Source organism: Balaenoptera borealis (genome assembly GCF_965194805.1).
Source record: "Balaenoptera borealis genome assembly, chromosome: 16".
Taxonomy (NCBI): domain Eukaryota; kingdom Metazoa; phylum Chordata; class Mammalia; order Artiodactyla; family Balaenopteridae; genus Balaenoptera; species Balaenoptera borealis.
Window position 1 is genome coordinate 35476066 of NC_138872.1, and position 1153433 is coordinate 36629498.

Below are 1153433 nucleotides of genomic sequence, written 5' to 3' on the forward strand. Positions count from 1 at the left end.
TTTTAGTTCGATGTGTTCCCATCTGTTTATTTTTCTTTTGTTTTTCTTGCCTGAGGAGACATAACCAAAAAAATTGCTAAGACTGATGTCAGAGAGCTATGTCCCATGTTTCCTTCTAGGAGTTTAATGATTTTAAGCTTACATTTAAGTCTTTAATCCATTTTGAGTTCATTGTTTTATTTTATTATTATTACTTTTTTGGCTGCCTTGGGTCTTAGTTGTGGAACGCAGTATCTTCATTGAGGCATGTGGAATCTTTCATTGCAGCGCGTGGTCTTCTCTCTAGTTGTGGCGTGCAGGTTTTCTCTTTCTACTTGTGGCACACAGGCTCCAGGGAATGGGAGCTCTGTAGTTGTGGTATGTGGGATCCAGAGTGTGTGGGCTCTGAAGTTTTGTGGCACACAGGCTCTCTCATTGAGGTGTGTGAGCTCAGTACTTGTGGCATGTGGGCTTAGTTGCCCTGTGGGGTGTAGGATCTTGGTTCCCCAGCCAGGAATCAAATCCATGTCTCCTGCATTGGAAGGCAGATTCTTTACCACTGTACCACCAGGGAAGTCCCTGGGTTCATTTTTTTATATATGGTATAAGACAGAGACTCAAACTTATTTTTTTGTTGTCGTTGTTCATGGCTATATTTTCTTTTTTGAAAAACATCTTTATTGGAGTATAATTGCTTTACACTGTTGTGCTAGTTTCTGCTGTATAACAAAGTGAATCAGTTATTTGTGTACATATATCTCCATATCCACTCCCTCTTGCACCTGCCTCCCACCCTCCCTATCCTGTCCCTCTAGGTGGTCACAGAGCACCAAGCTGATCTCCCTGTGCTATGCGGCTGCTTTCCACTAGCTATCTATTTTACATATGGTAATGTATATATGTAAATGTTACACTTTCACTTCATCCCAGCTTATCCTTTCACATCCCTGTGTCCTCAAGTCCATTCTCTACCTCTGCATCTTTATTCCTATCCTGACCCTAGGTTCATCAGAACCATTTTTCTTTTTTAGATTCCATATATATGTGTTAGCATATGGTATTTATTTTTCTCTTTCTGACTTACTTCATTCTCTATGACAGACTCTAGGTCTACTCACCTCAAAACAAATAGGCCAATTTCATTTCTTTTTATGGCCGAGTAATATTCTATAGTATATATGTGCCACTTCTTCTTTCCCATTCATCTGTTGATGGACACTTTAGACACTTCCAAGTCCTGGCTATTGTAAATAGTGCTGCAATAAATATTGTGGCACATGTCTCTTTTTGAATTATGGTTTCCTCAGGGTATATGCCCAGTAGTGGGATTGCTGGGTTGTATGGTAGTTCTATTTTTAGTTCTTAAGGAACCTCCATATTGTTCTCCATGGTGGCTTTATCAATTTACATTCCCACCAACAGTACAAGAGGGTTCCCTTTTCTCCACACCCTCTCCAGCATTTCTTGTTTGCAGATATTTTGATGATGGCCATTCTGACCAGTGTGAGGTGATACCTCATTGTAGTTTTGATTTGCATTTCTCTAATGATTAGTGATGTTGAGCATCCTTTCATGTGTTTGTTGGCAACGTGTATATCTTCTTTGGAGAAATGTTTATTTAGGTCTTCTGCCCATTTTTGGATTGGGTTGTTTGTTTTTTTAATATTGAGCGGCATGAGCTGCTTGTAAATTTTGGAGAATAATCCTTTGTCAGTTGCTTCCTTTGCAAATATTTTCTCCCATTGTGAGGGTTGTCTTTTTGTCTTGTTTATGGTTTCCTTTGCTGTGCAAAAGCTTTTATGTTTCATTAGGTACCATTTGTTTATATTTCTATTTCTCTAGGAGGTGGGCCAAAAAGGATCTTGCTGTGATTTATGTCATAGAGTGTTCTGCCTATGTTTTTCTCTAAAAGTTTTATAGGGTCTGGCCTTACATTTAGGTCTTTAATCCATTTTGTGTTTATTTCTGTGTATGGTGTTAAGTGTTCTAACTTCACTCTTTAACATTTAGCTGCCCAGTTTTCCCAGCACCACTTATTGAAGAGGCTGTCTTTTCTCCATTGTATATTCTTGCCTACTTTGTCAAAGATAAGGTGACCATATATGAGTGGGTTTATCTCTGGGCTTTCTATCTTGTTCGATTGATCTAAATTTCTGTTTTTGTACCAATACCATACTGCCTTGATTACTGTAGCTTTGTAGTATAGTCTGAAGTCAGGGAGCCTTATTCCTCCATCCCCGTTTTTCTTTCTCAAGTTTACTTTGGCTACTCGGAGTCATTTGTGTTTCCATAAAATTTGTAAAATTTTTTGTTCTAGTTCTGTGAAAAATGCCATTGGGAGCTTGATAGGGATTGCATTGAATCTGCAGATTGCTTTGGGTAGTATAGTCATTTTCAAAATGTTGATTTGTCCAATCCAAGAACATGGTATATCTCTCCATCTGTTTGTATCATCTTTAATTTCATTCTTCAGTGTCTTACAGTTTTCTGCATACAGGTCTTTTGTCGCCTTAGGTAGGTTTATTCCTAGGTATTTTATTCTTTTTGTTGCAATGGTGAATGGGATTATTTCCTTAATTTCTCTTTCAGATTTTTAGTCATTAGTGTATAGGAATGCAAGACATTTCTGTGCATTACTTTTGTATTCTGCTAATTTACAAAATTCTTTGATTAGCTCTAGTAGTTTTCTGGTGGCATCTTTAGGATTATCTATGTATAGAATCATGTCATGTGCAAACAGTGACAGTTTTACTTCTTCTTTTCCTATTTGGATTCCTTTTATTTCTTTTTCTTCTCTGATTGCTGGGTAAAACTTCCAAAACTAGGTTGAATAATAGCAGTAAAAGTGGGCTGCCTTGACTTGTTCTTGATCTTAGAGGAAATGGTTTCAGTTTTCACCATTGAGAATGATGTTGGCTGTCAGTTTGTCATCTATGGCCTTTATTATGTTGAGGTAGGTCCCCTCTATGCCCACTTTCTGGAGAGTTTTTATCATAAATGGGTGTTGAATTTTGTCAAAAGTTTTTTCTGCATCTATTGAGATTATTATATGGTTTTTATCCTTCAATTGTTAATATGGGGTATCACATTGATTGATTTGCATATATTGAAGAATCCTTGCATTCCTGGGATAAAATTCACTTGATCATGGTGTATGATCCTTTTAATGTGCTGTTAGATTCTGTTTGCTAGTATTTTGTTGAGGATTTTTGCATGTATGTTCATCAGTGATCTTTGCCTGGTTTTGGAATCAGGGTGATCGTGACCTCATAGAATGAGTTTAGAAGTGTTCCTCCCTCTGTTAGATTTTGGAAGAGTTTGAGAAGGACAGGTGTTAGCTCTTCTCTAAATATTTGGTAGAATTCACTTGTGAAGCCATCTGGTCCTAGGTTTTTGTTTGTTGGAAGATTTTTAGTTACAGTTTCAATTTCAGTGCTTGTGATTGGTCTGTTCATTTTTTCTTTTTCTTCCTGGTTCAGTCTTGGAAGTTTGTACTTTTCTAAGAATTTGTCTATTTCTTCCAGGTTGTCCATTTTACTGGCATATAGTTGCTTGTAATAGTCTCTCATGATCCTTTGAATTTCTGCAGTGTCAGTTGTTACTTCCCCTTTTTCATCTAATTCTGTTGATTTGAGTCTTCTCCCTCTTTTTCTTGATGAGTCTGGCTAATGGTTTATCAATTTTGTTTATCTCCTCAAAGAACCAGCTTTTAGTTTTATTGATCTTTGCTATTTTTTCCTTTATTTCTTTTTCATTTATTTCTGATCTGATCTTTATGATTTCTTTCCTTCTGCTAACTTTGGGGTTTTTTTTTTGTTCTTCTTTCTGTAATTGCTTTAGGTGTAAGGTTAGGTTGTTTATTTGAGATATTTCTTGTTTCTGGAGGTAGGATTGTATTGCTATAAACTTCCCTCTTAGAACTGCTTTTGTTGCATCTCATTGGTTTTGGGTTGTCGTGTTTTCATTGTCATTTGCCTCTAGGTATTTTTTGATTTCCTCTTTGATTTCTTCAGTGATCTCTTGGTTATTTAGTAACGTATTGTTTAGCCTCCATGTGTTTGTATTTCTTACAGTTTTTTCCTGTAATTGATATCTAGTCTAATAGCGTTGTGGTTGGAAAAGATACTTAATATGATTTCAATTTTCTTAAATTTATTGAGGCTTGACTTGTGATGTAAGATATGATCTATCCTGGAGAATGTTCTATGAGCACTTGAGAAGAAAGTATTCTGTTGTTTTTGGATGGAATGTCCTATAAATATCAATTAAGTCTATCTGGTCTAGTGAGTCTTTTAAAGCTTGTGTTTCCTTATTTATTTTCATTTTGGATTATCTGTCCATTGGTGAAAGTGGGATGTTAAAGTCCCATACTATGATTTTGTTACTGTCAATTTCCGCTTTTATGGCTATTAGCATTTGCCTTATGTATTGAGATGCTCCTATGTTGGGTGCATAAATATTTACAGTTGTTCTGTCTTCTTCTTGGATTGATCCCTTGATCATTATGTAGTGTCCTTCTTTGTCTCTTGTAATAGTCTTTATTTGAAAGTCTACTTTATCTGATATGAGTATTGCTACTCCAGCTTTGTTTTGATTTCCATTTGGATGGAACATCTTTTTCCATCCCCTCACTTTCAGTCTGTATGTGTCCCTAGGTCTGAAGTGGGTCTCTTGTAGACAGCATATATATGGGTCTTGTTTTCATGTCCATTCAGCCAATCTATGTCTTTTGGTTGGAGCATTTATTCCATTTACCTTTAAGGTAATTATTGATATGTATGTTCCTATTACCATTTTCTTAATTGTTTTGGGTTTGTTATTGTAGGTCTTTTCCTTCTCTTGTGTTTCCTACCTAGAGAATTTCCTTTAGCATTTGTTGTAAAGATGGTTTGGTGGTGCTGAATTCTCTTAACCTTTGCTTGTCTGTAAAGATTTTAATTTCTCCATCGACTCTGAATGAGATCCTTGCTGAGTAGAGTAATCTTGGTTGTGGTTTTTCCCTTTCATAACTTTAACTATGTCTTGCCACTCCCCTCTGGCTTGCAGAGTTTCTGCTGAAAGATCAGCTGTTAACCTTATGGCGTTTCCCTTGTATGTTATTTTTTGCTTTTCCCTTGCTGCTTTTAATATTTTTTCTTTGTATTTAATTTTTGATAGTTTGATTAATATGTGTCTTGGCCTGTTTCTCCTTGGATTTATCCTGTATGGGACTCTCTGTTCTTCCTAGAGTTGACTCTTTCCTTTCCCATGTTAGTGAAGTTTTCAACTATAATCACTTCAAATATTTTCTCAGACCCTTTCTTTTTCTCTTCTTCTTCTGGGTCCCCTGTAATTCGAATGTTGGTGCGTTTAATGTTTTCTCAGTGGTGTCTGAGACTGTCCTCAACTCTGTTCATTCTTTTTTCTTTATTCTGATGTTTGGCAGATATTTCCACTATTTTGTTTTCCAGGTCACTTATCCGTTCTTCTGCCTCAGTTATTCTGCTATTGATTCCTTCTAGAGTATTTTTAATTTCATTTACTGTGTTGTTCATCATTGTTTGTTTGCTCTTTAATTCTTCTAGGACTTTGTTAAACGTTTCTCGTGTTTCCTCCATTCTATTTCTGAGATTTTGGATCATCTTTATTATCATTACTCTCAATTCTTTTTCAGGTATACTGCCTATTTCCTCTTCATTTTTTTTTTTTTGGTCTGGTGGGTTTTTACCTTGCTCCTTCATCTGCTGCATATTCCTCTGTTTTCTCATTTTGTTTAACTTACTGTGTTTGGGGTCTCCTTTTCACAGGCTGCAGGTTCATAGTTCCTGTTTTTTTGTGTGTGTCTGCCCCCAGTAGGTGAGGTTGGTTCAGTGGCTTGTGTAGTTTTCCTTGTGGAGAGGACAGGTGCCTGTGGTCTGGTGGGTGGGGCTGTATCTTGTCCTTCTGCTGGGCAGAGCCATATCCAGTGGTGTGTTTTGGAGTATCTGTGAGCTTAGTATGACTTTAGGCAGCGTCTCTGATAATGGGTGGGGTTGTGTTCCTGTCTTGCTAGTTGTTTCTCATGGGGCATCTTGCACTGGAGCTTGCTGGCCATTGGGTGGAGCTGGGTCTTAGTGTTGAGATGAAGATCTCTGGGAGAGCTCTCGCTGATTGATATTACGTGGGACTGGGAGGTTTCTGGTGGTCCAATGTCCTGGACTCAGCCCTCCTATCTCGGAGGCTCAGGCCCAACAGCCAGCCGGAGTACCAAGACCCTGCCAGCCATTCAGCTCAGAAGAAAAGGAAGAGAAATTTATGTCATAGAGTGTTCTACCTATGTTTTCCTCTAAGAATTTTATAGTGTCTGGCCTTACATTTAGGTCTTTAATCCATTTTGAGTTTACTTTTAAATATGGTGTTAAGTGTTCTAATTTCATTCTTTTACATGTAGCTGTCCAGTTTTCCCAGCACCACTTATTGAAGAGGCTGTGTTTTCTCCACTGTATATTCTTGTATCTTTTGTTGTAGATTAATTGACCATATAAGTATGGAATCGTTTCAGGCTCTCTATTTTATTCCATTGCTTTATGGGTCTGTTTTTGTGCCAGGACCATACTGTTTTGATGACTGTAGCTTTGTAGTATGGTTTGATTTCAGGGAGCATGATGCCTTCAGATATGTTCTTCTTTCTCAAGATTGTTTTGGCTATAAGGAGTCTTTTGTGTTTCCATACACATTTTAGAATTATTTGTTCTAATTCTGAAAAAAATGCCAGTGGTATTTTGATAGGAATTTCATTGAATCTGTTAATTGCCTTGGGTAGTATGGTCATTTTAGCAATATTAATTCTTCCAATCCATGAAAACAGGATATTGTTCCATCTGTTTGTGCCATCTTCAATTTCTTTCATCAGTGTTTTATAGTTTTCTGAGTACAGGCTTTTTACCCCCTTAGTTAGATTTATTCCTAGGTATTTTATTCTTTTTTTTGATGTGATTGTAAATGGGATTGTTTTCTTAATTTCTCTTACTGACAGTTCGTTTTTAGTGTAGAGCAATAGATTTATCTATATTAATTTTTATTGTGCAACTTTTCCAAATTCACTAATGAGCTCTAGTATTTTGCTGATGGCATCTTTAGGATTTTCTATGTATAGTGTCATGTCATCTGCAAACATGACTTCCTTTCCAATGTGGATTTCTTCTATTTCTTTTTCTTGTCTGATTGTGGCTAGGACTTCTAATACCATGCTGAATTAAAAAGTGGTGAGAGTAGACATGCTTGTTTTTTTCCTGATCTTAGAGGAAAGGCTACAGCTGAGTATGATGTTAGATATGAGCTTTTCATATACAACTTTTATTATGTTAAGTTATATTCCTTCTATACCCAGTTTGCTGAGAGTTTTTATCATAAATGGAGGTTGGATTTTGTCAAAAGCTTTTTCCACATTTATTGAGATGATCATATGATTTTTTTTCTTCAATTTGTTAATGTGGTGTATCACGTTGATTGATTTTTAGATATTGAATCATCCACCTTGCACCCTGGGATAAGTCCATGGTGTATGATCCTTTTAATGTGTTGTTGAATTCGGTTTACTTGTATTTTCAGGTTTTATGTATCTATGTTTATCAGTGATATTGCCCTATAATTTTCGTTTTTGTGTGTGATATCTTTGTCTGATTTTGGTATCAGGGTGATACTGGCCTCATAGAATGAATTTGGAAGAGTTTCTTCCTCTTCAATTTTTTTGGAAATATTTGAAAAGGAAAGGTGTTAACTCTCCTGTAAATGTTTGGTAGAATTTACTTGTGAAGCCATCTGGTCCTAGACTTTTGTTTGTTGAGAGTTGTTTATTACTGATTCAATATCATTACTGGTAATTGGTCTTTTCATATTTTCTATTTCTTCCTAATTCAGTTTTGGGAAACTGAATGTTTCTAGGACTTTATCCATTTCCTCTGCATTGTCCATTTTATTGGCATATAATTTTTGTAGTAAATTTTTAAGGTTTTTTTTTTTATTTCTGTGTTGTTCGTGAGTTTTCCTTTTTCATTTCTGATTTTATTTATTTGGATCATCTGTCTTTTTTTTTTTTCCTTGATGATTCTAGCTAAAGGTTTATAAATTTTGTTTTTTTTTTCAAAGAACCAGCTCTTAGTTTCATTGGTGTTTTCTAATATTTTAGCCTATTTCATAATTTCTGCTTTGATCTTTATTGTTTCTTTCCTCCTACTAACTTTGGGTTTGTTTGTCTTTTTTTAGTTACTTTAGGCATAGGTTTAGGTTATTTATTTGAGATTTTTCTTGTTTCCTGAGGTAGGCTTGTATCACTATAAACTTTCCTCTTAGAACTGCTTTTGCCATGTCCCATAGATTTTTGAATTATTGTGGTTTCCATTTTCATTTGCCAATAGATACACTTTTCATTTCCTTTTTTATTTCTTCAGTGACCCATTGGTTGTTTAGTAGCATACTGTTTAGCTTCCACATGTTTTTGTTTTTTGCAGACTTTTTCTTATAGTTGATTTCTAGTCTCACAGCACTGTGGTCAGAAATGAGGCTTGATATGATTTCCATCTTCCTAAATTTATTGAGATTTGTTTTGTGGCCTAGCATGTGATCTATTCTGGAGAATGTTTCTTGTGTGCTTGAAACAAATGTGTATTCTGCTGCTTTAGAGTGAAATTTTATAAATACATTCCATCTGATCTAATGTTTCATTTAAGGCCAGGGTTCCCTTATTGATTTTTCTGTCTGGATTATTGGTCCATTGATGTCAGTGGGATGTTCAAATCCCCTACTATGATTGTGTTACTATCAATTTCTCCCTTTATGTTTGTCAATATTTGCTGTCGGTATTTATGTGCTTCTATGTTTGGGACATATATATTTAAAATGGTTATATCTTCTTATTGGATTGATCCCTTTATCATTATGTAATGTCCTTCTTTGTCTCTTGTTACAGTCTTTGTTTTAAAGTCTATTTTGTCTGATATAAGTATTGCTACTCCACTTTTCTTTACATTTTCATTTGCATGTAATACATTTTTCCATCTCCTTACTTTCAGTCTGTGTATGTCTTTAGACTGAATTGACTCTCTTGTAGGCAGTTTTATTTTTTAATCCATTCAGCCACTCTATGTCTTTTGATGGGAGTATTTAGGCCATTAACATTTAAAGTAATTATTGATAGATATGTACTTTTTGCCATTTTGTCAATTGTTTTCAGGTTGTTTTGCAGTTCTTTATTGTTCCTTTCTTCATCATTTGCTCTTTCCCCTTGTCATTTGATGACTATCTTTAGTGTTATATTTGGATTCCTCTCTTTTTTATGTTTGTACCTATTATAGAATTTTGGTTTGTGGTTTCCATGAGGTTTATATATAGCAATATATATATGTATATATATTTAGGTTGATGATCTCTTAGGCTCAAACACATTCTAACAACCATGCATTTTTTACTCCCCCACCAACATTTAATATTTTTGACATCATATTTCACATCTTTTTGTTCTGTGTATTCCTTAACTACTTATGGTTGATATAGAAGATTTTAATTATTTTGTCTTTTAACCTTTTTACTAGCTTTATAAATGGTTGATCTACTACCATTACTACCAGTGAGAGGTTTTCATTCATAATTTTCACACATCTAGTTGTGGTCTTTTCTTCTCCACTTAGAGAAGTTCCTTTTATATTCCTTTTAAAGTTGGTTCAGTGATGCTGAACTCTTTTAACTTTTGCTTGTCTGTAAAACTCTTTATCTCTCATTCAAATCTGGGTTATAGTCTTGCTAAATAGAGTATTCTTGGTTGTAGAATTTCTCCTTCTATCAGTTAAAAAATATGACATTCCCTTCTGGTCTGCAAAATTTCTGCTGAAAAATCAGCTCATGTTCTTATGGGAGTTCTCTTTTGCATAACTACTTGTTTTTCCCTTGCTGCTTTTAATATTCTCTCTTTAGCTTTAATTTTTGCCATTTTAATTGTAATGTGTCTTGGTGTGAACCTCTTGAGTTCATCTTGTTTGGGATTCTCTGTGCTTCCTGGACCTGGATATCTGTTTCATTTCCCAGGTTGGGGAAGTTTTTAACTATTATTGCTTCAAATAATTATCTGCCCCTTTCTTTCTCTTTTCTCCTTCTGGAACCTCTATAATGCAAATGTTAGTAGGCTTGATATTGTCCCAGAGGTCTCTTAAACTGTCCTCATTTTTAAAAATTCTTTTTCCTGTTTAGCTTGGGTGATTTCACTATTCTGTATTCCAGTTCACTGATTTGTTCCTTTGTATCATCTAATCTACTGTTGATTCCTTCTAGTGATTTTTTTATTTTAGCTATTGTATTCTTCAGCTCTGTTTGATTCTTATTTATATATTCTATCTCTGTGTTAAACTTCTCACTGTATTTATCCATTCTTCCCCTGAGTTCTTTCAGCATCTTTATGACCTTTACCTTGAACTCTTTTTGGGTGCTTTGCTTAGTTCTGTGGTTTTATCTTCCTCTCTTTGGAACATATTCTTTTGTTACTTCATTTTGCCTAAGTCTCTGGCAGGGGGAGCATTGTACATATCAGGTAGATTGATTACATTTTTCAATCTTGAAGAAGTAGCTTTGTACAGGAGACATCATATGGAGCCCAGCAGCACACTCCCCTCTGGTCACCAGAGATATGCTATCTAGGGGTGTCCCCTGTGTTGGCTGAGTGGGCCCTTATCTTTAATGGGGCCAAATACTGTGGGTGCACTGGTTGGTGGTGCTGGCCCCTGGCCTGGTTGACTGCCAGGCCCTGCCTTGTACAGAAACAGCTGACCACTGCTGGGCAAGGCTGGGTCCCGATGTGGCTGGCTGCATGGCCCAGGGGAACCTGGGGCTGGTGTCAGCCCACTAATAGGCAGGGCCTTGGCCTTGAAAGTCCTGGGCTGGTCCTGGCCTGCTGGTGGACAGTGCCAGTGCCAGTGGAGTTGGTTGTAGGGCCCAGGGGTGCTGGCCCACTTGTGGGGGCCAGGTCCTGGTGTGGCTGGCTGCAGATGCTAGGGGAGCCCAGGACTGGTGCCAGCTGCTGGTGGGTGAAGCTATGAACCCACACAACTGGCTGCTTGGCCTAGGGTGTCCCAGAGCTGATGCTGGTTCGCTGGTGGTTGGTGCCAGGTCCTGGCACTGCTGAGGTCCCCTTTCTTGAATGTGTAGTGCAAAACCAGAACTACCAACCACCTTGGTCTGTACATAGAGTGCTTCAGCAACATCTTCCACTGGTAATTTCAATACTAGTGTATTACCAAGTAGTATTTTCTGAATTGATATTAAATACAGGTACCACAGGAATCTTTCAAGAATTTGTCTCTTTCTTACCAAATTTTACATTGTCAGGTCATAGGAAAAAGAAACAATGGTTAAATTTCATGTTGGTACCCTACGCTGCCAAAATGGTATGTTTTATGTGTTAAAAGAAAAACTTTACCCTTCACCTCTCACCTTCCCCATGGTCCTCCCCTCTAAATACCCTCCTATGGAGGATGACTCAGCCGACAGGTCCATTCTTTGCCTTTCCCAACCTTTTCCCTCTTTCTTCCTGACATGCAGAAAGCTCCAGCAATTATAAGACAAGGATGAGAGTCAGAGCTAAACATGGTGAGACAAAGAGACAAGGAGCCTGGGTCCTGAGGCTCACAAAACCACCTTACCAACTCCAAACCACCTGCCTCCCAACTTCTTTCATATAATGGAGCATAACACTTTATCTTATTTAAATTCTTTATATTTGGGTCATCTTTCACTAGCATCCAAACACAGTTCCTAATTGACCCAGACCTCAATTCATTGGAATGCCCAGGAAAGAATTTAATAAGGTAATAAGATATATAACATATTATATATACACATATACATACCTATGTTACATATGTACATACAATTTTTTATGTTTATACAGATAGATGAAATTGCAGTTATAATTAACTGAGAATTAAATGTAGCTTAATAAAAAATCTATAGAATAGAGATAATTAGAATTCATTGAGATTAGTCTCAGTATAATCCCAGAAGCGTTCATTAAAATATTACTTCCAGTTGTTTTGTTTTCTTCCTACAAATTTATTGGGATGACTATGGGGGTGTGTATGGGTGTGTGTGTTCTGTGATTTTGACACTGAACATTAAAAAAAATTTCCGTTTGGAAATTCTGTTTTGGTTCTTATCAACTGAAATTTCCCAGTCTATTCAAACACTATCAATGAGGGCAGGACAGAAACTACAAGAATATTCATAGTGCTTAACTGTAGTTTCTGATGCCACAAGAGTAGAATGATTAATTCCTCTCCAGTTTCTTTATAAACTATCAGTACTGTTTTTAAGCTATATGCCCCCAAACTGGAGGACCTCATAGTTTCTTAGATTGCAATCAGATAAAATATGTAATCAATGACTAAGCCAGTCACTCTGCTTATTGAAATCTCAACAGAAGAAAAGTTCTGCTCTGTATAAGAAAATATATAAAATACATATATTCTGGTCGTGAACACCAGCACCCCAGATAGACATTACCCCTCACTGCTGAGGCAGGGTAGCACTAATGGGATTTTGGCCTGAGTGATGGCTCTTGCCTCTTAATGAACCCATCCAGCAGCTGTCAGGCTCAAAGAAAGGCTCTCAATCTATTAAATGAGACCTTTACTATCCCAGCTCTCTCCTCAATAATAAACAACAACAGAATGTTCCCAAGCTTCTGTAGGTTATTATAAATTTACCTCCTGCCAATAACCTCATTATAATCGGGAAAACAAAGGCTGCTTTCAACTTCTGTGCAGCACCTGAGTGAAGTCTACCAGTCGGCTCATTACAGAAAATAAAAGCAGATGATTTTTCAGGTGTTCAATTCTTTGCATCTCTGTTAAGCCCCAGCACCTTGAGTGAAAAGACAAATCAGAGTATTTTTTTCATGGCTGTCCTTCTTTCTAAGCTAGAATGAGATAATGTTTTAATGAAACATTGTAGCCCTTTTCTTTTCTAAGCCATGCTTTACCCACTGTGAATCAACTCCTAAAAATTAAATACACATGTGTTTAAAAAGCCTATTGTATGTAGGCCTTGTCTAACAAGGAGAAAATTACAAAAAAATGATATGAATTGTTGAAAAAAACATGGTGAATTTGCAGCAGAATGACAATTGGAAAAATCTATCTTAACCTTCCCCACATCAAGTAGCTTTCAAAACTTGTCCCCTTTGAGATCTTAGATCACTTCTGAAAACAATAATAAATTAGCCTCTGATGCTTTTCCACAAGTCCTCAGCACATCCTCATCTACCATTTTCTTCTCTTAGTATCCACATTCATCTCTTCAGTACAGTTAGAGAATATTGGGAACCAGGCCAGCTCTATAATTCTCAGCCCTTTTATCTTAATAGGATTTTCCAGAAATCATGTGGATATGGAGCATACAAATTAGTCTGCCCCTTCAGCTTTCAGTACCAGGAAAGTGTCTGGTAATAAGATTTCAGTATTGATAGACATCTACATTTTCCAGAAAGGAGATGGCATCATTTTCAATGTGCAGGAAACAATTTTTCAAAGGATAGCCAAGTTCAAAAAACACAGGAAACATAAAATGATACACTTAAAATTATGGTCATGTGGGCAGGTTATTTATTTTGGGCCAATATTTCTCAGCAGAAATAAAATGTGTTTTTTTTTTTTTTCCCAGTCTGAGTCATTACGTATTGCTCCAAAAATCAATATTTGATAACGTTAAATAATTCCTGCCCACAGAGGATATGTAAGCTCTCAAAATGTTTGGATAAATATAAAACAGCAGTACCTGGAATTCAAGTTCAACTAATGAGACACATAATCTATTTTGTATCTGCCTTTTCTCATTTCCCGTGATTGGCACATGCACAGAAAGGCAGCAGATTCTAAAGTCATTTCCCAAAGTGGGTTCCATGGATCACTAGTATATATTCCTTGATAGAAATATATATGGAAAAAATATTGCTTCAATGAAAAATTATGATTGTTTAGATGACAACCTTCCAGGTTATCTGATTATAGTATCTCACCATCATTGAACAATTTTACAACCATGTAGGTTGTGAACAACTGAAGGAAATGCAATATAATTCTTGACTATAGACAAGCAAATTCAGTCCTGTCCATAGGAAATCAATAGACTTCCCTCACCATCTTGTAGAAACACCAGTATTACTTCTGTTTGCACATTCATCTCATGCTCCTGATCTAGAAGTATGTCTGTCAACGTTTTCTGTCTGGTTCTCTCACTGATTATGAGTTAAATGAAATCGTTAATGTATATTCATTTTTATATCTGTGTGAGAGACATTTTACCCCTGTATAAAAATGATCTTTTAACATGTATATATATTTTTTAATAATACAAGTTTGGGGAAAGTTTGGGTACAGAGGACAGGCACTGAGCTGGGACTTGGTGGCCTGAGTCTTTTCTAGACTTCTATTAATAATAAGATGACTATTGCTCAACTCTGTATTATGGAAAATTTCAAGCAGATTCCAAAGCAGAAAGAACAGTAAAATGAGCTTCCCTCCATTTAACCATGAACCAGCTTTTGCATTTGCCAACTCATGGTCAAGCTTATTTCTTCTATCCTCTCGTGGGGTTATGTTGAAGTAAATTCTAGATATCATATCATTTTGCATATCTCTAAAAGATAAAGTCTCTTTTAAAAATAATATAGCCACAATACCATTATCACACCTGAAATTGAACAAAAATTCCTTTAAAACATGAAATAATTCAGTTACTTTTCAAACTGTAATCTATTGACAAGTCATCTGCTGGCTCTGAACGGTACTTCTTTGGCAAAGAGAGGCCAAATACCTAAGACCCCATCCATCTCTGTTGCACTGTTTGAAAATATGTCTTTGGGGATATCTTGCTTTTATGCAGTGGCTACACTTCTGAAACACTGAGCTTGCTCTGAAATTTTAGAAACCAAACTCTTGTTCAAATGTGCCACAGTGGGGCTTCCCTGGTGGCGCGGTGGTTGAGAATCTGCCTGCCAATGCAGGGGACACGGGTTCAAGCCCTGGTCTGGGAAGATCCCACATGCCGCGGGGCAACTAGGCCCGTGAGCCACAATTACTGAGCCTGTGCGTCTGGAGCCTGTGCTCCGCAACAAGAGAGGCCGCGATAGTGAGAGGCCCGCGCACCGCGATGAAGAGTGGCCCCCGCTTGCCACAACTGGAGAAAGCCCTCGCACAGAAACGAAGACCCAACACAGTAAAAAAAAACAAACAAAAAAACAAACAAACAAACAAACAAAAAAAAATGTGCCACAGTGAACTACTACTTTAAGAAAATGAGCAGTAAATAATTTTGACTGAGCGCCTCCCATTAATGTGTTCGTGTTTCTAGATTTTTAGGTGTCAGCTTTCCTAAGATGAGCTACTGCTTCACTATTGATCTACTTCAAGAAGTCCTATAAAATGACTATACCGCAAATGCACAAGCAATTACTGAAATAGAGTCTGAATGTTTCTACAATGTCATAAACATAAGAGACATTCATTTCAAATCTTTAGAGTTGCCTCTAACATACAAGCCATTAGGAAGCACTCTGGAATCAAGAGCTGGAATTTCTTCACTGTTAATGGTTGGAAGCTCTCTTAGTTCAGGCTGCTATAACAAAATACCAGAGATGGGTGGATTAAACAACAGAGTTTAATTTTTTCCCAGTTCTAGAGGTTGAAGATTCCAAGATCAAGGTGCCAGCCGCTTTGGTCCCTGGAGAGAGTTCACTTCCTGGCTTTGAAATGACCACCTCTTTACTGTGTCCTCACACGAAAGAGAGAGAGAGGGAGAGAGAGGAACACGTTCTGATATCTCTTCATCTTATAAAGGCAACCAGACCTATCAGGTTGGTGCCCCACCCTTATGACTTCATTTAACTTTATCACATTACAGGCCTTATCTCCAAACACTTTGGGGGTTATGGCTTCAACATATGAGTTTTAGGGGGACACAATCGGTCCAGAACAATAGCTTAATCCAATAATTTTATCTTTCGTGTATCATTCACCCAGGTGCTCAGGCCCAAACCTAGGAAACATTACTAATTCTTCTCTTTCCCTTTGACCTCCACATCCAATCCAGTAGCAATTCCTACTGGCTTAATACTAAATTATATACCAATTCACCTCACTAATCAACACCTTTATTTCAACCACTGTGGTCTAAGCCACCATCCTCATTCACTTGAACTGATGATCACAAGATGAACTTTAAAACAAGTCAGATCATGTTAGTCCTCTGCTTTCAACCCTCCAGTGACTTGCCATCACACTTTCAATAGAATCTGTACTTCTTACCAGGTGGCTTTCAAGGTGTTACTAATCTGCTCATCCTACCACACACACTCTGTGCTTCATCTCCAGCAATTCTCCTCTTATTTTTGCTTGAAGATATCAGACTTATTCTAGCCCCAGAGACTTTATAATTGCTCTTTCTTCTCCAAGAAACTCTTATCTTCTAGATTTTTCTATAGCTGGATCCTTACTCAAAAAACTGTTCAAATGGCATCTTTTCAGAGAGGGTTCCCTTGACAGCCCTACTGCATCCTCCTTCCCTAACCCTGCCCCTTATCCTGCTTTATTTTCTTCACATCACTTATGAAAATCTGAAACTAAACTTTTTACCATTTTTTTTTAGAGTATTGGTGCCCCCCTACTAGAATGTAAACTATCTGAAATCACAGTTTCATCTCACTTTTTCACGGTTGAATCTCCAGCGTCCAGAACTGGACACTGGAGTGTGTCCTATAGGATGCTATGGTAGGCTCAATAACTTCCCCCCTCATCCCTCAAGATGTCCACATTCTATTCTCTGGAACCTGTGAATATATTATCTTGAACAGCAAAGGGACTTTATAGATGTGGTTAAATTAAGGATCTTAAAATGGAGGAGACTATCCCAGATCCCGGTGGGCCCTAAATGTAATCACAAAGGTTTTTATGAGAGGTCAATAGGGGAGAAGGTGGTGAGGTGAGGACAAAAGTAGAGATTGGAGTGATATGGCCAGAAGCCAAAGAATGCTGGCAACTTCTTGAAGCTGGAAGAGGCAGGGAAACTGATTCTCCCCTGGAGCCTCCAGATGGAAACAGCCTTGCAGCTTGATTTTAGCCCCCTGAGACCCATCTTGAGCTTCTGATCTCTGGAACTGTAAGAGTACACATTGCATTGTTTTAAGCCCCTACATTTGTAGTAATTTGTTACAGTGGCAATAGGAAACTAATATAGATGGATGTAACAGATATTTTCTTAATGAATAAATTCCTTAGAGAGGCAATATAATCAATGATTGAGAGCACAGCTATAAACTAAGACTTTCTTGAATTCAAATCTAATCTGTTAGATTAACGAGATAGTATGTGCAAAGCACTCAATACAATCACTCAGTAAATGTCAGTTGTGTTATTATTACTGTGGTTTTAGTCCAAAGATAAGTCCTAGTCTTATGTTCCTTAACCCATGGTTGTATACTAAAATCGCTTGAAGAGGTTTAAAATGCTCATGTTTATCTCCCAAAGACAGGGTCAGCTACATAATATATGGAGCCCCTTATTCATAAATTATTAAGAATTTCAAAATAGCAACAGCATAGCATTTAAACTGAGCTTTCAGCCCTTCTAAGTATGGGGCCCTGTACCACTGCATAAGTTGCATCCCCACGCAACCTACCTTGTGCAAAGGTTCTGAAAATTTATCTAGGGTGGTTCTGGTATCTGTAATATTTAAGTCAAGTTATTCTAGTATAAAGCCATAGTTGAGAACCTCTGATATAGTCCAAAATTATCATTTAATAAGTCAAAAATGCTGAGACCTATGTCCTGTGCTGGCTCTCCAGAGCATCACTAAAACAGCCTGTTGTTAAGACAAAGCTGAGTTTATTGCTCACTCTGGTAAGGCAGAGAGATGAGCACTACCTCAACACTCCAGAAACATCTCAGAGAGGGAGAGACAAAATTGTGATATAGATTGAAATTTGCAAGTCTCCTTTAAGGTTTATGGTTTTTTAATTTTTGTTTGTTTTGTTTTTCTCACAAGTAAGGACAGGCTTGGTTAGGACTGGGTAAGAATCAGGAAACAATAGTTTAGAATCAGTGAATACAGTAAGCGGAAAAGACTTGTAAACTACCATTTGATGCTTTCTGTTGAAGAGTATGCTGGGCCTTTTAGAAAGCTTCTGGAAATATCTTATTTAAAAGTTATCTGTAACTTTTAAAGTCCTGTGTAAGTGTTTCCAGGAATAGTAAAGTTAAATTGATGAAGACAATGGAATAATACAATAATGTTCATATAGATAATAAGTTGTGCAGACAGTCTGGATTCTCCCCCAGAAATGTTAAATGATTGGCACAGTATCACTCAAGTAGTGAGTGAGTCAGGCTAGACACTAAGTTTCTGATTCTGAAGATAGTGCTTATACCACCTCACAGCCTGCTTCTATAGAACCATGGGTTGTATAGCCATCTAATTAAAATCTCTCAGGTTACACTCAGAATTCTCACAAATCATATTTCAAAGACAGTATTCACAATAGGTATTAAACTTCCAGAAAATTGTAAGAGAGTAAAATATAATTGGATTTTATAACAGAAAAGTTCAAAGGATTACTTTTTCATCATTAAAAAGATAATAGTTTCAAATCCAAAAGTAAATTATGAGAACATTTTTGAGGATTTTAAAATTGTTATGCCACATATGTAATATATCTGTGCATCTTAAGTTTGATTCTGAAAATACTTGAGTTGGTTCAGGAATCAGATTTGAGAAGGCTTCACAAATTACTATTTCATGGCTGTTACTGTAAATTGAAACACATCTCAATCTTTCAGTCTAAGTGTTTTCCTTTTTTCAAATAATGCAGCAATGTATGTTTTAGAAACTTTTACAAGAAATCCCCATCTTTCTGAGTTCACTGAGTTACACCAAGAAAAGAAGTCTTTATTGAATTTTTCCTAAACTAGGTAAGTTGTTTTTCTGAAAAATAAGCCCATATTTTTGCAGACTTTTACAATAAATTCTATCTAATTTCCTATTGGCATTAGCTATTTTTCTAAAGAGAACTAATTAATGATGCTTTCTTTGATGAAGAGACTGTTTCCTTGGGTTGCCAATGGTGTAATGCTGAGAGGACCTGTATAACCCTCTGGAGACAGTTTTACATATAAAATTAAATTCCATACAGAAAAGCAAACAAACAAGCATCATCAGCCATTGCACACTCTTTTTTCTTTTTTTTTATTTAAATTATTTTATTTTATTTTATTTTTTTAATTTTTTAACATCTTTATTAGAGTATAATTGCTTTACAATGGTGTGCCAGTTTCTGCTTTATAACAAAGTGACTCAGTTATACATATACCTATGTCCCCATATCTCTTCCCTCTTACATCTCCCTCCCTCCCACCCTCCCTATCCCACCCCTCTAAGTGGTCACAAAGCACAAAGCTGATCTCCCTGTGCTATGCGGCTGCTTCCCACTAGCTATCTATGTTACGTTTGGTAGTGTATATATGTCCATGCCACTCTCTCACTTTGTCCCAGCTTACACTTCCCCCTCCCCATATCCTCAAGTCCATTCTCTAGTAAGTCTGCATCTTTATTCCCATCTTGCCCCTAGGTTCTCTGACTATTTTCTTTTTTTTTTTTTTTTTAGATTCCATATATATGTGTTAGCATACGGTATTTGTTTTTCTCTTTCTGACTTACTACACTCTGTATGACAGACTCTAGGTCCATCCACCTCACTACAAATAACTCAATTTCATTCCTTTTTATGGCTGAGTAATATTCCATTGTATATATGTGCCACATCTTCTTTATCCATTCATCTGTTGATGGACACTTAGGTTGCTTCCATGTCCTGGTTATTGTAAATAGAGCTGCAATGAACATTTGGTACATGACTCTTTTTGAATTATGGTTTTCTCAGGGTATATGCCCAGTAGTGGCATTGCTGGGTCATATGGTAGTTCTACTTTTAGTTTTTTAAGGAACCTCCATACTGTTCTCCTTAGTGGCTGTATCAATTTACATTCCCACCAACAGTGCAAGAGGGTTTCCTTTTCTCCACACCCTCTCCATCATTTATTGTTTGTAGATTTTTTGATGATGGCCATTCTGAATGGTTTGAGATGATATCTCATTGTAGTTTTGATTTACATTTCTCTAATGATTAATGATGTTGAGCATTCTTTCATGTGTTTGTTAGCAATCTGTATATCTTCTTTGGAGGAATGTCTATTTAGGTCTTCTGCCCATTTTTGGATTGGGTTGTTTGTTTTTTTGATATTGAGTGGCATGAGTTGCTTGTATGTTTTGGAGATTAATCCTTTGTCAGTTGCTTCATTTGCAAATATTTTCTCCCACTCTGAGGGTTGTCTTTTCGTCTTGTTTATGGTTTCCTTTGCTGTGCAAAAGCTTTTAAGTTTCATTAGGTCCCATTTTTTTACTTTTGTTTTTATTTCCATTTCTCTAGGAGGTGGGTCAAAAAGGATCTTGCTGTGATCATTGCACACTCTTTGTTGGGAATTTATGGTGGAGCCATGGAAGGAAGGAAAGGCAGAGGGAAAATTCTTCTTATGCCGGAGCAGCAGGTGTGAGATTTTCTTTTTCTACACCCTCAAGGCTAATTTACTTCCAGGTAAACAGAAAACACTGACTGGAATTAATATCACTAACTTGGGAACTCACTGTAACATTTTTCACTCGGATGTGAAATTTGCTATAAGTAAATGTTGGGGAAGGAAGAACTATTGTTTTATTTCTAGTTTTAGGCTGAATGCTCAAGGTGTCAAAGAGAGAGAAAAAAGATGGGAGCAGGGAGGAAGGTGATGGGCAAAAATATGGTCCAGAGAGGCAACAAATTGTATCAGCTGTAATTTATTGTTATTTCCTTGTAATGTGACAGGGATAGTATATTAACCTATGAGTATTTGATGATTTCCCCCAGAAGGCAATAGCATAGCTGTCTCTCATTTCTTCCTTTGTCCTTCTCCTACCCCCTGGACTTTATTACACAAATTTAGAGCAGTCAGTGGAAAGGGGGGGAACAAAAGAAAATAAAAGATAGAAGATTTTTAGAAGAAAAGAGTGAAGTTTATTTATGAAATCAGGAAAAAATGAGACATGGAAGGAGGAGGGAAAATCAAGAGCTTATGCAAAAAGAGTCCAGGGGAACTTTTGTGGGGAAAAGAATGGAATATTAGAAAGAGGTTGAGGTTGAAGGGTAGCCCATGCACCCTCATATGAGATGGTAGAATAATAAAAGAAATGAGTTGGAGCTTTTGAGAACTGTTAGTCTGGATAATGAATTGGACGCTCCTTAGTACTTTTCCAGAGATAAAATTAATTATTCATGTTCCTGGGTTGAGCTGTGTTGGCTGGAAATACTGAACCATGTAGACTCACTAAATTTAGATGGGTTACACTTTGGGAGTGAATCTCCAAGTCTTTGGATTTGTGATTTGACATCCAACTGTACTTTGAATTAAATTATCACCTGAGTCAACAGTGCATTTTGGTATGAAGGCCAGACTCTTGGAACAATGAAATAAAGTGGGAACTGAGGAGTGGGTTCTTGAAATAATTCTAGAAAGCCAGAGCAATGTGGTTGAGGCTTTGCTGAAATGGAAACTGTAATTGGGAGAGGAAGAAGGAAAAGTACTTCCAATTTGGAAATCAGATTTATGAAGCAAATATAATGAATGAAATTGAGATTGTCTTTAAAAGGAAAACTTCTCTTGTGAAACTGCAAACTGGACATTTGTTTTAAGACAGCTTCAATGGCCACTTAACTTCTTAAGGAATTGTATTCCCTTCTCAACAGAGAAAGAAGGCCTATGTCAATCCTGTTTGGAACACACAAAATATGCTGCCTTGCTCCACTGGTGGTGAACATATTTATTCCAGGGGGATCTGGCTGCTGTCATGGAAGTCGACTTCAAGCAGACTTTGGAACCACCAAAACAAAATAATAGCTCCCAGAAACTTGAGAAATCTGTGGGAAATACCATGCCAAGGAAGGGCCAAATAAAAAAACGAGTTGTGATTTGACCATTCCACCAAAATGATACAAAGATGCACAGACACAGAAATAACGAGATGCTAGCATCTAACATCCTCCACCAGGGGTGACTTATGAAGTCAAAGCTAGAAAAGCTGCCATTAATGTTATGGATGGCTTTGAGAGGACGTGCCCATGAGAAGTAAGTGGCGGAAAGAATTCCCAAGGTGGACCATCTGTCAGGGGTGATGGAATGAGGCTTGGCAAACCTACTTGTTGGTGCAATTAGGTGAGGGAGACACGATTTGCTGGATGTTAATCCTGAAGCAAGAGCCTCATGAATTCTCACTACTGGTGAAGTAGACCTAGGCTGAGGAGGATAAAGAATGGATATTAATGGCCTTCAAGATCATCACCTAATGGGGTTCATGTCAGAGGCCTTGAGCACATCTAGGGAACTGGAAATTACAGCAGGGATATTCCCTCTTATTGAAGTCTTCTCAGGGGGTCATTAATAGGACCCAAATCCCAATCAGGGACCCCAAAAGACAGCTTTTCTTGCAGGTTGGGCACTAATTTGCTTCCAGTGCAGGAGGTTTTCCTATGATGAGTGGAGATTTGAAAAAAACCTGCAGGGGTGAGTCCATGCAGGGCTCACCCTCGGCCTGTGTGGTTGGACCTAGAAGGCTGGGCGTGGCCACTGTCCCCATCTGCCTTGGAGAAGAGGGGAGTCTAGTGGTGGCCTCCACCTCGAGGGGCCTTTTCAGATGAATCATCTTTCCTTATTTGAGGAACAGGGACTGGAGCAGAGGGTTTGAGATTCTCTGGGGAGGCAGGGGTATTATTTACTAAATCTGATATATTTCTAGAAACTCCATTAGTGCATTTTCCCATTCTCTGCTTCCAAAGTTTCTGGAAAGGACAATAGTGAATTTTGGCAGAAGCTGCTGAGCCTGATAGTTTCTCCTGACAGAGACCCCTGACAGGGATTTCGATCTGCCTGGAATAAACTAGAGAATTTGGGGGGTAGCAGATGGAAAGTGTAATAGGCGCAGTTACTTTTGACATATGGGCATTCATGGCCTCTCCCCCATCTCCCCTCCCAATCAAAGAGAATTCTGGCAATGTCATTTTTGTATTTACTACTTTCCTGGAGCTCTGTGGCTTAATTGTACAGTGAAAGAAACTTAGGAGGTGAGATAGGGTATCTATATCAGAAAGGATCTGTGGAGAAAGGGTCTGTCTCCAGAAAGGGTAAAAATGGAGAGGTAGTAGGTGAGAGGAAAATGGAGGTGGAGAGAGACCGGTGAATGTTCACACTGGGGACACCAGAGAGAATTTTTCAGGAATAGATTACAGAATAAAAGGAGTGAATAGTGCTGGCTCAGGGAAGGGGGTTGATCGCTTTGGGGACTAAAGGAGGCAGAAAAGGAAAGGAATATTAGAAAATCAATATTTACTTTTGATTGCTAGATTATGGTCCTTTGAATTCAATAATCCACAAAGACAGGGCTATGTTAGTCCCAGGATTTATTTAAACCATGAAATCCTACCTCATAGCAAAGTGAAAAATGTAAGAGAATCCACCACCCAACTTAAGAACCCAGTTATTACCAACTTCTTCCTCCCAGCATCTGCATTTACTTCCAGGATCACCTCATCTTGCTTTCAGGAACTGGATAGACCAAGGTTGTGCCTACTTCTGGTTCATCCTCATCCCTAGCATGAGCCCTTTCAGAGATCTAATCCAAACCAGGGGGTTTCACAGGCCATCCCATCCTTAGCCAATCCTTGTCTCCTCAATGAGACAAAGTTCTCAAAAACATCACTCAGCCTTTCACTACACTCACCACCTCCACTTCGAGAAATAGCAAGTGCCCTCAGTAGAAAAGCTGACCCTAACACCAGGATCACATTCCTGACCTTTCCATCTCCCCTGACTTGGTAATCCTTCATTATCTTATAAACTCTGATGCCCTTAAGCAAGATGTGTGTGTGTATGTAAAATTTGTAATATATTACCATTTTAACATTTATATACATAAATATCAATATATATACATATATATACATGTATATATAAAAAGCAGCTTTTCTAGTTGTCCTCATTAGGAGGGTTGGTTAGAATTGTCTAGAATGTCATTAATGGATGTGGAAGTCCCTTACTATGCCCACTGGAAAAATGAGGCACAGAGAAGTTAGATAACTTGCTCAAGTTCACACCACTGGCAAATGGTTCACCCCCAGGAAGACTTGCTCCAGTATCTGTTTTCTCAAGCATCTGCTCCCTGCGAGGGTGAAATACATTGCTTTTTGGTGACATAAGAACAAATCTTGGAAAATCCTTAGGAATATATTTCTAACATTCATTCCAATATTTCTACCACAGATTATTAGTAAAGTAGTTCAGGAATGTGTCATACTCAGAAGATAACATGGACCAGCCAAGAGCTAGAAATACTCTGCATGTCTATTAACAGAAAAATAAACAATGTGTTGTATATTCATACAATGAAGTCTACACACCAATAAAAAGGATTGAACTGCTGATACATGCAGCATGGATGAATCTAAAACATTATTCTAAGGGGAAAAAAATGCCCTCCTTTTGTGTTTTATATTCCTTCTATCTTTTTAATAGTTTTTAAAAGTTTGAAGTTTTTATCTGATATTATTATCACAAGGATTAGGGCAAATCGAATCCTGCTGTCTGATGAATAGTTTTCTTGTGTATTTTGTAATTTTGAATTGTGAGTTCATCTTAAGTGGGCTTTATCTATGGGACTCTTTATGCCAGGTTGATGGTGTTTTCAATAGTACTTAGTTTTGTGCTCACTTTTGCTACTATACCCTCCTGACCCACTTTTTATGAGAATTTCTTGATTTGGGGCCTTTTGAGACTATGAAGCTTGTGTAAATTCAAATTTCAGTTTGTAAAGGTCAGGCCTGTGGTTATGATTTCCCAGGGAAGACTACTGTTTTCAACACACAGACCAGGCCAAGACAGATAAGCTTTCCCCACGTGCTAGTGAACAGATTTTTCATTTCACTGAGGATGTGGCTGGGAATTTTATGCAGTTTTGATTCCAACTTCCCACCTTGCTATAGTCAAGACATTGTACCCTGTAACTATGTGGTCAAAAAAACACACACCCTCTGGTTACCTAGGACAGCAGCTTCCACCACCACCATCACCCCCACCACCATCACTCCCACTGGGGCAGTCCCAGTACCAGGTCATGTTTATTTACTTCATGATTTTTGGCCCCTGTGAATTTTTCTTTCTTTTGTAGTTAGCTTTGCCTTTAAAAGATGTCAGTTGTATTTTAGCCAACATTTCTAGTTTCTGTGGTGGGAGAGTTTTCAAATTTTCTGTTCCCTCAATATCAGTTGTCAAATAAGTTTCAGAAACGCTAAACTCAACTCTTCTTGGAGAGTCACATCATTAGCCTGCTAAAGGACAACAATTTAAATTTAACCGTTTTAGGAACAATGTACACTAAAATCTCTCTTAACTTGGGCTTGCCCCTAAATCACTATTTTGTTTGCATATTTTGAATGAGGCAGTTTCCCTCATGGGAGAACTCAGGAATAATCATGGGCTTAACTGTTTCTTGAGGCCACTACTTTAACCTGTCACTAGGATTGTGTTGTACTCACAGGATGGAGGGGGTGAGGGGGTTGTCTTTCTGCTATAGCACGAGAGCAGGCATGCACTTTTAAAACAAATGCCAATACTATTTACATGTGTTTAAAGGCATAGAAGAAAAAAATCGCCCTATTTTATGCCAATTAATAGGGCAGTTTGCTCTGTTAGGAGGTAACACTTTTCCGGAGTCAGTAGAATAAAGGCTCTGAAGGAGGGTCAAAGGACTTGATGCCACAGTATAACCATATGGCTTTGCCCACAGCTGGCTCCCATCTATGGAGGAGTCAAGGGTATCAAAAGTCTTAGAATACTCTGTACAATATTGTTATTAGTTGGAATAGTTAAAAGTCAATGGTTAACCCATAACAAGCTGGTTTCTAATGCTATTTATTAGATCGAGACTCATGCTCAGAATTTATTGCACAGAGAACTAACGATTGAGGGACAATCCTATAGAGTGACAGCTCTGTAATTTTGTAAACCTGGCAGGTTGTCCCTTTGAGTCTGGGTCTATCCTATGGACTCTACAGAGTAACTAAGTACAATTTTAGGAATTATATGCCCCACCAGGGACAACAGAACACAAAGAATTCTGATGGCATAAACCTTTCCAAAGTATAATTTTTAAGGTTAACATGATTAATCAGATGTCTATTAACTAGAAACCATTTAGGGAGATTTATGGAGTTTATAAATTACTGATTAGATAGCAAAGACATTGAAATGGTAGAAAAAGCTCAAAGATTAATAACTGTTCCTCTCTCATTCCCTAAAACAAAAGGAAAATGAGGTCTAGAACCCACTATGAATGCTCAGCAAAGAACCTCCCACTGAAATAAATATTAGTCCTATTTTTCCGTATGTGCATCTTAAAGGTTGCTTGCGTGCATCAGAGGGGTTCCAAATCCATCTCTGCCTCAGAAACCCCTAATCCTGCCCTCCTGGTCACATGTACCATCCAAACCCTCAGCCTAGATCAGCTTCCTCTCTTATAACCTCACATAGCAGCTCTTAACTCTTCTATTTGTCTTTTTTTTTTTTTTTAAGATTACTCTTTCCTTTTTTAAAATTTTTATTGGAGTATAGTTGCTTTACAACGTTATTTTCAACTGTACAGCAAAGTGAATCAGCTATATGTATACGTATATCCCCCGTCATTCTTATCGCACATATTAATGTCCATCTTTCCAAACAAAACATGAACTCCTTGAGAACACACGACTCACAGTTTGAAAACTCTGGTATCTTGAAGACCAATTATAGGAAAGTGCAGAAGGAAGACAACCAGCACTGGGCCCGTATGTATTCTTCCCTCTCCTGCGACATGTGCATTCATACAACTAATCTTCGTGAGGCACTCAGGTTACAAAGGCAGGTAAGATAAAGTCACTGTGGCAGAGATGCTAGCTCTCAATCCCCCTTTTTCTTAAGGACACGGCAAGATTACACAGCCCAGTCCCCCTTTAGGTTAGGCGTGACCTCTCTCCCAGTGAACGTAAGTGACGCGGCCCAGCTATAACACCTCCCAGGAACACTCCTCGTGCTCTCTCCACTTCCCAGTGACCGGGGTGAAATGAACACAGTCACCTCAGAAGCCACAAGTTAGACAGCAGAGCCTCTTTTGACCTGGGTCCCAGAAAAACTTGCATGAAGCAGGGCCTCTGCTCTCTGGGATGCCTGAACTCAGTGAAACAATAATAAATTTCTCGTTCTCAAAGTCCCTGAGATTTGGGAGTCTGTTAACACCGCCTAGACTAGCCTAATCCAGTTCTCAGTCTCAAGAGGATCACATGTCCTAAGAAAGACGTGTCCTATTATTGTGGAACAGGTTCCAAAGAGCCTCCGAGATTGAAGCAAAGCAGGGATTGCATTTTGCACCTCAGTGTTGTTGGCTTCAAAAGATGCAGGTTTTGCTCCCAAGATGTATGACCAAGTTCAAGTAGGCTGAGATACCACATAATGGATATTTTTCCATTAGCCTTCTGAGCCAGTTTCTCAGAGGGGAAGGATTTGGTGGTATGGAAGTTAACCATTTTTTTCTTACTACACCCCCCACCATCTTTCAAAAGTGAAAAATCCAATATCCATTATTTCAGTCCCTGAGGGTGTTTAATAAAAGAATCGCCTCATGTCCTTTGTGCTTTTCCACTGCTATACTGATAGGAAGGGTCAGGTGTAGGTCAGAGTCTTCTGAACGCCCTAGGAGACCAGGTCGACTCACAGTGTCTTGAAGGGTTAGCAACATCCCTTGCCATCCACTCCAGCCCTGGTCACCTCCAGACCTCAGGACAGAGGAGACCTGAGGGCAGTGAGCTTCTATAGGCAACACAACGACTGTGACAAGGAGGAAGCCTGGTTTCTCTGCACTCATTCTTGGTTTTGTGAACCTTCCAGAGCTGCTAAAGGCAAGGGTTCAGGTTTCATGAAGTCAAGGAAAAGAGGGAGAAAGAAAGAGGGAAAATGCACAGACAGGATGGAGGATGGACACACGAAAATTATTTTTTAAGGAAGTAATATTTTTCACTGCCTAGGCAAATGACTTTTGTGAAATTCTTATATGAAAAGCAATACACTGTTTTGTTTTTACTTAGTTATCACTATCATTAGGTTTCGATGCAAGTGGAAATTTACAATAAAATGAAAACAAATAGCATCAAGGATGATATACAATTCTGTGATAAGGTGATTTGTAATTCAGGCAATGCCCTGCTTGAGACTCATATCCTGATTTCCCACTCCAGTTGCTGCAGAAGCAAAAAATACAGAGATGAAGAAAAAAATAATGAAGTATCACTAGGCTAAAAGATTAAGACCATTACAAGAATATAAATAACGAATTTATAATGTATTACAATACAAATAAACAGTATTTTTAGTATAAAAGCTGCATTTGCACGAAGAAGCTATTTAGTAACAAATATGATTAAAATACATCAGAAACATGTTAAAGTTGTATGAGTCACATATGTCACAGTTCACACGAAACTTCACTGAAAATAAGCCATCTGAAGGCCACAAGTCCTGGTCTGAAGCTATCAAAGGCCTTTCAACCAAACCTCCTGGTTCAGGAAACATGCTCAAAAAACTGCCCCATCTGGATTCATCAGATTTGATGACTCCATGTTAGGTTTTCAAAACAAGCTATGAGGGATCAGAACGTAGGACTGAGGTAAACAGATACTAAACAAGAAGGAACTTTTCTATTAGTGCAAAAGATTTACATGAATACTTCCCAAAATATTATATTGAAAGAATGGGTCAACCACACATTTAGAATACTGGCAGAAATAACACTTTAACACTGAGATGAAGGACATATCGAAACTACTGAGACATTAGCAAAAGCACCAATCTTCCCCTTCTTTCTCTCACTTCATGCCAATTTAAGGTTTTATGCTAAAAGCTCAGGTACATTCTATCATTTCTACCCTTTTTTGGACTCTTTAATGTTTCCCATTCTGTAAAACAGGCTCCACTCTTAAAGGACTTGGTAATAAAAAGTCACATGCCAAGTACTTGCCTTAAAAGACACTTTTATCATCAACTCAAATTACACATAACCAAATCCTGGAGAACACCATAGCTATCAACAAGGATTTGGGCCATAAGAGAGTCAAAATTTGGCTTTCTCCACCATCAATATCAACCTGACCAAAGCTTGTCTGCTTTTTGTCACATTAGTAATTTTGGATTTCTTTTTGTAGTCAGAGAGGCCCGTGGCTAACAGGGATTGTGCTCCCGAGATCAGGCTGGGGGTGCGTGCCCATGTGGTGCCAGGCCCTGTGAGCTGAATGAGCAGGGTCTTGCCCCATTCATGCTTACATTTCAAAGGGAAAGGAAGTGGGATTGCCTATATGTTGCTTCAGCATGAGATCTCTAAGCAAGTTGGGGTGGTTTGGCAAGAGATGAATAATAAAAGAAAGAAACTAAGGAAAATGTAGCTAGAAGTTTCAGATTTTCCCTCTAATCAGTGAACAGGCACCCCATTCCCACTACTCATACATAAAGCACTGCACCCCCAATTCCCAAATGAACAGTTTAATTTACCTAATTTTGATATATATAAAATACTATTCTGTAACTAAATGATCCTGTAATATAGGGAGGCATGATTATTTTTTATTTTTTCAATCAAAATCATGTTTCCATGCACTTGACTTCTGGATTAAATATATTATCTACAGGAAAAATCTATCAATCCTATTGAAATGTTAATCTAATTTTAAATTATTTTGGGTTGACTTTTTTCCTTTAATTTTATATTCAGTAAGTATTGAAAATGAACCTAAAGGCTAGAAGTGGAAAGAAATTAAATTAGATATATACATCTTTCATCAGAATATTAAAAAAAAACAAAAACAAAACAGGAAAAACAGTCCCTGTAGCCAGATACTTCAACTTTTAATGGATCCGGTTCTCCAAACTGTTTTATTCCTCTTCCTCCATTTTTTTTTTTAAGTATTGCTGAGAAAGAAAATACATTTATCTCATTACATTATATAATCAGATACTATTTGGAGTCCAACTGGGAATTGGCCTTACATTTATAAAAAGCCAAAGTAGACTTTACTTCTTCATTCCTTCCCCTTTAGTGAAATACTTCACTTAAAAAAAAAAATTATTTCAATATTGCGGGGGAGGAGGTATTGTACAGAAAAGCCAAACTATGAAACCCTTCTTTTTCCATACCCTTGAACTTGAACTCAGTGATCTTTGAAAACTTTGTTTCAGCTGATTAGAAAAGAAAGAAAATCCAGTGACAGGAGGGCAGATCCAGCTCAGCTCTGATCCAGAAAGGCATGGAGCTGCCTCCCTCAGTACCATGGTGCTTTGTGTGAGGAGGTATCAGAGCCCCAGATGGTGGGAGGGGCAAGAAATGAGCACAAGTCAAGGTTTTCCCAGTCTGTCAGTTCTGTGATAGCCTCAAACTTGAGGTCGTGCTGCTGTCTGAAGAAAAAAAATATTGGCAACTCTTAATGAATGTTATTGCACTGGGCGAGGAGACTGTCAGGTCACTGAGTTGGGAAGATGAAAAACAACCAACTCTGAAAACTGGATTCCATCAGAATAAAAACTCCCTTTGTATGAGGCTTGAAACAGATTCCTTCAGCCACACCAGGGTAGAGTTTCAGAACCTCCCCCTCCTCCAGTGAACCCGAGTTCAAAGTCAGTACAACGTAAGGGTTATTGAAACAGCCAGATAGGCATATACTGCGTTTTTCTTTTTAAAGATGACAGAAGCTTTTTGAATTTCATAAACGTGCACTACTTATTATTCTGTCTGGACCCAAAGGGGTGTAGGATCAACTTTAGACATCTTTCATAAGCTTGGAATCTAATATTATGAATTTATTCTAAGACGCAAATCAGGTAGATGGATGGATTTTTAAAAAGACATTGGGCCCCCTGGGTACTTTTAGCAGGTTGAGTATTGAGAGATTTACAGGGATAAAATTCTTTACAAGATTAAGGAAGAAGGAAACGAAACCAAATCTTTCATTTCCAGATATACACTTTCATTAATTCTTTCACCAAAAGCACATCACTGAAGGAAAACCAGAAATGGTTTTTCAGTTATTATTAAAGTGGTTCAAGAGCCAGGGAACCCCTTGAGATGGAAACAAAACAACACAGTATTCAAGTTTTCTTCATAAGACTACCTTGTACTGGCAAGACTTAGGAGACTTCTGGCTTCAAAAAGAATATTGCTAAAGGAACTTTTTGGGGAAAAAAAATGACTACATTTTGGCTAAAAACAACAAGAAAAATCTCTCTTGTAAAACCCCTACTTCCTTTTGAATCTCCAAAGGTTACAACATTTCATTTGAGATGCTTGGCAGTCATGGCTTCATGGGCTGTGCTTCTTGATTATCTAAACCCTTAAGGTGGAATAAACGCAGCTGATGTCAAGCAGACTGCTGTCTGAGTCCTCTCACTAAGGACGTATTGTGAAGAGTGTGAGGAGCCTGCAGGCCCATGGTGGGAAAGTTGGAAATGTTAAAGGTAAGAAATAAAACATAAGAAGGGAGATTTAGAGAGTTGAAGATTTCCAAGCTCTTTTCTACAATAATATCCAAGGCCCTCTCAATTTCTATCTCTAAAAAGTACCCTTGTACTATGGTACCTGATATTTCTTACAGTTTGACAATAATAAATATTCAATACAAGAAGAGGAAGCAAGATATCAGCTACACCCTGAGGACGTTCATTCGCCCTGCTTTCATGTTAGAGGCCTGCAGCCTTGTCTACTGCCCATGAACAGTGCTCATGATGGCTGAGGACTGCTTCCTCTGGTCAAAACTCTGGAGCCCCAAGGAAATGAATTTGTTCTCATCACAGGTCCCAAAGAGACCCTAACAGCATGTTTGTTTTTCTGTATCCTGACTGTCATGCCTGAAAGATTCTCCTTAACATATATGAGGCTTAATGCCATAAGACTACATGGCTAGAGGTCATTTTTTAAGAGAAGCTTGCTCATTCAAGAAAAAAATAAGGATTTGGTTTAAACTGCAGACCAGAAGGAAGCTGACATATTCTTTTGGTCTGTATCCTTGGAAACACTGTCATCAGGCCGACAGTCCCTTGTCGGCATGCTGACTTCTGCGCTGTCTCACTGTGTCTTCCGCTGCCTCTGTGCCAGCTGGACCGGGCTGCTCTGGGGCATTGTCTTCAGTCCCACCAGGTCCTTCATCCTCCTGGACCTCCCTCAGGGGCCCCTGGTCCCGGGCATCACTCCTCTTCTCGTCCATGCCAGGAGCCGGGCTGTCCTCCTCGTCCTCCTCTGCTTCTTCCTCATAACCAAGGTCTTCTTTCTCTTCTTCGTCATCTACAAGGCTGTCCTTGTTTTCTTCTTCATTTGAATCATCCTTTTCTTCCTCTGCATCCTGCAACTGTTCAGTTGTATGAGCCTCCTCTGACCTAAGATTCTGCTCTGTGGAGGGAAGAGAGGGGAACATCCTCTGAATAAACAATGGGCATTCACAAATACTGTATGTTTTCACTAGTATGTGAAATCTAAAAAAATAAAACAAATGAATATAACAAAACAGAAACAGACTCATACAGAGAACAAACTAGTGGTTACCAACAGGGAGGGGCAAGATAGGGGAAGGGGATAAGAGGTACAAGCTACTAGGTACAAAATCAAGAAGACACAAGGATGTAATGTATAGCATAGGGATATAAGCAATATTTTATAATAACTTAAAATGGAGTATAATCTATAAAAATATCAAATCTCTCTGTTGTACACCTGAAACTAATATAACATTGCACATCAACTATACTTCAATTAAAGAAAGGTCATTCAGCAATTGAGTACAAGTAGCTGTGAAATGAAACAATGGGGCATATGACAGTCTTCTCCATCTTGGAACTATGTTATCACACAGGACAGATCTCTGGATGGCATCCTAGCCCCACCCATGGCCTCTCCACCTCTCTCCGGAGACTTCACTAACCATGTTGACTTTGGCAGAGCCCAGGGGCATGGAGGGCAAAGGTTCCTTTGTGCTCTGTATTTTATACCTTGTAGAATGTGCAGTGACCCACTCACTGGTCATGGTGATTGGTTCAGAACTGTGACTTAAGCCAAGCCAATCAGAGTACTTTCCAGGAGTTTTTGGCCAGAGTCAGGAGCAAAAGCTTTCTCTCTTTCTACAGGGACTGCTAAGCTGATAAAATGTGAGTTGGGGCTGTTGAAAGCTACTGAATCAGCTTCATGGAAATAGAAACCTATCATCCCTTGGGCTGTGCATGAAGCCAGAACATCCCTGGATTTTTCAGTTTTGTGAGCTAATAAAATTTTCTTTTTTCCCCTAAGTTGTTTTAAAATGGGATTCTGTTACTTTTAAGAATTCAAAGGAACATATTTTATAATTATATATGGAAGTCTCAAAGCCTTAAAAACGTCAAGAACTAAAAAGAAATATAAGCTTGTTTAGTTGAACTCCCACATAAAATTCAACAATTATGAAATCTCGTAAGAGTCTTCATGGGGACTTCCCTGGTAGTCCAGTGGTTAAGACTCTGCACTTCCACTCCAGGGGACACGGGTTCAATCTCTGGTCAGGGAACTAAGAACCCACATGCCTCATCACACAGCCAGAAAAAAAAAAAAGAGTCTTCATGCAAACAGTAGGAATAAAAGCATGGAAATCCAGGGGTATTTGGTCCCAGGAACAGTGTGAAATAGTGAAAGGATTTGGGGAGATGGCTTTTAAAGGACTCAGGACAGTTACTGGTGGCACACAGTAGACAGTAAGTGACAGTTCCCCTCCCTCCCTGCTCATTCCAGTTTCAATGAAGGAAAAGATGTCAACTGATTAATGAAGGGCAAACAATTCAAGGGAAAAAGCAACTGCCAAAATGAAATGTTCCTTAATTTAAGAGAGGAGAAAAAAAAATTTTTTGCTCAAATCTATCTAGAGAACATATTTCAAAGGAATTTGGTAATGGTGATGGTTTGGTCACCTAGCAAATCAAGGGAAAAATCCACTATCTATATGAGCATGAAAGGGCACACCACAGAATTCCAAAAATACTCTATCTCATGAATCTGTCACACTTACCAGAACCTTCAGATAAATGCCTTGGAAGTGGCAGATAGAAACATTCTGATATGACCACCAAGACCTGGAGGGAAAAAAGTGATTTCACAGTGAGTGGATAGGACATTTGTTACCAAACAACCTCAAAGTTAGGTCCTGCTTCTATAACCAGACATTCATAGACAAATATCAATACATAGCAATTGGTCAAAAGTCCTCAAAAAAAGACAAGGGTATAATTAAGAATTTTCTATTTTTCAAATGTGATATAATGTAGGAAAACACTATTAACTTTAGAACAGGGGTCACAAAGTCAAATGTATACACACAGCCCACTAAAAATAGATGAGTCAAGCAAGTGTAAGCAAACAGACACTATCAGCCAAGTCTAAACTGATCTTTAAAGAAGAAAACATATTCTGACAAATAAAACTAGTCTGTACATGGGTTGTCCCTCACCAGTGGGTAACCCCGACTGCGTGGAAGAATACTTCAGGGTGGAGAATTCTTAAGAGTCCTATAAGAAATTACTACAGGGACAAACTGTGAGAAAACACTTCAGTGATGTGAACTAAATCCCATTTTAAACAGTGATTGACTGGCTTCACACCTCTGACCTTGAATGCAGCATTGAGTCACTTGCTACTTACTATAAACATGCTGTTTCCCTTGATAAAACACAAGCTCCTAAGAGGCAGGTTCATTCTAGTCCATGTTCCAGGCCTGGATGGTGTGGGCCGTGGTGATGAAACTGACAGGACGACGTGTGAATCGGGGCCAAGTCAGCGGAAGCCCCTCGCTCTCTACGCCCTCCCCATGTTCTCCCCTACACAGTGCACAACACAGAGAAGCCAGCACAGGAGGAAGCTGCCCACTGAGAAGGGCTCCACAGTTCCTCTTGTACCTAGCTAGCTCCTGGAGTTCACCTACACTTTGAACAACTGCCCAGTCTTTAAAATAGGAATAGTACTTCATAAATGTGTTTTTAAGGGGCTCTAAAATTTTAAAAACCCAAAGTCATCATCCTTTTGATTCAATTTTATAAACATCAAATGAGAACCTCACTTTGATTATTACCATCTGTATATTCACTTATTACTTTACTTAATATTTGGCTCATTAGGTTCAAGATACCATGTTAACTTCTGAGGGGAAGGGTTCAAAAAGAGAAAAAAAATGGCAGTTTAATTATAAAGCAATATGGAACAGCAGTCTCATAAAAAATGAAGAAAGCTCTTTGATAGATACTTAAGAGATACAGAGATTACAGCCAGTTATGGGGGTGGGGAAGCCTCTAGAATGACCACTTGAAAGGTGGCATTTAGGGTCCTGGGCATGGTCAGGAGCGGATGGGCAGCAGCAGCTATCTGGCTCTTGTAAGCAACACCAAACTGGACCACAGGGGCTCTTGGATCCAGAGAAAGGCCTAAATGCCAGGCTGAGGAGACCCATGTGCTGGGCAGTGTTCCTCCCTGGGAAGGAACAAGCTCCAAGCCATCAAATTGATTTGAACAGCAAAGAGGAAAACATTTCCATCTGAAAAGACTGAGGTTGAAAACCTATTTGTAATATGACAGTCACTTGCTTATAGTAGCTATTCACTGGACATAATGTTCTTTGTGACTTTTTTTTTTCCTTTTGGCTTTCTTAATACCAACTGGAGGGGAAATTTTTGGTCCTTACACATTGCAAGGGAAAGAAGAAACACCTGCCAGTGACAAATAATTGGCATTTACAACAAAGCCTGGGAGGGAGTAAGTCCCACCTGCGAGATACCTGGGCCATCTAGAGTGCTAGGTAAGGGGGCCTAGCAAAGACTTATGGGACACCAGCCTCAACCTTGTCAGCTGTGTGACCCTGGGCAAGTCACTTAACTGTTCTCTCACTTGCACTTTCTCTTGAAAGGACAGGCTTGGGACTAATCTATCACTAAGGGCTGTTTTATGTCTCTAAGAGTACATAATTCCATTATACTGTCTTCCTTCCCAGAAATTGGGAGGAAAACCCTCTCATTCTATCAGTTCAGGATCTATTTTCCAGTCTCAAGGACCACTCTCTTGGGATGAGTCACTTTCTGAGCCACTAAGAATGGCACTGTTTAAAAACAGGGTCTATATAGGATTGGTGTCCTCATCTTCATCTTCCCTTCCATGGTTAGATTTTCAGGTTTCAGCTTAGCAGACAGCCAGGCATCTAAAAGAGGAGAGTAGACGGATTTGCCATCTTTCAGAGGAAAGATGAAACCTCCTTCCACTAGGAACTGGTCAGCAGCATGTAGAAAAATAGTCCACCCAAGCTGCAAAATCCAGACAGTGTCTATACATACCAGCCGAAATGGAGACCAGATAATAGAGGCAGAAGATTGCTACCTGTGTTTTCCATTGCTTTTCTGCCTGTCTACAGCTTTGCTCTCTTCCATCCTTCAAAGGAGAGTTGCTGATGTCAGAAAATGATGTGGCCTGAGTGATCTGATACACAGACTATGCACTTAAGGATCTTTCCCATATTGGTTTAAAATGCAAAATATATACTTGATTTCTAAAACTGAGCCCTTTGTTTACATGAGAAAAATAACATTTAGTAAAATATTTCAACCATTACTAGGCTCAATCAAAACAGCAAACAAAAATCAAACTAGCAGCCTTGTTTTGACTTCCCATCTTTTAAAATTAAGGAAAAATAGGAAATGTAATAGTCAGGCTTATGGGAAACAATGACTTGATCAGGAAATCACTTCACTATGGAAAATATCCTGCCCCTCCTGGCCACTGCATAAGTTAAACTCCATAAAGACTCAGAGAGGGAAGGAGACCCTCCAAGGTCACCAAGACCAAGTTTCACATAACTGCACACTGGGCCTTGCTTTCAGCCCCCAGTTAATGGCAAAGGTGACACAGAGCAATGAACTGCTCACCTGGAGACCTCATTGAAGGCAAAAATTCTAGCTGTTGTGTTTCTTTTAACATGTTACAGTTGTAGAAAAGGCATTTTGAGCAGAGACATGTGTTTGCTATTTTATGGAAATGTATTAACAGAAAACGTATGAGTCTATTACTGCTTTGAAATTATTATTTCCTTAAATAACGTTCTCTTCCCAACTTCTTATGAAGGAACAGTAATCTCTGTCACTTAGTCACTTGAATAGTCTAGAATCAACTCTCTTCTTTCTTCAGGTCAAGCCTCTAATAACCTTCCTACACTGATTATTTGACTCTAAGTTTCCAAATAACTTAGGGCTTAGGCAGGCCTGACTTCTTGGACTTAAGGTCAACCTCAAAAGTAAAATTCTAAAACTCTTTATGTGAGAAGAGTTTTCAATGATCTTCCAATAGGCCCACACTCAAACTACATTCTCCATAACTCCATCTCAGAATCGCCCAGGATCTCATACTGTTCCCCTTACAGAAGCCTCACACTCATGCAGCTCCAGAGTAGACGGTAGATGGGAGAAGCACATTTATATCCAAAGTCAAAGTTATATCCAAAGTCCAAGTTATATCCAAAGTCAAATCATTTTAGGCCAGAGCATTAGGGAAATGTTAATTAGCAGTAAGATTAATGCGGCAGAATGGAACATACCTAGGACCTAATGAATGACATATCTAAGTTCTATCCTCACCCATGAAGTTAACATCAGCAATCAAATGACAAATATAAACTATAATATGAAGTAAGCATGTTCATAGCAAAATAAAATCGAGCTTCCTTGGCTCCTTGGAATATGACTTTGTAGTACCAAGTTGTGACTTGCTATAAAATGCTAACATTTTAAGCTTATTTTTTAAAAGACCTTGCAAAAGAGCTGAAATACATTACAAAATGTAAGGATAGACTTTAAGACAATCTTACCTAAAGGGCTGTCCTTTTTATACAAATTTTTAGTGATCATCAATTATTCCTATCATACAGTGTTTAAGGGTTATGTGACTAGTATATAGTATAGTAACTTTTACGAACTTCTTAGACTTTAAAGCTCAAACTGATCAAGTGTAGGTAAAGAGAAAGATTTCAAAAATATATACAACCAAGAGTAAAACATGCCCAAACATTTATAGTTGCCTATATAGTTAAGTAAATAAATGTATTATTCCAACACTTACCTAAACCTCTAGGGAGAAAATACACACATACCTAATGGACAGTAATTTTCATATCCAAAGAAGACATAGTGATGTGGTTTGCATCTTATTTTTTCACATAATAATGACTGTGTTTTTTATCCACATTATCTTACACACTTCACCATGGGAAAACTGCAGTGTATGTATAAGCAGCTGGTGAGTTTAGAGGTTCAATTTGAGTATACGAACAGGAAAAATCATCTTGTTCACCCAAGGAACAAATTCACAGCTTTTGCCTTATCACCACAGTGTTCTAATCAAGTAGGCAATTTGTGAATTCACAGCTGACTCAGTTGTCTTGGAAACTGACTATGAATTCAAGTAAGTCTCTATTTCTTTCTTCATCACTGCCTATATTTTGGGTAGCACATGACTTCAGAATATTTAAGGAAGAGGATTAGGCAATAATAATTTAATGAATTTTCCAGTATTTCTCAAATTTCCATTGAAAGCAGTATCAAACAAGCAAATGTTATTTAACTGCTTAGATTACACACAAAATGATGTTTGTTTATGAGCTTTTTCTTTCTTGGCTGCTTTCCAGTTTTGCATGAAACCAACTGGCTTTAAAGACAAGAAAAAGATTGGCAGTATCTCTTACCAGACCCATGAAAAGGCCAAAAATCAAGGTGGCTATGATGAAAAAGACATAAGAACACCAAGCAGGAACTCCAAGGGTCACTGTGAAATAGTTGTGAAGATGCTGTAATCAGAAGAAAAAAGTAAAAAGAAATATATTTATAATGAGGACTAAGAATGTTTGAATCTCCCTCTTTACCTATAACTCAAGTCTGCAAATTGTTTCTACTTATATGAGCTCCCACAAAGGTCGTCCAGCGGTTTATGCATCTATATGATTCTTCAAGAACAAGTCAAATTTTACAACATTGAGAATCTGAGAGTAATAATCAAGGTCATATCTAGTAAGAGTTATACTTCCTTGAAGTTCGTGATCAAATAGAACTCTGGTAGAATTGGTTATCTAGTCCCTTCTTCCATCCTGAGATTTTTTTGGTCGCTCTGCCCTAATAATTTATAACCTTAATTTTTACTCATAATATGGCATCCATAAAAAATTAAACTTCTTGGGCCTTTACCAATTTTTAAGTAGAGCTAAATTACTACTTACGGAACATCAACCATTTAAAATGTCTCCGTGCTTCCTTTTTCTAATCAGACTCTTATTGCTCTACCCTCACCCATCCTTAACAACTTTCTTAATCACCATAAAACCTGAATGTAATAATAGAAGAAATTTTCCAGTTAATTCATTATGAACAAATAAGATTTCATCAGTCTTCGAATAGAGTGCACATCCCTTCTTGTTTACTGTCCCCTGGGACTCTATTTGATGCCAAACACTAAAAACTAAGTGAGGAGATACAATCTTAGCTAGAAATTATTTACATGCTAAATCATACAGGAATTACAGATATCATCCTGCTAGTCTGGAGTCAAAGCACATTTATATGTGGACTTGCAAGAGCCATGCTGCCTCATGATGGCTTTGTGATCATCTATTTTAGGCTCTTACAGCTTCAAAAACATTCACTAAAAAACCAATAGTTTCATGATTTTGTTATGTCTATAGATAGTTTTACCTATAAAATTACTGAGCACAGGATGAAATGGCTTCAAGCTAAATGCACCAGCAAGCAGATATAATGACTGAATGACTTGACTAGAACTGATAAGGTTGATGAAAATGAGGCCAAGATTCTATTTTAATTTAATATTTCTCAAAACCTAAGTTACTCGACTATCTCCCATTGGCTTCTCAGTTTATAACTGTCAATACAATTAAATAATATATTTTATTCTGGCTTAATTCAGAATAATAAACAAAAAAGCTTGTTAACTGATCTAGAATAATCTGAGATCTCTTCTCTCCAATTTTTTACCCAGCAGTAGAGATATATCTAAAGACTCATCAAGTTTTTAAATACACATAATCAGTGTTCAATAAATATTTATTGAATAAGGAAAAGATACTAGCAAATCCTTAAACTATTCATAAGAAACGCAAACAACTCTTGATTTGAAAAACTGTCATCTGTCCTCTGTTGATGGCACTGGTCGTCACTCTGTCTTCAGCCAGGGCAATTATTTATTAAGAATAATCTAGTATTCTGCAGCCCAACTAGGCAAAAGAGGTATTTGGGATACAAAAGGTTGTTTCATTTAAACTCTGTTCAATGGAAGTTTTAAGATGCATTGCACAGTTCTCTACTTTAGGAAATTTTGTATATTGAACATAGTTTATTTATGCTTTTCTTGATTATTCAATGTCATCATCAAGATTAAACTGTGGGGGCTTCCCTGGTGGCGCAGTGGTTAAGAATCTGCCTGCCAGTGCAGGGGATGCGGGTTCGAGCCCTGGTCTGGGAAGATCCCACATGCCGCGGAGCAACTGGGCCCATGAGCCACAACTACTGAGCCTGCACGTCTGGAGCCTGTGTTCCGCAACAAGAGAGGCCGCGATAGTGAGAGGCCCGCGCACCGCGATGAAGAGTGGCCCCCCACTTGCCACAACTAGAGAAAGCCCTCACACAGAAACGAAGATCCAACACAGCCAAAAATAAATAAATTAATTAATTATTTTAAAAAAAACAAAAAAGATTAAACTGTGTAATGTGCCAAAGAATTAGAAGACATGGAAAGCCAGTATTCCTTTGTGCTGATCCATGGATGTATGAATTCTGGCACTTGCTTCACAAGTAATATCTGTCCATATAGTTGGAATGAATAACAGCATCCAGTTATAAGTCCTTCTGGACACTGTCTTGTGCCCTTTTGCAAATTAAATGATTTAAGAAACCCTCAAGAAATTTTCTAAGTTATTTTCTAGGATTCAGTAAATTGTGAGCCTTTGAATCACTGTGTTCTGAGCCACAGTCTTAGTGCTTTCAAAAACATCCTCTTATAATAGGTTCCACTTCAATTTTCTAGTATCAACTTACTCTTTAAAGGGTTTATTTGAGCTTCTTAGAGAAACTCTGCCATCTTGTGGTCTTTTAAGGTGATTATTACTAAAGCCTCATTAATCAAGTGGTGTTCTCACAACTGCAGCCACAAATCTTTACCTGTTTACTTTGTCTGAGTCCACGATGGTTTCAGAGTACCTTTAAGAGTATTAGGGTTCCTGGTACCAGGCACTTGAAGTTTTGCTGTATATATGTTTCCAAGTAATAACTGATTAAAACTGATCTAGTTCAATTTTAGATTTCTGTGTTTCCTTTCGTTGCCAGGCAAAGTAACAGTTTTCACTTGTGGAAAATACTGACCTAGTTCAATATTATATGTGCTCATTACAAGGAAGCATCCTGTTGTTTACTTATGCACGAAGATGTCACCTGCTGGGCCCAATACCTTATACTTTTGCAATAGGTAACTGAATTAGAGCTAATTTTTGGCTACATACATTTTGGCTACATACATTTGAATGCGAGAACTAAATGAAGAATAAACAAGAAGAACATTCCAACCAGTGGTCAGATGGATTTAAGGAATGGAGCCAGGCCAAGGCGTCCAGGGGTCAGAGGTGGAGCCTCCTCTCCCCAGGGAGACCAGCACGCCCTCTGGGATCTGAACTACTGCAGGTCAGGTTAAATCCCGCCCAAGGGCACCAACCATCCAGCCCAGCATTGCACAGTCTCATTCAGAGCTGGGCTGGCCCCAAAGGACAGAGAGCCTTTTGAATTTAAATCCCATCTGCATCACAGGATATACCCTGAGGAGTTTGGGGACGATCCTTAAACCCCTTTCAGACACAGATTAGAATCCTCAAAATATCCTCCCTGTGTGGGAGTAGCTCAGAAAGCCTTCTCCCAGTGATCGCCAATGGCTCACTTCCCCTTCTATGTTCTACCCTCTCAATACCTCCAACAAGACACAAATCTGCAGCCTCTTGTAGGCTCGAGGGGAGATGACTTGTGGATGGGCACCATCTCACTGTAATATGGTTCCAGATATTTTTACAAAGAACAAAAAATCCAAAAACAGTAAGAGAAGAGACACCACCATCTAAAACAAAGGGGGATGTTTTAGAGTTTTATAATTCACTCTGGTTCTTCTCCAGTCTAAACATTCATGGCCTTTAATTCTCATCATGAGACATTTATAAAGCATTAAATCTTCTCCATCACACAGAGTGTCCTCCCAAGACTGTAGCACACCTTACTGGAACTAAAATTTGCCATATGCCTGCATCTTTTCAGAACAACAGTAACACTGAGGAGAGGTATTAACTTACATCCTATATTAGCTCAGTAAGCAGCACAAATTCAACAAATAAAGTCATGCTTAAATACATTCAAATGCTAAACCTAGTTAACAAAAGTGCACATTGTACAACTGTCATAAAACCCTATTTCAATCCTATCAACCGTGGTTAAAAAATAAGTGAAAAAAGATAAAGTATTTCTTGTTGTCTAATCAGCGGAAAAAGTAAAATAATGATGACAACAATGATTAATGAATATAAGTAACAAAAAACAGTTCTCAAGTACATGATAGGTACCAGGTTCTATGCTAAGCACAGAACAACTGTCTATGGCAGGGAAAACAAATGGGTTGGGAAACATACAGCGGGTGGAGAACAGTGACTTATTTCCTGGAAGAAAGACACTACCTCTCGAGTCTCTGCAGCCAACTGTAAAAAGAGATGAGAAGACACGAAGGCTGGGCAGCCTGTGCACACATGTGCTCTAGACACAGGATTCCGAACCATGACTGTGGCACCAGCCTTAACAGCGGTGCTTCCCACGTTCAGTCTCTGCACATCATTTTCATGGCATTAGCCCTGCCTGTACTATCTTTGAGACTATTAACATTTTTCATTAAGTTGAGTCACTTTTAAGTTGATTAAAATTTTAATGACATTTTATATTGCTACTACAGACAGAATATCAGTATCAATTCTGTACCTAGAAGATGTCTACTCTTTGAGAAACTTCTCTTGTACATCTTGCAGGCTTCAGTGAATCCTGTGAGGTGGGCAGAATGTCAAGACTATACATGAGGATAGGAATTAGAGCTAAAGTGGCAATGACTTCTATGAGTTTATTTAAAAATTAAAATATATAAGTGGATACCATCATGACTGGATTTGAAAGACAACTGGAATTTTGGTGACAGAAAAAACCCTCCAGATTATCTACTCTTGCCCTACACTGTGGTATAAATTACCTATCAAGGATCCCTAGGATTCTAGGTGACAGCAGGGAACTCACAGGACCTGGTTTATAAGGCTGTTCAAGGAACTTCCTCACCTCAAGGGTTTATTCAAGCAAGAACATATGAGAGATCAATACAGAGTTAAGAAAGCCAAATTCAGACCCAACAAAATCCCTGAGTTCATCAGAACTCAGCTGTGTGGGTGTCATCACCAGGTGACCTGGCATCCTGAGGACCAGCTTTTATCTCCAGGATGCCAGACCCAGCAAGCTGGCTTCAGTCCTAAGGAAGAAACTCAAAGACTTTAAGGAATCACTAGTTCAGTAGGCTCTGATCTTCTAGATATTGCTCTTTTTTTTGTTTTCTCTTTTTCATTAGAGAAAACTTAGAAATACAGAAAAAGAGATTTAAAAAAATCAGCCACTATTTCAATATCAGAGGTAACCATTGTTGATATCTGATTAATTTCTCCCTAAGGCATTTTCCTATATACACACAAACTCCATATAAACAAAACACTACACAAACTGCTTTGTCATCTCTTCCCCCACTTAATAATATGCAATTTTCCCTATGGAAGTATCTACATCTAACTAGCAACCCATCCACGGGACACTGTTGCTGAGAAAAGACTGACTCCTATCTGTCTATGCATCCACAAAAACCTCAGTATGGTAAAAGAGACTGTGGATTGGCATCAACAATCTTGCCTCACTGGCATTAGCCCCTCTGCGTCTTTCTTTCTTCCCTGTTTTTACCTTCTTCCTCAGAGTCTTTACACTCTTTTAGTTCCAGTGCTGTGTTTCTTCTGTTCACTGTTAATACACTTGCACTACAGTTTTATATTATCTAGACTTGAGTTAAAAACAGATTATGTTGCCCACAATTACATACTCAACATTGATGTGAGGATCTTGGGCACGGGAGAAGAACCAGCTAAATAAGCTAACTGAGCAGCCAGATGGTCAGCTAGGAGAACGGGCTCAGTAAGTATCAGTAGTTCTGTAAGGACAAGGCAAACTATACCTAGAGGTTGCAGTGGGAATCAGAGACTGATGCATAGCCGAGAACTGGGTCACACCAGACCAGAGATCATACCCTCTGAATAAGAGGACAAGGGCTGAATTCTGAAAACACAGGTGGTGAGAGCCCTTCCCAGAGATTTGATGAAAGGCTGGGGACTGGTTTCTAAGAACAAAAGAAATTACAAAAGTTTGTCAAGAGGCTTGGGGAAACCAGATGCTGATACAGAGGGTAATACCAGATTTCTATTATAGATATTTAAGGTAATGTGTACACATATGAGGAGACTAAAATAACCTACAAACCTACCATCTACATTCTTTTAGTCATGTACATCCCCACCCCGTCCCCCACCACACATACACACACAATCTACAATCAGGGCAAATGTATTAGTGACCCCAATAAATATAAATGGACTAAGTTTATCAGTGAAAAGAATTACTTCTTGCTATATGCTTTTTAAAAGATTCACTTAAAACATAACAACAAAAAGGTTGAAAGTAGAAAAAAATATCCCAGGTATTCATTAACCAGAAAGAAAAAATAAGGTATTAATATTAGACAAAATGACCTAATAGAAGGTAAAATGCAATTGCTGTGTGTCAAATTCTATAGTTTATCTTATAAAATTGTATTTTTTGTTCTTTTTAAAAATATCTGGAAAGTCTAAATACACATATATATAAAATATATAAATATCATATATACTTTACTTCTCAATCCTAATAAGAACATCTTAATTGGTTATTCAGAGATGGATCATATTCTATTCTCCAAATGGCCTTTTCTCTGCAGTCCAGTACATCCACACAGAATCCATCCATGCTGCCCAAGGCTGTGCACTGTGCCTACAAAGATAAAACATCAACTCCTGGCCTCGATGTGCTCCAAATGCCACACATTGTAATCATTTGCATGACATGATGAAAAATTGCAACTCCTTGTTTATCAGCCAAGCTATAAGAGGTCTGAGCAATCAATTATTTTCCCTGGTACTATCTTTGAAAATAAAACTACTCTTTAACAATGTGTGAAGGTCACAATCAGCTTCCATCTAAGCTCTTCTTAACCCTCAGAACAAATTCATCTCTTGACCTGCAGTTATAATAGGTTCTGTGCTAAGATCTTGATGATGATTCCTCACACTTATTAAATTATCCTCTTGGATTAGACGTTATATGGTTATAAGGTTTTCAGATAGCTATCAGAATATATGACTCCATTGACCTTTAGTGTCAAAATACTGCAATAGGCTGAATCCCTTACTCTCAGTTCCTGGTTTGCAATTCATAATTCTCAACCTTTGAATAAACTTCTTGACAATATTACGAAAATATCAGAAGAAAACCATATGAAACTCAAACTATTTGAAAAGAGGAAAAACGTTAGTTATTGTTTAATATGATATACAAATGTCAAAACAAACAGTTAACAAATTTTAACCAAAAAAGACTGAATCTAAGTCACCAATTTTCTATTTTAAAAAACAAACAAAAAAAACCCTAAAGTAGGTATCTCACAAGGCAGGAAATGTAATACAACTGAGAAACTGGGACACAAAAAATTGTTCTTAAATTTCCCTAAACATACAGTAATATGCATGAAAAACAGAGAGTCTTCATGAGCTCCCTGAATATTAAGTTCCAAATATGATGCATGACTTATAATCATAGCTTAGAAAAGACAAATATAGGCAGGGACTCACTTCTAAAGATCTTTTGAAATACTTTAAGGATATATATTTAATTCCACAGCAATTTTGTCAAATATGGTAGGATTTATTAGTTCACCCTACATGTAAAGAGGAGCAAAAGCTTATGTGATACATTCAAGATTATGTAACAGTTCAACATTTTAACCTAAATAAGTTCTAAGTCACTGAAAGGACTCAGTGAAATGATACAATCACACATATCAGGGGCTCTCTTCCTTAAAGGGCCACATCATAAATATTTTAGGCTTGTGGGCCATATGATCTCCATCACAACTACTCATCTTTACCACTGTGGTGTGAAAGCAGTCACAGAATACAAGTAATAAGTGCATGTGACTGTGTTCCAACAAAACTTTATTTACCAAAAAGGGCGGCCTGGCCCTCCCACAAGTTGGCTGATCCCTGACAAATCTTTGATCTGTAGGGAGATTACAACAATGGGAAAATAAGATGAAGTGAAACCACATAAGCCCTTTCAGCTTTGTTAAAAGGATTCATTACCAATCTAAGAAAATATGACTTTGACACAGTAGTTACAGGTCCCTGTCCAATTTATGTCCTTAGAAGGATACAAAGACACATTTCCACTGTGACCCCATGTAAGAGTAGTTGTGTGGCTTAAAAAGAAAACGGAAATTATAAAACCATTTATAAGTGTTATATTCCAATTATTTAGAACCTACCTTCTCACTCTTAAAAAACGCCTCTGCCCATATAATAATAAAGGGCATATTTACTCACCCATATCTTGCCAGAGATGCTAAAAAGACCAGCCATTCCAGACATCCTAAAAAAATAAAGAGGAGAACCACTGGTGATGTATGGTATTAAAAAAAACAAACACAAGATTCAAGTCACAAGGACTACTCCTCCACTTCTTGCAATACATTGCCCTCTCTCCTGGATTCACTTCCATCCTTACAGAGCTTAGACCCCATGGTCACCATCTGAATTACTCTGCTGCAAATACGGTCAAGTCCCTGATCCTTTCTCCCTGCATGGTGCATGCCTGGCGAAATCCCTAACCCTGAGCAGCTGAATGTCTCTGGGGAAAAATCACGATCTCCCCTCACAGCCACAAACCTCAGCGAGCCCTCAATACGGCCCAGTCCCACTGTAATCTTTTAGGCTCTTACCTGAGATGATAGCTCATATCCTTTTCTCTCCCTTCAAACTTTACACACCCTCCCCTCCCCATGCACTCTCAGCTAACAAACACTCCTTGTCTGTCACTGCAAAATCAGAAGCCATTATGTGATCTCTCTTATCTTCCCAGCAGCAAATCTGAGCCTGGTGTACAACTGCATCCACCTTCTCCTATTGCAACAGAGAAAGTCTACCTGCCTGACCACAGTCCAAACCCTCCACTCGTGCCTTGGACCCCATCCCTTCTGTCTTGCTAATGACTTGGTTTTTCCTGTCATCCCATTTCCTGCATCAGCAATTTCTCCCTCTCTGCTGGATCATTTTCATCTGCATGAAAACATGTTCTACCCTCTCTCATCTTTTGAAAAGAGCATCACTGGACCTCAGATGGCCCTCCAGCTTAGCTTCACAAACTTCTCCAAAGAGAAGCCTACGCTTGCTGCTGCTTCTTCCTCACCGTATCTTTAACCCATTCAAATCTGGCTTCCATCCCCACTACTGCACTATCACTCCTTGTCAAGGCCACAATGACATCGCATTGCTTCACTCAATGTCTTTGTCTCAGACTTGATCTCCCTTAACCCCTTGGTAACATGGGACACAAGTGACTATTCCCTCCTTCTTGAGCACCTTTTACTTGGCTTCTAGGAAACTGTGTACCCTCGCCTGTCCTCCTGCCTCACTGGTACTCATTTTCAATTTCCTTTTGCTGACTCCTTCTCTACCCAACTTCTTAACTTTGGAGTGTCTTGTGGCTCAGGCCCAAGCCCTTTTCTTTTTCTCTCTCTCTAGGTGATCCCCTTCCTTCTAAAACTTTAAATACCATCTATATGCCTTGTATTTGTGTTCCTGAATTCTCCATGGAGACCCAGCTCCATGCATCCAACTTGACAGCTCTACAAGGAAGTCTGCATCTCAAACTTTACATGTCCAACACTGAACCCTTGATTTTCTCTTGCTCAAATCAGTAACTGGTACCAAGACCATCAAGTTCTCAAACCAGAAACCAAGGAGTTTTGTGTGTGTGTGTGTGTATGTGTGTGTGTGTGTATGTGTGTGTGTGTATGAATCTTCCCTCTCCTTCACCTGAGCAAAGTCTACCTTTAAAACATATTTTATTTTTAATAGTAAAACAATTATTAAAACATTTTACAACTACATTTATATCATATACAAATCTAAATTTCATTTAAAAGTATCAATTGATAGTGGTGTTGGATTCACATTAGCAATCACTACATGATCAAAGAGAGTGCTTTCCTTTGCTTTATTACACAGTTATTTTTATTGAGTTAACTACTCAAGTTTCAGACTGCTTTATTTTTTTTCTCCAGGTATACTCCTTTCTTTAGGGCTCCTAAAGCTTCAAACAATTGTTCCTTCCTATCTTTAAACTCAGTCCTGTCTCAGTTTAATTCAACATCTATTAGCAGACATTGATTTCAATCTTATTCTTCTTAGCTATTATTATGACATACTGGGAAACAAAAGAGGCATCAAAGAAGCTTAACATTTACCAAGTGTTTTTTTATTTATTAGGGGCCAAGATTAGCACTGAATCTCAGTCTTCAGGGAAGAGCTGCGAAAGTGAAAACTATGATCTCATCTTCCATTTAGAGACTAAAAAGCCTGCTGTAAGTGGGCTCTGAGTGATGCTAAGTTTAATCACCTGGTTAACCAGTGATTGAGACAGACCTCTCCAGTGGAAATGCAGTTTTCCCTTGGTAATGGGTAGGTCATTTGTGGGGTGATATGTTGGCACCATACGAATAGCCATTACCCCACAATCTTCTGCCCAAGAGTTTTACATCTATTGATGACAATGGCCCTGGTCGGCCATCATGCTACTTTCATGCATCCACTCCACACGATTCCTATAACATTTAATAAACTGTAATATTATACTTATGTTCGGTATTCGGAAGGCATCTGAAGTTGTACGGCACTTAATTTAAAAGGCTTTAAAGGCCTGTTCAGCAGTCACTTGTTAACAGCAGAACTATAATTTCATTAGCGCCAGCTTCCAAGTCTGTAGTGGTTCCCAACTTTGGCTGCTCCTCAGGAACACGAGGCTGCCCCACCAGTACCAGTGTAATCAGAGTCTCTAGGATGGCAGCCAGGTGGCAGTCATTTTCAAAAGTCCACAGGTGATTCCCCTGGACAAGCAAGGATGCGAACCACTGCTCTCAATCATAGTAATGGCATTTCTTACCACTTCAAATTCAGAAAGGTAGAGTTTTGGCGAGTCAATAAGCTGGCTTTACAGTTCTCTGAAAATGTGAAGAAACTGCAACACTGTCAGTTTTCACTAGAAAACTATTGCTCTTGAAACTCGTAATTCCTTAAGAAGAATCCAACATCACAGACGTTAAGCCACACTGCATGATTTTTGGGAAATCGAGTCCAGAATAAGGCATGTTTTCTGCCCAATTCTCAAAGAGATCACATTAATATTGTATAAGTGATTAAGAAGGGCCCAGACCTGGAATCTACGACAAAGAAATGAAGCAGATAATCTGGTGGAGGGAGCAGAGACGGCAGCAGCCTAATTTTGCCTACGGGGTCCAAAAGTGGCCTCAAGTAAGTTTCCCTCAGAGAAGAAACTGACATCAGCATGAAATACTAATGATACTCAGATATTTCAAATCTACCCCTAAGCCATTTTTTTTCAACCAGAAATTTACTGCATTTCCCAAACTACACAAAAGTAAAAGTTTCAAATAAGAGCCCAACCATCAGTCATGTCCATCTTTCTGGCAAAAGTCACACAAAAGGATGATGGAGAGAACATCTTTACAACAGTTACACACTTCAAAACCACAAGCACCCAACCCAAGGGCATGTTAGCTAGAATTATGTAAGATTCACCTTTTAATCATGTCCTGTGTCCTGCCAGGTCCAGTAAGGAGGGGTCTCACCCAGCTGGTAGGCCAGGTGTGACAGTCAAGCTCCTCCTTCCCCCACCCCCACCCCCGGCCCCGTGCCTATTGATGAATGTCCCTGAGGCTGAGTGTTGAGAGGCGGGAGCAGACAAGTGGCCCAGGTGGGCGGGGGGGGGGGGGGGGGGGTCTTGTTTGTATAACAATGACAGTGACACTCATGACAATGGGACTGCTCAAGCTCAAACCGTGTCAACAATGAGGATACAGAGCCTTAGCAAGACTGAAGACATGAGAATCTATTTGTTGGCCCTGAGCGGGCAGCAGCCGGAAAGTGAAAGTGCCACTGGATCCCTCTCCCTCTCCTCTGCATTACAGCTCCCATCTTACCTGGTCCATCATAAGGAGGGAGGCTGGGTCAAAGGGTGGCCCAGAGTGGCAGGGATGCCAGGAGGGGACAGAAGGAGCTCTGGGGTGAGGAGTGAAAAGAGAGAAAAAACTCACAGGCACTCCGGCCACCAGCTGTCAGAGGTTCTCCAGGCCAAGCCAAACTACAGGTAGGGAAGCCCCGAGCAAGGGGAGCTGAAACCCGAATACGGTCAAAGTGATGACTGAAAACGCTTAATCCCTCTGTCAGTCAAAGAAAAGCTGCTGTGTCTTCAGCCCCCATTACTAAGGAGGCCCAGCACATTATTGGATTCTGGGTACTGGAGAAAAATGCGTGCCTCATTAGCGAGGCCTTGCCAATCACAAGGAAACAGAGCACCCGTGGGTGCAGTTGCCTGGTCCTGGTATCTCAGTTTTGCATGAAGCGGTGGCAGCTGCTCTTTGGGAGGAAATCTCTCTCACTTCACCACCTGAGGCAAAGCTGCTGGCAACAGGGTCTCCATTTAGAGGCTCCCCTGAGTGCCTGAGGGGGCTCTCCTAAATGCCACCAGTGATGTGCACCACAGCACCGCCACTGTTCAACCTCAGCACCCACTCTGCACGGCCACCAGTGGTGGCCCCGCTCAGCAGGCAAAACTCAAGGCCATTCTCACTGCAACAGGATGAGGCCAACCTGCAATGCTGACCTCAACCATGTCCCACAGGAGGAAGTCAGAATCTTATTTCAGTCTATTATCTATTATAACCCGCCCAAAGCAGCTTAGAGCAACCTGCTAATTTTTGTCATCACCAATAATCACAGGGAGAGAAAGGCCACCCCCATCCCACTAGAGAGGCCACTCCCACTACCTGCAGCCCAAAGGGGCACAAGGCACTTCAGTTAGGTTTTGCAGCCCCCATTCCATTGGTCTGGGTGGGGTCAGATGGGTATAATAATAGGGCATTGTATTTATGATTTTTAAAAAGAGTTCTTACCTTTAACAGACACATACAAAAATATAATAAAATGACACATTTGGTATCTGTTTCAAAACAATTGATTAAAAAAAGCTATAATTTGATGATCATTATAGGTGGGTAAAGGGTACATGGGGCTTATTGTACTATTTTCTGTACTTTTATGTATGTTTGAAAGTTTCCATAATAAAAAGTGAAAAAAAAATTGAGTTCTTGTACAAAAATATAGAACAAAGTGGCTCATACCATTATGATTTGTGTATGATTTATACATGTTACAAGCAAAATAACATGTTGCCTTAAAATACTACCAGAATATAATAAGGAGAAAAATGCAGATGGATGAATTCCTAAAAATGCCACACATCCACTGGTAGCTACAATTTCCAAATTCAATACATCATTCCCAAGATAAGTTAAAAGGCAAACATTTTAAAAGGAAGGTCTGAAAAACATACATTTTTCAAAGGATCACCTGCAAGTTTAAGAATTAATTCCAAGTTTTCTACATTCTCAGAACTCATAAAGTCTCAAAAATCCTGTGGATCAGTCCCTTTTCCAGCCCACTTTCCAACCTTCTGGAATATGAAACCCGTACACCATCCAGTGACACCTCCAATTAACACCTGGATTGCCACGCTATACTTCTCGGCTGAAGGCCCAGATTCCTATCCAAACACCTTGCGCCACCATGGCTTCTTTTTAGCAAGGTCTGAAAGGTCCAGTGACTCAAAATTTCCCTCAAAGTCTCCTTAACTGGCTGCGGCCATTTTGGCAAGCTTGTCTCATGATGAGCCCCGCAGGAGTCCGGCGCGGTGGGACGTGGAGTGGCGGGCGTGCTGCCACCGGCGCGAGCTGGCTTCCAGCACGTGGGGCAGATGTTTAAAACATATTTTGGATCCACCCATTCTCTCCATCCCCACTGCCACCACGCTGATCTGCACTGCCACCATCCCTGGGCTAGACTCTGAGACAGCCTTCTACCTGTCTCACCTCTCCACGCGGCCTTCCCCACTCTCTGCTCACCACGTGCGCTGCTGACATCCCAGCTCCTCACTGGCCACAGGCCTGCATGACCTGCTTCCTGCCCTCCTCGCTTTCTCAGTTAACACTACTCTCCCTCCCTTTCACTGGCCACCTTTCTGCTCCTCAACACACCAAGCTCTTTCCGATCTGGGGCCTGTGTGGATGCTATACCCGTTCCTGGGAACGTTCCTCCCCTGCTCATCACCTGGCTGGGCCATGCTGTCTTTAGATCTCACTCGCAGTCCTCCCCTCAGAGCGACCTCTCCTAGCCCCCATCTAATGCAGGGCCACGCTCCCACAGTTAGTCCCTGGCTTAGTAAAGGTTTGTTTTTTTCTGAACAGTCCTTGTCTAGACTATGATTCTTTACATCCTTAGTTTTCTTCTTAATCTGTCTTACTTTAAGTCACCCCAGGAGAGCAGAGGGGTTACATCTGTCTTGGTCACTGCTGAACATCTAGCACCTGGAACAGTATCTGCATAAAATCAGTGCTCACATATTTGCAGAATGAAATGCCACAGGTGAGCTGCTTTTAGAATAAGCCATGTATTTCCTATAAATGCTACCAGATTACTTACTCCTGAAATATGGCATGATTTGACCCTATTTCAGCAGGGATAGTCCTTACACTTATATATACTAATATATAAAATAATTATACTAATAATTATATTATTATAATATACTAATATAAAATTAATTACAAATATGACAATTCATTCAAAATTAAAACTGTGAAAAAGTTATTACGGCTTGGCCTTATCTGTCTCACCAAGCATTATACGGTTTGCCATTATGGCCAAAAGTTACCCCAGCAGTATTCTGCTAGGCAGCCAAAGACACCATCAGTCTTATTTTCCACACAGATACATGAGCAATTCCTTCATGAACTATAATTCAAGAAACAGTTGCTCCTCTATCTTATGAATAATTTATAAGGAAGGAAGGATGGTAAATGGTGTTCAATACCATATTTTGTAAAGAGAAAACAGGTGACATGGTGCAAAAGTTAGAGGAGAGGATTTGTGTAACCCACCTGAATCTGGGTACTTAATTGCCAGTATCCTAACAACCAGATGAAATGTATGTGGGTCACAAAACCAGAAACACAACATGGGCCAAGCATGGATATGTGTAGTCTGGGTAACCAGAAGTGAATATGAAGAAAAATGTAGACTGTCAAGGTCTATGGGTTGTTAATTGTTGTCGAGACCTTCTGTTCTATTAATAACACCTTGTCATTAAAAAACAAGTTACGTTAGAGAAGCCGGGGATTTCCAGCCAGTCAGAGGCTCAACTGATCGCCACTTCTTCTCTAAGATATAGTTCTGCAGGTCTTCGTAGACTCCTGGGCCACGGTAACGGCGGAATATCCCATCTTTTGCACTATAAATTATAAAAACAAATAGAAAATAAATCCATTAAAATATCAAGTATTACAGACAATGAAAATCAAAATAACTATTGGTTTTACATGTGAACTCCACTCTGAATTTTAACTTGGCTCAAATGAAGAAAAAGAAACATTATAGTTAGGCACAAGTCAGAAAGCATGCATAAATACTTATCTAGTACAAATAAGGAATTCGAAAACAGAGAGTATTAAATATTCTATTTTATTACTGCACAATTTGTGCAGTAATAAACTGCAAAGACTATAAGCAAAGTCCTTGGCACCGTCTAATCTGCCAAGTTACTTTTTATTATTTTTGCTACCAATTATTCCGATTTTTCTCTAATAGCAGCAAAACAGCAATTGTTATCAAGTTTTAAAAATATTGTATCCACATTTCCAAATCTATGTCATCCAAGTCCCTCCTCTGAAAATTAACAAAACGTCTCTTAGTCTCACATACGCCTTTGGTCTTCCCTCCCTCTCCCTTTCTTGCCAGTCAAGCTTCCTAGAGGAGGAGTCTACACTTGCCATCTTCTCCTCTTACATTACTCATTCAATACTCCTGCACTCGGGGGTCCTGCTTTCATGACTCCATGGAAACTGCTCATATTGGAGGTCTCCAATGACTCTTAAGCACCATATCCACGGAGCACTTTTCTGCCATTTTTCCAGGGTGTGTCATTGGCACTGTCCACTACTGAGCCCCCCTTCCTTCCTCCCTTCCCTTGGCTTTTATGACATGAGCTCTCTGGACTTCTTCTTACTACTCTGTCCATCCCTTCTCAGTTCCACACTCCCTGTTTTCCTTTGCAGATGTCCTAATGGTGGTCAACTCAGGTTCTATCCTTGACCTGCTTCTCTTCCCATTGTATCTATTTCTCATTGTCTATATTTCTACTGTTATCTAAACCCCAGTATGTATCTCTAGCCTAGATCTTTCTTAAGAGCTTTAGATCCTGACATCAAACTATCACCTAAACTTCCCCATTTGGAATTAGCATAAACCCTTCACATTATCTTCTCTATTCTGGCCTCTATCTTCCAAACTTCACCTTATTCTAACGGCTCCTCAAAAGCTTTCACTAGTTAAGAATGGCCCGTTGGTAAGTCATCACAGGCTCCTTCTTCCTTATGGCTAATCAATCACCAGTTCCAATGATCCCATCTCCTAAGTATCTCCGGAATCCATCCCTGTCTTTCTCCTTCCCCCCCGCCCCCACTACCTAAGCCTCTCTAGCCCCATCACCCAGGATGATCCAGCTGTATCCCACGGGCCAGCCACAGAGAACTAGTTACAGTTCTCTGAAGGTATCTCCTTTTCTACTGGGCTTTTCCATGATACATCCTCTATCTGGAAAGGCCTTCTCTACCTTGCCTGCTTAACCTATTCCTTCCTATCTATTAAAAATCATCCCATCTTTTACATCATCAGAAAAATCTTCTTTGACCTCCTCACCTATCTGCTGCCTGAAATTAGGTTCCTTTCTCTGCAGCACCCCGAGCATCCCTCTCTTCTAATCACTATCATTCAGTGCAGACCAGTCTTTCTCCCTTCAAATGCTAAGCTGAATGAGTGACAGTTATGGAAAACAACTTAGAATACTGGTACACATCTACTTATTTCTAATCTTTGCAAAACCAGAAAATTATTTGAACTTACTGAAAAAATGCTGGGAGGGTAGTGACAAAGAAGCGGCCACTCAAACCTACAAGAAGCATAGACAAAAAAGTTACAAGTCAAACTCAGACTAAACCAAGCATCTAACTTAAGGTGCAAGAACAAGCAGCCTTGAGCTTGTTTTTACAACCACATTAGTAAAATCTTTCCCATTACTGAATCACATTTAATATTTTTTTAAAATAAATTTTTACCCATTTTTATTTACCTAATACTTTCTAGTAACTGACATACAACTTGCTTATCTTCGATGTTTTAAACTGGAGTTTTCTGGCTTGTGTAATACTTAGAATTATATGGTGGCTGAAAGGATAGGTTTTAGAGACATGCAATCTGGGTTAAACAACTAAATTCTCCACTTACTAGCTTTGTGTCCTTAGATACATTACTTAACCTTTCTGAGTCTTGGTTACCTCATCTGTAAAATGGGGATATAAAAGCCTAACTGAATTGTTCTGAAGTTATATTAGATCATTATATCAAGTGTGTAGCACATAGTAAAGGACTCAATAAATAATAATAGGTATTATTACATCAGTCATACATTTAAAAAATAATAAGGAATACGAAATAATAAGTTATGTATAATCTTTGCACATTTATAAAATTGCAAGTACTGTCAAGGGATTCTATGTACATTAAATAGATTTTTTTCAATTTGTCTTGGCAAACCTTTACTGAACACTAACTACATATCAATTGTTATGCCAGGTACACGTGAAGACAAAGATAAAGAAAACCCTTAGTCACTCAGCAAATATTTACTAAGCGCCTTCTTTGTTCCAGGGACTGTGATAACTATTCAAGATATAAATAAACAAAAACACGTACAGTCTAGTGGCAGAGGGAAAAACTTAATCAAAATAATCACAACCATGACTACAAACAGAGATTGATGATATTAAGAAAAGGGGCATGCAACAAAAACCTGAATGATATAGGAGTAATGAGCATAATGCTCTATAAATGTTTACAAATAAATAACATTTATGTGGGCACCAAAAGTGAGTAAGCCTGGTTCTGGCAAAGAGAAGCAAAGCTGAAGGCCCTCTCTGGCCAGCGTGGAAAAATGAGACATTATTTTCACCTTTCTCAGCACTTCTGCTTTTCCCATTGAAGAACAATCTGGACAAAATCAAATAGCTATTCAAATAAAGTGGCTCAAATTTTACATCTCTCCTGTCTCGCTTGCAATTTGAAACACTGACGCTTTACTTTTAATAACACGGGAAATTTGCTTATACCCATTCTATAAGTTAAATCTATATTCAGTATAATAATTTATTAATTAATGATGAGTCTTCCCAAAAAACAATTACTATTTTTTTCTGATATCAAACAAAGTAGACTCTAAAACATCCCTATGGCACTTAAAAGAAAAGATAGTATTCTGAAGGTAATAAAAATCAATTTACAAAAAGAAACATTTACTACATACACTTATCATTGTACATCCGGGGGGAAAACAAAAAAAGGTTGTACTGGCAGTTACAAAAACACATGTGACTTGAGAAGTCCACTGAGGGTTTAACAAGCATGTTCACCTCTAACGTTGTTTGGAAATACAGCCCAGCAGGGGAACAAGGGTATTTTTTTTTATTATTTATTTATTTATTTATTTAATTTATTTATGGCTGTGTTGGGTCTTCGTTTCTGCGCGAGGGCTTTCTCCAGTTGCGGCAAGTGGGGGCCACTCTTCATCACAGCGCGCGGGCCTCTCACTATGGCAGCCTCTCTTGTTGCGGAGCACAGGCTCCAGACGCGCAGGCTCAGCAATTGTGGCTCACGGGCCCAGTTGCTCCGCGGCATGTGGGATCTTCCCGGACCGGGGCTTGAACCCGTGTGCTCTGCATTGGCAGGCAGACTCTCAACCACTGCGCCACCAGGGAAGCCCCCCAAGGGTATTTTTTAATAAATTTCCAATGCTAAATTACTAGGGGAAAAAGCATTGGTAATCCTAAACTATTATATGCTTTAAGCTTAAAATAATTATTGCAAACAGTTTCATCTCATTTCTCTCCTAGCTAGAGATTCTTATGACCATTCAAAAATTTTATCTAAGGAGTTACAGTATTAAGGAATTATGCTTTGTTTATATGGCCTTTTAAAGTAGAATGAACAGACAAATAGCATCCCATCACTACCTCAAGTTTCTATTTAGATTTTATTTTTATCAGAATAAATAGGATTCCTAATAAATGTTAGGTATCACTGAAAGCAGTATTTTTAACTTGTTCTTCAAAATCCTTCATGTGATCTTGGTCATCATTGGCCATGGCAATAAATAAAAAATAAATAAATCTTAAAAGTCGTTCATAAAACATTAAATTATACAAAATCTTAAAAGTAGTTCATAAAACGAAAAGACAACCCTCAGAATGGGAGAAAATATTTGCAAATGAATCAACGAACAAAGGATTAATCTCCAAAATATACAAGCAGCTCATGCAGCTCAATATTAAAAAAACAAACAACCCAATCCAAAAATGGGCAGGAGACCTAAATAGACATTTCTCCGAAGAAGACATACAGATGACCAAGAGGCACATGAAAAGCTGCTCAACATCACTAATTATTAGAGAAATGCAAACCAAAACTACAATGAGGTATCACCTCACACCAGTTAGAATGGGAATCATCAGAAAATCTACAAACAACAAATGCTGGAGAGAGTGTGGAGAGAAGGGAACCCTCTTGCACTGTTGGTAAGAATGTAAATTGATACAGCCACTATGGAGAACAGTATGGAGGTTCCTTAAAAAACTAAAAATAGAATTACCATATGACCCAGCAATCCCACTACTGGGCATATACCCAGAGAAAACCATAATTCAAAAAGACACATGTACCCCAGTGTTCACTGCAGCACTATTTACAATAGCCAGCTCATGGAAGCAACCTAAATGCCCATCGACACACGAAGGGACAAAGAAGATGTGGTATATATATACAATGGAATATTACTCAGCCATAAAAAGGAACGAAATTGGGTCATTTGTAGAGACATGGATGGACCTAGAGACTGTCATACAGAGAGAAGTAAGTCAGAAAGAGAATAATATCGTATATTAATGCATATATGTGGAATCTAGAAAAATGGTACAGATGAACCATTTGCAAGGCAGAAATAGAGACACAGATGTAGAGAACAAATGTATGGACACCAAGGAGGGAAACTGGGGGGCGGGGGTGGTGGTGGGATGAATTGGGAGATCAGGATTGACATATATACACTAATACGTATAAAATAGATAACTAATAAAAACCTGCTGTATAAAAAAAAAAAAGTAGTTCATAAAACACATTAAATTATACAACATGAATTTCCAGATTCATGAGCCAGCTTACCTGGGGTTAAACTCCACTTCTGTCTCTTATTAGTTTTTAATATGAGACAGTTAATTTAAACTCTCTGGGCTTTAGTTTTCTTATTATAAACGGGCATCACAATTTCTATCTTGCAGTATTGTAGTATTAAGTGATTTTATATTTATGTAGCACATAGAAAACAGGGTCTGATATATAAGCACTAAATAAATGCTATTAATTTATTTAAATCTCTGATTCAAAGTTAGAATAAAATAAGAAGATGTAACAAACACTAATTTAGTCTTAAGTGCTTTGGAAATTGTGCCTTATTTTGGATAACATAACTTAAAATTTTATAAATAAATGTACCCATGAAAATCAATGCGAAAATAAAAAAGAAACACAGTGATGGATGGTCTCTGAGATTTCTGCATCTTTCTCATTCAGGCTAGACGGTACAACAGCACACTTGTTCCCCAAATGGCTACATTAAAGGGTATAAGAAATTTCTAGTTTTTGATATGAATGTCTTCTAACTTTTAATACTGATACTATGAAATGTTAAGGGAGACTTTCATCATCTGAAAAGTTAAACCATGACCACCCTGGAACAGAGAAGCACCATGTGAGGTTGTGGCTTTACGATTTAAAGACAAGTATGGATCTTAAAGAATTATAACAGGGCAGCAGCTCATTTCAAGGTTTGCATAATGGTTCACTGACACAAACTTCAGAAAGTATGGAAGAAACAAGCACACCTCAAATACTTAAAGAGACAAAGTTTGACTGCAAGGTCTCCCAAAATTTCTATGGTACCTTTTATACTTTAAGGGTAACATCCACTTTAAAATGAAGACTGCACTGCAGCATAAAATGGCATTAATCCAAAATGCAGAAAAACTTTTAATTTCTTATTAGCAAGCTTATCTTAAACACATATAGCAAAAGAAAAAGAAGAATTGAAGATTAGAGAAATAAAATTTATGGCAGGGAACTAATTTCATATGCAAAAGCACAACAGAAATTATTTAAATTTAATATTAAGAAAATGGGGACAGCTACCAGCTTTTGTTCTATCACTTATTAGCTGTGCTATTTTAGGAATGTTACTTAACCTCTCTGAGCCTCAGTTTTATGAGTAATAATATATAAATAGTTTGCTCTTCCTAGGATTGTAATGAAGCTAAAATGTATGTAAGTGCTTAACACAATTACAGGCTGAAGTAAATGCTTACTAAAGGTTAGTTATTATTTTTTAAATTAATTTTTATTAGAGTATGGTTGCTTTAAAATGTTGTGTTAGCCTACACTGCAGAAAAAATGAATCAGCCATACACATACCGATACCCCCTCCCTTTCATACTTCCCTCCCATTTAGGTTACCACCGTGCATTAGGCAGAGTTCCCTGTGCTTTACAGTATGTTCCCAGCAGTTGTCTGTTTTATACATAGTATCAATAACGTATATGTGTCAATCCCAGTCTCCCAATTCCTCTCTCCCCACCCCTTTCCCCCTTGGTATCCATACATTTGTTCTCTACGTCTGTGTCTCTATTTCTGCCTTGCAAATAAGATCATCTATACCATTTTTCTGGATTCCACATATATGAGTTACTATACGATACTTGCTTTTCTCTTTCTGACTTACTTAACTCTGTATAACACTCTCTAGGTCCATCCACGTCTCTACAAATGACCCAATTTCATTCTTTTTTATGGCTGAGTAATATTCTGCAATGTTAGTTATTATCACCAAAGAGAGAAGTAGAAGAAAAACAATCAAAAAAAAAAAGTAGAACTAATCTTACCTTTGAAATTGAAATAAAGTTGTCAGTATAATAGAATACAAAGACTAAGTTTTACACTTATAAAATTAAAATATCAACACTAACTAAAGTACAGTAAACTAAATTGTCTTCTATAATAAATTAGTGGCTTTAAAGACAACAGTTATTCTTGGCCATGGTAGGGGTCTGGTTTACCTCTCATCTAGTGCAACAGCCATGGGTGTTCTCTGAGCAGCTGCTCTTTTCCTGTCTTGGACAACTAAGCTCATCCGCATGGAACAGAAGGTTCAAGTATACACTCATTAAATTTAATTTTCCAAAGTCAACTCAACTGAAACATCATCTGGCCTATGCAGTATTAAACAGGCAATATAATGCAATCTAATCTAAGGTCTGTGCTCTCCTTGACTTCTACATCTCAGCTGTAAAAATGCAGTGTCTTTATAATCCTGAAATCTTATTTTCTATTTCAAATACCTAAAAAAATCTCTTATTAGATATACCAATGGAAGAGTTACAGGCATAACTAAAGAGTATGCATGAACACCTCAAAAATTCTTGCTTTCCCTTCTTCTTAAAAAAGGAATGAAATTATCCCTTACTAGCATTCCTGTGCACAGCAGCCCTGATGAAAGATACAGTAATGCAGATCTGTATCCAAATATCAATCTGTATACAGAAATATCTAGTAAAGAGCTCAGCCATGGGGAAAATAATATCATTTCGATGGTTTCCCACTCATTCAGTAGGTAAGATTTTGCAAAAATGAAGTAAATACTTAAATAGCTTCCAAGAATAGGGACAAGCTGCCCCAGAGGTTTGCCACATAAGACATGTTCTCTTCATTCAGCTTTCAGGACCCCCTACTTCTCCATCTCCTTCCTGCTTCACTGGCTTCTCCTTTTCTGCTGCTGGAACTTCTTTTCTTCTAAATGTTGGAATGCCCCAGTTCTCAATCCTCAGAACACGTCTCTGCACACACTCCCTAGGTAATCTCAATTTGTCCCTTTGCTTCAAATACCATCTACACTGATGATCCTTAAATGCCTATCTCTAGCTCACCTCTATTTGGATTTCTATCAAACATCTCGAACTTAAACCCTGTCCCAAACCTGATCCTCCTTCAGTCTCCTCCATCTTCTTTCTTTTCACCAAGTGCTACAACCAATCTACTGGGAAATCCTTTAGGATATTCCACCCAAATGCCGTATCTCCAATCCAGCCACTTACCACTGCTGCAACTAGTCCAAGCCACCATCCTCTCCACTCTGGGCTACTGCATTAACCTCTGAACTTCTCTTCTTGCTTACACTTCCAACCTCCTACAGACAATTTTTCACACAGCCAAATGAATACTTTTAAAACATGAATCAAATCATGTCACTCCCGTGCTCAAAACCTTCCAGTAGCTTCCTTTCTATCATACTTGGTATAAAACCTAAACTCCTTGCCATGGCCAACAACAGCCTAAATGGTCTGGTCCCTAGCTCGTTCTCCAGCCCCATTTGTCTCAAGGACCCCACTGGCTATCATATTGTTTCTCAAATAAGCCAAGTACTCCTACCTGCACATGCTGTTTGCTCTGCCTGGAATGCTCCTCCCCTACACCTTGTTGAAATTCATTTCCTTAATTTGTCAAGACCTACAGTCAAACAGCCCTTCCCTGGACATCCTATTAAAATAGTGGCTCCCACCATTTTCTACATTTTTACCCTGCTTTCTTTTTCATCATAGCCCTTACTACCACCAGACATTATTTCCCATTTTTCTTTTGTGATTGTTTATCCCCTTCACTAGAATGTAAGCTCAATGAGGAGCCAGGTCTTTTCTTCCTTATTCACCTGCACCATTATTTACCTGCATCATTCGTCTGTATCACTGCTATCCAGAACAGGGTCTGGTGCATGGTATCAACTCAAAAATTGGCTGCATAAACATATTATTTCTAAATGCTATTAAAATATTATTTGAAAGCATTACGTTTGTAATTTAAAGTAAAATTATAAACATAAAATAGTATAATCTAAAGTGAAATATTCTCTAGGCCTCTCAGTCATGTGTATAGAATTTTGGCTCCTAATTTTTACTTATCAGTTACAGGTTTTCAGTTGTTATCATTTAAAAGAATTCTAGAGCCTCTACTTTAAAAAAACTGAGACACAAAACAACCACATTTTGTTTTTTGGACTTTGTTTCTTCACTATTTTCATAGGACATCAGACCAAAGACTTTTTTTCTTCTTCTTAGGTTTTATACTTATATAAATACTACGAGTCAATGATAAATTTGCTTTTAAAATATTTTGTCATAATCAATTTCTCCTACTTCATTATCGAAAAAGCATTTCATCCATTCACAATGGAAAAATAGTTTATAAGTCTACATTTTAGGAGGAAAGACAGTATTCAGTTAGACTTTAGATCTGTGAATCCATCACAAAGCTAACTGTTTAATTCGTTTAATTCAAATCATGCTGTGAATTCACGGCAGGTATGCCAAAAAGCTGAAATGGGAATAGGCCAGCTGCATTTCTAAGAAACTCATCATAAAATGTGTCTGGTGCCTGATTTCATTGGACTCAAACTATTAAAAACACAAAAACAAGTTTACCACAGATATGTCATTGCAATGATTTGACCTCCAAGCAGGAAAACTAATTATAATAGCCCAAATCATGAACTAATAACTATAATTGTCCATCTCTAAATAGCAGATAGGCAGAAGTGGTTTTGTTTTAAATGCTTAAAAAGGTGGAGGCTTGAGTACTCATGGCTTGTAATAGAAATCTCTCTCCATGGGTTTGTCAACACATAGATCTTAACGGACACCATTCATTTTGTTGTCCCAGTAACTGGTAATTCGTTATTTTGTGTTTATTGAACTCACAGTTATTACAGAGAAGGAATAGCTACATTTCCACACCTACCATCTTTTACCCCCTTGTGAAAGGATGCAATAGGTAGAAATTAAATGTAGATAGGAAAACAATTACTTATAAAGTTTCAAAATAGTAAAATTTGAGATTTAAATCATAAAAGCCCAACTTTTCTCAATTTATATATAATACACAAAGTTACACAAAGTTATTTTTAAACTATAAATACAAATTTATTGTGTGTATCTTTTCAGAATTAAAGTCTCCTTTATCTCCCTCTTTTGAAAAATTGTATCATTAACAACTAATAAATGTAGATGGTGACAGAATTAGAAATTTACCATTCTGGAGCTCTTAATAAAATATTTGATTCAGGTAAGATCATCACAGATCTTAAAAGCCCAAAGTATCACCCCACAGATTACTTTCTAGCTACAAAGTGGGGTCTTTTCTTTATAATTGAGATGTTTAGTGTCATCACCTTAACCAAATGATCAAATTCAACATCACTAATAGTGACAGTACATGTCTTATGATGGGATACAATATAAAGTCACAGCATCACCTTTCCATGAATGTCTAATCCAAATCATGCCTTTACACTGAAGTTCAAGTTTACAGAAAATGTAAGAACAAGTTAAATGTCACCATAAGGAAACATCTAGGCAAATCCTTGGCCTGTTCTCTTCAGAATAACAATGGCATAGAAAAAATGGAGGACTATTCTAGATTGACAGAGATGAAAAACACATAACAACCAAATGTAATTGGTGAACCATGATTGGATCCTGGTTTAAAAAACTATAAAAAGTCATGTGGGAAATAATTAGGGAGATTTTCATATGCTGAAGTATTGAAGAGTGAAGTCTCATGATGTCTGCAACTTATTTTCAAATGACTTAGCAAAAAAAAAAATATATACACATATGTATGTGTAAATACAAACACAGACAGATGCAGATATGCTAAAATATTATCTTGATTTTAGGTGGTTAGTTCATGGGTAATCAATATTCTAGTCTTCCAACTTTTCTGCATGCTTGAAAAAATTAAAATTAAAAGCAACTAACTTTTGCATTTAATGTTCTACATTTACAGTACCTGGTTCTTGAATGACATCCACCTTCCCCACACTGATCTGAAGTATTTCACCATTCTTTGCAAAAGTCTCCCATTCTGAATCAGTCTGCTGACAGGATGGACACCAAGGGGCATAACTATAAAAGAATAATAGCTAATCAATATACATACATGAAAAATATCTGTAAAACAAAATAGAGAAATAGAGTATTTAAATTGACAAAATAAATTCTTAACTAAAGGGAGACACAAATGCAAGTTTTCCCAAAGTCATTAGACAAAGAAAAACAGAAGCACATTTCCCTCCTAGAATTTAATATAAATATTATGAATATCAATTCCCTGGGAAAAAATTAGCCAAAGTTTAAGATTTTTCACAAATTACTGTAATACTTAAAAGTATTTTATTTCAATGTTATTGCTACAATCAACCCAAATTTTATCACCTTCCAGATAGTTTTTGATATTTGAGGGTGAACACTGTTTTGAAAGTGCTACTAAAGGAGAACACTTTTCACAAGGGTGCCCCTAAACTAGCCAAACCAGTTTCAAATCCATCAAAGCTACAAATCTGATGAGCAAAGACCACAAGATCTGCTAGTGGGTCCCCAAGAATGAGTCATTTCCAAAGATCTGTGGCAGTTCTGAAACATTTCGAGAAAGAAAGCAGAAGCTATAGGCTAAACCAACTCTACTTGACACTTAAGAATTAGAAGAACCTGTGTCTTCAATCAGAACTCTGCTTTTTACATTAATTTTTTTCATTCAATAAACATGAACTGAGCACCAACCAAGAAGCTGAGGCTACAGCTGTGAACAAGACAAATGTGCCTCCTCTCCTTAGGGAGTATAGAGTCCAAAGAGGTAATTACAAACCAGGTGGCAAATGTGAGTATAGAAAAGATGCTATAGAGACACAGACGCTGGGTGATCTCAGAAGGGCCCAAAGAGAAAGGAGCAACTGTACTAAGATCTAAAGGAGAAGAAACAGTCAGAGAGGGATCAAGGAATGTTCTAATCTAAGCAGAGAGAACTATATGTGTGAAGGTGCAGAGTACTGAGCATTTAAATAAAGTTGTATAAAGAGTTAGCACTCTATTTGAAGCTCCAGGGTTAGCCCTAAAGAGGTAAGAGAATTATGATCAGATTCACATTTTGTAAAACTCACCCAGCAGTTCTGTGGATAATGGATCAGGGAAGAATACGATGGAAGCAAAGAGAAGAGGTGGAAGGCTGGCCCTCTCTAGCTCTATCTTTAAAAAAGACTAGTATAGCCAATTCCAAGATCATTCTAAAAGGTCATTAATCTTCCCATTATAGCTCACTGTCCAATCCCTGAGGTCCAGGAGACATGGACCAGAGAACATGGTCCGAGAACAATCTGCTGACATGACATCTTTGAATGTGGATTTTTCTATAAACACTCATATCCCTACATTTCCAAGGCAAAGTACATCCTGGTATACAATAAGTGCCCAATAAATGTTTGCAGAATACATAATGAACAAACTTGAAAGAAAATTATATTCTTCATCTGAGAAAATAGTTATTTTCTACATATTTTCTGAATATCCAAATGGCAGATGAGACTGGGGCAAGCAGTTGGTAAACTCTAGGGAAAAAAGGAACATTTTATTATTAAGTACATTTCAATAGGCATTTCAATATATTGGATAAGAGTTCTGCTGGAGGCATCAGAGAGACCAATTACAAATTAACCATGTGTCTTTGAGCAAGTTAATAATCCTTCCATGCCTCAGCTTTCTCAACTGTAAAATGCGATAATAACAGCAGTTACCTTAGAAGGTTATTGAGAGATTAGATGACACATGTAAAGCAGGCACATATTAAGAAAATCATTAATGTAAATGACATTTGTAATATACGCCTGGTTTCAGAGACATTTTTATGATGCATTAGCTCATCTGAACCTTATGGCCTCACTGTTGTAAGGCAACAAGGCAGATTCAGAGAGACTTGCTGACCGTCACTTCAGACCACACAGAGCAGGAACACAGATGGAGGTATTTGTGTGATAAAAATGTCCAAGGAAAATAAGATCCAACAGAGAAAGACAGACAGAAAGACAGACAGTAGGAATAAGAAATACATTACCAAAAACAAGGAAGAAATTTTGAGGTACAGTTTAATGAACTTCAGATCCTCTTTGCTTTGTTTCCCTAGAACTGTTTCTGCATACAACACATTTGCTATATCAGTAATGATTAAATCATGCAAATTTCATCATTTTAAAAAATCCTAGTCCCTAATCTCTAGACAGACTATTATATAAATTGGGAATTTGGTGAAATTGACCCTTAAAATATACAAATGCCACTGAGATAATTTTAGATACTCCATTTTCTTTGTAGCTGTTACCCACTGGTCTGTGGCACTGTTAATGCCATTATTTCTAAGATTTAATCAGAGTTTATTGTGTTGGAATGTACCAAGGTCATCCATTAACCTAGTGTGTTCTTTTGGTGATGGAGATAAAACAGCCCTGAGTCTCAGAAGTGGGAATTGGTCCATTGTTGTTGCAACTTTTTAAACTATTAGTATTCTTTTGTATCTAAAAGATAGTCATTTAGAATCTACTATGACACCTGCTAGAGAAATTTCACTAGAATGAACACTCCATGAAGGCAGTGACTGGTGCATTGCTTGTACCTAGAAGAGAGCCTGGAACGTTCTAGGTCACAGTAAATATTTATTACATCAATGAACAAAGGGGAGGTGATAGTGATTATCCTTAGTACCTAAGAAAATATATACAGCTGTTTCCTTCAGTGATATACTAGCTCTTGATTAAAGAACAATTAAAGTCTATTATTCATTCATTCACTGAGTCAAAAAGCATTTATTGAACACCTAGAACTTGACAGTTATTAAGGTTCTGTAGCTAAACAGGAGGAGGAAAAACTTTGTTCCTCTACTTAAAAGCTTATCATCTAGAGGAGGAGTAAGACAAAAACCAAGTACAAAAACATATAAATTAATTTATAATTATAAGTTGTGATAAGGCCATGCTAGATACAAACAAGAAAGAATTTTCCTGGGTGGTTGGGGTACAGAGAAGGCAGGGCACCTGTATGAATGGTAAGGAGTGTCAGGAATGAACTCAAAGCGATGTTCTTCGTTTGCAGAAATTACAGAGATGCTAAGTCATGGGTGGACCTCTGAATCCCACAGGGAAAAGGCTTCCCCTTATATGGGTCAGTGTGCAGGCCAGCTGAGAGCGTAAGCATGAGTCAGCCAGGCTCTGTGCCTTCCTCCAGGCTCCCCCACTATACAACTACTCTCCTCAGCTTGCACTGGGGATTGCAAAGCTCAGGCCAGCATTCTAGTTCTGGTCTTGCCCACCACTTACTAAGGATATGGTTTAAAGCTTTAACCTTCCAAGTTTTCGTCTCCTTTAGTTAATGAGAATGAGAATAATAATTCTGCACCAGATTTCTGGGATGCTCAAATTCTGAAAGAGGGCATTCTGAATTGCTTACACTGACATAAGCAATGTAACGATTTACTGTGATTGAAGTGATGATGACGACGATGGAGAAGATGTGGATGATTACCCTTTGTGGAAACAATCTGAAATCAAATACTTCTATGTTAGCCCATAAGCTCCTCTTTTGCATGCTTTTAAATACCCATAACAGTACCTAAGGCAGTGGTTTCCAATCAGAGGCATTTGGAAGTGTGTATAGGGGATGGAGGTTTAAATATTTTTGATGTCACATGACTACTAGAATGTTATGGGCAGGGGCCAGGGATGCCAAAGGTTCTGCAATGTGTGAGCCATCCCCACATATCAAAGAACTGTCCAACTCAAAATGCTAATAGTACCCTGGTGAGAACCACTGAGGAATGCTCAAGAGAGAGGAAGCATTCAACAAACATTTGCTAAATAAACAAATGCTACCTATGCTACTTATTTCCTTCACAGCACAGCAGACTGCCAGTCCCTTGAAATCAAGAAATGTAATTTATTCACCTTCATCTTCCCAAGTCCCCAACCCTGAACCTGACACATAACAAGCATTTAATGACTATCTCTTATACATTCAATCAACAAATCACCACTATCGATGAAACTGCAAGAAATTATAACTATTTGATATGGGCAAGTTAAGGCAATGATGTTCTCTGCAAGTATAAGAAGGATACTAGAAACACAACGCTAAAACCAAGAGATCCTAGGGAAATAAATGAGGCCTTTCTCCATCACCAGATGACTAGTTTCAATTTTGAAACATGATCATCCCAAGAACAAAGTCAGAAAAAGTATTGCTTTATAAAGATTTCTATGCCTTAGAGATAAACTATTTTAACCCAAAGACATATTTTTCCTCTAGGTAACAGTTTAAAGTATGTGGGTCAAAATTAAGCTTTGTAGATATCTACTTATGTCTTTGGGGTAAAAAAGCCACCAGAACAGCATTATATTGTATATTTTTGTGTTTCAAAAGAACAAAAGTAGTATTCTCAAGCACTGATATGATGGGAACCAAGCAAATGTTTAAAACAGCAAAAGTTTACAAAGCAACTGAAGGAAGAATAGCATGAAACAATGGAAAGAGAGAAAAGAAAACATCAGAAGGCCTTTTAAAGATTAGATAATCTTTCCTAACCCAAGAAAGGACAAACTTTTCAACAGAGGTTAAGAGGAAGAAAGCACAGCAAACCAATTATAGAGACATGGCAGAAACAGGGGTAAAAAGTATAAAAGAATGTATGAAAGCAAATAAGAAGAGAAAAACTGAGTGTACAAAAAAATCCACTGAATTAAAGAAAATGTTAATAGTAATGGGAGAATTTTTCAGGTTTTAAAAGGTTTCAGAATAAAAATGGTGAATTACTGCAAATATAGTTTTAGCTGATATTTCTCCTTAACAGAGAAGTGTTTTTTTAAAAATTGAAAATTCAATTGCAAGAATACAAAAAATTGTTTGAAAAACAAAGAAAACATAACAAATTAAATTTTACATTAAGGACTTTTCATGTCTCAGAGCAGAGAAACACTGCTATGTCCTTCAAAATAAATTATTGATACCAATCTAACCAGGAATTGTATTATAGGAACTTTGTACGAAGTGGGATCAAAAAGAAAAAGTCCCCAGAGGAGAGGTAGCATATAAACAAATGAACAAGAAAAGAACTGTCATTCAAAGTAATGTTAAAATTTTAATATTATCAGAAAGCCTCCTAACTTGCTTCTTTTGAGAAGTTAAATATATCATCACCTGTGGATCCCTAACAATCTCCATTTATTATGACCAGTTCATCTGAACAAAGTACTAACATGGGAGAAAGTATTAAGACATTTTGTTTTCCTGTTATAGACACCAGAAAAAAAAAAAATCTGATAACTTATTGGATGTTTGAAAGAATTCCTAGAAATTTATAGGCTTATAGTAGTACTGAAGATATAAATTTTATTTTTTTAAAGTGTTGGATTTTGTCAAAGGGAGGAGGAATATCACAAATAAAGAGCCACAATTTTCTTCAGGACAAGCACTTAGCTTCTGGAATTTGGAGGTAATGGTTCTTTCCTTTCTAGCCGCACTTCATATCAACCTATTCTGAAGTGTACTCAATGAAAAGAACTTCTAAGATCTCAAGTATCTACACAGCTTACTTTTGGTTACAAGTATCATCTTGAACAAGAGCCCAAACATAACTCCATACAATGGACACATAGCAAGCTTACAACAATTGATTACTACACCTCAGCTTGTACATTTATGAAGTAAAATTTGAACCATCAACATAGCCATGAGTTGTTGGCTGTTGCTTGTTTATAATCCTAACTTGGCTTACACTTACTGGAGCTTTAGTGTTCTTAGTTTTTACTTAAAAAAAGTAAAAAAAAGAACATAGCTACTCCAAAAGGAATATAAAGGAGTTGAGGCCATTAAACATAACAAGTCTTTTCTGCTTTGACCTTCGTCATGCACATACAGAAACTCAGTTTTAATCAGAAAACTGACATCTAGAAAACCTCCATTGTACAAGCACCTACTAAAAAAACAACTTTCTGTAGTACTAGCTGATAAAACAGTCTCTCTAAAACTCTTGCAATTACAAACATGACAGTCCTGTCATGCTTACTTTAAAATTTTCTCTCTTAAATAGAAAATGACCTCATCTCTATTCAAAGTAGTTAATTTTAATCAGTGCTTCATGTCTACAGATCTCTTTAATAATTTCATTGATTTATTATGATACCAAAGGCATTGTACTTTGAGGTCTAAAATATCCCCTGCTTTGTGACCAAAAGGTAAATACTTGTTTGAAGCAGTACTGTGCATTATGTTCTTTGAACAATGTAATCTACTAGGTGACTTACAACTTTTGGGCCTGAGTCAAACTGAGGTTTTCAGTCTATAGAATAATCTGTTTACAATCTAAATTCAAAGAATCAAAATTTAGTCTTAAGACAAATGAAGGAAAATTTCAATTCTGTGAGAGTCTGTGTCCTCAACGCAAAATTAGTTAACAGATATTAGCAATCAAGTATGTGTATCATCTGAAAACCACAGGCTAAGGAGATGTGGTCTCGGTGATTATTTCTTCAGCCATTCTCCATTTTCCTTACAAGCCCCCCACGATGGTCTCTCTAGCCTATTGAGACATCTGCCCACTGCCTATTTCAAGCCATCTTTCAAATGGTTACTTCCTTCCTAAATTTTAAACTATAATGAATAAATCTTCCCTGCTCCTAACTCAAAACAGCATTTTCCCACCTCTCCTCAAGCCAAGGCACTATCCAATATTTACCTTCTATTGTTCAAAAGGGGCAATTTATTAATATCCTTTTCTTTATGACACTAGCACAATTAAGTTATGATACCTACCCAGAAATCTCTACCTCTAAAAATTATAACAAATATCAACATTTATTTGAAATCTTTTTTCTCCGGGTCTTCAAAATGAAGACTGAGATACTTTGTACGGACTGGTCTGCCCTTCACCATGCTGCAATTATTCATTCAACAAGTATCTTGCCTAGTCAGTGCTACGTTATTTGTTCTGTACAGAAGCGTCTCTGGATGACAGCCCTTTCCCCTCTACATACACTTTTATCAAAAGCTCGAGATTTTCTTGCAGATTTCTCTGTTCCCCTTCCTCCCCTTGGTAAACCGCCCATCCACCACATCCCTAAAACACTTCCTCCCAAAATAGGGAACTAGCCAGGGAGGGGAGGATGCGCTACACCCGCAACCCTCACCGCGGAGGGCTGGGCGCGCATGCGCAGCGTCGGGGGCCCGGCCCGGCTCTGCAGGTAGCTGGCTGGGCGGGTCCCGGCCCGAGGTCTAGCCCAGTAGGCACTGCGGTAGCGGGAGAGGGAGGCGCGGCTCCTGGAGGGCTGCAGCCGCGAGGATAGTGTGGCGAGCGGGGCGGGCGGGCACACTCACAATTTCAGCATCCACTCGCCCTCCAACACCAGCGTCCAGTTGGAGGCGGTCATGGGCCGCACCAGGCTCCGCTCCTGCGGCAGCGCGGCCTGCTCCGGGCCGGCCTCCGCCTCCGCAGCTGCCGCCGCCGCGACCCAGGCGACCAGGAGCGCCGTGAGCAGCGGGCCGCGGCGCCCGCCCGCCATGTCGCTACGCGGAACGAGGCTCCTCGGCAGGGGCTGGGGCAGAGGGTACGGCCGGCCTGCGGACCGGGCCTTCCCACGTAGTGCTAGGAAAGACCGGGTCGCCCCGCCGCCGCCCTGCCGCCGCCCTGCCGCGCCGACTAGCCCAGCTCGAGACTGGGGTGGCAGTCGCCGCCTCTTATCGGCCCGAGCCGCGGAGGCCACGCCCCCTCCCGCCTCGACTCGCTGTTGCCCGGGGCGTCGGTTGCCTTGGCAACGGCCGCCCTCCCCCTCCTGACCGCTGTGTTGAAAATAAACAGATGAGCCGTTGTTGCTTAACTTAGAACCTGTACGGTGTGTGCCTGGGCTCCAGTAAGGTGGGGGGCAGGTTGGTGCGTGTGGCTTTTTCTAAAGAGAAACGTCGCCAGTAATAAAAAAATGCATCACCTATTCAATGGTAGCAAAAATAACAGCAATGGACTACAAGTAAACTGTTGAATGGAAAAACAAAAGGACGTGTTGGGCATCTCACTGAATGGGAGAGGAAATTTTAAGCACTCTTTGCCTGTGTATAATGAAGTAGCACTGCCTAATTGGAGATAATGAAACTAGATCATGCAATTGTATTTTTTACAAAAATGTTAATTTCACAAAAAAACGTTTACAACATGGGTACTAACAGATAAAATGAGTCAGTTAATAAGAATAGTGCCAGTTGCGATTAAATGGACTTCTCGCTTCTCTTGGCTACACTTTTGTCAGATCTAAAATGAGAATGGCCTTAAATGATTTCCAGATCTCTTTCCAGATACCCATTCGATGCATCTGTACCTTGAGATCACTACACCCTTAGTATGTAAGACTGAATTAAAATCAGAGGTCGGGTGTGCTTTTTCAAAGTGTTGCTTTACAAGAATTCATTAGATGTGCAAAGCATAAAACTGGGTAGTGTGGTCAATATATCATGAAAAAGTGTGATTTCTGTCCTGGGCAGAAATCAAATCAACAAAGACAGCTATGCAACTAAGAGTATTGCAGGGCACATGAGATCAATCTCCAGTCAGTACTTACAGGTGAGAAAGATGAATTTTGACTGCACAGATGACACTGTAAACTTGGAAAGTGGCCTTGCAATAAATGTTACCAAAAGTCAGTTATTTTATACAGATCAGTCCTATAAACTCAGTGGGAAATATTTTATTTTGCTTTTAGAAAGAAATGACATACACAGAAATTCTATCATTCTTTTCAGTATATGATATATGATTGGTAAAAAAAATTCTTAAAATAGGATCTGATATTAAGGAATTACTGTTAATTTTGTTGGGTGTGATAATGGTGTTATGATTATATTTTAGAAGGCTTTATTGGTTACAGATAGTGAAATATTTATGGGTGAAATAATATGATGTCTAGAATTCTCTTTACTCCAAAAATAAAATTTGGGGGGTGGAAGGAAAATGGATGAAACAAAAGTAGCACAACATCAATCAACGCTGAAGCTAAGTTCATTTTTGCTATTCTCTCTACTTTTGTGTAGGCTGGAAAATCTGCAAAATGAAAAGTTAGGAGAGTATCATTGCTGAAGCTCTTCCTTACTTCTAACACAAAATGAGTGTTCAAGGATTGCATTTCTTGGCCTTCAGACTAGGGTCACTAGGAAGGAGTATAGCAAGAATGTGTGGGCAAGTGTGTGGTGGGGTGGCACAGACTAGGCTATGGCATTGGCCTGACACTTTCTACCTATGTGACTTGGGGCTAAAACCAGTTAACACCAAATTTTCTTTTTAAATGCAGGTAATAATAGAACCTACTGCATAAGGTGACTACAAAGATTAAATGAGATAAATATAATGCCTAGATAATTACGTCAGGGCTCCATCCTTTTCATGTTTAAAGCATGGAATCACAGTTTATAGAAGATTGGTACTTGGCACTGGGAGAAAGAACTTTTGTCCCTAGAGCAGTTTCCAATGGTGGCACTGTGGGCAGCTATGGTTACACAAAAACACATGGTTCCTAGTAGGAAAAGGAAGCAAGATAACAACGAATATTCCAATGGTAGAAACTTTAAAAACATAGTAACAAGCAAAGACCTTGATAAAATTGGCAATGTGGGACTTAATATTACTAAGATAATCAATGAGGGATAAGGAGACTGTATTCAGATTAAAAACTCCATAGTAATAGGGTATAGAAGTAATATGCACTGATTTTCCTATTGAGGATGGAGAAACTGGTATGGAAACATTAAATAAGCTACACAATGCTGTAAAATTAGTCCATAAAGTAATAATAGTACAGGAATTTAATTACACAAACAGATTTGCTAAATGCCTTACAGGAACAAGAGGTGGAGGGAGAATTATTAAATAGGACACTTCCTAGAACAGATGGTAGAAGAAACCATAAATGATTGAAATAAACTGAATTGTTCCAGGCTAGTGACTAGAAATGAATCCAAAAGGAGCCGTGATAAGCCTCTAAGAAACAGCAACCCCAGGACCACCTCCTGGGGAAAGAGAATCAACTAATTTTTTTTTCAAAACTAATAAGTGAGCTCAGGAAAAGCTGCATACAAGAGATATAGACACAGATCAATCCTCTTCCTATATACCAGTAAGAATTAATTTTAAAATATAGACAAACATCACATTCAAGAGCAACAAAAACTACCCAAAGAAAGAAAGAAACATGCAAGACATATGAAAAAAGCTAGAGGACTTTGTGGAGATGTCAATTTCCCCAAATTAATCTGTAAATCTAATGCAATAGGATTCAAAATCCAACCAAGTTCTTTCATTTAGAATTCTAAAAATCTATCTTAAAAAGTTAATGCTTAAGTATAGCCAATAGCATTTTGAAAAAGACCAATGATGTAGGTCTTGCTCTCTCAGGTATTAAATCTGCTATAAAGTTAAAATAAAACAGGGAGGTATTGGTATAAGAAGAAGCAAATAGAAAAATGGATCAGAGTAAAGACTCAAGAAACAAAACTATATGTATATGGATATTTATATATGTTAAAGGTGGTGTAGTTGACAGGATAAAGTAGACTTAGATTACAGTAACAAATAACCCCCCAAATTTCAGAGGCTTGACTCATAAAGTTCCTTTCTCTGTCATGCAAAATCCTCTTCGGCCTAAGAGACTCTGGGGAAGCTGAACACTAGGCAGGGTCTATGTAATACATGCTGCTTCAGTCTTATGGCTCTGCCACCTCAACACGAGACCTTCCCCATGATCATAGCAGGGAAAGGGAAAAGTAAAAGGCCGCAAGGAGCTTTTGGCTTCCTTAGGCCAGAAGTAGCACATCCCAATTCAGCTCATGGTCCACTGGCCAGAACTAATCATAAGACTGCATCACTTATAGGAAGGGTGGTCATCCATGGGAAATGAATATTGATGCATACTAATAATGTCCAAAAATGGCATTTCAAATAGGTGGGAGCAATTGGACTGATGCATAGTAGTGTTAGGGCAATTTCCTCCTCATTGAGAAAAAAATCTCTCTACCTCAATCTATATATCAAAATAATTTTCAGATCCACTAGTGAAAAAGTATACTATAACAAATGTTCTTGGAAAGTTTTTGGGGGAATACTTTTATAATCATCTGATGGGCAAAGCCTTCCTGAGTAACACAAGGAACAGTGAAGCCATAAAAGGATTCTGGTAAATTTGCCACGCAATAAAAACAATTTTTAAGTAAAGCCAAACTGAGCAGAATGACCTGAAATACACACAACACATAAAGGTTTAAATTCAAGAAGTTCTACAAATAATTAAGAAAAAGATATACCGCCCAATAAGGAAAATAGAAAAGAAAATAAATACCCACAGAAGAAGAAATCCAAATGCCAGATGAATATGAAAAGCTGTGCCTGCGTACTGCAGATCAGAAACAGGACATTTTACTGTTGCAAATACAGTTTATTTGATAATTCCCTGTGATTCCCCTTGGACTCCCCTTGGAGTCCAGTCAACTGCGATTAGGACCAGCCACCCCAATATTATAAAGTCTTCATTGGACTCTAATTACAATAGCTCCCTTTCTGTAACTACTTGCCCCCTCACTTTCTGATTATATTGTCTGATTACATGATATTTGGGAACCTGGCAAGTAAGTGTCAATTTTAAAGTAGGATTAAATGGGAACTGGAAAAGAGAGAGGCACAAATTTTATTCAAAGCAATTGTGTACTACAAGTCTGGCAAATTGTACATGAAGGGGAAAAACAAAACCGTCAAGGAATCCAAGTATAAATATTATGTGTAATGTTTGGTAATCTCTAATAATCACCAGGCCCTGGATATTGGAGTATACCAGGCGGTTTCTTCATTTCATTCAGCAAATTTTATGGAGTATATATTATGTGCAGGCCTTATGCTAGATTCTGTGAGATCAAGAGAGGCATGAGTCTCCATTCTTAATGAGGAGGCATAATAAAAGTTAAATGATGTTCAGAAAACACTAAGCATTCAATGGTCTAGAGCATTTCAGAATAGGAAGGTTGAGAATATGCCACAGAAGATATTGAGCTTTAGAGCTACTCTGATAGGAATAGAACAAAGAAAAGAAGCAGAGAAAACTCCAGATGGAGAAGATGCCCTGATAACAAGAAAGCATAAGAACCCCCAAATTTAACTCTCAACCTTAAAAAAAAATCTAAACCATGTTTATTATGAACAAATATCTGTTGTCTTGGCATTTGAAGGTTGGGAAATCAGGCTAACTGTATTCATGTACTTAACACAGTTAGTCAAGATTTACTTTTATCGTAGAGAAGAAACTGGGAAGGAACAAAGATGTCCATTGAGTTTATTGCTCTGCTCCAAGGCAATACAACATGTTAACTAAATCATCAGTTCTTGTTATCTATACAAGAATTCATTTTACAAATCTCATTTTAGTAAATATTTCTTGATATTTGAACCAAATATTTCCCAAGGTACTTAAATCATGCATTAAAAATTTTTTCCTTTTGTCTTATTTACATTTCAGTGAAGGTAAAGAACAACAGCTTGCCATTTAATAAATTTAAGTTTATATTCCTAACTATAATTTTTGTCCATATTTCAAGTTCCTCTCACTTTGTCATCATATTTGAAATCCAAAATTAGACACAGATAGGCATTAAAATATTAGATAGTACAGGCCAAGAATTGAACATTTCTCATTTTACCTAATAAAATACTTTGTGATAATCACTAGGCAGTAACTTATACGTTCCTGATAGAAGCTGAGAAAACAATTTTGCTTGTCTTACAAGAGAAAATATGACTAAAATGTAACTAAAACAAAAGTCCATATTTCACATAAATCAGTAGTACAATTTACTATTAAAGCATAAACATAACACTTAAAGATTATAAACATAGTAGGATAGATTCTGTGTAACACCATTTTGCCCAACTGCCAGTGACTTGCTGGTAAATGATCAACAACCCACATCCCTGAGGCTGAGAAGCCCAGATTTGTTGAGTTTGCCAATTTTTGTGTGCTAAGTACTCCCACGTGACTGATTTCAAACTACCAACTTGATGTTCACCAGCTAGAAGCATTTCTGAAAATTTGCCAGTTGGCTCTTACAAGCTGGTGCAAGATGACTCCAGCGTCCCACTGCAAACACTGATAATACTCTACTACCACTCAATACAATTGCTTACCCTTTATTGTTCTAAATACTAAAGATAAGGGTTTAAAAACTTTAAAATACTTTAAAAATATATGGATATAACTGTGTGTATGTGTTTTGCAAATTTATGAACTTAAAATACTACCCTTGGTTCAATTCCATGCTTTTGGGCACTTACTAAATTTCTTTAAAAAAAATTTTTTTAAACATAACCAAAGAACACGTATGTTTTCAAGTGAGTCCTCACATAAAGATGTACCTGGTGTTGAGTTACTGTTTGCATCTGTTGCTGCGAATGCACCCCCCCACACACACACACACATCATTGAATGTTTTCTTTGAAGTATAGTTGATTTACAATGTTTCAGGTGTACAGCAAAGTGATTCAGTTATACATACATAGATATATGTATTCTTTTTCAGATTTTTTTACATTATTGGTTATTACAAGATATTGAATATAGTTACCTGTGCTATACAGTAGGTCCTTGTTTATCTATTTTGTATATAATAGTGTGTATCTGTTAAACCCAAATTCCCAATTTATCCCTCCCCCACCCTTTCCCATTTGGTAACTGTAAGTTTGTTTTATATGCCTGTGAATCTATTTCTGTTTTGTAAATGAGTTCATCTGTATCATCTTTTTAAGATTCCATATATACGTGCTATCATATGATATTTGTCTTTCTCTGTCTGACTTCACTTAGTATGATAATCTCTAGGTCCATCCATGTTGCTGCATTAATCCCATACTGTTTTGATTAGTGTATCTTATAACACACCTTGATATCTGGTAGAGAAAATTGTATGCCTTTCATAATTTCCTTGGATAGTCTTATTTCTCTATTTTTCCATATATATTTTAGAATCATTTGATTTGGGCCAATCCTAAAAACAAACGAACTAAAACTGCTGAGATTTTTTAAATTGTGATTTTACTGGATATATAAATCAATTTACAAGAACTAACATTTTAACAATATGGAATTTTCTAATCTATCAGTAAGGTATAGCATTAAATACATCTTATTTAATGTTTTTGGCTAAAGTTTTATGATTTTCTCCATAGAGATAACACAGTTTTTTGTCATGTATACTACTAATTACTTTTTTTTTTTTTTTTTTGGCGGCACTGCGTGGCAGGCGGGATCTTATTTCCCCCAGCAAGGATTGAACCTGTGCCCCCTGCAGTGGAAGCCAGGAATCCTAACCACTGGGCCACCAGGAAAGTCCCTAATTACTCTATTTTAAAGTGCTGTTTTAATTGGTCTCTCTTATTTTTCCCTCTCTAAGACTTGTTTCTGGGACATATGGCTGCAAACGATTTTAAATATAGATTTAGTATACACTTAATTGTTAAACTCAGTTCTGGAAAAAAATTGTCTGAAGTTTTGTGGCAGAAAAAATTTTAAGGTGGCCTCTGGTGTACATACCCTGTATAAGCCTCTCCTCTTGCGTGTGGGCAGATCCTGTAAATATAATGAGATATCACCCCACGATTAGGTCAAGCTATATGGCATAGGTGAAGGGATTCTGCAGATGTCATTAAATTCTCCAATCATTCGAAAGCTCTTAAAGCCCTTACTAAGGGCTTTAAGCTACTAAGGGCTAAGGGCTTAAAAGTCTTAGCCCTTCCTAAGGAAGGACACTCTCCCTCTGGCCTTGGAGAAGGAGGCCCCCATATGGTGAGCTGGCTGCGGAGAGGCCTGGCCTCGAGAAGCTGAGAGCCTCAGTTCCACAACTATAAGAAACTGAATTCTATCAATTACCTGAATGAGCTTGGAAAAGGGCCCTGCTCTCCTGATGAGAACACTGGGGTCAACATGTTGATTTCAGACATGGGAGACTGTGACCAGAGAGCTCTAGTATGTCTACCTGGGCTCGTGGCCCACAGAAACAATGAGATAATAAATATGTGTTTTTTAAGCCATTATGTTTTGGTAATTTGTCACACAAACTTGTAGACACTATCAGCTTAAATAACTCCTGTTGATCCCTAGTTTGCTAAGACATTTTTTAAAGAATAGAGGTTGAATTTTATCAAATACATTTTGTGCAATTTTCAAAAATATCATAGAGTTTTCTTCCTTCAGAAGATTCATGTGTTGTATTATATTAACTGACATTCTTATATTAAAGCAGCCTTTCATTCTGAGGGAGAGCTTTCTTATATCTTGGCCTCCTGTTCCTCTCTTCCTTCAACAGGGGCCCCTAAATTTACAGATTCACTCAAGGATGAGAGATAGTGAGACTGGAGGAGACAAGGCCAACTTCACAACAGCAAAAAAGGAGAAAACTGGAAAGTCACTGATAAACTGTGGGGAGTGGGGGCTTCCTGATACACATTGAGAGACCCCGCCATTTGTAAAAGCCACGTACTAATAAGAGCAATTATATGTACATATGTGGTAATTTTCACTTATATTTGTAAGATTTTCTAAGAAAAAATTTTCCTATGTTTTGTTTCTTTTCTTCCAATGGTACATCTATCAGTTTTCTATGGAATACTAGGTGTGCAAGAAACACAATTTTCACAAAATTTACTGGTTTTTTAAAGCATCATTTAGTATTTAAATGTCTTTCTTAATCATTTTTTTTCAAATCACCATCTTTAAGGTGACTTACATAAGTCCTTGTCGAAAGTGTACTAGATACTAAAATTGGTAGGTGTGGCATGTAGCCTAGTGTCAACCACAGAAAAGAGACTCCGAAATGATTTGTGGTCTTAATTCATTAGAAACCTTCATCGTGTTTAGCCAAGTGAGTTTATATGAATAGTTTCACGTCACCCGTATCATCACATTATAGACCCTTCACAAGCTCAGATTCGTAAATGAGCAGTTGCTGTTTTAGTAAGAAGGACACTGTGAAATAAGTTTCAGTTAACTTGTTATCAGAAAGTGAAGTTATCATTGGCCCTATATTGCAGATGAAAACTATTTTGCAATATTTAAAATACAAAATTTGTAATATATATAAACACTTCCATTTGTTAAAATGGGATTTTATTCCATAAAGGACTGATTATGAATTCATAAACAAGTCAGGAGAGAGGATGTAGAGATTGCCATGGTGTTGTGAAGTGGGTTTATTCATTTTATGATAATTCATTGAACTATACATTTGTGTTTTGTGTGCTTTTCTACATGTATGTGTTACTTTACCTAAAGTATTGGAAAATTTCATATTCTTGCAGTTTGTTTAACATAAGATAATGTTGATCATATTGGAAAAATCAATAAATTAGGTAGGTTATAAAATAGCACAAGTAGTATAATATCATATTGGAAAAATTCACAAGTATGTTCATGCACACAAAAATCTTGAAATATATACACCAACAATTTCCCAGGGGCGAATGAAAAAGTGTTGTAGTGTGTAGCTATAACTAGTCTAGTTATAGATAATGCTATGTAGGTATATAAAGAGCTTCCTCATTTTTTTACAGCTTCAGTATTTATGTATAATTTAATCCATTTTCTGTTGATGACATTTAGTTTATTTCTAAGCTTTACCCTCCTAAACAGTGTTGCAACGAATAATCTTTTACACACAATGAATTGCCTAAGTGCAAGTCTATATATAGAAGAGTTTCCTAGAAGTAGAATTGCTGACTTAAGGAAACATGCATTTGTACCTTTGACAGCCATGGCCCAATGGTCCTTCAAAGAGATTATCTCAGTTTTATGCTCCTATAAGCAATGTATGAAAGTACCTGTTTCCACATCCCACAATGTATGAAAGTACTTCTGTGTCAATGCAATTTGTATCTACTCCATTTCCACCCCCCGCAAACTTGCTTAATGCAGAAAATGTAAAAACTATACAACAAACAAATATTTTGGATGGTATTAAAAGTGATCCCCTCTCCCCCGCTCCTTTTTCTGGCTTTGATTTTTTTTTTAGATTTTCAAATTAACAGAAAAAAATCACGCTACAGAACAGTATGTATAATATACTACTAGGGGTGTAAAAAGTGTTAGAAAAAGAATAGAAGTATGTATTTATGTATGTGCAGAGAAGTTCTTTACAAGTTGAAATAACACATAGATTCCCATGAATCAGAGAGATATTTCCCAGTCCTGAGCTTTATTAAATGTGGCAAGGGCCTACACAACCAAAATGCTCAGATGAAGCACAGAGAGGTCTGTGAAGTTATGGAGCTCCTCCCCTTCCACCCCACATCAGCTAGAGCTGCACTCTCTATGTGAGGTCTACAGGATAACCTGCCACAGTGGGAGCATTTAATTAGGAAGCATCTTCATTTTATACCCAGGTATAGCCTACCTGACCATTCTCCCAGGATGCCCACCTCAGTGATACTGGGTTCTATTTACTATAGGTTACCCTTAGCCAGGACCGCCCCCCAGGGACCTTTTAGAAACAGTGTCTCTGCCTCCTAACAGACATCAGTAAGTCTATTTACCTAGAGGTCCAGATGCCTTTCCCTTGGGGGCATATTCTCTGTAAAGGAACAAGTAGGTCTCAGCCAGCTGATTTAACTCCTTCCTCCCAGAAGGATACACTACAGTGTCTTAGGGAAGTTGGATAGCTGGGAATGGGGTAAGATAGAGATTTTAAACTGCATATCTTTTTTGTCCGTGTGAATGTATTACCTATTAAAATGATTATATAAATACAAATAGCAAAATTAGTAAATTAGAAACATGCAGTTTATAACCAGTAGAACATGATATTTCTGAATCCTTATTTTGTGCACATTCATGGAAAAATGCTATATGCTTCTATGCTATAGTTAAATATTGCCAATTTAATTTTGATAATGGAATATTTGGCACAGAGAAAACTGAGAGTGAGGAAGAGAGTGTAACAAGATTAAAGTCCTTTGGCTAAGAACAGTACAGATCCTTGTGTTTGGTTTTGGAGCTTTGCCTAATAACAGCCTATTTTTTTCTTCCTGAAATATATTAGTGGATTTTATGGGATTTCTGAATGAATTAATAGCATTTCCATTTTTAGGTTTGACCATTGTATTTTATTATGCTTTCTGAAGTAATGGCTAGGCTTCAGGACATTATACTAGCCCTTTCCTTGTCAGTTTATTGCCTTAGCAAGACAACTTTTTTGTCTTAGGAGCAGAGGTAATATGTTACAGACCTAGAATTTGGGCTCGATTTGGCCTGCCACTTGTTATTTATGTGACTTCAAAATCACTCAACTTCTCTGAGTTTCAGTAATATTCTTCCTATCTGTAAAATGGGGATGTCAGTGCCAACTGTTTCAGCCCAGATTCTCTGGAAAACAGAGCCTGAGGCCAGGTTGACAGCAATGATGCTTAATGTGTGGGGTGTGTAAAAGTCTGGAGCAGTAATAGTGAGGGAAAGAAGGAAAGTGAGACACCAGGAGGTACAGAGCCATGGTCATCAGCAGATATATCCACCTGGCACAGGATATCCTGGATAACAGAAAAGAGAATCCATGCGCCAGACCAGTCCATCAGAGGGAGGAAAAAGAGGGAATCTATTGGCTAGGCTTCATGCATCCCCTCTTTCCCACTGGCCAAAGTTCTCATAAAATGGGATTCAATGCCCTGCACTGCCAAGTGGCATCATTTGGCCCTTTCAGCTGCCTCTTGGGATGCTGTAACCCAAGCCCTGAGGTGTAATGTTTTATTGAAATCCTCAAGTGTCTGGAGGAGTCAGAACTCTGGATGGCCTGCCTGGCTGCTTTGGGGTGGCCATGAGGAAGGTTCCAGCATTCACGCAACAAGTGACTGTCAGCCCCAGGAGGTAGGCATGAGCCAGAGTAGAGCTGGTAAGACGTGGAAGGTGACTGAGGTTCCTGGAGATGAGCCTCACTCATGATCACCCCAATACTGTGCTGACAGTAGGACTGTTTTTGTTCCTCCACAAAAAGAGCAATGACTTATACAATTTAGGGATGTTAAACAAGGTGTTTTAACCTATTGTAATGCCTAAAATTCTAGCATTAGGTACTCTTTTCTTTGGTCTTAAAGAGGTTTTGGTTTTGAGGTTCTCAAATTAAAATTAAAATACTCCTATATGGTAAATACCTTAAGGCATCATCAAAGAACAATTTAGAAGTTAAAAACTAGACTCAACCAAGCCCTGGAGGAATGCATCAGAATATTTGGTCAATGAGAATGAATATAGAATTAAAGTAGAAGGATTCCTGGACCAACTCTGTCTAAATTTTTCATGGTCCATCCCAGAAATCACTAGCAAAGGAGTTTCCTTAACATGCACTCTTGTTGGGAGTGCACTATCTATCTTTCCTCAGTGAGCACTATAGTGAAATGATCTTTATGAGTGTACGGGTCAAGATTATGCACTTTGTGGCCAGACTTCCAGCTTCAAACCCCAACCAACACTGCCTCTTATGAACTAGGAGACCCTGGTACAATTGTCCGGCTTCACGGTAGAGCAGTTCCCTGATCTGTAAGATGACCTAACAAACACTAAACTAGTTAATGTATGTAAAGTTCCTGTAATAGTGCCTGGTACTTTGGTAGACACCCAACAAATCTTGGTAAACAATCCATCAGATTTCAGCTACTTTATAAATATATTGTGACTCTGAGCTTGACTTTCCACTACTTCCTTGTAACGGGGCCATCAAGATCTTTGAATGAATAGAGTCACAATCATATGAGCTACATATTTTTTTATCACAGATTATTTTTATTGGAGATATCTAGTCTCAATTCCGTCACATCAAATCAGGTAAGACATGGAATTCTATGTTTTGTGTGAGAAATATTATGTGATTGTATTAAAAAACCCTACAGTTTTACCATCATAATTATGCTCAATATCTATACATTTTCCCATCATAGCTGTGTTCTATAAAAGTAAGTGATCAAATTAATAATGAAAATGAAAATCTCTTTCAAATTTTTCTATAAGCCTTTGATGTAATTCTTTCAAATTTTTGTCTATCCATTAACTTAATTATCTCTGAGGGGAGGGCCGGGGGGAATTTCTTGGGCTAGCACAAGATAGCTGATGCTTCTCCCCAGACATCCTGCTATGTTCTGTCCAGGGATCAGCACTGGCCAAGGATCTAGAATGTTGAAAAATTCAATCCCTCTCTCTCTCTCTCTCTCTCTCTCTCTCTCTCTCTCTCTCTATATATATATATATATATATATATATATATATATATATATATATATAACATAGAATACACATAGCATTTCTTTCTAAACATATGAGATAGTCCAAACAAGCTAGCTATATTTCAAGACTAAATCAGCACAAGAACAGTGAGAAAAGATGAAAAGGAAATGATTTTTGAAAAAAAGTTTGAATGCAATACTAAGGCCAAGCCCATTCAATAGGGAAAAGACAATCTTTTCAACAAATGATACTGGGAAAATTGGATATCTATATGCAGAAGAATGAAGTTGGACCCTTACCTTACACCATTTACAAAAATTAATTCAAAGTGAATCAAAAACCTAAACGTAGAGCTAAAACTATTAAAGTCTTAAAAGAACACAGGAAAAATGGTTTCTTGAACGTGACACCAAAAGCATAGTCAACAAAAGAAAAAATAGATAAATTGGGCTACATCAAAATTTAAAACTGTGCACAAAGGGTGCAATCAACAGAATGAAAAGATAACCCATGGGATGGGAGAAAAATATTTACCAACCATATATCTGGTAAGGGGTTAATATAAAAATATATATAAATAATCCCTATAGCTTAACAACAAAAACAACCCAATTGCAAAATGGACTTTAATAGACATTTGTGCATTGAAGATATACAAATAACCAATAAGCACAGAAAAGATGCTTAACATCATTTATCATCAGGGAAATACAAATCAAAACCACAAGGAGATACCACCTCGTACCCATAGGATGAGCTACTATCAAAAAAACAGAAAATAACAAGTGTTGGCAAAGAGGTGGAAAAATGGGAACCCTTATGCATTATTTGTGGGAATGTAAATGGAGCCACTGTGGAAAAAAGTATGACAGTCCCTCAAAAGATTAAAAATAGAATTACCATATGATCCAGCAATTCCACTTCTGGTTCTATATCCAAAATAATTGAAAGCAGGGTCTTGAAAAATATTTTCACACCCATGTTCATAGCAGCATTATTCACAATAGCCAAGAGGTGGCAACAGCCCAAGTGTCCATCAACTGGATAAATAGATAAGTGTAATATGGTGTATAATGCAATATTATTCAACCTTAAATAGGAAGGAAATTCTGACACACGCTGCAACATGGATAAAGCTTGAGGACATTATGCTAAGTGAAATAAACTCGTCACAAAAAGGCAAATACAGTATGATTCCACTTATACGAGGTACCTAGAGCTGAAAAATTCATAGAGACAGAAAGTAGAATGATGATTGCCCGTACTAGGGGGAGAAGGAAAAGGAAGTTTATAGTTTAAGGGTACATAGCTTCAGTTTTGCAAGATGAAAAGAGTTCTGTACTTAATGCCACTGAACTGCACACAAAAATGATTACGATGATAAAGTTTATGTCATATATATTTTATCACAATTTAAATAAAAATAAGAAATAAAGATGAATGCAATTTCTAAGAAATTGGAATGCTTGTACATTGCTGGTGGGAATGTAAAATCATGCAGCTGCTGTTGGAAACAGTTTGGAGGTTCCTCATTAAGTTAAATATAAAATTATAAGATGACTCACAGGGACTAAAATAGATATTTATGCAAATGCTCACAAAACATTATTCAAATAGTCAAAAGATGGAAACAACCCAACTGTCCATCAACAGATGAATGGATAAGCAAAAAGTGATATATACATACAATGGAATATTATTCAGCTGTAAAAGGAATGAAGTTCTGATACATAGTACAAAATAGATGAAACTTAAGAGCAATAACCTAAGTGAAATAAGCCAGACACAAAAGGACAAATATTATAGGATTTCACTTTTATGAAATACCTGCAATAGGCAAATTCGTAAGGACAGAAACTAGATGAGAAGTTACCAGGAGCTGAGGAGGGAGGAATGGGAGTTACTGTTTAATGGATAAAGCTTCTGTTTGGGATGATGAAAAAGTTTTGGAAATAGATAATGGTAATGGTTATACAACATCGTGGGTGTAATAAAAGGCATAGAATTGTACACTTTAAAATGATTAAAATGGGAAATTTTGTTATATATATTTTATCATAATTTAAAAAATAAATATAAAAAAGTGCTAATACTACTGAGTTTTTAAAATTGGTTTTTAGGAAGTGAACAAAGGGAAGGAATTGGTGGGCACCCTAAGATTTCATGGGCTGTGAGGCTATTCATGCTATCAAAACTGAGCATGTAGGAAGAAGGGGGATGGGATTATGAGAATGAGAGGAAATTGTTTCTTGGGTTTTGATTATGTTAAATTTGAGATGGTTACAGGGTACTGGTAATTTGATTCCAGACAGTGGCGAAATCAATATTTGAAAATCATTAGCATTTAGTGGTAGCTGAAAAAAATAGCATAATGATAATTAAAACTTGAGACAATTTTAGGAAAATTTAAGCTCCTCTTCCAGTCTAATAAATATGATTACATTATACTGGAAAAAAACCTAACAGAAAATAGCTTCCTTCTTAATGGTGGAGATAATTCTTTTCTTGACTGTTCTCAAAATGGAAAAAGTCAAAGAGTTAACGTTGTTGTGCTACTTCATAGCAACAACCTAATTTGATTTTCTTTTAGTTACTGCCAAAAATTTAATTAGATACATAATCCATGATCATTAATAATTTGTCTATTTATTCTAGGGAACCATGGGCTTTGGAAAGCTAGTTCTGAGAATTAACTTACTTAGATGCCCCTGTGCCTTCTCTGGGAACATGGATTGTTGCTAAGACCCCTAGACGCATGAATTTGGATATTACCAGCAAAGATTAAGGAACTCTACCCTGGAATGACCTCATATGATAACATCCCTAAGCCAAGGTTCGTATGGTGTAACATGTGAGAAAATCTTGAGATAGTTTAAAGTTCTGTATAAATATTATTTATTGTTATTATTATTGTTATGATACAATCAGGCTGAGTAGTGCATCAGCTTGCATCATTAGTACAAACATGTTAAGAAGGAAGTTAGCAGTGTGTTTTTTTTTTTTTTTTTTATATGTATGATTCTAGCTGGTTTTAGGACTAGAGAACTCTGATTCGATACCTAAAGTAGTTCCTAGAAAAATGGTGTTATTAGTATATACAACAGTATAGACATTTTGGACCAGATAGTCCTTTTTGTGGGGGGTTGTCTGGTGCATTGTAGGACGTTTATCAGCACCCCTGGCCTCTACCCACTAGATGCTGGTACCACCTCCCCAGTTCTGACAATCATCAATATTTCCAAATTTGCCAAATGTTCCCTGGGGGTGAAAATTGCCCCTGGTTGAGAACCCCTGCTGTATATACAGGTGTTTACATCTTAACTCATTTATAATAAAGATAAATAGGATTCAAAATAGTGGTCTAATTGTCACCTAATTGGACTATTGCCTTTGAGAGATGCTAAGGAGAGATGCTTCACTACTGGGGAGCAAGGGAGTTATTCTAAGTGCAGCAGTAGATACCAGGATGCCTGATAGCACAGGGGCCTTTGGAGCAACCAAATGGAGCCACCGAATAGGGTGATTAGGGGAAGACTTTCCCACCTCCCTGGAGGGTTCTGTCCTCTCTGCAGCTCTAGTTTCACTTTCTTAGTCACACCCTCTCCCAACATAGCCACCAACACAAAAGTTCCACCATCACAGAATAAATCACCCTGGGAAAAGGATGCAGTTTGCCCCGCTTAGGGAGAGACGGGTGATGTTTATCATTTCTTTCCTTATCAGTTTCTGAGAAATAAAACATCAAGGCAGCCATAAAAATTCTAAACTCTAACCTCCCTCTTCTCTTAGTTCTCTGGTGTGGGCAAGAAAACATGCTGCACATTTATGGATAATATATAAGATATTTAGAAAGTCTCAGTGTTTTACTGCTGTTGTTCTTTTTAAGGTACAAATGTGGAGTTCAGCGTAAGGTACATGGAAAACCAAGGAGCCTTTTCTTCTTTGTTAAGTAAAAATAATATGAGCTGACACAAGCACAGAATGTGACTCCAAGAAAGAGAAAACTAATGTTTAATACAGACACATACATATGTATAGTACATCAAAATATATCTTTTAATTTTGAAATGATTTTTAGATTTACAGAAAAATTATAAAAAGAATACAGTTCCCATTCACCCCTCACCCAGATTTCCCTGATGTTAACATCTTACAGTTATCAAAACCAGGATATGAACATTGGTACAATATTATTAGCTAAGCTTCCTTATTTGAAGTTCACCACTTTTCCCACTAATGTTCATTTTTCTGTTCCAAGATCTAATTCAAAATCCTACATCATATTTAGCTGCCAAGTTTGCTTGTTCTCCTCCAGTCTGTAATCATTCCACAGTCTTTCCCTGTTTGTTTGTTTTTGCTTTGCTGAAGTTGGAATTTTTTGTCTTTCCTTGTTTTTCATGACCTTGGCTGGCAGAATACTCCTTGATTTGGGTTGATATGATATTTTCTCAGGATTAACTTGAGGTTCTGCATCTGTAGCAAGAACACCACACAAGTGATGCTGTACCCTTCTCAGGGCATCCTATCAGGGAGTTGAGATGAAAATGTGTCTTACTATCAATGACTTACCCCTGTTCTCTTGGTTAAGGTGGTGTCTGCCAGATTTCTGCTCCATAAAGTTACCATTTTTCCTTTTTATACTTAATTAATACCTCAAAGTGAAAACACTTTCAGACTATGCACAAATCTTGCTTCTCAAACTCTGCCCACTTCCTTCAGCATTTATCAGTGGATCTTGCCTGCAACAATTGTTTCTCTGGTGTTTGCCTTGTCACGATCTTCTATTTCCTCATTCTTTCTACATTTATTAAGTAGACTCCTTCTCTAGGTAGAGCTTTCCATTTTCTCCCACTAATTTATTTGTTCAGCTATTTGTCCTATCACCATGAATGCATGCATATTTCTTTTATTCTATGGGTTAGAAGCCAATACATATTCTCATTATTTATTTCATTGCTCAAATTGATGTAGCTTTTGGACTCTTCCAGCTGAAGCTTGGGTTCCCTTGACATTCCTACATCCTTTTCTGATCATTTCCTTATTTTCAGCACCAAAAGAGGTTCTCTGCTCATTTTGTATTTTTAAAATTAGATCTTCTCTTTCTTTTCATTTAAAATGAAAAGCATTTTTCATGCGGTTAATAAAAAGGACTGGGATTTGCAAAAGCCAAATAATTATCTTGAAATAAAAAAGATTTAATCTCCAAAGAGAAGGAAGATGGTGGATTTTGAGAGAAAAGTAAGGAGGAAAAATACAGAGGAGCAATGCAAATGATACATAAAGAAAACAGATGAGCATGAGAAGAGCAACAAAATGAGTGGGAAAAAAAGAAAGACATTTTTTGAAATTTAAATGGCTCTAAAGCACAGTAAATGGGGAGAAAAGTAAATGAAAAAGAGAGGTGCAATGAAGATTTTAAAAAGTAATACACATTTGACTTTATATAACATTTGGGCACTTTATAATATTAAAATTAAATACTTTATTTGCATAAAATACTTACAAAAATTTGGGAAAATATCTAAATTTCCAATCTTTTATTGCTCAGGTTCTTTTGGTTATAAGATTTGTTAAATTTGTGGATGGCTCCCTTCTCTGCGATAGAACATACTTTGATTCCTTTTTATTTATTTATTTTTTCAAAGAAATGTGATGGAGGGGACAAAATGATCACAAGATGTCATGAGCCCTTTCTTCTTTAACAGTTGCAAGGCTAAGCATTGGTTAGCTGTCCCCATCCCCCATCCTCATTTCTCTTTCAGTCCTCTCCTTGAAGTTCTAGTTCTAAGCTCTAGATCTAGATCTAGAACTAGATCAACTGGTGTTGATCCCCCATCACAGGGAGATGGTGGCACAAGTGTTGGCACTCTTTTCCCAGCCTTGTGTCTGCTGCCTCTCTGCTCTTGACTAGACTGCTCCTTAGGGTAGGCCCTCTGGGCTCTAGGTGAAATCAGATTTCATCTTCCTTCTGCATCACATAAAAGGATGGGTTCTTCTCTACTCAGAGAGAAAACATATAAAAAAGAACAAACTAGCAAGATCTGCTGGCCCCACTCCCCAGACCAACCCTGAACAACCACAGAGCAAGACCAATAAATCTGAAAAACTAAATTCAACCCTCAGAAATCCCTGAAATAATCAAAGTGTGTTAGTTGTCTTTCATTGTGTAACAAACAACTGTTTGTTATTGTTCATGAGGATGAGGGTCAACAGGGAGTTTCCACAGTTGTGTCCTGGTCAGCTGGGGTTGGGCTGCCATGGCTTCATCACAAATCTTACCACTGGGTTGGCTGACAGTGGAGACAATGAGGTGACCCTGCCAAATGCTTCTAAATGGATAAATTTCAGCAGACTTCGAAATGGATATATGTCTGGAAAAAACCACAAAATACCAACATTAGGACAAATAAATAGAAAACTTGATTAGAAAAATAACCATTAAGAAGCACTAAAAATGCCCCATGCTGTCAGGTGAGTTCTATATATTGAGTGAAGGGATAATCTCTGTCTTAAAAAAAGAATCTCTGTTAATATATTTTTAATGTTCATTCTCCCAAACTTACTCTAAAATCTCAAAGAAGTTCCAGTCAAAATCCCATTATTTCAAGAAACTGAAAAACTTATTCTTAAATTTACATGGCAGAATTGACACATATAAATGATTATGTTGATTTTGAAAAAGAAGAGATACGAGGAAGAATTTGCCAAACTAGCCATAAACTGCTGCTTCAAAAGGGTCTTGTTCTAGACAAGAATTCTCCCAAGGGCTAGGACTCTGGGCTCTGGGAAAAATGCTATTTCACCAGAAATGAAAAAATGCTACAAAGCCATTATAATAAAGACAAAGTTCTGGAACCATATCGGAAACTCAGAAAATAAACACACACATATATAAAAAAACTTGGTATAATATAGAAGTGGTACCTCAAATCAGTAGGGAAATGATGACTTGAAGATGTAGTTTTGGAAAAACTGGATAAACAAATAGAAATAAAGTTGGATCCCTTCCTCACACTATACCTTCAAAAAGTTTTGGAGTGGGTAAAACTTCTTAAGAAATACTCTAAAAAATTATAAATCATAAGGTAAAAATATGGATGAATTAGACTTACAACATAATTAAGAGTTCCTGTTCAATGTAAGACATCATAGGCAAAGTCTGGGAGAAGTTAAATGCACTGCCAAAAATCCATAAGGTATTAATACCAGTAATATGTAAGGACATAAGAAAAGAATGGGCACCCAATAGAAAAATAGGCAAAAAATATGACTAAGCCATTCCTAGTAGAACCAAAAATGGCTAGCAAGGCTATGGAGAGATACTTTATCACCCTAGAGATCAGAAAAAATGGAATGTGACAATAATGACCCTATCTTTTTGGCAAAAAAGAAAACAAAACAAAAGAAAAGAAAACCCCAGTGGTATTATTATACCAAGTGATAGCAAGGCTACAGGGAAACGGGAGCCTTATTGCACTTCAGGTACAAGTTTGGACAGTGTAACATTGAGAAGAGAAATAATTCATTATTTTATGAAATTATACCTGTGAAGTACCTCTGAGAAGATAAATCAGAGACATTCCTGCATGAAGGACATATGTAAGGATTTTTATCTAAGGTCTCAAGCATAGAGGCAATCCTATTGACTACCATTAGAAACACATGCAGACAAAAAAGTGATGGATACTGTGTAGTGATTAGATGCAAAGAACTAGAGCAGAAACAGCAAAGGGAGGATTCTAAAAAGAATTTGGAGTGAAAATAGTAAGAAACTGAATAAGATCTAGAGCAAAATACTGGTGGTGAGAGGGAGAGGGATAAAGTAAAATAAAATGAGAGGTTTTGTATGAAATAATCATAGCATCCTAAGAATTGGGTGCATGATTATTTTAACTGTGCAACCAGCTAAACTAAAGCAAACATTTCTGCACTTTTCTCCACTGCAGATATGCAACATGTCTTATTTTGTCCGGCGTCTACATGATAGATAAACATTAAAGCCACACACTACTATGTATAAAATAGATAACCAACAAGGACCTACTGTATAGCACAGGGAACTCTACTCAATATTTGTAATAACCTATATGGGAAAAGAATCTGAAAAAGAATGAATATTTGTATATGTGTAACTGAATCACTATGCTGTACACCTGAAACTAACACAACATTGTAAATCAACTATATTCCAATAAATTTTTTTTAAAAAGCTAAGGCCAAAACAAGTTTATACCTTATACATCGTCTGTTTTTATACTCAGAAAACTTTTTAAAATCATTTTTACTATAATCATTGACACACATGATTGTAATCTTTTTTAAATGTATTTTTTATTGAAGTATAGTTGAATTACAATGCTGTTGAATTACAAGTATAGTTGAATTACAAGTATAGTTGAATTACAATGCTATAGTTGAATTACAATACATATATATATATATATATATATATATATATATATATATATATCCTTTTTCATATTCCCTTCCATTATGTTTTATCACAGGATACTGAATATAGTTCCCTGCGCTGTACAGTAGGACTTTGTTGTTTATCCATTCTATATATACTAGTTTGCATCTGCTAATCCCAAGCTCCCAATCCAACCCTCTCCATGCCTCTCCCCCTTGGCAACCACCAATCTATTCACTATGTCCCTGTTTCTGTTTCTGTATCATAGGTAGGTTCATTTGTGTCATATTTTAGATTTCACAGATAAGTGATATCATATGGTATTTGTCTTTCTTTCTGACTTATTTCACTTAGTATGATAATCTCTAGTTGCATCCATGTTGCTGCACATGGCATTATTTCGTTCTCTTTTATGGCTGAGTAATATATGTACTACATCTTCTTTATCCATTCATCTGTCATGGAAATTTAGGTTTTTTTCCATGTCTTGGCTATTGTCAATAGTGTTGCTATGAACATAGGGTCACATGCTTGTAATCTTAACATAAATTAGGAAACCCATGGAGACTCATGCACATGGCCATTCCCACAAAGTCAAGTTATGGGTCTTCCAAAGCTTATGGGTGTCTTCTTAATATGATACCACAATACCTTAAAAAAGCTTACCTTTCCTTTAGTTTTTCAGGTTGATGATTTTCACTGAATCTGATGGTCATCTGTTATCAAAATCAGGAAAACAAAGCTTAGGAAAAAATGTCATACCTTCAAATAGTTTAAATAAAAATCATTGATAATTCTTCTATTTTTATTTAAAAGAAAATACTGTTAAGTCCTATTTTGATACAGCAAGTACCTTTCATGTGATAAGAGGAAAATAAAAAATTTCCTAAAATGATAACTTAGTTTTTTCGCTAAGTGAAATGGTGCACAAACATGTTTTGTATTCCATTGATAACATTTCCTTCCACACCCTTCCTTTAGAGTCGAAATAAGGAACCTATAAACCTATAGCTCATATGTTAATTCTCCATATCACTCACTTTACTGCATACTGGCTGAGAACAAAGAGAGAAAGTCTCATTCTAGGGCATTTGGTTCTCTACTGAGTGCTCCCAGGCAGGTGGGGTTCTAACTGTTCTGCGGATTGGTTCTAGCTGGCTTTTAAGATTTGTGCCACTAGATGGCGATAGAGTTCATAACTACGCAGTCCTTTCTTGGATGCTGCGGGATCTTTTCAGTGCTCCATTATTCGTGCATTGATTTATTTATTTTAGATTATTCTTTATTATTCAAATATAATTGTTACTCAGATAACTGCAAGATACTATGAATTTCTAGAGGACGGAAGTCTTGTCTCTATATCTTTGTGTAATCTTTAATACTTCATTTCAGTAGTGTATATATTTTTAAATAATATATATTGAATATATAAATTATATATACTATATATTATATATGAATATGAACTATAACATACAGGTAGGTGTTAAACAACAATATATTCTCCTTTGTTACAGTCATATAAATAAGGACTTGCTGGCCTTCACGCTTGAAGAAGCAATTTTTGTTTACCCCATTTAGTAAGTCTGACAAATGGCAAGAACTTAATAAATATCTGTCACATGAATGAATGTCGTCACTCGGCTCTCATTCTCCCCCATTCTACTTAAACTAATAATCATCACTTCAAAAATACGCTATTTCTTTAAAATCACAACTAAATGACTATTAAATTTGACAGTTGACAATTACTACACTGAATCAATACTTTGTTGCATCTCCTAAAAGAATTGTGTTTCCTACACTTATTTTAAAAGTTCCCCTGTCACAGTAATCAAACACACAGGGAGAAAGAAAAAACTATCCTTCTTCAAGTGTCTAAAATCAGATGAAGCTGAAATGGACCGTGTGATTATAAACGAGAGGCAGAGTGAATCCCACATCTGCTTGGCTCTTGTGACTTCCTGTGTAACTTGGAAAAGTCACTCAGCATCACACAATAACCACGTAACAGAAGAGGCTCACTTAACGAGATGAGAGACCTACAGACTATGTTCAGTCAGTGGCTACATTTTCCCTACATTGTCCTTGCCTCTCCAGAGAGAGGCCATTTCTGACCCAGTTCTGAATTTTGGAGTGAACTTTAATATGCGCCCAAGTTTTTCTCACTCCCTGAGGCCCCTTCTCTGAGCCCAGAGATCCCAGCAGCAGCTGCCCTACTCCTCCTCAGGGGTCTGGGTGCCAGGCTCACAGGCCCCCTCCTCCCAGTTCAACTCGCCAGTATCCCCTATGCAGAGACCCGAGGTGCACATCCACAGAATACCTTCTCTAAATTTCCAGTTTTGATTAGTCCAACACTTTCCATTTTTCCCCTTAGCCCTTGGGGTGCTAGTTGTTCCCTGTAATTGTTAATTGAGTGATTTTTTTTTTTTTTTGCTATTATTTCTTCAGTGCTGGGTTAATAATACTTTATGTTGAATTCTCACCGTGAACAAAACTGGCATGGCTTCTGTCCTCTGAGTAGACACTGACTGATAAACCCTTGTGTTGGCCTGTAGTGCTCTTTGAATCTTCTCTGTTGAAAACTTGGTAAATTTCTCATCCAGGGCAATGAGAGGTGAATTAATACTTAGCAAACTTTCATCTGTATTCTAAAATGAAAATAAGAGAGATTTCTTATAACAATATAGAAAAAACACAAAGGGACATCTAGCAAACATACTAGCTATTTTTGCAAAGTATATACCTTGATTCTACATCAAAAACATCTTTGCAAATACTATTACTTAAACTGACTGGAAAAATACAGTTCAATGACTTCAAGAATGGGAAAGACACTTTGACCCTGAAACGGAAGCATCAGTATCCCATAAAACAGTAAAAAAAAAAAAAACCAAAAAACTGGATATATTTGAGGAATTCTGGCTATTACAGTGTCCACAAAGTTAGCTCAACACATTGTGTTTTATACAACTTGCTTCTCAGAGATGAAAGAAACCATTCGGATATTTCATTCTCATTCAACAGCATGCCTTCATGCCTTTCTCAAAGAGCCGCTCCAGTTTAATTGGGAAAGAGTCCTGTCAGAGGAAAGTTAAATGAGCTAGGATTAAGATACAAGGATCATTATTTCTTATCTGTTTTGATAGCTTTTGTTTATCAGTAACATTTCCCAGATAGATGGCTCAGTTTTAGTTTGTTTATTTGTTTGTTTAATGAGATGTCCTGGCTTGCTTTTCTTATTAAAGCATGTGTTACCATGGCTACTGTATTTTTTAAGATTCAACTTTTTTCTCATCATGAAGGTACCTTTACTGAGCTTTTTTTCCCAGATTACGTAAATAATATTTGTCTTAAAAAAATTCAGAAGATACATCAAATTACATGGAGGAAAGTAAAACTCATCTGAAATCTCACCATCCTACCTCACTATTAATTTACATACTTTTATGTAAAACCTATGATAGAAACTTTTTTAACAACACCTTGGCATTATCTTGTAAAGCTAACCATAGGCATAGACTGGAATCCAGCAATTCAAGCCCTCAGTATATACGATGGGGAAATTCAGGAGACATAGACAGGGATGTACATAATAGTCCCCCAGAGAGAGAGAGAGCAACACACTTGTTCATGAACAGAGGTGGGGACAATGAATTGTGGTATAATCATAACTAGAAGATTATACAGCAGTGAAAATGAATAGACTACTCTGCTCATGAGCATGGATGAATCTTAAAACATAATTTTTTTTTTGTTAAATGTCATACTTATATAATATTCATTTTTATATTCATTGAAGAAATTAAATACAGACTCTTGCAGGTTGAAAACCAGTAAAAATGATATTTGACCTAATACCTGATAATCCAGAAGAAATTAACAAGTGTCATGTTAGAACATAATTTTTAAAGGAAAAAAAGCAAGTTGCAAAAGAATACATGTAATGTAATTCCATTTTTATGAAGATAGTAAACAAGTGAAACTCAATTTTGTTTAGGGATATATAGTTAATCTATAAACAAAAGCAAGGGAATGATAAAGCACCATAATCTTCTCCCGTTTTGTCACCTCTACCTTGCCCCCACCCTTCAGTCTTATATTTTCACCCCTACCAAAATCCCAGCATATGTGCAGCCTTGGAAATGCACTTCTTGTATCTCCTTTCAAGAAGGAACTAGACATTCAGCTGCAAGGAATGCAGTCAGCTGAAAGCTATGGACCTCAAGCCCCCCCTCAGCTTTTGGTTTGATGCTACACATCACTTGGGGCAGACCCGAGCCAATAACTGGTCACTTGTGCCCAATGTGAGATTCCTTCAGTGGGCGATCTTTGTTTCAGGGCTTCCCATTGGACAGACCAAGACTTTGACAGAGCTGAATTATAATCTATGGCTTACTCTATCCTATCCTGCATCTTCCCCCTTTTATCTTTCACAGATACTAGCTATCCAAAAACTACTTGCACTCTTAAGCCCATCTCAACATCTGCTTCCCAGTGGACACAATGAAAATACCTATTTTCTCCAGTTGGCCTAATTTTGTACAAATACACACGTTTGAAGGTTTAGTACTCTTTACTTTAAAAACTGTGTGACGATATCACAAGTCTATTCATTTGTTTTTGTCACTTAAGATAGTGTGGCTCTGGCTCCAAGTCCACCTTAGAGATCTAACCCATTGTTTCAATGGCTGCACAGCATCTGATGGCATTGATGTCCCTCAGTTCATCAGTTGCCCCACTTATGGGAATTTTTGTTTTCAATCTTTTTGCATTTCAAACAGTTCTGCAATAAACTCACTTGTATATACATTCTTATGTACCAGACGTTTTATTTCAGTGGGATATATTTTCAAAGTAGGATTTCAGGAGGTATGAATATGTGTATTTTGAATTTAAATAAATATTGCAGATTGCATTCCAAATGTTCCTTAAACAGTACACATCCACATCAGCCAAGGGAGGGGATACCTTCTCCCACAACCATGCCAGTGGCAGTTGTCACACTGCTTTCTTTTCCAGTCTGAAAGATATAAAGTTTTATTTGCTGTTACTGATAATTCTACTCTCTAAGGACCGGAGGAATTGAACATTATTTCCATATGTTTATTGTTTATTTGTATTTGCTTCTCTATAGATTGCCTTTTCATATCACCTATGAATTTTTTCATAATAAAAAATTCTTATGATTTTTTTATTAATTTGTAACAGCTCTTTGAATATTGTGTAGTGTAACTACATACATTTAATTTTTTTATTAAAGTATAGTTGATTGACAATATTATATTAGTTTCACGTTTACAACTTAAGTGATTCAATATTTTTATAGATTATATTCCATTTAAAGTTATTATAAAATATTGGCTATATTCCTCATGCTATAAAATATATCTTTGTATCTTATTTATTTATTTATTTATTTTTTTCAAGTTCAAGACTACCTTTATTTTGAAAATTCATACAACATTATTTATTCATACAACACACAACAATGTATCAGGCATTACAACAAACTGAGAATCAAAAGATTTAAGGGAATCCTCTTAGTGGATGAACCAGGATGGACATTGGGTCTCTGAGCTCTTTTTTTTAAATTTTATTTATTTTTTATTTTTATTTATTTATTTATTTTTTAACATCTTTAATAGAGTATAATTGCTTTACAATGGTGTGTCAGTTTCTGCTTTATAACAAAGTGAATCAGTTATACACATACATATGGCCTCATATCTCTTCCCTCTTGCATATCCCTCCCTCCCACCCTCCCTATCCCACCCCTCTAGGTGGTCACGAAGCACTGAGCTGATCTCCCTGTGCTATGTGGCTGTTTCCCACTAGCTATCTACTTTACGTTTGGTAGTGTATATATGTCCATGCCACTCTCTCACTTTGTCCCAGCTTACCCTTCTCCCTCCCCGTATCCTCAAGTCCATTCTCTAGTAGGTCTGCATCTTTATTCCCGTCTTGCCCCTAGGTTCTTCTGACCATTTTCTTTTTCTTTTTCTTTTTCTTTTTTACATTCCATATATATGTGTTAGCATACGGTATTTCTTTTTCTCTTTCTGACTTACTTCACTCTGTATGACAGTCTCTAGGTCCATCCACCTCACTACAAATAACTCAGTTTCGTTCCTTTTTATGGCTGAGTAATATTCCGTTGTATATATGTGCCACATCTTCTTTATCCATTCATCTGTTGATGGACACTTAGGTTGCTTCCATGTCCTGGCTATTGTAAATAGAGCAGCAATAAACATTTTGGTACATGACTCTTTTTGAATTATGGTTTTCTCAGGGTATATGCCCAGTAGTGGGATTGCTGGGTTGTATGGTAGTTCTATTTTTAGTTTTTTAAGGAACCTCCGTACTGTTCTCCAGAGTGGCTGTATCAATTTACATTCCCACCAAGAGTGCAAGAGGGTTCCCTTTTCTCCACACCCTCTCCAGCATTTATTGTTTCTAGATTTTTGGTGATGGCCATTCTGACTGGTGTGAGAAGATATCTCATTGTAGATTTGACTTGCATTTCTCTAATGATTAATGATGTTGAGCATTCTTTCATGTGTTTGTTGGCAATCTGTATATCTTCTTTGGAGAAATGTCTATTTAGGTCTTCTGCCCATTTTTGGATTGGGTTGTTTGTTTTTTTGATATTGAGCAGCATGAGTTGCTTGTAAATTTTGGAGATTAATCCTTTGTCAGTTGTTTCATTTGCAAATATTTTCTCCCATTCTGAGGGTTGTCTTTTCCTCTTGTTTATGGTTTCCTTTGCTGTGCAAAAACTTTTAAGTTTCATTAGGTCCCATTTTTTAATTTTTGTTTTTATTTCCATTTCTGTAGCAGCTGGGTCAAAAAGGAACTTGCTGTGATTTATGTCATAGAGTGTTCTGCCTATGTTTTCCTCTAAGAGTGTTATACTGTCTGGCCTTACATTTAGGTCTTTAATCCATTTTGAGTTTATATTTGTGTATGGTGTTAGGGAGTGTTCTAATTTCATTCTTTTACATGTTGCTGTCCAGTTTTCCCAGCACCACTGATTGAAGAGGCTGTCTTTTCTCCACTGTATATTCTTGCCTCCTTTATCAAAGATAAGGTGACCATATGTGTATGGGTTTATCTCTGAGCTTTCTATCCTGTTCCATTGATCTGTATTTCTGTTTTTGTGCCAGTACCATACTGTCTTGATTACTGTAGCTTTGTAGTATAGTCTGAAGTCCAGGAGCCTGATTCCTCCAGCTCCGTTTTTCTTTCTCAAGATTTCTTTGGCTCTTCGGGGTCTGTTGTGTTTCCATACAAATTGTGAAATTTTTTGTTCTAGTTCTGTGAAAAATGCCAGTGGTAGTTTGATAGGGATTGCATTGAATCAGTAGATTGCTTTGGGTAGTGGAGTCATTTTCACAATGTTGATTCTTCCAATCCAGGAACATGGTATATCTCTCCATCAATTTGTATCATCTTTAATTTCTTTCATCAGTGTCTTATAATTTTCTGCATAAAGTTCTTTTGTCTCCTTAGGTAGGTTTATTCCTAGATATTTTATTCTTTTTCTTGCAATGGTAAATAGGAGGGTTTTCTTAATTTCACTTTCAAATTTTTCATCATTAGTATATAGGAATGCAAGATATTTCTGTGCATTAATTTTGTATCCTGCTACTTTACCAAATTCATTGATTAGCTCTAGTAGTTTTCTGGTAGCATCTTTAGGATTCTCTCTATATAGTATCATGTCATCTGCAAACAGTGACAGCTTTACTTTTTCTTTTCCAATTTGGATTTCTTTTATTTCTTTTTCTTCTCTGATTGCTGTGGCTAAAACTTCCAAAACTATGTTGAATAATAATGGTGAGAGTGGGCAACCTTGTCTTGTTCCTGATCTTAGTGGAAATGGTTTCAGTTTTTCACCATTGAGGACGATGTTGGCTGTGGGTTTGTCATATATGGCCTTTATTATATTGAGGAAAGTTCCCTCTATGCCTACTTTCTGGAGGGTTTTTATCATAAATGGGTGTTGAATTTTGTCGAAAGCTTTCTCTGCATCTATTGAGACGATCATATGGTTTTTCTCCTTCAATTTGTTAGTATGGTGTATCATGTTGATTGATTTGCGTATATTGAAGAATCCTTGAGTTCCTGGGATAAAACCCCCTTGATGATAGTGTATGATCCTTTTAATGTGCTGTTGGATTCTGTTTGCCAGTATTTTGTTGAGGATTTTTGCATCTATGCTCATCAGTGATATTGGCCTGTAGTTTTCTTTCTTTGTGATATCTTTGTCTGGTTTTGGTATCAGAGTGATGGTGGCCTCATAGAATGAGTTTGGGAGTGTTCCTCCCTCTATTATATTTTGGAAGAGTTTGAGAAGGATAGGTGTTAGCTCTTCTCTAAATGTTTGATAGAATTCACCTGTGAAGCCATCTGGTCCTGGGCTTCTGTTTGTTGGAAGGTTTTTAATCACAGTTTCAATTTCAGTGCTTGTGATTGGTCTGTTCATATTTTCTATTTCTTCCTGGTTCATTCTCGGAAGGTTGTGCATTTCTAAGAATCTGTCCATTTCTTCCAGGTTGTCCATTTTATTGGCATATAGTTTCTTGTAATAATCTCTCATGGTCCTTTGTATTTCTGCAGTGTTTGTTGTTACTTCTCCTTTTTCATTTCTAATTCTATTGATCTGAGTCTTCTCCCTTTTTTTCTTGATAAGTCTGGCTAAAGGTTTATCAATTTTGTTTATCTTCTCAAAGAACCAGCTTTTAGTTTTATTGATCTTTGCTATTTTTTCCTTCATTTCTTTTTCATTTATTTCTGATCTGATCCTTATGATTTCTTTCCTTCTGCTAACTCTGGGGGTTTTTTGTTCTTCTTTCTCTAATTGCTTTAGGTGTAACATTAGGTTGTTTATTTGAGGTGTTTCTTTTTTCTTGAGGTAGGATTGTATAGCTATAGACTTCCCTCTTAGAACTGCTTTTGCTGCATCCCATAGGTTTTGAGTCACTGTGTTTTCATTGTCATTTGTTTCTAGGTATTTTTTGATTTCCTCTTTGATTTCTTCAGTGATCTCTTGGTTATTAAGTAGTGTGTTGTTTAGCCTCCAACTGTATTTCTTACAGTTTTTTCCTGCAATTGATATCTAGTCTCGTAGCGTTGTGGTTGGAAAAGATACTTGATACAGTTTCAATTTTCTTAAATTTACCAAGGCTTGATTTGTGACCCAAGATATGATCTATCCTGGAGAATGTTCCATGAGTGCTTGATAAGAAAGTGTATTCTGTTATTTTGGATGGAATGCCCTATAAATATCAATTAAGTCCATCTTGTTTAATGTATCATTTAAAGCTTGTGTTTCCTTATTTATTTTCATTTTGGATGATCTGTCCATTGATGAGAGTGGGGTGTTAAAGTCCCCTAGTATGATTGTGTTACTGTCGATTTCCCCTTTTATGGCTGTTAGTATTGCCTTATGTATTGAGGTGCTCCTATGTTGGGTGCATAAATATTTACAATTGTTATATCTTTTTCTTGGATTGATCCTTTGATCATTATGTAGTGTCCCTCTTTGTCTCTTGTAATAGTCTTTGATTTAAAGTCTATTTTGTCTGATATGAGAATTGCTTCTCCAGCTTTCTTTTGATTTCCATTTGCATGGAATATCTTTTTCCATCCCCTCACTTTGTCTGTATGTGTCCCTAGGTCTGAAGTGGGTCTATTGCAGACAGCATATATATGGGTCTTGTTTTTGTATCCATTCAGCCAGTCTATGTCTTTTGTTTGGAGCATTTAATCCATTTACATTTAAGGTAATTATCGATATATATGTTCCTATTACCATTTTCTTAATTATTTTGGGTTTATTACTGTAGGTCTTTTCCTTTTCTTGTGTTTCCTGCCTAGAGAATTTTCTTTAGCATTTGTTGTAAAGCTGGTTTGGTGGTGCTGAATTCTCTTAGCTTTTGCTGGTCTGTAATGCTTTTAATTTCTCCATCCAATCTGAATGAGATCCTTGCTGGGTAGAGTCATCTTGGTTATAGGTTTTTCTCTTTCATCACTTTAAATATGTCCTGCCACTCCCTTCTGGCTTGCAGAGTTTCTGCTGAAAGATCAGCTGTTAACCTTATGAGGATTCCCTTATGTGTTACTTGTTGTTTTTCCCTTGCTGCTTTTAATATTTGTTCTTTGTTCTTAATTTTTGATAGTTCAATTAATATGTGTCTTGGCATGTTTCTCTTTGGATTTATCCTGTATCTGACTCTCTGTGCTTCCTGGACTTGATTAACTATTTCCTTTCCCATATTAGGGAAGTTTTGAACTATAATCTCTTCAAATATTTTCTAAGTCCCTTTCTTTTTCTCTTCTTCTTCTGGGACCCCTATATTTCAAATGTTGGTGTGTTTAATGTTGTCCCAGAGGTCTCTGAGACTGTCCTCAATTCTTTTCATTCTTTTTTCTTTATTCTGCTCTGCAATAGTTATTTCCACTATTTTATCTTCCAGGTCACTTATCCGTTTTTCTGCCTCAGTTATTCTGCTATTGATCCCTTCTAGAGAATTTTTAATTTCATTTATTGTGTTGTTCATCTCTGTTGGTTTGCTCTTTAGTTCTTCTATGTCCTTGTTAAACGTTTCTTGTATTTTCTCCATTCTATTTCCCAGATTTTGGATCATCTTTGCTATTATTACGCTGAATTCTTTTTCAGGTAGAATGCCTGTTTCCTCTTCATTTGTTTGGTCTGGTGTTTTTCTCAGTTTTCTCCTTCATCTGCTGTGTGTTTCTCTGTCTTCTCATTTTGCTTAACTTACTGTGTTTGGGGTCTCCTTCTCACAGGCTGCTGGTTCGTAGTTTCTGTCATTTTTGGTGTCTTCTGTCCCCAGTGGCTAAGGTTGGTTCAGTGGGTTGTGTCGGCTTCCTGGTGGAAGGGACTAGTGTCTGTGTTCTGGTGGATGAGGCTGGATCTTGTCTTTCTGGTGGGCAGGTCCACGTCTGGTGGTGTGCTTTGGGGTGTCTGTGGCCTTATTATGATTTTAGGCAGCCTCTGTGCTAATGGATGGGGTTGTGTTCCTGTCTTGCTAGTTGTTTGGCATAGGGTGTCCTGCACTTTAGCTTGCTGGTTGTTGAGTGGAGCTGGGTCTTGGCATTGAGATGGAGATCTCTGGGAGATTTTCGTTGATTTGATATTACGTGGAGCTGGGAGGTCTCTTGTGGACCAGTGTCCTGAACTTGGCTCTCCTACCTCAGTGGCACAGCCCTGACGCCTGTCTGGAACACCAAGGGCCTGTCCTCCACACGGCTCAGAATAAAAGTGAGAAAATTAAGAAAGAAAGAAAGAAAGAAAGAAAGAAAGAAAGAAAGAAAGAAAGAAAGAAAGAAAGAAGAAGATAAAATAAAATAAAATAGTTATTAAAATAAAAAATAATTATTAAAAAAAATTTTTAAGTATTTAAAGAAAAAAAAAACAAAAACGGACAGACAGAACCCTAGGACAAATGGTAAAAGCAAAGCTATACAGACAAAAATCACACACAGAAGCATACACATACACACTCACAAAAAGAGAAAAAGGGAAAAACATATATATATCGTTGCTCCCAAAGTCCACCTCCTCAGTTTGGTATGATTCGTTGTCTATTCAGGTATTCCACAGATGCAGGGTACATCAAGTTGATTGTGGAGATTTAATCCACTGCTTCTAAGGCTGCTGGGAGAAATTTCCTTTTCTCTTCTTTTTCCGTACAGCTCCCGGCATTCAGCTTTGGATTTGAACCCGCCTCTGCGTGTAGGTCGCCTGAGGGTGTCTGTTCTTCGCACAGACATGACAGGTTTAAAGGAGTAGCTGATTTGGGGCCTCTGGCTCACTCAGGCCGGGGGGAGGGAGGGGTATGGATGTGGGGTGAGCCTGCGGTGGCATAATCCATTGTGACGTTGCACCAGCCTGAGGCGCACCGTGCGTTCTCTCGGGGAAGTTGTCCCTGGATCACGGGACCCTGGCAGTGGCGGACTGCACAGGCTCCCAGGAGGGGCGGTGTGGAGAGTGACCTGTGCTTGCTCACAGGTTTCTTGGTGGCTGCAGCAGCAGCCTTAGCGTCTCATGCCCGTCTCTGGGGTCCGCGCTGATAGCGGCAGCTCGCACCGATCTCTGGAGCTCCTTTAAGCTGCGCTTTTAATCCCCTCTCCTCGCGCACCAGGAAACAAAGAGGCAAGAAAAAGTCTCTTGCCTGTTCGTCAGCTCCAGACCTTTTCCCGGACACCCTCCCGGCTAGCTCTGGCACACTAGCCCCCTTCAGGCTGTGTTCACGCAGCCAACCCCAGGCCTCTCCCTGCGATCCAACCGAAGCCCGAGCCTCAGCTCCCAGCGCCCGCCCGCCCCGGCGGGTGAGCAGACAAGCCTCTCGGGCTGGTGAGTGCTGGTCAGCACCGATCCTCTGTGCGGGAATCTCTCCGCTTTGCCCTCCGCACCCCTGTTGCTGCGCTCTCCTCTGTGGCTCTGAAGTTTCCCCCCTCCGCCACCTGCAGTCTTCACCCGCGAAGGGGCTTCCCAGTGTGTGGAAACCTTTCCTCCTTCACAGCTCCCTCCCACTGGTGCAGGTCCCGTCCCTATTCTTTTGTCTCTGTTTTTTCTTTTTTCTTTTGCCCTACCCAGGTACGTGGGGAGTTTCTTGCCTTTTGGGAGGTCTGAGGTCTTCTGCCAGCGTTCAGCATGTGTTCTGTAGTTGTTCCACATGTAGATGTATTTCTGATGTATTTGTGGGGAGGAAGTTGATCTCGGTGTCTTACTCTTCTACCATCTTGAAGCTCCTCCCCCTTATTTATTTTATATATAGTAGTTTGTACCTCTCAATCCCCTACCCCTCTTTTGCCCATTCCCCCTTCCTTCTCCCCACTGGTAACCACTAGCTAGGTTGTTCTCTATATCTGTGATTCTGTTTCTTTTTTGTTATATTCATTAGTTTGTTCTAAGTTTTAGATTCCACATATAAGTGACATCATACAGTATTTGTCTTTCTCTGTCTGATTTATTTCACTTGGCATAATACCCTCCAGGTCCATCTATGTTGTCACAAATGGCAAGTTTTCATTTTTTATGGCTTAGTAATATTCCATTGTGTATATGTGTGTATGTGTGTGTGTGTGTGTGTGTGTGTGTATCTCACATCTTCTTTATCCATTCATCTGCTGATGGATACATAGGTTGCTTCCATATCTTGATTATCATAAATAATGCATTGGGGTGTATATGTCTTTTCAAATTAGTGTTTACATTTTGTTTGGATATATACCTAGGAGTGGAATTCCTGGGTCATATGGTAGTTCTGTTTTCAGTTTCTTGAGGAAAATCCATACAGTTTTCCACAATGGCTACGCTAGTTTACAATTCCACTAACAGTGTACAAAGGGCCCCTTTTCTCCACATCCTTGCCAACATTTGCTATTTGTGGTCCTCTTGATGACAGCCATGCTAACAGGTGTGAGGTGATATCTCATTGTGGTCTTAATTTGTATTTCCCTAATGATTAGTGATGTCAAGCAGCTTTTCACATGCCCCTTGGCCATCTGTATGTTTTCTTTGGAAAAATGTCCATTCAGGTCTTCTTCATGTTTTAATTGAGTTGGTTTTTTCATTTGTTTGATATTGAGTTGTATGAGATGTTTATGTATTTTGGATATTAACCCCTCATAGGACATATCATTTGTAAATATCTTTTCCCCTTCAGTAGGTTGTATTATAAAGTAGTGGTGATTAATGACAGTGGCAGACATCTCTGTCTTATTTTTTATTTTAATGGGGATGGATTTAGTGCTTTATCAGAATGGCAGCCATTATTTTTTGAAGTTTGAGAATATTAGTTTATTTTTCCTTATTTAGATTTCTATGGTCAATTGCTGCTGAACTTTCTCAAATTCCTTTTTAATGTCTATATGTAGTGTTTTTGCTTTTTCTTTAATTTGTTGACAATACAAAAAATGGGAAGATTTTTCTGATATTGTACTATTGAAGTATTCCTGAAACCCACCTTATTTTTTCAGTGTATTATTTTTGAATCTCTGACTTAATATAATGAAGAGGGGAGAGCTTTCCAAGTTTTTTCCTCTACTAAGGAGTTAACATTAAACTTATCTATTCTGAAGAACATAGCAATCATTCAGTTGGTTTTAGTGCCATTTTCATATTTTTTAAAGAATGATTGTTTTCCTTCTCTCCTTAGGCAATTGGTTTCTTCATGATTTTTACAAATTTGGATGTCCATTTTGATAATATTCATTTTTCTAAGAAAGTATATATTTTCTCTAAACTTTCTAATTGTATGTCATAGAATTCCATATAATCATTTCATTTGTTTCATCTCTTCACCTATGTATCCTCTTTTTCATTCTTATTAGTGAATATTTTTTTACTTTCCCTTTTATCCACTAGTTATATTTATCTATTTTATGTCTAGGATTTGTTTATCCATTGTTATTTTTTATTTTCTATTTTAAAAATTTCACTATATATCTTTATCCACTCCCTCTTTCCATTTTCATTTATATCTCTGTTTTTCCAGCTTCTTAAGATGAGTTTTAACATGGTGGTTCAGAGTGTACACTGGAACCAGACTTCTCTGGCTTTGAAAACTCGTGCTACCACTTGCTATGTTACACTTGTCAAGCTGTTTAACTGTTCTTTGCCTCAGTTTCCTCATCTAAATAATAGGGATAATAATCTCCCTCCTAAAATTTTGTGAGAATTAAATAATATAATATAGATAAAGAACACAGAAGATTATCTACCATATACTAAGTATTATGAAGTACCGTTTTTTTCCTTTATTCTCTTTCTCTTTGGAAAGTAAAAGCATTTCAGACTATATGTTTTCCTGTGATTATGCTTTAGCTATGTCTCGACTGGTGCAAAGTCTTACTCTTTATAGTCATTTATTGGTAGATTTTCATGTTAACTTTGCTTTCCTAATTAACTCAAAGGTGATTTGGTGTTATGTTTAATAATTTTAATTCTTCAGTTTTTGGACATATTTTTATTATGTTTGGATATTATGATCAGAAGATGTGGCTTATAAAATTGATTGTTTTTGTTTTGGGTGGTCAATTATATAATCAATTTTTATAAATGTCCCATAGATATGGGAGAATTGCATATTCTCTACATATAAATATTTGCTGTATCACAAAATCAATTTTTGATTGTGTTCCTCTTTTCCTGTTCAAGAGCTTACTGATTCTTAAAGTGATATTTATAATATCTCACAATAGTTCTGTTTTTTAATTAAGGTCTCCCTGCACTTCTGATTGTTTTTGTTTTGCAGATTTAGCTGTCATATTCATTGGTTTATAATCTTTGTATCTTCATCAATAATTGTGCCTTTTATTTTACATAATGTTCCTTTATGTTGTTAGTACTTTCAACCTTAAATTCTCCTTCTTTACATTATATTGTAAAAGTTATGTTCTTTTTAGTTTTGTTTACCTTGGAGCTACCATGCCAATATGAATATTTCTCCTTTTCTTTTTTTTTTTTTTTTAAACATCTTTATTGAAGTATAATTGCCTTACAATGGTGTGTTAGCTTCTGCTTTATAACAAAGTGAATCAGTTATACATATACAATATGTTCCCATTTCTCTTCCCTCTTGCATCTCCCTCCCTCCCACCCTCCCCATCCCACCCTTCTAGGTGGTCACAAAGCACCGAGTTGATCTCCCTGTGCTATGCGGCTGCTTCCCACTAGTTATCTATTTTACATTTGGTAGTGTATATATGTCCATGACACTCTCTTACCCTGTCACATCTCACCCCACCCCCTCCCCATATCCTCAAGTCCATTCTCTAGTAGGTCTCTGTCTTTATTCCCGTCTTGCCACTAGGTTCTTCATGGCCTTTTTTTTTTTTTTTTTTCCCTTAGATTCCGTATATATGTGTTAGCATACTGTATTTGTTTTTCTCTTTCTGACTTACTTCACTCTGTATGACAGACTCTAACTCCATCCACCTCATTACAAATACCTCCATTTCATTTCTTTTTATGGCTGAGTAATATTCCATTGTATCTATGTGCCACATCTTCTTTATCCATTCATCTGTCGATGGACATTTAGGTGGCTTCCATGTCCTGGCTATTGTAAATAGAGCTGCAATGAACATTTTGGTACATGACTCTTTTTGACCTATGGTTTTCTCAGGGCATATGCCCAATATTGGGATTGCTGGGTCGTATGGTAGTTCTATTTGTAGTTTTTTAAGGAACCTCCATACTGTTCTCCATAGTGGCTGTATCAATTTACATTCACACCAACAGTGCAAGAGTGTTCCCTTTCCTCCACACCCTCTCCAGCATTTATTGTTTCTAGATTTTTTGATGATGACCATTCTGACCGGTGTGAGATGATATCTCATTGTAGTTTTGATTTGCATTTCTCTAATGATTAATGATGTTGAGCATTCTTTCATGTGTCTGTAGGCCATCTGTATATCTTCTTTGGAGAAATGTCTGTTTAGGTCTTCTGCCCATTTTTGGATTGGGTTGTTCGTTTTTTTGTTATTGAGCTGCATGAGCTGCTTGTAAATCTTGGAGATTAATCCTTTGTCAGTTGCTTCATTTGCAAATATTTTCTCCCATTCTGATGGTTGTCTTTTGGTCTTATTTATGGTTTCCTTTGCTGTGCAAAAGCTTTTAAGTTTCATTAGGTCCCATTTGTTTATTTGTGTTCTTATTTCCATTTCTCTGGGAGCTGGGTCAAAGAGAATCTTGCTGTGATGTATGTCATAGAGTGTTCTGCCTATGTTTTCCTCTAAGAGTTTGACAGTGTCTGCCCTTACACTTAGGTCTTTAATCCATTTTGAGTTTATTTTTGTGCATGATGTCAGGGAGTGTTCTAATTTCATACTTTTACATGTACCTGTCCAATTTTCCCAGCACCACTTATTGAAGAGGCTGTCTTTTCTCCACTGTATATGCTTGCCTCCTTTATCAAAGATAAGGTGACCATATGTGTGTGGGTTTATCTCTGGGCTTTCTATCCTGTTCCATTGATCTATATTTCTGTTTTTGTGCCAGTACCAAACTGTCTTGCTTACTGAAGCTTTGTAATATAGTCTGAAGTCAGGGAGCCTGATTCCCCCAGCTCCATTTTTCGTTCTCAAGATTGCTTTGGCTATTCGGGGTCTTTTGTGTTTCCATACAAATTGTGAAATTTTTTGTTCTAGTTCTGTGAAAAATGCCAGTGGTAGTTTGATAGGGATTGCATTGAATCTGTAGATTGCTTTGGGTAGTAGAGTCATTTTCACAATGTTGATTCTTCCAATCCAGGAACATGGTATATCTCTCCATCAATTTGTATCATCTTTAATTTCTTTCATCAGTGTCTTATAATTTTCTGCATACAGGTCTTTTGTCTCCTTAGGTAGGTTTATTCCTAGATACTTTATTCTTTTTGTTGCAATGGTAAATGGGAGTGTTTTCTTAATTTCACATTCAGATTTTTCGTCATTAGTGTATAGAAATGCAAGAGATTTCTGTGCATTAATTTTGTATCCTGCTACTTTACCAAATTCATTGATTAGCTCTAGGAGTTTTCTGGTAGCATCTTTAGGATTCTCTCTATATAGTATCATGTCATCTGCAAACAGTGACAGCTTTACTTCTTCTTTTCCGATTTGGATTCCTTTTATTTCTTTTTCTTCTCTGATTGCTGTGGCTAACACTTCCAAAACCATGTTGAATAATAGTGGTGAGAGTGGGCAACCTTGTCTTGTTCCTAATCTTAGTGGAAATGGTTTCAGTTTTTCACCATTGAGGACAATGTTGACTGTGGGTTTGTCATATATGGCCTTTATTATGTTGAGGAAAGTTCCCTCTATGCCTACTTTCTGCAGGGCTTTTATCATAAATGGGTGTTGAATTTTGTCGAAAGCTTTCTCTGCATCTATTGAGATGATCATATGGTTTTTCTCCTTCAATTTGTTAATATGGTGTATCACATTGATTGATTTGCGTATATTGAAGAATCCTTGCATTCCTGGGATAAACCCCACTTGATCATGGTGTATGATCCTTTTAATGTGCTGTTGCATTCTGTTTGCTAGTATTTTGTTGAGGATTTTTGCATCCATGTTCATCAGTGATATTGGCCTGTAGTTTTCTTTCTTTGTGACATCTTTGTCTGGTTTTGGTATCAGGGTGATGGTGGCCTCGTAGAATGAGTTTGGGAGTGTTCCTCCCTCTGCAATATTTTGGAAGAGTTTGAGAAGGATAGGTGTTAGCTCTTCTCTAAATGTTTGATAGAATTCACCTGTGAAGGCCTCTGGTCCTGGGCTTTTGTTTGTTGGAAGGTTTTTAATCACAGTTTCAATTTCAGTGCTTGTGATTGGTCTGTTCATATTTTCTATTTCGTCCTGGTTCAGTCTCGGCAGTTTGTGCATTTCTAAGAATCTGTCCATTTCTTCCAGGTTGTCCATTTTATTGGCATGGAGTTGCTTGTAGTAATCTCTCATGATCTTTTGTATTTCTGCAGTGTCAGTGGTTACTTCTCCTTTTTCATTTCTAATTCTATTGATCTGAGTCTTCTCCCTTTTTCTCTTGATGAGTCTGGCTAATGGTTTATCAATTTTGTTTATCTTCTCAAAGAACCAGCTTTTAGCTTCATTGATTTTTGCTATTGTTTCCTTCATTTCTTTTTCATTTATTTCTGACCTGATCTTTATAATTTCTTTCCTTCTGCTGGCTTTGGGGTTTTTTGTTCTTCTTTCTCTACTTGCTTTAGGTGCAAGGTTAGGTTGTTTATTCGAGATGTTTCCTGTTTCTTGAGGTAGGCTTATATTGCTATAAACTTCCCTCTTAGCACTGCTTTTGCTGCGTCCCATAGGTTTTGGGTCGTCGTATCTCCATTGTCATTTGTTTCTAGGTATTTTTTGATTTCCCCTTTGATTTCTTCAGTAATCACTTCGTTATTAAGTAATGTATTGTGTAGCCTCCATGTGTTTGTATTTTTTACAGATCTTTTCCTGTAATTGATATCTAGTCTCATAGCGTTGTGGTCGGAAAAGATACTTGATACGATTTCAATTTTCTTAAATTTACCAAGGCTTGATTTGTGACCCAAGATATGGTCTATCCTGGAGAATGTTCCATGAGCACTTGAGAAAAATGTGTATTCTGCTGTTTTTGGGTGGAATGTCCTATAAATATCAATTAAGTCCATCTTGTTTAATGTATCATTTAAAGCTTGTGTTTCCTTATTTATTTTCATTTTGGATGATCTGTCCATTGGTGAAAGTGGGGTGTTAAAGTCCCCTACTATGATTGTGTTACTGTCGATTTCCCCTTTTATGGCTGTTAGTATTTGCCTTATGTATTGAGGTCCTCCTATGTTGGGTGCATAAATATTTACAATTGTTTTACCTTCCTCTTGGATCGATCCCTTGATCACTATATAGTGTCTTTTTTTGTCTCTTGTAATAGTCTTTATTTTAAAGTCTATTTTGTCTGATATGAGAATTGCTACTCCAGCTTTCTTTTGATTTCCATTTGCGTGGAATATCTTTTTCCATCCCCTCACTTTCAGTCTGTATGTGTCTCTAGGTCTGAAGTAGGTCTCTTGTAGACAGCATATATATGGGTCTTGTTTTTGTATCCATTCAGCCAGCCTGTGTCTTTTGGTGGGAGCATTTAATCCATTTACATTCAAGGTAATTATCGATATGTATGTTCCTATTCCCATTTTCTTAAATGTTTTGGGTTTGTTATTGTAGGTGTTTTCCTTCTCTTGTGTTTCTTGGCTAGAGAAGTTCCTTTAGCATTTGTTGTAAAGCTGGTTTGGTGGTGCTGAACTCTCTCAGCTTTTGCTTGTCTGTAAAGGTTTTAATTTCTCCATCACATCTGAATGAGATCCTTGCTGGGTAGAGTAATCTTGGTTGTAGGTTTTTCTCCTTCATCTCCTTTTCTTAAAGGAATATTTTCTTTCCTTCTTAAGTCTGGTATAAATTTCTATTTTTCTTGAGGTTCAGGAATTTTCCCAGGATATGCCAAGTCTCATTTTATCAGTCCTGTGAGGAACTTATTTAGCCCTTTAACTATGAAGAATTTATCTTTCCTCCACTCAGAGCAAATTTCTTCCATTATTTAATTGTTACTCTCCTCCATCTTTTCCTTTATCTCTATTTGGTGTTCTTAGTAATTGCATATTAGAATGTCTGGAGTTGTACTCAAATGGCTTTGGGTTTCCTCATGATTTCCAAATCTTTGTAATTAATTTTTGTGTTTAGAGATATTTATTACCCAGGATCTTCCTGCCAGTTGTTACCTGATCTCAGCTATGCCTGCACTCCCTTTCAATATCTCTCCTGAATCATAAAATAGAAAATCATTTGCTTATGTTCCCAAAAGAACTTTATGTTTTATAATTGAATCCTTTTACATCCATTTAGTTTGTTAGTGAATTAGTTATCTAAGGTTGCCATCAGTTCCCTGCAGGAGTTCTTTTCTGATAGAAGCCACCTGTTCAGGGTGATCAGACCCATCACTCTCTCTCTGACTTCTGGGTTCAGCCCACTTTATGGTTATTTTGCTGCTTACTCATGGATGACTTACTCTTAGGACTCAGCCTTAAGTAGGTATTTGGTATCTATTAGAAGCTTCCAGCAAAAATCATATTTATTGGTGAAATGTAAGAGGAATTCCTTTCAAAGTCTTAAACAAGGCAAGTATAGCTTTCATGGTCACTGTGTTGGTGATCATAGCCAATGTAATAAAACAAGAAAGGAATTATGTACATTGATTAGAAAGAAAATGACAAAACAGGCATTATTAACAGATGATATCATCTGCCCCAAAAATCTGAGTAGAAACCAAAATATCATTAAAACCGAGAAAAGAATTTGTCAAGGTTGTCAGACATAAGATTAACATACAAATCTCAGATACTATTCATAAACAGTAATAAATGTTCTTAAATGTCTAGAAATAAGTCTACCAGGATATAAATGTAAGGTATATAAGAAGAAACTTTACAAAAGGGAAAAGTGCATTAACATTCAGAGGAACATGCACAAATTTTAGATGAGAAAATTCAATATTGTAAATATTTCACTCCACATATTATTCCTTAAATTCAATGCAATAATAAATAAAATCCACATTGGAGTTTTTATATGAATTTTTATGTAAACTTAAGAAAATATATCTAAATTTCATCTGGGAGAAGAAAAACTAATACACAAACAAAAGTATAGCCAATATATACTTTTCGTTAAATAGACAAACAAACAAAATAATGAGTAACTTGCCTGGCCTGATAACGAGTTTATTCTAGATCTACAGAATAAAAACAGTGTGGCAATAATTTTAGAAACTATAAATAGAGGAATCAGATAGAATGAATAGTTCAAATACAGACCTATTTTCAATGGAAATGTTAGTATACAGTAAAGATGACATTTAAATCAAAAGGATTAATTGTTTAGTAAAAGGTACTAAGGTTGTGAATTCTGCATTTGGAAGAAAAATAAATTCAGTTAACTATTTCAAATTTGCTGCAGATCAGTTTCCCCAGGAAGCAATTTTTGAGACAGATTTGTTGGCAGGACGTTTATTGAGGATTTGCTCTCTGGAGCAAATACCTGAGGGATATGTGAAGGAAGCAGCAGTGCACAGAGGGAGAAGTTGGGCTGCAATTTAGTCTCAGGGGCTTCTGCCAACCCTAAGTGGAGCCTCTGAAGCCGGGTGTCCATCGGGATGGTGTGCAATAGTCCACAGGGAACAGTCATTGGATGTGGGCTGCCCCTGGGAAGGGTGCATGACCCTGAGCAAGGCAGCTTTCCCCAGCTGAGGGCAATTTTTCCACAGAAGGTTGACACTACAACAATATACACAAAATGAATTCCAGATGTATCTAAAAACCACTTATAGGAAACTAAAATATAGGATGTGAATTTTTTTTAAGTATAAAATATTTATAATCCTAGGGTAAGAAGGCCCTTCTAATGATAGGTGGACTATATGACTTAGAGTTGAGAATGCCTAGAAACATATTATAACACAAAGAAAGTCAAAGGACAGACTGGGAAAAAATATCTGCAGTGTGTTTTAACCAAGGCATGATGTATGGGATGTAACAAAAAGTAACATTACTTCTGTCTCCCAATGGATATCCTAAAGATGATTTAAGTAGGAGAAGCTCTGATGGGCACCATGACTTTTCTGTACTAAGTTCATGTTAAATTAAAAACACATTCTCATTTCAGTCCAAGGTATTAATCCACATTTCTCCTCCTCCTCCTCTCCAGCTCTGTGTGGCATTCGTGGGGCCCCAGATTTTAGGGAAGGGGATGTGGCTGCCTTCTGTTGGTTCTTTATCTCTCCTCACCTTATGCTCTCTAGCTGGCTGTGGTTTTAGACCCTGCCTGGTGGTAAAGGGTAGAAAGAAGGAAAGAGAGGTAAAAGGATAGAGCAGGAAAGTTTCTGCTTAGCTGGGGATGGCTTCTGTCACAGCTGATGTCTGGGCCTGGCTGTGTTCAAAGGAGACTCATGGGAAATTTGGTGTGGTCTTTGGAAACCAGGATGATTCCCCACCACCACCAACCATAGCATTCATGCCTCTCTGGTCCATGCCTCCAGTAACTTGTGGACCCCTCCCCACGGATCTCCCAGGTGGTTTTGGCACAGTTGGAAAAGACTTCCACATTCCTGGACCCCCTGTGAGTGGGAAGAAATTACTCCCCCAATGCAGCCCTTTACACTCTTTTTCTCTCTTCCATCTGTCACCTTCTAGACACCTTGATCAGGAGACAAACAGCAGTCAGATTTTCCCCAACTGCAACCTCATGGACAACACTAGGTGTGAGGAGAGAGAACCATGTACATGGGGCCAGCGATGGGCAGGGATGGAACTCACATGGGAAGAGGCCCTCCTAAGAAATCCCTTACAAACCTCTGCCCATCTTCTCAGCCCCTTGTGAATGAGGTTGTTTGTTTGTTTGCTTTAGGTTCAAATGTACTCTGAAAACATCCCTTCACAATACATAACAGAAAAGTGATTAATATCTAGAACATATAAAGAGTTTCTACAAATCAATATGGGCAATTTATTGACACAGAAGACAAATACAAAAGATCAGTTAAAGGAAGAAAAGATTTCCAAACTCATTGATAATCACCAGAATAGAATTTAACTCAACTGGCACTTGGATTATCAAAAACAGAGACATTCAAAGCATCTAGCTTGACAAAGATGTAGGGGAATAAATATTCTCATTCACACCAGTGGTGAATTGGCAATTGGACAAGGACTATGTATTACAACGATGGAGGGTAATTTAGCTATATAATTAAAATTTCAAACCCTCACAGTCTTCAATGTAGCAATTCCACCAGAAGTGATTATATTAAGTTTTGCAATAATGAGTGCAAATGGATTATCAGAGATCAGGAAAATATGTACAGTTGTATAATAGAGTTTTTTTTTTTTAGTACACATCTGATTTGTGACTATCAAAGTTCTATCTGTAGCATATGCTTTACTGGAGTGTTTACAAGAATATATTCTATATAATACTACGCACTTAAAATATTTTAAGAGATTATAAAACAGTTTATTATTGTTTTGCATAACTTAAGTACAACAGATACAACATTTGTTTCACAACATAAAATGATGTCACCGATACACTCTCTTTTGCTTTTTTCCAGGCTACTGGTTTCAGAGAAGATAAAAAACACTTTTTTCACAATCATTTTATTGCAGTGTAATGATTTTAAAAATGGCAGAATTAGAAGGTCAAGACGTTCCTCTAAGCCCTGGTTTCCCCATCTCAGTTGGCCATCTCCTACATTCTCTTAAGATTATAAACACCAGATACAACTCTAATTTTCACAGTTAAAATGGTATCCATGGACCTAAAATGAAAATAATTTTATTTCCATGGCCAATTTATGTTAAAATTATCTTCTAATTAAGAGAAGTCTGCCGAGCCCATTTTTCCTTTCTTAGAGCTGTTTTCTAAGAGATCTTGGGCCTCACAACCATGTTTCTACTACAGGATCCTGTTTAACCTGTTTCTAAATCTGAATGGATCTGAATGACCCAAGATCTATAATCGGACTATCTCTTCCTGATATTTGGGAGTGAGCTTGAAGGACACTGAAGAGTCTGGACTGGTTGCTTGAACAGAGGACACAGAAGCTCAAGAGAGACAGGGCAGCAAAGTAAGACATGCATTCAGAAGGAGGGCAAACCATTCTGCAAAGACAGGGGGAAGATTAAAGTAGACACACAGAGAGGAGCTGAGAGGGAGACAGGGAGCAATTGCCTGGGTTCATAATGGTTTTCCTTGTGTAGAAAATAGTTCCTATTAGTAATGATACTTTTTGAGAATTTATTCTATGCTGGCAACTGTTCCAACCATCTTACACAAGATATACAGTCTCTTTCAATCCATATACCAGTAAGATGACTAAATACTCTTAGCAATCCTATAAGTGGAAGGAGAGTTTATCTATCTATGGTCTCAGAGCTTGCAATTAGAAGAGCAACCATCTGAACCCAGGCTGAGTGACTCCAGAGCCTAAGTTTGCTCTCTCTTTCTCTCTCTCTTTTAACTTTTATTTTAAATCTGCTTCTTTTTTCCCAACAAGTTTTTATTTTGAAAAGTCCTTCTTTGTCCCTAATATTTTCTTTAGGTTGTTTTTGCTACTGAAGATGTAATGAAAATCATGTATTACATTTAGTTGTCAGGTTCCTTTAGTCGCCTTAAATCTAAAATAGTCTCTGACTTTTAAGGTGTTTTGTTGTGTTTGGATTTTTGTCCCATGCCTCTTCACAGTTATCTACTGTTGCACAACAAACTACCCTACTACCCTACAACTTAGTGATTTAATGCCATTAAACAACCACCCTTTGATTATGGTCACAGATACTGTTGGTCAGAATAATGGACAGAGCGCAGTGAGGATAGCTTGTCTTTGCTCCATGATGCTTCATGCCTCAGCACTTAAGTGGCTGGAGGCTGGGATCATCTGAAGCCTTCTTCACTCACATATCTTCTGCCTGAGCTGGGATGATTCAAAGGCTGGACTCAGCTGTGGTTGTCAACTGGAACACGTACACATGGCCCTGCCATGTAACTTAGGCTTCCTCACAACATGGCAGCCTCTGGAGAGTTAGGCTCAGGGCTCCACCACCAAGTGTTCTAACTCCATAGTGTAGAAACTGAAAGGCTTTCAGTGATCTTGCTCAAAGTCACACAATGTCACTGCTGCTCTAGTGTACTGATCAAAGCAGTCACAGAGGAAGGGAAACAGACCTACCTTTTAATGGAAATAGTGTCAAAGACTTTACACCATGTTCTAAAACTACCAAAATATCATTGATCTCTTTGAAGAATCCAAGCCAGTTAAATACATTTCTAACATCATGACATATTATTTCTTTCACAAGTTACCCTACTAGCTTTCAATTTTTCTTTTATAACTCCAGCTTGAAGCAGATTTCTTTTTTTCTTTCTTTTTTTCCACTGCAGTGATTTATTTGTTTTGCTCAAGGAATATTCCCATTGCTTAAGGCTAACATTTGAAGTGAACTATGAATAGTGTTGTATATAATGAGTACTATTAAGGATATACATTCTTTTTTTTTTTAAATACATCTTTATTGGAGTATAATTGCTTCACAATGCTGTATTAGTTTCTGTTGTACAACAAAGTGAATCAGCGATATGCATACATGTATCCCCATATCCCCTCCCTCTTGAGCGTTCCTCCCACCCTCTCTATCCCACCCCATTAGGTCGTCACAAAGCACTGAGCTGATCTCCCTTGAAGCAGATTTCTGTTAGTTAAGTTAAAAGAGCTCTAAAGAATAAGAAATATATTTCAAAAATCTTAATTACATTGAATATGTTGTATTGGTAACAAGCAGGCAGGTCTTCAACAAAACTGCCTTTTATTGCTGCAGAAAAAGTCTATTTATGACCTTCTCTTCCTCTTGCATCACCCAATCAAAGCAACATGTAACACCTGCAAATGCAGAAGGACTATTCAGCCATAGCACCTCATAACATGCACCAGGGCATATTACAGGAAGAAAACAAGAGTGGCATGCAGTTCTTCTAAAAAAATTAAAAGGAAATGTAGTTTTCAACCAAGAACACTTTTTAAAATTAATTTATTTTATTTTATTTATTTATTATGGCTGCGTTGGGTCTTCGTTGCTGCGCACGGGCTTTCTCCAGTTGCAGTGAGCAGGGGCTACTCTTCGTTGCGGTGTGTGGGCTTCTTATTGCGGTGGCTTCTCTTGTTGCAGAGCACGGGCTCTAGGCGCGCAGGCTTCAGTAGTTGTGGCTCACGGGCTCTAGAGTGCAAGCTCAGTAGTTGTGCCACACGGGCATAGTTGCTTCACGGCATATGGGATCTTCCCGGACCAGGTCTCGAACCTGTGTCCCCTGCATTGGCAGGCAGATTCTTAACCACTGCGCCACAAGGGAAGCCCCCAAGAACACTTTTTAAATAAGATTTATTGATGTATAATTTACATACAGTAAAATTCACCCTTTCTTGGCATGCCATTCTGAGTTTTGACAAAATAAAGCATATAGTCATAGTCAGGTAACCACCATGACAATTAAGTTATAGAACAATTCTATTACTTCAAATGATAGTCTACTGCACCTTATAGTCAATTCTTTTCATCCATTCCCAGCTTTTGGCAAGCACTGATCTCATTTTCCCCCTATAGTTTAGAATCTTTCAGAAGAGGTCATGTACGTGGAATCACTTACCATAATGCATTTGAGAGTCATCCATGTTGCTGCGTTTATCCGTAGTTCATTTCCTTTTCTTGTGGAGTATTCTTCCATTGTAAGAATACACCACAATTTTTTTTTTAATCTATTTATACAATGAGGGAAATTTGGGTTGATTTCAACACACAACATTTTAAAAGCAGCAGAAAAGGGTAAAAATTAATCTTGTCAGAGAGTCTTTCGTTTCTTAACTGTCTTCATATTTCCAGGTCATTTTGAGTTTCTTATAGCAAAAGTTAGAAATCATCAATCTGATGGGAATCATGCAAGTTTTGGGGGGAGCAATGGTCTCTTTCTAATCAACCTTTTTCCCCCTGAATTCCTTCTGGTTTGATGCAATTGCTCCTGTTTCCCAATCAGTATGTTTATGGAGAGCGTTGAAAGATGATTATGTTTCAGTGGGGAACAGCTGGCCTCATAGCAACTGGATGACAAAGGGATTATCCAAGTGTATAACTTATAAAAATTGGGCCAGAAGCTGGGTTTGGGGATGGAACGCCCTCTCTGGCTGACTTTTAAGGCTCAGTCCTCAACGATGATGTTGATTAGGCAATCGTGAGCTTTCTACAGGATGGAGAGTGATGGCAAGGACGATGGCAGGGCCCCTGGAGAAAGAACGTGGATATTTCTGCTTTTTCCATTATCCAACTCCCTCTCAGCAGTAACTCAGAGTGAGTCATTGCACATGCTATGCAAGATTTCAATAGGTTAGAAATGAATTTTAAATCCATTAAAAACAAGCCCGTATCAGCATTGTCTCCATGACCCCTTGCCTTTAAAACAACTGAGAACAAAGCTGCTTCGCTTTTTTCCTGCTATTGTATCGTTTGCATAAAACAGGGTTACCACAAACGTTTCCCTGCCAACTCAACACAATGCGCCCGCACAATTCTCTAATTTCACTGTCAATGCAGTAATCTTTTCTCCTTTGTTAAAAGGCTCTCAAAATCACTGTAAGTAATGCCAATGCATACTGAATTTAAGTCAAATCATACCTTTGCCTTTCCTGCTAACTTTGAAGCTGGAAAAAGCAAGACCTGAAAAATTAGAGATGGGTCCTGGAGTGAGTCACTCAAAACTCAAGATCCCTGGTTTTGTGACAGCCAATATTACTAAAAAGAAGAAAAATAATAGGAAAAGAAAAAAAGTTAACCATCAAGTTCGATTTTTTTAAAAATTTATTTTCAGTCCCTTTCATTTATAATACTTCTTTCCTTTAAGGAGTTTCCATCAAGAAATGAAATGAGTATCAACTTACATTTACCTGTCAACCATCTGTTTTCCTTTTTCTTCTCCCAACTGGCTCCTCACCGATAGAGCTTTCTCAGTAACTCTCACCAGCAGTGTCCTGGTTAAATGTGACTAGACATTTACAGAGTTATTCACAGAGACTTCAACCAGGGCTCACAAAATATACACTCACTCATCTACACTGCTCATTTCTGCACAATGACTGGGAATGAAAACAGATTCCATTATTTTCATCACCCGTTAGACTGGTGTTTATAAATAAGTACATAATTTGTACCTATATTTATGAAATGTATATCTAATGAATACCCAGATATACAGGCATGCATATGTGTACATATAATGCCTATATACCTTTTACATGAATGTAGGCTCATGGAATTCCCATGATTGAACCCCCAGTGGTACCCAGCACCTGCCCCAGTCCCCACATGCCTCTGACTACATCCCTTCCCTCCTTTTCCTTGCTTACTTCACTCTGACCCCACAGGCCTCTTAATTTCTTAAACACACCAAACTAATTCCTTCATCCTGGTTGTGTTGGATGTTCTCTTGGCCTCAGGAAGCTCTTCCTCTGATGCAAGCAGGACCAAGTCCCTCTCATCTTGAATATTTCAGCTGAGCATCACACACTCAGAACGACTTTTCTTAGCCAATTGAACAGAGCTACCCAGTCATTCTAGTTCTCTTATCTTTTTCTTGGCTTTTCCTTTGTTCCTAATTGGCGTACTACCAGTCCTCTGCAGCAGAGGGTGAGTGCCTCTCTAATGGCCCCTCATTCCCATGGCTCCCACTCGGTGGGCTCCCACTTGAAGCACCCGATCTTCTCTCTCTGGGGCTTCTATTAGCCACAAAGCACGCTCAGCCTGCACAAGGGGGCTGGCCAAAGCACCAGCGGGTTCATGTCCCAGGAGCAGCCCTCATCCAGTGACGGCTGAAAGCTGATGGACCCTTGGGTGGGACAACTCTGAGGTGTACTTTGTGACATAGCTTAGAAAGCCAGAGCAGCATTGAGCCCCAATTGCCCAGAGCACTAATAGCTCTTCAACACACTTTTCCCTGCTTTCCTTCCCCGCTCCCCTCTCCCCACCATCTCCCAAGTAAACCATTAGTGTCCATGTACTTGTTTCAGGTCTGCTTCTGAAACATCCAACCTAAGACACTCCCTAAATTAGAATGTAAGCTCCACTAAAAGCAGAAAACATCTGAAACTATTTGCCATTATATCCACACCCCACACTCCCCACCCCAGCCCCCACTTCGCACACGGGATAGATATTTGTTGAATGAGTCAGTGATTACATTTGTACGCACGTATATGCGGTAGGATATGATTTGGATATCTTAAGAAACTTTGCCGCTGACCCTAGGCCCTGCCTATCTCCCAATATAAGAAAGCTCTTTATTGCCTGGGAGCCTGAGTATTGAAGAGAAAACACAAAAGCATACAGAAGAAGTGAAAAGACAATGGGAGACTTTTGGGATTCTCAGTTGACGTTTAAAAATGTTTCTGAAAAGTTGAGGATATGATTTTTGAGAGGAGGACCAGCTAAACTGCAGGGAGTGAGGACCATGGCTCAGGGGACCTAGGAACTTCCCACCTTGCCATCGTCCTGCAGTATTTCTCCACCAAACTTTCTCTGCTTCAACTTAGAGAAAAAGAGACATTAGGATTTCCTGGAGATTGTCGGTGGCTTTAATAAAGTCATATTTAATATCATTCAATCAAAAATAGTTATCATACACCTATTATATATTTCCAGGAATTGTTTTAGGCATTGAGGTTATCACCATGAACAAACAGTACAAAACCCTTGTCCTGATAGAGCTTAAGTTTGAGAGGACAGAGGCAGTTCAATGAGCGAGCAACGTTTTTAAGTGGCATAGATAATAATATCAGTGGTGAAAATAAACGTAAGAGAGTAGGGAGAAATGCTGCTATTTTATATGTGGAGGTAAAGGCAGGTCTTCTGATGAGAAGGCATTTGAGAAATGAGGAGGCCAACTCTGCAGATACCTCTGGAGGGAGAGCACTTGAAGCTGATGAAATAGCTCATGGCAGAAACCATGAGGCAGGAGCCTGCTTGGCAAGTTGAAGCAGCTGCAGGGAGACTCTGAGTCTGGGGGCGGGAGAGTGAGATGGTGGGGGATGGGACCAGAGATGGAGCAAAGACCCTCTGATGTGGAATTGAAACTCTCCATTATTTCCAAATCATCTTTACTTGGCCTAAAGTCAATTAATTTGACAATCGTGCATTAATTGAAGAAAGAATCTACGATGAAGTTGCTGTCACAAGATGGCTGCTGTTCTCCAGCCTCAGGCCACAATCTTAGGAAAAACAGCCAATGTTTACTTTTATACATAAAATGTTAATTGAAAAATGACAACATTTTGAAAAGTGCAAAAATCATAAGTACGCAAATCGACGAATTTTCACGAACTGAACACATCCATGTAATCAACAACCAGACCAAGAAATAGAACATGAATCAACCTTCCAAGGGTAACCACTATTCTAAATGCTAGCACCATCTTTTATCTCTTTTGAACTCTATATAAATGGAATAAAATCATATGTATTCTTTAGTATCTGAAATCTTTTGTTCAACATTAAGTTATAAGATACATCTGTGCTGTTGTATGTAGATGTATTTTGTTTGTTCTCCTTGCTGTGGGTGAATTATTTGAGTTGAATGCACGATACAATTCATTTATCCATTCTGCTATTGGTGGGCATTAGTATTTTTTAGTTTAGGATTCTATCAATACAAATAGTGCTGCTGTGAATACCTTTGTATATTTTGGTGCACATTTTTTTTGGGTATTTAACTAGGAGTTGAATTGCTGGGTTAAAGAAAATGCTTTTTTTTTTTTTTTTTTTTTTTAGCTTTAGTAGATTCTGCCACACAGTTCTCCAGAGCAACTGACCAATTTTTTTCTCCCTTAAGCAGTGTATTAGAATTTCTGTTGGTCTATATCAGACAGATGGTATGTCTGTCTTTTTAATTTTAGCCATTCTATGTAGCAGTATTGGATTGTAGTTTTAATTTATATTCCCTTGATGATTAATGAAGTTTAGCACTTTATATTTCTTCTGGTAATTAAATGTTTCTATTTTAAAGGCAGCTTATAAGTCATTTTAAAAGTAGTTATGGGAATTATAAATGAAGATGATAAGTGTCTACATCACAGGGTGGGAGATAATTGCATGAAAGGATCCATGTACAAACTCTCAATATGATGCCTGGTAGAGAGTAAGAGCACAATTAATATTATGTATTAATGACATTATTTTATGTTCTAAATAAAGAATAGCCTAAAACCTGTGATGATCTTTGCTACTAAATATTCCATTTGAAGATGAAATCTAGAGGCACTGCTGAGTGAAAAGAAAGAAAAGATGAATCACTTTCACAGAGCCAATAAAAATGAAAGGACACTGGAACAGAAATAAACTAATCAAAGTCACTTCAGAGGCTGCACTATTTTTGTTTCAATGATAAATACAGTCTTAAACGTCAAAGTGTGAGGGTCAAAATACTGACATTAAAAGGCTTCGTCTTTAACAACTTGTATGTACTGTAAGTTTGATTATTGACATATTTCATTGAGTTAGATATTTTCATCTTTAGTCTGTGAATTAACATTCTTTTAAGATCTATAAAATACATTGGTAATATTCAGCACAATTCATCTGAGGCTTATTTCCATAATTGTCACTTTTTGCTGTCAGTTGGGTCATTAAATGGAGTATGGACTGGATTCACGCTAACCTACTGTACAGGTAGAAGAAACAGAAATCATCATGGATGAATGTTAATACTGAACTAGCACCTGATGTAAACCTTAAAGGATAAGTAGGATATATAGAAGTTGAAGGCAAAAAGGACACATCAAGTCATTAAAGCAATAACAGCAAAATAATTGACAAAATATTGTACATGTAATGTTCAGAGGATCATGAGGTCTGGAAACACAGATACACAAAAGGTAAGTAGAGGGATGCAGACTGCAAAGATTATGATGGATCCTGACTGTCATGCTGGATTTCATTTTGTAGCCTTTACGGGCTTGGGATATGATTTTGAACTGAGAACGTTATGCCTATAATCTGGGAAGGTAACTTTAGAAACCTTGAAAAGAATGGATGACATTAGGTTTGGGAGCAAGAAAACCATAAAGACTTTTGCAAGAGAAGAGTTGGTATATGATGAGAGCCTGACCATAGGTGATAAGAGACAAAAGGTGAAAGAGGTGATTAATTTGAAATATATTTTTGAAAATAACTTGATTAAACTTGATGATCTGTTGGATGAAGAGAATGAAGGAGTGGTCTAAGATTACACTGAAGATTTTAGGTTAGTACTAGTACTTTCTAATTTTACAAAGTCTTAACAGGACTGGATAGGACCAAATTTGGGAAGAAGATAATGAGTTTACTTTGGGACTTTTTAATTTGATAATTTTATTCCTTTGCATTTGTTAATGTAATAGGAATAGTAATGAAAACTAATGTAAAACCAAAGGTGGGAGCATTTGTGGGGGAAAAGATAAATTAGAGGAAGGAGTAGAAAGATAAACAGTAACAACTATGGGGTAAATTCATGAGCCAAACAAATTTGGACAATGAAATGATAGAGATACTCTATTGATGACATGATTTATGATAGACATCTAAAACATACCATAGATTTTTCTGTGAATACAAAGATTCTCCCTCTTGGTATTTTCATTCCAACCTAATGAATGGGGAGTTATCAGCACCATAATAAGTGAGTAAAAGGAATAATATTTCTACATATTTTTGAATACTCTTAAAATTGGAAAAGAGATCTTCCAAATAGGTTGTCTTTTTAAGTTATTCTTTTATCAATGCTTCGTATTACTATAATTCATTCATTTGAAAGTTTTTTTTAAATTTCTTTTAACTGTTTCAGGCACTGTTCTAAGCACTGGGATACAGCAGTGCACACAATCAACCCCAAATCTCAGTCTTCCTCAAGAACATTTGAACGGTTATCCAAAAAGTAACACCCCCCAAAAAAAATTTACAGCAACTTTTTCCCTATTTATTTACATTCTTCCTCCCATCATCAAAGGCAAGCACAGCCAAACATACCCACGATTATAATGTAGAACCTGCATTAGACTTGGCAATCGCAATGGGCCAAGTGACATCTGTCTAATAGAGATAAGTGGGTATTGTGATTTCAGCACAACTATGCTAACTGTAAAATACTAAATAAACATTTAATGTGCCTCTTGTAATTCAGTAAGTGAAGCCAGTATTTTGTGAATAGGTATTAATCCATGTTCATGACTGCTCCAATTTTTCACTTCATGAGAGCTTTTGACATTACACAGTTCATTTTCCCAGAAAGGACAGTGAGTCCTTAAAGTAATTATTTAACTAACCTCTGAGTGAACTGGCTCTGCTGTCACTGTAAAAATTTGGATGTACTCATTGTATTAATAGGCTTTGGCTCACTTCTGCTTCTTTACTTCCATCTTTTAAGCATGGATCTTGTTCTAAGTGGTCTCCACTGCGAAAAGATAAAAGGCATATTTTAAATAAACTCTACTGCTGCTTTTTACTTTTATTTTCCCCTTTGAATTTGATTCTGGAATCCTACATAGTTAAATCATAAAAGAGAAGGCATTGAGGACACTTCATCATTGTGAGAAACCCCCTTATATAACATTGACTCACATTGTTAAAACTGGCTGATGTTTTATCTTAGTCCCAGAAAAGTTCCCAGGATTTGAAAGTAAATATATACTTTCCTCAGTTGTCACTAAAAATCAAAATAGTTACTACCGGCATGTTAGTAAATACTTATTTTAAAATCATATTCAGACATATTTTGTCCTATTTGAACTACGGCCTTTCTGTGTTATAAATCTTGCTTTGAAGATTCATTGTCATCGCTACTTATTTTTTGCTGCTTTGATTAACAATTCAAGACTCACAGATGTACAAGTTGCCTGAAATACTAAAATTTTACTGAAATAAAGCAAAACCTTTCAAAATAACCATCTGAAAGAAATCCAAAATTTAGGGAGATATTCTCACCTTGAATAAGCATCATTTCTGGGCAATAAGGTTCTGTTCATTGTATTTATAGGTTTTACAGATGCCTTGAAATATGTGTTTTCTTCTGAGAGAATATAAAGAAAGTTAAATATCTACAGGAATTCTTGAAAAAGTATGTTTAAAAAAAACTGTGTGAAGAGAAAAAAAAAAAAGAAAAGGAATAAATAGATTTTTATTTTTCTTAGCACTGACTAGTTTCTCTTGAAAAGGTTCCAGTAGAGGAAATCATAAAATAAAATTATAAATAAGGTAGCTTGCTAAATTTATTATGCATGAAAAACTTCCTCTATGATGTGTTCCAAGATAAAAGGAATTTACATCCATATTTCAATGTTAGTTATACATTCACTAAATAATCTATTGCTCATCATTATGTATTCCACAGACTTCAGATTAGATCTTGAATCTTTTTATACATTATACTTCCAAGATTTTATTTGGAGTATTGGCTTAATTTTTCAAAACACATGATTAAGATGGCTCATATGCACTTTTATTTTTAACACCACACTATATATATATCTTTATAGGCTTACTGTGTCTACATGTGATGGTAGCATAAAAAACACTTCATGGTCTTGATTAAAGGAATGGCATGCAGAGTTTCTCTCTCACTTTACTGGAGTTCAAAGTTTATTTCTCACTTTGTTGAAGTTCTGAATTTATTTCTCACTCTACTGAAGTCTGCAAGATATAAACAAATCTTTTAAAAAATAAACCACCAAGAGTGCAGTAGAGATGAGCAACACTGTGGTATTTCTTTGAGTGAAAGTCGATCGCGTGAGTGGAGTTTCCACAGTCTTCAAAAACAAGTGGCTTTCATATTTGAAATAGCTGAAAAATATTGAGGTACATAACTTTTGGCCATGGCTTTGGATTTTAAGAGTGGGCTAAAACCATCCTAGTCCTGTAAACAATCACATTGGTTGACCGAAGCTGCCAAGAAGGTGTTCCATAGTTTTGGGTTCCTGCCAGGCCACCATATTTTGAGGCTGCAAGACCTAGATCAGTAGCAATCCAGCTACTCGTTTCCATAGCTTACATCACTGGAGAAGGTAACAGGCTTTCAGCTGGGCATGGGAGGTGGGAGCTATAGCATCTCAGAAGAAAACTGAGATGTATCACAATAGAAACTCTCAGACTTCATTTTTACCAAAGCAAGAGCCATAAAATGATATTGTAACTGGAGAGAATGACTTTGGAGTGAAAGATATTCTTCACTGGGGTGTAAACTTTTTGAGGAAATAATCAGATTTAAGTATAAAGACAATATTTTCAGTTTTTAAATGGCAACATAGGTAAACTTCAGAGAGTAGTTGCAGATGCATTATTTTAGAAGATTTAAATAAATATTGCAAAGCACAAAAATATATTTGTGCATTCTTAATTTTTGAAAACTTATTTTTCATAGAAATGTTTATAATGCTACTACTCACTGTTCATTGTATATTGGCTTCCTTCTTATTGTCTAAGAACTCTAACTCTTTTTATTAAAATTAAGGGCAAGTAAATTTATAATTCTTATATGTTAAACTTTGGGAACCAACCAGTTCCTTTATTTACAGTAGGATAAGCAAAGTATTTTTGAATGTCCACTAAGTGCTAGGTACTGGGCTGTAGAAGTATATATCAAAATGTGAGAAAATGGGTGCATAAATGTATAAATAATATTACAAAGTAGGACATGGCTATTGCAAATAACTGATACAGACAATAAATACTATGTGGATTTAAAGGAGACAGATTTCTTGGTGCCAGGCAGTCAGAGAAGGTTTTATGGAGAAGGTAGAGAAAGCAGGAACTGAAGATAAAACAAATAATTAAAATATGTTGTGATAATTTTATGTGATAGAGGTACATATAAGAGTTTCGGCATCACTAATAAGAGAGGTCTTGCGGATTAAATTCTTAGTGAATCACATTAGTTCTCATTTGTACTTATTCTAGGACATCCTAAGACACGACTGTTTGGATTGTGGAGTAGATGCCACCAGTACCCTATTACCTCCTGGACCACCTTCCAAATAAACTTCTTCCACTCAAATCTTTGTCATAGAGTCTGCTAAGGCAGGAACCCAGATGAAAACAGATGGGATGGGGTACATTTAATTGATTTCGTGTTAGCCAACGGAGTCATGTTTGAGCAGAACTGAAAACTATGCATGTGTGTATATATAAGTGACAGGAATTACTAAAGAATATCTTACGGAAATGCAAAAGCCCTACAATTTCACACTTTTATTAATTTTCTCTCTTAAGATGCTTAGGGCTCTGCTTTATCTTCACTGATAAATTTAGAATAATATTACATTTTCTGGGTCAATGATATTTCATTTTAGCTCGTTATCATAAAATCGAAGTGATTTTAAAATGTAGAAAGAAGCAGTCTGAAAAAACCACAATTCACTTTGTGTTGCTTTTTTGGTCCAGGCATTACCAAGCTTAAGGTGGAATATGATGACTGAAGGAGATATATTCAATAACCAGTGATGAGAGAGAGCCATTAGCATGAGGAAAAGGCCGTTTTCCATGTATTTGACTTGTTTTATAGTGTTTCTCTTTTAGCCAGTGGATTTCCAGAGTGTCACAAATTTCATTTTATATGAATGATCTCAGATTGCACTTAGTAACAATATTATGTTTATACATTTTGTGTGAAATTATAATAATTCTCTCATCTCATGTTAAAATTAGGAAAAAGGAAGTAGAATTAAAGACAGAAGCTATTACAGAGGCAGATATGAGAAGGCATATTTAGTGGTCTTAGTTAATTATAACCTGTGGATTCCAGATTACATAACAGGTAGGAAATGGACTTTTAGTTAAAAAATTAACCCCATCAAATTATATTCCCAAATCATATTTACTTACCTAATAAAACTCATATTCATTTCAACTTGCTTTATTACCAGCACTCTGCAGCTCCCTTAACACAAGCACACACAAGAGTAGTGTATGATGAACAGACTTACTAAGTGCTAGAAAACAGAACACTCGTTAAAATGACCAAGATGATAAAAAAAAAGCATGACTTGTGTCCTCAAAAAAAAAGGAGGAGAAGGATGATCCATAAAAAGTGTGATGACTTCCTTCTTATCCCTGGAATATCAAGAGTACTGAAACAGCAGCATTGCACAGGGAGGTCGGCTCGGTGCTTTGTGATGACCTAGAGGGGTGGGATAGGGAGGATGGTAGGGAGGCTCAAGAGGGAGGGGATATGGGGACATGTGTATGCATATGGCTGATTATCTTTGTTGTGCAACAGAAACTAACACAGTATTGTGAAGCAATTATACTCCAATAAAGATCTATTAAAAATAAAAAGAGTACTCCTGTCAAAAACTGGATTGATTTCCTCCTTAGCTGTAAAATGTACTGCCTACCTCAAATCAAATTGTGAAGAAACAATTTGCAAATATTAGTAACTGTTATATAGTGTAACCTAATTAAACAAATTATCTTTAGAAGTGAGCCATGTCTGTCAGAGGCCCAATTTATAAAGTTGCTATAACTAGTTTCATTTTATAAAAAATGAAATTAGGAAACTCTCCCAAAGTCTCAAAGCTGGTAAGTATGGATCTAGAAACTGCCCTTTACCACTACATGATGACTAAGGAGAAACAGGACCCAGGACAAATGTGACATAAGATCTGTTCATTTGAAAAAGTGGAGATTGAGAACATGAGGTACTGCCCTCATAGGCTGTTGCAGCTCTTTTGAACCGAGAAGAAACCAGTCTTAATTTCATTAGATTACTCATAATTTATACACTATCTCCATTTTATGAAAAGAATAAAAATTCAAAACAGACATTGTTATTAGTCTTTGAGAATATAAGTATTTTTACTTCCTTTGCTCTGCCTTTGTTCTGGGGCCAATCATATATATTTCCTGGGAAACACAAACAAGTGAGGGGAATCTCATTCCAGAAACTCTCTGCTCAGTTATTTTTCAACATTTCATTACTTAGGTCAAACTTGAAAGCAAAACCTCATCTGATTATATGGGAGTTTCTCCGTTAATGAATTGACCGTTATAACATCTAACTAGTCATCAAAAGGGACAGTAGCTCATATTTTTATTTAGTTCCATTCTTCTTCTCCCATTTGTTTACTTGGCTATATCTTTGAAAGATAAATAACTGGGAAGGAACAAGCCATGAATGCATTGTGATTTAGTGATATTACTTAGTTCTTGTAAAGAGCAACAGATGGTAATGAAGTTGTGCCAAATCTATGGATTAAATCATATCAAAATTTTCATAAATTCAGGTAACTTTATCTAGCAGGAGCTACACATGAGTCAGAGAAAGAAGCATATTAAAATTATTTAAAGTAGGAACAATTTTGTAGGTCTTCTCTCCTGGTACCATTTCCCCCCCTAGTGACAGGAGGACTAGTCACAAAGATCCATGTACATCTGATCTGGAGTACATGTCAGATTAGCCATGGCATCAACAAGTGACACAGGGCCAAAAACTAGGAGCTGGGACTGAAGCCTATTAGGTAATGACACTTGACACCGTGTCTTGACATGTCTTAGATTGTCTTCTCCATAGGCAAGCCTAAGACCAGGATACATAGGCAAATGAGTTATTAAGTGAGCATTCTGAAGGGAAACTAGTACGACAGTGGTAGAAATGGAATAGAGAGGGGAGAAACCTAAGCAAACGTATGATTTCAGGTAAAGTCCAACTCTTGGCCTGATCACAGTGGGAACTCTGGAGCTTAAGTCACACACTAGAGTTGACCCCTGCTCAAGATAACTGTACACACACATTGTACATTTAATCCAGCAATTTCTCTCTCTCTCTGGAGATCACTGTGGTCTCAAGGACCACAGCTTAAGTAAGGTGTTCTCCTTGAATCTTAGTCAAATCTTAGGGTAGGTTGTATCATAGCTGGTGGTCTCTCTGTCTCTGCAGAATAAATGTTCTAAAGGAAGTGGCTTTTATACTCCTGTGCCAGGCAGTCATTGGTTACAGATTGTCTCTAGGGAAACAGGAAAACCCAATGACTTCTGACTCCCCAAGGACCTGATAAAATTGCTTAATGGTGGTCCTTTCAGGAAAGTTGAGCTGTCAGGAACAAAACACACAGAACCAGTACAGGAGATCTGTGGGGGTGGAGATGGGGAGAACAACAATGCCTACTGCACTTACTAATGTGTAGTTTTACTGTGTTGGACATGATAGTACTTGCCACTGTGTCCATTTATACTTGGGGTAAGTTGTGTTACATTAGCCAGCTGTCTTGGTTAAATAAGAAACCCAGTTTGGCTCTCTTATTTCAGGAAGGGCTGGATTTGGCCCGTGTTCTGGGCCATACTTTACAGATCCCTGATCAAAATTAATGGTATGAAATAAACTTTCTGTGCAATTGTATCAGTGTTAATACTGAACTGGATTAGAATTTTACTATCTAAGTTAAAACAAGACAAATCTACTATTTTACCCCCATTGCTGGGGTATTGCCCATAGCACCAAAAATAGAAATTCAGTCCATAAAGTTCAAAGGAATCCTTTTATTTCTTTTTAAAGTTTACTGTTCCCATTAACTTTGCATTTCCCTGTACTCTCAACAGGGCACTTTGCAGGAGAAAGAGTTTTGGAGTCAAACTGGATAGGAAAACAGAATTAAATACACATGTTTCTACCATGAGACTTTTTAGCACTATTAATATATGTTGTAAATCCCCAAGAAGGGTGATACTAAATACAAAATTGTCATATTGAGATGACAGTGTAACCTTTATTGTATGGGGCATATTTTAAGACTAATGTCCCTGGGCACACTTTGGTGGATTCTATTATGAATGAGTAATGTAGAAAATTTACAAATCTATTGACTTGTGATTATAGTTGCAAATACCCTAAACAAAATGTTTGCAAATTGAATCAGTGTATAAAAATAATAATATGCCATGACCAATATGAATTTAAGCTATAAGAATATATAAATATATTTTATCACGTTAAGAGAAAAAATACATAATCATTTTAATAGTTGTAGAATAAGCACTTGCAAAATATATAACCATTCATGATTTAAAAAAAAAAAACAACTATTCATTAAAATTGGAGTAGAAGACAATTTTTAAGTTCTGCCAAAAATTGAAAAAAACAACTAAAACTAGACAAACTATCATTCTAAATGGAGGAACATTTAAAATATCCTCTTTAAAATTAATTATAAGGATCTCTACTATCATTATTTTTACTAATTATATTGGAGGTCTTGAGTAGTAAGAGAAGAAAAAGAAATGAGACACAAGGATTTGAAAGTTAAGAATTACATTTTTCACTAGTTGCATGGGATGTTTCTTTCACTATTTGCATGGGTCATAGAAACCACAAAAGAGTTCACAAACACATTATTAGATGTAATAGAGTTGATTAAGGTCATCAGTTATAAGATTAATAATCAAAAGTCATTTGCATATTTATACAACAGTTGCAAATACCTAGAAAACATAATTTTAAAAAAAGATACCATATACAATTACATCAGAGAATACCAAGGACCTAGGAATAAATTGAACAGAAGATATGCATGACCTCCACAGAGAAAATTGTAAAGTTGTACTAAGATATACCAAAGAAATTATAAATAAATGGAGAGAATTTATTTTTATGATTAAAAAGAGTTGTTATAAATATTCTAATTTCCCCCAGTTACCTACAGATTCAATGCAAATACAATTAGATCCTGACAGAGCTTTCCCTGGAAACAGATAATACTAAAATATACATGGAAGTTTAATAGGCCAGGAATACTAAGGACTTGTTTGAAGATCCTTTTGAAGCAGAGAGCAGACTTGCTGTATCAGGAATCCAGATATATATTAGAGCTATGGAATTTAAAACAGGGAGGTAATGACATAAGAAGAGAAATATTAAATGGTGAAATTTAACAAAAACACAGAAAGAGACCTCAGTAAACAATGAACTTTGCTCTATAACAGAAGAGAAATGAATGGACTGTTCAGTAACAGAACTGGGAAGAGTGGTTGGTTATTTGGAAAATAATGAAGTTGGATTTCTATCTCATACCCTATTCAAAAATAAACTTCTGCTGGATTAAAGTCTTAAATGTTTAAAAAAAGGTTGAAAGTTTGAAAACCATCAGTAAATATCTTTTAAATATTGGGTCAGGGAGAGGAAACCAAAGGAAATTATGAACATAGGATTCAGGATGATGGTTATTGGCTGTGATGAGAAGTAATGGTGGGATGGGTAGGGATCATATTTGGATAGGTTATTATCAGAAGTTTAGCTTTTGTTTTGGTAGTTGGCTGATTTATTATTAAGTAAATAATATAACCATAAAAGTAAGCTATGCATGACACTGTCACAAACCAAGGGTTGTGATTAATCCAATTCTAAACAACCAAGGTCCCAATACAAAAATAATAAATATACTATCATTTTTAATATTTTTATGCTTTACAATCCAGAGTATGTGAGCAAAGGAAACATTATAACACAATGAGTTTGAACATGGACTTCAAAGTCAAGAGGACTGCCTAATTTCACCACTTCAACCTAGGATGCTAGTTTGTTAACAGTTCTAAAGCCTCAACTTCCTCATCTGAAAAAAGGGTAACATCACCTTTGCCTTGAGTTAGTTTGAAATTTAAAACAAGAGCATGAGATCACTAATGCCAGTGATTCCCAAATACTTCACAAAAGTTTCCCAAATAGAAGAGGAGCGTGAATGTGTATCTCTGGGTAGAAGCAAAAGCAATCTTCGCAATCTTCCACAAACACACGCTTTCTTTGGACTGTAGTCTGTTGTCTCTAAAATTTCATGCTAATTTTGACTATTTTAGGTCCTCTTTAAATGTTTCAAATCACTTATCATCAGCAAGAATGTGGAAAAATAAAACTGTGACAGAAGCCCCAGCAAGAACTCAAATTGTGAACGTGTGAGTGTGTGTGTGTATGCGTGTCTGTTCTGTAGCAGGAAGATCCCACACTTGGCTCTGTGTGTGAGGGGCCAAGAGTTGAGATAGGGAAATGTGAATTATCAAGAATGAGCCCACCTTCTGGAAAGGTGGACAAGTCTTTAGCATAACCAAAATCAGGCTTGCCCACTTAAGCCATCAAATCATGCTTTGAAATTTGATGGAATCTAATAAACTCTCAGAGGGCCAAGAAAGGAGAGTGGTGTCAGTTTTCAATGTCTCACTAGAACAGAGAGGAGGAAATGTTTTGGAATTTCTAAGAGGTGGGTGCATGCAGCTAATTACTTCTGCAGTGACAGGGCTTTGGGGAGAAGGACTGGCTGCTATGGGTTGAATCCTTAGAAGCCTAACCTAAGAGACCCTATAGTCAATCTGAGCATGGAAAGAGTATAGTATAGGCCTTTGCAGGGCCAAGAGAATCCCAACACAGCATGGCTCAACGGATTGGTGCCTTTTGCATTAAGGACAAACAGCAGCAAGAACTAAATCAAAGTTTAAAACCCCATGATTCCTATTCACACAGGAGGGGAAATCTGAGATCCATATCTCTGGAATGTTCATGAAGCCGCAAGAATTTGATACTAGATCTCCACTAGAGAGGGCCTAACACACATTCTAATTTAATTTTAGCAATAAATTAAAATGATACTCTTTGTACTCACATTTTCATGGAACAATTCTTATCTGTTCCTGTCCAGTTAATAAGAGAAATTACACTGAATCAGTCTTCCCATACCAGAAAACTGGGCCAAACTGAAGAGAGCTGATACCTTATACAGACAATGTCTCTTTTCTATTTTTGTAAACCAATGTTGTGACAACCCAGACTTTACTCAAACAGAGGATTGGGATATATGTATGTATGTAAAATCTATCTACTTAAAAGATAATTCAAAATGGTAACAAAAGTTACTAGGTATCTAAATAAATTTGAATAAATAATCTGAAAAAAAAAAAAGCTGTATAAGCCCTTTTTGGAGAAAATTATTTTAAAAAAATTAAAGGACCAAAAGAAAGACCTTATTAAATAGTGAGATATATCATATCCTGGATGAAATAATCCAGTATAAAAAGATGTCCGTTCTTTTTGTGCTAGCCATAACAGGTAATACAATCAATTCCAATAAAATGATAAATGCAATTCATCAAGGAATTTGGCAAACTCATTTTAAAACTTGTATAGAAGAAGAAAAGTACAGGAATAACTAAGATCATTTTGAACAAGTAAGAGAAAGATGACTTGACTGTCAATTATTAAGATTCATGAGAAAGATATAATAATTAAGATAATTTCTTTTAAAACTGTGTAGTAGTGGTGACTAAATAAATAAATAGAATAAAACAGAAGGAAACAAAATCATGCATGGGACTTTGATATGAGAAAAAATAAGGATTTGAAAATTTGGGGGGCAGGATGTATTAGGATATTTGGTTTTCTATATGGAAAAAATTAATCTAAAATTCATATCATAAAATGCAACAAAACACTAGCTTGGAAAAAAGTAAACCTATAAGAGTATAGCTTATTATCTTTATTATCTCAGAATATAGAGTAATGTTTGAATAAGGAGATAAAAGAAAATGTAAAATCTTAAACAAGTTATTATCATAAGTAATAGATTGACAGGTTGAATTGCATCATAATTAAAAGCTTCTCTACAAGTAAGACACGGCAGTATGTAAGTTCTGAAATGGTCCCCTAATATCCATTTTTCTTGGTGTTCATCACTTTGGGTAATCCCCTGGAGTAGCTGGCTTCTTTTTTTTTAATTTTATTTATTTTTTTATATAGCAAGTTCTTATTAGTTATCCATTTTATACATATTAGTGTATATATGTCAATCCCAATCTCCCAATTCATCACACCCCCCCCCCACCCAACCACTTTCCCCCCTTGGTGTCCATACGTTTATTCTCTACATCTGTGTCTCTATTTCTGCCCTGCAAACTGGTTCATCTGTACCGTTTTTCTAGGTTTCACATATATGCGTTAATATATGATCTTTGTTTTTCTCTTTTTGACTTACTTAACTCTGTATGACAGTCTCTAGATCCATCCACGTCTCTACAATGACCCAATTTCGTTCCTTTTTATGGCTGAGTAATATTGTATTGTAAATATGTACCACATCTTCTTTATCCATTCATCTGTCAATGGGCATTTAGGTTGCTTCTATGACCTGGTTATTGTAAATAGAGCTGCAATGAACATAGTGGTGCATGACTCATTTTGAATTATGGTTTTCTCTGGGTATATGCCTAGTAGTGGGATTGCTGGGTCATGTGGTAATTCTATTTTTAGTTTTTTAAGGAACCTCCGTACTGTTCTGGAGCAGCTTGCTTCTAACAAATCGTAATGCCCAACATCCGGGGCAAGTCATTTCTGTGATTAGATTACAAATGTTCTGACTACTATCTTGCCAGTACTTTCTCTCCCTTGCTTGCTTTGATGAAGCAAGTTGCCATGTTGCTTTTTCAACAGCCGGCAAAGAAGTGAGTCCCTTATTCCAGCCCAGAGGGAACTGAATACTGCCAAAAACCATGTCAACGTGCTGATCCTTCTTCAGCCGGCCCTTCAGATGAGACCCAGGCCCTGCGTGACACCTCGATTGTAGCTTTGTAAGAAGCTCTGCAGCCGAGAGCTCAGTTAAGCCACGTCTAGATTCCTGACCCACAGAAACTGTAAGATAATACACGTGTTGTTTTAATCCACTAAGTTTGTGGTAATTTGTTTCACAGTGATAGATAGCTAATACAGATACCATGAACAAATAGACATGGCCAGAGTGAGACAAGACATTACAACACATATAATAGTCAAAGACTTAGTATTTAGAAAGGGTAGTACATAAGAAAGTCATACCAGTTAACATAAAAAGGATCACTCAAAAGGGGCAAAAGAAATGATCAGGTAATTCATGGAACAGAAACCTGCACTGACAATACACAGATGAAATAATGGTTATTTTCACTAACTTTCAGGGAAATGAAACTTAAAGAACAAGTAATATCTTATACCTATTTGACTGACACAAACTTTAAAAGTTTGATAAAGTCTAGTATGGCCTATGGAAATGAGAATTCATACGCACTGCTGGTAAAAGTGTAAGTTATCACAACTGCTCTGAAAATCACCATTTGGTAAAAATTAAAAGATGCATAACTAAGACCCAGAATTTTCATTTCTAAGTAAATTCTCAAGAAGATATGAACAAAGGTACATATTTTGGTATGTTTTGCAGTCATGAAAAATAAGAAACAGCCCAAATGTCCATCAGTAGTCAAATGTTATAGTCATGCTTTGAAATTATATACAGCAGTTAAATGAATGAATGAGATCTACAATATTTAGATAAATTTCAAAAAAGAACATTGAGGAAAATACCAAGTTGAAAGGCATAATACACAATATGATATTATTTATGTAATTTATTAATGATATTTTAAAACACCATTCAAAAATAAAATGCATTAAATCATATTATAATATATAATACTACTAATTATTATTATTCTTTTAAAAACTGACCAAATATACACTAAATTCATGATAGCTATCATCTTGGGAAAGGAGAGAGAAAAGTGATTCCAGAAGAAACCAAATTTTATTATTTTATTTTTATGCATATTTTTGATATTTTATTTATTTAAACAAATTATTATTTATACAAAATGTAAGCATGTTTAAATGTGGGGTGATGGGTGCAAAGATGTTTGTTGTCCTTGTATTTTTTGGTATAATTTTCCAAAATAAAAAAGTATTAAAAATAAAAATGATCATGTGTGGCAATTGTTTCCTCAATGTATGAGGGTTGCAGAAGAGAGAAACTGAGAGATTTTCAGAAAACTGCCTAAATTAATATATGACAACATTTCTGACTGTTGTCAGTAAAAATGTCTGTGAGGAAATCTCCTTGCTTAGAAGTCTTATCACATGTCACATGTCAGGCTGGAAAGGTGGTATTATGAGTATTGGCTATTTTAACACTAATTAATGAATTAATGTTAATTATTTTAACATTAAAGTTATTTTAACATTAATTTAGCAGTCGTTTTGTTCACATGTAAATATAGACTCAAAGACAAATAATCCTTACTATCAGCTTTCTTTATTTAACTCATAACTTCATAGTTCATTGTTGTAATCTGATCGCATGCTATATCACTTACTCCTGGTTAACAAACCACTCCAACTCTTAGTGGTTTAAAACAATAACCACTTGTTATTTCGTATGGGTGTAGAGCTTAGCTTAATGGTTCTGCTGATCTTGGCCAGGGTCACGCTTGTGTCTGATGTCAACTTCTGGGTTGGCTGAGTACTGGATGATGTAACATGACTTCAGTGGGACAGATCAGGTACAGCCACATGTCTCATCCTCCCCAGTTTAATCCACACATGTTCTTGTGGTGGCAGGGGTCCAAGGAAGTGAAAATACCCAAGTGCAGAGCTTGGGTCAATAACTACCTGTCCAAAGCCAAAATCAGTGCAAGCATGCACTACCACAGTATGTAGATGCCAGGAAGTGTGAAAAATTCAGGACGTTAGCAGAACTCATCTACCATACATACTTATAAAAACTCATGGTTTTTCTTGTAGCCTTTTAATAAAATTTACTAAATTGGGCAACTTTAAAAACCATCTTATTATTATTAAATTGGTGACTACAAATAACATGCTTTATTCAGTCACCGGACTGTTATGTTTTATTCCCCACTGTCAATAATAGAAGTTCTGAAGTGAGTTTACTTTGCTCCACAATTCCAGTCCACTCCATTGAGACCAGGTGCTCATAAATATAAAAAGAGAGAGAGCAGTCCTGTCCATTTTGGCCTTACAGTGTTGGAGGAGTGCTGGCTGCCAGTAGAAGTTCCATCCTCTAATTTTGAAGCAACCATCGGTGGTAGGGTGACACTTTGGTGCTAGATTTTCCTCAAGATTGAATTCACACCATGATGGGAGGGTTGGTGTTCTTTTAGCTCCTTACCCAAAAGTTTTCTCCAGGTGCCATTAGATTCAGAGTGTTGGAGAGAGACTTGCTGTTGGATGTTCTTTGATGAAGACTCTAGGAGTGACTAAGTCTTTAGTGATACTCTTGTGCAGATGGATGTCACATAGGCAGGTGAGATGATATCCACACTAGTAAAAGGATCCTTGATGGTTGGGGAGGAACCCTGTTCTGCTGCGACCATCAAAGTCCATAGCTGGATCCATTGAGAAGAGACATAAGTTCTGGCTATGAGGATTCTTGGTGACCACCCCTTTCAGTTCCTGCACAGTGACCTCTCTGGCTTAAGGAAGGGCTAGTGTTGCTGTTTAAAGAACTCTTAGCCTAGACTCTTCCTACACTGATCACTTGTTAAACTCAAACATTGGAGCTGACCCGTGAATCCATTTCTCTTCAGACTTGTAATTTTATTTCAACTTATCTGTAGCCCTCCCCTGCTACTGGGTCTTAGTGGCTGTCACCTTGATTCAGCCTTCTGATTCTCTCTGATTGGAACCTCACTTAGCAGAAAACGTCTGGATTCCTTCCTCCAGGAGACCTGTACCTTATACAAATTGGTTTGCCTCTTCCGTCTTCAATTTGCTCTGATAATCAAGCAATTCCCTTCTTGAAGCACCTTCCTTTGACTGAGCATTGCAAATTTGCCTCAGTGATGAGTATTTAAAACACACTTTTCAAAAACCACTTTTATCAGTCCAGGCATTGGATTGGCAGAGAAAACCAAGTTGCAGGCTCTCTGAAGCTTAGGTGGATAGACTTTAGAGGGCTGAAAGGGCTTGGTTCAGTCTACAAAGTTAGCCCCCTTGTAGGTGTAGGCCCGCATTCCCACATATAAATCTCAGTTTATACCATATTCACTAAAAATCATGGCACATAATAATACACACATGTACATAATAATACATATATGTGCATACATGTGAACAATGCATATTCAGCATTAATGCATCATGAATATCCGTTTGCTCAGTACCCACCTCGTGCCAGACACAGTGCCAAGTACCAGGACAGAAAGACAAAAATGATATTACTGTTGTTATGGAACTCATGTACAATTTTTAGGCTGGAAAAGCTGTAGAAAAAGATATGAGATTTTTGCCATGAGTATATTGTTTCTAATTTTACACAAATATAAACACCCATTGTTCATTATCAGAGGAGCTTAGAGTAAGAACATGGATAATTTGTGTGCAACTCACAAAACAAACTCAGTTTTTAGGCCTGCAAGGATTCTTTAAATGAGTTTCAGGACAGAATTTATCAGAAGCAAGCCTCTTGCACACTTGGAAGAGATAACCAAGGTTAGTCAGCTCCTGGCTTTTTCATTTGATATAACTCAGATATCTGTGATTTTGCCAAAGTTATAAATAGCCAACAGGCCTTTGAAACACATTTTCTTTATCATGAAGTGTAAGTTTTATATCTCCTACTTTGGTAAATTTTATAAATGCCAACTAGAAGCAGCCATTTTGGAGAAAAGTCATGGACCCAAGTAACTTTCTTCCCACTCACTTGAGTAACCCTCGATATATGGGAAAAAAATCCATTATCATTATTTTAAAAGACTGAAGCAGCATTATATTTAAAAGCATATACAAACACTTTTAGAAAGCATGAGACACTACAAAAGAATGCAAACCATAAAGCAGAATCAGTTCTCAATGTTTAAGGAATTGATTTCAACCTGTAAGGAATTGGGAACTGGTACAAACTGGTCCCCAGTAATTGATAATGCACTTGGCAAAAGTTACTTTAAAAAAATAAAAAGAAACAAAGGCAGAGATCAGCCATTCATGGACAACTTTATATTGTCAAAAAGAGCACCTTTAGGATGCTTACTAGTAGACCTGGCCTACATTTTTAGAGGGGTTTTGAACACATGGTTTGATATTTCACATTAAAAGTCTTTAAAAATGAATATGGTAATTTTCCGAAATGAAAATTTTGTTTTGTCTTTATATGTTTATTCCAGCAAGCAATAGGAAAATTGGGAATTAAGTCATTATTCAGAATGAATTTTTGTCATTGAAAAGACATTCCTTTATTACACAAAGATTCTAAAAATAGAATTTCAATCGAAAGGATGGCATTCTAAGTCCATTTATGAAAAATGGTTAATTTTTCAGAAATGACTTAGTTAGTTATGACTAGTTAGTTCCTGGGCAATTTGTGCTCTGCTGGAGGACTTTGGTCATGAACACCTTTGACTCTCAGAGAGGTCCAGCAGCTGCGTTCTCACGTCTCTCCAGCCCTAGGAAATCACTGACTACAGTCAGAGCATGAGCAGACAGTTATCAAGGACCTGAGACACTGAGGGAGAAAAAATTCTGATGTGATAAGCATCTCCATCTTTCCCGCTTTCTGGAAACGCCTGTCTGATCTCCCATAGGCAGGCCTGGAGGGAACTGAGTAATAGGGATTTAAAATCTTGTTTAGTAGAATGCTTTCAAGTAATAATTCATTTATATCCCCCCAAGGCTTTTAAATTAATTTCTTTTTATTATATGGATTAATACATGGATTCTCTTGCCAAATTTTGTGTTTAAAATAGCAAATAAAATGGAAGCGCTTTGAATAGTCACCAATACCAACCCTTCCACCATGTATGTATTCTTTCATCGTTTTTTTGATGTGTATATGCAGGTTTGTGAGGGTGTGTGGATGTGTGTGGATGCATTCAGATGTTTATAAAAATATAGAATGCAAGTGCAGTTGAACATATTTTACATATATTGGACATTTACATTTCTTCCTCTATGAATTTCCTACTGGAAATTCAAAGGAAGACCTTGTAGAAATGTAAATATATAGGGATTTTTGATATATGAATAGTTTCACATGCTTATTTCACTGTACGGGTCACTTAGAAATGTTTCAGAGATCTTTCCTTGTAGAACATAAGGAATTATTAATCACTTTTTAACTGCTGTGTATAGTTATTCCAGAGGAGAGATTGGAAAGGTTTTATTTAACTGTTTCCTTGTATGTGCCTCTCTCCACACGTGTCAGGTTTTTCCAGCATAACCAGAAGGAGAATTTTTAAGTCCAAGGGATACATAGTTTAATTTTTAAGAAATTGTGCCAAATTATCCTCCAAAAAGACCATGCCAAATTATTCTCACTAATCACGCATGAAAGTTAATGTATCTCCTACCCTTGTCAACAGGGTATTAACAAACATTTTTATTTTTGCCAAGCCGACACAAATCATTGCATTAAATTTGTTTGAATTTTTAGTTCCCTGGGTAACAAGTGCAGTTGAACATATTTTCCGTATGGTTACTGGCCAGCTGTATTCCCTCCCTCTCAATTTTCTATTTTTGACATTCAAAGAGGAAATGCAATAAATTTGTTGAAGTTTATTATGGTATTATGTTTATCTATCTTTTAGCTATATTTTGTGAAAGTACTTTCTTGTTGAATTGAAAAAGTCATTTATATATCCTGGATTTTTTTAATATAAATTTATTTATTTGTTTTTATTTTTCGCTGTGTTGAGTCTTTGTTGCTGCGCCTGCGCTAGTTGAGGCGAGCGGGAGCTACTCTTCATTGCGGTGCAAGGTCTTCTCATTGTCGTGGCTTCTCTTGTTGCGGAGCACGGGGTCTAGGCACGTGGGCTTCCGTAGTTGTGGCACTCGGGCTCAGTAGTTGTGGCTCGCGGGCTCTAGAGTGCAGGCTCAGTAGTTGTGGCGCATGGGCTTAGTTGCTCTGCAGCATGTGGGATCTTCCCAGGCCAGGGATTGAACCCATGTCCCCTGAAATGGCAGGCAGATTCTTAACCACTGCGCCACCAGGGAAGCTCTGGATATCTATTTAATTTGTGTGATAATCGTCTCCCCTATTTTCTGACTTGTATTTTAAATTTAATAATGATATATTTTATAATTATTTTAATAATTAACTTTGAAATTTTATAATTAAAGTTTATCAAACTTTCTCTTTATAGCATTTTCAGGACTTTCCCAAAGTCATAAATATATTCTCTCATTTTTGCTAAGGTTTTGTTTATATATTTAGATTTTAACCCATCTGGAAATAATTTTTGTGAGTAGTGGGTGGGAGGTAGGGTTCAAATTTTATTTTTTCCAGAGGGAAAATCTATTGTCCCAATCATTTAGTGAATACTTCATTTCCTCACTGATGGGAGATGCCACCTAATTAATACATGAAATTCTCACAGATATAAATGTATTCTTGACTCACTCGTTTGTCACATCTCAATTTTTAAAATTATAACACAAATGTCAGGAATTTAACTATTATTGGCAACAATTAATCATGATCTTCATTCATTTAACAGAGTTTATTGAGTGCCTATTATTTGCCAGTCACACTATTCTAAGCCCTGGGAGAAAGCAGTGAATGAAACAGGCCAAATTCTTGCACTCATGGCTGTTGTGTTCTGTATGGGCCAGGTGTGCCAGAGGGCACCACACAACCAACGCATGATGATACAGCAGATCTGCAAGATGTCAAGCTTAAAAATTGTTGACCTCCTCTTAGGTAGTGTTAAAGAATATAGATCCATTATAGCTACACCAAAGTCTACGTAAGATACTTTTTGTTTTGTTTTGTTTTGTTTGCTTGTTTTAACGAGCCCACATCTAAACTTCACTTCAGGAACAATCTACATGCAAAACTCTAAAACTACAGAAAAAGCATATGGCAAGTTCTTTTCCCCGAAACAATTTAAACTATATCTGGAGAAATGAGACATAAACAAGAAAAATGATATAACATGAATAGGTAAAAGCAATAATAAATGAAGGGCTTCAAGATAGCACAGCATTACTTTTCAAATTAATAGGATAAACCGTAAAAATCACACCAGTTTGAGGAACCAGATTAATGTGCTCTGGAAAGATTGAGCTAGACGCTGAACTCTGACGTAACTATGAAAATGCAAGTACGTGGACACAAGTGGCATGGCATTCTTGACCGGGGGAGTTCCTCAATTCCTTGTGTCAGTTTTATTGAAATGGAAAAAATGTGTCATTAGAGAACAGGCTGAAAAAAGCAGTAAAGAGAGAGAACTTTAAATAGCTAAGAAGTGTTGGTTATATGTTATATGTATCAAGGGAAACCAAAAGAAAACTTTTAAGCAGAAGGAGGACTTGATCACCTTGGGTTTCATAGAACTGACATGCCTGGAAATCTTGAAGGCAGGACAGTCTGACACAAAAGCCTGTCTTAACTTCTACTTTCCTTTGAGAGTCCCTTCTTCTTCCCAATGTGCTCTGTGTCATTGGGCCGACCTTCTCTCCTGCCATAGTGTCCTTTCATATTTTGGACCCTCGAGAAATACTAACTATTCTTCTCTACTTTTCAACCCTAAAGAAAAACTAAATGGCCTCTGCCACAGGTATAATGAATCTGAAGACGATCTATATCCTGGATTCTCACATCTGCTTCTGAAAGTAACGCTCCATGAAATACATGTGCATTTCACATAATTTGGGGATCAGGAGATGGGAAACCCTTTCCTAGAAAGCATGTGACAATTTCAGCTTCTGGGGCAGCCTGGGAAGAGAGATACTTTCGTCTCAGGGGAGTTTCAGGTCCTGTAGGAGCCTCTAAAATGGCTCCCAATGACTTCTCGCTCTGGGACTTCATGCCCAATGTAATCCCTTTTTTGAATGTAGGCTGGACTCATGACTTGCCTCCAGCAAACCGGATATGGCAAAAGTGATGGGATATCACTTCTGAGGTTAAGTTACAAAAGATTATTTCAACTTGCTTGTCCACTCTGGCTTTCTCTCTCTTGCTCACTTTAATGAAGAACTCAAGGAGGACTCAGCCCAACAACCTGTGGGGAACAGAATCCTATCAGCAAAAATACGAGCAAATTTTCCCTCAGGGGAGCCCTGACTAATAACATGATTGCAGCCTCGTGAGAAACCTTGAGACAGAAGACCCAGTTAAGCCACACACAGATTCTTGATCCACAGAATCTGTAAGATAATAAATGTTTATTGCCTTAAGCCTTATTGCCTAAATTTTGGGTAATTTGTTATGCAGCATAGATAACCAACACAGACCACCTAATGACAGAAAATTCCATGGGTATTGTAAGCAATCCAGACTCTTGGGATAGGAAGAGACTTTAAAATCAACTAGCTCCATGCCCAGTTAGATGTTTGAGACTCATAAAATTCCTGCTAATGATGCTCAAGGCATACTTGAATACCTCCCCTCTTCTGAACATTTTAATATAATTTTCAGTTGGGTTTGGAAATTCCCCTGTAATAGTCACTTGATAATGATAAAATTTCTTATCTCTGTGATCAACTGTCATTAATGTTGATTTCTCATTTGGGATAGGAAAATTATATTATTGATTAAGAGAGATAGAAAAGAAAAAGCATGTTATTTAGGAGAAGGTCTAATGCATGTCTGGTCTAATGAGTCTTTCTGTAGTCACATTTCCTGTGTAAAACATGTCATCTCCAGAAAATGGAAATGGAAAATGGCAACATAATAGTGCTCTAAAAACATGATAAAGAGTGAAAAATGAATTATCACCAGAGTTGTAATAATACCCATAACTATTTTTTCAAAAGATAAAACACATGTGACAAATGTGCCTAGATGTAATGATTTGGCTTCTTTAGGAAGAAAACCTGTACGGTAATAATCCAGATCATACAATTACCCTATGTACTAGTCTTCAGTAATAACAAGCATAGGACAGCTGCAGTGCATCTTGAAATCCCACAGCATTTCCCAACTGCATTACTAACAAATTGAAGTCATACATCCAAATGTGGTGAAGCAATTCATTCAATAGCAGCTGGGAAAGATTGGTCAGCTTAAATAGACTCTAAAGATAATTTAACTGGCGAGGACACTTGAAAGAAGGCCACGTTTTTGGGTGATTTATGTAGCTGAGGCTATTGAGAGCCTGCTCTTACTCCCTTGTGACTCAGCCCTACACTAGGAAGGCTACTTAGTGCAAACACCTGCTGCTCTCTGCCTGTGAGCTTTCATTTTGGCTCATGCTCTTGGCAAACCAGAAATGCCAGAGGGAGGATAATGTTCTGGATGCAAGGTCCAACCAATGTTGGAGCAGAGGTTAGAAGACAGATACACAATCTCCCTTGCTGCTCTGTTGGCATAACTCTAATGCATGATCTACACTGTCTCCCAGAATTCCCCAGCTGCACTGAAGCAGCAATCACCCATGGTGGTAACTTGCTTGATGATGTAAACTTCATTGCCTGATTTCCCTTCTGTGGTGTCAGTTCTCTACTCCACTACCAGTGTTTCCTGAGATAACATGTAATAACAATCAGCGTTCATGGGGCTACCCAAATAAATTATTTGGACTCAAATCCATGTCTCAGGTTCAGTTGCTGGTTGGGTTCAGATCACGTCTCAGGAACCCAACCTAAGACATCTTACTTAGCAGCTGTACATTTAAATCAGGTATTATATTCTGAAAGAATTGGGGGAAGTTTTATACACACGGAAATGCTTAACAATAGAGCACATAAAGAGCAGTAAATTTCCTTGATTTAGGAGCCAAAACCAGACTTGGGATGTCACCTTAATGTATTTGTGAATTTTTGTTACATTTTCTCTTTCCTATCTTTAATTTTGAAGTGATGCCAGAGGCAATGTGCTTTTTTTAAAAAACACTTTTATTAGAGTATAATTACTTTACAATGTTGTGTTAGTTTCTGCTTTATAACAAAGTGAATCAGCTATACATATACATATATCCCCATATCTCCTCCCTCTTGCGTCTCCCTCCCACCCTCCCTATCCCACGCCTCTAGGTGGTCACAAAGCACCGAGCTGATCTCCCTGTGCTATGTGGCTGCTTCCCCCTAGCTATCTATATTACATTTGGTAGTATATATGAGTACATGCCCCTCTCTCACTTTGTCCCAGCTTACCCTTCCCCCTCCCCATGTTCTCAAGTCCATTTTCTATGTCTGCATCTTTATTCATGTCCTGCCTCTAGGTTCTTCAGAACCTTCTTTTTTTTTGTTCCATATATATGTGTTACATATGGTATTTAGTTTTCTCTTTCTGACTTACTTCACTCTGTATGACAGTCTCTAGGTCCATCCACCTCACTACAAATAACTCAATTTCATTTCTTTTTATGGCTGAGTAATATTCCAATGTATATATGTGCCACATCTTCTTTATCCATTCATCTGTCGATGGACACTTAGGTTGCTTCCATGTCCTGGCTATTCTAAATAGAGCTGCAATGAACATTGTGGTACATGACTCTTTTTGAATTATGGTTTTCTCAGGGTATATGCCCAGTAGTGGGATTGCTGGGTCGTATGGTGGTTCTATTTTTAGTTTTTTAAGGAACCTCCATACTGTTCTCCATAGTGACTGTATAAATTTACATTCCCACCAACAGTGCAAGAGTGTTCCCTTTCCTCCACACCCTCTCCAGCATTTATTGTTTCTAGATTTTTTGATGATGGCCATTCTGACTGGTGTGAGGTGATACCTTACTGTAGATTTGATTTGCATTTCTCTAATGATTAGGGATGTTGAGCATTCTTTCATGTGTTTATTGGCAATCTGTATATCTTCTTTGGAGAAATGTCCATTTAGGTCTTCTGCCCATTTTTGGATTGGGTTGTTGGTTTTTTTGATATTGAGCTGCATGAGCTGCTTATAAATTTTGGAGATTAATCCTTTGTCAGTTGCTTAATTTGCAAATATTTTCTCCTATTCTAAGGGTTATCTTTTCATCTTGTTTATGGTTTCCTTTGCTGTGCAAAATCTTTTAAGTTTCATTAGGTCCCATTTGTTTATTTTTGTTTTTATTTCCGTATCTCTAGGAGGTGGGTCAAAAAGTATCTTGCTGTGATTTATGTCATAGAGTGTTCTGCCTATGTTTTCCTCTAAGAGTTTTATAATGTCTGGCCTTACATTTATGTCTTTAATCCATTCTGAGTTTATTTTTGTGTATGGTGTTAAGTGTTCTAACTTCACTCTTTTACATTTAGCTGTCCAGTTTCCCCAGCACCACGTGTTGAAGAGGCTGTCGTATCTCCATTGTATATACTTGCCTCCTTTATCAAAAGTAAGGTGACCATATGTGCGTGGGTTTATCTCTGGGCTTTCTATCCTGTTCCATTGATCTATATTTCTGTTTTTGTGCCAGTACCATACTGTCTTGATGGCCATAACTTTGTAGTATAGTCCAATGTCTGGAAGCCTGATTCCTCCAGCTCCATTTTTCCTTCTCAAGACTGCTTTGGCTATTCGGGGTCTTTAGTGTTTCCATACAAATTGTCACTTTTTTCTAGATATTCTTTGGTTTCCTCTTTGATTTCTTCAATGATCTCTTGGTTATTTAGTAGTGTATTGTTTAGCTTCCATGTATTTGTATTTTTTACAGATTTTTTCCTGTAATTGATATCTAGTCTCATTGTATTGTGGTCAGAAAAGATACTTGATATGATTTTAATTTTCTTAAATTTACCAAGGTTTGATTTGTGACCCAAGATATAATCTATCCTGGAGAATGTTCCATGAGCACTTGAGAAGAAAGTGTATTCTGTTGTTTTTCGATGGAATGTCCTATAAATATCAATTAAGTCCATCTTGTTTAATGTATCATTTAAAGCTTGTGTTTTCTTATTTATTTTCATTTTGGATGATCTGTCCATTTGTAAAAGTGGGGTGTTAAAGTCCCCTACTATGATTGTATTACTGTCGATTTCCCCTTTTATGGCTGTTAACATTTGCCTTATGTATTGAGGTGCTCCTATGTTGGGTACATAAATATCTACAATTGTTATATCTTCTTCTTGGATTGATCCCTTGATCATTATGTAGTGTCCTTCTTTGCCTCTTGTAATAGTCTTTATTTTAAAGTCAATTTTGTCTAATATGAGAATTGCTACTCCAGCTTTCTTTTGATTTCCATTTGCATGGAATATCTTTTTCCATCCCCTCACTTTCAGTCTGTATGTGTCCCTAGGTCTGAAGTGGGTCAGACCTATATATGCTTGTAGACAGCATATATGTGGGTCTTGTTTTTGTATGCATTCAGCGAGCCTGTGTCTTTTGGTGGGAGCATTTAATCCATTTACATTTAAGGTAATTATCAATATGTATGTTCCTATTACCATTTTCTTAATTGTTTTGGGCTTGTTATTGTAGGTCTTTTCCTTTTCTTTTGTTTCCTGCCTAGAGAAGTTCCTTCAGCATTTGTTGTAAAGCTGGTTTAGTGTTGCTGAATTCTCTTCGCTTTTGCTTGTCTGTTAAGGTTTTAATTTCTCTGTCAAATCTGAATGAGATCCTTGCTGGGTAGAGTCATCTTGGTTGTCGGTTTTTCCCTTTCATCACTTTAAATATGTCTTGCCACTCCCTTCTGGCTTGCAGAGTTTCTGCTGAAAGATCAGCTGTTAACCTTATGGGGATTCCCTTCTATGTTATTTGTTGTTCTTCCCTTGCAGCTTTTAATATTTTTTCTTTGTATTTAATTTTTGAGAGTTTGCTTAATATGTGTCTTGGTGTGTTTCTCCTTGGATTTATCCTGTAAGGGACTCTCTGCACTTCCTGGACTTGATTGACTATTTCCTTTCCCATATTAGGGAAGTTTTCAACTATAATCTCTTCAAATATTTTTTCAGTTCCTTTCTTTTTCTGTTCTTCTTCTGGGACCCCTATAATTCGAATGTTGGTGCACTTAATGTTGTCCCAGAGGTCTCTGAGACTGTCCGCAATTCTTTTCATTCTTTTTTTCTTTACTCTGCTCTGCAGTAGTTATTTCCACTATTTTATCTTCCAGGTCACTTATCCGTTCTTCTGCCTCAGTTATTCTGCTATTGATTCCTTCTAGAGAACTTTTTATTTCATTTAATGTGCTGTTCATCATTGTTTTTTTGCTCTTTAGTTCTTCTGGTCCTTGTTAAACAGGTCTTGTATTTTCTCCATTCTATTTCCAAGATTTTGCATCATCTTTACTATCATTACTCTGAATTCTTTTTCAGGTAGACTGCCTATTTATTCTTCATTTGTTTAGTCTGATGGGTTTTTACCTTGCTCCTTCATCTGCTGTGTATTTCTCTGTCTTCTCATTTTGCTTAACTTACCATGTTTGGAGTCTCCTTTTCTTAGGCTGAAGGTTCGTAGTTCCCGTTGTTTTTGGTGTCTGCCCCCAGTGGGTTAGCGTGGTTCATTGGGTTGTGTAGGTTTCCTGGTGGAGGGACTAGTGCCTGTGTTCTGGTGGATGAGGCTGGATGTTGTCTTTCTTGTGGGCAGGACCACATCCGGTGTGTGTTTGGGGTTTCTGTGACCTTATTATGATATTAGGCAGCTTCTCTGCTAATGGGTGGGGTTGTGTTCCTGTGTTGCTAGTTGTTTGGCATAGGGTGTCCAGCATTGTAGCTTGCTGGTCATTGAGTGGAGTGGAGCTGGGTCTTAGCGTTGAGATGGAGATCTCTGGGAGAGCTTTCACAGTTTGATATTATATGGAGCCAGGAGGTCTTGGTGGGCCAATATCTTGAACTCTGCTCTCCCACTTCAGAGGCACAGGCCTGACACCTGGGTGGAGCGTCAAGACCCTGTCAGCCACACGGCTGTTTCTAGTGGCAGTTGAAAATGACAGTGTGTAGGGGAGGTATATCCATAAGTCTCCACAGGAAAGGAGTATCCGAGGCTTGTCCTGGATGCTGCTAGGCGAGGAGACCTCCATACCTGTCTGCCAGAATTTTAAAAGTTTGTATAGAAGCCTTAATGGGTTTCAGTCACTTATTTCGTCCACACGGGGATAACACTTCGCTTGCCAGCACGGTTTCTAAACTTTCATGAAATTGAGGTTGAAATATAGCATTCCTCAATCCAAGAAGACTGTGGATTCACAAAGAAAGATTCACAACACAATAATAACCATAACTTACTGAATACTTACTAAGGGTCAGGAAATGTGCTAAGTGCTTTATATATATTTATCCATTCTACGTCTAATTAACCTTAAACTCTAGGTACTATTCTTATTGTGCTTTTTTTGTTTTTTTGTAACAAATTTACTGTTTACATGAAAACTGCACATATTTACAGTTTACCATATTGTAAGTCTAAATGTTTACACCCATGAAACCATTACCACGATCAAGATATCCAAAACCCTGGACGTTTCTTCATGATTTTTTACAATCCTTCTCCATTCCTTACCTCTCCTTTTCCTTAGGCAACTGTCACTATACATTAGTTTACATTTCCTTGTATCTTACATAAATGAAATAATACAAAATATAGTCTTTTATTTCTTCCTTCTTTCACTCATGATTATTGGGGGATGCATTCATATCATTGTATATATCTATAATTCATTCATTTTCACTGCTGAACTTATTCCATTATATGAATATCCTACAATATGTTTATACATTCACCTATTGAAAGACACTAGGGCTCTTTCCAGCTTTTGACTATTACAAATGTGAACATTTATATACAATATCTTATATGCACTTATACTTTCATTTCTCTTGGGTAAATGCTCAGAATTGGAATAACTGGATTGTATGGCAAGCGTATGTGTCACAATTTTAAAAATGGTAATTGTATCATTTTATATTCTGCCAGCAATGTATGAGAATTCCAGTTTTTTCACATCCTCATCAACATTTGGTATGGTTAGACTTTTTATTTTTAGCAATTCTTACAGGTGTGTGGTGCTATCCTAATATAGTTTTAATTTGCATTTCTCTAATGACTAATGATGTTGAGCATCCTTTCATGTACTTATTTCGTGTGTCTCCTGTATATCTTCTTTGGTGAAGTGTCTATTCAAATAATTTGCTCATTTTTATTTGGTTGGGTATTGTCTTATTTGGGTTTCAGAGTTATTTACTTACTCTACGTACAAATCCTTTATCATATATATAATTGGCAAATGTTTTCTCACAGTCTGTGGTTTATCATCTTTTATTCTCTTAACACTGTGTTTTGAATAGAAAAATTTTTAGTTTTGATAAAGTTCAATTTATAAATGTTTTCATTTAGGGATTATGCTTTAGGCATCTTATCTAAGGACTCATTGCCTGACCTAAGATCATAAAGATTTTCTCCTATGGTTTCTCCTAAAAGTTTTAAATTTATCATTGAGGTCTATTCATTTTGTGTTTATTTTTATATATGGATCAAGGTTTATTTTTTTGTTTGAATATCCAATTGAGGCAGTGCCATTTGTTAAAACACTATGTTTTCTTCACTGTTTTGTTTTCTCAGTTTTTCTTAAAATCTGTTGTCAATATATGTATGGGTCTATTTATGGACTTTCCATTCCAATCCATTGATCTATTTGCCTGTCTTAACCCAAACAGTAGAGACTCTCTTGATTATTATAGCTTTATGAGTGTTAAAGTAAAGTAGTGTTAGTCCTTCAAGTGTGCTCTTGTTTTTCAAAGTTATTTTGGCTGTTCTAGACCCTTTACATTTCCACATGAATTTTCAAATCACTTTTTCAATCTTTACAAAAAAGCCTGCTGAGTTTTTTTTTATTTTTATTTTTTATTTTTTGGCTACATAATGCAGCATGCGGGATGTTCTCCAACCAGGGATCGAACCCGCACCCCTGCAGTGGAAGTGCAGAGTCAACCACTGGACCACCAAGGAAGTCCCACCTGCTGAGATTGTGATTGGGACTGTATTGAATCTATTCATCAAATTAGAAAAAAAAATGTTAACAATATTGAGTCTCCTGACCCATGAACATGGGATATCTGTCTTTCCATTTATTTGAGTCTTCTTTAATTTCTCTCAGGAATATATTGTCATTAAAACTATAGTTTCCAGTGATTAGGCCTTCCACGTATTTTATCAGTCTTATCCCTAAGTATTTCATATTTTTGATGCTATTGTAAATGGTGTTATTTAATTTCAATTTATGATTATTCATTTCTAGTATATAAAAATAAAATTAGTTTTTGTACATTGATCTTATATCCTGTATACTTGTTAAACTCATTTAGTTTGAGAAGCTTTCTTGCACATTCCTTTGGATTTTCAATATAGATTATCTAGTGTTCTTTGAATGAAGACAATTTTACTTCTTTCTGTCTAATTTGGATGATTTAAATTTATTTATTTTGCTTTATTCAGTGGATGGAATCTCCAGTACAGTGTTGAAAATAAGTGATGAGAGTGTACATCCTTGTCTTGCTCTTTCACCATTAACTATGATGTTAGCTATAGTTTTGTCATGAATGTACTTTACCAGATTAAGGAACTTCCCTTTCATTCCTAGTTTGCTAAGAATTTATACTGGATTTTATTTAATATAAATTTATGGATGTTATCAGTGCTTTTTCTGCCTCTGTAGGGAAGACCATGGGGCTCTTCTTTTTTAGTCTATTAATGTGATAAATTATATTGATAGTTTTTTAAATGTTAAACTTGCATTCATGGAATAAACTCTAATTGGTCATGAGGTATTATCTTTTTTATTTATCAAATGATTTGATTTGCTAAAATTTTGTGTAAAATATTTGCATGTGTTTCTGAGACATATTGGTTTTTAGTTTCTTATAATGTCTTTTCTGAATTTTGTACTAGGGTAATTCCACCTCATAGAAAGAATTGGGACATATTCTCTGTATCAATTTTTGAATGTGTTTATATAAAACTGGTATTATTTCTTCCTTAACTGTTTGGTAGACTTCACCAGTGAAGCCATTTAGGCCTAGAGTTTTCTTTGTGGGAAAGTTTTTAGCTACAAATTAAATTTCTCTAGGAAATATAGGACTAATCAGCTTATCTGTTTCTTCTTAAAGGAGCTTTAGTAATTTCCTTCTTTCAAATTATTTGTGCATTTAATCTAAGTTGTTGACTTTACTGGCATATAGTTGTTCGTAAAATTTTCTTGTTCTCCTTTTAATATCTGTGGAATCTAGAGTAATATCACCTCTCTCATTACTGATACTTGTAATTTGTGTCTTCTCTCTTGCTTCGTGGGTTGTCTGTCAAGAGATATGTCAATTATAATAACCTTCTCAAAAAACCAACTTTTGGTGTCATTGATTTTTTTCTATTTTTTCTATCTTCTATTCTATGGATTTCTATCATGAGTCATATCATTTCCTTTTTTCTGCATACTTTGGGTTTAATCTGTAATATCTTTTCTAGTTTATTAAGGTGGAAGCTAAGGTCATGATTCAAGACATTTCTTCTTTTGTAAAATAGTATTTGAGTGCTATAAAACTACCACTAAATAATGCTTTAGAGGCATCTCACAAATATTGAAATGTTTTGTTTTCATTTTTATTCAGTTTAAAATACTTTCTAATATCTATTTTGATTTCTTCTTTAACTTATGGGTTATTAGTATGTTATAATTAAATATGTTATAATTAAATATATGTATGTTATAATTAAATATCTGTGGATTTTTCAGAGATATTTTATTTCATTGATTTCTATTTTTATTCCATTGTTGACAGATAGTATAATTTGTGTAATATGAATACATTTTAATTTTCAAGACTTGTATTATGGTCCAGAATATTATCTATCTTGGTAAGTGTTCTATGTGTTATTAAGTCCAAACTCATACTGCTCACCATGCGACAGGCCAATAAATTGAAAGATGAGGTGTTAGGGCAAGGAATAGTAGACTATTGCTCCAAAGAACCATCTTACCCGAGTTAGAATTCAGACTTCTTTTATACTAAAGGGGGAGATAGTGATGGATCCAAAAAAATATTGCTATAGGACAAAGGAAATAAAAGCAAAAATAAACAAGTGGGACATAAGTAAACTTAAAAGCTTTTGCACAACAAAGGAAACCATCAACAAAACAAAAAGACAGGAGGGACCTTCAAGATGGTGGAGGAGTAAGACGTGGAGATCACCTTCCTTCCCACAAATACATCAAAAATACATCTACGTGTGGAACAACTCCTACAGAACACCTACTGAACGCTGGCAGGAGACCTCAGACTTCCCAAAAGGCAAGAAAATCCCCACATACTTGGGTAGGGCAAAAGAAAAAAGGAAAAACAGAGACAAAAGAATAGGGATGGGACCTGCTCCTCTGGGAGGGAGCTGTGAAGGAGGAAAAGTGTCCACACAGTAGGAAGCCCCTTCACTGGCAGAGATAGTGGGTGATGGGGGAGAAGCTTAGGAGCCACGGAGGAGAGTGAAACAACAGGGGTGCAGAGGGCAAAGTGGAGAGATTCCCACACAGAAGATTGGTGTTGACCAGCTCTCACTAGCCAGAGAGGCTTGTTTGCTCACCCATCGGCCAGGAAAGGAGGGAGCTGAGACCGGAGGCTTTGGCTTCGGAGGTCAGATTTCAGGGAGAGGACCGGGTCTGGCTGCGTGAACACAGCCTGAAGGGGGCTAGTGCACCACAGCTAGCTGGGAGGGAGTCTGGGAAAATGTCTGGAACTGCCTAAGAGGCAAGAGATCATTGTTTTGGGGTGCGCAAGGAGAGGGAATTCAGAGCACCACCTAAACGAGTTCCAGAGACCGGCGTGACCTGCGGCTATCAGTGTGGACACAAGAGACGGCCATGAAACGCTAAGACTGCTGCTGCAGCCACCAAGAAGCCTGTGTGCAAGAACAGGTCACTATCCACACCTCCGCTCCCAGGAGGTTGTGCAGCCCACCACAGGCAGGGTTCTGTGATCCAGGGACAACTTCCCTGGGAGAACACATGGTGCACCTCAGGCTGTTGCAACACCACGCTGGCCTCTGCATCTGCAGGCTCACCCCGCATTCTGTACCCCTCCGTCCCCCAGGCCTGAGTGATCCAGAGCCTCCAATCAGCTGCTACTTTAACCCCGTCCTGTCTGAGCAGGTAAGAGACTCCCTCAGGCGACCTACATGCAGAGGCAGGGCCAAATCCAAAGCTGAAACCAGTAACTGTGCGAACAAAGAAGAGAAAGGGAAATTTCCCACAGCAGCCTCAGGAGCAGCAGATTAAATCTCCACAATCAACTTGATGTACCCTGCATTTCTGGAATACCTGAATAGACAATGAATCATCCCAAAATTGAGGTGGTGGACACTGAGAGCAACTGATTTGGGGTTTGCTTTCTACATCTAATTTGTTTCTGGCTTTATGTTTATCTTACTTTAGTATTTAGAGTTTATTATCATTGGTAGATCTTATTGATGTGGTTGCTCTCTCCTTTTTTTTAATATATAGATATATATATATATTTTTTCCATTTTCTTTTTGTGAGTATATATGTGTTTGCTTCTTTGTGTGATTTTTTCTGTATAGCTTTGATTTTACCATTTGTCCTAAGGTTCTGTCTGTCTAATTTTTGTTGTTTTATTTTTTACTTTTTTTAATTTTTAATAATTTTTACTGTAATAACTTTATTTTACTTTATTCTTTCTTTCTTTTTTTCTCCCTTTTCTTCTGACCCATGTGGCTAAAGGGTCATGGTGCTCCGGCCAGGTGTCAAGCCTGTGCCTCTGAAGTGAGAGAGCCAAGATCAGGACATTTGTCCACCAGAGACTTCACGGCTCCATGTAATATCAAATGACGAAAGCTCTCTCAGAGATCTCCATCTCAATGCTAAGATGCAGCTCCACTCAACGACCAGCAAGCTACAGTGCTGGACACCCTATGCCAAACAACTAGCAAGACAGGAACACAAACCCACCCTTTAGCAGAGAGGCTGCCTAATATCATAAGTCACAGACACCCCAAACACAACCGGATGTGGTCCTGCCCACCAGAAAGACAAGATCCAGCCTCATCCACCAGAACACAGGCACCAGTCCCCTCCACCAGGAAGCCTACACAACCCACTGAGCCACACTTATCCACTGGGGGCAGACACCAAAAACAACTGGAACTACGAACCTGCAGCCTGTGAAATGGAGACCTCAAACACAGTAAGTTAAGCAAAATGAGAAGACAGAGAAATACACAGCAGATGAAGGAGCAAGGTAAAAACCCATCAGACCAAACAAATGAAGAGGAAATAGGCAGTCTACCTGAAAAAGAATTCAGAGTAATGATAGTAAAGATGATGCAAAATCTTGGAAATAGAATGGAGAAAATACAAGAAACGTTTCACAAGGACCTAGCAGAACTAAAGAGGAAACAAACAATGATGAACAACACAATAAATGAAATTAAAAATTCTCTAGAAGGAATCAATAGCAGAATAACTGAGACAGAAGAACGGATAAGTGACCTGGAGGTAAAAATATTGGAAATAACTACTGCAGAGCAAAATAAAGAAAAAAGAGTGAAAAGAATTGTGGACAGTCTCAGAGACCTCTGGGAAAACATTAAACACAACAACATTTGAATTATAGGGGTCCCAGAAGAAGAAGAGAAAAAGAAGGGGACTGAGAAAATATTTGAAGAGACTATACTTGAAAATTTCCCTAATATGGGAAAAGAAATAGTCAATCAAGTCCAGGAAGCACAGAGAGTCTCATACAGATAAATCCAAGGAGAAACACGCCAAGATACATATTAATCAAACTATCAAAAATTAAATACAAAGGAAAAATATTAAAAGCAGCAAGGAAAGAATAACAAATAACATAGAAGGGAATCCCCATAAGGTTAACAGCTGATCTTTCAGCAGAAACTCTGCAAGCCAGAAGAGAGTGGCAAGAAATATTTAAAGTGATGAAAGGGAAAAACCGACAACCAAGATGACTCTACCCAGCAAGGGTCTCATTCAGATTGGACGGAGATATTAAAACCTTTACAGACAAGCAAAAGATACGAGAATTCAGCACCACCAAACCAGCTCCACAACAAATGCTAAAGGAACTTCACTAAGTGGGAAACACAAGATAAGAAAAGACCTACAAAAACAAACTGAGAACAATTAGGAAACTGGTAATAGGAACATATGCATCGATATTTACCTTAAACATGAATGGATTAAATGCTCCAACCAAAAGACACAGGCTCACTGAATGGATACAAAAACAAGACCCATATATATGTTGTCTAAAAGAGACTCACTTCAGACCTAGGGATACATACAGACTGAAAGTGAGGGGAAGGAAAAAGATATTCCATGCCAATGGAAATCAAAAGAAAGCTGGAGTAGCAATACTAATATCAGATAAAGTAGACTTTCAAATAAAGAATATTACAAGAGTCAAGAAAGGACACTACATAATGATCAAGGGATCAATCCCAGAAGATATAACAACTATAAATATATATACACCCAACATAGGAGCACCACAATACATAAGGCAACTGCTAACAGCTATAAAAGAGGAAATTGACAGTAATGCAATAATAGTGGGGGACTTTAACACCTCACTTACACCAATGGACAGATCATCCAAAATGAAAATAAATAAGGACACAGAAGCTTTAAATGACACAATAGACCAGATAGATTTAATTGATATATATAGGACATTCCATCCAAAAACAGCAGATTACACCTTCTTCTCAATTGTGCACGGAACATTCTCCAGGATACATCACATCTTGTGTAACAAATCAAGCCTCAGTAAATTTAAGAAAACTGAAATCATATCAAACATCTTTTCTAACCACAAGGCTATGAGATTAGAAATCAACTACAGGGGAAAAAATGTAAAAAACACATACACATGGAGGACAAACAATACGTTACTAAATAACCAAGAAATCACTGAAGGAACCAAAGAGGAAATCAGAAAATACCTAGAGACAAATGACAATGAAAACATGATGATCCAGAACCTATGGGATGCAGCAAAAGCAGTTCTAAGAGGGAAGTCTATAGCAATACAAGCCTACCTCAAGAAACGGCAAACTTCTCAAATAAAAAATCTAATCTTACAACTAAAGGAACTAGAGAAAGAAGAACAAACAAAACCTAAAGTTAGTAGAAGGAAAGAAGTCATAAAGGTCAGAGCAGAAAAACATGAAATAGAAACAAAGAAAGCAATAGCAAAAATCAATAAAACTAAAAGCTAGTTCTTTGAGAAGATAAACATAATTGATAAACCATTAGCCAGACTCATCAAGAAAAATAGGGAGAGGACGCAAATCAATAAAATTAGAAATGAAAAGGAGAAGTTACAGCAGACACCACAGAAATACAAAGCATCCTAAGAGACTACTACAAGCAACTCTATGCCAATAAAATGGACAACCTGGAAGAAATGGACAAATTCTTAGAAAGGTATAACTTTCCAAGGAAAGTTCCAAGGAACTTTCCAGGAAGAAATAGAAAATATGAACAGACCAATCAGAAGTAATGAAATTGAAACTGTGATTAAAAATCTTCCAACAAACAAAAGTCCAGGACCAGAAGGCTTCACAGGTGAATTCTATCAAACATTTAGAGAAGAGCTAAAACCCATCCTTTTCAAACTCTTCCAAAAAATTGCAGTGGAAGGAACACTCCCAAACTCATTCTATGAGGCCATATCATGCTGATAACAAAAGCAGACAAAGATACTACAAAAAAAGAAAATCACAGACCAATATCACTGATGAATATAGATGCAAAAATCCTCCACAAAATACTAGCAAACAGAATCCAACAACACAGTAAAAGGATCATACACCATGATCAAGTGCGATTTATCCCCGAGATGCAAGGATTCTTCAATATACTCAAATCAATCAATGTGATATACCACATTAATAAACTGAAGAATAAAAACCATATGATCATCTCAATAGATGCAGAAAAAGCTTTTGACAAAATTCAACACCCATTTATGATAAAAACTCTCCAGAAAGTGGGCTAGAGGGAACCTACCTCAACATAATAAAGTCCTTATGCAACAAACCCACAGCAAACATCATTTTTAATGGTGAAAAGCTGAAAGCATTTCCTCTAAGATCAGGAACAAGACAAGGATGTCCACTCTCATGACTATTATTCAACATAGTTTTGGAAGTCCTGGCCACGGCAGTCAGAGAAGAAAAAGAAATAAGAGGAATACAAATTGGAAGAGAAGAAATAAAACTGTCACTGTTTGCAGATGACATGATACTATACATAGAGAATCCTAAAGATGCCACCAGAAAACTGCTAGAGCTAATCAATTAATTTGGTAAAGTAGCAGGATACAAAATTGATGCACAGAAATCTCTTGCATTCCTATACACTAATGATGAAAAATCTGAAAGAGAAATTAAGGAAACACTCCCATTTACCATTGCAACAAAAAGAATAAAATACCTAGGAATGAACCTACCCAGGGAGACAAAAGACCTGCATGCAGAAAACTATGACACTGATGAAAGAAATTAAAGATGATGCAAACAGATGGAGAGATATACCATGTTCTTGGATTGGAAGAGTCAATATTGTGAAAATGACTCTACTACCCAAAGCAATCTACAGATTCAATGCAATCCCTATCAAATTACCAATGGCATTTTTTACAAAACTAGAACAAAAAATATTAAAATTTGTATGGAGACACAAAAGACCTCGAATAGCCAAAGTGGTCATGAGGGGAAAAAAAAGGAACTGGAGGAATCAGACTCCCTTGCTTCAGACTATACTACAAAGATACAGTAATCAAGACAATATGGTACTGGGAAAAAAACTGAAATATAGATCAACGGAACAAGATAGAAAGTCCAGAGATAAACTCACGCACATATGGTCAACTAACCTATGACAAAGGAGACAAGTATATACAAGGGAGAAAAGACAGTCAGGTCAATAAGTGGTGCTGAGAAAACTGGACAGCTACATGTAAAAGAATGAAATTAGATCACTCCCTAACACCATACACAAAAATAAACTCAAAATGGATTAGAGACCTAAATGTAAGACCGGACACTATAAAACTCTTAGAGGAAAACATAGGAAGAACACTCTTTGACATAAATCCACAGCAAGATTTTTTTGATCCACCTCCTAGAGTAATGGAAATAAAAACAAAAATAAACAAATGGGACCTAATGAAACTTAAAAGCTTTTGCACAGCAAAGGAAATTACAAACAAGTCAAAATGACAACCCTCAGAATGGGAGAAAATATTTACAAACGAATCAATGGACAAAGGATTAATCTCCAAAATATATAAAGAGCTCATGCAGCTCAATATTAAAAAAACAAAGAACCCAATCCAAAAATGGGCAGAAGACCTAAATAGACATTTCTCCAAAAGACACATATAGATGGCCAAGAAGCACATGAAAAGCTTCTCAACATCACTAATTATTAAAGAAATGCAAATCAAAACTACAATGAGGTATCACCTCACACCAGTTAGAATGGGAATCATCAGAAAATCTACAAACAACAAATGTTGTAGAGGGTGTGGAGAAAAGGGAACCCTCTTGCACTGTTGGTGGGAATGTAAATTGATACAGCCACTATGGAGAACACTATGGAGGTTCCTTAAAAAACTAAAAATAGAATTACCATATGACCCAGCAATACCACTACCGGCCTTAAACCCAGAGGAAACCATAATCCAAAAAGACACAGAACCTCAATGTTCATTGCAGCACTATTTATGATAGACAGGACATGGAAGCAACCTAACTCCCATCGACAGATGCATGGATAAAGATGTGGTACATATATACAATGGAATATTACTCAGCCATAAAAAGGAATGATATTGGGTCATTTGTAGAGAGGTGGATGGATCTAGAACCTGTCTTACAGAGTGAAGTAAGTCAGAAAGAGAAGAACAAATATCACATATTAACACATATGTGTGGAACGTAAAAAAATGGTACAGATGAACCCGTTTGCAGGGCAGAAATAGAGACACAGATGTAGTGAACAAACGTATGGACACCAAGGGGGAAAGTGGCCGGAGGGGGGGTTGGTGGTGTGATGAATTGGGAGATTGGGATTGACATATATACACTAACATGTTTAAAATGGATAACTAATAAGAACTTGCTATATAAAAAAATAAATAAAACAAAATTCAAAAATTCAAAAGAAAGATAATATAAACAGACCAATCACAAGCACTGAAATTGAGAATGCGATTAAAAATCTTCCAACAAACAAAAGCCCAGGACCAGATGTCTTCACAGGCGAATTCTATCAAACATTTAGAGAAGAGCTAACACCCATCCTTCTCAAACTCTTCCAAAATGTAGCAGAGGGAGGAACACACCCAAACTCATTCTGCAAGACAACAATCACCCTGATACCAAAACCAAACAAAGATGTCACAAAGAAAGAAAACTACAGGCCAATATCACTGATGAACATAGATGCAAAGATCCTCAACAAAATACTAGCAAACAGAATCCAACAGCACATTAAAGGGATCATACACGATGATCAAGGGGAGTTTATCCCAAGAACACAAGAATTCTTCAATATATGCAAATCAATGAATGTGATACACCATATATATATATATATAATGGAATACTACTGAGCCATAAAAATGAATGAAAAATTTTCCATTTATTGCAACATGGATGGACCTGGAGGGTATTATGCTAAGTGAACTAAGTCAGACAGAGAAAGACAAATATTGTATGCTATCACTTATATGTGGAATCTAAAAAAGACAACTAACAAATGAATATAACAAAAAGGAAGCAGACTCACAAATACAGAGAACAAACTAGTGGTTACCAGTGAGGAAAAGGAAGGACGGAGGGGCACAATAGGGGTAGGAGATTAAGAGGTACAAGCTATTAGGTATAAAATAAGCTACAAGGATATATTGTACAACACAGGGAATATAGCAAATATTTTATAATAATTATAAATGGACTATAACCTTTAAAAATAGAGAACCACTACATTGTACACCTGTAACTTAGCTAATATTATACATCAACTATACTTCAATAAAAAAATTAAAATAAAATTTAAAAAAAGAAACCACAATAAAAGTGCTTGCTTACAAAAAAGAAAGAAAAGTGCTATAAATTAATTAATTAATTAATTAATTTTAAAGAAGGGGGGAGGGTTGTTGCAAACTTGGTGTGGAGGGGATGTGATAATCCTTTGTTCTTGCAGTTTTCATGTAGATCTGGTTATGAGGTTCCTGTAAACCTCCAACAAGAGAAATGCTATTCTCTGTTCTGAAACTTTTTATCTCTACATGATTGGAAAAATGTTAATACCTTTAGAAGTCAAGCCTTGGAGGCAGAGCCTTAAGAAAGGGCTATTATATATATATATAAATATTTCAGGTTATATGCAACATTCTTTTACAAAGACGTAGAGTCAGCATGACTAAGCACAGGCAACAGAGCACACAGGTTAGAATTAAAGGAATAGATTCAATATGGAGTCAGGTTTGTTCTTCTCTGTTACAAATGTGCACTTGTCAAAAATGTGTATTCCTCTGGTGGATGAGGTGTTCTATAAATGTCAGTTAGGTCAATCAAGTTGGGTGATCATATTGTTCAAATCTTCTATATTCTTACTGACTTTCTGTCTTCTTGTTCTATCATTTTTCTGAGAGAGATATATTGAGAACTTTTACTATAATTATTGATTTGTTATTTTTCCTACAGTTCTATCAGTTTTCACTCATGTGTTTTCAAACTCTGTTGTTAGGTGCATAAACAATTCGGATTATTATGCCCTCTTGATGGATCAACCCTTTTATTATTATGAAATGATTTTCTTTATGCCTGTAATATCAACTCTAAAATCTCCTTTGTCTTATACTAATATATAGCCTATCCACTTTTCTTTTGCTTAGGACTAGTGTGGCATTTTTTTTCATCCTTTTACTTTGAACTTATTTGTTATTTCATATTAAATTATATTTTGTTTCTTGTATACAACATACAGTTGAGTCTTGTGTTTTTTTCAGTCTAATACCCCAATTAAAAGGCAGAGGCCTTTTAATTGGGGTGTTTGAATCATTTGCATTAATGTGATTACTGGTGTGCTTAGGTTTAAGACTATCCTGTCCCTATGTGTTTTCCATTCATCTAATCTGCTTTCTGGTCTCTTTTCCTTTTTCCTTGGTTGAGGTCACTTGAGTATTTTCATGACTTTATTTAATCTGCTTTGTTGGCTTATTAGTTATAACTTTTTGTTTTTTTTGCTTAATAGTCTCTTTGGGGTTTAAAACTTGAATCTTTTAACTTATCACATTCAACTGTCAATTGTTATTATACCACTTAGCATAGAGTTTACGACTCTTACAAAAGTATGCTTCCATTTTTCCTCTCCCAGAGTTTATGATTATTGCCATACATGTTTACTTAAACATATGTTATAAACCCTACATTACATTGTACTTATTTTTGTTTAAACAGTAAATTATCTTTTAAAGAAATTAAATAATAAGAAAAATGATCACCATATATTTACACATGTAGTTACCATTTCCAGGGATCTTCGCTCTTTTGTGTTAATTTATATTTCTGTCTATGTCATTTTTCATTTGCCCAATGGAATTTCATTAAGATTTCTTATAATGTGGGTTTGTTGGTGGTGAATATTTTCAGCTTTTGTATATTTGAAAAAATGTCACTATTTCACCTTCATCTTTGCAAGATATTTTCTCTGTGTATGGAACTCCAGGTTGATAGGGTTTTTCTTTGTTGGGGGGTCATGAGGGGTGGGAGTTGGATAGGGAGGTTTCAGTATTTTCAAGACGTTGCTCTGTTGTCTTCCCTCGTGTTTTTTCTGACAAGAAATCTGCTGTCATGTTTATTTTAGTTCTACCTAAAACATGTCTTTTTTCTCTTGCTGCTTTTAAGATTTTCTCTTTATTACTGATTTTGAGCAATTTGATTATGCTGTACCTAGGTATACTTTTTTCATGTTTCTTGGACTTGTTCACTGAGCTTCTTGGATTTGGTTTTTCAATATTCATCAAGTTGGGAAAAATTTCAACTTTTGTTTCTTTAAATAGCCCCTCCCCCTTTGGAGTCTATTTACACATATAAGCAGGGCAGTTGACTTTGTTCCATAGCTCATTGATGCTATTTTCAGGTTTGCTTTTTTATCCTCTCTCGGTATTTCATCGTGGATAATTTCCATTGCTATGTCTTCTAAATCTCTAATATTTTATTCTGCAGTGTTCAATCGCTATTAATGCCATCCAGTGTATTTTTCATCTCAAACATTATAGTTTTCATTCCTGGACATTTAATTTAGTCTTTTAAAAATCTTTCATTTTTCTACTTACCTTTTCGAATGTATGGGAACTATGTCAATGTCCTTGTCTGCTAATTATAACATCTGTGTCAGTTCTAGATCCATGTCAGTTGATTGATTTTTCTTCTTGTCATGAATATTACTTCCCTGATTCTTTTCCTACCTAGTAATTGTAATGGATGCTTGGTGTTGATTGCAAATTTTACCTTTTTGGAGTGCTAAATATTTTTATATTACTATAAATATCTTTCAGCTTTATTCTGGAAGAGATAAATTACTTGGAAACGGTTGGATTTTTTTTTAGGGTCTTGCTTTTACAATTTTTTGGGTGGATCCATGGGGATATTTAGTCTAGGGTTAAATATTCCCCACTACTGAGACCCACTACTGAGTACCTTCTGGGTACTAAATCCAATGTCTTGTCCTGTGAAGTTGGAGGTAGTTGGTACAGCCACAATTACCAGCGCTGAATGGGTGCCAAACAATGTTACAGTGATTCTAATCCTTACATATGATTTTTTCCTGCCCTTGGGTAGTTTCTTTTTATGCACATGCTGATGGATGCTCTGCTGAATATTCCAGAGAGGCCCTCTACATACTTCCAGAGTTCTCCCTCTATTTAGCTCTCCCCTTTCCAGTGCTCTATCAAGAGATCTGTTGCCAACTTGTTCTCCTTAGACTCAGCTGTCTCTCACCAACTCATGGAATCTGTTGGGCCCTCCTGGGTTTCTCCTTCTCTGTGCCAGGACATGGAAATTCTCTCAAGGCTAAAAACTGGGCCCATTATAAGGCTCATCTGTTTTTTTGTTTCATGTCTCTTGAGGATTACCATTGTTGGGTGTCTGATGCCCACTGTCTTGAAAACCATTGCTTGTATATTTTGTCTAGTTGTTTTATTACTTCAGATGTAAAGATAAATCTAGTCCCTATAATTTCATCTTTTTTGGAAGCAGAATAAAGAATAAGTAATTTCTTATTGTAATTTAATAAATGAGTAAACTGAAATAAAGGGAGTAACTTCCTCAAGTGGTGAAGTCAGAATTCAAACGTAGATTTTCAAACTCCAGAGCATTAATTCTTGACCACTACTCCCTACAAATTATGTAAATACTATTCCAATACTTGCCACCTAATTAGCACTCAATAAATATTACTTATTTTGATATATTAACAAAGCTATTAAACTGAAGTAAAAAATTTTAATGGAACCAGAAATTTTTTTTATGGATCAGATTAGTTACACACAAGCAAGGAACTCTAGATCTTATAAACTAATTATGTGAAATTTGTGACAAAAGTAATTCAAGTATAGACATTAAAAGGTTGTTTGGAATAGCTAAGGTTGACCGAGAAGAAATAGATCTAAATCCTAACGCAATGGATTCAGATTAAACTTTAAGAAGTTTTATTTTTGAACATTTAAGAACTCTTTACTTATGTTACCAAAAGTTGTGAATCAGATATGCATACATGGATCTGAAACGGATTTCTCCAATGAGTTTTCCCTTGAAAGCCACTGACTTAAATCTTAACAGAACTGATTCATGAAAAATGGGCCAAAATTTCTAATTAGTTCATTTTTTGGAGATATGTGAATGAGAGGCCCAGGTCGTTATGTCTGAGTTAAGAGGAAAAAAAGAAGGTAGACTTCACCAATAACTTATTGTCACATTTTTTTATATTTAAAAAGGGGGCATCTTTATCATTTTGTTTCTGAAGAATATATCTAAAAGTTTGTACTGAATTAATACATATATTTCCCAAACCACAAAAGGCTGATAAACCTAGAAGTGGAATCTTAAAATCTCTTCTAACCTGATGATTCTACCTGATTAATTCTAACCATTTCTCATTACTTGCTGAAGCTGGCAGGTAATACTCTGTATTTGGCCGCTGATAAAGTGATGTCTATTGCAAACCCTGAAGTGGGAAAATATATGAAATAGTTCCCCTTCTTCATCCCTCTCTGCCTCAATACAGCTAGAGAAGCTGGCCTAGTGCCTGGTACAGAGTAGGTGCCTAATAACTGGCTTCCTATGTTTCTATAAATGAACATTTGGGGGGATAAAAATATTATTGGGGGGAGAATAATGTGGAATTTGAGAGAAAGGAAAAGAATAAGAGAGGATAGTGTAGCATGGTGCTCAGAATAATTTTACATTCACTCAGAAATAGAAAAATATGTAGAAGGGGTAGATAAAACAATGGAGAACATAAGGAATCTATTTTTCTTTTGGATCAAGGTCAAGTTAACAACTTATCCAAAGGCCCTAAAAGGGATGAAGCATGTGATAAGCATAGCTAACTACCATATCAACTGACTCGTGGGACAAACTTTCAAGAAAGTTTTGAGGCTACTGAATCAAGAAAAGAAAAGCAAAGCTGAAGATTTCAACAGGATTGCGGAGGATGAAGGAGAGAAAATTATATTTTAAAAGTAGATATTCCAGGATAAGTGATGTCAGGCTTGAACAACAAATGCCTTCCCCATCTTTGGTAATTCTATGCTGACTCTAGTGACTTTTTTCTAATTTAATTACTAATGCTTCAAATTTTTAAAAATGTTATGCATATTTAACATCATTGAAACAGGATTTGAGTATATAAAATACTGCAAATATTTAATGGACTATCCACATATTTTATCAGACAATTTTATACAGTGAGTATAAACCTCGTATTTTTCCTTTTTTTAAAAAAAGAACTACCTCGGGACTTCTCTGGTGGTGCAGTGGTTAGGACTCCATGCTCCCAATGCAGGGGGCCTGGGTTCAATCCCTGGTCAGGGAACTAGATCCCACATGTATGCCGCAACTAAACAGCCCACAAGCCACAACTAAGGAGCCCACCTGCCGCAACTAAGACCCAGCACAACCAAATAAATAAAATAAATATTTTTAAAAAACCAAAAAAATGCTTAAAAAAAAAACACCTTCCAATATCTCATAACAACACCTCTCACGAAATTCTTCAGATGAGATTTGCTCTTTTCTTTTGTGATTTATTAGTAGTTTTGTTTCTAAGCCCACTGTACTGAGTCAATTTTTACTCACATCTGTAGTCCCCATGTGTTTTTTTCCTCACCTTTTCAGACAATAGAAATATGATTATTACGGACAATGGTTTTGTTATCTGCAACTCCCAGAAGACACAGTTCCTTAGATATTCTAAGTATTTCATCATAGGCCCCACCAATGTACATTTAGGAACGAACTGATAAGAACTGAGTGTCCACATGAGCAAGATATTTTTGTGGTTGCAAAAATTATTTTGGAGAAATTACATTTTTCCTCCTCCTTCTTATCATTTAATAGCATACTTTGAAGTGCATACACTTTAAGGGGGGATATGGTCTCTGTCCAGTGGGGTTATTGCTGAGAGGGCCCCCACTGACCTTTTTTCATCAAACCCACATCAACTCTTTTTCTAGACCCATTTTTTTTTTTTTTTGGTCATAGATGTATTTAGCTCTGAATTGGAAAATAAATGGTATCCAGGGCTGAGTGACTTAGCAAACAAATGATGCATGGATATTGCAAAGCCATCTACTCTCTTGAATTGTCTCACAAAATTGTTTAATGGGAAGGAGATGGCAATTAACTTTTTCCAGTTATCATTTCTCTAATTCAACATTCGGTTGCTGAGTGTCAAAGGGAGCTCCACAAATCATTCAGGGGTCAACAATTAAACTCCGTGACCAGAGTTTTAATGATTTCACTTTCTCTTTTTAAAATGAATTTTGATAATCTTTAAATGTGTCTCCTTCCTTTTCAAAATATTAAGGCTGTGGGCTGTGCCTCTCCTTTGCTCCAAAAACAGGGGGAAAATATCTTTTTGAAATCCTAAGGCTTCAAAGAACTTCTTTATCTTTATCTAGATGGGAGGAAACACAGTCTAAGACCAGGACATTTGGGATCAAGAAAAACTGGATCTGAAGTTCAGCTCTTCCCTTCCTCGCTGTGAGATAATAGACATATTACATAGTCTCTGGGTCCTTCCCTGTAATATGGGAGTAATATTAGCTATTTTTTTACAGAGCTGCAATGAGGGTTAGATGAATTAACATATGTAAAGTGCCTCACCAAAAAAAAAAGCAATTCCTTCTGTCTTCACGGTAAAACACCTACTGTGTGTTTGAATCTTGTTAACTGCTAACAGTGGAAGAGTCAGGGAAGTATCAATAAGTACCTTCCAGGATTTATGGCTTGCAGTGATATATGAGCCAATTTAATATTATAAGGGATTTTGTCCTCTCTTAGCAGATTTTTTCCCAAGGAACTTGTGTAATTCATCTTAGCATTTCTCACCCATCACAGTCCCGAAGGCAACTAACTGCTGTGATACATATAAAAAAACTGGAGGAAAACCTATTAGTTTATCTAGAGCTTAGCAGATTCTTTGATTCTTGCTAGTCTACCCTTGAGGCATGCTCTGATTCAACTCTAGGTTGCCCTAAAACCACATCTTATCTTCTAAATTTGCAATATCCAACATTTTGATCCCCAAATGCTCATCAGTAAAAGCAATTTGTGCATACCATCTTTAAAATACATGTATTTATAAATTATATATATGTTCTTCTATACTAAGGCAGTTCACACATTTTAAAAACATAGATAAAAAACAAGTAGAAATGGAAGTTCCAATCTTTTCTTGCCATGTTCCAATAGATCATCTTGTACTTTCCTTGGTGTGCCTCCCCTTTGAGACAGGATGTTTTTGCTATTGAATCTCACACGATGGTGGCGCATGCATGAGGCAGAGCAGTGGATGCTGGAGGCTAGTGTTGCTTTCTGTCGGCCATATTTATGGCATGGCAGGTTCTCCTGATCTTATTTTACATGGAGCTGAGTCAGGTTCCTTTACTTTGTCAACAAGGACTGGAGGAAACTGGACTCTTGGCCCATTGCCAGCCAACCCTTTTTTTTTTTTTTGGCTTTATGCTTTTATAATCAAATATTACATCGTGTCCTTTGAGATTTACAAAATTGGCTTGAATTCCCACTCTGAGTCCTGTGTAAATGTTCTCGCCCTCTCTAAGATTTCCCCAAGCTCCAGGGTGGTTTTATATCCCCACGGTTAGCTCTCCCTCCACTTTCTTATTCTTTGAAATTTTCTATCTTGTTTACTTTTGCCACCCAGCAAGGGTTCTCTTCTCTCAGCTTGTGCCACTCAGGGGAAGGACAGGGGGCACCAGCATGGGACACAATTGTAACAGCTAAAGAGGGTGTTACATGATGGCACAGAAGAGCAGATATTTACAATTATATATTACTATCATATTACTATCCTGTGATCTTTACTTTTAGATTCCCTTAGTCCTTATCTGTCTCTGTGCTGAATTTCTTCTTAGATGTCCCTGGCCTTTCACTATGATGATATGTCAATCTCTCTAAAGATTAGCCATCCATCACCCACTATCTTGGGCAAATCTTTTTCAGAGGTGAATTCCAGAACAAGGGGAGGGGGGCAAGACCATACCTATATGACAGTACTTCATACAACAACTGTTGATCCTTGTGTCACTACACTGATGTGTCACAATCTATTGTGAAGTGAGATGTAAGTAATTTCTTACTATCACACTGTGAATAATCTTTATCACCAAATGAGGATGGATTCAAAGTTACTCCTGCAAAAATGTCATTCTTATTTCTTTGCATTGTAATATAAATTCTAGAGTGGAAGAGAGAGGGGTAGAGTTGCAACAAGTGTGTTGGGAAATGCGTGTAAAAGTGGTTCATCCATGAGAGTGTGGCCCATATGTGAACATCAGCCATCATTAAGGCTTTAGCAGACAAGTGTTGCTTCTCACTTATTCAGACCAATGTATCTCCAGTGTGGGGTCTGTACCCAAAGGAATGAGCAAGGTGATTCAATGGGGCAAAAAGAAAATACTACAACTTATATTGATGTTTATTTTTATCTCATGGTTTTAAATTTATCTTTTTAGTGTATGTAATGTCACATGCAGAAGGGTTAATGCATAGCCATAATTCTTTGACATTTCTCCTATGAAGAGATAGGTCCTTGTCTCCTCCTCCTGAATTTGAATATACTTGCATTAATAGAGTGTGGCAGAGGGAAGACTGTGCAACTTCCCAGCCTAGGTCATGTAGCCTTCATCTTGTTTGCTGAAACACTTGCCCTGGCAACCCTGAGCCACCATGTAAGAAATCCAAATACCTTGAAACCACTATGCTGTGTGGGAATCCAAGCTATAAAACACCCTGATACTTCAAACGTATAGCCGAGCCCAGTCTAGGCACCAGGCGTGTGAGTAAAATAGCCTTTAGATGATTCCAGCAACTGAACTTCCTAATTGAAGCTCCAGGCATTATGGAGCAAAGTTAGACCATAATTCCCTGTCCGAGTTCCTGATCCACAGGGTACATGAGCATAAGAAAATGCTGTTTTATATTATTAGGTTTTGTGATGCTTTTTAATGCAATAACAGTGATCTGAACAAAAATGTATAAATATACTAGTACATGGATAGATATATGTTGTGATGGTATATGAAAAAATAATTTTTACTGATGGAGTGCAAGGTCAAGAAATTTAAAGACTACTGAAGCTAGACCTTAGATAGTGATCATAGGCATACAGAAACTAAAGATAAGAAGTTTGCATAACCAGATAGCCTAGTTTGATCCAAGTATAGAGCTGAACAGCAGAGAGAAAATACAGCGTATTGGTCAAACAAGTGGTCAGAAATCAAACTGGACAAATGCAAGAATCAAAGACTCCACGGAGATTATATAAAACAAATGCAATTGCATAGGCGAAGTAGGCAAAATATTTCAGATACTTTGAAGTGACCTAGAGACCTAGAGGAAAATTTCAGCCCCATCAAGAGCTCTCATGAAACATCTATTAGGGCAGAAATAAACTTCAGATCAGTGAGGCAGCAGAAGTAGGTAGGTAATGCTCCAAACTGGAAACGAGGGCTGAGAAGCAGCGCTGAGGACAGTCCTGGCAAGTTAGGATTTTCTTGACTGTAGGAGACCTGTTACTTTCTCCTACAGCTCTGCACATTTCCTTCAAAGTATTAAGATATAATTCACACACCATAAAATTTACCCATTAAAAGTGTACAATTCAGTGGTTTCCAGTATATTCACAAAGTGGTACAACTATCACCACTCTCTGATTCCAGAATATCTTCATCATACCAAAAAGAAACCTTTGAAAATATTAAAGCGGGAGGAATTGGCCTGTTTGTTTTTTAAAATTTTATACAGATACAATAGTCAAGACTGTGGTATTGACAGAGGAATAAGTGCATAGAACAATGGAACAGAATAGAGACCCAAGAGAACCAACACAAATATGCCCATCTGATTTTTTTTTTTTTTTAATGAGACTTGTATTTATTTATTTATTTATTTATTTTTGGCTGTGTTGGATCTTCGTTTCTGTGCGAGGGCTTTCTCTAGTTGTGGCAAGCGGGGGCCACTCTTCATCGCAGTGTGCGGGCCTCTCACTATCGCGGCCTCTCTTGTTGCGGAGCACAGGCTCCAGTCGCGCAGGCTCAGCAGTTGTGGCTCACGGGCCTAGTTGCTCCACAGCATGTGGGATCTTCCCAGACCAGGGCTCGAACCCGTGTCCCCTGCATTAGCAGGCAGATACTCAATGACTGCACCACCAGGGAAGCCCCTGCCCATCTGATTTTTGACAAATTTGCAAAAGCAATTCAGCAGAGGAAAGTAAGCCTTTTCAACAAATGGCGATGAAGCCATAGGCAAAACATCCCTAGGCAAAAAAAGAAAATGATATGAGAACCTCAATTTAAATGTCACACTTTATCCTAAAATTAAATCAAAATTGATCACAGACAAATATAAAATGTAAATCTATAAAATTTTAGAAAAAAAAAATCACAGGAGAGAAACTTTGTGATCTAGGTCTAGGAAAGAGTCCTTAGACTTGACACCAAAAGCATGATTTAAAAAAAAAAAAATCATAAATTTGACTTCATCAAATTAAAAAAATTTGATTCTGTGAAAAATCATGTTAAGAGGATGAAATGACAAGCTATAGGATGGCAGAAAATATTTGCAAACCACATGTCTTTGTCTGTTCACGCTGCTATAACAAAAACAAAACAAAAACAAAAAACAAAACAAAAAAAACACAGGCTGGGTGCCTTATAAAAAACAGAACTGTATTGCTTACAGTCTTGGAGGCTGAAAGTCTGATATCAGGGTGCCAGTATGGTCAGGTCACATATGAAACAAAAGACTAGTTAGTATCTAGTATATATAAAGAACACTCAAAACTCAATAATAAAAGACCAAGCAATCCAATTAGAACATGGTCTAAAGACATGAAGAAACATTGTAGCTTTGCAACCTTGGGAGTTCCCCCAGTGAAATTTGAAACTGTCTCCTGTTCTAGGAGGGCAAGGAGAAGAGATAGACGACTCCAGATTGGTATGTGTCAGGGTTTTTTTTTTTAATAATTTTTTTAGTTGAAGTATAGTTCATTTACAATGTTGTGTTAGTTTCAGGTGTACAGCAAAGTGATTCAGTTATACATATACATACATATAGTCTTTTTCAGATTCTTTTCCATTATAAGTTATTGCAAGATATTGAATATAATTTCCTGTGCTATACAGTAGGTCCTTGTTGTTTATTTTATATATAGTATTGTGTATATGTTAAGCCCAAACTCCTAATTTATCTCTCCCCCCTTCCCCCTGCTATCCCCTTTGGTAACTATAAGTTTGTTTTCTGTCTTCGAGTCTATTTGTGTTTTGTAAATAAGTTCCTTGGTAACATTTTTTAAGGTTCCACATATAAGTGCTATCATATGATATTTGTCTTTCTCTGTCTGTCTTACTTCACTTGGTATGATAATCTCTAGGTCCATCCATGTTGCTGCAAATGGCATTATTTCATTCTTTTTTATGGCTAAGTAATATTCCATTGTGTGTGTGTGTGTGTGTGTGTGTGTGCGTGTGTGTGTGTGTATATGTATGTGTGTGTATATATATATATATATATATACACACATATATATACCACATTCATCTGTCAATGGACATTTAAGTTGCTTCCATGTCTGGGCTATTGTAAATAGTGCTGCCGTGAACAGCACTATTGGGGTGGGGTACACGTATCTTTTTGAATTAGAGTTTTCACCTTTTCTGGATATATGTTCAGGAGTGGGATTGCAGGATCATATGGTAACTCTATTTTTAGTTTTTTAAGGAGCCTCCATACTGTTCTCCATAGTGGCTGTACCAATTTACATTCCCACCAACAGTGCAGGAAGGTTCGTTTTTCTCCACACCCTCTCCAGGTAGTTGTTAGTTTTTAATAAGCAAGGGAACTTACACAGGAAGCTTTTCTTGGGCAGTCAAAAGATAAGTAGATTTCTGCACCCACCCACCAGAATCGTAAGAGTTTATATAGAGGCCTTAACTGGATTCAGTCATGTATCCAGCCCAGATGGACTCAATAACACATTGCTCTCTCAAGGTTGTGTCCTTGAAGTGGCTCCTAGTGCAGAAATAGTGGGTGGATCTACATTGCAAGGATAAAGGAGGGAGTAAGGAACCTTAGATTGCCCAGGTCCAGCATGAGGTCGACCCAGCAGCCATGTCTTCTCAATGACCTCCTCCAACAGAAATTGTATCAAAAAAGATATACAGATGGCAAATAAGCACATAAAAAAGGTGTTCAACATCATTAGCCATTAGGGAAATACAAATTAAAACCTCAATGAAATATCACTACATGCCTAGCATAATGGCTAAAATAAAAAATATTGATAACACCAAATGCTGGCAATGATGGAAAGACGCTAGATCACTCAGCCATTGTTAAATGGAATGTAAAATACTAGAGCCACTCCAGGAAAGTGTTTGGCAGTTTCTTAAAAAACTAAAACATGCAACAACTATACAACCCTGCAATTTTACTGCTGGGTATTTATCCCAGAAAAATAAGACATAAAAACCTGTACACAAATGTATATAGCAGCTTTATTCATAAAAGCTTAAAATTAGTCAGATGTTCAACAGGTAAATTGTTAGACACTTTGTTATATATCCACACTATGAAATACTACTAGCAATTAAACTATTGCTACATGCAACAACCTGGGTAGATCTCCATGGAATTATGCTGAGGGGAAAAAGCCAACCCCCAAACGTTTTATATTATATGATTCTACTTATATAACATTATTGAAATGACAAAATTATAGAAATGGAGAACAGATTAGTGGTTGTCAGGGTTAAAGAGGGGTTGGGGTTAGGAGGTAAGTGGGCGTGGCTATAGCAAGACAACTTGAGGGATTCTTGTGGTGATTCTGTATCTTAACTGTATCAATATCAGTATTCTGGTTGTGATATTGTATTATGGTTTTCCCTTTGGGGGAAATTGGGTAAAATGTACAAAGGATCTCTTTATATTATTTCTTAAAACTGAATATGAACCTACAATTATATCAAAATAAAAAGTTAAAGTTAAAAAATATAAAGATGGAACTGACACCCTGAGTAGAAGAATTGCAGGACCGTTTAGCCTGGATTAGATTATGATCGCATCAGGATGACATGATGCTGTTGATTTGTTACTACAGAACAATCCGTTAAGCAAAAGAGGAAAAAGAACTAAGCTTTCCAGAAGGCAGGTGTCTAGTTGGTAAACAGTAGCCTCCCAGGTGCAAGGCTTGTGTGTGAACAAAACAGACTTTTCCTCTGAAGATGCCACCCATTGGGACATTTAGCTTGGAAAGGGGAGAATGGAGTAGATTTTAGTTCCCAGTAGCTGAGGACAACAAAAGCCCCTCTGATATTGCATGACAGGGATTGTACACAGAACAGAAAGAGGGGTCATTTTCAGTCAAAGAGAATGGTCAGTCAGAAAAGTGCTGCAAAGGAAACAGGAAATTTCAGGGGGACTCTTTAGGATGCTGTTGGTAGAAGATGATTTGCAAGGACAACGAAACTAGCCCACCATGTTAAAAGCTCCTTCACTAAGCAGTGCACACCAGCTGTCAGGAATTTCCTTACATTTCAGGACTCTTTGACTTTAAGGTGGAATTCAGTGGGAAAAATTAGGAAGTGTTTTTAACCACATTCACACTGCAAATACTCATATGGTGTTCATATCTTGTTTTTGCTGTTTTAGTGAACTTATTTCCAAGATCAGTTTTCCTCATCTGTAAAATACCTATAAAGTTATTGGAAAAGTGGAAAACATGCACAAATTCCCTATGACAGTGACTGATACATGAAAATTAGAACTTTTGAGAGATCATCTCTATTCCTGATCTTATATGTACTTGATAATATTTCGAGTTATTCTCTGTGAAATTATCTTCTACAATTAGATGTGACAAGTATAATATGCATTGGGGTAGTATGTTTATCTTTTAAACCTGTATTGTTTTAGTTGCAACCTCATAGACTAATTACAGAATTAAAAATTTGCTATTAGTTCAAATGACTAGTTATATCTGCCCTGATTGTCTATTATATTCTAGACTGCAGCTTGACTTGGGGGAAAGTTTAAAAGTTGCTTTTTTAATAGACAGACTTTTCTATTTGCATTCCATTATAACAGATGACATTTCTGGTGTTCATCAGTGCCTATCATATTCGCACATCACCCATGAATGTTTTTTTTTGGATTTCTTTTTAAGGCATTCTACTTTATTCTTTAAGTTTCAGTGAAAATGAGAAACAGAAAACCAAAATTTTAAATTTTGTTTATTTCTTATCAAAATAAAATGTACATATAGAAACAAAAGTTTAAACAAAATGGAACAGTACAAATGAAAAGTAATTGTCTCCTTCCTTCTGACTCTCTAGCCCCAATTTTCAGAGAGAATCATTTAAAAAATTTTATTAGTTACTTCCTAATTCTAAATAATTGTGTTAATTCTTCTATTTCCCTTTGCAAACTTTAAACTGTATATTGGCATTGATTTTAAAAAGTAACTTTCCTCATTTCTATCCCAGACCTATTTACTTCCTTCTCTTTTCAACTTTTGTTAGTCTTGTTTTAATTTTCAGTTGTTTCATTGCTTATCTTTATAATTTCAAATAATATATTTATTCCCAATTCTTATTATTTTCTTACTTCTAATGTCCTCAAAGTTCTTGAATTTCCTTTGTATTTGGTTAAGGTTTACTCTCAAGTAGAGTTTCCACAAAATCAATTTGAATCTTTTCATGTGAGGAGACATCTTTATTTTTCTCTTATACTTGCTTGGCTGATAGTTGGACTGATTTGGAATTCTTCGTTTAAAATAATTTTCTCTCCAAACTTGGAAGGCATTATTACACCATTTTCTGGCATCTATCTGATGTCATACTTACTCTAGTTTCTTGGGAAATTACCTTATTGGTTTTTTTCCTCTTTGAAAGTTTCTGGGTTCTATTTTTTTTCAGTTAAAAAAATTGATTTCAGAAATTGATCTTTTTAATTTACCCAAATCCCAGTGAGCCTTTTAGGCAGAAGACATGTGTTTTAATTTGGCAATGAGAAATTTGTTGCTATGATTTCTGTGATTATTTCCCCCAGTCCTCAACCCCTCACCCAACTTTCCGTTTTCTTTTTTTGGAACTTCTCTTATGTATCAATAGGTGTTAAATTTCCTAAACTGACCTTTGATGATTTTAACTGTGCTTTAAAATACTTTTTCTGAGTAGTGGAGACCTTCAAGATGGCGGAGGAGTAAGACGTGGAGATCACCATCCTCTCCACAAACACATCAAAAATACATCTACATGTGGAACAACTCCTACAGAGCACCTACTGAACGCTGGCAGAAGACCTCAGACTTCCCAAAAGGCAAGAAACTCCCCACGTACCTGGGTAGGGCAAAAGAAAAAACAGAGACAAAAGAATAGGGACAGGACCTGCGAAGGAGGAAAAGTTTCCACACACTAGGAAGCCCCTTCACTGGCAGAGACCCGGGGCGGGGTGGGGGGGCGGTGGCCAGGGGGAAGGTTCAGAGCCACGGAGGAAAGCGCAGCAACAGGGGTGCAGAGGGCTAAGCGGAGAGATTCCCGCACAAAGGATCGGTGCCAACCAGCTCTCACCAGCCCGAGAGGCTTGTCTGCTCACCAGCCAGGGCGGCTGTGGCTGGGAGCTGAGGCTCGGTCTTAGGAGGTCAGATCCCAGGGAGAGGACTGGGGTTGGCTGCGTGAACACAGCCTGAAGGGGGATAGTGCACCACAGCTAGCAGGGAGGGAGTCCGGGAAAATGTCTGGACCTGCCTAAGAGACAAGAGACCATTGTTTCAGGGTGTGTGAGTAGAGGGGATTCAGAGCACTGCCTTAACAAGCTCCAGAGACGGGCATGAGCTGCGGCTATCAGCACGGACACCAGAGACGGGCTTGAAATGCAAAGGCTGCTGCTGCAGCCACCAAGAAGCCTGTGTGCAAGCACAGGTCACTATCTACACCTCCCCTCCCGAGAACCTGTGCAGCCTGCTACTGCCAGGGTCCTGTGATCCAGGGACAACTTCCCCGGGAGAATACACGGTGTGCCTCAGGCTGGTGCAACGCCATGCTGGCCTCTGCCGCTGCAGGCTCACCCCACATTCCGTACTCCTCCCTCCCCGCCAGCCTGAGTGAGCCAGAGCCCCCTAATCAGCTGCTCCTTTAACCTCATCCTGTCTGGGCGGGGAACAGATGCTCTCAAGCGACCTACAAGCAGAGGCGGGGCCAAATCCAAAGCTGAACCCCAGGAGCTGTGCAAACAAAGAAGAGAAAGGGAAATCTCTCCCAGCAGCCTCAGGAGCAGTGGATTAAATCTCCACAATCAACTTGATGTATCCTGCATCTGTGGAATACCTGAATAGACAACGAATCATCCCAAAATTGAGGCGGTGGACTTTGGGAGCAACTGTAGACTTGGGGTTTGCTTTCTGTATCTAATTTGTTTCTGGTTTTATGTTTATCTTAGTTTAGTATTTATAGTTTATTATCATTGGTAGATTTGTTTATTGATTTGGTTGCTCCCTCCCTTTTTTTTTAATATATAGATATATATAGTTTTACTTTTTCTGTTTTTGGTAGTGTGTATGTGTATGCTACTTTGTGTGATGTTGTCTATATACCTTTGCTTTTATCATTTGTCCTAGGGTTCTGTCTGTCCATTTGTTTCTTTTTTTTTTTTACTTTTTACTTTTTTTTATTTTGAAAAATTTTTTAAATTTTAATTATTTTCTTTTCTTTCTTTCTTTCTTTTTTTCTCCCTTTTCTTCTGACCCATGTGGCTGACAGGGTCTTCGTGCTCCGGGAGGGTGTCAGGCCTGTGCCTCTGACGTGGGAGAGCTGAGTTCAGAACATTGGTCCACCAGAGACCTCCCAGCTCCACGTAATATCAAAGGGTGAAAGTTCTCCCAGAGATCTCCGTTTCAATGCAAAGACCCAGCTCCAATCAAAGACCAGCAAGCTACAGTTCAGGACACCCTATGCCAAACAACTAGCAAGACAGGAACACAACGCCACCCATTAGCAGAGAGGCTGCCTAAAATCATAATAAGTTCACAGACACCCCAAAACACACACTGGACGTGGTCCTGCCCACCAGAAAGACAGGATCCAGCCTCATCCACCAGAACACAGGCACCAGTCCCCTCCACCAGGAAGCCTACACAACCCACTGAGCCACACTTATCCACTGGGGGCAGACACCAAAAACAACAGGAACTACGAATCTGCAGCCTGTGAAATGGAGACCCCAAACACAGTAAGATAAGCAAAATGAGAAGACAGAGAAATACACAGCAGATGAAGGAGCAAGGTAAAAACCCACCAGACCAAACAAATGAAGAGGAAATAGGCAGTCTACCTGAAAAAGAATTCAGAGTAATGATAGTAAAGATGATTCAATATCTTGGAAAGAGAATGGAGAAAATACAAAAAACGTTTCACAAGGACCTAGCAGAACTAAAGAGGAAACAAACAATGATGAACAACACAATAAATGAAATTAAAAATTCTCTAGAAGGAATCAATAGCAGAATAACTGAGGCAGAAGAACGGATAAGTGACCTGGAGGTTGAAATAATGGAAATAACTACTGCAGAGCAAAATAAAGAAAAGAGAGTGAAAAGAATTGAGGACAGTCTCAGAGATATCTGGGACAACATTAAATGCACCAACATTCGAATTATAGGGGTCCCAGAAGAAGAAGAGAAAAAGAAAGGGACTGAGAAAATATTTGAAGAGATTATAGTTGAAAACTTCCCTAATATGGGAAAGGAAATAGTCAATCAAGTCTAGGAAGTGTAGAGAGTCCCTTACAGGATAAATCCAAGGAGAAACACTCCAAGACGTATATTAATCAAACTTTCAAAAATTAAATACAAAGAAAAAATATTAAAAGCAGCAAGGGAAAAACAACAAGTAACATACAAGGGAATCCCCATAAGGTTAACAACTGATGTTTCAGCAGAAACTCTATGAGCCAGAAGGGAGTGGCAAGACATATTTAAAGTGAGGAAAGGGAAAAACTGACAACCAAGATGACTCTACCCAGCAAGGATCTCATTCAGATTTGACAGAGAAATTAAAACCTTAACAGACAAGCAAAAGTGAAGAGAATTCAGCAACACTAAACCAGCTTTACAACAAATTCTAAAGGAACTTCTCTGGGCAGGTGAAACAAGAGAAGGAAAAGACCTACAATAACAAACCCAAAACAATTAAGAAAATGGTAATAGGAACATACATATCGATAATTACTTCAAATGTAAATGGTTTAAATGCTCCAACCAAAAGACATAGACTGCCTGAATGGATACAAAAATGAGACCCATATATATGCTGTCTGCAAGAGACCCACTTCAGACCTAGGGAAACGTACAGACTGAAAGTGAGGGGATGGAAAAAGATATTCCATGCAAATGGAAATCAAAAGAAAGCTGGAGTAGCAATTCCCATATCAGACAAAATAGACTTTATAATAAAGAGTATTACAAGAGACAAAGAAGGACACTACATAATGCTCAAGGGATCAATCCAAGAAGAAGATATGAAAATTGTAAATATTTATGCACCCAAAATAGGAGCACCTCCATACATAAGGCAAACATCCATAAAAGGGGAAATTGACAGTAACACAATCATAGTAGGGGACTTTAACACCCCACTTACACCAATGGACAGAGCATCCAAAATGAAAATAAATAAGGAAACACAAGCTTTAAATGATACATTAAATAAGATGGACTTAATTGATATTTACAGGACATTCCATCCAAAAACAACAGAATACACTTTCTTATCAAGTGCTCATGGAACATTCTCCAGGATAGATCATATCTTGGGTCACAAATCAAACCTTGGTAAATTTAAGAAAATTGAAATTGTATCAAATATCTTTTCCAACCACAACGCTATGAGGCTAGATATCAATTACAGGAAAAGATCTGTAAAAAATACAAACACATGGAGGCTTAACAATACACTACTAAATAACCAAGAGATTACTGAAGAAATCAAAGAGGAAATCAAAAAATACCTAGAAATAAATGACAACGAAAACACGATGCCCCAAACCCTATAGGACGCAGCAAAAGCAGTTCTAAGAGGGAAGTTTATAGCTATAAAATCCTACCTCAAGAAACAAGAAACATCTTAAATAAACAACCTAACATTACACCTAAAGCAGTTAGAGAAAGAAGAACAAAAAAAACCCAAAGCTAGAAACAATAGCCAAGATCAATGAAACTAAAAACTGGTCCTCTGAGAAGATAAACAAAATTGATAAACCATTAGCCAGACTCATCAAGAAAAAAAGAGAGAAGCCTCAAATCAATAGAATTAGAAATGAAAAAGGAGAAGTAACAACTGACACTGCAGAAATACAAAGGATTATGAGAGATTATTACAAGCAACTATATGCCAATAAAATGGACAACCTGGAAGAAATGGACAAATTCTTAGAAAACCCCAAGCTTCTGAGACTGAACTAGGAAGAAATAGAAAATGTAAACAGACCAATCATAAGCACTGAAATTGAGAATGTGATTAAAAATCTTCCAACAAACAAAAGCCCAGGACCAGATGTCTTCACAGGCGAATTCTATCAAACATTTAGAGAAGAGCTAACACCTATCCCTCTCAAACTCTTCCAAAATATAGCAGAGGGAAGAACACTTCCAAACTCATTCTATGAGGCCACCATCTCTCTGATACCAAAACCAGACCAAGATGTCACAAAGAAAGAAAACTACAGGCCAATATCACTGAGAACATAGATGCAAAAATCCTCAACAAAATACTACCAAACAGAACCCAACAGCACATTAAAAGGATCATGCACCATTATCAAGGGGGGTTTATCCCAGGAATGCAAGGATTCTTCAATATACACAAATCAATCCATGTGATACACCATATTAACAAATTGAAGGATAAAAACCATATGATCATCTTAATAGATGCAGAAAAAGCCTCTGACAAAATTCAACACCCATTTATGATAAAAACCCTCTGGAAAGTAGGCATAGAGGGAACTTACCTCAACATCATAAAGGCCATATATGACAAACCCACAGCCAACATAGTTCTCAATGGTGAAAAACTGAAACCATTTCCTCTAAGATCAGGAACAAGACTAGGTTGTCCACTCTCACCACTATTATTCAACATAGTTTTACAAGTTTTAACCACAGCAATCAGAGAAGAAAAATAAATAAAAGGAATCCAAATCGGAAAAGTAGAAGTAAAGCTGTCACTGTTTACAGATGACATGATACTATACATAGAGAATCCTAAAGATGCCACCAGAAAACTACTAGAGCTAATCAATGAATTTGGTAAAGTAGCAGGATACAAAATTACTGCCCAGAAATCTCTTGCATTCCTATACAATAATGATAAAAAATCTGAAAGAAAACCCTCCCATTTACCATTGCAACAAAAAGAATAAAATACCTAGGAATAAATCTATCTAAGGAGACAAAAGACCTGTATGCAGAAGACTATAAGACACAGATGAAAGAAATTAAAGATGATACAAACAGATGGAGAGATATACCATGTTCTTGGATTGGAAGAATCAATCTAGTGAAAATGACTATACTACCCAAAGCAACCTACAGATTCAATGCAATCACTATCAAACTACCAATGGTATTTTTCACAGAACTAGAACAAAAAATTTTACAATTTGTATGGAAACACAACAGACCCCATATAGCCAAAGCAATCTTGAGAAAGAAAAATGGAGCTAGAGGAATCAGGCTCCCGGACTTCAGACTCTACTCCAAAGCTACAGTCATCAAAACAGTATCCATCTTATTTAATGTATCAATGGAACAGGATAGAAAGCCCAGAGATAAACCCATGCACATACGGTCACCTTATTTTTGATAAAGGAGGCAAGTATATACAATGGAGATAGACAGCCTCTTTAATAAATGGTGCTGGGAAAACTGGACAGCTACATGTAAAAGAATGAAATTAGAACACTCCCTAACACCATACACAAAAATAAACTCAAAATGGATTAATGACCTAAATGTAAGACTAGACACTATAAAACTCTTAGAGGAAAACATATGCAGAACGCTCTATGACATAAATCACAGCAAGATCCTTTTTGACCCATCTCCTAGAGAAATGGAAGTAAAAACAAATATAAACAAATGGGATCTAATTAAACTTAAAATCTTTTTCACAGGAAAGGAAACCATAAACAAGATGAAAAGACAACCCTCAGAATGGGAGAAAATATTTGCAAATGAAGCAACTGACAAAGGATCAATCTCCAAAATTTACAAGCAGTTCATGCAGCTCAATATGAAGAAAACAAACAACCCATTCCAAAAATGGGCAGAGGGCCTAAATAGACATTTCTCCAAAGAAGATATACAGATTGCCAACAAACACATGAAAGGATGCGCAACATCACTAATCACTAGAGAAATGCAAATCAAAACTACAATGAGGTATCACCTCACACCAGTCAGAATGGCTATCATCAAAAAATCTATAAAGAAGAAATGCTGGAGAGGGTGTGGAGAAAAGGGAACCCTCTTGCCCTGTTGGTGGGAATGTAAATTGATACAGCCACTATGGAGAACAGTATGGAGGTTCCTTAAAGAACTAAAAATAGAACTACCATATGACCCAGCAATCCCACTACTGGGCATACACCCTGAGAAAACCATAATTCAAAAAGAGTCATGTACCACAATGTTCATCCTAGCTCTATCTACAATAGCCAGTACATGGAAGCAACCTAAGTATCCATTGACAGATGAATGGATAAAGAAGATGTGGCACATATATACAATGGAATATTACTCAGCTATAAAAAGAAAAGAAATTGAGTTATTTGTAGTGAGGGGGATGGACCTAGAGTCTGTCATACAGAGTGAAGTACGTCAGAAAGAGAAAAACAAATAACGTATGTTAACACATATGTATGGAATCTAAAAAAAAAAAAGTTTCTGAAGAACCTAGGGGCAGGACAGGATTAAAGATGCAGATATAGAGTATGGACTTGTGGACACGGGGAGGGGGAAGTTTAAGCTGGGATGAAGTGAGACAGTAGCAAAGACATATATACACTACAGTATATAAAATAGATAGCTGGTGGGAAGCAGCCGCATAACACAGGAAGATCAGCCCAGTGCTTTGTGCCACGTAGAGGGGTGGGATAGGGAGGATGAGAGGGAGACGCAAGAGGGAGGAGATATGGGGATATATGTATATGTATAGCTGATTCACTTTGTTATAAAGCAGAAACTAACACACCTTTTTAAAGTAATTATACTCCAATAAATGTGTTAAAAAATAAAATATAATACTTTTTCTTTTCTTCCCCTTATATCTGTGGTTTTAGTCTTGGCATTTTACCCAACACAGTAGCCAGAGTGAACTGGCCTTAACATAAGTCAGATCACGACATTCTTTATTCAAACCCTGCAGTGGCTCCCCCTTTCTCTGAGAGCAAAGTCCCTGCGATAGCCAATAAAACCCTACATGATCTTCCTTTTGCACCCCTCTGTCTTCATCTTCTGCTATCTTCACCCTGCTCATTCCAATCCAGCAATATTGCCTCTTTGCTCTATCTTTACCTCCCCAGGCTCACGCCTGCCTTAGAGACTTTGTGCAAACTATTCCCTCTTGCTGGAACTCCCATTTCTTCTAGGTTCTCTCTTGACCCACTCCCTCCTCTTTCTCAAGTCGTTGCTTATATCTTAATTGCACAGTAAGCCTGGCCCCAGTGGTCCCATTTAAGTTCCAAAACCTGCCCGTCCCAGAGGATTCCCAAATTTGTTCCCATGTTCTTATTTCTTGCCTAATACACTGACATTTATCTATTTATTATGTTTATATTTATTGTTCTCCAGCAGCTAGAAGGTCAGCTCTGAAGGACAGGATTCTGTGTCTGCTTCCACTAGTATAACTGAAGAATCTAGTATATACTATCAGAACCAGGCACATAGTAGGTATTTAATTAATATTCATTGACTGAATAAATAACGTTGTGTCCTAGAATATTAAATGATTTTTATCTTCCAGCTCCTCAATGAAACATTTTATTCAGTAATTCTATTTTGAATTTACATGAATCCTTTCTTTTTCTCAAATTATTCCTTGATCATAGCTTCTTATTTTTCTTTTACAATCACAGCATCATCTCATATTGCTTTGAAAATAGTAATATTTATAAGTTCTTTTTTCCTCGAATTTTCTTAAGCAAAACGGTGAATCCTAATTTCCAATTAATTCAGTCATTTTCATTTTAAGTTATATGGCAGTATACAATAATCGACTTGATTGTCAAAAAAAAAAGAACTTGGGAGTGAATATAAGTAGCTCATTGTTTAAAATAGGAAAAAAAAAAGACTTGATTGTCACAGCTGGATATGTAAATCAAATTAGCTTAAGCAAAGAAAGGATTTTTTTTCCCTCTTTTTGCTGATATAATTGAAAAATCCATGGATTTATCTGTCTTAATTTATTGCTGAATCATCTATCTCACTCTCCATCATTTGAATACCCTCTATTCATGAGGGCAAGATGCCCAGGGATACATGGGAGCCTTTCTAAGTAGTCACAGCAGAATAGTTTCAGTGAAGTTTCTTATTGGTTTGCCTTGGGTCACATGACTAATCTTAAGCCAAATTTGTGGTCAGGTATTTGAGATTCTCTGATTTTTTTAGACCTGGATCTTGTGTTCCCAAGGTGAAAAGAGGTAAAAGATGAGCAGCTTAACCTAAACTACATGAATAAAGTTCTCCCAAACAAAGAGATATTAATATTGCTGTAAGAAGGGGGAGACAAATATTGTGCATCAGTCATAATCTCCGTGCATTTTGAGGAAAACCATTGATGCTTAGCTTCACCTAGAAGTTTAGCTAAAGATATAGAAGAGCATTTATCTTCAGGGAAAGCCACCTGAGTACAACCAGCAAACTATTTTATTAATTGCTTTTTAAATTAGTTGAAGTAGTATCTTCAACTCTTATCTGGACAGATTTATTTTTGGCTCAATGGAATCAACAGGATTCCATTGACCTTGTGAGTTAATTTTTATAGTCTATCATAAATACTGCTTGCTGAATCTGAGACTAAATTCATAAGATTAGATATGCAAAATGTTTATTCTTATTTCTTCAAAATCATGCCAGGCAAAATTTTTCCTGGAGAGAAGTAATACCTAAGTTTCTGATAAAGCTGAGGAGGAACAAACACTATAATTAATTCGTTTTAAAAGGATAAGGAGGGACTTCCCTGGTGGTGCAGTGGTTACGAATCCGCCTGCCAATGCAGGGGACATGGGTTCGATCCCTGGCCCGGGAAGATCTCACATGCCGCAGAGCAACAAAGCCCATTTGCCGTAACTATGGAGCCTGCGCTCTAGAGCCTGTGAGCCACAACTACTGAGCCCGGGTGCTGTAACTATTGAAGTCCCATGCCTAGAGCCCATGCTCTGCAACAAGAGAAACCACCACGATGAGAAGCCCGCACACCACAATGAAGAGTAGCCCTGGCTCGACGCAATTAGAGAAAGCCCATGCACAGCAGCAAAGACCCATCACAGCCAAAAATAACTAACTAAATAAATAAATGAATAAAAAGGAAATAGGTTAAAAAAAAGGATAAGGAGTAAAGCAAGTAACATAATAATAAGTAACACTAGTAATACTTCTACTAATAACTTTACTGTTGAATATTTTTAAGTCTTTCAAAATATTTTCACCTATACTATCGAATCACTTGTTTTCTCATCTCATGAAATCAGCAGGACAGATATCATTGTGTTCATTTACCAAACAAGAAAATTGAAGGTCAAGTAGGTAAATATAACATTTATACAAGCCATCACACAGTTTGCGCATGCTGTATTCGAGATCTTTATTTATGTCTCTACATCACCTGTTCGGATTATGAGCATTATGGGGGTGGATATCTTGTATTATTTACTTGTGTAGTCCCAGATCTTAGCCAGAGCCTGGCATATATCAGATAACAAGAAAAAAGTTTTCAAAATAGAATTTAATTGCCTGTGGTCACAAAGCTAAGTCACGTATGGCTGGGATGAAAACCAAGTTCTTGTGCTTTTCAGTACAGCATGTAGACTGCTCATTAAATTGCAATCAATGTGTCACATATGTTTTAAAATAAAGGAACATAATAACCTTGAGTGAGTCTAGTGAGATGCCATCCAGCAAAGTGTGAGCCAGGGGTCCCAGCAGGAAGAAGATGACACACTCAAGCTGAGTAAATGAGAAAGGTTAATAAAAGGACTATTATAAAGGTCAAGGAAGAAAACAAGGAAGAGTGCAGGACACTGGGACTTGTGATAACAGCAGGGAGCTTCTACCACTCCTAGACCTGGAGAGGTAAGGAGAAGTAGTTCCAGGAACCCACGGAGAGAGCATTACATAAGGGCAACTTGATGGGAGCTGGGGTCCGCAGGAGATGGGACCAGCTAACTTACAGGGATCCAGAAGGCAGTGAGCCAGGAGAATAAATACTCTAACTTTACCTTCCTCCCATCTCATCCTGGTATATACCATGGCTGAAGCCAACCAGAAAACAAAGAGCAGATACTCCTACTGATAAATCCATCCAGATTAGCATCTCAAGGGCCAGGGCAGAGAGCAGGATGGAAAAGGATGGAGAGTGGAGGGGTCAACAGAAGACATCTAACATGGAGGATTTGCTACCCCAAGCCTTCAGTGACAGAAGTGAAAACTCCCTTGAGTACTTAGCCTACGCTTGACTAGAGACTGAGGAAGCTAATGTACTTGGAAGGACCTGGTGTACTAACAGGGCTGCTGCCAATCTTTGGAAGAGTAACTCATTCTTGCCAAGAAGCATAACAGATGGGGTCTGTGGTTTAGCTCACCACTTCCATTGTGTGCAGCTGTCAGTTGTGGCTACAGTCCTGGGTTCTAGAGGGTTGCAGGCTGTAATTTGTACCCCAGATCTTCAAGAGAACTACTGGCATACTCTGCCCAGTAAGTACAGGCACAATCTATCCACACTGCTAGAATCAAAGGATATTTTTCATTAATTGAATGTGACAGTGCATTTACCCCTCTTTTTTTTAGAGAACAAAATACTGATTCAAAGATTGTTCTGACTATGAGCTCCAAACAACACACACCACAGAAGCCAATGACTCAGTTTGGTCTATTTCTTTATGAATAGATTCTTCTGTGTGGTGTGTCCAAGTGAGTCCTAGCTTGCAAATTCTCAACACTACTCACCCAGCAGTAGTCTCCCTTTAACTTACTTGGCATGGCTTTTCCTCTCGGGCCATGATGATCTCAGCTGTGTTGGTGTGCAACTTGTACATGCAGAATATTAAGGAAATGACCTGAATAAATCTCCTTCAAGCAAAGGGTCAGAATCAGGCTTCTGGTAAGAGTGTCTAAAAACTGGAATGAACCACATCTGGTTCCACCATTGTATGACCCTGTGAACTTGTTAACCTCTGTAAACTTTGGTATTTCCATCTATGGAAAGGAGTCATTTATCTCCCCTTCCTACATCCTCAGATTTTGGAAATCTCTGAAGTGCTGCCTAATTATAAGATATTATAACCCCATAATATATAGTTATTAAAGATAAACATTAATTTTAAATATTTTAAAGGGTTTACATATGTCTCTTGTTTTCTCCAGAATAGTTGCTGGGGCTTATGAAGTAGCATGTCTTAATTAAAATGAGGAAATGTGCTTTTATTTCAACCTATCATGAAAAGTTGCATGAAAAAGGAAAAGTCACTTATTAATTTTAAGATTCAGACTTTCTATGTGAGAAATGGGGATAATAGGAATTTACTTTCTGAGTTTTCTCTGGAACTAAAAGAATAAGTGCTTTAAAAAAAATGAAATGTTATAAAATTGAAAGTTACTTTTTAGTTTAGTTTAGATGAGTCATAATATTTGATAGGTCAATTTGTTTTCCTGTTACGTAAATAGTGTTTTGCTACTCTTGACTAATATTAGAGTCAGAATTCTACTCTATGAAAATGGAATATTTCAATATTTCTAAAAAGAAAATATGAAAGTCATGACCTAAGTGACTCTGGTCAAGTGGAAGAAACCCTGGATTTGCAAAGAGAAATAACACTAAAGAACTGATTTTTTATTTAAAAAGTCTTTTATAGGTTTAGCAAGATTTTGGTTTAATAACTAGGGGTATCCATACTCATAATTTATCTATTGCTGCTACAATGTTGTGTTATAAACCACCTCAAAGCCCAGTGGTTTAAAAAAGCAGACATTATGATTGCTGTTGAGTATGGGGTGAGTTGGACAGGTCTTCTGCTATTGGCTGGACACATTCACATGTCTGCAGTCAGTTGTGGGTTGGGAGGCAAGTCTGTTGACATTGGCTGGGTTCTATCGCATATTTGGAGGTGGGTTGTCTCTAAGCTGGTTTTGATGGGTTCAGCTGGAATGACTAAGCTTTTCTTCATTGGTTTCTTACTCACCTCTAGCAGGCTAACCGAGGCTTATTTTCATGATGGCTAGACGTGGTAGAGGCTTAGGCTCAAAAGCAGTCTATTGCTACTTCTGCATCATTTTTTTCTGGGCAAACCAAGTTATAACACCAGGCTAGATTTGAGGAGTAGACAAAGACTCCACCGCTGGATGGGAGAAGCTACAAAATCATGTTGCAAAGTGTATGGATACAGGGGGAAGTAGAGGATTGGGGCCATTTTTGCATTCAGCCTATCACACTTCTCTACTTAAATTGTCTAGTGGGCAGTAGGTAAGGGCTTATAAACATCTGGGAGGTTTCAAAACTTTGGACATTGCTATATCAGTGTGTCACTACAACAAGCCATCTGCATAGAGCAAATCAAGTTTGTACTTAAAGGGATCTATAAGACATGCCGACTATTCTTATGAATGTACAACTTTGTCTGACATACATTTTTTAATATCTGGAATATCCCATTTGTGCAACTTGAGCAATCAAATCAGATGCAGTAACTGGTGGTGTGGCACCTTTCTCAGCCACCCTTATAACAGGATAATTCTTAGGCTGCTATTTATTTTACATATTGGATTTAATTTACAGAATAAACATATGTCATTTTCTGAAAACTTCCATCTCATTTGCTTATATTTTTAGAGGGAGGAAAATTATCTTTACTTAATAATATTTGGAAATGTGGGCCTTTGTACAAAGGGCTGTTATATAGCACAGCGGTCCCCAATCTTTTCGGCACCAGGGACCGGTTTCATGGAAGACAATCTTTTCATGGGGATGGGGAGGGACGGATATGGTTCAGATGGTAATGCGAGCGATGGGGAGTGGCTGTAAATACAGATGAAGCTTCGCTCACTCGTCCACCGCTCACCTCCTGCTGTGAGGCCCAGTTCCTAACAGGCCATGGACAGGTCCCGGTCTGTGGCCTGGGGGTTGGGGGACTCCTGATACAGCATATTTATTTGTAACTCAACACAAAAAAGGGTGTATGTAGAGGGGGGAAGCTGGAGAGTATTTACAATTCTTCGCTTCTGCAGTGTAGATTATTTCTTCACTTAAACATGGAGCTTCAAAGAGGAATTTAGATCAATGAAAATAACATATTTGCTTGGCCTTTGTTAATAACAAAGTTTTTTGCCTGTATCTTCATGAATATGGAAAAAATAGAATTAAAAATATTTGGGAAAGTAAAACCAGATAACTATAATAAAACCAGTTAAATCAGATGCAAACTATTATATATAGGATGGATAAACAGCAAAGTCCTACTGTATAGCACAGGGAACTATATTTAATATCCTGTGATAAACCATAATGGAAAGGAATATGAAAAAGAATATATATATGCATAACTGAGCCACTTTGCTGCACAGCAGAAATTAAACACAACATCGTAAATCAACTATACTTCAATAAAATTTTAAAAATAAATCAAAACAGAAAATTTTAAATTATATAATTGAGAAAACGGTGACTATAACCCCATGGACGGTTTTGGATATTTCAGAATACAGCCTGGCCATGGTCATTCCTAAGAGACAGTTTGAAGTTATAATAAAATGTAGCCGTAATGCATTTAGAGGTGTCAACCGCTTTCTAACTAGTCATAAAGTAGGAAAATAATCTTTCACGTTATTATGCAACCTGCAACGTTTTTACTACTTCTAGTCAGGATTAAAAATGTCAGTTAATGTATATAATATATACGTAGTGAGATTATATGGGAAATTTACTGTTACTCCAATATTTCATTGTCCAAAGTTCTAACTAGAATTCTTGTTTCTTTCAAGTATTCATTCTCCTTAGCCTGTTGAACTGCCTCTGAACCCAAAGGCCTGTGATAATCTACAGGCTATGTGTGGAGACTAAAATCCTGTGCTAGTCTTCTGTTTCAGAGTTCTGTTTTAGCTTTATTTACTGAACATTAACTGATTGTCTATTGTAACCTCTTGTTCACTGAATTCATGTATTAAGTGGGGTATTTATAACATTTTAAAATAATAATCATTTTTAAAGCTATGGTGGAGAAAGGTGAGTTTAAGATTCAAATCCTGGCTCCTACATTACTAATGAGATGACTTTGATAAGGGGGTGGTTCGCCTCCTAAGCCTCATCTTCTCATCTTTAAATTGGAGATAGTAATGTTACTGATCTCATATGATTATTATAATAATAATGAGGTAATATGCATAAAGTAAAAATGTAGTGAGCTTTCAATAAATAATGATAGCTAGAAGTCACGCTTTGTTTAAAATACACCTGTATCCTAACCCCTGGAAGAATCTTTGCTGGGAAATCTGACCAACATAAGAGAAAAGACTATAAATGCTGTTATTGAAGTTACCCAAGGAAATATTCCAGTCTGATTGTCTTACAAACACATTTAATAAGCTCTGCCCATGTCTTTAGAGCTTTTAATCAGTTTTTTTCTTTGCTCTACTCTTTTAAATAAACTAGCAGCCAAAAATCACCAGATATTTGTGGGAAGTGTCTGATATGAAAGATAGAGACAAAGCAAGCAGGAGAAAGCAAACAGGTGGGAACAAAGACTAGCCATTGGAAGAAGACTTTAAAAATAAACAGAGTCAATTAACATCATGGAGGGAATTGGAAATGAGACCAGGATGCTATAAAAATGATCAGAGAACAAAAAAAGAGCTCCTTAAAATTCAAAACATGATAGCAGAGAGGAAAACTGAAACAGAAGAGATGGAAGGTAAAGTTAGAAAATGCCACAGAATGTAGAACAAAAAGATAAAGCAGGCAGACAGGAAAAAAAAGATAAGAAAATTAGAGGAACAATCCAGAAAGTTCAATACCCAAGACAGGAGGTGTTCCAGAAGAAGAGAAAATTAAGAAGAGGAAGTAATAAATAAAATATTTCTGGAGAATAATTTCTAGAACATTTCCCAGAATTACGACATGATTTTCTAAATTGAAAGAACCCAATGGATGCCCAGCGTAGTGAATAAAAATAACTCCAACCAAAGTCCAAAATTCATGTAAATTCAGGACATTGAGGGCAGAGAGAAAGTCCAACAAATTTTCAGAGAAAAAAAATATTTTTTCATATGGAGGATCAAGAAAGAGAACTAGGTTTACAACACTGGAAGCTAAAAGACAATGGAAGAAAGCCTTCCAAATTCTAAGAGAAAATCATTTCTAAACTAGAATTTTCTGTTCAGCCAAAATATCAATTAATTTTGAAGGGCAGAATAAAAGTATTTTCATACATATCAGGTCCCAAATAGTATACCTCCCTTGCATACTTTCTCAGGAGGCCACATAAAGATAAAATCCTTGAAATCAAAGGGTTAAGCAAAAATGAGGAAGAATTGGGAGTTCCAACACAGTAACAAGGCAAAGGTAATCCATTCTCAACCTTATGAAGAAAAATCCCCAGAAGACAGTGGTACAAAATCTGGACAGAGAATCCAGGTTGGAGAGGGTCAGAAGTGCCCGGGAAGACATCTTCAAGAAAAAGATGAGAGAATATCAACATGTCCTCAAGACAAGGAAATTTCAACAACTGTAGCTATGTGGAATTAACAGTAAGTACAAAACAATCTGATCAACTGAGAAAACAAGGTATAGATAACAAAATATTGTGCAGGAAATGAAAACTAATTATGACAGTTGCATGACTCAACTATGAATATACTATATATATACACGTATGTTTAGTAATGACATGTAAATATGAAATATAGAGCTAACCAAAATTAAGATAAATCTACATCTATGGTGGGATAATGAGGACAGGGGAAAGATGAGGAAAGGATGATGCTAAAAACAAATTCCTCATCTTCCTCATCTTCTCAATTCTTGATTGAGAAATCAACAGATAGTGAACAGAGTGAATCAGTCAGTTGTGATCTAAATGTATTATTTAACGATATGGAGTTAAACGGCAAAAGAATCAGGTAACGTGATTAAAAGTACTTAAACTGAAGAGAGGGAAATTGGGTGGGGTTGGGACAGGAAGCTTCATCTATTTATGAGAAGCTTTATACATTTATTTGGCACTTAAAAACTAAGAGTTTGTATATTTGATAAACATGAAATCTAAAAAGCAATGTATCTATGACATTGTTTTTACTGATTCAATTTTTTGAAAAATGAGGACAAATATTTCCCCAAAGAAACAGGTTTTTGAGAACTTTTAAACATGAACACACACACACACACACACACACACACACACAGACATCCATCACTGTCACCAAGCAACTATTTTCTATCAATAAATGTGAGATGATTTTTTCCCCCAAGTGTGAGTACTGCAGTTCTTTGCCTAACTTTTATCTGTAGATTTAACCTCAAGTTCTTGAGACTCAAACCTGCCAAGCAACTTTACAGCTAAGGCTAGTCCACAAGAAAGCAGTGACCAACTTTCTCCTTCTGTCCCTTCCTCTGGAATAAAAAGCAATTATACAAATATAGAACATATTTTATTATTAAAAAATGCTTCTAAAAATAGAACTAGATAATTGGTCTCATCAAAATTTTTATGTCTTTGCCTAAATGAGGGATCAGAAATTAAACACATATCAATACAAAGGAGACAAATCATTATATAAATAGAAAATCTCAATATTTAAAAATTCAAATATCAACTATTAGCAACTTAGTGCATTTTTTTGTAGTAGCCCTGGTTATTGTACTATGAGGAAAAAAATCTATTCTCTCAACATTCAGGGATGAAAAAGAGAGAGGGCATTAAAACAAACAAATTTTCTGAGTATAGATATTAAGCAGCATGTTAGCTTTCTCCTGTGGTGCAATCTTAGTTTTCCACCACAGCACATAAAAACATATTTTAATGTCAGTAACTAGCCAGTTGGTATGTTACCCATGGAGTGTGGAGTCAACATGGATTTTTTTGCCCAACTTCAACAGTCCATGAAAGCTTAGCGTGTGACTCCATTATATGGAGTTGACTTCAGCTATTTTGTAAAGAGCGTACATCTCAGGAGATGAGGCTTAAGATGTACGCCTAGAAGGCACTATGATTATTTTATAAGTAATAAAATAGATTCTCCTCAATGCCAAGATATTCCTTGAGAAGAAATTAGTTCCTTAGGAAATTGGAATCAGGACTCCAGGACACTGGAGAATCACTTGCTTGCCTGTGGCACTAATACAATGCACAGGTACTTCTCAGCTCCTGTGTGCACACCAAGCCCTCGGGCTTTTGGCTAAAAGCGCACTGTGACACAGTCGGTCTGAGGTGGGGCCCAAGATTCTGTATCTCTGAAAAACTCCCAAGGGATGCTGATGCTGCTGGTTTGTGGACCACAGATTGAGTGGTTAGGTGCTAAATGATACCATAAGCTTCTCATTGACTAGATTGCTAGGTTTCCTATGTTGGCATAAAAGAGAGAAAACTAATTATAGAGTTTAATAGATTGCCTATCACACAGCAGGAATTCTATTTACATCTTTTGAGAGACTATGCTATCCTCAGATAAGTATGGAGTTGAAGAGAACCCCCAGAGAACATATCTTAGGCATATTTAATGAGAACTAAATTTTATATCTCTATATGCTTGGTGCAATTTTATATTTCATTTATACAAATAATATAATGAGAAATGCTATTTTAATAACTGAATTTCTCACATATTTGCAGAAAAGATTAATTTGAATAATTATAAATTATACACCAAACATTATTTTATGGGGAACGTGATTTTGCAAGATGATATCCTTAGATTTTTCTTTATTGTAGGTTTTGCTGTTGTCAGGCTGTTTTTGTTGCTAGGGGTTGTTATGGGCCAAAATTTATATTCACTTATATTCACCTAGTTCAGACAGTTGCCTGTCTTCATGTATAAAACATATTTTGCTTCCAATCTGCTATATTATGTGGGCTTCTTTATAGTTTACTAGTAGAATTAATTGGACCTACACATTCTATGCCATAGAGAAATAAAGAAATAGGACACTTATGAGGCAATAAATTCTCAGTTACTTTAAGGGAAAGGTTCGAGAAGTCTTGAACTTTTTTCTTCCTATAGAACAGGGGTTTGCAGACTATAGTCTATGGACCAAATCCAGCCTGCCACCTCTGTTTGTAAATAAAGTTTTATCAGAACATGGACACACTCAGTGTGTGTGTGTCTATACTGTCTATAGCTATTTTCAGTCTACAGTGGTGGAGTTGAGTAGTGATAGAGATCATGTGACCTGCAGAGCCTAAAATATTTACTCTCTGACCTTAAAAGTTTGCCTATTCATTCTGCCATACAGTTAAAGAGTATATTCTTTATAATAAATTAAATTGAATAGGTAACAGGAGACAACATTATTATCTTCACTCAGACTAGAATTAGAATGTAGGGTGATGCAAATCTTACATTGTTTCCTCCTTTGGAAGGTGCAGTGGCAACAACATAGCTCAAATAACAGTATATATATTCTGTTTTGGGGGGAGGTTCTCTCCATTGTCTATTTGCAACTTAATTTTTCTTTTTTAACCACTCCCCTAAACAAAAGTGACTACTTGTTATTAGGGTATTTTCATTATTTTCTCTGTAGTCAAGAAAAGAGGGTGTTTTGCATCTTCATATTTATGACCTGAAATTTTTTACTACAGTTTTAAGTAAACCATTTTCCAAGTTATTTTTGTTTTTAGATTTGTAACATAATCACTGCCATCTGTTGCTTGGCTTGGCTGTTCTCTGCTCCTTGTACATATTTGTACATGGGAATCTGATATTTAATATGTGCCAGTGGAGGTAACCTATATTGGGGAAATGCATACATGTTTATAAAATATCTGTATTTACCCAATAAATATATGTACAAATTGATTCAATTTTTAAAATGTCTTAAATTGCTAACCTGGTACTATTTTTGTGAATGCAAAATCCCAGCTCAATATTATTCTTTATCTATATGATTCAGTTTGGCATTACAAAGCTGGGTCAACAAAGATGTGAGATTATTTATTTATTTCCATCTTTAAAATCAGAAGGAAACTGGAATATATGTCTTCCCTTTTAGTCATGCTATTTAGTTAGATAAAGAATGAAATCGTCCAAACCCTTATTCTGTCAATTATCTAGCATATTATAATGTCAGCATTAAAGTAAAAGATGGTATTCAAGTGAGAAAAAACACAAGTTCACAGTCTCTGTAAGTCATCATAGATTGACATACATGGCAACATCTATCTCTAATTATGTAGCTGCTACTGTAGCATTGGGGCCTATATTTAATAAAATACAACACTATGCCAGCTCCCTCATTACTTAACCTCACAAATACTTTGAGTACAATTCTTTTCCATGAAAACCAGTGTTTCTACCCTGATCCTGAATTGGTGGAATGACTGAAAACCAGCAATTTCTTCAGGAACAGAAACCCCGGGGAAATACATGAAAAAACAAAAGGCATTTTTCATAACCTGCTGGCACAGAGCACTGAAAGGCATTTAGAGAATTGAAGTGGAACAAAACAATAGCATCAGAAGCCACAAGAGTGTTCGGTGTTTGCTTTAGTATCAGTTAGGGCTGTTTGTGGCTGCATGGGTTGAAACCCCCCCCCCCCCCCAAATTGTAGGGGTTTAAACAATATAGAAACCTTTTTCTGATTTAAAATCTAGGTGATCCAGGATGATGTGATTGTTGGGAGACCCAAGATCTTCTGTCTTCCTGCTCTACCCACCTCACTTCTGACTTCCATTCTCAAGGTCACCTCAGGGCTGAAAGTTCAGCCCTCAAGTGGGCATTCCATGGAGCAAGAAGGGGGAATGAGGGCAGGTGAACAAAGCATGCTGTCGTCCCAAATTAGATTGGAGTCTGTTGGAGGAGGTCATCGAGAGGGTGTGACATGCTGTCCCACGAGCTTGATCTGGGCAATTGGAGGCTCCTCACCTATCCCCTGTCCCTGAAATGTACCTTCTGCCCAATATTTCACAGTGGGAGCCATTGTCAAGGATGCATCCTTGAGAGAGCATGAGTTGTTGAGACCACCTGGATGGGATACGTGACTGAACCACGTTAAGTATAAACTTTAAGATTCTGGTGGGCCGGTGCCCGATAAAAACCTGGTATGTAAATTCCCTTGATTTTAACCTGTCATCTACCAGTCTAGAGTGTCTGCTTCTTTCTTTGGTCTCTTCCTGCCCTCTGTGTACCTGGAGCAGTTTCGAATTACCCCCAGGGAACTTTTGAGGTTTCAAACCAACAGAATCCTACTGCCACTGGCCTCTAGGAGAATGGATACTGGGTAGGCAACCAGACTCTCTCTAACAGGGACTCCCTGATGAGCATCTTTCCCCACTGCTTTTGTATGTTTTACATAATAATATGATTGGTTATAACAAAAGTGTTTGCTCTTAGATCACTAAGGTGGGGCAACTATAGAGAAATGAGAGAATGCCAGAAAAGAGAAGTCCTGATCGGAAACAAAGTCATGTTCTTATTTGTTAAAGCCCAAGAAAATGTGAAAAGTGGTTATCCATATTTTATAGATGTTAGAGTACCAGTAAATGGTGACTGAAGTCTTTGCATAAGAAGAGGTTCAAAATTGGGGAATTTAACTTCAGTTTAATTAGGAGGAGAATTATTATCTGAAACTAGTCAATAGGCCAAAAGATTTTTTAAAAGTGTGAATTCATTCATATGTTCAAAAGCTCAAAAATAATAATACATTTCCTTTAAATTCTGGTGAGATATCACTAGAGACCCAAAGGTTGGTGGTTATATTTGAAGTGAGAGAGGATTGGGGGGTGCTGATATTTATTTTTATAGAATAGAGAAGACAGAATGATTCATGAAGATTATATTGTGACACTTGCGTGTTGCATCACTCTGTCAGAGGGTCTGGCGATGGCAGGAGGGAAGCAGGGTGAGGTGGAGAGGTCTTTCCTAGATGCTTCTTGTCCTGAGGCATTGTTTCCATGGGCCACACTCCCTAACACCTGCATTTTCTGTGAAATTGGATTCTTAGAGCATCTCTCTTTAGACATTTTTGGATCTGCGCTTCCAAATTCTTTTTTTTCAAAATGGTGTTTAAGGTGATCAGACAGATTTCAATAAAAGCTTTTACTTTAAATGAAGGATAAAACAGAGCTTAAATGAATATCAGGTCATTTTTCTTCTTTTTTAAGAAGAAAAAAAACCCCACCGTTTTTGTAACGTAACTAAAGCAATCTGAAAGCTTTTTACTTTTGTATGATAGAATTCAGAGAAAATGCATTGTGCTATTAAGGAAGGGTTCAAAGGAGAGCCTCTGGGGAGGGAAAGCATAGCTTTTTTCCATGCACCAGTGATGATTTTAAGTTGTCTTCTTTTGAGTCCCCGCCTGTCCCAGGGTTTTACTTGATAATAGAACTCACTGAGTCAGAACTTGGCAATTTCATCACTATGCCCGTTCTTATTTACCATCTAAGATGTATAAATCTATCTCTTATATTGATGTGAAATGTAATAATGGTAATAATGTTGCTAATGACATTTACTTCTTAGCTTGAATACTCTCAAAGTATAGTTCTTGTTCACAGAATTATACTGTGCAGGTGATCACGTGACCCTCACCCTGCGGTCCCTTCAGGGACCGAGGCTAACAGAGGCTCTGCTTTCTTCAGTGTGCGGTCCTCAAGGTCACCGTAGGGATCATCTTCATTCCAGACAGTCAGGCAGGGAAAGGTTATGGAGCAGCACAGATGGAGGGTTTTATGTACCAAAGACTATTTAATGTAACCCAGATGTGGTTATTATAAAGCTGGTTCTGGGCAGTTTTTTCTCCCTATCTCTCTGTTATTTCCAAAAAGATAGAGTTAGAGGAACCCTGATGCTTAGATGCAATTAGAACACATTTATTGGTAATGGAAAAGAATTTTGAATTCTAGAAGGTTAAAGATGAAAATGGATATGATTAAAGTTTATAGAATCAATGCAGGCAGAAAGAAGTTGACTAAATCACAGACCCCAGAATTAGGATGCTGCCTTTGAATACTGCTTATAAAAAGTTATTCTAGGGCACATAAAGGCAATATAGTACAATTTTAGAATAATTATAAGTGCATTAACTACTATTGATTAGCACTATGTGACAGAGACTTGCATACATGATTTCATTTGATCTTCACAATAACTCTTCAAGAAAGCGTAGTGTGGTGATTAAACGTGTCTGCTCTAGGGCCAAGCTGCCTGGGATTTAATTCTGGTTCTTCCACTTACTAGCTGGAAAATCCTGTACAAGTATTTAACCCTTCCCTGACTCAGTTTTCTCTACTATAAAATGGAGATGATAATGATAACCCAGTTTATGGGGTTAATGTGAGGATTAATGAATTAAAATTGTAAAACCCTTATAGCTTTCATCATCATTATTATTTACCCATTAATATATTAGGCTTCTGTATTTCAGAAGGAGGAAGATACTTTCCCAATGTCACAAAGCTAGTCATTGGTAGAGATGGCTCTTAGAAAGTATGTCTGTTCAAATCAAAACACCCTTCCTTCCCACTGTGGCAGGCCTCGAGTGAGTGATGAACTGCTAAGAGACAGGGCTACACACCACAGTTTTCTAGAGGAATTGGGAATATTTACATTATATTGCAGTTAAAAGTAGGGAAAGACTAATCAGATCTGAGTTGTAAGTTCTAGAGGTGCCTAGCATGGTGGTTGAGAGTTAAGTTATCAAATCAGAGATCCTAGGTGTCAAACCTGGTTCCAAGTTGGGTAACCTTAAGCAGGTTAATTCACCTCTCCAAGTCTTAATTTTATAATCAATAAAACTGGGGATAATAATATGGTCCACCAGATCAGCTGAGACTAATAGTAAGGCTTAAGCAATAAACACACTTATTGCCTCACTTATCAGGAAGTCTACAGACTTGCAAAGGGCTAACAATCTCATGAAGGACTGGTTAAGTCTCTTTGCATGTTTCTAGTTGGCTGTCCTCTTTAGGGGGTAACACAGAGAGAGAGAGACAGAGAGGGAGAGACAGACAAAGTCAGAGAGAGACAGAGAGAGGAGCAGGCCCTACCTCCCTTAATCCATTGGGCAGATTTGGGTCTCCTAATAACCTCTTAAACCAATCAGAGAGAAGGAGAATGTGATTCTATAATTGCTTTAGACCAATAGACCAATCGCAGTTCACTTCCTGGGAAGAGGGAGGAGCCACCTTTCCTAAGCACATTGCTAGCTGAACCAAATCAGGGTTTGCTTAACAAGGAAAAGGGGATGGGAGGGTGCTATTGAACAGTAAGTGCTATGTTATCGAGTATCTGGGAAGTGCTTAGCCTAGTGCTCTAGCCTATAGTTAATTCTCGGTAATGGTTAGCTTTGCCAACTCCCTGAGGCTGACATTCCCGAGGGCAATTCTGTGCTCTCACATAAAACAGACCTTTTTATTGTTTTAAAAACAGAACAGAGCACTGAACTTGATGGATCACAGGCCTGGCTCACACAATTTTGGATGTTTTTACCAGTCCCTTTGCATGGCAAAAATCCCCACACATTAAAACTACTTCTGTCTTGTATCTTAACCGGAGGTGTGGAAAATGAGGGAGTTGAACCAAGCTGCCTCAAGCCTCATCTTACATGTTGAAGGGGGTTATCCCACAGCTCTCCTGGCTCAAACTGCATCCTTCTGCTGGCAGAAGGAGTTCCCACAGTCCATGTTTGTCTTGAAGACAAACACTGTTCAGAATTCTACAGCTTTATTCTCCTTACAGTCACAGCAACAAACAACAGCTGGGAAGGATCAAGAATACTAGATGAGTGACTCAACCAGCTGCTTCCCACAATAATGGTGCATAATAAATGATCCCCCAGTCCCTGGCCAGATCGGTGGATTCAACAATGAGCATATATTGTCATGCTCATAAGTCTGCAGGTTGTCTGGGTTCTGGCAGATCTCAGATGGGTTCTGTTGGATTTGCCTCTAGGCTGCAGATCGGGCCTACATCTGCCCCTTATGGCTCTCTGAGACATGTTTGTCTCACGGTAATAACCAGAAACCCCAGAGGGCAAGTATATTTCCCACCCATCCTCACAAGGATATTTCAAGCCTTTTCTTAGGTCACATCTTCTAACATCTCATTGGCCAATATCAATGGGGTGAATAAACCCACAGGTCACCATAAGGTCACATGGCAAAGTGTGTGGATACAGAGAAGGACAAGGAACAGAGAGAGATGATGCAATCAGCCACCACAAGAGGCTCAATCTACCTTCTCATTTAGCCTAGAGCCCATTTCTAATCCTCCAAACTCATCTCCTAGAGGGCACATCTCTGGTCTATCTTGCCTTCCTACGTCATTCTGGTGTTAAGCCTATTTGGCCAATAATCTTTTCAGTACAAAACTGAGGGCAATGGAGAAATAAAAGAGAGAACAAAGAAGAGAAAAGAACAAGTCTGGTAGGATGAATTATAAGCACAATTGAGAAGGGCAGGAACGCTGGAAGTAGTCGTGTTGCTGTTTTCAAGAGAAGCAGTTTGAAAATGTGATGGTGCTTTCTGCACTTAGCAAGCCAAGGCCACTGGATAGAGGGTCTTTGGACAATATACTCAGGTTTTAGTTTAAGAACATGTGATCAAAATGAAACAAGTCAGTCTTTAAAGAGATTCTTTGTGGCAAGTGGCTTCCAAGGGCCAGGTAAGGCTCCCAGAAAAGAGCAGGAGTCAGGGGTCATGTTCACCAGGTTATCCTTGGTGATTATCATAGTGCCTAGCATACAGCTGCTAATCAACACATATGTTTTGAGTGTGTTGAAATATTTAAAGGCAAATTTCTCCATCAGATTTTGGGTAATATTTTGACCGAGTTTATAAACATTGGGCCTTGGAAGCCTCTGGGGCAGAGGAAAAAAGACAAACACTTAAGAGAAAAGAATGTTTCTCTCCTTCTTTGTTCATATTCTGTTTCTTCTTTTTTAAAATCAACTTTATTGAGGTACAATTTACTTACAATAAAACATACTTGTTTTAGGTATACAGTTCTATAATTTTGACAACTGTGCACAAATATGTGTTCTATAGTTTTGACAACTGTGTTCAAATATGGAACATCTCCGTCACTCTCAAAAGTTCCCTGGTTCACCTTCTCTGTCAACCCTGCCACTCCTGGCCACAGGCAACCACTGATCTGCTTTCTGTCAATATAGTTTACCTGTTGTAGAATTCCTCAAATGGAATTGTACAGTATGTAGTCTATTGTGTCCAGCTTCTTTCACTAGGCTTAGAGTCTGTGTGATTTATCTGTGTGGTTATATGCCCATTCCTTTTTTATTGCTGAATAGTATTCCATTGTTTGGCATACCACATTTTGTTTATCCATTTACCTGTTGATTGACATTTGTGGTTTCCAGTTTTGGGATATGATGAAGAAAGCTATGAGCATTACTGAACAAGTCTGTGAGAACATATGTTTTCATTTCTATTGGGTAAATACCTAGAAGTGGAAGTTCTGGGTTTTATGATAAGTAAATGTTTAACTTCATTAAAAAACTGTTTTTCCAAGTGGCTTTACCATTTTATACTCTCTCCAGCAGTGGATGAAATTTCCAGTTGCTCCTCATCCTCTCAACACTGGTATTATCGGTCTTTTAAACTTGATCTATTCTGGTGGGGCTCTTTCTTTGTTTTAAAAGAAATGAGAAATGTTTGTTGAATGAGTACAAACATCCTTACACCTATGTTCCTAAATGAGCAAGTTTCTATCAGTTAGACACCTCTCTCTCTCTTTCTCTCCTCCTCTGTCTCTGATACACGCGTGCGCGCGCGCGCGCGCGCGCGCGCGCACACACACACACACACACACACACAGGCGCCTTCTGTCATCGTGGGAAATAAAAGCATTGTTTCTCTTAGAATGGGCTTGCTTTCTCAGAAACACAACTTAACCGAAGAATGCCCGGGCTTCAAGACCAGCGCGCTGCGAATTCTCGGGGCTGGCAAGGTTTCCCCAAAGAGCTCTCACTCCATTCCTCTCAAATGCTCTCTCCTCTACTAATAAATAATAATTGTCTTTTCAAAAAGCTGGTTTGTGGTCAGCGCTGGAGAGCTCCAGCTAGAGGGGAAAGCAGTGGGTCGCTTCTCCGCTCCCTCCGACGGCTCCCTTTTCTCACCCCGTTTGGACACAAGGACATTTCCAGGCTCGAGCTCACGTTCCCCAGCAAACCCCCAGGAACGCCTGGTCCCCGGACACCCCAGCACCCCCAGCACCCCGCCACCGGGGCACGAGGCATGCTCAGAGGCGCGGCGGCGCAGGCGTTGGCTGCAGTGGAGCCCGGGAGCCGGGAGGTGTCGCTGCGTCCCCGCTTCCAGGCGCCTGACCCAGTGCGCAAAGTTGGGCTGGAAGCCGCCGAAGGAAGGAGGGACTGAGCGAGCGCTGGTGGCGGGGAAGGGGGGCGGGAGGAGGAGGGAGGAGGGGAAGGAGCAGGGCGGGGGGGCGCCGAGCGTGTGTCATTCGCGCTCTCCCTCCATGTCTAGAGGATGTGCTGAATGGTACGCCAGGAGGCGGCGGCGGCCGAGGAGCAGTATCCGGCGGCGGCTGGCAGCCCTGCTTGGCGGCTCTTTGCCCTCCGAGGCTCCGCATCCACCGCGGGCGCCCGACCCCGCGTGCCGCCCGAGCATGGCCGGGCGCCTCGCCCCCGCGCGCCCCGCCTGCTGAGCCGCGCCGGAGGAGGTGCGGAGGCCGGCGCGGGAGCAGAGGCGAGCGCCTCTGTAGCCGGGAAAGGAGCCCGCGCCCTGCGCCCCGTCCCTGCCGCGCTCGCCCGGGCCGCCCGGAGCCCCGATGAGCCCTGATGGCCGGGGCTCAGCCCGGAGTACACGCTCTGCAACTCAAGCCCGTGTGCGTGTCCGACAGCCTCAAGAAGGGCACCAAATTCGTCAAGTGGGATGATGTAAGTCGGGGCGGCTGGCGGGGGCGCCGGCGGGGCGCGGGGCAGGCGCGGGCCTCTCGTGGGGGTGGGGCGAGGGGTGCGTTATGCAATGGGCGCACCCGGGCGGGCGCGGGGGCTTCGGAGCGCCTCAAGTCGCCGCCGCCCGGGCGGGTGGCCGACAGCGGCGGCTGGGCGACAGCGGCGGCTGGGCGCCCGCTCCTGGATCCTTGGGTTCAGTAGTTGACGTCCTGGCTGGGTCTGGTCAGCGCCCCCTGAGGTCTGAAATCTTTTGGGCCAGTGGAGCCGAAGGGGCCGGCGTTGCCGGTGACGGGTCCTGAGAGTTTGGAAAGTGGGGAGGGTGAAGTTGGGACCCGCAGGAAAGCGCTGCGGTGTGAACAAGTCGCGCCCCTCTCCGCGCGCAGACGCACCCCCTGTTACCTCCTTTGGTCCCTTTCGAGAAGGAACTGCCCGGGAGTCCGAAACTGTTGAATGATTGCTCGGCGTCTTAGCGCTTTTCTGGGCGCCCACGCGGCAGAGGCAGAGGACACAGCGGTCCAGCCGACAGGTGGTCGGTGATGCCAAACTTTAGCGCCCGGCTCCGCAGAGAAGGGCCCTGAGAAAGGCTGGGAAGGACACACCAGGGGAGGGCTGGAGAGCAGAAGGGGGTCACTGAGGGGTCGATGAGGGCTCAGTGGGCCTGCAGGCTAAGCGGGAGGGCAAGTTTCTGAGAACTGAGCTGGCTGGAGTCTTCAGTTCGAAATAGACATAGAATACAAGACATTACCTCAATTTACCTTCATCTTATGCCAGGAGGGGCTGGGCTAAGTCCAGTACTTTACAGGAGCCCTGGACCCTAGGACTTCAAGTGAATAACCCCCGCCCCCCCCCCACCCCCGCATTGCCTTCAGACACTTTAATAATCTTGCTGCATACATGGGGATCTTCGGATGGAGGACATTAGTTTATCAATTTTATGGCCTAGATGTCATTCAACAGGTTTGATAAGAAAAACCTACTGGAAAAAACCTGAGCTGCTGGATCTAAGGAAATTTGGGTCCAAATGACTAAGACATCTCTTAAACAGGAGGAATTATAGGAGAATGAGGCATTCTTCTTGCTGAAAAGATTTTCCACCTTGTAAATTATAGCCTGTTATTCTCCAGGGTATTTTTCTTTAATCTTCTTAAGCCATTTTCCAGTGTCTGAAAACAATTTAAATATTCCAGGTAGCGAATCCAATTACGTAGCTGAGCGGGTCTGTGTCTATATTTTGTCCATTTGGAAGTGCAAACAGGACGTGGAGGCTGAGCCACAGCTTCCTTGAAAGCTCATACCAGTTATTAAATGCTGTAGGCATCCTTTTACTATGGACTTTACACTTTTCTCCTTCTGTCCTAGTCTAATGACCGGATGCTTTGTAAATGGATTATTCCAGAATCTAAACAATAAGTTCAGACACAGGTGAAATGCTCTGTCTGTGTCAAGGAAAAACAAAGAAAATGCAGTTCAACAACAAATAAAACAGTCTTGCCCATCTTGAGGTCCTCAGATAGAAAGCTAATGTGATGATGGGTTTACTGAGAAAGAGAATGAAGATCAGAAGGAAGAGAGAGCGAGAGAGAGAGAGAGGAAGAGACTATGCAGAATAAAGAAGGGTATTCCAGGATAAACTCTGGATTTATTCACAGAGATGATTTTAAACTGCATTTTAAATAATTCTCCAGATGAGCCGGTTTGCAAGGCAGAAACAGAGACACAGATTTAGAGAGCAAACGTATGGACACCACAGGGGGAAAGTGGCGGGGGGGTGGTGGTGGTGGGATGAATTGGGAGATTGGGATTGACATATATACACTAATATGTATAAAATAGATTACTAATATAAATAATAAATGAATAAAATAAAATTTAAAAAATGTTTGAAGAAAAAATAATTCTCTAGAATGTCTTGTTTGGAAGAAACTATGAGTGTCACTTTGAAAATGAAATTCTTCTGTGGAAACACTTTTTGGTACATCCAGGTAGATGACTTTTATTATGTGCATTTATGTCACATATATTTATTCCTCACCTACTAATGCCAGGCCCTGGATTAGAGCCTGGTGTGATGAAGAAAGCAGCAACCCCCCTGCTGTTACCGACCTTACATACTAGGTGGAGGAGACAGAAAATTATCAAGAACACCAGTGATACAGAGATTATGAGGGCTGCAGGGAGAGTGATGGAGAGGCTGCTAGTCAAATGCCACCTGCAGAAGGTGAGAAGGGCTCCCTCTGAGCATTGAACAGTGAGTTTCTAGGGCAGTCCGGTCGGAAGGTTATGGGCACTAAGGAGAGGGCCAGGGGAATCTCAGATCTTTCATAGGGAAGAAACCAGACTGCACCCAGGAGTCAGGTGATGTGGAATGCAATGGACTATCCTGCAAGTTCCTTGGTTGGCCTTCTTGGTCTCCATGGTGATCTGTGGAGTAAGAGGGACCCAGACTTTCTTAGGATGGTTTTTTCCTCCCCAGGTGTCACCCTTCTACTCTTCCCCGTTCATATTTGTCCTTCTAGTATCAAGCCAGTTTAGGTTATCTGGCTAATTATATTGCATATTAGTGAGACTGTGGGTTGAAGACACAGAGAGCTAGATCTTGAGTCCAAAGGCCTGGGTGTACCTGCTGATTCTTTTACCAGTCAGCTGTGTGACTTTAGCTTAATCACTTAACCTCTGTAAATCTTTGCTGCCTCTTGCTCAGACTGTGAGAATGCTACATTTCCTACCTATTTCATCTAAAAGTTGGCAGTAGCTGATAGGTAAAGCAGCCCTTCTCACACTTAAGCATGCATCAGAAACATCTGGGGGGATTGGTAAGATTCAGACTGCTGGGGCCCACCCCCAGTTTCTGATTCAGAAGTTCTGAGATGGAGCCTGGGAATTTGCCTTTCTCATAGGGTCTTGGGGAGTGCTAAAGCTGCTGGTTGGGGAACCAGCACTTTGAAACCACTGAGATAAGGTTTGTGAAAAAAACTTGGAAAGTGTGGTAGAGAGCACAGTCTTGCTGGCCTGTGTACATTTTCACTGGTTTGTAAGTTTAATTTTATCTCTGTGTTTGTATTTTGAGAAATTCTTCCAATTGTTACCTTTCTACCTACCGAGGAGGTAGAAAAAACTCAGTAACATGATCGTGGACAATCTTTTTAGGTCTTCTGGGATATTTAGGAAGTGTCTGATGCCCAGGCTGACTTAACTCACATTCATGCATTTCTTTCGAATTTCTTATAGGCAATGAAACATTTTCAGCATTTTCATCTGCTTCTAGTGGGAGTGTTAGAAAAGGAAAGGAAGGAGAGAAGCTTCTTGAGAGGCTGTCTAGTCTGACTTCCTGCCTCTGAGCAGGGGAGGCTGCTGTGTTTTTCCTTTTGGCTCTGACTTTGGGAAATACCTGCTGCCCACACCCTTGCCCCAAGTGTGTGCCCCATCTGCTAGTGAGGAAAAGTAAATGCTGGAAATAATTTAAAATATCTCAAATATCTGATCTCACTTAAAAATTGTATACCCTCTTCTCTGATCTTTAAGACGAAGGATGGGCAAACTCAAAACAGATTTTCAATAGCCCATTAGAAAGCATAGCGGTACATTTGAAAATGATGAGTTTGGGGCTATTTAGAATTGTGTAGAGATTGTATCCTGTTTTTTGAGTGGCTAAAGCACCATAATCACCAGTCCTGTTGTCCTGACCACCATATAGAATGGGGGGTGTCACCCAGAGGGCGCAGTGCCCTGCATAGTCTGTTGGCTACCTACCAATGTCATGGTGAAGCTGTGGATGCTCTAAGGGTGGTAGCCAAAAGCTTTGACATTGGCGTTAACCAATCACAACAGACAGCAGGGGGGCAGTGGAGCTGGAGTGGAGTCCTAGAGACATCCTGTTCCACGAGGGCCAGGCATGAACCGTGCTTTTGCCTGATCCTGGGAAGGTCTGCGGGTCCCCAGTGTCTGTGGGGGCATGTGGAAATATTTCCATTTTTGAACAACTAGTAATGGTGTATAGGTATATACAGTCTGAACATCAAGGCCAAGCCTTGTCCTCCAGAACTTGGCCAACAGATAAAGGACTGACCTATGGTGGCTATGTGTTTCACCAGTGATATGAAAGGATGCACCTTGCTTTTACTGTGTGTTTGTATCTTAGCTTTCATTTAGCATTTGTATACGATCAGTCTCTGGTAGTAGGAGGTGGGTGTACAGGACTGGGGTGTTTGAGAGTGAGCTAACTTTCTCCATCTCAGCTAGGGAGCTTGGGAGATTGTGAGCCTGGCCCCTCTCGTTTCTCTGTGTTGGACAGGATGTGGAGGGAAAGACGAAGGTTTCCCAACCCCTGATTTGCCTCAAACTCATCATTTTCAAATGTACCATTATGCTTTCTAATGGGCTGTTGAGAATCTGTTTTCTGAGTTTGCCCATCCTTCCTCTTAAAGATCTGTGTCTTTGTTCTACAGCCTCTGGGGCATGGAGGGCTTCTCATTTGATTGTTTTCTTTTTCTCCACTCTCACCCTCCAAATTCAGAGCTCACTGTGGGTGAATTGCTTAATGCATCTCAACCTGTTTCCTCATGTGTAATGTCAGGATTGTAGTATCTCCTACTGCACAGAACCGCTGTTACCAGTAAAGGAGTGAAGGCACATGCATTGCTCTGTGTGGCGCCTGACATACAACACTCAATAAAATAAGTTTTTAAAAGCGATGGTTCCCCCAATAATTAGAGGGCCATGAACTTTATCAAGGTGGTCAGTTTGTGTTGGATGACTCTTTTATTCTATAGGTGGGAAGATCCAGACCTTCCTTCCATTCCCTTTAAAGTGTGTTTTGATTTTCATATTTTATGATTTGAAAGGGAAAAAAAAGTTTTTTTACCCTTTTAAAAAATATAGGTAGGGCTTCCCTGGTGGCACAGTGGTTGAGAATCTGCCTGCCAATGCAGGGGACACAGATTCGAGCCCTGGTCTGGGAAGATCCCACATGCCGTGGAGCGTCTAGGCCCGTGAGCCACAGCTACTGAGCCTGCGCGTCTGGAGCCTGTGCTCCGCAACAAGAGAGGCCGCGATAGCGAGAGGCCCGCGCACCACAATGAAGAGTGGCCCCCACTTGCCGCAACTGGAGAAAGCCCTCGCACAGAAACGAAGACCCAACACAGCCAAAAATAAAAATAAATAAATAAATAAATAAAGTACGTTTCTTAAAAAAAAAAAAAAAAAAAAAATATATATATATATATATAGGTATTTCAGAGAAAATGAATCTATGTAAAAAATGCAGGACTCTTTCTCTTTAAAGGAAGTCAGTTTCCAAAGCATCCAAAAGTTTTACTTCTACTTAAAAACCTTAAAGTACACACACACACACACACACACACACACACACACACACACAGAGTAAGTGCACAAGTATGATGACCAGAAGGAAAAGGAAACAGTTAAAAAAACTTTTGTAATTTAGCAAGAAAAAAATTATATATAGATAGATATATGTAAGTCTCACATCATACATCATGTCTCAGAAATGTAATCTTGCATTCAAAGGTCATAATTGCTAGACTGGCTAAGTTGTTTGAGAAGAAGCCTGAGGAAACTTGGAGGTTTGGATGTGCCGAGTGCCCTGAGGATTTGAACAAGTAACTCCCTCACCCCTCTCCACCACTCTGCCCTCCCCACCAAAAAACCCACAGCTAAAACAGGTATTAATAATAAAAAATCATGTTAGTATATTGCACATTTCCCAGCATCCTACACAAAAGCTCAGTTAGAACTTTTGCATTATGTAGAATCTGTAGTTGCGGTTTCCAAAATGATGACAAGGTGACACTGACAAGATTAACGAGGGAGCAGAGGAGAAGGGTTTACAAGGTGGGCAGTCAGCAGCATTCACTTTGGACAGGTTATAGGGGAAAGAGGGAAGAAACAGCCCTGGTTGGTAGGTGGTGGATCCAAACGCAGCCCCCAGAGGGCTGGCAGGTGCCCTCTAAAATACTACTTAAATATGTCCAGATTTGTCCCTTTTTCATGTCCAAAGAGGTTTTGTGAATTTCTCATCGACAGTGATTACTGTAATCTAAGTGTAAGAATATCACTTTTCCAAAGTAAGTCAATAAAGCTATTTTAAGCTTTTGATCAGAGTGTAACGTTCATGAAGTAAAAACACGCAAATCTTGTGTCCAGCTGGGTCAGTTTTCGCAAAATGAACACTCACGTGATCAGCACCAGATGCAGAAACAGCATCGCCAGCCCACCAAGCCCCTGAGCACTCCCTTCTGGCCCCTACACCTGCTCTCCTGACTTACAGCTCCGTAGGTTGGTTTTGCCTGTCTTGGATCTAAGAAAGCTATTTTCTTCTTATTTTCAATGAAAACAGAAGCCTAAAGCATTTTTATTATTGCTTTAGAACCCTCTTCAACAGTAACAAAAATGACTTATCCTGGGTTTAGATGGGCCTTGATTAGGTCCTTATCTAGCCTAAGGTAAGGCCTGGGAAGGGAAGCAGGTGTAGTACATGCCCCAAAGGAGAAAGCAGTTGAACAAAATGGTAGTAATTGAGCAAGGAAATGTAGTGCCTACAGGCTGTTATTGGCATAGCAGAGCAAACTAGTACAGTGCTGTTTCTGGAATATATTTTTCTCTAGTAGTTTTTCTCTCTCATCTTGCCTGACTTTGATATTCCCACCTATGGTGCAGTAGGATAATTTACTCTGGCTATTAGCATATCTCTAATCCTTCCTAGGAAAGTTTAGCCTATCAGTAAATAGCTTCAAATGATATTTACCTGCAATGACTGTTTAAATGGGACAGGAACATTTTGCTTTTTTACGTTGAGCTTGTTAATCTGTAGTTAAATGTTTCTTTATCAGGATTGTTTCACATTATCCTGAACAAGGAGTGCTGGCAGAAAATGGAATGAGATTGATTGTGAATTGTCGACTAATGCTGTGGGTCTTCACCTAAATAACAAATATTTCATAACTGAAGACCTTAGTTTTCCTGTTACTGGAGCTAATATGAGGTTCAAGCAGCCTTTTCAGACTGTATCATAAATTCCACATGCCCAGAAAGATTTCATAATGCTCCCCTTCCCCCATCTATTCCATGTCCGATCCCACAGTCAGAGCCAGTGCCCCTGTATATCAGTAAGGAAAGGAACTAGGACATATTTCTGAAATTTACATGAGATCTTAAAGAAGCTATCGATTTCTGTTAAAAACTAAATGAAATAGCGTATAAAGAAGGCTAGACTCTTGAAGAGTTGTTTGGCTTCCCCTTTGATCTCTTTGTGCTCTGATATTTGATTTTATTATTTTCTTCATATGTTAATTTCAATTTGGGGAAATTTTTATTTTAATTTTGTTCTGAAAAAATGCTTAGGTATATGCTTAGATATAATTGATGTTGACTAAATCTATATACATTTGTCAAGAAACTAAATTATTGTCAGTGGAGAAACATTATTCTATAAAATAAGCAAAAATATTTAGTGTTAAAGAGAATTAAAAGCATCCTACATATGGTTTTCATTTCAAGGACTTTTTTTAGTTCACAATACTTGCTCAGTGTTTTGTTTCTTTTCATCACAATGAAGTTTTATGAACAAGTTTAAGGAAAATGAATTAGTTAACAAAGCACTTTTACCTGAACTAGTCGTTGTGGATATTAATATATATCATTGATACATAGGAGATTAAGAAGTTATTTTGCTGTTAAAAAATCAAAATTTCATTGGAACTTGTTTATGAAGTAGATAAGGGAAAGTTAATTTGATTCATTTTATAGAAGAGGCTATATGAGCTGAAAAAGGAAGACCCCAGAGCAAGTCAGCAAGTGGTCCCGTAGATTAAAAAAAAATGAAGGATACTGACCGGGATGCTTTCTCAGGTTTGCTGTTTGATTGAATCTCACTTAGTCTCCATCCCCACACCCTCTTAGTATGACTTCTTATAATACAGAATCAGGGAATCTCAAGGTACATTTACTAGACTTCCTTGAAGCGTCTAATATTCTGGCTGTAAATTCATTCCACCAGTATGAGATGCACTTATATGATATGTGAAGGAGGCCACTTCTCTGCATTCTTTGGTTTGTCTCTACAGACGTGTGGGATGTTGAAGGACGAAGTATGATCTTCTGTGTTTGGTTATAAAGAGGCAGTGGGGACAGTGGCTGCTCCCTGTCTCAGATTACTCTTCCTTTGTCTTCAGCTAAGCTGGCGTGTGTTTGACCCTAGCAGTTCCTCCTTGATTTCTCTCTCACCTTTCTGAATGTGGTGGAGGCAACAGCTCTCCTCAAGGGTCAGTGTGTCATGTTCTGGGGTCATTCACAGAGGCTCCTGAAGCCTACATCTCCAATCCTTCTAGTGATACTGTCAAGTACCTGTAATTAAACTCCTTTATGTTCAAAGTTTCCAGAGAGGTTTTTGTTTTCTTCATTAACCCCTACCCAATATGACCTTTTACCCAATACGGTTCTAGGATTCCATGAATTTCAGTCTTAATGTGCAATGACCACCCACACATCCTATGTAATTTTCTCCTTCAATATTACAGTTGAGTAAAATGGAGTTTTGCTATAATGCTGCCTCTCAAGTTCAATACTGAGAGTGAGTCCTAATAACAGGCCCTGATATTTATAAACCACTCTTATTTATTTACAGTCATGCCCCTTCAGTCTTCAAGACCACCTCGAGTGGTAGGAAAAGGCCAGATGTTATTATTCCCATCTTACATAGAAGCACACTGGGGCTAGTGAGTGGTGAGTTGCCCAAGGCACACAACTAGTTAGAGCCAAAGTCAGGTTTAAAACTAGGTCTTCTGGTTAAATTCAGGACCGTTTCCAGTCTACCATGATATCCCCAAACAGGATCCTTGTGGTAACAAAAGGCTTTTAATCGAATCTAAACGAATACCAGTTGAAAGAGATTCATTGACTTTTCCAAAGAATCCCCCTGATTTTATGATTCGTACAAATGACGCTTAGAACCCTACAAATGCCTTCCTCTTTGCTGGTGTCTTCAAAAACAGCTATTTTTATGATGTGTATATGAAGCCCATGTTTGTTCCACAATGTAGGATGTGGGAACATAGGAAAACTTCATTGCTGCTTTGAGGCACAAAGACCAGGGTACAGTCTAGTCTACAAATGTTCTACATCAGTCAGTCAGTGTAAAACATGCTCACGGAAAGATATTCAGGAATGGTGTTAAAACAAAGGTCTTTTTTTTCATTACCTAATAAGTGACACTTTTGTATCTAGCAAGACTCATTACATGTGCTTTTCCATCTTTTTCTCTTCCAAACATACTTGCACATGTTGTCTTTTGTTGGATGCCCATTAAGACTGGTCCCATGGCTTCCTATGGGAAAGCTTTGATGTTGGAAGATGAAAGATAAAGTGGGCATGAAGGAAGTGTAGAGGATGCCACTTGCACCCAAAAGTGAGGCAGAATGGCTTGGAGTTCAAGGTACTGTCAATTGAGAACCCAGATGTAGATTGCCAGTGCAGGAGGGTGCATGCAGGGAGGTGGTTATGCCTCGTCTATAGGACAACTGGACCAGGGCTCCTCAAACACTATAGCTCTGTGTTATTTATCACCTTCCCTAGGGCAAAGCATAGGCCTGGCACTGAGTTGGTGCTCAGGGAATCTTTGTGGAATGAAGGAATGATCTGGTGTGTTTCTGGGTCACAGTGGGTTCATGGGAAGGGGGGAGTGTGCAGTCATGAGGGAGGGTGGTCATGCTCCCAAGACACCTGCATGACACACTGTTTGTAGCACTGGTTAGAAAGCCCTGCCCTCCATCCTTCCATTCCATCTGACATCTCCCAGAGTCCGAGGGACCCTGTGGCATTTTTAACTTTGGTTTCTCCATGTGAGTTCAAGAAGCAAAATATTTATTGTCAACACAGAGCTGATTGCTGTCATAGCACGGATTTCCCGTAAGGGCTAAATATGGCTTAAGGTTGAGTGTGTAATCAATTGTGATTCGATATTGGTTGAAAATTGTGATGCTTAATGTATTTACATCTCTTATTCTGAATGTTACAAGTGGCTTCTGTTTTCTGAAAAAGATACACATATACCGAGATTTTGCAAGGAAAATTGCCTTTAAAGAAATTCAGAAGTGTTGGGAGTGACAGAGCAAAAGACTGATGGTTGTGAAAACATCCTCTCTATCAGGATAATGATTCACAAGGAGAAAAATGGATATATGAGATTTATTGCCAAAATGAGAAAAATATTAAAGACATATAGTTTAAAAATATTTTTTATAATAAAGATTCTACCTACACTATTTCTTCTGTATAGAGGGAATGGAAGTTACTGGGACAATATTATTGACATCCTCCCTTCCCCACTCCTAGTTCAATATACTTGGGCCACGTCTATGGTCCCACCTTCCCTCCTGTCCCCGGGAAATCTCCATGTCCTGGAGCCCATGCCTCCTGGTTTCTTTGGATTCAGGATTCATAATTATCCTCCCCTTTGACAGTATCTGTGAAAGATTCCCTTCTGTTGAAGTTCTTCTGAGAAAATAGAAATATGCTTTTTAGCCATACATATGCCAACATAGAATGCAGCACAATGTCCCCCCCCACCTTCCTCCTATGGTTACTGCCCTCTTCCTCATCCTTCCCTCCACAAGGAACATGCAGCTTCTACCCACCTTCTCCTCTCCTCACATCCCACTCACTCCTTCTCTGCCCTCCAAAGCCTTAATCTGCCTTTGCCATTGCTTTGAAACTTCTCTTGCCACAGCTTCTGGCAATCTGTTGGGTGCCAGCCCAATTGATATTTTTCAGAATCTACCTTGATTCTTTTTCTGCAGTTTTCTTCCATCTACCCGTTCAGTGTTCATACTTTAAATTTGTACTGATGCCTCTTATAAGCTGGACATTTTGCTAGTGTTGTGGATTTACAATGGTAAATGATTTGGTTCCTGCCCTCACGGAGTTGGTATTCTGCTGGGGGAGATAGATGCATAACAAATAAAGGTAAATGAAGTTACTGTAATTGTGATAAGTACTACAGAAAAAAGTACAAAAGTACAAGTGAGTATAAGAAGTTTGGAAGGTTTCCATGGAGAAATTCTGTTTAAGGAAAGACCTGAGTTATAAGTAGGACTTAAGCCAACATGAGGATGGGGAGTGTGTTAGGTCAAATGTACAGGACATGTGGGCATCCCAAGGAGGGAAGGCACATGGGACTTTGAAGGACAGGGAAGAATAAGCAAATGGGGCACTTGGTGGCTCAGATAATGAGGCGGGATGGCAAAGGGTGCATATATGCTGCTTAGGCCACTGCAAAATTTTTTCATGAAGTCAGTAGGAAGCCATTAAAACTGTGTTTCTGAACCTCGGTACTATGGACATTTGGGGCCAGACAATTCTTTGTTATGGGGTTTGGCCTGTGCATTGTAGAATGTTTAGCAGCATCCCTGGCTATCTACTAGATTCCAGTAACAAAACCCCCAGTGTAACAGACAAAATTGTTTCTGGACATTGCCAACATTTCCCTGGGGTGCAAAACTTCCCCTGGTCCAGAACCACTGATTAAAATGTAAACCACTGATTTAAATCTTAACTGATTTTAAAAAGTACTGGGCCACTTCGTGCGCGTGCGTGCACACACACACATGGCCAGTAGGGACATGAAAAGATGTTCAACAACATTAGTCATTAGTCATCAGGGAAATGTATATTAAAACCACAGCCCACCAGACCTATAGCTTCCTGAAATGATTGGTTTACTCATCCGATGCCCCCACTAAACAGTGAGCACCTTGTATGATGGGGGATCTGGACTTTCATTTGAATCCCTAGTATAGGCCTGCAGTATCTTGCATGGTATTTGAAGGAGCATGCTTCCAACTTTTTGCTGTATTTTGTTAAAAGAGATTTTTATACCTGTCAGTAAAAGGCAACTTTTTAATGGTACTTCTCTCCACTGTTTTGCATCCTCCACCCTGGACCTTCTTCCCTCCTCTGTTTTCCTTTCCTCGGGGAAATTTCAGACTGGACAGGCCCTGGGAAGAAAATCCTCTTCCATGCTGATGCACACAGAAGATTTATTTCACTGATCCTAATCTCACAATCTGTCATACAAGGCTGCCTTTAGTGTGTGTGTGTGTGTGTGTGTGTGTGTGTGTGTGTGTATGTATGTGTGTGTGTTTCATAGTCAGGGCTGCATTGCTGACGTTTGTTGGGCATCACATCTGATTTTCTGTGACACTTGGAATTTTTTTTCCTTACGTAGCTGTTTGTGTATGTGTTTGCCGTCTTTGGCTCTGCTGCTTTCTGAGGCAAGTCTTGGGCAATCCCTGTGGAGCATGGCTGTTTTTTTTCCCTTGTTGACGCTGTAACATTGATTAGTTGAGAAGTGCACATCTCTAGCCATGTGTGTTTTCTGTTTAACAACATGAGGACACAAAATCACTGTGGAGTCAGGATCATGGTCAATCTTGGCCAGTAGACTTTCTGACAGTGGCACCAACGTGTGGGCTGTGGGTCTGTGGGTCTGTGAGCTGGTCCTCGACATTAGCCTTAATGGGTTATAGCTTGTATCAGTTTTATAGGGTGTCCATAACAAAGTAGCACAGACTGAGAGTCTTAAACAACAAAAATGTGTTTTCTCACAGTTTTGGAGGCTGCAAATTTGAGATCAAGGTGTTGGTGGAGTTGGTTCCTTCTGAAGACCCTGAGGGAAGGATCTGTTCCAGGCCTCTCTCCATAGCTTGTAGGTGGCTGGCCTCCCTGTGTTGTCACATCATCTTCCTTCTGTATGTGTCTGTGTCCAGATTTCTTCTTTTTATAAGGACACCAATCCTATTGAATTAGGGCCCACCCTTAATGCCCTCCTTTTAATTTAATCGCCTATGTAAAGATTGTTAAGCATATAGGGTTGCACTTTGAAGCACTGGGTAGGACTTGAACATACGGATTTTGGGGTGGGGCACAATTTAGCTCATTACTAACCTGAACCTGGTAAAGTAGAACTCAGAGGGCAGCAACGTATTGGCTCTATTCAGATACTTGAAGAGTTGATACTTAGAGAAGCAACTAGATTTATTTTGTATAATTGGGTTAGCTAAAAAGTTCGTTCGGAAAAACCCAAATGAACTTTTTGGCCAACCCAATAATTAGGTGTTAAAACTAAATGATAGCTGCATATATGGAAAAAAATCCCAAAACTTTCTAGCTGGCATTATCTGACCAAGTTTGCTTTGTGAATAAGATTTCCCTGTTAAGGAGAAAACTTATTTTCTCATGAAGGTTTAGAGCTCCACTGCCCAGTAGAAATATAAAATGAGCCACACTGGAAATTTTAAAGTTTTTAGTAGCCACATTAAAAAAGTAAGAAAAAACCCAAAAAACAGGTGGAATTAATTTTAACAATATAGTTTGTTTAACCTGATATATTTATTTACATATATAATTAATATCAAAAATTATTCATGAACTACTTTACATTCTTGTTTTCATTGTCAGTCTTTCAAGTCTTATAGCACATCTTAGCCAACTCGCCCCATTTCAAGGGCTCCGTGGTTTCAGGTGAGCCCATATTCAACAGTGCAGGTGGACAGCGTTGCCTTCTCCGTTGGGGCCAGATCATCTCCAAAGAAGTGAAAAATGGTTCTTGAGGGACAAAACGTCTTCTTATTCTTTACTTTTTATTTTGTATAAAGCACAGTATACATACAGCATATAAATAGATATACAGAATATCTGTGATATTAACATTTCATGGAAGATGATTAGGAAAAAAAATGTCAAAAAAAGCCCTAATTTAGCAGATCAGTAATGAAACGGTGTTGAGTGACCTTGGTGTAGAGTCTGTCCTTGAGGTTTAATTCCAGTGCTTCCCTTACTAGCTTAGCCAGGTTTCCTTGGACCTAGTTATTTAAGCTAAGCCTTAGTCTATTTATATGTAAAATCGGGATAAGTGTCTACCGCTTAAAATATTATAAATATCAAAGGAGAAATTCCATTTCGAGTTCATATTGCAGTGATTGGCTCAGACCAAACATTTAGGATGTGTCTATTATTATTTGGTCAGGGAGTTTTGTAAAGAATATTCTGGTATTGGGAGGGAGTTTGGACTGTTTTGTCATTTCCTCCCAGTTTCTTTAGGACATTTTATTTATTTATTTATTATTAAAGTATAGTTGCCTTATTATATTAGTTTTGGGTGTACAGCATATTGATTCAATATTTTTATAGATTATACTCCAGGGTATATAATTTGTTTTATAGTGATTCATTTATTTTCACATTTCATCTTTTTTTTTGAGATGTAATTATCATATAACATTGCATTAGTATATGTTATTGATTTATATCAGCACATTGATGCACAAATCATAATAAAGAAGTTATAGGACTTTGTAATTTTAATATTGATTGCAGTGACTCTTTTTCTTACTGAAATATCTCTCATTCTTTTGGATGTTTAGGTTTTAAGAAGTTCCTTTACTTTGTTCCTTGACTGTCCTTTATTTAACCTAAAATCTTTTTGGAGATTCATGTAAATTGTAAAACAGCAGCTTCTTATATCATTATATTAGTCTTCATTTTTGATAAAATAGGATGAGAGTAGAATGGTTTCTGTCAACGAAAGAGGAGTAAATAGAGATTTACTGTACAGTATCTACAATTACTAACTTAAGACAGGTATGTTTATTAGTGTTCTTCTTTTCAAGGTAGATGTTTATTGGAAAAAATACCTTATAACTTTAAGTAAGCAAATTAAAGTTGAATTCCTAGTTAGAAGCCATGTACTTATAAGACACAGGGATGTCTACATTTCAAGCTCACTGGTGCTCCTGGGCATTTACATCATTGTATTCCCGATTCAAAGCCTCACCCATTGTAGGCCTGTGTCAGTGGATCTAAGTCTGGTTCCTGAACCAGTAGCAGTGGCATCACTGAAAATTAAGTAGAAATGCAGATTCTCAGACTCTATTCCAGATCTCCTAAGTGAGAAACTCCAGAGAAAGGGCTTAGTAGACTGCATGTTAACCAGTCCTCCTTGTAAATCTGATGCACCCAAAAGTTTGAAAACCACCTTCTTATGGAATACACATCTTACGGATATTGATGGAGGGAGAAAGAATAAAACATAGACCATCTGAGAGTTATCTCCATTATTCTGCAGTAAAACGCTGCAGTTGCCTTGGAAATGAAGGATGGCCATATATTTCAAACTTCAAACTACAGCATATATTCTGACAATTAAGAATACTTGAGATCTGGGTTGAGTAGGGGGAGAATATAGGCACTTGCAGCTATGTGAGAGGTGTGAAAAAATGAGGTGGAGTTGAAAATGGATATTCATGTATTTCTGGGTCAAACCCTGCCTTGCATGGCAAGAATGCCAAATTCCAGCTGATCTTGGAATGTCAGAGGTGATTATGGAGGAAGCAGGCAGGGAGCCGAGATAAATGATCATTTAGTAGAGGAACTGTGGCCGAAAGAGTAGGGTCAAGAAAATACTGAACAAAGGAGCTTTAATTTTGAAGGAGAAAAAGGAATAAGCTAGAAAAAGCAGTATCCAAAACAACGAGGTAGCCTAACACAATGTTCCAACATATAAATTTGAGCTGTTTTGCTCTGCTAACTTTAAATATTTTATTGTCTGGGATCCTTGAAGTGAATTGTCACTAAGATTTTGATTAGAATCTTATCAGATGCTCTTGTCAGACACTCCGATTAGAAAAGGAACTGTCGTGAAAATGATAAGTTACACCTCCAGGTTAATTCCAAATTTACCTGGAAATTGGGATGTGTGTTCTGTGAAGCGTATTGGAAACTTATTTCGCCCAACTCTGGAAGAGTAGGTGATGAAACAGAACTGAAAATATTGCTATGATTTACTGGAAATATTGCTCTGAACAAAAGCATGTAATCTCATAGGAGAAGCTTCAAATATTTTAAAAATTATTCTTCCATTATAGTATCAAATTTTTTTCCAAATGTCTTTTTTTTAACATTTAGAAGTAATTTTGGAATTTAAAAATTCCAGCTGAAGCTCTATGTAACAGCACAAGCCTTGTAAAAGATATTTTCAGACTGCATGTTAAGAATGAATCTTAAGACTATCAGGATAAAACAGCAAGGCAGTTGCTCAAAAAATTAAATATAGAACTATCATATGATCCAGTTATTCCACTTCTGGGTATATATGGAAAAGAATTGAAAGCAGGGACGCAAACAGATATTTGTAGGCCCATGTTCATAGCAGCGTTGTTTGCAATAACCAGAAGGTGGAAACAACCCAAATGTCCATCAGTGGATGAATGGATAAACAAAATGATACAGACATATAATTGAATATTATTCAGTCTTAAAAAGAAAGGAAATTTTGACACCTACTATAACATGGATGAACCTTGAACACATTATGCTGAGTGAAATCAACCAGATACAAAAGGAAAAATACTGTATGATTCTGCTTATATAAGGTACCAAAGAGTAGTCAGATCATAGATACAGAAAATAGAATGGTGATTGTCAGGGCCTAAGGGGAGGAGGGAGTAGTGAGTTAGTGTTTAATGAGTGTGAAGTTTCAGTTTGGGAAGATGAGGATGGATGGTGGTCATGGTTGCACAGCAATGTGAAAGTACTTAATGCCCCTGAACTTTACACTTAAAAATGGTAAGTTTTATGTTATATATACTTACCACAATAAAAAAAGAATGCCATGATAAACTTTCATTTAATATTTTAATAAATCAGGTTTTAAACATAATCCACTATAATAATAATGAACATTTTTATGTGCCAAGAATTGATCCAGGTGCTTTACCCAAATTATCCTATTTAATTCTCACAGAAAACTCTGTGGGAGGTATGATTATTATGTCTTTTTTTTCCAGTTGTGGTTGTGCAAAATGAGGCACCGGGAGGGGACAGGCAGAGATTTGAGCCCGAGGGGTTAGCCTCCAGAACCTGGCTCTTATAATAAAACTTACCATGTGTACAAAAGCCTTAGATCTGCTCTACCCATCAGGAAGACAATCCCAAATTCCAAAATTGTCTCTGAAAGTTCTAAATTTATTACAAATCTTTTTGATCAGATAGAGGATATGACATACCAGAGTTACAATGTGTATGAAAAAGTTGAAATAAACTGGTTATTTATGTCCCTTTAAAAAATGCAATTCCTGCAAAGGTCCCAGTATTTCAGTATAAAAATCCATATCCAGTGACACGTGTTTCTTTGTGCAGATGGTATGCCTTTCTGAAAATTGCCAAAAGAAAAGAACACATATTTTAGAAATGTTTAATATTGTAATTACAATACAGGCAGTTTTTGCTTTATAATATGCATGCTTTAAACTCAGAAGACTGTCTATGATGTTTTATTTTATTGTGTGAAATTTAAATTTACAACAATTTTGTGTATAGCCTTCCGAATATGTAGAAGATGGCCTTATTTACTGTTACCTTGGAAACAGCAATACCTAAATGCTGTGCTTACTCTCTTCAGTACAATTAAAAATCATTTTATAGAGCAAATGTAATTTAAAATAATATCCTGAAGCATGGATTTTAATTAACTTTAATCATATAAAATATGTAATGATGTTTAGTGTTAAAATTATTTGGAAAACCAAATATAGCTTTTTGTTAGAAAACATGCCAGTGCCTTTAAAAACTTGCCTTAATCAATAAATACGTGCATCACTGGCCTTTTCCTTTTTAAGTAATGTCCCAATATTCTAATTATTAGTAAAGTACCTCAGTTATGTAATTAATAATCCTATGATGTTAAAGATATCATGTTTAATTTTTTATTAGTTTTACTAATAATTGATGATCTTGGAGAAACTTAATTATTACTTGTTAAGTAATTCGCAGGTAAGGCTTTCTATAGTGGCATATGTTGATATACGTGTATTTTCTTACATTTCTAGGACTCCACTATTGTCACTCCAATTATTTTGAGGACCGACCCTCAGGGATTTTTCTTTTACTGGACAGATCAAAACAAGGTAAGAAGTGAGATATGTCTTTCTTACATTTTCCAGTTAGTTGCTGATTTGCAAAGTATTTAGCTTTCTATGCATTTCATGGATGACTCTGTAATTTTTTTAAAGATTCTATGTAAAAAGAATATCTAAGAAATGTCTTGGGATTTTCCAAGGTCTGAAATATTAGATGTGCTAAATCCTAGAACAATTGGCATTTCTCAGGATAAGAACATGGAATTGTGAATTACATTTGTTGTAGAGGGAAGTTAGCCAGTATTACTGCTGTTAAGTCTCCTACCAACTCTACCCATAAAAAATGAAGAAACATGATGAGAAAGTCATTTTTGACCCTGATGACTGTAACTGTGGCTTTCCCTTTCTCTTCCTTCTCCCCTTTGCTGCTTATTAAGGGTTCTCTCAGCCTCAGCAGGAATTTGGCCTTGATAATTTGTTTTATGTTAGAAAATCAGGAATAAGATCCCTTTAGACTATACCTTCACTTTTTCAGGAATTTCTTCCCATTTTAGCTTTCTGTCCACCATACCATGAATTTAGAATCTCATTTATTATGAAACCAATTGAGATGATTCCATATTGAATTATTAAAAAGTAGACTGTCTGCAGATCATAGGATTTATTTGGAGTTTAACGGGTAGTTAGATCAGAATATTCATAAAAAGTAGGTTATTATTTCGATAGACGATGCTATGGTTCTGCACTTGAACATACAAGGCCACAGACCACGGAATATTCTGGTCCTATAAGTTCTGATATTTGGAAAGATGGGACAGGCTTTATTGAGAGTGCTAAATCCATACTGAAACCAATAAAATACCTGGCATCAAACTGTGAGGTGCCTTTTCACGTTCTGGTGTTAGTTCTCTATATCCAAGGTTACTGGTGTTTGTCAGCTTAGCTTTCGGCCATTGGGGGCAACCTGGACTTCACCAGTGAGTAGTGGTATGGAAACTGCTCTGTGCAGTGGCATATTTGGGGTCAGAGTAGAGCCTGGGGAAACTCTTAGGGTGCTAGACAGTAATATCTGGCCCCCCGGGCCAGTTCTGAATGGGTCTGTTAACACGTTATCCAAAAGGCAGATTTTAGCTTTGTGGTCCTGGAGTTACTTTCTGAATACGGGTGCCCTGCAATCATGTCTGGCCACAGACATGGGGCTAAAGCATAGACCCCGAGCTAATGTCGAAAACCGTATTTGAGTAAGATTTCATACTGACTGTTCATGTTTATTACTGGGTGTGTTAATCACTTTGGCTTTGACATTCTGTTTGGTTTCCTGCTGTTATGTATAAAACAATGGCTTGAAAGAGGTTTTTATTTTTTTCCTCCTAAAGGCTATTTTTAGAACTGTTGAAGCTATATTCATGAAAGATATATTTATAATGCCTAGAGCGTTTTTAAAGGTTGGGTATTTGTACAAGAGACTAGACTGTCAGTTTGATTTTTCAACTTGTAAATCAAGCTTCTATAAAAGCAACAGAAGGTATTTTGGGGTTTTTTAAACAATCCATAGCAACTCAGTTAAGCTCCCCTTTAAGACCAATCATAAATATTTCTTTGCTTAAGAAAGAGAAAGTGTTTAGGACCAGAGGCTCTTTGATGTACCTCTATTGTTCTGTGAACCCAGTATTTTAACTCATGATTATTTTCAAATGTAGAAAAATCTCAATTTTTTAATACTAACCACTTTCTCTTGGTTGTAATGCTGTTTATGACCAACTTAAACAAATACTGTGGTAGCAATACTTCTGTCTCTTTATTACTTTTCTTTTCATGGATATTAATCTTCCAGTTCTAGCCAAGAGATGGGAATTTCATTTTTCACTTTTTAAGTCAACGGTCAGTCATGTGTCAGAATTTTGAGGTTTATTTTTTAGTTAATGATCATATATCAGTATCTAAAAGATGAGACAATTTAAGAAAAAATTAAAGTTTCCATGATTCTAAGTTTGTCATTTTCTTCTGGCTTTAAGCCCAGTCCTGGAGTCAGAACGAGTGATGAATCCACTTCTAGGAGGTGGACTCCTGTAAGTGATATATTAGGAGCATAAATGTATGCAAGCAGAGATGGTACCCGCAAGTGAGTGGGGAGGGCACACAAGCTTTAAGTCCAGTTTTTGCATAAAATCATTTGAAGGGTTGGACCTAATGTTGCAGTCAGATGGTGCTTAGAGGCCCAGTTTCTTTAAGATATTTTTTCTGACAATCAGTCTTGTTGATATGAATCTATCACATGTACTACAGAGGTTACGTCTCAAAGAAAAAATGTGATACTTTTAAGTTTATCCCGATTCCCTCCCTGCCGCTGTTTGGAAGCTTGCGTTGGTATCTGGGTGATGTGCCTCTCTTCTCCCTGGAGCTTTTTCCTTTGTCTTTGTCCATGTTTCTCCTTGGTCCATGAAGCCTGTGCCGAAGCCCTTTTATTAGTGATCCCTTGAAGCCTACTCTGCTCAGAGGCGAGCTGAGTGGCTTAAGAAGCTCTTGGTAAAGAATATTGTTACAAGATCTTTCTCTTTATAGCCCTGGAGGAGAATCCTCACATTTGACAGTTTCTCATCCATGTCTTCTCTCCTGTCATGGCCACATTGTACCATGCACCACTGATTTCAAGCCACTGGTTCCACTCTCTGTGAACATTGACATGCTTCCTTCTGTAACCCCTCCTTTGATTTGTCACCACAGAAATGATAGGTGGCAAAGAAGACAGACAGCCCAGATGATTTAAGAACTTAAAAACCAGATCTGGCAGGTCATTTTTAGGTAGCAGAAATGTGCTCTGATGAAACATTGAAAGAATGTTTGGGGTTGGTTGGGAGCAGATAAATATGAACATCATCTTAAGGGTAAATGTTCATAGTTTGTACCAGCTCTGGGCTTATTTTAATCATTCTTTCCCTTTTATTGTTGGCTCTGTAAATCTTATTGACTGTAATTAGCAAGAATGAGTTTCTGAATATGACTATTTTAAGCATGGTTGTTTTTCTTATGTCAGTGTGTGTTATGTAAAGAGGATCAGTTTATTTGTAATCATGAGTGAGAAGGGGCTCCTGTACAGCCTGAGCATGGAAGAGGTTGCCTGCATTATGCTATGACTTTCCTTTGGAGCTCTGCCATATCAGGACCAGAAACCAACACAGGAAGTGTTAGCCGTGAAAACCATGCGAACTACAAGAAGAATCTGTATGGGAGCTAAAGAAGAAAAGAGGGTCAGTGTAAAAGGCTACTAACAAAAACCTATCCTGCCAGAACATGAAACGTAGTAAGCTGATGCCCTGCTTCTGTACCAAGGTTGGTGTAAAAATAAAACTACTCACTATAGTCTGAAGTCAGGGAGCCTGATTCCCCCAGCTCCATTTTTCAAAGCTTCAGTAATCAAGACAGTGTGGTACTGGCACAAAAACAGAAATATAGATCAATGGAACAGGATAGAAAGCCCAGAGATAAACCCACACACATATGGTCACCTTATCTTTGATAAAGGAGGCAAGCATATACAGTGGAGAAAAGACAGCCTCTTCAATAAGTGGTGCTGGGAAAATTGGACAGGTACATGTAAAAGCATGAAATTAGAACACTCCCTGACACCATGCACAAAAATAAACTCAAAATGGATTAAAGACCTAAGTGTAAGGGCAGACACTATCAAACTCTTAGAGGAAAACATAGGCAGAACACTCTATGACATACATCACAGCAAGATTCTTTTTGACCCAGCTCCCAGAGAAATGGAAATAAGAACACAAATAAACAAATGGGACCTAATGAAACTTAAAAGCTTTTGCACAGCAAAGGAAACCATAAACAAGACCAAAAGACAACCATCAGAATGGGAGAAAATATTTGCAAATGAAGCAACTGACAAAGGATTAATCTCCAAGATTTACAAGCAGCTCATGCAGCTCAATAACAAAAAAACGAACAACCCAATCCAAAAATGGGCAGAAGACCTAAATAGACATTTCTCCAAAGAAGATATACAGATGGCCTACAGACACATGAAAGAATGCTCAACATCATTAATCATTAGAGAAATGCAAATCAAAACTACAATGAGATATCATCTCACACCGGTCAGAATGGCCATCATCAAAAAATCTAGAAACAATAAATGCTGGAGAGGGTGTGGAGGAAAGGGAACACTCTTGCACTGTTGGTGGGAATGTAAATTGATACAGCCACTATGGAGAACAGTATGGAGGTTCCTTAAAAAACTACAAATAGAACTACCATACGACCCAGCAATCCCACTACTGGGCATATACCCTGAGAAAACCATAGTTCAAAAAGAGTCATGTACCAAAATGTTCATTGCAGCTCTATTTACAATAGCCAGGACATGGAAGCAACCTAAATGTCCATCGACAGATGAATGGATAAAGAAGATGTGGCACATATATACAATGGAATATTACTCAGCCATAAAAAGAAATGAAATGGAGGTATTTGTAATGAGGTGGATGGAGTTAGAGTCTGTCATACAGAGTGAAGTAAGTCAGAAAGAGAAAAACAAATACAGTATGCTAACACATATATACGGAATCGAAGGAAAAAAAAAAAAAAGGCCATGAAGAACCTAGTGGCAAGACGGGAATAAAGACACAGACCTACTAGAGAATGGACTTGAGGATATGGGGAGGGGGTGGGGTGAGATGTGACAGGGTAAGAGAGTGTCATGGACATATATACACTACCAAATGTAAAATAGATAGCTAGTGGGAAGCAGCCGCATAGCACAGGGAGATCAGCTCGGTGCTTTGTGACCACCTAGAGGGGTGGGATGGGGAGGGTGGGAGGGAGGGAGATGCAAGAGGGAAGAGAAATGGGAACATATTGTATATGTATAACTGATTCACTTTGTTATAAAGCAGAAGCTAACACACCATTGTAAGGCAATTATACTTCAATAAAGATGTTTAAAAAAAAAACAAAAAAAAACTACTCACTACTAGATCCAAGAAATTCAATATAGTTGAGTAAGCTCTTCCTTGTATCCCTAAAACAGGAGCTTGGAGGAGGGGAAAGAGGAACATATAATTAAATTAAAAAGGAAGAGGAGGAAAAACACATTTTAAAGGAAGGATTCCTACTACTTTATCTTTTTTGTTACAGATATTATTTATTTTTTATTTTGTGGATAATCCTCTAATAGGTTCTTTTTTTAAGAGAGTAAAGCAGTATTGATGCCCTTGACTCCTCCCCACCATTGACCCAATCCTAGTCTCTTCCAAAGTCAATTGCTGATAACAGCTTCATGGTATCTTTCCAGGTCTCTTTTTAATGAATTTGTGCATACATTAACTATGGAAATATTTCATTTTGTTTCATTTATATCCATTTGTACCCTAAATAACATCATATTATTTTTACTGTTCCACAAACTGGCTTTTCACTTTACAGTATGTCTTACAGAACTTTTTGTGTAAGTACATGTGAATCCACTTTATTCTTTTAAATTGCTCTACATATCCCATAGAATGGATGACCAAATTTCATTTAACAATAAAAAATTCTCATTGATGGACTCTTGGTAGTTGTCTGTTTCTAGTCCACAGAAAACAATCCTGAACAATAGAGTAATAGTCAGCCTTGTGTATCCCTCTCTGAGTATATGGGTCAGGCGTCCCTGAGGTAAATTTTGAGAAGTACAATTGCTGATTGAAGGCTATATATATCCTAAATTTTAGTTAATGGTTGTGTCATTTTATAACTTTGCCAGTCTTGTGTGAGAGGAACTGTTTCCTCAATCCCCACCAACACTATTAAGAAACATTTTAATTTTTGCCAATCTGATGCAACCATTGTATCTCTGCTCTAATTTGCTATTGCCTGATTTGCTAGTGAGCTGTGTACATTTTCTTACACGTGTGGACAATTTCTGTTTTCTCTTACCGGAGTTACCTGCTGAATTTCCTTGCCTTGTGTTGAGAGGTGTCCAGGTATTCTGGATGTTAATCCTTTAGCTGTTAGGGATGTTGCAAATATTTTCTTCCTGTCTGTGGCTTGTCTTTGAATTTCTTAACTTTTAACTTATGCATGACAAAAGATGACTTGACATTCTCAAATTTGATGTATTCACATTTCAACCTTTTTTCTTTTTTTTGCTTTTTGCTTTATTTAAAGCCTTTCTTATTCATCATCCTCATAGCCATCATTATTATTAGTTTAGATTTTTAATTCATGTATAGTTGTCTTAGTCCATTTGGGCTACTCTAACAAAATACCATAGAATGGGTAGTTTATAAATGACAGATATTTATTTCTCACAGTTCAGGAGGACGGAAGTTCAAGACCAGGGTATCAGCATGGTCCAGTGAGAACCCTCTTCTGGGTTGCAGACTTCTGGTGTCCTCATGTGGTGGAAGGGGCTAAGGATCTCTCTGGAGCCTCTTTTATAAGGGTGCTAATTCCATTCAGGAGGACTCTGCCCTCAGGACCTAATCACCTCCCAAAGGCCCAATCTCCTAATACCATCCTTGGGCATTAGGTGTTCAACATACGAATTTGGCCTGGGGGGTAGGGACACAAACATTCAGACCATAGCAATCATATAATGTATTTTGAACATTGATGTGAAGTTTGGTTCTAAATTTAATTTCTTCAAATGATTAGTCTTGTCTGTGGGTGGCTCCTCATTCTTTCTGGTTGGAGCCAGCTCTGATAACACCGTCTCTTCTGTAGCTTTCTTCTGGCTGAGAGTGGAGGGTGTGGGAGGTGGGAGCTGCGATGGTGGGTTGACCTGAGTTGATGCTCTCATTTCATTCCTAGTGCTGATAACTTCACCACCTATTTGGGTGGCCCAGATCTACTCCTATGTTTTAATGTCTGGGGGTTTCTGGGATGTCATTTCCTACTTCATTTTTATTCCATTTATCTTTTGTCTTCCATTCTTTCTGATTGAACAAGTACAATCCTTTCTGTGTACCCATGATCCTAGATGATAGACATATATTTACACCTGCATATCCAGTCATTTCCAGGGACCCAGGACCAGAGGAGGGATCCACCATCTGCACCATATGCCATCTTTTTCTGGCCTATGATTTTGCACGAGACAACCGTTTGGGATCCTTGTAGAGCAATGATTAAGTTTCTATTAATGACAACTATAGACTGCATTCTCTTATGGTAGCTTTAAATTTCTATAGAGTTCAAAAGCAAAGTTTAAAAATTAAATATTTACATAAGACAGTGATGTTTTCAGCATAAAAGTCCAGAATTCAAAAATATTTAAAATGATGCCTCACAAACCTCTAAGAAAATCTAGAAATATCATGTTAAAAAAATAGTCTTGCACTGTTGGTGGGAATGTAAATTGATACAGCCACTATGGAGAACAGTATGGAGGTTCCTTAAAAAACTACAAATAGAACTACCATACGATCCAGCAATCCCACTACTGGGCATATACCCTGAGAAAACCATAGTTCAAAAAGAGTCATGTACCAAAATGTTCATTGCAGCTCTATTTACAATAGCCAGGACATGGAAGCAACCTAAATGTCCATCGACAGATGAATGGATAAAGAAGATGTGGCACATATATACAATGGAATATTACTCAGCCATAAAAAGAAATGAAATGGAGGTATTTGTAATGAGGTGGATGGAGTTAGAGTCTGTCATACAGAGTGAAGTAAGTCAGAAAGAGAAAAACAAATACAGTATGCTAACACATATATACGGAATCGAAGGAAAAAAAAAAAAGGCCATGAAGAACCTAGTGGCAAGACGGGAATAAAGACACAGACCTACTAGAGAATGGACTTGAGGATATGGGGAGGGGGTGGGGTGAGATGTGACAGGGTGAGAGAGTGTCATGGACATATATACACTACCAAATGTAAAATAGATAGCTAGTGGGAAGCAGCCGCATAGCACAGGGAGATCAGCTCGGTGCTTTGTGACCACCTAGAGGGGTGGGATGGGGAGGGTGGGAGGGAGGGAGATGCAAGAGGGAAGAGATATGGGAACATATTGTATATGTATAACTGATTCACTTTGTTATAAAGCAGAAGCTAACACACCATTGTAAGGCAATTATACTTCAATAAAGATGTTTAAAAAAAAAAAAAATAGTCTGGCCTCCAAAAGAACCACCAGGCACCACAGATTTCATTAATCATCATTTAGCAATGGCACTTCCTCTTTCACACACACTTCCCTAGTATATCCCAGAAACATCAATTTTGGACTTTCTTGTCTATGGTGAATGGGGTAAGACACTCAACAGTCAATTGAGTTCAGTGATGTGATTATAAATTAAGAAGGTCAACTCTATTCACTTTTATTTGGCAGTTTCCCCCAAACCCTGAAACAACAACTGCTTTACCTTAGAAAACAGCAAAGTGCATGTGAGTATCACTCTTGGAGGGCTGGGATCATTGCTTGGCCTGCAGCAGTGCACCAATCATTGCCAACAAACCAGCAGCATCTATGGACTAAGTCTTTTCTTTCACCCTCCACGAATTTCCTTCACATAAAGAAATTAATAGAGCAGACATGGCCCAAAATCTAAACCCACGTCCTTACTACTCCTGAGGCCGAGAGTTGGACCCCAGTGGCCAGCATTTGCATTCCTTTGCTTTTTCTGGCCTCTGGAGCTCATGTCACTGCCTGAATTAACACCCACCCAACCAAAGAAGTTTGATGGGCAAATACCACAGCTCCCTCACTTCTTGGATGGGATAACTCAAAGGTGCTAGCTTTCTGTTTTCTTCTAGTGCCCTCCAGGGTTAATAGCCCATTTACCCTCAGTGGTAACTGGCTTGAAAACACACCCTTCATGGGCTTCCTTCCCTTCCTGTCTCGATTCCCCATGTATCCTGGAACCACCTCTAAAATAAACTCATTTTACTAGAATCCTTGTTTAGCAACTGCTTAACATGGATGCTTTGTACCTAACAACTTAATATAGATGCCCCATAGTTAAGGGCATTAAAAAGATTCCTTAGTAAGAGGCACTGGAAACTGTTAGGTAAATACTTTAAGCCAGGGAGGTTTTCTTTTCTTTCTCTTAAAAGAGTCCTGATTTGGGAGGCCAGAACTTGAAGTCGGACAGATGTGGGTTGGAGTTCTAGCTCTGCCTTGTACTCCATGAGTCATGTCTGGTGAATCTCTTCAACCATTTAAGCATCCGTTTCCTCATCTGCAAGATGGGGTATAACTTTCTCAGAGTTGCTCGTAAACATGATGCATGTGTGTAGCACAATGCCTGGCACTTTGTAAACTCACTCTTTGTGGTGGCTTTTTAGAAAACATTTAATTTTAAAATTAATTTAATTTTTAAATTAAATTTAAAAATTTCAGCTTTCCTGAGGTATGATTGACAAAATTTAAGATAGTTAAAGTGTACATCTTGGTGATTTGATGTACATATCCATTGTGAAAGGATCCCCCCATCTAGTTAATTAGCACATCCATCACCTACCTCACTTATTTTTCTTATTTTTGTGTATGTGTGAGAATATGTAGGTTCTACTCTCTTAGCAAATTTCATTTATATAATACAGTGTTGTCAGCTGTAGTCACCATACTATACATTAGATTCTCTGCCCTTATTCATTTTATAGTTGAAAGTTTATAGCCTTTGACCAACCTCTCCCTAGTTCCCTGGCACCCCAGCCCCTGGCAACCACTTTTCTGCTCTCTGTTGCTATGAGTCTGACACCTCACCCCTTTCTGAAGATTTCACATGTAAGTGATACCGTGTCATATTTGCCCCTCTCTCTCTGGCTTTATTTCACTTAGCATAATGCCCTCAAGGTTCACTGTGGTGGCTTCTATTATTGGTATATAATGGACAGTTAGTCTCTGACTAAACAATTAGTCCCTAACTATTTGTTAGGGACCACAAATGTGCTGTTCTGAAAGACAAGTGACCATCTATTTACAAATATTTTAAAAGAGTTTTTCTTCTTCTTCAAGGTAATAGTGACTTGTTTTCTGTTTACACTCTGCTGTGGTCTTTTGATCTAAAGCATTGAAACTTAGGTCTGTTTGGGCAAACAAGATGTTTATTTATGTATTTTGTAATGCTTTGGGAACAGAACTATACAAGGCAAAAGAAGGGATTTATTGTTGAGAAGACTTTCCCACTGAGGATAATTTGCTAATAAATACTGCATCATAGGTGAAAGGTTTTTGACCCTCAGGAATCGGAAGCATCTTATGAAATAAGCTTTAAGATGATTAAAAAGTCTTGGGTAGGAGAAAATGCTAATATTCACAAGAAGAATTGGGCTCCGCCATGGTTTTCTGTGTCTTTTTTCCTAAGATAATCACTTTGGGATTGGATTTTCACTGCTATATCGGCACCAGGAGCTCCTCCTCCTCCATACTGATCAGATCCTTAGAGATTAAACTTTCAGTGTTTGTGAGAATAATTTAGTCAGTGGTCTGTTGGATTGCTGAGGAACAAACTTCTTCTCATCAATTTTACTTCCAGATAAAGCTTTATTTATTATCAACACTTCCTTCTTTTCACTGCCTTGAGTCCCAAAACTTTTGCCTCAATGAACTCTAGCTACTGTAGGACAGCTAATATGATTGCTTAGCCTATGCAGATGCAATAGAAGAAAGCATGTTATTAGAATGGAAATTTTTACAAGGTTGTGAATCATGGTTTTTAGTAAATGCATTTTAAAATCAAGCTGATTATTATGAAATGGCATCGTTGTTCTTTCTTTGGAATCATTTCTAGGGTGTAAGTGCATTAACCTGATTTTCATGTCTCCATCATAGCACTTCATCAGGCAAATAACAACAGCAATGCTTGTTTGAATACACTGTAACCAGAGTTTATTACTCCTAATATAATTTAATTACAAAATTATGCCTCAGTTTTATGAGTTGCTTATATTTAGCTCTTCCTAGTCTTGTAGTAGAAATTAAATTGGATGCTTTCCATGCTATGAAGTTATTATAATGGGATATTTGTACCTTTTGATACAAAATTAGTTTGAGACGCTGGATTAAAGGAATGTGTAGAGGAAATACATTTTGTATGCTGTTCATGATTTTATTTCTTATTATGTGGAAAACCCATTTGCACTTGTTGTGAGTAGAATTCCCAAATACATTGGTATTGACCCAATGTCTTGCTCCTTTGCTTGAATTATAGATGTTAATAGATAGAGTGAGCATATTTGTTTGACCTCTAGTTCCTTTTCTTGCCAATTCAAAATTGTGTGATCCTACTGATGGGGTCCTTGTCAAACTCTTTCTATAGTTAATAGCAAGACAAGCCTCTTTTTTCCTTCTGGTAACATAAATGGAGACTTACAGTTGAGTCATTTAAGCATTTACCAAAATAAAAATAGACTTAAAATAAAAATTATTTTCCATTTTTCAATTTTATCTTCGTTTGTTTCATTTAAATAGTTTTAAGAGGCAAAAACATAAACTTTAAACTATATGACAAACCCACAGCCAATATTGTTCTCAATGGTGAAAAACTGAAACCATTTCCTCTAAGATCAGGAACAAGACAAGGGTGTACACTCTCACCACTATTATTCAACATAGTTTTGGAAGTTTTAGCCACAGCAATCAGAGAAGAAAAATAAATAAAAGGAATCCAAATCGGAAAAGAAGAAGTAAAGCTGTCACTGTTCGCAGATGACATGATACTATACATAGAGAATCCTAAAGATGCTACCAGAAAACTCCTAGAGCTAATCAATGAATTTGGTAAAGTAGCAGGATACAAAATTAATGCACAAAAATCTCTTGCATTCCTATACACTAATGATGACAAATCTGAAACAAAAATTAAGGAAACACTCCCTTTTACCACTGCAACAAAAAGAATAAAATACCTAGGAATAAACCTATCTAAGGAGACAAAAGACCTGTATGCAGAAGACTATAAGACACTGATGAAAGAAATTAAAGATGACATAAACAGATGGAGAGATATACCATGTTCTTGGATTGGAAGAATCAATCCAGTGAAAATGACTATACTACCCAAAGCAATCTACAGGTTCAATGCAATCCCTATCAAACTACCAATGGCATTTTCCACAGAACTAGAACAAAAAATTTCACAATTTGTATGGAAACACAAAAGACCCTGAATAGCCAAAACAATCTTGAGAAAGAAAAACGGAGCTGGAGGAATCAGGCTCCCAGACCTCAGACTCTACTACAAAGCTATAGTAATCAAGACAGTATGGTCCTGGCACAAAAACAGAAATATAGATCAATGGAACAGGATAGAAAGCCCAGAGATAAACCCATGCACATATGGTCACCTTATTTTTGATAAAGGAGGCAAGAATATACAATGGAGAAAAGACAGCCTTTTCAATAAGTGGTGCTGGGAAGACTGGACAGCTACATGTAAAAGAATGAAATTAGAACACTCCCTAACACCATACACAAAAATAAACTCAAAATGGATTAGAGACCTAAATGTAAGGCCAGACAGTATAAAACTCTTAGAGGAAAACATAAGCAGAACACTCTATGACATACATCACAGCAAGATCCTTTTTGACCCACTTCCTAGAGAAATGGAAATAAAAACAAAAATAAACAAATGCAACTTAAAAGCTTTTGCACAGCAAAGGAGAACATAAACAAGACAAAAAGACAACCCTCCAAATGGGAGAAAATATTTGCAAATGAAGCAACTGACAAAGGATTAATCTCCAAAATTTACAAGCAGCCCATGCAGCTCAATATCAAAAAAAAACCCAATCCAAAAATGGGCAGAAGACCTAAATAGACATTTCTCCAAAGAAGATATACAGATTGCCAACAAACACATGAAAGGATGCTCAACATCACTAATCATTAGAGAAATGCAAATCAAAACTACAATGAGGTATCACCTCACACCAGTCTGAATGGCCATCATCAAAAAATCTACAAACAATAAGTGCTGGAGAGGGTGTGGAGAAAAGGGAACCCTCTCGCCCTGTTGGTGGGAATGTAAATTGATACAGCCACTATGGAGAACAGTATGGAGGTTCCTTAAAAAACTAAAAATAGAACTACCATATGACCCAGCAATCCCACTACTGGGCATATACCCAGAGAAAACCATAATTCAAAAAAAGTCATTAGCACAATGTTCATTGCAGCTCTGTTTACAATAACCAGGACATGGAAGCAACCTAAGTGTCCATCGACAGATGAATGGATAAAGAAGATGTGGCACATATATACAATGGAATATTACTCAGCCATAAACAAATGAAACTGAGTTATTTGTAGTGAGGAGGATGGACCTAGAGTATGTCATACAGAGTGAAGTAAGTCAGAAAGAAAAAAACAAATGCCGTATGCTAACACATATATATGGAATCTTAAAAAAAAAAAAAAGGTTCTGACGAACCTAGGGGCAGGACAGGAATAAAGATGCAGACGTAGAGAATGGACTTGAGGACACGGGGAGGGGGAAGGGTAAGCTGGGGCCAAGTGAGAGAGTAGCATGGATATATATACACTACCAAATATAAAATAGATAGCTAGTGGGCAGCAGCTGCATAGCACAGGGAGATCAGCTTGGTGCTTTGTGACCACCTAGAGGGGTGGGATAGGGAGGATGGGAGGGAGACGCAAGAGGGAGGAGATATGGGGATATATGTATATGTATAGCTGATTAACTTTGTTATAAAGCAGAAACTAACACACCATTGTAAAGCAATTATACTCCAATAAAGATGTTAAAAAAAAAAGCAATCGATTTATTAAGTAGTTGGTGTCACATATTTTAAGGTGTTTTTTTCATATGCACTAATTCAATTTGCACTAATTCAATATTTTATTTTTAAAAATTTTTATTGGAGTATAGTTGATTTACAATGTTGTGTTATTTTCAGGTGTACCACAAAGTGAATCAGTTATACATATACATATATCCACTCTTTTTTTTTTTTTAAGATTCTTTTCCCAAATAGGCCATTACAGAGTATTGAGTAGAGTTCCCTGCACTATACAGCAGGTTCTTATTAGTTATCTCTTTTATTTATAGTAGTGTTAATGCACATTCTTTTTAATGATTTTTTTATTATCATTGTTATCATAATCACCAATAATAGCAATCACATATATGGTGTTTTCTGCATGCCAGACACTGCTCTGATACATATGTACATGGGCATGCCCCCCCCCCCCCACACACACACTCACTTAATCATTTCCATGAACCTGTGAGGCTAGGGCTGTTATCACCCCCATTTCCAGATGAGGACATTGACGTGCACACAGAGGTTGAGTAATGACCTTGGTCATACGGTTGGTGAATTGAGGCAGGAATAGAACCCAGGCAATCTGGCTCTGTGTCCTGGCTCTTAACTTCTTGCTTTTTAAAGACTCTGTTTAATTTGGAAAGTTAAGTGTCTCTCTGAGATTTTTTTCTCATAGATTTGTCTGAAAATAAACCTCAGTAGGCATACTGCATGTGCATGGAAAAGGCAAAAAATATGAAGTGATTCTCAACTTGGGCTGCACATGGAAACACTGAAATCACTGGGGGAGCTTCAAAAAGTGCTGATGCCTGGGCCCCAGCCCCAGAGAGTTTGATTTAATTTCTCTAGGGTGCAGTCAGGACATTGGATTTTCTTTTTTTGTTTTGGAAAGCTCCTCATTTGATTCTAATGTGCAGCCAAGGTGAACACTGAGAGGAAGCAAGCTGACATCACAAATCAATTCAGTGAACATCCTGAGGGGTTGTGCTCACTCTACCTTTTCTGTCCGTGGCCTCATTTCTATCAGAAGTCAGACTCAGCTTGAGCACCCAGAGGCCCTACAAGACTCTGAATTATTTAGCTATGATTGAATAATATCCCCTATACTGTACTTAGGAAGGCAGGAAATTACTAGCATTTTTTAGAAAGATTCTCAGTATCCAAGATTGAATCAAAATAGATATTTTTGTTATATGCAGTTGATTAAGATTAATTTAATTTTCCATTCCCCAAATGTTCCAGGTACTAGCTATTTGTTTTATTTTTACTGAACATGTCCTCAGCACTCAAGCCCTGTTTATTAACCTTTATGTTTATGTTTTAGAGATCCCCTAGTAGACCAAGTTACTGTTTGAATTCCATATTTCATTAAATTAGTTGCACTTTTGAATAAACAAATGTGGTTTTAAAAATGATTTTATATAATTATTTCATATCTTAAATTTGTATTATAGATACAAAAGCAGATATCATCTTGGTAAATTATGACATCATGTCATTTCTTACTAATTTGTAGGAATCCTTCCTTTATTGATACATAAGCCCAGCAGGGAAACCAGAGAGAGCCAGGTCATATACAGGTGTGACAGGAAGCTTGTGATACAATCACTTCTGTGTGATACATTTGAGTGGTAAAATTCGTGTTTCTCCCTTAAGAATTCTTGGTTTTCAGTTCTGTCTTCTATGTGGATTGTGATGGGAATGATGTTGCATGAGATTTCTCTTTAGCGTTTTACACGGTGAACAATGCACCTGTTTGAAGTGAATGCCTCAATGAAAAGTTTTATGGGGCAGAACTAGTTGCTATGCTAAGAAACTAAGGGCTGTGATGATATACATAATGGATTCTATTTTTAGATGAGCATGTGTTCCCTATAGCCTGGCTTCATTATGCAAGAGGCCAGCAGTTTCAGCACTACATTGTGAATACTGAGACATTAGATGATCAGAAGAGGTGGGACTTTAGGTTGTGAAATTTTCATTTATTTTAGCCCTGACAGAGTTCATGACTAGAGGGAAAAATTAAAAATGAAACAAACAGATTAACATATACACACTACTATATATAAAATAGATAACCAACAAAGACCTACTGTATGGCACAGGAAACTATACTCAATATGTTGTAATAACCTATAAGGAAAAAGAATATGAAAAAAAGATATATATGTATAAATTTATCACTTTGCTGTATACCTGAAACTAACACAACATTGTAAATCACTATACTTCAATAAACAAAACAAAACAAAAAGCCCATGTCCTGGCTATTGTAAATAGAGCTGCAATGAACACTGTTATAAAGCAGAAACTAACACACCATTGTAAAGCAATTATACTCCAATAAAGATGTTAAAAACAAACAAACAAAATTGTAAAACGATTTCAGCTTGATGGTGTTTGTAGGGTGAGTTCTTCCAGAAGCTGACCCCAAGACAAAGATTCAAGCTCAAGTACTTTATTTGGAAGGTGACCTCATGAAGCATGGACAGAGCAGTGGGGAAGTGAGACAGGCAAGGGAAGACAGCCCATAATGGTTGAATTATCAAATAGGTTACACTCTGGGCAACTGAAGCTCCAACCCACTGGGGAGCCCTGGGGGACATTGTGGCACACACCACAGCGAGAGAGCTGTGGTATTTACCTATCAGTTCCCGCCTGTCAGTGTTTGAGGACAGCTCTTCCCTGGGCTGTTATGTCCTCAGCACTCTGCCAGCCCCTCTCCGTGGCCAAGGGGCCTCCAGATCCATGGGCCCCAGTTTTCAAGAAAGCGCTTAGACACAGTTGTGGTTAGAAGTTGTCAGTGGGCATGCATAGGAACACATGGGCACCAGCAGCAGCGACTACTCTGAAGGCCTTAATTTTCAGGTCAGACTTTATAAATCTCTACCACAGGTGCAAACAGGTGGCTGAACCCATTCACAGGCAGACAGATCTTGCTTGGCCTGCATAACATATTAAAATGTAAAGGCCAGCATTTAAAGAATCTGGGGAGTTAATATGCAAATCTGGATTTCTCAGAAAATCTAAAGGCCTGGCAACACTGGTCACCAATACCCCCATGGTCACATTTGGCCACCTGCAATCAGACAGGGCATGTGGGATCCAGTCGGCCACTGTCCCCACCAGGCCAGCCTGCCTGCCTCATTGACACGATCACTTAGGCTCATTTAGACTTTTGAGCGTAGAGTATCAGGCGTCTATGGCAACATCCTTTACTGGAAGTTTCAATAAGCTAATGATTACGAAGCTTCCTGTGGAATGAAGTCAGTTCTGTCACAATAGGCCTGTTGGATTGCTGTGGCGTAAAGACCGATTTTACAGTGGAAAATGGCTGAAGGTCAGCAAATCCAGGCCCTGCTCATAACTGCCAGAAGCAAAGCAATTGATACTCCAAGCTCATTTCTTCTCTGTGAGATATGGATTTGTAGTGTGTGAGCCTTGAGGTCACTCTCAGCTTTAAAAGGCTATTATTCCAGAGTGATTTTCACACGGCATTGTGCTAGGTTAGATTTATCAATATGACTCCTTGGCAAAGGATTTCATGTTGAGTTGGGCCATTAATCTATGGGAAATAAAAATGGTGGGCTCTGGGACACCAGGCAGAACAACTTCTTTTTGTGGAATGAATGGCATTAACTGCATCCCCAGTCCAAGGCAGTGGGCACTGACTAGTTTAGCCAACTACTGTAACCTGCCCTTTCCCCATTATAGAGCTTCACTGTCCCATATGGTGGCCACTAGATGCATGTTGCGTTTTACATTTAAATTGTAATTAATTAAAATAAAATAAGAAGTGCATTTCCTCAGCCACACTAGCCACATTTCAAGTGCTATGTAGTCATCTGTGGACAGGTACAGTTAAAGAACATTTCCATCACTAACAGAAAGTTCTATTGGACGTCACTGCATAGAGATTGGGTCAGGAATGGTCTAGTCAGAGCCAGTGCAAAGCAAAAGTTTCCTTGAATTTATAGAGAAAGAACCTTTCTCTCTTTTGATGGATCATGTCCTGCAAGGATGTTGTATGGACCTGACTTTGTTATTTTGTTCCCATGGATGAAGATGTTCGGGTGCTCTGGGTACCACTTTGGGAGCCTAACAGGTAAGCTAACCCTGCAGAAGACAAACCAGTGAAGGACCAGATCCTCAGTGATGTCATTTGAGATATAGATCAGACCATTTCAAATCCATGAGCTAATCAGTCTCCTTCATTGTCTAAGCCAGTTTCAGATGGGACGTTGTCCCTTTGCAGTCAAGATTGCTAACTGGTAGATAGGGCATTCATTTATTTGAAGGAAAGCAGGGACTCAGATATCTAGGATCCAGCTGCATCTGGCCCATAAACATGAAAGAGAAATAAAAGAGGGGATAACATAAGTGTAATCTTATCTACGTATGGCTACAATTCCCTATGCAAGACATCATATGTTGTTTTGTATGTTTTCCATGTTGGACTTTAGCTCTCGGTGATAGTTTTGATGGCTTCCAGCCAGCATTTGAGAAGAATATGTCTTGAGAAACAGGGGGAAAGTGAAAATTTGTGCACCAAATGGAAGTTTGTGACAACTTTGTATGTTAGTCTAATATACGAACTGGGTTTAGTAATTAGTCTCAATTGCACCAGAAGGATTTCTAGGGAAGGAAAGTAGAACTTATTGATAAACCACTGTGTTGTAGACATCATGCCCAGGTGCTTTGTGTAACCCATCTTGTTAATTACTCAATGGATTGATTTTTCCCCATTTTGCATTGGGGAAACTGAGGCTATGGCTAAGGTGGCTATTTCCTCAGAAGGCCATCTATAGTCCTGCCAGTCTAGAATGGAACCCCTTCCTCTGATCTGCTAGGATACCTCATGCTTTCCTTCACCTTAGCACTTGTCATGCTGTGCTAATTTTGCCTGACGCATTTTACTTGCCTATCCATGAGGAAGTCTTTGAATTCAAGGACTTTATCCAATATGGTTGGCATTTCTATTCCACTGTTAGTATACAGTGATTGCTCAATCATTGCTGGTCAGATGAATGAGGTTTAGCAAGGCTGTGCTGCTAATCTAAGGTTACAGGCTACCAAGGGGTGGGAAGCCAAGTCTGTCAGGATCCAAAGCCAGTGAATTTTCTGACTATTTCTCATTTATTAACACCTTCTCCTTGTATAAATCTCTAGCTGCCTTACTCCCAATAGTTTCTGTGACCTACTTCCTGGAAGAGAGAGAAAGCACTGGAGGGTCTCTCTACCTCCTTCCTGCCATGAGTCCCAGAAACCCACCTTTATCTTCAACTGCTCTCTCCTCCTGTTTCTCTCCTCCTTTCCCAGGCTGTTCCTACCTCTTTGACCCTGGACCCTGACTTCCCAAAGATTTTACACTAATATTTATCCCTTCTATTTCCTGTGTTATCAATATTTCCCCTTTAACCAGATCCATACAATCAGTATTAAGCATGAAAAGCCTTTCCCATCTTAAAAGAAAGCTCTATACGCTCTCTGGACCCCAACTGGCTGCTTTCCTTTCTTTCTCCTTTTCATTCACATAATCATCTTCAAAGACCTGCCTGTACTCTGCTCACCTTTCACCACCTCCTTTGTCCATATCAGCCTGGATTCTGTACCCATTGCTCCAAAGTGTTCTTTCTAAAGCCACCAATGTCCTTCATATTTCAACACATATTGGCCATTTTTAGCTCTCTTTGTGCTTGATTTTTTATCAGAATAGTATTAGAATTGTTGATGGCCATATTTTCCTTGAAACATTTGATTTTCTTGACTTCTTTGCTCTCATACATTTTCCTTTCCCCCCAGCCACCCAGTTTACTTTGTTGGCTCTAAGTTGCCATCCTTTTCCACTCCCAGAATCACATCTGTGCTTATAGCTTTATTTACCAACTGGACACAGTGGCTCCCAGTTTTATGTCACCATTCAGTACCCTGTCCCCTTGATACCTGAAGCCCAGCATTTCTAAGGTTGGTATTGTTCTCTTCCTTGCTTCACCCCTGACCTGGTCCTCCTGCCATATTAAAGGCACCACCCTTCAGAGTTGCACCATGTGGACCCTGGAGGTCTTCCTTTACATCTCCTTCTCCACCTTTCCTTCAAGCTCATGGCCTCTTGCCTTTTGTGCTCCAGCCACACTCACCATACTAGCCTCCTTCCCATTTCCTTCCACTTGAAGTCTTCTCAGTACTTTCCCTCTGCTTGGAAGATGTGTTGTTGCTGTATGCATTACCCCCTCCCTTGCTTTACCACACTTCTCACAGCTGTAATAAAATATTTTGCATATAGTTATTCAATGTCTAGCTCCCCTATTAGAAAGCTGACTCAATGAGAGAAGAGTCCAGTGTTGTCCTGGTAAATGTTTAACAACTGGCTCTCCTGCTGGGAAAAATGATTTGTTGACATTTGCTGATTTCCATGGTGTAAATACTTCCACTGTGTCTGATTTCAAGATACCAGCACATCGCCATTGAACCCAGATTTGGGAAGAGAAGGACACAAGTGGCTCTCATAAGCTAGGAAGAAAACTCTAGCATAAGCACTAGGGTATGGCTGTACTCTTCACAGCTGTATATGTGCTGTGTGTATATGTGTGTATATATGTGTATATGACATAGGGCAGTGCTGGGCATCCTGAAGATAATGACTCTTAGTTGGAGGGTTAAATGCAGTGTTTTTATTCCATCACAGAAATGTAGCGGTAAAAAATGCTAATGTTTCAGACAAAAATGGCATAAAATCTTTCATTTTAGAATTGGACCAGGCCTTAATTAAGTTATCACATCTAATCCCTTCATTTTTCTCTCTTGTTGTCGAGGGACAGGGAATGGGGTCTGGCACAATTACATAGCTAGCTGGTAAAAGAACCCTAGTTAAAATGCACAACTCTTAATTACCAACGCATATTCCTTCCACTATATCACACCATCATTTCCCAAAAAAGTAAAAATTTCTAATACTAATGATTAATTCAGGTTGTGTTATTATATAGTGGTGTGGTTGAACATATGGTAAATAAACCCACTTTACAAAAGAAAAAGCAATGTTTGATCATTCCTTATTAAATTTTGTCTGTTGAGAGAGATTTTCCCTTTATCATTCTCCTCCTCCCTTAATTATCTCTTGTAGTTATTTACAGAATAACTACAGTTACCCCAATATATCAGTCACCTTCTGTTGTGCAGCAAACCACCCCAAAACTTAGTGCCTTAGAACAACAACCATTTATTTCAGTCACTCCTGTGTGGGCTGACAGTCTGGTGTGGGCTCAGGCAGACTCTTTTTCTTGTTCAGCCGGGCTCCTCTGGCATCTGTAGGTAGTTGGGGGAAGGATGCGAGGCTCTGCTGATCATGGCTGGCCTCTCATGTCTGAGGCTGCATCTGGGATGGCTGGGCTGGCTCGGATCTGGTCCAGGTGGTCCCTCATCCTCCAGCTTGTTCCTGTGGTGGGTTCTGAGACAGAATGGAAGTTGCAAGGCCCTAGAGTCAAAATTGCCATATTGGCACTTCTGCCCCATTTTATGTGCAAAACCAAATCATTCATAGGGTGAGGAAATAGATGCCAGCTCTTTATATCAAGTTCTGCAAAGAGGCCTGGATACACATAATGGAATGATTTGTGGCCATTTTTGCAATCAAATACAGAAAAGGAATTGTTTCCTCAAATCATAGGAGACTCTCTCCGTTATAGTGAAGTGTCTCAATGGGGCAGAACTGACCAATGGCTTCCGAAGCTTCCTGAAATATCAAGGCAGTGCTAAATACCCTAGCCAGACAATTGTGTTAACTGCATACCTGCAGCATTTGAGCCTTATACTGCTGTGAGGTAGGGTTCTCTCTTCATACCCTAGACTTTGGGTCCTCCATTGATGTTCAGAGAAGAAAGGATCCCTGTGAGGTGATGGGGAAGTGGAGCCATATTCCAACCCAGGATGCACTTGGGCAGCACCCTGCTAGCAATGGCTCTTAAAACCAGAGTGTTTTTAAGTGTATTGAGGAATGAGGCTGGGGGCGGGCAATTGCAACAAGAGAGGGAACTTTTAATTAGTCTTCAAGGGTATGAGTTTGCTGTTATAAATCTCTCAGTTTTTATTCCTGTCCTGCCCCTAGGTTCTTCAGAACCATTTTTTTTTTTTTTAGATTCCATATATATGTGTTAGCATACAGTATTTGTTTTTCTCTTTCTGACTTACTTCACTCTGTATGACAGACTCTAGGTCTATCCACTTCACTACAAATAACTCAATTTTGTTTCTCTTTATGGCTGAGTAATATTCCATTTTATATATGCGCCACATCTTCTTTATGCAGATGTAGAGAATAGACTTGAGCACACGAGGAGGGGGAAGAGTAAGCTGGGATGAAGTGAGAGAGTGGCATTGACATATATACACTACCAAATGTAAAATAGATAGCTAGTGAGAAGCAGCTGCATAGCACAGGGAGATCAGCTCCGTGCTTTGTGACCACCTAGAGGGGTGGGAGGGAGATACAAGAGGGAGGGGATATGGGGATATATGTATACATATAGCTGATTCACTTTGTTATACAGCAGAGACTAACACAACATTGCAAAGCAATTATACTCCAATAAAGATGTTAAAAAAATAATATGAAGAATAAATGAATGGAAAGTAGAAAATATATAAGAAGAATAAATTAAAAGAAAAAATCTCGCAGCTTTCTGTGCTATTTTTTCCTCTTCCTAAATGATTTTGAAGTGATTTTTCTGAGCCTAATATAGCCTTTTTTTTAAAAGTATTCCTGTGTTGGGAACATGGAAATAATTCAAAATCTGTAAGAACACTGGGGAAGTGGAAATTAAACCTCAGGATTCTTTACTGCTGGAAAATGATCAAGGGGGATTTTCCATAGTAGAGAGGGAGAAATCTTTCTAGATCTCTTCTTCTAGCCTGGGCCACAACATGCATTTTTCTGGGATGAAAAACACATGAGTTTGACCAAGGGAGAGTTTGATAGGTTTTGTCAATGAAGCATGGGAAGGGATCAGTCCTTACTCTGAGCTCATCTTTTTTTAAGCTGAGTGTGCTCTGGGAAGATGCAGGCATCAGCGCATTTATATCCGACCAAACCAACAGAGCTGCAGTGAAAGGGAAGAAAGGCCATTATCTAGCGAATATATATTGAGCTGGGAGACACTGAGGTTAAAACATTCAGTTTATTGCCATCTCTTTATTTGTATTTTATAGAATTAGTCCGTGACCTCCATAATTGTTCTTTTGTAAGATACCCTGTGTAAGATCATGGACTCTGAAATCCAACTCCCTGGGTTTGAAACCCAGCTCAGCACTCTGTGTGTCTCTGAGGAAGCCATTTAACCACTCTGAGCTTCCGTTTCCTCTTCTCTGAAATGGGAATAATACATCTCCTTCATAGGAATCTTGTGAGGATTAAATGAGATCACACATCTGAAACACTTGGTACAGCACACAGAGTAAATGCTCCACACTTGCTAGCTACCTTTAGTAGAGATTTTAGTACATTTAGAATATATATATATAAATATATATATATATATATTCAGTGTGTGTGTGTGTGTGTGTATGTGTGTGTGTGAGAGAGAGAGAGAATTTGAACTATGGCAGGTGTTCAGGTACTTTTGGTTCATATTTTAAATCTTTTTTTTTTTACTCAGTTTGATTAAAAAGTTGGGATCCCCAAGGAATGCCAGTGTCCCAGGTTGCAGATGTTCTCCTAAATGAGTGTACATTGGGAGACTGTCAAAGAATTAGTATGTCAACTAGATGCCTGCAGTCAGAGAGGACATGGGGCATGTGACCTGCATCAGTGGACGTGAGGAATGGAAGGCTGAGCGGGAAAAGACAGTTTGTCACCTAAACCAAGGATCTGGACAAGCTTGATGGGCCCACTTGCCAGGTTGGCCCTGGAAAATGAGATCCAGTTCTCTATGTTTTTGAAAACAGGAGCCATGTTTGATTTCTCTTTGTGTCTCTGGCAGCTTTTAGCAAGGCTTCTTATATTAAAAGAATGGCGTTAAGGTCTCAATCAAGACAGCCTGAGGCAGTTATAAGGAAACTGATTTAGTCCCTCTACTGGTCAATGTCAACCAGTGTTGCACCCAGATTCCCTGGGATCCCTGTGTGCCCATTACTTTTGAGTGCCTATGATGTGCTCTTCTTGTTGTATCTGAACTCTAGCTAGGGAGGCCTGCTCAGATCAATACATTATTTTATCCACCTTGGATAAATAGAAAATCATACTCATTCTGAGGAAAAATTGGCACATCTCAAAGTCTAAAGTAGCTCCGGTTGGATATTTAAAGAACACATGTAATAAACTCTTTTAAAAACCAGAGGTAAGAAAGGGGAAGCATTTGAAAGTATAACTTTGCAGTAAATCACAGTTTCATTCAAATGTAAGTGGGAAAATTGGAACAGGAAATAATGCCACTTACAAATTTATTTTAAATCATATTTAAATTTTTAGTCTTGCAAGGTCTGGGCGGGATAAAAGAATGTAATTGCTTAGAACTTCTTAGGAAAACAAATCAGTACATCAGTAAGAAGTAGCCTATGCAGTAGGCATTATTCTGCTTTCTGACCTGGAAAAACATACTATATTAAAAGGGTAAGCTAGGTACATAGAATCAAGACAGCCTTTAATCTCTGACTTTATATAGACATAAAAAACATGAATAGAAATGACTGATTCTAAGCAGAAAAACAAAGGAGCCCTGAATCTCTTAAGCTGAGCCATATGAAATTGCCATAATTGTAGGTCAAAAATGGTCAAACACGGGCAGTTTCACATAGTCAACAAGCCAGTCATTAGGAAGAGCAAGTGTTACTTTTGCTAAACTGGCCATCTAATGATGACAGTGTAGAGCCAACATTGATGCAGCAAATATGAGTTCACTTCTTCTATTGTTAATGGATCTGATTTTATTCTAATAGATTAGTACACAGTGCAACGTTTCACAAATTACAGGAGATAATACGCTACTTTTACGATTCTGTATAGGCTTCTTATATTTCATTATATGCATGTAATTAAGTGCAAGCGTAACTTTTGCTTAAGAGGTCAGCTTCCGATTCAAGTTTGGGGAAAATAAACTTGGAGTTAGCTTCCCACATATTTATCATTTTATTTGCTCATGAGTTATGTTCTCTTTTTGTTGTGTAGGAGAAAAACTGATTTAGTTTGCTTCCTTTGCAGTATAGGTTGGCAGTTAATAGTACAGACTCTGAAACCCCTCTGCTTGGGCTTGAATCTCAGCTCATTAACTTGTGAGCTGTGTGACTTAATCCATTTGTACCTCAGTTTTCACAGATATAAAAAGAGGATACTGATAACACTTCCTCAAGAGGTTGCTGTGAGGAGTACATGAATTAACAGAAGATGTGTAGATCAGTGCTTTCCATATTGGAAGCGCATATTGGAAGCGTGAGTGTTTATTGTTTTTCATTGCAGTCTTCTTTATGAAACTTCTGTACCTGGGCTTTCTGGAGACTGACTAGTTGTTCTTCGGCATCAGAAGCCATCCTAATTCTCCTGTAGTACCAGAAATTCATCTGTGAGGAGTGTCACTTTGTCAATAGAAAGTCCACACAAGTTGGTGAGCCTAGAGGGTGGGGTTTCCTTAATCAGTTGACATTTAGTGAGGATTGGTTGGTGGGAGTAAACTGCTCTTGAGTATTCACATGGCTGGGAACTACCCCACCTGCGGTTGCCTTACGAATGTTCTAGTACAATTTCTTTGCAGGTGTCTTCTTACCCACAGAGCAGTAAGTGATGGTTGGGTCTATGTACTATATGCATGTGCATCCTGTTATTCATTCATTTATCCAGCACAGTTTTACTGAACACCTACTAAGTGTCAGGCATTCTTCTAGGTAATACACAACGGCCTTATTTGCATTGTAAGTCAGATGGCGTGCTAGCAACAGTGCTGAGAGCACTGGGAAGAGCTGGGAGCAGGAGTGGTGGTGACTGTGTAGGTGCTCAGGGAAGGCATCTCTGCAAAGCTAAGCTTTTTTTAATCAGTATATTTTTAATTGAAGTATGGTTGATTTACAATGTTGTGTGAATTTCTGCTGTACAGCAAAGTGGTTCAGTTATATATATATATATATATACTTTTTAAAATATTCTTTTCCATTATGATTTATCATAGCATTTTGTGTAGTTCCCTGTGCTATACAGTAGGACCTTGTTGTGTATCCATTCTATATATAAAAGCTTACATCTGCTAACCCAACCTCCCCCTTCGTCCCTCCCCCAACCCCCTTCCCCTTGGCAACCATCAGTCTGTTCTGTTTCTGTGAAAAGTTGAGTTTTTGAGCAGAGACTTAAAGGAGCTGGGGGACAAGCCAGGTGGAGATCTGAAGGAAGAATACTCTAGGAAAAATAATTAGTAAGTGTGAAGGTGTGTAACCTGGGATAGTTTGATGAACAGAAAGGTGGCTGTTTGGCTGCAGCAGAGTAAATGGGGGCTGGGGCAGTAGTAGGAGACAATGTCAGAGAGGTCACTGTAAGGCAAGGTCAAGTTATGTTGGGTTTTATAGACTATTTTAAGGACTTTGGCTTTTCTCTGAGTGAAATCTGAAGCCATTATAAGCTTTTGATCAAAGGTATGAGTGTGTTTCAAAAAAGGATCCCTATGACTTATGATTTGGACAAAATGGCGTAGATTCGTGTCTCTCCACTTTTCTCCACTAAGTACAACATAAATCCTGGAAGTAATGCAAGAGACAACCAGCAGAGAACTCTGACAGGTGCTGACAGGAAGGAAACTGGTTTGTGACATCAGGACTAGAGGACCAGCACGGTGGCAGCAGGGCATCTCCTGTTCTTCCCAACCAGCAGAAGAAGGTGACCCGGGTCCCACATTGCCTTGCATGAGCTCTGATGTAGAAACACAGGGTGGCCCAGGAAGCTCCTTCGTTCCATGAATCTAGTGGGAGTCCTTCCACTGTCACCAGGAGAGCCTGGCACCACTGGCAAGGGGGACCAACTGGGATCTCAGCTAGTGACCGAGGCTGGAAGAAGTGCTCTCCTTCCTCCCTACTCCTGAAACTCTTCTCCGTCATGAGACTCAACCAGGGGCTGGCTGAGGCACTGGCAAAATGGAACCCACTGCAACAAGCAGCCCTGGCCTGGGAAACCTCTTGTTCCCATGGGCCTGAGGCTGCCCTCCTCTGCCCGGGGACACTGGGACTGCTGGGCAGCTCCAGGAACAGAGATTCCACTGCAGGGAGCACTTAGTCTGGAAAGTCTACTTGTCCCCACAGGCCTGAGGCTCCCCTCCCTGAGGAGGACTGAGGAAGCAAACCCCTTCTGCCCCCTCAGGCACAAGGAGCCCCTGCAGTATCAGATAAACCCTGCAGATCAAAGTAACACAGCAAAGGCTCTGAAAATTAACCTGTTCTTGGAACCATAGCCCATGAAAGTACACCAGGAACCTCATGATAAACTAAACAGGGTGATTGCCTGCTAGAATAAAAGATGTGAAGAGGGTTCAGAGTCTTCTACCATAATAGACAAAATGTGCAGGATGCAACTGACGACTGCCCATCATACTAAGAGCCAGGAAAATGAAAACGTGGATGAGAAAAGACAATCAACTGATGCTAACACCAAGATGAATCAGAGGTTGGAATGATCTGATATGGATTTTAAAGTCGCAGGATAAAAATACTTCAACAATCAATTAAGACTTCTTTTGGAATAAATGCAAAAATAGAGAACCTCAGCAAAGAAATTGAAGTTTTAGAAAAAGAACCAAATGGAAATGATAAAACTGAAAAAATGTAATAAAACAAACATATAATAGACACATACATATATTTTAATAGCTAGAGCAATCACTACAGAAACTATACAAAGATGTCCACTTAAAAAAAATATATATATATAAACATGGAATCCTAAAAAGTGTTCAAGTAACTCCCAAGAAGGCAAGAAAAGGAGGATAGAGGAGCAAGAACCCGAGTAAACAAATAGAAAACAAATAATAAAATGGCAGAGTTAAACTCCAGCATATCAATAATTAACTCAAAGATAGTAGCATAGAAAACCCAGAAACAAACCTACAAAAATGTGCACAACAATTTTTGACAAGGTGCAAAATCAATTTAATGGGAGAAAATCTTTTAACAAATGATGCTGGAGAAATTGGACATCCATAGGCAATAAGTAAATAAATAAATAAATAAATACTCAATGTAGCTTCACACTTTACACAAAAATGAACATAAATAAATTATGGACATAAGTGTATAACATAAAACTATAAAACTTAGGGAAAAGACATAGGGATCTATTTGGACCAAGGACTAGGCCAAGAATTCTTAGAATTGAAACCAAAATCATGATACATTGAAAGAAAAGTTAGCTCTTATTAGAATTAAAATCTTTTGCTCTGTGAAAGACTCTGAAAAGAGAATTAAAAGACAAGCTACAGACTGGGAGGAAGTATTTGCAAATAATACAAATAATACAAGGTCTTATATGACAGAGAACTTATATCTAGAATACATAAATAACCTTAAACTCAACAGTTAAAAACCGAAACTGAACGAGCCAATTAGAAAGTGGACAAAAGATGCTCCAATAATCCACCAAAGGGGATATATAGATGACACATAAACATATGACAGGGTGTCCACCATTACTGACCATCAGGGAAGTGCAAATTAAAATTCCAATAAGATATCACTGCATACCTCTCAGGTTGGTTAAAATGAAAATAGTGACATTACCAAATGCTGGCACGGATGTGGAGCCTGGTCACTCACACGTTGCCGGTGGGAATGTAATGTGGTACAGAACTTTCGAAAAGAGTTTGGCAGTTTCTTATAAAACTTACCACGTAACTACTATATGACACAGCGACGTCTTGAGCACTTATTTCAGAAAAGTGAAAATGTATGTTCACACAAAAAACCTTTACACAAATGTTCATAGAAGCTTTATTCACAATAGCCTCAAACTGAAAACAGCCCAGATGTCCTTCAGTAGGTGAATGTTGGTACTTCCAGATCATGGAATAATACTCAGCAATAAAAAGGAACGAATTATTGGTACACACAGCAACCTGGATAAGTCTCCAGGATGCTGAATGGAAAAAGCCATTCCAAAAAGATTATATACTCTATGATCCCATTTACATAAGTGTTCCGAAATGACAACATTTTAGAAACGGAGAACATATTTGTGGCTGCTAGGTGTTAGTCACAGGCATATGGAGTGAGGGAGGTTGGTATGGTTGCAAAAGGGTAACATGAGGGATCCTTGTGATGATAGTACTGTTCTATATCTTGACTGTGGTGGTGGATGCATGAACCTGCACATGATAAAATTGTACAGAATTAAATACACACACATGCATAATACACACACACATACACAAATGAGTACAAGTAAACCTGGGGAAATCTGAATTAGATCCGTGGATGGCATCAATGTCAATACCCTGGTCATGATATTTCACTATATTTTGCAAGATAGTACCATTAGGGGAAACTGTGTAAAGGGTACTTGGGATCTCTATGTATTATTTCTTACAACTGCCTGTGAATCTATAATTATCTCAATAAGAATTTCAATGAAATAAAAAGAACCACCCAAAGTAGCACCTGAAGATTTTCAGTAATATCCCTGATCTCAGGACATCCTTAAACAAAAATAATAGAGTGAGTCTCCCTTTTTGAGCCATTTTTCATAATGTGATAATGTTACTACTCCCTTCTCAATAATAAGTATGATGTTCATAGGAAAATAGCTCATGGTGTATCAGTAAATGTTAGTTGTTATTGCATACTAATATGCAAATGAGGGACAGGCTTAATTATCTGGGTGTTGTCTACATTTTAGGAAAAGAATATTTAAATATATATGACTGCTATGAGAGAGATGATTCTAGACAATATGGATTTATGCTGTGTGATCCTACTCCAGGCTGCTACTCCCTTCTATAAAACACGAGGGCAGAAATTAGCAACTCCAAACTCTGCTCATGAAAAGTGCCATGCAATGCCCAAGTCGTCGTCTTCTTCTTCTTCTTTTTCTTTTTCTTCTTCTTCTTCTTCTTCATATCCTTATCAGGAATTATATTTTATCTCTAACAGGAAGATGAGTTCAGGATAAAAATTTTGGCAAGTACAAAATGCTATGTAAATATACATTTCTGGTTGAATTTGGAAATAGGTTTGTAGTAGGCCCAAAATAAGAAATACAAAATGTGTGTGATATACTTTCTGAAATCCAAAGTCCAGCTTATTAAAAAAAAGTTTATTTGTTAATTCTCTTCTTTATTACAAGTGAGAATTTGAGGTAGCTTACAGAATATATACTACCCAGGATAACAATAAATGAGGCTAAAAGTCTCTAAGTGTCTGGTGATATGGGGTTGCTTGAATCATGGTACTTATAAACAATGCAGCCCTAAAACTCATGCTATAGGTGTATCATTAGTACAATGGAAAACTATGATACATTAAATTTTAAAAAATGGACTTTCACTTTTACATGTTGTATACATATCAATAAATGTGTATATATGTGTATATATAAAAAGAAGGAAAAAAAACTAGAAAAAACTAGTCAGTTTGGGCTGCTATAACAAGAATACCACAGACTTGGGGGCTTAAACACAATATTTATTTCTCACCATTCTGGAGGTTGGAAATCCAAGATCAGGGTGCTAGCATGATTGGGATATTGGTGAAGGCTCTCTTCCTGGTTTATGGCCATCTTCCTGTATCCTCACATGGCATAGAAAGAAAGAGGAAGCGAGTTCTCTCCTGTCTCTTCTTATAAGCCTCCACCCTCATTACCTAATTACCTCCCAAAGGCCCCATCTCCAAACACCATCCTGTTGGGGCTTTAGGTATCAACACATAAATTTTGCAGGGAAACAAACATTCAGTCCATAGCAATATGCTAGAATGTTAGCAGTTACCAGTAGTGGTGCTGATAGGAGTATGTGTGGAATTAATTTTCTTTCTTATGCCATTCATATTCAGACTTTCTTATGATGACTTTGTATTATTTTTGAAACCAGAAGCTAATACAATAAATGGGGTTTTCTTTTTAAGGAAAATGTCAGAGCAAAGAGAAAACTAGGATATGAGAAAAGAAAAAAAAAAAAAAATGAAACCAGAGGTATAGCTGGTACACTAAAAAGTGCCCGCATAATAACTCAAAGCGATTTAAGCAGTTTGACTCTGAGTTTCCTAGCAGCACATACAAAGATTCTCAGTGCTGATTAGAGCAAACAGACTTAGCTATTCAGAAGTTTTATGGTGACCATAGCTAATAATATAACTACCATTGATACGGACACCTAAGAGTTTTCTCCAGTGTGTCCCTATAAAGAAGATCACGCCATCTCTTCTTTTAGTGAATGATGCCTCCAGTGACATCTCTGTAAGACACAGAGGCAATAGCATTCACAGAGTTTGTCTCATATCTTTCTGAAACATAAGTCAAAAACTACTCAACACTAGCAGTTCTAGGAGAAATAAACCATGTGAACCTTGTGTGCAGCAGCTATACTTTTTGTGGCCTCAAATTTTCCCTTCCCTGTCTCCACCCCTCTTTGTAATTTCACTTTGTAGGTCCTCCCATAAAAAGGTGGAGATTATTCCCTCACTCTTTGGTTTGGGCTGGCATTGTGACTTTCTTTGTCCAATAGAATGTGATAGAAGTGATGGGGTGTCATATCTGAGCCTAGACCTCAAGAGTTCTTTTGTGCTTCTGCTTCTTCTTCTGTCAAGAGAACAAGCTCAGGTGAGCCTGATAGAAGTCAGCAGATCACGTGGGACAGAGCTGAGTCATGCTAGACTATCCGACTTCCACGTGACTTGCTAGTTGATTGCATGTGCGTGAGCAAGACAAGCTGAGTTCAGCTGAGCTGGCCCAGATCGGCAGACCCATTGATCTGGCCCATACTCTCATAAGCAAAGATAAATATTTATTCTATGCCTTTGAAGTTTTATAGTTGTTTGTCATGCAGCATTATGGTAGTAATAGATAACAAACACATCTGGCTTCATCCATTACAGAGAAAGAGATGGACTATATAGCCTTTAGGGTTCCCGTTCTGGTTCTGCATTTAACTAGATAGGTGACTTTCAGCAAATATTTTAACCTCTGTTGAGTGGCATATGTAAAATGGGAAAGAAAAAAGATTATCTGTCTAACTCACAAAATTGCTAGTGTGAAATGAAGTATTTGTGAAAGAATTTAGTAGCTGTGAAGTACAATTCAAATTTAGGTTAATTTGAAACTCTCTGCTCTACAGTAATACACGAAGTTTAAATTTTCTCCAATGCAGTTGATCTTTCACCTGCTAAATAAAACAAACAAACATAAAGAGTATTTTAATGCCTTGCCAATCAGTGTTAGATTAATCCAGGCATGTTTTGATATCTCACTATCAAATATGAAATTAGCTAGAGGAGAAAAAATTTTTAGTTTTTATAAATATGGCTTACAGAAGGTGATCTTTAAATAAAATAAAGCAAAACAAGCTTTGGCTTACTCAAGGCAACTTTTTAGTTCAGAACATCGAATATGACTGTCAGGATCCAGGCACGTCGGGGTGTGAACCTGCCGCACCCTTGAGGTATAATTTGCATGCTCTAGTCAGGTAACGGCATGTGCAAAGAGAGAATTAATTAAAAATTGGCTTTATTTAAATGCATTTTCACCTTTTTGTTTCACGGTCTACAGATCCCTGTAGGATTTTGAAATATAGGAAAGAATTTCTCAAATTAAATCTCAACAATATTCAGTTGTTTTATTTGCAGCTACAGAGATAAAGTGACTCTTGATATCTGATTTATTTAATTTATTTTTAAACAAAAATTAAATAAAATTTAAATAAATTTCTAAAATAATTTTTCATTTTAATTAAATTTAATTTATTATTAGAATAACCAAAAAATATTACTAAGGAAAATGGTTTTCTTGGTTTGGCTGTAAAATACATTTCTTGCATATGCTATCATCTTGAAAATTCTGGATCTTTCTAGTTTTTAAATAATGGCTTTTTTCTAATAATGATATATAATCATTATAAAATTTAAAATAATAATAAAATATACAATAAAATAAAATTTTCTTCAGATACCTTCACCCAGAAACACATTAACTTTTAGAGAATATAATTTCAGATACTGGCCTGTACATCTATACATATAGAAAGGTAACGCATAAATAGGAATACTTTTAAAACAACTGGAACATGTGATACATTCTAATTCAATTAACATTTTAGATTTCATTTTAGTTCAAGTTAAGCATGAAAAATAAGCTGAATATAATCTAAAGGGCTGAACTCCAGATAACAGTTTCACTGCAGGATAAGTTGTTTCTAAAGGATCCCTCTAAAATTAAGGAAAAAAATGATTATAAAGAAATTGAAGTTCAAGTCAGTACTTATGTAACCAAACTTTTGCCCTTTAACCATATGCAGTTCTTGCTGTGAATGATTAATACATTAGATAACGTATGCTTCTTTTTCACTTTATTCTCACAGCCCCTAAATGTATTAGTTATAATATTATTTTTACATTTTTAAGGCTTCTACCATGTCATGATACTCTGTGGTCATTATTCCTGAAATTATTTAAAATTAATTTAAAAACCAGCAATCAAATTAAAATGGGAAATGCAAAAAGTACTTAGATATGAAAAAGGAGACCCAAACTTATTCATAAGAGTAGAAATGCAAATTATAAACACAGTGAATTTCCATTTTTTTACCTGTCAGATTGTCAACAATCTAGGAGTCTGACAACATCTTCTAATGGTGAGGCTGTGGGGAAACAGACCTTATCATGCATTGCTGGGAAAAGTGCAATTAAGAACTACTCTTATGGAGGGTAATTCAGTAATATCTACCAGAACTATAAATGCATTTATCTTTCGACCCAGTAATTTCTCTTCTGGGTATTTACCTTTTTATGTATATCTGCACATGTACAAAATGACATATGTACAAGGTTATTCATCTCAGAGTTGCTTAGAAAAGCATATCTTAGAAACACCCTAAGTGTCCATCAGTAGGGGACTTGTTGACATAATTTATTCATTTATATTTTGCAGCTAAGAAGGAGGGAGGGGATAGGAGAAATGAGAGCTCTTTGTATTAATGTAGAAAGATCTCTAAGATACGCTGATCAGTAAACTGTTCATGTTCAGAAGGTGTATAATAAGGGGAAATGATAAGAATATTCTTGTCTATATTTGCATATAGACAGTTATGTATGACATTAATGAAAGTATTTGCCTGGTGTGGGAGGGGCTGGGGCAGAAGGGGTACTGGTGGACACTAGCTCTCTGAATTATTCTGCTTTATTAATCAGTGACCATTACTTACTACAAAAAGAAAATTAAAGCATTAACTGAATGGATTCAGTTCTCAGCAGCACTGCTTTTTTCTCAGACTCTTCATTTCTGACTTCTTTCATTTGATTTGGTTTTTGGTTAGCTGGATTTTTGTCACGCAGCTAATTTAAAAGGAAGATTCATGAGTATTCTATGTCCTAAATTGCTGCATGAGTGAGAATATCTGTCTATCACAGTTTTGTTTGTGAATCCTGACTTGAAAACACTTACAATCCTTTGGTCTCACTTGTTTCTGCCTCAAAATGTTGTTAGCATCATTTCACTTTCTTCTGGAATGGGACTGTGGCATTTTCACCAAGGTGGATCTTTTTTTTTTTTTTTTTTTTTAACCTCTACTTTAGTTGTTGTTGTAGTTTTGGAGATTTTTTTTTAAGGTGGAGGAATTCACTAAAAATGGCTCATACTCTTTAATTTTACCCAGAAGTTTGGATTTCTTTTTAGGATATCTATTAGTGTTGCATTATTTTGTGAATCTTAGCTTTATCTCTAACTCTTGAGTATAAAATACATTCAAGGAGGAATTTTAGCTCTTAAGAGGTTTAATTCAAAATTTTCTTTGTGAAATTATTCCTATATTCTCCATGAGTATGTGAATGAAATACAAGAATAATCTGAAGTTTTGTACTTGTTTGAATTGCCTGTATCATGAAACTGATGCTAATGTTTTTAACTCTTTACTATATTGCTTAGGTTTTGAATTGTATGAGTGCTCTTTTATAGAGAGGTAGGTTACTTAATAGCTTTATTCTTTATTGACTGTGATATATGCATTGTAGATAAAAATTTTTCTATGTGCAGATGGTACAAAATGTCTTGCAAACCTCTATGAGTTTGCCTGTGCGATGCTAAAACAATCTGATTGAAACAATAAGGGGAGGAAAGTCACCTGGGTACCTCTATGTGCCTGTAGTAGTCCAGATGATCTGAGAAGCAAGTGCCAAGATGGGATTAAATGTGAAAAGGTTTAATTAGGGGAAACGTGTGTGAGTGAAACAAGGCAGAGAGCTGGGAGAGGTTGGGAGAGCCTTCTGACTGCGATGTAAGTTTGGCCCAGAGTGAAGGAGAGAGGGAGAAGAGGTTGGTTGGAAGTATCCTAGACTGGCATGCCTTTTAAGGAGGGTACAACAAACTTGAAGGTGAATCCTTGAGGCAAAGTCAATTGTCAGAGGAGTCCCATGTCTCTTAGGAATGGGCCTGCCTTCACCTCTTCGTAAGGATTACTCATTGCCTGGGAGCACCAGTAGGGGCTGTGGCCTCAGCATAAGTGTGGTGATGGCTTTCAGAGGAGCTGAGCAGGCTGATTCCATCTTTCCCAGGCTTACACTGGGCCTCTTCCTTTGTATTTGTTTTTGGATGACCTCATCCACTCCTAGCATGTGGTCTGTCACTTAGTCCAAGTCTGTAGTTTTGATCACTATCCTATCTGACATGCCAGAACTATTTTCCAATTGCCTTCTGTATATTTCCACCTTGCTGCCCTGAAGACCTTCCCAACTCAACACCCTACAATGAACTCATGTTCCTTCATCCCTCCCCCATTTCCTCTGTCTCTCTATCCCTGTCTTAATTCACCACTTCATCTTCCTTCCCCTTCCCAAGTTAAAAACCTTGGAGGTATCTGTATCTCTTCCTCCTCTTCACCTCAAATATCCAACCAGCTGCCATGACCTTTCGTGTATCTAAAATTCTAGACTTTGGTCTCTCCTTCCATTTCTATTGTAACAGTCCTAATTCAGACTAAAAGTTTCTCTTCATGGTTAAATAGATTTAATTTAATTTGATTTAAGTAATTTGATGCACTTTTTGTTTAGCTAGATTTTGTTGTCTAGCTAATTTTAAAGGAGGATTCATGAGTGCTCCATTTCCCAAATTACTGCTTAAGTGAATAGAATAGAATGGATAGGGCCTGCCACTCCATTTCCTAATGGTAGTGACTGAGGCATCTCTCCTCTTCCTAGAATTCTCATAGTTGATCACCTCTTTTTTGACAGTTCTTCATCACTTATGTTTGTATGAAAAGCCAAAATCTGCAATGAGGAATGCTGGCAGAGTCGTGGCGATTTTTCTACCTCTGCTTGTCACATTGGTATCATGAATGATAATTTTCTTGTGTCTTGTGTCAACTGGGAAAGTTCCAGATGCTACAGCCCACACTGCATAATCCAGTATAGAAGTACAGAAAGTATCAAAAGTTGGTAACTAAATCAGTAAATGTATAAGACTGTTACACATTTTATGGTGGTGGTGATGGTGTGTGTGTATAAATATATAGACAAGATAAAGCATTACATAATTAATTACTGTATCAGTAAGTTATTCGTGTAACAAACAACCACAGATTCTTTGTAGCAGACAACTATGATCAATATTTCTAGGTCTCTTGTCTGTGGGTTGCTGGAGTTTAGCTGATCTAGGCTTGGCTCAGCAAGGCTTGACTTCGAGTCTATTCCCAGCTCTGGCTGTGGGTTAAGCTCTGGTCTTTCCTACATGTTTTCGTTGTGGAGCCCAGGCTCAAGAGCCAAGCCCATAGCCATCTGGAGAAGGCTCTTCTCAGGGTGATAGCAGAAGTGCTAGAAAGCAAGACCCATTGAACAAGTACATTTGAAGTCTCTGCTTTATCATGTCCACTAACATTCCTTTGGCCAAAGCAAGTTACATGAACAAACCCAACCTCAGAGGGTCCAGTGAGAGGAACTGCAAAGAAAATAGGCATAGGGAGGGGTGAAGTACAGGGAACAATAATGCAGTCTAACCCAATTATAATTATTGCTTTCCATAAAAAGAACACAGATATAAAAAACCTGGGCTCTGTTGTGTGTACATGCCTTTCATGCTGTATGTTTAATCTCATTGGGAGGAGAGATCCATTTTCCTGTGAAAATTAAATCGGAAACTAAAAAGAAGGTAATTTGCATTTTTAGACAGTAGATTTATGGCATTATTACATGCTAATTCTCTGATAAGAGTAGCCACCAACTGACAAACAACTTTCACAGTTCCTTTGGAGACTTCCTGGGAATTGTTTATTTTCATTCACATTTGTATTCCCTGACCAATTCAAAGAGCTAAGTATAGTGTGATGGTTTTCACTTTTCAAAACTAGTCTCAACCAACTATGTTAGTGTCTCATAAAATGAGCTAAATAGTCAAACATTAACACATAAGCATTTAATATGGATTCCCAGGAAGTGGATTCCCGGAAGGTGAATTTATAATTCTTAAAGCATTGTGTAGTTGACTGTTACAATTAGTATATAATTAGTACTATTGTGATTTGATTGGTAATTAAAATATTTTGATAAGTGTTTCAGAGGAGAAGGACTCTATAAATCAAATGATTTAGAAATTAAAACGAGACCTGTCCCAAGAGGTGAGTAGTTGTAATATTTAAACATAATGTTGCCTAAATGAGCATGATTGAAGTTTTCTATTACTAATATTAGGAAGAATTTTAATTTTCTATGTAAGCAAAAGACTCTTTCATTTGAATTTTATATAGAAGCAAAGATATTACACACAGAAAATGAGTCTCTTCCTTCTATACAGGAAATGTTGGCAGGTATACTTTTATCCAGTCATAGGAAACACAATGAACTTGTGATTGAATGTGCTAGAATTTTCTATCAAGTTGTGAAATTTGTCAAAATTGCAATGCATTATCATCTATGTCTTCTTAAGAAACATGGATATGATAATGTCTTTAATTTCAGTCACTCAGATTTTCTACAGTCATGTTATTCATGGTGAAATTCATTCAATAAATTTATCTTTTTCAAATTGAAAGGATTCAAGAAGTGACAACTTCCCACCTCTTTCATATTTGTCATTCTTAAATTCCCTTAGAAACCACAATACTTAACCATTTACCATGAGTTAAGGGAATGTTTTACTAGAAAAAGAATTGCACAAGTGTGGAAGAGAAAAAAATACAAATTTTATCGAATAGTCAAGAAAAGGTCATGATGTGAAAACCAGATATCATATTCTTAGCATGTCCTGAATTAATAATGAACATGTGGCTTCACTGATCTTTTTTTCCCCATGTATGGATATATAAATATATGAAAAATACAGATTCCATACCAAGCAATAAAATCAGAGTTCTTATTTATTTTTTTAAGTATTTTATTTTATTTTAGTTTATTTGGCCACGCCATGTGGCATACGGGGTCTTAGCTCCCTGACCAGGGATGGAACCTGTGCCTCCTGCAGTGGAGGTGTGGATTCTTAACCACTGGACCACCAGGGAAGTCCCTGTAAGTTATTTTTCTGAAAAATTAAATTCTAAATGGCAGGTGACACCAGTACCATTGTGTTCTTGAAGTATGGTCTGCATTTCCCATTTTGTTCATAGCACACGTTCCTAATCCCCTTTTTGTGAAACCCAGTTAATTATTAAATAGGTCAGAGTGTACACACTACCTGAAATTATCAGATAAGTTGTTTCTTAATATCTCCTTTGTATTTACTGTTTAAAAAAAGTTAGCATTGTTTTTGCTTGATTCTGTGAAATTGTTCACTTCTACACTTTCTTTTCGAGCCAGTTGTTCCTAACTAATAATTTTGAAGTTTGAAACGCCCTGGCCTTTCCTGTCATGCACAAATTCTGTACTTAATGGGCTTGATACCCGCATACAGCTCCGTGTTTATGATGGCACAGCAAAGTGAAGGTTTCAGACAATCATCTTGACAGTCAGGCCTCCGGGTTGGCTGGCTGCTGTGTTTATAGGCAAAGCAAGCTGGACGCTGGGCTGTCTGCAGATAACCTGTTAAGTACATAATGCTCCGATGGCTTTTTGTTCTCAGTGCCCAAGTCACTGGCTGGTGTAAGTTGGATATTTAAGGGTGAGCATTAACTCTCCAGGGTTACCAGGGAACCATTTAATAAGTAACCAGAAGCCTGGAGATGTTCATGTAATTCTCTAAATACCCAGGTTTTGTTAAGGTGCGGTTCACTGAAGGTCACTCCACAGTTTCAAATATTTAATGTCCTTTCCCAAGTGAGTGACCCAGGTCTGGTAGACAAGCTGCTTGATTCCTTATTTGTAGCCGGCCAGTACATAGTCAGCAAATCAAGTACATAATTATTATATTCTGGCAAGGAAAAGCTGATCATCAGATGAAATAGGAGTTCAGAGAGGCTAAAATAAATCTGAGGTATAACAATTTTCATTAGATAAGAGTGTATATATTCATAAGGATTTTTGAGCTGAATACCTTTTGGGAGATTCTTTTGGGTACCTTTTAATTTTGATATATTTCAAACTTACAGAAAATTTGTAAGACTAAAACAAGGAACAGCTATATATCCTTCACACATATTCACTGATGGTGTCTAATTTTTCCCACTTGTTTCATCATTCTCTCTATCTACCAAGCTATCAATCCACATGAATTTTTTTTTTTTTTCTGAACCATTTGGAGGTAAGTTGCAGACACTATGTCCCTTGACCTCTAGGTAATTCTGTGTATATATTCTAGAACAAAGACATTTTTAACATTACCAGAGTGTATAATTTTCAAAATCAGGAAATTTAACAATGATGCATGCTTAATTGTGGGTGTTTTTCTTTTGATAAATTATATGCTATATAGAGAAACGAGAATATGCAAGTGAATGACTACAATTCCCACATTAGTTGCACTGGAGCAGATTGTTATGCTACATCACTGTGAAATAAAGAGGACTTAATTATTTAATGGTCACATACTAGGCTAAATTTCAGTTATAAACTTGCTAGATGATCCAAAAGCTGATTAGATGAGGGTCACTTTTTCAATAACTCCTTTGCGTCTTTTAGTCACTTCGAAGCTTTCTCTTTTTTCCCAGTGACTTACCAAGGAAATGATTATTGGCACTTAAGCACCAGTTTACACTGTATTTGTATAGCAGGTTTGAATTAAAAATCAAGGAAGGTTGACTTTGACCTTAATATTCAGCCATAACTGCACCTCTTTGGAGCTGAATTTTTAGGTGAACTTCATTGCTGGCATCCTTGAACTTGATCACCATATTGGATTTCTAGTTTTAAGTATGGAATTTAGTACAAATATAATGAAGATAGAAAAAAAGGTTGGCAAAATCCATCTAAAATAAAGAGAACTGCTAATTTAACAACGTACCCTACGGGATAGTCAGTGTAACAATATAAGTAACACAAACAAAGCATACTTTTAGGAAATCAGATTTTTTAAAATGTCATAAATGTATTCAGACTTTCTAGTGTAGCACTATCGTAGTAATAATTAAGAAGTTTAAATCCTTCTTCCTGATGACTTTAGGCAGATGCCTGCCCGTTAGAATTATCTGTTCCTACCTGACTCTCTCATGTTAATTTTTCAAGTCTGTGTTTCAAGAAATGGTATTATGCCAAGTGGAGTTCTTTTGCCTTAGAAACTAATTCAAAAAATGTATGGCTGAAGTGTAGACTGCTAAGTGGTGGGGTTAAGATGAACACTGAAGAACCACATAAAGACAGGTGTAGCCAGGAGGATTACCCGCCTGTGAGGATGAGTTAGAGGTGCAGAAGGAGGGCTCATCTTCAGCTATACCTCCAGAGTATCTTAACATGCAAGCCTCTTAGTTGGCATTGGGAGTTTTTGAAAAACGAATGTAGCATCACCTGGATGATCACGTGAGTTATGGAGGTATGATGTACATCAGTCCCAAGCCAAGTATGGAGGCAGGATGGCACTCAAATCATGGACAGGAGTAAATGCCATCTGAGTGGCACCAGTGTAAGTACCTAAGGATTCAGGGGGTGAAGAGAGTGTTTTAGAGACAAATAGAGAAGACTTGGGAGGAATTGGACATGGACAAAGGTGGGAAGAAAACTTTCTAAGAAGTGGTGTAAATAAAATTATATCGCTGCAGAGAAGCAGGTAGCTGCTGAGTGTAGCCAAATATGATGGGAGCTAGGGGTGAATGTGTATGTCAGAGATCTCCAGTTTGATGGCAGTTCTCATGAAAATAGGGTGCAAAGGAAATGGTCTCTAACATCCAGTTAGTAGAATAGACTGTCCCTAATGGGTGAATGACTTTCAAATATCCATTTTTAATACTATATATATATATATATATATATATATATATATATATATATACACATATATATATATATACATATATATATATGTATATATATATTTTTTTATTACATCTATAACTCTGCTATGATATTTGTTCATGCACGTTACCAACTTGAGCTCCAGCCTGGGAATTTCTGCCTTTGCATACAGAATTTATGACAAAAATCACAGGAAGAATAAGATGCTGACAAAGACTATCCAGTATAAAGAGGACTGTTAACTTGACACATTTTGTAGAAGAGGCTGTGGGAAAACAGACACATTCACATGTTGCTAGTAGGAGTGTAAATCATTACAATACACATATAGAGCAACTTGGTGATATCTATCAACAATACAAATTTGCTCTTTGTCCTGGAAGTCCAGCTTCTATAATTTTTCTTACAGATTCACTTATGCAGAAGAACTTTTGTGCATTGTTTGTAACAGAAAAAGACAGAAGCCCAAACTAAATGTTTGAAAATGGGGACTGGACAAATTAACCCTGGTAGATCCAGCCATGGAATACTATGCAGCTGTAAAAGAAAAATAAAAAAGAAGAAGAATGAAGACATGCTCTATGTGCAGATTTGGAAATAGCTCCTAGAGGGAAGGCAGGAATAATCTCATTTGCATGTATTTACATAAAGAAACTGGAAGAATATATAAAAAATGAATACAAGTGTTGTGTGGTGGGTGGAAATTGGCAGATGGAGACAGGGGTGGGTGTGAAAGTCTTCACTGTGTAAACCTTTTTATACTTTAAAAATTTTGAACTGTGTTTACATACTAGTTAATGAAAAAAATTAAAAAGAGGACTATTGCATTCTTATAGGAATGGCAGAGACTGCTAGTTTTCTACCCAAACATCTATCCTAATTGTTTTGATTTTAAACCAGAACATTGTCCTCTAGGCTTAAAATAATATTTTCCCAGCTTCCCTTGCAGCTAGGTGTGGCTCTGTGACCAGTAAGATATCATGAGAAGTGTTGTATACATTTTCATACTTTTTACATGGATCTATTCATCCAGGAGGGCCTTTCTTCCTTGGCTTTTTCTTCCTAAATATAGATTTGATGTCTGGAGGCTCAGCAGATATCTTGGACAATGAAATGACCTTGAAATTGGAAACCATGTATTAAGGCAGCAGAGCAGAAAGATAGAATCATGAGTCCCTGTGGGCACTGTGGAGCCAACGTATTGGCTCCTTCCTGTTTTCTCTTATATGAAAAAAAACAAAAAAACAAAAAACCAAACATCGAAACAAAACAAAAAACTAGCTCCTATCTTGTGTGCATCACTCTTATTTTGACCATTACGTTGTGGATTATACATTACAATCGAATCCAGTATTTACCCTCAATGTAGGAGAATCCTGTTTTCCTTAAGATCTTTTCTTTTGTGAACTTCATTAGGGCACTCTCTGCCTCTGCCTTTATTGCTTCTTCAAAGTTAGTCACTCTTTGGGTTGAAATAATATGGTTTGTGATAAATCTTTCCAGAGAATCATGAGATGTGACTCTTACCTGTCACTGTGTTTTACAGTCCAAAGTACTGGTCTTGGAAAAATTCCCATAAGTGTATCATGTCACTTTTCTTTTTAATATAGATGTACAGCTGAATTTTTAATATTTAATAGGCAGTTAAAATAACCATACTTGTCATGTCAGAATAAATGTTCAAATTCTCAATCGTGGACTTAAGGATGTGGAAATACATTGATTTTTGGAAAGGGACATGTCTGTGTTATTGCCATACCTATAATTCAGGCAAAAAGTATAATGAGTAATAAAGAAAAAGACATGGAGACATGGGAGAAAGTTATTTCTTAGATTCATGGGATATTAGTTTAGTGGTGGGAAGGGCTGATGTATTTTCAGCAAGACATCCGTTAATGTGACTAAATAAACAGTATCTATTAAGTAAACATTAACTTTTTTTCAAAAAGATATATTGTTATCTCATTGCTAGAAGACTCACAGTTTGTTCATATTAGAAGCAGGCAATTCCATCACAGTTGCACAGTACCATCTGTTTAAATCAAGATTTGCTCACTGAAAAGTGATGTAATAACTTCACTAAAGAGAAATCTTAATAGATTGAAGAAGTAAACAAATTCAACTGGTGTTTCATAATATCTAATTTCCCTTAGACCTCGAATGACTTCTTCTGGGGCCCTTATACTGATTCTAATTTGCACACACAATTTAGCAGCCTCTTTCTCTGCTTTAAGTAGAAAAAAATATTCTACAACACATTTTTACATAATTATTCTACATTATGGAGATAGGCTTTCCCACATGCTATTTAGTAAAAAATCTTTTACAAAAGTAAAGAAGAAACTATGCAAAAAGAAAATACTTTTTTGGAAAGAAATTTAGAAGATACAGCAATCATTTGTCTTTATGTCATGCAATATAAGGCTTCTTCTCCTCATCATAATACAATAATTTACACAGATAAAGGTCATATGGCCTTTATACCAAGTATATTCTTTATTCATTCATTTCTGTGTTCATTATTCTGAAGGTATTTATTGATCATCTACTTTGTGCCAGAACCTTGGAGCTGGAGATAATAGAGTTGGTCCCTGATGTCATTAGAGCTGTGTAAAGTAGTCTTACAAGAATGAATTCCTCAATAAATGCTGGTGATTACAAACTGAGATAGGTGCTAGGGAGGGAGAGTAGGCCATCCTGCAAGAGTGCATGACAAAGGAACCTGACTCAGTGTATGGGCTCAGAAAGCCCTGAGCAAGTGGGAGCTGAAGCTAGGTAAAGTGTGGGTAAAAGTGGGGTGCACCTCATGTTCTAGGTGGGTGAATCCTGTGGAGCTTTGCAGTGTGGGGAAGCTTTACTTCTGCCACCTGTAGAGCTTTACAATGTGAGGCCAATGTGGCTAGAGCTTAGAGAGCAAGAGGAAAAAACAAGTGAGACTGAGTTTTAAGGACTACCTTCTTTATCCTACAACCCCATATATTTTGTAACCTTTGATTTTGACATGATTTTAGATCTATGTAAAAGTTGCAAAAATAGTACAACTTCCTCTAATGTTACATCTTACATCATCACAGTATAATTTTAAAAGCCAGCAAATTAACATTGGTTCAATACTATTAACTAATGTATAGACCTGATTTGAACATCACCAATTTTTCAACTGATGTTTTTTTGTTCGAGAATCCAGTCCAGCATCCCGTGTTGCGTTTGGTTTTCATGTTTCCTCAGCCTCCTGAAATCTGTGACAGTTCCTCAGTCTTTCCTGGTCTTTCACGTCCTTGATACTTTTGGAAAGTATCGGCCAGTTATTTTGTAGACTGTATCTCCATTTGAGTTTGGAGATTTGGGATGTTTTCTCATGATCAGATGGAGGTTATGTGTTTTGGGCAAGAACATCACAAAATTGATCCTGTGCGCTCCTCAGTGCATCATAACCAGGGAGAAAATGATCTTTTGAAGTATCATTTGACAATGGGCTGTTTGACCAATTTGCCTCTAATTTGAGCTCTGCATCATTATTGAGCAAGCTCTCGATGGCTTGCAATTTTAGCTGCCTACTCTCCATTTTACTCACAAATGCATAGAATAAGGAGGGAAAGATGGAATTACTTTACAGTTTAGCATTTTAGTCTGATATTTTTTCCTACATATGTTGAAATGGGAAACTAAAATTGCACACCCAAATATTGCGAAGTGTTCTTATAAGCTGGGGTAGGAGGAGGGGTAAAGACAGTTGCACTGAAGTGGGCTTGGGGAGGGGGTTGCTGCTCAAGTGCACCTACCCCTGCAAACAGCCTCAAAGGCATTCCTTTCAGTCTTGCTGTCGGTCAGAACCTTTGCTCCTTTTCCAAGGAATCCCTTCCCCATCCCAGTTTGCAGAGGCTGTGACACCATGGAAGAAACAGTGGTAATGGACAAACGGACAGGCACAGACAGGCAGAAGCACCAGAACCCACTATCTGGACAGAAACATGTTAACTTTTGAGTATATTTTGAGTTTTTTTTCCTATGTGCTTATACATAATTGTTTACAAATATACAATTATATTTACCAAAAGTAGGATAATTATACACACACACACAATTTAGTTGCTTTTAATAATAGACATATTTTCCTTGACTATGAATACAGAGCAATATTATCATTTTTCAAGGCTCAACAGTATTCCCTTCTGTATTCTATATTCCATACTGGCTTGAATTGGTCTCGTATTGTTGGAAATTTCACCATTCTCAACATTGTTGCAATGGATATCTTTGTATGTTGATTTTGCATTCTGCCCAGATATTTCCCTTTGGATAAAAGTCTAGAATTGGAATTATGAAATCAGCCTTATAAACATTTGAGTCTGGTTGCATATAAATTGACTTCCAGAATAAGATTGTTCCAATTTTAACTCCCACCAGTATGAAACTGTCCATTTCTGTGAACATTTGCCAAAATAAGAAAATTTCAACATATGAAGATATCTCACTGTTGCCTCAGTTTTATTTCTTTGATTGCTTTGAAGTTGAACCTCCTTGTATATATTTTACCTTCTTTTATTTTATCATTTATTTGTAATTTGTTAGTTATAGTTTACTTATTTTTCAACTAGGTTGTATGTCTTATTGATTTTATAGATTTACGTATTAGTGATGTATCAGTTATACTGCAAATAAATCTTCTATTTTGTAACTTATTTTTTAACTTCATAATTACTTAAATATTACTTATGAAATAATTAAAAACACAAATAACATGATGGGCATCTTTGTACCTATGGCTCATATTTAATATATAATAATGAAGCAATACTTGTGATTACTGTGACAGGTACTTCTCCACGAATTTATGAATTTTAGCTTATTTGATGCTCTTAAAAATTATTTAAGAGAGGTCCTGATTTTATATCCATTTTACAAATGAGCATACTCAGGTACAGAGAGGTTAAATAAGTTGTCTAAGCTCACATAGCTACTGAATGGAGACACTGGGATTCAAAGTCAGACAATTGGTTTTAGAGTTCATGCTCTTACCACTACATTTTATTATTAATTTAAAAAAATATTTATGGTGGATACTAATTCTTTGTTGAATCATTTGCACTGCAAATATCTTCTTCCACTTGGAAGTCTCCCTTTTAATTTTGCTTATGCTATCTTTTGACATGAAGAAGTATGTCATAACTGTTGTATGACCATAATAATGAGGTCAGTTTTATCAATCTTTTCCTTTGTGGGTTATGCTTTTTTGTGACATTCTTAATAAAACCCATCCCAACTCTTGTATCATAAAGGTAGGCTCTAATACTTTCTTCAAAAAGTCTCCAATATTTATTTCATTCAGAGCCTTAATCAACATGGAATTGATTTTTCCGTTTGGTATGGGGTAGGAACTTCATCATTTCCATTTTGTCATAGAAAACTTATAGTCTCAGTAATATTTGTTAATCTAATTTCTTTATAAAGGACTTGGACCTCATATTTTATTTACTTCTAGGTGCTTTTAAAGTTTTCTTGTTACAGAGAATGAACTCATTTTGTTTACTACCTTGGTTATTCTAGTGTGTAGGAAATGCTGTTGTCTTGGAATGTTGATTTATTAACCATTAACCTCGATCAACTGTCTTTTGCATTCTAATCATCTTTTCTGAAGATTTTCTTGGATTTTCCATGTAGAAAAGTAATAAGTATATAATCTATACATAACCACATTTTTTCTTTCCAAACCTCTTTACCATTTGACTTTTTTCTTGTTTTCTTGAATCATCTAGGGTCTCTGGCACAATACTGAATAAAGGCAGAGCTGTCTGGATCTGTGTGTTTTCCCTGATCTTAGAGGGAGTGCTTCTCATGTTTACTGTTACGCATGATGTCTGCTTTAGAGTTTTAGAAGATACTCCTTAAAAAGTTAAGGAAATTCCCTTTTATATCTGATTTGCTGAGGGCTTTAGAACAATCATAAATATGTGTTAATTTTTGTCAGATGACTTCTCTGCATGTATTGAAATGAACTTTTCTCTTCTCATGTTAGGATAAACCCTACTTGCTCATTGCTAAAATCTGCTTGCTAATATTTTACTTTGCTTCTTTATTCACAAGACAGACATAGAATTATTCTTTCCTGTACTGTCCTTGTTCAATATCAAGATAATATAGCTTCATAAAATGTTTGAGAAATGTTCTTATTTGTTTGTTTCTGTATCAGTTATTTAATGTTTTCTATGTTTCCAAATCTTCTCAGTTATTTCCTTTTAGTCCTTGGTTAATGTGTTACTAAGAAGGGGCTCCCTTGCCAATGTTATAAAGAGTCAACTCCCTTTATCTTATATTTTAGATATAGTATTTTGTATGTTAACCTTTAAATCTTAAATGAGGTTTGCTCCTTATCTATTATAGGATTTCCTTCTCTATATACATGACCAAGATGGGGTTATGCAATTCTTATTTTAAAACCAGAGAAAAAAGTCCAAAGCCATTTTTAGCAGAAGCCTCAAATATATTCTTCATGGTACCAGCTGGGGTGCTCAAGAGAATTGCTATAGTTTTCAGGCTTAAAATAAATCTAAGTCTCTACCTAATTCAACAATATGATTCCCTACTTAATGCAGAAATAAGCCTTCATCTCGAAATATAACAGAGAATAAAATATGCTTGGGAAATCTTCTTAACTCATATAGACTATTACTCAGCCAGAGCTAAGGATTTACTTTGCAAGCAGTTAGAATTCCCAAGCATACAGAAGCAAGGTGAATAGCGCCAAAAAATAATGTGATGTTTTGCACATCTGGAGCTAAATTTTCTCTTAAGGATTTGCAATCAATGATGATACCATTGACATGATTTTAGATTAACATTGAAGGAAAATTATAACTTTTTAAAAAATGAGCAGATGCATGAATAACACAGTTTACTTTTCACATGAATGAAGACTCACAGAGTTTTTACCTGTGTTGGGTTTTATAGGTCCTTCTTGATTCTTCCCCGTATTTAATACGTATGTTAGAATGAAAATTTCCAACATGGTTAGTCTTAATATTAATTTTATTCCTCAGCCAGTATATTCAGGAAGGCAGTATTTGGGGATGTTGTTCTTTATTTCTTGGTATTTGCTTACTTATTTTTTGACTCTCGTTAATGTTAATATTATACTATTTGTTACTTCAGCTGCTGTGTGCCTGCATACTGCTCACGCTTATTACAAAGTCTGTTTCTACAGTGATATCTATCTGTCTCTGGATATTTAAGACATACATGCAGACATTAAAATGCAGAAGATATTCAACTATTTGTTGGACTAAATAATTCTGATATCATACACGGGAGGTTGCTTGTGTGTCTATTTAATTCAGTAACATATATTGAGAGTACGTTGTGTGCCAGGCAATACATTGTGTTCTGGCATTTCACACACAGATAAAAATTTCATAATAGAGAGGGGGAGATTGTCTGCAACAACAGTCACATCAGATAATGTGATGATTGACAATCCAGTATCATGAATAATGTGTTGAGGGAGCACAGGGGAGAAATCAATCAGTTTTTCAGAGGTTTGGGGGTGGATGTGAGAGCAGAGATGAGGAAGGACATAAAGAGAAAGTAGAATTTGGTCTAGGCCTTGAAGGGAAGTGTAATTCAGGTAGAAGGGGACCAAAGCATTGAATCATGGATGCTCTTTGCTTCCTTGGGGAACGGCAGATTATATAGGGTATATGTGGTGAGCAGTGAATGGTGATTATGGACCAGAAGAGTTTAGGCTGAATGGGTTTATCCATTGTGTTTTTTATATAGATTAACCTGGCAGTTATATGGAGGGTCATGTACAATGTGGAGAAAGTAAAAATCACTACACAGTTGAGAATGCAGTTCAAAGTCTGAACAATGGTAATAGTAATAGGAACGTGGGCGAGAGGTGGAATTGATGGCAGTTTAATGTGGAGAATAAGGAAGAGAAGAAAGCAAAGATGATGTAGAGGTGTCTAGTTTGAGAAACCAGAGGGAAGGTGATGTCATAAATGGAATGGAGAATTAGAAAGAAGAAATTGTTTATTTTGTTTTATTTTATTTTTAAGTGATTTCCAGTGTGGTGATGAAGAGTAAAAAGATAGTGAATTTGGTTTTGAACAGGAGCTTACCTAACTATTTAGATGGAGATGTCAGTATACGATGGGGACGATGAATTTGGAGCTCAGAAGAGTGAGATGTACATATCACCAGGACATGGGTGATGGTTGTAGAAAAGGGAGAGCATGAACTTGTCCAGAGAGTGATGCACAGAGAAACCAGGTTTCTGATCAGTAGAAACTTTTAAGGTTTATTATGGGAAGGAGCCAGCCTCTTGCTGAAGAACAGTCAGTGAGATGAGGGAGAAAAGTTGGAGAATATTTTCTTGAAAATTGAAGGACAAGTGGTTCCCAAAGGGAATAGCCAAGAAGAGTGTAGATGGGAGTTGTTTAATAAGTCCCTCAGCTCTTTGCCCTTTCATTGGTACAACCCTGAAGCAAGTTCCACATAGTCTTTGAGAATTCTCCTGCAGGATTCAGCCCAGTTGCTCACAGTGAGTCACTTTTTCATTAGAATACACCTTTCATTGCATTCCTCCCTTCCTGTCTCATTTCTCAACTCCCCTCCCTGGGGTCACCTCAGTATAACCAACCTGCCATCAAATCCTTGAATCGGGGTCTTTTTTCTGGGGGAAAACAAACCTAAAGCAAAATGGAAGTTTGGTTTTTTCCTTCCTAAAAATGAAAGGCTGAAACAGTGCAACTACTCACTCTTTGGACATTTTAAGAGGAGAGGCATGTGACTAGTCCATGGGGGATACAAAGGCACAAATACATACTACAGGAAATAGATAAGCTGAGGAGAGAGGGAACTTGGATGTGATGGGATAGAGAAGCCATTGATTAAGAGTCAGACTAGAGGAGGATCAAGGGCTCTTCATCCCTTGAGCCACAAACAAAGAGAATGGAATGAATCAAGTTTGAGGTGTGGTCATTCTTGATCATTCATTCTATCATTTCCTACAGAAGGAGACAGACTTGTTTTCAAGCATACCCTGGGATAGTCCCTTCGTTTCAATGTCTATGGTCATTATTCATTCAACAAATACTGTTTATCGGTATAAAGCACATACTGTGTGAGACACTTGTGATTTTCTGTCTTAAAGACAGGTTCCCCTTCTATCTTTTTTTTTTTCTTCCTTGCCATTTATTTGATAACACTGGTTGCTTCTACTTTTCTGACATCGAACTCAGTTAAACTTATGCTACTTATGCCACCTATGATAATAAATTATTATCCTAGAAATGTGTTTTGCATTTAAATGGAATATCCATCTTGAAGTTGCTGTAAATTCTTTGTGGTAAAATCCACTGATCATAATAATCAGGAAAGACAAAACTAAAAATTTAAATTATTTAAAATAGTGATTTAAGAGTGTTGCTGTGAAATATAGTGGGACTATAGAAGGTAGTTAATATTCCAAAACTTGCTGAAATAAAGAAAAATGAATTTTTCTTATCTCATTCTGTTATCTGGTTCTTCTCTGGCATCTAACTGTATTAGTGTGCACATATTGCATTTATATAATTAAAAGTCTTGTTGATACACCACCTATGAAGTAGTCTTGCCAAAAAAAAAAAAATCAAACCTGACATTTATGAAACCTCTAGGTCCAACTACTGACTCTTTGGAAATACTAAGAGGAGAAGCATATGACTAGTCCATGGGGGATACATAGGCACAGTACATATTACAGGAAATAGGAAACTGTTTAGGACAATCAACCTGGTTTACTGAATAAATAAATTGCACGAAAAAAAAATAAAACAGAAGGAGAAACTATAGTTTAAAATACTTAAACTATAGGGACTTCCCTGGCGGTCCAGTGGTTAAGGCTGCGTGATTCCAATGCAGGGGGCATGGGTTCAATCCCTGGTTGGGGGACTAAGATCCCACATGCTACCTGGCGCAGCTAAAAAAAAAAAAAAAATGAATAATAATAAACAGAAGTGTTAAAAAAATACTTAAACTGTACAGTTATTTTAACCAATTGCAATGTATAGCCTTTATTAAGATTGTGGTTTAAAAAAGAATTATGACCTTTATGAGATAACTTGAACATTGAGTATTTGATGATATTTAGGAATTGTTGCTAATTTAAAGGTGTTTTTGTTATGTTAAAAGATAGAATCCACATCTTTAGAGATGCATTCTAAGTTGCTTATAGATAAAATTACACGATACCTGGGATATAATTTAAAATAGAACAGAGCAGTGGGAGGAGAGGATGGTCTGTGGATGGGACAGATGGGCCATGGGTGAATAATTTGAGGGTGGTTTACAGCTCTGAGTGTTAATTATACTCTTCTGTGTACTTTTGTGTATGTTGAAAATTATAGATGATAAAAACATGAAAATTAAATTAATAATATAAAAATAGATCACCTCCAGTGTGTGAACAGAACATGATTTATGTTTCTATGAAAAATGTTTTATTATATAATACCATGGTTTCCTAAATTCATCTGTTTGATAGAAATAAGGTTAACCAGTTCAAGAATCAATTAAAATCATCCTATGATAAGTTTCATTGCAAATCCAGCTCTGACCTTTGTTCACAGAAGAAAAGAATATGAAAATCACACATTTGTGCATGTTCTTTCCCTTACTCATGGCTTGTATAGATGTTAGCACAGTGTTTTTATTTCTGAAGATATTTCACCCTTCTCCCATCTTTCTATTACCCTTCTTTAAATTTTAATCATTACCATACATTGCCAGTAATTTGAATAAGATATCTAAATCTTATATGCTGTTCCTGCATTAAATTTGCTTAGTTTCAGAACTGCATAATTCAATAAAATGTGGTAGAAATGATAGGTAATTTAATAATGGAGTATAAAAGTATTGCTATATTTGTTACATTTTTAAAGGAAATGTCCTTAATCTGAGTTGGAAATTGTTACAGTTGCTTATGTAATACAGTAATTTGGTAAAATTAATAAAATTTATTTTTGGAGCTGCATCTAGATTTTGCTTCTGCCTAAAATATGAAATACAAAATAAATAATGCATTATACTGTGTCTTCGCTAGCACAGTTTTTAATTATTTTTATTCCTAAGAATGGTATGTATGAAAAATTATCAGAATTGCTATGCTGAATCATATAAATGTATCCCAAGAAAATATTTCAAAAATGAAAATATACACGAAGATAGTCACTATAGTATTTTCTAGACTAAAATAATTAGACATGAGTTGAATGATAAAAAGTTGCAAAAAGTAAAAGTAAATCATGGTATTTCAGCAAATTGAATTATTGAACTACTATGAGAAATGGATTTTTAAAATGAAGCAATATGGAAATGTTTAGATATGAAATTAGGGAAAAAGACAAGCAGAATAAAAATTATGCTTTCACTCTGATAATAAATATGTAAAATATGTTCATTTATAAAGACTGGAAGAGTATATTTAAAAATGAAGCCAGCTGTTGCATTATAGTGGTGCCATTAAGGGTGATTTGTTTTTTTCTTTAAAATTCCCTTCTGTTGTTATAATGAAAAAAAAAAAAGTTGTAATGAAACAAATATACAGAAAACAAAAAATTCTGCTATGAAAAGCTCTAATTATTTCAAATACAGTTCTAAAGGGAAGAAAATGGAAGATTAATTTTAAGTCAACCCTAAGAAATACAATAAATAAATTGCAATGAACTGGCACATATTTTAAGTCTAGTTTATATTATAAGAGACAATGCAGGACATCTCATGGCTCTGTCCTTCTTAAACAGAAAGGGGAAGTGCTTTGTACATTCTATACTCTTAATGAATCATTGCATCAACAAGAAGATGAACTTGATCCATTTTCAGCAATGACCAGTGTCCAGTACAGTGCCTGGCCCCAGATCGTCACTTACAAAACACTAGTGGAGTGGTTGAAGGGATGCTCTTGAGTCCCTGCCTCCCAGAAGCAATATTTTCTTCAACAATGTCACATTTTATTTCTCTTCAAGTTCCTTTTTCAATAACTGCCTCCCTTTTCCACCTACATTACAGCTCTAGAATTATAGATAAAAGTTTAACAGTTCTGGCATTTGAGTCCTACTCTCCCTATATTCTTGAGGGGTTATGGAGGGAAGAGGTTGGGGAAGGAGTTGACTTTTTGCTGGGGGTTATTGAAGTGCCAGGCATTTTCAAAACATCTGGTTGTTTGTTTCCCATTGTCAAGATCCCAAAGAGTAGACAGGCATTTGAACCAAACTGTAGGAAACTGTTTTCGTTTTTCTCTTTCTTCCCCCCAGACACTGTGGGTCCTCTTCTAAGGTTTTGTCCCATGGAGTTAAAGAAACTCTTGGAACGTGGGGTCAGAAGGCAAGATCATGCTTTGGAATGTTTCTAGAGCTAATTCCTTTTTACTGTACAATTAACTTAAAATTAGAAACTCTGAAAAGCTGGCTTCTTTTTGAAAGGAGATTATGGACACAAATTTTGATAAGGGCTGGCAATGGAAGAGGAAGGGAGGAGGTGTCATTTTTCTGTATATTAGTAAACACAGACATGCTTGTTTCATTCCACCACTCACATATTGCTACTGGGAAGCAAATATTTCCCTCTCTCTTGTTTATGCAGTACATTTAAAAAAGTTAATTAAAGGGTTTAACAGGCATTATTTCACTAAACACAACAGAAGTCTTAATAAAATGTAGACCTATGCTTAGTATCATTACATCTCTTTTAAGATGTAGTTTTCTTAGAGTGTGAAAATATGGTCTCTGTGCCAAGGAGTTTATATGTGCTTTTTGACATACATGTTGTATAGATATCAAATATGAGAAATTTGCAAATCAAATTAGCAATGAGGACTAAAGTAATGTTTTTCATTAATTTCATGAGATTGTTGAAAATAACTTAATAAAAAATGAAAATATTGTTTCAGATAAGTTAGTGTGCAAAATAAGCATTTTATTGATGAACTTAATTTGTTTAACCAAAGCCACAGATCAGTGAAGTAAAATGGAGCACAGAAGAGATTTTGGTCCTGCATGATACTAACATTTTCCTCAGCTTTTGTCTTGGCTTTTTTAGTGAAGATTATGGTCAGGTAGTCAAGATTGAATTAATATGTTTGTTTCTAAAAGTGCTTTGCTCACCGTTATCTTTGGAGAGTATGATTGATACTGGCAGAGATAACAGTAAAGAAAAATTGGTTCTATGGACTGTACAGATGGTCTTTGAGGGGCAGCTGCCCTGACCATAGGAACTCTGATTGCCATTTAATTAAACTTGAGGGCAGAAGAAAAGAGCCTTTAAAAAAAAAAAAAAATGAGTATTGAGGTTACACAATGTGTTTAACCTTAAGGTATGTCAACAGTTGTAGAATAAAATGAACAGTTCACAGGAACAAACCAGTATGCAGTTTTACAGGTCAGCCACCAAAATGACTTTTCCATTGTAACTGAAAGTAGGAAATAACTTTCCTTGGCAAATGTAGCATTTGTTCTCAGAGGAGTTATTGTCTTAAAACAATGGGTATATGTAAAATGTAATTTAGGAAAAGAAAAGGAATGTGTCATTTTATTGTAATTTTGCTGTGGTGTGTTATATTGTTTCACTTCTCTAAACTTAAAAATGTGTTTTTGTCATTTTTTAAATTACAAAAGTAGTACTTGCTTAATGAAAGTAGTTGATGATTGTCAAACTCCAAAGTCAAAATCCCAGTTGGAAAAGAAAAACCAAATGTATCTGTATGTGAAATAAAAGTATAATTTCTCTTCATTTCCTGGCCTTTCCAGAAGTCATGATTGGCGTCAGTTTGGTGTGTTGCTATACAGAGTATTTTATTTTAAGTAACAATAGCATTTTAATATGTTATTATAAGTAAGAGGAAAACTTACACATACATATAATCATCATATTTAGCATTCATGAGTGTTTATCCCAGCCCTGCCTCTATTTAAGTGCTTTTCTACACCTTTGCCATTTAAATTTTATAGCCCTCTATGATACAGATATCATCCTCCATGTTATAAAGGAGAAAATGAGACAGGGAGAAGTTAAAAGTAATTTGTGCAAACTCACACAGTAAAAGGCTGAATGGGGATTCGAACCTGGGAGTATGTACTCCAATGCTTAATTACCACATATAACCCTAAATAAATAAACTGAATATCTGTGTATGTCCAGATGTATAATATTTGTTTTTGTAATAAAAAATAGGGTTACTCTATGCATATTCTGCATTTTCCTTTTTTTAATTAACAATAAATCAAGCCCATCTTTCCATGTTTGTGTACATAGCTCTGTTTTATTGTTTCTAAAAGTTTTATGACTTTTAATAATTCCATAATTTGTATACACCATCATTTGTTTTAGAGATCTTCTCTTTATTGAAGGCATTTAGGTTGCTTCTCTTTGAGTCCTGTGAAAACATTGATGGACATTCTTTTATATACATCCTTGTGCTCATGTGGAGGTATTGTTGTAGTACTGATTCTTAGAAGTAGAGTTGTTGAGTCAAAAACTGTGTTGACGTACTGCTAAATACTCTACCACCTTACACTCCCACCAAAGGGCAGTTTGTAATAAAGCAGGAAGGATCACCCAAGAGAAATGTAATCATTTATTCAATAAATTAATTGAGTTATATGCCATGCATTCAGGAGTACTATCAAAGAAGAACAAAACATGATTTTTTCCCTCTGGAAGCTTCTGATTCATTTACATAGGCCAGAAATACAGTCAAACTGACACAGGCAATTTCTGCAGGCAAGCAATTCCATAGATAATGTTGTTTCACGGTCTCTTAACTTTGACCTCCTTCTAGGGACACACATCATGGGTAGCAGAGACTTGAACTCCACTTAGCCTGATCTTTTAGGTCCAAGGTGATCAAAGTTTTAGCTAATGTACCCTCGAAAATAATTTTGATAATCTATACGTCTCTTCACAAATGTTTAATTTAACATCTACATTTTTTAAATCTGAAGTTTAGATAGCCACAAAAGATGTAAATTCTGCCTTTATTATAAATATAAACATTAAAAACATTGATCACCCAGAATGTCTCCCATGGAATCCAAAAGCCATAGTTTTATTATGCCAACATTATCCAATTAGAAAACACCTAAGTTCTCTTTTAACAAGAGATTTATGTTTGGGTTTTGCTTTAACTTGAACCTCTATACTACTTCTCCCATAGAATTTTAACCTAACATATTTATGCTTGAAATTCTTGTACTGATTATTTTATCATTTTTCTGCAGCAAAAGCATATATGTATGTGTGTATTTATATGTGAATTAAAAAAATTCTGTGACCATAGTCTCTGAGTGTTGAAAACATTATTCTGGATGGAATATTTTAATTATTTTTAGTTACAGTTGACAAACACAACTCTTTCTTGGTAAATAATTATTTAATATTCTATAATTTATATATTATAATTCTAAAATAAAAAGTAAAACTTTATTGGAATTATATCTCTTAGACAAACAAGGTTATCTTTTAAAAATTCATGCATCTGGGGTGAAAATTATGATTGCTAAAATGAAATAAGCTTCAGCATCAAGTGTATTCTTTTTATTAATACACATGCTGAGAAGTATGCTTGTATAAATAAATGGATGGTAATGGAAATACTTTTCTTATAGCAATGCCCCTCAAGTCTTTGGATTCCTAAGCTATGTATCAAAAAATATCATCATTGATATATCACTAAAAGTCATTTTATTAATCTATTGGCTGACAACTTAGACTCTCTTTAAATTTTGTTAAATTTAAATAATTGGAAACAATTTGACTTGTAAAAGGATTTGTTTGCCAATTTTGAGGTCTTTTACTTTCTGAATTTCCAGGAAAGACATCAAGAGATCATTCTCTATACCAGTTAGTCTTTCACGTAGAGGAGGCATGTGAAACCTTTGTAGGTTTCAGAAGAATCGGAATATTGGTAATCTCAATACACTCTGACTATATAATATTTTCTGAGAAAAGCTTTCATCCTAATTTTATTTCTATCCAAACCTTGGAGCTACAGTCTTAACTCATTCAATTTATGGGAAATGTTCATCCTATAGTCTAATTAGGAAACCTAGCCATCATTGTCAGAAAAAGTCTGATTTCATTTATAATTCAAATAAACATGTTCATACAAACAGCCATCGTGCTGCAATGATCTGCCTCTCATTTCTGAATTCTGAATGGGAGACAGAAGAGGCCCAAAGCTTTGCCATGCGTTGTTGTAGCACTCTGCTGCTGTCAAGATGTTTTCCAACTTTGTTTCCATTTGTTCTCATGAGACTCCCCCTCAGGATGGGTGCATTCATCCTCCAGAGTAGGGGATGGGAGAGGCAAGTGTGTTAAATGAGAATTGTTAGCCCTCCCATTGCCTTACTTGACAATATATCTGAACTCAGAGTGTACTCATGATGGATGGTCCAAAGCACCATTACAAGCTTATGTATGATGTTTGGATAAAGGAGCCTGTTATCATCCCTTCATTTGGGTGCCCCTGGGATAATGCCCTTTAGTAAGATTCTGATTGGATGACGGACAGGCTTTGCTTGGTAAGGAGTGTGAAGGGTGCCAGGGAAAGGGTGGGTGGGAGAGACAGAGCGGCCAATGTTACTAAACTGTCTTCTCAGGTTGCTCAGACTTAAGAAAGATCAAGACTTGCTGGAATCTCATTCCCTGAAAACTCTCCATGCCTGTGTTTCTCTTGGAAAATGTTGGTGTACCCTTACATCTTCATTTGAGTAATAGCATTCTAGATGGTGTGTCAGAAGAGTTAGTTGGTTACTAAGAGAAAAATGCCAGCGATGAGCATTAACTAATTTTCCTGAATTCGAACTTTTGGATTCTCTACACATAATTATATTCAAAAGAAATTGGCAGGGCTGTGGATTGGTCTATAAAGGTCTTCAAAAAAGGAAAAGATGCAGAACTGTGGGTGTTAATGATGAAATAAATGAGGAAAATATTTACCGTGTTGTCTTTGGTTGCTGAAATTCTTTAAGTTTTTCTTAATTTTGTATTTTATAGTGGTAGATGTGTTTATTCCAATTGCTGTTGAAATCTATGGCAGTTCTTCCATGAATTATGATTGGGAAAGATTGCAAAATCTCTTTGTATCAATTTTCCTAAAATAAATTATTCAAAGCAGTTCATTATCTATAATTCTATCCTGAGTTAAAATAAAAATCTGCTTTCTAGGTCAATCTTCATTAAGCTATTAATATCCTTTTCATATTATAAGACTTCTTAATTTCCTTTATTAGCAACTGCAAGCCACTGAAATACAAATGTCATTGCTTTGAGTATTTATTGATATTTGAATTCTCTTTAGCAGTTTTGCTCTGATGTCAGCAACCTTCAGCCTAGTACACACAGGTACAAGGTCTTTATTTACTGACATATATACAGTAAATATATATATACTATACATATTTATGCATATGTATTATGTATGTATATGTATACATTCATATTTATGTTTTTATTTTACTTCTGATGATAGACATGCCTCTTTTCTATAATTTGTATGGCAGCAAAATGCAGAATTGTCACACAAACACTTAGTTATTGGTGCATTTGGAAAAGCTGAAACTTTATTATCCTACTTTATGTTCAAGAACATAAAAACCTTGAGCATAAATAAATGAGAAGTCGACTTAAAAAGTTCAGAACAGCATCTGAATTTTTGGTTCATTATATTAATTGATATGCAGTTTTTTCAAAAAGAATATCTATACATTTTAAATATATTTTATTCTAAACAAAATTCATATCAAGGAAATGTGATAGGTGGAAAAAGCACTGGCGTAAGATTCCAGCTTTTCCTTCAGTTCTGTGACCTTTGCCCAGTGAACCCATCTCTGGGTCTCTTGGTGAGTCTCTTTGTCCCAATTTATAAAATGAAATGATTAAATCATGGTGATTATTCTTATTCCAAGTCCTGTATTTTAGGACCTCACAGAGTCATAAGTTTAATTGCTATTGTGTCTTAGGATTATAAAGGTAATATCATATAGAAAACACAAACCATATAGATATACATAACACAAAAGGCAAAATATCTCCACAGTTTCCAACCTTGGATAAAAGCACTGTTCACTGTTTGCTGACAACTGACTGATGTGCCCTTGCATGAATACACCATTGTTTATTTACCTATTAAAGGACATTTAGAGCACTTTTAAGTTTCAGTTACACCCCACACGCAGAGACTCCTGAAGAACATTCTTGTACAGTTTAGAATTCTTACATGAAAATGCTTCATCAAAGTATGTGAGAATTTAATTTTTTACCTGTGCTACCACAAAAGCTATGCCAAAAATCAACATTATGAATTTTTTATTGTTTGCACATTTGAAAACTGGAAGCCAAGTTCTCTCCCTTCTTGAGTCCCTTCCTCCACCCACTAAAGGCTCTCCAGCTGCCCTTTAGATTGTACACCATGTTTCCTTCTGGTACTCGAAGACTCTATATTGTCTCAAAACTTGATGGTGATCAAAAGTATATTCACTAATTCACCCAAGAATTTATTGCGTCCAGTATTTCATTGGAGGCTGAGGCCACAGTAGTGAACAAAAGCAGTATCTCCCATAGCTACTTTTTTTTTTTTTTTTAATATTTCAGCTTTTTTTTTTTTTTAAACTTTGGGTTTATTTTATTTATTTATTTATTTTATTTATGGCTGTGTTGGGTCTTCGTTTCTGTGCGAGGGCTTTCTCTAGTTGTGGCAAGTGGGGGCCACTCTTCATCGCGGTGCGCGGGCCTCTCATTATCACGGCCTCTCTCATTGCAGAGCACAGGCTCCAGATGCGCAGGCTCAGTAGTTGTGGCTCACGGGCCTAGTTGCTCTGCGGCATGTGGGATCTTCCCAGACCAGGGCTCGAACCCGTGTCCCCTGCATTGGCAGGCAGATTCTCAACCACTGCGCCACCAGGGAAGGCCTCCCATAGCTACTTTTATGAAACTTACAGTCCAGGTGGTCAGGACACAGATGTCACTGAGATAGTTGCAGGAATGCATGTGGATTTTGCAACTGTGGGAAGAGACCTGTGAGTACAGAAGGACCTGTTTCAGTCTGATGGTGGTGGCTGGCAAGGAAGAGTTCACTGGGAAGAGATCTTAGCTCTGAAGATGCATAAAAGCGAATTGCTCATCATGGTAGGGGTAGTAAATGGGCTGGGAAGAAGAGCTTTGTAATTAGAGGAGACTGACCATGCAAAGCCCCTGTGGCAGGAAGCAACAAAGTGAGTTTGAGGAGCTGAAAGAAAGGTGTGTGGCTGAGCTCAGAACACAAGTTGAAGTTTGGTGAAAGGTAATGCCAGAACAGGGGCAAGAATTAAGCCTGCCTGCCCTGCTGGTCAGATTTATTTCTTAAATGCAGTAGGAAGCCAGTGAAGAATTTAAGCAAAGGTGGAAGTCAAAGCAGGGATGGGTGTTGTGTGTGTGTGTGTGTGTGTGTGTGTGTGTGCGTGTGTGTGTTTACAGGCAAGTAACATGATTAGATATGCATTAACATAAATTGTAATAAAATATGAAAAGAACGCTTAGATTTTAAAAAGTTATGATCTTGCTTACCTTGTACCAGTTACCCATGTAAGCAGATAGTTCATAATTCTTTTGGAAGTAGTTCTTTTCAACAATGCAGTGATTTTCCAGAGTTAGCAAAGAAATACTAATAAAGTCATTTTCCTACTGGGCAGAGAGTCCCAGTCCTATTTAATGTCCGCAACTAACAGTTTCAATATAATTTATCCTTAACTACTCGACCGAAGCTGGGACAATGGTAAACATGTTTTTAAAATCTTCGTCATTAAGGCTGCTAAAAAGCAAAAGTTAAACAAAGGTGGTGGAAGTAAAGAACAGCTTTAGATGGAATGTTTCAGCTTTGGGAACGATGTACAAATAATGACTTGGTAGAAATGGGTCCAATATATGCTGATGAAAGTAGCTGTGTCTTCATTCATTAAAAGGCTCCTGAAATGTACCTCATACTACATTTTGCAGCCTTGCTTTTCCCTTATTTAAGACTAATGTCTTTTGTTTTATGGACGAATGTAGCCTCATTCCTTTTTTATGTGATAATATTCTCTGATGTGGCCTTTGTGTTGACCATTAAGAAATTGTGGGGTTTGGAATGGTGGTTTGGGGGTAATGTGCTATTTAATTTGTCTTTTATTCTCTCAGATACAAAGGGCCCAGGCACCACTCCTGAATTATTTGGGAGACTGTTTGCCCTTTCTCGCTTGAGGATTGTGTCTGTGGGGTTGCTAAGACTATAGAAAAAGCCAAGCTAACTTGAAAATGGTGCAGTTATGGCTGAAATATGTCTCCCACCAACTAATTCCTTTGTGTCCTACTGGCTAAGAAAGGCTTTCCTTACCAGCTCCATACCAGCTTCTTCGGGACTATTTACATCTCATCTACTAGGCCTAATGCAGAAGCTATGTGTTTGCCATGTGAGTTTAAGGCCACTTGTTTTTCTGATCTCTTGACTCCCAGAAAGCTCCCATCATCCCTTTCTCTCCCACCTACTGCCACCACACTATGGGTAGAAGCCAGCCCATAGGCGTTTTACATTTCTAAGTCAGTTTGTGAATCTCAAAAGGTCATAAAAATATTAAACTTAAATAGCTAACAGAGAAGAAAATGTTAAACAAATTCCTGGATGACTTTGAAGCTAGGATGTTTGGGGAGCATCTTTGTTGTTTGCTGAGGGCTTAGAAATGACAGAGTCCTGTCACAGAGCAGGACATACAATCCCTTTGACTTATAGCCAGTCAGAGGCCATACTTTGTTTTGTAAGGTGGTGAAGGCCAGTTTTTTCCCCTTTAGATAGCTGACAGTTCACTGCCCCTGCCCCCTTTGGAGCACTACAGCCCTAGATTATGCAATCCGTTTGGAATTCTCCCTCAGCAGTCCTAGTTTGAGGCTCAAGCTGGGTTGTGAACATTGAGAGCTTCGGTCTGTCTTGACAAACTTGAATTCGTTGGATGTTCTGTTTTGGTTATATAGACCAAGTGCTCTGGGCTCGGATCCAAAACTTGAACAAAATGATCAACCCTGGAAAGAAGCCTGAAAATCTTTGAGGAATACTTAAATGGGGCAGAATATTAGATAATCTACCATATTTTAAATTTTATATGTAGTATATACTTACATATATATATTTACATTTATTGAAGGGGGCAGTACACACACCATGAATATAAGAGAAATATCTAGTTTATGCAGAGTTAATTTGCTGATACCCTAACCACTCAATAATTCAGTGTTGGGCTTTCTTTCTTTTATTCTTATCATTTAAAAAGCTATTTACGTGATTTTGAGGGGTTTGTTCAAATTAGCTGATATTTTAAGATCCTTTTGACATTTTACATGATTATAGGACATGGGGACATAAGTTCAGAGAAACTGGAAGGCTCTCACAGTCACAGAACTGCCATATTTGGGAGTTCTTGGCAAAGTTTTATGTAAACTGTATGTTTTTGACCCAGGGAGTCTTTATAATGGAACTAAGTCCATACTTTGTACATAGACTTCTAGCCACAGAATGAATATAGGAAATCTATTGAGGAAGATAGAATTGGAATCAGAGAAAGGAGAATTTGCAGTTAGAGAAAGGAGAGAGTACTGTACAGACCTAAGGGCATGGTGGTCTTAGGTTCAGCACCAGGCTGTAGGATTTTTTCCTGACACTTGAAACAGACAGGAACCTGGGACTACACTGGAATTGTGAAGTTGTCTTCCAAAGAGCCAGAGCAGAGTTTGTTGTGTTCTGTTTTGGTCTTCACAGTTTTAAAGGGATTTCTAAAACCAAGACAGACTTCAGAGATGCATCTGAGTTTCAAAAGAAAATTTGGAGAAAAGACAGGAAGTGGGTATATTTAAGTAGAAGTAAAAATCTGATCAAGGTATATGGTGTCCACTCAGCTCAGGGTAGATTTCTGGGAAGTAGAAGATCTTTGCCCTCAGAGAAGTCAACGTCCTTTACAGAACCACACACAAAAAAGGATATAGCATGAAAGAGAGAAATTCAGATGATTTCCCTCACTATACATGAACACAAAAATATCTGTTATCTACTATATAGAAACCCAAGTACTTAGAGCTCTAAGTCTACTAGTGGAACATTCAGAAGCCAGAATAAACTGAAATGGTAAGTCAGCCAGTTCCTCTGACCTGACACAATTAGGAGCAGAGACTCCCTGTCCTCCTGCGTCCCCAGAGACATTCTTCCTAATGTGTCATGTGTATACAACTTACCTCTGAGGTGGGTTGACTCACTCCCTTTCTCTACATAATTTCAGTCTACACGATGGTCAGTGGCTGCCGTGAAGCCTTGGTCTACCCCTCCTAAACCTTGTTTCAGATTCACCCTACTTTACTAAAGGTGACATTATTCCCAGTCATTCCAAGACCACATTCCTCATCCACATCTTTTTAAAAGCAATCGGAACCTTGACACTGAAACCAAAGTGTGTTATATAATTCTGAGTAAAGACCCCTTGGGATGCAAGGGGTCCAGCTTGGTGTTAGGAGAGGGTCTCCACAGCAAGTTGGGGTGAAGAGACAGGGTCAGGGTGTTAGGAGATGGGAAGAGTTGAAAATAAGCTGATCGATTAGCTGACAGGGAAGAAAGCTCAGAGGAGATTGAAGGGATTGAGTCAAGCAGAAAAAAAAAGTGACAGGAGATGGAGCACCCCATCTCTCCCTGAGGGTGGAAGGAGGGTAGGTAGGGGGAGAACAGTACAGAGGAACTTGCAGGTGGGGGGATGGGTGGAGATATGCAGTAACCTGGAGGAGGTAGAAAGGAATTTGTGGGCATTTGATATAAATGACTATAAACTTCTTGCCAAAGTAAGATGAAGTCATCTGACAATAGCATGAGGCATAAAACTGAAGGTCCTGAGGAGAGTTGGAAAGGGTTGGGTTAACTGCTGAAGGAGGTGAATGTTTAATTCACACTTACTCATCCATCCATTCAACAGTATTTAGATTTCTCATAGTTACATACCCAAGGCTCAGAGGGACACGTGCAGTGAACAAGGCAGGTGTAGTCCTTGTTTACGTCAGTGGGGAATGTGGTGTGGTACCTTGCTATTCCAGGTCTAATGAACAGATGAGCAGCATCTGCTTCCCTGGGAGGATGTAAGAGATGGGCAACTCGATGTACATTAAAGTGGGTAGCGTTGGTATAGGGTATTGATTCTAGAACCATACTGCCTGGGTACAGATCTCAGCTTCCACCTCTTACTAGCTCTGTGGTCTTGGGTAGGTTTAAAAATCTTTATTTTCCCTTACCTAAACTGGTAAGGAGAATAATACTACTTACTTCATAGAGTTGCTTTGAAGATTAACTGAATTAATATTTATAAAATGTCTTGGCACATGATAAACACAATGTAAGTATTGATAAATAACAATAGGTAGTTAGCTAGACAAAATTCAGAATATAATAGAGAACATAGAGCATGAACTAGTGGGTGCGAGATAGTACCATGCTCTAGATCTAGACTATGTTTTAGAATTTTGTGGGGAGTTGGTTGTCCAATTGACTGGGGAATATAATGGGAAAGGGCTAGCACATCCTGCACAAGTTTCAAATTTCCTAGCAGACATTCAAGTAGGTGAAAAAAAAGTTTATAAAGTTCTGAAGTTCCATTAACTCCATCTTACATGTAATTGCAAGAGTAAGGTGTTACAGAGTTTCATTATGCACTGAACTTTCCAGGGCTGCAACTGCCTTGTAAATTGAGGGATGATCATACTTTACTTGGTTCAGAACATTACCAAGAATTATTCACCATTTCAGAATGTCACTAATTCAACATCAATCCCAGCATATGAGTCCCGATGCAAGGCAACTCTGTCAGCCCGAAGCACTCACTGTGGTTCTCCTTATTTGTACAAAAATCCAGAGACTTCCCATGTCTTCTAGTGAAGCTGTGGCCAAGCATTGATATATTGAAATACATGTGCTTTTGGAGTAATTTACTTTCTTCTTATTTCTTGGTACTACAATAAGAGCATTATGTTGGTCTTTAAGTCATCATATCAGTGGATGGCTAGATAATGGTTACGTTCTCAATGAATTTTATTTGATTACCAATATTTGTTAGACGGTGGCAGAACTGGGACTGATATGGGTGGGATCCACTGGTACAAGAAAGTGCTCTGGGGAAGTGTCCGTGAGAGGTGTGGAGCCTGGGCAGTTGTTGCAGGCTGGACCATGGCTTCTGTCCATGAGGAAGGTATTTGTTAAATGGGCACAAATTGTCCCATGAGGGATTTAGTGTAGTCTTAGCTTGCCAAGCTCTGTTTACTTGAAGAGGATATTGACACTTCTCCCTGAACCTTTATAAACAAGGTAGAGGTTAATATCTTTCTGGTGGAAAACAGGCACTACACCTAAACTAGCCTTGAATTTATGTCTAAACCCATTCACATACTCACTCACTTCTGGACTTAAGCTTGGTTGCTAACAGGAGATTGTTTTCCTAGACCCCTTCCTTCTGCCAACGAGTGTGACATTATTACACAGATAGATAAGAATTTGAATTGTTATATATTAAAAACTTACTCTTTCACAAGTGTAATACATTGTTATTTCTAACAAGTATATATGGTCAGTTTAAAGAATCTGGATTTCACAAGTGATTTTTTTTCTTCGAGGTTGCAAACTATTTGCAGACAGGGAGTCAATTTTGAATATCTTTGTGAACCTTGTAACTAAAACAGTGCCTGGCATAGAATAAGAATGCAGTACATCTTTGAGGAGTGGATGAACCCTTATGTGGGGCACTGGTGAGTTTGGGAAGGTAAACTGAGCTGGAGTCATACATTCTAGGTTTTACTTCCAGATTTGTCACTCAAGTGAGTTTTGAACTTGGGTTCAAATTTTAGAATTTTGGTTTCATCATCCAAAAGCTGAGGTAATATATTTCTTGCCCAGATTATGTATAGCGTTTTTAAAATCAAAAGAGAGAAATCAGATAAAACCACTTGAAAACCATAAAGTCCGAACCAAATGCAAACTTTAATAATTCTCACAAAAAGTGTGGAATCGAATTTGGGTGTATTCACAGAGGAATGGTGCATTCATGAGGGGTGTGGTAGGCTGAAGAGTGTACAAAATTCACATCTGCTTGGAACCTCAGAATATAACCTTGTTTAGAAATATTATTGTTTTTTGCAGATTAATTAGTTAAGGTGATGTCATCCTGGATTAAGGTGGGCCCTAAATCCAATGACTGGTGTTCTTGTAAAGAGGAGAGAGGGGAAGAGGCCCACGTAAAGACGGAGGCAGAGATTGGCGTGATACAGCTACAAACCAGGGAATGCCAAGGACTGTCAGGGGCCACCAGAAGCTAGGAAGAGGCAAGGAAGTCTTCTTCCCTGGAGCTTTCAGAGGAGCATGGCCCTACTGACACTTTGACTTTGGGCCACTAGCTTCCAGAACTGTTTAACGTCACCCAGTGTGTAGTACTTTGTTATGGCAGCCCTAGGAAACTGATACAAAGGGTAATCGTTTTTTCCTCTTGTGAAGAATTGGATAGGATCAGAGGTGAAATCATGCTTCTGGAAATTTGCCTGGTGTCCTTGGCATCATTATCATTAACCAGCTAGCACAGGGTTTAAAAGCAGGGCATTTGTTGGGCTTCCCTGGTGGCGCAGTGGTTGAGAATCTGCCTGCCAATGCAGGGGACATGGGTTCGAGCCCTGGTCTGGGAAGATCCCACATGCCGCGGAGCAGCTGGGCCCGTGAGCCACAATTACTGAGCCTGCGCGTCTGGAGCCGTGCTCTGTTACAAGAGAGGCGGCGATAGTGAGAGGCCCGCGCACCGCGATGAGGAGTGGCCCCCGCTTGCCACAACTAGAGAAAGCCCTCGCACAGAAACGAAGACCCAACACAGCCATTAAATAAATAAATAAATAAATAAATAAATAAATAAATAAGCAAATCATTTAAAAAAAAAAAAAGGGCATTTGAGACAGACTCAGTTGGGATCTGGTTCTGCCATTGGCAGCACTCTGGGAGGCTGGGCACACTCCACCTTCCAGGTGTAAAATCCAGGTGGTAGTAGGTGATCTGAATATTAAATGTGGCTTGGAATATATTGTGTATATGTAACTTGGAGTAATACCTTTTAAAGTTTACTGGTTATTGCTATAAACTAGGTAACTTGAGGCAACCATAGTCCAATTCCATATAGTTCTACTCTACCAAGGTATCAACAAAGAACTTGATTCAGTATTCTTGATCACCGTGTCCTCAAAGCCTCAGAATTCGCCTTTGTCATGATGACGATAACCAGAACTGATAAATTAACCTCATTCGGCTGACGTCCATTCCAATTGTAGATGTCTTTTTATTATATTTTTTAAGTAACTGCAACAACTTTTTGCCACTATTTAATAGGAACCCAGGAATAGAAAGCAGGAATTTGAAAAAGTCCTTGACCTTGCAATTGCTTTAAAGTCTTGGCTTATGTTTCAAAATAAAAACAAGATTTTATGTTATTTATTTTTTTTTAAATTTTATTTATTTATTATTTTTGGCTGCATTGGGTCTTCATTGCTGCGTGTGGGCTTTCCCTAGTTGCAGCGAGTGGGGGCTACTCTCTGTTGCGGTGCCCAGGCTTCTCATTACATTAGCTTCCCTTGTTGTGGAGCACGGGCTCTAGGCACATGGGCTTCAGTAGCTGTGGCACGCGGGCTCATTGGTTGTGGTACACAGGCTTAGTTGCTCTGGGGCACGTGGGATCTTCCCGGACCAGGACTTGAACCCGTGTCCCCTGCATTGGCAGGCGGATTCTTTTTTTTTTTTTTTTTTTAAACATCTTTATTGAAGTATAATTGCCTTACAATGGTGTGTTAGCTTCTGCTTTATAACAAAGTGAATCAGTTATACATATACAATATGTTCCCATTTCTCTTCCCTCTTGCATCTCCCTCCCTCCCACCCTCCCCATCCCACCCCTCTAGGTGGTCACAAAGCACCGAGCTGATCTCCCTGTGCTATGCGGCTGCTTCCCACTAGTTATCTATTTTACATTGGTAGTGTATATATGTCCATGACACTCTCTTACCCTGTCACATCTCACCCCACCCCCTCCCCATATTCTCAAGTCCATTCTCTAGTAGGTCTGTGTCTTTATTCCCGTCTTGCCACTAGGTTCTTCATGGCCTTTTTTTTTTTTTTTCCCTTAGATTCCGTATATATGTGTTAGCATACTGTATTTGTTTTTCTCTTTCTGACTTACTTCACTCTGTATGACAGACTCTAACTCCATCCACCTCATTACAAATACCTCCATTTCATTTCTTTTTATGGCTGAGTAATATTCCATTGTATATATGTGCCACATCTTCTTTATCCATTCATCTGTCGATGGACATTTAGGTGGCTTCCATGTCCTGGCTATTGTAAATAGAGCTGCAATGAACATTTTGGTACATGACTCTTTTTGACCTATGGTTTTCTCAGGGTATATGCCCAGTAATGGGATTGCTGGGTCGTATGGTAGTTCTATTTGTAGTTTTTTAAGGAACCTCCATACTGTTCTCCATAGTGGCTGTATCAATTTACATTCCCACCAACAGTGCAAGAGTGTTCCCTTTCCTCCACACCCTCTCCAGCATTTATTGTTTCTAGATTTTTTGATGATGGCCATTCTGACCAGTGTGAGATGATATCTCATTGTAGTTTTGATTTGCATTTCTCTAATGATTAATGATGTTGAGCATTCTTTCATGTGTCTGTAGGCCATCTGTATATCTTCTTTGGAGAAATGTCTATTTAGGTCTTCTGCCCATTTTTGGATTGGGTTGTTCGTTTTTTTGTTATTGAGCTGCATGAGCTGCTTGTAAATCTTGGAGATTAATCCTTTGTCAGTTGCTTCATTTGCAAATATTTTCTCCCATTCTGATGGTTGTCTTTTGGTCTTGTTTATGGTTTCCTTTGCTGTGCAAAAGCTTTTAAGTTTCATTAGGTCCCATTTGTTTATTTGTGTTCTTATTTCCATTTCTCTGGGAGCTGGGTCAAAGAGAATCTTGCTGTGATGTATGTCATAGAGTGTTCTGCCTATGTTTTCCTCTAAGAGTTTGATAGTGTCTGCCCTTACACTTAGGTCTTTAATCCATTTTGAGTTTATTTTTGTGCATGGTGTCAGGGAGTGTTCTAATTTCATACTTTTACATGTACCTGTCCAATTTTCCCAGCACCACTTATTGAAGAGGCTGTCTTTTCTCCACTGTATATGCTTGCCTCCTTTATCAAAGATAAGGTGACCATATGTGTGTGGGTTTATCTCTGGGCTTTCTATCCTGTTCCATTGATCTATATTTCTGTTTTTGTGCCAGTACCAAACTGTCTTGCTTACTGAAGCTTTGTAATATAGTCTGAAGTCAGGGAGCCTGATTCCCCCAGCTCCATTTTTCGTTCTCAAGATTGCTTTGGCTATTCGGGGTCTTTTGTGTTTCCATACAAATTGTGAAATTTTTTGTTCTAGTTCTGTGAAAAATGCCAGTGGTAGTTTGATAGGGATTGCATTGAATCTGTAGATTGCTTTGGGTAGTAGAGTCATTTTCACAATGTTGATTCTTCCAATCCAGGAACATGGTATATCTCTCCATCTATTTGTATCATCTTTAATTTCTTTCATCAGTGTCTTATAATTTTCTGCATACAGGTCTTTTGTCTCCTTAGGTAGGTTTAATCCTAGATATTTTATTCTTTTTGTTGCAATGGTAAATGGGAGTGTTTTCTTAATTTCACTTTCAGATTTTTCGTCATTAGTGTATAGAAATGCAAGAGATTTCTGTGCATTAATTTTGTATCCTGCTACTTTACCAAATTCATTGATTAGCTCTAGGAGTTTTCTGGTAGCATCTTTAGGATTCTCTATGTATAGTATCATGTCATCTGCAAATAGTGACAGCTTTACTTCTTCTTTTCCGATTTGGATTCCTTTTATTTCTTTTTCTTCTCTGATTGCTCTGGCTAACACTTCCAAAACTATGTTGAATAATAGTGGTGAGAGTGGGCAACCTTGTCTTGTTCCTGATCTTAGTGGAAATGGTTTCAGTTTTTCACCATTGAGGACAATGTTGGCTGTGGGTTTGTCATATATGGCCTTTATTATGTTGAGGAAAGTTCCCTCTATGCCTACTTTCTGCAGGGCTTTTATCATAAATGGGTGTTGAATTTTGTCGAAAGCTTTCTCTGCATCTATTGAGATGATCATATGGTTTTTCTCCTTCAATTTGTTAATATGGTGTATCACATTGATTGATTTGCGTATATTGAAGAATCCTTGCATTCCTGGGATAAACCCTACTTGATCATGGTGTATGATCCTTTTAATGTGCTGTTGGATTCTGTTTGCTAGTATTTTGTTGAGGATTTTTGCATCTATGTTCATCAGTGATATTGGCCTGTAATTTTCTTTCTTTGTGACATCTTTGTCTGGTTTTGGTATCAGGGTGATGGTAGCCTCGTAGAATGAGTTTGGGAGTGTTCCTCCCTCTGCAATATTTTGGAAGAGTTTGAGAAGGATAGGTGTTAGCTCTTCTCTAAATGTTTGATAGAATTCACCTGTGAAGGCCTCTGGTCCTGGGCTTTTGTTTGTTGGAAGGTTTTTAATCACAGTTTCAATTTCAGTGCTTGTGATTGGTCTGTTCATATTTTCTATTTCTTCCTGGTTCAGTCTCGGCAGTTTGTGCATTTCTAAGAATCTGTCCATTTCTTCCAGGTTGTCCATTTTATTGGCATAGAGTTGCTTGTAGTAATCTCTCATTATCTTTTGTATTTCTGCAGTGTCAGTTGTTACTTCTCCTTTTTCATTTCTAATTCTATTGATTTGAGTCTTCTCCCTTTTTCTCTTGATGAGTCTGGCTAATGGTTTATCAATTTTGTTTATCTTCTCAAAGAACCAGCTTTTAGTTTCATTGATTTTTGCTATTGTTTCCTTCATTTCTTTTTCATTTATTTCTGACCTGATCTTTATAATTTCTTTCCTTCTGCTGGCTTTGGGGTTTTTTGTTCTTCTTTCTCTAATTGCTTTAGGTGCAAGGTTAGGTTGTTTATTCGAGATGTTTCCTGTTTCTTGAGGTAGGCTTGTATTGCTATAAACTTCCCTCTTAGCACTGCTTTTGCTGCGTCCCATAGGCTTTGGGTCGTCGTATCTCCATTGTCATTTGTTTCTAGGTATTTTTTGATTTCCCCTTTGACTTCTTCAGTGATCACTTCGTTATTAAGTGGTGTATTGTGTAGCCTCCATGTGTTTGTATTTTTTACAGATCTTTTCCTGTAATTGATATCTAGTCTCATAGCGTTGTGGTCGGAAAAGATACTTGATACGATTTCAATTTTCTTAAATTTACCAAGGCTTGATTTGTGACCCAAGATATGGTCTATCCTGGAGAATGTTCCATGAGCACTTGAGAAAAATGTGTATTCTGTTGTTTTTGGGTGGAATGTCCTGTAAATATCAATTAAGTCCATCTTGTTTAATGTATCATTTAAAGCTTGTGTTTCTTTATTTATTTTCATTTTGGATGATCTGTCCATTGGTGAAAGTGGGGTGTTAAAGTCCCCTACTATGATTGTGTTGCTGTCGATTTCCCCTTTTATGGCTGTTAGTATTTGCCTTATGTATTGAGGTGCTCCTATGTTGGGTGCATAAATATTTACAATTGTTATACCTTCCTCTTGGATCGATCCCTTGATCATTATATAGTGTCCTTCTTTGTCTCTTGTAATAGTCGTTATTTTAAAGTCTATTTTGTCTGATATGAGAATTGCTACTCCAGCTTTCTTTTGATTTCCATTTGCATGGAATATCTTTTTCCATCCCCTCACTTTCAGTCTGTATGTGTCTCTAGGTCTGAAGTGGGTCTCTTGTAGACAGCATATATATGGGTCTTCTTTTTGTATCCATTCAGCCAGCCTGTGTTTTTGGTGGGAGCATTTAATCCATTTACATTCAAGGTAATTATCGATATGTATGTTCCTATTCCCATTTTCTTAAATGTTTTGGGTTTGTTATTGTAGATGTTTTCCTTCTCTTGTGTTTCTTGCCTAGAGAAGTTCCTTTAGCATTTGTTGTAAAGCTGGTTTGGTGGTGCTGAACTCTCTCAGCTTTTGCTTGTCTGTAAAGGTTTTAATTTCTACATCACATCTGAATGAGATCCTTGCTGGGTAGAGTAATCTTGGTTGTAGGTTTTTCTCCTTCATCACTTTAAGTATATCCTGCCACTCCCTTCTGGCTTGCAGAGTTTCTGCTGAAAGATCAGATGTTAACCTTATGGGGATTCCCTTGTGTGTTATTTGTTGTTTTTCCCTTGCTGCCTTTAATATGTTTTCCTTATATTTAATTTTGGACAGTTTGATTAATATGTGTCTTGGCCTGTTTCTCCTTGGATTTATCCTGTATGGGACTCTCTGTGCTTCCAGGACTTGATTAACTATTTCCTTTCCCATATTAGGGAAGTTTTCAACTATAATCTCTTCAAATATTTTCTCAGTCCCTTTCTTTTTCTCTTCTTCTTCTGGGACCCCTAGAATTCGAATGTTGGTGCGTTTAATGTTGTCCCAGAGGTCTCTGAGACTGTCCTCAGTTCTTTTCATTCTTTTTTCTTTATTCTGCTCTGCAGTAGTTATTTCCACCATTTTATCTTCCAGGTCACTTATCCTTTCTTCTGCCTCAGTTATTCTGCTATTGATCCCATCTAGAGTATTTTTAATTTCATTTATTTTGTTTTTCATCATTGCTTGGTTCCTCTTTAGTTCTTCTACGTCCTTGTTAAATGTTTCTTGCATTTTGTCTATTCTATTTCCAAGATTTTGGATCATCCTTACTATCATTATTCTGAATTCTTTTTCAGGTAGACTACCTATTTCCTCTTCATTTGTTATGTCCGGTGTGTTTTGACCCTGCACCTTCATCTGCTGTGTGTTCTTCTGTCGTCTCATTTTGCTTATCTTACTGTGTTTGGGGTCTCCTTTTCACAGGTTGCAGGTTCGTAGTTCCCGTTGTTTTTGGTATCTGTCCCCAGTGGCTAAGGTTGGTTCAGTGGGTTGTGTAGGCTTCCTGGTGGAGGGAACTAGTGACTGAGTTCTGGTGGATGAGCCTGGATCTTGTCTTTCTGGTGGGCACGTCCACGTCTGGTGGTGTATTTTGGGGTGTCTGTGGCCTTATTATGATTTTAGGCAGCCTCTCTGCTAATGGATGGGGCTGTGTTCCTGTCTTGCTAGTTGTTTGGCATAGGGTGTTCAGCACTGTAGCTTGCTGGTCATTGAGTGATGCTGGGTCTTGATGTTGAGATGGAGATCTCTGAGAGATTTTTGCCGTTTGGTATTACGTGGAGCTGGGAGGTCTCTTGTGGACCAGTGTCCTGAAGTTGGCTCTCCCACCTCAGAGGTACAGCCCTGATGCCTGGCTGGAGCACCAAGAGCCTTTCATCCACACGGCTCAGAGTAAAAGGGAGAAAAAATAGAAAGAAAGAAAGAAAGAGGCTATAATATAGTGAAGTAAAATAAAGCTATTATAAAGCAAAGCTATACAGACAAAATCTCACCCAGAAGCATATACATATACACTCACAAAAAAAAGGAAAAGGGGAAAAATTAATATATCCTGCTCCCAAAGTCCACCCCCTGAATTTGGGATGACTCGTTGTCTATTCAGGTATTCAGCAGATGCAGGCACATCAAGTTGTTTGTGGAGTTTTAATCCGCTGCTTCTGAGGCTGCTGGGAGAGATTTCCCCTCTCTTCTCTGTTCGCACAGCTCCTGGGGATCAGCTTTGGATTTGGACCCGCCTCTGCGTGTAGGTCGCCTGAGGGCTTCTGTTCCCCACCCAGACAGAACGGGGTTAAAGGAGCAGCTGCTTCGGGGGCTCTGGCTCACCCAGGCCGCGGGGAGGGAGGGGTACAGAGGAGGCGGGGCGAGCCTGCGGCGTCAGAGGCCGGCCTGACGTTGCACCAGCCTGAGGCGCGCAGTGCGTTCTCCCGGGGAAGTTGTCCCTGGATCACGGGACCCTGGCAGTGGCGGGCTGCACAGGCTCCCAGGAGGGGCGGTGTGGAGAGTGACCTGTGCTCGCACACAGGCTTTTTGGAGGCGGCAGCAGCAGCCCCAGCGTCTCACGCCCGTCTCTGGGGTCCGCGCTGATAGCCGCGGCTCGCGGGCAGGCGGATTCTTAACCACTGCGCCACCTGGGAAGTCCCTAAGAGCAAGATTTTAAATGTTAGCTTCCAAACTGGCTTTTTGCCAGTGTTTTTTTTTTTTTTTAATTTTTAAAAAATTAAAAAAAATTTTTTTAACATTTTTATTAGAGTATAATTGCTTTACAATGGTGTGTCAGTTTCTGCTTTATAACAAAGTGGATCAGTTATACATATACATATGTCCCCATATCTCTTCCCTCTTGCATCTCCCTCCCTCCCACCCTCCCTATCCCACCCTTCTAGGTGGTCACAAAGCACTGAGCTGATCTCCCTGTGCTATTTTGCCAGTGTTTTTGATTGAGAGACAAGCAGGCCAGATCCTCCTCACACACTATCACTACCTTCTGTGAAGTCAGGCTGGGCTTTCCTGTCCTCTGTCAATGAACGGTTCTTCATTAGCTTTAAAATCTCAGATAGCAACCCAAATGCATTAACAAAACAGGTATTATGAGAAACTTGCAGAGAAGTTCAAAATTCAAATTCACAAAAATTTTCAGTATTTGAGACCTGAAAATTCCGTATTCCATAGGTTTGTATATTTAGCTGTACTTCCTCAACATCTGCTTGTATGTTTTGTTAGACTGAATTGAAGTGAAAAGATCAAATGTCTGGAAATTTAGGCTTAACATTATTTTTCAGTTTATTTTGAAAGTTTTCAAAACATCATTAACATTGTACCATGTCTTATGGAAATCATGCAACCCTATAGGCCCATTTATGTGGTTCTTGGTTCCTTAGTAGTTGTATGTTAGTTACATCTACATTCATTCTGATCCCAACAAGACAATGTTATAATTTTGCTTTAAGCAGTATTATATATTTTAAATAAATTCAGAGGAAAACTATCTTTAAAAAAATTTACCCACATATTTACTGCTTCCAGTGCTCATTATTCATTTCTGATGATTCAAGTTTACATTTTGTATCATTTCCTTTCAACCTGAAGAGCTTCCTTTGGAATTTGCTTTAGTTCAGGTCTGCTGAAGAAAAATTCTCTTAGTTTTATGCTTTGAAAATGTCTCTATTTTCTCTTTATTCCTGAATGATACTTTTTCTGGATATAGAATTCTAGGGTGACATTTTTTCCCTTTCAGCACTGTAAAGGTGTTCGTCTAACTCTTGTACCCATAGCAGTCATTCAAATCATTGTTCATCTGTAGGAAATATCTTGTTTTACTCTAGCAGCTTTCAAGATTTTTTCTATAGCGCTGGTTTTCAGCATTTACAAAATGATGAGTCTAGGAGTGTTTTTCTTTGTGTTAATTCTATTTGGGTTTTGTTGAGTGTCTTTAACTGCAAATTCATATCTTTCACCAAATTTGGCAAAATTTCAGCTATGATTCTTTAAATATCTTCTGTTCCACTCTCTCCATTCCTTCTGGGGCTCCAATTGCATGTATGTTAGACTTTTTTATATTGCCCCACCTTACATTATTTTAAATAATTTTATTCAACATATATCTTCAATATTACAATCAGATACAAATAAATTGGCTTTCTCAACCTTGGTTACTGTGGCATTCTCGGTGAAATAAATCCAATGCTTTCACTATATCCTTTTCATATGGGTTATTATTTGTTTGTTAAAAAAAATACTGTTCAACTGTGCAGCAAGTATGTGTGACCAGGCCTTTATGTAAATCTGCTAGATCACCATTTTACTCATGAGCCATATTTATAGGTCAATATTTATTGACTATTTCAAATCAAACAGCTTCGTTCAGTTACAGTGATCAAGCTTCCACTGATAGGTAAATGTTCCAACCTTACTGTAGCACTGAGCAGTGCTTCTTTTAAGTGGAATTCTCTTCTGCTCCAGCCTCATTAAGCTTTCTTGTTTATGACCCATATAAGGACTTGGTTGCATTTCTACTATAGAAACCATAGGGCTAAGGGAAAAAAAAAAAAAAAAAGGTCATGAAGAACCTAGGGGTAAGACGGGAATAAAGACACAGACCTACTAGAGAATGGACTTGAGGATATGGGGAGGGGGAAGGGTAAGCTGTGACAAAGTGAGAGAGTGGCATGGACATATATACACTACCAAACGTAAAATAGATAGCTAGTGGGAAGCAATCGCATAACACAGGGAGATCAGCTCGGTGCTTTGTGACCACCTAGAGGGGTGGGATAGGGAGGGTGGGAGGGAGGGAGATGCAAGAGGGAAGATATATGGGAACATATGTATATGTATAACTGATTTACTTTGTTATAAAGCAGAAACTAACAAACACACCATTGTAGCAATTATACGCCAATAAAGATGTTAAAAAAAAAGTGATAACATAATTCACAGTTTAACATTAATGTTACTTAACAGTATGGAATTTCAGACGAAAGTAGGCTTTTATTTAAGTGTATATTTTTATGACTAAGGACTAAATGAATGCTTTACAACTTAAAGATTTATTTACTTCAAATGATTCATCCCTGAGGAAAATAAACTAAAAATTATAGAAAACATGAATAAATGTTTAAATATTCAAAATTTAAAAAAACAAAAAAAAGAAACCATAGGGCAGTTCTGAGGAGTCTTACCCTTTTAGCGAACTTGTTATTCAAATAACTTGCCTTCTTTGAACATTTGTATTGTCTCACAACTCTATTTAGAACAAGGCTGTGAGACCTCTCTGTCCTGAGTAAGACTTAAAGACTCATTCTTACATCACATTGGCAAATACCCTGGAAGCCAGCCATTTGGAGGAACCCTAATTGAACATTCAAGCCTGAAGGCTTGGTAGAGTCCCAACACTGACCTTTTAGTCTTTCTTTCTTTTCTTTTTCTTAAGAAAATAGAAGAATGACTGCTTACTATTGATTACAACGTGTATCAACTTTTAAAATTCAGCAGTTGAGCAGTAAACTTGTTTAACTGTGCACATTTGCTTTTGTTGAATTAAGTCCAGGTCTCTTCATTTCCCAGGGCATAAAATCTTGGTTAAATTCCATGGGAAAGGCTTAAGTTCTGAATATATAAACATCTAACCAAATTCTTGTAAAATTCAGAAAGAGCATACATTCTTAACAGTGACTCAATTCAAACACATGCATGTAGATTAAACCTCTTTTTCAAGGAGGCATATTGTGTTAATAGTTTTGAAAATGACTTTTCCAAGCCCGATTCAAAGAACTCCTATTCTTCAGAATAAAATACACCTTCCGTTCAGGTGGGAGAATTAGCATCATCCCTAAAGTACTTGCTTGGAGGGAGGCAATTAAATTTTAGAAAGCACAAGAGGCATAGAATCGGTATGTGAATTATAGTGAGATTTGGCACGTGTGAGGTTAATGGGATTTTTAAAAGTAAACCATTGCTTACAGTTTCAAATTGTTTTCATTTTGAGTTATTTTGGTTAAAAACAGAAACCCAAATTTAAACAAACATCCTGCTTAATGTAAAATAAACATGTAACTTAATTTGCACATTTGTTGGATGCTTGTTTTGGAAATCATTGTGGTGAAATGGAAATAGTCACATAGTTTTCTGAGCCAGGTAAGTGTGGGTTTGAATCCTGGATGACTAGCTCTGTGGCTTTGATCAAGTCATTTAACTCCTTGAGCCACCGATTCCTTTTTTATATGTTAGAAATTATGTCTACCTTTTAGGGTGGATTAAGGGGTAAGAGATTCAACCAGCACCCAGTGGGTCTTCAACAAATGCTATTATTATTGGGAATAGACAAGACCAGAAAATGAGAGCATTTTATTTATGACTAATAATTTCTAGGTTGTTTTTATAGTGATGTTGCTGGGTTGAAACAATTGAGACTTTATATTAAAATCTCTTTAATTCTTAAATATGTACCACACATACAATGCATAAACCATAGATGTATGTTAATAGGTTTAATGGTAACCATTACTCAGTATTTCAGCTTTTTGAGGAAACTTTAAAAAAACTTTTTAATGGAGTTATACATATAGAAGAGTACACAAGTAATAAGTGTACAAGTCACAATAATTTTCACAAAATGAACAAATCCTGTAGCCATTGTCCAGATCAAGAAATAGGACATTCCCAGCACCAACCGGAATCCCCATATGCTCCCCCCATTCTATCCTCTCCTCACCAAGGGTAATGTGACTTCTCATACATGAGATTAGTTTTGCCTGTTTTTTAACTTTTTATACATGGAATCATATCATGTGTACTCTCTGATGTCTGGCTTCTTCAGCTCAGTATCATGTTTCTGATATTTATTTACTTATTTTTAAAATTTATTTTATTGAAGTATAGTTGATTTACAATGTTGTGTTAATTTCTGCTATACTGTGATTCAGTTATACATACATATATGTTCTTTTTCATAATCTTTTCCATTATGGTTTATCACAGGATATTGAATATAGTTCCATGTGCTAGACCATAGGACCTTGTTATTTATCCATTCTCTGACATTTATTTTTAAAGATTTACTCATTATGGAAAATTTCAAATGTACACAAATAAAGAGAAAGCACAATGAATCCAAACATGTTCACTGTTTAAAACCAAACTTTGTTTGTTTAATCAGAACAGCCACCTAATTTCTTACTGCCCCAAAGCACTGGATGACTTTCCTCAACCATTCGATCATAAATATTTCAGTATGAGTCTCAACAAGAAAAGGATTCTTTTTGTCAGACCTAAAAATTTAACAGTAATTACATTCTATCAGTATCCTATTAGGAACCAAATATTTCCCCATTGTCTCAGAAGCGATTTTTTTTTCCAGTTAGATTTTTCACAACAGGGTCTGAATAAAGTATGCGTAAACCTTCTTTTAAATGCCCAGTGTAAGGTTGGGGATTGTGTTCTATTTATATACACTGAATATTTGAGTGGGGATATGGTTCTTTATGACACATAAGAAGAGAGAGAAATTCTGAATATATTCAAATTACATTGGTTGCTGGGGAGTTTTAAAAATTGAGATAGTCTTTTAATTTCCTGACATGTCTTGGCATCCTTCAGATCCCTCTTTGGCTTTGGAGGTGAACTTTTTGGCTGATCTATCTTTTTGCCTTTGGTATTATAGAGTCCTTTTTCTTTTTTTTTTTGCTGTTTTGTTCCTTTGATTTACCTGCAAAATGACAAGCACAATGGGCTATTTTAGCTCAGCTCATCTGAAGAAATGCATCACTGAGCCCTGAGAATGTTCCTTGAAAGGAGCTCTATAGAGAAAGCCAAAGTGTTCTCACCCTCAAATTCTCATTTCTCCAAGTGGGGCTGGAATTTAACAGTAAAGCTGACACAATCAGATGTTGGTTCAAATGATTTTTCACAGAAAACATTTGAAGTTTCCAATTAAATATCTCTCAGTTTTTTCCCATTTAAGCCTCAGGTCACTCATTGGCCTTAAGTTTCTGCTTCCTTACCTGTCACCTGTGCAAGAGTTTGGCTTTTTTGTCCCTTCCATCACAAGATGGCACCTGGGTGCAGGGGGAGGGACATCTTGCCCTTAACAACTGTCACAGGTCGGTTGAGGGCTCTCTTCTTGTCTTTTTTTAAAATTTTTATTTTATTTTGGAGTATAGTTGATTAACAATGTTGTGTTAGTTTCAGGTATACAGCAAAGTGATTCAGTTATACATATACAAGTATCTATTCTTTGATCATATTGTTTGATGTCAAGCCAAGTTTTCTGTGGTCACTGAGAATTCAGTATCTTTTGGAGGTCATCCTGGCACGCCTTGTTGGTGACCTTCACCTTCGCCTCTAGTCACAAGCTCACCTCCCATTATGAACTCCTTGCCCCAACCCCAGGCCTTCATCTGTCCACTGATCCTTGGAACTTGTACCCTCCTGGCTGCTTTCTCTTCACCTGCTGTGGTGTGCTGACTCTGTGAGGCCAACCTGAAGCCCAGTCACCTCCCTCACCTTTGCCATTTGATTGTGCTGGAGTCATACTGAGCACGCTGTCAGGGTGATGGCTGAGCTTAGATTATACACATATGGAGAAGCAGGGAACCAATAGCATTGGTTTTGAAATCTTTGAACCTTGGATGAGTGCTTCTCCCTCATCTTCTAGGTGTCTTTGGAGAAGTAACCAGGACTCTTTGAGCTCTTTCCTTCTTATCCTTTATGTCATAACCTCCCACGTCTTTCTCCAGCACTTGTAGTAAAGCTCTGTGCTTTTCAGTCTTCCAAGGTTGATTTGGTGCCTTCCTTTAAGTTATATAGGTAATGTTAAATATTCTAGTTTCCACATTAAGGGAAAATAAAAAGAAACAAATGAAACCAATGTAAAACTATTTTTATTTGACACAATATATCTAAAATATTATAATTTCAACATGTAAATAATATAAAAATAATTGAGATATTTTACATTCTTTTTTTGTACAGAGTCTTTGAACTCCAGTGTATATGTTTTATACTTTACACGTCAGTTTAGACCAGCAGCATTCAGGACTAGTGTGGCCACCATATTGGACAGCCCAGGTCTAGGCAATCCAAGGTCCTATACAGGAAATCCGCTAGATAATTTTAAAAGAAAAACAAACAATAAATAAACTAAGCAGTTAGAATGGTGCCGTTTTGCCTGCCTATCTTGGCTTCTGAGTGAGCACATTTTAGTTATCTAACCCCAGATCCCCAGTTCTGTACACCCTCCCTTTTTAGTTTAAGGTTCATACAGCCACACTTGAAGAAGATTTCATTTTGCAGCATTTGGGAGTTAATAAAGAGAACTGGAAGCTGTGCAATAAAAGTGGAAGCTGTAGGACTCGAATAAAGCATGCCTCAAAGATTTAAGAATGAGAGTCAGAAATGGTCACTTTGACTTTCACACTCACAAAAATACAAGTAAAGTATATGGGATTAGGAAACTTTCTGGAACAACCCACCCAAAAGAATGATTTATCAATAGAAGGATGAGGCTAGATTAACTCCAAATCTTATCTAAAAATATGTCTAAAGATAATATATGAAAGTGATAATTCTAATTAAATGTATTTCAATAAATTGAAAAATTAAGTCAGCTACATCCCCTAGGAGTGTGGCATTACTCTAATGACCAAAAAAAAAAAAAAAAAAGGAAAAAAATTCTGCCCCTGGAGGAGGATGTTGGCTTTAGCGACTTGCATTTATTCTTTTTTTTTTTTTTATAAATTTATTTATTTTATTTATTTAATTTTGGCTGCTTTGGGTCTTTGTTGCTGCACGTGGACTTTCTCTAGTTGTGGCGAGTGGGGGCTACTCTTCGTTGCGGTGCGTGGGCTTCTCATTATTACGGTGGCTTCTCTTGTTGCGGAGCACGGGCTCTAGGCACGCAGGGTTCAGTAGTTGTGGCACGTGGGCTCTAGATCCCAGGCTCAGTAGTTTTGGTGCACAGGCTTAGCTGCTCCATGACATGTGGGATCTTCCCCTACCAGGGCTTGAACCCCTGTCCCCTGCATGGGCAGGTGGATTCTTAACCACTGCACCACCAGGGAAGCCCCAGCATTGATTCTTGATGTAAGCACACACCCTCCACCCACATGCATCCACTCAGTCACCAAATCTTGTGGATTATGCCCCTTCAGTTCTTCTTGGAGCTGCACTTGCTTCTCTGTGTCACTGTCCACCTGATTTCTGGAATGGCTTCCTAGCAAGTCTCTTTGCCTTATGTTTACATCCCTACCTCCACATTTGTCCTCTAGGCTAGTGCTTCGCTAATGCTCAGTGGAGAAGACCACTCAGTGGAGGAAAGCTTGATGGGACAATGCTGATCTAGTCTCTAGTACAGCATCCACAGGTCAGCATCATCTGCCCCTGCCTACCTCTTGAGCTTCAAATCCTGTGGTGTCCCAGGTTGATCCTTCTCTCTGAGATGAATGATCATGTAGTTTAGTTCTCATGTGTCTTCACACCTGCTGGTCCTTTGTCTTGAACACAGTTGTTCCCCTTCCTTCTCTCTACCCACCTCCCCATGTTCTTCAATTAATCTGTATGTTCATCTCATGGGTAATCTGCTCCAAAAAGATTTTCTAGAAACCATCCACACCCCACCCCCCCTACACACATACACACAATTTAGATTGTCCCCTTTCATTTCTTAGGTAGAAGCCTATGTATGCATATATCACATTCTTTGTTATGGTTGATTTATTCTCTCCCTTTAGATCAGCATTTCTCAACCTCAGTACTTTTAACATTTGGGGCCAAATAATTCTTTGCTAGGAAAGTAGGGAGCTGTCCTGTGCATTGTGGGATGTTTAGCAGCATCTCTGACCTCTACCCACCGGGTGCTGATAACACCCCCAGCGTGTCTCCAGACATTGTTGTATGTTTCCTGGGTGACAAAATCGCCAAAGGTTGAGAACCACTACTTAGACCTGTAAACTCTATAAAGGGAGTCTCTCAAGGTGTATGAGATACTCTGAATCCATAACACTTCAGTTTCTGCACACAACTGGCATTATGTTGGTACAAATGTTAAATGAATGATTGTCGGGAAAATCTGTCATCATCAGGTCTTTCCTTGCTTTGTTCCTTTCTTTTTTTTTTTTTTTTTTTATTCCATTTCTTTGCACAGTAAGCAATGTGTTCTCATGTCTAATTTGATTTCCTGAGTGAACTCACCAACCAGGAGGGAGGGTTCAACAGAAAGGACCGTCTCTGGTCGAGTGTGTCTCCCACGGTCAGTTGGTTTGGTTGACTGATCCACAGTAGAAGGATGGACAAAAATCGTCAACCTCCTAAACTGAAGACTTGGGCTGGGAGTGAATCGGAGGTGACAGCCCGCCCGTGATGCTCAATATTACTGTTTTAACTGTGAGTCAGAGTTGGCAGATCTGTTAGCTTTTCAAGCAGCTATTAACTAAAGATTTTAGACTATGGAGGAACCTAAAAGATCATGCATTCCAGTAGCCTCATTTTATCTACATGTGGATGTTTTTTTGGGTCCTACTCCAGTCATCACTATCATCCTGGATGAACATAGAGTTTTGTGGCTCCATCATTTACAGCCAATTAATGCAAAGTTGCAGGACAGTGTAGTTCATGACCTGAAATCCCTAAGCTTTGTAGTCTGCTGCATGCTGTTCTCCAGGAAGTCCCCTGGCGCTGGAACAGTGTTATGGGATGGTGACACAGCTTAGCTCTATGGTACTGCTCCAGCCAAGCAGAAAGGACCCAGAAGTTATATCCCAGGTCTCCAGCATTGTTGAGGTCTGCTTTTCTGCTTTGCTCTTCTTTCTAGGATCCTCTGAGAAGACTGAACCCCCACCTCCACATTCTGAAAACCTGGACTTCATAACGTCTGTCCTTCACGCTGGGTACCATTTCTGCCCAGGGGTTTCCTGTGTGTCTTTATGCCAGGCTCTGATTGTCAAGGCATTGCCATTCTTTTGTTTTGGACTGGCGGGAAGATGGTGAAGTCCTCTCCCCTGTCTTGGTTCATCACTTTTGCCACTGCCTTTCTAGAGCTTGATCACATTTGATCCCCACAGACGTCTGATACCCTTGTAGCAGCTTATGTTAGCATCTCACTCTGACATTGCCTTGAGTCTGGGCTTGAAATGGAAATGTGTCAACATTTCTCTTTCATGTGCAGTGGGTAAAATATGTATAACATGAAATACTGTCTTTATCCTAAGTTCAGTGGTATTAAGTACACTCATATTGTTGTGCAACCATTACCACCATGCATCTCCAGAACTCCTTTCATTCTGTAAAACTGAAACTCTGTATGCAATAAACAATAACTAACAAGTTCCCCTCCACCCAACCCCTGGCAACCACCACTATACTTCCTTTTTTAAAAAATCTCCCCTTTTCTCCTACCACTTACCCCAGCCCCTGGTAATCACCATTCTACTCTCTGTTTCTATGAATTTGACATTTTTTTTTTTTTTTTAAAGATTTCACATGTAAGTGAGATCAGGCAGTATTTGTCTTTCTACGTCTGGCTTATTTCACTTAGTAGAATATCCTCCAGGTTCATCCACATTGTTGAAAATGGCAGGATTTCCTTCTTTTTTAAGAATGAATAATATTCCATTGTGTGTGTGTGTGTGTGTTCTTTATCCATTCATCTGTCAATGGACATTTAGTTTGTTTTCATATCTGGGTTATTGTGAAGGTTGCAGTGAATGTGGGAGTGCAGATACTGCTTTGAGATCCAAGGAAATAAAATCACTGTCTTGAAGAAATGTGTATACAGTTCTTCACAGCAAAAGTGAGTTCTCTCTCTAGCCCAGGAGATGCCTTTCCCAGCCCTAGCACACTCTCAACTCTGGGTAGCTGTTTTTAGCTCCCTTGGTAACTCAACCACATGGTCAGTTAGATGGACTGAGAAAAAGACCCACAAGTCACCTGGGACCTACTCATCAGTCCTGGAGCTTTATTACAGACTTTCATTCAATCCCATCAAATATTTATCAAATACCCACTCTGTTCTAGCCCCTGTGGATACAATTAAGATGTTTTCTTGTGCTTCAAGCTGCTGGTCATCCAGTAGGACCGGAAATGAAGCAAAAACATGATTACAGTACAGTGTGGAATAATTATACAAAGTGATATGGTAACACAGATAAGGGGTGAGTCAGAGAATGATGATACGAATAAATACTCTTTGGAGGGGCAGACTTTATGCCAGACACTATTCTAGTCATTTTATAGAAAAATTTACACTTCTGTTTAAAGTCTCACAACCATTTGGTTAGGTGGACAGGTATCCAAGATAAGGGAAAGCCCCTTTAGAAATTGATACCTGTCTGAGCTTTCTTCTTTCTCCTTCCTTCCTTCCTTCCTTCCTTCCTTCCTTCCTTCCTTCCTTCCTTCCTTCCTTTCTTTCTTATATATTTTTTATTGAAATATAAAATATATTTAGAAAAGTACACAGTTCCTGAACTTTTACAACCTGAGCATATCCATGTAACCAGCACCCTGACACCCAGATTAAGAAACAGGACATTCCCAGCATCCCAGAAGTCCTCACATGCCCCCAACCTAACTCTCTCTCCCCCTGCCCCGCTCATCCTGCTTCCTTCCAGATGCTACTGCCCCTCCCCCCAAGGATAATCTCCTGACTTTAACAGCATAGATTAGCTGTGTCTGTTTTGTACTTTATATCAGTGGAAACATAAGGCAGGTCTTCTTTTGTGCTGAGTTCTTTCACTCAACAAAGTGTTTGGAAGACTCATCCATATTGTCATATGCAATTGCAGTTCTCATTGCTGAAAAGTATTCCGTTGTGTGAGTGTTCCAACATTCGTTTCATTTATCCGTTGTAAAATTATGGGCCTTTGGCTAGTTTCTAGTTTGGAGCTGTTATTAATGGTACTGCAATGGATTTTCTAGTGCACATCTATGTTGTGTGTGTGAAAGCTTGTCCTCTGGGCATGTACCTCAGAGTGAAATTACTGAGTTATAAGCAGTCGTGTACTCGACTGCAGAGTGGAGAGGACCTGTGTACAGTGGGCTCAGTGGGCTTATGAGCTGGTGGGTGCCAGCTTGGCACACCACTGCTTACAGACAGCGCATATGTCCAGCTTTAGGAGATACTAACAAACAGTTTTCCAAAGTGCTTTTACCCAGTGCTCAGTTTCGAGGAGCAAGTAAGAGCCAGAGGGTTAAAAAAAGCAGGAAATAGTTTTCCAGCAATGCACAGTGTGCGATTGTCAAAATTGGTTGTTACTGGTTTAGCCATGTGCATGAATTTGAAATCCTGCCACGGGCTCGCCTTGCTTATTCTTGCCTGAAATTTCCAGCCACTAATGGAATGTAACACTTTACCCTTTTTGAACTTCTTCCTTCTCAACGCAGTACCACATTAAAGGTCAACTGTAAAATTTCCACATCCTATTAAATCCTGTTCCTGGAGCCGGATATGATACTTCAAAATGCTACTCCTGTTCAAAGACATACACATACTCGTTGTCATGGGAGGATCTAGTGAACGTGAAATTTTTTGTTTGAAAATCCAGAGTTTTTTTGGCCTCAGTTGTCTTTGCTTTGACTTTGTGGATCTGACAAAAATTGATACTTTTTTTTTTGGAGTAGAGGATTATTAGGTTAAACAGTATTTTACTAAAAATAGACCTCTTGGCTGACTATTAGTGTCTCAAGAGACAATGTGAGTGAGTGTCTGTTTCTGTTTACCACGATGTTAAGTATCACGGGGAACGTAATGCTGACAGCTTAACCCCTTTTTGTCTACAATATTATGGTTAGAATTCCTTTTCTCTCTTTGTTAGAATCTACCTTTGGGGGGTTCAGAATTACATAGTGAATGTGCCAGATGAATAATGCTTTCTGAGGTAGTCATTTAAAAAAAAAGTCATTTCCCCTAAAAGGTAGCAAAGAAGTGCCTTTTTGCCAAGTGCAATTCGTGTAACTTCTTTTCGGGTTAAGAAGCTGTTTATTGGACGTTTCTGAACATATGCTCTATATGTGATTTTCTTGGAAAGCATTACCTAAGATAATTTTATAGCCTTTCTTCCAACCATGTAGAAATATGGGTGGAGCTTTGAGAAAATGAAAATATTACATGCATTATTTCCTATTAATTCATATAATGTATTCCATTTATAAACCACCCTGAAGAATTATTCTACTGGGTGAATAAGATTGAAGGTGTCTACACATAAAATCTAGCATTATAAGAAACATACAACATAATAAAGTAGAGATTGATCCTCAAATGTAAGAATATTCTAATATTGGAAAATGTATCTATATTGGCACTACTTTAACAGACAAAAGAAGGAGAACCACGAGATCATACTGATAAAGTGACAAAAAGACATGTGTTCAACATCTATTCCTAATAATTTTTAAGAGATCTTACAAATTAAGAATAGTAAGATACTAATGTCAAACTGGCAACCAACATCATACATAATAGTAACATTTTGGGGGCATAGTTCCATTAAATTAAGAAGAAGCCAAGTTTTTCACTGTCATTCGTATTAGTGAACACAGGCCCAAAAAATGAAATAAGGACTATAAATATTAGAAAAAAAGCCATTTTATAATTTGCATATGACGTGATTGTCTACCCTAAGAACACAAGATCATCTGAAAAGATTAATGCTAATAAAGAATTCAATAAGGAGGATATTTCCAAAATAAATTTATGAAATGAGAAGTTTCCTATGTTTGGTAATAAAAAGTTTGTGAAAATGATATTCAAAACAACAACCCAACCCAAAATATAAAATACCTACATTTAAAAAAATCTGATGGAGTATATGGAATCTATACATTAAAAACAATCTAAAACATTCTCAAAATAATAAAAAACAGTTTTAAATAAATAGAGATGCCCTATTTCTAGATAGGATAATATTTTAAAGACACACATCATTCCCAAATTAAATTAATGCAAATTCAAAGATGGAAAGTTATTTTATAAATTTGGAAAACAACTCAAGTTAATCTGAAATTTTTTGGAGAAACTACTTGAAAAACACTAAGAGGGAATACTGGCAATCAAAATTTCAAACACAGTGTAAGACAGCTAATGCAGCATTTTATTGACAATGGAAACCAACACATCAGTAAAACAGAACAGAAAGTTCATAAACATACCTAATGACTATAAAGCAAACAGACAAACAAAACTAACACATAATAGAGGTACTAAATCAGTTAGGTAAGAGTGGATTATTCAAAAAGAGGCAGAATCTACAAAAGGAAAGTTAAATTTGACAGCATTATTAAAAATACTTCCACATAAAGCAATTCACAAATTAAAAAAACAAAATGCAAAGGCACAACAAAACAAAGCAGACGGAATATTTTTTTGCAAAATAAATGACATTTAGAAGATTTAGATCCTTATTCAGTACCTAGAATATAAGAAAAACAGAAAAATGTGCAAAGAATACAAATGGGCAATTAATGAAAAAAAAAAGCAAGAGAAAGAAAGGAAGAAAGAAAGAAATACAAGCATAAATAAGTTTAAGAAAATTATTAACTTTACTAGTAACCAAAGAAATACAAATTAAAACAGCAGTTATTTTCACCCATAAAGTTTCCTTTTTTCTAAAACTAAGAGAGCTGGTGGTTGGCAATGATGAGACTAAATACCACTGTAAGCTATTTGCAGAGAATTTAAATTGATTCAGCTTTTCTGGGTAGCTTTTGACATATTTATCAAAAGCATAAAAACCCTCAAGTCCTTTGATCCAACAGTTTCACTTTTAATGCATTATTCTAAGGAAATTTTCATGAAAGTGGGTAGAAATTATAAAGAAGTTCATCGTGGTACTGATCAATAGCATAATAAATTGGAAAATAAACTATAAATATTCAACAATAGGAAATCAGTTAAATAATTAGGATATATGTCTATAATGGAACCTTATGCAGGCATTAAAAATGATGTTGCCAAATTAACTAATACATAAAAATGTTCATGTTCTAATGTCAAGAGAAATATGCAGACTACAAAGGAAAATGAACAAAAATATCTTATTTTTTAAAAAAGAGAAAATGCTTAAAAACTGTATGGATAAGCACCAAAATAACAGTGGTTTTCTGTAGCTGGTGGGCTTATGAATGATTTTAATTTACTTACTTGTAGTTGCCTCACATTTGCAATTTTCTCTACAGTGACTATACATAACTTTCATAATTTATCGTAATAAAATCATATTTTACTTTACAAGAGATGCGTTTTGGTTTTTAAAAATAGAAATCAGAAATTGAATGATTAGAACTATTGATTAAATTCAGAGTCTGAAAGAGGAATCTTTATTCACTGGTTTCTCCATTACTATTTTTTTTTGGATAAACTGGCTTTTTCATTAACTTCAATGCAGACACAAATAACATTAACAGTATAATCTAGGCACCAACCATAGAATTAATTAGTTAACTGTTTACTTGAACTGGATCCCAATTTCAGCAATCATACTTATGCAAAGAATGTCCTTTTCTTTGCAAAACTAGTGAAGTACCAACCTGTAAAATGAATTCTGTTAACTTGTTATAAAAAGCTTGTGTAATGTCCTGAGAAAAGATTTAGAATGCTCAAGTTGAAGATGACCTTTGAAAAATGGGTAGATTTGAATTCAATATTTACCTCTTCTCTAAGGACTTAAAAGTTTTTTCAAAAAGAAAATGAATGCTCTGAAGACTTGACAAAATATTTTCTAAATGAGTTATGCCCTCAGGGTGCCCCCTGTAGGAATTAGAGTTGAATGAGTTGAATAAGTGATAATTTGTACTCTTGAGACACTTACTGGAAAGAGAGGTGGCTTGGAGGGTGGCGGTGAGAATAAGCAAGGTAAGACTGTGATTTCAGGTAAGATGACTTGAGGAGCTGGCAGGTTACCCAGTGGAAATATCCAACAGGCATGTGGGAATATGGAATTGGCCCTTGAATCAGACATGTCAGGGGCGATGATCCTGATGTGAGGAGGCAATTGCCAAAAGTGAAAGCTGAAGCACAGTGAAAGTATGGGTTCCAGGTGGGTTCAGAGGCACCTGATCGCACAATTCCCAGTCCGGGAATAGTTCTTCTTATTCTGTTCTCTGAAGTTATGCTCCAGGGCAAGACACTCACATAAACTGTATTAAGAACAATGCCCCTTTTATGCCTTCATCATGCAAGGTGGCACATACTAGATGAGTTCTCTCAGCAGAGCCAGACAAGATATACAAGGACTCACATTTACATGTAAAATGAGAGAGGGGAAAACAGGAGTCAGTGGAGTGGTAAAAAATGGGAAGAATGAAAAGGGGCAAATTTCAGGGAGTGTTAGGCCCATGGTGTTATATGTTCTAGATACACCATAGATAGTAAGAACTGAGGCAGACCACTGGGCCTCAAAGTATAAAGAAATGGAAAATCCTGGACACAGTGGAGTCCACTGAGCAACGGAGAAGACATCAAGTCACCGGGAAGCAGAGGCCGGTCCCTGGGGAGAAAGGAAGACTCTGGGTTCCGAGTGTAGTATCCCTGATTGAAGGACTTTTATTCTATTTAGAGAAGCCTGAGCATTTCTATGTAGAACAAAAGGAATCAGGGGAAAGGAGGAAATTGGAGGTGCAAGAGAAAGAGGGGAAGATTAATCAAACAGAGTCACGAGGAAAGAGGGATGGAATTGGATCAATATACCAAGGCCAGGATTGGCCCTAGAAAAGAAAAGGAATGCCCATTTCTCAGGATGAGACTGAGGTAGATGAGCAATTAACTCTTTCCAGAAGAGAAATGGGTTAAGTCATGGAATCCAACTTAAAATCTAGTTGGAATGTGAAATAAAGGGAGAGACCTGAAGTCATGAACAAGGTCTCTTGCGAGCTCGCAGTCACTAAGTTTCTTGTGGTAGATGCGGAAATACTTTTAAGTCATTATATGCAGTACTAATAATACTCTTTCACTGTGTCACCATCATCGGATGTAAGACATGGGCGACCAATTTACAGTTTTGCAAATGGGCCAGTGATGGGCATGGGTACATTGTGCCAAATGCAGTTTGCAAAAGTGTTACGTTTTGCCTCCAGTAAATTGTGTTTAGTTTTACCAAACAGTGCTTCGGTGTTTTCTATACCTGTGTTTCCTCTCTCTAATACTTGAAAAAAAAAAAAAAAAAAGATAAAGCCAGGTCAGGTATACTCTGAGATAACTCTTGAGAAAAGAATATTGAATGGGATATTGAGTTGATTGGTTAATACTTTAGAAAGGTATGATGCTTTATAGCAGATCCTTTTTATTAAACACAGAGAATAGCATTTCATTCTGTGCCTTAGAATTTTGTGGTAGAATTGGCAACACCAGAGTACTTTGAATTCTTTTAGTCCAGAAGAGCCCAGCACTGTAGCCACTAACACACTGTAAATTGGGTCCTTTGTTGATGCTGACTTGGAAACCATGTTAAATATCCTGCCCAAGGCTCTGAGGATTTGGCTACAAATCTATAAAGCTATTTCACCTTTGTGTCACTTCCTTTTGAAATGATAGGTAATTCCCAACTGTTTGCTTGTAAATCAGATATGGGTTTACAAAATACTAGACTAACAGATAATAAAGACTAGTTAAGTGTAGGTATGTTACGATATGAGATATAAATTAAGATTTCCAAATAAGAAATCATCCATACTTTCTCAACAAACAGAGAACTCGGAAGGGACTTTGAGATTATCTAGACTAGGACTCTAATTTTTTTTTAAAATTCATTGTAATTACACATACAATCTATGAATATCTTCTTCGTGTGAAAACCAAAAACAACACAAATGAGGTCAGCGTCCTCTTTGGCACTTCTGTTTCCTAAACAAGCACCAGTGGTCAGTCTGCTGTGCAACCTTCCAAACTTGTCACGAACATTGACATACAAATACATGTATCTGCAGGAAATATGTAATATCATTTAGTGTATGTGCAATAAATAGCACCATGTTTTATGTATCTTGCTTTTTATATTTAATGATATGTCTTAGAGACCTTTGCGTATTAATAGACATAGAACTACTTCACACTTTTTATCAGATGCAGAGTAGTTCATCATATGGATGCCCCATAGTTTGTTTCATGTCATTCTCTTCAGATGGATATTTGGCTTGTTTCAGAATTTTCCCTATTACAAATAATGCTGGAATGCACGCGCTTCCTTGCACTGGCTTTCTTTAGGATGCATAGAGAAGGGAAATGCTGGGCCAGAAATTATAAGCATTTCACATTTTAGTAGGCATTGCCAAATTACCCTTTAAAAGGATTGTACTAATTTTCTCTCCCATCAGCTATCTTTTAATTTTATGAATGAGGAAAATGAGGAACAGAAATTATATAATTTGCCAAATATCATACAAATCTAAGGAATAGGAATCAGATATCTCATCTCCCTGATAGATTTCTAATACCTGCACCAAATCTTCTCCAAATTTATAAAAGAAGAAAAGAATATATATTAAGCTAGCTTCCTTGAAACTTTGCTTTATATTTTTCCTATCCTTTACTAACTTTGAAAAACCATTTCTGATTGGTCATTTAACTCAATGAGTTGAAGAATAATAGGAATATAATTTCCAATTTAGGGGTTATGGGAAACTATTAAAAACACAAGATTCTTTACTTGTTGGCTTTAAGTTATGTTTTCCGGGTTGTGTGATCCTGTAATATTATATCTGCTAAAATTTTCATGGTTGAGGTATTTCCTAATATAATTGAAATTCTTCTGGTTTAGAAATTTCATTTTCATATACTTATCAACGAGTCATCTTTATTTCTTCACTTGATGTGTTTCCAAAAGTAATAAAATATGCAGAGTGAGTTGATGGGAAAAATACATACAAGCAATATACTTGAAATATCAAACCTTTACTTTCTAGGAAAAAATCATTTTAATGGAGTTTGGGTTCACTCTCCAGAAGTCCTTTCATATCCTAGGGTCAGGATGGGTCATAAACATCTAGTGATCCAGGCTAGGCATTCAGTTAACCTCACTTGGGTTCTCTTCACCTCTTGATCTGGAAGAACATATCACTTGAACTTTCTGATATTTGAAGATAATTGGACCCACATCATACGTACTTCTGAATAACTGACACGTCTTTGTTGCTACCTGGTGGCAGCTTGATGTTGAAGCAAAGTTCTATAGGAATCAAAAAATAGAAGAAATGCAATGGACTATTCAGTGGGCACGGAATAGAGCAAGGAACTGGCTAGGCATTTTCATGTATGTTCTCTAATGTAGGCTCACAAGAAACTCATATAGTAAATTTTATTTTACTCGATTTCCATATCAGGAAATGGAGCCTGAGAGGGGAAAGTAAATATAAAGTTTCCCAAGCCTTCCCTGACTCCCATCTTGGTAGAAATCAGTGAAAGCTGGAGCAAAGAGAGCCTCCTGGAAGAAGTGGAGTGGAGTTTAAGTCCAAAAAGGTGGCCTAGAGTCAGATGTGGGGGCGAGGGGAGTGCGGGTAGCATTTAAGGACGGGGAGGAGTCTATGTGAAGACAAACAGCTGAAGGCAGGCATGGTACTCAAATAAGGCTTAGGCAGATTTATCCACAAGGAACAGAGCCCTGTCCAACTGGCTTTGGGCAGTATAATTTTGGAGGATAAAGGGCTTTGGCAAGAAACTCAGTAGGCTCTCATGAAAAATAGCAGCCAGAAATTAGGAGTCAGGAGCTCAGATGACTACCTGTGTCTCTCTAGGAAATTTAGTGTCTCTTCCCTATTTCTTTGACCTCCTACTACATACTTCTTTGTCTCTTTAGAAGGGCTTGTTTTCTTTGCCTCGTGTGTGGCCGCCTCACTACAGCAGAGATGCACTAGCATCACTGAGCCTCGATGCCAGATTTCAAGGGCCAGATGTCCATCTCTGGTCCAGTCAGCTGTGATGAGAAGAATGGCTTTCAGTGGTCACTTCCCTTGGCCTGGGAGCAGGGTCTTTGATAGTGTGGCTCAGGCTGCTTCTCTAAGAAGGAATGACTGGCATTTGAATCACAGGAGCAAGAGAAATGGGAGATCAATAGGGTCCAACTTATAGAGTATCTCGAAGGCCAGTGGAAACACATGCACTTGGTTCTCTAATTGAGAGGGGAAGGTTTGCAAGGTGGAGAGGTTTGGTGCGGGGCAAGTTGCAAGGGTGGAGAGACTGCGGCACAGATAATGGCATAGGACATAGTAACTAGACTTAGAGGGATGGGAAAGGAACGGTGATGGCAGAGGAGACAGGACCTACTTTGAAAGGCCAAGCAGGATTTATTGACTGGGTATAAAGAAAAGGCAGCTTTCACCGCCAGGGACAGGGACAAGGTGTGTGACTTTGGGAGATAAAGAAGGAGGAGATGGAATGTAATTTCAAGGAGAGGGAGAGTGCATCTATTTGGGGGAATGTTGTCTCAGATTCATCTGAGGTGTGTAAACACCAGCCATAGGCTACGGGTGCTGTGGGCAAAGGGAATTGGATAGGATGTGAAGTCATGTTAATCTGAAGTTAAAGAGTTGAGATGGGGGATGGACTTTGGAGGAAAAGGGAAATCGAATCCGTGGCCAATAGCCTTCCATCCAAATTTGCATCATTGTAGGACAAGCTGTCTCTGGGTTTGTGATTGAACTTCCAGGTGGACAGGTCAGGTCATGAGGTGGTTTTCTAAGACTGAAACACCTGAAAAATATCATGACCTAATACTGTGCTGAAACAGTGATGATAGATGAGGTCCCTGCAGTGAGGAAAACTCTAGAAGCAAGTCCAGTTTTACTGTGGATAAGACCGATGCCGGAACCTGCTTTAAAGACTGTGCTAGGCTGATGGTCAGTGATTCCCAAAGTGTGCCTTAGACCACCAATGCAAACAGGAAATGGTTAAATTTTCAAATATGGGGATAAACATTTCTTCCTCTTATATCAATACTAATGGGACTTAGCCCAGTGCAGTCAACATGGGTCTGAAAGAATGGTTGTGTTTTGGCCAAGCCACGAACTCCTTTTTGAGATTCTGACAGTTCCTGGTGGAAGCCAGGAAATATATTTTTAGGTCTCTATAACTTGAGCTAAGGGAACTATGTACTGCCTAATGGTTGTCATCCAATGGATATAAATAGAACCTTTAAGGAGACAAACCATATGCTTTGTAGTGGTTACTTTCTTTAACTCCAGATCTGATTTACAATCACTTTAATTCCCTAAACCACTCAATTTTATTCATTAAGAATATGCATTGCACATAGGAATGCTTTGTAATTTGGCTGTGGAATCAGAAACCAAGAATACTTTCCTCCCCCAAACTTGTAATAAGGTCAAACACTAAAGGCTTATAATAATTGTTTTTAGCTGTTCTCTTAGAATTGAAAACAAATGTTATCTAGTTCCCCAAAAGTAGTATACTGTTAATAATGTATTCATATAGTATACTTTCAATTTCTTCATCATTTTTATGCATTATCTCAAAATTAAATGTGGCAAATGCTTTAGTCCTCTATTTTTTTTTTTTTTTTTTAGTAGGGAGCATTTTCCTTTCCTTTTTTTTTTTAAATTTTATTTATTTATTTTATTTATGGCTGTGTTGGGTCTTCGTTTCTGTGCGAGGGCTTTCTCTAGTTGTGGCAAGCGGGGGCCACTCTTCATCATGGTGAGCGGGCCTCTCACTATCACGGCCTCTCTTGTTGCGGAGCACAGGCTCCAGATGCGCAGGCTCAGTAATTGTGGCTCACGGGCCCAGTTGCTCCGTGGCATGTGGGATCTTCCCAGACCAGGGCTCGAACCCGTGTCCCCTGCATTGGCAAGCAGATAGATTCTCAACCACAGTCCTCTAATTTTTGAAGAATTAAAAGAGCTGGTTTTTACTAATTAAGATCAGATTTATGCTCCTCTGTATCAGAGATTTTTATGGTAAAAATTAATATAGCAAACTTATAATGACACATACTTTTACCCAGTGTAAAGATATGCTGCATGCCCACCAGAAGGACAAAAATTGAACAGACCAACAGTACTAAGTTTTGCAAAGATGTGGATAACTGGAACTCTCATGCAGTGGGAGAGCAAATTGGTTGGGAGTGTAAATTGGTTACACAACCACTTTGGAAAACTGTTTATTAGTATTTATTAAAGGAATGTTTGTGTTTACCATATAAACCTAAGAGAAATGAGCCTATATGTTCTTCAGGAGACAGTTATTAGAATGTTCATAATGTTTTCTATTTGTAATAATCCCAGACTGCAGACAACCCAATTGTCTATCAACAAGAGAATGCATAAACACATTGTTAGAATGAACTATTAATACATGCTACAATAGGGGTGAAATCTCATAAATGTCATGTTGAATGAAAGAAGCCAGATATAAAAGATACAGAAGATTCCTTTTGTATGAAGTTCAAGAAGAGGCAAAACTAATCTCTGGTGATAGAGATCAGAATAGTAATCTACTTTCTTCTTGAGGAAGGTAATGTTGGAAAGTGGCACCTGAGAAATTTGGGGGTGATATGGAAATGTAGATCTCGGTTTGGATGGTGCCTCCGTGAGTGAGTGTAAACATATGTAAACATTCACCCAACTCTGCTTTAGGGTACTTCACCACGTGTATGTTATACCTCAGCAAATGTATAGAATTCATGTTGTGTGTTTCAGGATGATTCACAACAAATTATTTTCCTCTTTCCAATTCTAATGAGAATGCAGAGGCTAATCCTAATGTAAAACATTGATCCTCAGCTAAATTGGGGCGGAGATGGATGCAACTGAAATATTGAGACAAATACAGGGGGCTTTAACGTCCCTGTGTTTATTACAAAGAGTTCTACAGTGAAAGTAGTAAAATGGTGTGGCTTTGGAGAGATCCTATTTTTTTTTTTTTTTGGCCTGTAGAACAAGTAATTACACTTTTATATTTGATACCACATCACATCAGATATATTCAAAAAGAGAAAAAATATTTTTAATTTTAAGCATATTTTAAAAAAATTTATATCTACATATCCATATATATCCATCTCCTATAAATAAGATCATATGCATGCTTGTAGGATTCTTTAGTGCAGTTTTTTGGGGGGATGTTTTTCCTGTTTCTTCTCATGTGACTTCCTCTCTTAGTGTTACAACCTACTGTGTATCTTACATAATTTTCTTTAAGCTCATGTAATAAGGCACACTTATTATATATACATAGATATTTGTATGTATGTATATGTATACGTCCATAGATACAAGTGTCTTTGTCTTTGTGCTACAAAAGTAGTATTATATCATACACATTTTCTTGCATCTTGCTTTAATTCTCCCAATAAAACTCCATGAAAATGCCTGCAAGTCAAGTGGTATGTCATGGTAGCCTAATAGTCCATGGGGTGGATATACCATAATTTACTCAACCAGTCCTTTGTGTATGGGCTTTGGTTGGGCAAGGTCTTTTGTATACTGTGGTGAGAGAGTTTTGGACTCAAAAACAGTGACTAGGGTTATGTCACTTAAATTGTCTGAGCCTGTGTCTCCTCATCCACCAAAGGGGGATGCATTTATACCTGCCCACCCACAATACAGGGAAACTATATGAATCAGAAAGATGGTATGCAGGCATATACATGTTTGACATGATGGGAAGAGCTTTGTCATTGTAACCATCACAACGTATTTGTGTTTAGTGCTTGTTATGTATGAAGCACCATTCTAAGGGCTTTAAGTGTATTCATTTAATTCTCATGATAACCAAATGAGGCACTGTGTGTTATTATTTTTCCCATTTTCCAGATGAGAAAAGTTGAGGTAACTTACGCAAGGCCAGCAGGAGATCTCAGATTCGAATCCTGCATGTCCCACTTTGATTTTATCTGCCATGCAACAGTGCCTCTCAAATGTGATGCTCACTAGACATTTTATTTTATACATAAATATTCACAGAACACATAAAATAGAATGGTTCTCAAAAAATGATGGAATTACATTGTCAATTGTAAACATTTAAAAACAAAAGCAGAGGCGTGTATCAGATAGCTATTTATGTGTAGGAAACCATCAGAAATGTAGTGGCTTAAAACAACAACCATGTATATAGGTCATGATCCTGTGAGCCACCAATATGTGCTGGGCTTAGATGGGTGCTTCTTCTGGTTTTATCTGGGGTCACTCAAGAATCTGTGGTTAGCTGCTGGGTCAGCAGGGCAGCGCAGCCTGGAGATTTCCTGACCGTAAACTGGGATAATGGGGACAGTTGGACCATGGGGGTCTCATCCTCCAGCAGGCTTTGTCAGGCTTATGCAAACAGTGATAGTGTGGTTTCAAGAGGGAGAATGGAAACACACAGGAATTCTTGAGGCTAACAATTAGTACTGGCTCACCCTGACTTCTACCACATTCTCTAAATCAAAGCAAGTCACAAGCCTAACCTAGATTCAGCCCCTTGATGGGACTAACCACCAACTCACATGGCAGAGAGGCTAAGATCTAGGGTGATGAAAAATTTCTGTCTCATCCAATGTGGGAAAGAAAGAAAAAAATGTCTTACTATTTTCAACCCACAGAGCCCCAGAACTGGTTTCTTATTAGTATCAATACTATGCGTGTGTTTGTGTATGTGTGTGTTTCTGCTGAGAATGCCTCCTATATATTATCCTCTGGCTTGCAAATAGCTGGTTTTCTTTTGGGGGGACATTTCTTCCTGAGATAGTGGCTTACTCTGAATGTCTAAGCTGAATCAAATCTCCCACGCTTTAGAGCCATCCTCATGTTCTTGATTAAAGTCCCTCTGTCTTGAATGATTTTAATCTGTATTTCTCAGGCAGCCAGAGGACATGATATTACGTTATGGCTTTTCAAAGAGCAGGACTATTTGGCTACATAATCAATGCATCACAACCAAATTTTCTAATTCACATGGCTTATAATATGTGTAAGTTGTACATTTTACAATGAGCACCGTCATGCTTTCTTTCCAAGACAGGTACCCTTCCTACACCTTCAGCATCCTCTCTTAATACTCTCAGTTCCCAGCATCCTTGCCCCATTGTGTTAAAGAAGGACACACATTCAACAGATAAGTAACCTGAGACACAGGAAAATATCTGTCAATTTCATACAGAGTTCATGGACTGAGATGCAAGATTTTCTCATTTCTTGGCTGTTGGCCATATGCACTGTCTAATGTGATTTTCAGGTTGTTCCAGGATATTCTAGGGACCACCTCTTTTTTTCTTTTGAAGGCTTAAAATATGTTGCTTAGCTCATCTTTTCAACATATTTCTCCTAGCTGCAGAGAAATGATGGTGTCTTTGCATAAGGAGCCTTAGAAAACCATGTAAAATTGGTTAGTGAATGTTCCTTTTTTTGTTTTAGTCACATGGTATAGTAGATGAAAGTATGGATTCAGGAATAGACCAGATTAAGATTTGTATTCCAGATCCACCACTTACAAGATGTGTGACATTAGGCAACACACACACACACACACACACACACACACATATATTAGCATATATTAGGCTGGCACATTGTGGTAAAAATTCAATAAATGTTTATTATTATTATTTTTATTGAGGTATAATTAACGTAAAACATTATATTAGTGTCAGGTATACAACATAATGATTCAATATTTGGATATATTGAGAAATAATCACCACAATAAGTCTAGTTAACATCCATCACCACACATAGTTACAGTTTTGTTTCTCATGGTGAGAACTTTTACAATTTACTCTCTCAACAACTTTCAAGTGCGTGGTACAGTTTTAACTATATTAGCCATGCTGTACATTATATCCCATGACTTATTTGTCTTATAACTGGAGGTTTGAACCTTTTGACTCCATTCACCCATTTTGCCCACTCCCCACCCACTGCCTCTGGCAAAGAACAATCTGTTCTCTGTATCTATAAGCTATTTTTGTTTTACAGATTCCACATGTAAGTGAGAGTGTATGGTATTTGTCTTTCTCTGTCTGACTTATTTGACTTAGCAAACGCCCTCCAGGTCCATCCATGTTGTCACAAAGAGCCAGGTTTCCTTTTTATGGCTGAATAATATTCCATTGTATATCTGTGCCACATTTTCTTTATCTATTCATCCATCGATGGACACCTAGGTTGTTTCCATATCTTGGCTATTGTATATAATGCTGCAAGGAACAGGGGCGTGTGTATACCTTTCTGAGTTAGTGGGTGTTTTTGACTTCAGATAAATGTTCAGAAGTGGCATTGCTGGATCAGATAGTCGTTCTATTTTTAAATTTTTGTGGAATTTCCATACTGTTTCCCATAGTAACTCCACCAATTTGCATTCCTATCAACAGAGCATGAGGGTTCTTTTTTCTCCACATCCTCACCAACATTTGTTATTTGTTGTCTGTTTGATGATAGCCATTTTAACACGTCTAAGGTGATATCTCATTGTGGTGTTGATTTGCATTTCCCTGATGATTAATGACATTGAGCATCTTTTCATGGACCTATTGTCCATCTGTATGTCTTTAGTATTCTTGCTCTTGAAAACAAGGGGCGGAATAGGTATATACCCTTCTGACGTCTGATGTGGAGGCCACAGGACAAAGGATCACTTGTGCAGACTTCCTTGTGTTTCTCTACCTTAGACGATCCATGTCTCACCCTTCGGTAAGAGCCTATGAAATAATATATATGAAGTGCCTAGTGCAGGGTCTGTAAATATTAGCTTCCTTCCTGTTTTACTCCCTCTCCTCCTGGAGACTGAACAGTCCTTAACACCAGCATTTTGTCTTAGTTTGGGTTCCCCAGAAGCAGACTCTGAGATGTGGGTTTTGTGCAGGGGAATCCTAGGGAAGGATCCCAGGAGAGAATGGCAAAGGAGTGGTGGGAACAGGCCAAGGATGGGGACGAAGCCAAATAAGGGCTCCATTTCGGGGGCAGTCCAGGCCTCAGCATGATGTTGTGGGGTGCTCTAGAGCAGAAATACGCCTCAGAATATGCCCCGCCTTGAGGCAAGAGACCCTTCCTTTCATATTCCTGCACCCGTCTCTTATTGGTCATGGGCCGTCCTGGTGTAACTTCCAGACACTTCCAGCTCTCCATACTGAATGGGCAGTCCCAGTGGCCCAAGGAAAACCCCTGAAGAAGGCTATGGGTACAAGCATTTAGAAACAGAGCACATAGAAGCTGGGGGTAGGTGCATAGAAGCTGCAAAAAGGATGGAGGTGATATATCTGGGTGGGCAAGAGCAGTGTCCACTGCACCCTCTCGGAGTTTATAGGGACCAGGTAACCAGTCTCTGGTTAAATGGTGGCCTTCCAGTGGGAAAGGCAAGGCTACCGTTTAGGTCAAAGTCACGCCTTATTTTTGTAAGCGGCTACTAAAGCAATATCAATCAGCAAGAATAAGTCCATATCTGAACATCAAACACCCAGGAAATCTGTGTCAAGCTTCAGTTTCCCCTGTTAATCTTCTGCCGGACGTGATCTGAGTGTGGCTAGGGGTATTTGATGAGTGCATTAGTGATAAAGGCAGATAGTGTTCAAGAATCAACTCTACTATAGTGTTCAAGAATCAGCTTTACTACTATCCCTTTTAAGGAAACAACTGGTGATTAATTTTCAGGCCATATAGGGCTCTTCCTCCTAAAAGAATGGCTAAACTGAGAGATTTACTTCTAAAAGTGTAAACTTTCAACTGGAGCTTTTAGGAAAGAGCAGCTTAGAAAGAAAGCAAAGAAAGTTTCAGGATTGAGAAGGAATTCTGAAATTCCTCTTTTGGGAAATGAAATACTAACTGTTTCATGGATATTTGTTAAAATAAAAACGAAATATTCTGGTTACACAAATCTTCCATTATAGTCTTTTAGTTGAGGAAATGTAATAATGAAAAAAAAATCCAAGGGCTTGATTTAAATAAGAAATAGAGTTATTAGAAAGGAAATTTCCAAAAAGCTGCTCATGGTGTTTGACATATTAAAAAGGGCACTTATATTTGTGAAAAAATGAACTATTTTAAGTGTAATTATTTCTAATGTTCCTTATTTTGGGGTCTCATGAGAAATTAGAAATTGCTGATAACCGATTTTGAATATTTTGGAGATAAATTAATAAAACACTTTATCTGTGATTCATGGCTTTTTATCCTTCTTACATTATTCTTGTCTGGGTTAAGGACCTGTCCATCACTGGAAGCAATTGGAAAGAAAACTTTGCCTGAAGCTGCTTGAGAACTGGAATCAGAATCTTAAACGGTGAATGGTGGCAAGATTCCAAAATTAATTATGAAGGCTATTGAAATGATGTGGCATTTTCAACCTATTTTGATTGACAAGAGGTATCATAAATGGAGAGCTCATTTTCCATTTCCCCTTGCTTCCCTGTGATTTTGGGTCTCATCACTCTGAAATCTGAGCCTTCATGGAAGCCATGTCTTCATGTATGTCAGTCTGAAGCAGCAAAGACGAGACCGCTTGTCTGTGTACGTGACTCTGTAGAGTCCCATAACCAGAAGGCCTTACGCTTCAATTTGTTTCTTTTGATTATTGGCAGATTGCTGTCTGTGCTGTCTCTCTGATGTGACTGTTTGAGCATAATAGCTATGACCTCCCTAATTATTCATGCTTCCAGTGTTACCCGTTCATAATGTATGACCATAAGGACAGTGGATTAGAAGCCTGAGAAATTTAGGCTTAAGTCTGCTGCCAGAGATTTATTGTCATTGTTTTAGTTGCAGTGTATTAACAGGCAGGCCAAGTCACTCCTGTTCCTGGCTTTTGGTACATTTAGTGTTGAATTATCTGAGAAAGAGTGCATTTTCTCTGACACACCAGAAAATCAAACAAATAAGGAGTTGTTGAAAAATAGGATTTAAGTTTAAGTCTGTTATTCTGTATCTGATGGGCATCACCCCATATCTGTGAAAATCTGACGCTAGGGCTGTTCAGGCTTAGCTGGATGCTTTCAAGGTGTGTCTCAAAGGCTGTATTACTCCTTTTGTTCCCCATTTAATACTTTGCAAGTTTTCCTTAGTTGATTAAAAAGAAAATCATTGTCTAATCATATAGCATATATCGCTGCTATAAATACCTCACCTTCTGTGACACAATGTCTTTTTTACTTTATTATTGTGATCTGTTGGCTTTTGTGACCTAGTGCTTCAAATGCTTTTGCATTTGTAAAGTACTTAGTAATTAGATACTCTTCATCATACCTTTTGCCATCTTTGAATGGTCTTTTAAACCTTTTTTAAAAAGAATCCCTAAATGTATAGTCTAAGCAAATTAGGAAAAACTGCCTATAAAGTATACTGACAAGTTCCATTTTAAATTTTTAATGAACTGATGCATTTAATCATCCTTTCTCTCTGTCAGTCAACAAATATTTATTGAGCCCAACAATATACTGGAGGCATTGCTGGCTGCTGGGTCACGGGGCAAGAACACTGATGCATTTCATCTTACTTTGAGGCTGTCAGTCCCCAAATATTTATTGAGCCCTAACAATATGCCAGGGATTTTGTTAGCTGCTGGGGATTCAGAGCTGGAAAGACATAGTTCCCTTTTTTCACAGAATTTATAGAAGAGACACAAACAAGACAATGTAGACTTAAGGTACATACTCTGATGAAGGGCTAGGCCAAGTACAGTGAAGTCCTCACAGGGAAAGGTTTTATATCTGCCAGGGAGAGTAGGAAGACAGCCTTGGAGCTGAGTCTTGGTAGATGGAGAGGAGTTTGCCAGGTGCATAAGAGCATGGAGGGGCATTTAAGGCAGGGGAAACAACACGGTCAAAAGCACAAAAGCCTGCCAGAGCCCTCAGGATCTACCAGTGACTCTGCATTATTGGAGAATGAAGTGTAAGTCAAGGAGCAGCTGCAGCTGAGAGGCATGGGTGGGTGGAGGTCAGATCATAAACAGCTGTAAATGCTGTTCAAAGTGGTTCATATCTTACCTGCATCCTTCTAGGAGGCAACTGTTATGGTTAAGACAACAGGAAAGAGAATTTCCCATTAGCAGAAATTACATACTTGCAAGTGATACTCAAACCCAGATCTTCTTGCCCCCCAAACCTTAAGAGTTGGAATAGATTTTGTGATGATAAAGTTTGCGCTCATTTGTTTGTTGCAGTAGTGATGATTAGAATTGAGAATGGCCATAAATGAAGGATATTTATTGCTGTAGACTTAGGGATCTTGGTATGAGTGTTTTCTCATTGTTGGGTCAGCACTGACAACTGCCCTTTGCAAGTTCTTTGAAAAGGCAGGAGGCTCTGAAGGGCCTGGATGATGTTGCTTGAGGGCTCAATCAGAGATCGATATTCAAGATGAGAGAGGAAGGTAGTAAGAAATTATGGATGATGAGAGAGCAAGGGTAGAGTGGTACATCCACCATAGACTGGAAAGGAAAAAAAGAAACCTCAGGGGAACTTGAGGGCCTCCTGATACAGCTTCCCAAATAGGCATGGAGATGCTGTCCTTGGCCAAGCTTGACTCCAAAGGGGCACTGCTTGGAATCAGGCAGCTGCTGGTCCCACGTCCAATGGGAATATAGCTCTTCCAGTTTGTAATGAATGATACCCAGGGCTCTCAGATGGTGTGAAACTACCGGCTTCACTTGGAAAAACTGTCTAATTCGACACAGGTGTAAACGGTCACTAACAACAAGAAAACCTTACATGGTAACTCCTTTCTGTTATGCCTGCTGAGTGTTGCGATGGAGGGAAAAATAACGAGAAGAAGGTCCTATAAATCAGTAATGGCTAATTCTGATCCAGTGATCTCATATAACATTAGAGTAAATGTGAGCTTCATTTTGAAGACATTTCAGTTTTATTAAATAGCTGTTTTCATGCATAAGCAATACAGCTGGCCCACACTATTCCAAAGATTGCTTTTAATAATACCTCATTAGCACACCGAGGCAAATTGAATTCTCACTTGATTAACCCTCCCACCATCCCTCATTTACCTCTGCAATACAGAGCACTGAGTGTAGAATTTCACTGGCCACTCCACTGAGCATTTGATGGAGAAGTGCATGTAGGGAACGACCTTTATCTACACCATGTCTTCCTCTCAAGGCTAAAATTAGTATCAATTCAACAGGCATGAGATAAAACAGTATCTATGGTAACATTATAGTTTTCGTTTGCCTTGCTTGTATTTAGGTGACCGCATGTTCAGGTTTATCTGGGACAGTCCCATTTGAGTGACTTTACATGTGTGGGTCTATTTTTGGACTCCCTTCTAATCCATTGATCTACCTTTATACTGAAACAAGATAGCTGTAGTTATCCCCAGGTGACTATAATTTGCCATCAGAGTTGAGCATCACTGGTTAAGATAAATCATGATTCGTTGCCTAGGGCTAAATGCATTGCTGATCTAAATGAAATTGGGATTTTATTCACAAAGAAGTTATAAGTATTGAATTGACAGATAGCAGTGACTGCTACATATGTACTTAAATCATATGTTGTATTTAGCGATATTTTTTATGAATACTGCTTTTATCTTACTCATTTCATAGAACCTCTCCCACCCTCCAAATCTTCACATGACTTTTGGGCATATTGCCTTTTTATTTTTTACCACTGGAGCATCTTTTGGAGTCATCTAATAGAGTTTTCCAGGATAAATCTCTCCACTTCCATTTATATTGTTTGAAATGCAGCAATTTTCAAAACCCTATATGATACAGCCACTGGAAATTTTAGCCCAAGCCATAAATATCATTTGCAAAAAGTATGATAGTTTTTTGACCATTAATCCTGCATATATTAGAGGAGATCTGTGAAACCACTTATTGTATTTATTTTTAAAGTGATCCTGAAAAGGCTCCTTTAAACTATCTACAACATTTGCAATTGTGAGGTCATGCCCACCTGGGAATAATCCTCTTACTTTCTGTTATGCTAGTTCTGTTTATGTAAACCTCTAAAAGTATCTAAACTAGGATTAATAGAAGTAATTTCAGGCTAAGGTATCATCCCCAAATATTATCCTGTTGTTCAAAATAAAGTAATTAAGAAAACCTGGTAACATTAGTGACTTTATTAAAACCTGACTATATAAATCAGGCCCTTTGTTTCTGAGGGACACTTATCAAGAATAAAACGTCACCACTTATACACAGGTAGGCTTATCTAATTGTTTTCTGAGTAGAGATCTTTTTAAAAAAAAATTATTGAAGTATAGTTGATTTACAATGTTGTGTTAATTTCTGCTGTACAGCGAAGTGATTCAGTTTTATGTATATATTATTTTTCCTATTCTTTTCCATTATGGTTTATCACAGGATACTGAATATAGTTCCCTGAGCTATACAGTAAGACCTTGTTGTTTATCCATCCTATATATACTAGTTTGCATCTGCTAATCCCATCCTCCCCAGTCCATCCCTTCCTACCCCCACTCCCCTTTGGCAACCACAAGCCTCTGACTACAGATCTTTGACTTTGTAACTTCTTTTGACCATGGTTCGAAGTGGTAAATTCTAAACAATTTGAAAACTGCAATTTTACATGGTTGCCTTATTTTATATGGCTATGAGAAGCTTTTTGGTTCAAATAATGTGTACCTTTTCCAGAAAATCCCTGCACATCACACATTCAAAACTAATTTACCAGGACATGGGAAAATGATGTGAGGTGTCTTACTTGCTGAAGTTTCACTTTATCTTGAATAATGAAATTACAGATCTACCTAGAATTAAACTTAATTGCATAATATTGTGTTTCCTTTGCCAATTAACCCAATGGAGGTTTGAAGTAATATATATGAAAACTGCCTTGTAATCTCAAAATCACTAGGCAGTTGTTAATTGTTGTCATTACTATATTGGGAAAACTACCTGTGGCCACTCAGAGTGGAGAAAAAGTCTTAACTGTGAGCAAAGAACAGCTCAACCCTTAGGCAAGTACTTTATCATGAAAACATTTTCCAATGATTGTGATTCATAGCAGATGGAAACTAACTCCTAAGCCAGTGTTTTCAAACTAGAGGTCTTGACCCATGAGTGGGTTGTGAAATCAGTTTATTGGTTAGAGACCAGCATTAAAAGAAAAAGAAAAGAAAAAGAACAGGAGAATAGAATATAACAGAACATAGAAGACAATAAATACTAGAGATTGTATGGACACATATATATATTTTTTTAAATTTTATTTATTTATTTATTTATTTATTTTTGGCTGTGTTGAATCTTCGTTTCTGTGCGAGGGCTTTCTCTAGTTGCGGGGAGCGGGGGCCACTCTTCATCACGGTGCGCGGGCCTCTCACTGTCGCGGCCTCTCTTGTTGTGGAGCACAAGCTCCAGACGCGCAGGCTCAGTAGTTGTGGCTCACGGGCCTAGTTGCTCCACGGCATGTGGGATCTTCCCAGACCAGGGCTCGAACCCGTGTCCCCTGCATTGGCAGGCAGATTCTCAACCACTGCGCCACCAGGGAAGCCCCTGGACACATTGTTTTGATGTATATATTTACACAAACACTGGACGGAAATTAAAATGTTCTTACTGAGAATCACTGCTTGAAAACAAAGCAAAACAAATCCTATAACAATGAATACCATTGCCCTAATCTTGTTTCAGAATTTTAAGAACATTACAGTTGTCCTTAGACTTGACAATTATTTTATTAAATTTAAATTGTGACAAAAAATCTTAAGGGTTTTGTACATTATAAGATCATTATTTCTGAATCCAGAATAAAGGTTTTTTAATTAATATTTTTCTCATAAATCATTGAGTTATAAAGGACAACCAGATATCCAGTTCGATTCAACAAGTTTATTGAGAATTAGGCATATATAAAAGTTACATCAAGCAAGAGGAATTAAGATAATTATGTAATTATACTATATGTTAAATGACAATTTAGTTTCTTCTGTGAGATATAAATATTTCATAAATAGTCAATATTTAAAAGGCTGACACAAATTTTAAAATATTATTTGAATTATTTTTACAAATATTTTCCTGTATCAGTTAGCTATTGTTGTGTAACAAACCATTCTAAAACATAGCGACTTAAACAGCAGCCATTTATTTAGTGCCAATTCCATGGGTCAGTAATTTAAGCTGGGCTATCCTGGGTTGTTCTGGTCTTGGTTGGCTCCCTTATGTGCATGGTCAGCCCTGAGCCTGCTAAGCTGCTCTGGTTCTAAGAGCTGGTTGGCTGTTGGCTGGGGTGCTTCAGCTCTCCCCTACCCCAATCATCTCTCATCCTCAAGAGGGCAGTCTCTTCAGAGGGCAGAGACAGGGCCCTGAGTGACAGAGAGAGAGAAAGTGAGAGACAGAGAGAGAGAGAGAGAGAGACTGGGAATAGAAAGCATACTGAGGCTAAATTGGAACCGGAATGGTGTTACGTTGGCTGCATCCTGCTGGCTAAAGCAATCACAGGTCAGCCAGATTTAAGGGGAGGGCAGATAGTCTCTACCTCTTGATAAGAGAAATGGCAAAGTAGTCACAGGGCAAAGGATAGAGATACAAGAAAGTCATTAATTGGGACCATCAGTGCAGTCAACCTAACATTGTTTTTTCCTTGCCATCCTGTTCTTTGGCGCAATATAAAGGAATTCTTCAGACAAATGTCTATAAAGACCCTCTTTCTTGCTTCTGTCTGAGCTTCTAGTAAAAACAAGATAAATGTGGAAATTAATCTAATCCATGCATTAATAAGTAGACATTTACTTAAACTGGTCAATTTTTCTCTCAATTTGATTGTAATAAATATTATGCTTTAAAAAGTCTAATATTGCTAACAGAAGGATTGTGTTTGTTCTGAGAACATTATGAAGCACGCCTTACTTAATAAATGCTTTCCTAAAAGGGTGTGGGTAAATAAAATTGTAACTCAAACCAGATTTTGTATATTGAGACTAAAATTTAAAGAGATCCTTTTACATGTATTCTCTTTCCATAGGTGTCTCTGAAAGTCCTAGTTTTTAGATGGCACATTCCCCAAAGTGACCTTCACCTGTAGAACATAATTGCTATATTTAGCCCAAAACTTGGGCCAGAAGGGCTAATGTGTCATTTAAAACTTGCAGATAAAATGAATATAATCTGCTGAGAATAGTTTCATCAACTAAGTCTAGAAATAACTAGGTACTCGAGTGATTTTTACATAATCATTTGTTTCATTTTGAACAAATTAGAAAGAAAATTAGAGGAATCTAGAAGGAAAATTAGAAAGGGTGGTGCTAAATACCTATCTATATGGTAATAATTTTACAGTATAAGGAAAACTTAAGCAAAATATGGCATTTGTATATACCTATCTTGCCTGTGAATACTGTAGTCTATTATAATTAGCAAGCTAATATTATGAAGTAGTTAGAAGATGACTGACTCCAAAGACAGACTGCTTGGATTTGAATCTGAACTTCATCATGTGTTACCTTTGCGTTCCACGTTACTTTATCTTTTTACACCTCCCAGTAGAATGGGGATGATAATGGTACCTAATTCATAAGTTATTGTTAAGATTCAATAAGGCACAGGGCAATGACCATGCATGGTAAATAATAAATGTTAATTCTCACTATCAATACTTACAGTTCGTTTTTATTTCAAACTTCATGTATCTTCACGGATTCATTCCAGATTTGTTTGGACTCACATGTTCTGTCTTGTGCCAGGGGCCTGAGAGACAGAGATGAAAAACAAAGGCATTCCCCCAAGTAGCTGGAAGCATTAGATGAGTGCCCCCCCCGCCGATGTTTACATGATGATGCACCCATAAAGGGGATATCAAGCTTGAAGGTCATTGAGAATGTCCATGAGACTTGTTTCTTTTTTTAAAAAAAGATTTTACACATACAGTTCCCTGAACCAAGGTGCATACTTTCAGTTGTTAACTAAAGTGTATTGAATTAGCTGGATTTACTGAAGTTTACACTCAGCCTCTATATTTCTCAGAAATATACATAAAGTATATTATTAAATATTATATTATTAAATATCTTAAATTATTATACAGAAATGTCCCAATATTATGTAAGGCATGCTTTGTAGATAGAGTATATTAAGCCTTAGACAAGGGGCACAATTCTTCATTCTTGCAGTATTTAAGGATTTTAATCTTCATTTGGTGGTTCCTAATAGTCCCCTGAAAATGACCCCTCCGTGCCAACCTTAACATTGACTGAATTCTTCCAAAAAGGAAAGGAAGTGATTATAATTCTCTTTATAGATCCTGGGATCCTGTAAAAAGCATTGGTTGGTTGTGGAGCTTGCATGGAGAACAGGCTATGACAACACCATAAAATCTTTACTACCGACTTTGCTACTCTTGGTTCGGTTCCATCCCCTTCCCTGCAGTGGATTCACATTTGCTTTGAAGTGATTATAATTCTCTTTATAGATCCTGGGATCCTGTAAAAAGCATTGGTTGGTTGTGGAGCTTGCCTGGAGAACAGGCTGTGTCAACACCATAAAATCTTTACTACCGACTTTGCTACTCTTGGTTCGGTTCCATCGCCCTCCCTGCAGTGGATTCACATTTGCTTTGAGCGTGGTGAGCTATGTGGTAGGAAAAATTATGGTGTATGAATTTCATTTGCTTTTTGAAGAAATGGGCCTTGAGTTCAACCTTTTCCTGCCAAGTCCCAGGCCCTGGGTCAGTCCCCAAAATGTAGAGTCGACAAAGACCTCCCATAACTGCAAGCCTGTAGAGACATCAGAGATGGGTTCACTTTGGCTTTTATCTGCTCCTGGGTCATTAGAACAGGTCCAGCACACGCAGCGTCTGGGCGACTTCCTTGTCAAAGAGATGTGTTGAAACAGATATTTAGGTGGGATTGACTTTTTGGAGGGCTACTTTGAATGTGTTTTACTCTAACAATCTGATCTGCAATGGATTTGACTATGAATGGATTTGACTAACTGTGAAGGAGAACTCATTACAGATTAAAATTAATTTTTTGAGGACACAATATTTTGAAATTTCTCTTAGAATTCAAGATTCTGATGCTTGCAAATTAAAAATGGGCAGAGATTTTTAAGGCTATCAATAAATTTATGAATATGTTTTTAATTTTATTGTTATTTTTGGCTTATATAACAATAGGTTTATTGGTAAGCTGTGCTTTCTTTTTTTAAATTTAGGTATAATTTGTATAGAGTTAAATTTACCTCTGTTAAGTCTACAGTTCTGTAAGTTTTAACAAATGTTAAATGTTGAAGTCTTGTAACCATCACCACAATTAACATATTGAATACTTCTGTCACCCCCCCCCCACCCCAAATTCCCACGGACCCTTTTGTAATCAGCCCTTTCCCCCAGTCCCTGGCAAAAACTGATTTGTTTTCTTTCCCTATAATTTTGACTTTCCTAAAATGTAGTATAAGTGGAATCATACAGCATGCAGCCTTTTGAGTCTGGCTCCTTTCATGTAGCATAAGGAATTTGAGATTCATCCATGTTGTTGCTTTTGTCAGTAATTCATTCCTTTAATCACTGAGTAGTATTTCATTGTATGGATACAACGTGGTTCGTTTATCCATTCCCCATTTGAGGGACATTTGTTTCCAGGTTTTGTTAATAACAAGTATTATCACTTAATTATGTTTTTACTCATTTTGGAAAAGGTCAAATAAGATGGTGAAAGAAGTACTTTGTGTGTACAGGGGTGAGGGTAGGGGTGGGGAAGTCTTAGTCCATTTGCATTTTCCAAATCTTAAGTTTTTCTCTAATGAACTGTTTGAAATACCTTGGTAACTCACAGAGCAAACAATGATACCTGGTTTGGCACAAAATCATTACATTGATTTTCCTGAAATTGAATCAAGTAATTTGGGGGTGTACCATATAATCATGTAACTGCCAGGTGCTCCATCCCTCAAAAAGAGTATGCCATATGGAAAAGATTCTAAATTAATCTATCAGGGTGTTAAAATAGGACTCTTCTTGTGCCAGTTTTGGCCAAGGAGTAAAGACAATGGCCACTACATTGCTTTATGAAGATCACCAGGAATAGCAGAGAGGCTTGGAGAGGATGAGGAAGTAGAGACTAGAGCTTGGTGGAGGATTTGCGGGAGAGCTCTTAATGTTCTCTGATTCCCATCATACACCTTTGGTGTCATGAGACAGGGTTCAGTAGGACTATTTTCAGGATAGCCTGTAGCTAGCATGGGGTCTCCTTTTATCCTTTCCATGGGGCTTCCAGGAGGGGCAACCAGAGCCTAGCAGAGAAAAGCTAGGGTTATCTATGCTTAGTGCTGAGGAGGGAATGAAAAATGAGCTACAGGAAAATGCATCGTACCTATCAAAAGAGCTACAGACAGAAGGGCTCTAGTCGGGGGAGTGAGGTTAGCACGTGTTAGTGCTCTGTCCATATCTTTACCTGAGGAGGTGCGTCCATTCTCAAGCGGCTGTGGGTACCAGCTGCTAACAACTCACAGCTGACCTTACGCTCTGGAGGACTGCCCTTGGCTGACAGGAGCCTCCTTGCCCAGAGATGCCTTGTGCTTTTTACCTCCCATCAATCTGGAGGCTGCCCATGGCCACTGACTGAAAAATACAAAAGTGTAAAAACTCAGCATCTTTGCCTCAAGGCATTAGAGCCATGCTCCAGAGCTCTCCATGGCTCAGGCTGATAATAAACTTCAGCTGAAATAAGCTCTTTGCCAAGCTCGTTCTCCTGTCCCATCTCAGTCCCTTAGAGGTTTCTTCTGAGAGCTCTCCCTCGAAAATTATTTGCACAAGAATCCCTGTCTCAGGCTCTATACCTAGGGCACCTAACTTAATATAGGGGCCTCTGAAGAATCCACAAAAGCATGAGAAATTGAGAATGAGAGAGACACACACACGGATAGGGATCATGCATTTTAAACACGTGCCGAGCTCACAGAGGTTAATTTCGGCTTGCTACTATAGCAGTCAGGTAAGAACTTTCCTGCCTCCCCCATCTCTTCAGTAAGTTTCTCGAAGTGTCAGAAACCATGATAGCAGGGCAAGAAGGAGATGCCTAACCAAGCTGTTTAGGGAAAGAGCATAAGTCAATCATGGACCTTTCCTTCCTCCAAGATTCCAGTTTTTTCACTGGCCTTGTGCCTTAGGAGGAGAAGCCTTATTGCGAAAGCAACATGACTTTTCCACGATCCAGGATACTGATTGGGGGACCTGGGAAAGTGTAACCAAAAATTTCATGGGGTCTGCCTAAGTTTTCATCTAGGAGCTAGAGAATAACCAACTCACCCAGTCCATTTAAGGAGAGAGGGGGGATAAGTGCTTAATGATTGTATCTCATGAGTCTTGCCCATTTGGTTACTTGTTACCCTAGAATAATTGAAAGGGCAAAAATATAATAAATTGCTGGACCCTGAAAGATGAAGGCAGAGAACTTGCCTTCCTTCTTAAGCTGAGGGTATGAGCATTCTAATTAGTACTGACATTAATTCTCAGTAAGATATATTCTATTAAACACACAAGTCTCTATGCCTTATTCATCCTGGCAGTCCCACAGATACCTCTGACAGGGAACTCTTTTTCTCCCAACTTTATTGAGGAATAAGTGACAAATACAGTTATACATAACATGATAATTTGATTTACATATACACTGTGGGATGATTATCAAAATCAACATTATTAACACATCCATCTCCTTCCATCATTAACTCTTTGTGGGTGTGGTGAGAATGCTTAAGATCTGCTCTGCAACTTTGAAGTATCTAATGCTGGATTATTAATGACAGTCACTGACAGGGCACTCTTAGTTGCTTTCTTCTTGATAGCAGGTGGATCTTTTTCCTTCCTTGCTTAGCACAAGAAATACCCAGATACCTGGAGGAAAGAAAGAGTGGGGAATGCATAACCATGAAGTCCTTGTTTTATGAAAACCCCAGTGAAAGGAGAGAAACAGGAAGACACAGCTTAGAGCACAGGACTGAGCAGAAGAGAATCAAATTTAGAATTGCCTTCAGTCATTGGAAAACCTTCAGTGTGACTGATGCTTTTAGATGCCTAGAAGCCCAGTTTCATTTTTTGAATTTCTTATGTTCCCCTATATTTCTGGTTCTAATGCAGTATAGAGGTAATAGAGTCAGCATTGTAAACTGACTACCTGAGTGACCTTGAACAAGTTATTTAATCTCTTTAAGACTTAATTCCTTCATCTGTTAAATGGGGAAGAATTAGCTAATGTCTACAGCACCTAAAATTGTGTCTGACACATACTAAATATTCAATATTGTTAATTGTTAGCTTAGACTAAACTCTGGAGTAGTTAATTGAGAAATAACAATTATTTCATTAATAAGGAGATGCTGAGCATCATATTGTCAACAAAATGTTCTGTTGATCTGATATTTCAAATAGTGACATTAAATGCCCTGAGGTTGTTTCCTTAAACATGACAGCATCAGTTGACTCAATTCCGAAGAAAGGTGAGTGCCTACATGATGTAACACAAAAGTTGAGAATTCAGTTCTAGTTTTATATATATATATATAAATATATAATATGTGTATATATATATTTCTTACTCTCTCATGCATGATTAGGTTCCTTCATTAATGTGATATAGAAGGTCAATATTTATTGGCATCGAAGCATGTTTTCACTTTAGCAAGAGCCAGATATGAAGTCTCATGCTAAAAATTTTTTGTACTTTCTTCCTGTTTCCCAAGAAAAATTTAGCAATTCTGCATGACTCACCAACATGTATAGTTGGGGATGCATTATGAGAAATGATTAACAAGGAAGTCTTGAAAGCTGGACTCAAATTCTCCAGCTCTTAGAGAGGAAATTCCTCATAAGTCTAGGACCTGCCCATGTCAAGACTAACTTATTTGTCTAACATTATACATAATTCTGAATGTTTAAGAGCATAGGCTTTGGTGACAGGCATATTTGAGTTCAATCCTACCAGTCATTAGCTGTGTGATTTTGGGCAGTGTCAGTTTTCTCATCCATAAAATGGGAATAGCACTGTCTATCCTGTAGGACAGTTGTGAGAATTAAATGAGCAATGCATATAGAACACTTGGTCCTGTATCTGGTGTATGGTAGCACTAAGGTTGTTATTATTGTTGGAATGGTCTGATTCGAAACATTTTCATTTTACAAGGGAATGACGAAGTATCATTTAAGACTTGCCAAAGGGTGGGAGAGCTCTTTAATATCCAAGTAATGATATCACTGATAATTTCTAATTAACCTGAGGTCATTCCATGTTTTTAGTGCAAGGGAACTTTTAGTAGAAACCAGCTCTTTCATAAGTATTTTCATCCTTTCATTTATGCTTTAAAAAATGTTTTTGGAGCACATACTATTGTGGGTATATCCCAAGTTTACATCTTAATGTTGTCTTGTACTTAAACTTCTTTGATTCTGCACTGCCTGCACTTCAGTAATTTCTAAAATAGAGAATTGTGGAGCATAAATACATGTATCCACTTTCAATCATGTTTGCTATATGAACACAATATTATTAACGAAATCATAATCTTTTCACTGCAACAGTGACTTAACAGAAAGAGCATGTGCCAAGACAGAAATAACAGTTTTTAGTGATTTTTGAACCACTGTTTTATTATTTTTATTTTTTCTACAATCACCATTAGGAAATCATATGAGTGTCTTGGTAGAAATTAAGTCATCAGATTAGGGTGGAGAATTAATTTTTTATTGTAAGAATAGCCATACTGACCTGGATGTTTATGTAGAGTATAAGTAAGATTGGCTAACTTTTAAAGCTCCTTACTTTAATGCTGGGTTACATGCTGCTGAACCTCCAGATTCTCCTTGGACAGCCAAAGACAATGCTGAGGCTTTGTGTGTTGGCAATTTTGAATTGTGTATCAGTTGACTATTGCCACAGTAATGCTATGTAACAAGCAACCCCAAAACTCAGGGCTTAAAACAACAACCACTTATTGCTTCTTGCAGTCCAGTTGTGGTGGTCCTGCTGATTTGAGCATGTCTCAGCAGGATGCACTCAAGCGTCTGCAGTCGGCTGTGGGTTAGCTAGGTGGTGTCATTGTTCTTGGCTAGGTGCTCACATGGCTTGGCCTCATCAGAGAGGATTAGGCTCGGCTCCACGTGGCAACTCATCCTCCAGCAGGCTAGCTCTGCCGTTTTCTCAGGCTAGCCCAGTTATATTTTCATGGCAACCACAAAGCAGCAAAAGAGAGAGTAGGAGTACTCAGACTTTGCATTGACACCTGAGAACATAGGTAGATCATTCAACTTGAGTCTCAATATCTTCATATGAAAAATAGGAATAATATTCCTATTGTGAGAGATTATGTTGAGAATTGTTAAATGTGATAATGCACATCAAAGGACTTTGTTAAGGGGCAACAGAGATGTTACTTTTACTTGTATTGTACCAATAAAATAGAGTAATGGAGTAATAAAGAAAATTGGTTTTATGCTTACTATTTTTTTTCAAAAATGGATTTTGTTGCTTACTGTTTGTTTTTTTTTTTAAATGATTTTGTTGCTTACTATTTCTATCATTTAGTAGAAATTGAAACATAAGTTTTATATCTCTATCCAGGGGATATGAAGACAGATTTTTGGCTTTAATCACATCAGTTTAGTAAGATAAAGGAATGTTCACTTCATTTTAACTTCCTCTTCTAAATGTTACTTCAAGCCTATGGCAAAATAAACTTTCAAAATTAGTAAGCTTTGAGGAATAAATGGTGATTTAAATATTCTTTTTGTGTGAAATGTACATACTTTTTAAAATTTTAATTTTAATTTTTAATTTTATTTTTTTAACATCTTTATTAGATTAATTGCTTTACAGTGGTGTGTTAGTTTCTGCTTTATAATAAAGTGAATCAGCTATACATATACATATATCCCCATATATTCTCCCTCTGTGTCTCCCTCCAACCCTCCCCAACCCACCCTTCTAGGTGGTCACAAAGCACCAAGCTGATCTCCCTGTGCTATGCAGCTGCTTCCCACTAGCTATCTGTTTTACATCTGGTAGTGTATATGTATCCATGCCACTCTCTCACTTCGTCCCAGCTTACCCTTCTGCTTCCCCATGTCCTCAAGTCCATTCTCTATGTCTGCATCTTTATTCCTGTCCTGCCCCTAGGTTCTTCAGAACCTTTTTTTTTTTTTTTTTTAGATTCCATATATATGTGTTAGCATATGGTATTTGTTTTTCTCTTTCTGACTTACTTCATTCTGTATGACAGACTCTAGGTCTAGCCACCTCACTACAAATAACTCAATTTCGTTTCTTTTTATGGCTGATTAATATTCCATTGTATATATGTGCCACATCTTCTTTACCCATTCATCTGTCGATGGACACTTAGTTTGCTTCCATGTCCTGGCTATTGTAAATAGAGCTGCAATGAACATTGTGGTACATGACTGTTTTTGAATTATGGTTTTCTCAGGGTATATGCCCAGTAGTGGGATTGCTGGGTCATATGGTAGTTCTATTTTTAGTTTTTTTAAGGAAACTCCATACCATTCTCCATAGTGGCTGTATAAATTTAAATTTCCACCACAAGTGCAAGAGGGTTCCCTTTTCTCCACACCCTCTCCAGCATTTATTGTTTGTAGATTTTTTGATGATGGCCATTCTGACTGGTGCGAGGTGATACCTCATTGTAGTCTTGATCTGCATTTCTCTAATGATTAGTGATGTTGAACATCCTTTCATGTGTTTGTTGGCAATCTGTATATCTTCTTTGGAGAAATGTCTATTTAGATCTTCTGCCCATTTTTGGATTGGGTTGTTTGTTTTTCTGATATCGAGCTACATGAGCTGCTTGTAAATTTTGGAGATTATTCCTTTGTCAGTTGCTTCATTTGCAAATATTTTCCCCCATTCTGAGGGTTGTCTTTTTGTCTTGTTTATGGTTTCCTTTGCTGTGCAAAAGCTTTTTAGCTTCATTAGGTCCCACTTGTTTATTTTTGTTTTTATTTCCATTTCTCTAGGAGTTGTGTCAAAAAGGATCTTGCTGTGATTTATGTCATAGAGTGTTCTGCCTATGTTTTCCTCTAAGAGTTTTATACTGTCTGGCCTTACATTTAGGTCTTTAATCCATTTTGAGTTTATTTTTGTGTATGGTGTTAGGGAGTGTTCTAATTTCATTCTTTTACATGTAGCTGTCCTGTTTTCGCAGCACCACTTATTGAAGAGGCTGTCTTTTCTCCATTGTATATTCTTGCCTCCTTTATCAAAAATAAGGTGACCATACGTGCGTGGGCTTACCTCTGAGCTTTCTATCCTGTTGCATTGATCTATATTTCTGTTTTTGTGTCAGTACCATACTGTCTTGATTGCTGTAGCTTTGTAGTATAGTCCGGGTCCAGCAGCCTTATTCCTGCAGCTCCGTTTTTCTTTCTCAAGATTGCTTTGGCTATTCGGGGTCTTTTGTGTTTCCATATAAATTGTGAAATTTTTTGTTCTAGTTCTGTGAAAAATGCCATTGGTCGTTTAATAGGGATTGCATTGAATCTGTAGATTGCTTTGGGTAGTAGAGTCATTTTCACAATGTTGATTCTTCCAATCCAAGAACATGGTATATCTCTTCATCTGTTTGTATTATCTTTAATTCCTTCCATCAGTGTCTTATAGTTTTCTGCATACAGGTCTTTTGTCTCCTTAGGTAGGTTTATTCCTAGGTATTTTATTTTTTTTGTTGCAATGGTAAATGGGAGTGTTTCCTTAATTTCTCTTTCAGATTGTTCACTGTTAGTTTATAGGAATTCAAGAGACTTCTGTGCATTAATTTTGTATTCTGCTAATTTACCAAATTCATTGATTATCTCTCATAGTTTTCTAGTAGCATCTTTAGGATTCTCTATGTATAGTATCATGTCATCTGCAAACAGTGACAGCTTTACTTCTTCTTTTCTGTTTTAGATTCCTTTTATTTCTTTTTCTTCTCTGATTGCTTTGGCTAAAACTTCCAAAACTATGTTGAATAATAGTGGTGAGAGTGGACGACCTAGTCTTGTTCCTGATCTTAGAGGATATGGTTTCAGTTTGTCACCATTGAGAACAATGTTGGCTGTGGGTTTGTCATATATGGCCTTTATTATGTTGAGGTAAGTTCCCTCTATGCCTACTTTTTGGAGAGTTTCTATCATACATGGATGTTGAATTTTGTCAAAAGCTTTTTCTGCATCTCTTGAGATTTTCATATGTTTTTTATTCTTAATTTGTTAATATGGTTTCTCACATTGACTGATTAGTGTATATTGAAGAATCCTTGCATTCCTGTGGTAAACTCCACTTGATCATGGTGTATGATCCTTTTAATGTGTGGTTGGATTCTGTTTGCTAGTATTTTGTTGAGGATTTTTGCATCTATGTTCATCAGTGATATTGGCCTGTAGTTTTCTTTCTTTGTAACATCTTTGTCTGGTTTTGGTATCAGGGTGATGGTGATCTCATAGAATGACTTTAGGAGTGTTCCTCCCTCTGATGTATTTTGGAAGAGTTTGAGAAGGATAGGTGTTAGCTCTGCTCTAAATGTTTTATGGAATTCGTCTGTGAATCCATCTGTTCCTGGGCTTTATTTTGTTGGAAGATTTTTAATCACAGTCTCAATTTCAGTGCTTGTGATTGGTCTGTCTATATTTTCTATTTCTTCCTGGTTCAGTATCGGAATGTTGTGCTTTTCTAAGAATTTGTCCATTTCTTCCAGGTTGTCCATTTATTGGCATATAGTTGCTTGTTGTAACGTCTCATGATCCTTTGTATTTCTTTAGTGTCAGTCGTTACTTCTCCTTTTTCATTTCTAATTGTATTGATTTGAGTCTTCTCCCTTTCTTTCTTTTTGAGTCTGGCTAATGGTTTATCAATTTTGTTTATCTTCTCAAAGAACCAGCTTTTAGTTTTATTGATCTTTGCTATTGTTTCCTTCATTTCTTTTTCATTTATTTCTGATCTGATCTTGATGATTTTTTTTCCTTCAGCTAACTTTGGGGTTTTTTTGTTCTTCTTTCTCTAATTGCTTTAGGTGTAAGGTTTGGTTGTTTTTTTGAGATGTTTCTTATTTCTTGGTGTAGGATTGTATTGCTGTAAACTTCCCTCTTAGAATTGCTTTTGCTGCATCCCACAGGTTTTGGGTCATCGTGTGTTCATTGTCATTTGTTTCTAGGTATTTTTTGATTTCCTCTTTGATTTTTCAGTGATCTCTTGGTAATTTAGTCTACTTTATCTGATATGAGTATTGCTACTCCAGCTTTCTTTTGATTTCCATTTGCATGGAATATCTTTTTCCATCCCCTCACTTTCAGTCTGTATGTTTCCCTAGGTCTGAAGTGGGTCTCTTGTAGACAGCATATTTATGGGTCTTTATTTTGTGTCCATTCAGCCAGTCTATGTGTTTTGGTTGTAGCATTTAATCCATTTACATTTAAGGTAGTTATCGATATGTATGTTCCAGTTACCATTTTCTTAATTGTTTTGTGTTTGTTATTGTAGGTCTTTTCTTTCTCTTGTGTTTCCTACCTAGAGCCGTTTATTTAGCATTTGTTTTAAGGTGGTTTGGTGGTGCTGAATTCTCTTAGCTTTTGCTTGTCTGTAAAGGTTTTAATTTCTCTGTCAAATCGGAATGAGATCCTTGCTGGGTAGAGTCGTCTTGGTTGTCAGTTTTTCCCGTTCATCACTTTAAATATGTCCTGCCACTCCCTTCTGGCTTGCAGAGTTTCTGCTGAACTATCAACTGTTAAGCTTATGGGGATTCCCTTGTATATTATTTGTTGTTTTTCCCTTGCTGCTTTTAATATTTTTTCCGTGTATTTAATTTTTGATAGTTTGATTAATGTGTGTCTTGGCATATTTCTCCTTGGATTACTCCTGTATGGGACTCTCTGCACTTCCTGGAGTTGATCGACTATTTCCTTTCCCATATTAGGGAAGTTTTCAACTATAATCTCTTCAAATATTTTCTCAGTCCCTTTCTTTTTCTCTTCTTCTTCTGGGACCCCTATAATTCAAATGTTGGTGAGTTTAATGTTGTTCCAGAGGTCTTTGAGACTGTTCTCAATTGTTTTCATTCTTTTTTCTTTATTCTGCTTTGCGGTAGTTATTTCCACTATTTTATCTTCTAGGTCACTTATCCATTCTTCTGCCTCAGTTATTCTGCTACTGATTCCTTCTAGAGAAATTTAATTTTCATTTATTGTGTTCATCATTGTTTGTTTGCTCTTTAGTTCTTCTAGGTCCTTGTTAAACTTTTCTTGTATTTTCTCCATTCTATTTCCAAGATTTTGGATCATCTTTACTGTCATTACTCCAAATTCTTTTTCAGGTAGACTGCCTACTTCCTCTTCATATGTTTGGTCTGGTGGGTTTCTACTTTCCTCCTTCATCTGCTGTGTATTTCTCTGTCTTCTCATTTTGCTTATCTTACTGCATTTGGGGTCTCCTTTTCTCAGGCTGCAGGTTCTTTGTTCCCATTGTGTTTGGTGTCTGCCCTCAGTGGGTAAGGTTGGTTCAGTGTGTTGCGTAGGCTTCCTGGTGAAGAGGACTGGAGCCTGTGTTCTGGTGGATGAGGCTGGATCTTGCCTTTCTCGTGGGCAGGACCATGTCCTGTGGTGTGTTTTGGGGTGTCTGTGACCTTATTATGATTTTAGGCAGCCTCTCTGCTAATGGGTGGGGCTGTGTTCCTGTCTTGCTAGTTGTTTGGCATAGGGTGTCCAGCACTGTATCTTGCTGGCTGTTGAGTGTAGCTGGGTCTTAGTGTTGAAATGGCAATCTCTGGGAGAGTTTTCGCCCTTTGATATTATCTGGAGCTAGGAGGTCTGTGTTTGACCAATGTCGTGATCTCGGCTCTCCCACCTCAGAGGCACAGGCCTGACATCCAGCCAGAGCACCAAGACCCTGTCAGCTACACGGCTCAGAAGAAAAGGGAGAAATAAAAGAAAGAAAGAAAGAGAAAAATAAAATAAAATAAAGAGTAAAAAAATTATTAAAAAGAAAAAAAAAGGCAAGAAAGAAAAAAGAGAGCAACAGAACCGAAAAACAAATCCACCAACGATATCAAGTGCTAAAAACTATACAAAAAAAAGAAAGAAAAAACGGACAGACTGAACCTTAGGACGAATGGTAAAAGCAAACCTATATAGACAAAATCACACAAAGAGTCCTACACATACACACTCACAAAAAGAGAAGAAGGAAAAAGATATATATATCTATATATATGAAAAAAAGGAATCAATAAACAAATCTACCAATGATTATAAACTCTCAATACTAAATTAAGATAAACATAAAACCAGAATCAAATTAGATGCAGAAAGCATACCCCAAGTCTACAGTTGCTCCCAAAGTCGGCCACCTCAATTTTGGGATGATTCATTGTCTATTCAGGTATTCCACAGATGCAGGGTACATCAAGTTGATTGTGGAGACTTAATCCACTGCTCCTGAGGCTGCTGGGAGAGATTTCCCTTTCTCCTCTTTGTTCTCACAGCTCCCGGGGTTCAGCTTTGGATTTGGCCCTGCCTCTGTGTGTAGGTCGCCTGAGGGCGTCTGGTCTTCGCTCAGACAGGACAGGGTTAAAGTAGCAGCTGATTAAGGGCTCTGGCTCACTCAGGCCAGGGGTAGGGAGGGGTACAGAATGTGGGGCGAGCCTGCAGTGGCAGAGACCAGCGTGAGGTTTCAATAGCCTGAGGCATGTCGTGTGTTCTCCCGAGGAAGTTGTCCCTGGATCACAGGACCCTGGCAGTGGCGGGCTGCACAGGCTCCTGATAAGAGAGGTGTGGATAGTGACCTGTGCTTGCACACAGGCTTCTTGGTGGCTGTAGCAGCAGCCTTAGCATTTCATGCCCGTCTCTGGGGTCCACACTGATAGCCACAGCTTGCACCTGTCTCTGGAGCTCCTTTAGGTGGTGCTCTGAATCCCCTCTCCTCGCGCACCCTGAAACAATGGTCTCTTGCCTCTTAGGCAGGTCCAGACTTTTCCCCGGACTCCCTCCCGGCTAGCTGTGGCACACTAGCCCCCTTCAGGCTCTGTTCACAGAGCCAACCCCAGTCCTCTCCCTGGTATCCGACCTCTGAAGCACAAGCCTCAGCTCCCAGCCCCCACCCACGCCGGCAGGTGAGCAGACAAGCCTCTCGGGCTGGTGAGTGCTGGTAGGCTCTGATCCTCTCTGCGGGAATCTCTCTGCTTTACCCTCTGCACCCCTGTTGTTGTGCTCTCCTCCATGGCTCCAAAGCTTCCCTCCCACCCAACCCCCATCTCCACCAGTGTGTGGAAACTTTTCCTCCTTAGGTGCAGGTCCTGTCCCTATTCTTCTGTCTCTGTTTTTTCCTTTTTCTTTTGCCCTACCCAGGTACGTGGAGAGTTTCTTGCCTTTTGTGAAGTCTGAGGTCTTCTGCCAGTGTTTGGTAGGTGTTCTGTAGGAGTTGTTCCACATGTAGATGTATTTCTGATGTATTTGTGGGGAGGAAGGTGATCTCCATGTCTTACTCCTCCACCATCTTGAAGGTCTCCTATTTTTGTAAAAACAAAATTCAGTGAATTTTATTTAATTCTACTGAGCTGTAATAATTCTTGTATATTAAGATGGGCAGATTGTAGGTTCAAGTTGAAAATGACACTTTTCTTGGTACCACATTAGTGGTAAAATTTACGTGTACTTTGAGTTAATGTAGGGTTAAATTGAAAATAATCTTTTTTAGGGTTGTGGCCAGAATGATTAGTAAACAATCTACCAAAACAACCATTTTTTCTTAATGAAAATAAAATGCTGATGGGGATTTTGCAAAACACTGTGAATCACATTCACACACTCAGAATGCTAGTGTCTGCAGACAAATCCCCTCTTACAATCACTTTTCTAATCACACTGCATTTTTATTCACGTCTTTCTTTTTCCTCCCTTTTACTTGGTGAAATACACACTGTATTTCCTTTCTTAAATACTTTTTCTGTTCAAAAATATTTTTTTAGGAATTTGAAAAATTCAAGGGAAGGCAAAAATGATAGTAGACTTAAATTCCAATAAAGGTTGATGCTGATTATGATGTAATGGTGGGTGTGTAATAAATGGGCTTGAAAATCTCCAAGACTGTTGATACTGGCTAGTGTTTGGGGGAACTTTGGACACAGATGTTCACATGTATTACTGCACTTTCATTTAATGAGGGAAGAAATATGTGTTTAGATTGATAGATTGATTGATCAAGTAAGAGATTGCTTAATCTGGGGAAAAATAAGAGGATGGAATTTGGCAAAGAAAACGTAGTGATGAGAATTATTAAGATTAAGATTTTTAAAATTCTTTTTCTTTGAATTTGCCCTCTGGTGTGTGCTAATCTTGATGTCTGTGATTAAAATCCAACTTTTGCTCTTCTACTTTTTGAAAGTGAAAACTGGTGGAAGATTCTTGTTTCTTTCTGTCAGTAATGTTTGGAATAAGTCATCTGTCTTTGGATGAAATGCCTCAGTCATATAACAGCATTTAAAAATTATAGATCTGCTGTTATATAATTGGCCTCAATCACATCTTGTACCCCTTCTGCTGATATAGCAAAACATACCTATGCAAATATGGAAGAAATTATCCACAGCAGACACCAACCCCCGTGCCACACAGTAGAATGCATTGTTTTATCTAAACTCAAGATGAAAATACTGAACATTCTTCAACCATGGCCGTGTGTTACTTGTCATACCATTGTGTTTTGTTTGCTATTTAAAAATTTTTCTTTACAGTAAGTTTCACTGAAAGTGGTAGGAATCATTCCCCTTGAAGCTTTGGTTTGCTTAGAAGAAATGTCAGAAAAAAAAAAAAAAAAAAGAGAGAAAGAGAGAGATGGGGATGATTCTGGCTTCCTCCCATTTTTCCCCCTGGGGTTTGGTCTAATCTCCTCATCATTTTTTGTTGATTGTATAATATTAACCTTTAAGGCATTCAATAGCAGGTTATATGATTGAAATTTCTGGCCATCTGACTCATATACCTTGAGCTTTCATGAAGTTTTTGCTACGTCCCTCCCCAGTATAATCACAAAATCCCACTGTTTCATTGTCACCCTTGAGAGAATTAACCATATTCTAAAATTAATTAAAACCTGAAAATCAGATTAAATTTATTTTAAGGAAAACAATGTATATTGCTTTAAACCTGTGGTTATTCTTTGTTCCCTACACTGTTATTACTTTCTGACTCTCTTTTGATCTAAGGCAGATAAATTTCTGCATAAGATTATCTAAGAAGTATAACATATAAAATAGCTGGGGCATACGAGAGTTTGACTTATAAATTGTCTGATTAATAGAGAAAAGAGGCAAGGCAGAGTGTCTTGTATTCAAAGATAAAGTTGTCCTTAAAAGTGTAAAATTAGAGCTTGAGTGTCTTGGAATCAAAGGACAGAAATAAAATTAATATTAATGTAGGTGTATGGGCTTAAGCATCCTACAACCCAATTACATAACAGGGACAAAATGAGGTAACCATGGTATAACATTTTGTAAAAGAAGAAGTGAAGTTATATAATTAGTCTACATTTATCAAGCAGCCCATTCCTCCTACATAGGCTCTGAAGAAAGAGGGAGGAGGTGGATAGGAAAGGATTTCTAAGGAATAATGACTAAGAACAGTTTGATATGTGCATTGCTTTCATCCTTTCAAACTTTTTTTTTTGGTATCACGCAGAATATCACACAGGTGCCTGATGACCTACAGTTTCATTCTTTAAAGTTCTTGATCAAGATGGTCTTTGGAGCAAAAAAAAAAATGAGCTCAGTGATTTGAGAAACAACCAATGCTTGCCCTATAAGAACTGAGTCTAAGGAAAGAAGGCAAGAACCTCTAACTAAGAACATATTTATTCGGATAGATTGTCTTTAGTATTGAGAAGGAGAGTTATTAGGTGTGTAGAGAGCACATCTTTTGTGCCACGGGATGTGTGAGCTAGAAAATTGGACTAATATATTATTAGTACAGTTAAAGATAATGCAGGTAATATGGTATGTTTTGTTAGTTCAACAGTATCATGGTAAGGTACAAAATAGAGAAGGAAAAGGAAGATGCTAATAAGAGGTTTTATTATAGTAATCAATGATTCTGGTTCTAAGGGGCAATCAGTACAGCAGAATCATTCCAACCACCATGCTTACTGTTGTTTCCAGTTCTCTTATTCAATAGCAGTCTTAATAAGACTTTTCTCTCTCCTATGCTATTAAATCTGAAACAACAGTAATTCCTGATGAAGAAGTGTACTAACTGTCCTTGAGTGCACCCAAATTGGAAAAATCTGAACTGATTTCCAGATTGTTTCTACTATTTTCTCCAATGTTGGAGCTTGTCAACAGTGATGAACCAGCTAGAAATATGTCCTGATACCATCTCTGTCAGACACTAGGAGTTTAATGACTTTTGCTTGTCTCAAATTTGGGGTGGCAACTTAAAGTCCCTGATGAATTAAATGTAATTGCTGAAATTGACAACATTGTAATTAATACATAGCTATTTTGCTACCTACATTTATGCTTCCTCTGAATGCCAAACATCTGGTGATGAAGATGCAATGCATGTGTGACTTCCCTGTTTTCAAGGGAACTATTCACTCAGCAATAGAATTTTGAAACTCAAAGAACAAATAAGAGTTAACCAGTGACAATAAACATGTAACAGTTCCTGAAACCAGCTAAAGAGGGAGCAGTAAATGGAAAATAAATGTTATCAAACAGGTGAGAAAAATTGTCTCAAATTCTACCCTTTAGAAATTACCATCATTAATGTTGGATGAACTAAATTTTAACAAGGGAGGCTGGCCAATAACCAAGTTTGTATTTAAAGACATTTGGTGGGTAATGTAATCATTTCATAGTATTTATCTCTCATTTTATGACTTGGCTTTTTATTTCATTAATATTAACCAAAAACTACTTACTTTTGGCTCTGATAGACTTAAATCTGAATGTCTCAAAAATTGAATTTGGCAAGAGTGAATTGAATTGCTTTTTAAACTCATTTCTGATGGTTAATTTGACTTGTTTTAAGATGGGATTATATTTTACGTATATGTCATTTGGCAACAGTTATTTGCTTCTAAACTTTTACAGTGGAAAATAAATCACCAACTTGGTGGCCCTAAATCAGTGAAATTACCTCTTTGTTGCTTCAGAGCATCCAGCCTGAGAATGTTTATAAGCAGGCAAACTGCCCACTGGCTGAACTGAGGTAAAGAACTGCCTCCCATGCGTTCCCTTATATATGAATTTTTCAAGCCTCCTTCAAAATATTGGATTTTAGGAGTGGTAACAATTTCCATTTATTTCATGAAGTTGATTTCCAGTAGACTTCAAAGGTATTACTTTTCTACATAGATTCATTTTTAAAAATAGAGTAAGAAAATAAATTGTTCCTAAAATGTTATGGTGTAAATACTGCGGGCACTGGCTTGAGACGGATCTGGGTACTGATGTCACCTCTTTTGTGTAAGGTGTACTTGGGAAAGCTGTTTCCTGGTCTGTAACATTCAGATACCAATAGTTCGAAAGGTAACAACATAGAAGATGTAAAGATGTCTCCATATATAAACACTGTTGAAAGTGTTAGAAAGGGAAGTACAGGAGGAAAATCATATATTAATAGATGCTATGAGTGCGGACAGGAGAAACTGATTGGGACTTTCAATATAAAAACTTATTTTAAATGATAAATAACCAGTGTTAGCAACTTTCCATATTTACTTTCAGTCTTTTTTTTTTAAACGTGGCATTGTTTTTGTAATACACACACACATATATTCACGTATGTGTATATGTGTATGTGTATTTCAGATAATGAAAATCGGACAAAAGTCAAGTTAAAAAAAAAAATCACCTGAAATCCTAATACCCAGAAATAACCATCATTAACATTGGGTTAATGTCATTCCAAATATATTTCTAAGCATATATGCAGATAAAAATATAGATAAAAGGATTAAAAATAGTTTTATAAAAATAGGATCATTCCAAAGGTACTATTGTAACATGAAGCCTTAAAATTTCGATCTTGTACTGAATGCCTCTCTATGAAGCATGAAAACATTCACCCCTAGTGTGTCTCACCCTTTCCACCTGGCCCCATGCCTCCATATTTGTTACTTGTGTTATGTTTCCATTGTTACATTAAAACATTCACACAGGGAACTCTGCTCAATGTTATGTGGCAGCCTGGATGGGAGGGGAGTTTGGGGGAGAATGGATACATGTATATGTATGGCTGAGTCCCTTTGCTGTGCACCTGAAACTATCACAACATTGTTAATCAGCTATGCTCCAATGTAAAGTAAAAAGTTAAAAAAAACAAACAAAAAAATTCACATTGTCCTAGAACCATAATTTCCATGTTTGATTAGTATTAAGAGTATATTTCAATGAAATCAGTGTTCTCCATCCATCATTCATCATGGCTTTGCATTTCTAAACAGTTTATCGTCTCTCTAAATTGGCTCTGTTTCATGGTCAAAGTCTATGTAAAGATAAATTTCAGAAGGGCTCATAAGTGCCTGTATATCATGAGGTCTTCCATGTTTGCCAATGTCACTCTTTTACGTTAAACATGAATAATACTAAACCTCAATGCGATATTCTTGGGTCACATTTGTAGCCATTGTTGCATGGTCTTCTAGCACTAGATGTTGCCACACAAAAGTCTAAGGAGAACCTGAACTTTCCCTGCAAAGAGTTATTTGTTTTTTATGCCCAGATGCTTTAAACATTCTTTTCTTTATTTTCCTCTAGACTGGGATATTTTGCATAGTTGCTCTGCTTTTTTTCTTCATCTTGTTTGAATGGCCCTTTTCAAACATTCTGTTTTTTTTTTTTTCCTAATAAAGTATTGCTGACTTCTTGACTGTCTCCCTTTATCTGAGACCAGAGTGCTTTCCCTTCACAGGCTATGGTTTGAGAGCTGAGAGTTTTTAGTTCTTTCTGTTTCTCTTCAGAAAGAAGGCTGGAGGGAGTACTGATGGCCATATACATTCTTTCTTAGAATACTAGGGTCTGTTTTCCCTTCTGACATTTTGGTAAATGTCCTGTATCAGGGAGGAGGGGTATCTCCCTTTCCTATAGGGAGACATCCTCAGTCTTGAGGTAACTTTCTCAATTCATTATGAAGCACTGGTTGGATTCCTCCCTTATTTCAGAGAGAAGCATTCTCTCCCGCATTCCTCACTCAGAGGCATGCCCGTATTTCTCAGACAAGGGAAACTGTAAGGAAACCTATTCAACTTATTTTTTTCTCAATTTGTGGTTATGGACGCGAATTCTTAGTAAGTTTGGACTCAACCATTGGCTTGGGGGAGGGATCAGTGTTTGAAGTCAGACAGTGAGTCACAACAACTCTCTGCCCCAGAAGTTTCTCTTATTTTCTTAGCTGCCAGAGCTACTGCACTGGGTCAAGCTTCATTTCTTGTTTGTTTGTTTTGGTTGTATTTTGTGTTTAACTGTTTTTGCTCTTTTTAAAAATGTATTCTGCAAGGCAGCTTTCATCCTTCATCTTAACCTGAAAATCAGTACAGGATTTTGACCTAAGCCCAGAAAGCTTCTCCTCTGGTCTTTGAAGGTGGTGTGTTGTCCCTGTGGGGAAACTCTCTGGAAGAGTAGAGCCTCCTGTGTGAGCTAAGCTTCTGAGAAGGATATTTAACCAATAGGCTCTTTTATTTTTTTACTCTTAGCTCTCGCCAGTGTCAAGGGTCCTGTATTTTTCCCAGTTTTGTTGTTGTTGTTACCGCTTAGAAGCTGAATAAGAAAGAAGACTCACATCTCCCTGAATTCCCTGTGGTTGGGAAATTCTTATATTTCCTCTTGATTTATTCTTCTTTGCTCTGAGATTTACAACCCTAAAGGGAAATGGGGAGCAATCAGATAAGACACACTATCAAGATTGTTTAAAACTCCAGCATCTTTAATGATTTGAAAGCAAAAGTTTAAAAAAGAAGTAGCTAAAATAAAGTAAGCCTAAAATTGAAAGGCCTTTTCCTTTCCAAAATGTGTTTCTGCAGGAATTCTCTCAGATTTGAAAGGCAGAATTATATCAGGTTAATATCTCCAGGTGGAGAGCTAGCTTTCTGTTTTACTTTCAAATGCTATTAATTGAATAATATTAAAAATTTTTCCTAAGCATCCATCTTGTTCATGCATGAGAATAACGAGGTGGAGTTAGGTTTTCCTCCGTATTCGTCACTGTGAAGAGCACTGCTTGAGAAACCTGCCTCATACCATGGCTATGAGGATTAAGTGAGCAAATATTTAGAAAGCACTTGGTAAATGCTTGATGAGTATTATCTGCAGCGGCAACAATGGGAGTTTCCTCATTTGTCTTTGTTCTTATTGAACATTCTCCTTGAGGTGTTTTGGCCTTAAATGAGATTTTGCACAGTATTTAAAACGTAAAATCTACTGGTTTTCCATTTGAACTTTTGTCTGGAACATGTTGGTTTCATTGGTTAAAACACGATGTAAGTAAAGTTGATGGGTTTTGTTGAGGACAGGCCTCAGGTGCACTTTTTATAATGGTCCCCAGCAACAGGCTTAGTCTTCTTAACCTGTGTCCAGGCCCATGGAAGTAAGGAAACCACATATACGACAGCACACCCATAGCCCTTCCATGAAAAATGTCACTGGAATTGAGGATTTGGATTGCTATATCCTTGACTTCAATCTTGACCTCACTCAAGCGTAGTTCACCGTTCATTATGTTGCATTTCTCCAAGAGGTTTACTCCCTTTGCACACATGAAAATTATACACGGATTCATTTATATATGAGAATGCCATCGTACCGAGCCACCCACAAAAGAGAAGGTATTTTGATTATAGCATCCTAAATCTGGATTATTTTAAATAAATGATTATTTTACTTGATTTGCTTTGAATTTCTTCGTTAAGTTGCTGTGACTGTTTTATACCATCCATGATACTCAGGTGGGTCCTTGGATCTGCAGCTTGGGCACCATCTGAGACTGTGTTAGGAATGCAGAAGCTCAGGCCCCAGCCCAGACCTTCTGAATCAAAATTTTCATTTTTCCAAGATTCGCCAGAAATTCACATGGACATTAATGTTCAATGTTATAGTACCAGTGTAGCTGAGACCTTCTTTGATAGGGGAAGCCGTAACACTCAGAAGAAACCTGGATATAAAAGACCTTTAAATGTATGACACAGAAGCTGATAATGATAATGAATTGTAGTCTTAAAATGGTTAAAATGGTCAATATTATGTTATGGATGTTTTACCATAACAAAACAAAACAAAAAACAAATTACAGTATATTCACAGAAAAGAACAGAGATGAAAATAAAGGTAGTACAGCTACACTCAGTATGATGAATCTCTCAAATATAAAGCTGAGTAAAGAAAGTTATATAGAACATAATGTATAACATTAAATGTATGTAAGTTCATTTATATAAATGACAAAGTAGGCAAAGCTAAAATATAGAGTATAGGGGTGTAAGTGAAGTGATTAGTGTAAAAAGAAAAGCACTGAGGCAATTACCATAGAAGGCAGATTGGAGGTTATCTTTAGTGAGGTGACATCTGGGTATCTTTAGTGAGGGGGGTAAGGATCAGGAGGGCAAATGAAACGTCCTCTGGGGTGCTGGCAGTGCTCTATTTATTTAGGTATTCACTTGATAAAATTTTCAGTGTGCATTTTAAATGCATTTTTCTGTATGTGTTATATTTCACAATAAAATGAAGAATTATAAAAGTGGTTATGTGGTAAGGATACTAGTGGAAGAACTGGATGGAGTGAGTATGATTCTTTTAATTTTGTGTCGTTTCTATTTAATGTTTTTAACTATGAGGTTATTACATTTATTTTTTTAATTTGAAATACTATATCAATAAGCCATCAAATGACCTGGATTAGATAACTGCAAAAAAATCTTGATTTTACATATTCAACCTCTATCACCTTCCAGAAAATACAAAGACTTTTTGTGCAAATATAAATACACATGTCTTAAATGTAAGTATTAAATTTGATTTCTCTTCAAAATCCAACATTCTGTATTAAGTTCCACTTGGAAACCCTACTTTTTGACTTAGGTCATTAAACACTAGGCATTTAATTATTACAGATAAAAGGAAAACTTTAAAGAAAGATGAATTTCTTTGTTCCATTTTCAGACCAAACACCGCTTAGCCAGGGCCTGTACCAGGGCAGAAGTCCTCCCCACAGAGAGGCCTCACAGCAAGCCAAATTAACTTCCTTGTCTGGATCACACATTACATTTCTGAATAAAGCCATTTCCCTACCGAAGATCAGGAAATGCTGATGTGCAAAAGGTTAGGCTTCCAAGTTGAAAATATCATGTTACCCTTGGCCCATTGGGCGGCTACTTCTTCCCTGGTCTATGTTCCTTGTTCAGGTGTCCTTCTGAATGGCTACACAAAAAATTAATAACCCCTTCTAAAAGTAAAAGTCTTATTTTGGGGTAAGATGGCATTGAAAGTTGAACAAAAAATCAGGATAAACAATGTTAACATGTTTCATTTGAAAAAATACATTTAGCTCTGAAAGCAGCATCCTGTTGGAAATCCAGAGAATGACTTATCAAGGACAGCCAGTTTAGGAAAAGGTATATACTTTAGGAAGCTCATGGGTTATATTTGGGCAGCCATTCTTTACTTAAAATCACTGAGACTTTTTATTTATGTTTAAAAAAAGTCATGTGAGTATACCTAGGACCCTTTTTTTTTAAATTGAAGTATAGTTGATTTACAGTGTTCCGGGTGTACAACAAAGTGATTCAGTTATACATACATACATCTGTGTGTGTGTGTGTGTGTGTGTGTGTGTGTGTGTGTGTGTGTGTGTGTGTGTATATATATATATATATATATATATATATATATATATATATATATATATACACATACATATATATTCTTTTTCAGCTTCTTTTCCATTATAGGTTATTACAAGATATTGAATACAGTTCCCTGTCCTATGAAGTAGGTCCTTGTTGTTTATCTGTTTTATATACATTAGTGTATATTTGTTAATCCCAAATTCCTAATTTATCCCTTTCCCCCCTTCCCCTTTTGTAACCATAAGTTTGTTTTCTATGTAGGACTATTTTTAGAGCAGTTTCTTCCTTTTTTTCTCCTGTGCTATGTGTTTTATTAAATTATTTTTGAAAATCATTTTACTGTGTTGTAGACACCATGAACTATATTCAATAAATAATTCAGCAGCAAAGATCAGATTTTAAAAGTGCATATGAAGTGAGGATGTTTGTTTACTAGATACCTTTAAACTTTTAGACTCATCTTACCAATAAATCTTCACACATCAAAAAACAAAGATCTACACAAAGGTTTCAATTAGGTAACCCTTCTTTCTGCTCCTTAATTCATTTCCAAATTGACTTTGTGTCTTTGGCCTAAAAAAATTCTCAAAAGTGTAGGTAGAATTTGGATGAAGATGTTGCCTAGTGTTATTGTCTTCGTATGGTTGTTTTTAATTATTGCATTTTACCTTTTTCCTAATTTTTCTTTCAAATTAACAAATAATAACTGCTATGCTTATCATTCAACAAATACATGTTTCCATTTAGAAGTCTCCCTTCCTTTTATCCTTTAACATTCTAGTTGTGGAAGATACTGCATATATATTACAATAACAGGCAGTATTCTAAATGCTGTCTATTTAGTAATTCAGAAATTGAGATGCTTGATTTTTTTCACTTTATTGTTGTGTATTCCTAGTATATTTTGCATCTACTTATTATTTTCATTAAAAAGAAAACTTTGGATAAACTATCATAGGAAAATCTGACCTGGAACCTTTAAAAAACATTTGAAAAATTCAAGTGTTCAAATGCTCAAGCTATCATTTCATATTTAATACCTTGTAACTATTATATACATTGGTTTACATGTAATACAGTCACCGTGATCTCCTATTAGAATGTACCATTTTTATGTAGTACAGTTTCTCTGGCAGTGTGGAGAATACCTACTATGGGGATCAGCTGTACATCCAGCATTTATGTTGTCCTTCCTACTGGTTTTAGTTTATGGTAAAAAGGGGAAGAGGATAAAGATGAAATAGAAGCAATCTAAAGTGTGTAAATTGTGCTTTCTCCCCTTATGATCCTAATCTTGGCTTTTATTGCCTCATTTGGGGACAAGGTTATGTATACCCTTGCTATTAGACCTAGGTTAGGTCAGCTGGCCGTATTGGGTAAGAGAACTCTTTGGCTCTCAGCTTTTAAATTTGCATTGGGAGGCAATGAAGGCGTATATCCCATATTCTGTGTTCCTTCCTTCAGCAGGAAGCTGTTTTAAGTCAACTGTTTGTTCAGATATCTGGTTGAAAATGAAATAATCTTCACTTTGTGATATATGCAGCAAAGAAAATGACAGCAGCAATATGCAGACAGGATATAAGTAGATTTTATTACCTCAAATCTACTTGTTTAAAAAAGAAACGAGCAAAATAAGGGAAAATAGTCAGTCAAAATGGTTATATTGGGTTGGCCAAAAAGTTTGTTCGGGTTTTTCCATAACGTACAAAACATGAAAGAACTTTTTCGCCAACCCAATAGTTTGTTTTATTTTTTTGACTATGTACTTCCCAATTAGGTCAAACAAACTGCTTTCAATTAAACCTGCATTTCTCTTTCTTTTAATACTGCTTTTTTCCCCCATAAAATTAATAAGATATCATTGTAGAAATTTTGGAAAACATCTAGCTACTGTAACAAAGATTCAAGTGTCTTATGATTAGAGTTTATTTCTGTCCCACATTACTCTGAGATAAGCAGTCAAGAGCTGATGTGGTGTCCCATCGTGTCGAGGACCTGGACTTCTTCCATGTTATTATACTAGCCTCCTCAAACATTGCTTTTGCCTTAAGGTCTAATATGGTTGCTTCCACTCCAGCCTTCACAGTCACCTTTCAGCAAGAAGCAGAAAAGAAAAGAATATTCTGGACATTCCTAGAAGCCTTATACATCACTTCCATTTAAATTCCATTAGTCTATGCTTAGTCACACAGCAGAAACTGAAAATTTTAGTCTTAATTTCAGATAGTCATGTGCTCAGATAAAATTAGTGGTCCTATTACTACAGGAAGAGAAGGAAGACTGAATATTGGGAAACAGCTGGAAATCTTTGCCACCATACATAAAAGTATAAAGAAGAAAATAATTATCTCCCATAAACTCACCACCTAAAGATAATCTCACCTTTAACTTTTGGCACATTTCCTTTCATTACTTTAATGCATTCAATATTGTAAAACAGAATTACACTGTATGTTAAAGTAAGCTGTTTTTGTTTTTTGTGAGAGCTTACCATTGAACACCTCCCCCCAAATTTAATGACCTTCACTGCATTCTTTTTTTTTTTTTTTTTTTTTAATATTTTGTATTCATGAACACTTCTTTTAATTATTTATTTATTTATTTATCTTTGGCTGTGTTGGGTCTTCGTTTCTGTGCGATGGCTTTCTCCAGTTGCGGCAAGTGGGGGCCACTCCTCATCGCGGTGCGCGGGCCTCTCACTGTCGTGGCCTCTCCTGCTGCGGAGCACAGGCTCCAGACGCGCAGGCTCAGCAATTGTGGCTCACGGGCCCAGTTGCTCCGCAGCATGTGGGATCTTCCCAGACCAGGGCTTGAACCCGGGTCCCCTGCATTGGCAGGCAGATTCTCAACCACTGCGCCACCAGGGAAGCCCCACTGCATTCTTTTTAATGGCTGCACAGTATTACATACTATATATGTATCATATATTTAACTGAAGTCATACTTTTGAATATTTAGATTTTTCTGAAGTCATCAGTGTTTATAAATCTTTTTGTGGCAAAATCCTTAACTTAGAGATACAGTAAACATTTTAAAGTTATTAATAATTTCAAAAAGGTGATACAAACTTATACTCCCATAGTTATGTCTAAGAGTACTTATTGCACCAAGCATTTCCCACTACTAACTAGTATAATTTTTAAGATTTGAGAGTTAACGAGTGGTCTCTTATAATTGTTTTTTTTTTAACATCTTTATTGGAGTATAATTGCTTTACATTGTTGTGTTAGTTGCTGCTGTATAACAATACATATATCCCCATATCACCTCCCTCTTTAGTCTCCCTCCCACCTTCCCTATCCCACCCCTCTAGGTGGTCACAAAGCACGGAGCTGATCTCCTTGTGCTATGCAGCTGCTTCCCACTAGCTATTATACATTTGGTAGTGTATATATGTCAATGCCAGTGAACACTATTGAACCTTTAAAAACTTTTCTTGGTAATTTGAGCATCTAGTTTAAATTTCCTGCGTATGACATTTATCTCTTTCCCTACTTAGATTATGACAGTTCTTTGTATGATAAAAATATTATTAATATGTCTTTAATTATGTTCAGATAATTTCCCAGTTTCAAGTTAGTCTACTGTTTCATTAAGTATTTATATTCTTGGAAATTTGTTTTGTTACCATATTTACAAGTTTTTATTCACATTTAGTAAGCAATCAATAAATGTTTATTTAGAAATAATGCCATCTGCAGCAACATGGATGGACCTAGAGATTATCATACTAAGTGAAGTAAGTCAGAAAGAGAAAGACAAATACCATGTAATATCACTTATATGTGGAATCTAAAATACGACAGAAATGAACTTATCTATGAAACAAAAACAGACTCACAGATATAAAGAACAGACTGTGGTTGTCAAAGGGGGGTGGGGAAGAGTAGGATTGGGAGTTTGGGATTAGCAGATGTAAACTATTATATATAGGATGGATAAAAAACAAGGTCATACGGTATAGTACAGGGAACTATATTCAATATCTTATGATAAACCATAGTGGGAAAGGAATATGAAAAGGAATATATATATATATATATATAACTGAGTCACTTTGCTGTACAGCAGAAATTAAACACAACATGGTGTTTAAAAAAAATAAATGTTCATTTAATGAGAGGCTGAAAGAGTAAGCAATTAGATTTATTAACAGGTTTTATGATACTTGATTCTACTGCTAGTTTTTTCTTCTTTTTATCAGGACTCCCCCATTCTGAAGCTTTAATTTTTGTTTGTATCTTGGTTGACTAGAATATATATTTTAGTGATACTTTAGAGAAAGATTTCATATATATTAAGCTTGATGTTCTCATGCATATCAAAATATCATTCTATTGACTTTACCCAAATACTTGGATGATTTTATAGAATCCTTCATTACAGCCATTTCCCTTCAAAACTCTGTTGACCGTCTTCCCTTATCTTCTGGTATGTGATAGGAGAGGTGCAGGCATTCTGATTTTTATTCCCTTGTAAAAGATTGTTGCTGTTTTTATCTTCCTGAAAGCTCTAAGGACTCTTTCTCTCCCCTTGAAATATTAAAAAAAAAATCATTATAATATGTGTTGACATTGATAATGTTTCATGACTTTTGCCTAGAATCTTGGGAATTATTTTAGAGGGACAGATCTGGAAATGTTTCCTTCTGCCTTGTCCTTAATTCTTACTTCTGCTTAGTCTGTCTGGCCTTAGCCTCTGGAGTATCAGTTTGCACTATTTGGGTGTATTTTTCATATGTGTTCCTCATTGTTTTTATCTTTTTTTTTTCCTTCCCATACTGTGAGAGTTTAAAAGGTTTGTTTCTGCACCAGTGACTCGATTTTTCTGCTCTGACAATTATGTGCCCTATTTCTAATAAAGACTTTAATTTTGTTATGGTATTTTCCTTTCTTGATTTTGTCTTCTTTGGCTATTCAGCTCTTGTTTTTTTTTTTTTTTAAATGAATTGACATGTTTTTATTTATTTATTTATTCTTGGCTGTGTTGGGTCTTCGTTTCTGTGCGAGGGTTTTCTCTAGTTGCAGCAAGCGGGGGCCACTCTTCATCGTGGTGAGCGGGCCTCTCACTATCGCGGCCTCCCTTGTTGCAGAGCACAGGATCCAGACGTGCAGGCTCAGTAGTTGTGGCTCACGGGCCTAGTTGCTCCACGGCATGTGGGATCTTCCCAGACCAGAGCTTGAACCTGTGTCCCCTGCATTGGCAGGCAGATTCTCAATCACTGTGCCACCAGGGAAGCCCTCAGCTCTTGTTTTGTTTCTGCCTGTGTCTTAGCTCCTGTTTTATCTCATCCTCTGGCCCTATCCTCTCATTGTTTATATGCTTCTTATTTCAAGGAATTTTATTGATCCTATAAAACAGATTCCTCACTTGTTTTGCTCTATTAATATTTCTCCAAATATATGTTCCTCCTCTTTGTTTTATTTATATATAGTGCAGTAACTTTAGGGCTCAAGCTTTTAAAACTTTTTTATTTTTTTTAATATTTATTCATCTTTGAACAAAGAGTCATCTAGATGTAAACCTGACATTTGCCCATAACCATGAAATAATGATGGTTGGATTCTTGGATCCTTTCATGTATCTATAGTAAAAGAAAAATTTTAAAGGAATCCTTTTCTGGGTGTTATATTAATATATTTATATTGCTAGTTCAGTGACCTAGCTACTTGAAAGACATGGTGGTTTTCTGTATTTAACTTTCTTCCTGGCCTGGCCTCCTTATCAGGTATGCAATGTGACCAGACATGACCTCCTTCTACCTGCTGCATCACTGAAATATACTCCGGGTCAGGAAGATGATCAAAACTTTTCTTGGATAGCTGGTTCACAAGGCCAGGGCCTCTCCACTGGGCCAGCTACTTTCAGCCTCCTCACTTGTACCCACCACTTGGGGGGGTGGTTTCCTAAGATCCTTCAAGGGTTACTTTCAATCATGTTGTGTTTATTTCTAAAGATGGAAGCATGCAAGGTCGCCCTTGGCGTTTTCCTTCAGTTTCCCTTTTGTGTAGCAGAATGTGTAGCAGAAGTTTGATGTTGAATATTATTGGTGTTGTTTTAGGGCTAATCTATTATTTCCTGCATATTATAGTCCACTGGTGATTTTAGAATGGATCTGAGAGGCATAGCATAAGATAGTAAAGTGTGTTTTCTTAGGCTGCCATCTAAGTGCCAAGTTTATGTCAATGCCATTAACTTAGCCTATAAAGACTTTTATGACCTGCATAGTATATAATGACCATATCTCCATATTATTTGATATTCTGACAAAAATTATTTAGATGATTTCCTTCTAGTCCAGGAAATTATCATACATAATTTTTCTACTTTCTCTTGTTACCTGGCCCAGTTCCACCCATAAGAGTCAGTGATTGGCCAAGGTTGACCCCAGGATAGATCTGTAGGCTCCAGGTGAGGCAGCTCCCATTTGGATGAAGGCAGTTTTCAGAAAGGGTAACTATGAGCTGTTAGCAGCCAACACTCAGGAGCTGGAAGATGGGTATCAGGAGGAGCACCCACAGCATCTCATGTATGAATCCTGTGCATTTCCTTCCATGTGCATTACATGTGTATGCTCCTTATCCATTCCCTGTTTGTTAATTAATTGTTAATTACTGAACAAATAGTTATATAGTGCCTATTATATGTTAGAGATCTTGAATATTTGTAAGAGATTTCCTTCAGTGAAACTCCAGAGATCCACTGATCAGAGCTCTTTATGTTAAGGAGAGAATCTCTTCATAATAAGGCCATCTCTTCTTTTTATCTATTTTATTTCTAATAAAATGCCTTCCTAGTTTTCTCTTTTCTTTGTAAGATATATGACGGTTTTAGCCTAAAGAAGTTGATAATTTACTGTTGAAATTATCAGTGGTTTTGTTTTTAATTCTTCCATTTCTTTTATGTGTGAAAAAATATCCAAGTGATCAATAAGGCTGATAGATACCCAGATCCATATTTTTCATCTTTTATTTTAATATTTACCTTTTTAAAAATCCAACAGGAATTTATTTTGAATTTTTGTGATAAGTGAGATTCAAATGAATGTATTTACTTCAGAAATGACCATCCAATTTTTACAATGTTGTTTATTAAGTATTTCTTACCTGTTCATATATGACTTTCTTTATCCTGTACCCAAAAGGATCACACTTCAATATTTTATATGTGTATATATATAGTATATGTATATATGTTTATATTTATGTATACATATATTTGTATAATGTTATATAATACTGGCATATAATACATTTATGATATAATATTATTTGATATAATATGAACATAAATTTATATATTTGTGTACATATATATTTAGCATAGTGTTGCAGGTGTCAGGGATGTTTAATAATACAACATTTGTGATTAGAATAAAGAAGGAGACAGGATGCCACCAGCTTATTGATGAGTACTGCCACCTAAAATACTTCATTCTGACCCCAGGAGACTTGCTGGGCATGTGGGGGAGGGACGGAGAGCCAGATGGTGCCTGTGGTTCCATGTTGATGATTCCTACAGGGATGGAAAGCAATTACTCAGCACTGGTCCCCTGGGAAGCTGCCGACAAGGCAAGCATGTTCCCTGCATTCATCTCTACAAGGTGTAATAATTAAGCCAACAGAATCATAGCATCCGCCTGATGGATGTACAGAGAATCAGCATGGACCCTCTTGGCTTGTTCATCAGTGTTACCTACACAGACTAGTAATTGCTCAAAGAATTTATGACATTTACATGTGACCATGAGTTTTGTGTCATTACTGCCTCAGAAACCTTAAGTACATTGGACAGTTAAAAATTTGTTTATGACCAGTGAAGCTTAAGAATTGGGGGTTAGGTAGCTTTTACTGATGTCACTCTTATGAAAGAGTTTATATGTTTTCATCAGGAAGAGGACCAAGGGTATGTCCTGGATTGGCTGTTTTGATACGTGAAGTTGGCAACTGTACATATTAAGTGCACTATAAACTAGAGGATTTCTCTATTCATGATGTAATTGTCAATTATGTGTCTCTCCATGACTCAGGCTAGTTGCCAGGAAGCTGGACAGCAGGGGACCCTCGCAACTGGTACGTTGAGAATTCTTGGCAGATCTTGAAGTCTGTTTTATAGGTCTGCCCTTCCCTACTCTTGCATTCCCATCAGGAGGCCAGTGCAAATGGAAATGGGGCCTTTTGCTACCCTGATTCCTCTCCTGGAGGGGCCTGGAGGCTACAAGGAAGTGAGAGAGAAGTGGCTACTCATATAGATTGGGACTCTGGCCGTGGGACACTGCAGGGAAAGAGAATTCTGGAGAAAAGAGAAGTTACTATCTTCTGTCAGGGCCCCTAGAAGCAGAGCCAGAGAGTGGGATTCTCCTGCAAGTAATGTATTGAGTGAATCCCCTCAGGAGAAAGAGAGTGAGGGAATCCGAATAGGGTAGAGCTGGAAGGAAGTAAAGAAGGCGACGGAAGGGTCTCACCTCAGCCTGTCCCTCAGGAAGCTCTGGAGTAGGAATTGCCCCACGTGGACCCCAGCCCATTCTTGGCTACCAGCAGCTTCCCCAACCCAGGGGTGAGTTCCAGCCACCTCCAGCCAAGGTGGTACTCCTCAGAAAAGGATAATTCCCCCTGAGAAGAATGTGGGTGGGAGCTGCTAGCAAGCACCTGCGGCATCTGCGGAGTTGGGGCTCCCGCCCAGCACAGGGGACCTAAGTGGGGCACTGAAGCACCAGCTATAGTTTCCGACTTCACCTTCCTCTCCCCGCCCCGGCAGTCACTCTATTACTCTGTGAATATAGTCTTAGAATGTATCAGTGGCTGGAAATATCTCATATATCTATGTGTTTACTGCTTATTGTCTCTCTCTTCTCCACTAGATTTCATAAACCCCATACCATATTTCAGCAATACTCTATCACCAGCTTCTAAAGCAGTGCCTGGCACTTAGTAGATAATCAGGACATAATTTTTTGAATACAGAAATGAGTGCCTGGGAGTGGCGTGAGGTAGGATGGCAAAGGGTCCCATTTGGGACCATCAGACATCTGGGTAGTGCCCAGCTGTAGTGGACAATGTCAGTTCCCTGCCCCGATTGCCGCAGATCCCTACTTCTTGGTCCTGGGTTCCCATCCCCCACCTGTCACATGCTTCACTCCTAACACCTGCTCCCTTTTTCAGAAGATAGCCCTTGGCTCCTCTTCCAAGGTGCCAGGAGGGCCTGGGAGTTTCCTCCTGGGGAAGTCTTGGCCAGTGATTGACTGGGGTATGAGGATGAATGTCCAGCTCCCTTGCCTCAAAGCTGGAAACACTGATTTAATCTATCCTCTGGAGTTCCCTGTAGGATCAGGCTAAGGCCAGGGCTTTTCCTGAAATCATAACTTGCTCAGCTTCTTTCTCTTCTCTACCCTGTTTTTTCCTGCCTCCACTATCTGTTTCTCCTTAAGTCACAAATCACGTGTGTATGTACCTTTCCCACAAGGATCTCCTTTTAGGAAATCAGATCTGTGATATCATGTAATAAGTCCATGAGAAAGACGCGAATCAAGTAGCTATGAAAAATATGTAAAAGGATGACTGTGGCTTGTGCCACAAAAGAATGGTGTTATAGAAGCACTTACACGACTCTTGGAGATCACTAAAGACTTTCCTGGGGAAGTGTCTCATCAGCTGAGATAATAATAGCGAAAATTGATTGGGCACGTTCATCCTGTCGAGCTCTGCTTCAAGCACTGGACATGTGTTAGTCGGTGCTTCTCAGGCTTTAATGTGCACACCCCCCCGCCCCGAGGATCTTGTTAAAATGCACACTCTGGTCCAGGGGGTCTGGTATGGGGCCTGAGGAATTTCTATCCAGCTCCCCAGTGCCGATGCTGCTGGATGTAGCTTAGCTCATTAATCCTCATAACAGCTTTATGATGTAGATTCTATTATTATTTCCATTTTGCAGATGAGAAAAGTGAGGCACAGAGAGGGTAAGTAATTTGCTCAAAATTACACAGCTGGTTAGAGGTGGAGCCAGGGTTTGAACCCGGGCAGCCCGACTCCCAAATATATCATCTTAAGTGCTATAAAGGAAGGTCTCTGCTGAAAGATGAAGTTATGAGTGGGGTTGATCAGGCCAATAAGTGAAGCCAGTGATCTCAAGGTGAACAAAGCCTTGATACCATCCCAGGAAACTCAGAGTCACTGAGCTTGTGTGACTCAAAGAGAGACTTTTCTACCATTTTTCTCTTCCAGCCTCCCATCACTTGGACCCATTAGGTGCTGGGTTCTGACAGTGTTTCCCAACTGCTTGAAAGTAGCTAATGAGTGAATGCCAGTGCCTAATAGAGGTGAATGGCAACAGTTGTAAATAAGTTCTCAAAGATCATTTGATTTGTCTTTTGTGATATTTCAACATGTAATGTTAAACAGCAGGCAACTGGAGATTTATAACCTGATTCACTCTAATTGATTTCTTGGCTTCCTTGGGTCTAATTAACTTTTCCTGTGTACCTAAAATGGTGCAGTAGGCTTCCTGAAAGCTGTTAGAAGGCAGCGGTATCACAGTTATGAAAAATTGAGACCTGGCTTTTATTCGGTAGTTAAATAGAAATTGATTTTACTGTTGAGGTCCAGACATAAAGGAAGAAAATTGACTCCAAAACTCAACAGACCACTGTGGATTACCCTGTCTTGGTTTGAGTTCCCCCAGGAGGAGATTCTGAGACAAGGATTTCTGTGCAAGTAGTTTTTTTGGAAGACAGTGCCAGGAAAACCCCTGTAAGGAATGGGAGGAGAGACAGGGAAAGAAGAGTCCGTAACACTCACGGTGGGTGCGTTGTCAAACTAGTTACCGCTGTGGGAGCTCCGTCTCTGGGCTTCCCTGGGACACAGTGTAGACCTTCCACTTCAGAGTAAGACCAACAAAGGGACAAGTAAACTGGAATATTTATTCAACCCTCCCATCAGTCATGGGTGGAGGGCTGTGCCTTGGGGAAAAGGGCATGAACCCCCTGCACTTCTGGCCATAAGCCTGGCAGGCTAAGGCAGCCAGAGAAAACCCTTAATCAAAGAGATGGAAGTGATTTTTCACTTGGAGTCATAGGGTTGGGCCTGCAGAGGGGTGGTCAATGCCAAGGGGATGTGGGCAGGGCACCTACAGCACCTGTTACAATGTCCATAAATCAGTTGTGTTGCTTTGATCTTCTTTTGTGCACAAGAAACGCCCCACTCCCCACCCCCAGTTCCCAGCCTCTTGCACCTAACCTTGCATAGATCCCAGAATCTAGACTATGCCACTGACTTGGAGACATTTAACTAAGGCAGTTACCTGTCTTACATTTTATAGTACAACACTGTATCCTAGTCTAGAAGAATAGAAATTAGACTACAGCTATGGATGAGGTTATGCAGACTATAAAGTGCTTTGGGATTGTTTTCATCAGTTTATTCAGAAAGCCATCATGATGATGACTTGGCCTGGAGTAGACCCTCAGTAACAGTGTTTTGAAAAAAAAAAAAGAAAAAAAGAATTCCCAGCCAAACTGAAAATTGAATAGAAGCTTCTATGTTGCAATACTTTTTAATGGGTTTAAAAATTAATCTTGAAAATGCAACATTTATGTTTAGCATTATCAGAGGAGAAGGAAGAATAACAAAGTGCATTCCAGGCCAAGGTGAAATAAATTTGGCTCCTTCCCAGGGGCTGCTACCTCTGTGGTGTCATTACCTCGGTCTTTGGACTGGCACCACACAGGCCGTCTTACCACCTCTCGGGCCCAGCTGCTGTTTGCCCACCTGTGTGCCTTCGTCCTGCCCACAGGAAGAAAAACAAAACAGAAACAGTGTGATCTGGCACCAGACTCAAGGTTCAAGAAAGACTTTGCCCTCTGGTTCTATTGTCCTCAGTGTGAAGCTACTCAGAGAGGCCCGGGAGCATCTAGTTGTTGACCTGTAGGCGTCAACCACTTTCTTAGGAATAATGTGCTTTATGGGGCCTACAGACCAGGAGAATGATTCACAACCTCTCTCTGATTTACTCTTTGATACTGGAAACATACGTCCATTTTTGTGTGCTCCATTACGTAACTCAGTAACACATTTTAAAAAAATTTTTATTTATTTATTTATTTTATTTTTGGCTGTGTTGGGTCTTCGTTTCTGTGCGAGGGCTTTCTCTAGTTGCGGCAAGCGGGGGCCACTCTTCATCGCGGTGCACGGGCCACTCACTATCGCGGCCTCTCTTGTTGTGGAGCACAGACTCCAGACGCGCAGGCTCAGTAGTTGTGGCTCACGGGCCCAGTTGCTCCGCGGCATGTGGGATCTTCCCAGACCAGGGCTCGAACCCGTGTCCCCTGCATTGGCAAGCAGATTCTCAACCACTGCACCACCAGGGAAGCCCAATAACACATTTTCATTTTCATTTTATTTTAATTAACAAAGCGTAGTTGTTCACCATATGCCAGACAATATCCTAAGCATTTGGCAAATTAACCTCATTTCCTCTTCATCACTTTGCCATGACGTAAGTGCTGTTTTTATCCCCATTTTGCAGTTGTGTAAATTGAAGCACTGAGAAGTTAGCATGGTGGTATTCTCATGAAAACAGCATTAAGACTGATGAAATGTATGTATTAACTCATTTTGACTCCTAGGTTAATCCTTCTACCCCTCCCTGCTCCCACTCCAGATGGCTTTAGGAATGTTATTTATCAATACATATTAGAGGGTTTTTCTGTGTTCTCTCGAGATTATTGTGAGAAAAATGTTGCCCTGGTTTAGTTATAGTGAAGGATGGTTTTAAAGTCAGTCCATAGGGGATAAAATGCCACAGAGTCAAAATTGCCCTTGAAAATGCTCCCAAACATCTCCAAGACACTTCTATATGATTTTTTGTGCACAACTCTCTGTAGTAATTCTAAGGATGCTGAAATTCTAGAACAAAAGAGCTTGACTAAAGAAAAGAACAAAAAGTCTAGATAGATTTTTGGGCTCTCAAATCAGCAACTTTTAAGATAACCATCAAATCCCTAAGTATAAATGAGGGTTGGATGAATGAATCACAGAAGGTTTTGCTTTCCTGCCAAGTAGATTCCCTTCTATTTTCACATCAAGCTTCTAAATCTTAATTACTGGTAATTGGTTTATTTGTTACCTTTGAGAATGTGAACTCAAGCACAATTGTACTTTACAAGTATAGCCTAATGGCTAAGAAAAGGATCTCAAGGAGCAGAAGGACTGAGTTTGACTCTTGTCTTCTTAGATATTTAACACTGGCAAATTACATAAAGTGTTGAACCTCAGTTTCCTCATCTGTAAAATGGGCACATAATCTGTACTTACCTCCTAGGATTAACTTCCATGAAGCTCTTTGAAGGGTATCTGGAACTTAGTAAGGATGCTCTGAATGTTTGATGCTATTATTATTCTAGAGTCAGAGGGTAATTTAAAGTGTTTGTGATGAGATTAAACTCTATCATATTGTCCTGCAATATAGTACTATGATGAATAGACTTAATAAGCTCTTGTTTCCATTACTTGCAAGCTTGTGACATAATCAAGATACTCAACTTCCCTATGGCTCATTTTCCCCAATTGCAAAATGAGATTATTAATACTGCTTTTCTCATAACATTATTTTAAGCATTAAATTAATTAATATATGCAAAACTTCTAGGACAGTGTCTGGAATTTTTGTCTTTTTGTTATTACTACTCTATTCCAGAACCTAGCCCAGAGTAGGTGCTCAATAATGAATCAATAGCCACAGTAGAGAAGAACTTTTCACATTAAAGTGTCATCTTTAGTTGTAGTTCCCAGGACATATTATGTGGTCTTAGCATGAACTGATTTCATATGTGGGCCCATTCATTAATATTATTACTACCACTGATCTCATCAGAAAAGTCTGTAAGCGTTGAGAAGCTGTCAAGCTCATGGTGATGGATACAAGTTTTCCAAACTAATTTTTGCTTAAAAGCTTGCATTTTATCTCTGGAAACAAATACTGTCAGTTATTTACCTCGAAGTGACAGACTCTCTTCATTCATTTTCAAGAAGATGTCTGCCATGTCCCCAAGTCTGAATAACCCTGATTTCCCTGTCAGGCATTTTTTCAAGTAAAAAAAGGTTTTACATGGGAAGAACAACTTTAGTTCAAAATTCAGACAATCTCATTATGCTTCAGTATCCTGCAGGAGTAATACTTCTGCATAACTCCTGTTTTGCCACACAAAATATTTTTTAAAACATGCTCTTAAGAATCAAGATTTAAGAAAATTGATAATTGTTACTGCTTCAAGAAGGACATATTTTCTAACAGCGTGTGAGAATGAAGAATCCAATGACTTCTGGTACCCTAAAAGTGTGGTACCATCATCTTGATCCATGTGAATTTATCAGCAGTTATATCCACCATTGCTTTTGTATAAAGTGTGAATGTCAACATAGTGAGAAAAGGAATAACCTCTTAGGATCATTATAAAATCCTTTTGACCCCAGGGATGCTCTGAAAAGGGTCTTCAGATAACCCAGTGATCTGTGGACCATGCTTTGAGAATCACTGAGCTGTAGACACATTCAGTAGGTAAAACTGGCAGGATTCTGTCTTCAATGAATGAAGGCATGAAAGGTACAAAAGAGTCAGGGATGATTTAGTGTTCCATTCTGAAAATGGGGGTGGGCACAGATGTCACTGCAGAGAAGGCAGAGACTAGAGGAAGAATAGGTTTGGGGTAGAAAAGATTATTTCCATTTTGGGGCATGAGGTGGTTGGAAGATATCCTTTTTGAGTTGTTCATTTTAGGACATCTTGTGCAATTGTTCATTCATGAAAGATTTCTGGAGCACCCAGTGGTGCTGGGGACAATAATACTGTGTTTCGTTCTGAACTTTTTTCATGCAAGAGTCATTTTCTTAGTGAAATTGTAAGCTTCCTTAGAGGATGACCTAAATTGTACATTTAGAAAAAAAATTGTTATGACCCGATCATGGTGCAAGGCAATGACAAGTTATCCCAGTTTGCCAAAGACAATATTCTCCTCCTTGCCTCCCCCCAATAACATACAGTTTTCCTCCTTCCTTTATCCCTGGTCAGATTAATATACACAGTTATTCTAACCCTCATCATTAATCAGGGAAATGCAAATATCACCCAAAATGGTGTCTACTCAATAGATGGGTGAAAATTTTAAATTGGCCAATCCCAAAGGTTGAGGATGGTGTGCATTAACAAGACTGCTCGTAGTCTTCCAGTTGGGAGAGGAGATGGGTACTGCCATTTGGAAAACAATTTCACAATGTTTTGTGAAATTGAACATTATATTCCCTACAATCCAGAGAATCCTCTAGGGAGAGACCCTACCAAAAGTCTGGCACAGGTGCACCAAGATAACTCTAAAAGAAAATGGATAATAGCATGTTCATGATGACAAAAGAAAAGAAGATGGGGGTAGCAATCTAAATGACCATCAGGTGGGAAGCAGCCGCATAGCACAGGGATATCAGCTTGGTGCTTTGTGACCACCTAGAGGGGTGGGATGGGGAGGGGTGGGAGGGAGGGAGACGCAAGAGGGAAGAGATATGGGGATATATGTATATGTATAGCTGATTCACTTTGTTATAAAGCAGAAACTAACACACCATTGTAAAGAAATTATACTTCAATACAGATATTAAAAAATAATAAAATAAAATAAATGACCATCAGTTGGAGCTAGTGATATATTCCTACATCAGGATACTATACTACAGTTAAAAGGAATGAACTGCTAAATGCAATTATATCTGGAAATCTTAGAGATACAAGCTCAAAAAAAAAGAAAACTCTAGAAGACTACATACTGTAAGATACACTTTTTATAAAGTTCAAAGCAAACAAAACTTAAATGTGTTATTTATGGATATGTACCTATTTGATAAAACTATACAAGAAATAACACAGGCCTGCAATCAACCCAAAATTTTAAGGAAATGTTTTCTTCTGGCAGGTGTGTAGACAGAAAGATGTGATATGGGAGGAAAATACAGGTCATGCAATAGTATTGGTAATCTATGTTTTATATTAGAAAGGTGGGTAAATCAGTGTTTATTTTATTATAATGATTTAGAATATATGCATATATCATATATATAGTATATATATGTTTGTAACAAAATATATGCAAATTTTGTACATATATATTTGTAATAAAATATGTATACAAATATATATATTTGTAACAAAGTAGTATTAACATGAAATAAAGGAAAAGTTTCCTTGTTAAGGTTGTTCCTCACTATTTAGTCATTTTTGTATTTTTCACATTGTATTGTGAATATGAGTTTATCTGCATGTTTCCTGATAATTACCAGAGCTTCCAGGGCAAAAACCTAATTTTAGTCACGTTTATATCCTGCCTTAAAGAAAAACACCGATTTTTAGGATATGTGAGGTACCAAATCTGTTTGCTGACCAAAAAGAATTAATATAAATAAATAAACGGAATCTACTTTCTGTATTGATCTGTAAGCAAGAAATTCACTGACTTTTCATTTGGCTGTATTCAGAATATATATAAAATCCTCAATTATTTTTCCTACATAGGATTTTAGGTAAATATTCTGAGGATTATATTTTATATGCATTCACACAAGAAGGAATGTCTTTTTGTATTTGGTTTAATACTAGTTGTTCAACCTAATGCAGTGATGAATAAATTTTATATTTTTTTAAGTAGGAGAAAGATTGCTGGGCTGATTTTGACTGTTTATTGAGTGAGTTTGCCTCAACCAACTAAGACAGGGAATTGACATCTATGCTAAGATAGTTACTACAGTTATTTTCATGATAAGACCATCTGTCCAAACAATGCCACATTTTACAAACAAATATGTAGTAACCAGCCACTGAATATGTGAATCTAATTACATCAGTTAAGCCTTGCTGTGGCTTCACATGAGAAACATACACATTTATTTAGTGCAATGTTGTATTTTAATAATGTGTGTGTATGTGTGTAGAGTGTGTTCAGCTATACTGCAAAATTATCTGAAGTCATTTCCCATAGCCCATCAGTATCGTTTAGGGAATCATAAGGATTATCATTGTCCTCATTTCCCGTACTGTGTCCTGCTCCCCTTAAACCTTCATATAGTCATGACCGTGGGGCATAGAAACAAATATGTGCTCACCAAGGACTGTGAGTTCTCTACATCTTGTCCAGCTGAGGCAATAACACAAGTTTATTGGCCTAGAAAAGTTCTTTTAGGTCCCTTTTCCCATTAACTTTTTAGTTGTAAACACTAGTCTTGAGGTTAGGAGGAAAGGTGATTTGAGGAAAACAAGGGAGGAAAGGGAGGGAAGATGTGAAGAGTCATTTTCTCCTGAATTGTATGTCTCCTTGTTTTTTCTTCCTTCCTTTGGGTGTTTTGTTAAGTCAGCCAAGGTGTGTCCAACTTTTATTGATCCTGTTCTCCCACCAGCAAATCATGGCGCAGATGGAAGATCTCTGGAGCAATTGGGCTTCTTCATAAAGCATGGGGCAGGTACAGAGAAAGGTTATAAAAATGACAGTAGCTTTGCATGTGCTGTAGCTTCATCCAGATATGACTTGTAGATGATGAAGCAATCATATGTTGGAGTAACCATATATATAGAAAATGAGAGGGTTTAAAAGTTGACTTTTTTGATACAAAATAATTTTTATTCAGATACAGCCTATGCTGTGTTATTTTTGCATATATATATGATATATATATAATTTATGTATATATATTACATATGTTTGTGCATGTATATATATGCACATATATACATATATATATTAATCAAGGATTAGATGGCTCTGGTATGGAACTGTATCACTTGAGGGCTTTTTCCTTGTATTGAAAACTATCAGCCTTTTTCCTTATCTGCAGGAAAGATAAATTTAAACTCAGAAAGGGTGATTAGTCATGTGAGTGGTAACAATGTCCAATATGCAGAGATCAGCTGAGTACATTGATGTCCCATACAGTCAATACCAAAGTAACATAGGAAAAAAACACGCTAAATAACATGTTCTCTTTAACTGTTTATTGATAAAAATTCTGAAGGGGAATGGGAGAAAATGGGGAAGGGCAATTTAATGGCAAGTCATAATAATGATAACCACTGCGGGACGGCTGAGAGGATGCTGTTCTTTGGCTGAAGAAAGCTTTCTTGGAACTCTGAGGATGTCAGTATCATTAATGCACGACCATGGGGAAGGATTTTAAAAGGCGAGGTACAGGGCTTCCCTGGTGGCGCAGTGGTTGAGAATCTGCTTGCCAATGCAGGGGACACGGGTTCGAGCCCTGCCCCGGTCTGGGAGGATCCCACATGCCGCGGAGCAGCTGGGCCCGTGAGCCACAATTACTGAGCCTGCGCGTCTGGAGCCTGTGCTCCGCAACAAGAGAGGCCACGATAGTGAGAGACCCGCACACCACGATGAAGAGTGGCCCCCGCTCGCCGCAACTAGAGAAAGCCCTCGCGCAGAAACGAAGACCCAACACAGCCTAATTAATTAATTACTTAATTTAAAAAAAGAAAGAAAACTTAAAAAAAAAAAAAAAAAGGTGAGGTACAGACACAGTCGTTAGAAATAAAAGCAAGACATTTTTCAAGAAGGTTCGAGGCATTCTGGTCAGTCAAGAGCTATTAACTTCAATGCATTCTGTGTGTGTTCTATGAGCAGCTCCCCTGCGGGGCCACCTTTGATCTTTAACCTCCACGTTCATTTTCTGTCTCACTACCCTAGTGGCGTTCTCTTCCATTTTGTTGCCCAAAGCTTCCCTGTGTGATTTGGCAGACTCACACGCTCATTTGCCATTTTAAATCAAAATCCCACCAAATGCCTGTGCTCTTTTATAAGATGAAGCAAGAATTTGAATCAAGATCATAAAGCTGAAAACCCAGAAGAGTCATTGATAGTTTCCATTCTCTGTTCAAGAGTCCTCGCAGCTCACAGGTACTGAGAGAAAAATACATTTTGTTTCCCTGTTCCTCAAACTATTCATTATTTTAAGAAATATGACTTAGTCATATTTCTAATATTTGTTTTTTAATCTGATATACTTTAAAGTACTGAAAAAGGCTTTATTCACTGACTGAACAAGGACTTCTGTTTAGAAGTGTGGAATCTGGGCTTATTTTCCCCTTACCATGGAATGAGCCAGTGTGAAGCACTGATTCTTTATTCATTTGAGTATTTGAATTTTGTTTTGTTTTCGCTCTTTGTATGTGGTATTTTTTTTGTTGGTCAGAAAAATAAATAATTGCGTGTAAAAACCATCTATTCTTTAATTTCAGAAGTATTTATTCAGCACTTATTGTATTGCAAGCTTTGATGGTATTACACAGCACATGGGAATTTATTTATTTATTTATTTATATTTATTATTTTAACATCTTTATTGGAGTATAATTGCTTTACAATGGTGTGTTAGTTTCTGCTTTATAACAAAGTGAATCAGCTATACATATACATATATATGTGTGTGTGTGTGTGTGTGTGTATATATATATATACACACACACACACACACACACACACACATATATATGTATATATCCCTCCCTCTTGCATCTCCCTCCCATCCTCCCTATCCCACCCCTCTAGGTGGTCACAAAGCACTGAGCTGATCTCCCCGTGCTGTGCAGCTGCTTCCCACTAGCTGTCTATTTTACATTTGGTAGTGTATATATGTCCATGCCATTCTCTCACTTCGCCCCAGCTTCCCCTTCCCTGTGTCTTCATGTCCATTTTCTACGTCTGTGTCTTTATTCCTGTCCTGCCCCTAAGTTCTTCAGAACCATTTTTTTTTTTTTTTAGATTCCATATATATGTGTTAGCATACGGTATTTGTTTTTCTCTTTCTGACTTACTTCACTCTGTATGACAGTCTCTAAGTCCATCCACCTCACTACAAATAACTTAATTTCATTTATTTTTATGGCTGAGTAATATTCCATTTTATATAAGCACACAGGAATTTAAATGCTGTGGAGCATCCCAAAGGACCCAACAGAGGGATGGAGCATGTGTTCTGCTAAAAGGAAAAGATATCTAAAGTACCACCCTAACTATAAACATGTTTCAGTACAATTAGAGAAACACAAAGAGACAGAGAGAGGACAGAGAGAGACAGAGAGACAGAGAGAAGGAGGGAGGGAAGGAGGAAAGTCGAGGGGATGGGGGTAGACAAACTACATTTATTCATTTATTTATTTTTTGCCGACAAAATAGCTAAAGGGAGACTGTAAAACTTCCTAAATTCTCTTAAGGCAAAGTCCTAATCTTACAGCAGCTGTTCTTCCCATTCTTCATTCCCACAACCACTGCTTTCTAGATCTCTTTTCTTCCAGGTGTGTCTCCATGACTTTTCTGATGGAAATCTATTTGGACTCTTTTCTTAGACTATTCTATCCATTATGCTGATCAACATATAAAGGCTTAGGAGCCAAGCGACCCAAAAACTATGCCTTAGAACAGTGTTTTTGAGGTTTTTTGTTTGTTTTTGTTTTTGATGAAGTCCCAATAAAATATATTCTATCATTTACCTCAAGGTACAAATGAACAACATACACACACACACTTCTTTTATGCCCAGGCCTTCTTTTATTCTCAATGAATAGTCTTGCTCAAGGTCATATAATTCAATCTCATGGATGGAAATATACCTGCTGTCCACTCCCAAATTCATATCACCATTCCTTCTCTATGCTTCCGTTGATCTTGAAGTTGTCTGACATTGCCACTTGCATGTTTGTCACGCACCCTGATTCCTCATCTGCCACTGAACCCACAGTTTCCATACACCCCCAAATTGCTGCTCCTCCTTCCTTCCTTTTTAATAAATTCCATAACTATCTACTGAGTTGCCTAAACTGGATACGTAGGGATCATCCTTGGGTACCTCTTAAACCCTTGTCTCCCACTATCTGATCTGTCACAGTGTCCTGTTGATTTATATCCAATATCCATCTAGAATCCACGCACGACCCTCTAATTGCACTTTCTCTCAAGGCTCAAGGTCTTCCCTGGATTTTCTTGGCTGCCTCTTCCTTAGGGCTCAACTCTAATGTCACCTTACGTATCAATGATCTCTTGCCACTTAATGCTGTGTCATAACCACAAAACCTCCCTGGCATACAATACAACAGTGGGCATTTGTTGTTCACACATTTTGGGGGGTGGTATCTACCTTGATAACTCTACCTGTCTTAGCTGAGCTCACTCATCTGTCTGGTGCCCAACAACGTGTTGGCTGATCTAGGATGACTTCAACTAGGAAGACCAGGATGGCTTGGTCCTAATCCACAACTCATCCTCCAGCAGCCCAGCTGGAGAATATTCTCCAGGTGCATGGTAGAGACACAATGGCACAAGTAGACACCCCACATCTGTTCAGTGCTCTGGTTTGTCACATCTCCTAACATCCTATTGGCTGAAGCAAATCACATTTCTGAACTTGAGATCAAGGGGCAGGGTATTAGACTTTGCTTCCTGAGTGAAAATCTGCAAATTCCATGGTGAGGGGCATGGATGGAAGGAGGACAATGAATTGGGGCCATTAAAGCAATCAATCTACCACACTGGGTCAGAGATGCTCTTCCCCCCAAATTAGAGTCTCACCTCCCCCATCTATACTGTCTCACAGCACCCTTTCAATTACATCAGATCCATATGTTTGGAAGTGGTTATTTTTCAGTACCTATTTACTACTTAAAACTATTATCCTTCTGAGAAAGGAGAGAAAGGAGCTCCCTTTTGTTTCTTCATTCTCAGAGCCTAGCACAATGCCTAGTTCGTGGTAAGTGCTTGATGGATGTGGAATATGTGACAGAGCAGAATCAGCAGTGGGGGTCTCAGGGTGCCCCAAAGTAGGGTGCTGTTTACATCTGCAGGTAGAGAGAAGGACCTCAGATCAGTGAATTGGCCCATCCACCATGAGACCTCTGATATCATGAGCCTTTTGAGAGATGCCCCAGTTCCTGAGGCTGTGCCTGTGATGTCCCTCTCTCCATGGACCAGAGATGCAGGCAGGAGTCATTACTAGAACACTGAACTCAGAGGCACCTTCCCTGCCTATTTCTTCCTGTTAGACTCCTGCCTGGAATCACAGGAACCAGTCAAGGGAGCTGGAGAAACCCTACCACTCCCTGAAAATTCAACTCCCTGGATATTCAACTCTCCTTCGAGGAATGTATCCTAAGGCAATGTTTACCCTGCTAGTGGCAGGTGAGGCAGTATCATCTTCCATTCAAAGGGCAACATTTTTGTTAGTGAAACTTTCTTGCAGTTCAAAAATAGGCCACTTCAAAGAGCTGAGTTTGGTACTTCACAATTTAATAGTTAAGTCCTTCTCTGTCTATTGTAAAGAGTTTTCAAGAGAATTCATTAAGAACTAGGAAGCCCTTGAAAGATCCATAATACTCTTTTTTTCTGACCAAATAGCGAATGCAAGGTTCATTAGAACAGTTGAGTACAGTTGCATGGATTCAAGAGGAATCTATATCCTTTGAGAGAAAAGGCAGCCAGAACTCTGGTAAAGAGAGCCCCCACCCACTGCTCTACCAAGACCTGCCATTATGCATCCCGTCCCGTCCTCCACATGCTGAACAAATGAAGCCCCCACTGCTGCTGGACCCGGATCCCCGTCATCTTGCTGCTCATGCTGTTTCCACCATCTGGAATACCGTCTTCCTCCCTTCCTGCCAGCCCAGAGTCTGTGCGACATCTAGGCACTAGGCATTATGGAAATTCAAAACGGGCATATGCTTTGACCCAGTGAATTTGTTTTGAAGGATTTATTCTAAGGATGGAATTGAAGTTGTGCTTTGAGATTGCATGGCAAGACTCCAGAACATCAACAGTATTTCTGTCATGTCCAGGGGTGGGAATTTGGCGACCAGGGACGTGGCTTTGACATCACATTGCCTGGATTCAAATCCTGGCTCCACTATTTGCCGGCTGTATGACCTTGGCCAAATCAGTTAACCTTTTTGCCCCAAGTATCTCATACATAAAATGGAATTAATATTAGCAACTACTTCCAGGGGTTGTTGGGAAGATTTGAAGAATCAGTAAACGTGATGTACTTTGAACACTGCCTGGCACCCAGTAAGAACTCGGTGCATATGAGCACTAATTGTTTCCATTATTTTTGGATTTTTCTTCCTTTTTCTTGTGCCATTGCTACTACTAGCAGAGTTAGATCCTACTCTTTGTTGAGGCCTTTTACCTGGGGCTTTAGCTAGTGTAGATGTTCCATGAATAATTGTTAACTTGTCAAGAAAAATAATGAAGATTCTTAAACTAAACTAATTTCTCTTAGAGGAACACATACCAACTCTCTAATTTGGAGAAACTACTTCTCTTTTATGATAGCATCTGAAGATGTCATGATAGTTATTCAAGACACTGGCAACTTGATAATAGGCCCAGATATGTGGTCAATTTAAATTACTATGAGTCCAATTTAAACAGGCTTGATTGGGTCAAAATTAGCCTTTTAATTATACTGTATCTAACATCAGGAGTCAGTGTTGTGCTATCTATTTAAAACTTTGGCTTTCAATTAGAAATGTAATAGCAATGCATCACATCTTCTCATTGCATGTGCAGAATGTAGCTTTCTAGTTTTTTCTCTCCTTCGATTAAAGAGCATTCTAATCACAACTGCTGAGAGAAGTTGCTAGTTGCATGCTCTGATGCCTCTTTCAATGTTTAACTTTCTTTTATTTTTTAACACTCTTATTTATTCATATCCAAACTGTGTCTGAGATGAATTATTTCTATCTTCCCTTTCAAGTAAAACCTAGGGTCCTTTTTTATTTTCCAAAGAACAATTTTATTTATCAAATATCATATTGTGTCATTAATGTAGTATCTGGACAATGGGATGGAGTCTTGAAGATGGTAGGAGACAGTCTTGGTGTAAGAAGATGAAAAAGGAAAATAGACAAATAGAATTACAATGGATTACATTGATTGCAGGTAGGGAATCTATTACAAGGCTTGGTGTACATGGAAAGAGTTGGTGGTCCCTCCTAGGAGAACAAATAGAGATGAGGAATATTCTTTCCTGGACCAGGCAGGGTTGACCCCATCTCAGTGTCCTGCGTGTATCCCTGAAATGGAAGGTCTTCTCCCATGAACATCTCCTGAAAATATGAGAAGAACGTTTGGGCTGAAAGAAGGTTTCCTGTTCCCTCTTTGTTACATTAGTCTTTATATAGATCTGGGGTTTCAGATTAAAGGTCATGATTTTATCTCCTGGATTATTTTGTCTCTGGGTTGGTTTGCCTTTACAGCAAGGGGAACCGCTACTTCCTGACCCTGCCAGGAGGGCTGGGCTTCACCTCCTGAGCAGATGGAAGCTAGAAGAATATCACAAAGATGGATATAAATTTTAAAAGGAGTTTGGGAGAGAAACAAGGGAAATTCAAGGGTGATAAATCATTTTTTTACTACCCTTCTTATATATGGTATCTTACTTCCTTCATAAAGAACCAGAGAAACACAATATGAAGAGGGTCATTTTTAAATCTCCAAACAGAGAACATTTTAATTTTTTTTCCTCCAAATTGGCCTTTTATGTCCAGTCCTAGGTAGAATTTTCTTTTTCTGGCAAAATCAGCAGGAACTTCCAGGTGGCTAAAATCCACCCTGCATGTTGTTGCAGAGAACATTTATAGCACATTGTTCAGAGCAGAATAGCTGAGAACGACAGGGGGCTCTTGAAATATGCCTCTTCGAGCCCCAAATTGGAGACCTGTTTTTGTCATTTCAAAGTTTCGACTGGGGTCTAGGATTCAAAGCAAATATCAGCTCCTGTGGAACACAAACCTTAATTAATTTCCAGCAAGAGATGAGCGATTGCCAATAAGCCATGAATTAAAATGGAATGGTGCACCAAAGGCCAGGTTCTCATCTCAAATGAATAGCATTTCTTGCTGTTTTCTTGAAAGATCATCTCAGACGGAGAGGTGAGCAAGCTTCCACACCAGCTCTCCAACTGTGAGGGGTGAGCAGTACTGGCAAACGCAAAGAAGTAAGTTCTGGTCCAGCAGAAAAGGGGGAACACGCCTGATGGACTCAGAGGCATTTTGTTAGTGTCCCCACCAGTAATAGCTGTGATATTTATGGAGCATTTATTTTCCTGGACTCATTGTTTCTCATATCGTCATAAACCTCAGTCTTGGGAGGGTTCGTGAAGGTTGTCTGTTCCCATCACTCAGTGGAGGCTTGTAGGGACCACTTGTGCCAAAGGCATGTCCAGGTGCTGCTTGAATCCTCCTGTGACCTGAAACTCCCTTCCTCTAGGAACAGCCTGTTTCATCTCTGAGCAACTCGGCCAGTTTCCATTTTTTCCTAAACTGGAGCCAAAATGCATCCCCTACTGCTTTAATCCATCGAGGCTGATTTATCCCTGAGGGCCAAACACAATGAATCAAAACCCTTGTCGTGCTTGATAGCTCTTTAATAAAAGGGAAGGCAGGTCTCGCACTCCCCCTGAGGTGCCTCCTTTATGGGCAAAACATCTCTGAATCTTTCAAACAGGCTTCATTGGGCATGATTTGTGTGTGAGTGTATGTCCACTTGGTCTTGGGCAAATGATAATAATAATCATTATAATCATAAATAGCACTTACAGTGGGCCAGGCAGTGTTCTAAGAGCTCACATACTCCCCACTGCAATCCTATGAACTGGTTACTAGGATTATCCCATTTTATAGATGAGGAAAAATGAGACAGAGGTTAAGTAACTTGCCCACCAGGATTTGAATCCAGAATTTACACTCCTAACCATGACATTTCAACATTTCCCATGCTCTTGTCTATTTCAACCATACCTTTCCAGAAGACAGGAGCCATTCACAGTTTCCTGTGGGAAGCTGATATTTCTAACATTTGCTCCGCACTGGATGTGTGCCTGTAATTTGAGATTTATTGTCTTGATTAAGCCTCTCAACACTCAGCAAACATTATGGGCCCTGCTTTTCCTGCTGAGAAATGGACTCAAAGTGGTTAAAGATAACAATGCAGTAGAGTCAGGATTTGAACCCAGGCACTTCTGGGTCAAAACCATGGAGTTTCCATTCTACTGTCTGCCTTAAGGTCCACAGCCAGTTGAGGTTTGCCACAAGCTTCAGCCACCTGTGGTGAATGAATGAGGAGCTACTTCCTGCAAAGTGGAGCCGGGCTGTCTCGACTAGTGTCCCCTAGTGGTGTGAGAGATGGGGCGAGGGGACTTCTAGTTTATGGTTTGACCTCAGGCATTCAGAGGCAAAATCACCACAAAGCTGGTTCCCTGAACCCCCTTCAGTCTTGTTATTTATCTTTTCCTTAATCCTGAGGTCCTCACCTCACATGCACTGCCATGTAGATTCAGCCTTTAGCAACTGTGCAGATTATCTACTGAAATGCTCATTTCTGTGCCAGTGCAATGGCTAGCTTTGCTTTTTATAGAGCTGCATGCAAAGAGAGAGTCTGAGAGTGGGAAGCTTGATTTGTGGGTTGCTAAAATAACTTGGGTCTGTGAATGTGGCCCCCTAATGATGAGTGGCCAGTAGCGGAGGGTGGGCAGGGATGCTCCCTGGAGTGTACCCTAGGAGCCTAAATGAGGGCCTATTCTTCCATGTCTGCCATGGACAGGACGGTGAGGGGTTTGTGGAGATTAACACATTCTTCTTTTGGAGCATAAATACTCTCAGAGGATGTGAAGCCAGTGGATAAATCTCATAGAATAAATTGCTTCATTGGGTTGCAATTTACAGAGATTGGCTTTAGGGAATAAGTGATTTGTTGGAAAAGAAGGAACCCAAGAGGGTGGAAAGATCAAAGGCCCATCTTAGTTATGACTCATTAGGGTTGGGAGGTCCCATTTGGATTCCTGGACACGTTTAGAAGGAATGTCCCAGAAATACCACCTGCAGGTCACTGGTCATGCCAATCTGTGGAATCTTGTACACAAGTCAAGTATAAGAAAGAAACTCATTACCTTTTGATCACATTTACTCAAGTGTTGGATGTAATGCTAGGCCAGCTTCTCACTTTGGGCAAATTCTTTAATGTTTGCAATCCACAGTGTTTTCATCTGAAAGTGAAGCTTAGAATACTAACTTTTTGAGACTTAGAGATTGAGCTAATGTCTTATATATCAGAGACAGACTAGTGCTGACATGTGCCGGATGCTCAATAAAATATAATACTATTAAAATTATTGTTGTTTGAATATTAGGTTGTGGACTTATTGAAAAGTGAGTGAAGGGCTCTCCTCTTATACAGTTTTCTTTTCAGGTTAAATAAATACTTGATTTGGAAACAGGGAATCCTTACAAGTTACCATGAAATGTTACCATCTGAGAACTGCCCCTGCGATTTATAAGCATTAACCAAATCCCCAAGAATTAAACTAGAACTGAGTGCTTTCTTAACGAGGCAGTTTGGAGTTTTCAGACACATCTTTTTTCCTTTAGCTTGTTTGCAAATACTTATCTCTGATTTAAATCATTCAAATGACTTCAGAAACACAATAGAAGCAGTGCAGAACTAACTGTTTCCAACTGTCAGTTCTGGTGAGGGATGATGTAAAATGGGACGTTTAGCTGGCATCCTGCAATGGTCTCTAAATAGAATAAACAAAAGTGTCATGTTTAGTGGCTAAAAATAGTGTTTCTTGTAACTGCAGCGTTCCTGGAGATCTCACGGTGGGAGTGAGTGCCTCTGGGAATGGGCGAAGTGCTTGCGGGCAGGGGCACTCCGAGGGTCAGTTAAAAGGTTCTTAGTCTCTGGATTCAACTTTAATTGGATACAATTAAGTAAAAATGGCCTTTCTTCTCTCTCTGATGTCATCTTGAACTGAATTATGGACTGAATCTACAGAGGTAAATCTAGTGGGAGAACTGAACAATCCATTGATTTACTACAGATTATGAGTTGGAATAGTCCGCTGAAGACCTGACTGCAAAGACGAGACTGCTCCCCTTTATCCTTCAGACAGTATTTCAATGTTAATGAGACTTTTTGTTTGTTTTTTTGTTTTGTCTTCTTTTTTTTTTTTTGGTTCAGCAGATTCCCCTCCCTGCCCTGCTAATCGTTAATTATGTTGTTAGTTAAGAACATGTGTACTTGACTCATGGAGCTTTATTTCTTTTCTACAGATTATACAGTAGAGCTCTTTATTGTCTGTTTTATAGGGAGCTTTAAATATCAAAGTGATTAATACAGAAATTTTTTGCTTGGATTGAACAAGCAAAATACATTACTGTTTTCTGCACAAGACCTGCTTTGAATAAGGGGACAGTGTTTCATAGCCAACAGTGAAAAGCCAGATCGGATAGGAAGGCCATACACAATTTTTTTCTGAGCAAAACATTTGCTTTCAATTTATTATTCAATACATGCATATATAGCACTTACCATCCACCAGGTAATCTATATTCTTCGCAAACATTATTTAATCTTCATAATGATTAAATGAGTGAAATATGATGAACTTTCCTATTTTACGGATGAGTAAACCAAAACACACAGTGAAGTTGAGTAACTTGTCCAAGACTGTATACGTAGTAAGTGGAAAAGGTGGGATTTGAACCCAGGCAGTGTTCATGAGCTCAGTCAGCACTCTATCTATACTTTTATTCACACCTCTTGATTAAGTGTAATAAAAGATATAATAATGACAATAATAAAGCCTGCCAACATAAGCATTGTCACTCTTTTGCCTTTTTTTTTTTTTTTTTTTTTGGCCTCTGCCTTTATGGAGTTCAGCCTCTAAGGCAGTGTTTTGTTTTGTTTTGTTTTGTTTTAATTAATTAATTTATTTATTTATGGCTGTGTTGGGTCTTCGTTTCTGCGCGAGGGCTTTCCCCAGTTGCGGCAAGCGGGGGCCACTCTTCATCACGGTGCGCGGGCCTCTCACTGTCGCGGCCTCTCTTGTTGCGGAGCACATGCTCCAGACGCGCAGGCTCAGTAGTTGTGGCTCACGGGCTCAGTTGCTCCGCGGCATGTGGGATCCTCCCAGACCAGGGCTCGAACCCGTGTCCCCTGCACTGGCAGACAGACTCTCAACCACTGCACCACCAGGGAAGCCCTCTTTTGCCTTTATAATGCTGTTCATTCAGAATCCCAGATAGAAATTCTCATAGAAGCTTTCTTTTTAGTATTAAAAATAGCCTCAAATTTGGGGATTTAAAATAAAGATCCAAATAGAAAATTTCCAAAAGGTGGACTTAGAAGCAAGTATTATTGGGAGAAAACATTGTAGACTTAGAACCAAGTGTTACTGGGAAAAACATTGTTTCAGTCAGTAGTGTGGTCTTTGGGATCATCACCTGATGGGGCTGGGAGGCTCAGTATTTTTTTCTCTTTGTTTTTGGAGATGAAGAACCTGAGTTGTAGAAGGGAGAGTGGCTGGACCAGGGTTTTACGTCCCACTAGTGACAGAGATCCATCTGGTCACATGATTCCCAGCTCCTAAACCAGCCTTTCCGCTGGACCATTTTCCTGAAATAGCTTCAGACATCACAGCCCAGAAGCCAGGTCAAGGACATGCCAGAGTCTGAATCCAGCAGTTGCCCTTAGTCTTTTCTGTATTCCCCAAGCAGCTTAAAGCAACTTAACAGTTTTTCCATAGGACCTGGAGCAAGGTGGGTGCAAGGGCTGTCTGACTCTTTGGCAGGAAGGAGCCAGCTGTCTTTTGAAAAGGTGAACAGCCGATGAGTATCACCTGGACTTGTCTTGTGCTAATTGATGATGAGTTTTTTAAGTTGGTCCAATCTCAGTTTCCCCACCTATCAATGATGGTGTTGGATGAACTTCTAGAGTGAGCCTGACTGGTGCTTGATTTTGAAAAACCGGAGTGAGGACACCCTTTGGTGGAGCACAATTACCATATGCCCCTTGCCAGTTTTCAGAGGTTGGGAGACCACTGCAGGGTTGGGGGCTCCATTGCTGCCTGTCTCAGTGTAGGATGTCATCTTGCCTTAACTGGAGGGGGGCTTTTCTCTCAAGCCATCATGGCCTTGCAAGGTGTCCAAGCATTCCTCCCATCTGTCTTGTGCTGGGGAGTGGATGGCACCGTGAGTCTGATGAGTGTCTTGGGCTACGTTTGAGGATTGTCCACGTGGGATTGGCTAACTGGATGCGGGCCTGGAGAGATTCTCTGAGCAGAGATGCGGGCACTCATACTGGGCAATTTATGAGCTCTGGGCTGATTGTGGATTGTGGGTGGCAAGTCAAGGGTCAGTTTAGTGCTGATTTGGCTTTCCTGAAGCTCCAAGGTACTGTTAGGATATCAGGGGTTGTTAACCTGTTCTGAGTCCTTGGCCCCTTTGATGAAACCCTTGGAATAATATTGTTGTTTTCAGTACTTTACTGAGATAAATTTACATATTATAAAATGAACATATCTTATGTACAGTTGTGACAAATGTAAACATAGTCACCATCATCCAGACCAAAATAAGAACATTTCTATTATCCTAGAAAGGTTCCTCATTCATTCCCCAATTAATCTTCCCTACCCTAGAGTCCACTACTGGTTTCTACCAGCACAGATAGTTGTGAACTTCATACTGTTGTCTTTTATGTATAGCTTCTTTCCTTCCTTATGACGTTTTTGAGCTTAATCGTGTTACTGTGCATATCAGTGGTTTGTTTTCATTACTACATAATTACATAAGGTTTTTTAGTATACAATTCTATACATGCAAAGGAAACTATTTTGAAATACAATTGTCAGCATATTTTTGGAAAACATTGATTATATAGTTTCGTATGTATGCCTCTTTATTAATGCATTAATAGCAAGCTCTAGCCATGGGTCTAATAGTCTAGTAACTACTGTAATTGTGAAGTAGCACTGAGCATATGCAGTGGACATCTGGCATATCTGTAATGTCATATGAAAACATCTGTCATGTTTTTATTGGTGGCAAAATAACAAATATTACCAATATTAATGTGGTTTATTATCTACATTCTTAATTAAAGAAATTACTTTGTTAGAGGCTAGTACAAATAAAGATATTTTGCCATCCTAACCACTGGCCCCCTGAATTCCGTGGATGCCATGTTGTAAACCCTGGTGATCTGTGGTTGTTACATGCGAGGGTTCTCCTGGCTGAGTCATTCATTGCTTCTCTTTCACTTTTTTGGCCTTTGAAATCTCTAATAAAGTCTTTGGGGGCTGGACAGCTGGCTTCATCCAACTCCTCTCTTACACGTGGAATGGGAGCTTTTAGCCAAAAGGTCTTTTCAGGTCTCCATTTTCATACAGCCCTAGGCTGTCTCTCTGAGTGGACTCAGGGAGGCACTTGGGATAAGAGAAGGACTTCTGTGAACAAGAGGGTATGGTTTTCTAAGAGAGCTTTGATTAGTCCTTGGAAATATCCCTCCATGAGGCGTTGAGAGGGAAATTCTCTCTGCCCCCAGAAGAACGCCCAAGACATTCCTAGACCACAAGGGTCATGCCAGTAGAACCAAGGACAAGAGAATTCCTGTGCCCACGAAATAGCTGACAGAGAAAAGCATTTATTTTATTGTTTGAACACAAAATATAACATTTGAAGATTTCTACAAATATATTCCTTAGATCTGGAAACAGTAACTAAAATAATGTCACACATTGATGTCTGTATTCTAAATGGCTAAGAGTTTTGTCAGCTGAGGCTACGAATGAGAAATAGAGGCCCCATGATGACCTAGTCCATTCAAGTGTCAAGTTTAAGTCTCCTGGTTCAGAATTAAAGGGAGCCATAGTGTGAGAAGCAATCTGTGTCCATAATCCTGTTGACAGCACTTTTCTTCAGGCTTTGATTCAGAGCTTATCTGCTCCTTGCAGATAACCCGATAGCCCGGAGCTCAGCATTGCCAGGCTGGTTTCCATGGAGCTGATGTGCATACCAAACCAGGACTTGTATTTTTGTGTTTGCCTCACACATTTCCAGTGCTAAGTGTTCTTCTAAGAAAGGGATTAGCGTGCTAGCCAATTAAGAGAGTATGCCAGAAATAAAGCACCCAGGGAATTATTCTTTAGGTTATATTACTGCTGCTATGCCCAAGAACAGAAGAACGGTTGATTGGCTTTCTTAGGCCAGCACTGAGTTTTAAAGATAAAATGTCTCCAGTGAGATCTGTAGTGGTTTCTTTCTTTTCTTTTTTTTTTTTTTTCTTATTATATCTTTTAAGCAGTTTGCAAATGATTAAAACAGAATTTGTGTGTGCATGTGTGTGTGATTTTATTGTGGAGCAGGAATGGATTTCTGGAAGGTTATTAACTTTGGAGATTTTCTTTGTTTTTGTGGCCGTGGGTCTCTCTAGTGGAAAAATATTGCCAAATTCACTTCGAAATATTTTCTTAAAAGACATCATTTTTTTTAGAAATTATCCAAATTATCTGAATCAGCATTTTTAATCAGCTTTAATCATCAGGACTAAAGCTGGAAGAAGTTTGGTTCTAAAATTTCTCCATTGAATACCACTCAGCAGCTCAAAGGAGTGACGAGGTGATACAACCACATGGATGAATCTCAAAAACATGATGCTGAGTGAAAGAAGCCTTTGACAAAAGAGTATATACTGTTCGATTCTATTTAGATGAACTTCTAGAATAAGGAAAATTAATCGATGGGGAAAAAAGGAACAGTAGTTGCTTTTCGGTAGTGGGGGCAAGGACTGGAGTGAGAAGATGTTTCGTATTTTGATGGGGTTTGGGTTACGTGTGTGTGCATTCAAAACTGAGGAAGGTATACTTAAGATTTATGTGTTTCACCCTACATACATTTTACCTCAAAAGAATAAAACAATAAAGTTCTCCATTGCAAAATCTGGGGTTATTGTATCAGATATTTAGAAAACCTAGGAGCTCCATGGCACAACTGGTTAGCATGTGGTACTTGTACACAACAACTCGACTCTGAGAAAAAGTGGCATAATGAGTGGCAGTTCAGCCAGCAGTACTTGGAAATTATGTGTGGCTATGTTCATTCTGCTATTTCAAATATTTACCCGAATCTCTAGATACCTGTGGAAAGGAGTCTGCTTCCAGAAAGCACTACCTTGATTTATAATTTTGTTTGGTCAGCCATGATTTGATTGGATTGGAAAGTGGACCATTTGGACTTCATTTTGATCCATCTTCCTTTTTAGAAATGAGAGGAAAGGTATCAGTGACCATGCCTTTGACTGAGTGGCATTTGATAACCCAGTTTCTCAGGGCAAGCTTAGTTTTTATCTCTTTTAAATGTATCAGTTCTCAGACAGTGGCCTGTCTGATGGTTCAGAAAGTCTTGGCTTTGTAAAATACTACTATAACTCTGGAGTGATATTTTCCTTTTACCAATGCTTTGACTTCTCTAAGTTGCCACTTGAACTTGGCAAGGAAGCTGAGGAAGTGGTACCTGAGGCAGTTGAATCTGATGGAAGTTGGCTCTGAAGTCCTGCCTTGAAGTTATGGTTGATCCATATTACACAAGTGACAGAAACATGAAAGTACAGGTGTGGGCTTAGAATGTGAGCAACGAAGTACACCTAATGTCTAGGTGGGAGGAGAACGAGTTCTTGATCTCCATCTGCTTGATGGATTTTCTCTCTGTTGATGCCTCTCTCTCCTCTCCCCACTCAACCTCTGAGTCCATGCTGCTGTAGAAATCACTGTGGCGGCTCACCCAGAGTCCCTTCACAAGGCTGTGCACCTCCATCCTAGCTATGAGTGGTTCTGAGGCTCACAGCTGCCTCCCTTCTCAGAGAATTACCCTTGGCCAATGGCAGCTGTCTTGTCAGGGAAATACAGATCCACCCCCAACACACACACACACACACACACACACACACACACACACACACACACACATAATTCTCCCTGTTGCCACAAGTAGTAATAACTCTGTGGTGTGATTCATGCTCCAGAGCTCCCTATAGGACTGGGGCAAAGACTGCACTCAAACACTTGTCTTCCTATTTATCTTCCCCATGAAAATGGTGAAAATCCTCAGCAGAACTCTAAAGGGACTGATTCAGATCAGGATTCTTGGCTTTCCCCAATCAATAGACGTTAACCAGAGGCCAGTCAAGAAATTCAGGCAAGGCTTTATTGGGGCCCCTGCAGCTGCAGGAGGGAGCGAAAACAAGTAACAGGTTCCCTTGCTCGATCTCTGAGGAGGAGGAGGGGGGCGAGTTGGTTCCTTATATGGGGTGATGGTAGGGGTGTGTCCAGGGGTCAGGCTGGAGGTGTGGCATAGGTGGTTTGCCCACCCCTTTGGTGGTGTTGAGTGCAGGGGGCATGTGCAGTACGCTGATTTTGCTCCTGACACCCTGTTTTTGCTCTCGCCTCTTCAGAAGTGGCAGTCGGGGTTTTTCTGGCCTTTTTGTAACTTATCATCCATAATTTGCCCCAACTGAGCATGCACACAGTTATTTTTACTCCCTTATAGTTTCTTTGTATTCTGTTGCTCGAGGAGACATTTGTCTAGGTGCAAGCTCTGCAGCCAAGGGTCCCAGGCCCCAGGCCCCAGTCTGTCTCAGGACCAAGGCACCCACCTTAAGGCAGCAGCAGTGACTGCCTCTAAGATGAATTTACATGTGCGTAGTTGGGTCCATGTAATTAGGTATTGGCCATTTTCATGTTTTTCCTGCCCTGAAACCAGCTGAGTGTTGTGCTTGGGGAGAGCAACAATTCTTGTATGAAACAGAACCAAGAGTAATTAACCTCCCACATGTTAATATTGGAGGGAAAACCAGGAAAAGCATGTTTTTAACATTTTACTTCTCTTGCTTCCCTACCGTATCTGAAAGGGCATCACTTATGCTCATTCCATCTGTAGAACTTTTAACAGGAGGGACACATACAGAAATATAAACCCTAACCTTGAGCCATTAGAATATTCATCCCAGATACTTTGTAGCTCCTGGGAGCCAAGAGCCTCTATGTTTTCTCTCTGGGGGAAAAAATGACTCCACCCTTCAGTTGTCTCTACCATGTATTGAAAGGGCCACCACTTGTTGCAAAGTGACTGTTCTCTTCAAAATAACTGTGATTATAGAGTCACAGAAAAAGTATAACTGTTTATTCTGCTTACTTTACATGGAAAATGATGTTTATGCATATTTGTATTTTAATGAAATGTGAAAGGAAGGGAAATCCATTTCTTTCTCTTTAGAGTAAAATTTGGGTGCCCTGGAGGGCTTCTCAGCCTGCCTGCAGTATGAATTTTATTTAAAGCAGAAAATACCAGCAGTTTCCCACTAGCTATCTATTTTACATTTGGTAGTATATATATGTCCATGCCATTCTCTCATTTTGTCACAGCTTACCCTTCCCCCTGCCCAGCAGTTTTTATTTTTTTCTTTTTTTAAGTAAGGGGAAGCAACAAAAACAAAAAAATGTATCAAATATTTGTTTGCAGAATAGTGCTGTGTAGTGAGCTCAGGAGTCTGTGGTTCACCAGGAGAGACGAGGCTCATCTGGTGGTTCTTCTGGTCCTGGCCAGGCTCACTGATGTGCCTGGTGGTCAGCTGGTAGTTGTCTCATGGCTGGAGCCATGGAGACAACTGAGCCATCTCTCTCTCATTCTCCAGCATCCAGCCTGAACATGTTCTCCTGAAAAACAAGGATGAGAGCAAGCAAGTTCACTTACCCAATTTTCATGCCCCTGCTTCTGTGACATTTGCTAAGATTCCATTGGCTAAATTGTGTCACACAGTCAAGTCTAGGATCACTGTAGGAGAATCTGTAAGATTAGTGACCAAAGGTGTAAATACTGAGAGGGACAAAGAATTGTATGCATTGAAGCATCAGCTTTACACAATACATAATTTTATCAAGTGAAGTAGAAACCTCCCTAGTTGGAACCCTAAAGAACTTGATATTTTCTGTCTTTCCCTTTCCAGACACCTGCTTCTACTCATTTTGACCCTTTTCATTTATCATCAGAAATTTTGCACCCATCATTTCTCCTTCGTGGATTATCTTTTTTTCTCTTCCCTTTATCTATCCAAATTCTAACTATTTCCGAAAACCCAGCTCAAATTCACTTTCCTGGAAACCAAATGCCTGTGTCATTGCTCAACATTTACAAACTACCTTATTTAATAATTATTTTTATGTGTGTAAAGGTCTGGATTACTCCAATATAAGTTCCAGTAAGTTCCTTAAAGTCAGGGACCATGTCTTATAATTATTTGTGTCCCCCAGGTGTGCTTATTCTATAGTAAGAGCTTAATAAGTATGTTGATTAATTTCCTCTTCCTTGTCTCTACCAACATTATCTACTCCTCTGAGTTAGCATGTTGAGTGTCATCTTCAGTCAATTAGTACCAGCTGCCTTAGCTGTGGTATTGAGAACTCCATAACCAGGAAGAGTTGTAATGAGCATCATCATTGATTAGTAATGTCTGCCATGGATGCAAGAAGAGGATAGGCCATTCATATTTGGTACCAAAACAGTTCTTAGTTCTTCTTTGAGTGGCATTACATGTTCTAAACTCTGGAGGAAAATAGTAGTAATAGTCATTCAAAAACCATACATTCAATCAAAGTATCTTCATAAGCATTAGTAAACTGCTAAGAATGAGGCCTTCAGTCAACCAACCTGACTTTATTTATTTATTTATTTTTTAAAATTTATTTATTTATTTATTTTTGGCTGTGTTAGGTCTTCGTTTCTGTGCGAGGGCTTTCTCTAGTTGCGGCAAGCGGGGGCCACTCTTCATCGCGGTGAGCGGGCCTCTCACTATCGCGGCCTCTCTTGTTTTGGAGCACAGGCTCCAGACGCGCAGACTCAGTAGTTGTGGCTCACGGGCCTAGTTGCTCCGCTGCATGTGGGATCTTCCCAGACCAGGGCTCGAACCCGTGTCCCCTGCATTGGCAGGCAGATCCTCAACAACTGCGCCACCAGGGAAGCCCCAACCTGACTTTAAATTATGGTTTTGCTGACTTCTAACTCTGTGCCTTTGGGAAAGCTATATAATCTTAGGTTTCCTGAGTTTCCCCATATGCTAAGAAATGACACCATGTGACACAAAATGCTTAGGATTGTTCTTGGTTCCTAGTAAGCACTCAATAAAAACTAGCTACTGTTTTATTATTAAGCAGTAGTAAAATTTACAAGGAAGTAAAATATACATTTAAAATGAAAATAAGTATAACTCCTGAAGTTGGAAATCTTAGATGATGGTAGTTGATGAGAAGAATGGAAGATTAGTGACGCTGGGTCTAACATTGCTTCAGGCCATTCTCAACATACCAGGAACCACTTTGAGCAATGATTCCATCAGCACCTAGTTTCAGTCAAGTTGAATTCCAGTTGGAAAACCACTAATATGGATTTGTTATAGGGTTTTATGACAATTATAACTTAGACAATTGTGGGAGCTACTAAACAGTCTCTGTAGGTCTGTTGTTTGCACTTCTGAAGCCGGAGCTTGAAGGGAAGATGGGTGTAACATGGGGGAGAACAGGACAGGCTGGACCTCATGAGTATGAATGGGATGGATGCCACTAAAACAGACTGGACCTGTGACAGTTCTCACTTCCTCCGACCTTGACAAACAGGTGTCCTGCAGGAGAAGTCTCATCATGGAGCTGAACACGTGACTTACCAGGAGTGGACAACGTGAGAGCAGGAAAAGGCAGAGCAATTGCCTGCCCATTAAGTGAGCCATCAAATAAGTGACAGTGAGCATGAACTACAGAGCACGGTGTGACCCTCTAAGTGTGAGGAACAGTATGGCTGCCGCTTCACTTCTTCTTCTGACTCCTACAAGGCATCTTTTGTGGCCCACCCTAATCAGAAACATACAGGGAAGGAAACTGGGGAATTTTGTTCAGCCCAGCTAAGCTGACACATTACAGAGTCACCACATACCTCTAGTGACCATGTTTTACAGTAGAGAGAGAACTGGCCTTCAGATTGGGAGATCTGGCCATGTGACTTTAGGCAAAACCATGTAACCTTTCTCTCTGGGTTTTAGGTCTTAATACTCTCATGTGTAATAGTGAGTGTGGGGTGGACTTTTTCATCCTTAAGACCCCTTCCAGCTCTAAGTCTATACTTTGTCATCCTACCTCCATTATGTTTCTTGTGTCTGCCAGTCTTGTTTACACATTTCCTGCGATTCTGTCCTAGGGCAGTCAGCTAAGCCAGAAGGAGCTCCAGACAAGTAGAAGGAGCCCGTGTATTTGCCTAAGCTCTCAGAGCTGCCGAGGTAAACGCTGGGGACAAAGGGCAATTGTCAGTGATGGAATTAAATATTTACCATGTTAACCATGACCACTCATGGATTTCAGGGGAAGTTGACCATACTTACTGAAACGTTTCACTCCAATTTTTCTAATGATGTGCAATCTTGACTAAATTTGCCAGCTGTCAGAGGGCTGCACGCTATTCAGCAACATTAATTTCTTTGCCTCCTTTCAGTTACGAGCAATTATCATCGTGGCAGATTTACTCTCCTTGAATAAGCACGTGCACACTTTCTTGAAGTCTGGCAGGGCTGACGCCCTCCACGCAGAGACTCACTTAGGGTTTTGACATGAACTTGACAGAGTGCTCCCACTGCAGAACCACACTGCGGAGCATTCTGGGGGAATATGTTATCATGGAATACTCTGGAACAGAAGATTCCAAGAAAGCTGAAGGGAACTGTTTTGGGGGCTCTTACATCTTTCCCCTCCTGCCCAAATTGGTGAATTAACCAGTCCTGGTAAGGTTCTAGTTACTGGTTCACAATCTCTTATTGGCAATCCCCTCTTTAGGAACTGGCATTGCCTGGAGAGAGCTATCTTGCCCATAGTTACGTCCTTTCCTGCCACGCACATCCAATGAGTGTTGATTCCAGTACATGAGACCCCACTCCCTCTGTCCAGTTCAGGACGACTCTGGAGGGCCATCTCAATTCAGAGCCCTAGTGTGGTTGGCTGAGACTTCTTTAGCGACTGTATCACAGCCTAACTTCTCCTTCTGCCCCCACTGGCTCCCTTCCCTTCCCTCCCCTTTCTTCTCCCTTCACCTCCCTTATATAGGTGCTGATCCCACACGCATTCCCTAATAAATGCTTGTGTAAAAATCTCTATCTCAGTGTCTGCTTTCCAGGGAACCAAAGCTGCAACTGCAGTGACATGGTGAGACATTAACGTTTGGAAGGCAGAGACACCTGGGTGGAAGCTACCTACTAACTCATAGATCTTGGAAGTTGAGTTTCTTTTCCAATTTATAAATTGGTTTTGTTGAGAGGATTAAAGGCCACTCACTTAGTACAGATCTCTGGTCCCTGTTGGGAACATAAACACTCTCACAACACTTATTACCTTCTAGCTTATCCAATTTGTTCATGTATTATGGTTTATGTTTTTTGTTTACTTTCTGTCCACCCTCCCCTTTGCCCACACACCCACAAACAAGAATGCAAACTTCACAAGGACAAGCATCTTTGTTTTGTTTGCTAACATGTTACAAACACATAGTGGTGTCAATAAATACTAAAAGAAAGAATGAATGAATGAGTGAAAAGACAAATAGAGACAGGGAGACCAGTTGGGAGGCTGTGACAATAAGGTAGGTGAGAGGCGAAAGAGGCTGAATGACACTAAAGAATGCAAATGAGAAGAAGCGGAAATATTCTAAGGATTTGGGGAAAGTACAGTACACAGAAGTGCTTTAAAAACAACCTCAACTTCTCAAACTTGAGGGTGCATCAGATTCCCCTGGAGGGGTTCCTGGGCCCCACCCCTAGAGTGTCTGATTCTAGAGGTCTGGGATGGAGACTGATGGTTTGCATTTCTTACACATTCCCAGGTGATGCTGCTGTGCTCATCTGGGTTCACACCAGCTTAGAAGAGCCTGCCTCTGGCTTCCCCTGGGTTTCCAGCCTTATCCCCTGTCCTTGTCCCCTGTACCCACCCTGCTTCCTTCACAAAAGTCTCCTTCCAGTTCATCAGACTCATCACTGTTTCTCCTTATCTTCTTTTGGCTTTGAGATCTTCACATCTTTGAGACCTCAAAGCCAAAGCGCTCAAAGCGCTCACTTGGCGAGTCCTTGGAGAAGCCTTCCTGAGCCTCCCAGGCTAGCATAAGACCTTCTGTGACTCACTGCAATAAGCAATTTGTAATCTCAGCCTCATTTGGGTAATGATTTCTTTAAGGAATGTCCACTATCATGGACTGGGAGCTCCATGGCGGCGGGGGCTGCGTCATGCTTATCACACACGCTCTCTCCTCTTACCTACTGGAGTGGTTGGCACAAGTGAGCACTCTCGAAGTATTTGTTGAATGAGCAATTTTACCCCCTGCCCCAAACCCATGCAAATATGTGAAATCGGGGAACTTGCAAATCCTTTGTATCGTAAAATGAAAATAACAATTCCTATACCTGAATTGTTACCAGATTCGATATGGAAAAGAGCTCAACATCCAACCCAGACTGTTGTTAAAGCTGTACAGCGGGAGAGGATCCTCAGCCTCTTCTGGTACTTGCTTTTACTATTTATTGTTTACCCATCTGGGTTCAGTTTAATAAGGTTTTGGTTATTTTGTTCATTGTAGACATAAGGAGTAAAATGTTAGTGTTCACCTGGTAACAATAAAACTTCATAGTTTTAAAGATAATTATTAAATAACCCATTCATCTGCTCTCTTTTAGATTGTTTGAAACTCTCATTATTTCTTATCTCCTCTTGAGCACTATTGGCATTATTTTCCTTCCATGGAGAGTACGTTAAGAGTTATTTCTTTTCTTCTTCTTTTTTTTTAAATTTAGCATTTCAACTCCTATATTAGAATGCAGAGACCAACAGTGAGCTTGGAATTCATAAATAAAGTGGCAGTTATAAACAGACGTTATTTCTCTAAAACCTGATCTCTGTGATACATACTAGTGTTCATCCTAGGGCTTTAATCAAAAAAAATTTGTAATTTTTTGTATAGTTTATATGACCTTCGGGTTTTTTTAAAAATTCTTTAACTATATCAGAGATAGATATTTGTATTGTTTTCTGACCTTACAGTTATTCAAGTTCATTATTAACTCCTACTTTGATTTTCCAGGGGAAAATACTTTTATTGAATATAATGAACCTGAATTAAGACCATTTTGACTAGTCAAATGCAGATCTTCTGAACCTTTCATTTCAGAACATTTTTAAGGTACTAGGCTAGATGTTGTTTTATAGAAACTCCTCATTCTTTTTCTTTAAAGTAATATTCTGTGTTGATACACAGTTACACAGATAAATTACCAAAGGACCAAGGCTGCTTTATTCATCCCTGGGTTCCCACTGGTTAGCACGGTGCCTTCCACATGGTAGACGCACAGTGAATGTTTGTTGACTGATTGCCATTAACAAAGTTTTATTATTATTTCTTTACCCAAGGGCACTGTGTTTCCTTGTGTGTATATTTTGTGGGTTTGCATGACAATATTTTGTTCCTTGAAAAGCAGGCAAGAAAAAGTTAGAAAAAAAAGATGTTTTCAGTGAACCAATAAAATGCTTACCTTTGGGTATAATTTTGTGGTCTGATTTTCAAATAATATTGAGAGTCAAAGAGTAAAATCCTTAAAAAATAATGATTTATAATCCGTTAAGTATTAAAAGTGAGAGTGGTGCTCCCCGCTTGTTTTTATAAAATTGTCATTTATTTTTTGTTTGGCCAAGGTGATATATTTTTACCCTCCTTCCAACAGCTAATCTGTCCTACTGAAAATAGGCTTTGTTTAGTTGTACTGTATTATATCTACGTCTACTCAATATATCTTTTTTGTAATGTAATGTATTATATATATATATATATATATATATATATATATATATATATATACACACACACACACACACACACACACATATTTTAATTATGCAGTGACTGCTTTTTTACAGCTTCAAGAACATAGGTCTTGGAGTCACAAAAACTAATGTTGGAATCTTACCTCCATTATTGTATCAGTTATCTATTGCTGAATCATGCTGCGTAACATATTACTCCAAAACTCGGTTGCTTAAAACAATAAGCATTTTTTTAGCTCCTGTATCTGTAGGTTGGAGATGGGCAGGGATCAACTGGACAGTTCTTCTGGTCTTCTGGTCTGTCTCACCTGTATGTCTGTGGTTGTTTGACTACAGTGACAGGGGTGACTGGGTCATGGGTCTCACTTCCAGTGGGTTGGCCCAGGCATGTTCACACATTGGCTGGTCTGGGCTCTGAGAGAGAGAGAGAGAGAGAGAGAGACAGAGAGACAGAGAGACAGAGACAGAGAGAAAAAGTGTAGGCCTAGGCTCCACATGACACACTGTCACTTCTGGTGCATTCTTCAAAGAACATCACAAGGCCAGCCAGATTCAAGAGATGTGGAAAGAGATCCAATTTCTTGATGGTAGAGGGTATGGTTACAGGGAGGTTGGTGACCTGGGGCCATTTATGCAGTTTTCCACAGCTATTTACAAACCAGCTTGGAGCAATTTCCTCATACCTCGCCTGGGTAAGGAAGGAGGGTTCACGCTTTTCTTTTCCTTATTGTGACCTCATGGGTGGCGCATTACTTTGATGAAATAGAGACCCTCCTCACTCAACCAAGGCACTGAGTGAGCCCCATGCCTAGGGTCACTACGAATGAGATGAGGGGAGGAGCAACCTCAGTGAAGGTATTATCACCAGGTTTGCAGTGACAGGGTAAGATGTGTGACTTGGTATTGTGGCTGCCTGTGTACACCTGGATTTAGAACAGTGCGTGGAACTTTTTCCATAAGTATATGATGCATGAATAAATGTTCTTCTCTTTGTGTTGTTATTGAGTTGTCATTAATAAAGTAAGTATGTTTTAACTTTAGGATCTTTCATAGGAACATGGACACACATACATATGAAACTGAGGATTGTGGGAATCAACCACAAACATCTGAGAGTCTGTGTAACTGCAGTTAATATGACAGACTCTGTTCTAGCTCCCTTCTATTAGCACATTTGAGTTTTAGAAGGTACATGTAAGGCATCATGAACTTCCCCGTTTTGCAGATGACGAAGTTCAAGTTCATAGACATTGTCTTGCTCCAAGTTACACAGCTAATAAAGGTCAATGGTGAGATTTGCCCTCAGACAGGATTGTTCCAGGCTCAGAGCCCTAAACCATTGCTCTGCAGCTTCTGCTTCAGTGAGGACTTCCTTATGCGGTCCCCTTTCCTTCAAGCCAACTCTCAGGGAAACCAAACCATGACTTGCAGATCATTCCATGGGCATTGTTCATCCAACTCTGGCTTTGCCCTGATACCCACTCGGTACCTAACTACAGTAATAAGACTTTCCTTTGCCATCCATTCACATGTTATCTTTTCAAGGAATGTAAATCATTTTTATGAGAAGTAGTTTTTTTCAGCTTTACTGAGACATGAGTGACAAATAAAAATTGAATATATTTACACTGTACAACATGATGTTTTGATATACAAATACTTTTTGAAATGGTTACCACAATCAAGCTAATTAACAAATCCATCACCTCACATAATTGCCTTTTTTTATGGTGAAAACATTTGAAACCTACTTTCTTTACAAATTTAAAATTACAAATTATTATTGACTAGAGTCACCATGCATACATTAAGCCACCAGAACTTAATTGTCTTGTAACTGAGAGTTTATATCCTTTGATCCATAACTTCCCTTCTTCCCTACCTCCTAGTTTCTGGTAAGCTCCGTAAAGAAAGAAAGGAAAGAAATAAGGAAAAAAGGAAAAATAAAAGGACAGAAAGAGAGGAAGGGGTGGAGGGAGAGGAAAAGACAAGAGAAGAAAAGAGAAAAAGCAAGCAGAGTGGATTGCAATATTTTTCTATTGTCCGCAGTTTTGGGCTCATCCAGCCATCACTATGAACTTCTCTGAGAGCACACCATCATTGAAATAAACTATTTAGGTAGTAAGCTAATTTTCTATGTTCAAAAGAAGACGGTACACAATCTCACAACTCACAAAAGTATTCTTCTTTCTTTATTTTGTTTGTATAGTTCTGTACTTGTTCCCATTTATAACAAAATGTAAACACGTGAGAAAAATTCTGATTCAAAACAGATTTTAAATCAGGCAGCCCTTTGCCTGCTCCCAATTGTTTTTCATCAGACCCCTTATTGTCATTCTCTAAGCATTTCATAAATTTGTTTTTCAGTCCTCTGGTTTCCTCATATAAGCCTTCATGTTCTGTTGCCTATGTGTTTGGTATATTTGTTAGTGAAAATCAACTTTTTTCAATAAACACTTTTGGTTCCCTGGAGGTTAGGAGAGAATCTGAAGCAACTGGAGGGATGATATGGGTCCTGAGATGGGAACAGTAGGCTTCTGATAATAAGCCAAAGAGGGCAAGGGGTCCTTTAAATATTTTATCAGTACTCTGTGATTCTCAAAACAGCACATATAATAAACTCTGTTGGTGCAGGGTTAACAACAAAATTAGACTGGCTTTGGTAATGATAAATGATCTATAGCTGTGTTAAGCAAGTCATCAAGATGTCTCCATGTAAGTGAAAATCCCTAATTAAAAACAACCATCATGTATCTGGTCTACCCTGAGCATGGCGTTGGGGAGGACATGGGCTGCTGTAGCGGGTGTGTCGGTGCCCCACCCATGCTCCCTTGGCAGTATCTCTGCTGCTAGCTTCTTGCTGTAAGTACTTGTGACTTTCTAACTAAGAGATCTCTCTGGCCTCTAGAATGTTCTCAGCATGTGCTGGGCAGGCTGAAAGTGTAGAGAGTTAAAGCACCTGGAAGCAGCGCTCTGCCAATTACAGATGGGCTTGGTAGAAGCCAAGTCTCAGTTGGAATAAATCTGTGGTACTTTCTTCCCAGCAGGACGGAGACCCGTTACCAGCAACAATTACCTATTTAATAAAAAACCCACTTCTGGCTTCCTTCGCCTTCCTGCCCTGCCTCCCCACTTACATTGTTTCTTGGGATCACTTTTCCCATACAAACTCCTTGCACACCAGCCTTTATCTCAGGTGTGTTTCGTGGGGAGCCCTACTGAAGACATCTACCATAATATTCCAACAGTTAGATGATTGAAGCCATCCTAATTTTTAAATTAATTTTTTCTGTCCTTTTCTTTCCTCTGTCAACCCTTTTCCCTTTCTCCTTTTTCCTTGCATTGTAAGGTTATGCCCCATCCTACAAGGTAAAAATCTTTGGGATAATGTATAAGGAACGCACCAGAGAAGGAATAATGTATAAAGTAAGAGAGTAGGTAAGTAGAATGCAACACTGGAATCTTAATAATTCTTGTGGATGATGATGCCCTTAAGATAAAACAAAACATTAAATTCTAAGATAGAAGGTGGTTATAAAAATAGAATAAAGAGATAGGAGATAGTCTACAAGCATTTCTTAAACTACTTTTAAAGAGCTTTAGATCATCAGACATAAAGTAGAAAAACACTTATCTAAATCAACACATGGTACTTCACAGAAAGTAGAGGAGCCCATAAATTTACTTCCAATGTTTTGAATGAAAAATGGCAGGTGAAGGTGTACATTTGGAAATGCTTCCTCCAAATTCTCCTTCTCTGGGTAGAGTGGGCAGCCTACGTGGTCTGTCAGGGAAGAGGAAGTAGCTGCTACTGACCAGACAGGTGTTGAATTGTCTAGGGCTGTACCACACGTCCAAGTGTGATAGAACTGACATAAAAAATATACCTCACGTTGTGTTAGAATTGAAAGAAACTGTTTGTGTTCATTAGAGAAGTGAAACTTTTCAAACTGCCTGCTGCAGTCAGAGCTCCATCCCACTGAGTGAAAAGGGTTTAAAATCCAACCCAGTTCACCGATTGCTTTGGAAACACAGTCCCAAGATGGATTTGACGCCAGAATGAACTTTGTAACACACACACCTGAAGAATTTGGCCCTTCTTTTCTTTCTAATATGTTTTACATCCTTTCTAAAATATAGTCTCGGATACTTTAAAGTAGGACAATTTATTTACAAGTACATAATGTGACAGTTATCGATTGATATATACCACTCCAAACTTAGTTTTGTAAAACAGAAATAATCACTTGTTATCATTATATATTATGGTTCCAGGTTCATGTAGGTAGTCATCATTGGAGGTCTCTCAGGAATTGGTACTCAGAAGGTACCTGGGGCCAGAGTTACCTCAAAGGCTTCCTTCTCCACTCATACATTTGTTGTCTGGCTGGGAAGACTCCAACTGCTGGGGTGTGGAAGAGCTGGGGCTCCTGGGCTTGGCTGTCTATTCTTTCCATGTGGTCTTTGAGCAGCATGGATTCAGGATAGCTGGGCTTCTCACTGGTGCCTCAGTGCTCCAAAGGGGCAATATCTCAAGAGAGAGAACCAGACAACGAGCTGGGTTGCCCTTTGGGACCTAGGCTTCTGTAAGTTAGAAGCAAGTCACTAAAGCCCCATGTTTAAGAAAGAGACTCCATCTCTTGAGGGAAGGATTATCAAAGAATTTGAAGACATTTTTTTTTAACCTTTCATCATTACAGGGCCTTATGTAAGCCCACTGGCTTGTAGCATCTGTCCTAATACCATGCTCAGTCATTGCTGAAAAAAATTGGCTAATTTAATATATCAAAATTATCATACAGCAATACTTTTGCTAACCTGAATGTGGAGTCCAGCTGTTCTTTTAAACATATTTATCTAGAGGGAAGGGTTAAGTGGGAGAACTGGAGATTCAGAAGTAAGATGTTGACTTCTAAATCAAGAAGAAATATGTACTATTGCTTTTTTCCTTGAATTCAGCTGACATCTACAGTGGCCGCTATAAGCGTAACACTGTGCTAGGCTGCTGTGATGAATACAGCTCACTAACACAACATTGTAAATCAACTATACTTCAATAATTTTTTTTAAATTCAAAGAGTATTTATAATATAGAGGAACTAAACAGAAAGGAATGATGGTAAGGGATAGGGGAACAGAAAGCAAAAATAAAAATAAAATAAAATTATGAAAGAACTTAGTGCCAGGTCTTTCAGGAGCTCACAGCCATCTGTGTGTGTGTGTGTGTGTGTGTGTGTTTGTGTGTGTGTGTGAATGCGCACAAGCGTGCACGTGCACAAAATTTATTAACAAAGATTATTTAGCCATCATTGCAGAAGTTGTGCTAATGAAATATTATGGAAAGGTATGTCTTAATATTCTGTAGAAGCATCAGGCAAGAGTTCCCAACATTCTCCCAAATCCATAATCAATCCAAAGGACATTTTAAACAATAGGCTTTGTTAGAGAGGGTACAAAAAAGGTTAATCACATCTGGTAATAATTATCTGGTTGATATTTTTTCTGTCCTACAAATTATGATTTATGTATCATAAATATCATGCAAATGTTTGCTGAATTAATGAGGCTTTACCTAGTATCATTGGGCAAAACCTGCCATTGAGAGGTCTTCTATCTGGGGACCAGGGACTTCCGGAGCTGTTTTGAGAGAGAACTGTTGAAAGGGAATAAGAGCACTAATTTCCTCTCACTTCATTTTATAAAAGTGTAATCGATATAAAGAGGCATTTTCTCATTGGTCTTCAGTGTTATTTTGGTATCAAGAATGCGTAAACATCAGTATCCCAACCTATTTCCAGAATCACTTTCTCAATGAGCAGACACAGGTTGCGTTTATTTGTTAGGTTCTTTCTCTTAATTATTTAAGTTCTTTTCCTCTCAGAGTTTATAAATGGACAGAGGATTAGTTAGGTAGAGCGGGTGCCATCAGCATCCCCTCCCATTTCCCTCAAACCTTTCGCTGTGCTCCAGCCCTTTTCCAACTGCTGGGATCTACAATGTGTGTCTGAATGCTGCTCCTTTTATTTTTTCTCAAAATTCTGACTGCTGCTCTGTTAGAATGTGTAGCAGCTGGATGTGCCATCGAATGTTGGTAACCACAGGAGCAGTCCTTAAACAATGACTTTCGTGAGTTGGTGTATAAATGCCTGGGCTCCCTCCAGCCTTGGGCATGATAATGTGACACGTGTTTTACTCTGGCTCTGAGAGTTCTAATGAGACCTTCCCGAAGGTCTGCAGAGCTGCCTTTCTTGATATCACACTTTCATTGGCTTTCGCGCTCTCCCTCTCTCTCCTTTTCTCTCTCTCTCTCTCTCTTGCTTTACCTTCCAAAAAAATGACTGTGCTGAAATCCTTGTCACAACCACTGCTTCTGAAAACCCAAACTAAGATGCTATGACTGGGGTGCTAGGTATTTGCCAGGTATTCATAGGGACTTTCCATGTAAGCAGAATTTTCTAAATGATTTTCAAAGAATGAAAATGTTACATTAAAATTTTTGATGCTATTAGACACTGACACAGTAAGGAGACATATTTTCAGGTATTTTCTTGAGAAACAGTGCCTTTAAATAGAAGTTTTTTTCATGTAACAATCATGATATACGCAATTAGAGACACCAACTCTTCACAGGAATGGAAGTTATGGGCGTTAAAAGGTGAGATGGAAAAGAAGAGGCATTTCAGACTTTCTCTGTAATAAATAGACGACTTAAAACTACACATAGTTTTCTTGGTTAGATAAATTAATGCATATTCTTTAAAGCAGTATTTTAGATTTCCAGACACAGGTCTTCAAAGGAAGGACAGCCATTCTGAGCTAAGATTTTGCATTTTAGACCATTATTCTGGAATCTTCTCTTGAGATAATTTTGTTGGGTTGTGGCCATCCCAGCGTTTCATGAAGCTATGTTTCCACTGGAAAAGTTTTAAATATTTTAACAGCAACACTTGCTTGTAAGATTCATATTATGCTTGAAGCTGGTGTGCCATGGTGTTAACCCACCTTTCTGTTTAAATAAGTTCTTATTAGGCACCTGTGGAATCCGGAACTGACTTGAAAAAACACTTACGTGGCACTTACTATGTGCCAGGCACTTGTCTGAGAAATTTATTGTGTATTAACTCATTTAATCCTCAGACTTGCTTGCCCATTTAATACTATTGCCTATTTTAGAGACCGGGCTTAGGAAAGTAAGGTAACATGCCTAAGGTCATGTGCACATGATTTGGTGGAACTAGGATTTGAACCTTGCCTGTCTTTAGAGTACATGCTCTTGAACATATGTGAGGTTCTATCTAGGGCTGTTTTCAAGGAGTTCCTAGTTAAATGGGAAGGCGGTGGAGAAACAAATAATTACAGAATTAAGTGATATAGTAGAATGCTCAGGAAGTGCTAGAAAGTGCAGAGGATGAAAGGCTGACTTTGCCTGGTGGATTTGGAAGCTCCACCGAGGACAGCAACCTTGACCTGCATTGCAAAGGACATAGTTCGTTGAAGAAGCTGTTGTTTCCAGGGAGCAAAATATTTTAGAATATATTGAAAATGTGTATGAAGCTACAAAGAACTTATACCCACTTTTCTACTCTAGTTAAGAGTAATTAAATGTTTATTCTTTTAAAAGAGATTTACCCTTTGGGATTATGTAAGTAAATATTTTGCTCCTTGTTAAGTATTCCTGCTTGGAAGTGTAAATATCTGCTGATGTGTTTACCTGGGTCTCTAACTTCAAAAAGATTCCTAACCTATTTTCTTAAAACTCTTGATACTAAGAATTAATTCTCTGGGAAATTATGGAGTAAGTATTGACCTCTAAGGAATAGATTTTTAATACAAAGTAATTTATGTGGTTTTAATTTTGTGTTGTTGCTCATTTGTCAGCTTGTAAATGTTCACCCATGTACGAAGAATAAGACTACAGAGCTGGAAGGTCTGCATTCCAGCCCAGCTCCCGAAGCAGAGCAGAATGATGGCCAGAGTAGGCAATTTGCAATTGTTCTAAAGCTTTCTAGGAATGATAGGTTATGGTTTTCCTTGGCCTATGATTAAACCAGTCCTGAAAAATACATTTCTTTCTCATGACTCAGAAGATTGTTCTTGGTGTAGGTTATTTACATCTTCAAAGTTCTACTGGTGACTTAATTCAACTACTAAGCAATGACATTCTGAAGCCACAAAGTGCCTGTCATTAGACATACCTTCTGTCCAGGTAACCCCAATGTCTTCTCCTTTTTAAAAACAAACTTTGAAAAGAAATCAGAGCCAGGTCACATCTTGTTTCTATTTTACTTCTGTGGCTTTCCAGAAATTTCTCAAACGTATACCTGGTTATCAAGCCTGAAACATACACTGAAACAAAAGTTCATATTTGATATTCAATAAAATTTGAATGTTGACATGGCTACTTTCAAGGTATGTAAACAGAAGATCTAAACAAGATGGAAGGTTTATTTCTTTTCCATGTTCTATTTCATGTCTGAACCTATGAACAGTTTAAGGTGACCCTACCCTATGTATGTCCAGATACCCTGGCTTCTTTTATCTAGATTCTGCCATATATATGCTTGAGTAATTCTGTGGCTGAACATGGGTTACAGCACCATATCCTCATTCCAGCTGTGGAAAGGGGGAAGAAAGTGGAGGACAAGCAGTTTCCTTTTAAAGATGTGAGGTAGAATGGTATACATCCTGATGCTTACATCCTATTGGCCAGAACAGAGTCAGATGACCATGCTTAGCTGCAAGGAAAGATGGGAAATGTAGTCTCTAGCTCAGTGGGCAAGAGTCCATCCAACACTTAGAGGTTGCACTTGCCTTAAGGAAGAAAGGTAGCTTGGATATTGGAGAGCAATTAGCAGTCTCTGCCAAAGAAGGTTGCTCAACATAGTTTAGTTTGGTGGATAAAAGGGTCTTCCTAATTTCACTTCATGCACATTCTGTATTCCAATTTTTAAATGAACTTGTGGTATACTTAGGCCTCCAGATACTTTTCTGAGGCTTTTCTGTCTGGTAAATTATTTCACACATTGTTGAAAAAGTATACTGTCTTCTATTTTTCACCATATAAAACTAGTTATCTTTAATTCATTTCACTAACAACAAATACATATTATATATAATACATACATAGTGATATATATAAACATATATGTAGTACTACACATACGTGCAGACACAAACACCCACATGAGAAAGTGATTAGGGGTAATTTTCTTATACTCTTCACCAGAACGTTTTTCTCTCATTTCTTTTGCTGAACTTCTTTGTCATAGCTTAAATTTGAATTCTGTTGCTCCTGCAGACCATTCAAAATGGAAAGAGGAGGCAGATGCAGGAATTGCTGGTGTCTGCAGCCAGCCCTTCTTGTCACTGTGTTGGCTTTTATTATCCTAATTTTTAAGCATATGAGTCGTGTTTTTTTTTTTTTTTTTTTTTTTGGTGCATTGTCTGATAGTGGTCCTAAACATTCCATTCTGATTTTAATTTTTGTTCTACATCATTTCTATTGGTATGTTTTATCTATTTATTTCTTTACAGGACTTATACATATATATTTTAGGTATTATTATATAGGACTTATATAATTTTATGAATCAAATAAGTATATAGACACATAAAACCATAGCTTACTACAACTCTACTGCTTTTCTACCTTGAGTATATTAAAGTTGAAGCTGTTTTAAGTTTTGATATGCTCTGAGATAAAGGCCCCAAAATAAAATATCTCAAGAGAGTTCTTGCTGCTTCAGGGTTCCTAGAAGACTCCCTTGGGGAAGGAGCAAGGGGATTGCTTAGAAAGAAAAATGAACCAGAAGCATAACATTATGGTATTGACAACTAATCCTGGACATTTAGTCAACTAACTAAGCAGATACATAAGACACAGCATTGAGTGAAAAATCAAGAAAATGCTTTCAACCTTGAACAGTGCCAAAATTTCCAAAATTCAGTGTCAAACAAGAATGAAACATTCCAAAAAGAGTCATGTACCACAATGTTCATTGCAGCACTATTTACAATAGCCAGGACATGGAAGCAGCCTAAGTGTCCATCGACAGATGAATGGATAAAGAAGATGTGGCACATATATACAATGGAATATTACTCAGCCATAAAAAGAAACGAAATTGAGTTATTTGTAGCGAGGTGGATGGACCTAGAGTTTGTCATACAGAGTGAAGTAAGTCAGAAAGGGAAAAACAAATACCGTATGCTAACACATATATATAGAATCTAAAAAAAAAAAAAAAAATGGTTATGAAGAACCTGGGGGAAGGACAGGAATAAAAATGCAGATGTAGAGAATGGACTTGAGGACACGGAGAGGGGGAAGGGTAAGTTGGGACGAAGTGAGAGAGTGGCACTGACATATATGCACTACCAAATGTATAATAGATAGCTAGTGGGAAGCAGCTGCATAGCACAAGGAGATCAGCTTGGTGCTTTGAGACCACCTAGAGGGGTGGGATAGGGAGGGTGGGAGGGAGGTGCAAGGGGGAGGGGATATGGGGATATATGTATACATATAGCTGATTCACTTTGTTATACAGCAGCAACTAACACAACAATGTAAAGCAATTATACTCCAATAAAGATGTTAAAAAAAAAAAGAATGCAAGATTCAAGTGGTATCCTCACTCAACTGGCTAGCTTTGGGAGGTCTTAAATAGCAAAATTTAATTCTGTATTCCTGTATTTATAGCCAGTATTTTATTTTATTTTTTTAATTTTTTGGCTGTGCTGAGCAGCATGCGGGATCTTAGTTCCCCTACCAGGGATCTAACCTGTGCCCCCTGCAGTGGAACCGCGGAGTGTTAACCACTGGACTGCCAAGGAAGTCCCGACCAGTATTTTCTATAAAAGATAAGTTTGGTTTTATATGTGTTCCTATTAATCTCAGCCTCTTTCAGAGAAGATTTCTAAAATGTTTACTTGCTTTTCTACCAGATGTGTTTGGAAATGGTTGAAAGTCTCTCAACCAGAGCTGCCAGATCTTAGAAGACAGACAGCGTTTTGTCCCATCACCCTAAAATAAAGAGTCGTTTTCTATCTGCCACATTTGCAGCCATTGTTTACTTTCCACCCTTGCATGCAGACAACTGGAATATTGGCTTCTTTCATCTGCAAGAAATGTCAGTGATCCACCTTCCTCATGAAGCTACCATATTTTGTCCCATGTGCAATGATAATGCCACCAATGGCAATGACATCTTCCTCTGCTAGTGGAGCCCAAAGCTAGATTTACAGTGAGACTGTTCAGCATCGTTCTTTTATGAAAATCATCATTTGATTTGGGTTGTGGTTCACTCATAGAGTTTGCTTCAGAGTTGACCTGTGCATTACTCAGAGCTCTGCCCCAGCATGTACTTGGTTAGAGTTAGGTCTCTTTAACTCCAGACTGGCTCACCACAGTGCCAACTCATGAGGACCTTGCATTATGAATTTCATGAAATCTCCTACAGCTGAAATGTGCAGTAAAATAAGCGTTACTTCAGTGTTTGTAAAGGAGATGTGTTTCAGGTTGCTTTCTTGTCATTAAATGCTTTTTTGCATTTAAAATAGGAAAATAAGTAGGTGACAAAGTCTTCAGGAATCATTCTTTCCTGGTTGCAAAACCTACTTAGTTAAAGACTAACTCCCCCACTCCTGCTAAAAAAAAAATGTAGGATACAATTTGGGAGCCTTAGAATGAATGGAAACAATTACATTGAATCAATAAGAATAGCTATCATCTATTAATTGCTTATCCTATGCTGGGCCTTGTCCTTAGAACTGTACACTGTATTAACTCAATCATTACAGCAACTAGAGGGGACAGATCTTACTCCCATTTTCTGTTTTAGATGGGAAACTGAAGCACAGAGAGGTTAAGTAACTTGCGCTGTCTCACAGCTGCAAACAAAAAGCTGAGATATGAACCCAGACCATCTAATTCCTGAGCCTGTATGCTTAACAAGGACACAGTTCTTCCAAGTGTTGTATGTAAATGCTCAAGAGGCTGCATTTTATGGCCATAGAAGAGCCATGCTGCATTAGTATAGAGTGTTCGTTGAAAGTCTCTTGAATGTTACTCTAGCTGACTGGATGGGATTATCCAACCTCCTTTCATTGATTCAGTTGCATCAGACCATCACTCATATCTCATATCCACTGACCAGCTCTCAGTTCTGTAATTCTGATGAACATCTGTCATTGTATGGAGTTTTCCTGTTTCTGTACAAGAGACTGGTTCAGGATTTCTGTTTTCTCAATAGCATTCAAGGTTTCCTGCAAAGTCAGCAATGTTCCACAAGCCTATTTTAAGGATAAACTCGTTGGCATGTAACAGATTCTGAAAGACTGTGTCTGGGCATTTTGATGGCATTTGTTGTTGGTTGAATTGAAGGAATATTATCTGGGTCTATGATAAGAGCCTCTTAAGTCCTTTGCTGTGTCATAAAGGATGGATGTAAAATAGAACGAACTATGAAGGAGAGAAGTAGGAAATATGATGTCATATTCTCCCAGGGCATAAAGTAGGTTTTCGATGTACCATGCGTAGTTCATATATCTTAGGCACTTCTTGAATATATGAGGTTGAACCCTAAGAAATAGCCATTTTTGAAGGTCAAAAACAGTCGACTAGAAGAAATTTCACTCACATACATGCACACATATACACAGACTCACATGTACATACATATCAAAGGATACTTACGCTGTCAACTCAGTCAATAAAACAAATAAACAAAGCTCAGAAGTACCCAGTGGAATTTTGCTTGACCTCTAGATGATATTAAAATCTTGCATAGCTGAAATTAAGAGTTAGCTCTGAGAACCCATTCTTAGGGTTCTATCTGAAAAGAATGTTTTTGAGACTGAGACTTGCTTTTGGAATAACATGCTTGCCATCATATTCTCAAGCCCAAAATTATACCCTAAAAGAATGAGACTCAATCCATGTGAATATTTTTTTCCTTATTAAAATCAGGAGAAGCACGTTAACCAGAGCTGACATTTGAGATGTTTTTTTTTTACACTATTTTGCTGAAGACGAAGACTCTGCTCTTGGCAGGCTGATGCCGTTCATGAGGTTCTGTGGTTGGGGGCATGTCTGTGCCAAAGTGATGGGAGCGATTTTTCATGCCTCATCTTTTTGACAGAAGTTACTGAGGTGTGATGTCCACATCCACCAAACCATTTCATCTTTAGCTATCAAGCCTCCAACGGAAAGAAGGGCTTTGGAGTATTTTGATCCTAAACAAAGAGCTTGTCATTGGAGTAAAGTTGCTTGTTTTTGTTCAGCTTTGTTTTTATTAAACAAATAAGGTCAAGTGCTCACAGAAGGTGGGGATTTACCTTCAATTTGGGGAAAATATCTCTTAAACTGGAAGAGGCGTTTGTGTATGGGAAAAATTGACAGCTTCTGGAAAGATACTCTGTAGACTTCTGTATTTGCCTCAGGTAGCTTAATATCACTTCACTTTGTAGAATTGTGGAATATAAAGTAACACAGATATGAAAGCAGCACAGGTAAGACAACTGGCCCAAGAATTGGCAATTGTGGCTTTGGGACACATGTCTCCTATTTTTTTTTTTTAACATCTTTATTGGAGTATAATTGCTTTACAATGGTGTGTTAGTTTCTGCTTTATAACAAAGTGAATCAGCTATACATATTCATATATCCCTATATCTCCTCCCTCTTCCATCTCCCTCCCACCCTCCCTATCCCACCCCTCTAGGTGGTCACAATGCACCGAGCTAATCTCCCTGTTCTATGTGGCTGCTTCCCACTAGCTATCTATTTTACATTTGGTAGTGCATATATGTCCATTACACTCTCTCACTTCATCCCAGCTTACTCTTCCCCCTCCCTTTGTCCTCAAGTCCATTCTCTATGTCTGCATCTTTATTCCTGTCCAGCCGCTAGTTTCTTCAGAAACTTTTTTTTTTTTTTAATATTCCATGTATATGTGTTAGCATACGGTATTTGTTTTTCTCTTTCTGACTTACTTCACTCTGTATGACAGACTCTAGGTCCATCCACCTCACTACAAATAACTCAATTTTGTTTCTTTTTATGGCTGAGTAATATTCCATTGTATATATGTGCCACATCTTCTTTATCCATTCATCTGTCGATGGACACTTAGGTTGCTTCCATGTCCTGGCTATTGTAAATAGAGCTGCAATGAACATTGTGGTACATGACTCTTTTTTGAATTATGGTTTTCTGAGGATATATGCCCAGTAGTGGGATTGCTGGGTCGTATAGTAGTTCTATTTTTAGTTTTTTAAGCAACCTCCATACTGTTCACCATAGTGGCTGTAAGAATTTACATTCCCACCAACAGTGAAAGAGAGTTCCCTTTTCTCTACACCTTCTCCAGCATTTATTGTTTGTCGATTTTTTGATGATGACCATTCTGACTGGTGTGATGTGATTATAGTTTTGATTTGCATTTCTCTAATGATTAGTGATATTGAGCATCCTTTCATGTGTTTGTTGGCAATCTGTATATCTTCTTTGGAGAAATGTCTATTTAGGTCTTCTGCCCATTTTTGGATTGGGTTGTTTGTTTTTTTGATATTGAGCTGCATGAGCTGCTTGGAAATTTTGGAGATTAATCCTTTGTCAGTTGCTTCATTTGCAAATATTTTCTCCCATTCTGAGGGTTGTCTTTTCACCTTGTTTATGTTTTACTTTGCTGTGCAAACGCTTTTAAGTTTCATTAGGTCCCATTTCTTTATTTTTGTTTTTATTTCCATTTCTCTAAGAGTGTGTCAAAAAGTATCTTGCTGTGATTTATGTCATAGAGTGTTCTGCCTATGTTTCCCTCTAAGAGTTTTATAGTGTCTGGCCTTATAATTAGGTCTTTAATCCATTTTGAGTTTATTTTTGTGTATGGTGTTAGGGAGTATTCTAATTTCATTCTTTTACATGTAGCTCTCCAGTTTTCCCAGCACCACTTATTGAGGAGGCTGTGTTTTCTCCATTGTATATTCTTGCCTCCTTTATGAAAGATAAGGTGACCATATGTCCGTAGGTTTATCTCTGGGCTTTCTATCCTGTTCCATTGATCTATATTTCTGTTTTTGTGCCAGTACCATACTGTCTTGATTACTGTAGCTTTGTAGTATAGTCTGAAGTCAAGGAGCCTGATTCCTCTAGCTCTGTTTTTCTTTCTCAAAATTGCTTTGGCTGTTCGGGGTCTTTTGTGTTTCCATGCAAATTGTGAAAGTTTTTGTTCTAGTTCTGTGAAAAATGCCATTGGTAATTTGATAGGGATTGCATTGATTCTGTAGATTGCTTTGTGTAGTATAATCATTTTCACAATGTTGATTCTTCCAATCCAAGAACATGATATATCTCTCCATCTGTTTGTATCATCTTTAATTTCTTTCATCAGTGTCTTATAGTTTTCTGCATACAGGTCTTTTGTCTCCTTAGGTAGGTTTATTCCTAGGTATTTTATTCTTTTTGTTGCAGGGTAAATGGGAGTGTTTCCTTAATTTCTCTTTCAGGTTTTTCATCATTAGTGTATAGGAATGCAAGAGATTTCTGTGCATTAATTTTGTATCCTGCTACTTTACCAGATTCATTGATTAGCTCTCATAGTTTTCTGGTAGCATCTTTAGGATTCTCTATGTATAGTATCATGTCATCTGCAAACAGTGACAGGTTTACTTCTTCTTTTCCGATTTGGATTCCTTTTGTTTATTTTTCTTCTCTGATTGCTGTGGCTAAAACTTCCAAAACTGTGTTGAATAATAGTGGTGAGAGTGGGCAACCTTGTCTGGTTCCTGATCTTCGTGGAAATGGTTTCTGTTTTTCACCACTGAGAACGATGTTGGCTGTGGGTTTGTCATATATGGCCTTTATTATGTTGAGGCAAGTTCCCTCTATGCTTACTTTCTGGAGGGTTTTTATTATAAATGGGTGTTGAATTTTGTTGAAAGCTTTTTATGCCTCTACTGAGATGATCATATGGTGTTTCTCCTTCAATTTGTTGGTTATTCAGTAGCATATTTTATAGCCTCCATGTGTTTGTATTTTTTACAGTTTATCTTCCTTGTAATTGATATCTAGTCCCATAGTGTTGTGGTTGGAAATGATACTTGATACGATTTCAATTTTCATAGATTTACCAAGGCTTGACTTGTGACCCAAGATATGATCTTTCCTGGAGAATGTTCCACGAGCACTTGAGAAGAAAGTGTATTTTGTTGTTTTTGGATGGAATGTCCTATAAATATCAATTAAGTCCATCCTGTTTAATGTATCATTTAAAGCTTGTATTTCATTATTTATTTTCATTTTGGTTGATCTGTCCTTTGGTGAAAGTGGGGTGTTAAAGTCTCCTACTATGATTGTGTTATTGTCCATTTCCCCTTTTATGGCTGTCAGCACTTGCCTTATGTATTGAGGTGCTCCTATGTTGGGTGCATAATTTTTTACAAGTGTTATATCTTCTCTTGGATTGATGCCTTGATCATTATGTGTGTCCTTCTATGTCTCTTGTAATAGTCTTTATTTTAAAGTCTATTTTGTCTAATGTGAGAATTGCTACTCGAGCTTTCTTTTGATTTCCATTTGCATTGAATATCTTTTTCCATCCCCTCACTTTCAGTCTGTATGTCTCCCTGGGTCTGAAGTGGGTCTCTTGTAGACAGCATATATACGGGTCTTGTTTTTTGTATCCATTCAGCTGGTCTATGTCTTTTTGGTTGGAGCATTTAATCCATTTACTTTTAAGGTAATTATTGATATGTATGTTCCTATTACCATTTTCTTAATTGTTTGTTATTGTAGGTCTTTTCCTTCTCTTGTTTTTCCTGCCTAGAGAAGTTCCTTTAGCATTTGTTGTAAAGCTGGTTTTGTGGTGCTGAATTCTCTTAGCTTTTGCTTGTCTGTAAAGGTTTTAATTTCTCTGTTGAATCTGAATGAGATCCTTGCTGGGTAGAGTAATCTTGGTTATAGTTTTTTCCCTTTCATCACTTTAAATCTGTCCTGCCACTCCCTTCTGGCTTGCCGTTTCTGCTGAAAGATCAGCTGTTAACCTTATGGGGATTCCCTTGTATGTTATTTGTTGTTTTTCCCTTGCTGCTCATAATATTTTTTTCTTTGTATTTAATTTTTGATAGTTTGATTAATATGTGTCTTAGCATATTTCTCCTTGGATTTATCCTGTATGGGACACTCTGTCCTTCCTGGACCTGATTAACTATTTCCTTTCCCATATTGGGGAAGTTTTCAACTATAATCTCTTCAAATATTTTCTCAGTCCCTTTCTTTTCCTCTTCTTCTTCTGAGACACCTATAATTCGAATGTTGGTGCATTTAACGTTGTCCCAAAAGTCTCTGAGACTGTCCTCAATTCTTTTCATTCTTTTTTCTTTATTCTGCTCTGTGATAGTTATTTCCGCTATATTATCTTCTAGGTCACTTATCCGTTCTTCTGCCTTAGTTATTCTGCTATTGATTCTTTCTAGAGAGTTTTTAATTTCATTCATTGTGTTGTTCATCATTTTTTGTTTGCTGTTTAGTTCTTCTAGGTCCTTGTTAAACGTTTCTTGTATTTTCTCCATTCTATTTCCAAGATTTTGGATCATCTTTACTATCATTACTCTTAATTCTTTTTCCAGTAGACTGCCTATTTCCTCTTTATTTGCTTGGTCTGGTGGGTTTTCTGCCGCATATTGCTCTGTCTTCTAATTTTGCTTAGCTTACTGTGTTTGGGGTCTCCTTTTCACAGGCTGTAGGTTCATAGTTCCCATTGTTTTTGGTGTCTGCCCCCAATGGGTAAGGTTGGTTCAGTGCCTTGTGTAGGCTTCCTGGTGGAGGGGACTGGTGCCTGTGTTCTGGTGGATGAGGTTGGATCTTGTCCTTCTGGTGGGCAGAACCACGTCTGGTGGTGTGTTTGGGGTGCCTGTGACCTTATTATGATTTTAGGCAGCCTCTCTGCTAATGGATGGGATTGTGTTCCTGTCTTGCTAGTTGTTTGGCATGGGGTTTCCAGCACTGGAGCCTGCTGGTCGTTGAGTGGAGCTGTGTCTTAGCATTGAGACGGAGATCTCTGGGAGAGCTGTCACTGTTTGATATTCCGTGGGGCCAGGAGGTCTCTGGTGGTCCATTGTCCTGAACTTGGCTCTCCCACCTCAGAGGCTCAGGCCTGACACCTGGCTGGAGCACCAAGTCCCTGTCAGCCACACGGCTGGGCTCCAAGGGCTTTGCACTCTCTGGACCTGCCAGGGCTCAGCCAGGGCCCTCTACTTCTGCTCTGAGAATGGCCACAGCAGATAGAGGGCTAGTGTTGGGGCCAGACTCGATGTCCTGCCTGCTGCCTGAGGTGGGTTCACAGCCTTTGCCTTGCATGGCCGGAGCCCCCATGTCTCCTATTAAACCACCGATCTTGTTGGCCTTTGTTTCGTAATCTGTAAAACAAGATGACTCAAAACCATGGATTGGAAAGTGAGGTTGGGTGCTGGGTTTCTGTTCTTGGCCCTAGAGTTTCTGGCCACTGAACTGGCACAAGAACACACAAAGTATTTGACCTTGCTTCCATCTTTCATGATGCTCCGTGCTGCCCTTGGTATTTAAATGAACATGATTCTACCGCCTTGCCGTCAGTGGGGCTTGCACTCTGGGCTGCTTTCCAGCAGTGGGGATAGATTTACGCTGATTCATTGGCACTTTCTTCCCCAGATGCCTCCTCTCCCTGTTTCTATTGTAGAAAGGAACAAATCTGCTAAAGTCAATGAGCATTTATTTGTTCTTTGTAATCAGGCTAATGTGGACGAACCTAAAGACACCCCAAATTCATAGAACTTAAATGTAATGTATATTAGCCAGAAAATTCTGTAAACTTATAGATAATGTATTATTTATTCCTTGTGGCATGATATCAATAGCCAAAATTTATTGTACATTGTCTTCAGTACTTTCCATGTATCATCTCATTTAAACTTCATTATCCCCAGATGTGAAAATGGAGGCTCTGAGGGACTAAATTCTTTTTTGATGTCACATACAACCATCAGTGGCAGAGACAAGTCAGACTCCAGCATCAGTGCTTATAACACCGTCCCTCTTTGTAGCTAATGTCACTCTCTGCTCTTTAATATTCATCACTTGCCTTGTAGTTGGAAACTGTTAACTGAGATTCAGACTGGGGTTCTGTCTCTAGGATATCACCCTCAAGTCACAGGAACTATTCGTGTACAAACTTCACCATGTGTAAAATGGGAAAATAACACATATACAATTGCAGTCATATTTGCCTAACTTACAGTGTTCTTATTAGGCTGGAATATTTATGCAGCTGCTTTGGAAAATACAGAGCTGTGGCACAGATGGCTGGAAAAAAACACTAAAAATACCTACCCCTTTCCAAAATGTAGGGTTATTGTTGGAAGAAGTTTTCTCAGTGCAGGACTGCCTGACCATTTTCCACCAAAAAAATGTGAGGAGTGATGTGTGATGCTTCCAGGCTGATGTGGTTACACAGAGGATGTGCCATCCTTACCATCTCCCCTCACCACCCTGCCCCTGGCCGAATGGAATGGAGGGAATTCCAGTCATGTGTTAAATATGCTGGAGCCAAAGACATAAGGAGATGGGGTTCCTGAGTGATCACCTGGAGTTAAGCCATCTGACAGGCACACCTATACTGGATTGTAAGGAATAATCTTGCAATGAATTAAGGCACTGAGATTTTATCTGTTATAGCAGCTAGAGTTACTTAGTCTAACTACCATAAAGGCCCAGAACAAAAGTACTGTTGCTTCAGTCTAGGTCCAGAGTTAAAAAACGAGGATTCTATTATTGTCCAGCCTTTAAATTGCTGAGCAAGTATCAGCTCAGGACAGTGTTTCTCAAATAGAGCAATTTTGCCCTCGCCCTCCCTCTGCAGGGGGCATTTAGCAATGTCTGGAGACATTTTTGGTTGTCACAACTTGAGGGGGAACATCTAGTGGGTAGAGGCCAAGGATACTGCTCAACATCCCACAGTGCACATGACACCCCTTACAACAAAAAAATCATATGACCCCAAATGTCAATAGTGCTGAGATTGAGAAACCTTAGAAGCATATTTGGAGCCACAGCTATGAAGTTATAGTGCTGTTGTGATATGTAGCTCACAAGAACTGGTGGAGATATTGTCCATTTCCTACTCCATTGGGGTCCTGTTTTCTAGGTCTATCATTCAGGGCACATACGCTTGACAAGAGTCTTTTGGTCCTCAGGTTGCGTGTTGTGGGGGAATAAACATTGGGTGGAGTAGAAGACTTTGACTTTAAAGCTAGATCTTTCTGTTAATAGCTGTATGATTTAGGGCAGGTTAATAAACCTCCTTAAGCTTCACTTCTTTCATTTGTAAGTGAGAATAATCTCATAGTTTATAAGCATTAAATGGAATGATACATATTAAAACATTTGTTATAATCTCTGACTTATAACAAGCATTCAATGTCAATATTCATTTCCTTCCCAGGACTTTATAAATGTGAGAAAAATAACTTGTTAACAAGATCTGAAACCACACAGTGGTATAAATCAGAAATAATTTACTGAACAGCATAATGTTCCGACCCATATGTTTATATAATGTCAGTTTATTGGTTGAATAAACAACTGGTTTCCAAAAAAAAACTAAACTAAACTTAATGTTCAGCTGTAACTCATATAGTTCTAGTTTTAATTCCAGGCCCTTCTTGACAAAGAAGTGGGAAACCCTCTATTAGCAGTGAGTTGGAAAAATGTTACTATGCTGACCACTATGCTGTGGTCATTCTGGTTCTTTGTAGTCCTTTGCTCTTTTGTTTCTCTTTCACATCCTAAGCTAGTCTGTGCCCCATACTTACCTCTACTCCATGCTTTTCTGTGCATGGCTGCTCATGTTCTTGCATCATGGTTGATGGGCCAGTGCAGAATATGCTCAGGTGTTCTTTGCAGTGGCTCCAAGTTCAGACATTGGATTAGAATCTTTATCTACTTTCCCATAACCATAGGTATTTCTGAACCAAATAATGTCAGCACAGATTAATGCAGTGTTCAGACTTAATGAACAGGGGTCTGCCCATCAATGCTTGCACTATAAATGTCTCTTTCTGTTGCATGGAGAATATTTTCTTTGCTCCACTACGATGATGTATGTTTTCAAAATAGCCATGGAAGTTGACAAGAAAAAAATATCTTTTTATACCAGGGCTTCTGAATAAATATTTCTGTGTGGGAGAAGTGGATCAACATACATAGGAAAAATATAATGTGTCTGCAGTTCCCTTAGTGCTGGAGGTGACCAGCTGGGGTATTCAGCTGACCAGGCCTCACTCAGTTACGCCAAGAGGCAGACCTGTCACAACCCATCCGTGTCACACTGACTTGTCGTTCTAGACTTCCTTGACATGGAACTATAAAAAAGACAATTTCACACGAAGTTCTAACCCTCAGCCCCTTAAATATTTCCTATTAAAGTCTTATTCTTGATTTATATTTTCCGGGCTATTGTATCAGTTGTCACCTTATCTGTAGGAACTCAATTCAAGGTTCTCGACTGTTCATGTAGGCTAACCTTGAGTGTCTGTATGCATATGACCAGAACACCCCCTGCCCCTCCCCCAATGCTTGTTCTCCTTCTGTCTTGGGAATTGCTTGGTGCCCCTGCATGGTCTTCCTTCAAGGACTATACACATGATAGTTATTCTTTTGTTTCTGTTCTATGCAATTACTGCCATTATAAAGCCCTTCCTAGCATTTCCAATACATTTGGGGCATCTCAGAAGAAAAAGACTATAATAATTTATGTGACTTAAGGACTAATTTCTTTCATGACTTTTAAAATGACATTTCAAAATGAAGAATTTATTAGCCAAGAAGAAAGCAGTCCTGGAGATCAACTGATTGCTATTAATAGTGCTGGTCAGGGAGATCTGGGTTCTGGCACTGCTCCTAAGAGACCTGTTGACAGCGTGGAGGGATCTAGAAGGGGGAGGTAAGGGTGGTAGAACAGCAGGAGCCACTGAGAACATTCGGAGCCTTTAACCTGGAGAAGAAAAGTCCAAGGGGAGGCAGGGAGTTATTTTCAGCTCTCTGAGGAAGAATAAAACTGATCTTGAATTTTCCAGCTGACAAGAACTAAGAGTAAAGGGTAAAAAAAAAAGTAGTCACAGATTCAAACAAAGCATATAAAAGTTGCGTACTAGTGGCTACAATCGGGTGATATCCTTCCAGAAGTTTTTCTATGTAAACTTAAACATACACCTACCTACTTACCTACATATATATATATACACATATATGCTTTATATCGTGCCTATATATTTAAGCATATTTTAAAAAGTGAGATTGTGGTCTATATATTTTTCTTAAACTGGGAAGCAAATTTGGACTTCATATAATAAAGACCTTCTAAGAATTGGGAATATCTAGGAGTGGAACAGCTGCCTCATGTGTAGTGAGTTTGCCACGAGTACAGGTAATTAGAATAATATAGTCCAGCTCGTCTCCAAATTTAATAAGCATGCAGATCCCCTGGGGATATTATTAAAATGCACGTTCTGATTCAGTAGGTCTGGGGTGTGGTGTGAGATTCTGCATTTCTGATAAGCTCCCAGGTGGTACTAGTACTAGGACCATATTTTGAGTAGCAAGATTCTAACTGAACATCTCTAGGGATGCTTAGAATGGATGCCGGTCTTGGGTTGGGATAAAATAGTTCTAAGTTCCTTTCAAACTGGAAGGTTGTATGTTATCTCGATTACATATACATCTATGGAAGAGAATGTTTGTTATATATAGGTGTTTTCATTTACTGTTTCACCATCACATATCAGCTTTCTTTTCTCTCCTTTTCTCTTTTCTCTAGTACAGACTGCACCACTATGCTGATAATCATGTTTATCATCTTTCCTATTTTAACATTCAAAACAAGCATTACAGTCCTTAACTTCCACTGGTTCCATGTATCTTTATTTAGAAAAAAATATGTATTTATATTAGTATTATTTCTATGTGTCTAAGTTAATTCCATAGTAATAGAAGTGTTGTATTTTTTTTTTCCTGTGAGAGCAACCCTGTAATATTTTATTTATTATTTAGACATTAGTCTGTGTATTTGAAGCAAAATTCTTCGCTGATGGAAGCTTTTAGACTGGAAAAGCAGATAGCTGGATCATGCCAAGGCAAGGGTACGGAGCTATAGAAATCCTCAGAACTGCTGGAGGGCGTGTGGGCTGGGCTACCCTCCTGGACAGCAGTGTGACACTTCACTGTGAAACTAAGGATATGCACATCAGCAATATCACTCCTTTGATGTACATGGCACCATGCAGATATCATTTTTTTTCTGGTCTAATGCATATAATATGACCGCTTGTTTTCTTTGCGTTTTGTCTGGTTACTAATGATTTGTGCATCTCTTTGTGAGCTTATTACTCATTGTGTGTTGTCTGTAGAAGTGTTATATTTAAGTGCTGTCTGTAGTAATGCTAATAGAAGGAACCAGAATAAAAATAATAATAAATATTAATGGCTGAGCACAATTAAGCACAGCTTATATCATAGGCACTGCTTTAAGGGTTTTATATGCATTAAATGATTCAATCTAAAATACAGACCAATGAAATAGGCACTATTATTAACCCATTTTATGGCAAAAGAAAGTGAGGTACAGAAAAATTAATTAATTTTCCCAAGGTCACCCAGCTGTAAGTGGCAGAATTAAGATTTGAACCCAAGCAGATTGGCCCCCATTTGGCGATCTCAACTATTACAGCCAGATTGGGAAAATTCATTGGGGTGATGTGAAATAAGATAGTAACTTAAACTTGTATCAAAGTGTAGGTTTTCATTTTATTATCGTTAGGGTACCATTTTTGTGATAACTTAGTCTTTTAAATATACATTGCTTAGCCTTTGAGAGATCCATGCTGCATTTTGTAAATTCTAACTTATTTGTGAAATGGTCTTAAACACATGGAATCTGTTGGACTAACCAATTTCATGAAGTAAAACTTAAAATAACACTTGTAGGATGCATATGAGACTTTTGTAAATTTATTATTATAATTTTATGACATTTGCTGAAACTAAAGGATACCTGCGTTTCAATATTGGTTTGAGTAATTTAAATTTTTTCTTTGCAAAATTACACCATCTTTAAGAGGGAAGTTATTTCAGATATGCAGTTTTTTTCCAAAGCGGCTTATTTTCTTAGTAAGTTAACTATGCTTAAGTCAGTATTTACTCTTTATGTTTTATTGTTTTTTGGGTTTTTTTTTTCCTGTAAACAAGATGAAAAGGAATAATTAAATGAATAAGAGTGAGTTCCTGGTATCTCAAGCCACACAGGTGTCCATAGTCAGGAGATCTGCCCATTTCAGGACATGATGGCCATTGCTAAGAGCTGGAGAGGAAGATGAGCAGTGAAATAGGGCCAATGCCCCAAAGGTGCCTGTGACCGAGATTCTGGTGCCCAAGAATCTAGAGACACTAGAATGTCAGTGACGTGGGGGCATTGGTGTTCCTTGTGGAGTGATTCGCAGTTCTGGGAATTAGCAGGGACTGTTTGTTTCTATTTTCCAAATACTTAAGTTTATTAAATTTTAATAATATATAATATATTCCCATGATTCCAAAAACATGAAAGGCAGGATTTTAACAATGAGAGACCTGCTGATTATTCAGAGCTTGGCACATTCCTAAAGAAAGCTCAAGTACTGTCCTGTTTCTCTGTGGGAGGATACCCTGCCAATGGAGCTCCAGCATTATAATTATTTTGTTAACGTTAATGGTATGTATGCCTTTTTATCAATACCCTCTTACAGGAAGAAAGCGATAAAATGGTCCACTACAGGGATAGTTGTTGAGTAGCTCTGGTGTGGGTTCTCTGATGCGTTGATTCTCTTTGCTTTTTGTGATGTGTGGTGATGGTCAAGAACCTGATTAGCAGACCTGGGACAAGGGTGATAAAGTTAAAAGTCATCTGTGAAGAGGTTTTCTTTCTCCAGCCCTCAGAACAAGGACAATTTTTAATATTTTTACTTTGTACACTAGTGGTTCTTCTTTAAGACACAATTTATATACAGTATAATGCACAAATCTCAAATATATCAATATCACTGAATGAATTTTGACAAATGTGTACACCTGTATAGAGTAGCTCAAGATAGAATATTATCATGGCCCCAGAAAGTTCTCTTTTGCCCTTTCCAGGCAGTATCTCTCCTGCTACTCTTGCACATACAGGAATACCCAGGCACAACTATTATCCTATCACCCAGCTTAGTTTTACTTATTCTTGCCCTTCTAAGTGGAATCACACAGCATGTTTTTGTGTGTCTGGCTTCTTTCACTCAACACAGTGTTTTCGAGATTCATCTGTGTAGCTGCATGTTGTGTTGCTCTTATTTATTGCTGTGTAGTATTCCTTTGTGTGACTTTACCACAATATGTCCATTCTCCAGTGGATGGATGTTTGCTTTGTTTCCAGTTTTGAGCTATTGTGAGTAAAGTTGCTATAAACAACACCATACAGACTTTTTGTGAAGATACCTTTTCATTTCTCTTGGGTAATTACCTAGGAGGGGACTTGTTGAGTCATAAGGTGGGTGTCTATTTAACTTTATTAGAAACTCGCAATTGTCCAAAGTGTCTGTGTCACTTATACTCTTACCAGCAGTGTATGAGCAGACAAGGATGGTCCAGATCACAGTGAGAAGCTTCCTCCACTCCTAATGTGGGCAGCTTCTCAGTCTTATGTATCCCTGAGCTGGAGAGAGTAGGAGAGAGTAACGGGCTGGGGATGGGAGGCACTGGAATTAGAGTTAGTGCACTGGAGAGCTAGCCATCCTTCCCCTGCCAGCAGGACGAGCTCGTTTGCTCCCAGAACCTCTCCCCAGCCCAGTGATGCCTTCCATCCTTCCATTAAGAGTTACGCCATCGGCAGACTGGCTGTGTTACAGAATTAATTCCGGGACTGGCTTTCAGCCCACCTGCACCTTGACCTCATCTCTGCTTGTTCTCTCTCCACACCCACACGGCATTCATCCAGCTTCACAAAACCTCTGTTCTTCTATTTTTGGTAATTAACTTCATTGGCCTTCTTATCACTGAAACGTCGGAGTCATGAGTTCTCTCACTTAATAAGAAGTGTGTAACTCTGGGCAAGTTTCTTAACATCTCAGTGCTTCTGTTTCTTTGTCTGTGAGATGGGGATGGGGATGCTGTGAGTGATAGAAAGTTGATGCAGCTGTTCCTGCCTGCAGAGGGCGCTGCACAGGCTCTGGTGCCCGTAGCGTGTGCTCGGTAAATGCTGACTCTGCTGATGCCTGCACGACCCCTCCTGCTGTGCTTCTTACATATGGTCTCTCCACTCCCCTGGGTCTCTTTAATTGATAATTCTAGTAAAAAGCCCTCCTTGGAACTGCCTTACGAATACTTATCCAATTCCCTTGCCTTTCCAAGGCTCAGCCAGAAACTCACTCTGAGAAATAGTTAAGATGAAACAGGAACCATTTCTACTGCAGACTTTAGAGCTCCTGCCAGTTTGACCTGGGGCCCTGTGGATTTCCTCTTCCCTATTTCTCAGGATGAGGAGTAAATTTTAAGGATCCTATGCTAAATCTATATCTCCCTTTTGCATTTTCGAGGATTTTAATAGATTGGTACACTCTGGTCTTGACATGTAGAGTGCCTCCCCCTTAGCACATGCTGAGCACATGAACACTATTCCCTAGGATCACATGGATGTCAAGGGTGCCTTTCAGATGACAACAGAGGGGACTTAGTGAGTCCTGGGAACAGAGAGGTCATTGCTTTTATTTTAAACTCTGCTGCCATCTAATAGCGGCTCCCTTTTTCCAAGCTCTCCATCTTGCAGCATTCAGGCAGGATGCCCGTAACCAGTCTGGCTCATGTGGTCACTCCTTGCCATCTCTTGCTCCTGCTTGGGTACCCTGAGCCTGCACATGGACCTGCCTGCTTGCCCCATGCACCGTGATCCCTCCCCCGGAACACACGCCCCATGCTTCTCTTCTCTGTGCCTTTACTCACCCCACCCCTCTCTCTGGTTAGTGCTTCCTTTTCACTATCTTGGGATCACCTGATTTTGCTGTCCACTTCACGGCAGGACTCTTTAGTGAGCCCTCCACTCCTGGTCTCTACTTGCTCCCCTTCCTTTCTCTCCCCAACTCACTGCTGAAAAAGGTCTTTTCACAGTCACCCTTGTCCAACATCTTGTCATCTGTTTTCATCTCACTTGGTCCCTTAGCATCACTTGATATGGGGCATGGCTCCCAGACCTACTTCTTCCTTGAAATTCTCTCTTCTTGTAGTTTCTGAGGCACCATCCTTGCTGCTTTTTCCTAGTGAATTCTCTTCTCCTGGATCGTCATGGCGAAGCCACTTCTCATGGATTTAACCTGCTTGCAGAGGCCTGCTTAGTCCTGGACTGTCCTAACCAGAGCAGCTTCCGCTGCTCCTTTGCCTCACTTTCTACCTTTAAAAAAAACAGCATTTATCCATACCTGACACTCTCACTGATTGATATGCATGTTAACATTTCATGGGACAGTTTCTAACTATCAAATCGCACATTTGGCAATAATGATAGGTGACATTTATGATGCCCATGCTAGTGCACTTAGCACTTTGCATACGTTAGTTCATTTCATATTCATGATAACCTTGTGAAGTAGGAAGTATTATCTTCATTTTACCTATGTGGAAACTGAGGTACAGAGAAGTCCAATAACTCGTACTTTGTGTCAGTAAGTGTAGGTATCAGAGCAAAGATTCAGACCTGGACATTCTTACTCCAGGATCTGTGAGCAGAATCACTGTGGTGAAAACTACTGAATTATGCTGCTGCCCCATGCTTTCTGAGCGGACACAGGAAGACGTGGGTCAGAACATCTTCAGTGACACCAACTGGGGAGAACCAACATTTTATGTTTCCTCTGGAGCACTGAGAATTTCAAGGTTTGGTTTTGTGATGACTCAAAAAGTAATAGATCAGACACAGTAAAGTATTCATCACATTTTGCACTGAGTGTGGCAGAGATTCATTACGTGATAAAAAAGTGCATTATAAGTCGTGTAATAATGTCTTAGAATACGAATACACCTTTCTGAAACTTGTAGTTTATAAATAACAAGATATGTTAGCTTACTTGTTAATGAATCAGTAATCTGGGCTGAACCGGAACTAGCTCCCAATTAAAACAAAATAAAGACGATGAGCTGGTCTCTATTTTCTGCTCTTTGACTCTCCACTTAATCATTAAAGCCAAGACCTTCTCGCATTATTGGCAAGGGACAGCTGGCAATAAGGCATTCTGCGGCTAGAGAGAGCAGGCGTCTCCCACCTGTTGGGTTCTGTCTCCCAAGCTGAACTTTGCCTCCTTTACCCCAATCTGCAGCACAGATCGTTAGCGCTCCTGTAAACTGTTGATCTGTGGCTGGCAAGCCTGCGTAGCCCTGGGCCAGAGCCAGCCCCCCAGAAACCCTGAACTGGGGCTCACCTGATCCCAGCAAATCCCATCTCTGCCTGCTGGGCGGCTACTTATGGCACCCTCACCTCCTGCCTGTGGTTCCCAAAAAAGAGACCAAAAACTCAGTGGAAGTGTTATATTAATGGATTCATATATCCCCCGCCCCCTCCCAGAAATGTTTGCATTTGGGGCAGAGAGGACAGTTAGAAAGGTTGATTGTGGAACCCCACAGGATGAAATATCTCTGTCATTCAGCTATGGTAGACCCTGAGAACCCTCAAATCCCAAGAGGCCAGCAAAGCGAGTCCCCACTGGTATTTGAAGGGTAGTTTCATATGATTGGATTACCAGTGAAGTGTCAGAGCTGTTCACTAACCTTCCCAAGCATCCCTCCAGGCTGTACCTCTTCCCCATACCCACAGCGGCTCCTTCTTTTCCCATCTTATTCACCTCCTAGTCCAGCCTTTCAAACTCTAATGTACCTATCAAGCACCTGGGCTCTGGATAAGACACAGATGATGACTCAGCAGGTGTGAGGTAGGGCCTGAGATTCTGCATTTCTAACCATCTCGCTGGCTGGAGCCCTCTCTTTGAGAACCACTGCCCTCAATTATTATAGCAGCCCCCGACTTGTCTCTCTGCCCCTTTTACTTCCTTTATCAATGTCCTACCACCTGAATTCTCCCTAAAATTCTGAAAGTGATAATTTTGTACACTTTCTCACCTTGTTTATAAAACTGCTAATGAATCTCAGTGGGCCATCTAACGCACTTCTAGATGCTTCGGCATGGTATCACACACAGCTGGAAATAAGCATCCCTGAGACAGAATTTTGTCATAAGCCTGCCTCTCTGGTTAGCTAATGGCAACTGTGAGCCAGTGCTCATGTCTGTGTTTATCAGGGCTTTAAGCAATTCTTTATTTCAGGGACTTCTGCAGACAACAGAAGTATTTATTGAGAATGAATAAACATACACTAGAGAATGACGTCTACAAACTTTTTAGTAATCCATAATCAAAACATAATACCAGCAATGGGCTCATTAGACCATACATCAGACTTCTGCTGTCAACCCCATGTCCAATGTCTTGAGAAACTGGCCAGCGTCAGCAAGAGATGCTTCTCCACTCTCTCCTGACCTGAGCTGCCCTGTGCTTCGCAATAGTTTTACTAATTCTCTCCTGTGAGACCCAAGCCATTTCTTTTCCAGGCTTCTAGATGCGAGGATTATTTGTTGTTGCTGCTGCTTGTTTTGTTGTGGGGATCTTGGTCCTAATTCCTTTTCTTTGAATCTGTAAATACTCCAAGTGCAGTCCATAAAGAGGCTTGACTGGCCTCCAGAATACACTGCCAGATGCTGGCTTCCAGCTTTACTAACCAACCGAGAGCTGGATTTTGTGGTTTTGTCTGGTCTCATGGTTTGTGCCAACTGGGCACCCTGTGCTCGGTCCACCTTCTTCTCTGCACACAAGTACAAAAGAGAACATGTTATTCCTCTCCCTTGGGTGGAAACAGTCACTTTATTTATGGGGTCTGAACTAAAATTTGATTTCCTGATTGCGTGATGCTCTGGCTTTATCTGTGTAAATTACTATTTTGCTATTTCATGGCCAAGTTCTTCTAGGCTTCTGAGAGCATCTGAGCCCTTGTTCGCCTCGGTCTTCCTCTTCAGCCTCAGCTCCTGGCACTGGGATACCTCTACCCCAGGGTCCCTCAGGAAAGTCACAAACTGATACCTCCCTGCCTCTGCTTATTTACTTAGTTCCCTCTTCCCAAAATGTCCTCTGCAGTGGCTTCTCCTCTGGTTCCCACCCCAACCTGGTGAAGCCCACACATGCAGGCCTAGTCAGACCATACACTGATCTTTTTAAGCCCAATGAAAATCAGGTGGTTTGTCCCCAGAAGGCCTCTAACTTGTCTCGGTTTTCCTTTTGTCTGGTTTTCCTAGGAATGTGTGTGAGGGAGGGAAGGGGGTATTTGCTGCAGGCAAATATTTGAGCATCCAGGCAGATTTAAGGGGAGCAGGACATAAGAGTCTGTCAGTGTGGGCACAGCTGATGCAGACTTGGCATACGGAAAGGAATGTTTGCCCCTTAATGATCTCTGCTTTCTTTTTTTTAAGTAAGACCTAAGGCAGTTAAAAGCAGAAAACAGCTCTAACCAAACTGATATTTATTTTTCAGTATATTTGGTACACTGTATACTCATTCTCTATATTTTTAGAGTTTTTGAAAAGTAAAAAAGCTTCAAAACTGTCAAAGCCACCTCTTCCTTCTCTCTTCACTATGCCTTAGGAGGCAAAAGGAAAGAGCTGGGCTGTTTGTCCTAGGTTTTTTATGCGTTGACGCAGATGCATTTGAAGGATTTGAAATGAATTGCAATTTGAAACTTGAGTTCCTTTTACTCTTCATGTTGTTTTGTGTTTTCACCCATTGGTACCCTTGATTGATATTATATATTGTTCATGTCAGGGAACAGACCATGGGTTTAGGACTTTGATGTTTTCAGGGAATAGGGCAGAATGTCCTTACACCTAAAAGGGAGCTAAAAATTCATCATGCCTGAGGTTTTAAGATAGTATGTTTTAAATTATGCACCTATTAATGAGCAGCAGCTTCCCTCTTTAGGACTATGAATTTGGAAGCCTTGAATAGCAGATGATGTCAGTCTTCTACCAGACCCCTTTGGGGTCAGTGCACCCATCCTTCTGCTGTTACAGGTGCTGGCCTGGGCATTAGAGGATGATCAGCAGAACCCACGTCCTCTACCCATGGATGCCAGTAACGCCCCACCAGAGTGGCAACCAAATTGTCTCCAGACTTTTGCCAAATGCCCAGGGCTCGAGGAGGGGAAGCAGTGGGCAGCAAAACTACTCCCTGTGGGGAACCATCGGTCTTCTGAGAATCTAAAAGTGAGCTGGGCAAAAGCTAGGTCTTTCCCTAAAACTTTTCCAAGAACAAAGGAGAGCAGAGCTATCCTGCAAAACAAAGACTACATTCTTTTATTTTGTTCACATGGTATCACCATTTCCCTTCCCTCCAATTTTAACTGAACTTTTACAGGGAAGACTTCCTCAAACGTCCAAAATGGCAGAAGAGAGATGAGATGCTTTCTACTTTGAAGAATGCAAAGAGGTTAAAAACGGTTCTGGTTTAAAGTAGGGAGGCCAAGGATGTTCGTGTTTTACATTAGATTGTGAAAGGATACAACATTTTAAAAGAGGTTTAACAGTGTCCCAGAATTCTACGATATTTTTTGAAAGAAAATAACGTATTGAATATAACTGCTTGACATCATAAAGATGGAGACACACTATTCAATGTTACCCCCAAATCATGGGCCTGACTAAACTAATTTTAACCTTTTCTTGCTGGTAAATTTCACCCTTCTTTTATCTGCCTTTGCAGCTCAACCCTTCAAATTTATCCCTGATGGAAGGCCTACACATGATAGAGATAATTAAGCCAATCTGATTTTCAAGGCTTGAATAATTAACTACTATGATTTTGACATTTTAAGAATGTTATGGTGACCTTGTACTTTGCTCAGTGAGGAGAATTAAATGCAAGAGATGTGCATCAGAGCAGGGCCTTTAGCATAATCAAGATTTAATTTATAATGTTTCCTAACATTCTCTTCTTTTTGGTTTACACTGCCCACATTGTGCCTTTTCCCAAAGTAATCATTAGTTATTATTTGAACTATTAAACACACACCTCCTTCATTTTTTATTATGTTGTTCCATTAATCAAGGCAGTAACAAGCAAAATATTGTCCCAAAATCTTAACCTGCTTTAAAATAAAACTAATGTTCACTTTTTAAATGAGCCATTAAACATATCCGCTGAATTTTGGGGTGAAAAATATTCTCCTATCTCGGGAGCTCAAATTGCACTTGACAGTTGCCTTTGGAATGTGTTCCTTCTCCAAAAGAGACGAGCAACAGCAGGAGTTGTGTCCTTGGAACACTTCTTCAGTTCCAAAAGGCAATTTCCATACTCTCCAGAGAGAAATCAAAGAGGAAAGGCAAGAATCATCTGCAAGAGAACCCAAGAAGAAATTGCACAGCTTGGTAGAAAGCTAGCCAGCAAGAGAGAGAGACGGAGGATACAGAATTGTGAGAGGAAAGGGAATTTTCAAGTGTCTACGGGGTGGAGGAGAGATGACTGTAAACAAAGCCAAGAGCTAAATATAGAAACTATGGAAATAAATAGCCCATGCTCCCTGGATAGCCTTAGCTTTGATGTTAAGCAGTAAAGCAGCTCCGAAAGTGTTCCTGCCTAAAGCTGTAAACAGGAAAGCCTTAAGAATCAGCTGATTAAGAGAAACAAATATGTTTTACCTCTGGATTTTGCTATTTATGAAATAAAAAGCAAGAATGTCAGAGCAAGCATTTTTGTATAATTAAAATTCTAGAGTATATGGAGGGGAAAAGGCATACCATCCATTGTCTCGGAATACCTATTACACAATCTGTTGCAGTGGAGCTTTAAAAGAGTAGGTGCCTCATTCTAATTATCCTTGCTGACCAGGAAAGAAACCATGGCCATGAACTCTGAGGAGCAGGACTGAAACCAAACCAGAAGGTAGAGCGGGAATGAAGGGAGAATCTAATTGGAGCTAGGTGACGTATCTAAAGTACACTTCATGTGTACTTTCTTTTTTATTTCCTTGGCTTGTTTATCATGTAAATTTCCATTAGTTGGGTGACACTGGGTACATAATGGACAGGGGCACTTAGTTTATTTGCTGTTAGTTGAGAATGTGGCTATTTTAGGGGAGTTGGAATGGTCAAAAAATATAAGTAGAATAGTTCCTCAGAATACTGTTATACCTACTGTTTCTTTTAGAGCTACTTATGATTTTTACTTACAATGTTACCATTACAATGGACTGACTTAGACCTTAGAGTTAAGACAAAACTTAAGGACGATGAATTTTTAAAGTTAAATTTCCATTTAATTCTATGATGAGAGATCTACGAAATCTCAAATTTGCTTAGTTTCAAGTCGTTAGAAGACAAAGAAGTCCCAGCTCCTTAAGAAGCCAGGTGGTAAGGTGGTAAATCATTCCCCAGGAGAAAAAAGATGGGAGTATTCTGGGGGGAGATGTGATTGTAGGAACATTGCAAGTTTCTGTTGAAAAAGAGGTCTTTGGAGTCATGGCTGAGAGAGAATATTCTGGAGAAGGTCATTGGGCAATCCCAAAGAAAGGAGGAATTATTCATCCAGTGACTTCACTGTCTTAGCAAATGCTTATTTCAGTACTGTTGAATACACAAGTTGTGTTGATACACACACACATATGCAGAAATAAATGTTCTTCCACTAGACAGAGGAAGTCTGCTAGCAGTTGGGCCATATCCATTCCCCTTTACACTTCCCAGCATCCCTTGCAGCTAGGTGTGCCTATGAGACTAAATTCTGGCCGAGAGGTATAAGCAGAAGCCTGTGAGAATTCTGGAACATCATTTTCTTATAGGGAGGGCGTGTGCTTTTTCAACCTTCTCCCTTTGCTGTAGGCTGAAATGTTGCCAATATGAATTGTGTTTGAGCAGCCATCTCTACCATGAGGTTGATGTCATATGCTGAGGATTGAGAAACTGTCAGATAGAAAAAGCTGGGACACAAACCACCTGGTGGTGCAGCCCTACCAAGCCTGGGCTCCTACCTCCAGGGCTTCTTTTATCTGAGAGAGAAGTAAGTCTCTATCCTGTCTAAGCTACTGTTATCTTGGCCATTTTTTTTTTTTTTTTTTTTTACTTATAGCTGAACATACATTAACTGTTGCACATTCATTATGATTATAAGTAGGATTAAAAGACATTTATATTTAGAAATTTAAGTTATTTCCCCAGTTCATGCTAAAACTAGGGCAGTATCTTTCATTAAAAACAAATATTAATCAATTAATTGTATTTGATTTTATATGGATTGAAAAGAAGTATGAATGGGATTTTGGCCTTTGAGAGACTTTCTTTAAAGTGAAAAAAACATTTAAAAATGTGCATACACACACACATACATACATGCAAAACAGTATAAAACATCCCATTGTGTAACAGTTCAATCCAATAGAACCAGTGGAGCACAGAGCAAAAGATTAGCACAGACAATAAAATCCTCAGCAGTTCAGAGGAAATAGCTGAAAAAGACTGAGAGTGACTGGAGAGTTTGGGCAGAGAACTAGATTTTGAAGATTAGAAGAAAAGATTAGACAGGTGACAAGACGAGGAAATGGGATACAGTGAATATATTGTCAACAAAATGAAGGAATTTATGTTATCTTAGTATGACGTATTTGCAGTCAGAATCCTGGTTAAAGGCTCTTTTGCTAATGCTCATTTCTTTCAGCTGGTCTTGGTGGAATGTAACACTGCCATGATAGACCGCACAGTTCCACTGGTGGCATTTTCAGGAAAACTGTGCAGTTGGTGTCTGGATTCTTTCTATGAAGAATCCTTACTGTTTCCATTTCAACTGGCAATTCTGTGGTCAAAGAGACGAGTGGATGACTGCAGTGTGGTGATTGTGTCTGGAAAGGAGAAAAGTACAACAGGATGCTTTGGTTTCTGTTGGCAGCATTTCTCATGGAAATTGGAAAGTTAGGGCATTTAAAAAGATGAAGCGAGAGGAGCTAAGTAAGATGGAGAAATGCGATGAGGAGGTTTGATGGGATCAGATGGAGAGAGTCAGTACTCTGAGGAGAAGAAATATGGGGTTGGTGGAGGCTGTGGAAAAAGTACCAATTATGGCCCAGTTGAGGAGGAAGAGAATCAGTGAATTAAAAAAACAAACAAACAAATAAAGAAAGAAATAAAATTGTCTTCACTCACAAATGACATGATATTTTATGTAGGAACCCCCAAAGAAGCTACGAAAAAACTCCATCTGGATATAATAAGTGAATCCAGTAAGATTCCAGGATACAAAGTTAATGTATCAATATAAAAAGTCAATTGCTTTTCTATATTCCAACAATGAAAATTGGAAGTTGAAATGTAAAAAAATACCATTTATAATCACACCAAAAATTGAAATAATTAAGGTTAAGTCTAACAATCTATGTCAAGGATCTTGCATGTGAAAAACTACAAAACACTGATGAATGAAGTCAAAGAAGATCCAGATAAATTGGGAGATACTCCACACTCATGGATGGGAAAATTCAATATGGTAAAGATGACAGTTCTTCCAACTAAACTACAGATTCAATGCAGTCCCAACTAAAAACCCAGAAACCATTTTTTTAAGATATCAACACACTTAAAAAATTATATGGTAATGCAAAGAACTGGGAGTTACCCAACTCAGTACTAAAAAGGAAGAACAAAGTTGGAGAACTCCCACTATCAGATTTCAAGTCTTACTATACAGTTATAGTAATCAAGACTCCTGTATTAAAGAATGTTTGCTGAAACGTCAATGAGATTCTGTCTACCAAGTCAGAGAACTGGGTTAAGCCAGCTATGTTGAGATCTCTGGGGTATTAGAATCCTCAGCCATCTAGGGGTCTCAGTCTAACCATCTATAAAATGGGGATAAAATTAGTTTTTCACTTACTTACAATTTTTTTCCCATTTTTAACTTTCTGTGTATGTATGTTCAGTGTTATCCAGAGAAACAGATCTATCTATCTAGAAAGAGAGAGATATATTGTAAGGAATTGGCTCACATGATTATGGAGGCTGAGAAGTCCCACGATCTGCTGTCCAAGTCCAAAGGCCTGGGAACCAAGGGAGTTGATGGTATAAGTCCCGATGTGAGTGCAGGAGAAGATTGTTGTCTCAGCTCAGACAGTCTGGCAGAGAGGGAATTCTTCCTTTCTCTGCTTTTTTTGTTCTATTCAGGCCCTTAGGGGATTCGATGATGCCCACCCACATAGGGAGGGCAGCCTGCTTTCTCAGCCTACTGATTCGAATGCTCATCTCATTCCAGAAACACGCTCATCTGGACACACCCAGATGTTTGACCAATATCTGGGTACACCATGGCCCGGTAAAGTTGACACATAAAATTAACAATCTCAATGTGTCTGTGATGTTTTATAACCTAAAATAGTGGAATTTGTCTTTTTTAAAAAAGGTCATATAAGCTCTATATTAACTGGAGTAGCCTAACTATTATAAAAGATAAACTCTAGAATGTCAATGGCTTAACACAAGTATTTCTCATTCACTTAAGAGTCCAGTGTGGGTGTATCTGGTATGGAGATGACGTTTTTCTACCTGGTGATTCAGGGACCTAGGCTCTTTGACCACTGTGTAAAGGAAGAAGGGGAAGGAAAAAGGCTCTGAAATGATCCTCATCCCTTCTATTTATGTTCTGTTTATGAAAATTAGTCATGTGACCCTCCTTAAATGAAAGGCATGCTGTGAAATGTGGTTTATTACTAGGCAGTGATTTTGCTGTAATTCTCTACAGTGTGTAAGGCAAAGTGCAAACTTGTGATGGAAAGTTAGTCACCTCTGCCTTAAAGCCTGCACTGCCCATCAGTGCTGAACTGCACAAGCCCACCCACCTGGGTACAGGGAACAGTGGCACCATAAAAATACAGTCCTTCAGAAATCACCAAGTACCATGGTGCAGTTAACCCCTTAGGTTTCTGTGCCCTACAAATGACTTAATACTAATTCTATCAGAAAATGTTTCAAAAGCACTTGGGTATGCTTACATATTACTAAAATAATATTAAGGGAATCACTCATTCCAGTCTCAGCATTAAATGATACTTTATGTTACAAAGAACCCCTTCATGCTGTATTTTTCTTCTTTAAAAATAGACTTGCAGAATGGATATGACATAAAATGAGGACCATCATGTCTGAAATTTATTTGTCTTTATATTTGTACTGATAAGTTCTCTTTCCCTCTTTCTCTCTCTTCCTCTCTCCCCTCGTATCTCGATTTTCAATTACTCATGTATTTTATTTTAAAATAGCATCTGGTCATTGTTAACATCAGTGATTTTCTTTAAAGAAGATGAGATGCTTTTTCTGTGTGCTTTAATTTAAATATGAGCTTTTATAAGTCAGGGAATTATTAAGAACAAGAAAGCCTGTCATATCCACATGCTATTTGTTACCAATTTATGTGTGTCCATGCCAGTGGTTCTCAAACTTGAGAGTATATCAGAATCATCTGGATGGTTTGTTATAACACAGCTTTCTGGATCCCACCCCCAGAGTGTCCTATTCATTGGGTCTGGGATGGGACCCAGGAATTTGTTTTTCTAACAAGTTCCTAGGTGATGATGATGCTGCTGGCCCAGGGACCATACTTTGAGAACCAATGACCTTTCTATCAAGTAATACCAAAGAGGTAGGAATAAAGACGTTGAATCTATACCTTTGGACTATTTGATGTGTCCCAGCTTTTGTACTAAAAAAATAATGCCAAAAGACATACAGTGCTTAAGACTCAAGTTAATTTAATTCCATAATCATAAGGCAGAACAGTACCAATTTCGGTACATGGAGAGTTCTGTACTTAATTTTGACTGACCCACATAGAGCAAATGTGATTCATCTGATTTAAAATTGAAAGCCCAAATAACCTAGGTTGTGAAACACAATATATTTTTATGATGGGGCCTAAAAGGAGACAAACTGGTTATTAGAATGATAGGAGTGATTTGGCCAAAGGTACACAGGGAGTAAGTTGCTCAGACATTAAGCAAAGTAACAAGAAAATTATGGAACTTTATAAACAAGCGGGGTAGAATATTTTCACTAAACATGAGTCCAGGGTCTGAGCTATACAGATTTAAGAATTTTCTCCTGAATATTTACTTTCTTAGTAATACAGGGGAAGTAATTCTGAGGAAGATTTATTTTTAAGGTTTACTTTCATCTAAGCAAGAAGAAATCTATTGTGCAATAATGAAAAAAAAAAATGGTCTGTTCTCTGGGTGTTCAACACTTATGTTAAGGATTCATGAGTTATTTATTTAGAAAATCATATACCCAGGGACATTGACCCTGGTCAAAATTTAGGCTTTATAGGAAATTATAAAATTCAGTTGTTCTATGCTCTGGAGAGTAAAGTAGTTCACCCCTAACATGAAAAACTGTGAAATGAAAGAACAAGAATTACAGTGGGTCCCTTTTTGTAAGTATGGAGCCTGCCTGGAATCAGCATACAGGACTCGCTTCAAAAGGTGAGCAGTGATGACGATCAATAATGTGATTTTTCTAGGAGATGATCTGGAACAAGAAGATAATTCACATACCAGGAAGGTAATATTCAGGCAGCCAAGGAAGCTAATGATTATTTCTTCTGACTATTCTGCCCTTGATGACAAATTTTAATACAACTATTTTTTCTCAGTTATATCTACAAAGGAGGCATTAACAATGAGAATGTCTTGATTTGAAGAAAGGAGAGGATACAAAGAAATTCTGTCCTGCCTGCTGCCAGTGACAGTTTTATTTGGGAGCAATTCCACTCTCCATTGCTCCTTCTTTTATCACCCGATTTAATATTTCAGAAAAGTTATCCAAGGACGGGTTCTTGTGGTTGTCTTTCTTGGCACCATTCTATGGCTTCTCTGTGTATTCAGAGTGTTCTTCTGCCTTGAGGAGGTGAAGTTCATGCCTAAGCATGTACAGAAACCCAAGGTCCATTGCCCCTCCCAGGGCCCTCAGAGTGAGTTTTCAGGAAATCAAGTTGGCACACCGGCCATCCATTGTCATCAAGCAGCGTCATCAGGAAGGGAGGTGGCCCTGTGGCCCCACTGTTTCTTTCCCTCTCTCCCATTTTCAGTCTTGTGTGTGTCCTTCCTGCCCTGACTCAGTCCAGGAATGGCCAGCCTATGAGATGACCCCAGCATATCTGCTTTCCTCGTATTCTTGCTCCATCACCTCACAGAGCTACCAGAGATGGAACGCTCCATGAATTTCTCGTGAAGGTCAAGACACGGATGGGTGGGAAAAAGACAGTGTCTTCTATTAACTGTCCTTCTGTCTTGTTTCTACCTGTTGTTCTGAAGCTGTAATTGGAGTAAACATAAGGCCTCATAAAAGAAGTTTTACGCAGTATGATTTCCTTTCTTGTTGTGGAGTGCAAATGCAGAGCATATAGGTATGTCACCCCATCCTTCCCTTTTCGGCTCCAAGCTGAAGAATTCCAACAAAATCATTCACTCAAGCTTCCTCTTGACAGGTAGCTCACTTCCCACCTCCCAGTTCTGTCCACATCTTACTCTGGCAACTTAAAGTTCTGTATTCCCTCTTTAAAACATTTTAGTGTTTAACGAACTTACAGAGTTCATTAAACTTAATGTTTAATGAAATTCCCTCCTTTCCACGTTAGCTACTAAAGTCTGATTACTATAAAACTGTAAGCCCCAATTTCATCTCTCTAGTCTAAATCTGTGCCATCTCTGTGTTATCCCAAAATTCCTGTTGGGTAACCTTTACGAAGTCACTTGACTTGTTCTTGAACTTTATCCTTGTTTGACCCCTTAATGATTATCAGCTCTTTTCTTTTCCCTCTTCCTACAGGGTTCTCCCCTCAAGAACTGTAACTCTTCAATTTCACAGTCTTCCCATACATTGCCTTTCAAATCTGTCCCACACTAGGTCTGACTGTGTTTGCTTTTCACTTAATTCCCTCGCCATTCATAGAGAGGTAGTAATACTAAACTAATAGCGTTTGTGAAGAACACTTAGAAAAGTGATGTTACTTATATAAAAGCTTTTAAAAATGTCATCTTTATTCACTTTTAAAGTTTTAATGAAATTATGAAATGAATTATTTTTCTTCATCTTTGGAGTAAAATTTGTATGTTTAGGGATATATTTTTTTTAAAGAAGGGAAGCCAGAGTAGCTGGTTGAAAATGGAATAAATCCTTATCAAAAAGAAAGTGACCTAAAATATAGTGGGTATGAAAATATTTCTTTTTAGCCCTGAATATCACAAAAATGAACTCTCGTTTTGGAATTAGGTAAGCTGATGCTTTTTATAGTTTTTTCTCACTAAGAAAAAGAGAAAACTGTTTGCACATTAAATTAGATGATATATACTCATATGTGTATTTCCCAGGAAATAGTCAAAATATTTTAAAACCTGATTAAGGATGATACAAGATAAAATACAGTGTACAGTGACCGAGAACTCACTGCTTCAAAAAATGCTCATTCAGTAGATGTATCATAATGATTAAGACTGTTTTCAAAGAAAATTTAAGGATTCCAAAAATCTGCAGAAATATATCAAAAGCCAAAGATAATAATAAATATACCAAATATATACAGAAATATATCAAATGCCAAAGATGATAATAAATATAAAAATGTGATTCAAAAAATTGTATGCATGTGATTCAGAATGCTTTTGAGTTTAAGAATAACTTCTAAGTTGATTATTTGCAAATGATAGCTGTCTTGGATCATGTTCTCCAAAGAGACCCAAATACAAGTGGCTGCACATAAGAGATTTATTAAGGAAGGGTTTCCAGGAGACAACAGTAAGAGAGTGGAAGAAACAGGACAGTGAAGGAACAGAAGCCAACCCAGGGTGAGCTTTCAGGTGAAGTCCCGGCCTCAGCCTGGGAGTGTGTTCTGCCCCAAGGCAGGGTAGCTGGGCTTTCATGCTCCTGCACCTGTCACTCCTAGCTGTAGCACTCTGAGCAGAAATAGCCTCCCAGGCACTTCCCATTCTCTGTGCAAAGGGGTCAAGTGCTCCAGGAGGCCAAAGACAGTCAAAGGTCAGAGGGTCAGTTGTTAGGAGGGAATCAGGCAGTCACTGGGGAATGGATGTACAACCAGTAAAGGGGACCAGCAGGCATCAGGGTGGGCATTAATAGAGTTTCCTATAGGAGCTTTATTAAAATTTCCTGGAAACTAAAAAATGACCCTGGATTTAGTGAACTTTCTATTATATAAAGTTCTTGACATGAACAGCTGGCCTCATTATGTGTACTTACATTAGGGTTGAGGTTGATCAATAGTTGAATGAAAAAAAGTTTACCTCTGGTGAAATTACAGCACCCAGGCAGGACCTTGGGAATGATGTGTTCACTGACTAAGTGACTATTCTTCTAGGGACAATTCATTAAGCATGGTACTCCCCATTAGACATATCCAGTCCTTATCCCAACAAATGAGCATTGGAAGAAGCTCAGTTGGATTCCTTTTGTCTTACCAGAAAGCAAAAAGTGATCTTAAGAAGCAAGTCTTCTTTGAAAAGAAAAAAAAATGTCATGTTATTACATACTTGTCAACTTCAAATATCTCATTTTAGAAGCTATATTAACTCCTTGCATGTTCAGGGTGTCATGTGAGATTAAAAGGTCATCAAAATCCTATGGTTGCTGCTTTTCCTGCATCCCATAAGTTCTGGTATATTGTGTTTTCATTTTTGTTTGTTTTAAGATATTTTTTATTTTCCCTTTTGATTTCTTTTTTGATTCATTGGTTGTTCAAGAGTATGTTGTTTAATTTCCATAAATCACAGGTCTTAAAAAAGCCTTAGAATGTCCTGATTAAGCAATAAAAATTTTATTAAATCTTAAAAAAAAAATCTTGTGGTTGCCAGAACCCTGGGAGAGGCATGGCAAGGTAAAAACAAACTTCTGGGCAGAAACATTTGTGATAATATGTTGGAATGATTAGCTGAAAGAGAAAAATGAGACTACCTGGTTAGACATTACCTTGTGGCTACCAGGGAAGAAGGAAAGGATAAATGCCATTTCTGTATACTTCAGAAAATTTGGAAGTCATCAGACATTCCATGATTGTGTGATTGAAAAGAAAAGGAAATACATCAGTTGCCAGCTCAGTTGTCTCATGCACAAGGTTGAATCACAACATCAGGAAATAGGCCAAGCATCTTTAGAACCTCTCCTTGACTTTGTCTGGGCTCTAGGGCACAATGAGGAAATCACTGCTTTAATCTATAATGTTATTGATGCTACCAATAAAGACAGTAGTCTGAAGAAGACTTTTCTCAAACAGTCTTCTTATCAGTTCTCTCATTGTTTTTAGGATTCTGATGCAATTGTTTCTTAAATGGATCTAGGAAGCTTGTCCAATATCCTACAGAATGTCCTACAACAAGTTCTAGCCCTGGTGAATTAGCCATCTCTATGCGCAACTGTTGTCTTCTCTTTAATATCTAGGACAGAGGTTCTCAAACTTCAGATTGCTTCTGAATCATCCCAAAGTTTAATTAAAATAAAGATTGCTGGACCCCACCCCAGAAGTTCAGATTCAGTAGGTCTCGGGTATTACCTGAGAATTTGCATTTTGCACATATTCCAAGGTGATGTTGATGCTGAGCCTGTTGGCCCAGGGACCACATTTTAAGAGCCACTGGTCTAGGGAAATGAAAGAATTTAAGTCATATAAGCAGATAAGTGATATGCTCAAATATTACAGTAGGAGAAGATTAAGAGACTAGAAGCAGCTTGCACTACCAGATAAAAAAAACTTGGCTGGCTGTTCAGCCATAGGGAAATAGGTGTAGACCAGAAATAACATTTTAGATGATTTAAGGAGAAAGTCTGGCTATGTTTAAATTATCTGGACTTTTCAAGCGGAAATAGCTTGTTTGCCTGATTAATTGATATCATTTCCATATTTCTTTTCAAGAGACCTTTTATGGAGATTGGATTTTATGCTCACCCAAAATATCCACAAAGATAGTTTTCCACATTTACGACACTATTTGCCAAATGATGAATGCTGTTTCTAGTTAATCTGATTAGACTGAAATCAGGACTTTTGCTGAGCACAGGCATAATAGAAAAATGTGACAATGCAATCTTTATCACCGTAATACAATTAAAAAACAAACTCTGAGTGTTTAACAAATGCAATATCATTATTTGTCCATAAAAATGCCATGAATCCCTCCATGAGATGCCTGTTAATAAATACAAACTAGGAAAATAAAACATTGGTCATCAACTTTCATTATACTTCTGAATTTATCTTTAGCATATGTATAGATCTTCCATGTTGATTATAGAGTATTTTTTCTCAGTTTTTAAAACGATAACCAAATAAGTTTAAAATAAACCCAGTTACTATTATTATAAATCTCCCCAGTTTTTCATTTATCATTTTAAAAAATTGCTAAAAGATATTTTCTGAAGTAATATGGTCTAGAAACTTTTCCTTCTGCAATCGTACGTGCATGGAGTTATAAATGTATCATTATAAACATACATGTTGTTAGAATTAAGTTTTATTAACATTATATCTTAATAAAAGGTTTGGTGCTATGGGCATAATTTTATGTTCAGCTGCGTTACTTTCAACTTAAGCAACTTTTTAATATTAGATGAATATATAAAAGTTTCTCAGGGCGCTAAAGAAGGAAGTAAGAAGGAGGAAATTTGGCTATTGTATAACCAGGAGCTGAACTGTCTTGCTGGTTATGTGCAAAGGAAAAGTTAAGTAGATATTTGCCAATACACTTCACATTGCCTTGTGGGGACCCAGCCTCACAGCCTCTTAAAATTACTGTTACATTCTATTTATCATGATATTTTTTTTCTTGTACATGAACAAAGAAATGTTTTTTTCTATTTGTATCACTCAGTTAATATTCATGCTATTTTATTAATACTGAAAAAAAATTCTTTAGCAAAAAAATCGGTCGGGGGGAATATGAATTCTTTTCCTATCCTGTACTCAGTCTCAGTGATCTTGATCAATGGATATATTTTTCTCTGGGACTCAGTTTCCTCATCTGTGATCTCCCCCAGTTCCCAAAGTCTGTGGTTCCATTACAGTAATTGTTTCCTGTTGGACATATTCAAAAAAGATGATAGCGTTGCAGTCATTTTTATACTGGGAAGAGTGCCAACATATGTAAAGTCATTTACGTTCTAATTAAATGCATTAGAACATGGAAACAATGGGGGTAGTGTATTAGTTACCTATCGCTGCATAACAAATGACCACAAACTTAGTGGCTTGAAACAACACACATTTATTATCTCACAGTTTCAAGTGGGTTAGGGTCTCACCTGCCTAGGTTCTCACAGGCTGCAGTGAAGGTGTCTACTGGGCTGTGTTCTATGGAGCTGGAGTTCCTCCTGCAAACTCATTCATGTTGTTGCCACAGTTCAGTTCCTTGTCACCATAGTACTGAGGACCTTAGCTCTTACAGGACTTCCCTTTTCATAGACAATACAGGACAGAGCCAACACGTAAGCATCTCTGCTGCTTTGAGTCTCTCACTGCTGGATCTCTTTTTAAAGACTCAGCCAGGATATCTCTCTTTCAGTTAAATTTAAGTCATCTGTTCAGAGACTTCAATGACACCTGCAAGATGCCTTCACATTTGCCATATAAGGTTACATAATCATGAGAGGAATAGTCTATCTCATTTGCTATACTCTGTTGGCTAGAAGCAAGTTGCAGGTCCTGACCGCACTAAGCGGGAGGGGATTGCACAGAGGCGTGGATGTCAGGGGCAGGAGTCATGATGGTCAGCTTGGAATTCGGCTTGCTACAGGTGGGCAAAATGTTGGATTCCTGATGCAGTTGTTTAACTGACTAGCAATTGTCACTGAAGGTGTCCGTCAATTCTCTCATCTGCAAAGGGGAGGAATATAATACTCACGACAGTGGTGCTGCCAAGACTGATGAGATAATATGGACGAATTACCTTACAATTCTTGGTACGTGGTTGGTTCTCTATTGTTAATAGTTAAAAGTATTATTGCTGTTGTTATTATTAATTATATTATTTGACTTTGCCTCTTTTAGTGATAGGAACCTTTTATCTCATTACAGTAATTTTTCAGTTATATTTTATTGGCTCAAACTGTCAATAGTTACAGCTCATAACACATGAACTAGTTCATTGCTTTTTCTCCATTTCAAATATTAATCTTATTGATATTTCACATTTAACTGTGACATTAAAAGTAAAACCAATTTCCTCTACAAGTTGCCCCTTACTTTGTTCTCTTATTTTGTTTTATGAACTATCTCTGGAGTACTAGATTTTCATATCATGTTTTGTTTGTTTCTTTGTTTGCATTCTGTGCTTTTCTTCTAGATGCTTTCTTTACCTATCCATTTTTGGCTTTTCTACTGGGGTCTTTTCCCTTTCACTTAGAATGGGAACTATTACAAGAATAAGGATTTACATGTACGCAGGACTCCCTGCTTGCTAAGTGGAGATCTCAGTTTAATATCTCAGTTGATTGAACAGCAGCCCACTGGGAAAGGTATTGCTGGCGTTGGCATCTCTGTTTGACAGATAAGGATTCAAGGCACAGACATCTGTGGTAACCGGCTTAATAATGCATAGGTTACAAATGATAATTCTGAGAGACAACTTAAGTGTTTTGCCGTCTAGTTCTATGAAATTTGCACCATATTAAACCTAGAATTTTTTAAAATAAAGAAATCCAGATGTATCAACTTTCTTTTTTCTCTGCTGCGTTGGTATTGATGACCTGGGCATCTCATTTCCTTGGATGTTTCCTACTCTGAGTCTCCATTGCAGACTGGGAAAAAAAGAGAAAAATCGAGGCTAGGGAACAAAGACAACAAGAGACCAGGTGAAACAGGGTGCAAGGATTTTTTGAGAGGTATACTAAATACATATTCACTCCCTCAGAAGTGGAATCAAGTTAAGGAACAAAGAGTCTATTTTATCTGCTTCTCTTTAAAATAAAACACTTCATTAACTGACTCTAAAGTTGTTTTATTTAAACATTGGACATTTAAACATGTAATAAAACATATTAATGTCTTCTACTTCAGGGAAATCGAGGTTGAACAACTTAATGAATATACCACATGGGGAGGTATACATACCCAGCCATTAATATCTTCCCTATGTAGTGTTTATGACTGTAATCGCTGCTCTGATTATATATTGTGTGAACTTGAAGCACATTATTATACTGGGTGACAAATGGAATTTGGTGACAATGCACAGAAACTGGTATTCTGGAAGAGAGTTGAGTTTTAAATTGTATTCTTTCTTGAGTTTTCAGTGCATTTCATGGATCATCTACTTCACAGTGTGTTGGTGGCTGATGGATTGAAATCCTTCTGCTAAATAGTAAACATCAGAGACAATTTTGTCTTCCCTTAGCTCATCTGTCTCAATTTTCTCATCACTCATTCAAAGTATCAAAAGTAAATCTTTGATTACTGTTAATTCACTTTTGTCCATACTGACCTAGAGAGAAGGCACATCCGTCAACACTTCAGGGCATGTATCGGGGGTCCTAGGAATGTGGTCTCCAAGCTTTGCAGGGGCCATTGTGGGCCTTGGAAATAACAGGGGTCTGTTAGTTCATTCTTCCTTTGCTGATCCAGGTAGCCCACAGGCCTTTGGGCACCCCAACACCCTTTCCTTGTTGGATGGGCTTAGAGGCAAGAGAAAACAAATTTCCTCCTTTCACTCTTCTAAATGTCTCTAATGTTATGAAGTGTAACACAAAAGATATATAGTGTAGCATTTTCAACAAAAATAAAACAATTTCAATGATTGCTTGAATTTCTGAGCAGAGGCATTTATTCTACAGAGTAAAATTTAATGCTAAGGACACATTAGAATAGGAGTTAGTGGCATTTGTCATTCGACAGTTTATGTTTAATAAGTCAAATCTGAGCCTAGGTTATTCACCATTAGGCACACTTTTGCATTCAGTAGGTGTAAAATTTTTATTTGACAGTTCCCTATATAAAGAAATGACTGTTTTAAGTTTGTCATACAACATAAGTAGTGTATAGTTTTATCAATCATGTTCATCTAAAAAGCCTTATAATAACAACCCTATGAATGAGTACATCAGTGCTTTTCAGTATGCTCCATGGACCAGTGGCAACAGCATCACCTGAGAGGTGCAGATCCTCAGGTCTGCCCCAGTCCCGCTGAACCAGAAACTCTGATGGATGGTGCTCAGCCAATCTATGTTTTAACAGGTGTTCTAGGTGACTCCAACGCAGCCTTTGAGAACCACTGATATAGAAAGTGTTATCATACTCATTTTATAGATGATACAATTAATGCTAAGTGTGGTCTGATAATTGGCCCAATACATGACTAGTTAATTTTAGGGCCCTTCCTCCAACCCAGGTTTTCCACTTAAAAATCATGGGGCCTCCCTTTCTTAAAGAAAAGAGTAAAGGCATAGTAAATCCCATAAACTGGAAAACAGTAACTCTTAAATGAATTGAGAAAGGGACCATTTTCCTGCTTTCTCATCATGAAAGTGGGATGTTAAAACTATTAACACAAGAAAATTAACCTAGAAAAGTTTTAATGACACAAGTAACATTTTTGTGGTCCCATGCATTGAGTTCCTCATTTTCTTTTTAGTGGAGGAGCGAATAGCATGTAGTTAAATCCCAGAGGGGTGGCTGTTGCGTGTTAATAGAAGTGGGAGACTATTTTAATCATGGCTTTCTAACCGAATGAGTCCGTGGATAGATTTCCACTTGGGTCTTTCCTATGCCACATTACCCACGCTGAGAGTGCCCTGCGGTGGTTTTCCTGCACGCACAATTTTACATGTGCTCCAGAGTCGCTGTGGTATCAGAATGAAACCCTAGGGCAGCTGGCGCTAACTACCCCCCTGTGACTTGGGAAATGAATGTTTCCTCTTGAGCTGAAAGTAGAAAACAGCGTTCATGATCTGTAATAGAAAAGTCTATAGAATGCTGCCTGCTAAGGTCTATTTCCTTGTGAACTCAATTTGGGCTTTGTGTGTAAAAACAAATAAGTAAAGTTTAAGTCTATTGTTTATTCAACTGGAATTTCCTTGAATACAAAATGTTATACAATTAGGTAAATGTACCGTGTATGTGTGCGTGATTTTTATTCTGCATATATATAAAACATCATGCCACGTTTATGGAACAGTGCATCAAACCATCAAACATACATGTCAGTGTTTTACGAATAATTACAAAGAGGACGTGCAGATAATGACTGCTAAGTTCAGAAGTGACTGATAACTCTCCATGCGCTTCTGCTGTGTGTCCAGAGTGACTTGTTTTCTGCCCAGGACTCCGGACTGTGCATTTGTAACTGCTGTTTCCTCTCCCTGGAACCCTCCCCACCAAACACGCAGAATTATAAGGCTGGCAAACTCCTTTTCCTCCTCGTGCATCAGCTGAAAAGATGCCATAGCCCTTTGTAGTCCACGTCTGCAGTGCACTTTGAAATGTCTCCTTTACAGTATAATCATTGGCTTTGTGCATGAGCTCTTTGTATCTTGAGATATCATTCCTCAGTACCTAGCCTGTACCTAACACATTGCAGCATTCAATAAGTAATGCTCGACTGAATTAATGACTGGTATTTCCACTTGGATAAAGCCCTCAAGCCAGCATCTCCAAAATGCAGTATCATTTTGCCCAAACTTCCAAGTCCCAGCAAGGAAACTGGAACCCCTAGAGCTGTAGATGCCTCCTGTCTTTCCTTTAGTCAATTCTACCTCCGTATCATCTTTGTCCCTAATACCTCTACCCTCATTTGGTCTCCTGTCTCTCAACACTCCACTCAGTTCTGGTCTTCTAGATTAAGCTTCTTCAAGCTTGGTTCTCTTCCTGTTTCTTCTCTTTCAACAAATGTTTTGGCTGCCATTACCATGGAGATGAAGAAACCTGGGCCAAATGCTCCACCTCCTCATGTCTGAATGCTTTGTATGCATTTGCCTAAGTGAGGCCTTGAGTCCAGCAGTTGATACCACTGGTTTCTAACACTCACTAGGTGACCTTTGATATTGTGGATGGTGTGTCCTTGGGGGAACCATGGCACCCATTACTCTGTCTTGCAAGATCCTTGCTGGGTTGCTACCTATCACACCCCAGGGTTTGGGAGGGTTTCCACAGAGTCATGAACAATAGAGAATGGGTTAAGGAATTCACTAAAATGGGGGAAAGCAAACTTACAAGACCAGTGTGAGCAAAAGAAGAGAAGGCACTGTTTCCTGTCCTCCCTGCAGCCCACGGAGAGGTGTGTGGGGCCACGTGTTCTATTGGACCTGCTGTGTGGTTTGCACCCCAGTGGAGAGATTCCATCTCATCTTTGACCCTTATCATGCTGCAATCATGAAATCAACCTTAGGCTCAGGAAAATAGACCATTTTGCACCAAACATTTGGAATCAGGGGCAGCTGTTTGAAGGAATTGTCTGGGAACCCGTGGTGCCAGTCCTTGTAGATGTTGGGGCCTATGACAAATTACAGCCACTCCTGTCCAGATGCAGTTCCTCCTGCTGGGAGAAGGGGGTAGATGCCTGAATCCCACTGGCTCTTTGTCTAGAAAACAGGTTGGATGGCTCTGCTTATTGCACCACAGTCTCATCTGGCTGGTGGCAGAGTTCACCGTACAACTTGGTGACGTGTGTGTCCCAAATTTCATGGCTCAGTGCCCTTAGCCAGACTTTCAGGGTTTCCATCCTTTTGCCCAAATCCCTTTCTGGTCTCATCTCCCATGATTTTTCTTCATATGTTCTGTGCCCCAGCAATGGAATTCTGAATGTCGGCCATGTGGATCCCCTCCCCCACTGCCATTGTGCCTTCCCTTGTGGTCTTCCTCACTCTTGGATGCCCCCTTATCCCCCTCTGCCTCCCACCCGCTTCCCATGCATTATTCTCCTGCTCCGAGCACTAAGGGCCATGAAGACCTCAAGGTTCTGCCCGAACTTCTGGTCCTCTCTTGTCTGGATATTTGCTCATGTGGTACACTCCAGCTGGGTGAGCCCCTTCCCTCCCCACTTCTCTTCTCTGTGCTCCACAGACTTTTTTCTGACCCTCTCAGGGAAAAATGATCTTTCCTCTGTTGACCGCACCCCCCACCCCAGCAGTTAACTTTAAAGTTGGCATTAGCATGCTCTCCCTTGTCTTATGCATATACTTTACTCCACAGGTCCATCCAGAGAAGCTGCCATATCTTATGTGTCTTGTACCCTAGAGTAACTTGCATGTTATAGGTGTTCAATAATATATAATGAATAAATGAAAAGATCAGGGCATAAGGGATGTGTGCAAAAGGCTGGGGTGCAGGTAGGGGAGGCAGGTCTGCGTCTTTACCTTGGCCAGGTGGGCTGGGTATCCTGTGAGCTGAGGGGAGCACCTCCTTCCACTTCCCCGTCCTAATCCCCCACCCCACTCACAAATCCTCACCTACACTCAGAGTGACTCAGGATTATTTTTCAACAAGGGAACAGGAAGGCCTGATTCATCATGACTTAGGAATGGCTTGTAGGATAGACTGGGGACCCAAACCACACACAATATGCATTTCAAAATGTATTATGATATATATATATATATATATATATATATATATATATATATATAAAACTGAAGAACTAGCAGTTAGCTATCTTTTTGTTTCCATTCCAATTCGATTGATAGGCAATGCAAGTAAGAGGAAAAATATCCCAACAGCAGAGAAATTTTCAGGCAAGTCTTAAGATAATATTATTTTTTAAAGTGTTTTCAATGCTATAAAACACAGAAAAAAGATCTGTGTGTATGCTTAACGATTTCACATTTTTGCCTTCCAGGAGACGGAGCTGTTAGATCTCAGCCTTGTCAAAGATGCCAGATGTGGGAAACACGCCAAGGCTCCCAAGGTAGGAAGTGGAGTGTAGTACGCACACCAGATGCTGCCTTGATTATTTAGCTGTGTCCTGGTATCAATTAATTGCCCCAGTTAAAAGTTTCTCTGTTGTAGATGTTATAAAACGCAATAAAACAGCCAGTCCTTTCAGAGACCAGTATGCTCTAAACACTACCATTTTTGTTAAAAGACGGAAACAACGAGCAAATATGGAGGCAGTTGGACATGGGGATTGCTTTATGCCCTCGAATCTTATTTTTGTTTTGGGAAAAAAAAAAAAAAACAGTGCCAAAGTTACTGGGTAATTCTAAATATTAAAAACGTGCTTAAAAGTCTTTGAAAAATTCCTTGAGCCTCGTAAGCGTACGTAAACTAACCTTTTAGACAGATAAACAAGACCCTTTAGCTCAAATGCTTTGCAGTTGGAATCATTCCATCCATGAAGCCAGGGGGTGTCAAATCTTTCTGCAAATGTTCCTAGTGAACACCCGCAGACTTTGGGATCAGTTATGTGGAATGTCAACTAGCTTGGGTTTGAAAAACTTACTGAAGAAATATCTAAAGCAGTGTTTGCAGTTTATTTAGTTTTGGAAGATGGTTTAAAAATGTTGAATATGGGACTTCCCTGGCTGTCCAGTGGTTAAGACTCTGTGCTTCCACTGCAGGGGCCATGGGTTCATTCCCTGGTCAGGGAACTAAGATCCTGCCTGCCATGCGGTGCGGTCAAAAAAAATTATTGAATAAAACATACATATATTTTAAAAATTTAGATTATCTGGTAGGGTATAGTAGCAAGATGTGTTGACTTGCCATCAAAGTGGGAAACTACTCTTTACTCTATTTAAATTTTAGTACTTTAAAGACTTCTTTTGTAGCACAGAGAGAATATTGGCAAATAGGGAAGTACAGGTGCCATTCAGGGACTCTTGCCTCCTTCCATAATTGATATAAAACTAGCCATTTTCTATTTGAGTATCTACCTGCAACTTTTGTTTTATTCCTTAAAAGTCAAAACACTTTCTTTGACATCAAAAATTAGCTGTTGCTGTGGAGATGCAGGAAGGGAAAAAGTCACCTACAATGATTATTCTTCAGATACCTAACAGCGCAGTAGTTGCTGGCAAATTTTGTCATAGAGCAAACAGGCAAATACTGCTTTTATTGCTGAAGGGGTTAAGATGATCTACAGGAAAATGTGGAAAATGAAAAGAGAGAAAAATCAGAATTATTTTCAAGAAGGTTTCTATAAGTGTTTCATGTGAAAATGGCCCATTATTTACATTCATCTCGTAGTAATACAATGGTATTTCAATGGTTTGGTCTTTCGGTTTTGTATCAAGCTTATCATCATTAATGCTTTGTTGATGATTCAAAATTGTTCAATTTGCAGGGTAGAAAACAAATTTTTTTCTTCTTCTCTCAACAACATTTCAGCCAGGTTTCATGTAAGTCTGTTATTGATAGTTCCGAGAACTGTATTGATAACAGTTATAAAGTTTGTCTTTCAACGCAAGTTTATTGGCCTAACTTGAAGTTTCATTGTCAATATTGGTTAAAGACAGTTGCCTACCCTCTATCAGACCCCCTTTGTTTCTGGGCTTAGGGAATTCAAGTCAATTCTTCTGGCACATGGAGACTTTCTTTCAGGCTTGACTCTTTTATTGCAGCCCACAGCCTGCTTATCAGTTATGTGTTTCATTTATGTACGTGGTTTGATAAATGTCTATTGAATGATGAGAAATGAACAGAACTAGGGTGTGTACTCTGCTCAGTTGATAAACCACTATTAGATTCTAAAAGGCTTCTACTGAGGACAGATTTCAACACTCAGAATGCTCTGGCTCTTACTGTTTTTTCCACTAAGATTTGCTTTCTTTGTGGATTATCCACATGCTTGGCTTTTTTTCACTTCCTATTCCCTGCTGGGGTTCAAGCACCTCAATCTATTTTAATATTTTCAAAGCTGGGTTCTGTCACATGTTACCTGTGTGAAATTCCTGAGACTTCTTCCTCACTGGCTAAATAGTGATAATACTAATACTAATACTACTACTAATGCTACTAATAATAAATGACTACTTCATATCATTGCTGTAAGGATTAAATAAAATAATTCATTGGCAAAGATTTAGCAGAGAAGTTCTCAAATTTAAGAGCTTGTAGAATTACCTGGAGAGCTTTAAAAAAAGGCTGATCCTTGTTGTCTACTTCCAGAGATGCTACAAGAATCTAATTAAATGTGCAGTGTGGCATCAGGGTTTTGAAAAGTAAATTTGCCACAAAATTTGAACACTGCTGCCTGAACTCATCACCACTATATAATAAGCAACCATTAAGTAGTAGCCACTGTTGTTGGTATTATCATCATTATTTTTGTATTTATTATTATTAAAATTACAATTCAGATTTGCAGGAAGTCAGATTCATTTCACTCAACTTGGAAAAGTTGATGTTATAAAGAGAGATTGGAGCAGGGGCTTGGCTGAAAGGGGCTTGGTGGATGGACAGGCAAGAAAGAAGTAGGTATTAATACCAGTTCTAAAATCTTTAAGTTGCAAAAGAAAACCTTGGCTTGAACTGGATAAATAAAAAGATAATTTATTAAAAAATGATTGGAATGTATTGAACAATTCAGTGGAATTTCTGGGTTTAGGTGAAGTCGCATTCAGCTGCTCAAAAAAATGTCACCAAAGAATAGGTGCCTCTTTCTTTCACCAAACTGGCTTCCAAGGTGCTGGAAGGGATTCCCTTTCCATCCTCAGGGTCCCCGTGGTGGCCACCTCTGCACACCATCCCTGGCAGCTCCCAGCTTCCCATGTGGCAGCAGTTCTATGTGGCCGGGACCAAAAGAGAAGCTAGTTTTCTCCAGAGTATTCCAGAATGATTGCAGCATAGCCACCTAATAGAAGGGGACATATGGACCGGAGGAGGAAAACTAAATAAGAGGGGACCATTATGTTGGCTAGAACAGAAGCAGCAGGACAATTACAAAGTGTAAAGACACCAACCAGTATGGAGTGAGAAAAGCTTGGAAACTTAGGACAAGAAGGCAATGTAATACGAAGACAGATTGAGTGGAAGACTTTCTGCGGGGGCTTATAGATCTGAGAGGAAGGCAGAACATGTGTGGAGCAGATACTATTTATCAAAATACCCAGGCACCCTGAAAATATTTATCTGTGTATTCATATTATTTTTGTTTTTCACAGCATCTCATTATATAAAAATTCACAATCTAGTTGAAGATGAACTGTTTTCTATGCCTGCTGTGATTTGAAATAACATTCATAGGACATGAAAAAGCTTCTATGTGTTGCCCCGTTAATGAATTTTAAATGTAGACTCCCAACACAATGCATACGATTCCAGATCTGCTTTTCTGTACACAGCTTTTGTTCAAGTTATCAGTTTTGAAATTTCTCACTGGAGAAATTGGGAGATTTTTATCCAAAAGGAAAAATCACACTAAAAAAATCTTATCCTTTGAAATCTAAAATGTATTTATGTTTCCTTTCTTGCTCTCTCCTTTGTCTCCCCTTCCACCTTCCCTACCTTGCCACTGCCCCTCCCACCCCCAGGTTTATGAAGCACATGTAAAGAGAAAGGTTCTGTGTTATATACGTCTTGTCTATGCCATATACACATGCTCTCTGGATCTTCATTTCAAAAGGATCTTTGCTTTTTAAAGGAGTGTTTATCACTGTGGTTTCTGATCTGTTAGTGGCATAGCATTAATAAAATGAATTAGGCCTAACTAGAATGAAAAATATCAGTGTCTTGTGCAGAGCAAGTTTTCTGATACTTTTTTTTGTGTGCGTGAGTGTATGTTCTAGAACACAACAAGAAGTGTATTTTTTCTATAGGCTATCCCAGAAAGTTTTCAGAAATGCTGCTGAAAAATATAGTTTCTTTATCTTCAGGATTCTTAGGAATTATTTCATCCTTAGGAATGTTGAAAAGTAGATGGGACTAGGAAAGTGGAGATGTGGTTTTGGGTACCCACTCTGCCATTAACGAGCTTAAGTTGTTCTTTCTATCTGTGCCTCTACTTCCTCATCTATGAAATGGGTGTCGGGGAAGCACATGATTTTAGGTGTGTAAGTCTTGTTAAGTATTGATTCCAACTTTTAAGGGCAGTTAATCAAGCCAAGGCACTCCATCTTACAGACTATAAAACTGATATCCAGCAGGTTTACATAACCTAAAACTTCTTATTTTTGTCATAGCAAATCAGGTGAACTTAAGAAAAAAAGTCAGGTAACATTTGAACCAAGATAAGGTCTTATGCAAACAAAAAGAAAAGAAAAGAAGAAAGACATGTCAAATTTTGCACGTGTCTTCTTGAAAGCAGTTCTAGGATTGCTTTGGACTCCTGAGGGAGTAATACCACAGTTACAGAGGCCCTCCCAGGTTTAGTCCATGAAAACGATGTGCCGCCTGTATTCAAGTCTCCATATGCATGCAGCAGTATCACTGAAAAATATGTCTATGGTAGTACTTTCAAGCTGTATTTTGTGCAAAGAAAACTGCTTCTTTTGCTTAACTGACAATTACCTAGTTCCTCCTATCGGTAAAAGGCAGTGTATTTCAAGTGTGTGATATTAATTTGAACACAGATACCTTGCATATATCCAGGTCACAATTAAATTCTAGGTGGTACAGGTACTCCCTACTTTTCGAAAGTTCACTTTACACCACTTCATTTTTTTTGAAAGGCCTACATTAGTATGTATTTTAGCTAAATGAAAGAAACCTGAAGAGGATTTTCACTTTTACAAAACATAGCGAAAAGCAGAAAAATAGCATTCAGTTTTTGTTTGCGGCTGAGGAGCGCTTATAGAGGTAAGCCTTGAGCGGGGCACCGCCAAGCTCCTTCCCTGGGAACTGTACTCAGCATCTCAGCATCAAGCCACCCCAGCTTTGTGCTGTGTCTGTGAGCATCTGTGCTTTATCTCAGTTTATTTTGTGCCTCCCTTAGCAAGATGTGTCCTAAGGTAATTGATTCTTCACTTTATGCCATTTCAGCTTGTGAAAACTTTCACAGGGATGCTCTACTTTTCGATAATGGGGGAAATCTGTATATAATATCACCACAATCACATAAGGTAGATTAGAGTAAAACTAAATTTAAAAAGCTGATCAGGTTTTGTTTTCCTAATCCTTATATAAAAATGATGGCTTTTCAATTTCATTATTGTTTTGACAAATGGACATTGAGTACCTGTTTCTGCCAGGCACTGTTCTGGGCACTAGGAAAACAGCAATGAACAAAAAAGACAAATAACTCTGTTCTCATATTGCATTCCTTTTCGGAGTAGGGAAGAGGTGGTAGTGGTAAACTGGCTTTCAATAAAAGAGAAAGAAAGAAAAAGAAAGGAAGGAAGGAAGGAAGGGAGGGAGAGGAGAAAGAAGGAAGGAAGGAAGGAAGAAAGGGAGGGAGGGGAGAAAGAAGGAAGGAAGGAAGGGAGGGAGGGAAGGAAGGAAGAAGGGAAGGAGGGAAGGAAGGAAGGAGGGAAGGAAGGAAAGGAGATGGAGGGAAGGAAGAAAGGAGGGAAGGAGGGAAGGAAATCCCTGATTTGTTGTGTTTCCTGGTTTCCTTTGGGTGAATATTCCGAACCTGATGGGTTTCAAACCACACTCTGACATCACCGAGAGTTGGAAAGCAGTGTACACCACAGCCTTCAGCCCTGTGAGCAGGCTCTCTCCAGCACCCCTCTGGGTGAGGGAAACAGATAACTGATAAGTCCCACGGAGACAAATAAAGCAAGGACAGGAGACCATAGGCCATGAGTGATAAAGAGGCTTCTTGTTTTATTGAGCCCTAGTGGAGTAAGCTCTCTTGATAAGATGAGATCGTATAAGCAGAGACATGAATTAAGAGAAGGAGAAGCATTCCAGGCAGAGAGGGCACAGCAAGAGCAAAGGCCCTGAGGTAGGAACAAGCTTGGCATATTTGAAGACCAAATATGAGGCCAGTGTGGCTACAGTGGAGTGCAGCAAAGAAAGATGAAAGTCAGAGAGGCGGCTGAGGGCCACATTATTTTGGGCTTCATAGGCCATGCTAATGATTTTGGCTTTTCCTCTGAGAGACATGGGAAAGGATCTGAATGTTCTGAGCAGAGGAGAGACAAAGATCTGACCTAGCTTTTAAAAGCATCACTGGCCACAGCCTTGAGAACAGACCACAGAGGACAAAGAAAAAAGCAGGGAGACCAAATAAATGGCTGTTGCAAATATCCTGGTCAGTGTTGATGATGATTTTTGACCAAAAGGTGTAGAAAAACACCAAAATCTGAATATGTTTTAAAGGCAGAACCACAGGATTTGTCAATGCATTGGATGGGAAGTACGGGGAAAAGAAAGGATTCAAGAACAAGTCTGAGTGCTTTGACCTGGGAAAGTGGGAGAACTGAGTTGCCATATCCTGAGATGGGAAGGAAGAAGCACATTTAAACAGAAAAATTCAGTTTGGTTTTTGGATATTTAAAGTTTGAGATGCCTATTAGACTTCTACCTGATATATTTGGATCTACAAATCTGGAGGTCAGGGGAAATGTTGGCCATGGAGTTATAAATAACTTTGATTCTTTAAAGCTCAAAGCCAAGGGAGGTCTCCTAAGGAACGTAGGTGTCCAAGAAAGTTCTGATATCTAAACCCTGGGACCTCCAGCATTTAGACTTTGAGGAGATGAGGAGGAACCAATAAAAGAGACTGAGACTGGTATATTCCCCCAAAGTATGGAAAGCAGGTACCTTAAAGATACTTGTATACCCGTGTTCATAGTAACAATACTTACAGTGACCAAAAGGTGAAAAAACCCAAATGTTAATCTGTAGATGAATGGATGTACAAAATGTACTAGATACATACAATGGAATATTATTCAGCCTTAAAAATGAATGAAATTTTAACACAAGCTACAACATGGATAAACCTAGGAGAAAGTATGCTAAGTGAAATAAGCCAGACACAAAATGGCAAACATTATGTGATTCCACTTATATGAGGCAGCTAGAGTAGTCAAATCCATAGAGCAGAAAGGAGAATGGCGGTTTCCAGGGGCTGGGGGGAGGGGGGAGGGGGAGTTACTGTTTACTGGGGACAGAGTTTCAGTTTGAGACGATGAAAGACTCTGCAGATAAATGGTGGTAATATTGCACAACAACCTAAATTTACTTAATGTCACTAAACTGCATCACTTGACAACCATTAAAATGATAAATTGTATGGTATATATATTTTGCCACAAAAAAAAAAAAAAAAAAAAGAAAGACTGAGAAGGAACAGCCAGTGAGGAGGGAGGAGAATCAGAAGAGAGCATATCTTGGACACCTAAAAAAGTATTTCAAGAAGGAGGGAGTTGTCATTTGGATAAAATGGTGGAATTTCCTTCTAGTCCTTTTTTTTTTTTCACTTTTACATACCTGTAACTTTATTGAAGTTACCATTTTATATATGCTTTAAATGTTTTCCCTATATCAATAGCATCAAATAGGTTATTTATTTAAGGGCTGTCAAATCTTCATAGCTCATCATAGGATCTGGATGCCAATATGTAAATCTCATAATGAGCTGTTATTGGATGTTATACAACAGTGGTTTCAATGACTCATCCATGAGTACTGGAGTTGTGCTTTATTTACTGTCCCCCTTTGCTGATTATAAGCTATTTCCCTGACTTTGAACAGATTTCACCATTGTGTGAAGCCGCAGTCATAAAATTTGGTGTAGATGTTTGAGGTTTACTAAAGAATAAGAAAACCCTTTATACAACAAAATAAAGGTTTCTCTCTCCTTCCACTCAGTTGCTGAGGAGATTTACCTTCAGCCCATAATCTTGGTGCCAACTGTTTCTTAATTTACCTGATATGGTGCAATAGCTGATTTGGGGGGTGTGGGGTGTGCATTTTTTTGGGTCATTTTGTTTACATAAATGTTTATTTACATATTTACAAAATGGAGAAAAATAGGGCTAAAAATCCACAGAATTATCAATGTGTGTGTAATGGTTTTGACAACTATTCACATTTATCTCCAGATGTAAATTATATGGCATAGTTCCTTTTTCATGTTCATTAAATTCCATAGATGTCAGTGGTTTCCTTGGAAACAAAAACCTTTATATAACTAGTTGGAGATTTGATAGCAGAAATATCAGGATGCTGAGGGGGTTAAGGAATGGTTCTCTTAGTAGATCTTTGCATTTAAAACTCTTCTGTCTTTTCCACCTGCCCCTCAACCTCATGGCTGTTCAATAGTGAACAAAAGAAGATTTTTAAAGCTACCATTAAAGTATAGAATACCTTCTCTAACGGTTAAAAACTTTTAACTTTTTTATAAGCAATCACAGCTAAGCTAAGTCTTGTCTGGGATGTTGATATAAATTCCCAAATTTGAGAAGGCGTTGGATTGTCTCTTATCAACAATTAAATTTGAGCATTTGAGTGATGCCACCATTACTCAGTATATATATATGTGTGTGTGTCCATCTGTAAATTATGGTGAACTAAATATGTGTATGGCTGAATAAAGATTCCATTTTGCTTTTAATAATAGCAAGCATCTGCCTTAGTATCTACTGCCACAGACTTCAAAAGGCACCTGAAGAGTTGTGGAAGGGGAAGGGGGAGGCCACAGTTCTGGCAAAGGTGAATAGTAGGTGAAAGACATGGCAGCTAAGAGCATTCTCACGATGGACCCCTTGTTGAAGACAGGATTAGTTCCATGCGTTAACTAAACCCCAGGTCCTTTCAGAAGGTTCTGACTCATTCTATCATTGCTTCTATCTGGTGTAATTTCAATCTAAATCCAATCTGTGTTACATACAATGGTACAGAGTTGCATTTTGGAAACATTTCTCAATTTTAGTTCTTTTGAATGAAATAATACGCCACCTTGTGGATATACTTGATATTAATTTCTTAAGTTAATTCAAAATAGTGAACTGCTCTCTAAGCCAGGGTTTTCAAACTTTGGTTCTAATATAGAGATATGAGAGGCACCGGAGGAGTTTTTAAAATCTCAATGTCCAGGCCACATCCATATCAATTAAATCAAAATGTCTGATGTGGAGTTTAAGCATCAATTTTTTCTTTAAAGCTCCCCAGCGATTCCTGTGTTTAACCAAGTCTGAGAACCATTGCTCTCAGTAAAACGAATATCAGCTTAAATGGATGTTTCTCTTTTTAAAATAAGGACTTTATGCAGTAAGGCATTAAGAACTTTCCTACAACATTCTCTTGTCAAAAGGACTACTTTTCAGTCTAGTCTTCCTTCAACTTGCCCAGCTATACTTAATATAATAAGTGTGCCATAGTACTTGTATGAGAGTTTTCTAGCTGCCATAACGAAGTACCAAAGACAGCATGACTTAAACAACAGAAATTTATATTCTCATCATTCTGGAGGTTTGAAGTCTGAGATCAGGTGTTGGCAGGCTTGGTTTCTTCTGAAGCCTCTCTCCTTGGCTTGTAGATGGCTGTCTTTTTCCTTTGTCTTCACATGGCCCTCCCTCTATACCTATCTGTGTCCTGGTTTCCTCTTCTTATAAGGACCCCAGTCACATTGGACTAGGGTCCACCCTAATTACCTCATTTTAACATAATTAACTCTTTAAAGACTTTATCCTCAAATATAATCACACTCTGGCAGGGGCGGTTAGGGATTCAACATATGAATATGGGTGGGGGTAGCACAACTCAGCCCATAACAGTATTTTCTCACTACATTACAAAGGATTATTTCACAATAGATCTAATATAAATAAGTCGATTTTTTTCTTTTTAATCAATAGTCAAAGTGGATATAAATGTGTAGCTGGAATCATTTCAGAAATAGACATTATTTATTGCTTTTACAGAGGGCCTTTATTGCAGCTTATGTTGTTTTTGTTTCATCAGCACATTCATACCCATTCTTCTATACCCCAGACCCCCAATAAGTGTCTTTGCACATCTAAGTGCCTAATACAGTGTAGTCATTATGTGTACAAGCTTTTGGGTCAGATGCCCAAGCCTCAAAGCCAATTACTAGCTATATAACCCAGGAGGTTATTCCATATCTCTGAGATTTAGTTGCTCCATTTGAATTATGGAAATAATCTCTATGTTTATCTTATCTGGTTACTATAAGGACTCAGTGTTACAATGCATGTAAAGCCCTTAACACAGCTCTCATGTCTATTGTATGTGTTAAATACATTTTAGCTATCATCCTTAATGACTTTTAGTAAGTAAATAAAATGTATAACTGATGCTCATGTGATGTATTGTAGTAGGCAAAAGCATGTTAGAGTTGCATAATTTACCTATTTACAGTAGAACTCAGGTACTGCTATGGGTTACTCCACATGAGAGATTTATACTTTTGTAGCTTTACTTAAACCTACCTGTGAACATCTATTTTTATATATTAACTGTAGAAAACTCAAAACACATTTATCTTTGCAGCCAAACCACTGTCCACAGTGAACTATCACAGCAACCCATTGTACTAAGATTTACAGTTCTTATTTAGAAAACTACCTAGATTTGCAAAGAGTTAAATAGATTTTCCCAACAATTAGAATAATTTTAGAGCAATTTACTTTCAGTTAAGAACAGTTAAGAACATGTTGGTATCTTTTTCTGCACAATGAAACCGTTGAAGTAAAATTGGAAACACTGTTTGGAAATGGAAGACCAAACTTAGGGTCAGAGAGACCCAAATTCAAATCCCAGTGCACATATTAACCGAGGGATCCCAAGAAGGTTTCTTAGCTTCTCTGTGGGAATAATACCCAGTAGATAGGGTTGCCTGGTAGGTTGGAATATAGTTGGTAACAAGACACACATCCTAATATCGGACACACTTTGGGAGCTCACTCCTTGTGACTTAACTGCCTGCCTGCCTTGGGTTCAATGTTGGTTTATTCTTCTTAGCACTCAGTGAGTCTGATGGGTAATTAAGCATATATATTACTTGAAATACCTTCTTGTTGGAGATTAGGTTCTGTAGTATTTTTCATGTAATTTGACACATGCCCAACAGGGAAAAAAACTGGAATGTAATTTGACTCATGATATAAGAGAACAAAAAGTTGGGGAAGTAAAAGGAATGTTTATGACTACCATGGAGTCATTGTGAGAATTAAATGATGCATATACCTGAAATGGCTTCGCCAGCCACAGTGTGCTAGATAGTAATATTAATTTGTGAGCAGCTTGGTAGAATGGAAGGAATTTAAGAATATGTACTAGGTCTTATTGTGTAGCACAGAGAACTATATTCAATATCCTATGATAAACCATAATGGAAAAGAATATTAAAAAAGAATGTATATATATGTATAACTAAATCACTTTGCTATTCAGCAGAAATTAACACAACATTGTAAATCAACTATACTTCAATAAAAAATAAATAAAAATAAAAAAGAATATGTACTAGAAATTCATTTTTATCATCCTTCAATGGAAAATGGCTGAAAATTCCTAAATTCCTTCTATTTACCACAAAAGCATAAAATCCCAGATTGCGGACTTGGAATGTGATACCTAACACACAGTAAGGTATTTTCATGGATGAAAGAATACTTTCACCGTAGTTTTTCTCGTTCCTTGATGTGAACACAATTAACATTCTTAGCTGTCTAAAATGTGAAATTTCAAGTGCCTGAAGAAATAGCCTTGATTTTATGTAAAGAGTGACATTTAAAGGACAAAATAACATAGTGAAATATTTGTTACTTGATAGATCTTTGTTAAGGGCAGAAATAAAGTTTTCTAAGGCTACTGAACTTAACATCCATAGAGATTTATAGGAAATGGAATAGCCTAACTAATTAAGCAGAATATGTGTTGTTTGCCTGTGAAACAGGATCATTGGTTCTAACAGGTCAGAAAATTCACATTTCAGTCTCACACACCAACACATTTTCTCCGTGCCATCCTGATGTTTCTTGATACTGTAATTTGTATTCAAGCTTTACCGATTTCAGGAAAGACCAGTGGAGCTGGAAGAAGAGCTTGTTGATCACTATTGGCTGTGAATGGATGTAATGTGAAGATGATTCACTTTATTTTCTCTTAGGGACAGAGAAAACTTTAAAAAAAAAAATTAACTCAGTATTTCTCTAAGTGAGTTCCTTGAAATACTAACAGTTGTTGTTATGAGATAAAAGTGTCAGGTAAGTTTTGTGGATGTTGTTTCTTTACTACAGGACTTCTCAGAGCCTATGATGTGTTAGACATGGATCGGGGCCATTTTCCTTTTTTCTTGGACAACAGGCCCCTTTGTCAAGCATATCTCATAGGACTACTGTTCTGCTGAATTAGCTTTGGTGAATGTTTCTATAGTCAGTTCTTATGAAGTTAATCGTACTCCATATTGAGACTGGAACACCAGTTTAAGGGTGGTGCTTGTTCCTACAATAATGCAGATACCTAATTAGAGATGTTTAAAAACCAAATTCTTGAGTGATCTAAACCATAGTTTTACCTTTCTTTAGGTAAAAATCCCTTGATGATATACAATTGAATTTTATCTTGTATTATATCGTGTATTGTTTTTAATTTTAAACTTTATTAGCATTATCCCACTCCTTTTCTTTTTTTTTAACATAGACCTTGGCTTATGACAGAAGGTCATCAGCATTGCCAATACCTCATTTAAAACACAAGAGTTTAATTTATTTCCACAGTATCTGGGATATAGTTTGGCATTTAGGCCAGCTTAATGCATGGTGCAATGCTAGGGTGGGATTCCAGGTCTACTGATAATTCTGGAGATCAGTTTCCTACAGCTTTGCATCTTATCATTTGTTTAAAACTGATACCACTTAGATTTTTGGAAAGATCTGAAGTCAAGATAAAGCTTGAATTGAGGTTAAATTAAAAGTAAGTAAGAGTTGGGCTTCCCTGGTGGAACAGTGGTTAAGAATCCGCCTGCCAATGCAGGGGACACAGGTTCGAGCCCTGGTCCGGGAAGATACCACATGCCTTGGAGCAACTAAGCCCGTGCGCCACAACTACTGAGCCTGCGCTCTAGAGCTCGTGTGTCACAACTACTGAGCCTGTGTGCCACAACTACTGAAGCCTGTGTGCCTAGAGCCCGTGCTCCACAACAAGAGAAGCCACTGCAATGAGAAGCCCACGCACTGCAACAAAGAGTAGCCCCCGCTCGCCGAGCTGTTGCACACAGCAACAAATACCCAACGCAGCCAAAAAAAAAAAAAAAAAAAAAAAAAGTAAATAAGAGTTACTTGGGGAGCAATAATTTTTAAAACCATCGCTTCTTCCTGGTTCCCTTGTGGGTGTGTGTGTGTGTGTAGTTGGGGCCAGGGTGGGGGGGCAGTGCTGATTCTCTGATCACATGAATTGACTTTAATGCTCTGAAAATGAGGCTTTAACTCTGGAACCTCGTGTTAAAGGGACAGCAGTCGTTCAGAGCCCCAACCAGTGTTATCTTTGTGGCCACAGTCGGTCATCAGTTTCTTCATATCTTGATTTCCTTATTCATAAAATGAAGTTCATAATACTATTTCTCAGGGTTGTTGTGAGGATTAAAGGCCATAATATATGTTTCATAGTCAGGGCTCTGTAACCCTAGCTATCGTTATCCCTTAAACTAAAGGTCATTGGCACATACATTTAATAGACTTGAACTCAGGGTCATTATTTGACAAATTAGACACTTTGCTTGATCAGCTATAGTTTCAATTTTTTCCTTTAGTACTTACATTTGCTGTCTATATTATGCAGTCTTTTCACTTTCTGGCAGTTTTCAATTTTAATCATATCTTGAACAACATTTAAAAAAAACTTTGCTCATTATTCATATTTCAAATATTTAATTTTTAAATTGGACATTTCCTTACAAGAAGTTTTCAGGATTTGTAATATCTGGTCAACAATTGCCAAGCATAACTTTTCTTTTTACAGATATTAATTAACAATTAAATTTCATTGTTTTTAGTTGAAATTAAGTATGTCCTTTTGTATCTGTGCATGAATTACATTTGCTTTCATCCTTAGAGTACCTTAGTGTGAATTTAATAAAGAAGTTTCATGGGTTGGGACATACACAAAGATCTGAGAAATTAACTATTGACTTGATTATTTTTGCCATAGGTAAACTCCTACTGTCTAAAATAGGAATTAATGAGCGAGATTTATTTTTTTTTGTTGGGTACTCTGAAAACATGCTTCTATATTAATCAAGTTCCACCCATGCAGTTTTATTTAAAGATTAAATAATTTAGAAGGCATTGTCTACATATTTTTACTTACAAATATGGATACCAGATGAAAATCTAAATAAAATTAAGATCTCGTTAGTTTTGTCTCACACATATGCTTAAGTATGTCGAATAGCTGAAAACTGAAAATCAACTTCTTCGTTTACACATTTTTAAAGTCAATAATGCTTTCAAATAAATTATCAATGTACAATATTGAAAAAGAGAAGCTCTTAGAACATCAGAAATTAAAAGATGATTGAGTGAGATATTTCATGAGTTAGTGGTTGATAGAAATTTTGGAAAGTGTGTTAAAGAATAAATTGTGTCACTAATAGCAAACTAGACTGGATATCTAATTTTGTGGTTACCTGCTCAAAATTTCATGGTTCCTATTGATAGTTCTTAGTCAAATAATTTATTTGAAAGATACTGTAGAGCATTTGAAATACTCTAGAGGTATAACTAGAGCCCTCATTTTTTTCCATGAAAAAAAAAAAAAAAGTAGATTATTATTCCAGTGCAAAAATTACAAAAAGTCATATAGATTGATTTTCTGCTCTGTAAATATTTTCCCCAGATACTTAAGTTTGCTACATTACTCTAAATTCTTTAAGTAAATTCTTACAGATGTTCTAAGAACCAAGAAATTCATCAAGCTTCTTTTAATCACATTTTAAAATGTTCTGCTTTTAATTTACCAATATTCATACCCAATTCAAGATTATGAATTGAGAAACTATAAAGTTACAAGAGAAAAATAATATATTGTGCTGAACAAGACCTTGCCTTTGTAAGTTGAGCTAGTTTCTCTGGCAACAAGATGTTACATGATAAATCATGTGTCAAAAACCATATAGTTTTGGAGGCAGTGAGGAGCAGGAAATTCAGGGCTGTCATCTGACTTCTGTTGATGGTATCTTTGCCACAATGAATAAGGTGTGGGCTCGTTAACTCAAGGGCAGAAATTCAGGCTGTGGTGAATCCAAGTCCATTCACAATATTTCCTTTAATCATAACAAAACATATTGCTTTAATCGCGTTTGTTGTTATTAGTTGCATGTGGCAAAAATTTCATGCACTATTAATTCTTTTTTTTTTTTTTCATGCACTATTAATTCTAACCCTACATTGGAACAGTAGAATTATGCTGCCTTGGCTCTAAATAAATCCTCTTGGCTCTGACTGAGAAGAGAAAACCAATTATTTTAGGGGCCAGTCCTGAATTATTGCCTTAATACAGGCTCAGTCACCAATAAAGGGAGCTTGCATAAAGAATAGTTTAAGAACAAGTTGGAGAGGCTTCCCCGGTGGCACGGTGGTTAAGAATCTGCCTGCGAATGCAGGGGACACGGGTTGGAGCCCGGATCTGGGAAGACCCCACATGCGCGGAGCAACTAAGCCCATGAGCCACAACTCCTGAAGCCCACGGGCCTACAGCCCGCGCTCCACAACAAGAGAAGCCACCGCAAAGAGAAGCCCATGCACCGCCCCAGCTCTCCACAACTAGAGAAAAGCCATGTGCAGCAACAGAGGCCCAATGCAGCCAAAAAGATAAAATAAATAAAATAAATTTTTAAAAAATTACAAAAAAGAAAAAAGGAACAAGTTGGAGAAAGTGATGGAAAGGGATTCTGTCCTCAATTTTGGCAACATTGAAGCTATTACAAAAAATTCCTTTGAAAAAATACTTAAATTGCCTTAAAGCTTGAATAATTCCAAATACGCAAAAGAAAAACCCGGTCATGTGCTTATCTTCCAGAAGATCACACTGTGTGCATCTATGCATTTGCATACATGACATAGTAAAGTTCTTTTATTTAACATAACAGCTTAAGTACAGCCATGGTGCTAATTATTTTTTTCATATTTATTACTTCTATGGCTGAATAATAATCCATTGAAATCATGTGAGTATTTACCATCAATTTACTACTGAATAGTTACACAATTTCCATTTTATTTTTATTATAAGTAACTTTGAAACAAACATCTGTCATTTTGCATTTTTCTTCTCTTTTGTTATTTCCTTAAATTGTAGTCCTAGCAATGGAATTACTTGTTCAAATGCATCTGATTTAACCCATTATCATAGAGTTCTTCCTCATTTTCTCTCCTTAGGGCACCCTGTGGGGAGGCCATGCACTCCCTGGTGTACAGCCAAGGAAGGAACTCCATATTGGTCCTGGAGATCTTTTTCATTCTTTTATATGGCAGTATATTATTCCACTGTGTGGTGTACTGTAGTTTATTCAAACAGTCTTATGTGGATGAACATTTAGGTTGTTTCCAATATTTTACTGTGCGTATGAGGCTGCAATTTAAAAAACAAAACAAAACAGAAAACAGCTCTATGTATTTCTTGTCATACATATGCAGAGGTTCAGTTTCAGGGTAAATTCCTAGGGTTGGTTATTTTGCTAACTTCTCCTTCATAGGATTTTTGCTTTGTTTCGTTTTGTTTTTATCATTTTCTCTTCCCCCTGCAATGTATAAGATGATCTTTGCCCCCTCACCCCCAGCCTTAACACAAAGTATACTGTCAAGTTTTAGATTTTTGTCAGTTTGGTAAGAAATGCTATCAATATAGTTTTAACTTGCATTTCTCTTACTATGCTTGAAATTAAGTATCCTTTCATGTGTTTAAGAGCCACATGTATTTTTACTATGAATTTCTGTTCATATATTTTGCATTTTTCTACCTGGTCTTTTAGCCTCCTTAATTTTTTTTTACAGCTCTTTAGGAGAATTATCTCTTTATCTATCATAGAGCTGCAAAAATGTTTTCCTGGTTTGTCTTTTGCCTTTTGAATTTGCTTATGGTGCTTTTTGCCATGTAAGTTTTTTGTTTGTATTTCTATGTAGTCAACTTGTTAATTATTGCTTTTGGGTTTGAGTCACAGAAAGTCTTTTTCCATATCTAGTTTATGAAGAAATTCACCGATAGTTTTTTCCTAGTATGGTTTCATGTTTTTACATTTCAATCTTGGATCATCTAGATTTTTATGTTGTATGTTGTGAGGTATGGATCCAATTTTATCTTTTTCTAACTTGATATCCTTTTATTACAATACTATTTTTTTAAGACCATCTTTTGCCCTAATCTGGTGTTGAGGTGTTTCAATATCATTTAAAAATTGAATTGTATCTTTTTTCAACTTGCTATACACTTGTGCCTAAACTGTTTATTATAAAGTCCATTTTTGGCACAATTTATTTAGCAGTCTAACTTTTGTCCTAGTGAGTTGAGATACTACTCTTTTCATATATAGTATTTCCACATGTGCCTGAGCCTATTTCTGGACTATATTCTATTCACTGTTCAGTCTGACTATTAATATATACTGTAGTACTTTAAATTCAGATTCTACAAGGGAAAGGTGGATTTTTAGTCCAGAATAACAACAAAAAAATAGGAAGTTATAATTTTTTATCAACCCACATGTCTGCTGAATTTTGCTTTCAATACTATTCTCTCCTTTACTCTTAACCCCTCATGGAAAAATTATTTTTCTCTAAGGCAATTTTTGTTTGTTTCTTATATTTTATGTAGCTACGGCATGCCTTTGCTAATTTTAAAAAATTTAATTTTTTTAATTTTATTTTTTAAAATCCTTAGAAAACAAAAAACAAAATCATTATCAGTTAAGCAATTGACATTGATATCTTGTAAATTTTACCACGAGGTCCAGGAAATAAAAACAAGAGAACATGTGTGCTTATTTTATCTGTCTTACCAATCTGACTTTTAGAAATCTATGCCATCGTTGAGTTGTCTGTTCTATAATTTCTGAGCACATTTTACGTAAAAATAACTCCTGTGCATTATTCATGTTGACAGGCCCTTTAAATAGCCATATAAAACGTGGGAGCAGATTAACGCTGTATCTGCCCTGTGCTTTTTAAGTTTATCAATTTTATGGGATAGAAATCTTGCATAATGTCAGAAGTTTTTTTACATTCTCCATTGCTTGTGGTGGCATAGGGAAGTACCCGAGCTGCATTATGTGGGTGAAAATGTCACATTTTCTGATTGGCTTTTTATCTAAGGAAGGTGAGAGCTGTCAGTTTTGCTTCCTAACTGTTAGAACGATGTTCCAGGTTGACTAAGTTTTCTTTTAAAAGAATGTCAGGAATAGCAAGTGTCTGTGACCTCTCTATTTGAGTCAGAATTTTTCTTGACAGTGATTACCATTCTTACCTTTTATAACCTTTGAGATGTGAAAATTCAAATGATATTAGCCATTTGGGTAGCAGTGGAATTGGTCTGGTTTAATGTACTTAAATTGTTTTTATTTTTGGAAAAAAATAATTTATGCATCTACTAAAAAGATAAATTCCAACAGTGTTAAAGTTTATCATTAAAAAATATACACTCTACCCTCATTTCTTCTGTTCCCTTCCCAGAAACAACAATTCATAGTTATTTCCTTTTTTAATTTCCCAGGAAATCTATGCATTTACCAGCCCAATTAAAAAAATTAAATTCTATATAAATGATGGCATACTATCAAATGTTATTTAAATGCAACAATGTGTCTCAGAAATTAAACCATATTATTACACATATATCTACCTCATTCTTTTTTTAGAAGCTATATTTTATTTTATAGGTGCATCAACATTTATTTATTGAGTCATCTCTTAATAGGTATTTTGTTATTTCCACTTTTTTGCTGCTCCAAAAATGCTTCAATATAGATTTATTAAATATATTTTGGGACATAATATGAGTACCTTTGAATTTCCTACAACTGAAATTCCTGCATCCATATGCATTTTAAATTTTGAAATATATTACCAAATTGCTCTAGAAAGAAATTGGATCTATTTATGCGTCCATCAATAGCATTCAAAATTACCTATTTGGTCACATTCTTACCAACATGGTGTTTCATTAACCTTTTTTTGATTTTTGTAAATATGGTAGATGAAACATTGGTAGCTCTTTATTATTTAAATTTGTATTTCTCCCATTATGAGTGGAGAAGAACCTTTTTCTCCTGTGCAATATATTTGTATTGTTTCATATAAACTTTGCCCATTTTCCAATGGATTGTTGTACTTATTGCTTTATAAGATATTTTGATATATTAAGAGCTGTCTGTCATGTGTTATCTCCAACTTTTTAATTTGACTATGTGGAATTTTTGCATTCCAGATTTTTTTGGTCATCAGATTTATTAATCCTTTTCTTTATGAGCTTTCAATTTGGAGTGCTACTTATAAAAGTTATCCATTCTAAAATAATAAAGATAATTTTGTGATTTCTTCCGATGTTTTTATGTTTTAATTTTTATGATTGTGTCTGTCTTTATGCCATCTGGACCTTATTTTATGACGGTGACAAAGGGATCTTCACTAGTCAGGATAGGCTAAGGTAGTCCCTAATAACAAACAACTGCTCAATGTCAGTGGAAAAACACATCAAAAGTTTCTCTCCTCCTCTGTTTGCTGAAGGTCTGAAACACATTCCAAGTTACCCTCAGCAATGTAGGCTGTTTCTATTTTGAGCTCTGCCATCTCAACAAGAGGCCTTTGCTTTTGCTGGGTAAGGAGAAGAGAAGCAGCTGGAGAATCAAGAGGGACGTTTCAATCGATCAGCCAGAAGTGACACCTGTCCCTCTGCTCACATTTCATTGACCAGATCTAGTCACATGGCCCAGCTCAATTGCATGTGGGCTGGGAAATGTAGTCTCCAATATGCCCAGGGAAGAAAGGAAAACTAAATATTAGTGAACTGGTAATGTCTACTACAATACCAATTTTATTGAACTCTGCATGGCTGCCCCATTGTCCAACATTAATTATTGCATAATCTATTTCTTTTTCTCACTGATTTGAAATGCTATCCTGATTATATACTGAAAGCCTCTCTATATTTCCATTCTTCCCTCTGGTATCATTGACCTTTCTATATATTTTAGACTAGTAATAAAGTGTTTTAATTATTATAGCTTTATAATATATTATTATTTAATAGAGATAGTCCTACTACATTAGTTTATTTTTTTCATTTATTTTTATTTTCATATGAATTTCAGGATCAATTTATATTATTTTCCAAAAATTTCTGTTGATTATTTATTGGTATTACTTAAATATTTAGATGAATATAGTAACAGTTTATATCTTTAGCATACTAAGTATTTCCATCCAAGTAAAGAGTATGTCTTTACTTTTATTCAAGTTGTCTTTTATATCCCTTCTTAATGTTTTCAAGTCTTCATAATAGTGATCATATACATTTAAAATTAAGTTTTCCATCATTCTGATGCTGTTCTACATAGAGCTTTCATTTACATTTCTAAGTGCTTTCTATTTAATGAAGGAAAACTGATTTGGGGTATATCATTGTATACCCAGGAACTTCATTGAATCTCTTTGCAATAGTTTTCACTTGATGTTTTCATTCTGACAGGTATACAACCATACCCTATATAACAAATGGTAAGGTTGTCTCCTCATTTCTAAATTTTATATCTATTTTTTCTTTATCTTTGAACTTAAGTTTATGTATTTTGATGATTTGGTAAAGTTCTTATCCCTTTATGGCTGGGCAAAAATTAATCAATACTGTATACAATATCATTTTATTGGATTCTGAACTCTTTTTGAATTAGAACTAATTCAATAAAAAATATTGAATATTTCCCACAGGAAAATCCCTTTGATTTGTCCCAAATGATATAAAAAGAGAAATAAAACAAAGTCCTTGCTCTCATAGTTCTTATACTTGAAACAAGTAAGCAGCAGGAAGTATGCAAATATCTATAATTCAGATTCAAATGTGGATAATGATACAATTGGAAGGCAAGGAAACATTCGGGGATAACAAGATTTTAATTTTGCCCAGTTGGGCTGGGAACTGAGATGTCAGGAATAGGAAAAGATGGGCAAGGCATCACTGCAAAAGTAGCATTTCAATGGAATCTCAATAGATGTTCAAAAAGGAGACAGGAGGTGCCTGGCTCAGGTGGCCAGTTGAGATCCAGGGGCCAATCTGGACTCATTTTCGAAGCTTAATTTTATTCAGCACCTAGAATAAATATGCCCATCCACACTCAATATCATTTGGAGACTGCATGTCTGTGGAAATAAGACACTGGTAGCTCATTTGTCTTCATTTGAACGTCCATTCTATTAGAAATTAGGATAATCTCTTTTTCATTAATTTCATGGGTTCTCTATAATTTATTTTTTTCTTTCCTTTATTTATTTTTTATACAGCAGGTTCACAAAGATCGAGAAGATGCAATGCAGAAATAGAGACACATATCTATAATTTCATTTATTGTTCAGAATCTATCCTAGACTTTGACTTATAAAGCAGGCTTTTTTTTTGGCTCATAAGTGTTTATATATGGACAGAGGTTTTCTACTTTTTATCTATTTTTAGTAAGTGAAGAAGGCAACATTCATTTTGTAGCAAGAGTAAAATTGTTTTTTTCTTTGCAGACACGTTTTAGTTTAATGTCGGTCTACCTTTATTAAAAGCAAAGAGTTTTATGATTTTATGGGAAGAATACTCTGTGCTAAGAGTTAACTGACATAAGTTTTTGTTTCAGGGCTTTGGTCAAATATCTGTATATCTGTAAGCCAGTTGCTATCAGTTTCCTATTGTGTTCAATAAAGATATGGGATCATAACATTCCTAGATTCCTTCTGTCCTGAGTGGTTTTAACCAATCCCAATTTTGCCTTGTATGTCCAATGGTTTGTATTTCTCTATGCAAAGCACATGTTCTGGTGCTGACCTAAAGATAAGAGATTAAAAAGTACCTAGTACAGAGGACACAAGAGATGATTCCCAAGATTATTTTGTGTTCCCTTCCTTCTTTCCTTTTTCACCTTACTCCTCAGAGAAGCAAGATATCAAGCTCTTTGGGAAGTTGAAACATTATGATAAGTTATTATATCTTTGGTTTATTGTATACATTGGAGTCTTCTCCAGGGCACCTGTATCTCTTATTTATTTATTTATGGCTGTGTTGGATCTTCGTTTCTGTGCGAGGGCTTTCTCTAGTTGCGGCAAGTGGGGGCCACTCTTCATCGCGTTGCGCGGGCCTCTCATTAACGCGGCCTCTCTTGTTTCCGAGCACAGGCTCCAGACGCGCAGTCTCAGTAATTGTGGCTCACGGGCCCAGTTGCTCCGCGGCATGTGGGATCTTCCCAGAACAGGGCTCGAACCCGTGTCCCCTGCATTGGCAGGCAGATTCTCAACCACTGCGCCAGCAGGGAAGCCCACTGTATCTCTTGATGATAAAGGCTCTTCAGTGTTGTTCCCAGTTCAAGACATACTTTGTGTTTCTACAGAAAGACGCCCTAGCAAGGCTGTGTGTAAGAATCCGCAAAGATCCAGTCATAGAAGGGACCCTGAGTATTCTAGGACTTTGCCTTTAGATATTTGAATTTATTTCCCATCACACTCTTTATTTCAAAGCTTAAGCCGTCTAATCTTCCTTGTGCTAACTTAAAACCCGTCGTCACTTGTTTCCCTTTCCTTTTGAATACTCTGCAGGATAAGAAAATGTGTATTATATGAAGGAGATCATAGGAGTCTTACTCTTCAAAAATCTTACCACATTAAAAAAGAATGGATGAAGTATTTTCTTGCCATTATATTATTTCTACTGCCAATAAGGGAAATGGTGCATTTTGAAATAGTGAAGCCATTTGATTCCATACATTAGTGGCAATCTGATTATAGTGGCTGGGGTAGCAGTCTATGATTTGAAGATTCAAATTTAAAAATATAAAGATCCTTTCAATTATCCTTCCCCCCGAAATACTAGTATTTACTAGTGGTATTTTTTAAAAAGCAAGTCTTAGTTTTCACAAGATATATTCAATATTGAATCCATAAACCATAGTAAGAATATTCTGGAAATATACTCTAACATTTAAAAATTGCAGAATTCTTGCTGATTATGACTAGAATTTGGAATCTAAACAATATACCAAACCATACACATGTCCAGATTAGCAAAAAAAGCTGTGTCTCTCAACTGCGAATCAACCTGCTGCCTGATTTCCTCTGATATTGTCAGCACTCCTCTACTTGCTTCCAGCAATTGTCCAAATGATTATCATGTTTTTCTTAGTTCTCAATACAGAAGGCAGAAGTCAGTCTTATTCTCAAGCTCTACCAAACCTCCCCAAAATTCTGGGTCATAAAACAATAAATATTTGTTATTGCAAATGAGTCTACAGGTCAGCTCCATGGTTCTGGCTTAACCTGGGTTCACTTATATGTCTATGGTCAGTTGTGGGTTGGAGAAATGGCTCTGCCAAATTTTGTCTGGGCTTTTGCACATGTTTTGGAGTCACCTGGCTCTAGGCTGATCTGGGCTGGCCTCCACCCATCTCTGTGTGTCTTGCATCCCTCAGAGTCAGTCTAGCCTCGACCTGTTCTCATGGTGGAGCCAAGGGTGCCAGAGCAGGCTAGCCTGGGAGTATTCTCAAGGTGGAAGCAGAAGGCTAAGAGAGAGACTAAAAAAAGCACACAAGGCCTCTCTCGAGGTCTAGACCCCAAATGGGCATCCCATTAATTATGCCGCATTTTTTTAGCCCAAAGCAAGTCTCAAGGTCAGCCGAGATTTAAGGGTCGGGTAATAGACCACCTCTCAATAGGAAGAACTGCAAAGTCACATTGCAAAATGGTGTGGATACAGGGAGAGTGGGGAATTTTGGCCAGTTTTGCGATCAGTCAAGCTTGATTGCTTCCACCGATATCAAAGCCAGCTAAAACCTGGACAATCAGTGGCCAAAAACCTTCTTTGTAAATGTTAGTATTTTTGAGTTGGCTTTTACTAGCTTACAGAGCCAGTTGTTAAACAAAGCTATTAAATTACATAAACTTTAAAGTAAATACATTACACTGAAAAAAGGTAATATTACTAAATCCCCACTACTTCCTGATTATTTTTATTATTATCTATGTTCTCAAGGTTATTTACAACAATAATATCTAAATGGTGGAAACGCTATATAATGGACCACTATTGCATATCACTGCCCAAATCTGTGCTATCATGTTGGTAGCTTGAAACTGGCCATGGGAGTATTTACAATTCTGGAATTGGCAAACACTACTAATCAGGGCCCTTTTTTCTTGTTTTGATATCTGCTTGTTAACGTTTACCAACACATCAGTGACTGTAAGTGTGATGGAGGATTTGGAGGCTTAAGTCAAGTTCTTCCTGGACTTTGTAGCATGAGTTACAGATTCACCTTATTTATTCTTTTTTAAAAAAATTAGATATAATTGACATAAACATTACATTAGTTTCGGTATTTGTATGTCTTGTGGAATGATCGTCACGAGTCTTTTTAACATTCATCACCACACATAGTTAGAGAATTTTTTTTCTTGTCATGAGAACTTTTAAGAGATACTCTCTTAGCAACTTTCAAATATGCAGTACAGCATTAGTAACTATCCTGCACAGTAATCCCCATGACTTATTTTATAACTGGAAGTTTGTGCATTTTGACCCCCTTCACCCATTTCATCCACCACCCCCCACCACCCACCTCTGGTATCCACAAATCTGATCACTTTTTCTATGAGTTGGGTTTTTGTTTTGTTGTTGTTGTTTTTAGATTCCAAATACAAGTGAGAGCATACAGCGTTTGACTTTCTCTGTCTGATTTATTTGACTTAGCGTAATACACTTAAGGCCCATCCATGTTGCCACAAATTCACCTTATTTATTCTTTTATGTTCTGTTGCTTTGGTTTAAGAAAGGAAAGGTATGGATGGAGTAATTACTGCAACGAAATCTCCTAAACGTGAAGTTTTTAAATCAGTGAGGACCATGGTGGTAAAAAAATGCTTTTCTCTTTCTTTGGTAAACTCAAATGTTTGTAACTGAAAACATAAATTAATTCAAGTTACTAGTGTTAAGGTACAAGCCTAACCTTAAGCTTATATGGAAGGATAAGGCAGGCAGTATTTCACATGATAGCCATGGTCATAGCATAGGGTAGATACATGCAGGAAAATAATTGCCTTATATTAAGTGATTTCAACACATTAATTTCAGGATGAGTTTTTGTCTTGAGAAGCAACAAAAAGCAAGTGAGTTACTGTGTTTTATCTCCTTGTTAATGGAGACCAGGGCTTATTTATTTTCCTGAGTCAGATGGGTTGACGTTTGCCTTCCAGTATTCCTGTACAGCAAAAGGTCATTCCATCTACACAAAAGCCTGTCAAGCAGAGAGCCTTTTCAGAAAGAAAACCCACTGAAGAAGCACTAGAAAATAGATAAAATACAAAAAGTAGGGCTACTCTAATTCTGTTCTTTTGTTGTACCAACTTCACTATGAATTCCCAGAAAAAGCAAGAATTGCAGCAGTTCTGTGTGAGGGATCAGCTTGGCTGAGCTGTTTCTTATTTTTAAAATCCATTTATTAGGGGGGGCTTTGATGAATTGTTGGACGATGGTATGGCATGGTGGGAACTTAGGATAAATGATATGATGTTTCAGAGTGGGAAAAATTAGACTGGTAACTCAGTAAAGAATCAGGATTCTATTTCTAAGCCTCTCGTAGCTCTAAGAAGGTCATTTTCTTAACTTTCAGTCCATAGCCTCCTGATATTTTAATTGTTACAGACAACAAAGGGGTGAAATGTAGAATGAATCATGTGATACTAGAATGAGACATCAGTGTGAACACCTGTTTAGCTTAATATATATACAGATGGATTAATAGGGAAATAATTATATATATGTGTACATATACAGGTATATATATATATATATATATATATATATATATATATATATATATATATAGTACACACACACACACACACACACACACACACACACACACTCACACACCTATATATTCTCAAGCTCTGCCCCTTAACAAAACTTAGTAGCAACAATACCACCCAGGAGCAATAAGCACATCTCATGCCCAGATCATGGTTTCTAATACCATTCTCCAATAAAAAGAACCAGGGCTTCTTGGAGAAGTGGCTGATTTCTGGAGCTATGACAGGGAATTTACATGATAAGCCTGGATCATTTGTGGTTCCAGAAAGCAAGTAAGTAAGTACTCAAAAAACTAAAAAATGTGGGTATGTCAGCGGAACACCAGAGCCACCTGAAATATCTCCCGATGGTCATGCTTGAACCATGTGAGCAAGAAAATAAATAAGTTAATATTGGTTTGTAACCCAAAGTATTAAATAAACATCCATGAATCCATGCTGATGTAATTATGTGATTTAATAAAAATTTTAAATGGGGGATAATAGACAATAATAGAAAATTCTCCCATACGGAAAAAATCCAAATAATTGATGTAAGTAACGCCCCCTTAATACGGTGGACTGTACCTCCAGACTTAAGTGTGGACTTCACATAGTGCCTGCCTTCCAAAGAGAACAGTATGGAAACAGGGAGAAAGAGTACCTTTATGGTGGGAAAACCTGCCAGCCACTGCCTCAGTCAGGGGATCAAGGTCAGCATATCAGCATTGAGTCAGGTTGACGGTATGTAACCTTTATATGATGTCATAAAGGTGACACTTTAGCTTGTGGCTTTCTCCTTAAAACATAAAGACTAAACATAATGTATCAACAGTATCCTGGGGGGAGTCCTGGAACAGAAAAAAAAAATGTAGATTAAAAACTAAGGAAAAATTATTGAAGTATGAGCATTAGTTCAAAATAATGTATCAGTATTGGTTCTTTAGTTGTAACAAATGTATCATATATTTGTAAGTTACAACTGGGGAAACTGGATGTGGGGTGTAGTTGGATTCTCTCTACCATCTTGGCAACAGTATTGTATATCTGTTGACAGAAATCTAGTATAGTTGCTGTAAAAACATTCCAAATTGGAAATTTATCATTTTTATTTTACTGAGGTATAACTGACATATAACATTTTATTAGTTTTAGGTGTATAGCATAATGATTTGAAATTTATATAAATTATGAAGGAAATTTTATTAAAAAATTACAATGACATAAATGCTAGATTTCCCTTACCAAATTTTCTTATATTTTAAAGAAGATGCTTAGATATATTATGGTGTTTGGTTTTAAAGTCAAGTGTCAGTAGTGTAAATCTGTAGGTAGTAGATGACAAGACATGCTCAGTACAATGATGCTTAATTTTGGAAAGCTTTACACCTTGAAGCATATTAACATTTTAATCTAAGTAGCTGAAATCACACTGTAAAAAAGTCAACTGTGTTACAGTCTATTTCTAGCTATGCCACGATACAGCATGGCAACTGAGACAAATTTCTACATCTCACACTCATCAGCCTTTCTGCCAAAGCCACGCACATATTACAACCTGTTCAGGACACTTGAGAACCCCGTATATCTAGTAATAGTAATAATAACTATTTTTCTATTACTAATAACCATGCAATTTCATTACTAATATTAATCCTTTGTGTTCCATGTGAATAAACCCTCTAGAATCCAAAGTACAGTTGATTTTCTATCAAATAAATCTAATTTTCAATATTTTACATAGTGTTGAGCTTTGAAATTTAAAATTTTTGGAAACAAGTAACATTGTAGTGTGTTTTAGATTGATGGGGAGAGATCATACCCACATCCACTCACCACGTGGTCCCAGCTAAGTTAGCTGAGATGCAAAAAAGATCTGTCCATGTCCTGAATCCCAGAAGCTGTGAATGTTACCTTATTCGGAAAAGGGGTCTTTGAAGGTGTCATTAAGTATCTTGAGATGAAAAGATCATCCTGGATTATCCAGGTAGGTCCTAAATCCAATGAGAAGCATCCTTGTAGGAGACACACAGGGAAGATTTGAAATAGACAGAAGAGGACGAGCCAATGTGAAACAGAGGCAGAGATTAGAGTGATGCAGCCACAAGCTAAGGAATGCTTAGAACCACCATAACCTGGAAGAGACAAGGAACAGAACCTCCCCTAGATCCTTCAGGGGAAGTACCACACTCTGCTGACATCTTAATTTTGAACTTTTTGCCTCCAGAACTATGAGAGAATAAATTTCTGTTGTTTTTAGCCACCAAATGTGTGGCAATTTGTTACTGCAGTCGAAGGAAATTAATACATTGAAATAGACAATTTATCACATTATCTAAAACCATACCATCCAATATGGTAACCACTAGCCACATTTGAGATGTAGCTGGTCCGAATTAGATGTACTGTGTATATGAAATACCCAATGAATTTTGAAGACTTAGTATGACAAAAAGGCATGTAAAGTATTTCACTAGTAGCATCTTATGTTATTAATATATTGAAATAATATTTTGGATATATTGGGTTAAATAAAATATATTAAACTTAATTTCATCTTTTTTTTGCCTTTCTAAAAAATGTGGTTACCAGAAAATTTAAAAGAACACATGTGGCTCACATTATAGTTCTATTGGACAGAGTTACTCAAATACAACAGTGAAAACATGTAGAGGTCTGTCTGTAAGAAGTACAACCTTGCCACTGCCAGTTCACCATAAAGTCATCCTTTTACTCTTTATTCATCCTGCAAAAGAATAAAGACTCTTATTGTTTTGCTGTTTTCAAGTTCTGTAACACAGCTTGTTTGGGGTATAAACTCAGACATCCTGTTTTTCATTTTTGTAGTTAAACTGAGTCTGTAAAGACAATCCTTTTAGCAAAAGCATGTGGATTTCTTACCTGACAAACAGGCATTTTCCCTCATGACCTTATCAAGTAGAAAGGCAATTTCCTCATTAAAAAATTGACAAATTTAATGAGAAAACTACGGATCAGCTTACCCTAGTTATTGCATGCTAATGAATACATTGCAAGGTTTATTAGTCAGTTTTTGCTGCAGTAAAACTGCATGAAATGAAAAAACCTCAAAATCAATAGTTTACAAAACATGCATTTATTTTCTTATCTAGGGATGTGCAACCAGCTATTTATGCTGTGCTATGTTGTGTGGTGACTGAGTGGCTCAGATCTCAAACTGGGTTCAGATTTTCTCTTCTGGTCTCTGTAATCTCCGTGAAGTAGTACTTACCTGAGGCTGTTCTTCCATGGCCGTGCCAGGAAGTGAAAAAGATGAGCAAAATCCTCCCTGCCACTTAAAACCTTGAATCATGTCTGGCACAATCTACTTCCACCACATTTTATTGGTGTAAACCAGTCATATGGCCAAACCCATAGTCAGTGGGACAGGGATGTATATTCTACCTACTGGACCCCACTATGGTGTCCCAGTAGTGAGGGAGTGAAAAACTGAGAACAATAATCCCATCTACCACACAAGCATACACTGTTTTCCTCTTCTGCCTTTCCGTTCAATATCAGGTTTACATTAATCAACTATCTAATAGGTGATCAAATTCTTCAGCAGGAAACGTGGGACTCAGAGATGAGGAAACAGCCAGGCCTTGCCTTATAGAACTTTATAGTCTAATGGAGAGCACAGGTCCATTATTTAACACATTTTGCTTCCTCATCTGTAAAGCAGAGATAACACTGTTGCCTGCCTTTGTACAGTTACCAGGAAAATTCATGTGGTTACCCCTATGAAGAGTGTGCACAGCACCTGGCACATAAAGATTATAGCTGTTGTCTGTATCTGTCTTGTTGTCCATTTAGCTACTTAGTTTGACCTTAATTTAAAAGAATGAAATGTATCTGTATTTATATGTACTTTGCAAAGAAAACCAACATGGAAGAAACACACCAGCATGTTAATAGTGCCTACATTTGGGTTTTGGCATAAGGAAGGATTTTTTTTCTTCTTATGCATTTAAGTAGTTTAAAAAATTTCTACAATGATCTATATACATTTTAAAAGGTAATTTACCCAGTGTACTGGATCACATTGGGAAATTCCAGCTCCAAATTGTTTGTTTCCTAAAGACTTTCACCAAATTATGTAGATAATTATGCAAACATTAAAGCTTGTTTTGTTTTCATAGATATCGCTTGGATTCTTTAGAAATTTTTTAATGTGTATATATGTGAATTTGATTTCTAATAATTGATACAAATTTTATTTTAATACTACATCTGTTCAAACTCTGTAACCAATAAAATCATCCATTTCTTTCTTGCCTTACCCTCTTGTTGTTTAAAATGTTCAAGTATTACTTGATTTCCTCTCTTGGACAAGGATGGGTGTGTACTACCACAATAAACACTCATTATATGCAGGGTCTCCCAGGTTCATTTTAATTGTTAAAACTTAATGGCATGAACACAGAACAGTGAACAATCTGGGTTTTTCTGTTTTCAAGTTGTCAGTGTAAATAAGTTAGGGCATTTGAAAATATGAGCTTCTGCTTCCACTAGTAGTTTCAGTAGTTAATGTGCAGAAGGTTTATCAAACATTTGAAATAAGCTGAGTATTTTGCTGAATTTGTTCCAGATCCTGGAGTTGAGTCAATCACTACGTGCTACTTTTCAGACAGTCTTTCAAAGTACTCTAGCTAAATACGAAAGGAGTAAGATTGGAAGGTTCACATCACTGCTGTTTGAACATGAAGGTAAAGGACAACCAGGAGACAGCCCAGTTCTAGATCCTTCTCTATTTGCATTATCAGAAGCATTTTAACATGTTCTAAATCTTTCATTTTTTGCAACTATTCCTGTCTCAAATTCAATTTTAAAACTCAAGAGCTACAATGATTGAAGTGGTGCCATTTCTAGCACCTTCCATGGAAGTTTTGCCACAGCATATTCTGCCATCAACTGTAGTTTTCTAAACCTAATTGCATTTCATTATAATCAAGCAATTCATGCTGCATTTGAACTTTGGGTGTATCTTTATTTTCTAGAAAAATTGTTATCTAAGAGCCAATTTTGACTTCCTGAGACGTTAATAGATTAACTGAGAAACAAACAAGTATATTTCTAAAGCATTTTCAGCTATTAGAGAGATAAATGATTATGTGAGTCAATAAAAAGTATCATTTTTATGAAGAGGTAATTTGAGAGAACACTATCAGGACAAAAGCAGAAATCTGTTTTTTTTTTTTATTAGACGTGCCCTATTTTCTCAATCTTGACACTACGAGATGAATGACTTCTTCACATATTCTGGTTAATAAAATTGTGAAAGATTATTGCTGTAGCTCGTATTCTAAGAGGACATTTAAACCATATCAAATTTAGGGTGTTTGCCCCAAACTATCTGACTGAATATGTTATTCACTAAATCTACAAAAAACAGACTAGAAATAAGGATAGTTATGGAGGGTCCATTGTCTTGATGGCCTTGGAGTTTCAACCAATTCTTTTAGAAGAAATGTATCCACAAGATGCCTGCGAGTCCCCCATTGCAGAATTTTTATGAAAGTGTAAAAAATAACTCCACAAACAGTGTAGGGAATTGGAGGGGAGTAGGAAGGAAAGATTAAAAGAGTGAAAAATCAAAGAAAAATAAAATATCTGAGAACATCTCTCCCATGTTTAAAGTAATTCTATCCAATGAACTTTTTGCACTACTGGAAATATTCTCTGTCTGTGCTCTCCAATATGGTAGCCACTTAGCCTCATGTGGCTATTGAGCACTTTAAAACGTGACTAATGTGACTGAGGAAACTGAATTTTTAATTTTATTTAATTTCTAATTTAAATAGGCGCATGTAGCTAGTGGCTGCCTTAGGGGAAAGCACAGGTTCGCAGTTTTACCACTCACAGTGTGGTCTTTGCACCAGAAGCATCAACAACATCTGGGAGCTTATTAGAAATGCAGACTTGGCTCCCACTCAGACCTGCTGATCCAGAATATGTGTTTTAACAACATCCCAAGGCAAGTGGTATGAAAGTTTGAGAGGCACTGCCCTAGAGCAATTTTCACTTGCTAATTAATCACCCATTCGGAAAAAAACTGGGAATTCTCTATTTTTACCATGCACTAACAAACATTAGCAACATATTCATTTTACCCTCCAAAGAGTATGGGATGCAGTAGGAGTGAGTTGTAATCCTGTTGGAACTGCTTACTTTAAATCTTTTCCAAATGTGAACAAAATGCACCCCCTTGATTGATCCGTTGATTCATCCACTTATGAAAGAAACACAGAGTCCTTACGTGGAAGGTGCTGTCTGAGATTTATTGAGCATCTCTAGTTAAATTTGGGCATGTGTTTTATTTCTCTGCAGTGAAGGGAAAGGGGAGGAAATAAACAGATTACCAGGTTCATTCTTGGTACTGAGATTTAAAAATTACCATTAAAAATTTTAAAGCAAGAAAACATCTTCAGAGCTAGAATTGGAGAATGATGTTGATTAAACAGTGTATTGTGTTTGACTCTTTACCATATGTCTTAATGTGAATTCCCCTAAATCTGACTCTGAGATAGGAACTTGGGTACAAGAAGTCTATTTGACAATAATCCCAAGAACCACAGTGAGTGGAGTGGTGAGAGTGAAGCAGGGACGGGAAGAAGGACAATAAAGGGCACATTGCTGTGTGTGTCATAGATGCGGGCAACTGGGGTTCAGTCCCTCTTGGGGGACATCTGAGAAGCTATAGGTATTTGAGGGAGGAAGACGTCAGCATGTATGGGAACTATCCACCTAAGCTTCTGGTGACTTCCTAAGTGGTGGTGATGGTGTGGAGCACCTGCAGGGTCTTCTCCACCATAATGTAAATTGTTTCTGTAATAGGGTGCTACCCTGCAGAAAGACATCAAGGGCTGTTGGGAAGTGAGAACGAAGAACGAGTGAGACACACAAATCTCACCTAGGTCTCCTATTGTTTAATTATTTGGCTTAGGTACATTGCTCTGGGCCCCAGAGTACAACAGAGGCATTGGGTTTTGTAATCAGAGAGATTACTCCCTGCTCTAAGGTCAATATTCTTCTGCACCCTTCCTTACCAATATCTGTTATCTCTATTTTACTGAAACTTACCTTTTTCATCTCCTTCCCTATTCCTCCAGAGAACACTAAAAATAACCTATAGGCTAATGAATCTCAAAAACACAGGTACAATTTGCTGGAAGTTCCATTTGGCCCATGTGTGTTTAGCTACTTCTAAGTTCAAGATATTGTGAGTATTTGAATTATATATGCAGAATCAAGAGAATGAGCATGCATGGTATGATAAAGGAGATTTTCTGTTCTTTGTATGGCTTCATTTATGTTTATCTCAAAAATTATTTAAAACCACTTACATAGGTGCCTAGTACAATAAGTTCTGGATGGATAGAAAATAAGGGCAAGTATTTATAGAAAATAAGTCTTTTAGATTTAAAAATATTACAGTAAATCAAATTTAGTTATATATTACCGAGTTGATTTCCTATGTAAAACAAAATTCTAAAGGCTCTACAGTAAAATCCAGGGCAAATGGTCACACTAATTGCAGAGGATGCAAAGGTACATTCACTTACCTTAAGTAACCTAGTGTCTCTTTGGGAGGTAAGCTGTATCCCCAAGAATAGGGAACATAAGCTTATAAGGACACACATTTTATGCACAGTCACATGAGTAGGACTAGAAGGAGATTCTGTATATATTTGGGAGAATGTGTGTGGAAAGCCCAGGGGAGACACAACGCCGTCTTTTAGCATCCTCAGCAAGGACTCTTTTGGACATGGGAGCATTTGAACCAAGCCTTGAAGAATTACTGATAGGTGTAGAGACTTCCAGGGAGATGATTCAAATAGTGCTGGGTTTGATTGTGTTGGGTTTAGGGGACTGTGTGTAGATTGCCTGACTGAAGAAGAATATTTGGCAGAAAAGAGAAGACACAGTTGGATATGCCAGGGGGAAACATGAGTGCCAGGGGTAGAACTTTAGTGGCGTAATCCTTGGGATCTCTTCTACAGCTGAACAGACTAGGTTTGGTATACATATATTTTTTGCAAAGTGGAATTGATCATGGTAATAGGACATTATTGCCCCGATACTTCATTTTCTTTTTAGTCCCATATAAGAACAGTGTTTATTCATTAAAGAGTTCACCCATTTATTTGCTTCTGTTGAGTGCCTTGGACTAGAACTGCAACACTGAACAGAAGAGCTCACCCTACAGGTAGATAAATGTTCAATGCAATAAATCTTAATAAAAGTGCTCATGAAACCATATACGGTCTAATCAGATTCTCTAATTGATTTGTTATTTAATTCTTATTTTCAATGGAGTCCCATATACTTTGTAAGAAGACAGAAAGTCTGGCAGAAAATCTTAAAAGAGAAAATACAATTTGTCAGACACTAGAAGCCCGTTTTTTATTCATGCATAATAGTTCTTCTAGCAGGATGTTCTGATGCATGCTGAAATGGGCCTGCAGACCTACCTATAGGAAAGCCAGGCTGCCCACAAGCATTATACATGGGGTGTCACTCATTTGCAATCACTTTGCTGGAGTGGGCAGCAACCTGCAGTCCCTGAACTCTGGCTGGATCCTTTCCATTAAGTCCAAGGCCGAGGCTCCTGGGCAGTTCTCTGGTGAAGGATGCCAGGGTCTTCTGCAGGTCAGCTGAATTGAAGGTTGGAGGTGGTGAGAGTCAGACATAGATTCCTGGTTGCCCTCACTGCTCCCCCCTTCATTCCCATCTTTCTTTCCAAATTGCTTGATGTACAGTTGTGTGGGTCCCACCAGTAGATGCAAACATGCTGATCTTCCACAGATGTCTTGACCAGCTCCCACGGTTTTGTAAGATGGAATTGCTCTAGTACACCCTACTTCCATGTCACTCTGAGTGGCTCTGCCTCCCTGATCTGTGCCGGTTGCATTAGTACCTGTTCACTCCACCCCCTTCATCAGGCCACCTCCAAGCCTTAACGCATCACATGACACACCTCTGTGATTGAATATCTTCAGAACATGAAGATCATGGCTTTTTGTTCACCTGCCCTAAAAAGGCCTTAGAAATGAATATATGTAAGTTCTTAATGCTGTTGAAACCTGCAGTGAGTGATGAATGGCAATCCCTTATCTATCAATGGAGAACTTTTTTTAAACTTTTTTTTTTTTAATATATTTATTTATTTATTTTTGGCTGCATTGGGTCTTCATTGCTGCTCGCAGGCTTTCTCTAGTTGCGGCGAGTGGGGGCTACTCTTCGTTGCGGTGCGCAGGCTTCTCATTGTGGTGACTTCTCCTGTTGCAGAGCATGGTTTTCAGGTGTGCAGGCTTCAGTAGTTATGGCACATGGCCTCAGTAGTTGTGGCACGCGGGCTCTAGAGCGCAGGCTCAGTAGTTGTGGTGCACGGGCTTAGTTGCTTTACGGCACTGTGGGATTTTCCTGGACCAGGGCTCGAACCGATGTCCCCTGCGTTGGGAGGCAGATTCCCAACCACTGCACCACCAAGGAAGTCCCTCAATGGAGCACTTTCTAAACACTTTCTTTGTTCTCTCTTTTTCTTTATTTTTTCAAAGATGATCTTTGAGTTTTGCAAAAGTATGTTGTAATGAGAAAATTAGAATCTTTACATTTTAGAAAAAGGGTAACTACTTTGTCTGTGAACTTCTTACCTAATTATAGTCTAATTTTCATACAATTGCTAAGTACTCTTGATGCATGGGTTGACTCAAACACACTGATGACCTTGTTTATCTTACCCAACCATCCTGGGGAGAAACTGGAAGAAGTGATACCCTTTCTCCAAAGCCTCTGGAGCCTCCTGCCTGCACAAAGGGAAGGGGACAACACTGAAATTTCTCAGAGTCCCAGGAGAACCTTTGTGAAATACCCATCTGTATAAAATACTTCGAGTATGTTTCCATTAGCTCAGTAATGTAATTTTCACATGATTATTGCAGTTAAACTCATAATGTAATTTTCACATGATTATTGCAGCTAATGATTATGTAAGCATCCCTGATCATGTGGGAAATTAAAGATGTTAAATTAAAATATTGACACTGATATTAGTGAGTAATGGTTGTTTATAAGATGTATAAGTTTTGAAAACGTTTTAAATGTAATCTTTTAAAAATCAAAGTTAACATGTCTTTGGTGTACAGAATTAAACATGTGACACTCATTTTGAACTTCACACAATGCTTAACAGCTTTGTAATACTATTTTTCTTTTTTTTTTAATTGAAGTATTGTTGATTCACAGTGTTGTGGTAGTTTCAGGTATACAGCAAAGTGATTCAGTTATACATGCATATATATATATATATATATATATATATATATACATATATATATATATGTATATGCATTCTTTTTCAGAGTCTTTTCCATTATAGGTTATTACAAGTTATTGAATATAATTCCCTATGCTATACAGTAGGCCCTTGTTGCTTATCTATTTTATATATAGTAGTATGTATCTGTTAATCCAAAACTCCTGATTTAACCCTCTCCTCTTTCCCCTTTGGTAACCATAAGTTTTTTTCTATGTCTATGAGTCTATCTCTTTTGTAAATAAGTTCACTTGCATCATTTTTTCAGATTCCACATGTAAGTGATATCATACGATATTTGTCTTTGTCTGACTTACTTACTTCACTTATGAGTATGATAATCTCCTGGTCCATCCATGTTGCTGTAAATGGCATTATTTCATTCTTTTTTATGGCTGAGTAGTATTTCAGTGTGTGTGTGTGTGTGTGTGTGTGTGTGTGTGTGTGTGTGTGTATGTCACATTTTCTTTATGCATTCATCTGTTGATGGACATTTATGTTGCTTCCATGTCTTGACTACTGTAAGCAGTGCTGCTGTGAGCTCTGTGGTGCATGTATCTTTTTGAATTAGAGTTTTTGTCTTTTCCAGATATATGCCCAGGAGTCAGATTGCTGGATCATATGGTACCTCTATTTTTAGTTTTTTAAGGAACCTGCATACTGTTTTCCATAGTAGCTGCACCAATTTACATTCCCACCAACAGTGTAGGAGGGTTGCCTTTCTCCACACCCTCTCCAGCATTTATTATTTGTAGACTTTTTGATGATGACCATTCTGACCGGTGTGAGGTGATACCTCATTGTAGTTTTGATTTGCATTTCTCTAATAATTAACGACGTTGAGCATCTTTTCACGAGCCTGTTGGCACTTCTGTAATATTTTTATGGGGCTTCTGCATTTGTCATGGGAAAGGTCTTTTTACTGAATCAGCTTATATTTTTAGAAATGTGACTTCAGTCACAGGTCTGAGACAGTGCTTGGCTTATAAAAAGCATCCAAAATGTTAGTGATTATTAGGATAATTTCACAGGGAGAGAATAGTAGGAAATGGGACCATTTGCTCAAAAGTACGGTTTATTTGTAACTCAGATGTTTATGTCCAGTTTGCTTATAATGTGTGAAAATTTTGAGGTAACTCTATGGTCTTAACATTGTAGTAGGTTTGTCATTGTCCTTGACTTGTAGGCCTCAGGTATCTATGTGAGCAGCAGTTTGTATCTGAAATTATTATAAATGGATTTGCATGTTAGAAATGAGCCTGTCAAAGCTCCATTATTAAATAAGGTCACAGCAGTAATTCTGATTAATGGAGCTGATTCTTGACAGCTCTGAGGATACTTCCAAGACATTTATAAATATACACTTTCATAACAGAAAATGCCCTTCATTTCCTTACCTGTAAAGTATGGGTAATAAATATCTGCCCTATGTATTATAATGAAAGTGAGAGAGGTTCCTGAATTAGCTAAATGAGAACAAGCAAGCAGAGCTGAGATGCACGTACTGGGCCATCAGTTAGTCAGTTTCAATGGTCTACACATCCTGTTCCTGACTATGATCCTTGCAGAGGACACGACTCCAGTTTGTAATTTTTAAATATTCTGTGAACCCCCAGGTTTGTTCGGGATTATTTGAAACCATAAATATGAAATCTTAGAGTGGCAAGATTCTACTGAATAGCTATAGTGGCATTTTTTAATGTTATCTTCAGTAGATACAATTTTGAAAACCCTGTACATTAAATCATTGCACTTAAGTAGCTAAAACAAGAAAGTCATAACACAATGCAAGGTTGTACTTCAAAAATTCCAAGTGTATCTGTGAGAGTAACAGAAAGATCCAAATCAGAAAGAAAAATTTGCCATCATCGTTCGGAATTTTTTAAGCTTACTGGCAGTGCATATTTTTTTTGTCTGTTTGTGTTTTAAATACCCTGATGGAATAGACCAGTTTGACAATCTGAAAAAGAAATTTAAAAACTCAGCTGTCAGGCAAATATCATGTCCCTAGCAAGAGGCATACTGAGGAAAGGATATAACTTAGAAAAATGACACAGGACTCAGCTTTCCCAATTAAGCTAGTGAGAGGAATGAACAGCATTGTTACAATGTGGGAAAAATGAAACCTATAACCTTATAATTATTTGTGAAACTCACTGATGCCATTAATTTTCTTAGATAGGTTATATGTTACACAGCTTTATATGCATCCACTTGTCCTTGTTTTTAGGCAATAAATCGCCAATAATGTACAAACGTAGCCTTCTGGCTCTGAAAGTTTGTGGAACCTGTCATTTCAAAAAGGGAAAAGCAGAAGTAGGAGTACAAAACAATGGGAAGTTTTGTGTTTTATTTATTTTTTTTAAGATAATCAAATCCTTGAGAGAGTTTCCTTGGAAATAATACAAGTTTAGGTTCAGAAGGAATCTACAAGGTCCCCTCACCCTACTGGAGGGGTAACGGACCCATCAGATGCTCTTCAAAAAAGTGCTCCCTGATCTAATAAATGTGGGAATCCTCATATACCATATTGCTCTCTTGGAGAGTAACAATTCACATTAGCATGTTAAAGGTTCTGATGAGTCCTGTCTTAAAGAAACCATTTCAAGTTTAACCCAGTGACCCCCAAATTTATTTGACCAGAGTCCTTTTTATGCCCTAAAACCTTGGCACATGGGTAAATGTCTATTTAATCCGACCTTGACTATGTCCTGAGTACTCAACCTGTGATCTTGGGACCAGCAGCATCAGCATCACCCAGAACTTGTTAGAAATGCAGAGTCTCGGGCCCAGCCCCACACCTGCTGAATCAGAATTTGCATTTTAACAAGATCCTCAGGTACTTCATGGGCAGGTTCAAGTTTGAGAAGCACAGGTCTATTTCCGTTCTAGTTAACCACCTTCACTTCCATGAAGTTAGAGGCCTACTGAGAAAATACCTCCTGCACAGAATTTAAATAATTAGGGAACTACAGGGAATTTGTTGAACCCAAGCAGTGTCTGCATGCGCCTTCTCTCTAGTTTCTGTGATTCTGGGAGATGTCTTTGGAGACCTGCTCTGTTGTTCAGTGGGTTATGAGTGATGAATCTCTAGATTACAAACAGCGAACAGTGGAGCCCATGCCCTTGCCTAGGCATGGTGTCAGCTGGTGGAGTGTATAGAACCAGATGTATTGAACTGAAATCAGAGCATGACTAACACTTCAAAAGAAGATATGCATATGCACAAAAAAGGAAAGAAAGTACAGAATTGCAGCTTGCTGTTGAAAATTGCAATGGATGTTATAACTTTCAAATATGATTAGTGGTTTGTCCTGGAAGGTGAAACATTTATGAGAAATCAGAACACTGCTCATTATGCAAAACTTCCGCAGAAGTATCTCTACCAGAAGCAACTAAAATGGATACAATTGACTGAGAAGGGACAGAAGGGACCTTTCCGGGGTGATGGAAATGGTATCTTGATAGAGGTTCCATGGGTATATGCTTTTGTCAGATTTGGTGAATTGTTCACTTAATATTTGTATATTTTACTGTATATTAATTATACCTCAATAAAAAGGTAGAATATTTTCTTTTATGAAATTTGAGTACAATTGGTATTAGATGCAGCAGTGTGGGCTGTCAAAACTCCTTTGATGGAAATGTGCATTTGGAAATGCCCTTTACTTAGTATAGGGATAGTATTGCATTGGAGGGCATAGCCATGTGGGTTGTGTAGGCTGGTTTACATTGACCTCATAGGCAGGCCGATCAGGGTGCCAGCTCTCCAGGGAAGCCATACCTAGGGGTTGTAGAGTATCGATAAAATGGCAATGATAAATGTATTGTTTTTTGGACGGCTGGTTTTGAAGACTGAATGATTTAATATTTGTAAAGAACTTAGAATAGTCCTAGCACATAGCAAACACTATATATGTGTTTATTAGGTAAGTAAAATGGCTCCAATAAAGTAGCTACTACAACCACCATTACTCTCATCTTCGCCAGTTTTATTTTCTTAACAGCACTCTTCACTGTTTAAAACGATCCTGTTGTGAATCTTTTTTTCCATGTTATTGTCAGTTACCCACCCACCTATTCCATGAGCCCCAAGATATAAGGAACCAATCTGTACTGTTCATTGCTGTACCTACCCTCCGCCCCACCACCCGGCACTAGAACAATGCCTTACACACAGTAGATGATCAGTAACGTATTGAATGAATGAATATGTGAATCAAGTTTAAACAAAACCAGTTCTTAAAGAAGTGAATTCTGAGATGTAATCTCATTTTCTTAAATACTGAATAAATTATCGTGGACCTATCATGTGCACTTAGTGATATGTAAATAGATTCCTGGAGCTGAGGTGTCTGTCTTGATGGGATCAAGAAAGTCTCTTGAATAAAAGAGCCAACAGTTGGAAAAACCAAGACGTGAGCATTCCAGGTAGAGGGAAATGCCAGTGCCAAGCCCTGAATATCGCATGGTTGTAGCTCATCCCAGAATCTGAAGAAAGTGTGAATATCAATATTTAGACTAAGATTTTGTCTCCAGAGAAACAAAAACTTGTTTTTCAGGAAACTTAAAAGCTTAGCTAATACATTTATTACAGCATCTAATTATGCTAGATTTATCTTTTTTCCCTTTAGGATATACATCAACTAAGATTAAGGCAGTTTATATTATGACTGGGAATAAAGCCAAATTAACAACAGGAAAGTTTTGACCTTCAAATTTGGCAAGTGCTATATTTCTGTTAACCCCTGCACCTGGGCTTCAAACTGCAAGGGGTAGGGACCTAATCATGTTCCTCTGTGTACCTTTTAGAAGCTTCCCTAAGTAACTTGCACTTAATAAGCACAGTTAATATATAATCAAGTTATATGAATTGAATTTTAAAATGTAGACCACATGTCCAAGAGCTTGAGACCCAGGATTTAAAGAAAGGCTTAGTGTTTCACTAAGACTTTGCCTGCTGGAAGGACAGAGGGGCCACCACACAATCCAGAAGTTGGGCCCACTCCTTATAGCTCACAATTTTCTTATTGACCTTGCTAGGCCTGCAGTTTATCTCCCCCGCCAAAAAAAAAAAAAAAAAACCTCCAAGACATAGTAATGAACAATGGATTTGCTTCCAGGACCATGAGTTTTAAGATAAGCTGCTGGGAGCAAGAGTTTACAACACAGCAAAATATGTTGTGAAGATTTATGTTTGAGTCAAAGGATGGGAACTCAAACGTTTATTTCCAAGGAGCTCAGATAACACACTTACGTTTGAAAGATGACAAGATATTTGTTCAATAACACATTTACTGTTTTGTTGAGATGAACTTACCTTCTCTGATTTTCACTGTGCAACACTGTTTTGATACGGGGCTGCAGGGGGTGGCTCGTTTTAGCATTTGTGGAACATTTTAGAGGAAAAAAAGTATTTGATACAACACCAGATGAGTGTCTCTTTCAACTATCTCCTCTGACCTGCACTTCTGCATTTTTTTATCATAAGTATACATTAGCCCTCTGAGTTGCCTTCCACCTTCCCCAACATCATTTTCAGAGCCTGAATTAAAACAATGTTTGTCTAGCATTTAACAGAACTCGTCCACCTGTACACTTACCAACACTCAGAGAGACCCAATGAAGTCAGCTAGGACAGTGCTTTTCAAGCTACAAAGTGCATCCAGATCCCCTGGGGAGCCTTTAAAAGGCCCTTCTGATTCCACAGGACTGGGCTGGACCTGAGATTCCATATCTGTAACAAGGTCCCATGTGGTCTCATGGACCACACTCTGAGTAGCAAAGGTCTAGAAGGAAATCCATGTGTCTTCTGGAACTGATCCCTTTTTTCTTTTTCTTTCTTTTTTTTACGAAATCTGGTTTTAATCCTTGAAACATCATTGCATATCTTTTGCCACTGAAATGGATGGATATAAACCTCCTAGGCAATGAGTGCCAAAGAAGCTAGTCTTACACACCATCAGCAGCCATGTCCAGGAGAGCTGAGTCCTTAATTTCTGGATTTTCCCTTGCAGTGGGCTGGTGTGTATGTCTCTGCTGCATTCAATTTTAGAAAAAAGAAAGTTTTTGCAATTTTCTTCAAGAGAGAACACTTCTCTGCTCTTTTTAAAACCTACTTCTCATTTTTCTGGTATCTTCCAGCAGGCAATGGAGAAACCTGATTAACCTCACCACTCTTTCACTTTGAGTTTCATGGTGACACTTTTCTGGCACCATCGTCAGCAGATCCTGCTTTTATGTGGAGTTGAAAGGACCACGGGAAGCACTGCTTCTTTTATCTCAGGAAATTTCAGGGACTCGCTGGCAATGTGATTTCTTTCCCTGAAATGTGGAAGGATGATTGGCAAAAATGAAACATAACACAGCCATCATTCTTCACTGGGGACCAAGTCCATGAGCAATGAGGTACTTTAACTCTTAGTAGTTTCTGGACAAGGCTTAAAATAAATCATAATCCTAAGGAAAGAAAAGTTCTCTTTCTTTCCAGTGGTGTTTGAGAAAATAGGAAATCTATTACAATTTGATTTTCACTCCATTCATGGAAAACCAAACAAGTTAACTAGTTTTCTTTATTTGTTTGCACACACATATGCTTGCATATGTACACACACACATACACACACACACACACACACACACAAACTTGAAGTTCAGAATAGAAAATTGATGAGGAAAATGGAATATAAATTTAAGCTATTTTACAGTCTAAGCTTCAGACCCTTATAAAGGCTGAGCTAGTCAGAGCACAGAGGAAAATAATGAACTGGATGAGGATGAGAAAGTGCCAAAAGTGGAAAAAGATTATTATAACAAGATAACAGTGCAGATCAGGAATCTGGATATACCCAGATTCGCAGTATAGACTCATGGAAGATGAAAGTCCAGTTTGTTCCCCCAACTAGAGAGTCTAATAGGAAACCTGGCATCTGAGGATTTGAAGATTTAAACCTTGAAATTTGATTCTCTAATCATAATTGGTCTTAGCTAAGTTAGAAAATACAGGGGTGGGATGAATCTTGAATGGGGATGGGAGGGTTGCACAGAGAGCTGTCTGGAGAGGGAGAGAGTTAAAAAGACTGTTTCGGCCCAGATGATTCAGGACATACTCAGCTAAAGCTTCTATGACCTTAGTCTCAAAAAACTAAATCTGAGGTTGACGGTAAGGGTTTTTATGGCTATGTTTAGATAAAAGAAAAGAAAAATGCACAGGGGAAAAAAATGTAGTGTCAGTAGAATGGGAAGGATTATTCACTTCTAGTTTGTATACTCCATCACCAAAAATCACTTTTAAACTGCAAAGATGTACCAAGTGTCATGAAGAACAAAGTGTGACAGATTAGATAAGAAAGATGAGTTCAGAGATCTCAGGGAAACATGTGACTGTGGACTCAGGTAGTCCAGTCTGTCTTTGGGAAATGATGGAGAAAAAATGTGGTGTCAGAAGTTAGGAACTTCCTTGACTTCCATCTAGACTTTTGCTTGGCATCTTTGTCAAATACTTCTCAGAAATATTAGAATTAAGTGGAAAAAAGTTTTCATTCTATCTCATGACAGTTAATAGAGAACTTGCGGATTATGGATTAGATTTGTGATTCAGGTGCCATTGATGGTTCCTGAAAGAGAAGACTTCTTAAAAGCCTCCAGGAAACCACTATCACACCCAGTAAGAAAAGAGGAGTTTCTGTGTCTTTCCAGGCGTTGTCTGTGGATCCCTTTACTCACTTGTTTCCTCTCCTCTTCTCTCCTGGGAACATGCTCCAGGTAGGAGAGACCACCTTCCCGCCAGTCTTGGACATGTTAGGTATGAGCTGGGAACACCAAAATAGCTGCTGCAAGTAACTACTCAGTCAATTTTAATTTCCAGAGTAGGAACAACTGACTTGAATTTTTTAACTTTTTAAACTCTGTAATAACTAAATGAAATAACTTGTGGTGGGAAGATAAGAGAATTTCCTGTAGACCTTTTAAACTAGAGCTCATAGATTTCAGTGCCGTCACTGGCTAAGGTGATACAATGAGGTTATCAATCAGTGCTTTTCAGGCCTTGACCTGAATGGTTATGAATTCCATTTTGAGGGTTGGGAACTACAATATTAAAAAATGAAATAGAATATAATAAAGTCAAGTATAATATAGTGGAAAACACCAGAGCGTATCACAACTAATAAGGTTAAGTGCTGGTCTGTGTATGTTTCAGTTACGTATATACCTGTGTGTATGAGTGTACTGAGTGATGATGTGCATTTTGACTGAGGGGCGTGATCAGAAAAATGTAAAACCACTGACAAACATCGATATATTTCTGTTAGAAAGATTTTTAAATGAAGCTCTTTATGGTAAAAGGAAAGAAGAACACAAAATTTTGAGGATCTACTCTACAAAGGCACTTTTATCCTTTCAACCTCTGATTATTAAGCATTATGTTTTACTGTGTTTATGAATGAACTCTCAGTGGCCTAAAAAGGTGAATTAACTTCAGTGGCTTAAAAATATAAATTACCTTGAGTCTTCCCTGTTGCTTGTAAGTGTCAGAGCCTGAATTCGAACATGAATCTGCATTAGCCACACTAAATACATATGTTTGTTAGAGTTCAAGGTTGAGCAACAGAAGGGCAGGTCAGCTTGAGAAGCTGTAAGCGTATGATGAAGGCTGAGAGTCTGAACCCTGGAGTAAAGTCAAGGGTTACTTACTTTGTGGTTGGGCAAGTAAAAGTGTGAATCTGAAGACAGGTCTGAAACTAGAAGATAAGCCCATGGGAGAAGTAGGAAAATGTGCCATGAGTTTGAGTTACATTTGCAAAAGAGCAAAGCTGAGTTCACGATGGAAGAATTTCTACGTAAGTAGAGAGGGTAGAGGTGATCAGCAAAGGCTGAGGTCGCTGGAGAGAGGCTGCAGATGATGTGAAAGCCAGGCATGTTTAGAAGTGAAGGGAATGGGAAGGAAGTTCTCCCAGGTCAGTTTTAAGGCTGAGATTATACTTCTTAGGAAAACTGGGCGCATGGTTGGAGCAGGCTGAGCTGCTGCATCTGTGGACAGTAGCCTCAGGATCACCCTGCCTGGGAACAAGATGGGCCCAAAGCTGGGCTGAGAATGCAAGTTGCAGGTGCATGTTTAATGAATCTAGCTGAGAGAATTAGGGAACAAAGGATGTTAGGATTCAAACTGGTTCTGATGTGAGAATTTCCTTTTCAAAGACTAAGCTAACAGAACTATAGCAGTGCTGATGATGAAAATTTCTATTTTTATTTTTCATCAAAAGAAAGAAGAGAAAGTGGAAATTAAAGAACAAAATCTTTTCCCATTGTTTCCCATTGTTTATCTCTATTGGTTTAAAACATAAAAAGAATTTATATTATGTTATTATTACATATTATGTATTACTATACAATTATATATTGATTTAATATGTATTTTTTAACATCTTTATTGGAGTATAATTGCTTTACAATGGTGTGTTTCTGCTTTATAACAAAGTGAATCAGCTATACATATACATATATCCCCATATCTCTTCCCTCTTGCATCTCCCTCCCTCCCACCCTCCCTCTCCCACCCCTCTAGGTGGTCACAAAGCACCAAGCTGATCTCCCTGTGCTATGCGACTGCTTCCCACTAGCTATCTATTTTACATTTGCTAGTATATATAAGTCCATGCCACTCTCTTACTTCGGCCAAGCTTACCCTTCCCCCTCCCCGTGTCCTCAAGTCCATTCAATACGTCTGCGTCTTTATTCCTATCCAGCCCCTAGGTTCTTCATAACCTTTTTTTTTTTTTTTTTTAAGATTCCATATATATATGTGTTAGCATACGGTATTTGTTTTTCTCTTTCTGACTTACTTCACTCTGTATCACAGATTCTAGGTCCATCCACCTCACTACAAATAACTCAATTTCCTTTCTTTTTATGGCTGAGTAATATTCCATTGTATATATGTACCACTTCTTCTTTATCCATTCATCTGTCAATGGACACTTAGGTTGCTTCCATAACCTGGCTATTGTAAATAATGCTGCAATGAACATTGTGGTACATGACTCTTTTGGAATTATGGTTTTCTCAGAGTATATGCCCAGTAGTGGGATTGCTGGGTTGTATGATAGTTGTATTTTTAGTTTTTTAAGGAACCTCCATACTGTTCTCCATAGTGGCTGTATCAATTTACACTCCTACCAACAGTGCAAGAGGGTTCCCTTTTCTCCACACCCTCTCCAGCATTTACTGTTTGTAGATTTTTTGATGATGGCCATTCTGACTGGTGTGAGGTGATACCTCATTGTAGTTTTGATGTGCATTTCTCTAATGATTAGTGATGTTGAGCATCCTTTCATGTGTTTGTTGGCAATTTGTATATCTTCTTTGGAGAAATGTCTATTTAGGTCTTTTGCCCATTTTTGGATTGGGTTGTTTGTTTTTTTGATATTGAGCTGCATGAGCTGCTTGTAGATTTTGGAGATTAATCCTTTGTCAGTTGCTTCATTTGCAAATATTTTCTGCCATTCTGAGAGTTGCCTTTTCATCTTGTTTAAGATTTCCTTTGTTGTGCAAAAGCTTTTAAGTTTCATTAGATCCCATTTGTTTTTTTTTTTGTTTGTCTTTATTTCCATTTCTCTAGGGGGTGGGTCAAAAAGGATCTTGCTGTGATTTATGTCACAGAGTGTTCTGCCTATGTTTTCCTCTAAGAGTTTTATAGTGTCTGGCCTTACATTTAGGTCTTAATCCATTTTGAGTTTATTTTTGTGTATGGTGTTAGGGAGTGTTCTAATTTCATTCTTTTACATGTAGTGGTCCAGTTTTCCCAGCACCACTTATTGAAGAGGCTGTCTTTTCTCCACTCTATATTTTTGCCTCCTTTATCAAAAATAAGATAACCATATGTGCATGGGTTTATCTCTGGGCTTTCTATCCTGTTCCATTGATCTATATTTCTGTCTTTGTGCCAGTACCATACTGTCTTGATTACTGTAGCTTTGTAGTATAGTCTGAAGTCAAGGAGTCTGATTCCTCCAGCTGCACTTTTCTTTGTCACGATTGCTTTGGCTATTTGGGGTCTTTTGTGTTTCCATACAAATTGTGAACTTTTTTTTTTCTAGTTCTGTGAAAAATGCCATTGGTAGTTTGATAGGGATTGCACTGAATCTGTAGATTGCTTTGGGTAGTAGAGTCATTTTCACAATGTTGATTCTTCCAATCCAAGAACATGGTATATCTCTCCATCTGTTTGTATCATCTTTAATTTCTTTCATCAGTTTCTTATAGTTTTCTACATACAGGTCTTTTGTCTCCGTAGGTAGGTTTATTCTTAGGTATTTTATTCTTTTTATTGCAATGGTAAATGGGAGTGTTTCCTTAATTTCTTTTTCAGTTTTTCATCATTAGTGTATAGGAATGCAAAAGATTTCTTTGAATTAATTTTGTATCCTGCTACTTCACCAAATTCATTGATTAGCTTTAGTAGTTTTCTGGTAACATCTTTAGGATTCTCTATATATAGTATCATGTCACCTGCAGACAGTGACAGCTTTACTTCTTCTTTTCTGGTTTGGATTCCTTTTATTTCTTTTTCTTCTCTGATTGCTGTGGCTAAAACTTCCAAAACTATGTTGAATAATAGTGGTGAGAGTGGGCAGCCTTGTCTTGTTCCTGATCTTAGTGGAAATGGTTTCAATTTTTCACCATTGAGAACGGTGTTGGCTGTGGGTTTGTCATATATGGCCTTTATTATGTTGAGGTAAATATGCCTACTTTCTGGAGGGTTTTTATCATAAATGGGAGTTGAATTTTGTCGACAGCTTTTTCTGCATCTCTTGAGATGATCATATGGTTATTATCCTTCAATTTGTTAATATGGTGTATCACATTGATTGATTTGCATATATTGAAGAATCCTTGCATTCCTGGGATAAACCCAACTTGATCATGGTGTATAATCCTTTTAATGTGCTGTTGGATTCTGTTTGCTAGTATTTTGTTGAGGATTTTTGCATCAATATGTATTATTAAGCTTTTTTTTAATTTAATTAATTCTAAGCTCCAAATGAGATAGAAAAGAAAGCAAGACAGTCAAAAATTCTACTCAGTTTTAAGCACTATTCTGAATGTTGAAGTTCTTTATGGGAATTAACAGAACCTCTAAGATTATTATCAGTGGGCTATTTTCATTGTCACTAGGTAGACATGAAGCTTGGATTATGGTCATGATCTGAAAGCTATACTAGAAGAATGTTTACCTGAATAGAAACATCACTCTTTTTTGCTTTGAAAAAGAAACAGAAGCAGAGGAAAAGCAGAAGGAGATGGAGGAGAAAAAGAAAAAGATCTTTCCAACAAAATGCAACAAATGTATGAATCCAAAAGTGATTTTAAAATACCATAAATTGTTTCACATTCTTTCTTGATAAGTTTTGCCACCAAATGAGTTTACTGCAAACTCATGGACAGATTTGTGGTTTTCAGACGTTTTAGGATTTCCAGATTATGGGTGGGGGATTATAGACCTGTATTTGGTATGCAGAGTATTGGCGAGGGGCTTCAGTATTCATTCTGATGTCCCCTTTCTGGGTTTCTGTCTGTGTCGCACATTCTGCACAATGGTGTAAAGTTCTCCTGATAATTTAGTGTCAGCAAAGGTTACTTTGGAGGTCACATTTTCACATGAGGGTCTTGGAAAGAACAAAGTATTAGTTGAAATTTAATTTAACAATTTGATTTGAAGGGGCTTAGATGCTGTAATTAGTCTGCTCAGGCTGCCTTTAACAAAATACCAGAGAATGGATAAACAACAGAAATTTATTTCTCATATTCTGGAGACTGGGAAATCCAAATTCAAGATGCCAGTAAGATAAGTTTCATTTTGAGGCTCTTTCTCTTGACTTGTAGATATCTGACATCTCCCTATATGTGCATATGACCTCTCCATCGTGTGTACCAGAAGAGAAAGAAAGAGGAAGAGAGATAGAGAGAGAGACTTCTCTGGTGTCTCTTCTTATGAGACCACTAATCCTATCATATTGGGACTGCACTCTTGTGATTATTGGATTTTCATTACTTCCCTACATATAGTCACATTGGGGGTTAAGGTTTCAACATATGAATTTGGGTGGACACAATTCAGTCTGTAGCATAGGCTGAAATTCAGAAGTGGCTTTCACTGCTTACCAGATGATTATGTGCTCTGGTTTGTGACAGTTTTTTTTTTTTAATCCTATTTTTTTTCAATTCCATGTTTGCTTCTTTTCTAAGAAATTCTTTCCCACATGATCAAAGAGACAGGAACCTAAAAGTGGCATTTGAAGTTGTCAACATTAAACCTTTGATCGATGGAGCCTAGTTGCCAGTAGAGCAAGGAGGAGAGAGATCACTCAGTCATCTAAATTCGCGGGGCAGAGGTGCAGAAATCCAGTTGGCATGGAAAATATTTCCTGTCCTGAGTTAAATTTAGTACTGAACCCACCATTTCTGGATGATTTCTCCCAGGCGTGCCCGTAGGGGCCGGCACTGTGTGACCCTTTCTGCCTGTGCCATCTGTAGGTTTTCTCATCACACATGGGATCCATTCACCAGTCCTGGCTAGAACCAGTTTCCCAGAGTGAATGGATTCAGCATCATGGGTACAGTCAGCTGAGGTTAAACAAACTTCTAATTAGACCCAGGACGGTTTAGTAACACAGTTAACTTTCTGGAGGACAGTTACAACAGGAAGCAAATTCCTTGCAGCATCCTGTCTTTTTTTGAGCAATGTTAGTTGATCAAGAGGGAAACCTCAGAATCAGGAGTGTAATTGTAAACATCTAGGAACTTAACTTTCTAATAACTGTAAAATTTTAAATGTAAACTTTCTAATAACTGTAAAGGAATATATAACTTTCTAAGAACTGTAGCAGAAGAATGGATTCTAGAAAAATTGCTGGAAAATTAATTGTTAAAGTGCTGAAGGTTTTAAATTTGGGGAGAATATAGTTATTTTGATTTGCAACATGAAAGCTGTTTTTGCCCATGCTTTCTGAAGGTCTCCTGAAAAGAGGGGACCTATGAATTGCAAAGTCAAGCATAGACTGTGGAGTGACATTGTTGGTGTCAGCACCATTATCATCATTATCATGGATGGGCTTTATCAGATGATAATCGTTGTATCCATCTGATAATGTTCCACTGCTAATTGCCCCAGGAGTGGTGTGAAAGAAGTCTGTACATAGGTGCTGAAAGTGTTTAATTCTAACAGTATGATATCTGGAGTATCTGATTCTAACAGTATCAGAGGATAAGCTGATTCTCTGGAAGAAGGGTATACTTCCTTCTATTGAAAAATATGAATTAGTCAACCCATCATATTTTTTGTTCTTGCCCTTATTACCAGAAAATTACAAGATGATTTTCAATCACAGTGACTATTAGTTTCTGTGACTAACATGTTTATTTCTTTCCTTTCTTATGAATTTGATTTTCTATTCATAAGCTAAAAAACACACACATTCTAAAATGTGTGTACCAGGAAGAGACAGGAAGTTAGTTGACAATTGTTTAATTCCTGTATTCATTCCAGTTAGTTAGTGTCTGCACTTCCTTCTGATATTTAAACATTTTTGGAAGTATGGTCTCTATCTTGTTATTTTTCATTCTTTCATTCATAAAAACTTGGATGAAGATGTCCAAAACGCTAGACACTAAGGTTTCACAGTGGTGAAACACCTGGTCTCTATCTTTAACTGTTTAACATAGAGCAGAAGACTAATTTATAAAATAATAATAATAATAATAATAATAATAATAATAATAATATCTACTATCTATATGAACATATAAGATCAGGAGGGTGGGAATTTCTTTCTTAATCACTGCTTTATCTCTACTCCTAAGACAGTGCCTGGAACAGATTAGATGCTCAATTAATATTTCTTCAATAAATTACTATGCCAAGCATTTTACATATATTAAAAATATAAGAACTAACATTCATTGAGTAATTCATATCTATATGCTAAGCACTATACTTGGCATTTCACAATACCATGAGAAATAATTATTAATACCTTGAAACAGAAGTGAACATTAAGGTCTAGAGAGATTATATAGTTCGCCCAGGGTCACACAACTAATAAGAGGCCGACAGAGGGCTACCTGGTTCCAGAGTCCGTACCCTTAACCAATACCTCCATCTTTTACACTGTCTTACCCTAATGCCACAGAGGTGGAGAGATAGTTTCCCCCACTTCATGGGTAATGAAACTGAGACTTCCTAATGCAGGACCTGCTTAGTGAAAGTCATGTTCGAACTGACACTCTCAGGACTCCAAAGTGTACAGCCTTTCACTATACCACCCAGCCTCCCATGCACATAGACAACTAGACATATACATGTTCTAATGAAAGTCTGTACACATTGTACTGGGACCTTGTCATGTAGTCACAGTTCTTGATTCCATGACATGTGACATGCCTGATGTAGAATACCTGTTGAGTTGAGCTACAAAGTTAACCCATTGGTGATGGAATTTGGCATGAAACTTACAAGCTACCCATTGATTTGCATTGGTCACCCTTCGCTACAGTGCTTAGTTCTTGTATAGATATCCTCTAAACATTAAGGCAGTTTCTATTCTTGCCATAGAGAATTGTGGAACATAGATGTGGTAGACAGAATTCTGAGATAGCCCCCCTAACCCCCACCCTGTGTTGTCCACGCCCTCCATAATTCGCTCCCCGGGAGGGTGGGCAGGATCTAGGACTTTCTTCTAGCAAACAGAATATGACAAAGGTGAAGGAATTCTGCAGATATAATTAAAGTCCCAAGTCATCTGATTTAGAGTGAATCAAAAGAGATCTCCCATCCTAGATGGGCTTGACTTAATTAAGTGGAAGCCCTTAAAAAATAGACTGGGCCATTCCTGAGATGAGAGACTGTCCTCACAGACTTGATGAAGTTGGTAGCCATGTTGGAGGGGCCCACATGGCGAGGACACGTGGCAGGTTCTAGGAACTGCGAGCAACCAACATCTGGGATCTGTGGAAGTCAGTAAAAAGCCAGGGCCTTCAGTCATACAGCTCAAGAAATTGAATTTAGCCAACAACCTGAATGATCTTGGAAGAGAACTATTCCCCAGTCAAGTCTCTCGGTGATAACACAGCCTAGCCTAGCTGACACCTTAGTTGCAGCCTTGTGAGCCTCTGACAGAGGACTCCACGAGTCTGTGCTCAGACGTCTAATCTGTGGACACAGAGAAAACGTGTGCTGTTTAAGCTGCTGGATTGGTGGTAATTTCTTACGTAGCAATGGAAAACTAATACTGGTACCTTAGTGACACGTCAGTTGTAATCCCAAAAGGTTAGTTAATGCCACCATTATGTCACTGGCCTTATTCCTGTGGTTTCATTTCTCACAAGTAAACTTTTGGATTCAGTAAAAAATTAATGTTCCATTTCCCCGTATCAGATAGACTAAAATACAAAGAGTTTTTCCAAGGAAGCTGTATGTTCTAAAATACCATTATCGTGGTTGAGTAACTCCAGGTGGAAAGATGAACTATAACAAGATTTCAAGCATCTCTAAGGATAAATTCGAAAAATGCTAGGTGATCCCTAGATGAGCTATGCTAAATTTCCTCTCCATATGAAGTAGATAATGATGTGTTTCTCTACTTCTTTTGAAAGTTCCATCGTTAAGAATATTGAATATAACATGTGAGTACATACATTAATTTTTTTGATCAATGACTATTACTGCTTCACTAAATCTAGAAACCTCACTTTGTGTTCAGAAAAACAAGCAAGCACTTCAAGGTAAGCTTTCACACTCTTACTACATGGGAAGAGATTTTTAATTAAACAAATCTGTTATCACCTAACACTGTTCCTCTTCCTTCTCTCCCTCTCCTCTCTCTCTTCCCCCATCATTTCTCAGATCTTAATATCTGTTAGCTCCCCTCCACATAATCCAACCCCCCACCCCCACTCTAAGTTTACATCCTTCTAGCTCCAAATCCAAGAGAGAGCCCTGGTTCCATATACTCCAGCAAGAAACCTGGCATACCTTTCATTGGACCAACTTATGTTGTGGGCCAACCCTTGACCTAGTCGCCCTGGCCATGGGCTTTGATGATCTGGTAGCCAGGCCTGGAATTCATGCCCTTCCCTATAGTCAGGAGCAAAGTTGGTTAATCAAAACCATGTGGACTGGAGTTCTGTTTTCGAAAAAAGGGAAATGGATGAAAAGTTTCTTTTACAAAAACGACTTCCAAAAAAAAGCAGAAGTTTTTCCAGGGGGTGGAAGTTGAGAAACACATTTAGAATCATCTGAAGATTGGAGGGAGTTGGGGATAGAAGAAAGGACATTCTAAAGCACCTATTTACTAAAATGTCACCTACTAGTACAGGTAGAGACAACTAGATCAGTGGAATAGAAAAGATTAGAAGCTGTTCAAATAGGCATGACTCATTTAGAATGGCTGCATGAAATGCTATTTCATTATAAAGCTATTGTTTTAGAAACGTTTTTAATAAACTATACACAAACACATGAACACAAAATCTTACAGTCCTTAGTGCACTTAATATGTATTTCTCAAATAGCCAGTCATCTAGTAGAGTGACAGCTTATTGGATTCACATCAATTTATTCTCTCTGATGTGGTGTCTATTTCTAGCAGTATTTTGTATTATCATGAACATTTCTGAGCCAAGATGGCTGATAAAAATGTGCGTATGTTAGCTGTGGCAATGTGCACAAGAATGGCAAAGAAAAATATCCAATTTGATGTTAAAATACCACTTTTACTGGGGCTCTGGGCACTCACAAGATGATGATCAAGGAAATACTAGGTAAAATTACCAATTATATAGTTATTAGGTATTAGGGAAGATCTTTGAAAACTTAATAGGTCATATACACATTGCTGCAGCCTCAGAGGACAGCTGGAGAAAAAGAAATTGCCAATAAGTGATACCGAGTTTGCATCTCTTTATAGAGACTATGCCATAATGAGGAGGTCATGCACTCAAACATAAATAAATCTACATGAATAATTTTATACATTTGATATATTTATAAATACATTTTATTTCATACATTTATCATTTATGTAATTACTGTATTCTATATACTTTATATATTTATATTACACTTTATTTTTTATATTTTGGTATTTTTAATGTGTATGAGTAATTTCATATATGTTTATTTTTGGTAATTAAGCCCCAGGTGTAAGTGCCATTTCCAATTAATTGGGAAATGGTATCTTTTGTAAGGGTTTTGGGACAATGTATAAACATGTAATGTGAGTAATTTTGGCACCCTGCCTTACACCATATAAATAAATAAGTTCCAGATGGCATAAATATCTAAAACATTGAAGGAAATCCAAAATTACTAGAATATGCAAAAAATACTTTTTATAATTGTGGAGGGAGAGAAGACATTTCTAGACATGATACAAAACCCAGAAACCAGAAAGGAAATCATAGGCAGATTATCTGTTTAGCATTGTTGACTGATTGGCCAAAGATGCAACAAAGGTAAAAGATAAGTTATAGATTGAAAGAAAACACATATGATATATATTTATAACTATCATATATATATATATATATATATATATATATATATATATATATATATGGCTCAAATCAACATGAAATGAGGTTCTTGGGCATCTCTGAATGTAAGCCCCACTTGTCTCCTATCTACAAGGTCTAGAGTGCTTCAGGAATCAATTCCTACTGCCCCTGGCCGGGTGCTCTGAGGTCTGCCTCTCTATGGCTTCTGTACAGCAATCCTTCCCAGAGGATCCTTGGGACCCAGCTCCTCACCCCCCTTCTCAACAGAGCCACAACATTCTCAGTCCTCACCCCAAACCACAAGGAGAGTATCTCCTTAATCACTGGCCACAGGCTATCTCACCTGGTCCCATGATGAAAGAAGCACGCGCCCTGTTCTTCTTTGGTGATTTGGCACACTCCTGGCCTTAATGTGCCCTCCAGGCACTGCCTATTTACTCTTTGGATGTTGACTTCACTCCAGAAAGAAAATTGAGAAGAAAAGAGGGTCAGGAACATACTCTCAGAAGGCCATCTCCTCCGAATCCCCCTCTCTGTAGTTAGTTTTGAGCATCTCTTGAGAGCCTGTAAGGTTCCTTTAAACTACATTTGTATCCCCAGTCCTTTGCATAGAGCAGGCATTCAGGAAGTATTTTGGCAAGACTGAGCAAAGGATTTAACAGTCGACAAAGAGCAAGTTGCCGACTCCCTCTATCTTTTCCATCCACAGGATTCAGGTTTGGTGACTGAAGTAGTTGTAGTAAAGATGTCAAGCTTTGAGGTATCTAGTGGACATTAGCACACTGGCATGTTTCTTAAGACTAAGGGATTCTTTTATTGACCCTTTCCAAACAATACCTAAAACAAAAACCTCTTCTTTTAAAGCCTTCAAGTGATGACAGGATGTATTTTTCCCTAAAATTCATAAATACAAGTAGCATAAACCGTTATTATTTCATAAGAAAAACTGTGCTACAGAAATACTCAGATACTTAACCAAGGGAGCTGGGTTTTCTGTCACATTTTTATTTGAAGTCTTATATGGATCATACTATTCAGACCACATCCCAAACAGGCATCTATTACTCTTTAAAGTTGTGTGGCATTTGGATATTTAGATTTATGACATTTAGGTATTTGGATAGATATGTGGGTAGCAGATCTATAAGTAAAACTTGGATCTTTTCTAATATTATCCTACTTCTACAGTATTTTCTAAATTCTACCTTCTATTTGATTTATACCTTTCCCTGCCTTTTTTTGACTGGTTAGATTTTTTCTTTTTTTTCTCTATGTTATTGGCCTTTATATAGGCATAGAAAACTCCACTTATCATGTACCAAAAATCTTAAATTTTTAAAAATGCCCTTTGACTAAATCATCCTTTGTCCTCTTCTGAAACTATTATGACCTTTACTTTCTATTTTATTTTAATTAACAATATCTTAGAGATTTGCAAGCTTATTTGTGGGTGCATATATATTATCTTGTTAAGTATACAGGAGTGATGCATATAAAAGATTATGTTAGTTTCAAAGAATTTTGTGCTAAAGAAATGATAAGAATCCTAAATAATAGAATTTCACATATCAGACCTTCTTTCATTAGAGCATTTGAAATATAAGCTGATCACATCAAGGTCACCATGAAGTAGGATGATTTAAACTAGTTGTGTTTGGACAGGAATACCTTGTAGCTTGAAAGCCAGCAATCAATCAGTGACTGGAAAACATATCTCTAAGGCTGGAAAATCATTTTAATGTTGGCCAATATTCTGCTGGCAAAAAGGCTTAAACATTTGAGAAGCCCATAGCTAATATTGATATGAGTGATGATAAATAAGGACACATTACTTTTATTGTTCTGTTTTCTTTCTTCAAAAACATTTGGACTTTTTTCTTCATATTTTTATTGTCTAAGAAAACTGCTTAACAGTTATAGCTGGGACCTTGAAAGGAGAAGGGAAACTCAGAGCAAAGGGGTCCCCAGAGATTCCTTATGTTTTCTGGACTTTCTGCAGGAATTGATTGCTATATGTTATTCCGTCTCACACCTTTTAACTGGTAAAACACTTGTCTCTTGGGGGCTTACTCATGTTTCCATATATCTGGAAAGTTTGTATATTACAGCTAGCACACAGCTAAGAAATTAACACAGACGCACTGTTTTACAGTAGAAGGGACTTGAAACAGAACAAATTCAAACGACTTGACTGCAGTCATTCAGCAGAGTAATCTTTTCCAAAAGGCATCATCACAAGAAATCTGATTATGTCCCTGCAAATAAGTAGCTACATCTCTTAACAATGTTCCAATTATTATTATTGTACACAATTAAAGGTAAATCATTGTTTCTAACTGTTGATATTCCAATTAAAGCAGTATCACCATTTCTTCATTGAAGTCAAGCATGGTTAGCTCTGCCGAATTTGAGTGATAATTTTACCCATGTGATTCTCTTTAATAAAAAATAAATTCAGAATTACATGGTCGTAGTTGAAATCTATGTGAAAGTATCAATTTCAAACTTACAGACCATAATAGGATACTTACAGAAGAGCCTGATAATGAAGACCATCAGCCAAAGACTTCCTGAATATGATATAAATTTCTGAAGGGTAGAGTGATTCACTACAAGAGAGAATTGCTTTGAATGCATTTTCCAGCCAAGGCTTTTGATACCTTGCATTGTACTGGTTGCAAGATAATCTGATAACAGAATAAGAAATTTGATCAGTGTAATTCCAACTCATGTCAGTAAGAAATAATAAATACTCCTTATTCTGGAGGTTTGCTGAGTGACTTAATATTTATCTAAATATAGATGGTTTTGCATGAACACTGAGAGCTATGTTTGCTTACTAATGAACCAGGCAGATATGAAACATGAGCAATGACTGACCAGGGCAGAAGATGTCTCTGAAATTATTCATGCTTCCAGCAGAAGTAAGAATTCCTATGGGGGAGGGGGAGTGGACCATTGCCTCTTCAAACTTTGTTTAGGAAGGATGACCATTCCCCTTGGCTTGCTCAACTATGAAGCTCTTTGTATTGGAAAATTTCCTTAAGCAAGTTTAAATATCAATACAGGAGGATTAACTGAGCAGCAACAATAAGGCACCTTACCTCTACCTGTTATATAATTAATATAAAGAAGCATTGTATCAAGATAAATAAATGTGGACAAAATAAAGATTTGGTTTCAAGAAATATATTTTGTCTAGTTCTAATTTCACATAAAAGAAAATAAGGCACACTGAATATAACTGAATCCGGAATATACATAGAAATAAAATAACATTCCCTTTGTGTGTATGTTTGTGTGCAGAAGATATAGTTTAATGATTCTGTCATCTTTTATTTTTATTTTGAGAGTTTTCTAAAGAAGTCTGTATATGTTTTAAGAACTTAATTTTACCTCTTTATTTTTTTAAGAATTTTCCTGATTTAAAAAATATATTTAAAGCCCAGTTCAATGAATAGCTACATTAAAAGTTTAGTGAAACCCCCAAATCAAAATTATCTTCTTTTGCAAGTAATTCAGTGGACATACTTGACATCAATTATCAAGATTTACAATACTATCTATTCAATTCTTCTTGGTTTTATTGATGAAACCCAGGAGATTCAAGTACTTTTGCCATGTTGTAGAAAAACCAGTAAAACAGCCAAACATAAAAACCAAGCATGCTGAGATAATACTGTTTAATTATGAAATAGCTACTGAGTCATCTTTATTTTCTTGAACATTAGTACAATGCAATAAGACTCAGTAAAGCCCAGTTTTCCAGAGAGTAGAAAAAATTGCATTTGACATTTTGATATAAAAACTGTACTGTGAAGTTTAATGCAAATGACACTTGATGGTGGGTCCTGGCCTTGGACTACATTTTTCTCAAAAATTATTGGCTGGTGTGGAAGAGGCCAGTTCCTCCATCTCAATGGGATGAGACCTCTGATTTTTACCTGCTAATGGAAGAGTATACCATTCACTATCAATTTAAAAATCACTTTTACCAATGTGAAAAAGAAATTGGCAAGAAAGCTTAGAGACCATTAGCCAAACTGGAGAAGGGACATATGCTTATTTTTCACTCTTTGCTGCCTCCCAATCACTCCCTCTCCCCCAAAATCCAGTTTCTACCATTGTCTTCTCTGCTCCATTTTTGCCCTGGGAAGGTGACTCTCGGGGAAAGTTTGAGTTTGGCCAGTGGGATACCCAGTCAGGCTATTAGAGGGTGGAGGGATAGAGATGTGGGGTGTTTATCCTCTACTCCCCTCTCCTTCAGCACCACATTTCTGGCAGTGGCAGAATATCTCTTCAACTACAGCTCCCAAAAGGCAGCCCCTCTTTTATGGCTCCAGCTCTGACCATATACAGTCAGTCATTCTCTTCCCATCACACCCCCTTACTTCCACTTCAGGCCCAGGAGTTATGACAGCTCCCCACAGTGGCTAATCTTGCATGAAACAGCTTCCCTTATTGGCTGTCCTAACTTTCCCTATACCTCTGAGTTCTATACCTTCATTAAAGCCTCTTCACTTAATATATCTTCTCATTAAAATTTAGAGGGTGTGGGGGGCTAGAATCTTGACTGATATGGGGTTTTTAAGTCCCTGGTTTGGGAACACTTAGGAAAGAACAGGTTGAGCATTAGGAGTCTGCATGAGTAGGTCATTTAGTCAAGCAAATTAGTGTCTCTTTGTATAGTCATCCCCAATGAATGGGTGTTTATGATAGATTATATCTCAGTGTTATAGCCTTCCTCTTCTTCTGATCTATTATTTTTATTAAGCAGTTCTATGAAGCCATCATAGAAGATGCTGTTTTATTTTTCTTTTTTTTTAAATAGATCTTTATTGGAGTATAATTGCTTCACAATACTGTGTTAGTTTCTGTTGTACAACAAAGTGAATCAGTCATATGCATACATATATCCCCATATCCCTTCCCTCTTGAGCCTCCCTCCCACCCTCCCTATCCCACGTCTCTAGGTCATCGCAAAACACCAAGCTGATCTCCCTCTGCTATGCTGCTGCTTCCCACTAGCTAACTATTTTGCATTCAGTAGTGTATATATGTCAGTGCAACTCTCACTTCGCCCCAGCTTCCCCCTCCCACCCCCTGTGTCCTCAAGTCCATTCTCTATGTCTACGTCTATTCCTGCCCTGCCACTAGGTTCATCAGTACCTCTTTTTTTTTCTTAGATTCCGTATATATGTGTTAGCATACAGTATTTGTTTTTCCCTTTCTGACTTACTTCACTCTGTATGACAGACTCTAGGTCCATCCACCTCACAACAAATAACTCAATTTTGTTTCTTTTTGTGGCTGAGTAATATTCTATTGTATACATGTGCCACATCTTTATCCGTTCATCTGTTGATGGACACAATCTTGGGAAAGAAAAATGGAGCTGGAGGAATCAGGCTCCCCGACTTCAAGCTATACTACAAAGCTACAGTAATCAAGACAGTATGGTACTGGCACAAAAACAGAAATATAGATCAATGGTACAGGATAGAAAGCCCAGAGATAAACCCACTCACATATTTTCACTTAATTTATGACAAAGGAGGCAAGAACATACAATGGAGAAAAGACAGCCTCTTCAATAATTGGTGCTGGGAAAACTGGACAGCTACATGTAAAAGAATGAAATAAGAAGCTGCTATTTTCAAATGTTATGTGATGCACAATTTGGAGATATGGTTGATCCATTGAATAATAGCATGAAGACTCAAAGAGGTCCCAGTGATCTGGAATCCTGGATGTGCAGAATTGGAGTTTCATTGAAATTGCACACAAATTACAATATGCATGTATGAATGTCAAGATACTGAGTGATTTGCTTTGATTGTAAATTCAGTGTGAGGTAATATTGTGATTTGGCTGTTTAGAAATATTCATCACGTTCTAGACATCATTAAAAAAAGTCAAAGGCCAACTGTACTCTGCACCAATCAGACCCCACCTGGAGACATGCTTCTAGTTTGGGGCACTACCATGAACAGGTAAACAAACAGGAGAGCTGTGTGGCAAATGGTTCCAAGCACAGGCTTTTGAGTGGCTGGATTTTAGTGGCCTGGGTTTTACTCTCAACTCCTTTACTTACTAGCTGTGAAATTTGGGACAGCTGCATACCTCATGTTCCTCGTCTTTTAAGTGGGGATCCCAAGACCTTGGGAATAGTCATTGAGAAAATGTACATAAAGCTGAGCCAACCACATTCCAAATGCTCTACAAATAATACCTAGAATGCTACTGATAATCACTAGGGTGTGACTGGTCTGGAAACCAAGTTACATGAGTAACAAACAGTCCAGGAAACTGGGGAGAGTTTTGTTTCTAGTAGAAAAGACATGCTGAGGAAGGGGCTCGGCTTCTTCAGAAATGTGAAAGACTGTTCAGTAGGAAAGAGAGTTGCCCTAGGGAGTCAGAAGGAGACACTCAGTGCAAATTACAGGGAAATGTAATTTTGCCCAATATCAGAAATACCTTTCTAGTTTCTTCATGTCCATCAAGGAAACAGGCTAACGAGCAAGTCTTTTTGAGTCATTTGTCAACAAAACTGGAGAATTAGAGTGTGGAATATGATTTTAGCAGGAAATCCTGCAATAAAGGCTAGTGTTGGGGGAGGGGCATGACAGAAGGAAAAGGTGAGAAAATGACCTTTAATTTACTTTTGGGACTCTATGATTTCCGACTCTGTGTATGTTGGACAGAATATCAGGAAAATGGCTGCAACCTTTGCTTGTATTCATGTTGCCTCTTTCAAACCAGCCCTTTGGCAGTAGCCCTGAGACATGTTGTCCCAGTTAGGCTTGGTAATCCCACCTATATTTTCCTGTGGAGAGGATTTTGCCTGCCAGATTTTGCCTTTCGGTGGCACACAATGGCTTCTATGTCACCAGCTTTGTAGACTTCTTCAAGAAACTGTTTTTGGGGCTAGAAGCTTACTAACTTGGACTAAACCCCTTTCAAAAGGGATTTCTTTTCTTGACCAGAATGAAAAATATATTGAGTGGGGGAAGATACCTCACAGTGTTTGTGCTTTTCTTTTGGCCCTGCCAGGTATTTTTACCCTGATTGAGCAGGCTCTGGAAACCTTCAGCACACATCAGTCTTGTGTCTATTTCTGTTTGTACCACTAGGAGTTGATAATTACAGCTTTTCAAAGATACTCAGCACATGCCATGTTTTTGGTGAGAGCAGAGCCTTTGCGTAGAAAAGTGGCTGATATACTTCTAAGTAAATCTGTAGATGTGTTATGTTTAGAAGGCAGCGGAAGAAGGCTGAGCTGGCAGACTAATTGCTGTGCTAGGGCGCCACTGAAGACAAATAGTGCACCCAAGATTGTGAACACCCTGTGTTATAAAAACTTGTTTCAACGTCAGGACTCCTACTGGGACAGAAATAGCAATGTCTACCATTTCTGAGCAAATTTGGAGAAAATGTCAGTGTAATAGCTCAAGGATAATTCATTTTTGAAAAATGGGCATCCTTTCTACTGACTACTTCTTTTTGGAGGGACATTTTTAGCTTTTCAAACTGTGCTTTCCTGCCCTGTCTGGATTTTAGCCATTTATATGAGTGGTGATGACAACAAGGTAAAGAAATTAGTCTCACACAAATCAGTCTCAATTATTTAAGGTCAATAGGTGGCTCCTAGTTAAGAAAGAAAATTCTGTCTTCTGAGAAGCATGGCACAGGGAATTGGATGGGCTGAACTGGGAGGTCCCTTCCTGTCCTGATGTTTTCTGATTCCATGAGCATAGCAACTACCAGGGAATGTGACATTTCATAACTCATCAACGGGCTATTTCAAATGCCAACTAAAGTGAGAAGTGGAGCAGAATAGTCTTCAATGAAAATTAAATGAAAAGAGTAACAGAAATTGGATATATTTCCTTGGTTTGGTGAGCATTTTTGGCAATAAAAAAGATGTTTAAAAATATTTCTTTAGGAAAATGAAAACAATTTATTTCCCTTGAATGCTTACTACATGCCAGGTCCTTTATTTTATATGCATTATGGATTCTATTATTATCACCATCTTATGGATGAGGAAACTAAGGATTGTAGATTATCTGTAATGGTGTCATGGAGCTGACACTAAACAAATACTCTCTCAGATATTATGTCATCCTGCATCTCTATAACAGACGGTGAGTTATCAAGCACCCCTGGCCCCTAGATATTGGAGCAAATGTCATAGACACTTCATTGCATATTGCCAACACTTCACCTCTAGTGCACGTGGGAGGGAAATTGGAAAACCAATCAGTGGGTAGGTGCAACATAGAATACAGGGGAGTTAACATCCTCAGTGGACAGCCCTTAACCAATGGAATGATAGGGGGTAGTTTCGGGGTAAACACACAGCCCGAGGCACAATTTCTGAGGGTGCCCCCAGCAGGACTGAGCCACCACTCAGTGAAAAGTGGTAATAAACTCATTTCTGTATCTTTCATTAAAAACTCTTCCTTCCCTATCTCATTGTCCATACTCCTCTTTTCTGCTTCTGGGATCACCTCCTAAATCAACTTCCTGCACTCACATCCTTGTCTAAGATGCCGTTATCAGGGGAAGCCACACTAAGACATTCCCTAAGTACAATATGTGTAACCACTGTATTTGTTATAGGCATAACCCCACTAATGGACTACAATGTCCATTGCAGCATGGGGTAGACTATCACAAAACCTAAGTTAATGGAGGAATGTTTCCATGGCGTCAGATCGCTAATTATATAATGGAAGTTAATGATAATATATTGAACTTTGCTCTTTGGAATTCAATTATTCAATAAAATAAAAGAATCTTTACCCTTTGAAGTCTTCAAAAAGCCTAATGATTTAGCATGAATATTTCAAGATCATTTTTCCTAGGCTTCCTCCCAGACCACTCCTGGAAGTGTCTGCTATTTATTTCCTTTGTGATCTTAGATGAGCCAGAGATTGTAGGTGAAATGATTGTGTTCCCATTCCCTTTGAAAAATTTAATGCCAAATCTCTTACACCTACTTCAACCCTAATATTTAGCTCTAATGGATTAAAACAGCTACATCAATTTGGGGAAGTGACTGTAGTGAACAAAATCATCACATACATTTTTCTTTCAATTTCTTGTCAATCTCTGAAATTAATGGACAGGTAGAAATGCCCATTAGTTGGGATTATTTTTTGGTGGTGTTTTTTATGTGAAAACAGTGCAATTCAGGAGTGATAAGACTTGTCCACAATTGTCTCATCAGAATTCTACCAATGTACTACTGTTTTCTTTTCATCTCTTCTTTCTTTAATCTCTGCTCCTCAAGTATCTGGTGGATTTACTTTATGCTTCAAGGAGAGTACGGGATTATGCATACCTTTCTTCCTTAGCCTTATAGAAAGCATGCTCCCTTTTTAAGGACTCTGTTTTTAGTGAAGCATCCACCAGAGATTCCACATTTTGTGCCAACAACCAATCTAGCTGCAGGATTTTCTTTGAGGAATTCTACCATCCTCCATTGATGACATATGACCAACTCAATACTATTGGGCTAAAGATAAGAACTGGTTCCTGGAAGCATGGACAGTTGACAAACATTCTGTGAAAGAACTGTGGTATTAGAACAAACACCAACTAGTAGAAGCCCCCAAACTAGACTTCATCACTTTGCTGCTAAGTTGTAAAGAGTGGGCTTGTACCTGATGAAAATATTTTTGCAAATTTGTATGCGATGCCAGGGGGATATGCAACAAAGAGCAAGCAGAGATAAGATTCTCACTGCTGCTATGCTCAAGAACTATACTAGCAGTGAGCTGAATGCTAAACTTTACAATGATATAGAAACTGTGTGCTTATTTTTCACCAGTGATAACACAATCTTCATTTTTGAAACACATGGTACTCATTCATGGATTCTATATTCAGCTATACCTATATATGTTCATATCACAAGGTTATTTTCAGGTTAAAAATTCACTCTATCTTTGTGGCAAGAAATAAAAGAATTAGCTCAAAGAAAAAAATTGTAATTTGTATTTGGATACAAATTTTAAGTGGACTTGCTTATTTCTGACTCATCCTGTGAACCCCTTTCAGCTTGCCTTCTTTAAAAAAAAGCATTTACTTCTTACAAGCAATTTCTTTCCTTTCTTCTTTCCTTCTTTCTTTCACTCATCTAAAAATCCTGTAATATAGATGTTTGGCGGAATTATTTTAGTTTTGATATCCACTACAAGATTCCCTGGAACTCAGTCATAGAATTCTGTCCTATTTTTTAAATTGCTACAACTATAATAAGAGATCTACTAGGAAAGTTTGAAACAATTTCAATTGTGAGTATTTTGTTAAGTGGTAATATTCATGAAACAACAGTACTTTGGATGCTTCTTAATTTGCAAACCAACATTCTGTTTTAATTTTTAACTCTTATGCCACTGCTGGAAATAAATACTTTCTGGTAGAAAGAGATTTTTCCTTTTTTATAGTTTCTTTTATATTTTCATTTTTACTCATCTCTTAACCTTTTTGCCAGAGCCAGAAGTTCAAGAGAAAGGTGAGCAGGGCCCCTCCTGGGAGTTTGTTAGCCATGAGAGAACATATGCTAAAATGACTTAAAGAGATTCAATACAGCCTCTGCAAAAACTTTTAGGGAGAAAAATTTGATTCATTTCTCAGCTCTGCCATTAGTTAATTATCTTGGGCAAGCATCAAGATCCTCATCTGGAAATTGAAGTTCCATTTCCAAACATTTATTGCATTTCTCCAAATTACTAAGCATATATTGGCATGCTGGAGATGTAAGATGAATAACATATAGGTGGTGTACTTCAGGAACACCACAGAAGACAGTATGAGCTAAAACAAATAATCGTTTGTGTGCCAGAATAGAGCCAGCTTCTACAGTGAAGAGCTCTGTTAATACTGCTCAGTGAACCCTGGAAAAGAAGCATTTGTTTCTGTACAAAGAGACAGGGAGCAGAAAAAGTCAAAGAGAATAAATGATATTTGATTTGGATTTTGAAGGATGAATAGAATTATACCAGATGAATACATTGGAGAAAAGCTTTCCTCATAGATGCAGCATGAGTTAAATAACTCAGGACTGAAGGAGGGCTTGTGAGTAGAGTGTATGAGATGGAACTTTTGTTGGCATAATGATGATCTGTGATCAACAACACCATCTTTGCTTCCCCATTAAATGCCCCTGAGCACACCAGCTGTCATGGACACCAGAATTCCAGCGATGAGAATGTTCCTCTGTTCATTTCAAACTTAGGCACAAATTGGCTCACCCAGGACCCTGCTAGACTTTGCATCCTGGTTTCTTCATCTTATCTACTCCTCTGTGAGTGAGATAACCCAACTGTGGAAAGATAACTCTGTTTCTGGCACAGCATCCTTCCTAGGATTCTTCTTCCTGCATCTACACTTCGCCTCCAATATCTGGGCAAGAAGCCCACTGCCTCTGAGTCCCAGGGTCCCCTCATCAAGCCAGTTCCATGCCCTGTAGATTCTGATGGGAGCTCAACAATTACAGTAACTCATGTAGCCATCTCACAGGGCTGTTGTGAAGGACAGAGATGATAATACGTGGAACCTGTTCACTTGAGAGGTAAGCAGACTTGGATTTAAATCCTGGTTCTGACTGAGGGAGCCAAGGCAAATTATTGAACTTCTCTGATCATCATTTTTCTCCTCTGTATGATGGGGCTAATAGCACCCACTTGGTATAAATGCTCTAAGAGTTTTCATCCAACTAATAGGGACACTTGCTATATATAGGTTACTATTCTAGGGCCTGGAGATACAGCAGAGAACAAAGTCCCTGCTTTCTAGGACTCAGACAGGAAATGTAATATCAGGTAGGGATTGGAGGCTGGAAGAAGAATAACAAAGGGTAAAGGGAGAGAGAGAGAGGAAGAATGAGAGTAGTATTATTGCAAAGGGTGATCAAGGAAGGCCTCATATCCACATGAAGGGAAGGAGCCAGCCATGCAGAAACCTGGGAGAAGAGCATCTTAGGTGGAGAGAACAGCAAATGCAAAGGCTCTGTGATGGACTGAATTGTGTCCCCAAAATTCCTACGTTGAAGCGCTAACCTTCAATGTGACTGTATTTGGAGATAGAGCCTTTAAGGAGGTAATTAGTATTAAATGAGGTCAGAAGAGTGGGACTCTAATCCATGGACTGGTGTCCTTATGCGAAGCAGAAGAGATCTCTTTTTCTGTCTGCACGTGCAAAAGGAAAGACCATGTGAGGACACAGCAAGAAGGCAGCCGTCTACAAACCAGGGTGAGAGGTGTCACTAGAAAACAACCCTGATAGCACCTTGATCTTGGACTTCCAGCCTTATTTTCTCAACAGTGAGAAAATAAGATTCTGTTGTTTAAGCCACCCAGTCTGTGGTAGTATTTTGTTATAGTAGCCCAAGTAGACTAATGCAGGTTCTGAGGCTGAAAGGAGTTGGCAGGGGGCTGCAGCAGAGTCAGTGGTGGGAGAGAGAGCTGGGAAGTCAGGTGAAGAAGGAGCCAGGATGCAGGACCCCTCTGCTCTGACGAGGAGTGAACATTTTACGCAAAAGGTAATACATGTTGGAAGATAAGCTTCCAGAAGTGAAAGGATGTGATATATGTTTTTAAAAGGTCAGTCTGGCTGTGTGGAATTGACTCTGGGACAGGGAAGGCATGGCCTTGGGGAGAGCAGTTGGGTGGATGAGGGTGTGAGCCTAGAGTAGAGATGGAGAGAAGTGGGTGGGATAAATTTTGGAGATGGAGGTGTCAGAATGTGGTGATGGATCGGTTGGGAAGTGATAAGAAACAATTCAGGATGACTAACAGGTCATTGGACTGAGCAATCGGGTGAGTGATGGTGCTTTGTTGGAGATTCCTGCTCTCATGTCTGTAACACTGTGCTCCAGATTCCAGCATAGCTCACTCCCTCCTGTGTGTCTTCACCCAAACGTCACCTATGAATAGAGGCTTCCATAACCAGCATTCTTAAAATTGCACTGTCTCTTCATTTACTTTCATGCTTTACTTTTCTCTATAGCATTTATTCCCATCTAACATATTATATCTTTTACTCACCAATTTTGTTTGTCTTCTAGAATGTACACCTCATGACAGTATATATTTTTGTCTGTTTTGTTTACTGCTTTTTGGTTCATCGTGTCTAAAACATTGTCTGGCACGTAACAGGTAATCAGTAAATATTTATTGACTATACAGATGAATGAATGAATGAATGGGTGAAGCCTGAGGAAGAGGAATCAAGAAAGCTGTCAAGATGCCTACTAAACAGCCAAATGGAAATATCTAGTGTGTCATCACCTGTGTGATTGAGATAAGGCACATGCAATGTGTGGTGTCCTGCCTGCCACGTAGTAATGATTATTATTACAAGTATTATAATTCTATTTCTAAGCCCACTGCATCTGCCTCTTACTGCACTTTGGTTGAACTTATCTAAGACCTGTAATTCTTAGTTCTGTGGCTCTGTGGGTATGTGGTGGGGGAGAAAGTGGTGAGGGAAGTGGCTGCAGATCACCTTTGTCCTTTTGTAGCCACCCACTCGCCACCATCACACAAATGGACGCTTATGAAGATTTCCTACTTCCTTCATAGGCTCTCATCTTTGTGCTGAGTATTAATTCTCATCTGCATTCAAGGATCTTAATCAAGCAGGGGCAATCATCAAAATGTTGTGTACAGCAAAATCAAAGCTTTTTACATGAAAATCAAAACCACACGGAAAATTAGAGGAATACGTGTTATGGTTTAATCAATGACTCCGATCTTGCTTTCACGAGTGATACAGAGAAAATCAAAGATTAGGTTTAAAAGTGGCCAAGAGGAAAGTATTATGAATTTATCTCATAAACTTAGCCTGTTAAGACTTACTTTTAAGTAATAAGATTTTGCTGTATGTCTCACGATACTACCATTCTCTTTTGGCACATGAGGACCAAAAAAGAAAAAAAAAAGAAAAACCCGTAAAAGAAAAAACTTTTAGTATCTGCCTTTACGTAGTGCCTTGCAGAATGACCTGCCCCACCCCCCACCAAAAGAAGTTCTTTACAAGTGAGATGATATAGGCATCAGAAAAAAAATGGCTAATGTGCTTATTCCGCAGCAGTAAGCAGATTCCTATCTTTGCTGTGCTTTACGAACAAAAGATTTGGGGTGAGTTTTTGTTTCTTTCTGAGAAGTGACAACATCATTAGTTTATTTGGTGGCACCGTCTTATCTTCACAAGTTAAAGAGTTGATATTTTTTACCTGACCCTCCCCTTAACAACAGCAGTTAAGGAATAGGTTTATCTTTTAAAGGATGCATTTTCTGCTTTTAAAAGTTTATAATTCACATAAGGAAAAGTACCTAAATTCTAATATAAAAGGTAAGAATTAACATGCATAGGAGGGAAAAAATCATTTTACCGTCTTCACCTATGGTGCATTTTATCCAAAAGTATCCTCCTTGGACTTCTGTAGAGGTCGTTAGATTTCTTAACCTATCGTTGTTTTATACAAGAACGTATTTTTTACATGCACATCATCTCCACTTGCAAAAGGATCTACTAATGAGGTCATGCTTCTTTGTAAATGTACCAAGAGAGTTCAAGTGTGGAGCAATGTCCACTGTCATTCAGTGTCTAAGTCTACCTGGGACATGACATGTTCAATAGGAGTAATGTGAGCTTTCCAGAAGTCATCTTGACCTTGTGTCTCAGGTCCACCACTTAGCAGGTGTTCTTAGTTATTGCTGTAATTTACTTCCTAACCTGTTCTACTCCATGAGCATGCCACCTAGAAACCTGGAGTGATTCTCAGTTTTTTTCTTGTCTCTACCACATCTTGTAAGTTGTGTGTCTGTAACATAAATATCATCTCTCTTATTCTGTCCTCATTTCTGTCCCCACTGCCAATGTTTAGGTCTTCAGCATCTTTCATCTGGGCCACAGTGATGATTTCCTAGGCAAACTCACCTCATGGATTGCCTACCATCCATTCATCTTCCATCCTGCTGCTAGAGTAACATTTCAAAAATTCAAGTTAAATCGCATTAGTTCCCTATTTAAATGTTTTCACTGTTGTCCATAACTAAAGGATAAACTTACAGACTTGCAAGTTTGCCATTTAATGTCCTTCATCATCTTCCTGGCCTCTTTGTTCAAAGTCATGTCACACTTATACTTCCAAGTACATACACACACACACACACACATGCACACACCACTCTACCCTCCAGACACACTCGGCCACCAGTACTACCCTTGGGATGCCATCCTGTGCGTAACTCTCAGTGCCTTAGCTCTTTGTAAAATCTTCCTCTCCATTCACTTACTGGATCACTTTATAAAGTTGATTTTAATATGTGTTTATGGAAATAAATGAAGACCACACAAATGTGAATAAACAAAAGCTATTCATTTAGAGCTTGCAAGGGTATCAGCAACAATTACTTGCATTTGGCAGAGACTCAAAGGCCAGCAGAAGAATAAGAAACCTTTATAGTAAAACAAACAGAAATTTGCAGGTGGGCTTTTCCGGGAGGATTTTGGCATGGGGAAGCTGAAATTGGGCTAACCAGAAGTGGGCATTTGATGCGCTTGGTTTGGGAAGCATACTTGGCTTTCTCTGGTTGGTTCTGAGTTGGAAGGAGAGTGGGGAGAAAAATAGGAAAGATGAAAGCCATTGACCAAATCATGATTGTTTGTGTCCAGTTGCTGCAGAGGTTCTGGTTTTGCTTCCCGGTCTAGTTACTGGAGAGTTTGTGGTGTGGCTCCTGGTCTGGTTACCACAGAGGCTGTGGTCAGAGTTCTATTGTCTCTATTGTCATGTATGGCCTGGTCATTATCTGTTTGTATATTCAGTCTCTCATGGTCAATCAATATTTGTTGAATGAGTAGATGAACATTTCAGCTTAGTAACTGTTCATTCCTGCCACTTCCAACTTGATAAAATTCCAATATCCTAGCTTATCTCTCAACAAATTATATGTTCTTTTCTTAAGGTGTTGGTCTTCCACATAGGTCTAGATGTGTTGATTCCAAGGGAAAGCAGATTTCCTTGTCCAGAGAAATGTCCCAAGCCTTTACCCTTAAACACTAGGCGATCCCACCGTCCTTCGATGAAACAGTAACTTGGGAGCACATGTTTTCTTCTGTTACTCTGCCCATTCCTATTGCTTGTCTGATTTGGCCTGCTTACCTCATTCGCATTACCTGCCTGGAGTAAAAGACAGTTAAGATTGTAGTTCTGGACTCTTATGTAACTTCTTCCTTCAGGTAAAGAAGATGACCTTCAAAGCTAACTTTTCCCACTTAAAAACGGTGATAATAACATGCCGTCCACTCCAGAAAGGAGATCATGCAGATGAAAAAAAATAATGTTTGTACAGAGCTTGGCACTCTACTAAATATTCTAATAACATGGTGTCCACTCCAAGAAATGTTTAGATCTATTTCAACAGAATTAAAAGCCAACATAGGATAAAATGTAAATCGCCTGTCATGCTTTTTCATGGAGGCATAAGGCTACATTGATGCCATTCGACAGTTTCAAAGCTGAGGTCTAGCAAAGTCTCTGAAGAATGTTATTGGTTTGGAGGGGAGGAGGTGATGGTGGTATTTGTTTACATCCATCTTTGTAGAAAAACAATGGGCTACAATGTGAACCAAAAACCACTTATGCAGCTAAATCACGGAAATCTGTCTACTCATCTCCAAGGGAAAGTTTTGGCTGAGCAAGTTAATTTTGTCTTAAGGCATTTGCATAGTATTTGTATTGGGCCTGAATGTGCATCTGCATGGAGATCATTTTTTTTCTTTCAATCACATTCTTTGGACAGGGATTAATATAGTTCCTAGAGAATCATTATATAGTAGATTATTGATGTTGAGTGCTTAATTACTTTTGTGGTTTGGTCCTTTATAACTTGATGCTTGAGACTCTAGTCTGCTATGTGTTGCACCTGCCTTTATTGTTGTTACCAGGTAATGGTCACTTGAATTTTGTGTGTGGGCTTGGTTTAGGGGCACTAATGAATGCCCTCACATAGTGTAAGGTTTCAAGTATTATTAGAGAATGATAGTTAAATATGCTTTTATGAAAGAGGTATGTGGCATTGTTTAAACTAACATTTTTATTGTGACTGTTACGATGCTCATGAAAAATATGACCATGTGAATTATCTAATGGGATTGTTCCAGGAATCTCAGATGACCTCAGATCGTTGAAACCATTGCATGCCATTATCTGCCATAGAGGCCACAACATTCTACATGTCCCCACTGTATTCAAGGTTATTTCCCAAACCACCACTTTGAATAGCACAACTATCAGGGTTTCTAGAAATTACCCTGGAGTGATGAATGAGGGTATGTTCACCAACAGGATTTCCCAGAATTAGTGAAAGAGGTGTAAACAAGTTACTATGTAATATTTTTCCCCAAATTGATGAATGTCAACATGAGACAACTGAATTTTTGCTCATATTATGCCAATTTCAGTGGCAAGTCTTAGCCCAGAAGTTGTTTTTGAACTAATGTTTTGTCTTTCTGGATCAGTTTGGTCTCTGTGAAAAGAAAAGACATATTTGTGCAGATCTTCTTTGTTGTTCTTTGTTAATAGAAAAATGGTAGAAATTATTCTGCCACACACAAGATTGTAATGAGGCAAGGGCAGAGACGTTACCAGGGTGAGTTCTGTTTTCTGGTACTTTCTTGAATCCTTCTTAGTCATAGCATTCATAGCATTTTTCTAGGCTTCTTAGCTACAGTTACATATTGACATTATCCAGTATCAATCAGAAGAGACCCCACAACTACTTTCCTGGCATCCCCTGAGAGCTGGGAAGGGATCATTTTACACATGGCTTAGAGTATCATTTTTAGATACATGACCATGTGCTTGCTGACACTCAGTGCATCTGCCTTAAGTGCACCCCACTCAGCCCTGTGAATGCCTCCTGTAGATTATTCTGCCTAGTCAAGGTTCATTGGAAACATTCCCTCCTCTCAAACATTTATCAAAACACAAAGTGAATGCATTATCAGCACCAATCACTGTTCGATATTCAAGGTCCATGAAATTACTTTAACATGTGCAAAGTCTCTATTTGATGCCTGGCATGTAGGTCACCCATATTTGATGACCATTACCTTTACTATTGATATTTTAGTGTTTGTTCTTAATGTAAAGTCCTCTGTATTCTGTTAAATATTCCGCACTGTTGCCTGCACCCATCCACCAGCCCACATATTTTACTTGGTAAAAGTGTTTGGGGAAAGCTCTTAAAGCTTTTCCCTAAGAACCCATTTAAGATTTTAATGTTCACATGGATCACTGAGGGCTCTTGCTATTGTTCTGATTCAGTAAGTCTAGTTTGGGGCCTGAGATTCTTCATGTCTAACTAGCTCCCAGTGATGAGGATGGTGCTGAGAGCACCCCTCGAGTAGCAAAGCCCTAGAGCAGTGCCTTCTAATAGAACTTGCTGCAGCGATAGAAATATTCCACATCTGCATTGTCCAAAGCAGTGGTCACTTGCCCCATGTGGATATTGAGCACTTGAAATGTGGCTAGTGTAACTGAGGAACTGAAATTTTATTATTTGAATTTTAATTAGTCTACATTTCAATAGCTGCCTACCATATTTGACTATGTCAGAGGACTTAAGGTTTTTATAGTTCATTGGCTTTCCCCAATCTCGAGAAGGGTGATCTCGAGATTGAGGGAGTCTTCTTACTTATCTCTGAACTTCCAGGATCTTGCACAGGGCCAAGAACATTATGTGTGCATATAAACGGCATTCCTAGTAAGAGATCTAGTCTCCAGTTATGGGAACAGATTCATAGAACTGTCATATAGTAAAAAAGGTTCTACTTTAAAGCTATAACACATAGTGGGTAGGTAGTTCTGCCTCCACCAATTATGGGATAATTTCTGGTAAGTCACTTAATCGCTCTAAACATCAATTTACTCATCTCAAAATAGCAGTCATGATTATGGTAATACCTACCACACAGGGTTGCTGTGTTATTCACATGAAATTTTTGCCAAATCACTTTTTCAAGTGGTATTTGCTCTGCAAATGCTAGTTTTTATTGTTATATTATCATATGTTCTTTCCCTCCCCTAAATATTTATATTTTTGGTGAAGCAATATAGAAATATGCCTTATGTGGACAGGACTGCAGTCTTAATTGGGAGGTGAAATAATCACACAAACCCATGTGCAGTTTTGTATGTTTCCTCATGTGGAGAAAACAGTTCTGATGGTCAAGGAAGAAGGCTTTAGCAAGTTTCTCTTATTGTATTGCCTTGCAATTTAATTTATGTGGAAATAAGTATAGCATTTTTGTTTCAGGATTTTGTGTGGTTTGATTTAATTCCCTAATAAAATTGTGGTCATAAATGTCTTGCTAAGTCTAATTGTAATTGTCCGAGTCCATCTTATCTTAAAAATACACCATTCTAACCTGCCAAATACCTAATTTCCCACTTGTTTATAGTGATAAACAACAGACATTTTCTTAAGCAGATTGGCTTTGGGATAGGCTTTTTTATTTTTTCACATCCTCTTTTGATAAAGCATTGCCAGCTTCATGGCCATAAGAAAAATCACAATAATTAACATTTAGCAAATGTGCAAAGCACTATTCTAAACACTTTGCATGTATAAACTCATTGAGCTGTCGTGAGACTGAATAAACCTTTTAAGCTCTTTTACTGTTTATGAATGTGGTGAGTTCTGAAAATATTGATGGCCTTCTTATTACTGGTGATGGCATGGAGCAGCTATCCAGTGACCTTTGTACAATCATGATTTATAAATGGGTTGAACTGAGAGCTTCACCAGAATGATTTAAGAATGATTGATTAAGACAAATCAAGGCATTTCTGAAAAAGGACAGATTGATTTTATGTTTCTTAGTTAAAGTGTTTATAGCTTGTAATGCAGCTGGCTGCTTTTATATACTCTTAAACAAGCTCCATAGACCTTATTAAATAATTTAAATGTTTTGTTTAAAACTTGATATTGCAAGTGAATTCAACTTCCTCTTTGCATTCATCAGTGTTTCTTTACAGACATTTTACCTTCGTTCTAGATTACATTTTAAAGTAAATCAACCAGTCTGGTTAAAGGTAAAAGCCAACATGGTGTGTTAACTGTTAACAATCTCTCAAGACTGAATCAATGCTGTCTTAGGTCTGAGTTTCTATGGCAGGAAAAAGCCCTAAACTCTGACTCTCTCACCCCCGCTGCAGTGTGCTTTCTTCCTTGCCTCACTCCACAGTAAGACTTAGATGCAAAATACTTGATTTTCCTAATCACCTCTCAAATGTGATAGACCATAAACTACTGATAAGCAGAAAACAACTAGGGAGAACCTCCTTCCATGAATAGAAAGGCAAAGAATTGTGAGAGCACCTTTCTGTGTTATTCCAATCTCAAATAAATGAGAAATGGAGGTCTAGTAACCATCTTGTGACCATGGAGACCAAATCCACAGGGTGAAAATATCAGAGCAGAGAAACATAAAGAACCCAGAACCCTAAACGACTGTAACATCCCTACAAACCTGCAGACATCTCATTATGTAAGAAACAGAAAACCCTATATGTTTGCTGTTTTCTCTGAGCCAAACATCCTTAACTAGGAGTTCCACAGTTGAAGTGGAAACCAGAGAATTGCAGGCTACTAATGTAGAAATATGGTGTAAAAAATGACCATATGTTGTAAAACATGACCAGAAAAATGTAAAAATCAGTTCTGGACAGCCTCTGATAACCTGATATCTTTAAAGCAAGAGAGATGTCTCCATGAGGTATAAAGAGACCCAAAGGGAAATTTTTATATCTGCGGATTGACTATAAGATGTTTTGAAAGTTATCTAACACCAGAATCCTTGTAAGAAGGCTAAATGTTTCCTCATGCAAAGACGTCACCCTTTCCTGAGTGCCACATTTCACCTCTGGACCATGTCTGAGAAAGAGAGCAGAATGTTTTCCCTTTAATGAACCTGAATCTGTATGTCTCCATAAACTGCCATGGATCAGTACTAACTTTTCCCTTGGAGCCGTCTAACCAGTTGATTGTATAAAAGGCACCCAAATATTTGAAGAGTATTTTCCTGAAGTCATTTAACTTCTTCATTCTCTGATGGAAAAACTGCCGTTAGTTCGTGTATTTCCAATGCACTCTGGTTTCTAGGCACCTTCCTATCCTGATGTTTTTTATTTTTTCAGATTGTGTTCATTTGTCTCCTTAAAGTGGGGTTTCTACAAATAAAGGCACTTTTCCAGCAGCAATCTAACCTGGCACAGAGCAGCATATTAGTGTGTGTGTGTGTGTGTGTGTGTGCGTGTGCACACACGCACCCATGCACACATGCACACACATGCTTTTGTGTATTGAATATATACTAAAATGTTTATAATATGTATAAAAGATTCAAAGAATAATAAAACGAGCATGTATATAACTATCACCAGCTTGCTCTACCTTAGAAACCCTCAGTGTATCCCATCCCAATCCCCTGCTTTTCTTTCCCACCAAAGTAACCACTGTTATGAATTTCGTGCTTATTTTTAACATCCTTCTCTTTATACATACCAAACAACTCTAAAAATATGTTGTTAAATTTTACATGTTTTAGGATCCTGTAACAAAAAATCACACTGAATATAAATGGAATCATATGGTATACATTCTTGTGAAACTTGATTTTTCATTCAATATCACTACTTGAAATTTATTTATGTTGGTGCAATTAGCTACTGTCATTCATGTTTCACTGTTCTATATTTGTCTCAATTTTTCCATGTTTAATTTTATTTTCTTTTCCCTATTGAGCTAGTTTGAAATGATATACTGTACTCTTTTTCCCCATCCAGGGATTGAACCCGTGCCCTTGGCAGTGAAAACACAAAGTCCTAAACACTGGACCGCCAGGGAATTCCCCTGTACTCTTTTTTCTAATCTCTTGGTTACCCCGGAAATGTTTAGCCTAATACTTAATTCTTATTTAATCAACATCTTTATGTTTGTCTTAAGTAATAAAAGTGTGTTAAGCATTTAAGCTTCAGCTATTATCCAGTATTTACTTTTATCTTCTTTAACCACACAAAATAGATATTTTAATATAATCAATGCTTATTTAAATTCACTCCCATGTTTACTAGTTTCTTAGTTTACCTCTCCGTGCATCTCCGACTTTGCATTTGGAATTATTTTCCTTCTGCCTGGAGTATTCTGTATGAATGCCTTTAGTGAGGATCTGTTGTTAAACATTTTCTTTTTTTTTTTTTTTTTTAATGAAAATGACTTTCTTTTATCCTTTATAGTGAAAGTTAGATTCACTGGGTTCTGGTTCCGGGTTGACACTTGTTCTGTCTTAGCACATTGACAAGAGTCTCCCACAGTCTGGTACCCACTGGAGCTGTTGGCAAGCCAGCTGTCAGTCCAGTTGTTCTTCCTGAAGTTACCTTTTCTTCTGGCTGCTTCTAATATTTTCATGTTATCTTGTGTGTTCTGCGGTTTCACTGTAATGTTTCCAGGTGTGGGTTTCCTTTTAAGTATCCCTCTCAGGATTTGTTCAGCTTCCTAAAATGAGGACTAGGTCAATCAGTTCTGAAGCATTTACAGCTGTGTTGTCTTCACTGCCTCTTTCCCATTTCATTTCTCCCCCGGGGTATATACCAAGGACTGCATCATACGGTAACTCTATACTTAAAATTTAAGGAAGCTCCAGGCTGTTTTCCTAAGGAGTTGCACTGTTTTACATTCCTACCAGCAGTGCATGTTGATTCTAATTTCTCCATATTCTCACCAACACTTTCATTATTAACACCAACACTATCATTATTTGTCTTTTTGTTTATAGCCATTATAGTGGGTGAGAAGTGGTATCTCATCGTGGTTTTTATTTACATTTACCTAATCTTAGTGATGTTGAGCATCTTTACATGTGCTTATTGGTCATTTCTATATCTCCTTTGGAGGAATGCTTATTCAGATCCTTTGCTCATTTTTTTTTAAAATGGGTTACATGTCTCTTAATAATTGAGTTGTAAAAATTGTCATTTTTTTTGTAGGTTTGTATGTTTTGTTCTTGTTTGATTGACCATTTGCTATTGGTTAAAAGTGAGTAATTAATGAAAAAAAATGAAAAAATAAAGGAAAGCGTGAGGGGAGAAGAGAGAGAACTAAATAGTGTGGAATACTTGCAAACATAACTAAGTTTCACCAATTAGGAACAGGTTAATATTTGGTTTACTAGCATAGGGGATGGAGAAGTTTCCTTTGACCCTCTTAGGGTCCCTGGCTAGATCTGAAAATTAAACTGACAGAGGCAGATTAACAGGCAAAAAGCATACAGATTTATTTAATGTAAGTTTTACTTGACACAAGAGCCTTCATAAGAAAATGAAAACCTGAAGAAATAGTTGATCCTGAGTATTTTTATGCTAGATTTGATGAAGAGTGGACAGTCGTAGAGTAATATGATAGATGAAGGAGTGCAAGATAAGTGTGATAAACTGGGGGAAACTTAGCAAGGCCTATTTCTTCAGAATATTCCTGACATCCATTTATCTTTGGACCTAAGGTTGCTCCTTTCCTCCAGATGTAGGGAGGGTACCTCTTTCTGGAGGGTTCTTTGACCTGTTTCAGGGAAGAAGGGCAGAGGGAAGGTCAGAATGACCTTCCCCTTTCTGCTCTTTTCTCAAACTCCTTTAGTTTAAAATATTCAATTTGCCAAGGTGCCATATTTTGGGGTGGTGTGTCCTGAACCCCATCACTAGTTAGAAAGATATCATGTGCAACCTACATGTTGGTTTTAATATAGTAATTAATTCATATCTTCTATGCTATATTTAATATCACCATTTCCCTAACTGTTCCATTGAATGTTACTAGGTGTTAACAGCGAGAGGTTCTGTAGCTTAATAAGCCTAGAAACTCAGACTCGATAAATAGAATGCAGTGTCTTTACTAAAGGGCTTCCTTGAGCCTTTAATATTTAAATGAACAATGTAAGTGTTCTGGATGGAGGCTGGGCTTCAGTCTACAGCTGTCTCCCCTTATCCTTGGGGGATACGTTCCAAGACCCCCAGTGGACACCTGAAACCTATATATACAATGTTTTCTCCTATATATACGTACATATGGTATAGTTTAATTTATAAATTAGGCACAGGAAGAGACTAACAACGATAACTAGTAATAAAATAGAACAATTAAAACAATATGCTCTAATAAAAGTTATGAGAATGTGGTCTGTCTCTCTCAAAATGCCTCATTGTACAAATTTAATGCTTTTTCACTATTAACTATGCACTCATCATGCACTGTGGCTATAACTGTTGCAGTTTGACAACAAAATCAGCACAAATTTTTTTTTCCTTCTTCACAGTTTCACAGATAGAAGATTCCTTCCTTTTGTAGATCTTAGCAACCTGAGCCTACAATTTTTTTTCTTTCTTTATGAAGTAAGGAATTTTTACCTTTTCACTTAAAGGAAGTGCTTTACAATCCGAATTGTCAGCATCACTTCTTGTGCTTTGGGGCCATTATTAAGTAAAATAAGGGTTAGTTGGACACTGTCATTGAGATACTATGACAATTAATCTGGTAACCGTGGAGGCTACTGGCTACTGTGTGACTAATGGGGACAGGGGGGCAGGGGACAAAGGGAGGTTTCACAACCTCCCTTGGAACAAGAACAGCTGAGATATCACACTACTCAAAACAGCAGCAATTTAAAACTTATTGAACTATTTCTGGAATTTTTCATTTAATATTTTCATACCAAGGTTGACCAAGGGTAACTGAAACCAAAGAAAGCGAATAGAGGGGACTACTGTAAAACTCTCTTCTTTCCCTAATAATCTTGTTTTGAGATTCATGTTCTAAGGAACATACTGAGGAAAGCATTACTTTAAAGACATTAATTTCCCTAAGAGAGAGAGACTTGCTGTAGTGAGCTCTGATTTTGATAATAGGACAGGGATGATGGTCAGGTGAAGCAGCAATTGATAAGTTGCCTGTTACAAGGTCAGAATTAACATTGGAAGGAGCCTGACATTTTACCAAATGAAAATTAACATTAATTAAACAGAAAGAGGAAAAACCTGGGAATATTTGAGACAGTGATTCCTCTCCACTAGCTGGCATGTTTATTTTTCACTAGAGTTCATGATTGACCCCCTGCTAAGTGAATTGGAGTTTGCAGGCCTTCTTTGTTAGGTATTTCAAAGAGCTCTAAATTCAACACATAGGTGTAAGCTTTCACCAGCCCTCCATTTATGGCCTGTAGTCTAGCTGGGAAAGTTTCTCTGTCTATTAAATTAGAACAATAACTTTTTTAATGCAGCTAATGTAATTCTGGAGAATCTTCTCATTTACATAATATTTTGGTGATTCTGATGTTTTCTCATAAATGTATAGGGAATGGAGCTGTTTCTGGAAATATGAATTGAGAGTTTATTTGTTCCTGACTCTCTTACTGCCCTTATCAGAACCAAAACAAAATAGCCTTTGCCAGTTCCCATTGCTGTGGGATATAGATATAAGATATAAAAGATTTCAAAATGATTCCAGGTTCATAATACATGAAAAAATGATCATTTAACAAATTTCCCCTAAAGATACTAGCGATGTCTTCCTTAGGAAATTTAGCTTTTATTTTTTGTTTTACTTTTGGTGAAGTAGCTGAACTTTTGTTTCAAGGCAAATTAAGCATAGATAACTTGATTGTAAAGATATTATTGTTTGCAAACCTCTGTGGAATTTATTTTGGGCCAAAATAAACCATTACATATAACTCAAAAGAAAAGTGTTTTTTTTTTCTTTCATGTTATTTTATTTCATTTTACTTTATTTAATATTTTGCTTATTTCATTTATTATTCATTTATTTTTGTGCGCATGGTACCAGGGATGGTGTTCTGGTGGTTACTTAGTTTTATCGTTAGTTAGAAGGTAGATGGTATGTGAGCCAACCCCTGATGTAATAGTTAAAGCTATCTCCACCAGCTACACTGATATAAAACTTAGTCTGACCCCAGATACACCATCATTTTATAGAATGACTTTCTCTGGAACAGAGAAGTTTTCTTAATCATTGAGATCTGTAGACTGAAAGGAAAATGCACAACCTAAAAGTTGAGAATTATATTTTATTCGGTGAACTTTCTAAGGGCTTCAAGCCCAGGAGACAGCTTCTCAGAATAGCTCTGAGGGACTGCTATGAAGAGGTAAGGGGGGAGCCAGGATATATAGGAGTTTTTGCAATGAAGACCAGGTAGTTGGAACATCAAAAGAGTACTGTTAATTAAAGAAAACCAGATATCTCAAGTTAATAAATTTAGTACTTTTCTATGTATGGGAAGATGCAAGAGTCTGGGTTCATTGAAATCATCCCTTTGATATGTACCTCAGCTACCTGGGGCCTGTATCCTGCTTCTCCCCATCCTGAGTCCCCTTAGGGTGCACAGTTGGGGGTGGCTGCAGTGGCTGAGGGCTTGGCAGTGGCAGCGGTTTGTCTCCATCCTGAGTTTCCTCAGAGCTCACCATGGGGCGGCTATAGTGGCTTGATGGCTGTAACATCCTTTTTTACTGATATGGCAGGCAACCTTTTTCACAGATCTTATAGTGATCACTCAATTATTTTGGATAATTGAAGAATGACAGATCAAAGCACTGGATTATAAAGACAGGATGTAGGAGAAGAATGAGGAAGGGGGCCGTTTTCCTCTGATGCTGGATGCTGGAAAAGATGAACTTCCAAATCTCAGGAACTTGACACTAGAGAAGTTTGTTTTGTTGTTTACAAAATGCTCCTTATGGTGGACTGTTCTCTTTCAGGCCATGATTTACAGACCCAGGATTCTTACATTTTGTAGGTCCATCATCTTCAAATAGGGACTTCCAATTTACCCTGCTAGGCTGCAGCAGGCCAAAAGGGGAAAAAAACATGGAGGATTACCAATGGAAGGTTGTTGTGAACACACACTTAAGCTGTTATTCCACTGGCTCAAAATTAGTGTCACTCGACCACATCTTCCTTCTGGGACAAGGGGTCCAACCTGATGCCTAAAAGAGGAAATGGGTTCTTTTGAACATGCAACTACCTCTGCCACAACTCTCTCAGGATATTTGCTTTTTTGTATTTATGGTGTTGAAATTAATTTGAGTCATGAAATGGAGTTAGTTATCTCCAAAGGAAATAAAATTACACATGCACATTAATTATACATTTAAAACCAGCCTAATAATTAATATATAATATTTTAAGTAATTTCCTTAATAAGTTCTTTTCAAATTCCTTCAAAGATGTTTTTGGCATTCCTGGAAGGCAAATTTTATTGAGCAAAGGATCTGGTCTCAGTTTACAAAACAAATAACCAGCTCATTTTTATATCTCTGGAATCGCCTTACAACATCAAGACTGAATACTTAAGCATCACACCTGGCTAGAGAATGGATTTTGACAGCCCAGCCTTGTTAGTTTTCATTCAAACGGGTACCATTAAGCAGGAAGATCAAGCCGTCTGCCATAGCTCTATATGCTAATGGAAGTAAAGATCTATCCAAGTTCCCTTGCCTCCTTTTTGAAATAGAAAATGACATCATGTAATTGGTTTTGTCTGAAATGCTCAGAGGGTGAAAATGTGATTCAGAGGAGTTAAGGCCTGATGTCATTTTTCCCAAAGCAGACTGTCAGGGAAGCTGGGTGCTTAGCAGCCTTATTCTTGGAGCCAGCAGCAGTACGTAAAACTGGTGAAGAGCTTTAATCTCATTTGTACAATGTAGTGACTTTCTTCTTAAATGGAAACATGGCGGGTTATTTTTAAAAACAGGGAATATGCTCCAGAGCACTATTGATACCCTTAAGAGAACTTGTTGGGTTAAAGAATTGTCTCTGTTGGTCTGAGCATGTATTCTAGACTAGGTATGATGGTCTTCAGCTTATGCCAATCCTGAGTGGCAAAGAGGGGCAGAATATGGAGATGGTTTTTATTTACATATTTAGCAATACTGACCACCTGCTATGTGCCTGGTAGTAAGCTAGGTGCTGGAGATTTAGCCATGAATAAAATAAAATTTTTCTTCTTATAGATAATAAGCAAATAAAAACATAATCTAATACCAGGTAGGAGCTAAACGCCAGGAAGAAAGATGGGTGGAGTGCTACAGAGGGATGGAGTAATGGCATGTCATGGAAAAAGGTGGTCTGAGAATATGACATTTAAGCAGAGAGAGACCTAAGGAAGTGAGGGGAAAATTATGTGGAAATTTGGGGGAAGAAGATTGCAAGCAGTGGGAATAGCAGGGGCAAAGGCTGTGAGTCTGGGAGCATGCTTGACAAGTTTACAGATCAGCAAAAGTGAAGGAGAGGGGATGGCGTCCGCCAGTCTCCATCCCTAAGGGCACCACAGCAGTCCCCAAATGTGAGTCAAAGCAGATGCCTACATCTCAGGCTGATGCTCCAAGACAAGCAAATGAGCCTCTTCCAAACACAGTCCGGGAGCCCCTTGCTGGGCTACTTCCCTCCTGGCCCCTGAGGCAGATTCAACGAAGACATCCAGATGGCTCTGTGTGGTGTTTTGAGAGCAGACCCCGTTGGAAGCCGTGTGGCTGACAGGGTCTTGGTGCTCCAGCTGGGTGTCAGGCCTGTGCCTCTGAGGTGGGAGAGCCGAGTTCAGGACACTGGTCCACCAAAGACCTCCTGGCTCTACATAATATCAAATGGCGAAAGCTCTCCCAGAGATCTCCATCTCAATGTTAAGACCCAGCTCCACTCAATGACCAGCAAGCTACAGTGCTGGACACCCTATGCCAAACAACTCACAAGACAGGAACACAACCTCACCCATTAGCAGAGAGGTTGCCTAAAATCATAATAAGGTCACAGACACCCCAAAACACACCACTGGACGTGGTCCTGCCCACCAGAAGGACAAGATCCAACCTCATCCACCAGAACACAGGCACCAGTCCCCTCCACCAGGAAGCCTACACAAGGCACTGAACCAATCTTACCCACTGGGGGCAGACACCAAAAACAACGGGAACTATGAACCTACAGCCTGTGAAAAGGAGACCCCAAACACAGTAAGTTAAGCAAAATGAGAAGACAGAGAAATATACAGCAGAAAACCCACCAGACCAAACAAATGAACAGGAAATAGGCAGTCTACCTGAAAAAGAATTCAGAGTAATGATAGTAAAGATGATCCAAAATCTTGGAAATAAAACGAAGAAAATACAAGAAACGTTTAACAAAGACTTGGAGAACTAAAGAACAAACAAACGATGATGAACAACACCATAAATGAGATTAAAAATTCTCTAGAAGGGATCAATAGCAGAATAACTGAGGCAGAAGAATGGATAAGTGACCTGGAAGATAAAATAGTGTAAATAACTACCAAAGAGCAGAATAAAGAAAAAAGAATGAAAATAATTAAGAACAGTGTCAGAGACCTCTGGGACAACATTAAACACACCAATATTTGAATTATAGGGGTCCCAGAAGAAGAAGAGAAAAAGAAAGGGACTGAGAAAATATTTGAAGAGATTATTGTGGAAAACTTCCCTAATATGGGAAAGGAAATAGTCAGTCAAGCCCAGGAAGCACAGAGAGTCCCATACAGGATAAATCCAAGGAGAAACACACCAAGACACATATTAATCAAACTCTCAAAAATTAAATGCAAAGAAAAAATATTAAAAGCAGCAAGGGGAAAACAACAAATAACATACAAGGGAATCCCCATAAGGTTAACAGCTGATGTTTCAGCAGAAACTCTGCAAGCCAGAAGGGAGTGGCAGGACATATTTAAAGTGATGAAAGGGAAAAACCTACAACCAAGATGACTCTACCCAGCAAGGATCTCATTCAGATTGGATGGAGAAATTAAAACCTTTACAGACAAGCAAAAGCTAAGAGAATTGAGCACCACAAGACCAGTTTTACAACAAATGCTAAAGGAACTTCTCTAGGCAGGAAACACAAGAGAAGGAAAAGACCTACAATACCAAACTCAAAACAATTAAGAAAATGGTAATAGGAACATACATATCAATAATTACCTTAAATGTAAATGGATTAAGTGCTCCAAACAAAAGACATAGACTGGCTGAATGGATACAAAAATAAGACCTGTATATATGCTGTCTACAAGAGACCCACTTCAGACCTAGAGACACACACAGACTGAAAGGGAAGGGATGGAAAATGATATTCCATGCAAATGGAAATCAAAAGAAAGCTGGAGTAGCAATTCTCATATCATACAAAATAGACTTTAAAATAAAGACTGTTATAAGAGACCAAGATGGACACTACATAATGATCAAGGTATCAATCCAAGAAGAAGATATAACAATTGTAAATATTTATGCACCCAACATAGGAGCACCTCAATACATAAGGCAAATGCTAACAGCCCTAAAAGGGGAAATTGACAGTAACACAATCATAGTAGGGGACTTTAACACCCCACTTTCACCAATAGACAGATCATCCAAAATGAAAATGAATAAGGAAACACAAGCTTAAATTATACATTAAATGAGATGGACTTAATTGATATTTATAGGACATTTCATCCAAAAACAACAGTATACACTTTCTTCTCAAGTGCTCATGGAACATTCTCCAGGATAGATCATATCTTGGGTCACAAATCAAGCCTTGGTAAATTTAAGAAAATTGAAATTGTATCAAGTATCTTTTCTGACCACAATGCTGTAAGACTGGATATCAATTACAGGAAAATATCTGTAAAAAATACAGACACATGGATGCTAAGCAATACACTACTAAATAACCAACAGATCACTGAAGAAATCAAAGAGAAAATCAAAAAATACTAGAAACAAGTGACAATGGAAACACGGTGACCCAAAACCTATGGGATGCAGCAAAAGCAGTTCTAAGAGGGAAGTTTATAGCAATACAATCCTACCTCAAGAAACAAGAAACATCTCAAAGAGACAACCTAAGCTTACACCTAAAACAATTAGAGAAAGAAGAACAAAAAAAACCCAAAGTTAGCAGAAGGAAAGAAATCATAAAGATCAGATCAGATAAGAAATAAATGAAAAAGAAATGAAGGAAACAATAGCAAAGATCAGTAAAACTGAAAGCTGGTTCTTTGAGAAGATAAACAAAATTGATAAACCATTAGCCAGACTCATCAAGAAAAAAAGGGGGAAGACTCAAATCAATAGAACTAGAAATGAAAAAGGAGAAGTAACAACTGACACTGCAGAAATAAAAAGGACCATGAGAGATTACTACAAGCAACTATATGCCAATAAAATGGACAACCTGGAAGAAATGGACAAATTCTTAGAAAAGCACAACCTTCGGAGACTGAACCAGAAAGAAATAGAAAATATAAACCAACCAATCACAAGCACTGAAATTGAGACTGTGATTTAAAATCTTCCAAGAAACAAAAGCCCAGGACCAGATGGCTTCACAGGTGAATTCTATCAAACATTCAGAGAAGAGCTAACGCCTATCCTTCTCAAACTCTTCCAAAATATAGCAGAGGGAGGGCTCCCAAACTCATTCTATGAGGCCACCATCACCCTGATACCAACACCAGACAAAGATGTCACAAAGCAAGAAAACTACAGGCCAATATCACTGATGAACATAGATGAAAATATCCTCAGCAAAATACTAGCAAACAGAATCCAATAGCACATAAAAAGGATCATACACCATGATCAACTGGGATTTATCCCAGGAATGCAAGGAATCTTCAGTATACCCAAATCAATCAATGTGATAAACCATAGTAACAAATTGAAGGAGAAGAACCATATGATCATCTCAATAGATGCAGAAAAAGCTTTTGACAATATTCAACACCCATTTATGATAAAAAAACCCTCCAGGAAGTAGGCATAGAGGGAACTTACCTCAACATAATAAAGGTCATATATGAGAAATCCACAGCCAACATCGTTCTCAATGGTGAAAAACTGAAACCATTTCCTCTAAGATCAGGAACAAGACAAGGTTGTCCACTCTCACCACTATTATTCAACATAGTTTTGGAAGTTTTAGCCATAGCAATCAGAGAAGAAAAAGAAATAAAAGGAATCCAAATTGGAAAAGAAGAAGTAAAGCTGTCACTGTTTGCAGATGACATGGTACTATATAGAGAGAATCGTAAAGATGCTACCAGAAAACTACTAGAGCTAATCAATGAATTTGGTAAAGTAGCAGGATACAAAATTAATGCACAGAAATCTCTTGCATTCCTTTACACTAATGATGAAAAATCTGAAAGAGAAATTAAGGAAACACTCCCATTTACCATTGCAACAAAAAGAATAAAATACCTGGGAATAAACCTACCTAAGGTGACAAAACACTTGTGTGCAGAAAACTAGAAGACACTGATGAAAGAAATTAAAGATGATACAAACAGATGGAGAGATATACCATGTTCTGAGGTTGGAAGAATCAACATTGTGAAAATGACTCTACTACCCAAAGCAATCTACAGATTCAATGCAATCCCTATCAAACTACCATTGGCATTTTTCACAAAACTAAAACAAAATATTTCACAATTTGTATAGAAACACGAAAGACCCCGAATAGCCAAAGCTATCTTGAGAAAGAAAAACAGGGATGGAGGTAATAGGCTCCTGGACGTTAGGCTATACTACAAAGCTACAGTAATCAAGACAGTATGGTACTGGCACAAAAACAGAAATATAGATCAATGGAACAGGATAGAAAGCTCAGAGATAAACTCACGCACATTTGGTCACCTTATTTTTGTTAAAGGAGGCAAGAATATCCAATGGAGAAAAGACAGCCTCTTCAATAAGTGGTGCTGGGAAAACTGGACAGCTACATGAAAAAGAATGAAATTAGAACACTCCCTAACACCATACACAAAAATAAACTCAAAATAGATTAAAGACCTAAATGTAAGGCCAGACACTGTCAAGCTCTTAGAGGAAAACATAGGCAGAACACTCTATGACATAAATCACAGCAAGATCCTTTTTAACATAACTCCTAGAGAAATGGAAATAAAAACAAAAATAAACAAATGGGACCTAATGAAACTTAAAACCTTTTGCACAGCAAAGGAAACCTTAAACAAGACAAAGAGGCAACCCTCAGAATGGGAGAAAATATTTGCAAATGAAGCAACTGACAAAGGATTAATCTCCAAAATTTACAAGCAGCTCATGCAGTTCAATATCAAAAAAACAAACAACCCAATCCAAAAATGGGCAGAAGACCTAAATAGACATTTCTCCAAAGAAGATATACAGATTGCCAACAAACACATGAAAGGATGCTCAACATCACTAATCATTAGAGAAATGCAAACCAAAACTACAAGGAGGTATCACCTCACACCAGTCTGAATGGCCATCATCAAAAAATCTACAAACAATAAATGCTGGAGAGGGTGTGGAGAAAAGGGAACCCTCCTGCTCTATTGGTGGGAGTGTAAATTGATACAGCCACTGTGGAGAACAGTATGGAGGTTCCTTAAAAAACTAAAAATACAACTACCATACAACCCAGCATTCCAACTACTAGGCATATACCCTGAGAAAACAATAATTCCAAAAGAGTCATGTACCACAATATTCATTGCAGCTCTATTTACAATAGCCAGGACATGGAAGCAACCTAAGTGTCCATCGACAGATGAATGGATAAAGAAGATGTGGCCCATATGTACAATGGAATATTACTCATCTGTAAAAAAAAATGAAATTGAGTTATTGGTAGTGAGGTGGATGGACCTAGAGACTGTCATTCAGAGTGAATAAGTCAGAAAGAGAAAAACAAATACCGTATGCTAACACATATATATGGAATCTAAAAAAAAAAAAAAAAAATGGTTCTGAAGAACCTAGTGGCAGGACAGAAATAAAGATGCAGATATAGAGAATGGACTTGAGGACACGGGGAGGGGGAACGGTTAGCTGGGACAAAGTGGGAGAGTGGCATGGACATATATACACTACCAAATGTAAAATAGATAGCTAGTGGGAAGCAGCCCCATAGCACTGGGAGATCATCTCAGTGCTTTGTGACTACCTAGAAGGGTGGGATAGGGAGGGTGGGAGGGAGACTCAAGAGGAAGGAGATATGGGGATATATGTATATGTATATGTATAGCTGATTCAATTTGTTATAAAGTAGAAACTAACACATCATTGTAAAGCAATTATACTCCAATAAAGATGTTAAAAAAAAAAAAGTGAAGGAGAGGGGGAGGGGTAGCGAGTATGGTTGGGGGGCAGCAGGATGGGAGCAAAACCTGCACAGCGCTGCTGTTGACCATCATAAGGGATTGTGTGTAGAACCATAATGCTGTGCCGTTGAGTCTTCTCTTTCATGACGAAGCACCACGAGCAATGATCCTCTGTAGTCACTGAGCTCTGCATTGGGCTGGGGACTACAATTGGCCGTTCTGGGGCCCCGGGTGATTGGTTAAGTTTAGGAGGTCCTGAGTTCAGGCAATGAGGAGACGCATTGTCCATAAATAACTTTAAAACAATTAATTATAAGCCATCTTAAAGTTTATCTACTCTTTCTTATCATAATGCTTAAACAATTTCAGGGATAAAATACTCTTCCCCCCGGGCCAGAGTACCTTCATCTTCCCGCATCCCTTGGTACCACCACTGCTTTCGCCTTGAAGTTGGCCGAGAACAATCAAACATTGACTAAACAAAAGCCTCCAGACATCTAATAATAATATATAGTTGTTTAAAAAAGAAGACTACACATATACACAGACACATACACAAACACACACACACATACATACATATTCTTTAACATATATAGCAAGGACAAATCATGGAGTATATAGATTTAAAATGAAATTTGAATTTAAATTTAAAATATTTGGAATCAAAAGATCCTACATGGAAAATGTTAAATTATTAAGGTAGAGAAACTAATATATACTCAGTACCTATTATGTGCCAGGCTGTTTTTTTTCTTACATTTTCATTTGTTCAAAAACCATTTTGTGGAACTTACCTGTGCTTCTGAAGAAATAAAGAAAAACAAAAGTGATATGCTTGCAACAAACCACAAAGTACGGCTTGACTATTCCAATTTTACAAACAAGAAAACTGAGGTTTGGAGGAGTTCAACCTGTGCTCGGTCCACAGAGCTGGTAACAAACAGCTGGAACTCAAATGCTGTTTTTTCTACACCTTGTCTCTTGTTTGAAAAAGAAACAAAAACAAAGTTCAGATACTTGCACTATTCTTAATTGTTTGAGATAATTGGCATGTGTGAAATATTGCTATCCACATGGACTATTTGGATGGATGGCATCTAAGGAGATCTAATTTTTTTAATATAAATTTATTTATTGATTTATTTTTGGCTGCATTGGGTCTTCGTCACTGCGCATGGGCTTTCTCTAGTTGCGGCGAGTGGGGGCTACTCTTCGTTGAGATGCGCGGGCTTCTCATTGTGTGTCTTCTCTTTGTTGTGGAGCACGGGCTCTCAGAGCATGGTCTTCAGTAGTTGCGGCTCGCAGGCTCTAGAGCACAGACTCAGTAGTTGTGACGCACGGGCTTAGTTGCTCCATGGCATGTGGGATCCTCCCGGACCGGGGCTTGAACCCGTGTCCCCTGCATTGGCAGGCGGATTCTTAACCACTGCGCCAACAAGGAAGCCCAGAAGATCTAATTAATATTTGCCCAAGATCAATGTTTATATGCAGTATAAAAACAATTAATGAGATAATTTAATACAAGTAGAATCTGCTCACACAGAATTAATTAATACTGGGATACATGGTAGAGAATATATGATCTTGTCTTTAAGAGCAAGTCTTCATCCCCCTGTGGTACCTTATATCAGTGATTCTGTGACTTACAATCATGCACATGGCTGCTTCTCCACACCTCTCCTTGGACAATATCTAACACCATGTCACATACCACTGCTTCTCCAATTTTAAGATGCATATGAATCTCTTAGGGATCTTGTTAAGCTGCAGATTCTGATTCACAGGTCTGGGCTGGGGCCTGAGATTCTGAATTTCTAACAAGCTCCCAGGTGACGCAGATGTGCTGGTCTGCACACTTTGAGTTTAAAGTTGTTACAGTCATTTCTGACACCAACCAGAAGCTGTATCTTGGACTCCAACTCCACCATTGGTTCCTTTTGCAAGAGTGTTTGCTGGGCAGACCTTCCAGTAGAGCAGTTTACAGGATTTGAAGAAGGTGTAGACTAATAGTAGGGGGATAAAAGGAAAGAAGTAAGTGTTCCAATGGAAGCTGTACCTCATTCCTAAAGCAACCACAAGCCAATCATTTACTTCTTGTTATGAGGGTCATAGGCAGCAAAGCCGTTGGTCACCTTGAGGAATGAGTATTCTGCTCTTTGGTAGAAGCTCAGTTTTATCTTGCTGAAACAAAACAGAAAGAAGCCAATAGTTAAAAAAAAAAAAAAAAGCCAATAGTACATTCCCTCATATTATTCATTCTGGCTGGATGCTAAAGTTAATTTTCTTAAGTGCTTTGGCCACTGTATTAAAATTATCCCTTTTATGAAATGGATTAATGTGAATCATTTGAAAACATGCAAGAAAATTTCATTTGAGCATTGCTTCTGAAATTTTAATGAGCAAACAAATCACCTTGGACTCTTATATAAATTTTGATTCTGTGGGTTTGGGGGTTTGGGGTGGAGACTGAAATTTTGCATTTCTTAAAAGCTCCTAGGTAAGGCTGACACAGCAGATCCTTGGGCCACTCTGAGTAGAGAGGCCTTAGAATGCTTGACTTTGTCTTGCACTAAGATGGCACTTGTGTGTGTGTGTGTGTGTGTGTGTGTGTGTGTGTGTGTGAGGTTTTCAAAGTGGGGAGGAAGTTATATATTGACAGATAGCTTGAAATGTTGGAAAGGAGGCATCCTCCTCATCACACAGGCCAGTTATCAAAGATTTCACAGTCACGTTATTTCCTTACCATGAAGGACTATTCAAACACCAACATTACAAGAAAGGATTTTTTTCAGTAAGATGATGGTCCATTTTAATTTTTCTGAGGTCAAGCTCTATTTTAGATCACTCAGCAGATTCTAAAAGCATAGATACTCAGGGCCCACTCCAGACCAACTAAATCAGAATCTTTGGGCCTGGATCTAACGAGTCATCTTTAGACCAGCAACATCAGCAGCTTATTACGCATATAGACTCTCAGGCCCCATCCAGATCTACTGAATACAAACGTGCAGTTCAGAAAGTTCCCCAAGCATTCCAATCCATGTTCAATTTCCAGAGACAGTGCTGAGTGGGAGGCAAACCTGGATAGTTGCCACAGCAACGTAATTGTAAGGTATTAAACACTTCCTTTCCTGTCTGATAGTTTGGGCCTCTGCCTGCTATGAAGACCAAAAGAAGACAGACAGACATAATGGTACTTTGACTGAACCTGAAGCATCTGGGATGGTGTAAAATAATAGGGAGCAGGGACAGAAAGTGTACCCCATTCCCTGTAATGAGCATTTTACATCAGCAATTCCATCTCTTCTTAGCTCTTCTTTATCATGGTTTTTCCTCAGCTTTTTCGCAGAGTTTCATCACTTGCTTCTAGCTTCAAATCTATTGAGTAAAAATTAATCCAAAGGAAACCAAATAGATAGTTGAAGTCTGGAATTACTTGACCATAGGGACGGCTGTGCTCATATTCTTGCTACTTTGCAGGGAGGCAGTTCTTGTCACTGGGCTAAAACCCAGGCAAGGGAAGGAATGATCAGGCATTTACTGAGGAACGACTTTGTGCCTAGCATCATGCTAAAGATGTTGGTGACAAATGGAAAGAGTCAGTTGCTTGAAACCTGTTGTAGTCACATGTATTTAACTCACAAATAATGTGCAATTTGTGTGTTATTAGGTTCTGAAGTAGTGAAAAAGCATCAATTAAAGGCTTAACAGTGGAACATAGATATTCTGAACAACAACAAAAAAAACTTAGAGAAGGGCAATGTCAGTTTGAGGTGAGGCTTCACAGAGCCAGTGGGCCTTGACCTTGAATAGTTACAAGATGGAAGGCATTCCATTTAGAGGCGACAGTTTGAACAAAGGCAAAAAAATTAAATGGCACGAGATGACAGGGAGCAAATAATGAGAACTTGCTCCTAAACATGCAGTGCTATTTTATAGCACACATTTTAAATTGTGCGCATAGAATTTTACATATGTTGGGGAAATTGTAGCTGTTTTTCTAATTCTTATTAAAGAAAGTAGTTAGTTCTGAAATTAAACATATTTTCAATAGTTATAACTTTCATTATTTTTTTCCTCAAGGGTATGGATTATGGTGTTTCCTGGTAATTTTTGCTAACTTCAAAATGGAAAGCATAAAGGTTTAATGAAATATTAATATTTTTAAAAGTTTTCCTGCTAGTAATGATCTAAAAACTGAAAAGTGTTAATTTGAGCAGGTTCTTTCCATAAATTAAAAATGCTCAAAATTGCTTGGATGTTATGGACTGATATTTCATGAACTTCAGTCAACTATACTTGTAAAATCTTCACTATGTGGTTTATAGAGGCAATTTTGCAGTCTGGCAGTAGTTATGCCTAATTCTATAGATAAATGTTACTTGGAATTTCTGTTGTCATTAACTTTTCCATGTGGGAAATGGGATTTATAACTCCAGTCTAAATAAGTGTTCTCTATTTTGGGGTAATAATATTAATGTGCTAATAAGAAGTGCATGTATTCAAAATAGTACAGAATGATATGCCCAATAAATTCACGTATTTGTTTTATATCTTTACTTTTATTATCAACTCTGCTTATCTGACCTTATCTACTTTAGAAGGCTAATTGTAACAAATTATACTATTATAGAATAGGTGTAGGCCACCAAACTGAACATTTGTATGGAAACATTTTTATTTAGATTGTAGATAAATGCCGTGTATTATCAACAATAAGGTAGTGCTGAAATGTATTACAGAAGATACAGTATTTCTAAACCTCACAAGAACTTGTAAAACGCCCCCTTCCATGAAATAATTTCTATGCTCTGTCAGCTTTGATATTATAAAACCTATGGCTATTAACTGGCACTGGAAGTTGTAGGAGGAAAATGGTTGTGTGCTGTATATGCCTCCACTGATACAAGATATTATCAGATGTGCACAACTCACTAGACTGCAGACTTGTCTACGACACGGTCATACCCTACTCACATTCGTAGCCCGAGCAGCCATATGAATAGCATCATGTGCTCACAGCTCTCTTGCTCCCCATCTTTGCTGTGGCTGGGTGTGGGTCAAGTAAACGGTAGCAGACCCCACCATAGTACAGTTCCTGCAGACACCAGTCGGTACCCACAAAGCACCTCCATGCTGTCATGTCTTAGTTCTGGGATTTTTGTATACGGGCATCCCCTGAGCTGAGCTCCAGCATATGATGCTGGTGGGGAAATATTTGAATATTGGTTTCTAGAGGTTTTCCGAGTAGTGGGACAGTAGCCAAGAAACAGAGGAGAAATCAGCTAGGCCAGCAGCCTTCCCCATTTCTGGGGCTCCAGATACTGGTTCAAAGTAGTTCAGAGATACAAAGGGGCAGCATTAGGGTCAAGTGCTACCAGAAGTTTCCACAAGCCATGACTTGGTGCCTGAGTGGGTGGTGAGCCAGGGTCCCTGTCCAATGCTCAAGCTGGGCAGAGGGTAAAAAATCGGGGTTATGATTAAGCTCATATTCAACAGTACAAAATGAACAGGAAAATACCAACACAAGTTTGGCTGACAACAGGTAGTTCAAGGAATGAAAAAAGGAATGAGGAACAAACTTGAAGCACTGGGAAAGGGAGTGGGGAGGAGTCGTTCCAAAGGAGATTGCTGAGAAAGGGGTATTTATCCTTGAATGGGTGCTCTGGGATCTGACTGCAATTTTAAGGTAGTTTTCATGTGGACAGATTACAGCCTTTGGGTGCAACCTGTGTCACAAATGGGGAGGGCACGGTTCCATATCTACTGATAACTGCTATAAAAGGGAGGTTTCCTATCATGTCCTCCAAATTCTAACCAGGCAATAATCCCAGGGAATCCGACAGTGCCTGGACTGAGGGAAGCTTCTGAAGACAGCCTGAGAACCACGATAGGAATGGTGTTGAAGTTGGCTTTAAAAAGTAAAAACAGAGAACTCTGCTCAATATTATGTAACAACCTAAATAGGAAAAGAATTTGAAAAAGAATAGATACATGTATATCACTTAGCTGTACACCTGAAACTAACACAACATTGTTAATCAACTATACTCCAATATAACATAAAAAGTTAAAAAAAAAAAAGACTGATCAATTGGTGAGAAAAAAAATAGGAGACTTAAACTGTCTGCTATTTCAGTTCAGGGAACTGAAACTGAAAGTTTACTTTTGCAGACAGTCCAATTTTAAATGTATTTGTTATTTGAAAAATTAAATTGTAATGTATTAAGTTTTTATACTATGTTATCACCAGGCAGATAACAAAAATCTCCACAGATATTACCTTGAAAGGGTCTCGAGGTGTCTTCTGATGTAACTGCTAACGAATTCCTAGTAAAATTGAACTAATTTGAAAATACTAATTATCGTGATGACTAGTCATCCATTATTTTGGATGACTTCCGATACATATATTTTGTTTTGAAAATATTGGTTTTTTTCTCTAAGAATACTAACACTCAATATCCATCTTATCTTTCATTTATAGCTGATTATTGTATGCTATTTGTCCTGTACTTAAAAGGTAGGGCTTTGGGAAGCTCTGTTGCTACTAGTGGCGGTTGCATTTAGTCTGACCAAAGTGAATGCTTAATAAACATTTTGTATTGTTCTTTCTTGGCTGTACAATTATTTTAGCTCATTTTTGTTAATTTTCTCAAAAGGAATCATAGATTAGCTTATATGTAATAGTCCTTAATTACCATTTTAGAGGGAACTATTTTTATATGCTATTTGTTTTTCCCCCACTAGATTGTGCCTTATTTATACTTCTTTGTCTTTTACTTTGATAATATTACATTGAACATTATGTAGTAGGCACTAAACAAATAAATAATTTGAATTGGTTCTTTGATCTGAAATTCACAGATAATAAAAGCAACTGAAAGCCAGTGCTTTCTGTGAATAATTTTTTATTTTAACCAAGTTGGAGTTGGTGTCTACTTAAATATCCCTCTCTTATGAAAGAGGAAAAATTAAATATAGGAAAACTTTCAGGCTTAGAATTAAAAAAAAAAAAAAGCTTAATAGTGATGTGAATTTTCATGAGCAGCCACAGCTAAGAAGTTATTTAAGTATGTCATTTATTCACAGTTTAATAAAAATCTGTGTTTTTCTACAGCTTAATTTATTTTGTGCTTGAAGGAAATTTTAAAACTGTGATTCTGTAAGCCCAGGGTGAGATGTGTGTCTTTTGTCTAGCTTCACAAAGCAGCATACCCATTAACCTGAAGTAGTGAATAAAAAGGGCATTTCTCAGAAGTATATATTTGTATAACGTCTTATAATACACCCTTACTGAAAATAATAAGAGCAATATTTTCAAAACTATTTAGCTCTCCAGTCAACCACATACAGTCTCGATTGTAGGGAAACATGTTCCGTTTTTGAGACTGCTTCTTGCAGGTCTCATTTGCACTCAGAAAAATAAAAAGCAATTTAATTACAAAGGACTCGATTTTATATATTGGAAAAATATATAAATGTGACTGCTTGCCAAATGGGACTGTGTGTAATAAAGTGGGTTTTAAAAACTTATGCTCAAAACATAATCAGAAAGTCACAAGAGTGTGAGACTCTTATAAATAGCATAGAGATGTTTGGCCAATATAAGCAGAGCAGGCAGTCTGACTTTCTTTTTTACCTCTTTTTCTAAAGGTCCTCTACTGAATTGAACAGAGTTGTTTGAGGGTGGGGAAATGGTAGTGGGAGAAGCTTTTCTCTCCACTTATCTGAAACCTGTAACATCACTCTAGTCATCTACAGTAACAAAAAGAAATGAGACAGGCTAAATAAAACCTTAGTTGATTAACCAGACCAGTATTATTTGAGAGCACAATTCTCTACCCCAGCCCTCTTTTTTCATCTACTAAACATTAAACTCAAATACATAAAAACATATTTATTCTCTTTCCAATTCTGCTGTAAGCTCCTTGAGACAAAAGTCTTCTATCTTCTACTTTGTCCTCCTGACCAACAGCTGATACAATATTCTATCCATAGAAGACCCTCCAGAAATGTTTTCTGCTGAGATTACTGATCTTACTCTTCCTAAATGTGTGGCTTTTGGCATTTAACTAGCCTCGTACCTCAGTCTCTTCAACCATACAGTGAGGATAATAATTCTACCTGCAGTTAGCATTGAAGATAATGGGTACAAATTACCTGGTATACAGTAGGGCTCTATGGCTGATGGACCCTCTGTCTCAGCATAGAGTGTCCTGATTATTCTTGTTCCATCCTTTCTCACTGTTTCGTCTCCCCTACTCCATAATGTGGCACTCACACATACCTTATAAATGCACATATATTTTCTTTTTTTAAAATTTATTTTACCAAAATATAGTTGATTTACAATGTTGTGTTAATTTCTACAGTACAGCAAAGTGATTCAGTTACACATATATATATACATTCTTTTTAATACTCTTTTCTCTCATGGCTGATCATAGGATATTGAGTATAGTTCCCTGCACTGTACAGTAGGACTTGTTGTTTATTCATTCTATATATAATAGCTTGCATCTGCTAAGCCCAAACTCCCAGTCCATCCCTCTTCCACCCACCCCGTTGGCAAGTCTGTTCTCTATGTCTCTGAGTCGGTTTCCTAGATAAGTTTGTTTGTGTCATATTTTAGATTCCACATATAAGTGATATTGCACACATATATTTTCATAGTTTCATTAATCACATGCCACATGCTAACATACCAGCTTAAACTGTTTCATCAAATTGTTAAAGTTAACATTAGTGATATGAAGTTGGTCCTCAAAAATATGGAACACATTTTTTACAGTGATTTATTGTTCAATATTATCCTCCTAAATGCCTGCCAAGTGACTCGCCTGATCAGCCTTCCTCTGCTTCAGATCAAAAGCACTTGAACACATGGTTCTTCTTTGGGGTCTTTCTAATTAAGAGTATTGAGGTCAGTACCTTAAATTTATAAGCAACTTTGGGACATTTGATTTGAGTCAGGTTAAACAATACTGTCCAATAGAAATTCAATGCCAACCACATATATAATTTAAAATTTTCTAGGCAAACAATGTTGCAGAGAATGCACTAGCACTTCAAACAAAGAATTGTGTCTTGCTAAAACCATTTAATTCATCTGGCTGTCTTGTTTCATTCTATGACGGATCAAAGACAACTGAGACAAAGTATTATATATTCAATAAAATAATTTTAAAATAAGATTTGGAACCCCCAAAATAGAAATAAATTAGGAAACCAAGAGCAAGGAAAACGAAACACAAATACACAGACCTAACACCCAAGCTGGCTCACATCTTAGGGCCTTTGCATATGCTCTTTCCTATGTGTGGACCACTTTCCCAGATCTTTTGATAGCTTCTTCTTTCTTATGCTGTGTCTCTTTTTGAGATTTCACTATCTCCAAGATGTTCTCACTGACCACCTTGTCTGAACAAGCTTTCGAATCTCTTTTGTCACCTCCCTTTGCTTTATGTTCTTTGGAGCATTCATCAAAATCAAGTAATTTCTTGTTCACGTATGTGTTTACATTTTGTTATCTCTCTTCCCCAATTCTGATACCAACTCTAGGAGAGCAAGAGTCTTGCTCACTACTGTATCCCCCAACTTTGAAAATTATGCCCAGTATAAGAGGACTCTTTATAAATAATGTTAAGTGAATAAGTGTTCTTATGACATTGTTATGTGGCCCTAAGCTTTCTGGAAGTCAAAATGAAGAGAGGAGGATGCTTCCCAGTGCTTGTATTGCACGGGACCCCATTCGGTGGGTACTGACTGATGCAGTGAGCAAGGCTCCTTATATTCCTACAGTAGACTTGGGAACAGAAGCCTTACAGCTATTTCTTAAGGTTTCTTCAATCAAAATTAAAAAGAATGTGAAAGGCATAATTGTCAAATAGAACTTTGTGCAGGAGATAAACTTATATGATCTGCATCTGGAGCTTTCTGCTAGGCTGGCTCCATCTGAACATAGAACTTAGGTTAAAGGAGTAAATAATAGCATATTCCTCAGTTAACCCACCACAAATCTCATTTCTCTCCATTGGAATTTTGATAGGAGCTGGGAAACAAACAAACAATAACAACAAAAACAAAAAAAATAGCTATTCAGTAGGTTTTTGTTTTTTTTTTTTAAGTTTCCTTTTGTTCTTGTATTCATGATTCATTTTAACTCCTCAAATAAATTGTAAGCTGCTTAAGGGCAGAAACTATAGCATACTTAATATTTCTTCTTATCCCTAGGACATAAGATGGCCCCTCTACAAGACAGGTATTAATTAAGAATCAAGGTTTCGTGATGCTAATGCTATTATATGGATTCATTAGTCACACAGAAACCCATTATGTGCATAAACAAATTTTATTATCCGTACCCATTCAAGGCAAGTTCTGAGAAAGAACATTAGCCAGAGTGGGGCACAGAACTTCAGAGTCAGAGGTCCTCAGCCAGGGAACTTGGGCCTGAATGAGCACAACTAATTAGTGGCAGAGCCTCATTCTGCTATACTGGTGTTAAAAGAGAGACTGGAACATATTTGAAAAGCTAAGATGTTATGAGCAAAAATCAATTTGAATCAGCAACAGCAACTGGAAATGGTAAGGAGTACTCCACTAACAGGAGCTGGGGAAAGACTCTTCTAGAGAAGATGTGGAAGCAAAGCAAGGAAATTATTTGATGGGCTTTAGCATGAGCCATTGCCTTATTTGGGAAAGTCTATTTGACTCTTTGTGATTGGTTGTAATTAGATTTCAATTTCTTAAATTTGAGGCTTAGGTTTTTGGTTTGCTGCTAAGGCATTAAGGTCATCTCAGTCTAGTGGCCTTATTGTTTAATTAATTTTTTTTTTAAAGATTTATTGATTGATTGATTGATTGATTGATTGCTATGTTGGGTCTTCGTTTCTGTGCTAGGGCTTTCTCCAGTTGCGGCAAGTGGGGGCCACTCTTCATCGCGGTGCACGGGCCTCTCGCTATTGTGGCCTCTCTTGTTGCGGAGCACAGGCTCCAGACGCGCAGGCTCAGTAGTTGTGGCTCACGGGCCTAGTTGCTCCGCGGCATGTGGGATCTTCCCAGACCAGGGCTCAAACCCATGTCCCCTGCATTAGCAGGCAGATTCTCAACCACTGCGCCACCAGGGAAGCCCCTTGTTCTCAAAGGGGCTTAATACCAGTGATTCTTCAAAGTTAGTGTGTTATCTCAGTTACATAGGGAAAGCATTAAAAATGTAGATGTCTACTCCATACATATGCAGGATGCACAGGGATGTTATTTAAACCCTCCTCAGATCTTGGAGGGATACACTGAGATTCAAGGAGAATAACTGAGGTATCTGGGAAAAGTAGAGAAACCAAGACAGAGGGATCTAATAAAAAGAAAAAAAAAAAAAAAAAACTACTCCAAAACTTAAAGGCTTGAAACAACCATTTTATTATTGTTATTGCCATGGCGGTGGGCAGAGCACTGTGGGCAGAGACTTGTCTCAGCTCCACAATGCCTGTTCCATCCTAAGCCAGAGAGTGGAAACAGCTGGGGGTGCTTATCATCTCTCTGTTTTCCTGGAGGCTCAGACTTGTCTAAGGGTTTCTCACGTGACCTTCCCTCCCAGCATGGCGATGTCAGGTAGACAGGCTTCCTGGGGCTCAGGGTATTCTGAGAGACTCGAAGAGGAACCTGTCAATCTCCTAAAGCCTGGTCTCAGAAGCTAGCACAGCACCACTTCCACTGCATTCTGTTGGTCAAAGCAGAGCCCACCAAGAATTGGGGGTGGGAGGGAGAGACAGAAACACCTCCCCTCCTTGGGAGGTGTGTCAAAGATTTCATGACCTTCAGTCTACAACAGATATCTTAAACTAGTACAACCTTGAGAAATCCTAGTCTGACTTCACAATTGTAGCAGTACATTTTTTTCTAGCTCACCAAATCAAGAGCAAGAGTTGGAAAGTTTTCTAACAATACAAAATATTGATTTGACACCATAAACCCTAAAATATGTGGGATTTAAAACGCTTTTAAAATTAGACTTGGAGAAGTTTGTTAAAAATTTTTTTTATAAATATATATGATATAAGATTGCAGTATAATTAGTCCTGTGTTAATTTATTATAGATTGATTTTTATTTGAATATGTACTAGAGAAAGGAAAATTTAAATGATAGATAAAATGTTTCAATGTTATGTTAGGAAATGGAAATTTCTTTAGTGTAGCTATTTTAGGAGTTTTTCTGGTTATTGTTAAAGCCAAAAAAATGTTACATTGTTATGAGGAAATAAAATATAGAAATTAAACTTTACTGAATTGAATGCAAATGTCAACACATTCAGTGTTTATAAGTGTCAAGTGGAACAATAATCTGGGTGGAGTTAGAAAAGTTAATTTCAGTGTAGGCATAAAAATCTCTGGAGCATTTTATACTGAAAATAAAATGCCAAAGCATTTCAAGGCCAATGAGAAAGCCATTGTTGCTTGCCTTTTTTTTCTGTCCTACCCAGTTCCCTCGCTGTCCCTTAAACCTATGCTCTCAGAGTTTTCACAGGCTTGAATAATCACCTATTGTCTTAAACTTGCAGGATACGTACTTTTAACTCAGCAAAATGTTCTAGTAGGGGTGGTTTCCCCCAGGCCATTGCATTTTAGCTAACTGAAAATTAGTCCACTTTCTCACACTTTAGTCTCTTATCAGATTAGCCATCTATAATGGGGAGACTTTTGTTTTGATTTTTGTTGTTGATATTTTAGTGCTTTCATTAAGAATGCATTTTAGAGCACTCTTAGATTCCCAATTAAGTACCTGACTCACCACTTTTATACCTCTCCTGTCTTTAACTGTAGGTGACTTGTATGGTATATTGTTTTTTTGTTTTATATTAAATAATGATGGTTTTGTAACTGGCAAAGACTTGCTGTGTGGTTTTGATATTAAAAACCAGAAAAGAAACATTGAAGTGGATTATTTATATGGGTTAGACCAAAACAGTCATTGCTTCCACTGGAAATGCAATTAGTTGTAGACTTTTATAAGAAGTTTTTGTGTACTGTTATTTATTTCTTAAAAGTGGCTAAATGTTATTTCCAAATGCTCATCATTTGGAAATAAATGATGTGCTGCTTGGTAATGCAGATGGCTTTCTAAATAAGGACATATGACTTGGATTTAGGAAGAGTCAGTGTGAACTGACTCACTACGGAATAGGTGCCAAATACAGTTTAGATTTTGATTGTTCATACTGGAGCTCAAATTATTGCTATTATCTATAACAAATCCATCTTCTCTAACTGGCTTCCCCATTTTACCCCAAACCTTTTACATCATCTACTTCTCCATCAGTTACTTTGTAATAAGCAAGTAAACTAATTTATTATTCACTGTTATGGCATAAACTAAACATGTTCTTGAAAGATGTACAGTTCTCCCAGATGGTAACAGACTGGGATCACATCTAATTTGCTGATCAAATCCAATACAATGAGCACTTAATAGTCAATCAGATGATGCTTATTAAAGTCCTCTCAAAGAACTTCTATGTAAAATACTCAAGGAACTGTAGCCTTTTAGTCCTGATGTTTGTCAATAGTGGCATATTTAGAAGGACCCTTCTTTTGATGAATAATAAAAATGAAACTTCCATTCTCCATAGGAATGAATAACGTAGAAGTAGCTTGATGGTGTCTATATACCCATTACTTTGAGTTTCTGAATGATTTTCTGGGAACACAGAAATTGGTTATGAAATTAAATAATATAGTCTAACCTGTTTTGAACAAACCACTGCAATGTACACTCCATAAAAATGAGATTTTGTGGGGGGGTTTATCCACTACGGTGTCTCCAAAACCTAAACCAGTGCCTGACACATAATTAAGTGCTCACTATCTGTTAGATGAATGAATGAAACTCAATGTCCTGGTGGTTGCGAAATCTGGACATTGCTATTCTAACTCTATAATTTAGCCAACCACACGAGGAAGCACGTTAGTTGATCAAGCTGTCCTTGTCCACTAGTTAAAAAAAATCTTAATCTATTCAGGACAGTTAAAGCAGAAAAAAGGCAAACTCCAACTGAGTATCTCAGGTATCTGTGAGTCTAACCCATTCAAATCTATACATTTGTCCAATGTCACAGTTACTTTCCTAGTTTAATCTTTCAAGTTGGAAAAACATTTAAGATTCAGAAAGATAAACTAGTCATGTAGTAAATACATTTTTCATTTTTTTCCTCTCAATTGCTCCTATCCCAAAATCTTGAGTTGCTGACCCTTGTGCAGGTATGTAAAAGAGAAATGGTATTTGTTTATGAACATTTTCTATCAAAGCACCTTCTAAGCACTTTTGTAATTCTGATGTGAACAGTAGAAATAGATCTTTGCATCCTAATAAGGACTGGATGCAACTGACATCGGGTTTGCTATTTCACGAAGTTCTCGCCCTCTAAACTCTACATGGAAAGAAATCTTGTCGCGTATACAGCAACAGACATCTTGACAGAAATGTGAACGTTTCAACTGATTTAAATTCACAGATTCTTCCTAACATTTCCCTCTTTCTCATATTACAAATGAGCCATGTGACTTTGTGTACATGTGGATATGTGTGTGTGTGAGTTCAAAGGCTTATCCAGTTACAAGATAGAATCAGAAGATGGAGTCCTTGCTATTCTTAAGTTATTTTTTTCTTTGTTCATATATGTGTATTTTTAAATTTAAGTATAAATACTTATACAAGACATGTTGGAGATATTTTGTGAATAAATCCTAAAATTTTCAAAATAAGTCATGCATAACATTTTTTTTTTTCCCTTTGGGTACTGGTTTGGCCATTCTTGGTTGGATTTCTGGAAGTAAGGGGTGGAGGTTTTCCAGCTACACCTTTATCAATGCTTCCAGAAGACATAGAAATGACTCCAAATACTCTTGTCCTGGACCTCCTCCAGGAGATCAGCACTTGCCTTGCAATAATCATCTGTGATGATGACTCAGGTTTAGAAGGGTTTGCAAGAACTACTTTGTAATATGGGATTGGCTGTCTTCTACTTCCTCTAGGATGACTGAAATTTTCAACACAGGACAGGTACCAAGTCTTTCTTAATTGGTTTGAATCAGATAGGGAGGGGACAAGCGGACATGTGGAACTTCCAGGTCGGGTCTCTTCTTAAGCTCCTCAGAGAATTCCTACAGCAACCCAAGGCCTATCTGTTTAGATAAAAGAGACACTTTGATGAAATTATTTGTTTCACTAGATAACCCATTTCAGAGGTTGGCCTGAAGAAGGTGGAGTATTTTTTTTTTTAACATCTTTATTGGAGTATAATTGCTTTACAATGGTGTGTTAGTTTCGGCTTTATAACAAAATGAATCAGCTATACATATACATATATCCCCATATCTCTTCCCTCTTGAGTCTCCCTCCCTCTCACCCTCCCTATCCCACCCCTCTAGGTGGTCACAAAGCACCAAGCTGATCTCCCTGTGCTATGCGGCTGCTTCCCACTAGCTATCGGTTTTACATTTGGTAGTGTATATATGCTCATGTCACTCTCTCACTTTGTCCCAGCTTACCCTTCCCCCTCCCTGCGTCCTCAAGTCCATTCTCTAGTAGGTCTGCGTCTTTATTCCTGACCTGACCTGCCCTGCCCTTAGATTCTTCATGACCTTTTTTTTTTTAGATTACATATATATATGTTTTAAAGATAACCATTTTATGATTTAAACAGCTTTCTTAAGGTATAATTTATACACATATTTATTTTCGTAGAAACATTTGAGGGCAGAATATGAAGGACCTATTCATTGTAGAAAATTTGAAAAATACAAACAAATATGAACTCAGAATTCTCAGATAATCCCCTCTTAAAAATTTGGTCTATTAACACCAATTTTTTCCTTTATTGATCTATATATACATAAAAGTAATTGGGATAATATTTGATATAGATTTTTGTAATTTGAGTTTTCATTGAAAACACAAAAAATGTAACCTTTCATCATAAATTCTTCAAAAATCTTATACTAGTATTTATGATGAAACAATATGTTTGACACTTACTTCAAAATAATCAGAGAAGGGGAGTCAAGCCAGTGAAGGAGATCTAGATAAAACAAGCTAGCACTTAGGTGATATTTGTTAAGGTTGAGTGGTGAGTACTTACGAGATCTTAATGTGCTTCTTCCGTATACTTTCATATGTTTGATATTTTCTATTATAAAACAATGTAAAGCCTTGTTTTGAGCAGTTACACTATATTTCAATGCAGATGTTTATTAAAGATTTAGATTGTTGATAGTTCCTTACTGTTATAAACATCACTGTGATAGATAGAAGGTGGGGTTTTTAACAACAAATGTGTTGGTGCCCGGTCCACATACCTTTCTCTAGGCTGGTGCACCCAGCTCTCAGCTAGACCCCCCGCCCAGATCATTTAAAACTTCATTGTTCTGTAAGTAACCAATGGGCATTTTTAGAATTTGTCTGTCTCCTCTTCATAACATAGTATCAAAATTTATCGAACTGCATTTGGTAGCTATATTGTTTGCCATTAAACATAGTAAAATTCCAAATAGAGAAATTCAGTGTATCTATGTAAATTTCCTAGATTTAATGACTCTGTTCTGGACAGTGTTGTCATAGAGACCAACATTTAATTGATGGTTTATATTATGAAAAATATAACATGGCAAAGATTCATAGTCCTGTTTAATCTCAGCAGTGGCATGTTAAGAAGACAAATGGATATTAGGAAACATTTTCCTAAATACAATACCTCATTTTATGTGGTTCTGATAAGCAGAATTTACAGCATGAAATAATTTAGTACTCATTGAGTACCTTAAAAGTATGTACACTCTGGTAGGGACTGGGAACCCAGGGTAGTAGAATATGGATCCTACTCCCAAGAAGACAGCACAGTCTATTCTGGGGAAAGGATGGGGTGGCACGGTAGTTGAGGGTGAGCTCAGACCTGTAAATAACTTATAAGTAAACATATGTACACCAGACCTGTCTATAGCATAGCAGAACACAGGATATGACTTTACCAAGGGAATGAGCAAAGTACAAAGGGAACTCTGAGGAAAGCTCTGCTGAGACTGAATATTATTTTTCTCGTTAAGATTAGTATTACATAACTAAAATATTTCAGCTGAATGACCTAGAAAAATAAACAGTCATGGGAAATGAAAACATCTTCATATCTTTATACAACTGTTCATTTTGTAGAACGCATAACTTGGTGGCACACCTTTTCTTTTTACCCCCTTCCTCCACTAAATTCTTGGAGTTCAAAAGGTATCTTTTTGTTTGTTTGTTTGTTTTAACATCCTTATTGGAGTATAATTGCTTTACAATGGTGTGTTAGTTTCTGCTGTATAACAAAGTGAATCAGCTATACATATACATACATTCCCATATCTCCTCCCTCTTGCGTCTCCCTCCTACCGTCCCTATCCCACCCCTCTAGGTGTTCACAAAGCATGGAGCTGATCTCCCTGTGCTATGCGACTGCTTCCCAATAGCTACGTATTTTACGATTTGGTAGTGTATATATGTCCATGCCCTGGAGTCTGTCATACAGAGTGAGATAAGTCAGAAAGAGAAAAACAAATACCATATGTTAACACATTTTTTGGAATCTAAAAAAAAAAAAAAAGGTTCTGAAGAACCTAGGGGCAGAACAGGAATAAAGACGCAGACATAGGGAATAGACTTGAGGACATGGGGAGGGGGAAGGGTTAGCTGGGACGAAGTCAGAGAGTGGCAAGGACATATATACATTACCAAAAGGTATCTTTGATTTAGTAGGTTTTTCAAGATGTTTATGTTGTAGCAAGTTATGGTTTGGTGGAGGGAAGTGATGAAAACCATAACTGCCTCCAGAGATCTGGTGGGTCCAAGCCATGGATTGGTAGGGTCCTGGTGACCTAAGGTTGGCCAGAGTACAGATGCAGTGCAGCTAATCAGAGTACCAGGATAATTCTAAAAAGCTGTCACTTTAGGGAAGTATTGGTTTCAAAGAGAATTTTCTAGGGTGATCATGTTCACCCTGGAACCTTCCACATCTGAATCTAAAGAGGAACTCTTTCTTCTCTGCAGATTTGGGATTCTCTAGGATGTTCTGGGGCCCCAGTGATTCCATTGGGGTAGATATTTGGCTTATTTGACTAAGAGTGTTTCTTCCTTGCTGGCATCTGAGGGCTCATTCACAGTGATCCAGTCATCTCTGGAGGTAAGATAAAAGGAATCCAGGTAGAGCACTATATAAAGTGTCTTGAACCAGGCAAGAGAGGACTCTAGTACTGTGGTGGGTTGAATTATTGTCAAAATATTTGCGGCCCCTTCCATCTGTTCTTCCCTATCGAGCCCCTCCATTCTAAAGGACTATCCTTCATGCCCCATTGCTGTAAGGATGGAACATATGTCTTGCTTTGAACATTGATATGTAAGAGAAGCAATGTAATCCATTTTCTTGCAAAAGAGACATTAGTGGTTCAGCCGTGCAATCTCTTTGGTCATTCAGCCAGAGTCTGGAATTTCAGAATCATTTTGTCAATTTCTACAAAGAATTTTGGATTTTGATTGGGATTATGTTGAACATATAGATGAATTTAGAGAAAATTTACTGTTTAAAAAGTACTGAGTTACCTGACCTATGAACATGGTATGTCTTCCCATTTATTTAGTTCTTCTTTAATTTCTTTCAGTGATGGTTTTCAGTGTACATGATTTTGGAACCTTTTTTTTTTTTCAAAGTTATCACTAAATAGTCCATGTTTTTATGCTATTACATTTTTCATTTCAATTTTCAGTTATTTGTTGCCATATACAGAAATAAAATTTATAGAAATAAAATTGAATTTTATATTGATCTTGAGTACTACAATTATGCTAAACTTGTTTATTTGTTATAATAGCTTTTTATAGATTCCACTGGATTTTCTACAGAGACAGTCATGTCATTCTTCCTTTCTAATCTAATTGCCTTGCCTTATTGCATTGGCTAGAACTTCCAGGACAGTGCTGAATAATAGTGGCAAGAGTGGATCTATTTGTGTTGTTCTTGATCTTAAAGGGAAAATGTTTATATTTTCATGATTGAATATGATATTACCTGTAGGCTTTTCATAGATGCTCTTTATCTAAGTGAGAAAATCCCTATTTTGTTGAGAGTGTTTATCAGGAATGTATGTTGGATTTTGTCAAATGTTTTTCTGCATCCATTGAGATGAGCATATGATTTTTCTTTTTAGTTTGTTATTATGATGAATTACATTGATTAATTTTCAAAAGATAAGACCACCTTTGTATTCCTGGGATAAAACACTCATTTGATCATTCAATATTGTTTTTTGCATATATTATTGGATTCAGTTTGCTAAAATTTTGTTTCCAAATTGGCATCTATATTGATGAAGGATACCAATCTACAATTTTCTTTTCCCATGATTTTGTCTGATTTTGGCACTGGGGTAAAGCTGGCCTCATGAAATGAGTTGGAACATTCAATTTTTGTTTAATTTTCTGTAAGAGTTTGTAAATAATTGGTACTATTTCTTTTTTGAATGTTTGGTAGAATTCACCAGGAAAGCCATCTGGGCTTCAAGTGTCCTTTGTGAGAAGATTTTTCATCTCACCTAGTGTAATTTTATTTCTAGAAGTTTGACTGGGTCTTTTTTTATATCCTCCATGTCTTTACTTAACATTTTGTACATGTGTAATGGAGTCATGAAAACTGTTTATTATGTCCTGGTATGCTAATTCTAACATTTGTATCTGGTCTAGGTCAGTTTCAATTGCTTGATTTTTCTCCTCATTATGTATTCTATATTTCTACTTATTTGAAAATCTGGTAATTTTTGATTGGATACCAGACATTGTGAATTTTACATTGTTGGGACTGGATATTTTTCTATTCCAATGGCTTTGGCTTTGTTCTGGACACAATTAAGTTACTAAGAAACTGTTTAGTCCTTGTGGGTCTTGCATTTAAGTTCTTTTTAGACCACAACAGTGTTCTTTCAACCTACTGTTAAGTATTTTTCATTACAGAGACAAAACCTTTTTGTTTTGTCTCTCCAGAGTTCTTTCTTTCTGCAGCTCTCTCTTCTCCAGTCCTCTTGACTTAGTCTGCCTAAATTCTCAGCTCCACCTCCTCACCTCAGGGAATCCCTGGAATCTGCCTGGGTTCCTTCTCTCCAAACCTCAGACTGCCAACTCTCTCTAGACAATAGCTGGGTCACACGTAGGACTCACCTCATTTGTTTAACCATCACCCAGAGATCACTGTTCTTTGTGATTTGATGTTCTGTGTCTTGAAAAGAGTAGCTTCATACATTTTAGCTGTCGTTGTTGTTTCAGGTAAGAGGGTTATTCTGATCTCTGTTACTCCATTCTGACTAGAAGCAGAAATAACTAAATTGATTTAGAAATCAGTACATATACTTTGTTCAAAGTCTGGTGGGCTAAAGAAGTTGTCTCCAAATTGTATTATTTATCTTGGCCACATCATTTACTACTGTCGACTTAAAAAAAAATGCACAACGTGAGAGTTGCGAATTAAGTTTTATTTGGGGCAAAATGAGGACTGCAGCCCGGGAGAGAGCATCCCAGATAGCTCTGAGAAACTGCTCCAAAGAGGCAGGGGGGAAGGTCAGTATACATGTGATTTTGGTGAAGGGGGAGTACATGCAACTGAGCACATATTTTTTTTTTTACAGAAGGTTTCTGCTAGTCTCATGTGGGTTACTGCTAGTCACGAGGAGCAGATGTCACCATGAAGGATTTTAGTGCTTTTCTAGATATGAGGAGATACAAGAATTGGGCTCATAAAATTGGCTCCTGAAAATACCTAACTATCTGGAGACCTGTTCTGCCAGTTTTTCCCAGAGCAAAGAATGCCTCATTTCTGCTCTCCACCTGAACTCCTTTCAGGGGGTGTTGAAAGTCAGCAGCTGCAGCAGCGCATGATTTAATCCTTGTAGAGGTAGATGGCAAATGCCAATGGAAAATGCCAATTCGTAGTTGACACTAGCAAACCTGCTCATTTTTAATGAATAGCTGCTTTGCCAACCATTTTTATCCAACCAGTACCTCTCTGTTTGTTTTTCTTTTAAAAACGTGTTGCCCACTTCCTATTGACTTATGTAGAGTTCCATTATTTAGGATTCTGAAAACAGCCTTTCTGTCGTGTAAAGAACGTATTTAACTGCATGTATGAGTCACTCACTTTTGTGTAGTTTGAATAGCTAACTGTATCTTCCAAAAGGAATTCTGGTGATGTTGATAAACTTCAAATAGGTCTTTTGTAAGTTTGCATCGAAGAAAGTTTTATGGGCATGTTTGGCATAACTGTCTTTTCTCACCTTTTTAAAAATAACATGGCATAATGGTAAATAACTTAAGCAGGAAATATTTGCGGTTTTTTGTTGTTGTTTTTTGGTTTTTTGTTTTGAGTCAGATTTCCACTTGTACCTATGTTAGGGAATAATTTTAGCAGCTTATAGTTTCAGTGTGATGAAATGGGGGAAAATGATGCATTTCCTCTGGGCTTGGGCTTGAATTATAATGTAGACTTAAGTCAGGAAGTAAGAATATCTGCCTTGGAATACATAATAGGATTAAATATAAGCACAGATATTCCCAGAGGTAGATTTTTTCATGTAATGACTTAGTCTTGAATTTGGAAATTTGTTTTCATTCCTCAATTTCTATAACACAAAGATTATTTTATACATGTTCATTTTTTCTGTTTATTTCTTGAAGTATTTTTAATTACATACATACATGAGTAATGACAGCATTTTCATTGTAAAGAAGTCAAACAGTTCAAATAAAATAAAATTCCCCTGGTATCTTCTTATCTCCAATCTCTTTCTTTCCCAGGAAGTAATCATTGAAATGAGTTTGATGTGAATAACTCCCAATGATGGTCCCCAAATCCTCTTCTGCACCTATACCTGCCACCTTTGAGGTGTGAACACTCATGGACAGCTCTCTTCTTTTGTAAAAGTCTACCCATGCACTATGATTTTCTGTTTCAATCAATCCTATGCATCACTCATCTTTCATTGATTTCTCAAACTTTCTGGTCATCAAGGGCACTACTTGTTCTATTGCTTGGAAGATAAATTGGTAAAAAATGAACGCTAACTTTAAAATATATATATTCCAAAAACAATTTCTGAATTTAGAACAAAATTAAATGAATTTAATTTTTGTCTAATTCCAAGATCATACATCACTAGATTTTAACTAATGGTTTGATTTTATGGCAGGTTCCAAATGTGGCACTATTTAGGGTAGATGAAGGGCTCTGGTTTATTTTTTGGTCTCTGGAAAAGTTATTAAATCTCTGTATGATTTTCAGAACCTAGCAAATGGGAAGCTTTTAATACTTCATTTCTTGTAAAGTTTTCAGAGTGCTGCTTGTTTGGGCATGATTAAAAGGTGAACCTCAGGTAGTCCTTACCTTGGTTTGCATTTCCACTTTAGAAGGTTCTGAAAATGAATTAATAATAATGTCTTGAGCATTTGATAAACTAGAAGATTATAAGAAAACATTTTGGAGCATTGTTTTCCTTCTGGTTTTTAAACGTTTCTATTTCTTTTTCTCTAGATTTTTCGGTAGATGTTTGGAGGTATTTTGGGTTGAATTATTATGTCTTTAAGGAATTCTAAGACAATAATTACCAGGAAATTAACTCAAATTACATAAGAATGTATTCTAGACAAGATAGGTCTTGTATTGTTGTAGTGGGGGAAATGCCAGGATCCATCACAATATTTTAAAATTAGTAATGTATTTTAAATACTTGAACATTTTCTTTCATCTCAGAATCTAGTCTGCTCTTAAATCAGAAAACAAAAGCCAGCTGCCAGAGTGAAGGAAGTACTTTAGGACCTAAAAGAGGAGAGAAAATAGGCTTTTCTCAGTCTGTAATTCTTGGTGTTCTTTGAATGTGTCAAAACGCTCCCCTTGTCAATTTTTGTGTGTGTAAATTTCTACTTCCTTCTTCATTGCTCGAAGAGTTCTATAATTCTTTTCCCTCCAAAACAAGTTGCTTACCCTCCCCCTAACTTGCTCGCTTGCCCTTCCGTCTTCCCTCCCTTCCTCCCTCCCTCCCTCCCTCCCTCATCCCTCCATCCCTTCCTTCCTTCCATCTCTACATCCTATGGTTTACATACCAGCTCTACTACTAGATTCTTTTGGACCTTGAGTAGTAACTTAACTTTTGACTTTCAGTCTCCTGATCTGTAAATGCAGATGATACTTACCTATGTCATAAGGTTCTTATGATAATGACTGAGCCACAATACCACAATACGTGAGAAGACCAAACATGGTGTTTAGTATCTAATACTCAATAAATATTATTTTTCTTTTTCCCTTTCTCTTTTTTTATGCTACTTTGAGATTTTTTTCTTCACCTGAGATTTAGTTCAAAATCTTTAAAAAAAATCTTATGGAGGAGAGGAAACGTTATGAATCCATGTACAGAAGGAAAAGAGCACCATCAACAAAAATGAACTGAGAATATTGAGCACTTATTATAGCTGGTCGTCATTTTAAGCCCTTCACTTGCATAAATTCATTTAATCTCATTACAATCCTTTTAAATAAGGGTTATCATTATGTCTATTTTATACTTAAGGAAATAAGGCCTTAGAGACGGTAAACCAGTAACTAATGGAGTCAAAATGTAGCATTTTGGTTTCAGACCCTGCTATCTCAGCTCAGCTGAAGTTTGGAGCAGAATTGATATTCATAAAATGTGATCTGGCTCTGCTTGGTCTGGCCTTACTGCCTTTCTTATCAATCATGCCACTGACCTGCATTGGCTTCAAAATCCAACTTCTTTCCTACCTCAGGGCCTTTGTATATGCTGTTTCATTCTCTCTGCAATTTTTCCAGATCTTCCCAGCTCAGCAAAATATTACTTCCACAAAGAGCCTTCTGTGATCACTCTCTTCAAAGTAACAGAGTCTTTTCCCACCAACCACTCTTGGGTTTCCATGGTTTGCTTTGTTCAGAATTCTTATCACAGTAGGATATTATCATCTATATTTACTAGGTTTTATTCCTTGTCTTCTGTCTGTCCTCTGAAGAAGGTAAGCTGTAACAGAGCACGGACATTGCTTTTTCACTTCCTGCTTTGTTTTCTGTGCCAAGTATTATCGCTGGCATATAATAAATGTGTACTGTGAATGAACAAATGAGAAGTTTGTATTTTACACTGCTGTGAAGATTTGTCCCAGACTTACAACATTTAAAGAGAATTTACTCTTCAAAAATGTGGGGTCATTCAGATGTATCCCAACTTTGCCATGATTAGTAACTAGAGATTTTCTCAGTTCTGTCTTTCTTGTGGGCCTTCTAAGGAGAAGCTGATGGACAGTGTCAACAGACTACACCTTAAAGCCACTTATAAAAGTAGATTTTCTTCCAGGGGTACTTTTTGGCACAGAGTTGACTAAGGACATTTTTAAATGCTGTCTACATTGATGTAACTTGGCAATCGGTCAGGCAAAGCCTGTGGTAAAGTGGACCCTAAGTTAATGCATGAACTCCACAAAATATAGTCTTTTGTTCAGTACAAACTTTCACACTCATATTGATGCTTCAAAAATTAGCCTTCATGCTCATTTTTATAATAATGCTGAAGGTTAGTCAACAGATAATATCTTTTACAGATAAAAGAACTGAGTCACAGAAGTAAGAAACTTACATAAACTAGCCTGTATGGGGTCTCTATGTACTAGGTCTGAACTACTATGAAGATATTAGAAGCTTGCTTGACATAAAGTTGTAAAGGACTATTTCAATTACAGGGAATGTTATATATAATATATGTGTGTCTGAGGAATGTGATAAATAATTATACATTAGATGTGCTAATGAATTTAATTGCTTGGAAATGAAGGAAAAGATCTACAAAATTTTTATTTAGGGTCATGCATTTTATGTAGAAAAAAACATTGAAATTTGGAAGCAAATACCAAATCTGCATCTTATTTTGTATATACCTGCTGCCCATATATTAATTGCAAAATGTTTTAAGTATTTTAATTTATTAAATGCATTGTTGAATATTTGAAACACCCATATGATATTTGTTACTGAACTTAAAAATGGTATATGAGGGTTTAGGTAAATACCGTCTGTCCAAAAGTAATTTTAGAAAGTAATTTAGAAGATAATATTTTGAATACAATTCTGGCAACAATTATTAAATATGTTTTGAGGAGAAAATTACTATCCAAATTACCCATCTTATCTTGGCATTTTCTGAAAAACAAGACAAAGATTTTATTTTCTTTTTTGTTTTTGAAGGCTGCTCACAGCAATTAGAAGCCAATTAATTATAAAAGATTTAACCATGCACTTGACCATAAAATGGATTGATTGTGACTGCTGGATTATAGTTTCAGATGATTTTATGTAGATCCATGCATTACTTTGACTTACTGATTATTATGATGATTATCTGTGTGAATGATCAAAAAAAAACCCCAATAAGATTAAGATATTTCTCTTGGTAAAGGTACAGACTATGTTTGAATAAATAAATAAAGTTAAATAAGGTATGGAAAAATACCTGAATGCCTCATGAATTTTTAAAATCAGTTAATAAATAGTAAAAAAGCAAGAAGCTCATTAACTACAGACTTTTAGCCTTATTTCTTAAGGAGTGTTTCTCTTTAATCACTGCATTCATTTGCTCATCTAGGGCATAATATTTTTCACAAGTACTTAAGGTCCTCATTTGTCTTTTTATGTGATAGTGACTTTCTGCATATTTTTTTATTTCTTGGTCAGTAGTTATCATTTAGGTTATCTTAAAGTCCACAACAAACATCTATTCTTATAGTAAGCTAAATGCCAAGAATTGAAATATTCATTTTATAGGTTATTTTATTTAAACTTCAAAATAATTCCATGAAATAGATACATTTTTTCACTCCACAAATATTTATTGAGCAACTAATAAGTATGAACTCTTCTAAGACCTTGGGACATGTGGTAAAATAAGGTTGTCAAAGGTCTCTGCCCTTATAGAGATTACATTCTGAAGGGGAAGAAATATCCAATAAAGAGGATAGTCACAGTTTGTGATGCATTACAAAGGACATATGACACTGTAATAGTGACCAACTCATGGACAGTAGGTGAGCTTTTACTTCATCACACGCTACCTCAGAATTTAGTGACTTAAGACAACTCTTTATTTAGGCTCGTATTTCAGCTGATTGCAGTACAGCTAGGCTCAGCTGGCTGGTTCTGCTGATCGAGGTTGGGCTAAGTTGATCTCATTTGGAGCAAATTCTCAGCTTCCAGATCAGTTCGAGGCTGGCCGAGGGTCTCCTCAACTGAGATGTTTTGTGTCTGCTTCCCATGGTCTCTCCTGTTCTAGCAGTTGATCCCAGATTTTTCACATGGTGGTGGTTACATGGGTCCAAAACGCAGCAGAGATCCTTGTGAAAGCTAACATTCCAGACTTTGCTTCATTCTTCTGAGTGTATGCCATATAAAAATTGATCAGATTATCCACAAACCTTCCTGTATCACTCATCAGGGTTGAAAACCCATGAGAAAAATAAGACTCATTCTGCTGATGGAGTGATAGTAGTGAGCTTTTCAAAATCTACTCACAAGCCAAGGTGTATGTTCTTTGAATTTTGAACCAGTATGTGATTTTCATTCAGAGAAAAACTATTTTACTATGACCACCCTAATGAGTAAGACTTAACAATAACTTAGGAACTTATGGGCTATTTCAGGTAAGGGTGAAAAAAAATGATTCGGAGAAAAATACAAGTATTGCTTTTTTATAATATTCTCCTGCTTCTTTTGTACGTGTCGTGGAGAGATGCTTTCTCATCTATCCACCTGGCCTGTCAAACACAAATGCAATATGAAAACAAAACATTGAGCAGGAGTTACACTGGGGGAAGTAAACATCTATGCAATTTTTTTTAGTGTCATAAGGAAACCAGAAAGATATACAGAAAGAGATGCCTTGGAGATATACTGCGGATTCACTTCCAGACCACCACAATAAAGCAAATTTGAAATGAAGTGAATCACAGAAAAATTTTGGTTTCCCAGTGCATATAAAAGTTATGCTTAGGGACTTCCCTGGCTGTCCAGTGGTTAAGACTTCGCCTTCCAATGCAGGGGGTTCGGGTTCGATCCCTGGTCGGTGAGCTAAGATCCCACATGCCTCACGGCCAAAAAACCAAAACATAAAACAGAAGCAATATTGTAACAAATTCAATAAACACTTTAAAAATGGTCCACATCAAAAAATTCTTTAAAAAGAAAGTTATACTTAGACTGTACTATAGTCTATTAAGTGTGCAATATCATTATGTCTAAAAAACAATCTACATACCTTAATTTAAAAATATTTTATTGCTAAAATATGCTAACCATCATCTTGAGCCTTCGATGAGTCTTAATCTTTTTGCAATGGTAACATCAAAGATCACTGATCACAAATCACCATAACAAATATAATCATAATGAAAAAGTTTGAAAAGCAGTGAGAATTACTAAAATGTAACACAGAGACAAAAAGTGAGCAAATGCTGTTGGAAAAATGGTGCTTATAGGACTTGCTCAAGACAGGGCCGTCACAAACCTTCAATTTGTAAAAAGGCAATAAAGTGAAATGCAATGCAAGGAGGTATGACTGTACAGAGTCAGTGCCAGATACTTTGTATCAGGTGTTCAGTGAAGAGAAGGTAAAGAAGGTCATCATGTAGCAGAGACCCATATTTCTATACTCTGGTCCATAAAATTTAGAGTATTTTGGTTCTTATTTAAATTCACATAACATGTATAAAATGAAATCAAGTAGGGAAAAATGCTATAATGTTACATTTGAATTAGAAATATCAACTCATGATATATAAAAAAAAAAAATTGCTTCTTAGTTCTGTCCACTAATCATTTAAACAATGGTATTCCAGTAGCAGTAGCAGACCTAGCACCCCATCTTGGTTTTTCATATGCTTATTAGTCATTTGTATATCTTCCTTTGTAAAGTGTCTGCTCAAATCTTTTCCCTGTGTTTATTGGATTGTTTGTGTTTCTTATGATGGAGTTGAAGGATTTCTTTCTGTATTCTGGATAGGAGTTCATTATCAGATATGTTTTGTGAACATTTTCTCTAATTCCATGGCTGTATTATTTATTTTCTTGATGAGCAGTTTTTAATTATGATGAAGTACAATTTATCCATTTTTTTCCTTTTATAGTTATTGCTTTTCTGTGTCTTGCCCCAAAAACCTTTGCCTACCAGTAAGTTACAGATATACAGATATTCTTCTTATGTTTTCTTCTAAAAGCGCTATAGTTTTGCTTTTTATGTATAAGTCTATGGTATATCTAAAATAAATTTTTGGATGTATTTCTTTCATTAAATACCATCAAGTGCTTAATCAGAAAAGAATAAATTCATATAATCTTGTATTCTTGGTATGTGTGCCAACATCTCTCTTTCAAAATCTGTTGAATTAAAGTACTCAACTCTCCTACACTCGTAATAAGGGAATAAGTATGTAAATTTGCTGCATTTTAACAAAAACAGAACTACACATAAAAGTAAATATTTGTAGAGATTTCTATGTGATTCACAAAGTTTTTCTCTTTACTGATATTTTTCATTAATTCACTCAACAAATATATATTAAACACTTATTATGTGCTAAGCATTGTTTTAGGTGCTAGGGACACATTGATAAATGAGGCAGGAATGACCCTGCTCCCCTTGAGCTTACAGTATGTTGGATATTACGTGGACAACTCAGTTTTTCTACTTTTTAAAAACAAGCTGCTGATATTTTTAACAAAAATCATAATAAGAAATTTACCAAATGAATTCAAAAAACATTACATGACAATTGAGCTGGATCCAGTATTCTAGAGAGGTTTTATTTTATTTTTTAGCAGTTTATTCATTTAGGAAGAGGTCACTTTGATTTGAAACATCTGTAAATTCAGCCCATGAGGTATAAAGAAGCTAAAGGAAAAGAAGCAGAGTCTAAGCAAGTACACAGAACATGGTAGAGACCTTTAAATTCTCTTTCTTACCATACAAATTGGTCTCTCGAGAATTCAGATATTTACAACCAATACAACAAATGTTTGGGTATGGGTTCTATATACTATTCTAGGCTATAGAATTGTAAAGATATTTGAGATATGTGAGAAACCGGTCCTGCCTAAAATGCTAACATCTTTGCTGACATCTAGAGCTTTTCATGCTCCCTTGTCGTATGAGCAACGATGGTAGAAATAACAAAATGATAGGGATCATGGAAGTCGTACTGAGAATTCTCTATGTGCGCAAAGAGTTCATAGTCTTTACACATTGTTTTTTTCTTGTAATGAAGGAGAGTAAACTTTTACCAAATCTTCGTTCCTCATCTTTATTATGTATCTCTGATTAGTGATTACAAGCCCATGTGCAGATGTTTTCTTGTCTGAATCCAAGTCTTAGAGTCACTCTTACTATTTTTACTGCCTTGGGCAAGTGGCTTAACCTCTAAGACTTAGTTTCCTCCTCTGCAATGTGGAATTCATGGGGTTGGCCCTAACTTGCTGGTAGGCTGATCATGAGGCTTAAATGAGATCATGCCTGAAATAGTTTACAACAGAGCCTGGAGCGTCACAAGCACTCCCCAAATCTTGGCTATTTTTATTCCTATTTGTATTTGTATTCATTTTTGCATTAGTTCTATTATATGTGTATAAAATGCGCCACTGTTTTCTCATGTAGCTTGAAAGAATAAAAGAGAAGGGTTTCCTTTCTGTTTCTTGCTCTTAGTTCAGGGACAATGTCCTCTTTTTAAGATTTTCAAGAATCTGAAAAAGAATATATATATATCTGAATCACTTTGCTGTACACTTGAAACTAACCCAACATTGTAAATTAACTACACCTCCATTAAAAGAAAAAAAAAGATTTCCAAGATATCCTAACAGTTCAAGTCCAGACAACCCACTGGGACACCCGAGACTGATCAGTCCCATCCCCCATTCTCACACTGCCAGCTGCCCTAGAAAAAATGCTCTGATGTAACATGGACCAACCAGACAGAGGGCACATTCCATTCACAGCCTGGGACAGATAATGCTTTTTCCACAGCAAAGACCAACCTCTGCCAAACCAAATCACTTGGCAAAATTTCCAACTCCAAATTCACTTCTTCACTTATTTGCTTAGTAACTGTCTTCTCGGCAGTCAGCCAGCCTGGGAGAGACAGTGGACGTGCCTTGCACACAGCAGGTTCCTAGCAGAGTGCCTGAGGCCCTCAGTGTGCTCCTTGAAGAAACCAAGCCAGCAAAGTGCCCTCTGCATTGGAAGCAGCGTGCTCCAACCAGGTCACCTCCGCTGTGCCTCCCTATGAAGCCTTCTGAACGTTCTCCCACGGCTTGAGGCTGCTCTGCAGAGAAGCCCGCACCAGCTTGCTGCACAGTCTCTCTTCAGCTACCGGACAGTAACCCCGGCCCTGCTAGATTTTCAGGCTGGGTCAAGGGAAATGTCAGTCTGTGAAAAATTCCATGCCATGGTCTGGTCTGCTGCATGATTCTTCTGTGGAGCTAAGTTTCCCTTAAATTAGTGGTCTTTGCTTGGCACTGTGCAGTCTTAAGGTCTTGACATGCAGTTCCAGACAGTGTCCTTTCTAAAAGATATTAAAAAGTACAGCAGTGTGTATCATATGCTACTATGTGTGTGGGGGGGGGATTATATACATACTTTAGGTTTCTCTTGCTTCTATTTATGCCTGTGTTTTACTTCTTCTAAGGTTGATACTTTCTTCTAAGGCACGAAGAATGCAATTCAAAAATAAATAAATAAAAAGAAATAAAATTTATAGTCTATGACTTCCCTTCCTTGTTGAATGAATTTAAGTTATATATCTTCCTTATTACTAAGATTGTTTTCACAACCTCTTCCCTCCAACTCTGTTCATTTCTCTCTTACCTGAAGGGTTAGCAGACACTTTGCTATATGAATGTACATGAAACAAACTTCGCTGACCAAATCTCCAAAATATCAGCTTTTGTCCCTTCTCCTTTCTTTCCTATTGAATCAGACACATGGACAATTTATTGGATGAATATGGAGAGAAAAGAAAGTTACTTTATTTCTTGTCTCACAAACTTTTAATCAAGTTCTATTGGTTTATTTTCCCTTTCCCTGATAAATTACAGTGATTTAGATTGCTATCACATATTTACACATAGTCTCTTTTTAAAAAGATATTTAACATGACAGTGTATATAGTATGCTACCACTGAAATAAAGTGTAAAAGTCTCTGGAATCATATGTGAGTATGAATGGGAGAAAATATTTGCAAGTGAAGCAACTGACAAAGGATTAACCTCCAAATTTTACAAGCAGCTCATGCAACTCAAAATGAAAAAAACAAAAAACCCAGTCCAAAAATGGGCAGAAGACCTAAATAGACATTTCTCCAAAGGAGATATACAGATTGACAGCAAACACATGAAAGGATGCTCAACATCACTAATCATTAGAGAAATGCAAATGAAAGCTACAATGAGGTATCACCTCACACCAGTCAGAATGGCCATCATCAAAAAATCTACAAACAATAAATGCTGGAGAGGGTGTGGAGAAAAGGGAACCCCCTTGCACTGTTGGTGGGAATGTAAATTGATACAGCCACTATGGAGAACAATATGGAGGTTCCTTAAAAAACTAAAAATAGAACTATCATACGACCCAGCAATCCCACTACTGGGCATAAACCCTGAGAAAACCATAATTCTAAAAGAGTCATGTACCACAATGTTCATTTCAGCTCTATTTACAATAGCCAGGACATGGAAGCAACCTAAGTGTCCATCGACAGATGAATGGATAAAGAAGATGTGGCACATATATACAATGGAATCTTACTCAGCCATAAAAAGAAAGGAAATTGAGTTATTTGTAGTGAGGTGGATAGACCTAGAGTCTGGCATATAGAGTGAAGTAAGTCAGAAAGAGAAAAACAAATACCGTATGCTAACACATATATATAGAATCTAAAAAAAAAAAAAAAAAACAGATTCTGAAGAACGTAGGGGCAGCACAGGAATAAAGACGCAGATGTAGAGAATGGACTTGAGGACATGGGGAAGGGGAAGGGTAAACTGGGACGAAGTGAGAGAGTGGCATGGACTTATAAATACTAGCAAATGTAAAATAGATAGCTAGTGGGAAGCAACCGCATAGCACAGGGAGATCAGCTTGGTGCTTTGTGACCACCTAGGCGGGTGGGCTAGGGAGGGTGGGAGGGAGATGCAAGAGGGAGGTGATATGGGGATATATGTATATGTATAGCTGATTCACTTTGTTATAAAGCAGAAACTAACACACCATTGTAAAGCAATTATACTCCAATAAAGGTGTTAAAAAACAAACAACAAACAAACAAACAAAAAGGAATTGAGGGTTAAGACTGGGCTGATAGAATTAGGGGTTGGAGAGAGACTTCACTGTATACACTTCTTGAATTTTGAATCACGGGAATATATTTCTCATTTAAATATTAAATAACAAACATTTAACATAAAATTTTAAAAGTCTGGGAGAGTCTAATATAAAAGTTTTATTCACTCAAGTAGTCTGTAAATTCCCTGACTCATAAGCTTACCGGGGAGAAAATAATGTGGCTGGCTTTGTTACTGTTTCCACCTTTGTCTATTTTTCCTACATTACTCAGTATGACACTTCTGACATCTCTAGAGTTGGAGCCAGGACAGGGAGAGGACTCAGGGGCATAAAGGCTTTACTTCAAAGGCATAGTTTTAATTGGGTATTGGCAGAAGGGCTTAATACAAAGCGTATTTCTCAGTCAAGCTCCACTGCAGTCAAATTCCGCTGTAAATTGGCAGGTGCTGTGCTCCATATCATCTTCACTCTGAAGTCCCTGTGATGGAGTGGCCACCATTTGTTGCATCAATTTGTTGCAAATTACTAGTGGCAGAAGGAAAGGACAAGTGACAAATCATGTGCTAGCTCTTAAAGTGTCCACCCAGATGTGACACAGGCCACTTCAGCTGACATTTCCTTGGTCAAAACCAACCACAGGGCTACACCTAACTTCAAAGTGGGTGGAGAGATGCAATACCTCCATGTGTTCAGAAATATCAAAAATGATGGCAAACACACTAATAAATATTTTCTGAGAAATATAAGTCAAGAGTGGAATTCCTTTTAAGTACTTATTTAGTTGTAATCTGGGCCCCAAGATGTTTTGGGTTACACATGTAACTAAAAAATAATAAGTGACTATGCCTCAGCCCTCCCCCACCACCCCCCGGCCCAGGCTTTCTCCTCTTTCTCTATTCTTGTTCTCTTTCTTTCCTATAAGTCACCAGAAAAACAAAACAAAACAAAATAATACCACCTGGATGCCCTCTGAAATATTTGGTACCCCAAAAATATTGAAAGCAGGATACCACTGGATTGTCCAATATCGCCAGCATGGCATTGAGACATGGGCAGTTGTGTTCTTTGGTACCTTTTCTCTCCAGAAGGAAGATACAGGGTTGTTCTTACTGTGATGAAGAAAACACAAGCCTTTATTCAAGGAGGACCAGTGGCAATTCTTTTTGCCCTACTCTTCCATCAACGGTTCTAGCAGGGCCGTTTCTTTTTCTTGTGTCTGTTGCCTTCACTCTGAATGAGGAGAACACACTCTTGAGACTCAGCAGCTTGCTCTATGTCAACCCACTGTGACTAAGAGGGAAACATGGGCTGGGATATAGGGAATGGATATTGGTTTTAGTTACCCCTCTGGAGGCATTTTGAATTAATGCAACTGGTGCATAAAACAGCAATGGAATGTTTATGTGCTTTTCCAATTAGTGCAGGAAAGGAGTAGAAAGAATAAAGAAACAGAACCTAGTAGTCTGTTTGGTGTGTTCCAAATATAAATTTAAAAGCCTCTGAAATCTTTGCAATGACGAATTTCTCATTGCTGGGATATCAAGTGAAATGTTCTGTAAAATATATCCTGTTTTGCTAGATGTGATGGAGACAATTTTCTGAAATTGTCAAATTGCTCAGTGAGATTAACTCTTCAAGAGACCGCTGGAAATTTTAGCATCTAAAAGAGAGAGGAGGGGAAATACAGTTGGCTCAGTTGAGAAGCAATCCTTTGGAGCTGATAATTATGTCACATCTGTTTGGAGATACAAGTTGGCCTTTAAGGGAGTGAATGGGGTAGCAACTTAAAGATGGGTTAGATTACATGAAAATTACTTGCTATTATTATTGGAGAAATCTGTTAAAACAGACAACTGGGAAAGCACTGTTTTCCATTTTTCTTGACGGAACAACTCTTGACACAGCAGGAGAATTTAACTTGCTTTTTTGGATGTAAGTTTTAACTCCGGTGTGTGGATGGAGATCATTGCACCCAGTCTGTGCATTTCCCTGTTTTCTCTTTCCTTCTTTCTTTCTTACTCAGGTGCTGGTCATTCATAACTCGGTTTGATGTAACACTTGAGCCAACAGAGCATTATGTGGTTTTCAGTTGCCTTCTTTGGTTTGCAGGAATTTTAGAAACAATCATTTGCCTTAAAAAAAAATGAAAAGCTTGTTTAAAAAAAGAATATATATATATATATATGAGCATATAGTCCATAATTCTAACCTGGTATTTTTAGCTTTGTGGGTTTGAAAGTCACTCAACTGAAATTCTTTATCTAATAATAAATCATTTTCTCTCCCTAGTATTGTCTTTGAGATATTAGAAGGTTTTTAAGCAACTCATTCTTTCTCAGTGTGAGATTATCTATATCACACTTTTTGATGGTATTCTCTATATGGAACATGGAAATTTAATATTTTAACATGCCAAACAACTAGCAAAGACCTTCTCCATGAATAATGAACTTGAAAATTATACATTTTAATAAGCTAAAGCACATCTCAAGAAAAGTCAACTTTAATGAAGCTACAATTGTAGATGTGTTTAAAAGGACACTAGGCCCAGAATTTCCATATGTTGGCTGGTTATTTATAGGGTGAATTGCCAAAGAAGAGTTCAAAAAATCAGTCCATCTAAATAACCACAATTAATCTAAAAATGCTCTCTATAAACCCAGGAAAGTTATGAAAAGAGTTATGAAAAGAGTGATGCTTTACCCCATTTTATTTTATATAATCTCAGATGACATTTGTTGTCCAGTTTATCATTTGCCCAAGATTTTTAATTTTTAATAGGATGCTATTATGGAAATTTTGTTTTTAAAATAGCTTCAATAAAACTATTATATATGCCTATTAATATAATAAAATTTACTTCTTAGACAAAAACCTTTTAGCCTTACAAGTGTCATGGTTTGAACAATAAATTGTAAGGTCACAGTCTCACTAGGTAGAAATTTGACTTCAATAAATTCGAGGTTACTTCATGACTGTCAAGATGTGAGAAAGTAACTGGGAAGTAACAGTTGCCAAAGATCAGAGTAAGTAATGAGTTGCAAAACCCTTTAGGATAGTGAAAGTGTTAGGGAGTATGTTTTTCCCACATGCTACAATCCACAGTAAGCAATGATTAAAGTCAAGGTAGAATAGGCATTTATATTTAAATAAGTGCTTTGACTACATTATGGAACACTTACCATCATTTCTGGCAATGGTTATAATTTCTGACCCACAGTGGAGGATTGCATAATGCCTTGTTTGATTGACTGACTAATGTAGATCTCATGGCTGCCAAGGGGCAAAGAGTCTGAGAAGATTATCTAGGAATGTAAAAGTCATCATTTTGTCACTATGTATGAGTCCCAAGTAAATAAATACAGTGAGAGAGAGAGGGAATTGTATTTCATATGCATATAATGAAAATTCAGTAGTACCCTCAGCAATTGTTTAAATCAACAAAGAGGTTTTTTTGGGTGGGGGGGTGGGGGGGTATTTTATCACTGACATTATTAAGAATTGCCAGGGAAGGATGATAATAAAAAGCAACCAACTTGTAGTTATAAATGCTTAGAAGTTCTTTCAGATAATCCATTCCTCTGTTATCTGCACCTGGAGCAGACAACTCCCTCCAGCCCACCCTTGTCTACATGACTTCCTAAACAGTCTTATATTTTAATTATATTTTTTCCTTTAATTATTTTTTCCTTTCAGTTAAAAAAATTATAACTCATTGGCTACCAAAGCCTTACACTTTTTTAGTAGTGGCAATTCAGTGTTAAAACTTCACTGGTATTTAATAATCCTAGGAGTCTTCATGCTGTACTGCAGCAGAGACATCATGCAAGTCCTCTGCCTGGGTCTGGCTAGACGATGGAAGTGGTGCCTTGCTTCAGAGTGCCTCCAAACCACATGTCACAGGAGAGAGCACTAATCCTTGTAAGACAACTTGGAAATGAAGTCATCAATTTCAGCTGAAGCAGGGAGATTATTGAACATATTTTCCATGTGCTTTGGAAATAAACACAAATTCAAAGGAAAAATCCTTCAGTGAGGTCTAATCAAAGGCAGTTGATATTTACCATTTTTTTTTGTATTCTAAGAGAAAGCTGGTTAATGTTATTCATCAAACTATATTATTCTTTCTGCTTATAAAGTACAATGAAGAGGAAGTAAAGAGAAGAGTGGCTAGATGAGTTAATTAACCTAAAGTTGTTTCAGTTCTTAGACAATGGCACCCTCTAGGAAAGACACTGGCATGAGAAAAACCATTAAACATATTAGAGGTCAGTTAAAAAAATGTTATTTTGGCAATATTAAGACTATTAAGTTGAGGTGACTTCAATCTAGCTTTCATTCTGAAGACCCAGGAGTAAATGTACATTTTCAAGTGGCTGCTTGATACGATATTGCTCCATTAAGCCACTGAAGGGCTTGTGTAGGCATGAAAAAGCATTGCCATCTCTTTTGTTGCTGGTGTCCTTGCTTATATTTCTGCTTTCTTTTAAGGGACTACATTATGGACCACTTTCCATCATTTCTGGCAGTGATTATAATTTTATGACCCACAGTTCAGGACTGCATAATGCTTGATTGATTGACTGATTAATGTAGATTCTGTGACTAACAAGGGGCAATGAGTCTGAGAAGATTTTCTAGGAATGTGAATGTCATCATTTTGTCTACTATGTCTGAGACCTAAAGATTTGGTAATGTCAGAGTGAATCTAGTGTCAAATATAATGAGGATCTTGCTTATTCTATTAACCGAATGATTTCAGAACTGGGACAGGTTGCTTCCAAGTGAAGAATTTCCCACTAGCCAAATTGAATCCTCTATATTCATAACAAAGTTAATTGTGTGAATTTTTTTTTTTTAGGATAATACTGATCTCTTTTAAACTGTAATTTTAAAATTTACTGTTCTCACAGAAGAAGTGAATTGATTTTTAATTACTGTTCTGCAGAAGTTAATTAAACTTCAGCTGGACTACTTGTAAAGGAGAAGACTTTTTACCATGATTTTACCTAAACTTTTTTTAGATAAGACAACCATTAGTTTAAATAGAAGCAGTAAAAAAGTTTTATATTCTGAAATTTCAGTCCATATGATTGAAATATTTATTGGATTTGTGATTAAATGATCAGTTATTTTGGAATTAAAAGTTGAAGTTTTAATCAGAAATCTATAAAGTTAAGAGTGCAATCATCACTTTTCGTATATTTCTTATTCATTGAGATAGTGTGAGCATTTACTGAAAAAACTATGTAAATAAGCTGTAAATAAGTTACTCTTTCATACCAAAAATCACGTTTAGACATAGGTGCTTTAGTTACAATTCTTAAGTACTTTTAATACATTTCATAGATTTTTAAGCTAATATTACTAAATAGTTGGGTTTTTTTTTCCTCTGTCGCTGTGTTTGGGGAAAGTATTGAAGTTTTGTAAATATAAACCTACTACAACTACTCCAAAATATTTTTTAAATGAATTGCTTTAGATTCTTGAAGAATTTGTCAACTTTTCTCCTCTTTTTTATTTTTAATTTTGTGGTTTCTTTTTTTAAATGTTTAAACAAAAGGATTCAATATATAAATCTGACACAAACAAATACATACTTTATTATTCTATGTATATGATGTACAAGAACAGGCAAAATTAATCAAAGAGACCAGAGGAAAACTTCAGGAGTAGTGGAAATATTCTTTTATCTAAGAGGAGGTCACACAGGGATATAGATGGGGACAAATTTCTTCAGCTATGAACTCAGTATTAGAGCCCTGGCAGTAATGAAGGGCACACACATACACTCACTCATTTACATTCAGGGAAAGAAATCTAGTAAGTGAACATCAGGGTACAGAATGAACATTAGTTCATGTTAAGTTGCAATAAGACAAATTATATTTTCTTACAGTGTAAACAGTTATCTTCATTTAAATGCACTAAGTGTGTTAGAATACACTGGACAATTCAAAATGAAGATATATACTACATGTACAGCAAGTGCTGAAAACAAAAGAATTACATCCCTGTTAAAGTTTTGTAAAAATTCTATTCCCTTTCTGCCAGTTGCTGTTATTAAATAGTCTGTGAAATAAGATGGTGTTCCCTAAAACTTACTGGGTGAGGATAGGGCCAAACTACTTTCAAACAAATGATAAAGGGCTACCAGAGCTGAGGAAACAAAATCATTTTAAACTTTATTATTAAAAAGAAAGATTACCTATTATAAAATAAAAAAAATCCTATCCCTAATCAATATTGTACCCCATAGAGTAAAGCCCTTTCTATTCTCCCATAATGTTGTTTCTGCCATAACAAAGAAAACTAAGGTTAAAAGTTAAAACAGTGTATTTTAGTTTATTCATGATATATTCCATATAGTGTGCATGAATGAATACTCTCATATTATCTTTTGCTTCACATGTGAAGAAGTTCTTTAGAAAAGGAAATTAGAGCCCTGCTTCTCAAACTGTAATATATACACAAATTACCTGAAGATCTTGTTAAAACTGAGATTCTTCTACAGTACTGCTGGGGTGGGCTGTGATTCTGGGTTCCTAACAATTCCCATGTGATGCTAAAACTGCTGCATAGACCACATTGTGAGTATTTAGACTTTGATTCAATTATGTAGAAATACCCCCTGAGTTTTACCATAGAAGTTTGGATATTAGATTGTAATACATTTTTATGATATGAAGGAGCTATTTTTTATAACAGCTTTGCATATTTCAATGTGCATATGAATCTTGCTAAAGTTGGATTCTGATTCTGCAGTTCTGGGTTGGGACCTACAGATCACACTTTGAGTAACAAGGTCTTAGATTAAAAGATACTTAGACTCACTGATACTGATTAACTTATAAAAGTCAGAGATGAGGGTGGGGGAGAATGAAAGGCAAGATGTTTGTTAGTCAAGGCACAAAATACAGTTGACCCTTGAACAACATGAGTTTGTACTGCGTGCACTTATATGCAGATTTTTCTTTTCAGTGAATGAGTAGGTACTACAACTTCTCATCCATAGTTGGTTGAATCCATGGATGCAGAACCGTGGATAAGGAGGGCCCACAGTAAAGTTATACGAGGATTTTTGACACTGCGGAGGTGGGTGCCCCTAACCCCTGTGTCGTTCAAGGGCCAACTGTATTGCTCTATAGAAAATGGTATAAGTTTAAATATATTCAGCCCTGGAGAAACAGCCCCACACGTTTTAATAGTACCACTACTTCATTACTGTTTCTGTTTTAATGTGACTATTATAATAGCCCTTCAATTAGAGAGCTGTTTCAGTAATAGCATCTGCTTTATTAGAGCAGTGGTTTTATTAAACTAATAACTGTTAGCATGAAGACATCATTACTGTAAATTATATTTATAATTATGACAGTAAATATACTCAGGTTGTATATAATTATTAGAAATTTTACCCTAATTATTATTTACCTCTCCCACAGCTTTCTTGCTGTCACACACTCTAAATTTGTGTCAGTGTAGGCCAGCTTTTAGTTGTAGCTGTTTTCCTGTACCTCATATAGCTATTCAAACTGATGCATGGTCTGTCCAGAAACTTGTGTCACCAGCTTAGAGAGTAGTTAATTAGAACTTTCTCCCCAATTTCTACTTCCCACAGTGTGGGTCAGGTCAATGTTTAGGGCCTTAATTGGAAATAATTTGGTGTCTGGCTGTGCATGGCATTGAGGGAGGCACCAAATGAAGAAAAGTTTAAATAAGAAATGCACACATTAAGTGTTGATGCATAGCAAACACCCCTAAGTGCAGAGGCTTAAACCAAAAACCATTTTTCTCACTCCTGTCAGGTCAGCCTGTCATGCTTACCTAGACTCAGCTCAGCGTGGGGATTAGGTGTGTGTGTGTGCGGGTGTCTGCTCTACACACACCTTCTCTGAGCCATGCCCTCCTCCTAGCGATGGCCCGTGCCTACGGGAGCACTTCCAACCATGGAAGCACATTGCAAGCCTCCACTGCGTCATATCTGCTAATATTATCACATTGGCCAAAGCCAGTCACACAGGTCAGCCCAATGGCTAATCACTCTGCTCCTGATGAGGCTGAAGGAAGTCACATGACCAAATCCAACTTACATGGAGCAGAGAAATGTCATCCTCCCATGGGATAGAAGGGGAATGAGTGATCCTTTCAGGATAACAGTCTAACCTACCAGAGGCAGTTTTCCTTTTATATGTGTAAGTACAAGTGATATCTAAAGTCTGTGAGTCAGTTATTTTTATAACATGCCAAATAGCCATAGCTATATTTAGCCAAATCAGAAACATTGGGATTGCTTTGTTTCTTTAAGAATCTCAGGTTTTAATAGGCAGGGAGAAATTAAGGTCCTAACATCTGAGTATGCATTATTTTTTCAGTTTAGTTTTATATATTACTAGTCACAAATAAGGGCTTTTTTTTTTTTTAAACATCTTTTTTGGAGTATAATTGCTTTACAATGGTGTGTTAGCTTCTGCTTTATAAGAATGTGAATCAGCTATACATATACATATATCACCGTGTCTCTTCCCTCTTGCGTCTCCCTCCCTCCCACCCTCCCTATCCCCCCCCCCCACCACCAGGTGGTCACAAAGCACCGAGCTGATCTCCCTGTGCTATGCGTCTGCTTCCCACTTTCAAAAAGTCTGGTGACTAAAGTCTCGGGCAAGAGAGATGTAATAGTCGAGTCATGGTCAAGGTGGTAGGGCATTCATTCAACCAAGAAACCATTCATCAAAGCTTTTCCATGTACCCTTTGTTATGGCCACAGAGGTGAATTCAACACAGTTCCAGGCTTTACAATTCTTACACTATTTACAGACAAATGAACAGAACATTCAGTAGAAGGTGGTAGGTTCTATATACCGTGTGTATGCCACCTCTCACAGACAGTGAGTTTAACCACCTGATGGAGGGGTGGGGGGGGCGGCGGGCTGGATCTGAATGTTGACGGATGAGAAAAAAATCACCAGGAGGATAGAGGAGTTAGGCATTCTGCATAGACAGATGACATCATGCTCCATTCAGAGAACTGCAAGTAACGGGTTAGGAGTGTTGTTTGTGTCCAATACCTTCTCCCTGACATCCTGTCCCAAGGGTGTTAGACCCTGAAGGGGTCTGTGTCATAAGCCTGGAGCCTAGTGAAGATACACGAACAAGACAGGATTGCCAGAACATGGAAAGATATGAAGCAGAAGTAGATGCTCTAAAAGGCATTGTCTATGTTTAAAACTGGAACCAGTGCCAGGCTGATGAGACCATGGAGTCATCAGTCAGAGCCACTGGAGTCTGACAGCCAGTGAGAGTTCACCTTTCTATGAGCAGTGTTAGTTTGATTCAGGATAGAGAGAAATGAAGTTAGAGGATCCAGTGATTCCTGTGTCACAGAAACAGCTTCAACAGCCCCAGCAACATTCATGTTCTTCCCTCTTCTTCCTGGGCACACATTAGGTTGTATTTGGAGCCTGCCTTGTAGTTAGGGGGCCATATACCCGAGCTCTGGTCAACAGAATGTGAGTGGAAGTGGTGGACCCACCTCTAGCGCCAGCCCATCTGCTCATCTCAAACAGAAGATTCCGAGACCAGTAGAAGAGCAGAGGGGAAGATGGAAGGAGTCTGAGTCCCTGAATGACTGTGTGGAGGAGAGAAGCATGCCTTTCTTTTTTTTTTTTTTTTTAATAAATTTATTTATTTTATTTATTTATTTTTGGCTGTGTTGGGTTTTTGTTGCTGCGTGCGGGCTTTCTCTAGTTGTGGTGAGCGGGGGCTACTCTTCGTTGCGGTGCACGGGCTTCTTATTGCGGTGGCTTCTCTTGTTGTGGAGCACGGGCTCTAGGCGGGTAGGCTTCAGTAGCTGTGGCGCGTGGGCTTCAGTAGTTGTGGCTCGCGGGCTCTAGAGCACAGGCTCAGTAGTTGTGGTGCACGGGCTTAGTTGCTCCGCGGCATGTGGGATCTTCCCAGGCCAGGGCTCGAACCTGTGTCCCCTGCATTGGCAGGCAGATTCTTAACCACTACGCCACCAGGGAAGTCCCAGCATGCCTTTCTTAACCCACGTGAACTGTAATGTGATCTTAGAAATTAACTTGTATTGTGCCACTTAGATCTAGAAGTTTCTTAGCATTATTAGTCTACATTGACTAATAAAATCAGAAATACTGAGTTTGCTTTATGTCTCCTCTCTCCCAGCTTCAGAAATACTACGTGTCTGGGAATAAAGAACTTTCCCATAGATCACAGAGGATCCTCTCAAAGAGGTGGGAGGCAGGATAGGACTGAAGAAAGAAAACCCAGCTGGGGAGAAAATGGCGAATGGAGACTGGGTATCACAAGGTGGCCACTAGGCTCTTCACTAAGGGAGCAGTTCTTCTCCCAGTTTAAGTTCAGAACCTTGTCGGTTTCAGAGGGAAGTTTCATTAATTCATTGATTTATTCAGACATATATGCATCCAGTAAGTACTTACTGAGCAATTACTACAATGCACCAGGCAATACGGCTGGGGCTGAAATTGCAAAATGAGCAAAAATAGACACAATCCTTTTCTCAGTAGCTTCTGGTGTGTAGAGAAAGAAAGAGATTACAACTGTGGTGAATACTGCAGAGGGGAAATGGGCAACATGTGAGTGCATTTAGTATGAAAGAGGAAGAAATCTATGGGAGGGAAAGATAAGGAAAAGCTTCTCTGATTAAGGGACTTGGAGCTGAGATCTGAAAAAAAAAAAAAAAAAAGTAAAAGTAAACTAGATGAACCAGGATGGGAAAAAGGAAGTAGGAAGTAGAAAATATGAAACAAAATACAAAATATCATCAATAACAGCAAAGCCTCTTCATCCTTTGCAACCCCTTCCCCACTCAATGATGATTAAATGTTTAGGGAAAAGAGTTGCTCTTAGCAATCTGAATATTTTTGTATAATTGCTTCCATTTTGTATAATTGCCTAGTTTTACTAGAGCAAATAAAGACAGAAGACATGAAGACACACTAGGAACCAAACATGGAACTCTACAACTCCAGAAACCCACCAAAATGATATACAAATATTACTATGTAGATGTCCTACTTTTTTCCCAAAAAATCCCATATTGAAAATTAATTTTTGTATCTATAATCTCATTTAGCTCAATAATTTTAAGGTACCGTTAGAACGACATTCATTAAATCTTGAAGAATGTTTAGTTCTCAAATTTCTTGTAGAATATTTCCTGACCCATAATGTGCAAAAGGATGTGGTATTTGGCCAGAGCAACCACTTTATAATTTCTGTATCATAAGACAGCCTGACTCAGGTTTTTAATATATAGTTTCCTTTTTAAATCATGAATGCTTTAGAGTTCATGTTTTAGTCAAGGGGGAATTTGGGTTTTCTCAAGCCTGGCAGACACAGAGAAAAGCTACTTAGAAAATCACACTTAGGCAACAGAGTGGTAACAAAAGTCCCTGTAGTGATTATTAGCACTTTGCCTGAAGAAAAACTGCTGGAGGATCCTCTTAACTTTTTAAGTTACAGAGGCATCAGAAACTAACACACCATTGTAAAGCAATTATACTCCAATAAATATGTTAAAAACAAAACAAAACAAAACACACTGTTGAAAAATTCTTAGTGAGACAAAGACTTGGTGAAGGAGAAGTTTATTTTGGAATTTCCTTTTCAGAATTTCAGGATATCCCATTGGTTTATTTAAAGTTAGCATCCAGTTTGCAAAGGTAGCAGATTGTAATTGCAATTTCCACCATAATCAATATCTAAAATTTGTACTAGGTAATGGGACAAAGCCTGCAGTTTGGATAAATTGTAGAAACATAGGGCACTGTTATCTAACTACTCTTCCAGTTATCTGTACCCAACTGTTTTTGTTTCTGTGTTCACCATCTCTCTAAAGTTGGCTCTAAGATTCAAGTCACAACCTATGCATCTTTTTGCTAATAATACTTTATTAAGGTATAATTTACTTTCAGTAAAATCTGTAAGTGTTAAGTGTACAGCTCAAAGAACTTTGACATACATGACAACCTATTTAAAAATCACCCAGTTGTTGGATATCACCGTCATGAGTTCCATATTGCCCTACTCCAGCTAACCACGCCCCACCTCCAAAGGCAACTACCATTCAGTTTGTATGACTGTAAATTACTTCTGTCTGTTCTTGAACTTCATCTCAATAGAATTATAGAGTATGTAGTATTTGGGGTCTGGCTTCTTTTACTCAAAATCTGTGCATTCTGAGGAGTTCTGAAGCTTTAAAGATACCCAGGGCTTCCATAAACATGGGATGCATACACAACTTCATCTATCTATACCTGTAAGAATTAACCTAATACTTCTTAACTGGAAAGTTTCTGATTATGATGACGTGTTACTCTAGGCAGAGGCTTTGTTAAGTTAGTTACACACTATCAAAGAAAACTATCCTGAAACAACTTAAAAATAGAAATAAAATTGCAGGCAGTAGAAGATATCTAATCATCTTAGAGATAAGCTCATCCTAAGTACTTTTCAAGTGCAAAAGAAAAGACATTATAAAGTATTCTTATCCATGTATTAAGACTACTCCCTTAAGGACCAATCCTAGGCAATGCTTCATCAACCTTATATCAGTTACTTATTCTTGAATTTCAAAAATTCTTTTTTTTTTGATAATTTTCATTAACTCAGAACTTTTCATTAATTCAGGCAGGCCCTTTTTATCATTTGTACAAATTAGTGAGGTGGTTATATATATATGTGGAGTCCTGGAGATTCATCTTAAGAAGGAGAAGGAAGAGAAAGAGATAAAGTAAACGTATTGAGGGCCTACTGTGTGCTCATGGTCCAGGGTACTTTCTCCTACATTCATAAATTAAATCCTTCCAATAAATTGTGATACACGGAAGGCAATACACCCAGTGGAGTACTAGTTCAAAATCATTGATACTTAAGCATGAGCTGCATTCTAACAGTTCACCTGAAAGTTAATATTTTACCATTAAAACACAGATATAAGTAAAGACTACTTTTCTAAAATGGTCAATATACCGTTATGTGGATAATAGAATATATGTTATCAAATCTAAGAAGCTGCTGACTATAAAAGGCACCCTTACTTGTGTAACCAGCACTAAAGGGAAAAAATTGCCAGTTATTATGGTATATCACATTTAACTTCTGAGATGTTAAAATGTGCAAATATGTCTTAGGATTAATGGAATACAGTACTTGTGTAGAACTGGAATCAAGAATATAGCCAAGAATCAAGAATTGAAGTGGGGAGGAGAATCAAGAGCTCAGAGCAGTGAAAATATTCATTCAAAACCACTTGCAGCAGAATGAGGAAAGTAAAGAGATGCTGGGAGACTCAGCTGCTGCCCTGAACCAACAATAATAGTAACCAAAAGGAAGAGGAAACACAAAAACCTTCACGAAAGGGTGAAATTTATATTTAAACCACACAGAAACCAAACAGAGTTCAAGAGTGCAAACTAGATCTTCTCTCTTAATACAGGATGTCTCCACTGTAGCAAATGTAGTTGGTGCCCTGTCTAAATCACCCAGCTGCTGTGTGTGCCTTTGCTAAAGCTCAGATTTGCAAATGCCTCTGAAAGATTGTCCTTGAGCGACTGGAGTCACCTTCTGTTGAGGCGGTGGGGAGTCTTCTATTATCCCCATGCCTCCTAAATCTTATAAGCAAAGACTATCCCATCCTGTGGTATGAAAACCCAGCCACCTTGCATCAAGGCTAGATGAATTCTGAGATGCAGTTCACACTCCAGAGTTCCCCTTGGGAACAGGCTTCTTCTCCTGTTCTAGCCTGCTTTCCTTACTCTCTTACTGGCTTCTCCTGAGAGCACCCTTTATAAGGATCCCTATCTCAGGCTCTGCTTCTAGGGAACCCAGCTTAAGATAGACTTTTTATCTATGTTGTAGTCCTCATGCTGCCCTGAAGCTACACTAACAGCTGTCTTCTCCCAAAGACAGGCAAAGGCAATTTAAGGAAAGCGACTGCAGTGATGAAACAGATTGTCTTCCGTGCGTGGAAAGCAGACACTGCTGTTGTAAGCACATGTAATTTGAAAACAAAGAATTAAATATTCCTTATCACAATAAATATAAGAATAAGCTTTAAAAAAATGTTCTAAACCACAAAAAAGGTGAAAAATATTGTACATTATTCTAAACATAAGAGGATAATTAAGACAAGAATATGAAATGAAAGTTTAATATTTATTTGAGACAAATCTACTGAAGCAAGAAAGATAGGGGGATACCTCTGCTTCTCAAATGAGGACATCTCAAATTAAAGCAAGGCTGAATCAAGCTGGCATTTTAGTCAAACTGGCTGAAATGCAGGCCAAACTAGCAGGTAGAATGTTGGCCATAAAACATGGTTTATGGTTCTCAATGGAATAAGCAGTTCAGGATATCACTATAGATTCTCATCATCCTCTACCAGAAAGAAATGATCCATTGTGAGGTACTGACACCTTACATGTTTGAGTGCCTGCTATGTGCCAGGCATCAGTCTAGAAAATCAGGATATGGTGGGAAAGAGGATGGATAAGGCCCAGAAAGCTTGTGATTTTGTGAGGGTTCAGAAAAAAGATCAGCATGTCCATGGAACAAGAATTAGATTCAAGAGGAGGCTTTGTAAATGACTATATATATATATGTATATGTATATATTTATATATATATATAAATATATACATATATATATATATACATTTATATATATATATATATGAATACCACCCTCAAAGACAAAAAAGGAAGGCAAAGCACATGATCATCAGCAAATAGAATGGAATATTATGAGGATTTAATTTAATTGAAAGTCTCAGGAAGGTGTGAGACAGAGCGATTTGTTTGGCTACAGTGATGGTGTCAGTGAACATCATTTGCGTTATTAACCCAAGGTTTTAGATCCACTGGAAGGAGACAAATGGAATTTGCTCAGCGTCTAGAGGGTGGAGATGGCACTCAGATCAACGTGCAGTGGGAGGGGGAGGAGATCCTTGTGTGTTATGAGAGTTTATGTGAGACTCTGAGTGCGTGCGAGATGCCCAGTGATACAAAGACGCATAGACTCTGAGGGATCTGAAGACTACGCTTATGGCTTCTCGTGCCCAGAGGCCAGTAGGCAGAGCACCTATTACATGGAATAAGGCAGGACAGTGTTACCGCTCAAGATTTAACAATAATTAATTAGTTTGTTGTTTAATTAATTCATTTTAAAATTCCCAAAACTTCCAACATACATTTCAATGTTTTGTGTAAAATTTGAAAAATGACAACCAAACAAAATTACAAAAGACAAAAAAAAAAATCTCCATTCATTTCAGTACCATGTATTAAAAGCCTTTATCCATAGAGTGGAAAGATTGTTTTATTCAGATACTCCAGTCACGACTGTAATATTCTGTAAACTAATATTAGAGAAGACATTTAATAAAAACAAATATTTAAATACCACTGTATGACTTTGGCAATTCAGAAAATTCAATAAATCATGAGGAAAATTAATCTCTCTGGGCTTTTTTGGAAGGGATGAGAACACTTTTTTTTTTAAAACATGATTTTCCAGGCTACCCAAGCCTGGGTCAATTTTTTTAATAACTCAAGTTTGCTAATCAGTTATGGCACTTGTTTCCCTTCTTAAATGCAAATCAGGATGGGAGTAACATTGTGTGTCTGTCTTTTCAAGGTCATGTTTGGCCAAGACAGTATCAGCCAGGGTTTCTTTTTCCTCTTTTAAGAAAGCAGCAACGATCTGATTAAATATTTATAAGTCCAGTTAGGTAAAGTTAAATGGAGCAGAAGATGCAATTAAGAAGTAAAATCAAGTATCACACTGCAGGGTCTATTTACATGATATAAAACATTGGTATCATAAAACTTTGGGCACTGTTTTTAAGCCAGAGTTGGGTTGTTTGATATGATAAGTGAACAGTGATTTCTAAGATTTATTAATCAATGTTCCGAAGTTGTCTAAAAATACTGAGTAATTTATGCCCTCTCCATTTTCTCCAGAAATAGTTTTACTCTTCCCCAGTAGGGGTGGGGTGTAAGAGGGAAGTGGTGACTGTGATGTTTTACTGTCACAGCTCTGGACACTGCAGCATCCTCTTCCAAAGTGCTATCATAGACACCTCTGGGGCTTGCTAAGAATGTCTGGAGAGATGTGAGCAGAGGTTAAATATTTGACCACTTGCTTTCAGAAAAAAAATTAAAAGGAAATCATGATTAGCAACATACATCCCTTCAGCTGCTTTGACAGCCTTCCAATGACCATGACATTTATGTAAATGAAAAGAAAAAAGAAAAAAAGTAATTTTTCAATCTCAGATTGAATGCTGGTGGATGGAGAGGCGAGCATAAATTCATTATCAAATATCTGCTTCACCCACACATAGATAGGAGGAAAGGAGCTAACTGCAGACCAATTACAGAAGGAGCTTAACCTTGGCAGAAATGGATGCTCTTTAATTATTATTAGTATTATATATTCATAAGCATTTTCAAGGTTTGTATTTATTTGGGGTTGAAATGTCATAAATATTTGTCTGTGTGGTAATATTCTAGTTAATTTGATCATAATGTTGATAAGGCCAAGTTCAGGTAATCAATCTCAATTAGGCTAGTTAGTTTCACACTAAAAACTGTACCAAGGGGACACAGTTCACTCCACCTCTAGCTGACCATGTTGTGCCTTTGGGCCCTAGGAGATCGTGAAAAGCAGATCTCAGGGTAATCACTCTATACAAATACTGGAAAAACAAACTGAATTTTCACGTCTTACCAACAGTCAGTTGTGTTGCTGTTGTATATAGATGAAGTAGAACTTCAATGGAAAATAGGTTGTGTGATCGATTAATAACACCTGAATTAAGTGAAGTGAAATTGGGAAAAATCAGTAAAAAATGAGGGAAAATGAAATTTTCTTTTTACTTGGGGGCTGAAGAGGGATGTCAAGTTTTCTTTCAGTAACTCTGTCCTGTAAAATCGTTATGAAACTTGTTCAACTTCTCAAATGCAAAATGGCATTAGATTATGATTTTCATTATTTTTTTCCTAAAGTATCAGTTGAAGTCTTGCATTACTGTGAATGATTATCCTTAAGGTGAAAGAACAGTGGTTACTTTTGGAGTGGTGTAGTAACGAGTAGGGGTATGTGGGTAGCTCCTGGGACACAGTAAATGTTCTATATCGTGTTCTGGGTGGAGGATACCTGGTGTGTTAACTGTGTGAAATATCATTGACTTGTGCACTTATGATTTATGCACATACAGTTTTACCTCTTTTATATTCCAAAAGTTTTTTAAAAGATTTTTTTTTATTAAAGTATAGTTGATTTACAAGGTTGTGTTAGTTTCAGGTGAACAAAAAAGTGATTCAGTTATATATATATATATATATATATATTTTTTTTTTCTTTTTCAGATTCTTTTCCATTATAGGTTATTACAAGATATTGAATATAGTTCCCTGTGCTATACAGTAGGACTTTGTTGTTTATCTATTTTATATATAGTAGTTTGTGTCTGCTAATCCAAAACTCCTAATTTATCCCTTCCCCCCTTCCCCAAACTTAAACATGTTTGTTTTCTATGTCTGTGAGTCTGTTTCTAAGTTCATTTGTATCATATTTTAGATTCCACATATAAATGATATCATATAATATTTATCTGTGTTTGACTTACTTCACTTAATATGATAATCTCTAGGTCCATCCATGTTGCCACAAATGGAAATATTTCGTTCTTTTTTATGGCTGAGTAATATTCCATTGTATGTATATATATATATATATATATATATATATATATATATATATATATATATACATACCATATCTTCTTTATCCATTCATCTGTCGGTCAGTTAAAGGAATTATTAAAAAACCAGTTGGGTTCCTACATTCCTTCCTATAGACGAAGTTGTCACACAGACCTGAAATTTTATTCAAGTACTGGCTGCATTATTTTCTTTGATGATGGCATGTTTCCTGGATACATGCATTTTTATCAAAGGTATTCTAACATTTTTCTTTGATTTTTTTTACTGGGACCTTGTTACCGTAATGCAAAACCTATCTGCAGTTTCCAATATATTATAAAATTAATATCTTCTTCCCAGTTGGGATTAGAAAATCACTTGGTTTTAATGGTGTCCCAAGCTTCCCAGCTACCTTCAAATATAAGCCCTAGCTTTGATTTATCTTTCTAGCATCCGTTCCTGGGCAGTGAGCATCCTTATTATCCTCCAGTATGGTAAAATGTTCAGTGTAAGAGTCCTCTTTACTCACAGTATCCTTTTGAATCCATATTGTTTTTCTGGCATTGGATACTCAATTCATTACATTCTGTATAATTTTGTATACTGATGTCTTGGGGAGTAATAATTGCATTTTAATGAAAAAATGGCCTGGATTAGTAGTAATATGAGGAGCTGTGGTCTACAGTGTTAATATACACCTACTGTTTCAGTTTTCTGGTAAAGCTGATAATGACTGAAGAACACAGTGGATTCAGAAAATCATGCCTGGCAACTGTATCTGTCATCATGTTGACTTTTGATGCTTCATCTCTAGCAGTTTGCATTTAGCTTTTATTGAAGAGGGGAGAAAAGCAGCGCTAGTGCAGACATCCTCTGATGCTTGTTTAGATCTTTTACCTGGTACTCAAGCATTTACAGTTCTAAAGGACTGGTCTCTAGTAATTGTTAAAGCGAGGACTATGATATCAGACACAGCTGGGTGATGTTAGACACACTTGGGTACTCGTTCTTACTGAGGCACATACTAGCCTTGTAAGTTGGGCAATCTAGTTTCCAGTCTTAGCCTCAGATTTATTATCAGAAAATGGGTATAATTGTATCTTTCTTCTTGGGTTATTGAAAAGATCAAATGAGATTATGCATGTAAATTCCTTAGATAGCACCTGGTGTGCATTCCTGAGCTCAACAAATGGTGACCTTTATTTTTATTAAATACTGTGTTGTAGCTCATTCCAATCAATATCAGAAATTAAGCTCTACTTTGTCTTTTAAACCTTGCATATGAGAATAAATAGGTATAACGGTATGATTTAACTTATGTAAAGTTTAAACACAAGCACAGTCATTTTATGGTATCAATATCAGAGTAGCAGTTCCCTCTGTGAGGCATGGTAGAGTCTGGGAGAAGCACGGAGTTTCTAAGGTGCTAAAAATATTCTTTCTTGATCTAGGCCATAGCTATTGAATTTTACATGTGTAAAAATTTATCGAGCTGTACACTTAAGATCTATCCTTGTTAAAACTCATTAAAAACAGTACATTTCTCAAATTTATTGAGGGAGTATAAGTTACTACAGACTTTTGGGAAAGTAAGAAGTCATGATAATACTCTAACTCTGCCCCTTTTGTCTCAAATAAATATTCCAACAGCAGAAATATTCCCACAACAGCTAAAAATTAAATGCATGAAAATGTTAATTGTAAAATTTCTTATTTTTTAAAAATAAGTAGTATTGAAAACAATATAAATTAAATGTCCAATAATCTAGAAAAAAATTTCTTATTTGGTGATGCATCAATTCCAGAATTATGCAGGCATCCAAAATAATTGCAAAATGGTTGTGCAGCCATTTTAGAGGACTCCTTAGCAGTGTTTTATAAAGCTAAATATACATTGGCCTTATGACCCAACAATTCCACTTCTGGATCTTTACACAATACAAATGAAGACATATGAGTCCACACAAAGACTTGTGCATGAATGTTCATAGCAACCTTATTCATAGTAGCACAAAGCTGGAAACAATCCAAACACCCCTCCATAGGAGAATGGATAAAGAAATGGTGGTATATTCATACAATGCAATACTACTTAGCAATTACTATAGCGTGAATGAACCTCAGAAAAAGGTAAAGAATCCAGATACAAAAGAACATGCTGTGTGATTCCATTTATATGTGTTCCAGAAGAGGCAAATTAGTATATAGTAATAGATGCTAGAACAGTGGTTACCTATAGTTGGAAGATGGGGAATTGCCTGGTGATGGACATAGTCTTTATCTTGTTTGGCAGGATCTGCAGCAGCCATCTTGTGACCTTGAGGGTTTGCCCAGTAGAACTGTAAAGATACCAGTCCTAAAATTGTTGAGCTGGTGACCCAAAGCCAGGACTCATATACTTCCATACTTCTTAATGTAAAAGAAGGTAAAGTCATATTTATTCAACCACTGTAACCGATAACATCCTATAAGAGAAGACTCAAGGAAATGCTGTTCTAATTTATGCCAATGTAACAAGGAGTTATTAATGAGGGCTGCAGGAATTCCAGAAGCCTTCTGGAAGTCTCTCTGGCCTTATAGAATGATAGGGATAGAAGGGACATTAGCGTTTATAGAAAATGACACCAAAGCCCAGAGAGGTTATGTGTTTTGCCCAAGGACACATATCGCCAAGTTTAGATCATATAACATCCAATTCTCAGTCTCTCATATGAGAAAAAAGAGATTAAAAGAACTGTGACAATTCCCAGAGAAACTGAAAGGGTATTTCCTATATAACTCTAAAATAGCACAACATATAAGATAAGAAAGTTTGAGGAGAAGTTTTGACACTGAAAATATAGTTCTACACAGGAGTCTCCTAATGATGTCTCATTGTGGAGGCACAGGTGGATCCATGTGTGGATATTTGCATGTCCATTCCCTTCAGTACCAGATATTTATCATAGCTCAAAGTCACACACTTGATTATTTTACTTTTCACTGAATTTTTTTACCTGTTTATTCTTGTTCTATGTTAAGAAGTGTTGATGATAAGTTTAAATTGTGTTCTCATCACAAAATTTATGAAAATCTTTAGTAATTTCATGCTTGTATTTAATTATGTATCCATTTATCATTTTCCAAAAAATTAAAATATGTACAAATATGCCCCTGTGATCTTTATGGCATTATTAACAGTTTCCTTTATCTATGAGAAAAAGATGATTTTAATTTTCTCCTGTGCTATTTAAATATGTTCTACAACTCCTCCTCCAGGAGGCTATGAACAGCAACACTTACCCCCACAACTTGTCACATATGCCCAAGGAATATTTGTAGGTGTTTTCAATAACCCTGTTGCTTCTTGTGATATGCTTTTAAAGATAAGGAGAAGTTCCGTCTTTTACAAAAGTGTTATTTCTATGGCATTTGACTAGTCATTGCCAGATTTTTGGTTCAGTCTCTTGGCAGAGCCCTACTGAATGAGAACTGGGTGGTTTTATTTTCTATTGTTTTAAAGTTATTTTGTTTATTTTATCAAAATAGTTAATATAAGCATTGTGTTGCGGTCACAAAATTCAAAATGAACAAATAAATGATGAATGATAAAAAAGGTGTGAGTCAACCTCACATCTTTCTCCAGTCATTCTGTTCCCTTCCCCAGAAATAATATTTTCAAATAGTTCAACATAGAAACTTACATACATATATACGTATTTTCTTCATCCTAGTTTATACATATGTTGTTGACATATTATACAGAATGTTTTATACATTTTCTTAAACTTAACAGTGTCTTTGAGATCGTCATGTATTGTCATAAAGAGCTTGAGCAATCTTTTGTGTAGCTCCATTGTATTTCATTGCATGGATGAACCATAACTGAATCAACCAATCCCTTAGTGATAGGATTAGAATGTTTCTGATATTTTACTCTTACAAATACTGCTGCAGGGAATAACCTTAAATGTAGATCATTAAGTATGTTTTGCAGTATTCATTCTTATAAGAGTATGTGCTTTGGCAATTTTAGTTGATATCACCTTGCTCTCTGTAGAGGTTACTGTGGTAATAAAGCATGTTCCTGGAACCCTAGACACTTCTTGGAGGCCCCTTTAAAAACCCATCCCTAACACTCTTCCCACTTCCAATAGAGATAAACACTGTCTTGAATTTTTATTTATGATCCTCCTTTTTCTCTTTCTGCTTTTACCACTTCCATATATGTGTATATCTCTAAGTAGCACAGACATATGTATAGATTCCTAAATAGCATACTATTTTTAAATATAGGTACATAAATAGAACCATACAGTATAAATTCTTCTGTAATTTGCTTTTTCCTCAGAACATAACAGTTTTGAGATCATTCATGTTGATCCAAATAACAGTAGTTCTTTCATTTTCACTTGTGTGATGTGCCATTGTAGGAACATGCTGCAATTCATTTATCCATTCTAGTGATAGATGTTTTTGTGCTGATTAACATTTTTACTATTTCAGCATTGCTATGAATCTTCTTGTCAATGTCTCCTACACGTTTTCAAAAGTTCTGTAACTCTTGGAGTATAACTTGTAGTGCAGTTTCTGCATTGTGTGTGCTGTGTGTGCTAGGTATTTTCAACCTAGCTATGTTATTATTAACTTTTCCAAACAAATGGTCTAATTTACCATCAGGAGTGGGTGAGGGTTGTTGTGGCCCCACAAAATTGCTGGTACCTGAAGTCAGGCTTTTCAATGGAGTGGGTGCAACATCGTATCTTATTGTGGTTAAAATGTGCATACTGTGGATAATAATAAGATTGATCATCTTTTCAGATGCTTATTCAGGTTTTTGCTTCCATGAATTATCACTTCAAGTATCCTGCCCATTCTTCTTTTTTTTTTTTTTTTTCTATTGGGTTGTTGGTAATTCTTTTCTTATTGACTCATAAACTGATCCTTATATACTTTGGATTTAGGTATTTGTCAATTATATATTTTTTAAATCCCTAAGTTGGATGCAGCACTCTCTAATTTCAAACCTGTCTTGTTCTCTAATATAAATATCTAAGACTAGTTGATTTCTCTTAAAGTATTGGTTTATCTTTTTTTTTTTTTTTTTTGGTTTATCTTAATCTTACAAACTTTGATGCATGGTATGTGTGCTGTATTTCATCTCAATACGTATAGTCTAATTTCCATTATTATTTCTGCTTTGACCTATAAATTGTTTAGAAGTGCGTTTTTGTATTAATAAAAAAAAAGATGGGCTATTTCTTGTAATTTTTTATTATTTATTTAAATTAAATTTCATGTGATCAGAGAATGTGTTCAGTATGATACCAATACTTTGAAATTTGATAACATTAGCTTTATTGCTATGTAATCAGCTTTCAAAAATGCCTACATATGCTTGAACATGATGTATATTGTCCACTAAATCAAAATTCTAAATTATACTTTTCAACTATTCTATATCTTTACTGTTAGACCCACCAATTACAAAAGAGTCGTATTTGTCTATTATTAGTATAACTAATGCTTTCAGTTTTTATATACAAACATTTGGTTTGTTCTGGGTTTATTTTGATATAAAGTGTGAGGTAGGGATCCAACTGTTTTTTCCAGATTCTAATTATAACAATAGCTTTTATAATATATATTTATACAGTAGTGGAATATATAAATAAATGTATATAAATGTGTATGTATTTAATATATTTTATGTATAAATAATATATTTATAAAATATATTTATACAATAGTGGAATAATTCATCATTTTCACTACCTATTTGTTATGTCACCTTTATTATATGCCAACTTATCATGTTTTTGGTTTACTTGAGGATCTCTATCCTATTCCACTGATCTGTCTAGTCATATAAGGATGAGTCTTTTTGATTAGATGACAATCAGCAATGGAAATTAAAATTGGGCCTTGATGGAATGATATACTGAAGGGCCAAAGGCAGACAACTGAAGCAGAGACTTTAGAAAGATGGATAGGATCATAGTCTTTTTTGCCTAAAGAGGAGTAAGCCTAGAATGGATGAAAATGCAAGTTTCATCAGAGGGAAGTGCACATTGTTAGCAATTTATTTAAATCGTGTAACAAAGTACTCTGCAATGCTTTGCTCTGTAAAAGGCATCATATTATGGAGGTAAACATCACACTAAATTATACTTGTAGCACGTACTCGTCTCCAGAGAAACGGGTGAATACGGTTAATGCATGTTTTATGCTGTTTTGACTCTAGTCTAAACCAACTAGATTAAAGAAATTTACTTTTTGAACAAAAATGGCAAGACATGATGGTTGCAATTAGAATGTGATGTTAAAGTTAATATACCTGTATTCCTTATACCTAAAACACACCCTCCTAGAAAATTAAGCCAGTGTTTCATGTTTGTACTTATAATCTATTCTCTAGGATACGTGGAGTTCATACAAATTAATGCTCACTTACATAATTTCATTGATGCTTCTTCCACCTCTAGGTCTCCCCTTCTTATGCATTAAAAGAATTCATCCTGACCACCCCAGGAGGCTTGGGTAGAAGGGAAAGAGGGATAGAAAAAATAGTTCACCAAGATTTTACAAATTCTTCCAGGATAAAAAATATATATCTTGAAAGTGTTGTGATAATGTTATATCAAAAACAAAATTGTTACCACTCACACAAGGTTTTAGGACCTCTGAAGTTTTTAAAGTTTAAGTCATTTTTTTTATAACTTTTAGTTTAATTTCACTTGACTGTATTTTTAAAAACTAGAAATTAAAAATAATATATATAGCAATGTTAATAGTGAATTTAATGGTGAAATCTGATCTACTGGGCTTTGCTTAACCTAATATCCAAAGCCCAAGTACCAGTTAAGTTGGGGTATGGAAAGGCCTATTACATTCTTAGGGACATTATTATGTTTTCCTTCCATAGTGTAGAAAGTGCCTTATTTGCCGATCTAATGTTTTATGAACCAGTTCTATGATGCCTGCATTTATTTCTATTTAAATAAAACAAAATAAGCATTTAAATTGGAAACTTACTGAATTCTTCTGAGCTATTGGTAATATCAGATTCTTCAGCAAGAAAGCTGTTTTATCAGTTGCTAAACACACAGACACTGTATAATCTTTTTTTTTTTTTCTTTTTAACATCTTTATTGGAGTATAATTGCTTTACAATGGTGTGTTAGTTTCTGCTTTATAACAAAGTGAATCAGTTATACATATACATATGTTCCATATCTCTTCCCTCTTGCGTCTCCCCCACTCCCACCCTCCCTATCCCACCCCTCTAGGTGGTCACAAACCACCGAGCTGATTTCCCTGTGCTATGCGACTGCTTCCCACTAGCTACCTATTTTACATTTGGTAGTGTATATATGTCCATGCCACTCTCTCACTTTGTCAGAGCTTACCCTTCCCCCTCCCCATATCCTCAAGTCCATTCTCTAGGAAGTCTGTGTCTTTATTCCTGTCCTGCCCCTAGGTTCTTCATGACCTTTTTTTTTTTTTTTTCTTAGATTCCATATACATGTGTTAGCATACTGTATTTGTTTTTCTCTTTCTGACTTACTTCACTCTGTATGACAGACTCTAGGTCCATCCACCTCAGTACAAATAACTCAATTTCGTTTATTTTTATGGCTGAGTAATATTCCATTGTATATATGTGCCACATCTTCTTTATCCATTCATCTGTTGATGGACACTTACGTTGCTTCCATGTCCTGGCTATTGTAAATAGAGCTGCAATGAACATTTTGGTACGACTCTTTTTTTTTTTTTTTTAATTTTATTTATTTATTTATTTTTGGCTGTGTTGGGTCTTCGTTTCTGTGCAAGGGCTTTCTCTAGTTGTGGCAAGCGGGGGCCACTCTTCATCGCGGTGCATGGGCCTCTCACTGTCGCGGCCTCTCTTGTTGCGGAGCACAGGCTCCAGACGCGCAGGCTCAGTAGTTGTGGCTCACGGGCCCAGTTGCTCCGCGGCATGTGGGATCTTCCCAGACCAGGGCTCGAACCCATGTCCCCTGCATTGGCAGGCAGATTCCCAACCACTGCACCACCGGGGAAGCCCCACATGACTCTTTTTGAATTATGGTTTTCTCAGGGTATATGCCCAGTAGTGGGATTGCTGGGTCGTATGGTAATTCTATTTTTAGTTTTTTAAGGAACCTCCATACTGTTCTCCATAGTGGCTGTATCAATTTACATTCCCACCAACAGTGCAAGAGCGTTCCCTCTTCTCCACACCCTCTCCAGAATTTATTGTTTCTAGATTTTTTGATGATGGCCATTTTGACCGGTGTGAGATGATACCTCATTGTAGTTTTGATTTGCATTTCTCTAATGATTAATGATGTTGAGCATCCTTTCATGTGCTTGTTGGCAATCTGTGTATCTTCTTTGGAGAAATGTCTATTTAGGTCTTCTGCCCATTTTTGGATTGGGTTGTGGAAATAAAAACAAAAATAAACAAATGGGACCTAATGAAACTTAAAAGCTTTTACACAGCAAAGGAAACCATAAACAAGACAAAAAGACAACCGTCAGAATGGGAGAAAATATTTGCAAATGAAGCAACTGACAAAGGATTAATCTCCAAGATTTACAAACAGCTCATGCAGCTCAATTAACAAAAAAACACTGCATAATCTTGCCCATTAAAAAGCCAGGTCAGGTACACATTTTGGTTGCTAGGCAGCTGTTAGAGAAGTAATCCCTTCCAGACCTGTGGCTCACAGGCCTGCATTTCACACCAACCTCCCCAAACTTGCCAAAGAGTTGCTAGAGAGGTTTGTCATTTCCCTGTCATAAGCACACCATTTGTGTGTCAGCTTTTATCAGGGACATTTCTGGGAGGTAAATATGGTAAATTTATATTAACTGATTCTGAAGATTCACATTGAACAGAAATAGAACAAAGCCATAAAGCCACTGTGGAATTTGAGAATGTGTATGAGAATATATTAAAATTAAAAGGCAATCTGTGTTACACTTCTATTTTCGTGAAATTTGGTAGAAAGTTTTCAGAAGAAGAGGAAAAAGTAGGACAGTGAAAAGGAGAGAAGAAAGGGAAGAATAGAGGGATTCAGGGAGGGAAGAAAGGAAAGAAGGGAGGGAGGAGGGTGGGGGAAATGAAAGGAGAAAATGCACCTTTTAATACGTAGATAAATTCTGTATGTGAATGTGACCTGTCATGGAATATTCCCTATGTGGCAGACCTTTTATGCTCCTTGGCTACCTGTACTATGTCAATTCCTTTTTTTAAACATATTAAAAACCATTCAGTTTTATTAATAAACATACATTAAGTTCACCTATAGTCTAAATAAAACCTTTCACAATTCGTTGTCTGATTCTCAATCAAAATTCAGATTACAAGAATTCAGGAACATTCTTTTTCTTCTGGTATAATGATCTGAGAATTGTAATTTTTATGGTTTACATAACAGAGGCTAATTATTTAGTAAACTTGGATGTACATTAATTCTATGACCTCTTAGGGAAGTGTTACCTATACTTTTCTTGGATATATGTGAATATGTCTTTTTTTCAACAATGTTAACTAATATTCATGACTTCTATCTGTTGCTTTTATGAGTATTTATCAGGATTTTAATGAACTGCCATCTTTTCATACTAAAAAGTAAATGGCACAACCATTTAAAATTTAGACTGTCTTATTTTAATACAGAGAATGATTCCCTGAACTCTTACCTAATAGTCACCTATGGGAATATTTTAAATCAATGACAAACATCATCTCCATTTAGTTTTCACTGGACAAACCTCACCCACCTAGTGGTTGAGAGCTTTGGCCATCATACCCTGAGCAGGAATGGAGTGGATGAGGCAGGCCTGTGGGAGGGGCTTGTAGATTCCTTGACAGCAAAGCCAGTTGAGGTAGCCCACTGAGAGAGGTCTGCCCCACTCCTTGAACATCATGCAACTGGAGTAAAACAACAGGAGGCCATGTTTCCAACCATCTGGGAAAGAGAGTCATGCTTGATAGCTTTCTCTCAAAGACAGGGGATGTTCACAGCAGGCATCAGAGAGAGCAAAAAAGCCATGTTTTAGATTCTCTTCCTGACACAAAAAAACTGAAATCTTTGTTTATCTTTGGGGGTGGCAGGCACGGAGGGGATAATGGGGCTTTGGTAGTGATGCAAGGGAACAAGAGGGCTGCAGTTAATTATCCATCATGACAGTATAGACACAGTCTGGGGAGCCTGCTCTGTCTTCCCTGTTCAAGGAACAACCAGAGCAAGAAGTCTACGATTTTCCCAAACCAGCAAATCCTTTACATTGAAACAGTTTCACTCTTTGCCTTCTGAATTCAAATACAGACTTCCCTTATGAAGGGCTAAACTGGGCAGACTGTGAGAAAAACAGCAAACTAGAATGATATTTTCAAGTCCCTTCCCCTGGTTGACGGAAATAGAACAATTCTTTTCGAAAACATAATTTTTCAACTTTTAAAGTAAAAAAAAAAAAAAAAAAGGATAGATGCAGTTCAGAATTTCTTTGCTGACCATTCTATAGGAGGGCAGATTCTCAGACAATAATTACAATTAGCAAAATAAATGACCTTAATATAACAGCCTAAGTATATTATATAGCTTAAATATACTATTTTGTTATAATTCATTATAATATATTAAATATACCTACATCTGTACTAAAATGTGTTGCTGCCCTATAATTCAGGTAAACCTTTTGGGGAAGGAAATTTGGCAGTATACATCAAAAGCCATGTCAATGTCATTCTCTTTAACATAATAATTCCACTTCTAGGAGTTCAACTTAAAGAAAAACGTTAAAAATTGAATAAAATAATATTCATGAAAAGGCTTCAGTTATAATGGTGAGAAAGGAAATAATATAAGTAACCAGAGTAGGAGGTTTATTAGGGCAGTGGCTCTCAAGGGAAGGGGCAGTTTTGTCCCCTAGGAGACATTTGGTAATGTACAGGACTGTCTCCCTCAACAAAGAATTACCGGCCCCAAAATGTAAATAGTTCTTCTAAGTTTCAAAAACTCTACCTCAGGGAAATTAGAGGACACTGACTCAAAAGAAAAATATGCAATCTTTAAAAGTCATATCATAAAGGATAGGCTTTGACATGGAAAATCATTTTGATATAACATGAGAGAAAACAAGATATAAATGTATATATTCATTACAGTCAACAGCAATTTACCATGAAGCTAATAAGACCTAAGATGAAGGGCCTCTCATTTACATAAGCCCCTTCAAAAGTTCTTAGAGACTTTGTACAATGTGTTTCATATAGTTATAGATTTTTTAAAAGAAATTTTTCAAGTTAGATTATTTAAATTTCCTCTTTAACTAAGATTTTTCCTTTTTTCCCCCATTATGTTTTATAAGCTTCAGGTACCACTAAACTAGATCCCCTTTTGGTTATAATTTTAATATAACATAATGCACATGATCAAGGAAACAAAAAACAAAAACCTGATGGGAAATTCCCAAAATAGCTAACTGCAATAATGTAAGGCTGGTGGGGGTCAGGGGAATGTTTTTTTCTTCTCTAGTTTCCGAATGTTTTGCAAAGCTGTTGTATTAGTTTATAATGAAAGAAATTATTTTTAAGAGAAAGAAAAATTATAGACATATGAGAAGAAAAATATGTGGAGGAAAACCACATTTTAAGCTCCTTATGAGTTTTTTATGGTTTAAATCTTGATCTTCTCATGCTGCCCCTTCTGGCGTATAATTCACCCTGGTCTCTGTCACTCATACTAGTGTTCAACTCTTGGCCTAAGAGGGCATGTGTTCCAGTCACCTATTGCTATATAACAAGGCACCCCACAGCCTAACAGATTGTCTGGGATTTGCAGGGTGGTTCTCATTTGGGTAAGTGGTTGCAATAAGAGGGTGGTTGGAACTAGAATCATCTGAAGGCTCATCTGGGCTAGACATCCCAGATGGTCATCACTCACACGTCTGGTGTCTCAGTGCTCCTGCCTGTGGCCTCTCTGGACAGTACAGTAGCCTAGTCTCTCTGCATAGCAATCAGTAGTCCAAGAGGCAGGAAGAAGAAAGTGCCAGTCCTCTTAACCACTAGACCCAGAACTAAGAGAGCGTCACTTTTACCATATTCTATGGTTCAACACAATCATAAGTTAGCCCAGATTGAAAAGGGTGGAAGAATAGACACCTTCCCTCCCTGGCGGATTGTCATGTGCATATAGAGAAGGAACAGCTTGATGGAAGCCATCTCTGAGCACCAGCCAGGGACATGTGGTTTCTGGAATTGGCCCAATATAGGGAGGGGTCTGCAATATAGAGCAAGGACCTTCCCTACAAATAGGGATGTGATGAAAATTCCTACCATATGGTGATATCCTCATGTCCATGAAGTTCAAAACTTTTCTTCCTTAAGTCCAGGAACATTTCTTAAGAAAAAAATTCAGGATTATTGGGAGTAACCTCAACAGATGTCAGACTTCCCTTATTTCTCAATAAATTTGGATGTTCTGCATTCACTTGAAATATCACTTGTCTTAGCAATCCTAAGCATGCCCATTTCTTGTTTCTCAAAATAAGACCCCCATTACTAGGAAATGACTTCACAACTGGGCACCATTTACTCTTCTACTCATGCCAGTCCTGAAGATTCTGTTCTTAAGCCTGTGTTATACTGTCATCACATATGAGAACATCTTTAAAAGTTAATGGATCTATTATAAAGGAAAATGGGTGAGTCTTACACTGGAATTCACAATTCCCCTTTTCCTCAAGTGTTTAGTAATGCAACAGTGTGAGGAATTTTGACTGATGGGTATTGCAGATTCTCCTGGGCATTCAGAGGGAATAATGAATTACATGTGGAAATGAATTGCATTCTCAAAAAAACAGTATCAAGACATATCCATACTTACAACATGAAGAATATCTCACCATCAGCTATAGAAACTAAAAAAACTCTTAAGCAGCATTTTTCCAAGTAGAATGCTCTAAAAAAAAGGACCTTCCTGAAATCCTCCAGTATAATTTTCTATTATGGAAATTAATCACAATAGAGCAATTACATCTAGCTGAAATTTCTAAATATTTACTTTTAATAGCACATAGATATATATAGATAGATATGGATAGTAAACTAATATTTGGATTAGAAACTTCTTTAAAAGAGAAGATACAGACTACTTTCTACTGAAGAAAAGTGTCTCAAGCTAAAAAGACTACCTTTCCATAATTGTGGAGTACTTAGTAGAGTAACTAGTGGATGAAGCAGAGCTCCCTAAAGGCCACCTGCATCAGCACTGAATTAATCAGGATTCTTGGCTAGTGTCCCTCTTTGCTGGATCACTGGGAATTCTTGTTATGTTTCTAAATGTATGAGTAAGTGATCAGGGCTGTTGTTTGCCTTGGGGATTGATATTCCATGGATTCAGTTAGTCTTACTTGCAATTAATGAGCAAATAGTCAAGATAATTATAATATGTACACATTTGATGAAATAAAGAGACAATTTGCAAGTATCAACACAGAAGGACAGACTCAGTCCACTTATTAGAAGCATGCCACGAATTAATCAGCATTTAGCATTATTTTCCTTTCTTTGTCCCACATTTCATGCTACATCTGACATTTTCGTCAAAGATCTCCAGCAATCCTATTTCTTGATATCAAAGTACAATGCCTCAAATCTGTGACTATAAGAGAATAAATTTAAAATACCTTACACTTTCCATTCCCCATTTTATTTGATGGATAACTTCTTAACCACCTCGCCCTAAAAAAAGTCATCAAATATTTTCACCATACTCTTAATTCTCACAGCTGGAGCAGAAATGCCATTTAAAATGAATAGAGAACAATTTCTTCAGTCATTTATATGGCAAAAGGAACCACTTATGAGAGTGCTAGGCTTGATGTCATGAAGACTCTAAAAAAATACTCCCGGGAAAATAATTTTAAATCATATGTCTCTGATTTTGGATGCATTTTCAAATGAACTTGTATAATATGTTTTCCCAACCTGAAACATACCTGTTCCTGTTCATTTATTCAACGACCAAATCAGGCACCCAATGAATACATATTTATTAGCTATTCTAGGTGCAATGCTGATGCTGAGGTTATAGAATTAAAGATAAGTTACAGTCTCTCCCTTGGAGAACAGGGCAGGCCTCACCTGTCTTGTTTGCTGTCGTATCCCCAATGCCTGAGATTATACTTGACACAGAATAGGCACTCACAATGGTCATTCTTTCCTTCCTTCTTTCTTTCCTCCCCTTATCTCTTCCTTTCCCTCTTTCTCTCTTTCTTTCTGCTTGTCCTTTTTTCTTTTTCTGTTTTTTAAATGAGTGACATTTTTAAAACACAAACACCAGTGGAAATACACAGAGATAAGAAGATAACAAGCTTAGCAGACCGAGATTTGACCAAATGGTCTTCCATATCTTAGCAGCCCTCGTAGGGTTGAGGTTATGTCAGTCTTACTCCCCAGTGAACCTCCAACATTACCCCAGTGACTTGACAAAAGAAGTAATCAATTAATAATTGATACTGAAAGAAATGATTCAGTATATTTGCCACCTAGGACAGCATACTCATGGATGCTCATAAGAATCATATCAGTTTATTGAAAAAATGTTAAATGATGCTCTTTATACTCTACTCAAAGAAAAAAAAAAAAGGTTTAAAGTTTTTTTTTCATCATCTGGAAAATTCATTTACACCGAAGTCCTTATTTAGCTTTGGTGCCTGATGAATGAGCGATTACTTGATATTCTCTTGCTTTGTCAATAACCGTTTCATCTAGAGAGCAGGGTGAGATTTCCCATTTCTCTAGCTTTCTTGACGTGGTGAAGCTTCTGTCAAAACATGTTCTCTCACTGGGAACACACTCCGCAGTTTGCAGAAGCCCACAGGTTGTTGAAACCTAACCCAGTTGTAAATCAAAACATGGAAAAAGTCTTGCATATTTTAGAAGACAGAAAAGAAAATAACTTGTCAGCCAGCAATCAGAAGCACATTGTATCTCAGAAAGCCTGTCCCTTGTACCTGTTGGGCTAAATGGCTCCTTTCACACAAACCTTTCCGATTCATTTGGAGCCGCCAGACAACTCCTCCCTCTCGTCTCTCAAATTACCCCACAAGTCTCAATGACACCACAAGTCTTAGTTTTCCTTTAAAATGTTTCCAAACCACTGGCGCACACCTCGTCATAGACCCCCATTGATGAAAAGCAGGATGGAGGTTGTGCCAGATATAATTAATGATTAGAATTATTCCCACCTTCTCCACATTGTTGACAGACAGCGAATAAAGGCAGCATTGTTACACCTACAATTGATCTGTTGAAGTTAGGACTTGTTTTTGACTCATGAAAATAACACCTTTTTCCAGGGCTGTTCTAAGCCAATGATTTAGAGCCCTGATTCCCTATATTTATTTTTTTAAATAATTCTCCTACTGCTCATGCAATGAAGCATGTTATTATTATTATGACTGCCTGGCTTTGGACAGTGCACGTGTGTCATACACACAAACTCATGGAAAGAAAAAGCATACAGATCCTGCGTTCAAGTAGAAAAGGAAAAGACACCATCATTGTTTTCATTCTGTCTCTTCTATTTTAAGTAATGAGGTTCTTACCTCAGTTAAGCACTTCTGGCTTAAGAATAGATTGTATGAGAAGCTGTATGTGTAGAAATTAGGAGTTAAGGCTTTAGAACCAGCCCCATGAGGGTTGGTTCTAAAATGTGGGCTCCACCGTTTAGTAGTGATGTGACTGCTCGGAAACCACTAACCCCCTTCAAACTCTGAGGGAGGTTTTGAAGGTCCTTCCAAGATGTTTAGACTTTCTTCTGCAGGCAGAAGAGAGCCTTTGCAGAAGAGTAACATGGTAGGAGGGAAGACTTGAGATAAATTGCAAAGGAGAGATGGCAATGACAGGGCTTGCTAAGCTCCATTCTCCTTCTGGACACACAGACGTGCTCTATGTCTGGCACTGTTGATTCTCCTCATTTTATAAACAAACAAACAAACAAAAGTTGCTGTAAATGACTGTGACGTTTGAATAATTAACCAACAAATCCAAGTAAAGAAAGAAAGATGATGAAATGGGGACATGTAGACTGACTGATGAGAGTTCAGGACAGGGTCCATAATTTACTTTTATTTTGAATAATTTATATTCATTTTTTTGAGAATTAACTGAGTAAAAGACATAATTTGCTCCATGCCTCATGTAATGGTTTAATAATCCAGTACTGAATCCACACTGACCTTCAAGCAATGTCTCAAATCCAGAAGCCACAAAGAGTTCTGAGATGTAATTTTCCCTTCAAACTTCCCTCCCTTTATATTTGCATAAGATTTTCAAATAGCAGTACAATTTAGATTGATAAAGAGGAATGAGGTGGCTTTGGCTAGCTGCAGAACAGAGATGCGACTTCATTACCTAGCTGTGAGTAATTTTCCTCCCAATCGGAGGTAGAATTTTGAATAGGCTGCAAGCACGTTCTATAGCAGGAGCGCTGCACCCAAGATGCTCTGTCAATGCAGGCACTCATTTACTTAACTCATATAGTGGCCTCAGACAGTCGCCCTTCCTCTTTTTTCCGCCATAACGAATGCAGGTATCAATGGCCAGGTCAACAGTCCAGAAGTGAATGGTCCCCAGGCTTCTGTGTTTTCATGACCTGTTCTTTCATAGACATGAACTTGGCCATGTGGAACCCACTGGTGCCTCAGGCACTCACCTAATCTTTGCCTAAACAGAAAGGGCATATTTCTTAAACCCCAGGAAGTGAAACACAAAAGCAAGGGTCAGTGGGAATAGTGGGAATGAGCTGGTGAAACTGGCAGCCACTTTTGATCATTTTAAGCAATAAATGTGTCCTCCCCACATTCTCCACATTAATAGCTCACTCTTGTCAAATGTCTCACTGGGTATTATGTGGATTTGCCTAAGAATCCTTGTAGCTGTGAATATGGTCTGGGCCCTTTTTCTTTTTATAATCTTCAGCAGACACCTGTTCTGAAATCACATGCTGGCAGCTCTTGACCAGAAATGGTGGAGAGAAGGGGAAAGAACAACACTTAAGAAAATAGAAGAGCTTCAATGACATTTGCAAAATTGCCTTTCTTTCTGATTTGGTTGGAAAATTATTTTTCAGATTCTAGGGAGTTATTGTTCTCACATACTTCACAGAATAATATGCTTCAAGCCAAAAAGGCCCTTCGAGGTGATATTCAGTGTCCTGTGTACAGATCAGGAAACTGAGACTCAAAATTAATTGACCTGCACTACAGTTGTGAATGCAAAGCACAGCTTTAAATGTTAGGCAGACAGAGAGCAGATCACTGGTGGCCTGGAAATGGGGGATGGGCTACAAAGGGTGATAGAAATAGTCTATATCTTGACTGTGGTGGGAATACATATGGATTGTCAAAACCCATCTAATGGTGCAGTTAGAATGAATGCATTCTATTATAGGGAAATTATCCCAAAAAGTTAAAAAGAATAAAATGTTAGGCACATCCTAACCAGGACATGACATGACATGACATAACATCATAACATAACAGAACATAACATAACATAAAATAAAGTAGCAGTGAGATAAAAGCTTTTGCAAAATGTCACAGTTGAAGCCACACTTCTCTCTAAACCTGGGGGAAACGGGATGTGTGGCATGTACAAGATTGTGCACTTCAAACAATCATTCCAGGACCCCAAAAAGCTTGGGAGTTGGCACAATAAAAGAATAGAGAATCCAACGAGTTACTGAAATGAAGAAACACCTGGTCAGCATCTAGAAGACAGATTCTATTTCTGCTTCCACTTCTATTACTTCCCAGCTTTGTGACCTTGGCTAAGTCACTTCTCCTTGGGAAGGCAGTTTTCTTCTCTCTCAAGTAGTGATCAGAGCACCTGTTCCCACTTTGCTCTTTAAGGGTCAAGTGCAGCATAAGAGCTTTCAAAGTGCTTTGAAAGTTCAAAGTAACCATATACATGTAAGTGATTGCTAAAATTTCCTTCTCTGTTTACATTCATGTCAATGAGACCAAGAAGCTGGAAGTGACTCCAAATATTAGGCACTAGTGACACTGACAAAATTTCAAGGCCTGGTCAGCTTTTACTGATGTTCATGCAAAATTCTGTGCTGAAGTGTTTCCAAAATAGGTCCAGCCTCCGCACTTCTAATACATATTTTAGGTAGATTCTTCTCAATAAAAGACAAAATGGTGAAAAGCAAAAATGTGTTTTGTAAAGAAAGGGCACATGGAACAAATTTGAAAGTCACAAAATAGATTTGATATAGACATTAACATTCATGTATCCAATGACATTTTTTGAACATCTGGCATGAGCAAGGCCTGGAAGTATATACAAAGATGAAGAAAACACAGTCAAGGAGAAGGATAAATAAAACACAGATTCATTGTCATCTGGAAGGATGGATCATATATGTCTAAAAGTAACTTGAGTGCAAAACCATATGTGGAAAATATTATCAGAAAAAATTTAGTGCAATGGAGTTGGATAAGGGGGTAAACACTTGTCTCTTGGAAGCCTTCATGAGAGAGGTGGTATCTGAAGTGAGCATTGAGGAGTGAGTAGGAATCCCCTGAGAACAAGAAAGGCATCCCAGCTGGATGAATAGATTGAGCCAAGTCGTAGAATTGGGAAAATACAAGGCATTTTTGGAATGATATGATGGCTGGTTTGGCTGGGGAAGAGTTTATGTTCAGGGCATTAATGTGGGAGGTTAGGCTGAAGAAGGGGAATTGAGGACAGGACCATGGAAGGCTTTATGTGCCAGGCTTTCTTGGCTGGAAATGAGAAACAACTGGAGGTTTCTGAGCAGTAGTATGACTTGAAGTGTGCCAACGGAAAATGAATTTGGCAACTTTGCTCCGTGTACTCTCATGTTGGGAGAGACCACTGCTAGGGAGGCCAATTAGAAAACAAATGCAAAGATCAAGGGGAGAGAAAATGAGGTTTTGAACTAGTATAGTAGGTAGAGATAGGAAGGTAAGTGTTGCAGGAAAATGGGATGCAAGAGGAGGGTCATGTCCCAGGTCTCAGGTGAGACCCTGGGATGGGCCGCCAAGTGAGGGTCCTTGGCTTTGCGCAGGAAAGGATTCAAGGGCGAGCCATAGTAAAGTGAAAGCAGGTTTATTCAGGGAGATACACACTCCATAGATAGACTGGGGACTGTCTCAGAAGGGGAGAGCAGCCCCGAGGTGTCCGTAGTTAGTTTTTATGGGCTGGGTAATTTCATAGGCTAATGAGTAGGAGGAATGTTCTAACTATTTTGGAGAAGGGGTGAGGATTTCTAGGAATTGGGCCACCGTCCACTTTTTTGGCCTCTTATGGTAGGCCTCGGAACTATCATGGCACCAGTGGGTGTGTCATTTAGATGCTAATGTATTACAATGAGTGTGTAGTGAGGCGAAGGTCTACTGAAAGTCAAATCTTCTGCCATCTTGGGCCTAGTAGGTTCTAACTGCTTTTGGTGACATCCTGTTTTTCTTAATGGTTGTGTCATTCTTTTAATCGTTGTGCCCTGCCTGCTTCCTTCCTGTCTCATAAGCACAAATACAAGTAACATTGGTATTAAAAATTTGGCTGGATTTTAAAACTTCTTGGTGTGGGAGGTCAATAAGGAGTATCAAAGAAGACGCTCAGATTTCCAGCCAGAAAATCCTTGGAAGAGTGCATTGGGTGAAAGATAGTATATTTATTTTTAAGACATGCTGAGTTAGTGGTGCAAGTGGGACAGCTAAGATTATTGGGTATTTCTTTTATACTGTACACATATACATTATTATCCTATTTAATCTTCCAGATGGCTTTGCGAGAAGAGTAAGGTCATACCATTTTACAGATAGAGGGATTTAAGCTCAAGAGGTACAGTAACCTGCCTAAGGTGGCAAAATCATCACTCAAAAAGAAATCTAAATATTGTGTTCTTTGTATATCACCACTGGAAAAAATCTAGCAGACAGCTGGATGTGGAATCTACATAGTGGCTTTATTGAGAAAATGCATTTTTCCCTTCCCTGACACAGTACAGAGCGCTATAAAATATATTCAATACATCTGCATAGTCTTATAAACTCTAGAACATAGAGATGATTTCCTGGTCCAGCGATAATTTCTAATGTATATCAAAGAATCATTCCAGTGAATTTCTCAGTAGTATTTTGCTAACATATGATACATACAAATTAGTTCCTAAACTGTGTTTTGAGAGTACACTGTGATTCAGAACATTCTTATATTGCCAAGAATGCCACTCTGATTCTACATGCAAATCCAAATACACTAAACATCTGGGGGGAAGGTAATGTAACGCAACCTGTGTATCAAAGGTCAGTCACCCCCTAAACAGACCTTGCTACAAAAATAAGTATATTCAGAACATGGGTGATGAATCTCAGGTCTGTGGCTGAAATTAGAAGTTGATGATATTCTAATAAACATCGTTACCATTGTTGTGTTCTGGCTTCTTATTCAAGTTGTGTACTTGTAGGAAATGACTAGTATCATAAAGCTTCCTAACAAAAATCACATTTCTATTTTGCAAATAAGAGTTTTTTATGCCACAGCAAATGAGTCCTTCTTTTGAATTCAGCTGTGCTTTTCTGAATATTATCTGCTGGCAATGGCTTTGCCTTATCTCTACTCCACTGTTTCCAGATAGCCTATTTTGCTATATGTATCTGAAGGTATATAATTGCAGCTCCTGGTTGGAAATCAAGGGTTAGCATTAATTAACAGTTACTGGTGAAATGGCCCACTGGTAAAACAAATGCATACATTTCTAAAATAATAACTTCAGTTCTTCTCTGAAGCGGCAGGCTGTCACTTCACAGAACTTTCTCATTTCCCCAAACTTGTAATAAAGCCAACTCATTGTTTCTTCAGGCTACTAAGCATCAAGCAATTTGTTTTCTGTGCTCATTCTGTCTACTCTTACTTTTCTGTTCACTGAAGCCCTACGGCTGACTCCAGGATCATTTTTTTTTTTTTAAATAAACAATTACAGTACCTTTGAATATGGATATTATCAAAAAGGGATCTAATTGTCCATCACAGATTTGGACCAGACAGTTATTCCTTATAAAACCTAAGGTTGATTCTAAGGAAATTATTCCTGCATGGGGACACATGTCAAATGCATTATAAAAGCACTGCCTCCTCGGTTTAAGTGGTGTCACCTGCTTCCATCCAGTTTTGCAGGCTGGGAATTTAAAAGTCATCCTTTATACTTTGTCCTTCCAACCCATTTCCAAACCATTCAGGGTTCTGAAGTGTTACTTCTGGAATCCATCCTAGTAAGTCCTAGATGTATTCATTTTTCTCTTTTCCAACTGCCCCTCTCAGTCAGTTGATGTTTCACAGTGGCTTCCTAACTGGTCTCCCCACCATTCACTTGTGCTCCTCTCCAGCATTTTTTCCGCACTATAGTGAAAGTGATATTTTTGGATTAACGAGTACATCAAGTGAGCCCCAGGTTGAAACCCCTTCAATAGCTTTCATTGCTCTGAGTACCAAGACCAAAATCCTTATCATGACCTTCAAGGCTCTGTGTGTTCTAGCCCCACTTCTCCAGACCATTTGTTACTATTATCCTCTTCTCTGGGAGGAAGAGATCGCCTCCATCAAAACTGCTTCTTCTCTCCCGTCTCTTCTCTTGGCTAATTCTTTTCCTTTGTCTTTGTATCTCAAATGCCACTTCCTCAAAAAGTCTTCCTAACTACCCCACACCCCCACTTCCAGGATCAATCTTTATCTGTCAATCTATGTATCTATCTATTTATCATCTATCTATCCATCTTTATATGTACATACTCAATAGGACTGACTCTTTGTACTTCAGAGCCTTTATTTCCATTTGTAAATTTATATTTATTTGTGTCCACAATCTCTACCTCTAGACTGTAAATTCCATGAGAACAGTGGTTATATCTGGCATTGCTTAACTTTATATGTTCAACATCTAATTCAATGTCTGGCACAGGTGGGTTCTCATAAATATTCGTAGAATAAGTTAAAGTGTTTTGCTGTGCTTTGAATGTTGATCAGGAAGACTTAACCACTGGCAAAATACTAAATTCCAAGAAAATGAAGTACTTTATCACTTCTCAGCAAATGGTTTTCAGTGATGCAGAGAGGAAAAGGAAGACATAATTCCTGAAGATCAAAAGAAATTAAAAGGGGTATGAGGAGGTAAATAAAGAACATAAAAATGAGACCCTTCCTTTAGCTACTCTTATCTTATATTTGAAATAAAGTGAAATTGAAGAGGAATGTCTAGGCCCAGGTTGCCAGTGCTTGCTTTTATGTATTCTCATTTTTTTTAGCCAATTAGTAATTAAAAGCAGTTTAGGATCAGTTCACGACCCATTGGAAAGTCCAGATGGCAAAGGGACATTTGATTTTTTTAAATTTATTTTACTGAAGTATAATTGATTTACAGTGTTGTGTTAATTTCTGCATATAGCAAAGTGATTCAGTTATACATAACATTTGATTCTGATTACTAAAATAAGCCCTAGCTCATACATACCCCAAACCTCCCTTCATTCTCTGGGCCATCACAGTGCCTTCAGTATATTCTTAGAGTCAAACTTTAAACCAGTGCTTTGCTTTTAAGTTTTTTCTATGGTTTCTTGTGCACCTTACATGAAATTCACCACATATAATGAATTAAGAGAACAACTCCACGCAGTTAAGAGGGAGAATCCCAGCTAACAGCTCACTCATATTCTCTCTCTCTTTTTCTCTCTCTCTTTCTCTTTCTCACTCTCTCTCTCTGAATGATGAAATTTTTACCAGAAGCAGATTAAAAGATACACCAATTTAGATTCTATAGCAAAGAATGACAAGTGGGGTAGACAAAGAACAGACATTAACACTTTGCATTAAATAAGGTCTGGGGCTAACTGTCCTCTGTTCCCAAGGTTCTCTCAACTGATTAGCAGGAATAACTTGAATTAAGTGTAATATCATAAAATATTAGTGACTGCATTTTACCACAAATCACTCATAAATTCCTCTCTTGCTAAATTAGGGGTTTTTAGTTTAGTATAACTGAAGGGTAGGAATTTTACCTTTAGGTTGGCTATAACCAAAACTACAAAAAAAAAAAAACACACATTTTAATATTATTTGTAGTTAATTTGGCACCTGCCTGACCCAATTTAAAGTAAATTTCTTCCTTTGATTACTGGGTAGAGAAGACCTTGAAGTTCTATTCCCCTAACTCAGTCTTTATTACTTCTCTGAATAGACATCCTTTGGCCCTTGGTGTCCCACTGATACGTGCTAGGTTTGTAGGGATGTGGATAGAGGAGAGAGACAGGAGAAGGAAGGATGGAGAGAACAATCAATACCTGATACACTTCTAGGAAATCTTGTCAGCATTTCAATTTCAGCTGCCCTTACTAACAACAGGATGCCTACTAGAATACCATGGATTGGACTTTCCTGGGATTATGCTTACATTTCTGCCTCTGATTTTTTTTTCTAGATTGAAAAAGTTCATTAGGAAAGAAATGTAAGACCAAGCCTCTCCACCCCCACCCCCAAAGCACGCACACACAATTCCATAGTGAATATTTGCTCTTTGACCAGATATGTGTGGTGGATTAAATTCCAGGCCCAGAGACAGATGCCAGAGCCACTACCCACATCACCACCCCCAGGTAGCAGACATTTAACATCTGGTCCTACATTCCCAGATCCCCATCCAGGTTGTAAGTTTTATAGCTGGAAAAGTATTTTCACGCTGATTTCATAGTGATTATGTGTTAATCACCTTGGGGAGTTATTAAGATTTCAGGATAATCTTGGGTTGGCAAGCAAGGAGCATGTGTCCAAAGGACAGCTATTCCTGAGATGCACCCTCATAGATGTGATAACCCCGGAAAACAGTCCAATTTGCATCCATAACTGCCTTCTACGGAGTGGAGCTGAAGCTTCAGAAGCTGAGTTTTGTTACAAATGCCCAAGTCTGGGCCACAGATAAATCAGATATCAGGACTAGGGTTATTTTATAACCTGTATGCATTTTATAGTTTCTCATGACACACACAGTAATCACGAAATTCAAAAGACACACTCTTTACAAGTGTGAAAAAGGCAATTTCAAAAAAAAAAAAAAAAAAAAAAAAAAAAAAAAAAGGCAATTTCAGGGTTCCTTTTGGTTTTTGTTGTTGTAAGGCAGGATTTAGATACAGCTTCTCATTATTTAGATTTGATGCTGAAGTTTTAGTGGAATGCCAAAAATTTCAGTTAACGAATGTCAATAAATGATGTCAACACAACTCCAAGTTCAAGGTGGAATAACTTCTTGAAATAAAGCAAGAATTTGATGCCCAGAAGTCTTGTTTTAAGATCCACGAACTTCTCGGCCCTTGAAGTCTCTTTATTAAAAAAAAAAAAAAAAAAGAAAAGAAAAAAATGGTCTTCCCTGTTGGTCCAGTGGTTAAGACTCTGCGCTCTCACTGAGGGGGATGTGGGTTCAATCCCTGGTCAGGGAACTAGGATCAGTGCAGCAAAAAAAAAAAAAACACACCACATTCTTATACATATATAAGTATACTTTTCTCCCATGTGCCTGTTTCTGACATTTGTACACATACACAGTAAAGTGTTGGTTTTGGGTTTTTTTTTCTAATCTTTTATTCTTGTCTGCAATTGTTGATAACATTTGGAGTGTGGAAATGTTTTAAAAAACAAAAACTCAAGCAAATGAAGCTAGAGAAAAATAGGAGCCTTAATAAAATCATTTACTAACCCAAAAAAACTATTCTACAACTACATACTCATTAAAATGGCTAAATTAAAAAAAAAAAAAAACAACTAACAAGACCAAGTGTTAACAAGAATGTAGAATAACTGAACTCTCAGGCAATGGGATGTAAAATGGTTCAACTACTTTGGAAAACTTTTTGGCAGTATCTAATAAAGTTCAGTATATACCTACCTACCCTTGACCCAGCAATTCCACTCCTAGGTATTTACCCAAAAGAGATAGAACATATATCCACATACTGATCTGTAAAAGAATGTTCATAGCACCTTTATTCAAAGTAACCCCCAAAAGGAAAAAACCCAAATGTCCATCACCTGGTGAGTGAATAAACAAATTGTAGTGTACATATATCAGAATACTACCCAGCTATAAATAGGGATGAATTACTGATACAAAATGATTGAATCTGAAAAATATACTTTTCAGTAGAGTTGAAGAGATACAAAAGAGAATATATTTCACAATTTCATTTATATTAAGTTCAGAGATAGGCAAATACTCTATAGTGATAGCATGATTGACTCTGGAGTGCAGGACGGTTGGTTGGAAAAGAGCACGAGGAGAGTTTTCTGGAGAGATGAAATGTTTTATACCTTGCTCTGGGTTATGATTACTAACATGGTCCTCTACAACTGCCAAATTACACTGATCTGTATGCTTAACGTGTGCATTATCTATATGTAAATGACACCTCAATAAAGGGCTGCTAACATTAACGAAAGTGATTGCCCAGTTTCTGAGTTCCTGTTTGACAATATTATGTGTTGTTTTTCTACATTAGCTTGTAGGCCAAATTCAAATTCAGCATATGGCAGGATCTAATTCATGTGAAATTACTGGGATGTGTACTGTTCCATTTATTGAAACTTCCCCCTTCAAGTGCCAAGCCTTAAAAAAAAAAAAAAGAAAGAAAGAAAGAAAAGAAAAAATTAACCAGTTTCATGGCAAAATCTCCTGTGATTGCATTTTTTTTTTTCCTTCTTGGTAGTGCCTTATATTGATCATCTCAAGTTGCATTGGTAAAGTTTTTTCCCACATTTTAAATATTCTTCAAAGTAGCTGGACAAGTATTTTCTATACACTAGGACATTTCATACATTAGAAAGATTTTCAGTGTGGAATGTACCACAATTCCCTTTGCTTGTGTCTTTCTCTAGTCCTATTGCTTGATATTAATGAATATGTAGAATTCTTTGGGACTTGAGAAAAGCAAAATGATTAAACTGAAAGAGAAGAGATGGATGTGATCACAGGGTCAGGTTGAGGGAAGCTAACAGACACCCAAGTGATCAGACACATTAACCCAAAGAATTTTTCTTTTCTTTTTCTTTTTAAAAAAAAAAAAATTATTGGAGTATAGTTGATTTACAATGTTGTGTTAGTTTCAGGTGTACAGCAAAGTGAATCAGTTATACATATACATACATCCACTCTTTTTTAGATTCTTTTCCCATATAGGCCATTACAGAGTATAAAGTAGAGTGCCCTCTGCTATACAGTAGGTCCTTATTAGTTATCTATTTTGTATACAGTAGAGTGTATTAGTCAATCCCAATCTTCCAATTTATCCCCCTCCTTACCCACTGATAACCATAAGTTTGTTTTCTACATCTGTAGCTCTATTTTTGTTTTGTAGATAAGTTCATTTGGACCCTTTTTATAGACTCCAAATATAAGCAATATCATATGATATATATCTTTCTGTGTCTGACTTATTTCACTCAGTATGATGATTTCTAGGTCTATCCATGTTGCTGCAAATGACATTATTTTGTTCTTTTTTATGGCTGAGTAATATTCCATTGTATATATGTACCACATCTTCTTTATCCATTCCTCTGTTGATGGACATTTAGGTTGCTTCCATGTCCTGGCTTTTGTAAATAGCGCTGCAATGAACACTAGGGGTGCATGTATCTTTTTGAATTATGGTTTTCTCCAGATATATGCCCAGGAGTGGGATTGCTGGATCATAAGGAAGGTTCCCTTTTCTCCACACCCTCTCCAGCATTTATTGTTTGTAGGTGTTTTGATGATGCCCATTCTGACTGGTGTGAGGTGATACCTCATTGTAGTTTTGATTTGCATTTCTCTAATAATTAGTGATGTTGAACATATTTTCATGAGCTTTTTAGCCATCTCTATGTCTTCTTTGGAGAAATGTCTATATAGATCTTCTGCCCATTTTTTGATTGGGTTGTTTGTTTTTTTGATATTGATCTGCATGAGCTGTTTGTATATTTTGGAGATTAATCCCTTGTCGGTTGCTTCATTTGCAAATGTTTTCTCCCATTCTGAGAGTTGTCTTTTCATTTTGTTTATGGTTTCCTTTGCTATAAAAATGCTTTATGTATTCCCAATAAATAAAAAACTTTATTAGGTCCCATTTGTTTATTTTTATTTTCATTAAAAGACAGTCTCTTCATTAAGTGGTGCTAGGAAAACAGGACAGCTACATGTAAAAGAATGAAATTAGAACACTCCCTAACACCGTACACAAAAATAAACTCAAAATGGAATAAAGACCTAAATATAAGGCCGGATACTACAAAACTCTTAGAGGAAAACATAGGCAGAACGCTCTGACATAAATTGCAGCAAGATCTTTAATTCAAAGAATTTTCAATCCCAACATTAACCTAGATGTTTGGTTATTACCAGACAGATCTTTGATCATGCAACAATGGGCTGCCCAGCATATCAACAGACATTCATGGCCACTTATTAAATTTCTCTTCATTTAAAAATCATTCCTATGACTCACTGTCTCTTTCATGTAATTTTAGTCAGGTCTAGAAATTATTTTTAAAATTATTTCTGAAAATAATATTTATTTATTATTTTTTAATGGAATAGAGAAAATTGGATCTATCTTTATTGGTAAGAATTTTTTAAGTTGTCAGTAACTGATATTGAGGCAGATATGGAAATTATAGTCTATTCCCCTCCAACTTAAGCAATTTTCTGATGCTTTTGATGAAGCCCTGACAACCAAATAGCTCCTGTAACATTTGCGATGAGAGCACATGCCATATTCTACCCTGACATACACACTGTACCCAACCTTATCATTAAAGCAAAATGCTTCCACTTGCTTTTTATTTGTTACATTTGAAAGAAATACTTAAGAATTGAAAGAAAGCCAGAGATTTATAGAAAATGCAAATGTATGACTTTTCCAGAGAAGTCTTCAGACCAACCAGGAGGGAGGAAGTATGTCTTCAGAAGTACTTAAATCATAAAAGCTACCTCAAATACCTCAAACCAAGGTCCTACGTTGAGTGAGGTGCCGTGTTCCAGGTTGTGGTGGATGGTTTTCGTCTGTGAGTTGGTGCTTCTGGATTATATGATATAAGTGTGGGGAGAAGGGAGAGGACAGAGGGAATGTGTGTCCAGATTGTGTTAGAACTGCCTCTTTTACTTCAAAGCTCATACCTTTGCTGACCTGCCTTTTGAATCCCATTCAACCTTATTAAAAATACAAGGTTATGAGTGTGACGTTTGGTGGTCAAGTCAGCAAAAATAGCAGATTGGGAACTCCAAGCATCCATCCCTCCACAGGAACACCAATAAAACTAGCAAAAAACTGTCATAATCAACTCTATCAGAACTCTGGAAAATAGCCAAAGGTTTAAAGGAACCAAGCCAGGGACTTCCCTGGTGGTCCAGTGGCTAAGACTCCATGCTCCCCATGCAGGGGGTCTGGGTTTGACCCCTGGTCGGGAAACTAGATCCCACATGCAGCAACTAAAGATCCCACGTGCCACAACTAAGACCCAACACAGCTAAATAAATAAATATTAAAAATAAATAAATAAAATAAAGGAACGAGCAAAAGATGACTCGATGAAAAGGCCACTTAAACACTATAAGGGAGCTTTGTGGCATTCTACCTTAGCCTTGTCACACACCTCTCCTCAGCATGGTGGTGGTGTAGATGGCAGCCCATGTTCTCAATATGGGTTCCTGGTTCTAGAAGGAACAGAGTGAATCTTGTTATCAAGGAATTGTGCTTGTCTGTTTTGATATCCGGGGGTTCCCTGAAGGAATGACACAAGGTGTTTGCCTTTTGTTTTTGCTTAATTTGAGGTTCTCTCAGGACAGAAAATAAGTTTTGCAGAGGGTATTCTTCAAAAACATTGAAAGGCAAATGAACAAGCTGCTCCCACCAGGGACAAAAGATTACAGTTGGGGCAAACAATAGTCATGCCTAAAGCCTATGAGGCAAATCTGCAGAGAGAGTTACTTTGAGGAATAATTGTTTTGAAAATAACCCAATATAACAAGGAATCTAAAAATCCATGCAGATGCCCAGAGTAGGATGCATGCTGAGAAAAGATTCGAGGAGACCCCAAAACTTTCACCTCCAACTGATCTTTAGGCTCCATGCCAGCAGAAAGTCACAGCTAAGATAGAGCTGTAAACATTGAAAGAATGTCTCAAAGGACTTGAATAGAAATTTCTCCAAAGAAGATATACAAGTGGCCAATAAGCACATAAAAAGATCTTCAACATCACTAATCAAAATCACAATGAGGTACCACTTCACACCCGTAAGAATGAGTACTCTGTCAAACAGAAACAGAAAATAACAAGTGTTAGTAAGGATGTGGAGAAATGGAAACACTTGCACATTGCTGGTGAGAATGTAAAATGTTGCAGTCACTGTAGAAAATAGTATAGCAGTTTCTGGAAAAGGTGAACATAGAATTACCATATGATCCAGCAATTCAACTCCTGGTATATATCTCAAAGTGTTGAAAGCAGGGTTTGGAACAGATATTTGTACACTCATGTTTATAGCAGCAAATATCTGTTCCAATCAAAAGGTGGAAGTAACCCAAGTGTCCACTGACGGATGAATGGATAAATAAAATGTGATGTGTAAATACAATGGAATATTATTCAACCATGAAAAGGAAGGGAATTTTGACATGCTACAACGTGGATCATTATGCTAAGGGAAATAAGCCAGACACAATTTGTGTGATTTCACTTATATGAGGCAGCTAGAGTAGTCAAGTTCATAGAGGCAAAAAGTAGAGTGGCAGTTTCCATGGGCTGGTGGGAAGGAGAATGAGGAGTTATTGTTTAATGAGTACAGAGTTTCAGTTTGGGAAAATAAAAAAGTTTTAGAGATGATGATAATGATGACAGCACAACACAATATGAGTTCACTTAATGCCACTGAACTATTATGTATACTTAAAAATGGTTAAAATGGGAAATTTTATGATATGTATATTTTGCCACAATAAAAATAGTTTATAAAATTCACTAAACAAAGAAACAACCCCAACCCATAGCAAGCAGCAACAACAAACCCTGAGGAGGGGAAAGAATCAGATTTCAAGAGGCATCACATAATAATATTCAAAGTGTCTAGTTTTCAACAAAGAATTATGAAGCATGCAAAGAAACAAGAAAGTATGGCTCATTCACAGGAAGAAAAAGAAAAAGAAATTAACTGAAAGTCTTCCTGAGGAAGAACAGACATTGAACTTACTAGACAAAGACTTTATATCAACTCTTAAATATGCTCAAAAATATAAAAGAAACCATGGTCAAAAAAGAACTAATCTAACTAATCATACACTTTTCCCATCCAATCTTTGGCCATATGTGTATATTTTATCCAGATCATACATGTGCAATTTGAAATTCTACAAGAAAATCTTTAAGCCACAGAATGATCTTTCCATGTTCATTGAGGAAAGACAATAAGAATAAACTCTCATATCAGCAGGATAATTTGGATTTGTCACTAGAAAGAACTTCTTGGTCAGTAGAGTTAAATGGTTCAAGAGGTGAATGTGTTGATTAATCAAGTTATGGAAGACATGAACAGAGTCCTGTCTAAGAGGTCGGGTGATGGGGAAATGGCCATGGAGAGACGACCCGGGATTTGTCAAGGATGGTTCCAGGTAGAGTGCTGAACACTACTGGTAGAAATTACTTGCCTATTCATATATCTTTTGCTTAGATGTCCTTCTGTGTATACTTTACCATCTTATTGTAGTTTGTGGATATATCTTCTAGCCTAAAGGAATGGAAATAGATTTACATTTCCCATTGTACAATTTGGTATCTATAACTTAGAACATAATATGATTATGACTCATGTAAATAAGATTTGCAGTTTGAGCACAGGGATGATGTGTAATTCTAGGGTCCTCATTCTTAGTCTGTGCTTCTAAGACAGTTGGGACATGAGCAGCTTGAAAACGCTTCTCTTAGTTAGTTCAAGTGGATGCCAAGCCCCAAAAAGCATTGGAGACTTGAAATCTAATGGGTTTGACATTTCAGGTAGATGTCCAAAACCACTTTCTATTCTGTCTAGATGTTACATTGAAATAACTGCTATGGTTTAATTCTATGAATAAAAGTAATACAATGGAATATTACTCAGCCATAAAAAGGAATGAAATTGGGTCATTTGTAGAGACGTGGAAGGACCTAGAGACTGTCATACAGAGTGAAGTAAGTCAGAAAGAGAAAAACAAATATATTATCCCATATATGTGGAATCTAGAAAAATGGTACAGATGAACCGGTTTGCAAGGCAGAAATAGAGACACAGATGTAGAGAACAAACGTATGGACACCAAGGTGGGGAAAGCGGGGTGGGTGGTGGTGGGATGAATTGGGAGATTGGGATTGACATATATATACTAATATGTATAAAATAGATAACTAATAAAAAAGAATAAAAGTAAAGATTTTTTTTTAACTTTTTTCCGTCCTCGTTACCTTTCCTCATTTGTGTCCAGTAAATTTGCTTCAACGCCTCAATTTGCACGAGGATTAACTTTCATTAACAGATGCAATTAGAGAGTGTGGTTTATAGAATAAATCTGCTTTATACCCTAACCACATAGACATCAAGATCATCAGTGCAATTGATTAGAAATCCTTTAAAAGAAGTCAAGTCTACAGTTAATAGATTTTTTTCTATAAAACTAAGAACATACACTACAATCAACATATATGAACTAATAAGTCTGGCCCCCCTCACTCCATCACCTGAAATTATAGAGCTAGGTCAGTTTGATATTCTTGCAGCAAGTAATTCTCCCTGGCATGAGATGAAACAAAGTCTGCTTAAGTGTGCTTTCCATTTTCCTTTTAGCAGATCTTCCCCTGGGTGAAGAAAGATGGAGGGGAGGGAGAGGTCTTTGCTCAGTTCGCTCTTGGCCTGTTTAACCACACTCCATCATAACTAAGTACGGAAAGGCTGCCTGCGTAGGAAGCATAAATTAAGACCCATATCCTACTCACATCTTGAGCCTTGTCTCTTTACAGCAGTGGTGCTCAACCATGGCTGTAGGTTGGAATCACCTTGGGTGCCTTAAAAATTCTAATGTCCAGCCCCACTCCAAGATTTTGATGTGTATGGGCTGGGGTGCAATCCAGGGACTAGGAATCTGAAAAGCTGTTCAGTGATCTAAAGGTATGGTCACGTTTGAGAGCAGCTGCTTTATAGGAAGCAGTGCTTTACCTAAAACAGGTAAAGCAAGGGTGTGCCTGAGACTTTGGGAAAGGAAAGACACTTGTCTCAATAAGAGCCAGAAAGCAGACTAAGTATCCTCTGCTCATCGAAATATTTTTCCCTCTTGCTGCATATTTAAGTAGAAACCGTGCCAGGGCAATCTCATTTTCTCTGGCCGCACTAGTTTTATGAAGCCAACCAGTCTAACAGAATGGTATGCAGTCTTTTTGCCAAACAGTACACCAACTCCTCCATGGACAGGAAATTGCTCTTCAAAAAAATGGGTGGCATTTTTAATAAGTGTAACCCCAGTTTAAATATAACCAACTGAAAGTCTAAGCAGTTAGGCAACATGGCTTCACATGGGGGTAATCTTAACATTAGTAAAACCTGAAATGAAGTTATTTCTAGAATACTGCTAATCTCAAATTACTACCTTTGGTAACATTTTGGGTGGTACGCTATTTTTACTAACTAGAATAAACTCTAAGCCAGGAAAAGTACATCATTGAGGCCAATCTGTGGACCATTAATGGCATTACCTCTCCCACTTGCATGAAACTGCACCTTCCTGGTCGCTTACAGTGTAGACTTATGAGACTGAGCCAAAAAAAAAAAAAAAGAGTGTACATATTATGTTTCATCAAAGGGCAAGAAAGTAGCCAATTTGTAAATAATTACCAATTGGAACAGCCCTTCTGTGAATTGGCAAATAAGACTTGCATTCACACAATGGATTGAAAAGTTTTGCTTAAGAATTGGAAAGCAAGTAATTGATTTTCTTAAAATGGTGTGGAGGTAGTAGAATAGCTTTATGGAGGGAAAAAACCAAATCAAGTTAAAAGGTCTCATTTGAAAAATAATTTAGTTTCCATCTACAAGGGGTCTGGCCTTAGCTAGAGCAGGAGGAATAAAAACCCCATCATTTCCTTCCTCCCAACTTTCAGTCTCCTGTGGGAGTTCTCATTGTCCAAACTCAAAGGGAAGCTGGAGGGTGAAGGCTGGTGGGTACGCTTCATTAAGGTCTGTCCCCTGGGGCCCAGAACTGGGTGAGGAAGGCTCAAAGTGGGTCTGAATGGGCACACAGCAAATATACAGTGTATTTGCTCAACCAGTATTCTTTCTCTCCTTCTCCTTCGGTAACATTCACGGTGGCACTGTAATCAGCTAAAAGTCTAGGTTTGGTCATGTGACTAATTTCTGAGCAATGTGATATAAGCAAAATCCTAAGGTGGAATTTTAAGGAAGGTTTTTTCCAAGAGAGTAAAGACGGCTGGGGTTTGCAGTTTATCCACCCTCCCTTTCGGCTTCCTGATGCCTTATACTACAGAGGTGAAGATTGAAGCTCCAACTGCCATTTTGCACCAGGAAGCAACCTTGCAGTTGGAAGTCATTGCTAAGGATGATAGAGCAGAAATTTACAAGGGGCTTGGGTCTCTAGTGAATGAAGCCACTGCACCAGACCCGGATCCCAACTTTGGGTTTGTTCCATAAGATGGAAAATTAATTCTTATATATTAAAAAGAACCCTCAATGCCTCAAAAGTTTCATCTCATTATTTATTTGTTATCAATTATATAATTAAAGTATGATACAGATATTTTAAAATCATTCCTTTTTAATTTTTAAAGTTAGTTTTAAGCCCCCAACCTGTTTGTAATTTTACGTAATATATTTGACTGCCTTACAGTAGCCACTGTCTGCTTGTGAGCTATATTCATTTGAAATGAAGTTTGTGCCTCATTAATAGATGGAGACATCATTAAATAGAAAGAATGTCTATTTAATGTATCAAGTGAATATGTGAACAAAGCACCCCAACTTACATTGGTTTTCTCAGTCTATGAACCAAGTGCATACTTCATCAAAAAGTTGCTTTTTTTCTAATAAACACGACAACAGATATCCCAGCACCTTCAAAGTCAAACAGGGCTGAGAAATGATGCAGTGATGTGTGATTTATCCTTGGAAATGTGAAAAACAACATTTCTTCGGAATCATGTGCGTATGAGTGAGATCATGATCATTATTTAAATATCACCAAATAAACATAACATTTCCATTGGACACCTTTTAAGCAGTTGGAGCTTCCATAGAATATATTTTAGCTTTGTTTTGCTTGCTTGATAATCATAACATGAAATTTAATAAATAGATATTACTGAATTTCCTGGGAATGTTCCCAGTGATGTGCACAATTGGCTGTGACACATGACTATTCATCTATAGTACTTAAGGATACTGAAGCCTGTTTTAGATTTTCTGGACCTCAGTTACCTAGCTTGAACTATCTTGAGAGTTAATTCACTTCTTCTTTTTACCTTTTCTTTTTTTTAAATTTTTATTGGAGTATAGTTGATTTACAATGTGTTAGTTTCTGCTGTACAGCAAAGTGGATTGATCAGACTACATCTAGTTTTTCACAATGAATGTACTATTGGTATTCGGGGCCATTATGTGATATGGACCTGGAAATTTTCCTTAAAAACACTGGAAAGGAGTAGCCCTCTCACCCAGCTAAAGTGCTAGGGGTTTCCAGGGTAGCCTTTCGATTTGTGCGTTCTTAACCTTGAGCTCCAGGTAGGATGGGCCAAATCTGGGGTCAAGTATTAGAGTTTGGGAAAAGTATTGCAATTACAATGAAATGAGGACTGCTAAAACAGTGACCCTGACAGTGGTCTCTGGTGATTTCATTCGGTCTCCCCCTTTCTCTTGAACCGTTTCACTCAATTACATTAACAACTTTTAGCCTAAATTATCCAGGTGCCTCAATCTTCACACTTCATTTTGCCCTTGTAGGACAGCCTGAGTCCTGAGTTCATGATGTTCATAGATGGAATATTCTACAATAATGTCAAGATCTTGATGGAAGATCTCTCTAAATTGTGATGGCAAAAATCTTCCTTCCAAATTACAAATATTTTGAGTGTACATCATGATGCCCATAAGCCTGTAACTTCATTGGTATACATCAAAAACTATTTTATGGTACTTTATTTAAAATAGGTTAAGCAATAATCATTATTAGTAGGTGGTACCTGCTTCTATTTTGCTTAAAAACAACGAATGTTGAAATGCCCATTGAAGTTGTTAAAATTTCTTTAAAGATATTATTTAGAAGTTGTGACTTAGCAATCAAAGCTGTGGCTTTGAAGTAAATTTATACTTTAAAGGGAATTTATGATCAGTTGAGTTTCAGATCTCATGCTCAAATATCTAAAGAAGTTAGAAGTTATAAAATGCAGTGTTTGGAAAGGACATGGCGTGTATAGTTGTGATATTGTCTTAGCAACAAACTTTCTTTTAAAAGAAGAATTTCTTTTTACGTTATCAATCCTTAGAACAGAAGGTCATATATACTGGGAAAACAGGCTCTTCATGAAATCTGTAAAACACCATCTAAACTCCAGGTGAACCTCAAATAGCCCAAACCAAATATATGCTAGAAAAAGTGTATTGTGGTTGTTGGAAAACTTTAAAATATGAAAAGTTCCCATTACTCTTGGTATTTTAACGCTGAGAATTTTCTAGCCAAAGTTCTATTTGAACTGAGGTCAAAAATCTGTTACTGTGTGGGCTTTTCTTACAGGATAAATTTAATGAAAGGGCCTAGTTATTGCAACAGATGCTGCCTTCATTTCAAAAGATTTCCTTAAAGCATGATGATTGAGGCCTAGGGAGAAATAAATTTTTACTTATCAAAAGCTCTAAGAAGTCCCCTAGAGAAAAAAACTAAGTCCCGAAGCCATGATATAATGAATAAATACTCCATTTAGCTTAAAAATCATAACAAATCATTAGTTATTTTTGCTTCTTTTTCTTGAATGTGCTTTTAGAATTTTAAAAGGCTGGTGTACATTGTACAGAGTACTTCTGTCTGTTTCTAAAGAAAAGTGAACTGCTTTATTTTGAATTTTGTGGTTCTTTTTTTTTTTTTTTTTTTTACATAGAGTAGGGAAGATATCAAATTCTTAATAAGTATTTTTTAAAGCCTAAGTAAGTCATTATACTACAGTAAATCTCATATGATATGTGTCTTAAGACACATTCCCTAGAGAGAAAGACTGAGGGAAGGTTTTGGGTACAGAATTTATTTGGAAGGTCATGTCAATAAGCACCAATGTAGGAGTGAGAAGTGACACACGGAAGGGAAAGCAGCCAACATAATGTGAGTCATCAAGCAGATTTCCACTATGGACAACTGAAACTTAATCCCACTGGGGTGCTCTGAGTGAGAATGTAAAAACCTGACCTTACTGTTATCCACATGAGGGAAAGGGAGCTGGAGTATTTATACACCAATTCCCATCAGTCTTTGAATGATGGATGCTTTTGGTTTGTGAGGGAGGGCGTTTGACTCAGCCATTTCCTGCTCATCCCATACTTGGGCCTAGTGGGCACCAGCAACAAAGCTTTTTTTTTTTTTTTTTTTTTAAAACATCTTTATTGGAGTATAATTGCTCTACCATGGTGTGTTAGTTTCTGCTTTATAACAAAGTGAATCAGCCATACATATACATATATCCCCATATCTCCTCCCTCTTGCATCTCCCTCCCACCCTCCCTATCCCATCCCTCTAGGTGGTCACAAAGCACCGAGCTGATCTCCCTGAGCAAAGAACTTCAATTGTTTTCTGTGAAAGTCATTGGTCTTAGTACATGGGAGTGATGAGGACCCAGAAGATATTGCTAGGACACTGACAGCATCTGCCACAATGAGTCTGAAAAGTTAACTATAAATTCCAACTACAAAGTGACAAATGTTTCCCAGAAGAATAAATATCAATACGTATCAGAAATTATCCAAACACCAGTTAATCAGAGAAGATGCAAATTAAAACATACGAGAAATCAATCATTAGGTGCATCTAAATTTTTGTAAAAAGTAAGTTTGTTATAAAGTCTAATACAGGCAGGATACTGATGATATTAAAATATTTAAATCATTTTAAAAAGCAATATGGCATTGTATTTCAAGAAGTAAAGCAGGGCTTCCCTGGTGGCGCAGTGGTTGAGAATCTGCCTGCCAATGCAGGGGTTCGAGCCCTGGTCTGGGAAGATCCCACATGCCGCGGAGCAACTGGGCCCGTGAACCACAACTACTGAGCGTACGTGTCTGGAGCCTGTGCTCCGCAACAAGAGAGGCCGCGATAGTGAGAGGCCCGCGCACCGCGATGAAGAGTGGCCCCTGCTTGCCACAACTGGAGAAAGCCCTCACACAGAAACGAAGACCCAACACAGCCAAAAGTAAATAAATAAATAAAAATTAAATAATGTATAATTCAGGTGTACTTTAAAAAAGAAAAAAAAATTAAAAAAAAAAAAAAAAGTAAAGCAATTTCCATACATTTTGACCTAATAATTATATTTCTGGGAAATAAGCATTAAAGAAATTAAAGCATGAGAAGAGTGATAATACCCTATGTGTCTGGAAAATGGACAAATGGTTAAGTTATAGTATATGCAATCAATGAATATTTATATATCGAACAAGATTATGGTTGTGAAGATAAGTATTAGAATGAAAATAAATGCTTATACTGTAACAATAAGTAGAAAAAATAATACACAAAAGTATACATGCATTCTGGTTACAACCATCTTATCTTTTAACAGCATTAACATTTCCTGGAAGAAAATACCCCCAAAATGTTAACAGTAATTAGAATTTAGTGCCAGTGTCAAGTACAATGTTTTATATGCAAATAACAGAAAATCCAGCTAATACTGGCTTGAGCAATGAAAGAACTTATTGCCTTGTGTAACTGGAAAGCCCAGTGGTAAGGCTTCAGGTTTGATCCAGCAGGTCAATCAGGTCATTGAGTTCAGTTGCTTAATTTCTCTTCACTCTGCCTTCTGGAATGCTGCTTCATATGCAGGCAGGGTCTTCTCTTGGTTGTCATTTTGACACCAGCAGAAAATAGAACTAGGTGCTGCCTTGGTCACACTGAGGCTCAGAATAAGGCTTCTCTTCCTCAAATTTTGAACAAAATCACAAAGTTCTGGGTTATATGCCCATCACTGAATAAAAAAATATGGCCAGATGATAAGATTGGCTTTAAGCCAATTAGGGTAACCCTCTACAACTGTACTTGGGTCAATTCTACTCTAAATCCATGGCTGCTTCACAATGAGCATAAGTGCTGAGGAAGCAGAGACAATATCTACTACCGTATGTGAATATACATGTATATATGTGTTTATACATGTGGGTACATATATGCACGATATAGACATAAATACACACCCATCTCCAGAGGAAGCACAACTGAACTACCAAGCGGATTAATTTGTTCATTTACTCATTCAGTAGACACGTATTTACTAAGTACCTGTCTTGTTCCAGATACTATTCTAGGCACGGCAGACACAATATTAAATGAGAAAAGGAAGGTCCCTGATCTCATGGAGCTGACATCTCTGTGGGAGAAAACCAACAATAAACAAATAAATGAATAAACAAGAAAAATGATGTGAAAGAATTAAAGCAAGATGTCTGTTGGAGTAACAAGATGGAGATATATATATATATATTTGGAGTGGTTGGTTAAAGGACTCTTTTTTTAATTTAATTTAATTTTTTTTAACATCTTTATTGGAGTATAATTGCTTTACAATGGTGTGTTAGTTTCTGCTTTATAACAAAGTGAATCAGCTATACATATACACATATCCCCATATCTCCTTCCTCTTGCATCTCCTTCCCACCCTCCCTATCCCACCCCTCTAAGTGGTCACAAAGCACCGAGCTGATCTCCCTGTCCTATGTGGCTGCTTCGAAGAGGAAACATTTAAGCTAAGATCTGTATGAAAAGAAGAGCTTCCCAAGCAAAGATCAGAGTGTAGAGCACATCAGGAAGGTCCATTAGTGTAAGAGGCCTAAAAGTGCAAGGAATCCTGAGATTCTGGAGAAACCACAAGAAGTCCTGTGAGGCAGAGATACAGGGTATGAAAAAGAGTGTGGGCTGAGTAGAGTTTGGAGCAGTACGTAGATACCAGGGTATGTAGAACTTTGGAAACCATAGTAGAAATTTGAGTTTCATGCAAAGAACAATGAGACACATTGGAGCATATTTAGCAGGGAAGAGCAAATCTCTTTGTACATCTTTAAAAGGTCTCTTTAAAAGATCTCTTTTGAACCTACTGCGAGTCTTATATATCTTTTCTAAATTTTTGGACATTAGAACTGTTTCTAAATATATTTTTTCCTAGTTTAAAACAATATATGTATGGATGTTTATGTATACATCTGTTTTTCAAAGTGGTTGTACCAATTTACACTTCCACCAATAAAGAAAAGAGCTCCCAATTATTCACATCCTCATTCATGAGTGTTAGACTCTGGCCATGTGATCCTTCTGACCCCTCTGTAAAAAGATCGAGTTCCCAATGGTTTCACTTTGATCTCTGCTAATCAAGCCTTACTCTAAGCTCCCAAAGGCATAATGAGTTTTGTTTTGTTTTGTTTTGTTTTAGTTTTCATTTATTGTTTCTGGCTGAGCAGAACTCTAGAGTATCAATCGGTGATTACAGCAATAGTTTCTGTCGTGACTTTCAGGACAAGATCAAATGTAAACAAAACAAAAATCCAAGAATTCCACTCCTCTTTAAGCCTGTTATTTCAGGATAATTGAGCACTTACATTCTGCAGTCTGTAGTTGATGAACATCATTTCATGGGCAAAAGAGGAGTAAGATAAATGTGGATCTTTTTAGAATTTCCTCTAAGACTTTGTTTTTAAAGTCTGATTCATGTTTGAAGCATAGAGATTCGATCTCAAAAGTTCATAGCAATCAGTGTACACAGCAAAGGAGAAGGAATCAAGAGGCAAAGAGCAATCTTATTTAAAATGATAAGGTTAAGAGTAGGGAATCTTCAGCTCACACAATGTTAGAGTCATTAGAAAATAGAATTAATAAATATTTATGATTCTTAATTATTTTCTATCACAAAACACTTAATGGTGGAAAGTATCTTAGTCTGATGCTGGTCCTAAGTCAAGGATTTGAATGGAAATAGTTTATTTTGAAGGAGTTTCCAGGAAATAGTGTTGGAGGTATGGGGCAAGTGAGACAGGGGAGGAATGTAGTCACATAGGATGTTATCAAGCTAGTGACCACTGTGGGCAACCAGAGTCAATCCCACTGGAAACTGGGAGACAGGATCGAATATGATCCTCAGGTTTTCCCACCTGAGATGCAAGGGAGCTGGGGTATTTATCCACCAACTTCCTTTAGTCATTGGTTGAAGGCTGTTTCCAGGGGATATTAATTCTGTGGCACTTCCAGCCTGCTAGACACTAAGCAGTCTCTGGCCACAGGAAAATCACTACACCCAAAAAGATACAAAGGCTGGCAGTTGAAAGTTCAAGTCCAAATGCAATAAAATGGTAAAGGGGAACATCAGAGGAGCACCAACAGAGGCCTGGTGGGAGGAGACACAACGGTAGTTAAAACAAAGCTCCTCTAGTACTTGTTTCTAATACTATTCCAAACAGGCCCTCCACAACCCCACTGGAAATCAGCCATTGTGTCTAACCCAATGACTGCTATATGAGGACACAGAGGCTCAGTGACATTTAGGGACTTGCTCCAAGATGCACAGATGCAACAGAGAAATCAGACATCATGATGTTTATTCTATGAGTCTGATGAACATCAGTAAATTGTGTGTCTTCAAATATTTAGAAAGGAAGAAAATAGCTGTCTTGGACTTTCAAGTGAAGCATTTCAAAGTGGGGACTGTCTAACTTATCCTTTCTTCCAACCGGAGTCAGAAGCAGACACGGAGACTAGAGTAGACAGCATCAGGACCCCAGCAGGAGTCTTCCTCTCACCATGGAGGCTGACTGTTGTGCCCGCAGAACATGTCTGTGGGTAGGTAGATTCCATGTGACTCCAATGTTTTCGTTCTTGACTCGGACATAAATTTAGCAAAGGGAAGTCATGAGAAGTGAGGAGACTACTCCTTTTGTCCTTTGAACTAGACCTGGACCAAGCAGTGACCCCACCTTAGCACTTTGTCAGGAGATAAATTCTCCTGCTTTGGGGTTTTAGTCATCCCTTTGGTGGACAGATTTGATTTACCATTAGTGGGGAAACTCTTGGCTGTTTCTCAACTCATCCAAGAGTGCTAGCAGAGGGGGTTCATATTCATCTGACTTGTTTATAAAGTAAGGCTGGATTTCAGGTAGAATTCTGACCTGTAATCATCTTGATTTGATTTGCCTTTGGCCCAACATCATATAAGAGTTGATATCCACCCCAGCTTCAGAAATTGTGGTCCCTGCCACTTGTTTTATCCCTTTATTCTATACCAATAACAAGCTTAGAGACGTACATCAATCACCACTTGAAACTGGTTGATCAAATTGAGTAGGAAACAAACCTTCCTGCTCCATGGAGGACACTCATACTTCAAACATTTGCATATTCAATAAGTCATAGACTAGACTAATTTATACAATACAATAAAAATATTAACCCAGTTAAAATCATATATGCTCTCACATATTCAGGGGCAGTATGCTTTTTTTAAAAATTGTTTATGAAATATAATTTCTTTAATTTTATAAATTACTTCACAATTGATCAAATTAATATTTTAAAGACATCTGATAGTTGGTGGGCATTTCTACCTAATTTTCATTAAAGGCAAGTAGTTGAGCCTGTCCTCCTGAAACACTTAAACTGATTTCATATCTCAATTTTTAGAAAATGCAGTTTAAGATTTCAGAGACTGTGCTAGGCTGTGAAAGGCATTCCTGTGAGCCCATCTTCAGTCTGGGATGAACAAAGTGTAAAGCAATAAATAAGAGACCAAGGAGAATAAAAGAACTCTCTCTGACTAGACATTCTTAATTCTAAATAGAGTTTAACAGGAAATGACACAACACTGACATACTTTTAAACAGTATTTTCAGACAATAATTTAAATTTATGATTTTCCAATTTTTCATATAAGTATTATACATATATATGTACTTTCACATAAGTGCATATATGTATATGCATGCATACATATAAGTACATATATATGTATATATGTGTACACACGCTTAAATAATGGAAGCTCATTTTAGATGTATTTGAGGAACATGGATCTGTAAGGATCAGAAAAGAATTCATTACTTATTTTTCTTAGTAGTATTTTTAAGCATTCATTCATTTTTCACTTTAGCTGAACTAAAATTGAACGTGGGATTATGTTTCCTGCCATTTTTTGTTTTAAATTTTTAAGTGATAGTCATTAATGAACTACATAATATTCTATATATTCCCTAAATTTCTCAGATTTTAAAACCTATGAGTGATGGTGAGTGAGACCTGTAGCTGAGATGAGGAGCAAACAGAGAGTACTGTAGGAAGTAAAGAAGTAATATTGCAGAACTGACCTTAATTCTCTAAGGCCAGGTCTTAGAAAGGGAGTAAAGAACCCCAACAGAGGAACAGAGGGTAAAGGAATGAAGGGCAATAATGAATGCTGTTAAGGAAACAATCAAATCATGTATTATCTGTAGATGTATCACAGATAAATATTTTTAAGTCTTGAAAGCCACCACATTCAGTCATAAGATAGTTTCACATATTCTTTGATGACCTTCTAATATAAGCAATCTTATACCAGCAAAGGAAAAAAAATAATTAAAAATTCTCTCACAATATGGTGTCCTAGTTTAGTATCTAAGGGGTCTGATGAGAACTGACATTAAAAAACAAAACAAAACAAACAAACAAACAAAACCTTCTTTAAATAAATTTAAAAGGCTAAACGTAAATGCATATACAACAAACCATGCTAATTCTCTTCTCTTCGTTAATTTATAGGTTATCAATTACTTTTGGCTTTTTTCCCTCTTGTCTTCCTTGTTTGATTTTGTGTTCAAAGTTAAAATGCCAAGGAGCTCATTACTGCTTACTGTGTTCGGTTGTCCTGTGAAAACCACTTGTGCTTTTATATCCACCAGATTCTCATTACAACTGAGTCCACGCAATGTGGGCTGTGGGGCCTCCGCCTTTGTGAACATGTCCTAAAAAATTGCTCCAGCAACTAGTAAATCTGCCCCTTTAGGCCATAGAGAGCTCTTTCATCTCTGTATTCTAATAAAAGTTACTAACAAGTAACTATAATATTAACTGTTGTAAGTCTTTGTAATTTACTTTTGGTGTACTCATTTCTTTGTTTTCACTGATGAATAGCTTAGTTAGGGCAAGGACAATGCAAACATTGTGCTTCTGTGTGTTTTCCAGACACCAGTCCAGTGCTTGGTATATAGTATATCTGCCATTAATATTTTTGCTGAATGAACCAACTTTCTTTGGATGGACATGAGACAGTCACTTCTGTATAATACATTCTTGTCTCCAGGGTGATTAAAGCCATAATTTCAGTGTGTGAAGGTTATAGATGATCAGAACTGAACAGTCTTTGATCTGTTGAAGCACAGTGAGTGAAGGGAACAAAGATATTGACCCATAAAAATTAATGAATAAGAAATAACCTCTCCTAAATAAGAAATGGAATACAAAGGATCTGTTGATTGGTCACAAGGACCATAACTGGAAGTTATGATGGAGAACATATCTAAGTTATTTGTAAGAGAAGTCAATATGTTACAGATAGAAAGTTATATGCAAAGATTGTTCCAACCATTATTGTTTAAAGGACTATCCAGAGTGTAGAAATTAGATTAAATTTTTGGGGGGAAACAGCCCTTCCTTGTTCCTCAGTTATTTCTCTCTTTCTTTTTTAAACATTACACTTTTCTTCTTTGTCCATTACCACTCAGGGTCATCAAAAAAGAAATCAACCATGACCTGGATTCCTGAGAAATAAATCACACTGTTTCATATCTTCCAATGTAACTTGAAGCAATGATTCAAACTCTTCTTTAAGCCTCTCATATATAAGCACAAGTGAGTAGATCAATAATAAGATGGATAATCATATACAGACTTGAGGATATTTCCTGTAGCAGTCACAACATCTTGATAGGAATAAATATTAGTTCAATGGAAATAATTTAATAAACGTATGTCTGCATTCCCAAGCTTTATGACAGATGATAGAACATTAATCTAGTTTGTTTTCAGAGTACTCATTTTCCTTTAGGTATACATGCTGCTTTATACTTTGTTGGAAGATTGATTGCATTACTGGCCCCATTTCTTCACTGTCACCACCCCCTGTAACCATGCCCTTAGACATGTAACTTTATAATTACCTTGTACTCTGACTTTGAGCTCAACAATGTGACTCATAGTGGCAAATGAAATGTTGGCAAATGTGAAATTCACAGACATGAATTCACAGTGCAATTGGGCTTGTTCTTAGAGTTGCCTTTTGACACCATGAGAAGGATATGCCCAGACTAACCTGCGAAAAGAGGAAACACATGGAGCAAAGCTGGTACCCACAGCTGTCTCAGTCAAGACCATCCTAAGTCAACCAACAGCACATCTACCTGCAGGCATGTGAGCATGCCAGGTCAGGACCAGCAGAACCACACAACCGACCCACAGAAGTGTAACCAAATAGTTACCTATTGTTTTAAGCCATTATGTGTTGGGGCAGTTTGTTTCATGGCATTAATATGATAATTCCTACCTGATACAATTTGATTTCTCAATATGTAAATATATAATTAATTGTTTCTTATTAACTGAAAGTATGAAAGCACATGGACAATGAACAGTGATTCCTCAAATATGTCCATGATTCTATTTTAAGGATATGGTATCAAATTAAAGTAAAAAACACAATGGATTTTTTTTTTTACAAAGTTCTGAGAATGTTCGAACTATGATCTCTTCATTTTTTCCCATAACAAGAATTGAGCAACCATAGAGGAATCCAGCTGGCCTATATCTTGAGTTCTCTAGAATTATATGAAGTTTTTCCAATTGATAATATGACAGTAGACTTTAGTAATGTTCTGGAAGGCAGTCTCCTCAGCTGCATGGGGTAGAATAGAACAATAAATGTTTATTATTTCTCACTATTCTGTGGGTTGACTAGGCAGATCTGGTCTGAGGTAGCTCGGTAGCAGCTTAACAGCCAAGAATGGCCTCGTCACATGTCTAGGGTCTCAGCTAAGATAGCTGAGACCTCTATCCAAGAAATCTTTTATCCTCCAGTGGGCTGACTTGAGCTTGTTCATTGGTAGCAGAAGGGTTCCCAGCAGCAAAGGAGGGTAAGACCCATGGGCAAAAACCTTTAAAACCTCTGCTGGCATCACATTTACTGTTGTCCCATTGGCCAAACCCAGAATTGGTGTCGGGGGGCGAGGGGTCGGCAGGGGGGAAGGGAACCTGGCAAGGGCATTGTTACAGAGAGAAGAATCATGGTGGCCATTTTGTAAACAGTCTACCTCTTGTATCATACCTAAATCTTCTTGATGGGGAACTAGAGCTCTACATGCCCATTTCTGCAAGCTATTCAGTAAGTCCTACACTCTGGCCCATGGAAGACAATTCCACCCCTGTTTTAAAATGTAGGTTTTATTATTATTAGTTATGGTGAGACCAACAGATCAGGAGACAACTGCCATTGGAAAGATAGTTTGCTACTCATAGCTCCCAAAAGGAGGGGGCACACCATGCTACAGGTGGCCATATGGGGAAGCACTAGGGTCAGTCAGGAGGTGGAAGGAGCAAAGGGAAAATGTGGGCAAGAACTTTACGGTGGTTTCCACTGGAAGGAATGGGCAAGGCTGAGGATTGGCTGGTTTGAATAACTTCAGTAGGCTCTGGGGTATAAGAGTTGGCCTGGGTGATTAAGGCAGGAAGGATAAGGGCCCAACAGAGGAAGTCAGGGGTTGGAGGGTGGGGTTCTGGATTTGTTGGTTTGCATATGAACCTTTAGCATGAGTTGTTTACTATTCTAGGAATTAGTTTGACCCAGGAGGGGCAGTCCCTTCAGTGTCAGCAAGGCCCCACATGTCAAGGCATCAGAAAAGCAGAAAATAAAAAGGCATGGTTAATATACCGCCCCACTTCAAAATTATATTCCTAAAGCAATAATATATTACTGTTCTGAGAGACGGAAGTTCAGGGAGTCTGAACTTTACTTCATAAAAATAGAACTACCATATGACCCAGCAATCCCACTACTGGGCATATACCCTGAGAAAACCATAATTCAAAAAGAGTCATGTACCAAAATGTTCATTGCAGCTCTAGTTACAATAGCCAGGACACGGAAGCAACCTAAGTGTCCATCAACAGATGAATGGATAAAGATGTGGCACATATATACAATGGAATATTACTCAGCCATATAAAGAAATGAAATTGAGTTATTTGTAGTGAGGTGGATGGATCTAGAGTCTGTCATACAGAGTGAAGTAAGTCAGAAAGAGAAAAACAAATACCATATGCTAACACATATATATGGAATCTAAGAAAAAAAAAAAGTCATGAAGAACCTAGGGGCAAGACAGTAATAAAGACACAGACCTACTAGAGAATGGACTTGAGGATATGGGGAGGGGGAAGGGTAAGCTGTGACAAAGTGAGAGAGTGGCATGGACATATATACACTACCAAACGTACAATAGATACCTAGTGGGAAGCAGCCACATAGCACAGGGAGATCAGCTCCGTGCTTTGTGACCACCTAGAGGGGAGGGACAGGGAGGGTGGGAGGGAGGGAGATGCAAGAGGGAAGAGATATGGGGACATATGTATATGTATAACTGATTCACTTTGTTATAAAGCAGAAACTAACACACCATTGTAAAGCAATTATACTCCAATGAAGATGTTAAAAAAAAAAAATCATGTCAATAAGCCCTGCTGGTGATACAATGACTACAACATTCTCAAAATATTTTTTAAAGGATTTCTCAGTCCCATATGAGGTGTGTAACATTAACTTCTTGCTATACTGTCTCCTTTCTAGGATTTTGTTTCCAGTGTTAGACATTAATGTAGGACCATCTTAGCATTCTGCTAAGTGCCCACTCTAAATGTGTGTGAAAAATATCTGACATGCTTTCTGAATGCATGAAAATTTGGGGGGGGAAGCAATGTCAGATAAATAGAAGGCAGTGTCAACTAAATACACTTTAGCGATGATTTATTTGGTACCTACTATGTGCCAGGCACTGTGATAAGTGCTATGGGATTTTAATCAAATGCCATTTAGGCTCTCAAGGGGCTCACAGTTTACTGAGCAATCAGGAAGAAACAATGTTAAAACATGTAGCACTTTATGGGGTCTGCTTAAAGTTTAAGGTTACCTGTCCAGGATTCAGGAGTTTCTCTAGGATGCAGGAGGAATTTTCTGTGCCAAAACTGAGATAGCCCCAGGCAAACCAGGATGGTAGGTCACCTTAGGTCTGCTTGGTCATACCACCTGCAAAAAATGGCTAATGATGGAACTTCCCTGGTGGTCCAGTGGTTAAGACTTCGCCTTCCAATGCAGGGGGTGTGGGTTTGATTCCTGGTCAGGGAGCTAAGATCCCACATGCCTTGTGGCCAAAAAGACCAAAACATAAAACAGAAGCAATATTGTAACAAATTTAATAAAGACTTTAAAAATGGTCCACATCAAAAAAAAACACAAAATCTTAAAAAAAAAAAAAAATGGCTCATGAGTAGTTCTCCTCTGAATTCAGAAATTTCGACTAGAGAGATCTGGACTCCTCCAAACTTCTGTATCTCAGCTACCATTCAGTTACGTTGACCATGAATCCTGATTTGCCAGGATAGGGAAGAAAGTGTGGATGCTATAAGCCAGAATTGTGCTAGTATCAACTCGCACGAGCTCACAAGAGCTGGTTCTGCTCATTTCTTCCCAACTCCACATTCAGTGAGTCATGCTGATAGATCAGAATTGGCCATGCTGGGAGAATTTATATAATGGAAATTGGCAAATAGTACTATAAATCAGGGCTCCTCTCCCCCATGCCCAACCCCAGAGCTGGGTTTTAAACATTTACCAGCACACTACTGCCCAAAGCCGAGTTGAAAAATCTGGCAGCCCAATGGAGATGCAGTTGGTGCTCTACTCCATCCCTTTTCTAAGGCAGTGCATCTATCCCCCAGATGCTGTGTGTGCTGGTTGCCAACAACTCTTAGGTCACCCCCTTCTTCTGAGAACTGTCCTCAGCTGACAGGAGCTGCCTTGCCTGTAAATGCATGGGACGTAATACCCTGTACCCAGTGGTGGCCTGTAGCCAGTGACTGACTTATGGAGTGATATCAAAGGTCAGCCCTCTTGCCTCAAGTTGGGACAACACTATGGTACCATGCATGTGCCAATACTTCCTCTGAGATCAGGCTGAGACTAGTCACCAGATGGAACCACATCCTTGCCCACCTGCTTCCCCTTCCCTATCTTGCTTCTCTTATTTCTTTATATGTTTTCCCCAAGAGTCTCCCTTAAAAAAATCACTGGCTTAAGAGTCCCCATCTTGACCTGGAGATTATCATACTAAGTGAAGTAAGCCAGACAGAGAAAGACAAATATCGTATGATATGTCAAGTCTTTAAAAAAGAAAAAAAAAAGATACAAATGAACGCATTTACAAAACAGAAATAGACCTACAGACATAGAAAACAAACTTATGGTTACCAAATGGGAAAGTAGGGTGGGAAATAAATTAAGAGTTTGGTATTAACATATACACACTCCTATATACAAAATAGATAACCAACAAGGACCTACTGTATAGCACAGGGAACTATACTCAATATTTTGTAATAACGTATAAGGAAAAAGAATCTAAAAAATAATTGTATATATCTGAATTACTGTGCTGTACACCTGAAACTAACAGAGCATTGTAAATCAACTCTGCTTCAAATTTTTAAAAAATGGGCAATAAAAAAGAGTTCCCATCTTAGGCTCTGCTTCTAAGGAACATGATGTAACATACCCAGCCCAGGAGAATCTCTAAGGAATGAACATTTGATCCCTAGTATATCTCATGTACTAACTTATGAATTGTTGAGAGAACTTTTTGATCTTCATCCTTCCTTTGAGCAAAAAGCATCCCCTTGATTCTTGAGCTTTCTGGAATCTCATTTGTAATTCTCCTTCATTTCCTTGTGCATACCTAGTAGTAACCACAAAATGCTTTTGAGGGCAGTTTTCAGTTTTGCATTTTGAACTTTGGATCCTCCTTTATTTAACTAAATTGGGAGAAGGAGAAATGAAATTCCAGTGTATTCACATGACATTTAAGGTAGAGAAATTTAGTGGCAGTAGGCAATCACGTGTAGCAGCCATTTATGACTGAATTATACCATTTGTAGCCACTTAACATGCTGAACCATTCCTCTCTGTCTGGAAAAATCATAAAAAGGGACCCGTCAGCACTCTGAGTCACTGCTAAGAAGCTTATGAATCCTCACACCTGCATTTAAATGAGTGTTTGCAGGGCACAAATATAAAGACCTTAGAGAAATGAAATGAAGCACTCTAGCAGAGAAAAACAATATTGGTTTCTGTCTACATTTGTAAATTGACTGCAGGAAGAACACTTCTGGAATTAGTTTATTAATAAGAATCATTTTGAATAACTTTTTTACTTCATATGTTTTTAAAATGAGGATAGATCATATAAGAAGGATTAAAACCAAGTGGTAAATTTTGATAATATCCAAAATATGAAGGAATAGTAAATGCTAGGATACTTTGCTCCATTCCAAGTAGGAATTCTGTAAATATGTGAATACATAAATCATATCAACAGTAGGATTCAAAACCAGGAACTGTGAATACCTCATCTTTAGTTTCTTCTTTCTTAAATTTTACATTTTATTACGGTATAACTTACATCAAGTATAGTGAATAACTCTCAGGTGTAAGTCTTGATAAATTTATAGACACACACACACACATAATCACCACCCATATAGAAAATGAGCATTTCTGGTACCCCAGCAAGCTTCCTCAATTACCTCCCCACCAAAAGGTAACCACCATCTGACCTTACGCTGTAGATTTTCCTAGATTTTCATGTTTCTGTGGAATAATTGTTTCCCTGAATAGCAGCAGGAGTCTAGTCATAGCACCTCTTGGTGCCTATTTCAAGCATCCCTTTAACCCACCATTATCTGAAGAATCATTAGTCTTTTGCTACTTATACTCAGAAGAGCTCACCCTCCCATTGTCCCCACTAGGCATCCTTACCCATGCTATGGCCACATTCTAAATGTGATCCTTGGAGCTTTTGCCCACTTTCTGGGAGCAAAATACACCCCAGACTCTCAGTGCTTCTGTTCTAGGTACATATCTACAGGTTCTAGGACCTGTATCTAGATCCTTTCAGGAACTCTCACATGCCAGAGGTAAGACATGTCCTCAAGCTAGTGCCACCATGCTGTCATATGAGCAAGGGCCATATGGCATTGGCAGACTCCATTGCCAGTCCTCCAGTTTACTGACTCTTAAATGTGCACACCTCAGAAGATGTCACAGTTTGGCTCAACCGGAGACCAGCCTCTTGCAGAATGGTTCAAGATGAGGTAGAGTTGGAAAAAATTACAACCTCTTCTCTTTGCATGATGCTGTATACACATTTTACTCCATTATAACCCAACAGAGCCTAGTTTCTGGTATACCATGTTGGTTCATGTCTCCCTGCCTTTAATCATATTACTACATCTTTTTAGAACTACCAAGTTTTTACCTTTCTTGACTTCAGTTCTTTTCTTTCTCTCAAGTCTTGGCTGAGTTGTCACATCTCAGAATCTCAAGTTTAGCTGAGTCCCTCTTCTCTGGGTCCTCATGCTAATGTGCTTTTTTTAGCATTACTTCCAGTGTTTCCCAAACTTGAGGTGGCCCCTGCTCCTTGACAGCTCCAAGTGTTCAAATATTCTTCATTCTTTAAATTCAAATTTGGATACTATCTCCAAATTCCCAGCTCTTCTCTAATGAAGCTTATTGCTTCCTCTCTATACAAATTTGACAGTTTGTTAATACCTCTTCATGGTTTTCACATTTTATATTTCCTGCCAAATTGTAAAAATGCCTTGAGAAGAGGAACCATGTCTTATTCAATATTGTATTCCAATCCACTCCAGCACCCAGCTCAGCACCATTCAATTAACACCTGCTGAATGCATGCAGACCTGAGTGAATAAACATGCCTCATTGATTGATCACATCAGTTAAACTGGGTCAAAGACATTTTTATTAAATTGTTTCCATTGTCTGACTTTTGGAAAAGCAATATGACCTACAGAGTTGACATGCCCTTGATATCACAGAGGATGTGTCTGAAGAATCATCTTTCTGGATCACTTCACCAACTCCACCCTTTGGCTTTTGTTCCAGGCACATTTTTCACAAAGAAACACGTTAAACAACTAAATGTGATGATGGCAGATTTATTATCAACATGATATGGAGTAGAGAAAAACAAATTTGCATTTAAAAGCAGATAGTGGGCCAGTGGCTAGGCCAGGCTTGCTAATTTCCTCACTTCCTTATGGCCTTGTATAGTCTGAGACTCACAATGACAAATCCCAATGAGCCATAGACCCTAGTGGTCACTCTCAAATAGGAAAAGCTTGGAATTTTAAATTTGCAGATTCAACAGGTCTCCTTTGCACATTTTTTGCAAAATTTGTTTTGATGAGAATTAGATGAAGAACAATTTGTTTCCCATAGAAGTACACCATAGTCTGTACATGCAGCACTACCCTCAACCCCTCTATACCTTTTAAGCAAACAAAGCTCACAAATTTTAATTTCAAAATCCAGAACCATGATATTAACTCAAAAGTCTGAGTTACAAAAACTGGGACACATATAAACACAGTGTGGAATCTTTGAGACATAGATCTCCAGCATCACATGGTATGTTTTAGTTTAGGAGTTCATAAAAGTGTAGAGGATGAACTTTTGCTGTAAGTTATATAATGATGATATTTTTATTAAATTTGCAGGCCTAAAAATATCTTTTAGTAGATGAAAGTATTTTAACTTACCAGAAGCATTATATAGTTTGTAAAATTGTGCCAAAATTTTAAGAACAAAAAATGATCTGCTTTCTTTGCTATTTTGGAAGACTAATTCCAGAGCTATCAAATATAAAAACTGTTGGGAACTCCAAGAGGGGGATCATGAAGGATCTACTTAGCTCTGAGCAGTACCAATAGAGAATTCTCCCAGGGCTTATACTAAATGAGTTGGGTTATTAATTAGTAAGAATTAAAACAATTATCTGATAATGCACAGCACTGCTCTTAATGTAGCCTGCCCAGGGACCCTCTCAAGAGGGGGTCTGGCAGTTTGACTCTTTGCTTTCTTATATAATAATATCATTATGGTCCAAGCAAGGGGGAAGTCCAACAAGAATGTATTCAAGCCCATTCAAAAGAGGTCTCCATGACATTTCAAGGAGTTAAGGAAAAACAGAAAAACAAACGTGTGAGCAGAGACATTCCTTTTTGAAGACATTAGGAGTCTTTTGTTTTTCTATTTTCTAATTTTTCTTTCTATTTTTGAGAGTACTTGCATTCATCCTGCAAGCTTGCATGGGGAAGAAATAATATAGTTGTACATTTGTCACCATTGTGTCCCAGCTTATATCGCTCTTACCTGAGATTACAAATTTTTCAAATTAGTGGAGTTTTAATACAGAATTGCTCATACTGAGATCTGTGTATGTAACGTAATAATTAAAACCCAAGAGACAAGTAATACATGAAGTCAGAGGTCCTGGGTTCTAGTTTTCCCTAGCTGGGTGGCTATGGATTAATTATTAAACATTTCTGAGTTTTCCAGTCCATGACTATAAAATAGAAACGTTGAATCATGTGACTTCTCAAGCCACTTTAGCTTTTGAAATTGTAAGATTTTACATAATCACTTCAGTCCCCACCAAAATAAAAATTTCCAAAAAAAAATTGAAGCCAACTTTGCTTGTCCCTTTGGTGTTGGGGTGAATAGCCATAACTATCAGTTACTATAAAAAAATAGTTGAGACTTATGTAAGGTATGATTCAATAAATGCTTACTGAGTATGTATTACTTCATGCGAGGCTCTGCACTTGGAATTGTAGAAAAGTTCAAATATATTTAAAACATAGCTTCTGGCATGGTGTCTGGTCTGAAGAGGCCTCCAGGGGAGGTGGGGAGATAAAGGAGATATTTATCAAAATTATTTTGGGGAATGGTAGAAAATAGTCACCAAAGTAGTGGTCTGTCTCTCCACCAGATGCTTATATATTGCCTTGGGTTTTGTTTCTAACTTGATTATTTTCTAAATTCTGTGTGGAACCAGAACTCATGTTGTATTATTTACATAGCAAATGTTACAGACTGAACTTTGTCCCTAGAAATTCATACGTTGAAGCCCTAACCCCCTATGTGACTGTATTTTGAGAGCACCTTTGAAGAGGTAATCAAGGTTAAATGAGGTCATAAGGGTGGTGCCTTAATCCAACGTGACTGGTGTCCTTATAAGAAGAAGAAAACTAGGCATGAACATGTTTTGAAAACTATTCCTTGATTTGCCCAGTCCTAGGTGCTTGAGTTACATGAGTGACCAAAACAGACCGAAATCTTGCCTTTCTGGAATTTATACTCTGGTGGAAGGAGGAGAATAAGGCAGCCCCTGCCTCTGAGAAGTTCATCTTGTGGGGAGGTGGCCCCACTTAAACTAATGGTATCAATAAAATGATAGAAATAGAGCAAAGGAAGCCTGAACAGGGAGTTTTAGAAGGACCTAGAAGGAGCCTGAAGATGATTGAGCTGATGATTCCTTGAAGATTTCATTTGTCCAGAGCGTACCAAGAAAAAAGCCAGCCCAATATGCTATCACAAACTCTGAAATAGTATCGTCCGAATTGTCTTCTTTATGTTCAGCTTACTGTATAAATGTAAAATACAGAAGAAACATCTGTTGAATTATTTTTAGCTCCTTTTGTAGGAAGTTAATTGTTTATATAACTAAATATAGTCCAGTAGTAGGTAAAATTGATAGTCTTTTTTTTCCCCCACAAATTTAGTACCTTCAAACAACACAAATTTGTTATCTTACAGTTCTGAAGGTCTGAAGTCTGACACGGGTCCTACTGGGCTAAGATCAAAGTGCCAGCAGGGTGTGTTTCTTCCTGGAGGCCCTGGGGAAAATCTATTTCCTTGCCTTTTCCGGTTTCTAGAGACCACCTGCATTCCTTGGATTGTGATCCCGTTCCTCCATCTTCAAAGCCAGCAACATTGGACTGAGTCCTTCTCACCCAGACTTCTCTCTGATTCTCTTTTCTGAGTCCCTCTTTCAATTTTTAATGACCCTTGCGATTACAGTGAACCCTTGAACAACATAAGTTTGAATGGTGCGGGCCCACTTATATGCAGATTGTATACAAAGGATCTGCAGTTGGTCGAATCAGCGGATGTGGAACCATAGATACTGAAGGCTGACTGTCAAGTTCTGTGCAAATTTTCAACTGCTCTGAGGGTCACTGCCCGTAACCCCCGCGTTGTTCAAGGGTCAACTGTACATTGAGCCCGCTGGGATAATTCAGGATAATCACCCTAGATCAGCTAATTAGCATCCTTAATTCCATCTGACTTTCACATCCCTTTGCCTTGTATCCTAGCACATACACAGGTTCCAGCAATTAAGAGATAGAGACCTCTGGGGAGCCATTACTCTGCCTACCACTCTAGTGTATTACATATATTCTGATCACCAGGAAAAAAAGTAAGTAATAAACATAAAAGAAACCAACTGAAAGAAAAAAGTTTTGTCTACCCTGCAGCCCTAGAGAGCAGAGAAAATCAAAGAGCTCTATTTTTCATTTTAATCATTTTGACAAGATAATAATTTAGAAGGCAAGATAAAGGAAGACAGACTCTTTTTCTGAAGGCACAATTCAGATTCAGTGCTCCCTCAAGTAGTGTCCACCTGTGTGTATGGGGCGGGTGGTGTCAGTGATAATGAGACATTATCTTCCAAGCACTGGCAGTAGATGTGCTCTACACTGTAGAGCTGCATGGGAATTCCCACTTGAGAAGCATTTGCTGTTACACACTTTTCTTGCCTGTCTTCACCTCACATTGTACACACTTCAGAGGCAGGTATCAGTATTGTGCACAGTTCTTCACATATTTTGGTGGGTGACTAAAACACATTTCATTATATGCAACTTCTAGTCACCCAAAACATTATGGTAACAATAACCACTACCTTTTACTGAACCGTTACTAACTAAGGGCCAAGACTCTGTGCCAAGTGCTAGACATATATTATCTCATTTAAAGGTGACACCAATGCCACAGGGAAGGTACCACCATGCCCAGTCTCACCTTGACTACACATTAGAGCCACCTGGGCAGCTTGTAAAACTCCCGAAGCCCAGACTGCAGGCAGACCAACCAATCAGAGCCTCCGTGGGTGGGATCCCGGCATCTTATTTTTTAAAGCTTCTGGGTGATTCTGACGTGCAGCCAAGGTTGAGCCTAGGTCCTAATATATTGGATCCCAAGCCCAGATACTTTCCTCTGCCAAGTAAGCCAACTGCCCAGGCCCCTCCCATCTTCTGCCCCCACCATCCCCATTGTGACGCTTGCCACTCTCTGCCATGGACCCTTCTACTCCCAGTTAGATTCTTGCCCGCTTCACAGAAGCTGAACATTCTTGAAGTCTTTAGTATGATCCCAGTGACCATATGACATTGCTTTCACCTAAAATACACCTTACTGTTCTTGGAATTTTGGGGGGTTTTTCTTGGGAGGGGGTATCTTTATCATTAACAGTACTAGTATTTTGCAAAATTAATTATAATAGCTTGAAATTTACCACGTTATTTTATATACCAGAAATTTTGATGGACTTTACATGGCCTTGTGACACTTTGGGGAAGGTTCTGTTATTGTGAGTGAAGGGAGGCTGACCCTCAGTGACACTGCCTCCAGGGGGTGACATTCAAGACCAGACTGTGTTATTTCAGAACATCAGCTTGTACCCTCCCCTTAGTTTTCCAAAACTGACTGCTAATAAATCTTTCTTGAGCAACTTGTTCACTTCCTGAAAATACGCATTAGCTAGTGGTGTTCCAGGGATAGACCACCTCATGACAAGACAGTGGGCCCTTAAACAATGGGGCATTTGAGTTGCGAGGATTTTTTTCAATAGTAAATACTACAGTCCTACGCGATCTGAAGTTGGTTGAATCTGTGGATGCAGCACCTTGGATAGGGAAGAATTGCATATAGGGAAGGCAGACTATATAGGTGGATTTTCAACTGCATGGATGGTGGGCGCCCCTGACCCCCACATTGTTCAAGGGTCAACTGTATTTCCTCAGGTCAGGGCTTCTCAGAAGTTCATGTGCAAACAAGACACCCAGGGATCCTATTAAAATGCAGATCCTGACTGAGTAGGTCAGGGGTGGGCCTGAGATTCTGGATCCCTACCTGGATCCCAGGGCATGCGAGGCTGCTGGTCCACAAACCACACTTACTCTCTATTCATTGTTGCATCTTTCTCATACATTGATTTGCAAGAATCCCCTAGTAGTATGTCCTTGAGGAAGCAAAAAAAAAAAAAAAAAAAGGCACTTTTTAGACAATGGGATCACTAAGAGCTCAGTGCTTTAAATGAATTTTATAACTAGAACAACAGATAAATTACCTTTTCTAGAAATAAAACATTTAATCAACTACATCTTTTACCCATTATACATTAAACCCATGTCTGTTTTATTCTTAGAAAACAGTTCTTCACCCAAACTGGGTTCTTAAAAAGGCATTTCTTAAAGGAATAACATATTATCTTAATCTCTGATTTGTTTTAAAGTGGGTCTTACATTTTATATTCCATATTCTAGCACCTTGGTACTTTTTTTAGGATGTGCCTGTGAATTTTCATTCAAGAGGACGTACTCCTAGGTGCAAGATTTTTATCTTTTATACAGATTTTTTAAGGCAATTCATAACCCTGTAAAAATACAAGGAGAAAAAGAAGACTTTTAATGAGACTAAAACTAACTTAAATGTACCAAACAAGAGAAAAAAATAAAACTGACCTCATTTTTAATTCATTTCCCAGAGTTGTGATTCCCAATGTGAAATGTATATAAACCACAGATTTTAAAATAATACTGGTAATAACAGCACTGTTAAAGAAAACCAGAGCCAGGCAAAAATTAAAGTGGTAGAAGCAGATTTTATTCAGGAACCATTGCAATAGGGGAGAGGAGACCATGGTTATAGGACTGGGCTCAATTCTGAATACAGCAGGGCAGGTGGGGATTTAGAGCCAAGGAGCAGGGTTGGGGCAGTGGATGGAAAATTCCTAAAAGGCAACATCAGCGGTAAGGGTGAATGTTGTCTAAACTGATTTCACAGGATTCTTGCTGAAGGCAGGCCAGGATGGTCAGATACCAAGGGTATGGATGAGGACTTTGATCGGATATTGAGGTGGCCAGACATGAAGGGTGGGGGGCTCTCTCCAAACTGACTTAGCACCATCTTTGCTACAACTGGGTGATGCAGACCCTTTAAGAGGAGGCCAAGGTCGAGGCCCACAGGGCTTGAGGAGCCTGACTGGAGTTAGGTCAAGGAGGGAGTCTTGTCAAAAGCAACGTTAAAAACTCACATTTAATGAGCACTTCCTTTTTTAACCTATGTACTAATCAGTAGGCAAAGCAATAAGCCTCTTAGGCAAGTGCCTTCTGACCGCTTGTACAGATGAGGAAATGGAGAAGTGGAAGAGCTTACGCCACTTACAGAGCTCGTACAGGGCAAAGCCAGACACACTCAGGTGTTCATTTCTAAACTAGACGCCTCTGAGCTAGTTTTCTTTGTACCGTAGTAAAGTGGAGGGGTTCATACTCGTTCGAAAGCTTTTAGACGTTGTGGAGTGCCATGTTTGAAAGGAAAAATCATCCAAACCTCCTAATGTTAACTGGTGTGCTCTCCCCTTGCTTTCAGACAAGGCTTGTTCTGGAAGGCTTGTTACTTTCACAGTTCTGTTTATCCCTCCCATCCTCCCTCCCTCTTCCTAGTACCACTACCTCCGCCACTACCACCATTTTATCTCCTAGGACTGTATGAGTTCCAGGTTTAAGGAGACCTGAAGTTCTTCTAATGTCACATTCTTAAAAACACATTTTAAACACATTTTCACATGGGGCATCACCTTTTGTAGATTCAGATCAGACAAGAATTAAAGTTCTCTGATGAGACTAGTTTGAAAGCTGATCATAAGAGACAAAGAACAATTTTCTAATATCCATAAGGAGGTTCTATATATAGGAGAGTGTTTGACACCTTTTGTGGGCTTTTATTTTTAATCAAACAAAGGCAAGGTTGACTCTTGCAAATCCCAGAAGAGGAGCTCTTATAACAGACCTTAAACAGCCTTAATTTAAAGCAGGCATATAAAATACAAAATGGTATTTAAAGAGGTGTAGAGATATTAATTAAAACGGACTTAACTGAAATGCCAGGAATATCATCACTTCTGAAAATTGAATTACTGAATATCAATGGTGAATTAAAATGAATAGACTTATCTATCTCTGTCCAAAGGTATTTTATCCACAAAATGTGTAATACACGACAGTTAATCAGAAGTCATGGATTCTAGCTGAAACCCAATCAAATTCTTCAGAATTCTAATAGAGGAATGCATTCAGGTCAAAGAACATTAACAGAAAAGCTTCCATCACTGAAAGGGCAAGCAGAGGGAGTCTTTAAAGAAGTGCTAGAAATATGCTTAATTGTTCTCTTCTTGATCTATTGTTCTTGATGATGTAGAAAACCTGTGTGCTGCAAGTTAAGCTACATTAATTACAGTCATGTCAAATATGTAGGCCTTTCTTTTTTTTTAAAAAAAAAAAGAGCTTAATTTCTATGCCTTCTGAAAGTGAGAGAAACTGAAGGCACATTTAAAAGCTGGTATATCTGTTGAGAACTTTTTCTGCTTTTCCCAAACAGTAGAATTTTTCTAAAGGCTTGCCTGTTGGAGAACCGGGGTCCAAAGGCAGTTAAAGCTCCTGTTAGAGGTCCAGCATCCAGCATTTTTTGTTTTGTTTTGTTTTTTGTCCTCAGCACACCTTGGTTTCAGAAAGCCCCAGATATATAAAACTCACTGTTAAAGCACTGCATTGTTTTTGTACTAGGATCATTTGAACTATATTAAGAATTCTGAAACTATAGAGAATGAAAGAAGATTTATTGTCTATGATAAACAGGATAAATGCTCTAGCAAAAAAGAAATTTTGATTTTCACCTGTTATTTAAAAACATGAAATGCTCCAGATGCTTTTATTTATTTGTTTGTTTATTATTATTATTATTTTTGCTCATTGACCTTAACTCATTATGAAAGGAATCTGTCACTAAAAATACATTTCAGGAATCAAGTGCCCTTTTTTTGTATACATCCCTCTAAATCTATGACTAAGCCCAATGTTTAAGGTTTTGAAAGTGGCTCTAATCCAAAATGAGGTTAACATTTGCACTTTCCCTGAAGTGGGACTCTGAGATGCAGTTCAAACAACCTTTTGGGTAATCCTCCCTAGTGGGTTTTAGCATCACCAGCTGGCTCCAAATGGGCCATTTGCTCTCTCTACAAAGAGGAGGGAGCCTTAAACACTTAAACAACAGTCAGAGCTTGTCAATTCAGCTGTTTCTGAATTCATAGATCAGTGGTTATCACAGAGGTGCGGTCCCTAGACCAGCATCCTCTAGGAACTTTTTAGAAATTCAAATTCTCAGGTCCCAACCTACTGAATCAACACTTCTGGGATGAGGTTCAGCAATGTGTATTAACAAGCCCTATAAGTGATTCTGATGCACACCAAAGTTTGAGAACCACTTCTGTAGATACTTCTTTCTTTTTTTTTTAAAAACATTTATTTATTTGCTTAGTTGTGCTGGGTCTTAGTTGTGGCATGCAGGATCTAGTTCCCTGACCAGGGATCAAACCCGTGCCCCCTGTGTTGGGAGCATGGAGTCTTAACCATTGGACCACCAGGGAAGTCCCTGTAGATACTTGTTTCAACTTGATACTAACCAATAATTCCACCATTTAGAATTAGCAGCTTTCATTTTTATGATCATTTATGTTGGACAAGTAAAAGTGACCAATTTCAACTACTTAGAGCACCAGGTTTTATTCTGGGTTGTTGAAAATGTTTTGGAACTAGATAGAGGTGGTAGTTGCATAACACTGTGAATGTACTAAATATCACTGAATTCTTCACCTTAAAAATGGTTAATTTTATGTTATGTGAATCTTACCACAATGTTTTAAAAGATGTAATATAAATGAAAGCATTTTGAAACACAACTTCTTCAGGAATGCCAGTCTAGACAATAAACCTACAGATTAAAAAATTCTCTAGCCTATAATCATGTGATTTGGGGTACATCCTAATTTTAATATTTGTTCCTAGACACATATGAGATATTTTAATTGAGCAATTACTAAATTTTACTATGTGTACATGGAGCATAGAGTATCCATAAAACTGTGATTTGAGTGCTGGCCATGGAAGTTTCTTATTTGCATTTCTTCATGAGTCAAACCATAGTTTCAACTATAAACAGAACAAGGGAAATTTTTTCTTGCCTATCATTGTTAGTGTGAGGATTAGAAAAGAGGTAGAAAGAATAAAAATGAGGCTTTTAAAATTAAATTTCAGGAAATGTCTTATAGGGCCTCCACCCTGTGATTCATTTATTCTGTGAGTAGAGTTTTATTCCTTATGGAGTCTACATTTTTTTATATTCTTTTCCATTATGATTTATGATAGGATACTGAATATAGTTCACTGTGCTATACAGTAGGACCTTGTTTATCCTCTTTATGGAATCTAGTATAGAATATTATCTTTTATAATATGTTCTGAGAGTGTCCCCTGCAGTTGTGCATCACAAAATTCTTGGGGTATTTTCTTTTGTGGTTAAAGGATTTGTTAGCTACTGAACATATGTGTTTCATTAAGGAATTTTTGTCAGTAAATAAAAAAAATTCTGTGGAGATTTACTTAATGTGAAAAACAAAAATCAATTAAGGCTTAAAATAACATTTTATTTTATTATATAACCCTATAACCTCACCTCCCAACTATCTATGTATCTATCTCTTATATTTATAGATATAATGCATTATAATTTAGAATATTAGAAAATATGAAAAATATTTAAAAAACCAATTTTCCTGAATCTTCACAACTGAGAAATAACATCTGCTGTATCTCATGAAAGTGTGTATGTGTGAGCACACAGCACACATGCATGCACAGATTACAGTCAATAACACACAGCATATTCCAGTTTGAAACCTATTTTCTCCTTAGCATATCATATTTCCCTTGACAAGAAATGCTCTTCCACAACAGTAATACAATTTTAAAGGCTGCATAGTATTCCAACCTAAGGATTTAATTTACTTGATTAATTGATTAATTCCCCACAAATGAATATAATAATTGCATCACTATGACTAACGTCTTTACATATGTGTTTTTGTGCTTTTGCTGATTATTTTTCCATTACATTGATACGTAAGATCTCTTTTTACACTAAAAGTGTCAGCCTTTCTATTTATCTGTCAAATATATTTCCCAGTTTGTCATATTCTTTTTAATTTTGGTTTTAATGCCTGTTTTATGTTCAACATTTTCTTTCATGATATTGTCTTCCTATCCCAATATTATATAAGATACCTGTAGTTTCATCATCATGGTGTTGTTGTTTACATTTAACACTTTATTTGAACATCATTATGATCTGTGAGATGGTAAAAAGATGTAAATTAATTTTTCCAAATAATTGAAAAGTATTTAATTGCCATTTATTGAACGATACAATGCTTTCATCACAGATTTGGAAAAAAGCTTAACAGACTAAGTGTGTAAAATAGAGCAAATGTGCCTTAGTTTCTTCCTCTGACAAAATGAAGACACAGCACCTTCCTCAAAAGGCTAATATAAGGGAAGAATTTAAAAGGTGTCTGACACAGAATAAACACTTGATCAGCATTAGATTACCACTATTGCCATGATATGTAATATTTAATTATTATTGCCCTCTCCAGCTCAACATGCTACTATTCTTTCTAGGACATTTACATGTGTATTCATAAGTGAGTGGTCTGTGTTTCTTGTGTCTATGTTAACTTTGTCAGGCATTGAATAGGGACTTGATAATTTCACTTTTTTTTCTATATTATAAATGTAAAATTTATTTTACATTACATTTGCATTTCATTTACATTACAATTGAAAGAATTCCTCTCAAACTCTTATGAGCCCTGAACCTTTCTTTAAGACAAGACTTGGAAAACCATTTCAGGGTTTTCTTTGATTTGGGGTCTCTTAAAAACTTCCTCTTCTTTTGGATCAGCTTTGGTAAGATTTTTGTCTAGAATGAATTGTTAGGAACATGCCCGAAAGTAGACAGCAGTAAGGAAGTTGTTCTAACAGTGTAGGCAGGAGATGTTGGTCCCCTCTCCTAAATCCATCTCTTTCTTAGTACTTTCAGGCTCAGTAAATGACAACACCTTCATCTCTATCAGCAGACTCCCTGGGAGCCCCCCTTAATTGCTTCCTTTCCTCAGTACCACCTACCACCATCCCCACATCCCATCCCTCAATAAGGCCAGTTGCCTCGTATCTAGATCACATCTAGAATGCATCCACTTCCATCCCCATTGATTCCACGTTAATCCAACCACCATGAAATAGACTTTGAAATAGCTTCCTAACTGGCCTCCGTGTTTCCAGCTTTGCACACAGCAGTGTGAACTTCCAAAACTATAAATCAAATCATGTCACTTCCCTGCATTAAACCTAACAGCTTTCCTGTGTTTCAAATACATATCCAGACTCCATCCCTACAAGAGCCCAGATGACTTGGTCCAGCATTCAGCCCGCATCCACCTCACCACAGATCACTGTCCCCTTCTCTTGCTGTGTTCCAGCCTCTCTGGTCTTTATGTTCCTTGAAGAAGCCAAAGCATTCCCACCTCAGAGCATTAGCACTGCCTGGAACATCCTTCTCCAGACTTTTGTGTGCCTCATCCTTCTGCCATCTGGGTTTTGTTCTATGGGTACCTCACTTGCCACTCCATCTAAAGGTATCCCCCTACCCCCAATCCACTCACGATTCTACCTTCTCTCATTTTATTTTCTTCACAGACTAACCACTTTCTGAAATTTTCTTGTTCATTGTAGTTGTTTGTTTATTGCTCTTCTACATTATAAACATGATAATGTGTTGTTTATGTATCTCTGGCAGGTGTTTGCCTTCAATAAATATGCATCGAGAGAATGCGTGAATGAATGAATGCAGTCAGGATGATAAAACAGGTGAATTTAAGAGACTGAAGAATGAGAATATTTAAAAGTTAGATATAAAAATGACTACAAAATATGTACATTAAGCCGTACACTTAAAATTAATGCACTCTGTACTCTTTAATACATGTGTTTTAGCCCTTAAAATAAATCCATGAATATTTGTTTAAAATAGCTAGAGAAAGCACAAAGCTTAAATAATATGCCCAACTCAGAAGGTTCCATTTTCACATACTTTAGGACCTAACAGCCTGTGCAAATTAAACATTTATTTGAGAATAAGGTTGGGGATTTTGTAAAGATTTGGGGCTCTACCATGAGGTTGATAAACAAAATTGCTCGCTTTGTTCAAGGTAGTAAGTGGACCTCATAATGAGCTGGTAATCATCTCTGGCTTAAAAGAAAAGGGTATGCCCACAGGGCAAACTTGTTTCAGGCCAAAAAGCATTTTATCATGCCCATCTAAATTAGATAGCTTTACATTACCATGTGACGTTTGTTAAATATCCAAATGAAATAATCCCTGATGTTTAGAAAATGATACTTAGATTTATAGAGTGGTTTCTTGCATAAGGCACTAATGTTGTTCATAAGACGTCTCATAAATGAATTTCACATGAGTCATTTGGCACAGGGACACACACAATGTAGAAACTCAAATCTTTTCTGAATAAATAAGTGAATGGGGATAAAAAATAAAAAATTAGAGGTAATTAGGTTCCAAACAAACCTTTATTTTATTTACAGATCTTAATATTTGAATGAATTCAATTTTCACTTTATCATAATTGGAAGACTGCAACAATTGTCAATTAATTGTACAACAGTGATGGGCTGTGTAATTCAGTAATATGAGCTCCTAAAATGTTTGAGACATATAAATACAGACACCCTAGTCTTTTAAGTGTACCTTAAAAAACGGGCCCCAGAATTTCTGGGACTTTTAAGCTCAGGTGAAATTAAATACCTTTCTCTGATTCCCTGCCCAATAAGAAAAACTTTATTGATTAGAAAGTGTTCTTTTCCTCCAACTTTTTTGCATTCTTTTACTCATTTACATGGCAGGCAGGTCAGTAGAACAGAAACGGTGTTGGTTACTGGGGATTAGATTCCTGATTTTAGATAGACATATGCGGTAACTATACATTTCCCAAAGAAGCTAGACCTAGTTCAAGCATTTATATTTGTGGCTTAGAGCATAAGAATGAGGAGATTACAAGTTTAGAAATTCCCCAGCATTTGGAAGAAGTGGGCAAGGTGAGGTTCAGCCAAAGGGATTTAAGTCACTGGGCCAGGCTACATGTATCCTTCAGAAGCTGTGCATGTTATAACTGCTGACTCCAAGCCATCTACCTAGTCGGCCTCTGCTGTTCTAAGCATCTCCTTCCCCTTCAATTCACTACCTATCATTAGGCCAAGAAAACCTCATCACCTACCAAGAATAAAAATATTTTGAAGCTTTCTCCAAAAACACTGAATTCCATGATTCACCCATGTCTTCTGTCTGAGACATAGAGCAAATTTTTCACAGCATGGTGGGGGGAGGTGGTGGTACACAGATGCTTTAGGGGGTGCATGAGTGAACATTTGTATTCACACCCCAATTAGTTAACCCCTCCAAAGTGTACAGTTCAGTGGCTTTTAGTATATTCAGAGTTGTACAGTCATCACCACTATACAATATTAGAATATTTTCATCACTCTAAAAGGAAGTCTTCTATTCATTAACAATCACTCCCTTTCCTACCTCCACCCAGACCCTGGTAACCATTAATCTACTTTCTGTCACTATCGATTTGACTATTCTAGAGATTTAATGTAAATGGAATCATACAACACGTGGTCTTTCATGACTGGATTCTTTAACTTAACATAACATTTTTAAGATTCGCCCATGTTGTGGAATGTAACAGTACTTTGTTGCTGTTAATTGCTGCATACTATTCCACTGTAGAGGTAGACCACATTTTGTTCCTACCTTCACCGGTTCATGGACATTTGGCTTGTTTCTATTTCTTGGCTGTTTTGAATGATGCTACTATGAACTTCCATGTACAAGATTTTGTTTGGACATGTTTTCATTTCACTTGACTAGGCACTTAGGAGTGGAATTGCGGGGTCACGTGGTCATGCTATGTTTAACACCTTGAGGAACTGCAAAGCTGTTTTCCAAAGTGGCTGCACCATTTTCCGTGGCCACTGGCAATGTATCTATTAAGTCCCTTATCAGATAGAATTTACAAATATTATCTCTCATTCTATCATTTGTTTTTTTTTACTTTTTTTATAGTGTCCTTTGAAGCACAAAGTTTTCAGTTCTGATGAAATCCAATTTATCTCTTTTTTTCTTTTGTTGCTTGTGCTCTCAGTGTCTAAGAAACCACTACTGAACCCAAGGTCACACAGATTTACACCTGTTTTCTTCTAAGATCTTTGTAGCTTTACCTTTTACATTTAGGTCTCTGATTTATTTTGAGTTAATATTTTTTATATAGTGTAAGGTTTAGGTCCAGTTTCATTATGATAATGATAAGAAGTTTCATTTTAAATTAGTGTATTTTAATTAAGAAATTTGACAACTAAAATAAAAACCTTAAATGAATGCTAAACTGTAAGCATCTAAGCAATGTGCCATATTTTTTTCAGGCTTTCTAGAAAAAATCAATCTAGTTTCCATATTACTGAGGGAATTTATACTTAAATTTTGACTTTTATTTACTTTTATTTTAATTTATAGAGGGTTAGGATGGAATAGAGGAGTATATATACATATACATATATGTGCCAAGCTCTGTGTGAATACAAAATTTTATTTTAAAGTTAAAGTCCTTGTGTTTTTAAGGTTAGGAAAGCACGTATGCAAGACGGACCTCATCAGGCCCCATCTTCTTGAGTTATCAGTTATGAAATACAGAGGAATACTTTGGCTTTGATAAGGTTAAGCCTTAGTGTTAAAAGTCCTTATATAAGGTTAAAATTTAAAACTACATCAGTATCTTTAACAAAGGGATTACCAAGAGAGATTTCCACTGTACTCAGTTCATTCACATCAAGTTACCTGCTGTCTGATTATCTGAAAATGTTAGAAGCCTCTATTAAGACTATATTTTAATAATAAATAAAATTATGAGTTACTCAATCCCTGAAAACATGATTTGCATATGTTTTTCATTTGTAGAAGCTGTAAAAACAACTTTTTCATGAGGACTAGGATTACCAGGAGGGCTAATAACATGAACTAGAAGAAATTTTATTGGCCGAATACAGTTTGTGGAGTTTTATTGGCTGAGTGTGCAGGAAATACTGACTCTTTGATCACTGTTTCTAGTATTTCTACTGGTATTTTCAGAACATTTCCTTTGCACTATTCATGTGTCTGCAAACTCTTAAGAGATACAGTCTTAAGAAAACTTTTCTACCAGCTTTGTAGCTGGTTTTAACTTCCTTAAACACAAGTAGATGGCCTTCTTCAATGCTCCCAAAGCATTTATCCCATTACACACTAAGGATCTATGTACATATCTCCTCTACCAGATCATTAGAACCTTAAGGGCAAAGATTATACCTCGGTAGTAAACATACCCCTAGTATAGAGAATGGAAATACAAGCATAAAGTTTGTTGAATTAAAGCGGGGTGGGGGGTGAGTACAAATGAAAGAACACCTGAAAAAAAAGTATTTTTATAGTATTTGTAAAGCTCTCAGAATATTCAGTTGTACATAGGTGAATCAATTCTTGTACTAAATGTCACCTAAGTAAACATTCACAGTTTTCCTGGGATTCTGTGATATAAAGATCCAAAAAGCAATTTTGAAGAAGGCTGACCTTAAGGCCTCATATTTGTTGTTCACTGGATGGGCAAAGTAGGGAAAGGGTGGTATATAAATGTGAGCTAGTTGTCTCTCCTCAACCCAATGCCCTATATATTTCAGGTCCCATCTTCTCATAGCCTTATTTTCCTGCACCCTTCAGTCCTCTCCTCTACCATGACCAAGTGGAATTCTAGAGCAATAGGAGGTCCATTACCCTCTGCTTACACAGAAGCATTACATGCCCTGTGTTCCCTGGGTGCATTGGGTTATCATGGACCCACTAAACCCCACAGCTCTCCTTGAAAGCTATATATGTGCCTACATGTATGTACACTTTTCTTCAAGTACTCAGGTGTTAGAGCATGATCATTGCAGAGCCATTTCAAGGTCTTCTAAGAGTGTTAAGTTCAACAATGGCAATATTTGGGTACTGACTTCAGGGACATTAGCTGTACTCATTAAGCATCCCTATGGGTATTGTAATAACCTCACAAGGGGAAATTCAGAACATAGGCTAGTGCTGGCTCCCTTCTGTGCTAGTATGTAACCTTCAGTCAATATCATAAGATTCTCTTACAAAGTCTAGCATTAGTAAATGCTCATCTATAGACTGAAAAGAAACTAGTAGCATAAGTCCCCATTTAAAAGAAAACTTGATTCTTAGTTGTTTTAAAAAGCATTTTCCTCATTATATTTTTCTTGATACTACAATAATGCATTAAAAGTGCATGGTCCTTGTAAACATTTGCAAATTACATAAAGGATATTGAAGAAATAAATGCTTATAAATTGAATATTTCTGTAATGTCAAGATAAGAAAAGTCTTTCACACATGGCAATAAATCAGAAAATAATTAAAAAGACGGATAAATTTGAATATAAAATTGTTTTAAATTTCTGTAGGGGAAAAATACATCATGACAAGAATTTAAGACAAATGATTTAGAAAAAAATATTACAACATATATGCCAGGCAAAGGGTCAATAAAAGCAAAAGCTTCTTATAAATTAATAAGAAACAGAGAAATATCCTACCGGAATAGAGGGATAACAGCCTGAACAAACAGTTCATACTATAAAAGACATGTGAATAGCCAATAAATAAAGAGATACACTCACAAGTAATTTTTAAAACAAATAAAAACAGTAAAAAGATATTATTTTTCTTCCAGTAGACTGCCAAAATGAAAAAATGGCCAATAACCCATGTTTGTGACCTCATCTGCTATTTGTGGGGCTGTAAACTAGTAAAGACTCTTTAGAGAGCATCTGGCAATATGTATCACAAGTTAAACATGGATACCCTTGACCCTGCAGTTCCCTGCCTAGGAATTTATCTCAAACAGATCTTCAGTCAAGTACATGATAATGTAGATACAAAGATGTTTGTTAAAGCGTCATTTATAATAAAAACCTGTCCAATGACGAAAGATATATTAAATAAATTGTGGTACATCTATATAATGGGAGGCTGCAGGATCAATTAAAAAGGCAATATATACCTGTATTTATATAAACATTTCATTAATATATTAAGTGGCCAAGTTAAAGATAAATATGTGTAGTTTAGTCCCATTTATATACAATTATTTGGATATTTGGGTATGTGCCTAAGTAGAGAAATGTTTATTTTTTTCACATTTTTATTGGAGTATAATTGCTTTACAATGTTGTTAGTTTCTGCTGTACAACAAAGTGAATCAGCTATATGCATACATATATCCCCATATGCCCTCCCTCTTGAGCCTCCCTCCCACCCTTCCTATCCCATCCCTCTAGGTCCTCACAAAGTATCGAGTTGATCTCTGTGCTATGCAGCAGCTTACCACAAGCCATCCATTTTACATTTGGTAGTGTATATATGTCAATGCTACTCTCTCGCTCTGTCCCAGCTTCCCCTTCCCCCACTGTGTCCTCAAGTCTGTTCTCTATGTCTGCGTCTTTATTCCTGCCATGCCACTACGTTCATCAGTACCGTTTTTTTAGAGTCCATATATATGCGTTAGCATACGGTATTTGTTTTTCTCTTTCTTACTCCACTCTGTACGACAGACTCTAAGTCCATACATCTCACTACAAATAACTCAATTTCGTTCCTTTTTATGGCTGAGTAATATTCCATTGTATATATGTGCCACATCTTTATCCATTCATCTGTCAATGGACATTTAGGTTGCTTCCATGTCCTGGCTCTTGTAAATAGTGCTGCAATGAACATTGTGGTACATGTATCTTTTTGAATTATGGTTTTCTCAGGGTGCATGCCCAGTAGTGGTATTGCTGGGTCATATGATAGTTCTATTTTTAATTTCTTAAGGAACCTCCATACTGTTCTCCATAGTGGCTGTATCAATTTACATTCCTATCAACAGTGCAGGAGGGTTCCCTTTAGAGAAATGTTTAGAACTATGCAGTTCAACTTGCCAACCAGTGGCCTCACATGATTATTTAAATTTAAATTAATTTAAATCAGATTAAATTAAATTAGGTTAAAAATTAACTTCCTCACTTGCAATAGACACATATCAAGCGTTCCATAGGCTCTTGTGGCTAATGGCTACCATATTGGACAGCACAGATACAGAACAATGCTATCAACACAGAAAGTTGTATTAGGCAACACTGATCTAGAAAGATGTTTTCCAGCATGTTTTCAGTGGTTGCTTCTGGGTGGTAGAATTCAGGGTTAACTTTGTTTCATTATCCTTTTCTAAATTATTTGAATTTTTTATAAGTGTATGCAACATCTTCATATTCAGAAGTTATTTTCATCTGGAAAAAAACCCCAGCATCTTACAATGTAGATATGAGCGTTGCTAATAGTTTGTTATATTTCCTTTGAGTGCTCTCTGTACTTATAGTTGCACAGAATTAACACCATGTGTACAAGTTCTTAGCGTTGCTTTTATACCTAATATTATACCATCAACATGATTTTTAAAAGCTGCATAAAATTCTATCCTATGTGCTTAAGTGATTTTTGTTTTATATGTTGCCCTAAAAAATATTACTAAAATATTTAAGAGTTTTGCAAATCACTTGGATTTGGGGAAATCAAATTCATAATGAAATTCATAGTTCTTTTGTTATAGTTACATAAACATCTAATATATCACACTTCGAAGATGCTTTTTTTGTTCTAAATCACTATTCAAAACCACCCTCATAAAACATAATAGCCTTAGAAATCAGTGTTTTTGATGAAGTGCCTTTATAATTCAATCACCCACTTCCACTATTGAATGTAACAATGCACAGAAATCTTTGTTAACATCTGTCTTCTGTGGAGACTTATCCAAAATGTATCACCTCTCTTTAAGTCCTTTAGAAGCTGTTCTTTAAATGTACATACTTCATTTGGCTTCCTGGGGCTACATTTTGATAAATATAGAATGATTTTAATGATGTGAATCAAAGGAAAAAAAAATTTTGAGGGATTAAAGAACAATGACCCAAAATCCATGGAAGAGGAGAAAGTGTAACAAATCCATTTGGCATCTTACTCTGCAGGTTGTTTTCGCTGTATTTAGAATTCTATCCAGAATAAAACTGAAATCAGGGGCTCTGTTTCTGTAGCCATTCTCTGGTAGATAAGACTTTTGCAATTAGATTTATGATCCGCAAATAGGAATAGTCTCCAAAGCACCTCAGACTTAGTGTATTAAAAACCAAACTCATTACCATACCATCTACTCCCCCCAAACCTATTCCTTCTCCAGGTGTCCCTGTGTCTCTTGGCTACACCACGTCTCAGTTGTTCAGAACCTGCTAACACCTCCATCTCTTCAATCCCAATACCCAATCCAACATCAGGTCAAGCTAGTTTTGCCTCTTCCGTGTCTTTCAAATCTGTCCAGCTACACCACGATGCCCCTGAAATGCTGCAAGTGCCTCCCTTCCAATCTGTCCTCTATATTCTAGCAAATCACACCCTGTTCTTCCTCTGCTTGAACCCATTCAATGGCTCCCCTTTGTTCAAAGGCTTAGAACTCCCTAAGGAGCACAGACCATACCTCTTAGTATAGTCTGGCTCCCTACCTATCTTCCAGGTTCATTTCACCCAAGCTCCCTTCCCGCTTTGAACTTTCTCTTACTTTGAACTTTCTCTTATTTGATCGTCTTCCTCCACCCACAAGGCATTTACATATGCTGTTTACCCTGACTGAAGGGCTTCTTACTACTCTTCCTTCACCTGCTTAAGACTCTTCCTCATTTTTCAAATTTTAGTTCACCTAATACTTCTTTAAGGAAGCCCTCCCTTATTCCATTAATTATATCATAACAAGCTCTGTCTTGTTTACTTAGAGACTCTTTGATTAATTTAATGCTTGTGTCTTCACCAGATTATCACCAGGGTGTATAGTATCTGTTTTTTTCCCTAATGTAGCTTCATCAACCAGCACCATGCCAGGTAAATAGCAGGTACTTATAAGCATTTGTTCATGGGATGAATAAAGAACTTGTGGCAGATGCCCACAAACACTAGGAACACTCTAAATGTTCTTCCACAAAGGAGCCTTTGGAACATCTGTCAATAGCAGAGTGTCTCTAGACAACCAGACTCTCTAATGAGGAGAAAACCATGCTAGTCATTGTACTTTGGAGTGAAATGCTCTTATTACATTTCACTTTGCGTTGGACTATAATTGTATTTGAAAGTGAGAGTCCAGGACCCAGCCCTATAGGTATAGAGCCCAGGAAGCTGGGATCTACCCAACAGAACCATTCTAGGGGAGGACTCAGAGTGAGGTCCTCTTTCATGTGTCAGATAAGGCCCGAGGAGAGCGATCTATGACAATAAAGCAATTGCGAAGCAATCTCCAGCCAGGAAGAAAACCAGAAAGAAGCTAAAATAGATAAATTGATGCCTATAGAGATTTGGGGGTGATGCTGTTCAAACGGACATGTTTCCCTATTTCCCAGAAGCATAGCAGTCTCTTTTAACTTTTACAGACCACCTCTGAACACAACCAGTGATGTGCTGGAGCCAGCTCATACCAGTTCATGATAGTCAATTGTTAAATTTTTGGTAAATGTACTACTGGTTGTTAAACACAGCCATTATTATAAATTAAATAAGATGAATTTGCAACTAAATAAATTATATTAAAAACAAAGATAATAAATACTCAAAACTCATCACTTTCTATTTATTTTGTTATATTTTATGATTATCTATGATCTTGAGGCTATTTATAGCTCTTGTATCTGTACAGTGAAATATCATATAATAGGGTGCTACATCTGTAGCACATCTGTACATCTCTTTCCACTTCTGAATCCAATGATGTTATTTGGGTAGTTTGAAATTGGCTATAGTGGCAGTTTTTACATCATGAAAAGTAGTAAGTGCTACAGTTCAGGGATATGGGGGTTTTTTGTTCTTGTTGTTTGTTTGCTTGGGTTTTTGGGTTTTGTTGGGGTTTTCTTCCTTTGAAAGCCTTAAACATGTACCAGCATACCATGAGAGGCAACCTATTCATGGCTCAGTGGAATCCATTTTTTGTACTTAATTGTTGAAATTAGCCAACAATGCTAGGAAATCACTAGACTGAAGTGAAACTCTGAGCGAATCTTCCAATATCTTCTACAGTATATTTCGCAAGAAGGTATCAAGTGGGAATCGTTAAAGGAAAGAAAGGAAAGTGCATGAATCCTCTTACTCCCACTTTGTAGACTACTCTGTTTCTTGAGTCCCTAAGTCAGTGTTTGCTATGAATTAATCATAAAGTAAGTATTTGAATGAATTGGAGAACTCAAGAAGTGGAATAATTTGAGTTGATCCTTGACAGTAGGATGATTTCTTTTTATATGAAACTGGGTTACATTACAGTTCATCCTAAAACAGTCCATGCCTTAAATGTTGTCTTCTTAAGATGATATAAAAACATTTAGTTTGCCAGTTTCCAAAGGCTTTACAAAATCCCCCAGGGAATACTTTGGTAGGGGAGAGAAAAGATGACTGAGTGGGAAGGAGGGAAAAGGTGAAAAGAGGGGTAAATGATATTTGAGAACAAAGTTAAAATAAATTACTTCAAAACTGATTAGTGCATGTCGACAAGTAAAATGCAAAGAATTGGCTACTAATGTCCTGGGAATACTTACTTGTTTTTTTGTACAATTTTTGTAAAATTTTGAGAGCTTCATACTCATTGAATTCTTTTTACATTCCTGTTTAGAATTGTACTAGCAATCTTGGCGATACCGTAATGGCATGGAGATATTATTAACCTGCCTGATTTTACTGACTAGACACATTCAAATAACTCTGAAGATAATTGTTTTCTCATGGAAAGTTGGGGCCTTAGAGATGAGAACTTTGGTCTTCATGTGTAATGTTGGATTATTTTAATGGATGGATAGCAAAGAATTTTAGAAGACATTTTCTTACTTTCAAAGAGAAGCACACACATAAAAAGGCATATTTAAGACAGGGCTTATTTAGATGCTATTTGTTATTTCTTATAAAAGTAGACATCAGACCTCCTCCAGACTCTGAATTATAAAGAGCTTTATATACCTGTGTTTCTGAAGGAATAATACATTATTGATCTTTATTCATTATGGAATATAGTTAACTTATTTATCTAGAGTAACGGAAAATAAAAGAGATATAAATAAAACAGAGATAAATGTGAAAATCAAATAATATTTAATCTTGAAATATTTTTAGAACGTTTAGTAGACACACATTCATATCTATATTTAGACACTGCTAGATAACTTATCTATTTACTTCAAACTCCTTTAGTTACCTATAGCAAATTGACAGGAAAATTTCTTTCCTTTAAGCTCCTGTATCCTTTTTATAATTTTAATAAGAAAAAGATAAACAGCTGACAATTTTTCACTGCTATTTTTCATGTCATACTTACATTAATTACATCAGTCACCACAAAAATATGTGAATTCTTTCTTTACACGTGACACAGTACAGTTTGCAGATTCAATTTTGATTACCACACTAATGCTTTAAGGTGAGAAGACATTATTATCATCCATAGTGAGTAAAAACTAAGCTGAAACTCAGAGAAAAAAGTTGCCTAATTTTCAAAGCTAGTTGAACACAGAAGTCAGAAACATAAAAGTTCTAGAAATGTCTTTTAGCACTCTTTAAATTATGCTTCCCATGGAAGAGCAAATTAAGGAAAATATAAAAGAAAAGTGTGTGTGTTTAAATATAATATAATAAATAGATACAAATGTAAATACAAATATATGTCTTGATAAGTCACAAAGTAAGTAAATATATATATATGTATGTATATATATATATGTATATATATACATACATATATATATATTTGTAGTAATATGTTCTGGTGTCCACAAGAAATTAAATTATTCAGTAGATGCCCCTATATTGTCTTTCATTTTCAGGCTATTGATTTATTTTTCACATACTCACAGCTTGTTATGTGCTGCCCTGAGCACTTCACATGTAATTATTCATTTATTCTTGTAACAAAGAAACTGAGTCATAGAAGAATTAAGAAAACTCACGAGGTTACAGTGCTTTTAATTGGTGCATCTGAAACTCAGAGTCAGATAGACAGGATACAATTTTTGCTGTCTCCCTCAAAGTATCAGAAGTCCTTAGCATCTACGCTAAGCACATGGATTTTCCAGAAACTGCAAAGGGAGCATTGTTTGTGTTTGTCATTGCTAAGGAATTGTTGGGCCTTCTTTTTTTAATATGCTTGATTTTCACTTCTGTTCTGAGGTTTCAGAAGCCCCTTCGGTGCCCTCTAATTGTATCAAATACCGTATAAGGAGGCAGATCCCACAACAAAATAGGAAAAATAGTATCTCGCCAATTAAAGGACTCATGGACCAGAGAGAACTTAGTAAATAGTATCTGCATTCTTTTAACAAACAGTCCTCATTATTCTAAAACTTGGAAACAATGATAATGAAACTTACCCAGAAGCACCACGCTCCCCCTCAACCCACCCCACTCCCCAAAATGTAATGCATGTCACCCGCTCTGTGGGGGATTTTAACCAGGAAGGAACATACGAGGGCTAATTGCCTGCTTTGCACACACCGCTAGCCCTCAGGACATGTGGCTTTTTATGCACTGGAGTGGAAATGACTGCATAAGAATTTTGCTGGGTTAGGTGGTTGCATGTGTCACAGAAGGCAGGGGGAGAGTTTGAAACATGAATGACAAGCTATCTATACTTCAGAATTTTTAAGTTTGACAAATACTGACTCGATGAGGAGGAGGAAGCTCACTTCTTTTCCCATTGACTTTTTTAAAAAACTGCTATATATTTCATGCACTTTGACTTTCAGTAAAGATTACTGTACAAATGATGATTGAACTTGGCTGTTTGGCTTCCATTCTTTCCTAGCAAGACAAGTGGTACCACTAGACCATATTTCTTTCCTATTTTAATTTCACATTTGGATTATTTTGTATTTTTAGGAACTGCCTAAAATATCACTAAGGGAGATGACTTGAATGGATGCTGATTTATTTAAGTTTATTCTGCCATTTGAAATATTTGCACTATTTTTATATCAACTCCATCAAATTGGCTACGCTTTTTAACACAACGTGATACAGAGAGGGCTTAGACTTTATGATCCACTGTACCTGGTGGCAAATCTTCCTTCCCCCATTTTACAAAACTGGGCAGATTACTTTACCCAACCCCCCAAACCTCAGAGTTCTCATTTGCAAACTGAGGGGAAGAAAAACATAGCTACCTTTCAGCATTAGTTTGCAGATGAAACAGAGGGAAAAATATAGAACAGCTAGGATGGTGCTTGACAAACGATTACTAATTAGAACTTACTGTGGCTGTATTTATTATTTTTTATAGAGAACTGATCAGTTAGGAATCTAAATCTATTTGCCCTAATGAAATTCCTTCAAATGTAGATCCCATAGAATACATGAAGATTAATCAATATCAGGACTAAATTTTATTTCTTACAGTCATTCCTTGAACAGTGTAACAGACATTTTCTGTGCACTCATATTCCACTGGCCCACCCCAGCAGTTACCTGTAGAGTTCCTACATAGTCCTGAGAATGTTTTCTGGCCGTAATGCAAGGGAGTGGGCATCCCAGGAGAGATGCTCCATCAACAAGAGATGGGAGTTGACAGATCGGTACTCCAGTTTCCAGGATCATTGGGGGTGTGTTCATACTGTCTTAGGGTGGCGCTGGTTGGATTGAGCCTCAGTTGCCCAAAGTGGTAATCTGCTCTATATCCTACATACTGTAAACATTCTATCTATTGGCTTTCTTTCCTCCTTGTCTTACTCTCTCATTGTACTTCCTGTGATCACTTCCAAAGTAATGTATCAATACTTGCCCCCAGATCATTGACTCAGGTCTGTTTCTGAAGCATCAAGACAAGCATCCTATTAGCTGAGCATATGTACTGCGACCTAGGAACCTAGCTCAGATAATGCAACTTCTTGAAATAACAGCATTTGTGCAGCTCTAACAAGTATCACTTGGACATCTCTACATTCTGGGACTTACTTGTTCCCAGGAATCTAGGCACCTTATTTTAATCCCCCTTTTCTTCTACTTCTGAGTGTCAGCTGGCTGAACGCCTCCAGCACCCACTTCCTCTTTCTTTTCATTCTTTGAACCTATGTAGCTTTGAAACTAGGTTAAAACCACACTCTGAGATTGTTCACTGAAAGGAGGAAAACCTCAAGCAGTTAAATTTTACGTTAATCACTAGAATGCTAGCTGGAGATTTTCCTTGAATTTATTTCTCTCTCCTCTGTAGCCATTCCCAAGGATAAACAAAATTTTAGCTGCATGGATATGCCTATGATCAAGGGGAATATTTTTCAGGGTGATTGCATTTACATTTCTTCTAAACTATTTTTTTTTCTTTTAGATTTGAACAGTCTTCGTTTTTAGCTCAATAAACTCATGTCTGGCATCTTCAAGCCACTTTATCTTTGGATGGAGATGCATAGCCAGGCCAACTAAACTTTTTCTTCTCCTCCAATAGATTTTTTTACTTGTACATGGAGGCTTCCCATGAGTGCAGTGAAGACTGTGTATACAACTTTATCACCACTCTATCCAAACAAGTATAAATAATCTTGTTATGATAATGCCTCTGTGAGATATGAAGGACTGTACTGCTCTTTTTCTTTCTAGTATTTGCCCATAGTCACTTTTCTTTGTCATAGTCAGTCTGTTCTCACTTTGTTCTTCCCTCCATCTAAAGAAATAGCTGAAAAATATTCAGTCTACCCCCGTCGTCACTTACAGGAAAAAATGGATAAACAACGTCCTCCGAGTCTTCCCCTCTGTGTAGGAGAATGTTCATGGCACCGCATTTCAGAGTTAAAAATCCATGCAAGTGGAAACTGTTTTATCTAAAAAGGCTTGGTGGCTGTGTGAGCTGCTTAAACTACTGGTATATCCTGAAGAAGAGAATAGTATTCCTAATGACATTCATAAAAAAGAGCAAAACTTTTGCAATGAGAGGTGTGAGAATAAGTATTGATTCCAAGGGGTTTGTTCATCTATTTTTTATTTTCCAAAAGGCAAATGTTAAATTCAAGACCTTGATGGGAAAACCACCCTTGACATAAGTTTATATCTTTCCTTCACAACAGATTTAAATAATGCATAAACATGCTAATGTCATTTTAATCTAACAAGGAATCTATCTCTTTCATTTCTGGCTGTTGTACTGAGTGTTAATAGAAAGACTTTTATATACCTTGTTCTTTATCTGAATGATAGATTAAAGTTACATCTATATAATTTTAATTCAGATCAAAAATATTGTATTAAGTGCTGGGAATAAAATTAACCTAATATGCAAATTGTTCAATAAGCCTAACATCCAGTAAAGATATATTTTATGGAGATGAAAAATAAGTGAGGTATATTTTCTGCACCAAGAATGCTTTTGGTATCAAAATGAAATCTAAGGTCTTGAAAGATTTTTTTATTTTGCGTATATCTGACATACAAATAAAATAGCTTTTCTTTGAAAGTCATATATATTAAGGAATGAAGGTTGAAACTGGGATTTGACTCTTTTAAAAAGCATCTTTTAGCATGTGATTATCCTTTTTATTAATTTCTATTTTGTTGAATGATATGTTCTAATTATAGTAATGCATACCTGTGTCTCAGGTGTATACGGGTCTTGACTTTCTTCAGTTGCCTATTACCTGGAAATGGGAATCATTAATCTGAGCAACTTTGCTTTCTTTGCAGCAGAACTGAAGTAATTTAATCACGAATCCCAATGATTAAGAGAAAATGAACTTATTTAGTCAGACAGTCTCTATTTTGTAACTCTTACGAGAATGAATAGAGATGATCCTGCACTTAACATTAAAATTACACTTAAATTATAGCTGCCAGGATTCTTAGTTGGTCTGGCTAATTCCAATGGTGGAGACACATGTAGGATATTCTCTGGGGAAAGCAGGCCTGAGTGCCAGTTTAGTGAAACTATGAAATTCCAAGTTCACCTCACCTCTTTTTTTTTTTTTCTGAGCTATATTCTTTAGTGTTCTGCAGCAGAGAAATTGGACATTTTTATAGAGTTGTGGGGATAGCTTGTTTTCTTTGTAAAATTTTCAAAGAATTTATATCATTGCAGGGACCAAGAAATATGTTTGAACTTGGTAGTAACCTACGTAGGTAAATCCTTTTCTGAAAACTGGTCAGGAGGTTCAATCAATGAGAAACAGAAATAAGATTCTTTAGTAGAATAGATTTTGGGAAGAGGGTGGTTTTCATGCAAACTGTCTATAGGTGTTTTTTATTGTTGCAACATATTTTGATTTTGTTTGTTTTTGAAATGCAGCCACTCATATCCCCAGACCTGAGAAACAAGCCCCGAGAGACAACCATTTTTTAGACATATTTACTTTATTTTTGGTTTGTTTTTGTTTTTGTTTTTCTTTTGGCCATCCCGCATGGCTTGCGGGATCTTAGTTCCGAACCAGAGATTGAACCCGGGCAGTGAAAGCACCGAGTCCTAACCACTGGACTGCCAGGGAACTCCCTAGACATGTTTACTTTAAATCCTTCCACATACATGTTTCTCCAAACACTGGGTGCCTTTGCTGTTTATTCTTCTAGATAATTTCCCCCTTTTGCCTATTCTCTGAGGGTCTCCTTTGCTGAAAACAACTGAGAGCAACTTTTGGTACTTGAAAGGACAGATATCTTTTCCAAGTATACCCTTCACATAACAATCTGCTCAGTAATGAGGAATGAGACTTGAAGCCACCACATCAGCTTAGGATGTTGTGTTCAAAATAGAAAACAGAGTACAGGTAAAAAGAAAAGTGAAGTCATGTCTTAAGAGAGATTTCTAACATAACCATGTTTGGTGTTGATAAAAATGAAATAGATGAAGAAAAGGTACAATTTTAAAGAGAAATAAAATGATTAATGATGGAAAAGAAAGTAAAATATAGTTTAAAAATTAGTATGATCCATCACCAAGAAAAGGTATTAGTAAGAAAGTTGCTTGTTATATATTTAAATGATTTCTTTGCTTGCTTTCAGAACTACATAACTTCAAAATATTGTGGTTTCTCTTGAATTTCTAAATTTTATTTATAAAGTTTCTTGCTTCTCCAGTTCATGCTCAATACTTTAAAAAAATTTATTATTGATATATAAATGTTAACTATCTCAGATGTAGAGAGATATATAACAATGAACCCTCAAATACCTACCCCTCAGATTCAATCATCATCATCATTTTGCCAGCCTGCATTATCTTCCCAATCCCATATATATATATATATATATAACCATTAAACCATTAGTGGGAAAACTTAACAGAGCTGCCACAAAGAGTTGGTCATCTTTCTCAAAACTTCCTGTTGACTCTACCTAACAGTATTGTTAGGGATAGTGTGAATCCCAGAATCCCTCTTCCAGAATTATTCTGGGCACCTTCCCTCGGTCCTCCCTACTTGCCCGGGCTTCCTATTTCTCAAGGAAAACTCAAATGAATCCCTGAGCCCCACACCTATTCCCTGAAGTTCTGAGAGGTGACACTCTTTAATCCATCAACTATTTAATAAGTGGGAAAAAGTATTTTTAATGGATATGTGAATTAGGCAGCAAAGTAGTATAGAAGGAAGAGAAAATACTTGAAAGAGAAAAGAGCCAGAGGGTGAGTCACATGGCTGTCAATGGAAGGAAAGAAATGACACAAAGTATAGAGCGCATTCAATTCCAAATATTGTCCCCTTAAATGTTGTAGAACTGAAGATATTGATGGACTTTGTAATCACTGATTTAACACTAGGGATTTATAATTACAAGTTTCAGGTGGTTTCTGAAGTTTATTTTTCTCTTCTAAGTACACACAAGAAAATTTTAAGTACTGATCAAATGTATTTTCTCTTTGAAACTTGCCTCAATGATGATCAAAACCTGAGAGGCAGTTAATTGTTTCACAGAACAGGTGGTATCATTCTTTAATTAGCCTTCACAAAAAGTCCATTCTTTCAGAACATTCTCCTTTAATCTTTCATTAATGGTAAAATGTTAAACATTTCCCTTTTTGCTATGATTGCTTATTTAATAATTTTTTTACTGTGTTCCTCTCCTTTTCTAGGTCATGCAAATTGATACGTTTGTGATAGCATTTGATCTTTCAAGGAGGCCTGATGTTCTTGATAAATTCTCAGCTTGTTAGTCAAGTTGAAGTTTTGATTATATTGGGCACAGCTTTGAAATGGGATTTCCTCTCATCATAACTTACCTGAAAATGTTCCTCTTCATTCGGCTGAACAGAGGAGAAAGTTTTATTAACTAAAGAGAGAATTAATATCACCAAATCAAATAACTCAGCTGGAAAGGTTTTGTTGTTTCTTTCTTGGTTTTTTCAAGTTTGCTTTTTCTTTATAAGGGTGCTGTATATAAAAACCTCAGAAGGGAGATCAGAATAACCAGCCTAAGTCATTAAACCCTGTTGGCCCAGCATTTAGCTAAATAAATAAGAATGTAAGTTTATTCCTTGCTCAGAAGCTGGCTGAAAATTTGCTAAGTGATTGATTTGATGCTAATTTTCTGCATGAAGCTCTTATCTTCTTCAAGGCCTGTATGAAAGGAAAATAAATTCAGCCAAAATGACGGAGCCCTATGTAGATTTTGTTTTGAATTCAGAAACTATGGAAACCTCCTTTGCCCAGCAGGACTAGATCTCCAAGGGATCCATACTTATGATGTCCCAAAGAAGGCAACTTGCTCTGAAAAGACTGCAGAATTTCTCTATGTCCAAATCCCAGTACTTTTTGAGGATAGAACTGAAATAACATATTCATGTCAGGCACCGCCATTTGGCTCACTTTAACAGTCCTCTCTGTCAGTGTTCAGTGTGGAAAAAGTCCATGCTGTGACCCTCAGCTAGATTTCTGCCCCAGCCCTAGGTGGCATTGTTGTGTTTTGATTCTGCCAAACCACCCTCTTCGTTTCAATGTGTTCATGAATTGAGGAGAGGGATGAGATTTTGCATTTCAGTATGTGATTCATGGGATGATTGGAGGAAATAAAGGAAGAATTGTGACACATAAAAATGTGTTACTGAATGACAGTATGACAGAAAGAGCTCTTGACTTAGGACCATAAGTCTTTTTTCCAGCTTTATTGAGATATAATTAACATACAATATTGTGTAAGTTTAGGTGCACAGCATGTTGATTTGTTACATTTATATATTGCAAAATGATTACCACCAGATTGTTAGCTAACGCTTCCATCACCTCACATAATTATCATTTCTTTTTTGTGGTGAGAACATTTAAGATCTACTCCCCTAGCATTTTTCCAATATATAATACAATATTATTAACTATAATCATCATGCTATACATTAGATCCCCATAACTTACCTTATATCTGTAAATTTATACCCTTTGACCAACATCTCCCCATTTTTCCCACCCTCCAGTCCCTGGTAACCACTACTCTAATCTTTGTTACTATGAGTTCAGCTTTTTTTAAATCACATATAAGTGATATCATGCAGTATTTGTCCTTCTCTTTCTGACTTATTTCACTTAGCATAATACCATGAGGATCGGGACTTCCCTGGTGGCGCAGTGGTTAAGACTCCACGCTCCCAATGCAGGGGGCCCAGGTTCTATCCCTAGTCAGGGAACTAGATCCTACATGCATGCCACAACTAAGGAGCCCACCTGCTGCAACTAAGACCCAGCACAACCAAATAAATAAATTAATATAGTATAATATAAAAAAAATACCATGAGGCTCTGAGGATCATAAATCTTGATGCAGAAATTCTCTCTTCACAACCTTTGGGCAAGTTAGTTCACCTCTCTGGGCCTTTCTGGGTTGAAGGACTTCAACTCATACCAGTTTCTAGTAAGAATAAAAGGCAACGTTACCTAGAGATTATCATACTAAGTGAAGTAAGCCAAACAGAGAAAGACAAATATCATATGATATTGCTTATATATGGAATCTAAAAATGTGATGCAAATGAACTTATTTACAAAACAGAAATTGATCCACAGACATAGAAAACAAACTTATGGTTACCAAAGAGGAAAGGAGGAGGGAGGGATAAATTAGGAGTTTGAGATTAACATATACACACTACTATATATAAAATAGACGATGAACAAGGACCTACTGCATAGCATGGGGAACTCTACTCAGTTTTTGTAATAATCTATAAAGGAAAAGAATCTGAAAAATAATATATATACATATATATCTCCAAATCACTTTGCTGTACACCTGAAACTAACACAAGATTGTCAATCAACTATACTTCAATAAAAATTTAAAAATTAAAAAAAAAAGAATAAAAGTCAACTTTGTTTTGAAGACATTCTAACTCTAATTCTTTTGAAATTATGCTCTAAAATCTCTAGCTAAGACTAAATTTTTCAACATTTATTCTTATCCAGGACCCCAAATTACGTGAACTTCTGGATGTGGGGAACATCGGGCGCCTGGAACATCGCATGATAACAGTGGTGTATGGGCCTGACTTAGTTAACATCTCCCATTTGAACCTCGTGGCTTTCCAAGAAGAAGTGGCCAAGGTATGTGGATTGAAACTTCTGAAGCTTGTCACCTCGATCTGAATCCGTATGATATTGTCCTGATTCCTATGAAAGACTTTGAATTTTTGTCATATTTAGCATGTGTTAAAATTCCATCTAAAAATCATTCTGCTGCCAAGTAGAAGTGTAATTCAAACACTTCCAAGTAATGGCATTGGCTTAGAATAATGGATATTTTACATTAGAAATAAGGCATTTGATATAATTTCTTTGCAAAAGAAAATATAGATGAAACCACATTCCATTTCACCTAAGCATCTTATCCCAACCCATTTTCTCTTAGCCTTACCATCTTCTTTCCATCCCTCTCCTAGAGGGCAGACATTTCAGTACCTATTTAACTTCTTTCACCATGTGCACACTTAACCCATGATTACGCACATAGTAGCTGCTCAATTAATATGAGAAAGAATGAAAAATTTTAAACAACAATTTTAAATAGTAATAAATATTTATTCAACCATGGACTAGAAAGATGAATTAGACATGGCCCTCTCCATTAAGGAGTTGCTAGTTTACTAAGATAGTGGGCCTTTCAGATGCATACAGAAATAACTAGAACAAAGGGAAGATATATCAAACAAGAAGCTATGAACTTCTGGGAACCTTGGACTCAAGTCTGATGCTTTCTCTAAAAATGTCCAACTGCCATTAGAAAAGAACTGAAATGAACATATTGAAAGAAAAGGTTTCCTTTTTCATGTTTATAGTTTATAAGATACTAGTGATGATCCTGACCCTTCATACAATTTCTTTCCAGAGTTAAGAATATGAATCTAGGAAAACTTTGAAGTCTGCATATCATGTCTGTGCCCTTACACAGCTTCTCACATCATGGATCAGAACTATGGAGTCATGTCAGGCCAGTGTTCATTGCCTGAGCATTATGATCTATAATTTTTTAAGCCTCAGTGCTCTGACATTTTTTTGAGCTACACCAGATAATCTGACCTGGCCTCTAATTCTTTAGTGATTACGGTAGAGGTTTTTTTCGAAAAGTTGCATAACATCAACTTCAGTTCTTACAATGGAATAAATAAAATGCCAACTAGTTTTGACACTCTGAGGTCTTTAGAAGCTACTCATCAAGACTGTGTTACAAACCCCATCTATTTTCTCTCTTTAAGAACCAAGTCACCCGTTTACTTCTATGGTATAATTTATGCTTGGAGAGAGACTTCAGTTCAATGAAACATTGTCTGCATGACAGCATTGTACTTGCCTTGCAATCATTCTTATTCTGGTACCTGCTGGTATTCCGTTGAGTGTACACACTTCACTTCTCAATATGTGTATTGTTGGTTAGATGGATGGATGAATATAGATAAACAAATACTAAATATTTCTAAAATATTTAAAAAATATCATTCCTGAAATACAGTCATATTCAGTTTTTTTAAAAAATGACCAATTCATGATATTCATTAACTCTCAGTTAAAAGCATTCACTAAATGACAGTGACTTTCAGGGAGGCTTTTACTGTGAGTGAATGTAGTTTTATATTACAAACCAATCTGCATATCTTATATTGCATTAAACCTTTGTGCGGTTGAGTTGAAAACATTTTAATTTCTTCCTCTCTGTAGGTGTCTGCTCATTAATTGTCTTTAGGGATTTTGATTACTGAGCCCTGTAGTATTTCCTGTCAGAACTGAATCTATAGACGTTTTTCCAGCAGCTACTTGCTTAATATAATTAATGAAGATACATAATATGTTTTGCCTTCCCAGACTGTGATATTCTATAGGATATTTTTCCTCCATTGAAATTGCTCAGCCAGAAGGTTAAAATTTGCAAACACCATGTACTCTGAAAACTTAATTTCCACCCTTCTAATAGTCAGCACTGTCTCATAACATCACACCTTCTGTTTAGTCTCCGGAGCCAACATACCTAGTACCTAGCATAGTGCCAGCACCAAAGGAAACAGTTTCCCTCATTATATAGAACACCCGACAGGAACCTGAGCTTCTTTGAAAGTCAAATGTCTCCAGAAAAAAATTGTTTACCAAGGGATTCTGACTCATTCATTCATTCAACACACATTTGCCAGGTGCCTTCTGTGTTCCAGTTTCAGGGACACAGCATTCTGGAGGAAATAAATAGATAAATCACGATGATGAAGTACACTTACTGTGGGTCAGATGGAGGTCTGTGTGGAAGGATATAGCAGGAGGAGAGGGCATGAGGATGGGGGAAGGGGATTATTTCTTCATGGAGTGCTCAGAGAAGGCAAAAGTCTGAAGTTGCTCAATTGCAACAATATCATAGATTCCTGAGAAATCTCTTGAGTCGATTAAAATTTTTTTCATCAGAACCAGGACTTCAGCTTTCCTAAATATATTATTCCAGATTTGCGTGCTTTCTTTCTTACATAAATCACTTGAGATTGAATTTTTTATTTATTCTTTAAGACAAGTGACTCCTTTCAAAGGTGGATTGGGAGAAAACTGTCTTTCAATTTTTCCCTCTGTAGTTAGACTAAAAGAGTGGTATCTTTTGCAATTAAGTAAAAGTCACTCTTCTTGTTATGCAGCATGATTTGCCAACTCTCTGTGTCCTAAAGATCGACTTTCCCTGATCCCTCAAGGGATACCTCCCTTTAATACACCTGGAAAATGGGTGGTTTGTTTCACATTTGCCCTCTGAGTCTCACACTTCTCCCTGCATCTCCTGCTTCCCTGAGGACCAATGAACACATCCACATTTGCTACCCCTGGAACTCCTGGACTTCAGTCCCCCTCTCCGGGATTCCCTGACCCCTCCTCAGAGCTGCAGGGGGGAGGTGAATACCATCATCCTTCCCTTTACTCTCCCACTGTTAATTCCCAACAGTCCTCCATGCACAGCTACGTGAATCCTGGCAAAGGTGGAGGTACCAGCAAAGGCAACAGAAGTCGATTTCTTGTATTGTGATGTAGGCTTTTGAAGGACTTTGGCTTTTATTTTGAGGAAGATGGAAGCCATTGGAGGGTTTTGAGCGGATGGTGGACTTGGTCTGACTTAACTCTTTAGTCAATAATGGACCGCAAGGACAGAGGCAATAATGGAAGCAGGGAGATCAGTTAAAAAACTGTAGAAATATTTTAAGTGGGTTATTAGTATCTTGGACCAAGGGGGAGCTATGTAGGAGATAAGAAGGGGTCTGAATATCTATATCTACATCTACATAAAGGAAGAATCCAGAGAACAAACAATTGCAATTGTATGTTGCATGTGAGAGGAAGAGAAGAATCAAGGATGATGTTAGAGTTTTGGTCCAAGAGACAGGAAGGATGGAAATGCCACTTACTTCATAAGGAAAGTTTAAAGTAGAACACATTTGGTGGTATACAACAAGGCTTCAGCTTTGATAATGTTCAATTTGAGATTATTATTAGATACCCAAGGAAACATGTTGAGTAGGCAGTTAGGTATATGAACCTGGGGTTCAATGCCAATTATAATGCAACAGGTTGGAAGTCATCAGGTTATAGATAGTATTTAATGAGGCAGGATGATCTCAGCCAGGAAGTGACTGTAGATAGAGAAGTTGTCCAAGACCTGAGTCACTGATACTCCAACATGAAGAGATTGAGGAGATAAGAAAGAATCAGAAAAAGTAGGCTGAGAAGGAGTAGTCAGTGAGGTAGCAAAGAGGCCAGTATGTGTGTTTGGAAGCCAGGTAAGCAAAGTGTTTCAAGAAGAAGAGAGTGATCAACAGGATCAAATGCTACTCATAGGTCAAGTAAGATGAAGGCCAATAATTGACTGGTGGATTTAAGGATATAGAAGTCATTGGTGACCTTGATTAGAGCAACTACAGTGGAGTAGCAGGGTCAAAGTCTATTGGAGGGGGCTCTGGGGAATATCAGTGGAGGCAAATTAAGAAACCAAAAGAGATTGTTCTTGTGAGAAGTTTTGATGTAAAGGGCAGGGGAAAAATGAGAAAGCTGCTAGAAGGGGAAAGTGAGACCAAGAGATAGTTTTTAAGGTGGGAGAAACAACAAAATACATGTATGCTTGTGGGAATGATCCTGTGGAGGGAAAACAATGTAAGCGAGTCAGAGAATTGCTAGAGCATGTCCTTGAGCAAGCGAGAGAGTGGTAGGATCTAGTAAAAGGCTCAATAAACTACAGCCTGAGGCCAAGTCTGACCCACCACTTGTTTTTATAAATAAAGTTTTATTGGAACATAACAGTGCCCACTTGTTTACATATTGTCTATGGCTGCTTTCACTAGACATAGTTGAGTAGTTATGACATAGACCATATGGAGTACAAAGCCTAAAGTATTTACTCTCTGGTCCTTTCCAAAAAAAAAAAAAAATTGTTGACTCTCTCTTATTCACAAATAGAGGGGCTGTGCTCAGACAGGAGCAAGGGCATTTAATCAATAAGAGGAGGAAAAGTGGAGTCCATCAGTAGAGATGCTGGTAAATCATCCATGTAGTAGAGGGAATTGTAGATGTTTTTTGATTGCTTATTTTCTCATTGCCAAAGAAGACAGAAGTCAGTAGCTGAGAGTAAGGACTATTAAATCCTCAAGCCTTTTTTCCACACCAGTTGGTGATTTTCTTTAAATATCTGACTGGTAAGGTTAACATGGACTGCAAAAGACAGATCATTTACATCAGCTCCAAAAAACAGTGTCATTTGAACAAGTTAACTGATTTATCAGGTCAATGCAAATTTTTCTATTGGTCAAGAAGTCTGAAGATAAAATAATTCTCTTCTTCCTGCCCAGTTCTAGTCCCTCTTTCTAATATTGTGCTTTCCTTTGACGTGGGAGGCTACATAGAAATGTCTAATTGTGCCTACTTCTTCCTGCAGCCATGCAACCTAAACACCATTGTGTAGGTTGGAAAACAGATTGCTCTGAGCCAGGAGCAGGGTTCACAGGATTGCCATATGCTGGTGTTCACTGTCAGGTCTCAGGGATCCAGTGTGTAACTCATAGGAGATCACTCTTCATCAAGAGAATTTCAGTAAGAAATGAATCTGTCTCAGGATTAGTAAAGAGGAATCTCTGTGTGCAAAGGCGACAGAGGTGGCGCCTTCCCTGTTTGGATTTAGAAATCTAAAATGATTTTCAGCATGTCTTCCCTCTGGGTTCTGGTCCCTGGAGGCTCACCCAGTCACCCACCTGCCCAAGTCCTATCCCAGATCCTTGTTCAATCCAATATAATAGCGAGATGGCCTATCACCCCGAGAGACGGAATTTGAGATTCCAGCTCTGATGTTCAGTTCTAATTGGTTAGATACTCTGATAGGCCCCCTGGGTAGACACATTGTTGAACCACCACCCAGTTTGGCAAATTTCAGCCCAGACATTGCTCCAGTGTATTAAAATGCAGAGGATTATGACAGCAAGGATCCAGGGGGTTAAGACTGAGATGCCTAATGACAGAGCCATGAAGGGGAAATTTTGTGTCCACTTCTCTGCACAAGAATTGAAAGATGCCTCTGCTTCCAATCCTTAATTTTTTACACACTAAATTCTCTTGATCATTTATAAATTGGAAAAACAAAATAAAAAAATTTATATTTTTGTTTAGCCATGCTACTCGCAGGGACTTGGCCTGATTTTTTTTAACTTTGATTGAAATATAATATACACAGAAAAGTGCACAAGCTGTAACTATATAACTTGATGAATTTTTGAAAAGAGCACACACCCATGTGAGCAGCACCCCGATCAAGAAACAGAGCATCACCAACACCCCAGGTGTCTACCCTACTAGCACACCCTATTTTGACCTGCAACTTTATAAATTAGTTTTACCTGTTTTTAAAATTTCTGTAAATGAAATCATAGACTACGTTTTCTTTTTGGTCTGACTTCTATTACTCAAAATTTATATTTATGAGATTCTTCTACATTGTTTTTTGGCTGTGTTGGGTCTTCGTTTCTGCGCAAGGGCTTTCTCTAGTTGCGGCAAGCGGGGGCCACTCTTCATTGCGGTGTGAGGGCCTCTCACTATTGCGGCCTCTCTTGTTGGGAGCACAGGCTCCAGACGCGCAGGCTCAGTAGTTGTGGCTCATGGGCCTAGTTGCTCCGTGGCATGTGGATCTTCCCAGACCAGGGCTCGAACCCGTGTCCCCTGCATTGGCAGGCAGATTCTCAACCACTGTGCCACCAGGGAAGCCTGAGATTCTTCTACATTTTGCATGTGGTTGTACTTTGTTCATTCTCTTTGCTAAATACTATACCATAATTTATTTATCTATTCTATAGTTGATGGACATTCAGGCAGTTTCCAGTTTAGGGTTATTACAAATAGTGTTGTTATAAATCAAAACTACAACAAGGTATCAACTCACACCAGTCAGAATGGCCATCATTAAAAAGTCTACAAATAACACATGCTGGAGAGGGTATGGAGAAAAGGGAACTCTCGTACAGTGTTCTCCTACAGGGAATGTAAATTGGTGCAGCCACTATGGAAAACAGTATGAAGGTTCCTTTAAAAACTAAAAGTAAAGGGCTTCCCTGGTGGCGCAGTGGTTGAGAATCTGCCTGCTAATGCAGGGCACACGGGTTCGAGCCCTGGTCTGGGAAGATCCCACATGCCGCGGAGCAGCTGGGCCCGTGAGCCACAATTGCTGAGCCTGCGCGTCTGGAGCCTGTGCTCTGCAACAGGAGAGGCCGCGATGGTGAGAGGCCCGCACACCGCAATGAGGAGTGGCCCCCACTTGCCGCAGCTGGAGGAAGCCCTCGCACAGAGACGAAGACCCAACACAAAAAACAAAAAATAAATAAATAAATAAATAATAATTAAAGGTGCTAATAATTAAAAAAAAAACAAACAAAAAAAAAACTAAAAGTAGAGTTGCCATATGATCCAGCAATACCACTCCTGAGCATATATCCAGAGAAAACTATAATTCAAAAAGATACATACACACCAATGTTCATAGCAGCACTACTTACAATAGCCAAGACATAGAAGCAACCTAAATGTCTATCAACAGATGAATGGATAAAGAAGATGGGTTTTATATATGTATATATATATATATATATATATATATATATATATATATATTCACACACATGCACACAGTGGAATATTACTGAGCCATAAAAAAGAATGAAATAATGCCATTTGCAGCAAATTGGATGCACTTAGAGATTACGTACTAAGTGAAGTAAGTCAGAAAGAGAAAGACATGGACTTACCCAGTTGTTCCGTGGTTAAGGCTTCATGCTTCCAATGCAGGGGGCGTGGGTTCAGTCCCTGGTTGGGGAAATAAGATCCCACATGCCATGCAGTGCGGTCAAAAAATTAAAAAATAAAATAAAATAAAATAAAAAGAAAGACAAATACCATATGATATAATATATGGAATCTAAAATATGATACAAAATGAACTTATTTACGAAACAGAAACAGACTTACAGACATAGAAAACAAACTTTTGGTTACCAAAGGAGAAAGCGGGTGGGGGAGGGATAAATTAGGAGTTTGGGATTAGTGGATACAAACTACTATATATAAAATAAACAAAACGTCCTACTGTATAGCACAGGGAACTATAGTCAATATTCTGTGATTAAACCATAATGGGAAAGAATATGAAAAAGAATATGTATATATATATGTATAACTGAATCACTGTACACCAGAAACTAAAACAACATTATAAATCAACTATACTTCAATTTAAAAATAAAAACAAACAGTGTTGTTATAAACATATGCCTTTCTGTGAGGTATGTAATTGCTGGTCATAGGTCTTCCTACGTCTGGTTGAGCCAGTTAGTTTTCTAAATGTTAATTCACTCATGCAAAAAAAAAAAAAAAAACTTTAACAGAGGATCTCTGTCTGTTAAATTATTAGATTTTGAAGTAACTGTCACAGAATAAATGTGCTCTCCAAAAATATGTTCTATAAACTGACATCAGTTTTCAGTAGCTATTTCAGAATTTGGGGGTAACCTCTGTCACCTCTGCAGGTATGAATATCATAGACAATCTAGTTTACTTATTTGGGGAGTGTGATCTGGGATCTCCTGGAAGTTTGCCTTAACTGCATCCACACCATTTTCTTGCCCACCATCCAAATAACTTGCAAGCTCTCTGAATTTCCTAATTAGCTCTCACATCTCTTTCCTCATCCTGCTGCCCCCTCCCATCTTGTTCAAGTTCTTGATGGGTCCCATCTGTAGACGCCTTCTACCTCCTTTCCTAGAATCCTCTCTTTGCTCTCCAACTCTGTGTGTCTATCTGTTAGGAACGATCCTAAAAAACCTCAAACCTGATCATGCTTCAAATCATTTTCATTGCATATTACCCACAAAATGAAGTTTTCTGCCCATTTCATTCAGTCATTCATTTAATGAACAAATATTCATTGAGGGTGTAGTGTGTGCCAAGTACTAGGGATTTACCCGTGACCAAAACAAACATAACCTCTGCCCTTAGGTGCCAGTGAATCACCACTTGGACCCTAACACTATTCTGCCTCAACTGTTCTTAACCACCTGTGATTCTTTCTTCCTTTATAATGGTAATCCTTTGCCCTCAGAAGTGTGTGCTTTCTTAGATGTCCCTTCTCCATTCTGTCCAGGAGAATTTCCAAGCCTCCGTAGGGACTCAGCTTACTCATCCATCTCCCTTCTGTTTCATGCGTTCCATGAACAACTGACGGTTCCTTCCTGTTCTTTGATGAACCCCATGGATATTTGCTATTGCATTTCTCACACTTTAATTATCTGTCTGTGTGTCTGACACCCTACCCTGGATTTGTGAGCTGCTTAAAATCAGAAAATATAGCTTAGTCATTTGTGTTCCCAAGATCTATCTTAGTGCTTATCTGGTATTAGGCACTCAATAAATGTGTGTTTTGGTGGAAAAAAAAAAAAAAAAGGAAAGAAAGAAAGGAAAAAGGAGGGAGAGGGGAAGGGAAGGAGCAAGAAAGGGAGAAAGAAGCTTATGAATTCTTGAAAGCAATTGATAGATCATGAAAAATTGTAGAGCCATGGAGACTTTGAACATCATATACTCCAATATCCTCATTTTTGAGTTAAAAACATTGAGGTGCCTGAGCTAGTTGCTCCAAGATCCCTTCCCTCCAACACAGAACTCTCCCCAAGTTTTGCCAGGATTCTTGGTGGCTTCCATCCTCTTCATCTTTCCCGATCCCAACCTTGTTCCCACTCAGAGTCATTGTCACTGTCATCCCCCTCTACCCACCAGTTACCACATGTTTTCTGGAGAAAAGAGAAAATATCTTCAACTGGCCAAATAATTGAGAAATTATAGTCTAAATGAAATAGAAAAGAGAAAGAGGGACTAGCGAAGGGTCCTGCCACAGCCTCCTCTGGCCATTCCTGATATAGAACTTGATTCCTCAAAAACCTTGGGACTTTTCTTAGACTGTCCTCCAAATTAATAATATAGATATTTAAAACTGACCTCAATAGACACAAAGTTCTTACATTTCTTTTTATTCTGGGACATGTACATTGAGATAACTTTCAAACACTAACAGATATTCTGTACAAAATGTGAAGTTGATCTCATTTCCTTCTGGAATTTAGCACCAACTTATGGTAAGTGAGCAATGGATATGTTTGGCTTTTCTTTAAATGAAAATGATTAAGAAAAAGAGAATGAGGTACCATATATTCTTTTCAGCAATGTATTTTGAGACATAATGGAAAACTGTGCTGATCTCCTTGTGGGTAGAATATATATGCCAAAAATATTGCCATATTGAATATATATTGCTTTTTACACATGTGAAAAGTTAGCCCTCTTGGTTATTGTGTTTTATGAGATCTTCATTCACTGCTATTCCTGGCCTTCTCATATGCCTATGTCATCTTAGGATATTCCCCCCACCCAATCATAAATAAGGACCAAGTTCTTGCCAGGTCAATACGTTGCACTATTAGTCTTGGGATTTTACAGTTGTGTATGTCCTTTGTTGGAAAATGAGATTTACCCCATGTTCTGCACTTGAGTTTTGGATGAGTGTGGGGCAGGTGAAAGATGTACATTATAAACTTTCAACTTGTGGAAGTGTTACCCGTCTGGAACATCCATATAAAAGTTTAAAAGTTCAAAAGTAAAAATAAATAAATAAAATAAAAAAGACATTCATTAAAAAAAAAAAATAGAGGGGAAACAAAAGGCAACTCAGATGGTAATCTCTTCTTACACTCAGATAAGAACCAGCAATTGCAATTCTGTTGATTGTGGAAGAAATCACCCTCGCCCACCTTCCCCTGCTGTCTTTTCTCATTCCTTAAACAAGAGCTTCTTTTGAACCAGGCATTGTTCAAGGGTGCCACAAAAAGGAATTAATGCTTAACTTAAGGGAAAGTACATATGCAAGGACACAGAAATGATCGTGGTTTCAGACTGTGGGTTACTGTTAGTCCACTTTCCCCAGGAAAAAAGACAGGAAACTGCTTAAGCAGCAGCATCTTCACTTTTCTTCCATCCACTCCGTAACACAGAAATAAGCTGCTTCCCGCTCGTTCCTCTGCCTCCCCGTCTTCTGAGCCTGGCAGCTGAGAAAGCCCTAATTGTATTATCTGCGTACCTTACCTTAAAGCAGGCACAAAGATACATTTTAAAAAATCAGGGTTTCCCTGGTGGTGCATGGTTAAGAATCCTCCTGCCAATGCAGGGGACACAGGTTCGAGCCCTGGTCCGGGAAGATCCCACATGCCATGGAGCAACTAAGCCCGTGCGCCACAACTACTGAGCCTGTGCTCTAGAACCCGTGAACCACAACTACTGAGCCCATGTGCCACAACTACTGAAGCCTGGGTGCCTAGACTCCGTGCTCCACAACAAGAGAAGCCACCGCAATGAGAAGTCCGCACACCGCAACGAAGAGTAGCCACCTCTCACCGCAGCTACAGAAAGCCCATGCGCAACAACGAAGACCCAATACAGCGAAAAATAAATAAATTAAATAAATTAGAAAAAAAAAGTTTATAAAAAATCACCATGGGCTTCCCTGGTGGAGCAGTGGTTGTGAGTCCTCCTGCCAATGCAAGGAACACGGGTTCGAGCCCTGGTCCGGGAAGATCCCACATGCTGCAGAGCAACTAAGCCTGTGTGCCACAACTACTGAGCCTGCGCTCTAGAGCCCGTGAGCCACAACTACTGAAGCCTGCGCTCCTAGAGCCGGTGCTCCGCAACAAGAGAAGCCACTGCAGTAGAAGCCCATGCACCTCAATGAAGAGTTGCTCCACTTGCTGCAACTAGAGAAAGCCCGTGTGCAGCAACAAAGACCCAACACAGCCAAAAATAAATAAATAAATAAAATTTTTAAAAATCACCATAATTTTTTGAAAGGAAGAAGAAATCTAAGAAAATTTGGCTTCCGTGTTTAATTACTGTGGAAAAATACCTGCTATCCTTTGAAAGTGGCATGTTGATCTGTTTCATCTAATGCCTTAATATCAGTTGTTATGCTTAGGTTTCCAATGCATCAGATGCTCCCAAGGAATAAGCTGCTCCTAAGAATTAAAAAAAAAAAAATTTTTTTTGAAAATACTTTAAAATAATCTTCCTATTGGCTATATAATAATAATCATTCATTCATTCACTCAACAAATACTTAATTGCCTACTGTGTACCAGGTACAATGTTGAGTGCTGGGGATAAACTAAATAGACGAAAATGATTGTCTTCATGAAGCTTACTTAAAGGTGGGTGTAGGGTGACGCTAACAAAATAAATAAGATGGTGATAGGTGCCAGGGGGAAATAAAGCAGGGAAGGGAGATAGGAAGTGTTGCGGGGGGGGTGCTATTTCAATTTTAAATAAGTTGGTCACATAAGGTTACATTGATATGATGAAGCAAACCTTGAAGATGTTGGAGAGTGTCAAGTGGTTATCATGGAGGAGAGTGATGCTGAGATAGATGTGACCCAGTGTGTTGGTGGAAGGGAGTGATAAGCAGGAAGAACAGGGAGAGGTGAGAGGAAGAGGCTGGGGGATGTGACAGGTGACCCAAATAGTGGTGGGTGGCCACTGAGAGAATTTGGTTTTACTCTCAGTGACACAGGTATCTATTACATCATTTTGAGCAAGTGATGGATTTGGGGTGATGTATTTTAACAGGATTTTTCTGGTTGCTCTGTTGAAAAGCCACAGTAGGGGTATAGAAACAGAAACAAGGAGAGCAGAGTGCTTGGGATAGAGGTGGTGAGAAATGGTTAGGTTCTGGATGTATTTTGAATGTGAAGCCAAAAGAGTTACTGAATGGATGGACCAGATACATGAACTGAGAGAAAAAGAGAGCTAGGGATGATCTCAGGGCCTTTTGGAATTTCATTTATTGAGAGAGGGAGTGAGTTAGGAAGGGAAAATCAGAAATTTGGCTTTAGACATAAAATTTAAAGCAGTGTTAGCCCAAAACAGCAAAATGAGCACAGGTGTGATCTCTTATCTCTCTTGAGTTACTGTGAATATGGTGATAAAGGAATATAAATACACAATGATGAAGAGAATGGATGGGTCACTAAGACATGACATATTTTAGTAAGTTTGCAGGAGAAGAAAATGGAAAGAGGAAAGTGTCTGATAAGATAGAGTCAAGAAGACAACAGTCTACGTTACATAGAGAGTTACAGCCAAGGAAGCTCCTGACCTACTCAGAAACAATTGAGACATGCTCTAGACTCAAGTTCTACTGGCCCAGCAGAACATGGAGTAAGAATTGGGGGTGAAAAAAATAACCTTCCACTCCTTCCTCATGATCCTCATGTAGAATCATCAATAACCAATTACTTCCTGGGTCAAAGAGCTGAGTGTCTGTCTTTTATGAAATTGAACAAACTATTTGGAAAATATTACGGTGGCTAGCATTGGAGTTCAGGATCCAGAATGAAGCTCTTCTCATTCTAGCATTTGTGGATACTACACCATGGTGGCTGGCACCCACATGTTCCCTGGGAAAGAAGACTGCAAGCTGGCCATTCCCACTCCCACACCCAGAGCTCCCAGTCGGCCCTCCTACTGCCCCATCTAAGATGTGAACTAACAATAAAATATCCACAGGCTATAGAGAAATGCTACAATACTGAATGACAAAGGAAGCCAAGATGAACAAAAAGAGAATAATAGACACACAAGGATAATTAAAGAAACAAATAATTAAAAAAAAAAAAAAACTAGAAAGTATCTTCAGAGAGAATTTTAAATATATTTTATCCTTAAGAAAAGAACAAGGACTTCCCTGATGGCGCAGTGCTTAAGAATCCACTTGCCAAGGCAGAGGACACGGGTTTGAGCCCTGGTCCAGGAATATCCCACATGCTGCGGAGCAATTAAGCCCGTGTGCCGCAACTACTGAGCCCAAGTGCCACAACTGCTGAAGCCCGTGCACCTAGAGCTGGTGCTCTGCAACAAAAGAAGCCACTGCAATAAGAAGCCCACGCACCGCAACGAAGAGTAGCCCCTGCTCGCCGCAACTAGGGAAAGCCCATGCACAGCAACGAAGACCCAATGCAGCCAAAAATAAATAAATAAATTTATTTTAAAAAAGAAAAAAAAATAAAGTGACATGAGGGTTTTGGACAGAACCACTTCAAGAATATGGTTGAGTGACATGAATGCTATGGAAAGGATGCTTTGGGGATTTCATATTGGGGCATTTGATGGACATTTTCTCAGTTGTGCAAATTAGCAATGCCTCAGGAAACTAGCTGGAGGGAGAGGTGGGTGTCTCCTCAGCTGATGCTCAAAATACGTGAGACTCACAAAGATACAACTGAAAACCTCTCATCATGAAAACGTAACCAAAGCAAACATTTTTCTCTTTTCTTCCACTCTGTGCCAAGGATGTTGCTATTTTGGGTGTTTTCTTTCTTTCCATTTGAAGAATTCTCTTAAAGTTCATTTTAACTTGATATCACCACATTAAACTTTTCCCATTGGGCAGGAGAATGTCAAAAGGTGTTAGAACAGGGCTAGGGATATACTAGATAGTTAGCGCTCAAAACGTGGATCCTTGCATCCACATCTTGTACACTGCACTTGCAGGCATGTAAACTCTTCCTTAGACCATCAGGATAGAGCAGTGCTTCACTTACCCAGGGAAAGATAATTGGGCAACAATCTTCAGAATACAGCCCAAAACATAAAACAAAGCATAAAGCATATCTGTGAAGCCAATGCAGATGCTCTAAGCCCTAAAATTAAAGTTTCTGTACTTTATTAATTGGAAAGTCCCCTCAGCCCCATGCTACACACAGGACTGTGAGTTCTTATAACTTATTCCAGCATAGTTCAAATTACAATAGGAAATGTGTAAAGCTATTATCCAAAACCCAGTAGCAAACCATGGTGAATGCATACTTATAACAATGAAGAAGACTTAAAAATTAATTTCACAAACAATAAATTACAAAGCATGGATGTAATTCTGTTTCATTTACACATTCATTCATTCATGCAGTCAACTCACATCAACAAGTATGGATTTATTCCCCAGTGTATAAAAAAACTGGCCGCAGAACTGTAAGATCTCACACAAGTTGTGGGATGATGCACATCCTTTTCTTCGCTACTCCTATGAATGGTTATATGTAGTGTTTTCTATACTCTTCCAGTTACAATGATTTGATTTTCATGGACACTGCTAGGTTCTTACTCAAATAGATTGTTCTAGAGGTAGACCAATCAGAGACCTTTCCCAGGATTTTTCATACTGGATATGAAGAAATCAATCAGACTCTCTCTGGTGGTAGGAGGTGCCATATGTGACAACTCGGTGCAGTTGGTGGCCATGGGGAAGAAGTTGGTCAGTCAGGAAAAAAGTAATGACATCAGGAAGAGAGAGCAGTGAAAAAGCAATGAAGAAATTCTCCCTGGTATCCAGACCACAGTTTCCTGATGCTCTGCAAACTGCAGTTTGTCAAATTTTTCCTTCAGTTACAGGAAATACCCAGTGTCCTTGGCAAATTCTCCTATTTCCTAGGCTAGTTTGAGTTGTGCTTTTGGCAACTGTAGCCTAAAGACATTTGAATCACATGCACCTTTCCTTGATATTACATTATATGAGTAATATGGATTCTAGTGTCCCAGTGCTGATAATATTGGGTTGTAATATGCTTCCTGGTTTTGGTAATTATATTGTATTTGACAACCATTTCTCTTTGAATATGAGATCAACGTTTTGACTATAAAATATAAATCTTCACTACCACCCAAAACAGAGGAACTGTGCCGGAAATTTTGCCAAAATTCTAAATGCTCTACATAGACCTGTAAACGCAGTTACTTCTCAGACAGTCTTTTCTGCTTTTAATGAAAGTCTTTGCAGCTCATATACCATCTTTCACCATGAAAAGATTCTTTACTGTGCCATTAAGACAAATGCACGGCAAGATGAATTCTGATGCCTGCCAGCAGGTGGGAGAAACGTGCTCAGCCAGGCAACTCAGCCCTGAATGAGCTGTGCATTGTTCCTTCTTACTCAAATCCCAACCTGCTACCTGCTGATGAGCAGAGGTAATGGGAATGACACCATTATCAATGACGGCAATAGGGGTTTGCCAATAAATTAAAAATAAATGGAAAGCTATTAAAAATTGTTAGGACATTCATATGTCTCACAAATATTAAAATACCCTGTTTTAAACTATTATTTATTCCAGGAACCTTTTATTTAAAAAATACAATAGATTGAGGCTTCCAAATCAGGTACTTTGGAAATACCTGCTTTTAGATTATTGTCATTTGTCACTCCTTTTACTTCATTAGGGTAACCATTGACTCATAATTGCTTATATAATTATAGATTATAATTATATATATACACACACACACACACACACACACACACACACACACACACACAAAGAGATTTGGTATTCCTTTTAGAATATTCTCATTTCCCCAAAGAACTCACTGAACAAATACATGTTTCTGAGGACAGAGTTCACACTCTGCCTTTTCTCTGTGACTCTAGATGCTTGGTGTCAGGTCACAGCCGTGGACTGGGTGCCTGGCATGCCACGATCATGGGTGACATTTAAAAGACACAGTTACTATGTGTAATTTTGCTTCTGTCAGTAGGACTAAGACTGACCACCACCTTGTGCTTGAGCTCAAACCTCAAACAAGCAAACAAAACCCTCCCCTTTTTAAAGACAATGAGCACAAATACCCAAAGAAAAAATGGGTTAAGAATTTAAACAGGAAATTTGCGGAAAAGAAAAAGTGGAACAACCCTGACATATATAAAACAAGGCTCAACCAGGCAGGTGAATCAGGGATGCCAATTAAGACCAATCCAAGGTCCCACACTGCATACATCAGATTTGCAAAAATTTTCTGAAAGGCTGATAATAGCAAGTTGTTTTTGAAAATGTAGGAAAATACAAGCTCTCCTACACTGCAAAAAGGAACACAGAGTGTCCTTACCGCTTTGGTGAGCAAGCAGCTGCCTCTAGTACTGCTGAAGATGCATGGATCCTAAGAATACATCATGGTAATCACCCTAGAGAAACTTCTGGATGTGGCTTGAGGCAACAAGAAATAGGTTTGTGCAAATAAACATTTTTGAAGGAAAAAACCACATATGTCCATCAACAGAAGAATGAATTAGTTATACATTCTTATAGTGGAATAATTTAGTAGTTAAAATTAATGACCTAGATCTACATGAGAAGCAAGGACACATTTTAAAGACCTAATGTTGATTGCAAATAGCCATTGGCCAAAGGATGCATACAGTATGATATGATTTATGTAATACTTTAAATAAACATATAGGAGTCCATACCAGGGACTGGCAAACTTTTTTCTGTAAAGGGCCAGCTAGTAAATACTTTGCCCCTTGGGAGTCTCTGTTGCAACTACTCTACTGGGCCACTATAGCATGAAAGCAGCCATAGACAATACATAAATGAACGAGCATGGCTGTGTTCCAGTAAACCTTTATTTAGAAAAACAGGTGGCAGGCTGGATTTTGCCATCAGGGGTTTGTTGAATCCTGATAAAGACCACTGTCCTCAGAATCCATATGAAAATAGATAAGGTATTGATATCTGCTTTTCAAAATAGAACTTGCTCCTGGGAAAGTGAGAAGAATGGAATCAGGGAGAAACACAACATAGAATGAGTCTGCACTGCAGTGTCTTAAAAGTATATAATTTTTAAAAAGCACCGAAGCAAATATCACAAATTGGTAACATTTGTTAAATTTGGATATGTGTTAGTTACACTGTTCTATGCATTTTCAGGTGTAACAGAGATACGTAATGCTAGAAAAAAGGAAAGATTAAAAACTACATTAAAATACTAAACATAGCATGCATCAGAACAATGGGAAAAAGAAATAGCTTCAAGAATGATATTTCTTCCAGAAGATTCTGTCTTAGTCTATATACCCCTTGCGTTCATAAGTTGAGCCAAAAAGTTAAGAGGTGTGAATTGCCGATAGGAGAAATTTCTCTCTGTTCTCAGAATTATGAATGGTTGTTGAATAGCTTCATGACTAGTATTTGGATCTAGGGCAACTAGATCTACAAGTTATTGAATCTCTCTCTTCACATTAGTTCAGTCACGTTCAGGTTGAATCTGTGACTTCCTCTATCAAAGTTCTAAGACTTTAGAGCTGCATTTTGTGACGGACCTCACCCCTCTCTCCATCTTATCATTTTTCCTCTACCATCATCATCGTAGCATAGTGGTAAGGTGTATACTTTATGAACTTCACACTTTGTTTCATCACTGTAACATAATGGTAAGGTGTTCAGACTCCAGAGGCAAACTTCCTGAGTTCAAACCTCGGGTGTGCCTCTAACCAGCTGTGGGACCTTATGCTAGTCATTGCATGCCTCTGCGCCTCAGTTCTCTCATTTGTCAAAATGGGGTGGTAATAACAGAGTACATCTCATAGGGTTGTTGTGAGTATTAAAAAGTTAATTACTTACAAAATGCTTAGAACAGTGCGTAGCCCATAGTAAGTGCTAAGTCAGTGTTTTAAACACAGCATAGTTAAGTGGATTTATTTATCTTTTTTATCTTTTTGAACTGTATGTAGCAGACATCTTAAAATGTTCTAGGACAAAATGACAGAAAGCACAGTATCTAAGAGTACAGGTTTTGGAGTCCAAGAAACCAGTGATCTAACCCCAAACTGTGATCTTATTAACTCTGAGGATATAAATAAATTTTATAAGTGCTTTGAAACTTTGAATCCTCATCTGTAAAATGAGGCTAATAACAGTACCTGCCTCCTAGAGAATTACTGTAAGAATTAATTAAGTTGTTGGATGCAAAGAATTTAGCTCAGTACCTAGTAAAATCTCAAACAATACCTATGAGAGTAACTGAAAATTGTAAAATAATTGTTAGTAGTATTAAGCAAACACATAAATCCTGTGGCAAGAATGACAGAACTTAAATAACTTTAGAAATAAAAGTACATTAACTTTGTGACATGTTAGGAAAACTTAATGGTGTCAAGATTGGGATCTCAGTAATGACGCCGGGGTGAGGGAATTGCAGAAATCATCTTGCAGATGGAAGATATGAACACGTGCATTTAAACTCCAGAAGAAATCCCACAGATGTTGATCTTTAGATCCATTTTCTCTAGTTCAGGTCTCTGTAATCCCTATCACAAGAAGAGATCGATCCTAAGGCAGAAAATGTCACTTAAGAAGCTTCAAGGTTTAAATAGCAGGGGCTGAACCAAGCTTAGTAGCAATCATCAGAACTTTGCCTCTGAAAGTAGAAAAACAAATCCTCCAGATTAAATAAGAAGCTGTCCTTCCAATGCCATACTAACTAGGGCCCAGCGCTGGATTTATGAGAGCACTGCCAGGTTGGGAGCCGTCTACCCTGAAGCAAAGCATATGTCATAATCTCATGATGAGCGGAGGCTGAGGCTGCTTTAAGCTGCCCTGGCCACATCTCTTAGCCATGTTGTTCTTAATACAGCTGTAAGGGCTTTTTGGTTATTCTAAAACAAATGACCAAAATATTTATTTATTTGCTTGGGAAGCAAGTAGACAAAGATTAGAGTAATGCTTAAAGTTCTGCCCCTGGCCCAGCAGTACACTTAAACATGCATAAAATATATAAAGGTTTCTTGGAAAAAATGCAGATTTTGAGTCAGAGATCTGGTGTGGAGCTTAAAGTCCTACATTTCTATCAAGCTTTCCGTCAATGCTGTAAGTCCTCTTGCTACTCATAGCATCATCTGACATAGCCCTCACTTGGGATACAGATTCTCTGCCACCCCCTCCCCAGCATCTGCATCAGCATCTGCATTTTAACAAGACCTCCAGTGATTTGTATGCACATGAAAGTTTGAGAAGCCCTGCTCTAGAATGTATGTGAACCAATTTCTCCAACACTTTGGTTGCACATCCCCTATTTACACAATGTAACTACTTCTGGTCCCCAAAAGTCCTGAAATTTGTTATCCTTCTGATTCTAACAGTGCTCTTCCCATATCCCCTCCAATTCATTCACCATTTTCCTATACAACACCTCGATGGGGATGGGCTTTCACTTCCAACAGCCAGCACCCATGTCTCTTTGTTGTCTGCACCCTCTGGATGCTGGAACCCCCTTTGCCTACTATCAAGGAAAGCAGGAAGTACCTGGGGATTTCCATCCCCACCAGCAAGCCCTGACCCAAGACTAACAGACACAGGAATCACCATACTCCAGCTCCTTTTCTGCTCATCAGAAAACTCAGGTTTCAGGAGTGATCTACACAGGGAAAGATTAAGCCAAAATTACCATCTGCGGAGTTTGTTTGGTATCTCAACTTTCTGCCTTCTTCGCTTCCCAGTCCTGCTCACTCCCTTATAATATTGCCAGGGAACACTTTGTAATAAACCCATTTCTCATAAATCCTTGTCTCAGGGTCTGCTTCTGGGGAGCTCAAAGTAAGACACATGCTGTTTTAGCTCAGTGTAATATAGACTGAGACCAGTACCCCACCAAGGATTGAGTTATTTCTCAAGTTGCTTTGGTTACTGCTTTAGACCCTGAATTTTGATTCAGCCTGGGTCAGATTTTCTGCGTATCTCAAAAGGCTGCAGGAAGTCCATGGATTCACACTTGGAAATGTAGATGCTCACATTCTGAGAATGTGGTAAAATAAATTGTGCCTTACTTTCTGAAACAGCTGTGGCTGTGCAGTGAAGGTGGTGATGATGCAGTCCTTCAGCTGGCTTTATAAAGGACCCATAGAAAGAACAAGGGATCTAGAAGACCTGCACTGACCAATGCTGCAGCCACAGCTCCCAGCTATGTGTGGCTGTTGAGCACTTGAAAGGCTGCCAGTGCAAATTAAGACGGGCTGTCAGTGCAAAACGCACACCTCATTTCAAAGACTAAGCACATAAAAAGAATTATACAATAGCTCAATAATTTTTATGTTGATTACATGACTAATAATATTACAATGTTGAAATATTGGATTAAATAAAATATATTATTAAATTTGTTTCACCTGTTGATTTCTACTTTTTTTTAAAGTGGCTACTGGAAATTTAAAATTATATGTGTAGTTCACATTATATTTCTGCTGGACTAGATGTAATAGAGGTCTTATCTTTCAACCTAAAAGGTCAGACCCAATTAAATCTCCCCGGCTCTTCATAATACCTTCTCTGTATCTATTTCTGTTGTGGAATTGGGCCCCAGTAAACATACAAAATGGTACCTTGCCCCCAATTATAAATACTTTTACCAAAGCATAAGGTTGCCATATGGAGCCGGAAAAGTCTAAAGTTCGACCTCTAGCCTGGAAAATATTATACCAGAAACATATTTTGAAAATCAGTGCCAGTAGTTATTACTCTTAGTTTAAAATAATCTAATTTGAGGACATTTTATTTTAAATCTGTTATAAAGTTATTCCAAAGCTTTTCTGTGTGTACATCAAGTTTGTTTCACTGACAGCTCTTCTGTGCTATCTTCCCCAAGCCCTCCACCAACAGTCCATAGCATCCAAAGCCTCACTACGTCTCACCTGGACTGTGACAGCTTCCTAATTGAGTTCCCCCATCTGGTTTCTCAGCCTGAAATCCACCCTGCATTTGGCTGCCAGATAACCTCCTTAACCTACCGTCTAGCCTTGGCTCTCCTTACCTTCACCCTAAAAGAAAGGCCTTCAGTGATATTATATTTTTTTGCCAAATTCTCTCCAGAAAACTGAACAGACATTAAATGCTCTCCATACTCTCACTCCAGCTCTACTGTTTTTTGTTGCAACTTCCCCTCTTTCTTCCAATTCCTTTTAGGCTACTCCCCATTCCCACTAAGTCCTGCCGCTAAAACATACCCCACAGAATAATGTAAATCTTCTTATAGCACATAGAGTGTTGTCATCTGGGATTTTTCTCTAAAGTCCAAGTATTTCAGGTGATAATGTAAGCTGCTTGATCACACTTATTTGTGCAAAATTGATTTGCATTTAATGTGAATGTTTTCCTGCTTAATTTTATATAACCTCAGAATTTAAAAGACTTCAAGGGAAAGTAAAGGTCTTTAATTTGTGTGAGTTTTTACTGTGCTGATTTTTAAAATAAACTCAATATTTTAAGGTAAAACAAACACCTAAACAAACAAAAAACACTGCTTAGAGTGCCCTCTTCCCTCTCCCATCACTCTCTACCCCAAGTTCTACCTCAAATGTTACAGTATTACATGACGGCATATTATCAGGGCCTTAAATCAGGAGGCAAAACACAAAAGACCAACAAAGCTATAGTAGAAATAACAAACCTAGGTGGAAAAGCTGTTGAACTAAAAAAACATGATTTCATTGAGGAGGGAGCCAAGTCAACTACAACATTAGATGATTACATTACTTAGCTCTTATGTCATCTTCTCTTATTTTTTTTCAGCCCGGAATGTTAATTGTGTGTTCAAAATCATCACCCACAATGGAACTTCAACTGTTTTTTGTAGATTTGTTCTTTCCCATTTTCTTGAAGCCCAGAGAGATCAGTGGTGAATGGTGTGAGGTAGGGATTGAGATTAGGTCAGCAGTAAGGAATGAACTCAGCTCTGGGGTGGGGGGCAGGGGAGAGACAGTACTGGATATTGTATGACATTGTGACTGCAACTAGTTTAGAGAATTTCTAGAACTGTAATTAACATTTAAAGAGTTCCTGGTATAGCTGCTTTGACTTGAGTAGTAAAATAGGAAGATCTTATTTGCAGGTATGTTGAAAAGATAATTGACTATATTTTAAACTCTTTATCTGTTTATAATGCAAGGAAAGGAATAAAATATACTTGATTATTAAAGGCAACATACCAGGTCTCTGTAGGGATTTTAAAAAGCAGATAAAATTTTGTTTATGGGTAAAGAATATTTCCTTAGGAAAGGAGTAATCGCTCAGGGATTTGAGTTTAATTATGTTATTTTTACAGGATAAAAACGGGAAAAAAAAAAAAACCCTTAGGCATACAAATTGAACTAATTTGTCTTCCTAGTAGCCTAGCTAAAAACATGCGTCTAATGACTGTACAGTAGTTAAGCTAATGCAAGTGTGATTTACATTTTTCAGGAATGGACAAATGAAGTTTTCAGTCTGGCAACAAACCTGCTGGCCCAAAACATGTCCAGGGATGCATTTCTGCAAAAAGCGTAAGTAGCTCTAATTTTATTGCTAAGGGTGCTGCTTCATCTGAGTCAGTTTCCTTTCTCCTTTGTGAGTCTTTTGTTTATGCTGCACTGGCTTCTCACATTGATAAACATAAATTTCCCTCTGGGACTTGTTAGAGAACTGATATGTCCACCGTTTCAAACTGGAAGACTTCCAAGAAAGATCGTTCTTTCCTCTGAGCCACACATCCGGGTTACGCTGAGCTCGCCTGAATGTCAATGCCTTTGACACACAGTAAGCAGATACTTCTAAATCCTGGCAGCTGTACTCAGAACCAAAAATTTGTCATCTCAGGGAGTCTTCAGCCCTACATCTGTCTGTGTTGTATCAATTATTAATCTGAGGAAGATAATGAACAACATATGGGACTCAATTCTCTAGAGTCTAAGATCTCTGATAGGTGCTACTTAAATCAATAGGCTGATGTCCTGATTCCTGTCCTTATAGACAATCACAGCAACTGTTAGTAAGAAAAGAGAAAGAGGATGTAGAGGAAAGAGCAGAATGAAAAGGAAAAGGAAAGAAAGCAAATCAGGATTACCCAGTCGCTCTCAAATTACAGTCTTTCTGAAATTTATTTGACCAAGGAAAATAATGATTTCTGCCAGATGAGCAGCTAGGAAAGCTGGTTGTGTTCTGTTTGGAAACAGTGGGTATCCAGGACTTTGGGAAGCCTTGAAATGAAAACCACAAGCGGAAACATTACTAGGTGGCCCTCTATTTTATTTAATAACTTTCTTCTCTCTTCTTCTGTAAGACATACCCATCATTCCAGACCAAAGACTCCAGACCACATTTCTTTCATACTCTCCTATGAAATCCTTTTACTGTTAGTCAGTACTCACAGGTCTTCACTTAAATGCTCTTTCATGTCATCATCTCATCTCCTTACTTTGTCACCTTCAAGACCCTTCCTATGTGTCTCCCCCTTCCCCTCTTCCTTTATTCCTCATTTTTAAAAATTGTCTTTGATCTTACCATTCTTCATGTAACAGACATTTCTGGAACATCTGTTGTGCCACACAATGTTGGTGGAAGGTGACACAGAGATAGATAAGATGTTTTATCTTAACATAGCATGTTATAGCTCGTAAAACATCTAGTTGGCTAATAATATCTATTGCAAATGTCCACTTGCATGAAACATAGCATGTTATAGCTCGTAAAACATCTAGTTGGCTAATAATATCTACTGCAAATGTCCATTTCAAATAGGCATCTCCCTATGAATAGCTGCTATGGACATTCTAGAACATGCCTTTTGGTGAACACACTGTAAGCATTTCTGTTGCATCTACACCTAGGTATGGGATTGTTGTGTCATAGCATGAGCGGCTGATGGTCCTAGTTTACACACCCATCAGCAGAGTTTGTAAGCTCTCCTGCCCCTTCTCTCTATCCACATGTTCAGAAGCAGTGGAAGAGAAAAATGCAGTTGTATATTCACACAATAGAATACCATACAGCAACGAGAGTGAAAGATCTACAGTGAAAAGCAAAAATATGGATGGATCTCAAAAACATAATACTGAGTGAAAGAAGCCAGACACAAAAGAATGTGATTCCATTATGTAAAGTGCAAAAATAATCTGAGTTGTTTAAAGTCAGGATAATGGTTCCCACTTTGGGGATAGACTCTGGAAGGGGGCATGACAGGGGCTTCTGGGATGCTACTAAGGTGATAATATTCTTTTTCTTGACCTGGGTGCTGATTGCAGAAACTTGGACGATTGGTGAAAATTCAGCAAACTGTACATATGCAGGAGCCCTTTTCTATGCATTTTATTCTTCAATAAAAAGCTTTTAAAAAAACTAAACACTTGTTTTCTGCTTCTCCAACAGCTATACTAAACTTAAGCTGCAAGTCACTCCAGAAGGACGCATTCCTCTCAAAAAGTAAGCTTCATGAGCATTTCCCATTATTCTTTTTTTTTTTTTTTTCCTCAAAGATGTGAATCCGTGCCATGGCTCTGTTTTGGTCCAAGTAGGAGCATGGAAATGTGTGGTAACCCTGTTCTCCCACACACTCCATATGCACATCAGTGCAGCTGGTTTTCTCATAGAGATTTCCTGGGCCTCCCCCCTTCCTGTGTCATCATTCTCAAGAAACACCAAAGCAGGAAGGGGGTGGAGGGGATGGGGGACCCTTGCTGTTAAACCCAGAAGACCATCTGAGACTCAGATCTATTCTAGGAATGGAAATTGGGCAACCACAATGCCTCTTTCTTCCAAGATGACACTAGCCTTGAAGCAGGGGTTGCAAACTCAAATGTCAACAGAAGCCAGGCAGGGAACATGCATGATGAAGCAGGCCAGGAACAGGAAGGAAAACTGAAGAGTGAAACCCTGTCTCAAGGAGACAAGGACAACTCAACTCCACCATATTCCCTGTGGGACTGGTGGGCTCTGGACGCTAGATTTTCTAATGTTTCAATAGAACCCATAAATCCAAATTGTTATATTAAATTGTTCAGTACTTAAGTTATATTTTTTAAAACCAAATTACTGGCCAACAAAAGCACATCTCTAGACCATGTTCAGTCAAAAGCCTTTAACCTTTGACTTACTAGCTACCAGTGGGCTTCTGCTCATAAAAATGTTACATTATTAATAATAATTAACACTATTAATTAATTGTTTATTATTAATAATATTAGCAACGTACACCTTTAGAGCATGAGTAGCAGCAAGGAGACAGGGTTGTCAAGGATGTTGATTTTAGTGCTTAATACAATACCAGAGGCTATTTAGTGCAATGTTTTTTAACTGGGTCATCGCCATTGTCTCAGAATATCGATTTTATTTTAGGCACTTTAATTTTAAAAAGCACACACATAGATCTTCCAGAACACATATGCTGATGCTAGAACAATAAGTATCTTTTAATTCTCTAAAGATGAATTATAAGGAGGTTTGACTGAATGGAATGTTTCAGCTGGCGTCATCTACAAGTGTGATCCAAATGCCTTTTAAGCATCTCTCACGTGGTGTGCTTTCACTTCACAGCATATACCGCTTGTTCTCAGCAGACCGGAAGCGAGTTGAAACTGCTTTAGAGGCTTGTAGTCTTCCATCTTCACGGGTGAGCATGTTGCCTTCCTAAAACTAGCACTGCTAAATAGCCCTGAATAATCATACTAAAATATATCTTGCTCCAATATTATCCGAACATTTTTAAAACTAAGAAGTCCATAGGACTTATTTGTTAATATGTACAATATACGGGGTCACTGTATTAGTTTCTTTCACTCCCATAACTCCAACATTTTCAATTAGAAAGACCCTTTGCAAATTGAAAAAAAAAAAAAAAACCAATTAATACAAAAAAAGTACTGGTCAAAATATATTAATGTTACTAAGAATTTAAGCTTCTTAGTAATTATAAATCCTTTCTTGATGTCCCTTGAGATACTAGCTAATGATTATAGATTATGATTAGGAGTATTTTAAAATATTAATTTCATCTTATCCCCCTTTTTAAATGTCTAGGTCTAATATTTATAAGTTAATAAGCAATTAGAATGGTAGTACATTTTATAAATAAATATACTTATGTACATTGCAGGGTTGTTCTCAAAAGGCTTTTGCAAGAGGAGTACAGGATCAGTTTGAAAATTGCCTACTTTGCTCCTATGGTAGTCAAGTAGATGAGAGGATAAGCTTGTAAGATGCTTTTTTTTTTTTTTCTCCCAATACATTCGAGGCACTTAATATACATTGACAACTTAAAATAAAGTAATTCGCCTTCATTTCAATGCATTTCTACATACCTGGCTCTAATTACCATTGTTTCTGGGATAGCTGGGTCTGTTTCATAAAACCTTTTTCTTGTGCTATATGCAGAACACTCCTTTCTATTATGAATTATTTTTATCCCAGTATCTAAGCAACAAGTAAGCAAGAATAACACTTATACCTAAAGAAGAAACTTTGAGTCTCTTGAAACATGCTGGCAACGTTGAAGTTGCACTGAATGAAGTTGAGAAGCCATTCTTAAATGTATGGTTAAGTTATGAAAAGTATTGAGAGCTGTTGCATCAGTTACATCAGCCAATTCTTGTGAATATTTTTCAGAAAAGTGAAGTTTATTAACGACTTTTGTCGGTAACAGAAAAGAAAAAAAAAAAAAGTCACTCTCCGCTATCAGTTTCTTGCTATCTGTGGAAAAAGCTGCTGATGTTGCAAACACTGGGCAGAGCTGTGGAAAGGCCCCCAAACATTTAACCTTCACTTTAATAAAGCAAAAGAAAATGATCAAACTTGTTTATTATTGCTCTTTCGTTTGATGCTTTAGAGCAGGAAAGATATAACTGTCAAGGTCTTGTCCTTGACTCAACAAATATTTTTTTTTTATTTGACCTATTTTTTTTCTTTTTTTAATTGAAATACAGTTGATTCACAATGTCTTAATTTCTGTTGTATAGCAAAGTGGTTCAGTTATATATATATGTATATATATGTGTATATATATACACACTTTTTCATATTTTTTTCCATTATGGTTTATCACAGGATATTGAATATAGTTCCCTGTGCTATACAGTAGGACCTTGTTGCTTATTTATCCTATATATAATATTGTAGTTTGCATCTGCTAATTCCAAACTCCCAGTCCATCCCTCCCCCACCACCTTTCCCCTTTGGTAACCATAAGTTTGTTTTCTGTGTCTCTGAGTCTGTTTCTGTTTCATAAGTTCATTTGTGTCATATTTTAGATTCCACATATAAGTGATATCATATGGTACTTGTTTTTCTATTTCTGACTTACTTCACTTAGTATGATAATCTTAAGTCCATCCATGTTGCTGCAAATGGCATTGTTTTGTTCTTTTTTATGGCTGAGTAGTATTCCATTATGTATATATGTACCACATCTTCTTTATCCATTCAGACTCAACAGATATCTCTTGAGCTCTTACTATGTGCCCTCCATCACTGAGAATATGGTAGTGAGCAAAATGAAGTCCCAGTCCCAGGATTCAAGGACCATATAATCTCTGGAGGCGCTAGTCAAACACTTTGACTGACATGTGTAAATTGGGGGGGAATGCCATGAACAAAAGGAATGGAGCACTGCCACTGAAAATAAGGGAAGTTCATTCCAGAAAAAGAAAACAATATGTGCAAAACCCTGAGGCTGGAAAAAATTTACTGGTTTGAGTAACTGAAAAAAGACCATTGCATTTAAGCATGAAAAGAAAGTGAGACACGAATTTAGAAAGACATGCAAAGAATTTTTTTCCTCTGCAGTTGCTCCTGAATTGACCTTTACTGGATAACATCTTGTGAAAAATAAAAAAAGATCAAAAATGTTAACCTATTACTATAAAACTAGCTAAGGGAAAGAAGTAATAAAAAAATGAAGCTGAATAGAAAATCAAATCCATCAATCAATTCTCTGTAAATTGCAATTTTCTAAACAATTGGATTCTGACAATTCAGCCGATAAATACAAATTGAGTTTTTACAATCCACTATGTCTATTATAGGTTAACACTTTCAAACCAATGTCAACTGGAGACATTTTTAAAGGAAAATGAGATTCAAATAACAGGAGTTATGTTTAAATTGAAAAAAAAAATTATCTTTAGTAAATTAAATGTTATGACAATTTTTTGAAAACAAATTGGAGATTTTAAAAAAACTATAATCAACCTCCATCATAAAGTTTTGAAAGCTCATTATTCACAGTAAAGTATACTTTAGTTGGAGGACTCGTAGAATTACAATGCTGTAAAAAGATCTAAAAACCAAAGTCAGTTTCAGAGCTAGGAAATAAATGTTTCATTGAACTGACTATATTTTAAATCCTTGTTGTAATTTCATATCTACAGAACAGTGGCCCTAGAAAATATCCACTAATTAGCAAAGATATACTGACAAGAGGTGTTTTAAACACTCCACAGAAGAAAACGTTACGTAAATGGTAGACAGTAGTACATATCTGGGAGCCTTATATAGCCAGTGGTTGTTCAAACTAGATTTAATTGTGTTCTGTAAATAGATACATTACCAGAAATACTGTGGATATCCTGTTGAGATTTTTTTAAACATTATCTTTGTGCACATTGTTAGGGATAATTAATGAACTTGAACTTGTATCCTGACCAACATGATCCATTGAAATAACACATTCCTTAAAGGGTACTCCTTTAGAGATTTCAAATGCTTGCTAAAGTTACCTTAATTGTTAAAAAGTAGTACTATATCTAAAAAGAGAGACAAAGCAATTACTGTCTTCTTTAATAATCCAAACGTATTTTCCAGTGAGAGCTTTGAAGACTTTTCCATATTCAGAAAACTACTACTTTACTCACAAACTTTCTGAGAACAGAAAATAGTGTGTATGCACCAAATTCCCTTTGATTTAAGGCTTTATTAACTTGAAAAAAAAGCTCACTGACATTTGGAATCATATTATAGTCTAGGCATAGCACTGACCTTTTAATGAAGAAGATAAGAATAAATCCATATTTTTTTTATAAAATAAAGTTTACTATAGTTATCAACATACATGTAATACCAAAGAAAACAGCGATTATTTTGGATTTAAATAATTCCATAAATTTTACTAAAGAATACTATGAACAAAATTTACAAAAGAACTTCTCCCAGGATAACTGTAATAGGTTGCTTTTCTCCTATGCCTTATACCCAGAATGTAAATCAGAAATATAGTTATTCATTCAGCTGTAATTCTTAAAATCACTAATATCACAATTCCATTTTAGAACCACATTATGTATTCAGTTCATTATCAGTAGTTTACTTGTAATTATTTCATGTACTCTCTGGCTGTCTCAACTTTTGATTTATAACTTTAGAAAAAAAATACTGAGAATAGGTTGAAATCCTGAATTTACCAGAAAATAATTCATTGATTTGTCAAGATAAAATCTGTATGTGGACTCCTTATTCATTAAAGTCCACTGAATTAAATTAATATGTTTTTGAATAATGTCTCTGAATGTTAAATACCTGCTTATTATAGAATTGTTTTTTAAATCTACAAATGTATAAAAAAGAAAATACAAACAGTATCCAAAAACTGATATGCAATTTAGTTTTCTGGATTACAGTGTTAGTTGAGGAATCAAGCGACCTTACTTCAAAACATAGCAACCACCCCCCACCCCCCGTCAATTTGATGCCTTAGACAAGTTTTGTAACCTCCCATCTCTTCAGTGTATGTATCTGTAAAAGGGGTCCCTGACCATGCCAGCCTCATAGAGTTGACATGGGATTAACTGAAAACATTCAAATAAAGCTCATAGAACTATATACTTGACATACAGTAAGTGCTCAATAAATATCAATTCCTATTATCTCTGAGTATTTTTTTATATGCCCATTTATGTGAGTTCTTTCTCTTTTTTTTATTTTTAATTTGGCATGTGGATATGTCATAACTTGGTCTTTGGAATCTGGAAATGTAAATGCCACCAGTACTATCATCAAGTTTTTTGTTTAATCTTTTCTCTTTTGAGATTCTTTGTATACAAGCATGGAATTGAAGCAACTACATTTTTAAAGTATGGAAATTCTTTGTAGTTTCTGGAATAAATGGGCCTGATTCTGACTGTATTGGTCTCTTAATTCTCCCTCAAAAAGTTTTGATAACAATGGCAACAAATAATCACTGACAATCTGTTTTGTATTCGAGCCATGATGTGGTGAACCAAGTCCTGGACTAGGAGACCGAAGACCTAAGGTCTGGTCCCATACCCGGGTTCACCCAACAGACATTGATTAGGTGCATATTATATGCCGGACATCATTCTTGGGACACAAAGGAATTAAATAAGAGATAGTCACTTTGCTCAAAAACACAGTCTAGTAGATCATCAGAAATATAAAAAATAAAGGAAAAATCGTGTGATGGATGCTCTAAGGAAAGTATATAAAGGTGGATTTTGGACACAAAAAAAGAATGTGTCATCTCTACCTGGTTTGGTAAGGAAGGGTTCACAGAAGAGTGTTTGAACTTTGGGTACAATCTTAAGAGTATCGGACTTTAAGTTTCCTCCTGCTTAAACAGGGCAATGAATCTATTCTATCCACTTCACCAAATCATGAGGTCCAGGAAAAGAAAATAGGTGAATGACCTTTGTGAATTTCAGCCTTATTTAAAATATTCAGAATTGGTAATTGCCTGTAGCTTTTCCCTAATTATCTCCCCCATACTCTTTCACTTGAGTTTTCAGTGGTGCTCATTTTAACTTATTTCTCCAAAATATATTTTCTCCCATTTTCACCCACTGACCCTAAAGTGTATCCTCATCAGTCAAGCTGGGCAAGACAAAAATGAAGCTGTATTGAAATGTTGTCCATTTTCTATGTGCTAACATCCAACTGGTAATATAATACTGTACTTATTCAGCTTATTTCATCAATGTGTCCTCTCTAATAGGAAGTTCTAATTCATAGCTGGTAAGTAAACATGGTTAGAGTTTTAGAAAAGCATATTGCTCTATGAAATTATGTTTATGGAATATTATGCAAATGGCTTTAGTTGAATCTGATGTTCTGTGGGAAGCATACTTGCTGTCAACTTCCACTTTTGTCATAAATTACACTCATTCATTTAGTAAATATTTATTGTGGACCTGCTATATGTTACAAATTTAGCAGTTAACAAGCAACACACAAGTCCTAGCTTGTGTTGATCTGCAGGTTAGCAAGTAATACAGAGAACTGTACAATTGGGAGCACAAAACAGTTAAATAAGTACTGAAATATGAGATAAGTGTGGTGTGATGGTAGCACAGAATGGAAGACAAAACCTGGTCTAAGAGGAAGAGATTTTAAGCTAAGACAAGAAGGGAGAAAAAAAAGAAGTCAGTAAGAAAAGGAAAACAATGATTGATATCCTTAGACAAAAATCTGTTTATTTGTATGCTGGGGGGAGGGGGAGGTAGAGTGAGCTCTAAATAGTAACTATACAGTAAGGAGACTGGGAGAACAAATTTGGAGTTCATCAAATCCAATAAAGTCTGATGCTTGAGTTGGCCAACAGAGCCACTGAGTATTTCCTTGAGATTTGTTTTTAAATCTCTCTTCCCTGTATCTCTCGGCCAAAGAGTAGGATAGAGAGGCTCATTTCTGGCTATTTTAAAAACTACTTAAAAGAGACGTGGGTGTCTAACTCCGAGAGAGGGTGGCATTAAAAAAAGTGTGCATTGTCCAGCCAAAAGGTTTTCTTTCATTTTGTATCAATAAATTAAACGGAATTTTGGAAACCTGTTTATAGGTTATACTTGTCCCCATCTTTTGAGTGACAAAACACCATGAAACAATTTATGGGAATTTCCCATTGTTCTAGGAATTGGCCACTTGTGCTCATGATTTCAAAGTTGGTGTCCAGGTAACTGAACTTAATGGTGTAATGCATCTTGCTATATATAAATGATACATGTGTTGTTTGGTTGTCTCAAAATGCTGTTTTGCAAAATGGATTTTTTTTTCTGCTCTATAAATCGATTTAGTAAAGAAAATATTATTTTATTCGTTCATTTCTCAAATATGAGACTCCTGCTGTTTGCCAAGTGGTGAGCTAAGTTTTCTTATCTGTTAGCAAGCAGTGTAGTCTCAGACCATAATTCAGACAATAATTTTTAGATATTTCTGTAAAGGTACATTTCCAAAAATAAGAATACGGTAAAAGGAAGGGTGTTTTCTTTGTTTTAAGGACTTGAAAATAAAAATAATCATATAAACACATACCTGAAAAAGGAAAAACGGCATGAAGAATGTTCTTCCTGTTAACAAAGGCTTGAATACATGCTTCCGGTTTCCATGGCAGCCCGACTAAACAGAAAAATAAGTCATAGAAGTCACTTTTTATATCAATGACTTGCTTTCCAAACAATAGGACCAAGAGGAATCAGTGAGAAATAATGACTGATGTCCTACTTATGAAAACTGTTTTGCAACTTACCAGATTACTTAAACCAGAAAGAACGTTGTTTGAAAAAAAGACACAAAATTGGGATTTTATCTTTTCATTTTGAAAATGTCTTTCTCCAGGTTCTTTACTTTAAAAAAAAAATACATTCATTCAAAAGTCTGCTAAACAGCACATAGACAATGTGAATGTGCTTCATGCCACTGATTTGTACACTTAAAAATGGTGAAATACTATATTTATCTTCTGTATATTTTATCACAATTAAAAATGAGATTGAAGTCACCAAAAACAGCAACCTAAAAAAAAAAAAATCTGCTGAACAGACCCTGTTTTCACTAGGTCTAATCTTATTTATTGAATGTACTTCAGAAATTGCCTTAACATCCCTTTAGAAGGAGAAAACTCTTAAGCTTAAAATATAATGAAAAAACAGAAAATAAGGCTTTTGATACCTCAAAGCCAGTGTCCAAGTGAACTCCACCACTGGCCTCATAGATGTTTTCTGAATGTTCACCCTGACCTCCTATTGATCTTATGGAAAAACCCCAAATGAACTTTTTGGCCAACCCAATAAAAGAAAGAAAAGAGGAAGGAAGGAGGGAGGGAGGGAAGTTAGAGAGAGAGAGAGAGACAAAACTGGGAGGATGAAAGATAACACAGAAAAAGACCATTTACTGACCCTCTTGTTTTATTCCCCAGAATGATTCGATACCTCAAGAAGATTTCACTCCAGAAGTGTACAGAGTTTTCCTGAACAACCTTTGTCCTCGACCTGAAATTGATAACATCTTTTCCGAATTGTAAGGGAACACATTTTAACTCGTTTTGTTCTGCCTTGGCGATGGTACTCAGGGTGCTAGCTAGGGCAGGATTTTGAGCAGTAGAGGGAGATGGCAGAACCTGTTTGTACACGATGAATAATAGCAGTGATTCTGTGTAATTTGATGGAGACAATCACACATTCCTACCCTTGAGGTTCAACCACTTTTTTTTTTATTAATTTATTTATTTGTTTTTATTTTTGCCTGCGTTGGGTCTTCGTTGCTCTGCGCGGGCTTTCTCTAGTTGCGGCGAGCAGTGGCTACTCTTCGTTGAGGTGCGCGGGCTTCTCATTGTGGTGGCTTCTGTTGTTGCGGAGCACAGGCTCTAGGCGCGCGGGCTTCAGTAGCTGTGGCACGCAGGCTCAGTAGTTGTGGCTTGTGGGCTCTAGAGCACAGGCTCAGTATTTGTAGCACACGGGCTTACTTGTTCCATGGCATGTGGGATCTTCCCGGGCATGTGGGATCGAACCCGTGTCCCCTGCATTGGCAGGTGGATTCTTAACCACTGCGCTACCAGGGAAGCCCTCAACCACCACTTTTAATGAGTGAAGTTGGCTATGATTTGTTGCAGGGTGTCTCTGTTTTAGAATCCTCAGGGGGCTCTGTGTGGTTTGAAGATTATGGCTAGAACAGAGGAGTATCTAGGCTTACTTTGTGGAGATAGACTGTTGTAGAAAGAATGCTGACCTGGGAACCCGTCATATTACCTCTTTGCATCACATTAATGAAATGAGAAGTTTGAATTACTAAGAACCTTCTCAGCTGAAAATTATTTGCTTTTATGTTAGAAATCATATAGGCGTTACTTTTTAAAAAATGAATGAGAAAAAAAGAAAAACAAATCAAAACACCAAGGCAAATATGGGGAAGTAGCAATTTATCGATACCTTTCTTGATATACTGAAATCTATGTGATGACAGATCAATCCAAAACTGACAGACTAAATAAAGATTTCTTCATATGAAAAACAAGCAAACAGTGCTGCTGAGAATATCAGATGTACTCACTTTGTCATGTTCATTGCCATCGACTATTGATTGAACATCTGCAATATCTGTACTATTGAACTTGTCTTTGGGTTGTCAACAGGATTGAAATGGGAAGTTTGAATCACACTATATTGCAGAGTTATAGACTCTTGCTGAAACATAATTTTATTGAAAAGAAAAATGTGCCCAAACATATTGGGTATTTTTAGTAATGAGAAATAAATACATCTTTAGATGATTAAGCGGGATATGAGAATTTGATGACTAAACCAGAAGTTTAGCATCATAATCAAAAAACAACCCATAATCTGTGTTCCATTTAGAGTGGTGCATCTTCACACACAAGATACAGTATTTCCCTATTGTGGTTTTCTTATGCATTTGGTATAGTTCAGGGGCATTGGGATTTGGTGGCAGTGATTGCAAAAGTTTGTGATGGAACAACACAATGTTTTTAGGGCAAGATAGGAATTCCAGTATAGCATGCTCTTGCCAGGTATGGCAGGAGTTTGTTTCCACATAGCTAAATGCAAATATATGAATGAGACTTGGTGGAAAAACCTTCTAATTTCCTGGTTTTTAATTGTTTTTAGTGGTGCCAAAAGCAAACCATACCTTACAGTTGATCAGATGATGGATTTTATCAACCTGAAGCAGCGAGATCCCAGGCTAAATGAAATTCTTTACCCACCTTTAAAGCAAGAGCAAGTCCAAGTGTTGATTGAGAAGTATGAACCCAACAACAGTCTTGCCAGAAAAGGTCAGTCCACTTTTTCCCACACCAGAGCAAAGCTCGAGTTCTAATTGTGAGTGGGCCACCCTTGGTAGTCATGGACATCAAGGATTATTCAGGAGGGTTTCCCACATTTATATGCCTGCTTTTCTTTCTGACTTAAATCACTGGTGGTTTAATCAGAAGATTTTTTTAGAGTTTGGTATGTGATGTTTTTGTTGTTGTTATGTATATATATATGTGTGTGTGTGTGTGTGTGCGTGTGTGTGTGTGTGTGTAACATTGTTTTTTAAATGTCTAATCATTTGTTTCGTTTTAAATTTTCCCAGTGACTGAATGCATCTTTTTTTCAGACAGGAAATTCATTATCTTAAAGGTTGCCCTTTTGGGTCTGTTTCTAGCTCTTTGACATGACCCATAGATTTTTCTAAATCTCTAAAACTGAAGAGAATATTCAGTCCATTAGACCCTTATCTTATAGTAGTTTATAGTTTACACTACTGATGAATTTTTCTACCTGAAAAGATATTTTAAACTTTGGCCTTCTGTGTTAAAAAAAAAATTAGTGTTTGTAGGAAAAAAAAAACAAACTGGTATCAGAAAGACAGCACTAAGATGCCTGAAAGTTATTGAGAAATTTATATTTTTGATTCTGGAGAAATGACTTGCCAAAATAAGATCATGAAAATTCAGTTGCCAGGAGTTTTCAACTATATGTGGCATCATGGTCTCTAAACTGGATCATCCTTTACCACTAAGACCAAGTGTCATCTGGATTGAAATACCTTCACTGAGAATATTAGTGTGTTATTACTGATGTTATTGTAAATTGACTAGTTATTCCATAGGGAGGAAAATAAAGTGCAATTAACCAATTATTAAGAAATAAATTGCATGTTAATATGCAAGTAATTTATAAGTAACAAATAACTCTGGCAAGCTTGTGGTCATTAATAAGATGGTTATCTTAAAACCATCCTCTAAATGCAAAATGAGAGTATTTATTAAATATCAAAGTAAAATCTTATCACTAATTCTATCTTACATGTTATTAGTTGGGAATTTATAGATGAATTACTTTAGTTTTTAGTTTTATCATTTTACATATTTTAGTTTTAGTCTTAGTTTCTTTGTCAGGCACTCTGCCTTTGTTGTTGTCATCATTCTTACTGTTGCCGAGGTCAAAGGAAACAACTGACCCAACAGTACATGTTGGCCTTGCCAGGCCTGCCCCTCCAGCCCCCTCAGATCTGATACCCTTCCTTCCCTGGTGTCACAGAGATGGGATTTCTCCTTTCATTAAACCAGAAGAACTCCTTGGAGATTTCTCATAGATAGCTTGACAGTTCCCTTCTGAAATCCAAACTTCGCCAAAAATAACTAACACAGTGTTTTAACAATTCTGACAAGACTTCTAAAAACAGTTAGCCCATGACACCAGGAAAACAAAAAGCTTTTGTGAAACCAATGAGGCACTTCAGAACCTAAACTTTGCCCTTTTCTCCTCCCTTCATACCACCTTGCTGGTGGTCCAGGCTTCATCTAGTGCATGATGCCCCCATATATCATACTCTGATGACTTGGACAAAGTAGAGGATACAAAGGAAAATACTACAATAGGTTATTGTAAAACTCTATCATCCTGGAAGAACTGATTTTGATTCTAATGGAAATTAAGACTATATCTCTTAACATTTGCATGAGTATTTAGTTTCATCTTAGAGCTGTACTAGGTGTGAATTCCATAATCATGCAGACATGTAAAATTCAGGTATATTTAAAAAATAGCAACTTAATTTATTTTCCTACAACTTAATATGATATTGATCATGAAGCCTCTCTGTCAGCATTGATGTGATTTTTTAAAATCACAGTATTCATTTCTCAACCCCAAAACTCCAGTAGGAAGATAAACTTGAGATGTCTCACACCAAGTCATTTTGTTTGCTGCTTTGGCTCTGTTTATGTGAACAAAGAAGATTAGAGAAGATTGTTTTATTCTAGCAATTGTTGTTTCACAGTCAAAAGGATAACAATTTTGAAATCTTTATTTGTAGGAATAAGAAGTTGTTGAGTTAGACCTCAATTCTTTAGTAATCAAAAGTTTGAAATATTTTTTCCAAGGATGAAAATCATTTTTTACTTGATTTTGCAGTTTATAATATCTGATGTTTGACTTTAAGATCTTTACAGGAACTCCTTTTTATATGCAACAAAGTACAATTTAAGAAAGTATTTATTATATGGCTTCAATGATGACTGATATGCAAGGAAATTAGCTCTCACTTATCATGTGACTTTCAAAATGTGCATTATCATTTTACAAAGAAGCAAACCAAAGCTTTGAGGTCAAATGACTTACCTAAGATCTCATACCAAGATGCTCTTCAAGAAAGCACAGTTTTTAACTTTCAGTCAACTAGTTAATATGTTTTAATCAATAAACACATAAGAAAATAAGTAGGGAAGTTTAATATTACATTATCATTTTTTCTGTGGCACCTTACATTTTTACTAGTTCTTCAAATGTGCCCAAGCATTAATTAAATTGACCACAAACTCAGTTTCATTTATCAGAGAAAGACACTTCCATACTGCCTATATTTGATATAAAATCATGGGAATAAGATACATACAGAAAATCCATATATAATAGCATAAATATACATATACTATCTGATATAAGCAATATATTTTAAAGTAGGTGTTAAACAAATAAACAATACACAAAATTGACCTATGCTAATGTTTAGTTTTTATATGCATTTTGTATAATTTTGACATAAAAGGTAATCTTAAATTAATGAAAAATTTTCAATGTGGCTAAAAGCCTAATGGCTAAAGCTGAGCGTAAGTGAGCTGACTGATGGCATAGCAGCTGGAAGTGTGAAGTGAAAACCCAGAAGAGCTGACCAACAGTGATGCTCTGTTGGCCCCCTGTCATGAGGACGTTACCCACATTCCACGCCAGAATTTCTGTTTCTGTGGATGTATGTATTGGTTATAAATAATCAGAAGGTTTCTGTGCAGTCTAAGGCCAAATGTTCACATGTTTGGGTTTCACAGAGTTGGAATCTTGCTGCAGAAGATACTATTCTCAAGGGAGTTAGGTTTATTTTTACAATTTAAAATCACACACTGAAAAATGCTGTGGCCCCAAGTCAGCAAATGTTTCTTCCTTACCATGTTGTTTGCACTGTAGGCCTAACTATGCTTAACACAGGGCTACACAATGACTCCTGCCTCTTCCAAACAAAAGGGTCACGAATGTCCGTTTGAAGACTCATGTCTCTTAGAGTTATTTTGTTTATAATTTAAACTCTTTAGAAGAAAGGCGTTGAGTAAAATTAGCATGGAAAATGAAATAGTTTTTGGTGCCTTAGGTAACAGGCTGCAGACCTCTAGATTCAGCAGCTTTGTCTGTAAAAGAAGGCCAAATTATGCTTAAACTGCCAAACTGAAAGAAAAGAGTTAAGTTTGTTCATATGTTTATTCTTCTGTGAAGAGCAGGTGTTCATGAGAATTTGTTAAGCAATTGAATTAATATAACATCATAATTTTAGCAGATGTTTCAAGCTACGTTTCTTTTTTATCAGTTCTTCCTCTTAAATTTTTATACAGTGTGGTATAAAAAAGCTTCCCTGCTTTGTTGCAATTAAGATGAAACTAAAACTTTTAGTATTTGATCAGTACTCCATGAGTTAATAGTTTAATAGTTGAACTCAAAATTAATAATAGCAGAACAATTTGTTTTTAAGCAAAGCAAATAGAAGTTCAGGTATAGCAAGCATATTTGCTCCAAATAGACCTAAGCTAACAATGATTTGCATACTAGAAATAACCCTATTGTATTTTTAATATTGTTTTATTTTAAAATATTTATGCAAGTGAATTATACTGTGTCATTATTATCAACAACAAGAAGCACCCAGAGGGTGCTAGAGAGAGCACTGGACTTGGAAACTTGCAACCTGTAGTATTAGGTGGAACTCCTTCAGTTGAAAAATGACAAACTTAACTCAGACTGAAGCACAGAAAGGAATTGACAGGTACATATAAGCAAAAAGTGAGGATGTTAATGACTTCAGGCATGACTACATCCAGGGGCTCAAATGATGTCATCAAGACCTGTCATCTCCCATCATGTTCTCTGCACTGGCTGTAATTCTTGGGCAGACTCTCCTGAAGTGACAAGAAAGCCACCAGCAGCTCCAGGCCTACCAATCTCATAGTTCCATCGAAATACCAGAAACCAGAACATGGCTTAAGCCACCCAGGACCACTCCTGAACTAGGATCATTGTGGCCTGGAGGATGGAATGTACCAATTGGACAGACTTTGGTCACATGACTCTCCCTCGAGCCAAAAAGGAGTCAGCTACCTGAACCATGTGGACTGACAGTGGGAGAGGGGTGGTTCCCTGAAATTCACCTGGGGTCTGTACCTAGAAAAAGGAGGACTAGTCACCAGGCAGATAAAAACAGCAGATCCCACTAAAACTGGTCACAAATCAACAATTCATCATCTCTGTTTACCTTACCTTAGGAAGCCATTTAATCTCTTTGACCAGTTCCACCTCCTAGTTTTCTGATCTTTGAAAATATTCTGAGAGAATTTCTGGGAGAATTAAGTAAGTTGCTTATGATAAGAAGGTTGCATGTATTAATTGTTGCCTATTGAACCCTTGTTGATCTGAACTAATGAAAAATGAGAATTGGCATTTGTGCCAAATTATTTATGAGTCTGGAAGTGAGATTCAGAGCACTGGGCAGAGGCATTTCTGAATGCTGCTGTCTCTTGGCTAACAGGCTTATTTTACTTATTGCAATTAATAAAAAATTAGACTCATTTGGTGATGAAACCTGAAAAAATATGGTGAATCATATCTGTGCACAAATGTTCATTTCTGACTCGATCAATATTTTATCTATATTTTTATTAAAATGGAATTATAATTATAGTTTAAAATGTAAAGATTTACACTGGAATCTTACTATTTACTTTATCACTTAATTTTCCTAATAGAGTTTTTAAAATCGTTATTTTCCCAACACCATTTCCCTCTACTAGGTAGAAGTTATAAAAAATAATGATTATTTTTATTACTGTGTATTATGCATTCTTGAGACATCAAACGTGCCGTAATTAAGGAAAGAGACTAGCACTGTGTTATGGTTAAGCCAGTTAACCTCAGGCAAGTGACTTGACTTGCTTGAACTTCAGGTTCCTTATCCGTAAAATGGGATGATACCAGTTCTAGCAAACATCAGTGCTGATCCTGTATCCCTTGGCATACATGGTTCCAACACAGTCAACAGCATCTTCTGCAAATCTCTGAGACTTTCTCTCAGCCCAACCACAGCAAGCCTACAAGTGCCCAGGACTTCATGGCCCCAGGAGTAATTTTCACTCAGGTGGTAGTACCTCTCTTCCTTGCCCCTTGTGTGGGACATTTCTGATATATGTTCTTCACATTCTCCCAGAGTTCCCACGTATGATTGAGCCCCAGTTTCCCACAACTGCAACCTGCTTGATAAGGTTCCCTTTATTTGCGGGCTTTTCTTCCCTTCGCTTTTCTGCACTCCCCTACTGTTAGTTCCTGGGTTATCTCCCAAATAAGCTGCTTGCACTCAAATGCTTATCTCAAAGCCTACTTTTAGAAGAACCAAAACTAAAACAAGCACTTCTCAATAAATGGCCTTAACAGAATCTAAAGTGAAAGATGGGTAAGGTCAGAGTAGCTGAGCATTGAGAGGAAAAAAAAAAAAAAAAAAATGGAAGGGCTGTGCCCATGGATCATCCCTTCCAACATGTCACATGTTGTCTTAGCTGTTACCATTCCTGAAGTCCTGGCTGGTAGCCTCAAAATCACGGGATCTCCTGTCTACAAGGGACTTAGCCATTTAGCCCCAACTCTCAGGTCATAGAAGAGGCAGCTAAGTGACAATGTTGAGAGTAGGACTGTATTTTCTGTGTCCGAGTTCTTTGCACCACTCCAGACTCCCACGTGGAGCCCTCCATTAGGCCTTGCTCAAAAAATGCAATGTCAGCTATTTAGAAGTTAGCAATTTGCATCCATAGCAGTGGTTTTCAGACTGTCCTTGACATAGCATCCTTTTATTTGTGTTTGTTTCATCTCACAGTGTCTCACTGGATTGGTCAATGTGTAGGAAGAACCTTTAGAAGCACTATTTTGGTTGAATGAGTGGAGCCTGCATTGTAGCTGGTGATGGCTGCCCTACTCCTGTTTATTCTCCTGCTCTATCCCATTCTCTGCAGGCACTTCTGCCCAAACCCCAGGAGATTCGAGATGCTCAGTTTAAAAACCACACATCTGAAGGAGATATTCACTGGCCTAATGATCTGCCTCACCATTAAGATGGCATCCGTTTAAATATTTTTATATAGATGACCTGTGTAGCAATAAAAGAAATAAAAGAACAGAAATGAGTGAACAGAGGCAACTCAAATGAGATAGATTTTCTTCCCAAGAGACAAAGACAGATGAAAGCTGTATGATGTAGCCAGTTCTTTTCATATCTTAAGTTACTACACTAAGGAAGCTGCCAAAAAGCCACTCTAGTATTTTATTGATTACAATCCCATTTAAATCCCACCTATTGACTTGTTAGCCTCTGTGGAAGGTCATAGAAGAATGACATTAGCATCTGTGAGTATATTCCAGGCTCCTCTTAACTCTGTGTTTTGTTTATTCATAGACTTCTCTGAAGTATTTGAGACTGACAAAAATGAAAAAAATATTATTTTCAAGATAGCCATTATGTCACTGTTCATCAGTTGGCTTGATAACTTCCTTGAATTTCCTTTCTTGATTGCATTTCCTCCTTTCCCAGGAGGGAGGAACTGGGCTTGAGGAAAGCAAATGCCTGGCGCAGGAGTCCTGGTTATTTTCTCTTGCATCCTTTCTTTCTGTGACCTCAGTGTCCACTCAGAATTACAGATCTAGCCAGAAAGCCACAACCATGTCCATTCAAAGCTGAAATGGCTTTTGTTCAGAAAACAACCAGTCAGGAAAAAAAAAAAAAAGAAAAAAAAATATATATATAGTAAAAGAAAAAAACAAATGCAAGTTTTAAAGAGGTGCAGGAGTGAACTTGGTAGCATAATCCACCCCAGTCTGTTGAGTGTTTTTAAAACCTCTCTCCCTCATCAGACTATACCTTCCCAAGATGCCTTGCCGTTGTGGGTGAGAACTATTAGGACAAAGCAAATAATGGCTATTTTCTCCTAGAGGTAACCTCCCATCAGAACAAAGCATTAATAATCACTGACTGTTACACCTTTTCCCTTGCCAGCAGGGGTCAGGGGACAGGCTATGGCTCAGTTAGAAGGAACGGCTTAGCAGCTTGCACTGTGCTGCAGAAAAGCCAGGAAGCCACAGGCATTGGACCCCAACATCTGCTTTTCCCAGAGCTGAGTTTTGTTGATAGTTGATTTTACACCAAATAAGCGGGAAGGAAGCTGATTGAATGCAGAGAGAATCAACTCCATGGAAAACATACGGTGACCACAAGGAAGCCAGATGAGGTGAGGGGTAGACTGTCTAACCTAACACTTCACAGAAAAGCTGAAAAATGCACCGTGGCAATGGGTGAAATGTCAGGAAGCTGAGAATGACCAATAATTTCATTCATTCATTATAGAGATTCTAGGAGCCCTGTCTGAACCACTGCAGTCTGTTGGACTCCAGTTGCAAAAGCAGAATTACCTGCATAGTAGGGATGGCACCATTTTAAGAGGAAGACTTAACTGAGGATGTTTGAAAAAATTAAATTTCTCACCTAACACCCTACCTTACGTGTAGAAAAGGAGTCCAAAATGCTTCTTATTAATGTTGTTACTGTTACCTAAAAACTGGGTTAGCCTCTTGGTGGGTATTGAGCCAATAGACACAGCCAAGCCAAAGATCGGGAGAAGGAAGGATTATTACTTGCAGCAAATAAGGAGAACACCGGGGATCTTTTCCAAAGCAGTGTCTCCCCTAACAGCAAAATTGGGGAAGTTTTAAGCTAAGGGTACTTGCATATTCATGAAGGGGCTAGAGCACATGAGAATTCAGCATAAAGTTGAGGCAAAAGTCGAGAGAGTCCAAGCTTTAATTGACTGAAGTCAGGATGGTCAACATCATCATTCCATCTTCCACCTGGGAGGGGGCCTTAGTTCCTGCAGAACTCAAAGATACATTATTATTATGTATATCCCTTGAGGAGGAACTAGGACTCTGCTTTATCATTGCACTACCCTTTGACTGCCATTTCTTTGTTCCTGCATTCCTTTGTTCCCTTAATACCCTTGATTCCTGAGACCTGTTCAAGGGTAAGCATTGTGGCCAGGCTTAGATCTCTAAATGGCTTAGACCAAAATGGGTTCTCTTATGTCAATAAAGCCATGCCTGGGGCTTCCCTGGTGGCGCAGTGGTTGGGAATCTGCCTGCCAATGCAGGGGACATGGGTTCGAGCCCTGGTCTGGGAAGATCCCACATGCTGCGGAGCAACTAGGCCCGTGAGCCACGGTTACTGAGCCTGAGCGTCTGGAGCTTGTGCTCCGCAACAAGAGAGGCCGCGATAATGAGAGGCCCGCGCACCACGATGAAGAGTGGCCCCCACTTGCCGCAACTAGAGAAAGGCCTCGCACAGAAACGAAGACCCAACACAGCCATAAATAAATAAATAAATAAATAAACCCAAAGTTTAAAAAAAAAAAAAAAAAGCCATGCCTGGTTCTCCTTCTCCTCCAGGGACTCCCCTTAATCTATCTGCTTACACTACTTGCCTTTGTTTAGGTTCCCCCAACAGTGACCCTGGGAGAAGAATCCAAATATAAAGAGTTTATTTGAAAGGTGATCCCAGGTAGCACCAGTAAGGCAATTTAGGAAGTAAGAATGAGGAACGGTAGGCAACCATTAAATGTTGCATCATCTCTCAGTCCTGGGCAAAACTAATGTCCATCTTACCCAAGGAACATGACATTCTCGTTAAGGATCTAGAACATTTTGCTCTCCTTTGTGTTATGGTCAAGAACCATTGTGAAGGGTCTCCTCTCATGGAACAATGTGATGGTGCACTAATAAAATGCGACAGACTTGTTCCCTACCCTCTGAGAACATCTAGCCCTAAATCATCAATCAGCCGTTACATAAATCTAGTGAAAAAGACTCCAAGCCCATGTTTAAGAGAGTAGGGTACCAATCTGGATTCTGTTTTTATCTAGCCATGTCAACTTAAAAGGACTGTTTAATCTCACTGGGTCAAAGTTTATCTGTCCTGTTAAATAATAAAATGCTGTCTTACCTACCAAACAGAACAGTGTGATGTAAATAAATTGCAGATGTGAGAATACTTTGAAAAAGGGAAAGTGCTAAATCAAAGTTAGGTGCTATTATTAAAAACTTTCACACAAAACCACATTAACAAGTTCAGCTGAATACAGGGAGAACTACAGGGGCACAAAAAGCCATGACAGCTGGGTCGTGGGGTTGATCTGCAAAGGCTTTTGAGAAGAGCACATATTCATTTAGTGGAGATTATTACACGATATCTTGGACTTGTATTTGTACATAGTTATGGTAATTGAACAGTTTTGCAATCAAGATGGAATAAGAATGCATGACACTTTTCAGCCTAAGATAAAATAATAATGCCTGAGAACATGTATAGAATATACTAACTCCAGGATTGAAAAGAAATGGATAAAATAGGCAAAGAAACCAGCAAACTTTGTACACTATACAAAAACACAGTTAATTGGCAAATGTAATAGGAAAGTCTGTGCCCAAGCAAAGAGAATTGAAAAGGGAACATTTTATAGATTATTTCTGTAAGCAGGCAAATAGATTTTGGTGAGCCATGAGATATTAGAGCCATCTGCACTTGCTTTCTCTGAGCTGGTCTAGCAGAGCTCACATAAGGGTCAAAGCACCAGGAATAAATGTGAGCCAAGGACATACCTTCTCAGAGCTGTGCTTGCAAGTGATTTTAGGAGGTGCTAAGCCATTGGACCAGTAGCTTTCCAACATGCCCTGGTATCATTACATTAGGACTGAGGATTGAATGGTGATGAATGGATTCTCAAACACCTAATCCCAGTGACATCCAAACATGTGGGTGCCAGATCCTGCCTAATTGGCATTTGGCTCAACAAAGTGAGGCTGGTGGCCATGCTAGCTGGCAGACACATTGTTCAGTTTGCCCATCCTAACTGTGTGATGATTCTGTAAGGATTTATAGGCCATCTGTCTTCCAAGACATAATTTGTCAAGATTCCTCTGTGTTTCCAGGCTTTGAAACATGTTATTTGCATGAGTTTGGCTATCCCTTTTAAAAGGTAACCTGCATATTTTTTATTTTTTTATTTTTTGCAAAACCCACAAAACAATGTCACATTTTCTGTTTAGCATTTCTGTTGTCCTCACATTGGCATGACACATTTTTTTTTGTTGTATTTTATTTTTCTTCCTATAAGTTAGACTCATGGATTGGAGAATAAAAATGTTAGAGGGTGCCTTTGAATTACTTGTGGAGATTAGAATGTAAATTGAGTCTGGAAAATAATTTTAGATCTTGATAGACAAATCCAAATCAAAGAGCTAATGCTCACGCCTCTGCTAGATGGGTCATTTGTCCTGCCGGAGCCCAGCTTCTTTTAACAAAAAGATTAAAGTCACATGTTTTAAAGAGATAAGTAAATCATGGGAAAAAGCTCTTCCTTGGTCTCATTCAGGGCTATTTTTAGGACTAATCCACATTGCCTCAATTGAAGCCAACGGCTACAGAGGCAGGATCCTCTCCTTTTCATCATCCTTGTTCCTCATCCAGGCCAGTGCTGGGAAAGTTATGTGGATACACACCATCAGTCGCACTCGCCACCATCTGCCTTCCCGTTGCCCTGGCACCACCTCCAGATCCAGCTCTCACACTGAGTACCCCTGTGACCTTAGACAAGTTGCTTACCTCTCTAAGCCTCAGTTTGCTCATCTGAAAATGGGAAGTAAAAAGTACCTCTCTTATAGGATTTCTGTGCCTGACACATGGTCAATGCACAGGTAATGCTGGCTCTTCCTGTTAGGATGATGATGATGGTGATGATGATGATGATGATGATTTACCTTCTCCTAGTACTAGATTATGTGCTGTACAGCAGGATAGCATAGTAGTTAATGGCATGGAACACAAAGCCTGACTTTGGGTTCAAATCCCATTTTATCCACTTGTAAGCCATGTGATCTTGGGCAAGCTACCTGAGTTTCTCATTCATAAAATAAGCATAAAAATAGTATCCACTTCATAGAGTTATTATGAGGATGGAACGAGTTAATATTTGCATATAGTAAAGAGTATATAAAGTTTTATAAAATAATATATGGGAGATAGACTAAATTCATGAAGCTCTTCAAAGGCTGGCTCTCTCTTCCTTTACCATCCTGCTTGCACATATGTAAATATACTTCCTTTCAAGTCAGAATCCATTCTTTTTTTTTTTTAAGTACTATGTTTGTAGACACAGCCAGCCACATTTTCTTTCTTTGACTCTCCACAGCATTATTTTTCACTTTAGCACTTCGCTCCTGTTACCTTACATCTGCTTTTAGGACGAACTAGGTAGCAGTTCCATGTTGCTGCTTTGATGCCATGATGAGGTCATTTCCAAGGTAACCATCCCAGTAAAAAACACACACTGAACAGGAAAGAGCCTGACTTTCAAAACTTTCTAGTCACCTTAGTAATGTGCCATGAATTCTATTTAGAGATTAGCTTGCGACAATGCCCTGCCGTCCTTTTCCCTTTCCTGGTCACAGAGCCCATGTAAAGTGTCATGTGAGAGTCTGTGCAATGAGGAGCATCAGCTTTTTTACATAACCTTATTGAAAGTCACTTTCATAAGCTTCTAGGTAGAAGGTGAGGGCTATGGATTTATTTCAAGTAAACTTCTTACTTGTGAATTTCAAAAGAAATTCTAGCATTGCTGAGCAAAGATGTTAGAAGGAGAAAATATTGACAGGGCAGGTAACTTGTCATGTCAGTGTCATGAAGGACAATCAGCTCTTTCATTGCTGAAGGATTGATTTGCTCTGTTGTGAATTATCCTAGTCCCCTATTTCTATTTTGATGGCTTTAGACATTTAATGCTGTCTGATTAGTGCTTCTGCCAGGGGCTAGGCAGAGGAAGAGAGTAAAGATAAAATTCTCCTGCTCTTCCAGCCACTGGAGAACACCAGGGCTTGGAACTTTCTAGAGCATCTCCTGGAAAGGAGCCACAGGCTTCTCTCTTCAGGACTTGGGACTTCCCCTAGGCTTGGGGACAAGGAAACCTTGGTAGAAGAGTGCCCTCAGAACCAAGCCGAAATGGTACTCTTAAGTTCTCCCTTCTCTTCCATCCCTCCATTCCCTGAGACAAAATTAGAATGCTGTGTTGCTGCCTGTATTGGAGAAGAGTGAGAGGGTCTTGGAAAGTATAAGGGAGGAAATATCTTGTCTGTTAAATACTCCCACCTGATAAATACCTGGGAGCTCAGGCTGCCTCTGTGACTCTGACTACATTCTACCTGGGAAAAGACACAGCAAGGAAAACTTGACTGACAAATTATCCATACAGTGCCATCTATGGTGAGATATTAGTCACTGCATACTTCTCACCAAAAAGATATGAATGAAAGACAACCAAGGAGATCCACGATAAGTCCCTGACCAGGCAAAGCAGGTCTATAGCAGAAGACCTTCAGTTTCTCCCATCTGATTCATTTTACCTAAAAATAGTAGGATCAAAAGGATAAAGCATGTGAAATCTGATTTTTTTCAACTTAATCAACAAAATTCTGCAGTCTAGTATAGTAGAGAAATCATGGATCATCAGGATAAAAAGAATGAATAGTCTAGACATATTCAACTAATTAAACTCTCTCTTGAAATCACACTAAAATTGCATTGTACTTTTTTAAGGCATAATCTGGCAAGGGTGGAGATAATAGGGTAAGAGACAATAATTACACAACTTTGGCAACTACCTATAGGTTTACAGCTATAACGCATCTCAGAAAACTGATCATAGGTTTAGAGTTACAGCCTAAAATAAGGAGGGTTTGTTGACAGCTGTTTAAGGAATAGTCAGAACTCCCACCTGGGAGAAAACTAAAGGTTTACCTTCTGGAGACAAGAAAGCAGAGGGTCTGAGGATAACACAATCCCAGGTGAAGGCAGGGCTACCATTTGAAAGCAAAGAGATAAAGTGATCATAAACATTCTGCCCCTTACCCCATTTGGCTCTGGAAGGCTGGCATCCAGGCCTTTATTTTCCTGGCAAGTGATTAAACAGATCTTCTCTCAGGACTTGATCGGCTCAAGAAGGAAGAACTAAAGGTATTGACATTAGGGGTTACTCCAAAGAGACAAAGACTGATCCCTCTACAATGATGCCTTATTAACTCTTATACTTTGCAGGTTCATATCAGATATACAGATGCTTTGAAAAGTCCAATCAGCTTTTTAGTCCACTCATTTGAAATATGAACAGACAATTAAAAATCACTAGACATATGAGGAAAACTTACTTAAAAAGTAGAAGTAAGCAAGAATAAAAGTAACCTTAGGGAAAACAATGACTATGTAGTTAGAAGAAAACTTTAAATATACATATATCATTAATATCCTTAGAAAGATAATAGAACATGTTGAACCACTGAAAAAAGAACAATGCTATTTTTTAAGGAAATGTCAGAGAACACAAACTGGCTCTTAGACATTAAATAGAGGGTAGCAGAAACAAAACACTCAAAGAAAAGTTGGAAATCAGGTGTAGAAAGCTCCCAGAGATTAGAGCAAACAAATAAAATGAAAAGTTGGAGGGAGAATGTATGAAAATGTAAAATTTGATCAAATAATATTCCAGAAGACAGAGAACAGAAATTAGTATAGAGATAATTTATGAAAATGTTCCAAATAGAAGAATAATAGCTTTCAGACTACAAGGGCTACAAGAGTGTCCAGCACAGGGGATAAAAATAAACCTATACCAATGCACATCACTGTGAAGTTTCCAGAAACTGGAACTGAATAAGGTGCTAGAAATTTCCAAAGAGACAAAAAAAAAAAAAAAAGGCCACATATGCTTTTAGGATGATGAAATTGTAATTCTTCAAATCTCTTAACAGCCCACTAGAAGCTAAAAGACAATGAAGCAAATTTTCTCACAAAAATCTAAAAGAAAATTTTCTTAACGTACAATATTATACCCAGATAAACTAGCGATAAAGTATACAAATGTCATAAAGCCATTTTTAGACATACAAGCCTCAAAAAATTTAACACTCAGGAACCCTTTCTCAGGAAGCTACTGACAAATGTACTCCCACTAAAATGAAAAGCTAACTATGAAGGAGGAAGACGTGGTTTACAAAAAATAAAAGATATTCAACAAAGAATAGAAGTAAAAAAAAATGTTAATTGATTAATCTAAATTGGAGTAGGTCATAAGACTCTAGGAAAGGCTTCATCAGGAAAATGAAACTGGGAGAACACTTGTGCCTGAACATATTGCAAAGAGGTTTAGATAACTGTGTCTTCTTCCTGGAGAGACTTAAGCTGAAACATCTTTTCTTAGATGCCTGGAACAGGAGGTCAAGCTGGAAAGTTCTGTTGGAAGTAGGTTTCAAGAAGTCAATTGATAAAAGGGGTCAGGACCTAAGAAAATAGGAGAACCAGTCCACAAAGCTCTTTAGACTGTTCCATTCTGTTCTCCAGAGCTCCCTTTTCTGGACACAGATCCTCCTCTTCTTAATTGTTCCCAAGACCTGGGACTTCCCTTGTGGTCCAGTGGTAAAGATCTACCTTCCAATGCAGGGGACGTGGGTTTGATCCCTGATTGGGGAACTAAGATCCCACATGCCACAGGGCAACTAAGTCCATGCGCCACAACTACTGAGCTCGCGTGCCTCAACTAGAGAGGAGCCCCCGCACGACAGCGAAGAGCCCGTGCACCATAACAAAATATCCCGCATGCCTCAACGAAGATCCCACGTGCTGCAACTAAGACCCGACACAGCCAAAAATATAAAAATAAATAAATTAATTGTTCCCAAGGACCATGCGATGGTCCCAGGTTTAAAGAAGGTAAGGGAGTAGCTTGTTCCCCAGTATATATTCAAAGGTCTTGGCATGCACTTGTAAGCATGAAATGCATCCAGCTGAATGTCCCTGGATATACCACAAGACTTAAAAGCATCCCTGGAAGGTCTCATTTTGTCACAACAAAATTTCAAATTTCTGTCTTCCTGACATTTTCAAGAGGACACCATTGGAGCCTCAGTCATCATCTACCCCACGGGAAGGAGAGAGGCAGAAGGAGGCAGAGGTACAGTTCCTGGCCATGGTATATGTGTACAGCCACCTGACATTTGAGCGTTTCTTTGCAGCAAAGATATTGCTGAAGAATGACAAGCCATATAAATGGCCATTGGAGACCATCATTTTGTCATGCCACTTTCCTCTCATATCCCTTTGAAGATGGTTCCTCCCCATTGAAGTCAGATCTTTTCACAATTGATCACCAGCCTTCCTTTTTCAATATACACCAGAACTTCTTTTGAATGAAAAAGCTTCATAGAGCAGTGTTTTCTCCATTCCTTGAGACTTATATTTTTCCTACTTTGGCTCTAAGTGGTTCAAACAATATAAATGCTTATAAAGATCTTTAGGTGTCATTATATGAGTGGCATGTCCACTTGGAAGCATATCAATCTTTTATTAAGAAAGTATAGAAGGGACTTTATTTTTAGCCTTTGTCATCTGGCATTATCCTTCTGAACTTAACTTTTCTTCCTGTTGTTTTTATTCCAGAAAATCATCACATTGCTTTTAATTGTGGTTTGATGTCTCATAATCTCATTCTAATATGGGACATTTTGTTTTAATTTAGCTGGTAATCATACAGAGTGTATTAAACCACTTGAATTCATAGAACTTTAGAGCTGAAAGAGACATAAGAGCCCATCTAGTTTTCTCATCCTATGGTTGAAGAGTTTGTCGTTGATCAATTACTGCTGGCAGGAATGGAAGCCACATTTCTTGTACTGTTACTAATTTGACTGATTTGTTTAGAAAAACAGTGTTTTTCCCATCTTAGTTCTCAAGGCTTTTCATTTTTCTATGTGCCTCAGCGGACCTGAAAAAAATCGTAAGCAGTTTCACAAAAACAGTGACTGGTTGGTGGAAAAGTACTGATGCATTTAAGTCAACAGCAACAACAGTATTCCAGCTGTAGGTTATATGCAACAAAGGAAAATCCTCGAACGGTCTGTTTTCGTCCAAAAGGCTTTACTGGTCAGAACTATGTTTTTAGGCTAATTCATTGTGCCAAAAACATCTACATTTTCGCAAATGAACTCTTGACCCCTCATCTGATGCCTTGCAACTTATAAACCTCCAACTCCTGATCTTTACTTTTTCATTGGCTTTTCTTGACTTTGACGTATATCTGCCTAGTCATTTGATGTATCAAAAGTCTTGCACATTTGCTCCTTTAGTTAACAAGGCAAGCTTTGGGGTTGAAAAGTTGCTCTGCCTACTTGCAGTCTACAATCATATTCTGAACTGTCCTTCAAACTCATATATTGTTTCTATTCAAAGTTAGGTAAATTCCTCAGCTGGTGATTTTTAAATTATTTGATATAATTAATTGTGAATAATGCTTAAAAACACTGATTCACCTAACTCTTGTTTTTACTAATTTTAATCTATGCTAAAAACTGTTAAAATCTTCGACTCCTAGGAAACAGTAAAGGTAGAGAAGGTAACCCAAAGATTATGTTAATTGACCTATAGGACTTCAAGCAGGTTTATATTCAATTTAGCAATATTTTAATAGGTTTGGGGTATTTTTTGGGGGGGAGGTTGCTGACACACATATATGTATGTATCAATATCCCATAGCCTTCTTTGAAATGGGTTTGTCATCGTCCTGATTTTCTCATTAATGAATTAAATAAAACTTTTACACATGTTCTTTGGCATGTTGCAGAGCATAACTTAATTATAATATCCTCGTTTGAGAAAAACAAATATATAGCTTGCATACCCCCACTTTTCTGTCATGCATCCATGACCGACATCAAAATTATTCACAAGCATGGTTCAGAATCTTTCTCAACACAAGTGCCCAGAAGGCACTGGAGGCAATATAATGGAAATCCATGCTAAAGTTAAAATTAATTTGTCATCCATGCCATATTGGCATATGTTTCATTTTGACTGCTTTTAAAAGTTGCTGATCACACCAAGGGATATTTATTCCCAAGATACCACACACAAACACAGCCTCCACCAGCACCATAAAGATGGTATGTCTTGGTCACACCATATTGTATTGCTGTCATTTGCATGCCTTTAGAAGGAGCGTATACTTGTGAGTTTTCCTTGGAGTACACTTTATTCCAGGAGTCACATTACTTTCTTTTGTTGGCCCCTAAAGCCACTTGCATTTATTGTCTGTCCTTTGAGGAACAGCTGTGGTTAGAAATTGAGATGTATGAAACTGTCATTTGCATAGGTTAAAAACACCAAATATTAATAATTTCATATGATTTGACCTAATGAGAAAAAAGAATCAAAATTATGCCATCTTTGGTGATCTCCCAGTTTCAAAACCATTTATTTTCTGTTTTGAATCACTAATTGTCAAAAGTAAGTGCTGATTTTACAGGTACAGTGCACAGAGAATCGTGGTAGATTCCAAGGATGACAAAGATAGAAACACACATCCTGCTCTGGAGGAGCGCATGCCTGCTGTTCAAGGGGTGAATGGTCTTATTTTCTATTAGATTATGAGCTATTTGAAGGAATACTCTGTGCTTTGCTCTGCTTTATTTTTCTGCGTATTCATCACATTGCAGGCGTTCAATAAATGTTTGTTAAGTGAGTGGAAGGTAAAGAGATGGGAGAAGGAAGGGAAAGAGGAAGGGAGGAATAGACACTCGTTTGAGAAGAAGGTGACAAGATGGCAATAAATCAGAGTAAAATGATTATTGTCCACAATGCAGACGAAGGATCACCCCAAACTTCAAACAGAAGACTGAAGGTCACTTAACAAAAAAGTAAATAAAGTAACATCCATTTTTCTATTTTAAAAAGTGCCAGCTCTCGAGTGCCAAAGCATGGAAATACCCAGGACCCGGGACCCCAGTAACACTGATGCTCGAGAGGACTGGCCACCCTGGCTTCTAAAGCTTAATTTAAACATCCCAGATCTTCATCTTTTGTATACCTGCTCTATGATTTTCGTTCCTACTAATGAAAAGAACAAAAAGGAAGAGTGTGAAGAAATTAGATTTTTAAAAAAAATACTTTATCTCTAAATGTTTCATGCTCCAAAATATTGTTGAAAGCTATCTATTGAGATAACTTTGGCCCTAAGAGGCACTGACTTTGGTTTGTTTCCAAAAATTGAAACTGGTCTGAAAGGGTACATGCATTCCACCATAAATGAATTTCAAAGGAAGGCTTCAAAGGCAATAACCAAAGTGTTCTCATCAATGACACCGTGATTGGAATGATCACCTTGGTAGGTGATGGTTATTTGGAGGTATAAATTATGGCATCTATAAGATTTTTCTTTTTGTAAGATACAGCTCCACTTGTCAAAAGCCAATAACCAAACTTCTTTTTATTTATTTATTCCTGGAAAATATTAAAGGTGGTTTAGCTATAATGTTTCCAGAATTATGGGACATACTCATCAGTTATTTTGAGAAACTTATTGAATGTAAAAAGATTTACACTGTGGGGAAACAGTCAGTGCTAGCTTTTCCATTTGCAGATGACACATCTCTTACCATTCAAGAATAAACAATGCTCAAATCAATAAAAATTAGAATTATTAGATATCATGTTTTTACCTATGAGTTTGGCGTAGGGGTGAAGAGAAGGCAAACCACTGGTGAAAGAGTAAATTGCTAGAACTTTAACAGAAAGCAAATTGGTTATGTGTAGTAAAAGCTTTAAAAATATGCATAGTATTTGAACCAGCAATTCTATTTCTGGAAATTCATTCTCAGGAAATAATTAAAAGTTTGTACAGAGATTCAACTACCAGAGTATTCCATACAATGTCATTTATCCTAGTGAAAAATGGGAGGCAACTCCAAAGATAATGGAATATTACTTAGTCATGTGATGTCTATATATTTTATAATATATAAAACATAAATATTATATAATTATATGACCATGTTCATAATATACTGTTCAGTTAATATAAACAAAAGTTTCTAAATCATATACAGATATATAGGATTGCAGCTTCATAAAAGAATTACACACACACACGCATACACACTTTTCTTTTTCTGGAAGCATATACAACAAGATTTTAATAGTAATTGTCTCTGAAGGAAGAGTTAGGCATGTTCAGAAAAGTTTTACTTTTCCTCTCTGCTCGTCGCATTTCCTAATTTTTCTTCCATAAGCATATACCACTTTTATATTAATACAAAACTTTTTCAATGAGGAAAAAAAATTACTGCCCTCTAACATTTACTAGCAAGATCTTTACTGCTCACAAATGCACTGGTGATTGTGTTTGTTTTGTTTGTTTGTTTGTGGCTTTGATTGTTAAGGTTGAAGAAACAAACTGTGATGATGAACCAAAATCATGAAGATGGCCCTTTCTATGTATTATATAAAATTCACTTTAATCAAGAATTATCTCAGTATTTAGTATTAGTCACCTCAGACAGGTTACAGCAAAAGAAAAATTCTAAATACAATCTCAATAAACTAAATAAAGTGTGAGTCATATTTCTTTCATTTGAAGTAAAGTCATTCTAAATAAGAAATTTAAAGACCTTCTTTTTTATGAGCATTCAAATTTTTATTCCTCAGTATGGTCATCTTTATTTTCTGTTTCAGAGAAAAAAGATCATTATTTGAAAACATTTTCACTTTATTTTAAATAATAAAACCACTTGTGAATAACTCTTTTGATTATAAAAGTAACATATTTTCATGATAGAACATTGGGAAGTGCACTCCTAATTCTAACACCTAGAGATAAGCACTAATAACATTTTGGTGTCCATACACAAAGTTGATAAGCATTCTTATATTTAAAAACAGGAAATCAGTGTTCAGGTATTTAACTCCTCTGAAAGTCTGTGATACTCATGTAACTACATTTTCCTCTATTATTTCTGGCATTTGGAGATGAATGTAGTGAAATAGCATGATCCTAGACTACTGTTTATCCATATTAAATTGCAATTGGGGCTACTGTCTTCCATCTTGGATGCTACCAGAGTTTTCTGGGAAAAAAAAAAAAAAGTTAAAGCAACATGATGCCAGAAACCCATGAAAATAATACATTCACGTTCTTCTTAACTCTTCATTTCCTCCAGGACAGATATCAGTGGATGGATTTATGCGCTATCTGAGTGGAGAAGAAAATGGAGTCGTTCCACCTGAGAAACTGGATTTGAATGAAGATATGTCTCAGCCACTTTCTCACTATTTCATTAATTCCTCACACAACACCTACCTCACAGGTATGAGTTCATAGTTCTTTGACAATTATTTTAGCCAATCTCACCAAATGTCACCAACCTCTGTTTACTGTTGTTCAGAAGTGGAGGCATATTTCCTTTCACTTCCTGTGAAAAGCCTCTGAGAACTGGGGTTCCATGACCAGAGGCTCCGCCCACAAGCAACAATATAATTTCTTCACAGCTCTTCCTAAATTTTCAAGTCATCTAAAATGTATTCATGTCTGGTATCTTCAGACCAATGGAATTTTTGCATAACTGAATTCTTTCTGCAATAGACTTCAAGCCACTTATAAAGCCACCTAGTTCTCTGGACTGTTTTCATCTACAGGAAAGTTCTGCCCTAAATAACTTCCACTCAAGGCAAATTAATAATTTTGCTCAGGTGGACAGGGCTTTAGACATAAACAAATTTCTTTGTGAGTGACAACTTATATATACTTTGTTGTAAATATTATAATAAAGGAGTGTGTTTCCTAACTTGACCCTAAATTGAGCATTGCCATGGTTTTTAGTAGATTGTTAAATAGAAAAAATATTAAAACATATATATAATATATATTATCTCAACATAGTTTAGAATAAAAATTTTAATAAATACCAATTTCAATAAACTAAAAATGTTTTTATAATCAAAATACATTTCTTGCAGAATACTCTCTGATTACCAGCCTTAGAAAGACTTCGTAAAAAAAAAAAAAAAAAAAACCTACTGGTTAAAAAAAAAGGACTTTTCAAAACCTTATCACTTTCTTTTTTTTATATATATATAAATTTATTTATTTATTTTTTGGCTGCATTGTGTCTTCGTTGCTGTGCGCGGGCTTTCTCTAGTTGTGTTGAGCGGGGGCTACTTTTTGTTGTGGTGCGCTGGCTTCTCATTGCAGTGGCTTCTCTTGTTGTGGAGCACAGGCTCTAGGCATGCGGGCTTCAGTAGTTGTGGCTCGCGGGCTCTAGCGCGCAGGCTCAGTAGCTGTGGCACACGGGCTTAGTTGCTCCGCGGCATGTGGGATCTTCCCCGACCAGGGCTCGAACCTGTGTCTCCTGCTTTGGCAGGCGGATTCTTAACCACTGCGCCACCAGGGAAGTCCCCTTATCACTTTCTTGCTTCATACAGTCCATCACCCAAATAAATATAAGATTGCCAGACCTCAAGACCCACAGTGCAACCAAAGTCTGGGGTCTCATTTGGTATCTGTAAGTTATAGGTACTTGCCGTGCCTTGGGGGAGGTTTTGATGTGCTTGTGGCTCATTGCCTAGGGGTGTGTGGTTTGTGTGGCAGGATAGACCAGCGATGCCATGCACATAATGGCAGGGAGGTCCAGGCACTAGGTATTCATGAGAGTGTTCAAGAGAATTTCACAGGGTTCAGCCATCTGGCAAATAAGCAGTTCTGCCTTCTGAATTCCTTAAGGGGATCCATTCCTCTAGGCACAAATGTATGTTGCGCTAGCGTCGAATCCAGCGTTAGCCTGGTATCCCACACTTGGTGAAAAATAGCTTAGAATATAAATGACTCTTGGACAGAGATAGCAATGTGGCCCCTGGACAGCTAGAATGAGCTATTTCAGGATGATTCCATATCATCTGAGACATCTTGTCAGAATCATACACTCTGAGTTCTACAGGCAGTTGAACTGCAACTTGCGTGTTCTTCATGAAAATCAGACTGTTCTCATGTTACTTGCGGCCTGTTTTGTTTCAACTACATACCTACTAAGAGAGATTCATGCTATAAAACTAATTAGATTCGTGTTTGGCTCATCCTAAACCCTATTCTTATCACCTCTTGCTGCATAACCGATCACACCAAAACACAAGGACATAAAACAGCCACCATTTTATTTTGACCATATTCTATATGTCAGGAATTCAGACAGGACACAGAGCAGATGGCTTGTTTCTGTTCCCTGGTGTCTTGGGCTACAGATGGGAAGTGAATGCCTGGGGTGACACAAAAGGCTTGGTTGTTGGAATCATCTGGAGGTTTCACCACCAACATGTCTGGACCTGGGCTAGTGACCCAACAGCTGGGCTCAGTTAAGACTGCTGACCTAATTGCCTAAAATTGGCCTCCCCATGTGGCTTGGGCTTCCTCACAGCATGGCAGCCCCAGGGTAGGTAGACTTCTTACATGGCAGCTTATAGCTGCAAAAACAAGTGTCCCCAAAAAACATGGAGGAAGCTTAATTGCCCTTTTGCACTTAGCCTCTGAAGTTCCATACTGTCACTTCTTTCTTTATTTGTCAAAAATGTCACAAACCTACCCAGCTTCAAGGTAGGGGACATAGACCACAGCTCTCAATGGGAGGAATGTCAGAATATTCTTAGCCCTGTTTTATTATTTTTTATAAATTTATTTATTTATTTGTTTGTCTTTATTTTTGGCTGCATTGGGTCTTTGTTGCTGCGCACGGGCTTTCTCTAGTTGCGGCGAGTGGAGGCTACTCTTCGTTGCGGTGCGCGGGCTCCTCACTGTCGTGGCTTCTCTTGTTGCGGAGCACAGGCTCTAGGAATGCAGGCTTCAGTAGTTGTGGTGCGTGGGCTCAGTAGTTGTGGCTTGCAGGCTCTAGAGCACAGGCTCAGTAGTTGTGGTGCACAGGCTTAGTTGCTCCGTGGCATGTGGGATCTTCCTAGACCAGGGCTCAAACCCGTGTCCCTTGCATCGGCAGGCAGATTCTTAACCAATGCACCACCAGGGAAGCCCCTTAGCCCTGTTTTAAAATTACTACAGGTTTCATAGCTTCAAGAAGAGAGTGTCCACTTAACCCACTTTCTTGGATTCAGTTTCTTAGACTTATTACAAAAATTTTGCAGCTCCCACTCAAATTGCTAAGCATTTGTAAAGGATTTTTTCCTTCCCAGAGGTCCTTAATCTTATTCGGTATCATTGATGTATCTGGCAGTCTGGTGAAGCCTATGGACCCTTCTAAGAATGTTAAACGCATAAAATAATGTACATAGAATTAAAGAGGAAAAACTTCCATTGAAATATTTTGATCAAATATTGAAAAACAAATTTGGATAAAATTGTATATATTTTATTAACACAATTTTTAAAAATTGTATAAATAATACATGTGATATTTGCAACAATTGGAATATGATATGAAAATATCTGTGATTTCTACTGGTGACAAAGTCACTGTCCTGCTAGTACTACAGTGATTTGTGGCCTACATTCATAATTGAAGAGAATGTTAAATTGCACATAGTGATTTGAGTTAAAGATGTAATCGTTTTTCTCATCCAAGTTTGAGGAGGTCTATAGAACCTCAAGTAAAAGTCTAGATCTTTGACTTGATAGGATCCTAAGAAATACAACTTTAAAGACTTTGACACATGATTGAATCTTGCATTTATCTTGTACTTGGGACCCCAAAATGCTTAGAAATACTTAAACATATGTTCGGTTAAATTTTGGACATTGCATATTGTTTTATCTATCTGGAAGTCACACTATGCAATAATTTTACCAATAGTCTTTTTTAAGTCCAAAAATGAATATATTTACATCCGTTAGTATCTGTATTATTTGCCATATAACAAATCAGGCAATGATACCAAAATGACTGAATGACAAGACTGATTGGGTATATATACGTTCTATTCTTTTTACCTTCTTCCAGAGTATATTAATTTTTCCCTTTTTGCATATCATTATGGACAAAGTTTTCAGAGTTTACATAGCTTCACTCAACCACAGCCACTATTCTCCTTTTGATGTTCAAATCGTCTCAGCTTTGGTTAGTGGAAACATTTTTTAGGCTGGCTTCTCTCTCCTCTTGACATGACCCATTGATCTTTGAAAAATGTCCTTGTTTTCTGGCACATAAGGATCTTCCAGGCTCATCTTTCTGCACCACGCATGGAATCAGACTTTTCCCCCAATGATCCCTTGTTCCTTTTAGTGTGAAAAATATGCATATGGGTAACAGCAATTTGAACCCTGTGCTGTGGAATGTTGTTTCTGGACCATTTCAGTGAACAAAGCAAGAAAAGATACATTTTTCTTCTTGTTAAGGCACAAGAATTCACATAAAGATTTCTACTCCTATCTTCCAATTTAAATTCTTGATTCTATAGCTGTGCTTCTTATATCAATCTTGATACCTAGCAAATTATACATAATTACTCATTTGCTTTACTGACAACACAATAATAGCTCCAAGAAAATTGTTCAATATCAACACAAACAATAGAACTACAAAATACTGTTCAATTTTTCTCAGCAGTTCTTTTTGTTTTTTAACTGCATTTTACTAAGGATTTTTAGTCCAATTAATTTCTTCCAGGGTCACTCATTTGCCCTCCCTCTGATTAACTTGGTCAGCACAAATATGGTAGAGAACTTGGCTCCATTGTGTCAGTTGGGTTTGGGGTGTTACCATATTAATGGCCAATAGTTTTCAGAAAGTAGAGCTTTCAGCTACTATAAAAGAGAAGGGTCCACTCTACTTTTTGCTGAAGAAAGAAAAAGAGCTGTCTCCAAATTTCTGTACAATGATTTCATATTACCACCATCTGATATACATGATTTCTGACCAAGTAAACCAACTCTCTCACCAATTTTTAAATTTCTAGTAGTATTAGAATTCACATCTTTTTAAATATTTAATTTTTAATGCTATGTTACCTATGTTAGACCATGTTCTGATCTTTAAGGTTTTTTTTTAAACTTATCTTCCTCACGTTTCTGAGCCATGTATTTTCATACCAGGGTTTGCATTATGTAAATCTCCATTCTTACAATATTACCTTGTCCCAATACCAGTCAAAATCTCTTATTTTTCTGCAGGGGAACTAACAAGAATTCCATATAATTAATTTTAAAAATTACATATAAATTCTAATATAGGTTCTTGAGGTTTTGCCTAAAATCCTCTTCTAACAGGTAAAATTTGGTTTTACTTCATATGATATTATTAGTGTCCTTGTTTTAATTATAGAGAGTCAGAACTCTTATCTCTCAGAGACCTTTGGGTAAACATTTATAATATAGAAATTCAAACTTCCCAAAGCCTATTAAGAATGTTATAAAATAAAATTATAACCAAGGTATAACCTGATAAAATCCAGTTAAATGTTAAAATCAATACCTAGAAAATGAGTTAGATTTTATATGTTACAAGCAGTTCCAGAACAAGTAGAAATATTTTCTACAGAAACATTATTTCATGGAAGGGGTATGTGGTGGAAAAAGAAAAGTTTTCCTATTCAAATGAGTTTTTAAAATGCTAGATTCAAACAAAGGTTGGCATCTACTGCAGTATGTTTCGAATATAGGAAAAAAAAGCTTACAGATTCACTCACACTAAGGTTATGATCAACCCTCCTCCCCCAGCCATGACCATGCTAGGTACTTCCTTGGAACATTTTAAGAACAAGTATTCCTGAGAAATGCCAGTCTAAATTCAAATAAGGGGAACTTCAATATTTGGAATGTTTTCTTTTGAGCATTCAAAGGGACCATAAAGATTAAATATACAGTATGAAAACCAATCAATTTAACAATGCATTATTATTGTTATGTCTATTTCTCTGCTCATTATTGCCTCTTTGTTAACTATCAAGACACCCAGAAGGAAAAATAAAATCCAATCACTGAGAGAAATACATGCACAGAATGAGTTGATGTTTAATTACGATGGTCATTTTCTAGGGTTTTGGATAGACTTGGCAGTACACCAGGTAGTGATTATGGTTTAAGTTATTGTTTTTCCTTGAGGAATCTACCCTTATGACTCAAAACAAGATTCTCTCAGGACTGAATAGTGTGCATTCATTTCAATTACACTTTTTCAGCTCTTCATAAATCTTTCCATACTCTAAACCATTTGGGAGATAATGGCTCCATATACTCAGGAAAAGCAAAGTGGCATATCTCTGAATAATTAACATTTTTATTCAGCTTGGGAAGTAAAACATTAGACTGGAGGTTTTAGTTATCCCTCTGATGAATTAAACTATCTGATTATTCAATTCCTCTCCTAAGGTGTATGTTCTTGGCTGCAGAAAAGTTCAAAAAATGGTATAGTTTTATCCTTTAAGGTATAGTTTTTCCCTTGCCAATCCACTACCAACTCAAGCTTAGTGTCACTCCCTCCCTTTACATCTCTCCTACTCATTTAGTCCTTAGCATATGCAACTTTTTATAATTTATTTTTGGCTTAAAGCACACACAGACCTATGAAAGTTGGGTGGTAGAATGGAAAGAAGTTGAGCTTAGCAAATAAACAGACCAAGTTTCAATTTGCCTTTCAGTAAATTAAGTCTTCTAAGCCTTAATTTCTTCATGTGAAAATGAAAGTAAATTGAAACAGCCAGGGTATTTTGGGCTATGCATAAGAGGATACTATTACTTAATGGCTTAAACATTAAGAAATTTACTACCTCACACAGCAAGAAGTCCAGAAACAGAGTGGTTGAGGGTTGATTAAATCAGGAATTAATTGATGCCATCAGAGACCCAGATGCTTTCTATCTTTTTGCTCCTCTTATGGTTTCTTTTCCTTCTTTTTTTTTTTTTAATATTTATTTATTTATTTTAGCTGTGCTGGGTCTTAGTTGCAGTATGCGGGATTTTCTTTGCAGCATGTGCAATCTTTACTTGTGGCACGTGGAATCTTTTAGTTGCAGCATGTGGACTTCTTAGTTGCGGCATGCATGCGGGATCTAGTTCCCCGACCAAGGATCAAACCCAGGCCCCCTGCCTGGGAGCATGGAGTTTTACCCACTGGACCACCAGGGAAGTCCCATCCTCTTATTGTTTCAAGATGACTGTGCACCTTGAGCATTGCCTCCATAAGAAATAAGCTCCACATGTGGCCCAGGGAACATCCGCATCTTGTGGCCCTTTGTATGAGTGAGGTTTTCCCCAACCCACCCAGCAGACTTTCCTTTACACCCTATTAGATGTAGCCCAGAGTTACACCATACAGCAATGCCCTACAATAAGCACTAACGTGGACCACAGAACCACTGTGACTGGCTGAGAAGAATTAAGATTTATCCCAGGGCTGGAGAGGGGACCCTGAAGCATATCAGAACCTAAATAGATTATTCTTTTGACAAGGAAAAAGAGAAAGAAATGACAGCCAGAAGTGTAATAGTGCAGTGAGGGTGTAAACTCCCTGGCACATAAGAGCTTTCTCCTTTGTTTGTACTTGCCTCTTTACCTAAATGGTAAGGTAAGGAAGATGTCTTGTGTCATTTTTGTATCCAAAGCAACCAGTATTTTGCCTCCCACAGAGAATATTTGAGAATATGCATACACCCTAGGGATGAGTCTCCTGTAATCAGTAAGGCATATGCTTAAAGTTCTTTTCTCACTTGCCTAAGCCATCCCATGGCAATTGGATCTATGTTCAAAAGAGGTTCATGGTGATAAACCATAATGGAAAATAATATAAAAAAGAATGTGTGTGTGTGTGTGTGTGTGTGTGTGTGTGTGTGTATATATATATATATATATATATATATATATAAACTGAATCACTTTGCTGTGCAGCAGAAATTAACACAACACGGTAAATCAACTATACTTCAATTAAAAAAAAAAAAAAGACCTTCATGGTCTTACTGGGGCAGCAGAGAGATAATGTAGAAGAGAGAGATCAGATCAAACTGATGGCCCTAGAGACGGTCAAGATGAACAACACATCCTCTGTATTTTGGATAGTTCCCTCAAGTGTAGCTGTTGGTTTCACAGCATTGAAAGCAAGGAGAAATGGTTCCCCATATCCATTTATTGAAGGAGACAGTGTTTATTGAAGAAAGCCACTGAATTAACAAAAGTTTCACAATCTGGAACCTTCTTACCCTGAAGATTGAAGAGAAGACAATAAATAACGATAAATATAAATATAGGCAATTAATCATCACACTCCACAAGACGAGAAATTTCTCAGAAGCTTGTGTTAATAGACGGATTGTTATTTTCAATTTTCTGGTCTCTTCCATCCATGGATGCCTTGGGTAATCTGAGACAAAGCTCAAGTGAATGAAGCCAGCTGCCCAAAATGAATGCAGTCAAGTGAGAAGTTGCAGAGCTCTGACTCGGGGCAGTATTATGAATTAATCTGAGATGGAGCTTCAGCTCCAAAGTTCAATCATAGGCTTGTAATGTACTCCAGAGGGTGTTCACAGCCAGGCAGAGATGATGCCAGATACTAGTTTCAGAAACAACAAGGGTTGAGGGACTCATGACATATCATTAATCCCAACCTGTGGCAATCCCCTGGCCCCAGAAGCTTTATTTATTGGATCTAATCAAATGGAAATATAATGGTTGGATGGGATATAATAATGAGGAGTTAGGAATTTCAGGCAAGAAAAATAAACCAGCTTTGAGGCTTTAAGCAGAAAAGGAGAGAGTAGTGGAGAATATTAATTCACATATTTGGAAAAAATCTCCATAAATGAAGGAAAACATACAGAAAACCTAATATGCATTCCAAGCAATAGGACAGTTATGGATAAATGTGTGTTTTCTAATGCTTTCTTTGGAAGATTTCCTTTTCTAATAAAGGTTATTCATTTTAGTAATGAACAAATTTACCTTAGAGGAATTCTTTTGGGCTTAGATGTTGGACAATAAACACAACACAGGCACACACACACACACACACACACACACACACACACACACACACTCATATACACCCTCCTCCTCCATTCTTTTGTTTTTCAGAATCATTTCCATCTCTAACCCCATGCCTTACCATGTCTTTCAAAACATTAACTGATCAACATTCAAAAAGTACATCAAATTGCTTCTATTCTATATATATTCTATATATATATTGCAAGCAAATCCAAAGAAATGTTTCTGGAAACTTCTTGAATCTTTTATGACAGAACACTCTAGTGTGGGTTAGGTATTTTTCTACCTTCAATCTTTCATTAGATTGAAGCAACTTGCTTACTGGCAACTTCTTTACTGGCAACTCCCTTACAGAAGTTAGTAACACTTAACAGAATATTAATGAAATTGCACATTATTGGATATAGTCAGTAATACACTTAAACAATTTCCTAGGTAGTACACAAGAAAATCTGCTCCACTCTTGAATAGCTGTGCAGTGGTCTGAAGGAGCTAGCATTTTTAAAGAATTAACCTGATAATTGTTTGAATTCTTCACTTCTTTAGCTAAAGTAGCCCTCCTTTAAGTTTAGGAATAACATATAAATGATCATCTTTTCCCCTTCACTACCACTCTCCATTTTTCCTTTATGCAGCAAAGACCTTTATTACAACAAACTTTGAAGCAATTTTAAATGGCAAATTGATTATCTAGCATCAGGAACTTTCTAGATTATTTTGTCAGCATTTCTGCTTTTGCAAACATTTGTGTATTTAAAATGTCCTATTTTTTCCAGTAAAGAAAAGTGATTATGCAAACCTACTTAACCAGCCTTTCAGTGCATTTACTAGGGCTCTATAGAACCGAAAAATGTCACCCTTTTGTTATGCTGATATCGGATGTTGTGACATGCATATAAAAATAAAATTAAGCCAATAGGTTTAATCCCATTTTCTTTGTCCTGTGTGTCTCCACTGGACAGATCTTGTCCATTTCAAAGTCATTTTGACAGTTTTCATCAATATGTCATCTTTTAAATGACTGCTAAAAAAAATCATGGAAGCTTATAGCGTATAAGTCACAGAAAATCTTTACTATGGAAAACCAAAAACTTCCATTTGTGTGTTTGATGTTAGGCTTGTCTCAAAACTTATTTATTATTAATCTTTTAAAAATAATTTATCAAGGGAATTCTCTGGCTGTGCAGTGGTCAGGACTGAGGGCTTTCACTGCCGTGGCCCAGGTTCAATCCCTGGTCAGGGAACTAAGATCCTGAAAGCCACATGATGCAGACAAAATAATAATAATAATAACTTATCAAAAAATTAGTACCTTCCATCGACTTCTTAAATGAAACAGAAATAGCTTGGCTTCTCTTTCCACCCTCAGATTTCTTGGATGCCTTGATTATTACAATTCTTATCACTTTACTAGAGGATTTCAGTTCTGCTTCCAAAGGTTTTTAATTTTGATAAATTTTATCTGTTTTCTTCCTTTGCTACTTGTGCTTTTGGTGTCATATCTATGAAACCATTGCCAAATTTAAGTCACAAAGATTTACCTCTACATTCTCTTCTAAGAGTTTTATAATTTTAGCTCTTACAGTTAGGATCTTAATTGATTTCAAGTTATTTTTTTTAATATGATGTGGTAGGGATCCAACTTCATTATTTTCCATTTAGCAATCCAGTTGTCCCAGCACCATTTCTTGAAAAGATGATTTTCTGCAATGAATTGTTTTGGCATCCTTGTTGTAAGTCAATAAATGTGAGGGGTTATCTCTGGGTTCTCAATTCTATTCCATTGATCTGTGTGTCTAACCTTATGCCAGTATCATGCTGTCTTTTTTTTTTTTTTTAACATCCTTATTGGAGTATAATTGCTTTACAATCGTGTGTTAGTTTCTGCTTTATAACAAAGTGAATCAGCTATACATATACATATATCCCCATATCTCCTCCCTCTTGCCTCTCCCTCCCACCCTCCCTATCCCACCCCTCTAGGTGGTCACAAAGCACCAAGCTGATCTCCCTGTGCTATGCGACTGCTTCCCACTAGCTATCTATTTTACATTTGGTAGTGTATATATGTCAGTGCTACTCTCTCACTTCGTCCCAGTTTACCCTTCCCCCTCCCTGTGTCCTCAAGTCCATTCTTTATGTCTGTGTCTTTATTCCTGTCCTGCCCCTAGGTTCATCAGAACCTTTCTTTTTTTAGATTCCGTATATATGACCACACTGTCTTGATCACTGGAGCTTTGTAGCTAAGTTTTGAAACTGGGAAGTGTGAGTCTTCCAACTTTTTCCTTATTTTTTAAGATCATTTGGGCTATTCTGAGTCCTTTAAATTTCCATATGAATTTTGGGATCAGCTTGTCAATTTGTGCCAAAAAAAGCCAGATATGATTTTGATAGGAATTGAATTTGTAAATCAATTTGGGGAGTAGTGCCATCTTAACAATTTTGAGTCTTCTGCTCCATGAACATGGGATGTCTTTTCATTTACTTAGGTCTTGTTTAATTTCTTTAACAGTGTCTTGTAATTATAAGTTTTATACTTCATTTGTCAAATTTAAATTTATTCCTACAAATTTATTTCACTTTTGCAAAGAGAATGTTTAGCTATCCTAAGCATTTGTGCCTTGGACAAACATGACAGAAGGTTTGACTTATATAATAGAATGCCCTGTCAACAATACCCCTTCATAGGGAGGGTCAGAATTAAAAGACTGAGTTTTGAAGTTATAATCCTGATCTTCCACTTACCAGCTTTGGAAACTTGGGCAAATAAAATGCTCTATGCCATTTTCATTATCAGAAAATAAGCATTTAAAAGTAAAAGTAGTTATACCAGGTAGATTTTTATGAAGATTAAATGTAGTAATATACGTAAAGTCCAAAGAACTATAATTGGTACATGGTAAGCAGTTAATAAACATGAGTTATTGTTATTGTTACAATGCTCTCCTCCTTCTATTCTCTCTTCCCCAAACCACTGCTAGGGAGCCACAATTCCATTTGGGATTGTGCCACTACCTTCTGGTATGTTGAGGCAGAAGAAAGACTGAGGACTGCTCAAGGTCTTGAACTCTTTGTTTTCCCATTGTTGACGAGCTTTTCTAGGAAGCCACCAGTGTCTTCCTTGCTTTGTGGGAGTCTGAGCTTCATTTTGTTGGTGTTTTACAGCTGGCCAGCTGGCTGGAAACTCCTCCGTCGAGATGTATCGCCAAGTGCTCCTGTCTGGTTGTCGCTGTGTGGAGTTGGACTGCTGGAAGGGACGGACCGCAGAAGAGGAGCCAGTCATCACCCATGGGTTCACCATGACCACGGAGATATCCTTCAAGGTAGAGTGAATGAATATTGCTAAGAGAGGAAGCTGGGGAGACCTGACACCTTTTTGGGTAAAGCCTGCTAAGGTTGAAAGTCCCAGTGGTCCCAATTAAGTCCATAGGCTATTAATCATGTTTGCAATTTCAGAGGCTAAAATTTAGCAATTCATCCATGATTAACTGGCATCAGGTGAACTGCTAACCAAAATCTAAAGAAACTGTCTTATTAAAGGAAATATCAATTTATTTGTCTATTTAACACTCATTCTTTTTATTGCATTTTATCGTTGTGAAATATAACATACATAAAGAACACATACAACTTATTCGTACAGTTTAACCAATGGATATAAAGTGTACACTCATGTATTTACCACCTAAAGCAAGAAGTAGAAAATTACTGGCACCCCAGAAACACCCATGTACCTATTCCCATTAGAATGACCTCCTTACCTCCAGAGATGACCACTTTCCTGACCATTATAGTGATCACTATTTTGCTTTTCTTCAGATTTGTACTAGTTTATGTGCAGCTCTAAACAATGTAGTTTCACCGCTGTTTTAACTTGATTTAAGTGGATTCATGCTGTAGTATGCATTATTTTGTGTTGTGCTTTTTGAACTCCATGTTCTTTGGGAGATTCAACAATATTATTGCATGTTTCTCTAGCTTCGTTGCTTTCTTGATGATGATGATGATGATATTAATCACCACTATTTAATTATTACATACTATTCCATTCTGTGGAATATTATATAATAGTCAATACAGGAGATTGACTATTATAACCAGCTTTTGACACATTGATACCTATCAGTCAAAGACCCCTAGGAATACACCAGTGATCAAAGTTGTCTTTACCAGCTTATGCAACAAGGGAGTACACATGTCATGGGGAACTGTGTTTGTCAGTAAAATTGTATTAGAGAGGATTTACAGGATTTGGCCTGTATTAGGTGATTTGGGTGAGGGTTCAAGGAGACAGGGTTTTGCTATAGGTTGGATGCTGTCAGTAAGCAGAAATAATCCTACGATTGGGTATCTTGATAAATCCTATCTAGGAGGCAAGACTAAAGTGGTAATTGATAAAGAAGCATCAACTAATCTTATTAGTCAGGAATGAGGGTATATTTGGTCATCTCCCTTCTCTCTCCACCCAAGTTTCCATCCTACACCATAAAGGGCCTAGCATTCATGCATATGGACACCCAAGCCCAAATATCCAGATTCTATTCACATCCCCTGCAAAGAGCCATCCACAGAAGCTTGGGGTCATTTGGGCTGGGGAAATCTGGGGTCCTAGGTAACTAGAGAGAGATCTAGAAAGAGGATATGTGGGCTTTTGGGGACATGTTCTCTTGACTGACTCAGGCTTCTCATCTCTTTGGAAGGGATCAGAAAAGAAGGGCCAGAGGATAACTCTAGAGCACAGGGTCCCAAGGCATGAGTTCCATTACCTGGGTTACTTGGGTCTCAGGGCAGAACTGGCTCTGGGTCACTAACTCTTACCTTAAGTAACCAAGGAAACAGAGCTCAAGTGGGTGGTAGGTAAGGTGGAATGGGGACAAGGCCATTGAAAATGAGGAGGTCGGAGTGCTGAGAGGCCAGAATATTGGATGAGTTAGATGTTAACATCACCAAGACTGGTGACAAAGCTTTGGATGAAGAAAAAGTGAGCCACTTGCCAAAGTCTTTGCTGAATGAGGTGACATTCAGTAGATGGCAGAAGTGAAGAAGTGGTAAAAGCTGGTTTGGCTGCTGCATGAAAACTGGGTTTGGTTTGGTTTTGTTTTAAGATAAGAAGATCGAAAGGTAATATTTCAGAAGTAGCATTGGGAGCAAAAAAATTTCCAATATCCAGCTTTTAGCCCTGGAGCACTTGGAATGTGATAAAATAAACATCTGTCTTTTGAGAGGGCAGCAAAAAGAGGCAAGATTTTCAAGGGACAGCCAGGTTTCAGTTTAGACAATTGAATTTCCTCATCAAAGGTACTATACTTGACAGCAATAAAAATGTGTTCAGAAGGAATATTAGCACCTTAAAATATATTTACTATGTTGTGAAGTTGACTTTTCATGATTTCTGAAACTTAGGCTATTACATAGTAATTAGTGAAAAATAGCACCCTTCATTAAATTTTTCAACAAAGTTTAATATGGGGTTGACCTTAATTCTGATCAAAATCTTTGTATCTGCTTCTGAAGTTGAGCACTCTTAATGTTATTTGGTTTTTCTTTAATGGAAAATCAATGGGTTTCTTTTCCATTTCCATAGTCCCCCACCTTCCCAGCTCCTGCCATGATCCCTCATCAGCTAAGATACCAGGCCTAACCTGTTGGGCTCTTTTGAAAAAGTGGGGGACATGCGACCCTTGTGTGGAGTGGATGCAATTTGTGCTCATCCGTCTGTTGATGGATGGACAGGGTCCTGGAAAGGGAGACAGCACATCCTGATGGAGCCGTTGCTGAGCTAGGGGACCGATGGCCTTGTGCACACACCCGCTGCCAGGAGGGCCACCCACACCCCCGCCCACCAACCCCTCAAGAGTCCCTGTGAGGAGCAATTATATTTTCTTAAACATTTATAATCCTCGAGGTTCTTTGATTTACTTTGGGGGAAGGGGAGACTGTGGGGAGGGAAGATAAAGCACATTCCAAGCACATTCTAAGGCATGTTTATTTTGTGTGAAGCATTGGCTTCTTGGCCTTGGCCATCAAGTCAGCTTAGAGTGACTCTCCCTGTGCACTCGACCGTACAAGTGGTCCTTCAATCACATCTGTGATCCCAGAGTCATGGGCCGATTGAGCATCTATTCCTGGGCTCCGGAAGCACAACTTCCCACCACATACACACACTTGCTGACAGATTTAGGAACTGAAAGACTAAATCTAGCCCAGAATTCTGCTTCCTCTCTCTAACTGCTGGAATTGGGGGTGGGGGGGCAGCCAAAAAAGAGCAGGAAACTCGTCATCCTGGTGGTTGGTTGGTGCAGCTTTGCTTCCTGCTATTGTGCACTTGCAGGATAGATAATTCTGGCAGAGATGTGGGTGTGTGTGTGGGGGGTGGTGGTGGTGGGTGGGAATGAGTGTGAGGAGTAGAAATGCCAGCCTGTTTTGTGGACAAATACACGGAGCAGGAATTCTCTGCATCAGGACTAGGACTAGAGTGAGGCAAGTGAAGCATCTATCATGCAAAATTTAAGGAGGTGCTTATTCTCACTGACATATAAATGCGGACTTGGCACCTGAGATTGAGTGTCTCTTTAAATTTTGCACTTACGTGCCTCACTTGCCTCACCCAAGTCCCAGCCCTTTCTGCCTGATTATCAGCAGGCAGTCTGCTTTTCCAGAAACTACTGTGTAAAATGACTTTGTAAGAAAGGATGAGAAGAGAAATGGGGGACAAAGCTCTATGTGATCTCTCTTCCCCGCATCACCCCTTTCCCCCTCACTCACATGGCTGGGCTCTGTGCTGTACCCTGACCATGATAGGCAGGTCCTGCCTCACAGCCTTTGCAAGGTTGCCCCTCTGCCTGAAACACTCTTCCCCCAGGTATCTGCATGGCTCACCTCTTACCTCCTCGGAGCATTTCTCAAATGCCACCTTCTCAAGGAGGCCTCCTGGGACATATTTAATACTGTAACCAGTACTCCCACACTCCTGATAGGCTCCCCACCACTTTATTCCTTCTATTTACCAAGAGGCACTTATCACATTCTACTACTCTGCTTAATTTACTCAGTTATTATGTTCCTTCTTTATTGTCTGTGTCCTTCTGTCAGTAAGAACATTGAGCTCCACAAAAGACAGGGATCTTTGTTTTGTTCCAAGCACTTTAAAAAGGATCTGACATATAGTAGGTGCTCAATAAATTTTTAATGACTTTTTCCATCCCCAGGAAAATAGACAAATTATAGTATAGCCTTCATTTTTAGTCTTTCTTGCCTCTGTGCATCAGATAAATGAATTTTGTCTTTCTCCGGTTTTGCTGTGAAATTCCATACATCAGTAGGCGGTGAAAAGATTCTCCCAATGTTTGCCAGTTTGGGCTATCCTATAGATTTGGACCTGATCTTCACGGTGTAATTAGACTATATTCTATAGCCACAGCATGTATTGTAGCAGCAAAATAAACCAATTGCAAAAGTTCATCATTTTTATGTCACACAGTTTATCTTCTCTGAGTCTATGTAATCTGGAAAGCTTCCATGCGATCTATGATAAATCCCCAAAAGCAAAAGTTCCTGTTGGCATTTACTGCCTGTTTATTGTTGGGCCAAAATAAAAAGTTGTGTTCTGGGAAAGCAGACATGCTGTAATTCAGCCTCTTTATGGAAGACTTTTTATTTTGCACTCTGGATTTATTTATTATATATCCCATATATCGGCTCTTCACTTTCTTTGCCTCATTGCCTGAGCCTTTCCGATGGTGATGGTCATGACATATAGCAATTCGGCACGTGGTCTGCATCCTCTCTGCTCCCACTCAATCTCCTCCTCCCCACACCGATCCCCACCTACCTTCTCCATCCCCGAGCTGCTCCTTTTTCTCACCCCTCAGGCAGCTCCTTTGTAACCAGCAATTGCATAAGATGGAAAACTGAGTAAAGTGATAAAATATATAATTAAAATGTATTAAATTTGAGTATGTGGTTAAATGGAGCGTTTCCGAAAATAAAGTGTCATTCTCTGAGAGAGTAATAATTTAGGATGCAATTTAACTGCCACATACATGCTCACATAAAATGGATATCCAAATACACTCTGCTGTTGTCTGTCAAGGATAAGAGATTTCAAGGGCAGATTTTCCCCCTGGAGGTTAGTAACTGAGCCATATGGTTTATAGATTATTGGATCCAGTGTTAGAGGTCTCTGAAAAAATGATTTTGGCTTAATGAGGAGCAGTCGAGCAGTAAGGTACTTTCAAATCCATTGTCCACTAAGGACAGCTTATGTGAAAGAACCAAACTTAAAACCTAGACTAGCCTTCTCATCCTCAGTGATCAGGTGCCCCATGCAAAGTATTAGAAAGGTATGAAAAACCAAAAGGGAACTTCCAGAGTTTTCAGGTGCTCCCAACTAAAACTGTTAGATGAAATTCAGTAAATCTTTTCTTTAAAGGTTCCAAAAGCTTTCCTAAGCTGGTGACTAGAGTTGTGGTAGAGATAGGGAGAGGGAGGAGGGAGAGGCTGGGAAGGAAAGAGAGAAGGGAGACCATAGAAGTTTAGAATGCAGCTCTGGAGCTGACTGCCAGGGTTCCAGTACCAGCACTGACTGGCTGCAAGGCCAGGAGAAGCTCCCTTACAGGCCGAGCCTCTTGTTCTAAGCCATGTCTGCATATTAAGTAGGGTCGCTGAATGCTGTTGTTCTAAGCATTCGGTGAGCTTACTTAATATACAGACATGGCTTAGAGCAACGTATGGCATGCAGTGAGTACTCTATAAATGTTAGCTACTGATATTATAATTGAAAAATTTAAAGCCACACTTTAGCTTTCCTTCTAGAAATATAATGGTAGGGTATTATATATGCAAGGAGTTGTTAAGTCAGGGTGAGGGCAGGGAGTTGAATGAAGTCATTTGTAAAGCTGCCATGGTAGAGGATGTGGGTGACACCCAGATGCAACTCCTGGCATCCACTTTACCTCTAGGAAGAGACCAGAAGCCCAAACCATGTGGCAAGTGAAAACACAGCCCAGCCTTGGTAAGAGGCCCAGTGGGAGCTGGGAAGAGTGTAACCAGTGAGCTTGGAGGCTACATTGCAAACATAAGGTCCTTGGTCAAGTGCACAAGACCAAACATGTACAATGTCAGAGGTAGGAAAAGGGAAGAAATAGGATACATCAGTCAAGAAAGTCTAGGAACCACAGAACCCAGTGGCAGTTCAGGGCACACCAGCATCCCTGCTGTGGGAAGAGAGATCCCCACCCAGAGAGTTAGGAAGACAGGTAGGGGCACGAACTTTCTACAGGTGTCTGTAAGAGGAGGCCCAGAAAAACATGGACGTTTCATTGGCTAAATATAAAGAGAGATAGGCCCTTGGGTTTTCACTCACCTTCAGGCCTGACTCTCACTGTCCCAAACGGTGATGGGGCAGGTCTACGATCAACGTTCATTATTAAAAGCAACTGGAGCAGTTTGCATATAGCCAAAGTTGTCAAAGACTAATTACACTATCATTTGAAAGACTTTTAAATTTAAGACTTGATCTTGATTGGAAATTTCGTCCAAGAAATTATTAAAATTAACGGGCTATTGAGTATGGAATCAACATTCAAATTTCTATAATACAAAATTACATTTACCTTTGGTTACAGTCAAATTTTAAGATTTGCTTAGGCCAAGGATCAGACCAGTCCAGGGGCTGACAAACTATCTTCTGCAGCCCACATTCAGCCTGTCACTTGCTTTCGTAAATTCAGTTTTGTTGGAACATAGGCACATCCACATGTTTACATATTATCTGTGGCCACTTGGGCACTACAAAGGCAGAGTTGAATATTTGCCACAGAAACCATATAGCCCACAAAGCCTAAAATACTCACCACCTGGCCCTTTATGGAAAAAAAATGTGCTGTCCTCTGAAAGAGTCAGTAGAGAATTAAATGGGAACACAAGTAGGCAGATTGTGTCTCTTCTATTAATGATTTTAAGAGTCCATTTATTCATTTGGAAATATTTAGTGAGCATCTAGAATGCTCCATAGTAGTTTCTACATCCTAGGGGCAGAGCAATGGAGAAAACTGAGTGCTTACCCTCAAAAAGCTTACATTCTAGTGTGGAGAAATAGACCAAAATAAACACACCACATGGCATGTGGAAATAAACCTTTAAGACAACGTTAATCAGTATTGAAGGCAAAGAAGGGCTAGAGGTATGCTATTTTCAGCAGGATGGTTGGAGAAGACCCTGGTAATGTGGCATTTAAGCAGAGATCACCACCCCTCAAAATTAAGGAAGTAAGCCTTGCTGTCAGATAAGAGTATTCCTGAAAGAAGTAACAAGGATAAACAAAGAAATGAGAGATGAACAAAGAGATGAAGTAATGCTTGGTCTATTGGAGGGAAAGCAAGAAGGTCAGTGGACTGTAGCAGTGTGAGCAATGGAAAAGAAGATGTATTTAGTGAGATGGTAGGTGCAGGATCTGATAAAGAACTTGGATTTCACTCTGTGAAATTGGAGGCCATGGAAAGTTTACTCCAAAGGAATGAAATCGAAATCATCTGACTCATGTTTAGGAGCAATCACTCTGGCTGTGGTAGGCAGTACAGGAGGCAAACATAGAAGCAGCTAAAAGCTTTATTAGTCAGCCTCCACTAGGTTTTGCTGCAAAAACTAGAAACTCCAGAATCTCAGTGGTTTAGAACCACACAGGTTTATTTCTTGCTCAGGTTAGATGTTGGCTGTTGCTGCCATCAATATTGTCTGCAATCCATACAGAAAGAATAGCCCCAATCTGTGATATCACCAGGCCCACAGCAGTGGGGAAAGAAAGGTGGCAGAACCCAAGATGGCTCTTGAAGACTCTGCTCAACAGAACCATGTGCCATTTTCACATGCATTTCAGCAACCAAAACAAAACACAGGGCCATGCCTATGGTCAACAGATCTCACAGGAAGGGTAGTGAATATGTGGGAATGACGACAAAATCTATCCCAGCAGTTACGGCAAGGGTTTTTGGGTCGGGATGATAGAGGTGGAGGTGCTGCTATGTGGTTATATTCTGAATATATTTTGGACAGGATTACGGATGAATTGAAAGATGTTATAATAAGAGGAATCAAGAATGGCTCTCATGTGTTTTGCCAGTAGCAAATAAAACAGGGCCAAATTTAGGAAATAAACAAAATCTAGCCCCCCTTTTCTCCCCATTCTTACTACCCACTTCCTTTAGGTATCTATTTGCTATTCTTTTTTTTTTTTTTTTATCAAAGTAGAATTGATGTAAAATGTTGTGCCAATCTCTGCTGTACAGCAAAGTGACTCAGTTTTATACATATATACATTTTTTTTAATATTCTTTTCCATTAGGGTTTATCCCAGGAGATTGGATAAGATTCCTTGTGCTATACAGTAGGACCTTATTGTTTATCCATTGTCTATATATAATAGTTTGTATCTGCTAATCCCAAACTCCAATCCATCCCTCCCCCACCCACCTCTCCCTTGTCAACCACAAGTCTATTCTCTATGTCTGTGAGTGTGTTTCTGTTTTGTAGGTAGGTTCATTTGTGCCATATTTTAGATTCCACATGTAAGTGATATCATATGGTATTTGTCTTTCTCTTTCTGACTTACTTAGTATGATAATCTCTAGTTGCATCCTATGTTCCTGCAAATGGCATTATTTTTTTTCTTTTTTTATGGCTGAGTAGTATCCCATTGTATATATATACCACACCTTCTTTATCCATTCATCTGATGATGGACATTTAGGTTGTTTCCATGTTTTGGCTACTGTGAATAGTGCTGTGCAATTCTTTTGAGGGCTTTGATCTTAGTTGGTTAAGGTCATTAGCTGCATGGGAGTTACTGAAATGGTTAAGAGAATAAACTCTAGAGTCAGACAAACTTTCCTGGGGTTTCCTGGACTCTCCTCTCTGTGACCTTAGGCAAATTGGTTAATATCTCTGAGTTTCCATTTTATAATCTGTGAAATGACAGATAATATTTTCCTTAGGGAATGTTTATAGCAGGAGATAAGATCTGTGTCTGGAATGCAAATGCTCATTTAATGGCAGCTCTTGTTTGTATTAGTTGGGTTTAGGGTGAATGGGGAGGGGGGCACCAGCAAGCTGAGTAACCTTAGTTGTTTTGAGAATATCTGCCCATCATGAGCTGTGTCCTTTACCTCCTCTCGCTGCATCCTTGCAACAGGCTTGTGGAATGAAGCTTATCACTCCTACTTTACAGGCCAGCAAGCCAAGAGCACATAGGCATTAAGTTATTTTTCTCAAGGTCACACAGCTTGTAAGGATAAGAAGAAGGATTCAAACACAAGCCTGTTGGACTCCAAAGCCTGTACTCAAAAAAATCAAATAAAGAGTTTAAAATCTGGGCATTGCTTACTCTTTATAGTGTACTTATTTTTGATGGTATCAACTATCATAATGTATGAAAGGCAATCTGTGGATTCACTTTTAAGAAACAGTGAGTGATTCTTTTGCTCCATGCAGGCAAATCCTTCTTAGAGGATATATGCAAATGTAGTACAGAATTAGAAAGCCTTATTTATACTCTGGGGCCAGAGAAATAGCTTTCTGGCATGGATAGAAAGCAAACTATGAATTGTGTAAGGAAAGTAGAGAAGATAATGGAAAAGCCTCAGGCATAAGCGATCAGAGTGAAAATTCCTACTTGAGAGAAGATGTAAAGAATACATGTAACTAAAAAAAAAAAAAAAAAAAAAAATGATGTGAAGCCACAGAAGTATTGGCATTGATATAATTAAAAATAAATGAGATCATCCTTTAATACCAGTTCAGTAAGGAAAACATTTTGAAACACTAATGCCCAAAGCTGGTGAATACGCATTGAAATCTGGCCCTTCATATATTACTCTAGGCAATCTAAGATGAAAAGTAATTTGGAGAAACACAGGAGACTGTAAAAATATTCCTATTCTTTAATTTAATAATTCCCCTTCTAAGAATTCATTCCCTGAAAATAATTCAAAATATCAGGGGAAAAAATGAAGAGGTTCTTTGGAGAATTATTTGAAAGATAGCTCTTAAAATATGTCTGTCCAACAATCGGGTAATGGTTAAATCAATTATGATACTGCCACTCCCTAGGATTTTATACAGATACTAAAACTATGACGTATACATTTTTTCTAAATACAGATTGAGGAATGAAGTACTGATACATGTTACAGCATGGATGAACCCTGAAAGCAGGCTCAATGAAAGATGCCAGACGTAAAAGGCCACATATTGTATGATTCCATTTACTTGAAATGTTAGGAGTAAGCAAATCTATGGAGACAGAAAGTAGATTAGTGGTTGCCTAGGTCTGAGTCTGTGGGGTGGGGTTGGGGAAATGGCGAGTGACTGTTAAAGGGGACATGGCTTTTTGGGGGGGTGATAAAAATGTCCTAACTTAGACTGCGGTGATGGTTGCACAACCCTGTGAATATTAAAAACCATTTAGCTGTACACTTTAAATGGGTGAATTATATCTCTTAACGATGTTTAAAAATAAAAATAGAGTATTTACTGTAATTAAAACTAAGTTATACAGATATACAAAAAACAAACTAGAAATAAATATAACCAAATGCCAGCAGTGGTTTGATTCAAAGGGTGAATTTATGGGTGAAAAATGTTGCCTTCTCTTGTCCAAAATTTTTATAATGTCATCTGATTTCTTTCATTATTTAAAAAAAAAAAGTAGATATAATTACCAAAGAGGAGAACCATTTACCCTCACAGTTATGACTCCCCCTCCACTCAAATCCAGTTTTCTTTCTATTTTCTTCCTAAGTCAAGAGTAAGAAAATTTATAATCCAGCAGCCTGAAAACTGCTTCTAGCCATTTTAGGCCATTTGATAAAATTCTATGAATAAAAAAGACAGTGATATTAAAGGGTGGAACCCAAAAGAAAAAACTATACACATTAAAATTCTGGCTTATTGAATATAGGTGTTCTCATTTTTAGGAAGTGATAGAAGCCATTGCTGAGTGTGCATTTAAGACTTCACCTTTTCCAATTCTGCTTTCATTTGAGAACCACGTGGATTCGTAAGTATTCAGCACATTCAATAGGGAGTCTTTTCCCCAAATAGGGCATGTTTAGTCATTGTTCATCAGATTTAAGATTATTTGATGTTACTAATGGTGTTCCTCAATTATGCTATATATTAAGTGGCATGTGTTCATCTGTATATAATGGAATTCATTCATTTAAATCTCATTAACATTAAAAAGATCCATTGGACTTGTAGAATCTATTTTCATGCCATGGTAGGATTTAAATTAAGGACTCCTCTTTTTACAATGCAGTGAAACCCATTTCCTTGTATAACAGGTGTGTCTATTTCAGGGGACCACTTTTATAATCCTCCTTCGTTCGCTTCTTCTATTGTGTGCAGATTTATAGTCTGTTTTGCCACCCTAAAATGGCCAGTTCTGTACACGTTGGAGCTGGTGTAGAGAAAGCTAAATAAATTTAAAAAATTCTATTCTGCCACTTTGAACTTACATAGAACTCAGACCACCAAATTCTCCCTCCTTCCTGTTTTCGTTGGTTTCCCCTGTTTGTTAGTATTTGTAAATATTTTCCTATTTCAAAATAGCCTGCACTTTTTGCTGAGCTACACAAAGAACAGGTAATTTTGACTTAACTCTTGTACTCATTTTATGACAAAGGATCAGAGTAAGACACATCTACATCAGACACATGCATGTTAGTTTATCATATAGTTATTCAATCTAAAGAGCCTCAACATGAAAGATTCTCATCTATACTGAATCAAAATTCAAGAAACTAAAATTCTAGTCCCTGGAATTAATGTCTGAAGACTATGTAGTAGTGACCATCACTGCTCAAAAGAGCATTTGGGAAGCCCTTTGTTTCATTCAAACACCGAAGCCAGTTTTCTCAACTAAAAGCCTACAACACCTATCCTAATTTGGCTCACAAGTTCCTTAGATCCTTTTTTATCCTCCTGCCTATCAAAAATCTTTCCCAGGTGACTGATTCCCTTTGTCCAGCTAATTTGTAACACATGCTTCAATTCACTAATTCTTAAAGGATTTACTAAACCTTAAAGAACCAATTAGGTAGTGACCAAGTTTCAGCTTGAGGCATTTCAAAGTAGTTCAATGTGATCATTTGTTAATGTATACGTGGAGAAAGACCTTATTTTGAAGTAACCAAATTATAACTATCTGTATTTCTAGTTTGCCCTCAGGAAATCCATACTACATTTACCAGCTCATTACTCTGTTTCATTAGGAAACAATCATCCAGTGAATAATGTAATCATCTGGCATATAGTTTTTCTACCACTTCTGAGGGCCAACTGAAGAGACAAGAACGTATTCTGTTTCACTACTATTTCTTTTCTAACTAAAGGGAGAACCTCTTTAGGTACTGTATTTAGTACTTCGTTTGCTGTGACAGCTCTGATTTGCATGTGACTTTCCTCATCTCGGCCTGTCCATTTGTAATTGGGCTCTAACAACGCCTTAGCACCTTTTTTTCAGGCACTCTAGTTCCTAGACAATCAGTCTTTCCTTTTTGGAGAAATATCTCCAAATCTAGCACATTTATTTTCTTCAAGAAATGTTTCTACATAAATTAGACAAAATGAAAAACTCTGCTTCCATTCTTGATAGTCATACCCGCTACATTGGACTCTGCCACGCAGCCAGAGAGGTATCAAGAACCACCACTACCACAAACATAATGACAGCTAATATTTATTGAATATATATTATGTGCTGAGCAACGTTCCAAGCGTAAGCTCATGTAACCCTCACCACAAAGCCAGGTGCTCCTAAGAATAAATATTATTACTATTATCCCTATTTTACAAATGATGAAACTGAATCCCAAAGAGGGTGACTTACTTCCCCAAGGTCATGCAGCTAAAATGTGGCAGGGGTTCAAAGCTGGCTAGCACGGCTTCAAAACTCACCTGTTTAACCAATGCCATCCCCCACACCTAAACAAAAGCAGCACAGCCTTCCAAACATCAAATTAAGACAACCAGAGCATCCCACAAGGCAACTGCCTGTGAATGGTCACATTTCTGTGGCTCGTGACCCTTAACCACAGCATAGTTTTTTCAGTCTTCAGCCTCAATTCTACAGAGAGCCAAACTGAGCATGAAAACTAAATCCACATTGAACACAAAATCAAAAAAGATTGTACCATAATACAGCCCTTTCTGGTTTAAAAGTGAGAAATTTAGCTGTTAAAAGTTCATTAATAATGCATGAATACAAAAGAAAACAGGATAACAACCTTCCCTGGATGCCATGATATTGATCCCAAACCACTGAGATAACCGAATGGCAGTGAAATACTGAGATACTGAATTCTCTTGTGGAAGGAAGTTTTTGCTTCCTATTTCCATTGTCCTTGAGCCTCACACACATATCAACATCATTCAGCTACAATTCTTTCCTGGGTGGACTATCACACACCCAAAGAAAACCTGCAAGCTTTTCCTTTGCTGGTAAAACGCTATGCTTGACCTGCAGGCCATCCCACCTCACTGCTGAAAGAACCAGTGGCAGACACCATTCATCAGTAACAGCAGTCTTCCCCACGAAACTAGATACACCCTCAGAATCCTACTCGACACAGGGACACAACCCCCAAAATATCTGAAACCTCTAGCAGCAGTTCTTTTTTTTCTCCTTTGTGCTGTGTATACAAAATACCAGATTCAGAACCCTGGCCCCAGCCCACTTGAGCCGTACTCCAAAACAAACCCACACTAGAAGAAAGGAAGAAAGCCTCTTAATTTTCTGGTTCTCTCTCCAAATATTTGAAATCACCTATCCATCGACAACAAAGAGAAAGCTGCCATGAGCCACTGGTGACTTATCCTTCTCCACCTGCTACATCAGAACCCCATAAAATGCAGATTCCTGAGCTTCACCCCCATACCTTATTTGAATTTCTGCAAATAAAATTTTTTAAAGTCCTAATTAACTGATGGGCCACCTAGTGTGTGAACTATCATTTTCACTAAAGGAGTTCTCCACTGAATTCAAGTGCAGAAACCACTAGCTCTGGTTTGGCCACAGAGAATGTGAGATTTTGGACAAGTTCCTTAATAGCCGTGATTTGTAGATCCCTCATCTATAGAAAAGGAGGTTGGTTTAGTTCAACTTGGAAGATGTGGGCCTGTTCCTTGGTCAGAAAACTGACCACTTTGCCAGGTGTTTAAATGTGTCCAGATGGGTCTGCTGTGGCCTGAAGCTCAAAATGTATTTGTGAATATTTTCCTCTCGCTTCATCTCCATGGTAGCTGATGTTGATGTTCCAAATGCTTCAGCATTTTTTTTTTTGCTCTCTCGTGGCAAATGCAATGTCTTGTTTCTGCAGTTCTGGCCCCACAATTAAAGTTGCTTTGTTTTCCTCTGACTTTTTCTATTCAGTTTGTTCTCTGCTCTGATTCAGTTCCCTGTCAGGTGGGCATGCGTGTTTGTGGAGAACACGAAGAGCCTGATTATCAAATAGCACATTTTCCTTTCTCCTTGGACACCTGCCTCTTGTTCTCTCCAACTTGGTTGATGCTGTAGCAGGTTTTTAGAAGTCTAGATCAGACACAGATGCTTGCTCTTCAAAGTGACATTGATCCATCGACCAGAAGCATCTGTATGACGGGGAGCTTGTTAGAAATGCAGTCTCGAGCCCCACCTCAGACTTTGCCTTGGAATCTTCATTTTCTTAAGACCCCAGGTGATTTGGTGAAGTGTCAGAGCACAGTTGTAAACACCGTAGTCCATTAAACACCTGCCTCAGAATTACTTGCAGGCTTGTTACAAATGCAGGTTCCAGGGCTCTGCTCCTAGCTCAGTGTATCAGGGATTGGGCACAGGGCCCTGCCACCTACAGCATTAACAACCCAGGTGATTCTTTAGTGGAATCGAGTAAGATTTTGCTCCAGCAAAATCCATCAGGGCCTGATTTGGGGACAGCTTGACAGAGGACACAGGACTCTGCCTGTCACCTGCTTAGGGACACCTGGAACACCACCCCGAAATCCCTCTACTGGTGGGCCTATGGCTCCACTAGAAATCCTGAAAGCAGGGTGTTGGGGTACAATCCTTCCTTTTCCCTCCAGGCCTCTGATCAAAGGAACTTGGGGGTCTCAAGTTCCAACCCTCAAGAAAAGTGTCATCTACTTAAGCACCTGGTGACTTGGTTCATCCATCACAGTGGTTCTCGAACTTGAGTGTGCATGAGAATCCCCCAGAGGGCCTCTTAAGACCCCTGAGCCCTGCTTCCCCAGAGATTTCTACTCAATTTGCCTGCCTTCCTAGGAGGTCTTGAATCTGCATTTCTAACCAGCTCCAGGCCCTGTGGATGCTGCTGGTCTATGGACCACACTTGGAATAGCAAAGCTCTATTTAATAGCATCATTCCATGAAAGTGAAATGGGAGGGTTGGACAATTTCTTTTGTGCAACCTGGAAAGTGTAGGCCCAGCACAAATGGACTTGTCTCAGCTACAGACACAGAGCTCGCTGGCTTGGTGGAGCCCCAGGGCCAGCTGTCTTTTGAGCAAGGGTGTCTGAATTGTGGATGCCCAGGGCTACTCTGCTACATCAGTCACTTTTCTGCTTGTTCCCTAACTATAACACGTCATTCCTAAACAACCAGCCCCAGTGCTTTCCAGGATAAGTTCTCCAATTGGTAGGTTTTCCTCCCTCGGTGATACTGCTGGGGAAAGCTGCAGGATATTCTGAGGGCTACATGAGCTGCCCAGTAGAATCTCTTACAGGTCAAAAAAGGCATGATGAGAATTTGGGAGTTTGTCATGTAGGGCTTCTCTGAATCTTTCCTTTGCCTCCCCTTGCAGTTCCAAGAAAGCAGTGACCTTGGGCTCATATTTGAAGCCCAGAGAATTCATCTGATCCCCAAAATATATGTTTTTTTAAAAGGGTGATATAAAGAGTGCTTTTCCCTGCGGACCATTGCAGTATGATTTGAACCCCCAAAGCACCCCCCTTCCCAGGAAAAAACAGTTCAGGATCCAGGTTTAACAGTCATGGTAGAAGGAATGAAAATAAGAATCACATTTTATAATCAATTTGAATTGTAGTTAAGAAGGATTTTTATCACTTACCTATTCTTACTACAGCCCCAGTTCTGCTAAAACGTATTAACATTGCAGCACATAGAGACAACTATTGGAAATCAAGTCCGACAGCCTATAGATCAAAACCACAGTCCATAAAACCCGATGGAATTGGACACCTTTATAATGATATTTAACATCCTACAGAATGAGAATTGCTTTTTTAAAAGGTCAAGGGAAGCAGGAGTTTTGAAAGACTAAGGATGTTCCCTCATATCAACTGTGTTTACATGTGAGCGGACCCTCGTTTGTCTGGTCTAGCTGGCGGAGGCTGCCTTGCATCTCTAGGATCAATCATCTTACATTTCAAAGTGTTTTCATCTATTACTTCACTTCATCTTCTCAGCATCCTCTGCCCCTTTCCAAGAACAATTACTTTCCTCTGCGTTTTATAGATCCCAAGTGGTTGAGAGCCTGGAGCTCAGCTCAGTGAACCCAGCAGCTCCAACCTTTTCCAATCAAACCAGGTTCCTACTGGCACCTCGTCAGGCTAACACCACCTTTGCTTCCCTCTAGTGCACAAAAGGGCTGCAGACACCCTTCCCCAAGGTGCCTGCTTCTCTTGTCTTTCCTCCAGGGCCCCCTCCCAAGTGGACACACTTCTGCCTGTCAGCCTTTTCTCTTCTGCATTTTGAGATTCTCTCCCCTCTCTCTATCCAGCTCCCTCTCCTCTCTTCCCTCACCTCCTTGTAAACACTTCTTTGCAGTGCAGCTCTGTCCGTTAGACAAATTTCACCCAAGAATTCACGTAGAGTTGAATGAGTTCCACCCCCCAAGTATCTGGCATTTGACTTAGAATCAGGAAATTAAGCAAAAGGGACTGAGTCTCTAACTCTGGGACATTCAAACAACCAGTGACAGGCAGGTGACCTTCTGTCCTCTCCATCTATGTCCATGCCGCTCAGCTTTGCAAAGAGCCTCCCCTGCCCACCTGTGTGTGGCATTAAAATCCACACAAGTCAGAATTGTAAATAGGGATTTAGAATAATAAAAACAGTCCTGACAGGTAGGAGGAGGAAATGACCTCTCTCTGTAATTGATAACACAAAGTCATCCTGTCCGGCCTCTTTGAATAACCTTCTTGCTTGTTTGCTTTCCTTCTCTCTCCCCTCAGCCCAAAGCAGCAGGCCAAGATGGCAGAGTATTGCCGACTGATCTTCGGGGACGCCCTTCTTATGGAGCCCCTGGAAAAGTACCCAGTAAGCAGTTTTGATTCTCATGCCGAAGGAACGCACACCTTCTTTATGATTGGATTAGGGAGAGACTTCCTTACATCCTTTCCATGTTTATGTTTCTTGGTATGAGTTGACAATGAGCCCTCTGACCAGGGGAGGCCGGCAGAGACCTCCTGAGGGGAACAGACCTGCCTCTGTCCTCTTCCTCTGCCCACAGCTTTCTCCCTCCCTCACTGCCCTATGTGAGCCAGTCAGGACTGCAGAATTCCCACAGTCACAATCAGCCCACAGAGGTAGTCCCAAGGGACAGGCTCTGGCCACCTCCCAGGGAACCTCATCACACCCCTTTGAAAGAAATGGGTCAGCAAAATGGGACATTGAAGGTGGCACAATGACATTCCTGCCTATCCCTGCTGGCCACCCCTCACTTCCTTGCACTCCCCCAGCAGAATCCGGACCTCCTATTGCCGTGGTAACAATCCTTGCTTTGGGAAGGAAAGCAGCAGAAAGATCGTCAAGTAGCCTCTTCCGTCTTCAACCCTTTCCCCAGTCTCCACACATCCTTGCATGATTTCATACCAGTCCCCGGACTGGTTACAAGTGAAGAATAGAGGGCCTGCTTACAGGAGTTCATAGATTTCTAAAAATAACCTGTTTTGGGACTTGCATGCATGCTCTCTGTTACAATATATAATAACCTTCTTGAGGGAAACTGATTTTCCCATAGATGTACAAGCTGGACACACCAGAAAGAAGGCTTGCAAATAGCTTGAATCTCAGGGCAGCCAGGAAATCTAAAGCCACCTGGTCCACTTCTGCTGATGCTAAGATGTGCCACTTAACTACCTCGTGCCAGGATGAGGATTTTGCTGTTTGCAAACTGCATCTGAAAAGTTGATTCTAAGGGCTTGCCTGGAAACGCCTGCCTGTCTTTACCATCCTCCTGGCAGATGCCACACTCTAACTGGCTTCCATCCTTTGAAAATCCAAGCCAAGGCCGTCCTATCTGTCCTAAATCACGATGGTTGGATTCAGAGGGTCCATCAGAAAACTCATGAAACTTTGGGTTAACATGCCAAATCACCCAGTACATTTCTATGGTCTTATTCATGTAGATTTCTCATGGAAAAATAATTACAGTACAGTAATTAAAATATAACTTTCATGTGAAAAAAAGCAAGAGCTATGAACTAGCCCCTACATAAGACACCCGTAGAGCAGCTTAATGAGCTGTGTTGAAGGTAGTAAAGAATAATCTAGAAGCCCTTGGTATCTAATGCAGTCCTGGGAGTTTGTTTTGGGGAAGGAACTTGAAAGGAAGGGACAGTGTTTTTAAAGAATGTGTCTTTTCTTTCTGTTAGCTGGAATCTGGAGTTCCTCTTCCAAGCCCTCTGGATTTAATGTACAAAATTTTGGTGAAAAATAAGAAGAAATCCCACAAATCATCAGAAGGAAGCGGCAAAAAGAAGCTCTCAGAACAAACCTCCAACACGTACAGCGACTCTTCCAGTGTGTTTGAGCCCTCGTCCCCGGGAGCTGGTGAGGGGCTAGCGGGCTCTCATTCCCCTATTATGTATGGATTTAAGAATTGCTGCCCTGGAATTAACTTAGAAGGACTTTTAACATTTCTACCTGGCACAGTTTTAGAACATGTTGTTTTTTTTACTTCTGTTATAAACCTGAAGGCTTAAAACTACACAAACATATGAACACCCAGTTCTGCAGGACAGAAGGCCCACATGGCCTCACTGGGCTAAACTCCAGGTGTCAGCAGGGCTGCTTTCCTTTCTGGAGGCTCTAGGCAATATTATTCCCTGCATTTCCAGCTCCTAGAGGCTACCCACATTCATTGGCTTGTGGCCCCCTTCCTCCAGCTTCAAAGCCAGGAATGTCCCATCTCACTTCTTCTGCCATCATATTTCCCTTGGACCACAGCTGGAAAAGGTCCTCTGCTTTTCAGAACTCATGTCTTTCCATTGGACCCATTCAGATAATCTAGAATAATCTCTTGCATTTCAAGGTCCTTAACTTAATCTCATCTGCAAAGTCCCTCTTGCAGTATATTCACAGGACACAGGAGATATTCATAGGACATGGGCATTTTGGGGGAGGCCATAATTCTGGCTACCACATAAGCCAAATAATCTTTGGAGTGACCATGTTATTTTAAGCTTCTCAAGGGCAGGGATCCCTTGACATTAACTACAGGTCTGGACACAAGATGTTCATCAAATTGATTCTCATTGATGATGTGCTGAAGAGTTCTGGGCCATTCAACTTATCCATATTCTACAGAGCTCTTTTAAAATGTGAAATGGTAAAGTTACTTGAATGATCTATCAAAGCTACTAGGTGATATTTACTGTCACTAGTTTTTGGTTTAGATTTAAGTTGAAATAGATTTTTGTGATTGATGAGAAAAGAATTCAAAGTGGTCACCCATTTCCTTTGAATTATTTGTCATTTAGTCTAAGTTCTTTTCCAACTGTAGTCAGAGTCTTGGCAATCTTAAAAGTGCATTACAGATATGTTCACCCTGATTGGAGGGTGAACAAGTAAAGGAAACTTTAAGCTTAAATCTAGAAAGTTCTTCAATAAAAAGTTTAGCTAACCTTGGAATAATCATTTTGGAAAACTGTTTGGCAGCATCTACAAAAGCTAAGCTGAACATATGCATATGAACCCCCTCTGCCCCAGAGAATTCTATTCCTAGGTATATACCCAACAGAAATGCATGTAGATGTTCACCAAGAGACATTGGTGAAGAATTGCTTAAAGCAGCACTATTCAGAATAGCCCATCAACAGAGAAATACATGTGCTATATTCACCCCATGGAATATGTAGCAATAATGATCTACAATGCACACAACAATATGGATGACTCTCATTTTAGAAACATAATGTTGAATAAAGAAGTCAAATGCAAAAGATAAGTATCCACTGTCTGATTCCATCTATATAAAGTACAAAAACAGCAGAGCTAACCTGCACTATTAGAGGTCAGGAGATGGTTACCCCTGGTGAAAAAGTGACTAAAAGGGACCCAAGGAGGCTTCTGGACACAGTTATATTTTGTTTCTTGATCTGGGTACTGTTTCCTAAGGTCTGTTTGGTATGTTAAGGCACTGTACACGTATGGTATGTGTACTTTTCTGTATACTTATCACATGTCAATTAAAAGATTTAAAAATAATTTTAAAAAATTAAAATATAAACTCTACAGCAATCAGAAAAAAAAAAAAAAGGATGGCCAAGACTCTGATTTATCTTTTCCTGTATTTTTCCATTACAGTTACCAATTACTTTTTTCTCCCCCCCCCCGCCCCCCCTCCCCAGCTGCGTTGGGTCTTCGTTGCCGCACACGGGCTTTCTCTAGTTGTGGCGGGCGGGGGCTACTGTTAGTTGCGGTGCGCGAGCTTCTCATTGCGGTGGCTTCTCTTGTTGCAGAGCATGGACTCTAGGCGCCCGGGCTTCAGTAGTTGTGGCTCATGGGCTCAGTAGTCATGGCTCGCGGGCTCTAGAGCACAGGCTCAGTAGTTGCGGCACATGGGCTTAGTTGCTCCACGGCACGTGGGATTTTCCCGGACCAGTGCTCGAACCCATGTCCCCTGCATTGGCAGGCGGATTCTTAACCACCGCATCACCAGGGAATTACTTTTATTGTTTAGATTAACATCCTTGTCCACAGACGTTATGTGATTCCTTGAAAGATTTTTTTTTTTTTTGGTAGTTTTTAAATGTGTGTGTCAAACGTTATTACACAATTCTGATTCTTTTTTCAAAACTAACTTTTGTTCTCAGTGAGAATGTTCTATGTGAAGCTTTGTAACGAAAGTCACTAACAGGCCACCTATTTCTTAGCACGATTCTATCTGAGTGTTAGCGAGTAAATTGTACCTTCCTTTGCATGTGGGAGCTTGTCGTTTTACCATCTGCCTTCCCCAGTTGTCTTCCCTCTTATTAACCAGATGCGTAACACAAATAACAATTTTTAACAGGCAGTGAACATTATTGCTTAGTTCAGAGAAAGAGCAGCAATCTGTTACTAATCTGGTAGATTTCCTAAGCTAGCCCCATACTCTGTTGTGCAATTTTCATTTATTTCGATGGAAAGTTTTGGACATTCAAATATGTAGGTAGGGCCCTGAATAAAGAGCACTGCTAATTTACCATTTGGTTTGTAGATGTTTTCAGTATTGGGAACTCAAATAACTTGAAAAACATGTTTCTTATATCAAAGCTAATCTACTTATCATGGCGTCTGTTGGCCAGATCTGCCCCCAAGAGATCCAATCGTTTGCCTGTACACTTGTCTTAAAGAACTAGGATAATTTTTTAATTTTATTTTTCAACAAGATTCCTCCAGAAACTTATAAGGGAGAAATCAGGTCCCTGCTCATAGAGCAAAGAATGACAAATTCTTTCCTTCCCACATAAACTAGAGAATGGCCTGATTATTTGAAATTCTGGTGTGTTGTTAATGTAACATGAAGCACTGTCCTGCCAAACTTCTTAAATTACTCAATAAGAAGAACCCCTTCTCTAATTAAAAAAAACAATAAATAGTTACAAAAACTTGAGGCAACAAATTTGACTCTAAAAAATTTTGTGTCAACCTCCTAAAAGAATGTCTCTAATAGGATAAGCTATGTTTTCTGTTCAAAGTGGAACTGATTCCCCTTATTAACTAACGCAATATTAACATCATAAAGCAGTTGTATGTGGCTTTCTTTAATAAACAAGCTGCAAATAATAAGCCGTATTGGTCCCAGACATCTTTTCCCTCTAAAGGTTACTTCATTAATGCTAACTGCTATCATTAGTAATCGATTGAACTTTGTCAGCCAAATGAAAACATTTATAAGCTTCCTGGAGGCAGTGCTGTGGGCAGTGTCTTTGATAGAGATTGCGCAGGGCAGCTAATTTATAGAAGGCGGGGAGGGGAGGTACTGGCCCGTGTAAGTTGCCTCATTGTTGAACCAATATTGCCATCTTCTGGGCTTATTATCCTATTGCATTGTATGGACCCTGAAAGAAGTCAAATCAAACAATTTAAAAGTATGCTTTCTGTACTTTATACTTGAAAATCTTTTTACATAACTGATATTACTGGGTCTGACTGAATCCCAGAGCTGAGAATAATGTAATGCCTCATACCAATGTGACTATTTAAGCTGGTGGAATCATCCACCTAAACTTTGGAGAGAAAAACAATCTATTGAAATGATTGTATATTGGCTACATATGAAGCTGCATTATATCTGACCGAGGTAGATTTACATGCATAATTATTTGAAGAGTTCACCCATTTTATCCTGCCGTCTTAAACAGAATATCTCCATTTTTAAAGATATGTGCATTGTTTAGATGACAATGCCTCCATCAAATAAGCCTGCAGGCAAATCATAGGATACAGGTGGTACCTTACAGTTTTGTAGAATCAGGTGTGCTACTCTAGCCTCCATTCCTGTCCCAGCTCTTGTCCTCTACCTCGACTTCTGTGATGTCCTCTCTGGCCTTGGAAAAATAGCTACAAGGTCACTGAGCTCTGGCCAAGCATCACACAGAAGAGTCAGGACCAAGAAGAAGAGGGTAAGGTGGTAAAGTGATAGTTTATCTGTTTTAGGGTCATGGAGACACTAAAATAGAATGTATACATCAAAATAGGATATGTACACCAGAGAGAGCTAACTGTATAAGCTGCCATATGTTTTGTAAAACATATAGATAAAAATGTAAAGACAAGCATCTTTTACAGAGCTTGGAAATTTCAAATGGTATTCACAAATCAAATTTAGAAAAAAAATCCATATTCAAAATGTCAGTATAATTCTGTATAATTAATAAAATTAAAAAAAAAAAAAAAAAGAATAACTTCAGAGCAGTGAAAGGCCAACTTCCAAGGAAATTTTGGGTAATGCACATGTCACATGTGCTTCGAACCTGTAAATGCTTATTTACTTCATGATCTGTTATTAAAATTTGACAGGAGAAGCTGATACGGAGAGTGACGATGATGACGATGAGGATGACTGTAAAAAGTCTTCGATGGATGAGGTAGGTTTCTAGGGCTTGACTTCTGGTCACAGAAGCTTTCAGCTAACTTGCCCGTCCAGACTGCTCCCTCTGGATGTAGTTCCTGGTCGCCTTCTGCCATCTAGTGGTGAAAAGAGTTTGAAAAATGAAGATGCAAACTGGTCGCTAGAGGAACAAGCGTTGCCTTCCATCAAATGTGGTGTGTTGAGAATGAATTCAAAATTTGCGACCTCTAACTGCCCGCTTCAATTTTTGAGGCAATTAAATGGATTGTCAATGGTCCAGAATCCAGAGAAGACATGAGGTTTGGAGAAATGTTTATAAACATGACATTAATTTCGTTGTTGTAATTTTGACCCTTTTTTGGCTTATGGGGTCTTAGTTCCCCGACCAGAGATTGAACCCAGGTCCCCGGCAGTGGAAGTGCAGAGTCCTAACCACTGGACTGCCAGGGAATTCCCCGTTGTAATTTTGGAACCACTAGAGGTATCTACTGACATAAGCTCAAGCTTCCCAAATATCTTCATCAGCTCAGAAATATTAATTGCACAGAATCCAGAAGCAAATCAAGGATAGGTCAATTGGAATTTTAAAACTTTGTTTTAGTCTTGTTCAAAAAGTTTAAACTGAATCTGCTTTCAAATATATTGGAAAGTATCTATTTCAGTATTTGTATCTTCACATTTTAGTTAATAAAGATAAATAACAAATAATAAGCTGTTCTCACATAATGTTCTTCCTCTTATAATTATTTCCTTTAATATAGTCTAAATTTTTGATTAATTATGTTTCCCCACTAAATTTCAACTCAATAACCAGAAGGAAAACTGTTACAGAGTAGTTCTTCCAGAATTATTTCAACTGTGTAAACTTTTTGTCAGTGATTTTTGATCATTTTAAAACTATCTTACTAGCTGGATGGCCATTTGCAAATGAATATTTTCCAATTAACATTTAACCATAATATTGCTACAGAAGTTTTCAAAAGAAACCATGTCTCCATGTATTTTTTCTTCTAAAAATGGGAGAAAATATTAGATCAGCCTACAGAGGTCTGTCCACACGAATACTGCAATATTGGCTTTCTTCTTTATTAAATACTTTATCAAAGTGGTATGTAATACATAATAGTAGCTAAAGTAACACGAGGTTTTACTGTGTGCCAGGCACTGTTGTGAGCTTTCACATAAATTAATTCATTTAATAATCACAAAAACCCTATATGCTGTTGGGACTGATTTTATCATAATTTTACAGGTGAGCAAGCTGAGGCACAGAACAGTTAAGTGACTTGCCCAAGAATGCACAGTTTCTAAGTGGTGGGCTTGGGATTTAAAGTTAGACAGTCTGGCTCTAGACCCTGAGCGACTGACCTACACTGTATTGGGCTGCTTGCCTAATAGGTGCCCAGGAGCCAGAAAGGGAGGGACAGAGGAAAGTTTGTAAAGAAAAGCAATATATGTTTGTCCACCCCCACCCACTTCCACCAGCAACCTTTTTTTATAACAGTTCGTGATTCAGCCAGTGGTTACCTACATACTCACTTTCGTATCATACAGTGAATTATTGGTATGTTAACTTCAGACGTCACCTGTGGACTCCCTGCTTTGGCAGATGAGACACAGCTCAGGGCTTCTTAAACTTTGCTGTGCGTTTGAATCACCTCAGTAAGATGCAGATTCTGGTTCAGGAGGCCTGCACAGGGGGCTGAGAGGCTGCATCTCTCACAAGCTCTCGGGTGGTACTGATGCTGCTGGTCCCAGAGTGCTCTGGGAGCTGCCCCTAAACCTCCCTCCTCCCACCCCTCACTGTGTAACGTGAGGTGTTGCTTTTCCTTTCTTCCCATCTCCATTTTCCGTTGGCTATAATCGTTTTCAGAAGAGGCGTGATAATCTTCTGCTCTCTTGGGTCCTTTGATCATTGCCCTGGGAAAACATAATGCTGACTCTGGGAACGTTATTTTTACTCCTGCTTCCAGGGGACCGCTGGGAGCGAGGCCATGGCCACAGAAGAGATGTCTAATCTGGTGAACTATATTCAGCCAGTCAAGTTCGAGTCATTCGAAATTTCAAAAAGTAAGTTTTCCCTGGAGAAAAAACCCTAATGTAGCATATAATGAGTATATTTTAAACACAAGGTTATTAGACCAAAAAATGAGACCCTTATTAGAACAATTCTATGAAGTCTTGAATATATGTGTGAATTTACTGTTTTTTATATATCTAAATAAATATATATAACTATATATAAGTATATTTTATGTATATATATATATATATATATATATATATACACATAGCCATGTGAGAAAGTATTCCATGATGTGTTTTCCCAGAATTCTTAATAGAGCTACAGGCCATACGTGGTTATCTAAAAGATATTAGACCAGAGTACAGCTAACTGAGGATTTTACATTATTTTTCGTTTGTGACTACATGGGCATTCCATCATTTATATAAATGACAGTGTTGAAATAAACTATTTAACCATCCCCTCAAAAGGAAGCAATCAGAGACTTGATCAATCTCAATATTGAATAGAAATAGAACCAAATCAACCAGTTCATCCACATTCCATTTGTTCAGCCTATGTTTTATATATTTAGGAGAATATATCATTAACTTCACATTACTTGGTGTTTTCCGCTCATCCAACTACCCATCCATACTGGATGCAAATTATATATGTACATTATCTCTCCTCATCCTAGAGAAAGGAGCCCTTTTATCAAATTGCCCTTTGTGTTTGCATGAACTGTAAAATACTATTAGGTTAAGAGAATCCTTGGGACAGTTTAGCTACTTTTATAAGCATATGCTCTTAAAAGCTGAATTTTTTTCTTAAACACAGCAGCCTCTTATAAAGGAAAGTTTTATAGATATACCAAACTCTAAACCTCTACATTAACACACTTATGTGTAATTGTATAATTTTGCCCAAAGAGTCTTAACTTAATAACATATGGTATCTAGATCTCTACAACAAAGAATTTAACTTCCAATAAGATTTATACATAAAGATTTCAACAGTTTGTTTGATGTTATAATTACTGGTGCTTCTTACTGCAAGCTGTTCGATGTGAAACATACTATAAAGTAGTTATTTTTATATTACTATAACTTCCTTTGGCTGTAAAACGAGTTTTCCTAATTCATGAGTCAAAAGCTCCCAGACAAGTAGCTAAACTGAGAAGGAGCTGATACATTTAGGTCCTTAAGAACCTGGTGACAACATCACCAGCCAAAGATTTACAAACAAGTACTTTTCTCCCTGTGTTTTATATCATTTTCTCACTTTTTTCAAAAGAACACTGCACATATTTCACAAAGAACCTATTAAATTGACTTAATTTTAATTAGCAGTCATGCTTAAGATAGTCATATGAAAGTAGAATTTTGATGGACCAAAATAAGAGAAGTAAGGGTTTCCTTTAGAGTCGATTAAATTGGGGAAGGTGACGAAGTGGATAAAGGTGAAATCTGGGAATGACTAGGAAGAAGAATGAGGCTTTAATTATGGAAAGTGGGCATCAAAGAGGAAAGATGCCTCAAGGTAACTCAGTTTAAATCACCAAGCTCCAGATAACACATCTTAGTCTGTATGTAACAGTGTGATGTCTTTCTAGTTGGGAAGAGGACAGAGAAGCTGTTTGACTCTTAGTCTTTCTAAACTAAGATAACTTTGTTTCGTTTCTCTCACTCTAATTGGAAGCTTAGCTTTCACTTTTAAGATGTTTCTCTGTGTCCAAGAATATTGAGCCCTCTAGTACATTCACCTCTACAGCCTCTGTCATCTAATCTGAAAATGAGGCCATCAGACTGGAAAATGTCCAAGGATCCTTCTGCTTTAAAATAACAAAATTCTTATGTCAAATTACTTGTTTCAACCAAAAGGGTCTCTACAAACTTGAGGCAATGACAGTGTGGGTATAAAAGAGAGTCAGCATCTAGCAGGAATGTACACACGGTCTGTATTGTTAATTCTCAGTGATGGCTTCCAGAAAGCAATATGAATGGATTTAGAGCAACAGATTCCCACAGGGCCCCTGCTCTTTTGACAAAACAGCTTTCCTGGCCACACTCTCCAAGTCTAAAATTCATTTTCCCACCCTAACGCCACCATGTCCCTAACTTGCCCAACACCTGACACAGGTAGCAAATATTAGAAGAGACAAAACTAAGACTCGACTTTTGTTACAGGTAAATAGTCCACTGAAAACAACATTAAATATAAAAGTTATTTGAGGATTCTTTGCCCTCAACTTCACAGAACATTTGCCTACATCTTATATGCTATCATTTATAATATTGAATTTTATTTCTCACTTTTTGTTGTTGTTGTTGTTAACTCAGAAAGAAACAGAAGCTTCGAAATGTCTTCCTTTGTGGAAACCAAAGGACTTGAGCAACTTACAAAGTCTCCAGTGGAATTTGTAGAGTATCCTTGATTTGACGGACGTTTGCTGAATCGACAAGAGTGAAGTCGTGCTATTTGTTTAATTTTTTGTCTTTAATAAAGGAGAAAGGTGCATGAGATGGCTTAAGTCTGTCATCTGGGTAATAAATAGTTTCAGGTTTCATATGTAATGGTGAATGGGATAGTCTGGCATGTGGAAAAGAGAACTGGCCTTGGAGTAAAGCAAGTCCAGATTTCCAGGATACCTTCAGACCATCAACCTCTTTATCCCTTGGTAATTTGCATAATCCTTCTGAGTTTTCTCACCTGTAAAACAGAAATGATGATACCAGCTTTGTGGCTTGCTGTTGGGTTATGGACAACATATGTAAAATGTGTGTGTATGCTTTATACATATGTAAAATATGATAGGTATAAAGTGTATATATTATATGTATATAATATAGACACGTTTTTGGTGTCTCACATCCTTACATGTAATAGATGTCCAATTGAAAAATAGTTGGGATGATGATGATGAGAATATAAATATATATTACTAATAATGGCTTCATTTGATAGTCCTGGCAACCAAAATTTTTAAATTTTATCCCTGAATCAAAATGAAATGACACAGATCTTTAAAATTTTTTCATAAAACAATTATTAAATGTCCCAAACAGCCCAATTTCCTGAAAGTCCTATAATAAAAAAGTCACCTTTAAAACTCATCAACAATAGAGGAAACAAGTGTAAACTCCATAAGCAAAGTGACAGTATATCATGATCATTAGTATTCATCAAGTACTAACTACGTGATAGACCTTTTGTTATATGTCTTATTTAATCCTTACAATAGCTGTATAATGTAGGAATTCACATCTTTTGTAGATGAGGAAACTGAAGCACAGAAAAGGGAAATAACTTGTCCTGAATCATACAGCTAACAAGTTCCAGAATTTAAGTTTCAAACTCTATTTGGCCTAACTCCCCTGCCGAGCTCAGAACCTGAGCTAACCTCTACCAAACTTGGTAATAGAAATAGTCAGTTGTGTTTTAAAGACATAGCATCCTTCAATAACTAAAAGGTTCTCAGGATGGAAAACTGATGACGGTAGGAACCAAAATATGAGACAAGGTCAAAACCTTCTGTGCTATATTTACCTTGTTATCAATCATAAAGAGTACCACAGTCTTGGCCAATAGCATTCCCTGAGAAGGTTAAGAAAATGAGCAGAGAGCATTTCAAAAATAGCCATACAGTTCATGATATCTGCTTCTGCCAAGCACAATATCATCCTGTCACGTGACTTGCTATGCTTGGACTTCCTCATGTGTCCTTAATTGCTAAGCCAGTCCTTAATAATCTCCACAAAATCACATTGACTCAACCATCTTTGCACCTCATTAGTTTTTACCCACAGGGCTCTGCAAAGGTGATGCTACATTTCTATTATAAAAGCACATTTATTCTGTTTGTTCAGAAAGCTTTTTACCTATTTCACCCACCAGCCCAATGAGATCATCAACCTTTAATTCATTTCCCCAATGGAGAAAGATGGAAGGCAGCTTCTCAGCTAATATTATTGGCTAATTCTTTTTATAATTGTATTCACTACTTAACATGATGGTCCAGATATAACAAAATGCAGCTTAGCAGGATATATCCAAAAGGAACACGTGTGGATTCATCCAACTACATGCCCCAGCTCTTCTGGAATGCAGGCTGCCAAATGGTTGCACTTAATTTCCAAACAGTGGGTAAGTAGCACAATTAATGTTCATTTCCTTTCTATTATAAAGCCACATTTCCTCATGTCCAAAAACCATTCCCAAGGAGAAAAAAACTGCCAGACTTGACTGAAAAAACAAACAAAAGCACATTTTCATAAAGGAAATATCATTGCAAAAAAAAGTGAATTTTGAAAATTGAGAAATTGTCTTCAATGGTTTATAAACAAGTCTTTATTTCTACTCATTTTGCATTATTTTCAAACACTTTTATACTTTTTAAAGTAATATGTATTTATTATAGAAAATGTAAAAAATTCAAAAAAACTATAAAGAAAAGAATAAAACTGCTAGGAATGTTACCACTCAGAGATTCAACATTGTTAACTTTTGGCATTGTAATCTGTAAGGTTTTTGGGATATGCATATACAAGCTTTTTCACTTAATAACTTGTTTAAATATATATATCTTTATATATATTTAAATGTGATACAGAAACATGAATTTTTTTTTTTTTTTTTTTTTTAGAAACATGAATTTTAATAGCTGTATATTAACCACATCTCACAATTCACTAAAACCCATTTCCTATCACTGAATATTAAGGTATTTTTTTCCTACTATAAATAGTGCCCTGAGAACAGCCTTGAATATAAATTGTCAAGTCTATCTCCTAATGTTCTTTTGGAACAGTTCCTGAAATAGAATTAAAAGAAGTGAAAGTTTTAAGAACCTTTGTGCACAATGCCAAATTGTCCATCAAAAATGTTGCACTAGATTTCTCCTCCATCAGCAATGTATAAGTTGTTCCCTCTCACTTGAGATCTTGGTTAAGTATTATCATTAAATAATAATAATAATTCAGAAAAATACCTCCTTGTTCTTTTTTATTTCATTTCTTTGATTATTGTTGAGGCTGAACATTTTAAGTATGTGTTTTGATTTTTACTTTTCCTTTACTTTTGATTTCTGCTTTTATGAATTGACTATTCAGGACTCGTGTCAATTTTTCTATTCATTTATAACAGTACTTTTTATATAAAGGTCATGTTGTCTTATTTTGTGAAACAGATGAGATCAGGTTGATTAATGTTTTATTTTATGGAATCTTGGTTTACTCTCATGATTACAGGCTCCACACCCAAGAATCCATCCATATTTACTCCTATTTCTTTCATAGTTTCTTTTTTATCTGTAATTTAACCCTTTCATCCATACAAATTTAATTTTCATGTATAATCTCAGTAAGAGATCAAACTGAAATTACAATTTATTAGATGTAGCCTTTTTATTTTTTTAAAATTTATTTATTTATTAATTTATTTATTTTTAGCTGTGTTGGGTCTTCACTGCTGCCCGCGGGCTTTCTCTAATTGTGGAGAGTGGGGGCTACTCTTCGTTGCGGTGCATGGGCTTCTCATTGCAGTGACTTCTCTTGTTGAGGAGCACGGTCTCTAGGAGCATGGGCTTCAGTAGTTGTGGCTTGCGGGCTTTAGAGCACAGGCTCAGTAGTTGTGGCACACGGGCTTAGTTGCTCCACGGCATGTGGGATCTTCCCGGACCAGAGCTCCAACCTGTGTCCCCTGCACTGGCAGGTGGATTCTTAACCACTGCACCACTAGGGAAGCCCCGAAATGTAGCCTTTTTAGTTGTTAATTTGGGTACATTTTTTCAATGTATAGTCTTCTCCATTAATAAATTTTTCACCTTCCTGGAGCCAATAACTTATTGTTATTATTATAATGTTTAATAATATGGTTTAATACGTAGAAGTGGAAATTCTTCATGGCTATTAACGTTTAATTCTTCTTTCCTTGCCAGTGGGATTCTTTTTCCAAGTGAATTTAGTTTAATTGTTATTATCTCCCCCACTGAAAAGAAAATGAGATTTTGATTAAAATCACATTAAATTTATATTAGTTTAATTGTTATGTTCCCCTCTCCCCCACTGGAAAAAATGAGATTTTGATTAAAATCTCATTAAGTTTATAAATTCATCTGAAGAAAACTGACAACTTCTAATTTTTAGGGTTTTTTTTAATCACAGAAAATTATTATATCAAGTTTCTCAACAAAATCACTCGTCTTCATTAGAGGTATAGTTTCTTTAGATGAAATCCTTTTTTTAACATTACATTTTTCACAGATTGTTTCTGGATATTGATATTTGTATATTTATTTTATAAATAAATGTATTTTATAAATGATCATCTTCCTAAACTCATAATAGCCTATTTTGCCTGTAGATTTTATTGTTTTTTTCATATACACAATTATAATAATTTAATCACATCTACTTTTCCCCTTTCTTAGTGCCTTGGACTGACCATTCTAAAATAATATTAAATAATAGTATTAAGATTGGGCACTTCCTCTTCATCTTAACACTAATGGGAATTTCACATTGTGATACCAATGGGTAGATGCTGGCTGTGACTTTGAGACAGATAATCTTTTACACACTAAAGGAATCTACACTTGCCTTAAGTGACAACAGTGTTTTAGGAATTTATGTTTAATATTATTAAATGTCTCTTTGACATCTATTGGGATGATCATATGTTCATTTCTTCTTTTGTGAGAAATGTGATAAATTATATTAATATATCTCCTAATATGTAAGTATCCTTTTGTTCCCAGGATAAATTCTACTTGTTTGTGTATTATTTTTTAGAACATATGTTTTGCTAATTAATTTTTTAGACTTTTGAAGTTAATTTTTTTTTAAGTATGATAAGTCCATCATTTTCTTTTTTTGGTACTCTGTCCAATTTTGGTATCATAGTCATAATACCTTAAAAAATGAGAGATAAAATTTCACTTATTTTCCCTGCTCTAAAAATGGTTTATTACATGGAACATTGGAATGATTCTACCATCACCTCTTTATTGTCCACCTAAATAGACTCAGATAACATGGAGGAAATTGACAGTTTCCCAGATTCCTTATGACTTCAAAGTATTTTTTTGTTTGTTAAGCTCTAGCAATTGCAACAAATGTAGACATTTATTTCATACATTGACTGAGTCTTAGCAAAACTTTGACCAGGAATCTTTGTCTATTAGAAACTAGTCAGTGTGTGATTAGATACTGGTAGTAAATAATCAAAGAAATGAAAAATTTTTTAAGAAAATCTTTTTTCTTCCTTATAAATTAAAAAAAGAAGAATTTCACCACTTCACCACTGTTGGTGAAGTATGAAGAAGTCCATCCTCAAAAACATGGATTGGAGGTTTAAAGTGATTTAAACTTTCTGAAGGGCATCTTAGCAAGAACTATCAAAAAGCTTTTCCAATATGCATATTTTCTGACCTAGAAATTTCACTCCTAAGAACATCGTTAATGATGGCTTCAAAGATTTCATCACAACGATGTTCATCAAAACATTATACGTAATGATAAAAACTTGGAAGAGAGGGGGCTGTTATAAACCGTGTATTCAGATATATCTATTCAAAAGAAGTTTATACAGTTGTTAAAATTAAAGCAGACGAATATTTCATGAAATGGATATACTGCATTTTCAAAATATATTTGAAGTAGAAAAACAGGATATATACCAACCTGTTGGCAGTGGTTTACCTCTGGATTTGGAGATGACAGCTCAATTTCTTTTTCTTGTCTGTATTTCCTAAGTTTCTATAATGATTAAATCTTTCTTTTTAAAGGAGGAACAAAAGTGGACTGTAATACAATCTTGCTTTCTTGCTCCTAGTATAAATACAGTCCCAATAAAGTTTGTGTTTTTGATATGCAGACCTGGCTATGCAAATAAACATGGGGATGTATGAATACAATGGGAAAAGTGGCTACAGACTGAAGCCAGAGTTCATGAGGAGACCTGACAAGCACTTTGATCCATTCACCGAAGGCATTGTGGATGGGATCGTGGCCAACACTTTATCTGTTAAGGTATGTGCTACCCTATCACACAACTGTACCCAGCAAAAGTCTTCAACATCACCTATTTTGTGTAAAGTAGTTCAGTCATGAAGAATTTAATTCCCAGCAAAGTCTTCACTTCTTTCTTACATTTTTTTCTTTAAGGACTAAATCTGAATTAGTAGTTTTCAAAAGCTACATGCATGAAGTTAAGGGACTAAGCCCCCCTTTTAATAGGATAAAAATCAGACCCAAAATTAATAAAACAAGTAGGTGAGATTTACCATGGCTTGTCCTTTCTTTTGGTGTAAAGATCCCATGGTGAAATTTACCACGAAAATTACTGACTTATATTGAAGAAATCTTCTGGTCTTTTTTTTCCCCCCATTAGTCCTAGGAAAATACCCACACTGAGCAAAATTAGAGAAAAAAGTATTCTCTCAATAAATTGTTAAATATTGAATAAAAGCTCTCAAGTTACCATAGCATGGCTTTTGAAAATCTGTCAGAGTATTCAGGGATTTATAACACGTAGTAATGATATTAAATACAAGAATCATGTCATTGGGCTTCCCTGGTGGCGCAGTGGTTGAGAATCTGCCTGCCAATGCAGGGGACACGGGTTCGAGCCCTGGTCTGGGAAGATCCCACATGCCGTAGAGCAGCTAGACCCGTGATCCACAATTACTGAGCCTGCACGTCTGGAGCCTGTGCTCCACAAGAGAGGCCGCGACAGTGAGAGGCCCACGCACCGCGATGAAGAGTGGCCCCCACTTGCCGCAACTGGAGAAAGCCCTGGCACAGAAACGAAGACCCAGCACAGCCATATATAAATAAATAAATAAATAAATAAATAAATAAATAAATAATTTAAAAAAAAAGTGAATGGGAAAATTCCTCTTAAAAAAAAAAAAAAAAGAATCATGTCATTAAGCATACATCTGACCCTCAAAAAATTAATTCCAAGTGATTTCTGCAGTCTTTGAAATTGATGTTACAGGAGATACAATTTTTTTTTAGTTGTGAGAAAACATTTTTAATACTATGAATAAGAAATCATTTTTATAAAGAGCTTTTTACGTGAATCCTATAAGCCCGTGGTTGTTGTATTTAAGTTTCATTTACATTTTAAAGTTTCATTTCTTTTCTGTTTAACTGGATAAGTGCAGCACTAAGAAACATTTTTTAATCAGGCATAAATGCAATTTTCCAATTGACCCTAAACTAAAGGCATATAAAAACTGTGCAAAAAAAAATGCTCTGTCACAATTTCACTAATTTATATCTACCCTAATCTTGTTGAGCCCATTTTACTTTAAAATTTATGTCATTTACACCAACGATTAAAAATAAAATTGCAATGAAGTGTCTCACAATGATATCATTTGAAATTATTTCACACTGTATATCTGCAGAGTGAACTTGGCAGAATCAGAGCTTCAAGATTATATTTAGTTTAGGAAATTGTTTTCAGCAGAGGTTGTTTAATTCCTGTCAAGTTTAAGATAAACTCTTAAGTATCACACACTGATAAAATGTTATTTTTAGAATCCTTGTCAATTGTAGTTATAGTTGGGTCAACTTAAAAATATTTTGACAAAATAATAATCTTTTGTCCTTGTTTGTCAGCTCATCTTGTTTTATATGTTTGCTTGCATTTTTTTTTTTTTTCTTGAAAATTCCACCATGACAATGTAAGCAATTATAAACAATGACATAGGGACAGGATTATAAACAATGACATAGAGAAGTTGAGGGGAAACAGTTGAGTCCCAGGCAGGTGTACACTGCTGCTTGAGTACAGAATGGAGACAGTGTTCTGGAGATGTCAGTGTCCTCTGAATGGACAGGCCATGATGCATCAGAGACCTGCAGCTGAGTCCTGCCTTCAACATTACATCTGGAGCCAGGATGCGGCTCACTTCCGCCTAGTACTAACTTTGTTTTGAACCCCTGACATAGACTTTATTGTGCCAAAATGGACTTGTGAGCTCCAGTGGTGTTCCATCATCCTATTTTACTGATGAGAACATTGAAGCTCGGTGTCATTAATTTAGTTAAGGACTCTGCTTTAATCAAAATCTTAAGTACACAACATCTTTGATGCATCTGAATTCCCATTGTGACTTGCTTAACTTGGAAGTTTCAAACATGTTGTAAAATGTCAGCTATGTTGTTCTTAAGAAGAACCTGAAATTAAACAAAGAGATTGTTGCCTGCAGGTCTCATGCACCCAGGCAAAGAGAACATTCAGGAGAAATGAGTTGTCCCAGGGTAAATTCAGACAGCCTCTTCCTCATGGCTTTCTCTCTATCTTGTATGGCACCTCTGACCACCTTTGGCCTCACTCAGCCTCTGATGGCCATCCTCAGGCCACCATTGTGTCTCATTTCTGGCCCAGCCACAATCTTGGTAATTTTGTCCCCTTTCACCAACCAGAGGTCAGAAAACAAAGGTCTGTCAACAAGACAAGCCAGATCAGATCTCCAGGTCTGCTCCATCAGCACTTGCTTTCTTGCTCCCCTCTCTCTGTTAAAGCAGAGGACACCTCAGAGTCTGAAAATTCGGATAGAAAAAGAGGCAGACGTGGGAGACATTTTATGAACATGTAATTTTAAAATCTCATTTAACTCCACAATATTCATTAATTTTATAGCTAGGCAAAGGATACCCACAACTGTGTGGATGGCTAACCAGGTGAGGATAGGAGTGATGATAAATTGGGCTTAATAGTTTAAGGTCATTATTTGTTTTCATATTTTTTTTATCATCATTGTGGCTTTTTATTTAAAGTGTAACAGCTTTGAGAATTGGAATAGCATGATGTTATAACCACTCTTTCAAGTTGAATTTTATGAGCAAGAGGAAGTTTTTTAAATGCCAGACTTTCTAGTGTGTTATGTTTTAAATTTGTACTCTTAAATGACCTTTTAATTTCATTTACAATCATGCTAAAATGAGAATTTTTTTCTCATAACATTTTTAAGTATTAGAAAAACATTTATGTTCAGATAAAGGCTCTACAGATCAATCTTTAACATTTAATAGATGTATCTCTCAAATGCAAAGGCGTAATCTCATCAAACTTTTGATACTTGTTCATTTATTTCCTCCTATAAAACTTTGTCTTATTAATTGACTTCTAACCTCAGTATTTTCAGTATTCCTCTACAAATTCTTTAACCGAAGAAGAAATCACGTTTGTACTCTGGTTTCTATTTTATTTTGATTATGGTTCAACATTCACCATCAGCATTTGTACCTCCCTGAAGTATTCTCTTATATCATTGTTATTCATTTATCAAGAGTTCCTTTTTTATTACTTTCTAGATTATTTCAGGTCAGTTTCTCTCTGATAAGAAAGTCGGGACTTATGTGGAAGTGGATATGTTTGGTTTGCCTGTGGACACAAGGAGGAAGGCATTTAAGACAAAGACATCACAAGGAAATGCTGTAAATCCTGTCTGGGAAGAAGAACCCATTGTGTTCAAAAAGGTTGGTCTAGTGTCCTTAATATGAGATGTTACTGCATCTTCTAGGTGTTTTACACTGGGGAAAAAAGTAAAATGAGGAATTATGTGTTGCTTCATTTGGGAATTTACACATTAATAATGCAATAGCATTTTCAAAGCTATCTTAAAAACTATTCAAGATTTCCATGAGTCACTTTTTTGGATTTTTCATAATTGCATTGTAAATCAATTAATTCTAGGATACCTCATTTGGAAGGCCAGAATAACATATAAATTTAACTCATAGCCTCTCATAATACAAGTGATAAGTGATATGTTTTCACTATAATTCAAATGAAGTAGAGTGGGAAGTAGAGAATAATATGGTAGCCAAGAGAAAGGAAGTCCATATTTCCTTTAAAAAGTATATTAATTAAACTCCATAGAATCTCCAGCCACTGGTGCTGCTCTTTGTAGCTTGTCTGGAGTCTGTCTGATAGAGTTAAAATCTTTTATATTCAACTGGGCTTTCCCTCTGCCTTCACCAGAAAGCAAATCTTTTTCGCACATGCTTCACACACAAAGGAAGATGCTAAGTCCAGTAGAAAGTAGAGTGGATACTTACCATACCGTTTGCTTTTATCTGGCCAAAATATCTACAAAGACAGTCTTTTGTGGAGAGAATATCTATGGTAAAGGTCTCTGTGCCCCAGGGTTTTTTTTAATATGCTAATTGGATTTAATAATACTGTCTGCTTCATAGAGTTATTATAAGTATTCCCTAATACACTGAAAACATTTAGAAAATATCGAACACACTGAAAATAGTCAATAAATGTTAGTTTGTTTATGTTACCAAAGAAATAAATATTTAAGGATACAATTGGCCTCATGTTCTTGACATGGGATATGTGTACTCCATATGTTTTACACTGAGGGGAAAAAAAGTGAGCAATACTTTTGGCTAATTTGGGAATTTACAAATATATAAATCAATCCCATTCTGAAAGTTATCCTTGAAAGCTACTTTTTAATTTTTGCTTTTGCTCCAAAGTATAAAAGTAATTTGCTTTGAAAATATAATAGTGAAAGCTCAAACGGTGATAAAACCACCAACTCTTTGTATTTAAACATAGAACTTTTGTCATTTCTACCTTGAGAATGTTCATGTCAAAAGAAAATGGTCTATTTGTTGATTCCTCATTTGGACAAGGTGATGAAACATAGATGAAGCCATATCTCTGGTAATCCATCTCTTTTTGAAAATCTAAATTATAGACCAACAACTTAACTTTTTATCAATTTGCTCAGTAGAAGCTTCTTGGATTTGGAAAAGTGGGGCCAGTTTAAATAATACCTTTCTAATTCTTTCTTGCAGTTGCTCCTTCTTGTAACCATGTGTATTGTTAATGTCCTATAGGTAGTTCTTCCTTCTCTGGCCTGTTTGAGGATAGCAGTTTATGAAGAAGGAGGTAAATTTATTGGTCACCGAATCTTGCCAGTACAAGCAATTCGACCAGGTATGGATAACGTGGTGAGAAACTTTTTATCAAAGTTGTCGAGAAAACCATCACTGCCTTACATGATTGTTAAAGAATGATCTAGGAAGCTATTTGCTGCTTTGGTGTTTTGTTACATAAAAAGGACTATAAATTTAAGTATTTAAATCTGGCAGTTTTATGTTTTTGTGACATGCTATGATCAGTGGGCAAGTCAACTCTTGCCAGTTAATTATGTGTAACAAACTATCTGAAGATTCAGAGGCTTATAACAAGTGTTTTATCTTCATGCTCACAGGTCTGTGGTGTGGCGGGGTTGGGCAAGTCTCAGCCATGTAGCTGTGCTTTAGGCTCTGGGCTGGGCTTAGGTCTTCCCACATCTGCTCATTCAGGGGCCCCAGCTGAAGGAGCAGTGGCGCCCACAGACATCTCATGGCAGCCCAGTGGAATGCATAAGGGAACACCTGTTTCTGCAAGTGCATTTTAAGCCTCTGCTTGTACCACATCACTAACATCCCATTGTCCAAAGCAGGCTAAGCCCCAAGTCAAGAAATCACATACAAGGGATAAATTTGGACCAATAATTCAATGTATGACATATGGTTTCAAATTCTCTCTTGTGGGGATAAACATGGTGAAAGGAAAAAAATCAGCATCAACATTGTTTTCCTGTCTGATGAGAAAAATAGTACCTTACCACTCAAAACCACATGATTAAAATGAGAAAGAAGTGAGCTGTTTGTCACCCAAAGTCACCTAAAATAAACACACATGTCAAATAGATGTTCCTGTGTTACAAGAAAATATGATGCACGGTATGATGTCACCCTCCAGGCTATCACTACATCTGTCTGAGGAATGAAAGGAACCAGCCTCTGATGCTGCCAGCTCTCTTTGTCTACATAGAGGTGAAGGACTATGTCCCAGATACATATGCAGGTAAACAACCTAACTCAAAAGGATATTTCCATCTGGGGTCATCCATATTTTTGTGACTTAGTGGAAAGCAAAGTGGACCAAACAAAGGCAGGAGATTCTGGCCTCAGAATTACCTCTATGTTTGTATGCATGTTTAAAGGTAAATTGATCAAGCCTTTGTGAATAAATTTTAGTTTAATTTAAGTCCCCATAAAGTATTGACCATTTTTATCCATTGGGTAATATTATTCTCATGGGCCCAGTACTTTCTAACCAATGCTATCTGATACTATACAGTTTATCTAGGCCTGTGCAATGAATTTGCCTTCAGCCAGTTTTAGAACCCTGATCCTTTCCATGGGTGAAATCCTAAATTAGAGGAATTAACTTATGAAGATGTCAACCAGGAATCATAAATTTAAATGCTTATACTGTCAAGTGGCCTGAGTGCAAGATACTGGGGAGTGGTGGAGACTCTGGCAATCTTGGAGCACATGCCCCATCCAAAGATGGCAGCCATAACTCACTCCAGCTAGACAGTATCATGTGCAAATGAGACCCATATTGCCAAGTCATTGAGTTTTTCAACAGTTTGGAAAGCAGTCTTTTTATGTGAAATGTCTCCATTATGAAACACCATTTGGCCCTATTAAGACAGGTGTGTGGGCCATTGCTGGAATGGATGAAACACTCAAAAATGAACTATAAAATTTGGAGCATTGAGGCATCCTGAGTTGGAGCTTGTCCAGTTTGGCTCGCAGAGATGACCTCCTTTGAGTTCTCTCTTCCTGAGGGTTCAGCAAAGGGTCCTCACTCTTGTCCATTTCCAAAATGTTGGATGGATAAGTAGAGAGTCATATGGGTAGATGGAAGGATGGAAGATGGATGGTGAATCAGTAAATGGATAGGTAAGTAAATAGATGATGAACAAATGCATGGATGGATGGGTGATTGAATGGATGGATTGATTGATGGATGGTGGATAATCAGTATCTCCAGGACCTTGGATCTAAAATGTCTCTTCCCTATTTAGATGTGATTGAAGCTTTGTCAAATCCAATCCGATATGTGAATCTGATGGAGCAGAGAGCTAAACAACTGGCAGCTTTGACGCTGGAAGATGAAGAAGAAGTAAAGAAAGAGGTGAGAGGGTGTTCTAGTTTTGGGCACAGCGTGAAGCATGATTACCACATCTCGTTGCTGGCTTTGCCTACATAACATCACCCCTCAGGAGAAGAAAAGAGCACATTGGAAAACCACTTTAATGGAGTTCAGCCTCATCTCCCAAAACATCTATATGATACCCTGAATTTTTCGTATTTCATTCTCTTTTGGCATTCTGTGGCCACCACCAGCACGTTATTTTGTGACCACATTAAACAGTACACATCTTGCTGTTTCAGAGGAAAGTTTCTAGATAATTTCATGTTGATTAAAGGTGAATAAGGCACTTAAAAAAGAAGATGATCATCAAGTTATTTGGTATTTTCTTTTGTCTTTAATTTAAAGTACAGGGTTTTCAAAGTGCTTTTGTGATTTCTTACAATACATAAGGTACTTAACACAGTGCCTGGTGTGTAGTGTGAGCCATAAAGTCATTACTATTATTACTGTATATTTATGTATTATAATACATATTCCCAAAATAATTGGTGTATTATTCTAAATTAGATGTCACTATGCAAAGAATAATTAAGGAAGGGTCTAGAAATATTAGGAGTAAGTTTAAAAATATGAAGCCTCTGTGTAGACTGAAATAGAATTTAATGATTATTGGAGATGACAGCAATATTACAAATAGTGATAGAAATGAGCTATTTTCATATTTCATTTGAATATTCAGAGGATAAATTCAGGGAAACAGATGAGAAAAATGGAGAGTTATCAGTATAGAAAAAAAACCTTGAAAATTGTTTGGGTAACTATAACTAATAGCAAGTCCGTTAAAGTTGACATTATTTATTAAATCATCTTTTTCTTATTCCAAAAGAATAAAGAAAACTAGACTTATCATAGAAAATTTTTAAAATAAAAATGTGAAAAGAAAATCCCAAATAATTCACCTATAATCCAAACACCCAAGCCACCCAGAGATAACACTTTAAATATGGGGTATATATGTAGCTCATCTTTTTATGCACAATTAGTACTTTTTCATAAAATGGGATAATATTCACAATCTGTGTTTTAACCTTTTATTTTCACTTAATGCAAACATTTTGCACGTCTTAAAATATTCTTCTACGACATGACTTTTAATAACTTCATAATCTTCTATCATACATATGTACATAATTTATTTTTCCAATCTCCTATTGTTGGATATTTTGAATGCTTCACTATTTTAAACAGATCTTCAGTGAACATCACGTAAATATGTTTTTGAGCACATTTATGATTATTTCCTTGTTTTTTGTATAGAATTTTAGAAATTTTTGATCTAAGATATTGAGTTAATTGAACAAGAGAGAAAATGAAATGTAAAAAAGAAAACTATTTAACATCAGAGTAAAATTTTCTGGGCTCTTATTTACACTGCAGGCATCATATCCTATAGAACCAGTAAATACATATCATCCTCTCTGATGAAATTTAAAGTTAGACTGGAAAGTTTTATAAATAATGCTTTCTGTTGTATGCAGTATTATAGGGAAATTTTACACTGCTGGAAAATTATGCCTAATGGTAGACATGAATTTACTTCCAAATTAGGAGTTTGGGATTAACAGATACACACTATTATATACAAAATAGATAATCAACAAGGACCTACTGTATAGCCCAGAGAATTCAATATCTTGTAACAACCTATAATGGAAAAGAATCTGAAAAAGAATATATATATACATATACATATATATGTATAACTGAATCACTTTGCTGTACACCTGAAACTAACACAACATTGTAAATCAACTATACTTCAATTTAAAAAAAAAAAAAAAGCTATTGGGGGAGAATGTAATACTAATGGTTATAAAAATACAGAAGTAGAATTTTAGGTCAACATTATTTTTGTTTCTTCTCTAAAAATGATGGTCATAAGGATTTTCAGTAATGCTGATTAAACTCAAAGAATATTTGAACATTTTCAATTTTAGAAATCATCTTAGAGGCACTGAATCACATAGATTCCATATGGCAATAGAGAAAATGCAAATTTTTCCTTTGAAATGTCTAAACCCTTAACTGACCTCATTTTTAAAGCTTGAGAAAAAAATCATTTGCCCTTACCATGTAATGCTGGGAGAGGAAAGTCATTTAACACCTTTGAACACCAGTATGCCCTTTATCTTGTCTTGTAATAATGTAAGTTTGTTTGAATGAGGCCACTGAAAATAAGTAACTGTGGTTTTCTCAAAAGAAAATTCTATCTAGGACATGGCAGGCACTGGAGACACTATTTTAGCAGCAAAGACTTTTTTAGTATAATCCTTTTAACTTGGTAGTTATAAAGGTCATTTCTATTTGAAAATGAAAGACTTCGTTGGACTACAAAATATTCCCAGAATTGAAACAGTCTAATAAATTATCTTCATAGAGTACTTTGCAAACCAAATAAGTAGGAAAGTTGAAAATTCCCCCATGCTTTGAACAGCAGACATTTGTTTCAGATCATGTGATATAGATAGATAGATAGATAGATAGGTAGATAGATAGAATTACAAATATATATATAATTCCAGTATATAATTGTAAGTTAAGGGGTAACAGAGATTTGAGTTGCTGGATTTATTTTGTCTCTTTTAAAGTCACAATTCAGGATGATGTGTTAGTAAAGTCATAGAAGGTTGCCTAATCTGAATCATAACAAAGGCTTTATAATATTTATAGTTATTTCTCTAAATAAAATATTGTATAAAAATTTAAAAACATAATAAACAAAGAAACAAAAAGGCCTCTCAGTAATCTTGCAGAGAGTGTTAACATTTTTGGTGTATGTCCTTCTAGCATGTTTTCTATGTATATATATTTTTCTTTACAAAAGTTCTTAATTAAAAAAAAAAATGTTCCACACCCCTAATAGTTTAATGTGGTTAATAGAGATGACTAATGAGACATCAGTAACATTTTTATTTTTTATTTTTAAAATACACCTCTGAAGAGAATAAAGTAAATATCCAATGTATTGACTGCAAAATATTATGTGATATTCCAAATGCAATATTTGAACATGACTTGTTTTTAGCACGTCAAGGAGTGCAGAAACATTTTACTGAGTGCTTACAATGTACCTGGCACCATTCTGAGCCTTTTAATGTTTATTAACACATTAGGTCCTAAAACATCCATATTTTCTTAACGACTATTTTTATTGCCATCTAACAGTTGAAGAAACTGAGGCACTGAGAGATTCTGTTCCTTGTCCAGTGCCACACAACTATTAAGGAGCAGAGCTGGGATTGAAATCCAAGCAATCTAGCTCCAGAACTCATGTTCCACACCAACACTTCTAGAAGTTTAATGTGCAGACCAAGGCATCGTAATAACATGCTGATCCCATCTAATAACATGGGTCTGGGCTAGGACCTGAGGCTCAGCATCTCTGACCAGCCCCAGGTGATGGGATAACACTGTCCCATGGTCCACACCTTGAGTAGCAAGGGTCTACACTACACCACATCGCACTACCTCAATAACAAAACTGTAATTTTCTACTAACCTTTAATAAGGACTAGCCCTTTTTCATCTTTCTGTCCTCTGTAGCAGGTCACCTGGATGACTGACCACAGACTATAAGACCTTTACTTTAAATAATAATCCTTTGAACTGAATTTTCTATTGAATCAAATGTCAAGATTTCTCCCTTTAAATCACTGGATATTATTAGAACTTGTTCTTCAGTAAGTTAGGTTTATGTATGTGGGATCTATTCGGCTAGTTTGTACACTGCCTGCTGGCCCTCTATCGCCTGTGTGTTCATGTTACAAGTGAAGGTGTGTGAGTGGTCTTCACATCCTTTTGATGTTGAAAAGAGAAAGCTGTTTGGTAGTATTCAAATTTCATTTATTCCAAGAGGCCTACTTTTTTAAGTTGTCAGATTCATATGCTCTTATAAGTGAGCTGAAATTTATCTAAAATAATTTATTTCCTAATTCTGTGTTTGGCACTGTGGGCATCTTCAATGGGATTTGATTATTTGAAAAGAAAAAGATCCTATGGTATGGTATGAACTTTACCAGTAGGATAATCCAACAGCAAAAAATCCAAGGTGGTGCTCTCAAAAAGTTAGAGTGTTTAAACTTAATAAGGCCTTGGGTGTCGTTTAAATTTTCCAAAATGGGAGCTTGACGCTTTACCCACTGTCCAAGAACTTGGCACTAAAATCAAAGATGAGGTTTAGTGGTCATTTTGGATTCTCTTCCTCCTCAAATAATGATTTAGCAAAATACCAACTTACATAAAAGAGAGACAGATATTAGAGGTAGTTGGGGAGGTGGCAGGGGTTATACTTTGGCTTGTAAAAAAGCTCTAAGTCCTGGGGGTAATGTACAGCATGGTGACTATAGTTAATAATACCGTGTGTATACTTGAAGGTTTCCAAGAGAGTAGGTCTTAAAAGGTCTCATCACAAGAAAAAGTTTGTAACTATGTGTGGTGATGGATGTTAACTAGACTTATTGTGGTGATCATTTCATAATATATACAAATATGGAGTCATTATGTTGTACATCTGAAACTAATATAATGTTATATGTCAATTATATCTCAAAAAAACTCTGTACTTAGAAAAATACATACACTAAATAAATGTTTCTTGATAATGATGGTGATAGTCCCATAGTTTGATAAAAAAATATTAAGAAATTTTCTCTTTTAATATTTTTAAATTATAGATCAAGGACCATTTCACTCTAACTTTTCACTTGCATGTGTATAAAAATATGCCACATATATCACAGAAGTAATGTCATGTCATTTTTAAGAAAATTTTTATGGAGTCACATGAATTTATTTTCTGCAAAGGCTCAGAAGTGTAGTATTCCAGATTTAAGTCAAATACACATGTGCTATGATCTAAAAAAAATTAGAAAGAAAAGAAAAAAAAATACCACCATACAGAAACAATAGTCTCTCATCATCCCTGAACTTTAAAGCATCGAATAAAGTAGGAAGAGAAAGTGTGCCTTTTAGGTAATGGCCTTTAGATAATGACGCTGTCCCTTTCATTTCTACACAGTTTTGGAGTTTACAAGGCACTTTGATTGGATACCCTGGGTAAAACGGGGCCTTAACTAGGACAAACATATAGTCCCCATTTTTAGGAGAGGGAACAGTTGCTTATAATGATAGAGTGACTTGCTTAGTATCAATGGCCAATAAATGGAGGAACCAGGGTCTTTTTAAATGAGATCTCAAGAGAAGACCATATATTCACTTGAGTTAAAACTACTCAATGAACAGTTCAATTCCACTGCTTTTAGAAACCTCCTCCATAACAATTTTTAAAATTTCAATGGATTCTAACGAGGGGCTTTGGGTTCATCTGCCTAAAACAGCGATGAATCCAGAATCCATGCCATGACCAATACCGTAGGGATTATAAAAGCATGACTAAATGACAAAGTTTTTCACTCTGCTTTAGAGCAAGGTTTCTCAAATTTTAATGTGCATACGGATCACCCAGGGATCTTGTTTCAATGCAGATTCAGATTTAATCGGTCTGGAGCAGGGCACAAAATTCTGCATTTCTGACAAGATTCTAGGTGGTGCTGACGCTGCTGGGCTGAACCATATTTTGAGTAGCAAAGCTCTCGGATTTTAGTTATGTATCGGGATCACCTGGATGGCTCCAAAAAGCACAGATTGCTGGGCCCAACCCCAGAGTTTCTGGTTCAGTAGGTGTGAGGTGGACCAAGAAATGGCATTTCTAACAAGTCTGTAGTGATGCTAATGCTGCTGGTCCAGGGACCACACATTGAGAACCAATGCTTTGGAGCCCTACATCTGTCTCTCACAAGCACCTGGCTCTCCCCACATGGAACTGAAAAGCCATTAATTCCATCCACTCTAAAATGTCAGTTCAATCTCAGGAACCTGGGAAGAGCTACAGGAGAAACTCTCCTTGGGGAATTGTCCAGAATCTGTTCTGTGAGTGATTGATGATAGTCTTTGACAAATGATTTGCTTAGTTAATATAAAAGATACATTTCCAAAAGATGAATGTGAAGGGTGTTTGGTCCATGTTTTCTTTAAAGGAGGAATCCTTGATTTCTGCCTAACCCAAAGAATTCATTTCTGCTGATTTCTTTGGAGACTGTATCAAAATATTTCCAACAAATTAAAGCTGGTAGGAATGATAACATATGCAACACAAAATAGTCAGCAGAGCTATGCCCTGTCACCCTTTAATCTCTTTCTAAATAAGCTGTTGCAATTATGAACTAAATGCAGATTCTCTAGCCACAGACACAGAAAGAGCAGCATCTTCATATTTTTCACCCATTGATTCATTCGTTCAAAAAAATTTTTTAACATAACATTTAGATAGTTCTTTAGCTTCAGGATTTTGTCACTGATACTACATCTATTGATTATACATGAGGAGGAAACAAACTGTGGATGTCTTCATGCATTCATTTAATAAAAGTTTTTTTTAACACACTGCATCAGTCACCATGCTGGGCAATATAGAGATATAATGTTGAGAAAAATCAGATGCTCTCATAGTCCTTAAAGTCTGGAGAAAGACTGTAATAAAAATTTACGCATATGCATGTAACTTGCAGCTGTCACTAAGGCTTCAACAAAGAGATACCATGTGAATGCTGATGATTTCTTTGTATGATGACACATATGTTGACAAATACTGAAGTCAACAGATGAATTTATTCAGCTCCTTAAAGCTGTCTTTTGCTTTAACTCACTTTGGTAAACTCTTAAAAATATCAGAGTTTTGTCATAATTTATTATAAAATTTTTCAAACATACACAAATGTTGAAAAAGAACACCCGTATATCAATCACCTGGATTCCACAATTCCAATTTTGATGCATTTTCTTTATCACATATATATCCATCTATAAATCCCTCTATCCTTTCATTATTGCAACTGATTTTTGATGCATTTCAAAGTAGGCTGCAAATATTAGCATAATTCATCCCTCAGTGCTTCAGAACACATACATCAGGATATACTTTTTAGAAATGTTCTGAAATTTTTAGAAATGTGGGGTAGATGTATTATCTAATTTCATTCAGGTTATATAAATTTAAGGTACCAGTTGTACATGTGTTTAAGCAAGCTTTTTCTTAAGGGAAAGGCTAGTTTTGATGAAGCCACATCCACTGCCCACATTTGTCCTGAGTCGACTGGATTTCTGCATGATGAAATTATGAGTCTTGCCCTCAATATTCTGGAAACACTGATGACCTTGCCCTTGCCCTCACCCATCTAGTATCCGAGTCAAGATGCTGTCATCCTAACCACTACCTGGAAGGGACTGTACTTTTTAGATGACTCAGGCAGGACACCGACACCTCCAATAGCTCAGTCAACACATTCTGATGTTTGGAAGACCCTTTACTCACCATCTTAACCACCCCACTAAATTCCCCAAATTTGAGTTGTCTCTTGCTTCATCATCAGATCCAAATTTTCAGTGCCTGGGATAGGAATCTTTTCAACTAGCATACCAAATGGCATCTCCTCCTTCTCTAAAACTTGTAAAAATGGCCTTTCCAGTTATACTTTTACTGATCCACTTGTGTTATATTTTAAGGCCATTCTGTTTATTTTTGATATAGGAAGGATATAAGTATTATTTTTAATAAAATCTTGGCTTTAAAAAGTCCACTGTTTCATGTTTTGAAGGAAAAATAGTGTAATGCTTTCATTTGGCCACTGGAGGGCAGTGACCTACTTCTGCTGTAGTTGATTTTTCTCTACCCAGCTAAGCAAAACTTGGTGCTACTGAAATATCAATTTCTGAACCTTCTTTCCTTGAAATTTGTTTAATTGGATCGCAAGAGTCTCACCATTAAATCGAGAAAACTGATATTTCTAGTTCTTTTGTTTCTATTGTAATTTCCAGTGCAATGCGAAAGAATTTCAGGCTTATTTCATTCAAGCGCATAAAAAAGAATATTTGGACAAAGACTGGGGAGAAAGCAAGTCACAAGTGTTGACTTCCACTGATGCTTGTGAGTGGGGCAAGAAATTTGGTTTTTGCATTTCACCTCACATATCCACAGAGTGGGACTTATTCGACCTTTCAGTGATGATATCAAAAATTTATTTTTTAATACCGGAATGCTTTTTTTTTTTTTTTTCTGAATGCCTTTTTAGTGCAACAGAGTAAGCTCTTTGAGAATGGTCTTTACATTTATACATTTCTGTATCTCCGCAGTAACGTAAGTTACTATTGTGGTTCCTTAAGTTGCTATTATCATAGAATACAGGGTGAACTAGTGCAATAGAAAAATTCAGACTTTAGACTATGACATATATTCAAACACCAGTCGCACCCTTAACGGTGTGGCTTCTAGAAAGTCTTTAGTGAAGACTTTAATAACGCCTCTGACTTCTTTGCTGTATAATGGAGTTGAGCGGCTGCCTTCGCTGTCTGGCTGAGACGGAGCTGGCGTGTGTAACGGTGTCTGGCACACGATGATCTACAGCTGCTTCTATGGTCAATCTCCAATAGGGAACTGCCAGTTCAAATCTGTATATACTGCCCTTCGCTAGCAACGTATTTTAAGCAACAGTGCGATATATTTGCAACTATAGATTCTCACTAAATTAATAAAATCTGTTTCCAGAAAATCCTAAGAGGTCCCTGACAAGGGTCAGTCTACACAAGGAGCCCCAAATTCCTTAGCCCAGCATTCAGGGTCCTCCTTACCCGCTCTATTCTCTCCACCTTTGCTGGGTCCCTGGGGCGAGGAGGTGGGGGGCGGGGCGGGGCTGCAGACCAGTTGGCCCCGCCCACTGCGTTTCCAGCAGTGGCTCTGGGTACATTGCTGACTGACACAATCCCGGAAATCCAGGCAAACTCTCTCCTCTGAGCAGAGGGTACAGATGGGCAGCTTCTGGGCCGCATGCGCTCTGAAGATGTGCTTTGGCCTCTCAGTGGTTTTAAATTGGGAGATACCGCACCAAAAAGTCAGTTTCCCAGCTTTCCTCGCAGCCTAGGCAATAATTGGCTGGAATTCAGTCGCCCCTCCCAGCAGCTCCCCCTCCAGGTCTGGGCACAGCCTCGCTTTGCCCTGTTGCGTGAAATCTAGTCCGTTTCGCTCATTTCCATCGTTTCTACTGACTGCCTGTTACTGTACAGTGCCAAGGGTGCCCCCGTGCCCCCCAGGGTTATGTGGTGCCGTCCACCCTACCTGAAGGCATCCCCAGGACCCCTGGACCAAGCACTTCTCCCAAGCTTACCTCAAATCCAGCACCAAACCTTGGTGATCTCTTGATCCTCAGTTGTAACTACAAAGTGTTTTCCAGTGTGTTTCCTCAACATTTATCTATTTTTTAAAAAATGTCTTTGAATTCATACATTATATCAGTTTCTGGAATGTAAGGGCTTTGTCTTAACATACCCTTGATAAGCAGAGCTTCTATTTCCTGCATCTTGATTCAAGTTAATGATTGAACTTGATTTCCCAAGGGCACACAGCCCCATGGAATGCCTGCAAACCTGATACAGACAAAATAAGCTTGCTGGGTTCATTTTGAATACACCTCCAGCCTGAGACCCCCTAGGGCACTACACCTAGTTGCCAAAAAGAAGCCACACAGTATTGCCTTCATGGAAGCTGGCTTTCCATCACCTCCATTCTTTCCTCCATCAAAATTTTCTTCTTCCCTATCCTCTTCCAGAGGGCTAATTTCAGCCAGCTGTCACACTGGGAAGAATCTGATTCATCCCCACCTGTTTCCAGAAACCTGCCTGGATATAAAAAATGGGCAAGATCAGCCACCCATGGAACAAGAGCACCTTCTGTCCCTGTTTTCCCGGCAGCTGAGTTTGGTGACCACGGGCACCCCCTATGGCTGGGAGGCTGGGAAGTTTTACCCCCACTGTATTCAGGCCAGAGGACCAAGGCCAATGGGTAACTTTGCTGATGACCCAGTGCTCTGTCCAGCACTCCCTTTACTTCAATCTCTCCTGTGCAATGTAAATGCATTTCCTTTATGAATTGTGTGGTCAAACATCTATGATAGTTCAGTCTTCTCAAGTATCTCCTGCAAACCCAAATGCCTACAGGACTGTGGCAGGTAAAGTCTAAATGAGTCACAGGGGAGTGTCCTTAAAGAGGCAGAAACCCCTCCGTTCTCATCCAGAGCGGGAATGCAGGCCCAGTGTTGCCCAATCTGATTTTTCAACTGAAGCAAGAGATCCATTTTATTAATATAAAATCTCCTTATTTTTAAAATCTGGCAGCTTTGGGTGAACATTTCGATGCACTCCATTTGGACCCTAAGCCTCCAGTCTGCAATCTCTTGCTGAACAAAAAATATGCAATCCCTCCCCTTGGCATAATGATTCTAGGGAGACTTTTCCTGATGGATGTAATCGAACAACACAAACATACCAGAACTTCCCCATTCGAAGTAGCCATTTTTCAGAAGACAGAGTTCTGCATCGTGAGTTCTACAGGCTGCCAAGGTCACTGGCCTAGGTTCCTTACCCCCCACTCCGCCCCCTTCCCCGCCACTGACCCCAGGCTCATCCCTTACATCTCAATGCCATCAGCTCTGAGCAGAGCAGTCTGTGGTAGGTAAACAGGGATTGTTTGTTGAATCAAAATAAGTTCTGCCATCACCAAAAGAAGTGTTGGAACTTGTGTTTTAAAGATGCTTTGGGGGGACAGATTAAAAGCCACTTGTGACAATGTGTCATTATTTTCATTCTCATCTTACATTTTCTAAAAATGTTATCATAAGGCAATCTGCTGTCTGTAATTACATAACAAAATGTCACAACATTGAGCTCCAAATGACTCTTGGCCATTTCCTAATATATTTTTTTAATGTACAACAAAGTAGAGCATTGGGATAGCCTCATTGTCAGTAAAATCTGCGCTGGACTCAGAAGGCAATTCTGAGACAAGAGTTGCAGAACCCTGAAAAGCATCGCTAAAATGGTATATAATTATTGAGGCAATTATTTTATAAAGATCGACATTTACTCATCAAACATTAAATGTTTGCTCTTCACAGGGCATAGCAGACTAGCTGCTGGAGGGAATGGAGTAGAGATTTCATAAGTTTTAATGTATCTGTTATTATTATTTATTGGTAGTATTATACAAGCTTAAATGTTTTATCTATTTATATAACATGCACAAATTTACTCTGTGCCAGGAATTATTCTAAGCACTTTATGAATAGTAAATTATTTGATCCTCTAAACAACCTTACAATATAGATAATATTATGATCCCCAGTACATACATATCCCCATCTATAAAGATGAGGAAAGTGAGGGACAGACAGTTAAGTGACTTGCCCAATATCACAATACTAATAAGTGGCAGGGCCAGAATTTGAACCCAGGTAAGTCTGGCTCCAAAATCGATGTTTATAACCAGTGTATCAATTAGCTACTGCTGCATAACAAACAATCCCCCAACTTAGTGGCTTACAGCATCAACTACTTATTATTGTTCATGAGTCATTTGGTCAACTGAGCAGTTCTGTTGATCTGGACCAGGTTCAGCTAATCTTAGGTGGGCTCACTTAAGTGTATGTTGTCAACTCAGGGCTGGCTGGTCCAGGACATCCTTGTCTACATGACTTAGCTCTCCTCCATGTGGGCTCTCATCCTCCATGGCTATAGCAGGGGTCTGAGAAAGAGAAGAAACATTTGCAAATGGCTTTTCAATCCACTGCTTACATCAAGTTTGCTACTCTCTCATTTGACCAAAGCAAATCACATGCTCAGGTCCAGAGTCAGTGCTGGAGGACACGTCCAAGAGCAGTGGGCATAGAAAAGCATAAATATCGGGGCCTTTAATACAATTAACTGGCCAAAATCATGGTTCAATACCATGCTGTTTTTACCCTGCTTTCCGCACAGTTTCAGATGTGATATTTCAGAGTCCAAATGAGTTGTGAAAATGCTATCAAATGTAGCTTTGTGGGTTTAGGAAGGTCACAAAATAACCATAAGAAGTGTGAAAAATTAAAGGATGTTTATGATTTTAGGCTGATCCTGGGGAAACACAGTCAGAAGCTCCAAGTGAAGCCAGGACGACTCCAGCAGAAAACGGGATGAATCACACTACATCCCTGACACCCAAACCACCCTCCCAGGCTCTCCACAACCAACCAGCTCCAGGTAAACACTCTGATGAGAGAGCTGTGCTACATGACTAAGAGCCTCTAGTTTATATGTACCACTGAAGGAGGTAGCATGATTGACTTAGCGAAAACATCACATGGGCAAAAATGCATGGACTTAGGAGATGCTCCAGAAATGTGTGATGAGGGAATGAATGAGGGAAGGAAGGAAGGAACGAAGGAAGGCCAAGAGACTCATAAGTGCTCATCTGGCTCTGCTGACAATTTATGACGCCACAACAAAATATCACCCAGATTTCCCATGCCTTTATTTAGTGATGGATTATGGTCCATCTGCTGGCAGGGTGTGTGAAGGGTTCTTCAAGCACCTCATATGCAGCTATGCTTTAGAAGCACATTCTTAGTTCTACCTTACTATGTTACGTTTCTGCCAAGAATTCCTTTGCATCTTTCTCCACTTCCTTTCACCAATTTAAAGTGCTTATCATGTGCTGAGCACGCTGCTAAATGCTTCACGTGGATTATCTCGTTTAACTCTTAAACCAGGCTTCTGAGAGTCGATTCTACCACTGCCCCCATGGTGCAGATGAATCAATTGCAGTTTTAAAATGACAAGGTACTTCTTGAAGGCCAAGTCGCTAATGAAGAGTGAAGGCAAGACTGACACCAGTTCTCCACGATCCTAAAATTCTTCCCTTTAGCTTCTATGCTCCTACTGAGACTACTTAAGAAAGGAGGTTGTTGAGATTAATAGTAATGAGGAGATAACCTGTGTATAAAAAGAAGTGATATTTTCAAATGAAGTTTTTATATACCAAATACAAACATTTAGTGTGTTCCTAGAATATGAATAATTAATTTAAATAGTGAATATAACCTTGTGCTTTTGAGAGTAAAAGAGAATTTAGCATTTTATTTTTTTACCTGAGTGCTTTGGAATCATTTGACTTACAGAATAATTTTTAAAATAGCACAGAATACATTGCAAAACTGGAACCCTCTTCTCTGGCATTAACATCTGTCAGAGTCAGACCAGGAAATTAACATTGGCACAATACCCTGAACTAAACCACAGACCTTGTTTGAACTTCACCTGCTTTCCACTAATGTCTTTGATTGTTCCAGGTTCCAGCTCAGGATCCCACATTGTACTAATTGTCATGTCTCCTTAGCCTCCTTGAATCTATGACAGTCCCTCAGTCTGTCTTGTCTTTCATGCCCTTGACACTTCTGAAGAGTCAGTTATTTTGTAGATTATCCTTCAGTTTGGGTTGGCCTGATGTTTTCTCATGATTAAACTAAAATTACGCATTTTTGGCAAGAACATCACAGAAGCAATGCTGTTCTGAGAGCATTATGTCGGGGGTATCTGATGTTGCTGTGTCTCATCATCAGTGATGTTGGATCACTTGGTTAAGGTGCCATCTGCCAGGTTTCTCCACTGAAAGTTGCAATTTTCCCCTTTATAGTTAATTGATATCTTAGTGGAGACACTTTAAGACTATGCAACTATCCTGTTTCTCCTTAAACGTTTGTCCAGTGATTTTGGCACCCTCTAATGGATCTTGCCTGCAACCATATTCCTGCCTGCTGGTCAGCCTTTGATTTTTAAAAGATCACTTGTCATTCCTGTTATGGCCAGAAGGTAGCAGTAGCCTAAACTGAATTTGTTGACAAAGTTTTGATTCAAAGTGGAGGAATGGCCTTTCTATAACTGGAGCATATAGATTCACATTTAATTAGGCTTGCCCCAAAGTTACAAACTGAAGACATTTCTTAGAATATTTTTAAGATAATTTTCTCCCGCAATTTGTAATTTCTCCATAAAGAGACTTAGAGTCAAGCGCCAAACATTGTTTTACAGGAAGAAAACAATTTTAAAAGTTAAAAGAGGCTATTTTTTTCTTTTTCAGGCTCTGTAAAGGCACCTGCCAAAACAGAAGATCTTATTCAGAGTGTTTTAACAGGTAAATACCACCTTTTTTCCCTATGGAATTAGGCAGCTGAATATTACGCAGGGTAAGTATTTAGAGGAGAGGAGATTTCATCTTTGAAATATAACATCATTAATATTTCTCTTCTAAAACCATCTACAGATACATCCTACTTCAAGCCATGTTACACAGTATAATCACAGAGAAGTAACCATACTTGGCAAATAGGACCCTACTGGAATAAAAAAATAACATAATTTCACAAGATATATTTTGGAATCAAGGAATAGTTTCATACTGGAAATGTGACCCAGTGAACAGGAATGCAATCTTCCCAAAGTGCCCACAATAAAGCATATTTTAGAAATGCAGAATATGAACTGTTTGTGACCATAGACTACACAGAGTTTAAGAATGATGATACAGTTTGGGAATATTTTATATTTGGTTAATTTCTTAAACTAGTGGGACTAAAATTGGTACAAGCTTTCTTTAACACAATTAGCAGTATGTAGCAGTGTGTAGCATGTTGGCCCAACATACAACAGAAGTGTACACAAAAAACAGCACTATGGATAAGAACCAAAAACTGTAAACAACTTAAATATCCATAAACAGTAGAATGGATACATTGTGGTATAGTCACAGAATAAAATAGGATACAGCTGTAGAAATAAATAAACTGCAGTTACACACAACTACATGGATAAAATTCACAGCATAATGTTGAAGAAAAGAGGACAGACACCAAGGAGCACATTCTTTATGATTCCAGCTACACAAAGTTCAAAAACAGGCAAAAGTAATTTGTGTTCTTAGAAACACGGATTTGGATTATACTTAGGGGGTGGGAGGGAGGGCTGGAACCGAAAAGAGGGCCTCTGGGGCGCTGATAATATTCTGATTTTGATCTAAGTGGTGGCTACAGAAACCTCTTCACTTTGTGAAAATTGAGAGGGATGTGTATTTATGTTTTCACCAAAATAATACATAAAATATGCATCCAAAAATTACTTTAGGAATGTATGAAAAGAAAACATGTGTTTAAAGATTTAATTCCATGGGAAACAATACAATGTTCACACATAAAACAAGAGACAGAAGTGTAAATAAGAGCATGATTCCAATATTATTTAAAAATACACAAATGCATAGATGAAAGGTGGGTGTCTATATCAATATATTAGCAGTGATTATCTCTGGGTGATTTATGAGTGGTATTTGTTTCCTTATATAAATGGGCATTACCTTTATGTTTAAGGACATATTCAAACAATAGCCTTTCATCCACGGGCTTTTTAAAAAATAATACTTTCCGTGGAATTATTTTTAGTCATAGGTTGGTACATCTTGAACCCTGTTGCTAAACTTGCCACAGCTGATGTGCTGCACACCATTTTTAAAGAAGTGAGGTTGAATCTGTCACCAAAACTGCAGCAATTCCTTAGGATTATAAATTTTAATATAATCAGTCATTATGCAACCATAATGAGTCCATCTGGGCCTGAGGGAAACCATTAAATAAATGTACCTGATTCTCTCCCTGGCCTCTTTCTCAAAAGGAATCAAATGTCAGGAGAATAGATGCATTATTAAAAAGGGAAACATATTTCAGTTGCTTAAAGACCTTATCATTTAAGAACATAAATTGTTATTCTGATTTCAATGTTTATCCACTAGATATATCATTTGCTATTCAGGTCTGTTGTTATTCATGGCATATATTATTTCTGAATCTCTTGACAGTTCTAAATATTTATCATAACTTATTTTTGTTCCCAGAAGCAGAAAGTTCACATCAAAGGATGAAAACATGTGACCTATGGCTTAATCTAGGTCTAAATAAAAGATAATTCATTGAATTTAAGGCACCATCCTTTTTAAGGTACCCCACTACTCATGGATGGCCAAGAAAGAAAAGCACCAACAAATTGTGACACTCCATTGACTACACGATGCAGCTTAGTTTTAGAAATGTTAACATATTTTTTAAATGCATATTCTTACAATTGATTAAACAAGTCAGTAAAACACAGACTGTTTTAAAATCAAGCTCTGTCACATTAAATGTTTTGTTGGCATTAAATAAAACACTATGTAGTGATATAAGCTACCACCAACCCTTATGGTACCTTTGGGCAAATCACAGCAAAGAAAGGCCTTCCCTCACCTTAATGATCTATACTGGAGCAATGTTGTGATAAATATACAAACCTACAATACCTATACTGTGAATAGTGCCCCTTAGAAATGGTGCTGTAGAACCTGTACAATCATTTGTTAAGCCTCTAACAGGCACACTGCCAGAAACTATGTTAAAAACTTTGCATTAATTCTTTTATTTCATCATCACCATAACAACCCTAAAAAGTAGAAATTGTGTGATCTTTAAAGTGGATCCTGTTAGTGCCCACCAAAATCCCCTTTACCATCTGTGGCACCCAGCTCCCAGCTGTAGTAAACGTTGGCTCCTAACAGCTCATAGCTTCCTCTGCTTTTGAAAATTGCCCTCATGGAAGGCACACTGATCATGAAGAGGGATTTCTTATCTGATAAATATCTTGCTACTCTGTCGATCATGGAGCATATCTCATTATATCCATTTGAGCTATTTATGACACAATGTCTCTGACAATGCCCGGATACATTTGATGCTCTAGGCATCCAAAATTTATACAAAAGCAGGTGCAGTGCCATTTGCAAACATATTAGCAAACCACAGGGATAGCTGAAGATTGTGTGGGAGATCTTTTATAAAAAAAAGAAAGAAAGAAAGAAAGAAAATTGCCCTCAGCCAAAAGGAAGCCCCCTCTCCAGGAGCTTATGCCTCCCTACGACTGACATTCCCAAATAGGCAAAAAGCTGGCTTTTTTGCCTCAAGGTGACACTAACTCTGTAGTACAGTTCATGCTCCAGAGCTCCCCCTGGGATCAGGCAGAAGCCGGATTCCAGCCAAGGCCACATCCTTGTTTAGCTACTTCTTCTTCTGTATCTGCTGCCCTCACTCCCCTCCTACTGAGAGTCCCCCTTGGTAAATCACATGTACCTGAATCCCTCTCTTGGGCTCTGTTTCTAGGGAACCCAAACTTTTTTAAAAATTATGAGTAAAGAAATTGGGTCTTTGAGAAATTTGGTAACATAGTCACAAAGTTAGCAAGTCATAAAGCCAGCCTGGAGCACACGTTTGACTTCCAAGCTCTGCTCTCAAGATCCAGTGGGCTGGGGTCAGAAAAATACTGCTCAACAGCAACTGCTCTGTCCTCTCAGCCCTTCCAGGCCTCTCAGCTCTCATACCCATTTGTTGCAGAAGTAGAAGCGCAGACAATTGAAGAGCTAAAGCAACAGAAGTCGTTTGTGAAACTTCAAAAGAAGCACTACAAAGAAATGAAAGACCTGGTTAAGAGACACCACAAGAAAACCACTGACCTTATCAAAGAACACACTACAAAATATAATGAAATCCAGAATGACTACTTGCGAAGGAGGGCAGCTTTGGAAAAGACAGCCAAAAAGGATAGTAAGAAAAAGTAAGTTGAAGGGGTATTTTTTGTTTGTTTTATAGTATAAAGGAGGAGAGTCATTTATATGGATTTTCAGTGTTTTTTTTTTTGAATGGACAAACTACAATTAACTTAAATGATTTTTTATTGATGAATGTAAGTGTTGTTTTTGATTATTTGTTATTATAAGAAATGTATTAATAAATATGTATGTATAAATCTTTTCATATATTCCTATTTTCTTAAAATTTGAGAAGTGGGATCCCTAGATCAATTTAAAGACTTTTCTGTTTCAGTTTGTAACTATCAGCGAGATATGAAAGTGCAAACTGATGGAGAAAAAAGTGATGTTATTAGTATCTTAATTTGCATTTCCTTATTAAGTTGAATTTTTTGGCATATTTATTGTCAATTTATATTTATTCCTTCGCAAATTGTCATATCACAGTCTTTGCTTGATAGTTCTTTTTTATTTATTTATTTATTTATTTATTTATTTATTTATTTTTGGCTGTGTTGGGTCTTCGTTTCTGTGCGAGGGCTTTCTCTAATTGCGGCAAGTGGGGGCCACTCTTCATCGCGGCGCGCGGGCCTCTCACTATTGCGGCCTCTCTTGTTGCGGAGAACAGGCTCCAGACGCGCAGGCTCAGTAATTGTGGCTCACGGGCCTAGTTGCTCCGCGGCATGTGGGATCCTCCCAGACCAGGGCCCGAACCCGTGTCCCCCGGCATTAGCAGGCAGACTCTCAACCACTGCGCCACCAGGGAAGCCCCTCTTTTTTTTTTTTAATTGAAGTTTAGTTGATGGATTTTCAGTGTTTTGCACCACGTTTTGGATCTACACCACTGAAAGAAGGAAAGCCACCCAACTCCCTCCACTCTCTACAGCTTTTGTGTCCTCTCAGCTCACTTTTGCTTGTAGACTGAATTTCTTTATTTGACCAAATTCTGAGACTAGATATGCGGGAAGTCCTACCCTTGAGTTCTAGCCTGTAGGCCCAAGACCAACTGGCTGACTTGCCATATTGCAGCTGCCAACCTGGGGGGTGTGGCATTTTGCTGTGGGCTAGAACCAAGCTGAAGAGGCAACTTGTCTTATTGAAAAGAGAACCTCTACTGCCCTTTGCTGCCCTATCTGAAACCCACAAAGCCCTGTACAGATAATCCTTGTTTGGGGCCTAAGAGTCCCCACAGCCCCATGTACTCAGACCGTGCTGGGGAGAAGCGTTTCTCACACATTCATTCAACCAATATTTATTGAGCGCTTTCTGTGTGCCCTGGGGACACAGCAGTGAACACGACCTACTCAGTTATCACCCCAAAGTGCCTAACATGGTATTGTGGGGAAACTATGTGAGCATAGAAGCTAAGAGTCAGGCAGGCTGTACCACATCCTTCCATCCTTCCCTTCACTTCCTTATTCAATAATCTGATCTTGATGCCAGGTTAAGAGAAAGGTAAGAGGCATTTTTCAGATGCATCTTGTGACATATGATTTAACATGTGCTTGACTTAAAAGCACGATCAAAACCCAGTACTTGGGTTTTTAAAAGCAGCAAAATCATCATTTTTTAGACCTGGAGCAGCCTTAGAAGCCATCTAGGTGAACTGTTATCACTTCTTCAAGGAGGAATCTGAAAACGAAAGGCTTAACATTTACCCACGGTTACAAAATAGTTCAGGCAAAGCTTGGCCTAAAACTTCTAAATTTTGATCTTAGTGATATGTATGTAGTCATTTGTTTATTCCTGTATTCATTTATTTATGTCATATCCTGCAAACTTCCAGTAGAATATTAAAATAACTTATCATAGACGACATGTATAAAAATCCTATAAAAATAGAAAAAAAAAACGTACACACATGCATATGCACACAGACTGTCTACCAGTTACCAGATCTGCTGTCCAATACATGAGTCACTAACCACAAACAGTGACTCATTGGAATTGAAATGTGCTTCAAGTATAAAATAACACACCAGAATTCAAAGGCTTCACTAAAAAAAAAAAAAAATTTCATATTTTTATATTGATGTATATTGATTTTAATTACATGTTGAAATGATAATATTTTTGATAATCAAGCTATGTAAAATATATTATTAAAATTAATTTCACTCATTTCTTTTTACTTTTTAAGATGGCTACTAAAAATTTCAAATCACATATGTGGACAAAAATCAAATATGTGACCCGTGTTGTATTTCGACTGGACAGAAGTAACCATTTAATGTAATTTCTGTCCTTGAACACTAAAGTTAGTTCTTAGCTTCTGAGAAAAGGAAATACGGGTTAGATAATTCTCCTTATCTGATTAAAGGACACTTGCTTTTCCAAGAGGGACAAACATTTTCCTGGTATTAAATTACAAAAGAATTCATCTCTTGGATCATACACAGGCAACATTAGGCAACAGGGGATAATATCTTCAACCCTGTTTTTGGAGAAGATGCAGAAACATTCGTCCCTTGGTTATTTTTCTTTACTTTCCCTCAAAAAGCAAACAAACAAAAATCCCTAAGCATCTTGTATCAAAAAATACATCAGGAGAAACTTTTCTTCAAGAGGCAAAGACACTGAGGTCTGATTATGTCTGTCCATTTCCCATCCCCCCATGATACACATTAAAATCCTGAAAACTCCTCAGAGTAATAAATGGACATAATGTCCATTATATTCATTTTTTTTTTTTGCCAGTGAGAGTTTTTTAATCTCACTGATTTTCTTCTTGTTTTGAAAGTATAGTTATTTTTCACAAAATATATTAATATGTAATGGACTTATATTTTCTAATGAATTAATAAATAATTTTTAGATTTATTTTTTATTGAGGTAACATTGGTTTATAACATTATATAAGTTTCATATGTACAACGTTATATTAGATCAGTTTCTTATTCAAATATCCATAGTCTTAACTGAGTTTTCACATAATGTGAAGAGTAGATCATTCAAAGATGGTTTCTGTCACACACTGTGTTGTTCTCAGAGCACAGACTTTGCTGTTTTCTAGATGTCTGTCCTTGGGTAAGCTGCACTGCTGCTCCCCCATACTGTGTCCTTAGGAAAATTGTCTTACTGAAACTCAATTTCCTCAAATGTAAACAGGAGATGGTCACACCTGCTAGCTGGGTTGTTGTAAAAGCCAGAAGTAAGGCAGAACGTCCCTGGCACCTGCTGAGTGGTCAAGAAATGTTGCCCTGTTGCCTCTGCTATGGTGGTTGTGGCTCACTGAAGCAACACTTTATGTTCTGGCTATACCAACTTCCTGCTGCAGCAGATTGTAAATGTATCTCATGTTCATGCCAAGACAGAGGTCACCCCTCCAATGCTCCTCTCCTCTGATGTTGATAAATAGACTTGTACTCATGCCAGGATGGAGGGCCACCTCAGTGCTGTCATGTGATTCTGATGTTTAGAAACCTTTGAGGGAATTCTGCATCCCTTATTTGACAAAACAGGATCCTAACACTAGCTTCTACCAACTGCCTCTCCATGTGGCACCATTGTGTTGGCCTAATTCAAAGAGAAAGTAAGAGGAATTAGCACCAGCTGATTCAAGAAACCTCTTCTACTCGTTCCACTTGGCCGCAAGTGAAAACATGGAGACCGAATCTGATGTGCTGGGTATCTTAGGTGGTTCTTTCTGCAGCGGTTTCCATATAAATGAAAAGAACAGACCTGCTCTTGGTACCCCGTTTCCAACACTGTCTCTCATTCTATTTGTCCTACAAGAAGTAAGAGCACAGAATTTGAAGGAATCACACTGTATGTTTTAACACAATAATGTTAGTGAGAATTGCTTTGTTTTGATTCAACATTAGTCCTAAACGTCAAAATATCTATATAATTCTTTATGAATAACTCAAAGAAAGTCCCCCTGCACAGAGTGAGCACTCGATAAATATTTTAGAATGAACCCAATTCATCCTCCTTTCTCTTGGAACCAAAGTGCCATTTTGGGTGGAGATATCAATGAAGTTGGTTCAGCCCCCAAAGAAACTTATTTTAATAACAAATCTTGCTATTAAAAGATGTCAAGAAACAGAACGTGTCAGCTGGGAGTGTTGCTGGCCCATGACGTCTGCACATGCTCTCTGTTGTCAATCTACACCGCGCAGATGCAAAATTCATCACCTTTTCAACTCCCCCTACAGAATCATCAATGCAGCAGAGTGTACAGGAGAAATGTAGCTGGAAAATACATTCTACATGCCACGTTAAAAAATAAAAAATAAAAGCCTCAAAAAGTCCTTATTAGACATTGTTTTTCCCAAGGGGGGATTGTCATTCTTTCCACCACCACTGCCAGGGCCCCGAGCCTCCTGGCTTTCCTTTTCTGCCACTACCTCTTTCTAGAGCAGCACAAATTTCATCTACTTTCTGTGTTTGGAGACCTTCTGCTGCTAAGCTTGTCCTTGGGGTATCAGCCTGTCTCAAGTGGTTTATCGAAATATTTATTTCCAAACAGAGTCTCTAAGAGGGACTCTGGTGTGCAGCCCTCCCTCCACCTTGCTCTGACCTACATATTTTGTGAGTCAAGCTTTCTGTCTCTGCAGATCAGAACCCAGCAGCCCTGACCATGGTTCATCAACAATTGAGCAAGACCTTGCTGCCCTGGATGCCGAAATGACCCAAAAGTCAACAGACTTGAAGGACAAACAACAGCAGCAGCTGCTTAATCTTCGACAAGAACAGTATTATAGCGAAAAATACCAGAAGCGAGAACACATTAAACTGGTAAGCCTGAAAAATGTGATTTCTGTTTCTATAGCTGGAGCCCTCTTTTCTATAGAAAATTTTTGATGCCCTTGGATAACATAACAGGAAACAGCAGCAAGTCTGGCTGGCACTTTCATTTCGCTTCCTGACTGAATAATCTTATTTTGATGCCAGGTTGTAGAGGGAGATAAGAGGCATTTCTCAGATCCATATTGTGACATGTGATTTAACATGTGCTTAACTTAAAAGCAGGATCAAACCCCAGTACTTTGGTTTTAAAAAGCAACAAAATCATCATTTCTTAGAAATGGAAATTGCATAGGCCAAATAGTATCCACCATACTGATATTTTACAAGCCCCACTATTCCAGTATCTTTACTAAGTTCCTCTCTGTTCTCCAATGAAGCTATGTTTTATTATTTTTATTTTCACTAACTCATGTTTGTGCTATAGTAGTTTTTTGGGATTTTTGAAATCATACAAGATAATTACACACTTATCTTTAAGAAAATTAAGAACATGCTGCAAATAAATGTTCACTTTTTATGTAGTAGTGTAGCTTTGCAGTGATACAAAGAGAACTGTACAGTCCACTCTCCTACATTTAGAAAAGTCAGCATTTAAGTGGCCTGTATGGAATGTTGTCTACCCAATTCCTGAGGCTCCCTATGAAAGGAAATGCCATCATCTCCATGAATGATCAGTTTCGTCCTCCAAAATGTTTTCTCAGGAAATGTGACAATCCATTTTTTTTTTAATTGAAATATAGTTGATTTACAATGTTGTGTTAATTTCTGTTGTACAGAAAAGTGATTCAGTCATATATATATATATATATATATATATATTCTTTTTAAAATTCTTTTCCATTATGGTTTATCACAGGATATTGAATATAGTTCCCTGTGCTATACAGTAGGGCCTCGTTGCTTAACCATCCTCTATATAATACTTTTCATCTGCTAATCCCAAACTCCCAATCCTCCCCTTCTCCACCCCCCCTTGTCAACCACAAGTCTGTTCTCTATGTCTGTGAGTTGGTTTTTGTTTCATAGATAGGTTCCTTTGTGTCATATTTTATTTATTTATTTATTTAATTTATTTATTTTTTAAAAATATTTTTATTTATGTATTTACTTGGCTGTGCCGGGTCTTAGTTGTGGCATGCGAACTCTTAGTTGCAGCATGTGGGATCTAGTTCCCTGACCAGAGATCGAACCCAGGCCCCCTGCATTGGGAGCACGAAGTCTTAGCCACTGGACCACCAGGGAAGTCCCTGTGTCATATTTTAGATTCCACATATAAGTGATATCATATGGTATTTGTCTTTCTCTTTCTGACTTACTTCACTTGGTATGATAATCTCTAGGTCCATCCATTTTGCTGTAAATAGTGTGATTGCATTCTTTTCATGGCTGAGTAATATTCCATTGTATATACATCTTCTTTATACATTCATCTGTCAGTGGACATTTAGGTTGCTTCCATGTCTTGGGTGAATAGCCAATAGCCATTGGCTATGAGCATAGGGGTGCCTGTATTTTTTTGAATTATAGTTTTGTACAGATATATGCCCAGGAATGGGATTGCTGGATCATATGGCAAGTCTACTTTTACTTTTTTGAGGAACCTCCATACTGTTTCCCATAGTGGCTGCACCAACATACATTGCATTGGTGTTGATGGCTTGACACAGAGTAGGGACATGAAAAATGTTTGGTGACAGATAAATTAAATGAATCAAGCAATAAAGTAGCCTTGAAAACAAGCCTGTGCCAAAAACAAGTGAATAAGCTTAACAGAAATTAAAGTAGTGTACCCAGGGGAAATGGGTTCTCAAAGGTGTTTACATGACCTGTTCATTTCATTGCTGAAGTTGTGTCCATGTAAGAGAATTCTGAGGCTGTTTCTGCTTATAGGTTGCAAACAGTGGATGGCTTAGTCATGACTATGTAATAGATGGATCAGGGTATTGCTGTCATTGTAGTACTTGTTCCCAATGACAGTATGCAACTGAGCAGGTCAAAATCACAAGAGGAGCTTATCAAAAATCAGATTCCACTTGGTCAGGTAGTGTCGACTTGAGCATGCATCAGAATCACCTGGAGGGCTGGTTAAAACACAGATTGTTGGGCCCTACACTGAATTTCCAATTCAACAGGCCTTGTGTAGGGCTGGCGATGCTGATGCTTCTGGTCCCAGACCCACACTTTGAGACCCACTGCTCTATACCTAAATGTGAGGCTCAAGGACTTATTTTTAAAAGCTCCATATGCTTTTGATGGGCTGCCTTGTTTGTGAACTACTGAAGTAAGATCAAGCAGTGAAAGAATATGTGGACAGAGGTCAGGTTTAGTGTAAACCGGGGATTGCCTTGACAGACCTGAGAAAATCCAAGTGAATTTTAATGGGAGATAATAGCTTTGGGAGCTACAACCACTGCCATCTTCCTTTCTCAGTACCCCATCCCTAGGACTCCAGAAAATAATAACAATAATAAAAATTAAAGTAGCAACTGTGTATTGAACACACCCCATGGGGCCATATGCTATGCTAAACCATTTGCAGAAATTGTCTGATTTAATCCTCACAACACTGGCATTTGGTACTCTTTTCAGCCCATTTTGCAGATTAAAAACTTACAGAGAAATGTAGTGACTTTCCAAAGTTTCCACAACCAGAAAATGGAGTAGTTGGGATTGAACTTGGTCCTCAGACTCTAGAGCCCCTACTTTATAACTATTGTTCAGATGCCTCCTAATTCAGATCTCACGCCAATGTTCTCAGACGACCTCACATCTACTCACACAGAGCACAGAACACACACAAGCCAACTCCTGCATTAGGATGGCTGAGATACCATGCCTCTCTCTTTTTAAACAGCTTTATTTCACATTCCTTGCAATTCATGTATTTAAAGTGTACAGTTCAATGGTTTTTAGTTTATGTATATTAATAAATATGTACAGCCATCACCAATTTTAGAACATTTTCATCACCTCAGAAAGAAACCCTGATTCATTCATTCATCTAGTCAACAAATACTTAATAGACAGCCACTCAGCAAATACTTTTAAATAGTAGAGGATAAAAATTACAATCCTAGCCTTTATGGAGCTTACATTCTAGATGTGGGGGTGAGACCGTAAACGCAATAAGTTGGTAAAATATGTCAGTTGGTAATAAGGGCTTAGGAAAAAAAAATCAATCCCAAGTGGAAAACTAGGGAGTGGGTGTGGGGGAAGGATGAGGAGCGTGGCTTGAAATTTTACATAGAGTAACCAGAGAGGTACTCACTGAGAAGCCAGCATTTGAGTGAGGAGGAGAAGGATGGGCCCATGCAAACATGTGGGGCAAGATTTTCCCAGGGAGAAGGATTAGCAAACGCAAAGACTCTGGGTTGGGAATGGGCCTGTGTGTTGGAAGAACAGTAGGGTGGCCGTGTTTGAGGAGGACTGTAGGGTCTTAGGTCAGAGAGATGGGACTTCTGGGGCCGGAGACAGATCTCTCAGGTCTTATAGGTCCCTTGTGGCCTCTGTGTTCCACTCAGAGCGCAATGGGAGCCAGTGGAGGGTTCTGAGCAGAGGAGTGATGTGATCTGAGGTACTTTCACAAGGACGGCTCTGGGGCTGAGCTGGGAGTACATGGTGAGGAATGGGGCTCCAGGAAAGTGCCATCCAGAAGCACAGCTCAGAGGAATAGCAGCCTGAGGGTTAGAAGTCCTGGAGTTCTCCCACAGATGACTGAAGTTGACTAACAGGGTCAATGTTACTTCAAAGATGAGGCAATCCAGCCATAATCATCTGAAGTTTCCTCAAAGTGCCAACCTCTGGCAAGATCCATTCCCCAAGGAAAGAAACATGGCAATTCATAAGAGACATGGTAGAATAAGAGGGAAGCCCAGTACTCACAGAACATTCCTGAAACAAGAATTAAGAGTGTGAATTAACACAGAAGCCCAGACATCCCAGAAAGGCCTCCTGGGAAGAAGGAGACTTGAGCTTCAGAAATTAGATGCAGAAATCACAGGCAACAGCTACACAATCTCAAAGTTCTGGGAGGCATACGTGAGGGTGAGCACCACATCAAATCCCACCAGACGGGGACATGGAAAGCTGCGCAACAGATTTTCCCCTGAAGGAGGAAGTTGGCAGGGAACTAGGGAAGACCAAGCTGAACTTATAGGTGGGAAAATCCCACCCGAAGGGCCAGTGGAGCAGGAGAGCTGGCAGAACTGCCACTCGAGGTGACAATCTCAGAACATGTGTCTCTGCCTCCTTTTCCCCAAGAAGGAATGAGTGTGTCCACAATGAAAGCTTGAAAGCTTTTCAGAAAAACATACATATACATCCAAGCCAGCCTGGCCCTTTCAGGCCAAATACAAGCAACCTACTCAAAATGCTCCATCCTTCGCCACTGTGATTGTGGACTTGGGTTTAGATAAAGTTCCAGTGCCCTTGAACATACCTGTATGGGCCTTTGTTAAGAAGGCTAAGACCCAAACACCTGGGATTTAGAACCACACAGAGTTTATTTTATGGACATTTCAGGGCATCCACAACTTACACTACATGCCTTTAGCTAACATGTGGCAGAACTTTCTATCAACCCCATTTGTAATAACTACAAATTGTTCTGCCAGGAAGTCTTTTGACTGAAAGGCACCTAGAAGTGTCAGTTCTATCTTTGGTTGTGGTTCTGAATTACAAACAGTCCTCTTAGGCTAAATTAGACAAGTGGAAGTGTAATTAAAAAGCATGTAGGCCCCAGGTAAAAAGGAGTATTTGGGTGATGCGGAAAATTAGGCAGAAGATATTTTATCTCCCAAAATTGCTTTGGGAATTAAATAAAATGTGAACCCACAGTTCAAGGATTGAGAAAGAAACCATGGCATCAATAAACTCCCTGCCAAATGTGCATTACAACTTAATATCTGCCAAACCCTCTGATAGACACTGGAGGTAAAGATGAGGAAGGCGTGGTCAGCATAAGCACAGGGAGCATGTACTACAGTCATTAATACCATGTGATAAATGAAACCATAGACAGCTATCAGCAAACTGCTATGGAGACACAGATGTGGGAACAATTTGCCTAACCATAGAAATTAATAAACGCCAAGAGGATATTTTTGAGATAACTTTTCATGTTGTCATAGGAGGTGTCAAATGCACACCAAGCTTCATAGACTCCATAGCTGAAAGGACTCAAAGGACTTGTTCTACCTGTCTAAATAAGAATCATCCTCTTTAAAACTCTACATCCAAGCATCTCTGCAGCCTAGTTACTCAAAGTGTGGTCCCCAAATCACCTGAGAGCCAGCCTGTTAGACCTGCAGAGTCTCAGGTCCCACCCCAGACCTGCTAAATCACAATTCGCATTTTGATAGGAGTCACAGGTCACGTGTTCCACATTCACATTGAAGAATCAGGTTTTAGAGCCATTGATTCTTATCTCTGTTCAGAATGCATTTTAAAATAAGTGTAAATTTCCTCTTGGTTGAAATAGGAAATACATCGTACTCTCCACTCTTCATAGCTTGACCGTCAAGCTGGATGGTTATCTCTTGGTGACAAAGGCAGAGGTCCTATGGAAATCACTCCTGTGATTCCCTGCCTGTGTTCATTATAGAAGGAAACCGTTACTTTCAGTTTAGTGTGAGTGAAAATAAAGATGTAGTTTCCCCAACCCCACTGAAGTTCTTGCACCCCCTGAAATCTCTTCATAGATATCTTGGGGGTCTGTGGAGCCCAGTGAAGGATCTCTGTTCCAGGAAAGAGCTCTATGGTTGGGGAATCTGCTCTAACTTACCTGTTTTTCATCAACTGCCATAGATTGACCCTGGGTTTTGTCACACCATTAGGGTAAGGTCTTAATTTTAAATGTGAGTTTGGTAAGTGATAGAAATTCTTAGGGGGTCCCTCTGAGGGTTCTCGATCACTCTCACAATCAGCCCAAACATCACTTTCAAGGCTCAACATCCACTGCCTAGGGAGAGGAGGTTTTGTGGTGACATCCATGGGGTCGCTTCTCAGTTGCCACAGGGTTTGACCCGCCATTTTGTCTTCTCTCTTCTTTCTCCTTTTCAGTGGCGTCAAGAAAAGATTTCCTCATTCTCTCTCACAGCACCATACTCTTTATCCTCTGCAGAGGTTTGTTTTGTTTTGCTTTACTTCCTACCTTTTCTCCTCTTTCTCGTATTTTTGTCTCCCACGTGTTCCAAGCCCATTCATTTCTCCTTTCCTTCACAAAGACCTTAATGGTTGGGATTCTTCTTATTCATCCTCCTGCCTGTCCCACCAGCAATCATTCCTGGGCCTCAAACCAACACTAGTACCTGTTGAGCTGAGTGCCCCCAATTCCCTGCCAATCCTGGGGAATGAAGGTTGTGTTTCACAGTGAAAACTCTGGGTGGATACTGACCAGCTACTGATGGAATGGCCCATCAGATGTGAGTGGTGATGAGTGAGGGTCTGGAGTCAAATGTCCTCATTTCTGGCCACTGATCCCCCAGAGTAGCTGTGTGACCACTCAGAATTTCTGTTTTCTCATCTTTCCAATGAAGATAAGAATAATCCTCACTTTATTGAACTGTAAGGAGGAATAATGAGATAATTTGCACAAATCATTGTTTTTAATGAAAGCCGCCCCCCCCCCTCCACTTTTTTTCTTACAATACATGAATTGGCTAGGAAATCTTGAGTTCGAATATAAATGTGTATTTGCAGTTTTTGACGTCCTGCTACAGCCTGAGGGTGCTCACCATCTTCCTTTTTGATGATTTCTATTAGCACCATTTGCTGCTGCAGCCTGTCTGAGAGCCAACCTTGAATTTTCTCACTTCTATGGTTGCTCAGCTGAAGTATATGTGCCAGGAGTAATTGCAGTGTCAGGAAGTAACTAACTCTACGGTAGTGTGATCTGTCTTCCTCCAATATTCTGACTTTAATGCAGGATCATCTTTCTTGAGAAATAAATGATTTAGCTTTTCTGAAAACTTTACATTCTCTACCAAACAAGAAGTGACAAATAATACAAGACTTTAGTAATGAAATAAAGAATGAAACAATTTGTCAAAATGTGTTCTTGTTAATTTTCCTAATCATCATTGGGTAACCCTAATAGAATTGATTTGTTCTAGAGATAGATAGATAGATATGTATATATAGATAGAAATGATATTTATCTTCATTTCTATTGATTTAATCATGATCAAAAATGAGCATATGTGGGCAGAAGACCTAAATAGACATTTCTCCAAAGAAGATATACAGATTGCCAACAAACACATGAAAGAATGCTCAACATCATTAATCATTAGAGAAATGCAAATCAAAACTACAATATGATATCATCTCACACTGGTCAGAATGGCCATCATCAAAAAATCTACAAACAATAAATGCTGAAGAGGGTGTGGAGAAAAGGGAACCCTCTTGCCCTGTTGGTGGGAATGTAAATTGATACAGCCACTATGGAGAACAGTATGGAGATTCCTTAAAAAACTAAAAATAGAACTACCATATGACCCAGCAATCCCACTACTGGGCATATACCCTGAGAAAACCATAATTCAAAAAGAGTCATGTACCACAATGCTCATTGCAGCTCTATTTACAATAGCCAGGACATGGAAGCAACCTAAGTGTCCATCGACAGATGAATGGATAAAGAAGATGTGGCACATATATACAATGGAATATTACTCAGACATAAAAAGAAACGAAATTGAGTTATTTGTATTGAGGTGGATGGACCTAGAGTCTGTCATACAGAGTGAAGTAAGTCAGAAAGAGAAAAACAAATACCGTATGCTAACACATATATATGGAATCTAAAAAAAAAAAAAGGTGGTGAAGAACCTAAGGGCAAGACGGGAATAAAGACACAGACCTACTAGAGAATGGACTTGAGGACACGGGAAGGGGAAGGGTAAGCTGGGACAAAGTGAGAGAGTGGTAGTGTACACATACACTACCAAATGTAAAATAGATAGCTAGTGGGAAGCAGTCACATAGCACAGGGAGATCAGCTCAGTGCTTTGTGACCAGCTAGAAGAGTGGGATAGGGAGGGTGGGAGGGAGGGAGATACAAGAGGGAAGAGATATGGGAACATATGTATATGTATAACTGATTCACTTTGTCGTAAAGCAGAAACTAACACACCATTGTAAAGCAATTATACTCCAATAAAAGTGTTTTTTTAAAAAAATGAGCATATGTCCATGTGTGTATTGCCCATTTGTATTCCTTTTTTCTACAAACTGTTTATATCCATTGCCTACTTTTCTGTTGGATTGTCTTGTTCTTTTGACCCACAGAGTTTATGCTATCTTTTAGTTTATTATTTTTGGGAGGTTGGGCAATTTAGAGAGCATAAAATATGCTTATATAATTGTTTAAGTCAAAGTTATTGAAGGCCTACTGTGGTCCTCATACTGGTGGGGGGATTCCTGTGGACCAAGCCAAATGTTGTCTCTGCCCTCAAGGGCTTACTGTGGTTAAGAACACAGGTTGTGAAGTCAGATGGACCTAGTAATAGTATACCCATCTTTATCCATTAGCTTTGTTGCATAACAAACGCCTCAAAACTTATTGCCTTAAAACAACAACTATTTACTTAGCTCATGTTTCTATGTGTAGCAATATGAGCTTGACTCAACTGAATGGATCTTCTAGTCCTGGCTGGGCTTATTCATGTGTCTGTGGTTCAGTTGCCAGTTACTTAGAGGCTCTGCTCCTGAAGGTTGGCTGACTGTCAACTGGTCAAGGCAGATAACTGATACACATGTCTCGTCATCCAGCAAGGCTAGCCTGGGCTTGTCCATGTGGAAGTTGGAAAGGACTCCAAATGAGAGCAAACAGAAGTAGGTAAAGTCTCGACAGATCTTACAATTTCTTCCTCCAAGCAAGTCGTAAGACTTGCCTGGATACAAGTGATAGGGAAATAGACTCTATCTCTTGTTTAGAGGAACCACAAGTCACATTGCAAAGAGAGTGAATGCAGGGAACGGTGGAGAATTAGGCCTTTTTTTTTTTTTTTTGCAAAAATCAACACATAGCCCTGAGTTTGGATGTGAGATTCAATAAAATAATCCATGGAAACTTAACACAGTGCCTAGAACACAGCCATCATTCTTTACCAAAGGACAATTTGTACAGGATTTAAAGTGAGGAGACATGACTTTCACTTTTAGTTACGTAACTTTAGCTAAATCATTTCACCTCTTTGAGTGTTTGTATCCTTGTTTCTAAATAAAAATTTGTACAAGAGTGCTTGTAAAGTTTCCCTCTAACTATAATGCTAGTTTCACTTAGCTTATAGAATGCAGAGATGATTCAACTCTCAGATCTATTAAAATAGTAATTAAGGATTTCAGTTTAAAGCAATAAAAAAATCTTGTTTTTACTTTTGTGTGCACATAGTATGTCTTAGTATATTTTTTGTGTTAATTGATAACTATTTAGGTAAGATTGAGGGAAAAGAGTCAGTAAACAGAACCAATCCCCAAAGGCAAAGAAAATAATAGTTTTGACTTGCATCAACTTAAAGAAGCTTAAAGAACAGAAGAAATTCTGCTGAAGGGAAAATTCCAAAATAGAATTCACAAGTCTGACAATTTAGTTTGTGCCCTCTGGAATTACAAGACTCATTGCACTCCATCTGGTAAGTGAGAGATGCTTGAAACGATACGTTTTGCATTAAGGAAAAAAGAAGCTGACACGCTGTGCTACTTATCTTCATGGGCAGCTCTTCTGGTTCTAGCTTTCAAACAGACTATTGAAATATTAATCCCTTGATGTATTGCACTATTTCAGTTACAAACCACAGGACAAATCATGTCTCTTTTAGTCAGGTCTCCTTTCTTAATTATTTGAAAACCTCCTGTTTGAACAGTATAGTTATTTTCCCACATCTGAGTGATAAGCAATATTTATTTCATCTATTCTAAATTAAATGGTCTTGATATCTTTCAGAATTATGAAGCCTGATCCTAAAATTTTGGTGGTTTGGATTTTTGTTTCCAATTGGTTTAATCAGATATAATGATCTCAACTAACTTGATCCTATACAACCATTTTCTCATTTTCTTTTAATTTAATCAAAAATCCGTAATTGTGTCATATGTGATACTACACCAACTTTTCAAAAACTCTTACGAGTAACTTCATTAACCTTTTATAATTACAAAGGGGTAATTCTTTGCCTGTTATAAATTTGTACTTAAAGCTATATATGAATCATTTTAAGTGAAACTTCTTTTATCATAAAAATGAATTCCATTTATCATTAAAATAAATATTTCATGGCCATAAATATCTACTTTTTATGATTATCAGGACATTTTAAAATCATCATTGAATTTCTTAAAAAATTAAAAAATTTTAAAAACACACATAAATATAATTTTACAATTTTGCTATATTTTACTAATCAGGAAACAAGGCCCAAGAATTAAGATGGCAAAACCCAGGCATCATCTAAGATGATAAAACACCTTTACTAGAGCTTCCTTTATCAAATTTCTTGATTTTTTTTTAAAGTTTGAAGATATTTCCAGTTGATAGCCTTATAAAAGGATACCAGAAATATCATTCAAGGGAGTATGCTACATTGACCCATTTATATTTCCCAGAAAGCTAAGAAGCTGACATTTACTTTGGCATATTTTAAAAGTGAAAAACAATTTTAAATGCTGCAGATTCATTGGGCCAACTTATTGACATTGACTAGGAGTCATGCTCAGATTTTCACTTTCATTTATTGCTTTGCCCAGCAAGTAAAAAGAAAATTTCAAGGATTCTTTAAATCTTTAGATTCAAATAAGCAGCTATAAATTCTGTTTAGATATGGAAATTTAAAAAGAAATGAATTTCATAGGTATGAAAGACTATCTCAGAAAAGAATCAAGGTGGTTGGTCTTTCAGTCCAAGACTTTCTGCTGCTTCTGAGAAAGAACTGAGCTGGTGGGGAACATGAGCTCCACCTGGACAGGACTTGTCTGCCGACTCCCAGTTGGACCATCAATACACAGTATGCAGCACATCATAGGTGCTCAGTAAATATTGGTGAAATGAATGAATGAATATTTTTCAATTTGAATGGACAGGAAACATGCCAGTATAAAAATCCACCTAGTTTTTAAATTATCAGTAATGCGTTTAATCAGTAGATCATTTCTTAGTTTAGAAGCATCATAAATCAATTCTTTGTAGAAGAAAAACAAGCAGTTTATGGTGAAAACTCAGAGTGGATGCTTTGACTAGCAGAAAAGACGGTGCTATCTTCTCCACTTATGAGTGAAGGGAGAAGGAAGATGAGTTTGCCTGAAGTATGTACACTCTACACTTGGCTCTTTGCACATTTTCCCAAATTGTCCTTCTTAGAAGAGGCTCTAAACATGACAATTTCTGTCCACATATTTTTTTATCCCTTTTAAGTTAGAGTCAAGGAATTAGTCTCTTCTTTGGAAACCACTCCCTCACCCTCAAATGACTAAACCAAGTGAAATTCAGCATGGAGCTGAGAACAAGCATGAAGTTATATTCCCCAGAGCTTTTCTTTTTCATTCCATAAAAGGTTTGGAACATTTAACTAGGAGAGTTGTCATGAGTGGTAAACAAACAAGCAAAATAATTGAAATGTCTATTCCTTTGGGCCAGAAAAAGAAGTCATATTAAAAGTTAAAATTAAATGTTTTTTACTGCATTTCAGTTTACCATGTACTCTCGACTTTTTCCCCCCTAGGAATTCTAAACTAATTTTTTGTTCTTTTCTATCTTCAGTGAGTCTTGCGGCTAATATATGATTGAACGGTTCTTTGAGTAGAGCCTGTCTGCTAATAAATACACCAAAGTGAGAGTACCCTTAGGTCAGTTAAAAGGCACTTCAATTATTGTGTGAAAAATCCCTCTTCTGGGTCCGATTTTCACACCTCATGAAATAGAAACCCTGGACCCAATGCTCACAGGTTCTTTCATCTTATTTGGGGATTAAGGAGTAAAATTTTTTATTTTTGTTTTTTTATTTTTATTTTTGTCGGGATTCCCTTGGTTACAAGTGACAGAAACCTATATTGGACTAACTTAGACAAGAATAGTATACACTAGAAAAGTACATAGGGGAAGGTCATGTAAGGGAGGGTTGACCATCCACACAGGAGAAGGGAAGGGATAAAGAGATACCTACCAGAAACCACTCACAGCACTTCCTATGTTTGTCTGTCTCTGTCTCTCTCCCTTTCTCTCCTGATTTTCTCTGCATGTCAGTATTATTTTTGTCCAAAGCAGCACACAGGCTTCCCCTTGTCAGAAAATATAGGCATCAACCCCTTCCAAGTTATATTTCTTTCGCTAATGACAGGTTGGAAAAATCTTGGGGCAAGCCTTGTTAGTGTGATATGATTGGCCAAGCTTGCAACCTTAGACCAATCACCTGTGGCTAGAGACAGGGTATGACTGGTCCTACTTGGATCTATGCCTCCCCAGACCAGTTACCTTGGCACAGGGATGGGCGTAAAGAACACAGCAGCTCCATGGAAACCACATTAGGCACAGAGCCAGTTCTCAGAAAGCAGAGGAAGCTCTTTCTGAAGTAGTGTTGGGTAGAGAAAACTATAGTTGAGGCCCACACTCTCTCTTTCTAGGGTAAGAAAGAGATAAATTATTAATGCCTATACGTAATCTCATTGCCAGTTTAATGTGAGTCTGACAATAGTGGCATATTATTAACAAAGTCATAATATTAATCACTCTGCCTCCTGGACTTTAAGCAGAGGAAGTTTAAATGAAAACAGTAAATGCTGTAAGGGCAGAATTATAGTAAGAGTGATCTTTTGAAAATAGCTGAAAAGGGCAGAATGTTACAGGGAGGGGTCTGTTGTATGCGAGAGTTGGGGAGATCAAGGGGAGCTGAGCAGAGTGGAAGAACATTTGTCATATTAAACACAGAGATATTGTCCTTTTTTAAACACATTGTTTGGGATTCTATGGAGACACTATTTTCATTAGTTTCATGCAAAAGCCACATTAAAAAAAAACACATACCTGGATTTCACAATAAGGCATTTGTTCTTAAAGGAACAAAACTTAGCTTGTTAAATATCAAAATTATGTAGTTTAAGAAGTATTTTCAATAAGACAGCCCATGGCTTGGACATGATACACCATAACCAACACCAAGGTCTAGGTCAATGTGGTTCTTAAACTTAACAGATTTGATTCACAATAATTTTTGAGTGCCTATTTTATGTAGAGCCTGGTGTCCAAAAAACCATATTAAGAAAGGATGCATTAGTGGCATCCTTTTTGAGAGCAATAATAATGTACATACACACAAAGACAAATATGTATAAGTGATATAGAAAAAGCCAGTGAAGGACTAAGGACTAGAGTTATCTGGGCAATCAAAGGGCAATCACCAGTGGCTGGTTTAAAAAGGAAAGGGGCATAGACAAGGGGAGACACTGGCTGGTGCCTACTCCCTTATCAGGAGTTGAGCAGCACAGTCCGATGGAATTTCTGCAACCATGGGAATGCCCTACATCTGTGCTGTCTCTCATTCAAATGGGAATATCATCCAGGTGGAAAAATAACATGAGAAAAAGTATAGAAGCAGGTATGTGCCCAGACAGTCTTAGAGTAAAATACTGCCTAGTTTATTGAGTATGCTGAATGCTAATCAGGAAAGGAAATTTAGAGCTGGAGTGTAATGTATTTGAAGATAGAGAGCCAGTTAATGCTCGGGAGATACAAAAAATACTATTTGAGATGGAGCAGAAGGACTAAGGAGAGACTGAGGGCAGGGAGAGAATACTTGCCAAGTCCAGACAGGAGTTAATGAGGTTCTACACCAGAGCGCTGTTAACACAAAGCCAAGAGATAACATGGTGACAAGAGAAATGAACAATTATCCAGGACTCAACAGATGGGGAAAGCACCCAAGAGGGCAGTCAAATGTAATGCACACTTTTAACCTGAGTGATGATACTTAATGGGAAAATACGATGACTTGCCTTCTGTGAAAGATGTTGAGATGCTAGTGAGCCACCCTCAGCTAGAGATGGTCAAAGGCAGTTGATGCAGAAATGAACTGAAGCACTTAAAAGAATCAGAGAAGAGTGACTGTTGGAATTGCTGGAGATACTGTAAATGAAGGAAAGAGAGCTTCTTATGAGAGTGGTTGGCAGCTGGCATCCTTTCAAAAGGATAAAGTCACGATTCCCAAACCATGTGCCACGTCACTCTTAGGCACTGCACTGAACTCACAGGGGCATTGTGGGATATTTTATGTTTTTGAAGGAAACAGAGCAACATCTGTTGGATTCTGTGCAAAGTACTACTACTAAGTTATTTGGACCTAACCATTTAATAAATAAATGGAACTGTTCCTTTATTTCTTTTGACCTAGGGGGTGCCTTGAAAAAATTACTGAGATCTTAAGGATACAATGAGTTAAGAAAACTTATGAATCTCTAGAATAATAAAAGTTCAGTCCTGAGACATGGCCAGTGAGTTTAGTAACAAAAAAGTTTTTGTAATCTTAAAGCAAAATCAGGTAAATGCTGGTAGTTGGAATGGAAAAGATGATGGGGTTGAAGACTGTGGCAGTGGGGCATTGCAGCTGTGGAAGCAGCCATTGGTCTTCCATTTTAGGGATGGGAAGGAAAGGAAGGTCAAAGGTGGAACAAAAGTTCAGGGTTCTGGGAGGATAAGAAAATAGAGATGTGTTTTTAGGCAAAGGGAATGAATGTATCCAGTGCAGAAGAAAGTTTGAGACAAGAAAGTGAAATGGTGATCCTCCCACAGGGAGAAGAAGATGGGACAAAAAGCAAAGGAAAACCTTCCTCTGGGAAGGAAGGGTAAGGAAACCAAGCTAAGAACCTATGACCTGGTTTATTAGGAATCCCACACATGTCTTCTCTTCCAGCTTTCACAACCACCCCAGGAAGGAAACATTATCCCTGTCTCAGAGGTGAGGAAGCTGAGTCTGGGGTAATGAAGACAATGCAGATAAAGTTCTGCAGCTCTTTTGAGAAAGAAAAGAGGGAATTTGAGAGGGTCCCTTAGAGACTGGGTGGCTTAAACAACGAATATTTATTTCTGACAGTTCTGAAGGCTGAGAAGTCCAAAATTAAGGCACGAGTAGATTTGGCGTCTGGTGAGAGCCCACTTCCCAGTTTATAGAGAGCTTTCTTCTAACTGTGTCCTCACATGGTGGAAGGGGTGAGAAAGCTCTTGTGGTTTCTTTTACAATTATGGGCACTAATCCCATTCATGAGGGCTCCACCCTCATGACCTAATTACCCAAAGGTCCCACAGCCTAATACCATTACACTGGGGTTCAGGATTTCAATATATTTATTTTGGGGGAACACAAACATTCAGTGCATAACAGAGGGCTTCTTCTAAACTGTCTCCATCTTCCCCAATAACGTGCACATGAAATTCTTAGGAATCTTGTTAAAACGCAGATTTTTGTTTAGTCCATTGGGTCAGGCCCTGAGAATTTGCATTTCTGCTGTGTTCCCTGGTAATGCCAATGCTGCTGGCTCCTGGACCATATTTTGAGTAGCAAGATCTAGAAAGCCAACTCATCAGCTCAGTGTTTCTAGAATGATGCCAGGTCTTTAGTAGGCATTTGATAAATATTTGTTGAATTGTGGCTAACTTGAATAGTTTAGATAAAGGTGTGTGTTCTGGGAGCAAAAGAGGTGGGAATTAGTTCCGAGAAGAATAAAAAACAAGTGAAGATGGTGCAAGGGAGGGGCAAAAAGGAAGGCCAGGGGCTGCAGCAGACAGGAAACTTTTGCAGAACCTTGAGGGAAGTTGGTGCTGGCAGTTGTGTGGGGGCTGAAAACAAATGGAAATAAAACTCAGAATCAAGTGGGTAGAAGGGCTGGGAGATCTCAAGCTCAGTGGCTTCATTGCCTGGATGTTGATGGTGCTGAGGAAGAGGGCAGGAGTGGGGAGGAAAGCTGTAAATGTGAACAGATGCTGCCATAATCAAGAAACGATTCTGGACTAGGGTGAATGATGGAGATGAGAACACGGAAATAGAAGCATGAATGTCACTGAATTCAGAAGTGTTGCTGGGAGACCTAGCAGTGGCTATAGAAGGAGGGCGAGCTCACTGAGACTCCCTAAATCTGGCAAAGAATCCACATCATCTGAGGAGATTTTGAAAACACTGATTCCCAGGCCCTACCCCTAGACATGTGGAGTCCATAGGCCTAGGAACAGGTCCTGGAATGTGTATTTTTAAGAAGTTGCTCACAAGGGATTCTGACGTTGCTGCCAAGATTGGGGCTCCCCTGATAACCCTCTGTAACTCCTTAGGCTGAACGGGGGAGGAGAAAGGTCTTCTGGGGAGGCGAAGGCCCTGTGTGTACCCCTCAGCTAGAATAGAGGCGCTGCGGGAATCCTCAAGGAAATGGCCAGAGTCTTTGCACAGCAGGATTTTAAATCTAGACGGTTTGATAAATGGCATTACTAAACTGCAGTATTTCATGATTTCTTTAATTGTGACAGTCATGATCAGGCAACCTCTTTTGAATGATTTTCAGTGATTTCAAATAGGCTTTCTGCTGGCCCAAGCTCCAGTTATATTTGTTCAGATTTAATCCACTTCACAGATGAGTGCATCAAATTTCATGTTAATGTCAAGTTAATGTGGATTCTTTATGGTAATTCTGTGAGAGAATTTCTCCCTCGATTTCTTTTATTCTCTTAGATAAGAAGAGGTTTTTAAAACAATTTCTAAAATCACAACAAAAGGCAGCTTGGGAGACTGGTGAAGGCCACAAGCTGCGGAGGCTGATTTATCTGGGTTTGTACCCAGCTCTGCCAAGTACCACCAAGTACGCGAGCCCAGAACTTGAGTCCCGTGCGTCAGTATCTTCATATGTAAAATGAGGACAATAGCTCTTACCTCACAGAACAATTCTTAGGATTGAATAAGTTAATACATTTAAAACTCTTCAAACTATGCCTGGCATGTGTAAATTACCAATGAAAGTTTGCTAGTGTTATGATTATATTGCCTTGGTACTATCATAGCTACTATATATATATATATATATATATATATATATATATATATATATATATATATATATATATATATATATATATATATATATATATATATATATAAAACTGGTTAACTCAGTCTGCTGTATCTGAGAATCTCCATCTCTGGGGAACAGAATGGACCTTTCATAGGAAGCCCACACCATCTATCTGATGCTCCAGTAGGAAGGGTTGAGTCCAGTTGCTATTGCTGCCTGAGCAATGGCAGAAGGTTCCGTAAGTTCTTCATGTAGAATAAAGAAAGAGAAGTGACTGGAGGGCAAAATTACCCTCACATAATTGACAAGCATTTATTGAACACCTACTGAAGGCTAGAAATTGTGTGGAGGGTTGAGGATATGAAAACATAGTCACTGCCCTCTTGAAGCTTGGTCTGATAAGAAAATAGATGCAAGACAATAAAAGAATTGCTATCATGGCAATGTATTCAAAATTCAAAATGGTAGCACAGAAGAGAATTTCCAATGTTCTTTGGAAGTTACCCACACAGGACACAAACATCAGTTTCTAAGATGGGTAACTCATGTCATTCTTTTTTTTTTTTTTTTTTTTTAATAAAGTTACTTGCCTTTCTTTTATTTATTTATTTATTTATTTATGGCTGTGTTGGGTCTTCGTTTCTGTGCAAGGGCTTTCTCTAGTTGTGGCAAGCGGGGGCCACTCTAAATTGTGGTGCGTGGGCCTCTCACTATCGTGGCTCATGTCATTCTTGAAGCAATTAAGCAAGGAATGGAAGCTGGAAACCAAGAATTATAATTTACAGTTGATTACATCTTACATTTGTATCACACTCAGTTTTATTTTAAGCTTCATAGTGCCTCCAAGATATAAAGGCATTGATTATCTCATTTATAACCAAGAAAATGTAGGTTCAGAAAATATAGGCTCCATAACCAAAGTCATAGTTGTAGTGAGTCATAGAGTGGGGATTGGTACCTGGGTCCACACTGTTTGTTGTCTTTGCACTTGGCAAAGACAAGCTGCAGTAACTAACCCAATAATTTAAGAAATCCTGTTTAATTAGCAACAGATAAGAAGAAGAATTTCATATTAAAACCTAGATAATGTAATGGTTGAAAATTATGTCCTTATTGCCTATGTAAGATGTCTGATGATTTTAACTATTGTTTTTTTGTTTTTTAAAAAAATTAATCTATTTATTTATTTATTTTTGGCTCCATTGGGTCTTCATTGCTGCGTGCGGGCTTTCTCTAGTTGTGGCTAGTGGGGGCTACTCTTCATTGCGGTGTGTGGGCTTCTCATCGTGGTGGCTTCTCTTGTTGTGGAGCATGGGGTCTAGGCGTGCGGGCTTCAGTAGTTGTGGCTCACGGGCTCCAGGGTGCAGGCTCAGTAGCTATGGTGCACGGGCTTAGTTGCTCCACGCATGTGGGATCTTCCCGGACTAGGGCTCGAACCCGTGTCCCCTGCACTGGCAGGCGGATTCCTAGCTGCTGCGCCACCAGGGAAGTCCCTTAACTATTGTTAAACATCAGATTTTCTAACCTCAGATACTGTTGTTTGATGTGGAGGGAGAGGAAGGGAAAAGGTGCTTTGTTTGTGATAATGTAAAATAGCCAACTTGCATTTTCTTTCCTCAGCTTATTCAAAAATTGACAGATGTTGCTGAAGAATGTCAGAATAATCAGTTAAAGAAGCTTAAAGAAATTTGTGAGAAGTAAGCCTTCATTCTCATTACAATGTATTTGTGTATGTAAATGTATTAAACACCAATTGCTATTTGCTTGACCATTTTTCCCTTTTACTTCCATTTTGCCTTCAGAGAGAAGAAGGAATTAAAGAAGAAAATGGATAAAAAGAGGCAGGAGAAGATAACAGAAGCTAAATCCAAAGACAAAAGCCAAATGGAAGAGTAAGTAGAAAGAACCCCCTTTCTCCCATCTTTTACCTGGGGATTATTCTACAGCAGAATAACAGCTTCCAACCATACAAAGATGCATCTGTGAAATTTCTCCTCTAATTAACCTTTTTGAAGATCCCTTTTATAAGGTTTTTCATAGTGAACTCAAAGAGCAGTTCAATAAACGATTGAGGTGCCCACAGGGCCTGTAGGTAAAGGCTGAGTAAAGACCCAGCCTAAGGGAAAGGCTAAATCTTCACTTCTGATATTGTCAGACAACCCTCCTGGCATTTAGTGAAAACAGAGCTTGTGCCTTGGGTGGAACCTGACCTTTGTTCAGAGCTGGCAGATTGGTGCCTTCCTTGCAGCAGTAAGAAGGATGTTGAGAGTTCTGTAAACTTTCATCTGGAAGCCTGAGGTTCCCATGTTTGTCGATGATGGATGAGTTCATATAATGATCTCTTTGTCATTTGCTTTCAGGGAAAAGACAGAGATGATCCGGTCATACATCCAGGAGGTAGTGCAGTACATCAAGAGGGTATGTCATGCCGATGAATCTCTCTCTCTTTTGCAAACCATGTATGAATGTTTGATAAATACCATGTGAGCCTATGGAGAGAAAAGCCATGCTTCATTGTAACTCTTTTTCACCAACACCCAGCAGAGCTACTTCCCAGAGCAGCCAGTCTGTAATCAGTGTTTCTGCAAGTTTAATTGCAAACCTCTATGCAGAAAGGTTCATCTGAAGATAGACGTTAAGAATCATTTCTAGAGTCAGGAACCCAGAAACATGATGTCAAGGGGACCTTCCGCAAAAGAACCTTTAGTTGTTACCAATGGTAGAGAGGTGGCAACCTCCAAAGGTTTTTCATTAATTTTTAAATTGGTATTATGGACATTTTCAAACATTAACAAAAATATGAGAATGGTATAATCCATCGATCACCTCACTCCCACCCCCTGTGTACCCATCACCCAGCTTCTCCTACCCTTGCAGTCTCCTACCCTTATAAGGTCAGTTCTTGACCAGGATATGAAATAAACATATGCCACAGATCTGAAAAGCTTTTATTTTTTTCTGAAAACGTTCACTTGAATGTTTAGATGAAAATGACTTTCTTTGTAACTTTCTTATAGTTAGAAGAGGCACAAAGTAAACGGCAAGAAAAACTCGTAGAGAAACACAAAGAGATACGTCAGCAGATCCTGGACGAAAAGCCCAAGGTAAACTGAACGGAATAATAATACACAGTGATTTCATTTTCTTTCCATTTAATTAGAATAAAACCTCCCTAGTTCAGGTATGTCTCACACAGTCTCAGACCAGTTCTTGCATGTGAAACTCATGTAACTTTCTCAATGATGGTAAAAATCTTGATAGCAATATTCAGTAAGCACTCATCACCGGTCATCTTTAAAAATTGCAAATGCACGAAACCCAGATCCTGAGATTTGGTTTCAATTGGTTTGGGATGTAGCTCAGGCATGGATATTTTTAAAGCACACTTCCCCCCCCACCACTACCACCTCCCCACCAGGAAAGAGAGAAATTAGACAAGTTTCTTCAGCTCTAAATAGATGATGTAATATTGTAATGGCAGACTCTGTCCAGCAGAGGATGTCTTGTACCAAAGTCACCCTGGTTTTTAATCTAACAAAATATTTTCATAAACCAGAAAAAAACAAACTTTTTTTCCCCCATTATAATAGTTTATTGGGGCTCCACTTTAAAATTACCTTATGCTTATTTGGTCAAAATCAATCATTCCATGAATATTAACTTTAAACCAACTGAATATCTGTAAATCAAATACTTTCAGGTTAGCATAATCTCAGTTTTAGATCATTCTATCCATTTTGATTCATCATTGAATATTTTTCTGTTGTGAAAAACGTGCTTTTCAGTTTTCCTGTTCTTCAGTCTGCAGTTTAAAATATCTACTCTAAAAGACACTGGTATTACATTTCTGCAAAGATCAAATGTTAGTTTTGTTTCATTGTATAGTCTGTTCAATATACTTCTTATAGATTGCTTGTGGCTAATTTAAAATATATATTTTGTGGTTGTTTCTGCTCTTATTTATTGGGCAGAACATTTATTTAATATTTTTAACACAAAGTTTTTAGGCTTGGGAATATAGATTCTCAAACAGTAGTGAAAATCTAAGAATTAATAATTATTGAGATATGCTGCTCATTTTTATGTTTTTTATATAAATAAAAATTATGTTTTTAATTTTTATATAAAAATACATGTATTTTATGTTTTTTTATAAATACAATTTAAATATTCTTAGCCACCCTCTCAAGTTGATTATGCATTAGTAAGGTAGAGTACATTTTAACATAATTTTAGACTTTGCAGTATTTTCCATTTAGGATTGATTTTTTTTTTAAATGCTCAAATGTTTGGAGCCAAAGATCCAGGTTTGACTGAAATTTCAGAAACACCTTAAGAATAATGAGTGATATATTCAAATACATACATTTTCAATCCATGTTGTCTGAATTTCAATTTGTCATTACTTTGTACACTGGTATGGTATACTTAACTTATGGTTGATATTTCATTAGCCAATTTTTATATTTCTAAAACATCTCTCTTGGAAAATATTGTTATTCCCACACAGTTTTGTTTTGTTTTCATTTTTGTCCAAAAATGTCAACTACTTTACTCATAAATAAAATGTAATCACAAATGTGTTTAAATTACATAAATCTCAGTATAAATAACCCTACAAAGATTTTATGTTACTGCTCTAGCTCACCATGATTAAAATCAAATTTAGTAGTAAATTTCTTCATTGGATATAACAAAACATTAGAAGAACTAATAACTGTTGGATAATTTATCAGTCAGGGTGTATTCAACAGCAGCTTTACAGAAAACCCAATTAAAACTGGCTTAAGCAATAATATCATTTAGTAAGTCACATTACTGGGAGTTCAGAGGTATTGAAACTTGAAGAATAGTTAATTTAGTGGTTCAATAACCTCATCAAGAATCAGGGTATTTTTCAGAATTTCCACAGTGTTATCTCAGTTTATTGCCTTTCATCCCCAGGCTGTAAACCCACAGTCATAAGACGGCTGCCTTAGCTCCATGCATCATAACCTTACAGAAAACTATTCAAAGCCAGAAAAAGGAGTGTCTTCATCTTGTAACTGATTATAGGTTTGAGGAAAACTTTCCTAAATCTCCTCAATAGACCTCCCCTCATTGGCTAGAATTGTGTCCATGTCCATTCCTAAACCAATTATGAGCATAAGAATGTAATTTTCATGATTGGCTTAGAGTAATTAAGACTTACTCAAAAGGGTAGAGGGATTTCACCTTCTCCTCAATTCCATGATCACCAGGTACCTGAACAAAACTGATGTTTTCTTATCAAAAAAAATAGTTGGATAGGTAATTAACAGTGTGCACCCTACCACATGTATAGCAATTTTCCATTTCTTTTTTGGTCCCTGAGAAAGAGATCTGAAGTCTTTCTATGAATTTTTAGTCATTCTGTTGCCTTTATTTTTGACTGTAAATAGGTACCACAATGATTTCTCTTTGCTTTTCGCCCATGAGGCTGCCTTTAATGACCATCTTAGTGTGTCTGGATTTGAAGGTTGCCCTTGAAGATTGTTGGTTCCACGTCAAACTAAAGCATTTATTGAGAGGTTTTCTTCAGGGCCTAAAAATTTTGTGCTTTGGAACCATGACTTTAATAATATAATAAGAAACCATGACTGTTAATATTGTAAGACACAGTGGCTAATAAAGGGAAATGACCGTGACCAGAAAGAGCAATAATAAACAGTTGAATAAAACAATAAGATCACGTGTAGGTCATGTGGAGAAAGACCAAAACACGGGATGGCAAACTGAGCAAATGAAAGGCCAGACCAGCAGAGCAGTTATCTGTGCTCCTATAATTACTGGATGTGGACCAGAAATAGAACAGCACTGGCTTTGAAATAATCCCTCTTCACATCAGTATTGGAGTAGCCTTTGAAGTCTGACATAGATATGAGGGAAATTAACAAAAGTAGAAACAAAATAGTAAGAGGAGCAACTCAAGGAAATGAATGACCAGAAGTATCTATAAAAGAGGTTAACTGAGTGAGTTCCATTCAGTCAGAAGGATGAGAAGACAGGGTGATTTTATTTCATCTAGAAATTTATGAACTGTTCCATCACTCAGTGTTGGACAAGGAAATTGAGTTGACACTGTAGTAGGTAATATTAAAGATAGTTGCAGTCTTCTTATGAAGAGGAAAGCATGCCAAACTTTGCCATAAGTAGCCGAGGGGAATAGAGTTCCTCCTTCAAGTGTTTTTTAGGTGGGATAAGCAGTTTTCAACTAGAAACCAAGAAAAGCTAATCTTTCACTTATGGCAAAAACATACACTATATGGCATCATGTCTCTTCCCATTCATCAGTGTCTTTCACCTTACTGTCGATTATAACATTTACTTCCTCTTTATCCACTTATTCTAACTAATGTGATCATGTGTTTTATGTTCCTAACCTCCTCTTAAACAAGGAGGGTGCTCTTTTTCCATTCCTGTTTTCTCCTAGTGTCACTATTTGCAGTTGTCCTGAACCCCAATCACAATCTGTGTGATTTTCCAAGCATTTGGTAACCAAACAACTTGTTTGTTTAAAAGTGAACAAACAAGTATAAAAAATTTTTTTAACCAAAGAAATTTAAAAATCCAATTGGTGAAAGACAATAGTTCTTCAGTGCCAAGGAGTTCTGGCTAGATTTAGAGCAAGTTAACAGATGTAGATTAATTGAAAGAGTAGCTTTTTACTCAACCATACTTATGATCTGGAAGGATCATCTCAAGTTCCAAACGTTTTTACCATCATGCTACAGAAGAGAACAATGTGCCTCAATCCAAACCAGGTTAAAAGTCCATTTCATTTACACGCATGGATGAAGAACTTCCATCCTGCTGGTCTGTATTTGGTAGAGGACCAAATTAGGCCAGCCCCACAATGTGAAAGTTTATGTGTAGAGTCCATTTTTCCCATTCAGAAAGAGATTCAGTGAGTCTTTTCCTTTTGTATGTAATTTTTAAAGGAGTTGAAGAAATTGGAAGTAGGTGATCCTTAGAGGCAACTTATACGATAGATAAACATTTTGGCTCTCAATTTGACATAAAATTATGTCGTGCATTCCTGTACATAAGTCCCACTGAAATTTATAAAGTCCTTAAAAGAGAATACTCAGCTCCTTTTCAGTAGAGTTCTAAATCCTGGAGAAATGTTCAGCTGCATGTTTCTTAGCAGTGAGATATTTGATTCAGTCCCTGAATGTATGCTGTTTTCAGCTTTGTTCAAAGCTATGAAATCCATAGCTTCAGAGTTCTTAAGATGAACGCAATAAACTCTAACCAGTCTTTCAACTCAGTGACATAATTGGTTTCCTTGGGATTTCCATACCTGGGATTGCCAAAGCCAATAGGAAAGGGTTTATGTGTACAAATGGTGTTAGAAAAAACTGAAGGACCCAACTGCCACTGCAAAGAAACACACTTTTGTGGTTGTGTTCAACTCGGAATTGATTCATTATAAAAAGGACGTTCTGCCTTTTTCCTGAACACTTCAAAGAGATTTATTTTAACATGTTGAAACATCGTTAATCAGGAGTTGCCCTGAATCTGCTGCAATTATTCCAATGTCTATTGATCACTTTGCAGCTACGGGCTCTCATTACAAGAAGAATCATCTTTTGAGGGGACTTTTTAATGAACCGTCTCCATAACCTCATAAAACAGTCGATAAGTGTGTAATTTACTTTTTCTCTGACACTTAATTTGTCTTTGATGCTTCTTAGCACACAGGTTTTCTGTTTTAATATAGCTCATCAGCAAGAGAGAATTCCAAGAAGCTTTAGGGCATTTTAATTTCTACCCAAAAAACATTTCATCATGTAGCTACTGGCTTCATTTTTTCCTCCACCAGGGGAATATAGACTGATCTTCCTCCTTTCCCTGCCTACATCTTTGTAACAGGATGAGTGACTCATCCCTCTGCATGAAGTTAGTCTTGTCAGACCCACCGCTGGGTCCTGAGACAACCCTAAATGCAGCTATTTCAGTCCTGCCTTCCCAGTGCTCTGGGAGAAAGAGACTACCTTGGAGATTTAAAGTAGATGCTTCTCTTTTCCGTGATTCATTTGTGCCTCCTCTAATCCTCTGCTGCTTGATGGGGAAACGTGCATCCTCCCTGCCAGCAACCATTGGACCCTCTCTTAAAAGCCAGACCAAAGAGTGCTAACTGGCTGCTTACCTTTTATGTTTTACTCTTTGTCAAGGCTTGGCTGACCTAGCCAGTGGTTTGCTTTTTTGCTTGTATGTGTGTGTGTGTGTGTGTGTGTGTGTGTGTGTGTGTGTGTGTGAAAGAAATTTCCTTCTCCTTTGTTTCAGTGTGAAGAATTGCCTTTTAAAAAATATATAGTCATTCACTATTTTCTTGAAAATAAAACTTAGACATGCTTGATTTCCTTCGGGCAATACTCAAATATTAAAACAGTTTTTTAACTCCGTTTTTCTCCTCTTGATTTATTTTTGAAATTTACTTTAATTCTATAGATTTCTAAACCCATAAGACATTATTATTCTATGTTATACAGGCAGTGTTCATTCACAAGCTTCTTAGCTGGATATTCTTTCTTGTGTCTCAGATCATCCATTTGGGATCATTATCTTCTACATCCTTTGGAAGTTCCTTTTATACAGTCTACTGGTGGTAAACTCCTTGGGTTTTTTGGTTTGTTTGTTTTCATTTCTTTCTGAAAGATGTCTTTATTTTACCTTTATTCTGGAATGATATTTTCACTGGGTATAAAATTTTAGGTTGGCAGCTATTTTCTTTTAGCACACTGAAGATGAGATTCTACTGTCCTCTGGTCTCTCTTGTTACTGAGAAGCTAATTGTGAGTCTTAGTGTAATTCTTTTGGTGATAACTTGTATTTTTCCTCCTTTGCTTGCATTTAGAATTTTTTCTTATGTTTTATGCAAATTTCTATAATGTATCTAAATATGCATTTGAGGTGGCTGGATGGATAGCTTTCATCAGTTCTGTAAAAACTCAACTATCATGTCAGCAAATTGGCTTCCATCACACTCTCTAAAAATTTCCTTCCGTCACATTATTTACATATAAAATAAAATGGATCTTCTTATTCTATCTCCTCTTTTAACTTGTTCTAGTATACTCCATCTTTTTGTCTCTCTGTGGTACCTGTGGACAATTTTCTTTCTGACCTTTATTCTAATTCCCTAATTCTTTGTTTATACTGCTACTTCACTCATCCACTGAGTTAATTATATATACCTTTTGTATTTTATGTAATTCTAGAAGTTCTATTTGGTTTATTTTCAAAGCTACAATTTGTGTGTCTGGCTTATAGTAAGGAAATTTTCCTGTGAGATTCCTCATTCCTGGCCAGCCACAGGCTTTGAATCTTGTCCTCATCCTAGAAGGTTGTCAAAAGATGAATTCAAAATATCCAGCATTAGCAAAAGCCCCTCAGGACAAAAGCAGCTTCCCTGCCTGTTACCTGTCTAGGTTTGATGTTCCTTGGAGTTTGGGCCTGATCATTCTTTAAATTTTTGTGATTCTTAGTTTCTTTAAATAATATAGTTTTTAATATCAAGTTCATCTTTTCTAGTTGTTTTCAGTGAGAAAGATGGCCCAAATAACCTAACCAGCCATTAACAGAAATATAAAATTCCCACATAGTGTTTTTAAAATGTTTGATTTAGTATCAGTTTGGACATCATTTGAACATCTGTATCAGTCAGGGTTCAACTAGAGAAGCAGAGCCAGTAGCAGATTATGTGTGTGTGTTACAGGGAGTTGGCTCATGTAATTGTGGGGGCAGTAGCAGATTATGTGTGTGTGTTACAGGGAATTGGCTCATGTAATTGTGGGGGCAGACTATGAAATCTCCACAAGGCCATCTCTCCATCTAATGCTGGACCCTGGCAGGCAGGCAGGCAGGCAGTCTGGAAGAGAAGACCATGCATGGGCTTGGCAACTAGGATAACCTGAAGAAGCTGAAATTCTGTCACAGAGCTGAATACACACACACACACACACACACACACACACACACACACATAAACACACCTGACCCAGGAGTCAGAAAAACTAAAGGAAGACTCAAGGAGAAGGAAAAGTGATTACAGGCCCAGTTGCTGCTTCACCCCAACAAGACAAGTCAACAGATCAGCAATAGTGCATGTGTGTTACAAAGTGGCTGCTGCCTCTCTCATCAGCCCTACAACTCTTGGGAGAGTCTTCCTTGTAACCCACTCTAACTGGGAACATACAGGTAGGAAACCCTGGCATATGTCCAGCCTAGCCAAGTTGGCACATTACAAAATCATCACACTATTATTTTTAAATCAGAAATTTTCTTATTAATTTTTTTTTCTTTTTAAAAATTAGATTATATGATTACAGGGATCCAACATGGAAACAAATCTCTAGAGTGGAGAGGAGGCTGCTCCTTAGGCCTGCAGGGCATTCCCCAGGCTGCTTCATGGATTTCTGTTATCTGTTGGTCCCTGCCAGACAACTGAGTTTGAGATTTAAATAGAATTGGAACTGAGATTCCCATGGATGCCATTGATTTCTCCCCCTTTTCTCCATCCCATTAACTTTCTTTCCCCTTCTTTTGTCTTTATTTTCCTTTGCTAAAGATGAGAAAATATGGGAGTATGGTGATGGGCGTATTGGATGGAGGGGAGGGGATCCAAAGACAATACCCACAACCTGCTAGAGTAGCCAGTGTTTGTGTTGATGGAGTTGAGTCTTCCCAACAAGCACTGAGTTTAGCATCAGGGATAGGATGAGATGAACTTCAATCTCATTGACTTTCATCTGCCTTCCTACCATAAAATGGAAGTCCACAACCATGGATAGGCCACAAAACCTTTGGGATTTACTTCTGTTTCTACTCCGTGTGCCTGTCATTGTGCACAATTTATATGAATTTTACCAACATGCATTAGATGTTTTGTTCCAAATGTATCTCTAGTTTGTTTTTAAACCCCAGCTTTGGTATAACCAGCATAACAAAAATAGTCAAACACATTATTAAATGTAAAAATTTAATTGATCTCAGGAAACCACTATCTGATTTTTCTATGACCCTCAACATTTTAAGGGGAAGAATGGCCAAACTCAAACCAAGAGAAATATTTACCTGTAGAATATCCAAAGAGGAAATGTATTAGTGCTTTGAAATATTTGATGAAGCAGTATGTGGAGACTAGAGAAAAGTCAAATGCAAAAGGGCATATGCTGAAGAAAGTTTCAGTTCAAAATAGGAAAGCAATTTCTCAGAGCAAGAGTCACTTTCTCTATTTTCCATGTATTATGCCTAAAGCCAAATTAATGTAACAAATCTACCACTTAGAGTCCTGATTATACATTTTCTGTCAACAAAAATCAATTGGCACAAGCTTCTGCATTTATTATAATCATTTGCTGAGGATAATCTTTGAATTTGACAAGGAATTTGAATTTGTAGCTGAAACCCAGACAAATAATATTTTAATATTTCAAAGAGTTTTATCAATAGAATTGGTTTTATCTTTTGCTAATATTTATGATAGAATAGTAAATAGTTCATCACATTTCTGATAGTTTAGATAGATTCTCCACTACATATTCCCTATGGCCATTTCACACACACACACAAACACACAACTTGATACACTTGGGGGGAATCTTAGAGTGTTTAACCATTTGGGCATCAAAATAGATTTTGACCTAGTTAATCATGCTAGTATATGGAAAATCATGTCTAAGATAGTAGCCAGCAAAATGTACATGTTTTTCTGTGACATACAGAAAACGGGAAATATGTTAACTTCTAGCTTTAGTTGAAAAGGATTTCACTAGGTTTTGGGAAATACAAAATGAGCTGTTTTAATTCTTAAATTTTTTACAGGGGTCTTTGTTTTCAATGGAATCAAAGCAACCCTAGGACTTGCAAAATATTATGAAGCAGTTAGGACATCTTTATAATTGTTAAGCTGCCAACTGCAGGTAAACCATCCTAGCCAAAGCCACCGCCATCTATCACCTGGATTTCTAAATAGCCTCCTAAGGGGTCTTCTTGCTTCCACGTGTGGCCACTCACAATCAATTCCCAAGGTGGCAGCCAGAGTCATCCTTTGAGAACATAAATCAGGCCACTCCTCTCTTCAAGACCCTTCTATGGCTCCCATATTTCTCAGAATAAAAGTCTGCAAGGTCTGACATGATCTGCCCCACTCAGCTGCAACCCCTCTTTATCTCCTCATTGACCTATTCTCTGCTCAGGCCATCCTGGGCTCCCTGCTGGGCCCCAACAAGCCAGGACAGTGCAACCTTGGGCTATTGCACAGACTCTTTCCTCTGCCCAAAATGTTCATTGCCCAAGTGTATGCTTGGGCAACTCTCTCCTGTCTTTCAAGTCTTTACTCAAACCTGTCTTCTCAAAAAGGCCTTCCATGACCACTATTAAGTTTACACCACCCTCCACCACTCTCCCATCCCTGGTATCTCCTTTCCCTTTTATTCTGCTATACTTTCTGGTGTTTATAGCATTTGTCACCTCTCATTAGGTCATTGAATTCTTTCTTAAGTATGTCACTCAGCGTTGGTCCCTCCCCATTAGAATGTGAGCTCCATGATAGCAGGGGCTTTGACTGTTTTGTTCACTGGTGCTCTTGAGTTCTAAGCATCCAGGAACAATGCCTGGCTCGTAGTTGGTGTTCAATACATATTTTTTGAATGAAACATGTCGAGGGCTAACAAAACTAATTTTGTGTGTTAAAAAATAGTTCTCTCTCTTGGAGAGAGAAGTGTAAAGCCATTAAGCTCAGACTCATTGGGCTGCATTGTTCAACTGCTGTCCATGACTGAGTGCAGTCTTTTCTCAGGTTTCTTGACAGTAGTGGGATTTTGTGGAGAATTTCTCAAAAGTAGTAGTTGTGATCATATTTAACATCTAATTCCTACAAAGGTAGAGAAGAACCAAAGAGAATTCAATTGCCAATTCCATTGCATTTGTGATGGGAAATGTTGAAGTAGATAAAGGAGCTTGAGGTTTTAAATCTCCATTCTAAAAGGCACTCCAAGAGAACTCCCAGACAGATAATTTGAAACAGAAGATGACTCAGAAATCAGTTTCAATGTCACAAAAATGACAGCCTCCATTTTTTTCCACACAGGGGGACGGTTCCTCCTCATTCTTGTCGGAAACTTGCCATGAGGATCCCTCTGTTTCCCCCAACTTTACTCCCCCCAACCCTCAAGCTCTCAAGTGATGACCAGTGAGACCGGTGTCCTTCCGGCCAGGTAGGACAGGATGGGAGGGGTCGCTTTTGAGAGAAGGGTGGCATGTAGCCATCCGGTTTACAGGCATCGTGGACTTGCTCCTTTGTTCTTCATCCCCCCTTCTCTTTACATTCCCATCTTTTTCCTGCTATAGTTCGGGTGGGTGATGCGTCCCTCATCTTTACGTGCCTTCCTCGGGTATTTATTGCTTCACCATTGTTCTCTCTCCTCCTTACATAAATTCCATTCTTCCATATTTTCTTCTTCTTTGTTTGTCTTTTTGTTTCTCTCTTTGCTAAACTGGCTTCCCCTTTGGCCTTGATCTTTCTCTCTTACACTCACACTATTATTTCCACTTTTGAAACATTTTTAAAATTCCTCCTTCTCACAGTACTGGTTTCCAATCTTATTACCTTAAAATCCAGTGGGATTAAATTAACTCTCAGGGAGTCTTCTTGACTCACTCCACTCAATTTACCACACCCCTCCTTTTAAAACTACAGTAAAAGTCATTGCATTCCTACACGGTATTTTGAGTTAAGGGGATAGCTCAGGAGTTCCTGATTCTCTAGAATCAAGAGCTCTTGAAAATATCTAACCAATAGGGATGCTTGGGCCAGGGGCTGCTGGCTAGAGCAAATTGAAGCTTGAAAATTAAAGAGGACTTTAACTTGCTAGAGGAAATACATCATGAAATCTATTGGATTCCTTTGCTAATAAGAAAACTGGACTATGCCATTGCAATGGGTGTATATTTCAGGGAGAAAAGAGGCTTTATAGTGATTATTAAAAAAAAAAAACTTCTATTCTGATATATTGAAAACAGGATTGTAGTGAGATTTATAATGTTTTTGTCTTCAAGCACTTGTTGACTTGTGAAGCAGTGCAGGTCAGAAACATGTTGAAGAATTAGTGGAAACAACAATTTTACTGAGAAAGAGGTGTTAAATTCTTTCTCATCCTTTATATCAATTGCCACATACAGTGATGCTCTAGCTCAATTATTTTCATTTTGAATGAAAAAATGAATTACCTGGAGATCCTATGAAAATACAGATTCTGATTCAGGAGGTCTGGATGGCACCTGAGATTTGTATTTCTGACTCGCTCCCAGGGAGTGTCCTGGATGCCACATCTCCAGGGACCACATTTGACTAGCAGGGACCTAGTACATTCCTTCCTCCTGGCTGGAGCACCTGGAAGGAAAAGCTTTAAGCTGCCTTCATGGTGTTTTATTGTATTTTAATTTTTTTGCCTAATTAAGAGCCTGACCCTTTGATATCTTTTTATTTTGTACTATTGATTGTTACACTAGAAAGAGAAGCAGAGAATGTCATTTCAGAGCTAAGCCACGCCCTTAGCTTTTAGCTATGAATTCTGTCCATGTCCTCCCAGCGGTGATGATCTCGTCCCTGCGGTGACCTTGTGATAAAACTCACATTGGAAGGTGGGGTGGAGGAGGGGCGAGTACTATCAATTTCCCCAGGAAGATGTCAGGGGGACCTTGAAGATGTCTTCCTCATTGGGCTATCAGTGTTTAGGCTACCTTTTAAGTCATCCATTATAAGCATCATCGGATTGTGTTTTGTTGCACTTGCTGTTCCTGTCCTGGTATTTTTGAGAGTTACTGTGAAACATTTAACAACCCAGGGAGAGTATTGAATTCTCTTAGAAGAGGTAAATGACAGTGGAGCTCAGACACATGACTTGGGTTTTGTCTTTCAAAACAAATGCAATAGAGACGTAAAGGTTACACTTGTGTCACTGTACTCCATCAGGCTTGTGATGGCTGGTTCACAACTTGTTTTCCGTTCAGAATGTCAACTGACCTTCCTACTTAGCAAAAAATTATTTTCAAAAGAAATAGATATTCCCACAATACCTGGACATTATAAAAAATTCTTTAGTCACATAGTTAGTTTGACCCCTTTAGCTTCCCACATATAAAAAGACAACATAAAAATAAACCAATTTCACATTTTCCGTGGAAAAATAGATCTCATTGCTAAAATAGAAAAAAAAATTACACTATTTTGTATATGAAAAATAACAAAATATTCTTCTTTTATAACAGTGTACGGAAAGTATATTTCATACCAAATTTAATATTTCCCCAAAGGTTCCTTCCACACCTTAAACATCTCCATTGATAGACTAAAGCTGAAAACAAAATGAATGAATAAAAAGTAATTGTACATAAAGCCATCGCACATTTGCCAGAAAAGAATGAGTTTTTACTCTAAAATTGATCCCAAGAATACTCATCATATAAATACTTGAAATTTCACATTTTTAAATTTGTTAATGCAAACCTTCAGGGATGAAAATATATTCCTTGTTATCAACTAAAGATTAATAGGTGAAGCTGAACAGCTTAGTCATACTTTTAACCCTGGTAACTTCTATTTTTTAATAAATACAAATTACTGTAGAGCAAGATTAAAAAAAACAAAAAGGGATGTTTGCTTATTGTGCATATGTATTAACCTTTAGGTAAAGAGCTATAAAATGACCAATTAAAAAATAATGGTAATAAAAATAAATAAATAAATAAATAAAATGACCAATTTCTAAAAATGCTAATGGTATAGCTTTGGAAAATCATAAATTTATGTCAAGTATTAAGTGCTTGCTTTATTCTAAGCTATACCTATTTCAATAGGGAGTACAAATGCATGAAAACCACAGTTTCTACAATCTGTAAAACAAAGAGCAATTCAAGGCCATAGAAGGACATTAACATTTTTTTCCTGACACTTAAATAATAAAAACAAGAACAACTAGCATTTACTCAGCATTTACTATGTTGACAAGCACCTTCTACGCACATTACATGTGTCATCTTATTCTTGCCATTGTGCAGTTGAGGGAACTAAAGTTTTTAAAGGTTAATTACTAAAGTCATACAAGAAGTGCCAAACCTTGGAGACCCCATGTTTTGTATCCTTCAGTGTTCTCAGTAAATATCAGAAGCTATGATTTTGTGATCTAGTTGTCAGGGGTGTGAGATCACTTTCTCACATTTCATGGGCAGGCAAGCAATGAGGGTCCACCGTCTGTGCCTCAGTACACTCATATGTAGAGTGGAGAGACTCCCAGCCTCTCTGTTGAAGGAAGCAGGTCTCTGAGTGGTGAGACGGGGTAGACACCTGTCACATATAACAAAGCCTGTTTCGTTTGCTGGTGGCACAGCCCGGCCTCCACAAGATCATGACCAAATCTTGCCAAGGATTTAGCTCCCAAACTGGTCACAGGAGCAAAGGAATTAACCATCATGGGCAGGATGTTCAAGTTTCTCAAAATCGCTTGTTTTTAACAAACATCTGGGAGAAGAACATCTCCCACGACTAGATGTTAGAAAACTTCCAGCCCAGTGAAAACAGACCTCACCTCCAGGAAGTCTGTACTTGAAAGGTGGGCAGCTGTTTTCTGTGTTCACCACATCCAGCGGGAAAGCACTGCCAAGCAGCGGGGGAACTCCGAGGCGTGGTGGTGCCTGCATGGGTGGGTTCAAAGGATTTGACACAACCTTCTTCCCTAGCTGCTAAACATGCACTGCGCCCCTGTGTGAAGCATTGGGATTGAGGTCAGACACCCTCACCTCCTCCCAACCTTGACTTGCCTTCTCCCCTCACATCTCCACTCACAGGCACGCAGCTTACATGTACTGATGCTGAACTCAACCAGAGACCCAGTGGGCTCTCTTCCCTTGAGATCCCCTTCCCTCCACATTTTCTCTCCACATTCTCCCCTCTTAAATCCTTCTCTTCCCCCAGCTCTAGAACAGCGTCCTTGTTAACTAACATCTACTTCTCCCACTTGAAAAGTCCTGTCCTGTCCTGGATTATGAGAAAGAAGTTTGGGTTCACACTAGGCTCTGTGCCATGGTCTATTGTATTTGTTAAGGAATTATTTTTATGGCTTTTGTTTTTTCATTCAAAGAATATTTACTCAGCCCTACTATTTACCCTGAGGTTACTAGGGAATCCAAAGGAACGTTTGGAAAAGCAATATCTCCGTTTAGATTGTATCTACGTCTCAGTTAAAGCACAGAAAGGGGCTTCTCCAGAGCATGTGACAGATGACCCTGTTCTCCTTTTGCTCTGGAGTTAGAGTGAGGAGAACTGCTTTGGACTAAATTGTGAAAGATTTAAGCAAGAAACAAAAGTTTCCGAGAGGTAGAATATCTAACCTAAAGGGATTCCCAAGGGTTATTCTGTGTCTCTTTGAAGATCTTTAAATGTGGCAACAAAGAGGCTGTCTGCAAGCAGAAAGTTGTGTACCAGCTGGGTGACCTTTTTATGATCTCCTTTAGTCCATGAAGAATACGGTTAATTAAACTCAGAAGTTTGCCACTAAAATAATAGGTATGAGATCCAGAGAATTCAAGGTGTTGGAGGACTCATTAAATAAGGTTGCATAAATATCATGCTGGAAGATTTAATGAGTCCATAGGATCAGTTATAGAACAATGGAGCATAGATGACCTAGAAAAAATAAATTAGAATCGATCTTGTGCTTCTGAGTTAACAACTATAGATTGCTATATGAACACCTGAGAGAGAAATTCTATAATTATCTCTTAATGCTGCATGTTGGTTTTCTCATCCCAGGGATAATGAAAATTGCTCAGTTTTCTTTTACTTGTCAGTAATAAAAATAAATTTTTATATGTGTGTTCATTTCTGTGGTCTCTAGGAACCATGAATGCTTAAGTAGCTACAACTAGATAAATAGTGTTAATTTTTTCCTTTAATTCAACTAATATTTATTGAATGCTACTGCATAGCAGGCACTAGGCTGCATGCTGGGGAAATAAAAGGATGTAAAAAGATGCAACCTTGGGCTTCCCTGGTGGCGCAGTGGTTGAGAATCTGCCTGCCAATGCAGGGGACACGGGTACAAGCCCTGGTCTGGGAAGATCCCACATGCCATGGAGCAACTAGGCCCGTGAGCCACAACTACTGAGCCTGCGTGTCTGGAGCCTGTGCTCCGCTACAAGAGATGCCACGATAGTGAGAGACCCGCACACTGTGATGAAGAGTGGCCCCCGCTTGCCACAACTAGAGAAAGCCCTCGTACAGAAACGAAGACCCAACACAGCCAAAAATAAAAATAAATTAAAAAAAAAAAAAAAGATGCAACCTTACCAACCCCCCACCTCAAATTACTGTCTAGGGCAACCCTGTCAATAGAACTTTCTGCAGTGATGGAAATGTTCCATGTCTGAGAGTCCAGTGCAGTAGCCACAGGTAGTTATTTAGTGTTTGAAATGTGATTAGTGCAACTGAGGAATTGAATATTTAATTTCATTTAAATTTAAGCATAACAGTGGTATGGCTAACATATGGGCAGCCCAGGAAGATAAGATGCTGAATCTAAATTTCTAATGTATGATCTACCTTTCTACAAAGGATTTGTGTTGGGACCAAGCACTATGATCATTATTATAATAGAGCTCTTTACAGGGGAGGAAGGGCTGACTCTTCTTGGGGAAACCAAGGAAAGCTTCCCAGAGCTGGTAACCTTTGACCTACAGGAGGAAGTGGAAGTTTATCCAGCAGAGGAGCAGGTAGGAAGGAATTCCTCATGACATTGTGACAAAGCCCGAGGTGCAAGGATCACATTACTGCTGCAGAATTGCATGTAATTTCATAATTCACATGTTGTATTAGTTAGTCTGTGCTTTCATCACAAAATATCTCCAACTGGGTGGCCTAAACAAGAGAAAATTATTTTCTTACAGTTGTGCAGTCAGAAGTCCAAGATCAAGGTGCCAGCAGGGTGGTTTCTGTGAGGCTTCTCGCTTCCTGGCAGGCGGTGCCTTCTTGCTGTGTCCTTACATGGCCTTTGACCTGCAGTCATGCACAGAGAGGGAGAGAGAGAGACAGAAACTCTGGTGTATCTTCCTCTTCCTATAAGGACACCAGTTCTATCAGATTAGGGCCCCACCCTTATGACCTCATTTAACCTCCTTAAAGGTTCCATCTCCAAAAACAGTCACATACAATGAGGCTTCAACATATGAATCTTGAGGGGACACAATTCAGTTCATAAAACATGTTTCAATAAGCAAATATCTTTTTCTCTGTTTTTTTTTTTTTTCCTGAGAAAAGGAGATATATACCTCACACTCAGCTCACACACATATGTAGAAAACTATCACCTACTGATCTATCATCCAATGATTTTAATCCTTGTTTTTTATTTGTCTATTAATAGATAACATAGAGTTCTGGAAAATTAACAAGTAAAAAAAATCTAAAGCAAAGTGTCCACCTCTCAGAACTCGAATGTAATTAAATATTGCTTAAGCAAATAGTAATAATTTTCCTTTATTCTCTGAGGACAAACCATTGATGAGCTGGAGCTGGTCATACTAGCTCAGAGGAACTCATTTTTAAATTTTCCAGGAATTCTGTGAACCAGTTGTTAAACACAGACACTGTTGAAAAGTAAATTATATAGATTTACAATTAAACAAATCATACTAAAAACAAAAGGATCTATAAGGGAAAAGAATATATATAAAACGGAATCACTTTGCTGTACACTTGAAACTAACACAACATTGTAAATCAACTATACTTCAATTTAAAAAAAAGAAAAAGAAAAAAAACACAGAAAATAAAGACAAAGGTAACAAATATCCTAAACTCACCACTGCTAATTAATTAAGACATTTCACTATTGCCTGTGCCCTGGAGGTAAGTTACATCTGTGTAGGGTCACTGCAATGGATTCCTACCACACACCTCTTCCTAACTCTTTGTTCAGGGTCCTCACATTTGTAGCTTGACATTGGCTACAGTGAGTATATTTACACCATGGAAATCAACAAATGCCACAAACCAGGCTCTTTTTTTTCCCTAGGAGAACAGCGTATTCAACATTCACCAGTACACCACTGACACAAACCTTACTGTTTTATGGTATAGGTTTTTCCCAGAATTGTGCAGAGTTCCTTTTGCAAACATTATTACCCATTCTTTGTAAACAAAATTTTCTACTGAAACATAATTTATTACCTTTTTTAAACCTTTTTTTTCTAGGTTTCTTCCACCAGAGTCAGTGCTGCCTTGCTGACCTATGAACTCTCAAGCCCTGCATATATAAAATATTTCGGGGGTGGGCAACAGAAAAGTCTCCTCAAACCTAAGCCTAGCATTGACATCATTTTTCTAACCCATTCAGCAATGTCTTCCATCTGAAAATTGCCTCAGCTGTAACATAATATCCCTCCCACTGCTAATACTACCCCACAGCGAATACTAAGCTAACAATTTCCTTGTTCGTTTTAAAGAGGCCATTTTTTTTCTCTGCTAAGTTTTAAGTAAAAATAAATGAAGTAGAATAGAAAACTGCTGGGGTAAATAACAGTTTTCAGATGAAGTTTTATTTTCTGTAGGAAACATTTCTCTCCAAGGTTGGTCTTTTATTCCAAACAAGTAAGAAGTGGCTCAGGTTTTGAAAATGAAATGCCAATTCTCATTCAATCTTTTATTAAAACTACAATTAAGCCACACCTGTGTTCTCTAAACTCTGCAGCCCAGGAGGTGAAAGTGACTTGTCTGAGGTCACAGAGGGGCAGCACTCAGTGCCTGCCCACATCTTTCACTCCAAATTGACACCCCAGAACTTCTGGCTTTCTGACTACAGCCATGTTCATTTATGATTTCTTTTATCATCATCATATTGTATGAGGCTGTTATGAGGGTGATGAGAGAAGAAGATGTTCAAGCAGAAAAGATTAAGTGACTTGAAGTTTTCACCCATTCTCCAGGTGTAGCTTACATGCACAAAAAATTGAGAATCATGAATCTAGGTTGAATTGAAGCATAGGATGGATAAAATCCTTGGCATAGAGAGGGAAAAGAGAAAGGATCCCAGGACTTAGTTCCAGATAACTCTTCATTTTAAGAAGTCTGGTAGAGGAAAAAAAGCCTGAAAGGGACAGAAAAGGTACAACCTGTGAGTTGGGAGGGAAAAACCAAGAAGAATAAAAGGCATTCCTATGAACGCAATGATCCATAGTGTCTACAGGACTCAGTAGATGCTACTTTAGTGACCACGTGTCCTTTGACTTTAGTGACCAGGAGGTTATTGGTGTCCTGGGTGTGAGTGAGGGGTCATGGGAAATGTGGGAGTGGAGCAAAACAAGGGTGGAATGAGCAGGAGGCAAGGAATAGGAGATAGCTTGCCTACCACTCTTCTCGAAGCCCAGACTTGAAGAGAAGCAGAAATCTGAAATAGTAATGAGGGATATCAGGAATCGGGGGAAAACCCATTTGAAGAGAGATGAATGAGTACTTCTAACCTATGGTCCAGTCTAGTTTATCATGAGATTACTAAATAAAATGATTGCCAGGGAAGAATGGGGAAAAAGAGATTTCACCCATTTATTGGTTGGCGGGGTTGTGTTTTCCTCTGGTGAATCAACATTCAGCAGAAGGACAATATCTTAATGAGTGTGCAGCATCAATTATCCAGAACTATCAAGAACAATAAGGAGCTTCCCTACACACTGTTTAAAGGTTAGGTTGTTTTCTCTTGCTATTTAGTACATTGATTGTGATCTTCAGAGCTGGTCCAGAAGGGCACAGAGCCTGCATGGCTGCCACACGAAAGCATCTATAGATCAAGAGACTTCCGCATTTACCATCCTGTAATTAGAATTCACTCCGCCTTGTGTAGCAGTGAAATTATTTTGCACATGATAAGCTGATATATTTTCTTTTCCTTTTAAGCTTCCTCCTTCCCTCTCTGCCATCCATCCCACCCCACCCCGCCCTGGTGGAGTCATGGCTCCAGGAAAGGCAAGGCTGGGATTCCCTTAAGGAGAAGACCCTCATTAGCAGGGCAGAAATCTTACAAAAGTGAGATTTCAAGAGAGGAAAGGATTTCTCCAAATTTCTTTAGTTTCTTTTAACTCCAGACCTGAAGGGCTAAGCCTTACTAAACACCCACCCTAACACTCAGGATGTGACAAGAGGAAGAGGAGAGCCTGCCTTTTCCATCCCTAGGAAATGTGGGGAAAAGAAGGGAGAGAGGATAGAGCAGGAGGTGAGATTTGTATGTACCTCTCTGACTTCTACTCTCTGGGCCAAAATCTGGAAGATTCTGGACAGGGCTCACAGCTCCCATATCATGTGTGCCTTAGAAGGGACAGGAGCATTCCTGAGTGCCCCAGTGATGGGAAACGGTGGTGGTGAGGGAGATGGTGGAAGCCTAAGAACAAGAAAGAGGTCCCGCCAGGTCCATTGGCCCAGACCATGGACTCAAGCAGTGGCTACCAATCAATCACCCCAAATGGCCAGTAGGCATTTGTCCATGGAGAATTTTAGAACAGCCCCTTCATAGCAGAGACCTGTGAGGGTGTAAGGGAAGCCTGCCACCTTCTCTTCTCCCACTTTGAAGACACAGAGTTCTATAGAGACTTAGCCACCATCTTGGGAAGCTAAAAATGGGAAGGACATCTTTGAAAGATTGCACTTTACCCAAAGAGACTGATTCATGCAAGAAACTTTTAAGACCAACCCTATAGGGAGCTGGAATTTTTAAGCAACTCTAAGGAAATTGTCTATTTCCTTTAATAGTTAGAAAGGCTAGGACAGCTCCCCTTGCTGTCATTGGAAAAGCAGCTCCTACACCTCCAGGGAGAGTGGTTTGGGGAAGTGTTTCCACTGTGACTTAAATGACAACCATTTCACGGGCAGGAAGCTCAGGGACTGCGGTAGGCAGTGACAGCCACTCAGAGTCAATTGAAAGGGAATGGGTCGCCTGGGAGTTTTCTAACCTGATTGCAGGTTTCCTGGACACCGTGTCCTCTCCTGACCCAACACCTGCTGTGACACAGATGTTTGTAATGAGGTGAATAACAAACAGTTTTGTGGAGATTGGGTCACATGGGAAGAAAAGGCACCCTTACCCTGGTGGCGCCTGCCTTTTCCTGTTCTCTCCTATCATTTTCTCTACCAAACTGAACTCTGATCAAATACTTCAGCAAGATTTTTAGTCAAAACCTTTAAATGCACATTTTTAGAAGAAGACTTTTTTGCTGTTTCAGGGCTGAAAATTATGCTCAGTTTTGCTGAGCTATAACCAGAAATTTGTTTTTTAATGTCCGTTTCACATGTAAGGGCTCAGAATATCCTTCTGTTAAGAGGAGCTCTAAAATAAAATATTCCTAATAGACAGATTAATTAGACTGGCTCTTGACAGCCACTGCTCTGGTGTTATTTCAATGGATTTATCCCACAGGTGTATCCATAGGTGAATGTGTGTCCCTGTGAGAGCACAGACCCAGCGAAGCTTTCCGTGCGACCTTCCAGTCTCCTCTCCATGCTGACATGACCCCTAGAACTGAGGCTCAGCTGGGGCTTTCAGAAATAATCACTTCCTTTTCTTTAAACCTTGTGCCTAAATATATTGTTCAGTGTGTTGGCAGAGTTTATCATGATCATTAACATAACTACAATTCCTGCATATTTAAATCCTACTGGCAAACTAAAATGTGAAAAAGCTATTATGTGAGATTTTACAAGAGCCCAAGCTGAAGAATAAAGACACCTAGGATGGTCCTCAACTGCACTGCACTGCTGTCATTGTGTTACCAGAATTCTGGCCTTCAGGAACATTCTATCTAAGGATTAAAGCTAATTTAGTTGGAAAACCTAGAGATTGTATATTGAGAACTGTTTTATCACGTAGATTTCTAATCTTGAAATTATAGTACTTATCAAGGAGTAAAATAGAAAATAGGTTCTGTTTTTAATTTTCTTTATCTCTTGAAACTGGAGGGCAGTGGGTTTGAAAGTAACTCTCCAGTCCTTCATCTGTCTATTTTTCCATCCATCTATGATACATACTTGCATATATATATGTAAACATTTTATATATATTTAAAAATATATATTTTATCTATATTGCATATATTGATATATACGTAAACATATTTAAAAGACAGACTTACTCATTGTTTTGGTACATATCTCTAATCTAAACAAGCCTGTGTTGGTACTTAATAGTTTGTCAGTGAAATTGTATTACAATGCAATACAATAAGGGTATGAATGCCCCTAAATAGCCTCTTGCCCACTTTGAGCTTTGCACCATGTGCATTACCTATCTCTTAAATTTGTTAATCCATTGATTTTTTTTCCAAAACACATGTAAATGCTATTACACACATCCTCTACTATGACACCAACAAACAGATCCTCAAATGAGCACACCTCTCTGTGGCTTGCTTCACAGCTATCTCCGCACTGGCTATCCAGGTATAATGTCCATTATTTTAAAAATCCAGTCCCCTTTAATTTCAGATCACGTGCTTCCCTTCTCTGTTGTGCAGATGTCAGATAAATGTGATTTCTGCTGTATTGCATTGTTTGTTCCAGTCTTCTTTCCTCTGTGTTCCTTTCTTTATTCGTTTTCAGCTGCTATTAATTTATACACAGTTCAAGGGGGAGGGAAGCATATTAATTGAAAACTTGATTACATAACCTTGAGGGTTTGCTTGCGTGTCCAGGAATGGCATTTCCCCTGATTGATTTATCTGCCCTGACTTAATAGAGGATTTTTCCACTGGTCTGACAACATCATGTGTTCAGACTCTGGTGTCATGCTTTGCTATTCTCATTATTCACACAAAAATGTGTTGATGGGCTGTGGACAAATTAAATTTATAATCATCCAAAGGTGGGATAAAAGAACTATTGCTAACCCTGGTGATCCTAAGGTACAAAATTTTAGAAAATTACATAAACAATAAGAATTGCAAGGAGTTTTGAAAGAAACTGAGCTGACACCTTCACTTAGCTGATGTGAAAAGAGGCCCAGAGAGGTCCACTTACAGGTGGACACCTGAAAACTTATGTAAGAAAAAAGAATTTTATTAGACACTGGATGAAATTTGAATATTAAAAGTCAAAAGTTTTCTTCTATAGCAGCAGTAATCTCTCCTATATATATAATATATATACATATAATAATTATGTAAAAAATAAAACCACAGAAACCATAAGATATAGAATATATATTTAAAAACAAATTTATGTAAACTATGTATAGATATTCTTAAGGAGTCTTGTGGATTTCTGTGGGACAGATTCCTAGAAGTGATATTTAAGTGATTTCTCATAAAATGATAGTGAAAAAAAAAGAGTCCAAGAATACAAAAGAGGAGATAACGGTGTTTAGAAGATCAATATAAAATTGGAAGATAGAAGGCAAATGGAAGGGAGGTAACTGATTTTGCAGAAGAAGGAAGGAGAAAGCTAAGTGCTCGGAGCACAGGATCCCAGCAGAGAGGGGCACCAGAAAGAAAACTGAGGGAAGCAAATTATCAAAGAAATATGATAAGAAACATTTTTCACAACTGAAGGACATTAGTTACCAGATCGAAAGGCTCAGCAACAAGAAGGGAAGAATCCACAGTAAGTCCCAAAGCTGGGAAGTTTGGGAACATCAGAAACAGAGGGAAACTTCTAAATGTTTCCAGAAAGAAAACTACAGGTCACAAGTTGAAAGTCAGAATGGGGTCAAGCTTCTCTACAGAAACTTTGGAAAATTGGAGGGAGTGAAACAATGTCTCTATTAAATGATTTAATGCAGAATTGTATATCTGGACTCTTAAGCAAGAGAGTAGAACTGAAAAACATGTGCAGACATGCAAAATAGAATACCACCTATATATTTTTCTAAAATGCAGAACAAACTCTATGTTTCTCTCTGTGTATATGCATAGATATGAATATAAAGAATAGATAGAGAAGTTCTGGACATTTACACACCAAACTTTTAAACTGTGGGTAAACTTGAGGCTGGGATTGGAAAGGTGGTCAAGGGGTACTATACAGCTCTCTATATTGTGTGTTTGCATGTGTTTCTTGAAATAATGTATCTCTATATTACCTGGGTGATCAAAAATATTCTGAATTTTAATGTAAAAGTCTCCATTACTGCTAAAAGTTAGTTCTAAATGGGAGATTGTTTGAAATTTTAAGCTTTTCTCTAACTGTTCATCTGGATCCACTTCTTTCAAGTGCCCTCTTTCTTTCTATTTCTAGCTTTAAAAAAGCCAATTTAGTCTAAAAGGAGCCATTATGGTTCCTGGATATCATTGCATCTCTCCTAATGAGCCCTTCAAACTTGATTGGTTTTTAGTAGAATTACTGTGATTCTGAAGTCACCTGTTTTCCTCAGCCATATAAAAACCTACATCTGTTGCTGATAGGATCTAAGATGTGAAAACATCAAAAAGCAAGCTGGAGAGACCTGAGTTTCCAATGAAAACAAATAAAGACTCTGTATAACTTTTAAAATATGTTTAAATGAGTCAAGCCATGGAAAAGAAATTAAGGAATGCTCAAAGGACAATTTCCAAGTGAAAGCAGGAACCCAGAGGGCAGTAAAGCTGTCTTTCAGCTTAAAAGTATCTGTCAAGTTGACATTGAGCTTAGATTTTTCATGATTGTGGGTAGTGGGAAAACAGAAAGTGAAGTAAAGTGAGGAATCTATTAAGAGACCCACTACATAAACCTGGAACCACAAAGGGCCACACAACCTCAGAGCAGTCATGAATAAAAAAATAAACCCATCATCTCAAAGAACTGCAAGAAAATTGTTGATCTCAAAACTAGATGTCGAATAGAGGTAGAAAAAATTCTTCCTGAGAATTCATGATTACAATCTCTCCCTCATGTGAGCTTGAAGCCTGAATTCAATTCACACCACCTGACAAACTCAGAAGTTAGTGTAAATCTGTCTCATCCTGGTAATCCTCTGGTCTCCTGGCATAATTAGTTTGTCTATAAAGGAGTCTGTCTTCAAATCAGGGCCTAAACTATTACTACATTTAAAGTTCCCAGAAATGTCAGCTCATCAAAACAATTACAATGAATATAAAGAAAGTCCATAAGTGAGAACCAGCAGAAACAAAAGATAGTATTAAAAGCCCTGTAAAAACTTAATATTTTGGAATTATGAGAAAAAGAATGTTAAACAAGTATGATATTTTTAAGACTGACAATAAGAATAAAGATTAATTTACTTAAAAAAGTGATGTATATTTGAAAACAAATTGATGTTCTATAAATGAATATATAACTACATTTAAAATTCAATGCATTATTCCAACAAAAGAGAGAAAAGTAGTAAATTTTTTAAAAGGTCTATAATATTACCCAGAATATAGCAGAGTGTCAAAGAGATGGAAAATATGATAGAGAGATTAAAAGGTATGAAGGATAGAGTGAGAAGAGGTGAGCAAAAATGAGGGCAGTAAAATATTTGAAATATTTGAAGAGGTTATGTTTCAGAATTGATGAAAGACACAAACTCATAGATTCAGGAATCCTAAGCAAGATACATTTTAAACAATTCTATATCTAAATACATCATATCAAAATTTCAGAAGACCAAGGAAAAAGCAAATATCTTAAAAGCAACTAAAGAGAAATTACTTTTAGAGAAATGACAATTAGATAGATAATTGATTTCTCAGCAGTAACAGTGGAAGGAAGAAGATAGTGGGATAATATCAACAATGTGCTGAAAGAAAATATTTGCCAATCTAGAGTTTTATACCCAGAGAAAGTATCACTTTAGAGTGAAAGCAATAAATGCATTTTCAGCCCTGCCCAGGATGACTGGAGATGGTGGGAGGAGAGTATGGCAGAAAGGGCTGAGAGTTTGCCACAAGTAGACATTCACTAAAGGAAATAATAAATCTATATGCTAGTCAGAGGAATTAAATAAATACAACATACATCAAAATGTTCCATTTACAAATAACAGACATTGTCAGCTCAACTTGTTTTTTTTTTATTAAAAAAATGTTTTTTTATTTAGTTCCTTTGCTTAATAAGAACATGTCTGAAGAATAAGGGTTAGGAAAGTAAAGGAAAAAATGTATCAGGCAAATACTAACCAAAAGAAACCTGCTTTAGCTATGTTCACATTAAATAAAATGGATTTTAAAACAAAAGCAAAGAGGGCTGCTATGTAATGATAAAATGTTCAGTTCTCAAACAGAATATAAACTTATGTGCATGTGATAATGTACTCTTACAATGGTTAAAGCAAAAATATTGACAGTATTGAATCTACCTCTCCTAGAAAATATTTATATTTCTCTCAGTAATCAATATTTCAAGCCGACCCCCCCAAAATATCATCAAAGTATATGAGATTTGGATAAGACAACACAATTAGAAACTTCACTAATGTTTGTGCATACATATGTATATGTGTGTGTACAACAAAATGAAAGCAAATCCAAGGAAAACCTCATAATTAAGATATTCCTATTAGACAAAGATGCCCCCTGTTATTCCCTTCTATCCAAGAAAAAGAAAAAAATGGTATAACATTTAGATAGTAAGTGAAGAAAAATATAATTTGCAAATGCTCTGAATCTCTATTAGAAGGGTTTTCCAGAAGAAGTATTTTAATTAATGAGTTTAGCAAATTTATTGACTATAAAATCAATACACAGAAATCAGTTGCATTTCTATAAATAATAGGCAGCTAGCATAACTTTAAAATTCACAATATTATAGCAGATATACTATACCCACTAATAACTTTAGAAACATGTATCGAAGGTTATGGGAAAATACATAACATTTTATTGAAAAACATCAAAGACCTGTTATAATATGCTAAGGAATTAGAAGAGTCGATAGCATAAAAATGAGTTCTTCCAAATTGATCTATAGATTAAATGCAATGCCTTAAAAATCCCCTCAACATTTGTAGAATTTGACAAGGTGATTCCAAAATTTACATGGAAGAGTAAAGGCCCAGAAATTGCTGAGACACTCCTGAAGCAGAACAGAGTGTAAAGACTTAACACACATAAAGAATCATTATGAAGATAAACAAGGTCCTACTGTATAGCACAGGGAACTATATTCAATACCCTGTGATAAATCATGATGGGAAAGAATATGAAAAAGAATACACACACACACACACACACACACACACACACACACACACACACATATCTGAATCCCTTTGCCATATAGCAGAAATTAATGCAACATTGTAAATCAACCATACTTCAATAAAATATTTTTTAAAAGAACCATTATGAAAATATAGTAATTAAGATATTGGTGGAATATTGGCAAATTGAACATTGGCACAAATAGATGGTCCATAAGCAAATGCAGAGATGTGAAAACTCCACTTATGATAAAGTTGGCACTGGAAATCAGTGGAGAAAGTCAGGCTTTTTGAGAAATGCTGTCAGGACTATTGGTTATTGATATGGAAAAGAAACAAAATTGGATCCTTACCTCACACCATACACAAAAATCAAGTCCTACTCTTGATTGCTCTTCCTGCTGTCAACCACCATCCCTCCAGATTTCCCTGTGGCTGTTTCCTTTTTCTTCAGTCCTCAGTTCAAATATCAACTTCATATAAAGACCTTCCCAGACTACAGAATAGACTCTAACTTCCTTTCTCTGTTTTCTTTTATTTGTGGCACCATTCACTCTGAGAATATCCTATTCATGTGGTTACTTGTTTATTGCCTGTCCCACTTCCACACAAGGGCCACATCCCTTTTATTCTTGCCCTAAGTACTTGACATATAGTCAATTAAAATTAATGGAATGAATTAATATTTTTTGCCTAAATATTTTGGGGGGAAAAACTGGCATTTATTTATTTTTTCTTTTTTATTAATTTTTATCGGAGTATAGTTGATTTACAATATTGTATTAGTTTCTGCTGCACAGCAAAGTGAATCAGTTATATATATACATATATCCACTCTTTTTTAGATTCTTTTCCCATATAGGTCATTACAGAGTATTGAATAGAGTTCCCTGTGCTATATAGTATGTTCTTATTGGTTATCTATTTTATATATAGTAGTGTGTATATGTCAATCCCGATCTCCCAATTTATCCCTCTTTCCCCCTTGGTAACCATACGTTTGTTTTCTACATCTGTGACTCTATTTCTGTTTTGTAAGTAAGTTCATGAGTACCATTTTTTTTAGATTCCACATACAAATGATATCATATGATATTTGTCTTTCTCTGTTTATATATATTTTTTAATTTGAAAAACAATAAATTTCAAAGAGCCATTTACTTCATTCATTCATTCAGCAAGTATTTATTGAGGTCTACTATGTGTTAGGCCCTGTGCTAGATGCCGGCATGCAGAGTGAACAGTTAGGTAACCAGTAACCTCATCCTGGGAATGGACGGACCTCCAGCTGTTAGGTGCAGGGGCTTATGAAGGTTAGAGTAAAATCAAGAATGGAGTAATTTGGAGACCAAGATACTGAAGAGCTAAGGGCAAGATTATGGGTATTTCTCTTCACTAGTTCTATAGTGACAGCATGAAGATCAAAGGATGAAAATATCAGAGGTAAGGAAAGCTTTAGGACAAAAAGGCCATCATTGCATCAATGCCAGTTTCCAGCAGAAAGCAAAAATAAGTGGCAACAAAACATGAGTCACTGGATCAGTTTCTGAAACAATGGTCCTACATCTCCCTAAATACTTCCTCATAAATGTCATGGAAAATCCCAGCTGGAAAAACCCTTCTGAATCCCAAGACTCATTAATGAAATAATGCTTCTACTTTTGGTCTGTAAGAAAGACCAAATGAAAGAAAAATGAGAAGTGAACTGGGGAGAACAGAGATATCTCTATAATATTCCCGGATACAATGTTATATTAGCTTCCTAATCAATTAATATACACTTTACCCAGTTTTATATCATACTGAAATATTGATATTTGATTTGACATGTTTGTGGCCAGTTTTGAACAAGGCCATTTTGAACCAGTTATGTCTTGATGTGGGGCACATGCCCCAGTTGTATCTTTGTTTTTATGGGACTCTCTGATTCATTCATATTCTTTTGATTTATACCATTTCTAATAGAGAACATGTTCAAAGCAAGAAGGCTTTCTATATAAGGGGTGCACTTATCCTCTACAATCTCTCTGAGATAGTTCAGAAAACCCTGAGGAATTTGCACATTCTAACTACCATGGGACACTTCTGACCATGTCGTAAGGTCATCCCAATTGTCTGCTAGTGACCTTTTGCTCCTTAGGTGCCTAAATGGGCAATCCTGGTTCTCAATGGCTTTTGTTACCACCACACTAGGTTGGCAATGACACCTACCAACACATCTCATCACCCATCCTTGGGGAATCAGTTTTGCATCTTACCTCCTTGCTTGTTAAAACCGATGCATTCAATGGGCATATATACACTACCAAATGTAAAATAGATAGCTAGTGGGAAGCAGCCACATAGCACAGGGAGATCAGCTCCGTGCTTTGTGACCACTTAGAGGGGTGGGGTAGGGAGGGTGGGAGGGAGACGCAAGAGGGAGGAGATATGGGGATATATGTATATGTATAGCTGATTCACTTTGTTATAAAGCTGAAACAAACACACCATTGTAAAGCAATTATACTCCAATAAAGACGTTAAAAAAAAACAACAAACTGATGCATTCAGCATTCAGACTGTTCATGCTGAGCATAAGATAACCAACAAATCAATCTGTATTTTTTAACTCAAAACCTCAATTCTTTCATTTAATATTAAACCACAGATTGTTGGACCTCTAAGTAGGTCACACATTGTATTAAGTGATCCAGCTCCGTCCTCTGCCATCTGGCTAAATGAATCAATGTCAGATGGATGCAAATATATCTCCGAGAGGGGGCCTTGGGAAACAGTGCTGATATACCAAGCACAGACCCCAGGACATTTACCTGCTCCCAGAAGAATGCTTTCAAGGTAAATCCAAAGACATCACAGCACAGGTTAAATACTGGCCGCATGATTTCACTGTCTATTATTTTCATTGGATGCTAAGAGTCTGAATAAGCTCTATCTCTATTTCATTTACCTTAATTTTATTGCATGCCCAGAAATTCAGGGGAATTCAAGGACAGCAGGGAGTGAATGAGGAAGAGTGTGTGATAGAAACTACAAGTAGCCTCAAGGGCAAAAATAATAATAATAATACTGAGACAGTGAAGCTTGTGTATCCAACTGGCTACTGGATTGTCACATAACCACTGGAACTGGTTCCCAACTTGGACTTCAGAGCTTTACTGGTACAGTTAGGATTGGGATTAATAAGTATAATTATAAATGTTTCCAATTTGATGGAACACAGATGACAGTAGTGTGTGCAGTATAGAAAGATAAAAATCAATAGAGAATAAGTGAGGAAAATGAGATCAAGGGAAAATAAGAATAGAAAAGTAACTTAGAGGCAGGAAGGAGTGAGTTAGTAAACCACACACAACACACACCCCATAATAGCCTGTATATTAGTTGGTGTTGGGCCACAGAGTCCATAGGCCAAAACTAGCTGTAGAGGAGCAAAATCCTTGGAGTAGTTTGGGCTTGCAAAGAAGGTTGACATTATATACCTTCCCATACCCAGAGGCCTCCATGTACTTATACTATCCAAAGATCCTCATTGTTGTACTCATTCATCCATTCAAACATTTCTTAATGTATTAATGTGCCAGCACCGTGCCAGCTTCTTGAGAAACCATGGTTTGTAAAGTAGACATGGTCCCTGATCTAGTGAAGCTTACAGAGAAGTGACAGGGGTGACAAAAAACAAATAATCACATAAATGAATGTGTAGCTAAAAACTGAGATACCTTCTCTGTAGGAAAGGAACATGGTTCCAGGAAGAAAAATCCAGAATTGTCTGGATGGGGTAGGTATAGAAAGGTAAAGATCAGGCAGGACATCTTGGAGCAAGTAATGTTTGAACGGAGAGCTGAAGCTGAGTAGGAAATAACTGAGTAAATGATGTGGGGTTCAGTGGAGTGAGAAGGAGTGTATGGATGGAGGAAGCCCTTCAGGGGAGAAGAAATAGTACATGCAAAGACGGTGTGGAAGCAGGGACCGTGGTGTGTTCAAGGAACTGAACCGCCCTATGGTAGATAAGGCACAGAGAACAAGGAAGAGAATATACGATGGGGAAAGAAAGTTAGACAGAAGTGAAACCCGAACAGCCTTGGTTGCTGCCTTAGCAATGTTGGCTTTTATCCTAACAAGATTTAATCCACAGTGGAAGTAGTGATATGACCAGATTTAAGTTTTGAAAAGATTTCTATTGATTGAAGTGGAGAATAAATAGAAGGGAGGAAAGGGAAAACAGGATGCAAGAGATTTGTTAGGGCTATTATATTAGTTCAGGCAAGAGACAGTCACAGCATGGACTTGGAGATGGAGAGAAGTATAAGGAAGTGAGAGGTAGGACTTAGTACTGGGTTGATGATAGGGTGTAGGGCAAGGGAGGAGTCAAGGAATGACCTGGATGGGTAGTGTGTGCAACTGGATGGGTATTGTCACCTATCACTGCAGAAGACAGCCAAACTTGGAATGAGGGCAGGGCAGTGTTGGACATGGCATGACTGAAATGTCTTTGAGACATCTAAGTAAAGAAGTCATGTAGATGGTGAGATATACCAATTTGGAATTGAGAGAAGTCTTCTAGAGAAAAAAGATTTGTGAATCAGATATAGATATAGATATAGATATAGATATAGATATAGATATAGATATAAATATAGATATAGATATAGATGGAGGAATGTACAAGCATGGATGAGGTTCCCAAGAGAAAGACTATAACAAGAGAAAGAAAAGCCCTCAGATGGAGCCTTGAAGAGCTTTCAAGGAGCTAATTGGCCTGACATTGTTCTGAAAACAGTACTAAGATTGTAGGGTCAAGTCTTTTTTTTTCCACCACTAACTTACACTTCTTTCCTATTATTTTGTTTTGTTTTGTTTTGTTTTGTTTTACCAAGGATAGACATCTATCCTCCATCTCTCACTCTAGAATTTCCTTTGTTAACCCTGAATTGCCTCTGCCAGGGATGATAGGAGAAGTTTCACCATAAAAGGGCTTAATTAAAATGAAGAATACTTTATAATTGGATTAGAGTTTAATGAATAGAACTTTATATGTGTGCTAAATGATGCTTGTTACCAAAACTATTTAAGTGTTAGTGATTTTATGCTTTTGTCTTTTAATAGTCAGTTACTCTGTCCTTGATCTGTGAGATCAGCATGAGGTGCTGCCCAGAGATGCTCTGAGATTTGATTTGAAATGACCTAGGGCTTGCAATATCATTTACTTAGAAATGATCACTATGCATATTTTAGAAGAGGACATCCCTTCAGTCCGTTTTGCAAGTTCATTATTGCAAACAATGGCTAAAGAAAGTATAGGCTTTTGTAACAGATAATTGAGGAAACCAACAGAAAATTTTAAGTTCATATTATTGTCCAATATTGTGTTTTCATAGTAGACATTGCATAAGAGGGAAAGATCCTTATTGATAAGCATGGCTTTCTTTCCATGATTATTTATTCACTGGGTAGTGATGGCATGCCAAGGAAGAGCTTCATTGTGTTCATGGGTGCACATGTGCACTATGGGTATTGCATGTTCTCTGTGTGTTTGCGTATGTTTACTATGTAATTAAAACAAGACATCAACTGTGATCTCCCCAGAAGGAGCAGTAACTATATAACTTAAGCAGCAAACAGAAGGATTCTTTTTTTTTTTTTTTTTTTTTTGCTGTCTGTTTTAATGTAGGCAAGAAATAAGAATGTTTTTCAAGATAATATGAAAGAATATTATGGAGCTGCACTGTCCAACAGGGAAGCCACTAACCATAAGTGGTGATTCAAGTTTAAATTAATTAAAACTAAATAAAATTAGAAATTAAGTTCTTCCATCACACCGGCCACATTTCAATAGTGTCTACAGTATTGGACAGTGCCAATATCCAACTTTTCCACCATCACAGAAAGTTCTATTGAACAGCTCTGAACTGAAGCTGGGATCAAATCCAGGCTGTGGCCAGTTTTTGCATAGCCCATGAACTAAGAATGATGTTACATTGTGAAATTATTGAAAAACAGTCAGAAGGATAATATTTTAAAACACAAGAAAATCATTTGAAATTCAAATTTGAGTGTTACTAAATAACGTTTTGTTGAACACAGCCGCGCCCATTCCTTTACATCCTATCTGTGACTTTTCACGCTGCAACAGCCCCATTGAGTAGTAGTGACAGAGACCTTATAGCCTGCAACGTCTAAAATATTTACTCTCTGGCTCTTTATAGAAAAGTTTGCCCACCTTTGAGCTAAGGGATGGAATGTAGCAAGGTCACAAATCACTTTACTGGTGACTATTCTGTGTGGTTTGGAAAAGGAAATCAGGGGAAGAGAACGTGTGTCCAGAGCTCTTGCCCTGATTTGATTGCTGTGGGACATCCCCCTGTCTTTTAGGATTTGATGGTGGACGGGAGTGAAGGCTCCAGAAATGCTGGAGGTCGCCTTTAACATGAATCCAAAGGGCTTCATTGAACCCTCAGCTTTCTCAGTGTCTTTTTGTAATTTTTTAAAGATACTGTCTAAAGCTCACTATTCTCTGTGGTTCACTCTCCTCCTCATTGTCAAAAGGCAAATGAAGTTCTCTCAAAGGCTTGACAATAAGAAACAAGGAAATTCAGTTACCCTCTTGACAGCAATGCCAATTATCTTTTTAACCTTCTCTTAGACTAATGGCTGAGAAAATGAAAAATTATTTTGTGGTGGGACCTGAGCCAACTCAGCATCCATCTGCTCTCATTCTACCATCCCTCCCTATCTCTTGAGAATGGGCTCACTACGAATATTTTGTCTCTTATTGGGCCAGGCTTAAATCCATGCAAGAACTTCATGAAGTCATTCTCCATCAGAAATGCCACAAGGCTATTGAGAATTTCTGTAGGACTAGGATTGTATCTTCTGTACCTGTGAATTGACTGGTCCACGACAGATCACCCTAGGGAGCCCAGCCAATCCATTTGATAATGCTGCTGGACAAGGTTATATCTGGGGTGGGGGGGAAGTCCTCAGCAAATGCATTTCTAGTTTAAGCCTCTAACCCCTCAGCATTAGCTTTAAGCCTAACTGACTTCAAAGGAATAAATCATCAGGAAAAGTCCAGGACCCAAAGGATTGCTGTCCAGGTTTTCCTGGGCATGGCTCAGGTTCAGGCACAAGTGCATGTCCCCTCCTCAGGAATGTGTGCCCACTGACCTTCCACTTGTTGGCTGCTGGGGGGAATTCAGGTTAAGACCACTGTGCAATGGAAAGAACGTGAGCACTTATACTTCAATCTCTAGGATTTCTGAGCCTGATCCCTACATACCTACCTTAGTTTGCACTCTTTCTTTACATCCTCTGGCCAATAGATATATTCTGAGTGTCTTGTAGGTGGATTTGAGGACACTGATTTGTTGGAATGTTAAGAGGAGCACTCCTAGAAGGAGTCATTGGACCAGCACTTTAGCAAAAAGGAGGTAGTAAAAATCATCCATTTTGACATTTAGATTTCTCATTGACATGCAACTGATTTATTTAATTCTTTTTAATATTAAAGAATGAGGAGAGTAGAACAAACTGTTTGGAAATGGATAAGCCATTTGTTTTTTTTTTTTTTTTCAGCCATTTGGTTTTTAAACCAAAAAAAAACCTAGAGTAAAAATTTTCATTACTGAAAGGATTTTGAAATTATTATTGAGATGCCTAGAGCACACAGTGGCAGTTTTGGAAGCACTAGATCTTTTTTCACCACTTAGAGTACCTAAGGCCAGATGGATGGCTTTGTCAGAAAATATCATGAAGCCAACCTGTCTTTGATAATTATTTCAAATTGTCTACATCTATAATCCTGAGTCTCTTTTTAACTGCTTATTTGATCAGTGGTCTTTGATGTATAACTACTGGACCAATAAATGGCCTGTTAATAATGAAACAGAGTCTTAGCTTCACCATGCATCATTTCTAGAGGATGTGAGTGCTAAGGCAATAACAGATGTGTGAGTAAGACTGAGAACTCTAGAAGTTGTGGGAAGAGGTTCCAGATAGAGGGACAGCAGGTGTGGCTGCCCAGAGGCAAGGGGATCATTGGAGGAAATGGAGGAAGTTCATTACCATAGAGATGAGGCTGAGGAGGAACATGGGGCCAGAACAGGCAGATCATTGCAAGAAGCAATAAGGGCTTGAAGCTTTATCCACGGGACAGTAGCAGCCATTGAAGACACATGGTCTAATTTCTGTTTTAGTAGAATCTCTCTGTGAACTGGACAATGAATTAGAAAAAAGAACCAGGAGATTTATTAAAAGGCTATTCCTATAATCCATAAAATGGTGATATTCTGTGTTTATGTCCTTGAGAAGAAAGCACAGGTAAGGATCACCCAATGTATGTTTGGTAGACTATTCCACAACCAATCATGAAGGAAGATAAAGAACACAATTAGGAGACTGCTAACTCATTACCTCCATTTTCCTTTATGTATCAGCTCAAGCACACTTTCTAAATGAAACTAAACTTTATCATTACTTTTAAAAAATATTTAAGAGTCTCATGATTACCTCTTGAATGTAAATCTCCATGTATTCATTGTAATCAAACCTATCCAAAGGCTGGCATCAATATACCTAGGCAGCGTGTATATTCTAGCCCAGATTTCACATGGATGACACCAGAGTCCCAGACATAACCTTTAGAAGCAATACTGTTCTCCACAGGTAGGGGCCTCCACTACTCTCAGAGTATATTACATCTGCTCAAGTTCAGAGCAGCCTGGGTGAGGGCAGCCCTGCTTTTTCACTGGCCCACACAACTGTCTGCCACATGATAAGCTATCCCATCAGGTTTCATTAGGATGTTGACCACAGGCTAACCAGTGACCTTTCTTTCTCTCAAAACTTAGAATATCCCTGCTATTTATCCAAATCACTGCATGATTTGACCTTGGCTTCCTGTGCCTTCGGGTTATCAACAGGAAGGTCAGGTCATTATAAAAGAGTGGTGTCCATCACTAATGACCCCAGGACATACCTTAGATATTGGGATGTTGAATAAATCCCACCAGTTCCTTTTATTATAATGTGCCTCTTTTTCTTGAAAGCTAAGCCCCGAAATAAAAGAATTTAAATGGCAATTTATTTTTTAATAAATGAATTTTGTGAAATAAATTTCATGAATACTTCCCCATTCTTCCAGTTAAAACGTAATTCTCATGGGGTTTTAAAAGTCAGGCTAATGAATTCACCTAGTAGCTATTACTTACCATTTGTATATGATCTTTTAATAGACATTTTATTGACCTAGGGATGGTAAGGACTGAGGCTTAAGTGGTTCCATTTCTAATAGTAAAAAAGAAACTATTTCTGGCTATAATAAAATTTAGTGGTCTTAAAATTTAAATAGAACAGTTGTTTATACTTACTCAGGGAAATGGAGAGTTATATAGGATACTTAAATAAACTGTGGAACACTTGGTCCTAAAAAGTGCCCATTATAATACTTTAAACAAATTAAATTTTATTTAAAAGTTTCAGGTCTCCTGAATGTCAGGGGAAGGTGAAAATGCAGTCAGGGGATATAAAGGCTAGCACCGGGAAATACAGCCAGAAATTATGAACTTAGATTTCTTTGCATGTCCTTGTACGGCATCATTGCTTAAAAGATGATCTTGATGACCACTGACATTTTATAAACTTGAGTGCAAAGTGCAATGTGTTCCTTTTCCATGGACTGAAGCACATGATAGCCCTTGGGCCAGATTATAAGAATGCCTATCATAAGATTATAGGAAATGAGAGGAAAAAATCCGGATTGAAAGCCTGACCCACACATGACTCCCTGTTTTAAAGAAAACTTTTGATCTTGCTTTCAGCACATGGCTTCCTGAGCAAAGATCTTTAATAAGTAATTGTTTAAAATTTAGCCACATGGATTAATCTTAGTCCCTAGGGAAACCCAAGAGGATGAGGACAAAGGCCCACGTCCCTCAGAAGGCACCCCCTGTTGGCAGCTGAAAATACAATCAAGAATTGTCGTTGTAGAATCATAGTGAACTCTAGTTCTTTTCAGAACTCTAGTGAGTTGAGAGGTGGTCCCCTAAAAGATATGTCCACAATCTAATTCACTGAACCTATGAATATTACCTTATTTGGAAAAAGGGCCTTTGAAGAAGTAATTAAGTGAAGGATTTTGTGATGAGGAAGTCAACCTGGATTTCCCAAGTGGTCCCTAAATCCAATAGCACGTGTCCTTATAAGAGTGAGATAAGGGTACAGCAAAGTGAATTTACACCTGAAACTAACACAACATGGTAAATCAACTATACTCCAATAAAAATTAAAAAAACAAAACAAAACAAACAGTGAGGCAAGGACACATTTGATACAGAGAGAAGAGGAGGAGGCAATGTGACCACAGAGGCAGAGATTGAAGTGGTATAGGCCCCAGTCAAAGAATGCTGGCAGCCACAAGAAGTTGAAAGAGGCAAGGAACCAATTCTCCCCAAGAGCCTTTGGAGGGGGTATGGTCCTCCCAACACCTTGATTTCAGGCTTCTGGCCTCCAGAACTGTAAGAGAATAAATTTCTGTTGTTTTAAGCTGCCCAGTGTATGGTAATTTGTTACAGCCTGCACAAGAAACTAATATGCTACCAGTGCATTCTGTTCCCTCTATTTATTGGTACCCTCCCTAATGTCTGCTTTTCTGGGTGAGGTTATCTTGAAGGTCTTTTCCCCTTCCATGATCTTGCACACCCATCTGGAATATTCTCTGTGGCAGCAGTCTAAGCCATTACAACCACATTTCTTATAGATTGTATGTGTGAAATCTGCAGAGCTCAAAAAACAATATTTGATCAAAAGCAACTCTTGAACAAGTGAATTGCTTTTTTCTCAAGTTCATTCATTCAACAAATATTTGTTGAGCATCTATTATGTGTCAGGCATTGTCCTGAGTGGTGGGGATACACTGGGGAAGAAAATGGACAAAAATCCCTGTTCCCCTGAAGTGTTCATAGGCAAGCAATAAGTGAAATAAAGAAGCAAAAATTATGACATGATGAGTGGAAACAAAAACTACAGAGAAAATTAAAGGAAGAGGAGGGATGGGGAGTAGAAGTTCTCCATCCTTACTAGGATGGTTGGGGAAGGCGTAACTGAGACGGCAACCTTGAGGAGGTGGCTCTCCAGAGAAACGGAACCAATAGGAGATACAAAAGGATTTATTATAAGGAGTTGGTTCACATGCTTATGGAGGCTGGCAAGTCCAAAATCTGCAGAGCAGATGTCCCAGTTCAAGTCCAAAAGCCAGAAGCTGCTGTAGAACCTGGAAGATGCTTCAGTCCAAAGGCCATTAGGCAGGAAAATTCTTTCTCACTTGGAGGAGAGTCAACCTTTAGTTCTATTCAGGCCTTCAACTGATTGGATGATCCAATGGGATCTAGGTTTAACATTATGTATCATGTCCTAATAAACCTGGGAAATAGTTATTACCACCACCACACACACACAAACACACACACACCATGAAGAAACAAAGAGCTCAAACCAGCTAAGTGGCTAGTCTTACAACACACAGGTAAGAGAACCAGGCTTCAGGCATGATTATGGCAGATTCTAAAGCCTACTTTCTTTCCATTATTTTATTAGATTTTTTTCATACTTCTGAAAGAAACTACTAGAGCTGTGGACTCCAAAATATCCAAGGCTGATCTGTGTGTTGTTTTTCTTACATAGTTTCCCCAGTGTTCTGTTCACATTTCATAGAACTTTTGAGAATCCTCCAGCATTTGCAGCACTGCCATAAGGCCTGAAAGTACCTCGCAGACTGAATTGAAGCAGCATTAATAGGTCTCCTCCTATCTGAGCCCACACACAACTCTGCACCTCAATCAGCCAATCCAAAAATAGCGTGAGTATATAAAGATGAAAAGACGTGATCCCTGCTTTCAGTTCGCTGGTCATCTCATTAGGGTGATATAACCAAGTGAAATGATGAGATGAGAAAAGGGCCAGGCTATGTGACATTGACCTTAGGTAGACAAAAATTCAATAACAACAAAAAAGAGTGATTAGTCTGTGGAAGCTGCACAGGAGAAAGGACATCGTGAGTTGAGTGGAGAAGGATATTGCAAAGATCTAGGGAAGGTGGGAAGTCTGCAAAGGGTCGGAGCAATTGAGCAAATTATCTCAGAGCGAAAGATGGACTCCCTCTTTTAAAGTTCTAAACTTTCATAACTTCATAATAACTTCCCAATAACTTTGGCCAGTATGCTTCTTTTTTTTTTTTTTTTTTTTTTTTGGAGGCAATAAATTCACAAATGCTGTAAGAGCAAATTGAACATGAAACCCTTGGTTGATTTCATTTTCTTTTTTAATTTAGCAGAGACCTCTTTGGACTAAATCTTATCAAGAATAATGTGACCTGAGCCACCCATTGTACTGAATGACTTCCCCTTCTTTTTAAATTTGAAATCAGTTTTTATTTTATATGCAGGCATAGCATCCCACAACAATTACAAGTAAAAAAAAAAAAAAAAAAAGAATAAAAACCTTTCCATCAGCATTTTCTATGATTGCAATTTATATGCAGAAGTAGCCTGGTGTTATCTCATGAGGCAATTTCCTTAAAATATGTGAGTAATGGCAATTAAGTCATTGTATGGAGTCATTTCTAAAATAATACACTTTGTCACGTTACCTTAATTACCTTAAGCTGTGGCTGTATTTTAAAGAACAGAACGTCTTCTCATCACTGTTATAAATACAGACAAATTATTTTTCCCCTTGTGGTAATCATGAGGCTAATGTGCTTGCCTTTTCCCTTCTAAAACCAATCTTTATTAACAAGAAATCAGCTCAATCATAGGAATTGGGATCAACAGTTCTCTTGATTCTGTGTTCAGTTGAATCCCGACTTTTTTCTGCCTTCCTAGCTCTATTCTTCCATAAGACAAATCCTTTTGCTGGCAGGGGCTCTCCAGCAGCACATGGGTAAACGTGTGCAGGCAACTCCTGGTTTGTAATCTCCACTCTTAAAACTTGTGCTGGTAGATATTAAAATCAGAATTCCAGGGTAAATGCCAATAAAGGCAATAAATCTGAACTATGCAGGCCATGATTTCTATTGGTTGTATCTATATGCATGGGGCTATCAGGTTCTACAATTCCAAATTCAAGTTCTCTACTGACTGAGCTTATGTCCTTGAATGTGTGATTCATACTTGTGGTAACACCTTGGAGTCATTTTATAGGGATGCTGAACTTGTTTGGAGAGGCTTTAACTAGATTCTTTTGCTTCATGCAAAGAGCTAGTTATCTGATGTGGTCTCTGTTTTGGAGTAATAAGGGGGTAAATGTAAATAAGACATTAACATTGTCCAACCTTTCTCATAGTTAGAATGAATACCCTTTGTAATTTTGAAAGCATCTTGGCTTGTGTGGCCACTGTTGCCTAATGTAATAAAATTAGGATAAAACAAGGAAATGATGGCATCATTGTAAAACAGAATGAAATTTGACCACTGGAAATACCCTACTTTACAACATTCTCAAAGCCTGGAGAAAATGGCCAGGGCCAGCTGCCTCATGCACAAGGATAGGCAAACAATCAGTAAAAATGCTTACATAGAAAGTAAATAATGAGATCTTTAATATGAATTTTCAATATTTTATGAATCTTGGTGGTTTTGGTCAACCTTATATCAAATAAACAGAGTTATTTATTATTATCATTACTTGCTAATAAGTACTGGTTTTGACCATCTGTAGGTTTTGTCTTACAATTTAGTCAGAAATGTGGTTTTGAATCATATTAAGTGCATTGTGGCAATGCAAAATCTTCTACTGAAGCATTTTGTTTTCTGCGCCCCTATTTTTTGATTGACGTATAGCTACTGTACAACATTATATGTTACAGGTATACAATATAGTGATTCGCAATTTTTAAAGGTTAAACTCCATTTTTAGTTATTACAAAATACTGGCTACATTCCCCATGTTGCACAATACATCCTTGCAGCTTATTTTATACCCAGTGTTTTGTACCTTCTACTCCCCTTCCCCCATCATGCCCGTCCCTCCTCCCTCTCCCCACCAGCAACCACCAGTTTATTCTCTATATCCATGAGTCTGCTTTTTTGATAACAAAAAATATAAATTCGCTAATTTGTTGTATTTTTTTAGATTCCACATATAAGTGATATCATTCAGTATTTGTCCTTCTCTGTCTGACTTATTTAACTTAGTGTAATGCCCTCCAAGTCCATCATGTTGCTGCAAATGGCAAGAATGAAATTTTCATTCTTTTTTATGGCTGAGTAATATTCCATTGTATATATATACCACATCTTCTTTATCCATCCATCAGGTTTAATTCATGGAGTTGACAGTGAAATGATTTTGGAATAACAACAGGCAAAAATATGGAAGAGAAGAAATCATAAATTCTAAATACGTATTTTTTAATTTATGTTAACTTGCACAGTAAGTTTTTAAAATATCAGGAAACATATAAAGTTTACTGTGATGAAACTATGAGTATTTGAATTTGGATAATGACAATATTTCACCCATTTTTATTTTACCAAGTTGTGAATAAGTCATGGCCTGATGACATCATCTAGACATAAATTTTGAGAAACTTCCACATTATAATTCTATAGAAGCTCTGTAAGGCAGTATTTCAAAATTAGGACCTGGCTTTGGAAAATTTCATTTTGTGAAGATTAAAGTTAGACATTGGCAATCCAAAGACTTTTACTTTCCTGCTGGAACAGAATTAGATGTTAAGGACAGTAGTTTAGGGTACCTTAGTTTTTTAGTGGCAACCAAATTTTTTGACTTTATACCCCTAGAAACTGAGCGCTCACACACAGGCATATTTAGTTAGTTATTGTATGCTTAGAATAACACATTCATTATAATACATTCATTATAAATGAATGCATATGTAATATATAAATATATTTTAAAATTATAATGAAATAAAAATAGTGAAAAAGGATGAGGTAAAGATGAAAATCATGTTTTATTTTATTTGTTAATGATTCAAAATGCCTCTTTGCTCTCCAAGTGAGAGTAGTTGTGTTTGGATAGACTTCATTATTTTCAAAACCCTTGGTTTGACTCTTTGATTCAGAAATCCAAAGCTCTGGCTCTAAGTTTAGCTTTTTTCAATATTTGGCTTTAACGTCCCTCACTGCTGGAAAAAAAAAATAAAAAGATCCCTCACATAGATTTGAAGATTGAAATGGAAGAAGTGCATCCTTTGCTGTGCTTACTGCATTATTACACCCTTTTTATTCAATTCCATTCACCAGTTGTCAAGGTTTGACTTTATGGTGGATGATTAATTTTTAAGTGCTCTGTTAATTACAATGGCTTTGCACTTTCATTAACATGTTATAGGCTTAAGGCAAGGTTTGTTGTTAGCTATAGAGGAAGCAAATCTATATTTCAAAGAGTCTTCTTTTTTAAACTGATTCTCCTGTGATACCTGATTATTTTCACCTTTTAATGTATGAAAGGGGGACATGAAAACTCGGTTTCCTTTTGTTTACCACTTGCATTGTTGCTAATATGGTTCATCTCCATTTCTTTGCAGGGATTTAGTCTTTCTGGTGAGGGTTTGTTAGTTAAAATAGGTAAAGTAGCCTGTAAACCCACTTAACTTGGCCACATGTGAACAGAACATGTTGCAGGAAGCCGAAAGTGAATGTATAAGCAAGGGCACCACTGTCTAGCCTTCAAGATGTGAGACCCTCCTCTTTCCTCAGAAGGCCTTCAGCACTATGTGGCGTCCATAACCATCAGACAAACACCAATATGGTACCAGTGTTGAACTTTATACAAGGTATAAATGAAGTTAAACGCTCTTGCAAATGGAAGTTCTGGTACTCTTTTCCCATATTGCAATGGATCATTTCTCCTCTGAGCATACACATGCCTCTTTGAAGACCACAGGTTTAGGGCATTAAATTGCTTTCTTTCTTGCCAAGACAACAGATCATGAATTCTTTTGGTAACTAGAGAGTTCTGGTATTTTGTAGGCAAGAAATATACTAGAAGTTCCCATATCTAAGCCTATTAGGCTTGTCAATTTTTTGCTTTATATGGTTTGAGGGTAGAATTATTGGGTGCATACATATTTAGTATTGTTATGCTTCCCTATTAAATTAATGCTTTTATCAATATGAAATGCCCCCCTTTAGTAATTTTTCTTGCCTTAAAGTAATACTGTCCAATAGAGAAGCCACTAGCTATGTGTGTCTATTTAAATTTAAATTAATTAAAGATAAACTTTTATATTCAGTTCCTCGATTGTACTACTCATGTTTCAAATGCTCAATAGCCACATGGCTAGTGCCTACCCTATGGAATAGGGCAAAGAACATTTCCATCATCTCAGAAAGTTCTGTTGGACAGGTCTATCTTAAAGCTACTTCATCTGATATTAAAACAACCATGCAGCGTTTTTTTTTTTTTGGTTGATGATTACATGGAGAATTAGACAAATCTGCAATCACAGATGGAGATTTTAACATACCCCTCTCCTTTACTTACAGAACAAGCAGGGAAAAAAATCAATAAGCATATAGAGGATTTGAGTAACACAATTAACTAGCATGGTCTAATTCAGTACATCCAACAACAGTACCATACATACTCTCTTAAGCACTCAGAAAATTTACCAACATGGGCCATGTGCCAGGTCATAAAGCAGGTCTCAAAACCTCACATTATTTCAATCATGCAGTGTGTTATTTGACCATTGTGGAAATTAAGTTGGAAAATCAATAACAGAAAGATAATTAGAAAATCTCCAAATACCTGGAAAGTAATCAACATGCTTCTGAATAACCTAGAGGTCAGAGGAGAAATCAAACTTAAAAGGAGAACATATTTTGAACTGAACAGCCTACCAAAACATATGAGATGAAGCTTATGCAGCGTTTGGAGGGAAATGCATAACTTTAAACGCATATATTAGAAAAGAAGAAAGGAAGAAACTCAAGCTCTAAGCTTCCATCTCAAGAAAGTAGAAAGGAAACAGCACCTTAAACCTAGAGAAAGTAAAAGGAAGCAAATACAAAAAATGAAAACAGAAATCAGCAAAACAGAAAACAGGCAATATTAGAGAAAGTCCATAGGGATAAAGGTTTGGTTTATTAGCCTAACATGATTAATAAAATTGATAAACACCCCCTCCAAGACTGATTTCTCTCTGAGGAACTTAATTGCATTTGTTGCCCAGATACAAAGAAGTTTACTTTGAAATTATAATTTACTAAACTTCCATCCAAGTCAATTCTCTTTCCATTATGACAGCTTTTTAAAGCCTGTTTTTCATCAGTTAAGTTGAATCATGATAAAAGCGTAATCAGGATAACAAAAGTGCTGAGAGAGGAAAGAATGCTGAGTAAATCTGTGAACCTGATGAGGGCAGGGGGCGTGACATTTAAAACAAGTCTTTCTAACGGCCTCAATGGACAGTGTGGGGAAGGAAGAACAATTAAATATTAATTTTTTAAAGATGAAAATGAGCTTCTCTTCTATTTCACCTTTCAGACAGCTAGGAGGACTTGACCAACAGACCATGAATATTGGTTTTAATAGAAGAGACAGGGCAGAGCAGTAGGTAGAGTTGGATGCCAGGTCTCCCCACAGGGCAGGCATTGATTGTTGATGTCACACAGCAGGAGGTATGTAATTCTACAATCAGGAAACTCAGAATAACTGGTGGCACAGAAAAGAAACACTCCTACAGTTTGGGTTTTGCTGGCACCATACTGTTTAACCTGTTAATCAGTGATTCTCAAACTTTAATATAGATGCAAATCACCTGGGGAATCCTATTAAAATGCAGGCTCTAAGTTAGTAGGTCTGGGTAGACTTTATAACAAGTCTACCTTTATAGTCTGATGACTTTATAACAAGCTCCCAGGTGATGTTGATGCTGCTGGTCCATGGACCACACTGTGAGTAGGAAGACTAACTCAGAAGCACAAACTGGCAGCCCAAACACCAAGTCATGACAGTAGCTCTCTCACTACTACTGTGTGGAATTAGCTACTAACGTATACAAAGTGTGAAATTTCATATGAGCATCTGAAGTTTCCCTTGAAAATTGGGAAGAGCTGGCCAGAGTGAGCCTTCTTACCTGCATGGCAGTAGTCAGCTGGAACCAAGTAGAGGCTGTCACTTTAGGGATGCCATGATTTACCCTCTGCGACAATCCCCATCTCTGTGACAATCCCCATCTCTGTGACACTGACCCCCTGCCCATGATCCTTCGCATTGTTCATCTGCCTTCCAAACCTCAAGGGCTCTCAACCTTGGCTAAATATTGGAATCACAGGGGAGCTTCGAGAACTACTGATGCCTTGGTCCCATCCCAAAAGATCCTCATGTCATTGGTTTTGGGTGAGACCTGGTCGTTTTTTTTTTTTTTTTTTTCTTTTTTGGCCGCACTGTGTGGCTTGTGGGATCTTAGTTCCCCAATCAGGGATTGAACCCAGCCCCTCAACAGTGAAAGTGTGGAGTCCTAACCACTGGACTGCCAGGGAATTCATGAGGCCTGGTGATTTTAAAAGCTTCCAGTTGATTCTGATGTACAGCAAAGGTTGAGAACTTCTGTTTAAATTTAGCAAACATTCCAGCAAGATTCTCAGCCACCATCCTCAGATTCTGATTCAGAAGGTCAGGACAACCTATTTCCTAATATTTGCAGGACCTAAGACAAAAGGAAATTCTGAGCACATGACCTTCTCCCTTCCCTTCCAAGGCCCCACCCCACCCCATTTCTTCTTGCACCATAGAGGATCTTCTGTACATAGAAGTGGACACCCCAGCACATGTGTCCAAGATCTGTCCTTACTCCCATCAAACATCCCCCCCTTGGTGATGCCTTAGACTTAGGTGTATGCAAAATGGTAGCAAGGTTCTGCTCTCAGGAGGACTGACTAGAGAAAGAAGACTGTAAGGGACTAGAAAGGGGGCTGGGGGCCTGTTGGGAAGGGAATCCTGGTATCCCAGTGGTGTGTTTCATGACACCAAAATTTTCTGAGACCAGCTGGGTGTCCTAAAATTCAATTCTGACACTACTCAGAGTTAGCACAGACCCCACAGCTTAAGAGTTCAGTCCCACATGTCTGCCCCCACTTGAGACGCTCACAACAAGTCTTGGGCTACCTGTACTTCTGACCAACCAGCTATAAATTGGGAGTTTCCACAATCCCCTCTTCATGTTTGATAATTTGCTAGAATGGCTCACAGAACTCAGAAAGGCACTTCACTTCCATTTATCAGTTTATTAAAAAGGGTACAAATGAACAATGGATAAAGAGGCACATGAGGTGAGGTCTGGAAGGATCCTGAGTGCAGGACCTTCTGTGCCCAGGATCTAGGGGTGTGCCATCCTCCCAGCAAGCTTTCTCCAACCCAGAAACTCTCTGAACACTGCTGTTCAAGAGTTTTTATAACCCAGTCTCCAGCTATGTCCTTCCTTCCCTGGTGGTTGGTACTGGGGGCTGAAATTTCCAACTGTCTCATCAATTGGTCCTTCAGCCCCATCCTGAGATTATCGAGGGCTCTATTCTAAGTCACCTCATTATCATTAAGTCAGGTGTAAAGACACTCCTATCACTTAGGAAATTCCAAGGGTTTTAGGAGCTCTGTGCAAGAACCAGAGACAAAAACCCACCTGCATATTCCAGCACTGGGGAGGCCATGTCTCCAGATGAGCTTGTGCTGTGAGGAGCACATGCGTGAAGGAGGGCCAGAAGGAGTCGTGAAGGCCAAGGAACGGGCCCCTCTGCCCAGAACTAAGGGTGCTCTCGTGGGAGGTCTAGGATGAGTCTGAGCATTATTCACATAGTCTCTCCCAGAGGATTCCGAAGCAGATGGTCCACGGGGTACACTGGGAAAGACAAACTCTGCAAGAGAATCAGAGCTAAAGAAGAACAGCTTTCCTTCTTTTTTCTTTTCTGCCCAACAGTCCTCAGTAAAAATCAGATCCTGGAAACCACACTCGTAATGTCAAACCAGGAATTCATCATACTTTTGCAGATGGATCATGCTTTGGGGGCTTTGAAGCCAAAGAGTTAGAGTCTCCAAACAGTTTATTTGAGGAGAGTGGCCACAGGCCTCAAAAAAATTAGAGATTTAGGCTGGCTATACTCCCTGCTTCTGGGAGTTCTTTCTGCTAGAATGCTGTTGTCATGTGTGGACTTAGAAATACAAGAGAAGCCAAACAGCCAAGTGGGCGCTGCCTTCATCTGGATGTTCCCCTGGAAAGTAAAGCCCTCCTTGGCTTCAGGATTTTGAATAATGAGAGCTTATTTGAGCGAGTTCTTTTGAGGGGCCCAAGCACTGAGCCATCTCCTGTGATCCCCTACAGTGTCTGCAGGGCTGACTCAGCATCCTCACGTTATGGACAGAAACTGAGACACAGAGACCAGCCACTGGCCCAAGCCCCTGCAGCTCCTCACTGGCAGAGTTGAGATGTGAATCAAGGCACCTGGCCCTGGAACTCACATTCTCCAAACCACCACCATCCACTGCCTCCCCAAAACACACATGTGTAAACGTGCCACCGTTTTCAGCTGGGAGCTGTGTGACTCCCAGCAAGAGTTTCTGTTCCCAGAGTCCAAAGGAGATGACACTGTGAAGGTTAATGTTTGTTGCAGCCAGAGCAGACCTTGTAGCTTCAGGGCGAACCAAGTTGCTCAAAAATAGCCACAGGAACATTTTCTACTGTGCTTATGGAACCAGGAAACGTGATCGGCATTCAAGAGGCTGTAGTTGTACCATAGTTCTCACAAATCGTAGATGAACAGGAACTTCCTGGGGCAAACGTTCCTTAGAAACCAGACTGGACTCCCTTTACTTGGTCAGGAAGACATAAAAGGCTGAACTTCCCAGGGCAGCTGATTTGTGAATGTCATCCTAAGTATCTGAAGAAATTGGAATAAAAATTCCCCAGCCTACTCTTGGAGCCTGTCTCTGACAATCCTCTTCCAAGCAAACTCCATAAGCCAGACGTTGCAAACAGACAACCAGGCTGCAATAACCAGCAAACACAATTTATTTGACTCACACATTGTTATAGTGCTTTTTCTTTCCTATAATTTTCTTTTTGGTTGGTCTCTAACTTTTAAAAATCAGGTGATTTTTCATTTTAAAATATTTTCTGGCTTCTTTTGAAATATTGGAAGTCATAGCTGCATTGAGTCAATGGTACCACTTGGCAGTAATTGGCTGGACCAGAGGAGTGGATTCCCCCTTTAGATGAGCATGTGCTCCCTTTAGCCACAATCACCGTCATTCATTTTTGCCTTACAGCCACATACTACCACCACCACCATTGCTTTGTACTCCTAACTTTATATCTCTTCCTTCTATAGGTATTTGCATTTAATAACTACAAATTTCCTGTTGTTGAAGATCCCTTGTCATTTATGATATGTGTATTTGCTTCTATATAAACTTTGCTTCAACTAGGTCACACTAGCCTAAGAGATAGTCATTGCTTGTTCATTGTTATAATGGGTTGCAAAGTAACACTAAGTGCCCATCCAAACTTTAGTCCCCAAGTTTCCTACCCTAATGGCATGGTTTGCTTTTTGCTTGCCACTTCCCACATATGGTGGTAGATGTCTGGCACTTTATGTTGATAAGGATTCCACGGCTATCCAGACTGACCCAAGAATACTGCCACAATTGATTAGTGATGTCTGCCATGGTCACCATAGTGGCTGCTGTCTATTAGAGCCATTGGCCCTATGCTTTTTTTCTTTATTTTGTGTTTCTGCTCTGCCTCTTAATTATTCTGTCATTTCAGCTACACCTGGGATTCTGAGTGTCATTTCTAAACAGTAGCTACTGACATTAGTAGTGTCTTCTCATTAGGTCTCCCAAAAGAAAGGATGATTATTTTTCTAACTGCTAATTGAAGAACTTGAGAAAATTGCCCCATTACAGACTGTTCCTCTTCATAAACAACAAAACCATCCTCCAGGACAAAACCGAGGAAGGCCAACTGCCTCTAACCAAGCAAGGGTCTAATGCCAGCCTAGGACTATTCCACTAGAGATGAAAACAGCTCCACTGCCCACTTTGTTCAATTACTTTATTCCACTTACTCTGGAACTGACATCACAGCCGTGTCCCAAGTAGTGGAGGAGATCCTCACCCATGCAGGACCCCAGCTGGCTGTATCCCAGTGTTCTCAGGGTAAGCCTGTGGGTCCAGGCAATCCCCTCTCCTCACTTTTCCCTCGCTCTCAAGTCATATCAGCCAAGGCTCAGTCCTAGACAAACAGCGAACTGTGAGTTGAGGCACTTCCTTTTTCTGGGGTTGACTGTTTAAGTGTGAGAAAGGTCACTTTTACAGCCTAAGATGGGAAAGTGCCAGAAGTCCCCACAAACCTCCAAAAGCATTGTTTTCTTTCTGATTTCCTCCACTCTTTCCCCTCTGTGTAATGTTTTTTGTTTTCTTATACTCTTCACCTGCCATTTCCATCTCCCTAGTGCTAGATATCACAGTCAGAGGAAGCTTAATACAACAACACAATTACATCTAAGCAGCCCCCAGACAGCCCCCCAGTGTCCTGAAAGTGAGCTCTGGTTTTATCACGGCCCCTGGGTGGCCAGAAATTACACTGTCATTTACAGTGCAACAGTCCATAGACCAATGGGGAGATGAGGACCAGGGAGGTAAGGTGAGCATCACCCAGCTGGTGAGTGGAAATATCCCTAATAACAACCTCTACCAACCACATGAGTTTCAAGATGGCACAAAAACATATACATATTGAAGTTTCTGAAAAGTAGCTTATCCAGAAAAAAAAGAAGAAGAAAAAGAACATTTAAAAGAAATGATGGGCATATAAGAAGTAAAATACATTATTAGTCCATAGGTGAAAGCCAGGGAGAAAACATTAAATGCCCAGGTCATAAGTGAACAGCTTGACAAATTTAAACGGTTATGAAATTACCACTTATATCAAGATACAGAATATTATCAGCATCCTAGAAGTTTCCCTCATTCTCCAGTCCGATCGATACTACCTCCATCGTGAAGTAACGGCCATTCCACCTTCAGTCGATATAGAGATTATTTTATCTAGAAGTTTTGGGACTCTATATTAACAGACTCATAGTCTGTAGTCTTCTGCATCTGGCATCATTTATTTGTTGTATGTAGCCATAGTTGGATTTTTTTCATTGTTGTACAGTATTTGAATACATCACAATTTACTTACCCATTTCACTCTTGATAGACGCTTGGGTTGTTTACAGCTTTTGACTATTATAAGTAGTGCTGCTGTGAACCCTTGTACTGCAGAGAAAAATGTAAAGACTTAAGGATAACTGCCTCTAAGTTATAAATTCAATACAAGAAAGGGAATGAAAACATTTCCCTAGAAATATTATCTTACTTCTATGTGAATCTCCTAAACAATGACACCCAGAATGGTATGTTTCTGCCCCTTCAACAATCTCCTGTGCTGAGACATTTTATATGATTAAGTGTGCTCTGCCCAAAGCATTATTCTACAAAGAAAATGCTTCCCCCAAGCTCTAAACATTACTTGTCTTAAAGCGTTTCTAGTAAAGAATGCCCTGTTTTTCGAAAGTTCACTCTATGCCACTGCACTTTTATGAAAGACCTATATTAGGACCTGTTTTGCTAACAAAAAGAAATCTGAAGAGGATTTCCACTTTGAAAAAAGGCGAGAATAGCATTCAACATCTGTTTTACAATGGACCCCAAGCCAGGAGAGGGGCACCGCCAAGCTCCTTCTCTGGGAACTACTCTCAGCTTCTCAGCGTCAGGCTGCCAGAGATGTGAACTCTGTGAGCATCTGTGCTTTATCTCGATTTATTTTGTGCATCTGTTAGCAAGATGTGTCCTAAACTTCTTCGCTTTAGGCCATTTCTGCTTACAAAGGTTTCATAGGACCGCTCTACTTTCAGATAACGGGGAAACCTGCCCATTAAGGTACCATTTCACCACTAGAGGGCAAGAATGACTCCACAGCACTTGCCTTTGCCAGACCTGAAGTCAAAATGATTAATCACGGGGAGGCAAAAAAACAAGAAGCCAGAGAGAAAATGGGTGAGCACTCGAAGGCAAAATAAACACCCATACACTTAAACTTTCCTGGGTAGGGAGGATATGAAAAAATGTCACCCATGAGTCACTTTCTAACTTTCTTTCCGTCTTTCCTTTCACCCTCCGTTTTTTAAAAATCGATGCCACGGTCCTCAGTTGTTGAAACTACCACTCAGTAGGGTGGGAGTGAGTCAGATCTCAAAGGGCATTTTTCAGCACAACCTAGAGTCTTGATTAGGGACAGGGGGAAGTTTACGTAACCCACAGAGCACTAGGGGTTCTCAGCAAGCAACAGGGAATCCTGCCACCTCCTCTTCCTTATAAGTAATATTTCTTCCAATGAAACCACAATGTTTACTAAAATTGAGGCACTGGTGGGTAAGGTTGCCAGCTGCCCACACCTCTCCTCTCTCCATCCCCTTTACCTCCTACAAAATTAACCAAGGTCACAGACCGAGATGTGTTGTCTTTGCAGGGGGAGGAAAGGTTGGGAAATTCATTATGAAGGCGAGTTGCCTTTAGACTATTTATAATAAATTTCTACTAGAAAAGGACATTTGGCTGACAACCGTTTTCTTCTGCCTTCGCATGACCAAATACAGTAAGAATTCAAAATGAAAACTGAAAAGCAAGGAAGAAGAGCCTACAGCTGGAGCAGTCTGTTTTCACATCTCACACTGGCGAATGACAAACTCAGAAAGGAGCCCCCTTGTGTATTCCCTGTCCCGGTTATCTCCTTCTGCTTCTCCGAAGGGCTAAGAAGCCTTTTCTGTTAGCCAAGACTCCTTTGTGCTGCAGCTTAATTTTCCTGGCGTAATTTTAAATACAGATCATGTCTACAGTGCAGCAATTAATGGATAGCCTAAAGACTTATTATTTCAAACTAATTGATATGTAGGAAAAGTTTAAATAACTTAACAGAGAGGGGGAAATTTTAAATGATGTGTGCATGGTGAAATTTAGAATTTCTGTCTGTTTTGGAAGTAGCAAAAACATCTGATTAAGTAAGGATGTGACCGAAATGTAGAATTGATCTGGAAATCTGTCCCTATTGACGTTCTTGAGCTTGTGATTAGAAGATAGAAAGATTCAAACATTTCAGAAAAGGGGGATGGGGGGGTCAGGTCCTCCCCCCAACCCACCCCCACCAATTCTAGGGGATTGTCTGATAAGAGAAATGAAGGCCAGGGTATATTTTGAGTTGTGCTTTTAGGTAAGCAATAAGTAATGGGAAAACGATGCCAGTTTTCCATTGTAACTCTGTGGACAAATCTTCTTGATTTAAACTTGAGAGGGAAGTCTACAAAGGTCAAGTTCACCCAGCTGCAACAGAACTTACTCCAAATCACCAATGCTTCCCCACCCAGGACTGCCTCCAACTTCTAAGAAATGTAAGAAATATGCTGCAATTAATGACAGTACTGGCAAAACAGAACAAAACAAAACAATCCACTTTTCTAATTTCCTCTTTCTTCATTCCAGCAAGTTTAATAGGAAAGTTCAGAAAATTTATCTGAAGAAAGAATATTCTTCAAATGAAAGAAAGCAGGAACATTTTAAGAAGCAATTGAGACCTACGATGCTAGATTACATTGGCAAGATTTTCAAGAACAGAAGTTGGCGTTTGTAAGGAAATAGAATTCATACCAAGCATAAACCATAGGGGAAAAAAAATCAACCTACCTTTGAAATGTTCTTTTTCACGCTGGATTCGTGTCATGAAAATATCTGAATGACTTTGGCCAAGTCACTTAAACTTCATGGTCTTTGGTCTTTTCAAATATAAAATTGCCACATGGGTTGGTGACTTTTCAGGACCCTTCAGTTCTAACCGCCTACTTCATTTTAGGTAGCTCTACCTACTTTTTAATAGATATTATATCAGGTGTACAGAATTGTATAAATAATAATCTTTAGTTCATGGCACACCCTTCTCACTGGTTTGTACAAGACCATATTGGTCTATTTATAATATAATAAATACCCTTGAAATAATTACACAACACAAAAACTAGAACACTGGTTTTTTTTCCCCCTCTGGTATCCCTGCCTCTTTTTCCCCACCCTCAATCCTCCAAGGTAGTCATGAATCTGAATCTTGTATATATAATTGTTGTATTTTTATATTTACATAGGTATAGATATACATACATGCATTATACACATAAATGTATGTATATGTATATACATATATATGCACATGTCTATCTACATCATATGCATATATTCCTATAACAGATTTTTTTGGTTTTAGTTTTTAATTTCATAAAATGTGAGTTTAAAAGTATCATACTGAACTATGATGACATAGGTAAAAGTATCATAATGAAATATTACACTGTATATAATCTCTTGAGACCTATGTTTTTCACTAAAAATATATGACTAACCCCAACAGCAATGAGCACATGTATTCACCAAAAGATGCCTACAAGAATGTGCACTGTTTGTAATAGCCCCAAACTGGAATCAGCCTGATGTCTATCAAGTGTTACATGGATAAATAGAGCATAATATATTCACACCATTGAATACTGTACAGCCATGAGAATGGACAATCCACAATGGTACACAACATAATGGATGCTTTTCACAAACAAGACATGGCATGAAAGGATCTAGATACAAAAGTATACACGATATTATTACATTTATAGGAAGCTAAAAGGGTAGCTACCTTGGGTTGGGGACAGGATGAGGTGATTGGAAGGTGGCAAAAGGGGGACTTCTCGAGTGCTGGTCATGGTGTCTTTCCTGATCTGGGTGCTGGTTAAATGGGTGTGTTCACTTTGTGAAAGAAAAAACACAAATCCGTACACTTATTGTATTAGCTGTTGTTGCATAACAAATACCACTCCAAACTCAGTGCCTGAAACAATAAACATTTAGTATTAGTCACAAGTTGGGGAGCTGGGACTCTTCTGGTCTTGCTTGGTCTCACTCATGTGTCAGCTGAACTCTGCTGATCTTGGCTGGACCCTCTTTCATGGTTAGGGGTCAGCTGGCTCTAGACTGGTCTAGGATGGCCTCAGCAAGATCAGGTCTCTTCACCTGGTCTCTCATCTGCCAACAGGCAAGCCCAGGCTTATTCACATGCTGGTGGCAGGGTTCAAAGAGCAAGAGTGGAAGCACAGGAGGCCTTTTGAGAAATAGAACTAGGACAGTGTCACCTTTGTCATAGTCTCTTGACAAAAAAGAAGTCACAAGTGAGGAGTGAATAAGTGTGGCCTTTTAAAATATCAATCTACCACACTTGTGATATAATGCACTTTTAACTATGCATACTAATAAAAATTTTTAATAAAATTAATTATATCTATATACAGTTTATCTATATTGTTGGATGTGACTCTAGTTTGTTTTGACTTCTAACATTTTACGCCATGAATATATTACAGTTTATTTATCCGCTCTCCTTTTGGTGGGCATTTTAGGGATTTTCAGTTTATTGCTGTGACATGCGGATCTGCTACAAACATTCTTGCACATGTCCCCTAATACAGAAATTCTGTTCAAGAGATTTTCTTGACTGTATACCAAAGTGTGGATTTTCTATGTCATAAGGAATATGAATCTTCAGTTTTACAAGAAGATGCTAAATTGGTTTCCAAAGTAACTCTACCACTTTATACTTCCCTAGGAGACCCTTTGATCCAGACACTTGCCAACAATCAATATTCAAGTCAGACTTCTTAAGAGTTCCCAATAAAACAGGAATAAAATAGCAACTCATTGTGGTCTTTGCCTTTCTCTGATGAGTGAAGAGAATGATCATCCTTTCATTTCTATTACTTTGTTGTGTCTCTGGTTTTGGCCACACATGTTTCTTAAGTAAAATGCCTATTTGTATCTTATGTTCATTTAAAAAATTGGGTTATTTTTTCTTATCTAATTTCTTTATAGCAATTTTTTTGTATATTCTCGATACTACATTTTTGTCAGATGTGTGTGTTGTGAACATCTTTGCCAGGTTCATACCTGTTTCTTACTTTGATTTCACAGATTTCTTAATTTTAAGTGTTAAAATTTTTGTTCTAATGTTTATCATTAGCTATTGAGGCTTGTTTAAGCAATACTTAACTACCCCAAGGTCTGAATTATATTTATTTATATTGCCTTCTAAAAGTCTCAGAGTTTTGGTTTTGGCTTTTAAATCTTTCATCTATCTGGAGTTTATCTTTGTGCATGGTTTGTGGTGAGGATCTAATTTCGTATTTATTTATGTAGATAACCATATTTTAAAGCTTTATCTATCAAATAATTCCTCTCTTTCCCACTGATCTGCCGTGCCACCATGCTCATACATAAAATTTGCATACATGCATGGGCCAGTTTCTTAGCCGCCTATTCCTTTCCATTGGTTAACCTGTCTATCCTTGTGTCTGCACCAATCTCTTGATTACTATAACTCCATAACACACCCTGTGTCTGGTAAGATACCCCTTCCTATTGCTAATTGGTTCATCCACTTCTAAGGCCAGTACTTAGAGTGAGCTCAGTCTTACTTGGCTCAATACCTTGAATTCATCTCAAAGAAGCACCAAATCTGTAACTTTCTTATAAATAACATCTGCTGAAAATAGAAAATATTTCAAAATAGCACAGCCTAAACTTTTTCAGTTTAACCCTTCATATGCACATTTAAAAATTAATAACAAATATCTTTAAATCTGTTCCTCAGACTTCAGTGTGCATACGAATTACCTAGAGATCTTGTTAAGAATGCAAATTCTGGGGCTTCCCTGGTGGCGCAGTGGTTGAGAGTCTGCCTGCTAATGCAGGGGACACGGGTTCGATCCTTGGTCTGGGAGGATCCCACATGCCGCAGAGCAACTGGGCCCGTGAGCCACAATTGCTGGGCCTGCGCGTCTGGAGCCTGTGCTCCGCAACAGGAGAGGCCGCGATAGTGAGAGGCCCGCGCACCGCGATGAAGAGTGGCCCCCGCTTGCCGCAACTAGAGAAAGCCCTCGCACAGAAACGAAGACCCAACACAACCAAAAATAAATTAATTAATTAATTAAAAAAAAAAAAAAGAATGCAAATTCTGATTCATTGGGTCTGGGGTAAGCCTGATGTGATACTGCTCATCCTAGTACTTTGAGTAGCAGTGTTTATAAAGTGATTTTATCCCACACAACTGAGTCGGAGAACTTTTCCTTCTAGAGGTGGCATTCTGGCTATCTTTGGAAAACCTTTTGAATTTTTTACCTCATACTTCTATTAATTCAAGAACCTGTTGTTTTTTTTTTAAATCTCTCTGGACGTTTTCAGGATCCCTTTCTAATTCTGAGGCATTGGTCAGATATTTCTTTTTTTTTTTATGCAATTTTTTTCAGTTGACACACACATATATATATATATTTTTTTTTTGTTTGTTTGTTTTGTTTTTTAATTAATTATTTTTTTTATTTTATTCTTGGCTGTGTTGGGTCTTCGTTTCTGTGCGAGGGCTTTCTCTAGTTGCGGCGAGCGGGGGCCACTCTTCATCGCAACGCGCGGGCCTCTCACTGTCGCGGCCTCTCTTGTTGCGGAGCACAGGCTTCAGATGAGCAGGCTCAGTAGTTGTGGCTCACAGGCCCAGTTGCTCTGCGGCATGTGGGATCTTCCCAGACCAGGGCTCGAACCCGTGTCCCCTGCATTGGCAGGCAGATTCTCAACCACTGCGCCACCAGGGAAACCCAGTCAGATATTTCTTGCTGAAGTCTTTTTTTTTCAGTGTAGACTCTAAATCTATTAGACCATGTCATATATTTTCAAAGGTATAGACTATTCAACTGAATAAATGTCTACTTGGATGTGCTAAGACCTGGATAACACAGTGGGAATATGAGAGGGAAGAAAAAAAGAACATAATATCCTGTTCTCCATTCTACCTACCATGACAATGTATATCAATTTTGCCTTTGTTCTTCCACTATTCTATATAAAAACCTCTACCAACTTTCTGCTTTAGTGAATCATTGAGGGAATACAAATATATGGCTTCTTGCTAATGCTTGATAGAAGAGGAGGCTATTGTAAGTAGAAACTGTGGTGTAAGAATAACTAAGTTTGAATTCTGACTTCATTATTTACCAGCTGTGTGACATAGCCACTAAATGATAGTAGTATTTACCTCATAGAATAATGTGAGAATTCAAAGAGGTAATCCATGCGTATAATTCATGCCAGTCACTTAACCTAGTGCCCAGCATATAATAAATGCTTAATAAATATTCATAGTAATAGTCATTGTTATTTGACAACTATGACAGAAAAATTACTAAAAGCCTAGTGGAAGAAAACCTTTGTGCTTAAGACACTGGTGATTAGTTCATTTTCATGATTGGTAATTGAAGGCTTTGATTTCATGGATTAACTCAGATGCAAGTCTCCCCACAGTGATTTACAGTTTCCAAATCAATAATACGTACTGATTTGGCAATTCATCTTGTATGACTAGCTCATGTTATTGTGTAACTTTACCTTGGCTCACCAATTATATTTTAAGTTTTTAACCCTTAAGAGACAACTGTTAAACACCATTCAGGATTCCCCAAGCCAACTACCACAGAGCCAGCCATTTACATTAGTAAGTGCTCAATAAATATTCATTAGTCAATTCAATGATTAACTGTATCAATTCATACACCTCCACAGGGACTTAAGTGGGTAAAGCAGGAAAAGCATCTTAAGGCTGTTATCTTCGAGAAATTAGTATATTATCAGTGTGCTCCCATTTGTTTCTTGAACATAATTTTCTGATGTCTAAGAGAACTCACAGGAAGAATTCCTATACAAATAGAATAACCATTCATTAATTTTCAAGTTCAATGAGAAACTAAATAACTCCAACCAGTTGCTTGGCTTTCAACTCATCATTTTGACCTCATAGTAGACACAACTTTCTCAGAGAGTCCATACCATCATGGTGGGCCATGACAGACGCATTTGCAATTTTATTCTGTTACATGTTTTCCAAAGAAGTTGGTTACAGATTTATTAAGCAAATATTAGACATAAAAATAATATTTTAGAGGAGTAGGATAAGAAAGTGAATGAGAGGAGGGATAGATTGGGAGTTTGGGATTGGACATGTACACACTGCTATATTTAAAATAGATAACCAGCAAGGAGCCTATATAGCACAGGGAACTCTGCTCATATTCTGTAATAACCTAAATGGGAAGAGAATTTGAAAAAGAATTAGATATACGTTATAACTGAATCACTTTGTTGTATACCTGAAACTATACAGCACAGGGAACTCTGCTCAGAATTCTGTAATAACCTAAATGGGAAGAGAATTTGAAAAAGAATAGATATATGTATAACTGAATCACTTTACTGTATACCTGAAACTAACACATCATTGTTAATCAACTATACTCCAAAATAAAATACATTTTAAAAAAAGAGTGAATAGAAATTTATGGCTGAGTAAAGGTGAAAGAAAGCCAAATCACCAATTCTATTCCTGATTATATTTTAATCCAAAAGACCATATTTTAAATGAGGTTCCATGTCTTGATTAGTGGCATTTCTCCTTGAAAATGTTGATTGCATTTGGCTCCCAAGTCTGAACTGCTAGCATACTTGCATAAAGCAAACAAGTTTAGTTTGTATGTTTGTATTAATGACATGTGATCAAGGCACAGGAACTCTTAGTAAAGAATTATGCACTTACTATGTTTGTTTGAAATATAAACTAAGGATAATTTATTAATTGGTGAGGTGGGTCATTTTCTTTGAGACAGAGCATTTGGTTAGAAGGCAAGCTAAAGAGAAAAAAGTGTTAACTTGATTTATTAGAAAAACATTGAAAATAAACATTTTAACAGATATTTATTTTAAAGCAGAAAGCTTTTCCTTTAAACATACACTATATGTCTGGAATTGTTACTCAAATATTATTTAATGCAAAGGCCATTTTCTTAAAGGTATCATTATATTTCTGCTACTAAATTCAGTGCAGTAACATATTTCCTCTTGCAAAATACATTTGATCTTCTTTTGATGGGATAAACTGTTTCTGAATATGCTCAGTACATCATACATTATTTATTCATCTCAATGTTCAGCATAATTTTTCTTGACAGCCTTTCTTTCACTTGAAATGTTATGTAACAAAAACACCAAAACCAGTTGGCATTTGAGTTTATCCCTCTGTTCCATATGCTGCTGAATGAAGAGGGAAATAAACACACATCATCACTCTGCTTGACACATTTCAGACACAGCCTATCTTTTCTCCTGTACATCAATGTCTCTTCTCCACAGAAATAATTTCACAGCAGTTTTAGATTCTTGCTACATCATATACGACCACTGAGGTTACAGTCTATATAGCAGAGACCAAAAGATATCCAAATTCACATTTACTTGGATTGCTGCTTGAATTTAATGTGCTTCAAGGCCAAATAGATCTGTGTAGATTCAGAAAGGAATGACTGTTTTTCAACTTAAATCTAGGCATTGGACAATTTATGGTAGATCTTCAGCTCAAGTAATTTATAAGCAAGTCAAATAATATCACCCTGCATTATACGTCAGGGCACATCAATCCCCAAACTATAAGTAAATCCCTGTAATTTTTACACCTAATATATGCCAGCTAATAAATTCAAAAACTAAGTGAATGTCTTAGTTTGCGTGCCCCCAGAGGCAAACCCTCAGACAAGGATTTGAGTACACGCAGTGATTCTGAGAAGTGATCCAAGGAAACTATTAGAGGGTAGGGAAGGGAGGCAGGAAAGGGAAGGCAACAGTATAAAAAGTGTGTTTGTTATCAAGCAAGTTACAACCATGGGCAACTGGTGCTCAACCCTATTGGGAGACTATGTAGAAGATGCACCTTAGAGTTATTCCATCTAAAGGGTAAGGGAGCTAGAGTATATGCTTATGCCAACTACTGGGCTGCACTTCCAGGCAGCTGTGCTCTCTACTAGAGAAAGCAGGCAGTTGGAAATAGGACAGTCTATCTACATTGTAATGGTTAGTCCAAAGGGCTCTAGGCTGAACAATGACTATCACTGCTATAGCTACTTCTGAATTGAATGAGAAGCCTCCCCGCCACCCAAGATTATAATGCTACAGCCTCAACAATCCAGATTTCAATGTCATTGAATCCAGTACTCTACATCTGATATATGTACCTTGACAATAGTCAAATCTGTTTAGGTTTACAAAATACTTTCCAAATCTGACGCTACTTTTTTGGCAGGACTTAATCATTAAATATACAAATGGTTCTCAAGAATCCACGTATACAAGACTCTCCTGCAAAGCTACCTTAAGTTCTAAATCAGTAGTTCTCAAACTTCGGGATGTATCAGAATCAGCCAGAGGGTTTAATAATACACAGATCACTAAGCCCCCACACCCAGAGTTCTAATTCAATAAGTTTGGCATGGGCCTGATAACTTGCATTTCTAATAAGATCCCAGGTGATGCTGATGCTCTATGTAACTTCACCCACTTCACTTGCCCCAGGCCTAATCATTTTTATTTATTTTATTTTATTTAATTAATTAATTAATTTATTTTTTTAAAGCTTCAATTCTGGGGATTCTTTTTTTGGTTTTTTAAAATTTATTTATTTATTTTTATTTATGGCTGTGTTGGGTCTTCGTTTCTGTGCGAGGGCTTTCTCTAGTTGTGGCAAGTGGGGGCCACTCTTCATCACGGTGCGTGGGCCTCTCACTGTCGCGGCCTCTCTTGTGGAGCACAGGCTCCAGACGTGCAGGCTCAGTAATTGTGTCTCACGGGCCCAGTTGCTCCACGACATGTGGGATCCTCCCAGACCAGGGCTCAAACCCCTGTCCCCTGCATTGGCAGGCAGATTCTCAACCACTGCGCCACCAGGGAAGCCCCAGGCCTAATCATTTTTGTTTTACCATTATTACCAAAAGGATACTATACATTTTAGAGAAAGGAAATTTTAGGAAGCCTTGAAACACACTTTCCAAATAACTGGAAATGTTAAGCAGAGTAAGTTTTTTCCACCTCGAAGAAGTCAAGGTTGGAATCTTCTATCCACAGTTGAAAATTCTATAATATTTATTTGATTGACATGTATAGAAAGATGGTCATTCATAGGTAAGGATTAGATTGATAGGTTTTCTGAGTGGGATTTCATTTAGCACTATGAAAAATTATGCATTTAATAATGTTTTTATTATTGTTTGGCCACTGATCTCTGGGGTATTTCCAACTTTGACAGTGTTTTATTTTACTTAGCCTACAATTAGACAAAATAGTCATGTTTTAAAAAGATAATTTGGAGTTCTTATGTTGTTACTTTTTCAGTTATTTTGGAATGTAATTGGATGTGCCACAGAGAGTAAGAGGGAAATGATATGGGTGAGCCTTTGATAAATTTAAGTGGCAGTCACCTGAACAAGTGTGCAAAGGGACGGGAATTTAATGATGTCCAGTACTTCTGGTCTTAGGTAATTCCTACTCTGGGATACCAAGGAGAGATGATCACTTCCTCCTCTGTGCTACTGCTGTATGTTGCTTATCACTTTATCATGGTATTTATCTCAGCATATCACACTATTATTTTATGTTTCACATCTCCCACTGGTCTGGGGACTCCTTGAAACCAGGGCTGTGTCTCGTTCATGTCTCTATGTCTAGCATTAGTCACAGTGCCAGGTGCACAGAAGGGCACTCAGTAAATTTTGGATAAATGAATGAATAAATCAAAGAATTCATGAGGGAGTAAAGGCAAAAAAGTGAGTAAATGTAGAGAATGAACCATGAATTGATGGCATTTGCCATCCAGCCCAGTATTGCAAGTACTGGGACATGTTCCCTAATACGGGATTAGGATGGCTTTCTGGCCAGCAAAGTCACCTGAGAACTAGAACAAGTTTGGTAGAACCTAGTAGACTTTTCTGTCACCAGTAGCTTTTCCTAAAGTCATTTATCCCTGTGTAAGTAAGGATGCCTATGACCCATTAGAAGGGCTTTCAATCCCCTAGATTGGGTGATTTGAAGAAGTCACCCAGGTTTTTAGAAGCAGCCTTGGGGTTATCCACACCAGGAGATGGTCAGCTGATGGCAAGTTGGAAGCAGAAATTAAGATTTAGCTGACTAGTTCAGGTTTGTTCTTGAAGCAGAAGAAAAAGGAATAACGTCTTAAAATTGTTTTGCAATATTACTTAATTGAAGTCTCCCATTTCTGTCCTTATAAGAATAGCTTCATGATAGCCATAGACTATATATTGTGCTGGCCAAAAAGCTCTTTCCGGTTTTTCCATAAGATGTATGGAAAACCTGAACGAGCTTTTTGGCCAACCCAATACATTTTAATCTAGTGATAACAATGGAAGAAAATGGAGGTTTTTTTCACCCAACACTTTTCTTGTAGAAGACAAATAAAGATTGATGGAAAATTATAATGCCCCTGGGATTCATAACAATAGCTCTTTCTTATAGCTATAAAATAGCTATAAAGTACTCAAGATTTATTGTTAGGATTATTCTCTAATTTTACTTAAAATCCAGAATAGCAAATATGCCCCAAGCAAACTTAAGAGACCATCTTTATGGCATAAAATTGCCTAATAAAGATGAATCATAAATTGGAGAAACACTTGTCATAACTACACATATTCCTTTAACCTTAACATAAATCATGCAACACAAATTATATATTTGAGAATGTATTGTTTAGCATAACACTGGCTGCTGTAACAAACAGCACCAAAATACAATAGAATTCTATTTCTTTTTTCATATAACAGTCCATTGTGGGTGTTTCTGGTTGGTAGACAACATGCTTCCACATGGTAATTTAGAGAACCATATTCTTTTCATAATGTGGCTCCATCATCCTCTAGGACTTTGCTGGAAAAGGGAAAGAGACAGTAGAGATGCCCCCATATGCCTTTTAACAGGCTGGCCCTGACATTTCATTGGCAAGAACTGGTCAAGTGCCCCCCTAGGTGCAAAGATAGTGAAGGGGCTTGTAAACATTGTTCTTGTCTAGGCAGCTGCCATCCAGGCATAGCAGACACTATGAAAGGGTGAATGTAAATTCGGGGGATAACTAGTCATTTTTTACCATGTAGACCAAGATAATGGAATTCAAATCTGCTATACCTAGAATTACTCTGAATTGACTGCCACTCATGTAAGACCCCAAAGGTAAGTAAGCAGAGTAACCATTTTATGTTCCAAATCACCTCTGCAGACCTCATGAAAAAAAGAGATCCATCAGAGAAAGGATTCGTCCTTGAAGACTTAAAAAAGAGCATTTCTATAAAACACCTTGTAATTGGGTTTATCAGATTCCCCATTCCAAACCCTGTGGGTTTAGCAGTCACATCACCAAATTTTGATAAAGGAGGAAATAGGAAAATAGACATCTCAAATTATTTAGCAAGTCCCTTCCAGAGGAGCTGCCTAGAATAGGGTCAAAAGCTTATTCCAGGTATAAGTGTCTTTTTCTTCCCAGTGAGGAGCGCCTTGCCACAGATTCAGAACACCAGCGTGATGTGGTTATGTCTCCATTCATGCAGCAAAGAGGATGGCAGCCAATCCCTGAGCTGGGAGGACTCGGCAGACTTCTGGGTAGTTGCCTATCACGTCCAAAGACATACCTATAGAATATATTACCCAGATACTCTGGAAGTTGCAAATTGACCTGCAAGGTGGCTTTTTTTTTTTTTTTTAATTTCTAATTTAGGCGCTAACACTGACAAACCAGAAGATTTAACATGAAAATCCATATTGCTAGCTTCCTTTAAAAAATCAGATGCGGCAACCTTGGGCAGGTATGTGGCAGCAATCTAGTTGGCAATTTTGGGCGGCTCCTCTTTGTAACCAAGGACCCGAGGACCACCCTCTGCAATCGCACAGTTCTCGCCTGGCCCCAGTGTCTCATTTACCTTTCTACCTGGTCCCATTTCAGTTTTCTGGCTCTGAGAAAATTCATTATAATTGCCAACTTGACCTGAGATGGAGAATTCAGGAGTGAAAACCAGACTGCTCCAAACCCCTCCAAGGCCAAGAGATCAAATGTCTAGTTTCCCCTCGGATTGAGTTGTAAACGGTCAACCTAAAACCACAGTAATTTAAGCAGAAGACGTAAACATCATGTTTAGAAGGAGTGACTGTCTAATTAGAAAATACTCGCTCCCTAAACATCAAAATCAATTATCCTGATAAAACCCGAGTATGGCTAACCACTCTTGAAATACACATTTACAAAAAGAAAGAGAAAAACCAAAACTAATTTTAGGTGATTGGGAGAAGAGCATTCTCTAGGGATGTGGCTGAGTTCATTCCAGGACACAACCACAGCCTGTCTCTTACTTTTTAAATGCACAGGCTTTAAATCAAGAGGGGGAGCAGTTTTGGCTGGGGCTCAAGTGTGGGTAATTAAGAATTAAAAGGAGTTAAGACAGGTGTGTGCAGGTGAGGACACTGATCTGAAGAGAGGTCCACATCAGGGCAGGACCTGCTTGAGAATAAGTCTTGGGAGGCCACTCTGGCAGGTCTGAAGGGCTCCCAGCCCAAGACTTTCCTAGGAGGACGTTTCCCTGGGACTTCCACTTCTCTGAGATGATTGCAGCACCATCTGCACTATAAACATTTGTTTCTAATGTGAGTCAGCATAGGAACTGAAATCATAATGTAAGTTCAATTCTTCTCTGCTGGTGATATTCCACTTGATGGAGAAAAAATACACACTTCATCTAAAAATTATTAGCCCTTGCATGGCTTTTATTTCCATTGACTTGAGGCTTTTTATTGATTCTTTTAGGGTTTCTGTGGTTGAGAGAATGGGATTCTTCTGGTATTGCCTTCTTAGCCTCCGTCCAGTGGATATAAATCAAGCTTTGCTGTCATACCCTTGCTTCTGATGGAACAGCTAAATCAGGAGCCACAAACTGCAGACTAAACTGAGCTTTTTATTTGACTCTTGTTACTTGGTATTTGGTACTTGGTACTTGTTAACATTTTTGAATTTGAGTGTTTTAAACATGAAATACAATTCCAGTTGACCACAGGTGTTGGCACTCCTCTATTGCCTTATATCAAACCTAATTCACAGATTTATGTTTTTTCTTGGTCCCCATGGATATTTGAATTTAGAGATTTTGAAATTAATATTCCTGTATTAAATTGATTCATGCATGAAAAGTCTTAAGAACAGTGCATGCCATACAGTAAACACACAGTAAATTGCAATTACTACTTTCATTGTATTACTATCATTATTTTTGTGGTTCTATATTTCATTGCAATTTACTACCAATATTTACTAGATTAGTTCTATCCCTAGAGATCTTTCTTTTAACTTTAAACTGGATTTTTTGATTCCAATTTTCCATTTGCTTATCGTTTCTTGGAGTATCCAACTCTTTACAGAAATAGTCTAATTAAATTAGACTGCACTTAATGGCAAACAGGAAAACAGCCAGCTGACCAAATAAACAGGTCCTAAACTGAAGAATTACATAGGGGGAATGAAGAGCCAGTGTCTTCCAAGCATGACAGACACAAACAGAAAAGTCCAGTGAAGGCTTAGAAATAGACCAGGTTAACTGCAGCTGGATTAGAGCCCCTTTTGTTTTCCAAGAGTCTGAATAGGTGTACCTTGTTTTACTGCACTTCACTTTATTGAACTTTGCAGATATCGCTTTTTTTTTTTTTTAAACAAATTGAGGGTTTGTGGCAGCCCCATGTCAAGCAAGTCTATCAGCACCATTTTTCCAACAGCATTTGCTCACTTCTTGTTTCTATGTCACATTTTGGTAATTCTCATAATATTTCAAACCCTCCACCAGCAAAGAGATTACAACTCACTGAAGGCTCAGATGATTGCTAGTATTTTTAGCAATAAAATATTTTTAATTAAGTTATATAAATTGTTTTTTTAGACAAAATGCTATTGCACATTTAGTAGACTATAGTATTGTATAAATGTAACTTTTATATGCACTGGGAAACAAAAAAATTCATGTAACTTTTGTTATTGCAATATTTACTTTATTGTGATGGTTTGGAACTGAAACCACAGTATCTCCAAAGTATGCCTGTACTCTATTATTAAGAGGGCATGTCAGTAAGACCCTATGCCATGGAACCCCTCCTCAGCATCACTTTTCATTAAAAGACACTTCACAGTTATTTGTGACAGCAACTTTAATATCCTAGACACATAGGGAAAATACACTGAAGTTATTTGTTATTCTTCTATCAACACACAGAATATCAGGTTTTTAAGATCTTCACAAATCCTGTTTTTACAGAGGGAAGGGGTTGGCCTGGAATGGTGGGGATGGAGCCTGGATTAGGAGGCAAGAGTTTGGTGTTCAGATCTTGATTCTGCACTAAACCACCTGGGTGGTAGGCTTCAGTTTCCTTATTTAAAAAATAATGGTTAATAATGTGCAGAATGTGTATTCACTCAAGTCCCTTAGCTTCCTTAGCCCAGAGCACAGGTCTTCAAAGATTTCGACCATCTTTTGGTATTTTAAGTACAATAGCAACTTTCAGTTTGACAAGGTGTCTCTGGACCATGATTAATCATTTTGGTAGAATCAAAATTGTTTTTCTCTTTCACATTCATTTTTATTCCCAGCTATGATAGTCCCCTGCTGAGTCTTCCTACAGAAAGCACCAAACTAAAAATAGAAAATTCCTAGTGTTACTAAACCCAACTTGGATCCACTCGTTCACTGCACAGCAAAGCCAATCTATTGACACTGGGTTGTAGTGAAAGAAAGTACAGCATTTATTTGCAGGGCCCCAAGCAAGGAGAATGAGCAGCTCATGCTCAAAAGACCAGAACTTCCCAATGGCTTTCAGGGAAGGGTTTTTAAAGGCAACATTTGAGGTGAGGGCTGCAGGGTGCATGACTTTCTTCTGATTGGTTGGTGCTGAGGTAACAAGGTGGTGTCTCAGAATCTTAATCATCAGCCTTCTGGTTCCAACCAGTTTGGGGTCTATGTGCTTGTGGTCAGCATGTAGTCACCATCCTCCACCTGGGTGGGGGGAATCTTACTTTCTGTAGAATAACTCAGAGATATGTGTCAGACTGTTATGTATAACTCTTGAGGAGAAACTAGGACTCTGTTTTATCACTGACTATTGTTTAAGCTGTCATTACTTTTCTTGCTTAACTGCTTTTCCTTTGTTTCTGCGTTCCTTCACTTCCCTAATTAGTAACTGCTTGTGCCTGCTCTTTGAAACTCAGGGAAGGCCTAGGAGACTAAAAGTCTTTTTCTTCAAACAAGAAACGGGACATGGAGGGGCTTTTGTACCCAGGAGGGTCCCGCAGGGTTCTGCTCAGTTTCAATATCCCCTTTTCTTTGATACTCCTCAATCCTAAGGGGAACCAGGGTGGGATAAGAAAGGGAATAAAGTTTTGGATAGAGAGGTTAGTCATAAACTTGGCAGGGGAACTGTTTTAGGGAGACTCGATTTCACTAGGCCTTAATAGCAGGCATCTATAAGGAGAGAGTACTCCAGCTCTAACACAAAACTTTCAAGGTCTAGAATGCACACGTTAGCTGGGATGAAGTGGCTTAGCAAGTAGCATAATTATTGCCTTATGTTTTAGTATACAGTCAGCCCTCCATATCCATGGGTTCCATATCTATGGATTCAACCAACCTCAGATTGAAAATCTTTGAAAAAAATTTCAGAAAGTTACAGAAAGCAACACTTGAATTTCCTACATGCCAGCAACTATTTACTTAGCATTTACATTGAATTTACAACTATTTACATAGCACTGACATTGTATTAAGTCTTATAAGTAATCTAGAGGTGATTTAATGGGAGGATGCTCATGCGTTATATGTACCATTTCATATAAGGGACTTGAGCATCCTCAGATTTTGGTGAGGATGCCCTCACCACAGAATTTCATGAACATTTTTGAGAGAAATTATGGGAGTCATAATTGCGCCCATAATTATGAAATGCTACAATAATACTGCATAAAATGCAGGGAAATGCTACAATAATACTGCATAAAAACACAAAACTTCTCTGACAATAATAAATATTTATTTAGTTCACAACTTTACAGAGTTCAGCTGATCTGGGCTGAGCATAGTTGATCTTAGTTGGGCTCTAGACTCCTAATAGATGGAGCTTTTTAGAAACAGAGCCAGATCTTGCCCTGCATACTTTTCATATTTTCTTATAATGAACAAGTATTCCATTTATAAGAAGAAAAAAATAAAGAGAAAAGCTCTAAGTTGAAATTCAAATAAATGCACCTTTGTAATTCATTCATTAATAAAGACTTTTTTTAAAAGAGTGAAATATATGGCATTTAATATACATTTAATTTAGTTTATAATTAATCATATTAATTTATTAAAATAGTTTAGAGTATAATAAAATTTACTACTAATCCATGATAAAAGGAAGAATCTACCAAAGTTATAATTTAGCCACAACTGGGTCAATTTTTAAATTAAAAAAAATATAAAATTAGATTATTATTGTTATTATTGTGATACTATGATTTATAATAAGGAATATACATTTGGTCTTCGTCCCAGTTCCTGGCACAGAGCTCCTGAAACCCTTGAATTTCCTAAGTGTTAAGAGCAATAGAGGTGTCTTTTGTTACGTTAATGAGGTGACTTTGGGGAAGCACCTCAGGATGGGGCTGGTTGTCAGGGGAACTAAGCTAATGATTGGAGGGTTGAAACTTTCATGTCCATCCTCTTGACCTCCTCCTGGGAGAGGGCAGGGGCTGCAAGTTGAGTTCAACTGCCAGAGTTACATCAGTCATGACTACGTAGAAAGCCTACACAAAACCCCAAAAGGACAGGGTTCAGAGCTTTTCCACATTGGAGAACACACGGAGATTGGGGAGAGGGGTCCACCTGGAGAGGCGATGGAAGCTCTGTGCCCTTTTGCCATACATTGTCCTGTACATCTGGCTGTTCCTGAGTTGTGTCCTTTTATAATAAACCAATGATCTAGTAAGAAAATGTTTCTCTGAGTTCTGTGAGCAACTCTACCAAACTAATCTAAGTGAGGGGATCGTGGGATCCTCCAAACTATAGCCAGTGAGGCAGAAGCACAGGTGACAACCTGGACTTGCAATTGGCCTCTAAAGGGGGGTGCGGGGCAGTCTTGTAGGACTGAGCCCTTAACCTGAGGGATCTGACACTATCTCCAGGTATATAGTGTCAGAATCGAGTTCAATTGTAGGACACCCAGCTGGTGTCACAGAAAATTGCTTGGTGGTGTGGGGAAAAATACCCCCATATCTGAATTAGGTGCAGAATCATAATTATTAAAATTAGATTATTAAAAATTACCAGAAAATATTAGTTTAAGTGTTTATTTGGCATTTTCTCACATTTCATATTTTCTTTTTTTTCATAAGTTAAAAAAGGAAACAGCCTATCAAGCGCCATAGGGTCTTGTCCACCAATGGCCTAAGAGAAATTGGTCTCTAGGTCAGGTGCAATATACCTATACTGAAGGTTCCCCAGTCTAACCTAAATGAAATCCGCTGTTTCTTAAACATAGGGCCCCATGCTTTTCTCCCTTTCCCTACATTTTTTGGAAACGAAACTTTAACTGTATGCGTTGCTGACCTAAAATTGAGGCAAATTCATGATGAGGTCTGAATGGTGGTAAATGGAAACTGTCAGACACCAGGCTGAGATTTCACTTATGACAGAGTGTGTCAGTATAAAAGCCCCACCTGGGGAGAAACTGGCCATTGTCTTCTTATACCTGATGCTCCAGAGGGCTGTCCCCAGTGCTGAGGGTGGAGCTGTGTGTGAAAGTGCCTTTACCACATCATGGCAATGTGAATCTCAGGCTCTGTGGGTATCCCTCTCATAGAGTGTTTCCTTCTTGGTTTATTGGAATTCACATGCCAGCACAACATATTCATAAATACCCAATATTTGATATTTGGGGAGAATAGGGGACTTTCAATACTCAGGCCAAGCCATTTTTATCAGGCACTTTTTGATGTGGAAAAAAAAAGCTCATTCAAACAGATCCACAATCCATTATTTGAGACTCTTGGGGCCTCTTGTTTTTCAGAATTCATAATTTTTCTGATTTTAGAAAAGGAATATGATGCATATACCATAAGCATTATATCCCAAGGGGCCCAGGTCACCCTCATAATCAAACAAATTAATATGTCTACAGTACCATGTATGGGCATTCACAGAAGTGGGATTAAATAAGGATTATAAATAGCATTATATCAATTAAAGTCAATGATTTTGTTGCAAATTTATAAAAAGCTTCTCAATTTCAGAATTTGGGGGATTTTAGAATTGCAGATAAGGAATTACTGATCTCTATTAAGTTTGGCAAAGTTAATACATAATATTTAATACATAATAATAAGGGATTACTGATCTGTACTAATTTTGGCAAAACTTCTCTGGCATAGAAGCGAGAACAAAAAGGAATTGAACTAAAGGGGATGTTCTCAAGCTGTTGGCACTGAAGAAAGGGGGGTCAGGACACTGCAGGGCAGATGACCTGAGGACTGTCTTCATCCCAGATGGTCAGGGGTCAGACTGCACTGAAGCTGCAGATAGAGGACATACAGCCAGGATCGAGACCAAAAGTAGAATTGGGAGCTCAGAGTAGAACCAGGACAGGAAGATCGTCAGTGTGTCCAAAGTAGACCAGCCACATCAGCATCACCCGGGAGCTGCTGAGAAATGCAAGATCTTGGGCGTTTAGGAAAAGCATTTAGTCTCTCATGCTGTTTCTAAGATTAAGCTCCCTGCTTATCATTCAATAAGCAAAGAGAATTTTATTCAAAATTCTGGGTTTCATTTGGGCTCTGAGCAGCAGAGCGTCCTAGCAGGCAGCACCCACCGCCCCTCACCCCACTTCTACCAGATGCCCAGCTTTTACTTGTTTTATGGCTGAGGCCACCATAAGTCTGCATTTGAAGAAAGGGTTCTGTGACTTTTAAAAGTCTGAAAATTCTCCAGAGCATTAAACAGATAAATTTAAAAGCAGTTTAAAAGGTAGGTAAAACAGTTTATGAAGCAAATAAAAATTAGAAAGAAAAAAAGGAATCAGAATAAACAGGTGATAAAAGAAGTGAAGATAGAAGTTCAGGTTGGCTATATGAGTATGCTCAGTTTGTAAAATGCATTTAGCTCCTGGTTAGAAACAGCCTCTGGGTGAGGCTGCACTTCATAAAGCCCACACCTTGACTGTCTGTCCACTCCAATTGACTTTGTGGCTCTACCAGCCTGATTCATGGCTGACCTTGACATACTCAGCTATTGGTAGTTGCCAATCTCTACGCTTAAGAACTTCACATCGCTGCATATTACTTCTGTAAACTTTTTCAACAGACCCACCTCTGCATGTGTGCGTGTGTATTTATTTATATTATCATCAGGTCTTTAGCTTTATTATGCCACATATAACCTGAACTTGACTTTTAGCTGTGGACAAATGACATGTCCAACTAACCTCAGTTTTACATCATGATATTAAAATTAATTGATTCCTCCCCTCTTTGTACATCTCTTTCAAGGAGTTTCTACATGGGTGGTTATAGAAACCTAAATGACATAAAATCATCCTCTTTCTTGCTGTCTCCCAGCTGCAGGTGGAGCTAGAGCAGGAGTACCAAGACAAGTTCAAAAGGCTGCCCCTGGAGATTTTGGAATTCGTGCAGGAAGCCATGAAAGGGAAGATCAGTGAAGACAGCAATCACAGCTCTGCCCCTCCCCTGCTGACCTCAGACCCTGGAAAACTGAACCACAAGCCTCCTTCCAGTGAGAAGCTGGAAGGAGAAAACCCAGGAAAAGAATTTGATACTCCCCTGTGATTGTTTCTGCCTGGCCTTCAGAACACGCATGGCCACTCCAGCTCCATCGGACTCTCTCTTCTTACAAAGATCACTGCCCAGGAACATCTTCCTGAGAAGCATCCCTTAGATTAAAATCCACACTGGAGGGAGAGTTCCAGAAGGATCCATGCAGCTTCCCCATACCCAGGCTCCATGTGTTATGTGGAAACTACTGCAGGTCTACTAGTGAAGAGTGCATGTATGTGATGGGATTTTGGTTTTCTTTCCAGTAATAAATTCAAAGCAGGCAACTTCCAGGCTCCATGGAACGTTTAATGAAGGACAGTGTCTTCTTTGAAGAAAAGCAAGCTCATGTTTTTAGTTGAAGCTCTGGTGTAAAGTATGTCAAAGTAATAGAAATAGTTGAGAAATGCATAGCACTATTTAACACTATTGAACAGCCAACTTTGAGCATTTTTTTTCCTAACTGCCCCTCAACTACCATATCGAGTTAACATGCATATTAAATTGTTTCATCCTTTGCTTTGCAAGCACTGGCGGCTTGCAATTTGCTAATTTATTTATCATAGAGGCATCAGTGTATTTGTTGCTGACATGGCTTTATTGGATACCATAGTGACTCAAATAAGCTGGTTTTCTGCCTTGATTGTGTCCTTGTCCAGTGAAGCCATCCCCAGACTTGGCAACATGGCTTGTACATTTGGCTGCGTGAGCAAGTTGGCCATGCACTTCCAGGCAGTGTGTTATCTGAGTCGACTATTTGCACTCGAAGTCTGGGTTTTCATTGGTCATTGGCCTAAAATCATTAAACAACTACAAAGATCTTTTTAATTGAATAAAAATAGTTGAGCCGATGTATGATGAGCAGAGATTCAATCAGAGTGAATAGGTTCCAGCAGTTATTTTGCTGTCTGACTTTCTTTATGGTTCATTTATTTTTAATATAGAAATAAAGATTAAATATTTATCTAGAGACTACACAGACCCACATATAAATGGTATATGTTATCTCCATGTATATATGTACGCACTCAGCCATATAAGTACATACATATACACCACATACACATACACACATACACATTCATATGAGTGTGGATATGAGTTTCTTAATTGGCAATAACCCAGATCTCTTCCACAAGACGTAAAACCAAATTCAACGATAGAGAAGAAAATGGTCAAATATCTACATTATGTGGATATTACATTACATTAAAATTCTAAGAAACAATTGATGGAGCCTTTGATGCAAGTTGAGGTAGATTGAGAACTTAGAATATGACTTTGATGTATATTTTGTAAGATCAAAAACTGGATTTTAAGTATTTTAAGCTTGTTTTAATGGTCAGAATATACAAAAATATATAGGACAGCAATATGGAAATGTATTAGTATCTTCCATAATTTTTAAATCTGACAGATTTCAATTTATTTCTCACATAAAAAAATCTTTCATTATATATTTACTATGTACATTTAATTCACTTAACTGTCTTTTTGTTAAGTTCCTATGTTAAGTGGCATAGGAAAAACAAATTATATTATGGTAAAACTGATTAAAAACATTATTGAAAGGTCTTAAGTAAGAGAGAATAATTATATAGAGGAAAATATAACTTAGAGAGTAACACAAAGAACATTGAAGTTAAAGCCCTGAAGCAAGATGTGCAGTTTTATTTTACTTTTAACCTGTCTGATTGTAGCTTAGCAAAACATTTTAAAATGCAAAAACCAGTTGTGTCCTGAAAATTGTGTTTTAAGAATTTAATATTTTTATGGAAATTATTCTATTTAACTTTAAGCAATAACTAGGGATCACAATTAAGTTTTAATCAAAATGAGGGCTTAGTTCAAACATTAGGAAGGAGTGTTTGATTAAAAAACACATCTAGGGAGACACAAGGGGAAAAAAAATCCCATCCCCTTTGGAGATGATTATATTTTGATCTAAAGGATTTAGGGTGTTAATTAGACACTTAATAAAACTTAAATTCCACTGAATGAGAAATCTTTTGTAAATCATTCTACTTTTGCACTTTGAAAGAAAGGCATTAATCATAAGGAAGCAAGAATGGTCAAAATAGAATGCTGCATTTTTATAAACAAAATTACAGACTGGCTAAAATTGCAGAAGAATGAACTAATAATAGCATTAATAACCAAACGCAATGGTGATTATTACAGAACATTGTATCACATTTTAGTCCAGAGATAGACTAAAGTTGAATAACCTTGACTTACACAAAACTGTTTTGGTAGTTGGATTTCATTATCTTAGTGACTCTAGTCATTTTGCAATATGTTTGTATTTGGCCATTTCCTGTAATCACATTTTTATATCTGTACAATGACACTTTTTGCAGTTGTGGGGGTAGCGTTTAACACTGTCCATCTTGCATCATTGAAGTTACTACAGTGATACTATCATTTAATAATATTAATATTACTTGAAATAGACTAAGATAAAGAAAAAGGGTCTATATGATGTGCAGTTTTGTGCCTTTCTGTATTTGCCTTGTTCTTTGTTGAATGTGTGAAATTCTGTACTGTGGTTTTTCCTATAATAGAGAGTAGAGCTGTGTATTAAATTAGACTATGCCCCTATGATACCCTTACACTACTGAGAATTGCGTGGTTTTGGCCATGTACTGAGAATTTTCAAAGTTCTAATGACATGCCATGTGTTTTTGGTTTTTAACAGTTCATTTTACCATTTCAATATCACCATACATTAATTAATACTCCTATGATAGATAAGCTGTCATTAAATAATTTCGAAAGAAAGGGCCATTGCTTGCATTACTTTGAATTTAATGTTGTGCTTGTGCACTGTATAAATATTGTTTGTGATGGATTGGACATTGTGACTTTTGCCTTTTCAGAAGAAAAAAAGATAGGACAAAGTATTTGATGCTCTTAAAATGTACATATTTTGGTTCTTTTATCTCAAATTATTTAAAATGCGTAATTCACATTTTTGTAATAATTCTATGCAATTTTGTGGCATGATGTTTCTTCCACTTGTAATTTTATGTGCTTTCATCACAAATCCAAAGGAAACAATAAAAATTTCTTAACACAACCCAGCTGTTATTTCGTGGTGTTGGGGCCAAACTTCTTCTGACGGGCAGGAAGGTGGGAGCAGCACTGATGCCAATTTTTAGGGAAGTAATGCCCACCCTGATGGGGCACATCAGTGCCTGTGCAGGAAATCAGGAGGCTGCAGTACTTGTGTCGGAGGGCACAGTTGTCATCATTCCGTCAGTCCACCACCTCCTTCCGGGAATGGCGTTAAACTTGCCCATTGCTCCCATATTCAGGATCCTCCCTTCCTCCCCTCCTTCCTTGACCAAAGCTAAGGAAGGCAAAATTGTCAAAAGTTTTTTGACAAATAGTGGATGTGACAAGAACTGACAGAGTATTTGATGCAAGTTTCCTTATACAACAGATAAAAAAAGAGTCTGCCACACTGATTTTTGAAAAAGAAATATACATTTGAGTTATGAGGGTGTCTCCAAATGCAATATGTTAGTTAGTTATGACTATGTTACACATTACTCCAAAGCCTAGTGGATTAAAGCAATAAGAATTATTTCTTAATCTCTCATAGTTTTTATGGGTCAAGAATTCAGACAGGGCAGAGCAGAGATGCCGTGTCTCTACGCCATGATGTCTGAGGCTTCGGCTGGAAGATTAGAAGGCTGGGAGCTGGAAGTTTCCAAAGACTAATTTACTTTCATATCTGGTGGTTGATGATACATCACTGAGAGACTAGCTGGGGCTCCGGGCTGGACCACAACATGTGTCCTCTCCACATGGCCTGGGCTTTCTCACAACATGGTGGCTGGACTCCAAGTACGAGCTTCCCAAGTGAGAGCCAGGCAGAAACTGGATCAAAATTTTTATGACTGAACCTCTACATTGCATACTATCACTCTGCTGGACCCCATTCATTGGTGTTGTCACAAGCCCCTTCCCAGATTCAAGGGGAGGGAACAAATACAGACCCCATATCGCTTTGGGAGCAGTGTGGCTCACACTGAAGTACATGAATATATAGGCATCTTTGGAAAATGTAATCTGCCACATACAGTATACACCAAACTGAATTTCCTTGCACTCAAACCTGCTCCACATCCTTTGTTTTCTTCATCAGTGAATAAAACCAATATCAATTCAGTTGCCCAAGCCAAAAGGTGGGCATCATCCCTGACAGCTGGCTCTGCATCATCCCCTTTACAATAATTCACCAACCTGGGTCAATTCTGACCCTGTGGAATAGCCCCCAGCTTCATTCACTTTCTATCCTCTCTGCTAATACCCAAGTTCAGCCACCATCCCCCCCCACCACCTACCAAGGTTCTAAACGGTTTCCATGCTTCAAGTCCTAAATCATGTAACCATTTCTCCATACTGGAGCAAGACTGATCATACAAGAGCAAAAATGGAATTAAAAGCCTTTAATGGACCCCAGCGGTCCTCAGGATAAAGTCTAAATCCCTTAATAATTGTTTGAGATCTTACATGATTTGGTTCATACATAACTCTCCACTCCTGCCTTATGGACCATCTCACCTCCTGGGCTTTTTAAATACTATTCCCTCAACTACTTAGACCCTTTCTGTTCCTCTTTCCCTTGAACCACTCCTGAAAACACACTTATACACACAATCAGGTTCTCTCTTTTCCTTGTCTCTTATTCATCTTTAGGTTTATAGACTAAATGTCACTTCCTCTAGGAAGACTTCTTTGATCTACCCAAACTCCCCATCATCTGTGCTCCCATTGCATCCTACATCAGTTATTTCTTGCTGCATAACAAACACCACCAACACTTGGTGTTGTAAACAACCATGTTCCATTGATTGTGAGTCTACAGATAAGTGCCAGGCTCTGCTGATCTGGGCTGGGACAGGCTGATCTCATCTGGGCTCATCTGTACATCTGTAGTCAGCTAGGAGTTGGCTGGTGGCTGATCCTGCCTGGGTTCTTTTACATGTCTGGGGCCTTGACTGGAACAACTGAGCTGATCTGGCTCTTCTCCATGTGCTTTTTCCACTCTTTGGCAGGCTAGCCATGGGTTTTTCACATGTCCAAGGCAGGATCTGGAGAACAAGCAAAAGCGTTCAAGGCCTCTCGAAGTTTAAACTCAGAACTAATACACCATTACTTCCACCACATTCTATTGGTGAATATAAGAGACAAGACCAGCTCTGATCAAGATTAAAAGGATACTATGGTGTTATAGGGAAAATGATGTGGACACAGGGTGGCTACTAATACAATTAATCCATCAACACCATGTACATTCTTTCACTTATAGAGTACATACCAACTGCAACGTACTGTCCCTCTTACTTAAATACATCCTCCATTGACACCTTTGATGTCAAGGGTCATGTCTCATTCACTACTGAATCCCCAAACCCACCATAGTGAAATCTCTCAATAAATACTGCATTTACAGTGAATAAATTTGTTTACCCATCCAGTTATTAGTACTAAGGTAGAAAAAAATAACAATTGATATGTGAATAATAAATGTCATTAACTCAAAGCTACAGTGTTGTTTAGGCACCTCATGAGTCAGCAGCACCCTGATAATAGGGCTAGACCACACAGAGCCATGTTCTTTGACTTTTACTTATGGCACCAACCCCAAAGCACAAAACTGCTTATGACAGATGAAATTAGGTCAATCACCAAATAGTAGATTCTGGATCACAGATGGAGAAAGCTAGGCTCACCTTGGATTCCAGGCATACCAACAGCCTCTTTCTGCCCACAAGCGAGAACTCAGGAGCCATTCTTTGCCCCCTGGAGTCCCTGCACTGTTCATTTGTTTCTTTGACCCTTCTGCATATATTTTTAATTACAGTTTTATTAAGCTATAATTCACATACATAAAGTTCACCTTCTTAAAGTACACATTTCAATGGTTTTTAGTATAGTCAAAAGTTGCTCATCAATCACCACTTTTAATTCCAGAACATTTTCATCTCCCCAAAAAGAAACACCATACTCATCCACAGTCACTTCCCATTCCTCCTTTTCCCCCATTTCTTCTCCTTAGTCCCTGGAAACCACTAATCTATCTTCTGTCTCTGAGGATTTGTCTATGCTGGACATTTTAAATGATTAGATTTATACAATATGGGGTCTTTTGTGTCTGGATTCTCTCATTTAGCATAAAAATTTTAAGGTTCAGTTTTCAACATGGATCAGTGCTTCATTCCTTTTAATAGTTGAATAATACACTATTGTGTAGACATTGTATTTCTTCATTCATCACTTGATGGACATTTGGTTTGTTTCCACTATCTGACTATTATAAATAATGGTGCTATAAACACTCATGTATAAGTTTTTGCATGGAAATATGTTTTCAGTTCTCTTGGGTATATACCTAGGAGTGGAACTGCTAGTTCAAATGGTAACTCTGTTCAATTTTTTGGAGCTGCCAGACAGTTTTCCATTTTACAGTGCACCATTTTACATCCCCAGCAATATATGAGGATTCCAATCTTTCCACATCCTTGCCAACACTTGTTGTTTTCTGCCTTTTTGATTATTGCCATCCTAGTGGATATGAAGAGTATTTCACTGCAGTTTTGATTTGCATTTTCCTAATGACTAATGATGTTATGTGACTTGGCCATATGCATATCTTCTCTGGAGAAATGCCTATTCAAATCCTTCGTGCATTTTTAATTGGGTGGATACTTATTTTAAAATCTGGGTCCCCTTTCTTGATTTTTGTCCTCCAGTCCCTTTTGTATCTGTCTACCCCAAAGCTTAGTCTAAAAAGCCTCTCTCAGTTTTCATTCTTCCCTGGGCCACTGAAGAGCTGGAGGTTATTTGGAAAACAGTGCTGGTTATTTTCTATGTGAAGTCAGAAAGTCACTTGTCTGCTTTTTTTTTTTTTTTTAACTAAATGTTGAATATTTGTTTATTTTCCCAGATTTCACTCTTCCTTTTAAAAACAAGCTGCAAAATAAGTCTCATAAATGTGGGTTGAATTCACTGGGATTCAGTGACATTTTATGGAAGGAAATTTATTAAGGACAAGTGGCATGGGATATTGCCATGGAAATATTTGCCACATAGCCTTTAAGAATTGAAGTGAATTACATAACATGCTATCAGACTTATGTTATCAAGAAGCTTAATGTGTCAATAATAAATATATCAATAACAAAGAAAAGATCTTGCCAATTAAACCCTGACTCTTCATCAAACATAAAGGCACATCCCAATTTCAGAAAGGTTAAAAGTAAAAGTGTATCCAAGCATACTACTAAAGAAAATCATCAAACCACAGGGGAGGAAACAAAAAGAAAAAGAAATGAACAGAGAAGAAGTACAAAAAGCAATGGGAAAAAAAGTAATAAAATGGCAGTAAGTACATACCTATCAATAATTACTTTAAATGTCAATGAAATAAATGCTCCAATCAAAAGACATAGACTGGCTTATTGGATTAAAAAAAAGAAAAAAAAAGAGACTTATCTCTATGCTGCCCATAGGAGACTCACTTCAGGGCTAAAAACACAAAGAGACTGAAAGTGAGGGGATGGAAAAAGATACATCATGCAAATGGAATTGACAAGAAAGCAGGGGTAGCAATATTCATATCAGACAAAATAGACTTTACAACAGAGGGTCTAACAAAAGACAAAGAAGCACATTATATAATGACAAAAGTATCAATACAAGGAGAGAATGTTACACTCATTAACATTTCATCAGAGAAATGTAAATCAAAACTATGAGATATCACCTCACACCTGTCAGAATGGTTATCATCAAAATATCTACAAATAACAAATGTTGGCAAGGATGTGGAGAAAAGGGAAGCCTTGTATGCTCTTGGTGGGAATGGAAAGCAGTAAGGACGTTCCTCAAAAAAACAAAAATAGAACTACCATATGATCCAGCAATCTTATTCCTGGGTATATATCCAGAAACAAAGAAAACACTAATTCAAAAAAATACATGCACCCTAATGTTCATAACATCATTATTTACAGTAGCCAAGATATGGAAACAACCTAAGTGTCTATCAACAGATGAATGGATAAAGAAGATGTGGCATATTACTCAGCCATCAAAAGAATGAAATTCTGCCATTTGCAGCAATGTGGATGGACCTAGAGAATAACATACTTAGTGAAATAAGTCAGACAGAGAAAGACAAATACTCTATGATATCACTTATTTGTGGAATCTAAAAAATAAAACAAACAAATATATATAGCAAAACATAAACAGACTCACAGATATAGAAACCAAACTAGTGGTTGCCAGTGGGGCAAGGAAAGTTAGGAAGGGCAAGATAGGGGTATGGGACTTGGAAATACAAACTACTATGTATAAAAATAGATAAGCAACAAGGATCTATTGTATAGCACAGAGAATTATAGCCATTACTTTGTAATAACTTTTCATGGAGTATAATCTGTAAAAATACCAAATCACTATGCTGCATACCTGAAATCAATATAATACTGTAAATCAATTAGACTTCAATTTTTAAAACAATTTTAAACAATTTTTTAAAAAGTAAAAGTGCATCTTAGAACCAATAAAGTATCATAATTTCCTTTCTTTTTTTATTTCAAAGAAGTATCTGCTTCATAAGAACCTAGGGTTGTACATTTCATTTATTTAAAATCATCAGAAAGCCCAGTCTCCAGAGAGCACAGTATTCAAAGTAACACCAGTCCAAGACCCAAAAAATAGTTGAAAAGAAAATAAATTTGTTCTGAAATGTCTATAAAATGTACCAAAATAAGATTTGATTCATAGCATACTACAAAGTCTCTTAAAATTGCTTTTCCCATTTCTTCTTGTTTCTCTGTATGTGATTGTCATATATAAAGGAGCTTTGCTAGTTCCCTGGTGGTCCAGTGGTCAGGACCTAGTGCTTTCACTGCCGTGGCCAGGGTTCAATCCCTGGTCAGGAAACTAAGATCCCACAAGACGGGCTGTGTGGTAAATCAATCAATTTAAATTTCAAAAAAAAAAGGAGCTTCCCCCCAAATCTCCTTCAAACACCAGTCTGTGTGAGCTCTTGCTTTCTCTCCCCCCAAACTTCATCTTTGGATTTATTCTATTTTCTTTAACCTTCTGAGTAATCCTTTAACCTTTCCAATGTAAATCATTCTCGCCTTCCTGAATGCTCTAGTGTTGCCCAATTCAGCTCCCAAAAGGCTCATAAGTGAAGCGGGCAAAAATAGAATTATTCTTACACTGGGAGAGACTGTAGCTAGTCCAATATCAACATTTTTCCAGTAATACATTCAGTCAATACAATTCAATAGACACCTACTATGTTCCAGGCACTGGTTCTGCCCCAGGTTCAATTGGGTTAGAAGCCCAGGTTTCTTGGTCATAATTGTGCCCAAATAAGTATATCTTTAAGGCTACTTCCTCAAAATGAATCATATTGTGTGTCTGTACCCCAATACAGTTAAAAAGGAAAGGTTTACTTCTCTTTTATCATGAGAGTGCTACACACATGCATGTGTATGCACACTCACCCGGACGGGGACAGAGGGTCTTCAGCATCAAAATGACATTTAATACCTTTTTATCCTCCAAGAGTTGCTACCCTAAGTCCCCAGTTACCTGCAGCAAAGGGCAGCCCCAGACCTGGGCATACCTGAATTTTCACCTGAATATGCTGGATGCCACACTCTGCCTTTTCTATTCCAATGGCTGTAGACTTTGGCAACATGTAAATAATGTGAAAGCAAGTTTTTATGATTAAGGAATCAAATTTTTTGTATTTTATTACAGAAAGTTGAAATAACATGTATGAACAAAACCAATAAAAGAATGTACTCTTTTCATGGAAAAAAAAGTTCAATAATATGAATTATTCTATCTTATTATGTGCTAGATTCTAATTCTGGGGATATAAGGCCATGCTCTTTATTTATTACCTCCCTAAGCCCCAGATAACCCAAGGGAGATTGGATAACCACGTGGCTTAAGTTAATTATTCCAGCTGTTCATGCCCTCCCAAATCCTCTCTGCTCATCCCAAGTTTTTCCCTGTCCATTCAGAACATTGATTTTATAGTGGTCTCTGAGAAAACTACCATTTTCAACTAATAATCCTACTTCAGGATTCTTCTGACCCATCTTTCCATTCATGATACTCTCTTCAGCTGTGTCTAAACTACTGATATCTTATCTATTGAGTTTGTTTGCTATTTCAGTTATTGTATTTTTTTAAATTTCTACATGTTTTATTTGGTACTCTTTTAAAACTGTTAGGTCACTTTCCATAGTGTCTGTTCTCTGAAGATTATTTCTACTTGTCTTTTTTCCTTTAGGTATATTAAATAGTTTTATATCTGTCAGTTTCCCAGTTGGTTTTTGCTGGTTCTTTCTTATGTTTTATCTTCTTCTGTGCTTAATTAATTTTTACTGTATAGTATTTATTTTCCTTGAAAAGTCATTTATGAACATTCTCTGAGACCTAAAATGGAGATACATTCTGACAGAAAGAATTGGTGTTTTTTTCTACGTGGTGTCTAGGGGAGTATCCAACCCAAGTACTTTCTGCGTGTTTTTTTTAATGTTTCTGAAACATTAATGTATGTGATGGTCTATTTTAAGGATGAAAATTCTTGGAAGGCTAGTTTGTAGACACAATCTCTTTGGGACTATTTTTCCTCCAGCCAAGAATCAAAGAAACTTTTTGCAGGCCCTATAATAAATACAGGGTTAGGATTACGTCTGATTCTCCTTTATTCTAACATTGAACACCTTGGGGCACTAGCCTAGTGGGTGAAGGGTGTACAGTTAAGACTCTCTGATTTGAATGGACTCTTAGGCTTTAATTTTTATGTGTCTCATCCAATGAGGCCATCAAAATTGAAGTCCACATTTGTCTGAATAGGTAAATATTCTCAGGATAAAACTGGCTTCAGTGCTCTGCTTACTTCCCTGGATTCCAGCTTTCCCTTATATTTTGGCCCAGTAATGACTTATTACCTTGTCAACTCTTCATTACCTCTAAGAAAATATTTTGGTTTCTACTTTATCTAGCATTTTAGTTATTCTCTGCAGGACAGTTACTTAGTTTCTATTGGGTATATTTTGAAATTCTTAAACTATTTTCCTGAAGAACACTTTTGATCCTGACTAGACCAGGTCCTGCATCTGTATAACATGAAAATATTACTGTCAATACCTGGCAAAGTACTCAATCAAAGTCTAAAAATCACGTGACTCTTTCATTGCTTGGGGACACTCTTCAGTCTGCCTTAGACATCTCAGCTGAAATAGCAATTAGATAGGGAAATATTATGTAGAGATGGCAAAAACTCTCCCTGTAATCTAAAAACCTTCAAATTGTCAAATGTACGTATGATATCCTTGTAAGATAAATTTAGCATTTAGAGCTCCAGTTTCTCCCTGAGATCTGTAAAAACTCATCTAGCCTGACAGTTCCCTGTTGGATGTACTTCTGAGAAGTCAGTTATTCTCACCAAGGCCAATTTTAATTTATGCACACTAAATTACTGCTGAATTTTTTGTGTGATTTTTTTTTTTTTTATAGAAGGTGTAATATCAAATTTAAGGACTAATGACTTTCAGGACAGTGTTAAGAAATCTGATCCTGAATCACCAGATTACCTAAGGAAAGAGATGTTTTGGTTATATGATATTTTTCACTAAGAAATAAGCACAAAATTAATTCTTATTCTTTATTGTATCTCTAGTGTTTATTGTAGCACTAGGAAGACAATCAATAAAGGTTGAATGAATTAATTAACTTGTGGCAGATTGATTGAAAAAAATGGCATTAATTCTTTACAGCCTCTCTATATTTTTGTAATGTGATTTAGTAGATTCTGCCATCAAGGGGGTGACGTCTTGTCTCCAAACTTGAATCTGGGCTTTGGCTAGTAGAGTGAGATGACTCCCATAATCCAGTTCCCAGACTAAAACTCTACCTTTTGGAACTCTGAGATCACCATGAGAACAGGTCTGTGTTGCCTACTGGAGGATTGAAACTTATGAAGCATAGTTGACCTCATTTTCCCAGCTGAAGCACCGGATGTTACATCACACCAGGTGTGTGATAGAGCCCGACCAAGATTAGCTAAGCCATCTAGCCAACAAGCTGCTGATCATGGACCCATGAGTGAGCCCGGCTGAGGTAGCAGAGCTGGCCCAAAGCAGCAGAACCACCCAGCCAACCTGCATATTTGCAAACATTAATAAATGGTTTCATTTTCAGCAGCTAAATTTTTAGGTGGTTTATTTCACAGCAGTAACTAACTGATACAAAATCTTTTTTACAAGACATCTGAAGGTGTTTTAGAGGAGAGGACACCACATTGGGATAAGAAGTCCTCAGTTCCAGTTCAGTCTCTGCCACAAGCTTATTAATCTTGAACAAAACACTTCAACCTCTCTATGCCTCAGATTTGATGTTCCTTTAAGTTCTAATCTTATGTATTGTGTGGAATCCCCCCAAATGCTTTACTCTATATTTTGCCTAAATAGTGAGAAAAGTTGTTTTCTTAAAATAGTTTAGCATTTATCGAGTTCCCAAGGAATCTGCTTGTATCAAGTATTGGAAATTGTAGGAACTTGAGCTGAATGTGTTCTTACTCTAAGCCACCACCGCCCACCCTTGAAAGTATATTTTTAGAACAAATCCTTATTGGAAGCTGCCTATAATTTTTGTTTTCTTTTGATTTTGCCATTCCATTCTCAAAGTAGAAGTCAAACAAACAAAATCTATTAAAATAAGCATCCTTGTTAATCAAGGCTTTAGTGAACTTTATACTATACCATCATCCCAAAGCGGGACACAAAACAGATTTAGCAATGGAACAAAAATACCACTTTATTATCCATCTGGCTTTTATTAATTGATTATATTATTGGAGTAGAGAGATGTAGAAAATTGGACCTCACAGTCCTCAATTCTGAAAAGCATAATGGATTCATGGACACAAATGGACACAAACACACAGATCTGTGTCTATAAAAGGGAAGTCCATGTAACAGTGATTCTTAATGTGTAAGGATTAGGAACCTCTCTGAAGATATGATGAAAACTAGGAACCCTTGATTCAGAAAAGCCCACGTATGTACACATTCACGTGATGGACTTTTTTGTGTTTTTGCCTTCTCAGCACCTTATAAACACGGTTCTTGTGCTTGAAGATTTTTCCACCTTATCCCTAGAATAGACGCTACAAATTCACTTCCTATAGTTGCAACTATGGTACAGACACATGGCCTAGGTTCAACCTTTCAGGTACAAATGCACAAGACATTTGGAAGCAGGTGTAGCACAGATTCTTTCTGGCTAGGACAGAGGCAAAGACTGTGAGCTTTCAGAAACAGTAGTGGGTAGAGGTCCTAGCACTGTGCTCCGTGGCAGCTGGTGAGGTGTGGTGAGTCTGTCCAGGAGCAGCGGCAGTAGTTCTTCCCCAGAACAGTCTGCGGTATAATGCTGGAGTTGTTCCTAGCTCTGTAGCTTCCAAGCCTGGTTCTCAGACTTTCAGGGATGCAGCGAAAACTATCTAAAGCCCTTTAATAAATTCTTAAACTATGTGTGCAACAGAGAGCTCTGACTGATACACACATAAAAAATAGATTTTCCACATAATTCCAAGATTTTGTACAATTTTCCTAAGACCATTCATGGCTTAGCTCTCTTAGAATAGATAGGTGCTCATACATTAATAATATAATATATGTAATAGTATAATACAGGTGGAAAGGTAAAAAGTGGAATGGAGAATGGAGGCAAATAGGGCTTCTTGGAATGAAAGAATACACATTGGGTGGAGTAACAGACTTGGCTCTGGTCTTCACTTTGCCACTAAATGCCTAGTCATTCAGCACTAGGCAGCATCTAAGTCCCCTGCCCTGAATCTGAGTGGCATGGTGACCAATAGAATGAGATGGTAGTAATGATGCATCACTTCCAAGGCCAATTCAAACAAGGTGATACAGCTTCTGCCTTGTAACCCTGGGACACCCTGAGCCACCATATAAGATTTTGACTACCAAAGACCACGATGCTGTGAGCAAACCCAGACTGAATGGAGAGGCATGTGTGGTGCACCTGAGGTACTAAAAGCCAGTATTACCTGCCAGATAGACCTCCAGAATTTTTCATGCAAATTGATAAATTAGCCCAGGACAATAGGCATCAACCAGGACTGTCCTGGGCAAAATTGATGTATGGTTACCCTACTGAGCATCGCCTCTGAGCTAAGCACTTGGGTGTCTCTTTACCTCTAGATTTCCTTAAAATTGGGGGGACGGTTGTTGAGCTAGTAGTTGTCACAATTCCCAATTCCTGGTGCTTAAGGATAAGACAAGCAACCAATTCACACGAGACAGCTGAAAATGAATAACAGAACATGGCAGGGACTTCAGCAAGCTGCAAAGCACAACTAGAGGGAACAACTCAGCTCCCATATTTATTATCAGGAAAAAATGTGAGCTCACCATTTTCTGACATTCTGATTTTTTTTTTTTTCAAGAGACGTTAGGAATCTGAAAATCTAAGTTAAAATTTTCAACTTAAATTCAAAACATTTTAGGCAATTTTAAGGTGGCCTCTATGAGCTAGACAATTTCAATGAATTCTTCAGGTTTATGGACCAAATTAACTTAAATATTCTGCTGCCACCTTTCAGTATCTGCTAATCCTGGCTCTCTATGGGCTCACTTTGGGGACAGCTGTCATCTTTGTTAGAGCGTAGCCCACTGTGTCACAAGCCACTGTTTTTTCTTGTCTCATAGTTCCAGATCGAAGCTCCCTTTCTATACCTTGTGTAAAAGGAGTTTTAACTCTATCATGTCAGTTTACATAAATGTCCACTCAGGTGCAGAAAAAACATAAAAATCATTTACCCCATGTATTAGTCAGCTATTGCTATCATAATGTTATGTAACAAATATCCTAACAGCTTATAACAACAAGCATTAATACCACAATCACAAATCTGGGCTGGGCTCAGCTGGATGGCTCTACTTTAGGCTGTGGGTCCACTAGACTGTGCACTGAATTCAGATTTGATCTTTGTAGGAGAGGCAGCTACCCAGACGCTCTCTGGCAGATCACCAGAGTGCAAGAGCCAAGCCGAACTGCACAAGTTCAGTTAAGGCCTCTGTCTGCCTTAGACCTGCTAACATTTGATGGGCTAAAGCAAACCCCATGGCCAACCCCAAAATCAAAAGAGCAGAGAAGAATACTCTACCCACAACCGAAAGGGGAGAGAAGTGAATACTTAATCAAATAGAATCCAAACTCTCATACCCAAGAGGTCTTTTCCAAAAACTCATTTTCTTTCTAAATAATCTCCCCAAACAACCTCTCTCCCAGGCTTTGCTGGCTCCCTGTGGAGCTGACGAACTCTTGGACTTCACCACAGTGGACTTTGGCCTGCTGCAAAACATGTGGTGGGTGGCAGCAGATGCCGAGGGCTTGGAAGCTCTCAGTACAAGTGCTCTAAATTAGGAACAAAGCATTCCTCGGACTACGTCAAACTTTAAAAATAAGCCTTTGCTCCATACACAGCTAACGACCTTGGTGAAGACATTCAAATGCCTCATATATGATGTTCAAGTAATTTCTTGGGAGCAGTTACCATAAGGTTTTTCCATCCCGTCTGTGCCCTGCCTCTGAGGTCTCTCGTTCCCCTTGTTGTCTTGGGTCCCTGTTCCCAGGTGGCCTGTTCTGCACAGAACATGATCCTTGGCCGGTTCTGCAGTTGTAATCTGTGCAGGCAAACTTTTTGGGCATATTAACAGATGCCAACCTAATGTAAGAAACCTGAAAATAGGTGGTACCTTGGGGGGATTTCTTTGATATGAATATTGCTTACTTAGTCTGCTGTCATGATGCCTTCTAAGGAGAAAAGTCAACCACTTTCATGGTATTATTTCACTAAGGCAGGGCCTCATGGGACTGGAACATAGGGCACAAGCTCCTTTAAGATGTCTTTTTCTAAAGAAATTGTGGAGCAAGGTGAACCTATTGTCAATTCGAGCCTCAGTGAAAGCGCACACGCACACACCACACACACATACATACACACACACTCACATTACTTAATGTCTCATAGCAGACACTGGAACCAAGGTGCACAAAAAACCTTGAAGGAAATATTAGTCAGAAGTGGATTGACAGATAGGATGGACCTCCCCAGTGACTCCTTATTCACTTTAGAACCCAGAGATAACTGGACCACCTCCTGGCCAATCTTGGTACATGATCACATTCCAAAGAAATACAAGTCCCTAATTTTTTTTTAAAGTACATTATTTTAAATCTTCCAAGAATACTCAAAGTAGTGTCAAAGTTAGAGGTAAACATGATCACATAATAAGACACACTTGTCTCCCCATCACCAGCTTCTTGAAGTCCTGCATATCACAGCAACTATTTAACCATATTTGTTTCCTCCAATTTTTCCCATCTATTTCTCCAAAAATCACATGCACAAAAAAAAAAAAAAAAAAAAAAAAAAAAGAACCAGAACCTAAGCAGCCAAACAAGGGATTCCCCGGAAGGTAGAGAGGCAATGGATGCATATCAGTGAAATGTATGCCCTGCTCACACTTGCTCTGGTCAATTTCCACACCTCAGACCAGTGTTGGCTCTTACACTGGGCCCAGAGCTTCTCTGGTCAGATGCCACATTCAAAGCCATACTCTGTGTTATATAAAATAGATAATCAACAAGGACTTACTGAATAGCACAGGGAACTCTATTCAATACTCTCTATATGGGAAAAGAATCTGAAAAAGAATAGATATATGTATATGTATGACTAAATCACTTTGCTGTGCACCTGAAACTAACACAACATCAACTGTACTCCAATATAAAATAAAAATTAAAAAAAAAAAAAAACAACACCAGACTGTGTGATTAAGAAAACAGAACTGCAGCCTGAGGACCTTGGGTCAAAACTGTCCCATTACTTAATTAGCTGTTTGATTTTGACAAGTTCCTTTGTTTAAATTAACCTCTTTCCTCAACTACAAAACAGGAACAAAAATTCCTACTTCACAGTATCATGGTCAAGGTTAAATGATATAATGAACATGAAATCTTGAGACAAATGGGCACTCTACAAACCTGTGCTGATTCTGTGAGACAGTCCAGGTGGGAAAGATCACCTAGATAAGCCATTTCTCAAACTTGTTTCCTCATTTATATCCTGACCCTAGAAAAATATTAGAGCTTCCTGAGAAATATAGCACCAGTCCACTGAAGCAGTCTTTGGGAAGTGGTACAGCTTTCACAGGGCAGAACATCTAGTGTTGAGAGTTCTTCCCCATGTACTAAGAGTACAGTTATAGTTAACAAGATGGTGGAATATGAATTAGACTCCCTGGATCATCCTTGGGACAGAGAAACAAACTCCAAGGAGCCAGGTACCTGCTCTCTGAGACTCTCCGTGTACCCCTCTGTCCCACTCAGAGGTTTGCTATGTTGGTGGCCCTTATAAACTTCACTGAGCTTTAGTTTGTCTCTGCCTCTTTTTACTATCTAAACAGTGCCTGAAATGTCTGGTCCGTGGAGAGCATTAACCAAGTTATCCGGAGTACAGAATAGATTGCTATTTATCCAACTTGGTGTCAAATCCAAGAGGATTTCTGAATTGAGGCAATTCAGGATGGCTACGTGGGCTTGCGCAGTCTGTGGACCCACCGAGGGGGTAACAGAGGATGAAATGAAGCCCTGAGTCATAACCTCAGCAGAAGGGATGTCGTCTCCATAACTCGACTGCCTGCATTTTTAAAGTAATTCTCATCGAGGTTCTGTAGGTGCTGGCCACAGTCCTGGAGAGTTTGATAAACCTTCTGATTATTGATCTAAGAATATTAGGGAGAGACTGAAACTTATCAGAACTCCTTAGAGGAAAGATGCTATTATGTGGACATGATCCTTAATTGCTTTCAGGACTTTTCATGGAAGCCATTACCTACCAAGGAGAGAGAAAACTTAGCTAATGGCCACAGACCAAACTCACATATTGAGTAGAGGGCCTCAGATAAAGAGAAAGAAGTACGCCATTTCAAAACAACAAAAGTCAGTTTTCACAGACAAGTCAATCTGGCAGGTTGTCAAGAATTGGTGGTTTCGTTTCAGTCACTTAAGCTATTTAACATAACAGGAATTCTGACTTCTTCTCACTGTTAGACAGTCCCCTCCATTAAGAAAACAGCCATCTGTTGGAGCCATATGCTTTCCAGAACAAGAATTCTTTCTCATTTTGTACCTGAATTGTTTAAAGTTTCAATAACAAGTTTGTAAACAGAAATGTCTTCTCGGACTTGATAATGAGTCAAGACTCTTCCTTCAATATGGAAAGAGAACTTCAGTGGAGATATCTTTTATAAAAGTTAACACAATGCTTAGAAATGTATATTTGCCTCGCACTAGACTCTGAATCACCATCCCCCTCTCCGAAGGTAAGGACATTATCTTACTTCGCTTCCAATGCTTGAGATAAAATAGACACCCAGTGTCTGATTAATGAATGAAGGGACTAAAGTGATGTAGTTATTTTGCATTGTCTTTCTTTTCAAAGCCCAATGTGAAACTTGTTCTACATTAGTCTAACAGGAAAGTACAAATAGCACATTTTTGATTGAAAAAAGTTTTATATATACACCGAAATGTGTGGTTTTTTGGTATATTAAACATTATGTAGTATATTCTTCATATGTATATGTGTATATATATGTTCTATATGTATATAACACACACATTTATGTAATACAGAATATCTTCCATTTCTTTACCAGCACTTAAATAACCTTGTCTAGCTACCATCAAGTGTTAAGAAGTAGATAGAATTTGTCATTGTTTCCAATTGATGAGCCAGAAGTTCCCAAGTATTCCTTTTCCTGTCCAGGTAGACGTAAACTGGTAAATCCATGCTTTCAACCACAATAAGGATGTTTCTCTAGACCCTTTCTCCCCAAGTGTGGTCTGTGAACATCATCTGGGAGCTTGTTAGAAATGTGGAATGTCATCTCTGTCCCAGGCCTACTGAATCAGCATCTGCATTTTAACACAATTTGGGGCTGGCAGACCATGGTTAAACAAAAGTTTCCAGGCCTCTGTGATGGGCTGCCCCACTATACCTGGATAGGTAGCCAATGCCTAAGACAAAGAAGTTCGACTTCTAACAAAGAGGAGACCCCAACCAGCCCCTCCCATCTTTTCCATCTTTCTCCTTGGATTTGAAATAGATTCGAGGCTGGTCACTCCCAGACCCATTCCCTTCTCTCAGAACTGTTGGCTGTGGAAATTAAGTACTTTGGATAGAATGGGTAAAAAAAAATATTAATTCATTATGAATTTGTGAGATTATTTCATCTTGTGCTTCGTTTTCTGTGCCTTGTCAGCCTGGGCTATTTTTCTTAGAATGAAGTAATTGTCTACGTACTCTCCATTCGACCTTGCATGGAGCTTATGAACATGTAGGTTTCTAGTGTTTCTAAAGATGATGACAATGATGATGATGACAGTTATGGTAATGTCATGCTGAGAGTACTTCAAAAACTCCCTCCTAATCATTCTCACCGATCTGCTCAGAATTCTAAGGAACCCGTGATTTTTGAACCAAGTTCTATGGAGCCCTCAGTCTTATAGTAACAGAGAGGGAGAGGAGGGTAGAAGGGGGAGGCAGCTGGCTGGCTTGGCAAACCCACACAGATTGAGGTTAATATCCAGAGGATAGGTGAGCATCTTTGCACCGATCGTTTTTCTATATTAAAGACTGACCATTTCTTTGCAAATAAATTTTATTTGAACATAAGATTCTCCTCTTAAAACAAGTCATTGGCCTCATTTATTGCTGTGGTTGTATAGTTATTAGATCTTAGAATATCTAGTAGTAAGATATTTCTGGAAAGGAAAGAGAAGCATTTAAGAGAATGAAAAAATATATTTTAGTTTGGAGAGATTTTTCAGTCCATGGTGGTTGATAGAATTTGTTTGCATATTTCAGATTCATACCTAGGTTTCAGCAATACCATGAGATGTTATGATGAGGGAAATACAAATATTGATAACATTTAAAAAATTTTAAAGGTCCCAAATTCTCTAAAGAACCTGGAACACACAACTGAGAAATTCCATAAAAGAGTCTCCTTGTATGGGTACATTCTGCACAGGGTGATTTTTAAAAGTCTCCTTGGAATGTGTTAAACTCAGTTTTGTCTGGAGTCATATGAACGTGCTAGATATTCCCTAGTGACCAACTCCACTACAGCAATTCTATGATTCTGAGTTTACTTTTCTATTACTGAAGTAGAAGGCTGTGTCAGTTCAGAATCACAAACTTGGTAAGTTAAGTTGTATTGATAACAAACCCATACTTGTGATATTTCCATTTTCCATTCATTTTGCCCTCACTCTGTTTCATGATCTTGTCAATTCTTAGACACACCAAAAAAAAAAAAAAAAGAAGAAAGAGGAATTATTCCATTTTTGAATTGTTATTACTATAGGTGTGTGGCAGATGAAATTCTCTAAAGATGGCCACCAAATCCCATCCCATACGTTCTTCTTACAGTGTGATGGTAACACTCCTCCCATCAAATGGTGGGACTGTGCCCTCTCCCCTTGAACCTGGACAGACCTTTACCAACAGAATATAGAGGAAGTGACACTGTAAGACTTCAAAGACTATATGATAAAAATGGCACTTATTTCTGCCTTGGTCTCTTGGGACACTTGATCTTGGAACCTAGCTGCCATGCTGTGTGGAAGTCCATGATACATGGGAAGACCACTTGTAGGTGTTCCAGCTAACGTCAGCTGAGCTCCCAGCCAACAACTAATGTTGATCACCAGACATATGCCCAAGGAAGCCTTCAGATAACACCAGCCCCAGTGATAGTATGACAGCAGCCCCATGAGAAACCCTGCCAAGCTGAGCCAAATCAACCCTCAGAACCATGAGAGATAATAAGAAAATCCTTACAGTTGTTTTAAGCCACTAATATTGGGATTATTTATTACACAGCAATGGAAAAAATACTTAACACCCTGTGTTTATTAGGACAGAATAAGCTGTGGTCCTGCATGCTCAACTGAATTTTCTGTCCTGAATAATTAATTCATCATTAGAAGTGGATGCTATTAATTTTAGACTATACTGTAATAGCTTTCATTTCCTAAGGGAGCAATTGGATTTTGCTTATAAACCAAACATCATTCCACCCTCGTAACTAATTTGACTAATTTCTCCATTTTCATCATGATTAACCATTCAGTTATCAAGGTCTTCAGATACTTTATATTTGCAATGTTGTCCAAATCCCTTATGCTAAAATGTCTCTAACCCCTTAGCCTCCTGTCTCCACATTCCCAGTTCTACACAATGCCACCAGACAGACTTTTTTTAAAATTCCATTTATCATGTCATTCTACGGCCCCCAAATCCCCCAAAATATTCATGCTACTTAAACTAGTGTTGCAAACTCAGAGAAAAGCAGAAACGAAAGACTAACAGAGTTCTGAGACTGATCAAGTCCCTACTTCAGCCACACCTTAGTTATACAGACAACAAATCTCTCTTTTCCACTTACGCCAGTTCAAATTTAGTTTCTCTCATCTGCAAGCAGAGAAGTCCTGACAAATACATTAGGAATATCCTTCAGAATCCAGCATAGTCCTAGGCCCACAACTGGTTATTTAATAAATACATGTTAAATTCATATAGAAAGGAATACAATGTGATACTACACAACCTAAAAGAATGACTAAATTTTAAATAGACAAACAGGGGCTTCCCTGGTGGTACAGTGGTTACGAATCTGCCTGCCGGGGGGCAGAGTCAAGATGGCAGACTAGGAGGACATGGAATTCATGTCTCTGAACAACTAGGGCACTTACCAGGCACCAGTGGGGGACCACAGACAGCTAAGGGGATGGGAGGAACCCCCAGCGACCAGGTAGGATGTGGGGCATGGGGGGAGTGAGGGGGGAGGAGAAGTGGAAGCGGGACAGGACTGACACCCCTTAGGGGCGGCTGGGGGAGGGGAAGGGATCCCACACTCGAAGGGGGAAATTAGGGTAACATTGGGAGGGCAGAGGATCAAAAGGGAGCTTGGCCAGGTTTGCCCTGCCCACTTGGGCCCCCAGAAGGCTGCTGAGATCCCGGGCCTGATCCTCTGCTCACCAAGGTCCCCTCCAGCACGTGGGTCCTGAGGGAGTGGGAGGGAGGGAAGGGGGAGCAAAAGTAAAGGCCGGACCTCCAGGATGGCACCCCTGAGGGGCGGCTGGGGGAAGGGAGGAGTTCCTACACCCAGTGGAACCCACTCACGGTTAGGGGTCCAGCAGGGATGGGTGATACCCTTGGGGAGACCATGGGGGGGATGTGGAGGAATGGAAGGGGATGTGGCCAGTGCTTTCCCTTTCCACTTAGGCACCAGGGAGCCTCTTGGGCTCCTGGGCCTAATCCTCTGCCCTCAGAGCCTCCCTCCTACCATGCAGAGCCCAAGCCCTGCCCCTACACCACCACCCAGGACCCTACCTCTACAATTGGAGACCCCCTCCATGAGCTGGGCCTAAACCCCACCCACACACCCTCATTCAGGGCCCTACCTCCAAACTCTGGAACTCCACATTCAAGAGGCCCTCCTTTGGAGGTTCCATCCCATGCTTGAATGTCACCCCCCATCCGCATAGGTCCCACCCGACCCAAAACCCCACCCCTGCCTAAGTTCCACCCCTACCTAAACTCTGCTCCCATAACCAAGGCTTTTTTTTTTTTTTTCCTCTTTTAGATTGGGGTTCTGTTTTACCTTGTTGATTCATTTATATTTTTATTTATTCTAATAAATCTTTTATTTTTCTAATTTTATTTTATTCTTTATACTTTGTTATTGTTCTGCTCCTTTTGGCTTGTTCCCCTCCCTTTTATTTTTTTTCTTTTTTCTGTTGTTTTATTTTACCTTGTTGTAGTTGTTTCAATTATATTTTTATTTCTCCTAATATATTTTTTATCTTTCTAATTTTATTTTGATTTTTATTCTGTTATTGTGTGGCTTTTTTTTTTTTTTTTTTTTTTTTTTGCCATGCCACATGGCTTGCGGGATCTTGGTTCTGAGGTGGGAGGTCGGGCCCCAGTTCCTGTGGTGGGAGTTTTGAGTCCAAACCGCTGGACTAACAGATAACCTCAGACCCAAGGAATATTAATCAGAGTGAGGCTTCCTGGAAGTCCTCATCTCAGCACCAAGACCTGGCTCTACCCAACCACCTGCAAACTCAAGTGTTGGAGGCCTCAGGCCAAACAAACAGTAAGACAGGAATACAGCCCCACCCATTAAAAAAAAAAATGAAACGAAAAAAATATGTTACAGATGAAGTAGCAATGTAAAAATCTACAAGACCAAATAAATGAAGACAAAATAGGCAACCTACCTGAAAAAGAATTCAGAGTAATGATAGTAAAGATGATCCAAAATCTCGGAAACAGAATGGAGAAAATACAAGAAACATTCAACAAGGATCTAGAAAAACTAAAGAGCAAACAGACAGTGATGAACAGCACAATAACTGAAATCAAAAATACTCTAGGAGGAATCAATAGCAGAATAACTGAGGCAGAAGAACAGATAAGTGACCTGGAATAAAATGGTGGAAATAACTGCCAGGGAGCAGAATAAACAAAAAAGAATGAAAAGAATTGAGGACAGTCTCAGTGACCTCTGGGACAACATTAACACAACAACATTTAAATTATAGGGGTCCCAGAAGGAGAAGAGAAAAAGAAAGGGTCTAAGAAAATATTTGAAGAGATTATAATTGAAAACTTCCCTAACATGGGAAAGGAAAGAGTCAATCAAGTCCAGGAAGCGGAGAGAGTCCCATACAGGATAAACCCAAAGAAAAACATGCCGAGACACATATTAATCAAGCTATCAAAAATTAAATACAAAGAAAAAATATTAAAAGCAGCAAGGGAAAAGCAATAAATAATATACAAGGGAATCCCCCTAAGGTTAACAGCTGATCTTTCAGCAGAAACTTTGCAAGCCAGAAAGAAGTGGCAGGACATATTTAAAGTGATGAAAGGGAAAAACCTACAACCAAGATTACTCTACCCAGCAAGGATCTCATTCAGATTCGATAGAGAAATCAAAAGCTTTACAGACAAGCAAAAGCTACAAGAATTCAGCACCACCAAACCAGCTTTACAACAAATGCTAAAGAAATTTCTTTTAGCAGGAAACACAAGAGAAGAAAAGACCCACAAACCCAAACCCAAAACAATTTAGAAAATGGTAATAGGAACATACATATCGATAATCATGTTGTATGTAAATGGATTAAATGCTCCAACCACAAGATACAGACTCACTGAATGGATACAAAAACAAGACCCTTATATATGCTGTCTACAAGAGACCCACTTCAGACCTACAGACACATACAGACTGAAAGTGAGGGGATGGAAAAAGATATTCCATGCAAATGGAAATCACAAGAAAGCTGGAGTAGCGATACTCACATCAGATAAAATAAACTTTAAAATAAAGACTGTTACAAGAGATAAGGAAGGACACTACATAATGATCAAGGGATCAATCCAGGAAGAAAACATAACAATTATAAATATTTATGCACCCAACAGAGGAGCACCTCAATACATAAGGCAAATGCTAACAGCCATAAAAGGGGAAATTGACAGTAACACAAAAATAGTGGGGGACTTTAACACCCCACTTACAGCAATAGGCAGGTCATCCAGACAGAAAATAAACAAGGAAACACAGCTTTAAATCATAAAATAGACCAGATAGACTTAACTAATATTTTTAGGACATTCCGCCCAAAAGCGGAAGAATACACTTTTTTCTCAAGTTCACACAGAACGTTCTCCAGAATAGATCACATTTTGGGTCAAAAATCAAACCTTGGGAAATTTAAGAAAATTGAAATCGTATCAAGCATTTTTCTGACCACAATACAGTGAGATTAGAAATCAATTACAGGAAAAAAAAAAAAACAATAAAGAACACAAACACATGGAAGCTAAACAATGTGCTGCTAAATAACCAAGAGATCACTGAAGAAGTCAAAGAGGAAATGAAAAAAACAAATGACAGTGAAAACACGATGATCCAAAACCTATGGGATGCAGTAAAAGCAGTTCTAAGACGGAAGTTCATAGCGATTCAATCTCACCTCAAAAAACAAGAAAAATCTCAAAGAAACTATCTAACCTTACACTTAAAGAAACAAGAAAAAGAAGAACAAAGAAAATCCAAAATTAGTAGAAGAAAAGAAATCATAAAGATCAGAGCAGAAATAAATGAAATAGAAACAAAGAAAACAATAGCAAAGATAAAAAAAAACTAAAAGCTGGTACTTTAAGAAGATAAACAAAATTGATAAACCTTTAGTGAGATTCATCAAGAAAAAAAGGGAGAGGATGCAAATCAATAAAATTAGAAATGAAAAAGGAGAGATTACAACTGACACCACAGAAATACAAAAGATCATAAGAGACTACTACAAGCAGTTGCTTTATATGCCAATAAAATGGACAACCTGAAGGAAATGGACAAATTCTTGGAAAAGTACAAACTTCCAAGATTGAACCAGGAAGAATTAGAAAATATAAACAGACCAATCCCAGGTAATGAAATTGAAACTGTAATTAAAAATCTTCCAACAAACAAAAGTCCAGGACTAGATGGCTTCACAGGCAAATTCTATCAAACATTTAGGGAAGAGTTAACACCTATCCTTCTCAAACTCTTCCAAAAAATTGTGGAGGGAGGAACACACCCAAACTCATTCTACGAGGCCACCATCACCCTGATACCAAAACCAGACAAAGATATCACACACACAAAAAATTATAGACCAATATCACTGACGAACATAGATGCAAAAATCCTGAACAAAATACTAGCAAACAGAATCCAACAACACATTAAAAGGATCATACACCATGATCAAGTGGGATTTATCTCAGGGATGCAAGGATTCTTCAGTATATGCAAAACAATCAATGTGATACACCATATTAACAAATTAAAGAATAAAAACCATATGATCATCTCAATAGATGCAGAAAAAGCTTTCCACAAAATTCAACACCCATTTATGATAAAAATTCTCCAGAAAATGGGCATAGAAGGAACCTACCTCAACATAATAAAAGCCATGTATGACAAACCCACAGCAAACATCATCCTCAATGGTGAAAAACTGAAAGCATTTCCTCCAAGATCAGGAACAAGACAAGGATGTCCACTCTCACCACTATTATTCAACATAGTATTGGAATCCCTAGCCATAGCAATCAGAGAAGAAAAAGAAATAAAAGGAATACAAACTGGCAAAGAAGAAGTAAAACTCACTGTTTGTCAGTGACATGATACTATACATAGAAAATCCTAAAGATGCCACCAGAAAACTACTAGAACTAATCAATGAAATTGCTAAGGTTGCAGGATACAAAATTAATGCACAGAAATCTCTTGCATTCCTATACAGTAACAATGAAAGATCAGAAAGAGAAAATAAGGAAACACTCTCATTTACCATTGCAACAAAATAATAAAATACCTAGGAATAAACCTACCTAAGGAGGCAAAAGACCTGTACTCAGAAAACTATAAAACACTGAAGACAAAAATCAAAGATAACATAAACAGATGGAGAGATATACCATGCTCCTGGATTGGAAGAATCAATATTGTGAAAATGACTGTACTACCCAAAGCAATCTACAGGTTCAGTGCAATCCCTATCAAATTACCAATGGCATTTTTCACAGAATTAGAACAAGAAATTTTACAATTTGTATGGAAACACAAAAGACCCCGAATAGCCAGAGCAATCATGAGAAAGAAAAATGGAGCTGGAGGAATCAGCCACCTGGACTTCAGACTATACTACAAAGCTACAGAAATCAAGACAGTACAGTACTGGCACAAAAACAGGAATATAGATCAATGGAACAAGGTAGAAAGCCCAGAGATAAACCCACATGCAAATGGTCACCTTATTTTTGATAAAGGAAGCAAAAATATACAAAAGAGAAAAGACAGCCCCTTCAATAAGTGGTGCTGGGAAAAACGGACAGCTACATATAAAAGAATGAAATTAGAACACACTCTAACACCATACACAAAAATAAACTCAAAATGGATTAAAGACCTAAATGTAAGGCCAAACACTATAAAACTCTTAGAGGAAAACATAGGCAGAACACTCTATGACATAAATCACAGCAAGATTCTTCTTGACCCACCTCCTAGAGGAAGGGAAATAAGAACAAAAATAAACAAATGGGGCCTAATGAAACTTAAAAGCTTTTGCACAGCAAAGAAACCATAAACAAGATGAAAAGACAACCCTCAGAATGGGAGAAAATATTTGCCAATGAAACAACGGACAAAGGATTAATCTCCGAAATATACAAGCAGCTCATGCAGCTCAATATCACAAAAACAAACAACCCAGTCCAAAAATGGGAGGAAGACTTAAATAGACATTTCTCCAAAGAAGATATACAGATGGCCAACAAATACACGAAAGGATGCTCAACATCACTAATCATTAGAGAAATGCAAATCAAAGCTACAATGAGGTATCACCTCACACCGGTCAGAATGGCCATCATCAAAAACATAGAAACAATAAATGCTGGAGAGGGTGTGGAGAAAAGGGAACCCTCCTGCACTGTTGGTGGGAATGTAAATTGATACAACCACTATGGAGAACAGTATGGAGGTTCCTTAAAAATCTAAAAATAGAATGACCATATGACCCAGCAATCCTACTACTAGTCATATACCCTGAGAAAACCGTAATTCATAAAGAGACATGTACTACAATGTTCACTGGAGCACTGTTTACATTAGCCAGGACATGGAAGCAACCTAAATGTCCATCGACAGATGATTGGATAAAGAAGATGTGGTACATATATACAATGGAATATTACTCAGCCATAAAAAGGAACGGAATTGAGTTATTTGTAGTGGGTGGATGGACCTAGAATCTGTCATACAGAGTGAAGTAAGTCAGAAAGAGAAAAACAAATACCGTTTGCTAACGCATATATGTGGAAATTAAAAAAGTGGTACTGATGAACCTAGTGGCAGGGCAGGAATAAAGACACAGACATAGAGAACAGACTTGAGGGCACGAGGGTAAGGGGAAGCTGGGATGAAGTGAGAGAGGAGCATTGACATATATACAGTACCAAATGTAAAAGAGAAAACTAGTGGGAAGTTGCTGCATAGCACAGGGAAATCAGCTTGGTGCTTTGGGATGACCTAGAGGGATGGGATAGTGAAGGTGGGAGGGAGGCTCAAGAGGGAGGGGATATGGGGAAATATGTATACATATAGCTGATTCACTTTGTTGTACAGCAGAAATTAACACAATATTGTAAAGCATTTATACTCCAATAAAGATGTGAAAAATTAAATAAATATAAATAAATAAATAAATAAATAAAAGAATCTGCCTGCCAATGCAGGGGACACGGGTTCGAGCCCTGGTCCAGGAAGCTCCCACGTGCCACAGAGCAACTAAGCCCGGGCACCACAACTACTGAGTCTGCACTCTAGAGCCTGCGAGGCACAACTACTGAGCCCATGTGCCACAACTACTGAAGCCCTCATGCCTAGAATCTGTGCTCTGTAACAAGAGAAGCCACTGCAATGAGAAACCCGCACACCACAACAAAGAATAGCCCCTGCTCGCCACAACTAGAGAAAGCCCACGCGCCGCAACTAGAGAAAGCCCGCGTGCAGCAACGAAGACCCAACACAGCCAAAAATAAATAAATAAATTAATTAATTAATTAATTAAAAATAAATAAATAGACAAACAGTACCAGTGTTGGCAAAGATGAGCAATTGGAATGCTCACACAGTGCTCATGAGAATGAAAATTAACACAACCATTTTTGAAACCTATTTGGTATTGAGTAAAACTGAATATATAGCTATATCTTGGGACCCAGAGATGCCAAATCTAAAGTGCAGACACAATAGAAATGTAAATAGAGTTCAACAAAAGACATACAAGAGACCACTCTTCTTAGTAGCCTCAAACTAGAAACAATTCAAGTGTCCAACAGTAGTTAAGTTGTAGTGTATTTATACAAGGAGATATTATACAGCAGTGAGGACAGATGAACTTCAGTTAATGTAACAACATAGATAAATTTCACAAATACAATGTTGAGCAAGAGAAGTCAATACAGAAGTATACATAAAGCATGATTTTATTTATAAAATACAAAACAGGAGAAACTAATTTTCACTGTTAGAAACCAGGAAAGTCATTACCCTTGTGGAGGAGTTTTGATGGGAAAGGGACATAGGGGCCTTCTGTATTGACTCCATTGTGTGTAAACTCATGGCTTGTAGCACTTTTATAAACTTTTATGAAAAATGTATTTAAAGAAATTAGAGTAGAAATGGTGTTGTCGTTCCCTGGACTGTTGTACCCCAGCCAGTTTCCTCGTCTCCCTCTGAGTGCCATGCCTGGCACGTCCTTTCTCTGCAGCAGAGGGGGGAGGAGGTGAGAACTGTGAGAAGGACAACCATGCCCATAAAGGAGCAAAGCCATCAAGAGAAAACCCTTCTGTGACAAGGGAAAAACACGTTCCCCGACTTTCCCCATCTGTCACACCATATGCAGCAGCATCTATCAACACCCAATTTGCTGTGTGTAGTTGAGGACGCTCCTTCCATGTAGGAGAATAATTTGCCTCATTTAGATCTTAAGATGAACATTTTTGAAGCTTGATGTTCTGTGAGTCAAGTCATTATCATTTCAAGCAGCCCTGAGTCAACAGAATTGGATCCTGGACCTATCAAAACCCAGAACTCCACACCTAAAATCTAAAATCCCAATCATCCCATCTCGGTCCACAATCTTTCAACTTTCTTTCTCCTCATTTTTCTACACTTGTACTTTTTTTTACACCTTGACCCATAGGTCGTTCAATTCTCAGGCATTATATAAGCACCTTCTATGCATGGTAATTCCCCTAACCCATCCTGGGGGATTTAGTAATTCCAGTCAGTCTAATCATTAACTTTGATTCTTTTGCTCTTTTGATCTTCAATAACATTTGCCTAGAAAAACCTCACTCCTACTATTCAGGTTGTTTTAAGCCCTGTAACTAATCTTTTGAAATCCAATAGTGAAAAATCACAATCATATTACTACAAATTCAGGTTCTCTGACCAATGCTGGGCTTTTAACCCTGCCTAGTGATTCTCTTTCAAGTCAATAGTCAGTACTGTCTTCAGTTTCCCTCGAGGGCAATTCCATATTTCCACCCATTCCCTCATTTCAGCTACTCTGGTAACTTGACTTTCTTCCTATTTCCATGAGAAAATGCACCTGGTGAGATCTCCCTCCTGCAGGCTGGCTTCATGGCTGTTCAACCTGTGCAGTCACCTAGGGCCCAGGCTTTGTTTAATGCTTTGCCAACGCTGTCTTAAAATTCTTAATAATTTTTGAATATAGGGCCTCACACTTTCATTTTGCCCTGAACCTCACAAATCATGTAGCAGGTATAATGCAGGCCCTCCTGCAATATATTGAGATCTAATCTCCTATTTGATGGTATTTGGAGGTGGGGTCTTTAGGAGATAATTCGGTCATGAGGGTAGAGCCCTCACAGATGGGATTAGTGCCCTTATAAGAACAAGCCAGAGAGCTAGCTTGCCCTCTTTCAGCCAGGTGAGGACACAATGAGAAGTAGACAGTCCGCAGCCCAGAAGAGGGTTCTCACCAGAACCCAACCAAGCTGGCATCCTGATCTCAGACTTCCAGCCTCCAAAACTGCGAGAAATACATTTCTGTTATTCATAAGCCACCCAGTCTGTGGTACTTTGTTATAGCAGCCCAAACTGATTAAAACACTAGTACTATGAATGGCATTCAGAATGTACTCGATTAATGCTTAATAAATCACTTTTAGAGGTTCCATATGATTCTGTGATTATTTCAGTTAATTCTTAAAGAGTTTTATATAGGAAGCAGCACAACATACCCAATGGATTAGAGACTATATGAAAAGAAACAAAATCCTATAAACTTAAATGGTTTGTGGTCATTGACACCTTTAAGAATCTCGTTAAATCCAGACTCTGTCCCTAAAGAAATGTTCATACAAATCCAGGGGTTTGTATACAATTTTGTTAAATCCCTAAAACTTATTCATAGTCTCTGCTTAAGATCTCAGGCTTTAGACCTGAGTTCCACTCTCTCCCATGTACTTCTTGGCCTGAGAAACATACGCTCTACCTCGATGCTGGGCAACAGGGAATTAGGTACCACCACCAACACTTCATGACACAAAATTATGGACAGCTTTGCCAGCAAGGTTGGGGCCAGCCTTCACTGGAGAAATTCAACACACAACCCACCCCCAACCTTGTTCCTAAATAACCCAGGGCAGCCCTCACATATCCTGGCCTATGAGGCAGGAAGCACCACATCCTTGCCCATCTCCCTGATCCTGGGTTGAACCCAAGGAGCTTCAGTCAGCTTGGCTGAGAGCTCCCTGCCCTAAACTTCCCCCAGCTGAGAGGTGGGCCACTATCAGAGTTGCTACTCTGGTGCCACACATTGTCACTTGAGACTAATATGGAAGCAAGAACCCCTCCCCCTGCACTAGCTTCTCTCCCCTGTAACGACTCAGCAAGGACAGCTTCTGTGCTGCAAGCATGTTGCCTCCAGCATAATCTGGATGCTGGGATGACATGAAGTTGGGAGATATGATTTCTCATAAATTTCCATATGTAAAGCTGGAAGTATGCAATGACCCCTGGGCAGACACTAGAGGGCATGGAGCCTTGGAGGAGAAGAGAGGTGGCCTAAGTCCTACCTACTATGGCATTCCGAGGTTTGAAGCAGGGGCAGGAAATTTTTCTAAAAGAAGCAAATATTTTAAGTTTTGTGGGCTTTATGGTCTCTGTCACAACTACTCAACTCTACCTTTGCAGCAGAGGGCAGCCATAAACTGTCCCTAAAGGAATAGGTATGGCTGGATTTGACCTCCTGGATATAGTTTGCCAACCCCTGAGTAAGCACTGCATTCTGGGAAACTGCTTGCGGGCACCACAAGATGTGTTTGATGACACAGGGACATTCCATCCTTCCAGGCATGTAGCCACCAGTCGCTGCACACAGGGAGAAAGCAGGAGTTAGTATATGTTAATTTACAATGTTCAGATCTCTGTGCCTCTTAAACTAGCAAACTTGGCTACGTGAAGCCCACCCCTGGCTGAGCACAGGTGTCTGAGCCTCAGAGTCCAGAGCCATTTTAAATTCTCCAAAGTAATAAATGCCTTGCATTTGACATCTTTGGGGAGCGGCCGGGTTTTATTTGTTTGCTGGTAGCGCAGTATTTCCAGTAGTATCTGTTCACCTCCTTGTTGAGGTAGCGCTTCAGGTATAGTATGTGGAGAGAGGATGAGCTATTAGAACTCAAGTGATATGGTGCCGAATCTCAGCCCAGTCTCTAACTTTTTAGGAACCATTTAGTCTCCCACCTTCAATCACGGATAAGGGGACATGTCCCTGGCATCCGACAGAGCATCACAAGACTCGAATAAGAGCACATGGGAAATGATCTGCAAAAGGGGGAATCCTGACTCTTATACCAAGTTACTCACGATGCACTACACCCTCAAGTATCTCATCTTTAACACATAGATTGCATGCTCCCCACCAAGTTGTGGTGAGGACTAAACAAAAAAACCCTGTGAAGGCTGCAGCATGGTCTCTGGCGTATTTTGAAACCAAGACTAGCTTATGGCCAGTAAACATTGTCACAAGTAACCAGCTGCTGGGCCTGATCCAGATGAAACAACCACAGCCCGCCAGAGAATTCCCTGGGTGAGCTGAATTTAAAAAGCAGGACAAAGCCTTCTGTACCACCATATGAGCCATCTAGTTTAGGAGGCAGACTCTTAGGGTTAATTGTTTCATTTCATCTGGCCTTGAAAAAACATTTCATTATTTATTATTGCCTGCTATTTTCCAAGGGACCAACAATATTCTCTAAAATGAAATCTGCTGTTTTTTTGCTATGGAGAACCTTGGGAAGAAATTTTTTCTTAAATTTTTAAAGAGGAGCGGCTATTTCTGACTTGTTTTTAATTTTCACCTGGATACTTATCTCCTCTTTCATTAATTCATTCCCTCATTCATTCAACAAATTTAACTGAGCACCTATTGTATGCAGGACCATTCATAGCAATGAGTGGACTTTGCATCACAATGGGTCTAAGAGATAATAAATAAAAATGTTAAGTGTTGAAGTATTCAGATGCCGATAAGTGCAATGGAGGAAAAGCAAACAGAATAAGGGGGACAGGAAAGCTGAGATGGGGGAGTCTGGCTATTTTATGTAAGATGGCTGAGGAAGGCTGAAGAGGTATCCAAGCCAAGACCTGGTAGACATGAAAGAACAAGCTGTGCAGATATGTGCAGGAAAGATGGTTCCCGCAAACATGAAAAGGAGCTGCAGTGTGGTTTGTTACCTAATCAAAGATCAAGGAAGCCAGTGTGGCTGGAGAAGAGTGAGCAGGGGTAAGTGGGGTGAAGTATTGAGGTCACAGAGGAGAGAGCAAGGGGCCATCATGCGGTGCCTTGTGGGTTTTGTTCTGAGTAGGCTGGGAAACCATATGATGATTTCAAGCGGAACGATACCCTCTCTTCACAGGCTGTTTCCTGGGTGGAAGATAAACTGTAGAAAGACAGAAGTGGACATAGGGGTCTACTGACAAAATCCAGGGAGTAGAGATAGAACTTGAGAACAGGGTGATATCAGTGGAGAAGGTGAAAAGTGTTAGATTCTGAATATATTTTAAGCAACAGTTGCCAGAATTTGCTGATGGCTTGGATGCCAGGTATGACAGAAGGCGGAAGTCAAGGATGACTCCGAGGTCTGCAAATTTAAGGTGAACAGCCTCCTCCAATATGAATTTGCCCCCAAACCACCTGTGGTTAAAATGCAGGGTCTGACCCAGCAGCCTAAGAAGGGCCTGAGATTCTTCATCTCTCACAAGCTCCCAGGTCCTACTGGTGACGCAGGTCCATGGACCACATTTTGCCCACTGTTAAAGGATTCCGTGCATCTTAGTGGTAACAACCTGGACTCTGGAGCCAGAATACATTGGTTCACGTCCCAGTGACGTTCCTAACAATGTCACCATGGGCGAGCAACTGCCCTACTCATGTCTCAGTTTCTTCACCTGTAAGATAAGGATCATTGTGAGAATGTCATGAGATAGAAATATAAAGTTCATAGAACAATGCCTAGCACATAGTAAACAGATAATACATAGTATTTGTTACTATTATCATCACTATTATCATTATTTCCTTTTGGCCAGACAAAGTTTGCCCTTTCCTCAATCCTTTGGTTTGTAGTGTGTTTTTCCTAGAAGAGGTGGGAAGATTTGACTGGGAACCAAGAAGTATTCTAAAAGACAAATTATCTAGACATGATCTGTGTCTTTGGACATTCTAAGTCATTAGGGATTCTCTGAGTCTAGAATGACATAGACCAGAGTTTATCAAGAGAGAAAGAAACCAAATTATTCAAAACACTCCTACCTTGGCAAACGTGATGTAATAATATCTCTACCCTCATGTAGTTCAAAAGGTTATATTAGTCACAAAAGGTTTTCTAAAAGAGAAACCAGAACCCTCAAAATTGTGTCAGAGAACATCTTGTTTCCCAGTAAAAGTCATTTCAGAGTGGAAGGAGCCAAGTGGCAGTGAGAAAGTCTACACTTAAGAAACTCAGAAAGGTTACAGGTAGAAGTAGATTGACTCAGTGACCTCAGGGGTGGTTTCTGAAATATGACATGCATGTGACACCTGCTGTCCTTAATAACCATAAGTTCTCTGCTTGTAATTTTATACTAGGACAAAGAGTAAATATGCTCATTTGGGCTTTGTATTGGCAAATCCGAACAAGAAAGCTCTTGTTTTAGCAGGGCAAAACTTTCCCTTTTCCAACATGCTACAGGTATTAGTGCCAGTACTGGTTGTGACAGCCTAGGTTTTTGTCCCAGAATAGCTATTAAGAAGCCTGATATTAAATGGAATAAGTAGAGAAATCATTGCCTCAATTAGCTTTGCAGAAACTGTAGAGGGAGGGATAGCAGAGTTATCCTAAGTTAACTAAGTTATCCTAAGTTAACTAAGTTAAGTTAGTGCAGATTCTAACCCCAGTCCTGTCTAAGTATGGCCTCAGCCTCGTCTGCAATAAGTCTCCTAAATAGTTGGTCATATAGATTTTGCGAGAACAGACACCACCTGAAAAATCTCTCTTCCAGATTATGATTACAGTGGTTTTAAAACATGACCTCAAATACTTTGGGATCCCTCCCATCAAAAGGTGGGCTCTATGTCCCCTCCACCTGAATCTGAGCCAATCATGGTGGCTTGATTGAAATCAATAGAATACAGCAGAAATGACACTGCTTCCAAAGCTGGGTAGGAAAAAGTCATACAGTCATACAGTCATACATTCTGCTGCCTCGCTCGGGGCACTTGTTCTGGGGAAGCCAGTTTGTAAGAAACACAACTACTCTGAGACTACCATGCTGGAAAGGCCATATGGAGGTGCTCCCATCATCAACCTAGATGAGCTGGTGGCTGATAGCCAGCATTCACTGTCAGCACGTGAGCCACCATGGACATCTGACCCAGAAAAGCCATTGGATGACTCTAGCCCCACGGATGTTTGACTTCAGCCATATGAGAGACCCCAAGAGAACGCTTTCCAAATTTCTGACCCACAAGATTGTGAGCAAAAATTAAGTGAATGTTAGGCTGTTACATTTTGTGGTAATTTATTCCTAAGTTATTGAGACAAAATAGTTATCCTGGGGAATGAGTTAATAGTAACAGGAATAACCATCTGCACTACAAGCAAAGAGCTCTGCCAGACTGTAAGCTCTCTGAGGGCAAAATCACATCCACTGTGTTCCCTCTTGTATCCTCAGGGTCAAACCCATAGCAGGTGCCCATAAGAAATCTGGAAAATGTTTTATTGCTCTTGTACTTTCAAATAAATTAGCTTTGATTATTTTTAAAAAAAATCATAGAAATAAATAAATTTTTACTGAGTCCCTGACTGACTTCAGGTGGTAATGTTTTCTGATTATAGCTAAAACAGGTATTGCAAATTAGGGCTATTACTAACTACAGAGACCTTAGAACATAAACCTATATGTAAGAGTAATCTGGGGCTAATTTCTTAAATACAGACCTATGCTTGATGATTAGTCATGTTTACGCTCCTGCTTTCAGCTGTAGTCATTTGTTTATTCAGACAGCACACCCCCTTTGGTGTAGATCTAAGGTCCCCAGTCAGAGTGTGTGACTCCTCACACCTCACACTGGGACACACACACACACACACACACACCCTCACACACAACTGAAATTTTCCTCAATGCAGACAAAGTGGCTGAGGCAGTTAGCAAAATAAAACAAATTGTCAAATAGCACAATCAGAAGGGCAGAAGCCACTTAAAAGGAGCAAAGACTGACGTTTCTAGATACAGCAGATGGGCTAATTGCCATCATTGGGCAAGGACTCGGTCCTGAGGCTACAGTCAGTCAAGAAGGAAAACATTGGTTTTATGACCTGATCTCAGATGTGTCTCTTCAGGCAAACTCTTCCCAGGAACCAAACTCTACTTTTAACTGCATATTTATAGAGGGGATAATGTCTCCAGTCACAGTTTTGGATAAGATATAGAAATACATCATTTAGATGAGTCATTCTTGCTCATAAAAATGACTGAGAATATAGCCAATGAGTGGGACACCCAGGGAAGTGGGGGCAGGGAGGGTATCTTCACAGGTGCTGCTTTGACCCTGCCCTAATGGCTTAGCTGTGCAAATGCTTACCTCCTGTTGGGGCACCCTTGAAGATGTTTCTCAGGGCACAGTTCCCTGAAAGGAAGAAGCTCTGCTCCAAGGGGGCCTCATCAGACACCCCTCTATCTCTCCATCTCCAGCCCCCACAGTGTACTTCACAACCTCCCTCCACTGTTGTTCCTCTGCCACCCATCTGCTTGGGGTAATGAAAAGATGGCTCCAGATCAGGCCCTCTTTGAGCAACCGGCCCACCCAGAAACTTAAGAACCTTCTCTGTGCCCAAAGTGGACTTGGGGCTGCTCCACTTCCCCTCCATCTTTCGCCAATTACTTTCACTTGTGCAAAAGCTTCGGCAACCAGAACAACACATGTATGGAGCTGTCAGTCACAGCGAGCAAGTACCTCTTCCTTCCAGGTGACCAGTCTCTTGGGCCCTTCTCACCTGGCTGTGGGGAGGAAAGAGCATCCTCTTCCCACGTCTTAAAGGAGGGAGTAGCTTTCTACCTGAAAACTCAATCCCGAGGTCTCCAACAAATTCCACTAAGTCTTTTTATGTAGGCTGGCAGTAAGGGAGGGATGAGAAGATGCTTGAGGAGCAATGCTGGTCCTGACCCTCTGAGATGTGTCTGGCATCTCTTCAGTTTCTGTGTATCAATAGTGTTTACCTCCTACCATCTGCCATTCAAAGACAACAGGAAAAGTCCTGGGTAACATTCTGCTTATTGTAGATGCCCCAATTTACTCTCTGTATGGGTCTAGTTGTCTGTTTCCCCTTCAAGACTGTGACCTCCTTGAAGGCAGACATTTTGTCTTACCATCCAGCATCTAACATATCAATAAATATTTCAGTGAACAGACACCAGTTAAGATTGGGATTTCATTTACCTTGAAACTTTTACTGCCAGTTTTCATTTTAGAAGAGTTTTGATGATGCAGGTTCTAAGAACTAATTATGTAGGTATTTCTGAACTTGTCAAAAAGCTGAATCGTGAGAAATGAAATGTGTTCTTAGGAAAATCAAAGGCTGGTTGGGTGGCACTGATAGAATCAGAGGAGATAGCCTCACCCGGCCTCTTCCAAAGTAGAGTGGCAGGTGGCTAGAAAAAAAGAGGGTTTGATTCCCTGAGCCTAACAGGTGGGTCTCCTTTTGTCATTTTGAAATGGGATCAATAACAACCTCAGAGTGAGCAGAGATGAGTCTATCTGCCTGTGGGGACCTAGGTGTAAGTGGCCCCACCGTAACTACAAATGTGATCCCCATGCCTTGGAAGGGCCAGTTGTAGATCTGGAAAGTACACAGCAGCTGTGGTCCTTTAGAGGCAGGCTCAAAAATGATTCTGGCATTCTTTTTAAATCCTCATGCAAGTGCCAATTGGTATATGTTTCTAGAGAAGAACTTGACGACTATTACTAAGAGCCTGAATGTATACACTTTAGATCCAGCAATTCCACTTCTAGGAATCGTTCCTAAAGAAATTATCAGGAACGAGACACTGATGTATGCAAAAGAATGCTCACTGATGTGTATTAATTAAATTACCATATTAATTAATACAATGGGATATTATGCAGTTGTTAGAAGTCACATTATAGTTAATAAAACATGGGAATGTTCATGATACATTAAGTGAAAAAAGCCAGCACGAAATAGCACTATGGTATGATCTACTTCTATGGAGGACGTGTGGAAGAAGATAGGAAAAAAATATTAACAGGGGTTATCTCTCAGGAGCAGAGAGATTATGGGTGGTTTTACTTTATTTCCCATACATTTCTATTTCCCCTATTTTCTTTTTAGTAAATGTATACTACTTTTGCAATCAGAAGAAAACAATAAATATTATTTTAAACAAGAAGAAATAAAATCCAGATGAGCAATTAATTTATCATTTATGGTTGAAGACAATAGGACTGAAGGAGATTTGGCCCGGAAGGGATTTGTAGTGGGGAGAGAAGGATTACCAAAAGGGATTACTTTGTTTTGATTGTAAGAACATTCCTCCCTCCGGTTGTGATCTGAAGGTAGGTCAAGCAATATTCCAATTGTGTGTGTGTGTGTGTGTGTGTGTGTGTGTGTGTGTGTGTGTGTTCACAGGAGAATTATGAAAAGGAAGAAGAAGAGGAGGAGGAGGAATTTCCTGGGATTTAACATGGCAATAATATTAATAGGTGAAACTCCAGGTTGACCTCTTGATAACCCTGAGTTATATTTATCAGTCAATATTTATCCATGGGTCACAGGGGTTAAGAGCTTGGGCTCTTAATTGAGTTCGAGTTGCAGCTCTTTTACTCATCCGCCATGTGACCTTGGAAAATTGTTTAATCTCTCTCAGTTACCACCTCAGGAAAATGGAAATAACAACAACAACAACAACAACAGTAATAATAACACCCACTATATATGGTTGTTTTCAAGACTGAGTGAATTAATACACGTAAAGCACTGAGAACACCATCTTGCATATAATACAAGCCTAATAAAAGTTACCTATTACAACTATTGTTATTGCAAATAACTTCTTGTAGCACATCGCAGTGGAAAACCCCAGCCTGGGAGTCAGAAAGCCTGAGCTTGAGGACAGATCCCACCACTTGAGAGGAGTGTGACTTGGCCCAAGCATTGACCTTTTCAGAACCCCCTTCTCCAAGATGGGGATAGCGGTATCTGTCTCCCCTTCTCCATAACACCATGGGATGGGTGAGGTATAATTATTAAAATCCTGATCAACAGAAATAAGCTGGAGAGTTCCCACTGTCCTTTTCCTGTGCATATAGGATTTCAAAACTCCCCTGTGTAGAGGATTTTAGCCTGGCTTCATTAGGATAAGTCGAGGCTCTGGGATAGTAACCAGGTGTCTGGTTTAATAGCTTTTAAACTGTCACCTGCATGGTGGAAATATCGAATGCAATTACAATAACTCATCTGTAAGAATCGGTTGCAGGAATAAGACACCCAGCACTTTCTCCTTCGTTTACAATCATGACAAACCAGAAATCATCTAAGTGCTCAACAGAAAGACTTGATTAAATGAATTTCTTTCCATATGTGCAAAAGGATGTTTTGTTAGGACATTATAGACAGAAATTTAATGGAAAGGGAAATTGCTTGTTGCCTACAGTCAACAAAGCAGGCTCATAAAAAACACAGCTTTATATATAACATGGGTGGGGTATGTATGGGAAAAAAAAGATGTGGTTAAGTTTTAAACTTAACCTATTGATGTCCTGCTGTATGGAAAGGGATTTGGGGAGCAGGCCATTGATAAAAGATATTTTCACATTTTAAGTTATGGGGAAGTCATTCTGGCTTATACACGAGTTAACTTGAATTTTATGCTAACTGAAATAGCCTGTTTGTGGCCTATCAAACATACATTGTACATCTGCTTTAACTATTAAAGAAAAGAGCACATTGACCAGAAGTAAATAATGTCCATGTTAAAAATAAAGATTGAATGCCTCTCTTCCTGGGAAGAAGTCCTGGCACTTCTTTGATAATAAGACTCCCTTCTCAGGTGCCAAGGCCATACTGACTCACTGTGTACGTTCTGGTCTGCTTTTTTTTAATCCTTGAAGAAATGTTTCCCTGACTTATTTATTATTCTTTGTTCTGAAAAGATACAAAACTGTGCTGAAAACCATGCCTCTCTGGAGCAGTTTCTCACAGTAATCTGGAGTAATCTGGCTTCCGGGCTATAGTCCTCAGTTTGGCGCAGATAAAACTCTTTTCTATTATTATTGATTGTTTATTGATTATTTTCATTGACACTGTAAACCAGGACTGTTCACCTACTGACCTCAAGTCAATAAGGAAAATCAAGTCAGCATAACAAAAACTTCATAATGATGCCCAGAACAGGTAGGATACAAATGCTCTTTTTGCAAACAGGGACAAATAGAAAGATTACAAACAGACCAGGCACGGATTTCAGAAGGAAATCAGCCTTGAAATGTGGGGTGCGTTTTATTTCAGATATTCTGTTAGAGAACAAACAGGATTCCAGAGTAGAAGTCCCTCACTGCCTCTCTCATCATCCCATGACTTCTGAGCTCACCTAACCCCATATCCATCTTCAGAACCAGCAAAATGGAGAAAGGTCAAGAAGTGAGCAAGTCCACTAGAATACCCAGGACGTACTCACTATACCCTGAGACAGTATAAGAAAGAGCTTGGGAACTGTCCTAGATAACTATGCTGATGGAATTTCTGCCCAGCCCTCTGAATATAGAAATGCTTAAAGCTTAGAAACAAGAGAGTGACTTTCCTTTCACCAGGGGAGATGAGAGAGTGAGATAGACATTGGTAATCTACCCATTGTGGACATTTGGGCAGTAAGGGACAGTCTCCAGTTAGATGAGCAGGTCTTTCTCCACTGAGAGGTGTCTACCCTCCTTTCCCCTTTCCAGAGGTAGCTAGAAATTCACCCTATGGAACAGAAAAGGAAGAGGCTAAAGTGAATTAATGAAATTGATTCCAGAGGGACTGTCACATGAATTTTAAGTTTCAATATGCCTAAATGCACCTCGGATTGAACTAAACTTTATTGATCACTGTGGAAGACTGAATGTGTTAATGGCCCAATTATTTTTCCTCTCTATATTCAAGCCTCTTGCCTTGTGAATTGCTATTCGATTCCTTCTGCTAAAGAGACAGAGTCAGTTACCCCAGTCCTTAAATCTGGGCTAGGCTGTATGACATGCTTCAGTTAACAGAATGCAGTGGAAGTGATAGTATGCTACTTCTGAGCCTTGGCTCCAGAGAATTTATGCATTTCTGTTGCCCTCTGTGCCCTTGTTATCAGCATGATGACATTTTCAGGCTAATCTGCTAGAGGATGAGACATAAATGGAACAGAACCAAATCACCCCATCATCCCAGCCAAACCCAGCCTAGATCACCTGACAGCCAGCCTAACCCCAGATACATAAATGAGTCCAGTCAGGAGCAGACCTGCCCAGTTGAACCCCAGCTGACCTCATACGTGTAAGCAATCAGTTTATTGTTGTATGTCACTGTGGTTTTGTGGTTGTCTGTTACACTGTTGTACATTGTTGCAACCACAGGTCACTGACATAACTGCCTACCTTCTCAGTGCTTAATTTACCACCATCTAAACCTCTGAATCATCTGTAAGAGATGCATTATTATTTCTACTTTGCAGATGAGGAAACTGAGACAGAGTTAAGATTAAGTGATTTTCCCCAAATCACAAATATACTAAGACAAAGACTTTTCATACTCCAAGTCCAGGGATCTCTCTAATGCACTATAGATGAATTGGGAGAAGAAAATATATTTGTATCATATTTTTAAAATAAATATGAATGCAGATTTACTGTCTGGGTTAAAATTCTGGCCGTTCCATTTACTTGTTTTAGAACTTTTTGCAGATTTCTTAGTCTTACCAAGTCACAGAATTCATTTCTGTAAAATGCTAATTAAATGACCTGTCTTGAAGGTACTTTATTCCCCACATATTTATTGAGTGATGACTATGTCCCAAGTACTGTTTTTAAGTGCTGGAGATCCATTACTGATGGAAAGTGCTAAGGTCCAGAGGGAGTAATACAGCCAGCAAGTTTGAGGAACAGCCTAAACTTCAGAAAAAGGGGAGGATTTGGGTTTAGACAAAACATCTTGGCCAGAAACTTGAAAGAATAAGAGTTTCTCTTGCTAAGATTTTGAGCTAAACTCCTCCATTTGGAATTAGGATTAAGAGAACAGTGCTTGAGAGGGTTCTGGGATCTCAGAGCAAAGAGGAACAGAACACTATCCCTTCAATATTTCTTTTCTAGGAGATTCATTTATGAGAAGATCCATGAAAATTCCCATGCCCTGAGAAGAACAAAATCACTGGAACTAAAGGGAATAATTTTTGCTACAGTGGACATCTCACAAAGATCTATGTCAACAGATGAATCAATGATAAGATTCCAGCCCTGCTCCCTAACATAGCAGTAATTCATTCTAGAACGCTGGCATAAATTCTGGGGAGGGAATACCTTGGAGACCACCCCCACCCCAATTAAACGACCTTGCTATACTAGAGGGATAGAGCTTCAAAATGCAAATTATTTTGACTTATAGAAAATAAAATGATATATTTTTGCACACCCAATTTTGAAGTCTTAGATTCTCATTTTACTTAAAACCCATGTTAGCTGTTACTATAATTGGTTCTTATAAAATAAGGTAAAATGTAATATCCCACACGTTCTATAGAAGAGATGGCTAGCTCATCACCAAAATTTGTGCTCCCTACTCTATGATATTGTGCTTAACTGGAAAGCAGCTGCCCACAAAGAGACTACATTTCCCAGAATTCCTGTATCTCAGCAGGGTCATGTGATTAGTTCCCACCAGTGGATTGAAGTGATGTGTGTCCTTTCCAGACTGAAGTACCTTCCCTACTTTCTCTTTCCTTGTTTGCTATCTAAATTGCAGAGGACTCTGAGGCTCTGGGGACGCAGAAGACAAAATAGAAGGAAACTGAACTCCTAGATGTCACCTGCAAGGACACCCGCTGACCAGGAACACCTACATTAGACTACTATGTGGGCAAGAAATAAATGCCTCTTATCTTGAACCACTGACGTTTGCGGACTTATTTGTTACAGCAATTAATATTACTCCAGTTAATACAAAATCACCCCAGCAAATCACAAAATGACCCAAGCCAAAAAGCAATGTGTAGATCTTAAAAAACTAACTCTGGAAAGAAGGAATTCACCTGTGGCAACTTGTAGAGTTAATGCTAGATTAATTAGAGGTTTCAGGAGTAGAATTCCTCCTAAAATAACACTGCGTAAAGGTGTGTGTTAAGGAGTCTAAGTAAAGAGAATCTTTAGGTTTAACACAATGTCCCCTAGTTTTATACAAAAGAAGAGTCAACTAGTCAGATGGGGGTCCAAGTTGTAGGTACCTATCACAGCCTGTTCCTGCCCCAAACCCTTGCTGATGCCGGAAGATCTGTGTTTATTGCAGTCATCATTGCTGTTGGAAAGTGTTAATGAGCTTGCTTTTTTCCAACAGGTGTGAATTGCATGGATTCTATTTCCTAATATGAGTCTAGTGTCACTTGATATTTTCACATAAAGAGAGTTGCCTCACGGCATGGCTTCTGAAGCTAACGTGAACGTCTCCTTCATAAGCCCACTAACACTGCAAACTGCAGTTCAAAATTTTGATTTGGTTATTCTTGTGAAGCCTCATGAGCTCAATGATTTCCTTAGCTCAATGTTTTCCATGCCATAAACTTACCCTCAGCAGGAAGCACAGACATTTTTAGAGCTGTATCCCAATGGATTCTGAGGCCCAAAGGACTACAGTATCTCAACCAGGATCATTAACATGGTACACATAGAGCCAACTCTGTATTTTTTTGCCATTAAACAAATTTATCAAAGACAATGGTTGCCATTCCATAAGTCTCCATAGTGGGCGATCAATAATAAGATCACTGTGAGCCCATATTCCAAAAATCTACCACATCAAATGCTCAAGATCTTCAGTGGAGTGATTCCAGCTAGAGCTGCAAATTTTTCATTAAGCTAAATGAAATATTATAAATTTATTGAGACTATCAATAAAAGAATGGATTATGGTATAAATGATAAATTATGGTAAATTATGGTATATTGCCACAATGGCATACCATATTGCAATGAGAATTAACAAAATCCAATTACATCTGACCACATGTACAAATTTCACAAACATAATATTGAGCAAAAGAAGCCTGCACAAAACAATGCATGATTTATGACACTTTTTATATGAAGTTAAAAAATAGGGCAAATTAATTTACTGTGTTAAAAGTTAGAACAGTGGTTACCTTTCAAGTATGGGAAGAAACTGGAGGAAGATACATAGGGACTCCTAGGGAATTGATAATGTTCTGTTTTCAGACCTGGGCTCTCGTTCCCCAGGTGTGCTGAGCTTGTAAAAAATTCACTGAGTCATATTTACTGCATTTTTCTATATATATTTTATACTTCAATAAAATGTTTACTTAAAAATCAAACAAAACCCTTAAAGACCCTTGTAGAGATCCCTCAAAGTTTAGAGATCTCAGGTAATGAATCACTACCTTACTCCCCATATACTTTTTAAAAAAATGCATCTTGGATTTTGTCATATGTCATCAATTACATTCAACCAGGTTAAAACCGTTTTACAAAAGTGGAGTTTGGACAGATGTTTTGTAATTGGACTCCTCTTCTTCCTTCTCACCTATTGCAGTTTTTTATTATAAGCAAACATCACATTTTATAGTGGTGACTAAGGTTCAAACGTGGTCTGTGCTTCATAGATAATGTGTGGAAGTAAAACCAGACCTTGCTTGACAGTGTGAAGCAGTCATGGTTTTTATATAATCGAAAGAGTCAATACTGCAATTAAAACATTATCACTAATACCCCAATGGGAATGGGAGGCAACCAAGTCTTGGACCTCAGCCCAGTACTTCCATTATGCTTTTTGTTTGAGTCTATCCTAGTGACACAACTAAGTCACAATCAGTAGGTGTAAAACATTTTAAAGCTGTGTTATTTCACCACCACTCCCAGCATCTCTACCAAGCATACTGATATGGTTACAGTCATATCCACCTGGTATTGTGACTGTCTGTACCTTCTGATTTTTATTGCTGGCAGTATTGCTACATAACATGTTACCCCCCAAATATAGCAGCTTCAGTTTTTTTGGTTTTGTGGGTCAGGAATTCAGGAATAGCTCAGCTGAGCAGTTATCTCTTGAGATCTCTCATGCAGTTGCAATCATATAATAGCTGGGTAGCAGTCATCTGAAGGCTCGACTGGGCTGGACATCCAAGATGGTTCACTCAGATGGCTGGCCAGTGAGGCAAGCTGTCAGCTGGGCTCAGCTGGGGCTGATAACCGGAGCACTGACAAGTGCTTGCCCAGCATGATGATCTCTGGGTAGTTGGTTTTCTTAAAGGGCGCCTAACTTCTAGCTTCCCCGCAGTGAGTGTTCCCTGAGAACACAGGGGAACTGACATTGCCTCAGAAGAAGTGCAGCATTGCTTCTGTTGCATTCTGTTGGTTACAAGTGAGACACAAACCCACCCAAATTAGAGGGGAGGGGATTAGACCCCACCATGGGAGGGGAGGAATAACAATGAATTTTCAATTATTTTCTAAAGCTGTCACAGTATGTGACCAGGGCAATAACCATTTTAAATTTAATTGATTGCTTCCTTATACTGATGTTCTCTGGGGTCTTCATCTAGAAAGTTACAAGTAGTCATAGAAATGCAAAACAACTAACAAAATTTCTTCAATATTTATTATCAAAGAAACAACAAGATGCTCCCACTTAATGAAAACAGATCCTTGATCCTATAATTTTGTAGGAGAAGCATTGTTATCAACTTGTTCCATTTGAAGAAACTAAAACCTAAAAGGGCTCACAGTCTCCTAGCTGTTAAGTTGCAGGGCTAAAATCTGAACTTACGTTTTCTGACTCTAAGTTCAATATTTACGGCTATGACCCTGAGAGTATAGAGTTTACATGAGTGTCAATCATTTCAGGGACATATTCTGCACCAAGCCCCTAGACGCTTTGGACATGAGTATATCTTACTTCCTAGCACTGTATCCTGGGATATTCGGATCCATTTGTTTAAGCTGGACCTTGTACTAGTGCCAACTGAGCAAAGTACTTGCTGCTCTTCTGAGCAAAGAAAATGGAATAAACAATCTTTAGATGTTTAGAACTGCATCAGACCTATGCACCCAGGAGGGAAGAATATTTTACTCTGAGTGTAGAATATCTTTATCAATTGCGTAGCTGAAGGAATTGAGGATTAATAAGGATTAAAATGGTAAGCAAGATGAAACTAGATGGAGTTCCTAAGGGCTCAAGGGACAAGACTAGAATTCAATGTGATCCTAGACAAATTAAAAAGCAGCTGGTTAGAAATGAGATAAAATACAGTGGAAACAAATGTAGGAGATGGCTTGTCTCAGTGAAAATCCACTTAGCTGCAAAAGTGGATAAGACTGTTTGGATACAAGCGTGGTAGATACTCGTCTGTGCCAGAGCCAACAGGCACCATGTGATGGGGGTGGGATGGTGGTGGCAGTCAGCAATATTAGTTTCAGCTGTGGAATCCATGGGAGAGACCAGAAATATTACCTCAATACATAAGGGCTTTTTCTGACTCCCCCAAATTAGATCACCCACAGTTGTAATACATACTCAAAGTTCCTTTGTCTTTTCTTCAGTGGCCCTTATCACCATTGAATTTTTTTTAATTTTGGCATGATTGTTTGACTAATATTGTCTTCCCACTAATGGTGAGTTCCACAAAAGCAAGGTCTAGATCTATTTCCATCCTGTATGCAGTGTCCGCCACAGTGCCTAATATATAGCTGGTGACTCCTCAATGTTTATTGAATAAATAGATTAATATTAGGATGAGAATAATTTAAACCATGGGTGAGCAAACTATGGCCCACTGACCAAATGTGGCCTGCCTCCTGTTTTTGTTTGGTTTGTAAGCTAAGAATGGTTTCTACTTTTTTAAAATGGTTAAAAAAAATCAAAAGAAGCCTAGTATCTTGTGACATGAAGATTATATGAAAGTTTTCTTGGAACACAGTCATTCTCATGAATCTACATATTGTCTATGTAACATGTAGCCTTTGCACTTTAGTGATTTTTGTGCTAAAACAATAGCGCTGAGTAGTTGTAACAGAGACCCTATGGCCCACAAAATCTAAAACATTTACTCCCTGGCTTTTTACAGAAAAGTTTGCTGAACCTCTGATAAAATCTTGCTTTCATCAAATATGTTCCATCTATGGGGAACATATTCCTAAGCTTTTGGCTGAAACCGAACTAAGTGACTTTTGTGGTCCCCATTTTGAACCATAGAAATAGTCACTCTCTTTTTTCTAATAGGATGACGGTTATAAGAAAGAAAGTGCTCAGCTCTCTAGAATTAAGGAAATAGTTATTGAATTAAAAATTAAAGTTTGAGAATCATGTAGACTAGGGTTTGACAAGACCATGAGCTTTGGAGTCATGGAGAGCTGTGTTCGTATCCTCTACACATGTAGTCTTGGGCAATTCTCTAAGCTGCAACTAACCTTTCTGTAAAATGGGAATAAAATTATCTTCCTTGTAGGAGGCTGCGGTGATTAAATTAGATAAGATAGACACCTTCTAGGTATGTTTGCTCGTCCAAAAGTCCTCCTCTGAGAACTGTTTTCCCAACTGCAGGGGCAGCCTATGCAGCCTCTTTTGACCTCCTCTCTTCTGGCCACAATTGACTAGACAAAGCATGGACACCTAATACAAAGTCTGTCCTGGGCCAGCTGAATCCTTGCCCCTGAATTATTGAAAATGGAACATAGAAATTCCAGTTCGTTCATTTGAGGCACTTGGACTTGAACCACCTGTTTGAGCCACAAGCAAAGGTGGAAGAAACTGGTGGGAGGTCTGGGCATAATGAACACATAGCAAGCTATTTATGTGGAGAGAATGAAAATAATCTCTTCCTGCTGGGATGGGGCCCTCCTGCACCATTCCCCATGGCAGCTGGCATTCTCTGCTCATGAGTACATGGCTGAAGTCATAAATCCTGCCCATGGAGACACGCCCACCTCCATCTCCAAGCTGCATACTCATCTCGATCCCTCAAGCATCCACACCACTTTATGGATAAGTCACAGAAACAGGGGCGATAAAGTGTCCCTTATATTCCACTATTTATGCTAAACATTCACTGCAGACCCCTTCATTTGGAATCAGAGACATGAGACTGGGAAAGAAAACAACTGCACCCAGAGAGGGAGGTGACCCCAATCCCATAAAACCAGAGCTTTGGAACTTGAGCATCAAGACCAGTGAGTCTCAAGAATGGTGTTCCCAAAACATATTGTTAAAAACTGAGCTTCGGATAGAGGCTGTCATAACAACTCCCTGACTGCACACCCTCAAGGTCTGAGGATTGCTTAAGAATGGGATACATGCAGGAATTTATAAGAAAAAACAGAAGCAAAGGAGCCAGAGATTTCTCTTGCTACAAATTTGTCAGAGAAACATACGGCAGCTCAGAAAACCCTCTATTGCTAACAACTTTCCATTTCCTACTTTCATGCCCTTGGGTTCAACCTGATACCTTTTGCCCTTGGTTCAGGGAGATAATTATCCACAAATCCTGCTTTTTTAAAAAAATACATCTTTATTGGAGTACAATTGCTTCACAATACCGTGTAGTTTCTGTTGCACAGCAAAGCAAATCAGCCATATGCATACACATGTCCCCATATCCCCTCCCTCTTGAGCCTCCCTCCCACCCTCCCTACCCCACCCCAAAGCACCAAGCCAACCTCCCTGTGCTATGCTGCTGCTTCCCACCAGCCAACTATTTTACATTTGGTAGTGTATATACGTTGTTGCTACTTTCACTTCACCCCAGCTTCACCCTCCTACCCCATGTCCTCAAGTCCATTCTCTATATCAACCTCTTTATTCCTGCCCTGCAACTAGGTTCATCAGTACCATTTTTTTCTTTTTGTATATTCTATATATATGTATTAGGTACAGTATTTGTTTTTCTCTTTCTGACTTACTTCACTCTGTATGACAGACTCTAGGTCCATCCATCCCACTACAAATAACTCAATTTCATTTCTTTTTATGGCTGAGTAATATTCCATTGTATATATGTGCCACATCTTCTTTATCCATTCATCTGTCGATGGACATTTGGGTTGGTTCCATGTCCTGGCTATTGTAAATAGTGCTGCAATGAACACTGTGGTGCATGTCTCTTTTTGAATTATGGTTTTCTCAGCGTATATACCCAGTAGTGGGATTGCTGGGTCATATGGTAGTTCTAATTTTAGTTTTTTAAGGAACCTCCATACTGTTTTCCATAGTGGTTGTATCAATTTACATTCCCACCAACAGTGTAGGAGGGTTCCCTTTTCACCACACCCTTTCCAGCATTTATTGTTTCTAGCTTTTTTGATAATGGCCATCCTGACCAGCGTGAGGTGATACCTCATTGTAGTTTTGATTTGCATTTCTCTAATAATTAGTGATGTTGAGCATCTTTTCATGTGCCTCTTGGACATCTGTATGTCTTCCTTGGTGAAATGTCTATTTAGGTCTTGCCCCCATTTTTTACCTGGATTGTTTGCTTTTTTGATATTGAGCTCTATGAGCTGTTTGTATATTTTGGAGATTAATCCTTTGTCTGTTGTTTCATTTCAAATGCTGTGCAAATTTTCTTTGCTGTGCAAAAGCTTTTAAGTTTAATTAAGTCCCATTTGTTTATTTTCGTTTTTATTTCTGTTACTCTAGGAGGTGGGTCAAAAAAGATCTTGCTGTGGTTTATATCAAAGAATGTTTTTCCTATGTTTTCCTCTAAAAGTTTTATAGTGTCTGGTCTTACATTTAAGTCTTTAACCATTTTGAGTTTATTTTTGTGTATGGTGTTAGGTAGTGTTCTAATTTCATTCTTTTACTTGTAGCTGTCCTTTTTTCCAAGCACCACTTATTGAAGAGGCTGTCTTTACTCCGTTGTATGTTCTTGCCTCCTTTGTCGTAAATTAGGTGCCCACATGTGCGTGGGCTTATCTCTGGGCATTCTATCCTGTACCATTGATCTATATTTCTGTTTTTGTGCCAGTACCATACTGTCTTGATTACTGTAGCTTTGTGGTACAGTTTGAAGTCAGAGAGCCTGATTCCTCGAACTCCGTTTTTCTTTCTCAAGATTGCTTTGGCTATTCAGAGTCTTTTGTGTTTCCATACAAATTGTAAGATTTTTTGTTCTAATTCTGTGAAGAATGCCATTGGTAATTTGATAGGGATTGCACTGAATCTGTAGATTGCTTTGGGCAGTATAGTCATTTTCACAATATTGATTCTTCCAATCCAAGAACATGGTATATTTCTCCAATTGTTTATGTTATCTTTGATTTCTTTCATCAGTGTTTTATAGTTTTCTGAGTACAAATCTTTTGCCTCCTTAGGCAACTTTATTCCTAGGTATTTTATTCTTTTTGTTGCAATGGTAAATGGGAGTGTTTCCTTAATTTCTCTTTCAGATTTTTCATCATTAGTGTATAGGAATGCCAGAGATTTCTGTGCATTAATTTTGTATCCTGCAACCTTACCAAATTCATTGATTAGTTGTAATAGTTTTCTGGTGGCATCTTTAGGATTTTCTATGTATGGTATCATGTCATTGACAAACAGTGACAGTTTTACTTCGTTTCTAATTTGTATTCCTTTTATTTCTTTTTCTTCTCTAGGACTTCCAAAACTATGTTGAATAAGAGTGGCAAGAGTGGACATCCTTGTCTTGCTACTGATCCTAGTGGAAATGCTTTCAGATTTTCACCATTGAGTATGAGGCTTGCTGTGGGTTTGTCATATATGGCCTTTATTATGTTGAGGTAGGTTCCCTCTATGCCCATTTTCTGGAGAGTTTTTATAAATGGGTGTTGAATTTTGTCAAAAGCTTTTTCTGCTTTTGAGATGATCATATGGTTTTTATTCCTTAATTTGTTAATGTGGTGTATCATATTGATTGATTTGCATATATTGAAGAATCTTTGCATCCCTGGGATAAATCCCACTTGATCATAGTGTATGATCCTTTTAATGTGCTGTTGGATTCTGTTTGCTAGTATTTTGTTCAGGATTTTTGCATCTATGTTCATCAGTGATATAGGTCTATAATTTTCTTTTTTGTGTGATTTTTTTTCTGATTTTGGTATCAGGGTGATGGTGGCTTTGTAGAATCAATTTAGGAGTGTTTCTTCCTCTGCAATTTTTTGGAAGAGTTTGAGAAGGATAGGTGTTAGCTCTTCTCTAAATGTTTGATAGAATTCACCTGTGAAGCCATCTGGTCCTGCACTTTTATTTGTTGGAAGATTTTTAATTACGTTTTCAATTTCATTACTTGTGATAGGTCTGTTTATATTTTCTAATTCTTTCTGGTTCAGTCTTGGAGAATTGTACCTTTCCAAGAATTTGTCCATTTCTTCGTGGTTGTCAATTTTATTGGCATATAGTTGTTTGTAGTAGTCTCTTATAATCCTTTGTATTTCTGCAGTGTCAGTTGCGATTTCTCCTTTTTCATTTCTAATTTTATTGATTTGTGTCCTCTCCCTTTTTTTCTTGACGAGTCTGGCTAAGGGTTTATCAATTTTGTTTATCTTCTCGAAGAATGAGCTTTTAGTTTCATTGATCTTTGCTATTGTTTTCTTCATTTCTATTTCATTTATTTCTGCTTTGATCTTTATGATTTCTTTCCTTCTACTGACTTTGGGTTTTCTTTGTTTTTCTTTCTCTAGTTGTTTTAAGTGTAGGGTTATATTTTTTATCTGAGATTTTTCTTGTTTCTTGGGGTGAGATTGAATTGCTATAAACTTCCCTCTTAGAACTGCTTTTGCTGTGTCCCATAGGTTTTGGGTGGTCATGTTTCCATTGTCATTTGTTTCTATGTATTTTTAAAATTTCTTCTTTGATTTCTTCAGTGATTTCTTAGTTATTTAGTAGCTCACTGTTTAGCCTCCATGTATTTGTGTTTTTTACAGTTTCTTTTCCTGTAATTGATTTCTAATCTCATAGCATTGTTGTCAGAAAAGATGTTTGATACGATTTCAATTTTCTTAAATTTCCTGAGGCTTGATTTGTGACCCAAGGTGTGATCTATCCTGGAGAATGTTCCATGTGCACTTGAGAAGAAAGTGTAATCTGCCACTTTTGGGTGGAATGTTCTATAAATATCAATTAGATCTATCTGGTCTATTGTGCCATTTAAAACTTGTGCTTCCTTATTTATTTTCTGTTTGGATGATCTGTTCATTGGTGTAAGTGGGGTGTTAAAGTCCCCTACAATTATTGTGCTACTGTCGATTTCTCCTTTCTTGGTTATTAGCATTTGCCTCATGTATTGAGGTGCTCCTATGTTGGGTGCATAAACATTTATAATTGTTATATCTTCTTCTTGGATTGATCCTTTGATCATTATGTACTGTCCCTCCTTATCTCTTGTAACAGTCTTTATTTTAAAGTCTATTATATCTGATATGAGTATTGCTACTCCAGCTTTCTTTTGATTTCCATTTGCATGGAATATCTTTTTCCATCCCTTCACTTTCAGTCTGTATGTGTCCCTAGGTCTGAAGTGGGTCTCTAGTAGCCAGCATATATTTGGGTCTTGTTTTTGTATTCATTCAGCCAGTCTGTGTCTTTTGCTTGGGGCATTTAACCCATTTACATTCAAGGTTATTATTGACATTTATGTTCCTATTACCATTTTCTTAATTGTTTTGGGTTTGTTTTTGTGGGTCCTTTTCTTCTCTAGCGTTTCCTGCTTAGAGAAGTTTCTTTAGCATTTGTTATAAAGCTGGTTTGGTGTTGCTAAATTCTCTTAGCTATTGTTTGTCTGAAAAGCTTTTGACTTCTCCATCGAATCTGAATGAGATCCTTGCTGGGTAGAGTAATCTTGGTTGTAGGTTTTTCTCCTTCATCACTTTAAGTATATCCTGCCACTCCTTTCTGGCCTACAGAGTTTCCACTGAAAACTCAGCTGATAACCTTATGGGGATTCCCTTGTATGTTATTTTTTGTTTTTCCCTTGCTGCTATTAATATTTTTTCTTTGTATTTCACTTTTATTAGTTTGATTAATATGTGCCATGGTGTGTTTTTCCTAGGGTTTATCCTGTATGGGACTCTCTGTGCTTCCTGGACTTGATTGACTATTTCCTTTCCCTTATTAGGGAAATTTCCACTATAATCTCTTCAAATATTTTCTCAGACCCTTTCTTTTTCTCTTCTTCTTCTAGGACCCCTATAATTCAAAAGTTGGTGCAGTTAGTGTTGTCCCAGAAGTCTCTGAGATTGTCTTCAATTCTTTTCATTCTTTTTTCTTTATTCTGCTCCTCGGCAGTTATTTCCACCATTTTGTCTTCCAGCTCACTTATTCGTTCTTCTGCCCCCGTTTTTCTGTTATTGATTCCTTCTAGTGTATTTTTCATTTCAGTTATTGTGTTGTTCATCTCTGTTTGTTTGTTCTTTAGTTCTTCTAGATCTTTGTTAAACATTTCTTGTATTTTCTCAATCCGTGTTTTCATTCTATTTCTGAGATTCTGGATCATCTTTACTATTATTACTCTGAATTCTTTTTCAGGTAGATCACCTATTTCCTCTTCATTTATTTGGTCTTGTATGTTTTTACCTTGCTCCTTCATCTGTGACATATTTTTTTGCCATCTCATTTTTTTTTAATGAGTGGGATTGTGTTCCTGTTTTACTGGTTATTTGGCCTGAGGCTTCCAGCACTGGAGTTTGTAGGCTATTGGGTAGAGCTGGGTCTTGGTGCTGAGATGAGGAACTCTGTGGGACCTCACTCTGATGAATATTCCCTGGGGTCTGAGGTTCTCTGTTTGTCCAGTGGTTCAGACTTGGAGCTCTGACTGCAGGAGCTTCTGCCCAACCCTGGGTTTGCAAATCAAGATCCCACAAGCTGCATGGGACAGCAGAAAAAAAAAAAGAGAACAATAACAAAGTAAAAAATAAAATTATACTAGGAAGCTAACAGATATGTTAGAAAGAATGTAAAAATAAAAATATAGATGAATCAACAACCAGAAGGTACATAAGTACCACAATAGTAAAAAAGAGGAGGAAGGAAAAGAAAAGAAAAAAAAAGAGCCAGAGGGGGGAGAAAGGCGTTGGCTGTGGAGAGCAGGACCTAAGCAAGGGCGAGGTTTGGGTGGTGGGTGGGGCCAATGCTCAGGACCCACAGGGTGGAAAAGGTCCTGGGGGCTGTGGGGTGTAGGGATTAGGCTCAAGGAACAGAAGGGACTCAGGAGTGCCCCCCACCCCTGGTTTCAGAGGGCAGGGGACACACCTGGGAGCCCAGCAGGCTTCCTGGGCTCAAGTGGATGGGCAAATGCCCTCCTCTCCTCTCCTGTTCCTCTGGCCTGGGGTCTGGAAGGGCCCCTCCCACCTGCCTCTTCTGATCTTCCAGGCCTCCCTCCTTTACCCCCAGGACCAATGCGTCCAGGGGAGGGGAAAGGGAGGCCTTGGAGGGCAGGGGATCCGCCTAGGAGTTCAGCAGTCTCCCCGTGCCCGAGTGGGAGGGGCAATCGCCCTCCACTTCTCTCCAGCTCCTCCTGGAGGGACCCTCCCACCTACCTCCCACAAATCCTGCTTTTTTTTTTTAAAGATTTATTTATTGATTGATTGATTGCTATGTTGGGTCTTCATTTCTGTGCTAGGGCTTTCTCTAGTTGCGGCAAGTGGGGGCCACTCTTCATCACGGTGCATGGGCCTCTCACTATCATGGCCTCTCTTGTTGCGGAGCACAGGCCCCAGACGCGCAGGCTCAGCAGTTGTGGCTCATGGGCCTAATTGCTCCGCGACATGTGGGATCTTCCCAGACCAGGACTCGAACCCGTGTCCCCTGCATTAGCAGGCAGATTCTCAACCACTGCGCCACCAGGGAAGCCCCACAAATCCTGCTTTTAAAATTAGTTCTGGGACTTCCCTGGTGGTCCAGTGGCTAAGAATCAGTCTTGCAATGCAGGGGATGCTTGTGCAATCCCTGGTAGGGGAACTAAGATCCCACAAGCCATGGGGCAGCTAAGCCTGTGCACCACAACTACTGAGCCCGTATGTACCACAACTACAGAGCCCATGCACTCTGGAGCCCATGTACCACAACTAGAGAGACACCCATGCCACAGCTAGAGAGAAGTGCATGCAACGCAATTAAGAGCCTGTGTGCCGCAACGAAAGAGCCGACGCAACCAAAAAATAAATAAATAAATATTTTTTAAAAAAACAAACCTAGTTCTAAGAAATTTCGGTCTCTTGTCACAAACATGCCCTGACTGAAGCATTATGTAGTTCCTAGATCATAACCGTTGTTCAATAATGTAATGGCTGTTATTACTTTTTATTATTATTAATTGGCATTAGCGCTGTGGAATTCAATGGCCAAAGCTTTTATAGATGCATCTGCAGTACAGAGTACTACAGTTTATACTGCAGTATGTAGCCACAAAATGACATTTCTGGGACTTGCTTCAGAATAAATCCATATTAAAACTTAAAAAAAAATAGATAAAGCAAGTTTGGCAAAATCTTGGTAATTGTTTAATCTAGAGATGGGTATATGGGAGTTCATTGTACTATTTGTTCTACTTTGTGTATATTAGAAAATTTCATAGAAAAAATATTAAAATTATTTTAGAGTTAAAAACATTAGATTTTAAATATACTAAGTTGATTAGACAACCGCTCCAAAAAGCCAGTTCATCATGCCTGCTTGTAAAAAAAAGCTTTAGAACAATTTATTTGCCAAAAAAAAGTGAGAGATATCTGTCTCGAATGATGTGGACTGGCCCAGAAACAGGGCAATGGACCAAAAGATGCTTTAGGGTCCCTTGTCCCACCACACACACACACACACACACACACAGAAACACACACACACACACTTATCAGCTCTATTACACTATATTGGAAACTGAAGTGTTTCTCCCAAAACAGAAGCCAAGATATTCTCCTGCCTGAGAAAACTTAGAAAATCATCAATAACCCGCATGTGTCAAAGAACCACAATATTTCCTTAAATCTCAAGGTGGGAGAGGGAATCACATTACTGATTTCTTCTTTTTCCAACATAAGATGCCAGTGGAAATGAGTGATTTGGTGTCTGTGTCTTCGAGTGTTCTGTTGGTGGTGGATAAATCAGCCCCTGGAAACTCTCCATGCTGCCCTGGCCAGCTTCCTTCCGCAAGTACAGCCACCAACCTCCTTTGAGTCCAGTTGCTCCGTAAAGCTGGGGTTTTTCCAGATTGGAAAAAAATGGGGGAAATAAAGACCAGATATGGCCTAGCCAAAGTCAGAGAGTATCACTTTTCAGCTGCATATTTGATGTCAAGAAAAGGAAACTGGAAAGAAAGAGGCAGAAAACAAAGGCTCCAGCAAACTGAACAAGGAGATCCTCTCTAAGGCACACGTGCTCTCCACTCCAGAGGCAGCAGGAGGAGAAGATGCTCCCTCCTTCCCTGAGAAGGCAAGGCTGCCTGAGGTTAGCACAAAGGATGAGCAGAGGGAAGGAGGAGAGAACTCTGTGCCTCTTCGATCCGTTTATTCAGCCACTCATGGCTGTGGCCTGAAACTCCAAACTCCTGCCCATTCAGCCTGGAGAACTGACATGAGGAACTTTTACTTGAAAAAAAAAGATGATTCCTGGAGGCAAGTCGAGAGAAGTGGGTTACTGAAAGCCAACCTAAAGAAAGGAGCAAGGTGGCACCTGGCAGAGAACCTGGCTCATGAGAGGTTCTCCATAAATTCATTCATTCTTTAGAAAAGATGCTGAGTGGGTGTTTACTATGTGCTCTGTATTAGGAATTCAGCCCTGAATGAAAAAGACCTAAGGTCATTTCCTGGAACAGAGAGTCTGCTGGGAGGATTGGTATTCTCTCAGATAAACGTACAATTGCTAAGAGTGATAAGCAGAACGGCACTGATCTAGAGGAGCTCTGGGATTTTTTCAGTGTTTTGTGCCCAGAGGCACCCAATGGCAAGATAGCAAGGTAACCAGGAGTTCAGAATCTAGAAGGAGACTCTCTGGATTCGAATCCCTGTTCTACCACTCCCTACCTGAATGACTATAGGCCAGTTATTTAACTCCTCTGTCTCTCTGTAAAACAGTGATGATGACAGGAGAGTGAATGTGAGAACCAGCCTAGCTCAGCTCTGTGTCCCGGGACTCTGATCTCTAATGACTGTACCACCAGCTCCCTTGCCCTCTGACTTCTGGTTGGATTTGACCAATAGGAAGTGATTCCAGGAGATTGGACAGCCAAGGCAATGCCCACATTCTCCTGTCTCGTGGCCATCTTCTAGAATCCTATTAGCTTTAAAACCCCACCTCCTTCAGGCCAATGAGTGATCAAGACTGCAGCTAGCAGGACAACTTCCCCTGTTAGTTTCCCAAAATAGTCCCTTCACCAAACACCTTTCGACCATCCCTTTTGAGTGTACCCTGTGCTTTACACTGGGGTCCTGACCGGAGAACCTTAAAATAATGCCTGGCCCTAGATAAGCATTCCATAAACAGAAGCTAAATATTATCCAAGTGAAACTTTGTTTTAGATTTGTGCCATTTCATAGAAAATGTCTAGGACCTCCACACTGAAAATATACTGAGGGGAGGTAGCCCAACTTTTCCCAAATTCTCCAGGAACATATCAAAAGAGGATAAGAAAGTTAGGACCCTGCAAAACACTAACATCAAGTGGCCATACCTGTGTATGGCCACTTGATGCAATAAGTATTAGTAATACTTACTGCACTTGAAGCAATAATAAATTTAACCTTTGCCTTGTGTTCAGAGATCATGGTGTCATCATAAGAAATAATAACTCTGTAGGCCCTTTCACAGTGATGAGAAAAGGGAGATTTTCCAGCAAGAGAGCCCCAGCCAAATTTGAGGCCATTATTTACCCACTTAAGACAGAAACTATCCTCTCTGGGCTTTTCGTGATCTAATCCTTTAAGCCTTCTGCTGGCACTGGAAACAATGTTAATCTTCAGGATCAGGCCCTTTGGTTTTTATAATCCATGGGAATTTGAAGATGATAAATGTGTGGAGAGCCTGAAAGTTCCTGACATGTAATTGGAGCCCGAGGGGGAAATAATTAGGATCGAGTCATGTAACTCCATCAACTCTGCTCGAAGGCTCTGAATTATGTAAGTCCCTTGCTGCCGCATCCCTCCTCTGCATGCCCTATTTTGCCATGGAACAAGAAATAAAGGCAGAGTCAATGAAAGGCAGTGAAAGAAAAGGTCTGCCCAATATGACTACTTATTAGCATCTGTGGCGAGAGATCTGGTAGGGAAAGAACCCCAACTGCTGTCACAAACGTAAAGCACACTCAGCATCACCTTGAACTTAGACATTTCCAGCCACCCCCCGAGCCTTGGCCACTCTTGCCAAGGATAACTGGCAGCTACATGTAACAAAAAGCACGTCTGATCTATCTTATGAATAAGATTTGTGGGGGCAGGTTAGTCCTCGTTATGGTGGCTAAGGCTACAGTTTTGAATGTAAGAGGATGAACAAAAAGTTTCTTTCATCTTGGCTGTAACTGTCACTGTAAATAGGGCATCTGCTAAGAGAACGGGCTTTTGTAGGATGTTCAAGCAATGGCCATGAAAGGTGTAGCAAAACCTCAGAAGATGAATTCTTATTTCTCTAGTTGTCAGAGGCACTAACCTAAATTTGCCATCCAACCCAGGCCAAGAAGAGAGCATGGAAAGAGCTGGGTGGGCACCACCTGGGGTCAGAAAACAGGCTTACCTTGGCTGGTGCTTGCATCTGTTTTGTCTCTTCTCGCACCTCCAGTCTGATGAGACATTATCTGACTCATTTTTATTCTAACAGACTTGGTAGGAACCCACATTGAGCCAGAAGGGAAAGATCGTTGAGAGCCACCCCTGACTTTTAAGCCCATATAGCTCTGAATAATATCTGGCATTGAGTGTGTGCTTAAAAAAATGTTTGCCGGATTCAAGTGGAGTCCGTATGTGAGTTTTTGTTGTGAAGCAGACCAGCGCCTGCTGGTGTAGCTCTTGGTTTGTCTTCTCTTGAGTTAACCAACATCTTGGTGGGCTTTTAATCCCTGAGGAGAACAGACTCATAAATAAACAGGTGGAACAGGTAAATTCAGGTATAAGGCACAATCTGAAGAATTGTGGGCCCACCCTATTTCCAGGCTCTTGAAGTTCTACTATTGCTGAATCACTCTAGGGGGAAGATACTGCCTTCTCAAAGGACTCCTCTGGAGAGTAAATCCCATGTGATCTCATTTTTTTCCAGCACTTTGGACTTTTCAGTTTGTTTTCTCTTCCTTTAACTTACTTGATTCTCAAAACTGTTTTTTGACTTAGGTAGGATCTTTATTGGTAATCACTGTGCACAATAGAGAATTGAGGCCCTGCCATCTTGACTCTGGGTAAAACACCTTTCTAGAAATTTGACTCGGGGATTCCAGAACAGGTGGCATTCAGAGTGTGCATGTATTTTGCAGAGCAATTTCTTTCCCCACTGGAGACTTTAAACAGTGGGAAGCCTCAGGACCCCTTGGTTGGGAGCTGGAAGCAGAATCAATCAAGAGCTGCAAAAGAACTTGGCACTTCTGCCTATGGTACATTCTGAATAATTTAGCTAACTATTCTCAAATTAAGAGCAGAGCCTAGACCCCAAAATAATGAACAGATTTTAAGAACACCTCATGTGGGCACTGTCTGGGCACTGACAGAAGGGCTTTAAATGCAGCTTTCCTTCCAACCAGCTGGCAGCGGATGTTGGTGGTCTTGTTGGGGAGGCTGGTACTTGTGCCTCTGCTGGTCCTGCCACCTGCAGACAGACTTCATCGAGTGGCTTGATTAAGCCTCCTGATCGGGAAGTTTCTTGGAAAGTTCCTGTGTAGAGCATGTCGGTACAGCCTCGCTTCCAAATATTTATCTACACATAGGCAGAAAGCAGTGGGCTCAGAAGGAAGAAATGAAAGAATTATTGCCAAGTGTAGTGTCTTGAAGAAAATCAGTTCATCAATTCAGAAGTAGCAGAATGCATAGCTGTAGGAGATAGCACTCAGGGGCACTCAAGAGACATTCCTTGGGCAACTTCTGCACAGTAAGAACTCACCTTTGGATCTGTGCCTTCGAGTGCCTTTCACTGCATTTCACCCTTTGGCTTCTGGTTTGGCTTGACCCGAGCTAGAAGTTAGTTTCTTTTGTTAACACTGCATCTTCAGCTTTTTCCTCTTCGGCCTGCTTCCCCATTGCCTTCTTTCTTTTTTTGAAATGTATGTTTTTTCAGTTTTATTGAGAAATAATTGATGTACACCACTGTGTATGATGAGAACCCTTAGGATTTACTCTTTTAACAGCTTTCCTTGTGTATCTATCTTACAGCAGTGTTAGCTATAGTCATTGTGTTGTATGTTACTTCCTTAGTACTTTTTTATCTTGTAATTGGAAGTCTGTACTTTTTGACCACCTTCCTCCAGGTTCCCCTCCCCCACCCCTTGCCTCTGGTAACTACAAATCTGATCTTTTTTCCTATGAGTTTGATTTGTTGTTGTTGTTGTTAAACTTCCACATATAAGTGAGATAAACAATGTTTGTCTTTTCTCTGTCTGACTTATTTCACTTAGCATAATGCCTTCAAAGTCCATCCATTTTGTCACAAATGTTAAGATTTCCTTGTTTTTTTATGGCTGAGTATATTCCATTGTATGTAATACCACTTCTTTATTCATTCATCCATCAATCAACACTTAGGTTATTTCAATGTCTTGGCTGTTATAAATAATGCTGCAATAAACATGGGGTTGCAGATATCTTTTTGAGTTAGTGTTTTTGTTTCCTTTGGATATATTCTCAGAAATGGAATTGCTGGCTCATATGGTAGTTCTATTTTTATTTTTTGAGGATCGTCCATACTGTTTTCCACAGAGGCTGTACCAATTTACAATCCCACCAACACTGCACAAGGGTTTCTTCTTCTCTACATCTATGCCAGCATTTGTTATCTCTTGTCTGTCTTTTTGATAATGGCCATTCTAACAGGCATGATGTGATATCTCATTGTGGTTTTAATTTCATTTCCCTAATGACTAGTGAAGCTAAGCATGTTTTCATGTACCTGTTGGCCTTTCTTATATCCTCTTTGAAGAAATCTCTATTCAGGTCCTTTGACCATTTTTTAATTGGGTTATTTGGGGTTTTTTGCTATGGAGTTTTATGAGTTTTTTATATGTTTTGGATATGAACTCCATATCAGATATATGGTTTGCAAATTTTTTCTCCCATTCTGTAGGTTGTCTTTCCACTTTGTTGGTGGTTTCTTTTGCTGTGCAGAAGCTTTTTACTTTAGTTAATGTAGTCCCAGTTGTCTATTTCTTATTTTGTTGCTTGTGCTTTAGGTGTCATATCCAAGAAATCATTACCAATACCCATATCAAGGAGTTTTACACTTGTTTGTTTTCTTCTGGGAGTTTTAATTATTTATTTATATATTTATTTATTTTTGGCTGTGTTGGGTCTTCGTTTCTGTGCGAGGGCTTCCTCTAGTTGCGGCAAGTGGGGGCTACTTCTCATCGCGGTGTGTGGGCCTCTCACTATCGTGGCCTCTCTTGTTGCGGAGCACAGTCTCCAGATGCACAGGCTCAGTAGTTGTGGCTCACGGGCCTAGTTGCTCTGCGGCATGTGGGATCCTCCCAGACCACGGCTCGAACCCGTGTCCCCTGCATTAGCAGGCAGATTCTCAACCACTGCGCCACCAGGGAAGCCCCTTCTGGGAGTTTTATAGTTTCAGGTCTTACATTTAAGTCTTTAATACATTGTGAGTTAATTTTTGTGAGTGGTGAAAGGTATGAGTCTAGTTTTATTCTTTTACATATGAATGTCTAATTATCCTAGCACCATTTATTGAAGGGACTGTCTTTTCTCCATTAAGTGTTCTTGGCTCCCTTGTCAAATATTAATTGCCCATATATGTTTGGGTTTATTTTGGGCTCTCCATTCTTTGGTTTATTTTTCTGTTTTTATGCCAGTACCATACTCTTTTGATGACTATAATTTTATAGTATAGCTTGAAATTAGGAAGTATAATACCTCCTGATTTGTTTTTCTTTCTCAGAATTTCTTTGGCTTCACAGGGTCTTTTGTAGTTCCATATAAATTTTAGAAGTTTTTTTTTCTACTTCTGTAAAAAAAAAATGCCATTTGAATATTATAGGAATTGCATTGAATCTATAGATGGCTTTTGGTCAAATTAACATTTTAACAATATTATTTCTTCTAATCCATGAACATAGGATAACTTTCCATTTATTTTGTCTTCTTTTATTTCTTTCATCAGGGTCTTACAATTTTTAGAGTAGAGATGTTCCACCTCCTTAATTTTATTCCTAAGTATTTTTTGGCTGCTATTGTAGATGGGATTGATTTCTTTATTTCTTTTTCAGAAATTTTGAATTCATTAATCAGATCTAACAATTTTTTGGTTGAGTCTTTAGGATTTGCTATATATAAAATCATGTCCTCTACAAATAGAGACAATTTTGCTTCTTCCTTTCCAATTCTGATATCTTTTATAACTTTTTCCTGCCTGATTGCTCTAGCTAGGGCTTCTAGTCCTATGTTGAATAGGATTGGTGAGAGTGGGTACACTTGTTTTGTTCCTGATCTTGCAGGGAAAGCTTTCATTCTTTCATCATTGAGTATGATGTTAGCTGTAGCTTATCATATATAGCTCTTATTATGCTGAGAAACGTTACCTCTATGCCAAAGTTTGTTAAAAGTTCTTATCATGAATGGATGTTGAATTTTGTCATATGCTTTTTCTACATCTACTGAAATGATCCTATGGTTCTTTTCTTTCATTCTATTAATGTGATGTATTCCACTGATTAATTTGCCTGTGTTGAAGCATCCTTGCATCCCAGGGATAAATCCCATTTGGTTATTGTGAGTGATCCTTTTAATGTCCTGCTGAATTCAGTTTGCTAGTATTTTATTGAGATTTTTTGCATCTATATTCATCAGGGATACTGGCCTATAGTTTTCTTTTCCAGTAGTGTCATTTTCTGATTTTGGTATCAGAATAATGCTGTCCTTGTTAAAAGTTTGGGAGTGTTCCCTCCTCTTTGATTTTTTGGAAGAGTTTGAGAAGGATTGGTGTTAATTCTTCTTTAAATGTTTGGTAAAATTCACAGTGAAGCCATCTGGTCCTAGGCTTTTCTCTGTTGGGAGTTTTTGATTACTGAAATAATCTCCTTACTAGTAATTGATCTACTCAGAATTTTTATTTCTTCCTGATTCAGTCTCATTAAGTTACATGTTTCTAAGAATATTTTTTCATTTCTTCTAGGCTGTCCAGTTTGTTGGCTATAGTTGTTCATACCCTTTGCCTTCTTTCTAACACTCACCTGACCAGAAGTGACATTTCAGGGAAATTTCACACCCCATTCTTACCCAGATTTATCCCACTGCCCTCTTCACCTGGGTGTCAAGAAAGAGTTCTCAGAGCATCTCTGAATTCTGCTAAGGAAGAACCATAAACTCTGCAAAGAAAACACCATGGAGAGGAAAATACTCCTCAGAAAGCTTTTTTTTTCTTAACTCTATCAGTTACCTATTATGCAACAAACCATGCAAAACTTCATGGCTTAAAATGGCAAACATTTTACCTCCCAATTTTGAGTTGGCAGTTAGGCTGGGCTCAGCTGGGTGGCTCTTCCGGTGCTATGTCTTGGCTCAGGCATCTACAGACTGGAGCTGATCAGCTGGCAAATTATGTCTTCAAGGTCTGGCTAATCTAAGATGGTCTCACTCATATATCTTATGGTTGACTCACTGTTAGCTGGGGTGATGGGGGCAAATGAATCATGTGTTTCTCATCCTCCAGCAGGATAACCTGGGCTTGTTCATAAGGCAGCTTGATACAGTTCTGGGAGAAACTAGAAGTGTGTAAGGCCTTTTGAAACATTGGTCAGAACTAGCACATTACTTTCATTGCATGCTATAGACCAAAGAAAGTCAAAGGACCAGCCCAGAATCAAGAGTTGGAGAAGTAAATTTGATGGATGGGTGTTGCTCCACAGGGAGGTAGATACAAGAGAGAGTGAAGAATTGAGGTCATTTTTGAATGACTCAGACATGAGAACAGAACTACTGACCTAAGTAGTCTTTTTTCCTGACCCCATAGACCTCACACTCTGCCCTTTGAGCCTCCAGAAGCAGTTCAGAGAGGTCAGGGTGCCTAACAATTCCATCTGTATAAATCAACAAAATGGTTGTTAAATGGCTGCTCTTTCCAAAAGTTTCCCATTAATGACATCACAAGGTGAGAGAAGTTGTAGACCATGCTGTACATTCATAAGCAAAACCCCTGATGTGACCAGCACAAGGCCTTGGCCTGTGAGGACTTTCCATTCCAGTCACTTTTTCCTTACTGAAAGAGCCATTTCGTGCTGTAGCCTTTTTGATCAGATTCTTGTATGCTTGGTCCTTGCCCTTCAGGGTCAGCTCTGGGCTGCCCAGATCTTCTACTAAGCTGGATGTACTGGACCTATCATTCAGTCTGAGTAGAGAAGCAGATGAAATAAAGACTTTCAGGCCTATTGAGGTTATGCTGTATTTTTTTGTGTTTCAAAGTAGAGCCAATTGTGTTCCCTAGACTGATGAACGACATTTTCCACAATCATCTAAATTGAGGGAGGTGTGGGGAGGTGTATATAACATCTTCTATAACATCTATTATCCATTTATATAACATCTTCATTTATTGCAGTGATTCTGCTCCTTCAATATACTGATTCACATGGACGTGACTCTTCTTCATCAGGACCAGAACTCTATGCATAGTCACCAAAATAGCATCCCTGCCATGCCATGACTGGGTCTCCCTAGACTGACAATTCTGTTACATGCTTCCTTCATTGCTCATAGCTCACCTGGCTGTATGGGCCGCTGGACCAGATAATATGTGATTGATACCCTCACTTTGGTTTTGGTTATGAAGAGGGCTACACTTTACTCTTCTTCTTATACTTACTGTCTCCCATCAAATGGAAAGAATAATCAGACAGTAGAATATTCCTCACAATTACAGGATATTAACCTCTGTTACTTACAATTTCTGTGAAAGAACCACAATCCCACCTCCACATAGAACACCTCCTCTCTGTATTTGGAGTTTTACCCCCAATCACCTCATCCTACTGGTTTTTCCTGATGCCAGCCTCAATTTCTACTCTCATGGTGAAAAAATAACTAGCTGAGCTTTGTTTTTAAATGTAGGTTTTGTTGTTTTCCAGTTATGGTGAGGTCAACAGATCAGGAGAAGGTTGCCATTGAAAAGAGTTTATTGCTCACAGTTTCTAAGAGGAGGGGCCATGCTACATGCCACAGGGCCACATGGGGAAGCACCAGAGTCAGTCAGGAGGCAAAGGGAGTGAGGAGAAAGTGTGGGTGAGAGCTTTTTTGTGTTTCCATAGGAAGACATGAGCAAGGCAGGGTAAGCAGGCTTAGGATTAGCTAGCCTGAATAATTTCAGTGGGCTGTGAGGTGTAGGGGCTATCCTGAGTTGTCTGGTGCCTGGCCCGCAGTGATTAGTGCAGGGGAATGTTGGTCTGGAGTGTCAAAGCTAGATAAAGGGGCTAGTTTGCAGTTACAGGCTTTGGATAGGTTGGTTTGCATTTGAAAGGTACAGTTAGAGGTAAGTTGTTTGCTATTTCTAAGAACTGGCCAGCCCTGGGAGGAGCAGTCTTTCCCCATCTGCAGGGTCCCAGATGCCAGAACATCAAGAATACAGAAAATAAGAAGATATAGTTATACAAGTTTCCAACCCTTTCTAATAACCATTTTCAGAATAAACCAGCTGTTGACTATTTGTGGTCCCTAGAGAGCCCCTACACATAGGGTACCCCACCTCCACTGCGCTCTCTGCCTACTTCACACCAACATTGGAACTTTCCTCACAATATGAAGAGTTGGATGTACCTTCCCTCCTCCACCTCCCACTGTCCTTCCCACTGGCTTCTACGTGCTTTGATTCAAATGACCTGCACCTGTCACTCTATTCATAGACGTGCTTTGGGCCACTAGAGCTGCTGTGCCCCCTACTCCCGAGAGTGTTAAGTGCCTTAGAGTCTGTGCATTCACCCCTCTCCTTGCCCCCTGTGACAATCAGTCTAAGACTGACTTATATGTAATGTAAAAGCCAGCTCCCTTCCCTCCAGTGGGGACAAACTCTGAGGTGTGTGTATTTTATGCTCCAGAGCTGCCTTGCAGGATCAGCCTGAGGCTGGGGCCTCACCAGAAACCACATCTTCTCTGGCCTCTTCTCCTTCCCTGTCATGCACCCCCCACACACCGTTTCTGGTTTCTCCTGAGCATGCTGCCTTTTGAAAAAAATCACTGCACACAAATCCTTATCTCAGGATCTGCTTGTGGGAAACCTAACCTAAAACAAAGAGGAAACTAGAAGAATCTCTGTGGGCTGTGGAAGACGCCTGGTGGAACTATAACCATCTACAAGCCTTGTAGACAGCTTGGGTCAAATGCTCAAAGACGTCCACCTCAAAACCTGTTATTACGAATCGGCTTTCTTTACCATCTCCCCAGTAAAATCAGTTTCCACGATGAGTCTTGGGGTGAAGACTCTGGGGGAAAAATCCCCACTGACAGTCTCATAGAGATGCCTCCTTACCCTGTCTCCCAGACCATAGCTTATTGCATCCATCCTGATCCAAAGCAGCCCACGTTGGCATTTCAGCAGCCTGTGTGGCCCAGCCTGATAACATAGAGTAGACCAATGAGATTCAATTCTTGGAAATGCAGATTTGTAAACAGAGGGACTAAGGCAGTGAGCAGCAGAGTAAGAACCTGGTGAATGCAACCCATGTTCCAATGATGAATAGACTCATGAGGTATGCCCAGGGAACCCGTTTCATTGACTAAACATCCCGCTATGTTTTGATGCTATCCTTCCTGAGTGCATCACATGTAGGAGAAATGTAATCAACATTACCTTTCTGCAATCTTCTCACAAAATAGTCTAGACAGTCCTGTGCCCCTTTCCTTGTTTACTGGCAACACTGTATTTTTTTTGTGGGAAAGATTTTGAAGTTGCTTTGGGGAATATTAACATGTCCAGAGCACTCTTTGTTTCAAGAAAATGTCAAGGCAGCTGCAGATGCTAAGGAGCCTTAAAACTGAGGGAGAACAAGATAAAACTCCATATACTTACTGTAAGATAGCATACATTTGGTCCCCCCATTAGAGAGGAGGAATGGCAGACTGGGGGTGGGATATGCTCCCAGCCAGGCCTCTCCTACATAGACCTGCCTTTTGCTCCTTTGTTCCTTCCGGCAGAGGGATGTCTGGGAGGGAGAAGGGAGCAAAGGGGATGGAATGCTGTCATGTTGTTTTTTTGACGTTTCAGTTCTTCTTCCCTTTCCCTGGGGGCTTGAGATATCCTTTGCGGGTGGTTGACTATAAAGCCTCAATGTTAACTCATTTGAAACACTGGGTACAAGAGCATTTTCCCTACATACAGTCATTCTGGGTCTAAACAAATAATTATCGCAGCAGCTGTATGCCTCTCCCCACGGCCCCTCAGCCCACCCCTGAGTCATCCGCAGCTGTGGTGGGGACAGTTCCTGATCGCTTCATCTGCTCCCAACCTGAAGCATCTGCTTCTCGCTTTTTCACTGTTTGAGGGCTTTTGCCAGAGCCTCAGAAGCTGCCTCAGCCCACCTGAATAAACTGAGAAAGCCAGTTGATCAAAGAGATCAGGAGAGAAATCAAGTTATCATAACTACTACAAGCCTATACGGTACCTTTTACAAATTTCAGAAAGGTTTCATTTCCTCAAGACACTTTACTTTCATTTACTGAAACATTTTGTAATATAGGACAAGGCACTTTTGATGTCATCTGCCAGAAAATTGTCATAATAAATACAAAATGTATAATAGATAAGATGTGCAAGGCTAACGCTGAGCACCCAGCTTTCACAATCAGATGTAGTGACTCTGGTTTTACCTTGGTTCCAATGTCAATTCGTGTTCCCCTATGGATCAGCTAGGTCAGGTTCCTAATCTCGGATTCTGGTGAGAATTCTCACTGCATTCTTTCTGTCCTTAAACAGAGTTTGAGTGGGTCTCTGGCCTTAGACCAATAACAAAAAAGTCCTCTGTCACCTGTCTCAATTACTATGGACAGGGCAGGACCCTCAGGGCCAATGGTGAAATCAGTTACTAGTTTTCAAATTTGTTAAATGGATATTGATGAATTCTAGATAGGAATCCAGCTAAATAACTTAAACAAATTTTTAATTATATGAACTAATTCAGGTGCATATAATTCTTAACATAGAATATAGATTTTTAATAGTGTTTCTCTTTATTTAGAAAAGTTATGTGTACTAGTCAGGTTTCTCTGATGATAATGCTCCATAACAAACAATTCCAAAATCTCAGCAGCTTAAAACAACAAACATTTGTTTTACTATCACAGGTCTGCTGGCTGACTGTGGTTTAGCCATTTTGGGCTGCACTGGGCTGGGCTGGACCCCAAATTGAGTTAAGTTGGGGTCTTCTCTACATTCTCTCCAGGCCTCAGGCTAAAGGAACAACAGCTACCCAGGGCACACTCTTCTGAGGGTCAAGAGCAGGATCGTGAGAAGCTAAGGCAAACCATGCAGGCACATTTAAAGGCCCTGTTTGGACATCCCATGTCAAGTCTATTCACACTTCATTGACCAAAGAATATCCTTGGGCTGAGTCCAGTATCTGAGGAGAGGGGACGTATACTATGCCCAGTAGAGTGGGAGGCACAGCACAAACAGCAAAGGGTGTGCAGGTGTAATTCTATTACTCAAAGGGAGTGAAGCATTAGAAAGCTACCGCAATACGGAAAATTTTAAACATATCCAAAAGTAGAGAGAATGTCATAATAATTCCCAATGTACCTATCATACAGCTACAACAACCCTCTCACTACTAATCTTGATTCACTTCTCCTCACTCCCTCATTATTTTGAAGCAAATCCTGGATATTATGAGTGCCTTTTAAGGGAAGAAAGTGAATCTATATTTTTGCAGGACATGTGAGATTACTTAGGCCTCAAAGAGTTTATAAAACAATAAAAGGGATTTACTGGTAAGTTAACTTGATGTGAAATAAAGCACAAGAACATGTTCAACAATATTGAGAGTTGATTCCAAGATGCCGTCATGGGCAGTTTACACTGAATATTGATGAGTTTTATATTTAACTGCCTGGTCTAGTTGGAATAATGAATAGCACAAAAAAAATACCTAAAAGTAAACACCTACTCTTTATCTAGTTCATGAACCCTAGTGACAGAAGAGGAGGAAGAAGAAAAAAAGAAAATTTAAAGTAACAGAATTTTAAGATGCAAACCGAAGTTAATTTATCTGTGGACCAGAATTGTATTGCTTTTGGCCAAAACCTCACTTCCTCAAGACAATTTATTTTCATCTATTGGAACATTTAAAAATACTGGACAGTTACAAAAGTAAACTTCAAATGTGTTACAAATGTCAAAGGAGAACAAGATTTTTAAGTACAACAATGAGAAATATTTCAGTGTGTTTAATAAAAGGAATCCTCAGAACAATTTATTAAAATATTATTTTTAACTCATATTTTAAATATCTCAACTTCTGAAATGGCCAATGGAAATACATTTTTAAAGTCATGTGTTTGATTACTATATAGTTTGCTAGAGATGCCATAACAATACCTCAGGCTGGGTGGCTGAAACAACAGAATTTATTTCCTCACAGTTCTGGAGGCTGGAAGTCCAAGATCAGGGTTCCGGAAGGTTTCTTTTCTCTTGAGACCTCTTTCCCGGGTTTGTAGATGGCCATCTCTTCGCTGTGTCCTCACATGGACTTTTCTCTGTGTGTACACATCACTGGTATCTCTCCCTCTTTTTATAGGGATAAGGACACCAGTCATACTGCATTAGGATCTCACCCTTACGACCTCATTTAACTTTAATTACATCTTTAAAGTCCCTATCTCTATATACAGTCACAAGGGGGAAGGTGGTTTAGGGATTCAATGTATGAATTTTGGGGGGAACACAATTCAGTCCATAACAATTACATCAGTCAGTAAGTATTATTACAACCATTTATAACCAATATCACTACTAATAATAGTTAATTAGCTTATAACATAAGTAATATTAGTTAATAGGTGGTAATATAGCACTCACTACACACCAGGAACTCTTCTATGTGCTTTCAAATACTGTATTAACTTCATTTTTAATAAATCCTGTTATGTATGTACTATAATTTCCCCATTTTACAGATTTTCATCTCATTACAGATAAGGCACAGAGAGGCTAAGTAAAGAAGTAGAGACAGCCTTGCCAGTTAATTGCAGGATGTCCATTTAAATTTGAATTTCAGATCAACAACGAATAACTTTTTAGTATATGTATGTTCCATATATGGCATATCATATGCTTATACTAAAAAAAAAGGCATGTTGTTGACCTGAAATTCAAATTTAACTGGGCATCCTGTATTTTTATTTGCTGAATCTTGTAACCCTAATTAGAGGCAAGGTGTGTTTTCTATTATACTGGAGCAGTGGATTTTAAGTTCTGTTCAAGAGATCCTAGAACTTTCTAGAAATACATTCAGAGGTTGCTGAGAGGGCAAAAGGGAAGATGAATAGTCAGATCTCCCCTTTCAAATGCAGCAACTCCTTTTTAACCTCTTTTATACACTGAGATTTCCTATAAATTCTCATTTGAGAAAAAAATATATTTTCTTGACCTAAAAAAAAAAAAGTTTGCACCATTATATTTCAGGTAAAGCTAGCATATATTTTGGGTTGGTTTTCCTTTCTTCTTCTTTTTTTTTTTTTTTTTGGTTTGGTTTTGGGTTGTTTTGTGGGAGGGGTTATTTTCCAAAAACTTTACCTTTGGCTTCTCCAACCTTGATATTCTCTAACTCAGTTTCCCCCACTAAGAACAATCAAGGTTGGCCATTTCCTTGGAGGACTCTGAAAGAATTTGCAATTGTGGTCAAAGACCTACAGGTCACCCAGTTTTTGTAAATAAAGTTGTATTGGAGTACAGCATCATTCACTCATTTACATATTATCCACAGCTGCTCTGGGGCTACAAAGGTAGATTTGAGTAGTTAAGACAGAGACCATATGTCCCAGAAAGCCAAAAATATAAATATTTACTATCAGGCTCTTTACCAAAAATTTTTTGCTAACTCCAAATCTATAAGAATCTGCTTCTGATGGCTGATAGAATAGTTTAGAAACAAGTTGTCATGAAGATTGTTCTGAGTTTAGAAGAAGTAAGACTGACTGGGCAGATTGATTTTCTATGATAACTTAGTTACTTTATGTCACTTGGAAAAACTGTACTATAAAATAGTGCAGCTATTAGACCAAGTGTTTCTATTGAAGATTCAGTCACATGGATTTTTGCTGTTAATGACCTGTAATTCTGCAGAGATAAAATAGAAATGAAGTTTTACTGGGACAAACTCTATCATTATTTTCTGCACCGCTTGTGTCTCTTTTCAAAAGTGATCCGTGAAGCAGAAAGTCCGTCATTTCTTCCCTGATTTCAGATCACTCTCTGAGTCAAGTCTCTAACAAATTACAATAATCAGCAACATTAGAATTACAGACAAGGTATTCCAGGCCACTGGACACTTAGAATAACCTAAAAGGGTTTAGGTTGACTATCCCAGGATTAGCAATGGAAATTTTAATAGAGCTGCTGTGTCTTTGAAGTCACATCTTACCAGCACCTTTGTCTTCCTTCATGAAAAGTTGTCCATAAATGCATTATCCAGCACTAGACCCTAGAGAACTCAGTTCATAATTTGCTGCTTCATGTAACATTTTAAACAGTTATTCCCTGTAGCTCCCCAGATTCTTCCTGAATAATCAATAACCATAATTATTCTAGGGCCATGAGGGGAAGTAATACCATTTAGAGAAATGTTTATACTTAATACTATGAAAATCAGATGGTAGATCTAGCTGGTATGTGTATTGGTGATATTAATTTTCTTTCCTTTTTCTTGTCCAAAGAAAGTAAGAAAATATTTTAAAGGAAGGATGTTATGATATAATTTAATTTAATGCATGGAAAGATAGAGAGTCATATTCATTGAAACACCAATTTTTGCACTATTATTGTGGCTTGAATTTCCTTCCCTTTGAAGCCTTGAAAGGAGTATATTAATAGTAGTTTTCAAAAACCTATTCATTATAAATGAGAAGACAATCCCTTTACACCATTTATGATGTCTACAGAAATATGTTAGAAACTACCTCCCTAAGAATGAGACATCCCTTGGTCCAAACAAGGATCAGTCATTTTAGAGACTTCTTGAATGTGTAAAAAATGGTTTAAACAGATGGGGCAGTTAGGGAGGCCAGTGAGTGCCATCTTGTTTGATTGGTGCTACCTTGGTGCTGTGTCTGCCTTGGTGTTTCATTTGGGATTGGCATTGGTCCAAAGACACTACCTCAGAATGAGGCAAACTGATTTATGTCCAGGGCTCAAAGAATAAATCCCCTCCCTAGGGCCACAGTAAGATGTAGGTGGATTTCCAGATAGAACTTGGGAAGAAGTCACCCCAGGAGACCCATCAGGAGGCTGGGTGTTTTCCAGATGGAATGAATCTCCACTTTCTTCCTCTAATAGATATGGAAAAAAATAATCAGCTTGTGAGACTCCACACTTAAGGTAGAAGAATGAGGGTATTCAAAAACCCAGACACAGCCCCAGTCAAGCCAATAAACTACGCTAAATACAGAAAGTTGTCCTAAGCCTTGATGGTCTAGAGCCACTGCTTACTATTGTGTGATTTGTGTACTGTACTCCAGTTAAGAATCTTTCATTTGGACTGTGGTATTACAACTATTTGTGCCAGGGTAATTCTTTTTTAAATATCATTTTTTTTTCTTTTGTTCTCTGTGAAAGAATAATTCATTCATTCATTAACGAGATGTGGATTTAGTGTCTTCTATCACATAGCAAGAGCTATGGATACCAAGGTCATTGGTGACCTTAACAAGAGCAATCTCCACAGAACTGGGGGCAAGTGTGGACTAGGTGAGGAGGCTGCATTCAAGGAGGGGACACAATGAAGCATTGTTCACGAAGGGGAATAGAGACATTTCACAACAGGTGGAGGGAGAGAGGTGGTGCTTTGGGTTGAATCATGTCCCCCAAAAGATATATTCAAATCAACTCTTGATTCCTGTGAATATGAACTTATATGGAAATAGGGTTTTGCAGATGTAATACTTAGTTAAGATGAGATCATATTGGTGTCAGGTGAGTCTCTAATTCAGTATGGCTGTTGTCCTTATAAGAAAAGGGGAAGAGACGGAGACACACAAGAGGCAGAGTTTGGGGTGATGCTGCCACAAGCCACTAAACACCTGGGACCACCATAAGCTGAAAGAGGTAAGGAAGGATTCTACCCCGGAAACATTGGAGGGAGGATAGTCTTGCCAACACTCTGATTTCTCACAGGAATCTGAAGCAGGTCATCAGCTGAGGGGGTGGAGATGTATGTGTGTTGGGGATGGGGAAGGGACTGAGTAGGAAGTTAGAGAAGAGATGAGAAGGTGTGGAGGAGTTACTTGGGAAACCAGGACATTGAATATTCTTGGGAAGTATTAAAGGATTCCAGGCCCATTTGATATAAGTGGCTTAAATTTGAAGTAAGACCAGTCAGCATGGTTGTATGTTTCCTTCACAAACATTCTGTGGTTTTGGGGCTGGTGTGGACTGGGCAGGTATTTAGCTTTAAGAGGGGTTTTGTGTTGGGTTATTTATTTTTTCTTTTCTTGCCAAGTGACTATGAAGAAGCTGGAATTAAAATAGATTGCAAGGAGTGACTTTAATAATTCACCAAAGTGAGCAACTTATTGTAGATTGGAGATTTTGCTGAGAGGTCAGAGAGTAGCTGAGTGGAGCCTGGGAGTACCAGTCTCAGGAGAACCCATCAGACAGGGCCTGTATGTCTCCGACCCAGGCCAGGGTACAGAGAAGTTGCTGGAAGAAAACAATCTTATTCCTGGCTTTTGTAAAAGGAAGGGATGAGGTTGTGGAGGCAGATTCCTGGGTCTGGGAAAAGGGGAAGGAGAGGAAGAAGGGAGAGATTCCCCGAGACTGGGCAACAAAGGCAGGGCTGGCGGCCCCCAGTTCTGAGGATCCAAGACGGAGCCTTGAGAAGGGGAAGAACCTCCAGGGGCTGCTGCAAGGACGCCTGGGACATCCTTCTGGCACTGAGGCCCTGGGCCTCATAGAGGTCCCATGTTTCCTGGAAGCCCAGTGGTTTCAAAGCTCCGCATAGGCTCAGACAATTGGCCAACCATCATGGACCGAGGAAGGGAGGGGCCTCACCCAATGCTTCTGTGCCTGAGACCTCCCCTCCTCCCTACTCCAGGTTTGCTGTGACCTTGTAGCTGAGGTGGGGGTGAAGGCCCTCATACTAATTCAGAGGAATGTCCAGCAACCTAATGTCACAGGGGCTCAGAGTCAGGTGATTTGATTTTTAAGAAAATTAAGAAAGGTGCCATCTGTGTCTCGAAAACACTGTGTTGAAGGAAAGAAGCCAGACATTTATACGAAGTTCAAAAACAGGGAAATCTATGATGATAAAGATCAGAACAGCAGTCTCCTCTGGCAGGGAGGAGGGGGCAAGTGACTGAAGAGGGGATGAGGAGATTTTCTGGGGTGATAGAGATGTTCTTCTCTTGACCCAGGCGAAGATTATGCCTCCATCAAACTGTATGTGAAGGCTTGTCCATTTCACTGTACGTACATTATGTCTCAGTAGAGTATTGACTTGGCGCTCCGATGGAACCCCATGAATGAAGGAAGAAGGAGGGAGGGATGGAGGAAGGAAAGACAGAAATAAAAGTGTCACCAATTGTTTACCCCGAGCTGTCACAGCTGAGTCACACACTTTACACATTTGCCGCCTGTTTGTTTCACAAACTTTTATTGAGCACCTGGTCTGTGCCAAGCGGCCAGAGAGAAAAAGTGGAAGTGAATAGATAAGTACACAGGGCTCAGACCTGGCGGGATTAGTTCTGTCTGGGGGTGAAGGGGCTGTGCTCCTGGGAAAGGTCTGAAGAGGGGATGAAGGGGCACGTGGGCTGCAGGGATGGGGGTTCCTGAGATCTGAATCCACCTGTGCTCACACTTCCCTTTCTCCTTAAAAACCTGAACACAAACCCACGATCTTGAAGCTCAGGACTTCCCTGTGGAAGGTGCTTGTGACTGATGCTGATGTGATGTTAAGCCTGGGAAACGATTCACAGGGACACAGGCTGCCCTGAGGAGACTTGGGAAAATGACATTTCCTCAGGCTGGAGGACTTCCTGAGGTGACTTTCCAAAACACTGGGTTAACTTTGCTTGATTGTTTATCTTCTTCAGCTTTCTTCTGGAAAAAAACATGTCCCTCTGGATCTTGATATCAATAAAGAGAACATTTGAGACTATTATAAACATTGATGGACATTTGTTTAGGGTAACCGAAAACAGCAACGCCACTCACTGAAAATGACAACACACAACCTTCCATGGAGCCATTTCTCTGCCACGAACTTAAAGCTTAAATAATGTCAACTCCGGCTTCTCAGCATTTTGATCTCAGAGAAAGAACTCATTACCCATCTTCTCCTGTTCATTTAAATGAAAACTTCCCAGGATGCCATTCATCAGGAGTTTGGAAGTAAAATTTAAATGTGTTTTGTAAGGCAGCATTTTGCTGGCACCCTATAATCTAGGTTGTAACACCATTTTGCCAAGAGGCAGAGGTTTCTTTCTTCCTGTTCAAATGAATTGGAGATGTCCTGAGACAGTGGTTCTCAAAGTGTGGTCCCTGGCCCATCACCTCCAGCAACACCTGGGAGCTCATTAGAAGTATAAATTATCTGATTCCACCCCAGATGTACTTAATCAGAATCTCTAGGGGTGCACCCAGTAATCCATGTTTTAACAATCCCTCTGATACATGCTGAAGTTTGAGAAATGTTGTTCTGAGAAAATCAGAAGGTTAGGCTCTCTCTGGTACCAGTTCAGTGAATTCAGCTCCCATTAAAGACTTTCAAAATAACAGTTACTTAAACAAGGTAGAAGTTCATTTTTCCAACATATAAAAGAAGTTCAGAGGTGGATGTGCAGAGCTAGTATGAAGGCTCTATGGTGTCAGAGGAAACCTAGGTTCTTTCTATTTTTCTGCCCTGCCATCCTTAGTGTATGTTTTCCACTCTCGAGATGACTTTGTGGTTCAAAATGACTGCTGGAGATCCAGATATTACATCTCTGTTCCAGGCAAGAAGCAGGAGGAAGAGGGAGAAAGAAAGTAAGGTCCATCCTATCTGTTTACATCTCTCTAAAGTAGTTTTCCCAGAAGTCCAACCCAACCGTTCCTACTTATATTTTGGGGTCTCCCATAGTTTTTAAGAGTGGTTTGGGAATACAGTCTTTTGCTTGGATTAAAATTACAGTTATTGAGTGGCAACTTACTTTCTCTGCCACCACAGTTCCAGACCCTCTTCCACACAAATACATACAACTCCAGATATAAAACAAGGTCAAATTCTTATATACCAAAGAAAAATCAAATGTGATTTTGGCTGCATTTTTTTTTAATTTTATGAAAGAATATGAAATCACATAGTCAGAATCTCATAGATTATCTTCTTCAAACTTTTCATTTCACACATGAACAAACTGTGGCCCCAAGAGGTGGATTTTCATGTCCATGGAGTACAGAGATGATTAGGATCAGACCTGGGGTACTAGAACCTGAGGGAGATTGGAATAGATGTGTGATGGTTAAGTTTACATGTCAACTTAACTGGACCATGGGGTGCCCAGATATTGGGTCCCACATTATTCTGGATGTGTCTGTGAGTGTGTTTCTGGATGAGATTAGCATTTGAATTGGTAGACTGAGAGAGCCGTTTGCCCTCCCCAGTGTGGGTGGGCCTAAATAGAATAAAAGGCTGAGTCAGGGAAAATTCTCATTTTTTCCTGACTGTCTTCAAGCTGGGACATTGGTCTTCTCCTGCCTTTGGACATAGACTCACCTCAAAACCATGGTCTCTCCTGGTTCTCAGTCCCTCGGACTCAAACTGGAGCTGTACCTTCAGCCTTCCTGGGTCTCCAGATTGCCCACTGTAGACCTTGGACTTTTCAGCCAACATAATCCTGAGCCAATTACATATAGTACATCCCTATATCTATCTATCTATTTATCTATCTATCTATCTACCTATCATCTATCTATCTATCATCTAGCATCTCCTACTGGTTTTGTTTTTATGGAGAACCTAGATGAATACAAAATCTGAGCCTTCCCAAAATACATTCTGAAGCAGTAAACTCATGAGAGACTCCATGGAAAAAGAACGCTCTGGTCAAGTGTTATCAGTCAACATAGCAAAGAGCCTGGAACACACTATAATTAGAAAAAAAAAAAAAAGGCTGATCTTCTTAGAAAAGACATCTACATATCTAACAGACATACTGCATATCATTTAGAGTGAGTTCTTAGAACAATAAGAAATAAAATTGCTGCATTGCTGGGGGCTTTCCTGGTGACGCAATGGTTAAGAATCTGCCTGCCAAGGCAGGGGACATGGGTTCGAGCCCTGGTCTGGGAAGATCCCACATGCAACGCAGCAAGTAAGTCCATGAGCCACAGCTACTGAGCCCGCGTGCCACAGCTACTGAAGCCCGCGTGCCTGGAGCCTGTGCTCCACAACAAGAGAAGCCACCGCAGTGAGAAGCCCACACACCGCAACGAAGAGTAGCCCTCGCTCGCCGCGACTAGAGAAAGCCTGCGCACAGCAAGGAAGACCCAAAGCAGCCAAAAATAAGTAAATAAAATAAAATAAATAAATTTATTTAAAAACAAAACTGTCGCATTGGGAATAATTTCTATTGTAAATTCTCAGGAATTATTTCTGAACTACTGGGGCCTGCTTAGACTACTGTAGGGTCCACTCATGGCACATGGACCAGTCCTCAGCCTGGGGAGAGGGGAAAGACTGCAGAGGGGAAAGTGGGGTGAAAAATCAAGTGGGGTGAATGGGGCAGAGAAAAGCAGTGCGCCGGCCTCCAGATCATTTTGACACAAGAATCCTGATTAACTCATACACTGATTAAACCATTTCCAGATTTTGTACAGTTTGAAAGTAGGCCACCTTCCCCAACACCCCGTCACTCAAGGCGATAGCAAGACCCTTGCAATCTAAAGGACACTCGGGGGGCCTCCCTTCGTGGTAACTGCAGCGATGGTGCTCGATCATGTAGGTTCACTCCCTTCCTCACCGGGACTCTTGCCAAGGCAGCTGCCGCTCTCTAGCAGCTGTTTAAATAATCAGCTAGAACGATAAGGCCGGGGCTGCCCTTTTGTTATTTCCTTGGGACTCTGTGCTCAGGAAAAAGCTCCCCTGAACTGATGGGTGTGGCCAGGGCAGGACCACATGGAAATCAAAAGTGGGAAGGAAGGGAGCCACCTCAGGAACTTCACCTGAATGCAATGACAAGTGAGCAAGGCACTGGGTGGGAATCATCAGGATCCGTTGGGAATTTTGTTTTCAAGAGCAGAAACCAGTGGCTGGCCACACTGGTCATGCCCAGCGATAGTTTAGAAAAGAAAATGACATCAATATATATTGGAGGGATTAAATCAAACAGGAGGCAATCTCTAAGTGAAAGAATGGCATTATGGGAATATCAATGTTAGATACTCCTTTCGAGGTAGTAGTGGGTGCTGCTTTTGCCCACCCAGATTTCCTGACTGGCTGCTAAGAGGATTCGCTGCTAACAAAGAAAGATCCTTTCTCCAGAGAATTGCCCTGGGATGAACAGGGATCACATTCATTACCCACATGCACCATCCCCTCGGGGAGCAGCCCATAGTTGATGACACTTGGGTACAAAATGCCAGCACTCTTGTCTCAAGGTGAGACAGCTCCGTGGTACCACCCATGCGCCAGAGCTCCCTGTGAATCAGGCCAAGCTGAGACTTTCCTTAAGGACACATCCTTGCTCGGGTCCCAGCCTCATCCTGCTTCCTTCACTCCCCATCTCCTGAGAGGCCCCCTCAAAAAAATCACACACACCCAAACCCTTGTCTCAGGCTCAGCTTCCAGGGAACCCAACCTAAGACAGTCACTGAGTCTAGAAATCTTTTATGGAGCTATTTTAAATCCCTCCTGCTTTAGTTGAAGACCTCACATAAATTTTTGATTCTATCCTGTGGTCACTACCCAAAGTTAAGAATTCAAAGAAAAGTCTAATCGTATTTCTTCATCCTTATATTTGCCCTAATGATCAGTGGTTTCCCTGTTGAATCACTAACTTCCTGAGTCACTTTACATCTGCTTTGCAGTCTGCAGCACACACGTAATGCTGGGGATACAAAGCCGTAGGGAATAAAAATATGCTGCATCCTCCTGAAGCCTCAATTTCATTCAAAGATTTTGGAGGTAAAAAGCAAACAGTTTTAGGTTAAGGTAAGCATCAATATACATGGAATAAAGTGCAACATTCACATGCATTTCTATGATGAAACAAGAGATGTTAAAGAAAGTATGGGCTTTCTATGAGCTGCTTTTGGTTCTGTCCAGAAAAACTCTGGACAGTATCCAAAGAGATATAAAACATGTCCATTCCAAATTATGGTTGTAAGAGATCAGCAAGAGAGGGAGACATAATCCTACAATTTGAGCCAAAATAGTAAGTGGTCCTAGGAGATTGTTCCCTAAAGCTGAGCTTCTGAAATTGTAATGTGAATAGAAATCACCCAGGGGTCCTGATTCAGCAGGGCTGGGGTGCGCTCCGTGTTTCTGCATTTCTGTCAAGCTCCCAGGTGATACCCAAGTTGCTGGTCCCAGAACACTCTTAGAATAACAAAGCTATAGAGCCCAGCCTCCCATCTGTGTTTCCACTGGGCTTCAAAACATGGATTTCCCCAGCCTGTAGAGAAGGGATGAGGGTGGAGAGGAGGTGAACATCCTGCTCCAAAGTGCCTGTCCTTCTGACATTAGGCCCTCGTGGCCACTGTGTGAGATGCTGGTGGGATCTCCCGTGTGAGCCCTGCCCCTCCCCAGACACAGCCAGGCTGTAGCCACACCCTTATTTTGGACCATGGGGCTGGAAGGAGGAATTGTTCTCAGTCCAAGACCCCACTGGGTTGTACAATATATCCTTGTAGCTTATTTTATACATAATAATTTGTACCTTTTAATCCCCTCCCCCTGTACTGCCCCTCTTCCCTTCCCTCTCCCCTCTCCCCACTGGTGACCACTGGTTTGTTCTCTATACCTGTGAGTCTGTTTCTTTTTTGTTATATTCACTAGGTTGTCATATTTTTTAGATTCCACATATAGCCAATATTTTATAATAACTATAAATGGAGTATAAACTTTAAAAATTGTGAATCACTATATTGTACACCTGTAACTTATAGAATATTATAAATACATAACTATACTTCAATTAAAAAAAATTAAAGACTCCACTGGGCAAATGTAGAGGTCAATCTCTCAGTAGTCTCCTGTGAGCAGAACAGATGTTCAGCCAGTGTACCTTAGGAGGACTGTCTAGTTGTTAAGATCTTGAGACACTTCCCTACTGAGTGGTAAACAACCACTGTCCTGAACCCCCAGAATGCCCCCTGATTCATCCATAGAAGACCTGACTTCTAGGCCTCTCCAGACCTTCCCTCCTGCACCATGGCTGGTCCATATTAAGGTTGCTAAAGAGTTAGAATATCAACCCTGACTGCAGGAATAGGTGAGAAGTACATTACCATCTGAGTAATAAAATCTTCAATGCATACCTTTTTAAAATTGACGTAAAATTCACGTAACATAGAATTAACCATGAACCATTTTAAAGTGTACAATTCAGTGGCATTTAGTACAATCACAACATTATATAACCATCATATCTATCTGTTTCCAAGATATATTCATTACCCTAAAAGGAAACCTCATAACCATTCATCAATCACTCCCCATTCCCACCTCCTGGCAACCACTAATCTGCTCTCTTCCTCCATGTACTTATCTCTTTTGGATGTTTTATATAAATAGAATCATACAGTATGTGACCTTTTGTGTCTGGCTTCTTTCCCTTAATTTTTTCAAAGTTCAGCCACGTTGTCACATATACCAGTCAGTATTCTTTTTTAGGGCTGAACAATATTCCATTGTATGGATAAACCACATTTGTTTATCCGTTTGTCACTTGGGAGACATTTGGGTTGCTTCTACCTTATGGTCGGTATGAATTGGACAACACATTCTTGGAACTCCCCCTCAGGTCCATTTTTGATCCACAGAAGGAAAGAGAGTTCTATCACCTTACCTGAATCAACCTTACTTTTTGGACTTTGAATTAACTTCTGGCAGTTTAAAACAATTCGCTTAATGCTCAACATGTAAAATTTCTGGAACTCTGAATCCACTATTCTGTGGGAGCCAAAGGCAGTTCAAAATAGGAGCTCCACAAATGTCTGAACAATGGCAGCATTAGTGGTCCAAGGAGCCCGCATTGGATGAGTCTGCTTGATCCTGGGTTTGTTACTCTGTGGGCCCCTCTGCCTAAGCTAGGGTTCCCCCAGATCAAAGCCTGAGACAGGACCATGGGTGCCAGGAGTTTGTGTGGGAGATATTCTCAACAAACACGAGTAGGGGTGGTGATGGCAAAGTGAGACAGGGAAGGAAGGAAAGCTGGTAAAAGATGTTTTGATGAGCAGATTACCACTCAGACACCTGGGGCTCATTCCGTCTGAGAATATACCACAGAATAATCCCCCTGGAGGCTGAAAAAGGTGGGCTATTTATCTACCAATTCCTGTCCTTGATTGGTTGCAGATTTCTTCTGAGCTCGTTAAATCCCTGGCTGGTCCAGGCTGAGCACAGCCACCCTGAGCACCCTTCTGGGGCCGAGGAAACCCTTCAGGCCAATCGTGTAGCAGGTGCTTGAGCTAGGGAGACATCCACATGGACAGAACATGTCCCCAGAGCTACAGCAGACCTCGGGCAGCTCACCAACCACGGCTGCTGCAGTGAGAGAGGAGCTGAAGGGGGAGAGGAGGATGAAATTCAGGCCCGGGCAGGCTGGCCATGGGCACTGAGAATCTTCTCAGAGGAGGCGAGGCCCCTGCCTGGAGCTGCCTGAAGCAAAGTCACCACAAAAACAACTATTTTTTTGTTCAGGACTCAACACCGACCTCCTAGGAAACAAGCCACAAAAGTCAACTCTGCCAGCAAAGGTGATGGCTCCGTGAAGGGGCAGAAGAGGACTATTTTTTGCACTCGACACAGAGGCATCTTTGTGGGGTGGGGGAAGGCTGGAAAGAAAAGGAATTTGCTGTTTCCTGTCCCTAGGGTTTCCTGAGGAGCAGGGTCTTAATTGGAAAAGTGGAAGGAAACTTGATAACCGGATAAGGAGCAATGGGTCAAATGGACACCAGGCCCCTTGTCCTCTTAAAGTGATCTAGGAGATTTTTCCCTGATGTTCACATCATCCTGTCAGTTCTACGTAGTGGTTTATTTTACTTCATGATATAAATTCAGTTACTTAATTTCATGATAGTTAGCACTTCCTAGAAACCTTAATCAGAACCTCTCTGCATATTTATCAAGCACAGCCACGGGCCAGGGTTCTGAAGTTTGCGTTCCTGCCGATGGACCCCACCAGACTCTGGGGAAGCCTATAACCCCCCTTATCAGAATAACGGTGTTGTCATTTTAACGGTTCTATTGAGATGCAATTTCCATGCCATAAAGTTCATGTGTTTAAAAGGTACAATTCAATTGTTTTTCGTATAATTACAGAGTGCAACCATCACCAGAATCTAATTTTAGAACATTTTTCTTCACCCCAAAATGAAACCCCACACTCATTAGTAGTCACTCCCCGTCTCCCCTCTCCCAACCTCTGGCAAGCATTGATTTGCTTTCTGTTTCTATAGATTTGCCTATTCTGGGCATTTCATATAAATGGAATCATATATTATGTGGTCCTCTGTGACTGGATTCTTTCATATGATGTTTTTGAGGTTTACTTAGGTTGGAGCATGTATCAGTGCTTCATTCAGAATGACATTAAAATAAATAACCAACAAGGACCTACTGTATAGCACAGGGAACTCTGCTCAATATTCTGTAATAACCTAAATGGGAAGAGAATTTGAAAAAGAATAGATACACATATATGTATAACTGAATCAGTTTGCTGTACACCTGAAACTAACACAACATTGTTAATCAAATATACCCCAATATAAAATAAAAATAAAAAAAGAATATTTTAAATGCATAAATTTAAAACATAGGATTACAAAGGAAAACAATTTCTTAAAACAGTTAAAATATCTTAATACTTTAAACAACAGCATGTAGTGGTGGGTATAATAACCACCATAATTACTAAGTAATTAGGAGAATGTAAACAATATTTTGAGAGAGCAGCCACAACTGTCATGTAATAAAAAAAATATCTGTGATGTGTCCTGGTGACAAATTCCCAGATTCTGCAAACACTGCTGTGGTGTTCTGCCTACATTCACAATTGAAGGAAGTGTTACAATTCAGTTAAAAATTATTAAAAGACAGAATTTTCCCCATCCGTGTATAACGGCCCCCCTTGATTCTATTCATGGACTCGGGGGTCTTTGGATTCCAGATGAGGAAACCCTGATAAGACTAAAAGCTGGACTTGGAAGCCACACTAGGCACTCTGCCTGATTTGAAACCTGTTTTAGCCATCTCCTGGCGGTGTGACCTCCGGCAAGTTACTTAACCTCTCTGTGCCTCGTCCCTCATTTGCAAAACAGGGATAATAAAATGCTTGAGAAGGTTAAATGAGTTACTGTAACATTCTTGAAATAGTGTATTTCCGTAGCAAGTACTCAGTAAACATTATCTATTTTCATTATTATCTGAATTTCTATACTCTGGGCTGACCTTTGTCCTGGAGAAACTCATAGTGTATTTTTAGGGTGAGACACATAAAGAAGAAAACGTCTAGGGAATGCATTACAAATTACGGTGTATCTACATAGTTGAGTTGGGGGCAGCTCTCAGAGTAGGTACTATTTGAACTATGTCTTGAAATGTGAGTAAGAGTTTGGAAGGCAGAAAAGAACGTGAAAGGAATTCCCAGTAGCAGAATGTATGTCCAAAGACACTACAGTTTGGAAAATATGCTTTGATAAGAATTCTAAGTACAGTGTTCAATATTAAAAGGCTAAATATAAATGTTAAATGAAAAAGCTATACTTATATGTACTCGTTATGTGGGTCCCTATTGTGGAAAATTTATATGGGCTGTCACAGTGGGGATTCCAATAAGGTGAGAATGTTGTAGACCCAAGTATAGATTGTGATCCACATAGAACTCCAGAGCCCCCATGATACAGTCTCTGGTCCTTTTCTTTGGAAGCCCTTATTTTCATTGTAATTTAAAAAATAAACTAAAATATCTTCATACCAATAGACCATAACTTTCCCAGAGCAAGTCTGGGTTGGGTTCATGGCTGCATCCTCATTACTGAACACACTGCTACATTCAGTAGGTGCTCTATAAATGTTTCTGGGAAATGGCAGATCCCCTTCTGGTCTGCTGAGATGCCGGTGAGGGACCAGTTTCTAGAACATATTTGAGAAAATCTGAGCCCTCAGAGGCAGGATGATAGAAGCCCCCTGGAAAGAGCTTCTTGGCCTCAAAGTGTGAAAGCCACTAAGTGCTGACCCATTTCAAGCTTTGCTGAAGTGAAGGTGCCCATTAAATGAGCGAACACAGCCACCCTTCCTCAGCTCCTCACTCAGTCTCCTAGAAGCCACCTTTCCTTGGCGGCAGTAGCCTAGATGCTGTCATCAGAATGATGAAGGACCATCCATCACTTTGCATAGTCTCTATGGTCCCTCACCCCATTTTGCCCCCAAAATTTCACTATGAGGACTGGTCTTCCCTGGTGGTGCAGTGGTTAAGAAGACGCCTGCCAATGCAGGAGACACGGGTTTGAGCCCTGGTCCGGGAAGATCCCACATGCCACGGAGCAACTAAGCCTGTGCACCACAACTACTGAAGCCCGCATGCCTAGAGCCCGTGCTCTGTGCCGAGAAGCCACCGCAATGAGAAGCCTGAGCACTGCATCGAAGAGTAGCCCCTACTTGCTGCAACTAGAGAAAGCCTGCACACAGCAACAAAGACCCAACGCAGCCATAAATAAATTAATTGATTAATTTAATTAAATTTTTTGAAATATATAAATAAATAAATAAAATGAGGACTTACTCACCATAAATATTATTATGGCCCCAGAAGCAGCATGAGTAAAGGGAGAGAAGGAGGAACTGGGACTTGGGAGGGAAAGTACCTTAGTTTTGTTTCCCTAGAGACAGAGCCTGAGACATGGATTGAGGAGCCTATGATTTATTGAGAAAGTGTTCTCAGGGGAAGGGGGATAGGGGTTAGGATACAGGGTAGAAGAGAGAGCACAGCGAGGATGTGGACTCACTGGAATGCAGCTTCAACCCAATCCCGCAGGAGCTCTGGACCTTGAACAGCATCACAGAGTTAGTCCACTTGGAGGACAGGGGCTGGCCACACGTCTCCCTGTGTCAGCAAGTCACTGTCTGCAGGCTGTAGAAGTAGAGTGAAGGGGTGGAGGCAAGGGATTTTCTCCCATCAGACCCAGAGCAAATCTCTAGAGAAGAGGCAGGGGTGAGTCATTACTAGTGAACTGTCACAGAAGCTTCAGGAGAGGGTCCAAGGCCTGGTAACAGAGATGGAGGCAGAGCACCAACAGTATCCAACAGTGAGCTTTTCAAGCTTTGCTGAAATGAAACTGCTAATTAGATGAGCTAATATGACCACCCTTTCTCCTCCGAACTTACTTTTCTTTACATATAATCTGGATATATAGATATAGATACAGTAGTGAACAAAACAGTAGGTACATATATGTCAATTAGGGATCTTCTGTTACAAGCTACAGAAACCGACTCTTTATAACTCATTAAATAATGACTCATTTGAGTGATGTAGGAGAACTAGGCTGGGAAACAGGACAGGGTAATAGGCCAACAGTAGGCATCTAAGCAGCAAAACTACTCCATTACCTAGTATGGGCACTATCAGTGGAATAAATGTGGAGTTTTGTTGTTGTTTTTATTGTTGTGTTTTTTGCTTAATGTTTTAGATTCTCACTTTTCTCCACCAATTAGATCTATGCTCTGAGCCACACAGGTTCTGAGAATATGTTTTAAGACCTTACATTAGTCAGCCTTTGCTATGATTAGGCTGTGTAGCAAGCATCCCCAAAGTCTCAGTGCTCTTCAAAAGCAAACCTTTATTTCTCATTCATGGGTTTGCAGTTTGGCCACAGAGTTTGTGCTCCAGACTAAGAGTAAAATGCACATATGCTCTACCTATCTTTCCTTCCAGACTTAGGGAGCACTGACTGCCTGCAGCATATTTTTCTCACAACAGAGCCCAGGAGTGCAAGATGCCAAGCCATCTTGATTATGGAAGTTCCTTTTGAACGTGAAGGATGTCATGTCTGCTTCTATTTCATTGGCCAAAGCAAGTCACATAAGCAAGCACAACTTCAATGGGGTAGTAAAGTATACTCTCCCATGGAAGGGGTAAGAGAGAGGGAGTATTTTCTGAACAATAGTGCAATAGAACACATAGAACTCCTCTGGGGAGAGATGAAGATTAGGGCTCTGGCTCCCACCCAGGCTTCAGCCAAAGTAGTTTACTTTGATCTGTTTTCTATCCTGGGCTTGAGTAATATTTTATCTGAAAGAAGTATTCCGTTGCTTTAAAAAAAAAGGAGTTTGCAAGCTATTGATTCCAAGTATCTTATTTTGCCAATGAAGAATCTGGGGTCAGAGGGTAAATTCCTTGCTGATTTGTATCTGTGCCAAGACGTGAGCTATAGGATTTGAAGTTAACCAGATTTGGATTTTTAATCCCAACTCTACCATTTCCTAGCCAAGACATCTTGGACATCCTCCCACCATCACAGGCAAACGTCTGTCGAGGACCCTAAGTCCTAAGGCCCTCCCATCACTGACCATACTGAAGGGATGAAATGCATGATGGGGCCTCGACCTGGCCCGGTGGTGACCTGCACTCAGTTGGGGAAGGCTCTCTGCTCTCAACCATGTCCCTGGGATGAGATGGAAACATGCACTGTTTGTAATATAGTTAAACTGCTGGGTTTCCCACCTTGCCCTTCTCTGCCACCTTCCCTTGGCAAAGTCAAGGGACTCAGGCATACAGTTGTCTCCCCTAGTAGAGCACAGACTTTCTGAGGGAAAGGGTTACTCTCTTTGTGTTTATTTCTCCCCATGCCTACACCTCACACCTCTTTTCCACAACACAACAATCCTACCTGTACACATCAGGGACTCTGTAAATGGTTATACATTAAATAATGCTTTTTCTTCTCATGACACACAGGCAGCTTTTTGGAGAAGACATGACTTCAAGCATGATTTCCTAGAAATTCTGAAGGTTCTTAAAACTAGAGGGGAAGGTCTTATGCCATCTGCAAAGGCTCATTTGCAGATACCGGCCCAGCCCAAATATACCGAAACAAAGAAACAAGAGTTAGTCAAAACCATTAGGGCCTTTGGCTCTGATTTCAAATAAGCAAAACAAACAAACTCCAGTCCAAGTAGGAACTGGTTCTGCCGTCCTTGTCTTTCAACTTTCCAAAGCCAAGTACAATGTTTGAATGTTTCCTTCTAATGGATTTCCTTTTATTGTATCTTCCAGATGGCCAGTGGATCCTAGGATAGTAAATAGACATGACCATTTAAAATTTTGACTTAATTTCTTTAGCACTTTTCTCGCATCACTTGTGCATATTATAGGGGGAAAAAGTGTAGCTATTACATTGTTCTATAATAAATCCTGCTGTGTTTTATCCATATAGTCACTCTAAATATTGTGACTTCTGGTTAAACACAGGTTGACCACAAGGGTAGTAGGTATATATACACACACAGATCCTCTACCCAACATTCCTGGTAAGTAACCAAATCCATCCTCCACCCTGAAATTCAACAGCCTTGTGGTTAAAATGGATGCTTTGAGACATGATGAAAGATTCATGTCAACCACTCTGGTTCTTAGAATTCATAGGCTCAGACTTTTCCATACCCAGCTTTCTTCTTGTATCTGCTTTGCTAAGACCAAGATAGTTGATGAAACTACCTAATTATGAAGAGCTCTTCCCGCCCTACCCATTTAAATTTCACAATGTAAGCAAGAGAGATAAAATCACCAGTGGGTCTTCTTCAACTCACGCTGCCTTTCTCTCCACTGCAAATGTCAGGATTGCTCAGACAATCTGTTCACAGTGGCCCTAAACCAGACAACACAGTGATGCCCTCCAAGAGTGCCTCATGGCTGAATAAACTTAGTGCTTTTAAGAAGTCAAGGAAAAAGCCTAATCAATAGGTTGAATCTCAAACGCCTCAGCAATCAGTAAAGCAGGACACATATAAATGCCTACAACTTAATCCTGAACAGCAAAGACAGCAGAAGCTCTCCTTCCAGATCCAAGATGGTGGACCGAGAGCTGACCCTGCAAGAAGAGTCATCTTAGAAAAGTATTTCACCTCCAAACTTGGCCTTCAACTTCCAGCTCAGATGTTCCCATCTTTCTGAAGATTTTCTCATCCTCTCCTCTCCAGATATGGTTAATCATATCCTTCCATATCATACCTATGAATCTTGTATGTACTTCCACTGCAGCATTAATATCACTGTATTGTCATTTTTAATTTATACCTCTCTCTCTTCTACTAGCCTCTGATCTCCTCAAGGTCAAGAATAGTGTCAAGCTACCCAAAGAACTTACTACCATGCCAGTTCCTTAGCATAAAATTGTGTGGCTTTCAAGTCAAATCACCTAGTGTTAGTAAATTATTTCTTCCCTCTGGAACAGTGAAAACCAGGAATCGGCAACTGTAACCTCTTCTGAGGGTTTAGAATCAAGAAAAAGTGGACACAACTCATCAATGCCTGATTCTGCAGAGCTGAGATATTACTTTGCCTGCTTCTTCTTAGCTTAGCCTGCCCCCCACCCCCCACCCCATCGTATAGCCATAGATGAAGGAGTACACAGGCTCTTGTTACCATGAGTACTATATGTGTCCTCTGTGGTCACAGCTCATTGGACTAGCTCAATGGTCATTTAACCCCCAAAATTGGGGAAATTGGATTATATGACTGAGGGTTTGAATGAAGAAGCCTGGGAGTTGAGAATCCCTATATCTAAGGTCCTGTAGACTCAAGATGAAGCATCCATTTACTATTTTATGGCCACATGTGATGAAGAATGATTACACAGAAAAGCAGGACAATGAAGCAGACACAGAGAGAAGCAGAAAATCATCTGTTTCACATGTCTCCAAAGAGAGACAGATAGACAGAGAAAAGACATAGATAGAGAAGTGAATATTTATAGTTTTCTTTTTCCCAATCCTTGTCCTGTGGGAAGCCCGCTATTCTCCTGACTTTGAATTCCATGAACCACCCCTCCACCATTTATTCAATATCTATTTTAGCTGACTTGTTTGGGTTTTAATTTCTCATATATAATAAGGCATCTGGCAAGATAATTCAATCTTGATCCAATATAGCCACTATTGGTATATGCCTAGAAAATGGGGCTTGATTAATTATGTTCAGAGCAGTAAAAAAGAATCTGTCTGCAGGGCTCACCCATGAAAATAACCTTAACAACCAGATATCATTTATCTTGCTTCCTACTCTTCGTAATGTAAATGTCACAGATTTTTTCAGTCAAACTAATCTGGGTCCTAATTTTAGCTCTGCTCATTTAATAACTAAGTTAATTTTAAAAAGTTATGTAACCTCCACCTGCCTTATGTTTTTTAATTTTACGCCTAGTAAAGAAATTTTCAAACATGCCCCAAAGTAGAACAGCATACTGAAAACATAGATTTACATTACCCAACTTCAATAATTATCAACATAACATCAATCTAATCATGAGAAAACATCAGGCAAACTGAAACTGAGGGATGGTCTACAAAATAACTGACCAGTACTCTTCGAGTGTCAAGGGCATGAAAAACAGGACAGACTGAGGGACTGTCAAAGAGACAAGGACAATTGGTGACAGAACAATTAAATACAATGTGGGACTCTGGGTTTGATCCTGCAATTGAAAAAGGACTTGGTAGGAAAAAAACAGAAGAAATTAGAATAAAATCTGTATGTCAGTTAATTATGTTATATCAATGTTAATTTTTGGGTTTTGATCATCGTTCCACAGTTACATAAGATGTTTACATTAGGGGAAGTTAGGCAATATATATTCAGGACGCTGTGCTAAAAATAGCACAACTTTTCTTTAAATCTAAAATTGTTTCTAAACAGAGTTTTAAAAAATAATATTAATCAACATTCTGCCACTCTTGATTCTTTTCTTGAGTCTTGTTTCTTCTACTTGTTTTTATTTTATTATTTTTTTGCTGGAGTATTTTAAAGCAAATTCAGACAGGATATAATTTCACCAGTCAGCCTCTGACAGATAAGAATTCTGTTTTATAACAATTGCAATAACATTACCACACCTAACAAAATTAGTACGAATTCCTTAGTAACTAATATTCAGTCCATAATCCATTTTACCAATGTCTCAAACTTGTCTATTTATGGGTTTTTTTGTTTTGTTTTTTGGTAAAATCAGGTTCCAAAAAAGATCCCGATGTTACTTGTGTTTGCCGTGTCTCTTAAGCCTCTTTCATCTGTGACAGTTCCTGCCCCTCCTCTTTTTTTCATGTCATTTATTGTTTTTAAGAAATGAGGTCATTTTTCCTGTAGAATTCCCCACATTTTGCTTTGGATGGTTGTAAGCTTGTGATTTGGCTCCTTATTATTATAAAATGCGGACAATAACACTTACCTCAGAGCATTTTTGTAAGGCTTAAGTGAGAAAAATATATGAAAAAAATCCCAGAGCGTAGTGGTGAAAAGGGGTTGAAGAATGCTCATCTCCGATCCCCATTCACCACCTCCTCCTCCAATCCTTTCCAAAGATTTCTAATTTATTTGGTTTTGAATAGTCACCAATTATTTAACATTAAGTCTTCATTAGACTCACTCTCAGAACTCTTGTGGGTAACAGATGAGTTATCACAAATGTTGTATAATAAAGACCTGACCCTAGAAAGTGACAAATGAGAAAATGCTCTCCTGACTCTAAAAGTGACCATGTGGCCACGATTCAAAGTGTGGTCCATGGACCAGCAGCAGCACACCCCCTGGGAGCTAGTTAGATGCAGAATCTCTGGCCCATCCTAGACTTGCTGAATCAGAATCTGCATTTTAACAAAATCCCCAGGGTTTTCTGTGGGTACATTGCAGACTGAGAGGCTCCGGTCCTTAGAGCACTAAAAGGTTGTTTGGTGCAGAAATTGGGGATATCCTTTCTTTACCCTGACAGAGAAGGTTCTAGTCTCCCTTCAAACTGTGGAGGCCTTAGAAGGTCTGTCTCCTTTCCCTCAACTCCTGCCTCTCTTTAAATTCCAACAGGAGCTGGCCAACTAGAGGACGTCTGTGAACAGAGGCCAGCAAGGAGGTGAACTCTTTCTTTCCTTCCTTTCCCCACTGACTCTCCAAAAGGAGTATCGGGAAAGAGATGGCAGTTCTTAGGGGCTGTAGTCAGCATCTGGGTAAATGAGCTGTGAAGTCTCACTTTCCTCAGCTGTGCAAAGGAGGCCTAGAAAAATCCTCAAAAGAGCTGTCATTTGCCCACAGATTTTGCTCCCTTCAGAGCTGCCAACCCTGAGGACTGTAGTGTAGAGATGTCCTTGCTTTGATTTGAAGAGATGCCTGCAAGTGGAACACGTCAGATGACCTTGGAGGGTTTACAGGGAACATGGTCCATCCTGATCCCACAATGATGGTCTCCTCACAAGGGAAGAGTGATGGTTTCAATTATATCAATACCTGAGCTTATCAGGCTGCATACATTTTTGACTTTGCAGAAGTTTGGTTTTGTTTTAACATGGAGTCATAGTAAACATGTATGAAGAATTGTAATCTTGCCTTAGACTTCAGAGTGGAACTGATATCTGACCTTAGAGCCAAACCAAATTAATGGCTCTATGTATTATAGCTTTTATTAAAAACATACCTTTTAATTGCATACTAGTATATGAATGCATCTGGAACATTTTAAAGTAAATCCCAGACATTGTATCTTTTCACTCATAATTACTTAGGTCTGAATCTCTACCACAAGGATTTTTTAAAACATAACCAAAATATTAGTTTCATACCAAAAAAAAAATGCACAACAGTCCTTAATATCTTCTAATTCTAGTTTGTGTTCAATTTCTCCCATTTTCTCAATTTTCTTCTTTTTACCATTTGTTCAGAAATTAGGATCCAACCACAGTTCCATAGGTCACATCTGGTTTATATGTCTCTTACTATATAGTAGTCCCTTCCTTTCCCTGTTGTTGTTTTAATGCCATTTATTTGTTGAAGAAATGGGGTCATTTGCCCTATAAGATTTCCCCAATTCTGTATAAGGCTGATGGTTTCCTTGGGATATCTTGTAACATATTTCTCTAACTCTGTATTTCTTGTAAATAGTTAGATAGCTATTACATGGTTCTAAGTTAGTATCAGGCAATGCAAAATTCTTGCACTTAGGGGTTGCCTGGGTTGGGTGTAAGGAAAGGAGCATGGCTTTGGAGGTCAGCAAAACCAGCTTTGCTCAGGCTTCATGGACTTGACCTTGTCACTTGAAGTCTGTCGTGCCATGATCTCTCACAGTGTGGTCCTCTTTCTCACAGCAAATGTTGAGTATACAAGCTGTTACTGTGAAAATTCAATATTTGCAAAGTACTGGTCCAGCATACAGTTGGTGCCCTATAAATGTTTATTTGTCCTTTCCTCTCTGAGCCTCACGCTTCTCCACAGTCAGCTGAGGTGACTGCATGTGTGGCCTAAGTTTTCTCTCCAGCTATGAAATTCCATGACCTCTGTTACATTTTAGTATCAGAGATTGGGTCAGTTCAATTGTCATGGAACAGAATCCACTGTTTACTTATGCTCTATTTCTAATGTAAACTGCTTAAAACTAATTTAAAAATTTTTTTTTCATGCAATAAATATTCATTTGTTACTGACTGTGCCCAGAGATACTCCTCTGGGCAACATAGAAATCATTTAGATGCGGTTCTTCCACACAGCAGCTCACAGTCTGGGAGCCAGGGAGGAGATAAACGTAAGGGGTAGAGAAGCTGAGCTGAGGTTTGAGGGAAGTGCTTTCTCTACCAGGGCATCAAAGATGACATCAATGCTTGGCTCACGCTGGAGGAACTCTCTTCCGTCAGTGGGGGTGAGCTTGGGCTGGTCTAACTACTCTCTCTCATCATGTTTTCTCCCCTTCTTGTGACCTAAGACAAGCTGTCTGTGGTTTATTGAGGAACAGTCTACAGACAGAAAGAAGGGATTGGGACCTAAGGACAGGTGTGGGGAGGCCTGAACTGTGTCATCTCCAACCAGGGAATCAGGGTGCTGCCTTGAAGGCCAGCTTTGTAGAGACGCCATTGAAAGAGTTAGGAAGGAACAGCTGGGCTCGGGGACCATGAACAATACTTAGGGAAGTTAGCCAAAGAAAAAAATCCAGTGAAGAATACAGCGTAAAAGAAAAGGAAGAAATCTGTCTCTAAAAGTGAAAAGCAGACAGAGCAGTAAAGAACGCTTCGTTTTACATAATCAGCATTTTCTAAGCTGTGCCAAGATAGCAAAGTCAGTATAAACTTCAGTTACGTCAAGAAACATCTGAGCTTGGCAAGCGGTTTCCTGCTTCAAGGTCTCACCCTCCATTTTCTTTGTAGATTATTGCTTTTCACACACTGTACAACACACGCACACCTTCACACACCTACAAACACAGAGTCTATGCACACACACACACCCACACACATATATACTAAGGCTACTTAATATTTTATTGCATACGATAATACCAATGGTGTGATATATATTAAGTACACAAGAGCCATATGTCTATGATACATAAGTATGATATAATATCTATTATTAGGTAGACTGAGGCCCTGAGATTTGTGTTTTCTACAGTTTTTTCAGTCCTCTCAAGCACAGCCTTCACAAAAGCCTGTAGAAGACTTGAGATAAATGTAAGTGCACAAAGGCATCAGAATGGAATTTTATCACTGACTTTCCCTGAATCGGATAAGAAAAATCAAAATATAAAAACGCCATGAAATAACAGGACAATCGTCTTGTGACAAATGGTGACCTCAAAATAGCCATCTGTCCTCCTTCCACACGAGCACATCAAAGAACCCATCTGAAAGTATTTCTTGCTACGAAGAAGAAAATATAAGCAGTGTGTAAATATCAGGAGAGCTTTTAAGAAAAAGAGAGAAAGAGCCTCGCTGATTCCAAAGTCCACCTCAGCACTCGATGACATTGTTGGACACCTCATTTAAGGAGATTTGATTGGATCTGAGATGATTTTATCAGAATGCAGCGACAAGTTTTACCAAAACCCCCATGACAACTATCTAGGGCATAAAGAACCTGGATTTATCCACTGAGAAACACAGCATACCCCTACCCCTTCCCAACCAATGGTTTGGTGCCCAAGTAGCTGAAACAAAAATCAGATCACTTACATTCTGTCATGTCCAGAAAATTCTCAAAAATAATTACGTAACACTCATCAACATGACATGAGGACTTAAGTTCACATTCAGAAAAAGGGACTGAGGCTGGAAGTAACTTATGCATGCATTTAAATATTTGGCAGTCCTCTGAAGGGACACCCCACTGTCACTCCTATACTAGGGGGTCAAAAAATATTTCATGTAAAGGGCAGATAAATATTTTCAACTTTGCATTCATAGAGTCTGAATTGGTCGCAACTACTCAAGACAGCTATTGTACTATGAAAGCGACCCTAGAAAATATGTAAATAACTAAGCATGACTGTGTTCCAATAAAATTTTATTTAGAAGGCAGGGGCTGGCTGGATTTGGACAACAGGCTATAATTTGCTAACTACTGTTCTGTGTAATTTTCTATATTTTCCTGCCTAATTCAAGCAGAATTTCTTCTTTAATATGCATGTTCACAGAAAAAAATTAATAAATAAAAGCAAAAAAGACTAGCAAAACTCAATAATATAAATTTGGTTGGCTTGGAATAGCAGGCAGCTTGTTAATTATTTTTATATTATTTTATTTGGGGGGATGATAGAAACATGATTTCGAGTGAACTCTAGTCTATGTGATTTAGCTACATGTTGAAATTGGCATGGCATGTAATGTCCGTAATTCTTGATATATTTTGGTGGGGAGCATTTCTATTCTGAACATTTGCATTCTGCTCTCAATTTTGGACTTGTAAGACCAAACAGATTTTCTTCTGAGTTAATGGAATCAAAGTCTGTGTTTTTATTGTAAGCATTTGATAGAATCAGTGCATGAGACGATGATTTTTCTTGGAGGTTTGGCTCTGAAATAGTGGCCACCTGCATGATGGTTTTGGCTCTAATGTCAGGCTGATAAAATTTGAGAATACCATATTTCCGACTTTTACTTCCATTGCAATTGTGAACAAACAAGGCTAGGAACCACCATTTTGCACAATGATGATACAGAACATAATGTAAAGGAGCTGTCTCACTTTGCATTTTATTCTTGTTTTAAAAGCCCTGTGAAGGAGGATCCGGTTCTGAGTCAATCAAGGGAGACCCACACATGCTGAGACTAAGTGGTATTTGGAGTAGAACAGTGATTCTCAACGAGGAGCACTTGGCCAAGTCTGACAGATATTGTCTGAAGACATTTTTGGTTGTGACAACTGGGGTGCTATTGGCATCTCGTGAGTAGAGTCCTGGATGTTGCCACACAACTTACAATGCACAGGACAGTCCCCACCACAAAGAATTATCTGACTGCAAATGTCAATATAAGAAGCAGACCTAGGGCTTCCCTGGTGGCGCAGTGGTTGAGAGTCTGCCTGCCAATGCAGGGGACACGGGTTCGAGCCCTGGTCTGGGAAGATCCCACATGCCACGGAGCAACTGGGCCCGTGAGCCACAATTACTGAGCCTGCGCGTCTGGAGCCTGTGCTCCGCAACGGGAGAGTCCGCGATGGTGAGAGGCCCACGCACCGCGATGAAGAGTGGTCCCCACTTGCCGCAACTAGAGAAAGCCCTCGCACAGAAACGATGACTCAACACAGTCATAAATAAATAAATAAATAAATAAAAGAACGTGAACTTCTTTAAAAAAAAAAAAAAGAAACAGACCTACTTGGTAGTACATGTACCCCTAAGTGCAACAAGTATCATGCTGGCTGAGGTGGGTGTACACATACACAAAGCCCCTCACAGTGAGGGGAAGAGCTTCAGCAAAGACATGGCGGGGCTTTAAACTCTATTTGTTACCTTGGCCCAGCCATGAAGTTGTTTGAAGTGGGCCTGACCAGTTTATCTTGTGGAGAGCCTATAGCCCCATCTCACAGCCCCACAGGTACTGGTGGTCTACATGCCCACATGCTTCCATGTTGATGTGTGTGTATGTGTGTACTTGGTGGGTGAGGATAGGCTTTGCAGGGTGTGTCAGCCCAAATATTGTCTCAGGCAAAACTGGACCAATAGCCACCCATTGGGCAAGACTCTGAATGCTGCAGAAATCCCCAAATAGCCAAAAGCCACCAGAGGTTTTCAGAGCATCTTCAACCCAAATAATCTGACTTCTCCTGAGATAGTTCTGGGGATCCTGGAACAGGCCTAAATTCAGGGGCAGAGATTTACAGAAAGGAATGTGAAGACCCAGCATCAGTAAGCTATAGGCCCAATTCCCAAGGTCAGTGTTCTATTCTGGCCCTATTCTTCAAATCACTAAAGATTCCACATTCTCTATCCTTATGATGGATGGGCAGAGGGCCACTTTTACTGCTTGTTAGTTTGCATTCAAGCATGCTCTTTCCAGTTATGAATGCTAGCTTATAGGCATGCCTTGCTGAAAGCAACAAAAAATGTTCTGAAAATAAGACTTGCAATGAATTATTGTCGGTAGAATCCCATTTAGATATAAGCAGGGAGATTATTATTTCAAGTAAATTACCTACTGAATATCTTGGGAAACTGGGCTAATTTATCTACTCTGGATTTTCATATATAATGTTTAAAGAGTGATATAACAGGATTGCATTAAGGCTATTTTAAAAATAAATTTATATATCCCTCTACTGAATCCACCTTAAAGATATTTATCTTTCTTGAAGAAAAAGGTATTAAATCCACAAAAACAGACACATAGACACATGCCTTCTACTTCTTGTGCAGTAACATTTGCAAGCTGTAAACGTCTTTTGAGACCACCCTGAACTACTTTGTAAGCTAAAAAGTGTTATCAAAATGTTATTTTTTGTTATTATAAAATGGTCTCTGAGAGTGACAGGAAATTCATACGGTATGAAAATCATAATCAATCTGCCCAAATTAATTTGTAAAGTACAATTTTAATTGTGTCCTGCCCAGATTGTGATCCTTTGGGATCCTACATGATGCCAGCCACATGGCCTATAGACTAATATCTTTGGCACACCTGCAACCCATTAGTAACATCTGGTTGGGATGCTCTGACCCAGAGGAGTCTCGAGAATGCATCAGAATTACTCAGAAGTTTTGTTAAAACCGAGATCATGGGCCCCATCTCCAGATACTTCTATTCCTTGGGTCTGAGATAGGGCTGGAAAATTTGCATTCTAACAAATCCTTAGATTCAGTAGAAGCTGAGTCTGCTGGTCTGGGACCACCCTTTGGAAAATAATGTTTGGCTTTTGGCTGGGGTCAGCAAATGTTTTCTGTAATGGGCCAGATAATAAATATTTTAGGCTTGGCTAGCCATACGGTCTCTGTCACTACTACTCAACTCTGCCATTGTACCCTGAAAGCAGCCACAGACAATATGTAAATAAATGGGTGTAACTATATTCCAGTAAGCCTTTATGTATCAAAAAAAAAAAAAAAGCAAGGGCAGGATTTGGCCAGTGGACTATACCAACCCCTGACCTCTGGGATAAAGTGTCTCTAGGTGAGATTTTTATTCTCATTTTCCATTATTCTACACTGGGTTTCAGCCACAATAGGCCCATCTTGTTCACCAGGGTATGTGTGTGCGTGGTGGTGTGTGTGTGGTGTGTGTGTGTGTGTGTGTGTGTGTGTACTTTCACAGTGTTGTCAAAATATTATCATACACCAGGAATGGAAAACAGGAGAGGTTAGTGAGAAAAGAAGACAGAGAATTAGCAAGGAAAAAACCATTTTAACTAACCAAACTGAGCCCCAAACTAAAACATCTCTTAGTTGTAAAAGGTATTTAAAAGGTTTGAAAACATCTTTTCAATGTTCCCCCATCCTCCAGCTGTTTTTTCCTACTCCTAACTTGGGGATCACACAACCTTTCCAGGATGACAGTCTTTTGGGTTTTAGTGCATGAACACTTTCCTAAAGCTTCAGTTTCCAAACCTGATGGAAAAGCTTATTGTGAGTTATACGCTACTGCTATCACAGGAGAAAAGTGGCTCCAAAAACAAGAACATTTCATGGGAAAAAAGGGAGGCTTTGGAGTTTCTGTTATTGATGCTGTCCTTGCAATACATCTAAAACCCTGCAATGCTTCTGAGTTTCATGTCCCAAGCTCTCAAGAAAAAAGGCAATTTCAGTTCCTCCCCTGTCTTTATCCTTCCATTCAAACAAACCAAAAATATTTTATAGATAACTTGTATTTTTAGTTCACTCAAAGGTATTAAATCCACTGGATCAAAAGTCATTTCGGTTTCTACAATTCCATTAAAATTGTAAAGGGAAGGACAGGCATGAGGTAATCAAATGAATTATTCACTTATGTGACCACAGTCTCTTACTAAATTAAGTGCACTGTCTCTACAGGTAAGGGTCACACATAAAAAATGTTAAATTGTTTTGAATGGTTTCACTATTTTTCATTTAAATCAAAAATAGAAAGAGAACAATGTTATCTTCCCAGTAGAGAACCAACTCAACCGTAAAAGAAAGGGTAACAAAGATTAATAAGAACATCAAGCTGAATTCAACTTTGTAATTTCCTTTTTATGATACTATCTCATGTAAAATTACACACTCTACAGACATATGTTATATAGCATCTTCCTATGGCTTCAATCCAAAATGAATAATAACGCTCCTTGAGAAATGGCTGTGAACAACAGTTTCCTTCCCTCCTTTGATCTGGAATGCCGTGCAGATTATCGAGAGAGTTTCCATTTCCCTGTTTCTGACAGACACTGGGTTAATTCAGCTGCTGACATTAGTACCAGCAATTGGAACAAATTCTGAGCCACTCAGTGCAGAGCCTTGAGTAATCAATACAGTTTTAAAACAAAGCAGAAATGTCCTGAAATTAGACATAATTATAATGCAGTTGGTAAAATGTCATTAAGAGAGTACAGTCGATGGAGGAGTAGGGTAGAAATATTTAAAACGTTCAAAATCACTGTGTCTGAAAAATTACTTTGGAGCTCGATATTACTCAAAGACAGGACTGAATGCTTGATTTTAATCGCATTATATGACACTTACACAAAACACAGAGCAAACAAGGAAACTCCACACTTGTAGGCTTATAGAATCATTATCACTTACCTGTTCCTGCTTTCCAGTCCATTAACTTGTAGGAGTCCAGAGACTAAGCACCACTGGCAGCTCTTTGTCTTCCTTACCCACTTTGGTTTCATATTTGTCTTTCACTTTGTTCTGAAAATCAAAATCCTTAAGGGGAAATCCTTCTGAAGATTTTTCCTCAAAGGCATTGCAACAATTGAGCTTTGGTTCAACTGGATCATACTGGTTGGCAAAGCACAGGGAGCTGGGCTGCTGTGTGGAAATGTAGCTTACCTTCTGTGCTTGGGTGTTGGAATGTTCTTCCAATAAGTAATATCCTTTTTCTTCATCATAACTGGGATTTTAGTTCTAAAGGGAAATCATATAAAAAGTAGGTTACCATTTATCATTGTTCATGTGAACTGTATAGAATCACCAGTCTTATTCTCTAAGCAGGCAAGCAAATATTTTTTGACCTTACTACTCCTTTTCTTGAAACAATTTTAATTTTATATATTACCTTAAGTTTTATTTCCAGATGTGTGACTTCTTAAGAAACGTTTTTGAGATCATTGATCTGCCAAACGTGTTCAGATCCATATGTTCTGTGTTTCACAATAGACCACTGATTCCTAACTACAGCTTTATGGTACCACAGCATTGACCCCAATTATGCAGTTTTATCAGGGAATGTCTCAAAGCCCTAAGTTCATTTATATTCTCCTAATTGAAACATGTGTGTGTGTGTGTGTGTGTGTGTGTGTGTGTGTGTGTGTCTCCACATAGAACAGAGTAGTTTAAAGGCAAAAGGATGAGGGATTTTTGTAAAATCAAACCACAAACTGACTTAATCTAAAGAAACTGCAACTGTGTCTATTGATTTGAAGTACTACCCATTCTCAAACCAGCCATTTTTAAAACTATTTTTTAATGTCAGCAGATTATATACAAAATTAGCCTGTGCACTACAAAAATGTCAATGTCACGAGAGACAAAAAAAGGTTGATGATGTTTTCCAAATTAAAAGAGACTAAAAAGATACAACAATTGAATAAAATGCCTGATCCTATAATAGACACTGGATGGAGGAAAATATTGCTGTTAAACACATCAAGGCAATTAACAAAATTTGAATATGTATTCTACATTAGATAATAATATTGTGTCAAGGTTGTATTTTCTGATTTTGATCATTGTACTGTGGTTATGTAAGAGAATACACTTGTCTGGGCAAATACATGCAAAAGTGTTCAGGAAAAAAGGTGATGTCAGCAACTTACTCTCAAATGGTTCATCAAATATACGTGTATATATGCATATATACATACATACTACACACAAACACATATATATAGAGAGAAGAGAGACAGACAGAGAAACAGAAAGATACAGAGAAAGAGAGGAAAAGCAAATGTGTCAAAAAGTTAATTGGTGAATTTAAGTGAAGGATATATGCAAGTTCATTGTACTATTCCTTGAACATTTGAATTTTTTCAAAATAAAAAAAAAGGTTTTTAAATATAAGCACAGTTGATAATTAATTTTCATGCTAGAGAAATGTTACTAAGATATTTTCACATGTATCTGGGTTTAATTTAAACTTCCCTCCACCACGATTATAATAAAGGTGTTGCATTTTTCCAGTAGATGAACTAAGCTCAAAAGAAACAGCCAGCTATTCAAAATCAGGGCTGCTTTGCACAAAAACACCAAGACTAATACTGTAACTTCCACCTAGAAAATGCTCAATAACTGATCTGGCCATGGATGGGTATTGAAAGACTGTTGAGGACATGAAAGATTTTTGTAATCACTGTGACTGATTCCCCAGCTGAAAACAGGAAATGACATAAACACATATTCAATATGGAGAACTTTGCCTTCTTCCCACTTTAGCTACCAGAAGATAGTCTTTAGGGAATATTAGCAGCTCAGGAGAAAAGACCCAAAAAACACCATCACTGGGGGTTTCCCAAAGAAACAGCCAGATTCTCCACCAGCTGTGCCTCCCTGTGGGTTGAGTGTTACCATTTGCTGGAAGGCTGAGCAGCTTCCTGAGGCTTAAGACAAGACTCCAAAGCAAAGAGCTTAAGATAAGACTTGTTTCAGATGTAATGCTGTCAGCAAGGTGGCTGAGCTCACACAAAACCATCCACAACAGCTGCAGCCGGAATCAGAGCTGAGCCAAGAGACTGTGACATGGGAAATGGGAAGTGTCTTCTACAGGCCACTTTCAGGAGGGGACTTCTGCCAATACTCCCTCCCCCTCATTTGCTTCTCCCCAAAGGAGAGAGTTGGTTAATCCAGCTGGGCGTATACTGATCTTTATTGGGCCAAGTTACTGTGTCCCCAAAGCCTCATCTGTATTTTCTCTCTTTAACCACCTGGTTAAACTCAGGCACAGCTGGTCCTCTTGCTTGTTCTTGCATTCCCCAGTTTAGTCATGGCAGGGACACCAGACAGGGTCTATCTAAGGAGACCATCTGTACTCTCTCGCTGTTCTGGCTTCTTGCCCTGCCACTGCTCAGGTTAACAGGTAGATCTGTACTGTAGGTGAAGAGGTCTTTAATTTATGGGATGGAGCAGAATCTTAGATCTTTGGTTTTAATGGATGGATGAAGGACCAAGCAGGATGAGAGGTCACCAGAATAAGACTGACAAAAACAGCTGATGTTTATATTAACTGATGTGGAATAGGAAAGAAAATTTTAATATTATTTTTAAAAATCCAAAAGGATACTGAAATAATGACAATGGAACAAGAGACTGTTTATCAGGAAGATTTGAAAAATAATCCGGTCTAATGGAGAGATTAAACATTGAGGAGTCAGGTAGATATAAAGAAATTATCTAAAATGCAACTCATAGAGCAAAAGATGGAAATTATGAAAGAGAGGTTAAGAGATGTGGACGGTAGAGTGAGAATTTCCAATACACATCTACTCAGTTTCAGATGGAGAAAACCAAGTGAATGTGGGGGTGAGGAGAGAAGCAATATCTGAGAGATAGTGGCTATTATTTTCCAAAATTGATCAAAGTTCATGAAGTGCAATAAATTCTTAGCACCTCGACATACTTTACTAAGCAAAGAAGAAAAGATCTAAAAGCAACCAGAAAGGAAAGACACATTACTTACAAAGGAATAAAACTTAGCCAATTTCTTCTAAAAAATAATGGATGAGAGAAACAAGTGTGATGATAAATTCAAAGAGAGAAGATATTGGTCAACCTCGAATTATATACTCAATAAAAATCTGTCAAGAACAAGGGCAAAATGTAGACATTTTCAGACAAACAGAAACTGAGAAAGCTTAACCTGGGTGGGTGTTTGTTGTGATATTATACTTTAAACTACACATTTTCATTATATCATTCATGGCATACTTCTTGAGAGAGACAGAAAGAAAGACATACACAAAATGAGTGGGTTTGCTCACGACAATTCCCCTCTAAAGATCTTCTAAAGAATGTGCTCTAGGAAGAATGCAAATTATTCTAGAAAGATAGAGCTGAGATATGAGAAGGAATTGTCAGCCAGAAAAATGGATAAAAGATGCAAAAAGCCAAACAATTATTCACAAAATAATAAGAAAACACACAGAATTCAAGATAGACCCAAAATCCTGAACAACAAAACATATAATTTGAGTGGATTATTAAAATGTCTTAAAATGATTGTATTGTTCAGGAGGCAGGTAAATATACTGATACTCATTTTAGGCTATTATTAGGTTAAACAGTGATATTAAAGTTTCCAGGGTATTTTCTAAAACAAAAGAATACTAATTATTTTTTTAGGAAAGAGAAAATTAGTACAGAGAAAAAAGTTAGAATTAGGTGAACATTATTTCAAAACAAAATAAGAAAGGAGAACATAAAAGCAATATTTTTAAAATAGGTCAAGTAGAAAGGGCAAAATGAATTGGAATAAGTGAGTTTAAATACATCAGTAATGACAATAAATGTAAATGAACTAAATCTCCAGGTAATAAACAAATATTATCATATTAAGCATATTTGAAAAGATTACTAAATTTTTAAATCAAATATTCAAATTGATTTCCTCTGAGTTTGCTTTGGACAAAGAAGAAATATGGAATTTGAAATCCTAGAAAGAAAGGTATGGTAAAGGTAGATCTTCCAAATTACTGAATCTATTTTTTTCTTTTGAGAAATTGACTAAATTTTGAACTGGAAAACCCATTTGAAACAATTTTCTCAATCTCCATGTTTTGTTCTATGCAGTGTGGTTCCTATGAAACTCAAAATAGCTCCAAGTTGACCAGCTTGAGATAAACATGTTCGTGAGGCTCATGTTTGTTTATTTATCCACCCACAGCAAATTTGTTTTTGTAGTCCCCGGACAAGTGGTCATTTCACCCACAGCCACTTATCCAGTGTGTACAGTAAATAATGTTAATATTATTAATTAGCTTAATTCCTGGGTTTACCCACATTTTATTGGACTGACATTTTTTAAAGAAAATACCACCATGGGGTTTCTGGTGGCATCAGACCAGGGATTAGATGTGACAGTAAGATGGAGTAAGCAGTCTAATACCCGTCACCCTCCACTCTGCTCCATTATCATCTCTGGCATCTAACCACACCTCCTAATATATACGTGAACCAGTGTGACCATGAAGAGAATAATTTAAACTCCGTCTAGACTGAAACTTCCCAACTAAGAAAGAGGCAAGTATTTGAGATTATTAGAGAGGGAAAAAAACAGAGTTGGTGTGAAAGATGAATGGTGGGAGAGTGCTACAGGAATGGAAAAAAATTAAAGGAGGCTAAGCCTGGCCTTGCTGAGGGTGCTGTGCCGGGAAACTTTATCTTTCCTTCTTCTGCCCAAACCTTAAATACTTGGGAATGAGTTGATGTATTTTGTCCCATTTACTACAGCTGGTAAACAGTCTCCAGAAAAAAAGCAGGTGGGGTAGCCAAAGAAAGAATGCAGGAATATATAAAAATGCTGGGTGGAAGAGCAAAGGTAAACTTCTGAGTCCTGGTGGAACCCTCCCTAACTGGGGACCAGAGCAGCAGCTGAAAATATTTATGCAGACTTGGGGATTGTAGAAGTCTGGGTCACCATCTCCATGGGTTTCCATATTCTTTGCCTTTAAAGAAATAGCTCATCTTCTAATTGAGCTTGTTGCCAGCTTTCCATTACCCACACCACCATTCCATCATGACATCCACAAGGGACCTAGAGAGGAAAGTTTCCTTAATTGAGGAAGAGTGTGAGATCATAATCTACACTCAACAGGTCCTGAATATAGAAAAAGGCAGCAGGCCTAGGTTTAGTGGTTAATGTAAACAGGAAATAGGGAAAACAAGGAGTCTCTCTGTGCTTCAGTTTCCTCATCTCTAAAATGGAAATAATAATCTCTAACTCTTAGACTAAACAAATTAATTCAATATAAATAGTGATGACCAGTAAGAATTTATTGTTCCCTAATAATAATTCTCATTACACAAGTATGCACTTGAACTGGTGCCCCTGGGGCATTCCTATATGCACATGGAAGGAGAGAGAGCTCATGGTAAAACTGAAATAGCCATATTAATTGAGGCACAAACATCTCTGCTATCGGGATTTAGTCTCAAAAAAGAAAGAGTTTAGGAGAAAGTGTGTCCTGACAAAAAAAAAATCCAATCAAAAAAATGGGTAGAAGACCTAAACAGACATTTCTCCAAAGAAGACAGATAGATGGCCAACAGGCACATGAAAAGATGCTCAGTATCACTAATTATTAAAGAAATGCAAATCAAAACTACAATGAGGTATCACCTCACACCAGTCAGAATGGCCATTATGAAAAGTCTACGATTAATAAATTCTGGAGAGGATGTGGAGAAAAAAGAATCTTCCTACACTATTGGTGGGAAAGTAAATTGGTGGAGCCACTGTGGAGGACAGCATAGAGGTTCCTTAAAAAACTAAAAATAGAGTTGCCATATGATCCTGCAATCCCACTCCTGGGCATATATCTGGAGAAAATTCTAATTCGAAAAGATACATGCACCCCAATGTTCATAACAGCACTATTTACAATAGCCAGGACATGGAAGCAACCTAAATGTCCATCAACAGATGAATGAATAAAGAAGTGGTGGTATACATATACAATGGAATATTATTCAGCCATAAAAAAGAATAAAATAATGCCATTTGCAGCAACATGGATGGACCTAGAGATTATCATATTAAGGGAAGAAGAAAGACAAATATATCACTTATATATGGAATCTTAAAAAATAATACAAATGAACTTATTTACAAAAGAGAAATAGGCTCACAGACACAGAAAAAAAAAATTTATGGTTACCAAAGGGGATAGCAGTGGGGAGGGGGAGAAATAAATTAAGAATTTGGAATTAACACTTACACACTACTATATATAAAATAGGTAAGCAACAAGGACCTACTGTATAGCACAAGGAACTATACTCAATATCTTGTAATAACCTATAACGGAAAAGAATCTGAAAAAGTATATATATATATATATATGTGTGTGTGTGTGTGTGTGTGTGTGTGAATCACTTTGCTGTACACTTGAAACTAACACAACATTGTAAACTAACCATATTCCAATTTTAAAAAAAGAAGGAATTTAGGAGAAAGTGTGTCCTGACTGATCACAGAGAGAAACAAACCCAGGAGATTCAGGGGCACATGGGATAAGGAAAAGCAGGAGCCCCAAGCATAAAAAATGATTACAGGGGGCCAAGGGTAGATGGGCACCACTTCAGGGGCACAGACTGAGCATTGGTTAGATTGTGGTTAGAGTTAAATGTCAAGCTCTGGCAAAGCTGGTAATGTCACTGTGAGTATCAAACAATGGCTTATATGTTATATAAAACCAGCCTTCTCACTTTGCAGATTCCTATAGAGAGTGGACTGTGTGACCAACAAACTCTTGAAGTTGGGTTCACCTAGAACTGGGTGGGAATACTTAGACAGAGTGTGTATTTTATACCTAGATGGGTGATTACATTAAAGAATAGAAAATAATTTTCTGGCCAGTGCTGATAAGAGCCCCTTCACTCTCCACTGCAATTATCAGGATAAGCCAGAGTGTTTTTTTCCTTGTGCTCGAGGCATGAGCTGCAAATACTGCACTTAAAAAGCATTGGCTCTTATCTTGGAAAGAGCAAGTGGTTTTTCTCTGTTATTATTATACTAATTCTCTGTTGGTAGAGGGTGTGGTTCATAGACTCCCCAGGGATTCATCTGAGACCTTTTGTGGGTTCTGATTGAAAACTGTTCACTGGATGAGTGAGTTCACTGTAAAGTCTCAGACTTTCATTGTTGGGACTGGAGGTTTCACGCTGCTTTGCTGCAGCTGCTCCAAATCCTCATCTTTTCTCATCATTTAATAGAGAGCTGGAAGGGAAGATATAGAAAAGGATTGTTAGTCAAGTGAGTGCCCTGGAGAGGTCCATGAAAAGTCTCAGGCAATTGGAACAGTCTCTTGTCCCAGCAGAGGACCCTTCCCCTGTGGCAGGATGACTTACTCTCTGGCTCTATCTAAATGCCCTGGAGTAAAAGATTTTGAGAACTCCTGCAAAAGTTGCTTCGGCTCACGGTGATAACCACAGCCCTTTTAGAGGGCAATGAGGCCTTGCTGGTTAGACGCTATGTTTGGCTAAGGCCATGTCTACACGTATGGTTTCTCAAAATGTCCTGTCCGATTAGCAGCAGCAGCAGCACCTGAGAACTTCCAAGGCATATTCTTGGGCCCCACCCCAGACCTATTTATTCAGAATCTCTGGGGATGGGGTTCAGCAATCTGTGTTTTAACAAGCCCTCCATGTGATTCTGATACACACTAAAGTTTGAGGACGTCTGAGCTACGGAGACCAATTTTAACTGTTTTTACTGGATTGGCCTGTCAAGTTAGCTGGACCAAAATAGTGTTTGCATATTAAAAAGTTCTGAACTATTGAAAAGTGTACTAACTATAAAGTAAGTTTCTCAAAGGAGCCCTCCTACACTGTTGGTAGGAATGCAAATTGGTACAGCCATTATGGAAAACAGTATGGAGGTTCCTTAGGAAACTAAAAATAGAGCTACCATATGATCCTACAATTCCACTCCTGGGCATATATCTTGACAAAACTATAATTCAAAAAGATACATGCACCCCTATATTCATAGCAGCACTATTTGCAATAGCCAAGACATGGAGACAACCTAAAAGTCCATCTACAGATGAATGGATAAAGAAGATGTGGTACATATATACAATGGAATACTACTCAGCCATAAAAAAGAATGAAATAATGCTATTTGAAGCAACATGGATGGACCTAGAGATTATCATATTAAGTGAAGTAAGTCAGACAAAGACAAATACCATATGATATTGCTTATATGTGGAATCTAAAACAATGATACAAATGGACATACTTACAAAACAGAAATAGATTCACAGACATAGAAAACAAACTTATGGCTACCAAAGGAGATGGGGGGGATGGATAAATTAGGAGTTTGGGACTAACATATATATACTCCTATATATAAAATAGATAACCAACAAGGACCTACTATATAGCACAGGGAACTATACTCAGTATTTTGTAATAAGCTATAAGAGAAAAGAATCTGAAAAAAATATGTATAAAACTGAATCACTGTGCTGTACACCTGAAACTAACACAACATGGTAAATCAACTATGCTTCAATTTTTAAAAATAAATAAATAAAAATAAAAATCTTGTATCCCTACTGAAAAATAAATAAATAAGCTTTCTCCGGAGGCCTAACTCTTCTATAAACTGGTGTCCCAGAGCTGGAGATAGAGCCCTAGACCATTGGCAAAAAATAAAAATTAAAAATTAAAAAAGTAAACACTGATACCACGTCCTACTCGCAGAAATTCTGATGTAATCGGTTTGATGTTCTATCCAGGCATCAGGCATATCCCCAGTTGACTTTAATGTGCAGCTGTAGTGGTCTGGTTGCCAAAAATGGCCACAAATTATATCCCTACTGGTATCTGTATCCTTTGTAATGTGCCTTTGTCGTTCCTTGCTCCTCCCATTAAGGGGAGGAATATGACCTTGGACAGGTAGCAAACATAACGTAAGCAGGGACTTATAACATGTTTACTCATCAGTGCTTATTCATTTGTTGCTTTGGAACATGGGACACCGTGTAATCCAGCTTGGAGGATAAGAGACCCAAGTGGTCCAGCTGTAACAACCACGAACATCAGAAACGCAGCCAGTCCCAGCCCACTTGCTAGCCATAAATGTGTGAGCAAGGCCAACAAAGATAAGCCAGACTTGAGCCAAGAACTGATCTTCTATAGTGAGTTAAATAAGTAGTGGTTGTTTTAAGCCACTAAGCTTTGGGGAGGTTTGTTAAGCAATCACGGTCAGGTAGAAGATAACGCTTGCAGTCAATGAAATGGTGACTCCTGGAAAGTGAATCATCAAGCCGAGGAGATCATTCCAGACACCCCTAGCCTGAGGATTGCGTGGCTTAGCTCACCAGGCCGCTCTGAGCTTCCTCCCTCTCCCCTTCAAGTAAGAATGCCCAGTTACCAGTACCTTCCACAAGTCCCCTGATTCACTCAGCTATCACCAAAGGTAAAAGGGAAAATGGACCATGAAAGCATAAAGAGTTAGGAGAATTTCAAGGAAAATAGAGCACAAATTTGAGTCCAAAACATGTTTTTAAAAGAGAATATTGAATAGAATATTTATTGTTAAGCATCTGAGATAAAGCTTGGTTTCTGGATTACCCACAGCTAAGATTAAGGAAAGCTTATGAGATTTGTATCTTGAATCATCCCAGAATTTTTTAGTACGTGTAAGGAGATGTATTTCTTGACAAAAAGGAGACCAGTAGGAAATAAATGACCGAACATAATCTCTTGTCTATAATGCATCATGGCTGCAATACTCTTCTGCCACTCAGCATAGAATAAGTGATATTTTAGCCGCAGTGTGGGTTGGGGGAGGTTTGATTTGACTCATATCTTGCCCTTGGTTCTCTCTCTATCCTCATTTGGCTTTACTCCTTTCCCATCTTCTAACTACTGTCTTGTTGCTATTGTTTCTACTTTTGCTCTAGTCCACTTAACCTTGTACCTAACTCCTTTTTTATCTTGGATTTAACTATTCCAAAAAGTCCATCCTAGACTAAATTAGTGGCCCATTTTCTATTTGCAGCCTTCCTGTATTTACCTTTTATAATAAGGCTTTTCACCTATATTAAGGTCACTCTAGACTATGAACAGCTTCAGAGTAGGAAGTATATCTTATCCACTGTTGTGTATCATATATTAGGAAAGCATTTGACTGGAAGTGACAAAAACCTGACTAGCAGAGCCTTAATAAGTAAGATTTATTACCCCCACAGACTGAAAAGGAATCTGGAGGAATGCACTTGGTGGCTTTGATTCCTATCATTTCAGTTGCCAACAGGAATTTTGGCTCTTTCTATCTTCCTGCTTCAACATGCTTAGTTCATGATTGATTTCATTTCACCCTTATTATTACTTTTATCTTCATGGGTGCAAAATAGCTGCTGTGCTTCCGGGTCTACAGTTAATTCAGGAAAAGGAAAAAAAAAGAAGAAATACCAGCAAGGTTTATACTATTTTCCTATGAAAGCAAGAGTCTTTCCAGAAGTTGCACAGCAGACGTTTGTTTAGGTCTCATAATTTAGAAATGTGTCTAATGGGCATCCCTTGCAGCAAGAGTATAGGGCAGCAGATGCAGAGTTGTTGTTATGTGTGCAGCATGCGTATTTGTTGAATAAGTGTATGAGGGAATTGCATTTCAGATTAAAGAAGATAAAACTCCTCCCTTTAAGGATCCTGGACTCTCAAATCATGAACCCTACAGAGGTATTTAGCCTAAAAATTGTCACACCTGACCCATTTGTGGCACTCCTAATGAAGTCCATGGTTTGTGCGTTTCGTACACGGGACGTGGGGTTAGCCATGTAGGTGGTATAAATTATGGAATCCAGCCATTCTATGGTCTAACTGAAGGGCAGTGTATAGAAGTTGAACCTGAGAAAGTTATCTCAACGTTAGAAAAACTTCTTCTAAGGGAAATTCATGTGCAGATTTAAGGAAGCAAATGTCTAGCACCCATCCTTTTACCCATCGAAATATGCAGCCAACTGATAGATGTAGGCATCAGTCAGAGATCAAAGAATAACTTTTATGATTGAAAAAGGCTAGTTCAAGAAAGTACCTTCTATCTGCTATCCAATATGGCTCCTTTGGAACTTACATATGAGTTACAGGTACTTGGGGAAATACCATCCTCCCCATGGGGGCATGTTCCTGAAAAACTTACATAAAGAACAGATGGGAATGCATGCTCTTTGCTGGCAAGCTGATCCCACAGAGCAGGACCTGAGTCAAGCATGCTCAGCTTCTTCGGACCTCACCTATTAGTTGCTCCCTTCAGGGTAAGGGGTAAGGGGATGGAGAGAGGCCAGAGTGTTAACTCTAGTAGAAATTCTTGCCTCTCCCAGTAGACCACAGTATAAAAATGCTCTATTACCTCCTTATCTAGGTACACCAATCAGCTGTTTTAGCTAACACCTGCTGCTAAATCAGCCAGGTGTAAAGGACTTGTATCGTCCGGGACTCCATGGTAACAAGGATAGAGAACTCTGTGGCAGATGGAATATATTTATCCAGAGAGAGTGTTTGCTAGTGGCTCCTTACAAAAAGTAAATAATTAATGATGGTGGTGATGATGAAAATATTAGCAAGGATTCTACTCTGGAAGTTACTCCAGAAATGAGGAGAGATGGATTTCATTTTGAATGAAATTGGAAAACAGAAGCTGGGAGCATTAAAGGCTACATGTCACTGTTTCTCTTTTTCATAAAGAAATCAATATTTTGAGAGTTAATGTTGTTTTCTTTTTGTTTCTTTTTCTTCTAATTTGCTGTTACTGTGTTTTATGATCATAAAAACTACTCAGTATCCTTAGTGCAGTGTCCTCTATCTCTCATGAAACCCTGACACTATCATGTGAACAAGCCCAGGCTAGCTTGCTGGAAGAAGAGAGATCACATGGGAAAGAGCCAATTTGTACTAGCTGAGGCCATCCTAGACTAGCCTTCAGCCAGGTAACTCCCAAATATGTGAGAGAGCCTGGCTAAGATCAACAGAGCTGCCTCTTTAATCTATAACTACCTGTGAAGGCAAGGCTACAAGTACACTCAACTGACTTGGAGACCTGTGAGCAATAATAAATGTTTATTACTTTAAGATACTGAATTTTGGGGTGGGTTGTTATGCAGCAGTAGCTAAATGATGCAAAGCCTTGTCTTAGGGACTGGCAGTACAGGTTTGACATAGACAAACCACCACAGTTTCTACCAACTACTCAGTTGGTTTTAGAAGATAATACATTTGGAATCTGACTTCCAAATCAAACACTAAACTTTTTTTTTTTTTTTTAAGTTGCAGAACTGCTTGCCTGCCTGATAGATTTTAAAAAAAATTTTTTTAATTATTTATTTATGATTTATTTTTGGCTGTGTTGGGTCTTCGTTTCTGTGCAAGGGCTTTCTGTAGTTGCGGCAAGCGGGGGCCACTCTTCATCGCGATGCACGGGCCTCTCACTGTCGCGGCCTCTCTTGCTGCGGAGCACAGGCTCCAGACGTGCAGGCTCAGTAGTTGTGGCTCACGGGCCTAGTTGCTCCGCAGCATGTGGGATCTTCCCAGACCAGGGCTCGAACCCGTGTCCCCTGCATTGGCAGGCAGACTCTCAACCACTGCGCCACCATGGAAGCCCCCACCTGCCTGATAGATTGATGGTGTATCTCTGTGTACAGACGTAATTTGAAGATGTGTTGGTTGTGCCAATTGGCTGAATATCATTAAATATAAAACCTACCTGGCTGTTAATATTTTGATGAATAGCAGTGGGTGGGTTGTTTTAAAAGTACCTGGTCATTTCACTAAAACAACTTTTAATTCCCTGCTTCATACATTTCAAATCTTTATAAGGAATCCAAAAGTTCCCAAGGAATAGGCCCAGAATATAGAGTGGAGTAAGAGTTATTATGCTAAGTTGCACATTCTTATTGGGGGCAGTATGGCCCCCAAAGGAAAGAAAATTGGTTCTTGGGGGCAAAAAAACTTAGATGTTACAATGGCATGTGGCCTTCCAAAGAGCTATAGTACATAAACAGATATATAGTATATCCATGATATTAGAATTTCTTGGGGGAGGGGAGGGGTGACTTAATATACAAAATAGTCTAAAAAGTCTCCTTAGGGGAGGCAGTAATAAAAAAACTGTTGAGAAACACTGTTCTAAGCAGAGGCCAGCATCAAATTGTCATGGGCAATAATTTCTTCATCATATCCTCTCACATTATTTATTTTCCTCTTAACTAGATTTGAAAATTCCTAAGATTTCTTCTATTCCACAGACTCTAAATTTACTGGTATTTTACTGGAAAAAGTTAAAATTTACTACTTATGTTAGCAAAGTGAAAAAAAAAAGTAGATAGAATTTTAACTGACCCAGACATTCTGGTGGATTAAAGGGAATAAAATGAATTTTTCTAGCTGAGAATGAACCTTTGGAGTTGAGAGGCAGGAGAGGTGGACAAAGAGGGAAACAGGGTTGGGAGGACTGTAGGGAGGGAGAGTATTGAGAGCACAAGTGACAGGAAATAGACATAGGATGAGCAGCATGGTCCACAGGTGTTAAACTAAAGTTCTACCAGTGGGCACTCAGAATGGTTTTACAAAGTCAATACAGTACTTAATTTTTTTAAATGGAACATCTTTAATTGGGGTAAACATTCTCTGTTTGGCCACAGTTTTCTAACCCTCAATCCAAATTACACCTTCATGTTACCTATTTGGTTTCTTTCAGAATCTGAGTTTGCAAACCCTGGTTGTTGATGAGAAGCAATTAAAGAGAATCCAACACCTTAGACCAGGGGTCCCAAACCCCCAGGCCATGGACTGGTGCTGGTCCATGGCCTGTTAGGAACCAGGCCGCACAGCAGGAGGTGAGCGGCGGGCGAGCGAGCAAAGCTTCATCTGTATTTACAGCTGCTCCCCATTGCTTGCATTACCGCCTGAGCTCAGCCTCATATCAGATCAGTGGCAGCATTAGATTCTCATAGGATCACAAACCCTACTGTGAACTGCGCATGCGAGGGATCTAGGTTGCACACTCCTTATGAGAATCTAATGCCTGATGATCTGAGGTGAAGCTGAGACGGTGATGTTAGCACTGGGGAGTGGCTGCAAATACAGACTATCATTAGCAGAGAGGTTTGACTGCACAGAGACCATAATCAATCAATTGCTTGCTGACTCATATCAAAACCCGATCAGTGAGTGGCAAGTGAAAACGAGCTCAGGGCTCCCATGATTCTGCATTATGATGAGTTGTATAATTATTTCATTATATATTACAATGTAATAATAATAGAAACAAAGTGCACAATAAATGTAATGTGCTTGAATCATCCCAAAACCATCCCCTCCCTCTACCTCCCCAGTCCATGGAAAAATTTTCTTCCATGAAACCAGTCCCTGGTGCCAAAAAGTTTGGGGACCGCTGCCTTAGACAGTGCAGGCTGTAGATCCCAACAGCCCCAGTCCTACACTGGATGAACAAGTTACTCAGCCTCTTCTCTGTCTCTATTTCCTCTAAATTATAAGCAGTAACATCTAATGTAGGGGGTTTTGTGAGAATGAATGGGGTTAGCAGGTCTGCAGTGGATAGCAGAGTGGCTGGCACATTGAAGGTACTCAATCTATCCTGGTTCATTTTTCCTACATCCTTCTCTCTCTTCTGTTCATTTCTCTTCTGCCCCATTTTCATCCTGTATCTCTCCTCTTTATTTCTCCTCATGGTTCTCCTCTCTTTCTCTCCTGCCTCTGCCTGAAGGGCTCACACTTCGAGGACTTGTGAGCTCAGCTTCTACTCCTTAGAAAGGACCTTGCTTCCTCCAGGATTAGAATGAGCCCTGCCTCCACCCCCACCTGCAGCCGAATCCTACTGCCGGCTTCACACCATGGTGATAAGTGGAACAAGAGGGGCTCTCCTTTCCAGACTTGGGGTTTCTAGAATCAATGTCATATCCACAAACAGAAGTTCCATTACAAAATCCATGTAAATTGGTGCAACCACTATGGAAAGCAGTATGAAGGTTCCTCAAAAAACTAAGAATAGAGCTACCATATGATCCACGAATCCCTCCTCTGCATATATCTGGACAAAACTATAATTTGGAAAGATATATGCACCCCTACGTTCATAGCAGCACTATTCACAATAGCCAAGACATGGAAACAACCTTAATGTCCATCAACAGATGAATGGATAAAGAAGATATGGTATATATATATATACAATGGAATACTACTCAGCCATAAGAAAGAATGAAATAATGCCATTTGAAGCAACATGGATGGACCTAGAGATTATCATACTAAGTGAAGTAAATCAGAAAGAGAAAGACAAATACCATATGATATCACATTTATGTGGAATCTAAAATATGACCCAAAGTAACTTATCTACAAAATAGAAACAGACTCACAGACATAGAGAACAGACTTCTGGTTGCCAAGGGGGAAGAGGAGTGGGGGAGGAATGGATTGGGAGTTTGGGATTAGCAGATGTGAACTATTATATATAGGATGGATAAACAACACAGTCCTACTGTATAGTACAGGGAGCTATATTCAATATCCTGTGATAAACCATAATGGAAAAGAATATGAAAAAGAATGTATATATATATGCATAACTGAATCACTTTGCTGTATGGTAGAAATTAACACAACATTGTAAATCAACTCTACTTAAATAAAATAAAGTATTTAAAAAAAAACTTATATTCCAAATACCAAGAAATAAAGAACAAAAGTGATTTGAAAAACATTTCTACTCAAGATAAAAACGTCCAGCAGCTGCACCTACTTAACCTACAAAATCAAGGGAAGTTACTTTAATTACTTTACTCTTTCTTCTTTTGGCTGAAATTGTTTTCTATGGCCAATACTGAAATATAAATGCTAAAGAATCTAAGGGTTTTATTTTTAAGTGATGATTCTCTGGAATTATCTTGCACTCAGTGCCAGTTGAATTGTTTCATTTATTTCTTTGTGATACTGCTCTTTATGTAAAGTTAATAGTGTGAAGTGCGTTGAAGAAAAACAACTTGAATTCTTTTTCCTTTAATAGTTTCTAAAACAATCTAGAAGATTGCTGTAACCATTAATGAGACTCCTTTTAATTTTTTTTCTAATGGGTTATCTATTCTCTCTACATGGGACTTTCCTGGGTAATTGATTCTATTATTTTCATTCTACTTTTCAGCTGTGAGATTGACGCTTGTTCACACCATTTGGGAACCATTTTTATCTCTGTTGCTTCCCCCTTATCATTTCAGATGCCTGTGTGTGTACTTCTTAAAGAGCAAAATTCAAAATAAAATTTGCTCAACATATAAGGTGCTAAGATGTTCTCCCTACACCCCATGTGATTGGCCTTGACTTTGACACCCTCAGGGGCCAGAGCCTTGCTACTCAGGTTTGAAACCCCAGCATAAAGCTCTGCACAGAAGGACTCAGAAGGTGAAGAATGGCCCTCATGACAACTAGGCCACAACATTTCTCACTGAACATAAACAACTCTCAAAGCACATAAACAGGACAGGGGCAAGGCCGCTTGGCACCCTCAACAAACCATTAACCATGGCCCCCACCTGACTACCAACAATACATCTAGCTCTGTTTAACCTTCCCATCTCTCGGAGAAAAATTATTCAGATACCCCAGCTTGGACAACATCCCCTCAAAACTGGCCCCTGTTTCCTTAAACCCATTGTAGAATCATCCACCATGAACCCACATCCCATAAGATACTCCCTATAACGCCTCAGGGAGGCGGGGTCTCCTTTGCTGCTGCAAATTAACCCAGGCTCATTTTATTTGACTCAGGGTGTGTTCCAGAAGGGCTTTAACAGTCAGTGAGCTTTAACAGTAGGTCCTTAATAAATGCCTGATTAATAAATTTTCTTTAAAAAAGAAAAAAACAGCACATTTTTATGAGCACAGAGACTCCTCCTTTTCAAACTCCCTCTAACTTCATTTCTGAAGCACTGTTCTCTCTTGACCTTCCTACTGGCCCCTCTTCTCCTCTGACTCCTGTGTTCCTTTTCCTAAATCTGCCCATTTTAGGTACCAACCTAGGATGCCATCCGTGTCTCTCTTCTAAGTCACAGTTTCTTCATCTATAAAATCAATGTACATTATTATATATACTGTGGTTGAAATTTCTAGTTTCCTGCCAATATTCATTATTTCTATCTTCCATAGATAGCAATTAAAAATTTTATTATTGAAAATTTAAAACATATACTAAAAGATAGAAATTAGTATAATGACCCCTATGTGCCTATCACATAGTTTTAACAATTATTGACTCATGACAAATCTCGTTTCATCTGTATCTCTCATCCGAACCTTGCCATATTATTTTGAAGCCAATCACAGAAATATCATCCATTCTGTCATTTTATTCAGAAATATACCAGTATGTATTTCTAAAAGGTAATGACTTTTCTGTAATGTATCACACTTAAAAAGTAATAATAGTTCATATCTTCCAATATCCATCAGTCTTTGACTTTCCCTCAATGTTTCCTAACTTTCTTTATTTAAATCAAGATCCAGATAAGGTTTACACATTATATTTGGTTGACATAATCTACTCCTTGAATTTTTTGGCCCTTGACATTTTTTATTGAGTAAACCAGGTTTTTTTGTCCTGTTTGGTTTCCCACAGTCTTGAGTCTGATGATGGGTATCACCTAGATGTTGTTTGGTATGTTCCTTTGTTCCCTGTATTTCCTATGAATTGGTAGTTAGGTTTAAAGACTAAATAAAAATAGATTTGAGTTTTTAAAAAGAGTTCTTCACAGTGGTGGTATGTATTTGGTTGGGAAGCACATAATACTTTGCTTTTTTATGATGTTAACAAGTACTGAGGATCATTGCCTAAATCAATATGTACCTAATTTTTAGGAATTGTGAAGTGACAATACTCTGATTCTATTTTTTCTTCTTCATTTCTTAGCTAGAAAATGTTAACTAGAATTCATTACAAAGATAAACTTCCTCTAATCAACTGTTTGGCGACCTGAAATATAGTTCATATTACGTTGTTTTCAAAATAATCATTTGTTACCTGGCGTCCTCCAAAGGTAAGCAAATAGATGTTTTATTCTGCTATTATTTGGTTTTGGATTTTGAACTAACTGATATATTTCAATCTATTGCAGTTACTAACCTTTAATGGTCTGAATTTCCCATTTTTGGTCAGTGACTCTCCAAGTTCGTTCCTGAGACTTTTGACATGCACTTAGTAACTTTGATAACTTCCCTGTTCCAGGCACATCGTGGACACTTCTTGCGCTGGACCCAGAACTAACCATTTTCCAGGTGCCTTTAGTGGAGCAACAGCATTTACAGATAACACTCTTACATAAGAGGTACTTGTTTAACTGAGTTTGTCATTGTATCCAGCCAGGCCTTTTCAGTGGAGAGATCTAGAAAATATTTGTGTGTGTGTGTGTGTGTGTGTGTGTGTGTGTGTGTGTACATACATCTTTTTCTTTTTAAATAAAATGTGTCATTAATTATTAATAAAACTTCAAATTCAGAACTACAGACTTTTTGTCTTAACTTTATTGATTTTTACCTCCCTATGCCTTTTCTTTCTGTCTAAAAATCCTGGTTCTTAATAACACTGAGCAAAATTATTCACTGCTTTATTCCACTGTCCACAGACTCAGAATAACAATCAATACCACCATCAATAAATGATTACTAAAAAAACTTTTTATTACAATTTTGTTTTTGTCCATAGGGTATAGCTCACTAGGAATGTACTATCAAGTTCCTGTGTTTTAAAGTTACTCAAAATAGGGTGGCATGTGACCAAATAAATTTATAATCAGATTTGTTTCATTTTGCATTTGGTGTTTAGGAATTAGTTTTTAATTTTTAATTTTCTTCTATAATTATGTAAAATATTTACAAGTTTCCAAACTAGCATACAATCTATTCAGAAAAGTCAACTTCTAGCCTCATCTCTTCCACCTGTCCCTTTCTTCCCTCTACAGAATACTAAGTTTTAAATTGTACTGTTCATCTTCCAACTTCTTCTTAAAAGCAAATGTATATGTATATGTATATGTATATGCATTCCCTTTCTTAGATAAATGGTAGCATACTCTTCTCTACTGTGCTTTTTCACACTCATTTCAGATATTCTTCTCTAAGAGTTTATAGAGCTATTTCTCATTCCTTTCTACAGCTGCATAGTACTCCCTATGTAGAATTACCTGTTCCCTTTTGATGGATATATGTGTTGTCTCTGATGTTGTTTTTATAGATAGCACTACAAGGATCCCTCAGAATAAAGACCAGCCTTCCTTGGAACCATATATTGACACAGACTAAATTCCTATCAATGAGTCAAAAGTGGAAGTGACATATTCAACTTCGGGTCATACCTTTAAGGTAATGGATGTGTTCTTCTGTCCTTGTCCCCTTTCTTCTGGCTGGATGTAGGCATGGAAGTGAGTTTAGGGATGATGGAAAAACAAAAGAGAAGGACCCCGGGTCCCTCAGACCATGGAGCATCATATCTGGAACCAGGCCTTCACATCCAGCTCAGATTTTTACATGAGAGAAAAATAAATGTGTATCTCCTTTAAGCCAGTGTTGTTTGGTCTCAGTCACACATAGCTAGAACCATGTTCTAACTAACACCTTTAATTTACAGGGTTGTTATGAGTGTTAATTAAAATGACACACGCAGCTTGTCTAATAAAGGAAGGACATGTCCTTAGGCCACTTATCTAGTTGGTGCCCTCTCCTGCCTATCAGCTGACAATTTTCCAAATCTCAGTCATCAACCTAAACCTTTCCAGATCCCTATATCCAATTCCTTAGTAACATCTCTAACTCAGACACAAAGTATCCACAAATGAACCTCTCTCCCTTCTTCCTCCTTTATTTGTATCCATGGGGAACAGTCACCATCTACTCAGTTGCCCAAGGCAGTGACCCAGTAGGACTTCATCTCTCTCACCTCCCATATCCAATTGGTTTCCACGTCTCATTATTCGACTTCCTAAAAGGCTCTCATATCCATCCTCTCCTCTACCCCACTAAGCCTTCACTTCCTTATCCATTGTTTTAGTTCAAACCTGTGGCATTAGTCTCTTTGACTCTTGCCATGGACACCTACGTGGTTTCCTTGCTTCCATTCTTAAGCTTCATCCTATTAAAGTACTTCTTGTCATTGTCAGCACAACTGTTTTTCTGACTAGAATGGAAGACATTTGCGGATAGTAACATTGTTTTCCTTCTTCATATCCCTAGTACTTAGCAGAGTCATTGGCACACAGCAGTTACTCAATAATTAAAATGAATCCAGAACACTTACCACCAGGTAACAGGCACAAGTCTGAGACCATTATGTGAACTAACTTAATTCACCCTCACCATAACCCTGCAGGTAAGTATTATCATTATCCCCACTTTACAGAAGAGGAAACTGATGCATAAAGTAATTAAGTAATTACCAAATGTATTCATCTAGGAACGGATGGATAAAGAATGACCCCCAGGTGTTTATTGAAAAATGAAAGGATAAACATATCAATGAAGAGAGATTATTCTCTACTTTATGATTAGTAAGATTCTTATCTGAGTTGATTTGCAAAACCTGCTCTCCCAGAGATACCAGAAAGGTATCTGGAAAAACCCGTGGGGCCCCAAAATGCATCCTCTATCTTCTCACTGGTACTGGATATCTCACCGTCAGAACTCATGGTCCTATCTTGAAGCTTTTCTCTCTTAAGTCACCAAGGCACTTTGAAAGAGAAATAGCTTTAGTTACTCACTGTCATACATTCCTGAGTGTGGATGAGTGAAGGCTAGTTTAGGAGGGGTTTGGATGGGAAGGAGAATGAGGGTGGTAGTCTCCTGAGTTGGGTGGAAAAGAAGAAAGACTTTAGAATTTAATGACCAGCAACATCAGATACTAAATTCCCCTATGTCTGGATTCTTTATGAGTTTTTACTGCTGAATGTTTATTGGTTTTTATGTTTGTTTTGATGTCTTTTTAATAAAAAGGTCTGGATTGCCAGAACTGGAAATGAAAGGTGATAACATGGAAATGTACTGTGTCCATAAACTCACCAGGCATGGAGGAAATCTCACAACGCCAGAATTTATGAGACCAGACAAGGCCTGGCTACCCACCAGGAACTTTTAATCCTCATGCCTGATGATAAATTACACCTTCATTTTCAGGGACCATTTGCTATAGAAAAGCAAATTAACCCAGTAATTTTTAAATTATATCTCTGAGGTTTCACAAAGACATATCCAATCTGGTAATGTTTTGGTCCTGAGGCCCTAGCTTCCTGATTCTTCTCTGATTGTACTAACTCAAGTTGTTATTATTTGATTCTGAAGGAAGTTCCATTATTTTTACAGGCTTAAAGCCTATGATGGTAGAAAGCTAGGAATTATGAACATTTTAACTCCTTACTTTTCTCATGACTTTGTCCTCTACCTGTCAGTATTGAGTATCCTTAAGCCAAGTTGATCCTCAGGATGTATGTATTTTAAGGGTTTGGGATATTTGGTTTTATTACCTAACTTGTATTCATGTCCACGTAGAAGAAAAATTACAGCTTCTTTTCTGATTGTATGTTGTATGCCATTAATTGATGACTGTTGATAATGTAGTATTTGAATCAATACTATCTGTTTTTTAAATTAATGTTTCTTTTCAGCTCTGTTGAAGTGTAATTGACATATAAAGTTGTAAGATATTTAAAGTGTATGTTGTGGTGATTTGATATACATACACATTGTGACAGGGTTCCATCCATCTAGTTCATTAACATATCCATCATCGCACATATTTATCTTTTTTTAACCGGGAGATGGGGGGACAGTGGTAAGAACATTTATGTTCTACTCTCTTAGCAAATTTCAGTTACACAGTACAATACTGTCAACTATAGTCACCATGTTCTACATTAGATCCTAAGACCTTATTCATCTTACAGCTGAAAGTTTGTAAGTTTGTGCCCTTTTACCAAGCTCTCCCTATTTCCCTACCCACCCAGTCCCTGGCAACCACTTTTCTACTCTGTTTCTGTGAGTCTGACTCTTTTTTTTTTTTTTTTTTTTTCAGATTTCCACGTATAAGTGATACCACACCCTATTCGTATTCCTCTGTCTGGCTTATTTCACTTAGCATAATGTCCTCAAGGTCCATCCATGTTGTCACAAATGGCAGGACTTCTTTCTTTCTCACAACTGAATAATATTCCACTGTATATATATATACCAGATCTTTAACTATTCATCTTTAACTATTTAAGTTATTTCCAGGTCTTGGCTATTGTAACTAACTCTGCAATGAACATGGGGGTGCAACTATCTCTTTGATATTCTGTTTTCATTTCTTTGGGATATACACCCAGAAATGGGTTTGCTAGATCATTTGGTAGTTCTAGTTTTAATTTTTTGAGGAAACTTTCTATTAATTAAAGTTTTTTAAAATATGAAAATGCTAAAGTGTTCCCTGACTCCTCAGCTTAACTAGACACTGTCCTTGTAGTTAGATCGAGGAAGACAGATTTCCTCTGTGAGATTCTTTTTCTTTTTGTTTTCAAAGTCGTTCACTCACTCATCCACCATCCCTTCATTCATTGAGCACCAAGTGTGTCCCAGAGGCTGTACCAAGGGATACAAGAGAGAGCATGTCCCAGTCTCATGCTTGAGTGGGTTTTGCAGACCAGGTAACAGACAACAGGCAGCGCAAGCCTGAGAGTAAGTAGACTGCTCTGGAGAAGGCAAAGGCACCTGGTGGCCCAGACTGAGCTCCGGGGGTGTTATCAGTTCTCTCTCTCTCCTTGCCTCTCCTCCTTTCCTTCCTTCCCCTCTCCTGTTTCTGCTCTCCTCTCCCTGACCCCACAAGGCATTCCTCCCTCTCGGTGTGTCAGCATCATTTCCTCTTTAGTCAGATATGCTTCCTCAATATGGCCACCCACTGCCCATATGCATCTTGCCCCAGTTTGGCAACCCTAGTAGAAAGAAAACGTCTTTTTGCTCTGTGCATGTGTGAATCCAGGAAACACTCTAATGGGCCCTTCTTAAGTCACATGCCCATTTTTTGGACCCATCGCTGTTGCCAGAGCAATGGGGCACTATTTTTGGCCTGGCCTGAGCTATATTATTTTCTGTATGAAGGTGGGTGATGTAATATGATTGTGAATTCCAAAGAACCACCTAGAATAAAGAACACAAATTTCACCATACCCTTTACTCACTTCTGAGTACTTATCACAACTCGTAAAATATTGTTGTGTCTTAGTTGTTTGTTAACTGCCAGTTCCTCTAGAACTAACTTTCATGAAAGTAGAAAATGTGGGAAATATTCTGCTACTGATACATACCCCAGAATTTTATATTCTTATTCTGCTTGAATCCTATCTGTATATCCCTGTATCCCTAGCACCTGGCATACAGTAGGCATTTAATACATATTTCATGATTGAATGAATAATTGATTCTACTGATTTACTCTACTTGCCTGGAATGGTCCTGCTTTTTATCCTGAAATTTTCTGTTTAAATTCTGTTGGCATCTTCACATCTTTTTGGACTAAGGTATTAGAGTGCAGTGGATGAGAGAATAGGATTAATCTGTGGATTCAGGCAGATGTGAGTTTGAATCCAAGTTCTATCACTTCCTACCTGAGTGTCTGATTCCTCCACAGGACTATGAAGATAATGTCTACTTTGCACTGATAATTTGATAATTAAATAAGGTAATGATGCAAAGTGTTTATTATTGTTCTGTGGTGCTTTTAAAACAAGTCTGCAAATTATTTGTCTCTCTTCCTTTCGTGAGACGGAGACTAATTCCCCTCCCTCAAAGATGGGCTGGATCTTCTAATGACTCCCCTCTAAAGGATAGAATATGGTGGAAATTACCCTGCATGACTCTCCATGCGGGGTAACACAGCTTTGGAGCCCTGAGCCGCATCTGAGAAGTCTGACCACCTCAAGTGACCGTGTTGGAGAGATGGAAAGAGAGCGAGACCCACCAGCTCCAGCCCACAACTGTCTGTATCCTCCTGGTCCAGGCACCAGGCATGTGAGTGAACGAGTTTTCAAGTTGACTCCACCCTGTCCGAAGGCTGACTGCCCAGCCACCGTCAGCCTGCAACTGCCTGAGAGGCAGCAATCAGAACCGTCCTGCTGAGCCCAGTCAACGCCCGGAACCAGGGGAGATAATGATCATAAACAGTTGTTGTTTTATGGCATGAAGGTTGAGTCGGTTTGACACGGAGCAATTTATAGATAATCAGAATACTGGCTGGATAGTAGGTAGTCAGTAAATAGCAACTTTAAAGTATAAATCATTAACCACATACCACCATCTCAGAACAGAGTATATAGTAGGTACCAAACAAAGGAGGCAAATATTAGGGTTAGCTATCTTCAGGAGTAATTCCCAGTTGTTGTAAATAAATTAGAGTTGGCTTTATACTCTGCATATTTGATTTAAAGTAACAGGTGTGAGACAATGTAGCCCAATGGTTAAGGTCACCAGTTTTGGAGACAAACCACTCAGCTTCAAAACTTACTCTGTTATTTCCTAAGTGCATGATCTCAGATAAGCTGCTTGTCCTCTGTAATATTCAATTTTCTCATAAAGCAGGAATTCTCAAGGTATTTTTTGTAATAAGCATGAAATTGAATAATTCACATAAACGTAGCCCAATGTTTGGAAAACAGTGCCTGGTAAATATTAGCTATTATTGTACTGGGAATTTACAACCAAGCAAAAGCAACCTCCTGGGCCAAATGGTCATGGACTTCTGAACCATGAGATATGTTCATGAAGGAGAGAGATAGAGACCCACCCACTCCAGCCCTTATTAATTCCAAACTGTCACCTGGAGATGACAGTCCACAAATAAAATGTGTGCTTGATAAAATGGCCTGCAGATGCCATATGAGGATACCTAAATTACCCTAAGGTAACAATTAACATTCTATAGCATGTTTTTATTATGTTTTTTATTGGATAATATTGTTGTTGCCCAATTGTGTCACATTCTTCTGGCTGTGAATTTTCTCCCTGCACTTCATAAACTCTTTGAGAATTACATGAAAATGTTCATTTTCCTGGAATAAAATGTATGTCTATTGTGAAATTCTTTCATTTAAACTAGTGAAATCAGAGCCACAGAACATTAATTTTTAGAATTCTGCCCTGTAAGAATAGATTATAAAGCTTTGCTTTACTCAAATTGTGCTTCAGATTTAAGTGGCCCTCTGATATGTGTTGTTCTTAAGTTTTGCCATACATTCATGGTAGAATGGAGGAGCGCACAAATATTAACGGTGCAACTCTTTTCTTTTTCTTTTTATAAATTTATTTATTTATTTATTTTTGGCTGCATTGGGTCTTCGTTGCTGCATGCAGGCTTTCTCTAGTTGTGGCGAGCAGGGGCTACTCTTCATTGCGGTGTGCAGGCTTCTCATTGTGGTAGCTTCTCCTGTTGCGGAGCACAGGCTCTAGGCAGGCGGGCTTCAGTACTTGTGGCATGCAGGCTCAGTAGTTGTGGCTCACAGGCTCTAGAGGGCAGGCTCAGTAGTTGTGGCTCATGGGCTTAGCTGCTCCATGGCATGTGGGATCGTCCCAGATCAGGGCTCGAACCAGTGTCCCCTGCATTGGCAGGCAGATTCTTAACCACTGCACCACCAGGGAAGTTCCAATGGTGCAACTCTTGAATGTGCATTTAGTGTTTTAACCCTGGGGCTATACCTAGATATTTGGTAAGCTTATAGCTTCATATCTCTAAGTGAAATCAGTTTTTAAGTTATTCTTCTCAATGTTCAAGGTTTATTTCTTACTTTTTGGCTCGAGCTTTATTCCTCTTGTAGACAAAAGAACAATGCTACTATTGAAAACTGACAAAGTAGATGAACAAAGGAAGTGACTCAACAAAGGGAAGCCCCAGGAGTGCCCTTCTCTCGACCTTTCTTTCCCTCTAATTCTTTCTGTGACTTTGAGAAAAAGAATCTTGTCTCCCTGTCTTGCTGCCTCTTTCTTACTTCTTAGTGTACCAAGTGGGAACAATGGCTTCTCTGCAGGGAGCTGATAAACGTTGATACCCTGGGATGAGAGCTTTAGGATGGTGGATGTTTGTACAGTCATTTTATAGGCATTACACATGGACATATGGCATGTTCCTCATGGCAGGAGCCATGTTTTACCTATGACAGGATACAGGAGAGGTGGTTTTATGTGCTGCTGTATCAGGAGACAGTTTTCTGAGTGCTTGTCAATGGGTGATATGTAAAGGGGAATAAAAGTTTAAATACAATGTTACTGAGGTATCTAAGTGTTTTCGGGATAGGACTATACAGGGAAATTTAAAAGATGGATACTTTTGATGTTTGAACCATCTGACTGACACCTCCTCATATGAATATCAAGTCAAAGAGAGTGCAGGAAAATGCCTTATGCAGAACAGCATGCATCGGACAGGCACAACTTACGTGCAAAATATTCTATTTGTACTTTATCCATCATGATAACAAGCCTCATTGTCCAACACCGGACTCAGAGGAGACATATACTGTATTCATCTGAGGATTTGACACATGGTAGGTCCTCTTTCTTCAAACCCTACAGTACTCCAGCTCAAGAAAATGACAGTGGAACCCGTGTCAAGTTTGAATCTCAAATTGTCTCAAAGCACAAGAGTCTTTTCAGTACAAAGGGGATTACAAGGGAGGGCTTAGATTTTATGGTTGCAGAAAATTAAGGGAAAAATGCCCTTGAAAGGTAGGAACTGTAAATAAGATCATAAATTTGATTCCAGAGTCTGTATTTTTACATCCCAGCTGAAACAGAATAAAAAGGGTAAAGAAAATAAATGTATATATTTAGAGAACTAGTTTGTCAAAATATATTCAACTGTCTTATTAGCCACTGAGTTGTTTTACAAATAATAATAATAGTAAAGATAACAACATACACTTACGCAGCACTTACTCTGTTCCAGACACAGTTCTAATTGCTGCACACATATAAATTAATTAAATCCTCAGAACAACCCTCTATTGATTAATTAAATCCTCAGCAGTGAGATATGAAGGGCATAACTAAATTTTCCAAGTTCTCACAGAACTGTGGTTTAAACCCTAGCATTGTGGCTCCAGAGTTTGTCCTCTTAATCGCTGTAGGTGTGTTGGCAAAGCTTTCATTGTAAATCCATGAAACAGATGAATCAAACACCATGAACTGCCGCATGCAGTAGATTATTCGGTAGATTATGTCTGAACAAAATGACCAGAGTATAAAAAGTCCAAATGGAACCTCCTAATACTAAAGGAATTTACTCATTCAAAAATTCAATCCTTATTTAGTAACTGTGAGGGACCCTGAGGACACCAGACTAAATAAGACTTCCTTCCAACTCTCAGAGGGACTCAGTCTTCCAGGGAGGACAGACAGATAAACTGAGGATTTAAATACAGGGTCGTAAGTACTAAGAGGGCGTGTATCATGGGAGTATAAAGGAGAAGCTCCTGGTTCAGATGTTCCGGAGGAAGGAAATCAGGAAAGACATTCTGAAGGAGGTGACCTCCAATCAGAGATCCTGGGAAGACAAGACTTTAACTTATGGAGGAGAAGCTGAGGGTTTGCAGGTTTCGGAGGAGTAAAAGAGTCCAGTTAAAGAGGGCAGCATAAGAATCAGGCACTTCTCTTCCAGTACAAAAAAAAAAAAAAAAAAGAGTTAAATTTTTAAAAATATTTTGAATATATGTGCCCATTACTTTAAATTGGATTCAATAAAGTTAGCAACTACTACCCTCTTGTTTTGGAGTGATGTCGGAATAATAAAGATTATGAAATGGTTATTCCTTTTTTTCCTCCTTATTTCTAGAATACAACACTTTAAGATGTGATATTTCACATCTGTGTGTGTGTTAGATGTGTGTTTATGCCCATGAGTTAATTATTTAAAATCTTTGGTAATTTTAAGACCATGCCAACGCCTGAGACCAAACCCAGGTGATATATATATATGTAATTATATATACACACCCATATACCTTTGTAGGGGTATCTATATATTCTGCCCCAACATAACTCATATAAATATTCTTTTTTACATTATCAAACGAACATCCATCATGTTTCTGTGTAACCTTGTTCAAAAGGCACAATTTTGTTTATCCCTGAATGTCTATATACAACCACTAAAAAAATTCCAGCAATGTGTTTTTAATTTGTTTCAGTTATACAAGTGGGCGTTCTATTTTGCAATCAACAAAAGACCACATTGATAGTGAAACTACTGAGAACATTTTGTGAACTTTTAAAGAATGTTTTTTAAAGTTTTAGCAAAGGCCATCAAAAGCAACTGCATCTTTCTTTTCTGTTGCGATAAAACTTGCACCGGTGAAAACTAAGATGAGTCTGAGACCGTGCTAGTCATCAGGACTGAAATCTCTCTCAGAAACCCCAATAGGTGTAAAAGTACGCTCTCCCACCCATGCAGTGTGGGGATTCATTTAACTTGGCTGCCGTCTACCTCAAATTAGCATGACCGTCTTAAAATAACGTTATTCCCTATGACACTGGGGTTTAAAGGAGATCCCTTAACTTCTTAAAGCCACTAAGACATCCTCTAGGTTTTTTTACTGCTTGATAATTTAATCATAAAGCACCAAGCAGTGCAACTACTGAATAATTCTATGAGCAGTGCAGCTTATAGAATTATATATTTTAATGTATCCACTGTATTTCTGCATCCTGAAGGATGTTTTGGGCATCTTATTCTAGTATTTCTGCCCAGCAATCTGCTAGGCAGAGCAACATTGGTGTGTGCTGTTGTGTCAGTCTACATAACTAACTCATTAAAAAGAAATGAGAAAAATTCAAGAAAGTAAAAGAAAATCCTGACCTGTAAGTGTGTTTCATGGGCTAAATTCCACTGTGGTTTGTATGCATATTAAAATTGTGGTTTCATTTTCTTATTCAGTATTATAACGAATAATAAAATCATGGGTAGAAACACAAAGGTGTGAAGGGAAAGTGGGAAAGCAAATTTTACTTTGTGGAAATACCATTAGAACAAAATTGAAGAGTGTTTTGAAGAAAGATGTAGTTATCTTTATGTAACAGGGAAAGGTACCGGAAATAGACACATGACCATTTCCATTTTCTGCAAAGATTACTGTCTCAAAATAAAGTCCCAGGCACCCCATACCTCGTCCAACCAGATCCTGTTACCTTAGAAATTTGTGTCAGTGACTTCCGGGTTATCCTAGGGGCAATATTCGTGATTTAACTGAATATAGAATTGCCTCATTCATTCTGCATCACTGGGTAAATTAAACCTTTAGATAATGGAATCCTCTCCCTTTCAACTACAAAACTGTTTTTTTTCTTTTTTAATGATGTTACTCTACCTCTCAGAGTCTCAGTGGCTCCATATTACTTGGAAGTAAAAAGGCTGAACTCCTGATATATCCTACAATGACCCCTTTACTGTCTTTCTAGCATCTTCTCTACCATACTTTATGCCCCAGCCATGCAATTGTTTAATGATTCTGTATCTTTATTGACACTGGCACCTCTTACTGAAGTCTACCTGATGAAATGAAATTCATATTTTAAGGCAAGACAAGAAAAATTTAAGCATCATTTTTTTCTCTGCCCATTTGGACCTCCTCCCTTCCCTCCAGTGTGCATTGTGCATCTGTGTTATGCATTAACCAGACTTCCCCAATGGCAGAAATACATGCTCAACCATGAAGATCAATTTTTCTTTTTCTGGAGCCAGACACTTACCTCCTTAAAAGATAGCATTCCTTTCTGAATCCTGTAAATGTTCACAATGATTCACCACTCACCTTGTGCATGCAGACATCTTTGGTGAACTTTATGTATAATGCCAATTTATCATTTCCCTTAAAGATAGTGATTGGTGCAGAACAGACAGGCTAGATGACCTGGGGAGATGCTGGGTTGCACCTAATGGAAGTTTTTAGCTTAGAGACTGACTTATGACCTTATTAATGATACTTGCTATGTTATTTGTATTCTGCCTATTGTTTCTTGCATTACCAAATGTGTGACTGAGCCTCAGATAAAATTAATGATGATTAGGCAACTTGACCAAATATATATTCCTATAAGATCAATGATTCTAAGTGTAACTCTAGATATGGGAAGAAGCAACAAGAGGGAACGATTTCCTGGACCATAACAGACATAAGACAGGTGGTCCAGAGGCTTTGGGCCACTGTTAACAGGGCCTAGTCCAGCAATAGCACATTGAGTGACCTATCAACAAAATCCTTGCCTGACCTAGGAATGAGCATTCTTAGCGCCACGGGACAAATCGGTCAAGAAATGACTCCCAAATCTTGGTCGAAATTAAGACCAAATGGGAAGGGATTGTCAGATAAAGAATGTTGCCCACCATCCAGTTCTACAAGGATCAAGGCATTAACACTGCAGTCACTGACCTACAATACACCCTGAAAGGAATTCAAGGTGAAGATTAGGATGAGGCACATTGTGCTCTGGGAAAACTGACAGAACTGGCCCTCAGATAGTTAGATATTTTCAGGAGAAAATTTTATGAACCCAGTGTCTTTCATCTTCCCATACTTAGAAAGGCATTAAAACCATTAACTAAGATATCTGTTCCTCGCAAATAGCGGCAACCTTCTACCAAGATGAGTACCTGATTGCACGTACCCCCTTGCCAAAATCACATATATACAGGCCTCCCCCTTTACCTCTTTGGAACAGTTCTCAGAGCTCTCTGAGAGACTGTCTCCCGGGTTATAATCCTCACGTTGGCTCAAATAAAAATTTTCATTTCTTTCTTAGATTGACTATTGATTAATTTTTTCATTGACGTACTCCTTCTCACTCCTTTAGGTCACACTTAAATGATCCTAAGTCCTCTCTCTGCCTGCTCAGGGCCTGTGTTTGTTTATTTTCCCCCATATTTTCTGTTGTCCTCTGTTTCGCTCTTTGCTTTCTCCAGGACAGTGGAAGCAAAATTTGAGCTTGCATCAGAATCACCTGGAGGGCCTGTTTAACTGCCAAAGGCTGGACCCCCATCCTCCGTATTCCTAAATCCAGTGCGCGGAGCTGGATGGGAGCGCTGCCTTTCTAACGAGTCTGTAGGGCATGCGTATGCTGCCGGTCCAGGATTATAGTTGGAGATCCAGTGCTCCAGGAAATCACTTTCCCCCTCTTAATTGCTCTCAAACTTCCAGTAAACTTTAAAACCAGGTAACTAATACCCCCAGTTCTAGGCTCTTTTCTTGGCAGTACAAGGCAGAGGAGAAATGACCTGTAGTTAAATGAGCTTTTATTCCATCTTGATCATTCATTTTTGTGGATTCTGACTATAGCTTCAAATTTTTACAGTTATCCACCAGGCAAAACTCACCCATAGGACATCTTTGAACAAGTGTTCTCAAACTTTCATGTGTATAAGAATCTCCTGCGGAATCTTGTTTACAATGCAAATCCTGGCTCAGCTGGCCTGGGGGTGGGGTCCAAGATTCTGCATCTCTGACAAGCTCCCAGGTGATGCTGATGCTGTTGGTCCGTGGATCACATTTGAAAGGTAAGGTGTTAGGGTGCTTTCAAGGGAGAACTCCACCCAGACCAGTTTTCGACTTTGTTAAAAACAAGATATTATGCAGAGATTCAGTGGACACTCCTAAAGGTCAAACATTTTGCAGATAGTAATGGTCTTCTGTGAAATCCTTGTGATTGCTTGGTACCTTGTTTTGCAACGTATGTTGCCCTCTTTATGTTGTGGCCATAGTTAGGTGGCATTTGTCTATAAATTCAACCTTGAAGCAAGTCCATGGCAATCAAGTGAGCGCCAAATACCAAGAAGCCTCTCTTGGAGGGACAACAGATGGTTGCCAGTGGTCTTCTGTCACTCTCTGTGATATTCTACACACCAAGAGAATTTGCTTGACAAAACAAAAAGGGCAGTGTTCTCCCACCCCACAAGGTAAGATGTCATAGCAAATGCTCCTCACTCTGGAATCAGGAGAGCATTCTCTTAGTTTCCTTAGAAGCAGAGCCTGAGCCAGGCTGCACATAAGTTATCCAGGGCGTACTCTTGGAAGACACCTGTAAGAGAACCAGAAGCAGGCTAGAGAAGGGGAGGGCACCGAACAAGGATGTGGTCTCAAGAAGCATAGCCTGAATCTCATTAGTGAGGCTCTGGAGCATAAACTGCACCGCAGAGTTGTTTGCCCGTGGGACCGAGCTTTTGTGCTCTCTGAATAGTCATTGGCCACTTGAGGGTGGGAGAGTTAATCTGCCAGGCTTCTCCGGGCAAGGGGGCTCCCATCAGCCAAAGGCAATTCTCCAGAGACGGGTGCAGCTGTGGGTCATTATCAGCAGCTCTCACCACCGGGATGAGTGTACAGGATGGTAAAACGGGGTGTGAGCTGGGCACCAGTGGACACAGATAGCTTCAGTTCAGAATTTTCCCCAACGACATTGAAGTTAGAGGCAACCAGAGACCCAGAGAGATGTGAGACAAGCAAAGGGCAGCCTGAGTCCTTGTTCATGACACAAGAAACATGGGTATGTTTAGGACCCAAAAGCAAATCTGGAGCACCAGCCAGGAACTCGGGGAAATAAGGAGATGCCCTGAGTTCCTCTTGGCAAAACAATGCAGTCCCTGTTCTGCAAAGACTTCCCCAAGAGAAAGCTTGGCAGAGCTGTGGGCCTTCTGTGGGGATTTCCTATCACGTTACCTTTTAGCTGGCTTCACCTTCTCCGAGTTTGTTTTCTCCTAGGAAATCAAAGAGGACTTCTGTCCTATCACATGACAAACATTTTATATTCTTGGCACCAGCCCAAGAACCAGCAAATGCCAGGCTCCCAGACTTTCCTAAATGAAAGATTCCAAAACCTAGAAAATCCTTTCCAGGGCTTTTTCTGGGGGGAAAAAAAAGAAAGAGACTCTTTACATTATTTTTTTAACCCAGTGTCTATGCATTTTAAAGTGAATTGCATTTATTTTCTATATCATACCTTTCTAGTTCTAAACAAACTTGTGTAAAAGAAGGGAGAATTTATTTTTAAATGATTTAACAATAGGCAGTGTTCTGTCCCCAGGATATACACATTTTGAAAATCGTTTTTGTGCTAAAATTGTGTAATGTTTTCTAGTCTTGGAATGTAAGTACCTTGGGAAGCAAACACAATGTATTCAATCTATTCACCACCTTAAAATTAAATTTTAAAAAAAGGCAGAACTCTATTAGTAAGGAGTGAAAGACATTGTCTAGACAGCTTCCTTCAGGCAGAATAAACAGTGGCGGGCCCAGCTGGATGCTTCGCTCTTTGGAAAATGGGCTGTACATACACAGCTGAAGCCTCGGGAGGAGGGGGCGGCTCGGGAGAACTGCCACATCCTGACAAAGCAGGAGATCTTCAGGCTTCTCTGTGTCCCCTAAGGTGGGCAGTGCTACCTTCTGCTCTAATGACAGACATCTGTATCCCTGGAGCTGGAGATTCAGAAGCACATTCATTCTTCATTCCAGATTGGGACTTAACAGATGCCAGATGGAACTCCTGGTCTGCTCTCCATCCTGCCCCATCCCCAATCCTGCCCAGTTCAGTGAAGAGCCATTCCACCAGTCTAGCTGCCCAGACCAAAATAATTTCAGTCATCTTTTTGCCTCATTTCTTTTTCTCACAGCCCATGGCCAATCCATTAGCTAAGCTGTTGGCATTACTTCTAAAACCAGAATCTGGTCATTCACACAATTTTACCATGATTGTGGCCCAAGTTGCCACCATCTCTTGCTTGGATCATTGGGGTGTCTCCCTACATGGGTATCTCCCTACCAGAGCATCTCCTTACTTCTGTACTTGGCCCAAGGCACTCTTAGCAGGGCAGCCAGAGTGATCCTTTGAAAACATAAATCAGATCATATCACAGTCCTCTGCTCAAAACCCTCCAATAATTCCCTTCGGTCTTTAAAAAAACTGCCAGGCCTTATGGGAACCACTTCCCCCACCCCTTCATATACCACTTTACTCTTTTAACCTCCTTACTTATCATCCCTCCACTTGTTCCCTCCCAAAACTAAGCCACACTGGCCTCTTGCTCTTTCTGGAACATCCCAGGCATAAGCTCATGACCTTGGGGTCTTTGCCTAGAATATTCCCTGCCAGATATCTGTATGGCTGACTTCCATGCCTCAGCAAGTCTTTACTCAAATATCACCGTCTTATTGCCTGATCTCCCTATTTAAATAACAAAGCCCCTGCCAAACACTCAGCCTTAAGAATAAATAAATCAGCAAGATAGACATGACACCTGCTTTTACAGGGAAAATAATTTAGAGTTGAACTGTCTAATACGGTAGTCACTAATCACATGTGGCTGTTAACATTTAAACTGGTTAAAATTAAGAAGAATGAAAGATACAGTGTTTCAATCACACTAGCCACACTTCAAGTGCTCACTAATCTCATGTGCCTGGTGGCTTCCAGTTTGGACAGACCAGATGTGGAGAAGCAGCCTCACAGAAGTTCTGTTAGACAGGCTGATAGAGACTTTATTTCTTGATAGATAATGTGGGGCTTATGGACTCAAATTCCCTCATTTACAGGAAGGGAAACTGAGGATCAAGGAACCAGTGATGTGACTAAGATCACACAGCTAGTTCACAGCAATCCAGTATTAAACCCCATTCTGATTCCCCAGGCCAATGTGCAGATAAGCAAGAGATTGAAGTGCAATTTACTTCTCTTGACAAATAAAAATATGAAACCAACCCCCCCCCCCCAAAAAAAACCCTCCCTTTTCCTTCTGGTGTGAATATATTCAATAACAAAGAAAGAGGGAATTATTAAGTGGGGACTTGTCTCTTTTTTTCCTGCTGTTGTCTGAGCCCTTTTCTTATTTGGTAGGTATTTCTTCCTGCTGGAGGTTTGGTTAATGCAGAGCTTTCTAGAAGCCTAAAAAATCCAGATGGATATTTTCCCCTCCTTTACCTGGTGGCTGAGCGGTGGATTTGGTTATTCAGATGCTCCTACCTCGGAATTTTCAGAGACAAAAAGATACGTAGCAGCTCCTTACGTTCCCTCAGGCCCCTGTAACTGCAGTGTGGTGGAACTGTCCTTGCTCTGGGATTCCCACTGTTTCCTATTCATCTTCAAATGCCAACTATCTGTCCTTCCTCCAATCTATGTGAGCTACCTACTATTCCTAATTTTTTTGACTCACATCAGCCAGAGTTCATTTCTGTTGCTTTCAGCTAAAAATCCTGACTAATCAAATGCACCAATCAAATTAAACTTCATTTGATTTTAAATGAATGTTTCCTGGTATTTGGATTTATACTGAACCTTGAAAATCAGGCCATCTTTCTGGCATCCATGGAAGCTATTGCTTATAGCTGAACAGTAGCCATAGAAGATAAACTGCTCAGACCCTCAAGCTTCTCATTCTTTTAGAGGAATTAGCTGAATCAATTGATTGTGCATTCAATGATTAAGAAAAGCAAAATGTAACCATTTCCAGATTCCTGGGTCATTCTAGCTTTGAAAAGCCCTTTAGGGAAATACTTGGAAAGCTGAGGCTTAAAGTGCTCTGTTGCTTCAGAAGTTCTGGTGATAAATACTTGTGACCTGTGCAAAATTAGGCATCAATACTGTCAGTCATTCTAATCTACTCAGGAAATTTGTCCGAAGGGAAAATGCAGTGAGCAACGTTGAGCTGGTAAGAGAACTTTCCATGTTTGAGAGTATCCACAGGGTAAAACTGTTCATGAGTACTTAGGAATAAAATAGTCTCATATGTGAATTTACCATATTTAATTTCCATTCCCCAAATGATTGGGCATTTAATTTTTTTCTAAAATGAAAGAGTCTGTATCAACCACATTGACCTAATTGATATTTATAACCATCTTACCCAACAACTGCAAAATGCATATTCTTTTCAAGCGCAAGCCATAGATCTCTTGAGATAGACTAAATTCTGGGCATAAAAAAAACCCAACAAACTCTATAAATTTCAACTGATTTAAATCCCACAGAATGTGTTCTATGGCCATGATGGAATTAGATTAATAACATAAAATAGCTAGAAAAACTTCAAATATTTGGAAATTCAAATAAATAACTCACTTATAAATAACCCATCAGTCAAAGAAAAATCACAGTGGATATTTGAAGAGATTTCAAACTGATTGATAAAAGTAGAAATCTAAAGGAATTCAAGTGAGGAATCTTTTAACATCAAACTCTAAGATAAAAGTAATCATTAAAACCTACCTAAGGTTTGTATAACACTTTACAGTTTACATATATTCTGACATCATATATTCATCTTCACAACTGCTGTAGGGAACATGTTACTATACATGGTCAGGACATTAAACATCTCCACATTTTCAAGGTATCATAAAGAGGCCTGTTGGTCTGCTGATTGACGCATGGAGGGGTGATCTTGGTCCTTGCCCCAGCTTCCGGCCTGGCCCCATGGTCTCCCCCAGTCAGCCTCCACTCTCTCTGTACCTGAGCCGATTCTGTTGCTTCCCTTGCAATATATCATAACATTCAAGAATACTTGTGCATGGACTCATGTGTCTACCTCTTTGTTGGATAGTTTAAACCAAGGTTAGCTGTGACTTAACCTCTACAACTCAGTAAATGGGCCAGCAAATACCAAAGGTCACACGTGGCTCGTGGCTTTCATGTTGGACAAAGCAGAAGCAGGACATTTCCATCATCACAGAAAGCTCTATTTGAAATTGCTGAATTCAGTTCAAGGACAATGCTTTTCCATTAATGGCGGCTTTTGCTATTTGAACAGATTTGGTACTGAAAAACTTAATTCCACTTAAAAGTAGTGACCACATTTTCATAGGAAGTACTGAAGAAAGGGCTTGATATTGACATAAGCCTGAGAAATGAAAGGGAAAAAGTCATGAAAATAAATGTATTTCATATATTTTTAAAAACAGGTTAAAATGCTAGTTTTGTGCTAGTTTTAGAGCAGACAGTGAATAAATCAAATTCTAACTTTAGCATATAAGTAGTTATAAAGAATTATGTGTGATTAAGCATTCAAATCACATTTGACTTTTGTAGCATGATCATAAAAAGGCTATTTTTTTTTTTAAATTGAGGGCTTCACCAGTTTTTCCATTGGGTCCTCTTAACTTGATATTTTAATTGTTCACCTCTAAAGTACATATTTGATCAAAATCATGTTCTCATTTATCTTCTTGTTAATCCTGTGAACATCTCATTTATCAGATTTGGGGGAGGGGGTCAAAATTCATCAATATCACATTTATTGATATCATAAAATTTGGCATCTTTTACCAGATTTTTAATACCTTTGGCAATTGTTTGTAATCCAGTCACATAATATTATTGAATGTCATCCACCACATGATTGAGAGTAGAAGATAATGTTAAGCAAAGAGAAATGTTTGATTCAGAATTAATTTTATATGTAGTCACATGGGCTCCTGTAACTGCATGGAGGTAAATCATTAATATTCAGAAAACAAGCAACTCTCCCCACTCCATCCTGTGACTACTTCAAAATGAAACATTCAAGACAAAAGAAATATGTGATTTAATTAAATATTATATTATCAAATGAGTGTCATCTTAGGAGTCATGCATATTATGGCCAAGACTGCCTGGGCTCACTGATGTCCATGTTCTGCTCTTCCTTCTAGACACACTGCACTCCCCAGCCCCCTTGCAATCAGGTGGATCCATGTGACTAGTTTTCACCAATGGAATGTGAGCAGAGTAATGGGGGTCACTTCTGGGCTAAGGTAGTGAAGAACGGATGAATATCTTCCATGTTGTCTTGCTTCCCTCATCTGCCAGCCAAGTGCAAAGGATCCAGGGAAGGACTCCAAGACCCTAGGCAATGGTGGTTCTCTCCCTTAAGAAATAAACCTCTTTGGGTTAAGACACTGAGATGTTAAGGGTTTTAAATTATAGCTAAGTCTACCTTGAATAATACCGTGGGTAAACCATACACTGAATTGGTATATCTATAAGGGGGTTATGTTAAATGGACTGAATTTGTCCTGGAATTTGGCAGATTTTGAACAGTTACAATGGTGCATTGTACAAGAATGTATTGAGTACTTATTCTATGTTTAGCAGTACATGGAGCATGGCAGGAAGTATCTAGAGAGAAGAAGCTGGAAGAGGAGGATAAATAGTTATTGAATCCACGTTCATACCAGCTCACCCACCTTCATTCCTTTCCTGGATCATTGGTAGCAGCCACTCATTGCTCTTCCCGAGACCATAATGGCCTAACTCTAATCCATTCTTTAAATCATACCACAGTGGTGTCTCCAAAGCGCCAAGCTAATAACATAATTCTCAATTTAAAATCCTTCAGATGCCTCTCTTCGCTTTTGAAATAAAGGCAAAATCCTTATCACAGTTTACAAAGACCTCCCTTCATGATCCGGCCTCTGCTTGCCTATCCAGCCTCATTTCTTGTGACCCTCCTGCCCCTTCTCTCTGTGTTTCAGCTGGATCAGGAGCTGCTTGAAGTTCCTTGTACAAATACATGCTCTTGGAAACCACTGTGCCTTTGCACATTCTGTTCACCCTGTATACATTCTTCTCCCACTCACTTCCCCAAAACAGAGTAGTTCTTTCAGGTCTCAGCTTGGTATTGTCTGTGTTAGAAATCCCTCCCCTGTGTCCCATTATGTATTGTATCTTTCACTCACCCCTGACTGGGCACCACATCATATTTCCTTAGTCTATCATAGTCATGTGTATCTCCTACAATTTTATGAACTCCTTTAAAATGGTGTGATTGCCTACTCTTTACCTTTACAGTCTTATATTATAGTCTTGTCATGGACAACATGTTTGATAAATGTTGAATGAATACATGATTAAATGGTATCAGCATTGTATATGGTAGAAACACATGCAATAGAGTTCAATACAATGTGATATATACAATGAAATTCTGAATTAAATGAAGTTAGTTTCCAACTTGTATTCTATGAGGAATATGTACTATAGGCAAAAAAAGAAAAAAAGTCTTTGCAGTTGTGATAAAATTAAGCATTTTGAGATTGGGAGATTATTCTGGATTATTCAGGTAGGTCTTAAACGCATTCTCGAGAATCCTTATTTATAAGAGGCAGCAGAAGGAGATTATCCACACACAGAGAAGGCAGTGTGAGGACAGATCAGAGAGAGAATTGAAGTTGCTGTCCTTGAAGGTGGGATTGATGTGGCCACAAATCAAGGAATGCCAGCAGCCACCACATGGTGAAAGAGGCAAAGAACAGATTCTCCCCTAGAGCTTCCAGAGGGGGGGCAACCCTACAGACACCTTGACTAAGGTGATACTGATTAAAGACTTCTGGCCTCCAGAATTGTGAGGGAATACATTTTGGGCTACCAAGTTTGTGTAATTTGTTACAGCAAATTAGGAAACTAATATAAGGCAGGAAAAAAACAAGGTCTATGTTTCCTCAATTATTAGTAAAATATTCAGGAAACAGGTGGAATTTGAACTTGACCTTGAGGTAATTGCTATATTTTGTTAGCTTAGATGTTAAAGGTTCATTCCACGCAGAGATGGATAGCTTTCACATTAGCAAACGTTTACAACTTGGAAGGAGAATAATAAGGGTATAAATTACAGTAATGCTAGCTGCTGTAACAAATAAACCTAACATTTCAATGGCTTAACACCTTAAAATTTTATTTCCGTCTCACAGAATCCAGTGCAGGTGTTGTAGTCAGTACGTGGTGGGTGCTTCACTCAGTCCCTGAGGGGCTCATGCTGATGGAGGCACTGCCGTTTCCAGCACGTGGCTTTGAGAGTTGCCCAGCATATTAACAAAAAAAAAAAGCATAGAGAAACCCACATGGGAAATCTTTATGTTTCCAACCTGAAACTTCTGTGAACATTCCATTGTCTATTATTATGGACTGAATGTTTGTATTCTCCCCAAACTCCTATGTTGAAATGGAATCCCCAACATGATGGTTATTTAGGGGTGGGGCCTTTGGAAGTTATTTGGGTCATGAAGATGGAGCCCTCACGAATGGGACTAGTGCCCTTATAAGAAGAGGCCAGAGAATTAGCTTGCTCTTTTACTGCCATGTGAGGACGCGACAAGAAATCAGGAGTCTGCCACCTGGAAGAGCATTCTCACCAGAATCCGGCCACGCTGGCACCCTGACTCAGACTTCCAGCCTCCAGAACTGTGAGAAATAACTGTCTGTTGTTTATAAGCTACACAGTCATGGTACTTTGCTATAGCAGCCTGAACTGGCTACATTTCAGTCACACAGCCACACGTAACTTCAAAAGAGACTGGGAAATGTAGGCCATCTGGGAGCCCAGAAAGAAAAGAGGAAACAGATTGGAGAACACACCATCATTCTCTTGGTGCTCAAATATTTACTTTGATTTTCTTCCCACACAAGAACATATTCCCTCCCCAAGGAAGACAACTCAAAGCTCCATTCAATCGCTACAGCCAGCTGCATTCCAAGATCACAGGTGATGGCAGAGACCACGCCATCCAGAACCCAATGACCTATCATAATCAAATGACCTATTATCTGAAAAGACAAGTTATCTGCAAACTCCCACAACACACGCTAATCAATGATCCAGGAGAGACTGAATAAATGTCCCTTTCATGAAAGGGACACTGGGAGATACACACAGAGATCATGAGATCCTGCTCAGCAGGCATGGTGAAACCCCATCCCGCAATGAGTACCTTGAGGGTTGGGGGAGTACTTGATAGACCTTGATTCTGCCCTCTGGGGGCAACCCCCATGTCCATGGTCCCATGTCCGTGGATCTGCCCTCAAAGAGTCTCTTTCTTTCTTTCGTTTTTTTTTTTTTTTTTCTTTAATTAGAGTATAGTTGATTTACAATGTTGCATTAACTTCTGCTGTACAGCAAAGTGTATCTGTTATACATATACATATATCTACTCTTTTTTAGATCCTTTTCCCATATAGGTCATTACAGAGTATTGAGAAGAGTTCCCTGTGCTATATGGTAGGTCCTTATTAGTTATCTATTTTATATATAGTAGTGTGTATATATGTCAATCCCAGTCTGCCAATTTATCCCTCCCCGCAGCCCCCCACCGCTTTCCCCCCAGTAACCATAAGTTTGTTTTCTACATCTGTAAATAGTCTCTTTCTTGTCCATAAACATCCATGGCCATATCCAAGGTGCCCAGAGAGTATACCTTCCCTGGGGATACACAGCTTTCATAGCCAGATTCTAGCTGGTGCAACTTTCAGGCCTCTGAACAATGTTTTGTTTTGTTTTGTTTTTCCCAACACATACTTAATAAGCTTATACTCTGCATGAGGCCCCATGCTAGGCACAGGTACAGTGGTTTAAAAACATAGGCAAGGGGCTTCCCTGGTGGCGCAGTGGTTAATAAACTGCCTGCCAGTGCAGGGGACACAGGTTCGATCTCTGGTCCAGGAAGATCCCACATGCAGCGGAGCAACTACGCCCATGCGTCACAACTACTGAGCCTGCGCCCTAGAGCCCGTGCTCCGCAACAAGAGAAGCCACTGCAATGAGAAGCCCACACACAACAATGAAGAGTAACCCCCACTCGCCATAACTAGAGAAAGCCCATGCACAGCAATGAAGATCCAACACAGACAAAAATTTTTAAAAATTAGAATTAAAATTAAAAACATAAATTAAATAAAAACACAGGCAAAGTCCCTCTTTTCATGTATCTTACCTCCTAGTGAAGGAGACAGATTGAATGTTGTTTTAAAGTTCAAACGCTACAAAATTTTTCAGTCTTGGCTCACAGTTTCTTTGGCAATGCAGTTGCCTAAAAAATTTAGTACACTCACGTCATTACATAGTTCTGGACCTAAACATAGATCTCAAATCTGTTTTTCATTACTTTTTGTCCTAGCCCCCATGCCTTTCTCTTTAGCTAATGGCAGCTACTTTGAGGCCATGTGAAACCATAGGCTCGAGGTGAGAAGGTAAGGCCATTTATCTGATCTTTGTCTCTGGCTGAATCTCTTTGTTCAATGATGAAGTCTTCCTGGAACTTTCAGAATCAAAACCTTTCCAGTTTTATTTACGTGAAAGTCCAATCCGGTAATAGGGATTCTTTCAATTTCCTTTGATATTTGCATTGAAACCAGCTATTACTTGTCTAAGCCTATTGTGATCTTCTAACATCTTGCTAAAATCTATCTGCAGTTGCCAACACACAAACTTGCTCACTTTTCCATCTACTTTCGCTAGAGCAGTGGTTCTCAGAATTTGGTCCCCAGAGCAACAGAGTGGGCACCACCTGAAAGGCTTTTAGAAATGAAAATTCTCAGTCCAGATCTACCAAATCAAACACTCTAGGTGTGGTGCCCTGGAATCTGTGCTTTCACAAGCCCTCTGGGTGAGTCTGATGTACAGCAAAACTGAGAACCATTGCTCTGTGGCTACAGGGATGGGCCTTCCGTGTTATGACAGGTGGAAACTTACATGGTTGGAGCAGGGAGTTCATGGTGGTGGTAGAATAACACAAAACCATAAAAAGAAAGAGGGGCAATCACCCAATATGTTAAGGTGATTATTTTCAGATATTGAGAAATTCAACTTGGTTTTTCCTGAATAAAAATTTTTAGGTAAGAATTACAGGCTCTTCGAAGATAATCCTGTTCTTCTGTGATCATTGTGCAAACAGCGGGCATTAATGGTTTCACTTTAGATGATGTCATTGCAGATGCTCCTATTTCCTCTGGGATCAGTTTCTTCCCCATTCTGTGTGGCCCCAGGAGTATTGTCTGTCAATCATGGAATTCCATGCCTTTGGTCAAAAGGGAAGGTGTATGACTCAGGCCCAGCTGAATCTGGTAATCTATATCTGTGACATTAACAGTTATTATGGGGAAGGACATGTGACACAAGCATGATCAATTGGAGTCTAATCAGAGCTAGTAACTAACTAACACTTGGCACTGAAGGCCCCAGTTGTCTGCTCAACTTTCCACAGGTCAGCTCCAAACTCATCCTTTATGGTGACCTGAGCCAATAAAGTCCCTCTGCTTTAAGCAAGTTTGAATTGAGCCCTCATATATACAGCCTTGGTAAGATGCTTGACTTCTTTCCTGATGTAGCTTATAATCGAGTCCTAGACATTCTTCTATAACATCTCTACTAGAATGGAAAGGGAGGGGAAAGGCAATTTCGTTTAGTATGAAGCAAGTAAGCCTTTCTCACTCCCTTTTTTTTTGTATTTTTTTTTATAGTTTTAAAACACATGTATTCATTGTAGAGATAAGTAAAAACAAGAAATGGATGGAAATTCCCTGGTGGTCCAGTGGTTAGGACTTGGTGCTCTCACTGCCATGGCCCAAGTTCAATCCCTGGTCGGGGAATTATAAGATCCTGCGAGCCCCGTGGCACAGCCAGAAAAAAAAAAAGAGAAGGAAGGAAGGAAAGAAAGAAAGAAAGAAAGAAAGAAAGAAAGGAGGGAGGGAGGGAGGGAGGGAGGGAGGAAGGAAGGAAGGAAGGAAGGAAAGAAGGAAGGAAGGAAGGAAGGAAGGAAGGAAGAAAGAAAGAAAGAAAGAAAGAAAGAAAGAAAGAAAGAAAGAAAGAAAGAAGAAGAAAGAAAGAAAGAAAGAAAGAAAGAAAGAAAGAAAGAAGGAAAGAAAGAAAGAAGGAAAGAAAGAAAGGGAGAAAGAAAAAGGAGGCATTACATAAAAAGCTCATTTAAAAAAATCAGTATCCAGTGTGCCACTAAGTCTTATCAAAGTTCTTCTATTTAAGAATTTGGTGCCTCACCCAGACACTCAGTTGACATAAGTGATGGCTGCTCATAGTTCACAGATGCATCATTCTCTGGAGAATTGCCCTTGACCTATGGGAACCACTTTACCTGGAATGGCCTGGGAAGCTGTGCCTTTTCCTGGGAGGAGCCTCCAATCAGTGGTTGATAAAACGGAAAAAAATCCCCACCCCCCCTTGCTTTATGGGAGAACATTTGCAGTGGCATTCATGCTCCAGAGCTCCCTGTAGGACCAGGCTGAGTCTAAACTTTAGCTGAAGGTGATCCTCTCTAGCTTCTTTCCTGGTACTGTCCTGAGGGTTTCTCCTGAGAACAACTCAGGTTCTGCTTCTGGGGAATCTCATCTAAGGCATCATCTTTAGTCCCTTAATATGTCTTATCTATTTCCTACTTTTCATTTCCATTGAAACTACCTTCTTTCTCTACCTTTCAAGGTGTACATACAACTCAAGTCTTTCCTGTACAGAAGGGTCAACTTTAGTGCATTACACCTCCATGAAAAATGCTTTTGAAGAACCTGGCTTTGTTATAAGTGTTCTATAAAGCCTACGTGAATACTCACTCCCATCCCCCATCCATTCCAAGTTTCTAAAGCATTCTGCTTGGATCTTTAAAGCATGATTTTACTGTATTTAGGTATTTGCATGCCTGTCTTTCTTGAGAGAAAAGTTTATCTTTCATCCATGTGCCCCTAAAGTGTTTTTCTTAATTTTCCTTTCAGGATGCAAACCAATAATATGCACTGGTGGGGATGCCTTAGCTACATCCTTAAGACCCTTTAAATTCCACCATAGCAGGGCTGGCACAACAGCCCAGAGAAGAGCAGAAGGATCAGGTGAGATGAATTCACCTCAAGAAGCTATGGTCATTGTAGGTGCAAAGGAGATAGGGAAAAGGGTATATTAGAAGGAGGTCCTGATTTGCAGGAGCCTAACAATATACTCATGGGCAGAGATGGCTTTTACTGTATAGGAAGATGGGAGCCAGGTCTTCTCCTGTGTTGATCAGGTGGCAGGAACATGGTGGCAGTAGGTGACTCTGTTGGTATACTCACTATATGGTTAGAGTGTACTCAGGTCCTGATCAGGGTTAGGTTCTATGTGAAAGGCACCATGGTCTCAAGGCTGGTGAGACCAGCTGGGGACAGCAGGTATTTTCATGGCTCCCTGTCTTATTCCCACAGGGGGTTTCAGTGATTAGTTATAAAGTAGGAGATAAATATCCATGGGAGGATGTCATCCTGGATTGGAACTCATAAAAGGAAGAATATGTCCTTAGGTTATATAGCTGACTTGTGTCTGAACTTTCCCATGCCCCATCAATGAAAGGCAACAGACAAGCCAAAAGGTCCTTGGAAATTCTCCCATGTATTCCCAGCTGTGATTAATCAGGGTACTGGTACTTGGATACATGGATTGGGAAATTTGGTATCACTTTTTGAAACCCTGTCTTGAACTGAATGTCTAATATTTTTTTCACAGCTATGCCTTTAATTGTAACTTTAAAGGAAAAGAAATGCTCGCAGTGAAACATTAGCACATCACTCGTTGTCAGCTATATTCAGATTTCAGAGATATTAAGATGTGAAAAGCTATATATCTTACAACCAACATAATGCAGGAGTATTTAGACTTTGGTGAAAAACTCTGACTTAGGGAGAAATGATTAGTGGAGAAATGAAAATATCAACAACACAATAGAATAAGATATCCCTCAATCGTGTCGCACTGCCACCCCCAACAACAACAATCTGGCAACGATCCACAGTCAAAAGTGCCTTTATGGGAGCTGTGGGATCCAGAACCATATGCCAAGGGACTCAGGAGGAATCTGACCCATGTGTTCATTGGGTAATAGGCATAGATATCTTGGTCTAGGCTGTGGACACTGCAGTGGCCCATGAACCAGCTCTAGCCCTTCTTGGCCATGGAATGGGAACTTCTAAAGAACGTTATCTCAGACAATCACCCACAGATGAGAGAGCCTTTGTGGAAGTCCAGGTTTCCAGTGGAGAAATTCCAGCACACCATTGGAGCAAAAAATATATGTATATATATCAGTTTGGATGCATTGGAAAGGGTAAGAGGGACAGCTTGACTTTATCCATATCACCCCTCCCCCAAGGTGGCACAGCTTAGAGTCCAGAGAGTTCTTTTTTGCCTATGATTTCTCCCATGGGGTATGGAAGGCAGGGAGTGAGAGTATGTGAGTGAGTGTCCAACTTCTCCAGCCGTGTCAGATGATGCCAAAGAGGCCCATTTCCCTTGTGCTGAATTGCGACTGGCTGGGAGGGAGTGGCTGGAAGAGCAACAGATAGGACTCTGGAGGACATTAAAGTGACACAGATACTACTAACTGTATCATGGACCCCATCAAAAAGCCCACCTATGAGCCGCTGAACTCACCTCACCTGCAGATCCCCCCAACTGGCACATGGACGACCCCAGGACTCCACATACCTCACCCATACACATCTCCACCCTCTGGCCAGCTCCCTGTGTGAGCTCATAGGGGTGGTGATGAGAGCAAGCTTTGGCAGATGGCTAGTAAACACGTGCAGAAAGCCAACCCAAATATGTGGGTCAAGGAGAGACCACAATATTGAGTTTTAGTGATACCACCATTGGGAAGGCAAAAGGGAGGCTGTCAGCACATGGCGTGGTGTGTTGCACAAATGAAAGGAGGCTTACAAGCTTAAGAATTTTGCCACAAGAGGGAGCAAGAAATGTGGAGCAGGCATAGCCATAGAAGGTCAGGGAAAGCCTCAGAATCCCTAGCAGGGCTGATGGAAGGCATCTCTTTCCCAAAGGCAGTTAGTAACTACTGGAGGAGGTGACTACTACTTCAAATGCAAAGACAGCAAGGCAAAACTTCAAGAAATGTGAAAAGTCAAGGAAATATGACACCATCAGAGGATTACAATAATCTTCCAGTAATCAATCCCAAAGACATGGAGATCTGCAATTTACCTGATAAAGAATTCAAAGTAGCTGTTTTAAGGAAGCTAAAAGAGCTACAAGAGAACACAAAAATAATTCAATGAAATCAGGAAAACAATGCACAAACAAAACGAGAATTTTGAGAAAGACATAGAAAGCATAAAAAAGAACCAAACAGAAATTTTGAAGCTGAAGAATACAGTGAATTAAATGAAAAATATAATAAAGAGCATCAGCAGTAGAATAGACTAATCCGAAGATAGAATCAAAGATCTAGAGGATGGGAACTTTGAAAAACCTAGTCAGAGGAGAACAGAGAAAAAAATTTTTAAAAGCAAAAAAAGCCTACATGATCTATAGGACACCATCAAATAAACAAATATCAGAATCATTGGAGTTCCAGAGGGAGAGAGAGAGAGAATGAAAGTTTATTTAAAAATAATAATAATAGTAGCTGAGAACTTCCCAAGCTGGATGAGAAACTTGAACATCCAAGTTCACAAAGCTAAAAATCATATGATCACCGCAATAGATGCAGAAAAAGCATTTGATAAAATTCAACATTCATTTATGATAAAAATCCTCAACAAATTGGGTACAGAAGAAACATCCATCACCATAAAAAAGCCCCTATATCATACTCAACAGTGAAAGTTTAAAAGCTTTTCCTCTAAGATCAGTAACAAGACAAGGGTGCCCACTCTCATTACTCTTAGCTAGAGCAATCAGGCAAGATAAAGAAATAAAAGAAATTGAAATCAGAAAGGAGGAAGGAAAGTTATCATTATTTGAAGATGATATGATCTTACATATAGAAAATTCTAAAGACTCAACCCAAAACTATTGAAACTGATCAATGAATTAAGTAAATTTGCAGGATATAAAATCAACATACAGAAATTAGTTGCATTTCTATACACTAACAACAAAGTAACTGAAGAGAAATTTTAAAAATTGTCTCATTAACAATGGCATCAAAAACAATAAAACATACTTAGGAATAAATTTAACCAAAGAAATGAAAGACTTGAAGAAGTCACAACCAAGTGAAAGGATATCCTGTGTTCATGAATCAAAGGAATTAATATTGTTAAAATGTCCATACCATCCAAAACCATCTATAGATTCAATGCAATCCCTATCAAAATTCCAATGGACTTTTTCACAGAAATAGAACAAACAACATTAAAATTTATGTGGAATCACAAAAGACCCTGAATAACCAAAGCAATACTGAAGAACAAAGCTGGAAGCATCATATCTCCTGATTTCAAACTATACTACAAAGCTACAGTAATGAAAATAGTACAGTACCAGCATAAAAATAGACACAGAGGCCAATGGAAGAAAATTTGAGCTCTCATGTGATCAGTTAATGTTTGACAAGGGAGCCAAGAACACTCAATGGGCAAAGCATAGTCTATTCAACAGATTATGTTATGAAAACTGGATAACCACATGCAAAAGAATAAAATTGGCTCTCTATCTTATATCACTTACAAAATTAATTCAAAATAGGTTAAAGACTTAAACATAAGACCTGAAACCATAGAATTCATAGAAGAAGCTACTTGACATTGGTCTTGCAATAATTTTTTGGGTATGATATCAAAAGCACAAGTAACAAAAGCAATCTACTTGAGTCTAATAACAGCTTATTAATTACAGAGTCTTTGGGAGTATTTGATGAGTTGATACAGAAAGATGCTCGGCACAGTGGCTGGTAAATGGTAAGAGATAGTGAGAGATATTTTGGGTGCCTATCCAACCACCTTTCTTCCCTTTCTCCCTCATTAACAGAACCCCAGTTTTATTCACCTGCCTCAGAAGACCATGACCATTAGAAGACCAGGATTCTCCTAAGCCAACAGGGATAAATAATTTGTCTAAATCAGTCTGATTTGTTTACCTCTTGTCAAGTGATTGATTTAGGCATAGGTATGTGATGTAATTCTGGCCAATGAGATATGTGGGGACGTGTTTTGTGAAGGCTTTAATAACGGGATACTTGAAAACAGATGTTTTAAAAGTTGTCATCTGCATGTGAAGCGTGGAATTGCTGCAGCCATCTTGGTAACATGAGGTGAGCAATATCACCATGCTGAGGGTGATAAGACAGAAACAAGGAAGCCCCTGGGTCTTTGCAGATACTAATGAATCACTGAGCTCACCAAACCTAGAATCCCCTACCTCTGGATTTTTTGCACAGTAAACAATTAATGGTATCATTGAAGCTATGTCAGTTCAATTTTCTATTACTTATAGCAGAAAAAGTCTAAAATTGATGTAATGCTCAATAATTATGAACTCATCATTATTTCGGTTGCTGTTGTTACTTGTTTACTTGGCCTCTCTGTTGCTTATGTTCTTCATCTATTAAATGAAGGATGAAAAGATGTTTACTTTTTTGATTTGTCGATAGGATGGATGAGATAATGCATACAGAGTGTTTAGGCCACCGGCTAGTCCAAAGTAAGTGCTCGACAAAGGGTCAAAAGATACTCCTTCTCTTTTTATGCCTCCTTCTCCTCTTCCTCCTATTATTTTATTGTTGTTATTATCACTGTATAGTCCAGTGTTGTAGATTGTATTAATTTTTTTTCACAATTCTATATTTGCTCTGGGGACATGCCATGGTTCACTATGAGCAGGGAATACTACTCTACACTGTATGGACTTGACCATATGTGCTGCTTTGGCCAATGGAATGTGAGCAGATACAATCTATACCATGTATGTCAAAGGTTTTGCATGTACTCATATAGTTTGGTTTGTTCTCTTGCACTCCTGTCATTTGCCATGAGAATAACATGGGCCAAGTAGTCTCCATTCCTTCAGCCTGGGTCCTAAAATGAAAGACATGGGAGCAGATCTAATCCTATACTTCAGTCTGAAGCAGAGCTGGTCCAGGAAGCTCCTGGACAGGCATCTGGGCACAAAATGTTTGTTCCTCTAAGTCAATGAGATTTGGGGGCTGTTTATTATGCAGCATTATTGCAGTTTTTAAAAACTGACTACTACAGCCCCTAAGCCCCTAAATGAATAGAACCTCAGAGTGTTCCCCAAATTTGCTGCCTGGTCCAGGGAGACCTATGGCATCTGGAGTAGACCCTGACATAGCAGAAAGGCTGATTGAGATAGTGGATTTGGGGCTCTGCATCTTATCTTCTTAGTGGTAAAAGGCTCAGGCTACTAGATAGACTTCCTCATCACATCTTTAACTACCATGCATGGAGCAGGTTCTTCCTGCAGTAAGTTTCTTCAGGGCTTCCATTGAAGGTAACTGAGATGAAGTAGGCTAAGCTTGGTTTGGGAATAGGGAAAGGATTTGGACACTGTCAGAGGCATCTCTTGATTAATCGGTGTGCAACGTAAGTTACTCTAAGGGAAGTGAGTTTGAGAAGCTGGAACTAGCGCCAGATATCGAGAATGCAGGGAAGTCAGATGGTGAGACACAGAAATGGGAGCCAGAGCACAGAAAGGTCAGCAGCAAGATGCTCTAAAAATCCTGAGTTGAGAAGTGAGTGGAGGTCAGTTCTGGAGAACAGATGAGGCCTGGGGTGTGCAAATGAGGCAAGTTAAGTGTCTGTCTGGATCAAAACCATGGCCCACTTGTTCCAAACCATTTGAACTGGATCTAGCTGCTTTTGAGTGAGCACTGGAGCCAAGGTCTCAGGTACTACAAAGACCACAGTGATTCCTGACTCTGGTTTCCTGGCTGGTGCTCCCATGTCTCTTGGACTCAACTTCAGAATTTCTCATCCTGTTCCTCTGAAAAACTGAGCCTGCCTTAAATTCCAAATCCCTAGTTGAGTCCATGCTTTCTGACACTGCTGTCTCCTTGTCTGGATGTCTGCATATTGCCTGTTGCCAGGTTCCCATCCTGTCTGCCAGGAGCGCAACAGGCTTTGTCTTATTGGGCCTCTATAGGACACCCCTGGAGGAGCTGGACCACTGACCTCCCCCTGCCACTGAGCCATCCCATCCCATGCTCCACCCCCCACTTTGCCCTGGCTCATGCAGGAACATCCACAATGTTCTGCCTGGTCCTCAGCTCCTGGCTGCTCCTCACAGAACTTGCTGTGCCCCACAGCTCAGGATCTGACACATGTAAGCCCAAGAAATACCTACAGCCTCCTTGAATGACTTTTCTGATCCCTGAAATTATACTTTTATAGATGTGGTCCTTTGGTCCACATTAAAATATAAATCCCCCATGGGAGAGACCCTATTAAGACTTGCAGGGAATTACTAACTTACATCTTAATGTGAGTGAGGTTATTGGATTTTCCCCCCTTTAAGGCAGTCTTTGATGGGGCAAGGGGAAAAGTAGAGAAAGCATAATCACCAAATGGAGATGTAGGGTCAGAAAGATTGTGGAGACAGGGAAAGGACACAAGAGTGGAAATTTTGGTCCACAATTTTGTCTGGGGCATTTAATGTGGATAGTGGTTCCAGGTGCTTCTTTTAACCTCGTTGGGTAAAGTTTTTTTGTTTTGTTTTGCTCTTTTTGAGATTTAACTCTTATTGGGTCATTTCTGTGGTGGAGTGATACAAAGTATTTGGAAAGCAAAAAGGTTAGTGGTAAATATGGATGCATCCTTATGATAAAAATCAGTCAGGATATAGGATGATGGATATAAATGAATCACAAAACTGTCTGGCTATTATGTCAACTGTAGCTAAGACAACTCAAGAGAGTGGGTTTATCTAGGAAGGCTGATCACTCTGCTTGATAGTATAGTGAGTGCCTTATTTGGTCATTCTATTTTAGGGGCTGGTCCAAAATATGCATTTTGAGAACTTACAGTTTTGCTGGTACATGCAATAGCTCAGCCTCAAAGGACTGACTCTTAGCTCTCAAACTCACAAGAGTATGAGAGGTAAGTCTTTCTAGTGTGCATAATATTTTATACACTGTCAGCACACCTGCCTGCTAGAATCAAAATCATAGGGAAGCCAAATCAGTGCCTAGATGGTAGCTATGGAAATGAGTGGTGGAAATGAGGGGGAGGGGTGAAGTAAGTCTTTCTAGTGTGCATAATATTTTATACACTGTCAGCACACCTGCCTGCTAGAATCAAAATCATAGGGAAGCCAAATCAGTGGCTAGATGGTAGCTATGGAAATGAGTGGTGGAAATGAGGGGGAGGGGTGAAGAAAGTCTTGACAGTGAAGATTGAATACTTGTAGGTGCCAGGAGCAATGCTGAGCAGTTTACTTCTCATTTAACCCTTAAAACAATCTACAGATGAGTTGCTTTCATTTTTCCCCTGTGCAGGTGAGTAAGTGAGGCTCCAAGAATTTAAGTCTTTCTCCAGATCCTCAGACTAGAAAGAGCCTGAGCCATTCAAATCCAGGTAAGTGAGTCTGTGAAACCAAACTTAGTGTCTCTGGCTACATGGAAAACCTGGAGGTAGAGCTAGACATGCAAAAATGGGTGAGCAACATATAACTCCAACATATAAATAACTCCTATACTGTCTGTGTCGATAACATGGAAAAAGGCATCCAAATATGGTACACACTTAAATATCCTTATCATTTCAAAAACTTCCCTATTGAACCTAATTTTATTCACTGAGGTGACATGAAAATTCTATGTTAATTGGGGAACCAAATTCATAGGGTTATTCAACCAGGGTAATATGTCCAATAAGAACTTAGTAACGTATTTTAAGCTAAGTCAATCATAAGTAACTGAGCAATAACTTCTATCCAAAGTAACTTAAGACAAATGAAGAAGCTCTACTGGCAAGCAATGAAAGTTTCATAATCACAGTTATGTGCTAGTGCTTATAATATGATCATTCTTCTGCTATAATCAAACCTACTATTTTTTCCTAGATAAATTTTAGGAATAATTCTAGAAATCAAAGTATAGTGTCTAAATACACAACCCAATCAAAAAATGGGTGGAAGATCTAAATAGACATTTCTTCAAAGAAGACATACAGATGGTTAAAAACACATGAAAACATGCTCAACATCACTAATTATTAGAGAAATGCAAATCAAAATTACAATGAGGTATCACCTCACACCGGTCAGAATGGCTATCATCAAAAGTATCTAGGAACAATAAATGCTGGAGAGGGTATGGAGAAAAGGGAACCCTCCTATACTGTTAGTGGGAATGTATATTGGTACAGCCTCTATGGACAACAGTATGGAGGTTCCTAAAAAAACTAAAAATAGAGCTACCATGTGAGCCAACCATCCTACTCCTGTGTATATATCCAGAGAAATCATAATTCGAAAAGATACATGCACTGCAATGTTTATTGCAACACTATTTACAATAGCCAGGACATGGAAGCAACCTAAATGGCCATCACCAGAGGAATGTATAAAGAGGATATGGTACATATATACAATGGAATATTACTCAGCCATAAAAAGAATGAAATAATACCATTTGCAGCAACATGGATGGGCCTAGAGATTGTCATACTGAGTGAAGTAAGTCAGACAGAGATAGACAAATATCATACGATATCACTTACATGTGGAATCTAAAAGAAGGGTACAAATGAACTCACCTACAAAACAGAAATAGAGTTACAGATGTAGAAAATAAACTTATGGTTACCAGGGGATAAGGGAGGGGAGGGATAAATTGGAAGAATGGGATTGACATATACACACTTCTATATATAAAATAGATAACTAATAAGGACCTACTGTATAGCACAGGGAACTCAACTCAATAATCTGTAGTGGCCTATATGGGAAAAGAATCTAAAAAAGAGTGGATATATGTATATGTATAACAGATTCACTTTGCTGTACACCTGAAACCAACACAACATTGTAAATCAACTACTCTATACTCCAATAAAAATTTTAATAAAATAAAATAAAATAAATACATGTGCATAACAATGTGTGCTGAGTGCCTACATTTATCTACATTAGGAGCATTCTTGTCATGTACTACTATCTTTTTCTTGCCTTAGTATTTTCAATTAGTTTTTCTATTTTAAACAAAATAGGGCTCTAGAATAATAACGTGATCTTAAAGAACCTTCTGAAATAATGAAATGTTCTATATGCATGCTCTCCAACTCAGTGAGCATTTGAAACTGGCTAGTGTGACTAAGGAGCTAAATTTCAAATTTTATTTAGTTTTAATAAATTTAATCGAAATAGTTATATATGTCTAATAACTACTGTATTAGATGTATAACTCTAGAACATAAAAATATGCCTGCTTAGAGAAAACCAAAAGTGGAGAGAGTTTTGTAAGAAGCTCTTTGTCATGCAACATCTATGATTCTTAGGTATTATTGTTCCTATTTTTCAGATGAGACACTAGTATTCAGAGAGACAAAGTGTTTTGCTCAAGGTTTTACAACTTGTCCAGATCAGAGACATCAAAAGCTCAACTTTTTCAAGGAATCCTTACTGCTTTAAATGCATAAAAGCATGCTTCTATTGTTAGCCTTTATAGGCTCAGTTTTTTTTTTTTTTTTAATTTTATTTATTTATTTATTTATTTATTTTTGGTTGTGTTGGGTCTTCGTTTCTGTGCGAGGGCTTTCTCAAGTTGCGGCAAGTGGGGGCCACTCTTCATCGCGGCGCGCGGGCCCCTCACCATCGCGGCCCCTCCCGCTGCGGAGCACAGGCTCCAGATGCGCAGGCTCGGCAATTGTGGCTCACGGGCCCAGCTGCTTCGCGGCACGTGGGATCCTCCCAGACCAGGTCTCGAACCCGTGTCCCCTGCATTGGCAGGCAGACTCTCAACCACTGTGCTACCAGGGAAGCCCAAGGCTCAGTTTTTTACTTTGCAGAACTCATTATTCATTGAAATGAATGTTTTAGAATATTAGACATTGTCCTCGTATTTTGAAGAGACTACTTTATAAGTGAACTTACAGTGACAGAGTATAATAAGTGTTGCAAATTATTTTCAGGAAAATTTATAATCCCACCAACCAGATTAGAGAGTGTCTGTTTTTTCTATATTAAGTATGGTCATTTAAGAAAGTCTTTGCCAGGTCAATGAGTGGAAGATACTATTTTGTTTTAAATTTTTACATTTATTCAATTACCACAAGTGGGGCCAAACATTTTCCCCTTGTCTAATTCTTCTGTAAATTGTCTATTCCTATCCTTTTTTGAGAACATAACATATATTTTCCTGAGGGCTCCTCAGTTGTAGATCTTCCAAGGCTACAAACTGTTGGAAAAGTGTATTCAAGAGAAGCCAGGCCTTTACTGAGGTTTTTTCCCTTTTGAATTCAGAGGCATAACTTTAAAAAGGAACTGCTTTGGATAGTTGCATGGGCAGCTGCCCAAATATTTAAGGACCATTCCCAATTCTTTCTGTTCCTGGGCTTCTGAATACCAAAGTTTCTTAAGAAGTTTGTGGATATACAAAAATGAAAACAAAAAATCATCATCATCATCAATCAGCAGTGATCAGTGATTCCACTATATAATGATTAAAGAGGAACCATCCTAGTATACTTAAATGTTTATTTAGATCCTTAACTCCTGAGCAGATTAACCAGGGGCTAGAGAAATTTATTAGCTTAAAAGATGCTACCATTTAAAGATTAATAGGAGAGAAGATAAAACAGCTTTAAAACATAAATAAATGTTTGACAGCAAAAAATTCACATTTTATAGAACTTCAGGAATATATCACGGAGTAAAGTGAGTTACACCTGTGGAATGAAATTTAGGGATGATGACAGGGGTTAATTGCACACTGAGTTTAGTACCTAATTAGTGAATCTCAAAAGATAATCATCTATAAAATGGAAATCAGTGAGAAACTGGGAAAATCAGCCTTTGTTCTGTTCCTTCTCAATCATCGCAACATGAAACAATATGTTGGGCCATCACGTTGCTCAAACTAAGATTCTGTAAAATAGATAGTTTATTTTATAACTAATTAGAAGGCTGATATTTGGCAATACCTCGTCTGATTTATTCACAAAGAAACTTGACTATATTTGGAAAGGTTCCAAGGTAAGAGAACCTTCTTCTAGAATCCATTTTATTTCTTCAGCATCACTGTATTTCTTAAACATTATGTAACAAGTGCAAATGTTCATTTTTATAGTTTTTCCTCCCAGTCTCTTAAAAATATACACATGTAACTGAACAGTCTCAAAGAGGAGGCGTACAAACATGAAATGATTTCCATTTTTTCCAGGTGCAACTTCAAATGTTCTGGGCTGATTTGCTCCCCCCACTCCTAATGGCAGCCTGGAAATATTCTAAAATTTACTGGCTACTTTCTGACTAGTCAGGATAGGGTTGCTTAGGCCAAGGTGACAAATTAGCTTTAAAAATTTCAGTAGTCTAGCACATCAAAAATGTATCTTTTACTCATGTGAACTCTAGTAAGGATCTGGTGACTCTTCAAGGCAGCATATGTCCAAGTGGTGTCCGCTTCCACACTGTGGCTTCATCATCTTAGCTCACGGCTTCCAACAGAGAAGAGAGACTTGTACAACTCTGAGAGCGAGTGCTTCATTCATCCACCCTAATCTCAGTCCATGGATTCTGTCTTAATTTAAAGTGCTGATATTTGTCATGGGTTCCTCTGCATGACTTTTTATTTTTAAGAAAATTTTGAAATATTTAAAACAAGATTTTAAACATTAAATTTTAATAATAAAATATCAATTTTATTAATTTTAAATATTCATAAATGTTTTGAAACATAAGTCATTACTGAGTTTGGGGGCAGCCGTACAAATTTGGTGCCTGAAACAAGTGTCAGCCCTGCCCTGGGTGGATAATGCTCCTTGCTCAGCAGCCTGTTCCTGGGGTCTGCGGCCATGAGCTCTGACTTCTGGCACTTCTTCTTATCCCCTCATCCTTTTCAGCCACATTTGAGATTGGCATTTGAGAAAAGACTCTCCTTAGGGGCTCAAAAGTTGCTTTATATCCGAAATAGTCAAAGATTTATGTTTTCTTGACAATATATTTCTCTCAAAAAACTAGCAGGCTTATATCTATTTGCCTGCAATCAGTTCCATGTGACTGATGACCACAATTGAGGTTTTCTTGGTTGTGATTCCTAAGCCTGTTTCACTTCACTCACTCAGTGCCATGCCTCTTTGGAAAAATGTCTGTTCGACAACTCTGCCCAATTTTTAATCAGGTTGTTTTTGTTGTTGTTGTTGAGTTGTATCAGTTCTTTATATTTTGGATATTAACCCCTTATCAGATTTATCATTAGCAAATATCTTCTTCCATTCAGTAGGTTGTCTTTTTCTTTTGTAGATAGTTTTCTTTTCTGTGCAGAAGATTTTTAATTTGATTTAATCCCATTTGTTTATTTTTGCTTTTGTTTACTTTGCCTGAGGAGTCATAACTAGAAAGATATTGCTAAGACCACTGTCAAAGAGTGTACTGCCTATGTTTTCTCCTCGGAGTTTTATGGTTTCCCCAACAAGGACCTACGGTATAGCACAGGGAACTATATACAATATCTTGTAATAACCTATAATGGAAAAGAATCTAGAAAAGAATATATGGGTTGGCCAAAAATTTCCTCGGTTTTTAAGTAAAAATGAAAGACACATTTTTCATTTTCACCAAGAACTTTATTGAACGACATAGTCACTGTTTTGTTCCACTACCTTCTGCCATTTTTCAGGTAACTTCATAATTCGATTTCCCCAAAACTTTTTATCTTTTTGAGCAAAGAACTGTTCCAGGTGCCTTTTACAGTCTTCCAGGGAGTTGAAATTGTTTCCATTAAGAGAATTTTGTAAAGACCGAAATCAATGGAAATCCGAAGGTGCAATGTCTTGTGAATTCGGCAGATGAATCAGAACTTCCCAGCCAAGCTGTAACAGTTTTTGCTTGGTCATCAAAGGAACATGTGGTCTTGCTTTATCCTGATGGAAGATTATGTGTTCTCTGTTGACTAATTCCGGATGCTTTTCGTGGAGTGCTGCTTTCAGTTGGTCTAATTAGGAGCAGTATTTGTTGGAATTAATCGTTTCGTTTTCCAGAAGGAACTCATAATAGAGGACTCCCTTCCAATCCCACCATATACACAACACCACCTTCTTTGGATGAAGACTGGTCTTTGGTGTGGTTGGTGGTGGTTCATTTCATTGTCCCACGTATTATTGTACAGTATCCACTTTTCATCACCCATCACAATTTGTTTTAAAAACGGAACATTTTCATTACATTTAAGTAGAGAATCACATGTAGAAATACAGTCAAGAAGGTTTTTTTCGCTTAACTTATATGGAACCGAAACATCAAAACGATGAACATAACCAAGCTGGAGCAAATGATTTTTGATGCTTCATTTGGATATTTTGAGTATGTCAGCTATCTCCCGCGTGGTGTAATGTAGACTGGTCTCAATTAATGTCTCGATATGATCACTATCAACTTCATCTGGTCTACCCAACCGTGGAGCATCGTCCAGCAAGAAATCTCCAGCACGAAACCTCACAAACCACTTTTGACACGTCTGATCAGTCACAGCACCATCTTCATACACTGCATAAATCTCTTTTTGTGTTTCAGTTGTGTTTTTACCTTTCTTGAAATAATAAAGCATAATATGCCAAAAATGTTGCTTTTTTTCTTCCATCTTCAATATTAAAATGACTACACAAAAATTCACCAATTTTGATTTTTTTTTTAAATGCATGCTGCTATGATAGCTGTCACAATACAATCTAACAAAATTGTTTCGAATGAAGTTAAAGAAAACTAAGCACTACTAGAGCCATCTTAGGGAAAACACCGAACGAATTTTTGGCCAACATATATGTATATGAATCACTTTACTATACACCTGAAACTAACAACAACATTGTAAATCAACTATATTTCAATAAAAAAAATTTTGTTTAAGTTTTATGGTTTCAGATTTTACATTCAAGTCTTTAATCTATTTGGGGTTGATTTTTGTGTATGGTGTGAGTTAGTGATCTAGTTTCATTGTTTTTGCATGTAGTAGTCCAGTTTTCCCAACCATTTATTGAAGAGACTATCCTTTATCTATTGTGTGTTCTTTTCTCCTTTATTGAATATTAATTGTCCATATATGCATGTGTTTATTTCTGGGCTCTCAGTTCTGTTCCATTGATCTACATATCTGCTTTTCTGCCAATACCACGCGATTTTGATTACTATAGCTTTTTAAAATAGTTTGAAATCTGCACGTATGATTACTTCCAGCTTTGCTTTTTTTTCCTCAGGATTGTTTTGACTATTCAAAGTCTTTTGTGGTTCCATATAAATTTTAGAATTTTTTATTCTATTTCTATGAAAAATGTCCTTGGAATTTTGATAAGGATTGTGATAGGGATTTGATAGTAGATTGCTTTGTGTAGTATTGACATTTTAACAGTGTTACCTCTTCCAATCCATGAGTGTGGAATATCTTTCCATTTATATGTGTCTTCTTCAATTTCTTCCAAGAATGTCTTACAGTTTTCAGTTTATAGGCCTTTCACCTCCTTGGTTAATTTTTTTCCTAGGTATTTTATTCCTTTAGTTGTGATTGTAATTGGGTTGCTTATTTAATTTCTCTTTCAGCTAGTTCATTGTTAGTATCTAGAAATGCAACTAATTTTTGTATGTTGATTTTGTACTCTGCAAATTTACTGTATTTGTTTATTATTTCTAATAGGTTTGTGTGTGTGTGTGTGTGTGTAGTCTTTAGAGTTTATTACATATAAAATGATGTCATCTGCAAATAGTGACAGTTTTACTTCTTCCTTTCCAGTTTGGATTCCTCTTATTTCTTTTCTTTGCCTAACTGTTCTGACTAGGACTTCCAATACTGTGTTAAATAGAAGTGGTGAGAGTGGGCATCCTTGTCTTGTTCCTGATTTTAGAGGGATGGCTTTCAGTTTTTCATCATTGAATATGATGTTAGCTGTGCCCACATACTTTAATCTTTGCCTTGAGTCATTTTGTCAAGCTCAATAGTTTTACTGGGTGCTATGTACTCAGCCTTTGCCTTAAGGTCCTTTAATCAATTGGAGTTTATCCTGGTATTTTTTTTATTACGTGAGATCTATTTTGAGAACCCATCTCTTTCTTTGGGAACTGGAAACAGAAGACTTTTCCAAACCTTCAAGGCTCTGAATTTCAGGAATCTCTCTAGTTTTTCTCATTTCTACTTGCAAATTGGCAGTTGTTTTCTGAGCTCATCTCTTTCTTGTAACACATTTACCAAATGCAGCCAACAGCAATCAACAACTAAAGTTCTATTTTCCAGTTTCTACCCCTGGAGCACAAGCCCATTAGGCTCACATGCCTCCTGTCTTAGGCACACTAATGACTCCAAAAGCTGTCCATACCCTAATCCTGGAAATCTGAGAAAATGCTATTTTATATGACAAAGGGGGATTAAGATTGCAGATGGAACAACATTGTTAATCCTGGACCTTACCTGGACAATTATCCTGCACTATCTAGATGGCCCCAATCTAGTCATGTGAGTTCTTAAAAGTAAAAGAGGGAAGCAGAAGAGTTGAGTCAAAGACAATCGACATGAGGACTATACCTGCCCTTGCTAGTTTTGGTGATGGAGGAAGGGGGCCACGGGTCATGGAATGTGGAGGCCTCTAATACTGGGAATAACACTTAGTTCACAGCCAGCAAGGAAATGTAAACCTTAATCCTACAAGGGACTAGAATTCTGCAAGGAACTGGATTCTGCCAATAACCCAACTAAACAAGGAAATGTGATCTGAAAAGCAAAATACAGCTTGCTGCCACCTTGATGATAGTCTGGTGAGATTTGTGTAGGATTTCTGACCTAATAGAACTTTAAAATAATAAATTTTTGTAGTTTTAAGTCTAAGTTTGTGGAAGTTTGTTTCATCAGTGATAGAAATCTAAAATATCTCCAAGGTTGTCTCTGACAAGCATTATTAACAACTATTTTGCTCCTGCACACATGCATAACTGTCTCTCCAGACTCAGATACATATTACCTTATCACCCACCTGTTGACTGATAAGCCTCTACCAAGTATTTTAAGTTTTTGTTGTGGTGACACCCCACTTCCAGTTTCAGCTTCTACATTCATCAGAATAGGTTGTTATCCTATTACAACATATCCTATCCTGGTTAAATGAACCAGGAACCCCAGTGACCTCAACAAAGGTCTATTTCTTACTTACAGAAAATCTGCTGTGGGACCAGCAGAACTCCATGGCATCTCCTTTCTAAGAGGTGGCTCAAAGATCCAGCCTGCTTACATCTTATGACTGTTTTAATGTAATATGTACCTTTCAGAGGACCACAGCAGAGGAAGAACACACTGGAAGTCTCCAAGGATCTTAACTTTCTCAGATCAGAAATGACACTTGTCACTGTTGCCTATAGTCCATTGGCCAGAATTAAATCACAGCTCTGTATACCCTTTAGAGGGATGAGAAATGCAATTTTTCTGTGTGCCCAGAAGAGAATTGATATTAGTGGTTCTCTCTAATAGTGGTATCTTCCTATGCTTCATCATTTTAAAAGAATTCAGACTGGTTCATGTGAGAAGTAGGCGTTGCACTTAATGTTCATTCAGTCTCCCAAACTGTGGGACTACATCTCAGGCTCTCCCAAGAACTTCATCCTCAAGCCCCACTTAGCACAAAGTGAGCTACAGGTTTTGTAGTCCAGCTGTTGTCCAACTCGACGTCAAATAAGATGTCAGTCTTCCCTTCTAATGAGCAAACTCAAATTTTTAGGAATGGTTTGCTCAGAGCATCATCCTTTCCTTGATTTGATGTGGGAAAAGAACCCCTCTCCTTTCTCTCTTAGATGGGAAGGGGGTAAAAATCCCAGGTTGCCTTACTTACTCCATGACTGAAGTTGCCAACGATTTCTTTTGCTTTTTCCCTCCCCAGTCTATCTAGGAAAACAAAATGGACATAAACAATCAATAAGGGTATTACAGTGTTATATCTACTGTATAGAGTTATTCCTTTATAGTACTACCACTAAAACATTATAGAAGTTCAGAGGAAGAAAGAGATTAATGAGAACTAGAAGTAGTCCAAAAGAGCTCCTGAGTTAGCATTCACTGAATCCTTAGAGGTGCCAGGTACTGCATTAAGCACTTGTGATGGTTAATTTCATGTCTCAACTTGACAGGGTCATGAGGTACCCAGATATTTGGCCATACACTATTTTGAGTAAGTCTGGGAGGGCGTTTCTGGATCAGATTAACATTTGAATCAGTAGACTGAGTAAAGCCAATGGTCCTCCCTAACGTGGGTAGGCCTCATCCAATCAGCTGAAGACCTGAATAGAACAAAAAGGGTGAGTAGGAAGGAATCCTCCTGCTTGACTATGAGCTGGGACATTGGTCTTTCCAGCCTTCAGACTCAGCCTGAAACATCAGCTTGGGTCTCAAACCTGCTTGCTTTTGGACTGGAACTTACTTACACCATCAACTCTCCTGGTTTTTGGGTCTTTGGGCTCAGACTGGAACTACACATTGGCTCTCCCTGGTCTCCAGCTTGCTGCCTGCAGATCTCGGGACACTTCAGTGTCTATAATTATATGAGTCATTTCCTTATAATAAATCCCTTTACATATATATGTATGTATGTGTTTATATACATATATGTTTGCATAAATATCTTTATGTATATATATACCAAGGATTCTAGGAGACTGCCCTGCCTGAAGTCCCTATGAAGCTTACAGTGAGTCATGCTGGGGAGGGAAATCTTGTGTAAGTGGAAAAAAAGACACTATGCCATCTTCTGCAATAGATTACAAGAAGAAAGAAATAAGTCAAATAAGTTATATGTAAATAAAGATTGTCTAGAGGATAAAATCTTGCTGAGACATGCTCTGTACAGTCCCCATAGATCTCAACATCAGTCTGGGCATCTAATAAAGAACCAATATTTTTCCTGATATTAACAAAATGGTGGAGAAACTGGAGTAAGAGAAGCCACCTTGATGGGCACTACCTAAATTCACTGAAACCGCACGTGGAAAACTCCATTGCACTGGTGAGTCCCTCATGTACCTACATTTAATTTTACTTAACTCATTTCTGCTTCTATTTATTTTTATTTTTCTAATATTAACCCAAAAGCTGAATCAACCCAGTTTTAATGCCCATAAAGAGATGGGTCTGGCGCACTGAAAAAGTGTGGCTATGCCCTCACGGAAATGACATTAAAGTAGGAAAGAGAAAAATGAGCCCAAAGTTGTTCATTCCAGTAAGCAGATGAAACTAGAGCCATGCTTCCTTGGAAAAGCATCGATGTGGTATTAAAAATAGTGAGAAACAGTGGGCAATAGATGCTATCCATCCTGAATGACACTTCCAAGCTTCTAGATCTGCATTCTGGGTCTGGAAGCAATAGGGCCACCTTAAGAAGCAACACAGAAGCTACTAACATTCCAAATAAGATTTAAGCAAAAATAAAAACCTTTTCCCATGCTATAAGCAGTTTCAAAGAAATGATTTGCTTTGGGATTTTCAGTGATCCACATGATAATTCTCAGAACTATTCTTCATTCTCTTTTTTTTTAATAATGAATTTATTTATTTCATTAAGATGTCAGAGAGTTAATCCAAGTAGTAATCAGTAGTTTGCCTCTTGAAATACATGTTACAGCTACAGTCTAGATGTTTTCCTTTGCATAATTCCTGAATGGCACTTGTGTTAACTTAATATTTTTTGTACAGTCTCTCTGTATCAGAAGTATCCCATTTGAGGACAACCTGGAAGAAATGGACAAATCCTTGGAAAAGTACAACTTTCCAAGATTGAACTAGGAAGAATTAGAAAATATAAACAGAACACTCACAGGTAATGAAATTGAAACTGTAATTTAAAATCTTCCAACAAACAAAAGTCCAGGACCAGATGGCTTCACAGGCGAATTCTATCAAACATTTAGAGAAGAGTTAACTCCTATCCTTCTCAAACTCTTCCAAAAAATTGCAGAGGGAGGAACACTCTCAAACTTGTTCTATGAGGCCACCATCACCCTGATACCAAAACCAGACAAAGATATCACAAAAAAAGGAAATTATAGACCAATATCACTGATGAATATAGGTGCAAAAATCCTCAACAAAATACTAGCAAACAGAATCCAACAACATATTAAAAGGATCATACAACATGTTCAAGTGGGATTTATCCCAGGGATTCAAGGATTCTTCAATATATGCAAAACAATCAATGTGATACACCATATTAACAAATTAAAGAATAAAAACCATATGATCATCTCAATAGATGCAGAAAAAGCTTTTGACAAAATTCTACACTTATTTATGATAAAAAACTCTCCAGAAAGGGGGCAGAGAGGGAACCTACCTCAACATAATAAAAGCCATATATGACAACACAGCAAACATCATTCTCATCTCATCATTCTCAATGAAAAACTGAAAGCATTTCCTCTAAGATGAGGAACAAGACAAGGATGTCCACTCTCGCCACTCTTATTCAACATAGTATTGGAGATGCTAGCCAACACAATCAGAGAAGAAAAGAAATGAAAGTAATACAAATTGGAAAAGAAGAAGTAAAATTGCCACTGTTTGCCAATGACATGATACTATACATACAGAATCCTAAAGACTCTACCAGAAAACTACTAGAGCTAATCAATGAATTTGGTAAGGTTGCAGGATACGAAATTAATGCGCAGAAATCTCTTGCATTCCTATACACTAACAATGAAAGATCAGAAAGAGAAATTAAGGAAACAATCCCATTTACCATCACAACAAAAAGAATAAAACACTTAGGAAGAAACCTACCAAAGGAGGCAAAAGACCTGTACTCAGAAAACTATAAAACACTGATGAAAGAAATCAAAGATGATACAAACAGATGGAGAGATATACTATGCTCTTGGATTGGAAGAATCAGTATTGTGAAAATGACTATACTACCCAAAGCAATTTACAGGTTCAATGCAATCCCTGTCAAATTACCAATGGCATTTTTTACAGAACAACAACAAGAAATTTTACAATTTGTATGGAAACCCAAAAGACCCCGAATAACCAAAGCAATCTTGAGAAAGAAAAACAGAGCTGGAGGAATCAGGCTCCCTGACTTCAGCCTATACTACAAAGCTACAGTAATCAAGACAATATGGTACTGGCACAAAAACAGAAACATAGATCACTGGAACAGGATAGAAAGCCCAGAGATAAACCCATGCACATACGGTCACCTTATCTTTGATAAAGAAGGCAAGTATATACAGTGGAGAAAAGACAGCCTCTTCAATAAGTGGTGCTGGGAAAAATGGATAGATACATGTAAAAGAATGAAATTAGAACATACTCTAACACCATACACAAAAATAAACTCAAAATGGGTTAAAGACCTAAATATAAGGCCAGACACTATAAAACTCTTAGAGGAAAACATAGGCAGAACACTCTATGACATAAATCTCAGCAAGATCCTTTTTGACCCACCTCCTAAAGTAAGGGAAATAAAAACAGAAATAAACAAATGGGACCTAATGAAACTTAAAAGCTTTTGCACAGCAAAGGAAACCATAAACAAGACAGAAAGACAACCCTTAGAATGGGAGAAAATATTTGCAAATGAAGCAACTGACAAAGGATTAATCTCCAAAATATACAAGCAGCCCATGCCACTCAATATCAAAAAAACAAACAACCCAGTCCAAAAATGGGCAGAAGACTTAAATAGACATTTCTCCAAAGAAGACATACAGATGGCCAAAAAACACATGAAAAGATGCTTAACATCACTAATCATCAGAGAAATGCAAATCAAAACCACAATGAGGTATCACCTCACACTGGTCAGAATGGCCATTATCAAAAAATCTAGAAACAGTAAATGCTGGAGAGGGTGTGGAGAAAAGGGAACCCTCCTGCACTGTTGGTGGGAATGTAAATTGACACAGCCACTATAGAGAACAGTAGGGAGGTTCCTTAAAAAACTAAAAATAGAACTACCATATGACCCAGCAATCCCACTACTGGGCATGAGACATGTACCACAATGTTCATTGCAGCACTATTTACAATAGCCAGGACATAGAAGCAACCTAAGTGCCCATCGACAGATGAATGGATAAAGAAGATGCAGCACATATGTACAATGGAATATTACTCAGCCATATAAAGGAATGAAATTGAGTTATTTGTAGTGAGGTGGACAGACCTAGAATCTGTCATACAGAGTGAAGTAAGTCAGAAAGAGAAAAACAAATACCGTATGCTAACTCATACATATGGAAATTTGAAAAGCAGTACTGATGAACCTAGTGGCAGGGCAGGAATAAAGACGCAGACGTAGAGAATAGACTTGAGGGCACAGGGGTGAAGGGGAAGCTAGGATGAAGTGAGAGAGTAGCATTGACATATACACACTACCAAATGTAAAATAGATAGCTAGTGGGAAGCAGCCGCATAGCACAGGGAGATCAACTCAATGCTTTGTGACGACCTAGAGGGATGGGATAGGGAGGGTGGGAGGGAGGCTCAAGAGGGAGGGGATATAGGGATATATGTATACATATAGCTGATTCACTTTGTTGTACAGAAGAAACTAACACAACATTATAAAGCATTTATACTCCAATAAAGATGTGAAAAAAAAAGTTTCCCATTTGTTTCATCTTATTTCCCATGATAAACATAGATTTCAAAAACTAAGTTTAGAAAAGCCTCTTTTCATCTCATAAATTTGAAACATTTCCTCATTTACTCTCAAAGTTTAGTGTTTACCAATCCTTTATATCTATCTGTTTTTCTATTATATGGTATATTTTAATTCACATATTATTCTTATATTTAAACTATATATGTTATTTTAAATTTAAACTTAATTTTATATTTATATTTAACCTCTTATACTACTTACTACATTGATAACCAGAACATCTAGGAAATGCTTTAACAGACTTTTCAAATAATATATTTTAATCATATATTTTATTCCTCCTAGATACAAGATTAATCAAGGCATCTTCCTGCTTATTTGAGCCACAATATAATTTTCAACCTTGCTCTGAAATGTACAAGATTTTCACTTTTCTCACAGATAGTCCAAGTGCTTGATCACTGTGAAAATTTAAAGCTCTTATTAATAGGAACTCACTATTGCAGTATAGAATTAAATTTGCATAAGAACAGGTGACTTACCTTTTCCTACACTGCTTTTTCCTCCTCTGTGGTAGACAGAATAATGTCCCCTCCCCAAGAAGTCCATGTCTTAATCTCTAGGACCTATGAATATGTTTCCTTACATGGCAAAAGGGACTTTGCAGATATGATTAAATTAAAATTTTTGAGATTTGGGAGATTATTATAGCTTATCTAAGTGGGCCCAATGTAATCACAGATGTCCTCAAGGGTGGAAAAGGGAGGGAGAAAAGAAGGTCAGAATGATGCCATGTGAAAAGTGCATTACTTTCTGTTGCTGATTCTGAAGATGGACGAAGGGGGCCATGAGCCAAGGAATGTGGACTGCCTCTAGGAGGTGGAACAGGCAAGGGAATGGATTCTCCCCTGGAGCCTTCAGAAGTGGGGGGTAGCCTTGCTGGCACCTTGATTTTAACCCAGGGAGGCCCATTTCAGACTGCTAACCTACAGAACTATAAGATAATACATTTATGTTGTTTTAAGCCGCTAAGATTATAAGTAATTTGATACAACAGCAATAGGAAACTAATATTCCTCCCTTCCTTCTTTATCTTTTAGCAAATAGTTATTAAGCATATTAGACATTGGAAATGAAAAGAAAACTGAGTTAGAAGATTGAAAGTATTGCTGTTCTTTCTCCTATTTTAAAATTTAGAACTTCTGTATGATCCAGCAATTCCAGTTCTGGGGATTTTTTTTGAAGAAAATAGACAAATTTTAAAAGATATGTGTACCCATATGTTCATTGCAGCACTATTTACACTAGCCAAGATATGGAAGCAACCCATGTGTCTATTGATAAATGAGTGGATAAGGAAGATGTGGTTAATGGAATATTAACCATAAAAAAGAATGAGATCTTGCTATTTCTGATGACATGGATGGACCTAGAGGGTATTATGCTAAATGAAATGTCAGAGAGAAAAAGACAAATACCATATGATTTCATTTCCATGTGGATTCTAAAAAGCAAAACAAAAGAAGAAACATAACAAAATAGAGACAGACTCATAGATAGAGAGAACAAACTGGTGGTTGCCCAAGGGGAGATAGGTGGGGGGGATGAATGAAATAGGTGAAGGGGATTAAGAGGTACAAACTTCCAGTTAGAAAATAAATACATCACAGTGATGTAATGCACAGCATAAAGAATATTGTCAATAATATTGTAGTTATTTTGTATGGTGACAGATGATAACTAGACTTATAATGCTGATCATTTCGTAATGTATAAAAATATCAAATCACTATGTTGTACACCTGAAACTAATATAAGATTGTAAGTCAATTATACTGCAATTAAAATATTTTAAATAAATAAAATAGAGAACTGAAATAATAGAACATAAAATATTTAATAATACCCAAGAAAATGTTCCAGACATTGTAACTTTGAATCTAAAGCTTAAAAAGGTATGCCATCTCTCACCACTAAATATTACCACTGATGCAAAAATATTCTAGTAGGATTATTTTACTTGAAAGATAAAGAAAGAATTCTTTGTGGATGTGGATACATAAATTAATCACCTTTCAGGGGGAAAACATTAGGCTGGCCTCAGACTTTGTCACAGCAACATTAGATACTAGAAGCAAGTCCTATAAGGCCTGAAGGAAAGACAAGGTAAACCAAGAATTTTATATAAAGCCAAACAATCATTCAAGTATACAGTGAACAAACAGACATCTTGACATGCAATCATTAGGAACTATGAATCCCACAATCCGTTTAAAAGATACTAGAGGACAAATTTCAGCAAACCAAGTTTTAAATGGAGAAAATAGAGCAAATGGACTACCAGGGAATCCATTTAATCATAAGAGTAAGACTAAATCAAATGCCAACCAAACCCTGAAAATGCAGGAATAATATAAGTAACATTCAGGAAAGGAAGAAGGAGAAAAGGTGGAAAGTAGTATAAATATACTGATAATCTTTACAGCCAGTGTCAAAGATATTATTATAGACCAATAAAGCAAGTAACAGAAGTGAAGATATATTTAAAGCTACAAACATAAACACAAACAAAATAACATAATTAACTAAATTTTGGGTGGTGAAGAGGAGGAAGAGGAATGGGGAAGAAGTGAAAACATATTACTTTCAACATTGCTTATAGCAAGGACTAATAATTAACTGTACTGATATAAATTATGGCACATCCATACAATGGAATGATATGAAATCATTAAAAAGATTAAGGCTGCTCTACAAGTGTGTATATCATTTCCAAAATAGACTAAATTTAAAAAGCAGTATAGTGTGTAAGAAGTAGAAAGAATACATGTATATAAATTGGTATGGTAAAGACTCATAGGCACAGGAATATGATTTCCTCCTGGTACTTGAAGCCTTGTGGGTGGGAAGTAGTCCTTACTTTTGAATTTTGTATCTTGTGCCTGTATTACCTATTTTAAAAATATATACTGCTATTTCTTTTGCAAGAAAAAGAGTTGGAATCCTGATTTTTGCCCTCCGGAGTTTCACACTCCTTTAAGGTGAAACAGACAAACAGATAACTGTAAACAATGAGGCAAGTGCTATAAAATAGAAATGTACAAGGTGCTTTGGGGAAACATAAGAAGCTTAATTCCTCCTGGAGGGGTTAGAGAAGCTGAGTCTTGAATGGAAAGAAGAATGATTTAAGAGATATTTATAAAACAGAGTTAATCAATATTACTTAGTGACCGCTTGAGGTGTAATGTGAGGTTGCAAAAGAAGTAAAAAATGACTCACTGGTTCTGGTTCCAGCCACTCCGTGGCTTGCAGGGCCATTCATTTTTAGCTCAGCAAACATTTATTACTACCTCACTGTGTTCCAAGCACCATGCTGAGCCTTGAGGATTAGAAGTTAGATAAGAAATGCTCCCTACCCTCAAGGAATGTGAAGCAGTGTGGCAGATGGCTATGATGGCCTCAGTTATTCACCCTTCCCTTTGCAGCACCCTCCCATCATGAACAGATCACCCTGTCCTGTCCCTCAACATGGGACCCAACCCAGTGACTCAGCTGGGGCAACGACATGTTAGCAGACAGGACACAGAGGTTGGGGTCCCAGTATGCCATCGACCTGAGCAAGTCACAAGAGCCTCTCTGAGATTTAAAATGTTCATCCATTAGTTGAAGTGATTGGATCACATGATCCTCTAAATCACTTCTGGGTGGAAAGTTGTAAAAATCCATTGTTTTTATCTTGGCTAGCATGAACCACAATGGCAAAAATGACTAAAAGAGGGAGATCAAAGAAATTTATTTTTTCATGTGGGTGAAAATTTTGGTCTTCCTGAGACATGGAGGAACAATCAATTTAACTGAATTGTGCTTTTGTTGTGATTCCAACCACATGGAGTCAGTGAAGGAAAGAAAAGAACACTGAGCCTTGTTGAATGTGCAATTGATATTTATATTGTAAGTTAATGTATTTTTCTAATCTTGTTGCTGCATAAGAGATGGTAGGAACAAATCACTGTATTTTTTAAAAAGCTGATTTGTTAACATTGAAAGAATGGAGAGAAACATAAAACCATGCAATTAGGCCAGCGGTTTAGCAGCCTCATTAAGTGGTGTGTATATTTTCCATACGCTCTCATTTCATTTTATGTAATCTTGCCATAAACATCAGGTAGGTGGGAACCAGTGCACTCATTTATAAACCATATCCCATAGGTTAAATGCTGACATCCATATTTGAAGCTTTCTAATTTAAATCTAACAGCACATATTCCTTACACTTCAAGAAAAAGATTACAAATGTTTTGGCATCAGAAAAAAATAATTTAATTGTCCTTTGACTTACTTGGGAAAAACCCTTTTTTATCTAGAAATATGTCATAATTTTATTTGCAGTTTTGCATAAAACACTGAGGAATTCACTTTACCATGACACAAAATAACCTTTATTTTCACAAAATAATCCATTAAATATGGAGTACTTAGTATACTATTGTCCTAGTAATAGGGAATACCCAAGGAAGTGGGATGAGAGTGTAGGATGGGCTTTCAAGGACCTTCAAGTACACTTTTAAAAAAATCCCTGTAAAGTTTTACCATCACAATAGATCGGATAAATACATTTTGATACATTCATACAAGGATGTACAATGCAACAATAAAAAGGAATAAACTATAGGTACAAGCTGCAACATGGATGAATCTCACAGACATAATAATTATGACATAATAATTATCGAAAGAAGCCAGGCAGAAGAGTACATTCTGCATGATTCCATTTATATGAAGTTCAAAAACAAAGAAGACAATTCTATGGTGTTAGAATAGGGATTAGTACCTGTGGTGGTGCTGATGGTGGTGGTGGTGATGGTGGTGGTGTGTGTGCGTGTGTGTGGTACTGACTGGGAGGGAGTATGAAGGAACTTTTTGGGGTACTGAAAATGTTGATCCAGGTGGTGGTCATATAGGTATTTATATAAGTGAAAATTCCTCAAGCTCTCATTTAAGACTTTTAAAAAAAGAATATATATATATATATATATATATATATATATATATATTTATAATATACAATATATATATAATACATATAATATATAATAATATATAAATATATATGATATATAATATATATTTATTTTTTTATTTATTGGCTGTGTTGGGCCTCTGTTGCAGCACGCGGGGTTCTTTGCAACGTGTGGGCTCTTCGTTGTGGCGCGTGGGCTTCTCTCTAGTTGTCGCGTGCAGGCTCCAGAGCGTGTGGGCTCTGTAGTTGAGGCATGCAGGCTCTTCAGTTGTGGCGCGTGGGCTTAGTTGCCCCGCGGCATGTGGGATCTTAGTTCTCCGACCAGGGATCGAACCTGTGTCCCTTGCATTGCAAGGCAGATTCTTAACCACTGGAACACCAGGGAAGTCCCTCATTTAAGATTTTCATGCTTTATTGGGTATTTTATACTTCCATAAAAACAATTATCAGCATCATCATCACCATCATCACTACCATCGTCATCACACAGTGGGTTTGAACCTCTACATTCTAGTCAAATTCTAAGACTAGATCACACATGGAAAATTCTATTCTCAAGTCAAGTTGTTTGGAATGGACTTAAACGCTCTTCTCTACTTTTCTTCCTATCTTCCCTTTACACTCCAATCAACAATTGATTTGGGACTTCCCTGGCGGTGCAGTGGTTAAGAATCCGCCTGCCAATGCAGGGGACACGGGTTTGAACCCTGGTCCAGGAAGATCCCACATGCTATGGAGCAACTAAGCCCGTGCACCACAACTACTGAGCCTGCGCTCTAGAGCCCGTGAGCCACAACTACTGAGCCCACGTGCTGCAACTACTGAAGCCTGCACAACTAGAGCCCGTGCTCTGCAACAAAAGCCACCACAATGAGAAGCCTGCACACTGCAATAAAAAGTAGCCTCACTCGCCACAACTAGAGAAAGCCCGCACGCAGCCAGGAAGACCCAATGCCGCCAAAAATAAATAAGTTAATTAATTAATTAATTAATTTTTAAAAAGTGTAAAAAATTAATTTAACAGAAAGTTTAACTTTTTTTTTCCAACTGCCATTGTATTCTACATAAACTGAATCCTTAGGCAATCTTCTTGATTATCATTCTTTTTGGTTCTCAGTGCCCCTAACAAGTTTTAGTGGAACAAGACACACAACATTAGGGAGGAGACACCCTGGGGCAGAGACAGCCCATGTCAGGTTGTTTTGTGCGCTGCCCACTTTTCAAAGATTATGTCCTTAATTAAGGCAAACTGGACAAATGGGCCAGTGGTGATTTTTTCATTTCCAAAGACCGCATGTAAAGGGCTAGGTGGAAGCTGCGATTAATGTACCACTTTAAATCAGGACAAGAGATGTACTGCCCTTTCTCTGGAAAGAATGCAATGTGATCTTTTGCAAACACAGGTGTGACTATTAACTTAAAGGTCCTCATTTTCTCATATCCTCTATATGTTGTTTCATATAAAGCAACAATAGCACATAGGTTTTATAAAAATCGAAATAAGGACCTGGTTGCACTGATGTTTTGCTTTGGCCTTTCTTGTGATGAATGTTAATTCTCGTAACAAGATGTTGCCCCAGAACTGAAAACTAGAGCCTGTTAGGTACAAAGACATGTTCCGGGATCCACATTCTTGAGAAAGAACTGGGTCTAGGCATCCCCTTGTGACAGAAATAGCTCCATCTTATCTGCCTCCTTCCCTACCAACTTTTTAGCCTGGCCGGAATGGGCAATTTTCTCTAGTTTCTCTGTACTTCCAGTGGACACTGTGGAAGGCTGCTGGGCTAACTTTCCTGTGGGTGCCCCACCCTACAGTGGCCTGCCTGGCATGTGAGCCCCAGCAGTAAGATGCACTGGGCTCAACTGCCATGGAGAGAACAATGGGGCTTGGAATAAAAGGAGCAGAGCTAGAGGGAGGGGACTTGTGGGAGGTCCAGAAGGACTCTCCCAGGGCCTCACTATGTCCTCCACAGCAGAAAGCTGGCTCTGGGGACACCTGCCCCAGTGTCACTGGTCTCTTAGCCAGAGAAGAAGCCACAGTGAGCCAAGCAAGGACCACGATGGCCACAAGGATAGACACTCATCCCTTTCCTTCCTCTTTCCTGCCCAACACGCTGGAGGAACTAGGCCTTGAAGGTCAGGTGGCAAGGGCAAGGGGCAGAAGAGAAAGTGTTTAAGGGCTAGATCCTGTGCCACCAGCCTTCCACTTCAAGGAGTAAAGGATCCAGCTAGAGCCTGCAATGGGGACTAGATTGGATTTAAGTCGAGTCTGAGGTTGAAGATTTAAAAGTCTAAGTTTTAGAACTGAAAATGATAAAATCTGCCCATGTAGAACCACTGCTGTGTCCTTTTAATGGGTTCCCTTTTTGTACTCTTGTCCCCATGGGCATTCTCAATGCAAGCTCTATACTGTCAACCAGATCACGTCCCCACTCTGCTCTACACCTTCCAATGGCCTTCCATCACACTTAGACTAAAGCCCAAAGTCCTTTCTATGGCCTTCCACGGTCTGGCTCCCTGCTGCCTCTGTGACCCCAATTCCACCCACTCTGTGCCTCGCTCTGCCAGTCTGGCCTCTTTTCTGTTTCTTGAGCATGCTGAATACATTCGTGTCTCAGGGCTTTTGCTGTTCCCTCTGCTGGAAACACTGTTCCCCAGATATGCACATCTCTCTCTTTATTCCCATCTCTGCTCAAATGCTGTGTCCTCAGAGAGGCCGTCTCTGATCCCTGTCTAAAACAGCAGTCCCCCGTCCCACCTCAAAAATCCTTTTGCTTTTCCTTTCTGTCATAGTTCTCAGCACTACTTGATGGCATACACTTTTAATATGCTATTTATTGTTTGTCTCCGCTTATAATATCTAGCTTGATAGGGGCAATGATTTTGTCTCTTTTGTTTATCTCAGTATCCTGGGCAAAAAAAAAGAGCCTGGCACATAAAAGGTTTCAAAAATGTTTGTTGAGTGAATGACTGTCTGAAATGTTATTAAAGGGAAGAAAAGACAACTTCAAAAGAATCGAATTGAACTTTGTACTTCAAAATAACATTTAACTATTTAAACCCTCTAAATTGAGATTCCTTAATAAACTCAATATTAAAGACCTAGCAAAACAGAAAATGACTGCTGTGATTTGGTTTATCAATATGTAAAACTAAAGATAGGCTTAATCTATAACACTCTGAGTGAACCCTAGGGCAGTGGGGTTACTTTTATGGAAGTTGGTGTATGTAGTAGATTGGGGGAAAAAGAAACCAAACACCAAAAAATAAAACCTCTCTATTTTGTTCTCCTCCCATCAGAAATTGAAGTTCACTATTTTTCCATACTTTGAGTCTGGACATGACCATGTGGCTTTCTTTGGTCAATAGGACATTAGCAAACGGAGGTATGAAATGCTGTTTTAAACTAGGGCTTGCCTTCCTTTGCTCTTGGGAGCCAGGAGCTCACCATATAAAAAAGCCATATGGAGAAAACACCCTGTCATCCTAGCCATCGGGATGAAGGATCCAAACTCCACGTGTCCATCTGCATGAGTGGAGCCAGCAGAAAACAGCAGACAACTGCTCTGCTGATTGCACGAATAGTTGTTGCTTTAGGCCACTAAGTTTGGTGTAGTTTTTACACAGCAAGGGCTAACTGATATACTATATTTGGAAGTACTATGTACTAAATTAAGTTCCACTGTTAAAACAGTCAAGAGGCATAGACGACGGCTTCTAGCTCATCTGTCTATGGGTGGTATGCAGAGAATACAGGAACTTACACAGGAAGTCCTCCAGAACTGGGTTTGAAACTAGCTACATTACTTATTGGCTGTGTGAGCAGTTGGCTGGGGCAAACTGCTTAGCCCTTCTAAACCTTAGTTAAATATAAAATAGAGAACAGGCCTAAAATACTGACCCAACCTCAAAGTCTGATCTGAGGACCATGCTGATGCATGGCACTCGAGCTTGTCAGAAATGCAGAATCTCAGGTCCCACCCCAGACCTGCTGAATCAAAATCTGCACTTTAACAAGATCTCCAGGTGAGTTGTGTGCACATTACAGTTTGAGGAGAGCGGTCATAGTACCCTGTCATCACTGAAGATCACCACATCTTGAAGACTCCAACAGTGAAGAGCCCCACAGCTTTTCCCTGGGATCTTGCAGGGAAACTCAGTCTAGGCTCTTTTTCCTGGCTTCTTCAAAAGGCTCGGTGGCTTCCAGCTTTTCTTAGGGGTCAGTGAAGATTGCAGTTTAGCGATTTAGCTGAGGAGTTGTCAGCGGGCTCTCAGCCCCCTCCCACGGAAGGATGACCAGTTGGTAAACTTTTGATCACCCTCCTCTTTGCTCTGCCTGAAAAAGGCCAGGATGTGTCAGGAGAATGAGCCTTTTGCATCTACATCTGCCTCTAGTCCTCGGGGCCTGGCTATTGTTTGCGCCCACTTCCCCCCTCCACTCCCCACCGCTCAGTAGCGGCCAGGCTCGCTCTTTCCTCCTGGCCAGCCGGACCAGCTCCTGTGGCTGAGCATGCCCAGTTCAGCTGCTAGCGTGGCCCCAGTCCCCAATGCGCAGGTGCCACGTCTCCGGGTTTTGGTGGCCGCCGGCCCGGAGGAGGAGGCGGAGTGGCTTCGGGGAGGAGGGACCCCTCCCTGGAGGGAGTCCTGGAGCCTCACGTTATGAGGGTCCACACAAAGGGTGATGCTAAAGGGAACACCATTAGGGTCTAAATGCGTGGGTGACTCGGAGTCATCTGGGGGCGAGTTAGGGCCGAAAACTGGCTGGAGCTGCGCCCCAGCATCCCAGGGACCAGAGTCTGGGGGGTTTGCGTCTCTTAGGTTGCACATGGGGGAAGACTTTTTGGAACCACTTAATCTTTCTGTGGCTCAGTTTAAGCCTCCGGGGCTGGAGGGGGGAGATAGTAGTACCTGCTTTGGAAGACTGTTTTAAGGATTAAAGGAATAAAAAGCGTTTATGACAGTGCCTGAAGCACTGTAAGCGCTTTATGTGTTTATTAAACAAAATATAAACTAATAAACACCCCACCCCCACCAGAGGCTTTGGGTTGTCAGCTTTCGCCAGTCCTGACCCCTCTCCACTCTTTATCCCCCACCCTCGCCCCAGGGCCCACAGCCGGCTGAGCGTCTCGCATCGGAGGGGGGGTGTCCCCCACCCCTTACAGGTGCTGCTCGCGAGGCGCCACGCTGTGCGTCCTCCGACCCCAGGCGCGAGCCACGCGCGGGGGCGCCGGGACCCCAGGGGGCGGCCGGAGAGACCCCCGAGGAGCGCGCTGCGGGGCGGCTTCCCCGGGCGCCCCACCTACCATTTCCCGGCGCAGCCCTCCACACAGCCCGGCCGCCACCCCTGGCGCCCCCTCCCCGCCACGCTGGCTCGCGGCCGGCCCGGCCCCTGCCCACCCCCAGCCCGGCCGGGCGCGCCGCACTGGGCATGCTCCGTAGCCCGGGCAGGTTGGGGCTGCGAGGCGACAGCTCGGGCTCCAGAGCCGGGAGGCGAGAACGAGGAGGGAGACTCGGGGGCTGGGAAGGAGGGAGCGGCCGGCCGCGAGGCCCGGAGCCGGGACACGCCGAGCCCGGCGGGCGGGCGGGCGCAGCGGGCCGGCGGTGCCCCGCTGCTTGTCCAAGACGCGCCCGCGGAGACCCCCGCCGGGGGCTGAGGTGAGAACCTAGCGCCCTGGAGGCAAGGGGCAGGGGCGGGGGCGGGGCGGGGGCGGGGCGGGGGGCGGGTCCGCGCGCCAGGAGGGGGCTCGGCGGCCGGCGCTTTCTTGGGGGGAGGGGGTTGGTGGCGCCGGGAGCAGTTAGTGAGCCGCACCGCAAACAAGAGCTCACACACACACACGCGCGCGCACAGTCGCGCGCGCACCCACTGGGTCTCCAGGCGGCGGCCGTGGCCGCATCCGCGGCAGCAGCTCCAGGCAAAGTGACAGGTAGGAGAAGGCTTTCCGGGTCCCGCCCGAGGATGCTCCGGCCCGCCCGGGCCCGCTGGGCTTGTTTGCTCCCGGCGGGTGCGTCCCGGACGCGCGCCCGCGCGCGCGCGCACCCAGATGCCCAGCCCCGGAGCCGGTGCAGGTGCCGGTGCCAGGCGCCCGGCGCGCGTGGGAGGCGGGGGTCCCCGCCGCCACCCCCTTCCCCTGTAGTCATCGCCCGCTGGGTTTCCTTAGACTCAGTCCAGACGTTCGCCGCTTCTGGCTAGAAATAGCTCGGCTCGACGTGAATATGATTATTTTGGTTGGAAGTAGTTGGCACCGTGCAACGCATGTAAATGTGTATGCGTGTGACTCTTCTTACCTCTTTTGGGGAAATAATAGAAATGATTGACCATTTCCACTTAAGACAACACTGACAGGCCGGCACTCTTTGGGGGCAGTGTTCCAGCCTCCTAAGAGCATACAAATGATGGAGACTAAAGGTTGTCTTATTTTCAGAATTTTGAAGTTGCCTTTTCCTTAACTAATTAGACCCTGTCTACATAGTACAATACTTCTGACTGTAGACTTTGTAGGCAGTACTGTTACAGAAGTATGGAAATACGGAGTTCTTCAATTTCCCAGTGTGTCTCAGTGCAACTTTATCTAGAATCATAAAAGTAGCATTTTTTTTCTAGAGAAAAATGCAAATGCACATTATAGTTTCATAAATGTGCATGTGTTTGGGAGATGACCCTCTGACTTTTTTTTTTCTTTATGACTCTTTAGGTGATTCTACCTATTGTTCTAAAGCACATGTTTGAAATTTAATTCTGGCCAAAACGTCCATGGAAGGTCACCATTTTTACCGTAAATGTGATACGTGGTGGCCTGTAAATTAAGTTATGAGTGTGTGGAGATAGCTGTTTAATAATTCTGTTTCGTTGGCAATAACGTCATTCAAACTTTAGCTATATAACATCTAAAATAGAGTTATTTCCCCTTTGAAGAGAAATCAGGTTCATAAAGTAGACTGACCAGTAAAAGCAACTAGTGACTTTATCTGTGCAGTCTATCTACAAGGTTAATAAGGTGTCTGAGGAACTGTATTCTTCAGAAAAAAACACGTGTGTGTGTGTGTGTGTGTGTGTGTAAACTTTTAACTTTATCCTTTTTGTTTTTTCAAAACTCTTGGTTTCAAAAATACATGCTTGAACCAAGAACCCAATATTTTGTGTTCTTCAAACTTCAGTGGCCTAAGTTATTAGAATCATGCAGAAGAATAAAAATTTAGCTGGGCAGGGGCATGTGATTTAATCTGCCCTTATCCGTGTTATGTAATCTAGAGTACTGTGTTTTGATAGGACAGTCTTGCATATTTTTCAGCTGGTGTTTTTATCTATTATGTCATCTTCCTTTTGAAGTTTAATAAATGATGGCCATCTTGAAAGAACACCTGTTTTCATAAAAATTCACTATTTAAGGAGAATAACATTTTTTATTGGCATTTTTATGAACAGGAGACTTTGCTGCCATAACTAGTAACCCTTTGAGTGTAACTTATTATAACACATCTACGGTAGCCCATATTAGATTACTGATTACACTTTCCTCCAACTATAATATTATTCAACCATCCCAACTTAGTTTTGATTTAGCTTTGATATCACTACCTAGCTCTGAATTAATCGCTGGTGAAAATGCTATTCTACACGTAACTGTCAAAACAGAATTTCTAAGACTCCATTTGATCACTGGGTACACATTGATATGTGTTGGGATAATGCTACCTTTATTTTACAAATGTACACCCACACAGAGAGATTTGTTCTAAAATACTCTTTTGCAAGTTTAAAATTGGTGTGCCTGAAAAATGTGATTGATGTTAAACTACTTCTACGCCCTGGAATCTTGAGGAGGTGTGTTTTTGCCTAATGAGATAGTGAAATAGGGAAGTTTAAAAAGTGTTAAGGGTTACCAGAATGGTTTTGCAGAAATGGATTTTTAAATCTGTATCACCTCTTTGAAATATTTCATCCCCAGCAGAGACTTAGCCAGTGCTTTTGGCCCTGCTATTTTGTCTTTCTTAAGAACAAATCCAACATCTTTAGATTAATGCGTACTGCTGATTTTGGCAACGTGGGACAGTTATATTTGGCAATCCAAATGAACATGGTATTTTCCTAGGATACTAGTAAATTCACTTTGGGGTTTGATTTGTTAAGAATTGAAATGATGTCTAAGGCTTGCCTAATATTCAGCCATAACCCATCTTCCAAGTTAAAATTGAGGTAAAATTGAGCTTTAGTGCTCTTGTGTTGTTTTCCTTGAACCCATCAGATGGCATGCCAATTCGTGAAAAGATGTGATAGATAAGTCTGCTTCTGGATTTTGTGTCTGCATTTCTTTCCCCAAACTTTCAGATGTAGCTGGCAAACTTAAATTATCTAATTCCTTCATTCTATCAATTATTTCTGTGGATTATTTTTTTAAAAATACATTAGTAATTAGCTGCCGAGTTTATTTTTTACTTTAAAAACCTTGTGTTGAGAATAAATTTGATCTTTGTGGATCACAGCCCTTATGTAATATAGTCACAGGAAAGAAAGGTTATGTATTTCTTATGTTCTCCACAAATGTCTTTAATAGTGAGCTCAAGTATTTTGGGGGAGGTAAAAATATTCTTTGAAACTTAAAGTTATTTTGCAGACCGTGACTGAATTTTCGTCGTTTTTGACCACTCGTAAAGTAAGGATGAAACAGCGTGTTTATTAGCACGAAGGACCCAGGTCTTTAATAAGCCATCTATCACAGTGAGTCCTGCAAAACCAAGAACTCATGTGTTTGATATGCAGAATGAGGTCAAGGACTAATGGAGACGCTTTAATGATCACAGTTAGTATATTTCATGTCCAGACTGAAGTTTCTAAAATAGTTGCTGTTCACCATGTAATGTGAACTTGTGGGTCTTATTAGTGCCTGCCAAAAAGACTTACCCACCTATCAGGAAATCAATGCAGCTCTTCATCGCTGAGTTTCTGTGGTTTTACTATCTGTGAGGACACTCAGTAATTCTCAGTACTGTCCATTCTGCACTTTTCTATTTCTCTGTAATATTTAGGAACTATAATAACCCTGTGTAGGTCATTCTTTCATTCCTCAATATTTGCTTTTCTGTTTCATAGTTTTTCTTTTGATCAAGCCTCCTCCTTGGAAGTAGAAATACTTCCTCAAGGTGTAATATTACTTATCTAGTTATGCCTTAGAAAGAGATAAGTTTTTGCGCATTCATAGGCTGGGACTCTTTAGCTCACCAGATTTATAAATGGGTTTACTTCACCCCCGGGGAAGGAGAGCTGGGTGAAAATGCATCACCAAATAGATGAGTGAGAAGTTTGCATTGTCCTTACTGGCATGAAGCCTGCTTTTAAAAATTACCCCAGAGTCACTGGGAGATCCTTATGTTCAAGAGGATGAAAGGCCAGCAGAGGTTTTGTTTTCTCTGTGTGAACTCCGTCTACTTTCCTTTTCTTTGTGGAATCAAAAATAGATGAAAGGGACACAAATCAGAAGACGGTTTTTCTCTGCACACCCCTTTGCCTACTACCTAGAAAACCTTCAGTGAGAAGGTCGCATACCATGTGACTGCAAGATAGTGTTATCTTATCCCCTTGACCAGGAGTCTCCTTTAGGGCCCTTGTCCCCTAATCCTTTGGTGTTCAGAGGGCTGGGAAATTCCACCTCTGGCCACCGAGCCACCCTGGGGGCAGTCAAATCATTGCTTTAAGATACAGTGCCCTTCTTATGGCACTCTTCTCCTCCTGAACAATTAGAGGAGGTGGTTGGCTCCCTGATATGAATGAAGTAGCCATTTCCTCAGAACAGGAGGAAGGCAGTAACTTGAAGGAACTAATTATAAGCAGCTTGTCCAGAGAGAAGAGAGCACAGACCACTAGATTTACGCTTGACATCTTTGCTGTCTTCCCCAGGAAAGGAGCTCTTCACCTCAGGACCACCCTCTAATGGCCTAATGATGGCATTTGGTAGGTCCATCTAGCTGGCAAATACATCTTTATTTTCACTTACTTCCAAATGACAATTAGGGCAGGTATTAGAGTCACTGATGAGTCTCGGCATTTAATGGGTTGAAAAAAGAAGCACGTACATTACTATGTGTGCCTTAAACTTTTTTTTTTTGGTAAGTATATTTCAATATAATTGGTTTCTTCTGGACTTAACTTTATACATTTCAAAATATTTTGCTGAGAAGGGTCTGTAGGATTCATCACATTGAAAGGGGGTCTGCGACCCACTCAAGTTAAAGGACCACTGCTCTCGAGATGCTTCCTCTTGGAGGCAGCTGGTGGCGGCAGGGAGCGGTAAATTGGGGTTTGCTTTCAACAGTGTAAAGTTGCTGTGGCCTTCGGGTATTGGAATCAGGCGGACCCAAGCTTGAATCCTGACTATGTCATGTGTTAGTGTGTGGCTCTTGAGTGTCCGTTGCCCCATCTGTAAATGAGGAGGATAACCCTATAAGGCAAAAGTGCCCTGCAGTGTAGTGTGAATGATGCCAGCTGTTGTGTTACTGCTGCTATTGCTACAAATGCTCTTGGTTACTAGTATGACTATTCACCCCCTTGTTCTCCTCCTCCATAGGGGGCAAAGGCCAGTGGCCTATCCATACAAAGCAGGCTGTGCCAATTCCTATAAAACTTTTAATAAGGGACACTTGCCCTGCCCCTCTACTAGCACAGAAGTTCTAGTTACCTTTTAGGGCCACTGTGAATGCCAGATCTTCCTCTGGACTTGCCTGACTCTGTGACTGCAGTTGGACAGAGGGGCCTCATGTTAACTCAGCCCTAACTGCCTAGAAGTTCTGTGACTGGGGGGTTTCGAAGAACTCAGTGAGCCAGAAGCTATCCCCAGGGCGTCTGTGTCTCCCAGCCAGGCTTTGAAAGAAGACCATATGAAGCCAGTTAGACCTGGAAGGAGAGGGGCATCTGCCAGAATAATTTGGGGATCTGTGATGTTTACGGGGAGGTGTCGTGACTCCTGTTTCCCCACGGGCTTCCGCGGGCACGCTGATGGCAACAACAGTAACAAAACCACAGATGTTGGTTAAGCACTTAAAATGTGCCACCTTATTTAACTCTCCCTATAGCTTTTCTTGGCGGTTCCTAATAGTATCTCCATTTTACATATGGGGAAACTAAGGCTGGGAAAGGTGAAGTTATTCTCTTCAGGGAGTGAAAGTTAGAGATGGGAAGTCAAACCCATGTAGGCTGACACCAGAACTCCAACTTCTAACCACTGTGCTGTGTTACCTGCCACTCAGGTACATGCTGCCAAGAGGTTTGCTACAGTGAAAACTTTTGAGACCATTATTTTAAGTGACGGGGCTGAGGTATGACAGAGAAGCTTCTGGCAACCCGGCCTTGACCACGGAATTGAAATGGGAAGTTGAAGATAAAGCCACGTGCCCTTATCTAATCCTAGATGCTTTTGTTTCTGCAGATACATGGGCCAGAAGTCTGAGAGGGAGGTTACTAAATGCTGCTCCAGGGTAGCCTAACAACTAATTTAGTTTTCTGAAGGGCCAGCTCTTCCTGGGTGAGGGTCCTCATGGCTTCAATCAGGTGTGACCCACTCTGATTCCTCTGAGGGCCAGGTAAGCATCATGGGGCTGCCCAGGTGTCAGCCCCCTTAGGGGATGGGGAGGCCGTGTGCATCGGGAGCTCTGCCCTGACCCTTCCTGGGGGGCAGGTCTATTAGATTTCTGCCAGGTGGGCGTGGGGCTCAGGGTTGCCAACACCTCTCCATTTTCAAGAGAAGCATGAAATACAGATTTCTTTAAAGCGTGAGATATCATTGCAAAAACTTTAGAAATAATTACAGTAGAAACAAACATGTCAGCCCATGGGCTGGCCTAACAAAACACGTTTGTGGAACATATTCGGCTCATGAGCTCCCACTTTGAGCTTTTGTCAACTGTAAGTGCTTGGAAACCTTGTGAACTAGTGTTGTCTTGATTAAGTAAGCATGGTGGCTTCTTTATTCATGCTTTTCTTTTTTACCCCCTGTTAAATTTCTTACAAAGGTGGTTATGGCCATTTGTTTCCAGTGGACATTAGTTTCAGAGTCTGAATTTCTGCCTGTTTTTCCCCTCCCTCATTTTTCTAAGATGTTAGCAAGTCTGCAGAGTTGAAGGAGGAAGGCCAGGGCTTTCTCTCCTATTTTGCAGGCTTCTTTGAAATAAGACCACCTAAGTGTGGAGAAATGCGTGACTCCATTTATGGGGACGTGGAGGGTCTCTTGTGTACATCACTGATCTGAACTCTAACCAGTGACAAAATGTCCCCCCTGCTATTTCGTAGTTGCTGGATTTGTCCTGGACATACAGAATGTAGATCTGTTTCTGCAGGTCAGTGTTTCAACGTGCAATCTACTTAACAGCCCTCATTTTCCTTTTGGCTCTTAAAGGAGGAATCCCAGTGGATCAAACGAAACTGAAGTCTTTTGAGATAGGATGTCTGCTGATGCACTATCATTGGATAAATCGCCAGAGCCCCCTCTAGAATTTCTATTAATTTTTTGTTTTCATTGGTTTTTAAAATGATGGATGTGATACATTAATACGTTCCAATTGCAGTGATAATGCAGAAGCACAGAAACAAAATGTAAAACAACCTTTCCCACCTACACCCATACCCGGATATAACCATTGGCAACAGTTTAGAGCACCTCTCTCCTCTCCTTTTTCTATGCGTTTACATATATAAGTACATATACATGCCTTTTTCTTACTACATAAACTGGATCGTACTGTGTATGTTTTTCTGCAACTTGCTTACTTGCCACTTAAGTGTATGTTGTGGTGATCTTTCCATGTCCATATACTAGTTATATTTTTCTTTCTAACATTACGTAAACTCTAGTAGTACCATAAATAAACTATGGGTGTACCATGTTTTATTTTAACCATTCTCCTGTTATCACTGTTGCAAACTGAAAGACGGAAGATCTTTGTACCTATGTCTTCATGCACATGTGTGAGAATTTCTTGTAGATAAATTCCTAGAAATAGAACTATTTGGTCAAAAAGGTATGCACATTTTACATTTTGAGGGAGCACTGCCACATTACCTTTAACAAAGGTCCGCATGGAATTTCTATCTCGTGGAACCTCAAATTATGAATATGGTCTGTAATTGAAGCATGCCCCACATTGTTTCATTGCTTTACTAGTTCAGTCGGATCTCAGTTATATACAGTACACCAGGAAATGACTTTAGAAATAGTCTATGTCCTTAAAATTCCTTTAAAATACAATACTTAATCAAAAAGAATTTACCAATTAATAGGCCAATTAAAAAAGTTGTTAGTAAAGAGATATTGAGTAGAATCCGAGTTGAAAATCTATATTCTGATCAATTTGGTTAGCTGTGAAACTCTAAATTCCTCAGACCAGGGACATGTCATAAACACCCTTGAATATATGGTCAAAAAAGTGAGGTTCTGCACAGACAACAGAGGTTGATATTGCCCTGGGAAAATCAAATTAATTTCATTGCTAAAAATTCTATCCAGGTGTATTTATAGCTTTAGACTTTCAAGTACTTAATTATTTAAGAATCTCTTTTACCTTCTGCTTTCTACTTTGAGAATTAGAAGATTCAGAGATAAATTTATTTTATTGAGTTTTATTATTTAATAGATACCTGAAGTTAATTTCCATGCTATTTAGAAGTGATATATAGACAAAGGGCTGTATAAATTAGAAACTACACTGTATTTTCATTTAGAGACATTAGGAAAAATACAGAAAATCTAGGTCACTGATTCTCAACTTCTTTCAGAAGTTAACTTCAGTAATTATAGTTGTTTTCAATAATATGAAGTGAATTGTTAGTTTATTTTTAGAATTTTATGACATCCCTTGAAAGACTTGGAATCACCCTAAAGTATCATATTATCAGAGTTAGTAAATCTGGATGTGGATAAATAGCAGGAAATGAAATATTGTTTCTGTTTTCAAAGATGGATTCAGTTCTTTCATCTGTTTCTCCAGATACCCATTTTTAAGAAAAATTCTGGCGAGGTTGGCAATGATATTTGGATTCTGATTGTATGCTTTCTGCGTGTTTATTTTTATAACACACAGTGAATTGTAGAAATATGGTAGGATTCAGTCATGTTTCCTTGGCATTAAAACCTTGCATATTCAGGAAAGTCTGTACTAGGTTTTGTTCATGGAAATGTTATAGCGTTTTACAATTTACAGACAATTTCCTTTGATAATATCTGTGAAAACCTCAGTGGAGGGCCCCACCTGGTCACTCTTTAATCTTGTGTCATTCAGGGCCTGCCGGGGAACAGATGGTGGGTGTAGACTGAGTCCTTTGAAGAAGGCTTCATAAGGAGACCCTTTAGGAGGTATGGGCAGGTGTAGGGAACAAAACCACGACCAGGGTGAGGACTGAAGACGGACTTAGCAACGATGGGGAGCTTTCCTACTCTAAGTAAAGGGGCAAGAAAAGCTGTCCTACAAGAGATGTGTCCTGTTGTAGAGGGACACAGTCAACCTGTAATGTCCCTGCGAGAAGACGGCGGGGGCATAAATATGCCTACATCACTCTCCTCTTGTCCCCCAGACTCTGGCTGGTGCCTTCCATTAGCTGATTCAGCTAGAAACTAGAGGGCAGAAGCGAAGAGGCAGGGGTGAACAAGGATGGTGAATGGGTCTGGGCTGGCAAACTGCATGCTCTACATGCCTGCTGTTCTAGAGCAGAGGTGTGCGTGGGTCAGGCCAGGCTGGGAAGCCTGTGGTCTGGTTTTGTGGCCAAAGAAAAGAAAACTGTAGCCACAAGGACTAAATTTAAATGGAAGTCGGGAAATGTCCCATAACGTCACATGGCTGATATCACTAAGATTTGTGGTGGGCCTTAGAGTAACACTTAAAATTTTTTTTTTTTTTTAGTTCACTTGGAATGGATTGTGCTTCTTGGGAAATGAACAGAATGGGAAACTTTATGTATTTACCTGAAGAACCAAAAGTGTAGGCTCTAGAAAGAAGAGACAGAAGGGATTCATAAAGTCCATAAACAACATGGAGTTAGATACCTAGGATATAATTCCTCTGCTTTTAATATTTTATGAAAACATTTTATCTAAAATGTCAGGTACCTGGGGAAAGAGATGAGGAGGAAATTAAGGTTATTAACAGTAATTTTCCTTCAAAGAAGTCAATGTAACTGAATCATTAGCATCAGCGAGGAGAAATGAACAAGCTGTATTTTCCCATTTGTTCAGCATGACAGTAAGACTCTGAGATTTCAGGCTCATCTGTTCCCTTGTTTTCTTGGTGCCGTTGTTTGAAAAGGTGAAGACTCTGGGCTCTGGACTCTGTTTAGTTTGTGTACTTGTCCTGAATGAACAAGCAATGAATTGGTTAGAATCATAAAGTCAGACTGCTGGAAGGAATGACAGAATTCATCTCTTCTTCTCTCCACATTTTATGATACAAAAAACCAAGACACTTTTAACAACTGCTGCTGTGCAAATTCCCCAAGTTGGTGACTGGGGAAGTCGCATCCCTTCACTCTGAAGGAATTGCACTAGATGAATTCATTTTTGCTGTTACCCTTGTAGATTCCTGAAGTTCCTGATTCCTAGGCCTTGCTTGGCCATTCGATACTGTTTTCATATATCAGAGGCAGGCCTTCTTGAGCACCTCTTCCACCACCCAGCCCTTAAAATGGTATTCTCTGGAGGTCTCTGCATTGCTCTCGACTCTTCTTATGGTACAGATTCTTTCAGTACAAGACAACTCACCCACTTCTACCTTTTTTACAACCACTTATTCACTGATGACTCCCATATCCCTGACTTGTCTGAGCTTCAATTATATCCCGTTGTCTGCTGGAGATCTTGACATTGAAGTCTTAACGGCTACTTTCAAATCAGTGTGCCCAAAACAGAAGTCCTCAACTTCACTCCAGATCTATGTCTCATCTTAGGTTCTAAATCTTCGTGAATCCAACAGTCACCAATTGTTTGAGTTTACCATTAATATCTTGCATTTCTGTCCATTCCTCCACTCTTATTGATGCTGCCTAAGTTTCTGTCCTCAGCTTTCATGCCTTGGTTGTTCCAATAACCTTTCAATCAATTTCCTATTGCCTTCTCTCTCATTCATTCAATCTTTCATGTTTTCTATTAGCTATTAAGTGAGTAGCAGGTACTGTAACAGTGAGCAAGCTGCAGCTCCTGCCCTCAGGGGTTTGCAGTTCCCTGGAGGAGAGAGACAAATAAACAACTACTTTATAAGTTTACATTTTTACCCCTTTACTCCACTCTCTATACTCAGCTAAATTCATTTGCACACAGCAAATCTTATTATAGCATTACCTCTAAAATGCTTTTACAGTGCCCTGTTGCTTTCAGGACTTAACTTTATTCCCCTAATTTGCCAAATACAAACCATCCATGGCTAAACCTCTGCAGTGAAGTTTTAACACCTTTGTTTGGGTCAACAATACTGAACTATATTAAAATCCCAGGAACATAAAGTCTGTGGCCACAGTGCTTGTGCTGACTTTGCACTAAACCCCCTTCTTCAACTGGCGAATCCTACAGGCCCTTACACACCTCGCACAGTTGCCATCTTTCCCACAAAGCCTTCATTGATTTCAGCTCTAGGTTGGTGCCCGCCCTCAGTTCTTCTGTTGAATGGTTTGCAAATTTTAGCCACAGCATGACTTTCTTGGGGAAGGGAAGAATCTGCATATTAGAGACTAATTCAGCGTCTCTTCAATGAATGAATAATGAACTGACATTATTGCCAAGTTAGGAGACCGATCTGATGAATAAGCAGAAGAGGTGCCATGTTTAATAAATTGAAGTCATCTGCAGACTTATTACAGAGGGTAAAAAGTATTCCATTATTGTTTACACTGGTGGCTGAGAAGTACCACAACGATTCCTTTGGAAAGATGATCAGTAACTTGAAAAGTCTATATTCATGATTTCTGCTAACAGGGATTCGGATATTTCAATTTCTTAGTATACTAGAACCAGAGGAGACACTTCCCTGAAGATAGTTTATCACTTATTCCTTGTGAGTACACTCTCATATAGTTTTTTTCTATTTTATGGGTTCGATTTTAATCAAGTTATGCTTAATTTTCTTACAGTGTGTTAAACCCCAAATCAGAGAAGTTCTCTTATTTCAAACTTGGCTGAAAACTTAGAGGAAAAAACATTTATTTAATCAGATTATTTTTATTAAGTGGGACTCTTGGTAATCTAAAATGCTTTGTATTTATTTTCTTGTAGCATTTTATTTTCCAAATGACCTGTGAACGAACCAGTGCGAAAGAGAGAAAGCAGGAGAGCTATTACTTAATTGAAGGAAAATATTCTGCTGAATGTTGTTTTTAGGAGAGCATCTTTTCCAAATCAGGAGGGAACTCATTATTCAGGACATCGGTTTGAATCTTATGAAAAGTGTGGCTTTGACAGTCTTCACCTTCTCCCCTCCCCAAGCCTGTGGTGTCAGTAGCGTTTATGAGGTTCCTTTTTCACAATTGGCATCGTTTTGGGATTTAGCAAGTTTCTTTTAGCTTTGTGTTGAAAAAGTGCTGGCTAAGTATGTTAATTATTAGATATATGACTTTTCAGATTTGAATGGAGACAACATGTAGAAGGGTGACAGTTTAGTTATTGCAGCTGCTGGGAAAATTTTTTCACGATAGCCTTGTGGAAATACAGATGAATATTTCCTTTTATTTAGAGCCTTTTTGGACCTGTGAGGCCCTCCGAGAATCTCAAGTCTGGCCTCATTCTGTCCATTTTTCATTCCCTTTGAAAGAATTTCAAAGTAACTGGGTAAAGTTCCTCTCCCATCTGTCATAAGTAACACACAGAGATTTTTTTGTACAGCTATCAGAGGAAAAGGAGGAAATTTAAAATCACAGATGATTTGGGTATTAATACCTGTCCTGAAAGTGACTCTGCTTGAACCAAGCTCTCTTGAACCGTTCTGTCACATGTTAATTTTTATTTTCTCAGCTTGAATTTATAAACATGACAGACCAACAGGTTTTACATCAAGGTTAACAACCAGAAGGAATCCACTCCTCAATTCAGAGCAGCAAATGCGTTTGAAAAACCTCCTGGAAAAGTTTCACTTTTTATCAAACCAAAGCCGTCCCAGCTTTTTTTTTTTTTTTTTTTTTTTTTTTTTTAGTTTTTTAATTGAAGTATATGTACAATATATTTTGAAAAGTTATAATGTATACCTGATTTGTATCCAATATTTGCATGTAAGTTTTAAATATTCAACTAATACTAAAAGGCTTTAGTAAAAACTACACTCCCTTGCCTGGTCTGCAGTCCTGTTCCCCCACCCCAACTCCAGTGGGAACCACTTTCAACTTTTTTGCTATTTCTACTAGTAATTATTGACATATTTTTAAAGGACTGTACTGCTGTTTCTTGATCTATGTTAAATATTTTCTAAACACCTCCTGTTACAGAAGTTAAAGTATGTCATCTCTCACACACCCACACACGCACAACTTTCCTTTCCTTCTTCATCCCCTCCGTGTAAGGCTCTCCCAGCTTTGTTGGAGAGATGAAGGCATAAATTCCCTGGAAGGTATACCTCACTGCTAAATAGGTTTCTGGTCTAGAATATCTCAAGAGAAATTCCTGAAAGCAGCCTTTTGATTGCGAAAGGATGAGGAAGGATGTGATGCAAGGAACACAAGTACTAGTAAATCGGTGCTTCCTACCCTCACGAAAGGTGTAAGACCATCAGAAAGGAAGTCCCCCCCTTCCCCCCAGCAAACGCGTGTGTGCGTTCACACACACACACACACACACACACACACACACACACGAGACTCAGAGACTGCAGGCTCTCTGGCCACGCTGTGGACTGGAATACATGAAAAGTCACACAGTAAAGAAATAGTCAGTTCTTTGGTGTTTTTGAGTCTTGACTGGGTGCTCTGTGATATTTTAGAATCTTGTGACTCCCCAGGACACCTAAAGACCAGGCCTCAGACCCAGGTCCATTAGGGCTTAGGTAGTGTGCCCTGGGCTTTCTGATTCATGCAACCCTATTTCATTCTCTCAGCGATTTTGCAGGCTGGGTACCATTCCCACCCCTCCATACTCAGAGAACGGAATGATGAAAGCATTTACTTAAGGTCACAAGGTTGATCAGTAGTATAGACCCAAGTCTACATGGTACATCTGTAGTCAGTGAGGTGCATGGGACACAGTTCTCTCTCCCTTCTTTCTGATGGAGCTGTTTTTTTGTTTCAGGGTAGCAATGTGTCCACTTGAAAATACTCCTCTCCTTGGCCTCCCTGCAGCCAGGAGGGCTCACCCAGTTCTGACCAGGGAGACATAGGCTTCTTCCTCCTGATTCTTTCCTTTCCTTCCTGGACACTTGTAGCTGCTGTCTTGTGGTTGTGACAGTAAGAACCATACACTGAGGTTGGCAGGACAGGAAATGGAGGTGTCCAGTTTCTGGATGCCTTACTTGAGTGGCTTTATCAACCCTGATCAACTTCCCTATGAATTTCCTGTTAACTGAGGAAAGTAAGTGACTCTTTGGTTAAGTCACTTTGACGGCTGTTGTGGACTGAACTGTGTCCCTCCAAAATTCATAGGTTGAAGCCCTACCCCTCAGTACCTCAGAATGTGACTGTATTTGGAGATAAGGCCTTAAAAGAGATAAATAAGGTTAAAATGAAGCTGTTAGACCTAATCCAATCTGACTGGTATCCTTATAAGCAGAGATGTTAGGACGCAGGAGAGAAGGCAGGGGTGTGTGCATGCCTACAGAGGGAAGGCCATGTGAGGACGCGGTGAGGATGTGGCTGTCTTCACGCCAAGGAACGTTCCCAGAAAACAACCCTCGATCTTAGACCTCCAGCCTTCAGAACTGTTAAAAAAATAATTTCTGTTGTTTAATCCACCTAGTCTGGTATTTTGTTGTTATGGCAGCCCTAGCAAAGGAATACAGTGGGGTTTCTTTTACATGCAGCTGAAAGCAGTCCTACTGATATAGAAACCAAACAAATAAAGTATTACAGACCAAAATAATATAACTGATTTGAATTATTCCACTCTTTCTTTTTTATGAATGCTGTCTCCATAGCACTCATGGCACTATGCTCTGTCTGTTTACTTGTTTAACTTCCAGCGTCCCAGCCCTACACACACACGCACACACACGCACGCGCACGCGCACACACACACATGCGCGCGCATGCGCGTACACACACACACAGAGCTTCCTTAGGCTGAGGTTGCCTATTTCTGTTTCCTCATTCACCTAGCACAATGTTTAGCCCTCACATAGTCTGTTAAATAAATTATTTAAAACAATGAACTTGATAATATTTAGGAAAACAGAATGATCAAATTAGAATAATGATAAAAAACACATCTGCTCTTTTATCATTTCAAAATAATAATTTTGGTATTGGAACATATATTCCTAATTTCAAAAGGTGATTTTTGTCTCGACTTGGCTTAGTTTACAGGGTGTTTGCTTTCCCTGAACTTTCATAAGTCAGTTTCTTTACGGGAAAGTATTACATAAATCATGTATTTCCTTTAGTCTGTTTACCTATATATCTATCCATCATCTATTTTTCCTCTGTGAATTTCCCATCCTTCTTTAAGGTATCTTAGGGTTGAAACCTTTCACGTTAAACTTTCCATAATTAGGAACTTGAATCATTGCCTAACTTACAATTTGATAGGTAATGTGTAATTATGGAATTTCTCTGCTATCAATCTCAGTCCTGGGGTAAGTTTTTTTAAGCAAAATAAAAGTGGTTTGCTTCTTCTAACTTAACTTTTGAGTAGTCCAGGAAATATTTTAATTTCTCTTTAGGTAGTTGGTGCTTTTCTTTTCTAATATTCTTTTGTGGAGAATAAATTATGTGAACTTTCAGTAAGTGTAATGTAGTATTTTGCTGGATTTGGTACTTTTTAAACAGTATCTAGTGCTATTTTCTTAAATCATGCAGAAATTTCGTAGTTTACATATGATATATTCAATATTTTGTTTAAAATACTCTACCCAGAACCTGACATAGCTACAACATAGAATGGGGTCAAGATAATATGATGTCTTGACTCATTTATGTGCATTAAGTTTCAGTGACCACATGAATTCATTTGAATTTATTTGAATAAACTAATTTTGAGCCCTTTGGTGCTTTCAAGTGTTCATAATTATTCTCAATTTTAAAATTAGATTTGTGCAGGACCTAACACACAGTAGGCTCTTAAGTGTCTCCTAAAATTAGTATGAAAGATGCGGACATTGACTGCATACTGTTTTTCCACTTCTCTTCCTTATTTGATGGTTTTGTACGTCTTATTTTGGATTTGTATGCATTCTGCTATTTCTAAAATTGGTAGCCAAGCAATGCATTTTTTAACATTAATTATCAAGTTTTGTCTTACTTTTAAATTTCATGTGGTTTGTGAGGCGGCACTGTGGGCAACTGTTTACCTTGCTGACACCCACTTTCCTGGGTTGAAAATATGTTGACCTTGACTATAACCTTGACTATAAGAGAGTTTAGGAGAGTTGCCTAGACTCTGAAAACATGAAGCCCAGTGTGATTGTAAATGCCTACTCCTATAACATGCTCAATTATGTAATAAAAATAATCCAGAAAGTTGTCAAGTTTCTTGAACATTATATACAGGGATTCACCTTATACAGTACAGACTTACCCATGAGAAAGAGTTCCTTTTCTGAATAATCTTTCACCAAACTGAAGGTTGGCCTTACAGTCCTGAGGCTGTGACTCTCTGGTCATCTGGAGGAATGTCTCTTTCTTCTTTGAACAAGATGATATGTTTAAACATTTTGGTTTTTTTTTTTGGAGTAATGTGTTAAATTGTGTCCATTGGATGACTCATTTTGTAGTGTAAAAAATGATATGAATAAAATTATCATTGAAATTTCTACCCTGTCTGCTTTACTCACTTAGACAATATGACCTTACAGAGTCAGGCAAAGCTAACATGGCAGAAGAAAAAGTGATTATCTGAAACACATTTTATCTAGATTGAAAAGAATGTGTTTTATAGTTGAGGATCCCATACAGAAAATACCTTCCTAGACTTACTCTCAAGTGTAGATAGCATCAGTGTATTGGGAAGGGAACCAACATTTTTCAAGTGCTTAGTAAAGGTCACGCTTTCCACCAGGTACTTACAATTGGGCATAACGCATCTGGGAGACAGCTTAACAAAATGGTTGTGAGTGTGTATTGTGGGGTCCTAGCTTTGTCACTGACTAGCTGGGTAAGTTACTGTCCTCTTCTTCCTCATCGTCATCTTTTCCATAAATCCTGTGAGAGAGGTGACGGTATTCCCATTCTGTAGATAAGGAGACTGAGGCCCATTTAAGTAATTTGTTCAGGGCTACACAACTAGCAAGTTGCAGTGCTTGAATCTGGAGCCAGACCCAGCTCAGGCACCCCCCCACCCCTCTACCCTTCCCCCCTCCCCCCACTAAGGCTGTTTCTGGGTAGCTAATGAGTTAATGGTTTTGACCAAGTAGGCTGGTTGCTTTCATGTCAAATGAGCTCAGATTTGGGGCACTGGTTATATGAAAAAGACTCTGAAAAAGAAATTGGGAGAAGTGACTTGTGGGTGACCATTCTCTTAGCTAAGTGACCTTGAGCAAGTCGTCTGTCTCAGTTTTCTTATCTCTTGTACCATTCTTTCAGATTTACTGTTTTATCATCATGAAGTGTTAGTCTTTGTCTCTAGTAATACCCCCTTGTGTTGAAGTCTGTCTTATATTAATATAGCTGGTTCAGCTGTTTTATGCTCAGTGTTTGCATGCATGGTATAACTTTTTTTTTCTAATCTATCTGTGTTTCTGTTTAAACTGTTTCTTTGCAGAGAGTGCATAGTTGATGTATAGTTGATTCTAGCTTTATTATTATTATTATTATTATTATTTTATCCATTCTGACAACCTTTGCCATTTGAATGGAATGTTTAGTCCATTTATATATATTTTTAATTTTTTTATAAATTTATTTATTTATTTATGGCTGCTTTGGGTCTTCATTGCCGTATGCGAGCTTTCTTTAGTTGCGGTGAGCGGGGACTACTCTTCGTTATGGTGCGCGGGCTTCTCATTGCAGTGGCTTCTCTTGTTGCGGAGCACGGGCTCTAGGCGCCCGGGCTTCAGTAGTTGTGGCATGCAAGCTTCAGTAGTGTGGCTCGCGGGCTCTAGAGCACAGGCTCAGTAGTTGTGGTGCACGGGCTTAGTTGCTCCAAGGCATGTGGGATATACCCGGACCAGGACTCAAACCCGTGTCCCCTGAATTGGCAGGCAGATTCTTAACTACTGTGCCACCAGGGAAGCCCCTCCATTTACACTTAAAGTTGTTATTAATATGGTTATATTCTTGAGTTAAAGTCTTAAGAGTTATATTAAATTTACATTTTGGTTTTCTATATAGTCTTACTTTTCTTTCTCTTTTAACTTTATGAAAAATAATCTTTAGTAGGTTGAATACTTATTAGTGTAGCTGGTTTGTCGAATGTGTCACTCTTAATAAGACACAAACAGAAAATAGCTTTATTCTTCTTTTAAAAGTGTTGGAAAATCTAATGTAAAATATTAGAAAATGTAGTACAATGTAAATAAAATTTCCATTTTCTTGTCCAGTTTATAGCTTCTCCCCTTTTCCATACTCAGGCCTGAACCCCAGCTTGGTGATGATCATCAACAAGGAAGAAGGGTCATTTCTCCTTCTGTACTTCTTTCTGCCCACTGTCTCTGGCTCCTCCAGAGTTGGCAGGGGCAGAAAAGGGGCCAAGGCTGTTGCAGTTAGCTGGTGCTATTGTTTTCATGGCCAGTGCTTTCTCATATGCAGTCTAATGTGTCCTTGGGAGAGCTTATGCAGGGTCCATCTCTACCATGCCATTTTTGGATGTGGGCAGTGCAGCTCCTGAGTGACCACTTATGCCGTGCAGCTCCTGTCCTCCAGTGGTATCACTGGAGTATCCCTGAGTGCCTGTCTAGGCAGCCCACTTGGGTAGAGACCTATCAGGATCACTCAAACCTCATTACCTCCATGGGATCCACTTGGTCCACAGGAAAACTCACATGTTAGCACCATCAAACTCAGTTCCGCTTTCTCTGAGGCTCTGTTGCCTTGCCCTACGATTGCAGGCAGCATCCGCCAGGCTTGAGGGCTCCATCCTCACACATGTGCCACCGAGCAGGCTGTGAGTTTCTGCACTGAGGCAAGCTTCCAGCCAGGGAATAGATGATCAACCTCCCTCATTGCAGAGAACCCCAAGGTATAAGGGTTGTTTTGGGCACTTGATCTGAGCAGGTCGAGAGGGAAAAAAGGAACCACTGTCTGCTCCCGAGAATTTTCTTTGAAGAAGTGACTTCTGCAATGCAAGTTCTCATACATAGACTCTGGGGGTGACCTCTGGACTGGTTTGACCATGTGTAGCAAGTCCTGTGGTCTGGTCCTGTGACCAGAACTCATCACCTATTGTCTTTAGCATTGAGACTTTAGATGAAAATTTGAAATGATAGGAAACTTTCCATCCAACTTCTGTTGAAAAGAATTTAAAATTATTGGCTTAACTGGCAAGATACACAGAGAAGCGTTATACCTTCAGTTACGTTTAGAACTTGTGAACTACCACACTCTAATCTTTTCCCTTCACAGTAATGAGAAATACTAAGTACAAAATAAATGCTTAATGAATCGACTCATGGTGATTTGGGGTTATTGGTCTCTGGGGAAGGTAAGGGTGACCAGTATAATAAGAGGAATGAGGTTTCTAATCTGCAACGCTCTTTACTAATTTGGTTAAACAGTTGGTCACTTAAGTGGAAAAAATAAATCAAAACTATTGTTAGCTCAATCAAACTAGTTGGTCAGGTTGGCTAAGGTAGCTAAAACCTGAAACTGGGTTGACAGGCTTCTCTGGTGGAAATCTTTAAACCGTGCAGTTCATATATATATTTATACATATATGTATATATAAAAGATGTATGTAAATGTAATATGTGTATATAAGTGTATATGTTTATATACTGTATATGTATATAACATGTATATAGCATATGTATATAACATAGATATATATTTTTATAGTCCTGATAAAGCTGTCAGAGAAAGAGTTGACATATGGTGGGGTCACCCCAAATAGATTTTAAGAGTTGGCAAAGAATAAATAGCACAGTTGAAGGAGAATGGTTGGAACAGGAAACAGGTAATTTTCTAAATTTTTGGAGCAGATACAGATAAATATAAAAATGTATTTATCAGTTCATTAGTTAGCTTATTTTGAAGTAGAAAATAACCTTAAAACATTTAATATGGTTTTGTACTAGAATCTATAGGTGACAATATGATAAGAAGTTATTTTAAAGGTATAAAATTAATTATCAATATATTTTCTAAATATATTAACTTGCATTATTTATTTCACAGTAGTGATTTATGTGAATAAAAAGGAGATTATATATCAGTAGTGTCTAAGATTAAAGAAGTAACTTTGGAGCTTGTAACAATAATACATGATCATGCTAAAAATATTGGAGAATAACTGAAGAACACAAAAAAGGCATCAAAAGTGCTTGCTTTTAATCTAATCATAAACAGACAACCATTATAGGCCAGAATGAGAAACACCAGATTGCTTCTTGTTTATTGATACATTTTTTTCCACAAGTTATATAAAATTGGCCTTTTCATGGCAGAACTTCCTTTGATCTATATTTAATCAGCTCAATTATTTTTCTGTTAAAGACTAATAAGAATTCCCTTTCATGGCCAGGAAGCTGCACCAAGATTGTGTCCAGTATCATCAGAAATCTGCTAAATATAACTTCTCAAACTTTATTTGTAGAGTAGATTTTCATGTAAATTTTTGAGCCTTAGTCAGTTGTTATGAATTACTTTAAGGTGCAAAAAAAAAGAAGTAAGGAAAGTGAGCTGGTGCCTAAGAAAAGAGGTATTTTAATGTTTAAGCCTTTTTTTAGTTCAAGCTCTGGAACTTCTTATGGCAGTTAATTTAATGTGAACCTCGATATTTTTTTTTTTCTGTAAATGGGGCAGTGTCTGGCTGCTGGTGGGGTCAAATGCAAGGGGGAATATGAATGCTTTTGGCCTATTTTTCTGGGTGTACTTTAAGCAAAGTAAGCAATTGTGAAGGGAGTCAATTTGCTAGAAAGCTTGGAGTTTTGGGCAAGAGATTTAAAAGGAGAAGTTTTGTACAGAGATCTACTTTAAGCATCTTTAAGCAAAGGGGTAAAAGTATCTTTACCCTGTTTCTTTTATTATAAGGCCCGTCTTTGAAAATGATTAGCCTTTGGTGAAGATTGAACACTTTGAAAAATAATTTTGTAGAGGAAAAACTGTGTGTGCAATAGTGGTATTTAACTGAGAATACACTTTTTCTTTATCATGGGAAAGTATTGAAATGGGTTAGCTGAAAAAAAAAGAGTAGTTTACCTTCCTAAAGATAATTCAGTCATTATTTAGAAGAAGACCCCAGGTCCTTATACTAATGATTTTTTTTTTCACCAAAGATCTGTGTATGGAACATTTGAAAATGATAGATAACTAATAAAAGGGGGAGGAAAAAATGGAAACATGTTTTATCACATAAGAACCATCCCACAGTAAGTTTGGCTCCTAACACATTTTTTAGGTTTAAAAAAAAATGGATATTAGATAGCTGTCCTGATAGAAATGGTGACTTGCAAAATACTCTGTATTGTTTAAAAATTGGTGGAAGAGTTAACCTGAAATAGCAGAGCAAAGAAGCTTGTGATTAGGCTAATACAGTTATGTTTTTCATCTTTGCGCATATCTCACAGACTGTGCACGTATTGTGTCAAAATGATTACCAAATGTTTCAGGGGTGGTGAGTCTATTTCTTCTCCATGAGAATTTATGAAGTTGTTAAATTAGGTTTCTTCGGAGTCATAACAATTTATTTCATTAAGATGTTTACTGGATAAATATTTCCACTAAATTTTCATCAGTTTCGAAGAGGTATTATTTATTCAATGAAAAGTGTTAGCAGTCTGTTGCAAAATACATCCTTTTTTTTTTTTTTTTCCTCAACAGTGGAGTTTTTCCCCATTTGGTTCAAATGAGTCTCTTACTTTAAACTGCTTCAATAGATCTGGTATCTTGTGTGCACAGAAGCCGTGGGTTTTATTGTAAGCCCACCCACCGACATCTCCAAGGCACATACATGCAAGCTGCCATGCGTGTGTTTACTATACATGGACGGGGCGGGGAGGGCTGTTGATTTCTAAGAGAAACTGAAGCCCTTGGCACATAGGTTTATTTTGCATCATTTCTAGGTCATATAAGTACACAGTGACTTTTTTTGGGGGGGGGAAACATGCTGTAGGTATGTAGCTCCTTTGTAATTCCTTACAGCTGTCAAATGAGCTAGAGGTTAGTGTATGTGTCATGCCAAACCATGTCTGATTAGTGACATGGGCAAACAGTAATTGTTCTTGAGGTTACAGTGGACCCTTACCCTGCATATATGATTTTGAGGCCATAAACTGAAGGTTCTCGTGAATGTTATATCAGCTAACGTATACAGTTTATAAACAATATTTTAGTAAAGACCAAAGTGAGGAGTCAGCGTGATGAAGCAGAAAAGTGAGAGCTGACATTCCTGGGTTTGAATATCAGGTCTGCCTTTTAGCGTGTATGTGACCCTGGTTTAGCTCCCTAGCACCCTCTGAACTTGTCCTGGTCTGAAAGGGGAGACCCTAGTGACTAACTGGGATGTGGGGGTGTGTTGTGGAGATTAATGAAATACTGGACGTAAAGTCCCTAACACATCACCTGGCTTAAAATAGTTTCTTCCTAAGTGTAGGTCTTTCCCCCTTTCTTTTCTTTTCTTCTCGTAGACATTTGAATTAAATATGTTATGTTGGGTCACTTGAACAGTTCATACAACTCATTATATTTCTAGAAAAATCATGATCCCAGATTTGATTTTATTTTTTGGGGATTGCATGCTTTTCATAAAATCTCTTGGAAAAGGAATCTGTACGTTGCTTTGCTCATTTCTTCATTCAGCGGTTGTCAGTACTTGTTACACGCCAGCTTTCCTGAGCTCTAGGATTTTATGTTCCATCAAGAGACATCAACAATTAAGAGAGAAATGACTGTAGAATTTTACGTTCCACAGGAGGTACATTGCTGAGGCCCCGTAGAAGCCCGAAGTAGGGGCCTCTGAACCAGGATACCCTTCAAGCCCTCAAGAGGTGCCCTCCTGTTCTTGTTTTCTGTTTTTCAGAGATGTTTCATTTCTGATGTTTAGTTTAGCCAGACCTCTAAATATTCCCTTTCCTTCTTTGTTGAGACATACATGTTTTGAAGACTGTCTTAAGTTAGAAGATCCTCCATTTCTTGATCATTGGGATAGTACTACTCTCTTTTCCTGATGGCTGCCTGCCCTTAAGCTTGTTGGCATTTTAGTGTGAGGGATCCTCTTGACAAGTGGGAGCTGTTGATGAGGTCAGCGATGATTACATAACCCTGTTATTGGACAGTTATTTGGAGCATCACAGCCACTGGAAGTAGAAGCAGCTTCTGAGAACACAGGGGGGAAGGTAAATTATATCTGGTGTTTGTTAGAATATTTCTGCCTGTGAATTATAGAAAACAGCAGCTTAAACTCAAAGAAGTCACACCTAACATGAAGTGTGAGGTTAGGAATCCAGACATTTTGGGAGGGGCAGCATCTCAGCAATGCCACTGAGAACCAGGCTCTTTCTGTCTTTCACTCTTTATCATCTGGCTTTTGTCCCCATGGTGATGAGATGGCTCTGCACCGTCCAGAAGCTATTCCCAAGAAAGTGGGAAGGGGATGTCTTCATATCTTGATTGCAGACTTTCTCAGAGCCTTCTTTCTTGCATCTCATTGGTCAAAACTGTGTCACATGGCTTCCCCTTCATTTTCCTAAGGGTGTCTGGGGAACAGACCATTTTAGCCTGACATATTGCCTCCCCCTCCAGAAGAAAATTAAGGTTATGAATGTTGGTTAGACAAATAGCCATGACCACTGTACCTGGGGATTTTATTTTTGTCATTTCTAATGACCTTTGATTTAGATTTCATGGTGTGGTATAAGTAACCACCTCATTAATTCTTTTATCTGACAAATATTTATTAAATGCATAAGACTTTGTATTATACTATTCCAAATTTAATAAAACTAGGCCTCGAATTATGGCTGCTTGAATGAAAAATACGTGAGTATGGGTGTAAGCTAATGGAAGTTTCTCTTAGCTCATGTAGTAAATTGCTGGAACCATGATTTTCAAATTGACAAAAACTCAGTTTTGTTTAGCTGACCTCCATCGCGCAACTCGTTCATAATTATTACCCCCACACTCCCTTCTCTGACCCTCAGTCCGTTTATACCAATAAATTTGGAGGTCTGTCTCCTAAGGCCAAGTTGCACTGGTTTTCCCCTAATACTCCCTTTTCCAGCTTTTATGTGCTTATCCATTAAGTCAGACAAATTTCCTTTTCAGAATTTGGCATTGTTTCTTTACTGGAAAGGAAACAGGTTGTTTTAGGCCTGGAAAACTTGAAAAAGAAAACCGTCAACTACTTTTTTTTTTTTTTTTTTCCAAATCATCAAATCCCATGTTAGGATTTTCAGTGTTGGGTCTTGTGCATACTCTGGTCAGAGGGAACCAAAGTTTGTTCTTGTCCCGGTTCATCTTTGAAGCAGGCGTGGCACATCTTGACACATGGTCTTTCCCAAAACCATGACATAAATCTGCTTTTTAACTTATGTCCAGAATTAGATTTCCAGTAGTGGTGTCTGGAAGGGTCAGTCAGTCAAATTCCAAGGCTGTGAGGATGATTTTACTTGGTATGTGACTTTCCCCGTTTATTGTGGAAACTGGACTCTGGCCTTGTATAACCCCTTCTAGTTTCTTCCAAATTCTGGCCAAATCAGTGGTTTTCATATATAAAGTGCCCATGTTTTGGCTGATTCCCAGTGACAGATCTCTCAGGTAGCATAAGTGGTTTGGAGATATGATGGTTTATATCTGTGGTCCCGAAGTTTGCACCAATAAAGGACGCTTTTTTTTTTTTTTTTAATGGTGTCCTCTCAGATCTCTTGTTTAATAGGATATTTGTTCATGACACAGATCATGTTGATATTAGTTGTAGGTCATCCATTTTCCCACTTATATTAATCAAAGGCATATTAACTACCAACAATTTCTGACAAGCATGAGATAACCAGTGTTTCTATGTTGATATCACTTATTTCAAATCAGAGATACTTAAAATAAAAAAAAAAAGAAGCTTTATTATAGTTAAATACATACCTCTAATTTGGCTTTTGAAATATTGAAAGGAAGCTTTAAGGCCATTATTACTTCATTTATAAAACCATAACTGCAGGCTGTTCATTTTTCCTAGTGTGATATTCAATTAAAAATGTTTTTGCTTATTTCCCTAGATTTTCCATTTTTGGTGAAGGGTGTTTGGAAAACAAGGTTATGGTATTTATGGTCTGTGTATTCCTCTCTTTCTCATATTTTCACACATGAGTTTCGTTGGGTGATCATTCGTTTTAACTTTTTGTCATGGAAAATTTTAAATTTAAAAGTAGAACAAATATTATAATGAACCTTCATGTGTTCATCGTCAAACTACAGCAAACTCATGGTCGCTTTTGTTTCATCTCTCACTTCCCATCTACGACCCCAACTGGATTGTTTGGAGACAAATCCTAGATATCATATTTTTTTCTGGACAGCCAGTTATGAATTAAAGATCTGCAAGGAGCCCCATCCCAGTGGTTACTAAGCCAGAGATTAGGGTTTGGCTCAGTGTGTGCATGTTGACCCATGTTTCTAGATTAGTCATCAGTCTGTCTTGGCTTTCTTTTGTTAGCAGGACTTATCTGTATCTGCGATTTCAGAAAATAGAATGGGCAGCTATGACACTTAATACTACACTGGCAGTGAGAGAGTAATGCTGGCTGATGTCTAAGTTAAGGAAGCAGGAGAGAAGAGGTCCCAGATGCTCGTTTAATCTAGGGATTCCATGTGGGGAATTGGTGTTGCTTTAAAGCAAAGAGGTTCTGGAGCTAAATGTAGCCAAGAGGGTCGTATTCAGCCTTGGCTCTTTGCAGGCATGGGTGTGGTTGCAGGATTCATGCTCCTTAAGGTAAGATGTTGGGAGAATTTCTTATTTAAAGTTTAGAAAGGATTTTGATTGTCTGAAAAGAAGGGGCAGCCTAAAAAAGCACAGGCTAATCTAGGAGTCCCCATTGGATGTTTGTGTGTGTGTGTGTGAGCGTGTGTGTGTGTGTGTGTGCGTGTGTGTGTGTGTATGAGTCCTCTGGGCTGTGATTGCCTTGAATTTATGACTTGGTGGTCATTTCAAATCGTTGGAGCTCTTTTGGTTCAGAAATCGTGGTCATTGTTTCTGAATCTACACATCCCCCACTGGAAGTTAAATTACTTTTCACATGGAACCTAACGCATCAGGGTCAGAGTCAGAATTACATTCTTGTGAACATTATTCCATTAGCTGTTTTACTTAGATTTGGTGGAAATTGTTAATAGTAGTAGATGATTAACTTGCATTAAATTAAACCATTCCCTTCCTTATTTGGGCTTGAGTGTATAAGGTCAAAATATTAGAATAATTTAATGTACAACAAAAAGTAATTTTGAATAGAAAAGTTAGTATTTATTAGTGACTAATAGGTTTTTATGTCAACTATTTATTGTAAATAGTAAATGTAAAATAAAACTAGAGGTATCCTTTTAAAAAATTTATTGAAGTATAGTTGATGTACAATGTTGTGTTAATTTCTACTATACAGCAAGGTGATTCAGTTATACACACACACACACACACACACACACACATATATATATATACATTCTTTTTCATATTCTTTTCCATTATGGTTTACCACAGGATACTGAATTTAGTTCCCTGTGCTCTACAGTAGGACCTTGTTGTTTATCCATTGTATATATAATAGTTTGCATCTGCTAATCCCAAACTCCCAATCCACCCCCCATCCTACCCTCCCTCTTGGCAACCACAACTCTGTTCTCTATGACTGTGAGTCTGTTTCTGTTTCATAAAAGTTCATTTGTGTCATATTTTAGGTTGAGGGATCCTATTTTGCTTTACTTTCCTTTATATGTTTTTCTTAATCCAAAAGTCTAAGCTAAGAAAAACAGAGCCCTTAAATGGCTTATTGGTCTGGACAATAAAAAATGCTTTAACAGAAGGAGATAGTAGCTTATGATTCTGTTACATTACGTTACCTGCACAGGCTATTACAATCTCCTCACATCATTTCCCACTGGGAATATTGAAATAGGAGTGGAGTTTTATACATTTACTTCTTCATTTATACATTTACTTCGTGAAATTAAAATGTTTGAGGATATGACATTGGGATAGATGTGAAGTGAATATTCAAATTCTAATTTTGAAAAATTCCCATTTATTTTTCCCATTTGCTCCTAAGAAATCATCTTTTTTTTTTTTTTTTTTTTTGCGTGGCTTGCAGAATCTTAGTTCTCCCACCAGGGATTGAACCCGGGCCCAAGGCAGTGAAAGTGTGGAATCTTAACCACTGGAGCACCAGGAATTCCCAGAAATCAAGTCTTTGGAATCAAAATCTTTAACATATTTCATTTAGGTAGAAATTGAGAAATATTTTAAGTCTAAGATGATAGATTGCAGTTGTGAATGTTGTAACTGAAACCGTAACATGAGGAAATTATAGCCGGTCTTAAAAGTTCACCTTTGCTACTTTCTGTTATTAGTGGATAGTCTTTCTTCTTTTTCCCCACAGGAAAAGATGGTTTCTCTATGCTATGGAATCCTGAAACATGATCTTTCTTAAAAAGGTAGGTGTCTGTGCTTTTAAAATTAACTTATTATGACTTTTAAAAAAATTTGTTATCTTGAATAAATTACAACCCAAGCTATTTAACTGAGGAACCAATTTTAGGCAGCTAATGCATGCCATTGTAAGTTGAATTAAAACCTCAGATTCAGCTTTCTAAATTCAATATTGAGTTTTCCAGGCTTTTTAAAGAACGACTATTTTGAGTGAATAGCTGTTATCTACAGTAGTCAATGCATGTGATGTGTAATAAGTGAATGTCTCTCACTAGGCACATTTTTTATTGAAATAGACAATTTCAACCTATGTGGATGAAATATGTTCCTATTTTTTCAGTGGGTGACATCATTCTGGGAAGCCCAGAGAGTTTGGAAATAAACAATGGTCTGTGGCCAAAGTTGTCACATCTTCCATTTTTTCTATGAGATTTCTTTCTCAGAGCATGGATTGTGATTTGCTTGATACTTTATCAGCTATAACAAGGTCGTGGCCACTCTAGGTATATGGAGCCTTTTGGTAATCTATACAGAGTCTCCAAGAGGTTACTAAATTTCATGGATGGAGCTCCTAGCCTAGCAGTTGCTTTGTTTTCCTGGTAACCTTTACTCTGTCATATGGACCAACATCTGTTGGCTCTTCTGTTCTGAAAGATATGCTTGGGGACTTTGATTCTGATGAGAGTGGTGTGTCCAGAAGTCTGTATAGATGCTGGGAAAGCTGTAGACACAAGTGCTGTGATGGGTCTGATGTGGCCATCACCCCAAACCACAGGATTACCTCTGAGATTTTGGGATGTTCCAAGATCCCAGCAGTCAAACTTGACCTTGGACCACTATCCTTCAATGTGTCCCTCCAGTCTCCTCTCAGATTTTAGGAGATTAGCTCTTAGATCTTTGGGCAAAGAAGTTATGGTGTGGAAACATTTTTCCCTATTTTATAATCACAGATTTGTGAAGCTGATGGGGTCTGTCTTCATTCTTCTGTCAGCTTCATAAAAGTGGCTTTTCACCTCCAGCTTTCAAGGACCTTGTCCAGCTCATGGCCATCTCCAGCCAGGGGATGGCTCAGTTCTCCTCTCTGCCAGAGCTCCCAAATTTAGTTACCCATATATCACTTATAAAACATCACCTACCTCTAGATAGCAAAAAGGGAGAATTATGACATGGACTAGATCTTTGGAAATGTGGGGTGGAGAACAAACATGCTTTCTTATCTCTGAATTGGAAATAGAGGAGGTGAAACTGAGATGAAATATTTGTCCTATTTAAGATAAATTGAAACACCAGTGTACACTTAGCATTTGGACATAAATACTACAGGAGTGTATTTGTAAATAGAGATATTAAATGGAGAAATTGCAGCTAATTTGCTGCACAAATGGACTTCAGAAATCTGCTCTATGCAGATTACTTACAGTGAAGTGACTGCAGAATTACTAAGTAAATATTTGCTTTATTTTATTTTTTCCAGAAATTATTTCTTCAGGTTTTTGTCTTCAAAGATGACACAGAGAAACATGAGTTAATCACAGGCAGAGAGCTGATGAACATTATATAAAAGTTGAGTTATAAAAGTACACTTTTAGGAAATCCAAATTGTTAGACCTTGATCTTCTTTGCAGCTAGAATGATAATTGAGCTTCACTGCAGCATAAATAATTTATATTGTACATCTGCTACCAGATATACATTGAAAAAATTTGACTTCCAAGCATTAGAAAAGTTGCATTTTCTCATTTCTCTAATACCAATCCAAACTCCCTCTTGTGAACAAAGACCTACATCTGTACAACATATATCACATATCTGGTGGATACTTGGGAACATGGTCTTTAAAAGAGGGCTCCTAACCTGTGTGCACAGAGCCCAGGAGACAGTGGGAGATTGTAAGAGGTCCTAGAATCCATGGTAATATCAAGGATTGCTCGTATATTAAATAAATAATGTATCCTGTGTTTATGTGTATGACTATTTGAAAACCCTATATAGTTGCTGCTGTTATGAGGAAATATACATGAATATAAGTGCTATTGAATTAAGAGGAGCTCTTTACTATAATAGATTTTCTTAACAGGAGGTAAAGTACAACTACTACAAACAGTTAATAACTCATTTTGACTTTAAAAATGGGTCCTCACCACCTCACACAGGTTAGAATGGTCATCATTAAAAAGTCTACAAATAATAAATGCTGGAGAAGGTGTGGAAAAAAGTGAACCCTCTTGCACTGTTGATGGGAATGTAAGTTGATACAGCCACTATGGAAAACAGTATGGAGGTTCCCCAAAAAACTAAAAATAGAGTTGCCATATGATCCAGCAACCCCACTCCTGGGCATATACCCAGACAAAACTATAATTTGAAAAGATACGTGCACCCCTGTGTTCATAGCAGCACTATTTACAATAGCTAAGACAACCTACATGTCCATCGATAGATGAATGGGTAAAGAAGATGTGGTACATATATACAATAGAATATTATTCAGCCATAAAAAAGAATGAAATAATGCCATTTGCAGCAATGTGGATGGACCTAGAGATTATCATACCAAGCAAAGTAAGTCAGAAAGAGAAAGACAAATACTATATCATTTATATGTACAATCTAAAATACAATACAAATGAACATATCTACAAAAGAGGAACAGACTGACAGACATAGAGAACAGACTTGTGGTTGCCAAGGGGGAGGAGGGGAGGGGGAAGGAAGTATTGGGGGTTTGGGATTAGCAGATGCAAACTATTACATATAGGATGGATAAACAACAAGGTCCTACTGTATAGCACAGGGAACTATATTCAATATCCTGTGATAAACCATAATGGAAAAGAATATGAAAAAGAATATATATATGTGTAACTGAATCACTTTGCTGTACAGCAGAAATTAACACAACATTGTAAATCAACTCTACTTCAATGAAATAAAATTATGGGTTCTCATAATCAGAGAAGTTTAGAATTGTTGCTCTAGAACTTTGTGAGGATATTTAAATCAGGTTAGGACTGAACCCATGATCCAGCCAAAACAGAGCCAGAATGTATTTAAACAGTTTCAGGAAAGAAATACCCACATATATTTTTCTACGATATTAGATTGGGTTGCTGAGGGCAATGAAGCAACTTCCTTCTAAAAGACTTCAGTCTCCTTTCTTATACACTGGGTTGGTTCAGTACCACCAGGAAGGGTAGACCTGCACTGTCCACTGTGATAGCCATTAGTCACATGTGGTTATTGAAATCTAAATTTAAATTAAGAAAATTAAAAATTGAGTTTATCATTCACACTAGCAACAATTTCAGTGCTCAATGGCCACATGTGGCTAGAGGCCGCATACCGGACAACACATAGAACATTTTCATCATCACAGAAAGTTCTTTTAGACAGTGCTGGGAATGACTGTCATCACTAGGACTATTCCCTACCACTTTTAGTAGCTTTATCCTGAGGTCTTGGCATTGAATGGAGAAGACAAAGCCTGGTTTGCCTGGTAGAGTCTTCGGGGATTTTATGGACTTGAAACCCTAGGGCATGAGTAGAAAATCGTTTCCCCCATAATCTTCTTCCAGGTTTTCTCCCTCTGATAACAGCCCACATCTCATGACAGGTGGCAGGAGTCTGTGTCTATTAAAGTTGTTAACATTTTATCATGTCTGTAGTAGACATTTGTCACAATTTGGGCTGTCTAGCATCTGGATCCTTCTCCTGAATTTGGGGGAATCCATCATTTTTGAAGGTGGGTGGGTGAGACAGCCCTGTTCCTCTTAGATTTCCAAGTAGAAATGCCTACTTTTGTTTTCCCTGAGTTCTGCCTGCTAGAAGGAGCACAGGACTTCAGGCCTGCCAAAGCTGGGACTGTGCCTCTGGAGTGAGGACTCAGAGATGCAGAAGATGGTTTAGAATTCTGCCCATCACTGGTGCACAAAGCAGCATCAGTGGCCATGGACAGGAGCCAGCTGTGTTACCAGGGCCGGCAGCTTTGATAGCAGGTCTGTGTCTATACCCGTTGAGTCAGCTGTTGAGAACAAAAGAGAAATACTAAGGAAATCAGCCTTTCTAAGTATGTAAGGAGCCCAGACTAGCTTTGCGTATTCTTACTGACATCCTCCTCTACGTGGAGTAATAATAACAGGATAATTAAAGAACATCAAGAGAACCAGACATCAGTGTTCCCTTAAATTAGTCATAACACAAGTAAGATATCCCAATATTCTGTAATGGAAAGAAAGCCTCTCATTATCCTTTAATGAAAGAATACATATCTCAGAATTATAAACATCCCACTTTGGTTAATAATGGAATGACTCTGTTTTTTTTTTAGAGATTGGTGTTTATAATTCTGTTTCTTACACTCAGAGTCTAATCAAAACTGTTGACTGTGAACAATTATACCATATCTGATTCCTACCAGCTAGATGGATTAGGCAGTTTTATTTGTTTTCTAGAACAAGTAGACTGTGGCATATTGTTGTTTTTTTGAATTTTTGAATTTTACTTTATTTTTTTATACAGCATGTTCTTATTAGTTATCCATTTTATACATATTAGTGTATATATGTCAATCCCAATCTCCCAATTCATCACACCACCACCCCCCCTGCCACTTTCCCCCCTTGGTGTCCACACGTTTGTTCTCTACATCTGTGTCTCTATTTCTGTTATTTCTGTTATTTCTCTATAACTGGTTCAACTGTACCATTTTTCTAGGTTCCACATATATGTGTTAATATACAATATTTGTTTTTCTCTTTCTGACTTACTTCACTCTGTATGACAGTCTCTAGATCCATCCACGTCTCTACAAATGACCCAATTTCATTCCTTTTTATGGCTGAGTAATATTCCATTGTACATATGTACCACATCTTCTTTATCCATTCGTCTGTCGATGGGCATTTAGGTTGCTTCCATGACCTGGCTATTAAAAATAGTACTGCAATGAACATTGGGGTACATGTGTCTTTTTGAATTATGGTTTTCTCTGGGTATATGCCCAGTAGTGGGATTGCTGGGTCATATGGTAATTCTATTTTTAGTTTTTTAAGGAACCTCCATACTGTTTTCCATAGTGGCTGTATCAATTTACATTCCCACCAACAGTGCAAGAGAGTTCCCTTTTCTCCACACCCTCTCCAGCATCTATTGTTTGAAGATTTTCTGATGATGCCCATTCTAAGTGGTGTGAGGTGATACCTCATTGTAGCTTTGATTTGCATTTCTCAAATAATTAGTGATGTTGAGCATCTTTTCATGTGTTTTTAACCATCTGTATGTCTTCTTCGAAGAAATGTCTATTTAGGTCTTCTGCACATTTTTTGATTGGGTTGTTTGTTTTTTTTAAATTGAGCTGCATGAGCTGTTTATATATTTTGGAGATTAATCCTTTGTCCATTGATTCGTTTGCAAATATTTTCTCCCATTCTGAGGGTTGTCTTTTTGTCTTGTTTGTAGTTTCCTTTGCTTTACAAAAGGTTTTAAGTTCATTAGGTCCCATTTGTTTATTTTTGTTTTTATTTCCATTACTCTAGGAGGTGAATCAAAAAAGATCTTGCTGTGATTTATGTCAAAGAGTGTTCTTCCTATGTTTTCCTCTAAGAGTTTTATAGTGTCTGATCTTACATTTAGGTCTCTAATCCATTTTGAGTTTATTTTTCTGTATGGTGTTAAGGAGTGTTCTAATTTCATTCTTGTACATGTAGCTGGCCAGTTTTCCCAGCACCACTTATTGAAGAGGCTGTCTTGTCTCCATTGTATATCCCTGCCTCCTTTGTCATAGATTAGTTGACCATAGGTGTGTGGGTTTATCTCCGGGCTTTCCATCCTGTTCCATTGATCTATATTTCTATTTTTGTGCCAGTACCATATTGTCTTGATTACTGTAGTTTTGTAGTATAGTCTGAAGTCAGGGAGTCTGATTCCTCCAGCTCTGTTTTTTTCCCTCAAGACTGCTTTGGCTATTTGGGGTCTTTTGTGTCTCCATACAAATTTTAAGATTTTTTTCTTCTAGTTCTGTAAAAGATGCCATTGGTAATTTGATAGTGATTGCATTGAATCTGTAGGTTGCTTTGGGTAGTATAGTCATTTTCACAATATTAATTCTTCCAATCCAAGAACATGGTGTGTCTCTCCATCTGTTTGTGTCATCTTTAATTTCTTTCATCAGTGTCTTATACTTTTCTGCATACAGGTCTTTTGTCTCCCTAAGTAGGTTTATTCCTAGGTATTTTATTATTTTTGTTGCAGTGGTAAATAGGTGTGTTTCCTTAATTTCTCTTTCAGATTTTTCATCATTAGTGTATAGGAATGCAAGAGATTTCTGTGCAATAATTTTTTATCCTGCAACTTTACCAAATTCATTGATTAGCTCTAGTAGTTTTCTGGTGGCATCTTTAGGATTCTATACGTATGGTATCATGTCATCTGCAAACAATGACAGTTTTACTTCTTCTTTTCCAGTTTGGATTCCTTTTATTTCTTTTTCTTCTCTGATTGCTGTGGCTAGGAATTCCAAAACTATGTTGAATAATAGTGGTGAGAGTGGACATTCTTGTCTTGTTCCTGATCTTAGAGGAAATGCTTTCAGTGTTTCACCATTGAAAATGAGGTTTTCTGTGGGTTTGTCATATATGGCCTTTATTATGTTGAGGTAGCTTCCCTCTATGTCCACGTTCTGGAGAGTTTTTATCATAAATGGGTGTTGAATTTTGTCAAAAGCTTTTTCTGCATCTATTGAGATGATCATATGGTTTTTCTTCTTCAATTTGTTAATATGGTGTATCACACTGATTGATTTGTGTATATTGAAGAATCCTTGCATTCCTGGGATAAATCTCACTTGATCATGGTGTATGATCTTTTTAATGTGTTGTTGGATTCTGTTTGCTAGTATTTCATTGAGATTTTTGCATCTCTATTCATCAGTGATATTGGTCTGTAATTTTCTTTTTTTGTAGTATCTCTGCCTGGTTTTGGTATCAAGGTGATGGTGGCCTCATAGAATGAGTTTGGGTGTGTTCCTTCCTCTGCAAATTTTGGAAGAGTATGAGAAGGATGGGTGTCAGCTCTTCTCTAAATGTTTGATAGAATTCACCTGTGAAGCCATCTGGTCCTGGACTTTAGTTTGTTGGAAGATTTTTAATCACAGTTTCAATTTCATTACTTGTGATTGGTCTGTTCATATTTTCTATTTCTTCCTTCTTCAGTCTTAGAAGGTTATGCCTTTCTAAGAATTTGTCCATTTCTTCCAGGTTGTCCATTTTTTTGGCATAGAGTTGCTTGTAGTAGTCTCTTAGGATGCTTTGTATTTCTGCAGTGTCTGTTGTAACTTCTCCTTTTTCATTTCTAATTTTATTGATTTGAGTCCTCTCCCCCTTTTCTTGATGAGTCTGGCTAATGGTTTATCAATTTTGTTTATCTTCTCAAAGAACCACCTTTTAGTTGTGTTGATCTTTGCTATTGTTTTATTTGTTTCCATTTCATTTATTTCTGCACTGATCTTTATAATTTCTTTCCTTGTACTAATTTTGGGTTTTGTTTGTTCTTCTTTCTCTAGTTCCTTTAGGTGTAAGGTTAGATTGTTTATTTGAGATTTTTCTTGTTTCTTGAGGTAGGCTTGTATTGCTCTAAACTTCCCTCTTAGAACCGCTTTTGCTGCATCCCATAGGCTTTGGATTGTCGTGTTTTCATTGTCATTTGTCTCTAGGTATTTTTTGATTTCCTCTTTGATTTCTGCAGTTGTCGCTTGGTTATTTAGTAACGTATTGTTTAGCTTACATGTGTTTGTGTTTTTTACGTTTTTCCCTGTAATTGATTTCTAATCTCATAGTGTTGTGGTCAGAAAAGATGCTTGATATGATTTCAATTTTCTTAAATTTACTGAGGCTTGATTTGTGACCCAAGATGTGATCTATCCTGGAGAATGTTCCGTGTGCACTTAATCTGCTGTTTTCGGATGGAATGTCCTATAAATATCAATTAAGTCTATCTGATCTATTGTGTCATTCAAAGCTTGTGTTTCCTTATTAATTTTCTGTTTGAATGATCTGTCCATTGGTGTAAGTGAGGTGTTAAAGTCCCCCACTATTATTGTGTTACTGTCAATTTCCTCTTGTATAGCTGTTAGCAGTTGCCTTATGTATTGAGGTGCTCTTATGTTGGGTGCATATATATTTATAATTGTTATGTCTTCTTCTTGGATTGATCCCTTGATCATTATGTAGTGTCCTTCCTTGTCTCTTGTAACGTTCTTTATTTTAAAGTCTTTTTTATCTATGAGTATTGCTCCTCCAGCTTTCTTTTGATTTCCATTTGCATGGAATATCTTTTTCCATCCCCTCACTTTCAGTCTGTATGTGTCCCGAGGTCTGAAGTGGGTCTCTTGTAGACAGCATATATATGGGTCTTGTTTCTGTATCCATTCAGCGATCCTGTGTCTCTGGCTTGGAGCATTTAATCCATTTTCATTTAAGATAATTATCAATATGTATGTTCTTATTACCATTTTCTTAATTGTTTTGGGTTTGTTTTTGTAGGTCCTTTTCTTCTCTTGTGTTTCCCACTTAGAGAAGTTCCTTTAGCATTTGTTGTAGAGCTGGTTTGGTGGTGCTGAATTCTCTTAGCTTCTGCTTGTCTGTAAAGCTTTTGATTTCTCCATGGAATCTGAATGAGATCCTTGCCAGGTAGAGTAATCTTGGCTGTAGGTTCTTCCCTTTCATTACTTTAAATATGTCATGGCACTTCCTTCTGGCTTGTAGAGTTTCTGCTGAGAAATCAGCTCTTAACATTATGGGAGTTCCCTTGTATGTTATTTGTCGTTTTTCCCTTGCTGCTTTTAATAATTTTTCTTTGTTTTTAATTTTTGCCACTTTGATTACTATGTGTCTTGGCATGTTTCTCCTTGGGTTTATCCTGTATGGGACTCTCTGCGTTTCCTGGACTTGGGTGGCTATTTCCTTTCCCATATTAGGGAAGTTTTTGACTATAATCTCTTCCAGTATTTTCTCAGGTCCTTTCTCTCTTCTCCTTCTCAGACTCCTATAATGTGAATGTTGTTGTGTTTAATGTTGTCCCAGAGGTCTCTTAGGCTGTCTTCATTTCTTTTTATTCTTTTTTTCTTTATTCTGTTCTGCAGCAGTGAACTTCACCATTCTGTCTTCTTATCCGTTCTTCTGCCTCAGTTATTCTGCTACTGATTCCTTCTAGTGTAGTTTTCATTTCAGTTATTGTATTGTTCATCTCTGTCTGTTTGTTCTTTAATTCTTCTAGCTCTTTGTTAAACATTTCTTGCATCTTGTTGATCTTTGCCTCCATTCTCTTTCCGAGGTCCTGGATCATCTTCAGTATCATTATTCTGAATTCTTTTTCTGGAAGGTTGCCTCTCTCCACTTCATTTAGTTGTTTTTCTGGGCTTTTATCTTGTTCCTTCATCTGGTACATAACCCTCTGCCTTTTCATCTTCTCTATCTTTCTGTGAATGTGGTTTTTGTTCCACAGGCTGCAGGATTGTAGTTCTTCTTGCTTCTGCTGTTTGCCCTCTAGTGGATTAGGCTGTCTAAGAGGCTTGTGCAAGTTTCCTGATGGGAGGGATTGGTGGTGGGTAGATCTGGGTGTTGCTCTGGTGGGCAGAGCTCAGTAAAACTTTAATCTGCTTGTCTACTGATGGGTGGGGCTGGGTTCCCTCCCTGTTGCTTGTTTGGCCTGAGGCAACCCAACACTGGAGCCTACCTGGCTGTTTGGTGGGGCTAATGGCAGACTCTGGGAGGGCTTATGCCAAGGAGTACTTCCCAGAACTTCTGTTGCTTGTGTCCTTGTCCTCACGGTGAGCCACAGCCATCCCCCGCCTCTGCAGGAGACCCTCCAACACTAGCAGGTAAGTCCGGTTCAGTCTTCTGTGGGGTCACTGCTCCTTCCCCTGGGTCCCGATGCACACACTACTTTGTGTATGCCCTCCAAGAGTGGAGTCTCTGTTTCCCCCAGTCCTATCAAAGTCCTGCAGTCAAATCCCGCTAGGCTTCAAAGTCTGATTGTCTAGGAATTCCTCCTCCCGTTGCCGCACCCCCCCACGTTGGGAAGCCTGACATGGGGCTCAGAACCTTCACTCCAGTGGGTGGACTTCTGTGGTATACTTGTTCTCAAGTTTGTGAGTCACCCACCCAGCAGTTATGGGATTTGATTTTATTGTGATTGTGCCCCTCCTACTGTCTCATTGTGGTTTCTCCTTTGTCTTTGGATGTGGGTTATCTTTTTTGGTGAGTTCCAGTGTCTTCCTGTCAATGACTGTTCAGCAGTTAGTTGTGATTCCAGTGCTCTCGCAAGAGGGTGTGAGCGCACGTCCTTCTACTCTGCCATCTTGAACCAATCTTCTGGCATATTGTTTTACATTATGTTTAAACACATTGTCTGTTCTTCCTGTGTGCTGCTTCCCTACTTTGGCACACATAGCAGCTGTGTAACCATTGTGTCATCATGTGTGTCAAATCTGGGACAAGGATTCTGTGCTCTGTCTCCCTTCTTCCTCTGGTTGGATGTAGATGGCTGTGAAGCCAATAGTGGATGGTGGGGAGACAGGATTGAAGACACCTGGGTCTCCATCATTGTGTGAAAGAGGGCTCTTCACTAGCCAGAACACCCACATATTCCTGAAGAGAAAATCTTTGATCAATATTTGCAGTCTTTCCCAGTAATAACTATGCAATGAAAAAAAGATATGAACACGAGAGAGAGAGAGAAATAAATTTCTGTTGTGTTGAGGCCTTATATATTTTTGGACCTATTTGTTCCAGAAGCTGACATTACTCTTGTACACCCTCATTCAACCATATAAACTCATCATTTCTTCTTAACAGGTGGTAGCTGACATTTTTCTTTTTTTAGTTGCTGATTATCTGGAACCTTTTTCCTCACTGAATAGTAGTATGAGTTATACAGAATTATGATGAAACTATTGGAAAAGCTGGCGCACATATTACACTATATTACCTCATATTGTTTACAGATAGGCCTAAGATAAAGGAGAGCTTAATGACTCATGGAAAAACAATTTGCTAGTTTTGTAAAATGTAGATTTAGCATTTTGAGTGACTTTTTTTTTTTTTTTTTAAAGGCTAACTTGCAGCTGTAGTAAGGGTGTGGTTAGTGAATACACGCTTTTTTAAAAATAATTAATTAATTTATTTATTTATTTATTTTTGGCTGTGTCGGGTCTTTGTTTCTGTGCGAGGGCTTTCTCTAGTTGTGGCAAGCGGGAGCCACTCTTCATCATGGTGCGCGGGCCTCTCACTATCGTGGCCTCTCTTGTTGCAGAGCACAGGCTCCAGATGCGCAGGCTCAGTAGTTGTGGCTCATGGGCCCAGTTGCTCCGCGGCATGTGGGATCTTCCCGGACCAGGGCTCGAACCCGTGTCCCCTGCATTAGCAGGCAGACTCTCAACCACTGTGCCACCAGGGAAGCCCTGAGTGACTTTTTAATCTTCTTGGATCATCATGAAGATTGTGGTGCCTTAGTATCCAAGTTCAGTGGCTAATTTTCACTTCATATATAGAAATGTATAGAAAATCTTTGATAGGCTTATTAGAAAACGTTTTCCAGGCTTAATGGGTTCATGTAGGCTGTATAGGCAGACAACGAAGGTGGAAAGGATGCTATGAAATCATCTTATATTAAAACAGAGGGAAAAATTATTTGATGCTCATTCAGAAGTCTCAAATGTGGTGGTTCAAGAGATTATCCATTTTGCATTTGCCATGATGTATAAATGACTGCTTGGCAGAGAGGAGGTGTTAGGGATTTGATGTTTCTGCTTTGTAGTTTACTGTATATGAACTAATAACATTTTCCTCTTCTAAAATGTGGTAAAAGCAACTGTGTACCTGTGAGGTTATTAACAGAGATTTTATGTATGCTCATATATTTGAAATGTTTTGAGTCCTTTGGGGGAAAAGTACTTAATAAACACAAATAACTACTCTATTAACAGTTCATTTCTGTTTACTTAATACACTTCCATTTTCCCCCCATAATAATGCCAGAGCATCTTATAAGCTCTGTGTAGCAGCTTGAGCAAAAATAAGACTATTTAGTGTCAACACTCTGTAACCCTTGACATACTCTTTAACATTTAAAGGCACAATTCAGCAGGATTATTATGAACAAAGTAAAAAGTTTGCACAAAGGAGCCACATGGCTGTCACTTCTGTCTAAATTATGAAGGTGATGATATTTAAGTCTAGGACTTGTTCTTATAGGAGCCCCCAAAGCTCTTCTTAAAGTCTGCTTTTCCATTGTACTTTTTAACACATTGGTGTGTACTCTGGGCCATAGTATAGCATGTATCTTGAACTTTTTGGTCTCAGGCCCCTTATACTCTTAAAAATTTTTCAGGGTTCTGAACAGCTTTAGTTCATGTGGCTTATATCATAAATATTTGCTATATTAGAAAGGAAATGTCCCCATTTTGGGACACTTAAAAATTTATCTTTATTAATTAATTTTAATTAATAATAAACTCATTTTATGCTAACATAAAAACAATTTTTAAATAAAAAATTGCTATATTTTTCAAAACAAGCTTGGTGAGAAGAATGGCACTGTTTTTTAAAAAAAAATTTTAATTTTTGCAAATCTCTAATTTCTGGCTTAATAGAAGATAGCTGGATTCTCTTATTTGCTTCTGCAGTCAGTCTGTTGAGATATAAAACATGCTGAGGCCCCTGGAAAACTCCAGCTTGTGAGAGAATGAGAGTGAAAAAGGCAAATCATGTCCTTGTATCATTATGAAAATACTTTTGACCTCCCAGATCCCTTTGGGTACCACACTTCGAGAACTGCTGTGTATACTAACCCAAAAAGGTTGTTTTTAGAGTATCTCCATTTTGCCACATTTACTACTTTGTACCAGAAAATCCCCTTCCCATCCAGTGAGTGGGTGGTTATAGTAAGAAATCAAAGATTAGAAAAAAAAATTGCATACTTTATTAAAAAATTCTCGTTTGGTTCCATCTACAGAAAGCTTTGCCTCTTAATTCAACCAAATGGAAGCATTTAAAATATCAGTGTATATATATCTATACATATTTCTCTAAGTGAGGGCATATCTCTAAGTGTTGGTAATTAGGATTATGATCTTATACATTTCTGATAAGTTGGTGGCAGTGGGCAATTCCCAAAGATTAGTAAGTATATTTGTCAGACACAGTGATTTCTATATGATAAACCAGTGGCATACAACAATACTCAATTATTTATCTATTACAATTACTTATTTATATTTTGTTACTTATGTGTGACAATAAGTGTTTCTTGCTTGTGCATCTGTAGCTTGGCTGGGATTTGACTTACCTGGGCTGGGCTCCAGACCATGGGTTGGGTTCAGGATTGCTCTGCATGTATCTCTCCAAGACTTGCATGGGACATGTTCCTCTGTGATGGCAGAAGTGTAAAGATCAAGCAGAAACTTGCAGTGTCTCTTAAGGCCTCTACTTGGACCTGACCCACTGTCATTTCAGCTCACATACCATTGATAAATAAAGCAAGTTACATGGCTAAGCTTGATATCAATGTGGCAGGAAAGTATACTCTTCCATTGGGGAGTGTTGGGGTGGGTGGGGAGAGGGAGTGGCTTTTGGCTTTAAAATACTCTAATCTACCACAATGTGCAATTGCAAAATATTAGTAAAGAATAGTGTCTACTTACTTAATTCTTGTTCAGTGAATAATTAAGGGGCTAGATTTTAATTGTAATTTTAGGCTGCAGTCCTTCTATTGTTTGTATCTTCAGAATATTGCTGGTGTCTAGCTCTATTCCCCCATTCTCACACTGCTTTTCAAGTTGTTTCTTAATCTTATTGATCTGAACTATTGTGAGAGCCTCTAAATTGGTCTCTGTCCTGTTACGATTGCTATGCAACAAACCACCCCAAAATTAAGTGCTTAAAACAACAGCAATCTTGAATCCGCAGTTAGGGCAGGGTCCAGCAGAGAGGGTTTGTCTCTGTTCCTTGTGGCATCAGCTGGAGTATTTTGACTGGGTGCTAGAGGATCCACTTCTGAGATAATTCACTCACATGCCTGCTAAGTTCGTTCTAAAGACCAGGAACTTGAGTTTATCTCCATGTGGGTTCTCCACAGACTGCTTGGGCTTCCTCATAGCATGGTGGCTGAGTTGCAAGAGTTAGTGTCCCAAGAGATAGGATGTGAAAGTTGCCAGTTTCTTAAGGTGTGGGCCTGGGAACTAGCCCAGTGTCACTTTTACTGGATTATATCAGTCAAGCAGTCACAAAGTCCAGATTTAGGGGGAGGGGACATAGACCCCACCTCTCAATGGAAGGGGTGTCAAAGGATTTTGGACCTGTATTTTAAAACCAGCATACTCTGTGTCAGTGCTTCTCTCCCCAAAATTGCCCATGTTTGCATCCTGCCCCAGATTCATCTTCCTAAAAGCATAGCTGTATTCATCCAGTAGTTCCCCATTTTCTACCGAACAAGAAGCAAGTTACTCTAATCTCTTTTTAGCATACCCTGTGCTCTGGCCAAAGTTGGGGATATTTCTTCTTTTGCCTTTGATCATATGTATTTTTTTCTCTTTCTAGAATATTATCCCTCTGATCTTTTCGCATCTTGACATTCTGTGCTTAAAATAAATGTTAGCCTCTCATGAAGATTTCCTTAAACTCTCCATCCTACTGTAATGTATCCTTCTGTAGTCTCCCATAGTACGTTTTAACTGTATCCCATTTAAAGACCTCCCAGTTTCTTAGACAATAATATATGCATATATATGTGTTTTATAATCTCTAGTAGATTTTATGTCCCTTGGAGGGGTCCATATTTTTTATACAATATTAATATTCAATTGCAGTGATACCTTGAGATACATGTAATAAGTGCCTGAATTTTTTTTTTTTTTTGAATTTTTTTTTTTAACAAATGAAAGTGTGACTAGAATTAACAGAATATGTTTAGACTCACTTGAAAACCTATTAGAAGCACTGTGGTTGTTGACTACGGTTGCTGGTTGGGTATAAAGTAAATAAGTAAAAATAGATTGATGACTTAACCACCAACATGAATGTTAGAAAATATTGTTAAAAAGAGATTCCATTTACAATAACAATCCAGCTGTACAATGTTGGAAGTAACTTACTTAGAAATGTGTAGTAACTAAGTGAGGAAAGCTATAAAACTCAATTGTAGGACATAAAATAAGTTTAAAATAAGTGGAGAGAGATACTTTGTTCTTGTAAAGTAAGATTCACTACAATAATGCATACATTTCACTCTTGTTCAATTAAACTACATAATACCATCCTTATCAAAACTGGGGAACTTGCTAAAAAAATTCTGAAGTTCTTCTGGAAGAATGAACCTATAAAATACTTCCAAAATTATAAGAAATATTTATCAGGGGTACTTGCCGTCTCAAATATTAAAGAATACTATGTCAGTGATGATTGAACAGTGGTATTGGTAAAAGAATACTTCAATGAATAAAATACAGAGAGTCTATTTTTGGATTAGTATATATGGTAATTTAGTATGTCATAAGGTTGGTATTTCTGATTGGAAGGAAAAAGATGAATTATTCAATAAAAGGTGTTGGGACACCTGCCTAGTCATCTGGAAAAATAAAGCAGAATCCCTACCAAACAATTCATGCAAAAATAATTCTAGGGGACAAAAATAATACATGGAACAAGGTAAGCTATAAATGTATGAGCAAAATATATGGATGATTACTTTTACAATCTTGTGGTAGGACAGGCATCTCTAAGTAGAAACCATGAAGGAAAGGATAAAGAAAATGAAACTACATACCACATTTTAAGTCTTTATTATTTTATTTTAGTGTAGTGGAAAACCATCTAAACTTGTTGCAGAGACAATGTTCTGGGGAAATATTTGCATAGTATATGATCAACAAAGGGCTGATATCTTTAATGTACAAACAGTTATTATGATTTTTTCAATAAGATAGAACATCTTTATAGAATTGTGGGGAAAAATATTAACAGGTAATTCATAAGATAATGAATATGGAGCCAGCAAACACATGAAAAAGTATGCAATCAAAGTGCCAATTAAACCAACATGGGTATATCTTAATAATTGAAATGATAAAAATAAAAAAAATATATCTGGTGAAGGACCATTTTTTCCCAGTCTGTGACTGAAACACTTATGAAATACAATAAAAATAAATAGTCAGGAAAAGAAAATGAAAAATATTCAAAATAAAATCTCAAATGCATTTCTATGTATTTATACATTGCTTTCTATATATTTACATATGTATTCTATGTGTATAGAATATATATTTATATGTATCTTATGTATTTCTATAAACTGTTCATCAGCTATAAAATTACTGTGTAAAATTCTCCTACATCTTTCAACTGCTGAATTCAGAATAGACTATAAGGGGACAAGTCCAGAAGGGAAAAAATCAGATACCAGGTTATTGTGATAACCAGGGAAGACCTGGATGATATTAACTTGGATGAGAGTGGGAAGGGTAGAGGTGGTTTGAAGGGGTCAGGGTCTTGATCTGCTTTGAATCACTAGGATCTGCTCATGGATTCCATGTAGGTATGAGAAAGGGAGAGGCAGGTGGTAATGGTGATTCTGAGGTTTTGGACCTGGGCTCCTAGAAGGATGGAGTTGCTGTTTACTAGAATGAAGAAGACTGCATTACATGAGGTTTGAATGGGGAAGATCAGAAGGTGGCTTTGGATATGTTAAATTTGAGATTCCCATTAGACATCCAAGAGAAGATGACTAGCAGATGGTTGGATAGAAGGGTCTGGAATTCAGGGAGCAGTCTGGGCTGAAGGTGTGTAAGTGTGCGAGTGTGAGTCTGGGTGAGGTCAATAAAGAGGTAAATGCGTATGGAAAACTAAGAGATCTGAGCACTAAGCCCAAGGGCGCTCACCCTTAAAGGGCAGGGAGATCAGGAAGAATTAATATTGAGATCAGGGATAAGAGAGAGCTAATGAAGTAGGAGGAACACCAAGGGCATGGGGTGTCTTGGAGGCCAACCAACAAGTGTCATAAGGAGGGAGGAATAATCAGAGGGCTGCAAGGAAGAGACCGTGACTTGACCGAACAGGATGCTGCGATGAAAGTCCAACCAACAGAAAGCATCAGCGTGAATTTCCTTATTGATGTGTGAATTGTGAAGCATGGAGATGATGATGATGATACTAATTATTGTTATTTTGAGAATTCAAAAGGAACAGTGTCTTCTTGTTTCTTTGTCAGGAATGTCAAATATATACCCTACCATTAAAATTGGATATTGCAGCCAAAAAGGAAAGAGAAAGAAACTAAAATTACTGAAAGACAGGTTTTCCATGTCCTGTCAGATTGTTTGAACTAATTATAAAGCTGGTTAATGCAGATGCAGCTGCCCAAACTTGGATTACACATTGGCAGGGAACATCCCTGGGGGAAAAGCCTGCTGAGAAAGTGAATTGGGGGAGAAAGAGAGAGAGAGAGAGAGAGAGAGAGAGAGAGAGAAAGAAAGAAAGGAGAAGTTAGAAATGGAAAACCAACCTAGGAGGATCGGAAAGAGTGCTTGAAGCTGCTGGTTGTGGGAGATGTATGATGTATAGGGAATAGAAACCAGTTGCCTGGTAAACTTTGTTGAGTCTCCAGAAATATGACACCAGAAAAATGTTAGCTGCCTTTAACAATAGCTTTAGCTTGGATAGATTTGAAAGGTGTACATTTGTCATAGATGAATAGTTTTCCTGGTACTTAAAACAATATGCCGTGATCTCCTTCAGGGAAAGAGGTGTGAATTCATGTCTCTGACACTGAATACAATAGAAGTTCATAAAATTATGCTACTAAAAAAGTGACAGTAGTTGTGCCAGATTTTCTTCTCTAGGCATTGATTTGATTAAAAAATGACCACATTTTTGGTTACTTTCTCTAGAAAATATTGATAAAATCTTAAAATAAAACTTTAAAATGTAATTTTAATTGTAAATCAATCATATTTCAATAAAATATACGTTACGACTTGGAAGGGGAAATCTGACCATTTTCACTGGTAGGGAATTCATGTGGGGTCTGACTGTATAAGTTTGGGAAATAGAATGATTTTTTTTTTTTTTTTTGGTAACAGACAAAAATGATTGCTTCCTGATATAATAAACATTTTGAAACCTCCCCTACCCACCCGCACCCCCACTGCAGCACACACACAATACACATATTCTAGTGCTTATCAAATTGTGAAAGCTGGGTTCAGATAAAATAGCAGGAGGATTTTTTTGGCCTTAGCCAAGAGTTATTTGGAAAACAGGCAGAACAAGTTAAAGTGAAGGGAAAGATTTGTGTGCCAGCCACAGATGCACTTAGTTCTTTCTCACATAAATATTATCTCTTTGTTCTTGTCAGAGCTGAGATGCAGTTATTGTCTTAATTAACCCAGAGAGTTATCAGCTATGGCTCCAAGACCTTAGTCTTCTGGAAAGCGTCCTCTGGCTTCATGTTGCCCTATCAGTGTGACCTTCAATGGGCCATTCAACCAGTGTAGGCCTCAGTATTGGGAGTGATGAGTGTGGAGGGGCAGGCTCACCTCTTGCTTCCAGGTTTTATGTTCTGTGCATCCGTTATTCAAGTTTATGGACAATTTTCAACAGAGAAGCTTAGCAGCATTTCTATTTTTAATAAATGGATATTTTACTCAATAGCACTTAACTAATTTTTGCTGTGTGTTGATATATAGAACATTTTGAAACCCAGCCTAAAAAGTGAGTTCACTATCAAGGCTAATGTACACTTTTCAACTATTTTGCTTGGAATTGTGGTATTTTTAAAAAGTTTTTCAGTAAACATTATAGTTGAAGATAGGCAAAAAAAATGTTTTTTTGATTGAAAAGATTATTTACACCAGTGAGCATTTATTTCAACAAAACTTGGGTCTCTAAAATATGGGATTTAAATGTCTTTCCATTGTTACTAATATAGGCATTATTGTCACACATACATAGAAATGTCTCTCAAGCTGTGATTTCCCTTCTATTTACACTATTTTTTGTGGGGGGGAAATAAACAGAACAGTGTTTAGATTATCGCTACACGTTTAAAATTTCTCCCAATGGCTGCGTGTAATGGTTGGCATCTGAGAGAATAAACAGGAAATTAGAGGCACAAACGTTCCCCTTCATCTCCCGCCAGGGCTGGACTCCCTGCTTCATTTATTTTCATAGAACAGCAGAAACCTGAGAGTGGTGTTTAAGCTGACCACAGTTCTTTTATAGCTGGTGTACACATGGCAATCTACAGATTGCCCGATCTTTCTCCTTTTCTCCAAGTTAGTATATTGGCATCCGAAGGATCAAATGTACTTTTCATCAGTGAATGGTTTAAAATAAAGTGCAACAGTGTAGCACTTTCATCATCCTAAGGCATTGCATTTTTTTTTTTTTTTGAACGATGATGGTAATACATGTTTGTTGTAGAAAATTTGGGGAAGTATTATAACCTGAAATCTCACAACCCACAGGTCACCACGCTTGGTATTTTAGTCTTTTTCTCTAGATCTACCTGTATTTATTAAATAATAAGTTCTTCTGTGTTTAACAAACTGTTTCCAAGGGGAGCTGGCAAGAATGTTAATAGATGTTCTGGGGAAAAAAAAAATGCTTTCCATGGTCACATGTGTTTGGAAAATGTCAGGTTGAATCATGTTAGACTTAGCTTTGTCATACATGCCCTCCCCAGGGTGGACCCCCTCAGGACTCTCCTCCACCTGGGAGGAATGGCGGGGACAACCCTGGAAGTACTAACTGGGCACAGCCCCGAGTTGGCAATGCACCTGCTAACACTACACAGGTGTGTCCTGCAGCCGGTACTGAGCAGCACCTTTTGTTTCTGTTCGTTTTGTAAAATTGAGTTCTCATGTTTTTGTAACCTGCTTTTCGCACTTAACATAGTATGAATGTTTTGCACTTAAAATTTTTTTTTTCCTCCAGATTGCTTTCCCTCCTTGTGATTTTTCAAAATGTTCATGTATAAAGATTCTGTGTAGAAAGCTGGGGCCTAACCCAGGTGACAGATCATTTCAGCCCTTGGTGATTGTCTTGAAAGGTTCTGAGGTATAAAGTGTTTATACTCCTTTTGGTTTTGCCTTCCACCCACCGCTCTGAACAAACCTTTAATTTTGGACTACTGCTGTTGAAGAGTGTGGATTCACAGTTCCCAAAGCCAAGACTAACTTGTTTGCTTTGGGAAGTCCTGATGAAAATAGGCTGCTTTTAATGCAAATGGCTCATTTTCTCCTGTTGGTGGGCAGTTCATTTAAGAATAGCGTCTTATTTACTGTATTGTAAAAATAGCCTAGAAGAATAGATGGTTCTGGGTAATTCTCCCAGATTGGCTTTTCTTCCATATAGAAATGACTGCTTTGATTTAGAGTAGTTTATTGCCTTCCCCAAGTCTTTTTTCCACTACAAAATAGTAATGTGTATTTAATGTTTCTTAAAGGTCACCAGTACCTTTACTAGTATTACTAGTACCTTTCCTCCATGGTTGATTATCTAAAATATTTTTCTATAGTTATAGGGAGACATGTATTTGCCTCTAGTTTAGCCCAAATTATCAATACAAATGGGTTTCCATTTGTTCCCTTCACCCATTCTTTATTTCCTTTATCACAAAAATATCCTTGAATCTTAGCATTTAACAACAACTGTGACCATTTTTTTTATTGTGTAGTTGGAAGTGTTAAGAATCAGAGGAGACTGACTTCAGACTATACTACAAAGCTACAGTAATCAAGACAGTATGGTACTGGCACAAAAACAGAAATATAGATCAATGGAACAGGATAGAAAGCCCAGAGATAAACCCATGCACATATGGTTACCTTATCTTTGATAAAGAAAGCAAGTATATACAGTGGAGAAAAGACAGCCTCTTCAATAAGTGGTGCTGGGAAAACTAGCCAGCTACATGTACAAGAATGAAATTAGAACACTCCCTAACACCATACACAAAAATAAACTCAAAATGGATTAGAGACATAAATGTAAGATCGGACACTATAAAACTCTTAGAGGAAAACATAGGCAGAACACTCTATGACATAAATCACAGCAAGATCCTTTTTGACCCACCTCCTAGAGAAATGAAAATAAAAACAAAAATAAACAAATGGGACCTAATGAAATTTAAAAGCTTTTGCACAGCCAAGGAAACCATAAACAAAATGAAAAGACAACCCTCAGAATGGGAGAAAATATTTACAAATGAAGCAACTGACAAAGGATTAATCTCCAAAATATACAAGCAGCTCATGCAGCTCAATATCAAAAAAACAAACAACCCAATCCAAAAATGGGTGGAAGACCTAAATAGACATTTCTCCAAAGAAGATATACACATTGCCAACAAACACATGAAAGGATGCTCAACATCACTAATCATTAGAGAAATGCAAATCAAAACTACAATGAGATATCACCTCACACCGATCAGAATGGCCATCATCAAAAAATCTACAAAGACTAAATGCTGGAGAGGGTGTGGAGAAAAGGGAACTCTTTTGCACTGTTGGTGGGAATATAAATTGATAGAGCCACTATGGAGAACAGTATGGAGATTCCTTAAAAAACTAAAAATAGAACTACCATACGACCCAGCAACCCCACTACTGGGCATATACCCTGAGAAAACCATAATTCAAAAAGAGTCATGTACCACAATGTTCATTGCAGCTCTATTTACAATAGCCAGGACATGGAAGCAACCTAAGTGTCCATCAACAGATGAATGGATAAAGAAGATGTGGCACATATTTACAATGGAATATTACTTAGCCATAAAAAGAAATGAAATTGAGTTTTTTGTAGTGAAGTGGATGGACCTTGAGACTGTCATACAGAGTGAAGTAAGTCAGGAAGAGAAAAACAAATACCGTATGCTAACACATATATATGGAATCTAAAAAAAAAAAAAAAAGGGTTCTGAAGAACCTAGGACCAGCATAGGAATAAACACGCAGATGTAGAGAATGCACTTGAGGACATGGGGAGGGGGAAGGGTAAGCTGGGACCAAGTGAGAGAGTGTCATGGACACATATACACTACCAAATGTAAAATAGATAGCTAGTGGGAAGCAGCCGCATAGCACAGGGAGATCAGCTCAGTGCTTTGTGACCACCTAGAGGGGTGGGATAGGGAGGGTGGGAGGGAGACGCACGAGGGAGGAGATATGGGGATATATGTATATGTATAGCTGATTCACTTTGTTCTGCAGCAGAAACTAGCACACCGTTGTAAAGCAACTATACTCCAATAAAGATGTTAAAAAAAAAGAATCAGAGGAGAAATGAATCTTTTAAAATGTATTTATCTTTATGAAAAAGGGTTTAGGTAAGTTTTGGAGCCCTGTTGAAACACTGTCCTACTCTTTATTGGTTGTCTCAGCCTGATTGATAACTGTCACTTCTTCCAGCATAAATGTTGTACCTTTTAAATATTATAAACTTCATTGTAAAGTCCTTTCTTTTATAAACAGCATATCTGGGCCAGGCCTGGAACACATTCACAGACTATGCAATTCCTGGGCATGTGCATCGCTTTTAAAGACTGGAGCTAAAAAGCGTCGCATTTACTTTTGGCATGGGGATTCCTTGTAGAGTATGCAAATTTCCCCCAAGGAAAACTAAATTTGCATGCAAAAGTTCTCACTGTAATTATAACAATTTCCTCTTTTTTTTAAATCAGCTTCTCAGCATGCTAAGTATAAGGTTTTCTCCTTCCCACCAAGACACGTCTTGCTGCAGACACTGGCTGCTGAAAAGCCTCATGCCAGCTCCCTAAAGTAGCTAAAATGAGACATCATAAGGTTTGAAATGCACAGTGTGGGGGACAGAGAGTCTTGGTCCCGTGTGCCTTGAACATCATATATATGTGTGCATGCAAGGTGCCGTCTGATCGTTTGTAGTTGGAAGAATAAATTAATGGAGTCATTAAAGGGGAAAAAAAGGTTTGGTCATCAAGTTTTCCTTTTCCTGAGGGCTGTGCTTACATAGTTTAAATTGTAATAAAAATTAAAATGCCTGAAATGTTTGCGAGTTGGAATTCTCTGCTGCTTTAGCTCATGGGCGCCTCCCAGAATGCTCCCTCAGATAGCGATACAAAACCCTGGCAGCCCTCCAGGAGAACATTCTTTGAGGACCTCACTGGCAATTGGGAAAGGGAACTTCACGTTCTGGCTGTGCAGAGTGCAGGCAGGGTGTGTAGTCTCCATTCTAAGGTTGCTTGTTGTCGTCCGTGTAAAGTGTATAATTTTATTATTTTCTTCAGATATGCCCGAGGTGGGACATCATTATAAACAGCTGTATCTTGGTCAGGAAAGTCAGGGAATTGGTGTATTGGGGAAAATCACATATTACTAGAGACACTTTAATTACCTTTGTGGATAATTTGCTTTCTAATAGCCAAAATTGTTAAAATATTAAATTTTATTTGTTTTCTAATAACCCAAGTTGTGAAATTGCTAAATAATCTAACACACCAGACTGCTAAAGTACTACCCAAATAATTAAACTTTCATTTGATTCTGAATAAATTTGTGTCCCTGGGTCATTATCAGTATGGTATTAATGTAGAATTCTAGTAGTTGGGGGTCCCTGTTAATAGAATGCCAGACAGATGGAGTGGGGGGATTTAGCAGCATTGCATCGTGTGGCCTGTGGCAGGTGACTAGGGGGAGGGCTGGAATCAAGCTCACAACGTGACTTTTGCTCAAGATGTGATGTCTTCCTTATCTGGAGGGCTTAGTCCTGTTGCAGGCTCAGATTTCTGATGATCTGGGCTTGACCGAGGACCGTGCTTCATAAGATGTTCAGATGGGTAGTGCAGATGCTGGGGGCAGAGAAGGGAACAGGGGATAACCGGATTGTTGAGTTTTGAGCTAAGCAGTGACTGACTGGTGTAGCATTTGAAGGTGAAGTTAGAAAATGAAAGAAACAGTACAGCTGGAGGGTCAGAGGTGAGGGTGCGTATTGACCGTGTCAGGGAGGGTAATGATCACTTAGTCTGAGCTCACTGCACTACGAGGAGGCGGTAAATACTAAAACTGAAGCTGGTTGCAGACTCTCAGCCTTCCCCTTTCTCCCTCTACTATTCAGCGAGGAAATGAACGAGTGATGGCTTTCAGGCGAGCTGAGCCAGGGGAGGAAGAGTATCAAGTTCTGTTTGTGCATCACAGAGGAGCAGCTTAGAGCAGTGGCCGGTGGAGATTTTCACAGGCCTGGGTGGCACAGGCCTTCTCCTGATGTCAGCCGGAATCCTCACTGCATGTTTCGGCTGCCTGCTTCCCCAGTTAAAGGCCGCTTTCTGGAACCATTTTGTGGCACTCGGGGAGAATGAACATAGTTTCCTGAGGTGCCCGAGTAATGACATTTCTTCCTGTCCAAGCACGCTGCTGTGAAAGGACTGGATTCCTTCTGATGGCCTTGATTGACCTCACATTCAAGGGACGGTTACCTGGAGAAGGTGAGCTGTGACACCAGCCTTTGGTTGCTGATGTTTGGCCACAAATTCACCCCGATTGACTGTGAACTTCACACAATACTGGTCTCACTGGCCTCTTCCTTACTCTCATACTTGCTGAGGCATTCCTTCTGCAAATAGTATCCTATGTGGACCTTATTTTGTTTGAAGAAAGGTGAAGGACTTTATGTATTTTTCTGCTCTAGTTCCTTTTTTATTTTGAGTAGTGAACCTTATTCTAAACATTAGTTCCTATGCAGAGGCAATGAGTCTATGGACTACTTTAAAATTTCCATAAATCTTATTTTATGCATTTTTTAAATCTTCAAGTAATAAATCAAAACCACAACAGTGCCTGATGGTTCTCAGAGAAATCGAAGTGTGAACATTCTTGTAAAAAATTAGGTAAATTGGTATTTCCAGGCATAATACATATACAATCCCCCCCAAATTACAACTTATTTAATAATAAAAACACCTTCATACCCTAGTGCTATATGAATAATAGAAGAATTTCAAAACTTACAGTATAATTAATATGTAACTGTAGTGTAATTAACATGAATTTATTCAGTTATTTGAATTATTGGCTGTACTCTCCTTCATCCTAGGTAATACTTGCAGACACATATTGCTGTTCTGCATTGATAAAATTTACCCTGAATTATGTATTGTAAGTATAATTTTAAGCTCTAAATCTGGTCTTTTTCTGATTTAGAGTATGTTTTCTTTACTAAATATTAAATACGACTTGTAAAGTAATGTAACAGGAGTTTGGAACTCCTATTAACAATAACCAATATCATTTTTGTGCATTTCCAATCCCCCATGTGGACCATGCATATTTATAGTTAAAAATGTGACTATATATACAATTTTGTATCCTTCCTCACTCAAAATTACAAAATTAGCATTTCCAATGTTGTGCTCCACTTGTGTGTGTGTTTTTGTAGGGCTTCAAATCTTTTATGAAAGAGAATTAAAAATTGTGAATAGATCAGTGCCCAATTCCCCTCAGTCCACTCTGTTTCTCTCACTTCCTAGAAGTAACTCCTCTCCTTAGGGTGCTATTTTTCTTTTCCATTTATATTTTTGTACTCTTGACTCATGTACATATGTGGGTATGTATGGGATGTGTGTATACACATACAGACATGTTATACAGATACACATACAAATACATATATACGTTATACATATACATATACACACATGGATACACATACATACACACATACATATACATAGTGTGTATATGTATAATTATATATGTGTGTATATATGCACACATACAGTACTGTTGTATATTCTAGAAATTTACACGTCTGGATGTGTTTTGGCTGCTCAGTTCCACTCTGTTATTTTTTGTTTCATCTATCCTAAAGCCAGTGTCACATTGCTAAGAAGAGGGTGAGGCACACAAGGCACCCAGGTCACAGGATTTATGGGGACATTTACCCTTAGGCTGTACCTCACTTGCCTCACTCTATCTCATCCCTCACTATAGTTTCATAGTAACTGGGTATTTGGTAGGTTAAAATCTTGCCTATTCTTGGTCCCTTTACTTATCGAATGAATTTAAAGAAACAGCTTGTCCAGTTCCATGAAAAATCTGAAAGAAATTTTTGACTTGAATCACGTGGAATATAATGGTTCTGTGGGTGTAAACTTGTCGCTGGACTTCTGTACCCTGGCCCCTTGCTCCCGTCTACCCTCCTCTCCCGTTGTTCCCACTGTGCCCCAGCCACACCAGTCTTGGTGCTGTTGTTCAGACTTTCATACCTCATTCTGCCTCAGGGCCTTTGCACTTGCTGTTCCCCCTGCCGAGGACACTCCCTGGATCTTTGTATGACTACCTCTTCTTCTCATTCATGTTTCCTGCTCAAATGTCACCTCCCCAGAGACCTCCATGGCCACCCTGTCTAAAATATCCTTTCTTAATCACTCTTTCCTCTTACTCTGCCCTATTTTCTTCATATATTTTTCATTATCTGAAATTACATAATATTGCTTATTAGTTATTTTTTTTGTTTACCATGGATTTCTTCCACTAGAATATCAGGTCCTTGGAAATAGGGCTTTGTCTAAAGTCTTGATTCTCATCATATACCAAAATTTCTAGTAGCATATTAAAAAAGCAAAAGGAAAAAGGTCAATTTAATATTCATAATGCTTTTTTAACCCAGTATATCTAAAATATATTTCTGCATGTAATCAGTATAAAAATTATCAATGAGATATTTTACATTCTCTTTGTTTTTTTGGGTTAAGATGTAACTTACACATAAGCACATCTCAGATTGGGCTGGCCACATTTCCAATGCTCACTGGCCACATGTGGCTGGTGGCTACCATGTGGAATAGTGGAGGGTAGAACAGTGCCTGACACACAGGAAGAAATCAATAAATATTTGCTGAATGGATGAACAAGTGAATGAATGAATGAATTTAACTTCAGTGTGTGTAAGTAATGAAAACCTGAGTCAAATTAAAAGTAAAATCAAGTTTCCATAAAGGGTGATTTATTGTTAAAGGAAAGCACATGTCCCTTACTGAAACACTATTGTGGTACCCAAACAATTTCAGTTGTGTCACCCGCTAAGCATCGTACTAGGCACTGGGATCCTGAGGTGAATAAGACAAGGTCCTTAAGATGTCTGATGTCTGGTGAGTTGGTAAGAACTTGATTCTATTGATGCTCTTGTAGGTTGTGTGTGTGGATGAAACAGATAAGTGTATCATGGATTACATTTCCCCGCTCTAAGTTTTATTAATATTTAAAAACTTAGATTCAGACTTTATAGTTGCAGACATAATTGTGGATCATCCAGCCACTTTTTATTGAACACATTTCAGGATACTTAGCATTATGGTAAGGTGCTCAGGGAGTGTGTCTTTGCCCTTGCACTGTTTCAACATGTATTTCTCTAGGCTGGATTCTTAACTCACCTGAACTGACCTCTAAGCATGATTCTTAAGTATTTCAGCTATATTTTGGGCATATTGAGATTCTAAATGTGTATCTAGTATGGTCTTTCCTTCGTTTTCAGCTTATAATTGGCAAGTTCCCATAGGAAAAAATCATTATTGGTGCTATAAAAGCACTCCTTATCTGTCACATTTGGGAAATGAAAGTTTTGTAAAGGTCAAAAGAAAGTGTGCCCCCAATTATGATGATGACTTGTACATCACGGAGAGTTTAATAGCTTGGAACCTATCTTAGTCTCCCTGACAGAGTAAAAAGGAGAGAAAAAAAAAAACAAACCTATTCACTCAATAGCTCTTTTACTGTATAGTTTTAAGAAGGAAGAAAAAGAGCTTATTTAAATGCTTTTATCAACATCTATCTCTATACATTCCCTGTGATTTGGAACTATTTAAAGTATGTAAGCCCACAAGGTTATTAATTCACCTTTATTAATTTGTCAAGGTTAATGTCTGCATAATGAGTTGAAGATAAAGATTCGCTAGCATCCATCTGTTAGTGTTTACTCACTGTAGTAAGTTTTATAGCTCTTCTTGTCATGCTTCCAAAGGAGATTTCTTTGCCATGGAACCAATTTTTAAAACTCAAACCATGCTGCTGCCTTAGGCAATGTAAGAATTCTGTTCCTTAATCTTTCAGCACATGACAGCCTGTTAGGGAGATCAGATGATGTACCTCTAAGAAGTCCAGGGTGTGTTTGCAGACACTGTTGAGAGTGGGATGATGCCAGATGGGCAGACACATGACCTGGCGGCTCCTCTTCCCTTCAGCAATGTACTTTGGAAGTCTGTCTGCCGCTGGTATCTGTGCTAATTATTCTTGCCTCGGCCGCAGAGCTGTGGGCACTGCCCCAAGAAGGATGCCCTCCATGCTCTCCTTTTGTGAAGGCTGACGTGCACAATGGATGCGAGCGAGCAGACCTACTGTGTGCAGCCTCTGTTATCGATCGATAATGCAGAACTTAGATTAAAAAGGGAGGCCTTAGGAGGGATTCAGGACCCCCTTTGAACATCTTGTTTCAATCCCATTTCATCTGAACTCCCTTAACATGCTCCTTTTCTAAGCTCTTCCTTTCTCTCTCTCAGCATCCACTTGCCATCTGCCTTTCTGTCCCTCCTCAAAGCCAGTAATTGCCAGGGGCTCCCCATTCCAGTTCCCAAATCTCTCTCACCTCCATCCTCTTGGCTCCATTTTCAGAGTCAGTGTTATTTCTCACCTGCAGAGTGTCGTTTGATCCCTTACTGGTTCCCCCCATTCTCCTGCCCTCCCCCATTCTCCTGCCCTCCCTCATCCCAAGCTCATCTCACTCACCCTTCTCCTGGGGACGGATCCCACAGCTCTCCGCTGACGTCTTCCGTGGTTTCCCATTGCCTGGGAATAAAGTCCTCACTGAGAGCCAGGCTCCTGCGAGGGGGGATGCCTCCACCCTTCCTCACCTTGTCTGCCTCCCCCAAACCCTAAGCAGAAGGAGCACCCCCCGCACCAGGGCCCCCCACCTGTGCAGCCCCTGCCTCTCTCTCTCTCTCTCTCTCCCTGAAAGTCCTCGAAGCTTTTCTCTTTGTGGTGATTCATCCACTCATCATCTGAGACCCTGCCTGTCAGTTTCCAGAAGGCAGCGTGGCATCAGCCTACCTTTTTGTCCCCACTCCCTGCGAAGCATCTACTGAGCGCTTGGCATTCTTTTAACTAGTGAACAAAGCTTCTTCAGCTTCCATACTCCCTGGCTTGGACCTTTGCATCCATTTCCCCCCTTCCTCCGTAAATGCGCTTCGCTGTTTGTTTGTTTTTGCTTAGTAACCACCACCCGCAATTATCAGATTCTCTCCCGGCTTCTGGCTTCTCCACAGGGCTCTGGGCTGCTCTCATGCGTCCCTCCACCTGCTCCCTGGTTTTTGGCCTAGTTTCTCATCATTTCCGTGAACGGTTCCTGCTGGTTCTGTTCCCTTTAGTTTTAATCGTGCCCGTCATGATGCCTGTTTCCAAAGGCCGGGCAGCTACTATCTGGTGGAAGTGTAGGAAGTGGTTTGTTTATAATTTCCTAGGACAAGTCGGCTGGTGTTGAACACACTGTTACAGAGTCTGCTGCTAGAATGTTCTGAAATTCTTTCTGGAGAGTTGTTTTCCTGTGAAAAGCAAAGATGTCGTCAGTGGAAACAGCACTTTAATGCAGAGTTTTGAATGAAATGTGTCCAAAACAGGCAGCTCTGACCAATGAGGTTAAAGGACATCAGTCTTAGAAAAGCCATGTTTGTAATGATGCTAATTATTTCAGTTTTTTCCAGTTACTTATATTAAGTTGATCATATTTAAGGTTTATTCCTGACAGAATTTATGTCTGTTAGGTCTAAAACTTGACAAGAATAGTTACAAAATATTACAGTTTTCAATTTTAATTATTACTGGCAGCATTCCTGTCCACTTTGTTTTCCTCAGGGCTATCGTATAGAAATGTTACTTATTTAAATATTTCATTTTGGGGCCAGTGTTTGCCCTTGAAGGTAAAATTAAACATGAAATATATTCTTGAATCTCCCAGATTCGCAGACTAACCAGATTAATCTCTAGTGGTAATTTTTCATGTATACTAATAGGAATAGACACAAAGGAACATTATTTTTATTAAAAAAATTTTTTCTAGTTGTAAAAATGGTGCTTATTGTAGATAAATTCAAAAATTCAAGAAAACATAAAAATGAAGATCATCATTATTCTACCACCCGCAAAAAAACAATCACTATAACTCTTAATGTTATATGTCCCATATAACATCTATTCTGTTTTTTATAAAATTAGGATTATATTGGACATATGATTTTTATCCTGTTTTCTCTTAACATTGCATTGTGATTACTTCCTACATAATTTTGTATTAAACATAGCTGTAATGGTTGTATACTTTTAAATCACGAAGGACTATAGCATTTCAGGAATATTCTATTACTGGATAGTTAGGTATTTTTGTTCCATTGCTTTAAAATCATTTCTATTCCTCTTCAAGATGCAGATACTTACAAATTGGCATATTATAGTGTATAGTGTATTTCTTTAAAAAAAAAACCCCATAAGATTAATTAGGTGTGTACTCTTGATTTAAATGTGTAGTATTTCAGGAATTAGAAATAAGGAGATTAATTTTGAGTAATGTTATATCATACAGGCATTTAAAAACCAGATGCGTTTAAGGAAAGGCCCAGTTTTGCTTGCTTTAATGTTGGCCCAGGTTTGGAGACTAAAGCATTTACAGACCATTAACAGTAATAGTTCACTCTTGAGACCACTTGTCATAATGAGCTGTCAATTGTTGTGCATCTAAGTGTAGTTAAAGGGACCGTTGGGCTTGCACTTTAAAAGCCAGCGTTTATAAATGTGCAGGAATTGAATTATAAATGTGGTGGTTCAAGTGAGGCTCTACTGCATCATGCCCGTCTGGATGCATTGTCTGGTCTCTGGAAGATTTTGTGTTCATTTAAAAATAAGAAACAGTGAAAATATTGTGCACTTGAGCATATGGCTACATGATTTTTATGTTCCTTATGATATATTTTGGGAAAAAAAAATTAATCAAGAGTTATGAATCAGTATTTCTTTATTAGGCATGCGATGAATTAGTTTCAGCTGATAGTTTGGAGTGAGAAAGATGGAAATTGGAAATAATTAAATGTACTTTTTCTTTATAGGTGACTCAATAAAGCTATAGTCTCTAATAATGTATATTCTGTGTTACCTGTTTTATCATTTGTTTCTGAACAATGTTTGCCTTTTCAAAATCTGTGCACTTTAAAAGTAGCTACTCCACTTTTAAAAGTTAGTATGGCATAACTGGATTACATTTCACATTTTTTTCATGGTTAAGATGCCCTTTGCTTTGAGTGTACAAATTCTAAATGATCACACAGTTAAGAAACGCTTGAAAAAATTTTTTTTTCTTTTGACATTTCAACTGTTTAATTTTATCCTGTTTTGAAAGGTCAATATTTGGTATGTGAAAAGTTCCCCTTGAAATTTGTTTCTTTCTTTTACTTTTTTTAACACAAAAGTAGTACCTCCTTGTTAGAATAAAACAATATAGGTGAGTAAAAAGCAAAGATTTTATTCAATTCCACTCTCTCTCTTCATTAGAAGTGACCATCATTAGCAGTTTGGTGAGTTTTCTTCCAGACTTTTCATCTAAGTTTTCACCAAGCTAGGTCGGTAGAGAGATGATGATACACAGATGATATGCAGATTTTCCTATGTAAATTACCCAGTTCTTTCAAATAGTATACATAAAGTGATCTAATAGGAGTCTACGATCTATGTTATGTGTTGATATCATACAGATTAGAATAGAGGTCAGCATACTTTTACTGAAAAAGGCCAGAAGGTATTTTTGACTATGGGCTCCACACTTTTTATTGTGACTCTTCAGTGTTGTAGCACAAAATAGCCACAGACAATACCTAAATGAATGGGTGTGGTGGCTGTGTCCTAACAAAACTGTATTCATGAACACCAAAAGTTGGATTTCACATAATTATCATGTGTCATGAAATATTATCCTTTTGATTTTGTTCAACCATTTGAAAGTGTAGAAACCAAACTTAGCTCATGGGCTCTATAAAAGCAGATGGATGGCAGGCCAGATTGGTCCATGGGCTGTACTTTGCCAACCTTTGGTCTAGAGTAAAAAAAAAGATAAATTCATTTACAAAATTAAATCATACTTTTTTTTCAGAGTTAAATATCATAGTGAGATTAATAAAGGCAAATAAACAAAGAAAACACTTCTTTTATAGAATACTCACCTGACACTTTACAGATAGTGAATGAAAGGAAGTATTTAAGAAGCAAGCAAATGAGAGAAGAAGGGCTGAGAGCAGACTTACGTGGGGCCTCAAGTGCTGGAGGGTCAAAGGGGGTTTTGGTGTTATGACCAATTCACAAACTCCCTCAGCACTTCCCCAGGGAGAGGTATCCCCAATCCTGTTTTTGAAGCACAGCATTAGTATGAACTTCTGCTTCACATGGAAACCTGTATTTGCCTGTATCATCTTTTTATATGAACTTTGTTTTGTAGTGTTAGTTGACAAGTATCATCTTTGTAATTGACAATTTTTTTTACACACCCTGCAGTGGATTCTTAAAAGTTTATTAATTATGAAGTTTTGTATTACTTATAAGAATGTAAAATAGAAACACTGAAGGTTACCCAGGAAATATGTTACCTTTTAAGCCTCCCCAAATAGATGCTTTATAATGTTAAGGCCGTCCCATTAATTTATTTCAAGGATGCTCTCCAAATGCCTCTGATGCTCTTGATTTGATCCATTTACCAGGTGTGTCTCTTGATGGCAATTCTGCTTTCACACCAATGAGAACACTGTGATCCAGTTTTGCTGCCTTGTGGAGTAATTGCTAGTTTTCACATTGTAAAATAAAACAATAGGACACCTATTGTGATACCTGTGAAATTGTTATTTTCCACCATAATTGCAAAATACAACATGTAATTCATAAAACAAAAACTTTTTATCATGAAATAAGGAACAGTTGATTAAGGATTTATACTATCTGATTTTATATGCTTGGTATGTGGTTTAATGAAAGTGTGTGGTAAAAAGTAAAAATAAATTTATTGTGTGTGTTTTTTTTTTTTAAACCACTTGTCCCGTATTTCATTTAGTTCATCTGAAGTAGAGAATAAAATAGTGTTTCATTTTTTTCTATTGTCTAATTTGGCAATTTGAGGAATGAAGGATATTCTTACTAGATAACCAAATACAGGTGTCAAAATACACACACATACATGCATACAAATGCACACAAGCATATATGAAAAGGGGTTTTATATATATATATATTTTTGAAGTTCTTTGTATAAAAGTGAGAAACTATACATCAGTGTAAAGAAGAATATAAAAGTGTGTGTATTTTTACTACCCAGCCATAACCGCTATTAATAATTTTGGGAATACTACCCAGCCATAACCTCTATTAATAATTTTGGGAATACCTTTCAGTATCTTGTGTCTCTCTCTATACACATATGCACATATACTTATATTTATTTCTTTGGTCCTATTTGTTACTTGTCTACCATATGCCTGACACAGTGTGAGGCATTGTGGGCACAGAGGTGAACAGAACAATCCCCTCTTTTCCTGAAGTTCACTTTGTTCTAGTTGGGGGAGATAGGCCATAACCAACAGGTTACTGTGTATCTGGTGATGGTGTGTGATGTGAAGAACATTAAGAACAGGAAGAGGGACAAAGAAGGTCTAGGTTGTGTGTGTATGTGTAAGGGTTAGAGTAAACATGGTAAGGGTTATACTACCCATGCACTTTTGTAACTTGCATTTTGAAATTAAAAATACAACATGAACATTTTCTGTGTCAGTAGACATACTTCTAAATAAGCATTATTCTGAATGGCATACTCTACTGATATGAATGAATGAGTTTTATTTAACTGGTTGCCCAATATTATACAACAGTTTTTGCTTTTTTAAAAATTTGCTTTTTATGAGCAAGGCTATAAGAAATATTATTTCCTGAAGATAAGCTTTTTTGCACACTCTTAGGATAAATTCCTAATAGCAGAATTATTGGGTCAAAGAATAATCTTTTGTTAAGACTTTGGTTATGTGCCCAGTATGATTAAAAATATTATATGGCTACTTCGTAATTCGTTTTCCTTTCCTCTTCACTCTTCCCTCCACATTTTCAAAGTTTCAAATCCAAGCAAAGGATTTAAAGAACTTAAAGAACTTGGTACTGTGATAACATACTACTTTAATGGTGAATTTTTTTGTTTCTGAAATCAGATTCGTATTGTGGGTGGGAAGGCTAGTGTACGTATAATTGCATCATTGCACAAGCTAACGAAGTCCTATTTGTTGCTTACAAAGTTGGTATGAAACAAAGAGAAAAAAATGTTAAGCACAACAAGCCAGCAGCTTTGGAAATGCAAGAGGGTCAGTGCAAGTTTCAACATGTCATTTCATTTGCTTTTTTTTTTAAGGTCTGATGAAATTCTAAGAATATTGAACTGCATTACAAAAGAAGCATTCAGTCTTGGGAGAAGACCATTTTATTTTTTTTCAACTAGCCTTAGGATAGTTTTTTTATCACAATAAAATAAAATTTATTATTTTAGATGAAAATTTCTAATTTACCATCACCTTCCACTGGTTTTCTTTCAGGTGACCATCTATGTAATACTAATGCTAACAATATTGGCGTACGCCCACATAGCATCTACTCTGTGCCAAATACTGGATTACCTCATTTTAAAGCTAGATAGAGGGATTCTTTTCTTTTCTTTTCTTTTTTTGTATTAATTTTATTGGAGTACAGTTGATTCATAATGTTGTTAGTTGCAGGTATACAACATAGTGATTCAGTTATACATATACATATATTCATTCTTTTTCAGATTCTTTTCCCATATAGGTTATTATAGAATATTGAGTCATTCCCTGTGCTCTACAGTAGGTCCTTGTTGGTTATCTATCTTATATATAGTGGAGTGTGTGTGTGTTAATCCCAAGCTCCTAATTTATCCCTCCCCGCCATGTTTCCCCTTTGGTAACCGTAAATTTGTTTTAGAAATCTATGAGTCTGTTTCTGTTTTGTAAATAAGTTCATTTATATCATTTTTTATATTAGATTTCACATATGAGTGATGTCATATGATATTTTTCAGGGGGATTATTTTGCACAAGAGAAAGTGGAAACTTTAACACCAAGGTACTAGAGGGTTAGCAGCTCTAAACCCCGTTGTTTTTGGCTCATTTTGACATTCTCTGTGTATTGTATTTTTAATATAAAATTAGTGACAAGCTTGGAAACAGATTGAGAAGTTTCTCGTACCAGAGTTGCTGCTCAAAATGAAAAAAATGCAGCCAGGGGTGTAAGTCAGTCAGAGCCCTGCTTCATTGTCTTTGGGGATTGAGGCTTCTAGTGAGGTGAGGAGGTTTGAACTTTCACTGATCCTTGGGACTTGTTAATGTCATACCTCGTTAGAGCACTTACAGGCCAACCCTATTTAGGCAGTTACCGCAAAACCACAGAGAGTGAGTCCTAGACTTGCGATTACAGAGGGAAAATGCGCATCTTTTTGAAGACTGCAGCTACCTAGCACCTGCCTCAAATCAACAATAAATCTCTAACCATCTGTATGACAATGCAGTGGATTTGGTGGGAGATACACGCATACTTCAGAACGTCTGCTTGCATCCTCCTTTTTTGAATTTAAAAGATAAATTACTTTAATTGATGTGTCGTCTAGCCAGTTTCTAGCACATAAATCACTTTCAAAGTAGAAAGCAGTTTCAGCCACAGAAAATAGATGGTATTTTCACTGCAAGTGTTTCCCCTTAAAGTCGTTGAGTCCCTTAGCAGATGTTTTCTGTGTTTGGATTGTTTTCCTGGGAAACCCATGAATGATGTTTGCACGTGACAGCGCAGTTCCCTAGGTCAGGAGCAAACTTATCTGATCTCATGTGTTGGAGACTTGACATCTTCTGTGTTGACTTTGCACAGTGGCAGCTATTTGGAAAGAAATCGTCTTTTTCTTAGTGGGATAAATTGAAGTTGTGGTCATGTCAGCAAGAAATTAACATCAAGCACAAGCAAAGCAAACTAGTTTCTCTGTATTAACATAGAACATTATATTCATTATGCCCATCAAAATATAGGAGGGCTAATTGAGACTGAAAAAATAAAGTCAACCCTCCTCTAAGGGTTTCCTGGCAAGGCAGCTCATCCCCTCTAAGCCTCTTGCCTTTCCTTCACTGTGGGCCTCTGGGCTGGCACATAACAGAATCTCGTGAAATTACATTAAATTAGAGAACACTCAGGTGGTATTAATAGCATGTCTTGACATTTTTTCATGGCTCAAGGAGCAATAACTGATTATCTACTGTAAGCCAGATCTGCTTTGTGCTGGAGCAGTTCTTTCTATCTGTCTGTTAATCTTTCTATCCATCTGTTGACCAATCATTTGATGTATCAACCAATCAACTAAATGATCTGTTGATCTTCTTTCCTTCCTGCCCGCCTGCCCTCCCTCCCTCCCTTCCTGACCTCTCTTCTTCCAAACTAAAATCTAAACAAAGCTAGAATCAGGCAGTCTCCCGGCAGTTGAGCTCCGAATTCTAATCTTACCTTGGGTCCTGACTGATAAGATAACACCTGCTCTCTGTGACCTGAAACTTCCTCACCTATTGAATGAAGGGCTGAGATCAGTGCCTTCCAGTGCAGTTGGCAGTTTCGGGCATTTGTAGCTTCTGGATCTGCCTCTGTTTTGGTCCCGGCTTTACCACTTCCTGTCTGTGTGACCTTGGGCAATTTATTTAATCTTACTGTGCCTCAGTTTCCTCATCTGTGAAATTAGGATCCTAATTTTACTTACCAGCTGTTTGGAAGATCAAATGAGGTGATCTGTGTAAATTGCTTAGAACAGTGTGTGGTGCATATTAAATGCTCAACAAACATTAACCTTGTTATCATTACTACCATTATCTCTCTTGTTTGTGTACCATAGATGCTCGACCTCCTTTCCTGTCTCCCAGTTTTCTTCTCCTGTCCATCTTCACAAAGCTCATCGTCTAGTATTGAGACAAGTGTAATTACCTGGCAAAAACAGAGGAAGAAGATGACCTGTAATTGGGTATTAGAGGATGAGAAGGGGTTTGCCAGGGAGAGAAGACAGGGGGCCATCGTGGGCAGAGGGAACTGTGTTAGGAGGTGGGAAAGAACTCAGCAGGCTTGGTGTATAGCGCTCAGTTGTGGCTGGCGTGGAGGATGCTTGTGGGGTGATGGAGGGAAATGTGATCCTGCATCAACATACAGAGGGACACACAGTCCCACCAGAGACACTGGCTCTCCACCACAGTGATTCCCCTCCGTTGGGGTGGGGCACCCGTGATTCCCCAAGGGGTGGGGTCTGAATCTTGGAGAGGCCGTGAGAAACTCATGTATGCATTATGAACCCCTCACTATTTTCCCCCTGGGGATACATGCTTCTCTTTTTCTTCACACTGATGTAATATAATCTCAGGGCTCACTTATCCATTGGCCAAACTTTGGGGGATAATGAGCCCCAGTTTTTACGCTACTGATTTAATAGCTAAGCAGCTCAGCATAGCACAGAGCCCCACGTTGGGTATTGTGAGGCTTCAGGCCTGGATTTGCTTCTAACCAGTGGTGGGACCTTAAAAGCCACTTTCCTTCTCTAGGTCATGTTTCTTTATCTGTTGGATAAGAGAAGTGCTTTGGGGGTTCTTATGCACCCCTTTGGCAGTTCGGTGAAGCCTCTAGGAGCCACTTCTCTAAATAACTTTTTAAATGCATCAAATAAAATACACAGAACTACAAAGGAAACCATTACATTGAAATAAAGATATAAAAATAGTAAATACATCTGTGGCATGATAATATATGTACATCTTATTAACACATTAAGTGGCATAATAGCTACTGTAATTTTGAATTATTGATGAACACAAATGATATTTTGTAATATCTGAAATAATTCTAATGTGTTAAAAAAATATCTGGAATTTATATTGAAAACCAAGTCATAGGTGTTGTTAATACCAGTGTGGTTTGTGATTTATATTTATAATTAGAGGAAATGCCATACTTCAGTTAGAGTTGAGTGAAAATAATCATGTAATTATTTTTCCCATCCCAGTTTATGGAGCCTCGGGTTATATCTGTGGACCTGTTGAGTGGTCCATGGAACTCAAGTTAGTGATCCTTGGACTAGATGACTTCTAGGATATTTCCTTTGCTGATTCTTTGGCTATCAAATGATGTGATAATCTGCATAATACTCAATTTCCAAATAAGTGAAAAATGTTAAGATTCCCATATAATTGGTAAAGCTCACGTCATTGGTTATGAGAAAAACCAAAGTGCTCAGGGGACACAGGGGGAACTTTTATCTATGGTATTTTACCGGTGTCTGGTCCAAGAGTGCTAGTAGCCATTGTTCAAGGCCCTCGGTAACAACAACTAAAGAGGTGTTGGTTGCGCAGTTGATCTCATTTACAATAGTTAGGTTCCATAAAGTCTCCATGAACGTTGACTTAGTGAATACTGAGCCATTGCTCTTAGTGGACTTGTGGGGATAGGTTCCCGTGAGCCTCTGGTCACATTTTGATCAGCTGATCAATATATAACCTTGTTTAAAAAAAAAAATCCTACTTACTATGTATTGTTGATTCATTGACATTGAATTCACGGCCCGCAGCACTAAAACTCATGCCTGAATGAAGCTTGTCTAACACGTGTATTTTCTCGGTAAGGCACATCACAGCCTTCTTGAGCTTAGGAGCACTAGACAGCACTTCAGCACGATGCTCGGGGGCCTTTTAAAGAGTGAAATCATCAACAAAAAGCAGAAAATTTCGAAAACTGTGGCACTAAATAGACTGTAGAAAGAACACTTGTTTACGGTATGAGAGCTGAATCAAGAATGTAGAGCAGAGCCTTGTTTGACCTCAGCTGGAATCGTGTGCATCAGTGGGTCAAATTTTTTGCCTCTCTGCACATGTCCACTAAGGACCACCAACGTGCTGCCTGTATTGATTTTGCAGTTACACATAAATTTTGGCGAGTAGGTGAATTTGCAATATTGGGAATTGACCATGTATGTAATATTTCTCTCTGGACCTGAGGTCTAGTTGTGACACTGCCACTCTCTGTGTCTGACCTTGGTTTAGTGGCTTCACTACTCTGGCTCTCTGTTTTTTTATTCATAAAAGAGGGATGTTGGGATAGATCAGTAGTAGTAGTAGTAGAATTTTTTTTTTTAATTGTAGAAGTAACTTTATTCACGTGAAAGCCCAAGGTATAAAGCAGTAGTCAGCTCCTTGCCTCCTCCACATCTCTTGTCCTCCACCATTTTTAACAAGAGCATGTGGAAAACTATTGGGCTAGATTTCCAAGGCCATTTTTCCATTGGGTTATATTTTATTCATTTGACAAATACTGAGCTTGGCACAATTCTACGTGCTGTTCTTGCACCAAATTCACTAAAAATTGATTAGAACTATTTGAAAATGGCCTGCAAATACTTATTTGTAATTCTTATTAAATAGGTTTTCTGCTAGTTCTACATCTTCTGACCTCTCTTAATAATGAATGGCAGAAGCTAATCTTTCAAATTTGCTGTTGTTTCAAACTCATCAGATTCATTTAGGAGCTCTGTTCAGTCTTCACTCACCCTGGTATGGGCATCCTTCCTCTGTGAGATTAGAATCAGAAATGCCCTCCTCATTGGTCATATCTGAAGGTAGGTCATTTGGAAAACAGGGCCCCCACCCACAAGATAAACCCATTCCAGGGGACACCCAGTATCTTCCTGGGCATCCCTGCCACTTTGGGGGTTGTGTTTACTGCTCTACTAGAAGGTTGTCATGATGGAGATGCCTTTCCCCTCTGGAGCATGCATTTTCATAATTCCTGTGTGCCAAAATAGTAAAATAATGTAACAGTATGCATTAAAACAATCTTGAAGTGACCTTCTACTAGTTTAAAGCACATTATAATTTTTACATATGGCAATTGATGTGTGATTTTTCTTAGTCTTCAATGAAAACTAAGTTTTGTACCTAGATTGTACCTAGTTCTTCAGAAGAGATTGATTCCTCTAAGAGGAAAATTGGGAAGAAGGGAGTTGACAGTAGATTTGGATCAGTTTGTTTTAGTCCAGTGAGTGTATTATAAAAATGAAATCTTCAAATTCACCTGAAGGCTAGTACTTAATCTTTAGTGAGGGAATCTTTCATCATTGGTATTTCTGTCCTTTAGGGAAAAAAATAGGATTTTCCTCTGAAATGCCTTTTTCATTATGAAATGATGAGACTGAATGATTTCTATTTCTGTACTGAGAGCTGGCTTAAGGAAGGCATGAAGGTGTGGTAGCTTCAGTTTTAATTTGGTATGGATCATTTCATGTCTACAATCATTGTTTTTTAATAAATCTGTTGATGTTCAGAAGGTCTGGGCAAAAAAGACGTGGTCTACAAGGAAACCCTGTTCCAACTGTGGAAGATTGATACCTTGGTGACCCCAGTGAACTCTGCCTCCCATCACTCATGCCCTTGTATATTCCCCTCCTCATTGACTTTAGACTTGACCGTACAGCTTGCTTTGGTCAATGGGACATTAGCAATCATGATGCAAGCAGAGGCTTGGTAAGCACTGGCACATTAGGGCTTGTCCTCTGGGAATGCTCCTTCTTGGAAGCCAGCCTTGGTGCTATAGAAAAGCTTAGGCTAGACTCTTAACTGATAGGCCATGTGGAGAGAGAGACCCTGAAGGATGAGAGGCCATCTTGAATGTTCCAGCCCCAGTCAAGCTTCTGACTGAATGCGGCCTATGGAGTGACCTCAGCTATACCACGTGGAATAGAACTGCTCAGCAGAGCCCAGCCAAGCCAGTGAATTGTAAGAAATAATCAATTATTGCTGTTTTAAGTCACTAAGTTTTGCAGTGGTTAGTTACATAGCAATAGATAATGGGAATTACGCCCTACTTCAAAAAAGTGTGTGCAAAGGGACATTATTCTGCAAAGATACCTTGTCCATTTGGTTTGTAGAAAACTGCATTTCATAATGCTGTGATGCTGTGATGTCTTTAGAAGTACAGTGAGCAAGGGTAGGCATGCATGTGCATGTATGTGTGTGTATGTATGTGTGTGTGTGTTTGTGTGTGTATGTGTGTGTGTGTTTGTGTGTGTGTGCATGTGTGTGTGAGTTAGATATTGTGGGATCCTTTCTTCTACCATTGCAGCTGAGTGTTAGCCATGCAATATTTTTATTTCCACGAAGGGTATACCTGAGGAAGGTACCTTGAAAAGTAATTGCTCTTTTATTCATTCAGGTTGTGGAAGATACTGAAAAGTATAAAGAAAAGAGCCATCACCCAGAATCCCACCACCCAGAGGCTAACTTTGGGAAGTTTTCATATTGTAACAACAGTTAACATAACAGAAAACTTTACTTGATTCTTCTTTGAAAGTCTATTGTATAAAGTAGGTCCATTGAGAGGGTGGACTCTCTGATATCCTTATAAAAGTGGTTATAAATGTGCACACAAATCTGCAGGTTCGCGTGCTGGATTTATAGTTTGTTATGTCCCCTCACTCCACTTCATTCTCCATGCTGCTGTCAGACTGCTTTACCTAAAAGGCAAATTTCTGACTTTGTTCTGCCTATGCAGTAGGTCCACACTGCCTCTAGGACGGTGGGTCTCAATTAGGGGTGATTTTGCTTCTGGGGAACATCTGGCAATGTCTGGAGACATTACTGACTGTATTGGGGGTGTTAGGTGTTGCTATTATCTAGTGAGTAGAGGCCAGGGATGCTGCTAAACATCCCACAATCACAGGACAGGCCCCCACAATAAGGAATTATCCAGCCCAAAATGTCAGTAGTGTGGCCACTGGCTCTAGGGTAAGGCCAAAATAGTTGTGCCCTTTCTGACTTCACCACTGACCTCTGACCTTTTATCTCTTGTGCATTTTCCATATGCAGTACTAAATAGATTTATGCTTTCATATCTTCTCACCTTGTGACTCTTTCCTGCAGTCTGGAAAACCCTTTCCCCAGAGGTAATTTGTTCTTCGTGTATTTTAACACTATGCCTCTGCTCACTTCCATTTTTCTAACTACGCTGAGTTGCAGTTACTTTTTGAAATCTGTTTTCCCTTTAAGCTGTGAATTTAAGGTGAGCTAGGACCAAACCACATATCTAGTAAACATTTGGGTGAATGAATGAATGTTTGAATAAAACCAGTGAAAAAGAGGGTGGAGCTGCACATGTTGAGAATAGTACATGGCTCACCCTCAGCAAGTTTTCTTTGCCAGCGTGTGTGACTCCTTCCTGCAAAGGCACTGTGGTCACCAGTTCCCACTGCACATGATTTCAATGTCACTGCACTTCCCTGTGGGTCTTCCTCAGGCTTCTTTGCCCCATAAGCCCCATAACAGGCATCAGTATCTGATTTCAGGTGGCTTGAGGGAGTAGAGAGGTAACCTCAGGCATGTGAGGAGTGGGGAGATGAAGCTTTGTGCCCCAGATGCCCACCTGTAAGAACCAGGGCAGGGAAGGTTTTGGAGAAGTGAAGGATTGATTCAAGCCCCTGTCTTTTGCCTTAAGTTACATCAACATTAACTCAGCATGATGTAGACCAGTTGTTCTCAAACTTGTATGCCTGTCACTGTCACCTGTATAGCTTCAAAAAATGCTGTCGTTGGTTGTCCAGCCCCCCAGAGATGTTGATATAATTGGTTTTTGGTATATCCTAGGCTTCAGAATTTCTCAAAGTTTTCTAGGTAAATCTATTATCTTTGAGAATCACTGATGTAGACAATTAGGTAGATTATAGCTCTTCATGCTAATATTTCCAAAGTAATTTAAATTTTTCTTTTTGGTAATTTAATATTTCTTAACAATTTTATAATTTTTGTATAAATAATAAATTAGTATTTATAACTTTGTTTAAATTTATAATTGCTGTAAGATAATTTAATATCTAACTTTTTAGTAATTGACATTGTGTAACTTCATTTTCTTCTTTCCTCTTCCCTCTTGAAACTCCTCCTTTCCTCCTTTACCTTGAAACTCAGTGAAATATCATAGAGAAGCAGTTGACCATTCTTTGTGTTGGAGGAAATTGGAAGGAAACCATTTTTTAGATAGTCTGCCCACAAAGATGCAAAATTAGAACTTTCCTTTTGGTTTGTATCCTCCCTCTTCTGTTTCCCATACCCACATACTCTGAATTCTTTGTGCCTAAGAGAAAAACTAGGAAGACCCCTCCATCGGCCTAATAGTCCTTCTAAGAGGCTTACTGTACTCTCAGGTTCTGCATTTTATTACAGATGGTGCATTTGTTATGAATATGCTGGGTAAGAAAAAGAAGTGAAAGAGCCTTTTTTTTTTTTTTTTAAAGTTGGGTTATTTTTTGTTACTGAGTTATTTGAGTTCCTTATATATTTTCTTTTTAAAAATTTTATTTATTTCATTTATTTATTTTTGGCTGCGTTGGGTCTTTGTTGCTGCTCCCGGGCTTTCTCTAATTGCGGTGAGTGGGGGCTACTCTTCGTTCTGGTGTGCAGGCTTCTCATTGCAGTGGCTTCTCTTGTTGCGGAGCACGGGCTCTAGGCACACGGGCTTCATTAGTTGTGGCATGCAGGCTCTGTAGTTGTGGCTCACTGGCTCTAGAGTGCAGGCTCAGTAGTTGCAGCACACAGGCTTAGTTGTTCTGCGGCATGTGGGATCTTCCTGGACCAGGGCTCGAACCCGTGTCCCTGCATTGGCAGGCAGATTCTCAACCACTGCACCAGCAGGGAAGTCCTGAAAGAGCCTTTGAATGCTGTCTTATCATCTTCCTCCCTCCATGTCCTCCTCTGCTCCCTTCTACCCTGCTTCCAGGCATTTTGTTTGCTTGTCATATGTTTCCAGATATTAGTGAGACAAGGTCTTGATCACCTGTCAGAACGGTGTTGCTCATGACCAGTGGTTGGACTGATTTTTGCCATTATCTTAAATATGAGAGCTAGAAACAACATTCATTCCATGGCACTGCATGCCCAGCACTGCATTTTTGTTTTTGTTTTTTCCCTTAATATTCAGTTTATGGAATTTGGGATCCAGTGGCTTCTGCCACTAAGTAGGTAAGCACTGCTCTAGGGTGGCCACTCTGGGCAGAGGCAATAGCTTTCAAGAGAAGAATAGAATCATTCTGAGCTGCAGAATTTTAGGTCACTATATTCTGTTTCATTTCAAGAGGGAACGTTAGAGTAGGAAGAGTTTGTTGAGATAGATAGTGTAACCCTATTATGCCTTTTTTTTTTCCATTTAATAAAACTAAAGCCGAGGGCCCTTCTTTAATTCACCAGTTGATCACTGTTTATGGAAGGCCCCTAGGTCCCCCTCTTGGAGGTGCTACTGGGTGTGGGGAATGAGGAAGTGAAATGATTTGCTCAGTGAGAGAAAGTTTTGGCAGAATCACAACTACAAAGCAGGTCTCCATTTCTTGAGGTGCTTACTTTATAAAAAAATTCCAGCCTTGATTTTTTATAGGTTTTTCCTATAATGGAGTCAGACGGTGGTCAATAGATGTTTATACAAGATTTATAAGTTTAAGAATAATTGACTATACGTATGCTGTCAAAGCTAGGAAATTTGACTTAAATTAATATCTAATGGCCATTTGGTTGATAGGCTCAGTTCTTAATTTCTAAAAGTTATTTTCTTATGTATGTATAACTGAATAACTTTGCTGTACATCAGAAACTAACACATTGTAAATCAGCGATACCTCAATAAAAAAGATTTAAAAAAAAAGTTTTTTATGGTAATACAAAAGTGCTTTTTGCTTTTTCTGAATTACCTAAGTTTAAGAAAACACACCAAAGAGTGGAATTTTGTGTCAGTCCACTGTTGGGCTGTATGATTTATGTCCCTTTTACTGCTCAAAATTTTTAGCAAACTTTAAAGCTGGATGAGAAACTTAAAGGTCCTCTTATCTGAGTTCATTGGACAGATGAGGAAATCAAGGCCTGGGGAGGTTATTTGCTAAGGTTCACAGAGCAAGTTCAAGGCCAAGTCGGAGACTTAGAAATCACATTGTTTGACTTCTAGTTCAGTACATTTTTCCTTGGGCGCAGAGTAACCACAGGCAGGGCCAGTACCATACATGCACACGTGCCCACACTCTCACACATTCTTCATAAGTCTGTTTTCAGAGGCATGGGTTGTGGATTGTCTTCTCCCAAAGCTGGCCCGAGGTGAGGATTGGGGTGCAAATAGCTTACTTGTCAGACGGTCCTAGGAAGCACCAGTAGGGGAGTGGGGATGTGAGATAAGGAAGGAAATGCAGCCAATATAGGGTGTGTGGACCCCAGGTTGATCCCACTGGGGGCAACGGAGTGCTGTCTGCAGAGCACTGTCTTTTGGAGGCGGTGTAGAATAGGCTTCACAGTAGTCTTCTGCAGGGGTGAGGAGCTGGGCTATTTGTTGGAGGTCTTACTTGTAGGCACTTGATGAAAAGCCCACCATCAGAGTCTTGGGTCCTAGAGTAAGGCCTCGTCGGTGTGTGTGGGAGCTGAGTGCCGAGGGGCTGTGGAGGGGTCACTTCTGCAGGCTCACAGGGAAATGGAAATGGGTGTAAGTGGAGGTTCCTACACACAGTGCGATTCCGACAAACGTCCCGTGTTGGCTCTTTTCTGTTCTTACCATCTGCGCGCCTAGTGCCCTAGTAGGGGGTAGATGGGGCTGAGAAGTAGGTACTGCCTGTGATACCATCAGTGTTGGATAGCCTCTGTTTGCCCCTCCAGATCCGCACTCCACCGTCTGCATGTGCTCATGTCTGCAGATGGAGCCTTAGATGCTGCGTTGCTGGGCTTCCTTGCCCTCAGGCGTCTGGACGGATTCAGGCAGTGGGAGGCTATAGCAGAAGATTGGATGGAGGAGGAACACGAGGTCAGCCTCTATTCCCCCAGGTTTCTTCTTGCCACTGGGCTGATGGTTGTCTCCGTCGCCCTCCCGGAAGCCACAGAGTCTGTCGGGCGACCCCTCCTGTAGCCACAGCACTTTCACCGGGTTCCCGTGGCTCTGTCCTCTTGCCCCTCTGGCCTAGGGCTCTTCAGATTCCCTGGTTGTCTTCCTCAAGCCCCGCCCACAGCTGGTAAATAATCCCTTATTAAATGCCCTCAGCTGTCTCCTGTGTGTGTTCCATCTGTTTCCTGCTGGGACCTTGGCTGAGACACCATTTTGAAGAGTTTGCTCTCCAGACAGAATTGGATGAGATGAAACAGCTAGAGACGGTATGAAGATATAAGATAATGAAGTGTAAATTGTACTTGAGCCCTAAGGACACTCAGCATGTAGGATGCATTAACAAAAGAAGCGGTGCTTATTAAAGAAGACTTTTTGGAGGGCTGCCTTACGTTGTAATTGGTGAACTTTTTTTTTGGTCTCCTTTGTGTGAGTAGTGACTTGAAAATCAGAAGCTCTGCCTTATTATGACCATGTATGCAGTTAATTATAATGCATCTGACTCTATAAGATGGAATAATAGGTAATTCATCGAAACAGAAGGGTGAAGTGGATCTGCCCATCTGGAAATTTCAGAGATTTCTCTCATGTATTTTTGTTGTTGTTGGAAGTCAGTTCTTTCTATAAAGTCCCTTGTGAAAACAAAACAGAATAAAAACAAACCAAAAAGAAGGGACAGGGTAAATTAAAAAAAAAAAAAAGGGAAAAGACAGGCACAAAGGACACAACGGGAGCCGACTCATTGCTCCTCCTCAGCCGCCTCTTTGGTCTCGTTCTCGGGCTCCTTGCCCTCCTTCACCTAAAGAGGCTTCTTAGCTTCTCAGCTACTTTCTCGGCACTATCATTTTTTGCCAGATCCTTTCTTTTCTCTCTTCAGTCTCTTTCCTGCATTCTTCAAACTTCGTTTTGAATTTCTGTGCATTCTCGGCGTTAATGGCCAGCAGCTGCTGCTTGGGTCACTCGTCGGCGCAGTCGGCGTGGGCATTCCAGACCCAGGCGCTGTCGCTGCCCGCGTTCGGCTTCAGCTCCGCCATCGGCGTGATGTAGTGGTTGGCGCAGATCTTGAGAGTCTCGTCCCTGCGCCTGAGGACGCGGATGGTCCCCTTCTCCTTGCGCTTCAGCAGTTTGACGTCCCCGGTGCCCCTCTCCTTCCATCCCGGGAGGTCGTTCTCCGAAGCGAACCGAAACAGCTTGGCCCGCATTTTTAAAAGTTTCTCTTCATCTTTTTCCAGCGTTTTAATTTCTCGCTCGGGGAGAGAAACTATTGGCTCAAACTGGGGGTCACGGTTGGACTCGTCGGCATTCTCGGCGGAGGTGTGGTGGTCCTCGTGGGTGTCCTTGGGGGCCGCCATAGGCGCGGCGGCGGCGGCTACTCGGCCGGCTCGGTCGTCGCGGGCTCCGCGGCCTCTCGGCGGCTGCTCGCAGCTCCTTCCTCCGCGTCTGGAGACGGTGCCTCCCGCCCGCCTGCTCTTCCCTCCGCCCCGCGACCCCTCGTGTATTTTAATGTTAGATAAGTAAGTCATTTCCTCCTACTTCCTTCTATTTCTCATCCCTCTAATGGGTTATAATCCACTTTTTGGAAATTTTTTTTTAAAGCTGGTGTGAAAGGCATTTCAAGCAGCGTAGAGTAAGGCACTATAGCAACAGAAAGCACTCATTCTGTACATGTTTACAGAGGGCCTCCTGTGATTCCGGCCCTTTGCTAAGCACCATGGAGTCAGTAATGAATAGTATTTGATCACTGCTTTCAAGGAAATCACAATGTAGTTGGGAAAATAGACGTTCAAACAAATAATTATGATAAATATTTTAAGTAGTATAGGCGTCTACAAAGTATGTGTATCTCAGTGAGGGTGTAGTTAAGCTTGGGAGTGTCAGATAATGCTTCATAGAACCAGTGACATTGAGTTGGGTTTTGAAGCATGACAGTGAGAGTCCCAGGGAGAGAAGGGGAGGTGGTATGGAAGAAGGTGTGGAATTTCCTCATGGGTTGGAGAATCAGTGAGGCATATGATGATTTGGCCAAAATGCTGGTAGCCTTTGGAGGAGTGCTTGGACTTGAGACCAAGGGATAGAATAGTAATCTAATCACTTAAAATAATATAGATGGCACATATACTCTAAACATACTAGGTATGAAGACAAAACAAAAACAATGTAGTTAAGAATCTTTGGGTGTTAGCATATTGCTAGACCTCATGGAGCACATGTTCTAAATACTGAGCAATGCATGTTTCTAATTCATGAGCGTCTCAAAGGAGGGAGATAGAGCCATTGGTGTCTTCTATCAATACGTACCTTTGCTCAGATTTGTGCGCCCTTACACCAAATTTACCATGACAGAATTACCTTGTATCACTTTAGAATTACCTAAAATATGGAAATATGGTGGATTACCTTTTCAATTACTAATGATTATGTTAGCATCCATATTTCACGATCACCCATTTAGTAGAACATATCAGACACCCCTGCCATAAGAGATACTTGAGCCTTATTCCTTCTAATTATTCTTGTTCCTAAACCTTTAGGATTAGTAATCTTGATATCCCAAGGCAGGGAATTGGTGAAGACTGTTTTATCAATTCCATAGTTGTAGACAGTGAACCAGTAACGAGTGCTGGTTACTTCATGGGACACTGATAAATAAGAATTCCTCTGCAGAGGCATGAACAAAACGGTGACTGTAATACAGGGGTATTATAGCTAAAGCCTTTATGAACAGAAAGCCCTTAAGCTGGTCATGTTAAAGGCCATTTAATGTCAAGAAGTTGAGGTTTGTGGATTAGAGAGACAGGAACAAAGTCTGATCAAGTGTCATGGAACTAGAGTGGGAAAGCCCAGAATTAAGCTTGAACTCCCCTGTCATTCAGGGGCTGCATCTCTGCTTTATTCTTTCCTAATTTTATTTGCTACCTTGCTCTATTTCTGCTTTAGTTGTCTCTTGCTTTAACTACCTCAAAACTTATTGGCTTAAAACAACCACCACTGTTTAGTATCCCTCAGGAGGCTGACTGGGCTCAGCTGGGTGGTTCTTCTGCTTCACATGGTGTTGCTGGGGCTTTAGTTATCTGGGGGCTCAAATGAGTCAAATACTCACCCTGACACTCCCACATGGCAGGCAGTTGATGCTGGCTGTAGAATGGGAGTCCAGCTGGGATGCCAATGGAACACCTGAGTGCTCTTCCATGAGGCCCCTGTCCATGTGGCTTGGGCTTCTCTCAGCCTGGGGGCCGGATGACAAGAGGGAACATTACATACGTGCAAAAGCAGAAGTTACTGGAGCCCTGAAGGCCAGGACTCAGAAATCCTGGGTGACCATTCCCACTGTGTTCTGTTGGTCAAAGCAGTCACAAGGCTAGCTTCCCAGAAAGGGGAAATAGACTTGGGAAGAGTGATGAACAATTTACAAATACTTTTATTTTTCTTTTGTATGGGACTCAATATGACCAACGTGTCCCTCAGGCCCTACTGCATGGAAGCTTTTTAGTTCAGTGTTCATCACCAACTGGCTATAGCCTCTGTGTCTGCAGAGCTCCCAGGTTCAAATGCTCCCAAGTTCAGATGCTTCCAAGAGACACTCATATTGGTTGCTGGCTGTCCGCTCATTGGTGGGTTGAGAGGGCCAACTCTTGTGCTACTGAGGATTTTCTTTGAAGGGCTGAGGTGGGATGGGTTATGTCACGGGAACTGCGGTCAGAGTAGGCAATGGCATATGAGAACATTAGGGGGATTTGAAGGAATTCTCAGGTCCTGCCCGTTCCTCTGAGGCTAGAGAGTTCTTTTCTTTCTATGTTCCACAAAGTTCTGCTTGACCTGCCTTCTGACTTCTTGAGTCATCCCCTCCCTGCTTTGTTTTATTTTTTAAGTTACTCCTGTGCACTGTTCTCCCTCCTGCCCTCTGTCCTTCCGTGGCCCTGGACAAGAAGCCTCTCTTCTCTCTCCCCATCTGTCATTTAACTTCTAACTTAGTCTTCAAATCTCAGCTCAAGTGTCACTTCCTCAGGGGAGTGTGGAATTCTTTGGATTAAGTCTCATGCCCTGTTCCATCTCAGTTTCCTTCATCACACTAATCAGAGTTTGTAATTGTGTGCCTGTGTGTCTGCTTGATCACCATCTGCCTCCCACTGTGGGCTTTAGAGGCAAAGGCACGTGTCTGTCCTCAGGGCATCAGTGACTGTGTGTGGCTCAGGTTAGGTGCTGGCAACTATTTGTTTGCATGAATTAAAAATTGGAGGTAGTTGCCCTGAAGAAGGAGTAAGTGGAGAGAATCTTTGTCTTGATGAGAGAAGTTAAGAGCAGTCTGTTTTGGGGACTACAAGGACAGCATTTCTCAGGGAGTGCCCCCCCGCCCCCTCCATGGTGATTTAGGAGTCAGTGAAGTCCTATTGTTAAGACATACTGGTGGAGGCTGTGTGGTAGTTTCTGACATGTAGCAGGAATTCCTGCCTCGAAATTGATTCATAAGTGCCTGGTTAAAAGCCAACTTCTTTTTCTTTTTGCTTCTAGCACCATGTGGCCCCAGTTCTGTACTCAGAGATCTCAGTGATGGCCAAACTTTGTGGGGCCAGAGCTGTGCATTCCATTCCTGCTTACTCTCCCATTAGGCCAGTGTCTTGTTTGTAAGTCAAATATCAGTTAGATTACAATTTGGGATGTGATATGCGGGAGCATAATCTCGAGATAACCCCAGCCATAACTTTTTGTCCAATTCTTCTGTTGCACACTATCTAAAAACAAAGTGAGTCAAAGAATAAAAATGGCAGAAGAGAAATAGAGTAAGAAATAACTCAGATTCTGTTTTATTCAAAGATTCTGTATCCTTTTGAATTCTAGAGGTTTTCAATTCCACACTTTCAGAGACTAAGATGGAGGGTAACATTGTTTCAGTTAATCTGTTTCACTGAAATAATTTAATTCAGTAAATACGTATTGAATTTTGTATCTCAGTGAAAGGTGTAAAGAAATACAAGTTGCTCCATGACCATGAAGTTTGTACCTACCCAGGAAATATGGCATACACCTGTGCCATGAGGTCCTAATAATGAGAGAGTCAGATAAAGAGGGCCATAATAGGACCTGAATAGGGGCTGCAGTAGTTACAGGGTGTTTTTATAGGGAGAGCATAATTTGAGCTAGCCCCCATGGATGAGTTGATTTAGGAAAGTTTGCACAGAAGGGAGAGAGAGAAAGGGCTTTACAGGCTGGGAAAGCCCCATGTGTGAAAGTTAAAGTGAGAGAAAGAGCAAGAAGGCCCTTTTCACACTCCAGAGGGAGTGAAGGCCTTGTAGGGTAAGGGTGAGAAGTTAGAGAATGGAGGGCTATGAAGAGACCCCTAGCCTTTGGGTGAGACCCTTGGAGGCCAGGTTGCAGGCGCTGAATGCTTGCAAGCAGGGGAAGTCGCATCATAAAACCTCTGCTTTCAGAATGTTATTTCGATCACAGTTAGCAAGGGGGTTTTGATGAGGGAGAGGTTGGAAGCAGTGAGACTGCCTGGAAGGTTGTAGTGGCTGACACCACAGTGGTGGCAGGAGAAACTGAGAGGGAGGGAGGTGTACAAAATAGGGTTCACCTCCTGCACTGTTGGTGGGAATGTAAATTGGTGCAGCCACTGTGGAGAACAGTATGGAGGTTCCTTAAAAAACTAAAAATAGAGCTACCATATGATCCAGCAATCCCACTCCTGGGCATATATCCAGAAAAGAAGAAAACTCTAATTCAAAAAGATACATGTACCCTAGTGTTCATAGCAGCACTATTCACAATAGCCAAGACATGGAAGCAACCTAAATGCCCATCAATGGATGAATGGATAAAGAAGATGTGGTACATATATATATATATAGCGGAATATTACTCAGGCATAAAAAAGAATGAAATAATGTCGTTTGCACCAATATCGATGGACCTGGAGATTATCATACTAAGTGAAGTAAGTCAGAAAAAGAAAGACAAATATTGTATGATATCACTTATATGTGAAATCTACAAAAAATGATACAAATCAACTTATTTACAAAACAGAAACAGATTCACAGACATAGGAAACAAACTTATGGTTACCAAAGGGGAAAAGGAGAGAGGGATAAATTAGGAGTTTGGGATTAGCAGATACTATATATACTATAGTATACTACTATATATAAAATAGATAACAAGGACCTACTGTAAAGCACAGGGAACTATATTCAACATCTTATAATAACCTACAATGGAAAAGAATCTGAAAAAGAATATATATATATATATATATATATATATATATATATATATATATATATACACACACACACACACACATCTGTATACACACATATATATGTATGTATAACTGAAGCACTTTGCAGTACACCTGAAACATTGTAAATCAACTATACTTCAATAAAATAAAAAACAGACAATACTGTACTCTTACCAAAAAAATAGGGTTCAGAGGAAGAACTGGTAGTTCCATGTCTGGATTCACAGTGGAGAAGACAAAGGAAGAAACAAAGGGATATGAAGCCTGGGTGAATGGAAACTTAGTTCCACGATCACCAGGACCAAGGTTGGGAATGGATGCCAAGGTGGAGTGGACCAGAGGAGCGAGGTATCTTAAAGCAATGGTGGATAACTGGGGGTCAGTAGAAAGATAAAGGCTGGGGATATAAATTAACGCATCATCAGAACCTGGTGAACTAAATAAACCCAATGAACACAAATTTGGAGTTTTACTGGGCACTTAAGTAGGAAAATAAAGAACTTGTATAACCTTCAAATACAGACGTGTAGTCGATCAGTAAGTTATTTGTTGGTATAGAAAACATCCCCAGTTTACCAGTTTGTATCACCTTCCTCACTACCTCTGGTCCACTCACCACTGTCTTCTGCCCAAGTGCTGCAGTGGCCATCTGGCTGGTCTTGCTTATGTCCTCAGCCACCTGCAGTCTCAGCTCCACACAGCAGCCCAGGTGATCCTTTTCGTGTAAGTCAGATCCTGTGGCTCTGCTTCTGGCCTGCAGTGACTTCCTACCTCATTCAGAACATAAGCTGAAGCCCTTCAAAGGGCCTATGGGGCCTGGCCCAGCCCCTTCATCTGTCACTGCTTTCCCTCGCTCACTCTGTGCTGCCACCCTTGCCAACTGCTGCTCCTCACACACATAGGCACACTGCCCCCAGGACCTTTGCACGTTCTCCCTTTGCTTGGAACACTCTTCTTCCCAGTGTCTGTAGGACTTGTTCCCTCGCCTCCTCCAAATCTTTGCCAGTCGGGCCTTTCTTTACCCTCCTGTTTAACATGGCCATCCCCCTGACTTTCACTCTGGGCTTGCTGCCCTACTTTACCCTTTTCCCTCCACAGCCTTTAGTGTCTTCTAATACCCAGACTGTTTACTTATCTGTGTGCCAGTCTGCCTCTCCAGAAGGGAGGTTCCATGACAGCAGGGATTTCTGTCTGTATCACTCACTGTGGCCACCTCAGTGCCTGCACAGCACCAGGGACTCAGTGATCACTTGTTAGGTGAATGAACAAAATTCTGTTAGAAGCTTCTTTTTCGAGTGGCATTTTTGTGACATCTTTGAGATTGGCTGTCAATAATTTTTATCTTCATATCCAGGGATAGTCAGCACTCAGTAAATGTTGAATAAGTGAATAGAACCTAAAAAGTAAAAATGCTAACATGTTGCATTATCTAGTTCCAGAAATTTCCATTACTAAATGGAACCTTTAAATGGTGATGTGGGGAGGGGTGTGGAGGAATAGTTTCGCTTCATTTAGCTGAGCTTCCACTTGTGCTTCAGAATTAACATAGCAGTTTGGCAATTCTTTCATTATTACTAGGATTATTAATTGGATGCTATTTTAAAATTTGGCCCCTAAACTCTCAGCTGATGTTTTAGGAGATTATACTATACAGGGTGCAGAAATTGCTGGGGCTGACTGCAACTGTTCATGGCCAAGTAAGGAACAGCATAGGCAAGAAGCATAGGGTGGATTCAGTTGTGCCTCTGGGAGACCTAGTGACGATGGTTCGTGGTCTCTGGGAAACAGCTGCCTGGGCTTCCTTCCACAAAAGGGATCTTGATTTTGTTACCTGGTGGGTGCTTTTTATAAATAAAGAAAATAAACAACCTTGAGAGACTGAAGGGGGTTAAAGAGAGAAAGGGAAGAACAATGTGCAGAAATTGTTCTTTATTTGGGAGCATTTACTTGAGAGGTCCCTCTGAAGTTTGCTTTTGTTTTATTTGGTATCACTTTCATCTCTTCCCAGGGGATGCATATGTCTTTGCAAGGAATGCAGGCAGAAAAATAGGCTGTAGGAGGCCCGAATGAATTCTTGAAAGTTTAACAAGCTTCTGAAGGACAGAGCAGCTCCAAGAAGCTGGGCTGTTACCGCATCTTGAAGGTTGAGATTTGGGAGAACCAGTGATGGTGTCCCCTGCTGCCAACATTCATGTGGTTTGTTGATGATATGACTAAAGGGCCAGGTTCTTATTTATATTTTTAGGTGGGGCTTTTTAAGGGAGTTCAGACAGTAGGGAAATATAACACACAGCGACCTGGAGAACAGCAGCAGCAGATTATGCCTTTGCTTAACTCGAGGGTTAAAACAATCCATAGAAAATTGTTTGGGGTTTTTCTGGCTGGTGAAAACACTGTACAGCCCTTGTTTTCAAATGCACTGTCTATAAAGGGTCAAAAGAAAGTTCAAATAAAATTAAAGCCTAGAGAACGAGGCTGTACACACACATAGCCCAAAGTTCGTCCATGTGACATTCCCTAAGGCTATTGCCTGGCGTCATTTGGCAGGATGTTTAAGTCAATGGCAGAGCTATTTTCCTATCTCTGCCTAAAAGTGCCAGAGATATACTGGGTGTTTGGTCTGGGGTCAAAAGGCATGCGAGAAGAAAGAAACATCAGAGACAAACCTTTTTTGGTTTTAAATTTTCTTATCTGTGTTTGAACTCATTTCTGTCCTAATTGAAAAGGACAACTCATGCGGTAACCAAGAGACTGAACTTTGGTGTCCAAGGTGAAAGTGAATGAGAAACAAAAATATTTCTCTGGTGAGTTTTGTGATGAGAAGCAGGAAATCTGACCCCATGGAGCTCTAAAGTCCTTCCTACATCTTTCTTTTTTCCATCGAAGAGGTCACATTCATTACATAGCACAGTTCTTGGAGGGAGTCCTTCGCTTTCAACAAATGAGTTAAAATGTTTATATCCAAAAAATAAAAGGTGTATTTTCAGCAGAGTTTCTTTGATTAGGAAAAGAAAGACACTACTGTGTCCTACCATTTTTTTCCTGATCGTCTGTTGTATTTTTGACAAGTGCCCTCACTTCAAAAAGTCTGTGTTTTAATTCTAAATTCATAATATCTCTCTTATCCAACGGATAAGATTATCAACGTTCTTTTTTTCTTTTTCCTCTGCTGTTACCTAGTGTTTGTAATTATCTTTCCTTGATGTTGGACAGG

At 38.2% G+C, this 1153433-nt stretch overlaps 3 protein-coding genes and 1 pseudogene across 14 annotated transcripts in view; 2 read left to right on the forward strand and 2 right to left on the reverse strand.

Annotated features, from left to right (window-relative positions):
* Positions 1 to 28296: 28296 nt before the first annotated feature.
* On the reverse strand, positions 28297 to 72628 carry TMX4 (thioredoxin related transmembrane protein 4). The gene is made up of 8 exons (XM_082359186.1): positions 72154 to 72628; positions 64757 to 64872; positions 55667 to 55712; positions 53868 to 53996; positions 46958 to 47003; positions 38903 to 39004; positions 34202 to 34265; positions 28297 to 32562 (listed from the first exon to the last, which is right to left on the reverse strand). Exons 1-8 carry the CDS (start codon positions 72336 to 72338, stop codon positions 32198 to 32200), a joined length of 1053 nt encoding a protein of 350 aa, XP_082215312.1. The 5' UTR covers positions 72339 to 72628; the 3' UTR covers positions 28297 to 32197.
* A 133273-nt stretch (positions 72629 to 205901) lies between these two features.
* PLCB1 (phospholipase C beta 1) lies at positions 205902 to 896321 on the forward strand. Of its 7 annotated transcripts, XM_082358995.1 has the most exons (33): positions 205902 to 206371; positions 224287 to 224364; positions 449527 to 449595; positions 672163 to 672300; positions 694824 to 694903; positions 696765 to 696818; positions 697929 to 698004; positions 705529 to 705629; positions 707234 to 707400; positions 727772 to 727918; positions 739687 to 739844; positions 750492 to 750574; positions 756769 to 756853; positions 758191 to 758368; positions 762821 to 762888; positions 764846 to 764942; positions 767220 to 767304; positions 768899 to 769023; positions 772753 to 772907; positions 776208 to 776372; positions 777750 to 777849; positions 778663 to 778767; positions 779780 to 779889; positions 791898 to 792030; positions 793907 to 793960; positions 797235 to 797454; positions 801988 to 802168; positions 820841 to 820917; positions 821023 to 821112; positions 821581 to 821638; positions 822238 to 822324; positions 832335 to 832461; positions 893030 to 893164. In XM_082358995.1, the coding sequence occupies exons 1-32, from the start codon at positions 206273 to 206275 to the stop codon at positions 832428 to 832430; spliced, it is 3519 nt and encodes a 1172-aa protein (XP_082215121.1). In that variant the 5' UTR covers positions 205902 to 206272; the 3' UTR covers positions 832431 to 832461; positions 893030 to 893164. The 7 variants fall into 7 exon arrangements, with proteins under 7 accessions (XP_082215121.1, XP_082215119.1, XP_082215122.1 ...); XM_082358993.1 differs by lacking the exon at positions 832335 to 832461 and having other exon boundaries at positions 893030 to 896321; XM_082358996.1 differs by lacking the exons at positions 832335 to 832461; positions 893030 to 893164 and adding an exon at positions 831068 to 832322.
* A 174175-nt stretch (positions 896322 to 1070496) lies between these two features.
* Positions 1070497 to 1153433, forward strand: part of PLCB4 (phospholipase C beta 4) — a 411772-nt gene continuing 328835 nt past the window's right edge. For 2 of the 5 annotated variants that reach the window (XM_082358981.1, XM_082358984.1), the window contains exons 1-2: positions 1070497 to 1070697; positions 1097872 to 1097926. The gene's annotated coding sequence lies outside the window, so the exon portion shown is untranslated. Of the gene's footprint in view, positions 1070698 to 1070821; positions 1070967 to 1097871; positions 1097927 to 1153433 lie in introns of those variants that run through there. The other 3 variants (XM_082358982.1, XM_082358985.1, XM_082358986.1) reach the window with 2 other exon arrangements.
* On the reverse strand, positions 1143965 to 1149811 carry LOC309612864 (ran-specific GTPase-activating protein pseudogene; annotated as a pseudogene). Its single transcript has one exon. The product of its transcript is annotated as a ran-specific GTPase-activating protein pseudogene (transcript).

Coding starts and splice junctions, on each gene's coding strand:
- PLCB1 (XM_082358993.1), top strand. CDS start 206,273: ATGGCCGGGGCTCAGCCCGGAGTACACGCTCTGCAACTCAAGCCCGTG. Junction 206,372..224,286: donor AATTCGTCAAGTGGGATGAT/GTAAGTCGGGGC, acceptor TTACATTTCTAG/GACTCCACTATTGTCACTCC. Junction 779,890..791,897: donor AAGAAGAAGTAAAGAAAGAG/GTGAGAGGGTGT, acceptor TTATGATTTTAG/GCTGATCCTGGGGAAACACA.
- TMX4 (XM_082359186.1), bottom strand. CDS start 72,338: ATGGCGGGCGGGCGCCGCGGCCCGCTGCTCACGGCGCTCCTGGTCGCC. Junction 53,997..55,666: donor ACCCTCCCAGCATTTTTTCA/GTAAGTTCAAAT, acceptor TATAATTTATAG/TGCAAAAGATGGGATATTCC. Junction 34,266..38,902: donor TTGGCCTTTTCATGGGTCTG/GTAAGAGATACT, acceptor TTTTCCCTCCAG/GTCTTGGTGGTCATATCAGA.